The sequence below is a fragment of the Bos mutus genome, chromosome 1 (genome assembly GCF_027580195.1).
Source record: "Bos mutus isolate GX-2022 chromosome 1, NWIPB_WYAK_1.1, whole genome shotgun sequence".
In the NCBI taxonomy this organism is placed as follows: Eukaryota; Metazoa; Chordata; class Mammalia; order Artiodactyla; family Bovidae; genus Bos; species Bos mutus.
The window spans coordinates 123,785,824-124,939,256 of record NC_091617.1 but is presented as its reverse complement, the minus strand read 5'-3'; the positions used below and the strand labels follow the sequence as shown (position 1 = coordinate 124,939,256).

Sequence of the window (1,153,433 nt, the reverse complement as noted above, 5' to 3'; positions counted from 1 at the left end):
GTGGCAACCTTTCCCCAACTCTGCTGTCTCTCAGAAGATCTGGGCGAGCAGCTCTGGAGAGCCAAGGGCAGAAAACCTGAGGGATGAGGTTGAAAGTCATGGAATAGTTTCTCAGTATTTGCTAAATTCTTATTGATCAACTGAGTTTGTTTCCTCCAGGTACTTTTTTTGTCTCCATTAATATGAGAAGCCCACTTAGGGTTATAAATATGACCAAAGGCAAAATAAAATGACATTAGTGGATATAAACAGAAAATGTTTGCAGTATTAGATGCTTTCTCAAAAGTATCCTTACCACAGTACTATCAGTAAGTAGGTCTGATCACCTGTCATGTTGTGAACTGATCTTGTTGACTTTTTCTATCTCCCAAATGAGAAGGTCACCAACCCTAAGTTCCATCATCTATTAATATTAACTAGAAAACCTTGGGCAAGTCATTCAGCATATCAAGGGTATAGCTTTATCACCTCCTCAGTGGGACAATAAAATCCTCATCCTTACTTATTAATACATCTCATAGTTGAAATGAGGATTAAATGAAAGGAGAGATGGAAAGTGAAGTGAGCTTGCACGCCTTTTAAGTTCTGTATCCTTTAGTGCACTTGTTACAGACTGCATCTGTCTTTATTTTCTTGGTTGCAAGTGACAGAAAAACAACCCAATCAGCCTTAACTGAAAACAAGATGTTTTGGCCCTTGTAACTGAAAAATCCCGAGACAGATCTGGGATCCCAGACACTCTCTCTCATCTCTGGTTATCTTCAGTGTTGGTTCAATTTCCGAATATTATGTGGTTAGAAGATGCTTCCAGGAGCAGCAGACCTCATTCAAGTATGTTGGGAAAGAGTAATTATTCCCTAAGACTCCCAGTAAAAACTTCATTGAGCTTTATGACTGGATCATGTGCCCATCTGCAAACCAATCAGTGTGACCAAAAGAAATGTCATATATTTTTTTCTGATTATCAAGGCTGAGACACATGTCCATATGTTGAGCCAAGGGTACAATCAACCCCATATTCATTCTATGAACTGAGAGAAGAGTTGGTGATTCCCCAACTCTTTCAAGGGAAATTTCAAGGGAAATTATACTGTGGTTAGTAGTAGGGAGAATAGAAGCTACATGACGAAACAAATGTCAATTACCTATAAATAACTCTTAAGACCTCAGGACACACAAGAGTGGTGATATTGGCTGGAGGCAGATAGGAGAGACAAAGAGGGTCACAAGAGCATACAAACTAGAATTTCTCTGGGTTTATCCCTCCCTGCTATGTGGGAACTTCAGAACCTCAGCTTCCTCCAAATTATCTGGGGAGTCCCTGGAGACTTTAGCAAGAGTCCCGTGTACATGTGCGGAACAATTCTTCTGGGTATCGCTCAGGACCTGTAACCTCTTCCCCCTTTGCGGTGGCTTCCTGTGGTGTTTCCATGGCTGCTAAAGCCAAGGTACCCAAAGCACAGTGCTGCCTCTGCATGTCCAGGGCCTTCAGAGACAGCGGAGGCGGTGCACATGTTGCTGAAAGGCCCAAACCCTTTAAAACACGGCGTCTCCTCTCTTCTCCAACAAGGACTCCGTGTGAAAACAATACCCTCCGCTCTCATTTCTGCCATTCAGGCCCTCTTACCTGACAGACAGGGCTCAGGTGTGCCTAAGCCAACAAGTAAGCCAGAAGAAGGGGTTGGGGCACAGCTGTTTGTGGTTACAAAGCCAAGGAAATGAATCCATAGAGTCCAGGGAAATTCCTGGATGCAGTGCCTGGTTCAAGTCCCAGTTCAAAGCCCAAGTCCAGGGGAGGGGAACTGATAGTTGAGAAGCACCAAAGGGGAAAAATGAACTTGAGCTTGAGTTGATTGCCCGGTGAGTGTCCTCTCTCTCAGAGCTGCTGGCTGGGCCAGGCTGTGCTTAGTTGGCCACAGAGATTAGTCAAACCACCATGTGTGTTAATATTTAGTCTTTCCTGCAGTCCTCTGCCTCTCTGAGTCCCTGCAGGCTGCGCTGGCCATCGGCCGACAAGGTAAACTACAGAGAACCACGTCTCTCCTGCAGGAGTTGCTCACTGTTGCTCTTGAATCAGTGCCAGAGTTCCAACTCTTTATCCCTTGGGGGATGATCCATTCTTCATGCAAATTCTTGCCTGGGAAGGATGGCAGGGGTGGAGCTGACTGCCCTGCTGGTTTTCCAGGCAGTGCTCAAATACTGTAGAGTGGACATTGCACATCATAAAAACAACATTTAATACAAATTGAGAGCTTGCTGTGTACTGGGCTGATCTAAGGGTTTTACATATGCTGTCTTATTCACTCTTTTTAAAAATAATCTTATTTATTAATTTATTATTTTTGGCTGTGCTGGATCTTGGTAGCTGCGTGGGCTTTTCTTCGGTTGCAGGGAGTGGAGGCTACTCTTTGTTGTGGTGTGAGGGCTTGTCATTGCTGTGGCTTCTCTTGCTGCGGAGCATGGGCCCTAGGGCAGGCAGGTTTCAGGAGCCATGGCTCCTGGGCTCTAGAGCACTGGCTCAATAGTTGTGGCACAAAGGCTTAGTTGCTCTGTGGCTTGTGGGACCCTCCCGGACCCGGAATCGAACCTATGTCTCCTGCATTGGCAGGTGAATTCCTTACCACTGAGCTACTAGGGAAGCAACTCATTCCTTCTTAACAGCAACCTTCTGTGTCAGGAACTATTATTATCCAGTTTATAGATGAGGTCACTGAAGCAAAGAAAAGTTTAGTAAATGTAACTGTACTTTGAGGCTGAATATTTGTCCATCTCAATCACTGTTGTGTTTCATGTGCTCCATATAATGCCTGACATAGAGGAGTTATCTGAGAAATACTTTTAAAATTGATGGATGTACAGGATATGCTGTAGTAGGCTTTTTTGACCTCTCAATTAGGACCAAGGCAATCATTGCCCCAACTGCTGGGGTGTCAGCATGCTGGGGTGTCAGATGCTAAGGTCTCCTGATTGGCATATGTCTAGGAATTTCCCACAGGACAAGATTTACAACCATTCCCCCAGAATGGCATCCAGTGGTAAGTCTATTTGGGAGTTAAAAAGCCAGTCCCAGTTTGGGAATAGTCTAAGGGGCCATCCCAGTTCCCACTGAGGCTGGAGTCAGCTAGGCAGGCCTCTGTTGCATCTGCAGTGCAGTTCAGTCCCTCCTCTGCCCAGTCTTGCTTTCCTCACTTCGTTATAGGTGTCACTGCTGACTAAACACCTTGGTGAGCCACCTACTTGCAAGTCTCCATCTCAGAGTCTGTCTCTAGGCAGTTCGACCCAAGGCAGATAGAACATACTACTCACTCAGCCTTGTGGCTCTGACCTCAACAATCCTCTCTAGAGCTTGACTCTTTTTCTAGAACTGTTTGAGGTGACATGACTATGGGCCATTGCTGCAAAAACCTTTGCCTTCTTCACTGAAACCTCCAAAATTCAGGAAGATGCCACCCCTCATCACAGCTGCTCTTTCTAAACTGGACCCTTTGTCCAGCCCTCATGGCCAGAGATGGCTCTCTCATTCCAGTGCTCCAGGTCATAGTGATGGCTTAAGATACAAAGAAGAAGGCTTCTTCCCTTCAAGATTCTCTCAGGAGCTCCACCCCAGCTTCACAGTCCTGCCTATGAACCCTCCATGCTGATGACCCTCTTGGATCAGACCATCTCCCAAGGCTTCAGTGACCAGCACCACTGTTTCCCAGTGAACCAAGGGCGATGAGTTCAGACTCCTCCTTCCTAGTGAATTCCTGCCAAGTGAATTCCTTCTTGCTCTTACTTCCCATCTGCCTATTGTCAGGGTCACGTTATACACTTCTGAACCACAAAATGGGTCCACTTCTTCCCCACAGGTCCTCTGTAAGTTTGCCTGACTCTCCATTCCCCTTGCCTCTCCCCAGGATCTGCCAAGCTCTGAGAATACTGAATATATTGGAACTGGGAGGAAGGGTAGAGGTGGGAGGGATGTCTGCTTACTGAGACATTGTCTGGACAATGTCTCATTATATATGGCAGAGGAGTTATGGAGTCAGATAAACCCAGCTTCTTTACATACACACCTGTAAAATGGGGACACTGCCCTAAGTTGTTAATATAACTGAATAAAGTAAGGCATGTGAAGCATTTGGCATTGTGCATGGCATGGAGTAAGTGTTCCATAGATGATGTTTGTGCCAGTTACTTGGTTTTTGTCTCTCTGCTCCACTTTGTGGGAAGGTAGTTGCTGCCCACAGTTGCTACAGGTATGATTTCTTAGTGTCCTCTTTTTACCTTTTTGGTCTCCTAGTTAATAACATCATACCTAGTAAACAAAAGTGAAAGTAAAGTCGCTCAGTTGTATCTGACTCTGCGACCCCATGGACTGTAGCCTACTAGGCTTCTCTATCCATGGGATTTTCCAGGCAAGAGTACTGGAGTGGGTCACCATTTCCTTCTCCAGGGGATCTTCCCAACCCAGGGATCAAACCTGGGTCTCCAGCATTGTAGACAGACGCTTCACTGCCTGAGCCACCAGCTTTTGTTTGTTTGTTTGCTTCGGCCTTGCCACGTGGCATGTGGGATCTTAGTTCCCAGACCAGGGATTGATCCCACAGCTTCTACACTGGAAGTGTGGAACCTTAATCACTGAGCCGGCAAGGAAGTCCTTAAGTGTTTTTTTTTCATATTAAATTCTCACTTCTTAGATGACTGGTATGGTTTCTTGTCTCTTGACTGGGCCCTGATGGATATCACCGTTTTCCATTTTGTGAATGAGAAAACAGGAATTCAAGTTGATTAAAGAATTTCCAAAGGTCACAGAGGGACCTTGTGGCCACAGAGGTTGAGACGGTTGAATGGCATCACCGACTCAATGGACATGAGTTCAAGCAAATCCTGGGAAGTGAAGGAAAGGGAAGCCTGTCATGCTTCAGTCCATGGGGTTGCCAAGAGCTGGACACGACTGAATGACTGAACAACAACAAGGTCACAGAGTGGTTCTCTGGGATTTGAATTCTGTTCTACCTGATGCCAGGACTGCATTGGCATATCCTACATTATACAATACAGCTGAGATAAGCCACATTGCACCCGCTCGAGGTCACCCTCAGGTTTTCATCCCTGCCTTGGCTGCAGCCAGTTGCTTGATGGGATGGACTCTTCCCACTACCCCAGGGGAGCTGAGGATAAAGCCCAGCTGCTGCAGGGCTAACAATGGGACACTGTGTGCTCCCAAACACTAGATTCCTCTCCACAATTCTCTATTTAAGAAAATTATTTTTTGACCAATTTCTAAATTTCTTATAAAGGGAAAAGGAATAAACAGTAAATCAGTTATAAAACATTTCAATACTAGTGAATCTAAAAGGGTTCACTAAGGGTTATAACATTATCTTGACCAAAAGAGATTCTGTAGCCCTGACCCAGAATTTTGGGGGGAGAAAAAAAATTCTCAAACCCAGCTATTTTAATTTCATTCTTATTTTTAAAAGTGTTTCATGAAGCACTTTTTGATGGAGGACAAGTGGTCAAAGAGAAGAAAAGGAATTAGGCCAAAAAAGAAATCTTTCCCATCAAACAAGGGTGGGCAGCTTATCTTTGAAAGATGAGGAACCAGCATTCTAATAGACTATCTGGGGAAAAAACACAATGACATTACTGGGAATCCAGCCAAAGTGGGGACTATTACTGGATGTTTCTGACTTTGTTTAGAATATTCCTGGAACTCAATATCTTTATAATGACATAGAGATAGAAGCTTTTCCTAATATGAAGAATGCCACAGTCCATTTGCAGAAATTGAGCTATGTTTTAATTTTATTATAATGAATATCTGATTAGAATGGTACTCCAAAGAAAAACAAATGAGTTGTTAAGCAATTATTGTCAAGAAATAATGAGTAATGTTATTAGATGAATGAAAAAAGACTGACCCCAACATGTCTGTGAAAACAGAAACTACAGTCCAACTCCTGGATCACTACCTAGGAATGAGGGCAGGGTTCTCATTCCAGGCAGTGATAAGTTGTTGGGCTTGATGTTCCTCTACTAGAAAAACAAAGTTAAGTAAGCAAAAAGTCATTTTTACAAGTTTAAAAAACTAAGGACATCTAATTTTGTGTCATCACGAACAAATGTTCCTTGGAAATATAATTTTTGTACAAAAAATGGTTTTCAGAATCATGCCAGGGAGCTGAACATTCAGAATTTATTAAATATTGAGTGTTGTCAGATAAAAGCCAAGAAAAGTGAATATTTCTGCTATCTAGCTACTTCCTTTCTCCCCAGTATTCCAATATCTTGCTTTCTCAATGACTGACTTCTAATTGGCTATTTCTTGGAGGTTTGTACTATTTATGCTATTTACTCATTACAGAATTTTTAAAAAGGAAAAAAATGGCAGAATCCACCAACTTTTCTACCAGTCTGAAAGGGCTTTCTAAAGCAGCATACTTTACAATTTTTCGTACAGCGGTTACTGAGGGCACTTTTAGAGTACTTCCTAAAAGTGTTTTTCTCCATTCTTCAAGTCATCAAGGACAGTGGAGAGAACACGGCAACGTCAGTGTGCCATTGTGGATAAGATCACAAGCTCCAAGGCCACGAGATTTGGATTTGGAGTTTTGATTCAGGCATTCACTAGCTATGTGACCTTTGTGTAGGTCACTTAACATCTCTGAGCCTTGATTTTCTCATTTATAAAATGGAGTGATGACAGTAACCACCTCATAGGACTGATGAGTACAATAGATGATATGCCTGGCGTATCATGAATGCCCAGGGAGTTGCTATTAAACGAAAATGCAGGGACCAAGGACAGGATCTGAATGACGGTTATCTCTTACCAGGGTATCAACTGTGTATGATGAACACTTGCATGAAGTTCATTGAAGCTTTTACTCATCCATATTTGTTGAACTCCTACTATATAAAAAGAGCTTACAAAGCTAAGTAAGTAACAACCCATGCCTTCTAGAAATTTAGTCAAGTGAAGTCATGAGTTGTTGTTCAGTCACTAAGTGCTGTCTGACTCCTTGCGACCCCATGGACTGCAGCACGCCAGGCTTCCCTGTCCTTCACCATCTCCCTGAGTTTGCTCAAATTCATGTCCATTGAGTCGGTGATGCCATCCAACCATCTCATGCTCTGTCACCACCTTCTCCTGCCCTCAGTCTTTCCCAGCATCAGGGTCTCTTCCAGTGAGGCCACTCTCCACATTAGCTGACCATAGTTTTGGAGCTTCTGCTTCAGCATCAGTCCTTCCAATGAATATTCAGGGTTGATTTCCTTTAGGATTGACTAGTTTGATCTCCTTGCTGTCCTAAGGACTCTTGAGAGTCTTTCCAACACCACAAGTTGAAAGCATTGATTCTTCAGTGCTCAGCCTTCTTTATGGTCCAACTGTCACATCCATACATGACTACTGGTGCCGGGGTCCAGCCCCGGCTGATCCAGGGTATTCGAAGGAGAGATGGCATCGGCGACCTATTTATTTAAATATTCATCAAAGATATAAAGAGTAATAGAATGAGGATAGCTCAGTGAAGAAATTCAGTGGAGAAAAGAGGCTGAAATAAGGATAGCTCAGTAGGAAAATTCAGTGAAGAAAAGAGGCTGAATAATTCAGCCAGAAGGTAAGAGAAAGAACGACATGGGGAGACCAAGTTTTGGTGAACAAGGCCTGCACTTTATTTTCCAAAGTAGTTTTTATACCTTAAGTTGTGCATAGAGGATAATGGGGGAAGGGGTGGAGTCATGCAAGGACAGCAGTTCCTGGTCCTAATCGAAGCCAGGCTTTCAAACTTATCATATGCAAAAGTTCAGGTGAATTACATCATCTTCTGGCCAGGAGGCCTGTTAACATTTTAAGAAACTTATCTTTCTCTATAGGTGATTATTCCAAAGTCAGGCACCAGCCTCCAAAACAGCACTGGACAAAGCTGCATTCCTACAGGGCAAAGGTGAGGTGGCTCAATCAAGAAAAGACTTAACTCAAGGGTCCAAGGTTACAAACATTGAGGCTACTACTTACATTTCTATACACCCATTATATCAATCAATACACTGCCAAGGACACAGTAGGTAAGGAGTATGGAGACTTAGCAGCAAACATTGGCCCAATAAGTGAAAAACCCTTCACCAATACAATTTCTAATCAAACTTTTAACTACTCAAAGGAATCTGTGTTTAGACAGTTTAGAACATCTCCTGCCTTTCACAGTTGGGAGGCTCTGAACAATCACATGTGGTCGGAAAAACCTATTCAGGCAAGCTAGAGGATTTCCAAAGGAGTTTGTAGGTTGAAACACTGTCACACCCAGGAATTATTAACTGGAGCTGTAAGCTAACTCTTTTTTCAGAGAGAGGTAGTGGGGGACAGCCCCCCGTAAAGTCAGAGGTGTAGGTGAAAGCACAAAGCAGAAAGTAGGCAGACTCTGGTTTTGGGGGTAGATGCTCGAGAATTTCCAGGGGGACTCCTGAGGCTCGATCTGGCCTTTGCGTATGCCGAGCCTCCTTCCTCATGACCTTTGTCATGGGTGGAGCTCCTCACTCTGGCTCCCGGCAGTGATAGAATTCCAGTTGAGCTATTCCAGATCCTGAAAGATGATGCTGTGGAAAGTGCTGCACTCAATATGCAATATGCCGGCTCCCGGCATACTGGAAAAACCATAGCTTTGATTACATGAACCTCTGTTGGCAAAGTGTTGTCTCTGCTTTTTAATACACCATCTAGGTTTGTCATAGCTTTTCTCCCAAGGAGCAAGCATCTTTTAATTTCATGGTGTGGTCACCATCTGCAATGATTTTGGAACATCCCAAATTAAAATCTATCATTGTTTCCACTTTTCCCCTGTCTATTTGCCATGAAGTGATGGAACCAGATGCCATGATGTTAGTTGGAACCAGATGCCATGATGTTAGTTTTTTGAATGTTGAGTTTTATGCCTGTTTTTTCACTCTCCCCTTTCACCCTCATCGAGAGGCTCTTTAGTCCCTCTTCACTTTCTGCCATTAGAGTGGTAACACCTGCATATCTGAGGTTATTGATTTTTCTCACAGCGCTCTTGATTTCAGCTTGAGCTTCATCCAGCTCAGCATTTCACATGATGTACCCTGTATATAAGTTAAAAAAGCAGAGTGACAATATACAGCCTTGACTTACGCCTTTCCCAATTTTGAACCAGTCCTTTGTTCCATGTCCAATTCTGTTGCTTCTTGACCAGCATACAGGTTTCTCAGGAGGCAGGTAAGGTGGTCTGGTATTTCCATCTCTTTAAGAATTTTCCACAGCTTGTTGTGATCCACACAGTCAAAGGCTTTAGCATAGTCAGTGAAGCAGAAGGAGATGAGGCATGCTGGAAATATCCAAATAACTTAGGGACAGAAGAAAGAAGAGCCCACTGTGTGGGTCAAGCAGTGAGCTCTGGAGAGTCTCAGGGTGGAGCATTTCGGGGTTCCCAAAAGCAGGTGGGTTGGATTGGACCAGGGGAGGTGACAGTAACATTTCAAGGGAGGAAATAATATAGAGCAAAAGAAAGAGGTGGTGACCTGGGCAGTTTATTCGGGGAACTCACCTGTTTGGCTGTAGCACTGGGTGATGGTGAAAGAATAGTAGAAAGTTGGAGCCAACCTTTGAACAGAGTTTTGTGTGTTTATCTGGATGGTTGGTTTTGGTTTTAAATAGGTGATAATATGTAGCCACTGGTAGAACTCAAACATGCTCAAATATCTTTTACCTTCTTTTTCTCCTTTAGCTGGGCCCTATCACTTTCTTCTCTCTTTCACTCATAGTTCTTGAAAGTCTTGCCTAAATGCCTCAAAAACCAGAAGCTTCTGAACCTTTGCAGCCGGACTTCTGTTCATCATTCTGCTTTGAGTGGCCTTATCGAGCATCTCCTTACATTCCTTTTTTAAAATATAAATTTATTTATTTTAATTGGAGGCTAATTACTTTACAATATAGTAGTGTTTTTGCCATACGTTGACATGGATCTGCCACGGGTGTACATGTGTTCCTCATCCTGAACCCCCCTCCCACCTCCCCGCCCCCCATCCCATACCTCTGGGTCATCCCAGTGTTTATTGAATTGTAGTTGATTTACAGTGTTGCATTAATTTCTGTTATAAAGCGGTGATTCAGTTATATCTGTGTGTGTGTGTGTTCTTACTCATACACACACTTTGCAGCCAACTCTTTGTGACCCTATGGCCCATTGGTCTCCTTTGTCCATGGGATTCTCCAGGAAAGAATACTGGAGTGGGTTTCCATGCCCTCCTCCAGGGGATCTTCCTGACCCAGGGATTGAACCAGTGTCTCATGTCTCCTGCATTGGCAGGTGGGTTCTTTACCACTAGCGCCACCATATATAATGTTCTTTTTCATATTCTTTTCCATTATCACAAGATGCTGAACATAGTTCCCTGTGTTACCATAACATTTCTATTTATTTTTATTTTTGGCTGCACTGGGTCTTCGTTGCTTTTTTTGAGTCGGCTTCCTCTAGTTGCAGTGAGTGTGGGAGGTGCTCTTTGTTGCAGCGCTTCAGCTTCTCATTGTGGTGGCTTCTTTTGTTGTGGAGCCAGGCTCTAGGGCACCCGGACTTCAGTAGTTGCAGCGCTGGGGCTCTGTAGCTGGGGCTCACAGGGTTTAGGGTATAGGTTCAGGTTCAATAGTTGTGGCACACAGTCTTAGTTGCTCCGCATGTGGAACCTCCCCATAGCAGGGATCAAACCCATGTCCCCTGCATTGGCAGGTGGATTCTTATCCACTGCACCACTAGGGAAGTCCTAGTAACATTCTGGATGCCCTTTGTGGTCCCTATCGGGTTGACACACTGGCCCTTCCTCCTGCTCTGTCTTTGCTCAGCCTCCATAACACAGCTCCTCCCTGATTTTCATCCAGCATCTTGAGCTGCCCTTTCTCAGCTCCTTAGCAAGCTCATCTCCCTCTGCCCATCCTGAATTATCAGGACACCCTGGGGATCTGATCACATGTCTCTTTCCTTCTTCTCCACATCTCTTCCTGAATGATCTCACTCTCCTCTTCAGTTCCGCACCCCTCACCACTTCCATGCTGAGCATGATACCCAGATCCCCATCTTTGTCCAGTGCTCTTTCCTGTGCTTCTGAACTGCACTTCCACGTACCATACCAACAACTCTACTTGGAGTTTCTTTGGGTGCCTTAAGCCCAGTGTGTCCATTAAACTCCATTAATATAGAGACTGCTACCGTATCCTGCAGTCTCTATATTAATGAATGCTGCCACAACCCACGCATTGCCTAAGCCAGAAATCCAGTGTCATCTGAGCCTCTTTCTTCTCCTTTACATCCCATTTCCAGCCACCAAGGCTTATTGCTTCTCTCTGAGCCTGTTCCTTGAACCCATCTACTTCCGTTCATCCACACTGCCATTCTCTTATATTCTCTGCTAGTTCTAAATGGTCTTCCTTTTCCCTCCATCCATTCTCCATGTTGCAATCAGATTGAGTGTTTGTTTGTTTGAGATGCAAATATCGTCCCCTTATTTAATCACTCAATGGTATCCATTGCTCTTAGGGATATGTTGTAGACTCATCACAGCTTACAGGCCATATAGTAGGATCTGCAGATATGACCCTGAAATGGCAAGTGGGCTTTCCTCTAAGAGTGCTTATGGTTCTCATTACCTTTAGGATGCAGGCCAAATGCAGAAAATCCACCAGATCTTTGATTCCCTGGCTCCCATCTGCCTCTCTGGCTCATCCCTGGACTCATACACACACTGTCCTCCAGTCATCTTGAACCTCTTCCAGGTCCTGGACTGTGCCATAGTCTCCTCTGCACCTAGCTGTGCATCTGCTGCTTGCTCTGAGTGGAGCATTTGTCTTCCCTTCTGCACCTGGCACATCCTGCTTACTTTTAAAATGATTTTCCTTGGTCTCTTCCTCCAGGGAGGCTTCTGAGACTTTGAAGTCTAGGTTAGTGGCCCCTACTCAGTGGAGAAGGAAATGGCAACCCACTCCAGTACCCTTGCCTGGAAAATCTCACAGAGGAGCCTGGTGGGCTGCAGTCCATGGGGTCAGAAAGAGTCGGGCATGACTGAGCGACTAACACACACTTACTCAGTGCTCCAATTTTTGTTTTGTCATTTTTGCTTGCTATAGTGTTTATGTTTCGGTATTGTGATTCTCAACTCACTTGCCAGATTCTTCATTTGGACTACAAGCATGGTGTGGAAAGGACCAGGTTTATCTTACTCATTGCCATATTCTCAGCACCATTCACCAGTGTGAGGCACATAGTAGGCATGTTAGGTGAATGAATGTATGAATTCAACACAAGTTATTACTATAATAAGAAGAAATTAGAAACAGCAGCTATTGGGAGGTGATAGGATGAATTGGGAGATTGAGATTGACATATATATGCTATTGATACTATGTATAAAAGAGATAACTAATGAGAACCTACTGTATATCTCAGGGAACTCTACACAATGTTCTGTGGTGACCTAAATGAGAAGGAAATCCAAAAAAGAGGGGATATATGTATACGTATAGTGGATTCACTTTGCTGTACAGAAACTGACACAACATTGTAAAGCAATTTACTCCAATAAAAATTAATTAAAAAAAAGAAAAAAAAAGGAAGCAATTTGAAACAGCTATATAAGACATGCAATTTTCTATGTAAAATGACTTTTTAGGCTTAAAGTTTACTAGTAGCATGTACAACATATAAGTTTCACTAGCTTCATAAAGACAAAGTAATTTTAAAAAACCCCAAATAGCAGCTATTAAATATTATCATTCATTCATTCATTCAATCACTGTTTACTAAGGACTTCTCATGTGCCAGGCACGGGGTTGAAAAACTGGTAATGAAAAAGCTACAGAAATATGAAAACATGTTTATAATGCAACATAATGTAAAATAAACAAGCCAGAATACCAAACTGGGTGTACACTATGATTACAGCTCTATAAAATATGTAGGAGGCAGCCTGGTGCTATGCAGTGGTTTTAAAGGTTTTCTATTTTTATTTAAAGGCTTTTTGTCCAAATGAAATGGGAGAAGCCCTAAAATATAAAGCAGAAAAAAGCAAAGATTTTCTGCTGGAGATAGGGGATGGGGGCCAGAGCCTTCCCACACTTCCCTCCACCTCTCTCCCCTCTGCCCCCAAACCCCCACCACCACTCCCAAGCCGGAAGGCAGCCACTGTGGCATGTTCAGGGAGGATTATTTGAAAATCCCCAGAATAGACTTCTGGTTAAACATTGCTGTTTAAAAGCATACACTTTTCTTTGATCCCTTCCCAAACACCACTAAAATGACAACAAACAAGTCAAAATGGCCCAAGTCCACAAGGACAGAGGGAAGGAGTGAATAGTTAATGTCAACTTTGTGGGGAATAGGGACAGGGTCTGGCTGAGTGGTAACTAACCTTGCAGAGCTGAGAAGCCAAAACACAGTTTCTGCAGATAGGAAACAGTTAAGAAGGAAGCCAGTTAATGACACCACACTTCAGAAAGGCCCTAGGATTGAGAGGCACAGATTCTTCTGAAGGTAGGGGGTAGGGCTGCAAACAGGAGGTTCATGGAAAGTCTTCTGAGGGAACAGTCAGATCTCCAAGTTCCTCCTCTCAGCAGACAAATGAGTATCTTTCTCCCAGCCCAGCAACCAGGTTTGCTCTTTGTGTACAGTGACCCAGAGGAGACTCTAGATTCAGGGATATGGACCAGCCAAGGATGTGCAGAGACACCTTGCTGAGAGAAGAGAATGGACTGACTGGTCTATGGTGCGACATGCAAGTCACATTGGGTCAACCAAGTCCATCCTTGACATTTTTATATGCTGAAGCTGAGAGAGAAAAGCAGAGTTAGAAGAGAAGGATGAAGTCAAACGCAGATGAGAGAGATTGTGTGTGTGTGTGTGTGTGTGTGTGTGTGTGTGTGTGTGTGTGTGTAGGCTCTCTTTCTAGTCCTGGTGGTTACTGGTTTTGACTGGTTCCTGTAACTAACTCTTCCTTCAATTCTGCAAAGTATCCAGTATCCTTCTATATAATTTTGCTTTTTGTCTTTGTCGTTATTGTTAGCTGCTAAGTAGTGGCTGACCTTTTGAGACACTGTGGACTGTAGCCCATCAGGCTCCTCTGTCCATGGAATTCTCCAGGCAAGAATACTGGAGTGGGTTGCCATTTCCTCCTCCAGGGGATCTTCCCCACCTAGGGATTGAACCTGGGTCTTCCGCATTGCAGGCAGATTCTTTATCGCTGAGGGTTGCCATAACAAAGTACCACAGACTGTGTGGCTTAAGCATCAGAAATGTGTTTCCTCCTGGTTCTGGAGCCTAGAAAGTCTGAGATGAAGATGTTAGCTGAGTTGGTTGCTTCAGAGGCCTCACTCCTTGGCTAACTGAAGGCTGCCTTCTCCCAGAGTCTTCACATGGTCTTCCCGTCATGTCTGTGTCCAGATCTCTTCTTCTTATCAGGATACCAGTTAGATCGGATAAGGGCCCACCCTAATGACCTCATTTTACCTTAATTACCTCTTTGAAGCCCCTCTCTCCAGACAGTCACATTCTGAGGTACTGGGGGTTAAGGCTTCAATAAATGAATTTTGGGGTTTTGGGGTAGAGACACAATTTAGCGCATAAAAACAAATATGGGTTGCAAGTAAATAATATTTTCTTTTCTTTCTTCCTTTTTAAAAAAGCTACTTCTTTTTTTAACTGAAGTATAGTTGGTTTACAATGTTGTGTTAATTACTGCTGTCTGGCAAAGTGACTCATATATACCTTCCTTTTGAATGTACATTATGGTTTTACCCGGGATATTTTTTGCATTATGGTTTATCACAGGGTATTTAATATACTGTAGTTCCCTGTACTATACATTGTTTATCCATTCTATATATAGAAGTTTACATCGGCTAACCCCAACTTCCCACTCCACCCCTCCCCCAAGCCTCTCCCGCTCAGCAAGCAGAAGTCTGCTCTCTATGTCCATGAGTGTTTCCATTTCATAGATAGGTTCATTCGTATCATATTTGAAATTCCACATATAAGTAATATCATATGGTATTTGTCTTTCTCTTTCTGACTTACAGTATGATAGTCTCTAGTTACATCCACATTGCTGCAAATGGCATTATTTCATTCTTTAAAAGCTATTTCTAATCTAGTTTCTGCCTCTTGGACTCAAAGAACTCCCTGATTTACCATCCCCTCAGCTCTGTGGACGGCCTGGAGGACATCAGAGTCTTACTTGAGTGTTCTTTAAATCTGCACTGCACTGCCCTTCATCTTTCCTAATTTATGTTCCTTAAAGCAAGAAGTAGATCATAGCCAATAGTTTGTGCAGTCTATGTTGCCAGGTGATCAGATTAGTAGAGATCTACTTATAAGCTGCTTGATTTGGTGAAGTTCTCTCTGCCTCAATTTCCTCATCTGTTGAATGGGGATGATGATAATAGAAGGCTGCTGTGAAGATCAATGTGTTAGTGAATGTAAAGAATTTCAGAGCCTGGCATATGGTGAGTGTTCTGCAAGTGTGTCTATTATTTATTCATCCAGTAATCTCTATAGGAAATAACTCTGTGTCACGTATATGGTAGATGTTCAGTAAATAATTCTTTAGGGACTCAGACGGTAAAGAATATGCCAGTAATGTGGGAGACCCAGCTTCAATCTCTGGGTCGGGAAGATCTCCTGGAGAAAGGAATGGCAACCCACTCCAGTATTCAGAACCCCATGGACAGAGAAGCCTGGCAGGCTACAGTTCAAGGGGTTGCAAAAAGTTGGACAGGACTGAGCAATTAGGACTGAGCAATTAACACACATTCTACTTTATAAATATGTGTGTTGTAATAAGTGGTTCTTAAAGATACCTTCAAATCTTCATTAATCAGTATCTTGTTATTTGCCAATGTAAGGATATAATTTCTTTTTCATTGTTTAGTCAATGGCCATCATAAACAGCTGTAACTCTGCAACACCTCTTAAGTACTTTAAGCAAGGTGATACAATAAACAAGTAAAGAGCATTTTCTTGTACTTTAGAAGCTCGGTCATATAGAAAAAGAACCTGGGGTAAAAGTCAAGGTTGCTTTCTGTTGGTCCTGGCTTTCCCTCTTCTGTGAGACTGACAGAAGTCTTGTGTTCTCCAGGCTTGGCATCTTTATTTACAAACCAAAGCTGGATTATGTAATCTTTAGGGTCTTTAATATTCTTCTTACTTATCTTTTAAAGAACATCTTATCTGAGCTGCTCAGATCTTTAAAAGTTACATTCTCCCTACTTTCCTGCTTTGAATAGAACCTTAGTAATTCTGACACATAGTTAGATGTATTTTTCCTGGCATCAGTTATATAAATGAGCAATACATTATTAAAATTTGGCAAAGATTAGTATCAGGCATAGTATCTTTTAATATGTTGAGTGTTTTATTTTCTAATGAGTAGCCCTCCCTCCAAAGGAAATCAGTAAGAGGATAAGAAGAGAATAAAAAGTGCTATTTTGTTTTATTGAATTTTACTTCCTTGACCATTTTATTTTTTATTTATTTATTTTTATTGGGGTATAGTTGCTTTATGATGTTGTGTTAGTTTCTGCTGTACAAGGAAGTAAATCAACTCTATGTATACATATATCCCCTCTTTCCTAGGCCTCCTTCTCATCCACTCTCCATCCCACCCCTCTGGGTCACCAGAGCACCGAGCTGAGCTCCCTATGCTATATAGCAGGTTCCACTAGCCATAGAATTTACACATAGCAATATATATATATATGGGGCTTCCCAGGTGGCTCAGTGGTAAAGAATCCATCTGCCAAGCAAAAGATGCAGGTTCAATCCTTGAGTTGGGAAAATCCCTTGGATAAGGGAATGGCAACCCACTCCAGTATTCTTGCCTGGAAAATCCTATGGACAGAGGAGCCTGGCAAGCTACAGTCCATGGGGTCACAAAGAGTTGGACATGACTTAACTGACTAAACAGCAGTGTATATATTAATATGTCAATTCCACTCGTCCAGTTCATCCCATCCCTCTCCTTTGCCCCATGCCCACACATCTGTTCTCTACACCTGGGTCTCTATTCCTGCCCTGTAAACAGGTTCATCGGTACCACTTTTCTAGATTCCATATGTGTTAATATGCGATAACTATTTCCCTCTTTCTGATTTACTTCACTCTGCATGACAGTCTCTAGGTCCATCCACATCTCTACAAAGACTCCTTGGCCATTTTACATTTCATTAGAATAATGTCTTGAGTCTTGACCTTGTAGTCAGTTGGTTAGTCAGTCTGCAACCATGGAGTCTCTGGCATGTCAGGGTAGTTGTGGGGAGGTACAAAGGAAGCAAAACACACAATGTCTGCTCTTGATGGGGTCCCATCCTTTCCTGCGAATGCTCACCCTGAACACTCAGAAACAGGAACACACGCACATGCCCAGGAGTGCAGAGTGGCACGACATTCCTCCCTTCATTTAATAAGAATGTGTTGACTGCCCTCTCTGTTCTTGGGGATCAGGGCTGACAGGACCAAGTTTGAGTCTTCATGGAGCTGTCATTTCATTAACTATACACCTCTGGGGATTTTTTGGTTTTGTTTTGTTTTGGCCACGCCACTTGCAGGATCTTATTTCCCTGGCCAGGGATCAAACCTGGGCCCTAAGTAGTGAAACCTCAGAATCATAACCACTGGACTGCCAGGGAATCCCCCTTAACTACATATCTTGGAATAAAAGAAGACTGAGGGTAAAGTGAGGTTAACTTCTATCACCCTTGCGGGCAGATTCACACTGCAGCAGCAGCGGGCAGCCTCCTTAGCTGGGGGCAGTTCTCCCATCCTTGGCTCTGCAGGGTGGTCTCACTGTGTTGGGAGGCAGCTGTGTGCCCTGCCTATCTGACACACAAAGCAGATCATTGTTTAACAGATCTTCCTTTATACATTATTTTCAGTAACAGTAATAAAATGAGAATAATAATAGGAACAGGAAAAACCACAATGACATTTTTCTTTTGTTGAACTTTGTATAATCATGCCAGTAAAAATAAATAATTAAGCAATAAAATAATGATTACAGGATCAAAAAAGAGGAAAAAGGAATGGGTTACTCCTTTTTAATTACATTATTATTTTTTCAAACAAATGGGGGAAATATACCTGTATATTAGTCTGCCATAGAAATGAATAACATTGCAGGTGAATAGTAATTAAATAACAAATAAGAAAAATGACAACTAAAAATGAATCAATTTCAATTTCAAAGATAATATTCAAATGCTGTTAAATTTCACATATAAGCTAATTTCTGTGTTTATCAGACAAAAATATTCCATCTTGCAGTTTGCACTGTTTTAAATTTTAATCACACATTAAAGCTCCAAGTGGTCACAGAAAAATGAGAAAACTCAGTTGAATGAGAGAGAACTGAAGTAGCTGTTAGAGTCAAGATTGCCTTTTTAAATTTAGAATCTTTTGTTTAAATGCAGAAGCAGAGTTCCGCTGGAGTTGGAGACATGAAATGTGTTCAAAGCAAGCTTGAATGATTCTGAACCATTAGGAACCAAATTCTCAAACAAATGCATGTAAATAAATCCAGTTATGCTGGGGATTCTGTGAGTTAACTTCCATGAAGCATACAATGTTTATTGTAGGATAAACAATAAAATATGCTAATTTTATTTATTATAAAACTGAAGAGTGGCCACTATCACTGATGAACATAGATGCAAAAATCCTCAACAAAATTTTAGAAAACAAAATTCAACAACACATTGAAAAGCTCATACACCATAATCAAGTTGGGTTTATTCCAGGGATGCAAGGATTCTTCAATATACACAAATCAATCAATGTAATATACCATATTAACAAGTTGAAAGGTAAAGATCATATAATAATCTCAATAGATGCAGAAAAAGGCTTTGACAAAATTCAGCACCTATTTATGATTAAAACTCTTCAAAAAATGGGCATAGATGGAACCTACCTCGGCATAGTAAAGGCCATATATGATAAGCCTACAGCAAACATTATTCTCAATGTTGAAAACCTGAAAGCATTCCCCCCAAGATCAGGAACAAGACAAGGGTATCCACTTTCACCACTATTATTCAACATAATTTTGGAAGTCCTAGCTACAGCAATCAGAGAAGAAAAAGAAATAAAATGAATCCAGATCAGAAAAGAAGCAAAGCACTCACTGTTTGCAGATGACATGATACTGTAATTAGAAAACCCTAAAGATACTGTCAGAAAATTACTAGAGCTAAAATCAGTGAATTTGGCAGTTTCAGGATACTAAATCAATGCACATATTTCACTTGCATTTGTATATATTAATAATGAAAAATCAGAAAGAGAAGTTAAAGAATCAATCCCATTCACCATTGCAACAAAAATAATTAAATATCTAGAAATAAACTTACCTAAGGAGACAAAAGAACTGTATTCAGAAAATTATAAGACACTGATGAAAGAAATCAAAGATGACATAAACAAATGGAGAGGTATTCCAGGTTCCTGGGTAGGAAGAATCAATATTGTGAAAATGACTATACTACCAAACACAACTTACAGATTCAATGCAATCCCTATCAAATTACCAATGGCATTTTTCACAGAACTGGAACAAAAAATTTCACAATTCATATGGAAACACAAAAGACCCTGAATAGCCAAAGTAGTCTTGAGAAAGAAGAATCAAGCTGGAGGAATCAACCTTCTTGACTTCAGATTATACTACAAAGCTACAGTCATCAAGACAGCATAGTACTGGCACAAAAACAGAAATATAGACCAACAGAACAAGACAGAAAGCCCAGAAATAAACCCATGCACCTATGGATACCTTATTTTTGACAAAGGAGGCAAGAATATATACAATGGGGCAAAGACAGTCTCCTCAATAAATGGTGCTGGGAAAACTGGACAGCTACATGTAAAAGAATGAAATTAGAACACTTCCTAACACCATACACAGAGATAAACTCAAAATGGATTAAAGACTTAAATGTAACACCAGAAACTATAAAACTCTTAGAGGAAAACATGGGCAGAACACTCAATGACGTAAATCAAAGCAAGATTCTCTATGACCCACCTTCTAGAGTAACAGAAATAAAAACGAAAGTAAACAAGTGGGAACTGATTAAATTTAAGTGTTTGCACAGCAAAGGAAACTATCAGCAAAGTGAAAAGACAACCCTCAGAACGGGAAAACATAATAGCAAATGAAACAGCTGACAAAGGATTAATTTCCAAAATAAGCAAGCAGCTCATACAACTCAATACCAGAAAAAAAAAAACAACCCAATCAAAAGGTGGGAAAAAGACCTAAACAGACATTTCTCCAAGGAAGACATACAGACGGCTAACAAACACATGAAAAGATGCTCAACATTGCTCATTATTAGAGAAATGCAAATCAAAACTACAATGAAATATCACCTCACATCAATCAGAATGGCCACCATCAAAAAGTCTACAAACAATAAATGCTGGAGAGGGTGTGGAGAAAACAAAACGCTCTTGCACTGTTGGTGGGAATGTAAATGGATACAGCCACTATGGAGGATGGTATGGAGATTCCTTAAGAAACTAGGAATAAAACCACCATATGACCCAGCAATCCCACTCCTAGGCATATACCCTGAGGAGACCAAAACTGAAAAAGACACCTGCATCCCATTGTTCATTGCAGCACTATTTATAATAGCTAGAACATGAAAGCAACCTAGATGTCCATCAACAGATGAATGGATAAAGAAGTTGTGGTAGATATACACAATGGAATATTACTCGGCCATAAAAAGGAATGCATTTGAGAACGTTCTAATGAGGTGTATGAACCTAGAGCCTATTCACAGAGTGAAGTAAGTCAGAAAGAGAAAGATAAATATCATAAACTAATGCATATATACAGAATCTAGAAAAATGGTACTGAAGAACTTATTTGCAGGGCAACAGTGGAGAAATGGACATAGAGAATAGACTTATGAACATGGGGAGAGGGGAGGAAAAGGTAAGATGTATGGAAAGAGTAACATGGAAACTTACATTACCATATGTAAAACAGATAGCCAATGGGAATTTGCTGTATGGCTCAGGAAACTCAAACAGGGGCTCTGTATCAACCTAGAGGGGTGGAATGGGGAGGGAAGAGGGAGAGAGGTTCAAGAGAGAGAGAGGTTCAAATGGGAGGAGGTATATGTATATCTATGGCTGATTCATGTTGAGGTTTGACAGAAAACAATGGAAGTCTGTAAAGCAATTATCCTTCAATTAAAAAAATAGATAAATAAATTAAAAAACTGAATAGTAACCACGGAACTTTTTCAGAATTTAGACAAAAAAATATTTAGGGGGAGAAAGAGTATTTCACATTGTATGTGACATTGTGTAGAATTGCCAGTATGTGATTATGTATTAATATTATTTATTATTATGTATCAATATTAATAAAAGCAGACCAAGTTAGTTATTATTGTTTTAAAACTCTCTGCAGACAATCCACTCCTTTATTGCCTGGGACCATTCCTGTGACTACCTTTGGAGCATCAATGGCACAGGAAATGAGGAAAACTGGTATAGAAACTATAATTTAAAGCCAGATGTATTTAATTTGTAAAAGCCTCCTTATCTCCCATTCCAGGCCAGTTCCCACAGCCATGGGAGTCTCAAGAAGCCCAGGCAGACCGTCTGGGTCTTGCACCAGGGTGAAGAGCCTCCCCAAGGCTGCTTATCATCCGGTTCTGAAATGAGAGCAGAAGCTGTGTGTTTATTGGGTGAGTGTGAAATGGGAGTCGGGGTGTGTATGCATGCAAACAAGTTTGCCTGTGGGGTAAAGTTAGGGAGGCTGGTGAAGAGAGCTAAGAATAAACATAAAACAAATTTGTGCCCTCTCCTGGAAACAATGGGAAATTTTGGTTTTAAAATTAATGTGAATTTAAGTAGCCTATTGAGAAGTACAAAATACCTCATAGACACCATTTAATTCATATTTTCAGTTTCCCTATGAGTTTGGCAAAAGATTTCTAAAAACAGGAAGAAATTCTGGAAGATACATTCACTGATCCTTCCCACTCCCAGGTGAATTTATTAAATGACAGATGAGTTTCAGACATATCTGCAGGAAGGAAAAGAAAGAGACTGAATCAATAAGAAGTAATTATTTAGGAGTATAATATGACAATACCCAGTATAGTTGAAGACAGACATTTCAAATGATCCAGCCATTCACTTCTTTCTCTAAAATTATTTGTGTACAAATTTTAAAGGTTACACTCTATTTACAGTTATTACAAAACATCAGCTGTATTCCCCATGTTGAACAGTACATCCTTAAGCCTGTCTTACATCCAATAGTTTGTGCCTTCTGCTCCCCCACCACTATAGTGTCCCTCCCTTCACTCCCCACTGGTAGCCAGTAGTTTGTCCTCTATATATTGAATCTGCTTCTTTTATGTTATATTCACCAGTTTGCTGTATTTTTTAGATTTCACATATAAATAAAATACAGTATTTGTCTTTTTGTTTGACTTGTTTCCCTTAGCACAATGCCCTCAGAGTCTATCCTGTTGCTGCAAACAGCTAATTTTTTTTAAATCAGCCATTCACTTCTAAATATATACCTTAGGGAAATCTCTTGTATGTGCACAAGAAGACATGTGTGAGAATATTTTGGACAAACTGAGTTTCTTAGGCTCAGTCACGGTTTTCTTGGGGCTTCCCAAGTGGTGCTAGTGGTAGTCTAAATGAAATGTTAGTCGCTCAGTCATGTCCGACTCTTTGTGATCCCGTGGACTGTAGCCCGCCAGGCTCCTCTGTCCATGGGATTCTCTAGGCAAGAATACTGGAGTGGGTTTCCATTTCCTTCTCCAGGGGATCTTCCCGGCCAGGAATCGAACCCGGGTCTCCCTTATTGCAGGCAGATTCTTTACCATCTGAGCCACCAGGGAAGCCCAAGTAGTAAAGAATCCACCTGCCAATGCAGGAGACATAAGAGACACAGTTCCATCCCCGGATCGGGAAGATCTCCTGCAGGAGGACATGGCAACCCATTCCAGTATTCTTGCCTGGAAAATCCAATGGACAGAGGAGCCTGGTGGGCTATGGTCCATAGGGTCACAAAGAGTTGGACATGACTAAAGTGACTTAGCAAGGTTTTCTCAAGATCCTCCAGGAAGATCACCTTCTTTGGGGCCTCTGAGAGGTCGTTTTGACCATTGTTATAGGGAAGCTCATGGATCCACCTGTGGAAGCCGTGCTGTTGTCTTGTTTCTCCTGCTCAGTTAGCTGGGCCCGTCATATAGCTTCTCTGGGTCACCAGGTATCACCCTGCCTCGAGCCTCACACCTCAGCCCCTTCTTTCCCACCCTGAGCCCTCCCTGTCTCCACAGAGGTACGAAACACAACAGGACCACGGGAACACACTGCCTTGATAGGATGCTGCAGGCAGAAAGGGGATGTGCCTGGCTTGTGCCTGCTCATGGGGCGGCGGATGCCACAGCTGTTACCACATGGCTGCCAGGAGGAGCCCAGAAATGATGCCAGAAGCACAGGATGTTAACACCCAATGAAGCAAGTGTTAACTACTGATTCTTATCTGTTTTATTTAGTGGTATTACATACCAGTTTGTTTTTTTATATTCCACACATAAGTGCTTTCACTTTGTCTCTGTCTTTGTTTGAACCCTCCAAACCATCCATATTGTTGCAAATGGCAAAATTTCATTCTTTTTGATGGTTGAGTAGTATTCCATTGCAACCCACTCCATATCTTATATAGAGAATAGACTACTGGGTACCAGTGAGGAGAGGGAAAGTAAGAAAGGCACTATTAGGGTAAGGGATTGTGAGGGACAAATAATTATGTATAAAATAAGCTACAAGGATGTATCGTACAACAGTGATCCCCAACCTTTTTGACAACAGGGACCAGATTTGTGAAAGACAATTTTTCCACAGACAAGGGGGTAGGGAAATTGTTTTGGAATGATTCAAGCTCATAAGATGTACTGAATACTTAATTTTTTAAATTAATTTATTTTTTATTGAAGGATAATTGCTTTACAGAATTTTGCTGTTTTCTGTCAAACCTCAACATGAATAAGCTATAGATATAGATATATCCCCTCCCTTTTGAAACTCCCTCCCATCTTCCTCCCCATCCCACCCCTCTAGGTTGATACAGAGCCCCTGTTTGAGTTTCCTGACCCATACATTTTATTTTTATTATTATTACATCAACTCCACTTCTGATCATTAGGCATTTGATTCTGGAGGTTGGGGGTCTCTGTTATACAACACAGGGAATATAACCAATATTTTATAACAACTATAAATGAAGTATAAACTTTAAAAATTGTGAACCACTATTTTTTACACTTGTACGTTAGATAATATTGTACATCAATTATGTTGTTGTTCAGTCACTAAGTCATGTCCAGCTCTTTGCAACCCCATGGACTGCAGCATGCCAGGCTTCCCTGTCATCACTGTCTCCCAAGGTTTGCTCAAACTCATGTCCATTGAGTTGGTGATGCTATCTAATCATCTCATCCCCTGTCACTCCCTTCTCCTCTTGCCCTCAGTCTTTCCCAGCATCAGTTTTTTCCAGTGAGTTGGCTCTTTGCATCAGGTGGCCAAAATATTGGAGCTTCAGCTTCAGCATCAGTCCTTCCAATGAATATTCAAAGTTGATTTCCTTTAGGATTGACTGGTTTGATATCCTTGTAGTCCAAGGGACATCTATTATATTTCAATTAAAAAAAAAACAAAAAAAAACAAAAAGCCACTGAGAGGATGTATGATTTTTCTCCTTCCTCTCCCCAAAGGACTCTTCTAAGAAATGTTTCAACGTGGCCTCTGGAAACTTCCTACACAGCTGAGCAACCAATTGTGCCTTCTAATGAGGTCGGGGCCAGGTCAGTCGAAACGCACCCTCTATCTACTCTTCCTCCTGCCTCAGTGCCCTGTTCCTTTTCTCTTGTGCTTCCATGAATATGTGTTCTTCTGGTAAAGCTTCAGAAAGTAAAATGTGCCTCAGGCTCTAATTTCTAGGGAACTCAGACAAAGAATATTGACTGCAGCAAAACTGTCACAATGCTCAGACACTGTTTTCTGGTCACAAAAAGTAATTTAACCATTAGCACAAAGAAAAAGAAGGAAAACTAGAGGTGGGGAAGGGGATTTCAAAGCTGGAAATGAAAATGAAAACAAACACGGATTCAGTGCAAACAATAGCCTCTGATGTGGAAGAGTTCACTTCTACTCTTTCTCTGGTGTTTATGGGCAAGCTGTGCTGAAAACCTTCTATTTTAAATGATTATGATATGGTGAATAGCTTTTGGTTCCTAAAATCTGCTTAAGTGTGTGCATGCTAATGATTAGTCTAGAAAAGAAAAAAAATTATTCAGAAGAGTAATCGTTGTTTCAGGTACAACTTTGAAAGTGAAGTTGCTCAGTTGTGTCCGACTCTTTGCGACCCCGTGGACTGTAGCCTACCAGGCTTCTCCGTCCATGGGATTTTCCAGGCAAGAGTACTGGAATGGGGTGCCATTTCCTTCTCCAGAGTATTTTCCCAACCCAGGGATTGAACCCAGGTCTCCTACATTGTAAGCAAGACACTTTACTGTCTGAGCCACCAGGGAGGTCAAGGTACAATTTTAATGCATTTCATTTTGTAAAATTGATCAGAGTTTCAAAGATTCATCCATGAGTTCTGGGATCAGGTGACCTGGGATCAAAAATCCAGATCTAGCCAGCACTCAAAGTTTATTACTTTAAGCTTCAGTTTTATTTTCTGATAAAAAATACCTAAGTCATAGGGTTGTCATGGGTTTTAACTGAGATATCAGTGTCTGGCAAGCATTGTTCAATGAACATCATCATCCATTATAGTCTTAATGAGGGAAATCAATTCTTTGTCAGCAAAATTTGGTGCTGAACAAAGCTACATCTGTGTGTGTGTGTGTGTGTGTGTGAATTCAACCATTTTATTGAGCACCTACCTTAGCCCTGGCATTTTCTAGGCAGGCAGATAGCTAAATCAAGATAAATTAGGTCGCTGTTCTCAAGGATTTCTTGTTCATGAAAAACAGCTTGCTATTGTTTTTGTTTTTCTGTTTGCTGTTTCAGGAGGTGATCAGCACTTGACAGGGTGGCACGAAGTTAATACCCCAGGACAGAATGAAAAGTTGGGTCAGACGATTCACTGTCTTTGCCAAAATGGTTCTGGGCCCATAATTTTGGCTGTGGTTCTTTCTACCTAGCCTTTGAGATAACTGATATTCTACCATATCAACAAATTTGTTATTGCCTAAATCAGTTTTTAGTGCTTAAACTGAGAACCCTCTCCAGAACTTTTAGCAAAAACATCCTCTTTTATTGTCTAAAATGCATCTGAGTTGGACATCCTATTCCTCGAAGCCGGAGCACCCTAACTGATACAGGAGCACTAGTAATGTGTTCTCAGAGCTGTGAGCAATAGCAGATGGGTAGAGTGGGGCAGGTGCAAAGTTAAATTTAGTCCAGTGTGTCTACTGCAGGCAAGGAGGTTGCGGCAGGCAACGGTCACGTGGTGACCATAAAGATTGCAGGTCTCAACTTAGCCCTGCAGCCTGCTCCTCCTGGATCTGAGAGTAGCATCCTGTCCTTTCTACTGCTCTCCTCATTGTGGGTAAAGCAGAAAGGAAGAATGACTCTGGCTTGCTCACTCTTTCCCATTTTGGGGTGTTCTTTTTACCCCAATCCTATTCCATTTTGATATTGTCAGTGAAGGGTTTGCAAGCATATTGTGGTGCTGGTCCAGCAGAGTTGGCTGTGGTCTACACTTTCAAGGAACAGATCTAATTCTGAGATGCCTAGGAAACCTCTCTCTTGACTGGCCCCTTTCCAGATAAGCCTACTTGTTGAGCATCCCCAAGGTGTAGAGGATAGCTATTCAGTGTTGAGTCCTTGTTGGTAGGGTCATCATATGATGTTATGAGACAATGCCCTCGCACAAAATAAGAGTACATTTAGGAATTATCTTGAATAAATAAGTACTGGCCTCATAACTATGTTTATTTTTCTGTGTTTCCTCTTGTATCTAGATTTTGGCTTGATGTTTTCTTATTATTTTGTTAGCTCTTTGATGCCTCTAAGGTGTATTTTTTCCCTAATATAGCCAGTATTTTTTATTATTTCCAGTGGGAGAATGGTCCAAACTATTTTGATAACAATATTGCCATATATGGGAATATTCCACAGTTTTGTTTTTTTTTTTAATCTATTTGGCTGAGTAGGGTCTTAGTTGTGGCTCTCGAGATCTTCACTGTTTCATGTGGGATCTTTTGTTGGGGCACATGGATTCTCTAGCTGTGGTGTAGGCTCAGTAGTTGTGATGCTTGGGCTTACTTGCCACATGGTGTGTGGGATCTTAGTTTCCCTAACCAGGGATTGTACCCATGTCCCCTGGCTTGCAAGGCAGATTCTTAACCACTGGACCGCCAGGGAAGTCCCTCCCATTGAGTTTTTAACTTCATTATTATATTTTTCATTCTTATAAGTTTTAAATGGTCTTTCAGTGTCTATGACATTTTAAAATTGTGTATTGTTGCCTGTCCGTATTTTCATGCTTGCGTTTTTTCTAAGATTGTTAAACACAATTATTTTATATTTTGTGTTTCATATAGCCAGTATGAGGTCTTTGGAGTACTTTAGTGACATCTACTCTTTCTGTTGGATCTTGTTCATGGTGCCTTTTTTCCTAGTATATTTAATATTTTTCCTGAAGACTGTCTGTTTCTTGGAATTTGTGTGCTTGTGTGAAGTTCCAGAACTAATGAAAAACACCTATAGATTTAAAAAGTCTTCTCCGTTACTATCACCCCTGCCTCCCTGACAAAGAAAAGTCCCTAAGAAGACAAATTTTAAACTGTATACATATAGTAGGGATACAAATTGCTGCAGCCAGTATGAAAAACAATATGGAGGTTCCTTAAAAAACTACAAAGTTACCATGGTCCAGCAATCACAGTCCTGGGCATATATCCAGGGAAAACTCTAATTCGAAAAGATACATGCATTCTGGTGATCATAGCAGCACTACTTACAATAGCCAAGACACGGAAGAAACCTAAGCATCCATCAACAGGTGAGTGACTTTGCTGGATCTTCACTGCTGCACATGGGCTTTCTCTAGCTGTGATGAGCAGGGGCTACTCTTCATTGTGGTGAGTGGGCTTCTCATTGTGTGGCTTCTCTTGTTGCAGAGCACAGGCTCTAGACACATGGACTTCAGTAGTTTCAGGCTTTGGGCTCTAGGGCATGAGCTCAATCATTGTGGTGCATCGGTTTAGTTGCCCTAAGACATGGGACGCTTCCAGGACCAGGGGTCAAACCCATGACTCCCGCGTTCTCAGGCAGACTCCCATCCACTGTACCACCAAGGAAGTCCTACAGTATATTTTTAATCTGAGGCATATGGGCATTGAGGAAAAGGGGAGGGTGGAGAAAGAATGATGTAGGTAATAAGAAGAAGGAGGTGAAGAATAGCAAAGCAAAAAAGGGAACGAAGGGTGCAAAAATTTTATTTTTTTGAACATTCACATTTAGGAATTTTTATAAGTGTGTATATGTAGAAAAAACTTAAAAATAAAATGTATTTACAAAGCAAAGCAATATATCTCTATATAGAGAGATCCAAAATAAAATAACTGGAAATTGAATCTAAAAATGGGTTGACTATGCCTGATATGTGTTGATGGTTGACAGAAAACAACAAAATTCTGTAAAGCAATTGTCCTTCAATTAAAAAAATAAAAGCAATAAAAGTGAGTTGAAAATAATGCCCTATGGTCACATGCAAAGATGACTCAATCTTAGGAAAGATATCAACATAATTCAACATATTGCACTAGCTAATTAAAAGTAAATCATGTTATACATCCTTAGAATAAGAATTGATAAAATTCAGAAACCATTCTGAACATAAAAAGAACTTTTAAAGTTCGCAAGGATTTCCATGGCAATCCAGTGCTTAAGACTCCAAGATTCCAAAGCTGGGACTGCAGGTTCAATCCCTGGTCAGGGAAAAATCCTAGGCTCTGCAGCCAACAATGAAAAAAAAAAGTTTGTGGAAATATATCAGCAACCAATTAAAAAATGAACCAAAGACCTGAAGAGGTTGGTGAACAAAAATAGGAAAAGTTAAAATGTCGTGAAACTGTTAAGGAAACACAAATTAGAGACAAACCTTCATTTGTCATATCTGCAGCAAATATTTTCTTATTCTGGTTTTCAACTTTAAGTTGTCTTTCTATTGACAGGCAGATTTTTAGTATTTCTCATGTGTGCAAATTTGCCATTCTCTTTATAAGTGATGTCATTCTTACCTTTGAGATTTGCAAAAACTGAAAGGGTTATAATAACATATATAATGGAGTTTCGCTGGTGGTTCAGTGGCAAAGAACCTGCCTGTCAATACAGGAGATGTGTTTATGATCCCTGGGTTGGGCAGATCCCCTGGAGAAGGAAATGGCAACCCACTCCAGTATTCTTGCCTGGGAAGTCCCATGGGCAGAGGAGCCTGGTGGGCTATAGTCCATGGGGTTGCAAAAGAGTTGGACATGACTTAGCGCCTAAACTGCAACAAACAAGCAATATAGTTGCCTGAAACTATATATACAGTGCAAAACTATTCCATATAGTTTTGAGATAAATATAAAAATGAACCACACAGTCAATACTTAACTTTAATACTCCACATTATGTATCTTGATCACAATGGTGGTAACCTCCTTGTCAACAATCTTGTGGTTTAAGGAGCTGATTCTTATTCTCATATCCTTCAGACAGGTATGCTCTGTTCAGTTGGTCTGACTTGAATATGGAGCCTCCATTCTTCACATGGTGAGACGGGAAAGCATGGACCACTGGATGATCTGCCTTCTCAAGTGGGATGTTGGCTTCCAGTCACATTAAAAAAATTTTTTTTTTCAAAATCTATTTTATTGCACCCAAAACAGTGGAATTAACTGTACATAATAAGCTATTATATATATATATTATTACATATATTATATAATATACTATTATATAAAGTACTATTTTATATATATACTGTACATAATAAGCTGTTATATATATATATATATATATATATACACATTTTAAATTACAGGGAATAAAGTGTGTTTTGGCAGAGAGTGTTAAACAAAACTCAAGTTGCATACATTAGTAACATAACTCAACATCCTTAATTCGGTTTACGTATGACACATTTTCTTGCTTTCCTATGTTCTGCTAAATCATCCCAACCTAAACTATAAAACTGATACACTGAAATTTAATTTTATTATTTTCACTTACACTCTGTAATAACATTGTCCAAAATGTGAGGAAACCAACATTTCCATCCTATGCTGATGGGAATGCAAACAACAGATTTTGACATATAATCAGCTGTACGGCTGTCAGCGTAAGTAACGTCTCCTTGGGTCTGTTCATTTCAGCCTGTCCCTCCACTGACACTACCTAGGACTATACTGTGTGGCAAATCACTTCTCTGTTGTCAAGGGCTTTGTAATAATCATTAGGACAGATGGGTTCTGCCCCATTAGTTTCCAAACAATAATGAAGACCTTCACTGACATATTCCTGGTCCCCAGACACTAGTTATCCATTCCTAAATCCTAACTTAGGTCCTGTTTCCAAGCACCACCTCCATACCCTCGGTTAACTATAAAGTTGTCCCAATGGCCCCTTGGTGGTACTGAGTGCAGATGGGAATGCTGGATGGCATATCTGCTTGATATGCATCACACCCTGAGAGTAAGTTACCTTGTAATAAACTGATTAATGGATTAGCTGGAGCTGCCTGCTCATTTTTTCAGTCTCAGGATGCCTTTCTAGTTTGGTGGCTTTTTTTCATTCCCTCCATCCTCCAACATCAGGTAATGAATATTAAAATATTATATTTAGAACTTGCAATCCCGCTTAGAGGTATCTGTATTGTAGAAATAAATGAACTAGACTATACAAGGATGTTTCTTGTGGAACCGGTTATAATATGGGGAAAAAAAACTCTGTGGGAAGTGGGGGAATGGAGACAGCAGAATATCCATCAGTAATGAAATTGTATATTCTATGGGAATTTACAAAAAAGAAGGTTTTTTTTGTTCATTATTGACATTATATCTATATATCAGTGTAGATATAATGTCAATAATGAACAAAGAAATGCAGAAAAGCAAAATGGCTGACTGGGGAGGCCATACAAATAGCTGTGAAAAGAAGTGAAGCGAAAAGCAAAGGACAAAAGGAAAGATATATCCATTTGAATGCAGAGTTACAAAGAATAGCAAGGAGAAATAAGAAAGCCTTCATCAGTGATCAATGCAAAGAAATAGAGGAACACAACAGAATGGGAAAGACTAGAGAGCTCTTCAAGAAAATTAGAGATACCAAGGGAACATTTCATGCAAAGATGGGCTCAATAAAGGACAGAAATGGTATGGACCTAACAGAAGCAGAAGATATTAAGAAGAGGTGGCAAGAATGCACAGAAGAACTGTACAAAAAAGATCTTCACAACCCAGATAATCATGATGGTGTGATCACTCACCTAGAGCCAGACATCCTGGAATGTGAAGTCAGGTGGGCCTTAGAAAGCATCACTAGGAACAAAGCTAGTGGGGGTGATGGAATTCCAGTTGAGCTATTTCAAATCCTGAGAGATGATGCTGTGAAAGTGCTGCACTCAATATGCCAGCAAATTTGGAAAACTCAGCAGTGGCCACAGGACTGAAAAAGGTCAGTGTTCATTCCCATCCCAAAGAAAGGCAATGCCAAAGAATGCTCAAACTACCACACAATTGCACTCATCTCACACGCTAGTGAAGTAATGCTCAAAATTCTCCAAGCCAGGCTTGAGCAATACGTGAACCGTGAACTTCCAGATGTTCAAGCTGGTTTTAGAAAAGGCAGAGGAACCAGAGATCAAATTGCCAACATCCGCTGGATCATGGAAAAAGCAAGAGAGTTCCAGAAAAACATCTACTTCTGCTTTATTGACTATGCCAAAGCCTTTGACTGTGTGGATCATAATAAACTGTGGAAAATCCTGAAAGAGATGGGAATACCAGACCACCTGACCTGCCTCTTGAGAAACCTGTATGCAGGTCAGGAAGCAACAGTTAGAACTGGACATGGAACAACAGACTGGTTCCAAATAGGAAAAGGGGTACATAAAGGCCGTATATTGTCACCCTGCATATTTAACTTATATGCAGAGTACATCATGAGAAATGCTGGGCTGGAAGAAGCACAAACTGGAATCAAGATTGCCAGGAGAAATATCAATAACCTCAGATATGCAGATGACACCACCCTTATGGCAGAAAGTGAAGAAGAACTAAAGAGCCTCTTGATGAAAGTGAAAGAGGAGAGTGAAAAAGTTGGCTTAAAGCTCAACATTCAGAAAAAGAAGATCATGGCATCTGGTCCCATCACTTCATGGCAAATAGATGGGGAAACAGTGGAAATAGTGTCAGACTTTATTTTTGGGGGCTCCAAAATCACTGCAGATGGTGATTGTAGCCATGAAATTAAATGATGCTTACTCCTTGGAAGGAAAGTTATGACCAACCTAGATAGCATATTGAAAAGCAGAGACATTACTTTGCCAACAAAGGTCCATCTAGTCAAGGCTATGGTTTTTCCAGTGGTCATGTATGGATGTGAGACTTGAACTGTGAAGAAAGCTGAACACTGAAGAATTGATGCTTTTGAACTGTGGTGTTGGAGAAGACTCTTGAGAGTCCCTTGGACTGCAAGGAGATCCAACCAGTTCATTCTAAAGGAGATCAGTCCTGGATGTCCTTTTGAAGGACTGATGCTAAAGCTGAAACTCCTATACTTTGGCCGCCTCATGTAAAGAGTTGACTCATTGGAAAAGACCCTGATGCTGGGAGGGATTGGGGGAAGGAGGAGAAGGGATGTTAGAGGATGAGATGGCTGGATGGCATCACCAACTTGATGGACATGAGTTTGAGTGAGCTCCAGGAGTTGATGATGGACAGGGAGGCCTAGCGCGCTATGATTCATGGGGTTGCAAAGAGTTGGACACAACTGAGCGACTGAACTGAACTGAACTGAACTGATTACTTTATATGGAGGGATGTCCATAATGTACTATTAAGTGGAGAAAGAGAGATACAGGATGTATTGGTAACAGACAATGTGTGGTTTTTTCTGACCCAGAATTCATTAACCTTTTTGGAAAACCAGAACCTGGGTTTTCCTTTTGGGAGTATTTTGAACTGGATGTTTATGTCCACAGCTACCACCCTGCCAAATTCCTATGTTGAAATAAAAACTACCAATGTGACGACTGAAGGCAGGAGGAGAAGGGGACGACAGAGAATGAGATGGTTGGTTGGCATCACGGACTCAATGGACATGAGTTTGAGCAAGCTCCGGGAGTTGGTGATGGACAGGGAAGCCTGATGTGCTGCAGTCCATGGGGTCACAGAATCGGACACGACGGAATGACTGAACTGAACAGAATGTGATGATATTAGAAGGTGGGATGTTTTGGGTACTTCGGATATTAGTTCATGAGGATGGAGCCTTATGAATGAGATCAGTGTCTTTATAAAAAGAGGTATGAGAGATTTCTCCATCTCCCCTTCTCTTCCTCCCAGTATCCTCCTTTTCCTCCTCTTCTTCCTCCTCCTTCATATCCACTCCTTTCTGTGTCTTTCTCTCTCTTTCTCTCAGGGTCTGCAAACCAGTAAAAATATCCTCACCAGACACCAGCTCAAATCTAGCTCCTGATTTTGGATTTGCAACTTCTATAAGTATGAGAAGTAAACGCTTGTTATTTAAGCCACCCAACCTAGTATATTTTTATTACGGCAGGGAGACTGTTCTCAGTCTACGTGTACCCATGATACATGCCTGGGTAATCACAATGAGAGCATTCCTCTGGCCTCAGGAATGGACATTTCATTGATACAACCAGAGCCTATTCTGTTGGAAAAGAATAACTCTTTTTTTCCCCTGGGTTTGGAGCTGTGAAGATGTAAGCGTCTCTTGCCACCACGAGGGAAGTTTCTCCCAAGAATGAACCAATATAGAGTAGAAGAGCATCGGTTCAGTTCAGTCGCTCAGTCGTGTTCGACTCTTTGCAGCCCCATGAACCGCAGCATGCCAGGCCTCCCTGTCCGTCACCAACACCCAGAGTCCACCCAAACCCATGTCCATCCAGTCGGTGATGCCATCCAACCATCTTATCCTCTGTCGTCCCCTTCACCTCCCACCTTCAATCTTTCCCAGCATAAGGGTCTTTTCCAATGAGTCAGCTCTTCTCATCAGGTAGCCAAAGTATTGGAGTTTCAGCTTCAACATCAGTCCTTCCAATGAACATCCAGAACTGATCTCCTTTAGGATGGATTGGTTGGATCTCCTTTCAGTGCAAGGGACTCTCATGAGTCTTCTCCAACACCACAGTTCAAAAGCATCAATTCTTCAGCACTCAGCTTTCTTTATAGTCCAACTCTCACATCCATACATGACCACTGGAAAAACCATAGCCTTGTCTAGATGGACCTTTGTTGGCAAAGTAATGTCTCTGCTTTTGAATATGCTGTCTAGGTTGGTCATAACTTTCCTTCCAAGGAGTAGGTGTCTTTTAATTTCATGGCTGCAATCACCATCTGCAGTGATTTTGGAGCTGCCCAAAAATAAGTCAGCCACTGTTTCCACTGTTTCTCCATCTATTTGCCATGAAGTGATGGGACCAGATGCCATGATCTTCTTTTTCTGAATGTTGAGCTTTAAGCCAAATTTTTCACTCTCCACTTTCACTTTCATCAAGAGGCTCTTTAGTTCTTCTTCACTTTCTGCCATAAGGGTGGTGTCATCTGCATATCTGAGGTTATTGGTATTTCTCCTGGCAATCTTGATTCCAGCTTGTGCTTCTTCCAGCCCAGCATTTCTCATGATGTACTCTGCATATAAGTTAAATAAGCAGGGGGACAATATACAGCCTTTATGTGCTCCTTTTCCTATTTGGAACTAGTCTGTTGTTCCATGTCCAGTTCTAACTGTTGCTTCCTGATCTGCATACAGGTTTCTCAGGAGGCAGGTCAGGTGGTCTGGTATTCCCATCTTTTGAAGAATTTTCCACAGTTTATTATGATCCACACAGTCAAAGGCTTTGGCATAGGCAATAAAGCAGAAATAGATGTTTTTCTGGAACTGTCTTGTTTTTTCAATGATCCAACAAATGTTGGCAATTTGATCTCTGGTTCCTCTGCCTTTTCTAAATCCAGCTTGAACATCTGGAAGTTCATGGTTCACATATTGCTGAAGCCTGGCTTGGAGGATTTTAAGCATTAATTTACTAGCCTCTGAGATAAGTGCAATGTGTGGTAGTTTGAGCATTCTTTGGCATTGCCTTTCTTTGGGATTGGAATGAAAACTGACCTTTTCCAGTCCTGTGGCCACTGCTGAGTTTTCCAAATTTGCTGGCATATTGAGTGCAGCACAAAATCACTGCAGGTGGTGATTGCAGCCATGAAATAAAGATACTTACTCCTTGGAAGGAAAGTTATGACCAACCTAGATAGCATATTCAAAAGCAGAGACATTACTTTGCCAACAAAGGTCCGTCTAGTCAAGGCTATTGTTTTTCCAGTGGTCATGTATGGATGTGAGAGTTGGACTGTGAAGAAAGCTGAGTGCCAAAGGATTGACGCTTTTGAACTGTGGTGTTGGAGAAGACTCTTGAGAGTCCCTTGGACTGCAAGGAGATCCAAACAGTCCATTCTAAAGGAGATCAGTCCTGGGTGTTCTTTTGAAGGACCGATGCTAAAGCTGAAACTCCCATCCTTTGGCCACCTCATGCGAAGAGTTGACTCATTGGAAAAAACCCTGATGCTGGGAGGGATTGGGGGCAGGAGGAGAAGGGGATGACAGAGGATAAGATGGTTGGATGGCATCACCAACTCAATGGACATGAGTTTGAGTGAACTCCGGGAGTTGGTGATGGACAGGGAGGCCTGGCATGCTGCAATTCATGGGGTCGCAAAGAGTCAGACACGACTGAGTGACTGAACTGAACTGAACTGAGTGCAGCACTTTCACAGCATCATCTCTCAGGATTTGAAATAGCTCAACTGGAATTCCATCACCTCCACTGGCTTTGTTTGTAGTGATGTTTCCTAAGGCCCACTTGACTTCACATTCCAGAATGTCTGGCTCTGGGTGAGTGATCACACCATCGTGATTATCTGGGTCGTGAAGATCTTTTTTGTACAGTTCTTCTGTGTATTCTTGCCATCTCTTCCTAATATCTTCTGCTTCTGTTAGACGCATACTATTTCTGTCCTTTATCGAGCCCATCTTTGCATAAAATGTTCCCTTGATATCTCTAATTTTCTTGAAGAGATCTCTAGTCTTTCCCAGTCTATTGTTTTCGTCTACTTCTTTGCACTGATCACTGAGGAAGGCTTTTTTATCTCTCCTTGCTATTCTTTGGAACTCTGCATTCAAATGGATATATCTTTCCTTTTTCCCTTTGCTTTTTGCTTCCCTTAGGTCCATGAATCAAGGCAAATTGGAAGTGGTCAAACAGGAGATGACAAGAGTGAACATCGACATTCTAGGAATCAGCGAACTAAGATGAACTCGAATGGGTGAGTTTAACTCAGATGACCATTATATCTACTACTGTCGGCAGAAATCCCTTAGAAGAAATGGAGTAGCTATCATAGTCAACAAAAGAGTCCAAAATGCAGTACTTGGATGCAATCTCAAAAATGACAGAATGATCTCTGTTCGTTTCCAAGGCAAACCATTCAATATCATGGTAATCCAAGTCTATGCCCCAACTGGTAATGCTGAAGAAGCTGAAGTTGAACAGTTCTATGAAGACCCATAAGACCTTCTAGAACTATCACCCAAAAAAGATGCCCTTTTCATTAAAGGGGACTGGAATGCGAAAGTAGGAAGTTAAGAAACAACTGGAGTAACAGGTAAATTTGGCCTTGGAATATAGAATGAAGCAGGGCAAAGGCTAATAGAGTTCTGCCAAGAGAACGCACTGGTCATAGCAAACACCCTCTTCCAACAACACAAGAGAAAACTCTCCACATACCAGATGGACAACACAGAAATCAGATTGATTATATTCTTTGCAGCTAAAGATAGAGAAGCTCTATACAGTCAGCAAAAACAAGATTGGGAGCTGACTGTGGCTCAGATCATGAACTCCTTATTGCCAAATTCAGACTGAAATTGAAGAAAGTGGAGAAAACCACTAGACCATTCAGGTATGACCTAAATCAAATCCCTTATGACTATACAGTGGATGTGAGAAATAGATTTAAGGGACTAGATCTAATAGAGTGCCTGATGAAGTATGGACAGAGGTTTGTAACATTGTACAGGAGACAGGAATAAAGACAATCCCCAGGAAAAAAAAGAAGAGCATCAGGACATAGTAAAACCAGGTGCTGGTTTAAGTCCCTGATCCAGCTGTGCTTGAAGCCTCAGTTTTGTGAACCAGTAAATCCTACTTTTTAGTTAAACTACTTTCTCTTTCTGTTACTTGCTACCCAGAGTCCTGATTAAGAAGTAAAATGATGTGAATGACTTAATTATGACTATAAAATGGAACCGTTATAATTATGCATTTGTGTTTGAATAAATGGGACTTCCCTGGTGGGTCAGATGGTAAAGAATCTGCCTGCAATGCAGGAGACCCAGGTTTGATCCCTGGCTTGTGCAGATCCCCTGGAGAAGGGAGTGGCTACCCACTCCAGTATTCTTGCCTGGAGAATTCCATGGACAGAGGAGCCTGGCAGGTTGCAGTCCATGGGGTCAAAAATAGTTGGACACAACTGAGCAACTAACACTTTCACTTTGAATAAATGCATATGTAGCTATTTGTTTAGTGAGGAGAATACACACTAAAATTTAACATTGTTTTTCTCAGGCGGATGGAATTGGAGAAAGTTAAGAGAAGATTAATAACTTTTTCTTTTTACATATCTGTGATGTTTGACTTTCACATAGGTGTTTGTATCTTTTGTAACTTTCAAAACTCTATAAATGTTTTTAGATGTGTGTCATATATTTTGTGTTTTTTCAAATATGGGAATATATAGAGGGGAAATGATGCAAATTACTTGGAAAAAGTAAAAAGTTTAAATTTAATACTGTGTTGTCTGTGCTTAGTTGTTCAGTCGTATCTGACTCTTTGTGACCCCATGGACTGTAGCCTGCCAGGCTTCTCTGTCCGTGGGGGTTCTCTAGGGAAGAATACTGGAATGGGTTGCCATCCCCTCTTCCAGGGAAACTTCCCAAGCTAGGGATCAAACCCAGGTCTCCCGAATTGTAGGCAGACACTACGGTCTGAGTCACCAGGGAAGCCCAAGAGTACTGGAGAGGGTAGCGTATCCCTTCTCAAGGGGATCTTCCCAACCCAGGACTCAAACCAGGGTCTCCTACATTGTAGGTGGATTATTTCCAGCTAAGCTACCAAGGAAGCCCAAATTTAATACTAGAAACATTTTAAAACAAATAATCATATTAGCTGATGAAAACCTATAAAAGCTTTTCTGAGTAAGTTCTTGATTTCAGGACTTAAATATAATTGATCATTGATTTTTGTATCTTTATCTTGAATACACATGATTAACTGCTTAAAAACACCCTTATTCCTAATGCACATGTGACTTTAATCCAATATATTTAGGAATAAGTAAAAGGATTTCTCCTCCATGATTAAAGTAGACCACCCTTATACTAAGAAAAGAAAATAATGAAGTCACTATTGTCCAGGAAATTTGTCTTTCCCAGATACTAATTCTGAGTTTCAACACTAATTATAACTTTTGATAACTTATTTTGAAATATACTTTGATCCCTTATGATAATGTTTGAGCCTTTTTTCCATAGTGGCATCTGTTATTTTTTTTATTATAAATATAACCAAGTGTCTGATCAACTTAAATGATCAAAAACCTTGAACATATAATTTTATGAAAACACAATTGGAGGCATATATTGTTACAGTATTTGCATTATTTAGTAAGACAGTTTCTTCCCTCCTGGAGGTTGGGGAAGAGAGTTCGTTGAGAACGTTAATGACAGAGCCTGGAGAAGACACTGCCAGCTCTTATCTTTGAGTGGCACTACACGGGTCTTAACCTCACAGCCCATTTTAAACCTACAGAAGGTCATTTACTTTCTTGCACAAGCCTTTAACCCACTTGAGAAATGGGTTTAGTCAAAGATAAAGCCCCTGTGAATTGGTAACCTGGTTTTAGGAAAGATTTTCATAGTAACTAAGGTGTTGGATAAACAGACACCATTTGTTTACAAAGACACCTCATAGCTATGATTACTATTTTGATTGTGTCTTCATAGCACAGTATAGCTGTCTTGAAACTCCTTTTTCCAAGGAGTCAGTTTAAAATATGATTAAAAGTTGGGAATTGTTTCTTTGAATTTGGGTGTTGAGGTTATTACAGTGTATCTGCAAACACAGTCTGCCATGTTTATAGGTAGGAACAATCATGTCTATTAGCAATTGATAGGCGAAAAGGGCATTTTTAGCTGAATAGGACTTCTAATGTACCATATATGGAATATTATCCATTAAATCCATCAAAATGAAAATCTTGACAAATAATAGTGAGTGACATAAATAAATAATGTCCTCGGAAAAAACACACAATGATATGTAAATAATTTTTATCTTATAAAATCAATCCCTTAAGAGAAAATAATTGATTTTATTGATTTACAGTACCGTCAGCATTCTTGTAATGTAAAATTTAGTAGCTAGCCTTGGACATTAAATTTTAAACTCAGAATCACCATCAATCTTTTATTTAGATCTGATAAGCTTCTGGGGTTGCTCTAACAGTGACATCTTAATATGGATCTCCCACATGGAGCAGTTCACCTTCAGGATATTATGTTTTCTTTTACAAATCTATAAGCAAAAGTATGACCTACCATAATGGAAATAATGTATGACTAAGACTCTTTCACTTGGCATTGGGACAAGGATTACACTACTTTGACTAACAACTTTTCTTTTTTCTCCTCAATTGTATTAACTCTAGCCAAGTCCTTAATTTTCATGAGTGGAATTGAAAATACTGTTCTTTTGATCTTTTGGGTTGAGTTCTGGGTTATGTAAAGATTAAGTGAAGTGATTCCAAACCCAAAATCCTATAATTACAAAATGTTTAAGTTGATGCTTGGACTTCTTTTTCCCCTCTGCTTCTAAGTTGGGAAGAGTGCTTTCTGAACTGCAAATTAAGATAGTCTTATCCCTTCATCCTTGGCAAAGTAAACAGATTTAAAGAGGCCATCTACTTAGTAACCATTTGTTTTGTTTAATCTGAGATTAGGCTTAGGTTGACAAAAATTTTACTGAATTTAGAGTAGACAGGATGCTTTAAATATTTTTTTAAAATTTTCTATTATAATTATTTTTCACTTTTTGGCTATGCCACATGGCATGTAGGATCCTAGTTCCCTGGCCAGGGACTGAACTGGCATCCTCTGCATTGGCAGCTCGAAGTCCCACCCCCTGGATCACCAGGGAAGTCCCAGAATGCTTTAAGACAGCATTACTTGGTAGTAATTTCTTCCTGCAGCCTCTTCTGAGTGGTTTGTGAATAGGAACAAAATGTAAATAAGCTCTGACAGGTTAAAGGATGCAGTTTTAGAGGGAATCAAAATATTTACAAATTGATCAAATAACATACTAAAAGATTTCTAAATGGCAGCATATGTTCTTTAACCAATCTTTAAAGGAGCTGGTAATAATTCCTCTAACGATTTACTGCATGTGTTTTTACCACTGACCATCACCTAAGGGAAGAAAGATCATGTGATTCATTACTGTAATGGCCTGGGTAAAGAATCCTCCTGGGGAGGAAAGACTTAGAACTACAGCTGTGTTTCTAATTGGAGTGCGCTGAAAAAGACACTAATCACAATTGGAATGAGAGGCCAGGACAGCAGCTTGCCTGTCTTGCAACCAGCAGTGAGCAAATCTTTACATCAGCATATGAGGTACTTTTTGAAGCCAGTTTGGGAGTTTAAATTGTAAAAACATTGAAAGGAACCAAATTGAGGACATTTTCTAGGTTTAGGATGTGACAGTTTGTTTTAAGGACAACTACGAAGGGTAATATGACCTTTTACCTTAGAGACAGTATTATTAATTGATAGAGGGTATTAGTTTAGTCACTACAGATGGTGACTGCAGGCACGAAATTAAAAGACACTTACTCTTTGGAAGAAAAGTTATGACCAACCTAGACAGCATATTCAAAAGCAGAGACATTACTTTGCCAACAAAGGTTCGTCTAGTCAAGGCTATGGTTTTTCCAGTGGTCATGTATGGATGTGAGAGTTGGACTGTGAAGAAGGCTGAGCGCCGAAGAATTGATGCTTTTGAACTGTGGTGTTGGAGAAGACTCTTGAGAGTCCCTTGGACTGCAGGGAGATCCAACCAGTTCATTCTGAAGGAGATCAGCCCTGGGATTTCTTTGGAAGGAATGATGCTAAAGCTGAAACTCCAGTACTTTGGCCATCTCATGTGAAGAGTTGACTCATTGGAAAAGACTCTGATGCTGGGAGGGATTGGGGGCAGGAGGAGAAGGGGGCGACAGAGGATGAGATGGCTGGATGGCATCACTGACTGGATGGACGTGAGTCTGAGTGAACTCCGGGAGTTGGTGATGGACAGGGAGGCCTGGCGTGCTGCGATTCATGGGGTCGCCAAGAGTCAGACACGACTGAGCGACTGATCTGATCTGATTTGATTAGTTTAGTTTTATTTTTATAATTCTGATGAATGTAAAGAAATGTCTTAGTGATCACTCAAAGTGGGAAAACATTTACGATGCTGTGCTTTTCTGCTTGTCACTTTCTCTGCTTAGAGAGCCTGCCAGGAATAGGATGGTGAAGGAAGGAAAGAGGAAGACTCAGGGCCAGGTAGACAGACAGACCTGTGTTCATATTTCAGCTCTATAGTTACTGGCTGGTTGGCTGTAAGTGTGAAACTGAGCCTCTCTGTTTCCCCAGGTGTTCAGTGGAATCAATGATAATTATACTGAGGGGATGTGGTGATAATGGAGTAACATATGCAAAGTACCCAGCACAAGACAGGTGTGTCAGGATGTTGCTTTCCTTCCTCTTGCCCTATGTCCACCTGGTCAATCACTCAGCCTTCAGACTGACTCAACAAATCTCTTACTTTCCAGTTCTCAAGACCCTTCTCTTATCATGAAAATACAGAAGTTGGACTGCAGCGGGGAAAGGTGGTGGGAAAATGTACTTCATCAAGGTTTCTAAAGTAGCAACCAGGACACTAAATGGGCTTTGACATAAATAAGTCAATACAAGTAACTGACTTATTCATTTTAATATCAAGTAGGATGGCAACCCACTCCAGTACTCTTGCCTGGAAAACCCATGGGCGGAGGAGCCTGATAAACTGCAGTCCATGGGGTCCCACAGAGTTGGACACGACTGAAGCAACTTAGCAGTAGCAGTAGCAGGATAATTCCAATTTTTTCACCTTGTAGGTAGTAGCTTAAAATATTTACTTTGATAAACTATATCTTTATGGGTCATCAAAAAGAAAAATTTTCTGTTATTTTATGTGTAGTTCAACTAAATCTCAGTGAAGATATACTGCTATCTCATACCATGTTTTCAATGGAAGAATAAGAAACTTTTTCCAGACAAAGAAAAGTGAAACATTTTGCTTTTTTTAAAAAAAACTATTTCTGAGGCTGTGGTTCATTTTATTCTTTAATTTGGAATAAATATCACTTCTGCTTCTAAAAAAAGTTGGACTGCAGTTGGGATCTTAATTCCCAAGAATGTTACTGAAAGTGGGGATCTGGTTGCAGTGGGGGTCTTCTCACTCGCTGCTCCAAAGCCATTAAAGAGGCTAGGTTGGTAGAAAGGAAAATCTGTTTTCTTTTGGATGCAGGCAACTGGTGCGGGAGAAGAGTGGACGCTGTCCAAAGGCCAATTCCCCACCTTTGACAATCAGGGGCAAGACATTTTATAGGTTGAGGGAGGGGGCTACATGCAGAAATGGCAGTTAGCTCAGACAGTCATCTTGATATTAGTCACTGGTGGTCTGACCAGTGTCATCTTGACTGCTTTCAGTTCAGTTCAGTTGCTCAGTCGTGTCTGACTCTTTGCAACCCTGTGGACTGCAGCACGCCAGGCTTCCCTGTCCATCACCAACTCCCGGAGCCTACTCAAACTCATGTCCATCGAGTCAATGATGCCATCCAAGCATCTCATCCTCTGTCATCCCCTTCTCCTCCCACCTTCAATCTTTCCCAGCATCAGGGTCTTTTCCAATGAGTCAGTTCTTTGCATCAGGTGGCCAAAGTATTGGAGTTTCAGCTTCAGCATCAGTCCTTCCAATGAATATTCAGGACTGATTTCCTTTAGAATGGACTGGTTGGATATCCTTGTAGTCCAAGGGACTCTCAAGAGTCTTCTTCAACACCACAGTTCAAAAGCATCAATTCTTCTTTATAGTCCAACTCTCTATATAGAGTCCAACTCTATCTCTTTCTCTTTCTCTCTCTCTCTATATATATACATAGTCCCACTGTATATATAGTCCAACTCTATAGCTTTCTTTATAGTCCATCTCTCACATCCATACACGACTACTGGAAAAACCATAGCCTTGACTAGATGGACCTTTGTTGGCAAAGTAATGTCTCTGCTTTTCAATATGCTATCTAGGTTGGTCATAACTTTCCTTCCAAGGAGTAAGCATTTTTATTTCATGGCTGCAATCACCATCTTCAGTGATTTTGGAGCTGCCCAAAAATAAGTCAGCCTCATTTCCACTGTTTCCCCATCTATTTGCCATGAAGTGATGGGACCAGATGCCATTATCTTCGTCTTCTGAATGTTGAGCTTTAAGCCAACTTTTTCACTCTCCTCCTTCACTTTCATCAGGAGGCTTTTTTGTTCCTCTTCACTTTCTGCCATAAGGGTGGTGTCATCTGCATATCTGAGGTTACTGATATTTCTCCCAGCAATCTTGATCCCAGCTTGTGCTTCTTCCAGCCCAGCATTTCTCATGATGTACTCTGCATAGAAGTTAAATAAGCAGGGAGACAATATACAGCCTTGACGTACTCCTTTTCCTATTTGGAACTAGTCTGTTGTTTCATGTCCTGTTCTAACTGTTGCTTCCTGACCTGCATACAGATTTCTCAGGAGGCAGGTCAGGTTGTCTGGTATTCCTGTCTCTGGAAGAATTTTCCACAGTTTATTGTGACCACACAGTCAAAGACTTTGGCATAGTCAATAAAGCAGAAATAGATGTTTTTCTGGAACTCTCTTGCTGTTTCAATGATCCAGTGGATGTTGGCAATTTAATCTTGACTGCTTTAAGTACAGTTAATCTTTGGTTTCGAAGGTTTCCCTGGTGGCTCAGGTGGTAAAGAATCTGCCTGCAATGCAAAAGACCCAGGTTTGACCCCTGGGTCAAGACAATCCCTGGAGAAAGGAATGGCAACCCATACCAGTATTCTTGCCTGGAGAATCCCATGGACAGAGGAGCCTGGTGAGCTACCATTCATGTGGTCGCAAAGAGTCAGACATGACTGAGCAACTAACACCCTTTGACTGTTTTCCTTTGTTTGTGCATTTTCTCACTTCTCTGATTCAACTTATTTTTTGGCTAAGGTTTTTCCATAGACAAAAGGCAGGTAGAGGACACATGGTGCTTTGAAACACAGAGGACTGTGTTCCTTCCAAAAGTCATAGAAACAATTGTCTTCAAACAACCAAGATTCTGTCAGAAGCTGGAGTGGCAGATTACTTGAGTCTTCAAAGTACCAGGTCCTTGAGTCAGTTGAAGACCTCTTGTTCTCTTTTGTACAATCTAATCATAAATTCTGTAAAGTCAACCTGATAAAAAAAAAGCTCTGCCTTTATCATTGAACTCTCAACCTAGTGACATTTCACAGACTAATCTTGCCAATTGATTTGTCCTTTGGTCTAGTTTTCCACCTGTTGTTTGTCTGACCGGGGAATCTGTTATGTCTATAGGACCTGTCCAAGCAGCATTCACACCAGCTCAGGTTGCTATACTGACTGTCCTTTGATAGATTACCTCCTCCATCTTCAGACCTGCCCTCACTACTCTGCATAGGTTTCCATCAGATGTTTATGAAGAGGGACAGCCAAATCAATATTTTTGCTCTGCTTTGCTGCCAGAATTCGATGATCTGTCACAGTTCTTGCCCAATTCGTCTAGTCATTATTGTTCAAATGTTTTTAGCTTTGTTGGAAGTACTGGGCTAACTGATTTTATATCCTTCCTCTGAGCTAAACTTTGAAGTATAACTTTAGCAGCATTGTACTATACTTTCCCACAACCCAGAGCATAATGTTTTATGCTTACTGGTTAATCATTCATTGCACACATGTTTGGCAACTATCTTCCAAGATTTTTCCAGAATTTTCTACCTGAGAAGATTTTACTGATAATCATCCTATCCTGAATCATCTCACAAACTCTTCTGTCTTACATTACATTGCTCCCAACCTATAGACCAAGCACAGCTTACTGTAAATGATGTTGAATAAGATGCTATGGTTCTATAAAGTCTTTGCTATTCACATTTACATGCAGTCATTTGTGTTGTTCATTTGCTTAGTCGTGTCTGACTCTTTGCAACCCCATGGACTGAAGAACACCAGGCTTCCCTGTCCTTCTCCATCTCCTGGAGTTTGCTCAAACTCATGTATGTTGAGTCGGTGATGCCATCCAACCATCTCATCCTCTGTCATCCCCTTTTCCCCCTGCCTTAGATCTTTCCTAGCATCAGGGCCTTTTCTAACGAGTTGGCTCTTCACATCAGATGGCCAAAGTATTTTAGCTTCAGCACCAGACCTTCCAATGAATATTCAGGATTGATTTCCTTTAGGATTGACTGGTTTGATCTCCTTGCAGAAAGGGATTCTCAAGAGTCTTCTCCAACACCACAGTTTGAAAGCATCAATTCTTTGGTGCTCAACCTTGTAGATTTTCAAAAATAAATCTTTCAACAATCGGGAGTATTTATAAGTTATGTTAGACAATTCTTCTATCATGTTTTTGACATTAAATAGTTAACTGTTTCAAATAAATTTTCTGTTGTATCTATGATGTAATCATTCAATAGTATAAGATCACTGTTGGCCAACATTTTCTGGAGGATTAGATAGCAAACATTTTAAGCTTTGAAGGCCACACAATCTCTGTTGCAACTACTCAACTCTACTGTGTAGCAGTCACAGACAGTTTATAAATGGATGAGCATAAACAATATAACTTTACCTTTAGATACTAGAATTTGAATTTCATGTACTTTTCACATGACATATTATAAAGTATTATTTTTCTTTACAATTCTCAACCTTTAAAAATGTAATAGCCATTCTTATGGACTGTAAAAAAAAAAAAAAAAAACAGGCTGAGGGTCAGATTTGGTCTATAACTGTAGTGTTCTGGGATAGTATAGTTTACAGCCAAAAGCAGATCCAGGTTTTATGAGGAGAGACCCCTTTACAAGGGCGGTGGGTGGGTGGCGGGTGGGGGGGGGGTGGGCTTTTTTTTTAACCGTTTATCACTTAAATGTTTCAGTTTTCACTTACTAAGATAGAGGATATTTTCTTAAGTTGTTGTTTAGTTCCCAAGTTGTGTTCAACTCTCTGTGACCTCATGGACTGTATCCTGCCAGGCACCTTTGTCCATGGGATTTCCCAGGCAAGAATACTGGAGTGGGTTGCCATCTCCTCCTCCAGGGCATATTCCTGACCCAGGGATTGAACCTGAGTTTCCTGCATTGCAAGCAGATTCTTTACCACTGAGCCACTAGGGAAGCCCTTTTTTTAAAAAGTAACCTCAGTAAAATTAATAAATTTATGCAGTTTAACAGCAATGTAATGCTTTATTCTAACCAACTATCCCCACTTCAAATATATTCAACTGTGTAATAATGTCCTGCATAAAACTGTTTTCAGTACAGGATCCCATTCAGGTTACATAATAAAAAAAGTTTGTACATCCTTTTAGCTTAAGGGGAACTTGTTTTTTAAAAATGTAAAATTACGAATAAGAAATTAGATACAAAGCTTTGGGAGGGACCCGTGCAGATGAAGGGGCTTCCTAGGTGGCTCAGTGTCAAAAAATTCACCGGCAAATGCAGGAGACACAGGAGATGTGGGTTCGATCACTGGGTTGGAATATCTTCCCCTGGATAAGGAAATGGCAACCTACTTCAGTATCCTTGCCTAAAGAATTCCACGGACAAAGTAGCCTGGTAGGCTGCAATTCATGGGTCATGAAGAGTTGGACATGATGAACGACTGAGCACCCACACACCTGCATATGGAAGGCCCTTGAAAATGGAGCCTCCTCGGTGTCCTGGTTAATCTGCTTTTGGTGACATTTGGACAATTCTTCTGCAGAGGTTCTCAGGCCTGGCTGATGATTGAAGACACCAAGAGAGTTTTCTAATGACAGGTTGCAAAGCTCCAACAGAATGCCTGAATTAGAATCTCTGTTGTGAAACTCCATAGGCAGTTCTATCGTGCAGTTAGGTTTAGAGACCACTGTTTAACCAGTTTATAACAGTGAATGAGTTCATTAGAACTGGTACCACAAACACATTTATTACCTTAATTGGGTTGCCTATCCAGAAATAGGTTTTAACCATTGTTATTGACCCATGACCCAAATGGTTAGTTTTATCAAGAAAGTTCTCATGTTGATCAGTTTCAGCAGAGTAGACATGCATACTCTTAAGCCATCTACTCTCTTTTTAGCGAAGGTTAACCCTTCCGTAGTGGACTGGCTTTTCACAGTTTAGATTCAGCGTAATTTTTTTATATATTAATCTTTATTTTTAAAACTTCTTAAAAATCCTATATCTTTGAATTGGCATTACTTTTCAGGTAATTTATAAAGCGAATAAGTGACAGCTGAAGAACATCTGAAATGTACATCATCACAGTTGGGAGAGTTAGTTTATAAACTTAGGCACATGGTGGTGGCTAAGTCATTTGTCATTGCCTGATTAATTATCAAACTTACAGAAGCCTGTTTTCATATTCCTGTAAGTACTATGCAGCCTATATTCCTCAAATAGAAGGTAATTTCCATGATGCTGAGAGATCTTCTTAGTCAAAATTGGGTAGTTCTGTCTGTAGAGTAGGTAGATACTACCACTTCCAGTCATTTAACTCATTAGCTCATACATTCAGCAAGTATTAAACAAGTGCCTGCAATATGCTAGGCACTGTACTGAGTGCTGAGGATCCAATACTGCAGAGCTTAGATTCTGATGTGAAGATGGAAACAGTAAACAAGTTAATTTCACATGGTGATAAATAATGTGTAGAAAATAAAACTAGGTAAAGCCATAGTGAATATGTGTTTATGGGTGGGGAGGAGACAGTTCAGTTCAGTTCAGTCACTCAGTCGTGTCCGACTCTTTGTGACCCCATGAATCATAGCACGCCAGGCCTCCCTGTCCATCACCAACTCCCGGAGTTCACTCAGACTCACGTCCATCAAGTCAGTGATGCCATCCAGCCATCTCATTCTCTGTCATCCCCTTCTCCTCCTGCCCGCAATCCCTCCCAGCATCAGAGTCTTTTCCAATGAGTCAACTCTTCGCATGAGGTGGCCAAAGTACTGGAGTTTAGCTTTAGCATCGTTCCTTCCAAAGAAATCCCAGGGCTGATCTCCTTCAGAATGGACTGGTTGGATCTCCTTGCAGTCCAAGGGACTCTCAAGAGTCTTCTCCAACACCACAGTTCAAAAGCATCAATTCTTCGGCGTTCAGCCTTCTTCACAGTCCAACTCTCACATCCATACATGACCACAGGAAAACCCATAGCCTTGACTAGATGAACCTTTGTTGGCAAAGTAATGTCTCTGCTTTTCAATATGCTATCTAGGTTGGTCATTAACTTTCCTTCCAAGGAGTAAGCGTCTTTTAATTTCATGGCTGCAGTCACCATCTGCAGTGATTTTGGAGCCCCCAAAAATAAAGTCTGACACTGTTTCCACTCTTTCCCCATCGGGAGGAGACAGGGATTGCTAATTACATAGTCAAAGGTGGTGGTGACATTTGAGCTGAGACCCAAATAGTGACAAGGAGTCAGAGCTCTGCTGTCCAGCACAGGAGAAACTGAAGCTCTTGAAATGTGGCTGATGCCACAGGTTGAAATGATAATATTTTGGATATAGTGGGTTAAACCAAATATATCACTAAATTTAATTTCACCTGATTTTTTTTTTACCCTTTTAAGTGGCTTTTAGAAAATTACCTATATGGTTTGTGTTGTATCTCTGTTAGCACTGATCTAGAAAGTTAATTCAGTTTCAGGTTTTTCCAGAGTAGCACGTACCCCGCAAGGATCCTAATGGATCGGAGATGTTATAAGTTCTTAAGAGTTTGAGCTAATATAACCTTAGCTAAAATGTACTGAATTCTCACACCGCTGTGAAATAAGGAATATTCCCAACTCGATTTTATAGATGGGGAAATGGAGGTCTACAGGGGCCAAGTATCGTCCTAAGATGATAAGACAAGGAAATCATGGCACGAGAAGTCAGACCAGTCTGGTCTGAAGATGCCGGGGACCAGGAGCTGCAGTGAGAGGAGGCAGGAGTTTAGAGCAGGCTTCGGGTAGGGGCCATCGCGGGCTCTTCGGCGGCCTCCCGGGTCCCCAGCACCCCATCGCCATTCCACGGTCCTGCCGGCTTCCCTCCTGGCCCAGGCCGAGGCACCAACCTCCCGGATCCTCAGGCCAGCACCACCGCCAGAGCCTGCGTCCTCGCAGGACCCACTTGCCCCGCGTCCCCCAGTTCCCGGGCTTCCCCGGGCGCCGATGCCCCTCGCCAGACGCGCAGCGGTCGCCCCCCCCCCCGCCCTGCCCCCTGGCGACCACTCCCCGCGCACACTCAGAGAGCACCCTGCATCCCTGCGGCTGCTCGGAATATATTTCTGATCCCGTGTCGGCCCTGCAGGAATTCCTGCAAAAAATGCAGCGAGAGCCGATCCCGCCCCCCTCCCGCTCCGTATCTCCCGGGTCCATTCCGCCTGCTGTGGTTCTGAGAGTGGCCTTTCTGGGCACCTTTATCGCTCGGGGGTCATCTCGCCATCTGGAGTGACCAGCGTGTCTGAGTTTGGTGTATGTATATGCATCTAGAGCTCTTTAGATACCAGTCTCTGGAAGGGCAAGATCCCCACTCCCCCACCCCCAACTGGGGAGGTTGGGGGGGGGGCGGGGGAAGGGTTCAGTTTTTTCCTCCCGGTCGTCAGGAACTTCAGACTGAGACAGCACAAGGTCGCCTGAATGTGCAGCCACCCAGCTCCTGGCCGCAGCGGGGACAGTGGGGCAAGCGTTCCAGACCTCCAACCATCAGGCTGGGAGCTAAGACGCCCAAACACCTGGGCAGCGATTCCAGGTGCGGCCTCCTCATTTTACTGCAGGGCACTTGTTTCCTCTTGGGGGTCTCTTAGGAGGGTTTGTGAATAGTCACCAGCACTTGGGGTGGGGGTGGGATGGAAGGGTGGAGCCAAGTACCTCTGAGGCTTGACAGGTGTCAGAACTATTTACGGCATTAAACAGCGAGGAAGGGGAGGAAAAGGTTTAGTTTTTAAAGTACCCTGCTATTCATAGCACGAGTCCCGGGTTGTTATATGTCCAGGAAGAAAGCAAGAACTTCATCTTCACCAGACCTGAGTCTGACTCACAGGATGGCTGTGACTCATCCTTCCAAGACACTCCCCCCAGCCACCAAGGAGCAAATGATGGCTCTGGGGCCGAAATGATTCTGTGAACCAGTCAGATGGAGAGAGTTTGGAACTGCCACCTGTGCTGAGAAAAGCCCTCAACTTTTCCTTTTTAAGTACTCTCTTTACATTCATTTTAGAGGGATGCCAGCTGCATAAAAACATTGAAGTCAGGTGCCATGATTTATACCACTTGCCCTGGATTTCCTATATTCCTGTGATAAGTAGATGCCTATAAATGAACAAGCTTTACAAATGACAAGACATAGATAACATCAGAGGTCAAAATGAGGGGCTTCCAATAGAATTTTATATCTGCCATTTTTTATGTTTGACCTTTTCCTAGGATATAAAAGTAACACAAAGAAAACACCGTAACCCAAAAGAAAAATTCAGCTGAAAACCAAAAAATCAAACCAAAACAAACAAGAGAAAATGAGGACATGCATCTTTTTCTTACTTTATACAAAAGATAGGATCACAATCTTCTTATGGTTGGTGTATTATATGTATATATCTGTAGAAATATTCATTTCCTTTAATGCATTTCTTTTTGCAGTTTTTGAAATTTCTGTGTAACTAAAATAAGAATATGAAAGAATTCTAAACTGATATTTATAGATTACCACCAAAACAGATTTATACAGGGTAAAGATGAAAGAATACAGTGAACCATTGAATTAAGAGCAGGAGTAAAAACTCACTCAGAGCACCTTTATTAGAGCACTTGCTCTAATTATAGAGCACCTTTAATAATAACGCAGCTCTTAGAGAGTTACATTTAGGCACTGATAGGTACTGATAGGCACTCACATTACTTCTCTCTACCTCTCAGTTTTCTACATATATTTTTCACTATTATATAGGCTCAAGGTAGAAATTATGTGAGGAGGCAAAATATGGGACATCTTTTATTAATCCTATGATTTTAAGTAATAAGTACTTATTATTCTATCTGGAAAGGTCCCCAAGTTTCTTAAATCCTATCTTATTTTAGGAATTCCTTCAGCTCTTGAAAAAAGTATTGGAGATCAGAAACTGAGAGTGGACTCCCCAGAAAGGAAAGAAACTACTTACAAATCCTTCAAAAGTCATGTCATCACTCAGCTATTAAAACAAAACAAACAAACAAACAAAAATGCCATTTGCAGCAACATGGATGGACCTGAAGATTGTCATACTGAGTGAAGGAAGTTAGAGAAAAACAGATATCATATAAAATTGCTTATATATGGAATCTTAAAAAATGGTACAAATTGACTTATTTTCACAACAGAAATAGAGTCACAGATATAAAAAGCAGCTTATGGTTCCTAGCAGGGAAGGTGGGGGGAGGGATGAACTGAGAGATTAGGACTGACATATAAACCCTACTATACATAAAATAGGACTTCCCAGGTGGCTCAGATGGTAAAGTGTCTGTCTACAATGCGGGAGACCTGGGTTCAGTCCCTGGGTTGGGAAGATCCCCTGGAGAAGGAAATGGCAATCCACTCCAGTACTATTGCCTGGAAAATCCCATGGACAGAGGAGCCTGGTAGGCTACAGTCCATGGGGTCACAAAGAGTCAGACATGACTGAGTAACTTCACTTCCTTTCACACACATAAAATAGAAAACTAAAAATGTCCTGCAGGATAGCACAGGGAAATCTACTCAATACTCTGCAATGACTTATATGGGAAAATAATCTAAAAAGAGAAAAGTGAAAGCCGCTTAGTCATGTCCTACTCTTTGGGACCCCATAGACTGCAGTCCATGGAATATTCCAGGCCAGAACACTGGAGTGGGTAGCTGTTCCCTTCTCCAGGGGATCTTCCTCACCCAGGGATTGAATCCAGGTCTCCCACATTGCAGGCAGATTCTTCACCAGCTGAGCCACCAAGGAAACCCAAGAATACTGGAGTGGGTCGTCTTTCCCTTCTCCAGGGGATCTTCCTGACCCAGGAATCGAACCAGAGTCTCCTGCATTGCAGGTGGATTCTTTACCAGTAAGCTACCAGGGAAAGCCCCCAAAAGAGAGGATATATGTATATGTATAAAAGGTTCCAAGGGCCTACTGTACAGCACAGGGAATGATACTCAATATTTTGTAATAACCTATAAGGAAAAGAACCTGAATATATATATATATATATATATATATATATATACATATACACCCTTTCACACACACATATATATAAATATAAACCATACACCTGAAACTAACATAGCACTACCAATCAACTATATTCCAAAAAAAATTTTTTTAAGTCTTTTCATATCTATGTGCAGAATTTCCTTTGCACAGATTTTGAGTAGGTGTTGTATCAGTTACTACGCTCTGTTCCTCTCTTTTTTCTCTGGTCTTCCGATTGAGCATGTTACACCTTTTGTAATTGTCCCACCGTTCTGGTTTATTCTGTTCCGTTCTTTCCCCAGTCTTTTTTCTCTTTACTTTTCAATTTGGGAAGTTTCTTCTGATACGTCCTCAAGTTCCCTGATTCTTTCTTGAACAGTGTCTAGTCTATTAATGAGTTCATCGAGGGCATTCTTCATTTCTATCACCATGTTTTTGATGTTTAGCATTTATTTTTGATTCTTTTTTAGAATTTCCATCTCTTTGTTTGCAATCTCTTTGTTTTGCATGGTGGTGGTGGTTTAGTCGCTAAGTCATGTCCGACTCTTGCGATTCCAGAGAGATCGCACTGTAGTGATCTCTCCTGGAGTGTGGCCCACCAGGTCCCCCTGTCCATGGGATTCTCCAGGCAAGAATACTGGAGTGGTTTGCCATTTCCTTCTCCAGGGGATCCTCCGACCCAGGAATTGAACCTGGGGTCTCCTGCATTGCAGGCAGATGATTTATCAGCTGAGCTATGAGGGAAGCCCTCTGTTCTTGCATGTTATCTACTTCTTCCACTAGAGTCTCTGGCATTGTTGTTCTGAATTCTTAGTCTGATAATCCCAACGGCCCTGCCCTGAATCTAGTTCTGTTGCTTGCTCTGTCTCTTCAAACTATGGTTTGACCTTTTAGTAGCCTTGTAGTTTTTTATTTAAAGCTAGACATGATATGTATCAGGAAAAGGAACCCAGTATTTCTTCCTATAGAGGTTTTTGCTGGATTTCTGTGGATTCCTAACATGGCAAGTTGTAATTCTTTGCATCCACCTGTCTGGGTGTCTAACTTTGAGGACAGTGGTTTGCTCTGTGATCTCACTTCTCTTGATCCAAGAAGAATTGGTGATCTTCTGGGTGTCTTCCAAGTTTTAGTTGCTGTTAGGATGGAGTGACAATTTGTAAGCTTCTTATATGCCAGACCAGAAACTGAAGTCCTCAGTCAATATTCTCTAGTTGCAGGAAATGGAAACTTTCCGGCTAACTTAAGGAGGGAAAAAAAATAAGAAGAATAAAAGAAGTAATTTACTGAAGGCTCTGGGTGGCTCAGAGAATCACGTGAAGTCATATGCAAACAAGTTATGACAAGTACAGAGTCCAGAGATGCTCTGGGCTTGCAGGCCTGCCTTAGGTCACATGCTCCACACTTCACAGTCAGGGGGAGCACTCTCCCAAAGTGAGTGGGATGGATTCTTCCTGAAAGGAAATTTAGGGTAAAAGGAGCAGGGGGTGCATTACAGGGATAGAAGGAAACCGAGAAAAAGAGAAAACCAAGCAACTGCTCAAGTTCTGGTTCACTTCTGATGCCTGCCACTGGGACTCTTGTTTTTAGTGCGAAGTTGTGTCCGACTCTTGTGACCCCATGGACTGTTTGTCTTTGGGGTTTCTTTGTCTGTGGGATTTCCCAGGCAAGACTACGAGAGTAGTTGCCATTTCCTTCTCCTGGGTATCTTCTCAACTGAAGAGTCGAACCCAAGTGTCCTGCATTGCAAGTGGATTTTTTTTTTTTAACTGCTAAGCTGCCAAGAAAGCCCCTTCCACTGTGTAGGAGGACCACAATTAATTTTTTAGATTTGAGACTCTTGAAATTCCTTTCCAATGTTATAATTTTGTACATTCTTTATACATAATGGATTTTTGGTTCTTAGGGGCTGTTTCTCAATATGAAACTATATAAACTCTGCTGATACATAGGAATGTCACATTATTTATTAGTTGTGTTATTTTAGACTTCTTTTACTTGATTTTGTGTTCTAAGTATCATGTTATATATCCCTTTGTCTATTTAGAGTCAACATTAGAGGAAAGAAATCATAGGTAATCCTCTTCCTAATGTTCCTTTTTTCCTTTGAAACAGAACCAAATTCTTTGAAGAGATTTCTGTCTCTTGCCTGATTCAGAATCTGCTTTGCCTTCCAAGGAGAATTAAATGTGAAAAATCAGGGGCCTAATTCAATTTGTGACCCCATGGACAGCAAGATTGCTGGGAGAAATATCAATAACCAGGCTTCCCTGTCCATCACCAACTCCTGGAGCCTACTTGAACTCATGTCTATCGAGTCAGTGATGCCATCCAACCATCTCAGCCTCTGAGGTCCCCTTCTCCTCCCACCTTCAATCTTTCTCAGCATAAGGGCTTTTTCCAATGAGTCAGTTCTTCGCATCAGGTGGCCAAAGTATTGGAGTTTCAGCTTCAGCATCAGTCCTTCCAATGAATATTCAGGTCTGATTTCCTTTAGGATGCACTGGTTAGATCTCCTTGTAGTCCAAGGAACTCTCAAGAGTCTTCCCCAACATCACAGTTCAAAAGTACCAATTCTTCGGCACTCAGCTTGCTTTATAGTCCAACTCTCACATCCATACATGACTACTGGAAAAACTATAGCTTTGACTACATGCACCCTTGTTGGCAAAGTAGTGTCTATGCTTTTGAATATACTGTCTAAGTTGGTCATAGCTTATCTTCCAAGGAGCAAGCATCTTTTAATTTCAGGGCTACAGTCACAATCTGCAGTGATTTTGGAGCCCAAAATAAAGTCTCTCACTGTTTCCATTGTTTCCTCATCTATTTGCCATGAAGTGATGGGACTGGATGCCATGACCTTCATTTTCTGAATGTTAAGTTTTAAGCCAACATTTTCACTCTCCTCTTTCACTTTCATCAAGAGGCTCTTTAGTTCTTCTTCCCTTTCTGCCATAAGGGTGGTGTCATCTGTGTATCTGAGGTTATTGATATTTCTCCCGGCAATCTTGATTCCAGATTGTGCTTCATCCAGCGTGGCATTTGCATGATGTACTGTGCATATAAGTTAAATAAGCAATGACAATATACAGCCTTGATGTGCTCCTTTCCCGATTTGGAACCAGTCTGTTGTTCCATGTCCAGTTCTAACTGTTGCTTCTTGATCTGCATACAGATTTCTTAGGAGGTAGGTCAGGTGGTCTGGGATTCCCATCTCTTTCAGAATTTTCCAGTTTGTTGTGATCCACACAAACTTTATTGACTTTGGCATAGTCAATAAAGCAGAAGTAGATGTTTTTCTAGAACTCTCTTACTTTTTTGATGATCCAACAGATGTTGGCAATTTGATTTCTGGTTCCCCTGCCTTTTCTAAAACCAGCTTGAACATCTGGAAGTTTTTGGTTCACATACTGTTGAAGCCTGGCTTGGAGAATTTTGAGCATTATTTTGCTAGCATGTGAGATGAGTGCAATTGTGCAGTAGTTTGAACATTCTTGGGCATTGCCCCTCTTTGGGGTTGGAATGAAAACTGACCTTTTCCAGTCCTGTGGCCATTGATGAGTTTTGCAAATTTGCTGGCATATTGAGTGCATGATTTTTACGGCATTATCTTTTAGGATTTTAAATAGCTCAACTGGAATTCTATCACCTCCACTAGCTTTGTTCATAGTGATGCTTCCTAAGGCTCACTTGACTTTGCATTCCAGGTTGTCTGGCTCTAGGTGAGTGATCACACCTTCATGGTTATCTGGGTCATGATGATCTTTTTTGTATAGTTCTGTGTTTTCTTGCAACCTCTTCTTAATATCTTCTGCTTCCATTAGGTCCATACCATTTCTGTCCTTTATTGAGCCCATCTTTGCTTAAAATGTTCCTTTGGTATCTCTAATTTTCTTGAAGAGATCTCCAGTCTTTCCCATTCTATTTTTTTCCTCTATTTGTTTGCACTGATCATAGAGGAAAGCTTTCTTATCTCTCCTTGCTATTCTTCGGAACTCTGCATTCAAATGGGTATATCTTTCCATTTCTCCTTTGCCTTTAGCTTCTCTTCTTTTCTCAGCTACTTGTAAGTCTTCCTTAGACAACCATTTTGGCTTTTTGCATTTCTTTTTCTTGGGGATGGTCTTGATCACTGCCTCCTTTACAAAGTCATGAAACTCCTTCCATAGTTCTTCAGGCACTCTGTCTATCAGATCTAATCCCTTGAATGTATTTGTCATTTCCACTGTATAATTGTAAGGCATTTGATTTAGGTCATATCTGAATTGTCTAATGGTTTTCCCTACTTTCTTCAATTTAAGTCTGACTTTGGCAATAAGGAGTTCATAATCTGAGCCACAGTCAGCCCCTGGACCTGTTTTTGCTGACTGTATAGAGCGTCTCCATCTCTGGCTGAAAAGATATAATCAATCTGATTTCAGTATTGACCATCTGGTGATGGTCAACTGGAGGGGCCTAATTGGCTACTTGCTAATGAATGGTTTGGGGAATAAAGAGCTATGATTTCCTATTTACAGCAGTACTGATCGCCATCTTTTTCTGCATAGCTAGTTTATCAGTTTGGAATCAGTTTCAGACAACAGAATCCACTCAACAGTTGGGGCTGAAGGGGATTTGTTAATAGGCATTGGTTGTCTTAGTCACCCACTGGAAGGATTGGAGGAGTAGGCTCAAAGTTGAGCTTTCTGGAATAAGAATTACAATGCCTCTGCTGTGAGTCAGAGTTCACAGGAAGTGGCAGGCTCAAGCTGCTAAACAGTACACCATAAAGTATACTGTTGTGGATGGCCTGCAGTGACACTTCGAGAAAACTGACATCAGATAGCAATAGGGGAAGAGAAGTTAGCAAAGGAGATTATGAAAGAGTAGCTAGAGTTTGCAGGACATCCAGGGAGTATGGGTCACAGAGGCTGAGGGAAGAGCTTCTGCAGAAGGGAGTGGAAAAGAGGATCTAAGAAATGTCCCGTCTAAGAAGGGGCAATAAAGGGGTGGTTGGAAATCTTGCAAGAACCATTCTAGTGAGATTAATGAAGCCTGAATGCAGTGGGTGAAGGAGCGAGTGGGAGGTATGAAAACAAAGACAAGTGTACACCACTCTTGCAAAAAGCCTGACTGTGAAGGAGAAGAAAGAGTGGGGTGGCTGTCAGAGTGTGACATAGTGGGAAGAGGGTGACTCCTTTTTTAGAAGATGGGAGAAACTAGTAGCACATTTTAAAATGTTTATGAGGAGAATCCTATCGAGTAGAAGTAGTTCAACACACGGAAGAATAATGTGCAATAGATGGAGTGTGGTTCTTAAAGAGATGGGAAGGGTAGGATGAGAGATTTGAGGAGACAGTAGAAGTAGGAGGATCAAAGAAATGAAATGCCTGCAATGGAGAGCGGGAGGGTCACTGGGCAGCCCTGAGTCCTTATATGGAAATCTGTACATTAAGAATGACAAATTTCAAATATCTAAGATACAGATGTATCTTAGAGGTGGTGAAGGACTCCAGGAGATGGTGAAGGACAGAGAAGCCTGGCGTGCTGCAGTTCATGGATCATAAAGAGTCAGACATGACTGAGCAGCTGAATACAATAAAAAGATACAGATTCTAAAATGCTGGACTGGCTGAGTGAAGGTGGGATGGGAGCTGTTCAAATCCTATCCATATATAACTGGGACACTAGAAGACCTTCGGAGAAGGCAATGGCACCCCACTCCAGTACTCTTGCCTGGAAAATCCCATGGACGGAGGAGCCTGGTAGGCTGCAGTCCATGGGGTCGCTAGAGTCGGAGTGACTTCCCTTTCACTTTTCACTCTCATGCATTGGAGAAAGAAATGGCAATCCACTCCAGTGTTCTTGCCTGGAGAATCCCAGGGACGGGGAAGCCTGGTGGGCTGCCACCTATGAGGTCGCACAGAGTTGGACATGACTGAAGCGACTTAGCAGCAGCAGTAGCAGCAGCAGAAGACCTTATGGATCAGTTGTTTCTGATTACATACAGTGAATACAACTTAAACTGGGTTGTAAAATGAAGGAACTGTATTAACTTGAAAGGAAGAGTTAAAAATTGTGTAGACTTCAGGCATAGGTTGATCAAGGCTCCCTTTGTGATTTACTCTATTCAGGCGCACTCCATGTGCTGGCTTTGCTCTTATTCTGGCTTCCCTCAGGGTTACACTTGGACTGTTAGCAGCAGTCAGGGTTGAAGACTCCAGAAAAAATTGGAACCATGAAGAAAGAGTGGAGAGGGAAGAGGAAAAACACCTGCCTTCTTCCTTTTATCCAATCTCCCACTGTTTCTTCTTCTCTTGGCAGAACCTAACAAAAGCCAGAGGGAAGGAGGCAAAGAATCACAGAACAAACGAGCGGAAGGATAGGGAAATGGGTCTGTAGGCAAACAGGCAGATATATCTGGCACAGGCCCAAGAGATGTGTACATGCGTGCTAAGTCACTTCAGTCATGGCCGACTCTTTGCAGCCCTGTGAACTGTAGCCCGCCAGGCTCCTCTGTCCATGGAATTCTTCAGGCAAGAATACTGGAATGGGTTGCCATGCCCTCTTCCAGGGGATCTTCCCAACCCAGGATCAAACCCATGTCTCTTGTATCTCCTGCATTGGCAGCCAGGTTCTTTACCACTAGTCCCACCTGGGAAGCCCTGGCTCAAGAGGTATTGAACAGCAAAAATAGAGTGACCTTGGAGCAAGGCATTCAGAGCTCCTCCCAGCACACAGAACCTGAGGAACCCACAACCAGCTCATGGAGGACCTGGCCTCCAGTCCTGGGAGGTGATGACTGTCAGGTATTGCTGGGACAGTATGTTATTAGAAGTGGTATGACACTGTGAGTGCGAGTTTGCCTCTCAGTGATCCAATTCTTCTCTGCCTACAGTTAGTCAGGGCGTAGCTGAATGAATCACTGAGAGGCATTCATATCACACAGAGATCCTGGGTGCTGGAAGCCAGCTGCAGTTCTAAGCCAGGACTTGGGGCTGATTTTAGGAAAGGGGGCAAGCACACTTAGATTATACAGTTGTATTACATAAGCCAAGCATACATGGAAAGAAGAGGGTAGGCTAGCCAGCCATATGCTGGGCTGTGGTTGCTATCATTTGGGTCTGCTGGCATGCATTTTCCTCCTTCCTTCTGTAACCAGCTGCTTCAGAACTTGGATAGGAACCCTGCATGGGTAAGACACTCAGCTTGGGCAAGTGCTTTACACAGTGCCCATCAGCCCAAACCTTCTGTCTCCCCTTGTCCTTGTCCTCATGCTCCCTCCGAGGTAGGATTACAGAGGTATGCCTGTGCACCAGATGGCCAAGGGGATGGATGATGAGGTGGACAGCTGTTGTTGTTATCTGCCCGTCACCCCTTCCTTTGGGGAACTAAACTTTCCCCTCCTTGTAGTCCTGGAAAGGGCTGTAGATCACAAGCACTGGTACCCTATTACCTTAGAGGAGTCCATGTGACCTGGGCTAGGTTAAGCCAATCAGATACTCCCTCCCAGGAATGTGAGTTGGGAACAGATACAACAGGGCCAGAAAGCAGCTGAAGTTGGCTCTCTCTCCCTGGAGAGCTGCTGGCTGGGGGCAGGAGCTCCCAGCTGGGATCTTAAGCTCTGTCCTGTTTTTTGTCCTTCTTGAGGTCTGGCTGGTCAGCTTTGTGCATTCTGGGAATCCCTCAGTCCTGAGAGGAGAATTTTCTGTTCCTAATAACCAAAAACCCCTACCTGAAACAGGAGTCAACATGATTTAAGGACTTTACAATCTCAGAGCTTGAGAACTGAAGTTGGGTCTCCCTTGCTAGTATTATTTGGGATGGAGATGATGCAAAGTCAAACACATCACAGGGTTCTGGGACCCTGTGTTGCATTGGCATAGAAATCCATGGACTACATGTGCCCTTGAAAAATAGTGAGGTGTAAGGAAAAGCTTCATTACTTGGATTATGTATTTTCTTAGACAATATGGCTTCAAAATAACTCGTGAATTTTTTCATCTAACTCAAATTGTAACACACTAGAGGTGACATCCTGGGTAGTCCAGTGATGCTTGTTTCCAATGCAGGGGGCCCGGGTTCAATCCCTGGTCAGGGAACTAGACACCACATGCTGCAATGAAGACTTCAAATGCCACAACTAAAAGATACCACATGCTGCAACTGAGACCCAATGCAGCCAAAATAAATAAATAAATCTTTTAATTAAAAAAAAAGTAATATACTAAGAGTGCTTCTTTAGGACAAACTACCATTTTCCCATCTGCCTGTTCATTTCTATAAAAAGGATAATGTCTTTTCTTATGTTTATTAGTGTCATTGTTGTTTAGTTGCTAAGTTGTGGCCAACTCTTTGCGACCCCATGGACTATATAGCCCACCAGGCTCCTGCATCCATGGGATTTTCCAGGCAAGAATCCTGGAGTGGGTTACCATTTCCTTCTCCATATTAGGGTCATACATGCCATGAATTTAGGAATGTTTGCTGAAGGTTGTCTTCTGAACATACAGAGAATGTACAAATGCAGTCCTAAACATGATGCTTACAAATAATTTATTCTTAATACATTTGTTTTTCAGCAAAAAATGCATAGTTATTTATACAGATTTTCATATTCAAGATCATAGGGAACAAATGTCTCAAGAAACTGAAATCATGGCGAATTATACAACAAACATGACTCATTTTTGTTCAGCTACATGCACAGAACTGACAAAGTGATAGCTATTTCTATGGACTATTTTTGCTTAATGTATCAGGTCATATGGGATTATGATTAAATAATGCTTTTCTGGGAGAATTCACCAACGATTTGAAACCATACTGTAGTCCCTGTTCACACACCCTGAGAAAGCCTCGCCAGCTAGCTAAACACAGCTGTTTAGGATGTAGGTGGTGACTGGAGTTAAGGTCGCTTAAGAAGAATTAATTGAACAAGCAGTGGAAAAACATTATTCAGTGTCTTTTTTCATGCCTGCATTTTCCGTTACTCTCCCCTTCCTCCATTAACACCATTAAATGAACTTAAAAAATACTGACACCAGGAGGTCTCTGTTTGGTCACTGGTAAATCCTCTCTGCCTCTGACCTGAGGGGGAAATGTGTACGGCCCTTCGATTAATGACTGCACATGGGGACCTGCGGGTTGTGCATCCTTGTAAATTTGAGTGCAGTCATTGTACTTAAAGCCTACTTTAGAAATGGATGAACCTCCTAAGGCAGATGGTTTGAGAAGGCCTAAATACACATGGAATCCTTTTAGAAACCTTTTGTCTTCAAGGCTGGGTTTGTGGCAAGTGGAGGCTTTGAGGGTGGTGGATACAGTCTGGGAGAAGGCTGAAATGGACAGAGCTCAGAGCTAGCACGTGCTTTATTTAGAGAGAAGAGTGGGCATGGTATCCTCCCCTATCCCTGAAATAGAGCCTTTTCCTGGATGGCATGAGGCTTTATTCTTCTTTCTGCTCCAGAGAAACCAGGAGCGGAGTGTCCAGGGCTGCACGTTTTCCTGGCTATGTTATCCACAAGCCTACTACGTTTGATGACTGAACCCTCATCAACGTGAACTGGGCCTCATTTCTGTATTGCCTTGGTATTCAGTTGCTTAGTTTTGCTCATAGCCTCCATAGAAGGAAACAAACCTGGTAGAAAAGTGGACCGTCTGTTGGTCCAGCTTTGTTGGAAGAGTGCATTTAATGACATTTCTAACTATAATAGAATTTTGAAAAGACTTTTAAATGCAGCCTAGTGACACACCTATAACATAGCTGACCTGTTTTCTTCTGTTTTAGAAAATGATTTTTATCCATCTTTAAACTATACACTATTTACATGTTTCAAGACCTCCTAGGTCTTTATCATTTGGGTAAGAGCTCCAGGTGATTAAATTCCCAGGACAAAGATGAGGCTTTCCAAAAAGCGCTGGTTCTCATCTGTGTGCTAAGGCCAGTTTTTACAAACAAATTGCTATTATAAACATTTAAATATAAAATTAGAATACTTCTCTAAAAATTTTGCCTATTAATTTTCATTTTTGCATCCAGCATACTACAAACAGATCATGCTATCTAACTAGAGATTGACCTAAAAGAAGAAATAAAATCAATGTGTCCCTGTTCTTCATCTGGAAACAAGGGTTATTTACACGGGGTCCTTTCTCAAGGTTGTGATGAGCTGTGAGGAGAAGGGCCGTTTCTTCAGGATGGTTAAAAAACCATCCGAAGACACCCCCCACCCCCGACTCCTGCTTGAGTGCTTATTGCATATTTTAGGTGGAGTATAAGGCATGAGAAAGGTGGCCAGCCACTTTTACACATTCGAGAATAATGTTACACATTCAAGAAATGCCATGTTTGGAACAGCTTTCAGAGATTGTTCAAGAACAAAAAATATTGAAGGTCGTGCATTTAGAAGCTTCTGCATTTAGAGGCATAGTACATTGGAAACATTTTCAAAAGCTCAAACCCAAAGCTGTGTTTCACTGAGTTAAACAGTCAATATGTGAGCATTTCTGCTGCATCTAGGTATGTGTTCAGAGCTTTAAAAAGTCACATCCTGCCACAATTAACAGCCAAATCAGCATTCTTGGCCTCTAACCTATAAATAAACACTCTAATTCTGCAACTCACTGACAGACTCTGAAGAAGCTGTTTGGGAACAAAAAGTCCACAAACTGGTTAGAAATCTGCAAACCAGAAATGCAATTCATTTGTCCCTTTTCTAATGACGACAAAAATTTGCAATGGCTTTTGGAATAGTGACTAAGAAGAGTGGACATCTATTTTCACAAGTAAGAAACAGTTATTCATAATATTGAAGGATAAACTCTTCCGTAGGAAGACATGCAGATTATCACAACACAGTACAGCAGTACAAGCTTCCACCAACGATTGTTTCCTTTTTCAGTGTGTCTAGACTCGTTCGCTTTCTGTTAGATATATGTCAGAGAGTATTGGCAGTCCTTCAAGAAAATGATTCAAAAGGTGATTAAAAATTGGCTGGTGCTATCCCCTCATGCCTTTCTGCCTTATGTCCTAATTTTATGGAGACAAATTAAAGACACGAAGCCATGGGTACATGTGCTACTTAAAATATACCGAGGTGCTTGTGCTCAGGTCAAAACCTACAGGATGTGGTCAGACTGACAAACAGAATTCTTCATCTGCCTATATGAGCACGAACGCCCTGGGAATGCACATGCTTTTCTAGGGACAAAATGTAAAACTCAGGCAAAATTGTCCGTAATTAAACTTGTCCCATTCTGACTGTGTGAATCGAATCCTCCTCATTCTTCCTTTCCCATGCTTCTTCCTAGCTTTTTCACATCTGATATTTTTTTCTAGATAATTTTCCCCAGGTTAATTTTTTTCTGAAACAAGGTACATAGTTTACAACACACCTAAAGGAGGGGAAAAGCTAAAGAACATTAGTTAATCTTAGCTAATCTTTGGAGATATAAGCATTTAAGTTCACATTAAAAAAATTAATTACACTATCTATGAAATGCACACTTAATAATATCACAGTCTAGGCACTTTGGATGAATCTTACTTCATAGTGATATGAACACTATGAACCTTCCAAAAGTGATTGTTATTTATTAATTACCTTCATTAATTAGTGGTGATGACAAATTTTTCAATTCTTTGTGCATATGCTTTATCTCCCTTCACCTGGATTATTCATTAAACTTTCTAGTTATTTTTACCTATAATATTCACACAGACCTAGAATCAGAAAGAAAGAAAAGAAGGGAAGGAAGGAAGAAAACTAAAGAAAGAAAAAGAAAGAAATCAATTGTGGGTAAATTAAGATGTTAATTGAAATAAGATTCTATGCATTGTTCTTAGACTAATAGGAGAAAAGAACCAAACTCAGTGGCTTAGGACATTGTGCTTATGGCCAAGGTTAGAGTTGGGTCCCTGGTCAGAGGGTTTTTCCCAGTATTCCTACCTCTGTTTCACCAGCAGAGGGTAACTGCTGTAATGATATGGATTGTTCCTGGCCCAGCATCTTATATGCAGAAGGTGCTCAATGATCACTAAAGGCATTACACGAACAAAAAAATAAAAATCGGCTCACAGGACTCTCACAGAGTGAAATTAGCAACGGCAGACTTCAACAGGTGAACTTCAACAACTTCAACTCAAGAGGATAAAAAGTACTTAAGTGGTTAATAATAACATTTTGTTTACAACATTATAATCTAAATTCAAGGATGTGTGTGTGTGAAGTCGCTTCAGTCGTGTGCGACTCTGCACCCTTATGGACTGTACTCAGCCAGGCTCCTCTGTCCGTGGGATTCTCCAGGCAAGTATACTGGTGTGGGTTGCCCTGCCCTCCTTCAGGGGATCTTCCTGACCCAGGGATTGAACTTGCGTCTCCTATGTCCCCTGTATTGCCAGGCAAGTTCTTTACCATTAGTGCTACCTGGGAAGCCCAAATTCAAGGACAGCCATCTCTAACCTTGCTGTTTTGTAACTATAAGGTAATCAATTAAAAGAGGAAAAAATATATTTCCAGTTAGTGTCAATATGCTTGGCCAGGCATCATCGCCATGTGAATTAGTAAACATAATTGAGCACACAACCATCCCCACATTCTGTCACCTTGGGGGGCCAATGGTATAACCCTGAAATGGAGACAATCCCTACAGTATCTTTCTCCTACTAGAGTTTTGTGCATATTAAATCCAGTTGTGAAGAGATCTGAAGATTAAAATCCCTGCTAATTATTGCTGTTAGCTCTCAGATTCAGCACCAAATCAGAAAAAGTTACAAAAATTATCTCCATCCCCAGATTTTGCATTCTTCAGAATGATTCCCCTGCAGCAGTAAGATGAATTAGGTGAAATGGGTTTTGACTGCAATCACTTACAGGCAGGATTTATGAATGGAAACATGGGAAGGCCACTCTGGCCAGCTGTGAAGCCCCACACTTTCTTCCCAGGCTATTTATAGGAAGTATATGGCCGGGGGAAAGATCACGTTGATTTTTACAAGCCGCTCATGACATGACTGAAGAACTCACTTCCTCTCTCTGGGAAGGTCACCCTCCTCACCTGAAGGTGCAGACACAAGAGTGACAGGAAAGAAGGGGACCCCCTCCACCCTGGCCAATTAAGTCAGCCTGAGTCAGTTCCAGAGGCCAACCCACGGGGTGACAGGCATGCAAGTCAAACACCCTCATTTCCCAGGCATGACTGCTCCTTGAGATGTCACCTAGATCATGACTAACAAGTAAAAATAAAATGCATTACATAATAGGGTTCAAAACTCTACTGCTGAAATAGGTTGCACAGAGATAAGGGAGTGCATTTTGACTTATTATTTGCGCTACATTTTGAACAGCTGAACACTATAAACTAAGACTGAATTTTAAAGGATGTAGCAACATGGAGAGTGTAAAAAAAAACATTTTACATGAAAAAATATTTTACAAGCAATTATATTGTGATTGCCGTATTATCCCTGAAATATGTAATACACCTGGAGAGTTTCATGCAAATGTGGAGACTGAGTAAATACTGGCTGATTCTCAAAAATCATCTTTTACCTTGACTGAAATCTGATATCATTCAGCAAATAACATAAATAGTTTCACAAATCATCCCTTGGTCTTATGTAGTGTATAGGGTACCTATTGGAACACAAACTAAAGCCAAACCACTGTTTTCCACCAGAATGTCCTTTGTCAATGCTGTCTGTGGTACATAAAAAACCAAGATGGAGTAGGAAAGGGAAAGTACGGGAAGGAAGAGACAAAGGGAACGAAAGTGAGACTTTACCCTGCAGAAACCTTCCAGGGGAAAAGTGTGTCATCTTACTGAGCTCATGCATCATAATCACTTGAAAATGATATGGGTATAATTTTATCCTTAAGTGGCCTCTGCTTAAGGACAAAGACACAGGGCAAGAAGAGAATTTTGTTTGAGAGCCTGGAAGATCGCCAACAAAAATTTAGAACAACAGATACGGGCTTAATTTCTCAAACTCATCGATATTTTTTAGAAGTCTGTCTCTAGAAAGTTTCTTCTGAAAAAGGAGATCACTATTTTACCAGGAAGACCCAAAATACTTCTCAACCTGTTCATCTAGCTTCCAAACCAACATTCTTTGGGGTTCTAGAAGAGACAGCAATGACATGCAAATGAGTTTGCCTGCAGAAATAGCCTGATTTCCACAACTGTCCTTGAACACACATTCCGAATGAAGTTACAGCTGAGTATTAACATCCGTGGCAGGCACACAACTCTCAGTCTCTGTAACGTAACCTAACAGGAATCTCCTTGCACTTTGCCAAAGATGAGACGCTGACACCTATCAGCAGACTTGCAAAGTGTATTCATGGTCCCATTAAGAGGTCCTAAGTCAAATACAGACATACATAAAGTTTATGTCTGTGCAGTTAACACATAAGGATATTAGTTCCTCCAGGGAGCTATGCCAAACCTCTCTGATTACAAATACAGCAGCGATTAAAAGCATAAACAAAAACAGCAGTCTTGGCAGGAGCACCAGCCTACCAGTGCTGAGGTAAGTGTTCATCTACCTTCTGTGCTTGATCTAAATTATACTGTGAAGTCAAGACTTCCCCATTCAATGACTTATTTGGCTCTTCACCAAAAGGAATTGTCAGGAAGTGTGATAAGCATTTAAATCACCTCACTAGTTTGTGTTAATCTAGAGTTGCCATCTCAGGACCAGGATAGCATTTATGAGAACTATCTTAAGTAACACTGGCCAATGTGGTTGTCAGACAGGATCTCAGGAATGTGTTTCCCAAATTTTTCAATGACTTAGGGTGACTGCCGTTCATTTCCATAGTCTGGACCCAAATGAGACTTCAGTGCTTAACTAGGGAAAGGTCATCTTATTTAGCTTAAACTACAGCTCAAGTAACATACTCCTGACTTTTCATAACACAACTGCCACATTTATTCCTGAATACTATGATTTTAATTTTAAGCAAGGATAGATGGGCACAGTCACATTCTCCAGTGACTACATTAGGAACCACAGCTACAATAGTGGATTGGTTCCTTCTCCTTGTAGAGAAGGCAAATGTTCTGCATGTCCTGGTAAGCAACTTTCGGTCCTACCAAAAACAACCAGCACCATCTTCCTACCCTCCTGAGTGGAATGTTAAACCTTGATTTGCAATCAAGTAAGAAAAGCTTACTCCTACTGCTCTCCCCATGTAAGAAACCATTGATATTTTTGAGGACCAGTCATTTGGGCATTGCTTCAAAAGGCACATTTATTCCAGTGGCAATTTAAATCAGTAGAGAAGGAGAGAATAAGATTAAAAACAAAGCAAAAAAAAAAAAAAAAAAAAAAAATTCAGATGGGTTTTATGGAATACATTAAAGTAAACAGGAATCTGGGATCTATACAAACCATTTAGCTCCTTCTCAATAGTTTAACCAGAGTCCCTACAGTAGAATAATTCACAGTTGTATCATGACACACATAGGCCTCCAAAAAATACTGTGTAAAAAAAGTAGCTGAGAACTCTCAAGCAGCTTGCCCTGATGTCCAGTTCAAGTGTATGCAATGCAGAAGGGCTGCAAAATTCAAAACTACATGACAAAGAAAATTCAGTGCAGATCACAGGCTTTGATAAATTATGAAAAACCATTGTATATATTACTATTTAAATAACATCTGAGAAAACATTTTGAAATAATTAACATGTGTTCACAGTCCATGCATTTTCTAGCAGGTTAAACCCTGGGTTTGTGTCTCCTTGCTGATTTTCTACAAAGGTCTATTCCTCGACAAATCCAAGCATTCCTCAGAACCAAATGGAAGTACCCAGGGATTTCGTCTACTTACCCTCTTTACTCCATGCCTGACCTCACAAGTGTCACTTGCTATTACCTCTGGCGGAGAAGACGACTGGAAAATCGAACCGTTTGGGGTTTTAGTGGGGGTTTTATTCGCTGCCTTAGAAGAATCCCTGATGCCACAGACACCATCTGAATTTTCTCCAAGGACAAGAACCAGCTGCCCTATCCCTCCCATTTGCCCCACCTCCCTCTTCCAAAGCCCCAGGTGCTCTGAGACCCTCCTGCCTTGCTGGACTTTTCCCCTGTGGTTTCGCAGCACCCTCCTCAAGCAAAAAAGGAAACACGACAAAACTTCAAAACAAACCAACAACAGAAACTCCCAACAAACTGGTGGGCGAGCCGGCAGCCTCCCCCAAGGAGGAGGCTCACTTTTTACTGCAGAATTCGGCGTTGCTGAGGAACTTCTTGATGACCAGCCCCAGGCAGACGACCAGCAGCAGCATGTAGCCCACGGTGCCCAGGAAGGTGGGCGCGTCCGGTGGCTCCTTGAGGAACTGGCGCAGGCCCTCCTCAACGTAGTACACCTGATCGTAGATGCTGAGGAAAGTGAAAATGTGGAAGAGCTGGTGGCTGTGGCCGATGATGTCGAAGAGGCCCGGCTGGATGCGCTCGGGGATCTTGCTCACGTTGAAGAAGGCAGCCACCACCAGCCAGAAGTAGCGGCGGTAGAAGTGCACGAAGAGCGTGGGGTTCTCCCCGCGCAGGTCAAAGAGCCAGCTCTCCAGCATGATGGGGCAGGCCATGCTCAGCGGCATGATGAAGACGAAGGTGCGCAGCGCGAACGGGTAAGAGCACCAGTCGGTGCGGCTCTTGCAGCAGGCCACGGTGCAGGCCACCGCCAGCACAAAGGCCACGGGCAGCACGAGCGCGCGGTAGGCGGCGATGAGGCCCGTGCAGTCCACGTGCCAGCCCAGGCGCTGCTGCACGTACGGGGTCATCACCCGGGCGTCCAACAAGCTCAGGCCTGGCAACAGGTAGTAGTAGTAGGCCACGGTGCTCCCGAAGCCGTAGTAGCTGATGGACGCGTAGTCCAGGTAGAAGAAGGCGGCGCGCAGGCGCAGCGAGAGGCAGCTGAACACGTGCGCCGTGCAGCTCATGGCGAAGGTCAGCAGCACGCCCGACGCGTAGCACCACAGCGGCAGCAGCCACGGATGGTGGAAGGGCACGTCGCGGCCGCTCAGGAAGAAGAGGCGGCAGAACTTGCTCAGGAACAGCAGCAGCGGGATGAAGTGCGTCCAGAAGTTGAGCGTCTCATTGGTGGGCTTCAGCACCGAGGCCAGGCACTCCTGCGCCGTGCACGGCAGCCGCCGGTAGCCCGACAGGATGAAGCACTCCACGAAGTCGTCGGGCACCTCGTCCCAGCGCAGCAGCGGCTTGGCGGATGCCGGGGAGTCCCCGGAGGCCAAGGCGTGGGGACGCGAGGCGGCCTCCGAAGCCGCCGCGGTCGTGCCAGGCGGGCCCTTTGTGCCCGCGCTCCGGAGCTGCAGGCGCCGCGGCATGGTGCCCAGGGCTTGGCTAGGACGCGCACCGGCGACCTCTGGCGCCGGCTCCGGCGCGCACGCCAGTCCCCGCCGGCCGCCGTCGGAGCCTTTGTGCGCGCGCCGGGGGCGTCGCTGCAGGTTCAGGAGAAGACCAGAGCCTCTGAACAACCGTTCCTAAAAAATAAAGAAATAAATACAAATAATCACCGATCTCAAGCCGCGTACCAACTGGCAGGAGCCCGCGGGGCACGGCGGCCCCTTCGCCAGGCTCCCCGCTACCGGCTCGCGGCCGCCCGCGCTGCGGCAGCCGCGGCGGCGCGACTGACTGCGGCGGCAGCGGCGCTGCTGCGGTGACTGGGCATCGCGCGGTGCGGGCGCAGACGCCGCCGCCCCCGGCTCGGGAGGCGGGGATGGGGGGAGCGGAGGCGCTGGAGGGAGGGAGGGACGGGAGCACCGAGGGAGGGCGGGGGCCTCCCCGGCTAGTGTTTCGCGGCCGCCTCGGGGGATAGAGTTGTCCCCGGTCTCGAGTTCCGTACCATCCCTACCCTGCTCCTCGGGTCGCCGAAGCCCGAGCTGGCCCGTTAATGATTGATGCTGGGGCCAAAGGCTGCGCCAGCGACTCGGCGGCCCGCTCCGAGGGCGAGGGTCGGCTTCGGGATTCGAAACCCGACAGCCACGCGGGCGTTCGAGAGGACACTGGGGAGCCGCGTTCGCGGGGGGCGGGGAGCTGCGGCCGCAGAAGGCGGGGAAGAGGGTGAGGGGAGAGCGGCGCGCGAGTCCGAGCCGGGGCAGGGCGCAGGGATGCGCCGACCGTAATATCGGGAGCGGGCGGGGGGCGCTCCGGCAATCTGGGGACTTTGAGGCCGCGTCTGGATCAGGCCGTGTCGTTGTCAGATACCTGGGACTGCTCCTCTCTTTGCGTGTGTGTGTGTGCGTGCGTGCGCGCGCGCGCGCGGTTCTCACTCAGCACCATGTCAAGCGTTAGTTTATCTCCTTTCGTCTAGCGGACTTATTCAGGTGCGTCACCAATCTCCTTTCGTCCTTGTCCGATTCAAACGAACGGCCCTCTAAACTGGCCTGTGGTCGTGATCACCAGCCCTCGGGGGTCGCAGCCCACCCGTGCTCCTGTGTCTTTAACTAGGAATCTTGTTTGGAGCCCAGAGTCCTACAACTCAGGGCGGGATGCTCAAACTCAGCATTTTAATGAAAAATTTCAGATGAAGACTAGGGGATTCGGAAAGCCTGTAATGATCTGAGAAATTTATTAAGAAGGGATTCCCAAGCAGAGCTGTGCCCGAGTCGCAAGGGCTGATTATAAGCAGTGGATGTTGATGACGGAAGACCTCAGGGAGGAGGTGCGTTCTAGCCCTAATTGAAAAGAGAACGGAGACGAATTCGTGGAGATTGGGAGGGGTGGCCTGGAAAAAGCTTTATGCATAATTTAGCAGAAGTACCTGGCAAGCTAGATTGAGTGGCTGGAGGCCAGAAGAAAGGGAGACTGAAGAATGGAAAACGGTTGTGATGCACTGCCCTGTGAAAATATGCCCTTGAGCCTTGTGAAAAGAGGGGCTAAAAAACCTGCCTCCTGTAAAATGTTTTGTCATTTCGCGTAAGTTTCCTCTTAGCGATGCCCTGAGGGTGTGACTGAGTGATTTGCATCACTGACCTGCTGTGTAGTGTCATGACAATAGAGGCTAACATTTAAGGAGCCAGGCGTTGTTCTAGGTGCTTTACAGTTTTAAAAATCATTTAGGTATTATTATTTTTCCCATTTTGCAGATAAGGAAGTGGAAGCGCCACAACGGTAAATAACGGGCCTAGTTGGCAGAAGGGGGTTATAACCCTGCAAACTGCTTCTGGACCTTATGTACTTAAAGCAGAACATCCAACAACCTGATTTGCTCAAAGGAAACTATTTTCATTTCATAAATGAAAGGCCGCTTTCATCACTATAACAAATCCTTTAAGTAGGTCAAGGAAGGTTTACTTAGCGATGGCTCAGGGGACTTAAGTTATGGATAAGAATTATTTATAACTAGGAAATCATTCAGTATTGTAAACATCTAAAATTACTTAAAGGTATCAGAAACAAGTTTCAGCCTTCTCTTTCAAAAAAAAAAACAAAACACAACTTTTCTATTAGTACCTGCTTTAGCAAGCTCTTACACAATTAGGCCAAAGGTGCACTTGGGTCTTGTGCCTTTCTGAACTATCACAAATTCCTTATTGATGGGTTTTAAGTAACTGAGATTTTGCTGTAGTTAACTGTATCTTGTTTTAGTATTTTCTTTTGGTATTGTCTATAGCCTTGTTTTAAAGCAAAACCTAATTTCCTTTCACATTTGGACTAAGGATCCAGGCTAATTTGTAAAAGAGATTAAGAGTCAGGCATTTATAAATCTAACCTAGGAATGATAAGACTGAATCCAGGGCAGACTGGAAAACAGAGAGTTTTTTTTCTCTTCTCTTTGTTACTCCACAAACAACCTGAGCTGTAAAAAATGTTGATCTTATAATAATTCCCATATTTACCGACCTCTTGGTTGCATAATCAGCTCACTTACATAATAGAGGAGAATATAATAGAAAGTTCACATCAAGTGAAATAATGGAATTGACTGTAAATAAATGTGAAAGACACTCTGATTAGATGAAATAACATTTATCTTTATGTGGGTGGGATGAGACTGGCTATGATAAAAGATGACATTCTTTAAAGCACTCTGTATTTTATAAAGTCGAAAAATCCATCATACCATTCTTAAAAATCTTTCAGAAAGTCTTTGCAATTTCTGCTTTTCTCTTTTTTCATGTAACTGCCCTCCCTCATGAGGCACAGAATCTACTGCAGTTTTGAAGTGGTTTTCCTGAAAGCTCTCCAATGCCAGCCAAGACAGGTGTCCTGGCTATTCCCTGACAAAGCCAAGTCAAAGGGAACTAAGGATACACCACAATTCACCTAACTTCTTAACAAAAAAAGAACCAGCAATATGATTTTTTTTAATTACTACCAATCTATAGAATTAATTTTCCTTAAGGTTTTTGAGATATAAAACCTTGTTTCCCACACCCTACAAAGGCTGGCTTTTGAGGTTTATTTTAACTCCAGTAAAATAACTGCCTCTTGGCAGTGAGAACCACAGTCCCATCCCCTGGGCTTGGCTAAACAGAGAGAAACAGTGGGCTGCCTGCCATTCCCAGAAGGTGAACTGGGAGATAAGGCATCTCTAAGGTAATTAGAACTGACTATGGAGCTGATGGAGTTCCTGATAGAGAAAAGTTACCCGCGTTACATGGAAAGTCAATGCCATCATTTAGAGGCAGAAGCTGGCTAGTTCTTCCCATTGAAATCTTGTCAAACCAAGGATAGAAGTGTGTTTTTCGCAGTTCTGTGCAGACTGTGTACCTTTGGGTACTAATGGGTCCTGACTGCCAAATGCAGTCATTTGTAGAAATTGTAGCAAGCAGGACAAATGGATTTTGACCTTGTGGTTTGCTTTGATGTTCTTGTAGATCAACTGTAGGTTTATTTGTGTTTCTCTCCATGACAATAAGATGTTCAGTTCAGTTCAGTCACTCAGTTGTGTCCAACTCTTTGCAACCCCATGGACAGCAGCATACCACACTTCCCTGTCTTATCACCAACGCCTGGAGTTTGATGGACTCATGTCCATCAAGTTGGTGATGCCATCCAACCATCTTATCCTCTGTTGTCCCCTTCTCCTCCCACCTTCAATCTTTCACAGCATAAGGGTCTTCTCCAATGAGTCAGTTCTTCGCATCAGGTGGCCAAAGTATTGGAGTTTCAGCTTCAGCATCAGTCCTTTCAAAGAACACCAAGGACTGATTTCCTTTAGGATGGACTGGTTGGATCTCCTTGCAGTCCAAGGGACTCTCAAGAGTCTTCTCCAACACCACAGTTCAAAAGCATCAATTCTTCGGCGCTCAGCTTTCTTCACAGTGCAACTCTCACATCCATACATGACTACTGGAAAAACCATAGCCTTGACTAGACGAACCTTTGTTGGCAAAGTAATGTCTCTGCTTTTTAATATGCTGTCTAGGTTGGTCACAACTTCTCTTCCAAGAAGTAAACATCTTTTAACAATAAAATGAAGCGTATATAAAATTTCCACAGCAAATATGATGCTTTCTAATAAGAATGATGAGATATTTATAAAATCTGCAGAAAAAAATATGCTATGGTATTTGTTAATACTACACCTGTTTTGGAGGAGGTAATTTTTTTTCTAGTCTCATTTTTAGCCAAAACCAATCAAACAAGCAAACAAAACCGACTGTGAACACTATTTAATTGCACCGGTGACTGTATGAAGAGAACTCTATAAGGTTTAGTCCCTCCTTAGAATATACAGTCTAAACAAAGTGCTTCCCTTCCCTCAAGTTGAAAACAGTCGTAATGTTATCTTCCAAACTCTTTCATGTTGTTTGGGATTAAAATATATGTACTATGGGCTTCCCAGGTGGTGCTAGTGGTAAAGAACCCACCTGCCAGTGCAGGAGACTGAAAGATGTGGGTTTGATCCCTGGGTCAGGAAGATCCCCTGGAGAGGGGAATGGCACCCCACTTCAGTATTCTTGCCTGGAGAATTCCATGGACAGAGGAGCCTAGTGGGCTACAGTCCATGGGGTCACAAAGAGATGGACACAACTGAGTGACTAACACTTTTCACTACTATATATAAAATAGATAACCAGCAAGGACCTACTGTATAGCACAGGGAACTATACTAAAAATCTTATGATTTATTGTATCTTCCAATATAGCAGAATCGAGAAGAATCTTGAAAAGGTGTATATGTATTATATATAAATATGTATGTATAACTGAATCACTTTGCTGTACACTTGGAACTCCCACAACATTGTGAATCAACTATATTTCCACAAAAAATTTTAAAAAGCAAAAACAAAACCAACACTTCCATGTCAGATGTGATCACTACCAGATTATAGAATCAGATGCTTGATGATGGAAAGGCTTCTGGCAGTGGCATCAGGTGTAACTGTGACAACTTTCAGGGCAAGTGCAATCCAAATGCTGGTGGAGGGCTGGAAATGATAAAGTGGTGGGAGACTGAGTTCTTATCTGGCACGGTTCCTGCCTGGTAACTGACATGGTGGCAGGATTCTGTCCCTCTTTTTTTTTTTTTTTAGCCACACCACAAGGCTTGTGGGGTCTTAGCTCCCTGACACTGATTGAACCTGCACTCTTGGAAGTGAAAGTATGGAGTTCTAATCACTGGACGACCAGGGAAGTCCCAACGGGGTTCCTTTTTGAATAAAAGCTAAGAGAGCCTTGTCGAAGGTATTTTTACCTTTTGAGATTCTTTGCCGGGAGGGACAGCTCCAGACCCCTCTGTCCTACAGGTTCACCTGCTCTCTATCGGTGGTCTCCACAGTGGACTGCACAAAAAGACTAAGAGGAAGAATAAAATGCCACAACTTCTCTTTCAGTAGATCTCATCCTTCTAAATTCGTTGGGGGGTGGGGAGCATCTAAGCACTGGCTGATAAAGGGCACGCAATCAAAACTGTTTGTCCACTTCTGCCCCATAGTCCACTGCTCTTGTTTGTCCCGTCTGCTTCCATCCCCTCTCCCGGACTCAGGATAGACTCCCCTTTCCTGCCTCTCAGGTCCTGCCTCTCAGAGTCCACCAACAGTTCCTAGGCTCTGATCAGCCCTGCTCAAAGCCTTGAGCCCTTCCCAAAGTCTTCCTGAGCTTTTACAGTCTCCATTCTGGAGTTATTTCTCCCGGTTCTGCTCTTTCTCTTTCTTGTCTAGAGCCTGTATTGTCTTCCTACATAGACTTTGTATTTTGTATTTTTGTTGTTTAGTCCCTAAGTTGTATCTGACTTTTTTCGACCCGAGAGACTGTAGCCCGCCAGCCTCCTCTGTCCATGGAATTTCCCAGGGAAGAATACTGGAGTGGGTTGCCATTTCCTTCTGCAAGGGATCGTCCCAACCCAGGGATAAAACCTGCATCTCCTGCATTGCCAGGAGGATTCTTTACCACTGAGTCATCAAGGAAGCTCATTTACATGTTATATTCACCCTGATTCAGATTTACCCTTTGGGAAGAGACTTTTTTGGTAGAGCCTTTTAGGTGGCTTCCATTAATTTAGCTTTAGAAACTGATACTAGTATGTGAGATAGATGTCTGAGTGCCTGCTCCTCATTATTTATTGACAATTTTCCTTGAGACACAGTGCTTTGCGCATAATAAGGATGCACATATTTGTGACTGGGGTAATTCTCTTTAGTACTGTAAATCTTTGAATGGTTAGAATCTCAGACTAGCAATGTGGTATAATTCTTTGGTCATCTTGAGAGTTGGTCATCTAGTCCAACTCTTCCCATTTATGATAGCCGTTTCAATTTATTGATCATACACTGTATTCAGGTATTGGAATGACACTTTACCTATATTATCTCTAATTCTCAGAATATTCTTTGTAAGGTAAATACAATCTCCCAGTTTTCAGACAAGAAATCAGAGGCTCAGAGATGTGACGCAGTTGGGTGGCAGATCAGAAGTCAAACCATTAATTCCAAAACTCTTTCCTTTTTGGGATGCTACCTCCAGCAAGGCTATTGTGCAGCCAGCCTTGAACATCTCCAGTAAAGACACCTATTACCTCATAAGGTATCCCCTTCCATTTTAAGCTTTTAAAATGGTTGTTTTTGGAGAGCTTTGTAAATAAATGAGCACAACTGATGAGAAAAAAAAACAGTATTGCTTCTTGGCCTAAAGCTCAACTGTAAGTGTTATTGAATGTGGTCACCAGTTGGATCTGGTTAGAAAGTCCCTGCAAAGAATGATGCCAAATAAGGTGTGTGTGTGTGCAGTATGTGACAGCTGCATATTGATTAGCTGTGGCTGGAAGGTACATTTCATATAAAGAGCATTTTCCTGTAAACAGTTAACATCTGTTATTACCAGGGGGCTTGCCATAGTCTCAGTCTCTACAAAGATGCAAATAGCAGATTCTATGATTTCATAGATGATCCTTGCATTTAGTACAATATGACTGATTACAGTGACTAATTAATACAGAAAGGAAAATATTCTGCTAGGGTTTCATTTAGTTTCTTTTTTTTCTTTTTAAAAATTAAAAAAAATTCACTGAGGCATAATGAACTTGCAGCATTATATTAGTTCCAGGTGCCTAATGATTTGATATTTGTATGTATTGTGAAATGATCACCACAATTGGTCAACATCCACATCCACACCATACATAGTTACAGGAGTTTTTTTTCCCTTGTGTTAAGGACTTTTAAGCTTTACTCTCTTGACAACTTTCAGATGTGCAATACAGTATTATTAATTATAGTCACCATGCTGTACCTTACATCCCCAGGACTTATTTTATAACTGGAAATCTGTACTTTTTTGACCCCCTTGACCCCCCACCTCCCATATGGTATTTGTCTTCCTTTTCCGACTTATTTTACTAGCATAATGTCCTCAAGGTCCATCCGTGTTGTTGCAAATGGCAAGATTTCATTCTTTTTTTTAATGGCAGAGCATGAGGCTGAGGAAGCTCTGGAAGATGGTGAAGGACAGGGAAGCCTGGCATGCTTCAGTCCATGGGGTCACAAAGAGTTGGACCTGACTGAGTGACTGAACAACAGCAACAATATTCCATTATATATATATACATATACACATGGGTTTCCCTGGTGGCTCAGATGGTAAAGAATCAGCCTGCAATGTGGGAGACCTGGGCTCGATCCCTGGATTGGGAAGATCCCCTGGAGGAGGGAGTGGCAACCCACTCCAGTATTCTTGTCTGGAAAATCCCCATGAACAAAGGAGCCTGGTGGGCTGCAGTCCATGGGTGCAAAGAGTCAGACACCACTAAGCGACTAAGCACAGCACACACACACACAAACCACATCTTCTTTATCCATATATCCATGGATGGACACAGGTTGTTTCCACACATCTTGGCTATTGTTAGCAATGCTGGATTGAACAAGGGGGTGCAGCTGTCTTTTTGAATTAGCATTGCCATTTTCTTTGGATAAATACTCTGGAGTAGAATTGGTGGGTTGTATAGTAATTGTATTTTAATGTTTTGAGAAATCTCCATACTGTTTCCACAGTGGCTGTACCAATTTACATCCCAATCAACAGTGCACAAGAGTTTCTTTTTCTTTACTTTTTTTTCCCAAACTTCTTCAAAATTACTACCCCCCCTTTTTTTTTATAATAGCCATTTTAGCAGGTGAGAGGTGATATCTCACTGTGGTTTTGAGTTACCCTTATGGTTAGCAGTAATGTTGAGCATCTTTTGATATACCTGTACATCTCATTTTTTAATGTAAAGATTTTCCTTCTCTTTGAGGTACAATGTCTATTTGTTGAAAGAATTTATCAACATAATTGTCTTGGCACCAATCATGAAACTAATTGAAGATATCATATTTTATATATTCAATGTATTGATTTTTAAAGAAGGAGCATTTTTTAAGGAACTTATGTAGTCCCTTGGTCACCCATAGGCACGTTTCTTTGAGCTGTGTGTTATGGGAATTCTACAGTTAAAATGGTTTAGTTCTTTTTTAAAGTAAATATTTAATAAGAGAAAGCATTTTACTTTTATGCTTTCTTAAATATCAATGACTATATGATTTTGAAAAATATCGAATGGCTGAATATATGAATTTTGTGACATAAAAGTTATTTCCTTCTATATTCACTAAAAATATTCCTATTATTTAGAAGTTGGCAGATTGTAATGTTTTAGTTTTTATTCTTGGTCCTTACCCTGCTCCTCTAAACTTCTTTCCACCTATTTCAACTTTAGATACCTCATTCTCATACATACTTAATTCACTGGTTAGAGATATCCCAGTGCTGAGTAGGGATAATCTATAGCAAGCATTCAGGAGATAGGCCAGTTGTTAATTTAACAAGCAATGATAAACCGCAATTATGCTTATAGCCGGCACCAGATGCTCAGCGCATGAAAGGGCAGAGGAGCAAGTTGGAGCACAATCAAGAGAAGTTAGAATCATCCCTCTTCTCAGTTGCAGGGGAAATGGGCACACAATGTTTCAATGCAGCTGCGTTGTGATTACTTATTTAATGCAGCCATTTTGAAACAAGCAGTATTTCAATGCAGCTTCTAACACCATTAAGTTTCCAATGCTTTTACTTCTCAGTAATTTGCCGGACAGACACCTGCACCCCATCCACGAAGGTCAAGGCTGGGGTGAGGGTTAAGCACCATCTGGCAAGAAAACCATGGAAAACTGGAGTTACGAGTCATCCACACTTGTTCATCTCAGAGAGAACTGTCAATCCTGGGTCATTTGTTTCTCTCTCTCTTGGCTTTTATCTTAGTTCTCTGATTTCTCCTTCACCATAACAGTGCCTGGTCTCACTTACTTCTAATAAACAAATAGATTTGAATGCAGCAGGATGGAACTTATTAATACTTTGTTTTCCACTTTAAACTGCATGAATGGTCTCTCATGTTTTGGAAGCTTTCTGATTATATTAACTTTATTTAATTGGATGAGTATCGGAAGGGAAGGGGTTGGGAATGGAGTGACTCTGTGGGCTACAACTCTGTCTCATATTGCCAGCTCCAGACTGCGCCGGAAATCCTCAACTTTTCTAACAGGCCCTTCAGTGACTTATGTATATTCTGTCTACTGGTATCAAACTCCTTTATAATAACTTAGGGGAGACAGGCTAAGCCAGGTCTGGTAGATGTCAACACAAGATAACACAACACTTTGTTTTCTCATATTGTGTAAACAAAACTAAAACATATACCAAGTAATTGGATGTGGGCTTGTCAAAGCAATAAATTTGTAAGACATTTTAAACAATTCAGAAATTAAGTAGAAAATGAAAGTCTTATAAAGAAAGGGATTAGAGATGGAAGAAGGGTGACGAAAGGCTAGTTTTCTTGTTTCATTCTGTAATTTAAAAAGCAGTAGTGGTTTTACACTTACACCAAAAATCTTTTGACTTTGCTGTGCCACAGAACATTGTAACTCAGGAGAGACAAGCATTGTACAAATATTATATGAGAAGAAATAAAGTGGGGAAGGAAGAGGGAATTTCTCTTTGTGAGAAGGGCATGGAAATAACCTACCTTAGTTTCCAAACTGGAATGGTGTTGTCATTAGGGCTGATGTGGTTCTTAAATTCTACATCAGCCTCACAGCTGATGGCAGAAAATCATCACCCCAGTGAGGGATGGAGGCAAGAACATTGTGAGGGGGAGGGGGCTCCTAAATCCTGTCCCATGTGGTTGGTGGTTTTCTTATATTCACTTAAGAAAGGGATTTTTATGGACTTCCCTGGTGATCCAGGACTTCCCTCGTAGCTCAGATGGTGAAGAATCTGCCTGCAATGCGATCCCTGCGTTGGGAAGATCCCCTGGAGAAGGGAGTGGCAACTGACTCCAGTATTCTTGCCTGGAGAATTCCATGGACAGAGGAGCCTGGCAGGCTACACGCCATGGGGTCAAAAAGAGTCGGACCTGACTGAATGACTAAGACCTTCACTTCTTTCACTGGTGATCCAGTGGTTAAAAATCCACCTTGCAGTGCAGGGGACATTGGTTTGATCCCTGGTCCAGGAAGATCCCACATGCCTCAGAGCAACTAAGCCCGTGTGCCACAGCTACTGACCCTGTGCTCTACAGCCCATGCTCCACAAGAGAAACCACCACAATGAGAACCCCAAACACCACAACTAAAGCATAGCTCCTGCCCTCTGTAACTGGAGAAAGACCATGTACAGCAATGAAGATCTAGCACAGCCAAATAAATTTTTTTTTTTAAGTGACTTTATTTTTTTGGGCTCCAAAATCACTGCAGATGGTGACTGCAGCCATGAAATTAAAAGACGCTTACTCCTTGGAAGGAAGGTTATGACCAACCTAGACAGCATATTAAAAAGCAGAGACATTACTTTGTCAACAAAGGTCCATCTAGTCAAGGCTATGGTTTTTCCAGTAGTCATGTATGGATGTGAGAGTTGGACTATGAAGAAAGCTGACTATGAAGAATTGATGCTTTTGAACTGTGGTGTTGGAGAAGACTCTTGAGAGTCCCTTGGACTGCAAAGAGATCCAGCCAGTCCATCCTAAAGGAAATCAGTCCTGGGTGTTCATTGGAAGGACTGATGTTCAAGCTGAAATTCCAGTACTTTGGCCACCTGATGCAAAGAGCTGACTCATTTGAAAAGACCCTGATGCTGGGAAAGATTGAGGGCAGGAGGAGAAGGGGACGACAGAGGATGAGATGGTTGGATGGCATCACCAACTCAGTGGACGAGTTTGAGTAAACTCCGGGAGTTGGTAATGGACAGGGAGGCCTGGCATGCTGCGGTTCATGGAGTTGCAAAGAGTCAGACACGACTGAGTGACTGAACTGAACTGAACTGAAAGTATTTTTAGGGACTTTCCTGGTGGTCCAGTGGTTAAGAATCCACATTTCCACTGCATGGGGCATGGACTCAATCCCTGGTTGGGGAGCTAAGATCTGCGTGCCACATGGTGGCACAGTCAAAAAATAATTTTAAAAACTTAAAAATAAATAAAAATAAATAATTTTCAAAGAAAAGGATTTTATTCTACATCTCTCATCTTTTAAGACAGAGGTCACTAGTTTCCACACTCCCTCATTCTATGCGCTATCTCATCCACCGCATCACCCTTCCAGCTGTTCCTCTAAAGCCTGTGCCTCCAGGAGAGGCTTCATGGGCTGTGTACATGCTGTCCCCTGCACAGCAGCCTGGTGATGGGGCAGGGAAGTCTGCTAGGCAGCCTGTAATCTGCCAGCCACACTCAGTCCACACATGGGCTGTCTGCCCAGAAGAAGGAAGCCTTTCCCTGAGTCACCACTGGGCTGATAGCTGCCCCTGGGCCTTTGCACATGCTCTTTCTCTGTGCCTCACTCTGCCTCAAATGCTTTCTGCCCTGACATTCTCCCTTCATTCAGTTTTCTAATCAGCTACACCATCTCTCAGAAAACTCTGCCACCCACCCAAATGGCAAAATGGCAGCCCCCGTCACTCTCTGCCTCCTCGGCCTGCTTTATTTCCTTCCTGTTTTACTAGCAGACACTGTAATATATGATATCATATATACTTATTCGTTCTTTCTCCCTACTAAAATAGAAGCTCTTTGAGGGCCAGAATTTTGCTCTCTGCTGTATCCCCAGCACCTATCAAAGGCCCTGGCACACAGTAGGCACTTAACATTTGTGAAAGGTTTAAAAGACACCATTCCTAAGGCTTTCCAAGTCCAGAGTTAGGCTCAATTCAGAACATTTGTATTGACCCTGCTCAAGCAGACTCTTCTCTGATGAACTGATCTCCAAAGCCCAGAAAAGCTAAACCAAAAATAGAAAACACAAAAGCTGTTGGCTGTGAACCTCAGTGACAATGGCAGTGGTGCCTGCACTTCAGAATCAATCACTTAGGGATCTTAACAACAAACCAAACCCCTAAAAGATGCCTGTCACCCCACCTACACCCCTCCCTTCCCCTCAGCGAAACCTGTGGAAAGAGGCCCGTTCACTTTGTGGACAAGTCATTTATCTGGAAAGAAAGAACATATAACATGAGCCATCATGATAGGAAGACTTAGCAGTGCTTTGATTTGAATTTTAAAGGTCAATTCTAAAGTAGTTTGTATCAAAGAGAATTCCTCAAATCTCTTCTATTAATAGCATCATTTCACACCCCGGCAGCTCTGCAGAGGCTATTTAGGATTCTCTCACCATGGTTTCACCTACACTGAGATAATAAAGAAGCAAATGTCAGTGCGGATACAGCGCCGCTGAGACATAAAAAATTTACACCCTCTTTCCCTAGGGCCTGAGCTTTTAGAACTTAACAGATCCTTTTCCTGAAAGTCTGGTTTAAAATGCTTGGAGGTTTGCAAATGTCTCAGAGCTTTTAAGACCACAGCACAAATTAAAAAAAAAAAAAAAATTAACTGAAGTGTAGTTTATTTACAATATTATATTAGTTTCAGGTATACAGTGTAGTGATTAATATTTTTGTGGATTATACTCCATTTAAAGTTATTATAAAATATTGGCTATTTTCCCTGTGTTTTACAATATATCCTTGTAATTTATTTATTTTATGCATAGTACTTGGTACCGCTTAATCCCCTACCCTTAATTTGTCCCTCCTCCCTTCCCTCTCCCCTCTAGTAACCACTAGTTTGTTCTCTACATCTGTGAGTCTGTTTTGTTATATTCATTCACTTGTTTTATTTTTCAGATTCTACATACAAGTGATAACATATAGTATTTGTTTTCTCTCTCTGACTTATTTCATTAAGCATAATATCCTCCGGGTCCATCCATGTTTGCAAACAGCAAAATTTTGTTCTCTTTTATGGTTGACAGTTCACTGTGTATATATACCACATCTTCCTAAGCCATTCATCTGTGGATGGTCACTTGCTTGTTTCCATGTCTTGGCTATTGTAAATAGTGCTGCTGTGAACATTGGAGCACGTGTATCTTTTTGAATTAAAGTTTTAATCTTTTCTGGATATCTATCCAGGAGTGGGACTGCTGGATCATATGGTAACTCTATATTTAGTTTTTTTTTTTAAGGAACCTCCATACTGTTTCCATAGTAAGCCCTGACTTTGAGTCAGATAAGCCTGGGCTTGAAACATGACTTTGTTATCTACCAACTGGACGACATTGGGCAAGTTGCTTCACCTCTGTTCTGCAAAGGGAACCCGTAAGTAATGCTGTCTTGCAATTTTGTTGTGAAGATTGACTATAAAAAGTGCTAGACACAGACTAGATATCAATAAAGGGTAGCTGTTACTGTTCTTCTTACAACCTCTCCCACAATTTTGTTGTTGTTCAGTGGCTAAGTTGTGTCTGACTCTGCGACACCATAGGCTGCAGCACCCCAGGCTTCCCTGTCCTTCACTATCTTCCAGAGTTTGCTCAAACTCATGTCCATTGAGTCAGTGATGCCATCCAACCATTTCATCCTCCTTCTCCTGTTGCCTTTAATCTTTCCCAGCATCAAGGTTTTTCCAGTGAGTCGGCTCTTTGCATCAGGTGACCAAAGTGTTGGAGCTTCAGCTTCAGCATCAGTCCTTCCAATGAATATTCAGGGTTGATTTCCTTTAGGATTGGCTGGTTTGATCTCCCACAACCTTACCTGAGGAAAAACAAACCAAGCAATGGATATTACAAAACACTGGTTTAAGATGGTACAACTTTCAAAAGTGTTTACTTATTTATTTCAGTTTTTTACTGAAGTATAATCGCTTTACAATGTTTTTGTTAGTTTCTGCTGAAAAGCCACATGAATCAGCTATATGAACACATATATTCCCTCCCTCTTGAGCCTCCCTCCCCATCTCCATCCTACCCCTCTAGGCCATCACAGAGCATGAGCTCATTTTTGGTAGAGATCCTTGAAAAGGATCTAAAGAGATCCTAAAGGATCTAAAGAGATGAACTTCAGTAATGGCCCTCCCTGGTGGGCCTTTAGATCTAAAGAGATCTAAAGGATCTAAAGAGATGAACTTCAGTAATGGCTCTCCCTGGTGGCTCAGATGATAAAGAATCTGCCTGCTGTGCAGGAGACTTGGGTTCAATCCCTGGTCTGAGAAGATCCCCTGGAGAAGGCAATGGCTACCCAGTCCAATATTCTTGCCTGGAGAATTCCATAGACAGAGGAGCCTGGTGGGCTATAGTCCACGGGGTCTCATAGAGTTGGACACAACTGACTAACAATTTCAGTAATGGGGTGGACATCTGGGCAATGAGGTTACATGCAGAGAGATAGTTTAGGTGTTAGGGCAACAGTTTCCCCTGATGGTGCCTGAAAGAAGCCTGTGTGAGGAGGACATGCAAAGGCATGAAGACAGATAAAGAGGCGTCCAGGCAGCCAGGCAACCTCAGGGCAGGTGGCTGCAGTCAGGTCACACCACCTAGTTAGCCCGAAGGAGGGACATGGCACAAAACCCAGAAACCCAGAGGAATCGAAAGGCATGCTTATAGGTCTGAGTAGCTGACAACAGGGTGATCTCTTGGGAGGTAAAGGGGACCATAGAACCTTATCTCACGTTCAGTCCTGGAGAGGTTGGTGGTGGGAAGACTGTCCAATCCCAACATGCAAACAACTGCTTCTGTGCTTCCGTCTTTTAAGTCTAGTTAAGGGTAGCTTCTGTGTGTTGATGTCTCAGTTGCCATTTATTTTCATTTTCATAAGAATAATTTTTTAAAAATAGAGAATTCTGGGGAAAAAACAATAGTCTAAATGCTCTTCTAATCTTTCTCAATATTCATACAGATGTTTCACATAATTATAATCCATGTGTGAATTTTGTCTTCTGTTCTAAATGTAGATATTTCCATGAATTAACATAGTACACATCCTTTCCATTTTTAATACCTCTATAATCTTGCATCCAGATTATATCAAAATTCTCCATTGGAAGTATTTGGGATGCTAAGAATTTATCATAGTACCAATTGCACTGTTAAGAAAATATCTTTGGACACTTTTTTTCTTTTATGTTGTTTTCTTGCCATAAATTCCCCAAAATAGAATTGTGAGATCAAATATATGAATACTTTGGTGGCTTCTGACGTGACTAACACATTTCTTTTGCAAAAAGCCTTGAGATCTCTTTCTGTCTACCACGTCAACCCAGAGCCCATATAGGTCTCAGATCCTATTTTCCACAGGGACATGTCCCTACCTTTGCCCAGGACCCTGGATAGACACTCTTCATTTGTTCATCAAGATTTTAGCAAGACTGGCCTCGAGGCAGAGCTGAGAGTCAGTACTGGGCAAGCCTACTAACGTTGACCTTGTCCTGAGGCTGACCTCAGCCTAGGAGACAGAAGGCAGAGAAGAAATAACTGCTTCTCTTTCTGCTTAGAAAACATGTGGTAGAGGGGAGAAGGAAACAAAATAAACTGGAAAAGGACTTTCTTATGTGCAGTAATGGGCTTCCCTGGTGGCTCAGATGGTAAAGAATCTGTCTGTAATGCAGGAGACCCAGGTTTGATCCCTGGATGGGAAGATCTCCTGGAGAAGGGCACAGCAATCCACTCCAGTATTCTTGCTGGAAGATTTCCATGGACAGAGGAACCTGATGGGCTACAGTCCATGGGGTGCAGAATTTACAGGACTATACTGTTATCAGTTTCCCAGGTGGTGCTGGTGGTAAAGAACACCTCTGCCACGGCAGGAAATCAATCCCTGGGTCAGGAAGATACCCTGGAGGAGACATGGCAACCCACTCCAATATTCTTGCCTGGAGAATCCCATGGACAGAGGAGCCTGGTGGGCTACCGTCCATGGGTTTGCAAAGAGTCGAACACGACTTAGTGACTAAACAACAAATAACAACATACTGTTATCAGGTCTTTTAGTGATAAAAGACCCTACTTGTCCATTTAAGAGTGAGATAACCAGTTCTTCACTCATCAGTTGCTCTCCAGTTGTTTGCTCCAAAAGCAAATGAACAGTGCATCGTAATTTCATCACAAAAGTGTAGCACTGCCCTCAGCCCACTCATCCGTAAGTTCTCAGAGGGTGGGTCCCTGTCCGGCTGTGCTGGACCTGTAGGACCTGGTACAGCACCCGAAGTGCAAGAAATACTTGTTAAATTCATGAATGAATGAATTTATTCCCAGAAACAGGAAATCAATGAGACAACAAAGTCCTTTCTCTCCAGGGGGCTTTCTATTCCGGGTGCCTATGGAGTTTGTTTCTTTTAATGGTTAGCAGTGACAACATAACACTTGGCAGATATAAAGTAAACACCAGCTCTGCCCTGATGTAAAGACCAGCCCAAACAATGGGAAATTCATTCCAGAAATACTCCAGTGAAGTGCTATTTAACCCATGCTTTTTAGGGAACCTGCAGAATTATTTTGAATTCACCTGGTGCAGTGGTTCTGGTTGGGGAGTGAAGATCTGATGAGTCAGTCATGCAGCCAGTGTTCTATCTCTAAATGGTCTTTCGTGAATGAATCATTAGACCACATGCCGGGCTCCACCCGTGTTTATTTTCCATTTTCAAGATTGTGTTTCACAAATCCCCAAATAACACAAAAAAACAATTTTTCTTCCAAAAAAAAACTATCAAAAACAAAAAACTATGGTATGAATAAGATTTCCTTACATTTCCAATTCCAAATGCTTGTGGTTATGTACAGAACAACTATTGATTTTTTATATTATTAATTTTTTATATCTAGACTTTTTTTTCAAAATTCTTTACTATGTTTTTATTGTTGTTGAATTTCTTTATATCTTCTAATTATACTCTCACATCATTTGCTATCATTCTTCTAACACATTGCTAGATTTAATTTGATATTTCATTTAGAATAGTTTATCGCCTTCACCATCTGACCTGTCTCTTGAGAAACCTGTATGCAGGTCAGAAAGCAACAGTTAGAACTGGACATGGAACAACAGACTGGTTCCAAATAGGAAAAGGAGTACGTCAAGGCTGTATATTGTCACCCTGCTTATTTAATTTATATGCAGAGTACATCATGAGAAACGTGGGGCTGGAAGAAGCGCAAGCTGGAATCAAGATTGCTGGGAGAAATATCAATAACCTCAGATATGCAGATATGCAGACACCACTCTTATGGCAGAAAGTGAAGAGGAACTCAAAAGCCTCTTGATGAAGGTGAAAGAGGAGAGTGAAAAAGTTGGCTTAAAGCTCAACATTCAGAAAATGAAGACCATGGCATCTGGTCCCATCACTTCATAGATGGAAATAGATGGGGAAACAGTGGGAACAGTGTCAGACTTTATTTTTCTGGGCTCCAAAATCACTGCAGATGGTGACTGCAGCCATGAAATTAAAAGACGCTTACTCCTTGGAAGGAAAGTTATGACCAACCTAGACAGCATATTCAAAAGCAGAGACATTACTTTGCCAACAAAGGTCCGTCCAGTCAAGGCTATGGTTTTTCCAGTAGTCGTGTATGGATGTGAGAGTTGGACTGTGAAGAAAGCGGAGTGGTGAAGAATTGATACTTTTGAACTGTGGTGTTGGAGGAGACTCTTGAGAGTCCCTTGGACTGCAAGGAGGTCCAACCAGTCCATCCTAAAGGAGATCAGTCCTGGGTGTTCTTTGGAAGGACTGATGTTAAAGGTGAAACTCTATACTTTGGCCACCTCATGCGAAGAGTTGACTCACTGGAAAAGACCCTAAAGCTGGGAGGGATTGGGGGCAGGAGGAGAAGGGGATGACAGAGGATGAGATGGCTGGATGGCATCACTGACTCGATGGACGTGAGTCTGGGTGAACTCCGGGAGTTGGTGATGGACAGGGAGGCCTGGCGTGCTGCGATTCATGGGGTCACAAAGAGTCGACATGACTGAGCAACTGAACTGATCCTCCTCTTCAGGGCTTCCCCGGTGGCTCAGTGGTAAAGAATCTGCTGCAATGCAGGAGACCTGGGTTCGATCCTTGGGCCAGGAAGATTCTCTGGAAGAGGGCTTGACAACCCACTCTATTATTTTAGCCTGGAGAATCCCATGGACAGAGGAGCATGGTAGGCTACACACCCATAAGGTCCCAAAGAGCTGGAACTGACTGTAGCTATTTAGCATGCATGCATCCCTCTTTTCATAAGTAAAATTGTTCCATCATTCTTGTGTTTTGTATTTTGTAGAAGGTTTTGGTAGTAAAGGATATGATAAAATCATTCAATGAAGTAAAGTGCTTTCCAACTGTTTTCACCATCTGGGACGGTTTGGGAAGTGTAGGGATATTCATGTAAGTACTTATTTCAGAATTATATCATTTTATAATGTTAGGAAATATATCAACATAATTTAGAATATTATCACATTAAAGGTTAAAAATTATGTGATGATGGCAATCCAGATGAAAAAATTGGACAAAGGTTTTCTAATAAAAATTCCAAATATGATAGGAACAAAAGGAAGCTACTTAAACTTGCTACAAACTATGAATTACAATTGGCAACATCATATTATCAAGTGAAAAATTAAAGCTACTCTCATTAAAATCAGGGCCAAAGCTGGGACAGGCACATTTACCACTATTCAACACTTTTTGAAAATTTTAAGTAATGTATTGGGACTCCTCCATAAATTCAACAAGTGGTATAAATATTGGAAAAGAGGATAAATTTTTGGCAGTAGCGTGACTATATAGCTAGAAAATTCAAGACTCCATTAAGAAACAATTAAAACAATTAGAGGTTTTATTTAACTCAATTGCCAAATGCCAGAAATATGCCCAATCATTGTTTCTTCTATATTAGCAATTGCCTATTAGATATGGGGGGAAAAAATCCCACTCAAAATGGTGACAAAAAGAGCCAGATTCAGTGATATAACCACAAGAATTATATTTTAAAAAACTCTAACATTTTCTTGATTAACCTAAATAAATGAGGCATTACGCCATTTTCATGGATAGAGAGATTTAATATATATGTAAATTTTTAAAGGAATTAATAGGCAAATTTAATATAATCTGAATAAAATGTGAAAATATATTTTCTTTGAAATTGAATAAATGGTTTAAATGTTTGTATGGAATAAGAATATTTAAATTTTATTGGATACATTTAGAAGAGTCGGGAGAGAGCATTCACCTCACCAGAGAGAAAAAGTACTATAAAACTACTAAAGCTGGAACAATATAGTTGTGACACAACTACAATAGAAGCCAGAGATAGACTGCCTATATGTGAGAATTTGTCCTGTGAAATGTGTGTTTCAGCTAAATGGGAAAGATGTTTCTTAAATGGGATTAGCATAATTAACTGTTCGTCTGGATATTTGGAAGGATAAGGTCCTGAGTGAGAATGCTTGGAATAAAATTTCATTTTTGTGTCTTCAGATCAGATCAGTCGCTCAGTCGTGTCCGACTCTTTGCGACCCCATGAATCCCAGCACGCCAGGCCTCCCTGTCCATCACCAACTCCTGGAGTTCACTCAGGCTCACGTCCATCCAGTCAGTGATGCCATCCAGCCATCTCATCCTCTGTCGTCCCCTTCTCCTCTTGCCCCCAATCCCTCCCAGCGTCAGAGTCTTTTCCAATGAGTCAACTCTTCGCATGAGGTGGCCAAAGGACTGGAGTTTCAGCTTTAGCATCATTCCTTCCAAAGAAATCCCAGGGCTGATCACCTTTAGAATGGACTGCTTGGATCTCCTTGCAGTCCAAGGGACTCTCAAGAGTCTTCTCCAACACCACAGTTCAAAAGCATCAATTCTTCGGCACTCAGCCTTCTTCACAGTCCAACTCTCACATCCATACATGACTACTGGAAAAACCATAGCCTTCACTAGATGAACCTTTGTTGGCAAAGTAATGTCTCTGCTTTTGAATATGCTGTCTAGGTTGGTCATAACTTTCCTTCCAAGGAGTAAGCGTCTTTTAATTTCATGGCTGCAGTCACCATCTGCAGTGATTTTGGAGCCCAAAAAATAAAGTCTGACACTGTTTCCACTGTTTCCCCATCTATTTCCCATGAAGTGATGGGACCGGATGCCATGATCTTCGTTTTCTGAATGTTGAGCTTTAAGCCAACTTTTTCACTCTCCTCTTTCACTTTCATCAAGAGGCTTTTTAGTTCCTCTTCACTTTCTGCCATAAGGGTGATGTCATCTGCGTATCTGAGGTTACTGATATTTCTCCTGGCAATCTTGATTCCAGCTTGTGTTTCTTCCAGTCCAGCGTTTCTCATGATGTACTCTGCATAGAAGTTAAATAAACAGTGTGACAATATACAGCCTTGACGTACTCCTTTTCCTATTTGGAACCAGTCTGTTGTTCCATGTCCAGTTCTAACTGTTGCTTCCTGACCTGCATACAAATTTCTCAAGAGGCAGGTCAGGTGGTCTGGTATTCCCATCTCTTTCAGGATTTCCCACAGTTTACTGTGATCCACACAGTCAAAGGCTTTGGCATAGTCAATAAAGCAGAAATAGATGTTTTTCTGGAACTCTCTTGCTTTTTCCTTGATCCAGCGGATGTTGGCAATTTGATCTCTGGTTCCTCTGCCTTTTCTAAAACCAGCTTGAACATCTGGAAGTTCACGGTTCATGTATTGCTGAAGCCTGGCTTGGAGAATTTTGAGCATTACTTTACTAGCGTGTGAGATGAGTGCAATTGTGCGGTAGTTTGAGCATTCTTTGGCATTGCCTTTCTTTGGGATTGGAATGAAAACTGACCTTTTCCAGTTCTGTGGCCACTGCTGAGTTTTCCAAATGTGCTGGCATATTGAGTGCAGCACTTTCACAGCGTCATCCTTCGGGATTTGAAATAGCTCAACTGGAATTCCATCACCTCCATTAGCTTTGTTTGTAGTGATGCTTACTAAGGCCCTCTTGACTTCACATTCCAGGCTGTCTGGCTCTAGGTGAGTGATCACACCATCGTGATTATCTGGGTTGTGAAGATCTTTTTTGTACAGTTCTTCTGTGTATTCTTGCCATCTCTTCTTAATATCTTCTGCTTCTGTTAGGTCCATACCATTTCTGTCCTTTATTGAGCCCATCTGTGCATGAAATGTTCCCTTGGTGTCTCTAATTTTCTTGAAGAGATCTCTAGTCTTTCCCATTCTGTTGTTTTCCTCTATTTCTTTGCATTGATCGCTGAAGAAGGCTTTCTTATCTCTTCTTGCTATTCTTTGGAACTCTGCATTCAGATTTTTATATCTTTCCTTTTCTCCTTTGCGTTTCACTTCTCTTCTTTTCACAGCTATTTGTAAGGTCTCCCCAGACAGCCATTTTGCTTTTTTGCATTTCTCTTCCATGGGGATGGTCTTGATCCCTGTCTCCTGTACAATGTCACGAACCTCATTCCATAGCTCATCAAGCACTCTATCTATCAGATCTAGGCCCTTAAATCTATTTCTCACTTCAACTGTATAATCATAAGGGATTTGATTTAGGTCATACCTGAATGGTCTAGTGGTTTTCCCTACTTTCTTCAATTTAAGTCTGAATTTGGCAATAAGGAGTTCATGGTCTGAGCCACAGTCAGCTCCTGGTCTTGTTTTTGCTGACTGTATAGAGCTTCTCCATCTTTGGCTGCAAAGAATATAATCAATCTGATTTCGGTGTTGACCATCTGGTGATGTCCATGTGTAGAGTCTTCTCTTGTGTTGTTGGAAGAGGGTGTTTGTTATGACCAGTGCATTTTCTTGGCAAAACTCTATTGTATCTTAGCAGCTGTATAAACTTGGCTGGTTCCTTAAATTCTCTAATCCTTAATTTTCTTTTCCAGTGAAGTAAATCAAGTACTTACAGAGCTCTTGGCATATGGAAATTGTTCAGTAAATTTTACCTGTTATTGTTGCTCATTACTATTTTTTCTTCTCACTATATAAAAGTAAATTCCAGATGGGGCCATATATCTTGAAAAGACAAAAAGTCTTAACTCAAAAAGTTGCATGAACCCCAATGTTCATCGCAGCACTATTTACAATAGCCAAGACATGGAAGCAACCTAAATGTCCATTAACAGATGAATGGATAAAAAAGATGTGGCACGTATATACAATGAAATACAGCTGAGCCATGAAAAAGAATAAAGTAATGCTCTTTGCAGCAACATGGATGGATCCAGAGACTATCGTACTAAGTGAAGTAAGCCAGACAAAGGCAAGTGTTATGTGGAATCTACAAATGTGATACAAACGAAGTTATTTGCAAAATAGAAACAGACTCACAGATATAGCAAAGAAACTTAACGGCTACCAAAAGTGAAAGAGTGTGTGTGTGTGTGTGTGTGTGTGTGTGTGTGTTATCAATTAGGAGATGAACAGATACACAATACTGTATAATGAAATAAACAACAATGACCCAGTGTATAGCACAGAGAACTATATTCAATATCTTATAATAATCTATAATGGAAAAGAATCTAAAAAAATATATATATATATATGTTTAACTGAATCACTTGCTATATATCTGAAACTAACTCAACATTGTAAATTAACACTTCAATAAAAAAAGATATCGTGGACTTGCCTGGTGGTCCAGTGCTTAAGAATCTACCTGCCAGTGCAAGGCACACAGGTTCAGTCCTTGGTCCAGGAAGATTCTACGTGCCTTAGGGTAATTAACCCACACACCACAACTACTGAGGCCCATGTGCCTAGAGGCTGTGCTCTGCAAAAAGAGAAGCCACAGCAATGAGAAGTCTGTGCACTGCAACAAAGACCTAGCCCAGCCGGGAAAAAAAAAAAATCTCCCTCTTTAAAATAAATAACAAAAAATCCCAGGTGAATTAAAGATCTAAGTTTAAAACATATAACAATAAAGATCAGATCAGATCAGATCAGTCGCTCAGTCGTGTCCGACTCTTTGCAACCCCATGAATCACAGCACGCCAGGCTTCCCTGTCCATCACCAACTCCCGGAGTTCACTCAGACTCCCGTCCATCGAGTCGGTGATGCCATCCAGCCATCTCATCCTCTGTCGTCCCCTTCTCCTCCTGCCCCCAGTCCCTCCCAGCATCAGAGTCTTTTCCAATGAGTCAACTCTTCTCATGAGGTGGCCAAAGTACTGGAGTTTCAGCTTTAGCATCATTCCTTCAAAAGAAATCCCAGGACTGATCTCCTTCAGAATGGACTGGTTGGATCTGCAGGAGGAAATATAGGAGAATATTTGTATAATCTCAGTTTGAGAGAGACAGCCTCTAGGAAGACAGAAAATGAAGAGTCAAAAAGAAAAATCTGATGAGTTCAACAACATAAAAATTAGGAACTTCTGCCTAGCGAAAAATGGTAATCAAAGTCAATATAGGACAGAGTAATGTTTGTAAAATACAAAAAACCCCTACAATCTTATAAAAAACAAAAAAGGATATGAATTACCAACTCACCAATTAAGAACTTTATATAGCTGGTAAATGTCTGAGAAGATGCTCAACTACATCAGGCCAGTGATACACAAATTATAATAGTAGTGGCAGCCGTAAAATTAAGACACTTGCTGCTTGGAAGGAAAGCTATGACAAACCTAGGTAGCATATTAAAAAGCAGAGACATTACTTTGCCAACAAAGGTCCATCTAGTCAAAGCTGTAGTTTTTTCAGTTCATGTATGGATGTAAGTGAATTGAACCATAATGAAAGCTGAGCGCTGAAGAATTGATGCTTTTGAAGTGTGGTGTTGCAGAAGACTCTTGAGAATCTTTTGCACTACAAGGAGATCAAACCAGTCCATCCTAAAGGAAGTCAGTCCTGAATATTATTCATCGGAAGGATTGTTGCTGAAGCTGAAGCTCCAATACTTTGGCCACCTGATGTGAAGAACTGACTCATTAGAAAAGACCTTGATGCTGGGAAAGATTGAAGGCAGGAGAAGGGGACGACAGAGGATGAGATGGTTGGATGGCATCATTGACTCAATGGACATGAGTTTGAGCAAGCTCCGGGAGTTGGTGATGGACAGGGAAGCCTGGCATGCTGCAGTCCATGGGGTCCCAAAGAGTGGGACATGACTGAGTGACTGAACTGTCTTTTTTCAATTCAACAGAATGACAAAAAATCTGTAAATTTATGATTTATAATACTGATAACATCCAGCTTTGGCTGGAGGATTCAGAAACAGGTGGTCCTCAGTGTTGCTGGCCAGAGTGTGTCTGCTACAACTTGTGACAAAATTTAATTAGTTGTCTAGTTAAAATTAAGCTTGCGTGTATCTTTTGACCTAGCCTATAGAAATGATAGCACAAATCATTAAATGATAGGTATATAAGTGAGTTTGTTGCACCAATTTTTTTAGACCATCCCCTTAAAAACAAAAAACAATAATCTGAAGTTTTCTCAAATAGGGAAATGGATGAACATGTTATGGTCTATTATGTCTACAAAAGAATACATTACATGTCATGTATTGATTTGGAGTAACAAAAGCAAGTTCTAAGTTATGACATAATGGCTGACAGTTTTTGAGCACTTAACACCGTGCCAGGCCATTTAAATATGGTCTCCATATTAAACATCATTGCCAGGGTTCTCTCTCACCGGATCTGCATCCTCCTCCCCAGTGTATTCTGGAGTTTGGCTTTCTCTGCCCCGCTTTATCTGAATTGTCTTCCAGAAATTCTTGTCCATTGGTGACTTCCTCACCTGTTTTCTTTGCTGTTTTAATTTTATCCCTCCTCATCCCCATCATAATTATTTATACAGTGATTGTCTCTGTAACGACAGGAGGAAAATATATGGTCCACTCAAAGCAAGATCTTTTAATTTCATGTGGTTTAAAAAAAACTACATTGATTTAATAGATTTGTATGAGGGCAGATGAAAGTAGGAAAGGGTACACAATGAGCCTTAACATTTGAATGGACACATTGGCAATCTATTGTCCTTCAGTGGAAAGCTCTCATGAGTTTTTAAATAACAGTATTTCACTTTCAACTATGGCTATGACCTGAATCAACAAGAAGCAATGTTTATTATCATCATATTATTTTGTCAGTTTTGAGTTATATACTCACAAAGAAGGCAAAACCCCATAACTGCAAAAATCATGTTAATTAAGGCCTCCAAGCCAAAGAAAATCTTCTAAAATCCCAATAGCTAGAAATAACTCATCTTGTTTTAGAATTTAAGAGCACCAATTCTCAGATTTCTAGTTTAAATTTTAAAAAGATCTATAGAAAAAAACCTATAGGATATAGAAATTACAAATAAGAACACCTTTGTGACAAGTTTTGAGAGCATATGGACTTTTAAAAACTACCTTATTCTTCTTAGTGTATATACATCCATAAAATTATTTTCTTTGCTTTTCTGCTAGTCAGTGGAGCACACTCATTAAAAGTCAGGGGAAGGGCATGCTCCGTTATCAGTGCACTAAACCACAGGATTAACGAATATTCTAGCAAAAGCAATCACATTTATTAATGTCCCAGTGGAGCTGTGGTCTGAAACAATAAACATAACCATAATAGTTTGGTATCCATTAATCAAATAAATTAATTCCTCCATCCACTGTTACTAGGATATTTACAATTTCCTGATAATAAAAGGGGAGAAAGAGGAAGAATATTCATTTACTTTTTAAAAGGATAACTTTGGGGAAAGAATAGACCCAAAGGAGTATAAACAGTTAATTTGCATTTACTTGGCAACCCCTGCTTCTGGCAAACCATGTGCAAAGAGTTAATGAGCTGGGTTGACTTCAGTGGTAACCACTTTCTGTAGTTGTAGGAGGTGGCAGGAATTTAGAACCAAAATGATTGCCTGGAAAGGCAGCAGGGGCACAAGAAGACAGATGGCAGAGAAATAGGAGTGTGTTTTTCTCTACATTTACTAAATGTTATTAAGTACCTCCTTTTTTTTTGTAAACCAGTGTTAGGTGCTTTTCAAAAAGAATCTCATTTAAACTTCTCACTACCTCTTGTAGATGAAGAAATCAGATATGAGAGACAGAGAAACTTGATGAATGTAACCCAGCCAGTAAGTGGGAGAGTAGAATTTTTTTTTAAATAAAAAATTGTATTCTAATACAATTGTATGCTAATAAATTTTTAATAAAAATTACTATATAATTAGCATATTATTAGCATACAATCGCTACATAATGTTGTATTGGTTTCTGCTATACAGCAAAGTGAATCAGCTATAAGTGTTAATGAAAGTGTTAGTTGCCCTGCTGCTGCTGCTGCTGCTAAGTCGCTTCAGTCGTGTCCGACTCTGTGAGACCCCATAGACGGTAGCCCACCAGGCTCCCCTGTCCCTGGGATTCTCCAGGCAAGAACACTGGAGTGGGTTGCCATTTCCTTCTCTGTGTTAGTTGCCTAGTCCTGTCCAACTCTTTGGGACCCATGGGCTGTAACCCACCAGGCTCCTCTGTCTAAGGAATTTCCCAAGCAAGAATACTGGAGTGGGTAACCATTCTCTTCTCCAGGGTATCTTCCCAACCCAGGGATGGAATCCAGATCTCCTGCATTGCAGGCAGATTTTTACCATCTGAGCCATAGGCTTGATCAGCTATATGTATACATATATCCCCTCCCTCCTGAAGTTCCTTCCCACCCCACCTCTCGTCCCACCCCTCTAGGTCACCATAGAGCACAGAGCTGAGCTCCCTGTGCTATGCAGCAGATTCCCACTAACTATCTATTTTACACAGGGTGGTATATATATGGAGCTTCCTAGGTATTGCTAGTGGTAAAGAACCCGCCTGCCAAGGCAGGAAACATAAGAGACATGGGTTAGATCCTGGGTCAGGAAGCTCCCCTAGAGGAGGGAATGGCAACCCACTTCAGTATTCTTGCCAGGAGAACCCCATGCACAGAGGAGTCTGGTTGGCTACAGTCCATAGGGTGGCAAAGAGTCAGACACGACCGAATTGACTTAGCACTCACACGGTATATATGTCGATGCCAATCTCCCAATGCATCCCACTCTCCTTTCCCCTCTGTGTCTACATGTTTATTCTCTACATCTGTGTCTCAATTCCTGCCTTGGAAATTAGGTTCATCTGCTCCATTTTTCTTGGAGAAGGCAACGGCACCCCACTCCAGTACTCTTGTCTAGAAAATCCCATGGACGGGGGAGCCTGGTGGGCTGCAGTCCATGGGGTCGCACAGAGTCGGACACGACTGAGTGACTTAGCAGCAGCAGCAGCATTTTTCTAGATTTAACATACATGCCTTACTACACGAGATTTGTTTTTCTCTTTCTGACATTGCACTCTGTATGACAGTCTCTAGGCCCATCCAAGTTTCTACAAATGACCCTATTTCATTCTAAGGTCAAAGCCACTTCTCTATTCCCCATCACACTGTGTGAGGACTTGTCTACACTTGAAATGACTTGCTTAACCTCCAAATGCCTTGCTAGAGAAGAAGTTCCTCACAGGCAGAGGCTCTGTCTGCCTGAGGCTCCAGGTGTCCCTCGATGCTCTCTACGGTGTCTGTTGGGAGCGGAGCCCTTCCTGGTCCACTGACTTCTCATTTGGGCAACCTGCTAGGAACCTAGTCTTTCACTTTAGCCAGGCCTCTGGTGCCCCTTCTGACATTCATCCTTACCTGGTCTGCGTCCACTATTTTTTTTTTTTCCGGCAGCATTGGTCTTCCTTGTAGTGCTCTGGCCTTCTCTAGCTGTGGAGCCCGGGATCTAGAGTGGGAGGGCTTAGTAGCTACCCCGCCAGGATGTGTGGGATCTTAGTTTCCCCACCAGGGATTGAACCACTCCCCATTCCCTGCATTGGAAGGTGGATTCTTAACTACTGGACTGCCGGGGGAGTCCCTGTGCTTCCACTCTTTCCCTTGAAACCATTTTTCGTTGCAGCAGCCAGAGTGGTCTTTGAAATGTAAATCAGGTAATTTTGATCTTAGAATAAAATCCAAAACCTTACCCATGGCTTTCTGGCCCAGCTGTGGACCCTGTGCACGTTTGCCCTCATGTCTCCAGCCTCGTGCCTGAGCTCCAGCCGCCACACTGGCTCTCTCTCCATTTCTTATCACTCTGAGCTCTCTTCCACCCTGGAGGCTTTGCACAGCTGCTTCCTTTGCCCTTTGTTTACTTTAATTATTCTGGAAAAATAAATGTACAAGGAAGCACAGACAACATGTTTATTACAGCATCGTTGTAATACAACAATTGGAAACAACCCAACGTCCTGCATCAGTAGGAGGAGCCTACCCAATGCAGTCTATATCCTCAGTACAGTCGGTCCTCCATACCCACCAAGAGGAAGGGTGATAGTCTTCAGAGTATTATGCAGTGGTTGGAAACACTGAGATACATGCTGAGGGGGGTATTAAGTGGTACAGTACCTGCAGAAGGCAATGTGGCAATATCTATCAAAATTAGCAATCAAAAACCCTTTGTGCAGTTTCCCTTTGGGGAATTCATCTTACAAGTATACTTCCGTACAGAAAGTAATATAGGTACAAAGTTCTTTATTGTAGCACTTATTGTAATAGTGAACACTGAAAACAACCCAGGACTCCATCAACAACCATCCCGACTGGGTAAATAAATTATGGGGCAGTCATACATTTCCTGGTAGCTCAGACAGTAAAGAGTCTGTCTACAATGCGGGAGACCAGGATTCAATCCCTGGGTGGGGAAGATCTCCTGGAGAAGGAAATGGCAACCCACTCCAGTACTCTTGCCCAGAAAATCCCATGGACGGAGGAGCCTGGTAGGCTACAGTCCATGGGGTTGCAAAGAGTAGGACACGATTGAGCGACTTCACTTTGATACAATGGAAAACATGGTGCTGAAAAAAGGAGGAAGATGTTCTCAATACTCTGATATGGAATCAAGATATGGAAAGTCACTTCAAGGTGCAGAATAGTGTATAAATATGCATAAAATGGGAGGAAATAGGAATCTATATTCATATGTGGTTGAAATGCACGAGGAAAAACTAACTATAGTAAGAAAACTAACGACAGTGGTTACCTATGAAACTGGTATGGGAATGGTGTGGATGAGGAGTGAGAATGGGGAGGAAAACTTCACTGTACCTTTTTACATACCTTTGGGGCTTTAACTATGTGAATATACTACCTCCTCCGCCCCTACATACACAAAACAAGGAAGAAGTGGGTCTACATCCACTGACATGAAAAGGTCTGCAAGACAAATTGTTAAGAAAAACAAGCATGTTGCAAAACAACATGCACATATCAAAGTTTAGAAATACAAGGACAGGGGATTGGGAGATGGTCACATGATGGGAGGCTTGATTTTTAGGGGTGGCTGGCCAAAGGGACTTTCCTTTTAGCTGTGTGGGTCAATTCTTTTTTTAGTATGCATTATTTATGAATTAATTATCAATAAGGGAATAAGAAAAGATATCTTGGGTGGAGTTCTGCCAGGTGATGACCAGATCAAGGTTGGGTACTGGGAGTAAGTGATTGAAATGGAGTGAAGGCAAGGTTGGAACTAAGAAAGTACCAGACATATTCAGCTAGGATGTTACCTAGAGGAACACACATGGTACAAAGCCCCAGTGTGGTGTTCTGCGCTGGGCTGGACAGCATGGGGTAGCTCTGTACGTGATGAAGGATGAGGAGAACCCTCTAAAAGTCTTACTCAGAAGAGGTAGCTCCATGATTCCCATGAGGGCATGGTTGAAAGATTCTAGATCTCTGTGGTCTCCAGAGAGAGATGGCTTTTTCTGGTGGTAGAAGAGAAGTAGAAGAGAAGTACTGTTCAGTATGGCGGCCACCAACCACATGTGGTTCTTGAGCCCCAAGACTGTGGTTTGTGCAAGTGAGGAAATGAAATTTTGTATTTTATTTTGATTAACTTAAATGTAGGTGTGTGCATGCTCAGTTGCTCAGTCATGTCCAACTCTGTGTGGCCCCATAGACCATCGCCCGCCAGGCTCCTCTGTTCATGGGATTTCCCAGGCAAGAATACTGGAGTGGGTTGCCATTTCCTACTCCACGGGATCTTCCTGACCCAGGGATCAAACCTGCGTTTTCTGCATTGGCAAGCAGATTCTTTACCCCTGCTCCACCTAGGAAGCCACATGCTTATTTGCGTTTATCACATTGGACAACACAGCTCGACTGAAGCTTCATGAGGAGCTGGTTCTGGTAATTTGGGGCATAAAAGAATAAGTGGCCTCCACTAGAGATGCCCAGGGGTGGTGTAGTGGCCTTAGGAGAGGACCTGAATCCCGCTGATGTAAGAAGAATAAAAAATGCTCTGGAGAAAAAATGAATATATAGGAGGTTAGATGGTATTTATGGGAACAAGGATCTAACACTTCCATCATTGCAGAAAGTTCCACTGGACAATGCTGATCTAGCCACGTTCTGCTACTGAGCCCTTGAGATGGGCTGTGAGCATAAATACACAAAGACTTTGTCCCCAAAGAAGAATACAGAATATTAGTAACTTTTAATATTGATCACATGTTGAAATAATAATTTGCATATATTTTGTTATATAAAAATATTGAAAGTAATTACAAAGGGGGAGGGAGGATGTGGTAGGAAGGATTAGGAGCTTGGGATTAGCAGATTCAAACAATTATACACAGGATGGATAAACAGCAAGGTCTTAGTGTTTAGTACAGGGAGCTATATTCAATAGCCTGTGATGAACCATAATGGGAAGAATATATATATTTGCATAACTGAATCATTTTGCTATACAGCATAAATTAACACAATATTTTAAGTCAACTATACCTCAATAAAACTTAAAACAAGTAATTACAGCTGCTTATTTTTTAAGATTTTCTTATTTATTATTTTTGGCTGTGCTGGGTCTTCATTGGTACATGTGGGCTTTCTCTAGTTGCCCAGCCACTTCTTTTTTAATGCAGCTCCTAGAAAATTTTAAATTACATGTGTGGCTTGCATTATATTTCTACTGGACAGAGTTGATATAGAAGTGCAGTGAGAAAGATTGAGAGGGGGATCAGGTCAGAGCAGGGCTGAGGATAATGGGGATAAGAGGTGCTTTAGTACATTTGGCCCCAGGTGGTATCTGGTCCTCTCTCAATTTGACAGGGAGGGCCCCTAGAGATCTGCTGAGGACCTGGGGTCCCAGCATAGAAAGCAGTAGTATGGCTTGGGGTGTTGTCGAAGGCCTCCTTTGTGGGGTCAGCTCAGGAGTTTCCCAGATTCTCTTTTCCCCATGAAAATGTACTTCCCTCTAGTCTTAACTTGGGTGATAATACCTCCACATTCTATGCCTTTATATGGTAGAGTTCATTCTGATTAATACCAGCCTTTCCTTAAATATGTGAAAAAGATGCTCAACTCACTTATATTAAGAGAAATACAAAACAAAATACAAGGCAATATTTTTGCCAGAGCAGATTGGCCAAGATTAAAAAAAAAAAAAAATTAAGTAAAAACTGTGTGGGCAAGGTACAGGATAACAGGGTTATGGGAATTTAGTTAATACAGTCTTTGCAGAAGACAAATTGATAGTGTCAATCAAAACTTTAATTGTGTATTAGGTTTGACTCAGTCCTGGTATTCATTCTACAGATATTCACAGTGAAAATAACCTCTGCAAACGGTATTCATTGCAGTAGTATTTATAAAAGGAATAATTGGGAATAGCTTAAATGTTCATTACTGGATAGTGATGAAATTTATAAGTGTAATTTCAATAGGATTACAAGATAATAATGTAACCTCATTAAATAACAGCTGCTAAAAATAGTAATGCAGATATAAAGCAGATTCAAACATACAGAGAAGGATGTCCAAGATACATTATTAAGTTAAAAAAAAAAAGGAAAGAAAAAAAGCAAAGTGAGGACAGTGTAGGTAGCACACAGTCATTTCTGTGGTGAGTAGAACTCAATGTATTTGTTCAGTTCTATGCTTATACATGTATAGATTCGTTTGAAAGATGTGTAAGAAACCAGAAACAGTTGTGGCTTCTAAGGAGGGGAACTGTATTATGGGGAGAAGAGAGACTATTTTGTACCTTTAAAATTTTCATGACATGCATATATTGGCAATCCGATAAAAGTAAGTAAAACACGTCATGACTTTTTAAGTAGGGAACTGCCTCTTATCACAACATCATAAAGCGTCTTTTGCTGACACTTCACAGTATAACACTTGCCTGGCGCTGCAGCTCTCTCTTTTTGCTTTCTGGGGAGTTAGATTTACTCTAACTGCTTAGCAAGTGAAGAGAAAAACTTATGTATTTACTTGTTTTTTGGCAAGTACAGTATCTGGATTGACACTTGCCTAGTGCTGCAGTTCTCTCTTTTTACTTTCTGGGGAGTTAGATTTACTCTCTAAACTACTTAGTTAGATTTACTCTCTAACTACTTAGTAATTGAAGAGAAAAACTTATGTATTTACTTATTTTTTGGCAAGTACAGTATCTGGATTGATCCATTTTTAGGTTTCCAGGACTTTGACTTCTTTCCCTCTTGTTTTGTTACTTTCTTCATGCTTAATCATTTCTTGTGAAGTTAATGAAAGTTTAAAAAAATATTTATTTTGAAAAATCAGAGTTTGCTGTTCTTTCTTTTACTCTTTGACATTCTCTTGAAATAAACATTTAAAGAGCATACAGGAGTAAAGCAAAATACTCGATGCAGGGTGCCCTCTAGTGGTTAAAGAAAACACTCTGGAATTCTAGAGCCCCTCCTTTTCTCAAAAATCAAGAACTTCTGTGTTTTTCTAAAAATAGAATCACCATATGTATATATGCCTGCATTCCCTGGTGGCTCAGACAGTAAAGAATCTGCCTGCAATGCAGGAGACCTGGGTTTGATCCCTGATTCAGGAAGGTCGGCTGGAGAAGGGAATGGCTACCCACTCCAGTGATCTTACCTGGAAAATCCCATGGACTGAGGAGACTGGCGGGCTACAGTCCATGGTATCGCAAAGAGTCAGACACGACTGAGCAATTTAACACTCACTTTTCATGCGTGTGTGCTCAGTTATGTCTGACAGTTCCACTCCTGAGTATGTGTCACTAAAGTCGTGAATATATACATTATATATATAATGTATACATTGGCTATCTGCTCTGTGCTATACATTATATCCTTGTAGCTTATTTTATACATAATGGTTTGTCCCTCTTAACCCCCAGTTGCCCCTCCCTGCCCAGTGGTAACCACTGTATGTTCTCCATATCTGAGTCTGTTTCTGTTTTGTTATATCGACTAGTTTGTTGTGTATTTTAGATTCCGCATATAGGTGATATCATAGAGTATTTGTCTTCGTCAAATTTTAAGAAATGCTTTCTATTAGTAACTCCTAAGTTCACAAAGAGTCCCTATTGCAATGTCCTCCATTAATGTTAGAGCTCTCTCTCAGACAATTAGAACCTCCATTCGTCTTGAAACCACTCTGCCAGTTCGAGAGGCGAGAAGGGCATTTTCCATCCCAGTCCCATGCTCCAAATTGGATTTTCTTGTTGCTCATAATGAGTCAGTTTTCCTAACACCATCTGTTAAGCAATCACTCTTTCCGCCATTGAGCAGTGCTGACACCTTTGCTGTGTATGAAGTTCCTGTGCGACTGGCCCTGCATTAGCTCTTCCAATCCATTGGCCAAACTTTCAGTTCTTGTGCTATGAGCACACCGTTTTTGTTTGTTTGTTTTGCTTTTACAATGGCAAGAGGTTTGATATTTTATTCTTATTCTGTATACACTGTCATGTGATTCCAGTCCAGATTTTCACTTAATTCTTTCAGAATGCTTCAAGGCCAGTATTTTCATTTTTTTAACTTTTAGAGGTGACATTTAATACCATGATTGTGATGATCTAGGTCAGTATTATTATCTATATTTTACACATAAGGAAACAGAGGCCCAGAAAATCTAATGCCCAAAGTTCATGTACTGTTAAATGGTGAAACTAGGATTTTAAACTAGTCAGTCAGTCTAGCTTGAGAGCGTGTGTTTTCCTTTCTACTACATGCCCAGTGTATCAGCTCCTGGTCTGATTGTTCTTTGAGCCCAGTGAAGAGTACTGACCAATTGGGAAAAGGGAAAAAATTTATCAACTCAGCCTCTTGGCAAACACTAGCATGTTTCTGGGTTTAATTGCCTCATTTTTTTCACACAGTATTATTGAAACTCAAAGTTTTAAAAATCCATGTTCTAAGCTAGATTCAGGTTACATATATGATAATTTAAAAAATAAATCTCCAGGTGCTGGGAATGATGTAGTATTTTCTAATTATAATATGTGCAATTTAGCTTAATAGTTTAAAAGTCAGAAGCCTAGGACCTCACAATGTAGGAGACAGTGTTGTTATTACCCACTCTATTCCTTTTTTTTAGCAGAACCCAGATTTTACTCAGATAACATACACCCTAATCAGCCAGGTGCTCCATGTAAAACCCATCATGGTCATTCTACTCTCATAAGTAGAATAGGCGTCAACTCATTTCTGACAAATAAGACATGAAGAAGAAGTCTGACAGGATGATGTCTAAGAAGCCTTTTCTCTTAGTCTTAAAAAAAATGATATATAAGCTTTCTAGAAGAAAGGAACACTTCTTCCTCTGGTGTGATGTTGGGAGCTGTGGTAGCCATTTTGTGACTGTGAGGGAAATTAGCCTGAGGAACAGGCTGACCCCCCTGAAGACGGCAGAGCAGAGAGATGGGAAGAATGTGGGCCCTTGATGAAACTGGGCTGCTAAGTTAACAAATTCTGGGAGAGTCTTGCCTCTGAGCATTTTGATGAATGAAGTAATTAAATTTCCTTATAGTGTAAGCCACACAAGTGATAGGATTCCTGTCAGCTGTGACTAAAGGTATCCTGGGTATCCTGTGTTGTTGTTCAGTTGCTAAGTTGTGTCCAGCTCTTTGAGACCCCAAGGCCTGCAGCACGCCAGGTTTCCTGTCCTTCACTATCTCTGGGAGTTTGCTCACATTCGTGTCCATTGAGTTGGTGATGCTGTCTAACCATCTCATCCTCTGCCGCTCCCCTTCTCCTTTTGCCTTTAATCTTTCCCAGCATCAGGATCTTTTACAGTGAGTCAGCTCTTCGCATCAGGTGGCCAAAGTATTGGAGCTTCAGCTTCAGCATCAGTCCATCCAAAGAATATTCAGGGCTGGTTTTTCTTCAGGATTGACTGGTTTGATCTCCTTGCAGTCCAAGGGACTCTCAAGAGTCTTCTCCAGCACCATGACGGTTTTATGGTGTATATATTTTTGGTGTATAAATTTTGGACCATAAAGGTATCTTACACGTGCTTCCTAAGGTAATGTAAGTATAAATCCTCAATTATCTGTTGTGACTTTAAGTTGAGAACGTGACCCCTGTATGGGCTCCCACATCTGCTGCCTCTGCTCTGGGTAGGGATTGGGGGAGTGAACAGGGTGTGTCATACCATAGTCCCATATGTCTGCCTTCTATCACATCTTCTCTTATCTGCAAGGAGCTTACTGTCTAATAGGGAACACAGAAAAATGACGTGACGGTGGGTGCAGACCTGTCTGGGACTAAGTTTAAAGCACAGGGCTAGCTCAAAGGAGGGAGAGACCCACTTATCTGGGATGCATATCCAGGAACAGAATTGCTAAGGGGGGGTTGGGGCAGAAGTGGTCTGAGGTGTCAGAGGAAGAGCCTAGAGTTGGGTATAAGAATTAGCTAGGAGTGGGGAGGGTGGGTTGGAGGAGCAGAATTCCAAGTTGAGAGCAGGTGTGAGTTAAGAGACAGAGATGGAAACAGGGCCCCTGTGGGAGCTGGACCCCTTGGTGTGGCCGGAGCATAGAGTTATCAGGCCACAGAGAATGGGGCTGAGAAGAAGGCATTTTCCTTTTCCCCCAAAGAGGTGAAGGAAAGAGTCTCCTTTTCTGTGTGTGTGAAGTGATATAATATGTGCTCCAGTTGAAGTATGAACAAGTTTCTTTGTGAGGGAGTTAGCTACCTTATATAGATACAGAAAATAAAACTTCATTTGAGAATTTTAGAAATGGGCCTTTGGAATGATTGTTTATTGGAGAATATTAAACATGTTATTATTTGCCTCTTTGTTGAATAAACAATAGACTGAGATAAAACAAAAGAGTCTATATTAAAAAGTAAGTTTCTTCCCACCCTAGAATCTTAAATTTCTTTCCCTGGTGGCAAGCACAGTGGCCAGGGTTTTAAAAATATACATTACCATATGTAAAATTAGATAGCCAGTGGAAATTTGCTGTATGTTGCAGGGAGCTCAAATCCAGTGCTCTGTGAAAACCTAGAAGGTTGGGACAGGACAGGAGGTGGGAGGGAGGTTCAGTAGCAAGGGGACATTATGTATGCCTATGACTGACTCATGTTGATGTACGGCAGAAACCAACACAATATAAAACAATTATTTTCCAATTAAAAATAAATTTAAAAAATAAAAAAAAATAAAGTAGATACTTTTATTTAGTTTTTTAAAAAGAAATACATGCATAAACAAACATGCATTTGGTATTAGCTATCTACTGCTGTATGGGAAATCCCATGGATGGATGAGCCTGGTAGGCTGCAGTCCATGGGGTCGAGAAGAGTCAGACACGACTGAGTGACTTCACTTTCACTTTTCATTTTCATGCATTGGAGAAGGAAATGGCAACCCACTCCAGGGTTCTTGCCTGGAGAATCCCAGGGACGGGGGAGCCTGGTGGGTTGCCGTCTGTGGGGTCGCACAGAGTCGGACACGACTGAAGCGACTTAGCAGCAGCAGCAGCAGCTGTGTAACAAGTTACCCCAAAACTTAGTGGCTTTAAACAACAAACATTTGTTATCACATATTTCCTGTGATCAGGAGTCCCAGTGGCCTAGTCGGGCCCTCCAGGCTCAGGGTCTGCTACAAAGATGTCATCAAGCTGTCAGCTGAGAATGCAGTCACCTCATAGCTCCACTCCGGACTATCTGCTGTCAAGTTCCTTCAAGGCCTTGCTGGCAGGATTTAGTTCCTCACAGGCTGTTAGGCTGACGGCCTCATTTCTTCACTGGTTTTTTGCTTGAGGCTTCCCTCAGCTTCTTACCCCATGGGCCTCTCCACTGGGCTCCTCAGAGCATGGCAGCTGACTTCATCCGAGCAAATAGGTGACAAGAGCTAGAAAATTCAAGAAGGACAAGAAGGAAACCACAGTTTTTTTTTTTTTTTTTAATAACCAATCTCAGAATTGACACCCTTGCTATATTCTGTTCATTAGAAAAAAGACACTAGGTTGAACCCACACTCAAGGGGTGGGGATTACACAGGGCATGATCACCAAGGGTTGGAGAGCATTGGGGATCATCTTAGAAGCTGCCTGGCACATGTGTCTATTTCTGTCTATAGATGTCCTTTTTTTGAGCTTTTTTTTTTTCCGGCCATGCCCTGCAGCATGTGGGATCCTCAGTTGCCCAACCAGTGATCAAACTCACACCCACTGCAGTCGAAGCACTGAGTCTTAATCACTGAACCACCAAGGAAGTCCCTAGATGCTTTTTTAAAAAAGCACAAAGTTTACTATGTTGCTTTTGTCATAGAACAGTGTATCTTGGAGCAATTTCCAGGTCAGTACCTAACATGAAACAGTCCCTTATTGATGGACAGTCAGGGCATTTTTAATGCTTTGCTGCACGTGTTCTTTTTAAAAATTTTAAATGATTATTTATTTTTGGCTGCACTGGGTCTTCACTGTTGCGTGCTGGCTTGCTCCAGCTGTGGCGACCAGCAGTCACTTTCTAGCTGGGGTGCGTGGGCTTCTCATTGCGGTGGCTTCTCTTATTGTGGAGCATGGGCTTAGCTGCTCCAAGGCATGTGGGATCTTCCAGGACCAAGGATCAAAGGGACTGAAGATCAAACCAGCATTTCCCGTGCACTGCAAAGCAGATTCTTAACCAGTGGACCACCAGGGAAGCCCTGCACATATTCTTTACTGCAGGGATTTCTCATATGGAGGGAAATTCATCCCTACAAGTGGAATTGCTGGGTCAAAGGGTATGTTCCCTTCACATTTTGATAACTATGGCCAAATGGCCATCCCCAACCCCAAAGCAGAAGAACTGTCTACTTCTCCATAGCTTCTTAAGGCATTGTTCACAAGTTTTAATGAACAAAAGGGAAATCGTAGGAGAAAAACTAAAAACCAAAGTCTAATAAGAGAAACAAATTGGAGTCATTAATTTTTAGTAACTAACAGTGGAACATTGCATAATTTGATCTGGATTTACCGGGGTATTTTCCTAACATAATATGCAAACAAGATTAAGGACTCTTGAGTTTAAGCCCCAGTGTACCTGCTGATCATTTCTGGCTCTTGTCACTACAATCTTAGATAACACTTCCCTCTCTGATATTTGTGTGGGTCACTCAGCAGTTAACTTCTTAGATTTCAGCCTCATTTGAGGACATGGCACTCATGAATATCAAGTCAAGTTTATACTGAATAAGTATTTACTTTGGAAACGTTATACTTTCTGGCCATTTTGGCCTTTTCTATGGATGTTTCAAGCATTAGAAAGACAGGGAATGTTGGGGTCAAGAAGTCTTAGAACCCAGATACAGCTCTCCTCCAATTCCCTTCCAAGTTCTGGAATCCCTTCTACAATCAACTTCTCTCTGTGTGTTTTCATAGGGGAATACTTATTCTATTAAGGTAGATTATTCCATTAGTAAACAGCTCTAGAGGTTAAAACGTATTTCATATATTGAGTTGAAATCAGAAATCTGGTGCTGTGGTGCCTCTTAATTGGTCTTAGGGAGCAATAGGGGAAAAGTCTTTGCTCCTTGTAGATGGCTCCCATAGCTTCCTTCAGTCTGCTCTGCTCCAGGCCAATGACATTATTCATTCCTTCTTCCCAGGAGCTGATTTCCAGATGTGCCGCGACACGGGTTCCTTTCCTCTGAACACACTCCTAAGATTCAAAAAGATGTCAAACATGAGGGCACCCACACTGCCAGTCTTTCTGCTGATCCCCACTTGATAGTAGGTACACTTTGAAGACTACTGATTGAGATAGGGATACTGACAAAGAGCTGTTGTGAACTCAAGAATGCTCTGACAGTGTTCGTAGCAGCATGATTCACAATAGCCAAAAGCTGGAAGTAACCCATATGTTTATCGATGGATGAACAGATAAATTGTGCTATAGACATACAATGGACTATTATGCAGCCTTAAAAAGGAAGGAAATTCTGACACATGCTACATCATAGCTATAGCACAGAAGATATGCTAAGTGAAATAAGCCAGTCATGAAGGGACCAATACAGGATGATTTCACTTCTATGAGATATTTAGAGTAGTCAGATTTAGAGAGACAAGACTTCCCTGGTGCTATAGTGGGTAAGAATCTGCCTACCAATGCAGGTGACACAGGTTTGGTCCCTGGTCTGGGAAGATTCCACATGCTGTGAGCAACTAAGCCTGTGCACCCTAACTACTGAGTCTACACAGCCTGCAGCATAGAACTGGGCTCTGCAACAGGAGGAGGCACTGCAGTGAGGAGCCCACACACGAAGCTAGAGAGTAGCCCCTCTTCACAACTAAAGAAAGCCCGTGCAAGGCAACGAAGACCCAGTGCAACCAAAAATAAATAAATAACTAATTTAAAACATTTATAGACACAGAAAAGAGAATGGTAGCTTTCTGGGGCTGGGGGGAGGAGAGGTGGGAAGTTAGTGTTGAATGGGCATAGTTTCTGTTTGGGAAGATGAAGGAATTCTGGAGATGGATGGTGGTGTGAGTTTGCACAACAGTGTGATTTTATTTAGTGCCACTAAACTGTACACTGAAAATGGTTAAAATGGCAAATTGCATGTTATGTGTATTTTTCCACAATAAATCAAACTGTATCCTATCAATCACTGTTGCATCTCCAAGCATCTGAAAAAAAATAATTGTGTATATACCTAAGCTCGATTATTCACGTACTCTGCGGGTAGTTTTGGTTCTCTGCTCCCACGCTCGACCTGAAGGCTTCATTCATCCCACCGTAAGCCTCTGGGAGCCATGTGTATCACGTGGCTCTATTTCCCTGGATGCAGCTGCTTAGACCAAGACTGAGCAGCTAACTTGAGTTGGAATACTAAGAAACTCTCAGCTGAGATTTTGGAATTTGGTGTCAGCAACTTTTTGTTAGTCTCTGTGTAGGGCAAGAGGATATATATTTGGGAGCATGAGGTACCGTCTTCCATGTTCACTTATTCAGTAAATGTTCATTGTTTGCCTATAGGTGCCAAGCACAGTAAGAGGGGCTAGGATTCAGCCCCATTCCTGCCCTCCTTGAGAAGCAGGACAAGTCGGGCTGAAAAGATATTACCTCTAATGTCATCTCTAATATATTTTTGTTCTCTCTTAGATTTTGTAAGCTCCTCCCTCCTCAATGAACGTCACAGAATACCATGGTTTTGTCACGTTTAACTTCCCCCTCTACATTTTATTAGCACATATTTTCTTTTCAGCACAGAAGCTAGTACAATTGTTCAATGAAAGCTTGGTTGACAGGATGTTAGGAGGATTTTTAATTGAGCACCAAGACCACTCAGAGAAGTTCCATGTATGTTCACAGAACACCTATGAAGAATAGTTGTGTGTGTGTACGCTCAGCTGTGACCGACTCTTCGCCACCCTGTAGACTATAGCCCACCAGGCTCCTCTGTCTATGGGATTCTCCAGGCAAGAATACTGGAGAGGGTTGCCCTTTCCTCCTCCAGGGGATCTTCCTAAGGAAGGCTAGTGGATGTTTTTATTTACTAGCTGCAGCAGCGCCACCACATGGCACAATAGTAAATGATGTTTGCAGTCCATTGAGCCTGTCTGTAGGAATTACACAATTCGTTTTTTGAAGCTGGAGAGGGGAATATTATTCTGTGTGGCTTGCAGGAATCTCAGTTCTCCGACCAGGGATTGAACCCAGGCCACTGCAGTGAAAGTGCTGAATCCTAACCACTAGACCACCAGGAAACTCCTGAAATTACACAATTCTCAAAAAGAATTTTTTAGATTGAGGAAGAAGAGATTCGTATTATTTCAAAATCTGCACCGGATGGGAGACTTTTCGGTCTGCTTAAAATTAGCAAAATTTGCATTTTCTTAAAATGAGACAACACTATGCTAAGGTCTCCATCCTTCTCTCTGAGGGCCTCTAGTAACTCCTAGGAGTTAGCCCCAGAGGTGACCTTTTAAGAGTAGGACAGATACCCTGAAAATTCTGTAGATTCTTTGATGAGGTCTTCCCTGACTCCTTTTATGCAGTACCAAGCTTCAGTTCAGTTCAGTCACTCAGTTGTGCCCGACTCTTTGTGACCCCATGAATCGCAGCACGCCAGGCCTCCCTGTCCATCACCATCTCCCGGACTTCAACCAGACTCACATCCATTGAGTCAGTGATGCCATCCAGCCATCTCATCTTCTGTCATCCCCTTCTCCTACTGCCCCCAATCCCTCCCAGCATCAGAGTCTTTTCCAATGAGTCAACTCTTCGCATGAGGTGGCCAAAGGACTGGAGTTTCAGCTTTAGCACCATTCTTTCCAAAGAAATCCCAGGGCTGATCTCCTTCAGAATGGACTGGTTGGATCTCCTTGCAGTCCAGGGGACTCTCAAGAGTCTTCTCCAACACCACAGTTCAAAAGCATCAATTCTTCAGCGCTCAGCCTTCTTCACAGTCCAACTCTCACATCCATACATGACTACCGGAAAAACCATAGCCTTGACTAGACGAACCTTTGTTGGCAAAGTAATGTCTCTGCTTTTCAATATGCTATCTAGGTTGGTCATAACTTTCCTTCCAAGGAGTAAGCATCTTTTAATTTCATGGCTGCAGTCACCATCTGCAGTGATTTTGGAGCCCAGAAAAATAAAGTCTGACACTGTTTCCACTGTTTCCCCATCTATTTCCCATGAAGTGATGGGACCAGATGCCATGATCTTCATTTTCTGAATTTTGAGCTTTAAGCCAACTTTTTCACTCTCCACTTTCACTTTCATCAAGAGGCTTTTTAGTTCCTCTTCACTTTCTGCCATAAGGGTGGTGTCATCTGCATATCTGAGGTTATTGATATTTCTCCTGGCAATCTTGATTCCAGCTTGTGTTTCTTCCAGTCCAGCGTTTCTCATGATGTACTCTGCATGTAAGTTAAATAAGCAGGGTGACAATATACAGCCTTGATGTACTCCTTTTCCTATTTGGAACCAGTCTGTTGTTCCATGTCCAGTTCTAACTGTTGCTTCCTGACCTGCATACAGGTTTCTCAAGAGGCAGGTCAGGTGGTCTGGTATTCCCATCTCTTTCAGAATTTTCCACAGTTTACTCTGATGCTTATATGTTTCTAAAAAACTACCTCTGCTGTGGATTTTTTTCATCAGCAAATAGCCACTGAATGCCTGCTTGTGCTTACTCTGTTCGAGGCACAACAGATGCAGCAGTGCACAAATCAGACTAAAACTTCAGACTCTTCACTTATTATACTTGTGACACATCTGTCTCCTTTATGCCCTGTAAGTCCTTTGACAACAGAGATCTGTCTCATCCTATTTCACTGGAACCACACCTTCAGCCCATTTAATTCCCCAGTAACAATTTCAGAATTCAACTGCTTCAAGAAAATGGTATTTATTGGGGCCATGTCAGTTTTCTGGTGGGATCAAAGCTGTGCCTGCCAGCCAGGGACAAAATATAAACGAAGAAAGTTCATTTTAGATTCTATGGTAGACTGAATAATAGCCCTCTGAAGATGTCCACATCCTAATTCTCAGAAACTGTGGATCTTTTGAAATAGCTCAACTGGAATTCCATCACCTCTACTTGCTTTGTTCAGTGATGCTTGAGCTATTTCAAATCCTCAAAGATGATGCTGTGAAAGTGCTGCACTCAATATGCCAGCACATTTGGAAAACTCAGCAGTGGCCACAGAACTGGAAAAGGTCAGTTTTCATTCCAATCCCAAAGAAAGGCAATGCCAAAGAATGCTCAAACTACTGCACAATTGCACTCATCTCACACGCTAGTAAAGTAATGCTCCAAATTCTCCAAGCCAGGCTTCAGCAATACGTGAACCGTGAACTTCCAGATGTTCAAGCTGGTTTTAGAAAAGGGAGAGGAACCAGAGATCAAATTGCCAACATCTGCTGGATCATGGAAAAAGCAAGAGAGTTCCAGAAAAACATCTATTTCTGCTTTATTGACTATGCCAAAGCCTTTGACTGTGTGGATCACAATAAACTGTGGGAAATTCTGAAAGAGATGGGAATACCAGACCATCTGACCTGCCTCTTGAGAAACCTATATGCAGGTCAGGAAGCAACAGTTAGAACTGGACATGGAACAACAGACTGGTTCCAAATAGGAAAAGGAGTTCGTCAAGGCTGTATACTGTCACCCTGCTTATTTAACTTCTATGCAGAGTACATCATGAAAAACGCTGGACTGGAAGAAACACAAGCTGGAATCAAGATTGCCAGGAGAAATATCAATAACCTCAGATATGCAGATGACACCACCCTTATGGCAGAAAGTGAAGAGGAACTAAAAAGCCTCTTGATGAAAGTGAAAGTGGAGAGTGAAAAAGTTGGCTTAAAGCTCAACATTCAGAAAACGAAGATCATGGCATCTGGTCCCATCACTTCATGGGACATAGATGGAGAAACAGTGGAAACAGTGTCAGACTTTATTTTTTGGGCTCCAAAATCACTGCAGATGGTGACTGCAGCCATGAAATTAAAAGACGCTTACTCCTTGGAAGGAAAGTTATGACCAACCTAGATAGCATATTGAAAAGCAGAGGCATTACTTTGCCAACAAAGGTCTGTCTAGTCAAGGCTATGGTTTTTCCAGTGGTCATGTATGGATGTGAGAGTTGGACTGTGAAGAAGGCTGAGCGCTGAAGAATTGATGCTTTTGAACTGTGGTGTTGGAGAAGACTCTTGAGAGTCCCTTGGACTGCAAGGAGATCCAACCAGTCCATTCTGAAGGAGATCAACCCTGGGATTTCTTTGGAAGGAATGATGCTAAAGCTGAAACTCCAGTCCTTTGGCCACCTCATGCGAAGAGTTGACTCATTGGAAAAGACTCTGATGCTGGGAGGGATTGGGGGCAGTAGGAGAAGGGGATGACAGAAGATGAGATGGCTGGATGGCATCACCGACTCGATGGACGTGAGTCTGAGTGAACTCCGGGAGATGGTGATGGACAGGGAGGCCTGGCGTGCTGCAATTCATGAAGTCGCAAAGAGTCGGACACGACTGAGCGACTGAACTGAACTGAACTGAAGGGTAATCTTCTCAGGAGCATAGCTAAAATAACCATTTTATGATCTTCAACATGTCACCAGCCTCTTCTTGGGTTATATATTTTTTGGACACCATTTTTATATACCTCTTACTGCTCTACATCTTGGGCATTGTAGTTGAAAAAAATTCCACTTCTAGGGACTTCCCTGGCAGTCCAGTGGTTGAATCTTCAAGCTTCCAATGCAAGGGGTGCGGATTTGATCCCTGGTTGGGAAACTAAGGGCTTCCCTTGTGGCTCAGCTGGTAAAGAATTCACCTGCAATGCGGGAGACCTGGGTTCGATCCCTGGGTTGGGAAGATTCCCTGGAGAAGGGAAAGGCTACCCGCTCCAGTATTTTGGCCTGGAAAATTCCATGGACTATACAGTCCATGCGGTAGCAAAGAGTCGGACACAACTGAGCGACTTTCACTTTCACATTTTGGGGAAGTAAGACCCCATATGCTGCATGCTGCACAGCACGGCCAAGAAAGTTAAAAAATAAAATAAAATGCTAAAAAGAGATGCTTGTTTTTAAAAAATTCCACTGCTAATCACTATTGTCAAAGGAATTTTAGATAGCATCAATAAGTACATTTCTTTTGGTACAGAAGTGGAGAAAAGGGAGAAGCTGTTATTGTCACTGAAATCTTACTTGTCAGGCTAGCCTTGTGGGATTGGGTGGGGTGGTGGGATGGGATGGGGTGGTGGGAGGGGGGAGGGGCGGGACAGGCAATCAGGTTAATCTCAAAGAATCTTCCATTTCAAACAGACCACACCCTCTTTGGAGACTGTTATCTGACTACTCCTAGAGGTGGCTAGGCTCTCTCAGAAGAGTTAAGTCGGATTTTTAGCTCTCCCTTCCTCCCTCCTTATCTTCTTTCTGCAGAGCCTGGCAGATGCTAGAAATTCAACAACTGCCAAATGAACACAAGGATAGGATTGTACTTCCACCAGCCTATATCCTGAAGCCTAAAGAGCAGAAAGAAGCTGCTTAAAAATTCTCAGCTGCTGCTGCTAAGTCGCTTCTCTAAGTGCCACCAAATAGGAGCAGTCCATTGGCACAATAGAGATGTTACCTTTGGGGCAGTCATTTAAAAAATAATTTAAATTAAATTAATTTATGTAGGGCTGTGCTGGGTCTTCCTTGCTGAGTTGCTTTTCTCTAGTCGGGAAATGCGGGGGCTACTCTAGTTGTGGCGCGCAGGCTTCTCATTGTGGTGGCTTTTCTTGTCGTGGAGCATGGGCTCTAGAGCACCAGCTGAATAGTTGTGGCCCTCGGGCTTAGCTGATCCCCGGCATGCGGAATTTTCCTAGACTAAGGATTGAAGCCAAATCTCCCGTATAGGTAGGCATATTCTTTACCACTGAGCCACCAGGGAAGCTCTGGTAAGGTCTCTATCTTTCACTGTGTATATTGTGAAACGCTTTTGTTTCAGCTTCTCCACTCCACCTTTTTCTCTCCCTTGGTTTAAAAGAAATTAAAACTTCTGTGTGTACGAAAGTCACTCAGTCGTGTCCGACTCTTTGCGACCCCATGGGCTACACAGTCCATGAAATTCTCCAGGCCAGAATACTGACTGGAGTGGGTAGCCATTCCCTTCTCCATGGGATCTTCCCAACTCAGGGATCAAACCCAGGTCTCCTGCATTGCAGGAAGATTATTTACCAACTGAGCCACCAGGGAAGCCCAAAACATTTGGGGAGGCCCTTAAAAATATACTGGCCCTAGGCACTGAGCCTTCTGTGTCTAATGGGTAAGCCAGTTCACCTCGGTGCTGGGGGACTGACTGTTTTTTTTTTTCCCTCTTCCTGAGGGTTAACCACAGAATATTATCTTTCTTTCCTCCTCTTTTCTGTATGTCCATTTTCTTTGAGTTGTTTTGTGTGTTTTAGCTGATTTTATTTAATTTTTAAAAACATTTATTTATTTTTGACTGTGCTGGGTCTTCACTGATGCTTGGGCTTTTCTCCAGTTGTCACGTGCGGGCTTCTCATTTCAGGGGCTTCTCTTGTTGCAGAGTACAGGTTCTAGGGCATGCAGGCTTCAGTAGTTGCGGCTCCTGGGTTCCAGAGCACAGGCTATGTAGTTGTGGCTCACATGGCATGTGAGATCTTTCTGGATCACAGATGGAACCCATGTCTCCTGTATTGGCAGGCAGATTTTTTTACCACTGAGCCCAGGAGAGCTCTGCTAAATGTTTTGATTATCACCTCTGCTGAGACTTGACACGGTATATGAGAAGTTAGAAAACACACAAGCCTACAAGCAGGCCTGTGTGGGGCATTTGTCCACCGAGTGTGGTGAAGGCCTGGTGACCCCAGAGTCCCATGTGGCTCCCTCCCACTGGATTGTTCCCAGACCTGCCTGATTTTCAAGAAAAACTGGGAATCTTGAGTAGAAAAAAGTCAAGTCTCCTAATTCAAAGAAAAAACCCTTCCTGCTTGTGCCAAACAAAACACCTCTGTGAACTGCATCTGGCACTACTTTGTAATCTCTGTCAAATGTAGCAGGGAGAATCCTTAAAAACAGGTCTAAGAGTAGAGAACCAACACATCAGCAAGAATAGCATGGTTTTAGTATGACTGGGAAAATACTAATTGCAGCAAATTGCATAATTTTCTTACTATTTATGTGTAGTCACTTGGTAATAACTGTGAATCTAATTAACAATTTCAGGTTCTATAAACATGTTTGTATTTATATGCATGCTATCTCATCCTCCTTCATTTGTGATTTGAGTAAAGGGGCCATAAAGTGAAGACTTATATGTATGAAGGAAAACTCTGTTGTTAATCATGCTCTTGTGTTTTTAAGAGTGTACTTAATTAGGATTTAATGAAGGCTTATGTTTAATTTCTAGTCAGGTCACACGTTTGACTTCCTTTGGAGCTTTACTGTATGAGAAAGAGACAGAAGTCTCTGTTCCTTTATTTTTAAGTCTTTCAGTTCAGTTCAGTCACTCAGTCGTGTCCGACTCTTTGCGACCCCATGAATCGCAGCACGCCAGGCCTCCCTGTCCATCACCAACTCCCAGAGTTCAACCAGACTCACGTCCATCAAGTCAGTGATGCCATCCAGCCATCTCATCCTCTGGCGTCCCCTTCTCCTCCTGCCCCCAATCCCTCTCAGCATCAGAGTCTTTTCCAATGAGTCAACTCTTCGCATGAGGTGGCCAAAGGACTGGAGTTTCAGCTTTAGCATCATTCCTTCCAAAGAAATCCCAGGGTTGATCTCCTTCAGAATGGACTGGTTGGATCTCCTTGCAGTCCAAGGGACTCTCAAGAGTCTTCTCCAACACCACAGTTCAAAAGCATCAATTCTTCCACACTCAGCTTTCTTCACAGTCCAACTCTCACATCCATACATGACCACTGGAAAAACCATAGCCTTGACTAGACGGACCTTTGTTGGCAAAGTAATGCCTCTGCTTTTCAATATGCTATCTAGGTTGGTCATAACTTTCCTTCCAAGGAGTAAGCGTCTTTTAATTTCATGGCTGCAGTCACCATCTGCAGTGATTTTGGAGCCCAAAAAATAAAGTCTGACACTGTTTCCACTGTTTCCCCATCTATGTCCCATGAAGTGATGGGACCAGATGCCATGATCTTCATTTTCTGAATGTTGAGCTTTAAGCCAACTTTTTCACTCTCCTCTTTCACTTTCATCAAGAGGCTTTTTAGTTCCTCTTCACTTTCTGCCATAAGGGTGGTGTCATCTACATATCTGAGGTTATTGATATTTCTCCTGGCAATCTTGATTCCAGCTTGTGTTTCTTCCAGTCCAGCGTTTCTCATGATGTACTCTGCATAGAAGTTAAATAAGCAGGGTGACAATATAGAGCCTTGATGAACTCCTTTTCCTATTTGGAACCAGTCTGTTGTTCCATGTCCAGTTCTAACTGTTGCTTCCTGACCTGCATACAAATTTCTCAAGAGGCAGGTCAGGTGTTCTGGTATTCCCATCTCTTTCAGAATTTTCCACAGTTTATTATGATCCACACAGTCAAAGGCTTTGGCATAGTCAATAAAGCAGAAGTAGATGTTTTTTCTGGAACTCTTTTCCTTTTTCCATGATCCAGCAGATGTTGGCAGTTTGATCTCTGGTTCCTCTGCCTTTTCTAAAACCAGCTTGAACATCTGGAAGTTCACGGTTCACGTATTGCTGAAGCCTGGCTTGGAGAATTTGGAGCATTACTTTACTAGCGTGTGAGATGAGTGCAATTGTGCGGTAGTTTGAGCATTCTTTGGCATTGCCTTTCTTTGGGATTGGAATGAAAACTGACCTTTTCCAGTTCTGTGGCCACTGCTGAGTTTTCCAAATGTGCTGGCATATTGAGTGCAGCACTTTCACAGCATCATCTTTCAGGATTTGAAATAGCTCAACTGGAATTCCATCACCTCCACTAGCTTTGTTCGTAGTGATGCTTTCTAAGGCCCTCTTGACTTCACATTCCAGGATGTCTGGCTCTAGGTGAGTGATCACATCATCATGATTATCTGGGTCATGAAGATCTTTTTTGTACAGTTCTTCTGTGTATTCTTGCCACCTCTTCTTAATATCTTCTGCTTCTGTTAGGTCCATACCATTTCTGTCCTTTATCGAGCCCATCTTTGCATGCAATGTTCCCTTGGAATCTCTAATTTTCTTGAAGAGATCTCTAGTCTTCCCCATTCTGTTGTTTTCCTCTCTTTCTTTGCACTGATCGCTGAAGAAGGCTTTCTTATCTCTTCTTGCTATTCTTTGGATCTCTGCATTCAGATGCTTATATCTTTCCTTTTCTCCTTTGCTTTTCACTTCTGTTCTTTTCACAGCTATTTGTAAGGCCTCCCCAGACAGCCATTTTGCTTTTTTTGCATTTCTCTTCCATGGGGATGGTCTTGATCCCTGTCTCCTGTACCACGTCACGAACCTCATTCCATAGGCACTCTATCTATCAGATCTAGGCCCTTAAATCTATTTCTCACTTCCACTGTATAATCATAAGTCTTTAGGAGTAAACATTTAATAATGTAAGTGAAGTGAAAGTCACTCAGTTGTTCCCGACTCTTTGTGACGCTATGAACTATATAGTCCATGGAATTCTCCAGGCCAGAATATTGCAGTGGGTAGCTGTTTCCTTCTTCAGGGGATCTTTCCAACCCAGGGATCGAACCCAGGTCTCCTGCATTGCAGGTGAATTCTTTACCAGCTGAGCCACCAGGGAAGCCCCAACATTTAATAAGGGTGATTTTAATGTGAAATAGGACTTCAGGGATTTAAATAAAAAGCATTTATATATTTACTTCATAGCGACAAAGTTGGCCTTAAGTATCACCAGAACATGACTAGGCAGGGACAAGCCCACACTTCTCCCTTCATCTCAGCTGATGATTTCACTTTCTAATCCTAGATTGTAAACAGACAATTAAGGTCTAATGTGATAAGTATCTTGAGTGGGAAACAGGTTCCCATGGAAACAGAAGCAGAGTCACTTACTTAGGCTTGGTGGGGGAGGGAAGTCTGTTAAGTCTTCCTGGAGAAAGTATATCTCCCATAAGAGTATTAAAAAACTGATTAACCTTCAATTAGAGGACAGGATGAGGGTGGGGTAAGGGTGAGAAGTCTAGAATTAAAAATATCTGGGCTTGAAATTAAATTCAGTAGGACTGGAGGTTGCAAACCACCGTTCTACTTCAGTATTTTGCAGTGGAGCTTCCCCGGTGGCTCAGTGATGAAGTGTGCCTGCTGATGGAGGAGACAGCATCTGGCTCCCTGATCTGGGAAGATCTCACGTGCTACAACTACTGAGCCTGTGCTTGAGAACGCAGGAGCCGAAACTACTCAGCCCAGGTACCACAGCTACTGAAGCCTGATTGCCCTAGAGCCTGTGTTTTGCAACAGAAGCCACTGCAATGAGGAACCTGAGCACTGGAACTAGAGAAAGGCCCCTGCAGCAAGGAAGACCCAGCACAGCCAAAAAAAAAAAAAGATAAAGAAATAAAAACTATATATATATAGTCCATGATGGCCAAACTTAGAAAAAAGATATTTCACACTTGTTACTTTCTGACCATTTCTTTTTTTTTTGCTTATTTATTTACTGTTTGTTCTACCCCCACCCGCTCACACAGAACAGGAGCCCTATCTAGCTTGCTGATTCCTCAGTGCCGGGCACAGGACTGTTAGCCTTTCCATGTATCAGATCACCACCAATCCAATCTCTCCTCTCTCTCCCCCAATACCATCCAACAAACAAAATTCTCCTTCTTCAGAGTTGACTTAAATGCTTCCTTCTCTCTGAAACCTCTGTCTCTTTACCCCATCCCCACCTTCAGAATTAATTCTTTCAGAGTTCCCACAGCTAGTGATCCTTCCTTGCAGTATCTGTTGAATTCTACAGTGTCAGTCAGCTCTTCCCTTCTCCCCTCTCAGTTCAGTTCAGTTCAGTTGCTCAGTCGTGTCCGACTCTCTGCGACCCCATGAATTGCAGCACACCAGGCCTCCCTGTCCATCACCATCTCCCAGAGTTCACTCAGACTCATGCCCATTGAGTTGGTGATGCCATCCAGCAATCTCACCCTCTGTCGTCCCCTTCTCCTCCTGCCCCCAATCCCTCCCAGCATCAGAGAGTTTTCCAATGAGTCAACTCTTCGCATGAGGTGCCCAAAGTACTGGAGTTTCAGCTTTAGCATCATTCCTTCCAAAGAACACCCAGGGCTGACCTCCTTTAGAATGGACTGGTTGGATCTCCTTGCAGTCCAAGGGACTCTCAAGAGTCTTCTCCAATACCACAGGTCAAAAGCATCAATTCTTCAGCGCTCAGCTTCCTCATTAAATCTTAAATTATATGAAGATAATATTTTAGTCATCTGTGTAAGCCTCTGAACACTTTGTGCAGGCTTTACACACAATAAGTAGGTAAGTGTGTGTGAGTTGCTCAGTTGTGTTCGACATTTTGCGACCCCATGGACTGTAGCCTGCCAGGATCCTCTGTCCATGCAATTCTCCAGGCAAGAATACTGGAGTGGGTTGCCATTCCCTTCTCCAGGGGATCTTCCTGACCCAGGGATCCAACCTGGGTCGCCTACATTGCAGGCAGGTTCTTTACCATCTGAGCCACAACGGAATCTCTTTACACACAATACGGGGCTCAAAAATATTTTGAATAAATGAATTCAGGAAGTCATGAACCCTTCTTCCTCCCTTCCCCAAGTGCTCAGAACAATACTTTATAACTTAAAAAAAATCTGACCACATCACAGCCTTACTTAACTCTGTTGAAGGATGCTCTTCGTCCTTGGAATAGAATTCTAACTCCCTAAGCACGCTAGTTACTTCAGGGCTCACTAGCTCCCATCCACTTCTCCAACCGTGTCCATTCCCTAAACCAGGTCTAGTAAAACGTGACTGCACAACAGGGCTGTCCTGATTCATGCCACCAGACTTTTATTTCCACGACTCCCTCTGCCTGGACTGTCCCTCCGGTTTCCCTTGCCTGGTTTGGGTCAGGAATTACCTTCTCAAGCAAGCTTTCCTTCTTGGTCTATATATCCTATTGAGAACTTAAGTGCTCCCCTCCATTTGTGATTAGAAACGAAAACAAGATTAAACCGTAAAATGTAACTTTTAAAACGACAACTTACATGATGTTAGATTTAGAACACCGTCTATTTATAATTTTCCTTTCATTCATCCTCTCCCTGCAAGTCCGGTTTTGACCTGAATAGTCTATCCGAAAACTCCACTACCGGAGTCTCAGGTTGGGTCAAAAGCTCCCTTCCTCTGCTTCCGGACACCACTTTCTTTAAAAGTAACTTGAACAGACTGCAAGTTTGCCTTCCCCCAGCAGGGCGTGAACGCCAGAGGTAGCACGGATACCATCTTCATCCCAGGAGAGCATGACAAACCCCCGCCCCGCCCCGCCCCCTCCACCTCCCAGTCGGCTCCAGATTTATTTTCTGAGTTGAAGTAAAAGCTCCTCCCCAGCTGATCATTCATTTCTTCTTTAAGAATTCTTTCCTTCCCCGCCCAGCACCTATCTAGGGTTGGGGCTGGAAAAACAGTGAAGTAACAACCGGCCCCGAAAGACAGTACAAAAAGATTCACTAAATTCTCCGGCCCAATAACAAAACCCGCCACAGAGACGCCCCCAAGTATTTTGTGGGCGGGCCCAGGAAATGCTCAACACCGGAAGTCACGTGGCGCCGCTCTCTTTGAATTCCTCAAGTCGGCAGTTGACTATTCAGCCTTGCAGGCGCCTCTGGCGGGCTCTGCTGTGATCCAGCCTTTCGGTGCTCGACTCGCCCGTGCTGCTGCCGCCGCCGAAGGAGGGGCAAAGCTCAAGATGGCGGACAAAACGCCAGGCGGCTCTCAGAAGGCCAGTTCAAAGGTAATTTCTTAGAGGATTTCTTAAGTCAGTGGCTCTATCACTGTTGTCTGGGGACTATAGACGCTTCTGGCCAGCGGGAGGAGATTGGGGTCGGGGTCCGTGTTCTGGTCGCGACGGTAGGCCGGGGCGCAGACGGACCGTGGTGCGCAGGTTGAGAGGCCTGGTGTCTCCCCTTAGTCCCAGCCTGGATTCGGCTCGAGACTGGGGGGCCCAGAGCGGGTGGCGTGAGTATTTTGGCCCGAGCTTAGCACTGGAGTGAAATCAGGGATTTAGATCGAGGTCTTAAATCCCGGAAAACGCGGCTGGGTATTTCAGCTTGTTGCGCTCTTCAGGCCGCCGGGCAGAGCCTAGGAGAGGCGGGAATCGCTTCCCTGAGCTTAAGTGTCTGCCTCCTTTTCCTTTGGTTTTGGATCTCACACGCTTCCGGCCTCCCCCCGTTTCCCTCACGTCCTCCGGGGGATAAATAATCTTTAGGGCCCTCGGTTGTGAGGGGAGGACCAATAGTGAAGGGACGCGGGGTGGGAAGTGCAGTTCCCCTTTGCGGCGATGCATCGCCAAGGTTAACGCTACGCTCTACACGTGTTTTACCTCACGTAAGAGGAAGTATATTTGGAGGGCTCATTTCCCAGGACTCCGGATCTTCCGCATCTTCTGGAAAGAGAACTTCCATAGATTCGGAAGCCACCTAAGATTACTAAATTGCTTTTGAGTTTACAGGGAACCGTGTGCATGTATTGTGGAAACTACTGGGCTGTGGAAGTAGTTTAGCGTTAGTTAGGTTGTGATTAGCATCAGGTTCTAAGTTGCCATCTTGGACGGGTCCTTTAATCGACTTTTTGCTTTGAATTTCTCATCTCCAACACGATATTAAAAGTAATAGGTCCTGCCTGAAGTAGTTGTTAAACGCTTTTTGATGCTGATCTGAGAAGTTGTGTAATACTTAAAGGTTCTAAGGACTGTTACATCTTACAGAGTGTGTATGATTGTTAGTAGGTTTTTAGGAAGTTAGGTTTACGGTAGACGGAGCATGTCTGGTATGTGCAGTTTGTTCTAGGAAACGCAACCTGTTGTATACTTGCTTCCTCAGTTTCTGTTAAATTGTAATCTTTATGCCGTTTGGTGAATGGTGTTTATAATTAGTTCGTTACCGGTAGTGGATTTTCCAGAAATACTTCAGTTGTGTAGAAACTATGGTAGAGGGCTAGTTTTGGCTACTTTACATGCGGGGTTTATTTCTTGTTTGTTTCTTCCTTCCCCAGTACCTTTTCCCTTGGTAAGGAGGGGAATAGTTGAGTACATGATTTCCCACTTCCTCAGCCGACTCTGACAAAACCAGCCCAGGCCTCCTTACTGTTAGGGAACTGTTAGGAAAGCTGTTTGCGTGCTGAGTCGCCTCAGACTCACTGCGATCCTATGGACCGTAGCCCTCCAGGCTCCTCTGTCCGTGGGATTCTCCAGGAAATAATACTGGAGTGGGTTGCCATTTTCTCCTCCAGGGGATCTTACCAACCCAGGGATCGAACCCGCCTCCCTTGTGTCTCCTACATTGCAGGTGGGTTCTTTACCACTAGCGCCACCTGGGCAGGAAAGCTAGTGTATCCATAAAATTCACTGCATAAGCTTCATTATTTTTGTTTACTTTGTTTTACTTTGTTTTAAAATATTACTTTGTTTCAAAGTAATATTTTAAGTATTTCTATCTGAGGTTTTGGATATATTGAAAACATTTTAATGTGTATGTGCAGGCTTCCTTCTCTAATGGTACTTCTCATGGTTGTGTGTGGCTATTCCCTATAAGTAAATTGTTAGATTTTCCAGTAATAAACCTTTTCAGTTTATATTGCTTTTTAAAATTTTTTTTCTTTTTTTTTTTTTAATGTGGACCATGTTAAAAGTCTTTATTGAATTGTTTACAATATTGTTTTTATTTTATATTTTGGTTTTTTGACTGCCAGGCATGTGGGATCTTAACTCCCTGACCAGGGATGGAACCCTCACCCCCTGCATTGTTGGAAGTGAAGTCTTAACCACTGGACTGCCAGGGAAGTCCCCTGTATTGCTTTAGATTATCATCAGTTGATGCTGTTAAGAGGTTTTCTACCGATGTCATTAAAATATCTCAGGACTTGACGTGATTTGCTCCATTAATATGGAGGGTGCACGTTGTAGTAGAGAGATTATAAATTTTGCTAACAAGATAATTGGATTCAAATCCTGACTTGATAATAAATCATTTGTGCTATCAAGGCAAATTGCTTAACTTTTTCAGCCTTAAATTTCCTTGTTTGTAATATGAATGTAATCTCATTTCTACAGGATGGATGTAAGAATTAAATAAGTGAATATCTATAACGTACATTAAAAACCTTAGTTCCTTTCCTCTCCCCTTTTGTTCTTAGAGGAAACAAAACGTACTTTTCAAAATGTCAGGATAAACTCTAAACCTGAGATTTAGAATCTGTCATCAGTTATCATGACAGCTCAGATTGTTGCTTTTTATTTCTAACCCAAGTCCAGAATTTATTGGAGAGAATATAAGATGATTTTGGTTTAATGCTGCAGTATTTGGGATTTCTAGTCTTTGATCTCTGGTTTGATTTCCCTTCCTCTGGGGAGTGCAGATGAGTGACCTGTTCTACCATACAGATGGAGTGAACAGATTTTTCAGTTTCATGTTCATTCTTTGGTCATAAATTCCTGTTGATACGGGCTTGTCAATCATATTCCTAGACTCTGAGAAAAACAGTAATTTAAAAATACATAAGAGGATGTAATGTACAGCATGGCGATTGTAGTTAACAATGTGTGTGAGCTCTCAGTTCTGTCTCACTCTTTTGAGACTCCATCGGCTGTAGCCCACCAGGCTCCTCTGTCTATGGGATTCTCCAGGCAAGAATACTGCAGAGGGTTGCCATGCCCTCCTCCGGGGGATCGTCCCCACCCGGGGATTGAATGAACCCTGATCTTTTGCATCTCCTGTATTGGCAGGCAGATTTTTACCACTGAACCACCGGGGAAGCCCATAGTTAACAGTTTTAAGTATTGCATAGTTAAAAGCTGCTGAGAGAGTAGATCTTAAAAGTTCTCATCACAGGAAGAAAAAAAAAATTCTCTTAACTGTGTTTGATAATGGCTATTAACTAGACTTACTGTGGTGATCTTTTTGCACTGTATACAAATACTGGGGCTTCCCTGGTGGCTCAATGGTAAAGAATCCACCTGCCAATGCAGGAGACTTGGGTTCAATCCCTGGGTCAGGAAGATCCCCTGGAGGAGGAAATGGCAACCCACTCCGGTATTCTTGCCTGGAAAATCTCATGGACAGAGGAGGTCAAAAAGTTGGACATGACTTATAGCAACTAAACAACAACATACAAATAATGAATCATATTGTATACCTGAAACTAATGCAGTGTTGTATGTCAGTTATACCTCAGTAAAATACATTTTAAAAATATAATGTATGACAGGAATTTTTGCTATTGACAATGGTGAAATTATTTGACCTGTCCTAAATACAAAATAAAGAGATTAAATAGATATTCTCTATAGTTTCTTTTGGACTTCCCAGGTGGTGCTGGTGGTAAAGAATCCTCCTGCCAATGCACAAGACACAAGAGATGCAGGTTTGAACCCTGGGAGATCCCCTGGAGGAGGAAATGGCAGTCCACTCCAGTATTCTTGCCTGGAGAATCTCACAGACTGAGGAGCCTGCATCCATAAGGTCGCGTGGTTGGCCGTGATTGAGCAACTGAGCAGGAGCAGCACAGTTTCTTTTAGCTTTAAAAATTACATTAAGGGTGTATGCTGCTGCTGCGTCGCTTCAGTTGTGTGACCCCATAGACAGCAGCCCACCAGCCTCCCCCATCCCTGAGATTCTCCAGGCAAGAACACTGGAGTGGGTTGCCATTTCCTTCTCCAGTGCATGAAAGGGAAAAGTGAAAGAAGTTGCTCAGTTGTGTCTGACTCTTAGTGACCCCATGGACTGCAGCCTACCAGGCTCCTCTGTCCATGGGATTTTCCAGGCAAGAGTACTGGAGTCGGGTGCCATTGCCTTCTCTATAAGGGTGTTTGGTCAAATGATTTAACCTTTGTGTGTAGTTGTCCTAATGAAGAAACCCCATGTCCTTTGTTTTCTGTGGAATTTTGCTCTGCTTACATTTTAAAGTCTGGCAAAGGTTTTAGGAATTAGCTAAGAATTTCCTGTGTATTTATTCCTGTATCACCAGACTAAAATAATGCTTTGGGGGAGAGGAGTCTTGGTGCCATGTTGTAGCCTTGATTTTGGGAGGAGAGGCAAAGCGTCTATAATTGTTTGCTTAGAAAAATATTAAGCATATTTCCTTAGAATTTAGTTTATAAAAATTAGTTCATAAAATTTTTGATTTTAAGAGTTGTTTGCTCAGCACAATCAGGATATGAAGAGAATGTGGTATCCTTGTTCCCTCTGCATCTCCTGTGCTGGTGATACTGCAAGTATAGTGGAATTGTGTGCCCTATGACTTTACTCTGACAGTGCATTATTTTTTTCCCATATTGTCAAAACTTGGGTTAGAGAGGTAAATGAGCAAAGTATAAAATGCTGTTGGCTTCCTTGGATGCTCAGTTCTAAATTGGTGTGGGAACTATCAGTATTTTGATGGACTGCTGATTAGTGAAAATATTTCTTTGATTTGCATGAAGTAATGTATGATGAGGATCCATTCATAGCTTGTGATCCTTAGGTATGTATTATTGCCTGTGTACTTTTTTTTTTGGTGGTACCTAAAGATATGTAGCAACATTCCGTGGTAGCTCAGAGGTTAAAGTGTCTGCCTGCAATGCGGGAGACCTGGGTTCAATCCCTGGGTTGGGAAGATCCCCTGGAGAAGGAAATGGCGATCCACTCCAGTATTCTTGCCTGGAGAATCCCATGGACGGAGGAGCTTGGTGGGCTGCAGTCCACGGGGTCACAAAGAGTCGGACACGACTGAGCAACTTCACTTTCACAAAGATATATAAGAAGTAAATATGACCAAAAACTTCAAACATGTACACAAACCTTGAGAAATTAGCCTGTTTGCCAGTTTTAAACTGAGTCTTCATTGTGATATGATTGAAACTGTAAGATATACACCTTATCTTAAAATATAAGCTGATCAGTTTTCTATGTGGAGGGCTGTTTTGAGGTGGAGAGAGGAATTAGGAGCTTGCTTTTGTTTTTTTGATTAGTGCCTTTTAGAAATTTGAATATTTGTAGCATTGGTTCTTGAATATGACTACTGATACGTGTTTTTAAAATATCTGTCTTATTGGATTGATTTTTTTAATTCCTGAAGCTTTGTTTTTACTGGAAAACAAATCGACAGAAACATTCATTTGCCATGCAAGTTGAAGACTTCTGCCTCTCTGTTCCTTTTTCACAAAGAGCATCATTTTTGGAGAAACAAGCAAAAAAGTTCCTATAGGATATTAAACTCAAAAATACTAATATTGCAAATAATTTGCATCTTATACTAAGTAGCTTTAACAGCTTATTGCATATCAGCCACTTGCTGGATATTTTGCAGAATTTTTTTTTTTTTTTAAAGGAAGATGCATTTGCCAAAAGCACTTGAGGCTGTTTGGTACTGTTAGATGTCTCTTCCTTGAGCAGTCAGTGTTTTTTCACTAGATTTTCCCTCATTTTAGATTAAATGCAGATCATTCAAAATGTACTTAAAATGTTTCGTGTATTTTGGATGTAATTTTAAGGATAGTTTCAGGCTTGTTATTTAACATTATTAAATAGTGCTTGTCTCAGTGAGTTTATGAAGTTTTTTGAGAGGTGGACTTTGGTTTGTCTTGGAGAGTGGTATTCAGCTAGGTAGTTGCTCCTTGTTGGTGAGTGGGCAGCTTAGTATATATTGATATTATGGAATATCATTTTGTTGGGTAGGTACTTGTTCCAGCCAGCTGAATCAGCAAGTGTATTGAGACTGTGTCACTTGCCAGATGTTGTGTTTAACTCTGAGAAATAAAACGTTGAATAAGATGACTTCGGTTTTGGGGAGCAAGCTGTCTAGTGGAAGAAGAGAGTCAACGTATAATAGTTCAAGGCAGAGCTATCCGAAGCATCTAAAAGTTTAGAGAAAGAAATGACAGCTGAATGGAGGCTGGGGTTGAGGGAGGCTTCAGGAATGGAGGCATTTGATTGAGTCTTGAGAACAATGGGCAGACTTTGAAGGGTAGACACAGGTATCAAAAGAGATGGGTGAAGTAAAGAAAATAAAAATCACTTGGAAATGGATTGCTAAATGGTCTGTTTTAGCCAATTTATAAGGCTCTGGAATAGGAAATAAAAGTTTCTGAGATGAAAAGGTTAGTTTGAGCTAAATTGTGGAGGCTTTGAAACCTATGGAATAAGACAGTCATAGAAAATTCAAGACAAGAAAGACCTTTAGGAAAACTATACTGGAGACAATTTAAGAAGAATTTGGGAGTGAGGAGAATAGTTTGAAGATTTTTGCAGTGCTGTTGATAAATATTAAAGATTGCTCCAAAAATCGCACCTCAAATACTCTCTGGGAAGCTTTGCTGACATTGTCTCCATTCCCGCTGAGATTTGCTTGTCCTCTGTGCTCTTGTAGTGTAGCCGCACTGTTTCACTTGTCTTTTTTATTAGCTCCTAAGGGCAAGAGCTATGTCTTATTTTACTTTATATCTCTAATGCATGACACAGTACCAGTAAGTGGTTGCCAGTAAATGGGTTGAATATAGGGAAGATCTGAACCATAGTAGTATCTTTAGAAAAAAGGGTCCTGGAGAAGAGTTTTAGTAGAGGTGGGATAAACAGAATGTGACTCAGTTGATTATGGGGGGTGAGGAAGGAGTCAAGGACGACCCTGGTATAATCCTGCTGGCTAACACTCATTGAACACTTTCATGGTCCTAGTGCTGTTCTTAGTGCTTCACCTGTCTTTGTCCTTCCAACACCACAGTCAGCTTTATAGATGAAAGAACTGAGGTTACAAAGCTGCTGGTAAGTGCTAAAAACAGGAAGTCTGATTCCAGATGTTACTACTTCCAGATTATGACTGAGAATTAGCATTCAGTGACAGAAATCAGGTCAACAGGAGAAGCTAGTTTGGGAGGAATTTTATACATGCTGAATTTGAGGAACTTGGAGACATTCAGGTGAAGCTGTCCAGGAAGTTTAAGAACAGATTGGAACCCAGGAGAAGCACCAAGGTTGAAAATAAGAAATTGGGGTTCATTTTGGTACAATAAAAGTGTTGATGTGCTTCCTTTGGGAGTGATTGTTAAGCTTTCAGAGATGTGAGTTGATGGTATAGAGGGTATGAGGAGGAAGGAGACAAATGGGATAGGAGAACTGATCAGGCAGAGTGGAAATACTGGAGCAGTGTTGCTGTGGGTAGCTTGGTAATTTGAAAAACTCAGATGTGGGGGTTTTTCAATTGAAGTAAAGGTAGGAGCAGTCAGAAAAAAGTTTTACTTTGAAGTTTAGTTGGCTTCATCTCTCTCCTCAGCAGCCGTCAGAATTATTAAAGTTTTTTTTTTGCTGTCCTTCCCCACATTTGTATTACATATTTGCTTCTCTATCTTGAGATAAATTTTTCTTGTGTCTGCTTCTTTATTGCCTCAAATCTCCCTTATTTTCCCCCTTTGTTTCTTGCTTTTGGGTCTTTTCACTTGGATGAGGAATTGTGCTGTGCACTGCAGAAGCTCATTAAACATCACTAATTTGGTGTTCTTCAGCAAAGACATAAAACCCAGACCCAAGACAAATAATATAGTACTGTTCCAGGTTAAGTAGAGGCAGAGACATGGCTTCAAAACTAGTGTTACATTTACTGTTTACCTGCACCATTAGCTCAAGAAATTAGTTATTCCTTTAAATTTTTTATTCACTACTCTTTCATCTCTTTAACTCTTCTCAAGCCTAAAAAAGTTTTATTCTGAATGCTCTGTAGCTGCAGCTGGTTATCACTGGAGAATGTTTGGTTTGCAGTAAATATTGTCCAGTGCCATCTTGGGTTAATCAGCTGATGCATCGTCTGTCCTACGCTATGCTGTTATTTTTAAATCCTAGAAATGATGATTTGGATGTGGTGGCATAAAGAAAAAATGTTAGCACTTTCACAGCTACTCTTTCATGTTTATTTTTCTGGGCAAACTTCAGAATTATTTTTGGCAATCCCCCTTGTCCCTTGCAAATACTTCTCTTTAGGATTTTGAGCTATGGAATGAAATTGCATTAAATACAAAAATAAATTTAGGTATAGTTGACTTTGTCTTAATAGTGAGTTATTTCTTTAGTTGATTTCTAGGTGTTTCATGTTTTTTCTTGCTATTATGACTAGGGTGTTATTTTTGTTACCTAGTAGCTTAACAAAGAGCAACAATGTTTTTTTCTGTTCAATTCAGTCTCTTGACTGAACTTTTCTTTTTTATGAGGAGTTATTTATTCTTGGATTTTTAAGTGTCTAGGCACATTTCAAACTGTGATTCAAAGTATGTTTCCCAGGGTTAAATTTAAATATAAAAAAAATTTCTCCCATATATCTTGCCTTTTAGGAAAGGTTAGCAGGGAGAAGGAAGTGAAATAGAGACAAAATAAAAGTTAGGGACAGAAAAAAGGTGGGTAGAAAGAGTGGAGATGGGAAGTGGCTCAGTGCTTGCTTGTCCTGGGCTGGTTGTGCCTCAGTCCAGTACAGTGGAGGAATAAATTAATTCAGTATGAAAATCTATCAGCTGTTCAGAGCCATATGTTTCTACAAGATATGTGTGTAAAAAAGTACTGTGTGGACCCTTAGGAATCTTGTTTGCTCTTTTCTGCATCATACAAATCTTCAGTTTTCTCCTAAAAATGTGCCTTGTTTTTGAAGTCTAGTACTCAGGTGAGATAATTGTGATCTCAAGTTTCTTGATTTCACTTTTAATACTTAAATATATGCAAAGTAAGTAAAATCTCACTACACAATACCTTGAAAAATAAAAATGACTGAGTGACAGTTAAATTCTGGGCCTCCAAGTAAGAATTTCAGAAAGATATCTCATATTAGTTATAGTTTGGCTTTTTCATCCTTAGATGCGTAGTGAAAAATCAAATTTGTTATATACTATATGTAATCTGAAATTATATATCAACTTAAAAGGTGAAATTTTAACAGTTGGCCTTACTAAAAAGCACCATTATTTGAAGACTGAACTTGACTGGCCCGTTTATTTTGGATCACAATTTTTTTTTTTCTGTAAGTCAGATTGCCTTTGTTTGATTTTATGAGTTGAGAAGAAATTGCTATTAATTTGGAAAGATTAAGTCTTTATAACATGAAAAATACTTATTTTGACAGCATGATACTTTTTCTCATTATTTAAAGGTTGATTTTTATTTTTAATACTTACAGACCAGATCATCAGATGTTCATTCATCTGGATCTTCAGATGCCCATGTGAGTATGAGGCAGTCTTTGTCTTTTTTCCTTAAAATTTACTTTAATTTACTTTAATTGTGTAGATCCCTACTTGATATTTCCCTTATGATTTTACTTGATAAATAAATATGATTGCATTGTATGTGCCTATTTTCTTTTAACCGTTTTTGCTAGATACTTTGAGTTCTTTTTTCTGTTCTATTATTCACATAAGTTGGCCCCTAAACCATGTTAGAAACGAAATACCTATATTTCCTTTTTTTATTGTGCTTGTAAAATTTTGTGCATATATACATGTGTGTGTTTATACATCTCTTAAGTTTTGCATTTATACACAATTCTTTTCACACTGCACAGTACACCTTTTGGAAATCCCTGCATGTCAACAGCTATAACTCTAATTTCGTCTTTCTAATGACATCTTAACATTCCATGCAGGAGGTATATTATTATTTATTAAGCTCGTTTCTTTGTTGGTAGGCTTAGATGTTTTGTTTAAAGCTTTTTGACATTTTTGAATAATGCAATAAACATTACTTTACATGTGTTATATAGCAGTGCTATAGAAATGTGGTCTTCAATGCTATAAAAGTATGGTCACTGAGAATTTTTCAGAGAGTCTGAGTTCAGAATTCTTTTGTAATGATACTAAGACATCATTTGCCTTCACTGTGTTGACATTTGCACTAATGGTATAAAAGCAGTTTATACCATTAGGGTAAGCTGTTGGCATCTCAGCACGAATCAAGGCAGTGTCACCAAAATGTGCAAGTAGTTGTCATACTCTTCTCCACTAGGCACAGTAAAAATAAACTAGTTTCACTTAAGAACTTTTCTTGATTAGACAGTAAAAATGATTAATATTAAATATTGTCCGTCTGTATGGGTTCTGAGTGATGAAATGGGAGGCACTTCTACCTGCCAAAATGTGGTATTTGTCTTAAGGAGAAGTGCTTGTGGGATTAAGTTGTGAAATAAAACTGGTTCCTTTTCTCATTAAGTGCTATTTTTACCTAAAGGTACAACTGATTGACAAGCTGGTTAATCAGACTTGGGTGTTTGGCAGACATTTTCTTTAAAGTGAAAGAAAGGTACCTGTTCCTTTGAAGAAGACAGCAATCTGTTTAATGATAAAATTTGAACTTTCAAGTCCAAATTAGAATTACTGAAAACTTTCTATATTTAAGAACCTTTCTGATGAAATCAGTGGTAGTATTAAGGGATGAGATTAAGGGGTCAGTAGTGATATATTTTGATAGTATATAATGAAGTTTGTCAGTATTGGAATGTTGGGGTTGTTTCTAGTTTCAGTACGACTTGTATGATTCTTAAGAACTTATTTTCCTTTTCTTTAAGATGGATGCATCTGGACCCTCAGATAGTGATATGCCAAGTCGGACTCGACCTAAGAGCCCAAGAAAACATAATTATAGGAATGAGAGTGCCCGTGAAAATGTTTCTGATTCTCCTCATCAGAATCTCTCAAGGGTAAGTATTGATAAAGATTAGAAAGGATAATTAATGATTTGGATGTGTCCTTAATTGAATTTGGTAGTCAAAGTGTCTTTGTTTTGTATTTGTTTCATTTTGTACTATTTGAAAATAGCATTCATTATTCGGTTTGGGTTAACAGTAAATAAACTCATCTAAGGGAATTTTTTTAAGTCAGATGTAAGATAATGTTTCATTTAAAAATTTTGTTTAAAAAAACCAAGGAGTGTTTGGATGTAAAAAGGCTAATTGGTTTATTGTTCGCCCCTTAGGCCAAACCTCTGCTGAACCAAGTGCCAGAGGCCAGTCACTGGAAATATACAAATGTTTAAAATACTTTTTCCTAATTGGCAACATCATGTGGCACGAAGGATCTTAGTTCCCTGGTTAGGGATCAAACCTCCGCCCCCTGCAGTGGAAGCACAGTATCCTAACCACTGGACCTCCAGGGAATTCCCAAAACACACTTGTTCTCAGGGAGCTCATGTGTAATCTCACCCTGGGAAGCAAACAGGAGCAGGTGCTATTCACTCTGCTGGTCAGTGCAGGGCCCAGGGCCACCCAGGTACCCAGAGGAGTGTCTCTACTGCATGTATCTGCAAAATACTCTTGTATTCTGTTAGCTTTAAATTTCACATAATGTTTTCTTGTCATGGTTAAATTTGGAAAATATAATAAAGCAGTTATTACCAGCCAGTGTTGACATTGATAATACTTTTTCTTGGTTAGTATTTGTAAGCATAAATATATATTATTTCATTGAGGTCTATTTTATAGGAACACATTTTAAAAGACTCTCAGGTCTAATTTTTTTTAATTCTAGGAAGAATTCTATAAGCAAACTTTTTAATGAATCATTATATTTTTTGAGTAAATATTCCATGATTTCCTTAACCATTTCTCTTTTAGGTGTCTAAATTTAGCTCCTAAGATATAAATAAAATTGAGGACAAAAATTTTGTTGTGGAAAAATTTGTTTTTCATTGAATTTATGTGTAATTTTACCATTTGTTTAAACCAAAGAAGTTGAAACCAAAGGTGCTGAATGATGGCCAAACATTTTCCTTTCTATTTTGGAAAAAAATTCACTTTGAAATTTGTTCATAAAATCAGTAGTGACTTTTGAGTTATGAACTGCTTTTAACTTTTCAGAGGGATTTAAATGTCATTTTAAGGTATTAATGCAGTATTACCTTTCCATTCTGTCTCTCACCAAAAGCAGGCCTGTTTAATAACTGGGGGACTGATAGTCTTATAAGTCAGTCTCATTTTGGTAGGTGAGAGAGGAATATTCAGATTTCAATTGCAGGTTAATATTTAGGCTGTATTTAATAAACATTCCTCTCTTTTAAAACTTTATGAATCAAAATTAACATTCAAATGAATGATAGAACAATTAAGAGTCTACAGTTTATTCACACCATATTTCAGAAGGAAATTGCTTCTAATTTAACATAAATGAAGACTTCATTAAAATACTGTGTCTCATTCAAAATTAATTGGTAACTGTATACTTGCCTGAAACCTAGAACATAGTATGTGGTATTTTCCCAGCAATGAAAATGAAATTGTGTTCATAAATATCAGTCTTGTTGATGAAGAATGGAGTAATTTGCTGAATTATAAAAGGAAGTGATGTGATTTTTGCACCTGAATTGGGGGTTCTAGATGGTAATGATTCCTGCTATTCAACCATGGAAATATATGTTCTTCCTCCCTATTTGAATGTCTGTTTTCTATCACTGCTTCTTTTGCCCAGAAACATATATACTTGCCCTCCTCAAGTGCTTTTATTCTTTTTACCAACAAGTAGGTTGAATGTGTTATAAGCCTTAGTGTCTCTTTGTGTTTTATTTTTATTTAAAAATGACTTTTGTATGTTATTAACTCAATTAACTTGTTAATAACCTCAGGGTTATAGATAACATTGAGAATGTGTATGTAAAGGTGTGTGCTTTTTACCTTTTCACAGCCTCTTCTAGAAAACAAGCTTAAAGCATTCAGTATTGGAAAAATGAGTACAGCTAAGCGAACTTTGAGTAAGAAGGAGCAAGAAGAATTAAAGAAGAAGGTAATGCTTAGAATGTATTTTTAGTTATCTCTGTCAGTTAAATGTACCTAAGGAGGCTTTAAGTGTATGGACAGTAGAGAAATGTTTTTCAAAAATTCTTGATTTCCAGGGTATTCTCAGCTCCTACCCCAAGTTAAGTCTGTAACACAAGATGTATTCAGTGAAGGTCCAGCTTTATGCCTTCCCCCTTCATCATTTCCTCTCTTCTGTGTGACAGTTTTGGTTATTTTCTGGTCTATTCTTCTTGTGTAAGCAAGTGTGTATAAATGTATGTTGTGCCTGCTTTTTTTTAGATGAACAGTGTTTTACTTTATATAGTACCCTTTCCTTCACTCTGCTTTTTTCTTAACATTGTATCTCAGAGATTACTGCAAGTATATTGAAGCGTTGCTTGTTCTTTATTGAAGCTATATAGATATGGGATAGTTACTTACTAAAATCCTACATTCGCTGCAATCCCTATTGAGGGAATTAATGTTTTGGTCTTTTGTTGTTTCCAGTAGTGCAGTCAGGGATAGTGTTTTGCATTTGGGTTTACTCCTAGTATACTTTTAGGATATATTCCTGTAAGTGAGATTACTGCATTGAATGGTAAATGTATAATTATAGTTATGCTGCTGCTGCTGCTGCTAAGTCGCTTCAGTCGTGTCCGACTCTGTGCGACCCCAGAGACGGCAGCCCACAAGGCTCCCCCGTCCCTGGGATTCTCCAGGCAAGAACACTGGAGTGGGTTGCCATTTCCTTCTCCAGTGCATGAAAGTGAAAAGTAAAAGTGAAGTCGCTCAGTCGTGTCCGACTCCTAGTGACCCCATGGACTGCAGGCTACCAGGCTCCTCCGTCCATGGGATTCTCCAGGCAAGAGTACTGGAGTGGGGTGCCATTGCCTTCTCCATAGTTATGCTAGATGGTGTTAAATTGCTCTCTATATGGGCGAGTCCATTTTGTATCCCTATAAACAATGTTTGAGAGATTGTTTCCCCATAGCTTTGCCAACAGGATATTTTTGAAGGAGTTTTGCCAATCTAGTAAGTGAAAAATGGAATCTCAAGGTAGTTTTAAATTTGCATTTCTCTTATAAGTAAGGTTGAACAACTTTTCTTGTGTTTACTGTCTGCTTATATCTAAACCAGTATTTCTCTTAGAAGGATATCTGTATTTAGAAATTCTTGTTTAAGTATGTTGTAACACTTGGGTGTGACACAAGGTACAGGGCTTTTTCCTCAGTTTATGGATTGCCTTTTTATTTTGATTCTGGTGTTTTTTTTCCATGCAGAAACAAGTCATGGGCAGATTTACTATCAGTCTTCTGATTTCTGGTTTTTCAGTTTTGTTTTTTTATTCCAAACTTATAAAGGAATTTCCTCATCTTTTTTTCTCATATCTACATTTTAAAAAATTAAATCTTATTCATTTGCAATTTCTCCTAGTGTGTGATGTGAAGAATTGGCTCATTTTTATTATTTCTTTTAAATAGCTATCAAGTTGTTGAATACTGAATTTCCACATGGGCTTCCCTGGTTCCTCAGTGGTAAAGAATCCGTCTGCCATGCCTGAGATGCGGATTCAGTCCCTGGGTTGGGAAGATACCCTAAAGAAGGAAATGGCAACCCACTCCAGTGTTCTTAGCCTGGGAAATTGCATGGACAGAGGAGGGCTCTGGTGGGCTATAGTCTGTGTGGTCACAGGAGTTGGACATGACTTAGCGACTAAACAACAACAACGCAAAATTTTCCAATTCTGTTGGATTTATTTCTATATTTTCTGTTCTGCTCTATTTGACCTTCAAGTCACATGTTTTAGGGACATTTAGAATAGTTAAATTGTCAGGGTTCTACTGAAGGTTTTTTCTTTAATGCAGACTCTCTGGAGATATTTAATGCAAACTGTTTGAAGCTTCTTTAGACTTCTAATTATTTATGTCTTTGGTGGTTTGTGACGGAAATGTTTATATTTACTGAATTAAATTGTTGTGCCTTATAATTGTCATAAACATTAATAGAATAATATAGTCTGTGTAGTCAGTTGTCATATAGTTGCACCCTTGAGTTGTCTCTAAACAAATTTATTTAGTGGATCCTTTTTTTTTGTTCCACAGATTACTGGTAGAGGAGCAAAGTCCTTCTTAATTTCAGTGTTAATTAGTATCTACTAAGGATTAGGTATTATTGCCTAATAGGAGTGCTTAATAACTGCTTTCCCCATTGGAGGGAGAGATTCTGTTTACATTATTCCTTGATGAGTTTCACCCTGTATACAATAATGTTTATATCAAATGATATTAATATTTTCATGTGTATTTAGGAGGATGAAAAGGCAGCTGCTGAGATTTATGAGGAATTTCTTGCTGCTTTTGAAGGAAGTGATGGTAATAAAGTGAAAACGTTTGTGCGCGGAGGTGTTGTTAATGCAGCAAAAGGTTAGTGTGAATGTTTCAGTCCTTGAGCAAACCTAAAAAGTCTTGGTTGAATGACTGTAGGTAATGATGAAAAAAGTTTGGTTGCTTTTCAGTTTCATTTTCCTTTCTATCAGCGCCCTCTGGTGGTGCTACTTATTAGTAAAATAAATAGCCAAATAAGGATTAATGAGAAACTGGAGCCAGGAAAGTTTTTAAAATACATAGTACCTTTCAAGTTTCAAGAGGGCAAAAATCTTTGTAAACATATGAAAAAATGTATTTTATAGTTCTACTTTATAGTCCGAGGAGTGGAATTTCTGGTCATTTGGTAACTATTTGTTTAACCTTTTGAGAAACTACCTGTACCATTTTACATATTTTATAGTTTTACTATAAAATGATTAAACTAGTATTTTTGAGAATAAGGTAATAGTATTTGAATTATCATATTTAGTCACAGGTCATCTGTCTTAGTACTAAAAAGCATTTACTAATTTTTGTTTATTTTCAATAAAAATAGTGGGTGAAGAAAATCCATGTAATGTGAAAGTAGTTTTGAAACTTAGTATTTTAAATTTCAGAAGAACATGAAACAGATGAAAAAAGAGGTAAAATCTATAAGCCATCTTCAAGATTTGCAGATCAAAAAAATCCCCCAAATCAGTCATCCAACGAAAGACCACCATCTCTTCTTGTGATAGAAACCAAAAAACCTGTAAGTCATACTTAAGTAAGTGACCCTTTAGGTTCAGGGATGGCACTGCCAATAATATTTTCTGTACTTCCACTGTAAGCAGGACTTTGGTTTCTTGTTTTTAATTCTTTTGGGAGTAGATACTGAGTTTTGATGCTTAATCTTACTATATGAGATAACAAATTGGGACACACAGATGACACTCTATACATTCATTGAGCAGTTAACCTTCGCTGTTACTCATAGTATGTTGCAAGTTAAAAGTTAACTATATTTTAGGTATAAATGTGAAATAATGGGATTGTCTTTTTAAGCAATCCTGAACTGGGTGTTTAAATACATCAGCATGCGTGATATCAATTATTTGGAAGACTGTGTACTCCAACAATGTGTCTGTTGCTTGGGACATGTTTGGTAATGTTCCAAGTAATCTGATAATTACTATCAGAACTAGTGACATTTTCCTTTATATATTCTTAGGGTTAGAAAATCTTTTATTTTTTGAGTGAAACTTTTCTTGGAGGATGGTAGGTAGATGTGGGTCTTATCATTAGGAGCCAGATTTGATGAGAAAATGTGGTTATACTGAATAGTAAAACTGGTTTTTCCTATCCGACTCTGAAAGCAATTAAAAAACAGTTTTATTTAATTCACATATCATAAAATTGACCCTTTAGAAGTATAAAGTGTTTTTAAAGTATATTGACAGTTGTACAACAATCACTAATCTCTAATTTCAAAACATTTTTATTATCCCTAAAGGAAACTTTATACTTTTAGTCATCCCCAGCCTTTGGCAGCCGCCATTAGTACATTTACTGATTTCAACTCTTTATGGTTGAATCATATTCCATTTTATGGATAATGCTGTGTATTGTTTATCCATCTTGACAGACATTTGGGTTGTTTCCACTTTTTGGCTATTATGAGTATACTTCTGAAAACATTCATGTATAGTCTTCTGTAGACATATATGTTTTTTCTCTTAATATATATTCCTAGTGAAATTGTATCACCACTTGCTAAAATTTATTTTAGTCATTTTAGTCGATGTGAAGTTGTACCTAATTACAGTTTGATTTGCACTTGTCTAGTGATGTTGAGTATCTTTTTATTTCTTATCCATTTGTAGTCTTCTTTAGAGAAATGTCTTTTCAGATCCTTGGCACATTTTTAATTGAGTTGTCTTTTTATTGTTTCCTGGTGGCTCAGACGGTAAGTGTCTGTCTACAATGTGAGAGACCTGGGTTCGATCCCTGGGTTGGGAAGATTCCCCGGAGAAGGAAATGGCAACCCACTCCATTACTTCTTGCCTTGAAAATCCCATGGACGGAGGAGCTTGGTGCAGGCTCCAGTCCATGGGGTCGCAGAGAGTCGGGCACGACTGAGTGACTTCACTTTCACTTTCTTTATTGTTGAGTTCTAAGAGATTTTTACAGCTTTTGGAATCAGGTCTCTTACCAACTATGTTGTTTTCTTCCTTTGGGTTTTTTTTTGTCCTTTTCTGATTGTGTCCTTTGAAGAACAAAATTTTATAATTTTGATGATGTTCAATACATCAATTGTTTTCTTTTGTTTCTCTTGGTGTCATATCTAAGAAACTGTTGCCTAGTTCAGGCTCATGATGATTCACTATGTTTTCCTAAGAGTTTTATAGTTTTGGTTGTTATATTGAGGTCTGTGAACCATTTAATTTTTGTATATGGAATGAGGTAAAGGTCCAATTTCATTCTTTTTTGTGTTTGGATATTCAGTTTACCTACCTCCTTTTGTTAAAAAGACTATTTTTCCTCATTGAATCAAGGATCCCAAAATAAGATAATAAGGATTTTAAATAAGGATCTTTTAAAATAAGGATCCCAAAAGCATTTTTGGAAGCAGTTTTAAGAGAGAAATTCCAGCAGTGTTGCTGTTTGTTTCAGTAGTTAATTTCCTCCAAGGTGATTGTTTTGAGAGTGCATATTTCTGGTAGTTGTTCGTGGCAGTTATTTACATGACATTTCAGTTACTTTATGGTTATTAGTTTTTCCTCCAGTGCTCCTCCGGCAGTATTCTGGCCTAACAATCATAGACTTTATTTAAGGGGAGGATAAAGTTGGTGTCTCCTTTACTTTAAGACTTCTGCTTGTTGTTTTAATAATTTGTTAAATTCTTAGTTTTAGAGAACAGGAAGGACAGACAATTCAGTGGTAACAGAAGCATTCTTTCTTTTTAATTTAAATAATTAGATCATAATTGGCACAAAAATAGAAGTATATTTAAAGTGATCTGATTGTCAAACCATTAGTTTTGTTTAAAGTATAACTTATCATATCCTTCATAGCCACTGAAGAAAGGGGAGAAAGAAAAGAAAAAAAGCAATTTGGAACTCTTCAAAGAAGAATTGAAACAGTAAGTTTTATAGTGTTGAGAATGGCTCTCATAGGTATTTTGAGCTGATTCTTACAGATGCAGGTGCGAAGAATGTAGTCTACCAGTTTGTTTTTACTAACTGGCTTACATAAAGCTGTTTTAGATATTTTGTGGGGTATACTTGACAGTAAATTAGCATTTTGTGCAGCATCTAGATTGCTTGCATTATATGGATTCAATTAAGTTGAATTTAACTAATGTCCGGAGTCCTGTTTGCAGTGGAAACAATATAGTCAGTGAGATAGGGGTGAGGAGTGGTCTATCTTAGCCAAGAAAGAACAAATTTAAGTGTTTTTCATGTTGAATTTCCTTTTCATCTTAAAAGTGGGCTTTGTATTCTTTTGCTTATACGATACATCAGAAATTTGCTCGTGATTTGTAGCTGAGGGACACTTCTAGTCTTGGTTGTCAGTGTGTCACACAAATATTTTGAAGTTATTTGAAGGTGACATCTGGATAAGTTCTGGATTATCAAATGTGAACAACCAAATTTTGGCTCATTATTAGTGATTATATATGTTTTCAACAGAATTCAAGAAGAGCGTGACGAGAGACATAAAACAAAAGGCAGGTTAAGTCGATTTGAACCTCCACAGTCAGATTCTGATGGTCAGCGTCGTTCTAGTAAGTGACATTTATTTTAATGTTTATATTTGTGATGAACTATTCTAAAAACTAAGAATTGTTCTCTTTTTCTTCTTTTAAAGTGGACGCGCCTTCAAGAAGAAATCGATCATCTGGTGGTAATATAGTTTCTTGCTTTTTTAATTCGTAGAAATTGTCCAAACTTTGTATTTTGCAGGTTATAATTTTTTTCCTCTTTGTCATAGTTCTTGATGATTATGCACCTGGCTCACATGATGTAGGCGATCCAAGCACTACTAATTTATACCTTGGAAACATTAATCCACAGGTAATACTAGGAAAGTAAGATGAATATTGGCTCGTATATTGTATGCTTTTGTTGGAAAACTGCTTTGTCAATCAACATTAAAAAAAAAGATGAAGTCAAGAATGTGAAATAAGCAGATTTGGTAGAACTAGGTAGGAACTGAAATTATCTTGTGAAATTGAGCCTTAGTGATGTGGGCCAAATTTTCTTGTTATAATTCTTGAGGACTTGTCTCCTCTTTTTATAGCTGGACTGTACTCTGATTTTGAAATGTTTTCCTAAGTGCTGATTTTATTTATCAAATCAGGATATGACCAGTGGTGGACAGTATTCTTTTTAGACTGTCTCCTTCTGATATATAGCCTGCCTCCTTATGGATTTCCTTTTTTCATTTTTTGTCTCCATAATAGCAAAATAATATTTCTGCCGCCTTTTATATTTTAATTCTTTCCCCTGCTATGTTCTTAACTGAATCTAGTGGTGGTTGTGCATAGTATCTTTAATACATGTTTTGGACCTCATTGCGTATTTACCATTTTCCGTTTTGTCTTTTCTTGATTACACTGGTAGCTGGGTGCTGGAAAAGAAAAAAGTAACCGGCTCTTTTATTACTTTCATTGCCAACAAATATTTCCTCCTTGATTTAAGTATGATTATTATTGCTGCCTGAAAAATGTTGGTAAATGCTGAACAAATCACTGTTGTAAAACAAATCATTGCTGTAGCTTATTTTAGATGCAGACTCTCAAAAGGAGGAAGAGTGAAGGTAAAGGTGTGTTTTTGATTTCTCCAGCCTCTCAGTGTCTTTACCTGGCCACTTACGTAAAACAATGTTTCTGGTATGAAAAAATTTGTGAATGCCAATGAAGGCAGAATTTTTCCCTTGCAGAGGTCCTAGTACTTGGATGGAAAATTGTAGCATTGATAGTTTTCTTCTTATCTTGCAAAATTACTTTGCTTTCCATTGTATAGAATTATTTTCTCTTTGCATACAAAAAATATCTTACGCCTTTTAATAGATGAATGAAGAAATGTTGTGCCAAGAATTTGGAAGATTTGGTCCATTAGCCAGTGTGAAAATTATGTGGCCTAGAACTGATGAAGAAAGGGCAAGAGAGAGAAATTGTGGCTTTGTGGCCTTTATGAACAGAAGAGATGCTGAAAGAGCTTTAAAAAATTTAAATGGTAAGGAAGTCCATCATAGAATTTAGACATTGTTTTGGATTTGAAAAGTATCAAAACTCTAGGGGGAAAATGAACCAGAAGTGTGAAGGTTAAATGTGGAAATTAATTCATATCACTAGAGATTTTTTGAGAGTTACCAATGTGACTTTTCTTTTCTTTCTTTTAGGAAAGATGATTATGTCTTTTGAAATGAAGTTAGGTTGGGGTAAAGCTGTGCCTATTCCTCCACATCCAATATACATTCCGCCTTCCATGATGGAACATACGCTTCCCCCACCTCCATCAGGACTGCCTTTTAATGCGCAGCCTAGAGAGCGGTTAAAAAACCCCAATGCTCCCATGTTACCACCACCTAAAAACAAGGAGGATTTTGAGAAGGTAATTTTAAAAATGTACATAGGGCCGCATCTAATTTGTAAATACTAAATCTGTGGTAGTATTTCTTTTCAACAATTTTATAGAAAATGTGTGTGTAATTCTGTTTGGCAACTGTTAAAGAAAAAGAAATAACTTAGATGTGTTCCCTGCCTTAGCCCATGGAAACCCTGTACTGGGATAATAGATCATATTTTTATTTGTGGCCACCATTCCTTTTTTGACCTCTTATTAAGTTTTTTTTGTTGTTGTTTTGTTTTCTTTGTCCTCTGTTGTATCCAGGTTTGCTTAAGTGTAGTATCTAAATTTATTTTGAGAAAGTGATACTTTGTATTGGTTAAGTGCCTTTTCAATTAGAAGGACTCTAGGAGTTAAATAGTTAAATTGTTTGGATGGCAACTAGCTAATAACTTCTCAAGATCTGAGGTATTAGAATATTTGAGAGCATATGTGATTTTTAAAAAGTTTACTCTATTAAAAGCAAAGGGTGAGTATTTTCTTTTTATTAATCATAAAACCAACTTAATTTCAAATTATAAGAATTTGTTGGTTCTGTTATGAATTAATTACACTTAAAAATGACAGGGCTGGTTTTAAAGGCTTGGGAACAAAGTAGCAAACTGTATGGCTAGAGGCAAACAGTTAATTATTTCACAAATTAAAATCTTTATCTGATAATTCGCAGTGTAGTACCTATTTCAGTGCATTGATGTGCATTCTGGCAGGAATGTTCTGATTCTTTGCATTTGGTGAACGTTTATTGTTCACTGAAAACATCCATCTGCATTTATGTAATTGCTTAGTGTATAATTACTTCAGATGCAGTGATTGCCTGCAAAACTTGTGATTAGTTGTGTAGTATTTTCAATGCATATGTATATTTTTGCTTGTTACTTGTTAACAATACTCACATATTCTATGTTTATTATCTGATGTGACTTCATATACAGACTCTGTCGCAAGCCATAGTCAAAGTGGTTATCCCAACAGAAAGGTACATGTTTTTCTTTATTATTACTGATCTAAATATAGACAATATCCCCTTCTGAATTTAAAAAAAAAATAGTGTTGAGGAAAAGGTAGTATCTTGACTGAGCAATGGTTCCTTCCCAGTACTTTTTGGGGGGATATGTGAAGCTTAATCAACTTTAGTACACTTTGCAATTTTATGTCATTATCTTTTTTTGTTTTTATTGTTACCAATGTAGGAAATTTTATAGCTTTAGCAGATAGAATGTGTTTAATAGATTTAATCTGGAGTTGCTGGTCTAATAACACTAGACTACTGTGATGGGAAAATAGGTGTTTTAAATATATCTTAAATTTTAGGTAATGTTACATTTTGACCCGATCTGTTATTTTTTCTTGGTTCTGAATTGTCTGTGTTTAATGTACAACCTTAGTTTGAGTTTTCTTTACTGAAAGCGTAGCTGTATTTTTTTCCTAAATGATTTTAAGAAGGAATTTCTTTTGTTTTTATGAACACTGGACATAACTAGAATTTTTTTTTAATAACAAAAGTTTTTGGAATTCTTTTATTTTCCTTTCTTCCTTTTTTTCTTTTTCAACATAATGTTAAAGCAGAAGAATTCATGCTCTAGGTATGCTCTTGCTCAGTCAAGCTAAGCCTTTTCCCAAACACAGGAACACAACACTGGTTGAATAATAAATGAACACAAAAGAATACCAAATTCTCTTTGACATTGGCCTTGGTGAGCAACACCAGCTGAACTGTCTGCGGCAGCGGGGGACCAGGAAAACATCATGGGATGGATTGGGAAAGTATACAGTTTTTGACCAGACATTGGTACGATCGACTCCAGTAAATGTGGTTTTATTATAACTGAGAGACAATTTTTGTTTTTTTGTTGTTGTTGCCCAGAATAAGATAATTACCATTTTAAAATAAAATAATGCACTTATATCATCTTTTTGTACTACACTGTTTCATTCTGATAGAAAAGTCACCCTTTTAAAAATAAGCACATAATCCTTAAGGATAAGTGATTACAATTCTTTAAGAATCTTGAATTTAAGTTAGCAACAACTAATTGTCAGATTTTGATTTTAAATAATCATGAAGCACTTTAGAACTTCTTTTAAACTTTATACTTTCTAAGAATAGATTTATCAGTTACAAGCCTGTTTAAAACTATAGTGGGTTTTTTCCCCCACTGGTAAAGAACTCACAGAGAAGTGTATTTGCAGCACTCAGAAAGTATATATCCAGTATTAGTTTTACATGTGGCTCAGCTTATTTCTAAATAAGATTTTGAGTATACCTTTTCCTGTAAAGTCTTGACTCACCATTACAATGAATCCTTTGTTTTAAACTTGCTAAACCATTTTTCATCTATCTTTAATATGCAAGTTGCTTTTGACAATTCATAGAAGTTTCCGGATGTGTAGTATTTGCCCACCTAGTCATATGATACACAAAATTCAGTTTAATTTGATGCATACCAGTGGGAGCTTTGGGACTGAATCAGTACTTTACATTGCATTACCTCCATTCCTTTAAAACACTCATTAGCTGTATGGATGCTGAGAATACATTCTCATTTGGATGTCAAGAAATGCATATTTGCAGAGCAGGTAGTAGCATTTGTGAAAGAAATAAATTTTAGATTTAAAATTAAGTGATGCTTGTGGGGTTTTAACAATATGAGGTTGAATTAATAGTTTTAATATATAGTTCCCCCTGTGTTAAACACTTATTAAGCCTCCATGTGATTTTTTTGACCTTTTTTAAGAGGTCAAAAAAATTCATTTTTTTCATTACATAGAGATTTTAATGTCCACTTAAGTAGGTTTGCCTGAGAAAATAAGTATAATTACTATGAGATAAATTATTTTATTGTTCATGTACTTTGAAGCAGGGCTTTACAGAGCAAAAAATGCCTTATTCTATAACTATATATTTAATTTATATTCTGGCAGTTATATGAACTTTTAATTTGAGCTGAGAATGCTAAAGGTGTAATTTAGTGTGTGCCTTGTACCAAGAGCCAATATCCTTTTGCTTTTCCCAATTGCTATTTGCCGACTTTATATGGTGGCAACTAATAAAATGAGAAATCAGAAGTAGCTGTAATAAACTGAATTATTTTTGCCTGGAATTGTAATCAATGTCTGAAATTGTGTTTGGAGTCTCATAAAGTATCAGATTCTTAAAATAAAGACTTTCTATAAACCCAGTCAACAAAACGACAACTAAAAAGTTACATATATTTATTTTTGGCTTAAATATTGGGAAGTAATTGTTATGAAAAATGGGAAGGGAATATCATCATGTCCCGTATTTTGAAATATTTTGGAAAGAGGACTCCATTTGTTTAAGGCTTTGGCAATATAATTGCTTTATTGATTCATAACACACAGACAGAATTATACATGTCATAAACTGTGAACTAGTTTGAAGTGTGATACAAAGGGATGTTGCCTCATTAAAGGTCAGATTCAATAAAAACTCCATCTGCTATATGTGTACCAGAAAAACACAGGATTTGGATGGATTTTTTTTCTTTAAATCAGGCCTTAAACTTGTTAGTTTTGCATTTTTACAAACTGTAGTCATGTCTATAACATTTCAATATCACCAGAAAAGTGCTTGGCTTAGGAATGTTTTCTTTTAAAACTGAGATAGTGTGTAAGTTTTTAGATGGTTATGATAACATATAAGCTCTGAGTTACTGATTTTATATATTTGCAGCTTTCCAGTTAGTTGTGGTTCATAATTTAATGTTTTGCATTTGAAAAATAAAGTTGAGTGGCATTTAGAAATTGAAATCTTTATTGCTTTGAAGCTGTGTTGTGGTCTCCCACCCCCCCCCTCCCCTTATCTCCCACTCCCTTATCCCCATTACCCTGCTCCCTCTTAATGCACAAGGTATATTAACATATGCTCCAGGTTACTTTCTTGGTATAAATTCTGTACTAGTCAGCAGGACAATCTTTTTCTGCACAATTATAGTAACTTAGGTCAAGTGTAGTTTTATATAGTGGTAGGTCTGAATCCATTTTCTTTAACTGTGTTGTTGTTGTAGGAATTTGCTCGCCCTGATACATCGAATGATAGAGTTTGTTGTACGTGAAGGGCCAATGTTTGAAGCTATGATTATGAACAGAGAGATCAACAATCCTATGTTCAGGTGTGCATTTTTTTTTAATTGTGGTAAAATTTGCATGTAGTATACCCATGTAATTTACTGTTTCTACGTGTACAGTTCAGTGGCAGTCTTTCATACCTGAAACTCTGTACCCCTTAAACAGTAACTCCATTCCTTTGGTCCCTCAGCCTCTGGCAACCATGTTTCTACTTTCTATCTCTTTGAATACTCTAGGTACTTCTTCTGAGTGGGATCATACCTTGTTTGTACTTTTGAAACTGACTTAATTTCACTTAGCATATGTCTTCAGGGTTCATCTTTGGATGAACATACACACACACACACCACATTCTGTTTATCCTCAGATGTACTTTTTTAAAATACTTCAAAAATATTCCAAGAATAAAGTTCTGAAAGTATGAGGTTATTTTTGTAATGGGGTGAGAGGGTAGTTTTAACACATTATTGACCAGAGTTGTATTATGGCCACAGGTGTTAGTTAGCATTGTTTTTAGCATTTTCTTGGAGGAAAATACTTTTCATTTTGTTTTTCACTGGAAGAGTCATAAGCAAGATATGGTAGAATAAATGAGGTTTATAGAAAACTACTTACCTTCTGGATAGTTATGATATCTAACACATTCATTCACAGTTAAGTAATTTAAAAACTGCTGCTTTTGAAATTACATCTTGGGAAGACTTCTCCATTGCCAGACACAGTCCCTGACTTAGGGGTGTTCAATAAAACTAATCGTAAGACTCAGCATGATGCGTATATACCTTCTGAGTGTTAATGTCAGTCAAAAGACAGTTTGGAGTGAGGGTGAGGATTTCTTTTCAGGGATCTTTGCTTTTGATTTTATTTAGAACTAAATAGGCAAATAAAATTTCTCATTTGTTTTTATTTACTTGAAGGCACTTCTGCATTAAAAAAAAGTGATGTTTAATTTTTTTGTTTGTTTTTGTTTTAGATTCTTATTTGAAAACCAGACACCAGCCCATGTTTACTATAGGTGGAAGCTTTATTCTATTCTCCAGGCATGTATATAATCAGTTACCTTGTTAATTTTGAATCTGAGGTATTGGACCTCTCTAATAGCATTCTTGGCACTTATTAGGGAGATTCACCAACTAAGTGGCGGACAGAAGATTTTCGTATGTTCAAAAATGGATCTTTTTGGAGGCCACCACCATTAAATCCATATCTGCATGGGATGTCAGAAGAGCAGGAAACAGAAGCTTTTGTAGAGGAGCCAAGTAAAAAGGGAGCACTTAAGGAAGAGTAAGATTTTTTTTTCCTTGTTTTATTTTCAGAAAAGATGATTTAATGGTCACTTTAATTAATGGAGTAGGATGTGTTAACCTTAAAATGGTCTTTAAAATTTTGTGACTGTTTTAAATAGTGCATGTCTTAACATATGCATTTTCTTTTTAAACATCTTGAAGTGAAGTCGCTCAGTTGTATCCAACTCTTTGTGACCCTATGGACTGTAGCCTACCAGGTTCCTCCCTTCATGGGATTCTCCAGCCAAGAGCACTGGAGTGGGTTGCCGTTTCCTTCTCCAGGGGATCTTCCCTACCCAGAGATCGAACCTGGGTCTCCCGCATTCCAGGCAGACGCTTTAACCTCTGAGCCACCAGGGAAGCCCTTTAAACATCTTGGCAAGTGTAAATGTGTGTCTTGCTGAACTTGACCTCTTCTTACTGATAAAAATTGATGATGATCTCTTAAGTGATGGCACTTTAGCAGTGGAATACTTTATATTCATACAGAAGTTATCTCAGGGCCCTTAGAATTGTTGCTTCTCTTGAGTGCAGCATAAAGAGGGAAAATTATTGTATGACTTAGTGAAGTGAGATGGATGACTATGCAAAAAGCTGCTCTAAGAAGTGCAGTGTGCGGCCACCATGGAAACATGTTATTGTTAGTTTTCAGCACTGCTACAGTGCAGTTACCTTGGTTTAAGAAGCAGAAACAAATTTAACTATTGAAATGTTCAAAGGAAATTCTGTATCCCTGATTTGGGGGGAAAAAAAGGCTAAAATGATACTTAGCTTGTATAACTATATGCTTCATTGTGTTAGCCTATAAGTCTTAAAGCTATTAATAGTTGCATTGGTGCATTGTTCATAAGAGCATTGATAATAGAGAACTGTAGTATTTGAGAGTATATTTGGTTCTAAAGATGTATGTTCACCATCACTTTTGCCCAGGGATCTGCATATACTTAAGCCCATAGATAGGCTAAATCTGGATGCCTCCTGTTTTATTTAAACACAGCCATATCCGTTCTTTTACTTGTAGTCTGTGGTTCCTCTGGTGTTAGAGCAGCAGAGTTGAGTGACTGTATGGCCTTCAAAGCCTCAATATTTACTGTCTGATCCTGTACAGGAAAAGTTTGTTAACCCTCGCTTTAGCCTGTCCTAATCCTATGCAGACATGCTAAAGTAACAGACTTCAAAGGAAAGTGAAGAGCATGAAGGTTCTTTTTCAGTGTAATAGGGTAATAGAACTGTGATGTTCTCAAGAACTTTTGAAAAAAAATGACTGTAATTTTAATTTACTTAATTTGTAAACTGAAAGTCACTGAAGTAAGTAATTTATTTGTTCCTGGAAAAGTGTTCTTCCCCATATAAGTTCTTAAAAAAATGTAACACATTTGGAGTATGTAACGCAAATCAGACTTAACACAGTTTAGCCTTCAGAATTTTACCTGAGTGGGTTTTAAAGAAATTAGTTTGTGAGCAGAAATGGTAATGGTATTTAAAATTTGTCTATAAATACTTACAAGCTAAAAAAAATTTGTATTCAGACAGAGAGACAAATTAGAAGAAATTCTGCGGGGGTTAACTCCAAGGAAAAATGATATTGGAGATGCAATGGTTTTCTGTCTTAATAATGCTGAAGCTGCTGAAGAAATTGTGGATTGCATTACTGAGTCCTTGTCCATCTTAAAGACACCCCTTCCCAAAAAGGTACAGGAATGATTTTTCTTTATGGAACATTTAATTAAGAAAAAGAGGTAATAACTGACTTCTGCTTTGATTGAAATTGGTTTCATTTTTGAATCAAGAACTTAACTGAAGAAATCTTTCCCATGTAGTTTTGTTTTCCTTCTGCCTGGGAAATGTAGGTTAATTGACACAAATTATCAACAGGTTGAAATGTAAATGAATTACAACTTTTATTCCTGCTAAAGTCATGGTTGTGGTGATACAGAATTTCTTAAAATTCTTCTTTTGGTATTCTAGATTGCCAGATTATATTTGGTTTCTGATGTTTTATACAACTCTTCAGCCAAAGTTGCCAATGCTTCCTATTATAGAAAATTGTAAGTATAGTGATGTAAGGTGATATGCCTAAAATAAAATATTTAAGGGTAAGATGCTCAGAAAAGAGTATAGTAAAACTCTTGCTCAGTTCCCAACATTTCCTTTTTGGTGTTTATTTTATGAATCAGGGAAGCTTTGAAGAACTGGCTCTGAAGGGAAATTTGGAGATATCAGCCCTAATCTTGGCTCTGCTATTCCTTTTTCTGCCTTGAACAAGTTGCTTAACTTTTCTGTTCCCTATTTTATGGAACAAAGAGGTTGGACTAGATGGCCCAAAGTAACCGAGATGTAAAATTCCTTGTTAATCAAGGGAACTAGTTCTTAAGACTCTTTGGGGGCTTTTGCAGAAGAAAAATTCAGAATAATAGTTAAAGTAATGTATTATTTGAATTTCAGTTTTGAAACAAAGTTGTGTCAGATATTTTCAGACCTCAATGCTACCTATCGTACAATTCAAGGCCATTTACAGTCTGAAAACTTTAAGGTACGTTTATTGTTTGGTTAATTTTGCCCTAGTGTTTTAAATGGGACATGGGGGCTGGGAACCACATTGGAGAGCTAAGAGTATGTACTGTAAGACGTAACTTAGGTGTTTCAGAAATTATTGGTTTAAAATTTACCACCATTTTACCTTCAGTATCGGAAAAAGTCTGAAATTTTAAAATATGTGTAGTGTTTTGGGTATCTGGTTTATTTTTAAACATTTTAATAAAATATTAGTCTTTTCACAAAAAACACTCAGAAGATCACTTGTTTTGTAGTAGTATATATAATTTGGCTGGATTAGAAATATACATTTTAGTTATGTTTAGAAAGTATATTCAGCAATTAATTTTTTTTTATAAGCTCTGAAGTTATAGACCAACGTTAAGAAAAGCCAAACAAAATACCTTACTTATAGTTAAAAAAATAGATATACTTCCATGGGCAGAACACTCATTAAGGAAATTTTTAGCTTGGGAAGATTCCCAATGACTCCACCATTTAGGGGATTCAAACAAACAACTCCATTAAAATTTTTTTATCTTAAATTTTGACCATAAGACAGAGATTATAGAAAAGTTTGAGGATGGGCCAGAGAGAGGTATTAATCGGACTCAGGAAGTATTTCATCAGACCATAAAGGAATTCAGATCAGAACTTGGCTACACTTGTATCCAGCTTTCATTAGTTTCTAGGCTAGTGTTTCCCAGAATGTGTACCATTCTGGGAGGGAACTTGAGCTTAGGTGACCAAGAGCAAGCAGTTATGATTTTTTTTATTATATTTATTCTTAGTATCTTTCCTCTTTTAATTGAGAGGTAACTGATTAAAAAAAATAATTGTAATGATAAAAAAATATTGTAATGATAGTTATTTTCCTTAAGTTTTAAAAAGAATTTTTGCTTTAAAGGAAAATTGTGATGGAAATTCAGCAAATTGTGATGGTCATTATCATGAGATGATGTTTGATACATATTGTCCTGAATAATAATTCATTGTCTTTTTCCTGTTAGCAACGGGTAATGACCTGCTTTAGAGCATGGGAAGATTGGGCAATTTATCCAGAACCATTTTTGATCAAACTACAAAATATTTTCTTAGGACTTGTAAATATTATTGAAGAAAAGGAAGCAGAGGTAGGTATTCACTGTATTTGTCTGATTATCTTAAAATTTATTTCTGGGGATGCTTTGGAGGTACAGATATGATTAACATTTCTTTGTGGAAAATATGTACTGTTTACCACAAAATAGTGGATATTTGTTGCTGGAATTGTTGGAGCCCAGGAGTTGAAATTATATATAACAGGAATTCTCTGTTTTGTATCCTTATGTAAAAATTGATGACTGGTGTTTTATTTGATGACATGGAAACATTTATTGTATATTAGTAGAAGAAAGAAAAAAAAAGCAAGTAATAGAGCGAAATATGCAGCACAGTTTCATTTTGTTAAACTGAAGATACCTATGTAAGTAAATACATACCTGAAAAGATGTGTACCACAGTGGTAGCAGATTCTGTTCATCACTGTTCTGGTTTGTTTATTTTTTAAGCCTCCTCAATAGTTCTTGAATCCTTCATCTTCATTTTCACCATCCTGATCCATCTATCATGTTTTCGCTTTCACTTCTACAAGATACTCCTGATTTGCTTCCCCACTTAAACCGCATGGTCCTGTTTCAGTTTGTTAATATCAATGTTTTCTCCTACCGTAGACCTTTATACATGTTCTTTCCTCTTTTTGGAACATCTCTTGTCTCAGACCCTTTAGATCTCAGTTTGAGCATAAGTTCATTGAGCCTTCTCTGACCTCTTTAGGTAGAACCTACTTACTATACATTCTAATAATACAGTGCACCTCTTTGTTGTATAAGTCATCCTACACTGTTGTGATTATCTGATTGACTGGCTCCTTCTCCACTCCCCTGCCCTCTCCGCCCCTCAAGTTCTCCTGAGCTCTGTGACAGGAGGGACTAAGGGACCAAAGCTCATTTTCACTCATTATTGTATCCTTAGACTTTAGCACGCAAAAGAACATATTACAGTCATCCTCTGTCGTCCCCTTCTTCTGCCCCCAATCCCTCCCAGCATCAGGGTCTTTTCCAATGAGTCAACTCTTCGCACGAGGTAGCCAAAGTATTGGAGTTTCAGCTTTAGCATCAGTCCTTCCAATGAATACCCAGGACTGATCTCCTTTAGAATGGACTGGTTGGATCTCCTTGCAGTCCAAGGGACTCTCAAGAGTCTTCTCCAACACCACAGTTCAAAAGCATCAATTCTTCAGCGCTCAGCTTTCTTCACAGTCCAACTCTCACATCCATACATGACCTTGACTAGATGGACCTTTGTTGGCAAAGTAATGTCTCTGCTTTTGAATATGCTATCTAGGTTGGTCATAACTTTCCTTCCAAGGAGTAAGCATCTTTTAATTTCATGGCTGCATTCACCATCTGCAGTGATTTTGGAGCCCAAAAAAATAAAGTCTGACAACTGTTTCCACTGTTTTCCCATCTATTTCCCGTGAAGTGATGGGACCAGATGCCATGATCTTCGTTTTCTGAATGTTGAGCTTTAAGCCAACCTTTTCTCTGTCCTCTTTCACTTTCATCAAGAGGCTTTTTAGTTCCTCTTCACTTTCTGCCTTAAGGGTGGTGTCATCTGCATATCTGAGGTTATTGATATTTCTCCCAGCAATCCTTATTCCAGCTTGTGCTGCTTCCAGTCCAGCGTTTCTCATGATGTACTCTGCATATAAGTTAAATAAGTAGGGTGACAGTATACAGCCTTGCCGTACTCCTTTTCCTATTTGGAACCAGTCTGTTGTTCCATGTCCAGTTCTAACTGTTGCTTCCTGACCTGCATGCAGGTTTCTCAAGAGGCAGGTCAGGTGTTCTGGTATTCCCATCTCTTTCAGAGTTTTCCATAGTTTATTGTGATCCACACAGTCAAAGGCTTTGGCATAGTCAGTAAAGCAGAAGTAGATGTTTTTTCTGGAACTCTTTTCCTTTTTCCATGATCCAGCGGATGTTGGCAGTTTGATCTCTGGTTCCTCTGCCTTTTCTAAAACCAGCTTGAACATCTGGAAGTTCATGGTTCACGTATTGCTGAAGCCTGGCTTGGAGAATTTTGAGCATTACTTTACTAGCGTGTGAGATGAGTGCAATTGTGCAGTAGTTTGAGCATTCCTTGGTATTGCCTTTCTTTGGGATTGGAATGAAAACTGACCTTTTCCAGTCCTGTGGCCACTGCTGAGTTTTCCAAATTTGCTGGCATACTGAGTGCAGCACTTTCACAGCATCATCTTTTAGGATTTGAAATAGCTCAACTGGAATTCCATCACCTCCGCTAGCTTTGTTCGCAGTGATGCTTTCTAAGGCCCACTTGACTTCACATTCCAGGATGTCTGGCTCTAGGTGAGTGATCATACCATCGTGATTATCTTGGTCGTGAAGCTCTTTTTTGTACAATTCTGTGTATTCTTGCCACCTCTTCTTAATATCTTCTGCTTCTGTTAGGTCCATATCATTTCTGTCCTTTATCGAGCCCATATTACAATAGTACATGTTTTTATAGGATGTACCAGATGACCTTGATGGTGCCCCCATTGAGGAAGAGCTGGATGGTGCCCCTCTAGAAGATGTGGATGGAATTCCTATTGATGCTACTCCTATTGATGACCTTGATGGAGTCCCTATAAAGAGCCTTGATGATGATCTTGATGGAGTGCCTTGTAAGTTCAGACTTCAAAGTCATTAAATCTAGCTAGTAAGTTTGTTTCCAAATCTCTTCATTTCTGCACATGCTGATGTTTAAGAAGGTTATAATTTCTGAGTAAGATGTCAATTAACTTTTTTCTTTCTTTTTTGACTTTTCAGAATTCACATACCCAGCAATACATTTAAGTATGCCAAGAAAAGCGTATTCTTTCTGGTCATACTTGTTTTTTTTTTTTTTGGGGCGAGATAGCCTCTTAAAATACTAGCAAGTTTTTCCTGTCTTAATTGTTGGGAAACTAGAGGCACAACCTTATGTTCAGTTGTATGCATAATCCCAAGTACTTTGTTTTAACAATTCTGTTTTTTTTTTTTTTTTTATAAAATCTATTTATTTTAATTCTAGGCTAATTACTTCACAATATTGTATTGGTTTTGCCATACATTGACATGAATCCGCCATGGGTGTACATGTGTTCCCCATCCTGAACCCCCCTCCCACTTTCCTCCCTATGCCCTCCCTCTGGGTCATCCCAGTGCACCAGCCCCGAGCACCCTGTATCATGCATCGAACCTGGACTGGTGATTCATTTCACATATGATAATATACATGTTTCAATGCCCTTCTCCCAAATCATCCCACCCTCTCCCTCTCCCACAGAGTCCAAAAGACTGTTCTGTATATCTGTGTCTCTTTTGCTGTCTCTTATACAGAGTTATCGTTATCATCTTTCTAAATTCCTTATATATGCGTTATTATACTGTATTGGTGTTTTTCTTTCTGGCTTATTTCACTGTGTATGATAGGCTCCAGCTTCATCCACCTCGTTAGAACTGATTCAAATGTATTCTTTTTAATGATTGAGTAATACTCCATGATGTATATGTACCACAGCTTTCTTATTCATTCGTCTGTTGATGGACATCTAGGTTGCTTCCATGTCCTGGCTATTATAAACAGTGCTGTGATGAACATTGGGGTACACGTGTCTCTTTCAATTCTGGTTTCCTTGGTGTGTATGCCCAGCGGTGGGATTGCTGGTTCATATGGCAGTTCTATTTCCAGTTTTTTAAGGAATCTCCACACTGTTCTCCATAGTGGCTGTACTAGTTTGCATTCCCACCAACAGTGTAAGAGGGTTCCCTTTTCTCCAATTCTGTTTTTATTATTCGTTTTCCTAACTTATACTTTGTTTTTCTGGCTATCTGAAATCATTTATTGAATTAAGTATACCTAATGTACCTCTTCAGTACATTTGAATTGTATGTTAAAATACTGAATAATATGAATTTTATACTTAAAAAAATAATTAGATAAAGGTACTGAAGGGTTTTTTTTTTACTTCCTCAACTTCTCCCTTTGCTTGAAGTAACCACCTGTATGTTCTGGGTGTGTGTTTTATATATACACATATATATTATTTTTACTTACATTGATATTTAAAAATTAGCCTTCAGATGCAGAGAGTTGGATTAGTCATAATCGTTATTCTTGACACTAGCATTATTAGTCCGTGTGTGACCTTATTTAGTTTTGCTTTTTAATAATATGGCGAATACTCATGAGCTCTTTAAGTCATCCTCTAGTAGTCAGAGTTGATGGCTCATTTTTCTTCCTTAGTGGATGCAACTGAAGATTCAAAGAAGAATGAGCCTATATTTAAAGTTGCCCCATCAAAATGGGAAGCTGTAGATGAATCTGAATTGGAAGCACAGGGTAAGTTAAAGTACAGTAAATGCAAATCTTTAGAAAATTCAGTACTTAAAATTTTACTGAACATTGGTGTGTGTGTGTGTAGGTGTAGTTTTCCTTTTGTGTTTTATAACATGTTGAAACATGTTATAACCTTAAGACCCAGTATTACCCTATTTTATATTTCTAGTGGCTAAGTTTTCAGTGTAGTTGCTGTTACAGTTTTCTTAGGTGCTTCAGTTTGGATGCTTGGAGTAATCAGAAATCATTGAAAACCTTTCAGGTTGAGCCAATCAGTAGAAAATGTAGGTGGGATGCCTATTTGGAAATTTAGAGGTCAGTTTCAGAAAATCGAAATCACTGTGTCTCTTATAGTGATTGATTTATTAGATGCAGTTTAGACCTGCCTTTCATACTTGCTTGGACATGTATCCTAGTGTAATTGTTAATTTAGTGTTTTGTAGGTTCTAATGAAACAAATCTTAGCATCTAACACAGAAACAAGGAGGACAGTGCTATTTGTTACTTTCTGAATTGGAATAAAATTATAGTGTAGGTGTGAGGAAGGAAATAGATTTAGTACATGGAAATGGCTATTCAAAGAAAAGATAAATGTAGATAACTTCTATAATATAAGCTTTCAGTTCTAAAGCTAGGCTTCTACTGTGCTGCTGCAAAAATGCTAATTTACCTTATGGAATTACATCCTGTTTTTCCTTCTATTTAGCTGTAACAACTTCTAAATGGGAGTTATTTGACCAGCATGAAGAATCAGAAGAAGAAGAAAATCAAAAGTAAGAATCTAGGTTTAGAATATATTCAGTTTCTTATTGCATATACACTCTCTTTTTCATTAAGAGATGTACTTGAATAATAGGGAAGAGGAAAACTTAACTCTTAAAAAACTTGTTTTAAGAGGATCATTTTTAGTTCTTCATTGTTTTTCTAGTGAGTAAAGAGCTTTTACTTTCTGGTTTTGATGCATCTGGTTTCACTTTGCTTTTGAGTTTATTTTTCTGTGCTAGGTTATACATTCTCACATTGTAGTTACTAAATGGTCAACTGCGTTTGTTTTAAATCTTTATTCTTTCGGCTCCACAAAATGGTGATTTTTAAAATGTGAATGGGGAGGTTATGCTCATTGCTAAGAAAAATAATGCATTCTGACCATTCTTTTTGTTATTTAAATGTACACACTCCAGAAGAACTAAGAAAAAATAAAAGAAAAAACCACTTACCTTCGTCATATAGAAAATTTATTATAATTTTCAGTTTTGCTGGTTAGCACTGAATGCAATAGGAATTCCTGCTCCCAAATTCTGCAAGTTTATGTTGGTAGTTTTTTTGGTAACACTGGGCACCTTTTAAAATCAATGCAAAGGAAGTTAATTATTTTTTTAATAGGGAAAGAGAAGGCATCAAGAACACAAAGCAGAGGTTTATGGGGTTTTGTTTGTTTGTTTGTTTTCAAATGGAAGAGTAAACAAAAGGAAAAGTCCCTTTGTGTCCCAGCACAATTTGAGCATTTGTATGGATCTAATAAATGTGTATTATTAGCATTTAAATTTAAGGAAATATGATAAGCATTTGTGGAAACAGTTTGATATGATGAAGAAAACTTGTCTGCAGTGGTGTCTTCGCAGAAACAGTGTGATCAGAACATGTCAGCAATGATTATGACAACATATTTGTAAAATATAGATGCTGTTGGCTGTCAGAAATACCTGACTGAGTCTGTTTAGAAGTAGAGGAATTGAAAACAGTACAACTTGTTTTCATCTTTACGTCTGCAATCCCATGATTAGTTAACATCTCTCACTGTGATAGGATCACTGCTTTTTAAAATGAATACCTGTTCTTATAAAATAATTAATTTAAGGAAAATAAAGGGTAGAAAAGCCTTTGCAGAACTCAAGTATTGTTCAAGTGGTATTGTTTCTAAGCATACTAATTTTTTGCAGTAAGTTTGTTATTTATGTTAATGTTTGAAATGCGTATGCATTTGTATTGATGGTAATCATACATTCATACAGGGAAGCACGGATCACTACGAGTATAATATATATTTTTTACTTTTCCTAAGAGTTCCAAATAAGTCTTAATAACAAAAGTAACTTTATGAAAGTGAAAAATAGGGAAAAAATACTTAAAATTCTGTTTTCCGTTTCTTGAAATTTTCTTGCGCCTCACTACTGCTCTCTAGTGGCTGAGTCCAAAAATACCTTTTTACCAAGAAGCTGCTCTTGACAAGTAATTATTGTATTTGTGGCAGAAGACTGGTTTAAATATATGTATGTATATATCACTAGTAGTTTGCAGAAAAGTTCAAAATAGTAATTTAATTTCATTTGTAATGAATTCTTTATGGGTTTAGAGTCTTGAATTTCCATTTCTTTAAAAGTAAAAGACAAGTTGGGTGTGAGACCTGAACCTAGAACTGGTAAATAAGAGCTAAAGTCAAAGCCATTTAGAACAGATTGCTCAAGCCTTAGAAAATTTAAATGATAACTGTAAAGTGTGTATATTTTTTAAATCATCATCTGTAGTGTAGTTCATTTTAAAAGTCTTAAGTAATATGATTAGTATTTAGTTTCTAGTTCCCTAGATTCTTCCTCTGTATAAAAATATGCATAAATTTAAAGCATAAATTATATAATGTTTTACATACTATTCTGTGACCCACATTGTTTTTTTTTTATTGAACTATCATGGGTGTTGTTATTTCATGTCAGTCCCTATGTTTATCTGCTTGTATTCATCTTGGTTGAAAGCAGGTATTCAGATAAGTGTGCAAGGAAGTTTATCAAGGAATATTTAGAATTGCAAAAAAATTTGTTTTGAATTTTTTTGAGTTTGTCAATAACAGACAATTGGTTAAGCACTCTTCACTTCATACGTCACACAATTTCATTAACTGTTTTGCATCTTTACTGACTGGCTCTTTCCAGAATAATCCTTCAGTAAACATCTGTTTTTACACACACACACACACACACACACAGTTTAACCACTTAAAAGCATGTGAGGCACTTGTAGAACTATTTTGTACCATAAGACAAGAAATTCTTGTGTTCTGAAAAATTAGCTAAGAACTGTGTTTAAAAGTGAGTGAAGTTGCTCAGTCGTGTCCAACTCTGTGACCCCATGGACTGTAGCCTATCAGGCTCCTCCATCCATGGGATTTTCCAGGCAAGAGTGCTGGAGTGGATTGCCATTTCCTTCTCCCAAGTTTCTGACAAATTAAGAAGAAATATTATGTAAATTTTAGTTCAGAAAAGTTTTTTTTTTTTTTTTTTAATCTTGGATTTTGACTTTTTTCTGTTTTTCTTCCTCACCTAAGTATTGTATTGAGTTATGCCTATATGTGCTACTAATGATTTGTGGCGCTCTGAGAGTATAAAGTTTGAAAGTATTTTATTAGTATTCTGCAGATGAGAAATTAAAAGGCAAACAGTATATTCTCTCTTTATTGTTATCTACTTTGCTTAAAATTTTCTCAGTGTGTGTCTTATCAGGTTCTAAAATAATTAAAATTTTATTTGGGATAAATATGGTTATAATTGTTTTTATATTGTTACAAATAGTTGTAAATATATACTAAAAGACTCCTTATTCATGGTAGAGTGTTAGTATCCAAATACCAACATATAAGGGCTTATTGGGTTCAAATACTAAAGAGAAAATAACATTTTCTAGGGTATGCTGGTAATCATGTTCATATCACCATATTTTTTTATGAGGAATTTTGTTTCAGTATACATAAACATTTCTGAATTAGTTTGTACATGGAACACTTGTTTTGCTCAAATTTAAAATTTAACACTCACAAAGCCTAGTCTTGGAGCATACGACTTTTTTCTTTTTTTTAAAGTCACTTCATTTTTTGTATTTGAAGAACATTGAAGAAGACTTGTTAATCCTATTCTGGCCATGATGAGTAGCTTGTCATAGTTGCTTGTCTGTTTCCACTAGATTGCTTCTGGAAGACAGGAGAATTTTTCTTCCTTGTATCCCTTAGCTGTGGTAGTTAGTTTTTCATTTTCTTTTAATTTTACATACCAATCCAACTTTCATAATCAACTATGACATGAAGTAATATGTGCTAATATTTAAAATTAATATATTGTTTTATTCTTAGGGTTATATGTTAATTATTAATAGATAAGGCCTTTGCTGCTGTGTTGATTATTTCATAGAAACTGACTGAAACTCTTGTATTTTCTAGTTTATAGACTCTGCTGAAGGAAGGGTAAACATCTGGCTTTTTAAATGTTAACCATCATAAAATTACTGAACTACAAAGAATACGAAATCATTGATTGATTATTCATTTCATTTAATTGCTGCATCAAAGGTTTCTGGCAGAAAAAAAGCATAAAAATAACATAAGCTATTTTTAAAAGCGTGATTATGTTGAAGCACAAATTTTTTCTGTGGAGGAAACATAAGAGTTTTATAAAATTGTCTATTATTTTGTACAGAATGTTTTAATGATGATTGTCCTCTTAGTTTTGTTAACATTACTTAAGCTCTAAGGCAATGAAAAATCAAAAAGGCCAAGACTCTAAAATGTAACTTTTATTTTCCTTGTTGCCTTGACATACAATGTATTCTGTTTACTTCCAAAGTCAAGAAGAAGAAAGTGAAGATGAAGAAGATACTCAGAGTTCCAAATCTGAAGAACATCATTTGTACTCTAATCCAATCAAAGAAGAAATGACTGAGTCCAAGTTCTCTAAGTACTCTGAAATGAGTGAGGAAAAACGAGCTAAACTCCGTGAAATCGAGGTTAGTATTGCATTGAAGTTTAAACTACACTGTACCTTCTTCCACCTTCTCCACCAAACTGTGCTTCTCTCAGCATCACACCTTGGTCCATACTGTTCCCTCTCTGTCTGGAACCTTCATACCTGCTATCTTCCTTCAGGCCTCTTAGTTCAAGCACCTCTTCTGTCTTGGTACCCTTTTCTTAACCTTCTGGCTTTGCTTACTTCTCCATATTAGTCTGTTATGATTTTACATGTATTGTGTTGTGTATATTTATGTTTTTTTCCCTTGCTTGCTTGTTTAATGTCTGTATTCCCCTCTAGGCTGTGATTTCTGTGAGGATAAGGGACCCTTCACATGTCTGTCGTCTGTTGACGATCATATCTTCAGTGCCTAGCACATAGGAGACCATCTGCAGATACTGATGTAATAGATTATATCTCACCTTATGAGACCCATCATATTAGAGCATACATAGTATGTAATAAACGTGAAATCTTTTCTGGCACATTCAAGTTATGTATACATCACTCAAAATTTTTAAGTGTCTGCACAAGTGATGGGGAGAGAGTAGACATTGGGGCTTAACCATAAGAAGGAAGAGTCCAAACTCTCAAGACTTCTCTGTCTCCATGCCCTTCCATTTTGTGATGTCTTTTAAAAATTTCCAAAGGTATTCAGACATGTCAGTGAGGGGAGGGTTTTGTAATGGGAGCCTTTCTTATTTCTTGCCCCCAGATGATGAAACATTCCCAGTAGATGTTAGCAATAGTGTAGCAGTCAGTCCTTAATCTCAAAAGTGTACATGAGAGTGAATTGTAACACTTTGTCCATTCATTTAACAGTATTTTATATACTTACTGTGTATCTGTGCTTTTCCTTTATTAACTTGTAATACCTTCCATGTTGTAATTTTATTTTTATTTATTTATGTATTTTTCGTTGCGCTGGGTCTTTGTTGCTGCATGGACTTTGTCCAGTGGTGGTGCACGGGCTTCTCCTTGCCGTGGCCTCTCTTTTTGAGAAGCAGCACAGGCTGTCAGCGTGCAGGCTTCAGTAGTTGCAGCACATGCATTCAGAGTACAGGCTCAATAGTTGTGGTGCACAGGCTTAGTTGCTCCTGCATTGAACCTATGTCTCCTGCATTGGTGGGTGGATTCTTTACCACTGAGCCACTAGGGAAGACCATACCTTACCATATTAATTACCAGTTTGCATTTCTCCGCCACCTGCTATTGGGCTGGTACAAGTTCTTGCCCACCTCTTTCTCAGATATCTATTACCAAGCCGAAAACTAGAGAAAGCATTCATTTTGTTTCAGCCTTACACAGAATCAGTATGATGTCAGTTACAAGTAGGATTTTCAGAATTAGTAAGTTGATTTATTTTTCCTGAGATATATACATTCTTTATAAAATTTTCAGGAAAATAAGATGTGTTATCTCAGTGAATGCACTCACCTGTGGACCTTTTTCAAGCTGCTCATGACCCTTCTTAACTTTCAGAACTCCTCCCAGTCTTACTGAACTCTGCCTCACTGACCTGATAGAAGTACTGGAGTAGAAACAAAGACTGAGGTCAATTAAAAAAAAATGTATTTTCTTGATAATTGAACTGTCTTCTTACAAATACCAAAATAGACTAATTCTTAGTGTTCTGTTTTTCTCTTGATTTGAAAGAGAGCCATGTGATTTTAACTTTTTGGTTAATTTGGATGATTCTACACTGTATATGTATGTATATGTACTGTACATGCATGTACATACACCAACACACCTGTATATGTATATATATATTTTTTTTTCTTTCCCCCTATTTTATATGCTCTTTGATAATCTGGCTTCTCTTTGCTACTCAGTGATTGTCTTTCTTGTTCTTATAGTGGCCACCCTCTCACAATTTACTTAACTCTTTGGGGATTTGGATGGTGAGCCAAAAATCTGATTTTAAAATGTAGCTCTTGGCTTTGTTTTAAAATTATCTATTCTTTTCCTTTATTTACTCTGAGATTTAGTCATGTGGAGTAAGGGTCCACAACTGGTGGCCAGTTTGAGCTAGAACTCAGGGCTCATGAGCTTTATTCATGTACTGTCCCTTCTCTGCCCCTAAATTCGAATGTCAGTTTCTGAATTTAGAATTCAGTGAATACCTTTTTATTGGTGCTCCCTTAAATGAAGAATAAAATTCTAGTTAGTTTTATTATATACTACAATATATATAGTATGTGTATAAGAAAGTGAAAAAGTGGAAGTGTTAGTTGCTCAGGCACGTCCAACTCTTTGCCACCCTATGGACTGTAGCCTGCCAGGCTCCTCTGTCCATGGAATTCTCCAGGCAGGAGTATTGGAGTGGGTAGCCTCCAGGGGATCTTCCCTACCCAAGGATTGAACCCACATCTCCTGCTTGGCAGGCAGACTCTTTACCACCTTAGCAGTTTTTCTTTTTAAAAGCCTTTCTCGTCCCTAAATGTATTGTAACAAAGATGTCTATAGCTGAACCTTTTTTATCATGGAATTAATAAAAACCAAAGATTTATGTTATAAAATATTGACGTTTTCTGCAGAGCACTTAGAAAATACGCAGTCATGTGATCTTACAGTGTTTACTGGAAGCAAGTTTGTAATCTTTCAGATTTCTGCTTAGAACAGTGCCTGGGCTGGAGTTATTGGAAGAGAGGAGCACTAGGTGGGGAGCCAGGTGAAGGGTCTTCTTTGTTACTGAAGTAGAAAATCCCTTTTCTGCCCTGACCCCTGAGGAAGGAGTGAATAGTTGAAGGGAAAGGTGATATACTTGAGATGGCCAGCAAACCATTGCACGGGCTATTCTCTTTTGAGTTGGGAACCTTTGTGGCATGTTTTCTTGGGCACCCTGGACTTGTGCTCGTGCCTGAGTTAGGCCACATCAGCAGGATCTGTAACTAGGGATTTTATAGTGATTTTTCAAAAGGTACTGTAGGGATCCCTTTCACGTGAGTAACATTCAGGTTGTTTGACTCTTGCTTGCTTAACTTTTAAACTGATTTGCCACAAATACATTCTCTGGAACAGCCGTTTTAGGTATGGGAGGCTTCACACAGTGATGAACTTGAAAACTTGCCCCCCCCCCCCAAGCCCCCACCCTCTTTTACCTTACATCTTACTATCTTTTTAAATGTAGTTGTTAACACACACACACACAAAATGCAAGTACTTTTTAATAGTTTTAAGGAAAGAGAAGAGAACCTCAAAGCTCTGATTATAAATGATCCTGATAATAGAAGTAGAATTAGGTAGAAAAGGGGCAAAAATCTGGAAACTTAATGTTCATGAAGTAAAACATGATGAAAATACCACTTTGAGTGGAAGTTATGGCTTGTTTCAGTCTGCTGGAAAGTCTCATTTGTAGTGAAGGAAAAAACTAAAACAAGTGAGGTCTTGTTTTTTTAAATACAAGTAAAATAGTAGCATTTAGTCCATTTACAGGGCATAACTGTGAAATAGGTAAAGAAGTTTGCATCTGTAATAATTGCGTCAGATAAGTGTGTTCCCTCTCACTGCCTAAAGTGAAACAAGATTTTACAGGTTTGGGACTGCAGTCCTGTGGTACCATCCAGGATCATCTAAATCCTCATGCCTAACTGTATATTTGACTTCCCTTAGTTCACTCACAGTCACAGTGCACACACACACACACACGTAAAATCAGCTAGCAATCTCTTGATAAACTGGAGGTGGTCTACATTCCTTTGCAAATAATGCTGTAGTGAATACTTTTGTACAAAAAACTTTGTTCATATATGAATAAATTACAGGAAATGGGAATTTTTCTGTTTTCTTTTAAATCACTGTATACTTAGTGTCTTTAAAAGTACGTTTTGAATATGGTTTAACCTTTTCTGGATGTCTTGATGCTGAGTGATTAGACTCTCCTGTAAACAGAGTGAAATTTCACTTCAAGCTATAGCTTTATGAGCTATAACCAGAATGCTGCTCTCTTTGATTGTTTTAATAGTTGTTTATCCCCTGTGTTCTGCTGACTGTCTTACCTTGCTGGAAGTTACGCTTACCTTTAACCTTTCTAATTTGGGGTCAGTTCAGTTTAGTCGCTCAGTCGTGTCTGACTCTTTGTGACACTATGAATCGCAGCACGCCAGGCCTCCCTGTCCATCACCAACTGCCGGAGTTTACCCAGACTCATGTCCATCCAGTCGGTGATGCCATCCAGCTATCTCATCCTCTGTCATCCCCTTCTCCTCCTGTCCCCAGTCCCTCCCAGCAGCAGGGTCTTTTCCAGTGAGTCAACTCTTCGCACGAGGTGGCCAAAGTATTGGAGTAAGTTGGGGTACCAGATACCAAATTCATTCTCATTATGTCAAAGAATAGGTACATTCTCAAGGGCATGAGGCACAGGTCTTGGTTTTCAAGTCATCTTGTGTGGCTGTGCAGAGAGCACATGGGCCTGTGCCTGATCACTTGAATTCTGCAGTTGGGCTTATCTCACAAGTGGTCTTCAGATTAGGGAGTTATATACACTGATGTTATGTTTTGACTGAATCCTAATAAGTTACTGTATGTTTTTATGTTTTATGTTGCTATTTTTGTTTTCCCTTCTTATACACGTTTCAAAGAAGAAAATATTTTTTTAAAGGAGCAAAGTACTGCTTGAGAAGCTATAATGATTAAAAAGATTTATTTTAAAAATGTCTTATTTCACAGCTCAAAGTTATGAAGTTTCAAGATGAATTGGAATCTGGAAAAAGACCTAAAAAAGCAGGCCAGAGCTTTCAGGAACAAGTAGAACACTACAGAGATAAACTTCTTCAGCGAGTAAGGAATAAGTATACGCAATTATGCATTTTTCAGTTATTTGTTTGACTGCCTATAATATTGATATATTGGTGTATTTAAGGAAGAGAATATTTCAAATTATATCCTTTATATAAATGCTGAATACTGATAAATAGGAACTTTTGGAATTTGATGTTTTATAGTTAGTTCAGCTTGGAAAACAGTTTCAGAACAACACCATGCTCTTTTATTCTGGATCCTTGTGGAGCATAACATCCTGTTAAGGACGTACTTTCAGAACTGGAAGGTACTATAGAAAGAGTCACATTTGTGACCAACAACCCTAAGTAGTGGCACAGAGACAGAGATGGAGTTAGGACTACTCTTACATTTTGTCCAAGGAGGAACAGCAAGGGGTAGAATACCTCATCTGTGAATTCTAAGCTTTTGAGGGACCTTGTATTCTTATACATCAAAAGATATGTAGGGATATACAGGGAATTTTAACACAAGAAGCCCACAGGATAGTTGTTGAAAGAACCTAGGAATTTTATTGATTGGTACTGTTATTAATTTTTACCTACATCTTGACTGTCATTACAAAAAAGGATGATTGAGAGAAATAGCAACAAGTAGAAGGGAGCTTAGAGTCATCCAAAGCTCTTCACGTTGATGGGAGCAGTGGTGTGGTAAAGCAGCTGTGGTGCCGCACAGCGTGTGGACTCCTGCTGCTGCTCTGCTCTGCATGCCTGGGCACATCACTGAAACCTGCTTTTACTCAGTGAAGCTGGGTTAATGGTCCAGTTTTTGCAGGATTGTGAATTAGATAATTGTGTATGTATGTGTTAAGTTACTTCAGCTGTGTCTGACTCTGTGATCCCATGGAGTATAGCCCAACCAGGCTCCTCTGTCCATGGGGATTCTCCAGGCAAAAATACTGGAGTGGGTTGCCATGCCTTACTCAGGGGGATCTTCTTGACCCAGGGTTTGAACCTGCATCTTTTGTGTCCTGCATTGGCAGGCAGATTTTTTACCGTTAGCACCACACACGCAAAGAATTAAATAATAGTTAACATTAATTTTTTATTATTAAAGTGTTTAAAATATCATAAGTAAACTGTAGTCTGATTCCTGTGAAGTATCAATCAGAAAAATGTAACCTGCAGATCACCAGAGGAAGTTGGTCTCTTCAACATCACTTTGTAAATTTGTCCTCAGTAGTTGTATTTGGAAAAAAGATACATGAGATTAAAAAAAAAAAAGATGTTATATATCTGAACCCTGTTGAGTCCCTTTGGGGATGGTGGCAAGTGTTTGATTTGCATGGAAGACTGCACCTTGAGGTGCCACATTATTACCATTTTAGTCTCCTTGCCCTCCATGGTTATAATTGGAAGAAAGAACGTGTTTTTTTGAAGGCATAGGCCAGGGGTCAGCAGACTATAACCATCACTTCATTTTTGTTAATAAACTTACTAGAACACAGCCATCCCCCTTCAGTTATTATATATGTATTATCTGTAGTAGCTTTTGGACTACGTATAAAGTTGACAGACTGTAGCCCACAAAGCAGAAAATATTTACTACTTGGCCCTTTACAGAAAACATTTGCCAACATCTGGTATGGGCTTTGTATCAGGTATTGGTTACCTTTCTTGATGCATACAAATCATAGAGAAATTTAATTGTTTTGTTTTTTAATTCTTGTTTTTGAAGAGCTCAGTTGGCTTTGTGGGTTCATTGTTGGTAGCCACTCCCTTAATTATCAATAGCAGTCATAATTTTAAGTGAGAAGTGGCAGTTGTAGCAGTTGGGGATAAGCAAATAAGTAATTTTTCTGGTTTATGCAATTATGTAGTCAATTTGTACTTTTATATTAGGACTTATAATTTGTACTTTTATAAATTTCCAATATGATTGATACTTGTTTCCCACTATTAATACTAAGACTTTTTGCTAGACATTTATTGTGAATAAATCTTTCTCCTTTTTAGTATATTACTTTAATAAGTGCTTTCCTTTGATTAAGTCAACTTGCTGTGCAATTAGAATCACTATTGACAGTTTTATTGTAGTTTTAGATGGAAAGGTCATCATATTGTTTTTCCAATTTGTTTAAGTGAAGGGACAGCACTCTTTAAGAGCCCTGACTCTAGAGCTTTGGCTCAGATCCTGACTTCATTCCTGTTTGACCTTAGGCATGGCACTGAGCCTTTATAAGGCTCATTTTTCATGTTTTGAATAAGGATAATACTATTCATAGGCATGTTTTGAAGAATTACATGCAGTGGTATATGGAAAGTTGTTCATTAATTGCTTGGCCTATGGTAGGCATTCAGAAAATACTCAGCCACTGTTGCTGGTATCATTATTAATCCAGTATAAGTAGAGAAGTAGAAGAAATGACTGGCTTTCCGGAAGAGTAGGTATACTTTGAGTAGTAATTTTATAAATAGTTAACTAGAAGGGAAAATATTACTACATAAATGAGATTAACCAGATTGGTGTTTTTTAATGACTAAATATTTCTTTGAAAAAAAAAAAAACAGGAGAAAGAGAAGGAATTAGAAAGAGAGCGAGAAAGAGATAAGAAGGATAAAGAAAAACTGGAATCTCGATCCAAAGACAAGAAGGAGAAAGATGAATGTACTCCAACAAGGAAAGAAAGGTATAACATTTCTCATTTAATGCCTATGCTGGCTCTAGGATTTGGAATCGTGTTTCATTTTGTAATATTTTCATCACTGGAACCAACAGATTGGAAAAGGTTTTTTTGTGTGTATGATAAACGTGTTTGGGTTCTGCCTGCAGAAGGCAGAATTAGCTGAGCAAAGGGGCATTTGGCACTTGGCTTAGTTACCTGGGACATACATCCCTTGACATGGTTTATAAGGTACCTTAGCCTTAGTTCAGGGCAAGAATTCAGTTACAGTATTAGGTATCGAACCTAAGGCTTAAATAACTAAGCAGCTTGCTAGATCTTACCTCCAATATAAGCTTTTCTTTTGTGCTGAGGCTGCTACCTATAAACTTGAGTCTCCCAGTCCTGTTTGTTAAGGGAAATTGTGTACTTAGGCTGTAGGGACTTGGTCCTCACTTTTAAGTCTTCATTCTAATCAAAATCATTTCTCTTGTAGTTTTTATTTCTTACTTTCACAGTTCCTAAATCTCTGATTAGTAGAGAAAGTTGCTTTAGAATTGAGATTTTCCTAATAAAAACCAAGCAAATGCAAATTAAAAAATTTTGACTTAGTCACTCTTCATATAGTTACAAGATCACATGGTTATACTAATTGGTAAAGTAGTAAATCTATCACTTTTTTGTCATTTATTATTATCTTGATATAAGAGTTCTAGAAAAGTTACAAGAATGCTATAAAGAATTTCCAGATACCTTTCACCTTCATTCCCGCAGTGTTAAAAGTATTTCTCCTTTTGCTTTATTTTCTTCTTCCTCTTCCTTTCTCCCTTTAACCCCAATCATTTAAGAATAACTTGCTTACATGATGCCCCATTTACATACTTAACCACAGTAAAAGTTTCCAGATTGAACAAAAAGAAAAAATTTTCAAGAGCAAGAAATTAACATTAAAAAAACCACTATTATCTAATCAGAGACCTTGATGGAATTTTGTCCATTGTTCCAATAATCTCTCTTAGAGCAGAGAAAAATCCAGTTTAGTTGAATTCAGTTTTTGTGTCGATCAGCCTATCTTTAAGACTTTTTTGTTCTAAGTATAAAAAGGCTTTGAATGTTGTTAGAAAATAACATTAATAAGGTTAGTGAAAATAAAGATAGTGTAAACTGATAGGAATTAAAAGCTAATTTAGTAGAAGGAAAATGATATACCTGATCCTTTGCTCACTTACGGGATGTTTTGGGGGCTTTGTTCCATAGGAAAAGGCGACACAGTACGTCCCCTAGCCCATCTCGCAGTAGCAGTGGTAGACGAGTGAAATCCCCATCACCAAAATCGGAGCGATCAGAGCGTTCAGAAAGATCTCATAAAGAGAGCTCACGGTCCAGGTCATCTCACAAAGATTCTCCTAGAGATGTTAGCAAAAAGGCCAAAAGGTAAACACAAGTCATTTTTTTGTAATATTTCAAATGCCAGTTTCCTTGTCATTCCACCAGCTTTTGAAAATAATTTGTTTGGCAGCCATTTTTGAAAGGATTTTAGAAAACCAAACAGATATACTTTCATTTTAGATTCTTCCTTTCCATCTCCCCACCCCAGTCTACTCATGACTAAAGCACAAGAAAGCTTCCAACACGTAAAGACCAGCCAGGAATTTTAAGCATCAGTTTTCTGTGGAGTAGGAGTAGCTGCTTTTCTTTCCTTTCTGTTCTTTAGTTTCTATGGAATAGTCTTTGGTTTTTGTCAAGGCTGAAAGAAAAATACATGTTCCCTCCCCACCCAGCAGTAATCTTATTAGCAAGTTCTTGGGTAGACTTGTGGACATAAATACCATGGACTATTTCTTCAGCATTTAATTTAGTGTGTTCTATACCTTTTTCCTCCAAGTTCCAGAAAGGTGATTTAGAAGTGTTTTGTTTATAGAGTTTTCCTGAGAGCTGAAACTGCTTTTTATCCTAAAATGTTTTTATTGTAGCCATTTTTTAGTAAAATTTTTCTATAACAGATAACTCTTTTTTCTGAATGGTACTTGTGCATATATTATATATATATACATTCATGAAAATTATATAATTATTTGTTTTGGTAATTTTAATGCATAGCACTTACAGAGTGCTGTCTTTCCCTTGAAATTGCAGTAGTTGGTGCTTTTCCTGAAGATAGGCTGCAAAGCCACTGTGTTCAAAAGTTTTGTGAATGATGTTGGATGCCATTTTGAACTTTGGCTTATATAATCTGGGGAGCTGTTAAAATGCAGATTTCGACAGTTTGAGTCAGTAGAGCAGTGGTAGGGCTCGGGAGTCTGTCTTGCCATGCCTGCTACCGGTGATCACTGATGTGGTGCATAGGAAGTACAAAATGTGTGTGTGTGAGAGTGTGTGCATACAGTAGGCACAGTATAAATCTGGAAAGTTTACAGCCTTTTTTATTTCAGTGACTTTCATTGTGCCCTGTTAAAGATCATTTTAGATAATTTAAGTATAATTTGTTTTGATCACGTGAGTACTTTGGTTAAATTGTTTTTGTTTGTTTCCTCAGATCTCCATCTGGTTCAAGGACACCTAAAAGATCTAGGCGATCACGGTCTAGATCCCCTAAAAAATCAGGGAAGAAATCCAGATCCCAGTCCCGATCTCCACACAGGTCTCATAAAAAGTCAAAGAAAAACAAACACTGACATAAATTTTTAAGATGCTGTCACTTATTGGAAATGCGATTTTGTTTTGTGCCTGAATGGTCTGTTTTTTTAAAAAAACGAAAAACAAAAAATCTAATGAAAGAGCATTCCTGGGGTTTTTATTTGTTTGTGAATGCATGTGTAAACTCATAAGTAACTGCATCTGTAGACCTGTTGTTGTTTTATATTGTATAAATTACTTTTGTTGTGGCTGTTTCTCAAGATGAAATTTTTATTGTGCTAATGAATTTCATCAGAAATGTGTATAATGGATCTGCTGGCAGTAGTAGTATTTTGTTTTAGGATGTTGTGACTTAGAAAAAATAATACAGATGTCTTCCCCCCTTTTGTAGCTTTGACAATTTGAATTAGATTTCAAATAAAATCTGAACAGAAAACTTAAATGTTGTTTTTTTGCCCTGTTGATGACATCAAGTCCCTTAAAATCCTGCTAAGTGAGTTTAGCACTTCCGTTGTGTTTCTTACACCTAATGCACTTTACAAGCTTCACTCTTCAAGTAGCTAAAGTTTTGTATTTGCTAAGATGACTGTCAAAATTGAGGGACCCAAGACTCATATTTGGTAGGCTTGCCAACCAATTTCTTGGGTAATGTTCCCTTAGGTAATACTAGTACCCAGAGATCAAGAGACTAGGCAGATATGCGTGGTCTTTTGTTAATGGTATGCCTGGCTAAAATCTCTTTTTTCAAAGAAGCAATATGATTTCAGTACACTTAACCCATGTCCTGAACAACTACTTATTGGGGAAAAATTAAACTTCCATCTTTTGATTTAATTTTCTATCATTAGAAAAATGTATTTAAAAGAATTTAACAGTAATTGGCCATAGAATTTTTTTTATGAAGGTTGCCCTTTTATAGCCCTCCGTAGTCTCTCTTTCAAACACTGGTATCAGAATATTTCTACAAGGTTCTGTTTAAAGCACCTTCATTGGTTTTTTGTTTTTAAAGGGTTTAGTTTTAGGTTTAGCTTTTAAGTAGAATTTTAAAATGATATAAATTTTTATGAAACATAACACCCAATGGTTTGTAAATTAAAGATGCAAAAAGTTGATTTAAACCATTTTCAGAGTTGAAATCTGTTGTACAGTGGGGATAAATTGCAGTGTGAGGAAGACATAAGAAAACTTATGTAATGTTGAACATAATATCGCTACAATGTAATAAAGGGTCATGTAGACTTGAACTGATGCTACTGTTTGTGAACCTTGCTTTCAGTTTTTCATTTAGACACTTTTTACAGTGATTTGATGGTTTTTTCCCTTCTTAATAGAGTAATGGTTCTAATAACAGATTGTTCTGAGTTAGCTTGTTTTTTAAAAGTATCTTTTCAAGTTGTACTTGGTCTTGCCTAGTCACAAAATTAAAAACCTGTACTCATGATTTGAAGGGTAGGAATATTACTGAGCATTGAGGCATGTTATTTCCAAACTGGGCAAACCTACAAAAGCTGTAGAAATGTGTCAAATTATTTTACTTAGTGGTTCTTAACAACATGCACTATTGCTTGAAAGTTATTTCCTTATCATTCACTCTTTTGTTTGTCCATATTGATAGGCATTTAGTTAATTACTAAATGTTGCTTAGAATAATTAAACATGAACATTTGGTGCTGGTTTCTAAAAACCTACAAATACAGCCATTTTTAAAGAACCTGTTTTTCTCCCTTGTTCACTGCCTGGGAGAATGGAATTTTATATAATTACTGTTGCAGAAATAATAATAAGGTTGAGTTGCTGGTGATTGTGGGCATTCCATCATCATTGGTATCTAGTATAGGCTTAGAAATGATTAGTCAGGAAGTGATTTTGCCAGTCAAATTGCAAGTTATGCTTATTTTTCTGTCTCTTAAAAAAGTAGCCTGGAGAAGCAGGAGTGAGTAGACATTGTTAGGTCGGTTTTGAGTGCTTATTTGTATTTTTTTCTCTACTGCAGTAGAATTTAGCAATTCTTTTAATCTGCATCTAGATATGTAACAAACATCTTTATTTTATGCAGTGGGTAAGACTGACTTCCTTTTGGGTGATGGATGGGGATTCTGTAGGCTTGATAGAATATGTATTCTGTGAAGCTTGCTAGTGTTCATATTAGATTGTACTGAATTTTTTTTTTTTTCCTGGAATTGCAAGTGGTATTGTTAGATAATTTCCAGCTTTACTTAATGAGAAAATATCCAGAGTAAGTGTGTTTAATTCTCTATGGATTCAGTGAAAGCTTAATGGTCAGAAATTGGTGAATGGGACGGGGGGAGATATTCCACCATATTTTTATAAAAGCATAGTATTCATTGCTTCTTGTATAAAGAACACTTAATTAGCAGAATTTCTGCAGGTTCATGAAAATGTTTGTAGGCATGGCTGTTCAGTTATAGGAAGTATCCTGTTCCAGTTCTATGACATGTCTATCCTCCCCAACAGCTACATGTAGGAGGAAATCCTCTGTTATCTACTCTTTATAAAGGGCGTGGCTTAAACTCTTCCGCTCCAACATAAACAGGTATTCCTTACTAGGTTAATACCATTTAATCGCTCTCTTTAATAGGTGAGAGAGAAAAAATAGTCCTTCATTTCTTATCAAAGAGAGGCCTAAGGTTGAAAAGAATCATGTCTATGAATCTTTTCTTTGATTTTGTATTTTCTTATTACTGTTAGTAGGTGTATAGGCACTTCTGAACTGTGACATGTTGAGAAGTTAGAGATGAAAGAACTAAAACAAAAAGCCCTGACCCAAAGGAATGCTTAGATTTGGCTCAAAGTGTTCTTGCCATTTCTGCTAAAGTGTGCAGAAATTACTGTACACTGACCTAATTTTTCTTTATTACAGACCATTCCTGTGGGCTTACCGTGAGACTTTCATCCCAATTAAAGAATCTAAGAGGGAGGAAATGCTTACGACTTTTGCATTTTTCCCCCAAACTTTAATATTCTTGAGTACTTGAATATATTTTTAACAGTTATAATCATGATCTAATATAGGTTATTAGAAATATTCTGTACATATTTGTCTCCATTATGTTCATAAGTTCTGAAAAATTATATGACCATGGTAATAGTTTATGATTATTAAAAATAAAATAAGTCTGTATTGTCAAAGTAATTAACCCATTTTGATAATCACAACAGTGTGATTTCTTTAGCAGAGAAGGTTGTTTTTTAAAATAAATAGTACCACTTTTTTTCTAAGAAAATAAGAGCTTTTTTTCTTTGTTGTTTTCCTCTTCTATTATATGTTAATGGAAAAGCTACAGAAAATTCAGTGCAGGTACTAATGAAGACACTAATGTAAGTTTAAAGGAACATGACTGTAAAAACTCACGAAATGCTTGGTTTGTTCATATTTCACAGGCATGTTTTAGAATAGATTTTAGATGATATTTCGTTCATTTTCCTTTCGGCATTTTTCTTTATTTGTTATCAACTTCCCAGGACTTAGATAAGACACAAATACAAATCCCAGGGGAAGTGTTGTGATGCTGGACTAGAAGGTGGGAATGCGCTGCTGACCAGAGTGAGCCATGTTCCAGTGTTGAAAATTCTATGCCTCAAGTGTTTATTCAGTACCACCTCATGGAGCTTCAGTGTACACAGATCATATGTGTAATTGGTTATTTATACAGTTTTGTAGATGTGTAGATAAAAAGCCCTCATTCATTTTTATATGTAATTGTGCTTGGAGTATGTGTTTTGTTCTTTTGACTTCAGCAGGCTCTTGTATGTTGTATCTTTGGTGATTTGAAATATCAGGAAAGACAACTTTTCAGAATTGAGAATAATACAGTTGAAATCAGCTCAGCTGAAATACTCTATGGCAAAACTAAATTTCTTTTGGGTGAACTGATTCCATCATTTTAGTTACTCTTGATGTAAGGATTCAGTTTATTGTGGAGCTGCTTTCCAGACTGTCACTTTATAGTTTTTCTACATAAAGATTATATAGTTGCAAAGGTTGTGGAATTTCCCTTTTGTTGTTGTTTTTTGACTTTGAATTACTTTAATAAAATACATTGTTTTCATAGCAAACTTTAGACTGTTCATGTAATTTTCTCCATACAGCTTTTCTAACGTAAGCCCAGCAAACCATATCTGGTTTTCAGCAGCTTTCTCCCAAGTGAAGTAAATGATGTGTCTTATTTATCAGTTGTAGCTAAAATGTTCTACATTTTTACATATTTAAACCATAATAAAATATTTTCATGATAGATAATTTTTTTGATCAGGAAATTTCATTTTCTTTTTGGTTCCATTTTTTAAAAGTTCTGTTTGATTGAGGATGTTTTCAAACATACATGAAAGTGGAATAATAGGATGAGCTTCCCTGGTGCCCATCAGTCTACAGATGATCCACTTACTAGTCTCTAAATGACATAAGACATAACTGTAGTATCATCACATTAAAAATAACTCACTGGTTCCTTTAAATTTTTTAAATTGTGATAAAATACTCATAACAAAAATCACAAGAAACAAAAAAAATCCTAACCATTTTTGTGTAGTAGTGTTTGTATATTCACATTGTTATATAACCTGTCTTCAGAACTTTTCATCTTACAAACTTAAAGCTCTATGTATTAAACAACTTAATTCCCTTCTCCCCACACTGGGCAACCACCATTTTGCTTTCTGTTTCTGTGAGTTTGACGACTCCAGATACTGCAAATAAGTAGACTCATACAGAGCTTGTCATTTTGTGACTGGCGTATTTCTCTTGGCATAGTGTTCCTTCAGGTTCATCCATGTGGTAGCATGTGAGTTGGTTCTTTTTTCAAGCCTACTTTTTCTTGAAAGTTTCTGTATTTGCTTTTAAAATTAGAAAAGTTTTTTCCCAAATGGCACATTAGCATTTTCTATTTCGAGTAAAAACTGTAAAAAAGAAAACAAAGTAATACCAAGTAGATATGCCAACTACCACTTTTTTAGACATTTTTTGTGCTATGTTTTCTTTACATGATTGATTATGTGTGATATGATTTCACTTCATAATTTGGGGTACAAAATACACTTTCAAAGCATATGTGAGTTTTGAGGGACTTCTGGTGGTCCACTGGTTAAGAATCCACACTTCCATTGGAGGGGGCACAGGTTCACTCCCTGGTGCGGGAACTTAAGTTCTATATGCTGTGCAGTGTGGCCAAAACATAAATAAAAACAAACTTTAGCATTTTAAAATGTGTGATTTTGAAGCTGTTAATATAAATGACTATTCGAATGCTTTTTTAGTTTCATTGCCTGGTGAAAAGGAAACTAAAATGTTGCCATTTAGTATACTCAGTGTTTAGATTAGGTGTTAATTTTGCCACAGAGGAGGGGAAAAGCATTTGTTTTATTTATATATTTTTATAGTTTTTTCCCTATCCTTAGAAAACACAGAGCATGAAACTTTAAAGATTTATTTTCTGACTTTTGAATGAGATGTGGCATAGCGTAATGGAGAAAGAGGAAGAAGCTGGGCTGTGGCTTCATACTTGAATACCAGCTCTTTCCTACTACTAGCTTTGTGATCCTTTGGAATCTATTTTCATCTATAAAATGGCAGTAACCTTGCCTGTTTATTGTAAGGATGAAATAACATGTAAGTCACTGGTGTGTAGTTATCATGCAGTGGTAGTTAAACTTTTAGTGTTCTGAAAACTAATGATGGGAACATCTTTTAACTAAAAATAAACAGCAAAACTACAGTTCTATAGTGCTGGTACCTTTATAAGACACAATTTTGTACTTGATTTGCATTTGTGCTGTTCCTAGTCACTCAGTCCTGTCTGACTCTGCAACTCCACAGACTATAGCCCGCCAGGCTTCTCTGTCCATGTAATTTCCCAGGCGAGAATACTGGAGTGGGTTGCTATTTCCTTCTTCAGGGGAAGCTTCCCCACCCAGGGATTGAACCCGTATCCTACATTGGCAGGCGGATTCTTTACTACTTACAGTTGACATTTAATTCTTAATCTTTGAGAAAGACATTTTCATTAAGTAGATTTTTAAAAATACTTTTAAACTGTCGTTTATTATAGAATTCCATTAACCAAGATTTCTGAAAGGAAGCTCATAATGGAAAATCCAAATGTAAACAGTTGAAATAGGGTATATGTGAAAAGAGCCTGCGAAATAGTATAAAATAGGATGAGGCGCTGGATTCTTTGCCCAAATGCAAAGTAAAAAAAAAAAAAAGTTATACAAATTACCAGAGCTGAGCAGCAGTGTGCAGTATTCACAGAAGGAGTGGCCAGGGAATAGGATGAGGGAAGACTGCCAAGGTTAGTAATGTGAGGGTAATTGGACTCCTGTATTTTGTGTATGTTTGCAAGTTACAGTTTGTATTTTCAGATTATGCCAAAACAAGAAATGTATCCTAAAGCTCCTTTTAGAATGGCGAGCTCAAACTATATAGAATTTGAAAAGGAAATTATACTTTAAATTTTACTCAGGATGGTACATCCTTTAATCAAATGCACCACCTCAATTCCTGTGCACACTGGAGGGAAAATGAGTGCAGTGGATGTGGGAAAGCTTTCACGGCCAGCTCCGGCCTTCAGTATCTTCAGAGATTCACAGTGGAGAAAGACTTTATGAGTAGAGTGAATGCAGGAAATCTTTTCTTGATAAATCCAGTCTCTGATCATCGGAGAGTTCACATTGGAGAAAGCGCCTTATGAGTGCAGTGAATGAGTTTGGCAGAGCTTGGGGTGGTAACTGGGAGGACACAAGTGCAGTTATCAGGCAGCAAATAGACTATTTCTAGGAGGAATCTGAGGCACAGAGAGGGTGTGTCTTGTAACTAATATCTTCCAGCAATGGACAGGTATTTGGGATTCAATGTCGGGTTGCCTGTTTCAGGACTGGGGGAGTCTGGTCTCTGTAATCCTCTTTCCCTTGCATCACAGCTTCGGAAACTCCTAGTCCACCCTCTGTCCCTACCCTGACTCCTTAAGAGCCCTACTCATACACTGCGCTCCATGCTCAATGATCACGACTATCCACTGGGAAGAAATGCTGATGGCTTTCCTGTGAATGATCCCATTATCTACCTGGTAATGCTCCATTCCCACCACCTCTCTGCCACAGCATTGCACTGGATTTAGGGCAGCCAAGAGTGGAGGAGACTTGTATGATGCTGTATGATATCACTTATGTGCAATTTAAAAACAATACAAATGAATGCACATGCAAAATAGAAAACAAACTCATAGATTTAGGGGCTTCACTGGTGGCTCACTGATGGAAGAACCTGCCTGCCGATGCAGGAGATGCGGGTTCAATCCCTGTGTCAGGATGATGATCTGGAGGAGGAAATGGCAACCCACTCTAATAGTCTTGCCTGGAGAATCTCATGGACAGGGAAGCCTGGCAGGTTACAGTCCATGGGATCGCAAAGAGTCGGATACAACTTAGCAACTACACAGTAATATGTCTTCAGAACATTGGTAACGATCTTTGGAGTTCTCAGCAGCTGCGCTAACAAGAGTCTAGAAGAGCAAAACTTTGATTAAAAACACTATTTGGTCCTCCATATCACTGAAACATTGGAATCAAAAAGAGTACCTCACTATCCATTGGCTACTTTGGCATCTAAATAGTTCTATTACATGAAGGGCTATTAGATTGTTTTTCTTCTTTCATCATATTTTGTTTTATTGCTGCAATAGCTATTGGGAGTGAGCAGATTGTTAAGAACATTAAGGAAGATGCTTTTCAGTTGGTTAGCCATGCTAAGGTTTTAATGGCTCAAGGGTTAAGAATCTGCCTGCCAATGCAGGTGACTCAGGTTTGATCCCTGAGTTAGGAAGATCCCCTGGAGAAGGAAATGGCAACCTCCTCCAGTATTCTTGCCTGGGAAATCCCACCAACAGAGGAACCCGTTGGGCTACAGTCCATGAGGTCGAAAAAGAGTCGGATAGGATTTAGCAACTGCTGCTAAGTTGCTTCAGTCGTGTCCGACTCTGTGCGACCCCATAGATGGAAGCCCACCAGTCTCCCCCGTCCCTGGGATTCTCCAGGTAAGAACACTGGAGTGGGTTGCCATTTCCTTCTCCAATGCGTGAAAGTGAAGTCGCTCAGTCATATCCGACTCTGCGACCCCATGGACTGCAGCCTACCAGGCTCCTCCGTCCATGGGATTTTCCAGGCAAGAGTACTGGAGTGGTTTACCATTGCCTTCTCCGACTTAGCAACTGAAGAACAACAAAACATTTTAATATAGGCTCTGTCAAACTCTTCACTCACTCCTGGGAAGCTTAGGTATCTGGGCCTATTATAGGCCTCCCTCACAGGGTGCAGTGCTGTGTCAAAAAACAAAAGGTGTTCTAAGGTTTTTTTAAATCTTTATAGTCTCCAATCACTATAATATTTTGCTGATGTGACTTTCAACTCTAAATTCCAAGATTACATATGTACCTTATGTATTTCATAGGGTGCTTATCCTCAACTTCCCCTGATACATCCTTCTTATTTTAAGAATGTATGCTCTCCAGAAAAATCTGCAGCCTGTCCAGGTCTGTGCCAAATACTATATATGTGTGCTACAAAGCAGAAATACCACTCGAGTACTTCTCAAGAGGTTTCAACGTATAAAAATACTGGTTGAATTCTGACTTGATTGCCCTAAAGCATGCTTGCTAACATGCTGAGTGGCTTGTTAAGTGTTAAGTGGCTTTCAAACTGAAGCCACTTAACCTCAGTATCTGATTCTTCGAGACCCCATGGACTCTGGCCCACCAGGCTCCTCTGTCCATGGGAATTCCCAGGCAAGAATACCAGAGTGGGTTGCTGTGCCCTCCTCCAGGGTATCTTCCTGACCCAGGGATCGAACCCATGTCTCTTATATCTCCTGCATTGGCAGGCAGTTTCTTTACTACTAGCGCCACTTGGGAAGCCCAAATACTAGGCGTTTGTTAGACAAAGTCTTTAAGCCAGGAATGATCTTTTTACCTGTTTGCTGTCTTGATTGGAACTTGTCGAAACCTCAGAATATTCTTTACTTCATGTATTATGAGGTCTAATGTATTCTTTTTCTAGTGCATAATAGAACCATGACTAACAATGTATGAAGAATGAGAAAGTTTTGGTGCTAAGATAAAGCATTATTCTGCCTGCTTGTGTTTTAGAACTTATAATACCATTCACAAGTTGCATAATTCTAGATCTGTTGCTATTTCTAGAACAGCTTCTCTTGTAATAGTCTTCATGATTAACATCATTAACAATCATAGCACTTACACTGATAGTGTCCTTCCGAGTGAAGAGTAGGACCTTTGCTGACAAAGGTCTGTATAGTCAAAGCTATGGTTTTTCAAGTAATCATGTCCGTGGATATGAGAGTTGGACCATAAAGAAGGCTGAGTGCCAAAAAATTGATGCCTTCGAACTGTGGTACTGGAAAAGACTCTTGAGAGTCCCTTGGACTGCAAGGAGATCAAACCAGTCAATCCTAAAGGAAATCAGTCCTGAATATTCATTGGAAGGACTGATGCTGAAGATCAAGCTCCAGTACTTTGGCCACCTGATGTGAAGAGCTGACTCATTGGAAAAGACCCTGATTGGGAAGACCCTCATCGGAAAAGACCCTGACTCATTGGAAAAGACCCTGCTGGGAAGGATTGAGGGCAAGAGGAGAAGAAGGTAGCAGAGGATGAGATGGTTGGGTGGCATCACTGACTCAATGGACATGAGTTTGAGCAAACTCCAGGAGACAGTGAAGGACAGGGAAGCCTGGTGTGCTGCGGCCCATGGGGGTCACAAAGAGTCAGACATGACTTAGCAACTGAGCCACAACAAGTGTGAAGAGTCAAGATGATTCTCTTAGGTACCATAGCTTATCACAAAGTTCAAAATTCTCAGCTACTCAGATTACCACAAGTGTGGCTTTCCTTGTACTTCATATATCCTTATAAAACTTGGATTATATGGAAAAAGCCTTCAAGTTATTTTTAGTGCCTGAGTACACTAATACCTACCCACCTGTCTTTGTCCTAGATTTCAGCCTTTTGTTAGTTTATCTTGATGTCCTACATGCACCCACTGAGAATCCAAAAGCCCTTGAAGACCTTGCAAAGCTCCTTATATCTATGTGGGAGACAGTGTACCTCTTGCAACAGACCCTTCTGTTGAATATAGAGGAGGATATAATGTGCTTTTGGAGAAAATAGAGGACTTGCCTGCTGCCTTCCCTCTTCTGATTGCCTTCTAGGACTTTTATTTCTCCCCACTTTGTCTGAAGCTTTCAGTTCTTTCCTTGCAGAATGTGTTGAAGACAACAAGGTAAATATGTTAAAATATCTGATCTTGCCTAAAATGATATTTCTCTCTGATTAATTTGTACAGATACTTACCTCTGACCCAAATACTGCCCAGAGCAATAAACAAGACTGGATGGGGCAAAGGCACAAAGTGTTAGATATAATCACTTCCATCACCTCATGTCTGAATGAGTCTAGTTGTCAGACACCTCAAGACCTTAGAGCTCTTTGGTTATTTTGGGTGGAATGTGATTTCTAAAGATGGATTTCTGACCTTGAGCATCTTCCACGAGGGCTTGATAGAAACTTCACAAAAGCCGAGTACCTCCTTGAGAACCCAGCTCTTTGTATTTTGTAGCCCAGCAGGATTTGGCCAAACCATACAACATAATCCCTGGACTGCAAAGACTTCTTTCAGCTTTGTCCTGTAGCAAACAGTGGCTTCCAGTCACTTTCCGGCTGTGTGGTTATGGTCACGATTTCATTATCAGCATGAGCACACCATCCACTTTACTGGGTTCATCAACAAATTGAGTATTTACTCTGCATCTGGCACTGTTCTAGGCACAGGGGGTGTAGGGTGATGTTAGAATAAGGTCTTTTTTATGGAATTTATATGCTAATAGGAATAGCCAGAGAGTAAATCAAATAAGACCATTTCCAATGGTAAAAGGTACTGAAAAAAAGCAGGGGGGCGAGACAGAAAGTGGGTGAGGGGTGCTTCTTTTAGATGCATGGAAAGTAGCCAAAAGTGGCTCCGTGGTAAAGAATCCGCCTGCCAAGCAGGAGACATGGATTCCATCCCTGGGTCAGGGAGGAAATGGCTACCCACTTCGGTGTTCTTGCCTGTCAAATTCCATGAACAGAGGAGCCTGGTGGGCTACAGTCCATGGGGTTGCAAAGAGTCGGACAGCAGCAGCAGTCAAAGAGGGCTTTGCAGAGCTGGTAAATTTTGCTCTGAGACCTGAGTAAGAAGGTAGCGCTGGCTAAGTGAAAATAGGGCACCAGGTGTTCCAGGCTGAGGAAGCTGCAGGAACAACTGTGTTAAGGAGGAAGCAGTATTGATCTGGGCAGGAAGGGAAAGCTGTCAACGTGGCTCCAGTTGAGGAAAGGAAGGCATGACAGGAGGTGAGGCTAGGAAGAACTTGACAGTTTTAAGCAAGGGAGTGGTGTAGCTACAGAAGATCACTGGCCACTGTGCACAGCAGCAAGAGAAGAAACAGGTAACCTAGTTAGGAAGCTCTTGGCTGTGAAGATTAAATGATATCGTGTAAGTGAAGTGTCTAGCATTGCCCTGAGGACATAGCAGTTCTCTGATAAATAATTCAACCTCTCGTCTTATCATTTTCTTGGATCTTGTGATTCCTTTCTTCCCCACAGAGGCTAAGCATTCACTTTAAGGTTAACTTCACTTGACCTCTCTTAGACAAATTGAGCCAGATCCGGATATAGCACCCCTGTTGCTTTCAGGCTGGTACATGTTGTTCAGTCGCTAGGTTGTGTCTGATTCTTTGCAACCCCATGGACTGCAGCAGGCCAGGCTCCTTTGTCTTCCACTGCCTCCTGGAGTTTGCTCAAATTCATGCATTTGAGTATTGGTGATACTATCTAACCATCTCATCCTCTGCCAACCCCTTCTCGTTTTGTCTTCGATCTTTCCCAGCATCGGGGTCTTTTCCAATGAGTTGGCTCTTCAAATCAGGTGGCCAAAGTAATGGAGCTTCAGCATCAGTCCTTCTGCTGAATATTCAGGGTTGATTTCCTTAAGAATTGACTGGTTTGATCTCCTTGCGATTCAAGGAACTCAAAAGTCTTCTCCAGCACCACAGCTCAAAAGCATCAGTTCTTTGGTGCTCAGCCTTTTTTGTGACCCAGCTCTCACAAATATACATGACTATTAGAAAAACCGTAGCTTTGACTATACAGACTTTGCTGGCAAAGTGATATCTCTGCTTTTTCATACTCTTTCTAGGTTTGTCATAGCTTTCCTTCCAAGGAGCAAGGGTCTTTTAATTTCATGGCTGCAGTCACTGTCTGCAGTGATTTTGGAGGCCCAGAAAATAAAATTTGTCTGTCTGGTATTTGAGGAAATTACAAGTTGAGTAGACTGCATCAGCATTCCTTCGTATCTACAGTTCACTCCCCACTGCAGCTACTACTGCCTGCTGCACTTTTGGGTGTTAATGGATGCTACCTGGAGAAAGGAGTGGTGTGGTCAAAGCAGTTGAGAAACATCGGGCTACATAGGCTTCTTTACAGCAGTCCTTCTCAGAACCTTGACTATGGACTATATCCCCAGACAGGAGACTTGATGTCCTATTTCCCAAACTTATCTGATCTCCAAGGGCTAAAATTCCACTGAACAGACTTTGGAAAACACTTTCAAACTGATTGGGCAACTAAATGTTTTGGGATCTGATGATCTGATTGATGGGTTGCATCAGAGTCCTTGGGCACAAATCATAGAGACCATCTCTTGCTAAATTAAGCCAAAAGGGATTCAGTGGAAGGCTGTGTAGACTCAGAGAGCTGACAGGGCCAGGTGGAAAGCTGGATGTGGGAGTCAGGAGGCCGAGGAGGGCAGCAGGTGAGAGAGCTGGAATCACAGTGGTGGGCAGTCTGGCCAGGCCCCCTCAGGAAGGATCACAGCTCTAGCCTTGATCAGCCTCTGGGTTCTTCTACCTGAAGTTTGGATTCCAGGAAGGGGGCATTTGGTGGACCTAGCTTTCCAGTCATCAGTGTTTAGAAAACAAATAACTTGAATGGCTACAAACAATCATTTAGTGTAGTTTACCAAGACTCTATTATGAGAAACTTGGGTTATTTCCACTTTTTTCTAAATAATACTGTGATGAACATCACCATGCATAACATTTTTGTTTTCATTCTTTAAAAAGAACTTTTGGATTCTTCCCAGATATGAAATAATTGGGTCAAAGAATATAAGTATTTTAAAGCTCATGTGATGTCTATTGTCAACTTTCTTTCCAAAAATGTACTGTTTTAGACTTTCTATAATGTTGAGCAGTGGATATTTCACCACGTCTTTGCCAGCACTGGGAATTTGTGACATACTATTAAAAAAAAATAATTCAAATTGGAAGAAATTACTTGCTCCCAGCTGGGAGATTTCTGGAATCTATAAAACAGAGGGTGATTTTGGCAAGCTGCATAGATGAGTGAGCTAACTGGTCCAGTCATCTGGAAAAGTGTGTAGGTCTAAAGCAATTCCACTTGCAGGAGCCATACTGAGTGGCAGCATATTACTAGAGCTGCACTAATTTTCTCTGACATCTGAGGCAAAAGGCCAAAGACGCCCCATATGAATCTCTTGTAACTCAATTTTTTAAAAATCACTATTTTACATTATTTTTAGAAGAGAGAAATTATATAATAACTTAAGTGTAAGTCTTTGGCTTCAGCTGCTTTCAATTTTTTTTCAGTTTTGGCAAGTGAGTTTTCCATGTATGTATGTGTCTGAGTAGAATTGTTATAGAAGATGGATCAGGGGAGATAGAAAGGAAGAAATCTTTGGTAGGTACATGAGAAAAATCAAGCTAAGCAATGCTGTGTGTCCTGTTTTCCAGACCAGGGGCCACTTAGGCAGGTTTCCATTTTTCTACTGTATCCTGAAGAGTGTTAGGAGGAAATTTGCCCTCCTCCCAGATGACTTGTTGTGAAATACTGCAAGATCCTCCTGCACTTTGTTGCTAAGTCGTGTCCGACTGTTTTTTGACCCCATAGACCAGCACACCAGGCTTCCCTGTCCTTCACTGTCTCCCGGAGTTTGCTCAAATTCATGTCCATTGAGTCAGTGATGCCATCCAACCATCTCATCCTCTGCCACCCGCTTCTCCTCTTGCCCTCAATCTTTCCCAGCATCAGGGTCTTTTCCAGTGAGTCAGCTCTTCGCATCAGGTGGCCAAAGTATTGGAGCTTGATCTTTAGCATCAGTCCTTCCAATGAATATTCAGGACTGATTTCCTTTAGGATTGACTGGTTTGATCTCCTTGCAGTCCAAGGGATTCTCAAGAGTCTTCTACAGCACCACAGTTCAAAAGTATCAATTTTCTGGTGTTCAGCCGCCTTTATGGTCCAACTCTCACATTCATACCTGACTGAAAGTGAAAGTAAAGTCACTCAGTCTCCATCCATGGGATTTTTCAGGCAGGAGTACTGGAATGGGTTGCCATTTCCTTCTCCAGGGGATCTTCCTGACGCAGAGATTGAACCCAGGTCTCCCACTTTACAGGCAGACGCTTTACCATCTGAGCCACACTCATACATGACTACTAGAATAAAAAATTGAACTTTAAGGTTCTTATCTTCCTAATCTTGTGTTTGAGTAATCTAAAGAGAAGCAATATTGAACATCAAGCATGGTACGTAGCAAGGTAGAAGGGTGAACCACACCTCTGAAGCTTCCTACCCTGGTTGCCACTAGCGATAATACATCCCCAGCTTCTGGGCCAGGGAGGGGCCAGTGCTTGTGGTGTGGGTTTGTCTCTTTAACAACAGGGGTCACATAGCAGTGAACCCTGCTTTAGCCTCTACCCTCTTTACCAAAGGTCCAGAAGAAGTCCTCACATCTCCGGTAATCAGGAGAAAACCACACAGGCCCCCCTCTCTCTCTTCACAGCTTTTCACAACCAATTTGACCATTATTATCATTATTATTTTTATTAAAATTTTTTATTTTTGCTCGCACTGAGTCTTCATAGCTGCATGCAGTCTTCCTCTGGCTGCACAAACAAGGGCTACTCTTCATTGTAGTGCACGGGCTTCTTATTGCGTTGGCTTTTCTCTTGTTGCAGAGCATAGGCTCCAGGAGCTCAGGCTCCGGTAGCTGTAGCCTGTGGGCTCAGAAGTTGTGGCTCCCAGGCTCTCGAGTGCAGGCTCAGTAGTTCTGGTGCAGGGGCTTAGTTGCCTCAAAGCATGTGGGATCTTCCTGGACCAGGGATAGCATCTGTGTCCCCTGCGTTGGTTTCTCGCCCACTGTACCACCAGGGAAGTCCTTGACCGTTATTATTATTATTATTTTCATCCACCAAGACTGAATTTACCCAATTCTTTAGCTCAGCTTATGTTCAGTTACCATGAAGTCCCCCAGATTCCCATGTTGTCCTTTACCTCCAACCTTCTAATTCATCTCGTGATGAATATTCCCTGTTCTGTTCAGGATTCTCAGGCCAACAGAAACAAAATCCTCTACGTCCTGTTGCCTTTTGGTTTTCATTCAGAGATGTTGCAGACACAGGAAATGTTGCTACTGTTAGACTGTGAATGCAGGAAGACAACTGGGGAAGTTCTGAAATGTGAGTTCCTGTGCAAAATGTGGCTCAAAAGTCCCTCTCCTTTTTCATAAAGACACAGAGGTCCTTGTGGATCAGGTAGCTCCTTGAGATGATTACAAAGTGCTGAAAAGTCTTAGACAACTCCTGGGGTGCCTTCTGACCACATGCATTTGAACTGGGTCAAAGCATCCTGCTGCCTAAGAGGGGAAGACATTGAGGAGCGAGGGCATTTGCATTCAAGAGGCTGCCTATTATTCTGAAAAGGATCCTGGACCGGAGTCAGGCATCTTGGGTTCTCCCATGAACTGGGTGTGTGAGCTTAGGCAAGAAATGTCCTGTCAAACCACTGTTTTCCAAACACCAGTCCACAGACTAGCCCATCAGAATCACTGGGGAGCTCTCAGAATTCAGATTCCAGGTCCCAGCACTGAGACACTGGTTCAGCAGGTCTGGGGTCTTTTCTTTTAATGTGGAAAATTAAAATATACGCAAAAGTCAAGAAAATAGTATAATGAATCCCCTCGACTACATCACTTGGTGTCAACAAATATCATTTCACAGCCTCTTTAATCTGTATAAATCCCAGACGTCATTTCAATCATACATATTTTAGTATGTTTTTCTAAAAGATACAGACTTTAAAAATACCCACAGTGCCATTATACACCAGAGAAAAATAAACAGTAATCCCTTAATATCGTAAAAAATCCTGTCAGTGTTCACAAATCCATAATTGTCTTATTAAAAAAAGTTTCCCCCCCGTTTGTTTGAATTGAAATCCGAGAAAACGTCCTGTATTATGACTGGCTATTAATCTCTTGCTGTTGCTGTTTAATCACTAAGTGTCTGCCTCTTGGTGGCCCCATGGAGTGTAGCCCATCAGGCTCCTCTGTCCATGGGATTTCCCAGGCAAGAATACTGCAGTGGGCTGCCATTTTCCTTCTCCAGGAGATCTTCTCGACCCAGGGATCGAACCCACATTTCCTGCATTGGCCGGCGGATTCTTTATCACTGAGCTACCTGAGAAGTCAATGTAACTCTTAAGTAACTTTTCATCCATTGGTGTCCTTCTTTTTAATTTTTTTTTCCACTTTAAAGCTTTTGTCGAAGAAGCTTAGGTGTGTGTCCTGAAGATTTTCCCGTAGTTTGGATTTTGCTGATTGCGCCTCTTTCTTCCACCATGTTTATTTTCGGTGAAGCAATAATTTGATTTGATGTAAGTTCAAAAGTTTTGGCAATCGATGGGAGGGGAGTTAGGGGAGAATGGATACATGTAAACGTACGGCTGAGTCCGTTCACTTCACTGTTCACCTGAAACTGTCACATCATTGTTAATCAGCTACACCTCAATAGAAAATAAAAAGTTTAAATTAAAAAAAAAAGTTTTGGCAAGGAAACGTCATAAGAGGTGGTGTGGACTTTCACTAGGGTCTGCTTGTGTATATTTTTGTGGCATTAGCAGCTGTTGATGGTCATTGCCTGTGTCCATTAATTCATTATAGTAGTATATGTGATCCACTCCAGTGTTCTTGTCTGGAGAACCCCAGGGACGGGGGAGCCTGGTGGCTGCCGTCTGTGGGGTTGCACAGAGTCGGACACGACTGAAGCGACTTAGCAGCAGCAGCAGCAGCAGTATATGGTGACATCCTGTTTATCATTCCTTTTTCATTTGTTAGCTGGGATGATGCAAAAAACTTCCCCTCATCTATTATTTGCTTAGTCTACAGTTCAGATAGGAAAGGCAGCCTAAATGCTGGATTCTTTCCCTTTATTTTCCAGTTTTCAAAATCTTTTTTTTTTCTTTTCTTTTTTTCTGGTGTTGCCACATGGCATGCAGGATCTTAGTTCCCTGACCAGGGATCAAACCCATGCCCCCTACATTGGAAGCATGGAATCTTAACCACTGGACCTCCAGGAAAGTCCCTCAAAATCTTCTTTGATGCATTACATCCTTCAAAGTGACCATTAAAGTTTTATGATTATTATTAACATTATAACCTCATAGGTTTAAGATATTTGATGTGCTTTAACCCTGGGACTTTTTGACACAAGACATTGCTTTTTTCATAGCTTCCTTATTTTCTGAAATGACAAACTCTCCAGACTCATCTTACACATTTTTTTTACCTTCAGACCTAAAATAGCCATTTCTCAAGCTTTCTCAACAATATGGAACTCATTAAGAGACTCCTCAGGTAATTCTGTTATGAAGCCAAGTTTGGAAACCACTGGATTGGAAATGAGGTTCATTCCAGTTCCAAAATGCTATTTTTTTTTCCTCTTGCCAATTAAAATAGCAAAAATATATTTGAAATTATTTTAAAATGTTTATAAGAAATACAAATATCTCCATGTCTGATATTCTCTTTCTTTGCTCACTGCACTTGAAATTGGTACAACTTTTAAAAATGCACTTTGACCACACCCTGAATATTTTCATACTCTTTGACCCAGAAATCCTGCTTTTAGAAATCAGGTTTAAGGAAATAAAAAAAATGGAAACCACAGGGCCTGGGGAAAGGGGGCACGGAGCACAAGGCACAGCCTGGAGTTGGGGCAGGGACGCTACCAGCAAGTGATGGGGGAGGGGACACAAACCCCAGGCTGAGAAGACTCAGCGGGGCGACAGTGGACGTGATGGTGCCTCCCCTTCATCTTGCCCGAGCTTTGTCCATCGTGCTCACAAACAGTCCAGCTACAAGCGGGGGCTTGGGATCTTTCGAAACTTCTAGTCTCCTTGGTGGACCCTCAGGCATTTCATCACTGGGAGGACTGCAGTTCAGCTTTCACACGAAGGACTTCACTGAATGGGGCTTGATGGCAGGGATGACTGTCCAGCCTTGCAGGCTAAAGAACTGGCTTCCCAGTAACCACGGAGGTCAATGAAAATTTGCCTAAAGTTTGCCCTTTCAATTATTTAGACTCAGAACAAGCGCCTTTGGGTTGTATTATTTATCGGTATGTGAAGCATCTTTTCTCAAACTGCTCCTCACATCCGGAAGGCACACCCCTGGCTTTCTCTCTCTGTCTTGTTAGGTGATGGAGCCTGAAGGGGAGGGAGCGGGTAAGCCCAGGCCAACTGCAAGCACCTGACTGGCCCCGTTGACCCTATCCCTTGACCTCTAGTCATGGGTTCTCACAGGCCCAGGTTTCCCCCCTCAATTGTGGGAAAGCAGTTAGGAGCCGACTTGGAATGAGAGGCTGAGAATTTTGGACTTTCTTCTATAGGAAATACAGGTGTTTTTGAGCAAAAGGGATTCTCTCTGACCTATAATTTAGGAAAACCTTTTGGGTAGCTGAGGAGGAAAGACGTTGGCATAAAGTAGAGTCGGGGAGGCCGGCCAGAGCTGGAGGCTAGGTGAGAAAGCAGTAGAAGGGGTAGCCTGGATCTCCTCCTGGAGAAAAGGCAGCTGTTATTTTCCAAATTCAATTGCCTTTTCCTCCTTTGGGCATGTGTATTAGTCCCACTGCTGCTATAACAAATGACCACAAACTTGGTGGCTTAAATCAAAACAAATTTTTTCGCTTACGGTTCTGGAATTCAGAAGCCTAAAATCCTGGTGTTGGCAGAACTTCGTTTCTTCTGGAAGCTTGTCTTTGCCTCTTCTAGCTTCTGGAGGAGCCATGTTGGTTTGGGCTACTTCCTGCACCTTCAAGTATGTGACTCCAACCTCTGCTTTCATCTTCATATCTCCTTTTTTTTTTCTTTTCTTTCTTTTTTAAGTTGATTTCTTTCTTTTTTTAAGATTTTTTTTATGTGGACCATTTTAAAGTCTTTATTGGATTTGTTACAATATTGCCTCTGTTTTATGTTTCGGTTCTTTCTCTGAGAGGCATGTGGGCTCCCAACTCCCCAGCCAGGGATTGAACCCCCTGCACAGGAAGGTGAGGTCTTAATCACTAGACTACAAGGTAAGTCCCTCAGATCTCCTTTTTCTGACTTTGACTCTCTTGCCTGTCTCTTCTTAGGACACTGTAATCCATTGGGCCCACCCATATAATCCGAGACAGTCTCTCCATCACGAGATTTTAAACTTAATCACATCTGCAAAGTCCTTTTGGCATGTCACATCCCAGGTGGTTCTGGTGGCAAAGAATCTGCCTGCCAATGCAGGAGATGAAAGAGACACAAGTTCAACCTCTGGGTCGGGAAGATCCCCTGGAGTAGGAAATGGCAACCCATTCCAGTATTCTTGCCTGGACAATTCCATGGACAGACGAGCCTGGTGAGCTTCAGTCCATGTGATTGCGAAGTCAGACATGACTGAGCACACACTCACACACACATAGAACACAGGTTCTGGGGACATCTTTGGGCCTATATTGTGTCTACTACACCACTCATCCCAGGCTCCCTCATAGTTAGGTGGGGTTATGCGGTTAAATTGTGGCTACTGGGATGTGACCAGAGGGACGTGATTTCTACTCTTCCCTTCCAGGCCTGGCCCATAAAATCTCCCTTGTAGCCCGCTACACTATCCGTGTGCTGAGAACACAAAGGAAGGAAGGGCTAGAAGATGGAGGGACCTGGGGCCCAGGATGGCCAAGGAGAAAGCCATCCACCACCGAGGAACATCCACATTAGACCTTGTTGAGGGAAAGATAAACCTCTGTGTTAAGCCACTGAGATGTGGGAGTTTGTTGTTAGCATTACTTACCCTAATACCTTTTCATACTGTTCATGGGGTCCTCAAGGCAAGAATACTGAAGTGGTTTGCCCTTCCCTTCTCCAGTGGACCACGTTTTGTCAGAACTCTCCACCATGACCCGTCTGTCTTGGGTGGCCCTATGCAGCATGGCTCATAGTTTCACTGAGTTAGACAAGGCTGTGGTCCATGAGATCAGATTGGTTAGTATTCTGTGATTGTGGTTTTCATTCTGTCTGCCCTCTGATGGAGAAGGATAAGAGGCTCATGGAAGCTTCCTGATGGCAGAGACTGACTGCAGGGGAAACTGGGTCTTATTCTAATGGGAGGGGCCGTGCTCAGTTCAGTTCAGGTCACTTCAGTCGCTCAGTCATGTTCAACTCCAGGAGTTCACTCAAACTCGTGTCCATCGAGTCAGTGATGCCTTCCAGCCATCTCATCCTCTGTCATCCCCTTCTCCTCCTGCTCCCAATCCCTCCCAGCATCAGAGTCTTTTCCTGAGTCAACTCTTCGCATGAGGTGGCCAAAGTATTGGAGTTTCAGCTTTAGCATCATTCCTTCCAATGAACACCCAGGACTGATCTCCTTTAGAATGGACTGGTTGGATCTCCTTGCAGTCCAAGGGACTCTCAAAAGTCTTCTCCAACACCACAGTTCAAAAGCATCAATTCTTTGGCGCTCAGCTTTGTTTATACTCCAACTCTCACATCCATACATGACCACTGGAAAAACCATAGCCTTGACTAGACAGACCTTTGTTGGCAAAGTAATGTCTCTGCTTTTTAATATGCTATCTAGGTTGGTCATAACTTTCCTTCTAAGGAGTAAGCATCTTTTAATTTCATGGCTGCAATCACCATATGCAGTGATTTTGGAGCCCCCCAAAATAAAGTCTGACACTGTTTCCACTGTTTCCCCATCTATTTGCCATGAAGTGATGGGACCAGTGCCATGATCTTAGTTTTCTGAATGTTGAGCTTTAAGTGATGCTCAGTAAATCTTTAATCCGATTTTCTGTGGATGGGCAGGGCTGTGTTCCCTCAGTGTTGTTTGACCTGAGGCCAAACTATGGTGGAGGTAATGAAGATAATGGCGACCTCCTTCAAAAGGTCCCATGCACACACTGCCGCACTCAGTGCCCCCTACCCTGCACCAGGCCACCACCGACCCACGCCTCCACCGGAGACTCCTGGACACTCATAGGCAAGTCTGGGTCGGTCTAGACAGCATATTAAAAAGCAGAGATATTACTTTGCCAACAAAGGTCCATCTAGTCAAAGCTATGGTTTTTCAGTGGTCATGTATGGATGTGCAAGTTGGACTAAAGAAAGCTGAGTGCCGAAGAATTGATGTTTTTGAACTGTAGTGTTGGAGAAGACTCTTGAAAGTCCACTGGACTGCAAGGAGATCCAACCAGTCCGCCCTAAAGGAAATCAGTCCTGAATATTCATTGGAGGGACTGATGCTGAAGCTGAAACTCCAATACTTTGGCCGCCTGATGTGAAGAACTGACTTATTTGAAAAGACCCTGAAGCTGGGAAAGATTGAAGGCGGGAGGAGAAGGGGACAACAAAGGATGAGATGGTTGGATGGCATCACTGATTCAATGGACATGAGTTTGAATAAGCTCCGGGAGTTGGTGATGGATAGGGAAGCCTGGCATGCTGCAGTCCATGGGGTCACAGAGAGTCAGCCTGGCTGAGCGACTGAACTGAAGTAGACCCTAATACCTCAACTGACTTGAGAAAAAGAAAGACGAATGGTTTAGAGTCTTAGGAGGCAAGGAGGCTGGAGGCCCTTGGTCAAGATAAAACTCAGGGACTTCCCTGGCGATCCAGTGGTTAAGACTTCACTGCAGAGGGCATGGGTGCAACCCCTGGCTGGGAAACTAAGATCCCAAATGCCATGGGGTGTGGCCAAATAATAAAAACTGCTGCAAAAAAAATCCATGATGAATAACAAATCAAAATTTAAAAAATTCAACTTGGGATGGAGCTTGAGACAACTTTGATTGAGGGTGGGCATCCTGTTCTATTCTAAAAATCTCAATCTGAAGATAAGAATACATCCATGAACACACATACACTACTGTATATAAGATAGATAATCAACAAGGACCCACTGGATAGCACAGAGGCCTCTATTCAATATCCTGTGATAACCCATACGAGAAAAGAGTCCAAAAAAGAATAAATGTATGTACATATGTAACTGAATCATTTTGCTCTGCACCTGAAATTAACACAGCATTGTAAATCAACTATACTCCAATAAAATTAAAATATTTTAAAGACAGAATACATTCATACCCAGAGTGAAAAGTAAATAGGGCAAAAGATCTGAAAGACATTCCATAAATGCTCCTTCTCCTTTCAATATTCATGTTGGGTTTTTACAGGAACCCATTTTTGGGAGAACTGAGCATATTTAGATACAGCAGATTCAGCTGTAGTCTTGCTTGGACCGGGCACCTGAGAGGTTTCATGGCAGTGGGTGGAGAGTTACAGGGATCGATGTATGTCATAATAGCAAAAAGGGACCAGGCTGGAAGGAAGGGAGGACTCGGGGAGGAGCAGACTGGCTGGTGGTCTGGGTTTCTGGATAACCCGGTTCCTTCCTTTTCTAGGCCCTATAATGTCTATTTTGGGCCCTGTTTGTTTAAGCTTTTAGTTAAGTTTTTGTGTTTTAGGTTCCAACAGCATGAAGGTAGACTCACAATGGCTCGAGGAGTTCAACCCATTCCAGTAGAGAGCAGCCGAGGTCCCTGCAGGTCCCTTGGAATAGTCAGTCATCAAGGGACGTCTACATCTCTAGGGTAGGCTGGGCTCTACAGCCCCTGTCCAGCAGGAAGAAGTTTCAGAAGAGACCTTCGGCCCCTTATCCCTTAAGAATAAGGTGAAGAGTCTCTCGGCGGGGAATGAGACAGTTTGGGACCTGAGACCCTTTGCTGCAGTGTGCATTGTTTGTACCTGGGCAAACCTCTCCTCCAGCAACAAAATACAGAGAAACTGTATGGGACCGAAAATAGCTGTGTGCGTGTGCAGTTAGTTCACATTCTGGACAAAGGATACAAAGAGACCAAAAAAATCCGCAACTGCCATTTCTGAAGAGCCAGAAGCAAAAACGGTGTTGGAAGCAAAAACAGGATGCTGAACATGCCCTGCACTCAACACCACCAAAGAGGTGGGCAAACCCCTCCAGCCCGAACCCTGAACACATGCCTATGCTCACCCCATATAAGGAATAAGCTTGCCCCTCTCAATGAGCCAGCCAGCAAGAGAACCTGTTATATGTTCTTGCTCCACCTTGCTGGAGCAGGGGCCCCAATAAAACCTTGCCTGTAAAAGAAAAGTTTCTGGATGAAAACAGTTTTGGTGGACTAAGTAGCCTTTAGTTCCCTATAAACTAAAAAATATTAATAATAAAAGAAGTAATTTTAAAATTCAAAATTTAGAGTGTAAAGTGAAAATTCCTGATGGTAATGGCTAACAATTTATTGTTTAGATTTTCTGACTTTTTTCCTACTCATGTGCTAACACATACACACACACAGAGACAATTTCCTTACTGCGTGGGCTTTGGTGCAGTTGGTATGGGATCTGCCTGCCGGTTCAGAGCTCGATCCCTATGTCAGGAAGATCCCCTGAAGGAGGAAATGGTAACCCACTCCAGTATTCCTGTCTGGAAAACCCTATAGACAGAGGAGCCTGGAGGGTAGTCCATGGGGTTGCAAAGAGTCGGACACAACTGAGCGACTGAGCATACACACACGAACACCATATAGTGAACATCCTGTGAGCACTGGGAGTGCACTTCAAGCCATCTGTCCACTGGAGGACAAATGAGTCCCCTGGAGTGGAATTGCTATGTTGAAATGTCAGTTCAGTTTAGTCGTTCAGTTGTGTCTTTGCGACCCCATGGACTGTAGCACGCCAAGCCTCCTTGTCCATCATCAACTCCCAGAGTTTACTCAAACTCATGTCCATTGAATTGGTGATGCCATCCAACCATCTCATCCTTTGTCGTCCCCTTCTCCCCCCTTCTATCTTTCCCAGCATCAGGGTCTTTCCCAATGTGTCAGTTCTTTGCATCAGGCAGCCAAAGTATTGGAGTTTCAGCTTCAGCATCAGTCCTTCCAATGAATATTCAGGACTAATCTCCTTTAGAGTGGACGGGTTGGATCTCCTTGCAGTCCAAGGAACTTTCAAGAGTCTTCTCCAACACCACAGTTCAAAAGCATCAATTCTTTGGTGCTCAGCTTTCTTTATAGTCCAAGTCGCACATCCATACATGACTACTGGAAAAACCATAGCTTTGGCTAGGCAGACCTTTGTTGGCAAAGTAAAATTTCTGTTTTTTAATATGCTGTCTAGGTTGGTCATAACTTTTCTTCCAAGGAGCAAGCGTCTTTTAATTTCATGGCTGGAGTCACCATCTGCAGTGATTTTGGAGAGACGCTTTATAATTTGCACAGGTATTTAAGTTTTTCTCTGGAAATATATCAATACCGCTTTTTTGAGGGCAGAGTTGTGGAGTCGAGGTGGGATGTGGTGTGGAAGGAGAGTGAGTTCTTGTGTAGAGACTTGAGATGGAGGGATGGGCAGAGAAAGAATTAGGACTCGCTGACCGGCCAGCTGTGTGGAAGCCTGAAGACCAAGCCCTGAGCAGAAGTGTGCATGCTTGGTTTAATGCTCTATAGTCACTGAAACTGAAGCCCCCTGAATAAGTGACCCCCATTTTAATTTTTCATTGGGCTCCACTGGGGCTTCTCTGGTGGCTCAGATGGTAAAGAATCTGCCTGCAGGGTAGGAGACTGGGGTTTGATCCCTGGGTTGGGAAGATCCCCTGGAGAAGGGAGTGGCTATCTGTTCCAGTATGCTTGCCTGGGAAATCCCATGGACAGAGGAGCCTGGCAGGCTCTAGTCCATGGAGTCTCAAAGAGTTGGACATGACTGAGCAACTAACACACACATTGAACCCCATACATTATGTGGCTGGTCCTGGCAGAGGGGAAAACAGGGGCAGGGCCAGTGAGCACTTCTTCTTGTGGGGTTTGGGTTGCTGCATGGAAATCCCTGGCCCTGAGGTCAAAGTGAATAGGACTAGGGCCTGTCTGGGGACTCCTGAAGTGGGGGCTTGCAGTGGGCAGTGGGGACACTAGGAGCAGCTGGACTGGGGCGGCTCTCAGAGTGTGTATTCATTGGCCCCCTTCAGTTCAGTTCAGTCGCTCAGTCGTGTCCGACTCTTTGCGACCCCATGAATTGCAGCACGCCAGGCCTCCCTGTCCATCACCAGCCCCCAGAGTTCACCCAAACTCATATACATCGAGTCGGTGATGCCATCCAGCCATCTCATCCTCTGTCGTCACCTTCTCCTCCTGCCCCCAATCCCTCCCAGCATCAGAGTCTTTTCCAATGAGTCAACTCTTTGCATGAGATGGCCAAAGTATTGGAGTTTCAGCTTTAGCATCAGTCCTTCCAAAGAACACCCAGGACTGATCTCCTTTAGAATGGACTGGTTGGACCTCCTTGCAGTCCAAGGGACTCTCAAGAGTCTTCTCCAACACAACAGTTCAAAAGCATCAATTCTTCGGTGCTCAGCTTTCTTCACAGTCCAACTCTCACATCCGTACATGACCACAGGAAAAACCATAGCCTTGACTAGCCGGACCTTTATTGGCCCCCTTAGAGTGTCCTAAAACAGTGAGCCATCTTGGAACCCCAGTGGTTCTAGAGTGTGGTTCCCAGACCAGCAGGGGCAGTATCCTTGGCGACTGGTTAAAAATACAAACTCTCAGGCCCCACCCTAGACTAACAGAACCAGAAACTCTGCTGGGGCCCAGCAATCTGTGCTCCCACCAGCCATCCTGTGTGTTCTGATGGGTGCGCAAGTATGAAAACCCCCATCTAGACCAATTCTGATCCTCAGGACGCCTCTCAGAGCCAGTTTCCAGAACAACATAAACCTTTGGGCCTCTGAAGGGCTGAAGTGACCCCCAAGGAGAGAAGACGCAGGAGCCTGACTCTTTTCTTGCCCAGGCTGAGGTTTCTGCCTCTTACTTCAGCCTAAAGGAAAAGCTTTGCACCATTACAAGTCTCCTGGGGGTATTAACATGTTTTTTTCTCCATCTCCATCGTGAACATAATCTATTGGGCTAATAAAATGCTAGGCAGACTTCATTTCTGTGATCCCCTGGTGGATCCAAAATATAATAAGTCCTCCTCGCATAGAGGGATAGAGGAAAGCTACCCAGAGGTGAATATACTAAAAGACTTATTAATGATGGGAGTTCTGCTTTGGAGAAGCTAAAAAACACTGTGTTAGCTAATAGCTTTATGATCATATTTTAGACTCCTGGAAGTTACACACATTGAAGGTAAATATCTTTGTCAGGAAAAGGACCTCTTGGGATGCACAGAATACGAGAATATTAGAATTGGAAAGGGCAGCTAGAGATGGTAATAAAGTTGTGTCTCATCTAGGAATAATGTTGGAAAATGCTAACACAAATGGTTTAAACTCTCTGAAGAGTCAGGACGGACCATATAGGATGGAAATTACAAGGATGTGTTGGGCCTAGTGTTGAATCCAAGTGGTCTGTAGGGCCAAGGAGAGCTGAAGGCCTTTGAACTTGTAGTGGCTGAAACTCAGGCTGCACACATTTTGAATGTACGCAAGGGAAGTGCCCATCTTTCACTGTGACTGAGTGAGGGGCACCACCGGCTGAGGGCAACCTGGGGTGCCCAGTATCCCCTACTCTGGGAACCAGAGCACCCAGGCCCCTTGCACAGGCCTGAGGCTGACCTGGGGGCACCATGCTTGGCTGGTGACTTCAGAACTGCAGGGAGAGATGGGAACTGGACTTCCTCACCACGCTGTCTTCCTTTCACCTAATTCTATGCACGCCTGTGAATCTGTCTGTCTGCTGGGCATTCCTTCCAAGAGTGTGAGCCAGTGGCAAAGAATCTACCTGCCAATGCAGGGGACACAGGTTTGATCCCTGGTCCAGGAAGATCCTACATGCCATGGGGCAACTAAGCCGGTGAGCCGCAACTATTGAGCCTGTGCTCTAGAGCCCAGAAGCCACAACTATGGAACCCGTGGGCTGCCACTTCTGAAGCCTGTGCGCCCTACAGCCTGTGCCCTGCAACAAGAGAAGCCGCCTCAATGAGAAGCCCACACACTACAACAAAGAGTAAGTAACCTCTGCTCTTTGGAACTAAAAAAAAGCCCTCTCGAAGCAATGAAGACCCATCACAGCCAAAAATAAGCAGACAAATAACATTATTAAAAAATCAACAAACTATGCTTAAATAAAGTGTGGAGGGTGAACAAATTCAGGCTCTAAGTGGGAGCCCAGGGGTCCTCTCTCTGCCCCACCTAGGATCCTGTCCTTTGCAGACAGCAGCGGTTCTGCAGGTCTCCCTTCTGGGGGCCCAGACCTTGACAATCTTCTGGTAGCACCTTCTAAAAGGAATCTCTGGGTTTGCCTCTGGCCAGGTGCTGCAGCCACACGTCGGTGAGAGACTGACGCACAGAATTGTCCTCAGGCTGCAGGTGTGAAAAGAAGATGAGGTCAGAGCATCGTAACGCAGGGAAAAGGCTCAGTGGAATAGAGTTGACTTTCCAAGTCACTGACGCCAGCAGAAAATGTTACCTCCATTTCCCAACAGCGTGTTATGGTCTGATGCCTCGTACTCCCTGGGGCTCCCTTTTCGCCGTGGGGTCACTGAGGGCCATCTCTTGCTCCTCATCAACAACATATTTGCAGTGAGAGGGGACACGATGCCCTTGGATGGATTTGCAAATGAAAGCGTGTGATATTCTCTGAAGGTTATGGATACCTCAACCTTAAGGGCTTTAAAAGAAAGTCTTAATGAAGGAATAGTCTCCAGATGATCATTTCCTTTTTAATTTTCCTGGTAAGTGACCTTTTCTTTTAAGAATGGGCTTCTGATGTGAAGGGTTTCCTCACGCGGGCTGCTTTCTCTTTTCCTTCTGGGCTCATTCTTTGTGACTTGATTACCATGTCCCCAGCCTCTACCATGGATGCGACAATTGGAGGTTACAGCTGGTGAGAGGAAAAAAGGCTCCAACAGATGAATTCTTAAGAGACTGAGGTTCTGTATTTATCTCAGCCGCTTAAAAAAGACACAGAGAAGGGAAACACAGAGATGCTGTGACACGCGGGTAGAATTATGGCTGTGTGGGATGCTTTTCAAAGTCTTAGATGGCATCATTGGGTCTGTGAAAAAACACTTTTTTTTTCTCCTAGGTGGCTCCATAAATTCCGAGGTGGCAGCGCAGGCTGGATTTCCACTTACGTCCTGAAGAAACTAGAACACAAATATTCTGTGCAGCATTTCTGCACTGAGCCTTTTGCTTTCCTCTGGCTTTGAAATTTGCATTCCTTTTATTTTCATATTTTAAAAATTAATATATTTATTTTTGGTTGCACTGGATCATCATTGCTGCACAGTCTTTCTCCAGCTGTATGCACAGGCTTCTCTCCGCGGTAGCTTCTCTTATTGTGGAGCACAGATTCTAGGTGTATCAGCTTCAGTTGCTGTGGACTAAAGGCTTAAGTTGCTCCTTGGCATGCGAGATCCTTCTGGACCAGGGCTCGAACCTGTGTCCTTCCCCTGAACTGGCAGGCAAATTCTTATCCACTGTACCACCAGGGAATTCCTTCATTTCTTTTAATACAATGTGCTGGTTCAAAAAACACATGTGTGTTTTGTCCGTGTTACTTAATTCCAAAAATGTTTGCATTTTTAAAGTTATTCTTTTCACAAATTCAGTGAAACAAGCTGGTGTGAGTAGCTCCAAGTTTTAGGTGGGAAGCCGAGGCACATTTGAAGTCTGGCATCTTGTATGAGTATAGTGTTCTCACATTCCTGATTCAAAATGAACAGCTCAGTTTTTTTTTTTTTTTTAATTTTAATTTTTTATTGAAATAACATTTGTGTATAATGTTATATAAGTTTCATGTGTATAACTTTATATTTCTATTTCAGTATACCCTACAGCATACTCACTGCCAGGAATGTAGCTTCCATCCACGATTATACAGTCAATCCCCTTTATCCATCTTACTCTCCTCCCACTATTCCCTCCTCTCTGGAAACCACTGCTCTATTCTCTGTATCTACATATTTGTTTTTATTTGGTTTGATTTCTTCACTTATTTTGTTTGTTTTTAAGAGCCCACGTATGAGTGAAATCGTACAATGTTTGTCTTTCTCCTTCTGACTTACTTCACTTAGCACAGCACTCTCAAAGTCCATCCATATTGTTGCAGATGGTAAGGTTTCATGTTTTTTTATGGCCAAGTAGTATTCCATTGTATATATGCACCACATCTTCTTTCTCCATTCATCTGTTAATGGGCACTTAGGTTCTTTCCACATCTTGGCTATTGTTAATAATGCTGTGATGAACGTTGGAGTGCGTATATAATTAAAAAAAAAATGTTTTGGCTGCATTGGGTCTTTATTGATGTGCGATGGCTTTCTCTAATTGTGTCATCTGGGGACTCCTCTTCACTGTGGTGCTCAGGCTTCTCTTGTGATGGCTTCTCTCATTACAGAGGACGGGCTCTAGGTGAGCAGGTTTCAGTAGCTGCAGCTTGAGAGCTCTAGAATGCAGGCTCAGTAGTTGGGGTACACAGGCCTAGCTGCACCAAGCCATGTGGAATCTTCCTGGACTAGGGATTGAACTCATGTCTCCTGAATTGGCAGGCAGATTCTTAACCACTGCGCCACCAGGGAAGTCCTATCATTTTTGGATTAGTGCTTTGGTGTTCTTTGGATAAATACCCAAACTGGAATAGCTGGATCATATGGTAATTCTATTTTTTAAGTTTTTGAGGAACCACTATACTGTTCTCTGTAGTGGCTGCACCAATTTGCATTCCTACCAACAGTGTAGGGAGGGTTCCCTTTTCTCTATAACTTTGTCAAATAAACCAAGGTTTTTAGCTGAAGGCAACAGAAACCAACTAGTGCTGACTGGGGAGAAAAAGAGTTACTGGGAAGCACCTAGAATCACCAGGAAGGCAGTGAGCCAGACTCAGAGAATGGGTGGGCAAAGAGGTGCTGAGGGTGCAGTCCTCTTGTCAGGCTGGACTGTCCTCTGTTCTGTGTCTGCAAGGCTACTTAGTGGAGCTGAGGTCACAGTGCGGGGCCCTCCATGCAGAGCCAGGGAGCAAGAACTTCAGCCCCCTTCTGGCTTCTCAATGGAATGGACTCATGTTGGGGAAGTTTCCAAATATGGGAAATGGATCTGATTGCTGGCAAAGTGCCTCTTCATATCTTTTGCCCATTTCTTTAACGAGTTGATAATTCACCAAAAAATATCTTATTGAAAAGTCCTTCTTCAACATCTGTCTTTGGGAAATTTCTGGGAAACAATAAAAAGTTTAAGAAGCTGAGAGCAAGCTTATCTCTAAACCACACATTTATAATTAAATATATTTATTTCTCAGATTAAATTATTCATGGTTAACAGTTTCTTATAGATGGTTATTTGGGAATGTTTGGTGTGTAGCATTGATAAGAAGCCCTGGGATGTCCTGATCTCTTGTTTTTCTAGCTATTGGGCAAAGTCCCAGAGAAGAACAAAAGAATAATTAAACAATTAGAGGACAAAAAAATAATCTCATTTGCTGTGGTTTTGATTTTTAGAAAAGATAATGTTCTCAAGCCATAAACTTAGAAAGCTAAGAAAGAGTTTATTTGGAGCCTCTTCTTTGAATCTCTTAGTTTTTCTGTGATTGTAATAAAACACTTAACCTGGAGTGAATTGATCTGCTGAAATTTCATACCACTTGTTTTCAATCGCAGTCTTCTTCCTACCATATCTACACATATTGAATATTCAGTACAACCTATCCTTAAGGAGACGTAGAAACACCGAATTTCGAAGCGTTTACCAATTAGGTGAAGTGCGTCCGTACCCCGAGTGAACACTGTGCTTACCTACTACAGTTCTTGAAGGAGTAAGGCTGCTAAACCTCTCAGCCTACGGAGAAGTCAGGCAAGGACCTCACGGTGTGATTTATGGCTTGAGAATCTGATCAGTGTGTTTCAGGCTTTTCTAAGGGTTACAACTTGGGATTTCCTTGCTTCCCGGTCCCACTTTCTCCTTCCCCCGTTCCCTCCTCAGACTCTGAACACACCAGACAGCTACGGGGCAGTGACCTCTGTCAGCGTCTTGTGAGAAAAGGAAAGGAGTTTTCCAGTCCTTAGTCTCAAAAGAGCTGTCCAGCCCCAGCCCAATGCAAACAAAGGAAAGCTCGAAAAGCTCCCAGATCAAGAAACAAAATCCAAAGATCCCCTAGGGGGACTTTAGGCATCTTGATGGAGTGGCGTTTTACTAGATTTAGACCAATTCTAGGGTCCAATCTCAAGTGAGAGTTTTCATTTATTTCCATGATAGACTTTCTCATGGATATCAGGTACACTTGTACCCAGGGACCCTGGGGCCAATGCTGGGTGAAGAATTGATATGTATGCTCTCAAAGTCTGTGAGTTTTCAGGAACTTCCCTGGTGGTCCAGTGGTTTGGACTCTGTACTTCAATTGCAGAGGATACAAGTTCAATCCCTGGTTGGGGAACTAAGATCTTGCATGCTGTGTAGCGTGGCCAAAAAATGGAGGGAAAAAAAAGACTGAGTTTGCAGAACTGGTGTGTTGAAAGCGTAGGAGTCATGAGGACTCATAAGAAACCACTTGTTCTCTTATCTTGTCCCCTCCAAGCCTCTCACTTCTCCCCATAGGAGGAGAGGGAGAAATATTTCCTCATCTCTCTCATAAATTTTTTCATCTCTCAGCTTCACCCTTTTAGTACACTCCAGGTGGCACTGAGCTAAGGATTGCAAATTTTGAGCCCCTCTTTGGCAAGACTTGTACAGGGGGAGGGGGTCGCTGAGTACCAACTTGTGAAATCCAGGCAGTATTTGATGCCTATTGATTTGTTCTTTTTAAAAATTTTATAAATTTCAGCTTTATTTGACATTTAAAAGAGCTATGTTGGGACGTCCCTGGTGATTTAGTGATTAGACTCTGTGCTTTCACTGCAGGGGTTCAGGGTTTGAACTCTGGTTAGGGAACTAGGATCCCATATACTGTGCAGCCAAAATTTTTTTTAATAAATAAAAGAGCTATATTTACAAATATTACAGTAATAAATAAGCCTTCCAGTTGCAGATGTGTCTGATGGTGTGAGTAAAGTCGGATATTGTAAAGAACAATATTGCATACCAACCTGGCAAGTTAGGTCCATGAATCAAGGTGAATTGGATGTGGTGAAACAGGAGATGGCAAGCATGAGCACCGACATTTTAGGAATCAGTGAACTAAAATGGACCAGAGCGGACGAACTGAATTCAGATGACTATTCTATCTACTACTGTGGGCAAGAATCCCTTAGAAGAAATGATGTAGCCCACATGGTCAACAAAAGAATCCAAATGCGGTCTTCGGATATGTTTATATGAGGGACCATATCAGTATAGGGTTAGTTGCTCAGTCGTGTCAGACTCTTTGCAACTGCAAGGACTGTAGCCCACCAGGCACCTCTATCTAAGGAATTCTCCAGGCAAGAATACTGGAGTGGGTTGCCATTTCCTTCTCCAGGGGATCTTCCCAACCCAGGGACTGAATCCAGGGCTCCCGCATTGCAGGCAGGCTCTTTACTGACTGAGTCTCCAAAATGCAGTACTTGGATGCAATCTCAAAAACAACAAAATGATCTTGATTCGCTTCCAAGGCAAACCTTTCACATCACAGTAATCCAAGCCTATGCCCCAACCACTAATGCTGAAGAAGCTGAAGCTGAATTTTTCTATGAAGACCTACAAGACCTTCTAGAACCAACACTGAAAAAAAGATGTCCTTTTCATCATGGGGGACTTAGGAATGCAAAAATAGGAAGTCAAGAGATACCTGGAGTAACAGGCAAGTTTGGCCTTGGAGTACAAAGTGAAGCAGGGCAAAGGCTAACAGAGTTTTGCCAAGAGAACGCACAGGTCATAGCAAATACCCTCTTCCAACAACATAAAAGATGACTCTATACATTGACATCACCAATGGTCGATACCGAAATCAAATTGATTATATTCTTTGCAGCCAAATATGGAGAAGCTCTATACAGTCAACAAAAACAAGACTGGAAGCTGATGCGGCTCAGATCATGAACTCTTGATTGCCAAATTCAGACTTAAATTGAAGAAAGTAGGGAAAACCACTAGACCTAAATCAAATCCCTTACAGTGTAAGTGACAGATAGATTATTCAAGGGATTAGATCTGATAGAGTGCCTGAAGAACTATGGATGGAGGTTCGTAACATTGTACAGGAGGCAGTAGTCAAGACCATCCCCAAGAAAAAGAAATGCAAAAAGGCAAAATGGTTGTCTGAGGAGGCCTTACAAATAGCTGAGAAAAGAAGAGAAATGAAAGGCAAAGGAGAAAAGGAAAGATAACCCATCTGAATGTAGAGTTCCAAAGAATAGCAAGGAGAGATAAGAAAGCCTTCCTAAGTGAATAATGTAAAGAAATAGAGGAAAGCAATAGAAAGAGAAAGACTAGAGATCTCTTGAAGAAAATCAGAGATACCAAGGGAACATTTCATGCAAGATGGGCTCAATAAAGGACAGAAACAGTGTGGACCTAACACAAGAAGAAGATAGTAAGAAGAGGTGGCAAGAATACACAGAAGAACTGTACAATAAAGCTCTTAATGATTCAGATAACCACAGTGGTTGGTCACTTACCTCGAGCCAGACATGCTAGAGTGCAAAGTCAAGTGGGCCTTAGGAAGCGTCACTATGAACAAAACTAGTGGAGGTGATGGAATTCCAGTTGAGCTATTTCAAATTCTAAAAGATGATGCTGTGAAAGTGCTGCACTCAATATGCCAGCAAATTTGGAAAACTCAGGAGTGGCCACAGGACTGGAAAAGGCCAGTTTTCATTCCAACCCCAAAGAAAGGCAATGCCAAAAAATGTTCAAACTACTGCATAATTGCACTCCTTTCACATGCTAGCAAGGTAATGCTCAAAATTCTTCAAGCTAGGCTTTAATAGTATGTGAACTGAGAACCTCCAGATGTACAGCTGGATTTAGAAAAGGCAGAGGAATCAGAGGTCAAATTGCCATCTGTTGGGTCATAGAAAAAGCTAGAGAATTTCAGAAAAACATCTACTTCTGCTTCATTGACTATACTAAAGCCTTTGACTGTGTGGATCACACCAAACTGTGGAAAATTCTTAAAGAGATGGGAATAGCAGAACATCTTACCTCTCTCATGAGAAACTTGTATGCAGGTCAAGAAGCAATAGTTAAAACCAGACATGGAACAAAGGACTGGTTCAAAATTGGGAAAGGAATATGTCAAGGCTGTATATTGTTACTCACCCTGCTTATTTAACTTATACGCAGAGTCAGATCAGCTCAGATCAGATCAGTCGCTCAGTCGTGTCTGACTCTTTTCGACCCCATGAATCGCAGCATGCCAGGCCTCCCTGTCCATCACCAACTCCCGGAGTTCACTCAGACTCATGTCCATTGAGTCAGTGATGCTATCCAGCCATCTCATCCTCTGTCGTCCCCTTCTCCTCTTGCCCCCAATCCCTCCCAGCATCAGAGTCTTTTCCAATGAGTCAACTCTTCGCATGAGGTGGCCAAAGCATTGGAGTTTCAGCTTTAGTATCATTCCTTCCAAAGAAATCCCAGGGCTGATCTCCTTCAGAACGGACTGGTTGGATCTCCTTGCAGTCCGGGGGACTCTCAAGAGTCTTCTCCAACACCACAGTTCAAAAGCATCAATTCTTCGGAACTCAGCCTTCTTCACAGTCCAACTCTCACATCCATACATGACCACAGGAAAAACCATAGCCTTGACTAGACGAACCTTTGTTGGCAAAGGAATGTCTCTGCTTTTGAATATGCTATCTAGGTTGGTCATAACTTTCCTTCCAAGGAGTAAGCGTCTTTTAGTTTCATGGCTGCAATCACCATCTGCAGTGACTTTGGAGCCCAGAAAAATAAAGTCTGACACTGTTTCCACTGTTTCCCCATCTATTTCCCATGAAGTGATGGGACCGGATGCCATGATCTTCGTTTTCTGAATGTTGAGCTTTAAGTCAACTTTTTCACTCTCCTCTTTCACTTTCATCAAGAGGCTTTTGAGTTCCTCTTCACTTTCTGCCATAAGGGTGGTGTCATCTGCATATCTGAGGTTATTGATATTTCTCCTGGCAATCTTGATTCCAGCTTGTGTTTCTTCCAGTCCAGCGTTTCTCATGATGTACTCTGCACAGAAGTTAAATAAACAGGGTGACAATATACAGCCTTGAAGAACTCCTTTTCCTATTTGGAACCAGTCTGTTGTTCCATGTCCAGTTCTAACTGTTGCTTCCTGACCTGCATATGGGTTTCTCAAGAGGCAGATCAGGTGGTCTGGTATTCCCATCTCTTTCAGAATTTTCCACAGTTTATTGTGATCCACACAGTCAAAGGCTTTGGCATAGTCAATATGCAGAGTACATCATGCAAAATGCCAGGCTGGATGAATCATAAGCTGGAATCAAGATTGCCAGGAGAAAGATTATATACCTCAGATATGCAGATGATACAACCCTAATGGCAGAAAGTGAAGATGAACTAAAGAGCCTCTTGATGAAGGTGAAAGAGGAGAGTGGAAAAGTTGGCTTAAAACTCCACATTCAAAAAAACTAAGATCATGACATCGGGTCCCATCACTTCATGGCAAATAGATGGGGGAAATGGCAACAGTGACAGATTTTATTTTCTTGGGCTCAAAAATCATTTCGGATGGTGACTGAAGCCATGAAATTAAAATATGATTGCTCCTTGGAAGAAAAGATATGACAAACCTAAACAACATATTACAAAGCAAAGCTTTCACTTTTCCAACAAAGGTCTGTCTAGTAAAGCTATGGTTTTTTCCAGTAGTCATATATGGATGTGAGAGGTGGACCATTAGGAAAGCTGAGTGCTGAAGAATTCATGCTTTCAGACTGTGGTTGGAGAAGACTCTTGAGAGTCCCTTGGACAGCAAGAAGATCAAACCAGTCAATCCTAAAGAAAATCAACCCTGAATATTCACTGGAAGGACTGATGCTGAAGCTGAAGCTCCAATATTTTGACCACCTGATGGGAAGAGCTGACTCATTGGAGAAAGATTGGGAAAGATTGAAGGCAAAAGGAGAAGGAGGCAGCAGAAGATTCGATGTTTAGGTAGCATCACCAACTCAATGGACAAGAGTTTCTGCAAACTCAGGGAGATAGTGGACAGGAAAGCCTGGTGTGCTGCAGTTCATGGGGTTGCAAAGAGTAGGACACAACTTAGTGACTGAAGAGCAACAAATAAGCCTTTGGTATCTTAATGTGTACTATGTTCTTCAACCCGTTAATTTGTTCTTGATCATATGGAACTTTGGGCAAAACTGAGACCAAGAGAAGCCCAGCTTAACATTTTGTCGTGCATGTGTATTGCTTTTGCATCTTCATTATCACCTCCCAGCTTGTTATATAGCCTATTTATGTATCTTTACTTTTGAAGGATACAAAAAGCAAGCAATATGGCATAAAAAGAAGTAGGTAGAATTTAGGAGGGAGTGATGGAAAGAAGAAAAACAAATATGAATATATAAAAAAGGAGTGAGGCTAAACACCAACACAGTTCCCATCAGTGGACCAAAATCTGGCTCTGAGCTTTCCAGTTAAATGAGGAGAAGCAGCTGGTCTTCAAATGGGAGACAGAAGGAATTTCTTTTGGGTCCAGGTGATCAGTAGATTGTGATGATGAAAGTACTTTTAATCTATTTAAATTGGATTTATTTTAAAAACCTGGACAATTGTAGTGTTGTTAATGTCCCCTCTGACCCAATCTTCCTCCTAAAAGACTCTAACATCAAACTAATTAATATAAAAATTCCCCCAAAGAACCAAGTCTGAGGAAAAGACACATAACTATTTCCATCTTTAGTGTAAAGTTGGTGAAATATTCTATCCGTGAATATTTCTGCTGAGGTAATTTTAAGAGGGAAGCAAGAGCGGATGGTGGTTTTTTTGGATGGTGCAACATCCATTTTATAATTGCACCTGAACCAACAGCCAAGAGGTGAGCGAAGGCCCCAGGTAGGACGAATGGAACTCCCTCCCTGGAATTTGAATCACTTTTTCATTTGACCTAGAGACAGAAAATGCTTGGGGCCATTCACTCCAGTGGGGGTGTGCTTGGGTGGGGCTGGAACACAGTTTCCTGGGCACTCTGTCCCTGACCAGACTGGCTCTGTCCTCTGGGGGTCTGGGACTTCCTTCTGCCTTCCTCTCTCCTGTGACACTGTCTTCCCCCCTCCCCCAAACCACCCGTATAGCTTTCTGATAAAATCTCCTTTCATTGCTGATAGCAGACTCCATTCCTGTTTCTTGCATCCCAAGTATTGTGACACGGTTCTCACTGTGGCTTCAGAGTGTGATGGAGTCAGTGGGATGATCTGAGGTGGCACACAAACAACATTTACATTTTTCAGTTATGTAATTATTTTAATGTATATTGGGGAAAACTATATATAAACAGCACATCAAGCCCACAGTGTCATGAGTATATTGCTTAGAATGAGGATACATTTATCTAAGTCAGAAAGTGAGTCATTTTTTAAAAGAAAGCGTGAAGTGATAGTACAGGTGTCTGTGGTTTTGGGAAAAGAAATCTCATGGGTGGGGGAGTGGTTTGTCTTGTTTTTGCTGATACGAGTTGGAGAGTTCCCTCTGTGCTATCAGGGAGGCAGGCTGTGGAGAGGAGAGGTTGGATGTGGTCAACACTGGAAAGAAGTTTTCAGGGAGACAACGCCAGGACCCTGCAGGAGAGGTGGGGCTGAACCCCTCTGAGACCCCCCACATGATCCACCATCTTCCTCTTCTTGGTGGGCAGGTGGAGAGGTCAGCTGACGCGGATGGGAGAAAGGGAGCTTCTGGAGCCCTCCCTGGGCTTCTTGTCTCTTTCTCCTTCTCCCCGCCCCCCTTCCCTTCCTGTCTCATTCAGGGTCCCCTGACCCCCACCCCAGCTCAGGCCTGTCTGGCTTTGCTGGCCAAACAGCTCAGGGCAGTGGCTGTGGCAGGTCTGGGGCTCCTCAGCCTGCCTTGCCCCCAAGAAGAGGATGGATAGGGAGGATCACCCCAATTCCGCAGCCTCTCAGCTCAGCCTCAGGTCATCGAGAGGGGATCCATTTCATGATTGCTGATGTTTCTCCCATTTGCCAACCCCTGAGCTCAGGCTCCACGGATACAGCAGGGATTCGGCCAGCATCTGCAGACTGGCCCCTTTCCGCCCCTCACTGCCCACCCTCGCACACTAAGCTTGAGGATTCAGGGGCTTTGCCAAGGCAGGGAAGGGGAGGAAAGGAGAGGGGAGGGGAGGGGAGGGGAGGGGAGGGGAGAGTGAGTTTGCTGCAGTCTGCAGCTGGAACTCTGCTCCATCCACACCTACACCTGCACCCAGCTGGCTGCTCGCCTTCCAGGGCAGCGTGGATGCAAACCCTGCAGTGCTAGCATGGGCATTTTCTCTGTCTGGGTCAGCCAGTAAGTCACAGTGGCTCTATCTTAATTTCATCTCTAAGGACATGGTGAATCACTTTACCTCTGGTTCCTTAGCTGTAAAATTAGTGGGCTGTGCTATCTGAGCTCTGTCCCAGTTATTTACGGCTGCTGACAAACCACACCACACGTTAATGGCCTCCAAGGATCGTTTCCAGTGCTGTGCGCTGACCGGGCTTGGGTTGCTGGTCTGGCACATGCGCACCACTCACCCGGGGCATCAGTCAGGGGCTGGGCTCAGCCGGGACACCTGTGACGCTGGCCTGTCTCTCCACGTGAGCTTTCATCCTGGAGTTCTTCTTGCCATGTGGGTCACAGGACTTCAGAGAGGAGGAGGCTGGAAACTGCATGACCTCTTAAGGCCTAGGCTCAAAGTGGCACAAGCTGCATTCTCTTGCTCAAAGCAACAGAGAAGGTCAGCCCAGACACAGAGTGGGGAGATGGAGGCCTAGATGGGGGTATCAAAGTGACACCGCAAAAAGATGTGAATCAGGGGACAGGGCGGACATTGTTGTGACAGTCTACCTACATCTTTAAAATCCCTTTTGGCACAAGCTATGATTCTCAAAACCAATTGCACTTAAAAATATTGGAGGAATAAAAGCATTGCTTTTGCAGGAAGCATAGCTTACTCGGGAAGGTAATTGCCTGGTTCAAATCTAAACTCCATTTCTTTCTTAGCTGTGTAACTTCAAGAAACTTACTTTACCCCTTTGTTTCTCAGTTTTCTGATCTAAAAGATGGGGACACTAATAATGACATCAACTTTTATGAAATTATAATCAATGTTTGCCCATTACATGATGTAGATTTGTTTTATTTCGTTTAATTTTGCTTATTTCATTCTTTCTTATAAAGTGTGTGCATGGTAAATCTTTTGGTACTTGTTAGACTAGAAATATTTTATTTTACTCTAATATTTAATTCAATTTGCCAGGTCATAAAATTCTCTAAAATTTTTATTTTTCATTAGAATATGAAATATACTTCATGATTGTCTTTTAGAATCCAGTGTTGCTTAAAGAAGCCTGATTTTTTTTTCCTTTTACCAAAGAAGTCTGTTTTTTTTTTTTTTTTCTGAAAGCTTTTAGAATTTTCTCTCTTCATTTCTGGAGTGAGAAATGTTGGTAAAGTGTCTCCAGGTTAGGTCTTTTTCCTTAATCTTGTTTGGTGAGAGCTTTCGATATGAAAAGTCACATCTTTCTTTTCAGTGGATCTTTTATTATTGTTTCTGATTATTTCTTCTCTTCAGTAATGACCGTACACTCCTACAGGAATTACTATCAGATACACGTCAAACTGCATGAATATTGTCCTTCTCTACTTTCCTGTCCTATTTTTTAAATTTCTTTTTCTTTTTATTCTATATACTCTGGGAGATTTTGACTCTACCTCTAAAATCATCAACTTGTTCTTCAGTCTTTCCCACCATTCCTTCTGTTTTCTGTTTTTTTAATACTGGTGATCATAGATTTAATTAATCTCTCTTCTTTTGCTCTGATTGGCCATTTCCCACAGCTCTCAATAGTGGATATGAGAGATATGAGTTGGCTTTGCTGATGTGTGGCTTTGTTTTCCAGAAACAAGAGGCTGGTGCTTTCATAATAAGGGGGTGGGACTCTTTACCAACTGAGCCACCAGGGAAGCCTGGCCATCAGTAGGAGATCTGCATTCTGGGTGAGCGCTTCACTCTGGCCGGCTGGCCTTGGCTCTGTTTCAGTGGGCACTGCCCGTAGCCCTGACTGTCCTCAATGCCTTCTCTGCCATCCAGTGATTCACCTCGAGACAGCCCTTTGTCTTTGGCACAACTTCTCCAGGGCTCCCTTAGGCAGACCTGCATCCTACACCTCTGTCTACTCTCTGGCACTGCCTCCTCCCCTGCTCTTTTTTCCTGCAGTCAAACCCTTTCCCAGGGATTCCGCAAAATTTCTGTTCATCGATGCTGCCTTTCCTGGTAGCTGAGGAAGGGATGGGCGCGACCATTGTCCTTAGTCCAACATTAGGAGCCAAAAGGTTAGAAAGTTTTTATCTTGAGTTGTTAAAAATTCTGCTATTAAATGCCCCCTGCACTGAAACTTTTCCCAGAAAGAATCTATCAAGTTTATCTGTATGCTGAATTTCTAAGGTAGCTAATATGCCTTGCGTCTAAATGCCCAATTATCAGGAAGAAGATGCAGCCTCTGCACATTCTTTGGTTAATTAGATCTGCTATGAAATCATTCATTTGATGTCCACCTAATGAAGCTAATAAAAGTCTCCTCGGAAGCGGGCTATTCTTCGTACCTTAAATACTGTACCTTCGCTCAGAGACGCTTGCAGCCAGGCTAACAGACTCATTATCTTCCAAATTCTGATTCTATTTTCAAGCTCCGTTGATTTCATTAGATACAAAATAAAATCACTACCTATTAAAATTGCATTAGAGTCCTAACTTAAACTGACGAAAGCTTAGAAACTTAGAGCCTGGGCTGCTGTTCAGCCTTCAGTAGATGAAAAATTCCTGCATTTTGCAGACTGAGTGGATTGGGCCTGGCTCATACTTTATGGCCTGAATAGTCAGTGTTTCCCCAGGCTGGGTGGGGAGCCAGCAGTGCGAGTTGCCAACGAAATTACTTGGTTTCTCATCAGTCAGTGCTTCAACCATATTTTAATAGTTTGGTGGTTAATTCCTGGTTTCCTGAACCAAATAAAGCAAATGTGAGGATGGGAAGAGAGACAATTTTTACATGGCCAACATGGTGCCTTCAGAAAAGATTACCAGCAGAGATATTTCCACTGTTGATGCTTTGGGGCCTCTCAGGTGGCTCAGTGGTAAGGAATCTGCCTGCCAACGTAGGAGATGCAAGAGACACAGGTTCGATCCCTGGGTCAGGAAGATCCCCTGGAGAAGGAAGTGGCAACTCACTCCAGTATTCTTGCTTGAGAAATCCCATGGATAGAGGAGCCTGGCAGGTACAATCCATGGGGTCACTCGGGATACAATCCATGGTGTCACAAAGAGCGGCAGGCATGAAGCTGGTAGATTGGCTTTACTTCTACTTCATGTCATCAATGTTACTTTCTCCAGAAACTTAAAAAACAAAAATTAACCAAAACCAGCTCAGGTTCTTACAAAAATTTTGGAACAGAAGGTTCAGATGAGATCATTCGTTCAGTCATGTCCGACTCTTTGTGACCCCATGAATCGCAGCATGCCAGGCCTCCCTGTCCATCACCTACTCACGGAGTTCACTCAGACTCATGTCCATCGAGTCAGTGATGCCATCCAGCCATCTCATCTTCTGTCGTCCCCTTCTCCTCCTGCCCCCAATCCCTCCCAGCATCAGAGTCTTTTCCAATGAATCAGCTCTTCGAATGAGGTGGCCAAAGGACTGGAGTTTCAGCTTTAGCATCATTCCTTCCAAAGAAATCCCAGGGCTGATCTCCTTCAGAATGGACTGGTTGGATCTCCTTGCAGTCCAAGGGACTCTCAAGAGTCTTCTCCAACACCACAGTTCAAAAGCATCAATTCTTCGGAACTCAGCCTTCTTCACGTCCAACTCTCACATCCATACATAACCACAGGAAAAACCATAGCCTTGACTAGACGAACCTGCTTTTGAATATGCTATCTAGGTTGGTCATAACTTTCCTTCCAAGGAGTAAGTGTCTTTTAATTTCATGGCTGCAGTCACCATCTGTAGTGATTTTGGAGCCCAGAAAAATAAAGTCTGACACTGTTTCCACTGTTTCCCCATCTATTTCCCATGAAGTGATGGGACCGGATGCCATGATCTTCATTTTCTCAATGTTGAGCTTTAAGCCAACTTTTTCACTCTCCACTTTCACTTTCATCAAGAGGCTTTTGAGTTCCTCTTCACTTTCTGCCATAAGGGTGGTGTCATCTGCATATCTGAGGTTATTGATATTTCTCCTGGCAATCTTGATTCCAGCTTGTGTTTCTTCCAGTCCAGCGTTTCTCATGATGTACTCTGCATAGAAGTTAAATAAGCAGGGTGACAGTATACAGCCTTGAAGAACTCCTTTTCCTATTTGGAACCAGTCTGTTGTTCCATGTCCAGTTCTAACTGTTGCTTCCTGACCTGCATACAAATTTCTCAAGAGGCAGGTCAGGTGGTCTGGTATTCCCATCTCTTGAAGAATTTTCCACAGTTTATTGTGATCCACACAGTCAAAGTCTTTGGCATAGTCAATAAAGCAGAAATAGATGTTTTTCTGGAACTCTCTTGCTTTTTCCATGATCCAGCAGATGTTGGCAATTTGACCTCTGGTTCCTCTGCCTTTTCTAAAACCAGCTTGAACATCAGGAAGTTCACGGTTCACATATTGCTGAAGCCTGGCTTGGAGAATTTGGAGCATTACTTTACTAGCGTGTGAGATGAGTGCAATTGTGCGGTAGTTTGAGCATTCTTTGGCATTGCCTTTCTTTGGGATTGGAATGAAAACTGACCTTTTCCAGTCCTGTGGCCACTGCTGAGTTTTCCAAATGTGCTGGCATATTGAGTGCAGCACTTTCACAGCATCATCTTTCAGGATTTGAAATAGCTCAACTGGAAGTTCATCACCTCCACTAGCTTTGTTCGTAGTGATGCTTTCTAAGGCCCACTTGACTTCACCTTACAGAATGTCTGACTCTAGGTCAGTGATCACACCCTCGTGATTATCTGGGTCGTGAAGATCTTTTTTGTACAGTTCTTCTGTGTATTCTTGCCATCTCTTCTTAATATCTTCTGCTTCTGTTAGGTCCATACCATTTCTGTCCTTTATCAAGCTCATCTTTGCATGAAATATTCCTTTGGTATCTCTGATTTTCTTGAAGAGATCCCTAGTCTTTCCCATTCTGTTGTTTTCCTCTATTTCTTTGCATTGATCGCTGAAGAAGGCTTTCTTATCTCTTCTTGCTATTCTTTGGAACTCTGCATTCAGATGTTTATATCTTTCCTTTTCTCCTTTGCTTTTTGCTTCTCTTCTTTTCACAGCTATTTGTAAGGCCTCCCCAGACAGCCATTTTGCTTTTTTGCATTTCTTTTCTATGGGAATAGTCTTGATCCCTGTCACCTGTACAATGTCACGAACCTCATTCCATAGTTCATCAGGCACTCTATCTATCAGATCTAGGCCCTTAAATCTATTTCTCACTTCCACTGTATAATCATAAGGGATTTTATTTAGGTCATACCTGAATGGTCTAGTGGTTTTCCCTACTTTCTTCAATTTCAGTCTGAATTTGGCAATAAGGAGTTCATGGTCTGAGCCATAGTCAGCTCCTGGTCTTGTTTTTGCTGACTGTAACGGCTGCAATTTCGCAATGTGTAACCTGATTGTGGAGAAGGCAATGGCACCCCACCCCAGTACTCTTGCCTGGAAAATCCCATGGATGGAGGAGCCTAGTGGGCTGTGGTCCATGGAGTCGCTAGGAGTCGGACATGACTGAGCGACTTCACTTTCACTTTTCACTTTCATGCATTGGAGAAGGCAACGGCAACCCACTCCAGTGTTCTTGCCTGGAGAATCCCAGGGACGGGGGAGCCTGTTGGGCTGCCGTCTATGGGGTCGCACAGAGTTGGACAGGACTGAAGTGACTTAGCAGCAGCAACCTGACTGTATCGGGGGAGAGAGGTAGTGTGGCATCTGAATGAAGCTTGAAAGCATGCAGCTAGCTGGTGCTTGCACAGGGGAAAAGGTGTTGGCTGAGAAAAGAACCCTGTCCCTGGCTCAAATTCGGGTGAGCATGTGACCTTCAGTCAGTTACTCTGTGGACTTTAGCTTCCTCATCTGTAAAATGGGCTGTTGCACCATATTATATTATTACTCTCACCAGATGACTCAGTGTGTGCATATGTAGGTATGTGCACATATCCATGTGTCTGTGCATGCAATTTTTAAAAGCTGCCTTTGGACTTCCCTGGTGGTCCAGTGGTTAGGATTCCACACTGCCAATGCAGGGTGCATGGGTTTGATCCCTGGCTGGGGAACGAAGATCCCACATGCCATAGGATGGCCAAAAAAAAAAAAAAAAAGCTGCTTTCCCCAAAATTGCCCTTCCTCAAATTGAGGAACTGTTCTAACCCATCCTTCCTGCGGCTGCTAGGCAATGTCCCCTTTGGGCCCTACATGAGGAATTCTTTTCTGGTCACCTTGAAGACTCTTTGCAGTACTGCCAGCCTCTAAATCAATGTTTGGGAGGATGGGTGGCTCCTGATCACAGATATAGGAAGAGGGGAAACTCTGCCCCTCCCCTTCCTTCTTCCTACATTTCCTCCTCCTCATTTCCATCTGGACTCTCCCAGCTGATTCCTAATGTTGGGACTTAAAGGCAAAGACAAAAGAGGTGACAGGGCACTGTCCTTGATGTACTTGCTGAGATCCTAGTAGGTACACAGCAGCTCCCAGGGTGCCATGATGCTCTGGTGAAAACTGCCATGCATTTGAGGAATAGGATTCAAAAACAACAAAGAAAAACTGATGACCAGCCACTGTTTATGGACCACTTGTTATACATGAGGCGCTGTGATCAAATACTTGTATGCTGCTGCTGCTGCTAAGTCGCTTCAGTCGTGTCTGATTCTGTGCGACTGAATAGACGGCAGCCCACCAGGCCCTGCCATCCCTGGGATTCTCCAGGCAAGAGTACTGGAGTGGGTTGCCATTGCCTTCTCCGAAATACTTGTATACATTGTCTTGACTCCTTACAACTCAGTGAACATTATTATCCCATCTTACAGGTGACAACACAGAGACTCAAAGAAGTCAGCCAACTTTCCCAAGGCCTGAGTGCCCTAAGTGACTGATCAAAGATTGGAGACAAGCCGAGCTCCTTGCTACCTGGCCAAGGAGAAATCATGGAGCAGACTGGTTTTCATACTGTGGGTTGTAAACAATTTATGGGTCATGAAGAGTATTCAGAGGTTAAGGACAGTATTAAAAAGTAGAATAGACTAGAAAATATCAGAGTACCGCTTATGTTTTATGAGTGGTATACTTGTGCGCATGAGTGGCTGTGGGGGTGTGTGTGTGTACAGGGTGGTAAGGTAAAATTGGTTTCCTACTGTGCCTTATGATAAAAAAAAATGCGTGTGAAGCTCTGGCTTGGAGAAATTAATGAATGAGATGGAGTGAAAAGGGCTAAGTATTGGGGAGTCTGGGTTTTTCCATCCAGAAATTGACCATTAATTAGTTTTGTCATTTCAAACACTCTCATTACAACTCTTTCTCTCCTTTTCTTATGGTTCTTTCTGGCTCTGACATTCTATGATCTTTTGAGAAGCACAGACAATTAACTTGTGTCCCAGCAGCCTAGAGCATGGGAGGTCACTGGGCCCTGAGCAGCCGTGTGTGTGTGTGTGTGCGTGTGTGTGTTTGGTTGCCTGAGCAGAGAGGAGGAGGAGGCTGGCTTCCCTGGGCAGGGGGACCAGTGGAGCCAGGGCCTGGAAGTGGGCTCCGGGAGTACATGAGTGCAGGGATGAGAATGCAGTGCTGGAATGAGGAGCTTGGGAAAATCTTGGGGGCGGGGGGCGAATGAAATCTGTGGAACAGAACAGATTGATAAAAGTGCATTTAATAGGACTTTTCTGGGCGTCTAGTGGTTAAGACACTGTACTTGCACTACAGGAGGCCTGGGTTTGACCCCTGGTTGGGGAGGTAAGATCCCACGTGCCACACGGCCAAAAAATAGAAGGGAAAAAAAAAAATGCATTTAATGCTGAGACTGCACATTTCTCAGAAGCTAGGCAGGTACCATAAATGAATAAAGCACACCAGGTGGGGGCTCTGGTGAGCTGTCCATCACTACTCGGCCCCTCTGAGCGGACAGCCACCACTCGGCTGGCTCTGGAAGATTATCTTAGGAGAATACAGTCCAGGGTCTCTAGAGCTTCTGATTTTTCAACGGAAATCTGAATTTTTATGTGAAATCTCCTGATTTGGAGATAGATAGCTGTATTAGTTATGGTAGGAAGGTAATGCTGGTGTAACAAACACATTTCGCAACATGCTGGATTGAAGAAGATGGACATTTATTTCTCCAAGGTGAGGGCCCAGGCTGGTGGACTCGAGGTTGGGAGCCCGCTGAGCTCCGTGTGGTCATTCAGGGACCAAGGCTCCCTCCCTCTTGTTCTGCCATCCCCTAGGGGATCGTCTTCAACTGCACGATCAAAGCTGAGTCACCAGCCTATCTGTGGTCAGGTGGCTCTGCACTGCGGTGTTTCTGCCTCTGATCATTCTCATTTTCTGCCTTCCTCACTCCTTTCCTTCTCTTTCCCTCCCTCCCATCTTTTCTTCCTTCCTTCTTTCCTTTTTTTTGGTCTACTTTCTTTTCTTCTCCTTTCTTTCCTGTTATCTTACAAAATATACTACATGTAAGAAAGGCACATAAAATATACATTATAATGAATACTGACACAGGTAAACACTTATGTACCACCATCCAAGTTAAGAAATGTATTTGGTCTTTTGTTTAGCCATGTGGCATGTGGGATGTCAATTGTCCAACCAAAGATTGAACCTGAGTCCCCTGCAGTGGAAGTGTGGAGTCTTAACCACTGGATGGCTAGGGAAGTCCCTAAGTTGAGAGATGTAATACCATGAGTTCCCTGAAAGCACCCCACATGCTTCCTCAATCAACATTTGCTTTCTCCTCCATTCGGAGAAGGCAATGGCACCCCACTCCAAGTACTCTTGCCTGGAAAATCCCAAGTATGGAGGAGCCTGGTGGGCTGCAGTCCATGGGGTCGCTAAGAGTCAGACATGACTGAGCGACTTCACTTTCACTTTTCACTTTCCTGCATTGGAGAAGGAAATGGCAACCCACTCCAGTGTTCTTGCCTGGAGAATCCCAGGGACGGGGGAGCCTGTTGGGCTGCCGTCTATGGGGTCGCACAGAGTCAGACACGACTGAAGCGACTTAGCAGCAGCAGCAGCCACAGAGATAACCACTGCTGACTTTTGTGGAAAGCATATTCTTGATTAAAATGATATAATTTTGTCATATATATGTCTTATATACATATATATTGAATACAGTGTATAATTTTGACTGGTCATGAATTTCATAAGAATGAGATAATACAGTGTGTCTTGCTTTTCACTGAACAATGTAAGATTCATATTTTTGCTTATACTCTAGTTCATTTCTTTTTATTTTATATTCTATTGTTTGTATAATTTGTTGATCTATTTTGATGATTTGGATTCACTGTTTTGAAGATTCTGGTCTATCTCCTGAAAAAATGCCCAGGTCCAAAGATTCTCTTGCAAATATGCCCTTTGAGTAGAACTGCTGGGTTATAGGGATGAAATTTTTCAAGTTGACTAGACAATGTCAAACTCTTTTTTTCCCAAAATAGCAATAGTTTATGATTCCCACCAGCAGTGAATAAGAGTTCCCATCCTCACCAACAGTTGGCACTGCCAGATTTTTTATGTTTTTAACAATTTGGTGGTATGTAGTAATACCACATTGTGGTCTTTAATCACATCTCCTTGATTACTAATAAGACTGAACATCTTTTTGTGTCCATAGGCAATTTCAGTTTATTCCTTCGTGAAGAGCCTATTCAAATCTTTTGCAGTTTTTTCCTATTAGGTTACCTGCCTTTTTCTTACCAAGCTGTGGGAGTTCTTTGTGTAACATGGAATGAAGTCCTTTGAAACTTACATGTATTGCAACACCTTCTCTCACTCCATGATTTATATTTCCATTTCCTTTATGCTATTTTCTGATGAACAGAAGCTCTTATTTTTAGTAGTAGTTAAATACTTGTTTAGTAGTTAAATACATGTTTTTTTATGGATAGTGCTTTTGTATGTTTAAAATGTTTTTCTCTATTGAGATCATTAAGCTATTCTTTCCCATTGTCTTCTAAAAGCATCAGTGTTTTACCTTTCACACTGAGGTTTGTAATTTAGTTGGGATTGAGCCTTATGTATAGTACGAGATAGGTGTCCAATGTCATCTTTTCCATATGGGCGTTTAATTGTCCAAGCATCATGTATTGAGAGGTTGTCTCTGTTCTACCCTTTTGCATTAGCAGCTCTGTCACAGCTCAGATCCATCTATGCATGAGTCTGTGATGGAACTACCTGGTCTATATTCCAGTCCATGGCCTATTTTACCCCGCATCAATATCACACTGTCTTCATAATAAGAGATTTGTACTAAGTCTTGATAACTACAATAGCGAGTCTTCCTGGGGCTTCCCAGGTGGCACTGGTGGTAAAGAACCCACCTGCCAAAGCTGGAGAGACATAAGGGATCCAGGTTTGATCCCTGGGTTGGGAAGATCCTCTGCAAGAGGGCATGGCAACCCACTCCATTATTCTTGCCTGGAGAATCCCATGAACAGTGGAGCCCAGTGGGCTGCAGTCCATAGGGTCGAAGAGTCGGACACGACTGAGCATGCATGCAAATCTTCCTACTTGTTCTTCTTCGAGCTTTGCTTGGCTTTTCTTGCCTCTCTTCATTATATATCCACTGTGAATGAAATAAATCAGTAAAAAAGGATGCTGCAGCCATCAAGCCACTACAGCCTCCCTGATGGTGAACCTTGAGGGACCTCAGGATTGTGACAAACATGCTGCCCGCTGCCAAGCCCTCAGCCACTGAAACCACCCCCTACGGTTCATCCCCCTCGGTGATTCAGGATGAGGGAGCACAGGGTACCAGCCCCAGAGAGCTAAGGTGCATATTAAAGAAATGATTTCAATGATCCCAGACTCTTGTATCTCCCCATATGCAGGCTAGTGCTAAATTTGTTAACTTGAGACATCTGATTTTATCTAAATAACAGTCATTTTTTTATGTTCAGACTACCTGGTCTTTCATTGCGAAACACCCTATATATCCTGGCTCCTCCCTTACCTCTCCCAGGCTGTCTCTCAGACCTGAGAAGCTGTGTCCTGGGCTTACGTCCTCAGTTTTCGTCTGCCAAATAAAACGAATTCTCAGCTTTTCGGTTGTGCTGTTTTCAGTTGACGCCATCAAATTTCATAGTAAGTGGCTGTGCTGATCCGAATGACTGAGTTTGTCATTAGTGGGAGCAGTACCTTCTGAGTAGAACATTTTTAAGGATTTGGAAATGTCACCCCATATGGCACTCTGGAAAACGTGGTATCAATACGCAACCCCAAAGTGGGTCAGAACAAGATTTAGCATGGAAAAGGGCTATTTATATTGTTTGTTATTTAATTTAGATGGTGAGATCATGTTGACTTCATGCTTCTAGTAGGTGCTCAAAAATACGTGCTGAATATATGAGTCTTTTGCATGAACAAAAATGCCAAATGTAATGGCAAGCAGAATGTGTTTTCTCTTCTCCCTGTAACTGCATGCGTGGTACCCATGTGGCTCTGATGTTTGAACATAACTGATTATATACTATTTTGAAAGGAGGCCTAGATATGCTTAAAAACGAACTGAGAGTTTTTAAAAGCACTTTTAAAACTCTAAATCTTAACAACGAAAGCAAATTGTATATATAGTTCACAGAAGTGTTTCAAAGGAATTATCAGATTTTGGGTGCATGGAATTTGCTAGCATCTTTTGCAATGCTCATGAGCCTGGAATGGAAATATTTATTATGTTAATAAGGAAATAGTGTGAAGAAGCTGTTCAGTGAGCTGTAGCCAGGGCTGCAGGTTGAGTGAAACTGCTTTGACCTGCACAGGCATAAAGACAAACCTTCAGCAACAGAGAAGCTAGAGACTGGAGGCTTAATATGACACATGCAATCCTAAACCAAAACCTGAACCAAAAAACCAACCAGTGGCTCCAACAATCTGTGTGGTTCATGACCTAACATAAATGAATGGGGTGATCTGGCATACAAGACAGAAGGTGCAATAAACAAACAAACAAAAAACCCCACTTTGGCCTCCATTAATGAACATTCTGGCCCTAACCAAATCACATGCAAATCAAGTGCTGTCTACTTGAATTGTGTAATTGGATTTCACCACACAGGGGAAGGCATTCATGGGGTAGAGTTTGTATTATACCAGGAAGATCCTGAACTGAACTGCTAAAGGTTAATGGAGCAGTTAAATGGAGGAAAGTTACAAAATCAATTTTACAGCCAAGATGTTTGTACATTTCCTCATTTATTCACTCAAAAAATATCTGTTCAGTACCTCCATATGCAAAACACTTGTGCTAAGTCCTAAGGCAGTTTTAAAGACGTGCATGATGGTATTATAAAATGTTCAGACTGATTTCTTAAGTGGCAATCTGTCTAGTTTTGAATTGTTAACATTTCCCATGAAATACAGTTCTTGTCTTTGAGAAACTTTCCATTTCTGGTGCAGTGTTTCTTAAAGACTAGGAACCCTAGCATTCATGGCATGTCATATTGTTTGCAGGAAAATGAGGAGTAATTTTCAGTTTTAGTCTGCAGCTGGTCTGTCTTTAATATCTGCTAATATTCCCCTCCTCTTAAAAACAAAACAAAAAAGTAAAATAAACAAAGGGAGAGCATGTCTAAACCTTTTACAGGCTATAATCTAACTAGAATGTAACAACTTCCTTTTTTGGTTACATTTATATTTGGTTACTTTCATTTGTAAAAAATGATAATGGTTTTCCATTGTGGTAGTGATAATAAAATTTCTACTTAAATAAATATAGGTTAGCTCTGAACAGTGATTCAGATAAAAAAAAATATTAAGTAAACAATAAAGCAGGTGGTCTCTGGACATGACAAGAAGGAATGAAAGTAGAAGGGGAATGAATGAAGTTTGGGGAATTGCCCAAAAAGAAGTAAGACTTGTACATATATCTTTGATCAGATAACTCAGTGGTTCAAACATGAGCCACAGAGAGTTCTGGGCTATGGTTGTGCTTCTTCCTGTAGTAATCATAGAAGTCTCCCTGGAAGAGCCTTTTCTGCCTGACTATCTGTGGATGGAGACTAGCATTGGAGCCACGGGCCTCGAAAAAATAGGGAAATGACTACGAAAGCCTGAGAGTCAAGGTATGTGCTGTAGTTGACAGCAACCCCCGCAACCCCCCACCCCGGCCCCGCCCCATTTAAGTGCATCAGAATCAGCTGGAGGGTTTTCCAGGACCCTGCCCTTGGAGATAATGACTGTGTGAGTTGGGGGAGGGGAGTGTTTAAACCTCACTTTGCGCAGGTACCTGGACCATTTGAGAGAGCCTGTAATCTAGAGGTCAGAACCCTGTAAGCACGGAATCAGCATCCCTCTTGTGGTCACAGACTTGCCACACCACTGGGCTGCTTCCCCTTTCCTTGTCTCCACCGCAATCCCAGCTAAGGGCAGGTTTAGTACATGCATGTATCTTTCACGTGGCCCATGAGGCTTACATGCATATTTGCTACCAGTTCCGTGGTGTTTTTGTGGGAGAGATTGAGAGGAGACTGCTTGGATGTGAGAAGATGGAGAGACAGCTTTTCTCAGTTCTCTGTTCATGCTTTCTATATAAACCTCATGCAGGGCCAGGCATCCTTGGAGAACACCATGAAATAAGGATGCTAAAATTCTACTGGACCTAGCTATTCTTGGGTGAAATTAGTGCCTCATCTCCAGTCTTCTTGAAATTTCTATCCTTCTCTGGTGGGAGGTTTTAAGGACTAGCACCTGTAAATTGCTTTGAAAGTGAACCATGATTATGCAAACAAATGGCATTATCTACCTTTTACTGACAGCAAGAATAGGTGATGTGGGGAGTCTGGTAGGTAAATAAAGACTTTTTGAATCGGGAGGAACCATGGGATTAGACTAAATGTGAGCCCCCAAAGCACACAGTGCCTATTCAGCACTTTGACTTGAACTACCAGATGGATAATAATCTGTTAGGGGATAGTCTGAATGGGTTATTTAAAAGGATGTAAAAGATTGCTGACCCAGGCTGGGGCTGTGGGCAAGCTGTGGGCACATCTGCAGCAATTGAGCATGTATTTCTAGGGGTTTCCAGCAGAACGTAAGTAAACAATTGCCTGCCTGAGTGAGATGGGAGTTTCATAAGAGCCATAAACACCCAAGCTGATGGCCAACAGAGTTGGCCAAATCCAGCTGTGTGCAGAAACAATGCCTTTCAGCCAAAACATACCAAATGGCACTCTCTCTCTTGGGTTCTTCTTCAACACAGCACAGCATACAGAAGAGCGAAACTTGAAAGATGGGTACCCAAGTGCTCTGATGTGGTGACTCTGACAAAAATGCTGCAAATTGGGCTAGTTAATGATGTGCTGTGGCTTTCACTCATAATGGGCCACAGGTAACAGGTCAGGGACCCACAAGCTGCCAGAGCAGCACCATGCATGTTAATTGAGAAGAATTAACTTTCACCAGAGGGAGAGGGCTTCCTTCTGCCATCAGTGACCATTATTCCCACTTCGTTGGCACTGCCATTGTGTCTCGTGCAATGCTGTGTGCTGTGATGCTGTCTGTCAAATCTTCATTCTCTGAGTATAGAATCCAGGTGGTGGCAATGGCTGAAGGTTGCTTCTCTGTAATGAATACAAAGCAGTGACCACCAGTCTCCTATGCTCTGAGCAGAGGAGATTTGGCGGGGCAAATAAACAAAACATCCATCATTAAAATGATAATGGAAACATAAATCTGGATGAACCCAGATGTTAGTCATAAAAATAAAAACTCATGGTACAATAAATTCCTAATTTCTTATGTTGTACTGAAATTTCATCGAGTCAGTTAGATCCTGAAATAAATGACAAATGGGGCATTGGCTGGAGATGAAGAGAATGATATATTTTTGTTTGAAGACTAGGAGTTTAGACATTTACTGGATTGGAATTTGACCTGTGGCATTAAAATGTAGACTGTCTCCCAAAACTGTAAGTGGAGCATGGATTTGCAGAAGAAATTTTTCTGCATAATAAGTTGTGTCCTAACAATGAAATCGTGCATAAAAATAGACAGCTAACAAGGTGAAGGGAACGAAACAGCTCAACAAATCAACAAACAGTTTGTGCTTTTGAAATGGATGTGGCAGAAACCGAGTTTTAGCTGAAAGGTTGCTCCTTTGAAGTAAATAAAACCACATGTTATGTCGTGACTGAGAAAGAAATCTGTCGGGGGACAAGGATATATAATCTGAAAACTAATGAGATGTTACATTCTGAGACAAAAATTGCATCCAACTTTTCAGCATGTAACTAGGCAAGATCTGAGCCAGTGTATAAAGAGTTGACATAAAACTTTGGGAATTCAGAACTCAAATGCTGCCACAGAAGTTGGAGGGGGGTGGAATACCAACTGTAGACTGAGGAGATGCAAAATGAAACTATCTAGGTTGAGACCTACTTTCTTTTTCCAATTTTTTTCCCCAGTTGGATTTTCTATCTTGTGACTGCCCAAACAATATAAGCATAAAATGCTACATTCCTCTTCATTCACCCGACACACCATGGAAATTACACACTTAAGCACAGAGGTCACCTGTGGAAAATCGTGGTTTCTGCATAATAGTTTGTAAGTTACAAGAAATAACATTGCTCAGAATGGAATTTGCTTTTGTACCATGAGACTCAGGACGTGTCCAGAACACCTATCTTTCTTCAGAAAAAACTGAGGTCATGATGTGCTGCTACTAAGGGTGTTAGTGACTCAGTTGTGTCTGACTCTTTGCGACCCCACTATAGCCTGCCAGGCTCCTCTGTCCATGGAATTCTCCAGGCAAAAATACTGGAGTGGGTAGCCGTTCCCTCCTCCAGGGGAATCTTCCCTATCCAGGGATCGAACCTGGGTCTCCCACATTGCAGGCAGGTTCTTTACCATCTGAGCCAACAAGGAAGCCCTAAGTGCGGCCATAATATCTTTTTCTTCCTAGGTAATGCCAGCAGAGCAGTTATCCATGGCTTTGGTCAATACAGAAGTTGAGAGTGATGGACAAGTTCTGGAAATTTGTATTATTTTTCTTATTTTTGTGCCAAGAACAGGCCTTCATGTGGTTGTGAATGGCTGTATTCTTCACAAAGACTCTGCTCACTGCCTGCACATCCTGGCCTAGGGCTGTACCTGGACTGTGGGGAGGAAGTCCCCATTATTCATATGTTGCTAGCAACTGATCCAGGAGCTTATCCTAGCCACCTGATAATCTTATGTAATGGAAAAGGAAGTGAAACACCGGTCCATCCATCTTCATGACCCTAAGTTCCTTATTTAGGTGTTTATGCCCATTAACACCAGAATGGCTGCTGGGCACCCCAAACTCTCATGTGTGGACCGGTCACTCTTTGATCTTATTAAAATGCAGATTCTGATGGGAGCCGTCTGGCGCCTGAGATTCTGCATTTCTAACAAGCTCTCAGGTGACCTTGATTCAGCCCATCCACTGATCTTATTTTAAGCAGCAAAGCCTAGGGAATGTGAAGACCAATGAACCCCAAGGTCAACTCCAGGTCATGATGGCCTCATCCTCTCGGTTAATCACTGAATCATTTTCCATTTTTCTGCCCCTACAAACCTCAACCAGAACACTTCCCACCCTGAAAAAAAGCCCTCACCAAACCAGTTTCCCAAATGTCTTTACCAAAAAGGGGGTAGGAAAGTGATAAGGGGACTTCCCTGGTGGTCTAGTGGCTAAGATCTGCACTCCCAATGCAGGAGGGCTGGGTTTGATCCCTGGTCAGGGAACGAGATCCAGAATGCCACAACTAAAAATCCCACATCCCACAGCATCTCATATGCTACAACTAAGATCCGGTGCGACCAAATAAATAAAATAAATATTTTTCAAAAAAGTGATATGGCATGCTTCTTTCTTGCAGACTTCTGGGGTTAATTCTTCCCCTAAGAAGAAGATGCCTTCTCCCTGGGGTATTGGCAGGAGCTTTCATGTCTTAACCACTCTGAGCCATGTAGTGCGCCTTTCTTCTGCACTCACTCTGGCTTTTTCTAGTCATTCAAGGAGATGGCTATTATGATCCCAGTATTATAGACGGGAAACTGAGGCCCAGGGAGATGACATGACTTGTCTGAGAACATGGAAACAGTAAGTAAACTTGAAGGGAACTGAATCCAGGGCCGATTTCAAATTCTGTACATGAGCTGTATATCTTGTTGCTACATCTCAAGGAACTTAATTTCTTCTGTCAATAAAGGGAAGGTTTTCCAACTGACAGCCTTTTATCAGAGACTGTGGTACCTGAGGTTAGAAGTCATATTGAAGGCATGGGGGTTTTACACTAGACAGCCCTTTATTTGTTTTAAGCAGAATTCTATAATTGTACAGCCCTGTGGATGTCCCATGGAGTTTCCACCCGTGTGACGTTATCTCTGCTTCCGTGTGACAGTTGATTTTGGTGACTGGTTGATGATTTTTAAAGTACTTCTCATCGTACACTAAAATGTCAATGGCAAAGCTTCTTCAAATGTTGTGTTTTTTTTATGGAATCAGTGAAAATCATTTCTCCTGACTGGTTGAGACCAGGTAAGAGATGGGTCTAGAAGATCCACAATGAGCAGATTGGCTATCTCTCCCAGGATACAGGGAGGACTAATCTCCAGGCATCCAACTGTTGGAGGGATGGGTAGGCTCTCCATGGATGGAACAAGTTTGCTCCAAGGAGCAATTCCTGTAAGCTGGAGCTCCAGCCTGGAGACAAAAGCCAGTGGTCAGAGCAAGGCATGTTGTAAGCTCCCAATTCTACTCCATTAAGTGTGTTCATAAACACATCAGTACTCAGTTCAGGGAAGATTGCATTGACTGGGCTAATAAGAACTGGTACCTTCTGCCCCAACTCTTCACTTGTTATTATTGTAGATCATAGATATTTAAGGACATAGTACACTTTCCATACTGCATAATTCCTTTTTAAGGACCCATAGTAATCAGCCAACAGGTATTTATTGAACACATATGCCAGATATGGTACTAGTATTAGGAATAAAGCAGTGAACAAGGAAATCACATGAATCAAGCTTACGATACAAAGAAGAGAAACTATTACCTTAGTTCTCTATGTCAGGCAAAGTTGTCAATCTCCTGAGCAACTTTCCTTCTTTACAATGCTTACTAGGAAGCTCAGAGTCAATTTTTGGACTTATTGCCCACAAGTACATAAACTGAAAGAAAAGTGAAGTCGCTCAGTTGTGTCCGACTCTTCACGACCCCAGACTGTAGCCTACGAGGCTCCTCCATCCATGGGATTTTCCAGGCAAGAGTACTGGAGTGGGTTGTCATTTCCTTCTCCAGGGGATCCTTCCAACCCAGGGATCGAACCCAGGTCTCCCACACTGTAGGCAGATGCTTTTTATTGTCTTAGCCGCCAGGGAACTACATAGGACCTCATGAAATGAACTGTTGTGCAGATCATATGCCTGGTTTCATGTTATTTTCCCCTTTGATCAATTTTCTTGTGTTTGTCTTTGTGGGCTACTTGACATTCCTGCTATTTTTTGAATGGGGGGTTATAATTAAATGATCATAAAAGAGATCAGCGGTTATGAGTGACCGGCCCAATCAATGTTAGCATGAGATAATAGGAAATGTACATATATTGGTCTATGTCTCTGATTCCAGGCACAAGACTCCTAAAACCCTTGCAATTTCCTAAGTGATAAGAGTACTACAGACTTCTCTGGTGGTCCAGTGGTTAACACTTTACCTTCCAATGCAGGGAGTGATGGTTCCATCCCTGGTGGGGGACCTAAGATCCCACATGCCTCTGGGCCAAAAAACCAAAACATAAAAGAGAAGCAATATTGTAACAAATTTAATACAGACTTTAAAAACGGTCCAAACCAAAAAAAAAAAAAAAAGTACTAGGAGCATCTTTTGCTCTGTTGAAGTGACTCTGGGTGGGCTCCTGGATGGGGGCTGGTCACCAGAAAAACCAAGTCACATTAGAAACAATGAATTTGCCCACTAGCCTCCATCTTCCGGTGAGGGAAGAAGGGCTGGAAATGGAATTAATTATTGGTCATGACTATCTGAGAGGCCTCCATACTTTCCAACAGTCAGGGTTTCAAAGAACCTCACGCTGGTGAACATGTGTTGGTGCTGGGAGAAGGGTGAGCCTAGAGGGGGCGTGCAAGCTCCACGCCCCTTCCCACATACCTCGCCTTGTGCATCTCTTCCATCTGGCTGTTTATCAGTATTTTTATCATATCCTTTTATAATAAATCAATAAAAGTAAACTTTTCCAGAGTCCTATGATCCATTCTAGCACATTAATTGAACCCAAGAAGGTCATGGGAACCTCTTACTTGTGGCCGGCTGGTCAGACCCCAGGTGATAATCTGGATTGTGATTGACATTGCACATGGTGGGTAGTCTAGTGGCCCTGAGCTCTAAATCTCTGGGATCTGACACTCTCTCCAGGTAAACAGTGTCGGCATTGAGCTAATTTGCTGGACACCCAGTTGGTGTCACAGAATCCACACATTTGGTGAGCTGCAGTGTCAGAAGGGAAGGGAGTAGTAAAGTGTTTTGCAGAGAAGAAAGACTCGGGGTGGTGGGGGAACTGTGGGCTTTTGCAGAGCGGGCTTTTGTAGAAAGACTCGGGGCGGTGGGGGAACTCACACACCCCCTATGCCCCTCCATAGGTGGGGGAACTGTTGGGGGGCATAGGGGGTGGGAGTGGAGGTGTGTGAGTGGCGAGGTCACTGGTGTTGATGAAGAGCTAGAGTTCCTCAGGATGACTGGGGGCTACATACTAGAATTTAAAGGTGGAAACGCAAAAGAATTCCTTCATAAATAACACTATTTCCTTCATAAATAACACTATTTAGGCTATTTCCTTTTTTGACATAAGGCAACCCGCCCTCCCACCCCCAACCTCCACTCTGGTCCCCCACACCTTGAACTTGACCATTTTGTTTCAATTTTTAAACTAAATTAAGCAGAGTTGTTTACCTCTGGTGGCTCTTGGGCTCTATAATGGGCTCATGAGTATTCATTATACTATTTGAAAGAGAAAGTGAAGTCACTCAGTCGTGTCTGACTCTCTTCGACCCCACGGACTATGTAGCCTATCAGGCTCCTCTGTCCATGGAATTTTCTAGGCAAGAATACTGGAGTGGGTTGCCATTTCCTTCTCCAGGAGATCTTCCCGACCCAGGGATTGAACCCGGGTCTCTCGAATTATAGGCAGACGCTTTACTGTCTGAGCCACCAGGGGAGTCATTCATTTAATGGTCATACTATTTAAAACCATATAAAAAAAGAAAAGGGCGACCCTTGAACTAATGATGTCAACATGTTTTAAATCAAGGATTATGATGAATCCAACTCTGTGCACTCAAGTTCCACTGGAAATAAGTATTTGCTGAAAAAATGAGTGAGTGAGTGGATCTTGGTGCCCAGTGGTAGGCGTTCCCCAGGGGTGAAGCTGTGGGTCCACAGGGACACAGACAGGCCTGGCCAGATACTGGCCAGGTAACCCAGCCTTACGCTGTCTCCCAATTCAGACTACAGAGGAAGGTCTGGGAAGACCTCTCTGCCACATTCCACAGACTGGGCACTGGGCCTACAGCACCCCAGAATGTTAGACCTCCTCTCTGTCCAGGATTAGGTAAATGCTACAGCAAGTTTCCAGCAGCAGTTTCCTTCCCACATCCCAGACAGCAGAGAGTAGACTGAGGAGCCTCATAGAAAAGACTCAATTGCAGTAAATTCAACAGTGAGCTGAAATTAAGGCTAGCCTTGAAATTAAGGCTAGCCCTGACTGGCTCCTCTGGCCATTCTAACATGACTTCTAACATGTCTCGGTCATTACTTTTTACAGGGATATGTGGATTAAAACAATTGAAAGGACTTCCTGAACCAATGTGGGAAGGGAAGGGAAGGGATTATCATGTTTTTGGATGTCATTAGTGACGAAGTTTGGCATTAATCATGACATGGTGCAAAATGGTAAATTATTTGCAAGCAAGGAGAGGGTGGAGTTGCTGGAACCTGTAAATTGATGTCAGCTGAGCATTCCCTGTGGGGATGTCGGGCAAAAGGATTTACTATTTTGCCAACTTTGGAAAAGTGTTACAGAATTGCAGACAAAATCGTTTCTTTGCAAACAATAGTTTTAAAAGGGGTCCTTACATCAAATAACTGCAATTCACTGAGCTTTCTGAGTAACCACAAAGCCAGGGACAAAATTTTAAATATTAGAAAATTTTTTTCTCAGGACCAAGTTGAATACTAATCTCGAGATTTCCTTGCCTTCCAACTCCCTCTCTTCCACTCTTTCATGTGTCAGTATCATGCCAGTTTTGTGGGGAAAGAGCGGAGGGAAGAAGGGAGAGGGGTAGAGACAGCAGGGGAAGGGAAGTGGGTGGGCCCAGAAATGGAGAGATGGGAAGTCATTCCATGAAACTCTCACTATCTGTAAACAGGGCTTAAAAACCTCTGTCTATCCTGACGTGCTCCCAGGGGAAATGCCACTCTGCTTGAGAAGGCTACCTATAAAATTCCACCTTCATGCTCCCTCCCTTCATTTCTAAAAAGTCTGTCCTAGAAATGTCTCATCCTTACACTTTATCAGAACCCGAAGAAAAGATTCTGAACTCTACCCGTGGCTTTCTGCATATTTCTGTAAACGAGGCTAAATCAAGTTCTTGGAACATTTTTCTACCCTGAAAATTCCTATGAATTAAGTCACTTTCTAAGACTCCTTGCACTTCAGTAAGTACTACAGTACTGATTCGTACTTCAGTAAGACTCACTGAAGAATAATGGCGCAAACAACAATATTTTAAATTTAGAAGTATCCTCTGGCCGAGAAAGGCTGCCCCACATAGTATAAAGATAAACGTGCAGCAATTTTGTCAAACTTCTAAAAACTCCATCACGACCGGAAGCAGCAAAATGCCTCCAGGAGATCAGTTACCAGCGGACTTTGAGCCTCAAGAACCTTCGGGATTCGGAGCGATTCAGCCCAGGGCTGAATCATTTGGGGATTAATCATTTGGGCATCTAACTCCTCATCACCATTCAAATACAGGAGGCTATTATAAGTGTCCCCATTTTGTGGCTGAAAGTCAGCTATGGCTTAGTCTCTGTTGGTAAGAGAAAGAGAGGGGGAAGGGGGCTGTTCCTCATTATCTAAAAAAAAAAAAAAGTACTTAAACCTAAAATGATCTACTTTCAACAACTGCGTTTCCTTTAGGGTCAAATCTTTTGATCGCGTCTCTAAAAATCAAGAAGCAAAACAAGTATTTTTGTAAATTGGAACAAATAGTCACCCCACGACCCCCTATCATGATACCCCAATTCTCGAGGACATCAATCACAGCGGGCGCGTCATTACGAGCGGAGATGCCGAGGGCGTCTGCTGGGGGCGTAATAAAACCAGAGAGGCCCTCTCCATAGTTAGAGGAAAGCGCGGAGAAGACGCCCCGCCGGCACACTCCACTGGAAAACTGAAGCTGCTTCTTTGACCCCGGGGCCAGAAAGATTTATTACTTCCTTGGTGAGGGAGAAGCCTCAGGCCAGATGAAATGGGCGCGCCGGGAGTGGGAAGCCCGAGAGCGGTGCTCGGCGTCCTCGGTGCGCTCCGAGGCGCGGGTGCGTCCTGGGTTCCTACCGGGAGCCGGCGGCGCCGACCCGGGCGGGGCAGAGCGGAGTGGGAAGCCACTGGGGGATTTCTGCCCAAACTTTGTCACCAACTCTTTCCGAGAGCAAAAATGTGCGGCTGAGCCCGGCAGCAGCACACACAAGAATCCAAGTTTCCCAGAGGTCCGGGCGCCCAAAGCGCTCCGAACCCCGCATCCGTACCCTGGTGAGTGGAGCTAGGATGGCTACGGCCTCAGCCGAGCGTATGGAGGCCCAAGCGACGCCGCTGTAAATCGGGCCCCGCATCTTCAACCCCCAAGGCGGCGACTGGAGCTGGGCGCTGCGAGGGGGCGGGCGGCACGGCGAAGGGGAGGAGCCGCAGCGACAGACGGCGGCGCGCACCAACCCGGCGCGGGCTGACAGGAGCCGCGCAGAGGCTGGCCCGAGCGCGTTGCAGCCGCTCGGCGTAGGGAGAGGCGCGTAGCTGCATCCTCCTGGGCGCTGCTTTCGCGCGGCGGCTGCTGCTGCGGCGGGGGTTTTCTCTGCCCGGATTCCTAGTTGGTCAGAAGAGCCTGGTGCCGGGGGCGGGACGGGCAAGACAGCGCTGCAGACCCCAGTTCCTTTGCCTAGAGCTGTGTGTATGTAGGGGGTTTCCGGGCCGGTCGGAGGCTGAGAAGCGGCGGGGGCTGCCGGCAGTGCCCTCCCGGAGGGCATCCTCCTGGTGATGGAAGAAGCGGCTCCTGCCGCCGCGGCTGCAGGGTCGCGCTGCGCCCCATCTACCACCGCTAAACAGATGGGAAGATTCGGGGCGCAGAGACTGAGAGCAAGAGAGGCGGAGCTGCTTTGCAGTGAACCGGGTCCAGTATAAGCCCCCCCCCGCCCCCATCTCCCTCGGCCAGCTTCACCCCCCAGAGCGAGGAAGGAAGCTACAGTTCCGAGAGGGCGGCGGAGACGGCGCTGGAGCCGGGCGCACTGAACTCGGCAGAGCACAGAGCAGGGCTCCGGGCCCTGTGAAAGTTTCCCTTCCCCAGCCGCAGGGCGTCCGCTGCCCAGAAAGTCTGCCCAAGGCTTGGGCTGCCAATTCGCGCGGCCCCCTCGGAGGCGCGGGGATCCCAGGCGGAAAACAGCTCTCGAGAAATCGAGGAACGAGTGACAGCAGGACTGAACGCCGGGCCGTGCTCCTGGGCTGCCCCGGGGCGCGCCCGCGGCTCCAGGTGAGCTGGGGAGCCAGGCAGACCGGAGGGTGGGCGTTACTTAGCGGGAGGAGGCGGCTGGCGGGAGAATTGGGGCGCACCGGCTTACTCCGCTTCCCCTCGCAGGTCCTTCTCGGAGCCGCTGCCATGGGAGAGCCAGTCTTGGGCGCCGGGGACCAGCCGCCGCTGCTGCCGCGCCCGCCTCGGAGCCGCGGCCCAAGTCCCAGCGCCCGAAGCGGGGCCGCTGAGTCCCCCTCCCGGGTTGCAGGGCCGCCTCCGCCGCGCTGCCGGCCCGGGTTGTGCCTGTGATGAGCCGCAGCCCGCCGCGAGCTCTACCCGCGGGCGCGCCCCTCGGGTTGCTCCCAGCCGCGCCCGCCGCCGGGCCGCGCGCCCTGCTCCCGCCGTGGCCCCGGCGCCTGGGTCGCCGCTGGCCTGCGTCCCCGCTCGGAATGAAGGTGTTCCGCAGGAAGGCGTTGGTGCTCTGCGCGGGCTACGCGCTGCTGCTGGTGCTCACCATGCTCAACCTCCTGGACTACAAGTGGCACAAGGAGCCGTTGCAGCAGTGCAGCCCCGACGGGTCGCTGGGTGCCGGGGCGGGGGCGGCTTCGGGCGGCTGGGGGCGTCCAGGACCTCCTCCAGCCGTGCCGCCCCGCGCACACACCCGCTTGGATCCCCGGACCCCATACCGCCCTCCCGTCGCCGCAGTCCAGGCAGCTCCGGCAGTCGCGGCCGGGGCGGCAAGGGCCGCAGCCCCTCCAGGTAATGGCACTCGGGGCGGCGGGGACAAGAGGCAGTTGGTGTACGTGTTCACCACGTGGCGCTCAGGCTCGTCCTTCTTCGGCGAGCTTTTCAACCAGAACCCCGAAGTGTTCTTCCTCTACGAGCCGGTGTGGCATGTGTGGCAGAAACTGTACCCAGGGGACGCCGTCTCCCTGCAAGGGGCGGCGCGGGACATGCTGAGCGCTCTCTACCGCTGCGACCTCTCGGTCTTCCAGCTGTACAGCCCCGCCGGCAGCGGGGGGCGCAACCTCACCACTCTGGGCATCTTCGGTGCGGCCACCAACAAGGTGGTGTGCTCCTCGCCGCTGTGCCCCGCCTACCGCAAGGAGGTCGTGGGACTGGTGGACGACCGCGTGTGCAAGAAGTGCCCGCCGCAGCGCCTGGCGCGCTTCGAGGAGGAGTGCCGCAAGTACCGCACGCTGGTCATCAAGGGCGTTCGGGTCTTCGACGTGGCGGTATTGGCGCCACTGTTGCGAGACCCGGCCCTGGACCTTAAGGTCATTCATCTGGTGCGGGACCCCCGCGCTGTGGCCAGCTCACGCATTCGCTCGCGCCACGGTCTCATCCGTGAAAGCCTGCAGGTGGTGCGCAGCCGGGACCCGCGAGCCCACCGCATGCCCTTCCTGGAGGCCCCCGGCCACAAACTGGGCGTCAAGAAGGAGAGCATGGGAGGGCCGGCAGACTACCACGCGCTTGGCGCCATGGAGGTCATCTGCAACAGCATGGCCAAGACACTGCAGACGGCCCTGCAGCCCCCTGACTGGCTGCAGGGCCATTACCTGGTGGTGCGGTACGAGGACTTGGTGGGAGACCCCGTCAAAACCCTGCGGAGGGTGTACGACTTTGTGGGGCTGTTGGTGAGCCCCGAAATGGAGCAGTTTGCACTCAACATGACTAGTGGCTCAGGCTCCTCCTCCAAGCCTTTTGTGGTGTCAGCCCGCAACGCCACACAGGCCGCCAACGCCTGGCGGACCGCCCTCACCTTCCAGCAGATCAAACAGGTGGAGGAGTTTTGCTACCAGCCCATGGCTGTGTTGGGCTACGAGCGGGTCAATAGCCCCGAGGAGGTCAAAGACCTTAGCAAGACCCTGCTCCGGAAACCCCGACTCTGAGAGGGGTTCCGGGGAGACCTGACTCCCTGTGGAGACACCCACAGAAGGATTGTGGTGTGTTTCAACAAAATCAGCCCAGATCCAAACTGAGGAAGCCCACATATTCTGTTATAGATACATAATATAAATACACAGGCACTTGCTGTCAATGTTTTGAGTCATGGAATTTCAAGAAATAGCCACAATGCACACACATCTCAGAAAAGGCGACTTGAAAGTTCTGACCACAGCTGCCCTTCTCTCCCTCCTCTACCTTTTTCTTCCCTTTTCTTCCCCTCTTCCCTACCCGCCTTCCATTTTGAAGTGGGATGTTGATTAAATCAAGATCGGGTAACTGCAAATCTTGTTTACAAAATTTTCGTGGTATCTGTGAATGTGTAGAAGAGTCTTTGGATGTGGGGGGAGGGGTGGGTGGAGAAAGGGAAAGTGGTCCTGGAGTGAAAGCCCCATTGGGCATGCTAAACCAAGGAGGCATTCTTATAAAGTAGACTTATATGTAAAAAGCAAAGGTCATACATGAGTATTAATAAAGAAGAGAATAAATAATATTCTTTTTTAAAAAATATTTGCCTCCATTACTCTGGATTTACCTGTGTTCCTTGTCCTGTGCAGCTTCAGACAGAATCTGCTTCCCTTGTTCCCACCCTCTTTCCCCCCATCTGTTTCCTAGAAAACAGTTAAGATGGGTGGGAGCAGCCTCTGACTCCTTGATCCCTACCTTGGAGTTGTTTTCTCCCGGGTAAATTGTAGCCTGTCCAGTGCCCAGGAATGGGAACACATCTTCAAATTCTAAAGGCAAAAAACAAGCAGGGCAGTGGAGGAAAAAGCATGGCACTACTTTCCACTTGGGGCACAGAAAGGAAGAAGTAACCCCTTGAGGGTTTGAAGGCATTTGGTTTTGATTACCCTGGAGTTACACTGAGAAACCTTGAACCAGAGACCGATGTTTTGGTATTAGAATTTTTTCTTAGAAGATAAGTATATAGTTCAAAAACCATCTGATGGTGTGAACACAAACCTCAAAAATTAGTGTGAATGTTTTGTTGGCAATGGTAGTCAACAAGTTCTTTGGTTAGAAAAGTGACGCAAGTATCTGAGTTTGGAATGTTTCTGCCTCTGACACAGTCCACGGAGGCACATGAAAAGGGAAGTTTTTGATCTGAGAACTGTAAGGGCGCCCACAGGCTATCCCCCTTATTCCTGGCTTCCTAGCCAAATTAATGAAAAGAGAATGTGAATTAATAATAGTTTACTTAGGATGCCTGTGGGGCACATTGCTTTTTTTTATCATGTTTCCTGAAAGTAAAATTGTGAAGTAGCTATATGTTCTGACATTATAAGGCTTCAACCAAGAGCTTCTTTTAGATATGAAAGCAAATTATGGGGAAGAAGAAATGAAAGTGAATTATGAGTTAGTAGGTTGGATTTTGGGATTTGGTATTTTCTAGGGGAAAAAAACCATTGCAGTTTTTCTGTAATGGTAATGGTGTTGCTGCCGTCCTGAGCCCATTTGTACTGAAGCATTCTGTAGAATGTTGTGTTATGATATAAAGTTATGAAGCCTAAATAGGAACCAGAGTGTAGTTATATATTACATTAAATACGGTACAAGTTCAAGTTCATCATAGCTATTTTACTGTAATTTATTGTGAGATTTGTGCAAGCCAATCTGTATAGGTTAAATGCTGAGGGTTTTATTTTAAGGAAAATAGAATGGAAAGGAATATGTACATGGGAAATACTTTAACCCAAGATGATTTTTAAGTATAATTTTCATTACAATGTGAAATCTAACTACACTGTTAATTCCGGGATGAAGCACAGAGGTTAAAAAAAAGGATGTATTCAGCAGTTGATTTTATAACACATTCTAGAATGGATATTTCTTAATTTACTAAAATTGTTTATAGTGTTGTGTTTATTAAGCCAGATTACAGCTATAACACATTGATCATGGTTTCTATGATATTTTCATGGTAGCGCCTATGCTGAATTATCTTCAGCAGCAGTATAATATTTGTAACAGCTTTAAGAATATTTTAAAAGTAAATGAACAAAATAAATATTAATGTTGGATGACTAGAGATGAAACAGGTTTAGCAGAAAATTAAGACAACATCATTAAAAAGCAACCGCTCTGAATAAAAGAACCATTTAAAAACAAATTTCATGTGGCATTAGAATCAACTCTTTTCACTTAATCACAGTAAAATTCATGCTTAGTTTTCGAGTGAAGCATTTTTAAGCAGTGGAATTCATTCTTCTCTCTGGACTTTGATTGCGTTAAAATGAAATCGCGATGTTTTTGGATCTTGCGTTTAAAAAATATGAGATGTCACGTAGAGGCTTGGCAGCCTGCAGCACATTCGTGGTCTCTGCTCAGATGAAATTTTGAGCTGAACACCAACAGTTCTCCCCTTGCTGTGCTTGAACGGAGCTTCTGCCTGTAATTTTCTTGTTTTGTAGCAGCTGCTTTGCTCCACTCTGCCGCTCTTGGGCTCTGTAATTTGACAGGGTGAATTGTTGCTCCTGGAGATTTATACCTCGCTGCATTCTAGGAAAGTGAGACAGGTGGTGTTCCTACTAAGAGCCGAGATCATCGTATTAGTGACATTCACCTTCCACAGGTCTGAGAAGGAGGGAAGCAGTTTTGGGCGTTAATCAGTCTTGGTCAGTCCCTGGTGCTCGCAGACTCATGTCACAACAGATTGCAACTAAGCTGGGACCATTTCTGAAGCAGCAAACGTGAAAGAGGTTCTTTTCACTGTTCTCAGCTTGGCAATAAGTCCATCAGCAGGAGGAGGTATTCTTCAGAGCAGGTTATCAGAGTGATTTTTATTTTCAAATTCTGTTCAACCCATAGCACACCTGACTTACCCCTTTGACTTTGGAATGCCTTTGCTAATTAGAAAGCTCTATTTGTAAAACGAAGTCTCCTTAGTGCATTTAGCCAACAAATATGAGTTTGGAAAAAGGCAGCAGCCCAGGCTGGGTGCTTGAGTTTCAAGGAGCTCAGAGGCACTCAAAGGCCTCATTCAGACTGACCCATGGGTACCTTGTGGGCGGGGACTGGGGCAAATCCTGTTCCCTTCAATGTCTACTACACAGTGGGTACTTGATAAGTACTTACTGAGTGAAATATGTAACTATCCAATTTTGAAAGTGCTCAGAAGGGGAAGAGTGGGAAAATGAATTACCTGGAGAAAGTGCCAGGCTGTTCACCAAAGTTTGCTAAAGAGAGTGGATCTTAGGTTCTATTTAAATGTGAGGCATAGGCGCTAGGAACACTTTCAAGATTTCCTGGTTGTTGAGGGGCCATGGGGGGCAGGGGGGTGTTGCTGTATATAGACCAACATTTCTCTCTGATGAATTAGAATTTCTGAATGGGGAGAGAGAAAAGTTTCCAAATGAATTCAACTTTTATTCTTCGTTTTTTCCATGAACAAGATAAAAGGCAGGGATCAGAACATATCTGCAGAATAAATGCTGCCCTGATACTGTAAGGGAGGGCTGGGATGTTGTTCATGATTGCGGAAGCCTGTGGTTTTTCTTTTTTTAATTGGAGTATAATTGCTTGACAATGTTGTGTTAGTTTCTGCTGTACAACAATGTCAATCAGCTATATGTATACATATATCCTCTCCCTCTTGAGGCTCCCTCCCACCACTGCCATCACACCTCTCTAGGTCATCACAGAGCCCCGAGCTGAGCTTCCTGTGCTATTCACCAGCTAGAAGCCTGTGACATTTATTTCCGGCCTGAGTGCTGTGAATTTCACCCGGGCAGGGAATAGTTACTTGCAGGAATTGGGTCCTATTGTAGATGCTGGATGAGACAAAGGATGCCTGTCCCCATGCAGGCTGTGGCCAGTTCTGTCCAGGATTTCTGTTGCACACAGGAGAGTTGTGGCTGAATTTCCCTGTCTGAAATGAATGTAAATCTAAGTGAGGCCATTAAATGAATATACCCTGGGTCTGAGCAATGAAATAAAAATCTTGTTTGAAACCCAGTCTCTAGAGATGACTTCAGAAAGACTAAGAGGGAAGTAAGAAGGCGTGTCTTATCTGTAGTTGTGAATAAGGACAAGGTGTCACTTTTCAGCCTCCCCTGACCTCCTTCATCTCCCTCCCAACACATAGCACACATACCCTCCTGCACATACAAGTGTGTTTCTGCACTGTCTCGAGGTCTGGAAGAGAGCATGCTTTTATTAACATACCAGCAAATGGGCGTGTGGGGAGGGACACTTTTCTCAGGCCTCTGAGAGCGTGTGGGCGATGAATCTATCAGAGCTGGTGACAGTTCTGTGTCAGGATCCAAGGTGGACATGTAGAAAACAAAAGTTGCAATCTGAGGAATGATTTCAGCCATGTGATGAGATGTCCTGAGGTAAATGTACAGTCTATTAGACCCCTTTGGTCACTCATCTTGAGAAGGACCCTTACAAATCTGTCATGGCTGAGAACACAGGCTGGTTTTCTGCACCTTCCCTTCTTTCTGGCAACCCAGCTGCTACTTTGGCAGTTCAAGTACGAGCCACTGAGCTCCTCGGGTACAGGCTCTAGTACAAGTGTTTAATAATTGAAATTACAGGGCTTGACTTTTATTACATCTGATGCAGTTGTGCACACCCTTCATCAAATTATGCTAAGGAAATCATTCGGTTCTGAATAACACATTAAGTTTGTAGAATGGGAAACTTTATGAACCAGTGTTGAGGGGGTGGGATTGTTTATAAACTTGAGAGGAGCCTTAAAGAAACAGGGCCTGTCTGTGTGCCTGGCAGGATGATAGAGGATGGCCAAGGTCAAAGCTTAACTTTTGACCAAACCAGTTATTTGTAATCGGACGTCAGAAGTGTCTGGGGGCTGTTTGAACTTTCAGGTTGATGACAGTCACCCTGCCAGGTAAATGAGGGTGAAAACGATCATTGTAACAAAAGCTATACTCAGAGCCATTTGGTAATGGCTCCCATCCCGAGTGTGTAGACAAGTCTTGATAGAAATGCACCTTGAGGCAGGGAGCCCTCCAGACAGGGCCAGCCACATAATTTGTGAGGCTCCATGCAAAATGAAAATGTGGGGTCTCTTGCTAAAAAATGATAAAGCATAAAAAAAAAAAAAAGATGCATTTCAACTCTGCAGCAGCAGAGAATTAAACCAAGCCCAGGCAGTTCTGAGCATGGGGCCCACAAACTACACAGGTTGTTTGCCACGAAGTGAGTCCTGCATCCAGAGACAGAGATGAAATATTTAATTATAGGAGGGGATTAACAGTGGTGACCTACAAGTTCCTGGAAAGTGGGTGCAGGGTATCATGTGTAACTATCATTAAATCACAGACATCCTGGGGAAACAAGTGTACTCTGTATGCTGAATTCAAAGGCAGCGAGTGCATACATGACAAATAATCCTCCATGATTGCTGCCAGTGATTGACAAGGTCCTCCAAGTCATCAGTTGGACTTGAGACCACTTGGGACCAATCCTGCTCAGGATGGATGTTGCTTTATTAACTTCTGGTCTGGATTTTTCTTTCCCTGTAACTAATCTGTTCATTCTTTTGGTTTGTTTTACTCTCTCCCCCATCCCCCCATCTTCTTTTTATGAAAACCAAAATGTCAAGCTTCCATAGGAACTGGTCCCTTTCTATTAGTTTTGTCTAGTATTCATCAAGCCCATTTGATCTGAATATTTACTTCTTTCTTAAGTTCAGGAAGTTATTTTCTATAAATTTATGTATACTTAGCCTGTGCTGTTGGAGGAACCCTTCCCATAAGAACAGGTCAGACAGTCTTGCGTGAGGATGGAGAGCTTGACCTCCTTGTCCTCAGCAGGAGGATGCTGGCGAATTCTGCTGATGACAATGTTCCCTTCCTTCTGAAACTACCAGTTCCTTCTGAACTTCCTTCTGCATTTGCTTTGTGTATAATAGAGAGGGAGAGTCTATGTATAGAAAAGCAGGAGGTCAAGTTACAATCAACTCAAGGAGTAAGGTGCAGGGTTTGCTGAGCCAGCTGCTCTGCTTTCTCAGTATGCCAGGTACGGCGGCTAAGTTTATTTCCTTGTAGGTATAGTATGTGCTGCTGTCCTTTGAGGAAAGTTCTCCATACTCTGTCCGCCTCCTGGCTTCTGTGTCTTCTCTATTTTGTGAATTTCTGCTTATTATTAAAGAGCCTGGGTCTCTTTGAAGTTTTTATTTATCAGCTGATGCAGAAGTGTCTTTCTATCCCCTATTCACTCTGGCTGCGTAGATCTACGCATAGATCTGTTGGTATGTGTCCTTGCAGGTTGGTATTTTTTGTTGTTGTTGTTAATAATCTACTTCCTCTCCTAGTCATGGTCCTTTAAGAGAAAAGAAACTGGATCCTGTTTGTGTGTGTGTCTTCCTAACATCGAAGCAGCATCTTGCTTGGAAGTCTTTAAAAAGTGAGTGCTGGATTTCCCTGGTGGTCCAGTGGTAAGGAATCCACCTGCCAATGCAGGGGACTTGGGTTTGATCCCTGGTCTGGGAAGATTACACATGCGGCAGGGCAGCTAAGCCTGTGTGCCACAACTGCCGGGCTCAGGCTCTAGAGCCTGCGCTCCACAAGAGAAGCCACTGCAAGGAGAAACCCAGGCATCGTGACTAGCGAGTACCCCTGCTCGCCACAACTAGAGAAAAGCCTTCATACAGCAACCAAGACCCAGCACAGCCAAAAAATTAAATAAACAGTAAAGTGAATTAAAAAACATTAATTTAGAAAAGTGAGTGCTGTATAAAAGGGGTCACCCAAGAAGCCAGACAGACAGTGACCAAGAGGCTTTTGAGTTAAGATGTGACATTTCTCCATGGGCTGAGCTTCATGTGTGTGCTAGACAGAAGCAGAAAAGGCAAGACAAATTAATATGGACAGAAAGGAGTTCCAAAAAAGATCCGTGGAAAGCCTCAAATAGGGTCCTTCCATATTAAATGTTTGAAACAGAAACAACAATAATTTGGAGCCCCCCCGAAGAAAGGTAACAGCTAAGTTACAGTCAAACAAAATGATACAGTTTTATTATGAGCATAATATATGTGCATGTTTTTCACATCTTTAAAAATTTTTATACAATTTTTAAAGGTTGCTTTCCATTTACAGTTGTTATAAAATATTGGCTGTGTTCCCTATGTTGGGCAGTGCATCCTGAGGCCAGCTGACATCTGATATTTTGTTTCCTGCCTCCCCACCTCTACATTCCCCTCCCCTATTCCCACTGGTTACCACTATTTCATTCTCTATATCTGTGAGTCCACTTCTTTTTTGTTATATCCACTAGTTTGTTGTATTTTTTAGATTCCGCATAGAAGTGAGCTCATACACTATTTGTCTTTCTCGTCTGACTTAATTCACTCTGCATAGTGCTCTCCAGGTCCATTTGCAGGTTGCTGCAAATGGAAAAATTGCATTCTTTTTTTTTTTTTTAACGGCTGAGTAGGTTTCCCTTGTATGTATCCACATCTTCGCTATCCATTCATCTGTTGATGGTCACTTAGGTCTCATCCATATCTCAGCTATTGTAAATTGTGCTTCTGTAAACCCTGGCGTGCATGTAGAAATGATACAATTTTAAGGGCCCACTAGGAAAATGTATTGCTATAATGTAGGCTGAGCCTGTGTATTTATTTTGACATGCATTTCTCACCGCTTGTATGATTGTCTTTTAACTTTTTCAGGGACTGGAAAATTTTCAAGGTACGATACGGAGGTCTGAATATTACATTTCCATTTTCAGATGTCCCAGTTACTCTGGCAAAACCTTATTCTCTCTAGGATTGAACTAGCTCCTGGGAGGAATTAAGATATTTGATGTTCTTATATTGGTGCTCAGCATCTTTAGATGAAGGAGGGTATTATGTTATTTCTTTCTAAAAGCAAAATAGAAGTGAAACACATTTTCTCTTTGAAAGAATGGGCATTCACATTTATAGTTTTTAGCTCTGTTTTTGAGCTAAAATAACCTTGCTGTTGAGATGAGTATCCTTCTAGAATGTGAGCTCTGAGTGCACTTTTTTAGGTTAAGTCTTCATTTATAGTTTTACATTTCCCCAGTGACTTCTCTGTGTGCTGTACTCTTTATAACTTTCTATCACCATTTTAATTTCACTTTCAAGTGTCCTAATGGTGATGGTGAAAACAATCACCTTTGTAGAGCATTTGTTTTTGGGCTGGCCACTATGCAAAATTCTTTGTAAGTATGATTCTGTCTGACTCTTATAACGATCCTATGGAGTAACTATTATTATTGTGCCCATTTTTCCTTCCAATTTTACTGAGGTATAATTGCAGTTGGTAAAGAATCTGCCTGCAATGCAGGAGACTCCAGTTTGATTCCTGGGTTGGGAAAATCCACTGGAGAAGGGATAGGCTACCCACTCCAGTATTCTTAGGCTTCCCTGGTAGCTCAGCTGGTAAAGAATCTGCCTGCAATGTGAGAGACCCAGGTTCGATCCCTGGGTTGGGAAGATCCCCTGGAGAAGGGAACAGCCACCCACTCCAGTATTCTGGCCTGGAGAATTCCATGCACTGCGTAGTCCATAGGATCACAAAGAGTTGGGTACGACTGAGTGAAGAAAAAAAAAGTTGGGTATGACTTTTTTGGTCACAAAGAGTTGGGTACAACTTCAGAAGAAAAAAAAGTGACTTTATGACTCAAGCGCCTAAAAAAAATTGTTCATTTAGGGGTCATTATAGACATGAGTGACTTTCACTTCACTTCACTTAATAATTGACATACATCGCTGTGTAAGTTTCAGGCACACAGCATAATGATTTGACTTACATACATCACTAAAGGATTGTCACATTAAGCTTAGTGAACATCCATTGTCTCATAAAGACACAAAATTAGAGAAATAGAAAATATTCTTTTGCTTGTGATGAGATGATGGTGTGTTCCACTTTACGCAAGGGAAATAGAGGTTTAGATGGATAATTTTCCTAAGGTCACACAGCTACTAAGTGACAAAGCCTCTTTCTTTTTGCTTGGTACAGGAGAGTTCACATGGTTTCCATAAAAAGGATATTAGCCAAATAGCAAAGCTTTTTGTTCCAGTCAAATGCTTTCTGAGAAATGCTTCCTAAATGCTGGAAGCATTACGCCTTCAGCCAGGGAACAGGTGTTATCAGTATCATTAGAGATACTTTTTTTTTTTTTTTTAGCAGAAAGAATTTTTGGCTTAAGTGCTGTTGGTCAAAATTCCTCTTAGAATGACCTTTGTTTAGCAAAACATGTAAAAGGCCATTCTGATGGTGGGAAGAAGCTATATAAAATCTGAACAGGAAATTTGGGGATTGAGAGAGTTTGAAAGGAGAGGTGAAGAGTTTGAGGGAGGAATAATAGGAGACAAGTAACGTGAAGGGATGCTGGAGACCAAAGAGTGATGGTCCCTGAAGAGAAGGGACTGGCCCCGGAAGAGAAGGGAATGGCTAGTGACAGGAAGAGTCTTGTTCAGCATGGAGGTGTTTGCCCTCAGCTGCAGGATGGTTGCCTCTGTTACCCTAAAGTTGAAAGTGTCAGTAGCTCAGTCGTGTCTGACTCTTAGCGACCCCATGGACTGCAGTCAGTCGTCTCTTCATGGAATTCTCCAGGCAAGAATACTGGAGTGGGTTGCCATTTCCTTCTCCAGGGGATCTTCCCAGGGATCAAGCCCAGGTCTCCCACATTGCAGGCAGATTCTTTACCATCTGAGCCACCAGGGAAGCCCCAAATACTCCTAAACCTCTAGCAAAGGCTGCTACAGGCTCTTCATGACTGCGTGGTGATTTAAAGAGATCAGAGTAGTGCCACCGAGGATGACATGGGGTGAAAAACACCAGGAGGTGAAAGGCAGGGAGGCGATTGCAAATTCAGAGGAAGCAGAACTTGAGCTAGAATTGATCTGCAGAAGTGTGGGCTTACCACAGCTGTCCCTGGAGGCACTCGGTGGGGAGGGAAATTTCTCTACAGCTGTGACACAGGGCTTCTAGGCTATCATATTTAAAATCTCAAGGATGAGGTGGCGTGAGCTCTGCTCAAGGAGTAGGGGTGTCTGGGAGGTGGATATATGGCTTGTACTCTGGGCTTTGCAGGTAGGAACTTGGTGGGCAGGTGGAAACCTAGCAAAGTTAGGAAATACTGGCATGTTATAAAAGCTGTGATGTGATAGAGACAGCTCTGGCATCTACAAGTGTGTAAACTGAGATGCACAGAGGCTGAAAGACATTCTCTGTGTCCACAGTCAGAGAAATTACACAAACTAGAAATCAACAGCTCCTGATTCCTAATCAAGGGCTCTCTGACACATCCCTGCCCTAAGAATTTTTAATTTCCTTGGCTCCCACCATCTTTTGGCCACTCCAGTATTTCACAATAACGCTATAGAATGTCTGGGAATCAGAGAAGTGTCCTTTGGGATTCTGGTCAAGCTTTAGTAAGAGATGAGGTTGAAACCAAAGCAAATAGCTGAGTTTTCAGGTGGTCTGCCCTTGTCATTCTCATAGGTCCCAGTTAAGGGTCTTTGGTTGAAAACCTGACTCCATTACATTAAGCAAAGCAGGACATTAACTGGAAAAGATATGGGGAGGCCACGGACCTGAAGAACAGCTCGAAAGCAAGGCTGGATGCCCTGGCTTTCTCTTTTCCCCTAATCTTCCTTTCTCCCTTCCTCCCTCCTTCCCTCCCTCTTCCTTACTCTCTCCTTTCCCCTTTCTCTTGCTTTTGTTTGCTTTGCTGCACACATTCAGAATTCAATGTCTTGGAAGACAGAGCTGACTTTGGGGCAGATGTCTGTTCCTTGGCACCTGATCAGGGCACCTTGACTGACAGTCCCACGGAGGCAGGAGATGTGTGGATCCCAGGCTGAGCAGCTGAAGTCTGTTCCCTGTGGACAGTACCCCCAAGATTCTGTCAGGGGCAGAGAGGAGCTGAGTCCTGCCCAGATAAAAGATAAAGAGACCACATATTTCTGATTCTTGAGGTCAAGGACACCCCCTGACTACAGAACGTCTCCTTGGGGGTCCAAAAGGGAGGAGCACCACTCCATAATAGGTGGTGTCAACCTTCCCACAGGCCTCTGTGCTGGAATCCATCTTGGCTAAGAGATGCACACACACAGGGGAGGATACTGTTATACCAAACAGGGACCCAGAACCAGGCAAACAAGATGACTAGTCACCGAAAACCTGGAAGAACTGCCCCACTTAAGTGACCTAAACTGCCACAGACGTGCGACTCTTTCTCTGCCCACTTGCGTATGTCTATTCACACATACTTTTTTCCTCCTAACAAACACTGTACTTATTTTACTACTCTCTCTATCTTTTTTATTTAGAAACTTTGGCTGTGCTGGGTCTTCATTGCAGCACTTGGGCTCTCTAGTTGCAGCACTTGGGCTCGGTTGCTCCATGGCATGTGGGATCTTAGTTCCCTGGCCAGGGATCGAACTCAAGTCCCCTTCGAAGGAAGGTGGGTTCTTAACCACTGGACCACCAGGAAATCCCCTGTCTCCTTGTTGAAATTCATTTCTCCAAAGCAGACAAGCCAGGGCCTTGTCACTGGCCACTGGCCCTTGTGGTCTAGTGGTTAGGATTCAGTGCTGTCTCTGCTGCAGCCTGGATTCAGTCTCTGGTTGGGGAACTGAGATCCTGCTTCAAGCCACTGCAGGCCAAGGTCACCCAAGATCACCACCAACCGCCACACATTGTGGGAAAGTAGTTTTTCACAAGAAAATCAGGGTGCAATGATCACAAGTAAGGGAATAAATGCCAGGTGGCCTTAAACCAATAAACGCTCTTCTGTATTCATTTATATACTTTATTATTATCTCCTGCTACCTTGGGCTTCCCTGGTGGCGCAGATGGTAAAGAATCTGCCTGCAATACAGGAGACCTGGGTTCGATCCTTGGGTCTGGAAGATCCCTTGGATAAGGGAATGTCTACCTACTCCACCATTCTAGCCTGGAAAACCCCACGGACAAAGGAGCCTGGAGGACTAATCCATGGGGTCGAAAAGAATAAGACATAACAGCAGCTAACACTTCCACATTTTCCTGTTACTTTGAATAATCAGGGCCCAGTTTTCTTTAGAGCACACTAAAGATGTTTTGCTTTGCATTACTATGTTAAAATATGGGCAGCCATGGACCTTATTAGTAAATTGGGCTGCCATGCTTTTGGATGTAAATAAGAATGCTCATTTATTTAAGTGATGGGAATTAATTCAAGTAATGAAATTCATAGAGATAGCATGTTTCGTAATGTACTTTTATTCAGGCTCTAATAATAATGCCATCTTACACATCTATTAATATACTACTTTATAGTTTACTAAGTATGGCATATATTACTGGTTTCCTACCCACTATCCATTCTCCTCTTCTTTCTTACTCACAGAATTTTAATTTTGTTCAAGGAGGCAAAACTCTCAGCTAAAAATACTTCCCAGTCTCCCTTGTAGGTAGGAATGATCCCACGACAGCCAATGAGATGCAAATGGAAATTTGCTGGGGAATTTTAGGTGTTACATTTTTCTTCAGATAGAGCTTTTTCTTGCCTGTTTTGTCTTCATACCTTCCTTCTTTCCTTCCTCTCTCCTTTCTGTTGGTCTATTTGGAGTCTGGAAGGGAGGTCTCTATGTTGTGACTGAGAAGCGGTCATAACGTAAAAGCCACTTGCAGAAAGACAGAAGACAGGTATGTTGATGCGATCATGAAGCCACAGTACCAGTCATGGATCACTAACCTTCAGAATACCTGTGGTGTGGAAAAATAAACACCTAATTGTTTAAACTGCTATTGTCAAATTTTTTTTTGTTACAGTCACATACAATCCTAATGAATACACTAAATATTCTCACTAATATTTTATTCAATCATTGGAAACTTGCTACCACTGGGCAGCAGTAGAATTATGATCCATCTTTTATAGAAGAAGAAACTGATTCTCAGAGAGGCTCAGTAGCTCGTTCAAGATCAAAATACAGTAAATGGCAGTTTCATGTCCAAATTGGTACTCTGTCCATTTAGCCATTGGTTTTCAACTGTCCCTGAAATCTACTTGGGGGCAAAATTGAGGATCAGCCTTTGGAGAACTGTGTGTGTATATATGTGTGTGTGTTGCCATGACATTGGCATTAGTGGGGAGCAGTGTTACTGAATGTTCCGTTGTGCGTAAGACTGTCTCTGGTAATGAAGAACTGTCCTGCTCCAAATGCCAATAGTGGTTCCGTTGAGAAATACTGAGCTAAATTAAGCCAAAGAGAATTATGTGTTTACTGACTCAGAACTGACAATAAGGCTGCCTCATAATGATACTTCATAAATGTAAGGTGCTAATGATATCACCACCATCATGAACATCATCATCATTGTAACTATTCTGGGCGTTTGAGACTACAATGAATTTAAAGGTTGCCTGTTTCTATAGCTACATTCTGCTGCTCTACACCTAAACTGTTAAGCTTAGGTGTAGAGAAGATGGTGGATTGGATGATGGGTAATGGATAGGGAACAAGTGGGAGAGGTACTGGGTTGAAGCTTTCAATGATGACAAAGATTTGAGATCATATATAATATACATATACTATATATATGCATATACACACACATACAGTTCTATATATACATTTCTATATATATACAGTTCTGGAGGGATAGAATGTATAACAAGTGGTCAGGAATTCTTGAGACCCACATTTCTGAGATGGTGCGGTTCTCGGCCAAGGGTTGGATTGAAAGTGAAGATGTTAAGAAGCTGAAATAGGCCAGGATGTCAGATGGGTTTTCACCATGTCATGGTGGTCTGGGCCATGGTGGAGAGAAGGCCATTGGCCTGAGAGTTCAAATCTTGCATTTATCCCTGGTGTTTGAAGTTGACCCCGTTTTCTTCTACAGCTAGTTTGGTCTTTTCATGTCCCAGTGCACAAGCTAGCTCATTATTTCCATCTGTGTGTTCATGTCTGTGGAAGCTTCTATCCCAGCTTACCCCAATGCCTCCTTTCTTTGAGAACAAATTGGTACTCAGCTACACAGTATTTTGTACTGGCTTTAAAATATTCGATGTGTGTCAATCTGGTCTATATTCCAACTTCACTAAATTCCAACTTTAATCTTGGAAAAAATTAAACCATACTTTTCATGTCACATCTCCTGCACTGAAGCAGTGAATGAAATATTTTTAGAGTGCCTGAAGCACACCATGGCTGGAGTGGAGGTAGGAGAATGTCGTGTTAAAGGCCTCCAAGAAACCAATCAGTAGTCCTTTCCAGAAACTGTGCACTTTGCCTAGGGCTGGTGACATACACACACACTTGCACGTTGTCGACAGTACTTATCAGGTAGCAGTGTTTTTCTTTATGCACTTTCTTCTATCACACCTCTGTGTGGTGACTGTGGGCTTTTGGCTGCTCAGCATCCAACCCCCTGATTTTCTTTCAGGAATCCATGCCTCCTGCTCTCTTAGTACATGTGGTTCTGCTGGAGCTAACTCCACCCTAAATGCTAGGGTTTGCATGGAGGAACTCTGACTTCCCCAGACACAGTGATTGGGTAAGGGGTGAACACGGGACCCAACTAGAGCCAATGAGATACCTTGAGATTTTTGCTGAGATTTCTGGGATAAGCAGGCACTCTCATTAAGAGGAGAAGAAATATGGATAGGTATCCATGTTACCTTCAGGAGAAAGGAGCCAAACCACAGGAAGCAGAGCTGAAAGAGAGAGAAACCAGGTACTGGTGGAGAAAGAGAAACTAGGTATTTGTGACGTCATTTTAGCCCCGATTCAAACCGAACCTGAAACCACCTTTCCTGGGCTCTGCAATTACAGGAGCCAGTTTTATTTCCTTTGCACTTCAACTGCTTTGGATGGGTTTTCTTCTTTGTAATGCAAAGAATCCAAACGAATGCTGAATTTTCCCAGAGTGTTGTAAGCAGTCTCTCCTAGGACACAAGTGTCTCTAAGGCAGGGCCCCCTGTCTTATCTTTGTGTTTCCAGCAGAAGGCACCATGCCTGGCACCTGAGATGCCTCCAAACCATGCTTATTTAATGGCAAATGGAAATGGGGTCCTCGGGTCCGCAGCATTAGCCTCTCCCTATCCTGCCAGATTGGAATCTGCATTTTAACAGGATCCCAGGTGATTGATGTTCACATTCAAGTTTGAGGCAGACCCATAGGCAATTTCATTGCGCCAACATTTAGCCTGGAGTGGTTTTGCACAAGCAGTACCCCATCAGTTAAGTGATTTCAGGTGTATTTCAGGCTTCTTTCCACAGGCATCTTGCTCACTTCTATAAATGTATAGATAAAGGTGCTCAGAAAAACAGGAGCAGCATCCACAGCTGGTCAAGGCCCATGGAGTGAGGGATGTGAAAGCTCCCCCTGGTTGCCCTATGGATGCCTGGACCCCTCCCTGGCACCACATCCTGGCCACCTGCCAAAGGACCAAACATTTGTTTGCTTATGAATATGTTAACAGCCCACCAGATTCTTCTTGATTTGGGGAGCTTGAAGAAAGCTAATTGAAGCCTGAAATCTGTCACAGTCAAGAGAATACTACATGTCAAAATGAACTCTGGGCTTCCATCCTGCAGCATCCTAGCCACATGGCTGGGTCCAGAGTCTGATGTTCAGTCTTTGTGAGTGCATTTTTTTGGAGGACCAAAAGCAAACAAGCATTGTATAAATGACAGAAAAAATGACAAATACTCTCACTTCTTAGCTTGCTTTCAGGTGATAAGAAAACTTGTCTCACCAAACCCTCTAGAGATTAGATGTTAGTTAAACATGGCAATGCTCATCTTTTCTTTTTTTCTGGCTTCTGTTCACCTCATTTAATAAGAATATTGTTCTACCATAAGAGTTTTTCACACAATCATAACATGAATTTTGAGTAAATCTATAGCGTCTCATCTAAGGATCACATATGCATGTTCTATATGTAAGTATATGTGACAAATTATTTGCATAACTTCTGTATAAGACAGGGTAGAAAGAATGAGTCATTTCTTTTCTGTAATTTAAGAGTTTGTTTAAAAACAGCTGGTTGGAGACTTCAAGCTGGGGGTAGGCAAGGAACACAGTCATGTTCTTCCTAGCTGCGGTTTGCTCTCCAGGACGAGAGAGTGATGACTGAGTCAGCATTGTCCCCAGGGGGACGTGGTCCTGGCATTGCCATTGGCAGTTGCTCTTCCAGGCTTTCTGAACCACATGGGATAACTTCAGATATTTGGCCTTTATTTCTTCCAGTCTCCAGAACAGAGTTGAGAGTCAGTTGTGGATCAGTCCTCTGGGTTGCAGTGATATGATGATGCCTGATGATAATATCTAAGGACTTCCAGGAGTTCCTCCTGGCTTTGAGATGATTACCTACCTACTCTGATGAAAGTGTCCCAGTGGACACCCAAGCGGTAACTTGCATTTTAATATCCAACATGTTGTTCATCCTTTGTTTCTTTGTGGCAGTTTAAATGCCTTTTTTTCCATAATGTTTGCCAGCCAACATGGCTTACAAAGGCATCACAGCCTAAATGCAACATATGGTGGAACACGCTTAACTGGCTGTAGCCTGGAAGAACACTTATGGGGCAAGAACTTGACACAGTTGGTAACACAGACTCTCACTGCCGAAGGCTGAGGCCAGTCCTCAGAACGTGGGGGAAATCCAGAGCATGACAATAGATAGTTACCTATATCTCATATCCATTCATCTATCTGGATATATACATATATGTCCTTGAGCATGTAGATGTATTTTTAAGGAAGCTTCTAACATATTAGAACTGAGCAAAGTGGGACTAAACGCCCACATTAGGCTTGAATGCACCTACCTGGTGGTCCCTGGGCTTCTCAGGTGGTGCCAGTGGTAAAGAATCAGCCTGGGAATGCAGGAGATATAAGACACAAGTTCAGTCCCTGGGTTGGGAAGATCCCCTGGAGGAGGGCATGGCAACCTACTCCAGTATTCTTGCCTGGAGAATCCCATGGACAGAGGAGACTGGCAGGCTACAATCCATGGGGTCACAAATCGTTGGACATGACTAAAGTGATTTAGTACGTACACATGTACTTGGTGGTACCTCACCTAACAGGTCGGAGAAGGCAATGGCACCCCACTCCAGTACTCTTGCCTGGAAAATCCCATGGATGGAGGAGCCTGGTAGGCTGCAGTCCATGGGGTCGCTAAGAGTCAGACACTGAGCGACTTCACTTTCACTTTTCACTTTCATGCATTGGAGAAGGACACGGCAACCCACTCCAATGTTCTTGCGTGGAGAATCCCAGGGACGGGGGAGCCTGTTGGGCTGCCGTCTATGGGGTTGCACAGAGTCAGACACAACTGAAGCGACTTAGCAGCAGCAGCAGCGGCAACCTAACAGGTTAGGGCTTGAGTACACTACCAGCTGGCTGGCATAGACAATGCCTTCCTGGAGAAGGAAATGGTGACCCACTTCAGTACTCTTGCCTGGAAAATCCCATGGATGGAGGAACCTGGCAGGCTACAGTCCATGGGGTCGCCAAGAGTCAGACACGACTGAGTGACTTCACTTTCACTTTCTTTGGTCCAGGAGAGGTACCAGCTCTTTTAGATTTCTCAAACTGTTGGTTGGTTCACTTTTTTTTTTTAAAGAAAATCTTATGTCTTTTATTTATTTTTAACAGTGTTTATTTATGTGTGTATTTGGCTACACTGGGTCTTAGTTGGAACATGTGGTATGATCCTGACCAGGGAGAGAAACCAACCCCTTCTTCCCCCACCCCCTGCCCTGGCACTGCAAGTGTGGAGTCCCAGCCACTAGACCACCAGGGAAGTCCCTGGTTCACTTTTCAAAAGCAACTTTGTATTGGCAGCGAATGGGTAGAAAATATCCTCCTTCCTTGACCTTCAGAGGATGATAACAATTTGCTGACCTTGACTGAGTGTACTCTTCTGGCAACTGTGCTGTGTATATATGTCATCCAGCCAGTGAGCCTCTAAGATAGCCACTTTTCTCAGCCCCATTCACAGATGAGGCTCAGAGAAGTGGAGTAATCTGCACACAGTCACACAGCCAATAGCCAGGAGAAACAGCAGTTTCTCAGCCCAGAGCCCAAGGTGTTCGCATGCAACTCATTTTCCCAGTTAAAGACTTTGTAGTTCTTATTTCAGATCAATTTAACGACCTTCTAAGTTGAAAACCTATAATAGAATAAATGATTTGCGAAGAAGAGGAAAACATCACACAACTCCTTCCTTACCTGTGGGTAATTACAGAAGGATCTTTGTTTTTGACTTTTTTTTTTTTAAATAAAAGAAAACTTCAAGTTGTTTAATCCAGAGACCCAATTAAGATCTAATTTCTGAACTGAATCATCATCATGTATCATCTCTCTTTGGAATCAAATGAACAGTTTCATGGCAGTGTCCTATTTGGGTGCAAGAAGAAAGCAATTATTTCTCTTTTGGTGCCATTGAGAATCAGCTGATGTGGAATGATTTAGGAGGACTTATTTAAGTGTTTTCTTAATCAGACATGTGAGCAGGGGACCTCAGTGACCCCCTTATTAATAAAGCACGTTGAAAACTTAGTCACATGTGGATGTTGGTTTTTAGAGATTGAGTCCTCAGGACATTACAAAAATATCCTGTGATGTTCATAGCAGGTTGAAAAAAAATCACCAAACCTGTCATCTTCCACAGTATTATGTACTTTAAAATAAGGATAAAGACATTGCCTGTGCATGACAAGTGCAACTGTCTCATGTCATAGCTCTGTGCTCACTGACAGGGATGGCTGCGGAGCACAGATTTGGTTAGCCAGGGACTACACAGAAGTCGCTCTGGCCTATTGAATGACTTTCCAGGTAGCTCAGTGGGTAAAGAATCCACCTGCAATGCAGGAGACACAGGAGATGAGGGTTCAATCCCTGGGTGGGGAAGATCCCCTGGAGAAGGGAATGACAACCCATTCCAGTATTCTTGCCTGGAGCATCTCAGGGACAGAGGAGCCTGGCAGGCTGCATTCCATGGGGTCAAAAAGGGTCAGACATGACTGAGGCAACTGAGCACATCGAATGACTAGTAAGAAGCAAGAAGTTAGGTAGATTTTGATTAACAGTGGTATTATAAGCTGGTGACATCATAGACTAGTAGCAGTCAAGGACCCAGAATGATCCATGGGCTTATTAACTTCCTCAAGAAAGAATTCCTGGGTTTCCCTTAACTTTCCTTGAGTATTGAAAGAAAACATTGTATCTTTGGTTTCCTTTTCTAGGTGGGGGTGTCAGATGAGATGACATCGTCGTTTACGAGCTAGGGACTGTTCTGAACCCTGTGTTGTTATTGACTTCATAACATTGGCAAGGAAATTAAATGAGATGAAATTCTTGGCACAGCTCAATACTTAGAGTGCTCAATGGTCTAATACTGAAAGAACTATTCTTCAAACGAACAAAAGCAAGTCCTCCATCAACAGTCTTGTTTAAACCTCTGATTTGGAAATAAAGGAAACGGTACTCAGTGAGGAAAGGACAATGAACAGGGGTTGTAAGCCTGGTAGTAAAGAAAGAGGATTAGGTTTTTTTTTTTTTTTTTTTGACTGTGTTGGGTCTTAGTTGTGAATTGCAGGCTCAGTTGCCCTGCAACATGTGGGATCTTCCTTCCGCTACCAGGGATCAAACCTATGTCCACCACATTGGAAGGCAGAGTCTTAATCACTGGACCACCAGGGAAGTCCTAGGATTAGGTTTAAGGTCAGGTTTCCTTCAATAAAACATCCTTTGCAAATGACAACCTTTTTTTTTTTTGAATTGCACTGTGGAGGAGACAGAGCAGAGGCTCATCGTTTCTGTGCCCAAAGCAAAAGCTACAAACAGAAAACGTGTTGAACCCACAATCCAACACTTTGACTGGAGAATGTCACTAGCTGTGTTCTTCTAGGACTTTCCTTTGGTTGCCAGAAACTCACAGTCCCTATTCTGTTCAGAAAGATGCTCCAGACTGAGGAATGACCAGGCTTCCAATTTCCTTCTCCATCTTGCTTTCAAAGTATTGATTAAAAAGGCTGGGAGGAGTGAATGAAGAACCCTCCAGTGAAACCTTTAAGACATTTGCAAATGTTAACTTCTTCTTCTTCCATCTGAGCTTAATATTTTCTCATTCCCTTTGTTGACACTTGGGCAAGGAAAGCAGCCTACAGCCGTATCCTTCACTCCCCTACCTCAAACAAACCAAACAAACAGCGAATGCACAAACATGTATTTAAGACCCTGATTTGGGACTCACAGAAATGATACCAAGCAAGGATGTTTAGAGTTTTGGTTGAATGCCCTTTCTCCCTGGCTCATAGCTTTGGGTACAGCTTGCAGGCACTGAAGGAATTAATCTGGAAAAAAAAAAATCAAAGGCTTTTTAACATTAAACAGCCTTTTCATGTTCATAAGCCATCTGTGCTGTGACTTCAACCAGCAGAGTCTTGGTATCGCCACCTGATCGCTTTTTGACCAGGAAACAAGCCTGTGCTGTCCTGAGTTAGACGTGCCCCCGAGTCTTACTGATTTCATAGAGGGAGGTGTTGATGATGGGGCTCTGTTGTGCTCTAGGTCAGCCGGATGTAAACAGGAGTTAGGAGCAGACAAACATTCCCAGGATCCTGTGGGGGCTCACGGCATCTGGATTCCTTCCTCTCTTAAGTAGCAGGTCTGATTTCACTAGTTTTTTCTCTCCTAGCTGCCTGGGTCCAGCGTGGTTGTGTTTATGCCAAGAATATTCTTCCATTGGGGGCAAAGCAACAGTAGCTTGGAAATTCAAATGCAGATTTTCAAAAGTACATAAAAATAATTCAGCAGAAATTTAAAGTACTGTAATGTGCAAGGGACACAGACAGACATGTTCTCTGCATTCTTGGACTGTACATTGTAGTAGAGAGACAGATTAACACTTTAGGTACAGCACCAAGTGCCGTGGTAGGATAAGTTCGGGGGCAGAGACAAACTTGGATGGAGAGAGGAGGACCTGATCCCTACTGGTTGGTGGTGGGGTGCTAGAAGGCTTCCAAGAAGAAGTGATGTCTCTTTAAGGGTCTGAAAAGTGAAATAGGGTTTTCTAAAAAGAGTGGAATTGAGATCAGGCTAGGGCAACAAGAAGGGGAAACAGTGGGTGCAAAGGCCTAGGAGAAGAGTAGTGGGGTTGGCATCTAGAGTGGGAGGGATTGGCAGGATGGCTGGTGGCTTCCCAATAGCATCATCCTCTTCACCTACAGTAATTGTTGTTGTTGTCAGTCACTAAGTCATGTCTCTTTGTGACCCCATGGACTGCCCTGCACCAGGCTTTCCTGTGCTTCACCATCTCCCAGAGTTTGCTTAAACTCATGTCCATTGAGTTGGTGATACCATCCAACCATCTCATCCTCTGTCACCCCCTTCTCCTCCTGCCCTCAATCTTTCCCAGCATCAGGGTCTTTTCTAGTGAGATGGCTCTTTGTATCAGGTGGCCAAAGTATTAGAGCTTCAGCTTCAGCATCAGTCCTTCCAGTGAATATTCAGGGTTGGTTTCCTTTAAGATTGACTGTTTTGATCATCTATAGTAATAAAACCACCAGATGCTAGCCAGGCACATGACTGCCCAGAACGAAGACTACATGTCCCAGCTTCCCTTCCAACTGGATATTGCCCATGCCTAAGTTGTGGCCAGTGAGAAGGAAACAGAAGTGACTGTATATCCTGTTGGCTGTGCGCTTAAAGACTGTGTCCTTCCTCCTGCCCTTTCCTGCCTGCTTCCTGTGGGCAGGAATGTGGATGAGGTCATGAGCTTTCTGGGAATGGCCCTGCCCCAACAGAAGACTGAGTCCTGTTCCTGGAAACATCTTATATCCATGGGCTGCTTATGCTCAGATGGATCTGTGGAAGAAAAATAAACTCTCTTGTTTAAATTACTGATAATCTGAGTGTCTTTGAAAGTAGCTATGTTTCTGTTCAAAATAATTCAAGAGGGAAGCTGGGCCAGATGTTTCTTTCTTCCTTTTGAGTGGCATGCTAATTGAATGTCTCCTCTGTGAAGGGATTGTGTGAAACTGGGGTTACTGAGATCACCATGCTGGACAGAGTACCTGCTCCTGTGGAACTAGACTCCAGTGGGGCTGTTTGTAAGTCTTTGCAAGCAGAATAATAATAATGATGATAATGATAGAAAAAAATATGGTAGAGCAGCCAGCACACATCAAGAACTTTCTCAGTGTCAGACTCCATGCTAAGTACTTTTCATGTTATCCTCACAATGGCCCTATGACTGGCTTAATATTATGGCCCCATTTTACAGATGGAGAATGAAGAGGTAAAGTACCTTGTTCAAAGCACCATTAAGGAGTTTGTTCTCCATTTGGAGAGCAGTAGGAAGCAAGGTCGGAGAAGGCAATGGCACCCTACTCCAGTACTCTTGCCTGGAAAATCCCATGGACGGAGGAGCCTGGTAGGCTGCAGTCCATGGGGTCGCTAAGAGTCGGACACGATTGAGCAACTTCACTTTCACTTTTCACTTTCATGCATTGGAGAAGGAAATGGCAACCCACTCCAGTGTTCTTGCCTGGAGAATCCCAGGGATGGGGGAGCCTGGTGGACTGCTGTCTATGGGGTCGCACTAAAGCATCTTAACAGCAGCAGGAAGTGACTTAACAGCAGCAGGAAGCAAGGTAAGGTCTGAACCATCCGTGGGTATATATATGTGTGGTCAGACACGACTGAAGCGAACTTAACAGCAGCAGGAAGCAAGGTGAGGTCTGAAGCATCCATGGGTATATATATGTGTGGTTAGAGGTGTCGGTTGGGTTAATAGGTTAGTGCAAAGTTTAAGCTTAATCCAGACCCTGCACTCTCAGCTTACTGCTGCCTCTTGTTGGTGGCTGGATCCTTGGCTCTGACAGACTACACAGTTTGGTCTCTACAAAGCTAGCTGTCCCCAGCTTGGCAACAGCAACCACAGCTGCAATGGTAGCAGTTCTAAACATTTTCTTTATTTTTTGCTGATTAATTCTGAAATAATTTCAGACTTACAAAATGTTGTGAGAATACTGCAAAGACTTTTCTTATCTCCTTCACCCAGATTCACCAAATGTTAACATTTCATATAGCCACAGTAAAATGATAAAAACCAGGAAATCTACATTGATGTCATATTGTTATATAAGCTAGAGACCATTATCATATTTCTCCAGTTGTCCATCACATGTCTCTTTTCTGGTCCAGGCTCCAATCTGGGATAGCCTGTTGTACTTAGCTGTTATGTCTACTAGTTACCTTTAATCTGTGACAACTGGCTCCTTAGTCTTTGTCATTCATGACCTTGACATGTTGGGAAGAGTACTGGCCAGCTATTCTGTGCAATATTCCTTAACTGGATTTGTCCAGGTTTCAAGATGATTGAATTCAGGTTATACATTTATTTTATTCAAGTATAATTGCTGTATATGCTGTTTGTTTCTGCTATACAATGAAGTGAATCAGCGTTGTTGTTGTTGTTCAGTCGCTAAGTCATGTCCAGCTCTTTGTGACCCCATGCATGCTAGGCTTCTCTGTCCTCCATGATTTCCTGGAGTTTGCTTAAATTCATGTCCATTGAGTCAGTGATGCCATCTAACTATCTCATCCTCTGCTGCCTCCTTTTCCTTTTGCCTTCAGTCTTTTCCAGCATCAGCATCTTTCTCCAGTCAGCTGTTCAAATCAGGTGGCTAAAATATTAGAGCTTCAGCTTCAGCATCAGTCCTTCCAAATAATATTCAGGGTTGATTTCATTTAGGATTGACTGGTGTGATCTCCTTGCCATCCAAGGAACTCTCAAGAGTCTTCTCCAGCCCCACAATTCAAAAGCATCAATTCTTCAGCACTCAGCTTTCCTGATGGTCCATCTCTCACATCCCTACATGACTACTGGAAAACCATAGTCTGAGTATATGGACCTTTGTTGGCAGAGTAATGTCTCTGCTTTTAAATATGCTGTCTAGGTTTGTCATAGCTTTTCTTCCAAAGAGCCAGCATCTTTTAATTCTATGGCTGCAGTCACCATCCACAGTGATTTTGGAGCACAAGAAAATAAAATCTGTTATTGCTTCCACATGTCCCGCTTCTATTTTCCATGAAGTGATGGGACTGGATGCCATGATCTCAGTTTTTTGAATGTTGAGTTTCAAGCCAACTTTTTCACTCTCTTCTTTCACTACCACCAAGAGACTTTTTAGTTTCTGTTCAATTCCTGTGACTAGAGTGGTATTATCTGCATATATGAGGTTGTTGATATTTCCCCCAGCAATCTTGATTCTAGCTTGTGATTCATCCAGTTTGGCGTTTCTGATGATGTCCTCTGCATATAAGTTAAATAAGCAGGGTGACAATATACAGCCTTGTCATCCTCCTTTCCCAATTTTGAACCAGTTAGTTGTTCCATGTTCAGTTCAAGCTGTTGCTTCTTGACCCACAGACAGGTTTCTCAGGAGACAGGTAAGGTGGTCTGGTACTCTCAACTCTTTAAGAATTTCCACAGTTTGTTGTGATTCACACAGTCAAAGGCTTTGACATAGTCAATGAAGCAGAAGATGTTTTTCTGGAACTCCCTTGCTTTCTCCATGATCCAACTAATCAGCTATATGTATACATATATTCCCCCCTTCTTGAGCCACCCTGCCCCTCATTCTATCCCTCTAGGTCATCACAGAGCACCAAATTGAGCTGCCTCTGCTATATAGCAGCTTCCCACTAGCTATTTATTTTACATAAGAAAGCTGAGTGCTTTTGAACTGTGGTGTTGGAGAAAACTCTTGAGAGTCCCTTGGACTGCAAGATCCAACCAGTCCATTCTGAAGGAGATCCAACCAGTCCATTCTGAAGGAGATCAGCCCTGGGATTTCTCTGAAGGGAATGATGCTGAAGCTGAAACTCCAGTACTTTGGCCACCTAATGCAAAGAGTTGACTCATTGGAAAAGACGCTGATGCTGAGAGGGATTGGGAGCAAGAGGAGAAGGGGATGACAGAGGATGAGACAGCTGGATGGCATCACTGACTCAATGGACGTGCGTCTGAGTAAACTCCGGGAGTTGGTGATGGACAGGGAGGCCTGGCGTGCTGCAATTCATGGGGTCGCAAAGAGTCGGACACGACTGAGTGACTGAACTGAACTGAACTGAGTGCAAATATGGGGCTTCCTTGTAGCTCAGCTGGTAAGGAATCTGCCTGCAATGCGTTAGACCCTGTTTCAATTCCTGGCTTGGTAAGATCCCCTGGAGAAGGATAGGCTACCCACTCTAGTATTCTTGGGCTTCCCTGGTGGCTCAGATGGTAAAGAATCCACCTGCAGTGTAGGAGACCTGGGTTCCTTCCTCAAGTTGGGAAAGTCCCCTGAAGGAGGGCATGGCAATCCACTCCAGTATTCTTGTCTGGAGAATCCCCTTGGACAGAGGAGCCTGGTGGGCTGCAGTCCATGGGGTCTCAAGAGTCAGACAGGACCTAGTGACTAAATCACCATCATATCTAGAGACACTAACTTTGAAAACGTGGTTCAGGTAGTGTCTGAGAGGTTTCTCCATTGTGAAATTACCATTTTCTTCTCTGTAACTAGTAGGTTTTTAAGGGGATATGCTGAGATCATGTAAACATCTTGTATCTCATACTTGTGCCTATTAATTTTAGGCATCAATAACTTATGGGTTATCCCTTTGATAACCCTTGTTGGGAACAATTATTACTGTGGTATTTGCCAAATACCATACCATCCTTATTCGACACCACCCTTATGGCAGAAAGTGAAGAACTAAAGAGCCTCTTGATGAAAATGAAAGAGGAGAGTGAAAAAGTTGGCTTAAAGCTCAACATTCAGAAAACTAAGATCATGGCATCTGGTCCCATCACTTCATGGGAAATAGATGGGGAAACAGTGGAAACAGTAGCAGACTTTATTTTTGGGGGCTCCAAAATCACTGCAGATGGTGGCTGCAGCCATGAACTTAAAAGACGCTTGCTTCTTGGAATGAAAGTTATGACCAACCTCGATAGCATATTAAAGAGCAGAGACATTACTTTGCCAACAAAGGTCCATCTAGTTAAGGCTATAGTTTTTCCAGTGGTCATGTATGGATGTGAAAGTTGGACTATAAAGAAAGCTGAGCGCAGAAGAATTGATGCTTTTGAACTGTGGTATTAGAGAAGACTCTTGGACTGTAAGGAGATCCAACCAGTCCATTCTAAAAGAGATCAGTCTTGAATATTCATTGGAAGGACTGATACTGAAGCTGAAACTGCAATACTTTGGCCATCTGATGTGAAGAGCTGACTCATTTGAAAAGACCCCGATGCTGGGAAAGATTGAAGGCAGGAGGGGTAGGGGACGACAGAGGATGAGATGATTGGATGGCATCACTGACTCAATGGACATGAGTTTGAGTAAGCTCTGGGAGTTGGTGATGGACAGGGAGGGCTTGCATGCTGCAGTCCATAGGGTCACAAAGAGTTGGACATGACCAAGGGATTGAACTGAACTGAACTGATTTGCCAAATTCTCTATTTCCATCAATCCTTCTACATTTATTAATTAGAATTATACTAGAAGAAAGAGCTCTTCCTTCATTCTCATTTATTTGGTTATTCAATTACTTATATCAGCACAGATTAGTAACTTTTATTTTATTCTGTTCTATTACTATCATTATTTTATTGCTGAAATTATCCCAGATAGGCCACTTGCTTCCTGTGTCATTTCAATATATTTGTATCATTTTTTGAGCATTTCTTACTCTTTTTTGACACCATAAGATGGTCCAGGTTTATCTTTGGATTTTCTTTACCTGTCCTGGAATCAGCCTTTTTTCCAAGAAGCCATGATTTCTTCTATTAGACAATGTTATTTAAAAATTAAGATCTGAGGGCTAGATCTGGTAATCACCCAGAACAAAATGTAAGCCTCTCTAAAAGAGGACTTGGTTGCACATTGCCACTTTTCATACTTTTCTGCTCAGTTACTTCTTTATTATCAATTTAGTTTTATGCCCTGTGTGATGTTGAGATATAAGTCACTGTTCTAACAGTTACAGAAATATCAGTGTGCATATTTATGCTTATTTACTACATTTCAACAAATATTTATTGAATATTTGCTGTTCTAATAATTCATCTTTTTACCTGTGAGCATCAAAATTTATTGCTACTAGAGCTGAAAAGAAAATAGATTATGGAAAATCTAACTCTGATGATATACATGTACATGTTGGTGTGAATAGACTATATCTACTTAATGCCTTATCACCTGGTTGACTCAGCCCATTTGCTCAAGCTCCAGGTCAATTTAGTAAAGCAAAAATCAGCTTGGCTAGTTGTTTGGCATAGTTAGATCCTGATCAACTAACTACATTTTTCATTTTTTAAAACAGTTGTGCTGTTGTGTAGATACAGCTTTAGTCAGAAATTCAATTTCCCAGTTTGTAATACATTTGCCAAGATGGTTGAGTCATATCAAATCAGCATAGCTAATACTCCTTCCTCCAAAGTATATCATAGTTATAGGCATAGTCAACAGGTAATTTATGAACTTCAAGGCCAAATCTCCCAGTGCAAAAGCTAATCTCTTCTGTTTTGGTGAAGGATGTCTCTATTTCATTTTCTATGGGTTCCTCATCAAATTCACTCTATAGATCAAACAGGAGTGCAGTGAAGAAACCCCTGGAACATGATTCAATCATGCTGACCTAGCTAACAATTTCCCACATGGGTAATGCAGTTAGAGCAATCATATAGATCAAAACACCTAATTCTTCTTATCTAGAAAGTCAAAGACTTTTTTACATTGTACTTGATGCATTTGGTGACAAAAGATAAGTTAAGAAGGAAAAATGAAAGATTTCAAAAGAGAAATTCGGAGGAATTATATTCTTTAAAAGGAAAATTTTCCGTTGCTATTGTCTAGAGCCAGTTCCCCCCAAGATGAGCAGTTCCTGATATGATCAAACCTGGGCTGTGATTACAAAAGTCATTGCTGTTCAAGAGAGACATCTGAACAGGATGTATACCAGACTCGACCATGTCACCCAGCTTCAAAGAGAAGGACATCCCTAACAGGCTTGGAAAGGACATCCAGTTATCTTCATTACCTCCTGTGTGCTTCACGGGACCTTTTCAATGGAAGAGTGCTTATTATGAGTAGTTCTTCCTTTAAAATTATACTTTGAAAAAATAAGGTCCGTTCAAGTTTTCCATTTTAGCCTTTTGAGGCATAGTAAAATAGTTTTTTTTTTTTTTTTAAACCTTTCTTTTTTTCTTTTTTATGGCCACACTATGCAGCATTGGGGATCTTAGTTCTCCAACCAGGGATCGAACCTGTGTCCCCTGCAATGGAAGTATGGAGTCTTAACCACTGGATTACCAGGGGAGTTGCTATGATACCTTTTTGAAGCCGCTTGGGTGCTTCATTTCTTCATCCAGAGCTCTTGATGAAGGAAGTCATTTCTCACACCAGCACACAGAGACTCTTCTTCCTGTTGGCTCCTACTTCTCCAGTGGATAATCCTCAATACCAAATCTACCTTGTAGATTACACCCAAGAGTGGTATTGTTGCCATCATGAGAATTGTGGGGCACAGGAAAACTCGTGACTGACCCAGATCAGCCAATTTGGCAGCAGAATATGCTGTCCTTTGATAATCTGCTAAAAACTTCACAAACAATCTGGTGTTTGTCAAACATCTTCTCAGGACCACCCCCAACCCCACCTACATTTTGAGTTCCTATGTTGTTTCTCTTGGTAATTGCCCTAGAGCATTCAGAGGGGGTTCTGCAAACCAGTTCTTGCACCTTGAAAACAACACTTATGTTTTCCTACCCTCCTGGGATCCTGTACCCTTATGCTTCTTTAGCACTCCATTTACTTCTTCAAAAAGATGCTCATTTTCTGTATTAGAAACATGCTCACCCCATGTTCCACCCCAGAGAGCTAGACCGTCTGCTCAAGAAATGCTGCAATGGGAAGATCTGACATGACATGGACCTGCTTTGATGGTGAAAGGAAGGCAACAAGACACATACCCCAGGGCCTTTGCACTTAAGGTAACTTCTTCCTGAATGCTGTTTCCTGAGTTCTCCATGTGGCTGTTCCCTTCTGGCCATTCAGGTCTCAGCTTAAATATGCCCTCGCTAGAAAGGCTTCCCTGACTGCGTAGGCACTATTTCCTGCCCAACTTTTATTTTCTTTGTAGCATTCATCATGATCTGATATTACTCTACTGGTTGATTTGTCTACTTGACACTTCAGTTCAGTCGCTCAGTCATGCCCGACTCTTTGCGACCCCATGGAGTGCAGCATGCAAGGCCTCCCTGTCCATCACCAACTCCCGGAGTTTAGTCAAACTCATGTCCATTGAATCGGTGATGCCATCCAACCATCTCATCCTCTGTCGTCCACTTCTCCCACCTTCAATCTTTCCCAGCATCAGGGTCTTTTCAAATGAGTCAGCTCTTCACATCAGGTGGCCAAAGTATTGGAGTTTCAGTTTCAGCATCAGTCCTTACAATGAATATTCAGGACTGATTTCCTTTGGGATAGACTGGTTGGATCTCTTTGCAGTCCAAGGGACTCTCAAGAGTCTTCTCCAGCACCACAGTTCAAAAGCATCAATTCTTCGGCACTCAGCTTTCTTTATAGTCCAACTCTCACATCCATACATGACTACCGGAAAAAACATATCCTTGACTAGACGGACCTTTGTTCAGGGTGGTACACTTAAGGGTGGTACACTTGACACTTGGGCAGCTAGAATAGGAAGCCCTTGGGAGCAGGAGCAGGGACCTTGTCTGTTTTGGTCATGGGCACATCCCCAGGGTTTAGAACAGGAATGCTGAAATCTTAAAATGGATTCCTGACGCTTGTGTCAATTTGTACATGGAACATCAACTTTACCTGGAAGAAACAGGTCTGTGCCTCCTACATTCATATGCTATGGTCTTAGGTACCTCCCAAATTGTAAACCCGCATGTACCTGGAATCCCCACATGGCCCTGGAACTCATTAGAAAAGACCCTCTTGCTGGAAAGATTGAAGGCAGAAGGAGAAGGGGGCAGCAGAGGATGAGGTGGTTGGATGGCATCACTGAGTCAATAGACCGAACTTGGGCAAACTCCAGGAGACGGTGAGGGACAGGGAGGCTTGGCGTGCTGCAGTCCTTGGGGTCGCAAAGAGTTGGACACAACTTAGCGACTGAATGTCAACAGCAACAAACGTCCCTGGAGCTGTCCGTCTTTTGGAATTTTATGATCATGATCATCCTCTTTGTAGAAATTAGAAAAGATAGATTTTGGTGGTAAGAGAAGAGTCATTTTCCTCTTACTTCCAAGTTTTCTTCCCTAGCTGAATATTACATAAATTAAGCAGTTGCAGAGTCCAGGCCAGCAAGCTCTCAACCGCTTGTGGAGTGTATTCATGCTATAAGTCAGTTCATAATTCGGGGGTGCTGATAGGATTTGCTGTACTCTGGTATCCAGGTCTGGCTGTAGCTTCTCAGGAGCCAAGGAGGGTCTGTGCCACCGGCTACCTCCCAGTGGAGCCCACACTGAGTTCTGCCATCTGACGTCTCTCTCCTAGCTCGTCTCGCCTCACCCCAATTAATATCACGAAAGGGCAATGTTTATGCAAAACCGCATGCCGAGTGGCCTTTCGCTCCTAATTTAAACTATTAAAATGCCATTAAGAATGGCACAGCACATTTCAGCACTGTTTTCCTTCATTATTTCTTGTTGAAGAACAGCCATGTGGAAAGGAATGCATTTCGTTCTCTGCAAAGTGGAGCTTGGTTGTTTTTTTTTTTTTTTCTTTTTCAGGATGGTTTATGGTGGCCATTGTTGGAATTTATAGCCCCAAATCTAGACTCCTCTACCCAGAGATGGAGTTAGTAGACACAATTTCTGTCAGTGAAAACTAAGGACAATCAATACAAACATATCGAGGCATTTATTTTAAACATTTGGCTGGATAAATCATCGCAGCCATCATGCTGGAGACAGCCTTCATTTCAACTGTGGCGTGTTTTGGAGCCTGTGATATTTCTATTCTGTTTGCTTGTTTCTTTTCAATAAAGCATCAGCCTTTACCGCACCACGGCAAATACCTCATCAGAGATGACATCTGCTTCTCTGACGCAAAGCCTGTTTTCCAAGGATCAGTTCAGATGTCATGGGAAACTCTTCATGAATATATAGTCTACCCGCCGTGCTTGTTGTTTTTGAAATTTTGGCCCACTTTACATTTTTTGGAGATTAAAACGCAGGCAGTTTGATCTCAGCTTTGACCTTTTAAGTTGTTACAAGTTAATCTTCTGCTAAAAGCCTGGAGAGCGGGAATAATTATATTTTGTGAAAGAAGCAGGTTCTGTGCACAGAGGGTGACTGCAGTTATGGTAATGTGTCTCTTAGACAGCGTTTCAATGCTAGAAACGGTATCAACAAAGAAAAACAGTGTTTTTGGTGCATTTTTATTGAAAATGTGTACTTAGATTCTGGATGGCTGCTTTGCAAACAAGCTGCTTTTGGGTGTTTTCTTTGCCTCCCTTGTCTTCCTGGGAGGGACAGTGTCCCTCGGCAAACACCGCCCACGCTGGCTGTGGCTGGAGGCAGGGGTGCTCACACACCTCTAGTGATTCATTCAGGGAGCTCACGTGGTTCGATCTGAAGTCAGGGTCCCTCTAGGCAATGTCTTCCTGACCTTTGAAGGAAGAGCAATTTTTGCCTCCTCTGCCCTGTTAAGGCCCCACAGCTGGGTGGAAGTGGCTCCCCTGGGATCCTCTGTTTCCAGCTGAAATATTGGCGAGCTTGCTCAGTGCTTATGGGGCGCTCAAGGCTCTGCATCATGAGCACATCCAACCCTCACATCCGCTCTCAAAGAGTGCACCAGTTCCCCACTGTGCTGGTGGGGCAGACTGAAGTTATCCACCTGGTGGGGAGCAGAGATGGGAACTGAACGCAGGTCTGTCTGACTCCAGAGCCCATGGAAAGCTCCAAGCCATTGTGACAGGTGGCCTGTCACCCATGGGATTCAGGAGGTTCTTCAATCCCACCACTTGCTAGACTGAGGAGATGAGCAGAAATCCTACTAATAGAAATCTCTAAACCCCAGTGTCCAGGGGGAATGCATTCTACCAGAGAGGGCCTACTATTTTTTCCCTGTGAACAAGAACCACCAAGCCTTCACATAATATCTCAGGAGTTGTCACTATATGTGACTATAATGACATCTCAGGAGTTGTGAAGTAAATCAACAGCTTTTTAACACACATCCATGTGGCATCTTCCACAGTCAAAGCCTGAGCTGAGGTGGGCTGATTTCAATGACGCCACCAACGCCTGTCACATATTCCCTCTTCCTCTGTCTCCTCGACTCTATATCCCGTCCTAGACAATGAAGTGCCTCTTAGAAATGGAGAAAGAGCATGGGTTCAGTGTCCTAAGATGAGGGGTCAAGCTTGGGCTCCCCTGATGACAAAATGAATGACCTCAGGCAATAGAATCAAGCTCTGAGTTTGTGCTTCCTCCCTTGTAAATTGGAGATAATTACAACCTTGTCATCATCTCCAGTGATGGGCCAATCTCTCTCTTTTTCCTGGCTGTGTCATCCTTGGCCTGTGGGATCTTAGTTCTTTGACCAGGGATGGAACCCACAGAGTCCTAATCACTGGACCACCAGGGAAGTCCCAATGGGCCAATCTTTATCCTTTGAAGGTGGGTTTGATTTTTGGATTAGAGCTAAAAGTCCTTTGCAGAAAGGGGCTGTGAATAAGGCGAGCTTTCTCCCCGGGAGAAGCTGGGCATATACGATGAGACCGTCGAGTCATAATGCTCCTTTCCTTGCATGATTTGTGAACTGGCTCTGTGGTTGTTTCAGAAATGCCTACCTCTCAGCACAACTCTTGGAAGGACAGTAATACCTTTTCATTAGGGGGATAGAGTTCTGTCTGTTAAACTCTCTTATGGATCTTGATTTCCTTCGAGTCCATGGTTGAAAGTTTACCACCTCACATTTCCCTGGTGAGGAGCTCAGGCTTGGGAAGGCATTTAATTCTTTCACAAGATGGTGAAACCCGGTGAACTGGAATACTGCTCCTCCACCTGCTCCTTGTGACACAACTGTAGACAATTCACTGAAACTCCTGAAGGCTCTGTTTCTCATCTCAAAAATGGAAAAAATGTTGCTTTCTTTACAGGATAGTTGAAAGGATGAGAACGTACAGACAGCATCCAGCACAATGTTAGCATAAAGTAGGTATTCAATGAATTACATCTACCCTTCTGGAAACTTCCCTGAACAGAAAAGTGTAACTATTTTTACAGTTGGCTTTAAAAATGTAGGTTATTTCCAACAAACGATGATTCTCCCAAGCATTTAAGGACAATAACAAGTTGTTAATAAATGTTTACTAGTGCCTATTTTGTGCCCAATTCACGAAGCATTAAAGGAGGCCTGGGGTCACGTCTAGCCATGGAGAGAAGGGAGAAAAAGATTAAGAACTAAGGACAGCGACTTCTCTAGTAGTCCAGTGGTTAAGACTTCACCTTCCAATGCAGAAGCAATACTGTAACAAATTCAATAAAGACGTTAAAAATGGTTCACATTAAAAAAATACTTAAAAAAAAAGAAGTTGGGATAACTACTGAGTTGAATGAAATCTTATGATAATATGTCGGGAAGAGTAGACGGGTACTGCCACAACCCACCTGACTGTGTTGTGAAAACTTCTACAAGGTGGAGGCAGAATAAAGCAGTGGCTAACATCTTTGCTCCGGAGCCTGTGTCTGCCTTTGAGTCCCAGCTCTGTGTTTATTGTTCAGTTTTAACCTCTCTGAGCCTCAGTTTTCTCATCTGAAAAACGGGATGACAGCATTTACCTATAGGGTTGCTGTAAAGTTTAAGTGAATTAATATATGTAAAGCATTGAGAATCATACCTGGTGATATTTGATAAATGTTTGCTTCAAAGTTATAGGGCTGACATTTATTGAACATCTTCTCTATGCCAAGCACTGGTTCAGGCACAGGAGATAGTATTGGCAGAATACTTGCTCTCAAGGAGCTTTTAGACATGTAACAGAAGCACCAGGCAGAAAAATAGAGAATAAGGAAAAACTAAACATGTTAAGGAAGGTGGCCAGGAAAGCCTCCCTGAGCAAGAGACATTTGATGTGACATATGAATCCCAGATGGTGCTAGCGGTAAAGAACCTGCCTGCCAATGCAGGAAACATAAGAGACACGGGTTCCATCCCTCAGTCGGAAAGATCCACTGGAGGAGGGCATGGCAACCCACTCCAGTATTCTTGCCTGGAGAATCCCATGAACAGAGGAGCCTGGCAGGCTATAGTCCATAGGGTCTCAAAGAGTTGGACATGACTGAAGTGACTTAGCTTGTATGCATGTATCAGGAATGCAGGGTGAGGTCTAGATCAAGGGTCTAGATCAAGGATTGGAGGCAGAGAAAGACTAACTTTTATTTGGCGGGGGGAAGTATAGTTGTTTTACAATGTTGTGTTAGTTTCTGTTGTATGACGAAATAAATCAGCTGTAAGTCTACATATATCCCCTCCCTCACATCCCCCAACCCTACCCCTCTAGATCAGCACAGAGCACTTGAGCTGAGCCCCCTGGGCTACGCAGCAGCTTCCCACTAACTGTCCATTTTATACATGGTAGTGTATATGTGTTAATGCTGCTGTTCCAGTTTGTCTCAACCTCCTCTTCCCCTGCCCCGTGTCCACATGCCCATTCTCAACATCTGCATCTCTATCACTGCCCTGCAAACAGACTCGCCTGTATCACCTTTCTAGATTCCATGCATGTGCGTCAATATGCGGTATTTGTTTTTCCTCTGAGAAAGACTGATTTTCAGAGGGTTTCAACTGTGATGGTGACCCGTGGTCAGGAGCTCACTGAGATATTATGGTGTTCCATAGTCACTCCTTTCACTAAAAATGCCCACCTCTCAGACTCCCTTGCAGCTAAGAGTGGCCATGGAACACCATTCTGGTTAGCGAGTTGTAAGCAGAATGCTTCTAAAGGAGTTTTGGAAAAACATTCCCCTTCTGGATACAATGCTTCCTCCTTCTGTTTCTTTCTTTGCTTCCTGCCTGGAATTAAATGTGATGATTTAAGATGCAGCAGCTATTTTGGAGCCATGCGGCAACAAGCATGAGAACAGAAGCTTAAGATACAAGGCTTGTGGAACAGGATGAAGAGAAGAACCTGGAATCTGGATGCCGGTGCTGAGTTTCTAAGCTACTGTGAGAGTGCAAACCCCCAGACTGCTTCTCGCATAAAACCAATAAATCTCTACCTATTTAAGTCCCTGATAGTCGTTTTATCTGCATCTGCAGATATTTCTAACTGATACAAATAGCTTCCATAACAATGGGCTTGTAGACAGCAGTAAATTTCCCCTTTTGGAAATGGGCACTAGGTTTTATGTGAAAGCAGAGGGCATATGAGTGGATAATGAGAACAATATACAGTCTAGTTCTCTGTAGGAGAATTGGCCTTTCTAGCTACTGCTTTGTCTGAAATTATGGCATCTGGCCTCTTATGTCTTTTGTTCCTTAAAAAAATGTAAATTGAAGCAATCCTTTGTGAGGACGCCGACAGGCCACTTATGTCTCCAGGACTGGCAGGGTTCTTTCTGCTTCTGCTTAGCCTGATTTCTTGCCTTGGCTCTTTTCCTCTTTGGTCACATCCCCCAGCATCTTCTTGGCTCTGTCTGCCACACAAATATTGCTCTCTCTGCATTTAATGATTTCAGAGGCAGTTCTCGTCCCTTCATTTTGACAGGGAGTGATGGCCTAAAGCCATAAGAATGGCCTAAGAGAGAGCCGTATGGTCCTGTTTGCTTTTCTTGGCCCCTTAAAAAAGAAATTCAGTAACCAATACATTCCGAGGTAATTGTATTATCTCAATTAGCCCCCTTGCCTTAGCTGCTGGTTTACTAGATGAGAAAGACAAAAGTGGTTTCAGGCAAGAGGCTCCTGGGGTGCAGCTACCAGGAGCTGCACCCACTCTTCCTTGTGGCTTGATAAAAGTGAGAAAGTGCTGGAAACAGCTTATGCCTGCTCCTTCAGCTGTCAGCAAGCGAGGACTCTGATGGTCTGCCAAGATGTGACCAAACCTTCAGATTTCTCTTCACTTGTGTCCACATCTGCCCAGAGATGTCCTGGATTAAAGAAATTCACATATTTCCTTTCCTGAATTGATGAGGATCACATGGAGAGCCTGGGGTGAAATGCAGAAATGAAAATGGTTATTTACAAATTGCTCTTACATATCATCGTCCTGGCCCCTCCTTTTCCAATAAACATATAATTGCGTTCTAAATCAAGAAGTGCCAATACCCCATACCTGCAAAGGCCAAAAGTGGTAAAAAAAAAAAAAAAAAATCAAATGAAATGGGCCCGTCCAAAGACATTTTGCCATCCTGTGTGCTCTACTGCCTGCTGGAGGAGCATGCCTCATCTAAACTCCTGGGTGTGTGAAAGAGATTTTTTTTCCTAGTCTCCAATTTCATTTTCCTTCTCCCTTTGTCCTTGTGTTATTTATGGGACAAGGCTGAGAGTGAGTTGCTGAGGCACTTCTCAGCATATGCTTCATAAGTTTTATGAACCTCAATTGAATTTTCTTTTTTGTCTCCCTAGTCTAGGCTGAATAACTCTTTTCTGGAGTATAACCCATCAGTCTGCTGAAGGCGTGGCTACAACCCGCTGGCCCCCACAGTCAGCCAGCCTATACACTTCCCAATCGTTTGCTTCATTTTCTGATGCAATGGGGATCCTGACATAGGGCACATTGCTTCAACAGAATGCTGTGGGACAGGGCATCAGTCACCACCTCTGGCTCTCAGCTCCATAAATACCTATTTCATGGATGCTGCCACCGATGCCTTCTTCAGAAGTGAGGCCACTTCCTCTCTAGGAGCCTCCTTCTCTCAAGCGGTTTGTGAAGTGCTCAGCTGACTTGAAATAAACGAAAATCCAAAGCAAATGAAATCGTTAGACCAAGGCAAATGGACAGGCCAATAGGGCATCTCTTCAACAATCAAGCAAATCTGAGTGGAACTCCCCACATGTGGTTGACATTTGTCATTGTTTTCTCAGCACCAAAGTGCCCTTCTTATTTGGGACGTGTCTCTGCTTGTTGGTGTCTTGGGGATGGGCAAGGCCCATGACTAAATCAAGGAGAGGAACAGATACCCTTCCTTACTCCTTGCTTGCTTGGTCAATAAGATGCTTCCACCAGGGCTTGGGATTTTCAGGGAGTGATGCAAGGATGCAGGGGCCATTGGAGATATGTTGTGGCAGGCAGAGGTGGGTGGTGTTGGTCCTGCTGGGGGAGACCTGACCACACTCTGCCCAGATGGGGACTTGTGTATGTTGTTGGGCTGTCTGGTGTGCCCTCTTCTGCTTTCTAAACTCACAATTTTCAGTCTTCCAATGGATTCAGAGCTCTGCTGCCAGTCTTTCAAAGCATCCCTTATGCTAAAGTCATATGTATTTGGCACATAAAGGAAAAATGAAATCTCCATTCTTCCCTCCTCTTCCCAACTCACCAGGACGAAAGGAGAAACTGACTTGCTGCTGACTTTCAGTAATTGTTTCTACTTGAGATGGATAACAGTCCATTTCTTATATGAGAAGAATGGTACTTCTCATCTATCTCTATCATGATTCAACTTAGGATCAGCATTGTTTTCCTTATTGTGTTTTAATAAGAGGTTTGGAGGAGGGGACCAATTCCTCATGTTTTTACTACACTACTAGTATATGAATGCATGAATATTCATATATTAAACAATGCAGGAATATTCAGAGGGAAACATGACAGCTTCTCCAGAGCATGCTCCCAACTATCTTTCTTTCTGAGAGACACCCACTGTGAACCCTGCTCTCCATTCGTTCGGTCCAAGTACTTTAAAAACACAATAATGGGACATACTGTGAGTTTTGCTTTGTGACTTGGTTTTCAATTTACAGTATGTCTGGGGGATTTTCCCATGAAGGCTCGATGTATTCTTTTAATGAATGCACAGTATTCCGTATCATGCTTTATTAACCTCTTCCACTTAGGAAGTAGACAAAATTTTTTTCACTGGTAGAAAAAATGCTCCCATGAACAATCTTGTAAATCTTTTTGTGTTTATACATAATTTTATTTTCTAGAACTGAGTTTTTCTATTTATTTATTTCTAAATAAAATATTATATATATAATATATGTATATATATATATATTCAACAAGGACCTAATGTACAGGACAGGAAACTCTACTCAATATTCTGAAATATTGATATTAAAATATTGGGAAAAGAATCTGAAAAATAATTAATATATGTTTATGTATAACTGAATCACTTTGCTGTAAATCTGAAATTAACACAACACTGTAAATCAATGATATGCTGATACACAATGAAAATTTAAAAAATACATATGTACAATTTAATAGGTGCCATTCAACAGCTTTTGAAAAAGATTTTACCAATTTACATTCCCTCTAATAGGACAGCCTAGAGACCAAGTCTCCAGCCTTTTCAATGATTTTATAGACACTTAATTTTCTTTCCACTTAAAATTGCTGAAGTGGTTTTTATTTCCCTGCAACAGAATCCTGCCTAATATTCCATGCTATGATCATAGGACTCCTCTGCTTAAACCACTTCTGTGAAAAAAAAAAAGGAAACAAACCCATCAAAAAATGGGCAGAAGATCTAAATAGACATTTCTCCAAAGAAAATGTACAGATGGCCAACAGGCACATGAAGAAATGCTCTTGGGAATGATTATTAGAGAAATGCAAATCAAAACTACAAAGAGGTATCACCTCAATCTGGTCAGAATGGCCATCATCAAAAAGTTTGCATATAATAAATGCTGTGGTGTGGAGAAAAGGAAACCTTCCTATACTGTTGATATGTAAATTGGTACAGCCACTATGGAGAACAGTATGGATTCATTAGAAAACTAAAAATAGAGCTACCGTACGATGGAGAAGACTCTTGAGATTCCCTTGGACTGCAAGGAGATCAAACCAGTCAATCCTAAAGGAAATCAATTCCGAATATTCATTGGAAGAACTGATGCTGAAGCTGAAGCTCCAATACTTTGGCCACCTGATGCGAAGAGCCAATTCATTACAAAAGACCCTGATGGTGGGAAGATTGAAGGCAGGAGAAGGGGATGACAGAAGATGAGATGGTTGGATGGCATCACTGTCTCAATGGACATGAGTTTGAGCAAGCTCCAGGAGATGGTGAAGGACAGGGAAGCCAGGCGTGCTGCTGTCCATGGAGTCACAAAGAGTCAGACATGACTGAGCGACTGAAAAACAACAACAGCAGCAGCATATGATGCAGTAATCCCACTCCTGGGCACATATCTGGGAAAACTAATTTAAAAAATACAGGCGTTCCAATGTTCATTGCAGCACTATTTCTAATAGCCAAGACATGGAAACAACTTAAATTTCCATCGACAGATGAATGGATAAAGAAGATGTGGTACTTGGATACAATGCAATATTACTCAGCCATAAGAAAGAATGAAATAATGCCTTTTGCAGCAATACAGATTGACCTAGAGATTATCACACTAAGTGAAGTAAGCCAGACAAAGACAAATCTCATATGATGTCACCTATACATGGTATCTAAAAAAAAATAGGATACAAGTAAACTTATTTACAAAACAGAAAGAGACAGACATAGAAAACAAACTGTGGTTACAATACGGAGAAGGTGAGGGGAGGGATAAATTAGGAGTCTGGGATTAACATATGCACACTACTATGTTTCAGTTCAGTTCAGTCGCTCAGTCGTGTCCGACTCTGCGACCCCATGAATCGCAGCACGCCAGGCCTCCCTGTCCATCACCAACTCCTGGAGTCCACCCAAACCCATGTCCACCGAGTTGATGATGCCATCCATCTCATCCTCTGTTGTCCCCTTCTCCTCCTGCCCTCAATCTTTCCCAGCATCAGGGTCTTTTCAAATGAGTCAGCTCTTCACATCAGGTGGCCAAAGTACTGGAGTTTCAGCCTCAACATCAATCTTTCCAATGAACACCCAGGACTGATCTACTTTAGGATGGACTGGTTGGATTTCCTTGCAGTCCAAGAGACTCTCAAGAGTCTTCTCCAACACCACAGTTCAAAAGCATCAATTCTTCGGTGCTTATTTAAAATAAGTAAATAATAAGGACCTACTATATGCTCAGTTGGTAAAGAATCTGCCTGCAATGCAGGAGACCCCGGTTTGATTCCTGGGTTGGGAAGAGAAGGGATAGGCTACCCACTCCAGTATTCTTGGCCTTCCCTTGTGGCTCAGCTGGTAAAGAATTCACCCACAATGTGGGAGACCTGGGTTCGATCCCTGGGTCTGGAAGATGCCCTGGAGAAGGAAATGGCAATCCGCTCCAGTATTCATGCCTGGGAAATCCCATGGACAGAGGAGCATAGCAGGCTATAGTCCTTGGGCCACGAAAGAGTTGGACACAACTTAGCAACTAAACAACAACAACAACTGCATAACACAGGGAACTGTATTCAATATCTTGTAATAACCCATGAGGGAAATGAATCTGGAAAACAGAATATATATATATTAAAAATTAATTTTTATTGGAGTATGCTGCTGCTGCTGCTAAGTCGCTTCAGTCGTGTCCGACTCTGTGCGACCCCAAAGACGGCAGCCCACCAGTCTCCCCCGTCCCTGGGATTCTCCAGGCAAGAACACTGGAGTGGGTTGCCATTTCCTTCTCCAATGCATGAAAGTGAAAAGTGAAAGGGAAGTCGCTCAGTCATGTCCGACTCTTCGCGACCCCATGGACTGCAGCCTACCAGGCTCTTCCGTCCATGGGATTTTCTAGGCAAAAGTACTGGAGTATTGGAGTATAGTTGCTTTAGGATATTGTGTTAGTTTCTACTGTATAGCAAAGTGAATCCGCTATGTGTGTAAATTTATCTCTTCTATTTTGAATTTTCTTCCCATTTAGGTCACCACAGAGCATTGCATAGAGTTCCCTGTGCTACACAGTAGGTTCTCATTAGTTATCTACTTTATACCAGTATCAGTTCTTAGATAGACATATATTCACTAAGAATACACACACACACACACACACACACACACATCACTTGGCTGTATACTTAAAACTACCATAGCATTGTAAATCAATTATATTTCGATTAAAACAAACACAATAAAACAAAAGAAACTCACTTCTGTATAGCAAATACAGTTCAAACTAAATCGTGCTTCCCTTGAGCCCTACTTTTCTTCACTAACCGGCCACAGTCTCTTCTGCCTCCAGCATCCAGAAGAACTTGGGCTGCATTTCAGCTCTCCAGAATTCTGCTTCCTCCTAAATTAGTCAAGAGGGTTTGTTGTTTCCTCACATTCATCCTGTGCTCCAAATGAACATATCTCCCAGTGGTCTGTTTTATCTGCAAAAATAATGGGAAAGTAAGTGGAAATAGCTGCATCCACGCACGCGTACTTGTCTTCTCGCCTTTGCTGCTTTCCCTCTCCAGAAGGGGGCTCAGTTTCACCCCAGCCCCACCCAGTCCTCGTCTGCTGACGCTAGGCTCAGGGCAGTCCCGCTGCTCTCGAAGGCGGCCTGGGAGACGCTGGCTCACATTTCTCTCGTCTCTCCTTTCGTGTGGACTGTGCTCTGGTACACACGGTCCCGCTCCCAGGTGAATGCAGCATTGGTATCAGAGTGTGAAACCGTTCTTTGGTCATTATTTTACACCCGTGTACATTTTGTCCCAATCTGGATTATAAGGCCCTGACATAACAGGGAACACGTCTTGTTTTCTTTTCATATTCTAACACGCTTAAAGCAGAAGCAAAGGAAAGAAAGGATTTTCACTATCCATTTGGGCTGTGCTGGGTCTTGGTCGCATCATTCAGGGTCTTTGCTGTGGTGCGCTGACTCACACCAGCCTAGTTTCTTCGCAGGCATGTGGGATCCTGGTTTCCCCACCAGGGATCGAACCTACTTCCCCTGCACTGCAAGGCAGACTCTTAACCACTGGGCCACCAGGGAAGTCCCTAAAATGATATTCAGTGAATACCTACTGTGGAAAAGTGCTTTCTGAAATATGACCTCATATTTAATATTCACAACAAATCTGGAAACGTTACATTTCAGAGATGTGGAACAACTTTTCCCTGACAAATTCCCCAAATTCAAACTCAGATCTGCCTCAGGCCAATGCCATAGTGCTTCCTAAATCCGTTGCCTCATCAACGGACCCTGAGGGCTTTATACTTCTGGTGGGGAGAAACGGTGAACTCCCACTGTGAGTTCCTAATTCATGAAAAATGAGTGTTCCCTTGTTGCCTGGAAAGGTCATGTCTCAGGACTCTCATAATTTTCATTCCGTGTGTCTGTTTTTTTCTTTTAGATATTTAAAAATATCTAAAGATATTTTTAATATCTTTAATTTTGAGATATTAAATATTTAATTTTGAGATAATTTTAGACTTTCAGGGAAGTTGCAAATGTAGTACAGAGAGCTTCTGTATATCCTTTATCAGGCTATCTCAAATGTTAAAATCTTACAGAACTGTAGCATAATTATGAAAACTCAGACGTTAACATTGGCATAATATTACCAACTAAACTACAGATGATTGTAGAATTTCCTGTTTTTCTAACACCTTTTGTCTGTTCCAGAATTCAGTCCAGGATGCACTTAAGTATAATGCCTCTTTAGTCTCCTTGGATCTGTGACAATATTTCAATCTCTCCTTGTTTTTCATGACTTTGATATTTTTGAAAAATACAGATCAGAGATTTTGTAGAATATATCTGTGTTTGGGTTTGTCTGATATTTTCTTCTGATTAGACTGGAGTTGTGGATTATTGGGATGAATACCACTGGGGTGATGTGCCCTTGTCTGTGGGTCATATTGGAGGGTGCATGATGTCATAATGACATCACTACTGATGTTAGCCTTTATCATTTGGCTAAGGTGCTTTCTCTGCTTTAAAATGACTGCATTTAACTTTGAAATGAATAAATATTTATTTTGGGGGAGATAGTTTGAAATTATAAAAATATCCTGTTTCTCCTTAAATTTTTTTTTATTTTATTTTTTAACTTTACAATATTGTATTGGTTTTGCCATATATCAACATGAATCCGCCACAGGTATACACATGTTTCTCCTTAAATTTTAACTCACTAATTTTAATAACCATCAGTGGGTTTTGCCTCCAGTGGGTACTACAGTGGTGTTCTGATAGTGATTTACTATTTCTCTAACTCCTCTTACACTTATTTATTGCAATTCTTCTGTAAGGAAGTATTGTCCTTTCCTATCTATTACTTATTCATTCAACCATTTATTTATTACACTATAGACTCAGAGAACATTTATTTTAACCTTTCAGTTATGATCCAATACTATTGTTATTTATCTTGTTGCACCAATTGTTCCAGCTTTTGCTCTTTCAGGTTGGTGCCTGTGCTTTTTAATATTCCCTTACAGTCTTCTTATTTTTTGGTAAAAAACTCACTTTTTAACTTTCTGCCATTGTGAAATGCTCCAAGTTCATTTTATATTTTTCCTGCTGCAGTCCTGGAATCAACCTCTTCTCCAAGGGGCGAGAGTTCCTTTTATGGTAGCATGGTATTAGAGACCAAGAACAGGGTAGCAGTTGTGCTCATTGCTACTAGTTATTACTATTTCTAGGATCTCTCAGAAGATAGTCTGAGCTAGGACACATGTGTGTGTATTCTAACATATGCACACAGATATATCTATATTTCTTTTTATATTTTTGTAGCTGTATATGTATTCCAATTAACCATGAGCCATGGTAGCAAAACCAAAGACACTACAAGAACCGAACAATGAGACCCTGAGAAGTTACAGAGTTTCATTTTGGGATGATATTAAGTAAAGCTCTGGAGATGGATAATGTTGATGGTTGCAAAACAATGTGAATGTAGTTAATGCCACTGAATTGTCTGTTGTGTATATTTTAACCACAAAAATTTAGCAATAAATTCATGTTGCTAACCTCCCACGGTCATCTAGCATGACAGATTATTCTCACCTCCTTCTTTCCTTATTTGTCACTTCTTCCTCTAGCAGTAGGAAATTTGGTTCTTATGATCAGCAATATAATTTCTTATGTGTTCCTAGCATACACACAACGTGGTTTTAGAATTGCTAACCCAGTACTCCTGTGAGTAGCACAGTTACCAACTAGAGAAACTTTTTATGTCTTTAGCCTTGTAGTATCCAGTTAAGACACTGTTTTTAGCTTAGCTAAAAAAGTTGCTTAGCTCAGTTCCTTCCTTCCTCACTGGTCTTCAACATGGTTATGTCATTCATTTGTAATCCACTTGGATGCATTTGTTACGAGTGCCTGCTTGACGGTCAATGAGATAATGCCTGTGAAGTGCCTAATGCACTACCTGGCATGGCTCTGAGTTTTAAGAAACATGAGCTGAACCTGAATTTGTGACAGCGATTAGTGTTGTCCGTCAACTTCATTACTCCAGCCCCATGAAATGTTAAAAGAACTTTGATTGGGTTTCAAGTGTCATTCTTGTCTGTGACTCAGAACTAAGGTAACCAGCCCACAAAAGTCAAGTCAGAAGTGCGGCCCTCATTAGCATCATGCTCTAGACAGCTGAGTTACTTCTCACAGGATGAAAAATATATGGGCTTAAGTGATGAGTAACCATAGAAGGTGTGAATCATGCAAGGGACAGAGAATTCCAGGGGGTGAAAAACTCTGTAATTAGAAACCAACAAAACTAGAGCCTATTCTTTCATCTTCTTGTCTCTGGAAACAGCCCCACTTCTCCATTCATTTTCCCTGTATCAGTCAGTCAGTCACTTTCTGATGTCTGCAGTAGATTCTGATGCTGAGATTCACCATGTCAAGGGATGCCTCCTCTTGGCCAACTTGAGATTCATTTAAGGGTTTTTGGTTGCAGGCAACCGAAAAGAACCCTAGCTACCTTAGCTGAAAAGGAATGTATTGGAGGCTGCTCACAGAACGGAAGAGAAAGCTGCTGGACCCTGTTACAGAGGAATAGGGATTTAGAAGCTCTGGGAGACCTCATAGTAGGAACCAATGGTCACTCTATCCAGTGTGACTCAATTCAAAAAAGAAACCTCTCTTTGCATGTCTCCAGTTAAAACTGAATTTCTGGGATTGATCTATTGGTCTAACCTGAGTCACATGCCATCACTGGGTGGTGGAAAGGCAGAACACTTTGAATAAAAACCCACAAATGGGGAGAAGGAGGTAAACTGCCAACAGCTGGTGTCCACTACTCTCTTCCATTACTCAACTTTCTTCCATCAGCTCTGAGCTTTAAGTTAATTTATTGTTAAAAAAAATATGGAGCGATAGACTATCTTTCCCTATGTTCCCTACATGTATTCACTGTAAGTCCTAAATAGTTCTCCTCTCCCTGCCAGGGTAAGTGGGAGTCGAATGATGATACATGGTTGACATTGTTGTCCAAAAGGTGCTCAGGGCCATCTTCAGGGTGGTGTGTAGGTCGGGGTGCATCACTCAGATACCCATCCGGCTTCTCTTGAGATGGTCCTTTACCGTGGAGCTTGGGTGTTGGTTTGAAGCCCTGGGATTTCCTGTTTTACGAAATCCTCAAAAAAATGCAAATAGAAGTTAGGTTGGGTGTGAAAATCCATTTGAGCATGGAGACTTGAAATTAGGAGGACCAGAGCTCTATCTTCTCTAGGGCTCAGTCACCTCATTTGTTAAATGTGGGGAGTGTCTTGTAGTTAAAGATACAGATAACAGGATCAGACACTTGGATTGATTCCATGGTCCACAATCCCTAGCTATATGACCACAGGAACTATATTTAGTGTCTTTACATTTATTTTGTGTATTTAAATTCTTTCCTTATCTATTAAATGGGATAATGATAGTGTCTCCCTCCCACTCTTGGTCTGAGAAACAAATGAAATAGTATTTATATCAGTTGCCATTGTTGTTATTATCACAGAATTTTTCTTTTCTTGTCCTTGCTGTGTGGTGTGTGGGATCTTAGTTTCCTGACCAGGAATTGAACCTGGGCCTCCTGCAGTGAAAGCATGGACTCCTAGCCACTGGACTGCCAGGGAAGTCCCAATCACAGAATTTCCCGAGGATTAAATTCCTGTATGTGAGGTGCTGAATATAGGGCCTGCCCTACCACATTAAACCTACCACGTTAATAAAGGGTGGCTGTTGATACTACGTGGCTTAATGGCTGTTTGTGAATTACCTGTCCTTCCTTTCATTTGTGTGGGTAATTGAGTTCCTGTGTTTGCACATGTATTTTAACCAAATTGCCTCTTATCTGGTGAGAAAATCCATGTTGTTTCTATTTTCTTCAGAGAATAATAAAAGATTACAAAGACCTGAAGAGACATTTCACTGATTTGATTCACCAATCTAACTTTCTCACGAGCTACTGAAATGGTGAGCCTTGTCATTAACTGCAAGGTTCTATTTGTAGAACTCTGAAGGTAGGACTGAAGATATATTCTAATAACTTAGAGGACTAGAGCAACAGACAGCTCTTTCTTAAAAAGCCCAAATCCGTTGTTCTCTGTTTCCCAGAGATGTGCTGAATTATCCACTTTGATTGTAGAGATAAGAATGTTTGACTGTGTCCTGATAGGAAGGGTGGTTCCTCAGACCCCGCCAAAGAGATTTTAAAGTGAAACTCCTCATTGGCTTCTATATCTGGAGTTTCTCTTCCTACTGCTTAGATTTCACTTTTCATCAGGAGCTTTGCCCTTTTGTTTTTAATCCCTCCTGAATTTGTGGACACTGACCTTCTGTCTTCATGATGGATCACCTCTGTGTTTCTCTAGAGACTGCCTTCCCTCTTCCCTGGAGAGCTTAGCCTCTAGCTCGGGTCACCCCATGATTTCCTGCTGACAGTGTCTTTGAGATGGAAATTGCTCCATCATCTCTTCTGAGGGGCAGGCTCTTTTGAAGAATTAACTTGGTAACCACATCACCCTCTGCGTGGGCTGTGGCTTCTCTTACCCCCAGATAACCTGCCCTGCAAGGGTGCTGCTTCTTAGCTGCATTTCTTGGTGCCCTTTGAACTTCCAGTGTGGGCATCTGTGGCCAGCAGCTCGGTTCAGTAACCTTACATCTCACAGCAGCTCAATAACCTTGGAAGTCTCCTTTTCTGACAGTGCCCCATAATTCAGGCTTCAGTCTCTTTTGTAATCTCTCTGTGTCCTAGCAGAACATACATGTTTCATATTTATGACAAAACTACAGTTTTCTGGAGACAACTATGTTTGAAGGGAGTTTATGACTTTCTTTTTCTTATTGAAGCATAATTGATTTACAAGAGTATATTAGCTTTAGGTGTATAACATAGTGATTCAATACTTTTACAAATTACACTCTAGTCAAAGTTATTATAAAATCTATCTTTACCTGTGCAATGCAATATATCCTTGTTGCTTATCTATTTTATACATAGTAGTCTGTATCTCTTAATTCTCTACCCCCATAATACCCCTCCCCCATCCTCTCCCCAGTGGTGATTACTAGTTTGTTATCTATATCTGTGGGTCTGTTTCTGTTTCATTATATTCACTAAGTTGTTTTATTTATAAACTCCACAAATAAGTCATTACAGAGTATTTGTCTTTCTTGATCTGATATTTCACTAACCATAATACTCTGCAGGTACATCCATGTTGTTGCAAATGGCAGAATTTCATTCCTTTTTAATGTCTGAATAGTATTCCATTTTCCTAATCTCTAAAATGGGGAAAATACACCTCAGGCTTGTGAAGATTAAATATGTAACATGGTAATTGACGGAGGTGCCAAGTTATTTCAATGCAAGACAAGAAAACCTTTTCGACAAAGTATTCTGGAACAACTGGATAGCCCTACAAGGGGAAATGATCCTCGACTCCTACAAGTTCACATTCAAAATTAATTTGAGATGGATTATAGACATAATATAAAATCAGAGCCATAAATCTTCTAAAAGAAAGCATAGGAGAATATCTTAGTTATGTTGGGATAGGCAAAGACTTGTTTGTTGGGACATGGAAAGCATTAACCATAAAATTTTCTGCTCATCAAAAGATACTGTTAAGAAAATAAAAAGGTCGGACATAGACTAGGAGAAAATAAGAAAATATTTGTAATACATATATCTGCATGGTGTGTGTGTATTAGTCGCTCAGTTTGCCCTACTCTTTGAGACCTCATGTAGTCCGCCAGGCTTCTCTGTCCATGGAATTCTCCAAGCAAGAATACTGGAGTGGGTTGCCATCTCCTCCTCTGGGAACCCAGCGATCCTGGATTGCAGGCAGATTCTTTACCATCTGAGCAACTAGGGAAGCATAGATCTCACAAAGAATTTGTATCCAAAACATACCAAGAACTCTCAAAACTCACCAATAAGAAGACAAACAGCCCCATAAAAACATGGATAAAAGATCTGAGAAGAGAAACTCATAAAGGAAGATATATGAATGAACAATAAATAGGTGAAAAGATATTCAATATCTTTATTCATCAGGGAAAGGCAAACTAAAATCATAATGAAATGCCACTAGATATACATTATAATGACTAAAATTAAAACAACAGATAACACCAAGTTGTAGAACACCTGAAACATTCATATGCTGCTGGTCGACATTTAAATGGTGCAAACATTATGGAGAATTGTTTTTCAATTTCTTAGGAAGTTAAGCATAATCCACCCTATAACTCTATAATTAAACTTATAGATATTTATCCAAGAGATATGAAAACCTATCCAAGAGATATGTTCCTGAAAGATTTGTGCAACAATGTTCATGGCAGTCTCATTCTTAATATCTAGAAACCAGAAACAATCTGCATGTCCATCAATAGGTGAAAAGATAAGCAAATCATGGTATATCCATGTAATTGAATACAATGCAGCAATGTGTTCAGTCACTCAGTTGTGTCCGACTCTTTTTGACACCATGGACTGTAGCCCTCCAGGCTCCTCTGTCCGTGGAATTTTCTAGGCAAGAATATTGGAGTAGGTTGGTATATCCATGTAATTGAATACTATAAAGCAATACAAAAGAACAAGTTACTGATACATAACATGGGCGAATCTCATTATGTTGAGTGAAAGAAAGCAGAGGAACAAATAGCATGATTCCATTTATGCTAAATTCTAGGACAGAACAAAATGAATCTATAGCGATAGAGATCAAATGTTGGTTGTCTTCCCGGGAGGGAACTGACTTTAAAGTTACGCAAAGTAACAAGCAAGCCTGGGGAGGGGAGCTCATTTCTATCTTTACAGGACTGGTGGTTACAAGAGTGTATAGAATTGTCAGAACTCGAGTTGAACACTTAAGACACGTGTATTTTACTGTATGTAAATTATTGCTAAATAAAAAAGGACAGTGTGGCAAAGGGCACAGTACAGGGTAACTACTCAGAAATGGTGGCTGTGGGTATTACAGGCATGGACAACAATATCAGTAGTTTTAGTTTTGATCTGCTTCCTCAATAAGTTGGTAGCTCTGTCAACCATCTTTACCTAGAGGCTCCTATGGACTCACGGGGGACTTTTAGGAGATGTTTTGATTTTATTATCGTTACTCACAATGATGCACTTGAACTCTTTTTTTTTAAGATATCAGTTCAGTTCAGTTCAGTTCAGTCGCTCAGTCGTGTCCGACTCTTTGTGACCCCATGAATCGCAGCACGCCAGGCCTCCCTGTCCATCACCAAATCCCGGAGTTCACTCAAACTCATGTCCATCAAGTTGGTGATGCCCTCCAGCCATCTCATCCTCTGTCGTCCCCTTCTCCTCCTGCCCCCAACCCCTCCCAGCATCAGATATATATATGTACATATATATATTTATTAAGGCATGATTTTTCATTAAGGTATAGTTCCAGGAGAAACTCTGGGAGATAGTAGAGGACAGAGGAGCCTGGCATGCTGTGGTCCATGGGGTCACAAAGAATCAGATACGACTTAGCGACTGAACAACAACAATAGTTAATTTACAATGTTGTGTTAGTTTCAAGTGTATGGCAAAGTGATTCAGATGTATATAAAATCTGCCTTTTTTCAGATTCTTTTCCATTATAAGTTGTTATAAGATATTGAGTATAATTCCCTGTTCTATAACAGTGGGTCCTTACTGTCTATCTGTTTTATACATAGTAGTGTGTATACGTTTAAAAAATTTTTTTCAGTATCTGAGTTTTTTTTTAATTGAAATATACTTGATTTACAATGTTGTGTTAATCTCAGATGTGCAACAAAGTGATTCAATTATACATATATATTCTTTTTTATATTCTCTTTCATTATGGATTATTGTAAGATACTGAGTCTAGTTGCCTGTGCTATATAGTGGGTCTTTGTTGGTTATCTATTTTATATAGAGTAGTGTGTATATTTTAATCCTAAACTCCAAATTTATTCCCCCTTCCCCCTCGGTAACCATAAATTTGTTTTCTGTGTCTATGAGTCTTTTTCTGTTTTGTATATAAATTCGTTTGTATCATTTTTAAGGCACATTGCCTCTGCACGGAGGCTTGTGCGCTGGTGAATCAGCAGATCAGGACTGGGGAGGCAGAGAGAATTCTGATGTCTGGTGAATCAGCAGATCAGGACTGGGGAGGGAGAGAGAATTCTGATGTCTGGTGAATCAGCAGATCAGGACTGGGGAGGGAGAGAGAATTCTGATGTCTGGTGAATCAGCAGATCAGGACTGGGGAGGGAGAGAGAATTCTGATGTCTGGTGAATCAGCAGATCAGGACTGGGGAGGGAGAGAGAATTCTGATGTCTGGTGAATCAGCAGATCAGGACTGGGGAGGGAGAGAGAATTCTGATGTCTGGTGAATCAGCAGATCAGGACTGGGGAGGGAGAGAGAATTCTGATGTCTGGTGAATCAGCAGATCAGGACTGGGGAGGGAGAGAGAATTCTGATGTCTGGTGAATCAGCAGATCAGGACTGGGAGGGAGAGAGAATTCTGATGTCTGGTGAATCAGCAGATCAGGACTGGGGAGGAGAGAGAATTCTGATGTCTGGTGAATCAGCAGATCAGGACTGGGGAGGGAGAGAGAATTCTGATGTCTGGTGAATCAGCAGATCAGGACTGGGGAGGAGAGAGAATTCTGATGTCTGGTGAATCAGCAGATCAGGACTGGGGAGGGAGAGAGAATTCTGATGTCTGGTGAATCAGCAGATCAGGACTGGGGAGGGAGAGAGAATTCTGATGTCTGGTGAATCAGCAGATCAGGACTGGGGAGGGAGAGAGAATTCTGATGTCTGGTGAATCAGCAGATCAGGACTGGGGAGGGAGAGAGAATTCTGATGTCTGGTGAATCAGCAGATCAGGACTGGGGAGGGAGAGAGAATTCTGATGTCTGGTGAATCAGCAGATCAGGACTGGGGAGGGAGAGAGAATTCTGATGCCTTTGTTTCCATTTTGGTCCATTCAGCCAAGTTGAAGCAGACTCCTTTTCATTTGTCTTAAATCCAAATAAATAAATAAACCTCTCAAACCAAACGCTATGATATATTACTCCTAAGGAATAATGAATTACCTTTTTAGGTAAAGGAAAGAAAGGCCCAGAGTATCCTAGCCAAGCCTGGGGTGAGTAGAAGGAGGCAGGGAATAAGTTTTGTTGACTGGGGAAATGTCTGGGTCTTGAGTTCATAAGCCAGGGTAGGGGCATTGAGCTCTGGGTGCCCAGGTTTGTGCTGTCCCCAGCAGTGTGTACATGTTAATCCCAGACTCTTAATTTTATCTCCCTCCCACCCTTCTATTCCCTTTGGTAGCCATCAGTTTGTTTTCTATGTCTGTGAGTCTCTGTTTTGCAAGTTCATTTGTATATTTTTTTTAGATTCCACATAATATGTGATATGATATGATATTGGTCTTTGTTTGACTTACTTCACTTAATATGATAACCTCTAGGTTAATCAATGTTGCTGCAAATGACATTATTTCATTTTTTTTGTGTGTGGCTAATATTCCACTGTGTGTGTGTATATATATATATATGTATATATCTCACATCTTCTTTATCCATTCATCTGTTGATGGACATTAAAGTTGCTTCCATGTCTTCATTATTGTAAATAGTGCTGCTATGAACATTGGGGTGCATGTATCTTTTTGAATTTAAGTTTTCTCTGGATATATGCCCAGGAGTGGAATTGCAAGATTATATTTTTAGTTTTTAAGGACTCTCCATTCTGTTCTCCCCAGTGGCTGCACCAATTTAATTCCCATCAACTGTGTAGGAGGGTTCCCCTGTCTCCACATTCTCTCTGGCATTTCTTATTTGCAGACTTTTTAATGGTGGCCATTCTGACTAGTGTGAGGTGATACCTCATTGTAGTTTGGGTTTGCATTTCTCTAATTATTAATGACCTCAGATATGCAGATGACACCACCCTTATGGCAGAAAGTGAAGAGGAACTAAAAAGCCTCTTGATGAAAGTGAAAATGGAGAGTGAAAAAGTTGGCCTAAAGCTCAACATTCAGAAAACTAAGATCATGGCATCTGGTCCCATCACTTCATGGGAAATAGATGGGGAAACAGTGGAAACAGTGTCAGACTTTATTTTTTGGGGCCCAAAATCACTGCTGATGGTGATTGCAGCCATGAAATTAAAAGACACTTACTCCTTGGAAGAAAAGTTATGACCAACCTAGATAGAATATTAAAAAGCAGAGATATTACTTTGCCAACAAAGGTCTGTCTAGTCAAGGCTGTGGTTTTTCCAGTGGTCATGTATGGATGTGAGAGTTGGACTGTGAAGAAAGCTGAACGCCGAAGAATTGATGCTTTTGAAGTGTGGTGTTGGAGAAGACTGTTGAGGGTCCCTTGGACTGCTAGGAGATCCTACCAGTCCATTCTAAAAGACATCAGTCCTGGGTGTTCTTTGGAAGGAATGATGCTAAAGCTGAAACTCCAATACTTTCTCAGGCGAAGAGTTGACTCATTAGAAAAGACTCTGATGCTGGGCGGGATTGGAGGCAGGAGGAGAAGGGGACGACAGAGGATGAGATGGCTGGATGGCATCACCAACTTGATGGACGTGAGTTTGAGTGAACTCCGGGAGTTGGTGATGGACAGTGAGGCCTGGCGTGCTGCAGTTCATGGGGTCGCAAAGAGTCAGACACAACTGAGCAACTGAACTGAACTAATTAATGATATTGAGCATCTTTTCAGGTGCCTGTTCACCACCTGTGAATCTTCTTTAGAGAAATGCCTATTTAGATCTTCTGCCCATTTTTTCTGGAGAAGGCAATGGCAGCCTACTCCAGTACTCTTGCCTGGAAAATCCCATGGACGGAGGAGCCTGGTGGACTGCAGTCCATGAGGTCGCTAAGAGTTGGACATGACTGAGCGACTTCACTTTCACTTTTCACTTTCATGCATTGGGGAAGGAAATGGCAACCCACTCCAGTGTTCTTGCCTGGAGAATCCCAGGGACAGGGGAGCCTGGTGGGCTGCCATCTATGGGGTCGCACAGAGTCGGACATGACTGAAGCGACTTAGCAGCAGCCCATTTTTTAACTGAGTTGTTTGTTTTTTTGATATTAAGTTGTATGAACTGTTTATATTTTGGAAATTAATCTCTTGTCAGCAGCATGGTTTGCAAATATTTTTTCCCAGTCCATAGGTTGTCTTTTCGTTTTGTTTATGGTTTCCTTTGCTGTGCAAAAGCTTTTAAGTTTAATTAGGTCCTGTTTGTTTATTTGCACCTGAATTCTTAACTCACACATATCCTCTTTCTTTCTCCTCTTCTCTTTCTCTCTCCCGCACCCCCACTCTCTCCCTCACACACACACACACACACACAGAGTCATGGATCCTTCCTTTTTTCTTCCTTCCTATTCATTTCTCATCTTTATCCCACCTCATTCCAAAGTAAATTTAACACAGTTATAAAAATGGTCACCTACCAGATAAAGGAGAAGAGAAGGGGATGACAGAGGATAAGATGGTTGGATGGCATCACTGACTCAGTGGACAGGAGTTTGAGTAAACTCCGGGAGTTGGTGATGGACAGTGAGGCCTGGTGTGCTGTGGTTCATGGGGTCGCAAAGAGTCAGACACAACTGAGCAACTGAACTGAATCAGATAAAATGGTGTAGGAAATAAGTGTAAATTCAAAGCCACAAAGAAATAGACACTATTTGATCCTGAACCTCAGGCAGGCTCTGAGCTTCCTAGCCACAGCAACAAAAAGCGAAACATGGTTAGTCACTAAACAGCCCCCAGGGTAAATTCACAGATGCACTCAAGCAGCATCATGAGCTGGTATCTGTTATTCAGAGTCCCAGGTGTCCAATTTGTTTGCCTGAGTGGTGGATTAGTGGTGAGGAGAGGAGGAACTAGAGATGTTTTTGCTCTTGGCTTGGTTTTCCTGGCAAGGAGACTCTGAAGGCTTTCTCCTGGAGTGGCGTGGGTTCTCCCTGCAGTGGATATCACATTATTTGTATTCTGAATCTCTGTGGTCATCCTCTCTGTGACCAGCCTGCCCTCCTGCACAGCTCATCCTCACGCTGTTTTTCTGCAGTTTCAGTTTTGATGTGGACACCTTTTCTTGAACTATATTCTGGCAGAACCAGCTTGTTGCTGAATGGCCCACCCCAGCAGACGTCTCTTTCATTGGCTGTGTTTCTTTAATTATGGTGGACTTACTTTTCCCTTCCTCTAGCAGTTATTTTTAGACTTTAAAAACCTCCTCTTAGGGTTTCAGCTGAGCTATCAAGTGCATGAATGCAGGAATGTTTTAGCTGGAGAGCCCTCTCCCATTGACTCTTTTAAGAACGAGCTTCCTAAGTGCAGGAAGTCACTGGCCTTGCAATGTATTACAGATCTATCTTCTTCTTGTCTTGAAGAGTTCCTTCCCTGAAGAATATGCTGTTTGGTAGTTGGAAATGATTTGGGGGCTGCTCACTGGAATTAAATCTTGACTTCCAAGAATGGGCAACTTGTAGAGTCAAGTACACCAGACTGGGTGTTGGCAGATATAGATTTCAGATTAACTTCCAGAGCTGACCCACTATGTCATGTTAGGCAAGTGCTGTGAAGTTCCTGGGTCTGCTTTCTTCAACAGAGGAAATAATCTCAGAAGGTTGTGAAAGTCAAACAAAATGTAACACTTGAAAAAGTTTTGAAAGTCTCAGTGATTTAAATTCTCAGTCTGTAATGGAGAGGGAATGAAGGAAATATATTTTCACTAGTATTGAATTTGCAGGTTGTATTCAATACCTCAGTAGGGGGACAAAAGTGTTAGGAAACATATTTCTTATCCTGAAGAGTTTTAGGCAGAGTTTGAAGGATGTACATAAAATACAAAACATTTACTCTTGACACCCATCTGAAGTCTTTTTGTCTAAAGATTTTGGAGTCAGACTTGTGTCTTTAATCTTTCTTTTTTCACATATTTAACTTCTTCCTCCTAACACTGATCTCTCAAAAATATCTCTTACCTCCTTTGGGTAGTAATTTTCAGATAATGATAGTTTCAGAACTCATCATGTTTCTCTTTTTGGTTTGGCTACCAGCAATCTCAAACTATAACTACTGCTTAGTTTAAATAATCATGATATTCAAGGTGCTTGAAGCATTTCCTTTTGCTTCTTCTTCCTGTCTAATGTCTGATTTTTCTTTGTATTTGAATAGCCTTATTGAATATATAAGTTGTTACAGATAATTTTTGAAAGTATAAATACTTTATATAAATTAATTGAGAAGTATAAATCATGTGAACAAATAACGACAAGTAACAAACACTGTTCAACAAGGAAAATGCATTCTGAGTTCTCATTCAGCATTTCTTCTGCTGTCCCAGTGGTTGAAAAGGGGGCTCTTCTGAATTTTAAAGCAGCCATACCATAGCAGTCTCCCACTGAAGGAATTAGGTACCAGATGGGAGGCACCAGCCGCTTGAGAATTCTCTAGATTTGTAGAGGAGGACAATCTTAGGACTTGTTCTTTCTCGGTAGCTCAGAATGATCTGTTGAAACAGATTTCCTGGCCTCCGTTTGTAGATACATGTATAGCCAATGCTTGGCACTCAGACCAGAATTCCTCAAACTGTAACAAGCCTGTGAGTCACCTGTGGATGTTACTAAAGTGTGGGTTTGGATTCACTGTTTGTGGGATGGAAGCTGAGAGCCTGCATTTCTAACAAGTTCCTAGGTGATGCTGCTGCTGCCGGCCTAAGACCATGCTTTCAATAATGAGGACTTAGAAGTCACTCGACCCAATCTACTGAATGGACGAATCTGATTTGTGCATGAGTCATACTTTATGATTTTAGAACTGACTTTATCATTGACCTGTCTTTTCTTAAGAACCTTAATCCTTCATCATCTCTACTTTCTAACTATCAATTGAACATTTTTCCACTAGAAATTTGTGATCTCTTCTACCTCTTGATGAGCTTTCTCTTTTCTTTCCTTCCCTCCTGACCCACATCAAACCCTGAAGTTCATTCCTAAAGGGAATATACTGTTAGCTAAAGTATCATTGGATGAATCCTGTCTCCCTAGTCTTAGAGGTAGACTAGCTTGTACTTTTCCTTAGGACTGGGAGGATGGGGGTAGGGGCAGGACAGCCCTACAGGGCTTTGTGCCTAGTGGGTACTTCTTAGATATTTGTTGCTTGATTGATTTGCCAGTGACTGTAAATATTTTTGATAAGAGAGAAGCAGATGAGAAATTAAGAAAAATTGGCCATCCTTTACCAACCTCTGCCTGCTCACAGAAGCAGAGGTTAATGGATGCAGTAGTGATCCAATAAATCTCTGTGACGCTTAAGGCCCTAATCAGGAAAAGGACCAAAGTGTGAGAATGGGTACTGGGGTCTAAACACTGGTGCATTTGGGTCTTACAGGCAGTTCCTATAATGCTGGTTCACCACACATTAGACCACAGAGACAAAAGGAATTCATAAATCAGTGGCTGGAAAATGCTACAGAGTGGACTGTGAAGGCTGCATATTTGAAACCATCAATACTGCTTCTATGCCACGTGCTTTCTGTTGTTGCTTTTCAGTTGCTAAGTCGCATCCGACTCTGTTACACCATGGGCTGCAGTACACCGGGCTTCCCTGGCCTTCACTATCTCTCAGAGTTTGCTCCAATCACATCCATTGAGTTGGTGATGTCATCTAACCATCTCATTCTCTGTTGCCCGCTTCTCCTCCTGCTGTCAATCTTTCCCAGCCTCAGGGTCTTTTCCAGTGCTCTCTGCCATGGTCCTTGTCCACTCTTGTGATTCTCTATCACTTTCCTCCCCATCTCAGTCAGAGAGGTGAGTCAGAAATGCAAGGTACAGAACTTCCCTGGTGGTCCAGTGGTTAAGACTCTGCTTCCAGCACAGGGGGTATAGGTTTGATCCCTACTCAGGGAACTAAGATCCCACATGCCTCAGTTTGGCATAAATAAATAAATAAATAAATCCAAGGTACAATCATCCAGGATTCCTTTACCTGCCCACATGACATGAGAGTTAGCAATACCAAGGAATACTTAACACTGGAATCTTAGAACTTACATATCTGCATAAATGAGCCTCTCTCTACTGAGTCCCTCACTTGAAATAAAATTATAGTTGTCCCCAGCAAGGGAAGTTTCCATTTATGTTGCAAAACATCAGTCACGAGGTGTGTCAAAACAAACTTATTAGTCATGCTTATAGCATCCAAGTTTGCTAGCAATATATTTAAAAAATAAATTAGAGTAGATTCAGGCGTTTCTGTCTAATCATTTCATTCTCACTGACTTACATTTGGTATGGTCCATGAATGAGTGGGAGGGAAAATTTTTTAACAATTAGTGAGTGGTAACTTGAGTACCCATCGGATGCTAAATGACACTTCTGCTGTCTTGAAAAATTCAGCTAAAGGCCCAGAGCCAATAATGAATGGATGATAAATTCCTAGGGAGTTGCTGCTAGCAAGGTCCCTGCAGCACCTACTAAGAGGGGCCAAACCAGCCTTGTGAGCTTCAACCAACAACCACTTCCAGTCTCTAGGAGGAGAAGAAGAGAATTTCAAAGGGATCATGAAATGAGCATGTGGCTTTGGCTTTTCCTTCCAAGCCCGGGATGGGGGCTCCCCGGAGGCATCAACACTGCATCACAAAAGCACCGATCTGGTAGCCCCTTTGTCCACTTAGCACCATCCCCTTTCCCTGCTCCCGCCTCAGAAGAGGACAGCGTGGAGGTGGAGGCGGTGTGAAAGGGCAGTGGATGGCATGGGGCTGATATTTCAATTTTGACTGGACCAGGCTTGAGAGTGAGTCTTAATGACCAAATGAGGCTTGTTCTTAGAACTGGCAGTGACGGGAAAGATATAGCATCATTCAAGTATGTCAAGGCGTAAAGGAGGGCGGTCTGATCAGGCAGATCTGAGTGCAGTGGCTGGAGGAAAAAACAAAGCTGCTTTCTGTTTGAACCCTGCTTGCTTCAGGCTGTTTGATGAGCTGGTTTCTCACGTGAGCCTAGATGCACCCATGGGAGTAGGCTGTCTATAACTGTCACCTGACCTGGGTGTCTCAGGGGAAAAAAGGGTAGGGAGACTTACAGCTAGACTGTCTTTATCTCACGGCCTCAAGGAAGACCATCCTGGTGTGGAAGCAGTGACTTGAGGACCACCTGGGGACCCTGTCCCAAGATACATACTTTGGAGATATTCTCTCACTTGACATCTATATTTTTGGATAAATGAACACATTTTTTTTTTTTTTTTTGCCTTCAGAGAGTTTATTTAAAATTTTTTAAATTTTATTTTATATGGCGTTTAGCTGGTTAACAATGTTGTTTTAATTTCAGGTATGTAGCAAAGTGATTCGGTTTCACATGTACATGTACCTATTCTTTTTAAAATTCTTTTCTTATCTAGGTTATTATAGACTATTAAACAGAGCTCTCTGTGCTACACAGGAGATCCAGGAAGTTTTAAATTGAAATATAAATATTTCTAGGAGGGCAGGACCTGAGGCAGTATTTATCAGTAGCTTTGGGGAATTTTTGGTGGCATCAAGTCCCCATTCCTGCTCAGATACCTTCAGCAACTTCCCAGTGCCCATGTGAACAGTCTAGGCTGGTACACAGAGGCTCCAGGAAATAGTGCCAGGCTAGTCTTCCAGACTAGACTCCTAAATTTTCCCATCCTACCCTTCATGTGGATATTATAGCTCTTCTGGAGTCCATGCATCTTCTTGAATGTGCTACTCACCTTTGCCATGGATTGCTTTCTGGCTGTCCTCCCATCACTATCTTTTTTTTTTTTTTTTTCATCACTATCTTTTAAAAGTCGACCCATTGGGCTGGGTTGGGATGCTGCCTCCTACATAAAGTCTTCCTTGAGCCTCCCAATTCATTCCTCTCTCCGTTAGGGATTGTTCAGATAGAAACCAGTCCCTACTTTGACAACATCACACATCAGGAGTTAGAGGAAGAGAGGTAAAGTTTCAGCAGAATGAAAGCTCACGAAAATTTTATTGGACAAACACTGAATTTTTTCCAAGTGTATCATCAGTGGCTCCCTTTCCTCTTTCCCCACCATCCCCACCTTTTTTATTTATTTATTTTTTTAACAGTTCTAAGATTTACCTTTCTCTCTCATATGCAGTCTAATGAGATCTCTCCCCTGAGTGTCATCTGGGTGCCCTCCCCCTGCTGACCACAAGGCAGTTCTCAAAGTGGTTCTCTTGCAGATTCTGTGTTAACTGGCTGATGAGCACTCCCCTCCTCCCTTCCCTGCAGATCTGAGTACCTCAAGGCTTCGCAAAATTCCTGTACTTGTAGTCCCCATGTCTACATCACCCTATAGCTGGTTCTGCACACAATTCTATTACCCAGTACTCCCTGCCAGCCTTAGAATTTTTTGTCTGCTTCCCTTATAGATCGTATACTTCTTGGCAGTCCGTTCATCCTTTATGGGGTACACACATTCCATCCACTTCATGTGGAAGACTTTATAGGTGCTTAGTAAATATTTGGTGAATGATAACTCATGAGATCTGAATCTGCAGGGGAAAAATTTCAGAGAGAAGCTAAAAGAGAATGAGAGGAGAGCTGTTGGAGGAGGTATAGAACGAGGTTTTGGACAGCTCCATCATGCCACCATCTTGTCTGAGATTGTCTGGAATCAGACTGCAACTTCCCTGTTAATGTAAAAGGCTGCAGATATCCGGCCTACAAGGAACTTTATACCTTTCTCGTGGCTTCATCTCTTTATGCCTTCTCAGGCACTCATGTTGGGGGGTGTGTGTGTGTGTGTGTGAAGTGCGGTGGGCTGCACACATGCGGGCTTGGGAATGAGGGAAGAAAGAGTTTCAACCATTTACTTGAATATGTGAGGCAGAGGGTTTGCATTTTCAGCCTGCTCTAAACACCAGGCCTGTGATACTTCATTCTCCCCTGGCTGGTTGGCTAAGATGCAGCACACGTATTATACTCAGACCAAAGAGTATGCGAGAGACACACGAATGTTTCCAGGGTTAAATTCGCTCTTCTTCATGAAGCCTTCAGGTTTGTGCAGTCCACACACATTAGTCCTTTACAGAAGATCTTACAGCATTTAATACTTGCTGCTTCTCCAGCCCTTGATTATAGCTATTTTTAGTTTGTTTCTTTAATAACGTCTGTCTTTCATTTGCTTCAAAGCTCATTTCTTCCACTGCTCCCTCACTTCCTGTCACATGAAGCAATGTCGAGCACGTCGCTAACTACTAATTGTTTTTACTCTCTAATTAGACTAGCTATGGGGCAGTTACCAGAGAGTGCTGGGTTTTAGGGGTGTAGGCAAGTAATTTGGGGGAATCATCTCCAAAGACCAAATGTGTGAGTATTAACTGAGTTTGCTTCTCTGTAGTCCTCAGGGGACTTAAAGCAGATCAACAGACTTTTCAAGAAATAAACCACAAGTAGCTGAAAAACGCAAAAGTTCAAGTTGCATCCGGTGTAACCCTGTGAGAGAATTTCTACAGCAAAGGAAGTCTGTTATTCTTGACCTGAACTTCAGTCTTCTGCAATAATGTGGAGGCTGCAAAAATCTTTCTAATCTCACTAATAAAGTTATATTCTTACCCACAAATAAAATCTGAAATGAGAGAAACCAAATGACTGATAGCAGAGAAAAAAATATCTCCAGTGACTGTAAACAGCGTAGGTATATGTGTGTATATACCTAAATCAAAGTAGTTGCTTAATATTATGAAAACTTCATCTTGGTTTTAAGCGGTGTTTTTCTTAATTTGATGTGCATTATTTTAAAAAGGTGGCAGAAATGTAGTCTTTAAATCCCTGGTGCCTCTGGCATTATTCATACCGAAGCTTTCAACCAGCTGACTTGGAAAGCATTTTTAAGTACAGTTCACATCATTAGTGTTTCTGCTGTGTAAGCAGAAAAAACTGGGATGCGGCGTAGCAAAAGGCTGTGGAAAACAAAATTGGAAGGGTAATAGATTTGTTTCTCAAAGTGTTTTCCTATGTAATGAGCATATTAATGATTTTCTTTCACTTAACATAGTTTCACATATCTCAGAATAAGAAACGCAAGAATATATTGTTAGGATCGTCTGTACTTCAGTGTTTGGTTTGGAGTTACTGGTCTTTACACAGCTCTTGCTATGCCATCTTCCCCTTCTGGTCTCTGAGAGCTTGGTGTCAGCTCCTGATCTTGCTTCTGGACTCTAGACTGAACTTTTTACCTTCCTAATGAATATTTCAGAAAAGTCTTGTTGAAATTTCTAACTCAACATGCTAACAGTGACTTCATGGTATTCTCCGCAAGCAACCCTTGCGTGACGTCCTCCACATGCCTGAATCAACTTTGTCTTATTTTTCTGTCTCCTCCTATCCGTGGTGGCTGAGTCTTGTTGATTCTGACTTTGAAATGTCTACAGAAGATGCTTTTAGGTTTCCATTTCTACTTCCCACCATAGTTCTTGCTTGCCTGGGTCATGACAACAAAGAATTGTCCTAACTGGTCACATAGGCTGTCATTGATTTCCTCTCAAAAACACCCTCATAACGTTCCCAAGGCTCTCTTCCTAAAGAATGACTCAGATGATGCCTTTCTCCAGCTGAAAACTTGTGGTGGGTCCCCCCACTTCCTATTGAATCTGTTTCCAACAAAACTTTCCAGCCTCGTTTTCTGCAACTCCCCACCATCTCCCCACATTGAATGCCCAAAGACAACCCACTTTGCTCAAAGAGATGCTCACTGTGACTTTGCTTCGCTTGTTTTCACCTTTAGAGTCTCCATGAAAGCAACATGCAAATGTCCTGTATCTTCCCCTAGCCCCTCGCTCCTGCCTGCCCCAAACATTTGTCTTCTGTTTTAAAAACAACCTTTTTTGGAAGGCTTTCTGGAGATTCTGTTTGCCGTTTCTGTCTCTTTTGTATGCCAGACCTGATCTCCAAGAGACAAAGGACTCTGTCATTTTTATTTTTCATTTTTTTCAAGATTCAACTTAGCGATAGATATATGCTAATGACTCAATGAATCTTTTGTTGGATTAATTAATTAATAAATCAATTGTTACCTCCTTTGTGAATATCTGATCCTCTGAAGCAAAATCATTTTTTTTTCCTTTTATATAATATAACATAATATTTTGCATATTCCTCCAAGTTTTTTCTCTTTGCAATTGGTTTTTCGCAGTGTATTTTTCTTGTATTTATCCTGCTTCGAGTTTGAGGGGCTACTTGAATCTGTGGCTTGATGTCTTTTGTCAGCTTTGGAAAATTCTTGTTTATTTTTTGTTCAAATATTGCTCTGCCTTCTTCTCACTGAGACTCTAATTCCTTATATTAGATTTTTTTCTACTGGGTCCCCTATATCTCTTTCAATATTTTGCATCTTTTTTTTTCCCTCTGTACTTCATTCTGGATAATTTCCATTGTCCTATCTTCCAAATTATTAGTCCCTTTTCCAGCTGTGTCTAATCTACTAAATCTATTTATTGAGTTCTCAATTTCTGATATCAGTTTCAGAACTTCCATTTGATAATTTTTTGTAGGTTCTAATTAAAAAGCAGAGACATTACTTTGCCAACAAAGGTCTATCTAGTCAAGGCTATGTTTTTTTTCCAGTGGTCATGTATGGATGTGAGAGTTGGACTGTGAAGAAAGCTGAGCACTGAAGAATTGATGCTTTTGAACTGTGGTGTTGGAGAAGATTCTTGAGAGTCCCTTGGACTGCAAGGAGATCCAACCAGTCCATCCTAAAGGAGATCAGTCCTGGGTATTCATTGGAAGGATTGATGCTAAAGCTGCAACTCCAATACCCTGGCCACCTCATGTGAAGAGCTGACTCATTGGAAAAGACCCTGATGCTGGGAAAGATTGAGGGCAGGAGGAGAAGGGGACGACAGAGGATGAGATGGTTGAATGACTTGACGGACATTAGTTTGAGTAAACTCCGGGAGTTGGTGATGGACAGGGAGGCCTGGAGTGCTGCGGTTCATGGGGTCCGAAAGAGTTGGACACGACTGAGTGACTGAACTCAACTGAACTGAACTGAGTTCTCTGGTGAATTTCTCAATCTTGCCATCTATTTTTATTAACCTATAAATCACAGGAGTTTTTAAAGTATTCAAATAACTCCTTGGATTGTTGGGAGGAGGGTGTCTGTTTCTGTTGTCTTTTCTGCCTCTAGGTTATCTCTCTTGGATGTCTGGTTATATTTTATTGAATGCTAGATATGTGCATAAACAATGCAGAGATTATAAATGAATTGGCATTTTATAAAAGATAAGTGAAAGGAAATATTGTTCCTGCTAAATAATACTTTCTTCCTCCAGAGAAAATTAAAAAAATCTTCCAGCACTTTGGGGCCACTGAGAGCTCTGTCCAGCTTCTTATAGTCTTAGAAACCACTACCCGCCACTCCTTGATTGCTTTGTGTGAATCGTAAATGCCTCTGGGAGAAATGCGGCTCAGCTTGTTGGGTTCACCATTTGGCTTCCCTTCCCTCCTGAATCTTGGCCCCTTAAGTCCTGGCTGTCTTGCTGGCTCTGAATTCCAATTTTTGTCTTCCCATTTCTGTGAGATGATAAAAGCGCTGCTCAGCTTTTTGTCTCTCAGCAGTTGTTTTCTGCTTGGCTTTTTAGCCCTTACACACAATGTGTATGTACCAGAAAATACCCTAAGGAAAAAAGTGGTATGGAGTGTTGGACCCATCTCAGTGAGTTTCTCCTCTTTCTGGGTTCCTGCAAATCCTGGCTTAAGAGTTTCCAATGTCTTCAAACAGGTTTTTTTTTTTTTTTTCTCATTTTATCACACTTTTGTAGTTTGTTCAGTGGGCTGATTGCTGCTGTAGTTGGCAGTGGGACTCTGTGTATTCTGTTATTGCAGCATGCTCTTCTGCTATAAATCTCCAGATGTGTTTCTTTGTCCCATTTATGACTTCCTTGAGAGCAGGAACAGTATTTTCTTTCACTTATCTTTTATAAAATGCCAATTCATTCATTAATTCATTTAACAATTTTGTTTTTGAGCATCTACTATAGGACAAATGCTGAGGATATATTAGTGAATAAAATAGATAAGGTCTCAGCTGTTGGGGAGCTCATGTTCTAGTGGGGGGAAGGTACACAAACAAACAAATAAATAGCAAAAAAAATTACTTGCTTTTCCCAAAACCAAACAGTGAACGATGTACAGGATTAAATTAGAATGCTGAGGTGGCATGCGGTGGTGGTGGTTTAGTCCCTTAAGTCATGTCTGACTCTTGCGACCCTGTGGACTGTAGCCTGCCAGGCTCCTCTGTCCATGGAATTCTCCAGGCAAGAATTCTGCAGTGGGTGTTGGTGGGAATGCAAACTAGCACAGCCACTATGGAGAACAGTGTGGAGATTCCTTAAAAACCTGAAAATAGAACTGCCATATGACCCAGCAACCCCACCGCTGGGCATACACACCGAGGAAACCAGAATTGAAAGAGACACGTGTACCCCAAAGTTCATCGCAGCACTGGTTACAATAGCTAGGACATGGAAGCAACCTAGATGTCCATTGGCAGATGAATGGATAAGAAAGTTGTGGTACCTATACACAATTACTCAGCTATTAAAAATAACACTTTTGAGTCAGTTCTAATGAAGTGGATGAAACTGCAGCCTATTATACAGAGCAAAGTAAGTCAGAAAGAAAAACACCAATACAGCATATTAATGCATATATATGGAATTTAGAAAGATGGTAATGACAACCCTATATGCGAGACAGCAAAAGAGACACAGATATAAAGAACAGACTTTTGGACTCAGTGGGAGAAGGCAAAGGTGGGATGATTTGAGAGAATAGCATTGAAACATATATATTACCATATGTGAAATAGATCACCAGTTCAAGTTCGATGCACGAAACAGGGCATTCAAAGCTGGTGCACTGGGACAACCCAGAGGGAAGGGATAAGGAGGGAGGTGGGAGGGGTTTGGGATGGGATGACAAATGTACACCCATGGCTGACTCATATCAATGTATGGCAAAAGCCACCACAATATTGTAAAGTAATTAGTCTCCAATTAAAATTAATTGACTCATTTGATAAGACCCTGATGTTGGGAAAGATTGAAGGCAGGAGGAGAAGGGGACGACAGAGGATGAGATGGTTAGATGGCGTCACCAACTCAATAGACCTGAGTTTGGGTAAACTCTGGGAGTTGGTGATGGACAGGGAGGCCTGGCATGCTGTGGTTCATGGAGTCGCAAAGAGTTGGACACAACTGAGCAACTGAACTGAACTGAAAATTAATTAATTAAAAAAAAAAAAGAATACTGAAGTGGGTTACACTCCACTCTTCCTGACCCAGGGATCAAACCCAGGTCTCCTGCATTGCAGGTGGATTCTTTACCAACTGAGCTACTGAGGCAGAAGGTGGGTCACTATCAAGTTGAGATCTAAATGATAAGTAGAAGCCAGCCGTAAAGAGATCTGGAGAACTGCAGGCAGAGAGAGAAAGCAAGGGTGAGGGAGGGACACAGGTTATTTCCTAAAGTTGATAACTTTTGTGTGATTTTAAGTTAAAAGTTTCAACCTGAGCTTTTTATTTATTTATTTTTGGAGAACATTAATTTATACATTTTGAAACATTTTTAATTTTTGCTAAAAAACTGTCTCTGAGTTGTAAGTATATGCTATTTATGAGGTAGCTTTAACTCATTTAGGAGTCAGGAATGTTACTTGAGTTTTTAGAAGTTGCTGCTACTGCTAAGTCGCTTCAGTCGTGTTCGACTCTGTGCGACCCCATAGACGGCAGCCCACCAGGCTCCCCCGTCCCTGGGATTCTCCAGGCAAGAACACTGGAGTGGGTTGCCATTTCCTTCTCCAATGCATGAAAGTGAAAAGTGAGAGTGAAGTTGCTCAGTTGTGTCCGACTCTAGTGAAAGTTAAGACATCTGTAAATAAGTATAACTCCCTGTAGGAGGGTCTCTTGCTCACCAGGGTGGTAGAGCTTAATAGAAACAATAATTGTTTTTTTCTTACCTTTGAGGCTATATGTATATGCAAAGATACTATTTTTGTTTAATAATCACATTAAAAATTATAATTTGCATAAAAATATTATATTTTTAGTAAGACTCTGTATCAGTCAGGATCCAAGCAATAAATAGAATTCCATTCATGTAGTTCAAGAGACTGCAAAGAAGAGGCTGCTTATAATGAAAAGGAATGAAATGATGCCATTTACAGCAACATGGATGGGCCTAGAGATTATCATACTAAGTGAAATAAGTTAGATAAAGACAAATATATAATATCATTTGTCTGTGGAAACTAAAAAATAATACAAATGAACATATTTATAAAACAGGAACAGACTCACAGTCTTAGAAAACAAACTTAAAGTTACCAAAAGGGAAAGGGGGGAGTAAATTAGGAAGTTAGGATTATTGTACACACACTACTATTTTCAAAACAGATAACCAACAAGGACTTACTATATACCAGAGGGAACTCTACTCAATATACTGTAACAACCTAAATGGGAAAAGAATCTGAAAAAGAAGAAAAAAAATATACATATATATATAATTGAGTCACTTTGGTGTACACTGAAAATACAACATTGTAAGTCAACTATCACCTGCTCAGTCACTCAGTCACGTCTGAGTCTTTGTGACCCCACGGACTGTAGCCCACCAAGCTCCTCTGTCTGTGGAATTCTCCAGGCAAGAATACTGGAGTGGGTTACCATTTTCTTCTCCAGGGGATCTTCCCAACCCGGGAATTGAACCCCTGTCTCCTGAATTGGCAGGCAGATTCTTTACCACTGTGCCACCTGGAAAACCTCTGTAAATCAAATATAACTTAACATAAAAATTTTAAAACTTTGATAAACAGACAAAAAGAAGATGCTGCCTACAAAGGTGTGAACGGGGCTAAGGGAACAAGCATGGATGGTGAGACCCCCAGAGACAAACAGCAGAGCCATTGCTGCCCCAGGGACACAGAGCATCATGGAGTGCATTACGTCATGCCAGCGCACGCTGGAGTCAGGGAGGGATGTGGCCTTCTTTTAAGTTGTCTCTCTTGGCCAAACCCACCCAGGAGCCAGCTGGCAGCGAAGCCTGGTTGATGCAGCCCTGGGTGTTGGTCCCCAGGGCTCAGAGCTGTAACTGCTGTAGACAGAAGGGTCAGGATGGACCTGGGGGAAGGCAGGCAACCAACCACAACACACACAACACACATACACTCACTTTTGCAAGCAATAATGAATTTCAAGGAAGTTTATAGGCTTCATTTGGCACTTCAGCCTACTAGATTTGCAAAATATAAAGTGGTTATATTTGTACAATGGAATACTACTCAGCTGTCAAAAGAACTAAATAATATAATGTGCAGCATAAGAGCTGCAACTAGAGATTATCATACCAAGTGAAGTGAGTTGGAAAAAGAAAGACAAATATCACAGGATATCACTTATACGTGGTATCTGAAATATGACGCAAATGAGCCTATCTACAAAACAGAAATAGACTCACAGACAGAGAACAGACTGGTGTCTGCCAAGGGGGAGGGGGCTGGGGAGGGGCAGAGTGGGAGGCGGGGTCAGCAGATGTAAGCTTTTATATATAGAATGGATAAAAAACAAGGTCCTACTATATAGCACAGGGAGCTATATTCAATATCCTGTGATAAACCCCAATGCAAAAGAATGTAAGAAAAGAACATCTATATGTGTATAACTGAGTCACTTTGCTATACAGCAGAGATTGGCACAACATCATAAAACAGCTCTATTTCAATTAAAAAAAAATTTTTTAATACCTTTCCCAAATCAAGGGTGCTGCTGCTGCTGCTAAGTTGCTTCAGTCATGTCTGACTCTGTGTGGACCCCATAGACGGCAGCCCACCAGGCTCCCCCGTCCCTGGGATTCTCCAGGCAAGAACGCTGGAGTGGGTTGCCAAAAAACTTTCAGTCATGTCTTTAAAAACAGAAAATTATTTTGAAGAAATCAGCTTGGGAGAATATGAGTCTATGAGATTGGCGTGCTCTGTGGCATTTTGAAGGATTATTTTAATGCAGAGTTTGCATTTGTGCTGATGAGGGACAAGATAGACGAGGGTAGAGAGGGCACAAAGGTTCAGACCTAAGTGAGGGAAGAAGGGGCTGGTGGTGGGACATGGATTTCTCGATGTGTAATCATCAACATGCCAAAAAACACTGAGTCTAGTCATGTCCTGAAAATCTGCTTGCTCATGAAGGGTTTATGACATTGATATGACTATGGTTTCATGGCACAGTAGTTATTTTTTCGATTCAGCAATTTAGCAGTTTCGAATACCAGAGTCTTAAAAATGTTATTGCCCAGTGTATACAAAAGCACCCATACAAACTTGTCTGCACACCCGATTCCACAAAATTTCAATGGTTCCAGGCCGAAAGATCAGATAGTAGGCTAAGTTGTGTTTAATTCAAATTCGGTATTTTTCTCTAAAATAGCTCAAACTGAACAGTCTCTCATTCTACAACTGAATACTGTATAGCTTTCCAGTCAACATTTTTTAAATGTCTAACTTAAATTTCCATTGTTTCTTTTTCATGTTGAAAATAGAACAGTTCTGGGACTTCTCTGGTGTCCAGTGGTTAAGACTGAGCTTCCAGCGCAGTGGGACCCAGGAACTAAGATCCCACATGCCACAACCAAGATCCACCACAGACTAAGTAAATAAAAATAAACATATATAAGACAAGAAAATGGGACAGTTCTTAGGTGGAGAGGGGAAATGGATAAGTCTTACGGTTTCAAAGGGTACGTGTACCATTTTGTTCCTGAGAGTTTGAAATGATTGATATCACATATTACTTTTCAAAAGCTTGGTGTTTACCATTCTAAGTACTCTATAAAATTTTTAACTCATTAAATTTCCAGCAGCGCTGTCAGTAGATACCATTGTTAGTATCATCTTCATTATACACGTGGGGCAGGTGTGGATTGTGGCAGAGAGGCTGAGTACCTAACACGAGGCTGCACAGTTAATAAATGAGATTAAAATTGGAATTCTAACCCAGGAACTCTGCCTGCAGAGTCTGTGGCCTGAACCACTAGGCCAGGCTGTGTGCATTCAATGCAGGCTTGAGTAATTTCATTACTGTGGGGTTCATATTTCCATATTCATGAATTGAAATGTTTACCAAACAATTAAAGTAAGATTTTTCAAAAGTGGCCAGTACTTAAGTGTTCAACTCTCAAAAGACTGTTGATCAGAATTTTGCCACAAGAGAATCCATTAATGCTTCTTTGAGCCAATAAAAGGGAAAGATCAAACTAGCATTTCTCAAAATGTGTTCCTTGCACGTGTCCTTATAGGATGTTCCCTGTAAAGAGGCTTCCATCATCAAGTAAGTTTGGAGAACTTCACGTGCTATATCCATTATTTGAGATATACAGTACACATGTTAAAAGTACCAAAAAATATGCAGGGAAGACATATCCTTAACCTTTTTCAACCTAGAATTTACAAAGTTAAATTGACCAAAGGATAATTTTTTTCCACAAAATACTTAGTAACATCCTGTAGAAACAGTGTTGTACAATTTTAATCGGGTTCCTTAAAATGAAAGCATTGACTGAGATTTCTAGAAGGCAAGCAAATAGAGGCTGAAAAAAATGACTGAGAAGTGAAACAATGATACAGAGGATTGTCTTTTAGCTTGCACTGTCTAAAGTCACCTTCTAAGGTCTCTAATAATCTCCTAAATTGACATTTCCCTTTGTGGATAACACCGTTGGATTTCTTCCCGATCTTCAGTTCAGTTGAGTTCAGTTCAGTCGCTCAGTCGTGTCTGACTCTTCGCGACCCCATGAATCGCAGCACGCCAGGCCTCCCTGTCCATCACCAACTCCTGGAGTTCACTCAGACTCACGTCCATTAAGTCAGTGATGCCATCCAGCCATCTCATCCTCTGTCGTCCCCTTCTCCTCCTGCCCCCAATCCCTCCCAGCATCAGAGTCTTTTCCAATGAGTCAGCTCTTTGCATGAGGTGGCCAAAGTACTGGAGTTTCAGCTTCAGCATCATTCCCTCCAAAGAAATCCCAGGGCTGATCTCCTTCAAAATGGACTGGTTGGATCTCCTTGCAGTCCAAGGCACTCTCAAGAGTCTTCTCCAACACCACACTTCAAAAGTATCAATTCTTCGGCGCTCAGCCTTCTTCACAGTCCAACTCTCACATCCATACATGACCACTGGAAAATGGCAACCCACTCCAGTACTCTTGCCTGGGAAATCCCATGGATGGAGAAACCTGGTAGGTTACAATCCATGGGGTCACAAAGAGTCCGACACGACTGAGCGACTTCGCTTTCACTTTCAGATGAGAACCTGGGAAGCCTGTGATGAAGCTCCCTTGCTCTCCCCGAGTGTGCTGCCGATGTCTCCTCAAATGCCTCCTTTGTTTGACATTTTAGAGTGATTTCTAAATGCTCAAAAAGGGCAGATTCTAAATCCAGATCTGGTGAGAAACTCTGTTACTTATCTGAGAAGAGCAGCTATGAAGTGTGCACACATATGTGAAAAGGAGATCTTTTTAAAACACAGAAATATGACAGATGTGGGGGGGGGACTTGATATGGAGATTTGTTATTTATTGAAGGCTCTGTAGTCATCGTATCACTTCGTCCTCTAATTTGTCTACATCTGGGGGCTGGAATTCCCAACCCTGTTGTAAGAATGCAGTTAAGAACACTGTATTCACTCTCTTTCATACACACACACACACACACACACATACACTCTCTCTCTCTCTCTCTCAATACAGTCAGGTCTAAGTTCACTGCATTTTGGACACCTGGTTCTGACTATGGTATTATTGCACCTCTGGCTTTGTCTTCTCTTCTTACCCCAGCCTGGTGGTAATCATGCCACCCCCAATCTTTTGGTCCCAACAGTCTCAAGAGCAGCACAGAGAACAACTCCGCTTTCTCATGGTCATTATTGCTTCTGTTTGTCTCCCTCAACTGGGTTCCCAAAGCCCAGGACGGTGGGGACCGCTGTCTGCAGGCACTCTCAGTGCTGCCTTTCAATTTTTCATTAGACTTGGCTCTGCTCAGGCAGGGAGGAAACTGCTCTCTGGAAGTGAACTTGTGACCCGTGCAAAATGAATTCACTCTTCCACGGCACCAGAGGACTATTTAGTAAATGGCTTTCATTGCACAGAATACCACCCTGTGTCCTGGAAGATGGAACTGGTGTCATAGAGGTGAGTTATTTTCTCTCTGAGCTAAAGTATTTCTACACAGTGGGCTCTAGGGGACTCATGAGCCTGAGCCTTTTTTTTTTTTTTTTTACCACTGGTATGTGAGATCTTAGTTCCTGACCAGGCATGGGACCTGAGCCGTCTGCATTGGAAGCGCAGAGTCCTAACCACTGGACTGCCAGTGAAGTCCCAAGCATGTGTCTTGTAGGTGGACTGAAGGACATTTTTCTGAGGGTTGGCTGGGAATGGGCACGGGTTGGGATTGTGTTTGGCCCCCAAAGTTTCTAGAACTGGTCAGGAGGGTTTTCTGGAGACTCTTAGAATGAAATTCTTTTAAAAAAAACATTTATTTTTAATTGAAGGATAAGTGCTTTACAATATTGTGCTGGCTTCTGCCATGCAGCAACATGAATCAGTCATAGGTACACGCATGTCCCCTCCTCTTGAACCTCCCTCCCACCTCACAACCCATCCCCCACCTCTAGGTGGTCACAGAGCATCGGCTTTGAATTCCTTGCATCATACAGCAAATTCCCACTGGCTATCCATTTTATATACCATAACGTATATATTTCAAGACTACCCTCTCTATTTGTCCCACCCGCTGCCCCACCACCATGTCCATGATTCTGTTCTCTATGTCTACATCTCACTGCTGCCCTGCAAATAGGTTCATCAGTAACCATCTTTCTAGATTCCACACGTGTGCATTTATATATGATGTTTAAAATGGAATTCTTGACCACGGATTGCAGCAGCAACATCACTTATGATGACCACAATGATGGTAGAAACTCCTCATGTGACTCCTATTAAGTACTGGCTCAACAGAGGCTATTTCACATGCATTATGTCAGTCACTTTAGCAACACCAGTGTGAGATAGGTTTTGATATCATTTTATGGATGAAGAGATTAAACTTTAGAGGGTTAAGCCATATACTTAAGTTCATGCACATAGAATACAATGGAGTGAGGGTTCAAATGTATTCATTTATTTAACAAATATTGATGTTCTAGGAATTGGTCTAAATGCCAGGAATATAGCAGGGAACAGAATCCAAAAAGTGAATATATCTATTAGGTGACAAGAAGAGGAATGGAGAAAAACAGCAGGATGAGCATGTAGAAAGCATTTGGGTGGACGACTGTTTCATGTGGCAAGGCATCAGGGACATTCTTTCTAACAAGGAGACATTTAAGGACAAATAAAGAAAATGTGGAAGCAAGTCAGGTACGTATTTCAGAGACAAAGAAACAGCAGGTACAAAAGGCCTGTGGTGGATGTGTGCTTGGCCTGGTCGAGGACAGAGAAGAGTAGTGTGATGGGAGCAGAAAGAGTGAGGGGGGTATGGGTCAGACAAGTTGCCAGGTCATGTAAGGGCTTGCTGGACACTGTTAGGGCTTTGGTACGCCCTCTGAAAGCCACTGGAGCGGTCTAGCAGAGACATGGTATTGAGGCCTTACATTTTATTTATTTTCATAATATAATAAAAGTCAGTTTAGTCCAACAGTAATTTATTTCTACATTACATACTTTGTTTTGTATTACATACTAGTTTTGTAAATGTAATTTACCAATTAGCCATCAGAGATTCCCAATAATGTAATAGAGGAGGATAATTCATAAATTTCTGTTTCAAAACTGTGAAAAATTGTTAAAACATACCAAATATATTTTGCCTAATTCTTAATATCTTTTCTTTTTCACAATAGTTGATAGTTATTATAAAATATCATAAAAGTCCTTCAGGAAAGAAATCAAAGTGACAAAGGGACTATTGTATTTCTTTACAAATGCAGTATAGTGTTGTCTCTGGGGTCAGAGGCCTTACATTTTACAGAGCTGGTGTGTTGAGTATACCTGTAAGGAGGCAAGGGCAGAAGGTAAAAGTACCACTATGAGTTCTTGTAATAATCCAAGCATTAGATGATGGTGGATGAGGCTGGGTTGTGGCCATGGAGGTAAGGAGAAGTGTTTGAAGGTTACGGGACTTGGTGATGGCTTGGATACAGAATGTGGGAAAATCTTGGAGTCAAGGATGATGCTGAGGTGTTTGTGCTGGGAAACCAAGAGGATGCAATTGTCATATACTGAGATAGGAAGGTGGTAGGAGGAGAAGGTTGGGGAGGTTTGGGGAGGGCAGATCAAGAACTTGGTTTCGGACAAGTTAAGTTGGAGAGGCCTAGCAGACACTCCAGTGGTGAGACTGAGTAGGTTGGTGTGCGTGTAAATCTGGAGTTCAGGGCAGAGGGATGAGTTGGAGATCACAGATCTGAGATTCTTACTGTATTTTAAACCATGAATCAGTTGAGATCACAAAGGGCTGAGTGTAAAGAGAGGAGAAAAGAGGTCTCAGATCTGAGCCCCAAGCTAGGGACATGAGATGATCATGAATACAGGAGAAAGAGAAGAGCCAAGGGAGGGTGGTATGCTGGAAACCAAGGGCAAACATGTATCAAGAAAGAGACTGTGACCGTCTGTGAAAAAATGCTGCTGACAGTTTTGTTGAGATGAGAACTAGGAATTGACCCCTGGACTCATTTATTCAACAACAGTAGATGTATAACTTCAGAGAAGAGGACCTGTTTTGGTGAAGTAGAGAGGCTGAAAGTTTGGAGGAGGCGCAAGGCCATAGTCCATGGGGGTGCAAAGAGTTGGACACGACTGCCGTGACTTAGCATGCCCAAGAGAGGTGGCAACAAGAGGATCTGGAGGCAGTGGGTATAAAAACAAACAATGCCTCACCCCCAAACCCCCTAAAACTCCTTTGAGAAATTCTGCTGTGAAGCAGAGTATTGGGATGGCATGGGGAGCTGAGTTAAAGGATTTATTTATTTATTTTTAATTGGAGAGTGATTGCTTTACAATATTGTGTTAGTTTCTGCCACACATCAACATGAATCAGCCATAGCTATACATATGTCCCCTCCGTCTTGACCCTTCCTCCCATCTCCCACCCCCTCCCACCCCCTCAGTTGTCACAGAGCACTGGTTTGAGTTCTCTGAGTCATACAGCAAGTTCCCACTGGCTATATAACATCTGGTGATGTGTGTGTTTCCATGCTACCACTCTCTCAGTTCGCCCCACTGTCTCCTTCCTAAGCTGTGTCCACAAGTTCCTTACGTCTGCGCCTCCATTGCTGCCCTGCAAATATGTTCACCAGTACTATCTTTCTAGATTCCATGTATAGTGTTGGATTTATCTTTATGTGTTTATTTTTTTGGCTGCACCATGCAGCTTGCAGGATCTTAGATCCCTGATGGGGATTCAACCCTGGTCCTCAGCAGTGACAGCACAGAGTCCTATTAAGGATTTGTCTTTAAAAGATGCTTAGTATTAGGGCAAGTGTATATGCAGATATGAACACTCTAGCAAAGAAAGAAAAAAAAAATGATGCAGAAAAGATGGGGTAAATCTTGGAGTAATATCTTTGGGTGGGCCTTAAGAAGGGAGGGGGAAGAAATTGGTTGTAGAAGCATGGATGGTTTATGCACTCTGGGAGAAAAGAGGCACAAAATATTGGATCATGTAGGGTATGGTAGGAGCATGTGAAAATTCTTCTCCAATTGATTCTATATTCTCAGAGAAATTGGAAGTCAAGTCATTAACCAAGAGGGAGGATGGGGGGTAGATATTGGAAGTTGTAAGAGAGGAGACAGGAGAAATCTAGGAGCATGAAGGGCTGTAGATAATGATCTTGAACTTAAGATCAAGCCTGGTTATGTGCTTTTGTCCAATCACATCCAGTCTTTATCCATGAGGGTGTGGGGTTTAATTGAGGCTGTGGTTTCCCCAGATGAATGAGAAGAAGTGAAGAAAAGGTAAGGAAATGCTTACAGGGGTGACTCATTGCTGCTAAGCTTTGTAGAGAGGGAAGCAAGAAAATAAGCAACGAAAATAGTAGGATCGATGCTTTTATCCTGGTGGGTCAAGGAGTTGTGGCAGTTGGGGTGCCAGAGCGAGTGGTGTAATTGGTGGATGGGCAGCAGGAGATTTAAACTAAGATTACAAAGAGCATGTAGTTATTGACACTGACAAGATTTAGGGGGTGACCGTGTGACTGGGCAGTTGAAGTAGGTCAGCAGTGGCAGAGAAGGAAAAGATCATGGGAAGAAGGGCAGGTCTAGGAATTGGGAAGCCAGAATATTGAAGGGTTCATTTACACGGATCTTGAAATCAACAAGTGTTAAGATGGCCAGGTTGTTTGTGAACTTGTAGCTAAGAGTACTGAAGAATGAGGGAGTGTGATGAAGGTCTGGAGAGTACCTCAACAGGAGAAGTAGTGGACACCTAGGCTGCAGGCTGGTCGTGCAAAAATGAAAGATTTTTAGAAGAAGTGAGATGTCAGTGAGGAGCAAGCAGGTCACCCAGTCCATCTCCAGGCCCTGTGACTGTGACAACCCCAGGACTGTGAGAAAGAAAACAGCCCACAACGCATGAGGGTTGAAGTGGGGGCATTGTCTTCAGATGAACGGTGGTTTCAATCGGAGCAGGGAGGTGATAGAGATGTTCAGAAGATGTTGAGATGTGGGATTTTGTTGATGTTTAGTGAGTTTCAGAGGACACAGTGTGGAAGTTGCAGGAGTTAGGCAGGGGTGGGAGGGAGAATTTGAGTAGAGGATTCCTGGGATGAGGGCTGGGGTGTAAGGGATGGTCTGGAGTCACACATCTGTAGAGGCTGTTAGACAGGGATGAGAGGTATGATGGAATTAAACCCGATGGTCTCTACAGCAGATAGTGATGTTGAAGCTGTGAGTGTTGGTGGTGGGAGTGGGCAGGGAAGATGTATGGGGTCTTCCCAGGATCATGCAGAGCTTTGGAGCCCCCTCTTGTTTCCTGCCAAATGAGAGTGTGGAGACTAGGGGAGGGTGGACATATCCAGAGCACATGAGCTTCTGGCCTCATTTCTATCCTTGAGGATGGAGGTGAGGAAGTCTGTGCCAGAGTTTGTGCTTAGCATCACGGATCACAAGCTGGGGTTGGTGGCTCCTGTGCTGAGACTGGACTATTACGTGTGGGTATCTTGACATGAGAAACAGTATCAGTTAGCCACTGTCTCTCTTCATTTCTGACTCTGCTCTCCTCTGAGTTGTCTTCATTTTGAGGAAGATTCTCCTTATGCCATGATAAAGTCAGTCTAACAATTCCAGCCTTAAACCCATTCATGTAACCACCCCTTAGGAAAGAAATCTTTTCCTCTGGCGGTTCTCCAGACAGATACCTTGGGTTCCTCTCTATGGCCTGGCTTGGTTCATATTCCCATTGTGGCCAAGAAGATGTGGGACCACAACTGGCCAGGTATACCCCCGCCCCACATCCTGGAGTTAGTTCACAAGAACAGGGAGTATGGGAGGACAGGTCCCCAGAGGAAAAAAATTAAATATTTTGTACTGCATTTATTTGGAGGAGATCTGAGTGACGAAATCAAGGGGTATAGGGACAGTGTGTCCAGCCATCCTCTGTTTTCCTGAATAATTCAATATTGGTTGAATAGTTTTGCATAGATGTTCAGCTGAACAAAAGCCCAGCAGTTCATCAGACCCATCCATCTTGGAGAGCAATTTAGGCATCATCCATTGTTAATTACCTCTTTCCAACATCAGTCAGGATAGTCTAGATTTTGTCATTGTTACAAATAACCACCCAAATCTCAATGGTGTAAGCTTAATGATTGCTTGTACAAAGTCCTTTGTGTGTCCCAGGCAGCCATCTGTCATGTGGTTTCTCAGGGATCCGGGATGTTTGGTCTTATATGGTTCCGCCATCTCAACAAGAGGCCTCCCCAAGAGCATTGTACCAGGATAGAAAGAGACTGGAGAATTGGTGGGAGTGGGTTGGGGGAAGATTTTCACCACCTTTGCTTGAAGTGATTTCATTTCTACTCCATATTTCATTGGCCATGACTTGTCACATGTCTGACAGGAGACACAGGGACTCCTCTTTGCTTCCATGGATACCCGTGCACACTTTTGTCATAGCACCTGAATTGCAGTGTGAAACTAGATGTTTGTGTGTCTGTTCTCCCCCCAAGACCGTGGGCATCTAATTCATCTTGGCATCTTTGGTGCCTGGTACAAGCCAAACACATTATAGCATTTAAATATATGTGAATTGAATTAGTCCAGCCTATGCATTTGTCATATGAGCCAAATAAGATCCCTAACCGTGCTTGGAAAAGGACAGCGATTGACTCAAGTTTGCATAATTAGAAACAACACAAGAACCCTGTGCAGTTGACATTTAGTCAGATTCCAACCAGTGTCACAAAATATTATGTGCAGGTTGTACATTATAAAGGGGACGCCTGGCCAAGCCTGTATTAGGTTTGATGTCCTTGCTATAGGCTGTGCCTACTTGCAGGAAGCAGAGGCTTTTTCTTCCTATAAAGCACTGTGTGCTGGTCAAGCCATGTACCTTGGAGGCTGCGTCTGCCAGGGGAGAGTATCTCTCCCTGATTTGCATTAAGATACTGAATCGTATATTAGTGTGGTACATGGGACTACCCTGTAGCTCAGACTGTAAAGAATCTGCCTGCAATGCAGAGACCTGGATTTGATCCCTGGGTCAGGAAGATTCCCTTGGAGAAGTGAATGGTAACCCACTCCAGTATTCTTGCCTGGAGAATTCCATAGACAATGGAGTCTGGCGGGCTATAGTCCATGGGGTTGCAAAGAGTCAGACATGACTGAGTGATTAACACTTTCACTTTTCACTTGAACTATATACTGATGAACCTACCTTCAAGGCAGCAGTGGAGAAACAGACATAGAGAATAGACTTGTGGGCACTGTGGGGGAAGGACAGGGTGGGATGAATTGAGAGAGGAGCGTGGAAACATACACATTACTGTACATAAAATAGTAGGAATTTGCTGTATGACTCAGGGAGCTCAAAGCAGTGCTCTTTGACAACCTAGAGGGGTGGGATGGGTGGGAGGTGGGTAAGGGGTTCTAGAGGAAGAATACATAAGTATACCTGCAGCTGATTTATGTTGATGTATGACAGAAACTAATACATTATTGTAAAACAATTATCCTTCAATTAAAAATAAATACATTTAAAAAAAGAAAGAAAAAAAAAAAGATCCTGAACCATGGACAATGTCTGTGTGCCCCTAACATTTATATGTTGAAACCTAATTTCCTAATCTCTGGTTTTAGGAGATGGCACTTTGGGAGATGAATAGATTATGAGGGTGGAGCGCTCATCAGTGGAATTGGTGGCCTTATGGAAGAGACCTCTGAGAGCTTCCTGTGGGTTTTTTTTTTTTTTTTTTTGCTATGTGAGGACACAGTGAAAAGACAGCTGGAAGTGAGCCCTCATCAGACTCTGATGCTACTGGTGCCTTGACCTTGGACTTCCCAGCCTCTAGAACTGCAAGAAATAAATTCCTGTTGTTTATAAGCCACCCAAATTATAGTATTTTGTTTTAGCAGCCCAGACAGACTGAGACATACAGTAAAGGGCAATATTAGTTCCTCTTTTGCCATAGGACATGTTAAGCACCTGATACCATTCAATCATCCAGGATCATGTGGCCTAGCCCCTATGGCCAGGAAGAGAATAAAAACCCTTTGGGCTTCCAAGAATGGATCACAGATGGATGCTCTGGTTGTTTGCCCTTCCCACCAGGGAGAGATGGGAAGAACAGTCTCTTCACCACCCCTCCCCCCACCCATACCTTTAAAATCTTGCATAGAAATTGAATTGCCCAGCAGAACAGCTCTGAGGAGCCCTCCCATCCCCTAGACCCACACACCACTTTGAGCCACAAAGATGGCCAGCTGGTTCTGGATCTTTCCATACTTCTTTTTAGAGACTTCTTGGATCAGTCCCCTGTGGGTTACAAATATTTTTTCGTTACTCCTTACTTCCCATATGATAACCCTTCCCTCACCTGCATGTTCCCTTATCCCCACACTATTCCACACATTTAAAATCTGACCCTTCCATGCCTTGATGTCTGTCCCAATCCTTCCACCATGCCCTTTGGAGCTCTGCCTTTATCAGACATAAATTCTCATCTTTTCCCCTGAATGTTCCCTTTACCTTCTCACTCTAACTAAAACCTGGCTCCCCGTGGGGACTCTGTCTCCTTTGCAGTCCTCTCAAGGAGACACTTTGATTTCATACCCCATGGATCTGAAAGCCTGGAAAAAGGGTAAGTCTCTTCCTTACCCCCCTTTACTGCTTCTAATTAATCATGGCTCTTGCTTCCAACTTCAAAGACCCTTTGAAGCGCAGCATCAGATGTTACCACCTGCTACCCCACCTTGCTGCTGTCATTAACTGACCTCAGTCCTGGGTGCCTCCAGCACCGGCTTTGCTGTCTTTATCTCTCCTGCTGATGATAACGACAGTGACAGTATTTATCCAGTGCTCTTTTTTCTCCTGGAACTCTTTTAAGCTCTCTAAAAGTATTATTTTATTTGAATCCTGTAAAACTATGAGAGGAATACTATCGTCATCTTCATTATATAGATGAGTAAGCTGGGACACAGAGAGAAATCTATTTTGCCTAAGATCACACGCAGTTAGTGACAGAGTCAGGGCTGGAAGTACAGCTGGGCTCCAGAGCAAACACCCTTAAACAGTGTAGTAAGCTGTTTCCCTGTTAACATTCCTGGCAACCTTAATGTCTCCGCAGACACTCAACACTCTGGCCATTCTGATCCTTCCTCTCCTTGGTTCCCCTGTCCTACCACGGGTACTCACTCCTGAGGTCTTTGCTGTGGTTACAACAGCATTATCTCCAAATGTGGATTTTAAGTTCTTCCCTCTCTGGTGTCAGCTCCTGTTTTTCCAATCCTCTTTTGCATTTTTTAGAATTTTCTTTCTGTATTTGGTTGCACCAGGCCTTAGTCACAGCACTTGGAATCTTCAGTTGCATCACGTGAGCTATTAGCTGTGGCACGTGGGGTCTAGTTCCCCAACCAGGGATAGAACCTGGGGCCCCTGCCCTGGGAGCTTGGAGTCTTAGCTACTGTACCACTAGGGAAGTCCCTCCAACTCTCTATTGTAGTAATCCCACTTCAGAAATTCCTCTGACTATGGAAGCCTCAAATCCAACAACTTTATTGACCCTATTATTCCACTTATAGTAACATCCCTCGAAATCCTCCTTTCCTTTCAGTGGAGTTGGCAGCAAACTGGGGGAACACTTTCTGATTCTGTTAGGTAATGCCGTGTAAGAAATCACCCCAGAGCTTAGTGGTTCAAAACAACAAGCATTTTATTTGCTCACAATCCTGAGGGTCAGAAATTTGAGCAGGGCTTGACTGGATGGTTCTTCTGCTCACAGTGGCATCAGCTGGAATCTCTCATGAGGTTGTAGTCAAATGGTAACTGAGATTGGAGTGTCCCTAATGGCTTCCGTCTCAGGTCTGGAACCTTGGTGGTGATGGTAGGATAATTCTCTCCGTCTCTGTCAATTCATGCTGCACTGAAGGTGTCCACCTTGGACTTCTTTACACAGCAGTTGGAATCTCAAGAGTGAATATCCTAATTAGCAAAGCTAGAAGCTGCAGAAGTCACACAGCATCAGAAGTTACACAGCGTCACTTCTGCTGCTTTCCATTACTTGTAACAAAACATATGGTGAACTCAGATCCAGAGGGAGCAGAAATAAACTTGATCTCTGAGGGGCAGGATTACAGTGCAAAAGAGCACGTGGAAAGGGTGGGGGAGGATTGTTGATGCTATCTTTGGACACAATTTAATTATGACACAGCATTACAATTTCTCCTTTGGAAGGGTTTGTATTGATACCTCTTGTATCCTCTCTCCCTTTCTTCTTGCATGGTAATATTCCTGAGCTGGTCAAGCCCACCCATCAACTGACTCCATGTCTGCACCTGAATATCTGAATGTTCTGAAGAAAGATCACACAACCTTCTAACTATTCTCACTTTTTTATTATTATCATGAGTCTCAAATCATCTCTGAAGACTTCTAGACAATCTCAACACAGTTTCCTGATATTCACCCTCCCACCCTCCAGCAAGACCATTTCACACCTCTTCTCCTTCCTTAAATCTCCAACATCACTCTATTCCTCTAGCCCACCCTGGGGTTAGCATCACCTTACAATTTTGATGTGCAATCAGATGACAAGTACCTCATTTTCCTACCATCACATCCATCAGTTTATAAGAATTGGAACTCATAGTCCTTGCTTTCCATTCTGTTGAAGTGGAGACAGAATCCCTGATCCCATCCAAAGCAAACCCTTCCACTTGTGCCTATTCCATCCTTTTTCACCTCATTACATTCTTCTTTCCTGTATCTCTCCTTCCTGTCTCTAACATCAACTTCTTGATCTCTGGGGATGCCTTCTTGTCTCTATTTGTACTCTCTCTTGGTGATCACAAATAATCTCTTGGTCTTAATACAGTCCATCCTCTGATGAATCCTAAATTCTATCTCTAGCTAGGGCTTGTATATCCTGCTGCCTACTTGAATGTCTAATAGGGGTTTCAAAATTAGCTGTACAGAATAATGGGTTTAACCCCTTCCTCCCAGTCTCAACTGCTGTTCCTCAACTTCCCACTGGGGCAAAGGCCATCACCATTCATTCTATTTCTCATGATAGACATCCCACAGTCCTAATAGATTCCTTAATTTTCTCTATCCATTCATCCATCCATCAATCCATCCATGAGTCCTTCCACTGTACTTTCAAATATTTTGAATTTGCCTGCTTTACCATTTCCACTGCTATCACCTCAGCTGAAGCCACAATAACATCTTGTAGTTGCTCACCCTGCCTTCATTTTTCAACTTACTTTATTACTAGTTGAGTAAAGGCATCACTGTTTGGTTAAAATTTACGGCATCAGACTGCCTGGTTCAAATGACAACTTAATTAAAATGACAGGCAACTTATTAAGGAGCTTCCTGGGTGGCTCGGTGGCAAAGAATCTGCCTGCCAATGCAGGAGACTCAAGAGACACGGATTCGATCCCCGGCCCTATAGAAGGAAATGGTGACCAGCTCCAGTATTCTTGCCTGGATAAAGAATCCCATGGACAGAGGAGCCTGGTGGGCTACAGTGCATGGGGGTCACAAAGAGTCAGACACAAACGACTGAGCATTCATGCATAACAACTTATTAAGGTGAATATCAGGCCATTTTACTCTTTTTCTTAAATCCCTTTAATGATTTTGCATTGCGATGGAACAAAATCAAATGGTTGATCATGGCTGAAAAGGCTCCTGCCAAATTTCTAAACTTACCTCCTATACTCAGCCTCCCCTCTACCCACTCATTCCAACTGGCCTTTCTAGCCTGAGAACATTCTCTTTCCAGTCCCAGCCCTTTGAATGTGATACTTCTTCAGACATCTGTGTGGCTGCTCTGAGGGCATCATTCACAATTCAGTTCAACTCACCTCCTCCTAGAGATCTTCTTTGTTTACAGTAAATAAAGGAGATTTCACGTGGCCCCTTGTAGACTCTGTATCACATTACTCCATTTTCTTCTTAGCATCACTGTCTAAAATGTGCATATTCATAAAATTCCATGTTTACTGTTACTCTTCCTCACCAGAGTGTTAGCTTTTTGAGAGCAAGGACTTTCTCTTGTGATTATAGACAAGGATTGACACAGAGGATGTACCTGTAAATATTTCTTAACTAACTGGAAAAAAGTGAAAAGTGAAAGTGTTAGTTGCTCAGTCGTCTCTGACTGTTTGTGACCCCATGGATGCAGCCTGCCAGGCTCCTCTGTCCATGGAATTCTTCAAGCAAGAATACTGGAGTGGGTTCCCTTCTCCAGGGGGATCTTCCTGACCCAAGTATTGAAGCCAGGTCTTTCACATTGCAGGCAGACTTTTCACGGTCTGAGCCAGCCACCAGAGCAATGGACTAGTTCTTTTTCATTTATTGAATTATACGAGTAATTCAAGCACATGAGAAAATTTTTAAATAGCATCAAGGCATAAAACAAGTAAAATTATCCTGCCTGTGCTCAGGACCTCCCTCCCTCTCCCCATTCCCTGTTTATCCCCACCTCTGCCCGCTCCCCATCTGGATCTCACTCCCAAGAAGTAAGTTGGTTTTGAAGTTTGTTATTATTGTTCAGTGAGTGAGTGAGTGAATGAAGTCGCTCAGTCGTGTCCGACTCTTTGCGACCCCGTGGACTGTAGCCCACCAGGCTCCTTTGTCCATGGGATTCTCCAGGCAAGAATACTGGAGTGGGTTGCCATTTCCGTCTCCATATTGTTCAGTAGCTCAGTCATATTCAACTCTTTGCGACCCCGTAGACTGCAGCATGCCAGGCTTCCCTGTCCTTCACTATCTTCTGGAGTTGGCTTAAACTCATGTCCATTGAATTGGTGATGCCATCCAACCATCTCATCTTCTGTCATCTTCTCCGCCTGCCTTCAATCTTTCCTAGCATCAGGGTCCTTACAGTGAGTTGGCTCTTTGTATCGGGTGTTTGTGGAGTTTACCATATTACCATCACTTCACCCCTCTTTGTCCATTTTAAAAAGTTGCATTATTGTTTAAAACGTCTTCCTTTAGTTACCTTTTAAACCATAAATAGTACATGTAAACTGCTACTTCTTGACTCCCCATTATGGAAGAAGAGGAAATTTACACCAACACTTCCTTCCTCTTTTATCTGGCCCCTCCCCTCTCAGCTTCAGTCATTACTTTTACATGATCAAGGTTTATTACATTTATATTCTGATCTGCAACTATAATTAAGTCTTCTGTGCTTTGACGATAGGTTAGTTTCTTAAAATCGAATACTATTAAATGGCAATTGCAAACGATGATTATGTAAATATTATTCAGTGTAGAACCAAGTAGTTTGATTAGACTTGTAGAGAAGGAAAAATAATCCCAAATCACCAAACCCATGGCACTCAAAGGAGAAAAATCCAGTCTTCAAGGTCAAATTAATTCTGTTTTCCACTCCATACTCCTTTACTTGCTAAAGTCACCCTGTGGTTTAATTTGCTTTGACATATGGTTTTTTTGACCATTTTGTTTTTTCTTTCCCCAAATCTCTATTTGCCTCTTTTTTTCTTGTTGATATGCAAATTATAACAATAAAATAAAATCTTTTTAGTGAAGTTACTGAGGGTTCATGTGCTAAATATTTTGCATGTATTATTTCATTAAATATCCACAACAATCCCATGAAGTAGAAATTGTTTTTATACTCATTTTTGAAGCAAGAAAACTGAACCAAAGAGAATTTAAGTAACTTCTCAAGGTCACACACATAGTTTGTAATTTGAACCAAGCAGTCTAATTTTGGAAACTGAGACTTTAATCACTTTGTGATGTCTTTGCCTGATTAGTAAGCATATGAAATTTCTTAATTGCATTATTATTGAAGTAAATCTATTTTTTTCTAAATTGAGGATGTTTTGTGTGAGGGTTTCTGACTTCCTGCTTCAATTTAAACTTTCAAGTTTATTACTGCTGCATAGTGGTAATACTATGTCAGTAATACAGTTTATTACTATCATCTTGACATTGTATTGAAATTCTGGTTTGGTCCATGTCTTTCTCTTTTACGAGTTTTTGTTGGTGTTCAACCACAAGTAAGTTTTTCAGAATGGGTAAGTGGAAAGTAAAATTTCTGAGTCTTTGTTTATTTAAGTTCTTGCATTATATTGCCCTCACACTTGATTTTGAGTGGCTGTAAATATAGGTGAGAGAACTATGAGAACTTCGCCAGTGTTGCTCTGCTATCTTCCAGCACCTAGTAGAGTCGGTGATGCCAATTCTTTTGTAGATATTTTCTTCCCTCTGGAAGTTTTTATCTTTGATGCTTCAAATTTCCTAAGAATATGTTTAAGTGTGGGTATTTTTGCTCAGTAATTGGTATATCCCAGACCTCTGTTTGTACACTGGGAAATTTTCATCTATGATTTATTTGATGACTTTCTTCCTTCCTGTTCTTTTTTCCTCCCCTTTCCTTCTGGAGTTCCTGCTGGACTGGTGTTGTAATTCTCAGAGTGAATTTAGTTTTACCATATTGCTTTAGTTTTTTTCTTTCTGTCCTTTATAAACCTCTCCTTCTTTCTTTCTAATCTACAATCTAGCCTGACTTTGTCTTCTAGTCCTCCTATGATTTTTCTTTTGACAATTATATAATTCCCAAAAGGTTGTAGTTGTCTCTGCACACATTCAAGTGTCCTTTTTGATTTTGATAGATGTGGCGTCTTCTTTAATCTGTCCATGCATCCTTGATAATCAGTTGCTCTGTTTGCCATAGAATTTCTCTCATGTTGTTTATTTCCTCATCTGTTTGTTGAGCTTTGACTGCTTGTTGCTATTTGTAATGAGAGGACTAGATTTTCTACTATGGGACATTAGTGTAAGTTTCTTCTGGAGCTGAGTAAATCTGTTCCTACAGCAGATCCCACCACCCTTCCCTTTCAGAAAGATGTCTCAGCTACTCATACTCCGGGGGCAGCTCACACTGCTTGCTCTTCTTATATAACCCTTTGTATTTTTATCCAAGTGAAGCCAGAATAAAGTGAGTCTTGTGGGAAGGCTTAAGGGAAAAAGACATTATAAAAAGTCAATGTGTGGCTTGCAGGATAGATGTGAAGAAGGGAAGTCTGTCTTTAAGTGGTGGTTCGGGCATGGGTTAGTATTTAATGTGGTTGATTGTGTACAAGGCCACCCTAAAGGGTTTTTTGTTGTTGTTTCTAAAGAAAAATTTTTAGAGCAGTTCAAGGTTCATAGCAAAATCGAAGGTAAGTTACAGAGGTCTCCCACACATCCCCTCTCTCCTTATATATGTAGCAGCCCTCCACCCCCCACTATCCACATCTCCCACCAGACAGGTACATTTTTTACAACTGATGAATTTACACTGACACATCATTATCACCTGAAGTCCATAGTTTACATTATGGTTTGCTCTTTGTGGTGTACAGTCTACAGGTCTGGACAAATGTCTGAATTATTCTAATATCACGTAGAGTGTTTTCTCTGCCCTAAAAATCTTCTGTGCTCCACATATTCATCACTCCCTCTTTTCAACCTCTGGCAATGTGCGTGCACACTCAGTCATGTCCTACTCTTTTTGACCTCATGGACTGCAGCATGCCAGGCTCCTCTGTCCATGGAATTTTCCAGGCAAGAATACTGGTGTGGGTTGCCATTTCCTCCTCCAGGGGATCTTCCCAACCCACGTCTCCTGAGTCCCTGCATTGGCAAGTAGATTCTTTACCACCAAGCCTCCTAGGAAAGCTCTGGCAAATACTGATCTTTTCATTGTCTCTATAGTTTTGCATTTCCCAGAATGTTATATTTTTGGAATCATATATTATGGAGCCATTCCAGATTGGCTCCTTTTACTTAGGAATATACATTTAAGTTTCCTCCATAGCTCTTCATGGCTTGACAGCTCATCCTTTTTTAGGGCTGAATAATATTCCTTGTCTGCATATACTGTAGTTAATTTATACATTCACCTATTGAAGGACATCTTGCTTTCTTCCATTTATAGGATTTTTGATGATGGTGAGTTTTTTCTCTCCCTCTTAAAACTCAGTGGTCAGGAGAGTGGTCAGGAGATTAAAACCATCTCCTCCAATCCCTGGGCATCTACAAAGTCACTGGCCAGCCACAACCATTAGCAGCATGGCACACCTCCTGGACTCAAGAATAGAAAGCAATGTTTAAATCTATATTGTCTAGAAAAGGGGCTGGGTATGCTACCTGGGACCAGCTCTGGTCTCTTCCTAACTTGGTATTTTGTGTTATTTTACTAATAACATTTTTTATCTTGTGATATAAGATCACTGTGAAAAACTTGAAAAATTCAGAATTTAAAATATTAAATTATCACACAATATTCTATCAACTAGAGAAAAGGTTACAATTTAGATGTATATCTTTCCAGCTTTTCGAGAAGAAATAGGTAGCATATAGTGTGTATGGACAGGGAGGCCTGGCGTGTTGCAGTTAATGGGGTCGCAAAGAGCCGGACACAACTGAGTGACTGAACTGAACTGAACTGAGTGTGTATAGTTTTTATTTGTCTTTAGAAAAATTTATAGCTCATGTCTTTAAATATTCTTCAAAATATGATTACTGATGTTGCATCATATTTACTATATAGCTACAGTACCATTTATTTGACTATTTTATACTTTTGATTTTTGGAACATTTCTAGTTTTTGTACTATAAATCATACTATGAGAAACATCCTCATTCATAAAGCCCCCACCTCCTCCTGCCCCCCCACCTCTTATTCCTGGATTAATTCTTAGAATGGCAGATAAGACCAAAGTGTTTCAAAACATTTTAAAGTTTATGATACATGCTGCCAAATTGTCCATTTGTTGAGGTTGTATCAAGGAATACATTTTGTTGTTGTTGTTATTGTGTAAGAATTCCCTTTTGACTGAACTAACATCTACACTTGATATTATCTTTAAAAAAAGAGTAGGAGAAAAGATTTTCTATCCACATGACAAGAGAACATGTTTTTCAATGTTTTTCTTTTGTGTTTTTTATTCTTTATTCTTATGGAGACTAAGTGAAGTCGCTCAGTCATGTCCGACTCTTTGTGACCCCCTGGACTGCAGCATGCAAAGCTTCCCTGTCCACCACCAACCCCCAGAGCTTGCACAAACTCATGTTCATTGAGTTAGTGATGCCATCCAACCATCTCATCCTCTGTCATTCCCTTCTCCTGCCTTCAATCTTTCCCAGCATCAGGATATTTTCCAATGAGTCAGTTCTTTGTATCAGGTGGCCAAAGTATTGGAGCTTCAGCTTCAGCATCAGTCCTTCCAGTGAACATTCAGGGTTGATTTTCTCTAGGATTGAAATGGTTTGATCTCCTTGCAGTCCAAGGGACTCTCAACAGAGTCTTCTCCAACACCACAATTCAAAAGCATCAGTTCTTCCGCACTCAGCTTTCTTTATGGTCCAACTCTCATATCCATACATGACTACTGGAAAACCTATAGCTTTGACTAGACGGACTTTTGTCAGCAAAGTAATGTCTCTGCTTTTTAATATGCTGTCTAGATTGGTCATAACTTTTCTTCCAAGGAGTGCTGCTGCTGCTGCTAAGTTACTTCAGTTGTGTCCGACTCTGTGCGACCCCATAGACGGCAGCCCACCAGGCTCCCCCGTCCCTGGATTCTCCAGGCAAGAACACTGGAGTGGGTTGCCATCTCCTTCTCCAATGCATGAAAGTGAAAAGTGAAAGTGAAGTCGCTCAGTCCTGTCCGACTCTTCTCGACCCTGTGGACTGCAGCCTACCAGGCTCCTCTGCCCATGGGATTTTCCAGGTAAGAGTACTGGAGTGGGTTGCCATTGCCTTCTCCGTTTCCAGGGAGTAAGTGTCTTTTAATTTCATGGCTGCAGTCACCATCTGCATAAAGTCTGTCACTGTTTCCACTGTTTCCCCATCCATTTGCTATGAAGTGATGGGACTGGATGCTATGCTCTTAATTTTTTGAATGTAGAGTTTTAAGCCAGCTTTTTCACTCTCCTTTTTCACTTTCATCTAGAGGCTCTTCAGTTCCTCTTCACTTCCTGCTGGAAGGGTGGTGTCATCTGCATATCTGAGGTTATTGCTATGGAGATATGGATATTATCTGAGGTTATTGATATTGAAACTAAATATTTGTCTATCTATCCTATTTGCACGTCTTCTTTTGTAATTTTTCTTGCTCATGTCTTTTTGCCATTTTTCTGTTGATATGTCTCTCTTTTATTATATGTGACTTTTATGGATTAAGAATTCTCTCCATGGCTTCCCTGGTAGCTCAGTGGTTAAGAATGTGCCTGCAAATGCAGGAGATACGAGTTTGATCCCTGATCATGGAGCAGCTAAGCCCATGTGCCGCAAGTATTGAGCCTGTGCTCTAGAGCCCAGAAGGCACAACTGTTGAACCCATGTGCTGCAACTGCTGAAGCCTGCACACTTCTAAGCCCCAATATATTAAGCCTGCAAATTAATTTCAAGACAAGTAGCATCTTTTCAGGCTTCCCAGGTGGCTCAGTGGTTAAAGAATCTGTCTGCAATGCAGGAGGCACCGGTTGGATCCTTGGGTTAGGAAGATCCCCTGGAGAAGGGCGTGGCAACCCACTCCAGTATTCTTGCCTGGAGAATTCCAAGGACAGAGGAGCCTGGCAGGTTACAGTCCATAGGGTCACGAAGAGTCGGACGTGACTGAAAGTGATTGAGCACACATATATAGCATCTTTCACTATCTAGGCTTCTTTTTCCAACATGGTTTATTTTCCTGTGTACTCAAATAGCTAACTTGCTATATATTCAGTAAAATATCTACAACATAATATCTTTGAAAAACCTATAAAATCATGCAGAAGTGTGATTCGACCCAAGCAGTCCTGAACCAGCAATCAGGAAATGGATCCTTGCTCCAGCTCTGTCACCAATTGACCGTATGAACTTGAATGATGAGCATTTTTAGGTCTCAGTGTTTTCACCTGTAAAGTGAGGAAGATTTGATGAAGACTTCTCTAAGACCTCTCCAGCAACAGCAGTGCATAACTGCATGAATCGTGTTGCAAAATTTGTACAGCAAGTGGTCCCTTCCAGGAAGAGAATGTTAACTCTAGCTCCCAGCACTGGCGTCCACGGGCACGCACAGAACTGTGATTGAACGCATCCACCTACTGCTCCTTAGATGAAAGTCAGTAAGAAACAGAAGAACTGTGCGCACTATGGAATTAGTTTCATTTCTTACCTTTTCTAGCGCTCAGTGCTGTGATAAACAAATTTAAAACCACCCCATCATGCCATTGTTGCCGTTCTGAAGCAGGGGTGAGATGTGAGCTTTCAGTGGGAGGAGGTGGGCCTCATGTTGGAGGCATGGAGCCGTGGGCACTGTTACCATTTTGCAAAGCTCCAGGGAAGCGAAACAAAAGAAATGGAGCTGCTTTGAAGGTCCCTGCCAAACTTTTCTTAAGAGCAACAGGATTAGAAGGAAAATGAGGCTTCTAAGAGCATGACCAAGCATTTAATACCCCCTTGGAACTCACAAAACAAAAACACAATCATCTTCACTTCACCATTAAAAAGAAAACACGAAGGACAGTGGCTTTGCTTGATCTCATTAATTGGATTATAAAGCTTCGATGGAAATTCTGTTGCAAAGAAGTGACCAAAGCTTTATGGCCAGGACAAAATAACTCAGAGCAAAGCATTGGGTCCACTCAAGACCTTTCATCCCTGGAAAAATGGGGCTTAATTTCTACGTCATAAATGGTTTGAATCTGCACAACTTTTCTTATTGCTTTTGAAAGCAATTCAGTTTCAAGAACAAAGGAAGCTTGACCGCAGTTTGGTGATGGCCATTAATAGCTCTCATTTAGATGGATATTTTGGCAAGCTGTTTTTTTTTTTTTTTTTCCCCATTATCACACAAAAAAATGAACTGGTGATGCCTAAGCAAGCAGGAGAAGAGTTTAATATATTGGCAGATAAAAACACAGCACATACTGAAGGAATGTATTATGGACATAAGCCATAAAAATGTTTTCAATTTCTTTTGGTGCTAAGCTACATCATAAGAAACTAGTCAATTTCTGGAGAGTCACTTGAGGCAATTTGCATATAGAATGTTTATTGCAGGATGGCAGCTGTGACTGAATAAACGCTGCCAGTCCTTGTGCATGTTGCCTCTCGTCTCTGTCCAGGCTACCAGCATCTGGAAGTTGTGGCCATGCTGCATTAAGAAAAATGATTCAAGGGATTAAGATACACTGTTAAATCTTTCCCACAAAGTTTATATCATTTTGACTTAATTTGCAGCTAATTGATGTAGTCCTGTTTGAGGTTTCTCGGAGTCCTCTTAAGGGACTCTTTCAACATCAAGAGAAATAAATGCTTTCTCCCAACTCCAGAACCTTCCTTTTCTTTTCCTTTGTTCTGTTTTTTAAAAGAATAAATTCACCCCGTCTGTACACACCGAGATCCTGTCCCATTTCATTGTGCAAAACAGCTTACTGTGAAGCCTTCTTTACAACTGGATTCTGGGGAAGCTTTTAATTACGCACTAAGGGGAGGGGGATTCATGTGCATGAAAGAATGATGAAAATGCTATGAAAAGTGACAAGGAGTAAAAGAGAGGATAATATGTCAAATTAGAAAGGCAAACAGACACATTTCTTTGACTTCATTCTAGATGGAAGAAAGAGGGAGTTTCTGCAAACAGAAGGTTTCTTTTCCCTGGGAGCCCTGGGAAAGGATGGGGGCGGGGGAGTGCAGAGCCAGCCCACAGGTTGCAGCTCCTGTGAATTTCCTGGTCCAGATAGAGTGAGAGCAGTAGACCAGCTCCGCTTTCGCTTCCGGTTGCCTTTGAGGTCTGGTCCTGATGCTGAGCAGCCTGAGAGCTCCGCCTCTTTCCTGACTGCCTTCCACAGGCTCCCAGTGTTTCTCAAGAGCAAATGTCACCAACTGAGGTTGGTCTTCCACTTCTTGCAGGTCTAAATCAGTTCTCTCAGCTGTATTTGCTCAGGGCATCCTGGGGGTTTCCTTCCTGGCTCCCATGCCGTCTGTAAGTATGCACTGACTTGCGTGCTTACTGGTTTTCCTGTCCTGACTGTACCTCCCTGCCAGGGCTCTGCTGTGGCTCCCCAGTACCTGGAACAAGTGCCCAGTGCATCCTTGGTGACAGATTAGCGAACTTCTTGGTTTTCTGAGGAAGAATCATCGCCACTCCCATCTCTGCCTTGCCCCAGCAGAATTCTACAACAGCTTGATTTCCATCTGTCTCCATTTTACTTTCTCACTCCCCTCCTCTGTCCTTCCCTCCTTCCCCTATTCATTTGTAACAACTTTATTGGTTTCCTTGTTTTTTTCTCCCATGTTGCTCTAGAAGGAAACAGATGGGTAGAGGATTTCAGATGAATACTGAATATCACATCCCCATTGATGAGATCATTTCAGACTTTTCTAAAATTACTCTTCACGGTTGCATGGCCAGGGAGAAAATATCCCTGGGTTTTTGAGAGTGGGGGGTGCTGCTGCCAGATTTAAATTGTTATTAAAGAGACAAAGACTCACCAGGGTAAAGCTTCTGGAAAGTTTTCTTTAGCCATAGAGTATATTCAGTAAATAGCATTTACCTGGAGTTATGCTGGGCGAGAACTCCTTCTGTGTGTGTGTGTGTGTGTGTGGTTACTTGTCATTGTGTCTAAATGTCATATCTGGGAGAAATTATCTTCCTTTAGGCATTTCCAATAGCATCTGCCTTGGGACTGCCAATAGAAGATTACTCAGCCCCAGAAAGAATATTTTAATGGCTCATATAAATAGAATTAATGGGCTTTCTTGATGGCTCAGTGGTAAAGAACTCACCTGCCAATGCAGGAGATTTGCGTTCGATCCCTGGGTCAGGAAGATCCCCTGGAGAAGAAAAGGGCAACCCACTCCAGTATTCTTGCTTGAGAAGTCCCATGCACAGAGGAGCCTGGTGGGCTACAGTCCATGGGGTTGGAAAAGAATCAGACATGATGTAGTGACTAAACAACAATTAATAGCATATGATTGTTTTCTCCTCCCTTTAAAAAATGTGGTCACATGTGTCAGATAGGCAATGCCATGCCTTGAGTATATGAAAGACATTCCAGGTATTATTGTCTGCTTCTTAATTTGATTATCACAACCCTTACTCTCCAGAAAATGAAGTGGATGTGGGCTTGGCTCCTTCAGAGAAGCAATCTCAACTTTGTCAGCACTAAGCCTGTCTTGTTGTTGAGCCCATCTCTAGCATTGATACTATGAGCTGAGTTGTGAGATTCAAAGATCAAGTGGAGCCTGCCACAGTACTTGGGAGCTAAATCCCCTCTCTTCCCAGTGATGTCCATAGCAATTTGACTCTAGGTCAGCCACCTCTCTCTCTCACCTTCATCTCAGCTTGAGAAGGGCTGCCCTGGTGCAAAACTGCAGTGAGTCTCGACATTTAAGTGCGGACAGGGAGATCTGTTGGTTACCTAGCAACGTGGCAACAGAAGCATCCTTGTGCTATTTAGTTTTTCAAGTAATGAAATGATAGTCGCAACATTTTGCATTTAAACAGCACAGTCTCCACGGACCTGACAGTCTGTTGTAAATAGAGAAAAGGAGCCACAAGAACCCACTCTCCAGGGATGGCTAGCTCCATTTTACAGGTGGCTAAGCTAGAGCAAACACAGTAAAATGAACTTGGGCTCATTTTACATGAGTGGCAGAACTAGCTAGGAAGCATGCAGAACTTCCAACCAATGGAAAAGGCTAAAGAAAAGAATCTGTAAACCAGCTCATTTTTTCTCATTAAACTTTTCAACTCCTAGGGAGTAGAGAATGTGTTCTTCATATGTTTTGAAAAGTACTTGCCTGACTGCTAAATTATAGATGAAGTCAGTGGGTAGGTGGTCTGTCTTGCAACCTCAAGGCTGAAAAGAAAATCCACTCTAGCAAGGTTTGCAAAATGTTGTTAGTTTTCTAAAATTGCAGTTATTCTGGGATTGTTTTTTGAAAATGAAATTCATTTCTGATCCGAAGGTTGTTACTGTTACTTGTCCCTGCTTTTTTTTTTTTTTTGCCAACAGTACTGGCTTTAAAAAATTGGTCTTTTTTTTTTTTTCTGATACTCCTTCCATTGAGAGAGAGAGTTTTTTTAATCTCTCCTTGAGTCTGGGTGGGCTTATGACTGATTCAACCCATAGACTATTGTGGAAATTGTGCTAGATGGCTTCCTAGGCTGATTCATAAAAGGTGATACAGCTTCCCCCCTGTTCATTGAAACATTTACGTTGGGAGCCCAATGAAAGAAGTCCAGCTATTATGAGCCCACCATGCTGTGAGGAAACCCAAGTCACTCTGTGGGGCTATGCATAGGCATTTTGGTTAACCATCCCAGCTGAGCTCAGCCTTTAAGTCATTCCCACCCAGGAACCAGATTATTTGACTGAAAAAAACTTCAGATAATTATGCTGATTCCCCTCCACCCCACTACTCCACACATTCCCATGGTCACATCAGAAACCCCAGACATTGCAAAACATAATAGTCATTCTTTCTGTACCTTTCTAAATTATCTGTAAGAATGATGAGCAGTTTTGATACCTACCCACACCTTCAGCTGAGAGCCTTGGTTGACGAGTTCTTTGCTTGTGTGTTTCAAAGCATTGTTTATGCCATGTGCTGCCTTGATCCTGGTTATCCCGAAGAATACCCACTTCTCACATTTCAGCTGGCTGAGCTGGGTTGGAATTCAATCCGGCTGGCTTGCCAGGTAGCCCTTCAGTCCTGACTGAGGTCTTTGGGATGCTGCTGTCAAGTATAGAAAAGAAAAACAAGTCACATCTACCCAGCTGTGACCGACGGACTCCTGAGAACGGCAGCTGTGTAGACCCTGTGTCCTGAGTGATGGGCCATGGCCACTCAACTGTGTAGTCTCATGTCCAGAAATGCACAGTTCAGTCCTTTCTTTATGTGTGTGCATTTGCATTTGCTCACTGAGGCATTTCCGTGGTGCTCAGGATAGTGCATTATTTTTAAAGAGGAATTTTTGGTTTCAATGCTTCTTGCAGACTTGCAGAGGAAACCTGCTGAATCACCACAGGTGGCCAAATGCTGGGGCCAGAGCTGACATCTGATGGGGTTTGTGATTGAGAGGCCGTCAACAGTGCCAGCCTCAGGCATCTGTGAAGGGATAAGGAGGTCTTATTAGGAAGGAGTGTTGCCTTCTGGGACCCTACTTGTCATCCTGGTGGTGGTTGTTTAGTCACTAACTTGTGTCTGACTCTTTTGTGACCCCATGGACTGTAGCCCTCTAAGTTCCTCTGTCCATGGGATTTCCCAGGCAAGACTACTGGAGTGGGTTGCCATTTCCTCCTCCAGAGGATCTTTCTAACCCAAGGATTGAACCCAGGTCTCATGCATTGAAGGTGGATTCTTTACTGTCTGAGTCACCTTTTTTGGTTACAGAGAAAATACCTGAGCTGTTAGATACACCTAGGTTTGAAGCCAAACTTGCCATCTAGATACTGTTTGATCTTGGGTCCCTGAGTCTGCTCTTCCCCATCCCCCCCCCATGGAAATGAAAATAATGCTTAAATCAGGGTTGCTGGAAGGATTAAATGAGCTCATTGCATGGCACAGGGCTCAATAAAATGTCCTCTCTGAAAATATAAGTGCCATATCAAGGATTTCTGTAATACAAAGAGTCCTTATCAGTGAGTGCTCACTCATCACTAAATGATAATTAAAGCAAGGATTGGCAGGAACTAAGTGGAGAGGGTCAAAGGGGAGAGAGAGAATCTGGTAGAAATGGGTAAGAACACCAAAGACACTGATTTTCTCACCTCACAGCTTACCCAGATGTCTGGCCTTTTATGGAAAACTAGTATACATAGAGTTGGCCAAAAAGTTTTTTTGGGTTTTTCTATAAGATCTTAAGGAAAAATCCTAATGAAACTTTTGACCAACCATATATGTGTGTGTATATATATATATATATATATATACACACACACATTATATACAATGTAATATATATAATGTATATATGTTAAATATATATTTTAATCCCTTCTAAGGTATATATATATAATACGTATAGTATATGAGTATACTATGCATATTATATATATATGTATTATGTATATACATTTAATATATATTTTTAAATCAATTTGGAGGTACACTTTAAATATCTAAGGTACACTTTTTAATATCTCTGAATTTTGAATTCATTTGACAATTTATGGCCTTATAATTACAATTTTATATGACATGAATATGAACATATTTCATAATTGTGGCATCTTAGTTTTGATGAATATAGTAACACTTTTATTAACAACAATGGTTCATTAGGATCTCTTAGAACTGTACCGTCCAAAACTGTAGCCAAGACTGTGAATTTTGAGCACTTGAAGTGTGGCTGGTACAAATGATGATGTGCAGTAGCACGAAAAAGTCACCAGAGGCTGGAAACTTCTATATGAAAATAAATAATGCTAAAATATCTCCTTAATACTTTTTTGTTGATTATGTGTTGAAAATGCTAATACTTTGGCTATATTGGATTAAGTAGACTGTATTATTAAAGTTGATTTCATCTTTTTATTTTTCAAGGTCACTAGAAACTGTTAATTTCCACATGCAGACAACTTTTCTTTTCTCCTGGAAGTGTTGTTTTAGAACAAAGGTCTTGGAAGCCATCTGCTGTGACCACCCTGTAGAAATGGATACACTTCAGTACTAAATTTGGTTCAAATGTTGAGACTGATTAAGCCACATCTCAAGAGGGGACGAAAAACTTTGCTAGTCACATAATGAGGCACTCCGGGGAGAGCAGCGTCAGTCCTGGGTGGTTCCAAAAATAGCCTGAGAGCTGAGGAATGGGAGACTGGTTGTGGTTTTTGTAGCCATTTGGGGATAGAACTGGGTTCCCATGTGCTGGCAGAAGCTTGAGTGACTTGAAAGTCCTTGGAGGGAACATCTGGGATTTCTTTTCAGCTTTTCCAGATGTGGGGCAGAAGGGGAAGAGGGAAAGGGAAAGTTAAAAGCTGTCAATTCCAGGACTTCCCTGGTGGCGCTGTGGATAAGAATCCACCTGCCAATGTAGGGGACGTGAGTTCAATCCCTGATCCGGGAAGATCCCACATGCTAAGGAGCAACTAACCCCATGTGCCACAGTTATCGAAGCCTGTGCTCTAGGGCCCACATGCTGCAACTACTGAAGCCCATGGGCCTAGAGCCTGTGCTCCACAGCAAGAGAAGCCACCGCTGCGAGGAGCCACCGCCGCAAGGAGCGCACGCACCACTATGAAGAGTAGCCCCCACGAACCACAACGAGAGAAACCCAGCACAGCCAAAAATAAATAAATAAATATTTTAAAAAAAGATATAAGGCTAAAAGAAAACCAAACTGCCAATTCCAACTGCTGATCATAAAAGAGCCAGACTTCTTATTACATGATCTAATCTTGTGCCTTCATTTTACCAAGGAGCACCCAGACACAGAAAGGGGAGGTGACTTGCCTAAGGTCTTCAGCCAGCTAGTGGCAGTGCTGGGGTTGGGATCGAGGCCCCTGGAGATCAGAGATTTTTCCTCTCCTTCACAGCGCTTTGGGGAAAGTTTCCTTGGAGAACAAGGAAATTCTTTCTCCAGGGGACAATAGTCTCCATGTTTTGTGGATCTGTTGGGAAGAAGGAGTGCTGAAGGATGGTAGTCAGGCTTGGCATCAACCACACATCCTGCTCACCACCCCCCGGCTACCCTGTCCCCCCTACTAGGGCAACTCCAGGCCAACTTGGCTGATATTTGATGACGAGCTGGTTCAGGAAAGGGACTTAAAAAGTAAGTAAAACTCAACATAAAATCAAAAGGAAATCAAGAGTTGAAAACAAAGCAAAACAGAAAACCCCAAAACACAAACAAATCCGTGAGAACAGAGTGGGCACTGTGTGCTCACTTTTTTGGACGTCAAAGTGGCTTTGAGTCAGGTCAGCAGGAAGCTCTCACACCTACATTCTACATGAGGATTAAAAACTTCCGTGAGAGGTTATGAGTCCAAGGACAGGAAGTTCCCATTGCAGGTGCAGAGCTAAAATGCTTTACAGAGGAAAGGGAATAAGCTCATTGGGGTTTGTTTGAATACATCCAGGAGACTCATTTTAAGCGTGCAGTGTGCATTTTGGAAACTTGAGTATTTAGGAGACAGTGCTTTTAAGCCAGAGTACTTAAAAACAGGGAACCGGTTTTCAAATCTGAATCTTTGCCTGGATCTTGGCTTCTCTGAAGTGTCAGTAGTTTTGCATTTTCTATTTATTGTATCATACAAAAATCATTCTGAATTTGTGTTGATTTTTCTGGTTTTCTTCCACCCTGGGGAGTCAAGCAAGCTTATCAGTGGAAATGACTTTGGATAGAGTCACCAACAATAACCAATTCCAGCTGACATTTGCTGGGATGCTGGCACACTCTCTGCTGCCTTCCAGGAAGAGCAAAGGATGGAAGGGGTTGACTGAGAGGCAGATAAAAAGCTCCTCCTGGATCACAGCCAACCAAGAGAATTCCATCAGTGTTTGCGTGTAGAGTCAGCTCACAATTGTCTGGCAAATGGGAATGACACACAGAAAGAGGTAGAAGTCGTGGATGATATCCAATTACTTATATTTAGCTTTGAACTGCCTTTCGTTGGGTTGTGCTTTTTAAAATTTTTTATTTTATTTATTTGGCTGTGGCAGGTCTTGGTTGCAGCAAGCAGGATTTCCATTGTGGCGAGTGGTCTTGGTTGCTCCATGGCATGTGGGATCTTAGTCCCCAAACAGGGATCAATCTTGTGTTCCCTGCACTGCAAGATGGACTCAACCACTGCTTCACCAGGCATGTCCCTTGAGTGGTGTCTTTTAAATATAGAGAATGAATTTTGTGGTTACAGCAAAACCAATATATATCGAATTATACATTCTATGTCAACCCTGGGGACACGACTCGTTATATTGTCTCTATTGATTTTATTATTTACTATCTGAAGGGCTTTTTATGTTTGGAGAGGAATACTTGCTACTACCTATCTTTCCTTTCATGCTCAATTTATGAACTTTTTGGATTTTATAAAACAATAACCATTAGAAGTGATTAAATAATTAACATTCTAAATACGTGTGTGTGTGCACGCTCCAGTCATGTTTGACTATTTTGTGACCCCATGGACTATAGCTCACCAGGCTCCTCTTTCCGTGGAATTTTCCAGGCAAGAATACTGGAGTGGTTTGCCATTTCCTCCTGATTCTAAAGAGTTGCATGCTATTTGATACAACTAATACATCAAAATTGATGAATTTGAGAAGATATCCCCCCCTGAAACTTAGAAATTTATTTGATTAAATGCTTTCACACAGTAAATCTTCACAGGTCCTTGTATTAGGATTCTCCTAAATGCTCTAAACATCCAAGAGGTAGATAAAACACAGAGAATATCACAATGATCGCAGGCCTATTTTTCTACTTACAGTATTGATTTCAGTGTTTTCTACCCAAATCTGTATCTTCATTCTCACTTGTGTTCTTATACCTTCCCAAGGTAACAATAACTTCATCAGACCAACTTAGAGGGCAGGCTCTGGGATGGACCATTGGTTCTTGGTCTGGATACAGGACCTGTTTTTTAAGTTCAAGATGATTTAAACCAGAACCCTGGTCAATGGCTCTGGCTGGTCCACTTTTTAACTGTTCATCTTGCTAGTCATGAGATTTTAGGTTCATGATGTTTTTAGGCTTCTGATATTTGTTGTCTTTCTCACTGCCCTGCCATCATTGTTTACTGACCAGATCTTTAAGTCTTATTAAAACATAGTTATGCTTTCCTAGAATCTCATTTTTATTAATAAGTGCATTTACAAGATCAGGTTTGTGTAGTGAGTTCTCTTTAGGCTGTGTGGTGGATGCTGTGATATGCTTTCCAGCTCCTCCCTTAGGAACTGGGGAACACATTCCTCAGCAGGTAGGTGTGTTGCCTGTTGATGGCTCAGCAGAAACTGTCCTTGGACAAAGGGAGGTCGGTGCAGAGGTACAAAGGTTGATCCCCTTGCTTCAATATTGAAAATCTTCGATATAGGAGCTATTCTAGTTCCACAGCTCCCCATGGATTGGTTTAGGTCTTCCTGCCTTGAATCACAATTCAAATACCCACCCCACCCCCTCTCTCACCCTGCACCATTCTGCTTTCCTTACTTGCTTATAGGAGTTGTTTCCAACAAGACACCCTAATCAACCTCAATTTCAGAGTCTTTTTCCAGGAAGCTCACCTACAAAGGTTGGTATCAGACATAGTCCTAGCAAGTGGAATCCAAAAGAAAGGTTTCTGGGGGCTTCCCTGTGGTCTAGTGGTTAAGAATCCACCTTCCGATGCAGGGGTCATAGGTTCAATCCCTGGCTGGGGAACTAAGATCCTACATGTCCTGGGGCAACACAGCCTGTGCCCTGCAATTTCTGAGCCTGCACGCTGGAGCCCCCATGCTCTCTGGCACTGCCACTAGAGAGAAGCCTGTGTGCCACAACAGAAGATCCCAGATGCCACAACTAAGATCGGATGAGACTAAATAAATATTTTAAAAAAGAACTGCCCAAAAGAAAAACACGATTTTGGAGCTGGATCACTTGCTAGGTGGCAAGGAGGACCCCATCACTGCTAGTAGCCCCCTATTATGTGGTGCAGTTGCTGGTGGGGAACTGGGATGGGATACTGGTGGAAGGGAATTCACTAGCAGTTGCAATAGCTCAGCAGTCAAGCGGTTCAGGGAAAGCAAATATTCTTTTAGGATTATAGAATTGAATAGTGGGTGGTTGGAGATATCAAGGCACTGAAAGCAGGAAAGGCTTAGGGTGATTCATCACCCATTTCAGATGAAGGGTGAAAAGCAGAGGGCCTCCTTGGCAGCATATGGAAAGATTCTCACTTCCTGTAGCCAAAGGGCAGAAAACACTCAGCATCATCAAATCTAACACCTAATTTTAAGAGTGATGGTGATCCAGAAGAGGTTGAATTCTTAAACACGGCATGACAGCTACCTTGGGGTCCTGATGAGAAAGGTGGGACTCTGCGACTTGGAATGGGGTCACCTGGGTTGATGTAATTAGACTCTTAATCTCCAGAATCTCCTGAGTCTCTGAGCCTATAGACACGGTCAAAGTCCTCACTATTAAAGACTAATGTGGCCCCTTTCTTGAAGACAAGGAGGAAGTCTCTGCCTTGAAAAGCAACATACCCCAGCCACTCCCAGGATCTATTTCTACCTCTTCTTTAGACCAATAGCTAGAGTTAGGTCACAGTATCACCTGACCAAAGAAGAGATGTGCTTGCTGGGGGAGGAGAGGGAGCAGCTGTACCTGGTCAGCATGTGGTACCGAGAGTTGGAAGAGTATGCATGGGAGGCTGGATCAAGTGGGGATGAAGGTGAGGAGGAAGTACAAGGTTGGTTAAAGGGGAGTTTATAGGTAGGGAAACACCTCACAGGATTACATGATTTAACACCTTGGCAAGGACCCTGGGGAGTGAGACTGATAAGCTCTTAGAATGCTCTTAGAAGCTTGGAGAAAGTGATGGTCTAACTACATGGAATAGAAATTCCAGAACTCTGTGGCAGATGGTGGAAGGGATCAAAGGCTCAGAGAATTGAGCGCGCTAGAGAGAATAAACTAAGTAAGGATTTAAAAAAGTACTAGTGGACTACATCCCATGAGAAAGCCAGAAGAATAAAGATTGAGCTGGTCAGAAGGACATGAACATCACTGAGAAGTTCAGTGGTGGCTGTATTCTGAAGGCCAGTGCTGATGTTAATAGAAGGTGGTGCTGTTGGAGCACCTAGTTCAGCGCTAACAAAGGGGCTGATAGGATCCACAGTACTTCACCATCAGAAATGCGTGCATACTAAGTCGCTTCATTTGTGTCCGACTCTTTGCGATCCTGTGGACTGGACTGTAGCCCACCAGGATCCTCTGTCCATGGGATTCTCCAGGCAAGAATACTGGAGTGGGTTAGTATGCCCTCCTCCATGGGATCTTCCTGACCCAAGGATCAAACCTGCATCTCCTGCAGCTCCTGCATTGCAGGCAGATTCTTTACCTCTGAGCCACTGGGGAAGCTGTGAGGAGGGAACAAAAATCATAGTTAATGGTAAGATCAAAATGGCAGTCAGAAGCCCTGACCTACTGAGAGCGATGGAGATAGTAACTTATAGCAGAAAGTGAAGAGGAACTAAAAAGCCTCTTGATGAAAGTGAAAGAGGAGAGTGAAAAAGTTGGCCTAAAGCTCAACATACAGAAAATGAAGATCATGGCATCAGGTCCCATCACTTCATGGGAAATAGATGGGGAAACAGTGGAAATAGTGTCAGACTTTATTTTTTGGGGCTCCAAAATCACGGCAGATTGTGACTGCAGCCATGAAATTAAAAGACGCTTACTCCTTGGAAGGAAAGTTACGACCAACCTAGACAGCATATTCAAAAGCAGAGACATTACTTGGCCAACAAAGGTCAGTCTAGTCAAGGCTGTGGTTTTTCCAGTGGTCATGTATGTATGTGAGAGTTGGACTGTGAAGAAAGCTGAGTGCCGAAGAATTGATGCTTTTGAACTGTGGTGTTGGAGAAGACTCTTGAGAGTCCCTTGGACTGCAAGGAAATCCAACCAGTCCATCCTAAAGGAGATCAGTCCTGGGTATTCATTGGAAGGACTGATGCTGAAGCTGCAACTCCATTAATTTGGCCACCTGATGAGAAGAGTTGACTCATTGGAAAAGACTCTGACGCTGGGAGGGATTGGGGGCAGGAGGAGAAGGGGACGACAGAGGATGAGATGGCTGGATGGTATCACCGACTCCATGCACATGAGTTTGGGTGAACTCTGGGAGTTGGTGATGGACAGGGAGGCCTGGAATGCTGCAATTCATGGGGTCGAAAAGAGGGGGACATGACTGAGTGACTGAACTGAACTTGTAGCAACCTTGCAGGTGAAATAGATGGGCAGCCACAAAGGATTGCTCAATCCATAGGATCAAAAGAAATCAAGGCTAGATTATCAGGAGGTTGAAGGAACTAATTTAATAAAAATTCACAATATCCCTTGTCTAGTTTCCAGGCCTGAGTCAGTTTTTGTTTTAAAAGATATTTGTTTATTCTGCTGCTCTGGGTCTAAGTCGTGGCAAGCAAGATCTTTTGGTTTTGTCATGTGGGATCTAGTTCTCTGACCAGGGATTGAACCGGGGCCCCCTGCATTGGGAGTGTGGTGTCTTAGCCACTGGACTTCCAGGGAAGCCCCTCAGCCAGTTTTTGGACTTAGAATTTGTCAAATGCAGGATAGGCAAAGTTCCTAGGAGGAATGGCTCTGCAACACCACATCAGGGGAATACGATATAATTCCTCTGGGTAATGGTTCCCCAGAGAGCCTCTAATTGTTTACTCAGTTAACTGCATAGGATAAAGGGGGATACCCAAACGTTTCTAAGACTGTTGGCACCAGAGTCCAACAGTCTTAGAAATTATACCTGGGGTCCCTTCCTCTTTAATAGTGTAGGTCTGACTCATAGAGTACATTGAGTCCATGGACTCATCCAGAAGTTATTTCCTTGGAACAAACATACTTGATAGTTTGCAGAACCACCATATTTATGCCTTGGCTCTAAGTTTAGAGCTCTTGTAGTGGAAAAGGCAAAGTGGAAGCCTTTGGGGCAGCTGCTGTACTCCTAATGGTCAATTGAGCAGTAGCTTTGGTGGCCCTGAATGCACCAGCTTTGAGGTCGTTGTCTCCTCTAACACTGAATCTGAGCTTGGGAAAATGGTGATGAGTAGGCATGATGCATGCAAAGGCTTGATATGAGTTTGCACATAGGGACTTGTCTTCTTGGAATGCTTGCTCTTGGGATCAGCTGCCATATAAAGAAGCTACATGAAGAGGAAACATGGAATGAGGGGGTCCCAGGCTGGCAGCCCTCTTTGCTAAGATGCCAGCCACATGAATGCAGCCATCCTGGACATTCCAACCCCAGCTGACATCTGGCTGCATCTGCATGAGAGACTCCAAGCAAGATCAACAGAGGAATGATCCGGTTAGGCCCATGTTAACTCACAGAGTTGTGTTAAGTAATAAACTAGTTGCTGTTTTAAATCCCATATTTTGTGGTAACATTATTCAACAACAGATAACTTAAGCATCAGTTCAGTCTCTCAGTCGTGTCTGACTCTTTGTGACCCCAAGGACTGCAGCACGCCAGGCCTCCCTGTCCTTCACTGACTCCTGGAGCTTACTGAAACTCATGTCCATCAAGTCAGTGATTGCCATCCAACCATCTCATCCTTTGTCTTAACTTCAACACGTGTGAGTTAAACATTGGCATTCACAATCGCTTCAGTCATGTCCAACTCTTTGCAACCCCATGGATTGTAGTCTGCCAGGGTCCTTTTGTCCATGGGATTCTCCAGGCAAGAATACTGGAGTGGGTTGCCATGCCCTCTTCCAGGGATCATCCCTACCCAGGGATCATACCCATGTCTCCTGCATCTCCTGCACTGCAGATGAATTCTTTACCCACTGAGCCACCTGGAAGTGAAAGTATTAGTCGCTTCAGTCATGTCCAGCTCTTTGCGACCCCATGGACTGTAGCCTGCCAGGCCCCTCTGTCCATGGAATTCTCCAGGCAAGAATAATGGAGTGGGTTGCCATGCCCTACTCCAGGGGATCTTCCCAACCCAAGGATCAAACCCACATCTCTTACATCTCCTGCATTGCAAGCAGATTCTTTACCATCTGAGCCCCAAGGCTAGCCCAAATACCTTAAACAACTGTAAATGAAAACTATAACATCTTGGGAGGAATGGCAGAAAAAAGAATAATTGATAAAGACCCAAACCCCCTCAAAGGGCAGAATTTTGAGTGATGTGTCCAGTCTGTACTTTTATGGAAGGAGAAATGGTTCAAGGTCAGAATACGAATGGACTCCTAGGCAGTGGCAAACGACCTGACTGATCGGTCAGAGGCCCAGCAGGAGAAAGATTAGCAGACTTGGGACAAAGAAGTCTAAGAAAGAGGGGCCAACTAAAAATTGGCAGCTGCCACTGCCTCTATAAGGATTAAGCCATTGCAACCGCAGACCTTCAACACCCACTGAAAAAGAGTTTAGGGTGGAGATCAGGAATGAAGCACTCTGTGTGCTCTGGGAAAAACTGGCAGAACAAGCCAACAGAGAGTCAGATATTTTCAGGAGCAGATTTTATGAGCCCTATTTTTGCATCTCCTTATATCTAGAAAAGCAGTAAAATCATTCATAGTGACATCTGGTCCTTGTGATAGGGGAAACCTGCAGAAACGTGTGCTTGACTGCATGTACCCCACTTCACCAAAATCACATATATATTGACCTTTCCCCCTACCTCTTGGGAGCAGTTTCTCAAAGGCTGTCTCCTGGGCTATAGTCCTCATTTTGCCCCCAATAAAACTTAACTCATAACTCTCACATTGTGATTTTTTTCCCCAGGTGACAGAGGCATATGGGTGGACCTACAGGAATGGCCACAAGGGATAGCTTATGGGTCCTGGAGAACAGTTCATTTCCCTGGTCCAGGCAGCTCCCCTCCATGCTCTGTGTGGGAAGGATCATTCCTAAATTGGATGTCTCTGTCCTTTTTGTACTGGCTTATACCTCCCTAGGAGAAGTAGGTCATTATATTCCTAAGGTTGAAATGACTTTCCTGATGGTTGGGTCTGAGTGTGGTGAGACAAGGGCAAGCCTCCCTTCCTGGAGAATGGACTAATGTTCAGGTGATTGTGCCATCACTAATGACCTTTTTCTGATCTATTGGTTTGAACGCTAAGGTTTGCACAGATTGTGGACAAGAACTGATGCATCCATTTTATTTCATCCTTAACCATGTCATTTGAACTTTGAATCCAAGAAACATGTCCAGAGATGGCCTGGGTCACACTGCAATTTATAATTATTTGAGGTAGAATATCTTGGGCTTTCCAGGTGGTGCCAGTGGTAAAGAACCTGCCTGCCACTGCAGAAGACATAAGAGATGTGGGTTCAATTCCAGGGTTGGGAAGATCCCCTGGGGAAGGAAATGGGAACCCACTCCAGTATTCTTGCCTGGGAAATCCCATGGACAGAGGAGCCTGGTGGGCTATAGTCTGTAGGGTTGCAAAGAGTTGAACACGACTGAAGAGACTTAGCATGCATGCACACAGAGTATTTTATCTTTCCCTTATTGAAACAGCTGAGTAGGTGGTTGGCTTGACCTTTAATCTGAGTAGGTACCTGGTCACCTTCCCAGCTCATGCTTCATGGATAAAGACTCCTATCCTCACAGGGGTCTCATCCTGCCTGCCATATTTATTCTCCTGATGCTGCATTTCTGACCATGGTTGATTGGAGCTAGGATGGGCACCTGACCCACATCGCATCAACCGTATTCTTTGTCCTGGGAACTTTGAATTGAGACTATGACCTCATCAGTCTTTTCTGGTCTTTTGAAGCTAGAGGACAGGGTCTCAGAAGCTGGGACACATTCCCCTTCTGCTCACTTTATCACAGAGAAGCATTAAAGACTGGTCTTCAGTGGGAAAATAGAAGCAGATTCCATAGAGCTGTCCTCTTTTTGGCTTCCAGATCGATCTTCCTTTTGCTTCCTAAATATTCTTATATCTTTATAAGAATTCTTATATCTTATATCCTTATTCCCATGTCTTAAAGGATGAGTTAATTAACTTATTGGTTAATTTAATCGACTGCTCTGGTCTTCCTTGCTGTGCGAGGGCTTTCTCAAGCTGCAGCGAGCGGGGACTACGCTAGTTGAGGTGCACTGGCTTCTCACTGTGGTGGCTTCTCTTGCTGCAGAGCCTGAGCCTTAGGCATGTGGGCTCAGTGGTTGTGGTGCCTGGGCTCAGCTGCTCCACGGCATGTGGGATCGTCCTGTACCAGGGATTGAACTCGTGCTCCCTGTATTGGCAGGTGGACTCCCAACCAGTGGTCCCCCAGGGAAGTCTCCTATATCTTATATCTTTACATTGACTTGAGTTATTGTCTGTGACTTAAAACCAAAGAGATTTAACTAGCAGAGACCCATTTTCCCAAATGGACTTCTGGTGCCTGGATGTTGCTTCTTGATTTTTTCCCTTCCTCCCTTCTCTCCCTCTCTTTCGTTTCCTTTTTTGTTTTTAATTTATCCCCCAAGACTGCTTTATGGCCGTGTATTCAGGTTACAGAGAATCCCTGTTCAAACCTAAAGCTGTTTTCTTGCCAGGAATCCCAAAGCTACAAACTCTCAGCTTTGAAGGCTAAATTAAGTTGAAGGGTATACCTTCCAGAGTATAGCACACAACATATTATCTGAAGAAACTAAGCAAAATCATTGTTCTTCCCTAAAGGCAGTCTCCTCTTAGTTAAGGACATGTGTCTAGTTCCTTTTTCGTGATCTTCAACAGCTCTTTTCACTGAGAAAGGAATAACAAACACCTACAGACAAGGGACTGGCAGCCACTCCAGTACCTGGAGAATCCCATGGACGGAGGGGCCTGGTGCGCTGCAGTCCATGTGGTCACTAGGAGTCAGACACAACTGAGCAACTTCACTTTCACTTTCATCCATTGGAGGAGGAAATGGCAACCCAGTCCAGTGTTCTTGCCTGGAGAATCCCAGGGACGGAGGAGCCTGGTGGGCTGCGGTCCATGAGGTCACACAGAGTCGGACACGACTGAAGCGACTTAGCAGCAGCAGCAGCAGCAGCAGAGACAAAGGACAACAAGAGGGCCTTTCACATGAGTTTCTTCATCTTTTCTCAAGGTTCTTTAATAGAGAAGAAGAGAGACTTGACAGTCCCTCCACCTGTCAGTCCAGGAGAGGTAAGAATTAGACATGTTTGTTTAAATATATTTGATAAATATTCACTCAATTCAATAGTCTTGCCTGTTATGGCCAAGAGAAAACAAAAGCCTGGAAATAGGGCACATTTTCAGAAATAGGAAGATTGTTGGATAAAGTATGATCACTCACACTTTACAGAATTGAATGATTATTGAAAAGAATAGTTATTAAAAGAATGGTTAGGGACTTTCCTGGTGGTTCAGTGGCTAAGACTCCGAGCTCCTAATGCAGGTTCAATCTCTGGTCAGGGAACTGGATCCACATGTGGCAACTAAGGCACAGCACTGAGTTAGTAAAAACATTGACTTTTGATATGGTTAGTGATATGTATTACAGTAAGAGCAAAGGCTATGCGTTACCCCACCCCCACTCCTCTGGTAAGTCTAACCCTTTCCAGGATTTTTAGCTGGCCACATTGCTGCCAGGGGAAAAGACTACATTTCCCAGCTTTCCTTGCAGCAAAGTGTAGTCAGCATGACCAGATCCTAGTTAATGAAATACGAGGAAGTGAGATGGGCAACTTCTGTGCTGTGTTCTGAAATTACAGGGGTGGGGGCATTTCCTTTCTGCCTTCTTTCCTCCATCTTCTTTCCTGAACATGACCGTGATGGCAAACTGAGGCCGTGTGGAATAGCAGTACTGCTTGGGCCGCATGGGTAACAAGATGGAAAACCTTGGCTGCCTGGCCCATAGTCTGGAGCAGAGTTCCACAAGGCCCCTTGACCCTCTACCTAGAAATCGATAAGTCAGACAGAAACTTCTGTCTTCTTAACATGGATCTCTGTTATCTGCAGCCAGGCTTATTAACACCTTACATAAGTAAAAAAAAAAAAATTTCGGTTGTAATGCGTATAGGATGATATGATTTTTAAGTATATGTGAAAGAATATCTGTTCTTACAAGACAGTGGAGTAGAAGGACTTGCGCTCATCTTCTCTTGTGAGAACTCAAAAACTGCAACTAACTCCTGAACAGCCATTGACTGGAGAATACTATTGGAGCTGAAGCTTCAATACTTTGGCCACCTGATGCGAAGAACTAATTCACTGAAAAAGACCCTGATGCTGGGAAAGATTGAAGGCAGGAAGAGAAGGGGACGACAGAGGATGAGACGGGTGGATGGCATCACTGACTCGATGGGCATGAGTTTGAGCGAGCTCTGGGAGTTGGTGATGGACAGGGAAGCCTGGAGTGCTGCAGTCCATGGGTTCAAAAATGGACACGACTGAGCGACTAGACTGACTGTGAAAGAATCTGATCTGCCTTGACGATGTTTAAATGATCATGAAGAAAGGTGTGAAAGTATATGGCCAAACTTCTAACTTTGATTTCTTAAGAGGTGGGGTGGAGAGGAAGTGTTCACACTTTTAACATAATTTTTTGAACTTATAACAATCAAAAATTTTTTTAATTTATAGAAAAAATTACTTCAAGCCTTTCTGAAATAGGAGTAGCTAACATGAAGGTTTTACTTAAACAATGCAATTGAAAGCTTTTAGGGTAAAAGTTCAGGAGCAGAAACCCAGCCTGTTATTTTGCCATGGCAGGACTCTATATCTGCCTGAGATTTATGTTTTGGGCTATTCTTTTTTTTTAAAACTACCTTCCTTTTCAAAAAATTATTTATACTGTTTTGGTGTTTTTTTTTTTTTTGGCTGTACTGGGGCTTTGTTACTGCACAGGGGCTTTCTCTAGCTGAGGTGAGCAAGGGCTGCTCTCTAGTAGCAGCGAGCGGGTTTCCCATTGTGGTGGCTTCTCTTGTTGCAGAGCACAGGCTCTAGGCACATGGGTCTCAGAAGCTGCAGCAGGTGGGCTCAGTAGCTGTGGCTCATGGGCTTAGGTGCTCTGAGGCCTGTTGGATCTTCCTGGACCAGGGATGGAACCCATGTCTCCTGCACTGCAAGGCAGACTCAACCACTGGGCCCCCAAGGAAGCCCTAACTGCCTTCTTTAGGCCCAAAGAGATCTGTTTACCACAGAGCTTTTTCTTTTTTCAAAAAATACACTTTTATTTTATTTTCTGGTTGTCCTATGCAGCATGCAGAATCTTAGTTCCCCAACCAAGGATTGAACCCATGCCTCCTGCAATGGAAGTGTGAGTCTCAACCACTGACCACCACAAAAGATCTTGTGGGGCTATCCTTACAAACTTGTTTCTGGATAGAACTCCTGATGTTTCTTTTATGTCATTGCATAAAGACTACTGGGAAGACTGATTATTTTGTATTGAAAAAAGAGGAAGTGTTGTGTTTTGCACAATATTATCTCTCCATTTGGGGCTTCCCAGGTGGCTCAGTGGTAAAGAATCTGTCTGCTAACGCAGGAGACGAAGGAGACTTGGGTTTCATCCTTGGGTCGGGAAGATCCCCTGGAGGAAGAAATGTCAACTCACTCTGGTATTCTTGCCTGGAGAATTCCATGGACAGAGGAGCCTGGCGGGTTACAGTCCACAGGGTCACAAAGAGTCAGATACGACTAAGTAGGAACACGCATGCATCTCTCTATTTACTTCTATTATGAAGAAACTGTGGGATGAGCTGGGTGGAATGGGTTGGGGGAGTAATTAAACGTGGGAAGATGCCTCTCTAATGACTTCTGACCGGCTGACCACATGGCCAAAACTCAAACTGAGAAGAGGTGCCAGAGAGCCTTGAGTTTACTGTCCACAATGAATATAGCAATATCAACCATAGAACACAGGGAGATTAGCACATTTATTGATATGACACCAATTGGAAATGAAAATTTGGGAATCTTAGACTTTAGAATCAGTAACCAGTGGCAAACGCTTTCAAATGCTTTTCTGAAGCATCGTTGAGAAAGTATTTTTTTTTTTAATTTTTGTGCTCCACTCTACCTCACCATTTCTCTAAGGAAGGATTCATACCACAAAACTATGTTTGACAACAGCTAAACACACTATTCATTGAACAGAGGAGCTAATTAAATTTTTCCACTTGACCAAGGAAAGGGAACCTAAAAACTTCCTTTGGTTTTCCATCTCTGAATAAAGTGGACAAAATGCACTGAGAAAGGAAGGATGTGGCACAGACACATTTGAAAGGACATCTTTTCCAAGACCAAAATGAAGACAATCCAAAAGGTTCTAAGTAAATTCTAAATAGCATCCTTAAATTGACTTAAATGTCTGGCCCAGTACAAAGAATAAGGCACTTGGAATCAACTAATTGGGGGTTCAAATCTTGATTTTCCACTTAGAGCAGTGTCACAGGATGTTGAAATAAAACATTTTTTTTTATGGCTATCAGATTTGGCCAGGACTTCAAGACTTGAAATTAATATACATTACAAAATGGGGAATGACACCACCATGCAGGACTTGCAGGAAGTTTCCAGTACTATTTAGAAACGTGTATCCTCTCAGCATCAAGAATATAGAAGGGTTGAATAGAGATTAGAAGAAATTTTTATTTGGAAAGGGGGACATTTTTCTCTGACCTCAAGCTCAGAGAGAAGGTCTTCAAAAGGCCCACCAGTGAATTTGACAATGTGTCCTGATGGATTGATGTGTGAGTCATCAAAAGGTAAGAGACTATTGTTGCTTTGCTTTATTGAGAGAGGAATGAAAAGAAGTTGCTGCAGACGGGATGATTTCCACTCCCAAAGCTGACTGGAGCAAAGAAAGTATGTTTCCTTCTGACCAGATGTTGCCCGGGAGGGCTGACTTAGATGCCAACCAGGAAGGTTGCCTGGAAGGGCAAGGTGAAGTCCAGAGAGGGTGCTGTTGGGTCCTGCGGGGTAAGGCTTGTGGGAGAAACCCAGTCTGGGGAGGACCCTGTGAAATACCCACAAAAGCACCCCTCAAAACACTTTGTTTTGTCAGTTGCTACCCCATGGATTGCAGCATGCCAGGCTTCCCTGTCCCTCACTATCTCCTAGAGTTTGCTCAAATTTATGTCCATTGAGTTGGTGATGCTATCTATTCATCTCATCCTCTGTTGTCCCCTTCTCCTTTTGCCTTCATCAAGGTCTTTTCCAATGAGTTGGCTCTTTGCGTTAGGTGGCCACAGTACTGGAGCTTCAGCTTCAGCATCAGTCCTTCTAATAAATATTTAGGGTTGATTTCCTTGGGATTGCTAAAGACTCACAGGACTCACATAGTCAGCACTTAACAATCTATAGCTCGCTCAGGAAAAGGATGAAACAGAACATCAGCTCTGTTTCATCCCCCACCCCCACCCCAGCTCAGGAACCACTGATGTGTGTGCAAAATACTGCGGAAGGATGGAGCCCAGAAGAGTCTGAACCAGGGTTTCTCATACTCTGCTGGTCACATGGGTATATTTTTGCTATGCAATCAGCCCTGATGGCTAAGACTTTTGGGGGCTTTCACCAAGACCAGGTGCAACTCACCAACCTCACTGTTATCAATAAACAATGCTGACAAGCTGGTACAAAACACCCCGAACTCCTCAGACACATGGTTGTGAAGTGACACTATTAATCACACCATGGCATATCAGTGCCACGCTGATGCATTTCGTTTTTGAGTAAAATAGCTCAGGTTTATTCCAGGCTTGCTGTATGTTCCCCATGCAGCAGCCCATGATAGTATCTGTCTAATAAGAACATTTCTGCCCTGGCTTCTCCCTGCTCTCTAAGCCTGGAAGAGGTGAACACAACCTAGAGAGTGGTGGGGAACAGAAACTCAAGATGAAGAAACAGAAAAGAATTGACCACACCTGTTTCCTTCTCAAAGCATGTCTATTAGGAAAAAGATGTCATTATAAATAGAACTGAATCTTGTGACTATTCTGTAAGACTAGATATTTTAATTATTGAACTGAGACTATTTTCATGAACTATATGTAGCTGGAAAACTTTTTTTAAAAAAATTGGTGATAATTGAACATAAAACCATGAGACTTGTCTTAAATTTCATCTAGTGAACGGGGGAAAATTAGGCCCCACAGGATGGGTTTGAATAGAAACTGATCAAGCCACTCATGAGTCTGATTCTTTTCTTAAATGGATTCCATGAGAATATCAGAGGTACAATTGGACAAGTGTTAAGGAATGTCATAGAAAAATGAGAGATGTTAAATAAGTAAGCATAGGTGATCAAAACTCTCTCTTTCCCACTTCAAACCTAACTAGAAACAAGCACCGGAATTTTTTGCCTTCTTTTTAATTTTAAATTTAAAATTTTTGTTGAAGTATAGTTGATTTACAACAACTCAGGTGTACAGCAGAGTGACTCAGCTATATGCTGTGCGTGCATGTGTGATAAGCTGCTTTAGTCATGTCCAGCTCTTTGTGACCCCATGGACTATACAGCCCACCAGACACTTCTGTCCATGAGATTCTCTGGGCAAGAATACAGGCCATCTCCTTCTCCAGGGGACCTTCCCTACTCAGGAATCAAACCCACATATCCTGCATTGGCAGGTGAATTCTTTACTGCTGAGCCACCAGGGAAGCCCTTATGTATATTTAGCTACTCTTTTTCAGATTCTTTTCCATTATAAGTTATTACAGGATATTGAGTATAGTTCCCTGTGCTATGCAGCAGATCCTTGTTGTTTATCTATTTTATACATATTAGCATGTATCTGTTAATCCTAAATCCCATATTTATCCCTCCCCTTCTTTTCTCCTTTGGTAACCACAAGTCTTTTCTTAACAAAGCAAAATGTTTACTTACATTGTTTGGTTTTATGACAAAGGAAAAAGGATTAATATATCAGTTTCATGAGTTTAAGAGCTGGTTTGCAGGATTAAGAAAGATTTTTGAACAGCTGGGAAGACTGCAGGGTTGACACATGAAACATGCTCTTGCAGTTCATTAAGGCGTGTCACCAGGCACGGAATGATAGCTCCTTTCCTCTGGACCCCTTATGGTTGTTAGGTTCAGGACATCCAATGAGGGTGGAAGTGGCTTAAAAGCCAGGTGGACCCTCGGCATTACTCTTTCTCTGCTACTCTGAAGTTTACGTGAAGACAAGATGGAGAAAGCTCTCCTGACCTGTATAAGGCTTTGGTGAGCAAGTTCAGTCAGAGAAATAGTGCATTAACTGTAGATTAAAGCGGAGAGGAACTAAAAAGCCTCTTGATGAAGGTGAAAGAGGAGACTGAAAAAGTTGGCTTAAAACTCAACATTCAGAAAACGAAGATCATGGCATCTGGTCCCATCACTTCATGGCAAATAGATCGGGAAACAGTGGAAACAGTGTCAGACTTTATTTTTTGGGGCTCCAAAATCACTGCAGATGGTGACTGCAGCCATGAAATTAAAAGATGCTTACTCCTTGGAAGGAAAGTTATGACCAACCTAGATAGCAAATGCAAAAGCAGAGACATTACTTGGCCAACAAAGGTCTGTCTAGTCAAGGCTATGGTTTTTCCAATAGTCATGTATGGATGTGAGAGTTGGACTGTGAAGAAAGCTGAGCGCCGAAGAATTGATGCTTTTGAACTGTGGTGTTGGAGAAGACTCTTGAGAGTCCCTTGGACTGCAAGGAGATCCAACCAGTCCATTCTAAAGGAGATCAGCCCTGGGATTTCTTTGGAAGGAATGATGCTAAAGCTGAAACTCCAGTCCTTTGGCCACCTCATGCGAAGAGTTGACTCATTGGAAAAGACTCTGATGCTGGGAGGGATTAGGGGCAGGAGGAGAAGGGGACGACAGAGGATGAGATGGCTGGATGGCATCACTGACTCAATGGATGTGAGTCTGAGTGAACTCCGGGAGTTGGTGATGGACAGGGAGGCCTGGCGTGCTTCGATTCATGGGGTCACAAAGAGTCGGACACGACTGAGTGACTGAACTGAACTGAACTAAAACTGTCTTCACTGATATATGGGAAAAGACCTAGGGAAAAATGAAGGAGCCAAAACACAAAGCAGTTTTCCCAAAACAGGTCTAAAGGTGAAATTAGTATTTCCCTTGCATCAATATTTGTTGAAGAGAATGGGGAATAGGGAAAAAAAGAAGAAATGGCATTAAATAATTTTACCTTGTGGTGCTATATTAAAAAAATTCTAAAAAAGAATAACATATAGAAATAAATTTATAAAAATGGTAGAATTTTGATAGATTGACTATATCCATGGAACTGGCACATAAATGATAATAATAAAAACTAACTCAGAGTATTACCAGGATCCTGGAAGCTCTTTTCAGGAACCTGTCAGTCAGGAGCCCAGAGAAATAGCTCTGTTCTGACTTCTAATATTGTGGCTGCACCTGTGTGGTTAAAACAGAACCTTACTCCCCAGACACACTTAAGTTTCCTATTACCCAGAAGCTCCAAACTTCTCCAGATTTCTTAATTATTTGTTTTCATAACTAGTAGGAAAAAAAATTAAGACAATGAGGAATTGAATGAAAATTATCTAACTGATTTTAATTCTTAGTGGATTTTATTTTAATTAACTTTAATTTTATTTCTTTGGGGTAAAATCATAAGTGTATATGCCCATAAAAATTTATAAAATTAGTTGCATGCATGCTAAGTCTCTTCAGCTGTGTTCGACTCTTTGCAACCCCATGGACTGTAGTCTGCCAGGCTCCTCTGTCCATGGGATTCCCCAGGCAAGAATATGGGAGTGGGTTGCCATGCCCTTCTCTAGGAGATCTTCCTGACCCAGGGATTGAACCCAAATCTTCTATGGCTCCTGCACTGTAGGAGGATTCATTACCATTGAGCTACTGGGGAAGCCCAAAACTAGTTATGTGTTACCAAAAAAGCTCATCTTAATACATTTTAAGAGGTAGAGATTTTACAGGCAAATTGTATTGTCCTAATTCAAAACGGTTAAAAGCAAAGATTGGAAAATAATCAAAATACCACTACATGGAGAATAAAAATAAACAGAAGACACCTGGTACCATCCAAAATAAAAACTGAAGTTACAATCTATTTAAACACATGAATATAATACTTTACCTTAAAACCTAGTAGTCACTGCAAAAACTACTGTCATACAAAAATTCATAGCCTTAAATATCTTTATTATTATAGCCCGGAGAAGGGAATGGCTACCCATTCCATTAGTCTTGCCTGGAGATAGAAGAGCTGAAAATAACATTGCCTATCTTAGAAAAAGATACAATAACTCAAAATAATCAGAAAGTGAAGATTACCATATTTTATCAGTTCTAAGGCCTGCTTCCCTTTTTATTTTGACATCTCTTAAATCAGAATGTGTCTTCAATTTCTGTTGACCAGTAGCCATGTGACCTCTTATTACCTGTGCCTGTAAGAACTTGGCCGTTCTTTCTGGTGGCATGATTGAAATCCCTTGGGATGTCAGTCAAAAAACCATTTAAGGGCTGTTTGAAGAAGGGCTGTGAATACTGGTTGGTACCTTAAATACTTTGAATGACACTTCCAGTAAGAGAGAGCTAGTATCAGCAATTTGGAAGAAAAATCTTGGAAACAGTAGTGGAACATTCCTTTAGGAAATGTTGTGTCACCCCCACGGAGGACAAAATTGTGCAGAAAATTTGGAACATTGATGATTGAGTGGGTGGTGATTTAAAAGAGCTGGACTCTCAATCAGAAGACATCTCAGAAGTATCTTCAGTGATTTTATATTTTCTTTTATGGAAGCATAGGAGAAATATGATTAAAATTTATGCCTAATGACTCTAAAAGAGCTCTTCCTATAAGTACAAAATAAACATTCTAAGTGATAAGAAAGCCTTATGTTCTAGATAGTGTGGAAGTGTTTTATTTTTCTTAGTGGTGTCCCGAAAAATGATGAAATGTGGCAGCCCAGCCAAAATGGAAAGTTATGAAATAGAAAACTGAAAGAGTAGAATGTATAAATAAATGCAAAACTAGGTTTTTGCAAAGATTGGTAATGTATACATAATCTCTTCATGAGATTGATTCAGAACAAAAGTGGGAGAACAAAATATACAAGATTGGGAGTAAAAAAGGACTTCCCTTGTGGCTCAGCTGGTAAAGAATCCGCCTGCAGTGTGGGAGACCTGGGTTCGATACCTGGGTTGGGAAGATCCCCTGGAGAAAAGATAGGCTACCCACTCCAGTATTCTGGCCTGGAGAATTCCATGGACTGTATAGTCCATGGGGTCGCAAAGAGTCGGACATGACTGAGCCACTTTCACTTCACAGGAGTAAGAAAAGAGACAGAACTAACAGAGAATGTGGGTTAAAATAGCGAGAGAAGGACTTCTCTGGTGATCCAGTGATTAGGACTTTGCCTGCTAATGTGGGGAGTGCAGGTTTGATTCCTTGTCAGGGAACTAGGTCCCACATGCCTCATGGATAAAAAACCAAAACATAAAACAGAAGCAATATTGTAACAAATTCAATAAAGAGTTTAAAAATGGTTCACACCAAAAAAAATCTAGTAAGAGAATATCATTATGTTGCACATGCAACTATTCAGTAACCTATTTGAAAATCAAGAACAGGGCAAACTTTTTTTGGTAGAAGGCTGGGTAGTACATATTTTAGGCTTTGTGAGAGGTAAATTGAGGCTCTTATGTAGATATTTAAATAACCATTTTAGTATTTATAGAGAAAGATGTGGCCAAGATGGTAGAGCAGGAAGACCTTAAGCTCATCTCCTTGCATGGGCACACCAAAATTACAATTGTTTACAGAGCAACCATTGATGAAAATGACCTGAAAGCTAGCAGAAAAGATTTTCCACAACTAAAGATAGAGCGCTGTCAGCTGCGACGGCGCACATAGCGCGGCCAAGAGAAGTTACCCCACGTCCGAGGTCAGGGGCAGCAGCCGAGAGTGCCAGACTGTGACGGCGCAGGAATGGCTGAGAGGAGCTACCCACATCCGAGGTCAGGGGCTACAGCCGAGACTGCCAGGCTGCGACAGCTCAGGAGGAGCTGAGAGGAGCTACCCCACGTCCGAGGCCAGGGGCTGCGGCTGGAGCAGCAACGCCACATCCAAAGAGCAGTGGCTGCAGGGGCACAGGAGGGCCTAGAGGAGCTATTCCACGTTCAAGGTCAGGAGGGGCGGTGGTGAGGAGATACCCACCTCGTGAAAGGTAAGGAGCAGCAGCTGTGCTTTGCTGGAACAGCCGTGAAGAGATACCCCACGTCCAAGGTAAGAGAAACCCAAGTAAGATGGTAGGTGTTGCAAGAGGGCATCAGAGGGCAGACACACTGAAACCATACTCACAGAAAACTAGTCAAACTAATCACACTAGGACCACAGCCTTGTCTAACTCAATGAAACTAAGCCATGCCTGTGGGGCCAACCAAGACGGGCGGGTCATGGTGGAGAGGTCCACTGGAGAAGGGAATGGCAAACCACTTCAGTATTCTTGCCTTGAGAACCCCATGAACAGTATGAAAAGGCAAAATGATAGGATAGTGAAAGAGGAACTCCCCAGGTCAGTAGGTGCCCAATATGCTACTGGAGATCAGTGGAGAAATAACTCCAGAAAGAATGAAGGGATGGAGCCAAAGCAAAAACAATACCCAGTTGTGGATGTGACTGGTGATAGAAGCAAGGTCTGATGCTGTAAAGAGCAATATTGCATAGGAACCTGGAATGTCAGGTCCATGAATCAAGGCAAATTGGAAGTGGTCAAACAAGAGATGGCAAGAGTGAACTTCAACATTCTAGGAATCAGAGAACTAAAATGGACTGGAATGGGTGAATTTCTCAGATGACCATTATATCTACTACTGCTGGCAGGAATCCCTCAGAAGAAATGGAGTAGCCATTATGGTCAACAAAAGAGTCCAAAATGCAGTACTTAGATGCAATCTCAAAAACGACAGAATGATCTCTGTTTGTTTCCAAGGCAAACCACTCAATATCACAGTAATCCGAGTCTATGCCCCAACCAGTAATGCTGAAGAAGCTGAAGTTAAACGATTCTATGAAGACCTACAAGACCTTTTAGAACGAACATCCAAGAAAGATGTCCTTTTCATTATAGGTGACTGGAATGCAAAAGTAGGAAGTCAAGAAACACCTGGAGCAACAGGCAAATTTGGCCTTGGAATACGGAATGAAGCAAGGCAAAGACGAATAGAGTTTTGCCAAGAAAATGCACTGGTCATAGCAAACACCCTCTTCCAACAACCCAAGAGATGACTCTACACATGGACATCACCAGATGGTCAATACCGAAATCAGATTGATTATATTCTTTGCAGCCAAAGATGGAGAAGCTCTATACAGTCAACAAAAACAAGACCAGCAGCTGACTGTGGCTCAGATCATGAACTCCTTATTGCCAAATTCAGACTTAAATTGAAGAAAGTAGGGAAAACCACTAGACCATTCAGGTATGACCTAAATCAAATCCCTTATGATTATACAGTGGAAGTGAGAAATAGATTTAAGGGCCTAGATCTGATAGATAGAGTGCCTGATGAACTATGGAATGAGGTTCGTGACATTGTATAGGAGACAGGGATCAAGACCATCCCCAAGAGAAAGAAATGAAAAAAGCAAAATGGCTGTCTGGGGAGGCCTTACAAATAGCTGTGAAAAGAAGAGAAGCGAAAAGCAAAGGAGAAAAGGAAAGATATAAGCATCTGAATTCAGAGTTCCAAAGAATAGCAAGAAGAGATAAGAAAGCCTTCTTCAGTGATCAATGCAAAGAAATAGAGGAAAACAACAGAATGGGAAAGACTAGAGATCTCTTCAAGAAAATTAGAGATACCAAGGGAATATTTCATGCAAAGATGGGCTCAATAAAGGACAGAAATGGTATGGACCTAACAGAAGCAGAAGATATTAAGAAGAGGTGGCAGGAATACCCAGAAGAACTGTACAAAAAAGATCTTCACAACCCAGATAATCACGATGGTGTGATCACTGACCTAGAGCCAGACATCCTGGAATGTGAAGTCAAGTGGGCCTTAGAAAGCATCACTATGAACAAAGCTAGTGGAGGTGATGGAATTCCAGTTGAGCTATTCCAAATCCTGAAAGATGATGCTGTGAAAGTGCTACACTCAATATGCCAGCACATTTGGAAAACTCAGCAGTGGCCACAGGACTGGAAAAGGTCAGTTTTCATTCCAATCCCAAAGAAAGGCAATGCCAAAGAATGCTCAAACTACTGCACAACTGCACTCATCTCACATGCTAGTAAAGTAATACTCAAAACTCTCCAAGCCAGGCTTCAGAAATACGTGAACTGTGAACTTCCAGATGTTCAAGCTGGTTTTAGAAAAGGCAGAGGAACCAGAGGTCAAATTGCCAACATCTGCTGGATCATGGAAAAAGCAAGAGAGTTCCAGAAAAAACATCTATTTCTGCTTTATTGACTATGCCAAAGCCTTTGACTGTGTGGATCACAATAAACTGCAGAAAATTCTTCAAGAGATGGGAATACCAGACCACCTGACCTGCCTCCTGAGAAACCTATATGCAGGTCAGGAAGCAACAGTTAGAATTGGACATGGAACAACAGACTGGTTCCAAATAGGAAAAGGAGTTCATCAAGGCTGTATATTGTCACCCTGCTTATTTAACTTATATGCAGAGTACATCATGAGAAAGGCTGGACTGGAAGAAACACAAGCTGGAATCAAGATTGCTGAGAGAAATATCAATAACCTCAGATATGCAGATGACACCACCCTTATGGCAGAAAGTGAAGAGGAACTCAAAAGCCTCTTGATGAAAGTGAAAGATGGGAGTGAAAAAGTTGGCTTAAAGCTCAACATTCAGAAAACGAAGATCATGGCATCTGCCATGGATCATTCCCATCACTTCATGGGAAATAGATGGGGAAACAGTGGAAACAGTGTCAGACTTTATTTTTCTGGGCTCCAAAATCACTGCAGATGGGTGAATACAGCCATGAAATTAAAAGACACTTACTCCTTGGAAGGAAAGTTATGACCAGCCTAGATAGCCTATTGAAAAGCAGAGACATTACTTTGCCAACAAAGGTCCATCTAGTCAAGGCTATGGTTTTTCCAGTGGTCATGTATGGATGTGAAAGTTGGACTGTGAAGAAAGCTGAGATCTGAAGAATTGATGCTTTTGAACTGTGGTATTGGAGAAGACTCTCGAGAGTCCCTTGAACTGCAAGGAGATCCAACAAGTCCATTCTGAAGGAGATTAGCTCTGGGATTTCTTTGGAAAGAATGATGCTAAAGCTGAAGCTCCAGTACTTTGGCCACCTCATGCGAAGAGTTGACTCATTGGAAAAGACTCTGATGCTGGGAGGGATTGGGGGCAGGAAGAGAAGGGGACGACAGAGGATGAGATGGCTGGATGGCATCACTGACTAGATGGATGTGAGTCTGAGTGAACTCCGAGAGTTGGTGATGGACAGGGAGGCCTGGCGTGATGCGATTCATGGGGTCGCACAGAGTCGGACACGACTGAGTGACTGGACTGAACTGAACTGAAAGATATAAAGAAGGAACCACAGAGAGATGGGTAAGCAGAGTGGAGACAGTATAGTCAAGATCCACACCCTGGGCAGGCAAACAGGAGAACTATCACAATTGGAGGTTCTCCCCAAGGAATGAGGGGTCTGAGCCCCGCATTAGGCTCCCCAGCCTGGGAGCCCTGCACCGGGAAGATGAATGCCCCAAATGTCTGGCTTCTAAGGCCACTGGGGCCTAAAGTGGGGACAGGGATGTAGGAAACGGAGACTCCGTTTTTAAAGGATGCACATAGGGATATCCCATGCTCCAAGTCCCCGTGCAGAGGCGCTGCTCTGAAGCCTGGGTCAGACCCACTTGCCAATGTTGGAAAGCCTCCTAGAGAGACAGGAGGCAGTTTGGATTAAAGATGCTAGCAGCAGTCATTTTTGAGAGCTCATTCTATCCTGAGGACACTGGTGCTGACAGGTGGCATTTTGGAGTCTTCGCTCTGGCTTATCAATGCCAGGGGCTTTACCTGCCCACCAGCAGGTTGGCGCCAGCCTTGGGACTCAGCCCCATAGACCCATGGGCCATCCCCAGCCCACTCAGCCATGGGCCATCTCCAGCTCTAGACACTTTGGGCTGTGCAGCCAGTTGCACTGGGACCTGACCTGGCTGACAACCACCACATGAGGCAGGACCTGGGAGCCAACTGGGCTGGGTGCCAGCTTCAATGACCCATGGGCCCCCAGAAGTCAACCTCATCACAACAGAAAAGTCCACGAAACCCAGATAAGGGGCACCCCTAGAAGGTAAAGCTCTGGCAACCAGAGGGGAGTATGGTGCTGGGCCCCATAGGGTGTCTCCTATATAAGGCCACTTCTCAAAGATTGAGAGATATAACTGACCTACCTAATATATACAAATAAATACAGCAAAGTATCAAGTGAATGGTATATTATAACCAAGGAGGAAAGGCCAGGGTGTGTGTGTGTGTGTGTGTGTGTGTGTGTGTGTGTTAGTCGCTCAGTTGCATCCGATTCTTTGTGACCCTATGGGCTGTATTCTGTCAGGCTCCTTTGTCCATGGAATTCTCCAGGCAAGAATACTGGAGTGAGTTGCTATTTCCTTCTCCAGGGGATCTTCCCGACCCAGGGATTGAACCCAGCTCTCCTGCATTAGCAGGTAGATTCTTTATCATTTGAGCCACCAGGGAAGCCCATTTATCAATAATTAATCATATCAGCAAATAAAAGAAAACCCATATGATCAGAGCAATAGATATTGAAAAAAAATTGACTGAAAATAAGCCCAGAAGTTATTCCTAAAAAAAAAAAAAAACCCCTAAGTAAATAGCAATTAATAAAAGCTATTTAAATATGATTAATGAATGAAGGTCAAAAGGTACAAACTTCCAGTTATAAAATGAATAAGTCCTGGGGATGTAATGTACAGCATGGTGACTATAGTTAATAATACTGTATTTCCTATTTGAAAGTTGCTAAGAGAGTAGATCTTGAGTTTTCATCAAAAGAAAAGAAAGTTGTAACTATGTGTGGGGACAAATATTAATTAGACTTTCTGTGGTGATCATTTTGCAGTATATACAAATATTGAATCATTATGTTGTGTACCTGATATTAACATAGTTATATGTCAACTGAACCTCAGTTAAAACAAAAGACTATCTCTGAAAACAAAATCATCACTCCATGTACTGAAATGATGAAAGAAAATCAATGAAATAAAAAAGAGGTGCCAATGATTACCTTTATCACTATTTTTAGAGATTCTATTGTATATACAAAGACAAAATTATAAAATAGTATGTATAAACATTGGAGAAAAAAAGAGGTAAACGATCATATGATTCTACACCTAGAAAAACAAAGAAATTCTAGTTTAAAAATTTTGTAAAATAAAAAATTTTCATAGAGAATTAAGAGGAAATAAAAGAATTTGGTGATGTGGGATACAAGCTTTTCTTTATTCTAGAAGTAAGACATGGAAATGGGAAAACATTTCATTGATAACTAATAAACAAAAAAATTAAAATATAGGTAAGAATGATACAGAACCTGTAAAATAAATAATATAAGATAGAAGGATCGACATCTGAATAAATGGAAAAACTTATGCTCTTGGATGGAAGCATTGATATCAAATAAAATCAATTATGTCACAATTAATATGTCAATGCAATTTCAATTAGAATTCCAATGCGGGCTTTTGGGGGGATAACAGATCATGACATTAAATTTCATACAGAGGAAAAAAATGCCTATGAAGAGCCAACAAAATTGTAGAAAGAAGAATAAGGGGGCATCTGTTTAACTAAAAAGCCACTGTAATAAATCAGTATGATACAGGCAGAGGGATAGCTATCTAGATCAGAACACAGATGGAGAATTCAGAAATAGGTCCCATTTTATAGGAGGATTTAAAAAAAAATATTGAAGTACAGTTGATTTACAACTATAGTTCTGTTAATTTCCTCTGTACAGCAAAGTGACTCAGTTATACATGTGTGCTAAGTCGTTTAGTTGTATCTGACTCTGTGCGACCCTATGGACTGTAGCCTGCCAGGCTCCTCTGTCCATGAGATTCTCCAGACAAGAGTACTGGAGTGGGTTACCAGGCCCTCCTCCAGGGGATTTTCCTGACCCAGGGATTGAACCCAAGTCTCTTACATCTCCTGCATTGGCAGGCGGGTTGTTTACCATTAGCGCCACCTGGGAAGCCCAACTCAGTTATACATGCATACATACATTGATATTCTTTTTATATTATTTTCCATTATGATATATCACAGAATGTTAAATATAGTTTGCTGTGCTATAGGACTGTGTTTATTCATCCTGTATATAATAGTTTGCCTCTGTTAGGAGGATTTTACATATGAACATGTGGTATTTTGATTCAGTAGAAGAATGCATTATTTAATAAATGATGCAAGTGCAACAGGCTATCCATCTGGAAGAAAATTAAAAAGGGTTCATATCTACTATCATTTATAAAAATAAATCCCAAGTAGATTAAAGGAATGAGACTTGTAGGGTCTCTTTCAATGGATGGACCTATTTGGAAACTCTACTTTGGCCACCATATCTGCAGTCACCCTCTCCAAAGTCCTCATAGAGTGAAGGGGAGCTGTCATCTTCCCATCTGCCTAGCTGCAAAAGAGAGGAGGCTTTAAACACAATGAAGGAAGAGAAGGAGTAGCCATGCTGAGTAGGTGACTGGTGGTGTCTGCTAAAAAAAGCTGGCTGGAGACAGAGAGAGGGAGAGAGAGTTTCTGTGGGGGTATTTTGACATCAGTTGGGCTCCATTGCTATGGCTATAAGACAGGATGGTTTTTCCCTTGCTTTGATTAGCTTTAGCTTCTGGCCCAGAGAAGGCAATGGCACCCCACTCCAGCACTCTTGCCTGGAAAATCCCATGGATGGAAGAGCCTGGTAGGCTGCAGTCTATGGGGTCTCGAAGAGTCGGACACGACTGAGCGACTTCACTTTCACTTTTCACTTTAATGCATTGGAGAAGGAAATGGCAACCCACTCCAGTGTTCTTGCCTGGAGAATCCCAGGGACGGGGAGCCTGGTGGGCTGCCATCTATGGGGTTGCACAGAGTCGGACACAACTGAAGTAACTTAGCAGCAGCAGCAGCAGCTTCTGACCAGGTCTTTACTGCAGCACCTGCAGCCCCTAGAAGGACAGGAAGACTGATTTCTATCAGGTAGGAAGTGGGAAAGAGCCCAAATATCAAGTCTAGGACACCCCCTACCCCCAACTCTCTAGAACTGCACTTTCACAGGACCGTGGGTGGGGTGGGTCGGGGGGAGTGTGGAAGTAAATACTGCTGCCTCTTCCTTCACCCTGGAGAAGGAAATGGCAAACCGATCCAGTATCGTTGCCTGAAAAATCCCATGGACAGAGGAGCCTGGTGGGCTGCAGTCCATGGGGTCAAAAGAGTAGGGCATGACTGAAGGACTAACACTTCTTTACACTGAAGTACTTGGAAGAAAAACCAGGAAACTAAGCAGAAGCCTGACTTCTTTTTTTCTACCCACTTTTAAGGGCTACCCGAGACAGTTGTGGGGTCATTAACCATTTCTAGCAGCCTGCACAGGAGGACCCTTGAGCGGGGATGCCTGGAAGTGAGAGCTGTGAAGGGCCAGCTGCTCTGGATAGAAGTCCTATTCCTGGTGCTTCTGGAGTCTGCTCCTGGGAGATAGCAGGCCCCGCATCACCTGATGAGCGGTGGGCGCGGGGAGGAGAGATTAAAGGCCGGCTGCGCAGAGAGCCTGGCAGAGGCCTGTCCACTGTCCCTTCAGGCCTGGGGGTGGCTGGGGGAGCCGAGGACCCCCAGAGAGGAAAGAAGCTGCGGAGAACACAGCTCAGATCCCAAGGCAGAGCATCGTTGGCGCCACAGGTAACCATCCACCAGACTAGAGGTGCTGTCGAGGGCAGGGGCGACAGTCTCCCCTGATGCCAGATTACCTGCCTGGGGCCAGAGAGGTGTTTATTTAAGTGCAGAGACCGAGCATATCCAGAACCTTCAAGGCTTCCTTCAGGGGTTCTCTGACAGAGCCGGGGGCCTGGATGGGGCCCATGTCCCCCGGAAGTGACAAAGACCCCACTTCCTCCCTGTCTCTGGCTTTCACCTACCGGACACCAGCTCTGGGAATTTCCCGAGCAGGGGTGTCTGAGCGAAGAAGTGTGGTTTCGGGGTTAGAGAGGCCTGGGCTTGAGTCCTGAGTAACCCACTTGGGAACTAGCTGTCTGATCTGGCGCGGGGTTCACTTCCCTTACTGTTGGTATGTGAATTAAGAGACCACACTGAGCCGAGGGCAGGGGGGGTCAACCGGAAAGAATGACACAGCACTTAGCGTCGTGGCACAAAGTGGGCACTTAATGTAAATTTTCTTTCTTCTCTCTGAGGAAACAAGGTGGCCTTCCACTGCAGGCGTCCTGTTGGGCTTACCTAGCCCTGCCTCAGGTGGATGGGTTGGGCGTGGTTCAGTGAGATCCATCTCCGGGTACTCTTGCATTTCATTGCTAGTTATTTAGTCTCTCAGACGTGTCCGACATTTTTGAGACCCTATGGACTGTAGCCCAACAGGCTCCTCTATCCATGGGAGTTCCCAGGCAAGAATGCTGGAGTGGGTTGCCATTTCCTTCCCAGGAGACCTTCCCGACCCTGCGCCTTCTGTATTGGCAGGCTGATTTTTTACCGCTGAGCCACCAGGGAAACTCACCTTATATTGCTACCTGGTGCTTTATCTAACTTCTTTACTGTTGTATTGCTTTGCCTTAGGATTGTGACTGACGCATAGTACGTGCTCAATGACTGAATGAATTTGTCTCTTTTATCCTTAGATGGCTTTGAATGAAACCCTAAAGATTCTATTACTTGCACAATTATTCTCAGGTGGAGATCCATCTTTCTTTTTTGGTTTATAGTTTTTCACAAAGGACTGTCACATTCTAACATCAGTTCTAGGTTTCAGACTGCATTCAGACATAATGGTATCGATACACACCCAAACCTTGCATTAAAAAAATATATATTTTTTTGCTGTAAAATAGGCCAAAGACTTCTTTAGAAATTACTGGCTTCTGGAAACTTACTTAACTGACAATTTGCTAGGATTTTTTTTGCAATCCTCATGCCTACTCAGGTGTTTTTACAAAGTGAGCAAATCTGTTATAAATGTTTTTCAGCTGTAATGGGACTTTTATGAATACTAAACTGAACAATTAATGAGGTTAAAATAATGTCATATTTTGGCAATAAACATTTATTAATTTGTATTTTGTTGCTTTCTTTTCACATCTGGGAGTCAATGATTTTATATCCTGGCCTCAAACATTTTTGTAGGTCCCTGAAGAGTTCATATGACATGAGCACTGGGCCGAGAGTGTCTGACGGAGAAAATAGTTCCATAGGGTGGTAGACTCAGCGCATTTGTAACTTATTCTTATATGGAGTGGGTCATGGGCTTTTTTTTTTTTAACTTTTAATTTTTTATTGATGTATAGCTGATTAAGAATGTTGTGATAGTTTCAGATGGACAGCAAAGGGACTCAGCCACACATATACATGGATCCATTCTCTCCCAAACTTCCTCCCCATCCAGGCTGCCACCTAACATTGAGCAGAGTTCCCTGTGCTATACAGTAGGTCCTTGTTGCTTATCCATTTTAAATATTGCAGGGTGTACATTTCGATCAGGTCATGGGCTATCTTGAAAATGGAAAAGGACATCTTAGGAGACTGTCCTTTAGCTCTAGCCTCTTCTCCATCCAGCCCTGATTCTCCTTTTACTGTGTCACTCCTACCTACCTACTTTTGGTTTTCTCCCTCTACACTGAAATGTATTATACCACCAAGCCCAGAGTTCCTGGCTAATCAGGCTTGCTGATCTGCATTACTAAGTTCTTGCATCAGTGGACTTATTCATTTTTGTATTTCTTTAGAGAGGAAAGTCAGTAAATGTACTAGAAGGTAAGAATAGTAGATGAAGTCTTGGCATTGACTAAAAGGCATTCCCAGGTAATGTGGCTATCTCCAGTGGCTGCTCGTGGAGGTGCTTCTACCTGGGAATCCCTGCATTCTGTGTCTCTCTTTCTCATTTTGGCAGAAACCTCTGGTCTTATCCCTTTTTCAGAGAGAGGAGAATGGGATGAGGGGGGAAGGAATGGAGAATGAATATTCAAGAACGTTTACTAACCACCTTCTTAGACTGCTACGCAGACTATGGTCTGAGGACAAGTAGCATCTGTACTCCCTGGGAGCTGGTTGGAAATGCAGAATCTCAGGTTCCACCCCAGACCTGCAGAATCAGAAGTTGCTTTTTAACACAGTCTCTGGGTGAATCTGTGTGAACATTAAGGTTTGAGAAGCCCAGTACCAGACATCACCATCTAGATGTCCTTTAAGTATGCAGTGTCCACAGGTGTGAATCTAAACTTATCATCTGCCCCCACAAACTTGCCTCCTCCTGAGCTTCCTCTCTTCCTCTGGGTTTTTGGAGTACCTGAAATTATATTCCATCACAGGACTTGTTTATTGTCTATCATGTGTTATATATATATATATATATATATATATATACACACACACACATACATATTGCTATTTTCTTCCAATTAGATTATAGGCTTCTTGAAAACAAGTATTAAGTCCATTTATTTTCTATCACCAACAGTGTTTGCTGAGCCTGAAACAAGTTTTGGCTTTTCTAACCTCAGTTTCCTGATCTGTAAAATGCAGAGGCTTCATTTCAAAGACTCTGTTCAGCCATAAGATTCTGTGATTCTATGATGTGCTTGAAAGAATCAGAGCTGCAAGGTTGAGAAACACCTTGGAAGTCACCTGACTCTACAGCTTCCTCCCCATCTTGCCCCCTGATATCCTTGCTAAAGCAGAAGCCCCTTCAGCTACATTTACATATAGTGTTGGTCCTGAACATGGACATCTCTAGTGACAGAGAAGCTAGGTCCTCTGCAGTCAGTCTATTCCATTTGCAGAAGGCTCTACCTTTTTAGAAACTTACTTTATATTTTTGAGGCTTCATAGCTAAAGTAAAAGAGAATGGATATTGGAACAAGATAGAGCTGGTCTCTAGTTCCATGACAGTTACTAACTGTATGAGTTGAAGACATTCCAAGATGAGTCTTTGAGCCCTGTCTCCTGGCGTTCATGGCTTTGTGTAAGTCTCTTTCCTTGAGTATAGGGGAGTCCTGTGACTTACTTCTAACCAACAGAATATGGTAAAAGTAATGGATTGTCACTCCTGTTACATGGGTAATTACATTATGTTATGTAGGAAATGGCAACCCACTCCAGTGTTCTTGCCTGGAGAATCCCAGGGATGGGGATGCCTGGTGGGCTGCCGTCTATGGGGTCACACAGAGTCGGAGACGACTGAAGCGACTTAGCAGCAGCATGTAACCAAGATGATGTCACTCCCATAATTATGTAATGTCTATGATATATGAGACTCCATGTTTGTAGCAGATCATCTCTCTATCTGCAATGCTGGCTTTGAAAAATTAGGCTGTAATGAATTGTATACAGCCGCAAGGAAGTAGATTCTGCCATCAGCCTGAGAAAGCTTAGAAGTGGAACCTTCTCCAATCAAGCCTCCAGATGAGAACTCATCTTGGACAAGCATCTTGATATCAGCTCTGTAGGGGACCCAGCTAAGCCATTTCTGACCTCCTGACTCTCAGAAACTGTACAATAATCAATGCGTTACTTTAAGCTGCTAGTTTTATAATTTTTTTACACAGCAAAGAAAATGAATAATGTATTATATAATCTTGGGCTTGGTTCTTAACTTCATTGATTTTCTGTAAAACATAATAGTATCTACTATGTAGGGTCCTTGTAAAGACTAGGGACAATTTGCTTGCTGATAGTGGGTGCTCCATCAATCAGCTTTTCTCATTGTAATCATTGTTATTTTTGGCTTGTATCTCTTGAGGCTTTTCATAGCCGGCTTTATGAGAGTTGTCCTTGAAAGTCATCTCCACTTCCTTTCCTCTCATTCACTGGTCAGCCTTCTCCCATTAGTTTTTGTCTGCATCACTCCATTGTCAAAATTACCAGCAACCTCTAGTTTATAAATTCAATGTCTCCTATATTCTGTCATAGATTTACTGACCCCTCAGATGATTTTCTTAATAACTGACTGCTCACTCCTTCTTGAGATACCCTGTTGACATCCATGATAGAATACTCTTCCGGCTCTTCTCTTAGATGATTTTTCCCCTACTTATTGGATAACCCACCTCTTGTTGTTGTTCAGTTGCCCAATAGTGTCCAACTCTTTGCGACCCCATGGATTGCAACACACCAGGCCTCTCTGCCCCTCACCATCTCCTGAAATTTGCCCAAGTTCATGTCCATTGCATCAGTGATGCCATCCAGCCATCTCATCCTCTGATGCCCTCAATCTTTCCCAGCATCAGGGACTTTTCCAGTGAGTCGGCTGTTTGCATCAGATGACCAAAATACTGGTTTCAGCTTATCAGTCCTTCCAAAGAATTTTCAGGGTTGATTTCCCTTAAGATTGACTGGTTTGATCTCCTTTCAGTCCGAAGGATTCTCAGGTGTCTTCTCCAGCACCACAGTTAGAAGGCATCAATTTTTTGGTGTTTTGCCTTCTTTATGGTCCAGCTCTCACAACCGTACATGACCCCTGGGAAGACCATAGCCTTGAATAGATGGACCTTTGTTGGAAGAGTGAGGTCTCTGTGCTCAACACGCTGTCTAGGTTTGTCGCCTCTACCCCACCTCTATGCCATCTCTAAGTTTCATACAGCACGGTGTTAAGCCCTCCTTTTCCTTGTATACTGCTGCCTTATATGAGTTCATCTATCTTTCTCCCATGGTTTCCAATACCATCTGCAGGCTCTCAAATTTGTAGTTCCTTCTCACTCTAATTCTCTGAGCTCTAGACTCATACATCCAACTGCCATCTTGACTCCTCCATTTGGCTACCTCACAGGCATCTCAGATTAACATGTCCCAAGCTGAATGTTTCATCTTCTTTATCCAGTTATCTGTTGATGGACATTTAGGTTCCTTCTATGTCTTGGCTTTTGTAAACAGTGAGGCATGAACATTTGGGTGCATGTGTCCTTTTGAACCATGTTTTTCTCTGTATATATGCCCAGGAGTGGTATTGCAGGATCATATGGCAGCTCTACTTCTAGTTTTTTAAGGAACCTCCATACAGTTCTTCATAGTGTCTGTACCAATTTACATTCCCACCAACACTGTGGGAAGGTTCTTTTTTCTCCAAACCCTCTCTAGGATTTGTTATCTGTAGACTTTCTGATGATGGCCATTCTGATTGGTGTAAGGTGATACCTTGTAGTTTTGATTTACATTTCTCCAATAATAAGCAACGTTGAGCATCTTTTCATGTGCCTTTTGACCATCTAATAAAGACTATGTGGTATATTTATACAATGGATTATTACTCAGTCATAAAAAGAATGAAATAATGCCATTTGCAGCAACATGCATGGATCCAGAGATTATCATACTAAGTGAAGTAAGTCAGACAAAGAAAGACAAATACCATATAATACCACTTATATGTGAAATCTAAAAAAAGCAATACAACGAACGTGTATACATAACATAGATAGACCCATGGACATAGAAAGCTGGAAGTGGAAAGATGTGAGGAAGGATAAATTAGGAGGTTGGGATTAAGATATATACGCCATGACCAACCTAGATAGCATATTGAAAAGCAGAGACATTACTTTGCCAACAAAGGTCCATCTAGTCAAGGCCATGGTTTTTCCAGTGGTCATGTATGGATGTGAGAGTTGGACTGTGAAGAAAGCTGAGCGCCGAAGAATTGATGCTTTTGAACTGTGGTGTTGGAGAAGACTCTTGAGAGTCCCTTGGACTGCAAGGAGATCCAACCAGTCCATTCTGAAGATCAGCCCTGGGATTTCTTTGGAAGGACTGATGCTAAAGCTGAAACTCCAGTACTTTGGCCACCTCATGTGAAGAGTTGACTCATTGGAAAAGACTCTGATGCTGGGAGGGATTGGGGGCAGGAGGAGAAGGGGACGACAGAGGATGAGATGGCTGGATGGCATCACTGACTTGATGGACGTGAGTCTGAGTGAACTCCGGGAGTTGGTGATGGACAGGGAGGCCTGGCGTGCTGCGATTCATGGGGTTGCAAAGAGTTGGACATGACTGAGCGACTGAATTGAACTGATACATAAAATAAAAAATAAGGACCTACTGTATAGCACAAGGAACTATATTCAATATTTTGTAATAACCTATAAGGGAAAAGAATCTGAAAAAAAATACGTATAACTGAATCACTTTGCTATACATCAAAACTAACACAACATTGTAAATTAATTATACTTTAATTTAAAAAAAGAAAAAAAAAATTCCCCAAACCAAAACTGAATGTTCCATTCCTCACCCTCCTGGACCTATTGACCTGCTTTCTTCCTTATCCTGATAAATGGTATCACCATCCACCAATTTGTTTCAACTAGAATGACCCTTGATTTCTTGCTTTGAGTCATTCTTCCTGCCCCCTCCCCCATCAACAAGTCCTATTTATTAGAATTGAACAGTTTGTCTTGAATGTGTCTCCCCTCTGTACTGCCAGCACTCTCTGTACAAGCCCCCAGCAGCAACCCCTTGAACAGGGACAATATTCTCCAACTGCTGTCTGCTCTTCAAATAATTCTTCAGGCCCCAGCCAATGATCTTTTGAAATTTTAACTTGACTTAGGCCTCTCTTCTTTTAAAAACCTTTAAATGGCTTTTCTTTGTATTCAGCAACATAAAAGTCAGACATTTACATGGCCTAAAGCCCTATATGCTATGGGTCCTCCCATCATTTTCCTGGTCTTTCCCTCCTGTTGTTATCTCACCTTAAATATCCTTCCCCCTGCTCTCTGAACGGTCTTCCTTTCAGTGTTTTGGCTTCACTTTAAACATCATGGCCTTAGCAACATCATTTCTTACTGTTCTGTTTACTTTAGAATTCTGCTCTTCTTTTCTAATTCAGCACCTTACTTCATTTCCTTCTTTGCACATTTTGATTTTGTAATGATTAGTTTGCTTATCATCCATCTGCCCCATAGACCATAAGTTTCATGAAGGCGAGTTCTGGCTGTTGGGCAGCAACTTGGGTCATCTTTGTTGAACAAATGAATGAATGAATGAATGACAATAGTGTATTCTATTCTTAAACAGTGTCAGAATGAATGACAATGGTGTATTCTATTCTTAAATAACGTCATCTCTTTCATATACTTTATCCCTTCAGTTCCTTGAAGACTGGCTCCTTCTTCCTCATCCCAAACAAGGCTTCTTTTCCCCAGGATAAAATATTCTCCAGCTTTCCCTTTCTCATGTGATTTTGATGTTACTTCATAATCTTTGTTATTCATTTGACAAATCTATTCAGTAAAATAACAAATATTAGTTACTTTCCTTTGGGCAGGCCTCAGCTCTGTTTTGTCAGGTTCTTCTTAATATGTGTTCTCCTTCTACCGGTGGGCTTCCCTGATGGTTCAGTAGTAAGGAATCCACCTGCAATGTGGGAGCTGCAGGAGACTTGGGTTCGATCCCTGGATCTGGAATATCCCTTGGAGGAGGGCATGACAACCCACTCCAGTATTCTTGCTTGGAGAATCCCATGGACAGAGAAGCCTGGCAGGCTGCAGTCCATGGGGTTGCACATGACTGAAGCAACTTAACATGCACGCACACACACTTCCACCAATAAATGAGTATATCTTATGTTGACTGACTAGCCCAGCTTAGAGTTGAGCAGGACTGTCACCTCGCTCATTTCAGAGTCCACACTTCTCTTGGTTCATCCCAAGTGGGAGTTTCAAGAAGCCTAGAAGGGAAGGTGGCATCACCACAGTAGTGGGGAGGCAGGAGTGTACCAATTATATGACTTTGGGTGAAAGGAACAGAAAACTCAACTACTAACAATGGATTGAACACTACAGATGTTTAATATCTCACATAACCAGAAGCCAGTGTTTAGTCTTGGTTAAGAAAGGGGTTCAATGATGTCACTAAGGACTTAGGTCTTCAGTGTGTGTCTTTGTCCTTCAGTTAGCTTTCCTCGTGCTTGCAAATTGACTGCAGTAGCTCTAGCCATCACTAAGCCCAGAGGTAGAAAAGATACCTTTCTTTTCTTCTCATGTATCTTTTTTTTAATCCTAGAAGTTTTCCCTACACTTCCACTCCCATCTTTTCACATCTTATTGATCAGAACTGGGTCACATGTCACCCTTAAAACAACGAATGAGAAAGAGAAGGAAACATCATGTTGGAATTGGTTTATGAAGCTTCTCTGGAGTAGGGAAGGACCAAATCTTTTCTGAAGCACAAGGCCCCTTCAGCCTGGAATCAACCCTGGATCGTGCTAGCAAGGAAGATAGGGTAGTGGATGACAACCAACAGCATCCTCTGTAGCGAGGGTGATGCTTTTGGGTGCTCAGCCCTGTCTGTGTCTCTCATCGTCTACAGTGGCCACTCTCCTGAACTGTGAACTTACCCTTTTCAAATTGTCAAGCACTTTAGAGGATAGTTATGTGTTTTCTTGGGGGTCAAAGTTATTCTGAACAGACTATATTTCATCATACCTAAGAAATCATGGAGTACCAGATTCACCATTACCTTGTGAACGTCTAAGATAAAAATTTATTTTAAACTCTCACATAATGTCTTAACAGTACTGCATGGCTCTTGAGTTAGTCATACTAGCCTGGCTGCTGTGAAATCTCTTTTATCTTTTCCAAGGGATTTGTCAATTTCTCCTGCTTTCTGTTGCTTTGCAGGATATGGGGCAAATAGAACTGCTTCATTTCTTGTAAATTTCGTCTTTTTTGAGGTCTTCAAAGCAGTTGATTGTTGCTTTGTGAGAAAGTATAAAATGGCAGTTTTTCCTGTAGCAACAAATATTTGCTTCACAAATGTCAAATTTACAGCCCCCTTGTCTGTTTCTTTTTGCATCCACAATAGGTCATTGTGAAAATGCCAAAATATAGGATACTCTTTGGAGGGCATTTTAAACAGCACTGAACCTCCTTACCTGTCCTTACAACCATGCTTTGAACTCAGCTGAAATGATGACAATATGAACAGCTGGGACTAAGTTCATCACACAGAAACCATGAGGACTATCCCATGATTGCCTTCATTCTAAGTCACATGTTGATTTTAAAGATGTTTTGATGTAGGGGGTGGGGAAGCCTGTCTTGGACTCTGTGAAGTATGGTACATCTAAATTGGTAGTCTGTGGCTTAATCAAAACTACTGATAGTTTCACATCTCTCATTATCAGCCAGCTCGGGCACCTGCCCTGCGTGGGCTAAAAATGCAGGGACAGGCTGGGCAGTCACAGCCCCAGTGGTTCTAATTAGATCAGAGAGACATGGAGCGGGGCTCTTTGCTGAGTTGGCTGTTCGACATGAATGGTCACCACTGGTGCTTGTGATTTTCTTATTGCTAATTGGACAAATGCTTGTGTCGTCTGTCACTTCCTACATTTGTTTTCTGCTTCACTGCACTCTTCGCCAAGGCAATAAGATGTGGCTGGAAAGGAAGATGGGTGTGTGTCTGTGTGTGTGTGTATGTGAGAGAGAGAGAGGGAGAGAGAGATGTGGAGGAGATAGAGAGTGGGAGCCGGTTTGCCAGTCTTGAGTTAGTAAGGAAAACACTCACCTTAAAAAAAATCATATCTGGAAATGATGGGACCCAGCGTGAAATCAAAGAGGAAAACCCTGGGTGGGATTCTGCTGAAGGGGTTGATGGGCACAATGGGCCTCCAGGCCTCCCTCTCTGAGACAAGATCAGGCTCCTGCTATGATTCGGTCTGGATGCTACACATCGTGGAAAGCAAAACCAGGCTCAAGATGAGACTGCCCTGTGGAGATACATTTTTTCCAGGGGGAGGAAAAAAAAGGAAAAAATGTGTGAGAACCATCTTGTCTGATGTCAAGTAAGTGAAAAGATGCTCTCAGTTCAGATGCTTTGCTGAAAAAAAAGTGCCCTTTCAGCCAAGCTCCACTCTGCTTGAAGTATGTGTTTTTCATCATCTCAGTCCCTGGCCCACCCGCCCTGCATCCTGTTCTTTGTTATGTGGTGCGAAGCATCCTAACATGTCAGCATGCACTTGTCAGATTTAGAAAGGGAGGACCGGATGGAGGCCTGTTCCACACTGCACTCTTTTTGCCCCCAGCACCAGCAGGCTGGTTGCAGAGGCAGTTTCTGTTTTAGTAAACCATGCCTTTTTTCTTGGCTCTTCTAGCCCCCAAATCATTGTTTTTTTTTCTTCTAAATTTGCATTTGTAACATTTTACTTCTTGTCTTGGTAAGAAGCAGAGGGAAAAAAAAGTTCTTTTCTCTTTGCCAATAGCATGTGGCATTTGCTTTGCATGTGGAAGGTTTGTGCTCTGTGCTCCTATGGACAGAGGAGCCTGGTGGGCTACAGTCCATGGGCTTGCAAAAGAGTTGGACATGACTTAACTATAGAACTAGGGGCAAAACCTGGCTCCTTCACTTCAAATGTATGTTGTTCAGTCGCTCAGTCATGTCCAACTCTTTATGGCCCCATGGACTGCAGCACGCCAAGTTTCCCTGTCCTTCACTGTCTCCCTGAGCTTGCTCAAACTCTGTCCATTGAGTCGGTGATGCCATCCAACCATCTTATCCTCTGTTGCCCCCTTCTCCTCCTACCCTTAGACTGTATAACCCGGGGCAAGTCCCCTCACCTCTACAGATCTAGGTTTGCTTATTGAAAAATGAGCATAAAAATGGGAGACATGTCTCTGATTGTTTGGGAATGACATGAGATTACTCATGCCCTGCCTGGAAAACTGCTAGTTGTCCCATGAATGGTAGCCAGCACTGGTACATTGTTTTTATGCATTTAAGGGGTTTTAAGTTCCTTATTAATAATTACAGAGTCCATCACTATCAACCCTTAGGTTCTGGGAGGCAGGATTCTTGCTGGACCATATTCTCATCTCATAAGCGTTTTCTGCAGGGAATCACATCTCCCTCTATCCTGTACCCCTAGTTTTGTATTTCTACAGTGATCAAGCCTCTCTTCCCAATCCCACATTGACACATTAACTTGCCAGGTGGCTCAGTGGTAAAGAATCTGCCTGCCAATGCAGGAGACACAGGAGATATGGGTCCAATCCCTGGGTGGGGAAGATTCCCCGGAGAAGGAAATGGCAACTCACTCCAGTATTCTTGCCTGGGAAATTCGATGGACAGAGGAGCCTGGCGGGCTACAGTCCATGGGGTCGCAAAGAGTCGGACACGACTAAGCAACTGAACATGCGTACATGCGTACAGTTGACGGGGCCCAGCTTATGACTAAGACTGAAACCAAACTCACTGTCCTTTCCCCAAATGCGCTTTCTTCTGAGGTTTCTTTCTCACCACCATCCCCCAGTCACCCAATACAGTAGCAGACTCATCCCCATCCCCGCTTTCTCTCTGACTCTCTCCTCCTGCCTCCTGTCCTGGTGCCCCTTGATTTCTACCGTTTTATGCAATGAGCATTTCCAGCTGGTTTCCTCATTTCCATTTTCTCCATCTTCTAATCCATCCTTCACCGTGTTGCTCTTACCCATTCATGCATGTGTGCTAAATCACTTCAGTCACGTCTGATTCTTTGGGACCCCATGGACGGTAGCCTGCCAGGCTCGTCTGTCCATGGGATTCTCCAGGCAAGAATACTGGAGTAGGTTGCCATGCCTTCCTGTTTAAAATCTTTTGTGGGTCCACGTTACCTTCTTTAAAATCCAGCCCCGTTAATGAGATCCTCAAAGCCCTTTCTGGTTCGGTCCACCCCTCCTGCTTGTTCCATCTCTTTTCCTTCTCTTCAAATTCCTCATGCTCCACATGTACTGGATGGCTTGAAACGCACTTCTTGATCCATGGACATCTCTTGGGCTTTGCATAACCTCTTCCCTCTGCCTGGAATGCCATTTTCACTGTTTTTCTTTGGGCTATTCTTTTCAGCTCAGTTGATACTCCCATAAGCCTTTCCCAACTATATGTCTCAAACCTGGCTTTGGTTCCCCCTCATCACACATCGCATCTTAGGGATTCCTTCATCACAGCTCTTACTGAAACAGAGCAGGATCCTGTGGTCCCTGTCCCCATGTCCTCAGGCTACCTTTTGTTTGTAGAAAAACTTTAGCCAAAGAATAATTTTAACCACAGAAGTGAAAAAATGCAGAAATAGAGGAAAAATGTCAAACAAGACTAAATAGTAATAGTTTAGTCAGTAAGCACAGTCAAAGACCTTTATTTCCTCTTCAAGGACTCTAGATAATATTCAGAGCCATATCCTGTGAGCTGTCTTGTAGATACTGAAACTCTCATCAGCTGGAAGAAGTTAACTACATGATGACCAGATTGTTGCCATGACGTAAGCTGCCACAATTCTTAGAGCTAGCCTCAAAGAAATGGAAACAAATCAACCCTAGAACTGAAGACTAATTGTACTTAAAATGATCAATTTGATTTAGGTCATACCAGAATGGTCTAGTGGTTTTCCCTATTTTCTTCAATTTAAGCCTGAATTTTGCAATAAGGAGCTCATGATCTGAACCATAGTCAGCTCCCAGTCTTATTTTTGCTGACTGTATAGAACTTCTTCATCCTTAACAGCAAAGTATATAATCAATCTGATTTCAGTATTGACTATTTGGTGATATCCATGTGTAGAGTCATCTCTTGTGTTGTTGGAAAAGGGTATTTGCTATGACCAGTGTGTCCTCTTGACAAAGCTCTGTTAGCCTTTGCCCTGCTTCATTTTGTACTCCAAGTCCAAACTTGCCTGTTATTCCAGGTATCTCTTGACTTCTTACTTTTGCATTCCAATCCCCTACGATAAAAAGGACATCCTTTTGTTTTTGACATGAATTTGAGCAAACTCTGGGAGATAGTGCAGGACAAAAGAATCTGGCGTGCTGCAGTCCAGGGGGTTGCAAAGAGTTGGATATGACTTAGTGACTGAACAACAACAGCAACAAAAAAATCAAGATGACGCTGACCAAACCACTGTACAACCAATTCCAAGATGACTGTCAAAGCTGACTGTGCTGTTTCTGCATATAGGCCCTCTCTCCATCTATAGAAGCTCTTATTCTCTGATTGTCAGTGGGGTAGGGGCCGGGGGATCGACCTTTAAACAGGACTCCACTCTCCCCGACCCCTGCCACCCAGTTGCGTATCCAAACTAAAGCAAACTTTCCTTTTCACTAACCTTACTTCTTTAATGGCTTTTGAGCAGTGGGCAGCCAGATCCCACTTTCAGTTAGATTACCCCACTCCTTGAATGAAGGGATTTTTTTTTCAAAAGCTCTTACTCACCATACAGAGCATTAAGTTTGACATACCATACAAATACAATATGTTTCCTGAAAGAGTCACTAGAAGAAGGAAGGAAGAAATGAATCATTTTGATGGTAATAAATCAAGAAGGTAGATGGTTCTTCAAGATATGATGTCTGCATCTAAGTGCTTGCCGCAGGGGATGACATTGTGAGACAAACTGCTGGTGTTCCATCTTGGCTGGTTGGTTACCTGCACATGGAGAGAAACCCATTTACTTCCTGTGTTCTGCAGAATCAAATAACATTGCCCACTAGGGCCAGGTTCCCGGGCATGGGAGGAATTAACCAGCCTGCTTCCCAAGTTCTGTCCTGAAAACAGCGATCATATAAAGAGCTGAAGTCTACTTTCTCAGCTACTTGACCTCTGAGTACTGAAGACTCTGAAAGCATGAAAGCCAAGATGCGTGTATAAGTCAGTTCTGACTCTGGTCTTTCTCACTGGATAGCATTTCGTTTCTGTACCAGTTTTTTATTGTCAAGAGGCCTTGTCATGGTTAATGACTTTATAATATATTGCCTGCTTCTTTGTAACAAAAAGGGAATTTTGACAAGGCATGAATTCATCTGTAGATGTGGGGTGCTCTTTGAAAGCTTGTGAGGTTTTGTGCTTTTTAAACAAATTGTGGAGACTTCTCTCTGCTTTACCCTGAACATATTTCAACTCTGAGTAGCTGTGATCAACTTAACTTTCAAAGCACTTATTTTCAGCACACTTAGAGAGTTTTAATTTGTCCATAATCTATTTTGATACATTTCCAGTAGTTTTGTCTCTGTTTCTGTAAATAGGAAAGTAGAGTAATGGGGAGGGGACAAAGGTAGCATTTACCAGGAGGACTTGCCCCACTCTCCCATTAACAACATCCACAGCCTGTTTTCTCATTCAGTTCAGTTCAGTTGCTCAGTTGTGTCCAACTCTTTGCGACCCCATGGACTGCAGCACACCAGGCTTCCCATCACCAACTCCTGGAGCTTGCTCAAATTCATGTCCATTGAGTCAGTGATGCCATCCAACCATCTCATCCTCTGCCGTCCCCTTATCCTCCTGCCTTCAATTTTTCCCAGCATCAGGGTCTTTTCCAATGAGTCAGTTCTTTGGAACAGGTGGCCAAAGTATTGGAGTTTTAGCTTCAGTATCAGTCCTTCTAATGAATATTCAGGACTGATTTCCTTTAGGATGGACTGGTTGGATCTCCTTGCAGTCCAAAAGCATCAATTCTTTGGCGCTCAGCTTTCTTCACAGTCCAAGTCTCACATCCATACATGACTACTGGAAAAACCACAGCTTTGACTAGATGGACCTTTGTTGGCAAAGTAATGTCTCTGCTTTTTAAAATGCTGTCTAGTTTGGTCATAGCTTTTCTTCTAAGGAGCAAGCGTCTTTTAATTTCATGGCTGCAGTCATCATCTGCAGTGCTTTTGGAGCCCAGAAAAATAATTACTATAGGTCAAAAATTATTTTTAGATGAGAGCTAATGCCTCTTGTTTCTTTAAAGGATTTCTTTAAAGAAATTTTAATTAATTAATTTTTGGCTGTGCTGGGTCTCTGTTGCTTTGTGCGGGCTTTTCTCTGGTTGCAGTGAGTCAGGGCCACTCTCTAGTTGTGGTTCAGGGGCTTCTCACTGTGGTGGCTTCGCTTGTTGGGGAGCACAGGCTCTAGGGTGCGAGGGCTTCAGTAGTTGTGCCATGTGAAATGTTAGTTCCCTGAGCAGGGATGGAACCCATGTCCCCTGCATTGGCAGGTGGATTCTTAACCACTGGACCACCAGGCAAGTCCCTCTTTAAAGGATCTTTAAAGGGCCAGGAAGGCCATGCCCATTCCTCAAGTGGGTGAACATGACAAGGCAGGTCATATAGCAAATAAGTGTCAGAGTCTGGGAAGAACAAGCATCCAGGCCTAGACATGGTGTCACTCTGAGACTTTCCTGTGTCTTTTATAGCTTCACGAACAGACATCCTTTACCTGTCACTATCTTTCTTTGTGAATAGTTTTTTTCTCATATGTACAGGAGATTTGCCCTCCTTTAAAAAGGTCTTAATGACCCAGATAACCACAATGATATAGCCATTCCTAGAGCCAGACATCCTGGAGTGTGAAGTCAAGTGGGCCTTAGGAAGCATCAATACAAACAAAGTTAATGGAGGTGACGGAATTCCAGCTGAGTTATTTCAAATCCTAAAAGATGATGCTATTAAAGTGTTGCACTCAATATGTCAGCAAATCTGGAAAACTCAGCAATGGCCACAGGACTGGAAAAGTCAGTTTTAATTCCAATCCCAAAAAAGGGCAATGCCTAAGAACATTCAAACTACCATATAGCTACGCTCATTTCACATGTTAGTAAGGTTATCAAAATAAGCTTAAAATCCTTCAAGCTAGACTCCAGTAGTATGTGAACCAAGAACTTCCAGATGTACAAGTTGGGTTTAGAAAAAGCAGAGAAATCAGAGATCAAATTGCCAAAATTTTCTGAATTCTAGAGAAAGCAAGGGAATTCCAGAAACATCTACTTTTGTTTCATTCACTATGCTAAATATTTTGACTGTGTGGACTGCAACAAAATGTGAAAAATTCTCAAAGATATGGGAATACAAGACTACCTTACCTGTCTCCTGAGAAACCTGTATACTAGACAAGAAGCAACAGTTAGAACCGGACATGGAACAACTGACTGGTTCAAAATTAAGAAAGGCTAGATATTGTCACCCTGCTTATTTAACTTCTGTGCAGAGTACATCATGCGAAATGCTGGGCTGGATGAATCACAAACTGGAATCAAGATTGCTGAGAGAAATATTAACAGCCTCAGATATGCAGATGATACCACTCTAATGGCAGAAAGTGAAGAGGAACTAAAAAACCTCTTGATCAGGGTGGAAGAGGAAAGGGAAAAAGCTGGCTTATAAATCAACATTCAATAAAACTAAGATCATAGCATTGGGTTGCAACACTTCATGGCAAATAGGAGGTTAAAAGGTGGACGCGGTGACAGATTTTATTTTCTTGGGCTGTAAAATCACTGCAGATGGTAACTGAAGCCGTGAAAATAAAAGACACTTGCTCCTTGGAGGGAAAGTTATGACAAACCTATATAGCATATTAAAAAGTAGAGACATCATTTTTCTGACAAAGATCTGAATAGTCAAAGCTATGGTTTTTTCCAGTAGTCCTGTACTGATGTGAGAGTTGGACCATAAAGAAGCCTGAGCACTGAAGAACTGATGCTTTCGAACTATGGTGCTGGAGAGGACTCTTGAGAGTTCCTTTGACTGCAAGGAGATCAAACTAATCAATCTTAAAGGAAATCAATCAGTCCTGAATATTTGTTGGAAGGACTGATTCTGAAGCTCCAATACTTTGGCCACCTGATGTGAAGCTGACTCACTGGAAAAGATCCTGATGCTGGCAAAGACTGAAGGCAAAAGGAGAAGGGGGCAGCAGAGAATGAGATGTTTAGATAACATCACCGACTCAATGGACCTGAATTTGAACAAACTCTGAGAGACAGTAGTGAAGGACAAGGGAGTCTGGTATGCTGTAGTCCATGGAGTTGCAAAGAGTCAGACATGATTTAATAACTGAACAACAGCAACAACAAATTCATTAAAAATTTTTATTTTATTTTATCATTGGACTATAATTGCTTTACAATGTTGTGCTGGTTTCTGCTGTACAACAAAGTGAATCAGCTGTATGTATAACTACACCCCCTCCCTTTTGACCTTCCTCCCACCCCTCTATGTCATCACAAGGCACCACAGGGAGCTGAGTTCCCTGGGTTACACGGCAGCTTCCCACTAGCCATCTATTCTACACATGCTAGTGTATAGATGTCAATACTACTCTTTAAATTCATCTCACCCTCTCTGTCCCCTCTGGACCTGCATGTGCGTTCTCTACATCTGCATTCCTGCCCTGCACGTAGGTTCATCAGCACTATTTTTCTAGATCCCATATATATGACCTCCTTTAAAGCTGACCTTGGGATCCTTTAATTCATAGGTTCATCACCCTCAGGTGCTCAAGACCCAGTGAATGGGGCTCACAGCTCCTAGGACGTTTGCAGACTCTTTCCAGGTTACACCAGCTTGAGGATGAATCAGAAGTGATGACCTGGACCCACATCTTGAGAACCCCAATGTCTTCTAAGCAGCAGTTCTTAGCTTAGCTGGACATTTAAAAGAAAATTCCAGAATTTAGGCCCCAACCTCAGAGATTTGTGTTTAAATGGTTTGGGGTGAACCTTGGAGTGGTTATTTTTTAAAAATTCTCCTTAAATGATTTTATTTATAACTAGGGCGAAGAACCAATATTCTTGGCTATCTTGCCAATTTGGTATGGACCTATTTTATCCTTAAATGCAGGCTCTGTAGAGTCATGGCTAAACAGGTAAGGACCTTGCTCTATTTTTACTTTAAGCCACATTTATTGTATTCTGATTCTACAGTGGAAGTGAGAAATAGATTTAAGGGCCTAGATCTGATAGATAGAGTGCCTGATGAACTATGGAATGAGATTCGTGACATTGTACAGGAGACAGGGATCAAGACCATCCCCATGGAAAAGAAATGCAAAAAAGCAAAATGGCTGCCTGGGGAGGCCTTACAAATAGCTATGAAAAGAAGAGAAGCGAAAAGCAAAGGAGAAAAGGAAAGATATAAACATCTGAATGCAGAGTTCCAAAGAATAGCAAGAAGAGATAAGAAAGCCTTCTTCAGCGATCAGTGCAAAGAAATAGAGGAAAACAACAGAATGGGAAAGACTAGGGATCTCTTCAAGAAAATCAGAGATACCAAAGGAACATTCCATGCAAAGATGAGCTCGATAAAGGACAGAAATAGTATGGACCTAACAGAAGCAGAAGATATTAAGAAGAGGTGGCAAGAATACACAGAAGAACTGTACAAAAAAGATCTTCATGACCCAGATAATCACGATGGTGTGATCACTCACCTAGAGCCAGACATCCTGGAATGTGAAGTCAAGTGGGCCTCTTAGAAAGCATCACTCCGAACAAAGCTAGTGGAGGTGATGGAATTCCAGTTGAGCTATTCCAAATCCTGAAAGATGATGCTGTGAAAGTGCTACACTCAATATGCCAGCACATTTGGAAAACTCAGCAGTGGCCACAGGACTGGAAAAGATCAGTTTTCATTCCAATCCCAAAGAAAGGCAATGCCAAAGAATGCTCAAACTACTGCACAACTGCACTCATCTCACACGCTAGTAAAGTAATGCTCAAAATTCTCCAAGCCAGGCTTCAGCAATATGTGAACCGTGAACTTTCTGATGTTCAAGTTGGTTTTAGAAAAGGCAGAGGAACCAGAGATCAAATTGCCAACATCTGCTGGATCATAGAAAAAGCAAGAGAGTTCTAGAAAAACATCTATTTCTGCTTTATTGACTATGCCAAAGCCTTTGACTGTGTGGATCACAATAAACTGTGGGAAATTCTGAAAGAGATGGGCATACCAGACCACCTGCCCTGCCTCTTGAGAAACCTATATGCAGGTCAGGAAGCAACAGTTAGAACTGGACATGGAACAACAGACTGGTTCCAAATAGGAAAAGGAGTTCGTCAAGGCTGTATATTGTCACCCTGTTTATTTAACTTCTGTGCAGAGTACATCATGAGAAACGCTGGACTGGAAGAAACACAAGCTGGAATCAAGATTGCCGGGAGAAATATCAATAACCTCAGATATGCAGATGACACCACCCTTATGGCAGAAAGTGAAGAGAAACTCAAAAGCCTCTTGATGAAAGTGAAAGTGGAGAGTGAAAAAGTTGGCTTAAAGCTCAACATTCAGAAAACGAAGATCATGGCATCCGGTCCCACAACTTCATGGGAAATAGATGGGGAAACAGTGGAAACAGTGTCAGACTTTATTTTTCTGGGCTCCAAAATCTCTAACAGATGGTGACTGCAGCCATGAAATTAAAAGACACTTACTCCTTGGAAGGAAAGTTATGACTAACCTCGATAGCATATTCAAAAGCAGAGACATTCCTTTGCCAACAAAGTTTCGTCTAGTCAAGGCTATGGTTTTTCCTGTGGTCATGTATGGATGTGAGAGTTGGACTGTGAAGAAGGCTGAGCGCTGAAGAATTGATGCTTTTGAACTGTGGTGTTGGAGAAGACTCTTGAGAGTCCTTTGGACTGCAAGGAGATCCAACCAGTCCATTCTGAAGGAGATCAGCCCTGGGATTTCTTTGAAAGAAATGATGGTAAAGCTGAAACTCCAATACTTTGGCCACCTCATGCAAAGAGTTGACTCATTGGAAAAGACTCTGATGCTGGGAGGGATTGGGGGCAAGAGGAGAAGGGGACGACAGAGGATGAGATGGCTGGATGGCATCACTGACTTGATGGATGTGAGTCTGAGTGAACCCTGGAAGTTGGTGATGGACAGGGAGGCCTGGCATGCTGCAATTCATGGGGTCGCAAAGAGTCGGACACGACTGAGTGACTGATTTGATCTGATTGTATTCTGTGGGCTTCCCACATGTCTCAGTAGTAAAGAATCTGCCTGCCAAAGCAGGAGATGCAGGAGACATGGGTTTGATCTCTGGGTCAGGAAGATCCCCTGGAGAAGAGAATGGCAACCCACTCCAGTATTCTTGTCAGGATAATCCCACGGACAGAGGAGCTTGGCAGGCTATAGTCCGTAGGGTCACAAAGAGTTGGACATGACTGAAGCGACTAAGAACGCACTGATTGTATTCTGAAGATGCTGAAGAAGGCATCTCATCCTTGGGAATTAAAAATGGATTATATAACTTCTCTGTAATGAGGCTGAGATGGATAAGGCAAACTGAATCACTCAAAAGTCTTCTGAAGTACCTGATTGAATGGAACAAGCTGGCATGCCTTTGGAGTGAGTAGAATTATGCCTCTTGAACATGTCAGAAGTACTTGAAATAAAGCCATGGATAAAAGGGACTAGTGGCTTTAATTTATTTAGTCTTTCCAGAAGTGTTTGACAAAGTTCTTCATGAGAAGGGACTTTAGTAACAGGGGAGGAAAACTGCAGAACTGTGGGAGATTAGGGCTGATTAAGAGCCAGGATGCCTGGAGTCAGGAACAAATGGGCATTTTTCACTGTAGCAAGCTTTAGTGGGGACCCACACAAGGATCTGATCAACAAGCTGACTTTTAAGATTATTTCATTTTTATTACCCAATTTTAAAGCCTTGAGAGACAAGGCTTCTCACGTAAAGGGGTCAGTGACCAGCTCTCTGCCCTCCTCCTTGCCCATGACAGCTTGTCCAGGACAGGGTGGCAAGGTTGAGTGGCTGTTCATCTGAATTTGACCCCAGACAGATCTTGATTCACACTCTGAAAATGTAAGATCTTCTAGAGTGTTGTAAAGAAAATGAGTCATGGGTAGTTCAGAGACTGTTTGGAAAGACTGATGGGATGTGGTAATCCACTCAATCAAAGGCAGACAGGGCAAGACCTGTAAGCAGAAGAGCTGCTTGGAAGTCATGAGTCTCTCCTCCCATATCTAGGGTCTGCTGTATCAGCCAGAGACCTTGTGTTGCTCAGTTAACCTAGGCTGCCAATGTCTCAAGTCCTCTGGAAAGTTTTGCTTCATCAGCATCTACTTCTGCTTCTTGTAATCTTAGCACTGTTCTCTCTCTTTGGTAAGCTACTCATTATCCACTCAATCTATGGAGCTCAGATGGGAAGTGTAAACTCACCTGCCTTCTCAGCATCCATGCGTTTTAGAGCCAAGGTGAGCATGTCCCCTCGGCCTGGCCAACAGCATATTCTATTGCTTCAACCTCAGTGTCTTGTATAGGGCTGGTCACCCTAGCCAAGTTGATGTGTGTGTGCATACCAAGTTGCTTCAGTAATGTCTGACTCTTGCGGCCCTATGGGCCATAGCCCATCAGGTTTCTCTGTCCATGGGATTCTTCAGGCAAGAATACTGGAGAGGGTTGCCCTGTCTTTCTCCAGGGGAACTTTCTGACCCAGGGATCGAACCTGTGTCTCCTGTGGCTCCTGAATTGCAGGCAGATTCTTTACCACTGAACCACCGAGGTCTAGAGAATCCCAAATTAGGCATTTTGTTGGAACTCTTGAGAAAGGGGCTCCCTCTGTCCATTTTGCTGACCTGGGGACTAGGGTAGAAGCAGAAGAGGGTAGCTTCTTCAGACAAGGAAAAGAAAATTGGAAGAAAGCAAAACCAAGAGGTGGAGCATGACTTCTCGACGACATCTTTGGAGAATCTGGCTCGAGACATATTTACCAGATACACCCACTGGGCTTTTCTGTTATATGAGTCAACAGATTTTTCATCCTACCTGTCTTTTCTTAAGCTTCTTAATGCTGTGTTTCTGCTACTCACAGGATCCTTTAATAAGAGGTCCTTAGCGAATACTTTCTTGCATACCTTCCTGGCCTAGCCCATTAAACCTAGTCTTTCCTGTGTCCTTAGGGACAGGCTCTCCAGGCAGTGCTGATGACGAGCTCATCTGAAAAGTGAATCTGTGTTGATGAGCCAACCAGAGGGTGGTCTCAGGTAAAAGATTTACAGAGTTTAAAAACTTATTTTATTAAAGTGTAGTTGATTTACAATGTTATGTTCATTTCTTCTGTACAGCAAAGTGCTCCAGTTACATGTATATATACATTCTTTTCGTATTCTTTTACATTATAGTTTATCACAGGATATTCAATATAGTTCCCTGTGCTATCCAGTAAGACCTTGTTGTTTATCCATCGTATGTATAATAGTTTGCATCTGCTAATCTCAAAGTCCCAATTCATCCCTTCCCCCACCACTCTCCCACTTGGCAACCGTGAGTCTATACTTTAAGTCTGTGAGTCTGTCTTCTAGATAAGTTAGTGTCCTACTTTAGATTCCACATGTAAGTGATATCATATGGCATTTATCCTTCTCTTTCTGTCTTACTTCATTTAATATGATCATCTCTAGGTCCATGCATGCTGCTGCAAATGGCATTATTTCATTCTTTTTTATGGCTGAGGAATATTCATTATATGTATTGATCTAATCATATATACCATATCTTCTTTATCCATTAACCTGTTGATGGACCTTTAGGGTGTTTCTATGTCTTGGCTACTGTAAGCAATGCTGCAATGAGCATTGGGGTGCATGTGTCTTTTTGAATTCCAGTTTTGTCTGGATATCTGCCTAGGAGTGGGATTACTGGATTATATGGTAGTTCTATTTTTAGTTTTTTGAGGGACTGCCATACTGTGTTCCATAGTGGCTGCACCAGCTTACATTCCCACCAAAGTGTTTCCATTTGGTATAATATTTCTGGAGCCAGCAGCTATTCTTTAGGTGATTGTGAAGAACATGGGGAAGGAGGACATTGGAAATGAATTATCACTGAACATCCTCTATGCTCCAGGTGCTGTGTCAGGTGTTAACACATGTTACCTCATTCTTACACATTTGTGTGCATGTGATTATCCTTGTTTCACAACTCAGAAAAGAATAACAATAACAAATAGCTCCTATGTATAGAGTGTTATATTCCCATGTTAGCTGTACTTCTACTTTATTCATTACAATCACAATAACCTGCAAGGTCGAGATTACAGCCCATATATTATATATGATGAAGCCAACATTCAGAAAGGTTAAGTTCACCTTCATGCAGCTAAAAAGAGTGAAAATCTGTATCTAGACAGACCCAGTTTGGAAGCCAAGCTCGATAGAAGCAGGTCTTCATCATAGGCTTGTGAAGATATTGGGGAGATATTTTGGGCTATGGAGGTACTCTAAGCATGGCTGACATCAAAAAGTAAGTCACAGTCAACAAGAATAGATCAAATGTCATGTTGACCTGAGCTCAAGCCCTGGCATAGTGGCCAGCAGCTTTAGTTGGGACCTCTGGTCAGGTTACTTGCTTGATAAGATTGAAAGGAGTTTTCTCACTATGGCGACCTGAATGGGAAGGAAGTCCAAAAGGAAAGGGATATATATATATATATATATATATATATATATATATAGCTGATTCATTTTTCTGTACAGCAGAAACTAACACAGCATTGTAAAGAAACTATATTCCAATAAAAATTAATTTAAAAAAGATCTAAAGGCATCTTTACTTGTAACTTTGTAAAAGTTATGAGAAGGAATAATTAAGAATACAGTGTAGAGCACAGCTTTTCATCCAGCCTATATATTGTAAAATAAATCCACACAGACCCTAAACATACTGGATGCTCCTTAATTTGAGCATCTAGTGTAACGAAAGTGAAAGTGAAGTGGCTCAGTTGTGTCCGACTCTTTGCAACCCCATGGACTGTAGCCTACCACGCTCCTCCGTCCATGGGATTTTCCAGGCAAGAGTACTGGAGTAATGACTAGTTAATAAATGTGGAGCTGGCTGGGGCTTGGCATGTCTGTTGGTGCTGTTCATATTTTCTCCTAGGTTGTGCCAGTCCTGGGAGTTCTGCTGGTCTGTGCTAAAGTCCTGTGGTGACTTGTGTCTCACATGGATTCATGCCAGCGCTCCTCAGACGTGCACCTTCTTTCTGAATCAGAAACAAGGTTTAAGGTACAAAGAGTTCTCTGGCTTCTAGAATGCAGACCTTTGGAGCTCAGTCTTTAAGGTTATCAACTGCATTTCAGTTGTGCCATTTACTCCTGTTCCAGCTGTTACATTAATCAAATAAGGAGGCCTTCAGACTGGCGCCAACATCTTGACAGCCAGTGTAAGCCAACCAAGACCTGAGCCCGTAAGTACCTCCTGGTTACAAAACTGAAACAGTAGGGACAGTCAGTCACAAAGCACCAACCAGACTTTATGCTATAGCCAATCAAATAGTCTCCTTTCTTTGCTTTTGCACCTTCTTGGTGTAAGTCTTTCCTTAGGCTCTTGTCTGCCAAGCACTTAACCACTTTTGGTTTGGTGCTGCCCAAATAAAAGAGATTTTTGCTCAAATGAGGGGCTTCCCCAGTGGCACTAGTGGTAAAGAACCTGGCCTGCCAATGCAGGAGACATAAGAGAGGCAAATTCAATCCCTGGGTCAGGAAGATCCCCTGGAGGAGGGTATGGCAACCCATTCCAGTATTCTTGCCTGGAGAAGCCCATGGATGGAGGAACCTTCCAAGCCCATAGGGGTTGCAAAGTGTCAGATAGGACTGAAGCAACTTAGCATGCATACACACTCAAATACTCTTAAAATTTTAATATGCCTCAGTTTATCTTTCTCATCACCCACAGCTGTGATGCTGTTTTGGTTGACAATGGCTCCCACAGATACCCAGGCCCTCATCCCTGAAACCCGTGGATGTTACCTTTTGACTCTGCAGATATGATTAAGGATTTCAAGATGGAGAGATGATCCTGGATTATCCTGTGGGCTCAATGTAAATACAAGGTCCTTCTAAGAGGAATCATCAGGAGGCTCAGAGTCAGCAGAAGAAAATAAGATCATAGAAGCAAGAGGTTGGAGGGATGCAGGGAGGGGGTGATGAACCAAGGAGCGTGGCTGCTTCAAGAAGCAGAAAATGGCAGAGACTCTCCTCCTGATCCTCCAGAAGCAATCAACTCTGCCAGCACCTTGGCTTTAGGCCAGTGAGAGTGATTTTGGACTTCTTTAGCACTATAATATGGGGCTTCCCAGGTGGTCCTAGTGGTAAAGAGCCCGCCTGCCAATGCAGGAAATATGAGATACGGGTTCGATCCCTGGGTCAGGAAGACCCTCTCCAGTGTTCTTGCCTGAAAAATCCCATGGACAGAAGAGCCTTGTGTGTTATAGTCCATGGGGTCGCAAAGAGTTGGACATGACTGAAGTAACTTAGCATGCACGTATGCAGCACTATAAGATAACAAATTTGTGTTCACTTAAGCAACTAAATTGGTGGTAATTTGTTACAGTGGCTATGCTCCATACTAGTGTATATAAAAATAGATAACCAACAAGAACCTGTTGTATAAAACAGGGATATCTACTTAATACTCTGTCGTGATCTATATGGGAAAAGAATATATAAAAAAAAGTGGGTATATGTACATGTATAACTGAATCACTTTGCTGTACAGTAGAAATTAACATACTATTGTAAATCAACTATTTACAATACTGTAAATCAACACTCCAATAAAAATTTTTTAAAATGTGGGCTTCTCTGGTGGTTCAGTGCTTAAGAATCCACCTTGCAATGCAGGGGACCTGGTTTGATCCCTGGTCCGGGAAGATACCATGGGGCAAGTGAGCCTGTGTACCACAGCTACTGAGCCCGTGTTCTGGAGCCCTTGGGCTGCAGCTACTGAAGAGCGGGTGCCCTAGAGCCTGTGCTGCACTCACTACAAGAGAAGCCACCGCAATGAGAAGCCACTCTGCAACTAGAGAGAAGCGCCCCCTTGCTGCCACTAGAGAGAACCTGTGCAGGGCAATGAAGACCCAGCACAGCCAAAAATAAACAGATAAATATTTTAAAAACAAACAAAATTTTAAAAATGTTTGGGGAAGTCTAGTTTGTGGGCGTTATCAAGGGAGAGCCCTTCTGGGTGGATCAGGGATGGGGCTCCTCCCCACCTGTGGTGTCCCCTAAAGGCCCTCAGAAACCCACAGTGGCTCCTCTAGGGACAGGCCTGGTGTGTCAACCCTGTACCATAGCAGGACACATCTCCTTGCTGATACTGGCTTTGGGATCTTTCTCATCAAGCCCGATGGGGCTGAATAAACAGTCAGTGATGGGGGCCTCTGGGCTTCCCCTCTATGTGCTCCAGGCCAAGCATTCCCTGTATGTTCCAGAGACTGTGCTTAAATGGGTACAATACCATTGATTAGGATTGATTTTTCTAAATTACAATTACAGTTTGGTTTTGTTTCTTGAAAATTATACTCTGGTCCCCTTGATTGGAGTTTTGAATATTCCCAATCTTTTTAGTCACGCATTTACAGTCTCTGGGTTTCTTTCCACAGATGGCTGAACTCATGCATTATGTATGGGTTTCACAGGTGGTGTCTCAGAGGGCAAGTCTATTCTTGAATGTTTGCTGGGTCCTATGGTCACTCCCATGTCTTATACACATACGTGGTTCTGTCTTTCCCTGGAGTGGGGCTGTCTACTCTCCTCACAGGAAACTGACCCGTGAGCACAGTCAGGGTGTCTGTGAGGGACTCAGGATGTGTATTCATCTTCTTCCCCAAATTCCTGAACAGGGAAGGGACTGAAGTGCTGAAATTGGATCAGAACTCTCAAAAGCATAAAAATTCAGCTTCAAAACTTGAGAAACTCAAGTTATTGTCCTCTGTGTTCTGCAGCAATGCTAAATCCTCCTGTTTCTGAGCTATCTAGAACAGAGAAACACATGGAACACTCGGGAACAGCTCAACTGGTGAAGGCACTCAGTCCCAGCATCCCTCTCCTCTGTGTTAACTCAACTTTGCTTGGCTATGTGCTATATTGCTTCAGTCGTGTCCGACTCTCTGCGACCCCATGGTCTGCAGCCCACCAGGCTCCTCTGTCCATGGGATTCTCCAGGCAAGAACACTGGAGTGGGTTGCCATGCCCTCTTCAAGTGGACCCAGGCTCTCTTATGTCTCCTGTATTGGCACGTGGGTTCTTTACCACTAGCACCACCTGGGAAGCCCTTGCTTAGCTGAGCAAGAAGATTTCTTGCTCATCTTCAATCAACTGAGATTTCAGGTGTGGTTGGGTATGGCTTCTTGTAATTGTGTTTAATTAACATTTACTATGTTGAAACAACAGCACCCCCCCATACCCTCAATGACTCTGACATCCTTCAGGGGCGGGTCCTATCAGAGCTTTGGGTTTTCCTCTCCCCTGTTTTCTCTCCCATCACCACCGGCTCTGCCCTCATCTGGCTCAGAATTCCTGGGAAAGGCAGAAGGGGAGGAGTCTGCCTAATCATGCACTCTCTGTCCTCCACCCCACCCCTGTCAACGCTTTAGTCACAGCCCATCAGGTTCGAACGATGGTCCTGTCTCCCAGGGCATCAGTGTTTGTTCAGAGACCCTCAGGGGTCCAGCCCCCTCTCCACAGAGGGCTTGTTCTCTTCCTTGGCAGCTGTGCTACCTGCCTTCCTCGCTTGAACTTGACCTCCTAATGCTTCCCTCCAGAGGATCAGAACACTGTGGGAGATGCATCATTGGGCTAATTACATATGCTGGAGAAAAGTTCACCCCTCAGAGCAGGAGCTCTTTTGAGGTGAGAGGCACCATAAGTGCTTATGAAATGCTGATGCCTTGAGAGAGAAAGCTCACCATTCCCTTGTCATTTCCAGGCCACGGGAGAAGGCCAAGTCTAGTGGGTGTTGGAGGCAGGAGCTGTCATTGGAACAAGTGTGATGGCCAGAGGTCATCTCAATTGAGCTGTTAAATGGAGTTGTGTGTGTGTGTTTTCTTTTTAATGTGGATGGGTCACTGTTTTTATGGCTGTACTTATTTCATCTTTCTTATAACTAGCTTGGCTTATTGGCACCGTCGGGTATTGTGGACTGAAAATTATTGGGAATAACTTTTTTTCCCTTCAAATGGAAAGCCTCTCCTACTTCTTCTGGGCCTATCTGTCAAAAGTACTTAGTATAACCTGACTGGTAGGTGAGTGGTAGGTAGGTGGTAGGTGAGTGACTGAATTGGGTTTATTTTCAGCTTCTTGGCATGTATTTTTTAGTATTCGACAACCTAGAAGCCATTTGATGTGTCTATGGGCCACTATTTTCATAGAAAAAAGGGGTAACACAATTTTTTTAAAAAAGGAAAGTGAAAATGCATTTGAAATGTGAAACAATAGTTTTGTCTTGGCAAGAGACATGATATAGTCTACCATCCGTCACTAATGTATGTCCATATACATATACAGACATGTATAATGTATCTATTCAGTGGGGGAGAGTTTGGGGCACAAATGAAATCCCCTGTAATCTACTGCTTTTGGGTTTGTGTTTCTACTAAATTTGAAAACCCTTACTCATAATTATGTGTTTGGTAATGGAGGGATGTGTAGGGTGACTCTGTCAGATAGTTCTGAATATCTGAAAAGGAAGGACAAGAACCCCAAGTTAAAGGGCTTTTTCTCATTATCATCTTGGGCCCATCAGCCCGCTTGTCAATTAGTCCTACTGTGAAAACAGGGATGTTTCAACAAGGAGGATGATGGGGAATGGATTCCTCATGTATTCTTTGGTTTTATTTGTCAGTTTTCTTCACATTCTTTTGTAATATTCAGATAGGGTTTTTAATATCTATTAATAAGCCATATGTTTCTATCAGAAGACTAGAGAAATTGTTTAGACAAATAGTTACTTGCAGGGATGGAGTTGTCCTCACAACTCTTTGTTTCTTAAAAATCTGATGTTTCATTTCCAATATTAAGAATTATGGCATTTCAGCTCTGAAGTGATAGCTTCAGGATGTTCAAGACATGGAAGGTGCACCTGTGATAATACCTTGAGCAACACAGTTGAAGTGATTAGTTATAGAAACGTTTCTACTGGAATCCAGAGTCATAAAGTGAAAAAAATCGTATCATCCGTTAAAAAAAAAAGCAAAACCCTGTGAGCTCCTTTCTCCTTGACGGTCAGAGTGTTTTGATGAGTCAGAGTATTTACTGTTCATGCTTAACATGTCACACTGAGAAACTCTACACTTGGTGGCCACAATTTTGATATGTAACTTTTTTGTTACATCACTATTATGGCTTACAATACCATCTACATGCCAATGATTCTCATGAAAAGAAAATTCCAGGTCTAGCCTGCTGGTCCCAGACAAGGATGGGAGGTACAGCAGGCTAGACCAGTGGAGCCACCCCAGCTGGATCCAATCTGGATTAACAGATCTCCCCAACAATGACTCATGACACATGAGCTAAATACATGCATACCGTTTGTATAGCTGAGATTTTTGAACTTGTTTGTTATGCAGCAACAGCTGACCAAAATACCTTATTTGTGTCATTACCTCCCTAAAGTCTGTTTTCATCACAGCAGATGGAATGGTCATTTTAGCAGCCAGATTTTGCCAGTTATGTGTTGCCCCTGCCATTGGTTCTCATTTCACTAAGGGTCAACCAGAAATTTTTATAGGAACACATATGAACTACTTCTCCCTACTCATCTCCTCCCTGACTTCGACTTCCATAAGCCTCCTCACTAGCTCTCCTCTAGCTACACATACTTCACTGCTGTCCTTGAACATTCTAAACAAGTCTAGAACTCTCTTCCTTCAGGTATCTCTCCATGGTCTTTGCTCAAATGCCACCTTCTCAGAGAGGCTGACTCTGATCATCCTATTTAAAACCCCAACTTCCATGCTTCTCCTCATCCTTTTCTTAAAAATTTTATTTATTTATTTGGCTGTGCCAGGTCTTAGTTGCAGGACTCAGGATCTTCGATCTTCGTTGTGGCACACAAGATCCTTAGTTGCGGCACGGGGGATCCAGTTTCCTGACCAGAGATCAAACCTGAACCCCCTGCATTGGGAGCGTGGAGTCTTAGCCCCTGGGCCATCAGGGAAGCCCCCTTGTGTTCTTGACCTGCCTTGCACTGCTCTATTTCCTCCCCATAATGATGCTATTGCTTGGTCATCTTCCAGACAGTCACTGTTAAAATTTGTCTTTTTCTGCTAGAAGGTAAGCTTTAGTAGGATAGGAAACTTTGCTTTGTTTGCTCATGATCCTATGCACCTGCCACCGTGCCTGACATAGTGTAGGTACTCGTTAAATATTTGTAGAATAAAAGTTGGTGACCATTGAGTTTCTCTCTGAATGATGCAGTGTGTATATGCACATTTCTATTTGCCCGGCAAAGGCCTCCCTGGCCACATAGCTGTTTTGTCAGCATGACTCAAGCAAACCTTTCTTGGTCTACCTCACCAGGAGCAAAATAATCATTTCAAAATTGAGTCTTTTCTGTAGCAGAGGTTTTTAGTAACAAAGAGAATAAAAACGTACAGGGCATTTTTTTTAAAAAAAACTTTATTTCACATAAGCATAGAGCTGATTCATATTCTTTTCACTGGTGGTATTGCCCAACTGAAGATGCCCACTTACAAACTCAAAGATCATGTAGGCTTTTCACCTCAAGAATCACGTCCTGATGTTTACTCTTGTTTTCCCTCTAAGCAGAGTATTTATAATTAAACTGGTTTAATACACATTTTGGTGAAAGTATAGTTTGATCCATTTTTTGCTATGGGGCATACAACTTTGAATCGTGATTCTGTGGCTTATAACTCTAACTCGTCTTCAGCTTTGGGCCACATTTGTTAATTGTGCATTCCAGTACACATTTAGTACATTGTGTACAAAAAATTGTGCATTCCAGTACACATTTTGTGTTGAAATGTATTATTTTGTATATTTGTATTTAAAAAAGATACAAGGGTTTTACCATAGAAGGCAAAAGGAGTTTCCCTCTGTGCTCTGAAGTAAAGGTAAAGCTTTATGTTCTCCTCTGACAAATTTTGTAAAAGATGATGTCTTCTGAGGGAAGGGTGACCTGATAGCTGAATTTCAGATGTTTTCTGTTTGTGCTGCTTACTTGCAGTCGTCATCTTATGGGTTCACCTGCCTGGTTAGCTGCTGGAACCACAGAACCAAGCTCTCGTTTGAGTCTTGTTTGCTACCTATATATATATATATATATATAACATTTTGAATCACAGTATTTACATAACTATTTCTATCCCTACTTTTATGCTCCAATGAACTACTTTGGAGTCGCGATCCATTTTTGGGAATATGGTGACACAGTACTGATGACCGAAATGCGTATATGACAAACATAGCCATTTTTCCCACGTGAGAAAAGATGTTAGTCAAGTTGAGCTGTGCCTTCCAAACTGAGGGTTAGATAATTGAAAAGTGAAGTGAGGAGTAACTAGGGGGAAAAAAGCAATACCACCCTTACGAGACATGGACAAACTTGAAAAATAGAAGGATTTTTGTGAAAATCAGTTAATATCACAGTTCATATGAATCGAATCGTTCTGTCACTTTATTTCTGAAAATCGCCAAACTGCTTGCAGACCCTTTGACAGATAAAGACTGCCTGTTAACTGAGTCCAAGCCTGAGAAACACTGCTTCGGCCCCCAGCTACTCAAAGTGTGGTCCAGGGACTGGCAGATTAGCATCAACCAGGAGCTGGCTGGAGATGTAGAAACTCAGGTCCCATCTGAGACCTTCGGAATCTGAATCTGCATTTAACCAAGTCCTCAGGACATTCCCTGGTAGCCCATTTGGTAAAGAATATGCCTGCAATGCAGGAGACCTGGGTTTGATTCCTGGGTCAGGAAGATCCCCATGAAGAAGGAAATCCACTCCAGTATTCTTGCCTGGAGAATCCCATGGACAGAAGAACCTGGAGGGCTCAGCCCATGGGGTTGCAAGAGTTGGACAGAACATAGTGACTAAACCACCACCATCAGGGCATTCAAATGTACATGAAAGTTTGAGAGGTGATGCTCTAGACACCCCTTCCTAAGATGGATGTCAGGAGGGTGTTCTTCCTCTCCTAATAAAGAACAGCAGCCTTGCAGGCTTTTAAGGGTGGCAGCCACACCAGCTGAACAGGAAATGGGGGGACAGAATAAGCCGCCTGGAAGGTGCCACTTTGCCATGTGGAGTATTTTCAGCTAAAGACAATGGGACTCAGCAGACTCAGGAAGGGGCTTCCCAGGTGGCACTAGTGGTAAAGAACCCGCCTGCCAATGCAGGAGACATAAGAGATGCAGTTTCAAAGCCTGGGTTGGAAAGATCCCCTGGAGGAGGAAATGGCAACCCACTCCAATATTCTTGCCTGGAGAATCCCATGGACAGAGGAGCCTGGCGGGCTACAGTCCATGGGGTCCCACCAATTCGGACATGACTGAAGCGACTTACCATGCATGCACACAGACTCAGGAAGAGCTTTTTACCTCCCCTTTAAGCTGCTTAAAAGAATTTAGATAGAGGCCCGTACCAGGAAGAGAGCTATTAGCAGAGAGGAATTTTATATTCAAAAGACTCATCTGTATGGTGTGGCAAAACATTTGTTCCCAAGCCTTGGTTCTTCCCATCTTCCTGAGAATTATCTTCTTCCCCCTTTGAAGCCCAGGTCCCTCCTCCCTTCTCCTTAGCTCAGGAAGGTGTTTAAACCTCAATTACCTGACTGCTGGGAATCTCATATTTTTACAAGGCTCCCACTGTACAAAATTTGTTTTTCTCCTGTGTATCTGTTTTATGTCACTTTAATTATTAGACCAGCCAGAGAGCCTAGAAGGGAGGGAAGGAAGCGTTTGCTGTGCTGACTGAATAGAGTCATCTCTTCACTTCTAGCTGGCACAGATTGTGGGGGACAGTGAGGGCCAGGTTGGCTCTTGGTCTTACCAAGCAAAAAAAAAAAAACCTTGGCTCAAGGTTTTACCAGCAAAAGGATGCACTTGGGGACCAAGGCCAGCTTGGATGCAGCTCATATCTTTGGACCCAGTGTTATGAAAAGGAGACAATTTGAAATGATTTGGTGGATGACGTTGCACGGTCACGGAGGCTTGAAGGGAGCAGTTATTTTTTCTTTCTTTTGTTCAGGCAGCAGCTGTGGCTCCCAAATGTGTTGCCTGCTAGGGATTTAGAACTTGATGATTCACAGGTTTTGTGAGTTGGTGCTTTTCTAACTGGACAGTGGTCTTGGCTATGCGCGTAGTTATAGCCCGGGTTCAGAATTAGACACAAAATGAGAGCAGTACCCCACCACCTCTCAACTGCCTCTCAGCCAGTGTGTGCTTCCTTGTTACCCCAGTACGTGGGATGCCATGGATGGGTCCATGCCCCCTGCTGTCACATCTTGCCCTGTTCCTCCCTTTCCCTAGATGGTCTCCCCCACACTGCCAGCTTTTACTGCCCATCTCAACCACCACTTCCCCTTTGATGATTTTCTGCAACTGGATGACATCTCTAACCACTTCCAAAGTCCCTTTCATCTAGTGGTTTGCAACCTTGGCTGCACATCAGAATCATCTGGGAAGATTTAAGACATCCTGATGTTCAGGCTACAGCCCAGACCAGTCAAGTCAGGATCCAGTGGGTAGATCCAGGCATTAGGAGTTTGTAAGCTCTCCTGGTCCATCCGGTGTCCAACCAGTACCATAATTCTTGTCTGGGACTTCCCTGGTGGTCCCGTGATTAAGAATCTGCCTGCCCATGCAGAGGACATGGGTTCCATTCCTGGTCTGGGAAGATCCCACGTGCTGAGGAGCAGCTAAACCCCTGCTCCACAACTACTGAGTTTGCACTCTAGAGTCCTCAAGCTGTGACTACTGAGCCCACGTGCTGCCTAGAGCCTGTGTTCTGCAACAAGAGAAACCCTCACTCAACACAACTAGGAAAAGCCCATGCATAGCACTGAAGACCCACTGCAGCCAAAAATAAATAAACAAACTTAAAATAAAACCACTAAAAATATACTTGTCTGATCACTGTAAACTCCATGAAGCTGAGATACATCTGTTTGGTTTTCTACCCCTGATGCTGGGACATCAAGGGTTCTTAGTGTCTATTGACAGTCTTGTGCTGTGTCAGCCTGCAGTCCAGTATGATTGGGGAAGAAGTCAGGATCTTTGAAACTATAGGGTTCTGGGTTCAAAACTCCCCTCTGCCATGAGTCAACTACATGATCTAAGGCCAGGACTTAACATTCCTGTTTCCCAGGTCCATGCACATCAAGTGGGGTTTAAATGTGATGCTCCCAGAGTGGTTATAGGTTGAGATGAGATATTGTATATGGAAAAGTGAGGCCTATAGCAAAAAATCAACTAATATTTGTTTCCTTTTCTTCCTTTTGACACTTTTCCTTTTTCTAGGAAAATGATGGCATGATGCCAGGTACAACCAACCCAGGACTGAATTCAGTTCAGTTCTGATAAATCAGCACTCCTGAATGCTGGCCATCTGCAAGATGGTGAGTGGACAGCAGGGTTTCAGGGAGGGTGGCCTGGTGACTTTGGTTAACCGAGGGTTCCCTGGAGACCTTCAGTTGCTGAAGGGTAAGTTCCACCATATAACTGCATTGCTTAGGCCACATCTTGAGGTTGGGGGCATTCGAATTGGTCTCTTGCACTTGGTCCTTGCTGAGCTGTTTGCTTCCCACTGATCTGTTCCCAGGGGAGAGGGGGCAGAGAGGAGGATGCTGAGATGCAGAGACACTGACCCCTGTATGGCCCAGTTCCCTCCTTTATCTCCAGCCTGACTTGTTGGAGCTTCTCTTTCCTCCTCACTCTTTGCTAAAACGAATCAATCTGCATGATGGGGTGATGCAATGGGCCAAGATGTCTTTGAATTAATGTGCTTTCTGGGACTCACCATTGCTTATCTGTCCCATCTTTACTGATCCCATTAATGATGCTGACACTGGCAATTCCTAACTTTGATTATCAGCCGTATATTATAAGTATCTGATAAATGTTTGTTAAACTGAATGAATGAAAGGTTGATGGCCAATATTTGGGAAGCATATGGAAGCTTCCACAGGTAGGCGTCTTATTCCTGGCAACCTCCTCCACACCAAGCCTGCTCTGAAGGACAAACACACACTTGAAGGCTTCTTGGCTAATCACACAAGTACTTTGAGATTGTACTTCAGGACCATGCTATAAACATCAGCTATCCTTGAACTGTGCTATGTATGGAGAAGGGGTAAGAAATCGGGGCAACATCATGTGTAAATCAGAATATTGTATGGTTTCTTATAAGAAACAAATCTCTGAAGTGCTGCTTTCAAAAACATTTGAATTGATCAGGTAATCTATCTGTTTCATTTATTTTGTGAAATACATTCCTCTTCTAGCCTTCTTTGTCCTTCTGTTCCAATCTGGAAGGAGGGGGGAGGGGAAAACGAGGGTGGAGAGACCAGGTGAAGGGGGACATAGCTTGGCAAGTCAGCTATCAGGGTACCCAGTCTGGGAGTCTCTGCTATGAGCTGGCACTGGGGTCATAGGCAGAACTTCTCAGAAACCTTCTTGCCACTCATGAGGCCTTTGACTGACTGAAGCAGGCCCACCCAGATTAGCTGGCCTAACTGAGGGCAGATGTTAATTACATCTGAAAATATGCATCCACAGCAAGATCTAGATTAATGTTTGATTGAATGGGGATTATGTCCTAGCCACATTGACACGTGAAACTATCATAGCTGAGGAGAGGCAGGGTCATGGTACAAGACCACGAACACAGTAGCAGTAGAGATGAATGTCTGTCCAAGCTAGTTCCCTGTTCCATGGGCATGCAGCGCTTCCTGAATTCTCAGTGAGGGCTTGTCCAGGGCTCTTTTCACAGGTGCATGCTCTGTCCATCCACTGAATGGAGCACCTTTCAGCCTCTGTCTGATTCCCTTTCTTCTTACCGTCACTGGTTCTCCCCAAGGATTGAGTAAGGATCATCTATGGGGCCTTTTGAGGAAAGATCTGCTTGTCCTCTTGGAGACTCTGACATGGTCCTTTGGTGAGGAGGGCATATCAGAATCTCTTTCTTAGAGAGAGGTGAGGAAAATCATGCGGCAGTTGAGAAACTTTTCAGTGAGGCTCCGATGCACACCTTCTCCTTCCAAACACATACTTCCAGCCTGGACCTTTTCCTTAAACTTCAGATTCTTGTAAACCTCTGGATGGCTCCATGAAGCTCTGCCTAAGAACCTCAGACTCAGCATATCCAGAGCTGAATTCATCAGCTTTTCTTTGTTCCTCCTTCTAAAACCCTTGGTGAATGGAGTCATCAACCTATTGTCACCTAAACCTTAAATATGGGGTCCTTTTGCGCTCCCCCAGCTTCCTCACCTTCCATATCCAGTTACCAGCTTTGTTGACTCTAGTTCTGAAACCCGTCTAGAAGCTGCCTCCTCTCTGTCCTCCTGGATTCTGCCTTAGTTGAGCCTCTCATCGTCTCTCTCCTGGGCCAGTGAAATAATAACGTCCTAACTGAGCTATTGTACCAATACGCAGTCTTCCTGGTATTCCATCTCCTCACAATGCATGTAATTTTCTTCCCTGTTTACAATATTTCAATAGCTCCCCATTCTCAAAGGATCATGGCTCAGACTACTTTATCTGATTTACATTTCCAGAATTATCTTTTATTCTTCCATTTTTCTGTGTTCAAACACATGAATAGTACCATGTGGAATGATGTATAGTTCCTCTAATGCTTCACACCCCTCTGCTTCACACCCTTCTGCCTCTTGCCCAGGTTCTCTCCTTTGATTGGAATGCCTTTTCCATATTCTATTAATACTGGAAATATTAATACAGGATCCACCCCACCTCTTGCCCCATAGTTCAGCATCTATCATGTCTGCTTGGTCAAACACTCTCATCTTTCAAGACCTCCCTCAGATGTAAGTTCCTCCATGACAACTTTCTTGACCACACCTTCACCGCCTTCCCCCATCTTGAAGCCAAAGCTGCAAGAGCTGATTATATATGAAAATAATATCATTGTGAAAATTAAAAGTAATGCAGATAAACCAAAAGGCTCTCTTGATTCAGCTCTCCTATTCTCATTCCTCATCTTGTTATCAGTCTGCTGGGAGTCAGTCCAGACTTTTTCACTAACAATTTATCTTGAAAATATTTCCATGTGAGTTTATGTGTATAGGTCCATCTCTACAGAGAGTATAACTGCTGCAGAATACGGGTATAATACAGTTTAGTTAACCCCTGCTATTGATGGATATTCCCCATCTCTGCCAGTATTTTGTAATAACTGTGTCACAATGAATATCATTTTGTATACCTCCTCATGCATAAATGCCAAGCATTTCTTTTCTACAGGGAAGCATAAAAGAAGAAGTCTGGATATCTGATTCTACATACTCTTGACATATTTTTGTATTCAGAAATTTTTTTTTCCTCATGCATCAGTAAGAGTTCTTTGTATAATTTGAAGAATAATCCTTAGTCACACAAACAACGAATATGTATAGTTTTCTCTGCTTCATTTAAAAATTTTGCTTGTTGTGTTTTTAATTATAAGAAATTTTATATTTTTGTGTAGTCAAATGTATCATTCTTTGTTTTTCGTTTGTATCTTTCTCAGGAAGACCATCCGTATGCATATCCATATTTTATTTTATATTTTTGTTATCCTGCAGGTTTACTTTTTCCATTTAACTCTTAAAGTTACTTGGAATTTAATTTTGTGTACGTTCAGAGTATTACCTAATTTTCTTATTTTTTCCATACTGAATGTCAAATTGGTCTATACTGTTTATTGGTTAATAGTCTGTTCATCTATTCTCCCAAGTTGAAATGACATTTTTTATGAACTAAGTTTCTAAATACAGGTCATGAATTTGTTTCTGTCCTTTGTAGCAGATTTTCTTGTTCTCTTTGCTTATTTCTGAGCCAATACTACAGTGTTTTGGTTACTGTACCTTTATCATATGTCTAGATACCTTATAGTGTCTGTCTTTTTCTAGATATTTGATGAGACTGAGTCACATGTCTTTGAATTTTAAAGACCTTTAATATAGTTTGCATCCATATGTGTTGAGTGATACAAATGAATAAACCAGAAGCTCTTGGTACTATTGATGCTATACTTGGTATTCTCAAGGTCTCAAAGACTGTGTTGTAAAATAGCTTTTCCAGTCCGTACTTCCTATTTTAGCTCAGCACCTCAATGTGTTATTTCATAGGAATTTTCTTCTTCTCATTATTATTTTGAATAAATAATGCATCTACAGTGTACAAGGTCATGGCATCCAGTCCTATCACTTCATGGGAAATAGATGGGGAAACAGTGGAAACAGTGGCAGACTTTATTTTTCTGGGCTCCAAAATCACTGCAGATGGTGACCACAGCCATGAAATTAAAAGACGCTTACTCCTTGGAGGAAAGTTATGACCAACCTAGATAGTATATTCAAAAGCAGAGACATTACTTCGCCAACAAAGGTCCGTCTAGTCAAGGCTATGGTTTTTCCTGTGGTCAGGTATGGATGTGAGAGTTGGACTGTGAAGAAGGCTGAGCGCCGAAGATTTGGTGCTTTTGAACTATGGTGTTGGAGAAGACTCTTGAGAGTCCTTTGGACTGCAAGGAGATCCAACCAGTCCATTCTGAAAGAGATCAGCCCTGGGATTTCTTTGGAAGGAATGATGCTAAAGCTGAAACTCCAGTACTTTGGCCACCTCATGCGAAGAGTTGACTCATTGGAAAAGAGTCTGATTCTGGGAGGGATTGGGGGCAGGAGGAGAAGGGGACGACAGAAGATGAGATGGCTGGGTGGCATCACTGACTCGATGGACGTGAGTCTGAGTGAACTCCGGGAGTTGGTGATGGACAGGGAAGCCTGGCGTGCTGCGATTCATGCAGTTGCAAAGAGTTGGACACGACTGAGTGACTGAACTGAACTGAACTGAACAGTGTACAAAACCCAAAAGATACAAAACTATTAGGTCTCTCTTCAATTCTTAAGAGCCAGTCATACTGGCTTCTTCTTCTTCTTCTTTGGTCTTCTTCTTTAGCAATATATCTTGGAGATGATTCCATATCAGTACATATGATGCTGTTTCATGAGATGCCTGTGGCATGTTTTATTTAACCAGGGTAGCAATTCATTTGTTTTAATAAATATCCTTTGTATGTACAAAATCCTCAAATATCTGGAATCAAAATTTTGCCCATAAAACTGGTGGGTCAAAGAGTATTTGAATTTTCAGCTTTGATTTATACCATTAAGTTGTCCTCCAAGAAGTTTCTAGAAACTTTATGAATGAAGACCATGACAGCATTTGCCACCGGGCTTCAAACTCGTTCAGACATGTGCTGAGTACCAGGCAGAAAACTACAGAGGTGTTAGCTGGGACCCTGACAGTGAGAGCTACTGTGTGTGTGTGTGTGCGCGCGTGTGTGTATGTGTGACGTATATATGGTAAGAAGTTCAAAGAAGAACCATAAACCAATTAATTAGGGTGCTGTTTAAAGCTCTAATAGTGAATGCAAGCATTAGTGGTTTGAATAAAGCTCCTTTGCCTTTATTATTCACTAGAAACTGGAAGTAAATAATAGGCTTGAATTGCATAACCCAGATGCTATAATCAAAGCACGGAGCATTTCTTAAGATCATAAATTATTTTTCTTCACAACAGGGGAAAAAAGGGAATTTGGGGTTTATACATTGCTAGCTGGTTCACCAGTTAGCCTCTGTTCTGGTCTTGGGCTGACTCAGAGGGAAGGAGGCTGGTTATTACATCTTGAAGCTAGAATTCTGTCTTATGGGGTGGGACACAATTTCCTCAAACTCCCAATATCATACCTACCTGGAGTCACTGGGATAAGTGGTCCAACCCAGATTAAGAAGCCCTCAGTCTTCTTGTGGGGCTTCCCAGGTGGCACAGTAGGTAAAGAATCTACCTGCCAATGCAGGAGACACAGGTTCAATCCCTGGGTTGGGAAGATCCCCTGGAGAAGGAAATGGCAACCCACTCCAGTATTCTTACATGGGAAATTCCATGGTTAGAGGAGCCTGGTGGGGCTACAGTCCATGGGGTTGCAAAGAGTCAGACACGACTGAGCACACATGCACAATCTCCTGTGGGTAACGGTTCAGGATGTTTAGCTGGAAAAAAGATTCTTTTTCCAAGCAGAAGAGAGCTTTGCCTGTGGCTAGGAGGCTATTTTTACTCTGCCATCTTAGCAAGTTGGTGCTGGGTTAGACTGTGTATCTTTCCCTCTTCACCCCACCTCATTTTTATCCAGCATGTCATATTTCTCTCCCTCCTTTCCACTTCTGCCCCCACTCACATTTGTCTGTTTCAGGGGGATCTTCTCTTTCCTTGGTGTGTCTTTTTCCGTGCAAAAGGAAAGAAACAAAATATGAGTTCCCGTCCCTTCCTTTCACATGATAAAGGCAGAAGTTAAGATGAACCTTTCTCTTTTGCCCTTCCTTTGGTCCTTTCTCCTCTAGTCCCTCCTCCCCTATTTTTGGAGCTCTTTTTGGTTTCTGGTCCCCTGTCCTGTGAAAGGAGGAGGTGCTCTCCTCTGTCTGATCCCACCTTCCCTTATGTCCTCCCAGCCTCTTGCTCTCTGCATGCATCACTGACTCGGCCAGAAACTCCCATGACTCTTCCCGGCCAGAGGATGCCTGCATCTCCCTTGCATCACCTTTTACCTGGCACTTCAAGAGTAAGGGCTTAGCACTGCCAATTAGCAAGGACAGTAGATGGTGGTTTAGTCACTAAGTCGTGGCCGGCTCTTATGACCCCATGGACTGTAGTGGGCCAGGCTCCTCTCTCCATGGGGATTCTCCAGGCAAGAATACTAGAGTGGATTTCCATTTCTTTCTCCAGGGGATGTTCCCTGGAGATCCAGGAATCGAACCTGGGTCTCTTGCATTGCAGTCGGTAAACCGACTGAGCTACAAGGTAAGTCCCAGGACAGTAAAGGACGTTTTAAAATAATGTACTAGCGAACACAATTGTACTTTATAACAAAGTTTTATTAGGATTAAGTCAAATTAGAAAACTTCATGCTCTACCGCTTGCCATATTTATCTGGAATGACCAGGATATTCTTAGCTGAGTAGAAAATAATTTGTGCCCTGGATTCTACCGTTTAGAAAGCAAGAGGATTGCTGTGCATAGCGGCGTACCCGGCACCTCCATGGTTCGTGTCGAAAGCCTAAAGACTCGTCAGCAAAGCATATGTTACTTTCAAGCTTTGGGCCCCACGAAGATGCTCACCCTCAGATGCAGACTCTTCAGAACCTGGGCACCTATGACTCGGGCTGCCCTTTTTGGGCTGACCTTTTTGGGGTCTGATATGAACATCTGTTATTTCAAGAGAAGCTGGGTTTGAGGTATCTTAATGGCATAAAGGCACAGGTCGTGCAGCTGAATTAAAAGCTGTTGTGTTGGTCTCTCCGCCACAGGCCACGAGCCAGTCTTGTGAGGAGGGTGCTGATGCTGTGTCCTTGGCGCTGCCGGGGGCGAGGGCGGGGGCCGGGTGGGGGGGCTCTGCGCATGCGCAGTCCTGCTCTTCTAGCTCCCGCACCGCGCGGCTGTTCTCAGGTGGAACTATAATTGGAGAGGAGCCTGGGCTATGGGATCTCATCGCCCCACAGACAGAAGGACCTGCCACAGAGCCAGGAAGTGACTCGAATGCAAGCAAGGATAGGAAAGCTGAAACCTGGTGCGGGGAAGAGAACCCCACTGTCCCTGGAAGGGGTCCCGCCAAGGTGGAAAGCGGCATTGCGTTTAGTGCGGAGTGCTTCCCAGCTATCAGGAACCCACCCCTTCAAGTAGCAGCAGGAGCCGCTTGAAGATGATGCCCAGGAGGACAGGGGTCCCCACGCACCAAGGCCATCAGCAGTGGTGTGGAGCGCTTATCTGCACAAATAGCCCTGGATCACTAGGAGCGAGTGGGACCCTAGGTTCTAAACATGAAAACGTGTCACTTCCTGAATACATGGGTATTCCCTTCAGCTTAGGAGCCACGCGTTTAAGCTCAGAAACTCTTTTTAAACAGAGTTTTAAACCTCTCCCTAATGAGGGAATAGAATCTCAAATCTGAGGGAAGGGTCAGGAGAGCTGTACACAGAAAGAAATACCTTGCAGACACAAGAACAACTGTTTCATCCTTCCAGCAACTAGCCGCCTGTCTCCTATCCCCACACCCCCCACCCCCCCACCTTCCCCAATTCATTAATAAAAAAATGGCACTGTCTAAAACTTAAATCAGTTGCCTAATATAGAGGGATGATAATAAATTCTCATTTCTGTGGGCACCAGAGGATGTATGTTTTGAATCTCTCCTTTCTGCCCTTCATATACTTTCCAGCCTCTTTCCATGCACTTGGCCTCATCAGCTTGGCTTATATTCCTCAGTGAGCCCTGCATGACCTGTGATCATGTCTGCGCTGTTCACGCCCATCAGTTCATCTGGGATTGACTAGGAGTTTTCTCAAGCTTGAGTTCATAGCTTCCCAGGCCAAGGTCCCCCTCGTAAATGTTTTCCTTGCTTGGAGTCTGGGGTGAAGCTTTCTGGTCCTCCCTGGGAGGGTTGCAGGGTGAGGTGCCTTGCTCCTGGTAATTCATGGCAAGCTCGTCCTGGTTTACAATGCATTCATCATCCTCTTTGAGATGTTCCTAGATTTTGGAGAGAAAGAGAGAGAGTTCACTTGATAAAAGCAGAAGACAATGGCAGTCCTGCAGTATAGGAGAACAGGATGTTCATTTTCGTTTTTACACTGTCCTGTCTTGACTTGGCTGAAGTTTCTGGTATGCCGCATATAACCTTTTCCATGTCCGCAGGAGTTGTGAAACATTTCTAAGATGACCTTGAAGATGGACATCATCACACAATCATAAGAAGTCTCCAAGTCTCATCAGTAAGAGAACGTGTGCCAATTGAGCATGTCTGTGGGTTAAATAAAATGCTAAAGAGGAGTTAGAATAAAATGCTATCGATGTTTTGAATGGGTATCTAACCTGGATGAGAGGAGTTTTTAGAATCGTTTGACCTCAGAGTACAGAATGATTCCCAATATTGGTTTTGGAATGCACCAGTATTGGTTTTAATATTTTAACTCAATGTCTGCTATATTTTCTTTGAAAAGTTTCAAATGGGATGAGTATCCCAAGGCTAAAAGTGGTTGGAAGTTTCCATGGTGGGTAATGGTGGAAACCAACTAGATCTGGCCAATTAAGTTGTCCTCCCCTTGAAGAAAAGGAATTAAAATCTCAAGTTTTCTTTCATTGGCTTTGGGAAGACATCACAGAATTCCCTGTAGAATGAGCCCTGGTTAGGTGATCTTAGGTCAGTGGTTTCGAACTTCAGCCTGTACAGGAATCACTCCTTGAAGCCCAGATACTATTCTGAGGTGGGGCCTGAGAATCTTTGTTTAAAACAAATTTCCAAGTGAGGCTGAAACTGCTGGTCCAAGGACACACTTTGAGAATCGCCGGCTCAGGCTGTTGTGTTTTGAGCACATCTGAGATCTGAGATGACTTTTCTCTGTTTAGACATGGGGTCAGCCACCTCCAAGGGTGCCACAAACTCCAAGATTCTGCTCCTCTCCCATCTCTGACACTCTGATGTACTGGGAGGGAGTCTAATTGCTTCTCAGCATTTTTTTTTATTCTACTCCCTTCAGCTATAAGGCACCTGGCCTGATATTCAAAGCCTCAAAACAGCAGTTTGTGAGTTCACATTACTTAGTCTATATTTTTCTAAATTCATTTTATGGTTAAAAATATTGGTGACAGTAAAAAATTGCATTTATGAAAAGAAGAATGAGCCCACATCAGCAGCAATGGAAAAGAGAGAAGCTTCTTGGTGCAGTGAATTTTAAGAACTGTATGCTTCCTCTTCAAGGAGGGAAGAAATAGCCCCAAGGTTCTGGGTTTTATCAGTATTCACCAAGCCTGTCCCTCACGAGATGTTTACTCACCCCATAGGCCTGAGGACTGGTGAGCAGTCGGGAAATTGGGCCACACCATTCAGGTAACGTGGTGGTCAGTGGAGGACCAGAGTGGGTTAGAATTGGTTTCAGGTATCTGTGAGGCCTGTTAAGGAATACTTGCCAAGAGGAAGTCAGGATTGAGTTTCTCACATAGCACAAAACTTTGCATGCAGTGAAAGATAGTTATTTTTACCTTCAAATCCCCTACTCTCTCACTGAGGAAGTAATGTGGCCTGCACAAATTTGCTATTTATGTTCTTTGATCCCCACACTTTCCCAGCCCTCCTGGTAGTCTTTACTCATGGGGAAATGACACCCGAACCAGCCAATGTCAGACAGGTGTAAGTGGTCCTCTTCTCGCCTCTCCTACTCAATGTCTCCTCTGCTTAGAGAATATATTCTTAATAATTATTTGAAATAATAGCATAAAAGATTGTGTTTTCCTAAAACTGCACACACAGCTTAAACCACTAGTAATTTTCACACAAAAAAGCAAGAGGCATTTCATAAAACATTCCCTCATTTGAGAACTGGGTAGTAAACACAGATTTTGCCAAAATAGTTATTTTCACTATTCAACACAGTCACTTTATACTTCATACATCAATGCATTGCCATACAAAATTATGTAAATAAGCTGGAGCTAGGTTTATTCTACTGTCTAATACCTGTCTTTCTCCTATCTTCGTCCCAAAGTGCTCTAACGAGTTAAAAGAAAAACCTATTTATCTAAAGCCTTTAGGTTTCCCTCCAATCTAGCAATAATGAAATCCCTAGAGGCTGCCGCCTCACGTTGCCTTTTTTTTTTTCCCTCCCAGAAAGGTAATGAAATTATTTCATCATTCCATCAGAAACAACTTTCAAGCTTTGTATTATTTCCTCTGCTGGAGAATAGTTCACCTCGTCAACTTTCTGAAATGCTATAATAAATAGGGAGAGGGGAAAAAAAAGCATTTAATGTTGGTCCATGAAGATGCACACTCACCCCCAGGCACTCAAGAGAAGATCTTGGTGGAGGCTCTACTGGAGCCCATCCACGGGTGGATGACACCACTCCATCATTCCAGGATGCCCTGAGTGTGTGGGACAGAGGGGCATGCGGCTGGCGGAGGCCAGGAATCTACTGGCCTCTGGCTTTGAATCATTCACCCCCACAGTGGGGACAAAGCAGGAGAGGCTCATGAACACAGCCTAGTTACGATGTGAGGAGAGCGATTGAAGAGATACTTAAGAGGGTCTGTGATTGCAACTGTGAGCAGAAAACTTGATGACTCCTTTCAGATGCTCAGCTGTTGTGCTCAGTTAAGGATGGGGAAGATATTACAGTTCAGCACCTGCCATTGCCTGCGACATCTTGCAAGTCTACCCACAACTCTGGAAAGCTCTTGATGATCTTCCATTAATTTTTATTACAGAGTGTTATTTCCTTCATTTTATGGATGAAGGCATTGAGGCCTAAATATATGATGATTTTAAGTAATCCAGAGGCTCCCTTTGCTATCTGCATCCACAAACATCATATGCTAGCAGAAGGGAATTTCTCAGGGTGGGATTGAGTATGTGACCAGTTGGTTCTTCATGGAGAAAAGCTCACAGACCACACCCCTGCTGGTGAGCTGTGGATCCGCTCAGGCAGGAGCATGTGGTCTAATAGGCTTTATGGTGTGCATAGGTCAGGGGAAAAAATTTTTTTTAATAGGGAGCTGAGATGGAGGATACACACACACACACACACATACACACACACAAACATATAAGTGGAGTGTAAGTCAAGGAAAATTCAGCCAATTTTATTTCCAGATGGAAAAGTGACAGATTCCCAGGTGGCGCTAGTAGTAAATAACCCATCTGCCAATGCAGGAGACACAAGAGACGCAGGTTCGGTCCCTGGGTCAGGAAGATCCCCTGGAGAAGGAAATGACAACCCACTCCAGTATTCTTGCTTGCAGAATCCCATGGGCAGAGGAGCCTGGGGTTCTACAGAGGAGCTACAGTCCATGGGATTGCAAGAGTTGGACACGACTGAAGTGACTTAGCAAGCACAGCACATAAATCAAAGAAAATCCAGCCAATTTTATTTCCAGATGGAAAAGTGACAGCAAATAAGCAACATTTTTAGCGAGACTGTGTAAGTAAAAATGGGGTTTGTCAAGGTTCTAAGTCTAGGAGAGGCCTGGGAAACTTCCATTGTTTGAGATTCTCAATATGCTGAAAAATCAAAATTCCAAAACCATGTCAAAAAAGGAAAACACAAATTTAAAATTGCACGATGAACATTTTCTTCTTTTCATCCTGATGTCATTGCTCAGTGGCTCAGTTGTGTCCGACTCTTTGTGACCCCATGGACTGCGACATGCCAGGCTTTCCCATTCTTCACTATCTCCCATTTGCTCAAACTCATGTCCATTGGAATCAGTGATACCATTCCACCATCTCTGGATCCTCTGTTGTCCCCTTCTCCTCTTGCCCTCCATGAGGTATCTCTTTAACTCTCTGTGTCTTATTATTGGAGCTAACACTTAATCACTTTCTTTGTGGCTTTCTGTGAATGTGAGGCCTGGACCAAATGGGCTACCATTTGGTCCCTCTGGACAGGCTCTGGGATTCCCAACTCAGAAGACTTGCGTACAACTTGTAACTCTGCCCCTTCACTGACTCTATGACCTATGGTCTAGTGACTGACCCCTGTGAGCCTCAAGTATTGCTGTGAATGTTAGCTGATATAATGTGGGAAAATGGTGTTGGACTCTCTCACATGCCATTCAAATGCTATTTTATAAAAAAAAAAAAAATTCTTAAGTAATACTTTTTGGAGAAAGTGGTGTGTTGATTGTTGTTCACATAACACAGGAGAAATGATGCTAAGGTAGAGATGAGAGAATGGCACTCAGCCCTTGGTGTGGTATCAGGAGTCACAAGCTAGTACTTAGTGGTTGGAAACTTTAAACTGCTCCTGTACCAAAAATAGCTATCTGGGTTAAACATTATTGTATGGGGGGCTGGTATCAGGTGGTAGGTGAGAGGTAGGATAATTTGTTGTCATAAAACTCTTCTTCTAGGAAACTCATGATGCCATTCTGGCTGTGTCTCAGTAGCTTCAGGTCAAAGGAATAACACATACATCCTGTGGCAGTGAATGGAATGTGTAAGTGCCATCCACAGACACCACGTGGAGCAGGATCTATGTTTGCCAACATCTTAGTTTGCCCAGAGCTTGCCATATATAATGTTATGTGTTCAATGGATGTTTATTGAATTTGTGGTCTAGGGAAATATTCAAAGGTGCTTTGAGTGATGGAGGTAGATTCTGGGTGACTATGCCAAGGGAAGAATGAAGGGGGCAGATGACAGCCAACAGATGAGGATTTCCTGAGGATAAAAGGCTGAGGAAGGTCAAGTCAAAACGGACTTCTTGGGACTAAGATCTTAGACCAATGGGACCATGTGGTAATGGCACAAGATAAAGTGGCTAGAAAACAGCCATCGTATTTCACTTGCTTGATCATTCATTTGTTCCTTCACAGACTCACATGTTTTTATTTTATGTGCAAAGCTAATGGGGTACCCACATAAGAAAATTAACAGTTACAGTCTGGTGGCTCATATGCTGAAGAATCTGCCTACAGTGTGGGAGACCCAGGTTCAATCCCTGAGTTGGGAAGATCCCCTGGAGAAGGGAATAGCAACCCACTCCAGTATTCTTGCCTGGAGGATCCCATGGACAGAGGAGCCTGGTGGGCTACAGTCCATGGGGTTGCAAAGAGTCAGACACGAGTGAGCGACTGTCACTGTATAGACTGCAAAGTGTTTTTGCCATATATTCTTGTCTCTAGGTGGTGGTCACTTTGAGGGTAGGGCTGTCCCCTTCACCTGGTACAGTGGTTGATATATTTTAGATATTCAAGAAATAGTTGTTGAATTGATGAAGACAGTAAGCTCAAAGAGAATAAAAGAATTGCTCAGTGGAATCCAGCCAGTTGGGCTTGAGATCCCAGACATTTCCATCACATTGAGCATCTTCCTTCTGTTACAGAGACACCAAGTAACAGGTCTCATCTGATTGGATAACTGATTTGGAATGGGGGAAGCAGTGACTTTCTGAGTTCTTCATTGCTGGGCAGGGTCTGGAAAGTGGCTAGATCACCAGGGTTACTGGAATTATTAAAATAGTAAGAAAACTCTTTTGATTTCCAGAAAACCCCTACTGCTGATTTTGCAAACTGGGTTATTTTTCTTATCAGGTTCTAGTATATGTTTGGAGACAGAGAGATATTCCCCACTGGGTACTTTTGGTACAGCTAGTTTTGCTTTTCTAATAAGTTAGAAATACATCGAGATGAAATGTTAGGCTCTAGGGGGGGAAAAAAACCAATGACTTTTCTCATCTTTAAAGGGCATGAGTTTGGGAATAGCAGTTTGGTTTAGGAGATGTAAGTAAAAGCTGGAGCTCTACCCAGAATTTAACACGCGTGAAATAGGAAAGACAATTAACTCAGGCCAAAAGAGAAAATGCATCTGCTATCAGCAGGTCCAGACCTAAATTTAGTGCTTAACTGAACTAACTTCCAAAGTACATGGTGACATTGATTTCTCTCTTCTGTTCGTTTTTGCTTTGATTATTTTATTTATTTAAAATTTTTATTGGAGTATTATTGTTTTACAATGTTCTGTTGGTTTCTGCTGTACAACAAAGTGATGAATCAGCCATATGTATACACATATCTCCTTCTTGAAGCTCTCTCCCCTCCCACTCACATCCCACATCTCTAGGTCATCACAGAGCACGAAGCTGAGCTCCCTGTGCTATACCGCAGCTTCCCACTAGCTAGCTTTTTTACGCCTGGAAAATCCCATGGAGGGAGGAGCCTGGTAGGCTGCGGTCCATGGGGTCGCTAAGAGTCGGACAGGACTGAGCGACTTCACTTTCACTTTTCACTTTCATGCACTGGAGAAGGAAATGGCAACCCACTCCAGTGTTCTTGCCTGGAGAATCCCAGGGGCGGGGGAGCCTGGTGGGCTGCCGTCTATGGGGTCTCACAGAGTTGGACACGACTGAAGTGACTTAGCAGCAGCAGCAGCAGTGTGTATTTGTCAATCCCAATCTCTCAATTCTTCCCACCCTCCCCTTCCTCACTGTGTTTACACATCCGTTCTTTATGTCTGTGTCTCTATTCCTGTCCTATAAACAGGCTCATCTGTAAAATGTTTTGATTATTTTAAATCATCATTTTTTGCCCATTGTCTTTGGGGTCTCAAAGAGTCAGACACGACTGAGTGACTTTCACTTTTCACCTTCATAAAACTACGTCCCATTTGCTGAGACCCCACATGGTTCTTTACTCAGCATCCATGAACAGAACTAGCAGAGGACATCCCCAAATTGTACACATCCTGTCTTTCTTTGATTTCAATGTACAAATCACACCCTTTATGCTTTGTTTCACGGGAAATGGGGGCTGACAAGTTGAGTGTGTGCCCCCTCTTTCCTTTGGATTTATTGGATTCTGTAATTAGACACTCACTGTCTTGCCATCTTGCCTAAGGATGTGATCAACCATTCTGCTAAGTTGTCCTTGAGGTTCAGGTTGGAGGAAGGCTTTAAGAGTCCAACCAAAGCCCTCCTCTTTAAGCTGTTTCATCACTCTCTTCTCTCTTGCTTGACTTCAGTTCTGCACCAGGCACTCACAGGGAACATAGGGATGAGATCCTGTCCCAGGAACCACTCTATTTCCAGAACAATCTATCAAGATGGCACCTTGTCCTCCTAGGCTATCCATGAAATTCTGGTTTAAAATCAAGGAAAAGGTAGAAACCTGCTATTCACACACACAGATGAACATGTATACCTTTGGTTGACAATCCTAACCTTTACCATTCTCGAGGAAATGGCCCTAGATAACTGCTGGGGCAGAACGGAAGTCTGGATAAACATTCTGATGAGTAAGCAGAACTGTCTAGAATAAGCTAGCAAGGAGTGACTGTAACCCCCTTCAGCTTGATCTTTGAGTTCTGCCACTCATGTGTCTATTTGGTCTCCCTTCAAGGTCAATGTGTACATACTCGCCTGATAGCATTTATCACATTGTCCTGAAGTTAATTGTTTACATCTCTGTCTCCCTCTTTAGATTCTAAGCTCCCTGAGGGCAAGGATGTGTGTGTGCGCATGCTCAATCTGTTCAGTCGTGTCCAACTCTTTGTAACCCACCAGCCTCCTCTATCCATGGGATTCTCCAGACAAGAATACTGAAGTGGATTGCCATTTCTTTCTCCAGGGAATCTTTCTGATCCAGGGATCAAACCCACATCTCCTGAATTGCTTGCCCACTGAATCACTTGGAAAGCCAGAGGGCAAGAAATTTATTATTAAATAAAACCTCTTATTGTAAAATGAAAAAGGGATACATCAAACCTCAAAAGCCTAATGTATTGTATCTTAGTGGAAGCTTCCAGATTGCAGGAAACAGAACTATGTGGCCTAACCCTTGAAGCCCTTTCCAGGTGTGTCATCCTAATCAAAACTTATTCCTTTCCCCAAAAGTAACTGTATCCTGACTGTTACACTAATCACTTCTTTGAGTTTTTATTATAGTTTTGTCACTTAAATGTGCATTCTGACACACTACAGTTTGGTCTTGCCTATTTAAAAAATGTATTATGTCTTTTAATCTATAGATTACTCTTCCACCCTTTTCTTTATAATTTATCTGCTGAAGAGCTTGGGCCATTTGACCTGTGGAGTTTCCCATAGTCTGAATTGCTGGTTGTAAACTCATGTGCAACCCATCATGTTCCTCTGCCCTTTGTATTTCCTTCAAATTGCCAGCTGGATCCAGAGATGGGATCAGACGCAGATTCTATTCTCTCCCTTCAGCAAGACTCAAGAAGGCACAGCATATCCGGCTGTCTCTCTCTGTGTGATCTCAGCAGCCACTGACGTGTCATACCTACATCTATTTGCTCACTGGGATGTGCAAACAGTGAAATTCTAATTTTATCTTTTTGTTCTTTTATTAGGTAGAATACTTTTATAAAGAGACATTTTTCATTTGTCCTGTTGGAATGTTCGGTGGAATAGTCAATATAGGAAGGGCAAAATAAATGTTTGATTTATTCCCTCTGTTTACTTGTTTTCCAGATAATGATTGGTTATGACTCCCTGAAAATGACTTTTTCTTTGCTTAAATATCATCATGAAGTAATGAATTTAAATGAATTTGATTGACATTATTATCATCCCTGAAGCTCAAACTGAAGCTTTTTGGTCAATGGGAATCTTCAGATTGGCTTCTGAGTCCTATTGACATAATGCTAGTATATTTGATAGCTTCCTTGTCATCTGTATGACAAGTTGTAGGTTCATCTTGTACATTTCCTGTTTTGGACCTCAAACCAGCTATTTCTACAACATTCCTTGGTGTTTTTTTCAGTGAGAGATGGTATTTTAATACCACAATCTGGGCATCAAGGGTTGCAGTATACAATGGGGTGCTGGTAAATGTGTAACAACTGACTCACTAGAAAAAAAGGGCAGATTTGTAGCATTTCCCAATTTCCACAGTGTAAACACTCCCACTATGGCTTATTCTAATATATCAACATGCAGTCATTAAATGTTGATCTGGGCAAGATGTGTACAACCTGTTCTTACCAGCTCTTGTAAACCAGCTTCACCACACCACTGGTTATATATCTCATGAGTTCCTATGGATACTTCCAATTCAGTTCAAGAATTTATGATTCTCAAGTATATAGGAAATGGATAAAATTAGAATATCCTATAATGACTCATTTATTTTATACATAGTATTATAGTAATCTCATAATAATAATAATACCACCATAATAATTACAGAATATGGATATTTTATAATATTTAAACATTTCTGCTTATCCTTCTGTCATTCTGCTGCTGCTGCTGCTAACTCACTTCAGTCGTGTCTGACTCTGTGCAACCCCATAGACGGCAGCCCACCAGGCTCCCCCGTCCCTGGGATTTTCCAGGCAAGAACACTGGAGTGGGTTGCCATTTCCTTCTCCAGTGCATGAAAGTGAAAAGTGAAAGTGAAGTCGCTCAGTCGTGTCCAACTCTTAGTGACCCCATGGACTGCAGCCCACCAGGCTCCTCCGTCCATGGGATTTTCCAGGCAAGAGTACTGGAGTGGGGTGCCATTGCCTTCTCTGTCTGCCATTCTAGCTTATTAAATAAAGAAAATCTACAGTACAGCTATACATAATTGTGCTATATTTACACAGTCAGAACATATAACCACTACATTCTATATTCTCTCTCAGACCTCATTAAATCTGAGCTCTACAGGTAACTATATATTTAATGCTCACCTTCAGGCCTTATGTCAATGTCTTTCTAGTCATTTGGATTGTCTGAAGCTTGTTCTTTAGTAGATTCCTCAGGAAGGATTCATGGGAACGTTCTCTGAGTTCGTGCATATTGATAATAGTGCCCTTTATATATTGCAAGTCTGTTTTCCGGAAATAAAATTGTTGACCTATGCTTTCTTTAGTTGATTACTTAAATATGTTTTTATTTTCTTTTGATGTAAGGAATTGCCCCTGAAAAGTCTAATGAAAATATAATTTTCTTTCCCTTATAAACCATGTATTTTTTCTTCAGATGCCCAAAGGACTTTTTTTTTTTAAGTTCATTAATTTCACTAATTTTCCCTGATATTTGTTGTTCCTAATTGATAGTCTCATGTACATCGTGTGCTCTTTCAGTGTGTAGTTCCCAGTGTGTTAAGTGTGTTGTGTTTCAAGAAAGTTCTCTTGAATTAGGACTTCTCTTGTTTCCTTGCTTTTCTTTTCTTTTTCAAGAATTCTTTTTTGTCTGAATGTTCAGTCTTCTTTACCTGTTTTCATTTTTTTTCACTTTCTCTTAAACCTTTAAAATCTTTTTTCTTCATTTCTTTTTAACTTAAAACACTTTCCTTTTACCTGAAATTTCTCCTAAGGTATTATCCATTGTGTTTATTTGCTTGTGTAGCCCTTCTGATTTGCTATTCATTTCTGAAATATATGTTTTTAAACTTTTAAATTGTCTCCGGAGTTTTTTCTTATTCTAATTTATTTTGTTCTTTCATAGCTTGTATCATTTTCTTAATGTCTTTTAACCTAGTTAAAATATAGTATGTTTTAATATAGTATGTTATAGTTTTGATCTATTTATGGGTACATCTTTCTGGCATTTTTTCATTATTTGTAGAGATGTTATTCTGTTCCTTATCCTCTTTTTTTCCCTTATAATAAGTCTCTATGGGATTTGACTTCTTTTCTATTGTTCAGTTTTATGCAAAATTAGTTTTCCTGAACTTAAAGAATGAGGCAGTCGTTCTTTAAGTTCAGGAAAGCTGTCCTGACTTCACAGGGATCCCTCTTCTGCTGTGTTTATATAGTGGTAAACATGGCAGCTTGCATTCTGAGCTTTCCTGCCCTGTTTCCTATGCCCACTGCCTCCCCCTACACCCCCACCAGCTGATGTGGACCTTGCCTTTCCAATCATCGCTAGCATCTCTATGCCGCTCAATTTCGATGCCACTCCAAGGTCCTTTCTCCTGAATGCTGCACACTGACCTGGAAGGGAGCCCTCTGAAAAAAATGCCCATGTGCTCATCATTTGTGCATAATTTTAAGAACTCTCAGGGTCTTGACTGCTCCAGAAATTGAAAGACTGCTGTTGCCACTGTCTTCTTCCCAGAACCCTCCAGGACTGTATTTTATTTGATCTTATATCATTGGTAATTATTAATAGTATGGTCGCACAGAGTCAGACATGACAAGTGACTTAGCAGCAGCAGCACATTATTAATGAATGGGGATGTGGTCTAGCTAGATTTGTAAATCTAGAGTACATTTGTACTCTGTCTGAATTGCCCAAGCTAACTTGGAATTTTCCATAATTCAACCACTGTAGGTTTGATTTACCAGAATGAACTTCCTATGTTACACCAGGTGAGCCCAGTGGTACCTGGAATCATGGTTCTTAACCTCCCCTGGTCTTGGGCGAGCAAAAAAATGCCTGTGTGCTCATCATTTGCATACAATTTCACAGGACATTTTAGAGATACCTTAAAATGTATCCATGCTCCCCTAGAGATCCTGAGCTAGGAAACTGGCAATTAAGTATTAAGGACTAGGGCAGACTAAAGACCGAAAAAATGACCTGGTTGCTATCCTATTTGTAGAGGGAGTTGGTTTCTATCACTGGTATCTATAAGGTCTACCTGCTGCTGCTAAGTCACTTCAGTCGTGTCCGACTCTGTGCAACCCCATATACGGCAGCCCACCAGGCTCCTCTGTCCCTGGGATTCTCCAGGCAAGAACATTGGAGTGGGTTGCCATTTCCTTCTCCAATGCATGAAAGTGAAAAGTGAAAGTGAAGTCGCTCAGTCGTGTCCGACTCTTAGCGACCCCATGGACTGCAGCCTACCAGGCTCCTCCGTCCATGGGATTTTCCAGGCAAGAGTACTAGAGTGGGGTGCCATTTCCTATTAAATATTAATTCTATCAGCTCCAGATAGACAATCTAGGGGCAGAGAAAGGGCAGTGGAATTTGTTGGAAAGGTTAAAGGAAAGAAGACAGTTGTAGGATACCAAAGCAGCCGGTGTAAGTAGGGCAAGTGGACACAAGATAAACAGAGGGAAATATTGGAATCATGAGGCTGGAGGGAAAGAAACCTGAGAGCTCATCTGATCCACAGCCTTGGATCTAAATACAAAAGAAAGTCTAAACCTGGAGTTTCTCCAAGTGTGGTCACCTGATATTTGTATTACAATGGCTTTTTGCTTCTTAAAATGCAGATTTCCGACCCATTGACCCTGACCCCCTGGGTAGGGTCCTAGCAATCTGCATAATAACAACCCCTTGAAAACCACTAAGTGGTCTAAGTGATGTGGAGCAGAATGACATCTCGTCTCTTGAAGGACTCTGGTTGTGGACATGCCACATCTGTGGGCTACACTGTGCAATGATAACAATGACCATAATGTTACTTTTACTACCATTGCTTCTCCTCCTACTATTGTGTCCTGAAGATTTTTCCCTTTGGGCACAGAATGGGATCACAGATTTCCAGGAATCTTTGCTGCCTATCAGCTGCAGTTTAGTCCATTTGCACCATGGAGAAGGTTACACTTGGCTCATTGTTTTGACAGAAAACAGTTGTGGAGATGAATGCTGCAGTTACTCACACAGAGTGAATCTTGGCTTTTCCTAGCCTTCTGGTCGTTAGGGGAAGTGCTGCCAAAGACCCAGACCCCCTCTGTTAGCTCATGGTGATTTCAACCAGAGGCTTTATGGGTCACTTGCCTTGCGGTGTTTTGAAGAACTGGGCTGTGAGAAGTGACTCTGCACCAGCATTCTGAGTCTCCACTCTGGTTTGGAGTGAAATTTTTATTTGATTTCTGCCCCAACCCCCCAACACTGATTGAATGTGGTCTTGTGAGTGCTGGAGTCTCAGCTAGCTACCCCAGAGTTCATATTTAATATGGAGGTGCCTAAGCCTGCCCGAACCCTCTCTGGCTCATCCATGAGCCTGGGCCCTTTTGCTGGACATAAGAATAGAATGTATGCCTGAGGGGGACTCGTCCTCCTGTGGACATGGGCAGGAGCCCCCATGTACTCATCTTCTGCTTTGGGGAAATAGGAATAGTCACTTCCCTACTGACAGCTTGAACGTGGACCATGGGTCAGGATGCTCAGAGCACAGAGCTAAAGAGGAAACTACCTTCAATGTGAAAGGTTGTTGTTGAATCACGCGAATACACCGGGATTCTTGGCCCCCGGAGGAGAAGAATTCAATCCGGGGCCAGAGACGAGGCTTGATCGCTCAGAGCTTTTGTGTAATAAAGTTTTATTAAAGTATAAAGGAGATAGAGAAAACTTCTGACATAGGCATCAGAAGAGGGCAGAAAGAGTACCCGCTTGCTAGTGTTAACAATGAAGTTATATAATCCAAAGAATGTCTGGAGGTTGTAAAGACCTCATCAGACCTACTCCCATAATTTACATTTTAAGATAACAGAAGGTTTAATCCAAAGACTGTCCTTAGGCAGGATACATTATTGTTATATAATCCTAAGGAATGTGGAGAAAGAAAAAGAAGTTTGTCCTTTCTTCCTCCTTGAGAATTCCAGACCCCTCTCTCCTTGGGGACCCTTAGACTCCCTATCAACCTGCCTAGGAACTGACTCTCTCAAATGCTTTCACGGGGAGGAAGGCAGCAGACACCGAACACAGATGGCTGAGGTTCTGGCTTGTGACTGCCTCTCAGTTTGAGCAAATGTCTTCAACTCTTGGTGCCTCTATTTTCTCCTTACTAAGGAGACTCACGATGCTCCAGTAGGTCTGGTTAGGTAATTATTTAGAGATTGCAATTACCTTGTGTCTTTGATTACCAGGGCTGCATCACAAAGTCTACACACGGGGTGGCTTAAAATAACAGAAATGTACTGTCTCACAGTTCTGGAAGCTAGGAGTCTGAGATCAAGGTATGGCAGGGCTGGTTCCTTCTGAGGCCTCTGAGAGCCAAGCTGGCCGCGGCCTCTCTTCTGGATACTGGTCACAGCCTGAACTCCTGAGTGTTCCTTGCCTTGTAGGTACATCCCTATATCACTATCTTCACCTTCCCATGCTGTCCCCCTGGGTCTTCACAGGATTGTCTTTATAAGGAAACCAGTGTTATTGGATTAGGGCCCCATCCCATTCCACTATGACTTAGTCTTAATTTAAATAATTATATTTGCAAAGCACCTATTTCCAAAGAAGCTTACATTGTGAGGTATGAGGGGTTAGGACTTCCATCTATCTTTAAAAGACGCTTGCTCCTTGGAAGAAAAGCTATGAAAAACCTAGACAGCATATTACAAAGCAGAGACATCACTTTGTAGACAAAGGTGCGTATAGTCAAAGTCATGGTTTTTCCAGTAGTTATGTACGAATGTGAGAGTTGGACCACAAAGAAGGCTGAGCACCTATGAATTGATGCTTTTAAACTGTGGTGCCAGAGAATACTCTTGAGAGTCCCTTGGACTGCAAGGAGATCAAACCAGTCAACCAATCAACACTGAATACTCATTGGAAGGACTGATGCTGAGGTTGAAGCTTCAATACTTGGGCCACCTGATGTGAAGAGCTGACTCACTGGAAAAAAGTCTGATGCTGGGAAAGATTGAGGGCAGGAGAAAAAGGGGCAGCAGAGGATGATATAGTTAGATAGTATCACCAACTCAGTGGACATGAGCTTGAGCAAACTCTGGGAGATAGTGGAGGATGGCGAAGCCTGGTGTGCTACAGTCCACGGGGTTGCAAAGAGTTGGACATGACTTAGTGACTGAACAATGACAAATACCTTTTGGGGAGGGGGATATAATTTAGCTTATAACTTCCTGCTTCTTCTGAATAATCCCATGTCTTCAGTGTATTTTTTATTTATTTGTGGGGAGTAGACAGGTTGGGTTTGAATCACAACTCTTATTATCTGTGAGTAAGCCAATTTCCTAAGCTCTTTGAGCCTCATTTTTGCCATCCATAAAATGGAAATAGCTTATAATAGTGATCTCATAGGGGAGAGGATTAAGTGAGATAAAAAAGCGCAGGTCTGGGCACATAATAAGTGCTCAACAAATATTAGTTAACATTATTATTACTGGTTTTCGCTGTGTCCTTTGAGGAATTGTAGGTATTAGAGATATATTTAAAATGTCCCCCAATTTGCTCCCCGCTAACATGGCCTGCATTCCTATTGTTTCTTCTGCTGGCTGCTACACTGACTCCCAGAAGATTCCCTCGTGTTCTAGGAGCTGTGTCCTGCACAGAAGTGCCCAGGGAGGCTTGGCTCACTGTTTCATGTCAGCAGGGCTTCAGATGAAGCACTTACATTCCGAGGCACCTGACGTAGGAATGACCTGCCTCCACAGGGGTAAGACACTTGCTCGGAAGGGAGGTGTTTTCATGTTGGGCATCGGGCTTTTAAGGTCACCTTAGAGCAGCCGTTTCTCATCACTGTGTTCTTCTAAGCCCTGGTTGTCCTTGAGGTGAATCCCACTTTTCTGTACTCTGAAGACACTGCCTCTTCCTGGGCATTTAGTGAACTCCTAGTAGAATGCACATCCCTTGGCTCTTTGAGGAAAACAAATCTCTCTTTCTCTCCCACACACACACTCCCCAGCAATGCTGACTGCTGTAATCCACAGAGTTTTTTGCACGTTTGGGAATCGGGATATACAATGCTGGGTTATTTTGAGCTGTGGAATGAAGCCTGTTTAGGAGACATTAGAAAATCTTTTTCCTTTGAGAGGACACAAGAGGAGAGCCCTGTGTTATTACAGGGTCACTTGTCATAAATAATCTCACTTTCCTCTCCAGGCACATTTTTCTCTCAGCTGCAGCCACTTGCAAACTTTTTTCCCCACCTCTAACCCCTACCTGGAAATGCATTTTACAATTACTTCTCAGTACATGTCCTAACAACTACAGAGTCATAAAACTAAAGATAGTTGTGTGGTCCACTTGGATCTATTCCTACTCCTATTTTTTTTATTCCTAGTCCTATTCCCCCATCCTACCCTATCCCATTCTCTCTGTCCTCTATTTGCTTATCTTGGGCATTACTAGAATGCACCAATACCCAGGTCTCCTGTCTTTCTGGTACATCAGCATCTTTGAAGAAGGTACACGGGCTTCTTTGAAGTAACTAGGGCCATATCAGTAACTCTGACCAATGTGCTCTGGTCATGATGCATGCATGTGTGCTAAGTTGCTTCAGTTGTGTTCGACCTTGAGCAACCCCATTGACCATAGCCCGCCAGGCTCCTCTGTCCATGGGATTCTCCAGGCAAGAATACTGGAGTGGGTTGCCATGCCCTCCTCCAGGGGATCTTCCCAACCCAAGGACTGAACCAGCATCTCTTGTCTCCTGCATTAGCAGGTGGGTTCTTTACCACTGGTGCCACCTGGGAAGCCCCTGGTCATGGTGACTAGTATCATTTCAGCTCTGAAACACAGGAAGCCAGCATCCCTCCAGCTGACTCTCTTCCTGATATGGTGACCCAAGGAGGTCTCAGGTTGAGGCGGTGGAGTCACAGATCAAAGTTGCTTGCATCACTGGGTGGCCACACGGAGGACTGCCACTCTAGAGGGTCATCTGCATCCTTAGCAGTCTTTAAGTAAGAGAAAAATAAAAGTGTTTGATGGCAACTGAGATTTGGGAGGTGTTTGTTACAACAGAGTAGTCTGTCCTACTCTAATGTGGTATTCTTGCATATTTCTTTTCTTTCTTTTTGAAGAAATGTTGATCTTGAGTTATTGAAATGATTCCCTGACCTACTATGGATAGCCTTGTACAGTTTGCAAATCATTTTCCCAAAGCATCTGCCACATTAACAGCCCCAAAGTTTGGATGGAGAGAGACGCCCATAGAGGAGGGTGAGCATACACTAGTGCAGTCTCTCCTCAGGGTTTCAAGTGCCAGGGTTGGGTGACTTAAGGACTGAGTAGTTGTGTGATTTGAGACTTAGAGAGTTAGGATGCAATAATTTTGATGGGGAGGCACCACAGACTAATTCCGAAGGTGACTGAGTAGTGTTCTGGGGGATTTTTTTTTGCTTTTTGGATAGATATGATCCAGATTCAGGCCTCATATATGCTACATTTTATTAATATCAATAGCTTATGTGTATTGAGAATCCAAATTACAAATGTATCCCAGTTATTATTAAAAGAAGTTGGAGTACAAATGCATGACTGCTACCACAGTGCTGTCAAGGGGTGAGATCAGAGGCCTCCACCATGGCTATGTCCTGGGTTAGATACTTGAACTTCCTTATCCCTTGCTGATACCACACACCTTCTCAACTCCATTCCCCATACTTGTGAGGCACTGATTCCTGTTTATGTGTCACTGAACCTCTGGGCCTTTGCATATGATGTTCCTTCCATTTGAACAGTTTTTCTTTTCACTTTGGCACTTGGAAATCCTACATTCCTTCAGATACAACTCAACTGTCACTGTGAACCAGGATCTCCTTCATTGCAGATGGATTATTTACCAACTGAGCTACCAGGGAAGCCCCTCTGAAATTGTTGATCTTTTATTTACTCCTTTCCTAGGACTTTCTGCTCTCTACCTTTTAATTATTAAAGTTCAATTCTCCTCCTCCATTCCCATCTTGGGCCAGAGCTGCTCTCTTTTAGCTTTTTCATCTTGGGGTCCCCCCTCAAATTCCTTCTGAATAAAGAGCTTCCTATGAATAACAATAAGCATAATACATACCCCAAAGTTAGAAGATTCACTAACTTAAAAAAGCAAAGTTGGTTTACAAAGACTTGGAAGGCTTTGTAGGCTACTCACAGTTTCCATATTTACCAAATACTATATAGATTTTTTTCTTTGCATGTTCTCTTTCCTTTACCGGGAATGTCCTTCTTCACTTTGTCTTTGGAGGAGGTCCATTTATTCTTTAAAGTCTAAGTGATAGATTGCTTTTTGCCTATCCAATATCCAGTCTCCCTTTTTCCCTTACAGTCGCAAGAGGTTCTATTTCCTCAGTAGATTAGGTGGCCAATGAAATGGAAGAAGTTTGTTGGGTAGAATTTCTAGGCAAGCTCTCCAAAGAGCATCAAGTTTGTCCTTTCTCTCTTCTTGCCTGAGACTTGTATGTGCCGTCTGAAGCTCCAGCAGCCATTCTGGGGCCATGAGATAAGCTTGATGATAGAAGCTGTATACCAAGGATGATCGAAGAGAAAGATAGGAGGACCACAGGAATATTGATGACATTCTATAAGTCTGTTACCAGCTGTAGGTTGATTAATACTGGACTTCTTTTACATGAGATGAAACCTCTATTTTGATTAAGCTATTGTTATTTGGATTTTTGTTACATGCGGCAAATCATAAAGTTCTTCTTTATCTATTCCTGTATACTAACTAGGGATTTTTTTTTTTTTAAGCTGTGGTTCCCATAGGCCTTCGGTCAACTTTCTGATTATATTTATTATAATATATAAGAACTATTTGACTTTATATCTCCTCCTCTGTTAGACTGTGAGCTCCTTGAGGGAGGAACATTGTCTCATTCCTTTCTGTATCTGCAGTGTTTAATGCTCAGCAGACAGAATGAGTCCTTTCAATTGATGTTTGTTGAATTAAATTAAGATTTGAAACATATTTCGGATTTTCTGTTAACATGCAAATTCTTTTGGAAAGGGTATTATCTGAAACCTGAACCTTATTCGGGATTTAACTGGCAAGAAATAACATCATGGGAAATGACACTGGACAGGGCCTTTGAGAGGAGGGTGTGAGGGATGAGTAGGGCTGGACTGGCCACAGAAGGAAAGGTGGGAAAAACCACAGCCATGGGTTTCAGCTGATTTGGATCTCCCCAGGGTAGCTCTTGTTTGCCGTTATGCTTTTCCGTACACAGAACCTTGCCGCTACCTGGAAATCCCTAGAGGAGTCTGCCTGCATTGGAATGCCTTACCTCGACCCTCCTGCCTTCTGAGAGGCAAAGCTTCTCTCCCGAGACTGGGTATCACAGATAACTGGCTCCTTGGGCATAGCTGTGAGTGCCTCTCGTGCGCCCCAGCCCTGTCCCCTTGGTCCTCCCAAACCACTTTGGAAGGGTCTGTCACTCTTGAGTTGCAAGATTAAATGAATGCATCTTTGGATAAGATGCTTTTCGGCGCTAGATCAAAGTCTTCCCTGCCAGGGCTCTGGACCCCTTTCAGAGTGAGTGTAAAACCTGTGCTGCTCTTTCAGTGAATTACGGGGTGCAGAAGGAGAGAAATCCTGTATATTCACTATATCTACACATCTTCTCAGGAGCAGAGCTCAGGGGGCCTCCTCAGAAACCAGCACACAGAAAATGGAAAGATGCACTTTCTGTTAAAACCGCTCAAAAATCTTATTGCCGTAGACAAATATGATCCTTCGGCTAAATAAAACCACTGGAGAGCAAATTAAACCATGCCACATTATATGATTATTCCCTCTTTGTAAAAATAATTAAAACTGTTTTTGGTAGCTTTGCTCCGTGGTTGTATGTCTGTTTTAATAAAAGTTTCCAAGGTCTTTTTGTTGTGTGTATATGTGAGTCAAAGATCTGGATATAAGCCAAACTAGTGGCAGGAGCTGTCCCACTTGCCACAGAAAAAGGAAGAAAAAAACACCAAGTCATTATACAATTTCACTCTCCTAAATCAAACCTTCCATTTGCCACGATTATTTACCATTGCTTTGTAATTGTGAGCAGACAGCTGAGTAGGACTGGAAGTCTATTCATTCTTTAAAGTGACATAAAGTGGCACTTGGAGTCCCAAATGATAATTGTTCTTTTCTCCTTGTTAATACCCAACCGTGGCTCAGAGTTCTGTGAAAGATTCGTTTACTGCCAGCTCCAAAAATTTCTGTGGGGCTTGGCTCTTGGCCTCTTTTTGAAACCCAATCTGAAATCACCCTGAGGAATTGGTAAGGCTGAATTGGTTGTGACCTTCAGTCAGAATTCCTCTATAAATATTTTAGCAGGACAGAGAACTTTCCCTACTCAGTAGGGGCATGGGTGAGAAATATTGGCAGCGTCTCAGAAATATGATTACTTTGAGGGCATTTCCAGCTCAACTTGAATCTTAGGAACTGGAATTTGGTAAGGAAATTAGATTTTATGGGATTTTCCCCTATTTAAGAGGACCTTGGTATTTAGACAAGAATTTTAAGTTCATGGGAACCACTCTGCAAAAAGGGAGGGTCCTTGCTATGTGGCTGTGCTCTGAGGGGTTGCCCCATTCCCACGTGGAAGTGATCATTTAATCTGTCAAGCCTAATAAAGCCTTCTTAATGAGTGACACTGACAAATTGAGTGATAAAAATCGGCTGCATCCTTTAGCTCTGTGTGAGTTGTAGATCCCTGTTGACTTGAGATCCCTATCAACTGATTACAAATAGGATAGAGAAGGTAAAGATCAAAGGGTCTTCCTACTGTATGGGTGATTTCCTGCTACTCCTGCCCTCCAATTTCACATTCTGTGCAACACTGTCAAGTTTCTGACCTGTGTTAGAATCAAAAGCAGCAAGCTCATGCTTCTCTGGCCCTCAGGCTCAGAACTGCAATATTAATGGTGCTCAGCATTTATTAAACATTAAGTATGTTGGAAGTTCTGTGTTAAGTGCTCCACATGAATGATCTCCTTTCATCTGAGGAAGAAATTCTATCACTATCCCCATTTTATGGATGAGGAAACTGAGGCCCAGGGAGATGAAACCACATAGCTAGGAGATGATGAAGCCGGAATGCACACTAGGGCTGCTATCCAGCCAGCCTAACTGTCTCTCATCTTGACTCTGGAACTCAAAACAGCACAAAAGAAGTGATAGAGGTGTGTCTTATAAAAGACCTTCTCTTTTCTGTGTTCTCTGAGGCTGCTTCTGCACCATTCATACCTGAGGCCGTCAACCTAATAGTGACTGCAGCCCACGAACTTTGTGGTATGATTCATGGGTTTGGGGCAGAATTATCGGTGTGAAAGGATTTGCCATGGAGGAGTTTACTAGAGACTTCCATTTGCAATGGTTGGAGTTTTAATAATTTTTCCCGCATATCCTTGGTTTCTTGAGGGAAAAGAAGAGAAGAGGAAAGCAGAGACACCCTGGAAGGGGAGCTGGGCTGTCTCCCCCTCCCCTTTTCTCTCATGTTTGAGATTCTATTCATGAGCTATAGAGTTTTGAGGCTTGGAGGAATTGAATACACAGTGAGGGAATATAAGATGTGACTTATAACCAGAACTTGGGAGAGATTGGAATATAGAGGTTAGTAATGGGCTTCCCGGGTGGGTCAGTGGGAAAGAATCCGCCTGCCGATGTAGGAAACAGAGGTTGGATCCCTGGGTGGGGAAGATCCCCTGAAGGAGGAAATGGCAACCCACTCCAGTATTCTTGCCTGGAAAATCCCATGGACAGAGGGGCCTGGTGGGCTACAGTCCATGGGGTTGCAAACGAATTGGACACGACTTAGTGACTAAACAACAACATTGTACTCAGAACTGAAAAATTTCCTTCTCTTTCAACCAAGAAAAGGGAAGTCAAGGACCTTCAACAGTTAGTCACTCTAAAAGTCGGGGTGTTTTCATCTTCCATGAGCCATCCACTGATTGAACAGGAGTCATTATTTTCTCTTAACTGGGCTTGTTCTTTGTGGCTGATTTTGAGAGTGTTTTCAAAGGAAGACGAGTGTGTGCTCTAGAGGAGGTAGTGGTAGTGAAGGGATGGAGTTTCAATAAACCTTCCCAGAACCTGCTGAGGGCTACAGCCAGGGCCTGGGGCCGTGAGCACAGTGTCGCTGGACATAGAGATTCTGCAGTCTTCTTGAGGATTTGGAGGAGGCCAAGCCAAGCATTTTATAGCTCTTTCGGTTGGAGTCAGCAGAACCACAGGGCTCCTGATGCCGCTCAGAGCTCCTGAGCAGAGTCAGGAGCCCTTGGACTAAATCTGACACTTGCAAAGGAGGCCAAGGCATTCTCAGTTCAGGTGGTTCCCGGGGTCAAGCCGATTATGGAGGTTTACAGCCCGGTGACCTCCCCTCCAGCCCCCACACTTGCCTTCGGCTGGGCCCTAATGGGATGTTCCTGCTCAGGCTGAGGCTGTATTGTTTCGTGCAGTGGACTCGCATTCTTTTTCTTTCATTGATTCTTCCCAGTTTAGGGATGCAGTCTGGATATAAGAGGAACTGGAAACATTCACACCAGATTTCAGTGACTTCAGATAACTAGCACATCAGCATCTCCCAGGGTTTCCTCCAGGAGGCAGATAAATCAGATTAAGTCCAAATCCTTCAGAATCAAACTTCATAGTGTCTGATAGATTGTGAAAACTGGTGCCAAGGCAGGCCACACTTGAGTCCTTATAGCTCACGTCAGTCATCGTGCATGCTAAGTCGCTTCAGTCATGTCCTATTCTTTGTGACCCTATGGACCATAGCCCACCAGGCTCCTCTGTCCATGGGATTCTCCAGGCAAGAATATTGGAGTGGGTTGCCATGCCCTCCTCCAGGGGATCTTCCCGACCCACAGAGTCATTAGAAGTCTTAAAGCAAAAGGTGGCTCCCCTATTTATTTTTATTTATTTATTATGGCTATGCTGGGTCTTTGTTGCTGTGCATGAGCTTACTCTAGTTGTGGCGCGTGGGCTTATTGCAGTGGCTTCTCGTTGCAGAGCACAGGCTCTAGGTACTCAGGCTCAGTAGTTGTGGACAACTGGCTTAGTTGTTCCAAGGCACGTGGGATCTTCCCAGACCAGAGAGCGAACCCGTGTCCCCTGTATTGGCAGACAGATTCTCATCCACTGGGCCACCAGGGAAGTCCCACCCTGGATTTTTGGACCTCACAAAGTATGTGTCAGCAAAATTCTCCATCTCTCAGTGCCTACACTGTTTTAGTAGCTGAGCTGGTGTGGGATGGGAGGTAATCCTGGCAAGCAGAGGAGGCCCAGGCAAGGCAGTTGTAGAGAAGCCATTAGAGTGACTGGGAGAAGGAGGCAAAACAGATAATATTTGCCATATTCTGTTTGACCTTGGGCTTGGCCAGCAGTCTTCCACTGCCCATTTAGAAAAGTGCTAATAAGGCAAACTGTGAATAATTTGATGACTCAAAAAATAGCCTGTTAAGGCGCAGACATCAAAGGGTGCTATGGACCAGAGGGAAAAATTCTTTTCTCTTTTCTTTATCCTCCAGGAGCTTCTCCTCCTGTGCTTGCCATTGCTAGCTCCTCTTGTGATTTCGTGTCTCATTTCTGTGATTCACAGGTGACTGAAGTGGAAAGAAGAACCGGGAGCAGATCACACATTGGTTTGAGTTATCCTTGCAAACTCACTCTCTTTGCTGGCACAATGAAGGAGCTGAATGTGCAACTATTCCCCCGGGTTTGGAATAATTCCCATAGCTGCTATTCAAGGAGCCCAGCACAATCATTTCCCCATTTTCTGCTCAGCACCTTGTCCTTCAGTGGTGATGGAATAATAGTGAGTTAGTTTATAGAATCATTGTATCTATGGATCTTTGCACTTCTTTAATTAGGAATGGTAGGCTGTGAGGAGAATTCTCACGAAGTGGATACCAAGGGGGATTTTAGAGATTAAAAAATGTTCAGAGGTAAACAATTTGGTTTTTTCAGAAGGGCACAAAATGATGCCAAGTGCTTATACTTAAGTATCACTAAGATGTTATTCTCCAGTAGATTCTGGCTTGTCACACCAAAAAATGTCTACCTCAAAGAAAAACACATTTAGGCTTTTGATTGATTTGTTTTTATTCAGAAAAGCTGAAATGGAATTAATTTTATATGTGGAGAACTGGTCATTGCTTCTACTGCTGACAGTAAGTACTACAATAGGAAAAAAAATGGAACATTTTCCTCTGAACAGAATTGTAGTGAACTGAGAACTAAAGCGCTTATGGAAAATGGCTTTCAAATGATTATTTTCGTTTGCTTAAATGCTTGATTATGATGATTGTAATTCCAACTATACACAGAGAGAGCATGGAAAAAAAAAAGCTAAGCCTAGACTCCTGTTATAACAAAAACTAAGGAACACATCACACTTCATAAAACCCAAACGCTCGTGGGTTTCTTGGGACTGCTAAGTAAAATGTAAATACACTGTTCAGGTTCTCCTTGTTTGCATTTTCAGGGCCAAGAATTCTTTTTAGGCTTTCTTTAAAGGGTTTAGCTTGACCCTGGGTCACTATAACAGCTTATGAAGTGAAACTTGAACTTGGAGTTTTCTTGCTTTGCATGCGAAGGTTGGCCCTCTGAATTACAACAGGAGACTTTGGGGGTGACTAATACATCTGCTGAGGGCTCAGGGTTTCAGACAACAGGATCTTCCAGTCCCAGGACCAGAGAGTTTTTGGTGAGATAATTTTATCCCTGCTACAGCATCACTATCAAGCACAGCTCTATAGACAGCCGTGTTCCAGGAAGTAATCTTTCCTGTTCTTTCCCTGGAAAGAGTAGGACCATTACAGCCATGCAGTCACTGTAACTCATCAGACCATGCCCATTATCGATAATATGAATAAACCCTGCACCAAGAACCTAAAGACAAAATGGATTGGACAGTCAAGTAGAGAACTTCTAATGACCTTGGAAGATCCAAGAGCTTCCAGGGCAGTTTTAAGCTTTGATCTTCTCTGATCAAAAGGAAACCCAATCCCCTTGCTTCTGCCCTCATCCAAACTGTACAGCGGCCCCAGGGGTGAGGAGGAAAGCAGTGGCAAGAGAACTGACAGTGTTGGTGGATGGCCCAGGGGGCTGGCTAATGGCTTCAAGTGCACTTTGCTGTCAGTTGTAAACCTGTCTCTGCCTGAGGAAGGGCTGAAACCACTTGATAACTGCTGGTCTGTTCAGTGGGGCTGGCAGTGGTAGCACAGGCTGGAAGCAGAAGGTTCTGCACTCTGGGTGGGTGGGAGGGATGCTCACAGGGCCCTTGTCTATACCTGCTCTGTGGCAGGGCTAAACAGAGGAGCTTGGCATTACAGGCTCAATTCACTGCCTCCCGAACAACAGCAGCCAGTGACATGTTGTGCCAGTAACAAGGCTGCTCCTGTACACTTTGACTTGGCTTTTTGTTTCATTCAGTTTCAAGAATGTTTGTGAGTCACTTTTTAAAATGCCCCTTTGTCTTTACCCTTTCAGCCCTGAAGTTCTAGTAAAGGCCAAGACACAGCAAGGACACTTCACATTTGTCCTGGTCAAAATTGACTTCCTTGGCTTCATCTGCCCAAACCTGTTCCTCCCTGTATGCTCTCTGTCTCACTGAAGAAGACTCCATCAACCAGTTTCATGCGCCAGCATGGGGTTGACCTTCAAATCTCTCTTCTTCCATCCTCACCAGAGTCAATCAGTCAATCACCAGGTTCTGTCTATTCTGCCTACCAAAGATCTCCCTTTCCACCCAGCCTTCTTTCTATCCATCCATTCATCTATCCATCCATCCTTCCATGCATGCATGCATGCATCCATCCATTTATTCATCCATCCATCCACCCATCCACCCATTTATCCTTTCACTTCTTTCCAGCTCATAGCTGTGGTCCTCACCCAGGCTGCCAGCACTTTTCTCCTGGGTGGCTTCAACAGCCACTTCACTGCCCTAGGGTCTCTGCTGACTGCCCCCAGCTCACTGCATCACTTCCACTCCCAGTCACAGCCAGAGCGGTTCTTCTGCAATGTTGACTTGACCATGATACTTCTCTGCCTACAAGCCCATCAAGTGCTTCCCATGGCCCTGAAAAGTCTCACCTTCTTAGCATGATACAACTGGGGTTCTGAGATCTGGCTCCTGCCTCCTTCAGTGTAACCACATGTGCTGAATCCTATCTTTTCTCAGCCTTCACACTTGCTAGTCCTTCCACCTGAGTGCTGAGTCCACTGTCCATGGCTCCTCTTCCTCAGTTTTCAGGACTCAAGGGTCAGGTCCTCCCAGAAGCTTCCCCTGACCCTCCCTACTCTGGACTTCCGCAACCTGCACCCATTGTAACTACAGGGATCTTGTGATCTAATGTCAGAACTGGGACAACTAAGGGAGTGAAAAGAGTACTTGGACATATTATGATGACAACAGGTGTACACTGGGACTGACCCAGGCAAACCTAGGGTGCATGGTCACCCTCAGTTCAGTTCAGTTCAGTTACTCAGTCATGTCCAACTCTTTGTGACCCCATGGACTGCAGCATGCCAGGCCTCCCTGTCCATCACCAATTCCCAGAGCTTGCTCAAACTCATATCCATTGCGTCGGTGATGCCATCCAACCATCTCATCCTCTGTTGTCCCCTTCTCCTCCTGCCTTCAATCTTTTCCAGCATCAGGGTCTTTTTCAATGACCCTAATCGTGGCATTTATCACACCTTCAAATTATTTGTTAACTGCCTGGGTCTCCCCTAGCCCAGCCCTAGCCGGTAGACCGCAAGGTCCCTGATGACAGAGAATACCCAGTTTTCAATGTAGTTGCTTCTATAGTAGGTGCTCAATGCATATTAGAAATAAATAAAAGAAGGGATGAATATGATAAAGAAACAGGAGTCTGGTCACATGGTCTCAGACTCCAGGGTCTGATGTAAAGTCATTTGTCCCCAAACCTGCTGTTAGGTCTTGATGTCTACTTGACCTAGGTTTTCTGTTTCTCCTCTGAAGAAGTCCCCAGACATCACAATAGCACAGAAAATACCATATTGCCTTGCTAACACTTTCAAAATACTGAATTCCAAAACACATCTGGCTGAGATGAAATAGATGGGTCAGGTCCCGAAGTGTGTTTCCTGATGGATAAGCACCTTAGGATGTGAGGACTTGTTAATTGATAAATGGCTACTGGGTCCAGCTGGAAATTTTGCAGATATCTTTATTGCTTAGACTCTTTTAAATACTGTGAAATAAGCAGTGTGTCTGAAATTTAGTTAGATACACAATCTATCCCTCTTAGCCTCTCTTATTTCCCAACTTTCATGTTCCATGAAACCTGCTTTGAGAACCAATAAAGTCGTGCTTTCCAGCATCTCTAGGTAGATAAAAGCTTTGTGTCCCTCAAGGCCTGGCCAGTACTTTACTCATCTTTCCCCATTGCCTAGACAAGTTGGCACACAGTTGACACTCAAAAAAATGTCTGTTGCATGTAGACTGGAATGGCATAAACTCAAACAGAGGACAAAAGAGTTTAGAGTTGGGGGAACCATGTCACCCTGCCACACTGGCCCTACAGGCTGCCTAGGAGGAGGCTGACTTGCCTGAAAATAACATAGGAAACCACGAGGCTGGTGAAGCTTGTCTGTCACACCTGGCCACACTCCCTTTGAGCTGTGCCCACCGTGACCTCACACCCTGTTCCCATCCCACTTCCTCAGCGTTCACACCTGTGGGGTTTGGCTGTCACAGTCTGTTCACCAAAGCTCTAATTGACGAGGCTTAGTTTCACCCAGGGGTGTTTGCTTAGGTGGTTCTTGCTAACTAACACCCTCTGGCTTCCAGGGAGGGCAGCTTGAGTGATAGAAGGCTGGGCGGCAGGGCTTATTTCGAGCAGGATCTTTCTGCCTCTCTATGGTACATCATCTCTCTGTCTGCACTCACTTGTGAGACTGGCCTGGCTATGCACCAAAGTCAAACGTTCTGTCCATCACCCAAAGGGAAACTCACGGGTCAGCGTTCAAAAAGGAAGAAGATGAGGCTGTTCCTGAGACATCAGGAAAGAAAAGCACACACCCAACTTATAACCACTCACTGATGGAGGAGAAAAAAAAGATGGCACCCAAAAGTTAAACCCTGTTCCCTTGGAGCAGGTTTAAATGTCTGCCTTGAACAAAATTTTTTGCAGTATATATATATTTTTTCCTTCTGAGATACTATTCCTTCTTTCAAATTAATTATTTATTATAGACAGACAAAATTTCATGAAACTACAAGCTGAAACTCCTCCTTTTTCACAGACCCTTTTCCAATCTAAAAGGGGGGAAAAAGTCAGAGAATGCCATTGTGAAGCTCTGTAGTTGAGCTAATAGGTGCTGCAAGGGAGTCGGGAGGGGGGCTGGTGCCCTATACTGTGGCTCAAAGCCAGTGAGGGTAGGGCCAGGGGACTCTTCTAGGGAAGAGGGGGGTCCATCCTCTGGGAAATGAATTACTTTAAGCTTCTAGAACATAAATCAATCTGACTTCTCCCTGCGCCTTACTAAAGACTGCTTTAGATGTTTAGATTTTGCTCCTAGGAATAAGAGCCATTCTCTTGGCCCTGCTGCTGCTGCTAAGTTGCTGCATTCACGTCCGACTCTGTGCAACCCCATAGATGGCAACCCACCAGGCTCCCCCGTCCCTGGGATTCTCCAGGCAAGAACACTGGAGTGGGTTGCCATTTCCTTCTCCAATGTATGAAAGTGAAAAGTGAAAATGAAGTCGCTCAGTCATGTCCGACTCTTAGCGACCCCATGGACTGCAGCCCACCAGGCTCCTCCGTCCATGGGATTTTCCAGGCAAGAGTACTGGAGTGGGGTGCCATTGCCTTCTCCCTCTTGGCCCTAACCTGCTACTAACCAGAACAGCAGGCAGGAGGTGGGGGGACTAGAAGCATCCACAGTCTCTTCATTGAGCACATAGGATGAAGACACAGAGGCTGCCATGGGATAAAGGATGACCATATGTAGCCTTGTTCCTTCAGGGAGCTTATACCTCCAAGTAAGTTCAGTCTGGGCTGACTCTGCTACCAAATGAATTAGGAATTTTTTTTTCAGAGCGGTTTAGATTTCTGCACTATTGATGACAGCTTGTGGGTTGATGCTATTATTCCATTGTACAGGGGAGCAACCTGAGGATCAGAAAGGTTAGAGATCTGATGCAGTTTCTACACTTATGATTTGAACACAAGTTGACCTAGCTCCAGAACCCATGTTCTTTCTGCTACATCCTGCCTCCTTCAGGCCACGTGGAGGTCCTCTGTTTGTGCTTCCCTGCATCTATGTGGCCCAGAGTTGTAAAATCAAATCTGTGGGTTGGATGATCTAGAAGATTCCTTCGTGACCTCTCATTCCATAACTTGAAGCAAACACATGTTCCACTGTCTAAAATGGGGTTCACGTCCAAGTGGATGCCTAGGAAGGGAAATCTGCCCCCTTTAGGACCTCTTTTCCCAAAATGAAAGAACCTGGTGCCTTTTGGTGTGTGTGCTCAGTCCTGTCCGACTCTTTGTGACCCCATGAACTATAGCCCTACAGGCTCCTCTGTCCATGGGATTTTCCAGGCAAGAATACCAGAGAGGATGGCCATTTCCTCCTCCAGGGGATCTTCGTGAATCAGGGATTGAACCTGTGTCTCCTGCATCTCTGGCGTTGGCAGGCAGATTTTTTTTTTTTTTTTTTAACACTGTGCCACCTGGGAAGCCGGTGCCTTTTAGACCAAGTGAGTCATGTGAATCCCTGAGCCCTCTGTGCCTAGAAGGCACTGCTGTCTCTGGCTGTAGCATGGGTGGTCTTCTCTGAGCCAGGAGCCTGGGGCTGGTCAAAGCTACACTTGCGGGGGCACAAAATGGAAGATACTCAAGTGTACTGAGGCCCCAGGACTATAATTAGAGCTCTGATTATTATTATTCTGGATGGGATGGGGGTAGAGGTGGGAAAAGAAACCCTTTAAACTGAAGAATGTGTGGGTATAAATCTCTGTTCCCATCTATCTTTGTTTTGAAATGTGTTTAAGAATACATACAGTATGCATCCCTCTCCTCATATATCTGTATGCTTATATCAATTCATAAATAAAATATACAGCTGCTCGGCTAAAACGTATCACTTGTCTGCAAGATTCCTCCTACAGGTTAATGTCTCCTGCCAAGGGAGCTGCCCTGGTTTGCATTGACTTTCAACGACCTACTTATATGCTCTGGTTCAGGCAGAGTTTAACAAGTGGTCTGGCAGATATGTGCATCTGAACATATTCTTCAATTTTTACACTATTTTTGTATTATTTGGCTTCACTCTGCCAAAAATCAATAGTATGTGAATAAAGTTAGGTTGGTGATCACACCTTTAGATGGGAAAACTGTCATGAACAGATACTTTGGGGAATGGCTCAGGCGGGGAGACTAATTCATGCTGTTTATCATTCTATGGCTGTTCTGTTATTGGAATAATTGGCATTTTCCTGATAATTGCTTCAAGATCTTCAGGGCTTATGGGAGAGAAGACCTTGAGAGCAGAACCCACCTGAGGACTGCCTGTCATTGTCCAAGTTCACTTTCTGTTGTTGAATGTGATCTGAGGCTGAGGTTGATGGCTGTGAATTTTAGTATGTTACTGTCAATCATAGGAGCTTATCTGATATCTTCTTTGGTTTGGAATTGGAAATTCCTGAATAATGTGATACTCGAGAATTGGGTAGTCTTAAGATCAGAAGGTGGTTTAATCTCCATGATCAGGTTTTAAAATATGATTCTGCAAAATTTACTAATACTGAAGAATCCTATCTTTGAGCACAAGTCCATGTTTTAAAAGTATCTGAACTCTGGTAGGAGGTATTTCTTGTTAAAATCAAGTATTTAATTAGGGACCAGAGATTTAAAAAAAAAAAATTATAAACCTCTTTTCTTACATACATCTGTAAAAATAAAAAGAACAAATAAGATAAGATGATGAAATGTAAATTCATATAAAACGTAGAATATACTCAGTCAAGTCAAGCACATGGTGCATTGTGAATAACTGTTTCTTGTAAACCAAATTACAAAAAGTTGGATTAAAAAAAATCAATCGACTATTATTTATGTTCCATTTAATCTAGGTGCTTTAATAATGTCTATCTGACCAAATACAATATTGATTTTTCATTGCTGTGGGATTCACTTAACCTTAAATAAAACTAAAGAAAACTAAACCCCAGTTGCCACCTGCTCCTGTAATTGTTGCTGTTTACAGTGGAAAAGAGAGTGCTGAATTTAGGCAACTGATGCAGGAAAGGGGAAAGAGGTAGGAGCTTTGGTTTTCTGTCTGTTTTCAACTGACAAATACCTATACTAAGTGTGAGATAGTATAAAAAAATATGTATATTTATATTGGTCTTTGACCCTGGATTCTGACACAGGGCTCCTGAGTCCCTTATAAATTCCTAAGTGATGAGCGCACTGGTGGTGGTTTGGTACCTAAGTCATGTCTGACTCTTTGAGACCCCATGGACGGCCAGGCTCCTCTGTCTGTGCATTTCTCAGGCAAGAATACTTGCATTTCTCAGGCAAGAATACTGTCTTGCATTTTTCAGGCAAGAATACTGGAGTGGGTTGCCATTTCCCTCTCCAGGAAATCATCCTGACTTACAGATTGAACCCACATCTCCTGCATTGGCAGGCAGATTCTTTACCACTGAGCAACCAGGGAAGCCCCATCTTTTATAATCTTTAATAAACTGGTATGTAAGTAAGCACAGTAAGCGCCCTAAATACAAATGAGTTCCATTCCAAGAGTGAGTTCATTTTATTTGTTAAGTCCAACAAAGTAAGCCAAGGTACTCAACTAACACAGCTGGCTATATAGTACTGCACTGTAATAGGTTTTTAATACTTTTTGCACAAATAATACATACAAAAAGCAAAAAATAAAGAAAACATTTTAATCTTACAGTACAGTATCTTGAAAAGTATGGTAGTACCATATAACAGCTGGCATACAGGGGCTGGCATCAAGTGAAGAGGCAAGAAAAGATACTGACTGGAAGATGGTAGAGCTGAAGGATCATCAGCAATGGGAGACAGAGAGCAAGCTGCAATTTCACTCCTACCTGATGCTAATGGAACACATGTTTGCATCTTTGAAAGTTCACAACTTGAAAGTTTGTATGTAAGGGACTTATTGTATTTCCCTGAGTTCTGGGAGCCTCTCTAGGGAGTTAATAAAATCTGAGGAGAAAGCTGTTGGAACCACCAATCCACAGCACAGGTGATAAGCTGGACTTGTGGTTGGCGTGTGAAATGGGGGGTGAGAGAAGCCGTTTTGTGGGACTGAGCCCTTACCTGTGAGATCTGAGGCTATCTCCTGGTAGACAGTGTCAGGACAGAGCTAAACGGTAGGACATCCAGCTGATGTCCAAGACCTGCTCATTGTTGCGGACAACCCTCCCTCCACTCTGCTGACAGGAAGTATCAGAAGTGTAGGGCTCTGTGTGAGTAATAAAGGGGACTCCCAGGAAAGAACGGCTTCCCTGGTGGGTCAGCTGGTAAAGAATCTGCTGGAAAAGCAGGAGACCTGGGTTTGATCCCTGCATTGGGAAGATCCCCTGGAGAAGGAAATGGCTACCCATTCTAGTATTCTGGCCTGGAGAATTCCATGGACTGTATAGTCCATAGGGTTGTAGAGTTGGACATGACTGAGCAACTTTCACTTCCACTTTCCAGGAAAGAAATGCAGCAGAAAAGAACTGGATCTCCCCTCCTGTTGAAGGAAAAATCTGGGTTTTCCTCTAGAGTAAGGTAAGGCTCAGTGGTAAACAATCTGCTCCCATTGCAGGAGATGGGTTGGATTGTGGCAGGAACCGTGGGTTCAGTCCCTGGATCAGGAAGATTCTCTGGAGAAGGAAATGGTAGACCACTCCAGTATTCGTGGCTGGGAAACGCTGTGTACAGAAAAGCCTGGCGGGCTACAGTCCCTGGGGTTACGAAGAGTTGGATGTGACTTAGCGACTGGACTAAACAACAAGTAAGTGAAGTGAAGTGAAGTGAAGTCGCTCAGTTGTGTCTGACTCTTTGCGACCCCATAGACTGTAGCCTACCAGGCTCCTCTGTCCATGGGGTTTTCCAGGCAATAGTACTGGAGTGGATTGCCATTTCCTTCTCCAGGGGATTTTCCCAACCCAGGGCTCGAACCCAGGTCTCCCGCACTGTAGACAGACGCTTTACCGTCTGAGCCACCAACAACAACTAAGTAAGATTCAAATCCTTACTGTGCATTTTCCAGTATATCATATATCAAACAAGAAGGGAAGATTCTTGCCAAACAAGGTGCCCAGTAAGTGTGTGACGAGGAAGCACAGAGGTCTAGTGGTGGAGCCTGCTTCGGACAAAAGCAGACATTCCAGTTTCTATTTTACATTAATTTTTAAAGAATATAAGTTATGTTCTAATTGGGTTGTCCAAATGCTGAAAGAAAAGAAAATTTACAGAAGAGGGAGAGTATATGGATGAGGGTGGGCAGTGGAAACCCCTAGGGCCTTCAATTAGTTCAGTTCGGTTGCTCAGTCATGTCCGACTCCTTGTGTCCCCATGGACTGCAGCATGCCAGGCTTCGCTGTCCATCACCAACTCTTGGAGCTTGCTCAAACTCATGTCCATTGAGTCAGTGATGCTATCCAACTATCTCATCCTCTGTCAACCCCTTCTTCTCCTGCCTTCAATATTTCCCCGCATCAGGGTATTTTCCAATGAGTCAGTTCTTCACATCAGGTGGCCAAAATATTGGAGTTTCAGCTTCAGCATCAGTCCTTCCAATGAATATTCAGGACTGATTTCCCTCAGGATTGACTGGTTTGATCTCCTTGTAGTCCAAGGGACTCTCAAGAGTCTTCTCCAACACCACATTCAAAAGCATCAATTCTTAGGCATGCAGCTTTTTTATAGTCCAACTCTCACATCCACACATGACTACTGGAAAAACCATAGCTTTGACTAGATGGAGCTTTGTTGGCAAAGTAACGTCTCTGCTTTTTAAAATTCTGTCTAGGTTGGTCATAGCTTTTCTTCCAAGGAGCAAGTGTCTTTTAATTTCATGGCTGCAGTTACCATCTGCAGTGATTTTGGAGCCCCCCAAAATAAATTCTGCCACTGTTTCCATTGTTTCCTCATCTATTTGTCACAAAGTGATGGGACTTCATGAAAAAACCAACTTTTTCAGTCTCCTCTTTCACTTTCATCAAGAGGTTCTTTAGTTCTTCTTCACTTTCTGCCATAAGGGTGGTGTCATCTGCATATCTGAGGTTATTGATATTTCTCCTGGCAATCTTGATTCCAGCTTGTGCTTCATCCAGCCCAGAATTTTGCATGATAGATTCTGTACATAAGTTAAATAATCAGCATGACAAAATACAACCTTGATGCACTCCTTTCCCTATTTGGAACCAGTCTGTTGTTCCATGTCCAGTTCTAACTGTGCTTCTTGACCTGCACACAGATTTCTCGGGAGGCAGGTAAGGTGGTCTGGTATTCCCATCCCTTGAAGAATTTTCCAGTTTGTTATGATCCACATGAAGTCTTGGGCATAGGCAATAAAACAGAAGTAGATGTTTTTCTGGAAACTCTCTTGCTTTTTTTTTTTTTTTTTCATGATCCAGCAGATGTTGGCAATTTGACTTCTGGTTCCTCTGCCTTTTCTAAAAGGCAGCTTGAACATCTGGAAGTTCATATTTCATGTACTGTTGAAGCCTGGCTTGGAGAATTTTGAGCATTACTTTGCTAGCACGTGAGATGAGTGCGGTAGTTTGAGCATTCTTTGGCATTGCCTTTCTTTGGGATTGGAATGAAAACTGACCTTTTCCAGTCCCGTGGTCACTGCTGAGTTTTCCAAATTTGCTGGCATATTGAGTGCAGCGCTTTCACAGTGTCATCTTTCAGGATTTTAAATAACTCAACTGAATTCCATCACCTGCACTTGTTTTGCTCGTAGTGATGCTTCCTAAGGCCCCCTTGACTTCACATTCCAGGATGTCTGGCTCTAGGTCAGTGATCATACCTTTGTGGTTATCTGGGTCGTGAAGATCTTTTTTGTACAGTTCTTCTGTGTATTCTTGCCATCTCTTCTTAATATCTTCTACTTCTGTTAGGTCCATACCATTTCTGTCCTTTATTGAGCCCATCTTTGATGAAATGATCCCTTGGTATCTCTCATTTTCTTGAAGAGATCTCTAGTCTTTCCCATTCTGTTGTTTTCCTCTATTTTTTTGCATTGATCACTGAAGAAGGCTTTCTTTGCTCTCTGTGCTAGTCTTTGGAACTCTGAATTCAAATGGTTATAGCTTTCCTAGGGCCTTGCCCAAGCTCTTTCTGATAGGCTTTGAGTACTATAACTTCTAATAGTTGCCTTATTTAAATCTCATTTCAATTTTGTAATTCACATGCCAGTGCCTCTATTTTGCAGATGAGGAAACAATACTCAGAAAGACTGAGTTACTTGCTTTAAGGTCACACTCCTGCTGGGATGCTAACATTGATTGGACAACATGTTTTTTCTATGCACACCCCATGTAGGAAATAGAATTATGTCAAAAGCAACATTATCATGGGGATTAATATTTATAATTTCAATTAATCTGTATCACTCATTGGAAAATTTTTCATGTACAAGATGGAAATGCTGATCAGAAGATCATTGATTGAAATCCTATCTGTGATAAAATTTAATAATTTGTTATTGGTCAAGAAAAAGCTGGTTACCTTTGGAAGCCCATGAACCAAAATGAGTTTGCAGCTAGGTTTTGTTTCGCCTGTTGATGGAATAGGTAAACATCTGATGTTTAAGGTTTTTTTTTTTTTTTTTGTGCACTAACATTAAAACAAACTAACAGGAAACCCTATATAAAAATCTGAACAATTAGCAGATCTGGCAATTGGATCTGCTCTCCTGAAAGCTGACAGATGGTCCTGAATATCAGCTGTTCACTTTAGATGTTGTCTGTCATTTTCCACTTTGCTGTAGTCCTCACCTATTCCTAATGTCTCCCTGACCCTGTATCGGTTGTTTTTATTTCTTTTATTCCCCTCAAGTCTGGTAGCTCCTTTTATTTGTCCAGCCTGCCTTGTCCCTGTAGGCACTTTAAGGTGGGTGTCCTGGTACAGAAAGCAATAGAAGCGAAAAGAAGAGAGACTTGCATTTAAGAATCTACCAGGCTGGGACTTCCCTGGTGGTCCAGTGGCTAAGACTCTGCACTCATAATGCAGGGGGCCCTGTTCGAGCCCTGGTCAGGGAAATGGATCCCACATGCTGTAACTAAACATTCCTGTATGCTGCAATGAAGACTGAAGATCCCACATGCTGCAATTAAGACCTGGTGTAGCCAAATAAACAAATAAATATTTTTAAAAAAGTCTACCATGCCACTATTCAGTTCTAAGACCTCAGGCTAACCCATTAACCACTCAGAGTCTCAGATTTCTCATCTGTTACATGGGAATGATAAATGATTTGGGGGAAGTTAAATAGTTCATGCGATTATGCTCAGTAAATGTAACTGACTCTAAGACATCCTTAAAAAATTTTTGCCCCCATCACCAATCTGTAGATGATGCTAAAACTGACAATGTACCAACAGCCTCTCATATCCATCATTTAGCTAACCTTTCAAATCACACTTTTCTAGGCCATTTTTGTTCTCTTCTCTTCAAGTAGATTATAATTGTGCTTCAGACCATTTCCAGCATTACTATAATTACACAGCAACATCTTTTCATAATATGAAATGGAACAATTGATCAAAACATGCAAAAAAGCTCCTGCCTCCCCCCACACTTGCTCACAGCAATGCTTCTTTGCCCATTAAGAAATGAAGCCCCCACACTTTCTGGCATGTGGCTACTACCATTGTGGATCTTTATCATCACTCCTGTTTTAAGGACCTACAGTTGTTAATAATATGGTATTGCCCATCATGTCTGAATAACCTTTTCTTGACTTCAACCAGAGAGTCAGCCTTGGTGGTGGTGTACCTACCTGGAAAGGACAATATGAAGTGGAACTTGGAGTCCCAGTAGTGACAAGTAAGTGGTAACCCTTGGGCTGGATGCAGGTTTTCAAAGAGTCCCTGACTTAACCTCCAACAAGAGGGAAAATGGCCCATGGAGGCCCTTACAGAAATAACTGACCTGCATTTTGGCAAAAGCGTATAATTCAAAACAAAATTACTCAGAGTGGAAAATGGCGTTCTTCTTGCATGAATGAGAAAGGTTGAATTGAAATTTTTGTTTTGCCTGCTGAATTCTCCATAGAATTGATCTATTTGGACCAAGTGCTGGAAGGGCTTCCCACATCTTGGGGTTCAGATTACCCATTGTGTCTAATCTGCGGAGGAACATAGTGCTTGGAAAGAGAGTGTTTTGAGGTTGTGCTGGGCAGGTGCTGGGGCAAACAGACAATGAAGGAAGTTTGTGCATGGATGCATGCTCACTTATGTCAGTCATGTCTGACTCTGTGGGATCCTACGGACTGCAGCCTGCCAGGCTCCTCTGTTCATGGGAGTCTCCAGGCAATGCCTGGAGGGGATTGCCATGCCCTTCTCCTGGGATCTTCCCAACCCAGGGATGGTACCCAAGTCTTTATGTCTACCTGCATTGGCAGATGGGTTTTTTTACTAGGGCCACCAGGGAAGCCCAAAGGAAGTCTGGATCCACAAGCCAATGTTAACCTTTAACCAGGTGTCCATCTGATTCTGTGCTTGAATCAGCCAATTTCCTTTTTGTTTCATTTGTTGGATCATTGGGCTTTCCTGGTGGCTCAGACGGTAAACAATCTGCCAATAACAAGAGTCCTGGGTTCAATCCCTGGATTAAGAAGTTCCCTTGAAGAAGGGAATGGTAACCCACTCCAGTGTTTTTGCCTGGAGAATCCACATGGAGAGAAAAGCCTGGTGGGCTACAGTCCATGGGGTTGCAAAGAAACGGACATGAGTGAGCAACTAACAATGTTGGGTCATAGTTCCGAGCCTGTTGCGCTTAATGGCATGAACATCAGCTCCTACTGGGATGTGGGGAAGACCTGCTTGCTATCAAGATCTTCATGTGTTCCTTTCTCTTGGGAGTTCGTTTCCCAAGTTCTAGGTGTGGCAAAGAGGTTCCTTGGTCTTCTGAAGGGTGAAGCTCAGGCTGCTTAGCAGGGCATTGACAACACAGGGCCTGCTGCCTTGAAACAGACACTGCCAGTTAAGAATAGCTTTCTAAGTGTTTAGGGTGCTCAGGCACAGCTGAATTATTTCACTGTTTGTGGCTGATCTATTCTTATGCTTTGCGAGCAGCTTCCACAGTGCAGCGAGAACACAGAACACAGAAGAGGGTTGTTGAGCGAGGCATCCTGGGGCTCTGAGTAGGCGGATCTGTTTTGGGAGTTTGCTCTGCGAATTCTGAGATCCAATCATTCCAGATAGTGAGTGTGCCCTAAGCTCTTTACCTCTCCTGCTGGAGAGTAAGGAACATAAAATACAGGCTGCCAGAAAAACCCTGGGGCTACCATCACCACTTTGGTTTTAGGCAGGTTACTTCAAGTCTCTGAACCTCAGTTTCCCTATTTCTCAGACAGAGATCACTCTATCAATGACATGAGAGGTGAGCAGAGTATATATGCTGTATCGCTGGTGCCTGATGCCTGGCATATTCTAGGTGCTCAGGAAATGGCAGTTCTTTTTTCCTTTTCTGATACCCACGTGTTTGCTGCCCTAGCAGAAAGTGAGCTGAAGGCATGGAAAGAGTGCTTAATATTTTATCTGTTATCCATTATTTTCTTTCTCTTTTCTAGAGCATTATGATTCATTCCTGAGAGGTAAAGAAGGCCCTAAGAAGATTAAATCAGCATGTAAATTTCAGCTTAGGTCCAAGCTAAGCCCCTTAAGACATCTGTATTTTGTGGAGAAGCTGCAGCCTGTGGCAGGGGCTTAAGCACAGGAGTTGTGAGCAAGCACACTGCAGGGCCAGGGGGCCGCTTGCCTCAGCATGCTGGTGCTTAAAGGGGCAAACATCAGGACGGCCTGGAGGGCTTGTGGGTCCTGAAGATTTACATTTCTCACAATTCCCAAGTGATGTTGATCCCCTGGTCTGGAGACCATACTTGGAGAAATGCTGCTTAGTGGGAGGAGTGAAAGTGAAAGTGAAGTTGCTCAGTCATGCCCGACTCTTTGCGACCCCACGGACAGTAGCCTGCACCAAGCTGTTCCTTCCATGGGATTTTCCAGGCAAGAGTACTGGAGTGGGTTGCCATTTCCTTCTCCAGGGAATCTTCCCGACCCAGGGATCGAACCCAGGTCTCCCGCATTGTAGACAGACGCTTTAATGCCTGAGCCACCAGGGAAGTCCTGCAGGCAATTGGGACCCCATGGCTCTGGACCCATCCTGGCTTTAGGCAAGTCACTTAAACCCTAGGAGACAGGGCTTCCACTCTGTACAACAACAAGGCAAAAAGCATAATTTGGAAAAAGCATAATTTAGACCAGAGCTTCCTAATAATTTTTTCTGTAGTGAGTGGCCAACCCAAGCCCTACTAGACTGATGGAGGGCTCAGGGGATCTTTATATCGGCACATGTGTAGTCTACCCTGAGTGTTTGGTTGGGAAAGTCAGACTAAGTGGTTAAGAGCAAGTGCTTTCAAGTTATGGAGATCCTAGGGTAGGTCCTCTATCTGTTGATCTGTGCAGTCTTGCAGCTATTCACCTGGGTCTGAGCCTCAGTTTGGTCAGCTGTGAAATGGGCACAATGCTTGTATCTATATCACACGTGTGTGCTAAGTCTCTTCAGTCATGTCTGACTCTTTGCGACCCTATAAACTATAACCTGCCAGGCTCTTCTGTCCATGGGACTCTCCAGTCAAGAATACTGGAGTGGGTTGCCATGCCCTCCTCCAGAGATCTTCCCAACCCAGGATCAAACCCTTGTCTCTTATGTCTCCTGCATTAGCAGGTGGGTTTGTTACCACCAGTGCTGCCTGAGAAGCCCATCCATATCATAGGTTTGTGGTAAATACCAAACACAGTAGTACATGTAGAGGGCCTGGCATGCAAAGTACCTTGCATAGAGTGAATGCTAATAAACATTAGGTATCATGCATATCATTATCTATTATTATTTCCATTTCTCAAATTTTGCAGTTCATTCTTGTGCCTATTCTGGACCTTATTAGAAGAAGGAGGCAAATCTTCACTGTTTAGAAATGTAAAAACTTTTTTACCTTGTAATTTTTTTTTTTTTTTTAATTTTGTCAGGGGCATTGGTGTAAAACAATGCTTCTCAAACTCAAATGTGCATCCATATGACTGTGGAATGTTATTAAAATGCAGATTCAGACTCAATAGGTCTAGGGTAGAGCCTGAGAACCTGCATTTCTAAGCAGCGCAAGTGGACCACACTCCTGGCCCACGGACTTACACTTTGCATGGCAAGTCTCCTCAGCAGTTGCTTTTGAACTTGGTTGCACTTTGGAATCATTTGGCGACCTCTAAGCCCAGACCATATTCCAAGCCAATTAAATCCTGCTCTCTAGGGGTGGGATGAAAATATCAGTCCTAGTTGAAGCTTCAGCTTGTCCCAATGTGTACAGTGTCAACAGCACTGGAGCTTAAATTTGGCTCCATCGAGTCTTTAAAAAATAATGATGCTTGGGTCTCACTCCCGGAGATTCTGACTTGGTCCAGGGTGAGCCCTGAGCTTAAGGTTTTCAAAACTCCCAGGTATTTTAATGAGCAGTCAAGTTTGAGAACCACTCTCTAAGGTTCACAGTACTCTTTAGTAAGGCAAAGGGAGAAGTTGCATTTGATTCATATTCTAGGAGCTTAAAGCAATTAATTTCCCTTCAAATGGACCCCCTTTTCCCTAGGAGATCTGCACTGAAACATGGCCAAAATAAGAATCTTTTTTACTCTTATTTTAAAGGCAAAAACCTGTTTAACATCTGTATTCAGGAAGCTGCATTTGTACAGTAGCTCACAAATAGACTCAGGAGAGTATTCAGTTCCTAATTCCCTCCATCACTACCTTCAGCACGACCTTGGAAAATCTTTTTATGTTTATGTTTCCATATTTTCTCATTTTTGAAACCTGGCTAATCCTACAAAGTGACCACAGGACTGGTACATGGTCCACTGCGCCTTCACAGACACTCACGTGCACTTCTCCTGAACTGTTCTGATTTGCTGACTCCATTTGGACCTTTGTGCATAATACACACCTAGTGAGTTGTGAAAATCTGTCACATTTAAACAATAGTTTTCTATCTCTCTCTCATAAGGGTACCAATTGCTTCCTGTTCTATTCATACAAAATTTAGGCTTAATACACCCCAGAGGCTCGGAGAAGTCAGCAAGAGGGTGGAAACGGTTTTAAAAAGCTGTGGTTTTGCAGGCTTGGCAGGGTCGGGCTTTTTCTCCACCTCCCCAATGGAAACATCCCACAACTTTCCAATGGCCCACTTGGTCCCCTAGCCCACACTTCTGGGTGATTGTCTGTACTTCAGCTTTATGAAACAGGCTCATCCATCTTGGTTTCCCTAGCACTCTGCACGGAGCAGAGTAGATGCTTAAGAAGTGACCATCTAATGAATGAAGTGGCAGAAACAAGTAAAAAAAAAAGCCAAAGGATTTCAGGAAACAGAACGGAAATTATATTGAAGGGGAAAAGTAGGTAAAAATAAGGTATTCATGCTAATAAATATTGGAGGGAATCAGGAGATGCAGAACAGGCCAGGAGGCCTGGGTGAGGTTTATGTGGGACAAGGGGATGAGGTGGGGTGGGGCAGGGTGGCTGAAACAGAGAAAAGGGAGGAAATGACCAGAGAGAAAGAAATAAAGGTAGTGACTGACTAGAGACTGAAGGAAGTTGAAGACAGAGGAAGGGAGTAAAAGTAGGAAGAAGGAGGTGGGGGAGCGGGAGAGCCGTCCGGAGGACAGACCCTCCCACGAGCTAGGACAGTTGGTCCCTTCACTGAGGACAGACACAAGTGGCGAAGGTCTGACTGGGGCAGTCACACCAGTGAGAGTGAAGTGGGCCACTGTCGGCATTCAGGACATTTTCTGGAATCGGATATTTTCAAATTACATAATCCTCTTTATTTTAAATTATCCTTCTCCAGCCCCTCCCACCTTACAAATCCACCTCCAGTTAAGCCCCTGACAACCCCTACTAACCCCCGGGCCACTCCTTGGCAGCCTCCCCCCGGGCCTCCCTTTCCAGCCACAGCATCCTGCCCCTCCCCGCGGAGCCTCCGCTGCATCTCCAGGCATTTCCCCTCCGACTTCCAGACACTTCCGGTCAGTGTGACACACAGACTCTGAAGCCGCCTTCCTGTCCCCAGGGACCCCCCAGGGCCACTGCCAGCCTATTGGCAGCCGCTGTGCACACTGGAAAAAGGGGCCCTTGAGGTCTTGGGCAGATGAGCTGAAGAAAAGTGTTGGTGGGATAAAACAAGACGTGTGTCACAGAGTCAGAGACTCTAGGAGGAGGCTGTGTGTGTGTGTGTGTGTGTGTGTGTGTTTGTGGTGAAAAGAAGGGTGTGTGTACAGAGGTGTTTGGGGAGATCTGCTCATAAAAAGTGATATTTGGGCTGAGTTTTCAAAGATGAACAATTTCCCCTCTTCCAGATGGTTTTAGTGGGGGAAGGTGGGTGGAAGGAAGGGAGAGAACTGCTTAGGGCAGCAGGCATAGCCTGTGAGAGGAGCAGAGGTGGGAAACTGATTTACAGTATTGCTAGAGCCTTTGTGTAAAGGCAGTGAACAGGGGACCAAGCGGTGGAGATGAGGTTAGAACAGGTGGGAAGAACCAGGTCATGAAGGAACCTGAATGCCAGGCTCAGAGGCAGATGTCACCTTACAGGAAATAATGTCTGGTGGGAAGCAGGAATGACATGTGGAATTGTTTTTTTTTTTTAATATATATGAACAAACTCAGCCTCAGAGGGGTATTTATAAATGACCTGCTCCATGTCACATAGTTAATGACAGAACCGTAGCTTGATTCCATTTTGTTGTGCTTTCACCTGGACCTCAGGCCTCAGTGACCTGTGAGGTTTTCCTTGCAGAACTGGCTAGGCCTCTTCACCTCCCTCTAAAGCTGCAAAGGACTGGGCTCAGGTCAGTTCACAGAATGCCCCTTGGGCCCCTATATTGGTGCTTTAAAAAATCCAGTTGCTTCATTTCTTAACTGACTTTATTTATACCAGGTTAGTCTTTGTGAGGCTAAACCAAAAAATGTTCCGTTGGGCATTTATTGGCACTGATTTCCAGAAAATATTTATATTGTCCACTGAAAAGAGGGCAAGAGGGAAACTAGGGGGAGGGGAAGAGGACTCATTGATATCTTAGATCTCCGTGGGAAGACAGCAACTAAGACAGTCAGCTCTTAGTGGCCATTGGATGGTGTAACCACTGGTTTTGGTCTGGGACTTCAACATAACTTCATTCCAAGTCGGCTTATGAGAAGAAAATGGAATTTCTTAAACATTTTTCTCCTTTTCCTGTCTTCTGTACACAGGTGAGATTTCTACCGAACAGAGAGATGGCCTCAGGGAGGAGAGAGATGAGAAAGAGCCTTGAAAATCCAATTTCTGGGGTTAATCTTCTGAATAACTTGTGGCTGAGCCATCCAGGAAACACCCACCTTAATGGCTGTGCCTGGGAAATGCCTTTGTTTCTCTCCAGCAGTGAAAAACTGCATCCTGTGTCTAAGATATGAAACCAAGAGAGGAACCCAAAGTCTCTTAGTCATCTGGAGTTCTACAACAGAGGCATTTGGGGGTTAGAGGGGATATTTATGCTTCATGTTGGTGGCATTCAGGCCTCAGTCAAAAACTTGGTTTCAAGTTGACGGACTTGATAAGAGTCCAGCCAAGGCTGACTCATGAATGAGACATCCAAGGTCTAGCTTCAGAGAAGCCAATAAATTAGCATTATCACTGCTGATAAGATGAAGTCTTTCTGAGATTTCTCTCAATAAAGATAAAGTGAACAATAATGACTTCTGAGAATGTTTCCTCAGACATACAAAATCCATCTATCAGTATTTTTTTTTTTTTAAGTTTGGTTTAACATCTTTCCCTTTCTTCTCAAGTATTCCTATTAAAATTTAAGTCCAGTGACAAAAATTCCTTTTTTTTTGTTTTTTGCACACAGATTTTTTTCTAAGGGTTGACTATTTGCAAGCTCAGTGAAGAGAATTGCCATCCGTAGGTCACAACTCTCCCACACACACACACACACACACACACACACACACACAGAAACACACAGACTGGCATTCCAGCTCCTCCTGCTGGTGGCCACTCAGCTCTAAGTCAGGGTTGACTAGTTGATCTGGGTCTAAGGATCACAACTTTGAAGAATATTTTATATTTTGATATTTGATCTTGGACCATATGTCAAAATTAGATTTTTGGGATTGAGAAAAAAATTTTCTTTTCCTTTGCTCAGGAAGTAAAAAGGCAGTCACAGTTTTTATGTCAATATCTGCTTAAGAATCCTAATGCCAACTGATATGGGTCATTTGGATAGATTGGGAAAGGGAGAGTTGAGGCCAATTTTTTGAGAAACTCCATCAGGCATTTCTTCTGTTGCTTCTCATCCTGTTCTGGTGGGTGACCCTTGCCTCCTCTTCCAAACCTCTCACTGAATCACAATTATTTTGTTACATAGCTGTGGCTCCTGACAGTGATGGTAATAGTAATAGATGTACTGAGTGCTAAGAACTTTATATTCTTTACCTCATTTATTCTTCTTGACAATCATACATATGAGGTAATGCAATTTTACAGTTGGGAAACAGGTTCAGAGACATTAAGTATATTTCCCAAAGTCACACAGCTCATACGTATTGGAAAAAAGAAATAACACCAGGTCTATCTGACCTCAAGGTCCTGAAAGCAGTTTGGTTGTTTTCATAAAAGTTCATGATTATGTGGATTCTGCTCTTGTTATGACAGGGATGCTGGGGGAGAGTGAACTGATAGGAAGAGAAAGTCTAAGGAAGAGGCTGCCAATGAAAATACAACTACTGCAGAGTGGAGTGGTCTCAAGGAAATCTTTTGGTGGATTTGATGGGCCTGGTCAATAAAGGTCAATTCTATTTAAGCTCCCTGATTCTAACTAACTGCCCATCACCCCATCAAAAAGAAATGACTGAAGACGAAAGAAATATATTTTTAACCAGAAGTGGCTTGGCGAAAAACACAGCTTAAGTTATAGAATCATCTCCTCAGCTTCTTTCCTGGTTTGTCTCAATTTCTCAGCTGTCAAATGGTGGAGAAGAATGTTTGCTATTTGTCAGAGTCATAGTTACTTGCAAATGAGCGAAATAGTCTAACAAAACCTCCTTTGTAGTATATTTGGTAGTTTTATCAGATTATGAAGATTTGTTTTATCCTCTTTGGTGTGAATGACCTGAAAAATCACAGAAGTGGAGTTTCATAACATTCTAATATGAGGCATGACAAACATGGGCATTGTCTTCCTTAGTGTCCCACACTAGCTGTACTTCTTCCTGGAAGGTTCTATTGCACCCTCGGGGTGGCTGTGGGGAAGGGCAGAAGCAGGGTGCTGGACAGGATAGCAGGGGTTTGCTGGCTCCCTGTACCACCTGATCCCATTCGACCATCATGTCAGCATCCATCTGCCTTCCAGAGAAACCCAGGTACCTGCACCATGAATCACCTGCTTCCAGTTTATGACCTAATATGTCAAGAAAGGGTATTAGGCATTGAGGGTATTTAGACCTACTCCCTAGAATTAATTGAGAATTAAATGAAACAATGTATGAAGAATATAAAGTACGATGCCTGGCAAGAAGTAAACACTCCAGAGTTCATTATTATTATATCTTTTAAAACAGTTTCTCACTTGCATGAGAAGTGAGAAGGCTTGAACACTTGAACACTGGGGCAGTGTTCTCATTGGTGAATCACCGGGACCTCGCACAGGTATAGCTACGTGGACAAACTCAATAAATACCAGTTAAAACAGATATATAAAGCCTGGGCCAGGACACCAGCATCTTCCATCTGGGATGCTGCCCTGGCCTGTCTGGTCTCCCTGCTTGCCCTCTTGTCTTTCAACACTGACCACACTTAGCCTGGGTGATGGTTCTGAAATACTGTAAGTGCTATGCCCGTGCTTGCTTTAGCATAGAACCAGCCTGGGAGCCTGGTGAACTCGGCCCCTGCCCTGTCTGGTTTCTGTTCCTCCAGCCTTGTCTTTTCCTGCCTTACGCTTTTCTCAGACATGCTTTCCTCGCTTCCTCTCTTTCTTTCCTCCTGGCCTGGCAACATGCTGTTTCCTTCCCCTGGTCATGTCTATGCATCCTCCAGGTCTCAGTAGAAATATTCTTCAAGGAGGTCTTCCCTGCTCTCTGTCTGAAATTACATGGATCCATTTCCCCCTCTCCTTTCTCTTCTGTAACACTTTCAGTGTTAAGGTTTGTTCTTTCCTTAGAGGGGAGCTCAGTAAAGTGCTGACGTAGGCTCCCTAGAGCAGATTTGGCACAAGCCAACTCTGTATTCAGTGACCTCACATTTCCACCCCGACATCAGCCTTGGTGGGAATATTTTGTTTATTGTTTAGTCGCTAAGTCGTGTCCAACTCTTGCAACTCTGTGGACTGTAGCCCGCAAGGCTCCTCTGTCCATGGGATTTCCCAGGTAAGAACACTGGTGTGGGTTGCCATTTCCTTCTTTAGGGGATCTTCCCGACCCAGGGATCAACCCACATCTCTTGCATTGGCAGGTGGAGTCTACCTCAGAGCCACCTGGGAAGCCCACTTACGGAATTAAATAAGTCTAAGTTGAGACTTTCAGGGTGACCATACTGAAATGCATACTGTATAAATCAATCTATCTATTTACCTATCTGTCCATCCATTCATCTATCTATCTATATCTGTATAGACATCTATAGATCAATCATCTTGACAATGACCTCGTGAAGTTAGTAATGTGTCTCCTGTTTTTCAAATAAGGAGAGTTAGGCTCAGCAAAGTAAGTGATTTCCCCAATGTCACAGAGTGAGTAAACTGAAGATCCCCTGAGACTGTGCCTCGGGGCTTGGCTCCAGCTTGTTGCCTTCTCCTCTTGACTGTCTGCACCCACACTGGCTTTAGCTTGGCTTGGGTCTCTGAATATAGATTGAGGCCTGACTGTTCCCAAACAGACTGGTCTCTCTGGACTCGCTTGCCTCGTCCCCAGTCTCATAATAGCAGCCAGTTGGCTGCCTACCTCTGCTCGGGTTGTGGTCTCCAGTCTATGCTCTGGATGAGCCTGCTTTAGAGGAGATATGTGTGGGCCAGTGGGCACAGGGCATGGTACAAGAGACAAAGTCTGGGAAGCCTCCAGAGCCCCAAGCCAGCAACTGGACAGTAGGGTAACCAAGTCATCCTGGTTTGCCCTGGACTTTCCTGATTTTAGCACTGAAAGTCCTGTGTCTTGGGAACCCCCTGCAGTCCCAATGCAATCTCGAATTGTCGGTCACCCTCCTCAGAGCACAGAGAGCTCAGAGACAGCAGAGGAAGGGAAAAATCAAAGGGGCTTTGAAAGCACAGCATCCATGTAGCCAATCCCTTTGGTCACCTTCACACTGCCTGCTGACTCTGTCTGTGCCCCCATCTTCATGAATGACCAGGACCAAAAGTAAGCCATTTAATTTCTCTAAGTCTCTGTTGGTACACCGTAACATGGAGATAATGAGGGCCAGATACATAATTTGTGGGGCTCAGCGTGAAATTAAAATGCGGGGTCCTTTATTCAAAACTTATTAAGAAATTCAAGACACTACTACAGAGCACAGGGCCCTTCTGAATCAGTGGGAGAGGGGGCTTTATTTGCAACACCCCTGATCTTAAGCCCATGAAGATGGTGCTGGTTATAGATAACACCATCCAGAGTTGAGGCAACTTAATGACCCAAAGCATTGACAGGACTGAGCATGGTGCCTGGCCCAGGGAAGATGTCCAGAAGGAGTGGGTGATTGTTTCTGGCATCTGGCCTGGGCTCCCCCTGGCTTGCTCAGTTCTTTTCAGAACAGAGTCCTGATTTCTTACCTTGACATAATGTAAATTGGGTGATTTTTTTGTAAGTCGCTTCAGCTTTTCTAGGCTCAGATTTTTCCCTCTATAAAACATGGGGATTGCAGGAAATCTCTAAAGGGCTTACCAGCTCTAAATCTGTTTTGACCAACTCCATGACATTTATATATACAGGGTCTTAATGTTCTTTTGAAAGAACTTTCTCCCTCCCTGGGTTTGCTGAGATTCTATCTGGCCTTCAAGCTCCTTTCATATTAACGGATCTCTCTTCCCAACCCTGAATACATAAATCAAGGGTTCGGAGCTGATTTCTAAAGTTCCTCTAATTCAAAGGTCAACCCATTTTCCATGTGAGCAGTCTGAGGCTTGGGCTGGCTGGCTGCCTCGCCAGGAGCCACAGAACGAGAGGGAGGAGGTTAGGAACCGGGCCCTGGCCCTCCAGACGATGAGACTGTTTCTCTCCCGACTAAGGACACATCAGAAGACATCTTTATAATCATACTTTGCAATGATTCTTGTTTTCAAAAGATTTTTTTAAAAAATGTGAACCATTTAAAAAATTTTCATTGAACTTGTTCCGATATTGCTTCTTGTTCCAATATTGTTGTAACATGTTACAAGTTGTTAAAAGAAGTTACAAGTTGTTACAAGAAGTTACAAGTTCAACAAGTATTGAACTTGTTACAATATTGTTTTTTTAAACTTCTTTTCATTTATTAATATTTTTAATTGGAGTATACTTGCTTTACAATGTTAGTGTTAGTTTCTGCTGTACAAGAATGAATTCAGCCATCTGTATACATACATTCCCTCCCTCTTGAGCTTCCCTTACATCCCACCCCTCTAGGTCAGCACAGAGCACCAAGCTGAGCTCCCTGGGTTGCACAGCATCTTCCCACTAGCTGTCTATTTTACACATGGCAGTGTAGATATGGCAATGCCATTCTCTCGATTCATCACACCCTCCACACCCATGTCCACCTGTCCATTTTCTACATCTATGTTCCTGCATTGTAAATAGGTTCATCTGTACCATTTTTATAGATTCCATATATATGCATTAATAGTGTGGTATCTGTTGTCCTCTTTTTGACTTACTTCACTCTGGAGGACAGACTCTAGGTCCATATTGTTTACATTCTGATTTATTGGCCGTAGGACAGATGGGATCCCAGCTCCCTAATCAGGGGTTGAACCTATATCCCCTGCATTGGAAGGTGAAGTTTCAACCACTGCATTGCCAGGGAAATTCCTGCAATAATTCTTTTCTGAAAAATTTCTCATAAAAACAAAAAAGTAGAAAAGCTAAAAAAAAAAAAAAAGGTAAATTTTCCTCCAGGCTTCACTGTATATTTTTTTCAAGTATGTTCCCATTTCTCCAACCCAGGACATCTGATGCAGGCTTGGTTTCACGATTTCTCCAGTCATTTCTATTTAGTAAGGAAGACGGTTTCCTCTTTCCCTATTTGAGCATAGGATTCCCAGACCCTTCCTTCTCATGTTTCTGTACTCCAGGGTGAATAAACAGATGTTCCTTTAAAAGCACATCTTCTTAACCTTTTGTTTCCCTCTATCTCAACTGGTCTTTGGGGGATATCTAATCATCCCCCTAAAAGAAAAGTTTGAAAGAAGGAAGGAATGTTCTCAGCCATTCCCTGGGTCTGGTCCATGTGAATTCCCACCAGACCTCACTATGGGGCATCTGGTCATGTGCCTGGTAGTTGGAAATTTTTGAACTTTTCCCAGGGGTGAGAATTAGAGACCAAAAAAAAACCTCTCTGTGTCTCTGGAAATGCTCTTACTCCCTAATATTGTGCCTGCCCTTATTCATGCTGGTCCTTTTATGGGGAGAGCTCTGGCTGGACAAAGGATCCAGCTTACTTTTTGAGTCATATCTTTTAAAATTTAAGGTTGTACTTTTCACATGAACTGGCTCATGTGGTCAAACATCAAACTGGCCTGATCAAGCGTGTATTGTTTCAGGGGGATTGAAGACTAAATTTTTTGCTTTTAGTTTAATCTGTCCCTCTGTTGCCTCAGTGGTCCTGAACTGACAGATGCTTCTGAGTCAATGGGAAAGGGTTTTTTGCACTGCTCTCAACATTCACTGAGATATAGGGCAGTAGCCCCTTCTCTCCATTTTCAAGTAGCTTAGAAAGGAAGCCTAGAGGCTCACATTCTAAGCAACTGTGATTTGCCAACCAGTATGACTCAGCCTGTGAATGAGGTTTGTAAACTAAGAGCACTTTCCGGGGAACACTGTCTTCCTTTTCCATAGGCTGTGTAGTGATCTCCTTTCTAGAAGAAAGTCACAGAAATCTGGGGCTGCTATGAAATTTTCGGCTGGTATCAGGCCAACATGAGGGCTGAGAATCTTGTAGTGAAATGTGGGGGTGGGGTGGCCTTTACAAAACAAACCCAGAACGTCTTGCACTTAAAATAAATCCCAATTGAGAATCTAGGCTGGCACCAATTTCAGAAATGGATACTTTCTGCTTCCTGCCCCCATCCGAACACAGTGATGCTTCCTAGTTGTAGAAATTATAGGGCTGCAAGGGTAGGTATAGTTGTTCAGGTCGATGGAGCATTCTCAGTGGTCCCCAACCTCCGGGATCTAATGCCTGATGATCTGAGGGGGAGCTCATGTTATAGTAATAGAAATAAAGCTAAGTGTGCTAAATTGCTTCAGTTATGTCCTACTCTTTGTGACCCCATGGACTGTAGCCTGTCAGGTTCCTGTGTCCACAGGATTTCCCAGGCAAGAATCCCAGAGTGGGTTGCCATTTCCTTCTCCAGAGGATCTTCCCCACCCAGAGATTGAACCCACATCTCTTACATCTCCTGCATTGGTAGGCACGCACGTTACCACCAGCACCACCTGGGAAGTGCAAATAGGAATTAAGTGCACAAGAAATGAAAAATGCTTGAATCATCTGGAAACCATCCCTTCCCACCAATCCATGGAAAAATTATCTTCTGCAAAACTGGTCCATGATGCCAAAAAGGTTGGGGACCGCTAGAGGGAGAAGGAAAACTAGGGGGCAACTCCTGTGTGTGCAGGAGAGGGTTGGTGTATCTGTAAGAATTTGTCTCTTAGGCTCATGTGATTCTGTAAACACGAATAAGTATGGGTACTCATAATTTTCATGAATAGATAATCAGAAGAAAATTTAAGTTCTAGAAAAATACTCTAGGCCTAAAATCCTTCAGGGCTAAGAATGTCCCACAGTCAAACTGGATTTTTATTTTGGGAGGATTTCAACTGTCCGTAGGTGTCTTATTTTAGTGATCAGGAAATGGGCAACCAGAAAGGTGGAGTTGCCCTAGGTTGTAAAAGCTCTCTGTGTGAACAACTTGGTTTCCAGAGAACTTTTCCTGTCCAGTTCAGCCAGGATAAAAACTGGCTCCTTACCTACCCAACACGGTCTGGGAGAGAGGGTGGTCTTTTCTTTAAAAGCAAGTCTCTTGTGACTTAATTGGCCCTTGGTCAACTGCCTTGTCTAGAGTGGCTAGGACTCTTACCTGCCCTGGCCTCTCTCTCTTTTTGCAGATGATTTTATCTATCTATCTTTGGCTGTGCTGGGTCTTTGTTGCAGTGCATGGGCCATTTTGGTGGCTTTTCTTGTTGCAGAGCACAGGCTCTAGGGTGCTACCGGGATCAAATCCATTGTCCCTGGCATTGGCAGGAAGATGGACACCTGGGAAGTCCTCTCTCTTAGCAAGGTTTATTCTTAGCAGTAAAGGGAAGGATGGCTCGGTGAACCCAAAAGACAGTGAAACACTGCTGAGAGCCAAAAATCAAAATCAATATTGATAGTCCAGGTTTTGATAATTTGGGTATATCTAGGAAAAACCTTACATGGCTGGTGAAGTGAATGACATCTTATTTTGGTATGGGTTCAGAAATATTCTACATTAATAAATAAACATGCCTGCTTTCCCTATTGGTTATGACCTTCTCTTAGTGTTAGTTGGGAAGTGTAATGGAACAAACCATTGAAATATCATGCATTATTATATATTGGTACAACACTTAACAGTTAATGAGAACACAGTATTTCATCTGCTCTAAATATCTGTTTGTGACGTACGTGTTCCCATTTTCACAGATAAGGAAATTAAAACCATAGGAAAGAATGACTTGCTCAAGGGCAGACAATTAAGTGGCAGATGTGGGGCTTGACCCAGGGACTTCTTATTCCAATTCAATTCCATCTTAAAACAATTTAGCATTTCCAGGTTATGAGAAATTCTTCTCTAGGACCCCAGCAAAAGCAGACTTCATTCCCAGGCAGGTTAGATGCTTCTACTAACAATAGCTACACTTTTTATTGGACTGACAAAAATGTTTGTTTGGGCTTTTCTGTAACACCTTATGGAAAACATGAATGAATGTTTTGGCCAACTCAATACCTTGCAGAACTAAACAACAGCAATGGCGGTGGGAGGCAGGGGTGGGTGGAATCAGGATGAGTAAAGTTGGATGAGAAACACATGATATACCAGATCTTATTACATAAAATAAAAATATTTGGGAAAAATGTCTCTTCTAATTATGTTGACAGTGGTGGGGGAGAATATTCTTTTGTCTCTAGCTGTTGCTCTGGCTGACTTTGCTCCCTTGTGTACTGAATTCCAGCCCTAAACCTGAGGAGACTGAAGAGCGAAAGTAACCATGCCATGATTTAGTTTCTCTGAGATTCTCCTAAGTTTAGCCTGAGGAAATGTTTTTAACATACATGACACTTTCCTAACCTTGAGGAAATATTAAATGAGTTAGTACTTTTGAGGGATGAGAGACATTCTATACTATTTGTCTACCAGAAGGTTAAAAAAGCATTTAGCTCCAATCTTCATGGAGAAACAAAAGCTGTATGCTGACCATTTGACTTGTTAAATCAAAATCAAAATTAAATCAAAATACCCCAGGAAAATACTGATTGCCCTTTCTCTATGAAAGAGGATGTGGTGTAACCTACTTCTGTCATCTGCTGAACAAGGATAGATGTGTGGGTATGTGGGTGGGGGGCAGTGGTGAAAAGCTGGAAATATATTGCAACAAGGCTGAACCCAATATCGAGCCCAAGGAGCCATAATGAACTTTGGTGGAAACCCAGAAATGGTTGCTGAAAAGCTAACCTTCAATTGTAATGCCACCAAAGCACCACTACAAAACGTCTGACTTTGCAGGTTTTGGAAGCATGAGCATTTCTCTGGAAAAAGTCTGCTCTCAACTCTTTGCTCCAACCTCCATCTGACTATCTCTGAATCCGTTGCAAAGAAGAGAAGCAGGTGAGCCATTTGGTGTCCACCAGGGGTAAGCATGGCCTTTCCAAACTAGGCACTGGCTCACCAGGCCTGAGGATGAGGCGGGACCCAGTGCAGTCATCTGTTCCATCATCCTGCCTTTCTGTCCAGTGGATGAAAACCTCTTCTGCTTTATACAGCTGGCTGAGCAGTGATATTCCATACCTACCTTCGGGCAACTTATTCCTTGGGGTAGCATCCCCAGCTTCCTGGAAGGTCTTCTCACTTTTGAAACTGAGTCCCTCATGCTGTGTCTTCCTTCAGTGCAGCTGGCTACTGTTTTCTAACAATATGAGACATCTGGGACTGATGTTGTCCCCCTCTCACCTCTGACCTTGCCTAGAGCAAGGGCAAGATGGCCTCTCATGCCACATAACCCCTGCCTTACATTCCTGACTCAAAGAATTCTCCCATCAATCTCCATCTCAGAGAACACACTTTTATATTATTTTAAATTGAAGGATAATTGGTTTAAAATGTTGTTGGTTTCTGCTGTACAACAATGTGAATCAGCTGTAAGTATACATATATCCCCTCCCTCTCGAGCTTCCCTCACCTCCCCTCCCCCTCTAGGTCACCACAGAGCACAGAACTCAGCTCCCTGTGCTATACAGCAAGATTCCCACTAGCCATCTATTTTACAGACAATAGTGTGTATACGTTAATTCTACTCTACCAGTTTGTCCCACTCTCTTTCCTCACTGTGTCCATAGGTCTGTTCTCTAAGTCTGTGTCTCTATTCTTGCCCAGCAAATATGTTCATCTGTACCATTTTCTAGATTCCATATATTTTTAATTAATTAATTAAAGTTTTCTCACTCAGTCATAGCTGACTCTTTGTGACCCCATGGGCTATAGCCCGCCAGACTCTTCTGTCCTTGGGATTTTCCAGGTAAGAATACTGGAGTGGGTTGCCATTTCATTCTCCAGGGGATCTTCCTGACTTAGGAATCGAACCCACATCTCCTGTGGCTCCTGCATTGCAGGCAGTTTCTTTACGACTAACGCCACCTGGGAAGCCCTTAATATGTGATATTTGCAAGCTCTTGTTAAGATGATGTGTGTATGTGTCTGTCATGTCTGACTCTTTGCGACCCCATGGACTGTAACTTGCCAGGCTCCTCTGTCCATGGAATTCTACAGGCAAGAATACTGGAGTGGCTTGCCATTCCTTTCTCCATGTTAAGATGATACTTCCTCTTTTTTCAAATATCTTTCTCAGGTCATTCTCTGGGCAACAGAACTAACTAATTCATCTTGTGAGACTTTCAGGAAGCTAATAATATTAAACAAGAAACAACACGAAGAGTAAGGAGGTTAAAAGAAAAAACTTTAGAATTAATCAATTTTCTACTGTGGATCACATGGACCCTCAGAGTTAAACTTCAGGATGGTTCTTCAAGGTAGGTTTGGCTGTTGGTGGTTTTGTATTTGAGGAAATGGAGCCTCAGTTCCACTGTGAGTAGACAAGCTGCAGTGCAGTGTCTTATTGATTCTAAGGCCGAACACTCAAAAGAGGGCAGGGGCCCAGTGATAGGGAATGGTACCACCCCCCACTCCCCCCAGGTTAAATCCTGTCTCTACCTCTTTTTACATTTGTTTTTTTACATTTTACATTTGTTGGTCCCCTGGAAGCCATGGGAATCTAGCTCCATGTGTAATTCACAAAACACAGCCAGGGTCCAGTTGGTTGGGGATGGGAAGAGTGATCTAGGCTATAGTCTTGCTCTGTCCGGGAGCTACAACCACCAGGAACATGGCTTATTGCCTGTAATGAGATGTCCTCACACTCTCTTACCAGAACATCCATACTTCTATTTTCTCCCTGATCTTTCCCACATGTTTCCAGTGTCACTCCCAGTCTACAGATAGAGAAACCCATTTTCTTGGTCTTCAAAATCACTGTGGATGGTGACTCAGTTCAGTCACTCAGTCATGTCCGACTCTTTGTGACCCCATGAACCACAGCAAGCCAGGCCTCCCTGTCCATCACCAACTCCTGGAGTCCATCCAAACCCATATCCATCAAGTTGGTGATTCCATCCAACCATCTCATCTTCTGTGGTCCCCTTCTCCTCCTGCCCTCAATCTTTTGCATCATCAGGGTCTTTTCAAATGAGTCACCTCTTTGCATCAGGTGACCAAAGTATTGGAGTTTCAGCTTCAACATCTGTCCTTCCAATGAACACCCAGGACTGATCTCCTTTAGGATAAACTAGTTGGATCTCCTTGCAGTCCAAGGGACTCTCAAGAGTCTCCTCCAACACCACAGTTCAAAAGCATCAATTCTTTGGTGCTCAGCTTTCTTTACAGTCCAACTCTCACATCCATACATGACCACTGGAAAAACCATAGCCTTGACTAGATGGACCTTTGCTGACAAAGTAATGTCTCTGCTTTTTAATACGCGGTCTAGGTTGGTCATAACTTTCCTTTCAAGGAGTAAGCGTCTTTTAATTTCATGGCTGCAGTCACCATCTGCAGTGATTTTGGAGCCCCCAAAAATAAAGTCTGACACTGTTTCCCCATCTATTTCCCATGAACTGATGGGACCAGATGCCATGATCTTCATTTTCTGAATGTTGAGCTTTAAGCTAACTTTTTCACTCTCCTCTTTCACTTTCATCAAGAGGCCCTTTAGTTCTTCACTTTCTGCCATAAGGGTGGTGTCATCTGCATATCTGAGGTTATTGATATTTCTCCTGGCAATCTTGATTCCAGCTTGTGCTTCTTCCAGCCTAGCATTTCTCATGATGTACTCTGCATATAAGTTAAATAAGCAGGGTGACAATATACAGCCTTGACATACTCCTTTTCCTATTTGGAACCAGTCTGTTGTTCCATGTCCAGTTCTAACTGTTGCTTCCTGACCTGCATATAGGTTTCTCAAGAGGCAGGTCAGGTGGTCTGGTATTCCAATCTCTTTCAGAATTTTCCACAGTTTATTGTGATCCACACAGTCAAAGGCTTTGGCATAGTCAATAAAGCAGAAATAGATATTTTTCTGGAATTCTTGCTTTTTCGATGATCCAGCAGATGCTGGCAATTTGATCTCTGGTTCCTCTGCCTTTTCTAAAACCAGCTTGAACATCTGGAAGTTCATGGTTCATGTACTGCTGAAGCCTGCCTTGGAGAATTCTGAGCATTACTTTACTAGGGTGTGAGATGTGTGCAATTGTGTGGTAGTTTGAACATTCTTTGGCATTGCCTTTCTTTGGGATTGGAATGAAAACTGACCTTTTCCAGTCCTGTGGCCACTGCTGAGTTTTCCAAATTTGCTGACATATTGAGTGTAGCACTTTCACAGCATCATCTTTCAGGATTTGAAATAGCTCAACTGGAATTCCATCACCTCCAGACTGCTGACTTGAAATTAAAAGATGCTTGCTCCTCAGGAGAAAAGCTATGAGAAACCTTGACAGTGTATTAAAAAGCAGAGATGTTACTTTACTGACAAAAGTCCATCTAGTCAAAGCTATGGCTTTTCCAGTAGGTCATGTACAGATGTGAGAATTGAACCATAAAGAAGGCTGAGTGCTTAAGTATGATGCTTTCAAACTGTGGTGTTGAAGTAGACTCTGGAGAGTCTCTTGGACTACAAGGAGATCAAACCAGTCAATCCTAAAGGAAATCAACTCTGAATATTCAATGGAAGGACTGATACTGAAGCTGAAGCTCCAATACCTTGGCCACCTGATGTGAAGAGCCAACTCATTGGAAAAGACCCTGGTACTAGAAAAGATTGAAAGCAGAAGGAAAAGGGAATGATGGAGGACAAGATCATTGGATGGCATCATTTGACTCAATGGGCATGAGTTTGAGTAATCTATGGGAGATGGTGAAGGAAAGGGAAGCCTGGTGTGCTATAGTCCACGAGGTTGCAATGAGTCAGACTTGACTTAGTGCGTGAACTGAATTTGAACTGATGTCCTAAGAGCAATGAAGGAGTGCAAAGTCACAGTCTTTGACCTCCTGGCTTTTGGGGCACACTTGGGTCTCCCCTTTCTCCCCTTTTGGGTAGAGGCGAAGCAGCTCATCTCTCTTCTCCTGGATGGTCCTGGAGAATGGCCCTGGGAGGGATGCTGGCCTTTACAATGTGCTTGCCACTCATGGGAAGTGTAGGAACACAGGGCGGGGAGGCAGGGAAGAGCACTTTGCCTTGCTCCCACACGGGAGTGACCATGCCAGTCCCAGGCCTGAAGCTGACCACACTGCCAGACCGGGCTCTTCATAAGACTGAGGATGTGGGCATGCACAGGAGAGGTGGTCAGTGAGTTCAGGGACCAATCTGGAGCTCCCGTTGCCCTTACGCCACCTCCATCATGGGACTCAACTCTCTGAGTTATGACTTTCTAACCCCTGTCTCCCCACTGGACCATGAGCTCCTCCAGAACAGGGTCTGCATCTTCTCATTTCCATCCCAAGCAGGCAGCATAGTTTGTTAGTGCATAGTAGCTGTTCAATAAAACATGTCATGGACGAGTGGAAGGAGGAGCATGGCTGGCTGCCTCCTGCGCATCACCTTCCTGACTGCTGAGGTCACAAGCTGCTCTATGCCACAGGTTGTCAGGATCCCCACTCCTCCTGCTCACACACCTCTCCCCTCTTCTCCCTCTGACCTGCCCCCAGAGGGCTGGCCCCATGGAGTGAAGGCGAGGAACCTGACTAATGGAACCATAGGGGTACTCACTGTGAGTCAGCTTGGGGGTGGGGAGAGGATGGTTTGAATTATATTTTTTCAGGGTTTGAAGGGGCACTGTGTGTGACACACAGCAGCTGTTTCCACTTAAAATTGATTAGCAAGTATCACTATAAATGAACTCAGAATTTAAAACAAAACTCCATGGAAACGAATCATTCTAAAGGGATTGAAGGAAAGAAGTTTCTCCAGCTGAAGACCAGCCAGGAAGATTTCTTTTAACCCTGCCTTCCCTCTACCGGCCAGCCCTTCTAGAGGCTTTGGTCACCCACATCGCAGAGATAAATCGAATCTCAATTCTTTCTGGCAGGCTGCTTATCACGGATTTAACTGGTCTTAAGCAAGTTCCCTGGCACTGTCTGTGAAGCTGCACGCAAAACATTGCCCGAGACAGATGCAGCCAGGCTAGCTCGTTCCACTTTGGGGCAAGAGTTACACTCTTGGAGATGAACTCCAGAGCAGCCCTAAGGATTCTATGACAACACTTGACAGTGACTCAACAGTGAGTAGCTGATAGGCGATGGGAAGTGCCATTTCCAATAGCCCTTCAGCACCTGGGAAAGAAAGTGAAAGTGAAAGTCGCTCAGTCATGACCGACTCCTTGTGACCCCATGGACTATACAGTCCATGGAATTCTCTGGGCCAGAATACTGGAGTGGGTAGCCGTTCCCTACTCCAGGGGCTCTTCCCAACCCAGGGATCAAACCCCGGTCTCCTGCATTGCAGGCAGATTGTTTACCAGCGGAGCCACAAGGGAAGCCCTCAACACTTGGGAAGTTAAACATAAAATACTGTTTGGTTTTTGGAATGCTCTTATTAGAGAATTAAAGAGTGGAATTCACAGAAACAGATAACCTCAAGGGGTGATACTCAAGGAAATTTCAGAGAGTCCTGTGGTTATTAATGGCTATACCATGGGCAGTCTTCATAGAAAGCCCGATAGAGAAGGCAAATTAAATAAAGAAAATCAATTTTTGAGAATAAATTAAATTTAAAACACCGTCAGCCGTAGGGCCCCAGCAAAGACAAGTTATAGTACATCTTCTGGTCATCTGACTAGTAGAAGTCACGTTTTATTCCCAGTATACTGGGCACATATTACCGAGCTCTGATCTCTCTAAAATTATATTTTTGCAAAGAGATAGTTGGTACATCTTGACAGGGCTGATGGGTGGTGAGAGCCTCTAGCAGCAACACACTCCATCTGGGGCGATTCCGTTCCGCTCAGCTCTATAAAGCATTCTTGGCGTCTCCAGAATTGATGTACTGCTGTGCGGTATGAGAAAGCAAAACCTGGCCGTCCGCTCTGTCCTCCAGTGCTTAGCGCAGAGTAAGTACACGATCGGCCCTGGGCGACGTCCGTGTAGCCCCAAGGAGAACTGAAGGATGCCACTTCCTCCCTTTCCTGCCTGGTTTGTTTAAAACCACGTGTGAGGATCATGACTCAGGAACCATAAGCTAATAAAGACCTAGGGTGTTGTTTGTCCTTTGGTCAAGGAGACTTAGTAACACTTATTGTCTGTACCAGTTTTAGGCTTTTATATTACCTTCTTTAATTGGAAGAATTCCCACTTGGGCAGAGCTAAAATAAAGCCAATGTTTAAAGCTTCCCTGGGGGTAATGCTAAAGTGCCTATTAACTGCGTGCCTGTAGAGTGAATGTGATGCCATGGCCATGTTCTGCGGAAGGTCCCGGAGAAGATACAGAGCCTGGGAATGCGGTGGGGACAATAGGACTCCAGTGGCAGCCAGGAGGGACCTTTGGCTGATGAAAGAAGCCAGGTGAGGACTTCCCTGGTGGTCCGGTGGATACGAATCTGCCTGCCAATGCAGAGGGCACAGGTCTGATCGCTGGTATGGGAAGATTCCACATGTCGAGGTGCAACTAAGCTCACGAGCTGCAACTCCTGAGGTGAACAAGAGAAGCCACCGCAATGAGAAGCTGCCTCACCACAAGAAAGTGTAGCCCCCACTGGTGGCAACTAGAGAAAGCCTATGAGCAGCAATGAAGACCCAGCACAGCCAAAAATAAATCAATAAATAAATCAATAAATAAATCAATAAATAATTTATATATATACACAAAAAAGCCAGGAGGCAGTGAGGGAACATGGTGATACCTAAGTTCCCTTGCCCAAAGCTACAGCCAGAAGGTTCCGTGCTAGGTATCTGAGTGTCTGAGTAGACACTTCGCTGAGGCACCCAGCACTGAGGGATGCTGAGGCTGGGGAGTCAGAGAGTTTGACACTAGAGATGAGGAGGAAATGACCCGTTGTTGAAACTGCACAGGCAAAAAAATTCCCCCGTCTTTAAATATTGAAAATCACTCGCCATTCACAAGACCAAAAATTCAGCTACATGGGGCACGTTGCCAGCTTTATTTCGTTTTCTCCATCGAGCCACCCAATGTTTGTGTGTGTCATGATTGCATGTCAAGGAGCCTGCTGGTCAGTGGTGATATAACCATAATTATGACATAGTTCTTTCCCTCAGACTCACTCCTATGTGAGGGAGACAGAAAGGCAATGCAACTTTCTGTGTTCAGTGCTCTGAGAGGGGCTAGATGGGGATCTTTGGGAATATACAGGATGGGAAGTTATTACCAAACTCCCATTCCAGGCAAGAGGACCTCTCCTCCATTCCCAGAAGAGCTGGCATGCAACAGAGTGCCAGGCAGACAGTACTCTGTTCAGTGACATGCTTTGGGCATTTAAGATGGCACTGATGTTGACACCATAATACTAATTAATGAAACATTTAGTAGACTCCCTATCAGGTATGTAAGTACAAAATACTGCACTCTTGACATTTGATCCCTGGTGGCTCAGATGGTAAAGCGTCTGTCTACAATGCGGGAGACCTGGGTTCGATCCCTGGGTTGGGAAGATCCCCTGGAGAAGGAAATGGCAATCCACTCCAGTACTATTGCCTGGAAAATCCCATGGACAGAGGAGCCTAGTAGGCTACAGTCCATGGGGTTGCAAAGAGTCGGACACAACTGAACGACTTCACTTCACTGACTTTTGATAGAATCCAGACCACCTGACATGGATGGAACAGGGGAAAATCAGCCCTGTGGGGGATCAGCTGGATGTAATGACACACCAAGGAATGAGTAGAGAATAATGTATTGACAATATTATCAATATTTTAGGTTGCATTATGTGGCATGTGAGACCTCAGTTCTCCAACCAGGGATTGAACCACTCGCCCCCTCACTGGGAGTGCAGAGTCCTAACCACTGGACCACCAGGGAAATCTGACGATATTAACAACAAAATTCATATTGAGCCCTTAAAGCAACTGACAAGTGTTACTGCACCTAATTCTCCCAGTGACCCTCCCATGAAAGAAGCGATTTTTATTTCCATTTCAGAGATGAGCAAACCCAGGCTCAGAGAGGGCAAGTAGCTGGTGTGGGCACAGTATCACACAGATAGTAAGTGGTGGGCGTAGGAGTCAATCTTAGTTCTAGCCTCAGGTGGACTTTGCCCTGTTATGTGGACTAAATACGGGCAAATGCTAAGAATGAGGCCCTAAACGTGGCCAGCACTCCAGTGAGGTTAACCACTGTTACCAACATGGATAAATCTCACTTGCAGATCTCTTCCAAGAGAAAAACAAATGAACTCCTCTCAAATAACCAACCTCATGCAGACTCCTCAATGATTAAAAGCACTGTTTCCTGCCCCTAAAGGAGAAAGGAGGCAGGAGTTTGCCCACTTGCTCTGTCCAACCAGGGCCAAGGAGGGGAAACTCCCACCTCATTTGTCCCTCCCTTTTCTCTCAGGCTGGATGTCTCAGTGTTACTGAGATAAGATGGCTTTCTTCAGTCAAAATCCTCCCAATTCCTAATGTATATTGGAATGCATTTTTAAAGTTACTGTGTGTCCCATAAGCAGATTGTACCTTCTTCCCCCCCTCCCATTCTGTTATATGAGGTACCTAGAATAGTCAAATTTATACAATCAGAAAGGACATTGGTAGATGCCAGGGGCCAGTGGTGGGGGAGGGAGAAGGGGGTACTTGGTGTTTAATGGGGACAGAGTTCAATTTGGAAAGGTGAAAAATTCAGGAGATTGATGATAGTGAGAGTTGCTCAACAATGTGAATGTACTTACTGCCACTGAACCATATAGTTAAATATTGGTTAAAATAGTATGCTTTGTATTATGTGACTTTTACCACAATTAAAACAATCATTAAAAAAAATCCTCGTGACTCCCACACCAACAGGAGAGTGCGAGGTGTTTGTTTGTGCAGGGAGAGGTAAAGGGGAGGGTGAGAGGGACGGCAGAGGGAAAAAGACGAGATTTAATGAACCACACTTCCCAGCAGTGTTTTCCAAGACAGGTCCTCTGGGTACTGCAGAAAGCAGGCACATATTTTCTTTATTTTAAAGAAAGCAATGTCTACAAAATTCATTATTTCTAGAGATTTGATATGTTCTGTGTTTCATTTCTTCCTTCTCTCTCCATCCCAACTCTTTATGGGCTTTTGCCACCCAACGGGATTTCTAGAAGATTGTTACAACCACTGGTGGGACTGGATATTGATATGCGGTCATCTTTTTATTTTTACTTTTTATTAGATAGTCTACTTGCAGAAACTATATCTGAGGTTGTTTTACCAACTGATTAGAAAATGCTGCTAGCAGGATCCTCTATGACCCACCTCCCAGAATATTGGAAATAAAAGCAAAAATAAACAAATGGGATCTGATTAAAATTAAAAGCTTCTGCACAACAAAAGAAACTATAAGCAAGGTGAAAATACAGCCTTCAGAAGGGGAGAAAATAATAGCAAATGAAGCAACTGACAAACAACTAATTTCAAAAATATACAAGCAATCCCTACAGCTTAATTTCCAGAAAAATAAACGACCCAATCAAAAAATGGGCCAAAGAACTAAATAGACATTTCTCCAAAGAAGACATACAGATGCTAACAAACACATGAAAAGATGCTCAACATCACTCATTATCAAAGAAATGCAAATCAAAACCACAATGAGGTACCATTTCACGCCAGTCAGAATGGCTGTCATCCAAAAGTCTACAAGCAATAAATGCTGGAGAGGATGTGGAGAAAAGGGAACCCTCTTACACTGTTGGTGGGAATGCAAACTAGTACAGCCACTATGGAGAACAGTGTGGAGATTCCTTAAAAAACTGGAAATAGAACTGCCATACGAGGGTGGGATGATATGGGAGAATGGCATTGAAATATGTATAATATCATATATGAAACGAGTTGCCAGTCCAGGTTAGATGCACGATACTGGATGCTTGGGGCTGGTGCACTGGGATGACCCAGAGGGATGGTATGGGGAGGGAGGAGGGTGGGGGTTCAGGATGGGGAACACATGTATACCTGTGGCAGATTCATTTTGATATATGGCAAAACCAATACAATATTGTAAAGTTAAATAAAATAAAATTTAAAAAAAATAAAAAAAAAGAACTGCCATATGACCCAGCAATCCCACTGCTGGGCATACACACCAAGGAAACCAGAATTGAAAGAGACACGTGTACCCCAATGTTCATCGCAGCACTGTTTATAATAGCCAGGACATGGAAGCAACCTAGATGTCCATCAGCAGACGAATGGATAAGAAAGCTGTGGTGCATATACACAATGGAGTATTACTCAGCCATTAAAAAGAATACATTTGAATCAGTCCTAATGAGGTGGATGAAACTGGAGCCTATTATACAGAGTGAAGTAAGCCAGAAAGAAAAACACCAATACAGTATACTAAGGCATATATATGGAATTTAGAAAGATGGTAACGACAACCCTGTATGTGAGACAGCAAAAGAGACACAGATGTATAGAACAGTCTTTTGGACTCTGTGGGAGAGGAAGGGGGGGATGATTTGGGAGAATGGCATTAAAACATGTGTAATATCATATAGAAACAAATCGCCAGTCCAGATTCGATGCAGGATACAGGAAGCTTGTGGCTGGTGCACTGGGATGACCCAGAGGGATGGTATGGGGAGGGAAGTGGGAGGGGGTTCAGGATGGGGAACACATGTACATCTGTGGTGGATGCATGTTGATGTCTGGCAAAACCAACACAATATTGTAAAGTAAAAAAAAAATAATAATTAAAAAATTTTTAAAAATTAAATAAAAACAAAATAAAAAAAAGAAAATGCTGCTAAATGTATTTCACCCTTCTTTCAACAGGTCAAGACTGGGATTATTTCAAAGGGAAGAGGAGACATAAAATCGTATTGAGAAGAAGCTGTCATTACTGCTGTCTTTAAGAGAGCTAAGCAGCACTTTTATATTATTTCTTTGGGGAACTCAAAGTAATATTCAATTAGCCCTGTGAAGTAAAGATGAGACAAATGTCACTGGGGGCATTTTTCTCCTGAAGAAACAACACGGAGAGGAAAAGCGATGTGCTTGTTCAGAATGCATAGTGCAGTCAAGCAGAACTTGAAGCTCCATATAGACCTCACAATTAGTCAGTGAATGTAATAGTTAACCACCAGACACGTGCATTGGACCAAAGTAACCAAAACAACCTCTCGGTCACAAATGGCTGCCCTGTATGGGGCATGAACCTTGGACTTGCTGGAGTTCCCACCACTTCTCCCTAACATGGCATGGAGTCTCTTTTGTCATTCCTGATCCTCACTTAGACTGTGATGTCCATTTCTGTTGCCTGTTTGAGAATCAGGCATAAGCAGGAGACACAGGTGACAGGACTGACCCCAGTGATAAATATGATAGGGGAGCAAAGGGACAGGGAAGGATTATCAGCCTGTTTCAGACTGAGAAAACAGAAATGCAAAATATAGCAAGGCATTCACCCATCGTTCCTCCAGGCTTCCACTCTCTCTGCCGCCCCTTTGCCCCGATAATCTTGCAGATGTTTCCTGAAGATTTTAAATTTCAGTTGCAACAGAAATCCTTAGTGGTGTGTCATGCTCACCACTTAGCTTTCCCCCTCAGTACATCTATCTTTTAGGAATTTGTGACTTGCGACAGACTGCAAATGTCAGATGGGGGGGGAAGACAAATGATAATAATATGCTGGGAGTTGCAGGCTCTTTGCTAATTCACAGAAGCTGTTTCCCGAAAAACATTGCCTGCTAATTAAACAAACCTTTTTTTTTTTTTTTTCCTTCTGACAGATGAAAACATGGGGAAGATCTTATCCCGTCAGAAGGAGAGCAGCCAGTGCCCTGGGAGAGGGCTTCTTTTTCTAAGGGAACTGACTTCTTGGGAACAGCAGTGAAAAACTCTGATCTTCAAACCACTTGACAAACATTAATTAATCTACCTACACCCTGAGGGTAGGTATCATTCATCAGCACCACTGCTTCAAGGTCTTTGCTATGGCATGCCCTACAAACACAAGCTGTCTATCACTGGCGCCCACCCCTCCCCAGTTCTCTGCCCCCTGAATGGCCACTTTGGAGCAACTGGGGTGACAGTTCTTACCACCCTCTGAAGTTCTTTGGCTTGTTTATGTATTCATACTCTGTGTCTCTTTAGAGCACTGTGAGTTCCCAGAGGGAAGGCTCCTTGTCCATCTTATTCACTATGGTATCCTTGGTGCCTGGGACTGGCCTGGTGTGTAGTTGTTGTTAAATAAACATTGCTTGGATGAATTTACTGCTTATTCTCTATAAGCTACCAGTTCAATGATGACAAGCTACTGTTTAGAAGAAGAGGCTGTATTTGAAGTACTGAAGAACTGTAGCCCCTCCAAAATACACATACATGTTCTATAATAGCCCCTGGTACCAGAGGACATGGCCTTATTTGGAAATAGGGTCTTTGCAGATATGATCAAGTTAAAATGATCATGTGAGCCATAAATCCAATGACTGATGTCTCTATAAGAAGAGGGGGATTTGTACCTAGAGACACAAGTGCACAGAGAAGATGATGTGAAGATGGAGGCAGAGATTGGAGTTAGGCATCTATGAACTGAAGAATGCCAAAGATCGCCTGACAGCAGCCACTAGAAGCTAGGAGGGGGAGGAAGGATTCCTTCCAGGAACTTTTGGAGGGAGCATTGCCTTGATGAAGCACTGATTTCAAACATCTGGCCTTCAGAACTGTGAGGGAATACATTTCTGTTGTTTTAAGCCACCCAGTTTGTGGGGCTTTGTTACAACAACCCTGGAAACCAATACATGAAGGTTATTACAGATCAACAAGAGACCCCTCGGGGAATGAGACAGGAAGCGCTCCTCACGCTTGCTGGGAAGCTCAGTTTACTTATGGCCTCCACTGTGGAGCAAGGTAGTCTCACAGCAGCTTTGTCAGAGTGGTAAGAGACATGGATGGGAAGAAAGGGAAGGCTGTGGAATTTACGGAGGCTTTCCCCTTGTGCCAAGGAGCTCTCTGACCTGGGTGGATCTGTCTGCTCTTCTGATATGGCCCCCTGAAATCCTTCATGTTTGGGGAGGCCTTTCTCCTGGGGTTAGCTTCCCTTGGCATGTTCGTTGTCATGGATACCACTAGCTACCTATTGACTGGCTGACCTCCATTTTGGAGCTTCAAGTTCTCACTTTGTGTGGTCTATATTCTCTGTTTCCAGTGAGATTAAGGGATCTGCTATGGATCCCTTTGACACTGCCATCGGTGTATCAGTTAGTAAAAAAAAAAAATTTAAAAACATTTTCAATTGGAATAAAATTACTTTAAAATGTTGTGTTAGTTTCTGCTGTACAACAGTGTGAGTCAGCTATATGCATACATATATCCTCTCCCTCTGGAGCCTCCCTCGCACTGTGTTGACACACAGTTATGCTCTAGGACATTTCCCCTCACACTAATCATAATCACCATGGCCCAGAGAGTCAGCCGAAATAGTACATCCATTGCTCGCAAGTACATTCCTTCTTGTAACTAAGGAATGTTTAAAACGTCCAGCAATTTTGGAATGCCAAGGTCCTTGATTCTGAATTTTAGCTCCTTAGGAAGACTCTGGAGCAGTGATTCCTAGACTTGTTTCGGTGACAGACCCTTTGAGCATCTGAGGATGTTATGGAATCTCTCCAGGTGGACATGTACATATATCTGGATGATGCTTTGGGTCTGGACCCTGAGTTAGGAATCCCTCCTCTTTTCCAGGTGGACCATCTTCTTCTTCATCCTGGCTTGTCACAAGGGGAAGCTGCTTGGCTCCTCCACTGACTTTTCAGAAGAGAAGTCCTGGCCTCTTGCTTTCTGGAAGACAGTGGAGGAGCCCTGACCTCTTGGTTGATCTAGTCTGACTTTTTCCTTTATTTACATAATTCACCAGCATGATGATTACTATGATGTGTCAACTTGACCGGGCTATGGGGAGCCCAGAAATTTGGTCAAACATTATTCTGGGTGTATCTGTAAGAGTGTTTCTGGGTGAGATTAACATGGGAATCAGCAAACTGAGTAAAGCAGTTTGCCCTCCCCATGTGTAAATATGTGTCTATATCTCCTTCTGCTTCTCTTTCTCGGGAGAATCCTGACTAATATAATCAGGGAAAGAGGAGTCAGGCTCTGTGCCTCATTTCGCCTGTGAGCTCTTCTTCCTCAGTGGATCTAGGCCTTGTGTGTGTGTGTGTATACAAACTAGATATTCCAAGGCTTACTTTCAGGGTATTAATTAGTGTGAACTAGGATGCCTACAGATTAAAAGAAAGAAGGTTTCCAGACCAGAGTGCCTGGCATGGGTTTCACACAGCTGTAATCATAAAAGATGCTTATGTTTGCTTCGTTGTCAGCATATGGCTCCACTTATCATACATATGCACCTGAGGAAACTAATATTTTTTAAAAAGGATTCTTGAACCTGGCTTATGTTAGTCTTCAGTTTGGCAGCCTAAGAAAATGGTTAGCTAATCTTCTGGTTATTTAATTGACCCTTTATACTTGATCCCAATGTATTCATTTTTCTTTGTATTATACTTGTGTGAGAACGGTCTGTTCTTGGTGGTGGAGGTAACTGGTTAGGTTGGAAGTCACTTCCTTTGCTGTTATCACCACCTCTCTCCTTTACTAGGATTAAAACTTCTGCTTTCCTGGGAAAAGGCAGAGACGGGGCCAGGGGAGTAATAGCAGCCTTCCTTGAACGAGACCTCCTGAAGAAGTGGGAGCATCGTGGGGTCATTGTAATAATGGCCCCAGTGAGCCTGGTCTAGGTCATCCCCTCCATTCCCACAGCATCTCTGGGTCCTGAAAGCTCCAACCGCACAGGCGGGTGGGAAAGCGCTCTGCAGTCAGACTGATCTGGGCTGTAACTGCGGTCAGGGCCCTCCCTTGTACTAGTGTGTGACCCTGCTGGGTGAGTTCCCCCATTTCTGGAAGCAATACCTGTGTCTGGGGGGCTGAGTGAGGACAGCGTACGTGTAAAGAAAGACCCTCAAGCACTGCTGACAGTGTGGATGCTGAGTAAATTGTAGCTGCTTCTCCGTTAATCTACATTAATGCCCTCACGGCAGCCTCTTAAATGCTGCTTCTCCCACCTTGCACATGGCTGTCAGCTTAATCTTCTTAATGTCATCAAAAATCTTCTATGGAAAATATGCAAAAATTCCCCAAAGCCTTTGCCCTGATTGGTCAGATTATGGACAACCTGCTCTTTCCCTTTTAATGTGTTTCTGTCTCTTCTCACTGACCAGGAAAAAATTTAAAAAAAAATAAAAGCTATTCTTCCACAGTGGTGAGAGCAGTTCTGAGCCCGCTGTTCATTGGCCCTGGTTGAATTTGTCCTTATTGGCCATGTCACCATGTCACTTCACCTCCCACCTCAGCTTCTTCTCAGCTATAAACCACAGTGTAAAGATTGAATGGGAAAATGCATGTCAGATACCCAGCACAGGGCTTAAGCACTGAATATTTTGAACCCCAGGAAGTGCCTGAAATATTGCCCTTGCTAAGAGTTTGTTAACAGATCTGCAGAACACAGGCAATCACGTCGCTCATTCCTCTCCCTCCATAACCCCAAATCTTGTCTTTGGCCTTGATTCAGATGAAGCTTAGGGTCAGGGTGGGTTCTGCTCTGGCCAGGTCAGCCAGGCAGTCCCTCTGGCACTCCTGTGTCTCTGACCACAGGCTACAAAGACCAGGGCCCTGACTTATATGCCACACATGCAAATCAGGATCAAAGGCTTGCCTTCCCCGTTGCTAAGAGCAACGGGGCTGTGGGCAGGAGTAACTGAGCAACACAGGCACACCTGGAAGGCCTTGGCCAGTTCCATAGGACGAGACCTCCCCTTGGGCTCTGCGCTGTGTTTTAATCTCTGAAAGCCCATGGCTTGTGCCAATCGGGACTATCAGCAGCGGCATCAAAAGGAGACAATAATAAGCTGTTTATGGTTCCTTGTCAGTAACCGTTGACAGTGAATCCTGCAGATCTGATCTCTGTCTTCAGGATGAGCGTAGGGCAGACACAGAGGGTGTATCAGCTGCAGCTCACACAGCTTCCAGAATGTAGAGATGTACCGTCAGTCAGTCCTGAGACATCACAGTGTCCTGGCTTAATGTCCTGCTTCTGAAAGGAGGAATCTGCTCTCTTATGGCTGAGGCTCTTGGTATTGGTTTGCTCTTATGACACGCGACTGTTCTGCAAGCACTTCATGTGTTTGCTTGCATGTGAATATTCATAGGAAATTCAATAAAAAGTTGTTCATGATAATGAAAAGGAAAAAAAAAAACATAAAAATCTTGGATGTGCAGTGAGAGGAGATTTTGACTGTCTTTGTACCCAATTATTGGAGAAAAGAATACTTTGAAGGAGCGGGGAAGGATTAGAAGAAATTTCTCCATGTGTCCAGTTCTCTCTGTCAGCCATCCTGGATCTTTCTTTTCCCCAGGAACCTATACAGTGTTAGGGTTTCACTTCATCGGGAGTTTCTAGTTCTATAGGTGCTTCTGAAGCAACTTAGTGTTAACACCTGGACAGGGACATGTTGTGTGTCAGGTAAACAGGCTTCTTCTGGAGGAAGGGGAAAAAAAAGATCTTCTCTCTTTAGACAGTTTTGGGGAAAATCATTCACCTGAGTTGTAGCATAAGTCCAGTATATGTGTGCTCAGTGGTGTCCGACTCTTTAGGAGGCTGTTTGTTGTTGTTTAATTGCTAAGTTGTGCTCGACTCTTTTGAGATCCTCATGGACTGTGGCCCACCAGGCTTCTCTATCCATGGAATTTTCCAGGCAAGAATACTAGAGTGGATTGCCATGCCCTCCTCCAGGGGATGTTCCTGACCCAGGGATCGAATGCGAGTCTCTTGCATTTCCTGCATTGGCAGGTGGATTCTTTACCATTGTGTCACCTGGGAAGCTTGTGGGTACTTAACTGAGCTAGATGACCCTACGGTGTTTTTGCTTTTGTTTTAAGTAAGGTTTGCTTTTCAGGGAACTTGCCAGTTCCCTGGCAGTCCAGTGGTTAAGACTCTGTGCTTCCAATGTACAGGACGCATGTTCTACCCCTGGTCAGGGAGCTAAGATCCTGCATGCTGTGCAGTTGGGCAAAAAACAAACAAAAAGATGTGCTTTTCTTCCCTGAAATGACTTGCGTTTCTCTCCTCTAGCTTTCTGCCCCACCCTCATTGTCAGCTGACGACCTCACCATGTATTCTATTGAAAATAAGAGGAGCCATTAGCTATAACAGATGGAACCACCTCCCCGTCCCATCAACAAACTCCCACTGCCTGGCCTGCCCTCTCTTCCTCTGCTCCTTTCTTCTGTTTGTCCTGTTTTCTCAGAGGCCAGGCCCTCCTCCTGAGATCAGGATTCCATCCTCTGATATCTTTTCAGGGAATGGATTTTTTATTCATTCAGCACTGCTGTCTCCCTCCCTCCTGGATCATTTCCATCAGCTACAGACAAACATGATCTGGTGTCTTCCATATTTAACTCTCCTCCACATTTTGCCCCATTTCTTTGCTTCCTTTTAGAGCCCACATACCTGGAAGAGTTGGTTTCTGCTCACTGTATCACTTTCTTATCTTTCTTCACTGCTGCCGTCTATGGGGTCGCAAAGAGTCGGACACGAATGAAGCGACTTAGCAGCAGCAGCAGCAGCACCATCTACCTCCACCTAGTTTTTGCTCCTGTCACTCTATTGAATTTGCTGTAGTCAAGGTCAAACAGTGACCTCTGTGGCGCCGACTCCAGAGTACCCTTCTCTGTGTCCCTCAGCCCCCAGCACAGTGACCACCCTTCTCCAAACTCTGCTGCCTGAACTCTCAGGACCCTGTACTCTCTTGTCTCCTCTTCTATTCATGGGTCTGTCCTTTGTAGCCTTCTCTGCAGACTCCCATCTTCTACTTAGTTTTAAAAACTGGTATTCTTAGAGGGTCTGTCCTGGGCCCTCCTATATTCCCCCAAACACCATCTATCTAGGTGATCTCATCTACAGCTTTAAATAGTGCCTAGAGGTTGTTGTTGGTTAATTTCTGACTCTTTGTGACCCCATGGATTGGAGCTGACCAGGCTCCTCTGTCCACAGGATTCTCTAGGTGAGAATACAGAAGTGGGTTGCCATTTCTTTCTCCAGGGGATCTTTCCAACCCAGGATTCAAACCTGTGTCTCCTGCACCTCCTGCATTGGCAAGTGGATTCTTTATCACTGAGCCGCCTGGGAAGCTGGCCTGGTGCTTAGTAGGCACTAAGTAAATATTTGTAGAATCAACAAGGTGTTATTTGTTTGTGCACTTAAATCAACAGGCACACATGTCGCTCTCTCAGTGGTCCATTTTCTCTTGCCTTGTGCTCATAGTTCTTACCAATGGTGATAGGGGCCATTCATCTGTCTTGCAGTGAAATAAAGTAATTTTTTTCATCAGCAGTAATGATCCCCTTGAATCTGTCAGCAGACACACGTTCAGAAATAAGTCTTTTAAGGATAATTTTAGTTGAAAAAGCTCAGAAAGGGCCCTTGTGAGTATTCTGAGAGTATAGTGGAGAGCTGGAAACATATTTCTCCAGAATTTCAACTAGAACTCTCACTCACGGAGGCTCCTTCAACAGGAAAGAAAGAGGAAGGAAGTCTAAAGTCTCCCAAAATTGCAAATGATAAATCCAAGTGAGAGCGAAACTTCCTCTCTTAAAAAATCACCACCTCCCACAATGATAGAAAAAAAAATCTATAAAAGTAGACGTGGGGGTGAGGGTAGAGTGGGGTGAATGAACAGTAAAGGAACTTGCCTATTAAATGTGGGGAATAAAGAAGAAAACCAACTTAGACACTGGATCAGACAGTTCAAAAAGTCCCTGAGTACAATGCCATATGGAACAGCTATGAATTTTAATTCAAGAGGAGACACAGCTTTTGTCTGTTTAACTTGTTCCAGCTCCTCTTATTATTACTAGTACATTGATTCCATTTCTTGAGCCCTGAGGCTTTTCTTGTTTCCTATCATTTGAACTTGGAAGTATTTTCCTTTGTCACCCCTCTCCCCTGCCTTAAGCATTCTTAGTTCTTCCACAAACATCCTCCATCTACAGTCACCTACTGGAGATAGAGAAATAGCCTCTAATATTTTTCTGTTCAATGTACTTGAGGGTAATACTCTGAATATAACTCAGGATTATTAGGACATTCTGACCTCAAAATTTTGGTGGGCTGGCACACTGTTCCAGAATGTAGTAGTAACTAGATTTTCCAAGCTATCTAGGGGAAAAATCAAGGGCATGTAGTAAGTTTTATGAGGAGCAATACCAATTCTTCCAAATTCATTCTAAACTCCTTGAACACTAACTAGTCCAATCCCCAATGTTCAGGTTCCACTAAAAGTTGCAAACCTAGATGAGCTATTTTTAGTAAGAAAAGAAAGGTTCTGCAAGGCCCCTCTCTTCCGGATTGCAACCTGTGTCAGCAGAGGGAGTTTTTCTACACAGACATTTCTGCTCTGTGTACAAGTACTATCCATTTTCCCTGTCTATGTGGGTTTTAATCAGTATTAGATAGATATCTGGGTTTCCTGAGTGGCTCAGCGGTAAAGAATCCGCCTGCAATGCAGGAGACATGGGTTCGATCCCTGGATCAGGAAGATTCCCTGGAGGAGGGCATAGTAACCCACTGCAGTGTTCTTGCTTGGAGAATCCCATGGACAGAGGAGCCTGGAAGGCTACAGTCCATGGGGTTGCAAAGAGTCGGACACAACTGAAGCAACTGAACACGCATGTAGATAGATATCTATAAATCAGAGTCTGAGCTGTCTTTAGAAAGTAAACTATTACATGTGTTGTAATGGCGGACATATGTCCTTTTATATTTGTAAAAACCTATAAAATGTACAACACAAACAGTGGACCCCAATGTAAACTATGGCCTTGGTTAATAATAATGTATCAATATTGGCTCATCAGTTGGAACAAACATAGCAGATGAATGCAAAATATTAATAATAACAGGAGAAACTACATGCAGAGAGAGATGGTGTATATGGGGACTCTATACTCTCTGTGCAGACCTAAAACTGCTCCAAAAAGTAAAGTCTAGCAATTAGAAATATATAAAAGTAGTTGCAGCTCCTCTGGTTTCCAGATCTTTGATGGTTTTAAAGATTATTTCATAGAACTGTTCTCAACAGCCTGAGAACACAGTAACAGTGAACCACAAAGAAGCAGGTGAACTCTGCCGTCTTGAAGGGGTGCTGACACAACACTGGAGTCAGGATGTCCTGATCATGTCCCCCAAAGTCCTCTTCCTCCATCTCCCTGATTCAAAAGCCTACACAGTAATGCAAACTAGTATAGCCACTATGGAGAACAGTGTGGAGATTCCTTAAAAAACTGGAAATAGAACTGCCTTATGATCCAGCAATCCCATTGCTGGGCATACACACTGAGGAAACCAGAAGGGAAAGAGACACGTGTACCCCAATGTTCATCGCAGCACTGTTTATAATAGCCAGGACATGGAAGCAACCTAGATGTCCATCAGCAGATGAATGGATAAGAAAGCTGTGGTACATATACACAATGGAGTATTACTCAGCCATTAAAAGAATACATTTGAACCAGTACTAATGAGGTGGATGAAACTGGAGCCTATTATACAGAGTGAAGTAAGCCAGAAAGAAAAACACCAATACAGTATACTAACGCATATATATGGAATTTAGAAAGATGGTAACAATAACCCTGTATACGAGACAGCAAAAGAGACACTGATGTATAGAACAGTCTTATGGACTCTGTGGGAGAGGGAGAGGGAGAGGGTAGGATGATATGGGAGAACGGCATTGAAATATGCATAATATCATATATGAAACGAGTCGCCTGTCCAGGTTCGATGCACGATACTGGATGCTGGGGGCTGGTGCACTGGGATGATCCAGAGGGATGGTATGGGGAGGGAGGAGGGAGGAGGGCTCAGGATGGGGAACACATATATACCTGTGGCGGATTCATTTCGATATTTGGCAAAACCAATACAATAAAGTTTAAAAATAAAATAAAATTTAAAATTAAAAAAAAAAAAGCCTACACAGTGCTCACAGCCCAGCTTCCTGTGATCCTCTACCAGAACTTCTTGTTTTCCACCTGGAAATAATTTTGTTACCATTCCTGGAATTTTCCCAGCTTCTGCAACTTGTACACAGGGCTCTTCCTGTTTCTGCCACCAGTTAGCTTGGACTGTTGAGGAATCCTGGTTGTTCCCTCTGATGAGCTTGCTTCACCCCCCATCACCCTACTTGTCATGGACCTGAAGGATTGTTAGAATGGTACCTGGATTTTCTCTCTTTGGAATTGCTGTTCTTGCCAGTCTGCAGGTATGCATGCTCTGTGCTGTTTAGTATTCTGCACAGTTGACTTTCTTTTTTGGGGAGTCGTTTCAGCAAAGCATTTATATTTATTTATTTTTAAACTTTTTATTTTGTATTGGGGTATAACTGATTAACAATGCTGTGATAGTTTCAGGTAGATAGCAAAGGGACTCAGCCATACATGTACATGTATCCATTCTCCCCCTAAATGCCCTCCCATCCAGGCTAACACATAACATTAAGCAGAGTTCCCTGTGATATATAGGAGATCCTTGTTGGTTATCCATTTTAAATATAGCAGTGTGTACATGTCGATCCCAAACTCCCTAACTATCCCTTCCGCCTATCCTCCCCCTGCCCGCACAACAGTAAGTTCATTCTCTAAGTTTGTGAGTCTCTTTCTGTTTTGTAAGTTCATTTGTATCATTTCTTTTTAGACTCCACATAGAAGGGATGGCATACGATATTTCTCCTTCTCTGACTTACTTCACTCAATATGACAAGCTCTAGGTCCATCCATGTTAATAACTAACTTTCAAGAGTCCAACCATTTAAGGACAGGGAGCTGTTCTAAGCCTCAGTACAGCCATTATCCAAACAACACATTGCTCCATATAAACCCTAACGCATAAAGGGTGTTTCCTATTTACGACAGCCTTTCACAGATCTGGTAATTTATTGTGCCTTGAAGGTTGTGTGTATATGCTTGTGTGTTGCAGCACAAGGGGCAGTATGGGAGTTGATGGGCGAGCAAAGAAAGAATGTGAGAAGCTGAAACCAGGGGCAGAGAAGGGTACTCAGTAGAGCCTTGAGGAACAAGGTAGCCAAAATGAAAAATGAGTAACTTTTAGACCCTGTAAAGGAAACTCCCTCTCGTGTTGGTAGCACAGAGTCTCTATTGACACGAGATTTAAAATCATTGATTAGCAAAACAATTTTAATTTCCCATCCAGGTCTTGGGAGGAGGGTGGTTAACACCAGAGAAGCAGGGCACGCCTGTGTGCACCACCCTGTGCCTCCCAGTGCCCAGGGTGATGATCCTCTTGCCTGGAAGGGTCTTGGACTGATGGAGACATGCTTACTTGCCTCCTGGCCCAGGGAGTGCCCTTCTGTTCATCTCCCAGCCTCCGGCAGCTCCCCGTCAGGATGCTCAGGTTCCTTCTCCACGGGGGCTGTGGGGGCCTCACTGGTGGTGCCTGCACCCAGGTCCCCTGGGTAGGGTTCCCTTTCCCCTAGCTTTTTTCAGCACCTGTACAGCCCCAGACTTGGCTCTGTGTTTTTTCTCCCTAATGCAGGAGACAGGGTAATTAGGAGGAAATCCTGAGAAAGAGCTTTCAAAATACTTTTTAAAAAATGCTGGAGGCTCAGTTCGTGGAAAAGTGGAATTTGCCTGGACTACGACCCACTGTGCCAGGCTTTGAGTCCTGGGAGTGAAGGAAACAGATGATGACGTGAGGACCTGTGTGCAACCTGAAGAACTGGCCAGAGCTGTCGGTGAGACCAAGGCGAGCAGAGGGCGGCTCAGCTGCATTGTAAACCACTATGGACTTTAGGGCAGGAGAAGAAAAGGATAAAGCATTATTGTTGGGGCGTTTTGACTATTGTCAAGACATTTGTGAATGAATTGAGCTCAGTCATTTTATTTTAAATTCAGTGTCAAGTCGGGGGGAGTGGACTTTATTAGCTTTAAGTCTCACGTTCAATACTGGAAACAGGTGCGTCATTAGAAATGGAAAGCGACAGTCTCTGGACAGGCTTTGTCCATTTCTGAGGACTGTACCCAACAGTCAACTAATCAGACCTGCTGCAGAGTAAACAGCGTCTGGACATACCCCTTTTTCATTCATTTTCATTTAAAAGTAGACAGTTAAGTGGTTTGGATATTATTTTGAGATTATCTCTTAAAGCACAAATGTATTATTAATGGCTAATACTTTAGGATACGGTTAGTTACATTTTCTTGGATGTCAAACACACGCTGTTTCCTGAAGATCATAAAAGATCGTCCTTCTATTCCTAGCAGGAGTGACACATTCCATTGTCTTGTTTCCACAATGCTTAAATATGTTATAGCAAATGTCAATAGCGAACTAACTATCCCTTTGAATGTTTCAAATGTGACTTTTAATTAAGCGTGTTAACCTGATGAATCATCATTTGAGCAGCAACTAAAATAAGATTATAGTCATTTTCAACTTCTGGATGCCCACAGAACATGAAAAGCACTTTATGAGGCTTGCATTAACGCATATTTCACTATAATGTAATTTTATATTAGATGTTCCACTTATGCATGGAGCCAGAATAGTTTCTGCTCTGTGGCGATGCTGATTTAAATGAGTAAACCACAAGGAATCAAGAAAGCTTAACTCTTTGTGCATCTCAGCATGGTTGTGCTTGCAAAAGGATTCTCTGTGGGCAGAATTTCACCTTTAGTTAATGGAGAGAGGACAGCATTTATGTTTCAGGTGGGGGGCTTTAGAAAGGACAGATGCAATGATTTCTTCTATGCTATGCTGTGTGTGTGCTCAGTTGTTCAGTCATGCCTGACTCTCTGTGACTCCATGGACTGTAGCCTGCCAGGGTCCTCTGTCCATGGGATTTCCCAGGCAAGAATACTGGAGTGGGTTGCCATTTCTTGCTCTAAACACTTCTTCTGCACAACATTAACTGATTAGGGATAATCCTGAGCAAACCCTGAGCACTTTCCTTTTCCCTACCATAGACATCTGATCAGTTTGTCTGTACTGAGCAGTCAGCAAGGCTGTGCTGCACACAAGAGGGGGTGTGAGGGGCTGGTGGGCTGCCTTGACCACATGGATAAGAAGAACATGTGCAACAGAAATGCATAAAGAAACCCTGAGAACTAGATGGATGGCCCCCAGCAGGACTGTCATAAAGCATCCTGCACAATATTACTAATAGACATTTTACAGTTTTTATAGCTTCCAAAGTTATTTTTGAGTCAGTGCTAGCATTCAATTATTTTCTGTTGAATAGAGAACAAAACAGGCCTAAAGACTAAAAGGAAAAGCTGCTGAGGGGAGTGATCACTCCAGATGGAAGTTTTCTGGCAGATTGTGATTTGTGACTCAGAATGAGCCCAGATCATGGTGCCATATGGATGGCAGCAGAGCCTTTAGACACTGGCTCAGTTGCTCAGCAGACTTCTGAATTCCTACTACGTGTCAGTTATTAGCTGGGCATTGGGAATAAGATGAGTAAGCAGTGATAGTATCTGCCACCAAGGAGTCTATTCACTCATTCATCAACATTTACTGAGCATTAATGATATGCTTCAAACACTGGGGGATTTGAATATGTAAACATAGAGTAAATTACCATATGGTATTATGACAAAGTCAGTTATAAAAATAGGGGAAAATGCTTCACAAGGATAGAGGTGAGAGAGAGAGAGAGAGACTATATCTGGTGTAGTCATAGGAATTTTCCCTGAACAGGTGACATTCAGCCTGAATTTTGAAGCTGGATTAGGGGATTGAGCAGTGGTGACGTTGGGGTGGGAGGAGGGCAAGGCCCTTTCCTTTCCTAGCAAAGGAATAGTATGAGTCAAGTCATGGAGTTAAGGACTCATGCTTGGGAGGAAAATTAAGGAAATAAGAAACTGATTATGGATAAAGTTTGTGGCTTCATAGGGAGGAAATGGAACTAGAGAAATAACCTTTTGCAGGATCTCCAATGTCATGTTGGCGCTTTTGTTTATTCCATATACTGGGCAAATCCCAGCGCTCCCCGTTTCTACTCTCACGGCAGATATCCCCAGCCTGTCATGAATGGTGCTCTTTCCCGCTGAGCCCAGGCCAGCCCAGGGAATCCTTCTCTACACAGGGCTTTAGGAAGCCACCTCCACCTTACTGGATTGGAACACAGGAAAATTATATTCACTAGGCAAAGGAAGCTATCTAAGCTTTTTGAATATAGAAATAACAGCGTCAGACTTGACTGTTGGAAAGCCCGTTTCACTAGAGAATGGATTGGAGTGTTCAGTAGTTTAAGCCATTGGTTCTCAACCCTAGTTGTACACTGAAATACTTGAGTGCTTGTTAAAAATATCTTATACCTAGGACGCACTCTAAACCAATGAACCCAAATGATTTCATGTGTACCTAGGGGATGAAATCCACTTGTCTGGGTATTAGTTGAGAACATTATTAAACATAAGAGGTTTCATCTTCCTTCCTGACAATTGTGGAGAGGGGAGAAGATGGCTCGGGGAAGATGGGAAAGGATTTGCCATTGTTTGGCATTTATTCAAATAGTATAACTATTAATAATAATGGCTCTGCTTTCTTGACAGCCTTCTGTGTGTTTACGTGTTTGCTAACTTATATGCAAATATATAATTTCATTTGATCCCCACATTAATCTTTTAAATATGTATTTATTATCCCCAATTTATAGCTGAAGTAACCACATCTTAGAGACCTTAAGTAACTTGCTACGATCACAGGGTAATCTGATGACAAGAGTTATATTCTTTTTACTCCTTCATTTTACTTTCAGGACTTTACTGTAAATCACATGTAAAACACAGGAAATTTATTAGAAGAAATAAGAGCAGGTGGGGAGTGTGTTGCTACTCTTAGGTATGATCAAGTTCACTTTTGAGAACTAAAACTTGAGCCTGTTGCTCTGGCAAGTAGTCTGGGCTCACCGTGTGGCCCAGAAAATGGGTGATATTTTAAAAAAAAATATTGAAGTATAGCTGATTTATGCTGCACAGCAAAGTGATTCAGTTATATGTGTGTGTGTGTACATACATACTCTTTCTATATTCTTTTCTATTATGGTTTATCACAGGATACTGAATATAGTTTCCTATGCCATCCAGTAGAACCTTGTTATTTAGCCACAGTTTGCTAACCGCAAACTCCCAATTCATCCTTCCCGCACCCACCTCCCTCTTGGCAACCACAGTCTGTTCTCTACGACTGTGAGTCTGTTTCACAGATAAGTTTCATTTGTGTCATATTTTAGATTCTACACATAGGTGATATGATATGGTTTTGTCTTTCTCTGTCTGACTTCCTTCACTTAGTATGTTAACCTCTAAACCTGTAACCTTTAGCCCTGCAAATGGCATTAAGGAAATGGGTGATTTTTACATTGACTGTAGTCTGTTTATGGAGGCCTAATGGGAACATGAATGTCTCTCTCTGGTCTGGACAAGGTAATCCTCACCTACCAGGAACTGTGCTCTCACTTTGTGTTCTGGTTGGCCTAAATGACATATCATGTCATTGCTCTAACAAGGCGTGTTTGCTTGGTTGTAATTTTTGTGAACCAACAGCACAACGAACCTCTCAAATTAACAGACACATTCGCTAATTTTAAATGTCCTTTTGCAAATATATATACAACTTGGATTTGTCTCTTTCACAAGTTCATTTCAAGTAAGCAGGTTTTTATTTTGCACCCAATTAATCCAATTAATGCTCTATCAGAATCATCTCAGAACTCATAAGCAGGAAACTAGTTATTCACAGGAAACACTAAATTCTTACTTGGTCTGAAACTTCAGTTCTCTTATCTCCCTACACAACCAAGGCAGCTATAGTAACGAGCAGCCCTGAACATGTTTACTTTGACAACGTTTACCTAAGTCCAGTGGGCTGCTTCCTGGTCTGGCGATAGACCATGAAAATAGGCCTTGAGGAGACACAAGTTACTGCAGCCAGGCAAGCCCCATGACTTGCCCTGGTAATAAAAGCCACCAGCACAGGAACATACAACAGACTGCAGAAGTCCCTAACTCCAAGTCTAAAGTCTAGAATTATCAGGTTTTTATTAATTTCTAACAATGGAGCCAGGTAAGAGATGTTTTATTCATTTGTTATGATTTACTCTCTTGGCAAAATCTTCTGCATTTCATTAGCATCTGTTTTTTTTTTTTTTTTTTTTAATCATTGGAAGGAGACACTAGAACCTTGGCTTTCCAGCTATGTTCTGTGGGGCCCCAAGATTCCTTGGTGTGTGGAATGGATCTCATGGGGAGGAGAAGAAGGTCAGTGGAGAAACGGCTGGACTCTAGGCTCTAAGATATTCATTCCGCCTTCAACCTGAGCAGTTTGCTTTTACTAATTATATATTTGAAAAAAAGAAGGCTATAATTGGTGTGAAGAGCACAGCGCTAGATATAAGAAATCCCTTGGTAAGCATTTACATGTGTCAGTCAATTGGACTTCTTTTAATTTTAATTGTCTGGAAATCCAATTTTCACCCCATGCACGTCTGAAAAAGTGGCCTGAGCACAAATGGAAAAGAGGTGTCACAAAGCCCATGAACTTGACTCCTGGGAGAGACCTGCATCTACCTACATGCCCTTATACCATGACCATGGACTTAAAATGGGTTTAAAAACAAGGTTTCTGATTAACAATGCTGGTTAGTCCATTTCAACAGCATATATTAGCAGAGAGCTGTTGGAAGCTGACATGTGGAAAACTATTAGAAGCTGCAGCAGAGGAAGTAAGTTGACAGTCACCCACTGCACTTGGAGAGACTGTCCCACAGTGAGTCAGGGTGTGGACTCTGGAATTCTAACAGATTTTGGTTCATGAGTCAGTTTGGCCCCTTTCTTGCTTTGTGACTTTGAGCCTCAGTGATCTCTTCTGTAAAATGGGCACAGCAGTCAGAACATACTGGAACCCGATAGGGCAACTCCTTCAGATGATTTCTGGAATTTCCCAAAACTTTCCTGGTGACCTACTATAGCAGAGTCCCATGGAATACTGGTTAAATCAGAATATTCAGGAAGAGGACCAGTGATCTTAACTTTTAACCAAAGCCTTAGGGGATTCTGAGCTGCCTCCATGTTTAGAAACTACTGTTTGCTCTACAGGCAGCTTGGCAAACCCTGATAAGGTTCTTGGGGAACTAAGTAGTGGGAAGGGGAATCTCCAGTCTTTGGAAACCCTGGCCTTGTAGCCATATTCCTTCCTTCCTAGACTTTCATCCTCTCTGTTGGCAGAGGAGTATCTGTCTGGCTACTCTGAAGGTCAGAACTCACTGCTGCTTCTGCCAGGGCCAGAGTGGAGCCAGTCATGACCCCATGAAGGAGAACCACATGTTTTTTTGCTTTTTCATTCTTAAGAAAAGGGTAAAGGAAACAAGGAGGGATCCTTAAATGCCAGTTAAGTGACTTTTGTATAGAAGAGTCTAATATGGATGTGTTGGAGGAGACTCTTGAGAGGCCCTTGGATAGCAAGGAGATCAAATCAGTAAATCCTAAAGGAAATCAACCCTGAATATTCATTGGAAGGACTGATGCTGAAGCTAAAGCTCTAAAATTTGGCCACTTGATGCGAAGAGCTGACTCTTTGGAAAAGACCCTGATGCTGGGAAAGACTGAAGGCAAAGGGAGAAGGGGGTAGCAGAGGATGAGATGGTTAGATGGCATCATCAACTCAGTAGACATGAATTTGGGTGAATTCTGGGAGATAGTGGAGGACAGAAAAGCAGGGCATGCTGTAGTCAATGGGGTCACAAAGAGTTGGGAATGACTCAGCTACTGGATAACAGTAACAACAATAACAATGGATCTCTTTAAATAAAAGGTTTATTAAATATATACTCATGTATTTGGGGAAGGTAAGGAATGCATTTTTTTTTTTTTTTTTTGTGCCAGGCTGCAAACTGGCTATATCATCTTAGTGGTCTTGGAAAGTTTTAAGGAAGAAAAGAGCTTTCATTTTTGACTGCAATGTCAAAGTATTATGGTTGTCAACTCAGTTGTGCCTAAATCCATTTTAAGAGGTTTCACTGTAAATAAGACTGAATCCTGTTTTGTGTAATATTTCAGCCTGCACCAAAAATGTAGCAAAAGGAAGGGCACTGTAAACATTTTTGGCCCAATTTGACCTGTGGCTTTCTGTGTCAGACTCAAACTCCTGCCAGGCAGACAGGGCAGTGTTATATTAACAAACACCTCTGTGAAACCCATAGAGAGGGAGGGAGAGGGAGCAAGCAGCAGCCAGTCAGCTCTGCCTAGTCATTTATTTTTGATTTAACTCATTCCCAGCCCACAGTGTGTGTACAGAACTTGGAACATACATACACATATTTTTGAAAAATACTTTAAAAACAATGATACACCTGACTGCACCCAAACCAGGAGATGGATTTTCTGGTGTTTGCTTCTACTCAGAGCAGCCACTTGCTGGAGGAAAAAAAATCAGAATGATTGAGGGCAATCAATCACCTTTATGTTAAAAAAAAAAATGACTTGCAGCAGCCTGAGGATTTTGTATAGGCTGTCAATTCAGTTCAGTTCAGTTCAGTCACTCAGTTGTGTCCGACTTTGCGACCCCATAAACTGCAGCCAGGCCTCCCTGTCCATCACCAACCTCCGGAGTTTATCCAAACTCATGTCCACTGAGTCAGTGATGCCATCCAACCATCTCATCCTCTGTCGTCCCCTTCTCCTCCTGCTCTCAATCTTTCCCAGCATCAGGGTCTTTCCCAATGAGTCAGCTCTTTGCATCAGGTGGCCAAAGTATTGGAGTTTCAGCTTCAACATCAGTCCTTCCAGTGAACACCCAGGACTGATCTCCTTTAGGATTGACTGGTTGGATCTCCTCACTGTCCAAGGGACCCTCAAGAGTCTTCTCCAACACCACATTTCAAAAGCATCAATTCTTTGCCACTCAGCTTTCTTCACAGTCCAACTCTCACATCCATACATGACCACTGGAAAAACCATAGCCTTGACTAGACGGACCTTTGTTGGCAAAGTAATGTCTCTGCTTTTTAATATTCTGTCTAGGTTGGTCATAACTTTCCTTCCAAGGAGTAAGGGTCTTTTAATTTCATGGCTGCAGTCACCATCTGCAGTGATTTTGGAGCCCCCAAAAATAAAGTCTGACACTGTTTCCACTGTTTCCCGATCTATTTGCCATGAAGTGATGGGACCAGATGCCATGATCTTCGTTTTCTGAATGTTGAGCTTTAAGCCACCTTTTTCACTGTCCTCCTTCACTTTCATCAAGAGGCTCTTTAGTTCTTCTCTTTCTGCCATAAGGGTGGTGTCATCTGCATATCTGAGGTTATTTATGTTCCTCCCGGCAATCTTGATTTCAGTTTGTGCTTCCTGTAGCCCAGCATTTCTCACGATGTACTCTGCATGTAAGTTAAATAAGCAGGGTAACAACATACAGCCTTGATGTACTCCTTTTTCTATTTGGAGCCAACCTGTTGTTCCATGTCCAGTTCTAACTGTTGCTTCCTGACCTGCATATAGGTTTCTCAAGAGGCAGATAAGGTGGTCTGGTATTCCCATCTCTTTCAAAATTTTCCACAGTTTATTGTGATCCACACAGTCAAAGGCTTTGGCATAGTCAATAAAGCAGAAATAGATGTTTTGCTGGAACTTTCTTGCTTTTTTGATGATTCAGCGGATGTTGGCAATTTGATCGCTGGTTCCTCTGCCTTTTCTAAAACCAGCTTGAACATCTGGAAGTTCACGGTTCACATATTGCTGAAGCCTGGCTTGGAGAATTTTGAGCATTACTTTACTAGTGTGTGAGATGAGTGCAATTGTGTGGTAGTTTGAGCATTCTTTGGCATTGCCTTTCTTTGGGATTGGAATGAAAACTGATCTTTTCCAGTCCTGTGGCCACTGCTGAGTTTCCCAAATTTGCTGGCATATTGAGTGCAGCACTTTCACAGCATCATCTTTCAGGATTTGAAATAGCTCAACTGGAATTCCATCACCTCCACTAGCTTTGTTCGTAGTGATGCTTCCTATGGCCCACTTGACTTCACATTCCAGGATGTCTGGCTCTAGGTGAGTGATCAGATCATTGTGATTATCTTGGTTGTGAAGATGTTTTTTGTACAGTTCTTCTGTGTTTTCTTGCCACCTCTTCTTAATATCTTCTGCTTCTGTTAGGTGCATACCATTTCTGACCTTTATTGACCCCATCTTTGCATGAAATGTTCCCTTGGTATCTCTAATTTTCTTGAAGAGATCTCTAGACTTCCCCATTCTATTCTTTTCCTCTATTTCTTTGCATTGATTGCTGAAGAAGGCTTTCTTATCTCTCCTTGCTATTCTTTGGAACTCTGCATTCAGATGCTTATATCTTTCCTTTTCTCCTTTGCTTTTTGCTTCTCTTCTTTTCACAGCTATTTGTAAGGCCTCCTCAGACAGCCATTTTGCTTTTTTGCATTTCTTTTTCTTGGGGATGGTCTTGATCCCTGTCTCCTGTAAAATGTCACAAACCTCCATCCATAGTTCATCAGGCACTCTGTCTAGCAGATCTAGTCCCTTAAATCTATTTCTCACCTCCACTGTACAATAATAAGGGATTTGATTTAGGTCATACCTGAATGGTCTAGTGGTTTTCCCCACTTTCTTCAGTTTAAGTTTGAATTTGGTAATAAGGAGTTCATGATCTGAGCCAGTCAGCTTCCAGTCTTATTTTTGCTGACTGTATAGAGCTTCTCCATCTTTGGCTGCAAAGAATATAATCAATCTGATTTTGGTGTTGACCATCTGGTGATGTCCATGTGTAGAGTCTTCTCTTGTGTTGTTGGAAGAGGGTGTTTGCTATGACCAGTGTGTTCTTTGGCAGAAGTCTATTAGCCTTTGTCCTGCTTCATTCTGTACTCCAAAGCCAAATTTGCCCATTACTCCAGGTGTTTCTTGACATCCAACTTTTGCATTCCAGTCCCCTATAATGAAAAGGACATCTTTTTTGGGTTGTCAAGTTACTTAAATAATCATGAACATGGGCATACTACTTGCTACTTTACCATTATGACAATAGCTTCTTCCCCTTTGGAAGATTAGAAAACAGAGATTTGAAAAGTGACTTTTCTAGGTCACTGTTATTCAATATTAATCAAAAGAGATGGGGGTCTGAACACATGTGTTTTGAATCCCAAGACCTTTGAAGTTCCACAAGTCATACCACCTTAGGTTATATCATGAAAGAATGCCATGTAATCTCTTCTCTATTAGGCCTTGTTGGAATTATAGCCATGGAATGGTTGAGAATGCTGGAAAACTTCAGACTCCATAACTGAAAGCTTCCTGATGCCTCCTACACAAAGCTCTGTGTCAACTGACAGCCTGAGGGACAGAATTTTGGCTTCCCTATGCCACTATCTGCTGGTGGATGGCTTCTCTCTCAATCATCATCAGTGATTATTTTCCCTGGAACCCCACCTTGCTCTGTCTCATAATATGCTCACTAGTGCCCCCTCCTGGTGTGGAGGCTCATCACACCACTCCTTGGATAGGTGTCCTCAGCTTCCTTTACTGCTAGTGTGTCTTGGCTGTTATCTTTTGCTTTTGTAATTAATTATAATTTGTTACCCTACCCCCTCACCGGAGATGAGCAACTGAGGGAGTAGAAATGCAGTTCCCAGCTCTCTTGCTCACCTACTGGGCTCAAACCTTGGATGAAGATCTGCTTGGTTTCCAGGCTGCTTGATTCTTGCTCAATGCACAAACTTCCTCCCCGCCCACCTCCCTTTATGTCACATTCCTTCCTTCTGCAGTGACACACTGCTTTGTTTCTAACACAAATAAATGACTCTTCAGATCCTTTTTACTGCTGTTCCTAAGGCTCTCTATCACATTGTATTGCCCCATCTTTGAAAACCCTTGTTATGCCCAGTGAACAATAGCTGTTACTAAAAGAGCAGATTGTTGAGGTGTTCTCCGAAATTCTTAACATTCACATCTACAGTGGTAATTTCCTCTTCTGTTCCAAAGCCAAGCTTGGCTGTGCTCAGTTCTGATCATTAGGTTAATGTTAACAGCTGTTGCTCAATTCACTGTTTTCTTACAATTATTAATATGACTTTGGGAGTGACAACTGCTTCTGTAAAAGAATGGGTGCTGCCTGACTTATGGAGTGTGCTACATACAATTACAGCTCCCCCAAAAGGTGTTAACTGACATGGAAAAAAAAGCAATCAGGTCAAAGACTAAGGCATTGGAGAATTCTTAAAAGCATTAAAGACACATCAGGAGAACTTGTGCATCATGAAATTGTAAACAAAATAATAAGTGTCTTGGAATAATGGTTGATCAAATTCCTGTTAGAAGCCCTCAGTACTGTTATCTCATGCTTAGTCTCCTAGGAACCCTTGTGCACTATCAGCCAACAAGCTATAATTTCATGCTTGACTGGCATAATACAGACTTAGTTTCCAGATTCTGTGCACAGCCATGCTGAACTGCAAAAATTAAGTGCAAAGCAAATAAAGAAATAAACCAATGGACAGAGGTCAAAAGTCAATGCCCAACACCAGCCTGAAATAGAGCAAGCCTTTTGATGAAATACATTTGTGTTTTTACTACTATTTAATTGAAGGACTTTTTTGATTATCTGCCGATTAGCCATTTACTAGAACACTTGCTTTGTGCCAGGCATGGTGGTACCTGATGAGAAAACAGGTACTGATGAGTAGCTGGAATTTCTCAGCAGAAAACCAAGCTGGGTTCCCATCACAACCACTCTATAGTAGAGTCTTTGAAGACACTTCGTCAATGAGATTTTGGTTTGGGTTTTCCCAGCGCTCTCTGTTTACACACTCTTGAAGATTTCTTCTGGAGGGCCTTCCCTGGTGGTCCAGTGGTTAAGAATCTGCCTTGCAATGCAGAAGACGCAGGTATGATTTCTGGTCGGTTGGGGAACTAAGATCCCATATGCCATGGAGCTACTGAAACTGCGTGCTCCATAAGGAAATATTCTGCATGATGCAGGGAAGATCCTGCATGCCGCAACTAAGACCTGATGCAGCCAAGTAAATACATAAATATTTTTTAAAAAAGATTTCTTCTGGAAAGGAGGCACCAATCCTTTTTCAGATGTAATTCATGATAATTATTTTCCCTTATGATACGTGTCTATATTTCAGAATGTACTCAGGAAAGGGATTCTTCTCAGATCTAATCTCTGTTTAGTAAAGAATCTCTTGAGGTCCAAACACCTGTCTGTGGGTACCCTTTCTTTCTCTCTTTCTAAGATGCCAGTACGAATGACTTGGTAGGAGGAATGTAAAGAAGAGAGATAGGAATTTATTGAAATTTGTCAGTCATCAGGACCAAAGGTTTTATTCATTTCTACATATTTTGTGCTGTTGGAATCATCTGAACTTTATCACTCTTTCTGGTAGCAGAATCGTAATTAAACCTGAAAAGGGTACTGAATTCCAAAAAATTCTTTAAGAAATCCTTAACAAAATTCTTAAGACTGCCCCTCCCACTATGTTACAAGCTGAAAACTCTGCCCAAGTGCCTTCTGGCATTTACATTGAATATAATCAGTTCTTTTCTCTGAGCTTACCTCAGGATAGCATTAATTTGGTCTGATTCGGAGGTAATTTCCTTTAATTAGGCTCTTTTTCACTGTTCTTTAGTGTTTCTATTGTGCAGGCCCTTTGGAGAGGAGGGCTTACAGTTGCCTAGCTCCCATGAAGCTTTGGTCATGAGAACCTACAAGTGAGACAGCACCAGTTGGGGGCCTCCAAAGCAAGTTAAGGATTTGTGGTCTGGGGCAGTTTGGGGGATCCAGAGTGAGATGTAAAAATAATCATCAATTCATAACTGGATTGAGTGGCAAAGGAGGGCAAGTGAGTCCTTCTAGGTCATTGGCTATACAATGCAAAGTTAGACTGAAGATTGAAAGGTATTGGAAGAGATCTTGTAATAAACATGATTGAGTACTGTGAATTTAAGCACAATTTTCAAGAATTAACAAGGTGGTACTTTCTATAGTATGAGGAGTAGGAGAAGCTGTGCAAGATGTTTGGGGAGAGGTGTGGAGAGGAATAACATTAGCTTCAGGCTCCAAATTGAGGGTTACACTTTCCAAGGAATTTTTGAACCCTGCTCAAGTAAATTGAAAACATATTCTTTTACCAAAACGATTCCAATAAACAAATGCAGAAAATAGTGCTGAATGGGTGCTGGAGATTGAAATCTTTCACAGTGATGTGACAAATATTATTACAGTAAGACTGAAAATTTGGGATTTCCCTGGTGGTCCAGTGGTTATGACTCTGCACTTCCACTGCAGGGGGCCCAAGTTTCTATCCCTGGCTGGGAAACTAAGCTCCCCAATGCTGTGTGGTGTGGCCAAAGATAAAATAAATACTTAAATTGTCATCTGCTTTGTAAAATGCTTGAAAAAGTTTTTTTTTCAAGACTAATATTTGTTGTATTTTCTCTATCTTGCTTCCTCAAATGAATGGGAGTGGATCCAGATTTTGTGGAGCCCAAAGGTTTGCCAGTCTGGGGGACCCTCCCTAACAGAAAGAATATAAACTTTGGGTATAAAATAAAGGCAGATTCTTTACAAGGGGCTCCCTCCAGTGAAGGGCCCTTAGAGTTAGATGTCACTAATTCTTGGTAAATACACTTCTGCATGTACAGTGTGTTCTAAGCCATGTCATGGGCATGGCTCAGCTATCCAGCCATGTCAGTAGGAGGCAGGCAAAGGCGAATGTGGAAACTATGTTTCTAAGTTTCACATTTCACTTAGCACATCCAGGAGCTTTGCAGACCATGTGAGAAGGTGCTTGTTGATCCCTTAGGAAGGGAACTCTCAGTGAGACCAACACCAGAACGTATGCTTCCTTCTGACCAGCAGGCCCTGATCCAGAATTTATTGAGCTGAAAGATTCCTCATGAAACACTTCATAAACCTCTTGGGGACATATTCCTATTTATCACTGAACTACCTTAGATTTAAAACACCCCACCCAATGCTATTATCCACTAGCCACCAGAGCAGTCAGTTCAGTTCAGTCGCTCAGTTGTGTCTGACTCTTTGCGACCCCATGGACTGCAGCATGCCAGACTTCCCTGTTCATCACCAACTCCCAGAGCTTGCTCAAACTCATGTCCATAGAATTGGTGATGCCATCCAACCATCTCATCCTCTGTTGTCCCCTTCTCCTGCCTTCAATCTTTCCCAGCATCAGGGTCTTTTCCAATGAGTCAGTTCTTCACATCAGGTGGCCAAAGTATTGGAGCTTCAGCTTCAGCATCAGTCATTTCACTAGAGCGACAGTCACAAATAAAATAACCTTCAAGGCCAAACAGCTGTCAAGGCCATCCAGCTTACGCTGAACGTGTCAAGATTAACTTGAGCAAGTTGTTAAAGTCAGACAATGCTTATAGACACATACCCCTGTGAAGACTATAACATATCTTATTTCAAAAGACCAAGTGAACTAAAAATTAGCTGCAAAAATTCCTATTGGGCAATCTGTTTTATCACTCAGGTCAGGTATGGTGTACCTTGTATGCCTTTAAAGCACATACAGGCACACACACACATGTGCATGCACACACACACAAACATGCCTCTCTTTGTGAAAAGACCCTTCCTTCTATCTTATCTCTCTTTGAACAAATTGCCCAAACAATCTTCATATACTAGATAATATAATCCTCAAAAGCTGGTAATATAAAAATGACTGTAATAATACAAGTGGTAGTGTTGCCATTCATGGCACTGACACTTTGACTGTTTCTCAAATCTGCAACTATCCCATTTCCTAGTCTTTATTCCTTTATCTGCTGAAATGACTGCTATGGGCAGTTTAGACACCCAGAGGAGGAGATAATGGTTTTGACCTTAATAGATGGTTTGACTGTACAGCACATTCCATAGACTTAATACCCAAAGAGGTTATGGATGCTTTTCTCCTTGGTTCTTTTCCTCTTTATACTGGAGGGACTAATTTCGTGTGATCATGCACACACGAGCACAGGTGTGACAGGAAATATTAAATTCCTTTTGATTTTTCACTTTGTAGTGACAGGCACGGGAGGGCAGTCTTTTAAAATCCTTCTCTTTTTCCAGGCAAAGTGTGGGAATGAAGGGTGAGAGTAAGCCAATTTTCAGAATGAGGTGTTCTAGCAAGATGTTAAGAGAAAAAAAAAAGTAATTTTTAACTGCTAAGAGAGAACTGCCACAAGTGGTGATAAAATCAATAACATGGCTTCATAATGTGGTCCGGGATTCAGCAAAGAAATGCTATAAAGAGAAAATGGTAGGAGTCCCCACTGGGTTCCCCCAAAATGAATAAAGGGTCTGCTGGACCTTGGAGGGCTGTGAAAGCGGTGTGACTACCATTGATTCTTTTGATGATGTCAAAGGTGATTCGTGGTTTTGTATAAAAGGAGGTGCTTTTGTTTGCGATTTGTAAGTTAAAAATGACAGAGGATATACATTTGTTTACCCCACATCGCTGCCTCTGAAGCCTGGTTCTCGGTCTCTTTAAAGAGCCTCTCTTTGTGATCTGAGCTCTGCACAAGGTCCTGAGCTGACTACCCGAGCAAAATTGTATTCAAACCAGGAGCCAGGTATAGTGATCAATGATCTGAACAGCTTGCAAGTTATGGCTGAAAGAATGGCTTACCCATCAATCCCACATAACTCTCAGAATAATGATTTCAGCTTTTGGGCTGGAAATGATTTAAATGAAAGATTATTTACAAAGGGAACAGCAGGGAGAAGAATCATGTAAATTAGATTCATTAAGTGGACAGATTCACTCACAGTTCATTTTGAGATAATTTATGCCAGTTTTCTCTTATGTCATGTGTTATTCAGGTTAATAATTAGTCATGCTCATTATTAACTGATGGAGGTTGCTTTGTATTTTGGCAGAGGGAGGCATATTATTTGCGAAAGCTCCTATCAATATTCCCATGAATACTTAGCTTTCAATAGAGGTAGAGGGTTTATCTGCAGAAATGTAACTATTATTTTTCCAAACAATTCAATATTTGGATGCATTTAGTTCCATATTCTCAGGAGGCTTTGCAGAAGAATCTATCATTCTTTACTAGGGTATAAACAGTCAGGACCAGAAGAAAAAAAACGGTAAATGTTCACTCTAACTTTCTAGTGCTTTCTGCTTAGAATTAAAGATAGTATTTTAAAATATATTGAGACATCTCTTTTACAGGCCATGTTCCAGATCTCTTGAGAAATATGATAGGATAAGGAGGCCCATTTTTAAGATTTTATGATCAGAAAATTAACTTTAAAACTCCATTTTACAACTCCACCAAATGGAAGAAATGTACGTATCTAAGATAAGACGTTAATCTATTTAGACCTTCTGAAATTCTTGGTGTAACTATAGTCCTTTATGTGCTCTCATTTCTGTGTAACTTAGTGACCCTGACTTTGAGAAGGTGACAAGCATGATGCCCACTATTAATGTTGCTTCTCTTTAAAAAAAAAAAAAATTTCCTGCCATGTAATTTTTTTTCAAAAAATATTTGATCCTGTGCAGTATTTTACATTTACACCATTTCCCACTTATAAGCCTTTCTTGTTTCACTGTGTTAGAAGAGGTTAGAGGAAAATATAAGGTGCTAGGTAGTTCTTTTTAAAAATTTAAGTGAACAGTAACAATCAGAATGTTCTAAGCTATCCTGAATGTAAATTTTGAAAGTAGTAAAACTGATGAGAGGTGATTTACATAAGAGCTGGATCAAGGAGAGAGTCTCCAGAAAAATGTTTGAACTTTTTGCTGCAAAACAGAATAGAGGGGATGCTAGACATGGATTAAGTTTGGAGGGGAAATTTCTGAGTTTAAGGCCTATGCGTGGGGTTATCAAGTAAGTTACATCTATGTACCTGGAGTTTCACAGAGGTTTAAATTTGTGACTTTTCTCTGTTTCCCTGTTATTTTAATCCAAGAGCAACACTTCATGGCAAATAGAAGGGGAAAAAGTAGAAGCAGTGACAGATTTTATTTTTTGGGGCTCCAAAATCACTGCAGATGGTGACTGCAGCCATGAAATTAAAAGATGCTTCCCCCTTGGAAGGAAAGCTATGACAAACCTAGACAGCATATTAAAAAGCAGAGATATCACTTTACTGACAAAGGTCCATATAGTCAAATCTATGGTTTTTCCAGTAGTCATGTTTAGATGTGAGACTGGACCATAAAGAAGTCTGAGCGCCAAAGAATTGATGCTTTTGAACTGCAGTGTTGGAGAAGACTCTTGAGAATTCTCTGGACTGCAAGGAGATCAAACCAGTCCATCCTAAAGGTAATCAGTCCTGAATATTCATTGGAAGGACTGATTCTGAGGCTCCAGTACTTTGGCGCTTGATGTGAAGCACTGACTCATTGGAAAAGACCCTGATGCTGGGAAAGATTGAAGGCAGCAGAAGCGGGCAGCAGAGGATGAGATGGTTGGATGGCATCACTATCTCAATGGACATGAATTTGAGCAAACTCTGGGAGATAGTGGAGGGCAGAGGAGCCAGGTGTGCTGCAGTCCATGTGGTGGCAAAGAGTCAGACATGATATAGTGATTGAATAACAAAAACATACATGGACACTTAGGGATAGAGAATAGGATGAGAAGAGAAGAGGGCCTTGGATAGAAACTTGATGAATTCCATCACTTAATGGAATAGGAAGTAGAGCCTGAAAATGTCTAGCCAGAGACACAGGAGGAAACTCAAAGAGAGTGCTGTCAGGGAAGACAAGAGAAATGCATGACAAGAAGGGAGCTATCAACAGTATCATGTGCTACTAAAAAGACATGTCAGAAGAGGACTAAAAAATACCTGAATGGTTTAGAAACATGGGGGTCATTGTGGGCCTAACAAAACTGCTTTAGTAATGTGGTTGAGACGGAAGCCAGAACTGAGTGGGGCAAGTATTGAATAGAAGGAGAACAAATGGAGACAGTGACTATTGTCAATTTTTCTGAGAATTTTGACTTTAAAAGAGAAGGTCAAAGAAGATGATTGATGAAGGTGTTGTGAGGTTACTTGAGGTTGTATTTATATGAAAGTGAAAGTCGCTCAGTTGTGTCCAACCCTTTGCGACCCCATGGAATTCTCCAGGCCAGAATTCTGGAGTGGGTAGCCTTTCCCTTCCCCAGGGGATCTTCCCAACTCAGGGACTGAACCCAGGTCTCCCACATTGCAGGTGGATTCTTTACCAGCTGAGCCACAAGGGAAGCTCAAGAATACTGGAGTGAAGTATTCTTTACTCACAGAAGGAGAATTCCCTTCTCCAGGGAATCTTCCCGACCCAGGAATTGAACCGGGGTCTCCTGCATTGCAAGTGGATTCTTTATCTACTGTAGTTGTGAAATAGTTAAAACTTAAGGTTGGGGGGAGGGATAAATTGGAAGTTTAAGATTAGCATATACACATTACTATATTTTAAATAGATATTAACAAGGACTTAATGTATAGTGCAGGTTACTCCACTCAGTTCAGTTCAGTCACTCAGTCGTGTCTGACTCTTTGCAACCCCATGGACTGTAGCACGCCAGGCCTCCCTGTCCATCACCAACTCCTGAAGTTTACTCAAACTCATGTCCATTGAGTCGGTGATGCCATCCAACTATCTCATCCTTTGTCGTCCCCACCTCTTCCTACCTTCAATCTTTCCCAGCATCAAGATCTTTTAAAATGAGTCAGTTCTTCGTATCAGGTGGCCAAAGTATTGGAGTTTTAGCTTCAACATCAGTCCTTCCAATGAGCACCCAGGACTGATTTCCTTTAGGATGGACTTGTTGGATCTCCTTACAGTCCAAAGGACTCTCGAGAGTCTTCTCCAACACCACAGTTTAAAAGCATCAACTCTTCAGCACTCAGCTTTTTTTATAGTCCAACTCTCACATCCATACATGACTACTGGAAAAACCATATCCTTGACTAGATGGACCTTTGTTGACAAAGTAATGTCTCTGCTCTTTAATATGCCATCTAGATTGGTCATAACTTTTCTTCCAAGGAGTAAGCATCTTTTAATTTCATGGCTGTAGTCACCATCTGCAGTAATTTTGGAGCCCCCCAAAATAAAGTCTGTCACTGTTTCCACTGTTTCCCCATCTATTTGCCATGAAGTGATGGGACAAGATGCCATGATCTTAGTTTACTCTGCTCAATATTCTGTAATAATCCACATGGGAAAATAATTAGAAAAAGAATAGATACTTGTATATGTATAACTGAATCACTTTGTTCTACATCCAAAACTAATACAACATTTTGAATCAACTGTATTCCAAAATAAAATAAAAAATTTAAAAAAGTATTTCAAAGTATTTAGTTGAGAAGGAGTGGTTGACAATATAAGAAAAGTGAAAGTATAGAAGTAGGTTGGTTTTAATGTTTGACAGATAGCTGGGAGAAGTTCCCATCAAAGGGCTTCTATTCTCTGTGAAGGAGGAGGGGAGAGGTGACAGCGAGATGGGAAGTTGGAGAGTTGAAGTTTGAGGAGTGCAGATGTAGGCTCGAAAAAGTAAAGATAAAAATTATGCAATGTGTGAAGTGGGAGAGTTGAGCGGTATGGAGTCATGTGAGGTTGGTGATTAACAGTTTATAAGGGAACCAGTCTTCCCAGGTATGTAACTCTAACTAGTCTCAGCAACTCAGGTGCAGTTTCCCCCAAAAGTAGAGGGTTGGGTTCATCAATGCTTGGGTTTTGCCAGATGGGCGTACCAAAAGGACAACAGACGTAGAGGAATATAGAGGGCTTGTAAGGGTGTTATTGAAACGATGGGGCATGGATTCCAATCTAGGTAAGTAGACAAGTGGGGAAAGGATAGACCTTAGTGAGCTGGAATCTCAAAGAAGGGTCTCATCTATGCACATGCCACTCTTAAGACAGCTTGTCTTCAGAAGGAGGAAAAATAATGTCTTATTTAATGTTATAAATATCTGAATAAAGAATTTCTTTTTAATTAAACTAAAGGGCAAAAGAGAACTAAGCCCAATTTTAACTATTCCCTCTCCCTTCAAATTTGTAGGAAGGTCCAAGCATAGACTAAACAGATTTCAAAGACCAGTTCAGATTTGTATAAATCCTTATTTGAATGTAGATTTCTCCCTATATTCCAGTTAAAACTCTCTCAGCATAATAAATTTGTGGGGAAAATGTTCTCATCTTTTTATTTTGCTAAGGGTAAAGTGAAAGTGTCCGTCGATCAGTCCTGTCTGGCTCTTTTGTGACCCCATGGACTGTAGCCTGCCAGGCTCCGCTGTCCATGGGATTTCCCAGGGAAGAATACTGGAGTGGGTTGCATTTCCTTTTCCAGGGGATCTTCCTGACCCAGGGATTGAACCCTAGTCTCTTGCATTGCAGGCTGCGTTGCAGGCAGATTCGTTACCATCTGAGCCACCAGGGAAGCCCAAGGGTAAAGGATGTATACAAAGAACTGGAGACCAGATGAGGAAAAAAACGGAGAGAATGAAAAGCATAACTTTACTCAAAGGGGAACCTCATTTAGTTTTTCCATTATTCTCAGCAAAATGAATGCTGAGCTAATTGAGAAAGAAAACTGATACTTGATGTTGTAAAAAACTTAAAATGATCATGTTAAAGTCTCATATCTTTCTCAGTACTCTGTGGCCTTTTTGTATTATATTATTTTTATTAAAACCTTTGGATAAAATGAAAAGGAAAACACTAGCTATTAGAAAACAAGAGAAAAATCGTGAGAAAGGCCATTGCATACAATCTCCAGAAAACTTTTCAGATGACTGTTGTCAGTTTCCTTCACCAAATACTAAGTAATATCATGGCCAAGGGCAAAGCTAACTTGCCTTTTTTCCAGAAAGGAAAATGCCTAGTTATTTTGGAATAGCAAATGAAAGGAAATGGAATTTCTTCTCACCAGCTAAACCTCAAATAAACAAAAAGCATCTAACAATTCAAGGACATGAACTTGAATCTGGCAGGGGGCATATTGAAGCAATTGCTAGACTCTCAGAATGTGTCCATCTGTGAGCCTATGAGATAATGGATAGCATTTTTCTCAGCGAGGAACATCCAAGATATATTTCATCTTTGAATTTGGCCAAGTACTAGTTCAAGAATGTTCACAAGCATGGCAACTAATCATTGAGGGCTTTAATAGAGAAGCAGCTTTATGTATGGTTTAATCAGATGGCAGCTTGGGAAAAGAGCAGAAATAGTTTTGTTTGTTTGTGTTAACAAATGGATTGATGAGCCAGACAAAAGAGGAAATCAAGAAAATCACTCAAGGAAACAGATAAGTGAAAGAATAAAAGTCAAATTCAAAATTCCTCCAAAAAGAATTTGTTATAAGAAAATGTAAATGTTTCCAGCTAAATCAGAAATCAAATAGTGGAAATCCACAGGGATGAAACACTGGATAAGCAAGGCCCCCGGATGGGGCTGTCCCAGGTCATGGGTTTTAGTCCCATCTCTGCTGAACCTCAGTTTCTTTTTCTGTAAGAAGGGAAGAAGGTCTCCTGCTCTGTGCTAGAACAGAAAAGCCACCCCTGTGGTCAGTTGCCCTTTCTCATCCACAACCCACCTTAGCAGAGAAGCTATTTCTAACTCTGTCTTGAAAGAATTATTTCAGAATCAAGTTGATGAAGATCCAGTTAGAAAAAAATATTTGAAAGGTGACAATTTAAGGAGCATCGTAAAAAAGATGAGTTCATGGCTTGTCAGAAGTGATATAAGATTTCTTTCTTTGTTTCTATCACAAATAGGGTGAAATCCGTTCTTCCTGAAAGCTGATGAAAAATGTAAGCAGCTATTGACAACAGCTTATTGGACTTTATTCCATTTCTTTCCTTCATTTTCATGTATGTTTCTTTGGTTGAATCATAGGAAGTTACCATGTCAATTATTAACTTCCTGGGAGTGTAAGAAAACACCTTTATGTACTACATGCCATCCAAAGGGGATATTACATCTTGTTAAGTTTGCAAGGATAAAAGCATGACAAGTGCACCCCATTCATGGAGAGTAGATTCCAAACATACAACAGGGAGCCAGAGGTGTCTTTCCTTTCTCCACACACAACCGTGGGAGAATATACACTCCTTTTCATAAAAGTGAGTTTTGGGGGGACCCATTTCTCACAGAAGAATTTGTTTTAAGCACTTTTATTGGTCAATGTGGTGTTGGTTGGAAGCATAAATAGACAATGCAAGACTGAAAAATAAATTCTAGCTTCCAAGCCTATTAAAAAAAATGTGGGGGATACTGTGTGGGTATCATGGGCTGTCAAAGCCTTGGATTTCTGAACTTGCAGGAACAGTGCTCTGTGTTGGGGGAGTGTTCTTCCTGGTTGGAGAACAAGATAGAGGACTTTCTTGTGTCCAGGGTTAGGATTCCACGCTTCCACTGCAGGGAGCTCAGGTCATCCTGGGTCAGGGAACTCGTGGTAGGCATGCTTCCACATGCCTCATGGCACAGCCAAAACTAAAATAACAACCAAATGAAGAACAGAAAGGGGCATTCCAGGTCCTCATAGATGAGGAGACTTGGGGCTGGAATGGGTTGCCTCAAGCTTACATAGCCTGCAAAGTCAGGACCCCAAACCAGGACACATGACTCATAATCTTGCTGCTTTGTGATCTCTGGGGCCCAGCTGCATACTCTTTGAATATGATTTCTGGTTTAGCTGGTGAATACTTGACTTTCTCACAAAGAATACTCTATTCACTTAATTGCTTGAATGTAATCTTGCAATCATATTTTATGATAGAAACATAAGCATTTTATTTTCATGGCCAGATGGGATTCCCCAAGGATTCTTCTGATCATGGGGCAGGACAAGGTCAGCTGCCCCGGGTCTCAGCAGACTGCAGCCATGGGAACCCTGTCTTTCCCCAACCCCTGGATACAGGGTGACCAAAGTGGTACATACACGTGGAGTGGTCCTACCTCTGTGCGCCTACTCCCAGTGAGGGACACGGGGCATTTTTGGACCACTGTTGAGCTGGAACAAAGTTATTTTGTCCAAAGAGCCTGTGGGTGGGCTTAACAGACAGGAGCAGTAAAAACTGCCTTTTTGCTCTTGCAGAAATAGGTGCTACCAGGTCAGCCCTAGAAACCCCTCTCCTTGGGCTGGCTAAGCCTCAGCTCATGGAATTAGGGAAAGCTGTAGTGTGTGTTTAGGAAGGAGGGTGGAACACATCAATTCATATCCCTGAATAAAGGTAACAATAGCAGCCTTTTATTGAGGGTCTATTTTTTTCTAAGGTCTATGCTACATATGTTTAACATTGTGAAACTTACAACAGTCCTGAGGGATAGGTATTATTATCGTGATCATCGTCATCATTTTACAGATTAGGGAATTAAAGTTCAGAGACTTTGAGTAAATTCTGCAGTGTCACACAGCTAGTAAGTAACAGATAACCAAACCTAACTATTAGACTCACCCCCATGCTGCTCCAGGCTAATGAGTTTGAACTTGACTTGGTAGGATATGGTATCAGGGCTGTATTCATAACATAACTTAACCTGAGGTTTAATTTAAGCAAAGTCTGCAAATAGAAGATAAATTGATGAGACTGAATTTTCATAAAATACTAAAAATAAGTGTTCTGCCTCTTTTTGAGTAGAATTTTAATTGTAGAGCATCTCCCTGTAAGAGAGCAGCTCAGGAGAACAAACCAAGTTCACTCAGAGGTCAAGAGAACTGTATTTGCCAGGCAAGACTGGCCCAGTGGCTCATTTGTCCCAAAGAACAGGTTCAATAAGAACATGGTGCAAGTTCTAATAAACAGGTTTCTACCTGGGGGAGCTGGGACCAACCACTCATCCTCTCTCCAAGAGGATCCAGTAAGTTCCTTATCTACGAAACTTTGTTTCGAACTTTCAAAGATGCAAAGGGAAAGTGTATGCCGGCCCCTGTAGGCCAGCTGTTGTGCTGTTGTTTAACCGCTAGGTTGTGTCCAACTCTTTTGTGACCCCATGAACTGTAGTTCATCAGGCTCCTCTGTCCATGGGATTTCCCAGGCTCCAATACTGGAGTGGGTTGCCATTCCCTTCTCCAGAGCATCTTCCCCACCCAGGGATTGAACCTGCATCTCTTGCACCTCCTTCGATGGCTGGTGGTTTCTTTACCACTGAACTACATAGGAAGCCCTCTACTGTACTGTACTAGTATACTTTTGAAGGTACTGTAAGACTAATAATTTTTATTTATTGTTCAAGTTTGTTTTGTATGTATAATTTGTGTGAAAAGTATTATAAACCTATTACAGTACAGTATTATATAGCCTATTGTGTTGGTTGAGTACGTAGGCTAACTTGAATGAATTGGACTTAGGCACACATTCTTGGAATGGAACTCATTTGTATGTAGGGGACTTCCTGTAGTCTTCCTGCCTCCCATTTCTGTGATGGGCAGAAGCAGAGGGTTGGACCACCACCACCACCCCCCCTCCTCCGCCCCGCCACCCCAGCTACCTGCAGCCCCTTACCTCCTAAAAACTGCACCTCCTTGGGTCTTCCTCTCTGCAGCACTGATGCCCTCAGTAACGCAGCATCAAATTCCATGGATTGGGGGCCAGGGTTTTCTAGCATCTACCTCTTTTTTTTTCTAGTCCCATTGCAACTAGTTCCATTTAGGGCCTTGTTTCTTTCCCCTCGTCAATGTTGTTAGATCAGTCTTTCTAAAACAAGACTGTCACTCCTGTCTACAGATCATCCGATTCTCCATTAGCTGCTGAATCAAATCCAGACATTTTCACCTGATGTGATGCTCAAAATCTCCACAGGTTTCCCCAAGAAAAGCCTTTTAATCCCTTCCTCTCTTACGGCCAGCCCTACATGGGCCAAGCTGCTGTCTTCAGTCTGTTCCAGGTACACACTCTTACCTTCACGTGTGACCTTTGCTTCATGCGGAAAAACTTACTAAGCACATCTTGTGTTTGTTTGATATTTCTGAGTTTTCAAAGTGGTTTCACTTACCTTATTCCATTGGAAAATTGTAGTTACTAAATGCGGCAGATATGATTATACTCATTTTGTAGATCAGAAAATGTTGGCTCTGAACAGGCCTAGAGCCTGAGGTTCCACAGCTGAGAGGCAGGTCTACGAGCCAGATCTTCAAATTTTCAAAGATTTGTACAAAGACTGAACTAGTAAGAGAACTGTGTTCATTGGGGGTTTAAGCTGCAGTTCCTGTTAGGAACACAAATGCCTCATACAAAGGCAAGGCCAGGAAGGAAGGCCTCAGCTGGAGAGCAAGAGCACCAGCTTTACTTGCTGGGGGGTCAAGAACAGAGATTTTTTTTCCCCCAGCTTTATTCAGGAATAGTTGACAAATAAAGATACTATATATTTTAAGGTGTACATAGTGATATTTTGATATACATATACATCATGAAGAATTGACACTTTTGAACTGTGGTACTGGAGAAGACTTTTGAGAGTCCCTTGGACTTCAAGTAGATCAAACCAGTCAATCCTAAAGGAAATCAACCCTGAATATTCACTGGAAGGACTCATGCTGAAGCTCCAATACTTTGGCTACCTGATGCGAAGAGCCAACTAATTCGAAAAGACTTCAATGGTGGGAGAGATTGAAGGCAGGAGGAGAAGGGGGTGAAAGAGGATGAGATGGTTGGATGGCATCACTGACTCAAGGGACATGAGTGTGAGCAAGCTCTGGGAGATGGTGAAGGACAGGGAAGCCCGGCGTGCTGCAGTCCATGGAGTCACAAAGAGTCGGACATGACTGAGTGACTGAATAACAACAATAATACACTGTGAGAGGATTATCACAAGCTAATTAACAGATTCATCACCCCACATAGTGACCTTTCTGTTTGGTGGTGAGAACACTTAAGATGTGTACTTTCAGCACATTTCAAGTACACAGTACAGAATTACAAACTGTAATCCCCATCCTGTACATTAGATCCCTAGAACTTACTCATCCCGCATGACTGAAGCTTTGCCCCCTGTGACCCACATCTCTTCATTTCCCCTGGTAGCCGCTACCCTACTCTCTGCTTTTATGAGTTTGACTTTCGTGGCTTCCACATGTACGTGAGATTATGCAAGGACAGGGATTCTTAACAGGCTAATTGATAGAGGATGGGATGCATCCATTTCACAGTGGATCATCTTCAGAAGAATGGGACTGTGAGCACTAGAGATCTGGGGAGAAAGATTTCTCAATAAGGCCTATCTGTGGACTGAGAAGAGACTGGTGTGCTCATAATAATCCTGAATAGAGCAGGAAATCAGCTAGAATTTAAAAATAATAAAAATGTAATAAAGTTCTTTGTTTATATCTGCGTAGTGAGTCTGAGGGCCTTCAGGCCTATAAAACTGTCACTGGATTTGGTATCATTTCAACTTTATGAAACACTTGATGTTTGCAAAGTGCTTGTGCAATCACCAATTACCATAATGTTCATCTTCTGAACACTGCAGTTCAGAGAAGGCCCGAGGACTTGAGACTGAGAGTAAAAATTTTAAAAAATAATAATAATAAAGGAAAAAGAATTGGTTAAACTAAAGACCAGGCTTCTGGGCTTCTGCTGTTTAAGATGTGGGGTCCCTGCTTCTGAGAGGGGTCTCCTCTTCTTGTAGGGCATGCAGGCAGTCTGGCCTTCTCTTGGGAGCTGCAAGTATGACCTTTGTCTACATGAAGCAGGGGAAGGAAAAGCAAAGAGCTTGGCACCTGCAACCAAGAGCTGCCGGTGCTGAGGGATGTGGGGAGAGGTGTTTGTGGCTTCAGGAAAGGGTAGTGAGGAAAGGGACACAGCAGTTACGTGTGGTCTTTCCTGTTCCAGCTATTAAACACTATTTGTAAGTTGGAAAGCAGCTCTGGCTATGTTTACAGGCAGCAGGTCAGCGAAACTCAGCACACTGGTGGACTTCAAGGAATTCCAAGGAAATGGCTTTAATGAATGTCAAAGGCAATGTTTTGAGGATGTGTCTGTTTCCTCTGGAAAAAGGTTAGCTCTCTTGTGCTTCTTCCCCTACATTCAAAAACGTCAGTTACCACTGGTAAGTGGCTAACCCCAGGGCTGAGTGTGGCCTGAAGGCTGGTGGCATTCTAGTTTATCAGTTTGGGAGCAGAAAACAGCCTTTTCTTTGAAAGTGATTTTTAATCTGACATTTTCTGTCAGAGGTGCTCCCGATTCTGACCATGGGACGGTAACTGTAAGACCAGAAGCTAAGCTGAGTCAGTTGGCTTTTGAACCAGAAAACCTCCTGGTACACCCTAACAATTTCACCACCAGATCATTTTCCTTAATGGAAGCTAAAAAAAAAATCTCTTAATGAAATGACACCTTTCTATTTTAACATATTTGTTTTGAAACATAAATATATTAAATTTATTTTTAATTGAAGGATAATTGCTTTACAATATTGGTTAAATTTCTGCCATACATCAACACGAATTAGCCATAGGTGTACATATGTTGGAGAAGGAAATGGCAACCCACTCCAGTGTTCTTGCCTGGAGAATCCCAGGGACGGAGGAGCCTGGTGGGCTGCCGTCTATGGGGTCGCACAGAGTCGGACACGACTGAAGCGACTGAGCAGCATCAGTACATATATTGAGACCTCCCAGGCGGCACTAGTGGTAAAGAACCCACCTGCCAATGCAGGAGACGCAAGAGATGCAGTTTCCATCTGTGGGTTGGGAAGATCTATGGCAACTGGCTCCAGTATTCTTGCCTGGAGAGTCCCATGGACAGCAGAGACTGGAGGGCTACATGGGGGTAGCCATGGGGTCCATGGGGTCCCAGAGAGTTGGACAAGACTGAGCAACTTAGCACGCATGTACCTATATATATTTCCTCCCACTTGAACCTCCTTCCCAACTCCCAACTTTCCCAGCCCTCCAGGTTGTTACAGAACCCTGGTTTTGAAACACACACACACATATATTTAAATGACCTATTTTGTAGGGCTGTAGTGATAATTTATTTATTTGTTTTTCTGGCGACACTGGGTAGGAATGTGGGCTCTTAGTTCCCCAACCAGATCATACCAGCGCCCTCTGCATTGCAAGGGCGGAATCTTAACCACTGGACTGGCAGGGAAGTCCCTGAAACAAGTATCAAATGTTCCCAAATGTTTTTCAAAGAAGAATAAGAACATTCCTGTCCTCATTTTCATCCACCCAGAAAACAGGTGGGTGTTCTTGAGAGCAACTGTCCAGAACTGTCCTAAGTTTACAGTTTTCCCTGTCACCCCCTCCGCACAGCTGTGAGTTCTCATTATAGCAAAACGGACTGTGCGACTCTGTGCTTGAAGCCAGGCCTTGGTCTCCCACTGGCGATTAGATAAAATCCACCTTCTTGACTATGACAGGTGTGGTCCAGCCCAATCTGTCCACATGAGAGCTCTCTAGTCTCACTCCCCACTGATCTAGCTGCACTGAAACTCTTACCATTTTCCAAACATCTCACACCCTGTTTGTGCCTCTGCCTGAGCTGTTTTACTGTCAGAATGCCCTTCACATCCTCAGTCCAGCTCCTTACAGATTCTTTCTTTCTTCTCCCCTTTTTTTCTCCCTCTGGTTTCAAAGTGACTTCCGTGCAGATTCTGTGATTCTCCAAAACTGGCGAATTGGTTACACACACCTCTGGTTTCCATAATACTTTTTGCTCATAACTTTAATATAGTTCTTAGAGTGGTGGCTCCTGTCTCTGCCTCGTTATGGCATCTTGAGGGCAACCACCATTTCTTATTTATCTCTGTGGCTTCAGAAGAAGCCAGAAAGCATACTCATATATTTTTCTTTTCTGGAAAAGAAGTATTAAAACTAAATTTAGTTAAAATGATTAAAGGTAATTTAAACAACATATTTATTTTTTCCAGGGGAAATATTAAAATTCCATTTAATTCTGGAAGCATTACATGTATAGGTACCTGATAAATGACTGTCAGCAGATGAATCAGATTTGTGCCAGAAAAGGAACTCTCAAGGTTCTTTAGCCTGTGACACATTACCCTACTGCTAGCCATCTGAGTAACCAAACAAAGAAAAAAAATTAATACCAATGAGAGGGAATTTTTTAAAGATTTTTAAAAAACGTGAACCATTTTTGAAAGTCTTTATTGAATTTGTTACAACATCACATCTGTTTTATGGAGTTATTTTGTGTTTATTTGGGGGTCTTAGTTTCCTAACCAGGGATTGAACTGACACCCCCTGCATTGGAAGGTGAAGTCTTAACCACTGGACTACCAAGGAAGTCCCAGTGAGAGAGAGTTTTGATTGCACTAGGTGTAGGGAATAAGAGTTTCCTCCTCTGCTCCATGGGCTGACACTATAGTTCTCTGGAGACTATGTCCTCTTTCTTCTCCCAACTCTGTCTTTCAGGCAGCTTTACTCAGGCTTCTATGAGCTGTTCATGCCACACTTGTCATGAGACCTCCCTCCACGGTATTCCCTCTGCTCAGAATACTCTTCTTCCCTTCCCATTGTTTAATTTCATGTTAAGAAATCCCAGTTCCTCCCTGGACTTTTTCCCACAGGACTAGAACAGTAGTGATTTCTCCCACAGTTTCTTCCTCCATTTGCCACCAGCACATACACCTCTTTACCCACTCTTATTTATGAGTTGGCGTGACATATGCTGAGAATATGTCATCACCATCCGCCTTGTGGAGTGAACTTTCATCAGAGCAGGGCCATGTCTGCCCACATGCCTTGTGCTATGTCTGTGGCAGCTTCAAATGCAGATCAGGGCTGAGTATCTGCCACCCACAAAATAGACTTGGCCTCTGTCTCCCTATCAGGTGAGAATATGTGAACCATAGCAACCAAGGCTCATGCTGCTAACATGTCTCGGATAACACATGGATTTGTTGTCAGCCTGTAAATGGCTTGGTTCCTGCGATTGAGAAGGAGTGACCAAGTAGCAATGAAAGACAATTTAAACAAAATACTCTTTTTTTCCCCTATGGGGATGAAATCCTGAAACTAAGTTCACAACTGATCACATTAAGATAATATATACATATTTTTTCTCAACCTTAACCTTTTTTCCTTCTTCTTTATTTCTAATAAAATGAGCCGGTACGTACTGGCCTAGAAATCTTCAAATGTAACATTGCAACGCTAATGACAAAACATGATGGCTTCACCTAACAGGTGCAATTAAAAGATTTCCTTTATCACAAGAACATACAAGAGGAATAATTATCATTGAAGGTTTGTGCAGCTTCCATTGCGGGCAGAAAAATTGCTGCACTTCTCGGTCAAGTCAAAATTGCTCTCTATGGTGTCATTTCCAGAAAAATAACTATGGGATGAAGTACTATAACTTAGAAAAATCGTAAATGAAATAATCGCATGCACATCACAGGAGACACAAGGAGGTGTCGAACGCCCAGCATGTCCATTGACTCAAATTGAGTCAGAAGAGTTGCATTTGATTTACAACCCGAACGGAAGCTTTTGTTTATGGATACTGAGGCTTTCTTATTGTTTTAAAATATGGCTGTTGCAACTAAAAATTATTACAGGCCTACGATCATGGATATTTTGGTCACCCAGAAATAATAAATGGCAATGAATACGAATTACATTACATGATGACTTCTTTTAAGAGAAACAGACATCAACAGGTAGTGATGACAATAATACAGCTCACGTTATTGCGTACTTTGCTGAGTGCTTTGGGTTAACTCATTTAATCCTCAAAACAAACTTATAAGGTAAGGACTTGGATTAGTCCCATTTTTCAGCTGAGAGACTGAGGCCCAGAGAGGGTAAATAACTTCCTAAAAGGACACATCTAGTAAGTGAGTAAGCTACAATAAATCCACAAACCCTGACCCTGAGCCAGACCTTCCTCTATTTGATAAGAACGAAGAATAGAATGTCGACGTTTATCTTTCTTTACACCATTATCATTTTCTGGGAAGACATCTGTAAATCAGAAACTTAAAAACAGAACCAGATTGGAATGTGAGCTCTGTGAGAACTTGTCAACAGCTGTATTCCTCATGCCCAACATAGTACATGACTTACGGTAGCCTCTTGATAAACATGTAATGAATACATGAGTAAACAGAAAAGAGGAAAGCCTTACACTGTGCTTTGCAATGAGAAAGTACGCAAAAGATTAAAAAAAATGGACCTCTGGTTCAAGATGGCAGAGTAGAAGTACCTGTGCTCATCTCTTCCTGAGAGAGCACCAAAATTGCAACTAGCTGTTGAACAACCATTGACAGAGGATGCTGGAACCCACAAAAAAAAGATGCCTCACATCCAAAGACAAAGAAGAAGCCACAGTGAGACAGGTCCATCTTAAACGTCACAGAAACCAATAAAACTAGTTGTTTTGGAAAAAAAAGGTTTTTTCAAAAAAAAATGGATTTAAAGAAATTTGTTTTATGAATCTATTTTAGAAGAGGAGGAGTCACCTGATTTCCTGTTTGCATAAATTCAGATTTTCATTTTGCTTACAGGGAAGATGAAATGAGAAAGCATTCTCATTTAACAGAATTATTATTAAAACTTTTACAGGGGATAAAGCAAAACAAATCAAGGATGCCAAAACTCTTACAGAATCCTGAGATTATTGTAAAAAACTCAATTATCATCTTGGGATCCACAACTTTCCACAATCACAGTAGGTTAGGCAACATGTTCAGGCAGCAATTCACAATGCCATGCTTGTAGTCACTTGTCAAGACTCCAGAAAAGTTTCAGTCCAGTTATGGAATACTTCAACGTATTTAGGCCACAGGGTCTGAAGAAAATTGCACAATTTAACTGTTTTAATCATGTTTTGGCTCTGAGAGATGATTGAACAAATTGCCATCAGTACAAAGCTGAGTAAATAACTAGCCAACTTTTCCAATGGACTTAACCAAAACAGAGCATAGTGTCTATTATTCCCATGATATGGAAGAAGAAATTATGGAAGAGCGAAGTTACGACCTGAACAAAGACAGCTGTTGCCAGGTACTGATAACATCCCCCTACTTTGGTTCTCACCAAGCAGTCAAGGAACACAAGGATCCAGGAAGCTAGCGTTTTCTTTCAGTGAATTTTAATTTCATTACACTTAAGTGCTGAATCAAAGGTTATCTACAAGATCTTTCTACATTAGCATTTGTGAGAACAAGGATGACCAAAACCAAGCTGCATACCCAAGGGATTAACCACCTGCGTGAGAGGGCTGGCTGCACAGTGCTGAAGCTCAGCTCTTTCCTACAGCCAGCATCCTGGGAGGGAAGCAGTTATGATGCCATGTACATCCTCACATGGGATACCATCAGGGATGTATTTAGAGGGAGTCTTCAGAAAGCTGATTGTTTACATTTGTTTCAAATAGTATGAAATTTTGGTGCTTTCTGAAACCACTTATGGAGGTATCTGGTTACATTTTGCAAGTAAGGGTGACAAATTATCTTAATTTATGGCTCCCTAAAAAATTCCCCCCATTAAACTCTGGTGGTGCCAATGTCTCTCTTTCCCGCACTATAGATCACCTGGCATTTCAAGGAGCTTTGGGGTCAGGACTGATTTTAATGAGTCAAATAATCAAGATCTCAGGAAAGTCAACCTTGCCTACCTCGTTTGCTATTGGCCTCACACCTACCTAGTATGTTGTCTGGCACATAGTAGGCACTCAATAAGTTCAACAAAAAGCATCTTACTTATATCCTCTGCTATCCTTCTGGATTTCTGCTTAAAGTAAAACACACCCTACTTACAGACTGGTCAAGTTTTTGATGAGCTACTCGAGAAGCTATCATGTCAAACCGCCAACTGTAGGCCAGGCACACTTACAACAATAGCATCACACGCATATTAATGCTCAGTGGAGGGACTCCTGGAACAGGGACCCATGGACTCTTCAGGTGGACACAGCCCACTCTTTGTTGATTATGAATGCTGCCTCCAAGTCCTTCACTGACCTTGGAGGTGCCTTTTCCCTCGTTTGGGCTCAGCTGCCTCATTTATAAAACAGGAATCACAGAGCTAATATTCCTTGTTTCTCTGAGAGTTTTTTGCGAAGTAAACTCAAGTCATTCACAAGGCCACAGTACCAATCCAATAAATAATTCATAGATGCTTCAGCTAGTCAGAGTAAGAAAAAACTGCAATGCAGTGATCATCATTTAAAATGGAAATTGCTGCTCACAATATTCATACCTATGATTTAAAATAAGCATGTCTGTGTGGGATATAATGAATTCTGTCAAGTTTTAAGAGGAAACGTGTTCTTTTCCCTTCTTTTTTTTTCTTTTAAGACTACAATGCCATTCCATTTAAGTCCATTAAATACCTGGTTCCAAGCATCATTTTGGATTATCCTGATGTTCACGTTAGACTTTTCCTAGAAGGCAATCTGTCACCCTTTGGTCCAGAAGGGGGTCTGGCATCTGCCACTTTTCTTGCCAGCCTTTTTAATGGAAAACTCAAATGCCACAGCATCCACATGTCTGCCATGGGTCTTATATTTTGTTAGTAATATCTCAGTGCACAGTTCATTTCAAACCAGTGATGGGAAGGAAGTCTTCATCCACGTGACTTTATGTAATTCTATTACTGTGTCAATTTGCCAATCCATTGTTATCTTTGGGCTTTCTTTGTGTAAAATGCTGGCAACCACAGGATAACTCCTTATTTTTGGCAGTTGTCGGCATACAGGAAGTGCTAAAATGATTTTAGGCTGCCCTTTTTATTTTGGAAAAGGTCGTTCTTATCCTCTGTCATTCACATTTGTAGAATAAATATATACACATAATTAAGGAGAGAGATGATAAATGATAAAACAGAGAGACAGTAGGAAGCAGACAGTCCAGTAGCATTGTTAGTCACCACTGAACGGGGCAACCTACGACTCCCACACCAGCTGTAACACTGTGAATCTAAGCGAGCCGTTTTATCCGGTGTCTTAAAATCTAAATGAGGGGGCATCAATTTCTTCTCATTATAAGAGATTGTCAGTGAGGATGATAGGTAGCTCTAAAGTTCTGACTTCTGTACACAAATAAAATCAATACACAATTGCTGAGATAAGATACAGTCTCTCAGACAGACAATGGCTTCTAAGCCAGAGCCAGGCTTGCCTAGACGAGATCAGGTGTACTAATTAAACCTAAGGGAGATGGACCAACCATAGGAAGGAGATCAGTGAGGCAATAGGGATCCAAGTGGACTGTGGTGGCTGTCCCTGCCAGGGACACTGAGGCTTAGGGGAGAGGTGGGTGTCCATGGGGGTGTGCTTTTTGGGGCTAAAAGGCAGCCTGGATGAAAACAACTAAGATTACCTGCTCTGCCTTGCTCTGTTTTCATACACACTTAGCAACCTTCAGATAATTAATTGGATTTTTCTGTTACATCAGTGTGTAGAATGAAGGTGCCCTGGATAGAAAATGTTACTTGCTTGCTTGATTCATTCATTCAAAGAATATATATTGAGTGTTCATGGTGTGCTAAATACTATTCTATGCCTTGAGTACAGACTCAGATCCCTGTCCCCAAAAAGCATATATCCTGGTTGGTGGAGAATATTATAACAAATACAAAAAATACACACAGCGTCAGATGGTAATAAGCATAACGGTGAAAAACAAAGCAGGGAAGGGGTGGGGGAGTGCTTCTCTTGGGACAGCTACTTTAAATATGGAACCTGGAAGGTCTCACTGCCAAGCTGGATAAAAGAGGTGAGGGAGGCATGTGAATGTCTGAGAGAAGAGTATCCCAAGTGAGAGGGCAGGAAGAGGAGCAGTGCAAATGCCCTGAAGCAGTGAGGTGCTTGGTGCATCTCAGGAAGGCCACGGGGGCTGGAGTAGAGTGAGCCAGTGAGCAAGACGAAGAGAGGGGGCCAGAGGGACATCAGGGACCAGATTGTGACTTGACCCTTCCAAAGGCTGGGAAGGACTATCCCTCCCCAGGCTTCCCTGGTGGTCCAATGGTTAAGAATCTGCCTGCCAATGCAGGGGACATGGGTTTGATCCCGTGTGTCGATCGATCACTTATGGGGAAAATCCCATATATCACTGAGCGATTAAGCAGCTGCACCGCAACTGCTGAGTCTGCGCTCTAGAGCTGGGAGCACAACTGCTGAAGCCCGCATGCCCTACAGCCTGTGCACCACAACGAGAGAAGCCACCACAGTGAGAAACCCGCACACCGCAGTGAAGGGTAGCCCCTACTCACTGCAACTAGAGAAAGCCTATGTGCAGCATCGAAGACCCAGCGCAGCCGAAAATAGATTTAAAAGTAAAGAAATAAAGAAAAAAGAATTTCCCTCCCTGCCATGAGGATACCTATGATGATTTAGGAATTTGACGTTTGCTTTCTACTTGTCCCTCCTGGAGCTTGGCTAGAGTGCATCCATCTCTATGAAACTAAGTCATTCTTGGAGTCTTTGGCATACTGAATTCTCTGCCTCTGAAAAGCTGAGAACCTGATTCAGAAACTTGGAGACTCCTCAGTGGTAGGGTGGTAGGTCCTTAGGGTGACCTACCAGGATCCCTAACCTTGTGTGGGTTCAGTCACCAAGTCGTGTCTGACTCTTTGTGACCACATGGACTATAGCAAGCCAGGCCTCCCTGTCTCTCACCATCTTCTGAAGTTTCCCCAAGTTCATGTCCATTGAATCGGTGATGCCATCCAACTGTCTCATCCTCAGTCGTCCTCTTCCCCTCCTGCTTTCAATCTTTCCCAACATCAGGGTCTTTTCCAGTGAGTCCAGCTGTTTGCATCAGGTGGCCAAAGTACTGGAGCTTCAGCATCAGTCCTTCCAATGAATATTCAGGGTTGATTGACTGATTTGATCCCCTTGCTGTCCAAGGGACTCTCAAGAGTCTTCTCAAAGCATCACCCCATATATAGTCAACAAATGTATGAGATGTGAGCTCTGCACGATACAGTGTGAGCAGTCATAATAGTCACTGCTTTAATAGTGACATTCTGAAGGCATGGAGATGGGGTTTGCATGTAAATAAGGGCTATCAAGGACACAGAGTTGTTAATGATAAAGTTCATTTAAGGGTATTTATGGGTTTTAGACTGTGATAGATCTGGGCTTGAACCATGGAACCGACACTAGGTATGGAACCTTAAGAAAGCTATTTAAGTCCTTTGAGGTTTTGTTTCTTCCACCTCAAAGAGAGGCTTTGTGAGAATGAAACTGAAAGGGTGGTTATTAGGATTAAACAAAATAATGTTCTTGATGGCAAAGCACTGGTGTGCAGTAACATCTTCCCCTTCTCAATATCTGCTTTGCATCGCATGACTCAGAATTGCTGCCCACAGGGAATCATAACGCAATCTTAATTAATCATCAATTTTGGCACCATAGGCTTCCAGCAACGTTCTTGAATGAGAGAGCTCAGGCTGTTTCATCAGAGGTGGACACAATCAGTAGTCCATTTGTGTGGTATTATACCCTTAGACCCTCCTACCCGCCTACAGAGCTGTGGAGGTGACATGAAATTATAATGTGAAGCACTCAACACAGTACTTGGCCATTGTTCATCCTTATGGAATGCTAATTTTTATCATTTTTATTCTTCTGTAGCTTCTGGAAAATTTTTATAGGAATGCATGTGTATTAACTGGGCTTCCCTGGTTGCTCAGAGGTAAAGAATCCACATGCAGGGCAGGAGATACCTCTTGCACAGGAGACACAGGTTCAGTCCTTGGGTCAGGAAGATCCTCTGGAGAAGGAAATAGCAACTCACTCCAGAATTCTTGTCTGGGAAATTCCACAGACAGAGGAGCCTGGCAGGCTACAATCCATGGGGTTGCAAAAGAGTCAGACATGATTCAGTGACTGAACAAAAACAATAGTGTATATTAATTATGCTATGATAAAGCAAAAAAAGAAAACAAAACTATATGAACAATAGTGACTTGTTTTTTATTGATACCGATGGTGAGTTGAGGATGTTTCTTCTTTGAGTCTGAATATTGGACAATAGTTGAATGTGAACTGAGTACTGTGACACTTAAGATTTATGTCTTTTTTTGACTAGACTACCTTGTTATTCAATCAAACTCTAAAACTACCACAGGAAAATAAATGGCTAGTGGAAAGCCACTGTATAACACAGGGAGCCCAACTTGGTGCTGTAAGAGGACCTAGAGGGGTAGGAAGGAGGCTCAAGAGGGAGTGGATGTATGTCTACTTATAGCTGATTCATGTTACTGTACAACACTGTGAAGCAATTATACTCCAATTAAAAAAACAACACCCTAATCTAGGTGTTGCTATGAAGGGTTCTGTAGGTGTGGTTAGCACCTACAGTCAGTTCACCTTAAAGAGATGATCCTCAGTAACATAAGTGGGTCTCATCTGATCAGTTGAGTGGACTTAAGAGCAAAATGAGGTTTCCCTGAGGAAGAAGAAATTTTATCTCAAGGTTACTGAATCTTAGCTCCTCTTGAGAGTTTCTAGATTAAGAGCCTACCCTACAAATTCTGGACTTGCCACCCTCACAAACTCATTAAACCATTTCCTTGAAGTAAACCCATGTGTATGTGTATGCGAATAGGTGTACGTATGTATACGAGTGTGTGTGTGTACTCCTTACTGATTCTGTTTCTCCAGAGAATGCTGACTGATAAAGGTACATACAAAGGCTCATTTATTCTTCTTTTTCTTTTGCCAGTAATTCTTTATGACGTTTCATTTGCAGGATGCAGTTTTACTAAAATTAAACTTGAGCGGCTCCAAACTGCATGGTCCATTTCTTTCGGCCTCACAATTTCTGTTTTGGCCTGAGCCAGGCAACCTGACCCTGGAACAGGGAGATCAGCTGTACCCTGATCACACCTGGCATAGCCTACCCATGAGGTCCATTGGGGCACAACACCTGGGTTCTGGGGGGACAACAGAATGAACATAAATGCCAAGAGAATAATTTATCTCTAAAAACACAGATAAATCAAGAGTGTACAGAGTGGAAATTTGTAGGTTTTGCTACTCTCTGGGTATGAATTCAGAGCACAACTGGGATATAAAAGCTCTGTTGTCTAAGAGAAAATATATTTATGCAGTGATGGTCGTCCTGCAATTTCTAGAATGAATGCACAGGAGGACAAATTACCATGAGAAGAGATATTACTAAGAGTGTTAAGTCTGCCTTCATTTTTTGCTAGTCTGCCCATAATCACATGGAAATAATCCCCTGGTGAAACGTGGGACAAAGTCTATGACGTCATCTGAATTTAGTGTACTGCTCTAAGATACAACTTGGGGAGGGTTGCCACTTTCGTTTTCTTGTCTCCCAGTTATTTTTTTCCATTTTGTTTCTTTTCTTCATTGTAAAGCATTCCTTACAACACTGTCAGAATTTGAACAGAACCACCTTTTATCAAATTTCTGATTTGCCGTTTTGTGATATTGTGGTTTATGATAAGAAATATCAATTTGGTCTTCATCCCTAGTTTTGTCTCAGAGCTCCTAAAACCCTTAAATTTCCTAAGTGATGAAAGCAAAAAGGCATCCTCTGTTATGTTAATGGGTGACGTTTGGACCCTGTCTAAGGTCAGGAGCTGGATACCAGGAGAGCCAACCATGTGATTAGAGGGTTGGGACTTTCAAGCCCTGCCTTCCCCATGTCTGGGAAAGAGGGAAGGACTGGTAATGGATTTCAGTCACCAAGGGCCAATGATTCATCCATTGTGCCTATGCAATGAAGCCTCCACAAAACCTCAAAAGGATGGAGCTGAGGAGAATTTAGAGGTTGGTGAACAGGCGGAGATTTGGGGAGAGTGGTGTACCCACAGAGTCCATGGGGGTTCCGTGTCCTTTCTCTTGTGCACTTCTTCCATCTGGCTTTTCCTGAGTTATATCCTTTTATAATAAACCAGTGATCTAGTAAGTAAAACGTTTTTCTGAGTTCTGTGAAGTTTTCTAGCAAATTAATCGAATCCAAGGAGGAGGTCATGGAACCTCCAACCTGTAGCCGATAGATTGGAAGCAGAGGTAGCAACCTGGGCTTGTGGCTGGCATCTGAAGTGGTGAGGGCTGTGGGACCAAGCCCTTACCTGAGAGGATCTGACACTGTATCCAGATGGGCAATGTCAGGATTGAGTCGAGTTGTAGGACACTGAGCTTGTATCCAGCACATTGCTTGGATGGATGGGGAAGCCTCTGTTCACACAAGTCAGATCTCGGGTCCAGGAACCCCAAAACATTATCTTCCTGTACATTTTGTCATAACCAAGCAGCCGTTATATGTACTCTTTAGCCAGCTTTTTACAACTTCTTACAAATTTGGTTACTGATACCTAAGCAATGGCAGGGGAGATGTATTTCTAGAAGAAACACAACCTGGAGCATAAACCTGCATAACCTGCTAAAAGCCAGGGACCAGTGAGTGGTTAATGGGGTACAGCACCTCCTGGAGGCAGTTAATGGCCAAGATGGGCCACTTTTAGGGTGCAGGCAGCCCACACTGCCACGAAAGCTCAAGATTGAGCAAGACAAGGTATTTGTCCATAGATAACAGGAATACAGAAAAACAAAACCATAGTCTCAGAAAGCCTCTACCTTCCACATCTCTACTTCATAATTCTTGGAATGCTCTACTCTCCCAGAATTGCTTTCGAATTTTAACCTTGATTTACTTCTGATTATTTGAGTCAATCTTACTTGTATTTTTCTGTAGTTATTCCTCTAATTTGTTTTCCTTTTTGCTGTGAATTTCCTGTATTTCTCTTGCCTCCTCTTCCCTTTCCACTTTTACCTCTTCTTCATCTTATTCTTTGACTTTCTTATACCCGTTCTTAATTCTTCTTCCTCTCCCACTGATCTGCTGTGGCTTTAATCACTGCCAAGCTGCTTTAAAATCACCCAGTGACTGACATTTTCTCCCTGAAAGGAGAGGGATTTGTGACTGTGGAAAACTAACTACAAAGACCCAACACATTCAATTTTCAGCGCATTTCTTTCCTTTCTTCTGTGGCGCTTTTGCCTGGGATTAGAGATGGACCGCTTACTGCAACTCACAATGGCAAAGCCCTCCAGGCCTGACTTCTTAGCCCTGTGAGTCACAGGGCAACGTGTATCGAGCCACCATGTTTACACTGATTGCTAGAATTTTAAAATTGCCCTTCACTAGAAAAAAAAAAAACAAAACTTACTCAAGTGTTTCCTGGAAAACAAAGTAGTATTATTTCACAGTGTGATGACGGGACTCACTCTTCTCCTTGGACCATTCCTTCTCCCTTCTCCCCTCCCCTTTCATTTTTTACAGCATGAAACAAAACCAGATAAATGGGTCCCTAGCAGAAGGGTGAAGGAGCTTTGTCATCCTGACTGACTCCACCAGAAATACGATATTTTTACAAAGGCATGAGCAGTAAAATTAGTAAGATAGGTCCATTTTTCAAGACTCCACGATTTTGTCATCTGGCGTTAGGAAATTGTAGACTGTCACACACACACCAAATTCAGTTGTTTCTGAGAGATTTCACGTTAGCTCTTCGCAACACATAAGTATAAATGACATACGTTTTGATTATTTGAAATCATCCTTTCAGTTAATTTGGTCACAAATTCACTTTACCTTTTGGTGTTTCTTGCCGAGCAGAGGCACACACCTCAGTGATGAGGTGCTCAAAGTTCATGTTTGCCATGTAGAAGGAGCTGGAAGATGATCATTACCAAAGGATACTTGTGGTCAAAGCCGTACCACATTCTGAAGAGCCAGGCGCTCTCTGATTTTGTCGTGCTTTTACCCAAATTATTTGCTTCCTGGAGAAGGGACAGTAGAAGAAGTCATTAGAGAAATGATCAATATAAAATACTGACATATCAACATTAATATATAGTATGTATTCAGTATATTTTAACTATATATCAAATTAAACCACTTAAAAAAAAAAAAAACTTTCCAGGTAGAGGCGTTTTTATCTAAATGGTGAAGCAGCTGCCAAGCAATTAGCTCATAGATCTTGCCATATGGATGAGACTCCTGTGGCATAATTCAACATTTACTTTTCTTAATAATCCCTGTTTTAGTAAACAGCTTAGAAATGCCACTTTTTTGACACCAATAAAAATGATATTTCTGTCAGATTGCTGTTGTGGGAATTTGGCAGTTACTTCTCTCAAATTTGGATGGTATTTATTTATGATTTACCAAAAGGTCAAGACTAAAGGGCTAACAGTCTAATCATTGTTAAACTAGTTTTCATTCATTTTCTTTTCGATAGATCACTACCAAAGGCCCTGGTTAATTTCTTGATATCTTTCCCTTCAATTCTGAAATTTTGAAATAGACATTCTTGTTAAGAAGCCTATAATAACTGAATGTGTTTATCTCCCAGCCCCCTTGCCTCCCCTCTCTTTTCCAAAAGGACCACAGTGGGAGGGACAAAGAAAAGGAATTAAGAAGGACAAAAAGAAAGCATGTGGTGGGTGATTATGTAACAGTAGATGATAAAAATGGGAGAAAAAGGGAAAAGGTGAAAAATTTTTGTGAACTTTATAAAGGTGGATGATAATGAACATTGCAGTGTGGTATGAAGGAGATTCAGTGACATTTAATCTTTTTCTTTGTATCCCATTTCACATATTAAGAAAAGAAAATTCCAGACTTCAATCAGTTGCAATTATCTCCATCATTAAAAGCATTTATATATTAAAATGGATTTCATTGCTTTGTTTGGACCCTTGGTTTCCATCCCCAAATGGTTCAAGAGTTCACAGTCCACAAGTAAGTGAACATTTTCAAGAAATCAGGATGCATGGAAGACAGTGACAAACCACTGGGTGCTCCAAAGCCAGCCTTTAGATGAATCTAAGTTAATTTGCTTCATTTAATGTATTTACTTTTTATTCCCCTCTCCAGACAGTACCACTGATGGTTAATGATAAATAACTGAACACAAAAGGCTGGATTCTGCTCCAAAACACATGTCACAGCAGGGGCTTCAGTTCCATGCCTCACAAACGAAATGGGGATGTAAGAAAGCTTAAGTGTGATCCCTTTCTAGGCAGCCATCTAAACTCTGTCTAAAATGATTGAAACTGAAACTCAACAATAGAATGAGAACCCAAACAGGCAGGCTTTCTCATTGGTGTTTGAAGACCTCTGATTTCCAACACGGAACAGTTTCCTAAATAGCGTTCCTTAGCATGCCACTGTTCCATGTGATGTCGATGGAAATCCTGTGCTAATCATTCAGGAAAAGGTGGGTTTGAGCAGGTTAAGCAGGATTGCTATTTACAGAAATTTTTAGAATCTTTAATTTATAAGTGAGCATTGTAAACTTTTGAGAGGGAAGCTTTTCTCAAACTTACCTGACCTCATGCCCCACCCCCAAGCTCCTCAGTGGGACATCCATGATCTTTCCATGGATGTTTGAGTTCCATAGATCTGTTTTCTGATACACCTGGAATGCCATGCCCTGTTATCTAGAGTTAGAATTTATTCATTACATTTCCACTAAAAGGAAACCAGGGTGTCCAGTTCAATTTCCATTCTTCCCTGAAACTTTCTCTAGCTATTTCTACCTTGCAAAAGGTGTCAGATTTGCAAAGTTGTTGCTATACTTAGTGTTTTCTTCATCATCTTGGAACATTTGCAAGCTGTTTCTGAGTCACCATCTCTCAAACAGGTCAGCAGCTGGGGCACAGCTGGGAGAGTAAAACTGTTCTCCCTAAACTAAACTAGGTAGAAAAGTTCTAGGCCAACACTGGGGAGTTCTTGCTTTCTTTGCTTTCTTTTTTTTTTTAAGAACAATAAGGAGTTATAAATTTAATCCATCAAGAGGCATAGTTAATTTTGATAGCTAGTAACATCCACTGATGACAAGACAGTCATTGAAGAAAACTGATAGAAAGGAGTTAAGCAAATTTCTGTTTTTTTGTTTGGTTGTTTGTTTCTCAGCTAAGGTGGGCTGTGTAGTGGTGAGCTTAGTTGGCAATCAGGGGCCCAGGCTTCTAGCCCCCACTCTGCAGTAGCCCAGTTGAATGACATTTGCAGTAATAGTCCTCAGCTATGGAATGCTCATTAATTCCTAGGCAGTGTGTTGGTCACATTATCCAGTCATTAACTTTTTCAGTCATTATTTTTCAGTTTTCACACAATCCATCAGTGTAAGTTGTATTATACCTATTTTACAAGTGAGGATCTAGCGAGATTCAAAGAGAAGAGGTGAGTCCAAAGTCACACAGCGAGCAGGCTGCAGCGCTAGTACTGGAATGTACGACTCATGGATTCTAAAGGTGATGTTGTAACAGAAACAGACTCACAAACTTAGAGAACAAAGTTTTGGTTGCCAGGGGGAAGGAGTGGGGAAGGGATAGTTAGGAAGTTTGGGATCAACATGTACACATTGCTATATACAAAATGGATTCTGTTCAATTTTATGTGGCAGCCTGCATGGGAAAGAAGTTTAGGGGAGAATGGATACATGTGTATGTATGACAGTATCCTTTACTGTCCATCTAAAACTATCACAACATTGTTAATAGGCTATACTCCAATACAAAATAAAAAGTTAATAAAAAACAAAGATGATGTTCTTTCTGCTGGTCTCTCACTCAGCCTTTAAATGTTGAAAAGAATGTACATTGCTTGATAAGCTATTTGGGTTGCAGTCTCCTTGTCTGTAAAATGAATTGAGGAAATTAGATTGACTGGTTTCTGAGGTCCTAAGCATATGGAAAATACTGTATTATCATTAATGACAACAACAATAACAGCTGACACTTCTTGAACAGATACCATGTGCCAGACACTATTCAAAGTGCTGCTTGTATATTATTATTCCCACTTTACAGATGAGGAAACTGAGGTAACTGTGGCACAGAGAGGTTTCCAACCACACTTGTGGCTTCTCAGCAGCAGCCAAGATTCTCATCGTGAGGTCCCAGGGTTAGTGAAGAGCAAACTAGAGCAAATGTCTCAACCCAAGGTTGAGACAGAGCAGCTGTATATACCCCCAAACATAATGAAAATGCATAGCTCCTCTCAGGTGGCTGAACCACTGACATGTCGGAAAGTTATCTGTATAGAAACTTAACTTTAGTGTTATAAATTTCTTTAGACTCCTAAATACTGGTTTCAAGGGTTTCTCAGGGTCTTAGAAACCCTCCCTGCCTTTCACTCCCTTTTCCATCTCCTTTTCATTTTAGTTTATCTCCTGAGGGGAATATCAGAATTTACAAACACTCCTGAAAGTTTATAATCTATTTCTGGCAAATATTCCAGAACTATTTTTTTTTTTTTTGCCAGCTGATGAGAGCAACACATACTAGATGGTATTTTGGGAAAAAATGTTAACACTTATAATCTATTTTTCAAACTTTAATTTACTTGGGATACTGGAGATGTTAGTCATTTCACTACTTTATAGAGAAATATACTGGGTTTCCATTACAATAAAATATAGAACATGTGTTTCCAGGTAAGGAAAATACCAGTGAGGACCCAAGCATTGACTTTTTCTGCTGATCTGAGATAAAATGTTCAGAGTATGTCTTAAATATCTGTTGGCCCAGTTCTGGATCCATTCATTTATTTCTCTGAAGTTATTGATGACTTAATAACTTGGTTATGAAAGGCCATCAATAAATGAGGAGAAATAAATGAGTTAGTCCACTACGTGCTCTGCTTGTTCACTGGGGGTTGAAGATAAATGTTCCAAGGGAAGGCCAGCCTTTGCAGCCACCCAGGAACATGGGAAGTATCTGATGAGGCAGCACAGAGGGCAAGCCCCTGGGAGGGCCCAGATGGGCAGAGGACAGCAGGTAGCATCAATTTACCTAAATCATTCTGAAGCTGAGACCAGATCACACCCCAGGACAATGGATGTGAGCAGTCATCAGAAAAATCTGGAACATGGTGATATTTTCTTTATTGTTAGCAATATATCTTCTCTTCTGAGTTTTTGGATGCCAGAGAGGAAGTGGCACACATGTTGGAACGAGCGGAGGATCCAGAAACTGAAGACCAAGATTTGAGTTCTCTCGACTGTCTCCCATTCAATAATAATGATACACTTTCCAACTGTGAGCCTCATGTTTCACAGCTGTAAATGGGAACTGGAGATTCAAGGGCATTGAATCTTAGCTTTTATTTGCCCTTGATACTTCTAAGAGGCAGAGTGTTTGATATATGTGCAATTTTGGGTTCCTTTATTATCCTCTATTTCTGGGAAAATGTACAAACGACGGGGGCATTTGGTGTCTTTCCTTTTTCTCCTTAAACAAGGGAATAGATCAGAGGTTGGGAAGTGGCGGAGCACAGTAGGGAGTGAGTAGTTGTCTTTTAAGTGACCCCTCTAGCAACACCCTAGAAAGGGAGCAAGAGGGAAATTATGAAGATACTCTTTGTTTTATGCTTATTTGGACCCCTGAGAGAAAACAAAAGGCTCTGGCAAGAAATCTTTGAAAACCAGATGCTGAAGCAAGAGGGGATTGTTTGTTGTATTAACCTTAGTGAGAAAGAACTAAGCCAATGTAAATACATCCCTCTATCAATATTCAAATGAGGGACCTTTGCTAAGTGAACCAGATGAACCTCTGCTCTGGGCTAAGCATATGGGAGTGCTCCTCACTTCATGGGGATTCGGTGGATTAAGAGAGAGAAGATTTTCCTTTCTATTTCTCAAGATTTCGTATTCAATACTAAAGTCAATGGAGGTTGTACAGAATGATGACAATGACAGGTAATTATCATAATAAGTCTGTAGGGTCCCTTAAGGTTCCAGAGCACTTTTTCCAGTAGTAAGTGTGAATAGAATTTGATAGCAGTACTTTTGCCCTGCCATCTCCCCCAGTTTGGAATGTATTCATGTGATAATTTCAAATTTATTGCCTTGATTTTATGATGACCAAGAAGAGGACTAGAGTCTCTGTCCCTAAAGGGAAAGATTTCTGGGTTCTGAAGAGCGGGGGCATATACAATTGAGAGGCAAAAGGAAATTTTTTTCAAATTTATGTTTTAAAAAGTTAAATTAATTCTTAGCCTCCACATATCAAGTATTTTATGCAAACATTTCTACCTTCCCCACACCATGATAAATTCATAAATGTTCCCAAGAAGGTATAGTCAGAAAATACATGCTTAGGGAGAAAAAAAAATGAAGGAAACAACCAGATAAGAATGAATAAAACTGCTAAGAGGAAACTTAGACATCACAGATATATAACCAGATGGGCTAAACTCATGGTTTCACTACCACAAAAAAAGGATGGGGACTGCTTCAAAATAATTATGTCTGTACAAAGGATTCAAGTTAATTCAGTGAAAATAAATCAGCTCAGGTAAGTATAATACTTTGGTGATTTAAAAACGTAGATTCACAGACTCTTTGGTACCTATTCCTTTAAAAGATGGAGATTTTCTCCCTTGAAGTTTGATCAGGGGCAAGTGGCTTATTCTTCTGAAACTGTTGTCTTCTCTGTGAGATGTGGATGCAATCCCTACCTCATAGGGCTTCCATGAGAAGCCCTTTGTAGCACAGTGCTTCACAGATTGTCCAATAAATAGTAGACATGAGTTAAAAAAATGGAGACTAATTTCCCTTCCTATTGAGTGCGGACCATACTTAGTGACCCATTTTTAACCAATAGAATGGAGCAGAAGGGATGGTGATATCCAAGAGTATGTCATAAAAAGGCATTGTGGTTTCCTCCTTGCTGTCTGTCTTGAAGCACTGGAGGGAAGTCAGCTACCATATTGTTAGGACACTCAAGCAGCTCTGTGGAGAGATCTATATGGTAAGGGTCTGAGTCTTCTTGAAGAGTGAGCAAGGAACTGAGGCCTCCTGCCAACATGGAAGTGGATCCTTCAGTCCCAGGCGAGCCTTCAGATGACTAACTCTGGCTGACATCCTGACTGCAACCTCAGGAGAGACCCTGCACCAGAAACACTCAGCTAATTTGCTTTCAGATTCCTGACCCATAGAAACTGTGAGGTAATAAATGTTTGTTATTTCAAGCCACTAATTTTCAGGACAATTTATTGTGCAGCTGTAGAAGTCTGATACAACTACATACTACTAATAGAATTGTAAGTTCTACATGTAAAAGGCACTGGAGTTGAAAAGGTACTTCAGAGCAAGAAGATCCTAGCTCATGCTTTCCCCCAATGACAGTACTCCAAATCACGAACACCATAGCATAGATTAGGGTCTTGCATTTAGACTTGTGATTTGAGTGCTGGGAAAGATTGAAGGATAAGGGGATGACAAAGGATGAGATGGTTGGATGGCATCACCGACTCATGGACATGAGTTTGAGTAAGCTCCAGGAATTGGTGATGGACAGGGAGGCCTGTTGGACATGACTGAGCAACTGAACTGAATCGAACAGAGTGTTATATTTTTGCCTGAAAGTGAAATGAAACAGAACAATGTTTCCCCTTACAAAACTACTTTCAAAATACATACTGGCTGGTAGAATAACTGGTGCCATAAATATGTGATAGAGTTCAGGCAGCAAAGGACTGTGACCCTTGAAAGAAGGAAAACAAATGAAAAGAGCCCTATATTCTCCTTTTGTTCTGCCAGGAGGCCCTTTCCCAATGGTGGTGTGAAGAGGTAGAGTGCAAGCAGAAAACAATTCAAGCTGAGAACAACAGTTTCATAAGCTGTGGAACTAGAAGTTGAGTTTGGGTATTGTTGCAGTGGCTGGAATTTTTATGTTGTCTTGGGAAAGCTGGTTCAATTCTTGGAACTCCAATTTCATCCTTTATAAAATAGGGTTTAGGACTTCCCTGGTGGTCAAGTGATTAAGAATCCATCTGCCAGCAGAGGGGACACGGGTTTGATCCCTGGTCCAGAGAGATCCCACGTGACGTTGGGCAGCTAAGCGCATGTGCCACAACTACTGAGCCCCCCTGCAACAACTGTCGAAGCCCACAGGCCCTAGAGCCCACGCTGTCCAGTAAAAGAGCCACTGTGATGAGAAGCCTGCACGCTGCAACTGGAATAGCCCCTGCTTGCCACAACTAGTGAAAGCCCACGCAGCAGCAAAGATCCAGTGCAGCCATAACTAACTAAATAAAAGCTTTACTCTTAAAAAAGTGAGGTTTATAATATGTATATTGATTGGTCAAGTTAGAGACTAAATGTGATTTTATATATGGTGCCTAACCACTAAATAGTAGCTACCATCTTCTGCTCCCTCTTCCTTGTTATTGTTTTTGCTTTCTAAAGCATGAAATTATAGAATCTTCAGGTAAGACATATATGTATATACATGGAATTTAGTCTTAGTAAAAATAGTAGTGGGTAGGTTGTACTCTTTTCAGTGTATAAGCATGAACAAGTAAAATCAAAATAAATTCAGTGTTGGCCCCCAAAAAACTCAAGATACTTGCTCTGAAACAGTCATTTACTTTTTCATACAGAACTATTAGTTGCAATAACATTAAAATAAAAAAAAACTCTCATATGGATCAGATCAATTTTAGAGGCTTCCCAAAACAGGGATCAAACCCAGGTCTCCCGCATTGTAGATTCTTTGTCAGCTGAGCCACAAGGAAAGCCCAAGATTACTGGAGTGGGTAGCCTTATCCATTCTCCAGGGGATCTTCCTGACCCAGGAATTGAACTGGGGTCTACTGCATTGCAGACGGATTCTTTACCAACTGAGTTATCAGGGAAGCCCTTTAGAGGCTAGTATTTTATTTCTGAAATATTTGTTGGTATGTACCATGGGATTCCCATTCTATGAGGCCAACTCCAATAGCAAGTATGAAAAAAATATTGATAATTGCTAAATCTGAGGAACATACTTGTGGGAATCTTTATCCTGTTTCCTATAAGTTTGTTAGAAATATTAGAAAATATTCACAAGGCAAAATTAAATATTACTTAATGACTAGATGACCCTACCATCTGTTAATGAATCTCTTTCCCTGCTGAACCTGCTTGTATTTCCAGTCTCGTAACTCCAGATGACTCTGAGTACTAAGTGTCAATTGTGCAGAAGAACAAGTACTTTTATTCTTCTCCAAATGAGCTTTTTCAGATGTAAGGATGTTCTAGGTTATGGTTTTCTGGGATCTGGCACGCAAGTCTTTGTTCACCTGACTCACATGCTCCATATTTTTAAAGACACTTCGTTGCAGCCCTTTGTGGTGCTAGTCATTTCTGCTGGAGAAATCCTGATTCTTTTAAACCTCCTCTGCTCACTGAAGCTGCCCTTCTCTGGACCTTTCTCAGCTCTGCTTTGACTTCCTTAAGCTACGGTGACCAGAACTGATCTACCCAGGTTACACACAAGCATGAATGACAACAAACATCAGAATTTCAATGAAGGGATTTTCAGAAGCAAAAATAAAATTGGAAGTTAGCCTTAAGAGAGCACAGAGTATTAAAAATAAAGTTATATTTTAAAAGATGAAAATTAACCTCCTTGTTCATTGTTGGCAGTTAACTGTTAATCAGTTGACAGGGCTTCCTCAGTGGTAAAGTATCCACCTGCAAAAGCAGGAGTTCTGGGATCGATCCCTGGGAAGGGAAGATCCCCTGAAGAAGGGAATGGCTACCCACTCCAGTATTCTTGCCTGGAGAATCCCATGGACAGAATGGCCTGGAGGGCTATAGTCCATGGGGTTGCAAAAGAGTCAGATAATTTAGTAACTATGACCATTATATCTACTACTGCAGGCAGTAATCCCTCAGAAGAAATGGAGTAGCCATAATGGTCAACAAACGAGTCCGAAATGCAGTACTTGGATGCAATCTCAAAAACGACAGAATGATCTCTGTTCATTTCCAAGGCAAACCATTCAATATCACAGTAATCCAAGTCTATGCCCCAATGAGTAACGCTGAAGAAGTTGAAGTTGAACAGTTCTATGAAGACCTACAAGACCTTTTAGAACTAAAACCCAAAAAAGATGTCCTTTTCATTTTACGGGACTGGAATGCAAAAGTAGGAAGTCAAGAAACACCTGGAGTAACAGGCAAATTTGGCCTTGGAATACTGAATGAAGCAGGGCAAAGACTAATAGAGTTTTGCCAAGAAAATGCACTGGTCATAGCAAACACCCTCTTCCAACAACACAAGAGAAGACTCTATACATGGACATCACCAGATGGTCAACACCAAAATCAGACTGATCATATTCTTTGCAGCCAAAGATGGAGAAGCTCTATACAGGCAGCAAAAACAAGACCAGGAGCTGACTGTGGTTCAGATCATGAACTCCTTATTGCCAAATTCAGACTTAAATTGAAGAAAGTAGGGAAAACCACTAGACCATTCAGGTATGACCTAAATCAAATCCCTTATGATTATACAGTGGAAGTGAGAAATAGATTTAAGGGACTAGATCTGATAGATAGAGTGCCTGGTGAACTATGGAATGAGGTTCATGACATTGTACAGGAGACAGGGATCAAGACCATCCCCATGGAAAAGAAATGCAAAAAAGCAAAATGGCTGTCTGAGGAGGCCTTACAAATAGCTGTGAAAAGAAGAGAAGCAAAAAGCAAAGGAGAAAAGGAAAGATATAAACATCTGAATGCAGAGTTCCAAAGAATAGCAAGAAGAGATAAGAAAGCCTTCCTCAGCAATCAATGCAAAGAAACAGAGGAAAACAATAGAATGGGAAAGACTAGAGATCTCTTCAAGAAAATTAGAGTTACCAAGGGAACATTTCATGCAAAGATGGGCTCGATAAAGGACAGAAATGGTATGGACCTAACAGAAGCAGAAGATATTAAGAAGAGATGGCAAGAATACGCAGAAGAACTGTACAAAAAAGATCTTCACGACCAAGATAATCACAATGGTGTGATCACTCACCTAGAGCCAGACATCCTGGAATGTGAAGTCAAGTGGGCCTTAGAAAGCATCACTACGAACAAAGCTAGTGGAGGTGATGGAATTCCAGTGGAGCTATTTCAAATCCTGAAAGACGATGCTGTGAAAGTGCTGCACTCAATATGCCAGCAAATTTGGAAAACTCAGCAGTGGCCACAGGACTCGAAAATGTCAGTTTTCATTCCAATCCCAAAGAAAGGCAATGCCAAAGAATGCTCAAACCGCACAATTGTACTCATCTCACACGCTAGTAAAGTAATGCTCAAAATTCTCCAAGCCAGGCTTCAGCAATATGTGAACCATGAACTTCCTGATGTTCAAGCTGGTTTTAGAAAAGGCAGAGGAACCAGATCAAATTGCCAACATCTGCTGGATCATGGAAAAAGCAAGAGAGTTCCAGAAAAACATCTATTTCTGCTTTATTGACTATGCCAAAGCCTTTGACTGTGTGGATCAAAATAAACTGTGGGAAATTCTTCAAGAGATGGGAATACCAGACCACCTGATCTGCCTCTTGAGAAATTTGTATGCAGGTCAGGAAGCAACAGTTAGAACTGGACATGGAACAACAGACTGGTTCCAAATAGGAAAAGGAGTATGTCAAGGCTGTATAGTGTCACCCTGCTTATTTAACTTATATGCAGAGTACATCATGAGAAACGCTGGACCGGAAGAAGCACAAGCTGGAATCAAGATTGCCGGGAGAAATATCAATAACCTCAGATATGCAGATGACACCACCCTTATGGCAGAAAGTGAAGAGGAACTCAAAAGCCTCTTGATGAAAGTGAAAGATGGGAGTGAAAAAGTTGGCTTAAAGCTCAACATTCAGAAAACGAAGATCATGGCATCTGGTCCTATCACTTCATGGGAAATAGATGGGGAAACAATGGAAACAGTGTCAGACTTTATTTTTTTGGGCTCCAAAACCACTGCAGATGGTGACTGCAGCCATGAAACTAAAAGACACTTACTTCTTGGAAGGAAAGTTATGACCAACCTAGATAGCATATTCAAAAGCAGACACATTCCTTTGCCAACAAAGGTTCGTCTAGTCAAGGCTATGGTTTTTCCTGTGGTCATGTATGGATGTGAGAGTTGGACTGTGAAGAAGGCTGAGAGCTGAAGAACTGATGCTTTCGAACTGTGGTGTTGGAGAAGACTCTTGAGAGTCCCTTGGACTGCAAGGAGATCCAACCAGTCCATTCTGAAGGAGATCAGCCCTGGGATTTCTTTGGAAGGAATGATGCTAAAGCTGAAACTCCAGTCCTTTGGCCACCTCATGCGAAGAGTTGACTCATTGGAAAAGACTCTGATGCTGGGAGGAATTGGGGGCAGGAGGAGAAGGGGACGACAGAGGATGAGATGGCTGGATGGCATCACTGACTCAATGGATGCGAGTCTAGGTGAACTCTGGGAGTTGGTGATGGACAGGGAGACCTAGCGTGCTGCAATTCATGGGGTCGCAAAGAGTCAGACATGACTGAGCGACTGAACTAAACTGAACAATAATAGTTGGCAGAGTTGGAAATGGAAGAAAAATGAGTTTTTAAAAAAGTTGGTTTAAGTTCCAAACCTAAAAGTTTTTGCTTCCATCATACATCAGATCAGATCAGATCAGTTGCTCAGTCATGTCCGACTCTTTGCCACCCCATGAATTGCAGCACCCCAGGCCTCCCTGTCCATCACCAACTCCCGGAGTTCACTCAGACTCACGTCCATCGAGTCAGTGATGTCATCCAGCCATCTCATCCTCTGTCATCCCCTTCTCCTCCTGCCCCCAATTCCTCCCAGCATCAGAGTCTTTTCCAATGAGTCAACTCTTCGCATGAGGTGGCCAAAGGACTGGAGTTTCAGCTTTAGCATCATTCCTTCCAAAGAAATCCCAGGGCTGATCTCCTTCAGAATGGACTGGTTGGATCTCCTTGCAGTCCAAGGGACTCTCAAGAGTCTTCTCCAACACCACAGTTTGAAAGCATCAATTCTTCGGCTCTCAGCCTTCTTCACAGTCCAACTCTCACATCCATACATGACCACAGGAAAAACCATAGCCTTGACTAGACGAACCTTTGTTGGCAAAGTAATGTCTCTGCTTTTGAATATGCTATCTAGGTTGGTCATAACTTTCCTTAAAAGCGTCTTTTAATTTCATGGCTGCAGTCACCATTTGCAGTGATTTTGGAGCCTAGAAAAATAAAGTCTGAGACTGTTTCCACTGTTTCCCCATCTATTTCCCATGAAGTGGTGGGACTGGATGCCATGATCTTCGTTTTCTGAATGTTGAGCTTTAAGCCAACTTTTTCACTCTCCATTTTCACCTTCATCAAGAGGCTTTTGAGTTCCTCTTCACTTTCTGCCATAAGGGTGGTGTCATCTGCATATCTGAGGTTATTGATATTTCTCCCGGCAATCTTGATTCCAGCTTGTGTTTCTTCCAGTCCAGCGTTTCTCATGATGTACTCTGCATATAAGTTAAATAAGCAGGGTGACAATATACAGCCTTGACGAACTCCTTTTCCTATTTGAAACCAGTCTATTGTTCCATGTCCAGTTCTAACTGTTGCTTCCTGACCTGCATACAAATTTCTCAAGAGGCAGATCAGGTGGTCTGGTATTCCCATCTCTTTCATTGATCCACCACCATGGCCAATGATCTGGCCCCTCTTGGTCTCTCCCACACCTTCTCCATTTGCTTCCACCTTGCTCCCTCAGCTCCAGCCACATGGTATGGAGCTGAGGGAGCATATACATATACATATACATATACATGCCTGCGGTGTATGGAGTACACTGTAACCCACTGTGACGTCATCCTTGCTGTTCCCTCTGCCTGGCCCGTTGACCCCAGAGCCTATGTGCATATCTCACTTCTGCATATTGTTCAGGTGTCTAATCAAAGGCCACTTCCTCAGAAAGGAAGCCAGCCATAGCCTTTCCTCTGCTGTTCTCCATCCTCTTCCCTGCTCCATTGTTATTATTCTCTGAACTGACAGTGTATAGAGGTTTACTACTTTCTTCTCTGTGTCCCCCACTAGAGTGTAAGCTCTGTGAGGGTGACTTTGAATTGGTAACTGATGCCTCCTCCTCACCTCACTTAGATTCAGGCACCTCACTTAGATTCCTGCCTGACATAGTGGCTTGTACGAATGAATGAATGAATGGATGAACAGATGCATGCACATCCATTAAGAGTGGAAGTTCTGGAACCAGATTATCTGGGTTCGAATTTCACCTCTTCTCACTATGTGTCCTTCAGCAAGTTATTTAAATTCTCTGTGTACAGTTTCCTTATTTAAAATACAAGTATAATAATAGCACCTACCCATAGGTTTACCTGGGTAAATGAGTTAACACAGCTAAAGTATTAACATTCAGAAGTGCTAACAACAATAGTTAGCACTCTACAAATATCAGGATGATCATGAAAGATAGCAAGCAGGAAAAGGAGAAGCCATAGTGGTGGCCCTTCTTGGGTAGCAGGAATTTTTTTATTGAACTAAGAAGGCAGGTATGGTGCTCCAATGGGTCTCACCTTTTCTGAATGCTGTGATGCCAAGGACACAGCATCAAGTACAAGGAAAACTTCCTGTCAAAGGGGGAAGTTTGTCTGAGGGTGTTTTTATTTTTATTTTTTTTTTTACATTTAAGAGAAATAAATTTCACAGCTGCAATACCTTTCATTTCTTGAAGTGGCACATTTGCATACAGTATATATTTAAAGTTTAGTATCTGCTTGTGGAACATGCTTTCTAAAGCTTCTGGGCTTGGAATGGGTAAGAATGTAATATCATTCACACTTCCGAGGTGTTACAAGGCAAAAAGGAAAATCGTGACACGGCTGGGTAGTCACAGCTGCAAGTTCCTACTTTCCAAAGGCTATTTTACTCTCCAGAAACAGAGAAAGAGGAAATTCCTTCAAAGATATGTACATGTCATTACATATGCTTATTATTGATTTTGAGAGTGATCAAAATTATGATCAGTAATTGCCATAATTATCTGAAAAAATTTAGCTTCTGATAAGAATAAGGCAAGCTTCCCTGGTGGCTCAGTGGTAAAGAATCCACCTGCCAATGCAGGAGATGCGGGTTTGTTCCCTGGGTCGGGAAGATCCCTTGGAGAAGGAAATAGCACCCCACTCCAGTATTCTGCCCCAGGAAATCCCAGGAGAGGAGCCTAGCGAGCTGCAGTCCATGGGGTTGCAAAAGAGCTGGACATGACTGAGCAACTGAACAACAACTAAGAATAAAGTCTTTTTTTCAGAAGTTGACCACTGCAAAGATACCTGTTTGTTAATGCAAAGCCAATTTAATAAAATGCAAACTGAGTGGAAAAATACAGTCCTCCTAAGAATTAAGTTTATGCTCTATAGTCAGAGCAACAGATGCTGATAATAAGCAAAGAGCTGTCAGGCAAAATGAGGGCAAAGAGGTTTTTGACACATGGTTTGAAAAGTCCCCCAAAACCCCCTCTGTCCAGGCTAAATGGCAGCTGCATGGACACTGTGGTTTGTTACTTGTGGTCTGAGCCCACTGTTTCCTGTACTTGACATTGAAAATAAAAATTATTGCAAAATGTGATGAAAACCTTTATCTGAAATGTAGTCATCTTAGTAGTCAAGCAGCATGAATAAGAACAATTCTAGGACACTTCTTAAAATTAAAACTATTTTTAAGCAGCAGAAGAGCAGTAGAAACCATGCAAATTACATGCAAGTTAGTTAGACAGCTCCTTACGTGTCCTCTACAGGAAGCCTCAAGTGAGAAAATTCTTTTAAAGCATTGTGGTCTGTGAAGCTTTGTACAGCTTGGGGAGTGAGTGTAATTTTTCTAAGTATAATAACTTAGTATATTGCTAATTATTACTTCCTTTCCCACCTCTTTGGCTACCAACAAGCTTACTTGTGGCTCAACTTTAGCAAGTATATAGGACCTTATGATCTTTTATTTACGATTTTTTTTTTTACTTCTCTGGTTTTCGTCTTCCTGCTTTTATAAATTTTTTAAACTGAGTTTTAAAATTCTTAAAAATATTTCACTATTATTTTATCATATGTGGTGGTATAAGCTGCTTCATCAAATAGTTTATGAGATAAGATGGTTTTAATGAGATTAAGTTAGGTAGTCTTCATAACTATAATTTCACTTGATTGTTTTAACAACCTGGAGAAGTAGACATTATTATCATTTGCGTTATATAGATAGGAAAATTAAGACTCAAAGATGTAAAAAGCTTGTAGAAGATCCAAATAGCATGCAGTTTTCACTGTTGTTTAATCTCCAAGTCATGTTTGACTCTTTTGCAACCCCATGTAGCCTGCCAGGCTCCTCTGTCCATGCAATTTTCTAGGCAAAAGTGCTGGAGTGGATTGCCATTTCCTTCTCCAGGGGATCTTCCTGACCCAGGGATCAAACCCACATCTTCTGTATTGGCAGTTGGATTCTTTGTCACTCACCTACTGGGGTACAATTTTCACTGTACTATGTGGTATATCTCATTTCTCTAAGAACAACAAAAAAGTACTTTCAACTGATTAAAAGTATTTTCAGGTAAGAATTGTTACTAAATTGACAATGGTGTGAATGAGCGAAAATAAAATACATTTAAATTATAAAAGAAAAAATTTAAGCTAGCAGATAATCTTACCAATAATTACATGTAACTGTAAAGTATTAGGCAGTTAGTTAGAAGAAGATGAAGAATTTTCTTTGATCAATTTTCTTATTATATCACTTTTTTTTTTTTTTAAGAAAAAGATATAGGAGAAGAACAAAACTTAGATAAAAGCTTTGCTTGAAAGTAGGAGAAGGGATTAGTTGACCTGCATGAGATAAAATGCTTTGTGAAAATCCTAACCAGGAGCCCTTCCTGCTCACTCATTACAGCCCACCAGTGTAAGGAGACGGTTTTGATCACCTTTCCAAGGTCAATACTCTGGCCCTAATCCCAGTGTGCTGATACCCCTGCTGGGCTCAGTCCTGCAGTTAGGTGTCTTTCCTGGGCAATAAAGTCAGTGAAAACAGCACTAGCCTGACCTTGGAACACATGTGGCAAAAGAAATTCAAAGTGCATATGAGCCGGATCATTGCCAACTTAATTTTCCAGCCCTTATTGTAGAGCATAACATCCTTCCTTCTTTGTGTGAACCAGGAAAGCGGCAGCATCTTGCCTGGCAGCACTAACCAGCTGTGTCTCATTGATGTGATGGTAGGAAGAAGCCACGAGATAAAAGAGATGGATTCTCTTCAAATTCAGATAGGATCAGGACACGATTCATTAAGCAGCATCACTTATTTATGATGCTGTTCTACCTGGGATTTCATGTCTGTCTACCTGCAATTTCAGCAAAAGGTGCAACATGGCTACACAGTTGTTAACTTTGGGTACCAAGTGAAAAACAACTAAAGCGAAATTGCCAATGATAGATTTTACTCTGATGTTAGATTCAAGCCCAGAGGTTGGAGACTACACTTCTCTTACTTGAGGTGACAGCATGTTGTCCTGAACTATTTTCCCTTAGGATTTTCAGGCTGTGCTTTTGCAGATTTTTAACGTTTCTGTATTTCTGTATACCTCAACCTGATAAATGAGAAGTCACGCAGGAGAAGCAGGCCCATCTGTTTTGTGCCCCACATGTGTTGAACATGCATCAAATCAATTTCACTGAAATGACCACAGCAAGCAAGTTGCTGGGCAGGGATTTGAACTCCAGGCTGCCTGATGACAAGAGCTGTGCTTTTGCTCCCACACTGCAGCTTCCAGGCTTCCTGAGGCCACAAAGAAGGCACAAGTGTCTGCTGGTCCTAAGCACCCTAGAGGTGATACAAAGGTTATAGACACCCTGAATTCCCACGTGTTTTATAGTCATCTGATTTGCTTTATCTGAGAAAATAGCCCCCCTTTAGAATGGGGCTTCCTGGCTATGAAACAGAACAGCTCAGGCTGTTGTTCTCTATGCCTCCGCTTTTTTGACTTGCCTGGTGTGAGGAGGGTTCCTCCTTCTGATCTTCATCCAGGTCCACACCAACCCTGTTAAAGAGAAGAGAGAACTGGTAAGGGTCTTGTGCAGATGAGACGAGACAGTCTCTTAGGTCAGACCACCTGAACCAAAGACAGTACGAATCAGAGGACTGGTTTGGCAGAAAACCCTTGTACCTCTCTCTGAGTCCAGGGAACATCAAATAGATTTATGGGAACAGGAGAGCTCGCACAGCTGGGCCTCTGTACAGCTGGTGCAATGGAGCACCGACAGCTGTTCCCCACTGCTGTCTTTCCCAGCAAGAGAATCTGGGAGCGAAGCCCTCAGGGAAAGACCTCCAGGGCCCCCAAACAGGCCTCCTGGAGGGAGGGCCACCTGCTTCTCTGGCAGGACTCACTGACCACACTGCTCCGGGGATGTGGGGGCCCGGGCTGCAGCAGGCTTCCCAGGACAGGAACAAACAAACAAACAAAAGGTTTTTTTAGTTGCTTTACAATATTTTATTTAGGGAAAAATCTGATCTTTCATCCAGATGCTCATGGAGGCTGGCAGTAGGGAGGATCCAGGTTTGTGGGACCTATACGATTTAGGGGGCTCTCTTTGAGCAAATTAATGCAAAAATACAAATACAAAATGAGGTATGAAAGTGACTCTTTACAACAAGAAAATAAATTGTAACACAATTAATCATTTTAAAATCTGTGCAACAGACATCTCAAAATTTATAAGACGTATAATGTTCTAACTAATTTACTGTCTGATATACCTCTAAAATAACTTTTCCTCCTGAGTTTTGCCTGCATACTTTCTTACTCTGTTTACATGATATAATGACTTTGTATAAGAGAGAATGGGAAGATAAGGTAGTCTTTCCTCTAGCAAGACTGATGGAAATTATTAATAATTGGGAGTCATTATAGCGTGCTTCCTTACACAGACATACTTGCTGTGTGCAAAACTGCTAAAGATTAATACCCTGAAAAGACAAGATTTCTGATAAATTTCCCTTCAAGCGATTCTCGTCAACACTACTACCCAGTACATTTATCAGTGTAAGTGCTGCATCACTGAATATAAGTATTCTTGAATTTCCATTTTGACGGCGCATTGATGAGAACGGAATCCTCCACTTAGAATTTTACACATCTCACAACTGGCAGAGTTTTCCACAGATTAGCTTCTGGCTCAGGACATTTCAAGCCTTGTTTTTCCTCCGCTAACCATAGACTTGAGAAGCCAGGTACCACAGAACACATTCAACTTGGATTCAGCCTCGTGGCGCTGGTCCTGTGAGCGGTCCCTGCAGTAGGACCAGCAGTGGCTTGCCCTTCACAGAGTGACAGCAGACCACAAAACCCCACTGAGTATAAGCTGAATGCACTCCCAGTTCAGTTTCCCCTTGGTCAGACCCCCCAGATGCCCAGGGCCACACCAGAGCCATCTGACCGGGGCGAAGTAAGACCGAGAGGAGACGGTAGTAGAAAGAAACAGCGATCCAACCCAACAGTGGTTAAAATCTATTCCTTTTGCAAATCTTACAAAAACATAGGACCCTGGGAACACAATGCTGGGGCTCTTCCCAGGGCCTTGGAAGGGCCGGAGCGCGTGAGGGCCTGGAGCTTGAACTTCCTCTGCTCTGGGCAGTGGGCCTCTGCCTGTGGCAGGCAGGATGGGGTGGGGGGTGGTGGCTCAGGGCCTCAGCCACCTGCTCAAGCTCGGCCAGAGCCTTTCCTGAGAACACCACAACCTCCAGCGCTTTGGAGTCTTTCCTAGCCCTCCTGCTCCCGGAAATTCTTCCTTAGTGCTCCAGTTCTGTTCTCTGGGTGGGGGAGGGGAGGCAGGTGGACAACACCAGTCCTGCCGATGTGCTAGCCTGTGAAAGGAAGGCCACTGTGCAGAGGCGCCGGTTGCAAACACCTCTGATTCTTCAAAGACTAGTGGCCTCTGGGCCTGAAGGGCCCCTTCTCGCTAACCCAGGGTGGGGGAAGTAGGTAGCTGTTTACTGGGTGTGGAATCTTTTGGACTTCAGGTAACTGGAAAGAGCCTCTGGTGGAGGCTAACCTTTGATTTTCTTAGAGTAGAAAGAGCTATTTGACCTGTTTTATTGAAGCTGGGGGGAGAGAAGGATGAGAGGAGGGAGGGAAAGGGGGTCAGGAAGGAGAAAGGAGGGGCCTAGAGGGATGAGAAGGGAGGGGAGAGAGGGGGGAGGGGGAGGGGTAAAGGAGAGGAGGGAGAGGGAGGGGGAGGGGGGAGGAAGTGGGGAGGGGGGAGAGGAAGGAGGGGGCCGGAAGAGGATAGAGAGTGTGGGATCCTGGAAGGAAAGGAGGAAGGAGTAGGGGAGGCAGAATGGAGGGGAATTGAGGCCCAGCCTTCTGAGGTGAGTCTAGGCAATGAGCCTGACCTGAGCCCAGCCTCTGTGAACAGTGGGGCCCCAGGCCCCCCTTCTCATGTCTCTGGTGGACCTGAGCTTCTGCAGGAGCCTTTATTACTGAGTAAGCCTGGACCCCTCCCCAGCCCCAAGAGCTAACCAGCACCCATGCAGGCAGTGAACTGGACTGAGGGCCCTGGACTTTCCATAGCTGCATCTGTTTAGGGCCCCTTTTTTCAGTTCTCTGTCTAGAAAACTGGAAGGAACAAAAGTCAAATTTCACAAGAAACCCAACGTTTAAAGTTGGAGGCAGCACTGAGATTTTCCACTGATGTTTAGGCTTTCCTCCCCAGCAGCCACCAGAGTAGACTGGGCTAGTTTCAGTTATTCCAGAAGCCAGGTGGAAGAGAGGAAGAAGAGGGGACAGTTTATGTCTTTCTGTTTTATGCGGGACTCCGTGAAGAGCATCTCGGGGGTCCAAGAGATCTGCTGTTCTCAGAGGAAGAACACATCTCCTCCCACACCTCCCATTTCATGGAAGCTCAGCATCTGCTCCCGAGGCCAGGCCTGCAGTCTTTCTTGCCTAGAACAGACTAAACATCTCAGGGAACTTGGGTCTTCCCTGGTGGTTCAGTGGTTAAGAATCCACCTTCCAGTGCAGGGGATGAAGGTTTGATTCCTGGATGGGGAGTTAAGATCCCACATGCTGTGGGGCAACTGAGCCCGCGTCCTCTGGAGCTCCCGAGCAGCAACCAAAGGTTCTGTATTGATGCAACGTAGATCCTGTGTGCTCCAACTAAGACCCGAAACAGCCAAATACATAAATATTGAAAAAAGTCTTATGAGGCTTGAGGAAACAGAACCCTATGTGAGTGGGAGTTATTTCCCTCTGGGGCAACTAGGAGAACAGAGAAGACATGGTCCCTGTCCTCACAGGGCATACAGTTGGGTAGACCTAATTTTTTAAAAATCTAAAAAGTTTATTATAATTTAAGGGCTATGAAGGAAAGGCACCTAAGAGTGAAGCCTTCTCTCACTGGTGATTTTGGCTTCTTTTGATAGGAATCTTGCTAAAATATATTACCTGGCTCCCTGCCTCCTTAAACACAGTGTGATGGGGGTAACTCAGAGCTTTACTGGAGGTCTCAGGATCACCACCGGCCCCATAAAATCTAACACTCACTGTGTTATAATGATTTCCAAGAGGCATGTGAACCTCTTTATGCCCATATTAAATGGTCCCTGGCTACTATTCTTTTTCTTTTTGAAATTCTTGTATCTGCCAATTAGATTTCCTGCCTGCAACAATATGTCAGCATATTAACTCTGTGCTCGCCTTTTTATTTTTTATATTTTTTCATTATGGCTTATCATAGGATATTTAAAAAAAATTTATTTGGTTTCTGCCATACATCAACCATATTAGCCATAGGTGTATATGTTTAGTATGACAACCTGACGGTCAGATTTAGTACATTTTTTTCTTTTTAAGTTTATAATACATACATGTATGTGACAACATAATATAATTGAAGCATTCTAGAAGGGCTTCTGAGAAAATACCTTGTCTTCTGCTACACCCTGCACACCCACAGACCAACCGTCTACCCCCACACTCCCTCCACCCCCACATTGCCTCCAAGGGCAATTTTCTGCACAATTTTCTCAATTGTGATGTGTATACTGGCATCAGCGTGCATGGCACATTCACATGGCATCCCCAGGGTTAAGCCAACATGCCAGTTGCATCTGTATCTCTTACTCTCTTCTTTGAGAAAGCAAATCAGAGTGTGAAAGTAGCCCCGTAAAGAGTTACCCTTGAGTCCCCTCACTTTTATGCATAAGATCACCTACATACTATGGGATCTTGAGAGATTATTAGAAAGAAGACACCACGTCACCCTGGCATGTGGCATCACATGTGTATACAGAAGCTCCCCAGGCGAGATCACCGGTGTGTAGGATAAAGTACAACCCCTGAGGGGATATCTCAGTTTCTTCAGCACCTTTCCCCCAGCCTTGAACTAAGCTTTCTGCTCATCTGACCTGGAGGCAGTGCCTCAGGGCTGGTAACTGGACATGTCCTTGTTTCTGAGCCTCAGTGCCCAGTACGGCCCCTGTGCTCTGGCCCTGCCTGGATCAGTGCCTCTTCCATTGACCGAACACTCTCTGTAAACTCCAGTTGGTGGTTGGGCCAGGCTGGCCATCTCTGGCCATCTGTGATGCCTTGCCTCTTTTTCTGAACTTCCCCCTCCTGCCCTTCCTCTTCTGATCACCATCATGGACTATCCATCTTGCTGCACTAACTTTGTTCAGATGTGCCATCACTTAAAGTTTTCACTGACTCTGATGGCAAGTAGCCGTACGTCTTCTATTCTGTCCTCTGCTTCTTGACAGAACCCCTCCTGGGACACCTGTGATTGTCCTGATGGCCCACCCTCTTTTCACCTGAGGTTAGAGCCAGCCATGCGGCTAGCCAGCACTCTTCAGGAGACAGCAATCTTGGCTGTAATCCCAGACCCAAGGTCACCCCGTGGCCACTGAGGGGTGAGTGGACCCCATTGTTAAGAGTTTCTTTGCTGTGTGACCTGCATTGCTCACTGCCTAGGTTTTCTGGCTAGTACAATGGGGATAATGATGGAACTTGTTTCCTAGGGTTGTTGTGTGTGTGTGCTTAGTCGTGTCTGACTCTGCGACCCCATGGACTGTAGCCCACCAGACTCCTCTGCCCATGGGATTTCCCAGGCAAGAATACTGGAGTGGGTTGCCATTTCCTTCTCCTAGAGTTATGGTGAAGATTAAATGAAAATACTTGTTAAGTGTTAGCTTAGGACATGTTAAGCTCTTAAGACATGTTAGCAGCTATTGTCCATGTAATTATTATTTACAAATAATCATTCTTTCTAGAACCTCTTTATTGTCTGCTCATTTTTATCTTTTGGCTGCACTGCCTGGCATGTGGGATCTTAGTTCCCCGACGAGGGACTGAACCCGCGTCCCCTGCACTGGCAGGGTAGAGTCTTAAACACTGGACTTCCAGGGAAATCCCTAGGTTATTATTTTTATTATTATCGGTGCTTTTTAAAATCAGCGGGGCCAGAGCTCAGTACTGCCATGCTCACTGCTCAGCCCTTCTAGTTCCCGATTCCGCACTGGGCAACCCTCTGGTGGAAACTAACAGCTACAGTGGAGCCATAGGTAGTGGCCAGGGCACAGCAGGGATTTCCGGTTTCACAGTAAAATATCAGTTCTATTTATGGAGCTTCCCACATTGGAATTCATTCACAATTTACTGGTGGACTAGGGAGGTGAGAGGGCAACAAAGAAGGAAAGGAAGGCATTTAGAGAGCAAAGGGAAGGAAGGGAAGAATGGATAGAAAGAGAGCAAAGAGAAGGCAGGTAAAAAGGAAACAGTACATTATTACAAAGAATAGGCAATGTGCTATGTGCTAAGTCACTTCAGTTGTGTCTGACTGTTTGCGACCCTGTGAACTGTAGCTCGCCAGGCTCCTCTGTCCATGGGATTCTCGAGGCAAGAATACAGGAGTAGGTTGCTGTGCCCTCCTCCAGGGGATCTTCCCGACATCTCTTTGGCATTGGTAGGCTAATTCTTTACCACTAGCACCACCTGGGAAGCCCAAGAATAGCTAAGCTAGTGGATAAATAACCACAAAGGTACACGCAACTTTAGAAAGGGAAGCTGAGGGTGGATGGAGGAACTACCACACAGCCCAAGAAGATGTCTAATAATATAGAGAATTGAATACAGAGAATATGAAGAGCCAGTAAAGGATTAAAAAGCAACTAAAAAGACTGGTTAAAATTTTATACCATGTTTTGCATTTTTGATGTACCTTTTAATTTTAAGCAAGTTGAGTGCTGCCTCTATGGTATTTAAATGAAAATGAAAATGAGCTTTGCACATATTCCCAGCTGTGCCCTGGAACATCTCACTCCAGGTTCCTCATTTACAGCAAGCAGCCAGTGCTGTTTTCAGAGCCAGACACATCTCTGGGCATCCCTCCCTTCCCAGGGCACCTCCATTCTTTGGAGAGTTTTATTAGACATATTGAAGTCTCAGGATGCTCCCATATCCAATCACGGCAAAACGAATGCTCCAAAGTTGGGTTTTTCCTTAGAGGGGAAGCAAGGTAAATAACTAACAAAAGGCTCACTTTTCCCATTAAAGCCAACAAAATCCATTCTGATCCTTATCACTTAGCACCTCCGGAAAGGCAGTGAAATATTACCAGGGTTTACTCTCATTGTGTGAATTCCAATAGTCTTACCGTTCAGTTTGGTTCTTTTGAGCACCCCCCTCCCCCACCCCCGTGGCTGACGGGGCCAGGTGGTGGGGGAGGAGAAACCATTTCCTTTAAGAACTGTATTTGATGGCTGAATGTAAAAAAAATGACATTTTCAGTAAGGGAAGAGTGACTGGATATTGAGCACAACAAATAGGGGAGGACAATGGAGGAGTCTGAAAGATACCCGCTGAGGCTTGGAGACTATTGTGTAGCCATGGGAACATCATATGGGGACTCAATCTGCTACTTCACCCCAACCCCACCCCATGTTATTTGAATAAATATTAGTCAGGCTTGTGTATGATCAAAATTAATATAATTAAACACTCAAATATTTTACATTTGTTTTGGGGAAATACAAAAATAGGCTAATATAATTGGAAAAATCCCAGTTCATTTTACTTTGTGCAGCACAGTAATTAGATGAGTTGGGAGTCTGTAGCAAGGCTGTATAGGTTCAAATCTCACTTCTAGGATTTATTGCATTTATAATTTTGGGACAAATTACTTATCTCTCTAAACCTCAGCTTTCTCAGTTGTAAATGGAGATAAATATATATCAATGTATGGATTATTATAAGAATAAAATGAGTTAATACATATAAAGTGTGTAAAATGTTGGCTGCCACTTAAGAAGCACTTATGAAACATTAACTTATGTTCTTGATATTAGGGAGAAATTGATATACCCTAAACTGAATGGTGGGGCTTCCCTGGTGGCTCAGTGGTAAAGAATCTGCCTTCTAATGCAGGAGATGCTGGTTTGATCCCTGAGTTGAGATCCCCTGGAGAAGGAAATGACAACACACTCTAGTAGTTTCACCTGGGAAATCCCATGGACAGAGGAGCCTGGTGGGCTACAGTGCTACAGAGTCAGGCACGACTTAGCAACTTAACAACAACAAATTGAATGGCAAATACAGAATAGATTAAAACCAAGAATAGATTGTCTATAAATCATAGATGAAGTGAAGTGAAGTGAATGTCACTCAGTCATGTCCGATTCTTTGCAACCCCACGGACTATACAGTCCATGGAATTCTCCAGGCCAGAATAGTGGAGTGGATCGACTTTCCCTTCTCCAGGGTATCTTCCCAACCCAGGGATCAAACCCAGGTCTCCCACATTGCAGGTGATTCTTTACCAGCTGAGCCACAAGGGAAGTCCATGAATAATAGACGCTAAGATACATAAGTCAGTGACAGGATTCCTGCCATCAATGACCCCAGATGTAATTGGAAAGACAGACATTGGAAGTAAAGAACTAAAGTACAGCAAGGTAGGCACTGTACACGGAATTATTGGAATTCATCAACAGAGTCCAGCCAAGATGGGTTGTGAAGGGCTTGGGCACATTCCAAAGAGGAGTTGGATATTGAAAAGGGAGTGTAGTGTGAGTGTCTGACATTAAGCTTTTGATTGTTGAGGCATCCATTTCTAAAGACATCTATCTTCAATAAACATATTGCCAGCTAAATGACACAGTTCCTAGCAAAACAACCAGTGAGGAATTAGGCTGCGTCCACCCATAAATTTCCCTCTTTCAGAAAGTCTAGGATAACCCAGAGGACTGGACTGACTGCTTGAGTGACTGAGATTCTGTTTTCCCCCGAATTCCAGCTTAATTAGCCAATAAAGAGTTAGCACCCAAAAACCTAGATACTCCACCCTCAGTTCTAATAAAGACAGAGCCCAGATCCCTATTCTCTCTCTCTCTCCCCATGACTTTGTTGTGTGGCCTCAGGAGTGCCACATATACCCTCTGAGCAATGAGTCTTGTTCCTTAAAATTCCCTGATAGTCTCTGGAAGTGTGTGTCCTGCAATCATAACCGAGACCACAAGGGCTGGTCTAGCCAACACGTTGACCCAAGTAGGGGAAATGTCTGTGGGGTCTCTATGAAGGGTATGGTGAGTTAGTGCCTTAGGCATCCTGAGCTCAGAGCATCACTGTTAATAGACCGGGACCCACAACACATGAGCATTTAGTGAAAGAGAGGTTGAGGGAGGGCACTCCAGACTGAGCGCACAGCATGGGCAAAGGACTAGAAATTTAAAAGAGCAAAGTAGATTTAGGACGTAGCAAATAACTGTACGAGTAGACTGTGAGAGTTATGTATGTTGAGGAGGGAAGAGTCACTCTGGGTGAAATCAGAAAGTAATTTGAGGCCAAATCATAAAGGATATTGACTGCTATGCTTCAGTTCAGTTCAGTCACTCAGTCGTGTCTGACTCTTTGTGACCCATGGACTACAGCATGCCAGGTTTCCCTGTCCATGACCAACTCCCAGAGTTTACTCAAACTCATGTCCATTGAGTCGGTGATGCCATCCAACCCTCTCATCCTCTGTTGTCCCCGTCTCCTCCCACCTTCAATCTTTCCCAGCATTAGGGTCTTTTCAAATGAGTCAGTTCTTCACATCAGGTGGCCAAAATATTGGAGTTTCAGCTTCAACATCAGTCTTTCCAATGAATATTCAGGACTTATTTCCTTTAGGGTGGACTGGTTAGATCTCCCTGCAGTCCAAGGGACTCTCAAGGGTCTTCTCCAACATCACAGTTCAAAAGCAACAATTCTTAGACATGCAGGTTTCTTTATAGTCCAACTCTAACATTCATACATGAGTACCAGAGAAACCATAGCTTTGACCAGACAGACCTTTGCTGGCAAAGTAATGTCTCTGCCTTTTAATGTGCTGTCTAGGTTGGTCATAGCTTTTCTTCCATGGTGCAGTTCAGTTCAGTCACTCAGTTGTGTCCGACTCTTTGCGACCCCATGAATCGCGGCACCGCAGGCCTCCCTGTCCATCACCAATTCCCGGAGTTCACTCAGACTCATGTCCATCGAGTCAGTGATGCCATCCAGCCATCTCATCCTCTGTCGTCCCCTTCTCCTCCTGACCCCAATCCCTCCCAGCATCAGAGTCTTTTCCAATGAGTCAACTCTTTGCATGAGGTGGCCAAAGGACTGGAGTTTCAGCTTTAGCATCATTCCTTCCAAAGAAATCCCAGAATGGACTGGTTGGATCTCCTTGCAGTCCAAGGGACTCTCAAGAATCTTCTCCAACACCACAGTTCAAAAGCATCAATTCTTCGGTGCTTAGCTTTCTTCACAGTCCAACTCTCACATCCATACATGACCACAGGAAAAACCATAGCCTTGACTAGACGAACCTTTGTTGGCAAAGTAATGTCTCTCCTTTTGAATATGCTATCTAGGTTGGTCATAACTTTCCTCCCAAGAAGTAAGTGTCTTTTAATTTCATGGCTGCAATCACCATCTGCAGTGATTTTGAAGCCCAAAAAAATGAAGTCTGCCACTGTTTCCACTGTTTCCCATCTATTTGTCATGAAGTGATGGGACCAGATGCCATGATCTTCATTTTCTGAATGTTGAGCTTTAAGCCAACTTTTTCACTCCCATCTTTCACTTTCATCAAGAGGCTTTTGAGTTCCTCTTCACTTTCTGCCATAAGGGTGGTGTCATCTGCATATCTGAGGTTATTGATATTTCTCCCAGCAGCCTTGATTCCAGCTTGTGCTTCTTCCAGTCCAGCGTTTCTCATGATGTACTCTGCATATAAGTTAAATAAGCAGGGTGACAATATATAGCCTTGATGTACTCCTTTTCCTATTTGGAACCAGTCTGTTGTTCCATGTCCAGTTCTAACTGTTGCTTCCTGACCTGCATATAGGTTTCTCAAGAGGCCAGTCAGGTGGTCTGGTATTCCCATCTCTTGAAGAATTTTCCACAGTTTATTGTGATCCACACAGTCAAAGGCTTTGGCATAGTCAATAAAGCAGAAATAGATGTTTTCCTGGAACTCTCTTGCTTTTTTGATGACCCAGCGGATGTTGGCAATTTGATCCCTGGTTCCACTGCCTTTTCTAAAACCAGCTTGAACATCTGGAAGTTCATGTTTCACATATTGCTGAAGCCTGGCTTGGAGAATTTTGAGCATTACTTTACTAGCGTGTGAGATGAGTGCAATTGTGTGGTAGTTTGAGCATTCTTTGGCATTGCCTTTCTTTGGGATTGGAATGAAAACTGACCTTTCCCAGTCCTGTGGCCACTGCTGAATTTTCCAAATGTGCTCGCATATTGAGTGCAGCACTTTCACAGCATCATCTTTCAGGATATGGAATAGCTCAACTGGAATTCCATCACCTCCACTAGCTTTGTTCATAGTGATGCTTTCTAAGGCCCACTTGACTTCACATTCCAGGATGTCTGGCTCTAGGTGAGTGATCACACCATTGTGATTATCTTGGTCGTGAAGATCTTTTTTGTACAGTTCTTCTGTGTATTCTTGCCATCTCTTCTTAATATCTTCTGCTTCTGTTAGGTCCATACCATTTCTGTCCATTATCGAGCTCATCTTTGCATGAAATGTTCCTTTGGTATCTCTGATTTTCTTGAAGAGATCCCTAGTCTTTCTCATTCTGTTATTTTCCTCTATTTCTTTGCACTGATCGCTGAAGAAGGCTTTCTTATCTCTTCTTGCTATTCTTTGGAACTCTGCATTCAGATGTTTATATCTTTCCTTTTCTCCTTTGCTTTTCACTTCTCTTCTTTTCACAGTTATTTGTAAGGCCTCCTCAGACAGCCATTTTGCTTTTTTGCATTTCTTTTCCATGGGGATGGTCTTGATTCCTGTCTCCTGTACAATGTCACGAACCTCCGTCCATAGTTCATCAGGCACTCTATCTATCAGATCTAGGCCCTTAAATCTATTTCTCACTTCCACTGTATAATCATAAGGGATTTGATTTAGGTCATACCTGAATGGTCTAGTGGTTTTCCCTACTTTCTTCAATTTAAGTCTGAATTTGGCAATAAGGAGTTCATGATCTGAGCCATAGTCAGCTCCTGGTCTTGCTTTTTTGACTGTATAGAGCTTCTCCATCTTTGGCTGCAAAGAATATAATCAATCTGATTTCGGTGTTGACCATCTGGTGATGTCCATGTGTAGAGTCTTTTGTGTTGTTGGAAGAGGGTGTTTGCTATGACCAGTGCATTTTCTTGGCAAAATTCTATTAGTCTTTGCTTCATTCTGTATTCTAAGGCCAAATTTGCCTGTTACTCCAGGTGTTTCTTGACTTCCTATTTTTGCATTCCAGTCTCCTATAATGAAAAGGACATCTTTTTTGGGTGTTAGTTCTAAAAGGTTTTGTAGGTCTTCATAGAACCGTTCAACTTCAGCTTCTTCAGTGTTATTGGTTCCACGGGGCAAATGTCTTTTAATTTCATGGCTGCAGTTACCATCTGCAGTGACTCTGGAACCTCATATATAAAGTATCTCACTGTTTCCATCATTTCCCCATCTATTTGCCATGAAGTGATGGGACCAGATGCCATGATCTTAGTTTTCTTAATATTGAGTTTTAAGCCAACTTTTTCACTCTCCTCTTTCACTTTCATCAACAGGCTCTTTAGTTCTTCGCTTTCTGCCATAAGGGTGGTGTCATCTGCATATCTGAGTTTACTGATATTTCTCCCGGCAATCTTGATTCCAGCTTGCGCTTCATCCAGCCTGGCATTTCACATGATATACTCTCCATATAAGTTAAATAAGCAGGTTGACAGTATACAGCCTTGATGTACTCCTTTCCCGATCTGGAACCAGCCTGTTGTTTCATGTCCAGTTTTAACTGTTGCTTCTTGACGTGCATACAGGTTTCTCGGGAGGCAGGTCAGGTGGTCTGCTATTCCCATCTCTTTCAGAATTTTCCACCGTTTGTTATGATCCACACAGTCAAAGGCTTTGGCATAGTCAATAAAGCAGAAGTAGATGTTTTTCTGGAACTCTCTTGCTTTTTTGATGACCCAGAGGATATTGGCAATTTGGTCTCTGGTTCCTCTGCCTTTTCTAAAACCAGCTTGAACATCTGGAATGTGGAACATCTGGAATGTTGTATGTTCAAACTGAATGCTATGCTAAGGAGGGTGTTTTTTTGTTTCGTATTCCTGTAGGCAGTAGGGATTGAAACAATCACATTCATGTTCTGGAAAACCACTGGCAAACTTGAGATATTAATAAACTAGAGGTATAATGGTCATTTAGTAGACTACTGCAATGGTCCATGCAAGAGTCTAAGTTAAGATAGCAGTAGTGGAGAAGAGATGGATTTGAGAGATTTGTATATGAAGGAGTGGGGGGTTGCGATATATGGTGGACTGACCTGGAGGGAAGGATAGGAATCTACTGAGATGATTCTGAGTTTCTACTCAGGATATCTGAATGTTCACCCCTGCCTTTAACCATATATGGAGGAATATGTGTGGATTTTCTTTCATTTAAAAAAAATTATTGCAGTATAGTTGACTTACAGTGTTGTATTAGTTTCAGTTGCACAGAAAAGTTAATAAGTTATGTATACATACATATATGTTTATGTGAAGCCCATATATATGGGAAGACATACATATGTATGTCTCTTACATGGCGCCGCAGTTGGTAAAAGATCCGCCTTCCAATGCAGGAGACGCAAGTTCTATCCCTGGGTTGGAAAGGTCCCCTGGAGTAGGAAATGGCAACCCACTCCAGTACTCTTGCTGGAAAATTCCATGGACAGAGGAGCCTGGCAGGCTATAGTCCATGGGGTCCCAAAGAGTCAGACACAACTGAGCATGAGCATGCATGCATGTATATATATATGTATATATCCATTCTTTTTCACATATAGGTTATTGCAAAAATTGAGTACAGTTCCCTGTGCTATACAGTTACCTATTTTACATACAGCACTTTGTATATGTTAATCCCAATCTCCTAATTTATTACCTCCCCCATGTCTCCCTTTTGGTAATGTGCCCTGAGGCATATCCTATTAGGAAGCTGGAACTGAACCTCAGCATCAGTAAGTTCTGAGCACTTCTATTGTGAGTGAAGCAAGGTCAGCTCTCTACATTCTTATAAGCTCGAGAAAAGCAGCCCCTCCCTCTTAACAGTTTAAACTATTTGCTTGTCTGAAATGGAGGCTGAATCATAAGAGGAAATGGGCATTTCAAGGCCAAGGTCAGTGGACTGGGAATGCTCATGGGAAGCTGGAGAGGGTGCACTGCGTTCAGTATTTGAAGACAGTTTGGACATCTTATTTAAGAAGGGCTACAGAGAGGCTTAGGAAAGAGGCTCTGGAGGGTAATTTATCACAGTCTTGAAAAGAGGTAAACATTTTCTGGATGAAGGCTGTGGCAATAGATGTAGAAAAATTGTAGTTTGGATTAATATCGATTACACGGGACAGTACCACATGGAGGTTACTCAGATGTAGTCCATGTGAGCTCAGTATCAAGAAAAGTTACCTGCTCCACCATTTCTTGTTTGTTTTTAAGCAAAGAATGATGGATATCACAGAGGTGTGATAGCGAGTCCCCTTGATCAGTAACTGGGTAGACAGTTGACATTTCTATCAGAAGACTGGATTTAGAGCTCACAGGGTAATGTGTACTCAGAAGCAACTCTGATGTTAAATTTGGAGAGTGATAAAATAATATATCTGCCACTGAAGTGAAGGGAGAAAGGGAGGTTCCATAATTTGGGGACATGAAGTATTTGATGTGACTGTGAACTCACGTGGATGAGCAAGATACTGGGAAGTCTGGGGATGCTGCTGAGAACAGAGCTGTCACTCTGGGTCTCCACCAGCACACGGACACACTGTCATCTGTTGGTCTCCAGTATGCTCTGCTGGGTTACACATTTCTATCCCTGGGACTTGTCTGATCCCCAAATTGAAAACGGCTAGATCAAGGTTTCATGTCACATTCCTGTCTTGATGTCCCATGATTGCCCATGTGATATTTGTTTTATATGAGACTATGGATGCAGCACAGATTTCTTGAGTCACTGTCAGGCTGATCAGACTAGAGAAGGATCTGTTCTCTCTTTAATTATGTGTTGACACAGTGTACTCAAAGTACTAGCTAGCAGCTAACAAGAGGCAGATAACATGATCATTAGGAGTCAGACACTCTGACAAGCTGGTCCCACCATTTTTCTGTGTGATTATAGGCCAGAAGCTGTGCCTCTCTTTCCATGAAATGAAATGTAAATAGTAACTATTCCGCGGGGGTGTTGTGAGTTGATGTGTGTAAGGGGTCAGCACAGGACTTCACTGAGACAGCGCTCAGAAGTGGTAGCTGCTGTTCGGCTGTGGTGGTTGTGGATGTTGTTGTCTTCAGTGCTTAGGCCTCCTGGATAAAGATTGAACTGTGATTATCTCCACAATGGAGCTGTGTTTCACCCTTTATCACCTGACCTTAAAGTCCATTTCCATGTGACTTCCGTTCTGGTGGAGGCTTATTTACAGTGCAAACACTGAGAAGCAGAGGCGAGCTCTGGATGCATAGGTGAGTCATGGGACTAGTGTTTACACTCTGAAAATTTAGAAGTACATTTGGGAACATAAAAGTATGCTGAGAACGTTATGTTATTTGAAAAATAAACACCAGTAAACAAGTACGTGTCACAGACACAAAGGCAGCTCTACATCCTGTTCTATAAATTTGGCAAAACTTCCCTTGAGTTTGGAGTCTTTAGTTCTGCCAAGATGTAAGCTAATTTCAGGCTACAGATAAGAGTCAATTAGAAAGCGGATTGAGACTGAACATACAGACTAATTTCTTTTGACCTAAGCTGGAAGCACACTGACACACTTTGGTGGGAAGACAGATGCAATAACTTATCAAGGCATCTGCCCTTTCTTCCCTAAGGGCTTCACTCTGGGTGCCCTGCCTGGGCAATTAGGGATTTATCAGAGCCAAGTGCTCATCCCCTTTGAAGAAAAACCATCCTTTCAAGTGGATTAGCTTGTTTAAATTCTAGTGTGTTATCAGGTGGGGTGTCTTCTCAATGTCAAACTGAAGATGTTGGATGAGAAAAAAGAGAGATACTTTATTACTGAATATAAAGTGGTTGTAGCAGCCTGCTTTCAATGTGGGTGTGAAACCCAAAGTGGTTGAAAATAAATCCCAGACTGTCAGCTGTCTGAGTGAGAAGTGGAAAACTTAAAACCTGGAAACTATCGAGGTTACTTTACAGTCAAACAAATAGGCTCCCATGACAATATCGAAGTACATTTCCTTCCTTCACTCCAAACCAGCCCACGCTGTAAGGAACTCCAGCCGGAACTGTGGCCTGAACCCTGCTCTCCAGGAAAGACCACACATGGTTTATGATGTGGGTCTGGATGTCCCCTCAGAGCAAGGCTTCACACCGTTCTTTGATATGCTCAGACATCAGTGGGAAGGACCCTGGATGGGAATATTTTCTTGATGCAAAGAATATACTCTACCCATGAGAAATCATCCAGAAGAAACAAGAATGGACTTTGACAATGAGGGGGAGATATACAGAACATACATTTAGCGAACTATTTAATTTCTCTAAACACTAATCCTGGAGAGAAGTTGACCCAGCCAGAGTAAATGATGACCAAGAGACATTTATGTGGGATGATGTCCTGGAAATAATTCTAAGAGAACAATAAAGCTTTGCAAAGTTGAAGGATATTTATCTACAAGACAATTGATGCAAAACGTATAATTCCAGTCACTTGTCCTGAATTCTTCATCCCAAATTGGCTTTAACTCTTGGCTCCCATGGCTTTAACTCTTGGTTTTAACTCTTGTAGGTAATCTACAAGATGTTTTGAGAAGGCTACTACTCCAAATCATGACCATCTCTAACTACTAATGCCTGAACTTCCTTAGGATGAGATAAAGTGCTTCATTCCCAGCTGAAGACTAGACTTAAAGGCAAGGACTTGGTAGAGGTAATATTTGGACTTGTATTCATACAATGTACAAGTGACTGGACCAGGCTTATTCCTGAGAACAGAAAGAGGTAAGAACAAAAGCCAAAAGGTCACCAAGGTACCGAGAGAGGGCACAATGGAGTATGGGAGTAAGGAAGAGTACGAAAAAGCAGCTATAAGCTTAATAGCCAATATACATTGAGTGCTTATGGGCTTCCCCGGTAGCTCAGTGGTAAAGAATACACCTGCAATGCAGGAGACCCAGGAAATGTGGGTTTGATCCCTGGATCAGGAAGATTCCCTGGAAGAGGGCATGGCAGCCCACTCCACTATTTTTGCCTGGAGAATCCTGTGGACAGAGGAGTCTGGTGGGCTAGAGTCCATGCGGTCACAAAGAGTCAGACACGACTGAAGCAACTGAGCATGCATGCATACATTGAGTGCTAATGGAGTGCTTTGTCAGATAAAATGCATGCTTTATCTAAAGCATATGGAGGTTGAGAAGATGATCTGAAGTTATTGTAATACCATGTATCTTAATAATTAAAAATTTTAAAAAGATTTATAACACGTTTCTTTAACTTAGCCATTAAAAAGCATTGGAACTGAGTTCTATAATAATTTTGCACCAGTAAATCTGTTGCTTCTGGCTATCCATCACCAACATTCTGCAGATAGTACAGAATTATTAACCACATGTAAACATGAAAAAAATAGCCAAAGGAGATTGTTTCACCAACACTAATAAATCACTAAAATTGAAAAGGAAACAGCTTTGGGGTAAATAATGGCTGCCAAAACCATTACTTAAACCCCAAATTGGAAGTAGATGGTGATACATAACCTCTAAAAACAACTGAAATCCTACTGTCTTTTGGGGTGGTTAACACTTTTTAAGGCCATATGATCCTATTAGTAATTAATATTCAGCTTTGTGACATAATGTATTAATGAAAAGCTTATCTCCAGAAGAGAGTTAAGTCAGAAAATCCAGTCTCAATATTGTTTTTTGCTAAAAATGAATAAATATCTTAATTTAATTGACAGGAAGAGATATTGGTTAACATAGGAAGCTGTTACTACATGACTCATCAAAAAGAAGAAAATAATGTTAGTTTCCTGCAGCAATGGATTAAAGCAAATCACTAGAAGAATTATGTTTTCTCTGGCCAAACCAGCTGCTATTAACCATGAGACTAAAATGTATGCCTGCATGCAGGACTGTGTTAAAAGGAAATGAAATTTTAAAACTTTAAAGAATTCATGGTTAATGCTATTAATAGAATGACACTGGAAACTGCACCTTGATTTCAGATTCAGAGGGTAAAATCAGCAATGTGAGCTGAAAATTAACGAAAAGGTTTTGGAAAGAGTTATCTTAGAGCAGATGATAAAGAGGAAGATGAGACGAGTGAGTGAAAATCTGCTGTAAAACAGTTTCAAGTTATCATGAAAACTACAGGAAGTGTATAGCATGTACACAGAATTCGCATCAATTTGGCAGAAAATGAAATAATGAGCATTAAGTGAATACTCATGGCTAATGCCACATTCAGGCTTTTTTAGCCTATCATTCCAGAAGATCATGATGATAGCTTGCATGAGTGCTAAGTCGCTTCAGTTGTGTCTGACTGTTTGCGACTCTATGGACTATGGCCTGTCAGGTTCCTTTGTCCATGGGATTCTCCAGGCAACGATACTGGAGTGGGTCGCCATGCCCTCCTCCAGGGAATCTTCCCTACCTAGGGATGAACCCGTGTCTCTTATGTCTCCTGCACTGGCATGAGGGTTCTTTGTCTCTAACGTCACCTGGGAAGCCTGATAATAGCTTAAACTATTGTATATGAACTAATATTTTTCCCGACACCACACTATCCAAGCCCCAAAAGGAAATATCAGCTAGGACAGGAGGACTCTTTCATTCATTCCCTTCTTTGCTCAATTGTTCATTCATTCATTCATGAAATCCTGTTGAGAATATATCACGACCATTAATGCTAGATATGAAATCCATACTAGATGCTCAAAGTACTGACACTAAATTTCACCAAATCAAAGATGCCATCAATTACAAGGTACACTATTACTTTGTATACTTGGGGAGCCTCGTGGGCTACAGTCCATGCAGTTGTAAAAGAGTTGGAAATGCCTTAGCAACTAAACAACGAGAAGAAAAATGCTACTAACTGCACTTCTGACTCCATTGATTATAAGACAAGATTGACTTCAGCAATGATAGAATGTAAAAAAATGTGCAGTTGGAATCAATAACACACCCACACAAAATAGTCCAAAATAGTGCTTCATGCCAAATCAGGCCATTAAACACACTAGCTTCTGGACAGTTCATGTATAACTAGTGTAGTATCTGCCTGGATCTCTGGGGAAAAGTCTAAAGAGAAGTTTTAAAAGTCTCTGAGGAAATAGTTTTAAAGTCTCTGAAGAGATATTTTTAAATCTTTTTAACAATTTTTTTATACTTACATATCAAAAGGTAATGTATCCCCTCTGCTAATTATTTTGTAAACAACTCCAATTCTCTGGCTAAATCTGGTCTTATTTTGGTAATCAAGTCTCTGCTTGCTGGCACTGGGTGACCCCATCAGGCAAGTGCTCAACCTTAGCCTGATCCTGAGATCGAGCATCTTCTTAAATTATAAATCTTAGATACCTTGATTGCCTCACTGTAGTCCTGATCTTGGATAAGAGAACCTCACAGTTGTTTTTGCTGCCCCCATCCCTGGATTTGGGAACTGTGTGACTTTCTCCATTTGCCCCCAATGTCCTCCCTCCCTCCTCCTCCACATTGTCTTGTGATCTGGGATTCTCACCACTGTGAACAGCCTTGAGTGTGTTCTCTTGCCCTCTAACTCTGGATTGGTTTCGGCTGCAGGGAAGTACTCCTTCCAATATACTGGAAGGAGGGAAGTGAATGAAGACAGGGTATTTATTCCAGGCTCCCTCCTTACTAGGTCACCATGGTTGACTGTGTCTCTCTCCCAAAGCCTCAGCTCCTTGCTGTCAGTCTGCTCTATGCAGCTACTCTCTCTGGGTTCTGGCCAATCCTCCCTTTCCCTGCCCTTTCAGGTAGAGGTTGTAACTGCTCTCCACTGATCCTAGTCCTGGGGTGCTGCACTATCCCTTGCTGGTTTTCTTAGGCCAGCCCATATCTTTGTAAATATTTCCTTTATTAACTTTCTTTAAATGAATCAATTTGAATGTATCGCTTGTTTCCTGCCAAAACTCAGGCTAATATAGAATATTTCACATGTGTAAGCATGTAGATGCAGAAAGTTCTTACTTTGAACTAGGGACTTTGTAGAGACATGAAATTTCTCAAGGAACTCCTGAGTATAATAAACAAATCTTACACAGAGTTCTGTTTCCAGCCATAAAAATTGGAACTGCATTTTTAACTGTTTCTCTAGGGCATCTGCATATTCATGCCCAACTTGACATAAAGGCTCCCAGCCCTAGAGTGGCTCAGATTAAAGTCTGCTGACTGCAGATATTAGGAGTGTAGATCATTTCACAGACCTATTAGGACCTAAACAGGAGGCATAAAAGTGTTCTAGAACCAAATCCTCTTATTACATCCAAAGGCAAAATGTGCTTTATTAAATGCTCCATCTTAAACTACTAAAGTCTATAGAAAATGTTAAAAGCTCACAGAAGGCTTTCTGGAAGCTGAAATCGTAATCTAGAGAAGCAGTGAGGTGGATCTCACCACCTCAGCAATCTGGGTCCTTTTGACTTCCTGATGGTGAGCTTGGTGAAAACAGTTCATGTAAGGCTCAGAAGGGACTTCAGGTGGTCTCATCCTTTGTTACTGTTCAGTCCCTCAGTCGTGTCTGACTCTGCAACCCCACAGACTGAAGAACCCCTGGCTTCCCTGTCCTTCACTATCTCTTGGAGTTTGCTCAGACTCATGGCCATTGAGTCAATGATGCCATCCAACCATCTCATCCTGTCACCCTCTTCTCCTGCCCTCAATCTTTCCCAGTATCAGGGTCTTTCCTAATGAGTCAGCTCTTCCCATTAAGTGGCTGAAGTATTGGAGCTTCAGCTTCAGTCCTTCCAATGGATATTCAGGGTTGATTTTCTTTAGGATTGACTGGTTTGATCTCCTTGTTGTTCAAGGGACTGTCAAGAGTCTTCTCCAGCACAACAGTTCGAAAGCCTCAGTTCTTTGGTGCTCAGCCTTCTTTAAGGTTCAACTCTCACATCTGTACATTGAAAAACCATAGCTTGCAAAGTGATGTCTCTGCTTTTTAATATGCTGTCAAGGTTTGTCATAGCTTTTCTTCCAAGGTCTCATCCTACATCACATGTAAAAAATGAGAACGTCAAGAGTCACAGAGGTTATTTTGAAGAGGTAATTCGGTTGTAAGTAATAGAACCCAGATGTAAAACGGTTCTAAAATTTAGGTTGTTTCCTTTCAACTTTGTATGTTGCCTACCTTGAATAAGCAGATGAACAACGATGGGGGAGATTCTAAAACCATTTTTATCCTTTGGTGAGAATGATCTTTTAGGAGAAGGAAAGATTAAAATGAAGAGATTAGCTGAAGATACCTATTTCCTGAGGTGTCAGGATATAACAATACAGAGTGAACTTGAAATTTGAAAACAATATGGCTGCAATGTGGCATGGGGTGGTATTTCTCAAGCTGCAGTAATTCACAAAGTCCCTTTCTCATTTTTTAAATTACTGAAAGCAACTTCTACCATTATTTCTTTAATATTTTTCGTTAACCTTTCTTCCATTCTGTCAGTTTTGCTTCATGTATTTTGGGGCCTTGTTGTTAAGAACATGTCTTTAAAATTGTTATATTTTCCTAATAATTGGCCCTTTTAAAAAATCATTATAAAGAAATCTCTAGCAAAGTGTGTGTGTGTGAGACAGTCCATTTTATCTTCTATTAGTATACGGCTCCAATGGCACCCCACTCCAGTACTCTTGGAAATTTGCCTGGAAAATCCATGGACGGAGGAGCCTGGTAGGCTGCAGTCCGTGGGGTTGCTAAGAGTCGGACACGACTTCACTTTCACTTTTTACTTTCATGCATTGGAGAAGGAAATGGCAACCCACTCCAGTGTTCTTGCCTAGAGAATCCCAGGGTTGGGGGAGCCTGGTGGGCTGCCGTCTATGGGGTCGCACAGAGTCGGACACGACTGAAGCGACTTAGCAGCAGCAGCAGCCAGATCTCTTACAGTTAATATGTCTATGGTATATCTTTTTCCATTTTTTGTCTTTTAGTCTACTTGTATCTTTGAATCTAGGAGGATCTTATCTTTCTAAAATCTAGTCCAATAATTTCTGCCTTTTCATTCGATTTAGTTCATCCATATTTAATTATTGCTATAGTCATATTTACCTCTGCATTTTGCTGTTTTTTCTACATGTTTCATGAGCTTCCCAGGTGGCGCTAGTAGTAAAGAACACACCTGCCAATGCAGGAGACTTCTGAGATGTGGGTTTGATCCTTGGGTGGGGAAGGCCCCCTGGAGAAGGAAGTGGCAACCCACTCCAGTATTCTTGCCTGGAGACTCCCATGGACAGAGGAGCCTGGTGGGCTATGGTCCACAGGGTCGCAAAGGGGTGGACATGTCTGAAGTGACTTTGCAAGTGTGTGTTTTTCTAGTTCTCTGTTCTTCCACTATTGCTTTCTTTTGTATTAAACGGATACTTTCTGTGTGCCGTTTTCACTCCTCTAATAACTTTTAAAATATTTTTTGAGTAATTGTCTTAGTGGTTGCTCTGGGAATTACAATATACATCATATCAGATTCTACTACATGTTTATACTAAATTAATTCCAGTGAGATATAGAAAATTTGTTCCACTCTATTCCTTCTCACTTCTTTTATATTGTTAATACAATGTATATATATATCACATTTATATATCTTACAAACACAACAGTATAGTGTTATAATGTGCTGTATATAATCTCACATCATTTTAAGACATTAAGAAGAAAGCAAAAACTGTATTTACAAACTTTTTATATTAATCTTATTCCCTGTTTCTGGTACTCTTTATTTCTTCCTGTGGACTTGAGTTATTATCTCATTTCACTACTTTGCTCAGTATATATATATATATATAGAGAGAGAGAGAGAGAGAGAGTCCTTTCTTTCTTTCCCCTTTGTATTATTGTTGTCAAACATGTATCTTTATATGCTAGAGGCCCCGAGAATTAAATTTTATAGATATTGTTTACCCTACTGTCTTTTAATTAATGAAGAGAAGAAAGGAAAACAAATACATAATTATGATGTCTTTTATACTTAATAGGTGATTTCCTCTGCCAGTACTTTTGGTTTTTCATATGGATTAAATTACAGTCTAGTGTTATTTCTTTTGAGCTTGTAGAATTCCTTTAATATTATTTGTAAGGCAGGTTTGCTAGCTACAAATTAATTTTCTTAGTCTTTGTTTATCTTGGAATGTCTTTATGCTTTCCCCACTTTTGCAAGATAATTTTGCTAGATGTAGTGTTCTTGGCTAACGGTTTCTTTTTCTTGAAGCATTTAAAATATGTTATCAAGTGTGTTTTGGACTACTTGTTTCTGATAAGAAGTAAGCTGTAATGTCATTGGAATTTTCTCCTATGTGGTAAATCATGATTTCTCTGTTGCTTTCAAGATTTTCTCGTTGTCTTTTACTTTCAACATTTTGACTACAATATGTCTAGAGTTGGTTCTTCTTTCGTTTTTTTCTATTTGGAGTTCATTGAACTTGAATGTTTTCGATCAGTGTTTTTCATCATACCTGGAAAGTTTTCACTGTTACGTCTTTGAATAATTTTTCTGCCCTTCCTCTCCTTCTGGGACTCTCATTACAAGCTTGTTTGTGTGCCTGATGGTGTCTCAGAGGATTTATTCACTTTTCCTCACTCTTTTCTTTAGTTTTTAAGATTGTATAATTTCTAATTATCTGCCTTCAAGTTTGATGATTCTTTTTCTAGTTCAAGTCTACAGTTGAACCCCTGTAGTGAATTTTCCATTTCAACAAGTGTTGTACTTTTCAACGTCCAAATTTCTACGTTTCAGTATGATTTCTATGTCCTTACTGATATTCCCTATCAGTGAGCCATGGTCATCCTACTTTTCCTTTAATTTTTTTTAAACATGGTTCATGGTTTTAGTTGTTTGAACATATTTATAATAGCTGCTTTGAAGTATTTGTCTCCTTCACCCAGGCTCCCTCAAATGCAGTTTTTAATTGCTTATTTGTTGTTGTTTTCCTATTCAAGGGACACATTATCTTGTTTCTTTCCATATTTTATAATATTTTGTCAAAAATAGACATTATAGATATATATTGTACCAATTCTGGATTCTGGTTAGCCCCATCTCCCACCCCTAGGGCATGATGATGTTGCTATTTTTTATTAGTTTGTTTAGTGGATTGCCTGGACAAATTATGTAGTTTATTTCTGTTTTGGAAGTCCTGCTCAACTGATGTCTTACAAGCTTAGTTTATCTTAAGCAATAATATCTGTGAAATCATGGTTTGACATGCTAGCTCTATATTTTATATATCCCTTTATCCTCCTTACACCATCAACATTCATTGGGTCTAAATTTAACTTATGTTTTGAGTCATTTTATTTGTAAGTATTGCTATTTAACAGCATTTTTCTTCTTATAAGTCTTCCAAAGCCCAGAGAGAAATCTTACATATTAAAACATAAAATAATACCACTTAAAAAAAATTATCCCACTATAGGTCCACTGGACCTTTTAAAAAGCTAAAATATGTTATAAAGTCTTAGTGATCTTATTTTTTCTGTCTTGAAATTTTGCTATTTTATCATTCTAGAAATTATGTCCTCATCACTCATTATTCCAAAAGATGCTAAAAATACTAAATTAATAGGAAAACAAGAAAACTGATGGGATTGCCTGGGTACAACAGGGATATGAGTCATTATCTTATTATCCTTAACTTTCTTATTATGTTGCCTCAAGTATTGCATCCTCTGTTGAAAAGTATTGCATCATCTTCTATAAAAGGTGTCTTACAGAAGACAGAGGAGTTTGTAGTCATAGTCTGCTTTCACTGGACACAACTCAGAATTTTTTCATTTCTCACCCATAATGATAAGAACAATAGATTTTACAATAGAAGACATTTCACAATTATTAGACAAATGAGAAGACAAATGCAAAGAGACAGCAAAACTCTATTCTCTAAGGATGATGGTCAAATTGATTGTATTAGCTAAATCTTAGACCATAATTCTTCCGATAACAATATCCTAGATGAATTGTTTTAAACTCCAGAATCCATGAGTGATGAATATAATTCTACGAGAACAAAGGAAATATGGCATTCTCATCAATTTAGTCATTGAAGAGGAAGAACTTTATCATGTAATATTTTGCAACAAGAACTTGGATTATCCCATGTTTCTAAAAGAATATATTCCTTATTCTTTTATCTTTTATGATGTTTTAGAGCCAAAATTATTTGATATGATTCATAAGTAGACAAAGGCTGAATCAGATATATAGATAAAGAAAATTAAAACAATTCAATAGGTATTATTACTTTAACTGCTGTTGTAAATCTAAGATTGAAATGTTTTATAATGTGGAATTAAAAATATGACCTCTTCAACAAAATTATGATTAATCAAAAAATTTTAAAAATATTAAAAATTTCCACTTTTGTGATGCAAATGCAAAAAGAAGGCCTATAAATAATGATAAGCTAGAACCTTTTAGTGATATGTTTGAAATCTGGAGTATGTTTCAGGGGTGTGCATGACAGTTGACAATAAATTAACTGAACTCAGAGAATGTTGCCAAGTTGAGATTTCTCTCTTTTATGTATCTAGAGAGAGGAAAAATATATAACAAAAATTGTTTTATGTGTTTGTATTCTTTATGAAAATTTTGGATAAAGTTGTTTTTTACTATCCTTTTATTCTCCTGAAAATTATTTGTAAATGTTTTAAATATACAAAGCAAAAGCATGTTGGACCTAGATGGTAAATATTGATTTTTTTTTTCTATTATGTGCTTAGTCACTCAGTTGTGTCCAACTCTTTTGTGACTCCATAGACTGTAGCCTGCCCATCTCCTCTGTTCATGGGATTTCCCAGGCAAGAATACTGGAGTAGGTTCCCATTTCCTTCTCCAGGGAATCTTCCTGACCCCAGGATTGAACATGCGTCTCCTGATTTGCAGGTGGTCTCTTGCATTACAGACAGGTTCTTTACTGCTTTTTCTATTATATTAGGGTTTAAACGCAAATGTGTAACTTAAAAAAATAAAGTTCATCCTTGCGCCTCCTAAAATACTCCTGTATACACATGTATCACGCTTTAGGTACAGATTGTGCTACCATGCCTGATGGTTTTGGAACCAGGATGACTTAGGTTTTAATTTTGGCCCCACTCCTTTTAGCTGTGTGACCATGGACAAGAAACATCCCTTCTATGAATACTAGTTTATTCATCTATAAAAAGAGGATAATAGGACCTGCTCTGCAGAGTTAACATTACATTCAGAGATAGCGACAAGGCACCCAGTGTATTTACTAGAAAACATTAGGTGTTCAATAAACACTCTCTTCTTTCTTCTTGGTATTAAGAATTTTTGTTGAGGACGATACACGACTTGATTAAGACTAGTGGGAAAACAGGACTGGCTCAAAAGAAACATTAAGACTAGAGGAATGGCACTGTGTGTGTAAATGTGTGTGTGTTTGTGCATGTGTGCTAATAAGTCCCTTCAGTCATGTCCGACTCTTTGTGACCCTCTGGACCATAGCCCACGAGGCTCCTCTGTCCATTGGATTCTCCAGGCAAGAATACTGGAGCGTGTAGCCATTCCCTCCTCCAGGGATCTTCCCAACCCAGGGATTGAACCCATGTCTCTTATGTCTTCCGCTTTGGCAGGCAGGTTCTTTACCACTAATGCCACCTGGGAAGCCCATGTGTGTGTTAAAGACACACAATTAAGTGAAAAATAAATAAATCTTAGTGAAGAATTGAGATGAAGAGTGTTTCTGCATGGATGAAAGGGAAGTGGAAGGATTATATTCTGGGAGTATTATATATTAGAGGCTAGGTAGAGACCTTGACCTAATCTCTTAGTACTGTGAATGAAGAGCTCCTGTAGCTGGTATGCCTGTGCAGTGCTCCAGATATCTGTTGGAAGTATAAGTTTTTTTTTTTTTTAAACATAGGGCACCTGATTATTTTTTGGTTTTCCCTGCTGACAATTTCATTACTATACTAGAAGAAAATGAAAGCAACAAGAGGGATTTCTATTTTGCTGTCACTACTGACCAAGAAGTCAGAATGGTGATGACAAAGAAAGAACAGAAAATTTAGGGGAGGCTTGCCACATTATCCTGGACTTTATAATGTGAGGAAAAAACATGAGGGACTAAATCAGGTACATCCTCTGGCATTAGGAAGGCATTAGTTCATAGCATAAGGAAAGATATGGTTAAACTGTCAGTGGTGTTAAGAAATCACTGCAACTCTTTTGCATTGAACAGAACAAATAGGCAATATTGAAAGTCACATACTGTTTGGCCCCAAAAGCCTATTCCGGGGAATTGATTCTGAGATTAAGCTATCCAACTAATGTTTAAAATAAAGTCTAAATTAAAAGCATCATCATTTTCACCACAGATTATCACCAACCGTCCAAAACCTTATCTATAAACAATTTAGACTTTGTTACTTGACCCCCAGTCCAATTCCCCTAGAACTGTAGTCAGCAAATGTATTCTTTAAGAGGCCAGTAGTGATTTAGGCCATGTGCTCAGTCAGGTCTGACCCTTTGTGAACCCCATGGACTATAGCCCACCAAGCTCCTTTGTCCATTGATTTTCCCAGCAAGAAAACTGGAGTGGATTACCATTCCCTATGCCAGGGGGTCTTCCTGATGCAGGACTTGAACCCTCGACTCCAGCATCTCCAGCATTTGCAGGTGGATTCTTTACCACTGTACCACCTGGAAAGCCCTAATTTAGGCCATACTCTGTTGCAACTACTCAGCTCTGTGGTTGTAGCACGAACCCACTCATAGACAATATATAAAGAATAAATGGCTATGTTCCAATACTTGATTGTTAACTCTGAAATTTTTGTTCCCAATAATTTTCACATGTCAAGAAATAATCTTTAAGAAATGTGTCTTCAACCACTTAAACATGTAAAAATCATTATTAGCTCATAAACCATACAAGAAAAGGTGGCAAGCCTGCCCTAGGATGTTCCCACTACTGTGGTAGAAGAGAGACTTAGAGAGAGTAGAGACCTTCTTTTCCCCTACTCCAGAAATGGGTCTGGATTTTCCTGGTACCACTCTATAGTAAAGATGTATTTCTTGCTCATTTGTCATCTTAGATACTAATTCCTATTTGTAATGTTCTTTTTTGAGAAAGAGACATTTGTCCATTAATAATGTTTGGTCTAGCACCCTATCTCACAAAATGTTATTAACACCAAGGAGGAAGGAAGGAAGGAACAAGTATTTCTTGATATCCAATGGAAAATTATCTAGGTTTTCTGAAATGGTGTAAATGTGGTTCCAAACAATATAGCCCTGTAAACTTGATGAAACCACCCCCCTGAAGAGCAGGTGGACACCACAAAAATAAAAGCACCTGTAGGATGGGAAGCCTTTGTTATAATCCAAAAAACTGCTATTTGTTCAGTTTTGCACCATACAATTCCTGCTGACCCTCTTATAGACTTCTCCCGAAAAGGGCATGTAACTTTCTGGGCTCACAGATACACAGCCTTTTGTTTGTTTGTTTGTTTGTTTTTAAGGAGCACCTTTTCCACTTCCCTGGTGGCTCAGACGGTAAAGCGTCTGTCTACAATGCAGGAGACCTGGGTTCGATCCCTGGGTCGGGAATATTCCCTGGAGAAGGAAACGGCAACCCACTCCAGTATTCTTGCCTAGAAAATCCCATGGGTGGAGGAGCTTGGTGCAGGCTACTGTCCAAGGGGTTGCAAAGAGTTGGGCATGACTGACCGACTTCACTTCACTTCACTTCACTTTCCACTTAACAATAGAACCAGGATTCTCTTTGCTTCAGAGATTGGCAAACTGGGGCTGGCAAAGGTCTTCTGAACCAAAAAGTCAGAGCCTAACCAAGTCTAAGGTTCATTTCAAAGTTTTTCCATGGCTTAAGTTCTTTCCATGGGAAAATAGCCTAGTGGTTTTCCCTACTTTCTTCAATTTAAGTCTGAATTTGGCAATAGGAGTTCATGGTCTTGCCACAGTCAGCTCCTGGTCCTGTTTTTGCTGACTGTGTAGAACGTCTCCATCTTTGGCTGCAAAGAATATAATCAATCTGATTTCAGTATTGACCATCTGGTGATATCCATGTGTAGAGTCATCTCTTGTGTTGTTGGAACAGGGTGTTTGCTATGATCAGTGCATTCTCTTGGCAAAACTCTATTAGTCTTTGCCTTGCTTCATTCCGTATTCCAAGGCCAAATTTGCCTGTTACTCCAGGTGTTTCTTGACTTCCTACTTTTGCATTCCAGTCCCCTATAATGAAAAGGACATCTTTTTTGGGTGTTAGTTCTAAAAGGTCTTGTAGGTCTTCATAGAACCATTCAACTTCACCTTCTTAAGCATTACTGGTCAGGGAATAGACTTGGATTACTGTGATATTGAATGGTTTGCCTTGGAAACGAACAGAGATCATTCTGTCATTTTTGAGATTTCCTCCAAGTACTGCATTTTGGACTTTTTTGTTGACTATGATGGTTACTCCATTTCTTCTAAGGGATTCTTAGCCACAATAGTAGCTATAATGGTCATCTGAGTTTAAACTCACCCATTCCAGTCCATTTTAGTTCCCTGATTCCTAAAATGTTGACGTTCACTCTTGCCATCTTCTGTTTGACCACTTCCAATTTGGCTTGATTCATGGACCTAACATTCCAAGTTCCTATGCAATATTGCTCTTTACAGAATCGGACTTTACTTCCATCACCAGTCACATCCACAGCTGGGTGTTTTTGCTTTGGCTCCATCTCTTCATTCTTTCTGGAGTTATTTCTCCACTGATCTCCAGTAGCATATTGGGCACCTACTGACCTGGGAGTTTCTCTTTCAGTATCCTATCATTTTACCTTTTCATACTGTTCATGGGGTTCTCAAGGCAAGAATACTGAAGTGGTTTGCCATTCCCTTCTCCAGTGGACCACGTTTTGTCAGAAATCTCCATCATGACCCATTTATCTTGGGTGACCCTACACAGCATGGCTCATAGTTTCACTGAGCTAGACAAGGCTGTGGTCCATGTGATCAGATTGGTTAGCTTCCTGTGATTGTGGTTTTCAGTCTATCTGCCCTCTGATGGAGAAGGGTAAGAAGCTTGTGGAAGTTTCCTGATGGGAGAGGCTGACTAGGGGGAAATTGGGTCTAGTTCTGATGGGTGGGGCCATGTTCAGGAAATCTTTAATTCAATTTTCTATTGATGGGTGGGACTGTGTTCCCTCCCTGTTATTTACCTAGGGCCAAACTATGGTGGAGGTAATGAAGATAATGGTAACCTCCTTGCATGGTCCCATGTATGCACTGCTACACTCAGTGTCTCCAGCCCTGCAGCAGGCCACCGCCAATCCACGCCTCCGCCGGAGACTCCTGGACACTTACAGGCAAGTCTGGGTCAGTCTCTTGTGGGGTCACTGCTTCCTTCTCCTGGGTCCTGGTGCACACAAAGTTCTGTTTGTGCCCTCCAAGAGTTTCCCAGTCCTGTTATATAGTGATGATAACAGTGGAAGTGAAATACATTCAAAGGATTAGATCTGATAGAGTGCCTGAAGAACTATGGTTGGAGGTTCCTGACATTGTACCGGAAGCAGGGATCAAGACCATCCCCAAGGAAAAGAAATGAAAAATGGCAAAATGGCTGTCTGAGGAGGTCTTACAAACAGCTGTGAATAGAAGAGAAGCGAAAGGCAAAGGAGAAAAGGAAGATATACCCATTTGAATGCAGAGTTCCAAAGAATAGCAAGGAGAGATAAGAAAGCCTTCCTCAGTGACTAGTGCAAATAAATAGAGGAAAACAAAGAATGGAAAAGTCTAGAGATTTCTTCAAGAAAATTAGAGGTATCAAGGGAACTTTTCATGCAAAGATGGGCACAATAAAGGACGAAAAAGGTATGGACCTAACAGAAGCAGAAGATATTAATAAGAGGTGGCAAGAATACACAAAAGAACCATACAAAAAAGATCTTCATGACTCAGATAATCACGATGGTGTGATCACCAACCTAGAGCCAGATATCCTGGAATGTGAAGTCAAGTGGGCCTTAGGAAGCATCACTATGAACAAAGCTATTGGAATTTTGGAGGTGATGGAATTCCAGTTGAGCTATGTCAAATCCCAAAAGATGCTATGAAAGTGCTGTACCTAATATGCAAGCACATTTGGAAAATTCAGCAGTGGCCACAGGACTGGAAAAGGCCAGTTTCCATTCCAATCCCAAAGAAAGGCAATGCCAAAGAATGTTCAAACTTCCGCATAATTGCAGTCATCTCACACGCTAGTAAAGTAATGCTCAAAATTCTCCAAGCCAGCTTCAACAGTACCTGAACCATGAACTTCCAGATGTTCAAGCTGGATTTAGAAAAGGCAGAGGAACCAGAGATCAAATTGTCAACATCCTTTGGATTATCAAAAAAGCAAGAGAGTTCCAGAAAAACATCTATTTCTGCTTTATTGACTACGCCAGCCTTTGACTGTGTGGATCACAACAAAATGTGGAAAATTCTGAAAGAGATGGGAATACCAGACCACCTGACCTTACTCCTAAGAAATCTGTATGCAGGTCAGGAAGCAACAGTTAGAACTGGACATGGAACAAGAGACTGGTTCCAAATAGGAAAAGAAGTACGTTAAGGCCTTGCTTATTTAACTTATGTGCAGAGTACATCATGAGAAATGCCAGTCTGGATGAAGCACAAGCTGGAATCAAGATTGCTGGGAGAAATATCAATAACCTCAGATATGCAGATGACACTACCATTATGGAAGAAAGTGAAGAAGAACTAAAGAGTCTCTTGATGCAGGTGAAAGAGGAAAGTGAAAAAGTTTGCTTAAAACTCAACATTCAGAAAACTAAGATCATGGCATTCGGTCCCATCATTTCGTGGGAAAGAGATGGGGAAACAGTGCAAACAGTGACAGACTTTATATTTGGGGCTCCAAAATCACTGCAGATGGTGACTGCAGGCATGAAATTAAAAGACGCTTGCCCCTTGGAAGAAAAGTTATGACCAACCTAGACAGCATATTCAAAAGCAGAGACATTACTTTGCCAACAAAAGTCTGTCTAGTCAAAGCTATGGTTTTTCCAGTGGTCATGTATGGATGTGAGAGTTGGACTATAAAGAAAGCTGAGTGCCTAAGAATCAATGCTTTTGAACTGTGGTGTTGGAGAAGACTCTTGAGAGTCCCTTGGTCTGCAAGTAGATCCAATCAGTCCATCCTAAAGGAAATCAGTCCTGAATATTCATTGGAAGGACTGATGCTGAAGTTGAAACTCCATACTTTGGCCACCTGATGTGAGCTGACTCATTTGAAAAGACCCTGATGCAGGGAAAGGTTGAGGGCAGGAGGAGAAGGGGACAACAGAGGATGAGATGGTTGGATGGCATCACCGACTCAATGGAGATGAGTTTGAGTAAACTCTGGGTGTTGATGATGGACAGGGAGGCCTGGTGTGCTACAGTCCATGGGGTTGCAAAGAGTTGGACATGACTGAGTAACTAAACTGAACTTATGTGAAAATGAAATAATAAGGGATAGGGATAAATACTGTCTTTCTCATAATTTAATATGCATCTTGTAATAATGTAATCCTCATAATTTAATAAGAACCTTGTTAGAATGAAGAATCTGAGCCAGAAGAGTTTTAATCAGCTTGACTGTCATGACAAAATACCATAGATTGGGTGGCTTCCACCACAGACATTTATTTCTTACAGTTTTGGAGGCTGGGATGTACTAGATCAAAGTAATGGCTGATTTGGTTACTAGTAAGATCTCTTCCTGGATTGCCCATTGTTGGGTTCTCACTATGTGCTCATGTGACCTCTTTTGTATGTGTGTGTGTGTGTGTGTGTGTGTGTGTGTTGAGAAAGAGCACAAGCTCTCCAGTGTCTCTTATAAGGAGACTAATTCTAAAGGATCGGGGCCCCACATTTATGACCTCATTTAATCTTAATCAGATGGTAAAGAACCTGCTTGCAATCCAGGAGCCCCAGGTTCAATCCCTGGGTTGGGAAGATTCCCTGAAGAAGAAAATGGCTACCCACTCCAGTATTCTTGCCTAGAGAATCCCACGGACAGAACAGCATGGAGTTGCAAAGAGTCAGACACCACTGAGTGACTAACACTTTCACATTTTACCTCCTAATAGGCCCTATCTCCAAAACAGTCACATTTCGGGGAGGGGTAGTTAGCATCAACATATGAACTTGGGGTGGTTACACAATTCAGTCCACAACAGTAGGCGTGTGTGGGGCCTGGGATTCTGAGTTTCTAACAAGCTCTTAGGAGATAAGATTGCTGCTGGCCTTTGGATCACATTTTGGGTACCAGGGAACTAAAATCAAAGGTCTCACATTCTGCTTTAGGACAGAGAGAGGGTACTCAATGATTAATAGGCTGACATGCAGCTAATCATGTTATTAAGACTTGTTAAGAAGTGATGCTGATAGAATAACAGCACTGCATCCAATTTATATGTAAGATGTCCTCAAAGAAAGCACAAAGACATGAAAAGAATATCTCAATAGCAATCAGTTCTTCAACAAATGACCTTGACTGAAACTACCTTGATCAGTACCTTTCAGAGTATAAGATATGTGAAATTCTTCAGATGAAATGCTTCATGCCTCAAAATCTGTAAGCCTATTATGAAAGACCCTTTACTCTGGAGCATTATTAGAAGTTCATTTTCAGTGGATGCAAAGAGACAAAAGCATTGGTACCACATGAGAAAAATAATCTTAGCACATAAAGGAGAAGAAAAATCCTGGCTAAATTTCCAAATTTATACTATTATTCACTCTACAGAAATAGGTGCAACTTTAAAAAGATGAAGAATAAGGCCATTTTGCCATCATTTTATTTGGGCTGCTGATAAGCATCACCAGCCAGGAGAAATGAGGACCAACTTTACAAAAGAGCTGCACACAAAGAAAAGGAAAAGAAGAAGGAAAGAGAATGCCCGCCCAGATGTATTTTGACAATTTCCTAAGAATGAGGGAAGATAATTCTGGGCTCAGGAATATCATTTTTCTCTAGTGATATATCAGTGGTTCTCAGAACTACTTTGGGAATCTGTAGCTTTACTTTCCTTGAGCATGGTTTGGGCTCATTTGGAATGAGGTTAGGTCGCTGTGCCTGTGAATGGTAGTAATTCAAAGAAAAACTTGGGCTTCAGTTGTAAGTGATGTGATGTCCTGCTATTTCTTTTGATTGAAGAGTGGTGGCTAAACATAATGATCTGATCTTCCATGGCCTGAACTTGGGAGAAAACATTTTGGGATACTGGTCAGACATTCTCAGACACAGGTTCATAGCTGAAACACCAACCTGAGCTCTCTATATTGTAAGAATCTCTGGGAGTCCAGAGTAGCGACTTAGCCTCTCAGCAACAAAGCATAGACTCAATCAAAGTGCTGCTGCTGCTGCTGCTAAGTCACTTCAGTCGTGTCCGACTCTGTGCGACTCCATGGACTGCAGCCTACCAGGCTTCTCTGTCCATGGGATTCTCCAGGCAAGAACACTGGAGTGGGTTGCCATTTCCTTCTCCAATGCATGAAAGTGGAAAGTGAAAGTGAAGTCGCTCAGTCGTGTCTGACTCTTAGCGACCCCATGGACTGCAGCCCACCAGGCTCCTCCATCCATGGGATTTTCCGGGCAACAGTACTGGAGTGGGGTGCCATTGCCTTCTCCCAATCAAAGTGCTAGAAAAGTGTAATTAAAATCAGCTGCCAGTATTCAACCTTTCCATTTCATTCACTAGTTAAACCTCTTCACCAAAAGACTAAATTAACATGGCACAAATTTGTGGTAGAGAGTTAAGCAAATATACTTTGCCTGAGGGCTTCCTTGGTGGCTCAGTTGGTAAAGAAATTGCCTAAAATGCAGGAGATCTGGGTTCAAGATCACTGGGTCAGGAAGATTCCCTGGAGAAGGAGATGGTCAATCCACTCCAGTATTCTTGCCTGGGAAATCTCATGGACAGAGGACCATGGTGGGCTACAGTCCATTGGGTCACAAAGAGTTGGACATGACTTAGTGAGTAAACCACCTACTTTGCCTGAAGCTGTCCTTCTACATTAAAGGGAAAACAAAGCTGGACTAAGTAGAGGCGTAGGACAGAAAAATCTTTCCTTTATGCTTCACTGTCTGGCTTTTTCCCCTCCTCCCAAACAAATATTATGATTGACCTGCTGCTTTTATAGAAGTTATGAAGGAAGATTGACTTGGACGCAATCCAGAATGTTTATTACAAGATTTGTTTGAAAAAGTTATCTGAATATTATGAGATCTTGACCAATGATTCTTTTATTTGATTCCCAAGGTCTAGATTTCTCAGTGATGTGCTGCTGGGGTTCTGGGATGTGGGGGCAGGACTGAAGGACAAACATAAACTGAGCTGAAGTGCTAAAGCTGTATTTAATAGTCATTGAGCTACAACTGTGAAGTTGTGTTTAATTACTTTCGGAACAAGTCTCTTGAGAAGCTCCCTTGTTCCCTAAGTAGGACGTTAGAGTTGAATAATGAGGCCTGATTGAGGAAATGCTGACCCTGCCTGTTTCTGTCTGCCCCCACCCTCCAGCCCCAATCTCCCCGGACAGTCCCTGTGAACAGAGTGGCAGAGGAGATGGGTGGAAAGCATGGAGCTTTCTTCTCTCTCATTCTAAAGTTTGGCTGTACATTTCTGGGATCAGCCTATTATATTAGACTCAGTGAGTGAATATATATATATATATATAATATATATTGTGAAATATATTATGTGAGTGAAAGTTGCTCAGTCGTGTCTCTTTGCAACCCCACGGACTGTAGCCCGCCAGGCTCCTCTGTCCATGGAATTTTCCAGGCAAGAATAACTGGATTGGGTAGCCATTCTCTTCTCCAGGGGATCTTCCCCATCCAGGGACTGAACCCTGGTCTCCTGAATTGCAGGCAGATTCTTTCCCATCTGAGCCACCAGGGAAGAAACATAGTGTTGCTTATGTATCACCTTGATGTGCCAACTGTAGCCCTAGACTGGTGACACAGGCCCATGGGGGAGCAGGGCCATGTAGAAATTTCACTAGAATATGTCTCAGGCTTTATTGTTGCTGTTTTCCCCTCTTAACTCATCTTCTCTATCTGAAGGTCCAGGTTTAGGGACATTTTCTCCCACTACTTGAGTATTGTGTGTGCACTTGTTGCTTCTTATGTTAATACGGTAGATCCTTTGGATATGTCTTCTAGGGCTCTTTGCTTGTTCCACGTGAGTTCTACTTTGGGGACAAGTTTTCTGTGTCTTCATCTCTCAGAACATGAATTCTATTCTCAGCAGTGAACATTCATTTTTTCAATTTGTCTACTGAACTTTGAAAATTCAGAAACATCCTTCTTGTTTCCAGCAGGCCTTTCTGTGCTCTAATTATATCTTGTTCTAATTACTTTTATTAATGTCCCCTCTCTCCCTTTCATTAGTTCTACTGTAAATGAAGTTGCCAGCTCTACTTGCTCAGCCTTGTCTTTCTCTCTCTGGCTACAGAGTCCCCTGAAGTGGATTGTAATTTTTCATTACTTCCTGATCTTGTGGGCTCCCTTAATAACTGTGCCAGTCAGCCAGTTGGGGAATTCTATCAGCAATGGCAGAGCAGGGGGCAGGAGGCATGCCAGTGTCCATTTTTGTGGGTTGATGGCCAGCAAGTAGGCAAATTGTTACCTTCTGCTGAGATTGGTTGGAAGCTTTGTTAGTTGTTCAGTCATGTTTGGCTCCTTTGTGACCCCATGGACTGTAACCCACCAGGCTCCTCTGTCCATGGGATTTCCCAGGAAAGACTACTGGAGTGGGTTGCCATTGCCTTTTCCAGGGGATCTTCCCAACTCAGGGACCAAAGCCAGGTCTCCTACATTGCAGGCAGATTCTCTACTGTCTGAGCTGCCGGGGAAGCCCGACTGTCTGCTGAGATGCGGGTCAAATTCTCTCTCAATAGAACAGAATCCAGGCCACAAGGGAAGCCCCATGTAGGTTGAAGAGGGTGAGTGTAAGTTGGTGACCTCTTTGAATTCAACATCTGTAGTCAGGAGAGACATAGCCCCCTTTCAAGCAGGTCAGAAAGACATCGGCCAGATGGGGTTCTTTAGGGAGTCACAATGTTCAAGGTCCTCACTGTATAGCTCCTCCTCTGCTATTGGTCATCAGGTCTTGCTGGCTGCTGCCAACTACAAATTGACACTCACCGTCTACCTCTACAAAGATTAAATTATGAGCCACTGCAGCAGCTGACCTTCAACAACCCTTGAAAGGAGTTCAGCGTGGGGATCAGGAACAAGACACTCTGTGTTCTGGGAAAAACTGGCAAAACAAGCCTTCAGATAGTTATTTTCAGGAGGAAAATTATGAGCTCAAATTCTTGCACCTTCTCATATCTCGAAAAGCACCAAAATCATTAATGGAGACATCTGCTTCTCGTGACTAGCAGTAACTTTCTGCCAAAAATGTGCGCTTGACTGCATGTACTGTCCCTTCACCAAAATCACATATGTACTGACCTCCCCCCGCCCCCACCTCTTCAGAGCAGTTCCTCAGCTCTCTGAAGTGCTGTCTCTTGGGCTACAGTCTTCATTTTGCCCCTAATAAAACTTAACTCACAACTCTCACAGGGCATTCTTTTTTTCAGTCGACATCGCCATGGAGTCTGAAGTCCCCAGCATGCTCTCCCTTGGTGCATTCTCTGAACTCTGACTCTAATTTCATTTCTATTGACTCTAGAGAAGGGATTGAGAAGGACTGGGGCCAAGTCCATGCTTTCTTTCTGGCAGTCACCTTCTCAGATTCCAAGTTATCTTTCTAAAATGTAGGCATGACAATACTAATACCATTAAGTGGCTCCCTGTTTCCTAAGCACGACATCCAAACCCTAGGCCTTGGAGCTGTACTCTCCTTAAATAGGATGCACTGAACTTTATGTCATACCCGACTCCTCACTTTCTCCAGCCCCATGTCATGCGGTCCCCTTCTGGATCAATGTACAGTTCCCTTCATATGGAAGTCTCACCCCTTTCCCTGTCTCTGACTTCTGGCATCCTCCTAGTTCTCTGATTCAGATACCACCTTTGACAGGAAGTCTCAACTGGAATTTATTTCTCCCTCCTTGGTACTCCTATTACTCCTGGTTGTTCCCCAGTAGCAGCACTTAATACAACCAGACTTTTCTCAAATTACCTGTAAACGCCTCTGCCTCTCCCACACCAGATCCTAAATAACATGAGGACAGGTTCTGGGTCTATTTTCTCTCTTCTCACGGTGTCTTTCATGAAATGAATGCTTAATCTTTGTCGTGTTGAACTGACAATGGAAAATGATTGAACTCGGCATGGGTGGACCAATCCTGAGCTTTTCTTTTTTTATTTTTTAAATTAAGGTAGAATGCTGGAGTTTAACAGAAGAACTGATGTCCTCTGCAGCAGCTTACAGACTTGCACCTTTAGAAAAGGCCTCTGAAGCTCATGGGAAGGAGTTCCAATTATTTTCTACAACCCTATGGAGGTGCTATTGTAAGGAAAGGGATGGGATGTGGAGTAACTGGGTTTGTGGTCAGTCACAACCACTGAATGTCACGCAGAGCCTTGTCCTCAGTTGCCTGGGAGTATGCAGCTTCATCGGGTAGAAGACGGCTGGCTGAAGGCCAGAGGTTCACTTTTTATAAGACCTGTCATACATGAGGGCTTCCCAGCCGGCACTAATGGTAAAGGACCCATCAGCCAATGCAGGAGACACAAGAGATGCAGGTTTGATCCCTGGGTTGGGAAGATCCCCTGGAGGAGGGCTTGGCAATCCTCTCCAGTGTTCTTGCCTGGAGAATCCCCATGACAGAGGAGCCTGGTAGCTTGTGGTACATAGGGTCATACATGAACCATTACAAAGATAAGCTGGAGAGGGAAATGCCTCTGACACTTGACAGATGCATCATGTTAAGAAGTAGAATGATTATTCAAGCAAGGTTCAGTCCTACAGAATGCACAAGAAGAGTTGGGAGATGTCTTTCCCAGGGCGGCTGACTATAATGAAGCAGGACTCACCCTCCTCTCGCCTGCCCACAGGCTCCCACGTTTTAGAGAAGCTGGACTTGGCACAGGGGACCAGGAGCTACTGTGCTAAGTTACTGTGTGGAAAGAAGAGTGTCCTGTGGAGGGAAAGACCAACCAGAACTTTCTGAAGAACCCTTCACCTGTCATCAGACCTCTGTGTGACTGGGAATGAGCAAAAATAATGCTATTGGATAAGCAACAGCCTAATCTTGGCTGCTTTCATCATTTTTCTGCCTGACGTCCCTTGAAGTAGCCGGTCTCACAGTGCATTTTCTTGCTCTTGCTCAGGAAGTCATATTGAAGGTACTAGTTATAGAGACCAGAGCATCAACTGAGTGTGTGGATGCGTGTGTGTTTATTGTGAACATGCATCAGCAGCAGCCTTCTCTGGGTGAGAATATACTCCAGCTCTTCCTGGAAAGGAGCCTATTGCCCCCTTGATAAATCTCATTAAGCATGCTGTTGCTTTAAATGGGCCATTTGAAGGCAAGGGCGAGTGCCTCACTCAGGGCCAGATACATAGCAGGTTCCGGAAAAATGTGCTGAGAATGGAACAGTCAGTACTTAGTGGGAAGGTAGAGATTCAGTCTGATCTTTTCTTTCTTTTTGGCTTTCACACCGTTTGTTTTTATAATTGCATTCCAATCTCTCCTTTCCTCTTTGCAACCTCTTCAAGACTACGTGTGCATATGTGTATGTCTGTATGTGTATATGTGACTATGTGTTGTGTATATGTGCCTATGTGGGTAAAGTTGTATATGCCTTTATATATGTGCATATATCTGTATGCATGTCTGTGCATATGTGAGTATATATATATATTTTCATGTGCAGGAGTATACATGTATAAATCTATACATATATGTGCATGTGTATATATTTGTATATATCTACATGTGTGTATTTGTGTATGTTGGTATGTGTATGTATGTGCACATGCTCACATTTAGTACAGATAATACAGATCTATATTTTATAAATACATATATGTATATATCAGATATCTACTATAGCTTGACGATCAAGCCATTTCTTTATAAAAGCTAGACTGAAGAGTCTAAATGACATCTTGCTCAGGTTTCTTCCTGATTCTTGTAGCAGTGCTGCAGGAGGGCAGGGCATAGGACAACATTTGGGATGCTGGTATTAGCCCTCTGCTCCAAAGGGAGATGTTGATGGTACAGAAAAGAGGGAAGGGAGGGCCAAGGGAGGGAAGATCTAAGAAGTGAGAGAGGGTAGAATTCAGAGTTCAGGGAGAGGTTGCCTTAGGGAGGGGAAGGGGCAAGTCTTCTGCTTGGTTAGGAGGCTCTTTCCAAGCTGGATGACTGTGCTACTGGTCTCAAGGTGGTGGCAACTGTAGTGGAAGGCTCTGAAACACTCCTTGCTATGAGCTGAGTTGAATCCCCTAAAATTCATATGTTGAAGCTCTGGCCCTCAATGTAATTGTGTTTGGAAACAAAGCTTTTAGGAGGTAATTTAGGTTAAATAAGGGTGAGGTCCTAATCCCATAGGATTAGTAGCCTTATAAAAAGAGGAAACAGACTCAATGGAAAAGACCCTGAAGCTGGGAAAGATTGAGGGCAAAAGGAGAAGAAGGCAGCAGAGGCTGAGGTGGTTAGACAGCATCACCGACTCGGTGGACATGAATTTGAGCAAACACTAGGCGATAGTAAAGGACAGGGGAGCCTGGCGTGCTGCAGTCCATGGGGTCGCAGAGTCAGGCGTGACTGAGTAGCTGAACAACAGCAACAGTGACAAAGAAGAGGAAGAGGGGAAAAGATCTCTCTCTCCACCAGCACACACTGAAGAAAGGCCATGTGAGGTCATAGTCAGAAGACGATTCCGCAAGGCAGGAAGAGGCTCCTTACTAGGAACTGAATATGCTGGCACCTTGATCTTGGACTTCCCAGCCTCCAGAACTGTGAGAAATGAATTGTTTAAACTACAATTTCTGTTATTTTGTTCCGGCAGCTTGAGCAGACTGAAGCCCCTCAAGGGCTCCCCCCACACCTGTGGAAGAGAAGTTTCCAGGGCCCAGAGGAACTCTAATTTTGGGACGATCACAACTTTGCTCTGTGTGATGGGCACAGAGGCTGAGATGATGGGAGACTCTCAGAGGAAGGAGTAGGAGGATTCTGCGGTCTTACTCTCTAGAGCAAGGAGCTTTGTTACGCGCATTTCTTGTGTTCCTCTACCATGGCGTTCCACTTGGTTAATTCTTACTCAACCCCCAGGAAGGAAGGAGACCCAGCAGGAGGGTCTGTTCTGAGCACAGACAGATTGACATGTGTGTGTGAAGTTGCTTCAGTTGTGTCTGACCCTGTGACTCCATGGACTGTGGCCCACCAGGCTCCTCTGTCCATGGGATTCTCCAGGCAAGAATACTGGAGTGGGTTGCCATGCCCTCCTCCAGGGGATCTTCCCAACCCAGGGATTGAACCTGCGTCTCTTATGTCTCCTGCATTGGCAGGCAGGTTCTTTACCATTCAGTTCAGTTCAGTTCAGTTCAGTCGCTGAGTCGTGTCTGACTCTTTGCCACCCCATGAATTGCAGCACCCAGGCCTCCCTGTCCATCACCAACTCCCGGAGTTCACCCAGACTCATGTCCATTGAGTCAGTGATGCCATCCAGCCATCTCATGCTCTGCCGTCCCCTTCTCCTCCTGCCCCCAATCCCTCCCAGCATCAGGGTCTTTTCCAATGAGTCAACTCTTCGCATGAGGGGGCCAAAGTACTGGAGTTTCAGCTTTAACATCATCCCTTCCAAAGAAATCCCAGGGCTGATCTCTTTCCATTAGTGCCACCAATTCATAATTTATTACCTCTTCTTCCCATATCTGCCACCTATGCTTCATGGTGAGGCTGTACCAGTGTAAGAATTCAGTCTCTGGAGCCAGATGTCTGGGTTCACCAGTTAGTGGTATTGTGACCTAGGGAAGATTACTTAGCCTCTGTGCCTTTGATTTATCTGTAATGTGGGGCCCATAATACCATTCATCTTGTAGACTTATTGTGGTGAATCAAGAAATTTAATGTATGAAAAAAACCTTAGCATCTGGTAAACACTCAGTGTTGACTCTTATTGTCTTTTTCTGTTCTTCTTGCTTGAGTTTAGTAGCAGGGGACCCAGGGCAGTTCCTTGAACTGAAGCATGGGCAGTTCAGTCGGTCCTAGGCACGTGCTTCTTAAGGAAAATGCTCTTGACTGCGTTGGGCAAAGAAGATGGGAGCAAGAGAAGTTGGGGTGGCAGGTCTGGTAGTGGAGGGTGAGGCGTGTGTGCCTGCTGGCTTCTGTTTTCTCTGTGAAGCCCGAAACAAGGTCATCAGCTCATGCAGAGTATGGAGGAGGGGCTGTGGGAGGCTGGTAAGGGCTGGAGAAGGAATGAATTAGATGTCTAAGAGAGGGGGAAAAATGACCCTTCTAGAGAAATCTAGCAAGCTTGCTGAGTAATACTGAGTGCCAATGTGAGTCTCGAGATCATGAATTTAAAGTGAAAACAAAGGCTTGATTGTGTGACTTTCTTGCAACCTCCAGCAGCCCAGGGTGCTGCAGGGAGAAGGCACGGAGCTGCTTTCTGATCGATTGTCCTTCCTTGCAGGGGTGTGCGTTCACGCTGCACTAATGTCTGCATTACACAATGATTGTGTTGGTTTTTCCATAATATATTATGTTAATGATGAAGTGAACTATACTAGCATCTTCTCACCTTGTTGCAGCTTCATTCTCATTTCCCTGTCCCTTGCCGCTGAGACCACATGTGTAAATAACCAGTTTATGATCATTTAATTTGTAGAATGCTTTGGATAAAAAGTATTTTCGTAGTTTATGTGGCTTTGGGTCCTATGTTTTCTTTTTATTACCCTATCAGGGTCTTAATCTCTTTGTACCAAAGCAACAAAGGCAGAAGATGACAACGAAGGCTCATACTGACATAGCACTTGCCAGGTGCCAGGCCCTTTACATATATGAACACATGCATTTTGCACAACAACCCCATTTTACAGGTAGGGCAAAGGGAGCTTAAGTAACCTGCATGAGGTCGCACAGTGAAGAAATATCTGACCTAAAATTCAACCAGGCTGCCTTGTTCTGGACTCCATGTTCTGATTCTCTATGCTTCTCTAGTGCACCCTTGGAAAGAAGTTAGAAAGTTTGTGTCTTTAAAATATTTACTTTCTGATACAATTTAGACTAGATCTACTTACCTCCAACTAGGCTATTTCCTTACTTCCATATCATTGCATGTAACCCCCTTATTCCTCACATTATTAAGGATAATGATCACAAGCACCGTCTATCCCGACAGCCAACATTTATCTATGAAAGGTTTGCCCTGTTTTAGCACAAATGAGATAAAGATGACCAAAATGCTCTCCTTGTATCCTCAGAACTCAGTCTAGCTGGGGATCAGACAAATGGATAGGGAAAGTACAAAAAGGATCCAGGTAAACCCCCACAGACACAAGAGCCTGTGAAAAACAAGCTATGTAAGGAAAAAGAACAGGTCGATGATGCTGAATTTATCTCATTCTCAGTGGGAGCCTCTTTGGTCCCTGAGCAGATGCCAGCTCTTCTAGTTGTGTGACAGAAATACTCTGGCAACAAGATGCCAAAAAACTCTAATCATTGTGCTCTTGAATTTCTGGAGCATGGGGAATGTGGAATGCTGGGAACTGGAAGTGCTGTTCTGAACTCGTTGTTAGCTATTTTGTCTCTGACTAAATGGGGCATGGTCAGAGTTCCACAGATCAGGTGGGCAGGGTCATGTCCTGGGCATGTTCTTTCACTGGGAGTAATGTGACAGTGCCTGGATGGTCTGAAGACCCTCACACATTGGATCCAATCTGGACCCACTCATTTACTGGCTGGGTAGCCTTAGGAAGACATTAAGTTTTCCAAACTGCAGTTCTCTAGTCTATGAAAAGCCCTTCCTTGCTGGGATGTTATAAGGATTAGCAATGAGTTTGCAGAGTTCCTAATACAAGATGCATTCAATCAACCAAAGCCATCATTATTTATTATTACTCAGAGTTAAAACATGATGGTAAAATTTTCTTAAATGCACCCTTTATTGTTAGCACAGTCATCTCTTACTCATAGTTTTTTTTATCATGCCTTGGAAATATTCAGAGAAGGTGAAAATGCCATAAAAATGCAACTTTTTATACTCAGTTGCTATTTTAGAAGCTTATCTCATTGAACAGTACTTAAGAGATTACATGATCATTTTAACTTGTGTTGGACATCTTTTACTCTGTATAGGCATAATTATAGTTGTTTTATTATTATTATTGCTTAATGTTATGGTGAGGAGAAAGGTGAAGGGAATAATTATTTATTAATTGTTTCTATCTACCAGGCACTCTTCCAAGCAATTCTGTATACGATAAATATCACAACCACTTGGGAGTTTGGCGGTCTCATTATTTACATTTTTAAAGTGAAGTAATAAGGCTCAGAGTAGTTGAGTCATTTTCCCAAGGCCATACAGCCAGTGAGTGTCACAGCCAGTCTGGCCCCAGGCCCTTTGCTCTGATCTCCATCCTCTGCATCCTCCTGAAATAGGTATTATGGTCACAGCTATTTTCCAGATGAAGAATGACAAACCATCGCTAAGCGATGGTCATACAGCTATTGAAAAGGAAGCCCAGGACTCAATCCTAAGTTTTAGTCCAGTTTTCTTCCTTTTCTTTGAGGCCCCGGGAGGCAAACAATACAGCAGGATGTTAAGAGCACAGGCTGTTAGGTTTCTTGCTGTCAGAGAAGGGAGCTACAGATATGGAGAGGGAAAAACTAGAATGGTGTAAGACGAGCACTGAAGGCATGTGTGAACTCATATATAAAGGCATACATAGCCACACACAGATTCTAAATTCTACCCAGAGGGCCAGCTTTAAAGCACCAGGATGAGCACACCAACACCACATCTTCCTTTCTAAACACCGTTCTTCATTAAAAGAAACCAAGAATCTTTAGAGAAATGGTTGATGCCAAGGCTGCAGTGAGGAAGGTACAAGATGAGCCTGGAACATCTCATTGTGTCAATTAGCAAGGAAGTGCTTTAAAAATGGTGGAAAAATTAAAAAAAAACACAAAGTAGACAGGTTGAAGAAACTCCCAACAGGCCAACAGAAGAAAATTGGAACATCAAAATAAATAACAATAGTAATACATTATAACAACTGAGTAAATAAAAGCACACACCTTCGCTGATATTCATAAATAAATGAAAGTTGATAAGAACTGGACTATTTATGTAACTTCAAAATATCTCCTCACAGAATACTTATTAGTTATGGAGTAACCTTACAGTGGAGAAACCTGGTTGACATCACCTTAATTTAGTGATCAAAGTGAAGATTACCAGCAATGTGACAAGCCCAGGACTTCTGTCCCTGACAGCATGAATGAGAAGAACTCAGCATCATTTCTGTCATATTTCCATGAAAAGTGCAAAATCTGAACCTAATCACAAGGAAATATCAGTCGCCCACCAAAGGAAGGGTCGCTATGGAAGATCTGGCCTGTAATTTTCAAAGGCATCAAGGTCATGAAACTTAAAAGATTGAGGAGCTGTTCCAGATTAAAGGTGACCAATGAGATGTGACCAAAAAAATGCAACAGACATGATTCTGAACTGCAGTCTTTTGCTTTATGGGACATTAGTGGTAAACTGGTGAAATGTGAATGGGGTGTGAGGATTAGACCAAAGAAATATTTTGAATGTTAAATTCCTAATCTTGGTGGTTGTGTTGTGGTTACGCAGGAGAGTATCTGGTTTATTGGAATTACTGCTAATTAATGTATTTAAAGGTGAAGATTTATCAGGTGAATGACTTTCAAATGGTCCAGGAAATAAAAGTTCTTTGTATTGTGTTTGCAACTATTTTTTTGCTGGCCTTTTGAGAAAAAGAAATTTGCTTGATATTTTTCAAGATAAAAATATCACAATAAAAATATCAAAACAAATAAAAATAATATTTTTATTATTTTTTGTGTGAAATCTACAGCCGTCTGCCTGTAGATTACAATAAAAGTCTCAAAACAAAAGCAACAGTAAAGAGGAACATAGGTAGTGCATGCAGGGGTTATAGTAAAGTGGTTAAAAACACTGTTTAGGCTCTGGATTTGAATTCCAGCTTTGTCACTAGCTATGTGATGCATGTACATGCCCAGTCACTCAGTCATGTCTGACTCTTCGCGATCCCATTGGACTGTAGCCTACCAAACTCCTCTGTCCGTGGGATTCTCCAGTCGAGAATACTTGAGTGGGTTGCCCTTTCTTCCTCCAGAGGATCTTCCAGACCCAGAGATTGAACCCACGTCACTTATGTCTCCCGCATGGGCAGGAGGGTTCTTTACCACTAGCGCCACATGACTTGTGGCCTAAATCATCAGTGACTTACTTTCTTGGTCTGCAAAATGGGGATAATAAAAGCACCTACATAGATTTCCTGTGAGTTAGCAACAATGAAGTACTTAATACAATCAGTTCTTAACACTACTGGTTGTTTTTCTTACTTGGTAGGCAATGACATGATTCTCTGTGATCTTTTCCCCTCAGGGCATATGCCAGGGAGAGAGATCTGGTGTATTCTTCCTGACTTGTTCAGCTAGAAATAGAATTCAGCTAGAAAACATCTGCTCTGTGGTCAATCCTATTATTCAGGCAGACGGCTGTAGATTTCACAGACTGAGAGAGTTTAAAATAACACTGATATGTTTGTAATCTTTGGATATACACTTTTTGATGTGGGGCCCAATAGGGATTAGGTTTTTTTTTTTAATATATATACATAATTATCATATCAGGCCAAAATGTTGTGTTAGGAATAATCTAGGCATTAATATAAAGAAAAAGTGATTATACATTGACAAGATATTTCTAAAGAAGTTTCAAAATATATACACAGGGCCTATTATAAAGGATTAAAGTGTATCCACTACCAAGAGTTGCTAATTCATTTAAAAATTGAAATTAAAAAATTGAAATTAAAACAATGTTCTTGTTGGGAAGGAAACACAGATAGCACTTTGATGTTGATTCTTGGAAATTATTCCTTTTCTTCCCTTTGAATAATTAATATCAAGCAGGAATAATGCAATATGAGGAGCTGAGATTGGGGGTGGGGAGTAAGGCTAATATTTTGCTAGTTACCTCCCAGTGCATAATTTTTTGGTCCATCTCCACTAATTAAATTCGGTTTTAAGAACCTTGAGTTCTTTTTCAGTTAGCTTTAGTTGACATGAGAGCAGATGGGCTCTGACAAAGCCTCTTTGCTCTCTCATTTGGCAGTCTTTTAAAATGTTACTTTCAAACATTTTAGAGGTTCACAATGACCATTGCTAACATGACAAAATGGGCTCCACCTCACCCCACAGAAAAGAGTGAAAATCTCCAGCTGGGCTGAACTTTAACCTTGACCCTGGGATGCCTACTTGAATATGCCCCTGTTCTGAACTAAAGAGTCACAATGGCTTTTTTTTTTTTTTCTCAAAAGGCAGAGAATTTTTGATGCATCTTCAAGATTCCATTTATATCAGTGACATAATGGTGTCAGCTCTTTGAAGGAAGAAAGAACAGGCAGCAACTGGTATTATATTGTTAAGTGCCCAAGAATCAATTACATCCTTGCTGAGACAAGAGGCAATTTTCCCATTTAAACTTCACAGATGTACGAACTGGCAAATTATTGTTGGGTTGTTTCTTCTTTTATTATAATTAACAATTAAAAAACACATGTTATAATGTAATTAGCTGCTTACTGGCTATTACTGGCTCCGGTCATAGCCGGGACTTTACTTCCAAGGCTGTGAACTCCTGAAAAAGTGTTTTAATTAACCCTTCTAGATTTGGTGACTAGTGTGGAACCATTTTGGTCCCTCACAATCAAGCCACTGTAAATTTCCAAGTTGATCTGGGTTTATGAGAAGTATCTTGTAGAAACCTATCAGTTTCCTTTCTTAAAATATCCATCTCTGAGTTCATTGATTCTTCATTTCTGGGAAATGTAGCCCCAATTTTCTTGCCCCTTCCCCAACCTTTTACTCTTGTTGATCCTTAAATAAATTCTTTTATCTCAATATAGGCTTATAGTCTTAATGTTTTTCAAACACACACACATGCACGCAGAACATACAAAGAGCTATTTTTGCTCAAGGTCAAATAGAAATTTTATGATTACCCTTACATGGACAACCTATTTGAAAGCAGCTAATAATTTAGATAATAAGCAATGCCATGTTGGAAAATGGCACTAGAAATGGAAATTGTTAAGTGTAACAATAGATGACTATTCATAATCATAAGAGCTAACACTTATAGGGCACTTATTATGTGCCAGGCACTGTTTTAAGTACTGTGTATGCTGCCCATAATTTAACTCAGCTAATGACCTCACAATGACCCTCTGAGGTAGTTTCTATTATAGTTCCCAGTTTATGAAATTGAAAAGGGAGGTGCCAAGAGGTTGAGTAATTAGGCCATGGCTATGAAACTTGTGAGCGACAGAGCTGGATTCACACCAGGCAACTGGCCCCAGAGCCCACGTTTTCAGCCACTACAGTCTACTCATATCTACAAAACATGATGACTATTGAAGCAAGATTGAACCAGTTTTTTTTGTTTGTTTTTAAACCCATAAAAATGAAGCCAAAGAGATTTAAGAAGCAACTTCTTCATATCCTGATTGACAATCCACACTGATAAGAGTCCTGGGAAATGTTCCATTTGCTTACTGCGAGCCAGGCTGAAGCACAAAGTGGGTTAAATGCCTAGAAAGTGTACCCCTAGTAATAGTGGCAAAAATTATGCTTGTGTAACATGCTTATGCACACAAGATTATTGGAGTTAGCCACACCTCTTTGTGCGATCTCATGCTCTAAGAAAAGAAGCCATCATATTTGGCTACATATTTAAAACTATTGTTATTACTTAGAAATTTAGGGTATTTTTTAGGTATTTAGGGCTTTCCTGGTGGCTCAGAGGTTAAAGCATCTGCCTGCAATGCGGGAGACCTGGGTTTGATCCCTGGGTCAGGAAGATCCCCTGGAGAAGGAAACGGCAACCCACTCCAGTACTCTTGCCTGGAGAATCCCATGGATGGAGGAGCCTGGTGGGCTACAGTCCACGGGGTTGCAAAGAGTCGGACACAACTCAGCTACTTCACTTTCACTTTTCACTTTTAGGTATTTAAAACTATTTTTTTAAATTTTATTTTATTTTTAAACTTTACAATATTGTATTGGTTATGCCATATATCGAAATGAATCCACTACAAGCATACACGTGTTCCCCATCCTGAACCCTCCTCCCTTAAAACTATTCTTGTATCTTCTTCCTGGTGCATCAGGGCAACAGTCTCTAATAATTATTAAAGAAGGTACTTCTTACCCATATGCTATCCTTTTACAAAAAGGAGTTGAGGCAGCTTACAACAGAAGGTCAAGTAGTTCAACAAGCACAAATGTTCTGTTATGATGAGGTGGGTAGGGTGGGAGGAGGGGTGGGTAGAAAATGATGGTTTCAGAAAACTTAGGGCTGGAGATAGTTACTGCAACCAAGCCTGGCATTATGCTTTTAACTGGCACAGAGTAACGGTGTGATGTTGCTGAAATGTGTCTTGCCTCCTGGTATTTCATTTTATCCTCATTCCTTGCCCAGCTACTAGCACTTAATGCTGATATTTCCCTCAGTCATGTCTCCTGTGGCTCCGTACCCTCCAGGGTCTCTTAGCTGGTTGTCAGCTCATCTCTTAGAAGTCACAGCTTGATATTAGCTTGCGAAACTACCTCTCCCAAGAGAGGGGGTAGAATAAATGAGAACACTGGGAAAACTTGAAAAGGTGTTTATGGGTATTTATTATTAATGGAACAATCAAAGCAATAGTACCTTTAAATTAGGGAACTGACTTGGGTGGTGACCTGGGCAGCTCTGTAGGCTGTGAGGATGTTTGGAGGATGTTTGAGGTGAGAGGTCAACTTGGGACTCCCTAATAAGACTGTATGTAAGGCAGTCATTGCCTTGCATTAGGAAGAGAGCAGAGGAGAAGGCAGGTAATGGCAGATTGCAAAGCCCACTGGGTCTATTTGGAAGGAGAGAAATGGAGGACGAGGTTATTCTTGTTGCCTTTCTAACCACAGTTAGAACACTTCAGCTTTACAAACATGTTGAATGCCTGCTGTGTGCCAGACCTTTGGTAGATGCCACAATCACCATGGTGACCCAGACACGTCCCTGCCCTCAACAGGTTGATGGTCTAGTGGATTCACCAGGAGGCAGCTCCTCTCCATGGCTGTCCACATTGCAGACACCTACTTGTAGAGGAAGTCAGACAGAGGTCTTGGAGGAAGGGGTGTAACCTGGCTGAAGAAGAGGAAGAGAGAGTGTGTGGGGTCCTGATCAACAGTGTGTAGGATGAAGCTTGCATCCATGCTGACAGCTAAGTCGCAGTCAAGGCCAGAGTCACAGAGTCCAGTGTTTACTACGTGGCTGTATGGGCTTTAGGGACTTCCCAGGTGATGCTAGTGGTAAAGAACTTGCTGCCAGTGCAAGAGATGCGGGTCTGATCCCTGGCTTGGGAAGATCTCCTGGAGCAGGACATGGCAATCCACTCCAGTATTCTTGCCTGGAGAATCCCATGGACAGATTTGCAAAGAGTCAGACATGACTGAAGCAACTTAGCACGCACACAGGCATTGGTCTTAGAGGTCATTTCCTTCAAACCTGGTACTTTACAGATGAGGCAGCTGAAGCCCACAAGATATACTGATTCACTGGACAGTGAGCAGCAGAGCTGGAAATAGAAACCAGTGCTCTGATGCCCTATTCATGCCACGCTTAGGCCTGAGGCACAGGGACTTGGCATCTACTGAAATGAGAACACACCTAGGGGAGGGGATATTTTCTGTCTTATGAGTCATTTACACTTCAGGGTTAATGACCTTGTCAGAGCCTCTAGGAAGAACAGATTTGGAAAGAAGGTGAAGAGGGATGGGTGGCAGGCACCTGGGGTCGGGGAGAGCTGGTTCTGGCCACTGAGGTCAAGTTTTGCAGACTCACAATGTGGCTCAGTCAGGCACAGCCCCAGGTCGCCTCACATGGGTGCCTCCTTGCTATATCACTTAGGCTGACAGGACAGAAGCCCCTTCTGCCAAAACCAAAGCGAGCCCTGGAGTCTTAGGGAAATTCTGAGTGTTAAGTATACACATATATCCCTCTTCTCCACAGAGAGACAGATCCCAAAGGCAGCATGTCCAGCCCACTGCTGAGTTGGCGATGCTCACAGACATGCAGGAAAGGAGGACTTGGAAGCCCAGCTGGCCCTCCTGGGCCCCTGTGGAGGGGGTGGGGCGATGACAGGCGTGGTGGGGAACCGGCACATCTAGGCCACTCCCCTTCCACCGAACCTGCCTCCAGCACGTGGGAGGTGGTGCGGCTGCTCCTGGGTTCTGGGAAAGTATCCTCTTCACTTGCATCAGCTGCCTTAAGAGCTTGTGGCAGCGCTGTTAGTCATGGACACACCTGGTCCACCAGCCTCTGTCCAGCCACCTTCCAGGTAGGGATGGTCACGTGACCCAGCCAGACCAAAGATACATAAGCAGAAGCTATTGGATGGGGCCTCTGGGGGATTTACTCTCCTGGTTAAATAGAGGCGGTGTCAGATTCATGTGTTATACACACTCTCCCCCCACTTCCTTCTGAGAACATGGATCTGTGGCAGCATCTTATAACCATGACAAACTAACCTAACAAGGATGATGGAAAGAGCCTGCTCACCACCGTCATCATGGATTTTCTGCACTAGTTCTGGACTGATCCTCAGATCTCTTTGTATATGAGACAAATAAGACCCTGTTTGTGTAAGGTATATAGTTGGGTATATTTATGGTATCATAACAAGTAAAAACCCTGAGATTCAAGGCCTTTTGCAATCTGATGCCTCAAAACCCTTCCCATCTCACCTGTTGCCACCTCCCTCCCTTCTCAAAACCCCTTTCTTCCAGTTCAAATATCACAGCCCTGAGAAGTCCTCCTGGGAACTGATCGCACACCCTGCTCTGAAGTTTAGCCTTGTTCGTACCATCACCAAAACACATAAAACCACATATTACTTGTTGATTTGCTCAGATTCTTACTTGACTCCTAGCCACCACTGCTGCCTCCTTACAGTGTATTCTCACTGTAGACAAGAGGTCTCTTTAAAACACTAGTCAGTTACATCCCTCTTCTTTGCAGAATCTGCCAGTGACTCCTCATTTTTTTCAAAGTAAAAGATAAAGTCCTTAAAAATGGCACATAAGGGTCTTATGATTCCCCTGCCCCATCTTTTCTCCAGTGTCACCACCTAACTGTAACTCTTCGTCCACACTGGCCCACTGCTGGTCCTTCAATGTGTCAGGCGCATCTCACCTACAATCTACATAAGTGGCTCCCTCTGCCAGAAAGCTCTTCATCCTCCCCTTCTTCAAGTCTTTGCTCAAGAGACCTTCTCTTTAGACTTACCTGGACCACCTAATTCAAACTGCAACCCATCTCCATTCCCTATAACCAGCCTTCTACTCTCCCTTACTCTGTTTTTTTCTATAGCATTCATCACTGTCTAATATACTATACAGTTTACCTATTGTGCTAATTGCTTATGCTTTATTTCCTCTTGCCAGAAGGAAAGCTTCCTGAGGGAAAGCATTTTTGTCTTCTTTTTTGATAGCTGACTTATTTCAAATGCCCAGAAAAGTGCTTTGCAAGTAAATATTTTTGAGTATATGAATAAATTGATTTAGATCAATATGGCACAGAGGACCTACCACGTGCCATACACTCTCAGGTCCTGGGGATGTGGTGGGAAAAAAGATATGATCCTGGCCCCGGAAGAGTCTGCAGTTAGATGAGTGTTTACCATCCCAATTACCCCACTTAAACTAGTCTCACTAATAGGTAGAGGGTATATTTATCCTATAAAGGAAGAATTAAGATTTCAAACATTACTTTCTGGAGGGTTAATCCATTACAATCACATCAGTAATTTATACAGAAAAGGGAAACAGATAGGGTTGAGGGTTTGAGGAACCTCACAAAGAAAGACGTTATTACGAGTAGGCTGTCCAGGAGTCAGTATTCTTTCCCTGAGCATGGAGGCTGGCTGACTGATACTGCCCCAGCTGAAGGCACGCTCACCTTTCTGCCTACGGTAAATCAGAATCCAAAGTATGATATGATTGGACCAACAGCATCAGCCAGCTCCCTTGGGGATGATGTTGCAGCCCTTGTAACTTTCTTTGAACTTAACAATAAAGGTGAGAATTTAAATAAAACTCTTGGGCTAGCATTTCTTTTCAATAAAATCTAACTGGACTTGGCCATAAGATGCAGTCCTGATAAGTTGGCACTTGACTTCATGGAAGGGCAGACAGTTTCTGAAATGGCAGTGAAGTCCTCCCTTTACTCAGATGTGTCTTGATTTTGACTTTATGGCTTTTTAAAACAGAGATGGTAACTTGGTCTTTTGGGGGGTGGGGGGTGGGGGGATTTATAGCACAAGCATCATGGAGATTTATTTACTTTTATTTAAAAATTCTGTGGTGAATAATTTTTATTGCATGTTATGACTTCGCATATCTCTTTGATGGAAAGGTACTTTATAACTGATAGGCATTTCAGCAGATCAAGGAGATTCATTACCCTGGCGGTTTTTCATTTTCGGATAGAAATGAGTAGAAATTATCCAATTTCTCTTTTTATAATAACGTCCAATACATTTAGTGTCCAATTTCACACTGTCCCTTGATTTATAGCATTTGCCAGATTAATCAAGATGTGCTGATAGTATAAAAGGTTGGTGTCTCTTAACCCTATGAACCCCAGGAGGCAGACATAGAACAGCTCAAGGATTAAACCTGTTTGACTCTCACACTCACTTCAGTCAGTAACTCGTTTATCTTCTATTTACTCATGTGTTTCCATTAATATCTTGTCCTGCTGCTGTCCTACTTTGCCCCAAATCTTGAGGAAATGTGCAGATTCTTGGCAGCAATAGGAGTCTTTCAGAAACCCTTATTAAAACCATCTGGAAAGTAAAATAAGTGGGGAGATGCCTACCAAATCTTCAGTGTTTCAATGGTTTTGAAATTTAGGTAGCCTCCATCTTCCTTCTCTTTGCACATCGTTTACCTCCAGCTGCCTCCCTACCTGACCTCTGCCTCACTGGAGGGTGATATGTTGCACCGGGCCTTTGAATCAGGCTCTCCTGACTCTGCAGCTTACTGGCTCTGTGACTTTGAACAAGTTGCTTAACCTCTCTGGGTTTTATTTATTTCTCTTTTAAAAAATTTTTAATTGGAGGATGATTGTTTTACAATGTTGTCTTGGTTTCTGCTGTAATCACCGTGAATCAGCCATAAGTAACATATATCCCCTCCCTCTTGAGCCTTCCTCCCATCACCCACACCCTACCCTACTAGGTTATCACAGATCACCGAGCTGAGCTCCCTAAGGAGAACAGCAGGTTGCCACTAGCTATCTACTTAGCCCACTGTACTGTATATATATCAACGCTACTCTCTCGATTTGTCCCATCCTCTCCTTCCCCAACTGAGTCCACACGGTTATTCTCTGTGTCCGTGTCTCTATTCTTTCCCTGCAAATATGGGCAGGAGAATAAGATAAAAAGTCAAATAAATGCACAGAGTAGCGCTATACTATGATACTTGCCTTCCCCTCCCCAACACACACACGTAGTTCCTCCTAATTTATGTAACATTTCAAGTTTGATTCACATTTCAGCATCTTTTCCAAGGTGGCCTTTATTATGAACTACAGTGTATGATGTTATGTTGACATGGGGATGAAGTTCTATCTCTGCAAATACATTGAGTCATTTGAGATTAGGAATGAGGTGTTAAATTTTGTTTCTTTGGCTTTTTACATACTGTAACTGCTTTATAGATATTTAGTAACTGATGACTTAAAAAAGGACTTCCCAGGTGGGTCATTGGTAAAGAATCTGTCTGCCAATGCAGGAGACCTGGGTTTGATCCTTGGGTTGAGAAGATCCCTGGAGAAGGAAATGGCAACCCATTCTAGTATTCTCACTTGGGAAATCCCATGGACAGAGGAGCCTGGTGGGCTACAGTCCATGGGGTCGCAAAAAGTCAGACATGACTGAGTGACTGAGCAAGCACATATGACTTTAAAAAAAAAAATAAGAGAGGCAGAAAGGAGACAGAAAGAGAAGTCTTGTAAGTTATCTTTCTTGCTTACTTGGAAATCCTATGTTTAGCTTTCATTATGCTGGCATCTCCTCTTGTGCGTCTGAACTGAAGAAGTTCTCATGGAAGAACATCCTGTAATTTTCCTTTCCAGCCTCTATATTGTGCTATAATTTTCCTTGCGAGTTCTATTGCAACTACTAACCTCCGCTTGCTGGCCCCATCCAATATCAGGGCACAGGTTGAAGAAAAATCCTTGTTTCTCCAGAATCTACCAATTCTGTCTCTGAGCTGCCTCTTGTGTCTGCTCCCTCTCCCCATTCATATGGCTATTCCCTTAGATCAGGTATTCATCTTATTTCTTTGGATTCAGCTTCATAAATTTCCATCTCTCCTCACCCTGATCCATAACCTCTGCTTCTGGACCAGTCTGACTTGGGAAGAGCCCCCATCATCTCAATGTCTCGGAAATGGTGAAGGCTAAGTCACTTCAGTCATCTCTGACTCTTTGTGACCCCATGGACTCTAGCCCACCAGGCTCCTCTGTCCATGGGATTACTCCAGGCAAGAATAGTGGAGTGGGTAGCCATTTCCTCCTCCAGGGGATCTCCCTGACCCAGGGACTGAAACCGAGTCTCTTAACGCCTCCTGCATCAGCGGATGGGTTCTTTACCACTAGCGCCACCTGGGCCTCTGATGATAGAATCAAATCCTTCAGCCTGGCTCCCAGCACCCTCCATCCAGCTTGAGAGAGCTGGATTCATGAACCTTACATTCATCTTTTATGTCTCCTGGGCTTCATGCTAGCTAACCAAGCTCATGTGGTCCATCCCATGGGCCTCCTCCTCTGACCTCTCTTCTACAGCTCATGTTAACCCACTCTTTGATCACCCAATATCGACCTTGATTGCAGCTCTGGACCCTGTTTCCTTTCAAGCATGGCTCCCGTGTTTGCCATCAAGTTTTCCCACCCTTCAGCTGGAGTAAACACTTTCTACTGGCATCTCTTAGATCTTACTAAGACACCTTTAAAAATATTTATCCCTGTTGATCTTGTCATATTTAATATATTTTATATTATATTTGAAAATTCTATTTTTGGATGTCTTTTCTCTTTTAACCATTGATCTTGCAAATGTTTTGATGACAGCCTGCATGACTATATCTTTGCTTCTTAAGGAGGTTTTCCCCACTATAAACCCAATGAACCTGATTCTCTGAGTTGGAAGAAAGGCATCTGTAGATGGTGAGAAAGTTGGAGTCCAATAGCCTTGTATTTTCTTGGTAAAGAGGATAACAAAGTCAAGGTTTTAAAGTAAGAGTTTCAAGTAGTATTTTTAAAAGTAATAATAATCTGCTTTTCTCTAATAAATGCTTGGGCTTCCCAGGTGGCTCAATGGTAAAGACTCTGCCTCTCAAGGCAAGAGAGGTAAGAGATTTGGGTTCAATCTCTGGGTCAGGAAGATCCACTGCAAGAGGAAAAGACAACCCACTCTAGTATTCTTGCCTGGGAAATCCCGAGAACAGAGGAGTCTGGCAGGCTATTATAGTCCATGGAGTTGCAAAAGAGTCAGACCTGACTTAGCAACTAAACAACAACAACAATAATTGCTTAGCTTACATATTTCCATTTTCAATTTTAATTCTATAGCAAATCTTATTGTCCAAAAAAATTCACAGATTCACCATACAAAATCTGGGAAATTCAGAAGTCAGAACAAGGAAAAATGTCTTCACTTTGAGTCTAACATATTGCCTGACACATTAGATTTTTACCGAATTATCTTCAAGGAATGAATCGATGAAATCAAGCTTTCCAGGAGACAAGAGCTCTGGAATGCAAGGACCAGGGACATGGTAGCCCAGGGCAGATTCCCAGAGCAGGCCCTGGAGTGGCAGGATTTGAGAGGTGACTGGAAGCCCCACTTAGATCTCTTCTGTGGGCCTGGAGCTTGAGTGCCACTCAGCCCAAAATGGCACGTGAGGGCCCATCTCTCTACCCTGCTTAGTGAGACCACTAACACCCCTGGAGGACAAACACAACTATAAACAAACAGGACTGCACCACACTTTTAGTATGTCCTCCCTTAGAGGGACATAGTAGGGACAGAGGTAGGAGCAGGAGGAATGCTGTAGAAAGGCAAGTCACAGACCTTGACAACAGTCCTTCAAGATAACTGTGCCAGTTTTTATGTCACTCTAAACTAATCACCCCGTGGATGCAGCCCATGTTCCTCCTCAGCCTCCCTCACCCTCAGGCCGGGCCTTTCCCTCTTTGCCTCTAGTCTCTCTCCACCCTTCTCTTGCTCCAGGTTCCTGGCAATCAGCCCTCACATTGTCTCTCCAGATACAAGGGATGTGGGGGCTTCCCCTGGTATGCGGAGAAGTAGGTTCGAGTCTTCATGAGGCTCACTCTTGGCATCCATGGAGAAAGCCCTGACTGGTGGGCACAGGGTCTGGTCTCGGTTGGCAGGTTCAGCTCATGCCCCCGTCCCAGGCATGCCCCGCCCCCACCCCAACCGGCTAATAAGCCAGACTTGGGCCTGTGAACATTGATTATGAGGGCACTTAGCATTAGCATGAGACCCTGTTGCTTGTCACGCTCACAAAACATTTTGATGGCTCTGGGTGGACAGTGCTATAAATGCAAGACAGCTTCAGTTATATCTTGTTTGGTCCATCAGCAACTGAGAGGTGAGCTACTGTCCTGTTCTGATGAGCCACTTGTGATTTGGTCAGATGATTTGTGAAAATCAGAGCAGAAGTGCTGTCCTCTCCCTTCCTTTCTTTGTTGGGCAGATGGAAGAGGTGACAGTGAGAAGTACAGCTGCCCTCATCCTTGGTCTAACACAGTAAAGTAAAACATTTCCTCTTTATGGATAGCAGCTTGTGACTAATTAGGTATAAGTGCTTTCTGGCTGACCAGCTCCACTCCAGAGGTTTGCAGGTGCATTTCCTAATAGAGCAACTGGAGAGAAGACAGATGCTTGGCACAGGAAAATGAGCATCCTCAGCCAGGGTGCTTGACAAGTCTGTGGTAGCATTGCTCCTTTGTCTGCATGGGTCTGCCTGAGTCATATTCCTCTTGGTTAACACATCTTTTTTTTAAGTCTTTATTAAATCTGCTACAATATTGCTTCTGTTTCATGCTTTGGTTTTTTGGCCACAAGGCCTGTGGGATCTTACCTTCCTGACCAGAGATCCAACCTGCAGCCCCTGCATTGGAAGGCAAAGTTAAAACACTGGACCACAGGGAAGTCCCTAAGTCATCTTTTGTGAGTTCACCCCAAAGTCACTCCTTTCTAAAGGCCTTCCTCCACTCCCTGGATTTTCTCTAGCCAGGTGCTGAGCTAGATCTCCTGGCGATGTCTCATAGTCTTGTGTGCCCTACATGTATAGCTCTAATCAGAGTATTGTCTCAAATTTGTTCCAGCCCATTCTTCCCACTAGACTTGGAACTCCGTGATGGCAGGACTGGGTCTGGTTCCAACTGCTCCAGCCACAGAGGCTGCTGCTTAGCGGATGCTCAATGAAACTGAGTGAATTAATCACAGACTCTTAGCACTGGCAGGGACACTGAAACCCTCAGAGGTGACAGATTGTGCCCAAAGACACAGTGCCCCTTATGGCAAACATATTTTCCTGATTTCTAGTCCCACATTCCTTTCTGCATTCACTCATGAACTCCCTCCCTTCAGAATGAAATTTCTAGAGCTGTCCTGGTCCTTGGCCACAGGTTCAGTTTCCAGGATGATAATCAGCAGACACAGGGTGGCTGGAGGAACAGGCCACCCAGTGCAGGTCTTGTCACATTCGGCCTCCTCTACCTGCTTCTTTTGAGGTGCTGGGATACTGTATTGAGCTGAAGATCTAAGACTTTAACCCAGAAAATCGCTGATCTCTGCTAGGAGAACATTTGAGGCCTGAGGCAGCTCAACAGGCAGAAAAGTAGGTCAAGTTAAATTCTGTTCACAGGGAGATCTGTGGCTAAACGGTGGGAGGCTATTATGATCCCACTGAGAGGGTCTTGGGGAAAGAAAGATTCCCCACCCCCCAGTCACCAGCCTGGAGGTGGAAACAATGAAAGGATATTAATTACTAGAAACATCTTGTCTGTTCAGGGAAGAAAAATAGCTGTTAAGAGTGTTCAAGAAATAATTTCAATCAAGAGCAAGGCCATAAACAGAATCACACGAATGGTATAGAAGGATGTAAAGCATCAGGAAACACACGTCTGGAAGTTAAATGGCTGGATTCTCGCTTATGGTCACTAGAAAATTATAGAGGGGAGCTGTTAGCTTGGCATTTCCTTTTTCAATAGTAAATCAATGGATCCTTCATTTTCACTAAATTGTTTTCCTGCCCTCCAGGGAAAATATGACACAAGCATAATGCAGATGTGGAGAGAAAGCCTGGGCTGGGATGAAACATTTAATTAAATCTCCTTTTATAAAACAACCTTCCTTCAGCTTGACAAATGGATGAAGCAAAATGTGCTTATACAAGCAAAACAATTAACCAGGTTCATAACAGTTTAGGACTTGCATGGATCAATCGCAGGTGGTCATTCCTTCCATCACTTGTCAGGTGTGTGCTGGGGAGGGGCTAGGGGCTGGAGACCAGTCTCCACAGAAAAGTGGCTTCAGTGTAACAATACTGCACTGCCTTCCTGGAGCAGAAGTTGATGTGGGATTGGACAGTGCGCAAGGCTCTGTGTTTTAGGAGCAGGGCAGAGATGGGCTCTACCTAGCATCCCCCTGGTGTGTGTTTGTGTGTGTGTGCGTATGTATGTATGTGCATGCACAGGTGAGGTAGGGGCTGGGGAGGAGTATGGTTGTATACTGTTTTTTGGTCACTCAGTCATATCCAACTCCTTGTGACCCCATGAACTGTAGCCTGCCAGGCTCCCTTGGGATTTTCCAGGGAAGAATACTGGAGAGGGTTGCCATTTCCTTCTCCAGGGGATCTTCCCGACCCAGGGATTGAATCTGGGTCTCCTGCATCACAGGTAGATTATTTGCCATCTGAGCCACCAGGGAAGCCCAGGGAGGAGTGTGGTGCTATAGTACATTCCAGGGTATGGCCCGCAGCCACCTCTGCCTTCTGGCATGAGAAGTCATCTAGTCTAGCTGTTTAGAAACCTGTGTCTGAGATTTGCAAACACCTGGGGAGTTTTTTTTTTTTTAAGACTCTGATCCTCAGCCTCACACCAAACAGTGGAACTGTCTCCCAGGAAACTGTAAGAACTCTAGTGTATAAGCCCTTAGCCCAGAATGGCCCACAGGGTTGGGACCCTTTGGTCTGTCCAATGCCTGTCTTTGGCAGTTGAAGAAACCAAGGCAGGGAATGTTGGAGTCAAATGGATCTTGAACCCCTGAGTGGGGAGTGGATCCCAGTCTTCAGAGCCACACCCCATCATTTGTTTCCAGGAGTCCCACTGCTGGAGGACTCAGGGGCTCATGTGATTGAGCAAAGTCAAGCCATATTAGCTGAACTCAGGCATCCCCGGTTCTGGGCCCAGGGCTATTGCTGCAATAAGATGCTGCTCCATCTGTCCTTCCTGGGTCCTTTCACTTGTTGGTCAGTCCTTTATGCAGCTGTTCAATTTGTATTTCATAAACTTCTATGGTTGTCCACCCTGCGCTACCCATAGCTTCAAGGAGGGGGGGATATAAAGATAAATGTGCAGTGCCTATACCCCGGGGAATCATATAGCCTAACAGGAGTGGCAGCAGTAATCATATACAACAATTATAGGAACTTATCACATGCCAGACACTATTCGGAGTCTCTTCTGTTAATTTTGTTAATTTTTCACAACAACTCTGCACAGTAGGTGCTATTGTTCACATTCTTGCAGTTGACAAAACAGAGGCACAGAAAGGCTTGCTTTAAGTCACACAGCTAAAGAGACCTAGGTTTAGTATCGTGGTTGTCGGCCTCCTGTCTTCCTAGCTACAGCCTTGCACTGCCTCTGGCTAAACTTGGTGTACCTTCAGAGTCCAGTGGAGATATGGTAAGTGAGGGGTCAATTCTACGTGGAACCAGGGAAGGTTTGTGGATGAGCAGTTGCCACAATCAGCATCAGGTGGAAGGTGGAGTAGGAAGAAAGTGAAAGTGTTAGTTTCTCAGTCATGTCTGATTCTGCAACTCCAGCCCGCCGGGCTCCTCTGTCCATGGGTTTCTCCAGGAAAGAATACTGGAGTGGGTTGCCATGCTCTTCTCCAGGGATCTTTCTGACCCATGGATCGAACCCACGTCTTTTACATCTCCTACATTGGCAGCTGGGTTCTTTACCACTAGTTGCCACCTGGGAAGCCCAGAGTAGGGAGAAGAATTAGGGCAAAAAGGGCAGCCTGAACTCTAGGGGTTTCTAGAGCAAAGGCTGGAGGAGGGACCTCGCAAGTGGACACGACTTAGCAGCTGAACAACAACCATCACCCTAGTTTGTGGAGTCATGTGGCTTTCATGTGTAAACTGTACCTCTAGTTTGGGGCCAATCTTTGGGATTATGCCTTACCTCTCTGCCCTCCACCCAGAGCACCCAAAGTACCAGATAATGAAAGGAGAGGGTGGGCAGAGAACACAGGGCCCTGGCTCTGAAGTGAAGAGAAGTTTGGGGCAGGTGTGGCCATGAGGACAAAGCAGAAGCAGTCATGCTAGGGGCAGAGGTGGCTCTTCTAAAGCTCTGGCACCCATGTCTAGGTTTTACCCACAATGGCTTTATGGGGTCAGAAGTTCAGAGGTTACGCCGGTGCCAAATTCAGTTTGCCCCTGACTTTGTGGGCTTCCCCGGGCAGCACGATTAGCCAGTGCAAGTTTTTTGTCTTCATGCTCACTTAAGCCACCTTCAAACTGTGTTTTACAGCAGGAAAGGGACAGTTAAGATGGGGTGAATGGTGCAGGAAACAAGGGGAACACAGGCTGATGCTGGGGGAGAGTGTGTTTGACTCTGGTTTGCCATTTTCCTCTGCAGGCGAGACCCACCTAAGGATTTTATGAGCTCTGAAAGCACAGTGACTTCATGTTTCCTGTAGGAAATCCAAAGGTCCTTTAAGGCATCCTAATGATTTGTTTAATCGCCACTATGCTAATGTGGTTTGAATTCTGGGAGATGGCCCTATTGTTTATTGTTGGCAGAGCGGTGGCACACCCCATTGGGTACATGCAGTTCTTCATGAAATAAGCCATAGGAAGCTAGCTGGAGGCGCTCACCAAGGGCCTCAGCAAGCCTTTGCTTCCCAAGGCAGGGTCTTTACTGAACATTGAGATGCTTTCTCTCTTTGATATGGGATTTCAGAATGATTTCAGAGGACTTTGTGGTAGAAAACCATTTGAATAGTACATCCTCTGGAGGAGCTTTGCTGGCAAAATTGAAACTGTTTAAACACGTTCATATAGAAGAGGCTTTAAAATAAGCCTGGCATAACTTCTGTGGGTTGTTATTTTACAGAGCTCAGCCCAGAACTATAAAGATGCTGTTCTTGGGAATTCTATTTACTGAATTGAGCACCCTGAGGGGTTCGGCCTTGCTCGAGTGAGAAGGGGTGGGAGGGTGGAAGGGAGCCAGGCTGTAGAGGCAGACACTGGCACGCACGGCGGATGCTGCCTTTTAAGTACCATATGAACCAAAATGGACATACAGGATCATTTACACAAACAAGTTAAACAGCCTACAGAGGGGGTTCTGAAAGGACTCAGTGTGTTGGAGAACAGCATCTTGACGCCCCTGATCAACATAATGGAGGGGATCCACTCTCAGCTTCCCTGTTCAGAATGCTCACCAAGCTCTCACTCACTGAACAACCTGTCACAGAGTGATTAGCTTTTGTAAGCAGCTTGCTACCCAAGCAAATCCTAACTTTTAAAAGCCACATCTTTCAAGTACACTTTGTTAAAAGGGGAAAGAGGAACAGGAGTGGTGAGGCCAGTTATTAATCCTAGGCTGGATTAGGTGTGTGACTGGCTGAGAGGGCCCACGGGGTTGCATAAGGAAACTGGGTGGGTTTGTGGGGCCTGGTGAGGCAGGAGCTGGTGATGAAGGACAAGGTTTTTCTCCTACTTCAGTTGGTAGAATGTTCTCTGAGGTTATGATCCTTTGATTGTTTCCAGTACTTAAGCATCATCAACTGCCATTTAAGCTGTGTAAAGTATGACTAAGGACTCTGGTTACAGCCTCTGGGAAAGAAAGGGGTTTTTGAATTCTCTGTAACTCTTTCTGGCTGAACGGACACGTGAAGCCCAGTGTGCAACAGACGACCCACAGGTGAACAGAGTAGGGCAGAGGTGGGGAGGGTTGGAGAATTACATTTTGAGGTAAAACTTGGAGTAATTTTATCATCATGTGCTTCCCATGTATGAGTTCTCAAAGCCACTGTAGGGCTCCAGAACTGCTTGCCTGGGTGCCTACTATACTGATGAGGTGAATCCTGCTTTCAGGTTTTAATAATAGTGTTTTACGATGTAACCTCTTTTGCTGCTCTCTCAATTGCTGCTCTGTAATTTCTACCTTTTTTAATTACTGTTTTAGTATGCTGCTTGTAGCCCCAGGTGCTTCTGTGAAGGATGGCATCTTAAGAAATGAAGAACTAGATAAACAAATAAATGCACATAAGGATAAGACTACGTTAGTCAAACCTGTGTCTAAGTGGGCATTTTTAATTTGTCCAATGCTGAGTGTTAATGAGAAACAGTCTCTCTCTCAAGTGTAAGGACTGAGGTGTGATATGCAAGCTCAGTCATGGAGCACAAGCAGAACTGGGGGTGGAAGGCTCTATTTCCAGGGCTCTCTTAGTTTCCCATAAGGAGAATCCATGCTATCATGTTTAAGTTTGATCTTATGTTCGCAACAAGTCTTTAAAAGTAACAATAGTTCTAGTGAAGGCAAAAGTATTTATTTTCCACTTAACTCTAGCAGCAATTGAATTGGAGTTCTCTCGGCCAGGAAACAAATTCCATAGACCCAGTTCTTAACCTGAATCATGTTACCCTTGGTCACACACTCGATTGCATTCCTTGGCTTAGTAAAGTAGGAAATGGATGGTCAGTTTGGAGTTTCCTGACCTGAAGTAGGTGCTGTAATGATATAATGCCCCTCCCTTCCCCCACAGCCATACCAGGCCTTTTATTTCCGTATTTAAGCCCAGGCAAGGTCAAAACAATAGATGAAATTTCATAAAACAGTGGTAGTTATGCCTAAATGTTTTTACTGACTTCCTAAAAACACATTGAAATCAGCTCCCAACTGCATTTATAAATGAAAAAAGGAAGTGAAGATCAACACCCTCACTGCAAAATTCTTTGGTCCTGAATTGGCCAGATGCCTAGATTTCCTTTACGTAAACAGGGTCAAATGCAAGGGCAGCCAACTGTAAACTAAGGTTCTGGCCTCCTGGAGCCTCACAATCAAAGATGTCTGTGAAGTCGCCTCAAAGTCATGATGCAACTTCTTAGTACAGAGAAAACCCAGGCTGATGGAAGCAACCAGTCAGGGGCCAAGAGCCCTTGCAGTGAACGTGGCTTATGGAGCAAGAAAGAAAGCACCTCCATCAGGTCTCCCTCCCTTCCACCCAACACACACGTGTACACGTGTTCATGTGCACACGTACACACACACACACACACACACATATACTATGCATATACATACCTCTGCTTCAACACTTCCCTCTGTGGAACTGATTCTATAACTTTTTATTACTCCCAGATAGTTTAAAAAATAGTCCTTTGATCTAGATGACAACGAATAACCATTTTGACCTCACTCTGGTCAAAATGGTACACCTGGAGAGGGTGTAGAGGAAAAGGAGCCCTCCTACACTGATGGCAGGAATGTAAATTGGTGCAGTCACTACGGAAAGTAGTATGAAGTGCCTCAAACACTAAAAATCGAGTTGCCATATGATCCAGCAATCTCATCCCTGGGCATATATCCTGACAAAACTGTAATTCAAAAACATACATGCATGTCTATGTTCATAGCAGCACTACTCACAAGAGCCAAGACATGGAATCAGCCTAAATGTCCACTGACAGATGAATGGATAAAGAAGAGGCGGTACAGATACACCGTGGAATATTACTCAGCCATGAAAAGAATGGAAAGAGCCATTAACAGCAACATGAGTAGACCTGGAGATGATTATACTAACTGAAATCAGAAGGAAAAAGACAAATATCACGTATATCACTAATATGCAGAATCTAAAATATGACACAGATGAACTTATCTATGAAACAGACCCACAGACATAAAGAAGAGACTTGTGGTTGCCAAGTGGGGAGGATGGGTGCATGGTGATGGAGGACTTTGGGATTAGCAGATGCAAACTATGATATATAGACTGAATAAACAACACGGTGCTACTGTTAATGCACATGGAACTCTATTCAATATCCTGTGAGAAACCATAATGGAAAAGAATATGAAAAATATATGAACCACTTTGCTGTACATGAGAAATTAACACAACATTGTAAATCAACTCTACTCGAATAAAATACATGTGTGCGCAGTATAATAGAGCGGAGCAGACTCACTTCATTATTGACCCTTTTGTACCTTTCAAATTTTGTATCTTATATATACATTTCCTATTCGAAATAAAATAATTTTACAAAGAGTCCTTTGGTCACCTGTAATCACAGAAATAGTCTCAGGTGTTAACTATGTTCAGTCGCATGTAATAATATCAGAATCTGAATTTCATTCCAAGTGAGTTCCCTTCACCAGCTCGGGTTTGCTGGAAGTGTCCATCTTTCTTTTGATCCCCCTTCTGTTTCCTAATCTATTCCCTTGCTATCCTAGCTTCTCCAAGGTTAGGGGACAGGAGAAGGAGGAGAAGTAACCAGGCAAGAAAGGTTTCATTTGCTGGCACCACTTCTCTTTGGCTGTGATGGATGTTGAAAGCTGACCTTTGTTGGCATTTGAGAGGGCTCTCCGGGAAACCCAGAAAGCTCTCTGCTTCTGTGGTTTCCTACATGAATTGTGCATTCTATCCACCTCTCCCCCAGCCCCTGAACATCCAACTATATAGCCATGACTTTCTTCTGCTGTAATCTCTGGTCTCTCCAGTTGACATTCTAGGGCTAAGTCTGTGATAACTCCATGCAATGGAATGGAGTCTATTGAATAGAAGTCTATTCCACCACACTATCAACCAATAGAAAACACACTGCTTAGATGTATTCTTGGTGGAAATGTATCAACTTCCCAGACCGTGGATCTCACTCTGTTGCAGGCTGCTTCAGCCAGCTCCTGGCCCTTCAGATTTCTCAGATGAACCAGGCTGCAGGTTTGACACTGGAACTCTCAGTCGTCTGGGGACACTTATCAAGCTTGTTGATGGTCTTTCTGAAGCACATCTCAGGGGCTTAAGGTGAGGGGCAAGCCTCATCTGTGTTATTCCTTTCCTGTAGTCAATGAGACTTGTAGATTCACTTTGCCCAGTGGAATGTGAGTAGACATGATACACACCATGTCCAAGTAGAAGCTTTTAGAGACTTTCTCTTGTCATCTGCCATGAGAGAACAGCCTGTTCCAGATAAGGCTGCTCCATCAGCTTGGGTCTAAGGATGAGAAAACAGATGGTAGAACTCCAGCCAACCTGTAGCCAAGAGGAGTTGAGCAGGGCTGAGCTGCAACTAAGTAGAACCCCGTAGCATCAGGCAGACCTGTAGGTGACTCCTAGCTGTTGTGTAACTTGAACAAGAAGCATCTTCGTGGTTGCAGGTCATTGATATATTTGGTCTATTGTCCCTGCAGCAAAAACTGACTAGCTGAGTAGTGGTCCAGAAGTATTAGGAAAAGTAGGAGTATGTCCAAGAATCCAAGTGAAGAAGGAGGTTTCAAGTAAGAAGGAGGATTGATTGAGTTAAATATTGATGGTTCAATAAACTGAAAAGTGAGACTTGACCACTGGATTTAACAATATGTAGGAGAGCATCAAAACCGGTAAGAACAGGGAATTCCCTGGTGGTCCAGTATTAGGAAACCATGCTCCCACAAAAGGGGCTTGGGTTTGATCCCTGGATGGGGAATTCCCACAAGCCCCCAAGTGTGTGGCAAAAAAAAAAAAAAAAAAAATGACAGTTAAGAACAGTTTGATGGAATAATGGGGGCCACTGCAAATGCTGAGCTGGATGAAGCACAAGCTGGAATCAAGATTGCCGGGAGAAATAACAATAACCTCAGATATGCAGATGACACTGCCATTATGGCAGAAAGCAAAGAGGAACTAAAGAGCTTCTTGATGAAGGTGAAAGAGGAGAGTGAAAAAGTTGGCTTAAAACTCAACATTCAGAAAATGAAGATCATGGCATCTGGTCCCATCACTTCATGGCAAATAGATGGGGAAATAATGGAAACAGTGACAGACTTAATTTTCTTGGGCTCCAAAATCACTGAAAATGGTGACTGCAGCCATGAAATTAAAAGACACTTGCTCCTTGGAAGAAAAGCTATGACAAATCGACACAGTGTATTAAAATCTAGACAGCATATTAAAAATCAGAGACATTACTTTGCAACAAAGATCCATCTAGTCAAAGCTATGGTTTTTCCAGTAGTCATGTATGGATGTGAGAGTTGGACCATAAAGAAGGCTGAGCCCTGAAGAATTGATGCTTTTGAAGTGTGGTGCTGGAGAAGACTCTTGAGAGTCCCTTGGACTGCAAGGAGATCCAACCAGTCAATCCTAAAGGAAATCAATCCTGAATATTCATTGGAAGAACTGATACTGAAGTTTTAATCCTTTGGTCACCTGATGTGAAGAGCCGACTCACTGGAAAAAAACCTTTTGCTGGGGAAGACTGAAGGCAGGAGGAGAAGGGGAAGACAGAAGAGGAGATGTTTGGATGCCATCGCCGACTCAATGGACATGAGTTTCAGCAAACTCTGGGAGATGGTGAAGGACAGGGAAGCCTGTGGTGCTACAGTCTGTGGGGTCACAAAGAGTTAGACGTGACTTTTCAAGTGAACGACAACAACAACATACTTGAAACTACTTCCATATTCCCTGCTAAGCCCCTCCACCCACCACCATCGCAAATACACAGGGCAGAAGAAAAAATTAAGATGTTGATATTTTTATAGCATGTATTAGAAGTTATGGGACACACCAAACAATCCAAAAAGAAGTTAATTATAAGATATAAACACAGGCCAGATTTTCACTTCACCTTGGTGTCCTACTGAGTTACAAAGACAGGATTTGGATCAGTGATGGAAAAAAAAAAAATCACAGCCAAATGTTTCTGTTTAAGGATTGAAGGCAGAAATATTAAGTATCAAACTATACTATTTATATTCATCATACAAAATTTGCTCCTGTAGTTTTGTGTTTCTTTTGTTCGGTTGCTGTGCTGTGCTAAGTTGCTTTAGTCGTGTCTGACTCTGTGTGACCCCATGGACTGTAGCCCACCAGGCTCCTCTGTCCATGGGATTCTCCAGGCCAGAATACTGGAGTGGGTAGCTGTTCCCTTCTCCAAGGGACCATCCTGACCCAGGGACTGAATCGGATTCTGAAGTCTCCTGCACTGGCCGGTGGGTGGGTTCTTTACCACTAGAACAACAACAACAAAATCTCCAAAAACAACTGCCTCAAAATTTACCTTGATAAAAAGAAATAGCAGAACTGGAAGATTATAAATGCCTTGTGTGACTGTTGAAAATGGTTTCAAGTTAGCAGTACCTAACGGTATCCCTCCTAACTTCATACTTAAATGCTTTTGAAGATCCAGAGGAGGAGACAACTCCAATCCCATTGAAAACCTCAAATAATGGACAGGTTAGCATTAGAATCTCCTAGGAGCTTTCAATAATCATAAGCTATTTTATGAAGAGCAACCAGTGGCGTTTCCCCACCCATATCCCACTTCATGGAATACAGCATCCTGGCCTGTGTGTGCAAGACAGCTGAAACACACTTTGTCCTCAGCCCCACTACCTGCACCAATTTAGAGATCTTGTATCAACCAGAAAACCCAGAGCAAAAGGTCACAGGGTGGGTGGAAGGTGGGAGTTAGGAGTGTTGTGTCAGCTACACAAAGGCAGGGACTGTTGTCTCTTCTGTGCTTTATCTGGTGGCTGGCACAGAGTAGAAACTCAATAAATATTCACTGAATGAATGTGAATGAATGAATGAAAGGATGAGGGACAGAGGTCAGCATTTGCAAGGGCACATTGCATTTTGGGAGTGTAAATGTCCTATATGTAAAGTGGTACCCAAGGATGGAAGTGGGGAGATGCTAGGAGTAGAGTGTGTAGCATTCATTTAGAGGGCCTGAAGACTGAGCAGTGAGGATGACAGAAAATTCTACACACGTAGGGCGTAGCTTCAAGATGAGTGTTTGGTTGATCCTAGAGTTTTGGTTAAATTTGTTGCAGATTGATTTGCTTGCTATGACTCCCAGAAGGTAAGGTGACAAACAGCCAGATGGGTGTTGAGGGGAACCAGGGCAATCCACATACCTGTCTCTTGGCAAATACTGAGTCTGTTTGGAAAGCTTTCTCCATATTCAAAAACTAGCAGAGGCAAGAAAATTCGCACAGAGCTTATCAAGATGTTCTACAGAGTGAAGAAAAAGGAACATCTTCTTGAAGACCTAGAATAAATGAACTTCTGAAATCAGGACAAAATTTTAGAAAATGATTAGGCATCCTCAAAACATGCAATAATCCTGGACTACAAGAAATAGGTTGGAAAGTCACCAGTGAAAGAATAGATTACATTGTTGTTGTTTAAATTAATCTGCCCTTGCTGCTGCTGCTGCTGCTGCTAAGTCACTTCAGTCGTGTCCGACTCTGAGGAACCCCATGGATGGCAGCCCACCAGGGATTCTTCAGGCAAGAACACTGGAGTGGGTTGCCATTGCCTTCTCCAATGCATGAAAGTGAAAAGTGAAAGGGAAGTCGCTCAGTCGTGTCCAACTCCTAGCGACCCCATGGACTCCAGCCAACCAGGCTCCTCTGTCCGTGGGATTTTCCAGGCAAGAGTACTGGAGTGGGTTGCCATTGACCTTACTAGAAAGCAATTTGGCAAAATATGTTTTGAGTTCTATAAAATATTCCACCACTGACTCCTCAATTTCATTTTTATTCCAAAAAAAAAATCAGAGATATAAGAAGTTTTATGTGTGTATGTATGTATGAAATAATCACAGCATCATTTATAATTGTTTAGAATAATTCTAGGTTCATATGTTCTAATAAATAATAAATAATTTTGGCATATTCATATTATTTTGTTATTCAGTCCTTGAAAACATAATTTCACAGGATAGCTAATAAAATTGGAAAGCTATCATGCTATATTTTTAAGTAAAAAAATAACAGATCTGAGTTTTGTAAAAAAAATTTGATTACCAAAAAACCTATAGATCTATAAATCTATACATCTATAGATTAATAGAGAAATGTACTATTGTTAGTAATTATCTTGGCATAAAAGGACTTCAGGTGAATTTTATTTTTTTTAATAATTTTTTAGTTTTTAAAATTTTATATAATAAGCATGTATTAGTTTATACTCATAAAAATTAAATACTTGCTTAAATGTCTGGTAATGGTTCATGAAAAATAGAATTAAGATTGCTGTTTCAAACATTTATATTTTCTCCCTTTCTTTGAGGATCTCTTTGACATAAGAGTGCTGTATAATAATGAGTAGATCCATGGTGACAGTAAAATAATAAAAAGAAAAGAATGGGATTATTTTGCTGGCTAGACCAGAATAAATCACAACCCACATGGACAAAGGCTGCAGGCAGGCAGCTGCACTCTCCTGGCACAGCCCCGCGAGGGCCAGCAGGTGAGGAAATCCAGGTTGTGGTGGCCCCAGAACTGAACCAGCATTTTAGCTGCAACTTTCCAAACAAAGATGATCGTTTACTTGGTGGGGCTCATATGTGGGTGCTGTGCCCAAGGAGAATGAGAGACAAAGAAGCTCAAGGAGACATGTGGTGACCTTTGATGTTCACATTGAATCCTGCAGAAAATAAGAAATAAGCAGCCAATGCCCCAGAGAAGTCAATTGTTACATTCTTTCAACCCTCATCTCCAAGCGTGGGGACTGCTTCATTACTGGTCAGTTATACTCTGCACTGCAAATCTAGCACTGGGACATGGGGAACACGCTTCCCGTTAAAAAAAGAAAAGAAAAGAAGTGCTAATAGTCTTCCAAACATTCCATGTACTGAGTACAATGAACTCTGCATTAAAGCACATTTTGCCTCTAATGGGCAATTCCCTGTCTTAACCAATTTCTTCGAAGTGATTCTGTGTGATAGAACTCAGCACTTATTTTTAAAAACTCCAGTTAAAATCCCATATTTGGGCTCTGCAATTGATCTTTAGGGTAAATGCAAAATGGGAGTTCTATTGCAACTCTTCGGATTTTATGCAGTAATTTTTCTTAAACCATTTCATTAAGGTTTAAAATGCATACTAACAGGTAAAAGATGATAATAGATTAAAAATTAGACTTTATTTTCTAAAGAGAAGTTAAGGACTTCAGGGAATGAAATGATGTTGATCAAAACACTGAAATCTACTAGCTCACTGCTTGTTTATAACCAAAATGAAATGGAGGAAGGAAGGCGTTCCCCCTGTCTAGTACTAACGAAAATGAGTTTTCTGTGTTGCTTTCACTCTTTATTTTAGGATGTCACATTATGATAACTAGAGAATAGAAGAGGGGAATGAACGTATAAGAAGGATACAACCAATTTAAGCTTCACTTCTGGGATGAGAAAGACATACCAGACAATTTGAAGAGTCCCTATCATAAAGTGGTATACTACACACAACACATAAAAAATACTGATTCATGAAAGACTATATAAAATTAGAATGTAAGACTTTGATTACAAAAAATTCTACTGGGGAATTTAATGTATCTCTTTCAGAATCCTGTATCTAGTGAAAATATAGATAAGGATGTAGGGAATTTGAGTAACATCATCAAGAATTTCAATACATATGTACAAAACTTTTTCCCTAAAAAGAGCAAAAATACTTTTTTTGGTGTGTGTCCATGGAATATACACCCAAATAAGTCACATATTTGATTATAAAAAATCTTATATTTTAAAAGTAGACTTGTTACTGGTAAAACATTCTTATAATTCAATGTATTAGAAATAAATATTACTAATAAAAAAGGTAATCAAAATTGTGATCATTTGGTAAACTAAGAAACTCACAAAAAATCACCTTGCAAAGGAAATCAAAACAGTCATCTCAAATGAATCACTGAATCAGAGATCATTGATGGATGCAAAAACAATGGCCAAAAGAATGTTGGAAACAGGAGATTCACACAGTTCTCAAGTGTTGCCCCATAGGTTAAAAACTAATTACAGAGTTAAAACTATACTTTTACAATGGAAGTTACTGCTATAACCATATGAACAAACTCAGCATCACCAGTAGTGGGACAAGTTGACTTTATGTGCCTATTGATATGAAATGTACATTATTAATTTGGGGGGAAATACACATTATTAAGTATATAGCATTACCAATGAATATTCTTTTTGGCTTAAACAACAGACATTTATTTTCTCACAGTTTTGGCAGTCTATGATCAGGTTGCCAGAATGGTTAGGCTCTGGTGAGGGCTTACGTCTTGGTTTGCAGACAGCACCTTCTCCCTATGTCCTCACTGTGTTCCTTGGAGCACATGTGCAGAGAGACAGCAATCCATCTCTCTTTTTATAAGTTCACCACTCCTATCAGCTAGAACCCTACTCTCATGATCCCACTTAACCTTCATTACCTTCTAAAAACCCTGTCTCCAACTACAGTAATACTGGGTGTTAGAGCTTCAATATATGAATTTTGAGAGGACACAGTTTACTACCCAGGATAGTATATCTCAGTTTGGGACTAACCACGTCCACAAGGGGTTACCAGATACCATGTCAAATAATACAGACCAACAGGTGTACCTGAAACATACCCCTAATGAGTGAAAGACTTGTTCATTTGCCAGTGGAAATTCTCGCCAAAAAGGTTCAACCTGAATTTCAAGCCTTGACCTAATTTCTAGTTTACAGGAAATATAGCAGAGAAAAGAACATATTAATTGATCTAGAAGGAAACAAACAAGTCCAGAATGTGAAATAGTGTGTGAAACAACTGACCTTTTTTTTTTCCCTAAAAATCAATGCCATGGGGGAAAAAACAAGCAGAGAAACTGATTTAAAGAGACTAAAAGAAAACTGACCAAATACAATATATAACCTCTATCAGATCATGTAATTAAAAAACATCTACACATGATATTTTTTTTGCAATAACTGGGAAAATTTGAGTGTATACTGATAACATTATTGTTTTTAATATTTTTAGATACAGTGATGGTATTTTAGTAATCTAATAGAATGTCCTTGTTTTTCAAAGACTCATTCTCCTGTACTTAGATTAGAAGTGTATGATGTCTGTTTTTACATTTAAATGATTCAGTGAAAAATAAAAAAAAGCAAATAAAAACACATTTAATATATGTGATATATGTATTTATAAAAGCAAGAAAGCAAAATGGGCATATTATTAACAGTGGATAACACTAGGTAAAGGTCATATGGATATCCATTTTACTACTACATTTAACCATATGAAATTGCCAATCCTTGACCACTTTTGAGCTAAAAAAAAAAAATCACAATCTTACATCTGAATACAGCAATTACCATAGGAGACACTGGAAAGGTGATTCAGTTCAGTTCAGTTGCTCAGTCGTGTCGGATTCTTTGCGACCCCATGAATCACAGCACGCCAGGCCTCCCTGTCCATCACCAACTCCTGGAGTTCACTCAAACTCATGTCCATCAAGTCGGTGATGCCATCCAGCCATCTCATCCTCTATCGTCCCCTTCTCCTCCTGCCCCCAATACCTCCCAGCATCAGGGTCTTTTCCAATGAGTCAACTCTTCACATGAGGTGGCCAAAGTATTGGAGTTTCAGCTTCAGCATCAGTCCTTCCAATGAACACCCAGGACTGATCTCCTTTAGTATGGACTGGTTGGATCTCCTTGTAGTCCAAGGGACTCTCAAGAGTCTTCTCCAACACCACAGTTCAAAAGCATCAATCCTTCGGTGCTCAGCTTTCTTCACAGTCCAACTCTCACATCCAGAAAGGTGATTAAAGACCTACTATTAAAAGGACTCCAGGAGCCAGATGGTTTTACAGCTGACTCCTAACTTCTCTTTAAAAACCTGATCATTTCTACTCTATGCTTTCATTTAATACCATGAAAAAATAGAAGTCTTTAGCTCATGCTATGAATATAGCACATCCTTAACACTATTTAAACTTTAAATAAAGAGAGCCCCCTCTCCTTCCAAAAAAAAAAAAAAAAGAAAATTATAGACTAACCTCGGCTATTATTATAGATAGCAGAACTGTGGGGAAAAAAATAACTATCCTGATATTGTAAATATAATTCAATATCAAGATAGCAATCAATATACCTCATACATCAATAAACCAGATGAAAAAAAATGATGTGATTATCTGAATATATGCTGAAAACACTATTAAACTTTATCTGACATTTCTAATAAAAGCTGTGAATAAAATAGTTACTAATGAGTCCTCAGTTCTGCTCAAAGGATTTTAACATGTATTTTTTACTTAATGTTCACATGTTTAATCTTCAGAGACAGATTCTGTTATCCCCACTTTACTCTCTAGGCTAAATGTCTAGAAGAGGGAATGCTGACTCCTATAATCACTGTATGTTTAACTTTATAAGAAACTGCTAAAGTGATCTACAGATTGGCCACACTCTTTTGTATTCCCATCAGCAATGCATTCTCTCAGAGTCTGAGTGTGTAGTTTGCATTTTTATGCTCTTAACAGCGTCTTTTGCAAAGCAAAAGAGATTCATTTTGATGAAGTCCTATTTATCACTTTTTTTATTTTGTATGTGATGCTTTTGGTATAACATTTAAGACTCCTTTGCCTAATTTAAGGCCATGAAGATTTGTCTCTTATGTTTTCTTCTAGAAGTTTTATAGTTTACATTTTGATCTAAGATCCATACATGCCCTTCATGTGAGCTGTGCAGTGTATATATGGGACCTGAGTGATGCTCTCTCTTGCAGTTCATTTCTCAAACGCTTTGGTGTGATGTTTAGGGTCAGATATATGCTTATGCAGCTTGGAGGTGAGCCCAAAAGTTTATACACAGTTTTAACTTTCCTGTGCTCCCTCCACACCACAATTTCCCCCACATTTTCTGGCTTCCTAAAGCCCAGGGTTTTTGTTTCCCTGTGCTTCTACGTGTTTTCCCATGACTTTTCTGCAATATTGGGCCTGTTTTCAAGGTCAAACAGTGATAAGATTAAGAGAGAAAATAATGCCATGGGAATTCTTCCTGCGGCCTCAGGTGAGGCCTCAGGATCTTAGTTCCCCTGACTGGGAATTTGGGGTCCATCCAACCGGCGCTGCTGCCATCATTACCGCTGCTGCCTCAGCTCTGCCTGGTATTGAAATGACAATGAAGTAAGCAATAACAACAAACCCAGGGAATTCCCCACTCCTCTAACCCATGACAGTCCTCTGTCCTGTTCCTTATGCCCAAACAGATCACTTCTGTTGCGGTTCTTACTCTCTTCCTTATTGTGCAATTCTGACCTTTAAACTGCTTTGAGTTCAGGTTGAGAAGCCATAGAGGGGGAAAAAAAATAAAAGGGAAATTCACCACTGGTTTAATAGTACTCTGAATTTGTTTCCTTCCCCAATCCATCATTTACTCTTAAAAGTCCTTAAATAGCAGCTACAGGCATTCTGTCTAGAGATTTTAATTGCATTCAGAGAAAGATACAGAAGGGATTAAGCATGGTTACTCCGTCTTGACCCAAACTGGAATCCCCTCTATAGCCTTTTGGGTCACAAGTTCCATCTATTGTATTTAAAATATTCTTTTCAGACTTCATGTATTATCTAAAGTAAAGATACATCACTTTGCCAATAATGATCTATATAGTCAAAGCTATAGTTTTTCTGGTAGTCATGTATGGATGTGAGAGTTGGACCATAAAGAAGGTTGAGCACTGAAGAATTGATACTTTCAGACTGTGGTGCTGGAGAAGACTCTTGAGAGTCCCTTTGACTGCAAAGAGTTCAAACCAGTCAATCCTAAAGGAAATCAATCGTGAATATTCATTAGAAGGGCTGGTGCTGAAGCTGAAGTGTCAATACTTTGCCACCTGATGCAAAGAGCTGACTCATTGGAAAAGATCCTGATGCCAGGAAAGATTGAAGGCAGGAGGGGAAGGGGATGACAGAGGATGAGGTATTTGGATGGCATCACTCAATAGACATGAGTTTAAGCAAGATCTGGGAGATGGTGAAGGACAGGGAAGCCTAGCATGTTGCAGTCCACGGGGTTGCAAAGAGATGGACACAACTCAGCCACTGAACAACAGTAACAACGACACATTTATTACTTAAAGTAAGGCACCTATATTTGATCACATTTTATGATAGCAGGCTAATAAATACCCTTCAATAGAGCAGAATGTTCATTGTTTGGTAAACCTCACAAATGGGTGAAGCTTATTGATACTGATGTTCTCAAGAGCATGTTGAAGAAGATAAGCTCATGCCTAGTGGAGGATAGCTGGCAGATGTGAGGATAAAGTCTATTATCTCTGGAACTGGGAAGATTCAGTATGCAGAAAGAAACATATTAAAAAACCCAGATGGCACTGAAGGTAAATCTAGTAGCTGCTCTCCACACTTGTTAAAAACCCAGGATATATTTAGGTTAACAGCAGGTTACTAGAGTCATCCAATAATTTTAATAAAATATATCAAACTAAATTAATTTAAGCAATAAATATTTGGAGTTCTGAAACAATATTTAGAAAAGCCTACAGAAAATAGAACATAATTTTAAATGGGAGTTAGAGGTGGGGAATATTGAGTATAAGTTTACATTCATAGGAGTAAACTCATTTTCCATGTTACAAGACAGAGGGTATTTCTCAGACTTGTCAATTAATACAAACTGATACAAAATGTACAAATTGGTACAAAATCAATGCAAAATAATAAATTAATATATATCAATGAAATGGTGCAAATTAAATCTCTGAAGAGATCTGAGACAAAGATTATTTTACTTAGAAGCAAACAGAAGCATGTTCCAGAAAGAATCTTTCTGAGTTGCTGGATAAATATTACGCTTTTTGTGAGCATTTTTCTTTAAGAGGTTCATTATTTTGAATGCAGAAATAGGAGCTGCCTGTAAAATTGATGAATCTAGTCACTACATAAAATGAAATAAACTCCCTAGAGACTATTTCTATTTCCCATGTAAGCCATGCTTTCATAAATACAATTAATTAATAACTCTTTATGTGTATGTATGCATGTGTGTGTGTATATGTGTATATATATATGTGTATACGTATACACATATATATACACATATATGTGTATATATACGTGTGTATATGTGTATGTGTGTGTGTGTGTGTGTGTGTGTGTATATACATATATATATATACACACATGCCATAGGCAGAAAAAGGATGTTTAGATAAGCAAGGCTCATAGGTGGTGATTTGGGTAGTGTTGCAGCAACATTTGGTCTTCCCTGGTGGCTCAGTGGTGAAGAATCCACCTGCCAATGCAGGAGACTCGAGTTCGATCCCTGGACTGGGAAGAAACCCTGGAGAAAGAAATGGCAACCCACTCCAATATTCTTGCCTGGAAAATCCCATGGACAGAGAAGCCTGCTGGGCTATCGTCCATGGTGTCGCAAGAGAGTTAGACACGACCTAGCGACTAAATAACTACAGCACAACATTTATTGAGCACTTACTGTGTGCCTTAAATTTATACATGCAATACTTAATCCATATAAAAATCTAAAGAGGTAGGAAGTTATTATTGTTTCAAGCTTACAAATAAGAAAACTGAAGCATAAAGAGGTTAAATTATTGCTCAAGGTCCCACAGCTAGTAGGAGAGGGAGGTAAGATTAGAACCCACATTGTCTGCCTCACAGTGTGTGAGCTTAATTACTATGTTAACTCACCAGTGAAATAAATTGTTAAACATGCATAAGACTCTGGATGCCAAAAAGAAAACCAAGCAGAACCCAGCTGGATATGAAGGGAATTTGATTATATGTATGGATGTGAGAGTTGGACTGTGAAGAAGGCTGAGCACCGAAGAATTAATACTTTTGAACTATGGTGTTGGAGAAGATCCTTGAGAGTCCCTTGGACTGCAAGGAGATCCAACCAGTCGATTCTGAAGGAGATCAGCCCTGGGATTTCTTTGGAAGGAATGATGCTAAAGCTGAAACTCCAGTACTTTGGCCACCTCATGCGAAGAGTTGACTCACTGGAAAAGACTCTGATGCTGGGAGGGATTGGGGGCAAGAGGAGAAGGGGATGACAGAGGATGAGATGGCTGGATGGCATCACTGACTCGATGGACGTGAGTCTGAGTGAACTCCGGGAGTTGGTGATGGACAGGGAGGCCTGACGTGCTGCAATTCATGGGGTCACAAAGAGTCGGACACAACTGAGCGACTGATCTGATCTGATCTGATCTTCTATTACATTAGATTGTCATTTCCTCACCTCAGCAATAAGGGAAATCAGTATGTAAGCAGGTATATTTAACTTCATTATTGTTTAAGATTAAAAAATATTACTAAAGACAGTTCTCTCTTTACCTCTGTATGCATTCCTATGGTGACTGATATTAAAAACTTTGTAGTCAGTGGGGACATTTGATGAAAAAATCATTCTAGGATGATATAAAATAGAAGAGGACATAAACCCCAAATAAAATTTAAAGACTTAACTAAAATAATGCTAGCGGAGACACTGTATTACCTAAAAGTTTTTCATTCTGCAATGGACACAGAGCAGGATGTGCATTTTTTTGTCTGATCTGTGAAAGAGGCTGATGGAGGGCTGATGGAATCCCAAATGGGGTTGGGAAATGAGCCTGAGGGTAACAAATGCCTCTAATTTCAAATTTCTACAACTGAGGTAGACAAACTTCCCTCCTTGGCTACCTGAGACCAGGGCTGGCCTTATTTACCTTTAACTTTTCTAGGTCAAGGAGAAAATTTGTATCTAAGAATTTCTGTGCTGAGTGAGCAAGTCAACCCAATCACTCATGATGGATGAAGATTCCCTGTATTTGTTTTTAACTGGCCTGTCTTGGTTATAAAAGTACATCTCTTTTTCCCCAGAGGATTTGTTAATCAAGGTAGATTGCTGGAATCAGGAATAAGCTCATTTATTTGCAGTGGCCGGAGAAGGCAATGGCACCCCACTCCAGTACACTTGCCTGGAAAATCCCATGGATGGAGGAGCCCGGTAGGCTGCAGTCTATGAGGTCGCTAGGAGTTGGACACGACTGAGTGACTTCACTTTCTCTTTTCACTTTCATGCATTGGAGAAGGAAATAGCAACCCACTCCAGTGTTCTTGACTGGAGAATCCCAGGGATGGGGGAGCCTGGTGTGCTGCCATCTCTGGGGTCACACAGAGTTGGACACAACTGAAGTGACTTAGCATAGCATAGCATTTTCAGTGGCAGAAGAAGGAACTAGTTGGGAGTGCAGGCCCTGGGCTCGGGCTGCCTGGCCTTGGAGTCTGACTCTGCAGCCGGACAATGCGACTGTGCCACTTCGTCAGGCCTCACCCACTCTAGGAGGAAGCTACTACCATCATCTCCATTTCACAGATTAGAGGCAGAGTTGCAGGGAGGTTTTGTACTTTATCTTGCACTTTATTTTCTAATATCTGGCACAGAATAAATTGTCAATAAAAGTCAACTATTATTCTTTGTGATATTGGAAGCTAAAATCTGGAAGTTGTATAAGTCATCTTGCTGGGGGCACTTTCTCATACAGTCTGGAATACAAGTTCTGAATTGCTCTGGTAAACTAGGCTGTCTGCACTGTGGCTGAGATGTGTTGAAGAGATGAATCTGGCATTCCTATCTGGGAGAAGCTAGGAAATGTTTTCACTGTGGTATGGTCCCATCATCTCATGGCAAATAGATGGGGAAACAATGGAAACAGTGACAGACTTTATTTTCTTGGGCTCCAAAATCACTGCAGATGGTGATTGTGGCTATGAAATTAAAAGATGCTTCCTCTTTGGAAGAAAAGCTATGACAAATCTAGACAATATATTAAAAAGGAGACATTACTTTGCCAGCAAAGTCTGTATAGTCAAAGCTATGGTTTTTCCAGTAGTCATGTATGGATATGAGAGTTGGACCATGAAGAAGGATGAGCACCAAAGAACTGATGCTTTTGAACTGTGGTGTTGGAGAAGACTCTTGAGAGTCCCTTGGACTACAAGGAGGTCCAACCAGTCCGTCCTAAAGGAAATCAACCCTGAATATTCACTAGAAGGACTGATGCTGAAGCTGAAGCTCCAATACTTTGGCCACCTGATGCTAAGAGCCAACTGACTGGAAAAGATCCTGATGCTAAGAAGGACCGAGGGCAAGAGGAGAAGGGGATGACTGAGGATGAGATTGTTTGCTTACATCATGAACTCAATGGACGTGAGATTGAGCAAGCTCCAGGAGATGGTAAAGGACAGGGAAGCCTGGCATGCTGCAGTCCATGGTGTCATTCATGATTGAGCGACTGAACAACAAATGGGCTCTCATTCCATTAACTCCATGTGACACCCTACTCTTAACTAAGTAGGGTTCAGTTCAGTTCAGTTCAGTTGCTCAGTTGTGTCCGACTGTTTGTGACCACATGAATTGCAGCACGTCAGGCCTCGCTGTCCATCACCAACTCCCGGAGTTCACTCAAACTCATGTCCATCGAGTCAGTGATGCCATCCAGCCATCTCATCCTCTGTCGTCCCCTTCTCCTCCTGCTCCCAATCCCTCCCAGCATCAGACTCTTTTCCAATGAGTCAACTCTTCGCATGAGGTGGCCAAAGTACTGGAGTTTCACTGCCAGAAAGTTTTACTCTGTTGATCTCTGAACTTTCTTTGTAAACATGTGTGATTCTTTGGTGGATAATACTGTTTACTGGCCTTGTAGGGCAAAACCTGACACCTTTGATCTCTTATTTCCTGGCTAACAGCAGAGCTAGTCCTTGGCTACTGAGAGCTGAGTTTTCCTAAGCACCAGGATTAATGTATTTAACAGAAGGGAGGAGACCTGGATTCTAATCAAGAGACCATTCTGCTTGCTTTTACACGAAAACCTCCAAAATAATACTGGAGGAATCTTTTTCTCTAGAATTTTAAGAAGCAAAGGTCTCTGTGTTAAATGCATTAAAATGCTGCATTAAAAGTATTTTGTTATTATTAATAAAACTCTGTCCGTGTAACTCTCCAGGCAAGAATACTGGAGTGGGTAGCCATATCCTTCTGCAGGGGATCTTCCTGTCCCAGAAATCAAACCCTGGTCTCCTGTATTGCAGGCAGATTCTTTACCATCTGAGCTACCGGGGAAGTCCCATGATAAGACTTAGCCAATGGAGAATTTGTTTCATATGTAAAGATCATTCTTTACATAGAGTTTCTCTAAGCTTAAGTCATTGCCATTTCAAGTTATTTCTATCAAAGTGCAATTCATATTAATGTTACCAATTTTTACCTTACATAAAACTGCATCTTACTGTGATAGTTTGCAGCTGAATGACAGATTTATAGGGACAAAAAAAATCCTCAAGTACATACCTAATAATTAAAAAGAAAAAAAGTTGAATGTAAAATATATATGAGAGGGAAGGCAAAGTGTATAAATAAATCATAGCCAAGTGAGGACGTTTGAGTTCGTTCTATGTCATGTTTGCATACCTGCCCTTTGGGTTCCCCTTTATGTGTCATTTGATTGAAGCCCCAGTTTGCTAACATTCTGGCATTTCATGGAAAGCATCTGACATCAAAGATGGTTAATGAGATGTTTCTCTGTAAACAAGCAAAGTCTCCCTACATACAGTGTAAATGATGGACAACTACATTTAAAAGCTATAATGAAATTGAGGATTTCTTTGATAGCATTATAAACCATGATGGAAGTAGAGCATACGATAGTACCGCTATTACACGGTCAAACCAAATGTGTGTTGTGCTTGTGCCTGAACACACACTAACTTATGGTCTTATTATTTTATGTTTATTCTAGTATGTTCTATTTCCTTCTTGATCAATGCACAATGAATTTCTCTCCTCAAGGTAGCCCCATTTCCACGTGGGGTTATAAGTCTAAACCAGTGGTTCTCAAAATGTAGTCTCAGAACCAGCCATATCAGCATTGCCTGGAGTGTGGTTAAAATACAAATTCTTAGGCCCTGAACCAGACCTACTGGATCAGAAACTCTGAGGCTGGGGCCAGCAATCTGGAGTTTAATGAGCCCTCGAGGTGGTTCTGATGTTCATTTGAGTTTGAAAGCTTATGGTTTTAACTTTTACTCTTCTTCCCTTCTGGCTGGTGGATAGGTCTGGCATTGAATTTGTGGGCCATTTGGAGCTAGTTCTCACTGGGGCATTTCCATGACCTGGCAACTCCATACTGTGCCTCTCAGCAGGCCATAACACACTGGGCTAAGATGACCTCCAGGACTCCTACTGTGGATGCTACAGTTAATGTTACTATCTTTCTCTATTAGGCACTGTACTATAACTTGATAAACCTTCTAACTCGGCTAAGGCCCCATTTAATATTACCTTCTCCCTGCTGGTCCAGTTGTTAAGAGACTGCATAAGCTATGACATCTATCTGAAGCCAATGGATGCCTTTCAAAAAAGTGGTAAAGAACCTGCCTGTCAATGCCGGAGATGTAAGAGATGTGGGTTCTAGAAGATCCCCTGGAGGAGGGCATGGCAACCCACCCCAGTATTCTTGCCTGATAATCCCACAGACAGAGGAGCCTGGTGGGCTACAGTCCACAGCATTGCAAAGAGTGGAACACAACGGAAGGAACTCAGCATGCACGCGTGCATAGGAGAATTCGGTAAATATTTTAGGGTAAAACACGTTATTGCTTTGGGGACAAATCCTTCAGGGTAAAGAAACACAATAATAGAAAGTAAGTTATATTTGAATTACTTTAAAGAAAATGTTGCCAGCACCACTTTATGTTCTGAATATTCTAATTTACCTGATAGAGCATTCAATATATTTCTCTTGTGGGGATTGGTATCCTCTAACTTCTGCTTTCCAAGTCCTAATTTTTCCATGCATGGATCCACCTACTGAATTTATTTTCCAGAAACCTGAACACACTATTATCTTACTATCAGTTTACAGAGGAGCCGACACTATAGTGTTTAATGCAATATTTGTGCTCATCCAGAGGAGCCTACAAGTAGCTACCACTGTGAAAGAAATTGCAGGTCACATTTACATGGTTAGAAAATAGTTCAACAAGCATTTCAAAACACTCTCCATTTCGACCTTTGGTCAAAGCGCTTTTAAGTGTTTAGCAATATTCACAATACTTTAAAAGGCCCTTTTCCCCTTGAATTTGGCTTACACATAGCCACTTGGTCCAATTTAAAGATAAGCTTTTTATCCTAAACTCGTTAGTCCTGCTCTTGCATCTATTTGTCAAGTGGGTAGAAATCTGTTAGTAAAGGCTTAACAAAAGAAATATATGTGTGTTTATTATATCCAGCTAATTTTTCATGTACCAATTATTTATTCAATTCTTCTATGTGCCAGGCACTACACTGGTGCTGGAATAACAGAGTCCTTGGTCTGAAAATAATCTTCTTGGAAGCCCCTTCCCAGTCAGACGAATCTTATCCTGTCGGATGTGATGGGTATGGATTTGCCTCACAGAGAATAGGGGGGACCAGGGAGGGGCTGCAGGATCATCAAGGTGTATGACTTTGGGAAATAAAATGTGATTTACGTAAAGCACTGTTACATTCTGGCATGTGAAAATGAGGATCCAGGTCAAAGAAACACTTAAATAAAGACAAGAGCATTTTACAACAGATTTGTCCCTTTACGCAGTTGCCACAAGCTATTCATTTTTCATCATATCGTCTACTACCTGCATCTTTCGGGTTCATAGCAATCATCTTCCAAGCACTGCTTATTGAACGGCCCCTGACTGAAGCCTTGACCCCATTTTCCTTTGAGAAGTTGTCTAATCTGTGTTTATAGCATCCCTCTGGCTAAACATATGGCTGAATAATCAAACACACTTGAGCATTTCCTGTGTCCTCAATTCTATCCTAAGTGCTATAGGAATTAAAAACAAAACATTTTTTCCTTCGTATCACAGCCTTTTCTGTATAAATTGCATTTTATCATAAGTATCTTGAAGACAAGACTGGTGTCTTACTCATTTTTGTCAACTCCACAGCATATCACATCGTATTCAATAAATCTGGTTGAATGGAAGAACTCATAGATAAAGACAGTCACTTCTAGGGACGGTAGACTGTGAACAGACATCATCCTGAGATTTCTAGAACTCTTGGTAAAGTCAGTTCTGTTGGTGATCAGTCATATTGTTTCACCTTGTCATTGAAGGTTGACTTGACCCCAGGGAAAGTAAATGCACACACAGGCCACTGTACTCTTGGCCAGTCAGCAACATCTGAAACGGAACAGCACAATCATACCTCATAGTCATTTCCTTTGTTAAGCAGCGTCACCCACCTGATCTGAAGCCAAGTCAGCATGGGAGTTGTTCCTCCTCCGAATATCCAGACTGTGAAGAACACGAGGAGCAGCGTGGTGGTAAACATCATTTGCTTCGGCTGAGATTCTGTGTTCCGAATAGCTAAGGCAAAGGCTATCGCTCCTCGCAAACCTTACAGAGAAACACCAAAGGAAGGAGAGTAAACATCTATACAAGTGTCATTCTCATTTCATTGAATTTATATTTACCATTTACTGACAAACACAACTTCTTTTTAAAATTAAACTTTTAATTTTGAGATAACTGTAGACTCACCTGTAGTTGTAAGAAATAATAGGGACTTACTGCGTGCCTGTTCCCCATTTCCTCCCCAAAGACAACGTCTTGCAAAACTCAAGTAACAACATCACAACCAGGATTTTGACACTGATACAGGCAAGATTCAGTACATTCCCATCACTGTAAAGATCCCTCATGTTACCCGCTTTTCTCCCACAAACTTTCTCCTTAACATCTGGCAACCATTAATCCATTCTCCTTTTCTAGAATTTTGCCATTTCGAGAATTTTATATAAATGGAATTGTAAAGTAGGTAGCCTTTTGGAATTGGCCTTTTTTTTCACCCAGCATAACTCCCTGGATACTCATCCAGGTGGTCAAATGTATCAATAGTTCGTTTCTTTTCACTGTTGAGTGGTAAGTATTTCCATGGTATACATGTTCCACAGTTTGTTTAACTGTTAAAGACCGTCTGGGTAGTTCCTCGTCTTGGCTGTTACAAAAAAGGCTGCTGTGTATGTGAACATAAGTTTTCAACTCTCTGAGATGAATTCCCAGGAACAATCACTGAGTTATATGGTATTTGCATGGTTTTAAAAGAAATTGCCAAACTTTTCCAGAAGGACACTACCATTTTACATTCTCATCAGCAATATATAAGTCATCCAGTTTCTCTGCATCCTCATCAGCCTTTAGTGTTGTCTCTGTTTTAAATTTTAGTCATTCTGATAGCTTATAGGGATTGTAATTTCCATTTGCCTAATGGAATTTAATATTTTATTCTTGTTTTTAATTTATTTTTAATTGGAGGATGATTGCTTTACATCATTGAGTTGGTTTCTGCCATACATCAACATGAATCAGCTGTAGGTATATACATGTTCCCCACCCCATCTTGGGTATTGAATATTTTTTAATGTGCTCATTTGTTATCTGTATACCTGCTCAGGTGAAATGGCTCTTCGTGTCTTTATCTCATTTTCTCATTGAATTGTTGGATTTTTCGATTGGGAAATTTTGAGAGTTCTTTATATATTCTAGATAATAGTCTTCTGCTGGCTATATAGTTTGCAAATATTTCCTCTCACTTTGTAGCTTTCTATTGATGACCTTTAATCTGTTGATGTTTCTTTTTATGAATCATCTATCTGCAGTCAAGTCTATGAACTACTAGCTCAGCAGGTAAAGAATCCGTCTGCAATGCAGGAGCCCCGGTTTGATTCCTGGGTTGGGGAAGAGCCCTGGAGAAGGGATAGGCTATTAAAAGATGTTTACTCCTTGGAAGGAAAGTTATGACCAACCTAGACAATAGATTAAAAAGCAGAGACATTACTCGGCCAACAAAGGTCCGTCTAGTCAAGGCTATGGTTTTTACAGTGGTCATACATGGATGTGAGAGTTGGACTATAAAGAAAGCTGAGCACTGACAAATTGATGCTTTTGAACTGTTGGTGTTGGAGAAGACTCTTGAGAGTCCCTTGGACTGCAAGGACATCCAACCAGTCCTAAAGGAGATCAGTCCTGAGTGTTCATTGGAAGGACTGATGTTAAAGCTGAACTCCAATACTTTGGCCATGTGATGCAAAGAGCTGACTCATTTGAAAAGACCCTGATGCTGGGAAAGATTGCGGGCAGGAGGAGAAGGGGATGACAGAGGATGAGACGGTTGGCTGGCATCACTGATTCAATGGACATGAGTTTGGGTAAACTCCAGGAGTTGGTGATGGACAGGCAGGCCTGGCGTGCTACAGTCGATGGGGTTGCAAAGAATCGGACATGACTGAGTGACTGAACTGAACTGAACCCACTCTAGTATTCTTGGTCTTCCCTGGTGGCTTAGACAGTAAAGAATCCGCCTGTAATGCAGGAGACCTGGGTTCAATCCCTGGGCTGGGAAGATCTCCTGGAGGAGGGCATGGCAATCCACTCCAGTATTCTTGGCTGGAGAATCCCATGGACAGAGGAGCCTGGTAGGCTACAGTCCATGGAGTCGCAAAGACTCAGACATGACTAAGCACAGCACTGAAAACTCTATATCAGCTCTAGGTCTCAAAGATTTTTCCTTATGTTTTAAATTTTTTTCTAAAGTTACATAGCTTTATATTTTACATTTAAGTCTATGCTCATTTTAAGTTAATTTTGGCATAAGCGGTGAGTTTTAGGTTGAGAGTCTTTTTTTTCTTTTCTTTTCTTGTCCATGGATATTTAATTACTCTATTGAATTGCTTTTGTACCCTTTTCAAAAATCAGTTCTGTGGATTTGTTGGCTTGATTCCTAGGTTCTCTATTTTGTTCCATTGATCTGTGTGTCTATTCCTATTCTGATGGTATACTGTCATGATTATTGTAGGTATATGGTAGGACTTGATATCAGGTAGAGTGATTCTTATTTTTCATTTTCAAAATTATTTTAAATACTCTACCATGCAATTAAAAAAATATTGTCTGTATTTACCAAAAAACGTCTTTCTGGGCACACATAATTTTTGGAAAAATCCAATGTGTTAGACAACAAGGAAAACCAAGCTTATGGATCATTGAAAATGAGTAAATAATTAAATCACATTTAAGAATTCTTCTAGCCTGAGAATGTACTTTTACAAAGTCTGTAATCTGAACTGACATATTAAAATTTGATTTTTTGCTTCATCTTTCCTCTTTAATAATAATATGCTAATTGAATTTTTATGAATCCACATTAAATATACTTGCGAGAGGTTACAGAAGATTAAATGTGAAAATTTCAAATCAAAATGGGATGGTATTATAAAAACAGATGTAGCCTTTGAAGAGTAAATAAAAGTACAAGTAGTAAAATAAAAAATGTTAAAATGGAAAATCTGTCTTGGGTAACACAAGACTTGGATTTACAGGCTCTGTAATACCATGTAATAGGGCAAATAAACATTTATAATGACAGCAAGTCAAATGTAGTGATTTTGTTACTTTTATAGGAAGGTTAAGTTACATACATAATATTTTAATGGTCTATTTTTTAAAGTATTTATTGTATCATCTAGATTTCTAAATTTCTAAATCCGTATTCATACATTAAAAGACTTTTAGAAATTGGATACAGGATAGGATGAGGAAAACTAATTATCTTGGTTTTTATCCTTGGGTTCCCAACTTAACATAATACTCCTTTCTTATCTCCATGCTGAGTATATACAAGAGACAAGTGGCATAACACAAGATTCAGGGAATTAGACTAGAGAGACTTAATATATTTTTGCCTGAAACAAGGAAGCCTCAGAAAGAGAGAGGAACATGCACTCTGATTATAAAATTACCTTCAAGGAACAAAATGTAATGGAAGAAGAAAATTATTCTAAATCTCCATGTAGACAAGGAAATGGCCTGAAGATAAGGAAGATAACATTTGAAGTAGGTATTAATAAAAAAAGTTCTTATACATCAGAAATTCTCAACACTTATATGGCTACAAGAAGAAAGGTTCCCCACCAGAGATGTTCATTCATTGAGACCCAGCTGGGAAGAAGAGAGTGAAGATATTAATAACCCTTCTTACTGGAGAATATTTCAATAATGTTCTCTCCAGGAAATACAAATGGTGTCATTAGGGAATGAGAACAGAAGCAAACAGTTTTGCAACAGCCTTCTATATCTGAGGAGAAAATTTATAGGTTAAGGTAAAGCTCCTAACAGTGTTTAATTAGGACAAGATTGGAGATGAAAGGTGGTATTTTCGTTTTCTTTCTCTCAAGCTCCTATTGCCAGAAATGTCCACCAAAAGGCATTACCCTAAATGAAGTGGTGTGTGTTAGAAATATTGAAGTGATGAGAATCTAAGTATTTGTTTTCATTTTGTTGAATATTTGTGTATATGTGTATTTGTTTGGGTTTTGTTCTATTTTGTTTTGGTTTTACTCTGAATTTTGTGATAAAGAAACAAATAGAGACTGGAATAAAGGTTAAAACTTGCTATATCACACTTATTGTAAATGTTTCATGTTAGTTATCAAGGACAAGGAAGAACGTAATCATTTATCTTCCTAAAATTGCTATTATGTTAAACTAGCACAACTAGGCTCTTAAATCTAAATTATCTATACCTGAGCAGTTCTTGATCCAAAGATATACTCAAAAATATATGTTATTCTGACTTCTAAAATATCTGTACTCTATACATAAAACTATATTTCCAGGGGATGCAATGTAGAGATCTCATAAAGAAAAAAAAAATAAATTCAGCCACTGTCTTGTATTTATATTTGTGACATACTAAGAAGAGTTGGTGATGGACAGGGACACCTGGCATGCTGCGGTTCATGGGGTCGCAAAGAGTCAGACACGACTGAGTGACTGAACTGAACTGAACTGAAGAAACAACTCCAAGATGGCTCTATAAGAGAAGGTCTTTTCCATATAATGACCACCTAAAAGGTGTGTCACGTTTTGCTGTGCATGTTGCAAATATGGCCCATACCACATATGAGATGGGGGATTCTGCAGTGGCTCAGTGGTAAAGAATCCACCTCCAATGTAGGAAATGCCGGTTGGATCTCTGGTTTGGGAAGATGCCCTGGAGAAGGAAATGGCAACCCACTCCAGTATTCTTGCCTGGGAAATCCCATGAACAGAGGAGCCTGGGGGGCTACAATCCATGGGGTCACAAAAGAGTCAGACACAACTGAGTGACTAAACAACAACAACACATGAGATGACTTGGTGGCAGGGGAAGCACGGAACTGAGAAAGGTGAGGTCACTAAGTGGACAAAGTGAAGCTCATTTAGAACATTAGATGGGAATGGCTATCTATATCTCACTCATCTTTTGTGATTGCCAAAGTTACTGATCACACATTTAGAGCCTAGACAATTGTCAAATCAATGGTCACTCATCGCTTCATTCAATACATACATGTCTTAGTGTCTTAGTCTGACATAATAAAATATAATGGTTTGGGTACCTTCAACAATAGAAAATATTTGTCACAGTTGTACAAACCAGAATGTCTACAATCAGGGTGCCAGCATGGCCAGGTTCTAGTGAGAGTTTTCTCTCTGGCTTGCAGAAGGCCACCTGTGTGCCATGCAAGAGCAAGCTCAGTGGTTGTGGTGTCTTTTCCTAGAAGGGTCTTACTTCCGTCATAGGGGCTCTGCTGCTGCTAAGTCGCTGCAGTCGTGTCCAACTCTGTGTGACGCCATAGACCGTAGCCCACCAGGCTCCCTTGTCCCTGGGATTCTCCAGGCAAGAACACTGGAGTGGGTTGCCATTTCCTTCTCCAATGCATGAAAGTGAAAAGTGAAAGTGAAGTCGCTCAGTTGTGTCTGACTCTTAGCGACCCCATGGACTGCAGCCCATCAGGCTCCTCCATCCATGGGATTTTCCAGGCAAGAGTACTGGAGTGGGGTGCCATTGCCTTCTCCAGCATAGGGGCTCTATCTACCCTCATAACCTCATCTAATTGTCTCCCAAAGCCTCTGTCTCCAATTAAATCATATTGGAAGTTAGGGCTTCAATTTATGAATTTGTATGTGTGTGTGCTCAATTGCTTCAGTTGTGTCCAACTCTTTGCAACCCTATGGACTGTAGCCCACCAGGCTCCTCTGTTCATGGGAATCTCCAGGGAAGAATACTGGAGTGGATTGCCATGACGTCCTCCAAGTGATCTTCTGGACCCAGGGATGAACCTGCATCTCCTGCATTGGGCAGGCAGGTTCTTTACCACTAGCGCCACCTGGGAAGGAAACACATTTCAGTCCATAGCAATATGTGCTGATTATCTGCTATTTGGAGGTTCTGGGCACACTTAACTTCTTCACACCATGGATTTGGGAAACAGAGGACTTTAGGATTGAAATAAATTACTTAGGCTACTAGCAAAATACTAGAAATTGAAGATTAGTATTCACTTGGGTGTTTCTTTTAGCAAAACACTCTTTGCAAAGAACACATGTCATTTTGCTTAGAAACCAGGAAATTCTGAACTCATTGTCAGAACCTGTTTTGTTTTGTTTTATGGGTACTTTGACTCTTTGGATTTACTTTTCTTTTTCTCTTTGTTTTGGCCAACTAATTAACATAATTCTATACTTTTGGGGATTGACAGACTCTATCATTTTGTTTTAGATGGGTTTACTGTTCAGAGACTTGACATATTTCACATACTCAGTTGGAAAGTTAGCATCATCTTGGGAAATAAAAGAATTACCTGCAATTAAATGTGGTTTCATTTAAAATTGGCCTCTAAGGGATTCTTATGTTAATTATATTGATGTTCTATTCATAACAATAGAAGACTATTGAACCAAGAAATGCTTTTGGGCAAGGACCCCTGCTGCAGAAAATGTGCAGCTTCCTGTTTATTTTCAAACAGCAAAAGTGAAACTTAATCTATTATAAATTTGCAGATGTGTTCTGAACAGGGTGAAGGTCATATACAGCAACATTTAAGTCACAGGAATACAAGTACCCCCGAAGGAGTACTGAAAGTGCAAAGCAACAGTCTAAACCTAAATGTTTATTAAGGACTCACTCTGTGCTACATGTTACCCAAGATAGAGTGGGGGGATGCAATGATGAGGAAGCCTGGGTTCCTGTATTCCAGGGCTCATGGTCCTACAAAAATGACTCTCTTTCAACAGGTTAACTATAACAAAGTGTATCAGATGTATGCGTGTGTGCTCAGTCTTGTCTGACTTTTTGTGACCCCATGGACTGTAGCCCACCAGGCTCTTCTATCCATGGAATTTTCCAGGCAAGAATACTGGAGTGGGTTGCCATGCCCTTCTCCAGGGGATCTCCCTGACCCAGGGATTGAACCCCTCATCTCTTGCATCTCCTGCATTGGCAGGCAGATACTTTACCAACAGCACCACCTGGAAAGCCCATCAGATGTATGAAAAGTATGCTTTGCATGTATACCCTGATGAAGAAAAAGATAAGACTGCTAAACTGCATGAGGGCCCAAATTACATCATTGTCAACAAATGTGCAATGTTTAAGACACTGAATTCAATGGTGGGGTAAAAGAGATCTTTGCATACCTGATTTTCTATACTTGAATCATTTTTCTCCCATTCAAATATTCTCTAGTTCTTTCTTCTATAACTCACCCAAATTTCACCCAATTCTCACTCATCTTCAGAGCTCAGCTGAGCCTCTGATTTCTGCATGAAGCCTCCTCTGAGATCTGGGCCTGGATTAGGCTAACTGACATTCCTAGTACCAGCTGAGATTGGTCTAGGGGATTTAGGACATTACACTGTAACTGGCTGGCTTTGTGTTTATGCAGACACATCAATGCCAAGCACATAAAAGATCAGTGAATGGATGAATGTTCTGATTCTTCATGGTTTCAGATTACATGGAAAAACGGAAAAGTGATCGATACCTCTTAGTTTAGTGGAGTGGTCAAGTTTCTGCAAGTTTGGCTTTTGCTATTCTACTATTTATTGGCTCATACTGAGAGTCAAGAGACCTGGAATTTGTTCCGACTTGTCCTGACAGGTTGCATGATCATAAGCAGATTGCCTTATCTGAATCTGTGTTGTTTTATCACTAAATGGAGGTTTTAAGACTAGCTTACGGTCTTTAGTCAGGAGCACACATCACAATCAGCTGTGAAACTTAAACATGTATGAGTCACTCATGCTACTGTCCTAACTCTAGAGATCTGTATCCAGCAGAGAATGAGTCAGCTGACATCAAAGACTCCTCTTCCTTCCCTCTGTATCACCTTGGTCCAAGGCCCATTGCCTCACATTCTGACTGTGCCGCTGACTGACTCTCTGGTCTCTTAGCCTCACAGCTTTCACCCTTCCCTCCTTCTAAACTATCAATGTCCCTCTAAACAATTTCCTCAAAATCTAACTTTATGAGGTGGTAATTGTAAGGTATAGTTCGGGCCGAGGCCGAAAAGGAAAGACGACCTCAACAGAAGTAGGCTACCTTTATTCAGGCAAGGAGGGGCGACAGTCGGCCTAATGACCAGGCTGAGTGGCAAGAGGGATTAGGGAGGCTCCATATTTATAGGGAGGTTTGTGGAAGCAATAAGGGAAACGTTAATCAGGCTGGATGTTTTGGGTATTCTTTAGTTGAGATGACATTTGTAGTTGGGCAGGGGGTGATAAGTCTTCTGGGCAGGTGTAGGGAGTGGAAGGTTTCCGGACAGGGGGTGATGAGTCTTCTGGGCAGGTGTAAGGGGTGGAAGGTTTCTGGACAGGGGGTGACAAGTCCCAGATAGATGCAACTGGCCTGGAGCATCAGGGTGGGACCTAAAGTCCTGTTTTGTTTTCTTCCAAGTTAGATGACTCAGCAAGGGCCTTTGAGATTGTTGTATTCTTTACTAGGCCCAAAGACTCCTTCAGTAATCTGATCCAGCAACCATAAGTGGTTTCCTACAGCCCATAGAAACCCCTCAATCAGAATTTCAACCCCCTCTTTCCTTGTTTGCCTTCTCTTGTTCACTGAGAGCTTTGCATACCAACAAGGTGGTCTTCTTTCCTTCTCCCCAGAAATAATTGTTATTCTTGCCTCTATGCCATGGGGCTTTCCAGGTGGCTTTGTGATAAAGAACCCCCCTCCCAGTGCAAGAGATGCAGGGGATGCAGATTCATCCCTGGAGTGGATGCAGGAAGATCCCCTGGAGAAGGAAATGACAACCCACTCCAGTATTCTTGTCTGGGAAATCCCATGGTCAGAGGAGCCTGGCGGGTTACAGTCCATGGGGCCTCAAAGAGTTGAGCTTGACAGGGCAACTGAGTATGCACTTTGCAATGATCCTACTGTTAAGCCCATAACTAACTTCTTTCTGCTTCTATACCAACACCATGACGTTTTTCTGGAATACTCCAGGTCATATTGCTCTCTCTTTCTTAGAAACCCTATAAAACATGTTGTTCATGCCACTCATATTCTTAAATGATAGTCTGAGATGAATCAGTAGTTTAATGTGATCTATTCTTTATTCTCAATTATTAATCTTTTAAAAGGTTGGGATTACAACTTCTTTACGCAGCTTTATATCTCTCATAGTATTCAAAAAATGAAACTCAGTGAATGCTTTTGAATTGAATGTTTGCAGTGGCTTTAAACCCTGGAGGTATGAGGTGCTGACATTCTTGTGCATTTGCATTCATTTGGGCTCCAGGGGGTAGCAGAAAGCAAGAGATAGTTTCTGCCTTAAAGGGGCTTTCAGATTAGTTTAAAAAAGAGGCAAAAAGTAACGTGAAGAAAACAAAAGTAGGGTAAGAAGACAGAAGACGTATTTATGTGAAGTGTGGGAGTTTTCAAGGTGATTAGGAGAGCCACTTGGTTAGGTGACATTTGAGCATAGACCCTAATGAGGGAGAGGCCATGTGTGCATCTAGAAGAAAACTTCAGGCTCCTGGAACAGTAGGTGCAAAGGCCCTGAGGCAAGGATGTGCCTGATACATTCACATAGCAACATTCACATAGCAACAAAGGGGCTGGTGTGGCTGCAGCAAGATGAATGGGGGACAAGTTTTGGGGGAGAGTGGAAGGAGATAACATCAAAGAGGTAACTGAGCCAGATCACGCTTGGCTCTTGAACAGCATGACTTTTTAATTTTATTTTGAGATGGAGAACTTCAGGAAGGTTTTCGGCAGGGTCATGATATGACCTATTCTATGCTCAAAATGATCCATCTGGCTCTGAAAAACAGATCTTCAGACTGGAGGCAGAAGGTCAGTGAGAAGGCTGCTGCATAATCCATATGAGAAGTAAAAGTGGATCAGAACAGAATGGTAGTGTTAGGGGAAGGAAGCACACTGATTGAAACCCCCCACCCTGGCCAGGCACCATAGTAACCATTTGCATAAGTTGTTTTATGACAGGAGATCCTGATGAGGAATACAGAACTAATAAGCCACCACCAACTGGAAGAGTTCAGAAAAGGTCGAAAGGAGACACCGCGTGTCCGTCCATTTCTCCGAATCTGAGTGATGCGTGCACCACCAGGAGAGTCTTTGAATTAGAATGATTGGCCAAAGACCACCCAGAAACTAATCCCATCACCATAAAACCCGATACTGCGAGCCACGCGGCAGAGCAGTTCTCCTGGGTTCCCTTACCCTACTGCTTTCCACCCAGGTGCCCTTTCCCAATAAAATCTCTCTTTTTTTTTTTTTTTTTCCAATAAAATCTCTTGTTTTGTCAGTACATGTGTCTTCTCAGACAATTCATTTCCGAGTGTTAGACAAGAGCCCAGTTTCAGGCCCTGGAAGGGGTCCGCCTTCCTGCAACAGTAGCATCATAAGTGCTGGAATAATGTCAAAGGCTGATGATATTTGCTGATGAGTTGGACAAGGAGTATGAGAAGATGAGAGAACTCCAAGAACTTATGGCCTGAGCAATGGGAAGAATTGAGGAAAATTCTGTGAGAAGAGCAGATTTGGGTGTCTAGGGGAGATCAAGGGATATATTCCAGCCCGGCAAAATCCAAGATGCCTAGTAGTCATGTAAGTTCAGAGGTTGAGCTGGTGGTTGGATCTAAGAGTCTGGAGTTCAGAGGAAAGGTCTTTTTACTGGAGAGAGTAAGCAGACAGGAGGAAAGTTTGGAGTTCAAAAAATGTGGGAAGATAAAGTTTATTTTAAGCCATGTTTTATATTGTTTCAAGGCCTCTGTGCTGCTCCTCCAACCTTGAGGGGTGCTCCTAGGCTTTCCTCATTTCTCCTTCCTGCCTTCCCCTCAGTTTCCCCTATGCCCTGGCTGCTCATCATCTCAGGCGTCAGAAAGGCTGTCATGATCCTGCCATCTAATTGCCCTCCACTTTAATCCAGGTCTTTTTTTTTTGCTTGTCATTTATTACAATTACACCATCTGAATTTTTATGTCCATTCCAGTATTCTAATCTGGAGCATTCCACGGACAGAGGATCTTGGCAGGCTACAGTCCATAGGGCCACAAAGAGTCAGATTTGAGTGAAGTGACTTATCACGCAAGCAAGCATTGGATAAATGCATGAGAGAATGGACGAGGGAAAGGTCATACTTTGCATCTGAAGCACAAGTGGAACCCAAAGGAAAATGAGTAGTTGGGCAGAGATGCAGAAATGTCCCTGAGAAACTGACCCGTTCTTTAATACAAATATCCCTGAAATGAGTTATTTTGCTGCATTTCTTTCCATTTGGGAAATTCTTTGCCATCTCTTTTTCCCCTTCACTTCAAGTACTGTGAAGGGATTGATTTCAAAGATTTAACACATTCTTATCATTAATCTATTAAATCAAACCATAGTTTGGATCTAAAATTGAATTATGCATTGCTTTTACCGTTGCTGAAGTCCCATGACCTTGCAAAGGGTAACTACTTTCAGCAAAAATGTCAGTCTGGTTTCAAAATACATTTTTCCAAGATAGTACCACCTTGTTACACAGTCCCATTTTCAGTTCAACATCGTTTTATCACATGGAAGTGAAACCAACAGATTGTTTCAGTGAAAAAGCCTTCTGCATTCAAAAATAAATTGAGTTTTTCTGGAAACTAAGCCTGTGTCAGACAAGCAGAACCTTCTTTCCTTCATCTCTCTTCCTGAACTTGAAGCATTTAAACCTAAGGCCACTGAGGAATGCGCTGTAACTTTAGTATATTTTTGCATAAAATGAAGTTTGTTTTTGGACACCTTAGGCAGCCAGGAAGGGTAATTGTCAGAAGGATTAGCTCTGTCACAGCTCTGAGTCTACATGCATAGATGCCTCTGGCTTTGGAAGCTTATTTTTATGTAAGAAAGGTGGATGTAGGAAACTGTGGAATAATCCTTGCCACTAGCTGAAAACTTCAATGGAGGGTTTCAGAAAGGCTGACAGAGATCAGAAGAAAGTCCACACTCTGTGAGCAGTAACTCCCAACTTATGGCCAGGTTGTGTTCCAAGGATCAACTCATAAGTTTTCTGTTTGACCAGTGGTTCTCATCTTGGGTGATTTTGTCCCTCAGAGAATATTTGGCAATATCTAGGGACATTTATCGGAGAAGGCAATGGCACCAAGTACTCCAGTACTCTTGCCTGGAAAATTCCATGGACGGAGGAGCCTGGTAGGCTGCATTCCATGGGGTCGCGAAGAGTAGGACACGACTGAGTGACTTCACTTTCACTTTCATGCATTAGAGGAGGAAATGGCAACCCACTCCAGTGTTCTTGCCTGGTGAATCCCAGGGATGGGGGAGCCTGATGGGCTGCCGTCTATGGGGTCGCACAGAGTTGGACACGACTGAAGCGACTTAGCAGTAGCAGCAGGGACATTTATGGTTTGTCCACAACTGGAAGGTGGGAGGCACTACTGTTAATTTAGTGGGTAGAGCCCAGGTGAAAAGTGAAAGTGTTAGCTAGTAGTCATGTCTGACTCTTTGTGACCCCATGGACTTGCCAGGCTCCTCTGTCCAAGGGATTTCCCAGGCAAGAATACTGGAGTGTGTTGTCATTTCTTTTTCCAGGGGATCTACTTGACCCAGGGATTGAACCTGTGTCTCCTGCATTGCAGCTGGATTCTTTACCATCTGAGCCATCATGGAATCCCTGGGCAGAGCCCAAGGGTGCTGCTAAATCTCCTACCATGTACAAGACAGACCCCAGAAAAAGAAATAATCTGTCCCCAAACTCAACATACAAAAAACAAAGATCATGTCAGCCAGTCCCATCACTTCATGGTAAATAGATGGGGAAGCAATGGAAACAGTGACAGATTTTATTTTCTTGGGCTCGGAAATCATTGCAGATGGTGATTGCAGCCACGAAATTAAAAGATGCTTGCTCCTTGGAAGATAAGCTATGACCAACCTAGACAGCATATTAAAAAGCAGAAACAGGGGGAGGAGCTAAGATGGCGGAGGAGTAGGATGGGGAGAACACTTTCTCCCCCACAAATTCATCAAAAGAACATTTAAACACCGAGTAAATTCCACAAAACAACTTCTGAATGCCGGTAGAGGACATCAGGCACCGAGAAAAGCAACCCAAGTCTTCGAAAGGAGGTAGGAAAAAATATAAAAGACAAAAAAAGAGACAAAAGAGGGAGGGACGGAGTTCCATCCTGGGAAGGGAGTCTTAAAAAGAGAGAAGTTTCCAAACACCAGGAAACCTTCTCACTGCCGAATCTGTGCCGAGCCTTGGAAGTACAGAGGGCAACATAACAGGGAGGAAAAATAAATAAACAATTAAAACCCGCACATTGCGAGCCCTACGGTAACTCCCCCAGCGGAGAAGCAGCGCAGACGCCTGCATCCGCCATTAGCAAGCGGGGGCTGGGCAGGGAGGCGCGGCGCGGGCTGCACGGCAAGGAACTGGCCTGAATACCCTGAGCGCTATCTGAGCGAAATAATTTGGGCTAGCAAACCAGACTGTGGTATATCTACCACGCGAAAAGCCAGCCCTAACCTAAGACACTGCCAGGCCTGCGCACGGAACAAAGGACTGAACAGAGATAGCCGGCGGCAGACCATCCCCCTCCGGTGATAGGCAGCCAGAGCTGGAAGGGGACAATCACAGCCCCAGAGAGACATTATCTATAAAACTGTAAGCAGGCTTCTTTGCTAACTAAAACTTCTTGGGGGTCTGGACGGTCAACATCTGCCTGAGAAGGTGTGCTGGTGCACACCTAGATAACCGAGCGGCGGGGAGGCGATAAGTCGCAGCAATCGCTTGCGCCAAACACCTCATCACCTGAGCTGCTCAGATCTGGGAAGGGCACAAAACACAGGCCCAACTGAGAGTCTGCGCCTCTGAGGACTACCCGAGTGCCTGAACCTGAGCGGCTTGGACCTGGAAGTGCAGGCAGCCCAAGGCCGGCCACAGATGGTTCCCGGCAGAGCAAACTAGAGCCTGAGCAGCGTGGGCAGGGAGGCTGCACGCCGTGAATGGGGGGCAGACCCAGTGTGGCTGAGGCACTGCGAGCACACGCCAGTGTTATTTGCTTGCAGCATCCCTCCCTACCTCCCCTCAGCGCAACTGAACAAGTGAGCCTAAAAAAAAAAAAAAAAAAAAATGTCCTCCACCATCCCCTTTGTGTCAGGGCGGAAACCAGACACTGAAGAGACCAGCAAACAGAAGAAGCTATAACAGAGAGAAGCTATAACAGCCTTGGAAGCTACAGGCAATAGATTAAAACCCTGTGGTTAGTACCAACTACATAGGAAGGGGCCTATAGATCTTGAGAAATATAAGTCGGACCAAGGAACTAGCCAAAAATGAACTGAACCCGTAATACTCACAACAAAACCAGAGAAAGTCCTAGATATATTTTTACTATTTTTACGATCATTCTTTATTTCTATTTTTTTTAATTAAAAATTTTTTTTAAGTCCTCTATTATTCCTTTAATTTTCACTTTTATAACTGATTACTTTGCAAAAAAAAAAAAAAAAAAGACCCCATTTTTTTAAAGCAAACTTCATATATACATTTTTAATATTTTTTTGACCTTGTTTGTTTTTTTTCTTTTCTTTTCTTTAACGTTGTGTTTTTGAAATTCCAAACTCTACTCTAGATTTTTAATTTTAGCTTTTTGGTATTTGTTATCAATTTTGTACCTATAGTTTTTTTTTTTTTAATAATTTCTGTGACCCTTTTTATTTTTTCTTTTTTTTTTTCTCTGTTTCTTTCTTTTTTCTTCTTTTAAATAACATTGTATATCTGAAATTCCAAACTCTACTCTAGATTTTTAATTTATGCTTTTTGGTATTTGTTATCAATTTTGTACCTGTATTTTCTTTATAATTTATGTGACTTTGTTTGTTCTTGTTTTTTTTTTTTCTCTTTTCTTTTTCTTCTTTTTTTAACATTGTATTTTTGAAATTTCAAACTCTACTCTAGATTTTTAACTTTTGCTTTTTGGTATTAGTTATCAATTTTGTACCTATATTTTCTTTATAATTTTCACGACCTTGTTTGTTTTTGTTTGTTCATTTTTTCTCTTTCTTTTCCTTCTTCTTTTCTTTAACATCGTATTTTTGAAATTCCAAACTCTACTCTAGATTTTTAATTTTTGCTTTTATGTATTTCTTACCAATTTTGTACCTTTAAGAACCCAATCTTCAGTACCCATTTATCACTAGGGAGCGAGATTACTGGCTTAACTGCTGTCTCTCCCTTTGGACTCTCCTTTTTCTCCACCAGGTCGCCTGTGTCTCCTCCCTAAACCCTCTCTACTCTACCCAACTCTTTGAATTTCTGTGTGTTCCAGACGGTGGAGAACACTTAGGGAACTGATTACTGGCTGGATCTGTCTCCCTCCTTTTCATTCCCCCCTTTTATCCTCCTGGCCACCTCTGTCACCTTCCTCCTTCTTCTTTTCTCTGTATAACTCCATGAACAACTCTGAGTGGTCCAGTTGTGGAGTGCACATAAGGAAGAGATTACTGGATAGCCCACTCTCTCCTCTATTGATTCCACCTCATCTCATCCGGGTCACCTCTAACTCCCTCCTCCCTCTTCTCTTCTCCATGTAACGCTGTGAACCTCTCTGGGTGACTCTCACGGTAGAAAAACTTTTCATCTTTAACGTAGATGTTTTATCAGTGGTGCTGTATAGAAGGAGAAGCTATGAAACTACTGTAAAAATAAGATCAATAACTGGAAGCAGGAGGCTTAAGTCCAAACCCTGACTCCAGGGAGCTCCTGACTCCAAGGAACATTAATTGACAGGAGCTCATCAAATGCCTCCATACCTGCACTGAAACCAAGCACCAAACAAGGGCCAACAAGTTTCAGGGCAAAACATACCAAGCAAATTCTCCAGCAACAAGGAACACAGCCCTGAGCTCCAAGATACAGGCAGCTCAAAGTCACCCCAAAACCATAGACATCCCGTAACTCATTACTGGACATTTCATTGCACTCCAGAGAGAAGAAATACAGCTCCACCCACCAGAACACTGACACAAGCTTCCCTAACCAAGAAACCTTGACAAGCCACCTGTACAAACCCACACACAGCGAGGAAAGGCCACAATAAAGAGAACTCCACAAACTGCCAGAATACAGAAAGGACACCCCAAACTCAGCAATTTAAACAAGATGAAGAGACAGAGGAATGCCCAGCAGATAAAGGAACAGGATAAATGCCCACCAAACCAAACAAAAGAGGAAGAGATCGGGAATCTACCTGATAAAGAATTCCAAATAATGATAGTGAAATTGATCCAAAATCTTGAAATCAAAATGGAATCACAGATAAGTAGCCTGGAGACAAAGATTGAGAAGATGCAAGAAAGGTTTAACAAGGACCTAGAAGAAATAAAAGAGAGTCAATATACAATGAATAATGCAATAAATGAAATTAAAAACACTCTGGAGGCAACAAATAGTAGAATAACAGAGGCAGAAGATAGGATTAGTGAATTAGAAGATAGAATGGTAGAAATAAATGAATCAGAGAGGATAAAAGAAAAACGAATTAAAAGAAATGAGGACAATCTCAGAGACCTCCAGGACACTATTAAACGCTACAACATTCGAATTATAGGGGTCCCAGAAGAAGAAGACAAAAAGAAAGACCATGAGAAAATACTTGAAGAGATAATTGTTGAAAACTTCCCTGAAATGGGGAAGGAAATAATCACCCAAGTCCAAGAAACCCAGAGAGTCCCAAACAGGATAAACCCAAGGAGAAACACCCCAAGACACATATTAATCAAATTAACAAAGATCAAACACAAAGAACAAATATTAAAAGCAGTAAGGGAAAAACAACAAATAACACACAAGGGAATTCCCATAAGGATAACAGCTGATCTTTCAATAGAAACTCTTCAAGCCAGGAGGGAATGGCAAAACATACTTAAAGTGATGAAAGAAAATAACCTACAGCCCAGATTATTGTACCCAGCAAGGATCTCATTCAAATATGAAGGAGAAATCAAAAGCTTTTCAGACAAGCAAAAGCTGAGAGAATTCAGCACCATCAAACCAGCTCTCCAACAAATACTAAAGGATATTCTCTAGACAGGAAACACAAAAGCACTGTATAAAATCAAACCCAAAACAATAAAGTAAATGGCAACAGGATCATACTTATCAGTAATTACCTTAAACGTAAATGGGTTGAATGCCCCAACCAAAAGACAAAGACTGGCTGAATGGATACAAAAACAAGACCCCTACATATGTTGTCTACAAGAGACCCACCTCAAAACAGGGGACACATACAGACTGAAAGTGAAGGGCTGGAAAAAGATTTTCCATGCAAATAGGGACCAAAAGAAAGCAGGAGTAGCAATACTCATATCAGATAAAATAGACTTTAAAACAAAGGCTGTGAAAAGAGACAAAGATGGTCACTACATAATGATCAAAGGATCAATCCAAGAAGAAGATATAACAATTATAAATATATATGCACCCAACATGGGAGCGTCGCAATACGTAAGACAAATGCTAACAAGTATGAAAGGAGAAATTAACAATAACACAATAATAGTGGGAGACTTTAATACCCCACTCACACCTATGGATAGATCAACTAAACAGAAAATTAACAAGGAAACACAAACTTTAAATGATACAATAGACCAGTTAGACCTAATTGATATCTATAGCACATTTCATCCCAAAACAATGAATTTCACCTTTTTCTCAAGCGCACATGGAACCTTCTCCAGGATAGATCACATCCTAGGCCATAAATCTAGCCTTGATAAATTCAAAAAAATAGAAATCATCCCAAGCATCTTTTCTGACCACAATGCAGTAAGATTAGATCTCAATTACAGGAGAAAAACTATTAAAAATTCCAACATATGGAGGCTGAACAACACGCTGCTGAATAACCAACAAATCACAGAAGAAATCAAAAAAGAAATCAAAATTTGCATAGGAACTAATGAAAATGAAAACACAGCAACCCAAAACCTATGGGACACTTTAAAAGCAGTCCTAAGGGGAAAATTCATAGCAATACAGGCATACCTCAAGAAACAAGAAAAAAGTCAAATAAATAACCTAACCCTACACCTAAAGCAACTAGAAAAGGAAGAAATGGAGAACCCCAGGGTTAGTAGAAGGAAAGAAATCTTAAAAATTAGGGCAGAAATAAATGCAAAAGAAACAAAAGAAACCATAGCAAAAATCAACAAAGCCAAAAGCTGGTTCTTTGAAAGGATAAATAAAATTGACAAACCATTAGCCAGACTCATCAAGAAACAAAGGGAGAAAAATCAAATCAATAAAATTAGAAATGAAAATGGAGAGATCACGACAACACAGAAATACAAAGGATCATAAGAGACTACTATTAACAATTATATGCCAATAAAATGGACAATGTGGAAGAAATGGACAAATTCTTAGAAAAGTACAACTTTCCAACACTGGACCAGGAAGAAATAGAAAATCTTAACAGACCCATCACAAGCACGGAAATTGAAAATGTAATAAAAAATCTTCCAGAAAACAAAAGCCCAGGTCCAGACGGCTTCACAGCTGAATTCTATCAAAAATTTAGAGAAGAGCTAACACCTATCCTGCTCAAACTCTTCCAGAAAATTGCAGAGGAAGGTAAACTTCCAAACTCATTCTATGAGGCCACCATCACCCTAATACCAAAACCAGACAAAGATCCCACAAAAAAAAGAAAACTACAGGCCAATATCACTGATGAACATAGATGCAAAAATCCTTAACAAAATTCTAGCAATCAGAATCCAACAACACATTAAAAAGATCATACACCATGACCAAGTGGGCTTTATCCCAGGGATGCAAGGATTCTTCAATATCCGCAAATCAATCAATGTAATACACCACATTAACAAATTGAAAAATAAAAACCATATGATTATCTCAATAGATGCAGAGAAAGCCTTTGACAAAATTCAACATCCATTTATGATAAAAACTCTCCAGAAAGCAGGAATAGAAGGAACATACCTCAACATAATAAAAGCTATATATGACAAACCCACAGCAAACATTATCCTCAATGGTGAAAAATTGAAAGTGTTTCCTCTAAAGTCAGGAACAAGACAAGGGTGCCCACTTTCACCTTTACTATTCAACATAGTTTTGGAAGTTTTGGCCACAGCAATCAGAGCAGAAAAAGAAATAAAAGGAATCCAAATTGGAAAAGAAGAAGTAAAACTCTCACTATTTGCAGATGACATGATCCTCTACATAGAAAACCCTAAAGACTCCACCAGAAAATTACTAGAACTAATCAATGATTATAGTGAAGTTGCAGGATATCCATTCCTATACACTAACAATGAGAAAACAGAAAGAGAAATTAAGGAAACAATTCCATTCACCATTGCAACGGAAAGAATAAAATACTTAGGAATATATCTACCTAAAGAAACTAAAGACATATATATAGAAAACTATAAAACACTGGTGAAAGAAATCAAAGAGGACACTAATAGATGGAGAAATATACCATGTTCATGGATTGGAAGAATCAATATAGTGAAAATGAGTATACTACCCAAAGCAATTTATAGATTCAATGCAATCCCCATCAAGCTACCAATGGTATTCTTCAAAGAGCTAGAACAAATAATTTCACAATTTGTATGGAAATACAAAAAACCTCGAATAGCCAAAGCTATCTTGAGAAAGAAGAAGGGAACTGGAGGAATCAACCTACCTGACTTCAGGCTCTATTACAGAGCCACAGTTATCAAGACAGCATGGTACTGGCACAAAGACAGAAATATTGATCAATGGAACAAAATAGAAAGCCCAGAGATAAATCCACGCACATATGGACACCTTATTTTTGACAAAGGAGGCAAGAATATACAATGGATTAAAGACAATCTCTTTAACAAGTGGTGCTGGGAAAACTGGTCAACCACTTGTAAAACAATGAAACTAGAACATTTTCTAACACCATACACAAAAATAAACTCAAAATGGATTAAAGATCTCAACGTAAGACCAGAAACTATAAAACTCCTAGAGGAAAACATAGGCAAAACACTCTCCAACATACATCACAGCAGGATCCTCTATGACCCACCTCCCAGAATATTGGAAATAAAAGCAAAAAATAAACAAATGGGACCTAATTAAACTTAAAAGCTTCTGCACAACAAAGGAAACTATTAGCAAGGTGAAAAGGCAGCCTTCAGAATGGGAGAAGATAATAGCAAATGAAGCAACTGACAAACAACTAATCTCAAAAATATACAAGCAACTCCTACAGCTCAACTCCAGAAAAATAAATGACCCAATCAAAGAGTGGGCCAAAGAACTAAATAGACATTTCTCCAAAGAAGACATATAGATGGCTAACAAACACATGAAAACATGCTCAACATCACTCATTATCAGAGAAATGCAAATCAAAACCACTATGAGGTACCATTTCACGCCAGTCAGAATGGCTGCGATCCAAAAGTCTACAAGCAATAAATGCTGGAGAGGGTGTGGAGAAAAGGGAACCCTCTTACACTGTTGGTGGGAATGCAAACTAGTACAGCCACTATGGAGAACAGTGTGGAGATTCCTTAAAAAACTGGAAATAGAACTGCCTTATGACCCAGCAATCCCACTGCTGGGCATACACACTGAGGAAACCAGAAGGGAAAGAGACACATGTACCCCAATGTTCATCGCAGCACTGTTTATAATAGCCAGGACATGGAAGCAACCTAGATGCCCATTAGCAGATGAATGGATAAGAAAGCTGTGGTACAAACACAATGGAGTATTACTTGGCCATTAAAAAGAATACATTTGAATCAGTTCTAATGAGGTGGATGAAACTGGAGCCTATTATACAGAATGAAGTAAGCCAGAAAGAAAAACACCAATACAGTATACTAACACATATATATGGAATTTAGAAAGATGGTAACAATAACCCTGTGTACGAGACAGCAAAAGAGACACTGATGTATAGATCAGTCTTATGGACTCTGGGAGAGGGAGAGGGTGGGGAGATTTGGGAGAATGGCGTTGAAACATGTATAATATCATGTATGAAACGAGTCGCCAGTCCAGGTTCGATGCACGATACTGGATGCTTGGGGCTGGTGCACTGGGATGACCCAGAGGGAGGGTATGGGGAGGGAGGAGGGTTCAGGATGGGGAGGATGGGTATACCTGTGGCGGATTCATTTTGATGTTTGGCAAAACTAATACAATATTGTAAAGTTTAAAAATAAAATAAAATTAAAAAAAGAAAAAAAGAGAGAGAAAAAAAAAAGCAGAAACATTATTTTGCTAACAAAGATCCATCTACTCAAAGCTATGATTTTTCTAATAGTCATGTATGGACATGAGAGTTGGACCATAAAGAAGGATAAGTGCTGAAGAATTGATGGTTTTGAACTGTGGTATTGGAGAAGATTCTTGAGAGTCTCTTGGATTGCAAGGAGGTCAAACCAGTCAATCCTAAATGAAGTCAACTCTGAATATTCATTAGAAGGACTGATGCTGAAGCTGAATCTCCAGTACTTTGGCTATCTGATGCAAAGAGCTGACTCATTGGAAAAGACCTGGGAAAGATTGAAGGCAGAGGGAGAAGGGGATGACAGAAGATGAGATGGTTAGATGGCATCATTGACTCAATGGACATGAGTTTGAGCAAGGTCTGGGAGATGGTGATGGACAGGGAAGCCTGGTGTGTTGCAGTCCATGGGGTTGCAAAGAGTCAGACATGACTGAGCAACTGAACAACAAAATATCAATAGTTGCTTGGTTTAAGAAGCCCTAGTTTAGACACTGGATTTTTTTCTCATAGGACCAAAGCTAAAAATCTTGATCTTATTGCTACTACAAAGAGCTATTTTGGCAAAGATAGCTATCTGTCCACTGGTATCCATAGTATCCAGGTAAGTATGTATGTATCCATGTATGTCCACTGGTATCCATTGTATGCTGCTCTAACTGCATAAAGTACATTTGCTAGCATCTCTTGCAGCTAGGAATAGCTATAAAACTGGATCTCAACAGGGAAATGAGACCAGAGATGAGGCATGTCATTTCTGGGCCAAGGCTTTTAAGAAACAGCTGTTCCTATCCTGGTCTCTCTTTCCCTTTCCACCAGCTAGTTATAAGTTATGATAAGTCCCTATAGCAGTGGTTCCCAAACTTTAAGTACACCAGAACTACCTAGAGGACCTGTTCAATCTGAGATTGCTGGGCTCAACACCTAGATTGTTTTATTCAGGGGGTTTGTGGTAGGGCCTGAGGATCTGCATCTATAACAAGTTTCTGGGTGTTGCTGATATTGCTGGCCCAGGTACTACATTTTTAGAACCCTTGTCTTAGGGGATTATGATGCCACAAGATGGAAGGAGCTTGGTAACATCTGAATCACCATCTGAAGGAGAGGTATCCATCCTCCACCCCTATGTTAATATTGTGGGGAACTTCTCAAAAGAAGGAAGAGGCTACACTAAAACAAGCCTTAACTCAAGCACCTGCCTTGAGGTTGCCATACACAGAAAAAGCATTCCAACTTTATGTCCACAAAAAAGAAAGAATAGCCTTAGGAATGCTAACTCAAATGTTGGGACCTGAGCCTATAGCTTACTTATCCAACAGGCTTGACCCAACCGCCTGAGGCTGGCCTCTCTGCCTTTGAAATCTTGCAGCTATTGCAATCCTGGTAGAAGATGCTTTAAAACTCTCATTTGGGGGCAAACTAACTATTTTTACCAGCCACCAAGTGAAACAACTCCTAAATGGGAGAGGCCATTTATGGATGTCCAATCAAAGAATCCTCAGATATCAAGTAGTGCTGGTGGAAAATCTAGGCCTCACTATATCCCCCTGTGAGTTTCTTAACCCAGCCACCCTCTTGCCTACCCCTGAGGGCTCTCTCCCTTTTCCCTCTTGCCTAGAAACCTTGGACCATCAGACAAAACCTCGAGAGGGATTGTCACAAGATCCTCTGACCAATCCTGAGGAAATCTGATACATTGATGGAAGCAGCTTTGTCTTGGATGGAAAAAAAAAAAAAAAAAGAGCTGGATATGAAGTAGTCTCCAATTTTGAGACCATAGAGGCTAAACCTTTGCCACCAGGTACTTCAGCCCAATTAGCTGAGCTCATAGCCCTGACTTGAGCTTTAGAGCTGGGAAAAGGAAAAAGAGTGGCCATTTACATTGACTCCAAGTATGCCTTTCTGGTGCTACATGCACATGCTGCTATTTGGAAAGAAAGAGGCCACTTGACCACCCGAGTGTCCCCAATCAAATATGGTGATCAAATCCTTAGGCTCTTGGAGGCAGTCCATCTGTCTGCTGAGGTTTCAGTCTCCCATTGCAAAAGACACAAAAAAGGGAGCACAGAAGTGGCATGAGGGAACCAAGCAGCTGATCAGGCAGCTGAGAGAGCAGCATTACAGAACAATGACCTAATAGGAGTTGCCTATTAGGTCATTAGTTCCACAAACTAATTTGCCAGAAACTCCTTCATATACTGAAGGTGAGACTCTTAAAGGCAAGAGTGAGGGTTTTCAAGAAGATCACATGGGGTGGCTCCAAAAGGAGGGACTCCTTTTTCTGCCTGGGAACCTCCAATGAAAGTTAGTTAACTCCTTACATGCCACCACTCATTTAGGGGAGAAGGCCCTCCAAAGGTTACTAGAAAGGTCCTTCAGAGGAACAGGCCTCCAAATGACTAAAAGGCAAGTGGTCTCCTCTTGTCCCACTTGCCAATTAAATAACCCCCAAGGAGCTCAAAGACCCCAGCTGGCCCAGTCTGTCCAACGATGTGGGACCTACCCAGGAGAGGACTGGCAGATGGACTTCACCCAGATGCCAGTTTCTCCAGGGTATAAATACCTATTAGTCATGATAGATACATTCACAGGATGGATTGAAGGCTTTCCCACCTGGGCTGAGAAGGCTGGGGAGGTGGTAAAAAAATTGCTCCATGAAATCATTCTGAGATTTGGTCTACCCAGGTCATTACAAAGTGACAATGGGACATCATTTATTCTAAGGTCACCCAAGGGGTCTCTAAAGCATTGGGCATTACTTATTATCTCCATTGTGCCTGGAGGTCTCAGTTTTCAGGAAAAGTAGACAGAGCCAACCAATTCTTAAAATCAGCGATAAAAAATATAACCCAGGAGACCTCACTGGGATGGAAGGAGGTTTTACCAAAGCTCTCCTCCACACCCGTATTGCCCCTAAGGAACAGATTGGTCTTAGTCCTTATGAGATGCTATATGGGAGACCTTTTGTTTATGTCAATGACCTCTTCCTAGATCCAAAGGCTCAGACCCTCTGGTCTTATACCATGGCCGTTGGGCAATTCCAACAGGATATACGCTTGTGGGGTATGAACCAAGACCCAAAAGATTCTAAGGAGTCACCACTATATGCTCCAGGGACTCAAGTCCTAATTAAAGTCTGGAAAGATGGGTCCCCAAAGGTACAACTCCAGCCCATGTGGAAGGGCCCCTACCCTGTAATACTTTCTACGCCCACAGCAGTCAAGGTACCAGGACATGACTCCTGGATTCACTACTCACGAGTCAAGCTGTGGAAAAAAACAGTGGAGGACACTCAATACACCTGTTAGCCCCTGGGAAATCTCAGATACCTAATCAGAATTACAAATGAGTGCCATTCTAATGAACACCCCAAAATTAAGTTTCTGGGGATAAGATTTCTCAGGACAGCTCTGAAGAGCCAACACAGCTTGCCAGAAGTTGTACTCCAAAACAGACAGGAGGTAGATCTTCTGATCCCTGAACAAGGAGGGACTTGAGCCATCTTGAATGAGACATGTTGTTTCTGGGTAAATACCTCCAGCTAAGTTAAAGAAAGTCTCACAGTCCTCAAGAAAAACATTCAGACCCCACAGGATCTCAAAGAATGAGCTGGGGAGTTCTCCAGGTGGCTACAATCTCTCTTTGGGGATCCTCCTGGAAATGGGAAATTTGGAGTTGGCTAATGCCCCTACTAGTCCCTGTCATCAACATATTGATGCTCTGATTGCTCCATGTATTATCAATTTTCTAACCCATTTTGTCTCTGCCCAGGTCAGCAAGCTACAACATGCAGTGCCAGTTCAACAAGAATATATAAAACTACAGCCGACCACAGAAAATATCACTCACCCTTAGATGGACACTGCTATAAGGACTCTGAGGCCTGAGACTAGCAAGAGGGGGAGGCCTAATGCCCCTCGCTGTCCCAGTTCAGCAGGAAGTAGCCAGAAAGACCTTGATGCCCCTATTCCCAAAGAATTGGGCATCCTGTCTCTTGAGGGGGGAAATGTTAGGTAGTTAGAATAGGAAAAAAGGAGTCAAGAATAGCGGTGGCTAAAAGACAAGGAAGGAAAAAACCCACAAAAATAGAACAACGGAAGGTCCAAGGACTGGAGTGGGGACCTCAGGTAAAACAAATAGGACTCCTGGCTAGCCCAATTTACATAGGGCAGGCCCAGGGGGAGGAGAAAAAACATATTAGAAGAGGAGCCTACTTTGGGCTGGGGGCCTCTCTTCTCTTCACGTCTTTTGGGTTGGCATGCCCTCACGCCTCGAGGATGTATTTTCCTTTACTTTCTAAATAAAATTGAGCTGTAACACTCGTCCATCTGAGAGCTATAACACTGGTCTGTAGCTTCAAATTTTTGTTGTGACGAGACAGAACCGAGGAAATTACATACTCCCCCAGCAATATCAACCCTGATCTATGACTTGAATGAGAGAGGATTTACTGCAATGTTTCAAGAACTGAATTTGGGGAGACTGTGTGCTCCACAGCTTAGCCTACCAGAGGATTCTGTATATCTGCTCACCCCATGTCTCTCTCCCTTATATGTCCCTGCAGAATCACAGGTATTTTCTTAACAGATGAGGGAATACAGGTTCGGAGAGATGGAGAGGCCAAGGTTACATAGTAGATGGTATGACTAGTTATTCAATCTGTGTTTCATTCTCCCAACTGAGTATGTAATCCATAACAAAGATGAAAAAATCATGATTATCTTAAGAATTTGAATTTTTAGGAAAGATGTGAAGAAGAAAATTGTCTTCCCTTTCCTAGGCAGAAGATCAACCTGAGGCAACGTTTTGAAAAAGATATTTTGCCTTTTGCTCTCCCTCCCTAATTCTTTCTGTGCCTTCTGTGTCAGTCTCTGTTTCCCTTTCCCCACATCACCGCCATTGTGCTGCCCCCCCACCCCCACCTGAGCCCACGCCGCCCTATTCTAACATGATAGGTTTCTGACTTTTCAAGACCCTCGTTTCCCCATGTAGACAAATCGAGCTTCCTGCCAGGAAGAAAACTGGAAGGAAGAAATCTGCTGGGGAAAGGAGTTCTGAAGGGCTTGCTTTTTTGAGATAGTTGTTAACATGTGTGCTTCATGTTTACCTGTAGAATTGAAAACAGCTCCCTGAAGGTCCAGTGGCAGTTTTCAAGCACTGAGGGAACAGTTGGTGAGGGGGACTGAGGGTCTTGTAAAGGGTGAGCAAGGCGTTATTCACAGGCAGGGCACCTGCCTTGGTGTCTCCCTCTGCCCTCTCATGTGACCACAGGGCTTTAAAAGTTCCCAGTGTTTTGGAAGAGGGTCAGTGGGAGACCTGTCAGTGGGTCTGGAACCCATCCCTATTCACAGAGGTTTGGTCTGTCTGTGAAGAATTTGGTTGCCCAAACGGCTTTTGAAGGTCCCCAGTATATCAGAGCAAATGCTGAAAATTCCTAATTGACATAATGGCTCTATTGAAAATTTAGCACAAGGCATTTTCAAATGTAACTGCTTCTTGCTCATTTGCACATGTAACTTACTTGAATCAATCTTACTGACTTCTTCTGAACTCTATCCACAGAACCTGAGGGTGGAATTAGAGGGATTTATGCATGGCACAGACAGACTTATTTTTTGAGCTTGCTTTGTGTATCGATAGTTTTCTAAGGTCATGTCAACCTAATGTCAGAAACAAGCAAGCAATTAGGAAGCAAATTCAGGCAGAAAACAGGGAAAAACAATGTAGTCTATTTTTTTTCCCCCTCAGTAGACAGTTTCACTTGATTAAAACTATCAGTCATTTATTTGTGATACCTGTGACATGCCTGAAAAACTGAAATGCACCTATAAGTTCCCCAAATTAAATAAGATTATTTATTTTTCTGTATCTTTCTAAGACCTTGTCTTGAGATATAGGGAGAGGTGACAAGCATTCTGGGTTGTCCCCTTTCATTACTCAGAGTCTCTCAGGGGCTGGCATACTCTTCTTGGCTTACTCTATATATAGCGTGGTTGGGTAATCTACAAGGTCTTACCACTTTTTCACACTCAATAAATGTTTAAGTAGATAGTGACATTTTGCATGTGTCAACTTGTCCCAATTCAGTTCAGTTGCTCAGTCATGTCCGACTCTTTGTGACCCCATGGACTGCAACATACCAGGCTTTCCTGTCCATCACCAACTCCTGGAGTTTACTCAAACTCATGTCCATCTAGTCTGTGATGCCATCCAACCATCTCATCCTCTGTTGTCCCCTTCTCCTCCCGCCTTCAATCTTTCCCAGCATCAGGGTCTTTTCAAATGAGTCAGTTCTTAGCATTATGTGGCCAAAGTATTGGAGTTCCAGCTTCAGCATCAGTCCTTCCAATGAATATTCAGGACTGATTTCCTTTAAGATGGACTGGTTGGATCTCCTTGCAGTCCAAGAGACTCTCGAGTCTTCTCCAACACCACAGTTCAAAAGCATCCATTTTTTGGCACTCAGCTTTCTTTATAGTCCAACTCTCATCCATACACAACTACTGGAAAAACCATAGCCTTGACTAGACAGACCTTTGTTGGCAAAGTAATGTCTTTGCTTTTTATTATGCTGTCTAGGTTGGTCATAGCTTTTCTTCCAAGGAGCAAGTGTCTTTTAATTTCATGGCTGCAGTCACCATCTGCAGTGATTTTGGAGGCAAGAAAATAAAGCCTCTTACTATTTCCATTGTTTCCTCATCTATTTGCCATGAAGTGATGGGACTGGATGCCATGATCTTAGCTTTCTGAATGTTGAGTTTTAAGCCAACTTTTTAACTCTCCTCTTTCACTTTCATCAAGAGGCTCTTTAGTTCTTCTTCACTTTCTGCCATAAGGGTGGAGTCATCTGCCATAAAGATGACAGATTCTACCATAAGGGTAGTGTCCCAGAGAGGGTTACAATATATTTTCCTCACAAAAACTGTTACTTTGAGTTTCACTTTGAGTTTATAACATTTCACGTCTTAGTGCCCGGAATAAGTTGCTGCTGGAACTAAAAGCAGAAGATCAGCATTTGTCCTTAAATGAAGGGATTGAGGGTTCTTGCCATCCATGGGTATGTCAGTAGCACTAGCACAGGTAGGTCCTCAGTAGTGATCTGACAGTCATACTTTATTAGGAATAAAAAACTTCATCTCTGATAGAAGGTTTTTCTGAGAACAGTTGTGGGTTTATATGAATCAAGTCTCTATGAAGCACTAATGGCTATCGTTTTCTGTGGTGGTTAAAGAAAATGACGGAAATTCCCAATTGTTGAATGTTTCCTAAGTGGCCATCCCTGTGCCAGGCATTTTATATACATTTTCTAGTTTGGTTTTCAACACTGACCAACTATGGTAAACACCATTTTACACCCAAGAGAGTTGAGGTTTGGAGAGGGTTAACCACACCACTCCCCATGGCTAAGACTGCTTTAAAGCATGAGCCCTCTGCATTTTACCAAAACAGTAGTTCCTATTTATGCCCTTGGGATTCTCTAGGCAAGAATACTTGAGTGGGTTGCCATTGCCCTCTCCCTTAGAAAATATTATTGTCTGCCAAATAGAGGAATCTAATATTCTGCTTAAAAATACAGTGGCTCATAACTTTTATTCTAAATTTATTTGGGAACTAAGTGAAGAATATGCTATCTTGACCTAATAATAGGAGAAAACTATGGGACTGGCTGTAGTTTGAAGCTAGTTCTCAGATGTTCTCAATTCGCCATATTCACACTTTTTTTTCAGCATTTGAAACTACATGAGGACTTAATGGAGAGCTTCCCTGGTGGCTCAGTGGTAAAGGACTCACTTGCCAATGCAGGAGATACAAGAGAGTTGGGTTTGATTCCTGGGTTGGGAAGATCCCCTGGAGAAGGAAATGGCAGACTACTTCTGTAGTCTTGCCTGGAGAATTCCATGGACAGAGGAGCCTAGAGGGCTACAATCCATGGGGTTGCAAAGAGCTGGGCATGACTTAGCGACTGAGCACACATGCAGACTTAATGGAATATTCAGTTCATATGGGCCTACTGCGTTTGTCTACTTTGTCACAGCACTGTGGCACGTGACTATTCATTATTTACGATGACTTTTTCTGTGACTGCATGATATACTGGTTAGAACATTTTCATGACTCATTCCTCATTCCTTCCTATTTGAAGACCTCAGAAGACCTTCTCCACTTGCCCACTTGCCCACTCATGCCCGCCCCAGGCTTCAGTGAGAGCTGGGGACTTCATGTGGTTCATCTTCTCTAGTGGAGAAAACAAATATCCTGAGCTTGTGCCCTGTGAGCTGGTTAGTGGTCTTGTAGTGGTAAGGAAGAGATAGTGCCCTAATTAATTGCACGAGATACACCAGGAGCTATGGAAGGAGATGTAGCTTGGGAACAGGAGAGGACACTGGACTCTGGGGGAGGAGGCTTTGAAGAGGAAGCCTTGGCAAGGAATGCTTGATGCTGTGATGATGTCATCCAGGTTGTCTTTCTCTGGAAGAATGAAAAAGGAAGAGACAAGAAGAGAAAAAGTCCTGCTGGAAATTCCCAGGAAATCTGGTGCTTAGCACTCCATGCTTTCACTGTCCGGGCCTGGTTTGATCCCTGGGTGGGGAACTAAGATCCTGTGTGCTTTGCAGTGCATCTCCCCTCCCCTTCAAAAAACAACAAAAACAGAGTCCTCTTGCTTAGAGAAGCCTCAGATTCTCAGACAACCCTTGCATATACGTTTACAGAAATCTTGTTTTTTTTTTTTCCTAAGCTGAAGCTAAGCCTGATTCTTGATTCAAATCACTTGGCTCATATAAAAATCTTAGGGTTTTAAATGAGATCTAAAGTTTTTAATTGGAAACCAAAAACATCCCCCAACACAAAGCAAGTGAAGATTTGAAAAACAGTCTCATATCAGAGCACTACTTACTTACAAGGAAGTGTTAACAATGTCTACTGTTATGAAGACTCAGTATTTTTCTAGGTGAAAAATACTTCCATTTCAAAAACAAAAGGTTTTATTTGTGGATCTCTTTCCTTAAGTGTATTGTTGCTTGGCTTGCACCTGTAGAATTGGGCAAGCCTGGTCTGAGAGCTGCATATGGGGCGATTTTGGATTCTGAACTTCCCAGGCTAATAGAATAGGAATGGAGAGTCCTTAAGTGGCATTTTAGTGAAGTATTCCATTTAAGTTGTGTAGACACTGCAAGGAGATCCAACCGATCCATCCTAAAGGAAATTAGTCCTGAATAGTCAATGGAAGGACTGATGCTGAAGCTGAAACTCCAAAACTTTGGCTACCTGCTGCTAAGAAATGACTCATTGGAAAAAAACCCTGATTCTTGGAAAGATTGAAGGTGGGAGGAGAAGGGGACGACAGAAGATGAGATGGTTCGATGGTATCACTGACTCTTTGGACATGAGTTTGAGTAAACTCTGGGAGTTGGTGATGGCCAGGGAAGCCTGGCGTGCTGCAGTGCAGGGACACAATGAGTCGGACATGACTGAGTGGCTGAACTGACTGGCTGACTGAGACACTGTTTTAAATTGTTCATTCATCTGACTATTTATCTGTCACTTATTTGTAGAAGGCTACTCAGGTTCAAGTAGTGGGCTGGGTGCTGAGTGTACAGAGTGAACCCAATAAATAAGCATTTAGCCTCACAAAGCTCCCTGTCTAGAGAAGCATAGAGTCGGGTGAACCAAAAATCATAGTAGAATGAGATGGGTACTAGGAGAGGAGAAGTGTTGGGTGTTACAGAAACAGAGGTGAGGGACATCAACCTAGACAACTGGGACAGGAGTATGTCAAGGCTGTATATTGTCACCATGCTTATTTAGCTTATATGCAGAGTACACCATGCAAAATGCCAGGCTGGATGAAGCACAAGCTGGAATCAAGATTTCCAGGAGAAATATCAACAACCTCAGATATGCAGATGACACCATCCTTATGGCAGAAAGCAAAGAGGATCTAAAGAGCCTCTTGATAAAGGTAAAAGAGGAGAGTGAAAGAGCTGGCTTAAAAAATTCAGCACTCAAAAAAATTAAGATCGTGGCATCTGGTCCCATCACTTCATGGCAAATAGATGGGGAAACAATGGAAACAGTGAGGCTTTATTTTCTTGGGCTCCAAAATCACTGCAGATGGTGACTGAAGCCATGAAATGACACTTGCTCCTTGGAAGAAAAGCTGTGACAAACCTAGACAGCACATTAAAAAGCAGAGACATCACTTTGCCAACAAAGGTCCATCTAGTCAAAGCTATGATTTTTCTAGTAATCATGTATGGATGTGAGAGTTGGACCATGAAAAAGGCTGAGTATAAAAGAAGTGATGCTTTTGAACTGTGGAATTGGAAAAGACTCGAGTGTCCCTTGGACTGTAAGAAGATCAAACCTGTCAATCCTAAGGGAAATCAATCTTGAATAATCATTGGAAGGACTGATGCTGAAGCTGAAACTCCAATACTTTGGCCACCTGATGCAAAGAGCTGACTCATTTGAAAAGACCCTGATGCTGGGAAAGATTGAAGGCAGGAGGAAAAGGGGACAACAGAGGATGAGGTGGTTGGATGGCATCACCGACTCAATGGACATGAGTTTGAGCAAGCTCTGGGAGATAGTGGTGAAAGACAGGGATGCCCAGCGTGCTATAGTCCATGGGGTTGCAAAGAGTTGGACTCGACAGTGACTGAACAACAGCAGCAAGAGTTTTCCTACAGGAAGTGATGTCTAAGCCAAGATGCGAAGGATAAAACTAATTACTGAGTAAAAGAGTAAAGGTGGTGGGTGTGGAAAGGGGTCAGGGCAGACCAAGAACCTGAGTAAATGGCAGGGGTTGAGGTTCGGGGAGTGGAGGTGGGAAAGATCTCGACATGCTTGAGGAACTGGAGGAAATTCGGTAACTGGGTAAACATTGCTCTGCTGATAAGACTGGCAAATGGAAAAAAAGAAGCAAAACTGGCATCACAGAAGGGTCTAAAGCAAAAGTGAATAAGGTGAGGGGAATGGATTGAAGAGAGAGGTTCAGAACAGAAACCATGCACTGTGATTATGTTCTGGGATGCGCTTCACAGACTTTCACACGCACAGAAATTTCCTGGGGATCTTATCAGAAGGCAGACTTGGAATCAGCATTTCTAAAGAGATCCCAAGTGATGTCATAGCTGCCGGTCCCAGGACCACAGCTTTGGGTTCAAAGGATCAAGAAAGCCTGGAAGTACTCCTTTTACATGGTGGCTGGTAATTGTGTGGGACAGTCTGATGGTTTAATATGGTTCCATTTATTTAGGTGGTCATAGAGAGTCCTATTGGAGAAGGCAATGGCACCCCACTCCAGTACTCTTGCCTGGAAAATCCCATGGATGGAGGAGCCTGGTGGGCTGCAGTCCATGGGGTCTCTAAGAGTCAGACATGACTGAGCGACTTCACTTTCACTTTTCACTTTCATGCATTGGAGAAGGAAATGGCAATCCACTCCAGTATTCTTGCCTGGAGAATCCCAGGGACGGGGGAGCCTGGTGGGCTGCCATCTATGGGGTCACACAGAGTCGGACACAACTGAAGCGACTTAGCAGCAGCAGCAGAGAGTCCTATTACTAGGTACTGCTGAAACAATAACCTAGTCTCTTCACTTATGTGTTTTTCCTTCCTGTAACTGAATGTCAACAAGGGAATGCCATTTTGGGGTCAAAGTCTCAGACTGGCTCTGACCACAGCCTGATCAGTAGCTCACCAAAAAGACAGAGAAAAATGCTCACCTACACGTGGGCAGAGTTCTTAAGCTGTTCTATAGAACACTGGGGTTCTATACTGAGCACAGTGTTTCCCAAAACTTGAATAGTAATGGCAGTCTTTTCACTAGTAAGGGGGGACGATAAATGCTGATGGGAAATTTTTCTTAATTTAAAGTTTTTCTTCCATGACTTCCCCTTAGTTCTTTAGTGCCAACAGCTATTTGGATGCTAATGAGTGCTGGTGGGCAAGCAAATGAGCAACAAACAACATTAGCAGCAAAGCCGGGCCACACGTGGGGCTGCTGTCTTTATGGTTAAGTAAACTCATGGATGAGGCTTTATGTTATATCCATATACTGCGATCACATTTTCCGGGTTAAAACCCTTCCGAGTTCATGGGAGAGGACACTTCAGGGTTACAGAGTCTCTTCAAAGTGCAACAGAAATGGATAAATTGGCAAATCATGTCTTCTGACACACTGCTGGGCTCCTTCAACCTGCCCGGGTGACTCTGGGCCTCCCTTCTGTCCAGTTCGGCAGAGCAGCTCTGCACGAGCCTCCACAACCCACTAGTCTACAGTTCCTGGTGGTTACATTGGTTTCAGGAAAGCTGCCAGGGCTCAATTGGGCTTGGTACTTCCCCGCCTTCTAGCAATTCTTGGCTCTTATTTAGTTTTAAATTAAATAAAAATTGCAGCACACGAATTTGAATTAAAACAAGAGGCCTGATCTTTGTAACATGCACCATATCAATAGGAAAGCTAATTTGTGCAAAGCACATCTCCTCCTTTAATTTAAACCACAGAGGCCTGCCTCTTTGGTTTCAAGTGAATTGAGTGCTGGGTGGGGCTGCCCACTCTAAGCATTAACTGGGGCTGTGCTGAGCGCGACAGGGACAGTTTCGGGGAGGGGGGCAGGATGCTGAGCAGTCCTCTTAAGCCCTTTGTGCTGGGTGTCACAGGATACAACAGAGCAGAGACGGACTCCTGGCCTTGAGTTTAAAGAAGGTCTTAAAATGTCTCAGGGTAAACTTCCCCAACTGACTCTGAGCTGCAACCTAGCTACCAAAAAACCCAGAATTTGCATTATTAAAAGCTTCTCAAGACTGAGCAAGCAAGAGACCACACTCCTCCTGACCTTGAGACCATTCCTCATTTTTAGGTTCCAAGGCTGCGCATGTGCGGACTCCGAGTCTATACAAAATAAACCGGGTAGGGGCTGGGCTTCCCAGGTGGCTCAGTGGTACAGGAGACACGAGAGACATGAGTTCAATCCCTGGGTCAGGAAGATCCCCTGGAGGAGGAAATGGCAAACCATACTGGAGTTTTCCTGGAAAACTCCAGTATTCTTGCCTAGAGAATCCCATGGACAGAGGAGCCTGGTGGGCTACAGCCCATGGGGTCGCAAAGAGTTGGACACGACTGAAGCGACTTAGCAAAGGGCCTGTGCTAGGTGAGAAATTCAGCCTGGGTCCTGACAGTGGCTTTGCTTACTTTAACTGGCTCTAAAAGCCAAAGGTGGAGGATTGAGGGGAGAGGGCAGGGGGTGGTGGAGTGGCAGTACAGTCATCATCCAGGAACAATGTGAGGATTCCCCCAGAACATTGCTGAACCCCCACCATCTACGAAGCTCCAACCCGTACTTCAGTGCTCACTGCAGGCCCTGTGTGCTGGCCCTCCCCACCAGGAGGTAAGTAATGAGCCCGGGATCCCTCTGCAAACTCTCATCTTCAGGTGCCTCCAGAATGGAGATAGGAGCTGTTTCAGGTTTATGGGGCCTGAAACTTATATATTTGGGACTCTTTTTAAGAAAAATGAGACAGAAATATCTTTAACAGATTTTATATACCATCAGAACACACTGGTAGGGCTCATCCCAGGGTCTTGGAACAGTGACCTGGGGAGCTTCAAACTGAAGCTCCTTTAACTTTACAAGTGAATCCACTTTTACTTCTAAAGCATCACCAGCCCTCTTCCTGCCCAGTGCCAAAAAGTCATGTACAAGAGGAAAGTAAAGATGATGGAGGAAAAGGCTTTGTCACATAGCAGGCATAATTGACTAAGACAGAAATTCTGGCTCTTATTTGATTGGCCTTTGAACCATCTGTGCTGCAAGGGCTTAGTGAACCTTGGCCCAAAGCCAAGTTCTCTCTCTGAAACTGCAAGCCACCTTAAGGGCAGGGTTCTCAGCTTGGTCTCAGTTCATCCAAACACTTACCTAAGGGAGCCTGTAAGGAACTGTCTGTGGAATGAGTAGCTGGGTGATGACAGAGGGGCTGTGTAAATAAATTCACACTCCCTGGGTCAGGAAGATCCCCTGGAGAAAGAAATGGCAACCCACTCCAGTATTCTTGCCTGGAGAATCCCACAGATGGAGGAGCCTTGTAGACTATGGTCCACGGGGTGGCAACCAGTCGACATGACTGAGCAACTTCACTTTCACCCATTTTAGATAGAGGGTCATTGTCATTTACTTTCTTATAGAGGAAAACAACAGAATGGGAAAGACTAGGGATCTCTTCAAGAAAATCAGAGATACCAAAGGAACACTTCATGCAAAGATGAGCTCGATAAAGGACAGAAATGGTATGGACCTAACAGAAGCAGAAGATATTAAGAAGAGATGGCAAGAATACACAGAAGAACTGGACAAAAAAGATCTTCATGACCAAGATAATCACAATAGTATGATCACTGACCTAGAGCCAGACATCCTGGAATGTGAAGTCAAGTGGGCCTTAGAAAGCATCACTACAAACAAAGCTAGTGGAGGTGATGGAATTCCAGTTGAACTATTCCAAATCCTGAAAGATGATGCTGTGAAAGTGCTGCACTCAATATGCCAGCAAATTTGGAAAACTCAGCAGTGGCCACAGGACTGGGAAAGGTCAGTTTTCATTCCAATCCCAAAGAAAGGTAATGCCAAACAATGCTCAAACTACCACACAATTGCACTCATCTCACACGCTAGTAAAGTAATGCTCAAAATTCTCCAAGCCAGGCTTCAGCAATATGTGAACCATGAGCTTCCTGATGTTCAAGCTGGTTTTAGAAAAGGCAGAGGAACCAGAGATCAAATTGCCAACATCTGCTGGATCATGGAAAAAGCAAGAGAGTTCCAGAAAAACATCTATTTCTGCTTTATTGACTATGCCAAAGCCTTTGACTGTGTGGATCACAATAAACTGTGGAAACTTCTGAAAGAGATGGGAATACCAGACCACCTGATCTGCCTCTTGAGAAATTTGTATGCAGGTCAGGAAGCAACAGTTAGAACTGGACATGGAACAACAGACTGGTTTCAAATAGGAAAAGGAGTTCATCAAGGCTGTATATTGTCACCCTGTTTATTTAACTTATATACAGAGTACATCATGAGAAATGCTGGACTGGAAGAAACACAAGCTGGAATCAAGATTGCCGGGAGAAATATCAATAACCTCAGATATGCAGATGACACCATCCTTATGGCAGAAAGTGAAGAGGAACTCAAAAGCCTCTTGATGAAAGTGAAAGTGGAGAGTGAAAAAGTTGGCTTAAAGCTCAACATTCAGAAAACGAAGATCATGGCATCCGGTCCCACCACTTCATGGGAAATAGATGGGGAAACAGTGGAAACAGTGTCAGACTTTATTTTTCTGGGCTCCAAAATCACTACAGATGGTGACTGCAGCCATGAAATTAAAAGACACTTACTCCTTGGAAAGAAGGTTATGACCAACCTAGATAGCATATTCAAAAGCAGAGACATTACTTTGCCAGCAAAGGTTCGTCTAGTCAAGGCTATGGTTTTTCCTGTGTTCATGTATGGATGTGAGAGTTGGACTGTGAAAAAGGCTGAACACCGAAGAATTGATGCTTTTGAACTGTGGTGTTGGAGACGACTCTTGAGAGTCCCTTGGACTGCAAGGAGATCCAACCAGTCCATTCTGAAGGAGATCAGCCCTGGGATTTCTTTGGAAGGAATGATGGTAAAGCTGAAACTCCAGTACTTTGGCCACCTCATGCGAAGAGTTGACTCATTGGAAAAGACTCTGATGCTGAGAGGCATTGGGGGCAAGAGGAGAAGGGGATGACAGAGGATGAGATGGCTGGATGGCATCACTGACTCGATGGACGTGAGTCTGAGTGAACTCCGGGAGTTGGTGATGGACAGGGAGGCCTGGCGTGCTGTGATTCATGGGGTCGCAAAGAGTCGGACACGACTGAGCAACTGATCTGATCTGAAGGACTCTGAAAAATGCTTTGAGCTGTGTAAAGAGAGGCTCCATCTTCATTTCTCAGTGAGGCAAGGACAACTAGGTCCCACCAGAGAGCTTTAAAGTTTCCTTCTCACTGGATGATCAAAACCGCTCTGGACATAATTAAGAACATTAAACTACATTATAATGCAAATATTCTTTAAGGGGGTCGGTCGTTTTTTTCTGATCTCAGCAGCTGTGGTGTCCACATACCCAGAAAAAGATCTGCTTTTTCACTTCCTCCTCTGGCTTACATTACCTTAAGTTTATCTTTTAAATTCTTTATTTCCCAGCAAATACATTGAAAACTTTAGGTCCTGAGTGAGGTGTGGAATATGAGGTATGGAATATCAGGATTCATGCAGAAAATCAAAGCCTAGTCTGGAGCATTCTCTTTTGAAGAAAACTATTGCCCTCCACATGGTGAACTCCCTTGATCCTTCCTACATTCTGATGGGGATCAGTGGGTAAAACATAGAACTGAGCCTACGGCTAGGGGAAGGGTGTCGCTCACATGGGTGGCTTACTGTGAACTGGATGCTGGAGTTTGCCTGTTCTAGAAAGGGCACAGCTTTGATTTAACTTCTGTTCTCATGACCTGGAGGGTAAATCTGAAGTCCTGTCAAGGCAGATGAGAAGGATCGAAATTCAAAGTCCAGAGGCCCAGGTTTAAGTCTCAATTTCATCTCTTAACTAGTTGCCAGGTTGTGAGCAAGATACTCCAAAGTTCTCCATGCGTTTCTTTCCTTCTCTTTTTTAATCCACAGAAAGAGACCAATAATGCCTAGCCTATCTTGCCCTGGAGATGAGTCTCAAAACATACCCACAAAAGGTGTTAGAAAGGAACAGAGTGATTTTAGAGTTGACCATCTATGATTCAATTATATAACCATGTAACCTAGTAATTTCCTCATTTTAAAGCTAAGAAGATAGCTTTATAGCAGAAAAGTCAATGTTCTTAATAATAGGACCTGGCAGATGGATATTCTCCTAATTAAACTATTAACTCCAATCCCATTAATGTGATGGAGTTGTAGTTTTCCTTCTAGAGGATGAAGGTGTTTTAGAACAAAGGCCAGGTAGTAGATGTTTTAGGTTTTGTAAATCATATAGTTTCTACTGCAACATTCAATTCTGCCCTTGTAGCATAAAGATGGGGCTTCCCTGGTGGTGCTAGTGGTAAAGGACCTGCCTGCCAATGCAGGAGACATACAAGATGTAGGTTGGATCTCTGGGTCAGGAAGATTCCCTGGAGGAGGGCATGGCAACCCACTCCAGTATTCTTGCCCGGAGAGTCCCATGGACAGAGGAGTCTGGTGGACTACAGCCCATGGGGTTGCAGAGTCCAACACGACTGAAGTGACTTTGCACAGCATGCACAGCATAAAGCAGCACAGTATTATATAAAGAGAGGTAGAGCTATGTTCCAACTTTATTTACAAAATTCATGAGGGCTAGATTTGGTTTAAAGGCCCTAGTTCGCTGACTCCCCACTTTAGAATATCATAAAGGTATCACCAAGGTCTGGGCTTCCTCACATCCCCTGGCCGTATATACTATACTGCTGGCCTCAGATTTTAATGCAGCTCCAATTTGACAGCTAAGCAAACACAAAAGATGCCAAATCCAGAAAACCAGCAAGCCACGAGGTTATTCGGGCAGACATTTCACATCCCAAGATAGCTGTTTAAACCTTGTACTTTTCTCAAAATCTTCTTTGTAAAATAAAGCATTGTTTAAAATATAATATCCCAGTTTTAAAAATAAACCACAATTCTCCAGAGTGAAGCTACTGATATTTTGATGGAAAAGAAGGAACAGTGCTTCCCAACTCCTAGAAATGCTTTACAAAAATGCACCCCAGTGCCAACTTCTTTATGTGATCCAATCTGCGTTTTGCTGTCCCATTATAAGAGTTAATCATTACCAAAGGTCATCACTGCTTTAAATTAAAGATCACCTATTGGTACAACAGGACAGGGAGGCCTGGCGTGCTGTGATTCATGGGGTCGCAAAGAGTTGGACACGACTGAGTGACTGAAGTGAACTGAATTGAACTGATTGGTACAATACACTCTGTATGACTCTCTGTCTCGGGCACGCCACACCGGCATATCTGGAAATGTAGGGAAGCACTGTCAGAGGCCTACAGGAGGACATTTTAAAACTCTGGATCTCCATTTGCCTGCACTTGATTAAACGACTCATTGTCAACCTGGGAGCTGCCACCCTTTACTGTGTGGAACAGGCTAGGAGGGAAGTGAAGGTAAAACAAGCCTTTTATTCCTGGTTGTTGTTGTTGTTCATTCACTAAGTTGTGTTCGACTCTTTGTAACCCCATGGACTGTAGCCCACCAAGCTCCTCTGTCCATGGGATTTTCCAGGCAAGAATAGTGGAGCGAGTTGCCACTTCCTTTTCTAGATCTTCCTGACCCACGGATTGAACCTGTGTCTCCTGAATTGCAAGCAGATTCTTTACCGCCAAGCCACAGGGGAAGCCCTTATTCCTACTTCTAAAAATTTGGATTTGTTGGGTTTTGAGGTGAAGTTTCACAGACCTTGGCTTAGGAATGATTTCATCCTTAGCCAAGTTACTTAACTTTTTTTGAGATTCTGAACCTCATTTTTTCCATCTAGAAAATGGATTGATATCTGCTTCATAGGATTAATTTGGGCTTCCCTTGTGGTTCAGCTGGTAAAGAATCTGCCTGCAATGCGGAAGACCTGGGTTCGATTCCTGGGTTGGGAAAATGCCCTGGAGAAGGTAAAGGCTACCCACTCTGGTATTCTGGCCTGGAGAATTCCATGGACTGTATAGTCCATGAGGTTGCAAAGAGTTGGACACAACTGAGCGACTTTAACTTTCACTTCACTAGGATTGATTTATAATGAGAAGCAAATAGCAGATATTCAGTAAATGATAGTTTTTCTCACTTTTTCCATATCCTCCTGTATAACCCACATTTTGTTTGTTCTGTTGTGAAGCTTTGTTTTACTCTCATGTACCTATCAGTGAACTGCCTCCGACTGTAATATAAGTGTACAAGTACATAGAAGACATGTAAGGGGAAAAGTCTTCAAATAAGAAAAGGCTGATGGTAGGAAAATTAATTGAACATAAAGAAGCGTAGTCCCCAGAGCAGTTCAGGGTCAGCAAGTTCATTTTGTTTGTTTTCTTTGGGGAAAAAGGGGCCTTCAGGTATGGTTTGAGAGTAGAGATTTTGCTGGTTTCATCCACCGTGTGTAGGACAGCTCTTGGTATTTGGTGGAATTGCTATTAACGCTTTTCTCAGCTAATAACTGATCATACTTGGATGTGATTTGCTTCTGTATTAACCATGAAAACTTCCTGCAGCTTTGCATAGGGAAGCAGCAAGGCTTCTAAGGAGAAGGAGCCGTAACAATGGACAGAAACGGCACCACTTACACACTATTTATCTGTAGGTCTGCATTTTGTGAAACAATTATGCAAATTCCTCCAACTGAAAATGGATCTGAAATAGGTCAGGAAAGGGCTTCCTTGGTGGCTCAGTTAAGGGATCCGACTGCAATGAGGGGAGCTGGGTTCGATTCTTGGGTTGGGAAGATTCCCTGGGGGAGGGCATGGCAACCTACTCCAGTATTCTTGCCTGGAGAATCCCCATGGACGGAGGAGCCTGGCGTGCTGTGGTCCATGTGGTCCCAGAGAGTCAGACACAACTGAGTAACTGAGCACAGGCCAGGGAAAAGTTCAGTGGCTATTCTAGGCTAGATTCTGGCCAGTTTGGGGCAGATATTGAAACGCGTGGCTATCTTAACCAGATTCTCTTTAATTTCATTTTATTTCTGGAAAGAAATGCCACTGGTGCACAGACTGTATGGATAGCAGCATGAAAGTAGGTACAATGGGGTAAAGAGAAGTTATGCTTCCCCAAGAAGTCTCTAAGTATAATGTACAGTGTACACGGTTTCCCAAGTCCAAGGAAAAAATATGAGAGAAAAGTTGCACGAACACACAACAAAATTCACATACCTGAAAACATCATCATGTGTTGAAAGTTCCAGGGGATCTTGTGTTTCCGGCCTAGATTCAGGAGGAAGGAGAGGGGATATATGTTGCAGGCTCTGGCTACAAAAATTGCTACCTGTGGATAAGCGCAGGGAAACATTGAGGAAAATGTTGCTGCCGTAAGTGTGATAGTCCTTGGGCTTTAAATATTATGTCCTTAAGCTTCTCTATATTATGACCCAGAAAATAGGAATAAACATGTAGATACATGTATGTCCAAACTGCTTCCAAAATTCATCTTTCAATGTCAGTTCCTTTCCAGAAATAATAGAGGACTCTCTTCTTTGAACATATACTTGGTTTAAAATTGTTAACCCAATACCATTTCAATCACTGTAAATTTTCTCATCACATTTATGTGGCTGATAACTTACTCTACGCTCAATTCTGCTGCAAAATGTGAGGCAGAGACTGTTCCGAGGCTGTACCATTATCCTCTCAAGCAGCACTTGAGAAAGGATAAATGTGCTTTGGCTCACGATTATCATCTTACTTTCCATCAGTTTATACTCTCTAAATCTAGCAAGCTTCACTTATTTTTTTTTTTCTTTTAGTGAATTTAATTTAGAGAGGAATTGCCTGTCTAAATGTATAAAACAACTTCTGCTTTAAGAGGCATTTCACTAAAATCCAAGCTATACAGGTTAAAAAATCTATGAAAATACTGGTGGTAGTCATCTCTCCCCTTTTCACATCTTGGACATCTTCCCTGATTGTCTGTGCTAGTTTGTCCTCAAATGGGAGGAGTTATTTGGGAAAGAGGGAGTGTCCTTCTAAGATTTGGATGGAATTTGAAAATTCACTTCTCCACTCAGTGAAAAGGGAACAAGAGGCTAGGGCTGGTGCCTAGTTGGACCAGGGCTTCCGGAGAGGAGTTGGCTCTCCTGGCTGTTAGGATCATCTACCTGTGATCCCAGAGGGCATCTGTCCATTTTCCAATGAGGAACAAGGATAACAGCTGCTGACTATCCCTGGGAACATCCACAGTGGCTCAGTATCTTTTTTGATAGACATCCATTCCCTCTGGGAATGCTTAGACCCCAGACCTAGAGCAAGAAAAGCCCCCTGCATTAAAAGTGAGGTCTAGACTTTACCTGTTCTTTTACTTACAGGAAAGAGGCTGTCTTATTAAACTTACATGTGCACAATGCTTAAGATAGTGAAAGCACATCCATCATGGTAATTTGACTTGATCTTTACTCTGTCTATCCTTTTTACAAAGTCTTCACTGGAAAAAAGATTTTATCATCTTGCAGTGAAAGTATTTCTAATGTTCTAAGGCCTGGCTGTCTTCTGATACGTTCTAATGCAGATTAAACATAAAAAATGGATTGACATAATTCTTATGTAAATGATTCATATTTTAAACATATTTTGAATATTCAAAAAATGTCTTCTTTTTTCAGTTTTTTTCCCTTTATTTTCCTCAGCAATTTCCAAACTTTATATCTTGAACCACAGACATTTAATAAAGGCCCCAATATTTCTTAGGATGCTTTTCTCCTCTAACTCAAATTACTTACATGTTTTGAATTTGAACTTTGCAGTAAATCTGAGGAAAATGAACAATTTAAAAGAATAATCCCTAAAGTTAAGTAGTTTGTTTTCTTCTCCTTGTGTTCTGTATTTCAAAGGATACAAAGGCTCCAAGTATGAAAAGAGCATTGAAGATATGATTCTGGAACGTGAACAGTGCCAGGCCCATGTAACAGAAGATGACGTTCTCAGCCAAGAAGTTCATAAATTCAAACAACTGGAAACAAAACAGAGAACAAAAGCCATGAATTATGCTTCAGCTTTGAGTCCATTTAATTTCCTGTGCTGTGTTTGGTGACTAGATGGTCCTCCTGTATGGGGAAGGCCATCCCTAGGCTCAGCCTCTGGAGAGGCACAGGGGACCTGCCCATCCTGGCCAGGCCAGCTGACTACCCTGCCTTTCTGCCCAGGGACAGATGCCACATCCATGTCAGCATCTCAGCCTCCTTTCCAACTGCAAGGCTGTCAGTGATATCCCAGGCTGAGATTTACCAACATGATCCTCAGTGGCACAATTCCTACCAAGATGACAGAACAGTCCCTCTTAGCAGAAACCGACACTACGTGATTTGGTTAATGTGCACTGTAGTGAACCATGCAAGAATGTTTTAGCCCCTGCTGTACATCACCCAGAAGGTGCACTTGAGTTCTCAGACCCTGGAAGAACTATATTAAAAAAAAAAAAAGCTTTAGCTAAATTATCTTCCTCAGGCAGGCAGGAGAGACAAACTTGGAGAACTTAGAAACTTGTGGTAAGGATGAATGTGAACTATATTTCAACATTAGAATGATCAGTATATTTCAAACTTCAGACAATGAGACTCATTAAATTGACTGATGTAGGTATATCCATTAAATGTCTACAATTTCTAGCTGGTAAAAAGAAAATGATTAATCCCAGGGATCAGTTTATTCAGCAAGAACACAATAGATACATCAGATTCAGTCAGAGGGATAGAGTAATAACATGTTATGCTGAGGGATGCTCCCAAGAGTTATTCTTAGACCATTAACTAAACAATTTAAGTTGAACATGAGAAACATTCTCCAACTTCCAGGTTAGAAGTGAAAGGGAAATATGTCCAGGGGCTACAGCAAAGGCAGATTTGGAAGAGACATTAGTTTATGTTCCAGACTTTTCCTTTGGAAGTTTCTGAAACTTCCTTCCCAGACCTACATAAATCACCATGTGAGGTAAACGTCTCTGGAGGCATTTCTCTTGACTTTTTAAGGACTCATTATTTTTTCATGTAATGTATTTACAGCCCCACAAATAATGCCCAATACCTGTTCACTGACAGTTGACAGAAAGAAAGCAGAATCTTGTCAGACACATTATTTAAAACCAGTAATAGAAAGAATGGATTAAAAAGACACAGCTCTTTCGGTACAGGCTGGTCTTTCTGCAGCGGTAGTGATCATCAATTATCCTGAGCACTCACTTTACATTCTAGGCCAGCCCATCTAAACAAACACTGTAACCCAAATAGCCACAGACAATGTGAAAATATGTGGGAAAATACAGGAGATGGGGGACACTTTTCTATTTCATTATATCTTTACTTTTTCAAAATGTGAGATTTGGCTGCTGCCTATGTGCCATAACACATCAGGCTGCTATAACAAAATAATATGGACTGGGTGACTTGAACAACAGAAATTCATTTCTCATAGTTCTGGAGGCTGGAAATTCTAAGATCCAAGTGCTGGGCAATTTGGTTCTGATGAAGGCCCTCTTGATGGCTTGCAAACAGCAACCTACTTGCTGTGTCCTCACATGGCAGAGAGAAAGAGAGAACTTCCTTCTACTGTTTCACCTTCTGAAGGTGCTAATCCCATTTATGAGCACTCCACCCTCATGACCTAATTACCTCCCAAAGGCCCACCTCTAAGTGCCATCACATTGAGGATTAGGGCTTAAACAAATGAATTTGTTGGGGGGGAAGATGGGGGAAGATATTCAGTCCAGAGAGACTACTCAGTTTTTGACATTAATAATCACATTGCTGTTGTTATTCAGTTGTTAAGTTGTGTACAACTCTTTGTGATCCCATGAACTGCAGCACACCAGGATTCCCTGTCCTTCACTATCTCCCTGAGCTTGCTCAAACTCATGTCCACTGAGTTAGTGATGCCATCCAACCATCTCATCCTCTGTCACCACCTTCTCCTCCTGCCTTCAATCTTTCCCAGCATTAGGGTCTTTTCCAATGAGTAGGCTCTTTGCATCAGGTGACCAAGGTATTGGAGCTTCAACTTCAGCAATAGTCCTTCCAATGAATATTCAGAGTTGTTTTTTAGGATCGACTGGTTTAATATCTTTCTGTTCAAGGGACTCTCAAGAGTCATCTCTAGCACGACAATTCAAAAGCATCAGTTCTTTGATGCTCAGCCTTCATTATGGTCTTACTCTCACATCCAAACATTACTACTGGAAAAACCATAGCTTTGACTATATGGACCTTTGTTGGCAAAGTGATGTCTCTACTTTTTAATGCACTGTCTAGGTTTGTCATAGCTTTAATAACCACATATCAAGGTTAAATGTATAGGTCCTTCCCTTCTTGGGTTCCCATCCCAAGTGTATTTTACTCTAGAGAGGACATTTGCTGACTAGGATCCATTCAGCCTCTTCTTAGTGGTCGTACCCCATTTTGTCTCTGGGGTCCACTTCTTTACCCATTTTCAGACCAGTGTGTTTGGTTCAGGAATGTGTGTGATGAATTCAGCTGTTATTAGCTGGAGTTAGGACTTCTGAATGTGAGACATAAAAAAAAAAGTAAGTTAAAGAAACAAAAAATATGTTTGTATATGGATGAATCCATCAAGTGTATTAACATACACATGTACAAACAGCTTGTTCACTTTACAGACATTTGACGTTTGTATTAATTTTTTACTGCAAACATATTACTTTCAGAATTAAAAAGAAAGCTGAATTAAACTACAAGAAATAAAAACAAATATTGAAGTAATATATTAATACATATATATGGAATCTAGAAAAAACGGTATTGATGAACTTACTTGCAGGACCAGAATAGACATAGAGAAGAGACTTGTAGACACAGCAGCAGAAGGAGAGGGTGGGACACGTTGAAGGAGAAGTATTGACAGATATACACTGCTGCTGCTGCTGCTAAGTTGCTTCAACCGTGTCCGACTGACTCTGTGAGACCCCAGAGATGGCAGCCCACGAGGCTCCCCGGTCCCTGGGATTCTCCAGGCAAGAACACTGGAGTGGGCTGCCATTTCCTTTTCCAATGCATGAAAGTGAAAAGTGAAAGTGAAGTCACTCAGTCTCGTCCGACTCTTAGCGACCCCATGGATCCCATGGAGCCTACTAGGCTCCTCCGTCCATGGGATTTGCCAGGCAAGAGTACTGGAGTGGGGTGCCATTGCCTTCTCCGAGATATACACTACCATGCGTAAAAGTGACAGCTAGTGGGAAGCCGCTGTGTAACACAGGGTGCTCAGTTCAGTGCTCTGTGATGACCTAGATGGGTACATGGAAGGGGTGGGGGGAGGCTTCAGCGGGAGGGGATTACATATACTTACAGGTGATTCACACTCTTGTATGGAAGAAACTCACACAACACTGTAAAGCTATTGTCCTTCAGTTAAAAATGAAAATTAAAAAAATAGAGTAGAATAAGATATTTCCCAAATATTTTCTTTCTTTAGCCTTGCTTTCACACAATTCTTCATCTTTTTAGTTTTAGGAAATTATCAAGCATCCTTATCTGTGTGTGTGCTCAGTCACTCAGTTGTGTCTGATTCTTTTGTGACCGTATCGACTATAGCCCGCCAGACTCCTCTGTCTGTGGGATTCTTCAGGCAAGAATACTGGAGTGGGTAGTCCTTCCCTTCTCTAGGGGATCTTCCTGACCCAGGAATTGAACCCGTGTCTCCTGCCTTGGCAGGAGGATTCTTTATACTGAGCCATTAGGGCAGTCATCATGCAAAATGCTGCATAAATCTGACTGTATTTTTATATAATTTACTTTCATTAGCTCAATGATATTTATAAGCCTCTTTCCATGGCAATAAATTTGAATTTATTAAACAGTTTTTAATGGCAGCACAATCTCTTTGTATCTTCATATCAAATTTTATTTCACTGTGTCCATTATTATCCATTATTAGATATTTGGTTGTTTCAGATTTTCTCCTTATAAACAAAACTGCAATAAGCATCTTTATACAAACCTCTCTCCTCAGCTGAGTGACTATTCCTTAGGTGAAATATCCAGATATGGGCTACTTCTGTCAAAGGACAGACATTAATTTTACTTTTTCAACATACTACCAGTCTGCCTATCAGAAAGATTATACCAATTTTCATCTCTAACAATGGTGTGGAGGCTGTGTTTTCCTCATATTCTTGCCAAAATTAATTTTTATCAATTAAAAAAAAAAAAACCTTTGACAATCTGATAGACTCATTTTAAATTGTAGCTGGTTGTTAGAATTTTAAAAAAGATACCCTTCAAAGCAAGGCGGTAGCACTGATTAGCACTCCTTTGTCTATTTATATCATGTAACAAAATTCCTCTGAATTTTAACTTCATAATAACTTCCTTCTTGGGGCACTTAATGAAAACGTGTGGGCAAATTCAACTTTGTATTTCACATGCAAAAATCTCCTGAAGACATGTTTCAGAAGGAGAATCTACATTAAGTTCTACTGCAGGGGTCCCCAACCTTTGGGATCTAAAGCCTGTTGATCTAAGGTGGAGCTGATATAATAAAAATAGAGATAAAGTGCACAATAAATGTAATGCTCTTGAATCATCACAAAACTATCTCCCATCCTCTGGTCCATGGAAAACTTGTCTTCCACAAAACTGGTCCTCTGTGCCAAAAAGACTACTGGCCAAGCTGACAGAAGCGACCAATTTGGTCATTAAACCTTCATTGCCCCAGTCTGGCCCAGAGTAGTCAATTACCAAGGAAATAGATTTATTGGTCAATTTTGAAAAAATAAAGAACAAACTCTACCCCAAAACCAAAAAGAGTAGTAACAATAATAACAACAAATGTCAAAATAGTTGATACAGTATTCAATATGAATAACCTTGAATCTACTTCTTTCCCACTCAGGGTCAGTGAAAAATAACTTGAATTAACATTTTATTTATCTAGTACAGTAAACAACATTCGTTTCATTTCCACTAATTCACAGTTTGTTAGCATTTGGCGGGGACTCAGGTTTAAAATAATATTTGCTTGGGAAAGCTTTTCTTCAGGAAAAAGAAGCAAGTTAATAGTGCAAACAAGACTAGGGGAATATTTAAACTGCATAAGAGGACAATCTATCTTTAAAAGCTCTAAAAATTCATGGTAATCATGCCTATGTTAATTATACAACTTAATATGGTCAGCAAATCATTTTTTTACAGGCTTCTTTGATACTATGTTTTCATTTGGTGTTACTTATTGTAATTACTAGAAAGTAAGAAAAAAATCATATCTGTTTTATTTATTTATTTATCTTGAATTGATATTGACTATATTGAAGATTTTACATATGATCATTTTTCAAGTATTACTACAACCTTTTACACAAAGAATCTTCCAGAACTTGAATTCTTTTGGATCAAAAAAATCATACCAACTCTAAACATGAAAGGAAGGGAAGGAAAACCTGGTGCCATGGTGAAGCATTTCTTTTTTATTATATATCTGTTTTATAAAGTATGTTTATTATGAATTCTGATTGATTCTTACTCCTAATAGTGAAAGAACGAAACTATCATATTACTCTGGTTCATGTGAGAAATATTACAGCGGTTCACTACACCCAGATTAACTAACACTAATTAAATTCACATGGACTCACTCCTCAACGTGGCCTCTATTTGACTTAGTAAAGTTTGGCCCAACATACTGACCTTCATCTACTTGTCCAAGTAATGCACTGAAATTCATTTTAATATGGATGTTAAAGAACATATAAAACTGTAATAAAAGTGAAAGTAAAGTAAGAACTAAATGCATTCTTTTATTTTTTCCATAATTTTGTCCTGGGATTAGCTTTTTTCTTTGTTAATAAAATTTGCCTTTATTTTTAACTGGGAGCCTTCTTCAGAGAATACTTCAGATTTCGTTTTTTATAAGTTATTGGGTATATCTACAACTATTCTGAACAAACCGGGCTGTGTGTGTGTTCAGTTGCTTCAGTCGTGTCCAACTCTTTGTGACCCTATGGACTGTAGCCCACCAGGCTCCTCTGTCCATGGGATTCTCCAGGCAAGAATACCGGAGTGGGTTGCCATACCCTCCTCCAGGGGATCTTCCTGACCTGGGGATTGAACTCACATCTGCCTGTGTCTCCTGCATTGTAAGCAGATTCTGTACCCACTGAGACACATGAGAAGCCAACTAGAGTACCAGTAAACAATTTTTATTACTATATTGGGGGGATTTGCAAACAAACATTATAACATATTCTGTTAGAATTATAAACTTTTGCTCCTGGGATTATAATACTTGCTTGGTCCTAAATCCTGAGGGAATCTGTTCAAGATGAACCCAATAATTCCTATGGGGTCTAGAGGTAAGCATAGGAGATGAATTGTGCTGAAGACCCGTGATCTTTACCACCAGGACAGAAGCTTTCTTGCCAGTCAAGATCATGGTACCCAGAGTGAAGCTTCTCCTTACGAAGCCAAAGCTTTATAAGTACAAGATTTACAAATAAGTACAAGTGCAATCTTTTGAGGTCCTTTCCTAGCTTTAGGATATTGTAATAGTATCAGTGGGCTTCCCTGGTGGCTCAGTGGTAAAGAATTGCCAATGCAGAAGACATGGGTTCGATCCCTGGGTCAGGAAGATCCTCTGGAGAAGGAAAAGGCAACCCCCTCCAGTATTCTTGCCTGGGGAAACCCATGGACAGAAGAGCTGGCAGGTTATAGTCCATAGGGTTGCAGAAGAGTTGGACATGACATAACAACTAAATAACAACAACAAAATAATATCAGTATTACTATTATACTTCTAAAATAGTAATAATGCCAATGGGACTCACTTTTTAGGATTTGTGCTAGGGAATGTGTTAAAGGCTTTCAAAAAATTTAACAACTCATGTTATTATAACAAGAAAACTCATAAATTGATACTATTATTTCTATTTTACAGTTGGGACAACTGCACTTGACCATATTAATGCATTTGTCCACATAAAACACAATAAAGGGAAGAATTGAGCTGTCCTGAGTTTTATCCACAGTCCACACCCCCTCTGCCAGACTACACTGCCTCTCCACTAGACAAGATCCAGGTTCAGGGACAGCAAGATGTTTGTTAATGACAGTTAATAATAGTATTGGTGAATGCTTGTAAACACATTAGAGTCTACAAAGCAGAGTTTCATACATCTTGTTTGATCATCAGGGCAGTTCTTTGTTGGTTGGGAAGATATCTGTAATTCTGATCATGTGTTTTTTTTAAGTAAAGAAACCTAAAAGGTAAATTTCTTTGTACCCAACTAGTGGAAGTAGTGGCACCCCACTCCAGTACTCTTGCCTGGGAAATCCCATGGACGGAGGAGCCTGGTAGGCTGTAGTCCATGGGATCGCTAAGAGTCAGACACGACTGAGTGACTTCCTTTTCACTTTTCACTTTCATGCATTGGAGAAGGAAATGGCAACCCACTCCGGTGTTCTTGCCTGGAGAATCCCAGGGACGGGGGAGCCTGGTGGGCTTCTGTCTATGGGGTCGCACAGAGTTGGACACGACTGAAGCGACGCAGCAGCAGCAGCAGTGGAAGCAGGGGGTGACTTAAGATGGGGGATACTTTTCTCCCCACAATGTCTATTTACCATCCCCTCCAATCCAATCCTTCTAACCCTTTCCTCCTCTCAAAAAATGAAAGTAAAACCAAAGGTCTTGCCATACCCTTGTAACATCAAGACAGATCTCCTTTCCTATCACCTCTTTTCCCCTTAGAGAAATTTCTGGACTGTGTCTTATATAATGATTGCACAGTTTTATAATATTGCTGTACATATATTGTGTATTTTTATATCTATATCTATCTATGTCCTAAAATAAGACAAACTTCATGCAGTGTCTCTGCCCTATTTGCAGGAGATGGGCTTCAAATCCAAGATCAGATGCTTCAAGGTCAGGGCTCTACTGGTCCTGTAGTAAAGGCCATTCACAGGGCTTGAGTGTTCAGAGAGCTGCATCTTTGTCATTTCTTTGAGAATTTTGGGGTTCCCTATGCACTCCTGGCTGCTATCCAGCCCTTTCCCATCCCCTGTATTTTTCATTGTCTTCCTTTAAACTTAATTTGACTTTTTAAAAACATGAGACTTCCAAAAGCACAGCCTATAAAAACACAGCAAAACACATTTTAAGAAGATGAATAGGCATCATTAAGTAAGTACAGCTAATATAGGAAAGAAATGTAGTTACAGCTACAAGGAATTGAGCTTCATTAAACTGAATAAATACTGTAGTCAGATTTTCTCGAAATCCTTGAGCTTATAACTTAAAGGGAAGGTTATTTTCTATGAGTCTGCTAAATTACTTTAGCCAGTAAACACTGATAACAGTATTCTTATTTCTGGAGGTTTTCTACTTTTGATTCTCTCTGTTTTGGGAGGCTATTAATGGATAAGTACAGAGTTTTGTAAGGTTGCATTTAAGTTAATGCACCATTAGGTTAAGAATATCTTCTCAAGTCTGCAACTTCAAAGTGCTTATTATCATGATATTGATCAGGAATATCAGTTCCCCACATAAGACTGGTCTTAGATCTATTTCAATGACTGGAAACACACACACACACACACACATACACACATAGCCTAAAATATAGGAACATCAATTTCAAAGCCAGAGTTACTTTGTGATGTATGTAGACCAGACGTCTAGCCAGTGCTTGATTGTTCCAATACTCTTGATTAGGGCTCTCTGGCTTATAATTGAACACGGCTGAAGGCAGAAACCTCACCTCTTATCCAAGGAAGCAAATGGCATTTTTGGATATCTGTAACAGTTAGAGGGGCTTCCCAGGTAGCACTAATGGTAAAGAACCTGCCTGCCAATGCAAGAGACATAAGAGATGCAGACTCAATCCTTGGGTTGGGAAGATCCCCTGGAGGAGGGCATGGTGACCCACTTCAGTATTCTTGCTTGGAGAATCCCATGGATGAGGAGCCTAATGGGCTACAGTTCATAGGGTTGCAAAGAGCACTACCGTTGGAAGATCTTTCCTTTCGTTGAATTGAAATCTGGTTCTCTTATCACTTTCAACTGCTTCTCCTACTTCTACTTCTTCAGCTCATAAAAAATAAGAGTCAAGTATTTCATCCTGTTTGCTCTAACAGCAGAAAGAGGATTTCTATCAGAAGAGTTGCAGTTTAGGTAAAATCTTAGAGTTTAGACAGCAACGGCCACTTTTCATTCTACTGTCTTATTTGTCTTGAAAGTAAACATTTTGCTAGAAGCTTGTAGTTGGCACATGGGGCCTCTAGTCTAGAATATCTGCAAGGGCTGGGGGCCTACAGTGACCAGAATTATGTTCAAATAAATGTCCTCCAGAAGGATCTTCTCAGCAAATCTAATAGTATTGTCTTTCAGAGGAAAAAAAGGGAGACATGGCACAGCATAATTAATTTCTCAGTGGCCTTGCCAATAAATAAAGAAAATTAACTAGTTGAACTAATATATTTTCTCTGAAGAAATTAAAACTATGCTTAAAAAAAACTCTTAGTGAAACCAAGAGAAACATTGATATTGTTAGGCATTGATAAAATACACATATTATCAAAAGTTTTAAAGGTTAATATCCATTTCTTCTACTTTCTACATTCAGCTATTCTTAATCTCCTTTCTTATTCATCTTGTGTGTCTTTTTATCTTTATTATTAGCCTATGCTGACTTCTTTCTTGAATGGGAGTATGAAGGATGTATATAAAAAGGAAGATATCTAATGATTTCATTTCTTTAGGTGGGTCTCTGAGTTGAATACCAGTACCCCAGCCCTTGCCACTGGCATGAGGGACAAGCATCCACAACATGACTGAAACTACACCATTCCATCCACCATGAGGACCGTGTGGTCCTTCTACATGAAGATTCGTCACTGGCAACAAATTGAATATTGAGCCACAACACTGGGAGCTTTATGCTGTCCCATTTCCTTGATGAAAGTGTTGCAAACTACAATGCCTAGGACTGAGGACACTGTTCAGTGTTGTTTTATGATCAGCTATTTCACAGTGTAATGCATAGAGTATCGGGACAAATGAAAACACTAGAGCCAAAGCAATTGAGAAAGGCTTTGCCTCAATTTTGAGAAGTGGAAGCATGGTTTGGAATAATACTTAGTTATATCACTAACTTGAAAATTTCCAGTTTCTTTGCTTCACTTTATGTTACTCCCAATAAAAACTGTCATTTTTGTTAGTGTATCTATCATATTTGAATCCCTTTGGTAACTTTCTGAATTAGCTAATTTTGAGCACTTTACTATAATGGTACAACAGTAACCAGAACATCTCAGAAAACAAAAAACTATTTTACCATTCTTACCCCATCTTCTATTTTTGAGGGAAAATAATTTGAAGACTAATTCAACTGATTTGCTATTTAGCCTATAGCCAAACTCTTTGTTCAACTTTTCTTTTTGCTTTGGGGTCATCTTTTGTACAATACGTGGAGGTAGATATTTTACAATTTAGAATGCAGATTGTTTTCTTGTGTATTTCAAAATGATTTTAAGTTTGATACAAGTATATAACACTATACGTAAATAGTAATATTCAATATTCAAGCTCTTAATTTTTTTGTTTTCCAGATGGTTAAAGAGTTCATTAATTTGACTGACAAAGGAAAGAAAAAATTACCGCAAAAGATTAAAATAATTTTTATTATGAAGAAGAGCTTGAATTCAGTTTCTGAACTATGGCAGATTAGATTATGTAAAGGCATTCAATAGAAGGCTTGAAGCTTAGAGTAGAACATTGACTGTGTTAAACATGATAAGAAATTGGAACATGTGAAAGAGTTTATAAATTAGAGAAATCAATGAAAATGAAGACAAAAAAAATGACATTTGAATAATGCCACTTAATTAGAATACAGCGACCAAATGATTTTTATGAAGACACGAATATCTATAAATCAATAGCTGATGAAAATTAAGCTTGCTTGACTTGTTTCTTTGTGAGAGTTAAAGTGTGGTGAGGGTAGATTGTCACTGCTTGTATTGAACTCCAGAAAACTCTTATTTTACACTGATTAACTTTGTTGAGTTTTCTTTTTCAGCAAGATTCATTAAGCCCCCTCTTTAAGGTCTCTTTGTATTGAAGCTACTTCACATCCTTGACAATATAGGTAAAATGTCAAAAATTATGAATTATTACAGTACAAGAACGTATTTCTCTTTGTTTCCAAGGAATGCAGTTCTATTTTCACATAAGAACCATGCATGCAAAAATCTAATCTGAATGAAAGTTTTAGCTTTGACTTACTTTGGTGCTTTAGAGCTACTTTTATTTTGTTTCCAAACTGTTTAGGCACTTCAAAGTTATCCCACAAAGATCCTGCAAAAAGTTCTTTTTGGCTACATGTGTATTTTTGATGATGTTCAGAATGAGTTTGTACACAAAATAAATCATGAACATATATGGAAGGAAAGACTGTGCCAGAAAGCACAGCAACCAATGCCTTCTGCACAGCAAATGCTGATGGCACCAGATTACTCTCCAGTTGCCCAGGTCACTCCTACACCCACCACATAAATTTTTAGGCTTAACAAGAGTCAATTCCATTACTCCCAAAGTCTTATATGTTTGCTTTAAACTGGTAATCCTAACGGTTAATTTATCTATGCAGATTAAGCGTGACTATGACAAAGAATTGTTTTTTCAAAACACTAAGTTAAATGTGTAGGAAAGACGTGGTAAAAATTAGTTGCATAGAAAATGCTACTAAATTAGTAGTGAGCAGGACAACTGTAAAATGTTACAAAAATACACTGAAATACAGAAAGACTCAACTTACATACTTTGTGCATGTCTTTTAATTCTTGGCTCTGAATCAAAGACACAGAAATAGAAACTGGAAGTTCTGGTAGATATATTTTGAGTGTGCTTTGTGCAAGAAAGACATCCTAGAACTCTAAGATTCAAAGAAAAAGCATTGACTATCAAAAGATTGGCAAATTAAGATGCATTTATGTAAGTGAAAAATGTCGAAGGTATTTGTGTCATTTAAAAATGATTCCTTGCTTTAAGTGCCTTTTCCATTAATTAACTAATTCCAATTTTGTTTCGGGCTTCCCTGGTGGTTCAGATGGTAAAGAGTCTGCCTGTAATACAGGACCCCGGGGTTCAGTCCCTTGCCTGAGAAGATCCTCTGGAGAAAGGAATTCTTGCCCACTCCATTCTTGCCTGGAGAGTTCCATGGAGAGAGAAGCCTGGCAGTCTACAGTCCATGGGGTCGCAAAGAGTCAGACAGGACTGAGCAACTTTTCACTTCGATTTTCTTTTAGATAAAAGTAGTATCCTTTTTTCTCTATTTTAACTTTTTTTGTGTTTAATATTTTCCATATTAATATTTTTACAACATCTTGTATCTGTCCCAAATTACTACTATCCTCTAATATTTTATATTTATCTAATATCTTTATCTATCTTTAAATATCTTTATCTAATATCTATCTTTCATATTCTTTATCTCTTCAATATGCCTATTTTAAATTATCAGCTTGCCTGTTTCAATAATTTTGCTTCTTGTGGTCTATGTCCAGATTTTGGACTCTGTTTTTCATTGGTGGTGCTCCTTGGGCATCTGGTTATTTTGGCCTGTGAGCTCATATAATTCTGGGGTCAACCCTGTCCCCAAATGTTACAAAGAAATGTTAGGAGGAACACACACTAGAGTGTTCCTTCAGAGATTTTTAGGAGATGGGAAGGGATGTGCTCCACAGTGGAGAAAGCCTCCAGCACCATCAGATTTTAGATCACCCCCAAATTAAACTGAGTTCACTCCTCTGGCAATTCCTCTGTCAGGGACTGACCCTTAAATCCTTAGAACATAGCAACACTGGCAAGAGGCAGTCTCTCTAGGTTACTTTCCATCAGCCTGGGAATTTAGAGGCACAGGAGATGGAGGAGAGGATGCTCAAGGGCAGGGCAACTGGTCATCTTCCACCTTCATCAACATCTTCACAACTCAGACGCTACTCCTGATATGACAATTGATGCCTGAGGTTATTGCAATGAGGCGGATGAAGGTCAGTCCAAAATAATGAGAGCAATAGTGAACACAGAAGTTCACATCTCTAACCGATCCTCTCCTCGGGCTCCTGCTTTGGCTGCTGTGCAGATGTGGCCCCTTTCCACACCACATCAAGACTACCTCTCACCTCTCCAGGTGTTCTTATACTTTTTATGATTTGCTTGGTTCCATGCTTTCTCTCAATTACATAGTTTATTCACGTCTGATTTGGGAGGAAGGAGTAGCTAAAGCTAGTCTGCTCTCTTGTCATTGGTGAGGTTTTTATTATTATTTTTTTTTATTAATAAAATTAAAGTTGCTGATTGAGAATGATAAATGCTATTGAAGGGCTCTCCTGCATAGTGGTTTCTGAGTTTCAGTTCAGTTCAGTTCAGTCTCTCAGTTGTATCTGACTCTTTGCAACCCCATGAATTGCAGCACGCCAGTTTAACTTCAGCCAAATCACTGTAGAACCTACTCAAGGCAAAACTGGGGATATGATGTAGCCTGCGGTTTATGTCCCCAGCCTCTCTGTGTGTAAACACTCCCTCCCTTTCCATGGGTGAGGAAATCATATGTTTCAGACTTTTCGGGGACGGACCTGTTTTCAGATACTTTGCTCCCTTGTCCCCATCTAAGTACTATTGTGCTTTTCTACCATCCATTCAATTTTTGGTTTGGAAAACAAAGTTACTCTACCTGAAGAGATCTCATTTCTTGGACTCTATATTCCAGATACTGAAGACCCTAGAATTTTGGCTTCTGTAGAATCAAACTGAAAACTCAGAAAAATGGGTAAGTCACACACAAGTAATTTCTTAAAGAAGATAGGCAGATGACCTCAAAACTAATCTGCAAGCTTCAGAAGGGCACCAAGCATATTTGCTGTGTTTGTCATTGAATACCAACTCCCAGCAGAGAGTTTAGCATATCATGATGCTCAATAGTGATATCTATTGAATAATTGAAATGAATAAAAAGGGAACTTCCTTTTTATTTTCCAAGTTTATATTATTTCAAATTCCTTTGGAAATTTCCTTTTGTCACTGTAAGTTTGCACAATCTTCCTTCATGGATATTTAGGAAAATATAATACAATTTATAGGATGTTAAACTTTGATCTAAACAATTCTACTTCTTGGAATTTTTCCTAAGCAAACAACGTTCTAAGTATACATAGATTACATCAAGATGTTTACTGCTTAAGATAAAAAGATATAGAGAACAGCCAAAACATACATCAAAAGAAGAATACTTTAAAATTTTTAAAGAGATTAAACTTCTCAAGGTTCACCACCATGTATGATGTTTCCTATGGGTTTTTATCAGATACATTTTATCCATAAATAAAATTCTTCCCTTCTACACTTTGCCAAGAATTTAAAAAATAAATATGTGTTGAATCTTTCATATTCAATGTTTTTTCTATATCTACAGAGATATTTTCTTTTCATTTGTTAAATTATACTCATGGGCAAGCTAAGTTGCTTCAGTTTTGTTTAATTCTTTGTAACCCTATGGACTGTGTAGCCCACCAGGCTCCTCTGTCCTTGGGATTCTCCAGGCAAGAATACTGGAGTGGATTGCCGTGCCCTCCTCCAGGGGTTCTTCCTGACCCAGGGATGGAAATTGTATCTCTTGCAGCTCCTGCATTGGCAGGCGGGTCCTTTACCATTAGCACCTTTACCACTATAATTTGGGGGAAGCCCAAATTATATTTACAATATGCTAATATTAGAGGATACTTAATATTCCTGGGATAAACCCAGTTCAGTCATAATGTGCTTGTTTTTACATTGATTAATTTATCTTGTTGATACTGTGTTCACAACATTTGCATCTATGTTCATAAGTGAGATCAACATGTATTTTTCATTTTTATTACAGCCATTGACTTTTATTTCAGGAGTATTATAATAACTTCATTAAATGATTTGAGGAGCATTCCTCCTTTATCTTTTTTCTTAAACTGGTTATATAAAAATCAAATGATCCGTTCTTTGAAAGTTAAATAGAACTCACCTATGAAACAACTTGGGCTTTGTGTATTTTTTGGTGAATAGATTTTTAGCAACAGATTCAATTTCTTTAAGGTCTATGTAGCTTCTTCCCCCTTCAGACAGTTTTGATCAGTTGCACGTTTCTACGAAATTGTCCATTTCATCTAAGTTTTTAGATTTATTTACATTACATGTTCTTATCTTTGTAATTTCCACAGCACCTGTGATTATGCCCTCCTTTTCCTTTCTAACATTGTTAATTTTTGTCTCTTTTTTTGCCTTATTAAGATTGTCTATTTTGTTGGTCTTTTCAGTTTTTTTGTTTTGTTTTTGCTATTGTTCTGATTTTTAGGCTGCACAGCATGTGTCATCTTAGTTCCTCCCCAGTGGCTGAACATGTGCCCCCTCTACTGGGAGTCAGAGTCTATGGGACCTCCAGAGAAGTCTCCTTATTGGTCTTTTCAAGGAGACAACTTTTGGTTTTTGTTGATCTTCTCTATTGCAGTTTTTTTTTTCCTATTTTTTTCTACTTTTATCTTTATTTTTAACTTAATTTTGTTCTTTGGACTTGTTCTGCTTGTTCCTTTCTCACTCTTAAGTTGATATTCTAACTCATTAAATTCAAGTTCTTTGTAGTTTTTAATATAAACACTAAAGGCTATAAATGCTCTATTTTCATTTAAGTACTACATTTAATTAGCTGCAAATTTTGGTATGCAGCTTTAATTGTGTTTCTTTTGCAAAAGAAAACATAATTAAACAAGCAATACATAAACATGCTTAAAAAAAATTAGAACATTACAGATAGAGACCGCTTTGACTATTCCTCCTGGCCCCATCCCATGTAGTCTATTCTACCTAGAAAGATACACTCATTAAAATATTATTTTTGTATGTTTTCCAAAAATGGTATTATTTTGAAGATATTCTGATGGAAAAATGGTACCATTTTGAAAATTTGCTGGCTGTAGGTTTGCTGCTGCTAAGTCACTTCAGTCCTGTCTGACTCTGTGCGACCCCATAGACGGCAGCCCACCAGGCTCCCCCGTCCCTGGGATTCTCCAGGCAAGAACACCGGAGTGGGTTGCCATTGCCTTCTCCAATGCATGAAAGTGAAAAGTGAAACTGAAGTCGCTCAGTCATGTCCGACTCTTAGCGACCCCATGGACTGCAGCCTACCAGCCTCCTCCGCCGCTGGGATTTTCCAGGCAAGAGTACTGGAGTGGGTGCCATTGCCTTCTCCAGGCTGTAGGTTTACACATCACTAATTTAATAGATAAAATAAAATTGCCCTCTAAGTGAGTATATTTTTTTACCTTTTCATGAGCAGTTTATTAGAATATCTGTTTCCCTAAAACCTGAAAAACATCTAGTTTGATAACTTTTGAAAAGCTTGCCAGCTTCATAAATATTACCTTAATATTGTTTTATTTCTAGCCCTGATTTATGGTGAGTTTGGGCAGCTTTTCCTGTTTCTTGACCAATGGGAATTCCTATTCAGTGAATTGTCTATCTTTTTCTTTAATCATTTTCATTAAATTTTTGTTTTAAATTAGTTTTATTATATATAAAGTAGATAATGTAGAATATTTATAACTATGAAACATAAAAATAAATGATATAACATAGGTCTATACAATTTTTCAGAGAACTAGAACAAATAATTTCACAATTTGTATGGAAATACAAAAAAACCTTGAATAGCCAAAGCAATCTTGAGAAAGAAGAATGGAACTGGAGGAATCAACCTGCCTGACTTCAGGCTATACTACAAAGCCACAGGCATCAAGACAGTATGGTACTGGCACAAAGACAGAAATATAGATCAATGGAACAAAATAGAAAGCCCAGAGATAAATCCACACACATATGGACACCTTATCTTTGACAAAGGAGGCAAGAATATACAATGGAGAAAAGACAATTTCTTTAACAAGTGGTGCTGGGAAAACTGGTCATCCACTTGTAAAAGAATGAAACTAGAACACTTTCTAACAGCATACACAAAAATAAACTCAAAATGGATTAAAGATCTAATTGTAAGACCAGAATCTATAAAACTCCTAGAGGAAAACATAGGCAAAACACTCTCCAACATGAACCACAGCAGGATCTTCTATGACCCACATCCCAAATAAAAGCAAAAATAAACAAATGGGACCTAATTAAAGTTAAAAGCTTCTGCACAACAAAGGAAACTATAAGCAAAGTGAAAAGGCAGCCTTCAGAATGGGAGAAAATAATAGCAAACAAAGCAACAGACAAAGAATTAATCTCAAAAATATACAAGCAGCTCCTGCAGCTCAACTCCAGAAAAATAAACGACCCAATCAAAAAGTGGGCCAAAGAACTAAACAGGCATTTCTCCAAATAAGACATAAGAAGGCTAACAAACACTGAAAAGATGCTCAACATCACTCATTATCAGAGAAATGCAAATCAAAACCACAGTGAGGTACCATTTCACGCCAGTCAGAATGGCTGCTATCCATAAGTCTATAAGCAATAAATGCTGGAGAGGGTGTGGAGAAAAGGGAACCCTCTTACACTGTTGGTGGGAATGCAAGCTAGTACAGCCACTATGGAGAACAGTGTGGAGATTCCTTAAAAAACTGGAAATAGAACTGCCATATGACCCAGCAATCCCACTGCTGGGCATACACACTGAGGAAACCAGAACTGAAAGAGACATGTGTACCCCAGTGTTCATCACAGCACTGTTTATAATAGCCAGGACATGGAAGTAACCTACATGTCCATCAGCAGACAAATGCATAAGAAAGCTGTGGTACATATACACAATGTAATATTCAATTCATTTCAGTTTAGTCACTCAGTCGTGTCCGACTCTTTGCAACCCCATGAATTGCAGCATGCCAGGCCTCCCTGTCTATCACCAACTCCCAGAGTTCACTCAGACTCATGTCCATCGAGTCAGTGATGCCATCCAGCCATCTCATCCTCTGTCATCCCCTTCTTCTCCTGCCCCCAATCCCTCCCAGCATCAGAGTCTTTTCCAATGAGTCAACTCTTTGCATGAGGTGGCCAAAGTACTGGAGTTTCAGCTTCAGCATCATTCCCTCCAAAGAAATTCCAGGGCTGATCTCCTTCAGAATGGACTGGTTGGATCTCCTTGCAGTCCAAGGGACTCTCAAGAGTCTTCTCCAACACCACAGATATAAGCATCTGAATGCAGAGTTCCAAAGAATAGCAAGAAGAGATAAGAAAGCCTTCCTCAGCAATCAATGCAAAGAAATAGAGGAAAACAACAGAATGGGAAAGACTAGAGAGCTCTTCAAGAAAATTAGAGATACCAAGGGAACATTTCATGCAAAGATGGGCTCGATAAAGGACAGAAATGGTATGGACCTAACAGAAGCAGAAGATATTAAGAAGAGGTGGCAAGAATATACAGAAGAACTGTACAAAAAAGATCTTCATGACCAAGATAATCACGATGGTGTGATCACTGACCTAGAGCCAGACATCCTGGAATGTGAAGTCAAGTGGGCCTTAGAAAGCATCACTATGAACAAAGCTAGTGGAGGTGACGGAATTCCAGTTGAGCTACTCCAAATCCCGAAAGATGATGCTGTGAAAGTGCTGCATTCAATATGCCAGCAAATTTGGAAAACTCAGCAGTGGCCACAGGACTGGAAAAGGTCAGTTTTCATTCCAATCCCAAAGAAAGGCAATGCCAAAGAATGCTCAAACTACCACACAATTGCACTCATCTCACATGCTAGTAAAGTAATATAATATTACTCAGCCATTAAAAAGAATACATTTGAATCAGTTCTAATGAGGTGGATGAAACTGGAGCCTATTATACAGAGTGAAGTAAGCCAGAAAGAAAAACACCAATACAGTATACTAACGCGTATTATGGAATTTAGAAAGATGGTAACGATAACCCTGTATGCGAGACAGCAAAAGAGACACAGATGTACAGAACAGTCTTTTGGACTCTGAGGGAGAGGGTGAGGGCGGGATGATATGGGAGAATAACATGAAACATGTATATTATCATATGTGAAATGAATCGCCAGTCCAGGTTTGATGCATGATACAGGGTGCTCGGGGCTGGTGCACTGGGATGACCCAGAGGGATGGGATGGGGAGGGAGGTGGGAGAGGGGTTCAGGATGGGGAACTCATATACACCCATGGTGGATTCATGTTAATGTATGGCAAAACCAATACAATATTGTAAAGTAATAAATAAATAAAACAAACGAAAAGAAAACATGGATTTTATGCTTCGGAACTGCTCTCTGTCCTCTGTGATTCCATCTCTTCCTTTCTGCCACTGTGGGAATCACTGTCCTAAATTTTATGTTTTTGGTTTTGCCTAAAAATCTTACTATTTCTAAACAAAATATTTTGTTGTTATGTTTTTCAAATTTATATAAGTGAAATCACATTGAACATATTGCTCAATATTTTGTTTTTGAGATTCATCTGTGTTGTTTTGCTATAGTCCTAATTCACTTATTTTTCTAGCTATACAGTATAAACAATGGAAATGCAGTGATCCATTCTACTGTTGATGAACATTTGGGTTGTTTCCAATCCTATTCTATTACAAATGGTGGAACTTTGACTATTCTCATACCTGTCTCCTGCTGCCCATATGAAGCATTTAACTAAAGAGTATCTACCAGGCCTGGAACATCTGAGTCAGAAGGGACATCCATCTTTGGCTTTACCAGTACTGTCAAGTTACTCCTCAAAGTCATTCAAATTTATACTCCTGCCAGCAACGTGTAAATCTTCCAGTTGCTTCATACTCTTGCCCGAACTAGGCATTCATTCATTCATTCATTTATGTATTCACTCAACAAAAAGTTATTGAGGCTTTACAGTGTGCCAGCCACTATTCTAGGTGTTGAAAATGCATTAGTGAACCAAACTTAACAAAAAAATCCTTGTCTTTTGGAACTTAAATTCTGTAGAGGAAACACTAAACAAGATTGTTGTTATGTTTTAGTTTCACAGCTAAAATATAGTATATTAGTGATATGAACTAAGGTTAAAAAAAAAAGGCAAAAAAGGAGATATCAAGTTTTTTTTCCCCCCAAGGAGCTCACTTTGCTGCCAGGGAGATGAGAACCACAAGTGTTAGACAGCAGTCCCTGATACTCAGGCCTGAAGGGATGAACACTTGAGCTAGACCCTGCCACCCCAGGAGAGGGTAAGCCTGATGGAGAAAATTGGAGAGGGAAAGTACAGAGGTTAGAAATGATCTGATACGCCATGTAGCCAAGCTAAGTAGGAAAAAGTAGGGTTATTCAATATGTTGGCCAAACAACTTCCTTTGGCTTCTAACGGTGTCCCAGAAATTTCAATAGTTCCAGCTTATTTTTGGTCTTTGGTGTCCCCTCATTGGAGGTTGGAGGAAAAAACAAAAACAAAAACAAGTGATGTTGAAATTTTAAACAGTGCCCAATGGAGCTATCACTGACTTAAAGATAAAGTGAAGACTTAAAAAAGAAGTAAATTAACAAGCCAGGTGGACATGGGGAAGAGGAGCATTCTGATTAGAGCAAGTAGCAAGGAACCCAGCGTGTCTGGAACGGAGGAGCAGAATGGAAGAAGTGGAGATCAGAGTGAGAACCAGAAACAAGGTGATCTAGGAACCTGAAGGACTTGAAGAACGTAGTCAGAATTTTGGCTTTTACAGGGCAAGATGGGAGTGCACTCGAGGGTTTTGAGTGACTGAGTGACATGGTTCTGAAAATGCCTCAACACTTGCATTCTTGGTGCTGCTGCTGCTGCTGCTAAGTCGCTTCAGTCCTGTCCGACTCTTAGCGACCCCATGGACTGCAGCCTCCAGGCAAGAGTACTGGAGTGGGTGCCATCGCCTTCTCTGGCATTCTTGCTCCTGTGTTGCGAATAGCCTACAGAGGTCAGTGCTGAAGTGGAAAGGCCATTCAGATGGTGATCGTGATTGTCCAGGTGAGATGTATCAGTGAATCTGGACCACAGTGGTAGTGATAGGAGTGGTAAAGAGAGAAAGTTCTGTATATATTTTAAAAATAGAACTGAGAGGACTTCCTGAAGGCCAAAGATGAAGTCAAAGGTAAGAAGGATTTTGGCCTAAACAAAACAATATTAATGAGGTTAATGCCTCTATAATGTAGGAAGAATTAATAGCCTTATTTCATAAATAAGGAAATCGAAGCCCAAAGAAGTGTGATAATTTGCCCAAGAGCACATAACTAGGTATGCGGATATGGGGTGTGAACCCAGCCAGGACAGCTCCAGAGGCTGTACCCTTAATCACTATAATATTCCATTTTTTTTCAACCTGGTGGTTACAGTTTAATTTGAATTCCTTATATGACCACTGATGTTGAATATCTAGTGCTATATTAATGGCTATTAAGGTTTCCTCTCATATGAAATATCTAAGTCTTTATCTAGTTTTCAAGTCAATAGGTAGTTTACCTTTTTCTTATTGATTTATAGGAATTATATATTCTGGATACTGATCCTTTGGTGGTTATATTTCAAATTGCAAATATTTTCTCCTTTGTGACTAGATTATTTATTGTTTTTATGTCTTATGATGAACAAAAGTTCTTTCTTTTAGTGAAGTCAAACTGATCAATTCTTTCCTTTATATATGTTTTTGTGCTTTAGATGTCTTTCCAAACTCAGATCATAAAGACTGTCTTCTAAAAGTTTTGTATGTTGCTTTACATATCAGATCAGATCAGATCAGTTGTTCAGTCATGTCCGACTCTTTGCGACCCCATGAATCGAAGCATGCCAGGCCTCCCTGTCCATCACCAAATCCCGGAGTTCACTCAGACTCACATCCATCGAGTCAGTGATGCCATCCAGCCATCTCATCCTCTGTCATCCCCTTCTCCTCCTGCCCCTAATCCCTCTCAGCATCAGAGTCTTTTCCAATGAGTCAACTCTTCGCATGAGGTGGCCAAAGGACTGGAGTTTCAGCTTTAGCATCATTCCTTCCAAAGAAATCCCAGGGCTGATCTTCAGAATGGACTGGTTGGATCTCCTTGCAGTCCAAGGGACTCTCAAGAGTCTTCTCCAACACCACAGTTCAAAAGCATCAATTCTTTGGCGCTCAGCCTTCTTCACAGTCCAACTCTCACATCCATATATGAACACAGGAAAAACCATAGCCTTGACTAGATGAACCTTTGTTGGCAAAGTAATGTGTCTGCTTTTGAATATGCTGTCTAGGTTGGTCATAACTTTCCTTCCAAGGAGTAAGCGTCTTTTAATTTCATGGCTGCAGTCACCATCTGTAGTGATTTTGGAGCCCAGAAAAATAAAGTCTGACACTGTTTCCACTGTTTCCCCATCTATTTCCCATGAAGTGGTGGGACCGGATGCCATGATCTTCGTTTTCTGAATGTTGAGCTTTAAGCCAGCTTTTTCACTCTCCACTTTCACTTTCATCAAGAGGCTTTTGAGTTCCTCTTCACTTTCTGCCATAAGGGTGGTGTCATCTGCATATCTGAGGTTATTGATATTTCTCCCAGCAATCTTGATTCCAGCTTGTGTTTCTTCCAGCCCAGCCTTTCTCATGATGTACTCTGCATAGAAGTTAAATAAACAGGGTGACAATATACAGCCTTGACGAACTCCTTTTCCTATTTGGAACCAGTCTGTTGTTCCATGTCCAGTTCTAACTGTTGCTTCCTGACCTGCATACAAATTTATATATCTTTAAACTGGGAATAAAAAGAAAATTAATCTATGCTGTTAGAGTCAAGATAGTGGTTGCTCTTCGGGGGAAGAGTAGGGAAATGACTGAAAGAGGCAAGAGAGAGACTTCTGAGATGCTGGTAATATTTGTTGACCCAGGTGCTATTTATACAGGTGAGTTCAGTTCACAAAAAATTAGCAAGCTGTGCAGTTACACACATTTCCCCTTGTGAATACTATACCTTGATAAAAATTTTTGAAAGTTAAGTATGACAATCCCTTCCTTTTAACTTATGAGTTTAGTCCATTTACCTTTTGTTTACTATTAATGTGTTTTTATTTTATTTCTACTGTCTGTTTTCAAATTACCCTGTCTTTTCTATGCTTTGGATTTTTGTTGCTGTTGTTTTTCTCATCTTCTGCCTGCTTTTTTATTGGCTGACTTTTTTCTTCTTTATTTGTCTGCTGGATTGGAAGTGATGCATTTGATTATAACATATGTATTTTACATAAAGTGAATTTCTGTTAATATTCCTTTAAAAACTTAAAATTCTTTGATATGTTTGCTTCTTATTTTAATAATTTATTTTCTTTTCTCATTTTTGTTTTTTTATTTCTTTAATCATTTAAAATATATATTTTGTAATCATTATCCAATTATTTGTTATATGAAAATCTTAGAATCTAATTTTATTATTTGCTATTTATACTGTGTCTCGTGGTGGTTTGTTTCCTTATATATTTTTGATTTTGGACTATGAGCTAGTGTTGGTGGACTTTTAGCAGAGGTGACATCTTTGTGGCCCTCATCTGGAACGTAGCTTGCCAAAGATGCTTTGGTTTGTTTTTGCTAGGTGTTCCAGGGCTGTTTCCAACTGGACCACATTTTAAATTTATTTCTAAATTTGAGTATTGTGGATATCATAAGCAACATAAATTTAAACCATAGACTCTCATAAGGTCAAATATGAGGTCAAATTTCTCAGGGGATACATCTTTCCCACCTAGAACCCTACCAATATTTTCTGAGTTATTGTAGGTATCACAGCTCACATTTAAGAATTATTTGTGAGACAAGTCTAGCCCAGAAATTAGACTTCAAAATAGCTTGAAATAATTATTTATATTCTCTTAATTTATTTTCCATTTATTTCCAAATATTGGTTGACTAATTATTTATGCTAAAGCTGTACTAGCCAGTGCAGATACAACAAGGAATAAAGCAGTTCATATTTTCAAGGAGTTAATAGTTGAATAGAGGGATTTACAGTCTTGTTATAAAGGAATGGTCAAAACCTAGGCTAGGCATGACATGTGCTGTACGTGCTTAGTCTCTCAGTCATGTCTGACTCTTTGCGACCCCATGGACTGGCATGATGTGACAAGGATTTAATATTAATCACAGCTTTCTTTTCCATTGATTTTGGGAACAGCCATAAACTCCACCTTTATCTCATGTTGTCAGTTCAACTTCATATATCATCTCTTTCTGTCTTTCCTGACCTAGGAGAAAGCCCTTAAGCATCTGGTATTCCCTCCAATTATAATTAGCTTTCAAGATGAGAAAAGATTGGGCACCAGAATGGCACAGAACCACCAGATCTAACAAGGATTTTTCTCTGCTACTTTAACACTGCTCTGGATATCTACCTACACTACAGTAAACCTTACCATATCACGCCATTATATTCACTACATTAGAAACTTGTAAGAAAGCATAAGGGAAAATATGCTGAAAATTTCAGTAAAACAGAGCCTAACAGATTACCCTGAAAAATAGAAAAGGGGTAATAGAAAGAAACAGAGTCTGTAAAGTTTCTCATTAGGCCCACTGCCTGCCTCTCATTATGCATACTCCTGACTCTCATTAGGCCTGCCCCAATTACATTCTATTCTCAGTTCATTGTTTATTTTTATATTGGAGCTACATAACAAGGTCTTTTCCAGTCCTAGAATTCCATGGAGAGAAAAAGAGAAAATGTCCATAATTAATGAACTTTCAGGAGACACAGTTTCAACACCTCCTGAATCATATAAACATTCCTATTCTACAGGTCTTAGGAATGACCAGCAAAAGGCCAGCATTTAACTTTTCTGAATGTATTTTCATAAAATAATGCTTATCTTTGCTTCCAAAGTACATGATTTTATGAGGCAGGACAAAAATTGATATGTAAATTGAAATGAAAAATGAGGATAGGAGTGACTTTTTTACTTTTTTCAAAACTCAAGTTTTGTAGATCTGCATATTTTTCTTAGTTTTTAGAAAAACAAATGAATAAATTTAAAAAACCCCACATGATTAATTTGATCAAAACTCAAAGCTAACCACAGTGATCACCCCTCCTCATAATTTGTACCTCTGAGGAGCTGTTATATACATTTAATGTTGAGTCATAAAGAGAAAGTATTGTGTCATAAAGAAACAGCTTGAATTCTAGCCCTTTGGTTACAAGCTGTGTGAACTTGAAAACTTGAAGCCTCAACATTATTCCATGTAGAACTGGAGAATTTAATCCTACTGTGCCAAGTTGTTGTTACGTAAACCTCCCGGCAAACATGAGGAGCTCAGTGAGGGTAACTGTTACCATTATATTTTTCTGTAATCCCTCAAAGTCTAGCACATAGGGATTCTTAATTACTAATCATTGAAAGACAACAAATCATGTCAAGATTGTGTGTACTGTGTGTTTCTTAGGTAAGAAGGCAATGAGAAGCAAAAGACTGATGGTACATACATTTAGTTTTATTTCTGCCACATAAGCTATATAAAGAGAAGAAAAAGTTGAATATGGATAATATGGATGTCTCCTTTACTCAAGTCAAACAATGAAGTCCAACAGTAATGTTACATTTCTTTGACATGCTCAAAGGACATGGTTTTGGGGTCCTTTTCCTTTTTTTGGCTTTCCCTCACATCTTGCAGGATCTTAGTTCCTGACTAGGGATTGAGCCCTGGGCTCATGGCAGTGAAACAACAGGGTCTTAATCATTGCACAGCCATGGAATTCCCTGGGGTCCTTTCTGAATGTAGATTTTGATGCCTGAGCAGAGCAGATGGGAGAGTGAAAAGAGAAGACCAGAAAAGAGGAGGAAGATGAGGCGAGGACTGAGTGTCTCAGAGAAACCATGGAAAGCGGTGGATTGAAGATTGTATCAGTTGTCAGTGATGAAAAACAGTGCGGAGGAGAAACAGCTAGAAGGGGTAGAGAGGTTGAAGACACAAGGGCAGAAGAAGATGACCGAGTCCCTGAGGACATCCAAGTCCTTGCCCTCACAGAAGAGAAGGGTAGAGGCTGAACCCAGACGAGGGACGGAGGCTAATAGATTCCCCATCCAACTGATAGCCTGTTGTCTCAGTCAAGCTGAAGGCAAGGGAGGCATGGGATTGAAGAACGTGCAGAAAGAGGAGGAAGTGGATCAACTGTAATAATCATGGAAGAATGAATATGTGGCAGCCATGTGGTTTCTTTATATGTATATAATGGTCTTGAAAATGCTCGACTGTACTAAAAGCGATTTATGCATACACTTTTCGAAACAAGGCCCTAGAATTCTATCTACACTAATCATTAGGGTTTCCAGAGTGTGCATCATTATGATCAACTAATGAAATTAAATTTCTTGAGAATCTACATCCATAGTCAACCAAGATGAACAAAGTATACTGAGTGCTACACAGATGTCAAAAAAAAATTGTCAGCCTAGGCAAAATATGGGCTATCTGTTTTAAAAAAATGCTAGCTATAGGAGGATGCAGTTAAGGAACTGGTTCTTATATTTTTAAGGCCTTTGAAAATGTCACTTCTCTATTTTTATATTGTTTACATTAACACAAATCTACTATGAAAAGATTTCACTTTGAATAGTAAGGACAGAGCTCCAACAAATATTGATTATATGCTAAAAAGTTGTTATATACTGCTACTGCTAAGTCACTTCAGTCCTGTCCGACTTTGTGCGACCCCATAGACGGAAGCCCACCAGGATCCCCCTTCCCTGGGATTCTCCAGGCAAGAACACTGGAGTGGGTTGCCATTTCCTTCTCCAATGCATGAAAGTGAAAAGTGAAAGTGAAGTCGCTCAGTCATGTCTGACTCTTAGCGACCCCATGGACTGCAGGCCACCAGGCTCCTCCATCCATGGGATTTTCCAGGCAAGAGTACTGGAGTGGGGTGCCATTGCCTTCTCCAGATTATATACTGCTGCTGCTGTTGCTGCTGCTAAGTCGTTTCAGTCATGTTGGACTCTGTGTGACCCCACAGATGGCAGTCCGCCAGGCTCCCCCGTTCCTGGGATTGTCCAGGCAAGAACACTGGAGTGGGTTGCCATTTCCTTCTCCAATGCATGAAAGTGAAAAGTGAAAGTGAAGTCGTTCAGTCCTGTCCGACTCTTTTCGACCCCATGGACTGCAGCCTACCAGGCTCCTCCGTCCATGGGATTTTCCAGGCAAGAGTACTGGAGTGGGGTGCCATCGCCTTCTCCGAGACTATATACTAGATTATGCTAAACCTCCCTGAGCAAACTCCAGGAGATAATGAAGGATAGGGAAGTCTGGCATGCTGCAGTCCATGGGGTCACAAAGGGTCGGACACGACTTAGCGATGAAACAACAAAAAAAAATAGTCCGTATATGAAGCAAGTATTATTTCTCCCATTTCCCAGATAAAGCCTCTGTGGGGAAGTTCAGTGACATATTTAAGATCATACAGCAGGTAAGTGACAAGTGAGGACCCTGACTGTGTCAGCTAAGTGATGGATGCTTTTTCTGGAATGCTGAAGTAGCATATGAGTCTCATCCTTCAAATCTCCCTCTAATCTTCTTATTGCTCTGTGAGTGTCTTGGGGGAACCATTTCTTCTTTTGTTTTAGAAATTAGCATTCAAATGTCAGTACAACCTTAGAGCATATTGCTCAGCTTATAATGAAGAACACTTTATCCCTTTGAAAGACACCTTTCACTTAGATGGTGTCAATGATTTAATTTGATACATAAATAAGAAAGCATGAAATAATAAAAATCCACAGGTTGTAGGAGAAGAAAATCCAATATTTCCTTCCATTTTTCTATTCTATTTTTTTCTATTTAATCCAATAGATGGATCTAGATACACTTATTTGACCAGTAATGACAAAACAAAGAAGATTTAGAATTAATGGGAGATGCTTAGGTAATAACAGTCAGGTAGACAGTTCAGGATACAAAATTGTACACACACAGTTTGTTCTTGGCTAAATTAAAACAGCTAAGAAAGACTGGGAGAAAAAACTGCCAAAATATTAGCAGTTACAGTGGCTGCTTTTAGGAAGTAAGATTTTCTTTTAGTCTCATTATTCTGTTTGATATTTACTGGTAGATTACAAGAATTATGTCATTTTTATAAATAGAAAAAAATAAAGACAAAGCCATTACCAGAACCTTTGGGAGGTGGCTTTGAACTCTGGGTCTTTTAAATTCACAAGGAGAACTACACCAAATCCTCAAACCACAGAATCGCTGCTTGTATGGGGCAGGGAGTGACAAAGCAGATGCCAGAAACACCACAAGGAAAAGTCTCTTGGATTTGTTGTCTTTTGCCAAGGAAAAGACTGAATGCAGGTCTGCGCGGGATTGCTTCCATTCATCTGTCACAGTGGCGAGGATGTGAGCGGCCGCCCAGAAATGCTTGGGAGCAGGCTACTCTGTGGGCACACAGTCATCAGAGAAAATAGGCAGTGATCGTCCAGCCACTCCAGCTGTTTTTAATGTAATTCCAAGCTAATATACTTATTTCCTGCATCTATACTGGGGGGTTTGAAGAAACAGATCTGCCAATAATTTAAGAGAACAAAGGCCCCTCTAGCCCACACGCGTCCTCCCTCCCCAGCACTGCACCCTGCCTCCTCGCAGCAGCGTTCACCTCCAGCAATCAATTCCATTTCTAAGGAGAGACAGAGACCAATTTATTCAGCTTCAATTTGCTGAGAGGAGAACCTCCTATTCTCTAATATTAATTCTTGAAGCAGATTCAAAAACAATTTTTGTTCCTTGCCAAGGTTTGGGGCTTTGAAAGATATTAATGTAGACAGTCTTTGAAATATTAGGAGTTGGCAGCCATTGTAAGGATCTTGAGTTTAGCAAGAAAGTCTCAGTGCAAAGTATATGTTATCTCACATGTTAAAATATATATCAAGCTTCCTGTGGTGTGAGGGGCTCAGACACCCATGCCAAACTATGGATATGGATGTAGAAAACTGTTTCATTCATCTTAAAGCAGATCTATCCCATAATAGGGGCTTCCTTCATGTCTTAGAGGTAAAGAATTCACCTGCAATGCAGGAGACGTGGGTTTGATCCCTGGGGCAGGAAGATCCCCTGTAGAAGGAAATAGCAACCCACTCCAGTATTCTTGCCTGGAGAATCCCATGGACAGAGGAGCCTGGCAGTCGGACTGTGTCTGACTCTCTGTGTCCATGGGGGTTGTAGAGTTGGACACAGTCAATTTAGTGACTGAACAACAACAACAGCCCCATTATAGGGACCAGGGTGGTGGTGGGGAGAGTTATTGTCTTTTTATTTTTTAAACCTTTTATTTTGTATTGCGGTATAACTAACAATGTTTCAGGTAAATAGCGAAGGGACTCAGCCATACATACACATGTATCCATTGGGGAGATATTTCCTTAACTTAAAGCAGGTTTTTACATTTCTTTTTCTGAAACTCCTTCCACGCAGTTCTAGGCAAATTCCTTAGAATCCACAAATAATCACAGAACAGTGATAACATGGTTTGGTAACATATTTCAGCACTCGTTTCCCCTTCACAGTGTTAACATTTTCATTTTTGTTTTTGGTTTTCACTGATTTTCATAGATAGCATGATGTGTGTTCAGTCACTCCTTTTCAAGCCTTGTGGTGGTGGTTTAGTTGCTAAGTCGTGTCTGTGTCTGACTTTTGTGACTCTATGGATTATAGCCCACCAGGCTACAATCTGCATTGTAGATTGTCTCCTACATTGGCAGGCAGATTCTTTACCATCAAGCCACCAGGGAAGCAAACCCTTTTAGGCTTAACATAAGATTAATAAACTACATTTTAACTAAATATATTAGCGATATTAGAACACAGTAAGATCCGATACAGCTAAAGTGTTTAATCGACACAACAAAACTTGACAACTTGTGTCTTTTTATTGTGAGCATTTTCTATTGGACAGTGAAAATAGGGAACATTATCATAGGCTGATGTAACTGGATTAGGTTGATGTTTTTCATTTAACTGACTAATTGCCTTGGTTCAACATAGTATGTGGTGAGCACCATTGCATCAGAGTTTGTCAGTGCTCATCTAATGAAAGCAATCTGAGAGACTCCTTGCCCCAGTTGATCTTCTGACTTACCTTCCTAAAACAGTGTGCTCATGCCATTGCTTATCAGCCTTAGCTGGCTCCTTACTGTTGATCAAGTAAAAGCCAAATTGTTCAGCATGACTTTCAAGATTCAATACTCTCCACAACCTAGCCACCTGCCCACCTGGTGATGCTTAGCCCTCCTCCCCTTTGCTCCTTAGTAGTGGGAGCAGAGCCAAGGGGAGGGGGCTATGGACCATAGATGAAGCCGTTTGTAGGGAGCGGTGGTCCTAGTGGACAGAGAGTGGCTTCTCACGTTAAGAGCTGGACATGTATAGAAGAAATAGAGACACGGACATAGGGAACAGTTATATGGATATCAAGGGGGAAAGGGGAGGTGGGAAGAATTGGGAGATTGGGACTGACATACATACATTATTGATATTATGTCTAAAATAGATAACTAATGAGAACCAGTGTACTATACTAAAGACCACTGACTTTGGGTTTAGATTCCCTGTGCTCAGCTCCCTGCTCTACGACTTCAGGCTCCATAACCCCCGTCAGGTTATTCTTTTTTTTGCCTCCTTTTACCGACTAGTGAAGTGAAGAGGAACTAAAAAGCCTCTTGATGAAAGTGAAAGAGGAGAGAGAAAAAGTTGGCTTAAAGCTCAACATTCAGAAAACGAAGATCATGGCATCTGGTCCTGTCACTTCATGAGAAATAGATGGAGAAACAGTGGAAACAGTGTCAGACTTCATTTTTTTGGGCTCCAAAATCACTGCAGATGGTGACTGCAGCCATGAAATTAAAAGATGCTTACTCCTTGGAAGGAAAGTTATGACCAACCTAGATAGCATATTCAAAAGCAGAGACATTAGTTTGCCAACGAAGGTCCATCTATTCAAGGCTATGGTTTTTCCAGTGGTCATGTATGGATGTGAGAGTTGGTCTGTGAAGAAAGCTGAGCGCCGAAGAATTGATGCTTTTAAACTGTGGTGTTGGAGAAGTCTCTTGAGAGTCCCTTGGACTGCAAGGAGATCCAACCAGTCCATCCTAAAGGAGATCAGTCCTGGGTGTTCATTGAAAGGACTGATGCTGAAGCTGAAACTCCAATACTTTGGCCACCTCATGTGCAGAATTGACTCATTGAAAATACCCTGATGCTGGGAGGGATTGGGGGCAGGAGGAGAAGGGGATGACAGAGGATGAGATGGCTGGATGGCATCACCGACTTGATGGACATGAGTTTGAGTGAACTCCAGGAGTTGGTGATGGACAGGGAGGCCTGGTGTGCTGTGATTCATGGGGTTGCAAAGAGTCGGACACGACTGAGCGACTGAACTGAAACTGAAAATGAAGATAGAAGACTTCCTTCCTCATAGAATTATTGGAAAGATTACACAGATTGACTGAGGTGTCTGCACACAGTGGGCTTTTGATAAATCTTATTGATGATTATATTGGGTTGGCCACAGTTTGTTCGTTTTCCACCTTATGGAAAAACCCAAATGAGCTTTGTGGCCAACCTAATATTATTATGAAAAATTTGGACTTTTTTTTTCTTTTCTTTTTTTTGTACACATTTAGGAAACAAGGAAGCATAGAAAACAGAATTTTGACTGCAGTGTAATGAGTTGGCTGACCAACTAGTCCCAGTTTGCTGAGGTTTCCCTGATGGCTCAGGTGGTAAAGAATCTGCCTGCAATACGGTAGACCCAGGTTTGATCCCTGGGTCAGGAAGACCCCCTGGAGAAGGGAAAGGCAACCTGCTCCAGTATTCTTGCCTGGAGAATCCCATTGTCAGAGGAGCCTGGTGAGTTATAGTCTTTGGGGACCATGGTTGGACATGACTGAGTGACTAACTCCTTCCTTTCCTGTTATAGAGTTGAAATCTCGTATCCTGGGAGCCCCTCAGTGCTGGGTTAACCAAGACCATTGGTTGGTTACCTAGTCTTGCATGTGAGAGCTCTTTATAAACCGAACACCCCGCTGCTTAGCAGCATGGTATGAGTTGAATCATATGAAGTTGTCATTTCTGTAGGTCAGAATCATCAAAGAGCCACAACTTCATATGGTCCAAACTAGTAAAAAGTCCTAACATGGCTAGGAGGGGATGGAGGGAACTTTTAAACTTTAGCTTGTCCCTTTAACTCAAAAGAAATAAAATGCCACAGATATTTCTTGAGTATGCACTCTGTGCCAGAGTTTACACAATTTGTCAAACCAGAAATTTATCTTTACTTTGGTTAATCTTCATGATCATGGGGGAAATCAACAGCATGAAAAAATGAAAATATAAAGCCAGCAAGAGTATTAACTCTGAAGGAAAAGAAAAAAGTCTGAAGGAGAACATATGCATCTGAAAGCAGAGGAGGAGGAGAGAGTCAGGGCTGCGGAGGGAGCAGACAGAGCCTCTGAACAGGGTGCAGGGACCCTGGGGGAATCTAACTCTTGAGACTCAGAGACCCAGCCAAGCCTCTGGAGCAACAACCACAATATCTCACTTATGGTGGGAAATGCCTTTCTGGAAGAAAGGCCACATTTCATGACCTAAACTGCAACACTGAGATAGTTAAGAAAAAAAAGTTAAACTTAAAAAAATTTTTTTTTTATAAAACACAGGAGGGAGAAAAAATCCAAGTTCATTGGCTTTTAGAATAGATCTAGAGGATTTCTTATTCATCTGAAGCATTTTGACCCCATTTCTACTGAAGTTTTAATTGTTTTTGATATGTAATCCTCTCAAGAGATTTAGATAAAACAAGGGCATTATGAAGTTTTGTTTGGGGAATGTCATCCTGTAAAAGGATCTGTGAGTGAATTTTGGAAGGATTTTGTTTTGTTGGATAATTTTATATACTGGATGAACTGAACACACTAGAGAAGCAATTTTTAACTCTTAAGAAAATTTGAAGTACATTTTAACAAAGATGAAAATAGAAGTCATAGATTTCAAGTCCAAGGACTCTGTGACCTATGAATGGTTACAAGGCTTCAAGAGAGAGACTGGAAAGCTACAGAATTGTATAAAGTACATGATATTTACATAAAGTTATATAGTGTTTATGGGCTTCCCTGATGGCTCAGTGGTAAAGATTCTGCCTGCAATGCAGGAGCTGCAGGTTTGATCCCTGGGTTGGGAAGAATCCCTGGAGGAAGGCATGGCAACCCATTCCAGTATCCTTGCCTGGAAAATCCCATGGACAGAAGAGCCTGGTGGGCTACAGTCCAAAGACTCTCAAAGAGTTGGACACAACTGGTGCAACTCAGCATGTACACGTGTACATATAGTGTTTATAAATTATAAAGTTGTTGATTATATATTAAAAAGTTAAGAATTCAACAAATGAAAGGCTAAAAAGAATTGGACACTATATCTGATGCTGTATTTCTAGTTTATTTCACAAAATAAAAGTCTGTCTTACTTTGGTTTGAATTTATGATGAGAGGAAGGGTGCTACCCCCATGAGTCCAGGATGAAGAAGTTAGAATGAGAAACCTGGGATTGGCCTTGCCCAGAGGCTAGTCTGAGTATTACCTGTTCTTAGAGACTGGAAGGCAGCTACAGCCTCATTTCAGCCTTGTGGTTTATTTCAGCCCGCATTCACTGAGTCTGTGACATTCTCTGAGCAAGCAGAAGGGAAGGAAAACCTGCCTTTGAGGAAGGGAGAGGTTTCTGGCTAACAAACAAGAAGTGGCTAATATATAAGTAAATTATCATGGTTGGAAGACTATTCAAATTATTTTTTCTGGTCAAGGCTTTTCCTCACTGACCAGGTAGAAGACTGCCCACACATTTTTTCAAGCCTATCAGAAGTCTTCAAAACGCTATTCAAATAGTCGCCACAGGTAGAAAACAGACAAGAATCAGGCAGCTGCCTAAAGGGTACACCTAGACTCTTGCTATTCTGTCAAGATGTGCCTTCTTCACCACCTTTTTCTGGTCTAACCAGCTTCAGATTGGTAGCTACGCTATCTAAATTCATTGAAAAATTGCTCTCACGTGATTCAGGATTTGTCTATGTCCACCTATCTTCTTTTAGCATTTTAAATTTGACTTCATGGAATAAGATAATTCCATTACAGATCAGAAGCTTGAACTGAGAGATGTATTATGAGTCCTAATTCTAGCACTTAGAAAGCAAACAAAATAAAACAAAACAAAATAACCAAAACAAAACCTAACATGCATGTAAGTGCCACAAACACTGTGAAAACGAAATGTGTGAAAGCTAATTTAATCCTCACAACAATTCTATTCCCTTGTCAACAGCTATTTGCTGAGCACTGTTACAGATTCCGGTGCCATCAAGTATTAAAACAGAAGCTATCATTATCTGCATTCACTAATGAGCTGGATTCACCCCCTCAGGCCTGCTCTTGGGTATCCTGGCCTCATTGAGCTCTTCAGAGTTTGAATGCTCTCTTGTCAAGGAAAAGTGTTAGTTGATCAGTCCTGTCTGACTCTTTGCCACCCCATGGACTGTAGACGACCAGGCTCCTCTGTCTGTGGGATTTCCCAGGCAAGAATACTGGAGTAAGGTGCCATTTCCTCCTCCAGGGGATCTTCCTGACCCAGGGATCAAACCTGGGTCTCCTGCATTGATAGGTGAGTTCTTTATCATCTGAGCTACCAAAGCAAACTGCAATCCCTGAAATTCCTCTCTCCTGAGAATTCTGCTCTGGACTCTCCAGAACCCAGTGCATTCAGCTGAGTTTTCCTTATTTGATGCTCTTAGAAAGAGTAGTAAGGGCAACTTTTCTTGTCCTTGGGAACTGGGATTCAGATGAGGGAAGGAAAGAACCTAAACCTCAAATGGTCCACAGTCCATCTTCCTGCTAGAAGAGGCACTAAACCAGGGAAGACATGATATGTGGGAAGCTTGTCTGAAGAGTCAGTCTACACAAACCTTCCTTCACTGAGTTCCTTCTCATCCTCTCTTAACAGCTTAACTCACTATAAAATACAAAATGTGGGTATAGATGATAAGTTGTAAGAAAAACAAGACCAAATGATTTTGTTTTGGTATCTTAATTGGTATTCAGGATAATTCCACAAGCCTCATTTTAATGAAGGATATCTATACTGTGGCCTGGAACATCACCTATAGCATAGTAAGTTTTAAAAAGCTGAAAAAATAGTACAAAAGAAAAGAATCTTTTGTGTAGGGGCACACCACCAGTGCATGAGCAGACCCAGACCAAGAGCCAGGTCTCCTATGTCCAGTGTTAGCTATCCCACCTTTCCTGCTTCTCAGATGCCAAGCTTGTATGGAAATCGACTTGGAGACACACAGGATAATTCAGTACTCATACTGTCTCATTTCTGGGAGGCACTGTACCGGTGCTAATAATTCAAAAAGTCACGGCTCTAACGCAGCACAAGATGCTTTGAAAAGGACAAACACAATGAAATCTGGAAAAGTGCAGTAAGTGAGTCTAGACAGGTGGAAATAGTCAGACACACGAGCATATCACATGCAAAACAGAGCAAAGCTGACCTTTGTTGCGTTACTGATGCGTAACCATGAAAAAAACAACCTGCATCTTTAAGTATCATATATTTTGAATCATCTGGAGGTAGAGGTATTTTAAAAATGTATCTGAGAGAGAGAGAGAAAAAAAAGAATTCCAACAGATCATTGTAGCCAACATGCCTCTGTCAATGAAAGGTCTTTGTAGCTAAAGTGAAATGGTATTTCTTTTTTAATGAGGTGAACATTGGTGAAGAGATATTATGCATATTTTTCTAAAAATAATTGCATAGATCTTCCCCATAATGCAATAAATGTCTGGGTTTAGTCCACCTAACCTACTGTCTAAAATATAATGCAATTTTTAACATAAGCATCTACGAATAAATGGAATCATATACTGCAAGTTGGAACAATTCACAAGCTACAGCAAAAAAAGCTTTTCTTATTAAAGATTTCATATGATAAAAACTGAGTGTTTTAATTATCTTAACCATATTTCTCTTTAAAAAAAAGCAGTTCTATTTGTAGGAAGAGAGCCCATATTTTATATCTTGAAAATTAAATCAGTTATCAAATGATACTTTGAAACTCAAGACCAGCTCATAATAATTAAACTATAACAACGTTTCAAGGATCAGGTAAATCTGAATGCCGGTAATACAGAAAAATGATTTACTGGTGCTTTTAAACACTTGAAAATAAATTCTAAACTTAAATGATGTGTAGCTTCTATGCAGCAGAACCACAAATTAAATCATGCCTCTGTTCACCTAGTTCAAACTTTGAAAGGTAAAGTGTGACTTTATGAAGTTAACTGACCACAAAATGTGATTTTTTTTTCTTTTTTACGGGGTTTCTCAACATGGCCACTGTGAAGTCTGATGTTCCTGTGGTCATGGCTTTCTCCCAGAGCCACTGCATTTGGGCATCTCCTCCAGGGCCCTGGAATCATTCCCCTACGGGCAGGTAATAATGCTTTTTAGATGCAGGTCAGATCAGATCAGATCAGTCACTCAGTCGTGTCCAACTCTTTGCGACCCCATGAATCCCGCAGCACGCCAGGCCTCCCTGTCCATCATCAACTCCCGGAGTTCACTCAGACTCACGTCCATCGAGTCGGTGATGCCATTCAGCCATCTCATCCTCTGTCGTCCCCTTCTCCTCTTGCCCCCAATCCCTCCCAGCATCAGAGTCTTTTTCAATGAGTCAACTCTTTGCATGAGGTGGCCAAAGTACTGAAGTTCAGCTTTAGGATCATTCCTTCCAAAGAAATCCCAGGGCTGATCTCCTTCAGAATGGACTGGTTGGATCTCCTTGCAGTCCAAGGGACTCTCAAGAGTCTTCTCCAACACCACAGTTCAAAAGCATCAATTCTTCGGCGCTCAGCCTTCTTCACAGTCCAACTCTCACATCCATACATAACCACAGGAAAAACCATAGCCTTGACCAGACGAACCTTTGTTGGCAAAGTAATGTCTCTGCTTTTGAATGTGCTATCTAGGTTGGTCATAATTTTCCTTCCAAGGAGTAAGCATCTTTTAATTTCATGGCTGCAGTCACCATCTGCAGTGATTAGATGCAGGTAGTGGGCATATTTTAGCAGGAGGAGCGCTGATTCATGTTAAACATCATGGGTTAATTTAAAACCCCACACTCTTTGGGTCCAGAGAGCTAGGGTTTATTCCCAGGACAGAGGTGAGCATCCTGGCATCCACATAAGTCTTGTATGATGATGAGCAGGGTAGATATAAGTGTTTCTTTATCAACTCTATTGGTTACTTGACTTGACATTTGGAAACTGGTGGAAGAATTGGAATGCTGGACACTGGGATCAGAAAAACACATTTTGAGTAGGTAAATTTGGAATGAGATTTTCTTTGAACTGCAACCTTAAGTTATTTAGAACCTAATGGTACAACTAACATTTTACTAAAAAGAACTTTTAGTCACTTTTGTGTTCTGTGGCATAAACTGAAGTGTCTGTTGCAATTTAAAATCAAAAAGCATTTTTTAAAAACTGGAATTTCTAGTTTGAGGGAAGCCTCTAAAAAATGATAGAAAAAGTAGCTTTGATTGCATATATCATTAGGATATTCAGATGAACAACAGAAATAAAATCATTTCTCTTTTAAAAGCAGATTTAAAGTCTAACTTCTACAGATTCACTTAATTCATCATAATAAATCACAACCAAGGAAAGCATTTAGGAAAGAAACCACTACCCTTATGGAAGAAAGTGAAAAGGAACTAAAAAGCCTCTTGATGAAAGTGAAAGAGGAGAGTGAAAAAGTTGGCTTAAAGCTCAACATTCAGAAAACAAAGATCATGGCATCTGGTCCCATCACTTCATGGGAAATAGATGGGGAAACAGTGGAAACAGCGTCAGACTTTATTTTTCTTGGCTCCAAAATCACTACAGATGGTGACTGCAGCCATGAAATTAAAAGATGCTTACTCCTTGGAAGGAAAGTTATGACCAACCTAGATAGCATATTCAAAAGCAGAGACATTAGTTTGCCAACGAAGGTCCATCTATTCAAGGCTATGGTTTTTCCAGTGGTCATGTACAGATGTGAGAGTTGGACTGTGAAGAAAGCTGAGCACCGAAGAATTGATGCTTTTGAACTGTGGTGTTGGAGAAGACTCTTGAGAGTCCCTTGGACTGCAAGGAGATCCAACCAGTCCATTCTGAAGGAGATCAGCCCTGGGATTTCTTTGGAAGGAATGATGCTAAAGCTGAAACTCCAGTCCTTTGGCCACCTCATGCGAAGAGTTGACTCATTGGAAAAGACTGATGCTGGGAGGGATTGGGGGCAGGAGGAGAAGGGGATGACAGAGGATGAGATGGCTGGATGGCATCACTGACTCGACGGACATGAGTTTGGGTGAACTCCGGGAGTTGGTGATGGACAGGGAGGCCTGGCGTGCTGCAATTCATGGGGTTTCGAAGAGTCGGACACGACTGAGCAACTGAACTGAACTGAACTGAACTGAACTAAAAGTCCTGAGAAGGCATAAAATATATACATTCAAGTCAAATTAACATTAAGATATTGATGAACATGGAGATTGGAGCAAATCTTAAGGCAGCTTAGAACATGGTAGTGTTCTGCCAAAGAAGTTTCTATATCACAGAATCCATTACTACATATTATTTCTGAAGAAAAATTCATGTTATAAACAGAAACCTGAAGTCAGGTTCAATGCTATCACCTTCTGCCAATGATACCAGGGTGTTCTATTTTCATGTCCAGTTGGACATTGTCAATGAATATTTTGTTTTGCTTAACTCTGAAACTCTGGTTCCAAATAGGAAAAGGAGTACGTCAAGGCTGTATATTGTCACCCTGCCTATTTAACTTATATGCAGAGTACATCATGGGAAACACTGGGCTGGAGGAAGCACAAGCTGGAATCAAGATTGCTGGGAGAAATATCAATAACCTCAGATATGCAGATGACACCACCCTTATGGCAGAAAGTGAAGAACTAAAGAGCCTTTTGATGAAAATGAAAGAGGAGAGTGAAAAAGTTGGCTTAAAACTCAACATTCAGAAAATTAAGATCATGGCATCTGGTCCCATCACTCACGGCAAATAAATGGGGAAACAGTGGAAATAGTGGCAGACTATTTTGGGGGGCTCCAAAATCACTGCAGATGGTGACCACAGCCACGAAATTAAAAGATGCTTACTTCTTGAAAGGAAAGTTATGACCAACCTAGACAGCATATTAAAAAGCAGAGACATTACTTTGCCAACAAAGGTCTGTCTAGTCAAGGCTATGATTTTTCCAGTAGTCATGTATGGATGTGAAATTTGGACTCTAAATAAAGCTGAGTGCTGAACAATTGATGCTTTTGAACTGTGGTGTTAGAGAAGACTCTTGAGAGTCCCTTGGATTGCAAGGAGATCCAACCAGTCCATCCTAAAGGAAATCAGTCCTGAATATTCATTGGAAGGACTGGTGTTGAAGCTGAAACTCCAATATTTTGGACACCTGATGTGAATGAGGTGACTCATTTGAAAAGACCCTAATGCTGGGAAAGATTGAAGGCAGGAGGAGAAGGGGACAACAAAGGATGTGACAGTTGGATGGCATCACTGACTCAATGGAGATGAGTTTGGGTAAACTCCAGGAGTTGGTGATGGACAGGGAGGCCTGGTGTGCTGTGATTCATGGGGTTGCAAAGAGTCGGACACGACTGAGCAACTGAACTGAACTGAACTCTGAAAAACATTGTGTGAATTGCTGACATTAAGTACTAATACACACTTTGGAAACAGCATTTTTTCCTAAGTAGTTGAGTATGTTCCTTGAGGGTTCCCAGGTGGTGCTGGTGGTAAAGAACCTGCCTGCCAATGCAGAAGACATAAGAGACTTGGGTTCTATCCCTGGGTTGGGAAGATTCCCTGAAGGAGGAAATGGCAACCCACTCAAGTATTCCTGCCTGGAGAATCCCATGGACAGAGGAGCCTGGTGGGCTACAGTCCATAGAGTCACAAAGCGTTGGACACAACTGAAGTGACCTAGCAGGCCATAGACAGGGTTATCTTCCTTATGGTCATATGAGCTTTTAGAGTACTTATAATTTATGACACAAATGTGTTCTTTGTGGGGCAGGGATTCAGTGAGTAGAATAAGGTGGTCTAAGATGAAAGCTTTTGAGAATGTTAAAGAATCTAAAATTATTAAATATGTACTATAATTGCACATAGATTATAACTTTAAACACACATTTGATTCTTCTTTACATGTGTCTACCCCATCCAGTAGAAAACATTTCACTTTCTTTTGCACAGTTCTGAAAATTATCAGAGTATACCTAAGCCATAGCTTTTGGGAAACAGACATGGCAATTTCTCCCAATTCATACATGGTAGAGTACAATAATTAGAATCACTGTCATTTAAGAATGCAACCTCCTCAACTGATGAAATTATAGATTTGATTCCAACACTGTCAAGATTACTGACTCTAAGAAGATATTACTTACTGAGGTTTCAAATAATTTTAGGTGGAAAAAATTCTCTATCGTAAAATTACAGATACTATTGGACAGAGGAGCCTGGTAGGCTATAGTCTATGGGGTAACAAAGAGTCAGACATGACTGAGCAACTAACACTTTCATGCTGCTGCTGCTGCTGCTAAGTCACTTCAGGCGTGTCCGACTCTGTGCGACCCCATAGACGGAAGCCCACCAGGCTCCCCCGTCCTTTGGATTCTCCAGGCAAGAACACTGGAGTGGGTTGCCATTTCCTTCTCCAGTGCATGAAAGTGAAAAGTGAAAGGGAAGTTGCTCAGTCGTGTCCGACTCTTAGCGACCCCATGGACTACAGCCTAACAGGCTCCTCCATTCATGGGATTTTCCAGGCAAGAGTACTGGAGTGGGGTGCCATTGCCTTCTCCGAACACTTTCAGAGGTAAGTCTAAATACTGTAGGTCAGTCTAGATTCTGTAGGTAAGACTAGATTCATATGGATCCTATACTTAGCAACTTCCCAAATGTATTTTATGAAATCCATCACAAGTAAAGGATCCTATGGAACTAAAATTGGCAAATGAGAATTAAACTGTGAGATACTTTTAAGTCAGTTAGTAGAGATGGAGAAAGGCAGCTTGGTGAGGTGGGAAAAAAAAAAAAAAAAACAACTTGGGATCTGTTCTAATCCCATCCATGTTTGTTGTGTGATCCCAGGTAAATGACTGATCTCTGTGTGCATTTCCTTGTCAGTAAAATAGCTGCTGCTGAGACCTAACTCACCATTTGTTGTCAGGAAGATTAAATATACTAATTTTCACTGAACCACCTTAGACTGTGACTGGCACCTATTAGATATTCAGTAAGTATTAATCACATCTGCATTCGCCCAAGTTAAAGACGAAAGTAGTGAAATAGATACCCTTAAACAGCTCATTCTAGTTGAAGTCCCGTTTTTTATGTAGTGTAACACTTTTGTACATTGTGTTTACTACAGCGAATCTGTGAATCTTAAAGTGAAACCTCCATTTGTCTGCTTAAGACAGGTGAGTAAGTCACCCTGCGAGGGGGTCTGTCAATTGTTCTTTTTGGCTTGTTGGTTTGACTGCCTTCCCAGATCTAAGAACTGTGGAAATACTTATCTGGGTAATGTCCCTGAAACATCCTGACTACAAATATTGATATAAAGGCATTTGTATGAACTTCTAAATCTTGATAGCTCTGAGCCTCTGCCTACTCACATGGAATGTAAAATTCCTTCCAGAGTTTCTTTTTCTCTTGACTATTTGTAGGCATCTCAAAGGGCAGTTTCATGAGTGCCTTTAATGTCCCACAAGTCATTGGTTCTCAAGCATCGCTGTACATTAAAGCCACCCAAGGAGCTTTAAACAGCTCTGCCGCCCGGGCCACGCTACTCCATGCCAATTAAATCAGAATCCCTGGGGGCAGCACCTGATACAACTCCTAGGTGATTCCACTATGCAGCCTGGTTGAAGAGCCAGGGCCTCAAGCCCAAGGGTGTGCAGTTTTCACCCCACGTGAAGTCACAGGGACTGGCTGTTTTCTGTGCACTGGATCAAAAACCCACCTGCCAGGACCTCAGTCCTTCCCTTCCAGTGTCTTTCTAGGGTCTCAACTTTGGTCAATCATTAGAATCACTTGCGTGAGTGCATGGGTGCGCAGTAACTTCAGTTGTGTCCTACTCTTTGTGACCCTATGGATTGTAGCCCACCAGGGATTCTCCAGGAAAGAATACTGGATTGGGTTTCCATGCCCTCCTCCAGGGGATCTTCCCCACCTGGGAATGAACCCATGTCTCCTGTCTATGGCATTGCAACATGGATTCTTTTACTGCTGAGCCACCAGGGAAGCCAGAGTTAAAATCACTCAGAGTTAAAAAATACTGTAGCCCAGCCCCACCACAGAGTAAATAAATCAGAATTCCTGGACATAGGGCTCAGGCATCTGGGACTTGTAAAAGCTCCTCAGTGATTCTAACAGAGTCTTAGTGTTGGGAATGATGCCCTAAGAGCTTCCAGGAAGAAGGAGCAGGGGTGGCAACTATGATCAGAGTCTAGAACTTGCCATGCCTCAGTTCTAGTGGGCCACGTGCTCACTCTGCTCAGTCACACCCGTGGTAAACCTCTCACTTTACTCCCAGCTGCTGAGCATGCTCTCCATCGGCCTGCGTTGCTGCTGCCTGCCTCCTGCAATTCTAGGAAGGCTTCACTCCTGGGGGCACTGGCTATTTTTGCCACTAGCACTTTAAACTCCATTTCTGCTGCCTCCTGGCCTTTTCATTTATCTCTTGCTTCAACCAGTAGGGGAGGACTTCATTTTCTTGTATCCAGTTCTTTTAGAGATGGTCCCTTAGTAAGGTTATCTGGTTGTTGTTGTTCAGTCGCTAACTCGTGTCTGACTCTTTGTGACCCCATGGATTGCAGAACTCTAGGCTTCTCTGTCCATCAGGATTTCCCAGAGTTTGCTCACACTCATGCCCACTGAGTCAGTGATGTTATCTAACCATCTCATCCTCTGCTGCCTCCTTCTCCTTTGGCCTTCAATCTTTTCCAGCATCGGGGTCTTTTCCAATGAGTCGGCTCTTCATAACAGGTGGCAAAGTATTGAAACTTCAGCTTCAACATCAGTCCTTCCAATGAACATTCAGGTTTGATTTCCTTTAAGATTAACTGGTTTGATCTCCTTGCTGTCCAAGGGACTTTCAAGGGTTTTCTCCAGGACCACAATTTGAAAGCATCTATTCTTCTGCGTTCAGCCTTCCTTATGGTCCAACTCTCATATCCATATATGACTACTGGAAAAACATGAGCTTTGACTATAAGGACCTTTGACAGCAAAGTGATGTCTCTGCTTTTTAATATCTGGAGTTATCTGGACATCTGCTTAAATTCTTTCTAGTTTATCACCCAATATTCTGGGAATAGAGGAGGGTCCCAGCAGGGACACAATGCTAAGTTGTGTCGTGAAGTTGTGTCCTCCTCTCCCCATTTTACCAATCAGTGCTCTTGTCCTCAGAAAATGTAGGCAGGCCAGTAGGTGGTATGTTGGGAGGACTGCCTCCATTCTCACACTGTCCCAAGAAAAGATGCTGATTGTCAGGCTGTAATAGATGCCTTCCCATTTATAGGAATTTCCTTCTTAACAGTTTGGCTATTTCCCTCTGTATCTGTCATTAAACCCCTCCTCACACATATATTACTGCATATGCATACATGCTCAGTCACTAAGCTGTGTCCGAATCTTTGCAGCCCCATGAAATTAATCCATAAAGTTCCTCTGTCTGTGGTATTCTCCAGGCAAGAACACTGGAGTGAGTTGCCATTTCCTTCTTCAGGATATCCCAGGGACCAAAGCCATGTTTCCTGCATTGGCAGGTGAATTTTTTACTGCTGAGCCTCCTGGGAAGCCCATATCACTACCTGCCTGAAGCCCAGTTAGGAATAAAATTCAGGTTCCTTCCCTTGGGTTGCCTGGATCTTGGACAAATCAGATATCAGGCTAGATGCCTGTGTTCGTGCCTGGGGGAACATTCTGGAGCTTCTAAATAGGTATATTTTTCCCCAAGGAAGACCCTCAAGGAAATTTGCTTTATTCCATAGGGTGTGTATCTAATCCTGGCAAGAGGCCAGCTATTAACATTCAGTAGGGCCAAACAAGCCAGAAATGTTCCTTTAAAATCATACTACTTTTCCCTGGAAGGTTGCTGCTAAGCTGCTGCTAAGTCACTTCAGTTGTGTCCGACTCTGTGCGACCCCATAGACGGCAGCCCACCAGGCTTCCCCGTCCCTGGGATTCTCCAGGCAAGAACACTGGAGTGGGTTGCCATTGCCTTCTCCAATGCATGAAAGTGAAAAGTGAAAGGGAAGTCGCTTAGTCGTGTCCGACTCTTCGCGACCCCATGGACTGAAGCCTAAGGTTAGATGGTCTCAAACTCTTCTGTCTCAAATAAACCTGGATGAAGCAAAGGACCGCTGTAGACCACTTGCCTCAACATGGTACCATAAAAGCAAACCAAAAACCAAATAATAAATCAGCACAAAGGGGAAGAATGGTGGTGCTTCCCTCACAGGGTGCTGTAAATCATTACCTTATGCCAGAACTGGGTACAGATGGTGTCGTAAAATTGAATCATTATGACACCAGCCTACACAGCACCTTTGGGAACACCTACAGAAGGACATAAACCATTAAGATATAGTTCTCCTTGTGACCCTAGGAAAGACCCAGGGGCTGCTTATAGAACTTCATGCTAACAGTCCAGAAACCTGCTGTGTCAGAACTCAGAATACTACTACTAAGTCACTGCAGTCGTGTCCGACTCTGTGCGACCCCATAGATGGAAGCCCACCAGGCTCCCCCATCCCTGGGATTCTCCAGGCAAGAACACTGGAGTGGGTTGCCATTTCCTTCTCCAATGCATGAAAGTGAAAAGTGAAAGTGAAGTCGCTCAGTCGTGCCCGACTCTTAGCGATCCCATGGACTGCAGCCTACCAGGCTCCTCCGTCCATAGGATTTTCCAGGCAAGAGTGCTGGAGTGGAGTGCCATTGCCTTCTCCGAGAACTCAGAATACTGAAACTCTAGCCCTAACCCAGAGCCCCATCTGTTTCTAGTTGGTTGAGAGATCTTACACCTTCTTCTTTGTTGTAGGTTCCAAAGGTATCATTAGAACAGCATCTTTAGAAAAGAAAAGCAAGTCAGAGGATGACTAGTGCTGAGGTCTGAAGTCATTGTCCTAGAAACCCCAAATAACACTTTTCCCCCAATCTGAGTCCCAAACACCACATTTTTACAGATCTCTGGGGAAGAGAAGAGTTGTATAAATTCACTTACCTTAGACATTCTTTCCCAACTGAAGAATTCCTTTATTTTTCTATCAGGGAAAAAAGTATGTTTTCAAGAATAATTTTTATTGGAACCTTTGGAAAAATACATTGGGAATAGTTTTTTACTTGCGTGTTCATTGGGTCCATTATAAGGGACATTCTCTTCTCTCTCAGGAATGGATTGGTCACTGCTGATGCCAATCAAGTTCTTTCTCAATGTAAGCCAGAACAACTGCATTAAGTGACTTTCCTAAAACCAAACTCTTACTCTCATTTATTAGATTTTCCTTTCAGGTACTCTGGAATTCTATATCTTTTCTCCACTGATGAGATTCTTTGGATTTTTGAGCAATGCCTCCAGAAGCAATTCAATTTCTCTTCTGAAGGAATTGCACAAAGTCTTAACATTTTACTAAATCCATTAGCTTCATCTTTCAAGACCATCAAGAAAATGGCAGCCTTAAATTTGGCAGTATTCTTTAACAAACACACACTCTGGTGCATATATTCAGCCTTGGTATTTTCTGTGCTGCATCAATAAAATTTAATTAAAGTGAGTAGAAAAATTACAGTAATTTCCATTTATCATCCCCAAATGCCATTATGAGACCAAAGCCCTTCATACCTACACCTATTAAGCAGGGTGATAAAACTATAATGGACTATTCAAGGGGGTTATGCCATTGCCATTCTTAGAAGTTCTGAGGTAATAATGAGCAACCATCTGTCTTGAATGTCATCAGAACGGCTAGCTGATCTCTTAAATCCTATTCAGATAAATTTTTTCCATTAAGCAGTGAATCAGACTTATACATAGAAGGGCATGAATCACATATATTTTTATGTGTTGATACTCAAGCATTAATTTTTTTTTGTTTTGTTTTCTAAAGGTGAAAGAAATGAGAGAAAAGAGAGAATGAGACAAAAGGCAAAAGAGAGAGTAAAAGAAAGGGAGAGGACCATCCCTCTCTGAGACGCTAAAGCTCTACATAGTGGTAAAGAATATGAAACCATTATTTGAGGGGAAATGTAGTAAAATTTAATGCAGCAAATGTAGTAAAATTTTTAGAAAATGATAAATGAGGTAAATACACTTTCTTTCTGTCACCTGATGCAAACAGCTGACTCACTGGAAAAGTCCCTGATCCTGGGAAAGACTGAGGGCAGAAGGAGAAGAGAGCATCAGCGGATGAGGTGCCTGGATGGCATCACAGATGCAATGGACATGAACTTGGGCAAACTTTGGGAGATGGTGAGGGATAGGGAGGCCTAGTGTGCTGCAGTCCATGGGGACTCTGCAAAGAGTCACATACAACTGGGCAACTGAACAACAACAAAACTTTCTTAGAGTTTTGGAAGATAAGACAAAAATGCAGAGAAGACTTGGAACAGTGTTGGCAAGAAATGTCATGGTGAATTAATATGAATCCCCAAAATGTTGCCTATTGGGGTAGAGATAGACAGTCGGGGCAGGTGACTCAGGTATAGAGCTCTTTATGAGCAAGATGAAGAACTGGAAGAAAATAACAACAATATTCAGTTACTCTTAGCTATGTGGAACACTGATGAATACTGAAGAAAGAGGAACCCATCAGTGGTAAAATGGAATAAAGCACATGTCAGAAGATAAAGAGGTCATTAGGATAGATGTGATAGCATCAATACTTGGTGGGGAAAAAATGTCATTCTTGGTTCTACATATTAAGGCCATCTTGGGTCAGTGTTAAGGCTGAGAAAGGAAATGAAGAGTAAAGGGAGGAGTGTTGGCTGGCAGGGACAAGGTGACTTGCGTTCATTGTCATCTATTAAAGGGGACAGGGAGGAAGAGGACAAGCCCAAGGAAAGGAAGAAAATGATAGTGATAAAAGAATGAATTAGAGAACATGGTAGTCAAAGAGATAAATAAATCCAAGTGCTGTTTCTTAAAATGATCAGTATAATGTGCAGTTTCTAAGTTAAAGGGAGAAATACATACAAATCATTTTCTACAGGAAATGTCTATAATCAAATATATGAAAAAGACATTAAAAATAATAATGGGTTATGGTGCACAACTCTAGCTTTTGAGTGACCTTATTACCTTCTCTAAGGCTGGCAAAATCTAACTAGTGGTATTTTCCTCATGGATTTTTGGTGAATAATAAGTGAAATAATTAAATGAAATATATACTTATAATGCCTGGTAATAGTGTATGCTCAATAATTGTTGTTATTAAAATTTTTGAAACTCTGGAGAGAATAGGTGGTTTACTAAGAAAGTACAGTTGACTGAAGAGGTAGAAAACCTAAATATTCAATCATTTTAGAAATTGAAACCATTATCAAAAAATTACTTTCCAAAATGGCATCAGGTTCCATGGTAGGTTTAAAGTAATTTTTCACAATTTTTGATACTCCTCCTTTCAAGAGTTTATTTACTTATTTAGGGGTTTATTTCCCTCCCATTAGGTGTGGACTGGTCTTAGTGACTTGCTTTTTAAAAATAGAATATGGCAGAAGTGACAGTGAGTGACTTCAGAGACTAGTGAATAAAAGGCATTGCTCCTTTCTTCTTGCTCTCTCTCACTGGTTTCACTTGCTATGGGGGAAACTTACTTTCGCACAATGAGGACTCTCTAGCAGCCCCATGGAAGACACATGGTGAAGTGAACGTCTCTCAGTTCTGTCTGACTCTTTATGACTCCAGGAACTATACATTACAAGGAATTCTCCAAGCCAGAATACTGGAGGGGGTAGCCTTTCCCTTCTCCAGGGGATCTTCCCAATCCAGGGATTGAACCCAGGTCTCCCGCATTGCAGGCAGATTCTTTACCAGCTGAGCCACAGGGAAAGACACATGGGGAAGCACTGACATTTTCTGCCAACTGTATGAATGAGCCATGTGGAAGTGGATCCTCTACACCCAGCTGAGTCTTCGTACACTGTAGCCATGGCCAAGAGCTTGTCTGCAACCTTATGTGAGACCCTGAGCTAATGCTCCTAGACTCTGTTCCTTCAAAAACAGTATGAAATAGTACAAGCTTGTTGTTTTAACAGATAAATTTTGGGTTAATTTGTTACACGACAATAGATAACTAATTGTGAGAAGGCAATGGCAACCCACTCCAGTACTCCTGTCTGGAAAATCCCATGGATGGAGGAGCCTGGTAGGCTGCAGTCCATGCGGTCACTAAGAGTCAGACACGACTGAGTGACTTCACTTTGACTTTTCACTTTCATGCATTGGAGAAGGAAATGGCAACCCACTCCAGTGTTCTTGCCTAGAGAATCCCAAGGATGGTGGAGCCTGGTGGGCTTCCATCTATGGGGTCGCACAGAGTCGGATACGACTGAAGCGACGCAGCAGCAGCAGCATTGTGTATTTTTAGCATATCCCTTGAGCATTGATCTATGTTCAGGTTGGCCCCTGGGTTAAAGAACTGACTCTACCCCTCAGGTCACTGAACTTCTTTGGGCTTCAGTTTCTTCCAATATCTGGGTTTAAATGTTTATCTTTATTGTCCCACCTTTCTCTGAACTTGTTGGATTTTATGACTTAAAATTTTCTACTGCAATTATATACTATGATAAACAAACACAGATGTGCAGTTAAAAAAGTAAAAAGAACTAAAATTTAATCAAGAAGACGTGGTACCATTATATCTTTATCAGAGAAAAAAATTTACATGAAACATTTTTAAGGTAAAGTGCATCTCACGTCTTACTTGGCTTTATTTCTCCTTGGGCCCCAGCACCTGGCACATAGGAGACACCTACTACTGAGGGTGCCTAATGGTCATTTTTGGCCCCTACTATTATCCAAGTTGTTTGTGGCATAAGGTTTCTTAACTAGGGGTTCACAGACATTAATTCTTTCTGGGCACTGAAAGTACAGTGTGTTCTTGCCATGATGTGGGAGCTCTACTCTCATTAGCATTTAAAAGAACACTTATTAGCTGAACTACTAAATGTCCTTTATTCAATATAATGAGTTTCATTGAAAAGAATCACCAGCTTAGCTAAGGAGAAATTTAAACACTTTGCCATCATTTATGAATTCAACCCTTCTAGGATGGTATTTTTAAATGTACTTTGAATGAAGGGGAGAAGAAAAGTGGTAGAAATCTTGACAAAAGAAATGTAATTAGAGTTTTTTTAAAAATGGCAATTCTATGCTTTATGAAGATATCTTTAATCTTACTTCTCAGAAGCCAGGGAGACGTGGGCATTGTTGCCCACGACTTTCTCTCTGCACTGTGCCTCAAACAGGTAACTGGGATGGGACGTGCCTGCTTTTGTTAGAAGTGATGGAGCAAAATTGCACAAAACCATAATCAAAAACCACTGTAATGCAAATCAATAAGGCAGAAGCACACTGTAGGAAACTCACACAAGCAATGGAATTATACTTGATCTTTCTTTCAATATCTCAAGATTACCTTAGACATTTGCTTTGTACATCCAGCTCATGACAGTTAAACTAATGCATCATATCAGGATTAAATAAACCATTAATTAACAGATATTATTTTCCCTATTTTTAATCTTGGAATATGAATGGTTTTAATTCATTCATTCATCTATTCATTTAATCAGTAACTTGTAAGTTCAAGACAAAACCAAATGGTAAATTTCCACAAACTTTTCACATAGACCACAACATCCTAAGAGATTAGCAAGACAAAAATATATCTAGAGCCAGAGAAGGTTAAGATAAATTTAGATGTTACATATGTAAGTATTTATCAAAAGGAAATGTGGTGAACAGGGAGATTGATGTCATAGGTTGATGTCATTTCCTCCATGATGCTACCTTCATTATCTTTGTAAGGCACAAATCTGATTATTATCATCATCTCTATGTCATAAAGTCTAAGCAAGTATGAAGACAGTTTTCCTAAATGTAGCAGAGTGAGACACTGAAATGTCCACCTGAACTCACTTTTCCATTTTAATCCTGAACTCTCTCCCACACCTTCTCCTTTCCACAACATATACCAGCAGGCCAAACCCAACCCTGTCTACTTCCCCAGGGCAACCTGAGCCGGGGCAGAGTGTGCCATCTCTTTGCCTCTGAGACTTATCAAGCTCACTCTTAGTTGTATGATTTTGCACACTCTTTTTACTTTCATTTCCCATGAAATCTGAATGATAATCTCCCAATTATCCTTACACCCTTCTCTAAAATACCTAACCCACAATCAGCTTTCCATGAACACCCTGCCTCCAGAAAGCAATTCAGTCCTCTGGTTCTCATGACACGTTGGCCATCCCTCTATGTTAAAATCTGTGATTCTTGTTTGTGCATTTGTGTGCATGCATGTGCTTCCTGCTATATTAGGAACTCCTAAGGGTGAGAACCAGGACTTCCCTATAGCTCAGATTGTAAGGATTCTGCCTGCAATGCAGGAGACCTGGGTTTGATCCCTGGGTCAGGAAGATCCCCCTGGAGAAGGAAATGGCAACCCATTCCAGTGTTCTTGCCTGGAGAACCCCATGGACAGAGGAGCCTGTAGGCTACAGTCCATGGGGTCGCAGAGTTGTACACAACTGAGTGACTAACACTGCTACTACTGCTACTAAGGGTGAGAACCCTGTCTTATTTCCCTTGTCTCCCTGGATTCTAGCACTGCGCCTGTCATTGAAGCATGTGGTGCTTAGTCCACATTCAATCCATGCTTGAAATGGAAAGCTGAGAAGCCCTTCAGTCAGACTCTGAGACTGAGTGGTAGCAATGTAAACTCTGTCCTCTCTTCCCTAAGCATGCAGGCATTCTTTGAAGAACCCATTACAATCACTCATGTAGGAACAGAGAATTTTCCCAGGAAGAACTATCCAGGCTTCAGTGAAACGTTTCACCCCAGGATAAATCAGGGACTTTGGTGTTTGATTGCTTCACCCTTGGATTTGATTTGACGACTTACCGGTGACTTGTTGGCCAGAGCAATGACAAACTGATGGATCCTCTCATCTCTATGCAGTACCCTGTAATCAAGTGATCACTGCCCAATCCTAGTCTATAAGTGGGAATCAGATGCATATTTTATGCTCTATGTCAGGTCAAAGAGTTATTAGGTTTAGAGCATCATCCTTTAAACTCAGTCACAGAGTTCAATCATTCACTTTACAAATGAGAAAACTGAAGCTCATAGGTGCTAAATTAATTATCCAAGACCTCGCCATTAGTTGTAGAGACAAGGGTAAAACTTGTGTTGTTTGTCTTGTCTAGACAAACTCTATCTTTCTCTGGCCTCTTGGTTAAGTGTTCTTTTCACCATATCATCTTGTTTCCCCCACATTCCTGTTATTTTCCTTGGATTTTCTTACAAGGTCATGCTTATCATGTCTAATTTGGCTCCCATTGTCATTTTTTCTTTTTATTGGAAATTTAAATTTGGATTTGCATTGCTACTTTTCCATTCAATTGGTGATTGAAATATCATCTGGAGGGACTGGAAATGAAATAAGCATCTGGAAAGAATGTGCTGTAATGGAGATGTCATTGTTTGTCCATAAAGGCTAGGCAAACAATCTGGCTTTTCAAAAACAAATGAATGAAAATGTCTATGTCCATCCCAATCTATATTTCAGTTAAAAAAAAATTAAAATCCACTGAAATTGGTAGACTTTCAAAGATGATAGAATTAAATATAAATGATTAATTAGCTGAAAATATAATAAAATAGCTAAACATTCATTCATTCACCTATCCATCCACTCAAGGGTTACTGGATAAATGATGCTAAGCCCCACAATTGCTACTAAACCTATCTACTAATCAAAGAATATGTAGTAAGAGGCAAAAATAATTTGAATTACAAAGTCACAAAATCTAAGTTTGGGCTTCCCTGGTGGCCCAGTGGTTAAGAATTGCCTGCCAATGCAGGGGACACAGGTTTGATCCCCGATCTGGGAAGATCCCACATGCTACAGAGCAAATAAGCCCACGAGCCCCAACTACTGACCCTACTACGCACCCTAGAGCCCATACTCCACAACAGAAGCCACCTCAAGGAGAAACCAGCGCCCTTCAATGAGGAGTAGCTCCCAGACTCTGCAACTAGAGAGAGCCTGTGTTCAGCAATAAAGACCCAACACAGCCAAATAAATAAATCTTAAAAAAAAAAAAAATCCAAGTTTAAAATTTGCCTCTCCCACTGATAAGTCTTGGTGAACCCTCTAACACAGGGTCTTCTACTCTGTATTATTCCCATTGGCATACAAAAATACTGTTATTTCTCCCATCCAAAAATAAAAAGATATATCTTTTGGCCTCACTTCTCCCTTCAGCGATCACTTCTCTGCTCCCCATTTTTTGAAAAACTTGTCTATACACAGTTTCCAATTTATTTCTTTCCTTTCTCTCTTGAACCCATTACGTTCAGGCTTTTACCTTGACACTCCACCAATATGGTTCTTGTCAGTAATATCAATGATGTTCATGCTCTTCATCTTACTTTCCCTTTCAGCAGTATTTGGCATCACTCATTAGGCTCTTTCTTGAGCCACTCTTTTCATTTGACTCCCAGGACACAATACTTTCTTGGTTTTCCTTCTCCCCACTGGCTACTCCCTCACCGTCTCCTTTTGCTGGTTTCTGATTTCTTACCACCACTGGAGAACCTCAAGGCTTGGTTCTTGGATTTCTCCTGTCACTCCCTTAGCGATCTCATCCAACCTCATGTTTTCAATATCATCTCTATCTGGTGACTTCTACATTTCTAGCTTAGACTTCTCTCCTGAACTCCAGAATTCTATTTCCAACTAACTATCAACATCTCTACTTTGTGGCCTAATATATACATGGGAGAAGGCAATGGCACCCCACTCCAGTACTCTTGCCTGGAAAATCCCATGGACGGAGGAGCCTGGAAGGCTGCAGTCCATGGGGTCGCTAAGGGTCAGACACAACCGAGCGACTTCACTGACTTTTCACTTTCATGCATTGGAGAAGGAAATGGCAACCCACTCCAGTGTTCTTGCCTGGAGAATCCCAGGGATGGGGGAGCCTGGTGGGCTGCCGTCTATGGGGTCACACAGAGTCAGACAGGACTGAAGTGACTTAGCAGCAGCAGCATACATCTCAAATGTAACAAACCTATCCTTGGTTCTCGGTTGCCCTCAAATGTTGCCACTTTGCAGCCTTCCTAGCTAACACATGGCACCTTTCTTTTTGTAAAATTTAAGTCATATCACGCCATGCCTGAACTTAAAAACCTCTGTTTTCTCACCTTGTTTATGCTCTCTAAGACCTGCTCTGATTTTGTCTTACAAACCTGGTACACTCCACCTCAGCCACACTTGTCACTCTGTCCCAGGGTGCCATTGTGTATGTGGTTCCCAGTTTCTGGATGGCTCTGCTCCAAATATCCACATAGTTCCCTCTTTTATTTCTTTCAAGGATCATCTTCTTTTTGAGGCCTTCCTTGGCCACAGTGTTTAATATAGCAACCCCGCCTTCCCAGACACACAGTCCTTCCTCCCTTTCTTGCTTTATTATTGGCCTTGTAACTGACAATGAATGTACTGTATGCTTATTTATTTTGATTACTCTAAAGCTCCTCTACTAACAGTTCTTTTTTATCCACTCTTGTATCCTAGCATCTTGAAGAGTGGCTGGCACAAAATAGGCTCTTAAAAAATATTAGATGAATGAATGAAGGTATTCAGTGATAATAAGAAGAGCCACCTCTTAGGTAAAGAAGTGAGTAAAAATGAAATAAGTACATTTTTTTTTACCTGTTGGGCTTCCGGGATGGCTCAGATGGTAAAGAATCTGCTTGCAATGCAGGAGACTTAAGTTTTGATCCTTGGGTCAGGAAGATCCCCTGGAGAAGGGAATGGCTATCCACTCCAGTATTCTTGCCTGGAGAATTCCAAGGACAGAGGAGCCTGGCGGGCTACAGTTCATGGGGTTGCAAAGTGTCTGACAGGACTGAGCAACTAACACTTTCACTTTGTATCTGTTAATGCATTGTGTTTCTCAGTTGTGTCTCACTCTTTGAGACCATATGGACTGTAGCCTGGCAGGTTCCTCTGTCCATGGGCTTTTCCAGGCAAGAATATACTGGAGTGGGTTGCCATTTTCTCCTCCAAGGGATCTTCCTGACCCATGGATCGAACCTGAGTCTTCTGTGTCTGCCGCACTGGCAGACAAATTCTTTACCACTGTGCTATCTGGTAAGCCCGTTGATGCATCATAGATGTTAATTATTTCACTTAATATTATATGCTCGTGTGTATCTTTTGGGAGTAATTTTTAGGTGAAAACTGCCGGAAGGGAAGGAGAATTTCTAGTTAAAAGAGATGGTAGACTTGTGATAAACCAGAGTGGAAAAGAATATGAAAAAGAATGTATATCTGTGTGTAACTGAATTACTTTGCTGTATAGCAGAAATTAACACAACACTGTAAATCAACTATACTTGAAAAACAAATTTTAAAAAATCCAAAACCTTATAGGAAGTTGGAGGGAAAATTAAAGGACACCCTTTAATCTGCAAAAAAAAAGAAGTACATGGTTTTGGAAGTAAGCCTCAAGCAAGGAAGAGACAGCTGATGGAAACACCCTGGGGTCTGGCCCAGATTACCAGCCCCCAGGCCTGGCTAGTGGGTGAGGGTATGAGGGAGGAAGAGGTTGAGAGGCAGGCTGAGGCTTGTGTGAGTGGGGTCAGGGGATGTGTATGCAGTTTTCTGGATGGTTCAGGGTGAAATCTCTCAGCTTACAGAGTGCCATGTGCTGATGTCTATATCAAATATCTCTGAAGGTTCTCCGTTTCTAGGTCAAGAGTCAGTATGTGTTTGTCTTTAGGGCTAGATGTGCACACCCTAAAATAAGCAAACCAATCTGAGTCCAGGAAAACTGATTGCCACCAGTGTTCATATACTCTTTCCCCAAATGCTTTGCTATGAAAAATCCTCATGGTGAGCAGCAGCACCAGAGTGTCTCTATTAAGCTGCTTTATGCCTAAACACACAGGGATGTTACATGTTCATGGACTGCAGTGAAAAGCAATTCACCGGAATCTAGATGGTCATTATCAAGTACAAAACATATTTTAATGTAAAACTGCATTTTTAAAGAGGCACTCTAATTCTTGAAGCTATAAAGGATATATTAATTCTCAAAAGTCTTTGTCTCCAGTTGTAGCTGTTTGATTAGCTGGTATAGGCACAGTCCATGAATAAAATTCCTTTGTAAATTATATTACCTAAGGATTTTAAAACACAAAGCTGATTTTCAGAGGTTTCCCCTAGACTCGTTAATTGACTTCCTTCACTCCCATTAAACAGTCCTGGGGATGGAGGCAAAGGGGCCACTTTTCCCACTGATAATAAACACAACTCAGGGAGATGCAGAGGAAGATAATGTATTCTGTAACCATGTCATTTAATGCCTTCTAAACCTTTGCCCCTTTCAGAAAGGAAACAGTGGCTACCTCTATAATATCTGCTTCAGCTTTTCTTTACAATTTGTAATTGGTTTCCCACATGGAGTTTAAACTTTGCTTGCTACGTTGGTGCAGATGTGGCCAAGAACTTCTGATCTGTGAAGTTAATTAAAAGGCTCAATCTCAATTTTTAAAAAATGGTGACCCCAGACTCTATGTACTTGATTGGGGAATATGTGTGTAGATGCATGCATATGTATTCATGTATGAATATGCACAGCCGCTACATATGCATATATTGAGAGAAAAAAATAAATAGAAAGTGAGAGTTCCTGGAATAAAAGAAGTGAGAAAGTTATGAGAAGGGAGGGGAAGGGAATTAGCATTCATTAAGCTCCTACAATGAACCAGGCACCAAGAAAGAAGGTAATGGGGGGAACAAAGATGGAGGGATGCAGCTATCTGGATGTTGAAGAATGAACTTTCAAAAATCTCCTTCCCTAAAGGGAACTGCTATAAAAATGGATGCTGGCAGCCCATCAGGGAGTGCTTGTCAAGCCACTCAGAGGAGAACAGAAGGCTGTGGGGGCACTGATTTTGGCTTTGTCTCCCCTAGGTGCTGGGCTGCTGACTCGCCATGAGATGAGTTATCTTTGAAGTTCTGCTGAGCAATCTAGATAGTGTGACTTAAAAGTGCAAGTCCCTAAACAGAGTTCAGTTTCCCAGAATACAAATATTCAGAGAACCATATGAGGTCAGGAAAAACCAGCTCAAGAGATTGCCCTTTAAACTCTAGAGAATGCTAGTTGTCTCCATAATTAAAAGGATCCTAGATGGAAGGTTATATATTAGATATTTCTAGGTATTGGTATACTTTTTTGTGTTCAATTTTAAAAATTGGGGGTCCTTAAAATTTCTGCAATTGTATCTTCTGAGTCTTCTGATGAGCAGAGAGGTAAGAGTGACCTTGTAGAGTCCCTGGGTGGGTGGGAGCTGGGTTCAGGTCCAGCTGAGCTTGGGACATGACAAAGAGAATGAAAACAATAGCCATTTTACAGAACTTGAAGATAAGTCTTTGAAAACTATTTGGGAATTCCCAGCCAATTATACATTTGCTGAGATGTCTTTTTGGCTTTTTCCACTCCCACTGCCCCAATATCATATCAGATGTTCTCAGCATCATTAGACCTAGTACGGGAACCTGTCTACCTCCATTTGCATTTGGGGACAGATTGCAATCATTTCGTCCAATTCTATACATTTTCTATATCTATGATCCTTGTCATGTAACTTTGCAGTGCTCTCCACTGTGGGCTAATGACCTGCTCAGCCTTTTGACCCTGGGCTTAGCTATATGATTTCCTTTGTCTATAGGACATTTAGGAAATGTGATGCAAGTAAAGGCTTGAAATGGTCCTGTACACTGGGGTTTGTTCTTCTGCCAGGAGAAGAATGACAGATATGCAGGACTGGCTATGGTGTACCAGCCAAGCCTACTCTAGAACAGAGCCCCACCAAACTCAGTGAATCCGTCCAGTTAAGACAAGAAGAGCCACCCAGATCAACCCACGTGAAAAGAGATGAACCCTGTAAATGCAAGATAAACAAATGTGTATTGTTGAATGTCACTGGGATGCTTGTTACACAGCAAAAGCTAGCTGATACAAGTGTGACTTGATCCACACTCTTCTTGCCTGTCACAGTGATATTTCTAAAATGGAACTTCAATCATCCTAAAACTATTCTGCCTAAGATACGTCAATGACTTCTGTTAGTGATGTTTTCCCAAATTCACATGTTGAATTCCTAACACCCAGTACCTCCAAATCTGACGATTTTGGAAATAGGGTCATTGAAAAATGTAATTAGTTAAGCCAAGACGAGGTAATACTGGAGTAGGGTGGGTCCCTATTCCGACTGGTATCCTTATAAAAAGGGGAAATTTAGAGACAGACATGCATAGGGAGAATGTCATGTGAACATGAAGGCAGAGATTAGGATGATGTATCTACAAGCCAAAGAACACTAAAGTTTGTCAGAAAATCACCAGAAGGTCAAAATTGAGGAATAGTACAGATTCTTCCTCACAAACTTTAGAAGCAGCTAATCCTGCCTATACTTTCATCTCAGACTTCTAGCCTCCAGAACCGTGTGCTGTGTGCTAAGTCACTTCAGTCGTGTCTGAATCTTTGTGACTCTGTGGACCATAGATCGCCCGGCTCCTTTGTTCATGGGATTCTCCAGGCAAGAATACTGGAGTGGGTTGCCATGCTCTCCTTCAAGGGAGCCTCCCAACCCAGGGATGGAACCCGTGTCTCTTATGTCTCCTGTATTGGAAGGTGGGTTCTTCACCACCAGCACCACCTGGGACATAAGAATAACTTTCTGTTGTTTAAGCCACTCCTCATTGTCTTTAGGATAAAGTCTAAACTTCTTCATAAGGTATGAAAGTCCTTCCATAAGCTGGCCTCTGGCTGTGTCTGCGGTCTCTACCACACTATATTCCACTATAACTTCAGCCCTTCCCCATTCACCAGGCACTTAGAACTATTTAAAATGCTCAGTCAACTGTTTCAAAACTTTGGTCCATGATATTAATACAACCTTGGCCTCAGATATCCTTCCTACTACCCTCTCATCCCTCACCATTGCAAGCTCCAGATCAGGCTTATCATCTCTGGAAACTTTCTCTTCACTGTCCCAATCCTAACTATGGGAGGAGGCCCTACTGAATTTTCCTCAAACAACCTTTACAGATATTTCTATCACAGTACTTACCACACTGTGGATCATTAATTGCTCATTGCATATCTTGATCCTCCTCAACAGACTTGAAAATGAACCACATTAGGCAGGATCGTGTATTATCTGCCCTTTTATTCCTAGTACTTAGCATGGTGCTCGGCACAGAGTGGTTATGTGGCAAATGTTGGTGGAAGGAATCTTTGAGTGTTTATGTGCAAATATTGAAACAGATGTGTTCCTGGCATATGGGAGATACATTCTGCTTGTGCGACAACTGGCAGTTGAGTTTACTTGGAAGCAAAAGCACCCAATTAAAGACCAAACATTCCTGTCTTTCTTCTTCATTTCCTTCTCTCTATATAACTACCCAATCTCACATGCTTTACAATGCATTTAGATGTAAGTGACTGTGAATTATTACTGACTGTGGGCCTTTCATCTTCAAGACTGACAGTCTATGTTCCACATTTCTCAGGAGGGAAAGACTATTATATTTTTGCTTACCAAGAGAATTGTTAATAGTTATCCTGAAGGAAGAAAAAAAAAAATCTATAAATATCCAACCTATAATGAAGCCTTAAGCTTGCTTTCTTCCTTTGCTAATGAAATTCTTTCCGAGTGCACTGCCAGAATTGCTCCGTAATCATTACACTGAGAAAAGAGACAAAGCCTGTAGTGAGTTTTTTCTTTTACCTGTTTAGTCCTCATTTTGGAATCCGATGACAGGTTGTTGTAGGTATAATGTGCCTGCGTGACTCCACAGAAGAGAACAGCGACTATCCCTGAAATTTAAAAACATACCAGTCAAAACCAATTTTCTTTCCCATCTAAGTCAAAGGGCAGAGCTATCCCAGTTAGAAAACAGACTTGGTGTCAGGAGAGTTAAAATGGCTAATAATTAGAATGATGAAACCTGGGTAAACCTTGCTCCTGCTTTAAACAGGGGACTTATAGGATTAAAGCTTAAAAAAAAAAAAAGCATTAATAAGTAGATTCTTCCTGGGGATAAATTATTTTCTGGTCATGAGTTAGGAAAGTTATACTTGGAAACCCATGAACAAAAGACTGTGTAGTCGGTTCCAGGCCTCTCACAGCCAGTGCCAACTACTTTGCTGCATTTGAAATGCTGGCATATTTGCTGAGAACTTTGCTTTCCACTGTGTACCTTGAGGAGCCTGAGAAGTTCCTATCATACCGCAATTTAGTATTAACAACCATGAGTCATAAACCTAAGATGTCTACAAGGGTTCAGTTGCCTCTGCCAATGCTCCTCCTTGCCAAGCACAGAAAGAGGTCCTTGTTTGCCTCTATGTCTCCTTGGCAAAGCTGGGGACTTTGTCCTTCCACTGCTGGGTAATTTCATGAACACATTCAAGGCACACAATCCTTGAGGCAAGCTGGTCTGTTCTTGTGTGCTTCCTGTCCACAGTGGGCCCTCAGCTGCTTTTTGGCTGGTTGTAGGATTTATTTCATAAGCCATCATTACACCCAGCTTCAAATGCTGCATGAAGCCACACAGAGACTAGAAGCCATACATACACGGTTCCTGGGGAACAGAGGAGCAGCAACCATGGGACAAACGTGTTATTTGTCCCTGGGCTCTGTTATTCTCTGTTGTTGCCCCTAAGCTGGGGTGGGGAAAGCGGGTGGGGGCTGCTTCCTACCTTGGATTAAAGATTTGATTAATTATGGGAAATTGGGAGGGCTCTATAGGAGGGCTTTGGGAAAAACACAAGATGTAAGTATTCCTCAACTCAAACCAAGGGGATTGAACTGAATTTTAAACAGCAGAATCTTTCCCACTAAAAACACTCATAAATTAAATGCTGATGACTCTTAAGAGTATAGAGATATGTGAACTGAATATTGACATTTCAAATGAATCTGCGGTAAAGAATTTTAAAGAACCAAGCATATTTTTTGTATGTTGACTGTATGCTTCTATTTATATGTTTGTTATTTTGGGGGTTGGCTTTTGATAAAATATTGCTAAGACAGATTTGTCTAATACATTTGCATCACTTATTTCCTTTTAATATTATGCTTCAAAATTTTAGACAAAAAGAATAAAAACAACCAGGAAATTTTGCCCAGAGATTTATATGCAGTAAGCATTTAAATAGATTTTTTTTTGGTAACTTCAGTTTTCTAGTCTCTCTTCAGAAATTCAAAGAAAAATGCCTATGAAATATTACATTTCACTCTTCACAGAATTTCTATTAAAAAACAAGCAGTGCCAGAGAAACTTTTAGGTACCGAAGTACTTCAAGGACTTTGAGGAACTAGGAGGATTGCCATGCATGTTGTTTTGGCATCAGATATTTTTCTTTCTTTATTTGAAAATGAAATGTATCTATCTCTGCTGATTCTGCAGTCTGTTGGAGGTTTTTCTGGGTGAGGTTTAGCTGACCTCTGCCTGTCATGGAAATGTTTTGACTGTATATTGATCTGCAGAGAAGTAGTGAGTGAAAAGGGAGGGGTGTGTGGATAGCTCACAAATGCATTCTGAGAACATAAATAGGTAACAAAGGAAAAAAGATAAGGGGGCTAAGATTGGCCAAACCTTACTGCGAGCAAGGAACACACCAGTTTTATTTACATCATCTTATTTATTTCATCAATTTCTTATCTCATAACAGACTTCTCATGACTTATCACCTCTTCCATCTCTCTTTCCCTTCTCAGTAACACCTGCATTCTTCCTGCTGCCCAAACTCTGAGAACACCCTTTACTTCTCCTCTCTCTGTATAGCAACAATGTTGTTGACTTGTCCTTCAAAAGTTACCCATAATGCAATCACTTCTCAACCCAATCTCCACCCAATACCCGCTACCAAGCCACCATCATTTCTGCCTAGATGACAGCAACAGCTTCCCACATGGCCCCTTGTCTCCCTTGCTGCCTCTGCCACAGTCTGTCTTCAACCCAGCACTTTTAAGACAATTCAGATCATGTTGGTCCTCTGCTCTCAACTCTGCAATGGAACCCTGTGATGAACAGGCTCAGTAGGATCTAGTCCTACTTCCCAACCCCTCCCCACAGCTCCTGATCCCTCTTACTGGCTCCTCCTCTTGCCACTCAATGAATTCACTAAGCAGGCTCCATTGCAGGACCCTGGCACGTCCAGTTCCTGCTCTTTGAAAAGTTCTTCTCCAGATCTCTACATGCCTCCCTCCTTTCCTTAAGATGTTACATCATTGGACAGGTCTTTGCTGTGCACTCTGTAAAAATATCCCTCTTGTCATTCTCTACTTGCCTATTTTGATCTATTTTTTTTTATATTATTTACTGCCCCCTAACATTTTATATATTTATTGGTTTATTTCCTGCCTTCCTGCACGGCAATGGAAAGCTCATTGAGTGCAGAGTGATTCACTGGTCCCCAACCATTAGAGCAATGGCAGGCACATGGTAGGTACTCCATGTATTTGTTGAATAACTAAATGAACATTCTTATCACCAGGTAACAAGAAACCAAAGTGATTTACTCAAGATCACCTTGAAAGTGGCAGAGCTGAGATTCAAAATTTCACAGAGCCCCTGTACTTTTCTGCCTGTATTTAGACCATCTGTGAATATTTTAAGGTAATCTTAAGCAATCTAAAAATATAATTTCTGATGCCCCAGGGAAATAGAGATTTGATGATGAAGATTATATATCTGAGCTGGCTGGATATTCTCATTTTTTCTGTTCCCTTCACTTCCAGACCAGCCTCCTGGGACTCGCCCCTAGCCGAGAGGAAGGAGGAGCAACAGCCAGACAGTGTCCTCTGAGGGCTGGGTCCCAGCTCCATGACACTTTCTTAGGAGTTCCTAGATTCTCTTCCCTTTGCTCCTCCTGTCTGAGGCATCATACTTGCTTCCTGCAATGACTACCTGTGCGTTGCTTCAGTGACCCCCTTTTCACTTTTGCAGCTCTCTATCTTCTGTGTATCCAATTTCCTGCATTAAACTCTGTTAATAGCCAGCTGATTTCTCTTTTCCTGACTGAACCCCGACCAGGACTCTCTTGTGGGTTCCTTCTATTCTAAACTTTGATGGTTCTCTGAAGGTGTGTCATCTGAAAATAAGATTCAACCTCTATTCTCTTTATTATAACTGGGACAATGGGAGATGCCAGCAGCACATGAGATCCTGTGCCAAATCCCTGGGGACTGGGCTCAGGCTTATTTCAATCTGACCTGTGATTGGAATTTTTTTTCTAGTTTGAGCCACTAGATTGGAGCAAGTGGTTTGGGGATAGGAGTAAGTTAACTTGGACATATGTTTTCTGATTCTCCATCACATGATTTTTCAAAATATGAGAACTGTCCTACAATGGAGTGACTGCCTTGAAGTGTGACAAGTTCCCTATCATTTGAAATGTATGAGCTGAATGATCATCTGCCAGAGCTGTTATAGAATTTTTTACATAAAGTGTTGCAGAAATTTGGATATCCTACAGTTCTGTGGATCTGTCATTTTCTTATATACTATTTTATTAATTCAGTAGGATTAATACCTCAATTAATTTTTTGTTTGTTTTTAAGTTCAGGTCAAGACAATAATACTGGTTCTAAAGGAAATATTTAGATACTTTGAATACAGGAAGCCTGACTTTCTCAAAAAGTAAAGACAAGATAAACTTAGAGACTTTCAAATATTCTTTCAAATTTAGACAGACAGCTACTCTAAAATAAAAATTTTAAACATATCACTAGCATACCTTCAATTTTTTGAAGGTATGAAAAAACCTAAATTTTTTCAAATAAGCTATGAAGTTTAAAGATGAACTCAGGATGTCTCCTCTGTGTCGAAAATGTTTCTAAATCTCTAGAACACAAACTTTCAGGTCAGAGAGCTCTGAAAAGGGTGAACCCCAGTGGCTGTGTGGAAGGGACATACACGGCTCACTTCAGAGGAACCCGCTTCCTTTTTTCCCTCTTACCTCTGCTCCTCACCCCTCTGTGTTGCTTGTCACTCCAAGATAAGCTTAATTCACAGCTTATCCTGCTCACCACCCAGCACATCAGAAGCACTTGACCCCACCTGGCTGTGGGTCAACTGTGGTCCAAGAGTCCGCATTAGGCAAGAGAAGTTTCAGAACTTTACCCTAATGCCACTGGACTATTAATGAACATTCAGACTATCTGGGAACCTTGTTAAATACAGATTCTACTTCCCTAGGTTTGGAGTGAAGATTCAGGATCTTGAAGCCCAAGAATCTGCATTATATCTTGAAGCCCAAGAATCTGCATTTATATGACCGTTCATTGTATAAATGGTATGTCCATGCTACTGGTCTTTTATCATCCCACTTTGAGACAAATCTCTGCTGACCAACACTTTGGTATTAGTGTCAACTCTCCTTTGCTGTGCTTTGGCCTTGAATGTGTATGGTCCTTAAAAGAGAGACTTGTGCCTAATATTGCTCTTTTAGCAACTTGGAACAATTAAAAGGTTGCTCCAAAGAAGAAATACGTTTTTTAATTGCCTTTTTTTTCATTTTTCATTTACAAAGTTTGTAAATTGCTTTTGCTAGCTATAAAAACATGTTTTTAAATTATATTTTTGCATCTTATTCCCTGTTTTTCTTTCTGTAACTTTATATTAATAGTATTAACAAGATTCTATGAAGTAATTTTAGCTTCATGGAACAATTGTCCATTAAGAACATTTAAGAAATCATAATTTCTCAGCAACTTTGGGATGTAAAATAAATTACTCACATGGAATAAAACTGATGATATATTTTACTATCAAATAGCTCAATAAATTCTCCAAAAAACAAACAAACAAACAAATGAACAAAGCATATCCATTGACCACAATATTATAAAACTGGAAATTAACAAATAGCATAGTTGCATAAATGTATCCATCAGGGATTTTTAATTGTATTCTTAAACAAAATTGGATTTGCGGATGAAGTCAAAGTTGAATTTTTAGCTTATGTACAAATAAGTGTAAGGTAAACATTTTTTTTCCCCCCAGAATCAATGGGATAAAACCAAAGGGTTATTCAGAGGAAACATTATAGTCTTATATGCATCCTGTTTAGAAAAAAAAAAAATGGACTATTTACCTCAAGAATCTAGACAAAAGACATAAAAATGGACCCTAAAACAGTAGAATTAAAAACTAAATAAACAAAAATGAAAAAATATAGCCAAAGAGAACATTCTAAAAATAGTAGATTTGGTTAGTAAAATGAAGAGTTATAAAGTGACAGTGTGGCCCATGCCTCTCAGACCCTCACGTGTCTATCTGCTCCAGGATTCTGTTCTCTGACCAGACCCATATACAGAGGGTGATGTTGGCCAAGGGCTTCAGGCACCCAAGACAATTTTCACATTTGGATAGTACCTGTCCACCTGTCTCACAGGTCTCTTCTGAGTATAAAGTGATATGATGGATTTTAAAATGATTTGTAACCTAAATACCAATACATAATCATAAGGTTTTGCTCTAATTACTAGAAGTAGGTGAAAGGAAGATGACACGAAAAAGAGAAATAACTCAGAAAAACACATTCCAGGTATAACCACAATATTTCCTATTCAGCCAGTGGCTAGGGGAAGAAACAGAAAGCATCTAGTACATCTCACACATTTTATGTCTTTAATCATTACCTGTTGCCTTCTCTCCCACATTATCTCCTGCATTAAGAAGCAGGTAGAAATGTACTCCTCACTTCTAGTAACCCAGTCAGTTCAGTCACTCACTCATCCGACTCTGCAACCCCATGGACTGCAGCACACCAGGCCTGCCTGTCCATCACCAACTCCCAGAGTTTACTCAAATTCATGTCCATCGAGTTGGTGATGCCATCCATCCATCTCATCCTCTGTCGTCCCCTTCTCCTCCTGCCTTCAATCTTTCTCAGCATCAGGGTCTTTTCAAATGAGTCAGTTCTTCGCATCAGATGGCCAAAGTATTGGAGTTCCAGCTTCAGCATCAGTCCTTCCAATGAATATTCAGGACTGATTTCCTTTAGGATGGACTGGTTGGATCTCCTTGCAGTCCAAGGGACTCTCAAGAGTCTTCTCCAACACCACAGTTGGAGAAGAGCATCACTTCTTCAGCACTAAGCTTTCTTTAAAGTCCAATTCTCACATCCATACATGACTATTGGAAAAACCACAGCTTTGACTAGATGGACCTTGGTTGGCAAAGTAATGTCTCTGCTCTTTAATATGCTGTCTAGGTTGGTCATAACTTTCCTTCCAAGGAGTAAGCGTCTTTTAATTTCATGGTTGCAGTCACCATCTGCAGTGATTTTGGAGCCCAAAAGAACAAAGTCTGTCACTGTTTCTACTGTTTCCCCATCTATTTCCCATGAAGTGATGGGACCAGATGCCATGATCTTAGTTTTCTGAATGTTGAGCTTTAACTTTTTCGCTCTCCTCTTTCACTTTCATCAAAAGGCTCTATAGTTCTTCTTGGCTTTCTGCTATAAGGTTGGTGTCATCTGCATATCTGAGGTTATAGATATTTCTCCCAGCAATCTTTATTCCAGCTTGTGCTTCATCCAGCCCAATGTTTCTCATGATGTACTCTGCATATAAGTTAAATAAGCAGGATGACAATATATAGCCTCGATGTACTCCATTCCCTATTTGGAACCAGTCTGTTGTTCCATGTCTAGTACTAACTGTTGCTTCTTGATCTGCATACAGATTTCTCAGGAGGCAGGTCAGGTGGTCTGGTATTCTCATCTCTTGAAGAATTTTCCAGTTTGTGGTGATCCACACAATCAGCGACTTTGGCATAGTCAATAAAGCAAAAATAGATTATCTTTCTGGAACCAGTTCATGTACTGTTGAAGCCTGGCTTGGAAATTTTGAGCATTACTTTACTAGCATGTGAGATAACAAGCAATTTTGCAGTAGCTGGAGCATTCTTTGGCATTACCTTTCTTTGGGATTGGAATGAAAACTGACCTTTTCCAGTCCTGTGGCCACTGCTGAGTTTTCCAAATTTGCTGGCATATTGAGTGCAGCACTTTCATAGCATCATCTTTTAGGATTTGAAATAGCTCAACTGGAATTCCATCACCTCCACTAGCTTTGTTCGTAGTGATGCTTCCTAAGACCCACTTGACTTAGCATTCCAGAATGTCCGGCTCTGGGTGAGTGATCACACCATCATGATTATCTGGGTCGTGAAGATCTTTTTTGTACAGTTCTGTGTATTCTTGCCACCTTTTCTTAGTATCTTTTGCTTCTGTTAGGTCCATACCATTTCTGTCCTTTATCGAGCCCATCTTTGCATGAAATGTTCCCTTGGTATCTCTAATTTTCTTGAAGAGATCTCTAGTCTTGTAACTCAAACTTAGACAATTCTCAGTAGCACTACAGTTAAGGTACTAGATTTTTGCAAGTTAACTTGTCATTGTTTACTTGCTAAGTTGTATCTGACTCTTGCAATCCCATGTCCATGGCATTTCCCAGGCAAGAATACTGGAGTGAGCAGCCATTTCCTTCTCCAGGGATCTTCCTGACCCAGGGATGGAACCTGCATCATGTACACTGGAGGGCAGATTCTTTACCACTGAGATACCAGGGAAGCCCACGAGTTCGCTTGGGTACTGGCTATCCATCCATTCAAATGCTATCCATCTGCTGGGAAATGCCAGAATGAATGAACCCAATCCTAGACCTCAACTACCTTTATGTCTCCTAGCAGAGACAACATGTACACAGACACATCTAATAGCAGGTAGAATGCAGTAAGTGATAATAAAATAGGAATTCTGGGAGGCAGTGAGTTCTTTTGGGCTGGGGAAGGTAGAAGAGAGATGAAGAAAGTTTTCCTAAAGGATGGAGAGGCATTTAGGTCTTGAATAAGAACATTTGGGAGGGTGTAGAATCAGTGGTAGGGAATTCAATGTGAGTGAGGGGAGACAGCCAGGAGACTGTGTGGACCACACATGAACAGGCAGCTTACTTGCACACTTTGGGTTTGAATCTGTTTATAGGTTAGACAATAAATACACATTGAATTAATTCATCATAGTTTTTCTAAATACAAAATTTAAAAGAAACAATATGTTCTATGTTTAAAATGGTCAAGGTAGGGACTTCCCTGGTGGTCAGTCCAGTAGTTAAGAATTTGCCTTGCAGTACAGAGGACATGAGTACAATCCCTGGTCAATGAACCAGGATCCCACATGCTGAGGAAAAGCGAGGCCTGTGCACCACAACTACAGTCCGTGCGCCACAACAGAGGATCCCCATGCTAAAACTAAGACCTGACACAGCCAAATAAAGAAATACTTTTTAACAATGGTCAAGCTAATTATCACAAGTATGAAAGCATTTCTCTTATATGTTTTATTACTGCTAGTATTCACAAAATAGAATTATGAAGCATCAAGTATGACAATCTTCTGTTGGCAAAACATTACTTCATTTTCTTTCCCAGCAGATGTAAAATCTGATCATTCTGTTTTCATCTTTTCTGAAAAACAAGTGGTCCTTAATGCAACTGCTGGGTTGCATGTCTAAAGTCTTGGTTTCAACTTGTATTTATGGGATCCCGTGGCAACGACAAATAGAACTAAGTACATACATCCAGGTCCATGGGGAGTGGAGCATGCTCAAAAGTATCTGAGAACTAAAATAAATAAGGAGCTCTGAAAGAAATCAAGAAATGACTTAGAGAAAATAATGATAAGAGTTTCTGACTCATGCGTGTGCTCAAAATTGCCTTTCAGTTTGCATAGTGAGTTTTCAGTGGTGGGCAAGCTCCCTGAAGAGCTGTCTGCAAGGACTCATTTCTGCAATTTTGAGCAAGGACTAGAACCAATACTTTATGACACTAACTAAAAGAGCTGTTTGAGAAACCACAAAGAGGTACACAGTTAAATTCAAATTACTGGCAAGCAAAGAAGTTTAGGAAACAGCAGGAGGAGGTCCATAATTCTTTGGGAAGAATGATGATTCTGCTGGCAAGTAAGTTCTTTCTAGAGAGATCAGTTTTGAGAGGACAATTAATTCCTTTTGGTTAACAGAACACCATTTACACTGTTCTCTGTGATTCCCTCTTTTGGACCCTGTCAGGGAGCATTAGTGTTATATACATACACACACACACATGTATGTACAAACATATGTTTACATGATATGAAGTTTCATTGTGTCATTGCAAATTATGTAAGAGAAAATGTACTACAATCGGTGCCAGGAGACCTGGGATCTACTTGGCATAGTCCAGATACCTAACTAGCTGAATGACTAGAGCAATTCAAATTCATTGCCTTGTCCATTGTTTTCAGTGAATTAAAAAAAGATGGTCTGCATAAGTGTTCTTTAAATTTGGGTATATAAGAAACCCACAGAAGGTTAGGAGAAAATATAACTTCATAATTACTAATTAGAACATCTGTGTATTGTATTTTTAAAATTTAATTAATTTATTTTAATTAGAGGTTAATTACTTTATAATATTGTAGTGGTTTTTGCCATACATTGACATGAATCAGCCATGGGTATACATGTGTTCCCCATCCTGAACCCTCTTCCCACGTCTGTATATTTTAAACTATATAAGTACCCTTGTGGACAAAAATATGCTGTGTGCAGATAAGTGCATAATAAACTTTTTTTTTTTTCCAATAAGGATCAAGAAAGTTTATGAAAGTGAAAGTTGCTCATTTGTGTCCAACTCTTTGTGACCATGGAATTCTCCAGGCCAGAACATTGGAGTGGGTAGGATCAAGAAATTCTGGTAAATACTGCTCTAGATGATCCCTAAGCACTTTCCCATCTTAAATATCTATGACCTGAATTATTGTTTTTACATTTGCTTCAAGGACTGCATACTGAAATTCCCCCAAACACAAATCAGTCCCCTCGTGAGAGTGCTTTCATAAGTCCAGTTTGTTCCTAAGTCCAACGAAGTTAGCCAGGTACCCAAATAATACGACTGGCTATATAGTATTGTACTGTAATAAGTTTCTAATACTTTCCACACAAATAATACATAAGCAAACACAAAAAATAAAGCAAACATTTTTAATCTTACAGCACAGTACCCTGAAAAGCACAGTAGTACTAGCTACATCATTGCTGCTTTTATACTTGCCTCTGGACATCATGGGCTTGAAATAAAGATATGGTACTACTCTACCCTGTATAGTACTAGACAGTAAAGTACACAAAAGCACAAGGATGCATACATGTGACAATGCATGCCAGGTACCTGAACTAACTTACATGACTGGACATCTGAACACGTTTACATCTTTGAAAGCTTGAAACGTGAAGGTCTGTATGTAGGGGACTTACTGTATACGGAACTAAACAATTACATGGGGCCACCACAGCTTCCAATGGGCTTCCTGACAACTAAATTACTAGTGTCCCTTCTTGACCTGGACCTTCTCAAAGGCTGGGTCTATCGTGTCCCTCTTTGCATTGCCCCCAACCCTATAACAGTACCCAGCAGACACTCAAAGGCAGGTCTGTCAAAGGAATAAATCTCTATTTCAAGAAATATTTATCTGCTCTAAAAAGAGAAAGCAGGCGAAATTATTTTTGATCCTCACATACAAATAGACATTTATCTGGATTTATTAGTGGCAGAGTCTATTTTCTTCTAATATTTAAATCTTCTTATTCAAGACTATTGTCACCTATATATAGTCTCTGCTGCTGATAACATTATTCAGTAGTTCTTTTCTCATTAAAAGTTGATGAAGCCTTCAGATACAGAAGCTGAAAAATAAACATCTGTCACATGGAGCATGATTTTCTTTGACATTAAATGAAGACTTGAGGGGTTTCTAAGACTGGAGAATATTGCGTTTTTGGACAGGAAATATTGATTATATCATCAGAACACAGAAAGAGAACAAGTGAGAAAGAAAAACTCTGACTTGCTCTCAGACGGCACTCTGAGGGGTTTTAAGGTTGATGGGCTATTTTTCCATGCCACACTTTTATTTATTTTTGATCTAGTAAAAAGAGACATTTCTGACAGTTTTCCTACACCACTGCTGAACATGAACTTAGAATTGAAAAGTCAAAGATTTAACAAGATGGAAATCTCCTTTAGGGAATATGAAGGATTCCAAATTTGCCAAGAGTACAATTACGGTCTAATTCACCATATTGCGCAATGCTACAGTTGGCAGATGAAACATGAGTCTATGGGATATGAGAATATCAATATAGAAAACACCACAAATTATGTTCTTATTTCTAGATCCTCCAATGCATTCAAGATTACTTTCTGTCCATGTTGCAAGGTTTATAAATTTCCATTTAAAACAAACAAAAATTCCTTCAACAATGTAGTAGTGAGTACTTAGGCAAATTAATTTGAGGTCCAGAGTGAAGAAAAACACCCTTTTACTTAGATCCCTGACTTCCCACCTTAAGGTTGGTGTTGTCAGGCTTACTGCTTTTCAGTTCTCATTTCCTTGGAGTCAGCTAATACATGGACATACCAGTGTCACCTAAGGCTCCAGTAAGTAGCCTCATTCCAGGTGTCTACACTCAATGGCCTTTATGTGTGGAGGTTCCACACTTGCATAGAGCCCAGATTTTTGAATGAACTAATTTTTGTGTCTCCCTCTACGACATGTATTCATTCACTTATATACCCCATTTTGCTGAAATGAGCCATTGATCCATTTGATATAATTCCCAGTATCCTCGACTCCTCTTTCTCCTTCACCTGTATGTTAATTATTTGTGCCATCTATCTTTGGACAAATTTTTACACGCTTGGGCAGAACATGAGCAACAGAGAAAGAGGTTTCTTTTTTCCCTGTGCCTGCTGGCACCATGAGGAGATGTTAAATAATGACGGAAAATATTTACAGTGAAGAAAACAGAGGTAAATTTGTTCACTATTCAAGTTACATGTGCAAAGTCATTTGCATACTGAAACCAGGGGCCATTTGGTTCAAGAAAGTGCAGGTGTGAGTTAATGAGATCTTATGCGAGGAGATATACTTTACACCTGTGTTTATTGAGATGGTGTCATTGAGTGTTCACTCTCAGTTCAGCGAGCTGGTTAACAAACCCCCTTGAGAATTTTGGGTGTCTATTGCTGCAGTTTGAATGCCTAATAAATAGTCTGAGCCTCCGGCTTTATTTTTTGGCTTGGAAAACACTCAATACACCTCATTTATTGTTGAATTGTTGGCTAATAAGTTGGACTCATATGGTCCTGTCAATATGAAAGCAAGAACAGTTTGAAGCTGAGGTGTCAGCCAATGACATGTATTTAGAAGCTAAAACTGGCCAGACTTGATTTGAGAAACAAGGCAAACTAAGTTCTCTCCCGGGAATTTACTTACTGAGATCTAGAAATGTATTTCCCATCCAGTCATGCAATGCGTTCAGTGGCAGGACAAATGGAACACATTCACCTCTGAACTAGAAGCCTTCTTAAGAGTTTCAGACAAGCTTTTGCCAAGCTGAGAGATGATGGAGATGAGAAGTAATGAGCCGGCTTACTTACTCAGACCAAGTAAAGTTGCAACATGCCCAGTAATAGTCATTTCATTTGGAAATCTTCCCTCCTTGTCTATTAAAAAAAAAAAAGAAAGAAAGACTTTCCCAGGTTCTGCTTTTCCTGACTACTTACTCTCCAAAAGCTTTTCAAGAGCTGACCTGACAGATAAGCAGGACCCGAGCTTTCAAGTGTCAGCTTTTCCTTATCATGACAATGTAATTAGGCCCTTGTCATTTGAAACCAATGGGAGAACAAACCTCGGTGATGGGATTGGAATGAATTAACTTTTTCTGTTGCCCCTGATGCTTGTGTGTGCTGAGTGCTCTCTCTCAGACATCTTGGTCAATTCCTCAGTAAATGGGCCAGGGAGTCACTCGTTTTTACTCTTCTATGTTCAAAAAATTTTTTTCAGTCTTTTACTCTCTAGAACAAGACTATAAAGCCCAATAGCATTGGTTAGTAATCAGGGCTGTTTTTTCTTTCTTTCGGATTTTTACATGTTTATTTTCTTAGATGGAAACCATCTTAACCCGAGTAAATGATGGGTTATACTGTTTAACTTTCTATACGAGAAAGTGAGGAATGCCAACCGTCTCCCTCCTCCCTCTTCACTTCCAGCAGACATAAAATGTGCCCCAGACACCTAAAAGTGGAAGCTGCCTTTATTACAGCAGTGCCTGGAAGCAGAGAAATCATTAGACACAGTGCCAGTGTTGCCATTAGAAATCTTACTCTTCCAGCGTTTAATGACAGTCCCTGAAAGTTTGCTTCTGGCAAAAACCTGACCCCCAAAGTCTCAGCTGGGAAACAGATTATAAAAATGAATTTTCAAACAACCTGTCCAGCTGTGCTTTTCGGTTATCTTTATAAACTGAAAAAGTGGCTTCTGTGACAGGATTCAATTCCACCAGAGATTATGCTATAAATAATACTGCTGAATTATTTCCCATATTCAATTTAGAATAATGACTCAGTAACCTGATGACTTTTAAAAACTTGGCCAAGAAAAATTCTACCTGATCAGAATTTAGGTATGCATATGTACCAGGTACCTCATAGAGAGGGTCCCATGGGTCCTGTATTTACTCAAAAGCCACATTCTGTGTGTATGTGTGCAATGTCCTTCCACTACAAAATGATAAAATCCTTTTACCTCAGCAATAAAGAAAACTGACATACCAATTAATAGGGTGACTTCTTCCAATCCTTCCGCAAATTAGCAGGAGAGTTAGAAATCTGAGACCCCTCAGTGGCTGATTTTGTAATCAGGGCAGACACTTGTACATACGTTCTCTTCCTTCTCTGCTGTCCCAGTTTGTGGCTTGTGAAGACTCCTTAAATTCCATTTCTATCTACACACCCTCATCTTCCAGAAAGACTTCTCACTAGCATTTGACATTCTGCCCAGTCTTCCTACATAAAACTTTTCTCAGACTGCGCTTGTATATTTCCAATAGCAGAGTATCAGACCTCTGGGTAATAGAAATGCCAACCTTCATTTGCATGTCTAAAAGCCACTTGTTTCCATAAAACTACGTTCTTCTATGTGACGACTGAACATTTGCAGGTGCAATTTCCAAGAGACGGAGACGAGGCGGCTGCAAATGTAGCCCTTGAAGCAAAACATGATCAAAATAAATCAAATGATCATCATCAAATTAGTAACAACTGAAAGTGAAAGCAGAAAATTGTGGTAATGAGCGAGCCCCCCCCACACACACTGAAGTGTTCATAATGAATCTTACAAGGAGATGAATTGAAAAAGAATAATGAACACTGTGAAAACTGTCTTTGTGAGCTTGATTCCTTTTGTTTGTGTATCACCATGCACCTGGCATAAGACAGTCCAAGCATCTAAGCCTAGAGGCTGTGCTGTCCTTGAGCCTCTTTTCCCTTCTGAAGTGTCACCAAGTTACACAGCTTATTTTGTTGAAATACCCTCATGGATTATTTCTTCCCTTGTACTATTTAGATTTCTCTGTTTGCAAGCAGTGAAAACTAATTCTGGCAACTGTGACCAGAAGGGAATTTATTGGAGGGGAGAAGCATAAAGGCAGATCCAGGGATCTATGGCAGGAATAGAGATTCCCAACAGGGTTTTTCTGTTGGAAAGTCCGGGTGCCAACAGTTACACATCCTTCTAACTTCCACCTAAAGGTTCACACCCCCAGGAAGGAGTGTCTGGTTGACCTTGCTTCAGATGCCCCCTTTCTCTTTGGCAGGTGAGGATGGGGTACCTTGGTTAACAAGATGGTATCTGATGGAGAAAGGTAGTTCACTCAGTAACATCAGGATGCTACTACCAGTGAAAGTGAGAATAGATGCTGGGTTGCCAAAGCCAACATATGCCCACCATATTCTTGTAGACTAGGCTCTTGTTTCCCTGGGTCTACATGTCTCCATTTTCAGTTAAGAGTTAGAGAAATGAAATTGCAGCTTAATGTAATTTATGATACACCCTTTAGTTGATGTATGAAACTGCTCTGAAATACCTTGACCAGTGGTCATAAAGAATTCATAAGAATGTTATCAGGGACTTCCCTGGTTGTAAAGTGGATAAGAATCCGCTTGCCAATGTAGTGGACACAAGTTTGATCCCTGGTCTGGGAAGATTCCAGATGTTGTGAAGCAACAAAGCCCATGTGCTACAACTACTGAGCCCATGCTCTAGACCCCATGGGCCACAACTCCTGAAGCCCGTGCACCTAGAGAAATGAGAAACCTGTGCACCGCAACACAGAGAAGCCGTTGCTCACCACAACTAGAGAAAGCTGTGTGCAGCAATGCACCCAGTGCAACGCTAAATAAATAATACAGAAAAAGAAAAGACTATTATCAGGGATAAGGCAGTCACTAACTTAGACACAGTCTGTTACTCACATTTTAGAAATTTTTCCTTTTGTTGAGCTAAAATCATTCATTCCATTGCTCAAAAGATATTGACTGCCTAGAATGCTTCAGCCACACTGCTGGTGCTGATATAGCTCTCATGAACCTGATAGTCTAATATAACTTTGGCCCATCAATCCTAATTCTACACATCAGCTCAGGTTCTATATTTCAGAGCTGCAGATAGTAAATCAAATAGCATAGTGAGGTCTAGATGCATATAAACGATAGCCATGCAGAAACTATCATATAAGAAGTTTCCATTCATCATAGTATGCCAAAAATATAAAATAGCTTAAAAAGTACTTAACAAGAAATTTGTAGGTCTAATGCGAAGACAACTATAAAAATTTACTAAGGGCCATAAAAGATGACTTGAATAAATGGAGAGACATAACATATTCCTCTGTGGGAAGACTCAACATTGTAAAAACATCACTCCTCCTCAAATTAAACTAAAAATTTAATACAACCCTAACCATAGTCCTAAAGTTATTTTCTGCTTGAGACATAATGTTATTTTCAAGTGATTCTGGAATATAAACATGTGAGTATAGCAAAGAAGCTCTTAAAAATGGGGGAGGGGAATGAGAAATGGATCTATTAACCATTAAAATGAACCATGGAGCTGAAATGATGAAAGCAGTGAAGACTAAAAGCTCAGTGGAATAACAGAAAGCCAGAACATATATACACATATATGTACCTACATACATGGACATTATGTTAAAAATTCATAGGTTAAGGTTGAAAGGTATTAGGATGAGTGAATAACAATCTAGGAAGAAAATCAAATCCTTGCTATATCTCACACCTCATATTCCTCACATCAAAACAAGTTCCAGTTTGGATTCTAATGTGTAAAAAACCAGACACATATTAAAATAAAATAAAAATAAAGTAAAAATTATTATTAATAATATTGGGCTTCTTAAGCAGAAATTATATCTCTGGTGGCTCAGTGGTACAGAATTTCCCTGCCAATGCAGGAGATGCAGGTTCGACCCCTGGGTCAGGAAGATCCCCTGGAGAAGTAAATGGCAACCCACTCCAGTATTCTTGCCTGGAGAATTTCATGGACAGAGGCGCCTGGAGGGCTACAGTCCATGGGGTTGCAAAAGAGTCAGACACAGCTTAGTGACTAAACAACAACAAAGAGCAGAAATTAATAAAACTTGGAACTTTCTAAGGAAAGAAAAAATTAACCATATGAACCTTCAAAATGTCTAAACCAAACTTTTCCCTTATGTAAAACAAACAAAATACAATATATTTAAAAGACAAAACCATGAATGGAGAGCATTTGTAGCCTACAAGATAGTCAACAGTTAATATTTTTGACTCAATAAAGAGCCTCTAAAATTTGTGACAAAGATAAACACTTCAGTAGAAAAAAAAGGACAAAGGGCATAAACAGGTAGTTCACCAAGGGAGGAATATAAATTGCCAATGATGACATATAATTAAAGTCCTTTCCTCAGTGAAAATATATAAATTTAAATCAGAATGAAATGGAGGTTGATTATCAAATTAGCAGGAGGGAATATGAGTTCAGGGGGTGAAGATGTGAGTGAATGAGCTCTCTCTTACATTGTTGGTGAAAGTATAAAGGAATACAAATTTTCTGAAGGATAACTTGGATGTATTTTTCCAAGACATTAAAATTTTAGCATTTTCATTAACCCAGGATTTTTATTTTTAGGTAGTTATATAAATAGAAGTTTATATATCAAGCTAAAAGGATGATCACAGCAATCATATTAATAATGTTGAAAACTATAAATGATCAAAAGGTTGATATAATAAATTATAGCAAGTTAATATGTTATAGTGGGGCTTCCATGGTGGGTCAGAAGGTAAAAAATCTGCCTGCAATGCAGAAGATCCTGGTTTAAGTTTGGGAAGATCTCCTGGAAAAAAGAATGGCTACCCACTCCAGTATTTTTGTCTGGAGAATTCCATGGACTGAGGAGCCTGACAGGTACAGTGCATGAGGTCTTAAAGAGTCAGACACAACTGAGTGACTAACACTTTCAGTATAATACTAGGCAGCCATAAAAATAATATAGAAGAATATTTAATATCATGAAAATATTCACTATAAAACTGTCAAGTGAAAAAAAATCATTATTTAAAAATAAAAATATAGTTAGATACACATATTGTGTGCATGCTCAGTTGTGTCCAAGTCTTTGTGACTCCAGGGACTGTAGCCCACTAGGCTCCTCTGTCCATGGGATTTCCCAGGCAAGAATACTGGAGTGGGTTGCTATTTCCTTCACCAGGGGCTCTTCCTGACCCAGGGATGGAACCCATGTCTCCTGCATTGGCATAGCATAGCATAGATGAATTCAGACAGATACTAACAATAGTTATTAATAGGCAGTCAGAATACTGCTGCTGCTGCTAAGTCGCTTCAGTCGTGTCTGACTCTGTGCGACCCCATAGATGGCAGCCCACCAGGATCCCCCTTCCCTGGGATTCTCCAAGCAAGAACACTGGAATGGGTTGCCATTTCCTTCTCCAATGCATGAAAGCGAAAAGTGAAAATGAAGTCACTCAGTCCTGCCCGACTCTTAGCGACCCCATGGACTGCAGCCCACCAGGCTCCTCTGTCCATGGGATTTTCCAGGCAAGAGTACTGGAGTGGGGTGCCATTGCCTTCTCCAGTGAGAATACAGGTAACTCTAATTTTATTTCCTTCAGTAAATCTACATTTTCCAAATTTTCTACAAGAAAAATGCCTTATCTTGGTAGTAAGAAAAGATTTTTAAAAATATTATTCTGTTTAAAGCAACAGAAATCCTTTCCCCTGCCCCCAAATGAAATCTTAGATGAAAATTCAATCTGTGGAACCAATAAAAGGGGTGAAGTGGGGGTGCTCACTTGATTGGCATTCTCTAGCCCCCACCTAGCAATGGCAGGGTTGGGGGAATTCTGCTGAGAAACTATTGTGTGTAAGCACCATTTCAAGGACATACATGAGGTATTCTTAGGGAACCCATACACAGCCCCAGGATGGTTGGTTACTACTGCAGAAACTCATACACTCTTTATATCTTATTTCATTTCATTCACTATATTCATCATCATCTGTTTATTCATTAAGCATTTTTTGAAAAATTTCCTACATTTTTAGCTTCATATTATATTAGTTTACTTGTGGATTAGAACTGAAAGGGTTTTTCTATTACATGAAATATCCCCAGGGAATTGTAATTTAATACCACACTGTCAGATTTTATTGAAGGTTGATATGAGAAATGACTACATAAAGAACGGATCTCCATCTTTCCTAAAACAATACATTGTCCATTATGGTGCTCAAAGGCCCTTATATAAAGATGTGTGTGATAAATTCACCTAAAATTTTAGCAAAAAAAAGCATACCCATTTTTATAAATAATTGTGACTTCCTTTTATAATACTGTGTTATTCCTGTACAACTCATGTTTCTCTTCTGGCTTTGGCTGCCAGAAAGCTCAGAGCCATATTTATTGCCAAACCACAGCAATGAACAGCTGTCTCATTTTGCAGAATGACTCTATCCCAAAGCACTTGAGTGTCTAGCCTCAACTAAATGGTCCCATGATATGCATGGTTCATGTTATGAGTTGCCTCTAAGCCAATTTAGAAATAGGCAGGGATCAAGTAATAAGCAAACACATAAGTAATATGGACTAAGCAGGCTTGGTCTTTAGCAGTACAAAATGCTCACACTTAAAAAGTTTGATTTGTATCAAACACCTGTCTGACTTGTTGCTTAATCTGAAGTTCTGTTCTGGTTAAGTGCTCCCCTGGGTATAGCTGTGGGCATTTGGGTCTTTCTGCTACTAAAGCCCATGCATGCATCCACTCAACTCATGATACTGGCTCTTTAGACGAGGTCTGCATGGTATCCAATAAGGATATCGGGTCCAAAGTGTAGCAAAAGAGCAAGGCGCAGATAAACCAATAATTTATACATGGACCATAATCTTAAAATGAGTTAAGAAAACATGATCTTGCTGAATTGGATCATGAAATAATAAGACAGTTTTCACACACAGAAACAATCTTAGGCATTGGGATATGTGTGTATGTTTGTGTGTTCTATTACAATGTTAAACTGTAGACTAAAAAATATCAGGTGAGTTAAGATACTTTACCTTTTCAGAAGGTCAAATATGTATTCTTATTGTTAACATTGCTTACATTATTTTATACCATGTTAAGTGCTGAAAAGGGCATAAAATGTGGAGGAAAGGGAACAACTTTTCGAATGACCTATGTAAACTTTTCACTCCATTATTTCATTTAAGAGACACTAAGTATCCATTTTCTTTGCAATGCATAAGCTCTTTAGCAACCTTTCTAATAACAAGGCAAAGCTCCAATACAATGGATGTTGTGTTAGAGTGGTTTGGAATGATACATGGTCTGGTTGGGTGGACTCTGGTAATGTAGTCTTGATTATAGGGTCATAAAAGCTGGCAGGTGGCTGTTTGTATCAGCAACAAACATTATCAAAGCCTGTGGCAACAGCCTGGTTCCCTGTGGCTATGAAGTAAGGTGGGTCAGATGCCTGGAGCAACAGATTATCATTACAAAAAAAGATCTGCCATGGCTTTCATAGTAAAGCCCAAACCAGCCTAGAAGCAAGGGGACCAGGCAGGCCCCTGGGACCCCAAATATCCTCCTCCTCTTGAAGGCCTGCCTCATATTCCAAAGATATAATTTCATTCAAGGTCGCAGTGCTTGGTGCCCATGCGCCCAGGCTCTGGATGCTCAGGCTTCTAGTCTGAAATCCCAGCTCCTCCACTGGCTCTTGGCCAAGTAAACTGGTTATAGTCCCTAATGTTGGGTCTTTCTGTAAATTAATCCGAACATCCATGAAAGGCAGTTAGTCAGCACCTGGCTCATTGTAAGCTGTCTCTGTATCAACTTTCATTATTATTTACACTTAAAGAACCACCTATTAAAATGCGAGTACCCCGGAGGCACACCTTATTCCCAGTTAGCGCTTTCAGGGGGTGGGGTCTCACCATCTGATCAATTTAGATGGGGCAAACAGCAAGGGATCCAGGACTCAAACCCGGGAGAAGGAGGAGACTAGGCCAAAGGAAAGAAATAGCTCTGACATTTTGCTCAGAGCCACGGTGATTCTTCTACATGGAAAAGCACCCAATCGTTGCAGCTACCCAAGTGTAAACCCTCGCTATTGCAGAAAGGCAGTCTAATTGCAGAATTCAGATACGGGATGCAAGCTGCTGGCCCCCGCCCGCGGGCCTCCCCTCTCCTCCCGGGGGACCTTAGGGACTGCCTCTTTCTCCATCAATCGTTCCATCTCAGAGGACTCTACATATAGACCTTCTACGGTAAGAGACACTGAACCGAAACCACCGCGTTAGCTCCTTGTTTTCTGGTGTGCCACCGAACGTAGGCAAAGATTTTAAAATATCGTTGGGTGTGGTGAGGCGCACACCCGGAGAGACAGCCTACGTGGGCGTCGCTGTTAACAGCCAGTGGAAAGCCAGCACTCATTCCCACAAAGCAGCCGTGCGTCCCTTCACACTCTGAGCGGAGACTCCTGTGTGTAAAACCGTCCATCCGTACATCGGTCATTTGCAGATTTCAACGTCCCCTTCCTGACCAGCAAGGAGAAGAGGAATCGGCACTTTGGAGACTTCCGATTGGATTGAGCTGTCATATAATGGATGCATTTTTTTTTTTTTTTTTCTCCTCCCAGGAGAGGCTGATTCTGACACAATCCATTTCACCTCCTGCAGGGTCAGGGAGCGGGGCTTGGTGAGGGGCGGGAAACACAGGTATTCACACATCCGGTGGGCTGCCCAGGACGAAGCACTGACCTGTTAGGCCAGCGGCCTCTGCAGACAGAAAGGCGCTCCAAGACAGGAGGAAAAACAGGCCCGTTTCCAGCATAGGGAACTCGCACAGTTTGGTGAATTTGGTCAAGTGACAAAGAGGCGTTAAGGGAAACAACAACTGCTTTTATGAATGAATCTCCCTCTTGGCTGAGAAAACTCTGGTGGTGATAGTTTTAGAGGAGAGAACCAATTCTCAGACCTGACTGTTTCTCTTGCTGAGACTCCCTTTGAAGGCCCGCATGAGTCATGCTTCATTGGGGGCTGAACACGGCTGTAAAAACGCAAAGTGGTCTTGAGACTAAAAAAGATGTCTTACTAAGAGGATGAAGTCAGCTAAGTGGAGACACAAAACCCCTTAAATTTGGCCTCAACCCTTTGGGTGTGCCCTTCAGGAGACTGGCAGATCTGGAAAAATAAAGTCAAAGAGAGCATGTCTCATGGAGATGCTGCCAGCCGGTCACTCCCAGGAGTGGCCTCCCAGGCCACTGCTCCCCAGGGAATGCTGGTCTATGGACAGATCACCTTGAAGAGCCTTTTCTTCTCTTAGGGATGGAAACTGGATCAGGAGGAGCATTTTTGTTCAGTGATGGGGAAGCTGCCCAGGCTCTCTTTGCATAAGTAGGATAGAGGAAAATGTGTATTATTTCTAAGTCAAGCAAGATGCCCTTTGACAGGCAATTGTTCATTTTGGCCAAGATGACACTTGGCCAATCATCTATAAATTGCAAATAGAACAAAGGCACAGTGATTTAAGCTTTGCAGAGAATGGGCTATGGGGAGATGATTAGGAGTATGTGATGGATGGTAAAGGGCTACAACTGCAGTTGTATCCACCATTAGGCAGAAAATGCCCTGACAGACAAGGAAATGTTACATTGCAATTTTATGTTTCTGGAAAAAAATCTAAGAGAGATTCCATCTTAAGAGATGTTTAGCAGCCAGGCAGGGGAGCAAAAAGCATGACCTCTGGAGTTCAAGATCTGGGTTTGAGTCCTGGCTTTGCCAGTCACTGGCTGTATGATTTCTGACCAGTATGATAACCTCTCTGAGCCTTATTTGTATCCAAGGTGAACTGGCATAAGAATAATACCGATCCCCACAGTGTGAAGAGTAACATGAGATGACATTATTAAAAATGTTTTGTAAAGTCTTAGAAAGCACACAATACCAGGATTATATCGTGGTTGGGAGCATGACCTCTAAAAGGCAACTCTACCTGGGCTCATATTCATTGTATCAGCTTAGACGTGTACCTTGGCCACACTGTGCTTTGGTTCCCATATCTGAAAATGGGCATAAGTAGTACAATCTACCTTCTAGGTATATAGAAGAGTGCCTGGCATGTGACAATGGATGTGTAAGTTTTTCAATTAGTGTAATTTAAGTGAATCTGTTTTGTGAAACCTCTTTTCTGGAAAGAGATTCAGTAAGGATATGGAAGCAATTTTTTATCAGGAGGAGCACCCCTTTCCCCAGATCTGATCCAATGTCAGGGCAGACTTCCAGTCTCCAGGAATATTTTCCCTTCTCTTATCAAAATCTGTTCACTTATGTGTTCATACATTTCCTGCACATCAGGCAGAGAAACGTTCCAATCTCAGCTCTTCTGCTTCATGCCATCCCTGGGGATGAAAGCCTGGGTTTAAGTCCTGGCCCTAAAATATCCTAGCTGTGTTGCCTTGGACAAGTTGTCTAAAATTATGCATCAGTTTCTTCAGCTGAAAATTGAGAGAATAATAGTATCTCCTTGCCAGGATTCTTATAAAAACTCTCTGAGATAATCTATGCAAAATATAAAAGATAATGGGTGGCACTTGGTAAGGTTCTCAACATATATAAGATGATATTAATATCATGCCCATTATGACTGACATGTGTGACTCAGAGTGAGCTATGAATACTTAATCTCCTTATGTATAAAGCAGGAATAATAATAATATGTCTTATAGGGTAAATTCAAATGAGGAGATATATATAAAGACACATGCTAGACATTCACAAAATGTTGTGATCATTACTATTGTTCAGTCGCTAAGTTCTGTCTCACTCCCTGCAACCCCATGGACTGCAGCATGCCAAGCTTCCCTGTCCTTTACTATCTCCCGAAGTTTGCTCAGACTCATGTCCATTGAGTTGGTGATGCCATCTAACCTTCTCACTATTATTCAGTTCAGTTCAGTTGCTCAGTCGTGTCTGACCCTTTGCGACCGCATGGACTGCAGCACACCAGGCTTCCCTATCCATCACCAACTCCCAGAGCTTGCTCAAACTCATGTGTATCAAGTCGGTGATGCCATCAAACCATCTCATCCTTTCATCCCCTTCTTCTCCTGCCTTCAGTCTTTCCCAGCATCAGGGTCTTTTCCAATGAGTCAGTTCGTTGCATCAGGTGGCCAAAGTATTGGAGCTTAAACTTCAGCATCAGTTCTTCCAATGAATATTCAGGACTGATTTCCTTTAGGATTGACTGGTTTGATCTCCTTGCAGCCCAAGGGACTCTCAAGAGTCTTCTCCAACACCACAGTTCAAAAGCATCAATTCTTTGGCGCTCAGCCTACTTTATGGTCCAGCTCTCAAATCCATTATGAGTACTGGAAAAACCATAGTTTGACTAGATGGATCTTTGTTGGCAAAGTAATGTCTCCTTTTTTGCTGTCTAGGTTGGTAATAGCTTTTCTTCCAAGGAGCAAGCACTTTTTAATTTCATGGCTGCAGTCACCATCTGCAGTGATTTTGGAGCCCAAAAAAAGAAAGACTGACACTGTTTCCACTGTTTCCCCATCTATTTCCCATGAAGTCATGGGACCAGATGCCATGATCTTTGTTTTTTGAATGCTGAGTTTTAAGCCAGCTTTTTCACTCTCCTCTTTCACTTTCATCAAGAGGCTCTTTAGTTCTTCATTATCATAACTATCATCATTACTATTTCTCTACACCAAACAACATGTAACCTCCATTGTAATTCCCCTTAATGATTATGGGGAGTAGTGATCAAGAGTGTGGTCTGGGCATGGTCTGTCTCTTGGTTTCATTCCCTGGGTTTGCCCTTGGGTCTACTTCCTAGTTGCATGACCTTGGGCTTATGCTTTCTAAGCTTTTTTTTTTTCCAGGAAAAACAGCATCTGTGTGATATGACCATTGTGAAGATTAAATGAGGTATTACATGTAAAACAAGTAGGAGGTGATACGTCAGGAGGCCTGACATATCACCAGTACTGGGTAGGTTGTTAATCATTGCTTTTTTGTTGGAAATCAATCCTACATATTCTGACTTATTTTTGTCAATGGAGTTGACATTCTCCAGGGTTTCCAGGACAAAACTTTGGGGTGGTCTTTTGATTTTCTCCTCTTGTTTATCTCATAGAACCAACCAATCACTGAGTCCTAGAGGGTCTTCTACATTGACCTCCTTTCTGACTTTCTCCTACAGGTCATGATCACAGTTCTCTTTGATTTCAATCTTCCTCTTCTCATTCATTCTTCATACCAGTTCCTTATTTATGTTTTAAACACAAGACCTTCAGTGTGTCATGATCCTTGGAGAAAACTTGAATCGCATATTGTAGACTATAGAGAGATGCTCAGGCTCCTTTGAGTGGCACTCCAAGGTACTCCACAAGCTGACTCCTTCACACTTGTGTCTGCTCATTTTGCACTGCGCACCAGCCTGAGCTCTAAGGTCCTCCCTGGGACAACTGCTCTAGGTCATGTCAGTGCCGCCCACCCCTGACCTTTGTGAATGCTGATCTTCTCGTGAACTACCTATGTGGTCTTTTCCTGCATCTTACCTATCTTTCAGGTCAAGCCTAAGTCCCCCCCACCCTCCCCGCACGTAAATCCTGCTTTTCAGGTTATTTTCCAGAATCATCAGATTGGCCAAGAGTCTGTTGGACTTTTCCAGACACGGTGGCCTCATCCTTATATTTTTATAACCTTAATAAGGTGGCTGCAGCTTTAGTACTCACTTTCTATCCAACTCTTTCTGTAGAGTTTGTCTTTCCAAGCCTGTCATTAGTTGAAGGCAGGGTCCATGTTTTATTCATATTCTGACTTACCTGAGAAAGCTTTAGTAGAACCTAGCCTTTTAGCAGTTGCTCAGTGAACTGTTGGGTCAGTCCTCATGGAAAAAGAGTCCAACATTTTGCTTTCCTTGCCTTGATCCCTGATCTCTCTTCCACCGTTCTCCTTTAGTCCTTCCCTTTCCCCCCAAGATCTCTAATCCTTTGCCCTGCTTCCTCTCTCTGAACTCTGTTAAGCCCACATACTTGACATTAGCCTTCTGGTTCCTCCTAGAATCTGACTTTTTTGTCCCATGTAACTGCTGTGAGTGAGGAGACCACCAGACAAGCTTCTTTCCCTGACTCAAGTTCTCTAGGAACTCTACCCATCCTCCCACCTCTGTGCTGAAAAAGAGGGAGTGGGATGACACAATTGCCTGGATATGGCAAGCATCATTTCTAAGTTGCTTGCTGTTCTTCGTTCATAAAATAGCTATGGATACTCGTTTAAACCCACAGTGATTCTTGATTTAGCCAACCTTCTGAACTAGCGATTGATACGAGTTTACAAAGGATGCAGAAAATACTTACTATGTCACTCTTGAGTCAATCCTGTTTTATTCTTGGCTTTGGATATTCACTTCTTCTTCTTGATCTTAATATAGCCAAGCCTGATATCCCCCTGGCCACCTGTTTTCTTAGGTGGGAATTTTTTAAGACTGTTGGTATCCTGGGATCAGACAGTATGAGCAGTGCTAGAATTGGCCTTGGGCAGGAAAAGGGCCTGGGCCCGTCTTCCACTGGCATGAGCCTGTGCTTCAGAATCAAGATGGCCCCAGTGGTGCTGTACTACACTTCAGCAAGACCATCTAGCCATTTCGTGGTCTGGAGTTCGTTAGTCCTCAGAAACATCCCAAGGATGTTGCCTGCTCTTAACAGTCCCCAGCTTCCCACACACAGACAAAGGATATCAATGCTGTGACAACAGCATATGCAGACCCCATGGCAAACGAGCCGGCGAAGATCCCCAGGAAATTCCCCACGGACTGGAAAAATGCTGCAGCATCAAATGTGTTTGGATTCTCCTTGGGACTGTAAATGGATATAGAACTGAAAAGAGAAGAGGGTGAAGGTTAGTCAGGGACTCCTATCTCATGGCCCAAACACCAGAAGTCAGAATTTAGCAGCCAATTTTGGGAAAGACACCTTCTCCTATGAGGTTAGGTGCCGGATGGAAGCATTCAGTGGCAACAGATGAGGACAAGGAGAGGAGAGAAGGCAGAAAGCTTTCCCCTTCCTTACAGCCCAATCCCCTGGTATCCATATATTGTTGCCAGTCAGTAAACATTTTTATATTGGAAGGGTCGTAAAGAATATTGTTTCTGAGCAAACTAGGCATTAAAACATGGTAGGTATGTATGGAATCTGCTGAGGAGATAGATAACTGTGAATTATTTAGTGGCCATATGTCTTCGTGCTGTTATATATTCACAAATGTTCCTGATAAAAAGTGCACTTTTATGGCCTGTGCACAAATGGGCGATACAAATCACAGCGTGCACAAAATATTCTGCCGTGATCTTGTCATAAACCACAAAGCATTGCTCCTCTCCAGTGTAACCCTTCAGAAACAGAGCCCAGACGACATTCAGAGCATCACAGGATTAACCTCTGGGGAGAGACAAAAACCCTCATTTTCCCACCGAAACAAATGGCAGCAGCTGCCTGAGGTCATCTTTTATGCCCCGATTCTGGGGGCTGACAACAGATTTATATCCACAGAGAAAAATCAATCCACCAATAGGTGGTTTGTTCACTGAAATATTTTTGAAGACGTCATATTTGCTGTTTTTTTCAGCCAGGGCCTCAAACCCTACAGTGTTGATGTAAAGGACAAGGTGTGACCTATTTTAGGAAACATGAGCTCCATCTTGTAGCATTAACATGACAGATGTGCTAGACCCAGTAGTGTTGGGGAGACTAATAAAGTCCCTTTTCAGGTTGTTTTTTTTTTTTTAAATACACGTGCTTTAAAACTAATCAGACAAAATCAAGAGTTTCTCAGCAGCTTCTGGAAAGAACTTAGTAGCCCTGTAGAGAGCAAAGAGGATACCAGACACACTGACTTGAGATTAGACAGGTGTTTACAGAGATGTAACTGAATCTTTTATGGCTTGGACAATTAAAGTATCTTAACTCTCTGACCTGACTTTTTGTGTCTGGAGACTGAGAGAGTTAAGAGAGAGCAGGGAGAGTGGATTCCAATTCTCCTCCAGGAAAATGTGTGGCATAAAAAAGGTAGTTTTAAATGTTTCTAGTTTTTCCCTGGATGTCTTTAAACCCCAAAGTAGGCCAAACACTTCTGCTTTGATCACGTAATTGGATAAGGAAGATAAATGCGGATCTCAAATGGAGCCCTGAAATGTATGCGAGAAAGGGATTGCCTTTGAAGTGTTTTTCTTTTTGTAAAGTGTTGTGCTTTGCAGGAAAAAAGGAAACGCAAACCCACATTTGGGTCCTTTGTGGCTGACAGTCCTGGGAAAGAGTATAAAACCCAGGGCCATTCTGAAATTCAGTGCCCACAGCTGTGTGTGTGTGAGTTGATCTGAACATATTTCTTCATTTCAATGAAGAAATGATAGTGACGAGAAAACATTTCAGTTGCAGTCTGCCTTTGAAACACAGGTTTTTGCACAGTCACACTCTTTTGTAAATAATTCTATTAATTCCTAAGGTTGCTTCCAGCAAATCTGATCCTTAGAACAAGCATCTCTTCACCCCCATCTCTACCTTCACACTCCCCAGAAGAGTTTTGTTTGTCCTGATGCTTCCCCAGTTTGAAGCAGCACCATCACATCTTTTGGCCATATTCTGTATGATTATTTATGTAATGTTTGTTTTTAAACTAACTCATTTTTATTCAAATGCAAAACCGAAGTGTTAGTTGCTCAGTCATGTCTGACTTTTGCAATCTCATGGATTATAGCCTGCCATGCTGCTCTGTCCATGGGATTTCCCAGGCAAGAATACTGGCGTGGGTTGCCATTCCCAGTGCCATTCCCACTGGAGTGGTAGCAAAGACAAGGAGTCAGAGAATTGAGGGTGGAATCCCAGGTGGCTCAGATCGTAAAGAATCTGCCCATCAATACAGGAGATGCAGGTTCGATCCCTGGGTCTGGAAGATCCCCTGGAGGAGGAAACGGCAGCCCACTCCAGTCTTCTTGCCTGGGAAATCACATGGGCAGAGGAGCCTGCTGGGCTACACAGTACATGGGGTTGCAAAAGAAACAAAATGTGACTAAACAACAAGAAAGGTAGAAGCATAGAGTTATGTCAGGAGACTGAGAGCACGTGTATGAGCCCCGGTGGAGGGTAAAGGCAGGTAGATGGCATCACTCAAAACTTTAAACCCCACGTTAAGAATATACAAAAAGCCCTCACATTTACATAATGCTTAGTCCTCTTATGCCTGCCTTATAACTGTGTTTGATCTGATAGCATCTCTGCCAGGTAATTAGGGCACGTATATTTATCTTTCCTCCCCTTGCCTTTTTAAAAATAAAATACAGCAACTAAGAGTCAGGGAAATAAAGATCACTAAGTTCCAAATGTAGATTTCTTCTTTCTACCTTGAAAAAGTGATTTGTTAGAAGGAAAACCTAAACCCGCGTCAGCATAGTTGAGTGAGTGTGGCTGTGATGTAAGGCAATTGGAGTTCAGGTACCAGAGCCTTACATTTCATGCCCGGATGGGACATGAGCAGCGCCCTCACAAATGCAGGCAGAGTGCAGAACATGCTGGATGTTGTGTGGGGCAACAGCACCCCCTCTCCCATTCTATGAGCAAACAAGAGACAGGGCTTCTCCTGGCAACCTGCTTTCGTGTCTGGCTTCTGCTCCAGCACTTAAGCTTTGCGGGATCTGGTCTGGGTCTTGTTCTTTGTATGCCCAGGACACAGGCCCATGGCAGACTATACAAAGTCTGAGGAAATGAGGGCAGGCTGACTGGAAGTCAGAGGGGAAAAAGGAAGAAATGCAGGAAGGGAGGAGTCTTGCCAAAATGAGTCATCTTTAAAATAAATCATCATCTACAGATTTTTATTAGGCAGTGACGATATGTAGATATAATGAAAATAGTCAAGGACAGGGAAGCCTGGCATGCTGCAGCCCATGGGGTTGCAGAGTCGGACATGACTGAGCGACTGAACAGCAACAATATGTTGTCCTGTTGTGGTTACTTTTAAGGTCACCAATTCAAGCCTGAAGGGGACACTTGAGATTCTTAACTTGAGCTTCAAAGATCTGATCCTTCTTGGCTGTATGGCCTCGGGTGAGTTACTTCATCACTCAGGTTCTGTTTCAAAGTCTATAAAATGGACATAGTAGTACTTGTGCTCCAGAAATGTGTAAGGATATGAAGTATATTTAAACACCTATATATATATGGACTTCCCCAGGGTGCCCAGTGGGTAGGACTCTGAACTTCCACTGCAGGGGGCACAGGTTCGATCTCTGGTCAGGGAACTAAGATCCCACATGCTACAAGACCAAATAAATAAATGAGATGGAAAAAAACCCCAAAACTCTTATATATGTGTCTTATAGGTTGTAGGGCCATTCATTGAGTGCTGATAATGTGCACAAAAAATAAGACTCTCAAAGAATGCTGCCCATCATCATCACCACCACCATAATTGCATCATCATTATGCTAAGACCTTCCACAGGCTCACAGTGACAGACAGCAGAGTGCTCAGGCTGAACCAGGCCTTGGTTCCAGGCATGGGCTGATGGGGTGCGGCTCCCCTCCCAGCACACTGTGCTGCAGAGGACCTAGTTGCTTCTGCATGGGAACGGAAGGGTCTCCAGGGAGGAAATGGCCATAGAAGTGATGCTAGTTGGTTTTGTGTGGAGCTCTTGGCTCCATGGATGAAGGAAGAAAGGAGCATCCTCAGCAGCCTGGACAACGATGTGCCCCAGGACAAGGACAGGCCAGTACACCGAGCTTGAGACACATCTCCCCAGGTTTCACGGGGGACAATCTGCAGGCAAAACTCTCTGGCTTCTGGTGAGGGATGAAGCCAAGAAAGAAGGGGCCTTATAGCCCAGGGATGTTGAATTTCTTCTGACTGCCTGGATTTTAGGAAATTATTCCTCCAGTCTTGACACCCTGGCAAAGGAGGCATCTTTCTGGGCTCCAGTTTTCAGCTGCAACACAAAGCCTCTAGATTATGCAGCAGCAGCTACAGAGGGTGTTTTCAGAAACAACCAAGAGTTTGGGTAGCATGTGTAGTTTTCCAACCTCAACCTGACAGAGGAAGGATGATCACGTTCCAGCCAGCCCTACTGCTGGTTTCAGCACTTTGGACTTAAAAAGTAAATCCCTCCTCCCGTGCACCAAGGGAGCCGTTTGAACAATTAGTGGGGGCAAATATCAGACTGGGAAGAGGTGGGGAAGAAGAACTGGATTTTGTGGTGCTTGCTCTATGGGACACCTCTCTGAAGATGCACTGTTTATAGCATAATCTGGTGAAGGTAGATCTGTGATATGCAGATTTCTGGAAAAGAATATTTGAGTTGGATACAACCAATATCCTTGAAAATAACATGACCAGAACTACACAGTGGTGTTTAAATATTCATCTTATAAATTGGAAATAAGGCCAGGTTATTGATTCATTCTGTTCAGGAACAGATTATTCAGCAAAAACTAGTTTGATGATCGTGTATTGCATCCAGTCTCAGAAATAAATGTACGTATCTTTTATTCAAAATTTTTGAAATGGATGAAATAGCCTACATTTCTTTGAAGAGAGCAACATGAATAAGGATCACAGTGCTCACTGTATCATTTAAGGTTCACAGACACGACTGAAACTCCAGTGTTCTCAACAGCCCATCTTTTCATCTTTCCGACGTTCCTACAGGGAACCCCCTGGCAGCTTAGGTAGCGTTAAGAGCATAGTACCTGAATCTGAGATCTGAGTGAGAATCTTAGCTCTGCCACTTACTGGCTGTGTGACCTTGACCAAATTACTTAGACTATATGCCCTTCAGTTTCCTATGATGATGATTAAAAATGATAATAAAATGATGGTAATAATAAATATACCTATCACATAAGGTTGCTATGAGAATTCAATCAATTAATGTTTATAAAGCATTTGAAATGGTACCTGGTACAAAGTCAAAACTAGATAAGCATTTCTTAGGTAAGTCATCCTTCTTCAAATAACCCTTCCTCCTCCTCCTTTTACTCTGTCCTCTTCCTCCTTTTTCTCCTTTTGCTTCTTCTTGTCCTTCTTCATTGTCTGTTCTTTCCCTCTGTCTCTTTCTATTGAACTGAGAGATTGGTTTAGTTCTAAAAGAAGTAACCCAAACTAGATGTCCAATCAGTACTACCTCAAGCAAATTAGAACTGAGATGCCATTAACTGTCTCACACTGACTAGTCCCTGGTCTAGAATCTCTGGGTATCAGGTATCATTTGATCTTACAAATCGTTTTGTATATAATGGAATGTGGTGTATGTTCTCAATAAATGCCGCTGATGAGGAAGAAGGAGAAAGAGGTACGGAGGAGAAGAAAGAAGAAGAAGAGGAAGCAGGGGGAAAAGTGTTGCAATCATGCTGAGAGTGACGATGAGATCATATATGAACAGCAGTCTGTAAATGGAACCACTCTCCCTGCTGCCAATGGCCCCTTCCAAAATGCTGTGCATCTCCCCACTCTGGATCCTATTGAGTCATCTCTCCTGATTCTTACAATCTTTTCAGGACCATCCAGTCTCCATCACCACTCCCTCCTGTTACTCTGCACTGCTACTGCTACATTATTTTCCCCATAATTACTCACAGACACTACTCAACAACCTCCAGCTCCCGGGCAGCCATTCTTTCATAAAGACGCTGTCCCTCTGATTGGCCCTCCCAGCTCCCACAAGCCACTCATGGTCCTGAGTGCCTGATTGGAACAATTGACTTCTGTGTCTCCCAGTTCAGTCTCACTTCTCCTGTTAACATGAATCAATACCACTTTAAAATTTTAAAAGGAAAGTTTTAAGCAAATAGATTGCATTCCTTTTAGAATTTCTATGAATGTCATCAAGAAAAAAATGGGAAGATGATTACCATAGCCAAAGATATACCAAAGGCACTTCCATTTTCTCTGCCAAATCTTTAATCCCTAACAGAAAATATTTAAACCACTGTCCCAAGTTTATTACAGAGTTCTTGATTAGTTGGGACATATATAGGAATTTTTTTCCTAATCACTGCTTCCCATTGTACTGTATGGAATCCTTCTTTGTGCTGGATATATAGTTCTATTAATGATGTCTTGGTCAAATTCCATTATTCAATTCTTTTCAGTTATCTAAACTTAGTGCTGTCTAGCTTCAAACCTAAATCTTCAAAGCAAGATTCTTCTCCCTGCAGAATATTCTAAAGCAGAGAGCAGGATGATTTGAAAGGGAGGAGACATGTCCCTTTACTCCCACTTGGGCACCAGCGCCCCCTAGTGTCAGAGACATGGAGGAAGGACAGGGAGCCAAGCTGTCCACCTTTTGCTTGGCCACCATGGACAGGGTCCCTGATCTCACTCTTGTTCCTGCTTGGTCCCTTTCTTGGAGGTCCCTACTTTCACAGTGACACCTCCATTTTATTAAGAATCCCGTCCCGCCCCGCCAGGGGCCACTCAATTTTCCTTCTGCCCCGCCAGTTATACACATTCCCAGCCCTTTTCTATGGCTTGGATTAGGGGCCACTTGGACAGATCAGTGGCTTTCACCTTTCTCTTGATCTGTAGTCCTCTTATTTGGGGCAGCACTGAACTCCCTCCAGGGACCATGGACCACTGCTCTGGGTGGGCTCACCTTGCCCACTCCCCAGACACAACAAACCAGGGAGCCGTGCTGACACAGAGGGTTCCAGCTGATTCCTTCAGCAATCTGTAGGCCAGTCCCTGTGTTCTGCATCTCTACTCCAAGAAGCCACACCCAAGAACTCCCTTCCCTGCTCTGTTTTGAGAGGGCCTCAGGCTCTCTGCAGCTTCCTCCGCTGGGGATAAGCTGGAAGTCTTCTTCTTGCAGGCAGCCCTCGTCTGTTTGGGTGATTCTAATGGGGTCCCTTCCACTTGACTTAGGGGAGTGGAAGCTCCCTCATGGGGAGGGATAACAGCTTCACACCTCAAACACTGCCCTCTCTCCAAGGAGGCCCCCTTTCATACAGTTTTTTGAGACCAAGAAGATGGGTTAGGAATTGGAGGAAACAAGGCCAATTCTTTGCCAGTGAAGCCTGTTGGGAGGTACGTGTTTCTTACTGCTGGGGAGCCCTGCTGCTTCTTTTAGAATGGATGCATTTAGCTACTTGTGTTTTCAGTTCTGCTCCTTACACCCAGTTTGGAAAACAGGAAAAAGCCCATAGGCTGACACATTTTGTGACCTTTATTCTGGGTGTTTCTAGTTTCTTTTCTCCCCAGCTATCTAGAGTTGCCTGTTATTATGCTCTGAAGGATACATTTTAAGGAGAACTACAACACAGAGGGGTGATGGAAATTTGTAAAAAGTGCTCTGTTTGGTTGGCCCTGAGTGTCACAGGTAAGAAGCAGCGTAGAAGAAAAACTAATTACAGTGCTATTTTGCGTTTAAAATTTTTATCGTCCCCCTAAAAAGAAACAAGTGGATCCTTATCTATTATTTATCTTTTAATAACTGTACCAACCTGCCCTTTCTCAAGAAGTTGCTTAATTATGAATAAGGAATTGATTTTTATGGGGCCAAGAATTGTGTGTACACATCAGAATTCATCCTGGCATCTGCTCACCCATTATTCTGGCTTATGTTCTGCCAAAGGCCTCTGAAGCTCTGTCAAGAGAACCTGCTGTAAAACATAATGACTTCAGGAATTGGGGGCATTCCAGGCACCCTGGGAGGTTAGAAGAGCTGCCTCTTAATAATAAGAGGTTCTGGCCAGAAGTGTGCTGAGCTTGAGTTAGAACTAGGGTTTTACCTTCCCCAGGGCTAAAGACCCTGTAGGGCAAAGAGCTGTGTTTGGGGAGGCACATTAATTAACTCTTTCAGCTTCTAAGGGATTGTTTGGTTCATGACTGCTGACTAAGAATCCAAATTCACTCCAAAGAGTGATTTTCCAAATCCTCGACGAATACCATTTTGATATCTGGCACAACAGAAAAAAAGACAAAGAGAACTCTGTGGGAAGTATGAGTTAGTATATCATGGCTGCCCTCAGAATAATACAATCTCAGACTGAATTAGCAGATTCCTCCCACCAACAAATATTTCTTGAGTACCTACTACATGCAGACTTTGTTCTAGACACTAAAGATACAGCAAGAAATACAGCAAAGCTTCTGACCTCATGTTCCTGACATTCAAGGGAAGAAAATAACATAATAAATAGCTAAGCAAATAGATATTTGACTTAAGGACAGAGACAGAAAAGAGAAGGAAGCAGCATGAAGGCATGGAAGAGATAGTGATGAGGGTGCTGGTTTAGTTAGGGTGGTCAGGAAAGTCTTCTCTGAAAAGCACTATTGAATGGAGTCCTATATGAGGATGATGGGAGGGGTTTCTAGTCCCGGAAGCAGAGGCGGTATGGCTAGAGGGAAATGGGCCGGGGAAGGGTGGTAGGAGACAGGCTGAGATGGGGCTGGGACCAGGTCTTATGGAAGCTTCCAGGACATTGTTAGGACTTAGATTTTCCTCTAACGGTGAAAGGGCATCTAATGGAGGGTTCAGGGTAGGGGAGCATGTTATAGAGCATTCCGGGTGAAGGCTGCGTTCGTAGGAGTAGAGGAAGCTGGACAGGAGTGGGCATGACCTCGCTGTACTCTCCCACGGCTGCAGCAGACCAGGCCTTTCTTCATTGGACTGGATACCACCATCTGAACGAAACCTGAAAAACCACAGCAGATCACAGGGGGAAGAGTAGGATGGTGGGGAAGAGGATGTAAGGAAGGAGAAGAGTTTAAATGATAGATGCATTTAGCAGAAACAGGTACAGTGAGCTGGCCTCATTCTTTATGTTTCCAGAAGGAAAGATAAAGTCTACAAGTAAAGCATCAGAGGGAGAAGGATTTCAGCTTTATATTCTATTTCAGAAATTTCCTAACTCTTAGATCTGATGGAAAATGAAATGGGATCTTTAAAAGGTAAGTTCTCTGTCACTGGAGATGCTTAAACACAGAATGAAACCATTACCTGTCAGGGTGCTATGGAGAATATTCATACACTAGACTGTTGGATAACATGGCCTTGAGGAACTTCCCGCCCCCAGAATTAATGACTCTCTATTTTCAGCATTTTCCAGAACTCTCAGGTGAGGGATAGGGGACTTGGTTTTCTGTGCTACCCAGATCCTGCCACTGAAAATGGCTGAGCAAGGGGCATTCAGCAAGCAAGGGGCAGTAAGTGGAGATGCAAGGAAGACGCTGATGATTTAGGTTGGAGCCAGGTTGATCATGACATCAAGAACAGTTACAAATTTCAGCAGGGAATAAAGTCTTTGACAGATTCCTAAGTGGCTCTGGTCCATTAAGTTCCAACTCTAAAGTGACAAAGAGAGCTCTGAGCTTAAAATTGGTTAAAAGGGAAGAAGAGTAAAACGAGGTTTGTTATGAATTATATGTGCATTTTCTTTGAAAGGAGATCTTAAATTACTTTGCAATTTAGCCTGAAAAGTCTTGTCAGAATTGAATTAGTCTGCAGGCTTTGAGAAATTTTTTCTTATACCTAATATTGGGAGGAAAGTGAATTTGAGATAGTCTTAAAGATAAAAGTCACTTGCAAATACTCTTCTTATTTCATTTTCTTTCTTCCTTTACTAAAGCAGAAACAAGAATTTGAATCCCACTACTGTGAGCCTATTTAAAAAGAGAGAGAGAGAGAGAGGGACTAATTCTCATGATCTGATGTGAACTTCAACCCGTTTCCAACTTTTAGTTGCTTTAATCCTCACTAATGAAACCTTAGCTCCAAAGAGTACTCTGATGTGTGAAACTTATAGTCATAATAGATAGAAAAAGATGGAAAAGTAGGTTAATAGTCACTAAAGATGGAAAGCTAGTTAAAATTAAAATATAATGATTAATATGCACAAGAAAGACCAAATATTAATCCCCAAGGCTGAAATGGAGAAGGGGGTCAGGTATTCCAACCTTGACTGAGCACTCAAAATGCTTATTATTCCCTGCTTTTTTTTTCCACCATGGAGCATTCACTACGTGTCAAGTGCTGGTTAAACATTTTAATAAACATTATCTCATTTAACACTCACTGTGACTCCCTGAAGTTGGTGCTATTTTGATTTGCATTTTATAGATGAGGAAACTATGGCTTAGAGAAATTGTGGTGGTGGTTTAGTTATTAAGTCATGTCTGACTCTTGCGACCCCATGGACTGTAGTCTGCCAGGCTCTTCTGTCCATGGGATTCTCCAGGCGAGAATATTGGAGTGGGTTGCCATGACCTTCTCCAGGGGATCTTCCCAACCCAGGGATTGAATCCAGGTCTCCTGCATTGTAGGCAGATTCTTTACCAACTGAGCTACAAGGGAAGCCCCTTAGAGAAATTAAGTAACTGTGTATTTCACCTCATTTAATCCTTCTAACAATCTAATGAAGCATGTACTTGCATTTTGGGCATAAACAGACTCAGGGATGGTAAATTAGTTGCCCCAAGTAACTCTTCCTGGAATGGTAGGCACTCAGCTCAGGTCTCACTAGTAGGCACTCAGCTCAGGTCTCATTAGTGAAAGCCCATTTACAATACAATAGAAAGTGGAAGCAGTTGGATTCATTGCCTGAATGCGTGCACAGATAAATAACTCAACAAACATTCCACCTTCATAGGATGGAGGCAAGGACTACTCTGAAGATTTTTAGACTTCTAGTGCTTCCCTGGTGGCTCAGCTGGTAAAGAACCCACCTGCCAGTGTAGAAGATTCAAGACAGGCGGGTTTGATCCTGGGGTCGGCAAAATCCCCTGGAGAAGGATGTGGCGACCCACTCCAGTTTTCTTGCTTGGAAATTTCATGGACAGAGGAGCCCAGTGGGCTACGGTCCATAGGGTCGCAAAGAGTCAGACAGGACTGAGCACACACGCACACACGGCATGGTGCTAATTTGTAATAAAAGAAATTGCATTAGTGAACACAATCGTTTTGATATGAGCGGTTTTGCTGACTGCCAATGCTGCTTACAGGCCAGGACTTCTTCGTGGAGGCCCCTTCTGCATTTGGAAATGAGCTTGTTATGAAACTACATCCACTTTGAATCTTTTGGTGTCCATGCCAGCACCAGCTCAAGTTTCACATCATCTCCCACAGTTGTGCACCCTGTGTGACTACTGTCTCTTTATAGCAATTATCTGTGTTACAGTGTCTTCATCTAAAAAGTGGTGATAACAATTGTGCCTCTTTCACAGAGTGGAGATTCATTGGGTTAATATATGTACAGTGCTTCTACTAAGAACATAGAAAGCACTCCATAAATGATAGCTGTTATTAACCCTTGTTACTGTTATTTGTATTAATATTATTGTTAGAGTGATTACTCTGTTTTTCACCATTTTCTCAAAAGAAGTCAATAAAAACTGAACTTTATTTCTAAAAATATAGCGCATTTAGAATTCCAATTAATGTGTCAGAACATTTCAAGACTCTTTTGAGGTGGAATGAGTAATACATTTAGAGTTAGATCAAATGCTGAATTCATCTTTTTCTTAATGAGGCTTGTAAAGCAGAAGATTTCTGGGATAGTATCAAAGAAGGAGATGCATGTAAATTGCTAACAATAGTTAAGACCAAAAGATCCATGGTTGTCTTGCAAATCCAACAGAGCTGAGCTTCTAGTAGCCAAGGTAGACATACCACAGAAATCTCATTGCTAAGTCTGTTAGCCACTCAGTCGTGTCCGAATCTTTGTGACCCATGGACTGTAGCCTATCAGGCTCCTCTGGCCATAGAATTTTCCTGGCAAGAATACCCGAGTGGGTTGCCATTTCCTCCTCCAGGGGATCTTCCCAACCCAGGGACTCAACCTGTGTTTCCTGTATTGAAGGCAGATTCTTTACCTCATTGCTATATGTAAAGCAGGAAAAAAAAAAAAAATCATGAATAGAAAGTATCTAATAAAGTTGTGTGGAATTGCTGATCAGCAACAATCAAGGAAAAGTCATGAAACCTATGGCATTTGCTTTCATGGCAATCATCAATCCACAGCTCACTGCAAGCCACATAGAGATGAAAAGAATTCAAAAACAGGCACTTTCTTGCATTGGAGCCTGCAGTGCTTCAAAAATGTGTGCTGAGGACAGAGATGAGGGGCTGAATGAAATGCTAGCTGCCTCTGGTTGGGTCAAAGGACTTTTCATAGATAAGGTCCTATGAAAAGCTTTCCTAATCTGGGCACCTTTCATTCCTGTGTATAACAAACTCACTCAGATTGTAAAGAGCTTTCTGAGACAGCCTGATGGAGTTTCACCTGGTGACAAGCCAACTCCTAGAAAATATTTGCACTGATCAACTCATATCCCCAGATCCTTCTCCTGTTCTTCTATTTATTAGCAATTAAGTGAGCATCTGCATCCCAAATCGCAACTTAATTGAGAATCTGCATCCATCGTTTTAGAGTTGCAGATAATTTCACTTGAGCACAAATTTATCTTTCGAGGCAAAGCACAGTTATCTTCTTAAACTAATGCATTTTACCAAAGCAGTTGCCTCTCCTCTACAGATTTTGATTTTGTGTTTGAGGCATGGGAGCTGTGGACCAATAAATCTTACCAAAGAGGGTTTTCTTTTCACATAATGCCTTTAAATTACATTTTATGTGTGTAGCAGTTGCTGTAAAGTATATATTGCAGAATGCAATGTTCCACAGTAGAGTCATCTCTGATACTGCATCTTCAGGACACAGCTTTGTCTGGGACAAGGATGTAGACTTTATAGTATATTTGAATCTCTAAGCCAATACAACTTGTACAAATTGAGAGATTTCTAACTCAGGTAATTAATAGGTCTATCCCACCCATGTAATAAAGGTAGTTGCTAAGACTTGGAGTCAGATGCCAAGCACCAGGATGAACACTTCATTTACCAAGGTCATTGATCAGCTGTGAAGCTCCTAGGGCTAGGACCTTGGGCCCTGAAACAGTCTGAAGATTCAAGAAGATGGTTTTTGCACATGTCAGAAGATAACAGGCTTCCCTGGTGGCTCAGACAGTGAAGAATCTGCCTGCAGTGTGGGAGACTTGGGTTTGATTGTTGGGTTGGGAAGATTCCCTAGACAAGGAAATGGCAACCCACCCCAATATTCTTGTCTGGAGAATTCCATGGACAGAGGAACCTGGTGGGCTACAGTCCATGGGGTCGTAGAGTCAGACATGACTGAGCAACATACACTTACTTTCACTTCAAGTAGACAAAAGCTCAGAAGCTGGGGGAAATGTAGGCTGGAAGACTCAGTTGAGGATTGGGGTGGAGACAGGTCAGTGCAATGCTTCAAGTTAGAATCAGGTGAGCAAGCCACAGTGAATATATAAACAACAATCAACGCAGCCAGGGAATTAATGATCAAAGGAGACCAGGGATGGCTGTGAAGCCGCATAAATGCACGCTCGCACTTTTCTGGAAGGAGAGTCCTTAACTTTCATACATCTTCTCCATTTAGTCCATGACCTCAAAAAGGTTACACATCACTGCAGTGGGGATACGCAAATACTAATGGCAGACCAAGGAGGGAGTGGTCAGAAACTGAGGCCAACAGTAACTGCAGAAGGTAAGATCAGAGAATCAGCTAACCCAAGCAAGGCACAGGGAATAGGAGTGGGATCATGGGGGAAACCCTGTGTTTAAGCCATGGCCTTTTGCACACTCTCTGCTCTGGTAGGGATCTTACATGGCTGCTGTGGGCTAGCAGGCAATGGGAGAACATGAGTAAATAATGACATCTAAGTATCTCTGCAGAGAGAGGTGAGGTTTTGAGAGTTGTATTTACAGGGGAATAAATGACAGAGGAAGTATAGCAGATAACACCGTGAAGCATAAATTAACCATGGCTTGAATCAATCCTCTCTGTTCATGGTCTGCTGCTGCTGCTGCTAAGTCGCTTCAGTCGTGTCCAACTCTGTGAGACCCCATGGACTGCAACCTACCAGGCTTCTCCGTCCATGGGATTCTCCAGGCAAGAACACTGGAGTGGGTTGCCATTTCCTTCTCCAAGGCATGAAAGTGGAAAGTGAAAGTGAAGTCGCTCAGTTGTGTCTGACTCTTAGCGACCCCATGGACTGCAGCCTACCAGGCTCCTCCATCCATGGGATTTTCCAGGCAACAGTACTGGAGTGGGGTGCCATTGCCTTCTCCGGTTCCGGTTCATGGTCTAGCTTATGTCAATTTCATTGATTCAAAACATCCAAAGTCACATGCCTGAACTTACTATCACCACCACCACCAGGGCTTGACTCTCCACAGGTCTATCAGAATGTGTGAGACACACAACAGCTCCCAGGCTTTGTTTACTGCACCCAGGGCAAGATCTCCAAAAGACCCAATGTCTTTATTTATATGTCATGAGAACCCACGGGAGAAACGGAATTGGGAGAGAAATGTGCCTTGATGGCTTAGTTGTGAAATAAGTAACATGCTGGTAACGAAATGCATTTGGGTTGCAGCTGTCTGTTTCTGAGATGGGTTAAAAACTAGTGAATTGTTCATACTGTTTGTAAGGGAAGAAACTGGTAGCCAGTGTGGGTCAGAAAGAGGAGCTGGTACAAGGTGCAGGAGGTGGGGCTCCTCTTAATTTGAAGGGCAAGTGGCAGGTGGTGAAGGCTGCTTTTGAATAATTCCCACTTGCTCCTTTTATGGAAGGGAGCTCTTTCTTTCTCTGTCTGTCTCTTTCTCCAGTTTTTTGCCGTTGTTGTTGTATTTCTTTGGTCAGCTCTTTTGCATTATCATCCTACCCACCACTTACTGAGTATGCTACCAGCTAGTGTTGAACTTTACTTAAGTGGGACTAAGGGGATATAGAAATCACCAAGTCTTTGAGAAAAAGGGCAGAATTATACCTCACTGTCTCCTCTGGATTAAATCTATTCACTAGATTTTTATTCAAACCTATCCCGACTTTTTTGGAAAACCCAATTTTAAAAAAAATGCTTTAGGGCTTTTATTAGAAAGCATCCAAATGGAAACAGAAATGAGTGAGTGATAGGAGAGGAGAATGGCATTTAGATGAAAACAATAGAGGACTGTGCTGCAGTCATACCCATCGTGTGTGTGTGTGTGTGTGTGTGTGTGTGTGTGTGTTAGAGAGAGAGAGACTCTTAAAAATTTTGTTCTGAGAAATAGCAAAATCCATGGTTTTGTATGTGAAAAACCTGCTTTATCACTTAATGCTAATGAAACATTATCAGGAGGAGGTCATTGCATAATTAGAGATTACAGCACCACGGATGCATATGGGATGTGATAGTGAGGCCCTAGGTAGCTTCATCACAGGAAGAGTATGATAATCCCCACAGGCCTGATGCCAGAATTTGGGGACTGTAATGAAATGGAAAGTCTCAGGGAACTGGACAAGTGCCTCTGCCATCTTCTGCCCTAGAACTGCCTGACAGTTTAGGCCCTGGCACCAACCAGTCTGTGTAGGTGACACTGGACAGGAAAGAGAACATTGCTTCTATTAAATTATTTACTTTTAAAATGCCCTGCCTTCAAACTTCTGGATTTAAAAAAAGAACTCAATAAATTACCAAAATGATGACAGAAAAAAAAAAACAAACAAAACTTCTTTCTCTTCTAACCATAACAAAATAAACCAGCAAGATACACAAAGGCAGTTTGTTGGTCAGTTGAGTGATCAGTCCGTGCAAAGCCAACATAATTTTAGAGTCTTAAATACTGAATTTAGAAAGCATAGGTGGTCTGCTCCTGCAAAATGTTCTGTGTTAACATTCTCTTGGACTTTGTGCTTTCCACATTGCAATGCTAATAGCTGCCATTTATTGAAGGCCTCTTGCAAGCCAGAACTGTGATCAGCATTTTGTATATGTTATTTGTAATCGTTACAATAGCCCCACGAGTTTGAGGAAACTTGAGGAGATAGTGAAGGACAGGGAAGCCTGGCGTGCTGCAGTCCATGAGGTTGCAAAGAGTGGGACATGACTTAGGAGCGGATGACAACAATAGCCCCACAGGAGAGATAATGTTATCTACATATTACAAGGAGAAATTGAGGACATTGAGGAAGGTTAAGCTACATGTCCTTACACATGGCTAGTAAGTGGTAGGACCTGTATTAGAACCTGTTTCTAAACCTCCTGGGTTGCCCCCTCTCTCCCTGACCACCCCCAGTAAACTGTAGGCAAATTTGTGCATCACTAAAAGGTTAGTTTTATGTGGTGATCCCAATAGGTAAGTTCTTCCCTTAAGTAATCTTTACAGGTGAAGTGATACCTTTAAAGCATCTGTATATTTCTTTAATTCTTTCTTTGTATGTCTACTTAATAGCAAACCAGCAAAAAAAAAAAAAAAAAAAAAGCCCAAAGGGATATTGAAACTGAAGAACTTATACAGTCAACTGTTCTCCAGTCCTTCCCAAAGGCTTAAGAAAATGTTTTTGTTTGAAGGGTAGATGTTTTGCCTGTTATCTGGCAGGAAGTAGCATATCTGTCCTTGGCTGCTACTAAATTTTCTGGATAATCAAAACATTATTTTTCTATCAGAATGCAATGTCATACCAAATGGAGACTCTTCTGGGTGCAAAATGAAGGAAGCCGACCTACCAAGGCAAACGTGAAAACAGGTGTCATCCAGAAATGTGAGCCTTGATGAGTTCTCTTTGAACACATGACTTGTGCTTTAAAACACACAACAATTGGGGCAGTGGTTTCTTGTGACCTAAGCACACAGAAAAAGGTAGACCTGATCCTTTTGCAGACCCAAGAGTCTCCCAATAGAATCTTACATCTTTGGCTTCAGAGGTGGTTCAACAAAATTCAATACATTTATTAATGAGAAATTAATTATACTCAGATGCATTTCATGCCAAACGGTGATTCCTTCTCCACTGACAACTGTTATCAAATTATCTGCCTGAGGCTACCAAATCCAGGAGAAGTACTGACTTCTTGTGAAGAAGATGATTGTCTTCCTTCTTTATTGCTGCTTAAATTCCCTTTCCTGCATCAGAATTTGAATCAGCATGTCCTTCCTTTTCGCCTAGTTTAATGAAAATTAAGTTGTTAGAGTTACCTTCCTCTTGAGACTCTCAAGTAAGATATAATGCAATGTCATGAATAAACTGATTAGGTTGGTTTAGATGAAGTGTAGAAATGTCAGTCAGTTCAGTCGCTCAGTCGTGTCCGACTCTTTGTGACCCTGTGGACTACAGCATGCAAGGTCTCCCTGTCCATCAACAACTCCCAGAGCTTACTCAAACTCATGTCAATTGAGTCAGTGATGCCATCCAACCATGTCATCCTCTGTCATCCCCTCCTCCTCCCACCTTCAATCTTTCCCAGCACCAGGGTCTTTTCAAATGAGTCAGTTCTTCGCATCAGGGGGCCAAAGTTTTGGAGCTTCAGCTTCAGCTTCAGCTTCAGTCCTTGATTTCCTTTAGAATTTCCTGGTTTGATCTCCTTGCAGTCCAAGGGACACTCAAGAGTCTTCTCCAACACCCAGTTCAAAATCATCAATTCTTCAGTGCTCAGCTTTCTTTAGAGTCCAACTCTCACATCCATACATGACCACTGGAAAAACCATAGCTTTGACTAGACTGACATTTGTTGGCAAAGTAACATCTCTGCTTTTTAATGTGCTGTCTAGGTTGGTCACAGGTTTTCTTCCAAGGAGCAAACATCTTTTAATTTCATGGCTGCAGTTACCATCTGCAGTGAATTTGGAGCCCAAGAAAATAAAGTCTGTCACTGGTTCCATTGTTTCTCCATCTTATTTGCCATGAAGTGATGGGACCAGATGCCATGATCTTAGTTTTCTGAATGTTGAGCTTTAAGCCAACTTTTTCACTCTCTTCTTTCACTTTCATCAAGAGGCTCTTTAGTTCCTCTTCACTGTCTGCCATAAGGGTGGTTTCATCTGCATATCTGAGGTTATTGATATTTCTCCCGGCAATCTTGATTCCAGCTTGTGCTTCTTTCAGCCCAGCATTTCACATGATGTACTCTGCATATAAGTTAAATAAGCGAGTGACAATATATAGCTTTGACGTACTCCTTTTCCTATTTGGAATCAGTCTGTTGTTCCATGTCTAGTTCTAACTCTTGCTTCTTGACCTGCATACAAATTTCTCTGGAGTCAGGTCAGGTGGTCTGGTATTCCCATCTCTTTCAGAATTTTCCACAGTTTATTGTGATCCACACAGTCAAAGGCTTTGGAATAGTCAATAAAGCAAAAGTAGATGTTTTTCTGGAACTCTCTTGCTTTTTTGATGATCCAATGGATGTTGGCAATTTGATCTCTGGTTCCTCTGCCTTTCCTAAATCCAGCTTGAATATCTAGAAGTTCATGGTTCACATACTATTGAAGTCTGGCTTGGAGAATTTTGAGCATTACTTTATAGCATGTGACATGAGTGCAATTGTATGGTAGTTTGAGAATGCTTTGGAATTGCTTTTCTTTGGAATCGGAATGAAAACGGACTTTTTCCAGTCCTGTGGCCACTGCTGAGTTTTCCAAATTTGCTGGCATATTGAGTGTACCACTTTCACAGCATTATCTTTCAGGATTTGAAATAGCTCAACTGGAATTTCATCACCTCCACTAGCTTTGTTCGTAATGATGCTTCCTAAGGCCCACTTGACTTCGCATTCCAGGATGTCTGGCTCTAGGTGAGTGATCATACCATCGTGATTATTTGGGTCATGAAGATCTTTTTTGTATAGTTCTTCTGTGTATTCTTGCCACCTCTTCTTAATATCTTCTGCTTCTGTTAGGTCTGTACCATTTCTGTCCTTTATTGTACCCATCTTTTCATGAAATGTCCCCCTGGTATCTCTAATATTCTTGAAGCGATCTCTAGTCTTTCCCATTGTATTGTTTTCCTCTATTTCTTTGCACTGATCACTGAGGAAGGCTTTCTTATCTTTCCTTGCTATTCTTTGGAACTCTGCATTCAAATGGGTATATCTTTCCTTTTCTCCTTCGCTTTTTGCTTCTCTTGTTTTCACAGCTATTTGTAAGGCCTCCTCACACAGCCATTTTGCCTTTCTTTTTCTTGGGGATGGTCTTGATCACTTGTCTCCTGTATAATGTTACGAACCTCCATCCATAGTTCTTCAGGCACTCTGTCTATCAGATCTAATCCCTTGAATCTACTTGTTACTTCCACTGTATAATCGTAAGGGATTTGATTTAGGTCATACCTGAATGGTCTAGTGGTTTTCCTTACTTTCTTCAATTTAAGTCTGAATTTGGCAATAAGAGTTTCATGATCTGAGCCACAGTCAGCTTCCAGTCTTATTTTTGCTGTATAGAGCTTCTTCATCTTTGACTGCAAAGAATATAATCAATCTGATTTTGGTATTGACATTTGGTGATGTCCATGTGTAGAGTCTTCTCTTGTGTTGTTGGAAGATGTGTTTGCTATGATCAGTGTGTTCTCTTTGCCAAACTTTACTAGCGTTTGCCCTGCTTCATTCTATACCCCAAGGCCAAATTTGCCTGTTACTTCAGGTATCTCTTGACTTCCTACTTTTGCATTCCAGTCCCCTATAATGAAAAGGGCATCTTTTTTTTTAGGGGGGGGGGGTGTTAGTTCTATAAGGTCTTATAGGTCTTTATAGAACCGTTCAACTTCGGCTTCTTCAGCATTACTGGTCAGGGAATAGACTTGGATTACTGTGATATTGAACAGTTTGCCTTGGAAATGAGCAGAGATCATTTTGTCATTTTTGAGATTGCATCCAAGTACTGCATTTCAGACTCTTTTGTTGACTATGATGGCTACTTCCTTTCTTCTAAGGATTCTTGCCCACAGTAGTAGATATAATGGTCATCTGAGTTAAATTCACCCATTCCTGTCCATTTTAGTTTGCTGATTCCTAAAACACCAATGTTCACTCTTGCCACCTCCCGTTCGATCACTTCCAATTTGTCTTGATTCACAGAGTGGTGCTGCAACTGTGTGGCACTGGAGCGGTGGCTGCGTGGTGTGAAGAGACACCCCACATCCAAGGGCAGAGAAGCCCCAGCAAGATGGTAGGCACTGGAGTGGTGGCTGTGCGGCGATGGAACAACTTTGAGGGGATACCCCACATCCAAGGGCAAAGGAGAAGCCCCAGCAAGATGGTAGGAGGGGTGAAATCAGGACCCAGAGACTCCACAGAGACTGAGACAACTGTGTTTGAGTGTCTCCTGAAGAGGTAGGGGTCAGCAGTGGACTGCTGCAGGGTCAGGGGCTCTGGGTGCAGTAGACCTGGGTATGGCATAAGCCCTCTTGGAGGAGGTTGCCATTAACCCCACCACAGAGCTGCCAGAACTTACACAGGACTGGGGAAACCGACTCTGGAGAGCAGAGACAGGACCTTGTGTGCATCAGCACCCTGGAGAAAGGAGCAGTGACCCCACAAGAGACTGACCCAGACTTGCCCATGAGTGTCCAGGAGTCTCCAGTGGAGGCGTGGGTCAGTGGTGGCCTGCTACAGGGTTGGGGGCACTGAGTGTGGCAGTGTGTGCATGCGACCTTTTGAAGGAGGTCGCCATTATCTTCATTATCTCCACCATAGTTTGGCCTCAGGTCAAATAACAGGGAGGGAACACAGCCCCGCCCATTGACAGAAAATTGGATTAAAGATTTACTGAGCATGCCCGGGCTTCCCTGGTAGCTCAGGGATTAAAGAGTCCCCTACAATGCAGGAGACCTGGGTTAGAGAATAGGATCCAGTTTCTCTCTCAGTCAGTCTCTCCCATCAGGAAGCTTCCATAAGCCTCTCATCCTTCTCCATCAGAGGGCAGACAGACTGAAAACCACAATCACAGGAAACTAACCAATCTGATTACATGGACCACAGCCTTGTCTAATTCAGTGAAACTATGAGCCATGCTGTGTAGGGACACCCAAGATGGACAGGTCATGGTGGAGAGTTCTGACAAAACGTGGTCCACTGGAGAAGGGAATGGCAAACCACTTCTGTATTCTTGCCTTGAGAACCCCATGAACAGTATGAGAACCCCCAAAAGCTAGGACACTGAAAGATAAATTCCCCAGGTCGGTAGGTGCCCAATATGCTACTCGAGATCAGTGGAGAAATAACTCCAGAAAGAATGAAGAGTTGGAGCCAAAGCAAAAACAACACCCAGTTGTGGATGTAGAAATAAGAGGGGGATGTAAATCATAAGCACTAAAGATTTTTCTGGAGAGACTCTATCCAATCATTTTCTAATCCCAAATTCGGGCTTATTTTGTGTAACAGTTGCTTGGTTGACTTGAACGGGAAACAAAGTTGACAGCAGAAAGGAGAGAGATGGACATACTGCTTGCTGCTCAGTGGATTCTAATATGCTTCCTTGTCTTCTAATAAAAATGAAACAACCCCTTGTGACTGGGCTTAAAGGGGGAAATGTTTTTGTTTTGCAGTCATTTCCAGGAATAGGATGAGATGGAGCCTTTTTACAATATGTTTCCGATAGCCCAGGGCAAAAAACTTTCTCCTTGGGCTTCTCTGCATCTTCTGAGTGATGGGAGAAAACAAACCATTGCACAACATAGTTTAACCAAGTTTAGATGAAATATAATTTTGGTAGTGAAATATACACTCTAAAACTTTAGGGCCCAACAGCCAAAAAATATATGCAATAACTTTTCTTTAAGGGATTTGAACACTATGAGAGATAAAGCACATAATATAAGTCGTATTCTCAACACACATGCACACTCAGAGACATAAGTAACCACACTCTCCTGCCCACCCATCCTACTTGCACACCTGAAACATCTCATCAGATGTTAGAGTTTTTTGGAGTAAAGGATTTTGTTTTTGAAGGATGTTTGTGCTGTGCTCAAAGCTCCTTTATCTGTAGTCTTAGAGACCTCAGCTTTTGAGGTTTTATTATTTCCATAAATTACCCACAGTCGGTATCACTCTTCTCTTTCCTTATAGTTAAGTGCTCCCTGTTGAGTTATCTGATTGCGTCCATCAAGAACACGGTCTATGTTCTTGATCACTAAATGATGTGACATCACACTTAGGGAATATGAAAAACTCATTCAAAACTCAGCACACAGATGCTCCCCCATAATAAACAGAGTCTTGAACATATGTCAAGGCATATCTTTCTTTGTTAGCTTCCTCTTCACTCTCCTTCTTAATGCTTAGCAAATAGAAATTGCCAGAAAATTAAGCACGGGCCTATGAAAGATGTTATTAATTTCAGAACTGAGTTGAAAGAAAACAAAACTTAAACTGTTTTATACTTATTGGCTGAGATGAGAGCACATTGGTTCCTACAGTCCCCAATTTAGAGATTCCTCAACCCTTTAAGGGAGGTGTGTTGCTAAAAGCAGCAGAAAACTGCTTCAATTAACTCTAATCATCACCATCATTAAGCAGTTCTATTTAGAGTGCCATATTAGATACCAGGGAGTCAAAAACAAATAACAAGCGCTGCTCTCCCTAGAACCCCGGTGTTGAGAGCTAATAGCAAATGGTTTGATTTTAACTCAGGGGCCACAGATAAAAGGCTCCATTCTTGCTTACCAATTCCCTGAACTCTCCAGTTCCCTGGTAAATTTCTTTTGCACACACTCTTACACTTTTTTATTTTTTTTTTTAATGGTAATGTTAGCAGGAAAAATCCACTCCATTGTAAGGGGCACATTATTCTGAGAGCATAGATTTCCTCACAAATACCAGCATCACTTCCACTGCTCTGTAATAAGTGACTGCAGCTGTTGCCATGGTGATTTTCATTTTAAAAAATACTGTATCCACACAAAGACAGGCAACACAGCTGTTTCCAGGAGGCATCCTAAAACACGCCCAGATGGAATGATGCTACTGCCTTTCGCCAGAATGAGAGGGACATGTGTACAAGTCCAAACAGAACTAAAGATGGGGCTGTGGCTCTGACCCCATAAGGGTTTATTGGAGGGTGACTTAGAGCTGTGCGAGTTCAACTTATCCCCAGTTTTCCCAGGCAGATACTTAGCACTAGGTCATTGTTATTAAAATAATTTTCTCCAGTAGCTGCCTTAAAAAAGAGAGCCTCATCCCCCAAATCTCCATGCTACTCCCAGAACATTCCAGAAGCAAACTCTACTGATAGCACTCGCTCAGGACTTATCTGAAGTTCCATAGACCACACCTATGTGTTATTAAAATGCTGCAAGGGAGTCAATGCAATGTATTTTAAATAATTCCCCAATTTCCATTTGGGGAGACCGCACAGCCTGTTGCTGTCCTGGTCTTTCAAAAGGGAAAAAAGTTTGGTTTTCTCTGTGTGGGGTGCAGTAGGCATCAATGAAGACAAATATAAAAAACAGTTGATACCTGGGGAGTTGCCGTATTCTTTAACAATGACATTATGGTTCTCAAGGGGCAGGACACTTTTGCTGTTTTGTTGCCTTGATTTGCATGGCAAACCAGAGGCTGAGAATGATGGGCTGTGCCTAGTCACTCTGTCATGTCTGAATCTTTGTGGTGTCATGGACAGTAGCCTATCAGACTCCTTTGTCCACAGGGATTCTCCAGGGAAGAATACTGGAGTGAGCTGCCATTTCCTCTCCATGGGATCTTCCCAACCCAGAGATTGAACCCAGTTCTTCCACACTGCAGGCTGATTCTTTATTGACTGAGCCACTGGAGAATGATGTGAGTAGCTTCAATATGTTGGTGGCCTCGGGACTTCCCTGGTTCCAGTGGTTAAGAATCCTCCTTGCAATGCAAGGGATGTAGGTGCGATCCCAGGTCAGGTTAACTAAGATCCCACATGCCCCTGAACAACTAAGCCTGCGTGCCACAACTACTGAGCCAATGAGCCATAACTAGGGAGTCTACGCATTGCAACAAAAGATCCTGAAGGATGCCACTAAGATCCAACACAGCCGAATAAATAAATACATTTAAAAAATGTTGGCAGCCTCAATCCCCCATTCTAAACAAAATTTGAACTAATTCTCTAATTCTCCCTTTGTAAAGCTGAAGGGATAGTTCTTGCTGTCACACAAGACAGGAGTGGGATTGAGCAGCAAAGTGGGAAAAGAAAGTCTACCATATGCCTCATGGGAAAAGGGTTTGAAAAGAAATTTTCTCATACTATGATTTATCTTGTAAAAACATAGCTATGTTTCTGGAATTCTCTGTATTTTATCAAACAATCAGTTATAGCTATTTTGTTATTATTAAGATCATTGAATTATAAGTATATATTATATGGTATAAGTCACCAAATGCCCAGAATCTAATAATAAAAGGATTTTACTTGGAAAGCACAAGTGGTCTTTTTATTCTTTGAGGAGAGCCTTTATTTGCAAAGAAATAATGGCTGTGCTTAACATCTGAGTAATCAGCAATCTTTGTGGTGGTAGTGGTTATTAAACATAAGGTTGAGATGTGACCCACAAATAATCCACGGGAAGCTGTGGGGCTTTATGAGCTAAACAATTGCCTGTGTTTGGTCCTGACTTGGCACTGACACTCTCTGTGACCTAGCAAAATACCACTTCTTTCCTTTGTGCTATTGCAATGCAAACGATGCTGAGGCTGACCACAGACTAGGCTTGGAGGCAAAAGGAATCCACGTTACTTCACAGTGCCCTGAAATATTCAATGTCATCCATAATAAAATATATAATAAAATGGAAATAAAACAAACTCCTGTGGTTCCTTGAGACCTGTAAGAAATCAAAATATTTCATTTGTCTTCTCATTATATTGCAAATTAGGAAATCAGTGGTTCTCTTCATTCTTTTCTTTTTTAAAAAACCTCAGAAATCAAAGGAAATATGGAGAATGAAGTCACTCATCCAGAGTTTAGCAAGTAATAACTGTTCTAACTATGGTTTTCTTGGCTTCTTACCTATATCCCTAGTGCTGCCTGCAGATATTCTGCTGCTCTGAAAAGTAACTAAAACAGAGAAGTTTCCTCTAGACAGATTAGAATTCTTTAAGCATGCAAAAAATAAACAAAAGTAGAACTCATTAATTTATCAGATTTAAATATTAACATTGGTAAGTCAATCCTTAATGCTAATAAATGTTATTAGCTTTTTAATATTAATGAGGAACAGAGGTTGGTGACATTCTTGTTCCTCAGTGGATTTGAGAGGACTGTCCCAAAACTCAACTCTCAGTAAATCAGAAAAACTGATCAGTATGAAGTCACTCAAGTTGACCAGCAACCATGGATAAGGAAAGAATTGGGAAATTATTTCATAGTCATTGCGAGGAGCTAAGGTAATGAAATATGGGCGATACAGAATGTTAAATAGACCAGAAGGGTGAAATATATATACATACATATATATACACATACATATATATATATATATATTTTTTTTTTTTTTTTTTTTTTTAACAAATGCTTTCAAATACTTCAAACCGTCTTTTTTCACTGTGCCCAGGGCTGAGAGAAGAGACCCACTGGGCTGTGTTTCTAGCTCTTGGCAGGGCTTGCTGAAGATCAGAAAACAGTACGGGGAGGAAGCTCTGTGTGATTTATTTTAACTGGGTATAAGAAAGCGAGGATTGGAGATGTAAGTGGAAATGATGCCAGTGTATTTAACCACACATTTCATTTCCCTTAGACCTGGGGAAGCTAGAGGGAGACAGTCTATCTTTCAAAATTTCTTCTCTTTAATTAAATTCCAATATGATTATTTCTATTGGTTTTCATGCTTATTCATTCAGCGAATATTTGCTGAGTGCCTACTAAGTGCCTGGCACTATTGTAGATGATGGTGATATGTCGGTCAATATAAGTGAGGGGGTGGTGCATGGGGAGGCAAAGAGACAATAAATACGAAAACCAACAATCAATCTTTTGAGATTGGAAATGATCTGTTACCCTCCCCAAACAGATTTGAAATAATTCAAAATTTAAAATTATAAAGTGACTTCAGAGACAATATCTTATCTGAGTTTCTTCATATTCCAATGAAATGCTTTGTCATGAAAGCTCCATTATGTAGATTTAGGGGTTGAAATTAAGCAAAGTTAAGTGACTCAGCTGAATTCTTTTAAACGGTGAATATTGCTGGGGAAGGGGATGAGGGTGGGAGGTGGAGGCAAGGATAGGTTGGAAGCCTGGGATTGACATGTACCCATCGCTATATTAAAAAGAGATTACCAACAAGGATCTCAGTATTTTGAAGTAATCTAAATGGGAAAATAACAAACCTAGACAGCGTATTAAAAAGCAGAGACATCACTTTGCCTGAAAAAGTCCCTAGAGTTAAAGCTATGGTTTTTTCAGTAGTCATGTACGAATGTGAGAGTTGGACCATAAAGAAGGCTGAGTGCTGAAGAATTGATGCTTTTGAATTGTGGTGCTGGAGAAGACTCTTGAGAGTCCCTAGGACTGCAAGGAGATTAAACCAGTAAATCCCAAAGGAAATCAAGGACTGATGCTGAAGCTGAAGCTCCAAAACTTTGGCCACCTGATGCAAAAGGCCAACTCTTTGGAAAAGACCCTGATCCTGGGAAAAATTGAAGGCAAAAGGAGAAGAGGGTGACAGAGGATGAGATGGTTTGATGGCATCACTGACTCAATGGACACGAGCTTGAGCGAGCTCAGGGAGATGGTGAAGGAGACGGAACGATGGTGTGCTGTAGTCCATGAGGTTGCAAAGAGGCAGACACGACTTAGGGACTAAACAACAACAAATGGGGAAAGAATTGAAAAAGAATAGATACACGTGTGTATAGCTGAATCACTTTGCTGTACACCTAAAACTAACACAACACTGTTAGTCAACTATGCCCCAGTATAACAGAAAAATTTTAAATAAATAAATAAAATGATCAAACAACAAACAAACAAAAAGAGTGAACAGGGAAGCCAGGGTTTAAATTCAGAATGTCTTCTTAATAGCCTAGGTAGCTCAGCTGGTAGAGCATCAGACTTTTAATCTGAGGGTCCAGGGTTCATGCCCCTATCCAGGCACCAAAAAATAAACAAAATAAATTCAGAACATCTTTCTTTAAAACTTCTGCTCTTTTACTGTATCATACTACTTCCAGGATTAATTTAGCATTTTGTGTACCTATGTACAGCCTGTCATGCTACAGTCCATGGACTGGCAAAGAGTCGGACACGACTGAGTGACTGAATTGAACTGAACTGAACGATAGTTTTCAAGTGAAAGTGAAAGTCTCTCAGTCGTTTCTGACTCTTTGCGACCCCATGGACTGTATAGTCCATGGAATCCTCCAGGCCAGAATACTGGAGTGGGTAGCCTTTCCCTTCTCCAGGGGATCTTCCCAACCCAGGGATCGAACATTGCAGGAGGATTCTTTACCAGCTGAACCACAAGGGAAGCCCAGGAATACTGGAGTGGGTAGTCTATCCCTTCTCCAGGGAATTTTCCTGACCCAGAAATTGAACTGGGGTCTCCTGCATTGCAGGTGGATTCTTTACCAACTGAGCTATCAACAATTCTCCAAAGTCATGTATTTAACCTTTCCACTCTATTGCTAATTTACAGCATGGTGGATTAACCACTGCTTTCAAATTTCACTGTGAAGGGAGCAGGGTTAGTGCCAGACCCTCGGGGTTTGAGAGTAACTTTTGCTACCCTGGAGGCAGTGATTTAACTGAGTACAGTAGCTTATAGGACTGGTGTCCTTACAGTGAATTTGCTGGGGATGGCGGGTGGGGGATGTAGGGGTGGGGATAAGAGGCCATGCGTGGTACACACAACACCATGGTTACATATGACACCCTGGGAGTCACTGATACTTTTCTTTGCCTTTGTCGCCTCATTTGTAAAAAAGATATGATAATTACATTAGTTTACCTTACTTATCTCAGGGTTGTCATAAGAATCATATTGTACAATAGATGTAGGAAGACTTCGTGAATGGTGAAGTGTAATTATCACAAAAAGAATCTTCTAAATCAGCTGTCTGATAGATGACATGTAGCTAGACTAGGTTTCTCATTATTTCCACTCAAGAGGACCTAAGTATTCTGGTGAAATTTGGAGCCAGTGCCGTGGTGTGAGCAAAACTGCAGCTAACAGACCAGGTGTTCTAATTCCCAGGTTCTCAAGCCCAGAGGCCTGCAAAGCACACCTTTTAGGGGTTCTTTATTGAGCCTGTTATCTAGCTGTCATTTAAAGTCATCCAGAAGGAAGACCCAGTTCTGCATATTTTGAAAAGCACCTGAACTCGATGGAAGGTGTCCATGCGTTTGCACAAAAGCACTGTTCCCCCTGCAGACTCTTCTGGGGGATCTGCAGATTCTTCTGGCAGAATCCCCACTGGGTTCAAGACCGTCATCCCCACTGCTCCCACATTCATCTCCACCCCCAGCATCCTAGAACCTCTATTACCATCCCTCTGACCCCTGACCCTGCCCTGACTAAGACTTGAGGCCCTGCTGGGGAAATTTTCTGGAGAACTTCTCCTCTATTACATTTTCAACCTATAGAAAACAGTTTTCCCATGTTCTCTTTCCTATTTATTTGAAAATTTTTCCACAATACCTTTCTTCAATTTTTAAAAACTTATTACTCCTGCAGGTGTTATTTGTCCTTAACGCTATCATATAAAAAAATTAACTTTGCTGTTGTATTATTTAATGTTTCAAAGTGGCTGAGAGTTGGGGAGGCCTGTTGGACCAGTTTGCTTTGAAAACTCGCTGGTTTACTCATTATGAGACCAGCAGCACGTAGCTGGCCCTGCAGCCGCAGGCCTCCTTCCTGTGCGTGCTCCTGACCCTGTTAGAGGCTCTGGCTCAGACCCAAGGGCTCTAGGTCAACACCTCTCAAGATCACAACGGTGAGATCTTAGCTACAGTCTGCCCCTTGAGAAGTTATTGGCGACGAAAGCCATCTGTACCAGGTCAGTTGTTCCAAACATTCATTAGCTCCCTTTAAAGGGAATTTAAGCAATTTTTTTATCCTTTAGAAATTCTTAATACTTAAGTACATTAACTTTAACTCTATTTAATACTAGCATTTGTGTGCTTTTTAATTAATATTTCATTCATTTTTAATGGCTTAATAAATCCTTTTAAAAGGCTAAAGGAAATATAGGCACAGGTGGGACAATTCTGCATGTAGTCTAAAGTAAGACAGCCTAGTCTCTTTTTTCCTGGCTGAATATAACCGATGCTTAGCTCTGTAACACTGTGTAAATTACTTAATCCCTTTGTATAATGGGGATGATAAGAGTACCTGGCTTTCTCCAAGGAAGTCCCTTTCACAGTTTAAGATGGTTCCCTTCTTTAATTCTCACCCCAAGGACCATTTAAGATTCAGTCCTACTAAAAATCAAGCATGTGAAATAGCAGAGGCTGAGAATGCCTGTGACCGCGCATGAGCTTAAGGGTTTTAAAGCCAAGAGTTTTCTTCCATATTTTATGAGCAGAAACCTATGTGCAGCTCTTGTAAGTAATTCAAAATAATCAGCTATCTTTCATGGAAACTGTTGGTCTTATCACAGCAAGGGTGGGAAAGAAACACTCACATCAGGTCTATGTATTTCTACCCTGTACAAGGAGCATTTGTCTCCTGGGACGGGAAGTATACACGTGTACTTGCTCAGCTGTGTCCTACTCTTTGTGACCCCAGGGACTGTGGCCCTCCAGGCTCCTCTGTCCATGGCATTTCCCAGACAAGAATACTGGAGTGGGCTTCCATTCCCATCTCCAGGGGATCTTCCCAACCCAGGGATAAAACCTGTGTCTCCTGCTTTGGCAGGCAAATTCTTCACCACTGAGCCACCTGAGAAGCCCAAAGAAGTATGTATGTCTCTCATTAATCAACACGTAAATATTGACTTGCAACCACAGGAGTCAACTTTGAATGGTCTTCATACACTACTTACACGGGGTCACATCTGAGATGTGAGAAGGACCATCTCAAGTACACGAGAACCAAACATCCTTGGTTGCCATGGCAGCCATCCTTTGAGATAGCCTGCAGTGATTCTTGACCCTTGGTATCGACACCCTTGTGTAGTCCCCTCTCACACTGTACCAATGCTGGTCTGTGTGATCAACAGAAGTGATAGTACATCCCGTCTGAGATTAAACAGTTACCACGGCCTCCATTTGGGTTGCTCTTTCTTTCTCTCACATGCATTATGCCATAATCTTTCAGTCTTTCTCTTAGATTGCTCTCTGAAGGGGAAGTTCAGTCATGACCAGCCCTATGGAGGAGAACGTGTGGCGTGGAAGTTAAACAGCTATGTGAGTGAGCTTTAAGTGGATCCTTTAGTCCTAGTGGAGTCCTCAGAGACTGCAGTGCTGGCCAACAGCTTAACTGCAAAGTCATGAGAGATCCTGAACCAGAGGGTCTCAGTGGTGATAAATGTTTGCCATATCAAGTAACAAAGTTGTTGGGTAATTTGCTACCCAGCAATGGATACTTGATAGTTACTTAAGTAACTTGTTAAGTCTAACTTGGTTTCACATCAGATCATCAGGAAACAACTTTAAAGAACTATTATATAATAGCAGTGGCTTTATGTAGTTAGGGATTACTGCTTTACTTTTAGCTTTTGTAGTTGGCAGCTTTTTAAAAGGTCAATTTGAAGGATAGTTTTGTGTCTTTCATAAGACTACAATCAAGAACATTTTCTACTATGTCACCCTACTTTTCACGTTTCAATAACAACACTGGCAGATAATTTGTGTATTTTCTTTAGCTGGCTTGGATAACCGTGTAAACCGACATACTTCCCTTTTCACTTTGCTGCCAGGAAGCTCTGAACAAAGTTTAATGCCAAATTAAGTATCTAGTTATGGGCTCCCCGGGTGGTGCAGTGGTAAAGAATCCTCCTGCCAATGCAGGGGATGCAGGTTTGATCCCTGGGTAGGGAAGCCACCCTGGAGAAGGGAATGGCAACCCACTCCAGTATTCTTGCCTGGGAAATCCCATGGACAGAGAGCCTGGGGGGCTATAGTCCTTGGGATCGCAAAAAGTCAGACATGCCTAAGCATGCATGCACTAAGTATCTAATTGGTGCCAGATACTCATCTTCTTATTTAAGAGATGTCTTATCTTTTACTTATTACCCTTTTTGAAAGTAAATGTTCCTTAGTCCCATAAATTAACTCAAGTCCTTTGTGGATATAATTAAGGCTAATTCAGATACTACGAGTTTGTTGAGTAATCGTTAGGTGCAAAGCAGGGTAGCAGGCCCTAGAAATACAAAGATGTTCGAATAAGACAAGAAGTAAGGCTTCCTTTTAAGGAGCTCAAAATCTAGTATTGAACAATTGCATGGAGAGCCAGTCATAAAACCAGCTGACAGTCCTGTTCATCACAGGGTGAATAAAGCAGGATGAAAGTGTTGGGGAGAGACAAATGATTCCTGACTTGGGACAAAACCACAACTGGACTCAATGAAGAGGGACAGGCTGGCATTACTACTCAGGGAAAACAAGAATCATCTAGGATTTCCCTGGTGGTCCAGTGGCCAGTGCAGGGGGCACGAACTTGATCCCTAGTCCAGGAGATTCCACATGCTGAGGGGGCAACTAAGGCTCTGAGCTGCAATCACTGAGCCCAGGCCCTTTAGCCTGAGCTCCGTAACAAGAGAAACCACTGCTTTGAGGAGCCTGTGCGCCACAACTAAAGAGAAACCCCCATGCACCACAGCTAGAGAGGAGCGCCCGCTCACCACGACTAGACAAAGCCTGTGCGCAGCAATGAAGACCCAGTGCGGCCAAAAGTAAATAAAATAATTATTTAAAAAAGACTCATCTTGATTATGGTGAGAAGCTTAGTGTGGCTCAAGTAGGGGTGAAATGAAAGTGGAAGTGTATGGGGTACAAGTGAAAACAAGTAATATGCTTCTGACTACCAGGGAACACAGTGTATAGGGAAGAGATGGCAGCACAATAAAGGCCATTTTTTCCACATGAGTACTGATCAAATTAATAAATAGCTAACCTGCAAGGGAATAATAAAGCTATTTAAAAACAGTGTACAGCACTCCCACTCAGCGGTAATACTGCTGAGTTCTTGCACAACTAGAAAGAAAGAATAATTTAAAATTAGAAACGTGTCCAATTCTTATTAATTATCCACAGATCCTGTCACGTTTCCAAAAAGGGGCCCGCTGGTTGAAACAAGAGTTAGAGAGAATTCTGGAGGCCCTGCTTCCAGAAAAACCAGAAACCTCACAAAGATACAAACGCACCAATACAAAGCAAAAATGAAAGCCTTTTCTGCTCTTTTCTGTTGGTCTAAACCACATTGGAACCCACTGTGTTTACATTTATTCAATTAGTAGTATGTTTTCTTTACAAGACCTCGGATTACTCCCCCAAATAAATATGCTTCCCTTCAGTTCAGTTCAGTTCAGTTCAGTCGCTCAGTCGTGTCCGACTCTTTGCGACCCCATGAATCGCAGCACGCCAGGCCTCCCTGTCCATCACCAACTCCTGGAGTTCACTCAAACTCACGTCCATCGAGTTGGTGATGCCATCCAGCCATCTCATCCTCTGTCGTCCCCTTCTCCTCCTGCCCCCAATCCCTCCCAGCATCAGAGTCTTTTCCAATGAGTCAACTCTTCACATGAGGTGGCCAAAATACTGGACTGCGTCAAAAGAGCAGATTGTCATTCTGACCTTAGTGAGTTAAAGTGCCTAAACACTAAAGCATTCAGCAACTAACCAGATTAATCAGCCCTTTGCATATTTATTAGGAGCTTAATGGTAAGTTATATGATGGCACTCCACAAATTTTTGTACTTCTTCAGACCAGAAGCTACAAACTCAGGTGCCAGCAAGGCCATGCCTATAACGTAAAGGAACTAGCTGTGCAAATGAGGGCCAGCTGAGGACTCCCTGTTTTCAGTTGTAGCACAGGCATGCTTTTCTGGTTATTTTTATTTGTCTGTAAGAGACACTGAAAATCTTAACCATAATGTAAGATTGGCTAATTTTTAAATGTTAGAAATGAAAACAAGATTTTGAACACTGTGTGGACTGAACATGTGCCTGCACGTGGGTTATGACCAGTAGAACGTATGTTTGTAACTTCATCCTTAGGCACTTATATTAGCAGATGTTATCTTTGGCACATACTAAGAAATTGTTCAGAAACCACTTTTAAGATGTGCATTTGTTTTCAATGACTTTATGACATCGCCTAGTGCTGACGGGAGGACACAGCAGTGTTAGGGAAGTTAGGTGCCCTCAGAAAGTTGTTAACAGGTGGTTCATGCATCCAGCAGAATGAAACTAATATAGAGTCCCTTCCTGTATTAGTGCATATAAGTTTATACATAAACTATAACAGCTTCTTGAACTCATGGCTGAATGCAAAATAAAGAAATGGAAATTCCCAAGAGTAAGAAACAAAAGGAAAACGGAAAGCAAGAATAAGCCCCACTTGATGTTACTAAAAAAACCAAAAAACAAAACAAAACCCTCACCAAAGACAAATTTGTGTGCTTTCTTTAACTGACCGGAAAGAGAATTCAAAGCAATATCCTTCACTTTTCATTCTAACTTTGTTTAATAAAAAGATTTAAAAATATATACGTAGTTTAGAAAGAGAAACCACTGTGAAGGAGAAGCAGGAAAAAAAATTAAAAAGGGAGAACTAGAACCAAAACAAACAGAAACAGCAGCATAGTCTGAAATATCCTCTTAAACAGCTACATTTAAAATAATTAATAATACATTAATATATATAACATAATGAAAATACATAGCCAATTTTAAAAAGAAACAAACCAAAATCTACAAAGTAAATGCTAACTGCTCAGTCATTTCCAACTCTTTGTGACACCACTGACTGTAACCCACCAGACTTCTCTGTCCATGGGATTTTCTAGGCAAGAATACTAGAGTGGGTTGCCATTTCCTTCTCCAGGGGATCTTCCTGACCCAGGGACTGAACCCAGGTCTCCCCCAGTGCAGGAAGATTCTATACTGTCTGAGCCACTAGGGAAGCCCCCCAAACTCAGCTAACACAGTTCAAAAGAGAATTAGAGAACAGGATCCGAGTCAATCATTCAAATAATATAAAGAGGGAAAAAAAACAAAATAATAAGACACATGCAGAATAAATTGAAAAGATCCAACATATATCTAATAACAGTTTTAAAAGAAAGAAAAGAGACAAGGGAGAGACTACATTCTAGGAGCATTTTTATATAATTGGATAATCATATTACGTTCTGAGTGGAATAAACTAAAATTAATGCACACATTCAGAAAACTAAGATCATGGCATCCGGTCCCATCACTTCATGGCAAATAGATGGGGAAACATTAGAAACAATGAGAGACCTTATTTTTGGGGGGCTCCAAAATCACTGCAGATGCTGATTGCAGCCATGAAATTAAAAGATGCTTCTTGGAAGAAAAGCTATGACCAACCTAGACAGCATATTGAAAAGCAGAGATATTACTTCACCATCAAAGCTATGATTTTTCCAGTAGTCATGTATGGATGTGAGAGTTGGACTATAAAGAAAGCTGAGGGCCGAAGAACTAATGCTTTTGAACTGTGGTGTTGGAGAAGACTCTTGAGAGTTCCTTGGACAGCAAGGAGATCAAACCAGTCAATCTTAAAAGAAATCGATCGTGAATATTCATTGAAAGGACTGATGCTGAAGCTGAAACTCCAATACTTTGGCCACCTGATAGGAAGAACTGACTCATTAGAAAAGCCCCTGATGCTGGGAAAGATTGAAGGCAGGAGGAGAAGGGGACGACAGAGGATGAAATGGTTCTATGGCATCACCGACTCGATGGACATGAGCTTGAGCAAGCTCTGGGTGTTGGTGATGGACAGGAAAGCTTGTCATGCTGCGATTCATGGAGTCGCAAAGAGTCAGACATGACTGAGTGACTGAACTGAACTGAAGGCACACTTAGACAAGCTGTAGTGAAACTGCACAATTACAATACATAAAAAGAAAACCAAAATCAACCAGAGAGAAAAGACAGATCAGCTTTAAAAATGATGATGGTCACAGAGTATATTTTTAATCAATAGTGACAAAGTTCAAAATACAATTTTCTAATACGTCCAAAGTTCTGAGGGAAAATGTCAACTTCGAATTTTATGGCTAGATAAACTATACTTCAAAAGTGAGGACAAAGTAAAGAAAATTTTAAGCCAAAGACTAATAATTTACTGGAAAATTACTACTACTGAAGTAATTTGCCAAAAATCTCATGCCTTTAGTAAAATAATCATTACAGGAAAAGTTTTATAAAAAAGAAAGCTGGACACAGAAGAAAGAGCAGGTTTATGAAGCAATGTTAATGAAAGAAACTATTAAATGTAAGATAAACCAAAATAAGCATTAATTGTAACGACAATAATTATTTGATTAAAAATGAGGTGGAATTAAAATAATGCATAATTAATCACATGAATGATGGAAGGAGTAAGAAGAGTTAAAGCATTTTCATTTTTTGGTGTTATCCAGGATGATGCTAGAGATATTTATTTGTTTTGGACTTTGTTAATTACAGATGCTATGTGAATTATATATTTAAAATTTAAGGATAATGACAAAGGTAACAAAAGAAACTGAAATGAATCACTTCACACTGTAGAACAAAAATATAAAAGAGACATAGATCATTCAATAATTCAAATGAAAGCAGAAAAGGAGAAAATAGGAAGTATTGAAAAGTATTTACATCAAAAGTACAAAGTAAGGTATATGTGTGCATGCATCTGTGTGTGCAAACAGAGATGAAAATGACATGCTCTACTGGCCTATTTCACCATTTAGATATATATATTTTGTATGTAATAATATATAGTAAACTGTACATCATATAATGTGTAATATATGTATTATGTATTACATTAATATTATACATAAACTTCTCACATGAGCACAAAGACACACACACACACACACACACAAAGATTTTAATTTTGTAATGGCAAAAAGATGGCAACAACTTAAAGGCCCATTGATAGGAAAATACACAAATTTTAATACATTTATATTTTAGTAAATAAAATTTTTAATTAAAATTTAATTTTAATATATTTATATCATGAACTCAGTAGTTAACATGAGTGGATTATACCTAGAATTACGAATATGGATAAATCATAAAAAAAAGATGATGGCAAGTGGAAAAAGCAAGTTTTAAAAGAATAACATAGCAGACATCATGATTAGCCACTCAAGAGTTAACAGTCCCCCTTTTTCCTGGTGACTTTTTCTAAGGAAGTTGAAAAGCTAAAATATTCGATAACTTGCCCCTCTTGCAGCAAAAGGTATATCAGTTCTAGCAAATGAGATGAATGCAATTCTCTCTGGGTGTTTTTCCTTTCCTAAAGAAAATGACAAAAGTTAGAAAGAAAAAGGTTTTGAGTGTGCCTTTCCTCTCTGTTCCCCCTGGAATATGAACTGAGGTTTCATAGACAACTAGCCAGCAGGTGAAGAGTTACCCAGGGACGGTGCAGAGTGTGACGCATGACATCACTGTCCTCTCTGATGATGCCACTGAGCCATGGGATCAGAACAGGACCCACTTTCCTTAGACTTCTTGTTTTGTGAGACAAATAACACTCATTATTTAGTATCCTATAGCGTATTTTTTTGTCACTTGCTGCTGAACACAACCTAATTGAAATAAATAAGTACAGTAAAATACTATTTTTGTAAATTTTTACATAAAATGTACAGAAATGTGTCATATAATATACACAGATACATACAGACATAGGACATAACTAAGAAATGGTTGAGAAGGACAAGCAATGACTTTAGGGTAGTAGCTACCTTCAGAGAGAAGGAAAATGGGGAAGGAAGAGAATTGGAAGGAAAAGGACTAAATAGTAGTTATATTTTTTATTCCTTAAAAAAGAGTCTTAAGGTAAAATCAATCTTTTGGAAAAAAATCTGAGTAATGGGTACATTTTTTTCTGTATACATCTATGTAGTTGAATCACTTTAAATATTTTTCTCTAAAACAAATGTGAAATCATGCCAATTTTCTAGTAATCTATGATGGAACATGTTCTATTATGTCTGTTGTATGTGGTGTTCTATAACTTCCTTATCCAACCTATTTCCACACTCCAGTGAGTTAAAGTAAGGATGAAGATAAGTCTATTTTCAATCAATCTGTTCAGGTTCAGATTTGCTCCAAGTGTAGTAAATGACCTAAGAGAACAGATATCTGGGAAACTTTTATGCCGCAACAGACTGAGTAAATAAAAACTGTGGAGAGTGTTCCAAGAAATAAGAAAGCATGATGACTGGCAGCTGGAGTCAGTGTAAGCAAAAATATAGGATAATGACAAGCCTGAAGAAATCTCAGATCATGGGCCAATTTGCCATAGGGCAAGCCAGCTTAGAATCAATATTTTTTCAATTACATTTAAACACTGTTTCACAATCTAGTATTTGGACAGCAAGTTAGCAGTGTTGTAGTTATTAATTTTTAGCAAAATTTTGGCTGTATGAAATATGTATTCTCATAGGGAAAAAATGAAAAAAAAATTCAGAGTGCAGAGGGTATGAAATGAAAAGTGAAAGACTCTTCCTCCCTCTCCAGGCTCTTAATTCACACTCCCAGAAGTGCTATTAATATTTCTTCTGCTTCTAGAACTTTTATGCATGGATTACCACATATATAACTCTCATTTTTTTAGAATAAATATGAAATAATATCATAGGTATTATTCAGTAAGTTGCTTTTTAACTTAAAGTAATATATTGAATATCTACCAAATTAGCTCATATATAACTATCTCGTTTTTTTGGACAGTGGCAAATATTCTATGAAGTTATCACATCTATTAAACCAAGTCTATATTGGTAGACATTTAGGTCATTTTAAATTATTTGTTTTTACAAATAATGTTGTAATAAGTATCCTCTTTTCCCTAAAGATATGCCACTTTTATCATATCCAAAATTCCCACAAATGTTTGTGTGGATTTTTCTAACTCTAGTCTTCCATACGGAGAAGGCGATGGCACCCTACTCCAGTACTCTTGCCTGGAAAATCCCATGGACGGAGGAGCCTGGTAGGCTGCAGTCCATGGGGTCTCGAAGAGTCGGACACGACTGAGTGACTTCACTTTCACTTTTCACTTTCATGCATTGGAGAAGGGAATGGCAAGCCACTCCAGTTTTCTTGCCTGGAGAATCCCAGGGACTGGGGAGCCTGATGGGCTGCCGTCTATGGGGTCGCACAGAGTCGGACACGACTGAAGTGACTAGCAGCAGCAGCAGTTTTCCATAAAGCTGCCAGCCTTTTCCTTCACACAAACGTTGATGGCTAGAGTCTCGTAATACATTTAGTATCTGGTAGATCTTATACCTGAGTGTTACTCAGGACTTTCAGAATTTTCCTTGAATGTTTATTTTTCCAGATAAGCTTTAGCATCATTCTACTAAGTTTAAAATATCCAGTCTGTTTCTCTGAGCAGTCAGCCATTATCACACATTCCACCTGTAGAGGATTTACTGAGGAAATTGAGGCAGGGAGGTTCTGGACTGGGGACAGCAGGCACAGAGGAGGAAGAGTGGGATACAGAACTGAATAGAGGTGGGGTAAATAGAAGCCCATATGACAAACTGTGAGAGCCCTTAGATCCTTTACCATGCGGTACTCCCAGCATGATAGTAATCTACTTATACCTCTGGTTAGAGGGACTATTGGAGAAGGCAATGGCACCCCACTCCAGTACTCTGGCCTGGAAAATCCCATGGATGGAGGAGCCTGGTGGGCTGCAGTCCATGGGGTCTCGAAGAGTCGGACACGACTGAGCGACTTTACTTTCACTTTTCACTTTCATGCATTGGAGAAGGAAATGGCAACCCACTCCAGTGTTCTTGCCTGCAGAATCCCAGGGACGGGGGAGCCTGGTGGCTGCCGTCTATGGAGTCGCACAGAGTCAGACATGACTGAAGCGACTTAGCAGCAGCAGCAGCAGCATGTATATATATAAAGCTCCCCAGGTGGTGCAGTGGTAAAGAATCTGCCTGTCAACGAAGGAGACAGGAGAGATGCTGGTTAGATCCCTGGGTGGGGAAGATCCCCTAGAGGAGGACATGGCAACACTCTCCAGTATCCTTGCCTGGAAAATCCCAAGGACAGAGGAGCCTGGCAGGCTACAGTCCATGGGGTTGCAAAGAGTTGAACATAACTGAGAACACGCATATGTATATGTATAGCTGATTCACTTTGCTGTACAGCAGAAACAAACACAACATTATAAAGCAACTATACTCCATAATTTTTTTTTAAAAAGATATTGCCAATTGCAAAGAGCAGAAAAAAAATTAAAAAACAAGATAAAGTTAGGATAGATGGTATGTTAAAGTCTGGTTGATTGTGTAAAAGTCAATTTATAAGTGATGACTTGGGTATTACTATAAGTCAACGCCTGAAGAAATTCAGAAGGAGGGGGAAAGAATCAGAGGCTTAAGGAGCATATAATAGATCTGAAACATATTAAATGGCAGAACACTTGGGGCTCAGGATGAATCACTCTCTGAATCCTCATGAGAGACAGACACTTGCAGCAAAACTTTAAAGGGACCCAATAAAGGTGATTGGACATAGTTCACAAGAAATTTGTTAAATAAGATAGTTTAGTCAAAAGAATGAATTGCTGAAAATAATAATCAAAAACACGTTTTTACCCACAAACAGGTAACCTGGTGCTCCTTCAGCTTATTTTATCATGTTTTATTTTAAAATATTCTTGTTAATTTCCAGAATATTTCTTCTTTTTCCTTAAATTTTCAATATCTATTTCTATCATTATTATTGTACCTATTTGTAATAGAAAAATTTATCAAAACACACACACACTCACAAATAAAACTAATATCCAACAATAGATGACTGGTTAAACATTCTCAAACACTAAATATGGTATAATATCATTTCTGAATAAGGTATGTATGTATATGTTTTACATATGTATGAGCAAAGAAATGGTATATTTATAATAGTGGTTGTCTCTTAAGTAGGTTGGATCATGGTGGGGGTTCTGATGTATATCTTTTTGTTTCTCTGCAATTTATGATTTGTATCTAAGGTACATAAATTATTTTTATGTATAGATGAAAAGAAATAAAAACACAAAAAAGGAAAAGTACTAAAATCTTTTAGACTTGGCCTTTTACTTTCCTTTAATTTATAAAATTGGAGTTAATTCTTAGTCAAGTGTGTCTACTTAGCAGTGAGGCCTGTTCTGTGGTCTCCTTAAATACTGCCTCATGCCTTTTATACAAAAAGCTATAAAGTTATGATAGACTGAAGGGAAATATTCTTTTTCTTTGTTTACCCTCAATCCATTAAAAACTTTTTCAAACAATTATGGCAGGCATAACCCCCAACTATTGAGTTTTTAGGTTCTTTTTCAACATAATATATACATTTTAACATTTAGTTCCTCTGTATTCTGGGAGATGGGGTGGTGTGGGAGTGAAGAAAGGTGGAAGAAACAGCAAAAAACAAAAAGAAGTAATCAGAGGAGAACAAAGGACTGTAAAACTGATCTGCTGCTGCTGCTAAGTCGCTTCAGTCCTGTCTGACTCTGTGCAACCCCATAGACAGCAGCCCACCAGGCTCTGCCGTCCCTGGGATTCTCCAGGCAAGAACGCTGGAGTGGGTTGCCATTTCTTTCTCCAATGCATGAAAGTGAAAAGTGAAAGTGAAGTTGCTCAGTCATGTCCAACTCTTAATGACCCCATGGACTGCAGCCCACCAGGCTCCTCCATCCATGGGATTTTCCAGGCAAGAGTACTGGAGTGGGGTGCCATTGCCTTCTCCTGATCTAGGGCACTTCAAAAATCAAGCTGCTACATAAAAAAAAAAAAAAAAAATGGAATATTCATTTATGGAAAAATATTATTGTATTCAAAAGATCAGCTTATTTGTAGTCAGTTGGTCTTTAAAGTAGTTTTAAATTGGATCCTGTCTTGCAAGATGACAAGGAAGTGTCCTAGGGCTTAGGAGCATGACTGGGTTGATTCAGAGTGAATCTGAGTTGGAAAAAGTAAGAGGTTAAGGACAGCAATATTACAGAGGTCGACATGAACCAACTGGAGATAAGCAGGGAATACTTTTGGAGAAGGCAGTGGCACCCCACTCCAGTACTGTTGCCTGGAAAATCCCATGGATGGAGGAGCCTAGTAGGCTGCAGTCCATGGGGTCGCTAAGAGTCGGACACGACTGAGCGACTTCAGTTTCACTTTTCTCTTTTCATGCACTGGAGAAGGAAATGGCAACCCACTCCAGTATTCTTGCCTGGAGAATCCCAGGGACGACGGAGCCTGGAGGGCTGCTGTCTATGGGGTCTCACAGAGTCCGACAAGACTGAAGCGACTTAGCATAGCATAGCATAGCATAGCATAGGGAATACTTTTAAGTCAAAGTTTCCAGTCGATCATCAGTGTTGCATGCCGGCTAAGTCGCTAGTCGTGTTCTACTCTTTGCAATCCTAAGGACTGTAGCCCACCAGGCTCCTCTGTCTATGGGATTCTCCAGGCAAAAATAGTGGAGTGGTTGCCGTGCCCTCCTCCAGGGGATCTTTTTGACCCAGGGATTGAGCCTTAGTCTGTCTCCTGCATTGGCAATAGGGTTCTCTACCACTAGTACCACCTGGGAAGCCCATCAATGTTAGAAGTATCTAAAAGACAGGTGATGAGTGCTGGACTCCACCCCAAACAGCATCCCAGCCTGCCCCGCACAGGGTGCATCCCTGCAGAGCTACACTGGCGTTCTCTCCAGGCACGACAGTGATGGCCACTGGCAGCACGAGCTTGAAGAGACGTGTGTAGCACTGCGTATAGCAGCACAGCTGTTAAACTTTGCATTTTCAGCCTGTTTCAAGGTCCCAAACCCTGAACCCTTGTGAATATGCATGAGTGCAGCCCAGTTAGACAGAATATTGTCTGCAAGGTAGAAGCAAATCCTAGGCAATCCTATTGCCTTCAGACAGTCTCTCCCACTCATGGGCTAATCTTATATAAATGAGCAAGCATCTGGTCTGGCTTGCAATCACACTGACCTTCAGGGCGGAGCCCTTGTACTCTGACAGGTTTGCAAGAGAAACCCCGGGGTTAGGATGCCAGATTGCCAGTACAGAAGCAGAATTGAAAACAGAGGTTAATAATTGTTTTTTTGAGGCGATTTCAAGGTTCTCCAACAGAACTGTCTGTTTATCAAACCTCCATTTCATAGTATCCTTTTGTTTATAGAAAAACAGACCAAAATCCCAGCAACTAGTCTGAGCAGATTTTAAATGACATGCACAGGAATCCCCAGCTAATTTACACCTAGTTATAGTTTCATACATGCCAGAGGGCAAACTCCATGACACTTCTCGCTGAAATATTCCAGCCTGCCATTTAGGGAGGAAGACTGTGATTTCAATTTGAACATTATATGTAAACAAAAGGAGTTTCCTTACTAGCAACTTACTTAAAGAACTGCCTTAGAAACCTAAAGCACTTTAAGAAAGCTAAATCAGACCAATATGGACTTTTTTCCCCCCTAATGTAGGAAAAAAAAAGAAAATAACTCAGCAGGGGCTGAAATATGTGACAAACAATTTGGAAGCAGCTGTGCTGATTGCGATAGTCTCCCAATAACATACTGCTTGTATTTTCTTCTCAGTTTGATTCCTTGACTCCAGGAAGTATTGAAAAGATACAAAACATTTTCTTATGGCAAGGTGCTTTTACTGTGATCAATTACCTTTCCTTCTGTAAGCTCGGCTGTGGTTAGTCACAGGATTAATGTCTAAGAAGGCAGAGGGGCCAGGGCCCTGAGTTATGCCTATCTTTTCCTTTTTTCTCTTCTTTTCAAAATGCACCTTCAAATTGAAAAGGGTGTAAAAGGAATTCCAAATATCAATAGCAATGATTAATTTTCTGGCAGTTATGGATAAAAAGTTACTAACAAGAAAATTAAATATAGAACCATAAAGAATTTATGAAAGTTACTGTACTTTTAATGTTTGAAGCCTTGCCGACCAGTCTTCAAAGTATATTAAAACCTCTCAAATTTTGCAATTAAATCTTATACCATGAGATCTACCACAAATATTTATTAAGTGCTACTAGGTAGTATTAAGTTGTAGTAAAGTCAGTATTTCTGGTGATTTTATGTACATTTTTTTTACAGTGTCATCTGGAATTTGTTTTTGTGTAAGGTATGATAGTAGAGTTGTAATATTTTCTTCCTGTCTTTTTATAATTAGCCAGCAAAATGTCCCAACCTCATCATCTTCTTCATTTTTCACTGAATTGTTACTTTAAACATATGACATGTGTGTGTGCATGTCCACAGATACAAATGTTTATTTCTGGATGTTCTATTTTGTTTATTTGACCTATCTATTCCTGCACTGGTACCATATTGCAATAATTGTAATTGTATCATTTCATTATGCTTTATTTTTCAGAACTTAGATAGTATTATAACTCACTTATTCTCCTATATAAAATTTAAATTGTATCCAGTTTTAGAAAAAGATTACTTTTGAGAATTGTATTACATTTTAAACTTAATTTGGGGAGAATTAACATTTTTAATAATGGATTTTCCTGTGTAGTAGTGTATCTCTCCCCTCTTCAGATTTTATAATTCTCCGCCTGTAGTTTCTGAGCCCTACCTCTGCTTATGGTTTCCATTGTCCGTCGACTCTGGGGCAGCATCCAGTAGTTTAAATGAGTCTGGGTTATTCCTTTGTTTCCTTTGGGGAAACAAGCCATGTGATGAGTACACCACCTCTGAGGGTTAAGCCTAGTATTTCCTAGGCTCAGTTTCTGTCTAAACAAGTCTTTTTACTTGTGGTAAGCTTGTATCAATTTCTGATCCCCTTCCACCCAACCACCACTCTTACTGGGCATCATTTGGTAAACTATATATTTCGTTCTTTGATCAGTCTTTCTGGCTCTCAATCACTTCTTACTCTCTTTTCTGCTGCTGCTGCTGCTAAGTCGCTTCAGTCGTGTCCGACTCTGTGCGGCCCCATAGACGGCAGCCCACCAGGCTCCCCCGTCCCTGGGATTCTCCAGGCAAGAACACTGGAGTGGGTTGCCATTTCCTTCTCCAACTCTCTTTTCTAATGAGCCACAAAACGTATTCAGAGATCCTCTAGCTTAGGAGAAAACAGACTATGCAGATCTCTCTTCTGATTCCAGGCACTTTAATTCACAGTCTTCCAACAGACAATAGGGTACATCTTACTGACTGCCTAATAAAATTAGAAGAAATTGCTCTCTGAATGTGTTATGACTGGATCATGTCTTTGCTCACATGGCATTCATGAGAGATCCAGGATGATTTAAGGTGGTTTTCTCTTTTTTGGTCTCTTTATTAGTATAGGAAAAATGCCAACCATAGTTAGGACATTGAAAACGTTTCACTCTCACAGTGGGTGGTAGAACTATCAATTCAGATTCCACATTTATGGGATCCTTTTATGTGTCAGGTAGGGTACTTGTGCTCTCAGATACTATATAATTTATGACAGTTTCAGGTTTTCAAAAGGCAGCTGTGAACCCAGATATCTGAAATTTTTAAAAAATGGCTATGAAAGCTTAAGTTCATGTATCAATATTAAAACAATCACTGGAAGTAAGTCAGAGCCAATAGTAATGGTAAAATAAATGCAGCAGGCAGTATTTGTTGAGTTTTAATTATATATTGGATGCTATAAATAATTTATCATCTTCATTAAAATAATTGCATGATATATGCAAAACTATACAAAAAAGATCTTAATTAACCTGATAACCACAATGGTGTGATCACTCACCTAGGGCCAGACATCCTGGAGTGTGAGGTCAAGTGGGCCTTAGGAAGCATCGCTATGAACAAAGCTAGTGGAGGTGATGGAATTCCAGCTGAGCTATTTCAAATCCTGAAAGATGATGCTGTTAAAGTGCTGCACTCAATATGCCAGCAAATTTAAGAAACTCGGCAGTGGCCACAAGATTGGAAAAGGAATCTTGTATTTGCATACATCCCCACTTGCATTTATTCAATCATTCCAGTCCCAAAGAAAGGCAATGCCAAAGAGTGTTCACTACTGCATTATTGCACTTATCTCACACGCTAGCAAAGTAATGCTCAAAATTCTCCAAGCTAGGCTTCCACAGTATGTGAACCAAGAACCTCCAGATGTTTAAGCTGGAATTAGAAAAGGCAGAGGATCCAGAGATCAAATTGCCAACATTTGTTGGAGCATAGAGAAAGCAAGAGAATTCCAGAGAAACATGTACTTTTGCTTCATAGACTATGCTAAAGCTTTTGACTGTGTGGATCACAACAAACTATGGAAAATTCCTAAAGAGATAGGAATACCAGACCTCCTTGCCTGCCTCCTGAGAAATCTGTATGCAGGTCAAGAAGCAACAGTTAGAACCAGACATGGAACAATGGACTGGTTCCAAATTGGGAAAGGAGCATGTCAAGGCTATATATTGTCATCCTGCTTATTTAACTTATATGCAGAGTATATCACATGAAATGTTGGGCTGGATGAAGCACAAGCCTGTAATCAAGATTGCCAAGAGAAATATCAATAACCTCAGATATGCAGATGACAAAACCCTTATGGCAGAAAGCAAAGAGGAATTAAAGAGCCTCTTGATGAAAGTAGAAGAGGAGAGTGAAAAAGCTGGCTTAAAACTTAACATTCAAAAAATGAAGATCATGGCATCTGGTCCCATCACTTCATGGAAAATAAGATAGGGAAACAGTGACAGACTTTATTTTCTTAGGCTCCAAAATCACTGCAGATGGTGACTGCAGCCATGAAATTAAAAGACACTTGCTCCTTGGAAGAAAAGCTATGACCAACCTAGACAGCATATTGAAAAGCAGAGACATTACTTTGCTGACAAAGGTCCATCTAGTCAAAGCTATGGTTTTTCCAGTAGTCACATATGGATGTGAGAGTTGGACAGTAAAGAAAGGTGAGCACCGAAGACTTGATGCTTTTGAACTATGGCATTGGAGAAGACCCTTGAGAGTCACTTGGACTGCAAGGAGATCTAACCAGTCAATCCTAAATGAAATCAGTCCTGAATATTCATTGGAAGGACTGATGCTGAAGCTGAAGCTCCAATACTTTGACTACCTGATGCAGGGAACTGACTCACTGGAAAAGACCCTGATGCTGGGAAAGGTTGAAGGCAGGAGGAAAAGGGGATGACAGAGCACCCTCTGACTGACTTGATGGAAATGAGTCTGAGCAAACTCCAGGAGTTGGTGATGGACAAGGAAGCCTAGTGTACTGTAGTCCATAGGGTCACAAATAGCCGGACACGACTGAGCAACTGAACTGACTGATGTAAAATTAGCCCCATTCCATAAAGAAGGAAAACATCTCAGAGAGATTAGGTACTGGACTGACAAAAGCTAACCACTAGAATGGTTTGGGGAAGAGTGTTAACACTGACCATTTTTTTGAAATCCCACTTGGGGATTCTCAAGATTCCCAAAATCAATAAAGCATAGAGCTTACTTTGTGTGGTTGATTGACCAGCCTTGGGTCAAGACAGCTAATGCATCAGGAATGTTGGGGATGTCAGGTGTTGAGGTGGGGCAGAGAAGCCCTTTGGAAGAGACTATAAAAATTATCTGGGGCCAGTGGCCTTCCATTACAGGTAGGGGTATAACATGAGTGTAGTCAAAGGGAGAAATGGAATTGCTAGAGTCTTGGGGTCCAATGTACAATTCCAGATTTGGAAAGTCTGGAAGATATAGATAGATATAGAGACCTTACAGGACTTCCCTGGTGGCTCAGACAGTAAAGCATCTGCCTACAATGCAGGAGACCCGGGTTCAATCTCTGGGTTGGGAAGATCTCCTGGAGAAGGAACTGGTAACCCACTCCAGTATTCTTGCCTGGAAAACCCCATGGACCAAGAAGCCTGGTAGGCTACAGGCCATGGGGTCGCAAAGAGTGGGACACGACTGAGTGACTTCACTTTCACTTTCACTTTCAGAGACCTTACAAGGGCTCAGAGATAGTACTGAATCCATGTGCCTGTTTCCTAATTCTGTCTCCAAAACTGAATCCATGTTCCTGCCTCAGGACCAAGCTAGGACTATAAATGGAGCTCATCATTCTTCTCTACTAGGACTTCCATAGTGGCTCAGATGGTAAAGAATCTGCCTGTAATGCAGGAGACCTGGGTTCCATCCCTGGGTTGGGAAGATCCCCTGGAGAAGGCAACCCTCTCCAGTATAATGGCCTGGATAATCCATGGACAAAAGGGCCTGGTAGGCTATAGTACATAGGGTTGCAAAGAGTTAAAAACGACTCAGTGACTAACACATCATTCTTCTCAGCCTCCTTAGATGCATAACAAACAAGTCACTTCTTGCCTGCTGGTAGAAAGACCCTCATGAGCTTTCCAAGAAGGATCTATTCCTACCTAATATTTAGGTTGGTGACAAAGTAATTGTGGTTTTGGACTGTTACTCTTAAAGTATTAAAACTAGACTCAAACACATCTTTATTAATCAAATTGGAACAATTACAATCAACACATTTTTGCCAATGAGAAATAAGTTGGTTTATACTTGTAGTGTAAAAATCCATGCTTTGGGATTTGATGAACTCCTGGAAAGCATTTTCTGTCTCCTGTTAGTTGTGGAAGCATCTTCCCTGCAAAAAGTTGTCAAAACGCTTGAAGAACTGCTAGTCAATTGTCAAGAGGTCAGGTGAATATGGCAGAAGAGGCAAAACTTCATAGCCCAATTCATTCATCTCTTTTGAAGCGCTGATTGTGCAATGTGCAGTCGGGCATCGTCATGGAGAAGAACTGGGCCCTTTCTGTTGACTAATGCTGGCTGCAGGAGATGCCCTTTTTGGTGCATCTCATTGATTTGTTGAACAGACTTCTCAGATGTAATGGTTTTGCTGGAATTTAGAAAGCTGTAGTGGGTCAGACCAGCAGCAAACCTCCAAACAGTGACCATGTCCTTTTTTTTTTTTTTGGTGCAAGTTTGCCTTTGGGAAGTGCTTTGAAGCTTCTTCTCCATCCAACCACTGAGCTGCTCTTCACAGGTTGTCCTTTAAAATCCACTTCTCATCACATGTCATGATCTGATTGAAAAATGGTTCGCTGTTGTTACACAGAATAAGAGAAAATGACACTTTAAAACCGTGACATTTTGATTTGTCGTTGGCTCATGAGGCACCTACTTGTCGATCTTTTTCACCTTTCCAATTTGCTGTAAATACTGAATGACCATAGCGTAGTCCACATTGAGTTCTTCAGCAACTTCTTGTGTAGTTGTAAGAGGATCAGTTTTGATGCTCCTCTCAGTTGATCCTTGTTAACTTTCGATGGCCGGCCATTGCACTCCTCATCTTCAAGGCTCTCATATCCTTTGCAAAACTTCTTGAACCACCACTGCCCTATATGTTCATTAGCAGTTCCTGAGCCAAAGGCATTGCTGATGTTGAAAGTTGTCTCCACTGCTTTATGATCCATTTTGAACTTGAGTAAGAAAATTGCTAAAATTTGCTTTTTGTCTAACATCATTTCCATAGTCTAAAATAAATATGAAATAAATAGCAAGCAAAAAGTCATCAGCAAAATAAAAGTGAGAAATGCACATTAAAATGAAATATAGCATAACCATTTTTATTTAAGAATGCATTCCAATATCAAACAGCAAAGTTCAACAATGCAAAACCACAATTATTTTGCACCAACCCGTGAAATTCCAGATGTTCAAGCTGGTTTTAGAAAAGGCAGGGGAACCAGAGATCAAATTGCCAACATCCACTGGATCATCGAAAAAGCAAGAGAATCCAGAAAAACATCTATTTCTGCTTTATTGACTATGCCAAAGCCTTTGACTGTGTGGATCACAAGAAACTGTGGAAAATTCTGAAAGAGATGGGAATACCAGACCACCTGACCTGTCTCTTGGGAAACCTATATGCAGGTCAGGAAGCAACAGTTAGAACTGGACATGGAACAACAGACTGGTTCCAAATAGGAAAAGGAGTAGGTCAAGGCTGTATATTGTCACCTTGCTTATTGAACTTATATGCAGAGTACATCATGAGAAATGCTGGGCTGGAAGAAGCACAAGCTGGAATCAAGATTGCCGAGAGAAATATCAATAACCTCAGATATGCAGATGACACCACCCTTATGGCAGAAAGTGAAGAGGAACTAAAAAGCCTGTTGATGAAAGTGAAAGAAGAGAGTGAAAAAGTTGGCTTAAAGCTCAACATTCAGAGAACTAAGATCATGGCATCTGGTCCTATCACTTCATGGGAAATAGATGGGGAAACAGTGGAAACAGTGTCACACTTTATTTTTCTGGGCTCCAAAATCACTGCAGATGGTGACTCAGCCATGAAATTAAAAGACGCTTACTCCTTGGAAGGAAAGTTATGACCAACCTAGATAGCATATTGAAAAGCAGAGACATTACTTTGCCAACAAAGGTCTGCCTAGTCAAGGCTATGGTTTTTCCAGTGGTCGTGTATGGATGTGAAAGTTGGACTGTGAAGAAAGCTGAGTGCTGAAGAATTGATGCTTTTGAACTGTGGTGTTGGAGAAGACTCTTGAGAGTTCCTTGGACTGCAAGGAGATCTAACCAGTCCACTCTAAAGGAGATCAGTCCTGGGTGTTCTTTAGAAGGACTGATGCTAAAGCTGAAACTCCAATACTTTGGCCACCTCATGCAAAGAGTTGACTCATTGGAAAAGCCTCTGATGCTGGGAGGGATTGAGGGCAGGAGGAGAAGGGGACGACAGAGGATGAGATGGCTGGATGGCAACACCAACTCGATGGACATGAGTCTCAGTGAACTCCAGGAGTTGCTGATGGACAGGGAGGCCTGGCATGCTGTGATTCATGGGGTCGCAAAGAGCTGGACATGACTGAGCAACTGAACTGAACTGAACTGAAGTAGTAAGGAGGACTGAAATTCTACTTTCACTTGTAGCATGGAGAGATAATCTCAAAATAGGTGTTCATTTGAGGAAAACAACAACAACAATCAAACAAGTAATCAATAGGGTTTTCTAAAGATTTTGACCAAATGGAGAATGAAAGACACAGAGCATTCAGGTCATTTCTCTGAGGAAATAAGAAATGGCAGTTTCCATGAAGCATCACATTGAAAGAAGTCAAATCACAGCATCCTGAATTTTGAAAGTTGTGGTATCTTCCCCAATCAAGTTCATCATGACAGTGAACTGCATCTTACAGAAGAGAAAAGATTTTTCCTCAACAACCCACACACCTCTATCAAATTCATTTAGAAGAGTAGCTGAGGCAATTTTCTATACTTTATCAATATTATAGAGATATGTGGAAGAAAGTCCACAGGAGTAACTGGAAGACAGGGGGAGAAGCAAAGAGGTTAAAAAGGAAACCTAGAAAATGCGGTCAATGTAAAGATTACAGTTTCTGAAGCAAAATCTCAGACAATGCTCGCTGTTTGAGAGAACTTGTGATAACTGCTCTAAGCAGAGTCATTTTGTTTGTGTATGGAGGAAAGAGAAAGAAAACATCTCCAAACAGTAACTAATATTTAGAAAGGAAGCTTACTTGAAGCAAACAAGAACCATTATGCTTGTCTAATAAAAATGGGATTTTCAAATTTGCAAAAATTTGCATTTTGTACATAATGTACTCATATTTTCCATGCATAGCATTCAAATATTAAAATCTTTACAGAACCTTTTATTTAGTGGAATGCATGTGTGCAACATTTTGCATTGCCCCAGATAAAAATTCATCTTGTACTGTCATGCTGCGCCAATCCTGAGGAAAGGCATACAAATCCTCATTTTACCAGGACAATAGCTTTGGGTAAGAGGATAAACTAGTCCTTCTTAATCTCCACTATCCCCCAGCTGACTCTGGAGGGCCACCCACATGGCCAGAGATTTGGGGAAGAACTGAGGTGAAGCACTTCTAAGAATGGCCTTTTCTTTCCCAGTATCTCCACAACTTGTGGACCCATTCAAAGAAGCCAAATAATAAATACCATTTTCATGGTGTTTTATACTTAACAAAGAGCCAGGCTGATTAAATTTTCATAAAAGTTGCAGCTCTATTTTGTTGATGACAGCAATGCAGGTCAAATAGGTTGCATAACGTTTTTAGGATCATTAGGAAATAGTAGAGGTAGGGATTCAACCCAGGCAATCTTTGGGGTGTCCAGCTGTGCCTTGGCCAAGGAACAGAAGCAAGACTGGGAGAACTTTTTCTTTCAGTGGTTCTGAAGCAGGAGGTAGATGTCTCCCTCACCAACCCCCCCAACCCCCAGAATAAGCAACTGGAGATTCATTCCCTGTGACCAATACTTTAAGATAAGAATAGCAGGACAACTGAAAGAGGAGGATGCCCAGATAACAGATAAGAGACCACATATTTTTCCTTCCCACAGTCAAGGAAACCCTCCTGACTAGAAAGCTTCTTGTAGGTCAAAGGAGGACTGATGCTAAGTCTACCTACCCATTGGCTTCTTTGGTGGAATCCATCTTGGCTGAGAGACATGTGTGTACACACGGGAGGATTCTGAGTTATACCAAATATGGACTCAGAACCAGGCAAATCAAAATGACTGGCTAAAGGTAACCCAGAACAAATGCCCCATAAAAGTGACTTAAACTACCACTAGGGTGTGACTCTCTGAGTCCACCTGTGTCTATCCACACATACTGTACTCTTTTCCTCCTAGTAAACACTTTGTTTCGCTCCATTCCATCTCCATGGGAATTCTTGTTTTGCAAAACCAAAGGGCCAGGGCCTTATCACTGACCACTGGTCAAGTGGCTATGAATTAGTGCTTTCACTGCTGCAACCCAACCTCAGTCTCTGGCCAGGAGCCAAAGCTTTCAAACCACCACAGGCCAAGGCCACCCGAGATCAGTTCCTGTGTCTGGGAGTCAAGACATGATCCTTTGGTTCATTTGAAGGAAGGGTCTTCTTGCAGAGCCCTGTTCTTTTGACATCTGTCCTATTTATGTCACTTCAAATTGTGCCAACTATCTGTGTAGTGGGTCTATTATCTAAGGTCTGCCACTTTCTAACCAAGGAATTTTAGGCAAGTAATTTAACATCCCTACATCTAGGTTTATTTCATTTATTAAATGGGGATAGAAGCGTCTATCATATAGTGTTGGGAGGATTAAATGTGATGGCATATGCAAATCACTTATCAATACAAAATACATACTAAACACTAAATAGATGAGAAAAAAACTTTTAAAAAATTAGCAGGGAGTTGGTAATATACAAGTTCAGTGGTGAACATTTCCATCTCCAGTTAAACTGTGAGCTGTCAGGAGGACAGGCCATCACTGATATAATGTTTCTGTATTTAATGTGTTTTATTTATTTAATGTAATGTGGTCTGCATTCTACCCTGGGGCTCTCCCTAAGGATATGTTAATCCCTTCTACTCACTCTTAGGAAAACAATACTTTCTCTCTTCTTAGAAGGAACATGGTTTTGTTTAGAATGTGAGAGCCTAGGGAGCTGAAGCTAATTCTCTGAGGGATAAATTGATTAGGATGGAGGGATGGAAGGGTAAGTGGATAGAGAGAGTAACATAATAGCTTACCCTTTAATATTCTTGATTAGTAAAATGGAATATAGAGACCTATTTGAGTCATTCAAACTGACTATTTTTGTTAGAACAATCATTTTCTGAACTATGAAGTTATCTTCTAAACTATACTTTGGGATATCAGAGTTTCACTACTTAAAATAAGAGGCATTTAATCAACACTCATTTTATAGATGATATAAATCAGGCCCAAAGAGTATGTTCAAATGTATCTCTGAAATGTTGTCGGTAAACCATCTTATTTTCTCCAATATCAATGCATTTGAAATTTCTTGTGCAAAGTAATTAAAAATAAAATAGAAAATTTAAATGTAGCTTAGTTAAGTATTTTTCTTTTGCTAAAAACATTAAAACAGACATAAATACCATCATTCGTGGAGCTGCAATGTCAATGGTATACTAATCAAAATTTCTTTGGGGTAAATCCATGATCATTTCTGTTTCCTCTGGGTCATCTGCACTTAGAGAGGTCACCTTTTTGGTCATGTCATCAAAGGAAAAAGGTAATATTCTTTAAATGTAACTGACTGCAATCAGTCACCTGTGCTGGGGGGAAAGCACTAAGCAATAAATTCTCTTTCTGCTCAACACATCAATCAGAAAAATCATTTATTAAGCTTGATAGCTCACCTGATCTCCAATCTACTCACTCAACAAATATGTTTTGAACATCTACCAGTGCAAAGAACCACGTTGAGTGATAATGACATGTTGGTAAGGAAAATAGACATGGTCTCTGCTCTCATGGAATTTACAACATAGTAGGAAATAATAGATAATAGCCAATAAATGAGTAAATGACTATATAATTGCAAATCATGGAAAGTGTTATGATCAGGGCACCATGTTTAGGATTGTCAGTATTAAACTTACATATATTAAAAGCAGTCATTATTTATCTGGAGTTCAAATTTCACTGGGGTCCTACACTTTTATTTGTTAAATCTGGCAATTCTACCAGTGTAAAAAATGTGTGTGTATGTGTGTGTGTGTGAGTCAGAGGAGAGATATACTAGATTGGATAGTCAAGCAAAGCTAACTCTAGACACTGTATTTAATTTGAGATGGACAGAAAAAAGAAGCAATCCAGGAAAGGAAGAGGGTGGCATGATGGGATGTTATTGTAGGTGTGGGAGGGGTAAAGTATTTATTAAAAAAAAAAAAAGAATAGCATGTTCAAAGACCCTAAGATGTTCATCCAGTCAGCAAGTATTCACTGAGTGTCTATTACGAGTCAGGCACTGGGGATACAGTGGTGAGTAGGACCAAAGCATTCTCCACTCTCATGGACCAACCAGTCTAAAGAACCAATTGAGGATGACAAGGCATAGCAGAAATGAAATCATACTGAGCAAAGGGATGGAAGATAATTCAAGTATACCATTTTTATTCCCTCAGTGCTAATATAAGGCTCAATGAAAAAAAAAAAATATGTATTTTTGTTGAATTCAACAACCATTTATCCTCATCTTGTCCAGGGGAAAAAAAGAAAAAAAAATCGACAACCTTGTGTTATCCTTTACAATAACTGTCTTTGTGTTACTCATCAATAAAATGCTTCAAAATCAATTGGAAGTAAAATGAATTCTCTAGAGAAAATTCAGATGCATTTAAATAACTCCCTAAACCAATTAACACAAGTGGAGGAAAAAGATCCAAAGACACAAACACAAAACAACCAATTGTTTAATCCAGTGTGTCTCAAGAATAGCAGAGATACTCTAGATGAGAGGAAGGACCCCCCTAAAAAGGGTAAATTCTAGAAATGTAGTCATCTGGGAACTTCCAGGATAACCACAAATACCTTATACCCAAGTGAACTGTCCTTTTGCTCTGAAGATCAGTTCATTTGGGGGAAAGAAGTGACTCTTGTGATAAGAGCACAGAATCATTCTTCTCGTCATAGACGCCAAGGCAAATTCTTTCTACTTTGATAAGTATCTGAGATTTTTAAAATAATATCTACTGTATTAATGGTAATGCAGTTCATGGGAAAAATGATCAGAGATTAGTTTTCAGTCCAAGAGCTGAGTTCATTATGTGAAAATCTAAGGGGAAGAAATGGAATTCTGATTTAAAGCTCAATTTTTAATTTGCTTATTTGAACAAATAAAAAATAAATTCATACCCAAATGTATTTTCTGAATATTATGGACTTTGCTTAAAGTATGTTTCTTTAGAAATGCTCTTACCTAGGTTTTTCATCAATTAATAACCAAAAACAAAGCAATCTGATAGGATGATTCAGTTCAGTTCAGTTGCTCAGCCATGTCCAACTCTTTGCGACCCCATGGACTGCAGCATGGCTTCCCTGTCCATCACATCCCATTCCTCCAAATCCTGGAGTTTATTCAAACTCATGTCCGTCGAGTCGGTGATGCCATCTAACCATCTTATCCTCCAAGGAGATCCAACCGGTCAATCCTAAAAGAAATCAGTCCTGAATATTCACTGGAAGGACTGATGCTGAAGCTGAAACTCCAATACTTTGGCCACCTGATGCGAAGAACTGACTCATTGGAAAAGACCCTGATGCTGGGAAAGATTGAAGGCAGGAGGAGAAGGAGACGACAGAGGATGAGATGGATGAGATAGGATGATTATGATATGATAATTAATAATCCAGAGACTAATTATGTCAAGCTATTAATAATCTTAAGTACATGTGGTAGTCTATTTCTCCAGCCTGTTATTATCTCCTGTAATCTCAACATAGTACTCTGTATATTTGTTATACCTCTTAGATTAATATCAATTGCAAATTTGACAAGCCTGCAATCTGTTCCTCCATCTCAGTCACTAAGAAAAATATTGAACAGAAAAAGTCCCTAAATAGAGCTCTCTGCCCAGCTACTAGAAATATTGACTTTTATTGCTACTTAAATCAATACCCAATTACTTAATTTTCCTTCTTACCAACTCTAACTTCTCCATATTATTCCATGAGATTCTGATGAGAGGACAAGCCCCTTGCATAAATCCAAACAAAATTCAGTAGGAATTAAAAATAAATCCTTGAATTTGGGTCAACAATTCTAATACACTGTTGAAAACATAGCAGCAAACTCGTTCACAGTACAGCAACTAGGAGGATGAATGAAATCAGAATTATGTTTTATGTTGAACAGAAATAGGGATCTGAAGAGGAGAAAACAATCAATTCTTTTCGATAGTTTTACTTTTTCTAATATATAAATGTGGACTTCCTTATAACTCAGATGGTCAGGAATCTGTCTGCAGTGCAGGAGATCTGGGTTGGATCCCTGGGTCAGAAAGATCCCCTGGAGAAAGAAATGGCAATCCACTCCAGTATTCTTTCCTGGAGAATCCTATGGAAAGAGGAGCCTGGGGGCTATTGTCCATGGGGACACAAATAGTCAGACTCGACTAACTGACTAACACACACAATATATAAATAGCTTTCATACGAAAGAGAAGGTATTCAATACTAAGGTGGCAAATTCAAAGTTCACAGAGTTTGGGCAGGTAATATGAATGAGGGAGGAGAGACTTATCTTCCTTTTCCTCCTTTGATGGAGACAGAAACACAAGAGATAATGCTTTTCCTCTTATCTCTCCTGTACAAAGCTACTGTGCCTACTCACTAGCCAATGGCAGATGCTTCCTGGGCTCAATTTAGGGGCCACATGGGGTGGTGGGATCAATGACTAACTGAAGTGTTGTGCAGGGTTAAAGGGAAGGGGTGGCGGTTTCCTCATGTCAGCTAATTCTGGTCAGGGGAAATGTTAGCTATGCTGTCTTAGTCTTAGTACAGCTAACAGCTTTTTCAAAAGTAGTCAGAAATCTGGGTTTTTATGCTAATTCTCTTGATTTTTAAACCTGGGCAATAAATTCACATCAAAACACACACACACACACACACACACACACTTTGGCAATCAACATGGAAAATCCGACAAAACCAGGCTGCTGGTTACTACAGGATTTCCGGGGGTAAGACCAGGACCCCGGGAAAGAATTTGAAGGTACAGGGAATCAGGCAGGAGATGAGTTGTTCCTCAGAGTTGCCCTGCTTTCCCTCCATCACCAGCTCTGGGTGGCATGACCTCCTGCTGGTCACGTGGGAAGGCAGTCTTACCTGAGACTGGATTGATTGACCTTTAACGCCCTGTTTCACTCTGAGAGGCTATGGTTCCAAATAAAGCTTTCCCTGGGGGTTCAGAGAAAGGCATCTAGGGCTGATGGTTCTTGATAATGTTTGTTGGAGATGAAGGGTGTGATCTAAGCTTTGCAAAACAATAACAATTTGGAGACAGAACATTGGGAGGAAATTCCTAATTGATAAAAGGACAGGTGCAAAAGAATTAAGGTAGAAATGAGGATGGCCTGAATGGAGGTGACAATGAGAAGATTCTACTGGAAGAGGATGCTTTTAGTCAGTTAAACCCAGGATCTCAAACTGGTCACCTCCAGTTATGCTTGGTTATCACCAAGTTTAGGATTAAAATTGAATCTCAAGTCATTTTGGAAGCATGTACCTTCCACTGAATCACTGGCCCCACCACCACTCTTTGTTGTTTTATGCCCTGCTGCTGCTAAGTCGCTTCAGTCGTGTCCGACTCTGTGCGACCCCATAGACGGCAGCCCACCAGGCTCCCCCGTCCCTGGGATTCTCCAGGCAAGAACACTGGAGTGGGTTGCCATTTCCTTCTCCAATGCATGAAAGTGAAAAGTGAAAGTGAAGCCTCTCAGTCGTGTCTGACCCCCACGGATGGCGACCCCATGGACTGCATCCCACCAGGCTCCTCCATCCATGGGATTTTCCAGGCAAGAGTACTGGAGTTGGGTGCCATCACCTTCTCCGTGTCTTGTACCCTAGACCATCACAAATTCATATTATCTGCTTTGTTCGCAAACTACTTAGAAATGCATTGTCACTAATATGAAGGGAAAAATTGATTTTATGTAAATATATACTCATGGGTCAAGTTCATGATGGATACATCTGATACACCTTAAACATTTTTATGTGTTTAGGGATTTGGAACTTCAAAAATGATCTAAATGGATTGGCCAAAGATTTAAATTTTCAATCAACTGTTCTGGAATTATAGCCACACATTTCTAGGGTTTCACTCTTTTAACGTACGATCAATTTTTCTATCACACAAATACCTGTGCTTATACAAACCTTTTACAACCACCCTCCCATTGGATCGACATCAAATTCCTGTTCACTCATTCATTAAACAGAGGCCTACTTACAACAGATGGCCAACTATTATACCATTTGTAGGTGCTCGAAATGTAGCAGTAAACACAACTTAAAACCTCTACTAGGCAACAGGTGAGAATGAAACAGAAATATACTCTCTGTATTAAAGATTAAGGCAATGTAAAAGTATATAGAGTAAAATGTGAAAGCCTTTCCCTTACACATTTCTCATATGTACTTGCACACAAATGTCAGGCTTCCCAGGCAGTGCTAGTGGTAAAGAGCCCGCCTGCCAATGCAGGAGACATAAGAGATATGGATTTGATCCTTGGGTCAGGAAGATCCCCTGGAGAAGGGTATGGCCACCCACTCCACTATTCTATCCTATGGACACACTATTCTATCCTACACTCCACTACTCTTGTCTGGAGAATCCTATGGACAGAGGAGCCTGCAGGCTAGAGTCCATAGGGTCACCAAGAGTTGGACACGACTGAAGCGACTTAGCATACACACACATACAAAGGTCACTTTTGCATAAATGCTATCATAAATATGCATTTTTCAGAAATGTTATTTTGTAAGTAAAAATGCCTTGGAGATTTTTCTGTCATCTACTTTTTAGAGGTTCCGACTTGTTCCCTAGTTTGTATGTAGCACAAAATACTTAATTTCTTCCTTATGAAAAGACATCATTGACTGTTTACAGCTTTGTTGTCATTACACTGACGACCATAAAGGTATCTTTGTCCACATAAGCAAATATTTCTTGAGTTATGTTACTGGAGGTAGTTTTACTGGGTGCATTTAAAATGTTGAGTGATACTGGCAAAAGTATATAACAACAGCTGATTCTCTTCATTCTTGAGAACACTGAAGTAAACATGAAAAAAACCTTTTAATTCCTGCCAGATCGATGGGTGTAAAACGTCTCATTTGAATTTGTATTTTCTCCATTTTTAAATACAAATCATTTTACTTGACTATAAGTATGTATATGTATTAATACATGTATATACACACATACAGAGAGAGATTTGCAAATTATTTGTTTATATTTTTTATTCAACTTTCTATTGTATTACCTTTTCCACATTAATATGTAGGTGTTCTTTGGGCATTTAAAATATTAAGACTGTCAAGGTGTTGCAAATATTTTCTTCTAGTCTGTCAATTGCCCCCTATCTATGCTGTTATTTACTTTTTAAAATTTGTGTATCAAGTCAGTTGATTTTTTATTTTACTGTTTTTAAGTTTTGAGTCTTATTTATAAAGACTCAAATGTTTATCAACATTTCAAAATTATAGAATTAATTTTTGAATTTTCTCCTAGTATTTTCATACTTTTTTCTTAACATTTTGCTCTGTATCCCTCTAGAATTACTTTTTAGGTATGATGTGAATTAGGTATTTAATTTTTTCTCCCAAAGGAACAGCTCATTGGCCCACCTAATCTGTTGCATTTATATTGGAAGAACAATTTGGCTTGAGTTTCACATTCTGTCCCTCAGAAGTGAAAATGTGCGGCCTTTCCATCTTCTGAAATTGAATGTCACTGTAGTCAAGTCCAAGGCCAACCTCATTATTTCTGTTTTTGTAGGTGACTTGAATTGTCTGCCTAGATGTCCCCATAATTCTTTCTTTAAACTTGAAATTCAATAACTTTGCCAGATTATCTCATCATCATGATGATTCCGAATGAAATTTTCCTGGCGTTCAGTGGGCCCTTCAACTCTTTCAATCCATTTACTACATCACTGTATTGGAGAATATTGGAGAATATCGTTTTATTGTGTTTTTAACTAATGTCCATTCTTCCTCCATTCTTCTTCAAAATCACTTAACTACCTACCATCCATTTCTACTATATTTCCTATAGTCATTGTCATACCTAGGTTCTTTTCTACTTTGCTTTTTATTATTTCCTCAGACCTGTCTTCTATGTCCCTGACAGTGTTTTCAGAGAAGTTCATTGTCTTTTTGTTGCTTCCAAAGTTTAATCTTGTAAGTACTTGTATTTATCACTCTAGGTTCCTCCTGAGTCCTGCCAGTCCACTTTTAATCTCCTTTGGTTATTTTACGTCTCTTCTAGGAAACCTTGAATCGTATATGTATATCTACATCTAGAAACGAAAAGTTGATGTTGTCTTTCATAATAATGGAGAAAGTTTTGCCTAAAATTTTCTAGGATATTTTGGTAAATTTGACTGTGGGGGAGGCGGTTGTGGGTTCTTCTCTTGGGCTTCCCAAGTGGCACTGGCATGAAGAACCTCCCTGCGAGTGCAGGAGACATGAGAAACGCAGGCTTGATCCCTGGGTCGGGAAGATCCCCTGAAGGACGGCATGGCAACCTACTCCAGTATTCTTGCCTGGAGAATCCCATAGACAGAGGAGCCTGGCAGGCTATAGTCCATAGAGTTGCAAAGAGTCTGAAATGACTTATCATGCATGCAAGGGTTTTTCTTTGGCTTAAAGTTTTAAAAATTTTGCAGTTTTGATGAACATGTCCTACTTCCTCCTTTTTGATTATTACTAATTTTAAGAGACTGGCCATTTATTAAAGAAAATTTGGTTCAGGGTTATGGGGAGATGCGTAGAATAGAGTTGAGTAAGAAGAAGCCAATTACAATGTTAATTTGGGTTTGTTCTGCTTATCTATTGTTGTGCAAAAAACCACCCCAGAACTTAGTGTTTTAAAACAACAGTCAGTTGCTTGGTTTACAGATCTGCAGACTGGGCAGAGCTCAGCAGATTCGGGGACTTTCCAGGTGGCACTAGTGGTAAAGAATCTGACTGCCAATTCAGGAGATGTAACAGACATGGGTTGGATACCTGGGTCAGGAAAATCCCCTGGAGAAATGAACGACAACCTACTCCAGTATTCCTGCCTGTAAAATCCCATGGACAGAGGAGCCTTGTGGACTACAGTCCATGGGGTCACAAAGAGCTGGATACTACTCAGCGACTGAGCATGCACACAGCAGGTTCAGTGGTATCAGTTGGGGAAGCTCTAAAGAAGTTGGAGGATCCAATACAAGTAGCAGAAAAGCTGTGTTTTGGTTTGAAAATTGTTGCCTCCCTCCCTCCATGCAAATAGCCTCCTGCAATGCCTTAGCTGCGAAACTAGAATGTAGGTCAGCATGATTTCTACTCATCTTGCATTTTGAAGGGTCAGATTATTTTCCCCCCATTTCTCCCTTGGCCCATCCAACCTGATCTTATCTGTGTTCTCAACAATGGAATATTAGCTGGTTTTTTCAGTGATGTGATGTGCGGTCAGGTCTGAGAGAAGTGACTTGGCTCAGCAACTTTCCATCTCTCGTTCAAGTTTTCATATTTGGCAGCAGTACTTCATATGTAAATATTTCATAGCTTGTGGTTTAGAGTTGTGACTATTTCTCTGTTTCATGTGTTATGAAAATTCCCTCTCTATTTTCCAATGTTTTTCATAGTGTTAGTTTGTTTTGAGAGAGCTTAGTAGAATAAAATATTTTATTCTGCTGTCTTAAGCAGAAGCTCCACATGAACTTTAGAATTACCTTAAAAAAAGCTGTTGGTATTTGAGGAGGGAGATTATTCTGAAGGTACAGTTTACTTGGGGGGAGAGTTGACTATTTTACCATATTGAATCTTCCCAACCTATTTCATAGAAAGGTTCTTGATTTATTAAGGTTGTCTTCTTTTGTCCTTCACTAAAGTTAAGAGTTTTATTCTTATATATCTTGTAGGTTTATTATTTAGAGCTATCTAATTATTTTAGATTTTAGAATGCTATTGTGAACAAAATAATTTTCCCATGGCATTTTATCATCAGTTGTTACTGAAGTCTGAAAAATCTATTGATTTTTGTGTATCAGTCTTCTGTCCAGCCAGATTTTTGAGCTCTCTAAAATTTTCCATTTGAGTCTCTTGTATTCTTACGTAGACAGTCATATCAGCTTATCTATTAAGTAACTTATTTTGACATTTATATTTCAAATTTCTTTAAGTTTTCTTTAAAATTTCAAATTACCTTTATCTTCGGGATATATATAGTCTTTTCTCCTATCTTAGTAAATAGTTATGTTTTGGGCTTTTGTTTTCTCTAATTTTGTTTTCCCATGGTGTTGATCCTCTCTGCTTTTATAATCTATAATCAATTTTACTTCTAAAATCCCAATAGATTTTTATATTTTAAATTGGAATAGATGTGTAAACTGACGTGTACACCTTGATGACATTAATAAGCAGACTTGAAGAGGCTGACTGTCTCGCTTAGTGGAATAAAGCTGGTAAATGATAGAGTCATCATCCAGACCCTCACTTTTTCATGGAGAAAGAAAAACACATGATCCACACGTGAAGTATGTTCTAAGGTTAAAATTCTTTCACCAAAACTTTTATCAGAACTCCAAATAAAATTGAGTGCCTACATGTATGTATTTTTTACTTTTTATAACTTGTCCTTATAAACCTGCAAATGAAAAGGCTAAAAGCAGACTCTGCTATTAGAATAATAAGCAATGTCTGAAAATCTTTATGTTCAACAGTCACATAATTAAAAATTGATTTCACTTAGAAGATATTCTGATGTCCATAAAAACAAAGTAGGGAGATGAGGGTGGGCATGTGGTAAAAGATAAAAAAAGGGTAAACCCCCAATGTATTAGGGTTAGGACTTAATTTAATGGGGCTTTCCTGGTGGCTCAGGTGGTAAAGAGTCTGCCTGCAGTGTAGGAAACCTGGCTTCTATCCCTGGGTGGGGAAGATCCCCTGGAGAAGGAAATGGCTGCCCACTTCAGCATTCTTGCCTGGAGAATTTCATGGACAGAGGACCCTGGTGGGCTGCAGTCCATGGAGTCGACAAGAGTCCAACATGACTGAGAGACTAACACTTTCACTTTCACTTTAATTTAGTGACATCAGGGATAGTATGCTCACATCAATGGCACTAGATAAGATTTAACCATTTAACGGCCATTCTGAAAATAAGCAACATGGCACAGGCTTCAAGGTGAATCACAACAAACTGTGGAAAATTCCTGAAGAGATGGGGATACCAGACCACCTTACCTGCCTCTGAGAAACCTGTATGCAGGTCACCAAGCAAGAGTTAGAAGCAGACATGGAACAACGAACTGGTTCAAAATTGGGAAAGCAGTACATCAAGGCTGTATACTGTCACCCTGCTTATTTAACTTATATGTAGAGTATGTCATGCGAACTGCCGGGTTGGATGAAGCTCAAGCTGGAATCAAGTTGCCGGGAAAAATATCAATAACCTCAGATATGCAGATTATACTACCTTAATGGCAGAAAGCTAAGAGGAACTAAAGAGCCTCTTGATGAAAGTGAAAGAGGAGAGTGAAAAAGTTGGATTAAAATTCAACATTCAAAAAATGAAGAATACGGTATCCGGTCCTATCACTTCATGGCAAATAGATGAGGAAACAATGGAAACAGTGACAGACTTTATATTCTCAGCTCCAAAAGCACTGTGGACAATAACTGCAGCCATAAAATTAAAAGGCACTTGCTCCTTAGAAGAAAAGCTGTGACAAACCTAGATACCATATTAAAAATCAGAGACATCACTTTGCTGACAAATGTGCGTACAGTCAATGCTACAGCTTTTCCAGTAGTCATGTATTGATGTGATAGTTGGACCATAAAGAAGGCTGAGCACCAAAGAATTGATGCTTTCAAGCTGTGGTGTTGGAGAAGACTCTTGAGCGTCCCTTGGACAGTGAGGAGATCCAACCAGTCAATCCTAAAGGAAACCCTGCATATTCACTGGAAGGACTGATACTGAAGCTGAAGCGCCAATATCTTGGCCACCTGAAGAGCCGACTCAATGGAAACGATCCTGATGCTGGGAAAGAATGAGGAGGAAAAGAGGATGACAGAGGATTAGCTGGCTGCATGGCATCATCTACTCAGTGGACATGAGTTTAAGCAAACTCAGGGAGATAGTGAAGGACAGGGAAGCCTGGTGTGCTGCAGTCCACAGGGCCGCAAAGAGTCGGACACAACTGAGCAACTGAGCAATAACAACACAGGCTTCAGAATTTGATTTTCACATGTTCAGTTGAATTAAGTAGCTTCAGAAAAATCAGATGAAATTACATCATGATTCTGATCCTATAGGATAATACCAGCAATCACATGGTCTGAGTTTTATGTGTTTTGTTTTATGTAAGAATTCACTGGGTACTCACTCCACTATCTTTTGAAATGAGAAACTTCTTGCCATTAACCAATGAAAAGTAGACTAAATGCTGGAAGAATTTCTTCCTTTCCCATTAAACACTGCCTGCCATTCTAGCAATGAAAAAAATGATGTATTTGAGGACCCTTGGGACAGGAAAATTGATAAGAGCTCTCAGCTTCTTTCCCATAAACAACTGATCTTTTAAAGCTATTAACACAGGAACTGAGCATTAAAGACAGTTAATTTATCATCCAATAGCTGGCAAGGGTGTCAGGCGTTAAAGTCATGCTCTGAAAAACGGGCCCTGAGTTCACCTCTATAGTTGAACAGCTGCTCCTTCCCCAAATTTTAATCAGACTCCCTGAGCATCACATGCCCCAGCAAGGCAGAGCCCACATAAAACCTGCAATAAGCCTGCCATGTAAATTCATTATGGAGCCCAAGTAATATGAACAGATTATATTCTCTGGGCTGAAAGAGAGCTTTTAATTTAGATCAAAATTATGACTGCATACTGATTTGACCCCTTGTTCTCTGGAAATGTTTCTCCTGGAAAAAAATATTCAGAGTTGATCACTTAAAATAAAAGGCATTTTTTTGGTTGTTCAAAATGAGAATTCAAGCTTAAAACACACCGGAAATAAATACGCCTTAGGACAAAAACATCTTAACCACGAGTTCCTGAAGTTCAGATGCATGCCCCCTTCTCTGAGATTCTAAAAGACTTCGTAGCCTCTTCCCCAAAAGTTGAATGGGCAGTGTTTCAGATCATGTTATGAACAGAAGCCAGTTTGACAACGCTGGAAATTTTACTTCCCGTGTAGCCAAAGTCATGGTTGGTTCTTCTCAGAGATGTCCCAGATATCTAGTGATGAACTGTCGCCCATCATTAGTCCACTGTCTTGCGAATGTATGTCACAGGTTACAACACAGAGGAGAGAGAATCTCTATCAATCCCCCTATCAGGTATTCAAGGACATTAAATAGAGATAAGGCTTTCAGATGTAGTGACAAACATGCAACCTATCAACCTGAAGGACTGATTAGTCACAGAAGAATCAAGAAGAATCACACAAACTCTGTGAGTGACAGTCCCAGCTTTATGTAGTGGGGAGAGAGTAAGGTTTAGTTATGCTAACATACTTTGAATAGTTTTAAATTATCCTAAATGTTGGTAATGGATTTGGCGAGTGGTTGCCTACTACCTCCGGTGGGGGGGAAATAGTACCTATTGTGTGAAAGATGCAGATAAACAAATGATTCATCAATCTACTCTTCTTCATCTGTTCCCATGCTGATCATACAACCCTCTAGATATTTATCTTTTTACGCAGGTCAGCCTATAGGGAGACTGCTTTTGTCATATGATCTTTGGGGTGCTTGAAATCCTAGTGACAGCAATTTCCTGTGGTAAATAATAAAGTGGATGCTGATTATGATTCAGCTTCCTACATAACTTGACTATAGAAAGAAAATGAACTGATCAAGCTAATGTGGATAGTCTGGGCCATGGATCAGTAATTTCTTGGTGCTTTTTTTATATCAGTGCCCTGCTGTCCGCCTCTGCCTCATACGTACTTTGCTTAGCACAAATCATTATCTTAGTACATGGCTGGTCATCCCAGCCTGGACTAGAGATCATCAGGTTCTTTTATGTAGAGAGAACCAAAATTTCAAACAGAGGCAAAAATGAATAAGGAGCTACGTACATTGTTCATTGTGATTTAGTGAACAATGTGCATCAGAAGACAAAACTATCCCTTCCAATGTTCTCTCAAAACTGGTTTGTTGCCTAGAATGTTAACTCAAAGTTACTTGAGGATATAAATGACAATATTTTAAAGAATCTCCATCACACAGCATATCAAGAACGGATGTGGCAGAAAACATCCCTGCTTTCCAACCAGGGAGGTAACCTCTTCCCAGGACTTGGTAAGAACTGAATAGATAAATTCCTGGTGAGGATCATAAAATCTGACAATAAGGAACGTGAGGCAATCAGAACCAAGAATGAAGAAAACTAGGAAGACAATGAGAACGATGAAAGACAGCATCCAGAGAAAACCTGCTGAGTCCCACACTCGAGACACTAGAAGTACAAAGGAGAGAGCCTATAATCTTGAGCAGAAAAAGGAAAGGATCCCAAGAAAGATACTTTACCAGCTTTCTAACTTGAAGAAATACTTCATATAGTTTGAAAGTATTAAAGACTACCTAAAGTTTCATAGCCCATTTAAACTGATTTCAGCATTTCTAAACCAAGCTGAGAAGGATCATTTGTTGTCATACTCTTCGGCCATTTTGATAAATATTTTAATGAACACGGCTGCTTGAGTGAAAATTGGATTGCTTTAAAACAGCTCTTTTGCTGTGTTTCTACTTCCTGAACTCAGCATCATCTCTCAGTCCAATCACATTCAATGTCTACTACCTCTGAATATTGTAGTGAATAATAGAGTGCTAGTTCTCACATAAGTTACTCCACTAATCATCATTATTATTGCCATGGTCATTCCTTATTAGATTTATGATTATTTTACCAATTTCTTTGCTCACCACTCCTGTCTCCCACTCCTATTTAGTTCAGTTTCTTATTTCTATCACTGATTATCCATGAGTGGTCAACTCTTTTTAATCTATAAATGTCTTTATTTCATTCTTTCCCTAGAATGGTAACCTTGTTTGTAGGCTATTTAGAACCCTGTTTATAGATTATTTTCCCTCGGTACTTTGTACGTATTATTCTACTGTCCTCAGGCAACTATTAATGCTAATAAGAAAACTGCTGCCTTCTAAATTGTTTTCCACTGTCAGCAATTCATCTTTCCTCTCTGGTTGCTTTTCAGATTTCCACTTTGTCTTTGATGATCTCATACTTCACTATAATATATTTGGATGTGAGATAATTTTAATTTATCCAGTTCTGGACATAATGTGATGTCTTAATTTTTCTCTTCAATTCTGGAAAATTACCATCCATTATTTCTTCAAGTAGTGCCACAAATTAACTCTGCTCTGCATCCTGGTTCATTTGCAAATTTTATCTTTTGATTAACCATCTGCATTTAATAGGACATTTATCTCATCTGTTTAGTTTTTAATGTCAATATATGCATTTTTCATTTTGGAACAGTCTTTCGCTTCTTCTTTTTTTATTCTTTCCTAACTTGTTTTCTGCTCCTCCACTTATCTCTTTAGTCACTTTAATATGCTCATTTTTTATAATATATCTCAATATTTTATATTTTTTGTTTATTTCCTTAGAGTGCTTGTTCTGATTTACTTTTGGTTACCTCCTGGGTTTTCTTCATAGTGGAGTCATTTCCTTCCTTGGCTTGTAAATTTTTACTGTGAATTTATTTTCAGGAAGCGTTTTTTTACTGTGGGATTTCCATGTTTCTGAGTTGAGATAGTATCACTTCAGAGAAGTTTAGCATATTTAGAAATAAGGGAAGGAAAATAAGTCAGGGGCAGGAGTTTCAATAGTCCTAAAAACTTTTAATCTTAATTCATTGGCTTGTATTTCCTGTACACAACTTCCTGGATCAGGGATTTTGATGCAAAATCCAAAAGGCAAGTGTCCTCACCATTTCTTAAGGCTGATGGACAGAGTCTATGATGGAGAGAGCACTTTGAGACTGCAGGCTTTATTCAAAGAGCTTTGCACAAGTATATTATCATGAATGAGCTTATAAGACAGAGCTCTGATTTCCACAGGGAAATGGGACTCCAGCTCCCAAACCTCTGGGTCTATATCCCACACAAAATCATGTGGCTACCGACAATGGCAGCTTCCCACTGTAGCCTTGATTCTCTTGTTTCTTACACTTAGGGAATTTCTTTTCCTCTTCTTCAAATAAATTCTACATTTAGAAGATATTTTTTTGCCTTTTTAGATAAAGCATTTTTTTTTAAGTTTGTAAAGGCATGGGGCCTATCTGCTTCATTTCAGTTCATTATGTCCTGAACATTCCATTATTGTGAAATCAGTAGTTGTTATTCTGGGATTAAACTGGTCTTTTCAGTCACTTTCTTCTAATAGTAGATTCCATGCCACGGGCCACAAGGATGAGGATATCATTCATATCTGGCCAGTCACCATGTTTAATTTCCATGGAGTCCTGTGTGATTGGTCTAGAGGTGATCTTCTGATACAAGCAGAGCCAACAGGAGTCCTTCTCTGTGGCTGATATGCAAATACTGGGAGAATTAAGTGTTATTTTGAGCTAGAACAATATAAGCCTGGAGATAGCATCAGTTACCCTTTCCTGCAGTCTGTGTGTATATATATATATATATTTTTTTTTATTGTGCATAGATATGTACACATATATCTGTGCAGTCTATCTGCAGTAGGAAAGAATGATGTTAGAACTCAGAGGGAATCAGAGCCAAGAAAGAAGACAATGATATTTGAACCCCTAAATCCTGGTATGTCCAGAGTCAGCTCAACTCCTGTTAAACAGGCCAGTGAAATCCTTTGCTTAAGCTAATTTGAATTGGGTTTCTGTCACTTACATCTGATTTACATGCCAATAAACTAACTTATAGTGGGACTGAAATAAGATACCATCAACATGGATTTCTTTTATTTATTTATTCTTGGTAGGTCAGTTTGCAGTTTGACATGAAGCAAAGCCAGTTCTGAGTTTTGGAGAAATAGTAAGCAAATGTCAGATCTAATTTGAGAGACAAGGGATGGAGTCCCAGGATGAAGCCAAGGTCAGTTCCTGTCATCTGAACAGGGACATTAAGAGGCAGGGTAGGGGAGGTTCCAGAGTCCTAGCCAGGAACCAGGGATCCAGGAAACAGGAACCAGGGATCAGGAATGAGAAAAAACAAACAAGGCTGCTGCAGCAGGCATGGGTGTGGCAGCACACGCTGGGCTTTCTGACTGAAGCTGGAGGTCAGCTGAGCTCTGCCTCCCAGTTGCTTCTTAAAGATACCAGGACCCCTTTCCATCCCTACCAGGTGCCGCCACCTGGTGTCCAAAAGATGAAGTTGGCATGGAACTCCCTGCCAGGATAAGGAGCCTTAAGCCAAGAGGACCATAACTTTTTTTTCTTTTTTTCAATTATGTATACCAGCAGTATCCAGACAGGCATCAGAATAAATGCATTTCATGCTGATTATCAGTTTCCAAGGTAAATATAAAAGTAACTTATCCTCAGAAAGATATGTCAAGATACAAGAAATTTGTTTTTAAGTTAAGCAGATTTATGAGAAATATTGTACTTTCTGGCTGGAATAACAGTTTTGGTCCATGCTCATCTAAAGGAGACATCTTCTTACCACCTCTTTGTTTACAGCTACGGGTCAAACGGGGGAATTAGAGCTAATGAGGATAACAAATAAGGCTTTTCACATATTTAGAAGAAGCGATATGAAGAATATTAAACACCCATCCTCTGGAATGAATTTTAATTTTAATAATTAGTAAAATGTCCCCATCTGTATTTGAAAGGTTGAGAAACTTCCAGATAATTAGCTTCATGTCGTGGGTAATGGAGAACCACCTATTTGCCTTCGAGGAGCTTGTAATCTACGTAGAGATGCTGGTACCAAGAGGAAGAATAGATTTCCTTAGCACTGTATGTTCAGAACCCATCTCTACAGAGCTATTTTCTGGGATAATTTTTAGAGCAAGTTTTTGTTACACATATTAAATCCTGCGTTAGCTATCATTCGCCTGTTTCACTGAGGAGTTAAGTTGAGAGCAGGGATAGGTGGCTGTGCCCATCCTTCTACATCACCAGGGCTCAGCACAATGTCTGCTTATAGGTCCTCAGTACATTTTTGCTGAAAGACTGGATGACATCTCAAGGTTCCTGTTAGTTGCATGGCACTTGGAGTCTCACAGCCATCCCATTAATTTCCATTTTAAATTTCTCTTAAGATGCATGCACTATAAGAAATGTGCTCTTTCAAAATGTCACTCACGCTAAGTGCCAAGCATTCACCAGTGTCACACTTTAAATGACATTTTCTAGTAAGAACCTCTAAGCAGCGTAACACTCTTATTTAAAAAAAGAAAACAGTGCTCCATTTCCCACCCTCTTTTAATAATCTACATTGAATTTCCTTGTAAGCATTTGCTTACCAGAAAATGAAGGAACCTAGCATGTATTTATTATCATCCAACAGCCAGCTGTTTAATGAGGTTCTGATTTTATCTTTAAGAAAATCTGGAAGCATTTGTACACTGTGCAATTATTTCACAAGAAGATATTTCAGTACAATACTGGCAGTACTTCAGTTTTGCAGATAAATGACTGAGAACACTCATCGTCCTCTTTCTTCTCCTTCATGGGTAGAAAAATGTCAGATTTAAAGCTCTCTAGAATCTACATTTAAATGAAGATTGCCAATTATCAAGTATGTTAATGGACAATTCATTGGACCAAAGCTGATCATTGTATATATTTATATCCAAGCAAAAAAGAATATAAAAATCACCTGTGATCCCACCTAACACTTTGATCTTGTATATAAATTATAATATATTATAATTATACACACATAAATTTGGCTGTGGTTTTTAACCAAAAATTAATAGGTCTTATAGTATACACCATTTAAATTTTTTTCAGGCCTTCCCTTGTGGTCCAGCTATTGAAACTTCATGCTCCCAAAGCAGGGAGCCTGGGGTCAATCTCTGGTCAGGGAACTAGATTCCACATGCCTCAAGCAAGAGCCCATATGTGGCAAATAAAACCAGTGCAGCCAAATAAATGAATAAAAATAAGTATTTAAAAATATATAAAAGTAACATTTTCCTATTTTACCTAAAAATATATTGTGAATATCTTTTAATATCAATAATTTTTCTATCATTTTTTTAAATGTCTGCATAGAATTTCATGATTTTAATATAATTTACTCAACCAACTAGTAATTTAAGTACACCTTTTTGTTCAAAGCAATGCACTCATCCTCATGAAGAAATTTTTACACATACCCTTAAATGCTTAAGACAAATTTCTAGAAATGAAGTAAATGGGTGAAAGTGTTCACAAATTCTAATGACTATAAATATTGCCAAACTGCCTTTATCAATGTTCTATTCCTTTTCTCTTTTTTTATCAGTAATGGGGGAGGGTTCCCATTTCCCCAAACTCTGATTTACCCCAAGTATGACTGTTCTCTCTTGAGTTCTGAAAATTTGAAGATTTGCTAGGCAAAAAATGATATTTAATTTGTTTCATTACTAGTGAAGCTGATCTTATTATAATGTAAATTATAATAAGTAAAAATTATAATAATAATAATAAATAATAATAATTATAATTATAAGTAATAATAATAATAACTGATAAATAATAATAATAAATTATAATAAGTAAAAAAATAAGTAAAAATTATAATAAGTAAAAAAATTAATTACTATAATATAAATAATTAAATGGCCAGTAGAATACTGGCCATTTATGTTTCTTCTCTTGTTCATTATCTACTGACATCTTTTGCCCATTTTTCTATCACATTTACTTTTTCTTTATCGGTCTTTTGTAACAGGAGTACTATCAGAAGCTAATATCTAGTGCTTACTGAATGTTATAAGTCAGGCCCTATTCCAGGTGCTTTTTGTTTAATCCTACCCAATGAGGTAAGTGCTATTAATATCACCATCTCTGTTTTATAAAGCACACATCTGGTGCAAGGAGAGGTCAAGTAATTTACCTCAGGTAACAGAACTAGCTACCTGATTTAGTTACACTTGGTATACTAAAAAGACTGACAATCATAATACATATTTGAAAGACATCAGTGTGTCTGTTGAAACTACTTTCGCTGGTCTATCTTTCATCATTTAATTTTGTTTGTAGTGACTTTTGCCTGCTAGGATTGATTGACTCTATTCTCATCAAATAAATTGGCTTTTCTTTTATTTTGATCACCTGAAGAATAGTTTGAATACATCAATTCAAATGCATACAAACATTCAGATAGTATGAATGGATACAAAATAGAGTTAAATTATCTTTTCACTTTTATCATTGTCGTACATAGCAAAAGTATCTCTTTTTAACCATTTATGTCTTTATTTCTTCGGATGGCTGCCCTGTGATTCTGCATGCATGTCTGACTCTTTGTGATCCCATAGACTGTAGCCCACCAACCTCCTCTGTCCATGGGATTCTCCAGGCAAGAATACTGGAGTAGGTTGCCATTTCCTTCTCCAGGGGATCTTCCCGACTCAGGGAACCCGCGTCTCCTGCAGTTCCTGCGTTGGCAGGGTTCTTTACGACTGAGCCACCTGGGAAGCCCAATATTTATTTATTTGGCTGTGTCAGGTCTTAGTTGCTCCACAGCATGTCAGATCTTTGTTCCCCAACCAGGGATCGAACCTGTGGCCTTTGCACTGCAACTCAGACTTTATGTGTGTGTGTATATATATACACACACACTTTCATTTCTTGACTTATCAACTCCATATGTAAAAATTGATTTCTTCCTGTGAGAGACATGGTGTTTCAGGTAACATAGCCCTGCTTTTCTCTCTCCTCCGCCAATTAGCTTTCACAAGTAATATCAGCTTTGGTTGTGAGAACCTATATAATGTTAAATAATATACTTCAACTTCTAGTTCTTGATTTTAGACTGTGTGCTTTAACTAAGTCATTCATTCCTAATGGGGGAAATCACATGTAAAAATGGTTATTCTCTCTATTCCCTGGTTCATAAAATGTCATATTTATGAAGGAATGCTTCACTAGAAGCAGATCTTTCTTTAGTCATTTCACTGAAACCAGAGATATGTATAAGTAGAATGAAAGATATTGATTTACGTGACTATATAAATTATAAGTATATATATACTTATAAGCACGGATTATGTAGATTATATAGATTATACAGCCTTTCCAACTATATTGCTTTATTTATTGCCCAGAATAATTCTGTAATGTATACAGAACAAGTATTCTTACATAATATAGGTAAGGAAACAAGTGTGAAAAGTTTATGGTCATATAAAGTCACCGTCATGGTTTTTGCAGTTTTATTTTGTTTCTGATCAGCCTCCACTCTTCTTTTTAATTTTATTTTTTGAAAAAGTTTGGCTGCATGGGGTCTTAGTTGCCACACACAGCAACAAACATCCACTTGTCTTTTTTAATTTAATTTTATTAAATTAAATTAAAAACAAAATTCGGCTGCGTGGTATCTTTGTTGTAGTGCACAGACTCTCTAGCTGTAGCAGCGTGAGCTCAGTTATCCTTCAGCATGAGGGATCTCAGTTCTTCGACCAGGGATAGAACCCATGTCCTCCGCATTGCAACGTGAATTCTTAACCACTGGAAAACCAGGGGAGTCCCCACTCTTCCTTCTTTGTGGCAGTATTACTCTGAGCGATAATCCCACCTTGCCCCAGTCTCAGTTCATGTGCTTTCAATTAAAACCAATTACTGCCTTAAATTCATGAACAATGTGACTTAGATCCGAGACAGTAAACTCAGCACATCTCCCTGGCCTCAAGTGAGTCTGGAATGGCATCAGAACCTACAAGATGTACCAAGATTATTTCTGGGAATAATGGGACAAAGATTCTGGCCCTACTCTCCTGATTAAAGATACAGCCCTGGGAGATGCTGGCAGCCATCTGTGACTAGGTGTGTGAGATAACCCTGAAGAGGCTGAGTGAGGAGAGAGCTGTGTTTGTTTCACTGGCCCTTTCCTGAGCCACGTCTACTCGTGCTGTTCAGTTACCTCAGTTCACACAGATTCCCCTTGTGTTTACTCCAGTTTGGGTTGATTCCATGTCAACGGTAATAACTGCACAGTTAATTCGTGACAATCCTGACACCAGCTTTTTGACTTACATCTAAGGCTCTTTCTACCCTACCATGTTGCCTCTTTGTTCAGGATTCAAAAACACACATCTTTTAAGATGTCTTCATTGTATCTTTTGCCTTCCTTCATAGTCTATTACGCATTCTTAGAAATGCAAATCCATCACGTGGAATTCATTCATGAGCCATTATGCATACATGTTTGGGCATGACATTCCCTATATACTTGGAACAATCGTATGGAGCAGAGAAGAGCTAATTCCAAAACTTTTTGTTAAATAAAGTTATTTTTATCTTAAGGTAACTCTGGATCATTTTAAGTCTTAGGGACACCACCCACCATGCACTGCTATGTTCAGGAGTTGTGATCATCAAATTCAATTATACATTACAGTAGTTGTTTGAAATTCAGAGCACATTTAGCCTAAGAAAAAGTATTATAACTGTTACTTAGATTAGCACAGAAAAGCTAATTTAAACTATGGCATTATGGTGTGCACACATGCTCAGTTGTGTCCAACTCTTTGTGACCCTATGCAGCCCACCAGCGGAGAAGGCAATGGCACCCCACTCCAGTGTTCTTGCCTGGAGAATCCCAGGGACGGGGGAGCCTGGTGGGCTGCGGTCTATGGGGTCGCACAGAGTCAGACATGACTGGACGGACTTAGCAGCAGCAGCCCACCAGGCTTCTCTGTCCATTGGATTTTTCACGAAAGAATACTGGAAAGGGTTGCCATTTCCTTTTCCAGGAGATCTTCCTGACTCAGGGACTGCACCCATCTCCTGTGTCTCCTGCATTGCAGGCAGATTCTTTACCACTGAGTCACCAGGCAAGCCCAATTTAAATTAAAATATGGCTAAATTACTCTGTATTTGAATGAGAAATGCTAGAACAGAGTATTGTCACAAAACTAACAATAAAACTTTTTTAAATATTAAGAGGATGGTACTTAAACAAGGAGATTTGCTGTTGGAAGATGAGAAGGTAAATGAAAGTGTATGACCATTCCAAAGAGGCTCCAGAGTCACTGCAAAGGCCATAGTGGTCGATGATTTAGGTCCCTTACTGTACTTGATTTCACATCAAAATGTGTCTTTTCTTCTCCATGATACAATAAAAAACTCTATCTCTTTTCTTAAACTTCAAAACCACACAAAGATGGAACTGAAAAAGGGAAAATACAAAACAGATTTTCATCTTCTCTTTCAATGTATGTTTCAAGTGCAAAGACTCCATCTTCAGATGTTACTATCTAGAGATGCAAATATACATGTAAACCTAAGAGTGCACTGCTGAGCTGGCAGAGAATTAGGCACACAGAAGGGAAGGGTAGGGTCTTAGCATGTGGGCTAGTGGTTCCCAGAGGAGGAGTCTGAGGTATGTGGTAAAAGACTTGATGAGCCAAAAACAGGAGCTGTGAAGAGAGAGCTTAATGCAGGTAAAGAAAAGCATAGGTTACAAGTCAGAGACTTGACTGGGCACTATGTGAAGTTTAGAGTGAAGAAAGAGGAAAATGGAGAGACAAATGTTGAACTTCTGGTCTGAAGGTCATGGAAAACTTTTTAGTAGGGCTCTTGCAAGGTAAATAGAAGATAGTTGGAAGAGAGAGGGTGGGGTGCAGCATTAAAAGGAGAGGGAATGTATGGGTAAGTAGATGTATAAAATGAGACTGTCATATGGGCTGTAAACTAAGTTTAAGACGCATGTGAGAAAAGTGAAGAGTGAAACACATGGACAATTGTGCAAGATGAGACAAGTAATTAATAGACAGGAGAGGTGGACAGAGTCCAGACCCAGCGTAACCTAAGTACAAGTGGCCTGCTGAATTCGCAGGTTCCTCATCCAACAATCTGAGGTTAGTTAGCTGACTCTGAAGACAGGGAGCTGGCGGGTGGAAAGGATTGGCTGTACTGTGCCATTTCGTATAAGGGACTTGAGCACCTGTGGATTTTGGTATCCACACGTGGCCTGGAACCAGTCCCTTGTGGATGCAGAGGGACAGCTGTGCATTAATGCTCAGTAGAGCTCCCGGGAGGCCGATGGAATCCGCATGCACTGGGTGGAAGAAAGAGCCTGCAGATTTCAATGTGTGGCAGTGTCCGTGTCAAGAACTCCTAATTTAGGATTTACCTTTATTTTAAAGTTAAAACTCATTGGGGTCACTCTGTACAATACCTGAAATGTCAAAGCTGGGAAGCACAAGATTTTGGTTAGAATGGCAAGTGTCTGGTGCCTAGAAAGGAAGGGATCCTGATATGGTGCGAAACACATTTTGTTACAACATGCAATGCACGGGTAGGGGAGTAGAAAATGCACTGCCAGTTAATAACCACCTATGGACCCGAGGCGATATTAAATGGATTGTTCCAGATGTCCTCCAGGCTTGTGCTCAGCAGCATCAACATTCATCCTTGGAGTCTGCATTTTTAATGGAAAACTACTGTGAATGGTCGTGCTGAAAGCAGAAAGGCCAAAGCTTTCCTTGGTTGTAGCTGCACGATTCTTTCCCAAGCTCATTTGTGCTTTAGTGATTTCGCTTTGCTTGGCCTTTTACAACTTGGCAGTTCAGGAAGTGAAGATGAGAGACTCAGCAGATTTTCAACAAGTTTTACTCCAAATGTTCCCTTAATACTAGTATTTCTTGGACAGAGATTCCTGATGTTTTAGTGAACTGTTCTTGGGGTTTCTTTATAAGCATCCTTTGGCATTTGTGAATGTGCCATGGCTTTTGCTCTTAATTTGGACTCACTGATATTTTACTTAAAAGCAGGAAAGGCACTTCTTGGGAGCCAGGTGAAATATAAGGTTTTTTTTTTTTTTTTTGACTCTTTCCTGAACGTTGCTGAATACAGTGGTAACTTTGGGATAGCAGACTTGAGAAATGTCAGCTGGGAGAAAAAAAGAGAGGTGCTGCTCTGCTGTTGCCTAGACTGCTCTGTGAGGTCTGACTTTGAAAAATCCTGTGTTAGTTTGCAATACATTTTCAAATGCATTCAAAGTAATTAGCACACTGAATTGAATCTTGTTGTCACAGTTAATTATTAGATGGATACTTTCCTTTAGGGTATTTGACAGTTGCCCAAAATGTTAGTCTTAATCTAAAACCAAGAAGAGACCTCTGACATAGTGAAAGCCACCAAAATGGCATTTATTAAATATAAATGGTGAGTGCCTGAAGGGGAGGTGAGAAGAGAGCACTAATTCTCATCCTGAAATGAAAATTCCTCCAGAATGAAAGGGAAATTATATTACCTGTTAGCAGAAGGTTCATCAGTTTTACTTATCACGTGGATGATTTTAGAATGTGTGTATTCCTATAATGCATGACATTTGCATTGATAAATAGAGATTTATGACTCTCAACTTCTATCTCTGATTTGCCCAAATTCTTATACATACAATGGTTTCTATTAGTCTATTATCTGGAAAAATGACTTGAAAAAATTAAATGATACTGATTTAAAATGAAGAATGCAAAATAAATAAATAAATAAAATGAAGAAAGCTTATTTATGTGCATTTTAGGAACCCTAAGTGAATCAGGTAAATATATACACCAAGAAAAAAAAGCATTACCCTCTGAGTAGCTTTTTATCATAGACTGGAAACATGAAACTTAATAGTGTTAGAAATTAAGTGTACAATGAAATGTACACATTACCAGAGCTCTTCAGTGGTAATTATTCCTTAAAAGCTAGAAATTGCCTTTATCTCTATGATATAAGAGAAAAGATACTATTAAAGCCCCTAGGAATTATCACCATATTTGAAGCATCTTTCACTTGGTCAAAGAAGCACAAGCCAAGTTCTGGTACTTACTATGTAAGGACTATGGCGACTGCATCATTCAACACGCTCTCCCCAAACAAGAGTGTGTACAGGTCAGGGTCGACATGCAGCTCATGGAAAATGGCCAACACCGTCACTAGGGGAGACACACACAAATATACAGAGTTAGCTGGGATGTGGCCATAGACTTGTCCTTGGCTGTGGTCACCTGTATAAAGCACTCATTAAATGTTCATCTTCTCAAATCCATCAATATATACATACTGAACCTTTAACCAAAATCAACCTCATCCGTCACTCCCCTGCTTAAAAGATTTCTCTGGGCTCCCCACTGCTTACAGAGAAAGCTTGAGCTCCTTGGTACAAGTCTTCTATAATCTGTGCACTGTTTGCCTTCCAGCATCTCTATCTGCTCTCCCTGCCCCTGCTCTGTTGCCTCCCTCTAGCCACACTGATGGGGAAGGCAATGGCACCCCACTCCAGTACTCTTGCCTGGAAAATCCCATGGACAGAGGAGCCTGGAAGGTTGCAGTCCATGGGGTCTCGAAGAGTTGGACACGACTGAGCGACTTCACTTTCACTTTCCACTTTCATGTATTGGAGAAGGAAATGGCAACCCACTTGTGTTCTTGCCTGGAGAATCCCAGGGACAGAGGAGCCTGGTGGGCTGTCGTCTATGGGGTCGCACAGAGTCGGACATGACTAAAGCAACTTAGCAGCAGCAGCAGCCACACTGAACTTGTCAGAATTTCCTGAATACCGTGTGTCATTTTCTAATTACCTTGGCATTTGGGTTGACTTTAGCAGGGCAGCTATCTGTTTCTCATCCAGATGCTACCATTCTCCTCCCTTAAGTACATAAACCCACACATACACACACACACTTTTTGCTACAAAAAACCCCCAAACCTTTATTCAATCTTTAAAAGCCTCTCAAGTTTTCCCCCAGAAAAGGCAATGGCACCCCCCTCCAGTACTCTTGCCTGGAAAATCGCATGGGCAGAGGAGCCTGCCAGGCTGCAGTCTGTGGGGTCGCTAAGAGTCAGACACGATCGAGCAACTTCACTTTCACTTTTCACTTTCATGCATTGGAGAAGGAAATGGCAACCCACTCCAGTGTTCTTGCCTGGAGAATCCCAGGGACAGGGGAGCCTGGTGGGCTGCCGTCTATGGGGTCGCACAGAGTTGGACACGCCTGAAGCAACTTAGCAGCAGCAGCAGCAAGTTTTCCCCCAGCCCTCTGATCCCTCAGTAAATATCTGGGTCACTCCTTTTTGATCCCAGACTTTGGGATCACAGAACATACCACTTCTTGGCACATGCTCAAGAAGTGTTTGATGTGTGAATGACTGAGTGAGTGAATGAATGAAGGTTGTTGCAGCGGCTTATTCCTGTGAAGGGAGAGGTGGTTGGCACCTGGCTCTCATTCTCTCAAGATCACACTCATCTATACAGATGAACCCAATGTTCCTAAGAGCAGTTCCTAAGGTTCATTTTCAGCAGTCTGCTTCATGGCTCCTATATACCGTATAGTCATACAGAGCCTCTGGGCATATACCTGGGCAGTGAGTAATCACACACTGACTAACTGTGTTCACCAAAACTATTCAGTATCTTGATATTTGAAACAGTCATGCAAAGTGTGAACAGCTATCATTAGGAGAATGATCCACTGAGTGGACTACCAAAAGGGAAAACAGGGTGGTTGAAAATGATACTGATGGTATATTTTTAAGGCAGAATGGGCATTTTCATTTCTGTTCTTTCCTTTCCTATTTCATGCACTGTGAGGTTAATAACTGTGTTGTCTAAGAGAGTGCTGGGGAGAAAAAAAAAGCTCAGTTGGACTGTTTTGTAAGTAGGGTCAATAAGTTTGGCACTTGTCCTACCATAATGGGAGGGTTTTAGTGACAGAGTGCCATAGCTTGATTCAAACCCTGGAAATAAAGTTTAGGCAGCAGGGTAGAGGACAGAATGGACATGAGGCTGGAAGCTTTCCCGAATGTTCTGGCAAGAGATGAGTTGTACCAAGACTGGAAGAGTCCTAGATTCAGGCTCCTCGACTCTCGTACATCCTGCTCTTCCCTGAAGATCCACCACCGTGGGCTCTCATAGGTCAGTTACGACAGTGCTTTGTATTTTACTTACTCATTGGTTCTCACCTTCCCTCTGGGTCTCTAACCCCTAGCATGTTGCTAGACTATGGTAAGCTTTAGTGAGTGAAAAGATAATGTCAGGGAGGATAGAGCAGAAGCGATAATACCCACAATATATTTGGGATGAAGAATGGGTAGGTCTTGGTTCCTGAGAGACAGCAAGACTTGGGTTTCAACCCTGGGCAGGCAGTAAATGGGCTGCACAAGAGAAATTCGTAGGCAGGGGAATTTTGCAAGTTTGGTTTTTGATATGTTGACTTAAATAGGCAGACGGAATTTCAAATGGAAATTTCAATAAGAAAGCTAGAAGTAAAAGGCTATCGCTACAGGCTTCCCTGGTGGCTCAGTGATAAAGAATGCACCTGCCAATGGACAGAACATGGGTTTCATCCCTGGTCTGGGAAGTTCCCACATGCCACTAAGCAACTTTGCCCGTGCACCACAGTTATGGAGCTTGAACTCCAGAGTCTGGGAGTCACAACTCCTAAAGCCCAAGCGCCCTAGAGCCTGTGCTCCCCAAGAGAAGTCATCATGGTGAGAAGCCTTCACACCACAACTAGAGAGTAACCTGCATATCAGTGAAGACCCAGCACAGCAAAAGAGAAATTAAAAAAAACATTTTAAAGGTATAACCATACAAAGTTATGACAGAATGTGGTCAACTGGAGAAGGGAATGGCAAACCACTTCAGTATTCTTGCCTTGAAAACCCCATGAACAGTATGAAAAGGAAAAATGATAGGATATTGAAACAGGAACTCCCCAGGTCAGTAGGTGCCCAATATGCTACTGGAGATCAGTGGAGAAGTAACTCCAGAAAGAATGAAGGGATGGAGACAAAGCAAAAACAATACCCAGCTATGGATGTGACTGGTGATAGAAGCAAGGTCCGATGCTGTAAAGAGCAATATTGCATAGGAACCTGGAATGTCAGGTCCATGAATCAAGGCAAATTGGAAGTGGTCAAACAAGAGATGGCAAGAGTGAATGTCGACATTCTAGGAATCAGCGAACTGAAATGGACTGGAATGGGCGAATTTAACTCAGATGACCATTATATCTACTACTGTGGGCAGGAATCCCTCAGAAGAAATGGAGTAGCCATCATGGTCAACAAAAGAGTCCAAAATGCAGTACTTGGATGCAGTCTCAAAAACAACAGAATGATCTCTGTTCATTTCCAAGGCAAACCATTCAATATCACAGTAATCCAAGTCTATGCCCCAACCAGTAACACTGAATAAGCTGAAGTTCAACGGTTCTATGAAGACCTACAAGACCTTTTAGAACTAACACCCAAGAAATATGTCCTTTTCTTTATAGGGGACTGGAATGCAAAAGTAGGAAGTCAAGAAACACCTGGAGTAACAGGCAAATTTGGCCTTGGAATACGGAATGAAGTAGGGCAAAGACTAATAGAGTTTTGCCAAGAAAATGCACTGGTCATAGCAAACACCCTCTTTCAACAACACAAGAGAAGACTCTATACATGGACATCACCAGATGGTCAACACCGAAATCAGATTGATTATGTTCTTTGCAGCCAAAGATGGAGAAGCTCTATACAGTCAGCAAAAACAAGACCGGGAGCTGACTGTGGCTCAGATCATGAACTCCTTATTACCAAATTCAGGCTTAAATTGAAGAAAGTAGGGAAATTCACTAGACCATTCAGGTATGACCTAAATCAAATCCCGTATGATTATACAGTGGAAGTGAGAAATAGATTTAAGGGCCTAGATCTGATAGAGTGCCTGATGAACTATGGACTGAGGTTCATGACATTGTACAGGAGACAGGGATCAAGACCATCACAAGGAAAAGAAATGCAAAAAAGCAAAATGGCTGTCTGGGAGGCCTTACAAATAGCTGTGAAAAGAAGAGAAGCAAAAAGCAAAGGAGAAAAGGAAAGATAAAAGCATCTGAATGCAGAGTTCCAAAGAATGGCAAGAAGAGATAGGAAAGCCTTCCTCAGTGATCAATGCAAAGAAATAGAGGAAAACAACTGAATGGGAAAGACTAGAGAGCTCTTCAAGAAAATTAGAGATACCAAGGAAACATTTAATGCAAAGATGGGCTCGATAAAGGACAGAAATGGTATGGACCTAACAGAAGCAGAAGATATTAAGAAGAGGTGGCAAGAATACACAGAAGAACTGTACAAAAAAGATCTTCATGACCCAGATAATCACGATGGTGTGATCACTGACCTAGAGCCAGACATCCTGGAATGTGAAGTCCAGTGGGCCTTAGAAAGCATCACTACGAACAAAGATAGTGGAGGTGATGGAATTCCAGTTGAGCTCTTTCAAATCCTGAAAGATGATGCTGTGAAAGTACTGCACTCAATATGCCAGCACATTTGGACAACTCAGCAGTGGCCACAGGACTGGAAAAGGTCAGTTTTCATTCCAATCCCAAAGAAAGGCAATGCCAAAGAATGCTCAAACTACCGCACAATTGCACTCATCTCACATGCTAGTAAAGTAATGCTCAAAATTCTCCAAGCCAGGCTTCAGCAATATGTGAACCGTGAACTTCCTGATGTTCAAGCTGGTTTTAGAAAAGGCAGAGGAACCAGAGATCAAATTGCCAACATCCGCTGGATCATCGAAAAAGCAAGAGAGTTCCAGAAAAACATCTGTTTCTGCTTTATTGACTATGCCAAAGCCTTTGACTGTGTGGATCACAATAAACTGTGGAAAATTCTGAAAGAGATGGGAATACCAAACCACCTGATCTGCCTCTTGAGAAATTTGTATGCAGGTCAGGAAGCAACAGTTAGAACTGGACATGGAACAACAGACTGGTTCCAAATAGGAAAAGTACGTCAAGGCTGTATATTGTCACCCTGTTTATTTAACTTATATGCAGAGTACATCATGAGAAATGCTGGACTGGAAGAAGCACAAGCTGGAATCAAGATTACCAGGAGAAATATCAATAACCTCAGATATGCAGATGACACCACCCTTATGGCAGAAAGAGAAGAGGAACTAAAACGCCTGTTGATGAAAGTGAAAGTGGAGAGTGAAAAAGTTGGCTTAAAGCTCAACATTCAGAAAACGAAGATCATGGCATCCGGTCCCATCACTTCATGGGAAATAGATGGGGAAACAGTGGAAACAGTGTCAGACTTTATTTTTTTGGGCTCCAAAATCACTGCAGATAGTGACTGCAACCATGAAATTAAAAGACGCTTACTCCTTGGAAGGAAAGTTATGACCAACCTAGATAGCATATTCAAAAGCAGAGACATTACTTTGCCAACAAAGGTTCATTTAGTCAAGGCTATGGTTTTTCCTGTGTGGTTTTTCCTCACATCCTGTATGGATGTGAGTTGGACTGTGAAGAAGGCTGAGCGCCGAAGAATTGATGCTTTTGAACTGTGGTGTTGGAGAAGACTCTTGAGAGTTCCTTGGACTGCAAGGAGATCCAACCAGTCCATTCTGAAGGAGATTAGCCCTGGGATTTCTTTGGACGGAATGTTGCTGAAGCTGAAACTCCAGTACTTTGGCCACCTCATGCGAAGAGTTGACTCATTGGAAAAGACTCTGATGCTGGGAGGGATTGGGGGCAGGAGGAGAAGGGGACGCCAGAGGATGAGATGGCTGGATGGCGTCACTGACTCGATGGACTTGAGTCTGAGTGAACTCCAGGAGTTGGTGATGGACAGGGAGGCCTGGCATGCTGCGATTCATGGGGTCGCAGAGTCGGACACGACTGAGCGACTAAACTGAACTGAACTGATCCTAAGCATGAGCAAGTTGGCTGAAAACCATATCCATCATGAATAGATTTTTATTTACTAAAGATTATCCTAGGGAAAGGAGTATTGAACTCAACAACTAGCTTTCGGGTAAAGAGACAACAAATACAAAATGCCATGAATCAGCATGACAATTAGCCAGATTCTATTTTACTAGGCATAGAGTCGATTTCATTATTCTAGATGAATAGATCCTTAATCATGATAGAATGGCAGAGATGTACCCTCTAATAGTGTGTAGCTGTTCACATTTGTACCATGTCTGAGCCTTTGCAGGTGGTGGTGGGAGGGAACTGATGATTATCTCTGCTAAGTAACCTCTTTCTCCTGATAGAATAGAGTCAAGATCCTGAATAGAATCAAAACAAAAAGGCTTCAGTTGGGAGTTTTATTTGTCTGTTTTTTGATGCACCATAGGCATGTGGGTCTTAGTTTCCTGACGAGGGATTGAACTGTGCCCCCTGCCTTGGAAGTAAAGGTCGTAACCACTGGACCACCAGGGAAGTTCACAATTGGGAGTCTGAGTTACCAACATTTTCCTTTTACCAGAATTTTGTGTGGAATACAAGTAAAATTATAATTTTTATTGGAATACAATTGCTTTATAATGTTGGGTTAGTTTCTGCTGAAGAACAACTTGAATCAGCCATATGTATACATATATCCCCTCCCTCTTGAGCTTCCCTCTCACCCCCACCCCCGCCCTACCCCTCACGTCATCACAGAGTGCTGAGCTGAGCTCCCTGTGCTACAGAGCGGCTTCCCAGTAACTGTCTATTTTATACATGGTCGTGTATATATGTTAATGCTACTATCTCAATTCATCCCACCCTCTCCTTCCCCTGTTGTGTCTACAAGTCTGTTCTCTATGTCTGCATCTCTATTTCTGACCTGAAAATAGATTCATCAGTACCATTTTCTAGATTCCATATATATGTGTTAATATATGAAATTTGTTTTTCTAACTTACTTCACTCTATATCACAGGCTCTAGGTTCATCCACACACTACAATTGACTCAATTTCATTCCTTTTTATGGCTGAGTAATATTCCATTGTATATAGTTACCACATCTTCTTTATCCATTCATCTGTCGGTAGGCATCTAAGTTGCTTCCATGTCCTGACTATTGTAAATAATGCTGCAATGAGTATTGGAGTATGTGTGTCTTTTGAGTTATGGTTCTCTCAGGGTATATGCCCCAGTGAAGGCAATGGCACCCCACTCCAGTACTCTTGCCTGGAAAATCCCATGGACAGAGGAGCCTGGTAGGCTGTAGTCCATGAGGTTGCTAAGAGTAGGACACGACTGAGCAACTTCATTTTGACTTTTCACTTTCATGCATTGGAGAAGGAAATGGCAACTCACTCCAGTGTTCTTTCCTGGAGAATCCCAGGGATGGGGGAGCCTGGTGGGCTGCCATCTATGGGGTCACGCAGAGTTGGACACGACTGAAGCGACTTAACAGCAGCAGCAGCAGCAGGGTATATGCCCAGTAGTATGATTGCTGGGGCATATGGTAGTTCTATGTTTAGTTTTTTGTTGTTGTTGTTACCTGTTTAATTTTTAAGGAACCTTCATACTGATCTCCACAGTGGCTGTATCAATTAATCCAAAATATACAAATAGCACATGGAGCTCAATATCAAAAAAACCCAACAACCCAATAAAAAGAATAAGCAAAAGACCTAAATAAACATTTCTCCAGAAAAGACAGATGGCCAACAGGTACATGAAAAGATCCTCAACATAACTATTAGAGAAATGCCAATCAAAACTACAATGGGGTATCACCTCTTGCTGGTCAGAATGGCCATCATCAAAAAATCTACCAACAGGAAGTGCAGGTGAGGATGTAAAGAAAAGGGAAACTTCTTACACTGTTGGTGGAAAGTTATTCTTAAGTTAGAAACTTCTATCATGGAAGTTCTACTAATATGGAGTTTAGTCTCCTTATTTGTATTTCCAAGTTCTGAAGATGACTTGCAGCTTGTCTGCACTCCCAGGCACAAGAGTTTCCTGGGCTCACAAATAGGGAGGTAAAGCCCTGGGTTTCTTTCCCCACCTCCCCACTTATGAAGTCTACCCAATGCTAGGATGGACTCTGAATCTTTCCAGTGAGAGCTTTGGGCCTTTGGAAGGACAGGCTTTTAAGTGAATATCCAGTTTTGTTCAAAACTGTTCTGACATTCCTACAATTCTTTTTGCACAAAGAACTGAACTCCACTGCATAAATGCTGTCCCACACAAGAGAAAGCTCTTACTTTGGGCATTCCTATCTACCCTGTGAAGAAATGGAACAGCTTTGAAAGAAAACAAGGCAGTGTGTCCTATAAGAGGGAATATTCGCTGGGACCACAAATGAGTTGAATAGGTGAGTCAGGAAATTAGCCACCCACTCTCACTGTTGAGCTGAGAGCTTTGAAAAATGCATATAATTAGCTCGCTGGCAGGGCTGTCTCACACACAATGTCCAAGACTCTCATGGCACCTCTTCCCAAGAGAGGACCTCTTGGAACAGCTGTGGACATGCTCACACTGGCTCTGCTCACACCTTGCTGGGTTTGTAAGGACAACCCAGGTCCGAGGCTCGGCTGAAGAGCCATGCATAGTTTGATCAGACTGCTTGGGATAGTCTGAGGAGAACATTCCAGACACCGTGTGGAGAGGAAGAGGAGAAGACACAGTCTGATTTCTTTGACCTCTGATTTTACCAGGGAATTGTGTCATGCTTGCCTTTGTCATAGTTTAGTTAGTTCTCATCACTTAGTGGTGAGATTCAACACTCAGCTTGGGGTTTGGGTTCCTTCCTCATACTTGACTTTTTAGCTAGAGAAAAATCTGTTTTGTTTCCTGAATTGGTAGTAAGGAATGCAAGCATATATAACCTTATGCTCAAATATGCACGCACACACACACACACACACCCCTACTCGCATGTAAGAGCAGTGGATGGTTGAGACACGCCATTGAGTTACGGGAGATAATAGTGGTTCAGTGAATGACAATAATGATTCAACTATTTTCTGAGACTATGTTATAGTTTCAGTAGTCAAACAGTGAGGGGTCTTGGGAGAACGAATGAGGCAGTGGTGTGGATGGCACTTCTGAGAAGCTTGTGATAAAGGGAAGCCTATGAAGTAGAAAGCCAATGGAGGCTTTCTCTTCAATTTCTAATTTAATACAGATTGAACAGAATAAGCAGAAATAAAGTTGAAAACAAAGGAAAAAGAAGAGAACTCATATTTTCTCATCTCAAATGCAATAATCATAACTAAAGATAAAAATTCAGATAATGACCACCTTACCCTATTTGGTACTTCAATATATTGACTTGAATAATGTCTTACTTTTTTTTTTATTACTATCTTTTGAACTAACCTCTTTCCTAATGCTCTTTCAGTCACTTCTAAGTCTTCAGGGTGATTTAGTGACAGTTCCTTCACTAGATCTCCATTAACAGCTCTCTGACCCATATTTTCTTGGTGTTTTACAAGGAATTTAAATTTCAAATGCTATTTTAATATAGGGACTCTCAGCAACCTGCACAAGCTCTGCCTGGGTCTATGGACAGCATCACACAATAGTTCCTACCCCTGTTGCTCTAAGTCATCACTCAGCCTTGTCAAAATGCTGGCTCTCCCTGGGAGTGCTCTCTGTGGTTTTCGGTGCAAATCAGTATGTATGACACTTGTCCCTGACACATGGAGAATCAAAAACATCTCTGGCTTGTGCAGTGGAACCTTGTCAGGCTGACAGGTGGAGACCCCTGGTAGCCTCATAAGCCAAGCAGCAATTTCTATTTCCAAAAGTGATTACTGGGAAAATGTGGGATTTTTTTCCCCCTCCTATAATTCATATATAAGAAATTCTCCTGTAACTCTTCCCACTTTTCTGAAATATTGTACATACTGAGATTACAAGGAGAGGCTCCAAAATAGCTGAGGTATTCTAGTATGCTGGAAGACTGAAATTAGTTTGAGCCTCAATCTTCTCAGTGAAGACTTGGCAGAGAATCAGTGTACTAGTTTTGCCGATCAAGCTTTGCCAGTCATATCCTAGAAATACAACTAGAAATCCTAACCCTTCTGAAATAGGTCAGAGAAACAATGCCAGATCTAGAGTTAACCACTAGATGTTATTTCATTGAGGTCATTTGGCCCTGCAGTAAAAGAATCTTCCTGAAGTGCATGAGTGAGGGTTCAATCCCTGGGTGGGGAAGATCCCTTGGAGAAGGAAATAGCAACCCAATCCAGTATTCTTGCCTGGGAAATCCCATGGACAGGGGAGCCTGGCAGGCTACAGGCCCATGGTGTCTCAAAAGAGTTGGACACATCTTAGCAACTAAACAACAATATTGTAAATTAGAAGTTACACAGACCATCATGAATGATTTAGCCCTAAACCATTTCAATTTTATTTTGGCCATCAATATGATACGTTATTTTGGTACTGAGTTGGTGGTGGAGAATATACCATATGTTAGCACATCATTACAGCCCTTTCCCCTAGAGATACTTGGGAGAAACCAGTTCCAATGCCCCAGGGCAATAGTTTCAAAGTATGGTCCAGGGACACCTGGGAGTTCCTGAGACTTATTCAGGATGGTTCCCAAGGTCAAAACTATCTCAGAATACTATGACAGAGTTACTTGCATTTTTCATTCTTGTTATTTTATCTGTGTAGAGTGGAACTTAGAGGTTATATGATGTGTGTTAGTGCAGCTGAATTCAGAAACCAATGTGAGAATCCAGCTGTCTTCTGTCACACCACACAGTAAGGGGACTTGCAAAGATGTGTCACTCTCCCCAGTAAATTTTTTGTTTTGGAAATAAATTCAGTTTTTATAAAAAGTATCATTTAGCATGTAAATTGTTCATGATTATTATTTTAAATAGATCAATGAAATTATGTTAAAAAATTTAAATTCTAACATGGTAAATGTTGATAGATATACACCCACAAACAAAAGACTCCTTGAGGTCCTTCCTAATTCTGAAGAATTTTAAAAGGGTTGTGACACCAAAAAGCTTGAGAACCACTGTCCAAAGACATTTGTTGTATGTAATGAATCAATTTACATCCTGTGCAGCCAGAATGATACTTATGAAGCATCATCTCTGAGAGAAATGAGAAAATAGTTCCCCAAATCATTTTCAGTGGAATTTAATTCTTTTGTTGGATTCCTGTTGAGAAAGGCTCCCTAGCTCTAAATACCTTTTGCCACACAATAACCAACTCATTCTTTTGGAATGTATGTAGAGGATTTCTAATAACTATTACATGAGGGGAAATTATTCTTTTCAGATTAATTAAAACAGCACATTCTGGAATCACATTTCTGTCATAAGTATTTGCATTCATTTAAGTCCTTTTTTTGGAATGTAAGTGCTTTGTAGACAGAGATTATTTCTTCAACATACGAATGCATATTAAAAACACGGACAATCACATGTCCTTTCCTTGATTTCAAACATGGTCAAACATAGTTCCAGATAATCTACTCCCTCTTTTGCTTTAAAACCTGAAGTACAGAGCTTATCAGTTACTGAGAATATAAAAAAGTAATCAGAATATCACAAGGTTTGATATTAAGAAAAGAAAAACAAAAAAGAAATATAAAGATTAGCAAGATAGAAACCTGGGAATAAACACTGGGGTGGGGAGATATTTTCCAGAACCTCTCTTTGGGAACTATGGCTAATATCTCTTGGCACTTTAGCTGGTGCTTTAGAATTTTTCCCAAAGGTACCTATAACAGAAATATTCTAAATTTAACATTAGCACAGAACATAAACATTTAACAAAGACCCAATTTTCTCACCAATGGGGTTTAATGAGCCATGGTGCAGTTTTAATGGGGAATCTTTGTAGTCTGTTCAATATCTGAGTGAAGATGACTTACCCTGTTGTACAAGCGTTCTCCAATCAGTATTATGACTTAAGCATTTTGCCATTTTAAAAACGAACGTGGTAAGCAAGGGTTTGCCTACAAATCATGAAATAAATTCAGAGAAAAGCTCAGTGGAGCCATAAAGCAGACAAACCCTGAATGGGTCAACAATGGGAGGTAAAAATATCACTGTGACCCATTACACATAACAAAAATTGTAGGAAAAATATGATAATGTGAGTCATGATCATGGTACACATTTATATAAGTGGGTTTCACAACTAAAGTTTTCTCTTGCTACAAAAAGACATGAGACAAGCAGGTATTCCATCATCGCCCAATCTGTGGATAATGACCCTGAGAGACATTACAGAAAGATTTCAAAGTAGAGGGTGCCTATTTCTGCTTTCTAAGTAGATTAGAAAAGCTGCTAAGGGTGAACAAGAGTAATATTAAGAGGCTACACTGGGTCTGTGTGACACAGCAGGGTGGGGAAAATAGGAGGAGAGGGATCATATCATGAGTCCAATCATTCCTGCCATCACTCTGTGGGGTAGGCTGAATAGTGTCCCCTCCCACCCCTGCAAAGACATTACTTTGTCCACAAAGGTCCATATAGTCAAAGCTATGGTTTTTCCAGTAGTCACGTATGGATGTAAGAATTGGACCATAAAGGAGAATTGATGCTTTTGAACTGTATTGTTGGAGAAGACTTTTTACAGTCCCTTGGACTGCAAAGAGATCAAACCAATCAATCCTAAACGAAATCAATCCTGAATATTCATTGGAAGGACTGATGCTGAAGCTGAAGCTCTAATACTTTGGCCACCTGATGCCAAGAGCCAACTCATTAGAAAAGACCTTGATACTGGGAAAGATCGCAGGAAGGAGGAGAAGGGGATGACAGAGGATGAGATGGTTTGATGGCATCACTGACTCGATGGACATGAGTTTGAGCAAGCTCCGGGAGATGATGGACAGGGAAGCCTGGTGTGTTGCAGTCCATAGGGTTGCAAAGAGTCAGACATGACTGAGCGACTGAACAACCCCTCCCCCACCTCCCCCAGAAAGGCATCCATGAACTAATCCCCAGAGGCTGTGCATATATAACTTCACATGGCAAAAGGGACTTTGCAGATGTAATTAAAGTTTGCTTAAAATGGGCAAATTATGTTGGATCCACCCTTATGGCAGAAAGTGAAGAAGAACTAAAGAGCCTCTTGATGAAAGTGAAAGTGGAGAGTGAAAAAGTTGGCTTAAAGCTCAACATTCAGAAAACTAAGATCATGGCATCTGGTCCCATCATCTCATGGCAAATAGATGGGGAAACAGTGGAAACAGTGGCTGACTTTATTTTTCTGGGCTCCAAAATCACTGCAGATGGTGATTGCAGCCATGAAATTAAAAGGCACTTACTTCTTTGAAGGAAAGTTATGACCAACCTAGATAGCATATTAAAAAGCAGAGACATTACTTTGCCAACAAAGGTCCATCTAGTCAAGGCTATGGTTTTTCCAGTGGTCATGTAGGGATGTGAGAGTTGGACTATAAAGAAAGCTGAGTGCCGAAGAATTGATGCTTTTGAACTGTGGTGTTGGAGAAGACTCTTGAGAGTCCCTTGGACTGTAAGAAGATCCAACCAGTCCATCCTAAAGGAGATCAGTCCTGGGTGTTCATTTGAAGGACTGATGTTGAAGCTGAAACTCCAATACTATGGCCACCTGATGCGAAGAACTGACTTATTTGAAAAGACCCTGATGCTGAGAAAGATTGAGAGCAGGAGGAGAAGGGGACAACAGAGATGAGGTGGTTGGATGGCATCACCGACTCGATGGACATGGGTTTGGGTGGACTCCGGGAGTTGGTGATGGACAGGGACTTCTGGCGTGCTGCGATTCATGGGGTCGCAAAGAGTTGGACACGACTGAGCGACTGAACTGAACTGAACCTATTTGGGTGGTCCAACCTAATTACTCAAGCTCTCAAAAGCAGAGATGTTTGTTTCCCGGGGTCAGAGATGCAGCTGAAGAGAAGGCAGAAGAGAGACTAAAAAGGGGTGGTGGGGGTGGGGGGCCAGCAGCCATGAAGATTCCAAGTGTGAGAAGTAGTCCACATGCCATTATTAACTCTGAGCTGCAGGGGCTCACTTGTGAGGGTCATAGAGAGACCTCTTTGAGCCAAGATAAGAAAGCAGGAATCTCAGTCCTATAACTACAAGGAAATGGATTCGGTCAACAAATGGAATGAACCCAGAGCTTCACCATGAGAGCCCCACTAGTCAGCACCTTGATTTTGGCCTTTCGAGTGTAGTAGAGATCCTAGTTGAGCCAACCTAGGTCAACCAGCCAACCTACAGAACTGTACAATAATAAATTTGTGTTGCTTTAAGCTGCAACATTTCTGGTAATTTGCTACAGCAGCCCTAACAAATGAATGCACTCTGATCCCCTCTCACCAGAGGAACTACAAATGGTAGGCAGCCTGAACTCCCAGGCATTTGACTTTTCAACACATGAGTTACTGAGTAGAAGGGCCCTTCAGTCCTCCCTTCTCCTACTTCCCCCCGAAGAAGACAAGAAGTCACATAGACAAATCCATCTTTTAGCTCATACTTTAGCAAGGACAAAACCTGAACCAATGAGAAGGCTGTGGATTTGCAAATGTTTCTGCCATGAGGCCCCCTGTGCTGATTATCTATGTGTGTCTCCCTTGGTGCAATCATCAGATCAATCATTTACTCAGAATGTATTATTTTATAGCTCATCAAATCACTTTATTTTCCAGTGTTTATTTTATCTGAGCTACACTGTGAAGAACTGGTGCTGAGGTGGGAATGATGAAGCCCAAACCAGGGTGGAAGGTTAGCACAGTCAGGCCAGCCAAGACTGAGAAGAGCAAGCCAAAAGTCCTAAAGCCACTCTCGTGAGAAAAGCAAGCAGTGGCCATTTTTATTCTTCTCTGAACTTTTTTTTTGTATCTTATAATTTTTCTACAATAAGCATGAATAAGACAGGATAAAAAGCCATCTTGAAAGTTGGCCAAACTTAATAAAGAGATAAACCATGCAACTCGGAGTCTCTTCCCACGACCCAGGATGCCATATGTGAGCACTCCTCTCCCCCTCCCTTTCTCCCAGAACATCCCCCCTGGGCTTCCAGACTGTCGAGCCCTCTATGTGACATGTCACTGTGGACCCATCTTATCTTTCCGAGCGCTCTCTTTTGTGTTGGGGAGACTAACTTCTAGTTTCTCTTTGACCCCTCCAGCCCCTCTCTCTCTCCTTGGCAAACCCACCCCTTTGACACAAATGCTGCCCAAGAATTCTTCAGTTCCCTCCTCATTCCACCAAGTCTCTGTGAGAATCTCATCCACATTCACTTGTCTCCGTCTCCAGCCCAGCCCTTCTTCTCCTCAACTACAGGCTCCCATATCTAGCCACTGGCAAGACAACTCCACCTGGAGTTCTTCTACTGGAACAAATACTTACTAAGCACCACTGTGTGCCTGGCACTGGGTATGGAGGTGCTGTAGATGCCCTGTTGTCTAACCAGCCTTCATCAATCTGTTGCTTCTGCTCTTGAATTACCAAATTCAAGAAATGGCATCGTCACTTAGCCAGAAACTTATGTTTGTATTGAAAAAAAAAATGTAACTTATCTTAGCATCAATTTATAGACACTCTCAGGTGTAAAATGAATAGCTGTTTAGAAGTTGCTGCGTAGCACAGGGAGCCCAGCCTGGTGCTCTGTGATGACTTGGAGGGATGGGGTCAGGGGGGAGGGAGGGAGTGTGTGTATGATTATGGCTGATTTGTGTTGTTATATGGTAGAAACCAACACAACATTGTAAAAATTAAAAAATATATGTATTTAAATAAAGTATATCCTAAAAAAATGTAACTTATTTACAATGGAAAACTCTCTGGCATTATAGGGTATAATTTGGCAGAGAGGGGCTGGAGGGGTCAAAGAGAAACTAGAAGTTAGTCTCCCCCAACGCAAAAGAGAGTGCTCGGAGAGATATGAAGTGTCCACAGTGGCATGTCACATAGAGGGCTCGACAGTCTGGAAACCCGGGGGGAAGTTCTGGGAGAAAGGGAGGGGGAGAGGAGTGCTCACATATGGCATCCTGGGCCGTGGGAAGAGACTCTGAATTGCATGGTTTATCTCTTTATTAAGTTTGGCCAACTTTCAAGATGGCTTTTTATCCTTTCTTATTCATGCTTATTGTATAAAAATTACAAAATACAAAAAAAAAAATAAAAGTTCAAAGAAGAATAAATGTGGCCACTGCTTGCCATTTTTATTAGAGACAAGCCACACTTTGGAATTAAGTGGTTTACAAAGACATTCAAGGAAAGAAAAGGAAACCAGTTCCTGTGGTGATCTATTACATCAGATACTGCCCTATGAACTAGCTTTGTCATGTCTGAAATTTTAGCCCTCTACAGAAATTCATTCTGGATTGGAAAATAATAAAAACGCAGAAGTTCAGTTGCAGATAAATGCCTTTCCTTATGTGAAAGCAGTATTTAAAAAAAAAAAAAAAACTCCCCAAAAAGTAGACTGCAAGCATTTTAGCTTTTCTTTGAATTGGTCTTCTTGGATAAAAAGTTGTTCGTCACTGATATTGGTTGTTCATCTATATATTTGTTGATGTCTTCAATAGTTTCTGGCAAGCAGCAGGCAATTCTGGTGATTAAATAAATGAATGAATGAAACTTGAAGGTCGTGTTCCCCGTGTCTGACTCCTTGAGGATCAGACCAGCTCTGCCTCTCTCGTGTTCTCCCACTGTGATCAGGGACTTCTTCGATAACTCACTGACCTGATCGCACTTGTTATGAAAAGCTGTGTCCATTTCAGCTCAAAGTAATACATTGACCACTACAATGTTTCTTATCTATAAAACCCAGGTAAAAGGTCAGTCCCTATCATTTCTAGGCTGTGTTCTAGGAGGAAAATTACTTTTCAAGGAATCCTAACCCCTGGGGCCCCTGAGAAGCTTTGTAGAGCAAGGGAACTCAGCCCTGTTTACCGTGCTCTCCTGGCTCCCTGGGCATCTTCCTGGGCATCAGGAGGTGCCCACTTTTAGTTTGTGGAGGTGCTGACTCTGCATTTATCTGACTGAGAGTGAGTGCCGCCTTCACTATGACTCACCAGTTGCCTCACTGTCCCGTGAGTTTGACCTCTTTCAGCCAAGCCGAGCCCTAAAGAGAGCCAGACAGCCTACCATCCAAGGAAACAGTCTTAAAACTTTCTAAATCCTATTCACCACAATATGCAATGTCTTCTTTAACACATAAATGGAAAGTCTGGGCTGGACACTGACTTTCCAAACTTCTGTTCTGCAGGTCTGTCTTTGAGCACTGCTGAGAATGAGCTGCTTTCATTTAAACAGAGCAATTCTGTCCCCTAAAGCAGCGAGCCAGAGAGGTCTGTCAGCCACAGCTGTTTCCCAGCTGTCCACGGAGCTGCTGAATTGCTTCAATTGGTTTTTCAGTGTGTTCTTGAAATTCCACCCTCAGAACACCTGGAGTCTTGCTTTATCCACTTTCAATATCCCGAGGTATGTATATAGTTGGTTGTCACCCATTATATTCTCTAATTCTGTTCTAGAAATAACTAGGCTTCCAATTTCTGAAGCAAGACCTTCGTGCCAAGACCTTGCTATTCACAACTCTGTCCCAAAGTAGAAGTAGAGGTAATGGTTGGGAACTTGACTCTGATGTCAAAGCAACCTATGTTCAGATCCCAACTGCAATGCAAATGAACTTGGTGATCTTGAGCCAGTTACTTAACCTCACTAAGCTTTCAGGAAGCATCACTGGCAAAAAGAAGATAAAAATATTCTCTCCCTCATAGGCTTTTGGAGAATGATTAAGTGAGATAATTTATGTGAAATGTCTGGCATATTGTAGCTCAATTAATGGTGGTTATTATTAATGCTATTACTCATGTCATCAAAACCATCAAGCGGGTTTGTCCATTAAAAAGTGGAATGACACCTTCTACTTGTGTGTTTCCCCTTTGATACTCAAAAATGCCTTTAAGAGAGATAAATAGATATTATCAAGCAGAGAAGTCATGAAGACTCTTCTCTGCCTCCCTCCCTTTCTCCCAAATTACTGCTCGAATCTCTGCATTTGGAAAGAACACCTACTCCTACATTTACTTTCTCTTTCTTTTCAAAAATATTTTTTTTCTTTTTTTGATGCTGTTTTTAAAGTCTTTATTGAAGCTGCTACAATGTTGCTTCTGTTTTATGTTTTGTTTCTTTGACCATAAGGCATGTGGGATCTTAGCTCTCTGACCAGGGATCGATCCTGCACCCTGTGCATTGGAAGGTGAAGACTTAACCACTGGACCGCCACAGAAGTCCCTATTTTACGTTTCTGAGTCTCAAGATCCCTGTCCAAAAATGAGACTGAGAGAGGTTGTCTTTAAGGTCCTTCCAAAGCTAAAATTCTGTGGCTCTCAGACCTAAACTCCAAACTGTAGATCCCAGTTGTGGAGAGTGTCTATTTTGTCTATTATGTTGGAACCTGGGCACAGCACTGCAGTGCAACAGGTGCAGAATAGTATCAAGGACAGATGATCATGTGCTTGACTCTTCTGCATAAGGGAGGAGAGAGCTGTTATAATAGCAATTGTGTGTGCTCTCTATTTGACCCTGACCCCCAGGACTGTGAAGGCAGGACACCCCCAAAGGGAGTCTGAGCCTAGGAAGATCTTGCTAATATTCAGCAAGTCATGTCATCTGTGGCCTGAATGGCAATTTAAAAAACCCTACTCATAGAGCCATCTCGTATAGGAGGGAAACATGTTTTGTGTTTCCTCTGACTAACATGTCATCTTTTTCAATCAAGCAAAATATTATTTTGAAATGAAGGAGACCCTAAGGTCTTCCCAGAACTCTCTATCCGCCCCCTGCAGAGTGATGCAGGAGTTCATGGAGTCCTTCCTCTGGGCTTAAAAAGCTGCCTGACTACCTCTGTCTTATCTTTTAAACTCAGTGCTAGTTATTGCATTTACATCTGCCTTTAGACAGGAGTTTCCTGAACGCAGGATCTGTGTTTTGCTTCTCCCTTCCCCAGTCACTCCTACAGTATCTAGTGCATAGTAGGTGCTGAATAAATGTTTGTTAAATGAAATCAATCAGAAGTGAGATCTTGACTATTGGGTTTCATTTGTGCTAAGTTTGACTGTCACATTACTTTTTTATTTTGAGAAATAACAGTGCTATAGGACAAAGAATGGGCTTCCCAGCTGATACTAGTGGTAAAGAACACAGCTGCCAATGCAGGAGACATAAGAGATGCGGGCTGGATCCCTGGGTGGGGAAGATCCCCTGGAGGAGGGCATGGCAACCCACTCCAGTATTCTTGCCTGGAGAATCCCATGGACAGCGAAGCCTGGCGGGCTGCAGTTCACAGGGTTGCAAAGTGTCAAACACAACTGAAGAGACTTAGCATGCATGCATGGACAAAGAATATTGAATACACTTTATCTCCCATCTCTGCCACTTATGGGCCTAGTACTTAGAATCTTAAGTTTCTTAAAATGTAGATAATCGACTGGCTGTGGTAATGATTAAATTAGATGATATATGTGTACACTGTTAATGGTTATCACTAACTGATAAACTTTCCAGGTAGAAACATTCAGATAGAGTTTTTCATTTGTTACTATTTGGTAGCTTTGGACTCTAAATACTGACTCAAGTGCACAGATGCTTTAATGGTTATAATAAGGACATTACTGACTTTAGAGCTGGCCGCATGTTAGCTGAAGTCAATAATTTATTTTGATCACACAGATGTTAGTGTCTTACAAAAAACATAGTCATCTAAGAAAATAGAAGTCCTGGCTTTTGTGTCAATCTTTCATTGACTTACTATAAAATCTTAAGAAAAACCCAACATTTCTCTGTGCCTCAATTATTTCACCTAAGAAATGGATCCTCTCTACCCAAGAAAGCAATGTGAAAGTAATTGAAATACTGCATGTGAAAGCTATTTGAGTTTGTTGAAAGAGATACGTAATATAAATTCAAGCTGCCCTTTTTATTTCTGGGTAAATTTGCTCAAGAATAGAATCTAGGTTTATATGATGGCATTTTATAGACCTAGGTTTATATAGAGACTTTTTATACTGATGCTTTCATAACATGGAATTGGACAGATACAGAAAATGCAGCCAAATACTACTAAATGACACTTTATGCAGGTTTGAAGCAAAGATTGCCTGGTAGAAATGGCTGGTCTGTCTGCAGTCTCTGGAAGACCGCTGCCTTCAATGGGAAGAATGCTGATCTAATATCCTCAGATATCCTCAGAGGTGTAATTTTTTCCCCTTGGAATATAATGAAAGCATATGAAAAGACCTCAAATGATCTCCCACTGCTAGCCTTCTTCCACAGCAATATGAATACAATACTTCTCTACCAAATATTGAATAATAAAAGTAGACTCATACAAGTTTCTCTACCAATAACTAAGCAGGTGATTTAGGGACATGAACCGTATACTCTATGCGAGTATTTTTTTTTGATAATACAGGCATAAAACCATCTCAATCTCTTTCTATGCTGTTTAGCAGATATTAAATGAATGTTGACTTTGTTCTCAAAGCCACCCCTGGTGTTGAAGGGACTGCTTTGTACATTACATCTTATTTTTTTTTGTCTGAGGAGAGAAAGTTATTCAGCTTTCTCTTGAATTTCTGTGCAGAATGCTGATAAGGCCAGTGATGAGAAACCACAAACTTGGTGTATCCTGAAACTGAAGTGGAGAGACAGAGAGGGCCAGAGAAGAAAAAGAACAATATAGGATTGTAAAAAGAATATGTAACAAAAGAAATAAAAGGCCACAATTAAATATTGAGAAACGACAGTGAAGGGAGCATGTGGTCAAAGGGATCTAAGAAAAACAAGACTAAACAATGAAAAGACTTCTGATTATGACAATGTTCATAGTCGTTCCTCCCATATATTAAAAAAAAGTCAAAATTTTAACTAGAGAGTTCAAAGACAAATGAAAAACATGAGAGACAGCCCAATTAAGTCACCCTTATTGGAGAGGCTTTTCTCTAAAAATAACAGTTCTGTTTTTAATTATAGGTTCTTGGGTCTATTAATCAGCCAACTTCCTCAAGGCTAAGCTCGGTGCAAATAACAGAGACGGATTCAGCAAAATGCCCTGTTTAATTAAAAAGAATTTAATTAAAAATATTTTTATACACATGACCAATCACCATTATTTATGCAGAGTTTCCTTCATGCTTCTCTGGTCAGGCTTTTTTTCTTTCTTCTCCTCCCCCCCGCTCTTTTTTTTAATATGCTGTTCTTCTGCAAGAACTACTGTGAAATGAGAAGCACTCTGACTGGTAGTTAATACCTATTTTTATCAAAACAGCAGTGTAGCTCACACATCACCCATGCAGCCGTAACCATAGTAACCCCAAGCGGAAAGGGTCTTCGGATTATCAACACGATCAAAGGTAAGATAGTTCACGTGCCTCTGGAATAGTTACACTGTAGCAAACTTTAAAGAATAAAGGTGGCTTTTCTCCCCTACAACTTAAATGTTAAATGAAAATAGTGACTTGCAAGTATGGTGTACAAAAATGCCTTTCATTTTGGAAGATTCTTAAAGATGAAAACTCAATGCTGCTCATTTGTCCAGTGCTTCTGATTATGCTGAGGAGACAATAATAATCATTTTGCCAAGTTTGAAAATCTATTAAAGAGAAAAACCCTACCCTTGGGTGCCCTGTAGGATGAGAAGTAATATTTTGTGCCTATGAACTCAGAGGGTAGCTATGGTCAATGGTGACTGTAGACACACATTATGTGGGATGAGCTATAGTAGGTAACTTAAGGTGTGGCCCTGAGTCAAATTACAAAGAAAAGAAGCCTTTAATTAGAGAAGTAGAACTGGCTTGAAAAAGCAGGTAAGCATCAATCCAAACACAGATCTGAATTTGGCTTTATAATTCATGATAGGCTTAGAATGGGTTGAAGAGGTGTGGGTAAGCAGGTAATAAAAGGCTAGAGCACACATACTCAATTATTCCATGATCTATATACTCTAAAACAGAAGCTAGTATTCAAGCCTTTATAATATGTTTTGGAATGCCTGATATGACTCCAGGAGCAGCATTTGGAAGCATAGGGAAACTACTCTGAATTTTAAATATTTAAATAATGTACGCTAGGAAACCATCAACAGAATAAAAACACAACCTACAGAATAGGAGAAAATATTTGCAAACGATGTGACCAACACAAGGGCTTAATTTCCAAAATATACAAACGTCTCATACAACTCAACAACAGAAAGACAAACAACCTAATCCAAAATGTGTAGAAGACCTAAATAGACATTCCTCCAAAGACAAAGTGTAGATGGCCAATAGGCACATGGAGAAGATGCTCAACATCACTAATTATTAGAGAAATGCAAACCAAGCCTTGGAATTCTCAGTTGGCTCAGTGGTAAAGAATCTGCCTGCCAAAGTAGCAGACGTGGGTTTGATCCCTGGGTTGGGAAGATCCCCTGGAGAAGGAAATGGCAACCCACTCCAGTATTCTTGCCTAGGAAACCCCATGGACAGAGGAGCCTGGCAGGCTACAGTCACAGGATGGCAAAGAGTCAGACATAACTTGGCAACTAAACAACAAATATACCAAAACTACAATGAAGTACCACCTCACACCAGTCAAAATGGCAATCATCAAAAAAATCTACAAATAATAAATGTTGGAACCAGTGTGGAGAAAAGGTAACCCACCTAGATGTTGATGGGAATATAAGTTGGTGGAGCCACTATGGAAAGCTGTATGGAGGTGTCTCAGAAAACTAAAATTAGAATTACTATACGATTCAGCAATTCCACTCCTGGGCATCTATCTGGACAAAACCATAATTCAAAGAGATACATGCATCCTTATGTTCATATCAATACTATTTACAATAGCCAAGACACGGAAACAACCTAACTATCCACTGACAGATGACTGGATAAAGAGGATGTGCTACCTACACACAATGCAGTGCTGCTGCTGCTGTTAAGCCGCTTCAGTCGTGTCCGACTCTGTGCGACCCCAGAGATGGCAGCCCACCAGGCTCCCCCGTCCCAGGGATTCTCCAGGCAAGAACACTGGAGTAGGTTGCCGTTTCCTCCTCCAATGCTTGAAAGAGAAAAGAAAGTGAAGTCGCTCAGTCGTGTCCAACTCCCAGCTACGCCACGGACTGCAGCCCACCAGGCTCCCCCATCCCTGGGACTTTCCAGGCAAGAGTACTGGAGTGGCGTGCCATTGGCTTCTCCACAATGCAGTACTACTCAGCCACAAAAAGAACAGAATCACGCCATTTGCAGCAACATGGGTGCAGCTAGAGGTTATCATACTGAGTGAAGTAATTCGGTAAGAGAAAGACAAATACCATATGACATTATTTATATATGGAATCTGAAATGTGATGCAAATGAACTCATCTATGAAACAGAATCATGAACAGAGAGAACAGGCTGATGTTTGCCAAGGGGGAAGGGTTTGAGGAAGGGATGTAGTGGGAGGTTGGGGTGAGCAGATGTAAGATTCTACAAATAGAATGAATGAACAACAAGGTCCTACTCTATAGCACAGAGAACTATTTTCAATATTCTTTGATAAACCATAATGGAAAAGAACATTTAGAAAGGATTTTATATATAACTGAATCAGTTTGTTGTACAGCAGTAATTAACACATTATAAATCTATTATTCTTCAATAAAAATAAATAAATAAGGTACACTAGATGCTATTAGGGCTTCCCTCATAGCTCAGTTTGTAAAGAATCCGCCAGCAATGCAGGAGACCCCGGTTCAATTCCTGGGTCAGGAAAATCTGCTGGAGACGGGATAGGCTATCTGCTCCAGAAGTCACACAAAGATATGTACAATTAAATTATTTCTTTTTAAACTTTTTATATTTAACATTTACCATGACAGTGGGTGGAGAAGTAATGGAATATCACAAGAAAACAATTGCTTCCTCATGGTTATTTAAGAAAAGAATGGATATCTGGCAATTTCATGTTAAATTGTAAACAAGTAAGAATGCTATGACAGTGTCATCTAAATGGTCAATAAAGTGACTCAGAGAAACTCATCATTAGTAAAAATTTGTTTAATAATACCTATCAATTTACAAATAACATTTCATTTGATCTCCCAAGAATTATGTGAAGAAATTGAAGGTACTTGATGTTTTGTTCTTGCAGTATCTATTTTAAGGACATGGAAAATGAAGTTCAAAGAAGCTAAATCACTAAAGTGTGGTGCTCCATTCATCCATGACACTGATCCTAATTTAATGAACAGATGCTTGCAATATCCATGATAATCTAGCCACCGGAAGGCCCTATACTGACCTCATTTTTAGATAACTCTTCTATACCATCTGTGTTTAGAAAAGGCAGAGGAACCAGAGATCAAAGTGCCAACATCCACTGGATCCACATAGAAAAAGCAAGAGAATTAAAAAAAAAAAAATCTACTTCTATTTCATTGACTATGCTAACGACTTTGGTGTGTGGCTCACAACAAACTGGAAAATTCTTAAAGAGATGGGAATACCAGACCACCTCACTCACCTCCTCAGAAATCTGTATGCAGGTCAAGAAGCAACAGTTAGAACCAGACATAGAACAACGGACTGGTTCCAAATTGGGAAAGGAGTATGCCAGGGCTGTATATTGTCACCCTGCTTATTTAACTTCTTTGCAGAGTATATCATGTGAAATGCCAGGTTGAATGAAGCACAAGCTGGAATCAAGATTGCTGGGAGAAATATCAATAACCTCAGATGTACAGATGACACCATCCTTATGGTAGAAAGCAAAGAGGAACTAAAGGGTCTCTTGATAAAGGTGAAAGAGGAGAGTGAAAAAAAACTTGCTTAAACCTCAACATTTAAAAACTAAGATCATGGCATCCAGTCCCATCACTTCATGGCAAATAGATGGGGAAACAATGGAAACACTAACAGACTTTATTTTTGTGGGCTGCAAAATCACTGTGGATGGTGACTGCAGCCATGAAATTAAAAGATGCTTGCTCCTTGGAAGAAAAGTTATGACAAACCAAGACAGCATATTTAAAAAAGAGAGATTACTTTGCCAACAAAGGTCTGTTTAGTCAAAGGTATGGTTTTTCCAGTAGTCATGTATGGAGAGTTGGACCACAAAGAAGGCTGAACACTGACGAATTGATGCTTTTGAACTGTGGTGCTAGAGAAGACTCTTGAGAGTCCCTTGGACTGCAAGGAGATCCAACCAGTCAATCCTAAAGAAAATCAATCCTGAATATTCATTAGAAGGACTGATGCTGAAGCTGAAGCTCCAACACTCTGGCTTCCTGATACGAAGAGCTGACTCACTGGAAAAGACCCTGATGCTGGGAAAGATTGAAGGCAGGAGGAGAAGGGGAAGACAGAGGACAACATGGTTGGATGGCATCACTGACTCAATGGACATAAGTTTGAGCAAGCTCCAGGAGATGGTGAAGGACAGGGAAGCCTGGTGTGCTGCAGTCCATAGAGTTGCACACACCTGAGAAACTGGACGACAACCTACACCCTCATGTACCTATTTTATTTTTAGTGACAATTCCTCTTGGAATTGAAAGTTTAAGATCCATCCCAAGCTGTGCTCCTTTTATGTGGAGAATTTCCAAGGTGCTCTCTTAAATGCTTTAACCCACACAACATAGGAGCTGGTAATGTATTCCCCAGTGCCCTAGCTCACACCTCTAACCCTTAGATCAACCCTCCCCAGAGTTAGCGTGACACCTAGCTGCAACTTTAGGTAGTACATGCTGGGAAAGCTGGGTAATGGAAACTGCCAGGAGAAAGGAAGAATGTCAACAGAGGTGGAAGTTTCAGAGGTTTTCTAGCAGCACTTTCTACACTTCTGTGATCTTCTGGGAGCTAGGACTTCTACAGTTCACATTCTCTGAGGAGGGAACATATATTGCAGTGAATATTTGTTTTTACTACAATTACACTATAAAGTAAATTTTGCCACCCTTGGAGTTACACAAATGTCCTACAACTGTGTGTACTGGTATTTACCTCAGCCTAAAAACATCAGATGGTGCCTGAACCAATGAAATTAAAAGACGCTTGCTCCTTGGAAGAAAAGCTATGACCAACCTAGACAGCATATTAAAAAGCAGAGACAATACTTTACCAACAAATGTCCTTCTAGTCAAAACTATGGTTTTTCCAGTGGTCATGTATGGATGTGAAAGTTGGACCATAAAGAAAGCTGAGTGCCAAAGAATTGATGCTTTTGAACTGTGGTGTTGGAGAAGATTCTTGAGAGTCTCTTGGACTGCAAGGAGATCCAACCAGTCCATCCTAAAGGAAATCAGTCCTGAATATTCATTGGAAGGACTGATGCTGAAGCTGAAACTCTAATACTTTGACAACCTGATGCAAGGAGCTGACTCCTTGGAAAAGAGCCTGATGCTGACAGACAGAAGGCAGGAGGAGAAGGGGACGGCAGAGGATGAGATGGTTGGATGGCATCACTGATGCGATTGGACATGAGTTTGAGTTGGCTCCAGGAGTTGGTGATGGACAGGGAAGCCTGGCATGCTGCAATCCACGGGGCCACAAGGAGTCGGACATGACTGAGCAACTGAACTGAACTGAAAAACATTAGTACTGAGCCTACTTCACTCTCTATGATTCACCAGGTATACTCAGAAATGCAAATATTTCATTCATCAATTCTGATACTCATAGGCTTCTGGATTAGGATCATCAGTATCACTGGACATTTGTTAGAATTGTAGTTTTGGATCCCAACTGGACCTACTGAATCAGAATCTCTGGAAGCAGAGCCTGGCAACATGCATTTTACATAGGAGTTTTATCTATGCTCAAGTTGGAGGATCACTAATAGAAAACAGAAAGTGAGTGACTTCAGCAATCTTCTGATTCCTCCCAGCAAATATATATGAAGAAACTAAGCCCAGAAAGCTCAAGTGGGCACGTGAATTTGCACCTGAATTTGTAAGTTAGTAGCAGGATCTGAACTAGACCTTAGATCTCCTGCTGCTGCTAAGTTGCTTCAGTCGTGTCCGACTATGTGCGACCCCATAGACGGCAGCCCACCAGGCTCCCCTGTCCCTGGGATTGTCCAGGCAAGAACACTGGAGTGGGTTGCCATTTCCTTCTGCAGTGCATGAAAGTGAAAAGTGAAAGTGAAGTCGCTCAGTCATGTCCGACTCTTCAAGACCCCATGGACTGCAGCCTACTAGGCTCCTCCATCCACGGGATTTTCCAGGCAAGAGTACTGGAGTGGGGTGCCATTGATCTCCTAGTGCCCCACAATATAAATAACATGGTGCTACAACACTTATCAAGTAGGAGCTAGTTGGGCTTGATATTAGTAAAGCAGAGACTTTGTATCTATATTCCTCCTGGGTTCTAATTTCAATAAATGAATTATCATCCATGCATTTAATTTGGGCTTCAGACAGGATAATGCCAGAATGAATATTGTAAATTCAATTAACATGAGCCAGCAGTCTCCTTGTGAAAATGAAAACCCAGTGCTAAGGGCTTCATCAAGCACCTGGGATTCTTAGCACACTTTAGTTGCTGGAGCAAGTCAAGATATGTGGCTTACATAATATGTATGCAGTCATTGAATTTTTTAAAATTCATGCTATGCATAATATATTGAGTTTGAACATATACCTTTAACATCTTCTCGGTACACATCATAGTAATTTACTAACAATATATTAAAAATCCTTTCATTTTCCCATTTCTATGAAAATTTGAAATTTTCTTGTTTATATACATAGACGTGCTTCCATATGGGTGCATCAGTTCAGTTCAGTTCAGTCGCTCAGTTGTGTCTGACTCTTTGCGACCCCATGAATCGCAGCACGCCAGGCCTCCCTGTCCATCACCAACTCCCTCCCAGAGTTCACTCAGACTCACATCCATCGAGTCAATGATGCCATCCAGCCATCTCATCCTCTGTCGTCCCCTTCTCCTCCTGCCCCCAATCCCTCCCAGCATCAGAGTCTTTGCCAATGAGTCAACTCTTCTCATGAGGTGGCCAAAGTTTCAGCTTTAGCATCATTCCTTCCAAAGAAATCCCAGGGCTGATCTTCAGAATGGACTGGTTGGATCTCCTTGCAGTCCAAGGGACTCTCAAGAGTCTTCTCCAACACCACAGTTCAAAAGCATCAATTCTTCGGCGCTCAGCCTTCTTCACAGTCCAACTCTCACATCCATACATGACCACTGGAAAAACCATAGCCTTGACTAGACGGATCTTTGTTGGCAAAGTAATGTCTCTGCTTTTGAATATGCTATCTAGGTTGATCATAACTTTCCTTCCAAGGAGTAAGCGTCTTTTAATTTCATGGCTGCAGTCACCATCTGTAGTGATTTTGCAGCCCAGAAAAATAAAGTCTGACACTGTTTCCACTGTTTCCCCATCTATTTCCCATGAAGTGATGGGACCAGACGCCATGATCTTAGTTTTCTGAATGTTGAGTTTTAAGCCAACTTTTTCAGTCTCCACTTTCACTTTCATCAAGAGGCTTTTTAGTTCCTCTTCACTTTCTGCCATAAGGGTGGTGTCATCTGCATATCTGAGGTTACTGATATTTCTCCCAGCAATCTTGATTCCAGCTTGTGCTTCTTCCAGCCCAGCGTTTCTCATGATGTACTCTGCATATAAGTTAAATAACCAGGGTGACAATATGCAGCCTTGACATACTCCTTTTCCTATTTGGAATCAGTCTGTTGTTTCATGTCCAGTTCTAACTGTTGCTTCCTGACCTGCATACAAATTTCTCAAGAGGCAGGTCAGGTGGTCTGGTATTCCCATCTCTTTCAGAATTTTCCACAGTTTATTGTGATCCACACAGTCAAAGGCTTTGGCATAGTCAATTAAGCAGAAACAGATGTTTTTCTGGAACTCTCTTGCTTTTTTCGATGATCCAGCAGATGTTGGCAATTTGATCTCTGGTTCCTCTGCCTTTTCTAAAATCAGCTTGAACATCTGGAAGTTCATGGTTCACGTATTGCTGAAGCCTGCCTTGGAGAATTTTGAGCATTACTTTACTAGAGTGTGAGATGAGTGCAATTGTGCGGTAGTCTGAGCATTCTTTGGCATTGCCTTTCTTTGGGATTGGAATGAAAACTGACCTTTTCCAGTCCTGTGGCCACTGCTGAGTTTTCCAAATTTGCTGGCATATTGAGTGCAGCACCTTCACAGCACCATCTTTCAGGATTTGAAATAGCTCAACTGGGATTCCATCACCTCCACTAGCTTTGTTCCTAGTGATGCTTTCTAAGGCCCACTTGACTTCACATTCCAGGATGTCTGGCTCTAGGTCAGTGATCACACCATCGTGATTATCTGGGTCATGAAGATCTTTTTTGTACAGTTCTTCTGTGTATTCTTGCCACCTCTTCTTAATATCTTCTGCTTCTGTTAGGTCCATACCATTTCTGTCCTTTATCGAGGCCATCTTTGCATGAAATGTTCCCTTGGTATCTCTAATTTTCTTGAAGAGATCTCTAGTCTTTCCTATTCTGTTGTTTCCCTCTATTTCTTTGCACTGATTGCTGAAGAAGGCTTTCTTATCTCTTCTTGCTATTCTTTTGAACTCTGCATTCAGATGCTTATATCTTTTCTTTTCTCCTTTGCTATAAATGTCATGTTGTAAATATTCTTATTTGTTTGCTTTGAGTTTTAAAATTTTTATTTCTTCATTTTATTTTTGACTGCTCTGGCTCTTTCTCGCTGTGCAGGCTTTTTCTCCAGTGGTGTCTACGTTTTTTGAGTGAGGGCTTCTCTCTACCTGAGTTGCTCCAGCCGTTCAGTGCAGTGGCTCCTCTTGTTGTGACTCCCGGGGTCTAGGGCACAGGCTCAATAGTTGTGGTAGATGGGCTTGGTTGCTCGGAGGCATGAGGAATTTTCCCAGACCAGATATCAAACTCTTGTCTCCTGCATTGGCAGGGGAATTCTTCACCCCACCAGGGAAGCCCTGTTTGCTTTGTTTTAATAACTTTTTTTTTTTCCTATTTCGCATGACTGCCTTTCCCCATCTCTTCCTTTCCTTCCCAAATAATCCAACTCTACAATCTAGTATATGTCCCAACAATATCTCTTCAAATGAGAAGTCTGTTTATAATAATCACATACATATGCATTTATAACAGATTAAATCAGAAGTTTAAACTGAAAGGAAAGAAAACATATTTTCACATTTTCCATAGTGAGATGCTCAATTTTAAAGTACTTATCCAAAAACCAGTTACATGACTCCTTTAAACTTCTCACCTACCTTAAGAAGGTGAAAGGGTCTCTAGACTTTAGCCTAGCAGGCTAAAGATTTGTGAATGGTGTTCTGCCACTTGTGAATTGTGAATCTCACACTCCAGTAAGAGGAGAGCTGGGGGTGTTTGACCTTACCGTGATCCAATGAAAAGTGTCTTTGTCTCGACAATCAGACAGCTTAAGATGTGACCCCTGGAGTTTGAGAGTACAGTGGGATACTGGTTGACTCTCACCTGAGAAGTCTGATGGGATGTGGCTGTCCAGTTGCTCTAACGGTGGCTTGCATGTGCTACACGTGTACGTGCTGTTGTTTCAGTTGTGTCTGACTCTTTGGGACCCCATGGATAGTAGCCCACCAGGCTTCTCTGTCAATGAGACTCTCCAGGCAGAATACTGGAGTGGGCCGCTGTGCCCTCCTCCAGGAGATCTTCTCAACCCAGGGATTGGACCTGTGCCTCATATATCTCCTGCAGTGACGGGCGGGGTCTTTGCCACTAAGCGCCACCTGGGAAGCCCAGGTGGCTCATCATTAATCAAATAAAAGATTTCCTTATCTCATACTCCCATCTTGTAGAAGTCAGGACAGCATCTAGCAAGGGGTAGATGACACATGTGAGAAAGAAGACCCCAACCATATTTGCTTTCAATGGGCTAGGAAAGGTAGGGCAAAGTCTTAACTTAAATTGAAAATTTGTAATATTACATGATATTGGACATGTTCATTGGTGAATTGACATTCTGATTGAAATTTAAAAGCCAAAAGTTTTTGAGCAGGTAGGAAAGGAGTAGCCCTTTAAAAGAATATTTTTAAAGGAGCAATGGACAAAAAAAGCAGCTTCTATGGTTATACCTCCTGATTCCTGCTGTATGTGTGTGTGCGTATATATATATATATGTAAATATGTATTTACATATTTGTAAATGAATTTACAAGTATATATAAATATATATATGTAAATACTAATACAGGCATGGGTGTTAGTTATCTATACATAAATACATGGGGATGATTGTTGTTTAAAAAATTTGAATCATAAATAATATATACTTTTCCATATTTTGCTTTACATAGTCAACAATGTCTCCTGGAAAACTTTCAAGTTAGCTTGAAGGACACTAATTTATCTTTTTAATGGCTACACAACATTGGGTAGATCACCTTATTGACAGGATTCATTACGCTTCTTTTTTTAACCCACTCTCCACTTAAAAAAAAAAGTTGCAATAAACATCCCTGTCCATATATCCTTAAGAACTAGACTTTTTACTTGTGTGGGGCAGTTTCCCAGGAGTCAGATCACTGGGAGAAGAGGCTATGTATTTTAAATTCTAATAGCTGTTGCCAAATTGCTTTCCAAAAGTCTGTTCATGATTTAAATTTCCAGTGGAAATGTGTAAGAGTGCACTTTTTTTCCTGCCTCCCTGCCAGCAATGACTGTTACTTGGCCTTATAATTGTTGCCAAACTGCTCGGGGTAAAGTGATATGCTGTTACTTTATTTTACATTTCCATGATTTCTGATGAGTTTGAATAACTTTTCACATTTGTGGCCCAAGTGGATTTCCACTTCTATGAATCGCTTCTTTATTGTCTTTGCCCATTTTTCTTTTACTTATTGCCAGACTGTCACTTTTTAAGTGCTTTAATATAGTAGACATAGGAATATGCTGTCCTCTATATTTAAATGCTTTCTTCCCCAAGCTATTTCCTGTCTATTGTCTTTGTTTATGGTATCTTTTCTCATTTAAAACAATTTTATAAAGTCAAATATGTCTATTCTTTATTTATAGATTCTGGATTTTCATTCTTTGTTAAGTAGAAATTCCTTATCAATAATCTGCAAATATAAATGTACAGATCTTATTTCAGGAGTTCATTTACTTTATTTTTTCATTTACATTTTAATTCTGCTGGGTATATTTTTGCAGATGGTTAGATAAGCATCCAATTTTAAAATCTTCTAAATGGATAGCCAGCAATTTATGCAAGTACCATTTGTTAAATATACAATCCTTTCCCCACTGAACTAAAATACGATTCCTCAAATTCTCACTTATACTAAGACTTGTTTCTAGATCCTCTCTTTTTTTCCCACTGATCTCCCTATTCCTAGGCCAGCACCATATTAATTTTATTATAATAGCTTTGTAGTATATGCTTACATCTGGTTAGGCAGTTGCCCTCATGCTTTTATTCTAATTTATAAACTTTAAGATAATTTTATCCAGTTCCAGTTTTTAAAATGTTAGATTTTCATGAGAATTGCATTAAATTTTGATATTATTTTAGGTAAAAGTGGCATATTTATCGTACATTCTTCCTATCAGCAAGACGATAAGCTAGTGTAAGCTACTGGTTTCTTCCCCCAAATCACTGATAGAGAGATTATACAAAGAAAATGGAATTGTAACAAACAAATAATAATGATAATACCAACAAAAACCATGAGAAGTCCTCAGGAAGAAAGAAGGTGGTTTTGAACTGTAGCTTGTGAAAGGGAGGTGAGGGAGGTGGGAGGGGTCCATCAGATTCCAGAAAAGGCAGCTAGACACAGCAGTGAAAAGACAAATTAGGAAAAATAAATAAATAAATATATATATATATATATATAAGCCCCACCCTTTTGGCTCATTTGCTTTTCATGGAGTAATTATTGCCCAGGTCTTTGCCACACAAAGCATACACAATTAGCTAAACACTAGGACAGGTATTCATGACAGTAATATCACACCAGTACAAAAGATCTCCTGGGGTGACGAGTTACGGAGAATTTTAGGCGTTCTCTTTCCATACAAATCCTGAAGCTGGCAGATTACCAATGCTGTCTCTCCCCAAGGGTCTAAACCCTGACCCAAGAAATTAGCTAATGTAGGTTTCTCAATTTTCGAACTATTGACATTTGGGGCCAGATAATTGTCTGTTGTGAAGGGAAAGTCTTAACTGTATCATCCTTTAATTTATCTATTCAGTTGTTTATTCTGAAAAATCATGAATTTTATCTGCCCCCCCTTGCCCCCCAACCCTCTTAAGTTTTCTCATAAGAATGTTATTCAAATTGTCTTCTGACTACTTCAGGAATTTAGTGTGCTCTGTTTGTTTTGACTGATCTTCCTCCCTCAGGCTAATAAAAATTAATGTTGTGTTTTTATTTTTCTTTGTTGGGTTATTGGAGCTTAAGACTGTTGGACTACCCTACAAATAGCAGTCCTGTAAGGGGTAGAAGTTGGACACGACTGAGCGACTTCACTTTCACTTTTCACTTTCATGCATTGGAGAAGGAAATGGCAACCCACTCCAGTGTTCTTGCCTGGAGAATCCCAGGGACGGGGCAGCCTGGTGGGCTGCCGTCTCTGGGGTCGCACAGAGTCGGACATGACTGAAGTGACTTAGCATAGCATAAGGGGTAGAGAGTGGGCTTCCCTGGTGGCTCAGACGGTAAAGAATCTGCCTGCAATGCAGGAGACCTGCATTCGATCCCTGAGTTGGGAAGATCCCCTGGAGGAGGGCGTGGTAACCCACTCCAGTATTCTTGCCTGGAAAATCCTCATGGACAGAGGTGCCTGGCAGGCTACAGTCCATGGGATTGCAGAGTCGGACATGACTGAGCAACTACGCACAGCACAGTACAAGTGGCAGAAATTCGGCCAGTGGCGTAGAAGCAGGTGGGCTACCCTCAGGCACTTGTGAGGAGGCTACCCCCTTGCCCAGCAATCGAGGAGACCAAGTTCACTAACACAGGAGCGAGCTGTTCAACCTATTCCTCCTTTTTCCTCACCAAGACCCACAGATTCCTGCAAACCCAAATCTTTGGTGAATATTCACAGCTTTCCAGTGGCCATCTGAAACATCTGTGAAGATGGCATCTAGATGCTCATTCTCCTCATGGTAGAGAAAGTTCAGTGCTTGCTATCTCACCTGTGCTGAGCTCACTGCTTCACCAGCCCTTGGTTGCATATAGGCATCTATTTGATTTTAGCAAAATCAGGTAGGTTGGTGTGTGTAACTAAAGCAAAGAAGTCAAGTTAAGGCCATCACTTTCCCAGAACTCACTGCAGACCTTCATAAATTTTTTGGAGTGATTATAATGTTGTTTTGACATGACTGTCTTAGGATCAAGTCATTCACCTCTAAACCTTAGTTCGGTCTTTGTAAAGTTAAGAGTGTTACATTAAATGATTTCTAAAGCCTCGTTCTGCAAAAATATCCTACACTTTTATTATTTCAAATTATTCATTCTGTCATCTAAAAGGAATTCCTTATATCATCTAAAAGGAATGTGGAGATATTGTCTTGATACTTGGTCTAAGAGAGAAGCTATAAAAAGTTTCATGAGATAATTCAAGATATTTAAATCTAGCTATATATTTCATAACACTTAAAAATTAGTTTTCTATTGTTGCTATAACAAACTATCACAAACTCAGTGGCTTAAAACAACATAAATGGATTCTCTCATGGTTCTGGAGGTCAGAAGTCTAACATGAGTCTCCATGGAATAAAGTCAAGTTGTCAGCAGGACGTTCTGGAGATTCTTAAGAAGAATTGGTTTCCTTGTCCTTTTCAGCTTCTAGAGACCATCCTCCACTTTCCTTGGTCAATAGCCCCTTTTCTTTATCTTCAAATCTAGAAAATTGTTCACTCTATGTATCTTTCTTCCATAGTCACATCTATCCCTGATCATAGCCAGGAAAGGTTCTCTAGCTTTTACAGACCCATGTGATTGGGCTTCCCAGGTCACTTAGTGGCAGAAGAATCCTCCTGCCAGTGCAGGAGATGCAGAAGACAAGGGTTCAGTCTCTGGATCAGGAAGATCCCTTGGATGAGGAAATAGCAACCCACTCCAGTATTGTTGCCTGGAAAATTCTATGGACAGAGGGGCCTTGCAGCCTACTGTCCATAAAGCTGCCAAGAGTCAGACAAGCCTGAGCATGCTTGCAGGTGAGAAGCTTGAGGCAACCCAGATAATTCCAGGTAATATCCATACTGCAAGTCTTTAATCACATGGAATCAGGTTATGACCACTTAAACCCAACTGGTCACTAAAAGTCAACACCCAAAGAATGTATAACTTTTGATGTGATGCAACATAAGCTATACAGAACCACCCCCCCGCCCCCGCCATGTAATATTTTTGGAAAAACTGGTGAACCTGAATCTAATCAAGATTTTTTTGAACTAATTCTCAACATAGAAATACAGGAAAAATAAAATGACACTTGTGGTAAGGTAATATACAAATCTAGATTGTGGGACATCCTATACAGCTGACCAACATCCTCAATAACTCAACAGCACAAAAAGTGGTGACATGAAAGAGGGAAACACTGTCCTGGACTAAAAGAGAACGCAGATATATAATACCTAGAAGTCAAATGTGAAGCTCTGATTGAAGTAAAAGGAAAAAAATTAGAGAAAGTGAATGTGGACTGGGTATTAGATAATGCCACTGGATTATGGGAAAATTCGCAGATTTGATAATCATTTCATGGTCATGTGAAAATAATGTTCATAACTACAGATATGCATACCAATATATATGAGGATACATGACAAGGTCTGGGATTTGCTTTCACAGATTGCTATCTTCTACCTGTGAAATATAAATCTAAAAATATATTTGTGTTTTCAGTTCAGTTCAGTTGCTCAGCCTTGTCCAACTCTTTGTGACCCCATGCACTGCAGCATGCCAGTCTTCCTTGTCCATCACCAACTCCTGGAGCCAACTCAAACTCATATCCATCAAAATGGTGATGCCATCCAACCATCTCATCCTGTGTTGTCCCCTTCTCCTCCTGCCTTCTATCTTTCCCAGCATCAGGGTCTTTTCCAAGGAGTCAGCTCTTCGCATCAGGTGGCCAAAGTCTTGGAGTTTCAGCTTTAGCATCAGTCCTTCCAGTGAATATTCAGGACTGATTTCCTTTAGGATGTACTGGTTGGATCTCCTTGCAGTCCAAGGGACTCTCAACAGTCTTTTCCAACACCACAGTTCAAAAGCATCAATTCTTTGGTGCTCAGCTTTCTTTATAATCCATTTCTCAGATCCATACATGACTACTGGAAAAACCATAGCTTTGACTATATGGGCCTTTTTCAGCAAAGTAATGTCTGCTTTTTAATATGGTGTCTAGGTTGGTCATATCTTTTCTTCCAAGGAACAAGCATCTTTTAACTTCATGGTTACAGCCACCACCTGCAGTGATTTTGGAGCCCAAGAAAATAAATTCTCTCACTGTTTCCATTGTTTTCCCAACTATTTGCCATGAAGTGATGGGACCAGATGCCATGATCTTTGTTTTCTGAATGCTGAGTTTTAAGACAGCTTTTTCACTCTCCTCTTTCACTTTCATCAAGAGGCTCTTTAGTTCTTCTTTGCTTTCTGCTATAAAGTAGTGTCATCTGCGTATCTGAGGTAACTGATATTTCTCCTAGCAATCTTGATTCCAGCTTGAGTTTCATCCAGCCTGGCATTTAACATGATGCACTCTGCATAGGAGTTAAATAAGCAGGGTGACAATATACATCCTTGACATACTCCTCTCCGTATTTGGAACCAGTCTGTTGTTCCATTTCCAGTTCTAACTGTTGCTTCTTGACCTGCCTAGAGATTTCTCAGGAGGCAGGTCAGGTGGTCTGGTATTCCTGTCTCTTTGAGAATTTTCCAGTTTGTTGTGATGCACATAATCAAAGGCTTTGGTGTAGTCAACAAAGCAGAAATAGATGTTTTTCTGGAACTCTCTTGCTTTCTTGATGATCCAGCAGATGTTGGCAATTTGATCTCTGGTTCCTCTGCCTTTTCTAAATCCTGCTTGAACATCTGGAAGTTCATGGTTCATGTACTGTTGAAGCCTCACTTGGAGAATTTTGAACATTACTTTGCTAGCGTGTGAGATGAATGCTGTGTGGTAGTTTGAACATTCTTTGGCATTGCCTTTCTTTGGGATTGGAATGAAAATGGACTTTTTCCAGTTCTGTGGCCACTGCTGAGTTGTCCAAATTTGCTGGCATTTTGAATGCAGCACTTTCACAGCATCATCTTTCAGGATTTTAAATAGCTCCACTGGAATTCCATCACCTCCACTAGCTTTGTTCGTAGTGATGCTTTCTAAGGCCCATTTGACTTCACATTCCAGGATGTCTGGCTCTAGTCCAGTGATCACATCATTGTGGTTATCTGGATCATGAAGATCTTTTCTGCATAGTTCTTCTGTGTATTCTTGCCAGCTCTTCTTAATGTCTTCTGCTTCAGTTAGGTCCATACCATTTTTGTCCTTTATTGTGCCCATATTTGTGTTTTATCCAAAGCAAAATAGCCATATTTTATATATTACACTCCCAACTCATGACCAAATGAGTCAGTCAAGGGAAGTAACTAAATAAGTATGTAGATTTATGGAAATCCACTACTATTACTAGGAAAATAAGCAAAAATATGCAACAGCTTGCTGATGGTAAAATAGCAGCCTTAGCTTAGAATGACATAAAAATGACAACTTAAAGGTTTTAAAATTGTCATCTCATTTAATTCTTATAAAGAACCTTTAAAATAAGTCTTATTATTATCATTAACTGGGGCTCAAATGGGTCAGACAGAATGGGGATTTAAACATGCCATGGACAGTGTTTCTAACCAATATTCAATGACATTGCATTTATTCAATAAATATTTATTTGTACACTGTGCAAAACTCGCCAGACCTTCTGTACTTCGATACATCTGTAGATGCTTTCTTAGTTCTAGTGATTAAATATTATTTAAAAAGAAATGAAAGTGAAAGTCACTCAGTATTGTCTGGCTCTATGTGACCCTATGGATGCTGGCCTGTCAGACTCTCTCTGTCCATGGCATTCTCTAGCAGGAATACTGGAGTGGGTTGCCATTCCCTTCTCCAGGGGATCTTCCTGGCCCAGGGATTAAACCTGAGTTTCCTGTATTGCAGGTAGACTCTTTGCCATCCGAGCCAATAGGAAAGTCAATAAAGAAATGGATTCTCAGGTACTCCCTGATAGTCCAGTAGTTAGGACTCTGCGCTTCTACTGCCGGGGGCCCAGGTTTCATCCTTGGTTAGGGAAACTACAATCCCACAGGCCACATGGCATGGACAAAACAAAACAAAAAAAGAAAAACCAACGGATTCTATTAAGCATTATGTTTATTTTGACTTTAATTGGAGCACTGAACTAATAATTTACATCAACTTGATTTTTAAATTTAATAAAAAGAATAACAACCGTATTTTACCCACAGGCTACACAGGTAGCCTCTTTATTACTTTGGGATAAATATTTATTCCTGATATTGAGTCCACCCAATTTAGGGATATTAAACGCATCAAATTACTTTGAAACAGAGCTAACAAAATGAATGTCAAGTTTCTTGAGTTTCTGACAAGCTACATAAAGCAAAACAGTAATGGGCATTAAAAAAACAACTCAGATTGTCAGACTTTGAGAATTTATTATTTATGTCCTACTAAGGGAAAGGAACACAACTGAGACATTTGGACAGGAATTTATTTAATCTGCTTCTCTCAAGTCAGAGGTTGTTGTGTGATATTTAAAATCAGACAGATATTTACTCATTTCTTTTTGCTTTGCTTCTGAAACACGGGTGTGAACTAGTTTATGGGTTACTATGTGTTGGAGAAGAAAAATAAGACCAAGAAAAGAGACTTTAGAAAGAAAATTTCAGACATATTAGTTCAATCTTGTAAAAATAAAGTGCCTGTATTTCACCAAAAGTCATAATTTGTGCAGTGTGTTTACATGTGCTTAATTTTGCTGCTCAACTTTAAATTGTGGAATTTCTATTAAGGAACACGATTTGTGTGAAATGGAAAAAAGCTGAACTCGCAGAAACAGAGAGTAGAATGGTGGTTGCTGGGGTCTGGAAAAGAGGAGATGAGGTATAAATATTCAATGATAAGATGAATAAGTTCTGGGGATCTAAGATACAACACAGTGAATATAGTTAATAATACTGTATTATACTCGAGTATTGTTAAGAAAGCAGATCTTGAATAGTAACCCCTCCCACCCCCACCACACACACACATACGCATAAGGTAATTATGTGAGGGGATAGGTGTTAACTAACCATATTGTGGTAATCATTTCATGATACATATGAATATCAAATCGTCATCCTGTACACTTTAAATGTACATATGTTATATGTCAATAATATCTCAACAAAGCTGGGAAAAATCATACTTTTGTCTTAAAACAGTTCCCTATCTATATTGCTCTATAGCAGTGCTGTTTGATAGAATTATAATGTAAGGTACATATGTAATTCAGAATTATATACTGACCACCTTAAAAAAGTAAAATGAAATGGGAAAAATTAATTCTAATAGCACAACCTAGAATCAAGAGTGCCGGGAGAATTATCAATAACCTCAGATATGCAGATAACACCACCCTTATGGCAGAAAGCAAAGAACTACAGAGTCTCTTGATGAAAGTGAAAGAGGAGAGTGAAAAAGTTGGCTTAAAACTCAATATTCAGAAAACTAATATCATGGCATCTGGTCCCATCACTTCATGGTAAATAGATGGGGAAACAATGGAAACAGTGAGAGACTATATTTGGGGGGATCCAGAATCACTGCAGATGGTGTCTGCAACCATGAAATTAAAAGACGTTTGTTCCTTGGAAAAGAGGGCTTCCCTGGTGGCTCAGATGGTAAAGCATCTGCGTGCAATTTGGGAGACCCAGGTTCAATCCCTGGGTTGGGAAGATCCCCTGGAGAAGGACATGGCAACCCACTCCAGTACTCTTGCCTGGAAAATACCACAGACTGAGGAGCCTGGCAGACTACAGTCCATGGGCTCACAAAGATTCGGACACGACTGAACAACCTCACTTTCTATCTTTCCAGTTGCCTTAAAAGAAATGCTATGACCAACCTAGACAGCATATTAAAAAGCAGAGACATTACTTTGCCAACAAAGGTCCATATAGTCAAAGGTATGGTTTTTCCAGTAGCCATGTATGGATCTGAGAGTTGGACTATTAAGAAAGCTAAGTGCCAAAGAATTGATGCTTTTGAACTGTGGTGTTGGAGAAAACTCTTGAGAGTCTCTTGGACTGCAAGGAGATCCAACCAGTCCATCCTAAAGGAAATCAGTCCTGAACATTCATTGGAAGGACTGATGCTAAAGCTGAAACTCCAAGACTTTGGCCACCTGATGCAAAGAACTGACTCACTGAAAAAGACCCTGATTCTGGGAAAGATAGAAGGCAGGAGGAGAAGGGGATGACAGAGGATGAGATGGCTGGATGGCATCACCGACTCGATGGACGTGAGTCTGAGTGAACTCCGGGAGTTGGTGATGGACAGGGAGGCCTGGCGTGCTGTGATTCATGGGGTCTCAAAGAGTCAGACACCACTAAGCAACTGAACTGAACTGAATTCTAATGGTATATGTTATTTAACTCAATATACAATTAATGTTAATAATTTCAAAATATAATCACTATAAAAATTATTAGTGACATATTTTACTTTTTTCACATTACGTTTTTGAAATCTAGGGTGTATTTTATATATACAGCCTGTCAGTTTTGACCAGTATTATTTCAAGTAGCCACATGTGGCTTCTGGCCACCATGTTGGACACAGGAACACTTGCGTAAACCCTGTCTGAGGTTACCTAAATCAGGACAACCTGGATTAATTTTATTGAGAGAAAATAGGACTATTCTACAAAGTAAGAATTCTTTTCTAGTTTTAAATACTGGACTAATACTTCTGGAATTCAGAATAGCACAGCTGTATTTGAATCTCAATGCAGCTGCATCATATAAAATGAAGACATTTTAATCCAAATAGGAAACAGGAAAATTGATGACGTGAAATAATGCACAGTCCACGTGTGCCTGAATGAATGGCTTCCTGCAGACCTTGGAAGAAATGTTAATCCTGTAAATACCAGCATGAGTTTCTGGCATCTTCTGGGTGATTAATATTTAAGGTATTGTGCTGAGTTCTTCCTTTTCCTGAAGGAAGCTCCTATTTTGGACATCTTCTGACCGAAGAAAAAAAAATTCCACACTATTATAACTGCTTCTGTTAGTCTACAACCTATGGCTTGGTGCTTTCTGGAAAGTGTTAAACCACTGACCAACAATGAAAAACGGGAAATAAATACTGGCTGTATGGTTGAACAAGAATAAAGACACATATTTTTGTTTTAGTTGAATATATCTTTTTTTTTTTTTTTCCTGAGGACAGAAACTAATATTTCCACCCAGCTTGTGCTTGAAGTTCAGCTATGTGCTAGGAGTTCCACCTTCATTTTGAGTCACTGTCCCTCCTGGGGCCATGAGACTCCTTATCTTCAACAGTGAGCTGGGACATTCACCTGCTTCACGTTTCATATTTGAGAAGAGATACCCTTTCAAGCTCCACACTGCAGTTTCTTCCACAAATTTATTTATTCATCAATTTAATAAACATTTGTTGAAAACCTACTATTCTAAATACTAGAAATAGAAGAGTGAAAACAACAGAAAAAATAGAAAAAAAGCTTCTCTTTCAAAGGGGACAAAAATAAGGAAATAAAATAAATAATGGATCAACAGTGATTAATGTTGTATAAGAATATAAGTCAAGGAAAATGTGGGGAAAAACAATGATTTGGGGTCAACTGTGTTCAGGGGAATGAAGTGTATGATTTTTGATAGGATGTTTAGAGAAGATCTCATTGAGGTGATATTTGAGCAAAGACCTGAAGAAATTGAGGAGAAAGAGACAACAAATGCAAATGCCCAGAGGCAGCAGCCAGACTGTGCCTCTGGTGTGTCCCAGATAACATCATACTCAAAGGTGAAAAGCTTAAAGTTTTTCCTTTAACATCGGGAAAAAGACAGGATGTCCAATCTCACCACTTCTATTTAACACAGTATTCAAAGTCCTAGCCGTAGTAACCAGACGAGAAAAATAATTAAAGTCATCCAGATTAGAAAGGAAAGAGTATAATCGTCACTATTTGCAGATGACATGGTACTCTATCATGAGAAATCTTACTCTATCAGAAAATCCTAAAGTCTCCAAACTATTAGAACTAATATATGAATCTAGTAGAGTTACAAGATTAATATACAGAAATGTGTTGTTTTTCTATACATCAATAATGAATTATCAAAAAGAGAAGGCAAGAAAATAATACTGTTTAAAATCACATCAAAAAGAATAAAACATCTAGGAATAAACTAAATCAAGGTGGTAAAATATCTATACCCTGTAAACTCTAAAACACTGATGAAAGAATTTGAAAATGATACAAGTAAATAGAAAGATATCTCATACTCTTGGATTAGAAGAAGTAATATTGTTAAAATAGCCATACTATCTGAAGCAGTGATTTAATGCAATCCCTATTAACAAACCCATGGCATTTTTACTAGAACAAATAATTGTAAAGTTTATATGGAACCACAAAGATCCAGAATTGTCAAAGCAATCTTGAGAAAAAGAACAAAACTAGAGGTATCACACTTTCTGATTTCAGACTACAAAAAACTACAGTCATCAAAATAGCATAGTACTGATACATAAACAGACTCATAGAGCAATGGAAAAGAGTAGAGAGTTCAGAAATAAACCCATACACTTAGAGCCAATTCATTTATGATAAAGGAGGCACCCTGGTGGCTCAGATGGTAAAGTGTCTGCCTGCAATGCAGGAGACCCAGGTTCGATCCCTGGGTTGGGAAGATTCCCTGGAGAAGGAAATGGCAACCCACTCCAGTACTGTTGCCTGGAAAATCCAATGGCCAGAAGAGCCCTGTAGGCTACAGTCCATGGGTTCGAAGAGAGTCGGATACTTTGGAATTGAGTCAGTGACTTCAATTCAAAGGAGGAAAGAATATACAATGGGGCAAAGATAGTGTCTTCAGTAAGTGGTGCTGGAAAAACTGGACAGTTACAAGGAAGGCAATGAGATTAGAACATTTCCTCAGACCATATTCAAAAACAGACTAAAAGTGAATTAAAGATTTAACTATAAGGATGTAAACCATGAAAAATCTAGAAAAGAATATAGGTAGAACACTCTTTGACATAAATCTTAGCAAAATTTTCTTGGATCTGTTTTCTAAGGCAAAACAAATAGAAGCAAAAATAAACAAGTGGGACCTAATTAAATTTAACAGCTTTCAACAGTTTAAATTTCAACAAATTTAAACATTGACAAAAAGAAAACAATCTACTGAATGGGAGAAAATATTTGCAAATGATATGACCAATAAGGGGTTAATATCTAAAATAAATAAATAGTTCATATAACTCAATATCAAAAAGCAAACAACCTGATTAAAAAATGAGCAGAAGACCTGAATAGACATTTTTTTCCAAGAAGATATACAGATGGCCAATAGGTACATGAAAAAATGCTCAACAATGCTAATCACCAGAGAAATGCAAATCAAAATTACAATGAGATATCATCTCACACCTGCCAAAATGGCTATCATCAAAAATTCTGCAAATAACAAATGTTGGCAAGGATGTGGTGAAAAGGGAACTCTAGTATCCTGCTGGTGGAATTGTAAACTGTTGCAGCCACTATGGAAAACAGTGTAGAAGATTACTCCAAAATTAAAAGTAGAACTATATATGATCCAGCAATCCCACTGCTGGGTATATATCCATAGAAAAAGGAAACACTAATTCCAAAAGACACATGTGCCTCAATATCTATAACACAATTATTCACAATAGCCAAGTTATGGAAGCAACCTAAGTGTCCAGCTATGGACAAATGGTTAAAGAAGATGTGGTTTATATACACAACAGATTGTTACTTGGCCACCAAAAAGTTTCTGCCACTCACAGCAGTGTGGATGGACCTACATGGTATCCTGCTTAGTGAAATAAGTCAGAGAAAGACAAGTACACTGTGCTATCCCTTATGCGATTAGTCGCTCAGCCATGTCTGACTCTTTCTGACCCCATGGACTATATAGTCAGTCAGGCTCCTCTGTCCATGGGGATTCTCCAGGTCATATTACTGGAGTGGGTTGCCATGCCCTTCTCCAGAGGATTGTCCCAACCCAGGGATCGAACCCAGATCTCCTGCATTGCAGGCAGATTCTTTACTGTCTGAGCCACCGGGGAAGCCCATGTTATCACTTATATGTACAGTCTAAAAAGTAAAACAGGTGAATGTATATAACAAAACAGAAAAAAACTTGCGGATATAGAGAACAAACTAGTATTTACCAGTGAGGAAAAAGGGAGGAAGGGCGAGATATAAGTATGGTATTAAGAGATACCAACTAATATGCATAAAATAACAACAAAGATATATTGTACAGCACAGGGAAATATAACTGCTATTTTGCAATAACTTTAAATGGAGTATAATATATAAAATATTGAATCACTTTGTTGTACTTCTGAAACTAATATAATATTGTAAATTGACTAGTCAGTAATAAAAAATAAGATTGACATGTTTAAAGAATAGCACACAGGTACTTTGTGATTCCCAAGTGTCTTTACATACATTGATGACCTCTCTGTCTCACCCACTCCATATAAAGGGATTTTTCAAACTTAATAATAAAAATAATTATCTTAGATAATCTAAATGTACCAAACTGGAACCCAAGTCAATGAGGAAAGAGACGGGAGGATAATATTAGGCCAGAGGGTTTCCTGATAGGCTTTGACCATTTGTAAAGTAAAGGATGTTAACTATGGCATCTATTTCCAGTTGCTGGGAATTTTACTGTACAGTATTGCCATGTTATCAGTTGTTTCTCTCCCCTTCCCCATCCTCCTATTATCATTGTCTACATAAACCTGGGGCTTCCCAGGTGGCTCAGTGGTAAAGAATTCACCAGCCAATGCAAGAGACACAGGAGATGCAGGTTTGATCCCTGGAAGGGGAAAATCCCCTGTAGGAGGAAATGGTAACCCACTCCAGTATTCTTGCCTGGGAAATTCCATGGACAGAGGAGCCTGGCAGACTATAGTCCATGGGTGACAAAGAGTCAGACATGACTTAGCAACTGAGCACACACATACGGGACACAACTGAGTATGAGCTAGTTCAGTGACCAAGCCCTCTTTCTCTCTTCCTCTACCCTGCAATTTCTTATACACAGTCTCTTTGGGGCCTCTGCCTTTACTTATCCACTCTTTTTGTTAAGGGATGCTGATGACCTTTACATCATTAATAAGACCTTCATCAGAGAGGAAACTGCTAACTGCTAAGTCACTTCAGTCGTGTCCGACTCTGTGCGATCCCATAGACGACAGCCCACCAGGCTCCCCCATCCCTGGGATTCTCCAGGCAAGAACACTGGAGTGGGTTGCCATTTCCTTCTCCAATGCAGGAAAGTGAAAAGTGAAAGTGAAGTCTCTCAGTCATGTCCGACTCTTAGCGACCCCGATTTAACTTCAGAGAGGAAAGGAGGAAGTTAAATCAATCAAATAATGGCCAAATCATCCTAACTGGAGGTAAACTGAAAATTGGCTGAAGAGAGTCAGAAACATGGAGGAAGAATTAGATTTAAGTCTAAATATGTATCTATAAAAGAAAAATATGGATAGTTAATAATAGCTATCTAAGATTCAGCTAAGGCTAAATGGGAAAGAATTAATTTAAAGAAGGCCAAGAAAAATCAGACCTGGAGAACAAGCATAGGTTCTCATTAGTGAGTCACAATAATTTAGGCAATAAATGTGTAATTGTGGGATAAGATTAACTAGGTGTGTAAAGGTTGTTGAAGATCTTAAATTGTACCAATTTAGCAGACAGTATACTCAGTGTGTTTTAATAACAATTAATTCCCAGAATAGAAGGGAGCCTAAGTATTTCTGTTCATCTGCGGGTCTCTGCTATGTGAGATCTTCTCTAACATTTGCTGAGTTGGGGTTAGAACTCCAAAATGTCTGGGTGAAGGGCTTTAGCTTCACTTTGAACTACTATTAAAAAAAAAAAAACTTGTTTAAAATTTTAAAAAATGTCACAGAAATTCTTATGAATCACAAAATGTTAGAGCTGCAAAGGGCTCTAGTCAAAACTTTTCATTTTACAGATGAAAAGTCAGTTTCTTCATCTGTAAAATGAAGTGGTTGGAAAAGATGAGATCGAATATCTTCCACTTCCAGGAACCCATAAAATCTAGAGAGGTAAAGTGGTGCCCAGAGTTGCACAGCTGGTCTGTGCCAGGCTTGAAAAGTGGACTTGGTTCCCAAGATTCTCTTTATGGCTGTGAGTCAATTCTGTATTTTAAAAAAAGTCAGTCAGCTCAGTTGTTTGATACGATACAGATTAATAGCCATCTTACTGAGCTAGATATTTTTTTCTATTTCAATCACTTTTCCCGTGTCATGTAAACATAACCTCAGGAATGATCACTAGTCACAGAGGAGCAAAGCTTGTGCTTGGAGCTGGCTGAGTCGTTCCATAGACGGCAACAACTTGGCCGTGAGCACTGGAACTAAGAGACAGTGAATACAATGCTTTTCAACATGCAGATTTGTTCAAAGGGGACCTAAAGTGGGACTTGACCATGAAAAACAAAGTATCCAACAACTCTAACAAACTAGAAGTCACTGATGGGTTCAAAATACTTTATCTGCGGGTCTTGCTTCTACGGATGCCAAAGGACTTCTGCATTTCCCTGGCACTGAGAGTCAATAGGCGGAAATGTTCCAGCAATGACTTCATGGCCAGTCGTCTCCAGGCCTGGAGATGAAGTGGTCTATCCCCATACTCCACTCTGCAGCTATGATCCTCTAATCAATACCTCAGGCTCCAAATCTGAGACATACTTTCATTTCACCTTCTTCCAGAAAACAGGTCAACATCAGGCATTAATAAGTGCTTTTTACTCCCACATCCCATAAACAAAATAATACATTAAAAAAAAAAACTGCAAAAAGTATTTGTAATTTAAATTATAGACAAAGGGTTAATATATTAAGGGCTTCTGAAACATGAAAAATAAATATATCAACAACCTTACCAGGAAAAGGGCAACTTAAAAGCATTTGGTTTGTGGCAAGAAAAATGCATATGTACCGTAAACATATAAGCAAATATTCAATCTTACTCATAATAAGAAAAGCAATAAGTCAAACCACAGAGAAATAAAAACCCTCACCTATTGTGTGGGTAAAAATTAAAAATTGTAACACAATTCTGCATTGGCAAGGCTGTGCAGAACATGTAACACTAGAATACATTGCTAGTTTGAATGGAAAATGGTACAAACTTTATGGGGAGGAATTTGGCATCCAGGAAAACTACAAATACTTTTTAACCTATTTCTAGAAATCTGTCCCAAAGAAACAGTGGCAAAATGCTAAAAGCTATTAAAGTTTTTTTATTACACCATTAACTACAAAAGACAAAAAAATCCCCTTAATGTCTATCAACAGACAACTGGTTGAATAAACTACAGAGTGCTCCGCAGCTATAAAAGAAAATGAAAAAGCTCTTTATATGTCGCTATGGATTACTCTTCAAAATACTGCTAATTAAAGAACAGCAAGGTGATGAACCATGGGTGCCTGGTTGGGTGTATTCATGCTTATTTGCTTAGATTTAAAGCAGAAGAGTAAACTAAAAACCAGCCAAAATGGTTGAAAAATCACAGTAGAGAGGACAGGGATAAAAGCTAGATTTCTCTTCGTTCTACTGTTTTCATTTTGGAATTCTGTAGATATTTAATCTAATTTTAAAACAGAAATTAAAAGCAAAGTGAAGCACATGAACATTACTGTATATTTGACTTTTGGAAAATAGAGGATTATTTGAAGAACTCTTAAAACAGAGTAATTTTTAGCTATTCATGCTAGTGGCATATATATAAAGTTTAAAAAGAACTGCAATGAAATCTAAGCAGTTTTCAATAGTCATATTTTTAGTGATAATGTGTATCGTAACCTTGAAAAAATATATTTAAAGGACATAAGAAATTATATTAATGTAACAAAAAGAATAAAAGTACCAGAAGAAAAATTTAAATGCAAAGTAAATTCAAGGCAGTTAAGTAAACATAAATTGAAACTAACAATATTCATATGAACTTGTGATATTATTTCTCCTTCGAAACAAATAAAAATATCTAGAAACAATGACTAATCCAATAGCAATGAAAACAAGTAGTGCCCACATTTTAAGCTCTAAATAAATTTCCCTCTTATAAAGAACCAAGATTTCTTAGAGAAATGTTTGTTTCCACGTCAGGGTACAGGAAACATACAAGATAAGGTTGGAACGTCTAGTCCTGCACCAAAATAAGAAATGTCTGAAAGACTTTGGTTTATGGCAAAACGATGTAGGAGAAATCTGAAGAGTCCCCTAGTTGTCAAAAATGGAATATTTTGCTCATCAAAAACATATCAACTATGTTTAAATCCATGTATTGATATGATACTTTAACATTGAAACATGTATATTCAGATCAGATCAGATCAGTCACTCCGTCGTGTCCGACTCTTTGCGACCCCATGAATCGCAGCACGCCAGGCCTCCCTGTCCATCACCAACTCCCTCCCGGAGTTCACTCAGACTCATGTCCATCGAGTCAGTGATGCCATCCAGCCATCTCATCCTCTGTCGTCCCCTTCTCCTCCTGCCCCCAATCCCTCCCAGCATCAGAGTCTTTGCCAATGAGTCAACTCTTCGCATCAGGTGGCCAAAGTACTGGAGTTTCAGCTTTAGCATCATTCCTTCCAAAGAAATCCCAGGGCTGACCTCCTTCAGAATGGACTGGTTGGATCTCCTTGCAGTCCAAGGGACTCTCAAGAGTCTTCTCCAACACCACAGTTCAAAAGCATCAAATCTTCGGCGCTCAGCCTTCTTCACAGTCCAACTCTCACATCCATACATGACCACAGGAAAAACCATAGCCTTGACTAGACGAACCTTTGCTGGCAAAGTAATGTCTCTGCTTTTGAATATGCTATCTAGGTTGATCATAACTTTCCTTCCAAGGAGTAAGCGTCTTTTAATTTCATGGCTGCAGTCACCATCTGCAGTGATTTTGGAGCCCAAAAAATAAAGTCTGACACTGTTTCCCCATCTATTTCCCATGAAGTGGTGGGACCAGATGCCATGATCTTCATTTTCTGAATGTTGAGCTTTAAGCCAACTTTTTCACTCTCCACTTTCACTTTCATCAAGAGGCTTTTGAGTTCCTCTTCACTTTCTGCCATAAGGGTGGTGTCATCTGCATATCTGAGGTTATTGATATTTCTCCCGGCAACCTTGATTCCAGCTTGTGTTTCTTCCAGTCCAGCGTTTCTCATGATGTACTCTGCATATAAGTTAAATAAACAGGGTGACAATATACAGCCTTGACGAACTTCTTTTCCTATTTGGAACCAGTCTGTTGTTCCATGTCCAGTTCTAACTGTTGCTTCCTGACCTGCATACAAATTTCTCAAGAGGCTGATCAGGTGGTCTGGTATTCCCATCTCTTTCAGAATTTTCCACAGTTTATTGTGATCCACACAGTCAAAGGCTTTGGCATAGTCAATAAAGCAGAAACAGATGTTTTTCTGGAACTCTCTTGCTTTTTCTATGATCCAGCGGATGTTGGCAATTTTATCTCTGGTTCCTCTGCCTTTTCTAAAATCAGCTTGAACATCAGGAAGTTCACGGTTCACATATTGCTGAAGCCTGGCTTGGAGAATTTTGAGCATTACTTTACTAGCGTGTGAGATGAGTGCAATTGTGCGGTAGTTTGAGCATTCTTTGGCATTGCCTTTCTTTGGGATTGGAATGAAAACTGATCTTTCCCAGTCCTGTGGCCACTGCTGAGTTGTCCAAATTTGCTGGCATATTGAGTGCAGCACTTTCACAGCATCATCTTTCAGGATTTGGAATAGCTCAACTGGAATTCCATCACCTCCACTAGCTTTGTTTGTAGTGATGCTTTCTAAGGCCCACTTGACTTCACATTCCAAGATGTCTGGCTCTAGGTCAGTGATCACACCATCGTGATTATCCGGGTCATGAAGATCTTTTTTGTACAGTTCTTCTGTGTATTCTTGCCATTTCTTCTTAATATCTTCTGCTTCTGTTAGGTCCATACCATTTCTGTCCTTTATCGAGCCCATCTTTGCATGAAATGTTCCTTTGGTATCTCTGATTTTCTTGAAGAGATCTCTAGTCTTTCCCATTCTGTTGTTTTCCTCTATTTCTTTGCACTGATCGCTGAAGAAGGCTTTCTTATTTCTTCTTGCTATTCTTTTGAACTCTGCATTCAGATGTTTATATCTTTCCTTTTCTCCTTTGCTTTTCGCTTCTCTTCTTTTCACAGCTATTTGTAAGGCCTCCCCAGACAGCCATTTTGCTTTTTTGCACTTCTTTTCCATGGGGATGGTCTTGATCCCTGTCTCCTGTACAATGTCACGAACCTCATTCCATAGTTCATCAGGCACTCTATCAGATCAATGAAATATCAATGAAACATGTATATTACCATATGTGAAATAGATCGCCAGTCTAGGTTTGAAGCATGAGACAGAGAACTCAGGCCCAGTGCACTGGGACGACCCTGAGAGATGGGATGGGGAGGGCAGTGGGAGGGGGGCTTCAGAATGAGGGACACATGTGCACCCATGGCTGATTCATGTCAATGTATGGCAAAAGCCTCTACAATATTGTAAAGTTATTAGCCTCCAATTAAAATAAATAAATAAATTTTTTAAAAAAGAAAAGCAAAAAAAAAAGTAAGAAAAGGAAAAATTTACTTCCTTGATCATATGTGGGAGATGCTAGAGAAATAATTCATTATTTTGAAAATTAGTAAATACAAAGATCAATAATTTATCCTGATTTTTTTTGTTTAAATAATATCACAGGCACTCAAATTGTTGATCTGGAAAACTACTTCTTTTGGGAGAGTACCAGCTAATACATGCAAAAAGGTAGGATAGAATTAACATAGCACTAGTTTATAACCCCTAATACATACTAGACTAAGCATAATCATTGATGGGTACTAACGTCATTAGCTAAAATTTGTTGTTGTTCACTCACTCAGTGGTGTCTGACTCTTTTCAACCCCATGGACTACAGCACACCAGGCTTCCCTGTCCATCACCAACTCCTGGAACTTATTCAAACTCATGTCCATAGAGTAAGTGATACCATCCAACAATCTTATCCTCTGTCATCCCCTTCTTCTGCCTTCAATCTTTCCCAACATCAGGGTCTTTTTCAATGAGTCAACTGTTTGCATTAGTGGCCAAAGTATTGGAGCTTCAGGTTCAGCATCAGTCCTTCCAATGAATATTCAGAGTTGATTTCCTTTAGGAATGACTGGTTTGATCTCTTTGCTGTCTAAGGCACTCTCAAGAGTCTTCTCCAACATCACAGTTCAAAAGCATCAATTCCTGGACACTCAGTCTTCTTTCTGATCCAACTCTCACATCTGTATGTGACTACTGGAAAAACCATAGCTTTGACAATACGGATCTTTGTCGGCAAAGTGATGTCTCTGATTTTTAATATAATGTCTAGATTTGTCATAGCTTTTATTCCAAGGAGCAAGTGTCTTTTTTAATTTCATGGCTGCAGTCACTATCTGCAGTGATTTTGGAGACCAAGATAATAAAGTCTCTCACTGTTTCCATTGTTTCCCTATCTATTTGCCATGAAATGATGGGACCAGATGCCATGATCTTAGTTTTTTGAATGTTGAGTTTTAAGCCAAATTTTTAACTCTCTTCTTTCACTTTCATCAAGATGTTCTTCAGTTCCTCTGCTTTCTGCCATAAGGGTGGTATCATCTACCTATCTGAGGTTATTGATATTTCTCCTGGCAACCTTGATTCCAGCTTGAGCCTCTCACATGCTGTACCATGCATATGAGTTAAATAAGTCAGGTGACAATATACAACCTTGATGTGCTTCTTTCCTGCTTTTGAACCAGTCCATTGTTCCATGTGCAGTTCTAACTGTTGCTTCTTGACCAGCATACAAATTTCTCAGGAGCCAGGTAAATTGGTCTGGTTGAAGGTCATTTGATTACAGAACTTCCCCATGACTGGGATTTGATTTGACTAGCTAAATTTCAAAATTTAGTGTGCATATAAACCACTTGGGGCTTCCCAGGTGGCTCAGTGGGTAAAGAATCCACCTGCAATGCAGGTGATGCAAGAGATGCAGGTTCAAACCCTGGGCTGGGAAAATCCCCTGGAGGAGGCATGGCAACCCACTCCAGTATTCTTGCCTGGAGAATCCCATGGACAGAGAAGCCTGGTAGCCAGCAGTCCATACGGTCACAAAGAGTTGGACACAACTGAAGTGACTGAGCCGGCAAGCATGCATGCATTAATAAACCACCTGAGGATACTGTTAAATTTTAGAAGCTGATTCAGCAGCTCTGGTGCTGTATTTAAAACAAGGTGCCACATGGTGCCAATGCTGCTGGGCTATTCTAAGAAAGAGAGGAGCAGCCCCTGGTATGTGGGAGCTGGCCTGTTACTATCAGCTGGGCCTTGTTGTTCTCTTGTTGAGTGTAAACAATTTCACATAAAACATCAGACAAGTTCACTCTGTGACCATAAAGAATCAAGACAAAAACAAGACTACTGGGTAATCACATTTAAACCCAAATAATGAACACTGTCCAAACCACAGCATCCCTATACTGGCTATTATGAGTGATGCTGTTTCTTTACCAATTGTAGGCTTCGGCTCTATTCAGTCTTTCCTCCTGCTAGAGAAGATTTACTAAAATGTCCAATCATTCATGCTTTCTGACAGCATCTAATACAGAGAAAAACCCTGATTCCTTAAGCCCTCCCTAAAAGCACCAAGCATTAGCCCACATCCTATAACAATTCCTTTCTAACACGCTCTGAGAGGTCCCAGTGTTCCTCTGGTGAGCAGTTTCTTCATTATAACATGTAATAAACATGTCTTATTCAACTACAGGTGTGTTCTGGTGGTCTTTGCTGGAGCAGCAATTCAGCAGTGTGATGGATCAGACTGACGGCTGGGTCACCAAACACTGTGCTTCCTGATGTGACTCTGTAGAGATTCAGAGCACGCAAGTAATCTTGCCAAACAAATGAACCCTGATCTGACTCAATTTCTAGATTTAACCATCAGTTTACAAGAAATCCTGAGGCTAGGGGAACATTTTAAGCAGTCATATTTAATTCAACCATAGACAATTGTCTTTCTTTTTGCAATAAATAAGTGACAAGAAAAATAGAAGATGGAAGGGTAACATATAGATTAAAAAAATACTAGATGCCATATCCATCAATTGTAATGTATAGCCCTTATTTGGGTTCTAATTTGTACAAACTACTACATGAACTAATAATGATAATGACAATAAGAAAATTCTGCCTTTTTGAACAGAGGATAGCACTTTGATAATATTAAGATTGTTAATATTTTTAGGTTTCATAATGACAACTGTCATTTTTTAAAACATTTGCAAATAAAATGATATGATGTCTGAGACTTGTTTTTAATATAATTTAGTCATAGTGAGAAGGAATGTAGGAGGATATTGATAAAACACTTCGGCCAGATTTGATTATTATCATAATTTGATAATATGAAGGTATATGACAACTCTTTTTACTATTTTCCCTATTCTTAATATGCTTGAAACATATAGCAATCAATTTTCAAAATTATCTTTTACCATTTAACTCAGTAGAGCAAGGGTCCTGAACCCCTGGGCCATAGACCAGTACCAGTCCATGGCCTGTTAGGCACTGGCCCGCACAGGAGGAGGTGAGCAGTGGTTGAATGAACGAAGCTTCATCTGTATTTGCAGCCTCTCCCCATTGCTGGAATTATGACCTGAGCTCTACCTCCTGTCAGATCAGTGGTGGCATTAATAGATGCTTGAATCAACCCCAAACTATTCACCGCGCCCCACCCCCCAATCTGCTGGTACATGGATAAACTGTCTTCTTCAAAACTGGTCCCTGCTGCCAAAAAAGGTTGGGGACCACTGCGATGGAGCATTTTTGAAAGAAGACAAGTTAAACAGAGAAGAATTAAGAGCCATAAGTCAAGATGGCTACATGTTCTAGGGAAGCGGACAATGGAGAATTTTAAAGAGTCTTCCCCATTACTTTAAGTTGCTTTGAGAACCATTTTTTGAGAGCTGTTAGAATATTCACCTGCTTTTTAAAATCACTAACAGATATGTCAACTGCAGGTGAAAAGGAATAAGGAATTATTATGTTGACTCGGGTGATGCTCTTTAGAGAAAAATTCAATTTAAATGTTTGACTCTCAGAAAGAAGAAAACATATTATTTGGGCAATTACCTGGATCTGTAGCAGACATCAGTGAACCAAAAAACAAACAGTCAGTGAAATGAAAGTCTCCATTTTTCAGCTGGTCAGCATATACCATAGCCTTCACAAAGCCATACATAATTAACCTGTTGAGGAGAAAAAAGGATCTTTAAACATCAAGTTGAATCCTGTGTAAACCCATGCCATCAGAGTTAAACATTCTAATGGGCTTCCTGAATAAGCACGATGCACAAATTACCGCTATTCTGCTAATGTTCTCAGGACACTGCCTACCAAATATCACAACTCATTCCCCTGGCAAAAGATAGCACAACGTTTTACAGTGTGCTTCGATGAAAACACGTATCTCAGGGGTATAAAAAATTATCCATGAAACATGGCATAGCAAATCATGCCCACAAATACAGAGGTGCACAGACATTTTAAATGGATTACTTTTCAGTTGTATTGTTTTGTCTGCTAGGATATCTGAAAAGGGTTCAAATTTCAAGTCTGTTACTGTGATGAGAAGGATATTGGCCACTCACAGGGCACTTGGTCAACCAGTTACTTTACAATGGATGAGTCTCTATAACTGCTGGTGTCAGGGCACTTCCACACCCACAGAATCACTGTTGGGTTAGTGTGCCTGTAACTTCAACACACTGCTGAATGAATCCTGAAATCATTGCATTTTGATCTTCAAGGATAGCTGTTCTTTTGATGAGATTATAATGTTTACCAAACCAGCACCATGGAATGCAAATTATCTGTTTTTGGTCATCTTTTGTCACCTTCTAGTTTTTAAATTGTATTTAACTATTTAATTGACTGAGTTTTTCTAAGTCCTAGGAAAGGAAATACAGAGACATGTAAACTGGACCACAGCTGAATCACTAAAAGTGACTGTAAGAGTCTTTAGAAACTATGGACCCTCAGACCCATAGATGGTTGCTTAGATATTCACTTTCATTTCAAGCTAGTTTCTTGAAAAATGTTCTAGGGTTGTAAGCATGAATAAAAATACTAGAAATCAGATATTAGAAATTGTAATATCAGTGAGAATGTAGACATTTTAATTCTATGAAAAATTTCTCCATGAGAGAATATTTCATACACATCTGCATTTAAACCCAGTTTCCACCATTCACTAGCTATGTGATTTTAGAGCATTACTAAAACCTTCTGAACCTCAATATCCTCATTCATGAGTTATGAATAACAATAATGGTCAGTCTACAGAGTTGTTTTAAAGACTATCTGAAGTAATATAAATTTGGGTTTTGACACATAGTAAATTTTCAATGCAATTATTACAGATATAGTAATAATATTCACTTACTATTTCTACTTCTTCATATGTTTTAACTCATTTCACCCACACATCGATTCTATAGTGTAGGTACGAGCTGCATTTTACAGATGAGAAAACTGAACACTGTGTGATCAAGTAACTTGCTGAAGTTGACAGAACTGTTAAATTTTGGAATCCAGGTTTGAACTGAGGAAATTTGACTCTGGGTCCTGGGTTTTTAACCACCACAGCATATTGCTTAGATGAGCGGTTCTATCTTTCTTACTATATGTTATATCATATAATATTCTCTCAACTAGTCCATAAAGTGGTAGTTCTACATAGTACTAAGGGGCAGCAATGAAAGGGTCCCTAGGAACTTGGAAATAATACTCCTCTTGAGTCAAACCATTAACACAACCAACATGAGTTCAAGTAGAAAGACCCAATATTTCTGTGAAGTATGTGGATTCTAGAAGGGGAGGCTGGATCTTAACCAGTCTGCAGGTATTAACACATCTGAGAAAGACTGTGTCATGGGACATAGCAGTGGTTTCTGGAAAGAGGTCCCAGTCATGGCAGCTCATCTATGGTTATCCTGGGGAGGGCATTCTGCTGGTTACCAGAGGGTGAAGCCTCTGGAAAGCTATAGGGTAGCTTCATTCAGTTTATTTGCTTATTCAATAGATATTTATTACTGAAACTTTACTACATGTCAGGCTCTGTGTTAGGTGTTTAAAATACATCAATAAATAAGACAAAGATCTCTGTCCTTATGGAGCATGCATTTTAAAGCAAAGCAGCTGGCAATAAAATAAAATAGATTTTAATTATATATGTTATGCACATCACCCTCTGAATTAGAATATGCATGTCTGATGAACATTGATAAACACTGAGACATTCTGAGCAGTCATGACAGCACCAGGGAGATGCTCGCTGACAATCATCCCCTCAGCCTCATCTGGTGTTAACCCGACTCCACTACAGTCTTTTCTCATTTGAGCTACACTTCCCAGATGGAGCACGGAGAGGCTCTGCAATCAATATCAACTTTAGAACCTGTGACTGTATTTCTGAATTCTACTCTCATTAGTTAATTTTACAGGTTAGGAATCTGAGGCTCAGAATTAAAACAACTTGCCCCATATTGCTCAATAGAAGTCATTAGACTGGGTAAGATAAGATATATGCACGCATATATATTATGCTGGCTTGGCAAGGTTACATGGAAACTAGAAACATTATATACTATTGATGAAAATAAAATTAAAGTTTTTATAAAAGCCAATTTTCAAATTTATTTAAAAGTATTAAATGTTTTATATCTATAGCTTATTAAATGATTTTCTATAAATTACCAAGAAATTAATCTGAATACAACCCCAAAGGTAATTAGATTATTTCACATTGCTGGTATTCATGAGTGAAAAATTCATAGCAATCTAAATGTCCAATGAATAAATTACAGAACACACATATAAGGAACTAATATGCAACTCAATACAACATACAAGAGTGTATATTAGGCAAAGAAAAGTAAACTTATAAAGTGGTGATATATAATAATTTCTAATTTTACAAAAACTGAACATAGGCATATCTATAAACAGAAAAAGATCTGAAGCACATAGTCTGGGATGTTACTACTGGGTATTAAAATGGAATTGTATGTGACTATTTTCTTTTTTCCTTTTCTGTATTTTCCAGTTCTTTTAAAATAACAGTAATAATAAAAAGAAAAGCAATGTACACTAGTGAGTGCTATTGTATGACCCAACAGACACTCATTATGTCATTTAATCTTCACAATACTATGAGCTAGATACTATAATTATTCCTTTTTACAAAGGTGAAAGTGCTATTCTTTAAAAATAGAGGTTAAGTTGCCAAAGATCACAGAAGTTAGCTTGTGACAAAGCTGAATTTGAACCCAGGCTCTGGGGGAGGGCATGGCAACCCCCTCCAGTGTTCTTGCCTGGAGAATCCCCAGGGACAGAGGAGCCTGGTGGAGGCTCCAGTCCACGGGGTCGCAAAGAGTCAGACACGACTGAGTGACTAAGCACAAGCACAGCTAGATGCCAAAACCTGCATACATAACCGCCATTCCACAAAGCTTTGGAATTGCTTTGAAATGAAGAGAAACACGTGTGCATGTACACACACACACACACACACACACACACACACACACACACCCCTGTATACACAGTTTGTATGCTTTAAAAAAAAATTAAATGACTTGTAACTCCAAATCAAATCCCGGACACAAAATAACTATAATTCCAATATCTTCTTTGAGATAGGCAAGAGAAAAACAGCCCGGTGCAGTACGAGCTCAATATGATCTTTTTGCTATTATTAATAACAGTGGTCATTGTCACTGGTGATTACAATGTCAATAATTGGTGTGTATCTGTTATATGCCAGGCATGTTTGTAATAAATGGTAACTATTGCTATTGTTGCTACATTATTGTAACCAACTAGTTATAACTATATTAACTGGGAGAATTAAAAAGTGAACCCATTAGCAACCACCACATTCTCGTAGAGCATCATGTTCTATCAACACTTCACAGGAAGCATCTCAGATGGCTCAGGATACAGGAAAGATATGGTCTGGTAGGGAGAGGGGAGCCAGTGAAGTCCAGTGCATGCAATGCTGTGAAGATGGTAGATGAAACCAAGTGAGATATCCTTCTGGGGTCAGTCTGTGGGGGACATCCCAGGTAACAGAGAGGGCGTTCCTGGTGGCTCAGCTGGTAAAGAATCTGCCTGCAATGTGGGAGACCTGGGTTCAACCCCTGGGTTAGGAAGATCCCCTGGAGAAGGAAATGGCTACCCATTCCAGTATTCAGGTCTGGAGAATTCCATGGATTATACAGTCCATGGGGTCACAAAGAGTCAAACATGACTGAGTGACTTTCATAGGCCACAGAGAAGGGCAGAAGCAGAAGAACTTCCATATACAAAGCAAAATTGCTGATAACACTGATTTCAACAAATAGCCACTTAGAATTATTCTTTAAAAAGCAGAGTGCTTATGCTATGGAGGATACAAAGGTGAAAATCCATGACCTGCCTTCAAAGAACAGAGTATTACAGGATGGCAGTCATATAATTTATGCCAACAGAAGGCATTGGATAAAAAAGAATTTGGGGAAATGCTCTACACAAAGCTCCAGATACTTGAGTGTTTGTGACACATATACTGATTTTAAATTCCATGAGCTTGTTTCACACTGTTAAAGCTCCACACCTAAAGGCATGCTGCAAAACTGTTTCAAAACAAAAAGTTCCAGAAGGCTCAATTGCTTGGATGATTTTTAAGTGTGCCATCTCAGTCTCTCTCAGGAATTTTTTTTTTTTTTTTGAGAATACATCTTCTTTTAAAAAAACAATCTTGATCAAGCTATGAATAGATCCACTACAAAAGGCAGTTTTTTGAATTGCTAGAGATAAGCAAGGGGACTTGCTGTTAGTTTGGAGACAGCTGTATGGACCAGGCCTGTTAACTGTCAGAAGAGACACATCCTTGTCTGTGAAGGCATGTGAAACAGACCATTACATGGACCTCACTCTGCAGTGGGAAAGCACAGCACCAACAGAATATGAAAGCAATACAAAGATTATAATCTGCACCTAGATTTCTTATTTCTACACTCAAAACATTTCCTCTGGATAAGTTGTTTCTCCATTTATTTATTCACATTTTAGATAGTTTCAATCTCACAGTTTATTTTTTTCTGCCACACATTCAAGGGCAATATCCCACTGGAAAAATAAGAAATTCTTTTTCTTTATAGCTTTATTGAGATATAATTCACATATAACATTATGTCAGTTTAAGGTGTACAATATGATGATTTTATATATATGTATATAGCAAAATGATTACAATAGGGTTGATTAACATATCCATCACCTCACAGTTATAGTCTGTTTTTTTATGTGCTGAGAACTTTGAAGAATTTTTATGATTTATTATCTTAGCAACTTTCAAATGCACCAGAAAGTATTATTAACTATAGTTACCATATACATATTACATCCCCAGATCTTATTCATTTTACAACTGGAAGTTTGCATCTTACACCATCTTCATTCACTTCTCCCATCTCCCCCTTGCCCTCTGCTCCTGCAACCATCAATCTGTTCTGTTTCTATGAGAGAATTCATAATTAATCAATACTGGGATGGGTGGGATTGCCAAGGTCTTCTAGCTTGTAGGGCATTCGGAGTTGGACTGAATGAAGATTTGCTTAAAAGCAAATATGAGAGAACTGTGTGGTATGTGTTATTGCAGCCTTGGGTGTGGATGAAAGAGTGAAGAGAACATAAAGTGGACGAGGACCCATGACTGGGGCCTGGGAACTCCAGCATTTGAAGATGAGGTAGAGATGATGAGGAGCAGAGGATATCAAGAATCAGTCAACAGAGACATGAGTGGAAATCTGGTAGAGTGTCATAGGAGTCAGGAGAAGAGTGCTTCAAGGAGGAACGATGCATAGAGCTGAGTGCTGAGAAGAGGGCCCTTTTATTTGGGGTCATTTGGAATGTGGGAACTAAAGTGAGATTAGAAAATGAGGAAATTGAGACAGGCAACATCCTTTGGGGAGTTTGGTTTTGAGGGGAGTCAGGTCTTTCTCCATTAGGAAGATTGGGATGAGACTTGAGTTGATATAAAAGATATGAGGAAGAAGTTGTGAAGAGGTTCAAATCTCACAGATGCTCACAAACATCTGTTACACACAAAAAAAGAGTTACAAAATAAGAATTCTGCATTGTCAAGATCAGTGGCACAAAATGGTGAGTCTCTGAATTTGGGTGAAATTATATGAACCTTAGAGGGTCTATAGGACCATGGGCGACTCCTACAGGTGTCATAGAGATGATTCTCCTCTTTGTCATTGTTCCTCACTGAGTATGTATGCGTGTGTGTGTGTGTGTGTGTGTGTGTGTATACATATATATGATAGTAAATGCTCTCTCTCTATATATATGTGTGTGTGTGTGTATACATACATATGTACATATACAGTCTTTCCTGTCATAAAAGTTTTTACTAAAGCCTATGAGAAATGCAAAAATAAGCCAGCCATGACTTACATCCTCAGGAGTGAGAGACAAGTCACCTACAAAAGCAGAATACATGACAGAAAGTGCTAAGTGTTGCAGGAGAGGTGCACATCAAGGGCGTTCAATTCCCAGAGGAGAAGCAGCTCCCTTGGGGACACAGGAAAGACTTTGAGAAGAAAGTAGCATATTTGCTGAATGTGAAATACACATTCAAGTAAGGAGACTGCCCGTAATGCCCTACCTATATATGAGATACCCAAACTACTGATTTTTTTTCCCTTAAAAATCTTTCATACTAAGAAAAGTGAAGGTGAAGTTGCTTGGTCATGTCTGACTCTTTGCGAACCTGTGGACTATAGCCAACCAGGCTCCCCTGTCCATGGGATTTTCCAGGCAAGAATACTGCAGTGGGTTGCAATTTTCTTATCCAGGGGATCTTCCTGATCCAGGGATCAAACTTGGGTCTTCCGCATTGTAGGCAGACTCTTTACCATCTGAACCACCAGGGAATCCCTTTCCTACTAAAGGTAGTTTCTTTATGGAACAGTACACAATCCAACGGACAAAGAAATGAAACCTCTGCTTTAGCAATCTGGAGAACCATCTGCCATCTATTGCTCACGGCAGAGGTGATGGGGAAAGGCTTGTCCTGTCTCCTTTGTGGTTCTATTTATGGCATTTACCTCAGCAACCAGTATGGGTCGCTCTGCCCCAGGAAACCCATGAAGTCTGTGGGCCCTACTGTAGCTAAATCAAGAACTAAGATCTCACAAACTAGATGACCTCTTTGGCCCATTCTACTTTTCCCACCAGTCCCAAGATTTTGTGTCTCCTTCTGTTTTATTGAAAACTGGAGAGAAGAATAGGATGAAGGAGTCAACTGGGTGGGTTGTGGACAACTTAAAAGAAAATGGGGGATCAAGTAGCCTCACTCAGCTTTGCCATGGTGACAAGCGAGCCCCTGTCCAGTTCTTGGACAAGGAACTAGGAAGACTGCAGACTGCCTGCCCTTGATCCTCTTTCCTCTGAAAGGGGTAGAGGGAGACAGGTTTTAGATGAAGGGAAAGGTTGCATCCAACTTTTCTGTCCTTGTGTGGAAAGAGGAGGCTGATAAGGGAATGGGACGGGGGTAGGAGGAAGAGAGGGATGAGGGGAGCGTTCATTGTCAACAGCAGAAGTGTGTACTGAGGTTGGAAAATTCTATGCCAGGACATTTGACCAATCAAAAATGTTTGCAACAGTCATCATAAAGATGACTGTAGTCCCACATTTTTGTCCATGGCTTCTACCCCCCTACTCTCTTCTTGCTTTCCCTGGCAGCTCAGATAGTAAAGAATCTGCCTGCCAATGTGGGAGACCTGGGTTCAAACCCTGGGTCAGGAACATTCTCTGGAGAAGGGAATGGCAACCCACTTCAGTATTCTTGCCTAGAGAATTCCATGGACAGAGGAACCTGGAAGGCTACAGTTCATGGGATTAAAACTTTAGTTCTTCTTAAGGCACTTATCTGTCATTGGGTAGGTGGCTCTCTGGCCCTGAGATTTTAAGAAGGAATGAAAATAATAGAAATAAAAATGGGTGAAGGAAGAAGAGAGTGAACATATGAGCATTTGTTGAGTTCTTACTCTGTAGAGCTACCATGTTAATGCATTTTCTATTTTTTATATCCTCTCTCTCTGTCTCACACACACACACACACACACACCAGTTAAGCAGCCATCATGAATTTTATATTACAGATATTACAGACAAGAAAATCAAGCAAAGGATAGAAATGAGACTTCGACATATGTTCCTTTGTACTTTTTAGTATTTAGTACTACTATTTAGCATTTAGTATTATGTGGAAAATTTAAGATATCTTTGCCTTGACTTCTCAAATTCAAAAAGTCAATTGCTACATTCTTTGTTTCTGGTAGAATTTTTTTTTTAATGATGGAAATATTTGTTATCTTTATTGTGTGAAAAGTGAAAGTGTTAGTTGCTCAGTCATGTCCAACTCTTTACAAACCCATGGACTGTAGCCCACCAGGCTCCTCTGACCATGGAATTCTCCAGGCAAGAATACGGGAGTAGGTAGCCAGTTCTCTTCTCCAAGGCATCTTCCCAACCCAGGGATCCAACCCGGGTCTCCTGCATTGTAGGCGAATTGTTTACCATCCGAGCCACCAGGGAAGCCCATTAACACCTATAATTCCAATCCAATACTACAGATTTTTCCTCTCTTTTTCCCATTCTTTCTTTGTATCACATTCCTCCACAATGATTTTCTCCAAGTTCTCAACCTCCCTGGTTCTCAACGATACCAATATATTTACTCCTTTGCTCATTGCTGTGATATATGCAAATGATTTTGAAATTATTACATTCATGTGAATACCAAAAAAATACTGTTAGAAAGTTTCAAAATTTCTTCACAGTTATTTTTAGAATATGTCTCATTGAGAAGTATAGTCCGATTACTATCACCAAAAATTATTTATATTAGATTTTTTCCTTCTGTATAGTTATCTTACCAATTTAATATTTGGATGGGTTTATTTCTTTCTGTTTATATTCAGTTTTAGGATCTTTCTGCATATTTGATAATTTCATTTTATTTTTTGTATGGTAAAATATTTACATGGGTCAAAAAATCAAAACTATAAAAACAGTACATTTAGAGACATCTCTGTCTCTTTGTTGGTATTTCTTCTTTATTTCAACTCACCCCCTTCAGATGATCAGTTTCACTCACTTCTGATTTATCCTTCCTATGTTTCTTTTGCAAAAATGGTTATGTATTCTTATTTCCCATACTTTCTTACAAAAATATAGCATAGTACTTGTGTCTTCTATTTAAAATACTCTGAAAATCACTTCATATCAATTTATAGAGATATTTCTCATTTTTATAGCTGCATATTATTCCATTGCATGGACATATAGTGACTTATTCTATCAATCTGCTCTGCATATATGCATGTAGATTGTTCTCAATATTTTGCTATTATAAATTGATATAAATAGGATTATTGAGTGAAAAGTTACATTCATATGCAGTCACGGTGAGATACTGCCAATCCTTATTGTACAATTATACTATTTTGGTAGAATGTTTTTGACATGATACACAATGAGACCAGCTTTTTAAGAGTTAGGAATGGCCTAGAAGACCTTGCTTTCCAGCATCAAATTTGACTGTAAGAGGATATGGAAAGCACCAGGCCTTTCATGATTTTCCTTTAAGTCAGTTTTATATCAGGCTTCCTATGGGCCTAGAAAAAAACATGGTCACTATGATTTGTAAGAATGGAAAGACTGCAGAGAGGCAGTTGTGATGAAATATATTTGTCTTTAACCATAGCTGGGGTATAAGGCTTTGGGATCTTGAGACCCTTGGAACAGAGTTAAGTGAGTCCATTTTCCCATACTCTACTGCCCACTTGCCTGTCAACATGTCACTTTCTTGGGTCTTCCCTGGAGGCCCAACAGCAATCTACAGAGGTGCCTGCAGGGAAACAAGCTTCCTTCCTATTAAGTGTTTCACAGTTCTTGGAGAAAAAATGATACAAATTTCAAGCATGCATATGGATTGGATGTAAGTTGCAATGCTGAAATGCATAAGAAGCTGAGATCTACTGAAAGGTGAACTACACACAGGTGAGAACTTGACCAAGCATCCTGACTTCATGTCTACTCATATCCACTTTCTGGGAGCATGCTGGCTCATTTGGGCCTGAAAGAAGATTGCTTCTGAGAAGACTGAGGAATGATGAAGGCAGTGTGGGACACAGTCACACTAAAGGCATCATGGACCCTAAATGACAACCTCCCTTGCAGAGCTGGTCAGCCTGTGTCAGGACCTGGGGTGGCCTGGCCCTTAAAGTGCTCTGAGGAACCTCAGCTCTTCGCCTCTCTCTATAACCTGGGCCTCCTGCCTTGCCCTTTCAGAGAACCTCACTTAATGCTTACTGGATGCCATCATTCTCTCCTGCTTCCATCCTTCTTCCAACTTGTATCCACATTATCTGTCCCTTTATGTGGTTAACAAATCTCCCTTCTTTCATTCAGATTCTAAATTCCACTCTTGTGTCCTTTGGGTACTATCTTACTTGACTAATTTGAAGAGAATCCACACATCTGTTCTATTCTGCCTTCTGCTTTCTCTTTTCCCATCTCCATTCTATTCACACATTACCCAGCTTTCTAGACACTAAGGGTTACAAAGATGAATCTGATACAGCTTCTGCCCTCTGGGAGCTGACAGCTTAGGAAAAGGGACAAACTGTGTGTGTGAATAATTGGACTGCTAAGTGAAAAATAACACGTTTGGGAAGAAAGCTAAAGTCATACAGGGTTCAGGGGAGGAAAGGAGAACCATGGTCTGGGGGAAGAAAGCATTGGAGATGCATATTTCTTGAAGGACTGACAGAGTCAGACATGAATTGTGGTCACGGAAAGGGGTGGTCACTATGGAAAATTTAACATGGCCCCCAAAACAGTAGGTGTCAACACATCAAGTGTGGACAATGAAAGTTGGGTAATTCAGGGTGAGTACCCAATAGATTCTTCCACTATGAATTACTATATAGTCTAATTCAATGGCTCTCAAATTTTGGTGCATACATAGGATATTAGAATCATATAGGGAGTTTTGAAAAATCATGATGCCCGGGCTACATCCCAGACCAAGCATGTTAGAATCTCTGTAGGTGGGACCCAGTCATCAGTATTTTTTAAAGTTCTTATATTGCTTGACTATGCAGCCAGATCTAGAACAAATCTTCTAAATCAGTGGTCTCCAACCTCCAGGCCACAGATCAGTCCCTCCTGTCAGATCAGTGGCAGTGTTCAATTAGAAAATAAAGTGTACAATGAATGCAATGCACTTGAATCATCCCCAAACCATCCCCTCACCCATGGTCCATGGAAAACCTGTCTTCCATGAAATTAGTCCCTGATGCCAAAAAGTTTGGGAACTACTGTTTTAAATCAATACATAATGTCTCTAGTATCCAGACCAACGAGCTAAGGGATGAGCTGGTGGAGTGGGGCCTGAGATTCTGCCTTTCTGATATCTTGCAGGTGCTGATGCTGTTTGTCCCATGCCACACTTTGAGTCACAGACTGTAAATGAGGAGGCTGCTAACTAAGCAAAATCACTCAGCCACTTGTGTTCATTCTGGATCTCACTGTGTACTTTTTAAGGAGGAAGCACTTTGTAGTCACAAATGGAGCCTGCCTGACATGCAGTTAATACGGGATCACATACAGTTAAGCACCTAATACCCACTGCATGGTGACTTGGTCTCCCTGCTGATCTGTGGATGAGTGATGAGAATTATTGAATAGTGTATTAGGAATCAAGGTACTGTTACATCTCAGTTCCAATTTGGAGCTCTTTGTAGAAGAAAATGAAAAGGGGTGGGGAAGAGGGAGTGAAAGAATGTCTCCCCAGTAAAATGTAAAAGTTAACAGACTGCTGCTATGCCTTTGATCTATAGGTCCACGGACACTTCTGTCCTAGGTACAAAGACCTGCCCTTCACTGACACAGGATGACTGCTTTGGTCTCATCACATCTGAAGCTGGTCACTGCAGTGCTCTACCATTTTCAAAAGTGGTAAAGGGAATCTTCAAATTTTTCTTTTAACTTTTTTTTTTTTAATTCTAGCAGAAATTTGCATGTTGTCCTTGGAATTCTGCAGGCAAGAATACTGGAGTGGGTAGACATTTCCTTCTAGGGGATCTTCCTGACCCAGGGATCAAACCCAGATTTTCTGCGTTGCAGGCAGATTCTTTACCATCTGAGCCACCAGGGAAGCCCATCAAAGGAATACTGTGCCTATTAAAAAAAAAAAAAAAAAGGCAACTGGTTTCTTTGTTTTCAGCTGAACTACTTCAACTTAGAAGCTCTGATGGCAGTACAAATATGTGTATGTATATACCCATATATACATAGAATTTTTTATTACCAAAAAGTAAACTTGTAAAAAGCAGAGACATTACTTTGCCAACAAAGGTCTGTCTAGTCAAAGTTATGGTTTGTCCAGTAGTCATGTACAGATGTGAGAGCTGGACTATAAAGAAATCTGAGTGCCAAAGAACTGATGCTTTTGAACTGTGGTTGTTGGAGAAGACTCTTGAAAGTCTCTTGGACTGCAAGGAGATCAAACCAGTTAATCCTAAAGGAAATGAGTTCTAAATATTCATTGGAAGGACCGATGCTGAAGCTGAATCTCAAGTACTTTGGCCATCTAATGGGAAGAGTTGACTCATTGGAAAAGACCTCGATGCTGGGAAAGATTGAAGGCAGGAGGAGAAAGGGACAACAGAAGATAAGATGGTTCAATGGAATCACCAACTCAATGGATCTGAGTTTGAGCAAGCTCCAGGGGCTCGTGATGGACAGGGAGGCCTGGAGTGCTGCAGTCCATGGGATTGCAAAGAATCAGACACAACTGAGCAGCTGAACTGAACTGAAACTTGTACAACATATCTACAGCTATGAAATTCATCCAGCCTAAAGCAGCAAGAGAGAAGCCTGCTACCCTGTACAGCTGGGCCCTTGACCATTACTCTTCATCATTAAAAACACATTCACAGGGACTTTCTTGGTGGTCCAGTGACTAAGCCTGCACAATCCCAGGACAGGGGGCCCAGGTTTGACCCCTGCTTGGGGAACTAGATCCCATTCCCATATGCAGTAAGACCCAGCACAGCTAAATAAATAAATAAAGCTATCAAAAGGAAAAGCACATGCATAGCTGCTGCCTCTCTTGCTCTTGCCCTTCTTGCTCTCCCTGGGAGGTGGGTAAAGTCAAGCTCCATCATCTTACTTTCACAGAGGGAGTAACTGTCACAAGGACCTGAGCAACCTATTCGCCACTTCACAGTCTTTATTCTACCACTTTCTTCAGGTTTGAAAGAGAAACACTTTGGAACAGTTATTTAGATCCAGAAAAAAAAATTCAATTCAGAATCCCTATTTAAAGATATAAACCATGGCCCACCTAGGCTAAGGTCTTGGTCAAATTCACACTGAACTCAGTTGATAGAGGAGCCAGAACTGGGCGCCCAGTTTTTTCCTAAAGAAATTTTACCAGAACTCGCAGTTTCCATAGATGCTCTGTTGCTTAGGAGAGCATCTCTAATCCCTTTCAGCAAAGGGATTAGAATCTGTGATCTGAATATAACTTGCCTAATCTATTATTCCTAGAAAACTTTTCATCCTTTCTCATATTCCCTAAAGCGTATTTATGTTCTTCAGCTGTACCATTTGGAACCCTAAAGCCAACTGCTGGTGGCAACAGAAGGTAAATAACAAGAAAATATAACTCTCTGGATTTTCTCCAATCAGATCAATTTTCTAGCAAGTAGCAAGTTCATAAATAATGTAGATCTTTAAAACATATTTAGCTCAGAGTAAGATATTACACTATTTACTGTTTGATTGATGGCTTTAAAATATATTATCATTATTGGTAACAAGATAGAATGAACAATTTATCTTGAGAGTGATGAAAATCAAACATTCATTTCTTGCCCTGATTCTTCTTTTTCAACCACTTCAATATATTTTTAAAAACTGTTTGATCTAGAATGGAGAATTTCAGATAGCCTGTTTTGCTTATGATGCATGTAATACAAGCTTTTACTTGAAATCCCTTTGTAGTTGTAATGTGTATTTCTTTTGCAATATTTCAAATCACTTTTTGGAGCCTAGAGACAGGTTGTCCTCATGGGCTTTTCTACTAATAACAGAGTTTACCAACTAATCAAACATAGAAGAAATCACCAAAATGATTTAGAAAACATTTAGAAAATGATAAAATATTTAGATCCATAAGGAAATTATGTATTCCCTTATCGATCCTGAGCTTGGATCACTGCTGCTGCTCCCCATCACCCCAGCAACACACACATTTTCAACACACACATCCTGTTATTCCCAAGTTTCTCTGCTGTAATATTAAATGACCAGACTCCATGGCTAGATCTACACAGGGCCAGCCTGACCAATCTATGGGAACATTTCTGACAATTATCCACCAGTACACAGCACCAGACAATTGATATAACTCACTTTTTTAAAAAACAATTTTTTAAAAATTTAATATTGCTGACAAAGGTCCATACAGTCAAAGCTACAGTTTCTTCAGTAGTCATGTACAGATGTGAGAGTTGGACTATACAGAAGGCTGAGAGCTGAAGAATTGATGCTTCTGTGGTACTACAGAAGACTCTCGAGAGTCCCTTGGGCAACAAGGAGATCAAACCAGTCAATTCTAAAGGAAATCAACCCTGAATATTCATTGGAAGGACTGATGCTGAAGCTGAAGCTCCAATACTTTGGCCACCTGGTAAGAAGAGCCAACTTATTGGAAAAGACCATGATACTGGGAAAGATTGAGATCAAGAGGAGAAGGGGACAACGGAGGATGAGATGGTTGGATGGCATCAGTGACTCAATGGACATGAGTTTGAGCAAACTCTGAGAGATAATGAAGGACAGGGAAGGCTGGCTTACTGTAGTCCATGGGGTTGCAAAGAGTCAGACATGACCAAGCAACTGAACAACATAATGTTGTGATAGTTTCAGGTGGACAGAAAAGGGACTCATGCCTACATATAATGTACCCATTCTCCTCCAAACTCCCCTCCCATCCAGACTGCCACAAAACATTGAGCAGAGTTCCCTGTGTTAAGTAAGGGGTCCTTGTTGGTTATCCATTTTAAATATAGCAGTGTGTACATGTTCATCCCCAACTCCCTAACTATCCCTTCTACCCATCCTTCTCCCCAGTAACCATGAATTTGGATATAATTTACTCTGTACCTGTGCCCCTACCACTGTTTACTAAACCCCATCCACCTGATATATGGACTTGCTTTACTCTACCAGGCATTAAACTAAGATGTAGACAGCTGGGCATGCTCCCATGTGACTGGAGTTAAATGGGCATTTAATTCTGCTGTAAGACAGACATGGTATGATCCATATGCAGATGACTCACCCAAGTACATGGCCAATAGCTCATAATTTGATTTCTTAATAACTCCATTCCTCTTGAGAGGAATTGCACCTGATATGATTAAGCATAATTTAATCTTTAAAAATATAATGTAGATGGAATAAGCATCTTCTTTATAAAAATGAGGCTCAGAGGGAGAGGTAAGAATCAAATTTAAATATCAAGCCATACAATACACTTTTAATTGAGTGCCGACTATATACCCACATACATTTGAACTGTGGTGTTAGAGAAGACTCTTGAGAGTCCTTTGGACTGCAAGGAGATCAAACCAGTCAATCCTAAAGGAAATCAACTCTAAATATTCATTGCAAGGGCTGATGCTGAAGCTGAAGCTTCAGTAATTTGGCCACCTGATGCAAAGAACCAACTCATTGGAAAAGACCCTGATGTTTGGAAAGATTGAAGGCAGGAGGAGAAGAGGATGACAGAGGATGAAATGGATGTATGGCATTACCGACTTAATGGACATGAGTTTGAGCAAGCTCTGGGAGTTGGTGATGGACAGGAAAGCCTGGCATGCTGCAGTCCATGGGGTTGCAAAGAGTTGGATATGACAGAACAACAGAAAAATAACAACTCTAAATCCCAGAACCCTGCTAGGTGCTGAGCATAAAATGGAAAGAAAAATAAAAGATAATGAGCAATCTACTTGGGTCTGTAGAGAAATAAACAGATTGTTAATATCTATTAAGTTATTAGTATCTATTAAGTTATAGCTATAATGTTTCTGCCACTTTCAGGCTCTTTGACATTAGGCAATTTACTTATCTCAACTTTCCCTTAATTTCCTTATCCATAAAATAGGTATAAAAATTCATCCTTTCATATTATTACCAGAGAACCACTGCTGAATGACCCAAGGGTTTATTTAGTTCTGTCAGCTATTACTTTTTTCTAGAAACACAAAAGGCCATTTAGCATTAACATCTCCCTCTGAGAATCAGCAAACTGAGAAAGACTCAGATTTGGAGCTAGCAAAAGAAGCATAGCAACATACGTTCTCATCTAATTTCACCATAGGAATTTGCCAAGACCTCACTGGCAAAGATACTACTTCTTTAAGTGATTCTTAAACTGGATCTAGAGTCATTGCCACAGCACGCATCAGAAAGACCACCTCTCCTGACCCCATCATATCCAATTTTGGGTCCCCCTGAAGAAAATAAGCAAGTCGCCAAGCTTAAGATGGTGAAGAGCAGCTTGCCAGGAGGTCACAAATAGATTAATAGTGTTTAGTCACCCACATAATAAAGATATTCAAACAAATATCACAAAAATCCCAAAGCCTAGTGATATGACAAGAGAAGAGAAGGCAGATCTATGGCAAAAGTAGTTGAGGGAAAAGACACCTATATCAATGGAGGTATATTTGTGCAGACCTTGATGCAGACTAATTCCACTGTATTCAACATTGGTCACATCTTAGCTAAAATATTTTATTATTCAAAATACCCTGTTAGAAAATGCCACTTAAGCTACTGAAGGGTTAGAAACATGTTAGATGGGCAAGAAATGCAGAGCTGGGTTTGCTACCTAGAGAAGACCAAGAAGCAATATGGGGTCCAGAGTTTGCAATGGGAGGGTGGTCGTAAGAAGAGAGAAAGAGAATCTAACCTGTGTTCCTCCAGAAAACTAGAGGGAAAGCAGGGAGGGAGAGAGGTGGACATTACAAAGAGTCAGATCAACCTATTGAAAACCTGTCCAAAGTGTGGTAGGAATGCAGTACTGTGGGAGGGAAGGAGTTTCCTTCCTTGGAGGAGCTTTAGCATCCCTTAAATATTCTATGCATAAATGATATTAGTCTATTATATAAAAAGGATACAGGTGTACTTGAGGGAGGGAATTTAGGAGGTGGAACTAAATAAATTTTAAGATAATTTCTAACTCTAGAACTTAATGATTTTATAAAAATCTCAAGAAAAAAAAAATGAAAGCAAAGACCAAGAGAGGAAGATGGGAAACTTTGTAATTGACAATATTTTTTAGCATTTAGTCAGTTGTCAAAGTACAGATAAAGACAAGTTTGATGGGACCTAAAATCTGGCACCAGGAACTGATTTGATTAACCAGTACTCTTTTCCTAACCTGACAGTAGCTTTTTCACAAACGTTTAGTTTGGGATTAGAATGAAAACAGATGAAGTTATCCTTGTCTGTGTCAAATGCCTCAGCCCTCCCAGCAGATGGGAAGAGACATCCACAAAAGTCATTTAATTCCTCAAGTCTGGGGAACCACTCATTTTTCTTTCCTAGAGGACTCTGAACAGGATGTCTAGCAGTTTCTCTACCTTATCTAATACCCAGGCTCCTGTTCTGGCTTCTGGGAGGACCTGTGGGCACCTCAAACTCACTAGCTTTGAGTCTAAACTAGGATCTTATCCAGAACACTGGGGTTATTACAGTGTCTCCATTTTTTTTTTTTTCCCAGCAAAGGCAGCAACTCCTACCCAGTAGACTGGAGGTCATCTTAGACACATCTCTAGCTCTCTCCTTCCCAAGCCCCTCCCCACAGGCAATCCATTGCTAAACTGTTGTTTATCTCTTGAATTGGTTTCAGATACATCCATTGTCTAGCCTAGACCACATCTCCTCCAGCTATCTCTATGCCTGCTGAAAATGTCTTCCTTTATCCCCTCACTTCCCACCAATGTGTAGCCAGAATCATTGTAAAACACAAATCTGACCATGCATTTCTATGTTAAAATCATTTTCATGACTTCCCATTGCTCACAGATTAAAGGCCAAAATACTTGTGGTGGTTATTCCTTTCCAGGTCCATTCTTCATCCTTTCCACCCTGTTCTGTATCCCAAGAGGCTAATATGTATGGGTTCCATCAATGGGCTCCTCTTAATCTCTGCATTTTGTTTAGATTTGACCAACAGGGCAAAGGGGTAGAGGGACACAGGCAGGAGTCCAGGGAGGGAAACAAGAGTAAGGTTGGGATATTTATTCTTTACCCTTTCAGTTCTCTCCCTTCAGGGTCTGCATGTGCTCTTTGTCCTTCAAAAAAGGTCACATCTCCATTCAGTTGGTCCTGTCTACACAGATGTCTTCAGATTCTAGTATGGTTTCATCACTTTCCTCCTCAGATAATGGTACCCCCTATTACTAGCCCTGGGAAACTGGTCTACCCTTTAGGTCTTTTCTTTGCCCTCCACATATCTTTTAAATAGTCCTCAAACATCACTCTTTCATGGAAACTCTTCTGGATCCTTCTGCAAGAGTCAGATCTGCCTAATAGAAGCTTTTGTAATGCTATCCTTCTTCCAAGCACTCACCATAAAATTAAATGGTTAATTGGGTAACAGACTGTCTGATATCTGTCTTTCCTGCTAGGATGAGAATAGGAGCCATCCCTGTATTAGCCATTTCCCAATCCCTGGAACACTTACACATATGTCTTAGTCACTCAGTTGTGTCCAACTCTTTGTGACCCCATTGATTGTAGCCTGCTAGGTTCCTTTGTCCATGGGACTTTCCAGGCAAGAAGACTGGAGCTGATTGTCATTTCCTTCTCCAGGGGATCTTCCCAACCCAGGAATTGCACCCAGATCTCCCCCATTATAGACAGACAGATTCTTTATTGTCTGTAACACCATGGCTTACACACAGGTGCTCAATAATTATTTATCAAATAAGAGGGTTGGTGAGAGTGGGGTAGAAGGGGAGGTAGAGAGAAAGGCCAAGGCAGGAGTGAAAGATCCCCAGTCAGAGTGATTAGAACCATCACAAACCATAGATTATCCTCTCACTGTCATAGATAAGTTGGGGGAGGTATGACATTAAAACAAGAACAACAACAATCTTTGGAAAGATACTTTTCACAATAGATTATTTGTCAATTGAAGAGACTATCTTCAATTACATGGATTTTTAAAATATGAGGTTTATACCCCAAAGAGTAATTTATTTTCTGTTACTACACACCAAGCCACCACAAGAAAGTTGGCTGGATTTGACACAGGTATTACTTTGAGTTATTTTCAAATGAAAAATGGAGTTTTTTTTCTCTTCAAATTTCATATTTCTCAGGAAAAAAAAACACAAACTTAATTTCTTATTAAGCATTACCAGTTAATTATCAGTTCACATCAAAGAAGAAATTAATCAAAGTGCTTCATTCCAGACTCCTGACAAATAGAGAAGAGTGGTCACCATTAACCCTATGCTAAACTCAGGCATGTTTCTCCTGCTCTTTGGTTGTGAAAGGAGGAAGGCCGCACAGAGAAACATCCCAAGGGAATACAAGGCCAAGTTTAGAAAATCAGCCCAGCATGGGGTTGTCATTTCAAATGCTGATGAACAAAGGCTGCTACAAAACAAAATAAAATCAAACAACCAAACAAAAAATAAGCAAGATGATGGATGACCAAGGGGAAGGTGGTAGGTAAGGGAATGTACAGCAGACAAAGGGAAAAAGGGAGAGATAATTACAGAGTGAAAGTAGAAGAGGTTGCTAAAGCCTTTTTTGTGGCTCTTTTCCTGTTGACTTGGATGTCTGGGACATCTATGCATGTTAAGTCACTTCAGTCCTCTCTGATTCTTTGTGACCCTATGTCCCTGTGATTCTCCAGGCAAGAATACTGGAGTAGTTGCCATGCTCTTCTCCAAGGGATCTTCCCAACCCAGGGATCAAACCAGTGTCTCTTATGTCTCCTGCATTGGCAATCAGTTTCTTTACCACTAACACCACCGGAGAAGCCCTGTGGGACATCTGTGGGGAGCAACAAAAAGGTTTTCTCGAACCACAACTGGTGAGACCCGGGGTGGGGCAAAGGAGGATGGGCAAGAGGTGAGGGAGAGAGAACTGCAAATGAATCACAGCCTTTGGCTGCTTTACAGTCTGTGGCTCCTAGAACTTAACCAAGCTTCCTTGATGCCTTCCAGGATGGGCGAACAAGGTGAAGACCACTTCAAGAACATCGAAGTTGTCATTACACTAGTCATCATCTTACACAGATATCAATGCTTTTCAAACTCTAATGTGCACACCAAACACGTAGAGACCTTGTTAAAATGTAGACTCTGGTTCAGCAGATGTAGGGTGGGGTCTGAAATTCTGAATTCTGATACATTCAGATTTGAATACAGGTGATATGAATACTGCTGGTCAATGGACCACACTACAAGGAGCAAGAGCCCAAACTATACACAAGGTCAGTATTTTTCAGTGAATGGTGCTATCCCGGCATGGCATGTCTATTTCATTTCTCACCTACCACAGAGACTTTAAGCTGGCTGTTGAGTGGCAGTTGAATGCCTTGAAAATCGCTAGGATTAGTGGCTAAGAGTAAAAGACCACACATAAAAATTCAGACTACAAGGACACGGCTGGGGGTGCTGGGGGAGGAGAGGGTGGGATGTGTGGAGAGTAACATGGAAATATACATTACCATATGTAAAATAGATAGCCAATGGGAAATTGTTGTATGACTCAGGGAACTCAAACCGGAGCTCAGTAACAACCTAGAGGGGCGGGATGGGAGAGGAGGTGGAAAGGATGTTCAAGTGGGAGGGAACATGGGTGAACCTATGACTGATTCATGTTGATGTTTGGTAGAAACCAACACAATACTATACAACAATTATCCTTCAATTAAAAATAAATAAATTTAAAAAATTCAGACTACGAGCGTCTTTTGGAAAATAAGATCCAGCAACGTTGGAATGTTGTTCCCTCATGGAAGCAGCCCATTGGAAATGAACGGTGGCTTCCTGCTTCCCTATCTTGCCATAGTCTGAACTACTTTTACATCCAGGTAGCTTCCATCGTTACATCCCCTGCCTAATCCCCCTCTGAATTTGTGTCTAAATTCAGATATGCTAGTTGGAACTGAGATACATTCTCTTTTTGAAAGACAATTTTGCTTCCAGAAAGTCTTTTTCATTATCAACACAATTTTCCATTTTAGAAAGCTATGTCACTGTTAAAAAGGATGCAAGCGAGTCCAGAAAGAACACATTTTCTCTGGCAAGGTGGCTTTACCCTTTTGCAGAAAAAGAGAGAAAGAATGATTAGTTGAATAAACAGTGGCTGGGTTAGTAGGTTCACACATCACAATGTAACGTTCTCAAGGGGTAAGAATCAAGCAGCTAATCAAGTTCAATGACAACTGAAAGATCCTATTGGTGAAGGAAATTCAAGCCACAGAAGCTCAAGATTAAATAGATTATGGGGAGTTAAACAGGGGAGAAAGAAAGACTGAAGCCAAGAAGAGGAAGAAAGACAGCATACCCCACCGAAGTCATTTCTTAGAAATTGGCAAGTTTACAAGCCTCTGACTTGAAAACATCAAGAACAAAAAAGAAACATTCAGAGAGAACAACATAAGGCTGGAACAACTCCTTTTTCCTCTTTCAGCCTTGGGATGTGCTGGCTGTGCTAGCTCGCCTACTGGTTTGATTTGCGCTGTTTACTTACATTTTTCTGTTCCTCTTACATATTTCTCTCCCCCACACATACAATTTTGAGAAGAAACTCAGGGGAAAATGTTTTCCTTTCATAATTCTTTCTTGTTTTTGTTGAAGCGGTATCCAGCAGAGTCCCTGCAGAATGAACATTTCTGCCCTTGCTATGGAATTAAGAGCTTTCAGGCAGCGAAGTGTGAGTGAGACTAGAGCAGGCTCAGTCATGCCCTTGCTGTACCAGCACATCTCACCTGGAGCTGAACCCCTCCCAGGGTGAAATGCCTGGGCTCCAGGCCTTCTCAGCCCATTCCCACCTACTGCCTGGACAGGCAGCTTCTGCTATTGCCCTGACCCTCCATGAGCTTCCCTGGTGACTCAGACAACAAAGAATCTGCCTGCAATGCAGGAGACCCAGGTTCAGTCCCTGGGTGGGGAAGATCTCCTGGAGAAGGGAATGGCTACCCACTCCCGTACTCCTGCCTGGAGAATCCCATGGACAGAGGAGCCTGGCAGGCTACATTCCATGGGGTTGCAAAGAGTCGGGCACAACTGAGCGACTACCACAAGTGGCCCAGCCTCGCAGCAGCTCACCTGGGTCAGCCCACCCAGGTATCTTATGCATTGAAAATTTCCTTATCGTGTCTCCTATAAAAATTATTTAATCATGAATTCCATTCCTGAGGATGTTGCTTTCTGAATTTCAAGGTGAGAACTGAATATAGGGGAAGAATAGTTGACCTATAGTCAGAAACTCTGGGTTCAACTCCAAACACTGCTATTTAGTAGCTGCTTGAATGAGGGGGAACAGTGGAAACAGTGTCAGACTTTATTTTTGGGGGCTCCAAAATCACTGCAGATGGTGACTGCAGCCATGAAATTAAAAGACGCTTACTCCTTGGAAGAAAAGTTATGACCAACCTAGATAGCATGTTCAAAAGCAGAGACATTACTTTGCCAAGAAAGGTTCGTCTAGTCAAGGCTATGGTTTTTCCTGTGGTTGTGTATGGACGTGAGAGTTGGACTGTGAAGAAGGCTGAGCGCTGAAGAATTGATGCTTTAGAACTGTGGTGTTGGAGAAGACTCTTGAGAGTCCCTTGGACTGCAAGGAGATCCAACCAGTCCATTCTGAAGGAGATCAGCCCTGGGATTTCTTTGGAAGGAATGATGCTAAAGCTGAAACTCCAATACTTTGGCCACCTGATGCGAAGAGTTGACTCATTGGAAAAGACTCTGATGCTGGGAGGGATTGAGGGCAGGAGGAGAAGGGGACGACAGAGGATGAGATGGCTGGATGGCATCACCGACTCGATGGATGTGAGTTGAGTGAACTCCGGGAGTTGGTGATGGACAGGGAGGCCTGGCGTGCTGCGATTCATGGGGTTGCAAAGAGTCGGACACGACTGAGCGACTGAACTGAACTGAATGAGGACAGTTTGGCCTCTCAGAAAGTCAGTCTCCTTCTCTGTAAGATGAGGATAACAAAACCGACCTGGGAGGTTGTTACACAGCAGGTAGCCAAACAAATGGCTGCTGAATCTTAAAAAGATTTTTAAAAATCCATGCTAATGTGCTCTGGACGTTAATTTCTTAATGTGTTCTTTCCATTCATGTTTGCTTCTTTATAGAACACAATGCACACTACTGAGAGGTTCCAACTGTGGGAATTTGTATTCCATGAATACAAATCTGAGCAGATAAAGGGCTCAGATTTTCCTCCTGCAGACAGGTGACTTGCCATTTTCTATTTTATAAGATCTCTGGGCAGGACTCACAGCTCCCCCAAGGCACCTCCATTCCTATGGGGAGGCATGTGGGCTGCTGCAGCCCAGGGGCACCAAATGCACAGGCATGATGCTAGATGATGGTAAAGTCAATTGTGAATTTACAATCTGTTTTCACTTGGGAAAAAGTCTCTTTTTGTATCTTTAATAAAAACACAAGCAATCAAAATATATTCTTTAGCTTTCAAATAAGCCCTTTCAGGAATGGAAGAAATTCATTTAAAAGACAGTTTTGGGATCTTCAGCTTTTAATTTTCTTTGCCTTAATTAATCTAGTTACTATTTTATTTGAGTATTTGGTTATTTTTCCTAATTGGGAGATGGTAGGAGTCTTAACAATGTGGAAGGTGGTGGTACTAGAGAAATACAAGGGTCCATATTTTACTTGAAAATAAAATATTTTCAAATATGTACATGATGTTCCTTGCTGAACAACATGTAGGGCTGATAAAATAGCACCTCGGTACCTGCTGTTTCCTTCACATGGAATACCTTCCACTTCCACCACTCCTACCCTTGAACAGCCCTTGAAATAATCTTTGTTGTTATTATTCAGTCGGTAAATCATGTCTGACTCTTTGCAACCCTATGGACTGCAGCATGCCAGGCTTTCTTGTCCTTCACTATTTTCAAGAGTCTACTCAAATTCATTTCCATTGAGTCAGTGATGCTATCAAGTGATCTCATTCTCTGCCATCCTCCTCTCCTTTTGCCTTCAATCTTTCGCAGCATCGGGGTCTTTTCCAAAGACGGCCCTTTGCATCAGGTGGCCAAAGTATAGGAGCTTCAGCAATCAGTCCTTCCAATGAATATTCCTTTAGGATTGACTGGTGTGATCTCTTTGCTGTCCAAGGGACTCTCAAGAGTCTGCTCTAGTACTACAGTTCGGAGAAGGTGATGGCACCCCACTCCAGTACTCTTGTCTGGAAAATTCCATGGACGGAGGAGCCTGGTGGGCTGCAGTCCATGGGATCGCAGAGAGTCAGACACGACTGAGCGACTTCACTTTCACTTCCACTTTCATGCATTGGAGAAGGAAATGGCAACCCACTCCAGTGTTCTTGCCTGGAGAATCCCAGGGACGGGGGAGCCTGGTGGGCTGCCATCTATGGGGTCGCATAGAGTCGGACATGACTGAGGTGACTTAGCAGCAGTACTACAGTTCAAAAGCATCAGTTCTTTGGTGCTTATTCTCTAAGTTTCAATTCAGGGGCCACTATCTTTGGGAAGGCATCTGGACTTATCCACCATTCACACTGGGTCTTCCAAAGTAGTGTTCTCTCCTTTCTTTTCCCATCCATGATTCCCTGGTGTGTGCTCACTCAGTCCTATCAAAATCTTTGGGACCCCTGGTTGATGTAGCTTATCTCATTGTTTTGGAACATTTGTTTACTTGCTGTAACCAGGCTGTGGATTCCCTTGGCAGGCACCGTATTTAATTCTTCTTTTATTTTCGTACCTAGCACAGTTCCTGGCACTTACGAGGTGATGAATAATTGCTTGTTGAAAACATTTATGATAAGGGGGTCAGGAACAAAAGCAGGATACTGCACATGCCCCCTGCAAGCAACACTACCTAAGAGGTGGGCAAAATACCTAAGCCACCCCTCCAGCCTGACCCCTGGCCACAACCCTACCCTCACCACATTGAAGGAACTGGCTCACCATCCCCTTTAGAAAACAGGTAAATAATGTTTGTTTTTGCTCCCTACTATTGTAGAAGGGACCCCAATAAAGCACTGCTTGAAAAAAAAATTATGAAATGAAAAAAAGCCATATTCTGGTAGCAATATTGAACTCTCTCCAATCCTACTTCTGTGTATGCCCTCTTGTCATTCTTGGATATCACTCTCCCTTTTTCACTCATCCCCTCATATGTATGCAGGTAAAAAAGGGTAATACTTTAAATCAGAGAATCAGAGACCCTCTTACATGGAGACTCCCTGAAGTTTCATCTTGAAAAAACTGCTTAGACTACTGTTCCTACTACTGTGTAGATGGCCAATAATTATACGACTAGACAGTTCATCTATTTTTTTCTCATGCTTGCCAGTAATTCCTAACCCTAAATATCTGGCAGTCTTTTTAAAAGGTTTCCAAATAAGCGTTCTAAATTAAACTTAATTGATATCTGTAAAGATTCTGATATGCAGGTATATACACACACAAATATGCCACACTTGGATTCTCTACTGCAAGGGTCCACAACCTTCGGGATCTAATGCCTGATGATCTGAGGTGCAGCTGATGTCATAATAATAGAAATAAAGTGCACAATACATGTAATGAGCTTGAATCATCTCAAAACCACCCCCACTCCAATCTGTGGAAAAAACTGTCTTCCATAAAATCGATTTCCTTGTATCAAAAAGGTTGGGTATGGCTGCTCTACTGGAAGTATAAGGCAGATATTCCAAAGGCTCTATCCATATAGCTATACACATGATAAATAGTTTGAAAAAAGCAAGAGAGATTTCTACACAGACCTAGAGTTTTTCTTTGCTGTTCTTTGCCTGGCAATTGAAGTCAGGACTTACTGTGAGACTGGAGGCCACCCGAGGAGAATGGCTTTGGCTGCCAATGCCTCGGGCCTCACTTGCTAAGGAAAAAGCAAATGAGCAGGTGCAGAGTTTTTACTTTTTTTATTTTTTAAATTCAACCCATACACACAGAGATGTCAGGAAGCCTCCTCAAAATGCCTCCTGGGCCCACGGGTGTCCTGTCACACCCTTCATAACTGCAAAGTATCCTGTTCCACCTCCACCTTCTGTTGCTTCCAGCAGTCTCATCTCCTCCCTCCTTTCCACCCCACCCACCTATCCCTGAGCCTTCAACATGAAAATGGGCAGTGTTGAAAAGTGTCTTCTTAGGTTCTTATGTTCATCTCTTTTCTAGGTTCAGTCTAGGCAGGCAGAAGAATTGGGAAATGAACATGTTAGCTGTTTAGGTACAGGGAGGGCTGACTTAATATTTTTCCACAATAACCCATATATATTTCAGTTCTTAAGTATTTTCCTTAAGCTTTATCTTTGTTATAAGATATAATTTTTATACCTAAAAAGTACAGTCAGGTCATCAGGTATAATTTTTGTACCTTCAAAAGTCCCAACAATACCTGTTAAAAATTCTCCCTTATATCTTCCACCTGCCACCACCACATGCTACACCCTCAGAGCTTGTGGGAGGGAGCTACAGGAGAGGACCAAGTCAGAACCTCCTTGTGTGGGCAGATATAGGGAGGAGAAATGCTAGCAACTTCCCCTGATGTATCTTTTTAATGTAATGGTATAAAGAAACACTTAGAAGTGGTGAGTTTCCACTCTCTGAATCTGAGGATGCCTGTAAAGGTGTAGGAAGGGAGTCTCTGGAGAAGGAGGTGGTTAATAAAGAGAGTGGAGGGGAAGCGCTGCCCCAGTAATCCATCCTAGGTCCTGGGGAGAGGCTTTGCAACAGTGGCTCTGAGGTGGGTAACTCTGCTCTAACCCCATCCCCTTAACTTTTCCCCAGTAACTTTATAGTTACTTTACTATACTTTACTACCAGCCTTGGGAAGAAGTGAGGCACTGAATCACTGGTGGTTATGGTTGTAAGGCTCAGCAGTAGTGGAGACAGAGGACAGGGGAGGAGGGAGAGAAATCCCCACACAGTAGCAGCCCATACAAGGAGAGAAAGTGGGGAGCCATTTCTGAGGTGACCTTTAACACTGAGGGTTGGATGGAAGTCAGACAAAGACATTTGAAGAAGAGCCTAGGAAAAACATATCAATTTTTCAACAGAAGATTTACTTTTCATCTCAGCATTCTGACTAGTCAGTGTCTAAAACAAAAGTATTACTGAAAACATAACCTTTACAAAGATTTTTGTAAACCAAAACAATTTTTTTAAGTGAATGAAGAAAGGCAGTATCGTGTTAAGTTTTAAAGAATTTAATGGGTTAAGATTGGGAAATAAAGTGAAGTTGTGTCAGATGTAAATCTGGTAACACTCTCCTTCCTCCTAAATTCATCAGTTTTCTGCAGGTTAAAATGAGTCATGCTGCTGCTAAGTTGCTTCAGTCGTGTTCGACTCTGTATGACCCCATAGACGGCAGCCCACCAGGCTCCCCCATCCCTGGGATTCTCCAGGCAAGAACACTGGAGTGGGTTGCCATTTCCTTCTCCAATGCATGAAAGTGAAAAGTGAAAGTGAAGTCGCTCAGGCATGTCTGACTCTTCGAGACCCCATGGACTGCAGCCTACCAGGCTCCTCCATCCATGGGATTTTCCAGGCAAGAGTACTGGAGTGGGGTGCCATTGTAGTCATCAATAAAATTGGTGGCACACCCCAGGGCCAAGCCAGTGTAGCAAAGATCTGGCTTCCTGAAGTCCCATACAAACTGTAGAATCACACAGAATGTACGCTTCCCTCTCTCTCTGCCTGATCCAAAGTCCTCTGGCCTTAATTTTCTTTTCCTTTTGTTGGCTTCCTTGGGAAAAGGACATTTTCTTTTTACTCCCCAACTCCTTCCCAATGTCCTTTTCATTTTGGTCAATTTTGTCTTCAGTGGGCAGTTATTTGTATTATGTTTTCCAAGACTATTTTCTATTTATTTACTCATTCTCTTAGGAATACCTTAGAAATAACTTAGAAATACCCAAGGACCAATTATTTTTGAAAATTGGTATTTTAATATTTGCTGAGTACAAACAGGGCTCAGGACACCAATAACACGACTGTCTCCTAACTTTTCCCCAGGCCTCCTGACTACAGTTTGCTGATTACTGTCCACTTCACTCCTCACTAGTCACAGGCTGATTGAGTTCTGGTACCCCTGCAGATAAATAAATCCAACAACATATAAATCTGCTCTGAGTTGCAATATCTGTCTTCTTTAGGTGATAAAAATAATATGTCTCCCTGGTAAGTGATTGATGGGACAAAGATTGCTTTTAGAAATCAACAAACCAATAAACAGAAGGAAAAAAAAACTTGTGTTCCTGAAAACCAAGTCAGGACAAAAATTTGATCAGACTCCTGCACACAGAGAGTTAGAAGCTAAACGCTAAAAACAAGTATCCTGGGTAGAGGGATCCAAACATGCCATTGCCTCAAGTTTAAGTCCATCAGAAAGCCAGGATGGTAATGGATGAGGCCTCTACTTCCTGAATACAAGTTTTAGGGCAGGAGAGAATTTTCCTATTTCTCATGTTAATCCAAAGGATGAAACACTTTCTGACCAAAAGGTTAAACTAGTGGGTTGGTTGCCCAATGGAAAAATGTATATTTCAATGACATTTTCAGAGGGCTGACTCTATAGTAGACTCAACTTCTAGGAAGCATGGTTCCTGAATAATTTGACATTTCCAAACTATGCACCTTGAATAACATATGTAACTTGGAGTTATGACTTGGACTCAGTCGATCAGTTATCCAGAAAAGGTAACCCATCTGACATCTCACCACTCCAGTCACCTGTCCAAGTCCTTGATCCAGGAGCATCCGCACCACCCAGGAGTGTGTTAGAAATGCAGCATCTCAGACCCCTCCCCAGACTTGCTGACTTGGAACCTGCATTTTAACAAGATTCCCAGGTGATTAGAATTTGAGAAGTTTAACTCATGGAAGTCTGAGAAGCCTACTGAAGAAAAATAAAACACTCCTATCAGTCAGAGAAGCTATAACAATGTTTAAATAATTGCCCAATTATTTATTCACTTTTCGGGATGGAAGTTTTACCCTTGCTAGAATTGAAGACCATTGTGGAGATCTCTTTTCCTCTTCCTTCACCCCCTATCTCATTTCCTGTCTGAGTTGTAACTTCTGGAGATTTAACTTTGTGGAAAGCCACCTCTGAGTAAAGGAGACCGGCCAGCAGGGGAGATCATGGGGAATTAAGGCCATCTCTAGCAGCTATATCCTGGCTGAAAATGAAAGTGAAAGCCACTCAGTCGTGTCCGACTCTTTGCAATCCCATGGACTATAGATTCCATGGAATTCTCCAGGCCAGAATACTGGAGTGGGTAGCCTTTCCGATCTCCAGGGGAGCTTCTCAACCCAGGGATTGAACCTAGCTTCCTTTCTCCAGGGGAGCTTCTCAACCCAGGGATTGAACTCTTGCACTGCAGGTGGATTCTTTACCAGCTGTGCCATAAGGGAAGCCCAAGAATACCAGAGTGGGTAGCCTATCTCTTCACCAGTGGATCTTCCCGACCCAGGAATTGAACCACGGTCTCCTCTGTTGCAGGCAGATTCTTTACCAACTGAGCTATGAGGGAAGCCAATATCCTGGCTAGGAAACATCAATTAACATATTTCTCAAACTGAACCAAAAAGTTGCTCCTTCAATTATTTCAAATTATGTAAATAGACTAAATAAAACTCCATTGATTGCTTCTGATGAGAAGAGCCTAATATACTAAACATTAAAAAAATTAACTTTTATGAAAATGTATTTGGCAAGTGAAGTTAGACTTTTTTACCTGTCACAAAGTAATTACAGACTTCCACACCAACGGCAGTCCCAGGGACTCGAGCATTCCCTCCTTATAAGTAAAACATAAAGGTGGGACACTAGAAGGGCCTTTAGAGGTCAGGTAGTTCAAGTTTCTCAGGTTATAAGTAGAAAACTAAGACAGGGGGTTAGAAAAAGAGTTTGTACAAGAAAGAACCCAAGCCTTGGATTGCTTAGTCTAGGCCTCCTCCCAGCCCAGCTCTGCCTGCTCCCTACCCCAGTGATTCTTGAGTATATGACTATCTTGCTACTGAATTTTTTTGGTTTCCATTATTTCCATTGTTCTATAAGACTTCTAAGGCAGGAGATATTTCTTTTCTCTCTCTCTCTCTTTTTTTTTAATTGGAGTATAGTTGCTTTTCATGGCTTCCCTGATAGCTCAGTTGGTAAAGAATCCACCTGCAGTGCACTAGACTCCGTTCATTTCCTGGGTCGGGAAGATCCCCTGGAGAAGGGATAGGTGCCCACTCCAGTATTCTTGGGCTTCCCTTGTGGCTCAGCTGGTAAAGAATCTGCCTGCAATGTGGGAGACCTGGGTTTGATCCCTAGGTGGGGAAGATCACCTGAAGAAGGGAAAGGCTACCCTCTCCAGTATTCTGGCCTGGAGATTCCATAGACTGTATAGTCCATGGGGTTGCAAAATGTCGGACATGACTGAGCAATTTTCACTTTCATAGTTTCTTTACAATGTTGTGTTAGTTTCTGCTATAAAATGAAGTGAATCAGCTGCATGTATACATATATCCCCTCCCTCTTGGACCTCTCTTTCCACACCATTCCATCCATGTAGGTCATCACAGAGCTTCAAGCTGTAGATGGACCTAGAGTCTGTCACACAGAATGAAGTCAGGAAAAGAAAAACAAATATCGAATATTAACACATTGGAATCTAGAAAAATGGTATGAATGAACATATTTCCAGAGCAGGAATAGAGACACAGATGTAGAGGAGATGTGTCTTGTCCTTTATTCTGCCCAGTGATTAGAATAATAGAAATAGAGCCCTAATCAATGTTGCCTATGACGAGGTTGAGGGTGGCTGACTACAGAGGGGCACCAAGAAAACTTTGGGGATGATGGAAACATTCTTCATATTGATTGAGATGGTATTTAAATGGGCTTACATTTGTTAAAACTCATCTGACTGTACACATACAATGTGTGCCTTTTACTGTATGAAGATTATACATGATAAAGTTCATCTTAAAAGGTAAAAGAAAAGATAATCACATATATTATTAATCTTCTGTCTCATCATTATGGGACTTGTGTTTGCCCCTGACTGAATATAGTCTTTGATGTCTCTCTTCAGTGGATAAGCTACTTGTCCATGAATAAGCTATAAGTATGTTGAGAAGGAGGCAGGGAGAGGTGAATGTATATTTTTGTAGTCAGAGTTTTAAAAAAGTATCGAGCCAGTGTCTTTAAACACTGAAAAAAAAAAAAAAAAAGTACCTCCTTTCTGAAATGCTTGAGGGGAATTCTCTAGGAGAATGTGCTTAACTGGAAATACAATAGTGAAGATAGTAGTTATCTTTACTTAATTCTCAAGGAATCCATCATTCCAGCAGAAAGTATACAGGTCTCATCCCAGTGCTTGAAGACTGGACTTCCTCCATCTGTGGGACTCTTTAGTAATCACTTGAGTTTTGAGATGAATCCTAAAAGATTTTACACATGAGGCCCCATACCCCTACAAAAAGTCCTGAGTAATTGTAAAAACAAAACCATGAATAGTAAGAAAAGAAATCACCTTCGTAATTATAGGGCAAACAATGACAAAGGCCTAGATTTTTCACATGACAAAGGAGAAACAAATTTTAATTAACACTGTCTGGCACATGGCAGATATTCAATAAATACTTGTCTGATAAGCAGGGATAAACATTTTTTTCTGAGTACTGTAAGAAGAGGATACAACTGTCTAAAATCTTATCTTTGTTTCTAACCAAGCCAGCTCAAACATAGACTGCACATCCAAATATCAAAGGGGAAGAGTAAAGAAAATCTGCATTATTAAACACTCTCTCTGTAAGTCCTACTTGGAGCATCAAGGGAACCGTCGCTATGTTTTCAAATCCAACTCCAATGACCTGGTGTGTTGTGCTGTTTGAATTATAAAATTTAGAGTTAAAATATATCCCCATCCATGATTAGCCTACAAGAACCAAAGATTCTCTGGACACTCTTTAGGTTTGACACTTGTTTCTGTCACTGTGTTAGATTACTCTTAGTGAACTGTATTCTATTTACCACCAAGGGAAAAGACTTATCCCTCTCTCCTGCCAAAATGATACGGCCAGCAGGGCTCATCTTCCATAACAACTTATATCTTGGCTTCAGATTTGTATATTGAAGAAAAAAAAAAAAAAACGGCTGAGAAAATAAAACATTAATTCACTGAGTGCTTTCCCATCACAGATGAAGAAAATGCTTTTGACAATGACTCACCTTAGGCTAAAGGAGGACACAGCAACCCACTCCTGCAGTCTTACCTGGAAAATCCCATGGACAGAGGAGCCTGGTGGGCTATAGTCCACAGGGGTACAGAGTCAGATATGACCGAAGTGACTGATCATGCATACATGCACAACTTGGGCTGTTACTTTTACTTGTCATTATAAGGTCTGTTAGAACTGGATTATTCATCTATGTCAATAGATTCAATCATTTAACTAACATTAATTGATTTAACAAATATTTATTGATGGCTGTTTTGTGCCAGGCACTGTCCAGAGGAGTCACTCTCCCCATGCCTGCTAAATTGAATTTATCATCATGCTTCCCTGTATTTCCTACACAAATTTTATTTCTTCTCCATATTCTTCTATATCTCATACTGTTCCTTAAAGTTGTTTTAAGTCTCCAGTTGTTAGTTGGTGGAGCTGTTATTAAACAATGGAAGACAGCCATACTTCTAAGGACTGTGACTATTCTGGGCTAGGCATTCAGGGTAGAATGAACAAAATAACAAACTTCTGTCATTTTGCAAGTTTAGAGAGCAACAGAAGAGACATATTTAATAAGAAAAATATATGGTGACTGCTTGTGGTGGGAATGCTAAGAAAATCACAATATTCAATAATGGAGAAGAAATCAAAGTGGGATGGAGGAGAATGGAAGGATGCATCAACAAAAGCATTGTTTAAGCTGGAATCGGAAGGATGGCAAGGAGGAAGTCATGTCAAGATCTGGAAGGTGATCCTTGCAGGCAGGAGTCCAGCATGGACAAAGGCCTCAAGACAAGGGGTAGAGCGTATTCTAAAGTCTTTAAGGAAGAAGAGCAAAATGGATGAAAGAGACAGAGGGGTGAGGTCAGCTTGGAAAGGAAAGCAGAGCTTTGCCAGTCATAGTAAGGTATCTGGGTTTCATGTGAAATGTAAGAGAAGCCACAGAAGGATTTCAAGCAGGGATGAGGAGGTAGGTGGTCTGAGTGATATTTTTAGAAAACTGCTGTGGTTGCTGAGCAGAAATGCAAGGTCACAAAGAAGGCTCTCACTGTATCCAGGTGAAGACTGAGTTGCTTGGACTCGGGAAGTTGCAGTGGGGATGGAGTGGGGAGAAGATTAGAAATATATTTAGAAGGGAGAAATGATCTCACTTAACTCTTGATTCATTAGATAAGGGGATTGGGGTATGAAAAAAATCAAGGATGACTATAAAAGTCTAGTTTTAACAACCGGGTACATAATGGTTTCAATAACTAGTATGGTGGAGATATTTTGCAGGAAGCCAATGATGGTGAAATGGTTGAAAAAGAAATGTTTTTTTCTCATGTTAGAATAGACAACATCTCCTCCTTATAATATACAGGTCATCCATAATCTGGCTGCTGCTTACATATTTAGACTCATCTCCTTTTCCTCTTGCCTCATAATATATGTGATACCAACACCTAATTCGCTCTAACACCAGATAGTTCCCTACATTCACACCTTCACATCCTTGCCTATGCTCTTCCCTCTGCCTGGAATGTCCTCCCTTCATCACCTTGCCAAGTGCTTCTAATTTTTAAAACTTAGCTTACACGTCATCTCCTTAAGGAAGCCTTCCTTTGATCCTCAGCCTGAGTTAAGTACCACTCTATTGAGCTTAGAAAGTGAAAGTTACTCAATCGTGTCTGACTCTTTGCAACCCCATCGTTGTGTTGACCCTGGAATCCAACAGACCTGAGTCTGAATCTAGATTCCCTGTTGTTTTAGCTGTGAGGTCTTGGCAAATTTATTTGGCTATGCTTTACCTCAGTTCCTTGTCTGTAAAACCAGAATAATAGTATCTACTTCATGGTACACTGTGAGGCAAACATCATATAACTGAAGTAGAGTGCGGTACAAGGTCAAGGCTCTTCAAACAATGACTCCCCTTACTGCTATCTATACGTCTGACTCCTCCATTGGTCCAGATGTCCTCGAGAGTATGGACTAAGACTTGTCTTTGTATCTGTGGATCCTAAAACTCCTGGGCACATGGGAGACACCTGACACATACAAAATCAATTAAATGAAGACTCCTCAAAAATATATACAGTATCTTCACTAGTCTGTAAGCTCTTTCTCATCTTGTCACCTCTCTCAACCACTCAATTCAATCAATCAATCAATTTAGTCGCTCACTTGTGTCGGACTCTTTGCGGCCCCATGAACCACAGCATGCCAGGCCTCTCTGTCCATCACCAACTCCCAGAGTCCACCCAAACCCGTGTCCATTGAGTTGGTGATGCCATCCAACCATCTCATCCTCTGTCGTCCCCTTCTCCTCCTGCCCTCAATCTTTCTCAGCATCAGGGTCTTTTCAAATGAGTCAGCCCTTTGCATCAGGTGGCCAAAGGATTGGAGTTTCAGCTTCAACATCAGTGCTTCCAATGAACACCCAGGACTGATCTCCTTTAGGATGGACTGGTTGGATCTCCTTTCAGTCCAAGGCACTCTCAAGAGACTTCTCCAACACCACAATTCAAAAGCATCAATTCTTTGGTGCTCAGCTTTCTTTATAGTCCAACTCTCACATCGATACATGACCACTGGGAAAACCATAGACGGATTTTGTTGGCAAAGTAATGTCTCTGCTTTTGAATATGCTATCTAGGTTGGTCATAACTGTCCTTCCAAGGAGTAAGTGTCTTTTAATTTCATGGCTGCAATCACCATCTGCCGTGATTTTGGAGCCCAGAAAAATAAAGTCAGCCACTGTTTCCATTGTTTCCCCACCTATTTGCCATGAAGTGATGGGACTGGATGCCATGATCTTAGTTTTCTGAATGTTGAGCTTTAAGCCAACTTTTTCACTCTCCTTTTTCACTTTCATCAAGAGGCTCTTTAGTTTTTCTTCACTTTCTGCCATAAGTTTGGTGTCACCTGCACATCTGAGGTTATTGATATTTCTTCTGGCAATCTTGATTCCAGCTTGTGCTTCTTCCAGCCCAGCATTTCTCATGATATACTCTGCTCATCCACTCCTCTGTGTTAACTCCATCCAGTTCACCTCACTGTAACTTCTTGTCCCCTAGAAGATTATCTTCTCACTTTAAATGTCCTCTTCTTATGGGCTTCCTTGTTTTTGTTGGTCTTTTAATCTGAAAGTCCCTTCCCAACTTAGAAACTCCTACCATTACTTATCATTCAGGACCAACAGAAATATAATCTATTCTCTGTACCTGGTCAATCTCTCTCCATTGTATCCCTCAAGGATCTCACCTATGCACATACTTTTATTATAATTGCTTTCTATTTTATGATAGGTGTGTGTTATGTGTGTGTTTTCTTTTCAATCCTGTGAGTTATTTGGGTACAAATCCTGGTATTTGTATCTTGTTCTTAAAATTATATCACATATAGCAAGTGGTTGAATACATAAGTGCTTTTGGAACTGAAGTGCACATGTTAAGGCCAAGGGGAGTGGCCCTATATAATTCTGAAAATTAGAAGCAGAAAGGAGGTCACAAAGGCTTCATGAAGCATATTCACTTGTTGGAACACCTTTGAAAGGAGGGTATTTGGGGGACTTTGGTGTGACTGTGTAACTCAAGAGCAAGGATTAGTCTTATAAAACATCCCTCATACTTTCTCAAACCTACCTTCTTCCTCTTGCAGCATCTAAATAAGTAAACTGACTATTTTGTTCACCATTTTCTGGGCTTCCCTTAAGATGCAGACAGTCCACTTCTATATGGCCTGCCTTTCTGCATGGATTTACATCTTGGAGTGAAGTGATTGGGCTTTTCTTACTACCTCTATTCACTTCTTCAGTTTCTACTCCCTGAAACATACTTTCTGCTGGGCAAGTTCTAATCCATCTCTGTCCTACTCTACATCTAATCTGGAGATTAGAGCTCATCACTCCCCACACTGGACTACCAAGATATTTTGTACATCCCTATCTTACAAGACACATATAATAATACCATCTGATAATAAAGGACTATTGTGCACTGCAAGGGCAGGGCTATTTCCACTTTATCTTCGTATCTTCAGTAATCATCTAAATGTCTGGCATATTGCAAGCACATAATAAATGACAGATGGATGGATGGATGAGCAGAGCAGAAGATAGAGCCTTTCAAACAAAGCCAGCTTCCCTCCCTTAGACTTCTACTAAACTTTCAGAAAAGTTAACCTGACTTAAAAAAAAAAAACAAACAAACTAGAAATTAAGATGCTATAGGTACAGTGACCAAAAAACCCTTGACTCATATTGGTAATTTTCCTGCTCAGCCATTTTCACTTGATCAACATATGCTGGTTCTTTTGTGGTCACAAGATGGTTGAAACAAGGTGTTTCAACCCTTAAGTGCACATGCATGCTAAGTTGCTTCAGATGCATCCAACTCTTTGTGACCCTATGGATCATAGTCTGCCAGGCTCCTCTGTCCATGGGATTTTTCAGGCAATAATACTGGAGTGGGTTACCATGCCCTTATGAAGGGATCTTCCCAACACAAGGATTGAACCGACATCTCTTATACCTCCTGCATTAGCAGGCAGGTTCTTTATAACTAGCACCACTTGGGAAGCCCCTCCAACCCTTAAATATAGATGAAAGGGCTATCTCCCGTTAGGGGAGAGGACACCTTTCCAAAGAAGCCCTTCAGAGATTTCCCCCATAAGTTTCACCAGCTAGAACTAGTTCACAATCCCAACCAGTCTCTGGCAAGGGGTCTAGTCACATCTACAGAGTTTTACTCTTGAACTAGGGAGGAGATCACCATCCTCAGAGCCATGTGGATAATGGGTAGCTGCCTAAACAGAATAGAGGTTCTGGTAGCAGCGGGGAGGAAGAGAGGATGCTGGGCAGTCATAATTCCCAACTGACTCCCTTATACAATGTGCATCCCCAGTTCTACTGCTCCTGCCCGGGCCTATGCAGTGTCCATCACAGGATGAGGACAGTGCTCCTGCTTTCAGCAGCCTTCACTATCTTCCCTCTGTGTCTTGGTTCTCCTGCTCCACAGTTTGTCCTCACTCATCCTCCTACCTGCAGGCTCAACCTCATAACATGTTCTCAACCATACTTCTGAGCCAGGAAGTGCTTGAATATACCTGGCCTCCGATAATATCGAATATTCTTACAGTTAAGATGATTTGGGATGCAGTGGCCCACAGTGAACATGAGACTCTTGAGATGTGAAAAAGTCACCCTTGCTATACTTCTGACCCAGGATAGGTCCATGGTGTCCAAGTTGCAGTCACCTCTCCATATCCATTGCCCTTTTCTGAGGAGATCTACTGTATCTTTTGCCCAGGTCATCTTTGAATGAAATCATTCCTTTCCAAGTGATAATATATCCCCATGATCTGCTTGCTTCTATCACTCTCCAGCCATCAAACGATGTGAGACATCACTTGAAATTGTGCTCCAGTGGCTCCTTTAAGCACTCCTCTTGCCTGCCATCTGTTCAGCTATAGCAATCTGTCCAGGAATTTCCTTGATGTCTTAGTCTGGTTCGCTCTCAGTGCATGACCTGCCCAACAGAGTTTATTTACATGGCTTCTGTTCTTGAGGATTGGATTCGCTCCAGGAACCCTGTGTTGGTTAGTGACTAGGAGCTGTCACTTGATGTTTATTGGAGCATGTGTCACTGATTCAGAGGATGAACTTGACGACAACAGAAGGCCCAGATCTCACACTTCAAAAGATAAGCATGCTGTGCTATGAATTTAAAGTGTTTCACTTTGTCTGAAACTTGGTGGCAGTTTATGCCTCTCTGCGAAAGATCCATAAGCCTCTTATTTTGACCTTCTAAATTCTATTCTGTATTTTGTCTGTAAATGTCTTAATTTGTGTCTAATCTGTTATCTAATCATGGACAATGTAGAGTTTACAAAGAAGAGTGGGGCAGCTCTTCATCCTTCTCTCTTTATGTGACTGATACCCCACACGTACCATTAATAACCCTTTTCTTATAAATGAAAGCATGTGTTTATCATGTTAGCCTGAAAGAAAGAGCTTTATGCAACACTGCCTTCAGCTTTGTATGTGAACATCTCAGAGAGACCCATGGGGATTGTGAGTGGGGATCTGAAGATAGCCTCTGACCACTTTGACTTTAACTTCTCATTAACAAAGCCTTCCTTAAATGTTTAATGTCCAGTTTACAACACATAAATCCATGCTTCAATGGAATCCATCTAAATACTTCATTAACCTCCTCCCTGGCCACACCTCCTAGGAATTCAAGGCACTGCTGAGCTATCTTCTCTAAAGGAGCTTTCCTTACACATAGAAAATAACAATGACCAGTTTGTGAACTTCAAAGAAATGAAATTTGGATCAGAGATAAGAGAAGTAGTAAAATATGGCATGACTATCCTTAGAAAAAATTCAGTGAGAACACATGGCTGTCTTAGACTGAATATACTGAGTGGTAACTAGCATCTGGAACGGTGAAACAAGGATTAAAAAGTTTTCACAACCATCAGCTGACCCATGAGTAAGTAAAGACTACATTTTGTCTTATTTTCTACATCAACTGGATATTTGATTTTTTCCCCCAAATAGTCTGTCCATGAACTATTATTATTTATTTTTGGTCTCACTTCGGCTCAGCTTTTGGCTTTCTAATTCTCAGATTTTGAACTTTAAAATAGACAAAGGCTGGGGAGAAAATGGCTTTTGAGTTTTTCTCAGAAGCTGAGGTTTTGAATGACCAAAGCAAGTCCTTGAGGGATTCAATCATAATGAATAGTTGTGGGAGGATGCCGTCTCAGCCACAGGCGGGTTTTTTGTAGTCTCTATATCCTAGCACCAAATCCAGATCAGAGATAGAAACTGGAAGGAGAGAAGAGATGGGGATGGGAGGAGGGTGAAGAAAAGATTTTACACCTGGGTTTTTCCCTGGCTGCAGGGTAGGAGTAGGGATGGGAAGAGAGATGCCACTCTTCAGATAGACTTGGGGCAATCCGAGAGTACAGGCTGTATGGACTGTTTTCTAGCTAGGCCCTAGTGAAGGCATCCACCTCACTGGATGGAGGTGGTCGTTGGTGGAACCTGCCTTGAGAGGTGTCAGGTAGAAATAGGGGCATGAGGTACTTATCTAAGGCAACTTTTGCTAGGTACCCTGGTGTGATTCTTGGTAAACAGACAGGATGATCACCAACAGACCTAAGAGGTCTTAGTGTACAAACAATGAAGACATAGTGGTCATCTATTTGAACCAAAGATGAGAAACTACCCAGTGTTCAGACCTAGTCATGGACTGTGGCCAGAAAACAATGAAATACCCATGACTTGACTTTCCATTTCTCTCCTAAATTCCAGGAGTCCAACATCATAACTCCTGGAATTTAGAGAATCCTCAAGAAAATAGAGAATATCTTGAACTGACTGAGGATAACTTAGATTGACTAATTGAAACCTTGAATTAGTTGAGATTAATATAACTAGTCAAGATTTTGTTTTTGCCCTCAGGTTTAATGTTGATTTAAATTATGGAAAATAAAGTTACATAGCTTTTATACATGAGATTTTGGACAGATTATATGTATATATAATACATATATATGTATACATGGGAAGGTGTGTATTTATAGAAATACCAGACTACCTTACCTGCCTCCTGAGAAATATGTATTCATGACAAGAAGCAACAGTAAGACGTTGACATGGAAAAATGGACTGGTTCAAAATTGGGAAAGGAGTGTGTCAAGGCTTTATATTGTCACCCTGCTTATTTAACTTATATGCAAAGTACATCACATGAAATACTGGGATGGATGACTCACAAGCTGGAATCAAGATTGCTGGAAAAAATATTAACAACCTCAAATAGGCAGATGATACCACTTTAATCCCTAGAGCAGGAAATGGCAATCCAGTATTCTTGCCTGGAGAGTTTCATGCACAGAGGAGCCTTGTAGGCTACAGCCTTGGGGTCACAGAGAGTTGGACGTGACTGAGCAACTGAGCACACCACTTTAATGGCAGAAAGTGAAGAGGAACTAAAGAACCTTTTGATGAAGGTGAAAGAAAAGAGTGAAAAAGCTGGCTTTAAACTCAACATTCAAAAAAAACTAAGATCATGGCATCCAGTCTTATCATTTAATGGTAAATATATGGGGAAAAATTGGAAATGGTGTGTAAGATTTCATTTTCTTGGGCTCCAAAATCAATGTGGATGGTGACTGCAGCCACGAAATTAAAAGACACCATGTTCCTTGGAAGAAAAGCTATGACAAATCTAGACAGTGTATTAAAAAGCAGAGACGTCACTGCCAACAGAGGTCTGTATAGTCAAAGCTATGGTTTTTCCAGTAGTTATCCAGTAGTCATCACATCTGGATGTGAGAGTTGGACCATACAGAAGGCTGAGCTCTGAAGAATTGATGCTTTTGAAATGTGGTGCTGGAGAAGACTCTTGAGAGTGCCTTGGACTGAAAGGAGATCCAACCGGTCCATCCTAAAAGAGATCAGTCCTGGGTGTTCATTGGAAGGACTGATGTTGAAGCTGAAACTCCAATACTTTGGCCACCTGATGCGAAGAACTGACTTATTTGAAAAGACCCCAATGCTGAGAAAGATTGAGGGCAGGAGGAGAAGGGGACGACAGAGGATGAGACAAGAATACTGGAGTGAGTTGCCATCTTCTTCTCCATTTAACATGCACTACCATATGGATAAGCCCTGACAGCATTACACTAAACGAAATAAGCCAGGCACCAAAGAAAAAATATTGTGTGATTCCACTTACATGAAATATCTATCATAGAACAGGTAAGTTCATAGAGACCCTGATGCTGGGAAAGATTGAAGGCAGGTAGAGAAGGGGACGACAGAGGATGAGATGGTTGGATGACATCACTGACTCGATGGACATGAGTTTGAGTAGCCTCCAGGAGTTGGTGAGGGAAGCCTGGCATGCTGAAGTCCATGGGGTCGCCAAGAGTAGGATGTTACTGAGCCACTGAACTGAAGTTCATAGAGACAGAAAATAGATTAGAGGTTATCAGGTGCTTGGAGAGGGGGAAAATGGAGAGTTATTACTTCATGATTAATAAGTCTCTATTTGGTATTTTGAAATGATTTGGAAATAGTGATCATGGTTGTACAACATTGAACATGCAATTAATGCCACTGAATTGTATACTCACAATGTTTAAAATGACAGGTTTTATGTTACATATACATATTTTTACAATTAAAAAAAAAATGAAGGAACACTGTCCCTACTGCCTACCACTCATGGGTCTTATACTCAGGATAGCCACAAAGAAGATGCTGACATGCATCAGGGGAGAAAGAAGAGCAAGCTAATGGTCACAAGTTAGGGGTTCACAATTCAGAGGAAGGAAGAACAGGGATAACTGGTCTCCTTTTGGCCCTCCATCTGTAAGGGTCCAGGATACACAATAACTGCTTGTAACTTACAGGCATTTTGATCACTGAACAGACTATTCCAAAAGGTACTCTGGGAGAAAGACCAAATTGGAGCCAAAGCTGTAAGCAACTGCCCAGTGGAAACAAAAGGAGGAAAGTCTATCTACTCGAGCCAATAATACTCATAACTGTTAATTGATCATATTTCTCTACAATTTTATTTTTAGTATTTGGAAAGATGCCCTATTTTCATTCACTTGACACTTAACTACCTCTGAGCACTAGTTTAAATTTTTCCTAATCTGATAGGAAAACACAGAATCCTGATGATACTTGTCACCACTGCAGACCAATGAGATACCAAGAGGAGAGCATGAGGTCACATCCCCTCATGTTATGTGCTCAGAGCCAGCCTGGCTTTTCCTGGGAAACACCTCAGGAGTTGTGAGCTGTCTCCAGCAGGATGCTTTTGCTTCCTGCTTTACAGCAGTCTCCATCCTGGGGCAGAGACCACTAGAGCAGTGGAACAATGTGTATCTGTGGCCCAGCCCCTGGATGCTGAATCCTGGACAGCTGGATCAGAATATTCCACTGGTGCGGCCAAAAGGAGCACTTTGGCATCCTTTTCTCCCATCATTCCTTCTCATCACTAAGCCTCACTGCCAAAAGACTCTATCCTGCGTTGTTGTTCAGTCACTCTGTCGTGTCCGACTCTTTGAGACCCCATGAACTACAGCACGCCAGGCTTCCCTGTCATTCACTATCTCCCAGAGCTTGCTCAAACTCATGTCCATCGAGTCAGTGATGCCATCCAACCATCTCACCCTCTGTCGTGCCCTTCTCCTCCTGCCCTCAGTCTTTCACAGCATCAGGGTCTTCTCCAACGAGTCAACTTTTTGCATCAGATGACCAAAGTATTGGAGAGTAAGACACCTGAATCTATAATAATATTTTATTTCTAAATGTATTATGCAATATTTAACATATTAAAAAATAATGAATAAATCAATATACAACTATAGTGAATACATATGCACACAGCTCAAACAATGTTTTCAAGACAATTGATGGCCTCTCTTTAATCACATCTCTGATCTCTTTATTTCACCAGATAGAAGAGTTCCTTAACCCCTCTCAGTAATAATCTATGTTCAAGAAACATAAGTGCTAGAAAATTATTCTAAATTTGCTCATTAGTTCATGTAAGTTTTCATTCAACCAGTGTATCAAGAGTCTAGTGTGTGCAAACACTGTGGGAACAGTTCACCTGACCTTTAGTCCCCATTCTATACTATAGACTCCAATTTTCCTACTTTTTATTCATTTAAATAACAAATAGCTGATAGCTGTCTTTAGGATAATAACACTTCATATTGCTCAACACCTCAAAGACAATGAATTATCTTTCTCCTTCTTGTCTATAACATCACAAACTTCAGTCTCCCTAGCCTTCTATTCCAAAGCTCATTCTTCAACCTTCAAATTAATCTTGTGGTTCTTCTCTAACTCTTTTTCAATGTTCTCATGTTTTCCCATGTAGATGTGCTACCACCCTAATGAGTTCCCAGATAATAATATCAGCACTTAGCACTCACTAACTACTGATTATGTTCTGGTTACTTTACATGCAGGCACTGTCTCTAATCTTCATAAATACTCTGCTGGGAGGTTTGTGAATGAGCAGACTCTATCATGGAGAGATTCAGTAACATTTCAAGGACACAGAGGTGACAGAGTTAGGAGATAAACTAAGGTGGAATAACATGACCATACTCTGCTCTACTTTCCCTCTCTAAATGGCTAAAGATGGCCAGCACTTTGGTAAAGATGCATCGATTTAATCTGGCTATAGCTCAATCAGTTTCATTTAACAAATGACAATAATTAGTGGACTCAGAGTCACACACTTGTTTTGTGTAGAAGGAAGGACCTGTTTGCTAGGATACAGAATGCAATTCCTGACAAAATTAACCTTAACGCATTTGAGAGCCATATCTCTTGCCCTGCTGGTAATATAAGAATGAAAATAAGCTCTCTTCTTTCTCCCCATTCCTCAGTGAGAAAGCAATCACCGGAATGACTTTTGAGGACCAACTACCTAAATGAAAATCTTAATAATGATTAAAGCTTCTGCAATCAATAATGTGAAGCAGCAAAGTAGACATTAGACCCCAAAGGCCTCAAATAAAAGAACTCCTGCCCTTTGGGGAACTCCAAGAATTACTCAATTTATATTTCGTTCAACCTTGGAATTGTAGATTTAAAAGATATGCTATCTGCCAAATTAGATTTGCATTAACACTCCAGTGAGCCCGATAAAGTAAAGTTGGAAATTAAGACTCTTCTCATTGTCTGCTGCATAAAGCCCAGGACAAAGAATGTTATGAGTCAGTGTTCAACGGCATCCGGCATACATGAGCTAGGGACTGCTGACTGAAAGAATGAAGCAATGAACCTGTGGAAAGCTAATATGAAAGTCGGATTCTAGAAAACATTCAAACAGTAGGCTTCCTTTAGGGAAAAAACCACACATTTCATACTCAGGAAATAAGGCTTTGAATAACTAATTTGATTTCTCAGGCATATAGTAATTCAAGGAAAAAATGAACTAAGCAGATGCCTCACAGATGCTGTCAAGAGTTAGTAAGATCATGGGTTGGAGAGTAACTGTCATTCAGTCACTAAGTCATGCCCAACTCTTATGACCCCATGGACTGAAGCATGCCAAACTTTCCTGTAATTCACTATCCCTCAGAGTTAGCTCAAACTCATGTCTACTGAGTTGGTGGTGCCATCCAACCATCTCATTCTCTATGCCCCCTTCTCCTCCTGCCCTCAATCTTTCTGAGCATCAAGGTCTTTTCCAATGAGTTGGTTCATCTTATCAGGTGGCCAAAGTATTGGAGCTTCAGCTTCAGCATCAGTCCTTCCAATGAATATTGAGGGTTGATTTCCTTTAGAATTGACTGGTTTGATTCGCATGCAGTCCAAGTCACTCTTGAGAGTCTTCTCTAGCACCACAATTTGAAAACACCAATTCTTCAGCACTTAGCCTTCTTTATGGTCCAACTCTCACATCAGTACATGACTACTGGAAAAACCATAACTTTGACTATAGGGACCTTTGTCAGCAAAGGTCAGAGTTAGAGATGAGTTCAAATTCCTGATTTCCCATTTGCTACCTGTCTAACACTGAGCAAGTTACTTAGTCTCTCTAAACTTTAGTTTCTTCAAAAATGATTTTAATGTGCCATTTTCAGATTCCCCTTACAACTTATTTGTTCTTTCTCTAGATCTTATCATTTCTCTTTTTGAAAATCATAACCATGAAACCTCAAAACAGTGTGGGTTATACTGATAATTTCCCTTGAGATATTTCTAATAGATGATTCTTTGCCAGGAAGCCATACCTTTATATATGTAGTCTTCTTTCCCTGGAACCTTCCATTTGGCTTGTGGACTTCCTGACAATTATTTAAAATCTATGCATCCTCATCCCTGGAAAGTTTGCTCTGCCCCTACCCCAAACACCTCCTCCTGACACTAAATTTAGTCTCTCTCTGACTTACAGGACTATGAGTAGCCCTCATAGTCAACAAAAGAGTCTGAAATGCAGTACTTGGATGCAATCTCAAAAATGACAGAATGATCTCTGTTCGTTTCCAAAGCAAACCATTCAATATCACAGTAATCCAAGTCTACGCTCCAACCAGTAATGTTGAAAAAGCTGAAGCTGAATGGTTGTATGAAGACCTACAAGACCTTCTAGAACCAACACCCAAAAAAGATGTCATTTCATCATAAGGGACTGGAATGCAAAAGTAGGAAGTCAAGAGATACCTGGAGTAACAGGCAAGTTGGGTCTTGGAGTACAAAATGAAGCAGGGCAAAGGATAACAGAGTTTTACTAAGAGAACACACTGGTCATAGCAAACACCCTCTTCCAACAACACAAGAGAAGACTCTACACATGGACATCACCAGATAGTCAATACCAAAATCAAATTGATCTTATTCTTTGCAGCCAAAGATGAAGAAGCTCTATACAGTCAGCAAAAGCAAGGCTGGGAGCTGACTGCACCTCAGATCATGAACGCCTTATTGCCAAACTCATACTTAAATTGAAGAAAGTAGGGAAAACCACTGGACCATTCAGGTATGACCTAAATAACATCCCTTATAATTATACAGTGGAAGTGACAAACAGATTCAAGGGATTAGATCTGATAGAGTGCTTGAAGAACTATGGACAGAGCCTCATGACATTGTACAGGAGGCAGTGATCAAGGCCATTTCTAAGAAAAGAAAGGCAAAATGGTTGTCTGAGGAGGTCTTATAAATAGCTGAGAAAATAAGAGAAGTGAAAGGCAAAGGAAAAAAGGAAAGATATACCCATTTGAATGCAGAGTTCCAAAGAATAGCAAGAAGAGATAAGAAAGCCTTCCTCAACGATCAATGCAAAGAAATAGAGGAAAACAACAGAATGGGAAAGACTAGACAGCTCTTCAAGAAAATGAGAGATACCAAAGGAATATTTTATGCAAAGATGGGCTCGATAAAGGACAGAAACGGTATGGACCTAACAGAAGCAGAAGATTTTAAGAAGAGGTGGCAAGAATACACAGAAGAACTATATATAAAAGATCTTCATGAAACAGATAATCATGATGGTGTGATCACTCACCTTGAACTAGACATCCTGGAATGTGAAGTCAAGTGGGCCTCAGGAAGCATCACTATGAACAAAGCTAGTGGAGGTGATGGAATTCCAGTTGAGCTATTTCAAACCCTAAAAGATGACGCTGTGAAAGTGCTGCACTCAGTATGGAAGCAAATTTGGAAAACTCAGCAGTGGTCACAGGACTGGAAAAGGTCACTTTTCATTCCAATCCTATTGAAAGGCAATGCCAAAGCAAGTTCAAACTACCAAACAACTGTACTCATCTCATATGCTAGCAAAGTAATGCTCAAAATTTTCCAAGTCAGGTTTCAACAGTTTGTGAACTGTGCACTTCAAGATGTTCAAGCTGGATTTAGAAAAGGCAGATGAACCAGAGATCAAATTGCCAACATCCATTGGATCATCAAGAAAGCAAGAGAGTGCCAAAAAAATCTACTCTGCTTTAGACTATGCCAAAGCCTTTGAATGTGTGAATCACAACAAACTGTGGAAAATTCTTCAAGGGATGGGAATACCAGACCACCTGACCTGCCTCCTGAGAAATCTGTATGCAGATCAAGGAGCAAAAGAACTGGACATGGAACAACAGACTGGTTCCAAATAGGGAAAGGAGTACAACAAGGTTGCATATTGTCACCCTGCTTATTTAACTTACACATAGAGTACATCCTGCAAAATGCCAGGCTGGATGAAACACAAGCTGGAATCAAGATTGCCGGGAGAAATATCAATAACCTCAGATATTCAGATGGCACCACCCTTATGGCAGAAAGCAAAGAAGAACTAAAGAGCCTCTTGATGAAAGTGAAAGAGGAGAGTTAAAAAGTTGGCTTAAAACTCAACATTTGGAAAACTAAGATCATGACATCTGGTCCTATCACTTCATGGCAAATAGATAGGGAAACAATGGAAACAGTGAGAGACTTTATTTTTGGGGGCTCCAAAATCACTGCAGATGGTGACTGCAGCCATGAAATTAAAAGACACTTGTTCCTTGGAAGAAAAGCTATGACCAACTTAGACAGCATTTTAAAAAGCAGAGACATTACTTTGCCAACAAAGGTCCATCTAGTCAACGCCAAGGTTTTTCCAGTGGTCATGTATGGATGTGAGAGTTGGACCATAAAGAAAGCTGAGTGCCAAAGAACTGATGCTTTTGAACTGTGGCATTGGAGAAGACTCTTGAGAGTCCCTTGGACTGCAAGGAGATCCAACTACTGAATCCTAAAGGAAATAAGTCCTGAATATTCATTGGAAGGACTGATACTGAAGCTAAAACTCCAATACTTTGGCCACCTGATGGGAAGAACTGACTCAGTGGAAAAGACCCTGATGCTGGGAAAGATTGAAGGTGGGAGGAGAAGGGGACGACAGAGGATAAGATGTTTGGATGGCTTCGCCGACTTGATGGACATGAATTTGAGCAAGCTCCAGGAGTTGGTGATGGATAGGGAAGCCTGGCATGCTGCAATTCATGGGGTCACAGAGTTGGACACAATTGAGCAACTGAACTGAATTGAACTGACTCACAGTCTTCCTTGCTCCTATCTTATTATAATTTGTCACCTACTACCCTATATTTAAGTAAATTCATGTGTTTCTCTTCTAATTATTTTTGCCATTATACACTAGCATCATGTCAAGTGTTAACTTACTCATTCAACAGATGTTTATTGAACATCTATTATATGGCAGGCAAAATTCTCAGCATGTGGATTCCAAGGTAATCAGGATAAAACCCTACCCTCTTAGAAGCAATATTTTAGTGGAAGTGAATATTCAATAGATGTTGAACAGACACAGAGCATACTCTAAACAGGGGGGCTCTGTGGAAGTAACTATTTACTCCCTGTTTCAAGTTTTATCTAAATTTCTGGTGTTTTGTTTTAACCCATAGCAAGAAGGTCTAAGACTGAGAAATCTCTCTTCTCATTGTTCTTAGTTCTCATGACATGCAAAATAAATGATGATGGTAGGTGACATCTGTAAAAGATGAACACACCATAATGCTATGCTCCTGTACACTAAGGAGAGGATAGTTAATTGGCTCACTAATCAGTTTTTGAGCAAAGGGCTAACAGGATAATGGGCCAGTAATGAGATGAATCTTCTGAGCCAGGCTGCCAGCTAATCACATCTGGTTTGTAAAGTATTAATCAGCTCTGAGTCAGTGGATAGGGAACATTAGAATGTGGTTACTTCCTAAATAAATTATTTTCCACTTACTCCGACAATCATAATTGGTGTATTTGAAAGAATTATTTTAATGCACTAAGTAGAGCAAAGCTCAGATACTGAGTCATTCTAATAATACTCTTTGATTAAAATGCCAGGTTATAATATTTTATATTATTAAAGATTTATGATAATAATAACTCAGTAGACTTCACCACATTATAAATGTCAAGGCAGAAGGTCGTATTTTAAGGTTTGCCCTGGAAGCACCATTCTTTCTAAGTCTTTACATCATTTCATCATGAAAACAACATTTTCTGTCCCAGTATTTTAATTAGTCCTTTAACTGGAATTGTCTCCCTGGGTTCACTGAAAAATTAGCTATTTTCATGTTCCTATTACTCTTTATGTTCCAGGTACATTTGATGTTCTTCCTGTTAGTCATTTGCCTTTTCCAATTTTTACCAAGATGTTCTCACAGGAATTGGATGCACTTTTATTTTTGGAAGACAGCAGGTAGAATAATTAAGTTTGAATCACAGAAATAAAGGCCTGATTCAGAGTTCACTCAATAACTAAAATAAGAACCCTACCAAAGAGAGTTTGAAAACTCCCATGCATGGCAAAGCTAGTAAAGATTGTGCTGATGGCATGTTTCAATCTCAAGTTTCAAATACGTGCAGGAGTGAAGGTCAATGTATTTGGTTTGTGTAGAAAATATACTTTGCTTATGAATTTATATATAATTTCTTCTAATATGGTACTCTATACTAATATTTTATAGATACCTACAGAAAATATAATTTCCTAGCATTTATGCTGGTTTTATTTAGTTTTCTTCTAAATATATAGTAAGTTTTTACTATAGAAAATGTGAAACTATGGGAAAAGTATAGAGCAAGAGATTATCCATCATCTCCCTCACTTCCTAATCATTATCATTATCAAGAATGTTTACACTAACTTAATACTTAAAATGTGCTCACGTGCTCTTCATGCTAATACTTTTCGTGAATTTCTCTAAATTTAGTCCCCCCAAAACCCTTGGAGATAATATGCTGGATTTTTAAAACTATTTTAAGTGATTAGCTTATAATATTCCCATGGATCTTTGTGTTTATCCCTTTGTCTGAGGGGTTGGAAGACCAAGAACTACGTGTCCTAGACTCCATTATCACTTGGGTTCTACATGTTATTCACATTTTGAAATTTAGTGAAATACTCTAGCACTAGATTTGGGAGACAAGAAGAGTCAGAATTCATTCTTCTTCCTCCTTCAATGACAGATATGTGAGCCTTGAGAGAAATTGATCTTTCAATGTCTTCTGAATCCCCTTCCAGTCACATGCCATAGGACATATGCGTAACTGGATAATAGCAAGGTTTCCTACAGTCCCTCACCACTGGGTGGGATCTCTGGGACACAGTTGTAAAATCTAGTGGCCACCCTCTTGACTTCCCTCTCTGGCCCTTTGAACAGTTTTGTAAACCCCAAATATTATTACATCTTTTCTGCTTGAAATATCTAGAGTGGATCTGTTTTCTTAAATGAACGGTTAGTGTTATAGCTAAATAATAATATGACTCCTGGGGTATTTTACAAGGTCAATAACCAGTTCTCCAATTATCTGGCCACCAACTGGATGACCAACAACTCAATTCAATTCTAACACTATCAACCTGGAGTTAGCATCAAATTCCACAAGTTAAAGGGCTCAGTTCCACAAGACACTCCTCAATTCAAATACCAGTCACAAGTCCTGAGTCACTTTTAGTTCTGACCCACCAGCTATACGAGAAGACTCTTGAGAGTCCCTTGGACTGCAAGGAGATCCAACCAGTCCATTCTGAAGGAGATCAGCCCTGGGATTTCTTTGGAAGGAATGATGCTAAAGCTGAAGCTCCAGTACTTTGACCACCTCATGTGAAGAGTTGACTCATTGGAAAAGACTCTGATGCTGGGAGGGATTGGGGGCAAGAGGAGAAGGGGACGACAGAGGATGAGATGGCTGGATGGCATCACCGACTCGATGGACGTGAGTCTGAGTGAACTCCGGGAGTTGGTGATGGACAGGGAGGCCTGGCGTGCTGCGATTCACGGGGTCGCAAAGAGTCGGACAAGACTGAGCGACTGATCTGATCTGATCTGACCAGCTACACATCACGAGTTTCCACAGCCCCCTCTCAGTTTAATAACATGCTAGAATAGCTCAGAGAACACATTAAAAACTTTTTACTTACTAATACTGATGTATTATAAAAGACACAACTTGGGAACTGCCAAATGGAGATGTACAAGGCAAGGATAGTGCAGTGGGGTGTAATGGCAATGGGGTGGCAGAGGATAGGGGCTGGGGTGAAAAGACACGGAGTTTCCAAGCTGCCTCCAGGCACAGCACCCTGCAGTACCTTGGTGTGTTCACCAACCTGGAACACATATTTGAAACCCATCATTTAGGGCTTGGAAGGAGGTTCTATTACAAAGACTTTGTTGATTAAATGATTGGCCTTTGGTGGCTGACTTTATCTCTAGCCCTTCTCGCTTCCCTGGAGGTTGTGCGGCAGAGCTGAAAGTCCAGGCTTCTAATCATGCCTTGATCTTTCTGTCAATCAACCCTCATCCTGAAACTATCTAGAGGACGGCAAGATTTACCTCATAAGCACAAACACAGGTACAGTCGAAACGAGCTTATTATAAATAATGAAAGACACGCCTATCACTCTAAAACTTCTAAAGGTTTTAGAAGCTGTGTGCCAGAAACCCAGGACAGAGATCAAATATATATTTCCCATTGTACCATTTCATGGTGGAGAACAAAAAGACTAACAGCCTCATTCAAGGGCACATGGCTACCAAGTGTTCGAGCTGAGGTTTATGCTCATACAGTCTGCATCCAGAGGCAGCACTTTAAGCCCTATGAAAATTGTATATAACTTTAATACATTTTATACCAATCTAATTTTTATGTATTTTAACCCATTTGTGACCCATGTGTCATCATGCTGTGCCAAAGTGATTCAGTCATGTCTGACTCTGTCATCCCATGTATTGTAGACCACCGGGCTCCTCTGTCTATGGGATTCTCCAGGCAGGAATACTGGAGTGGGTTGCTGTTTTCTTCTCCAGGGGATCTTCCCCACCCAGGGATGGAACCGGAGGCTCTTACATCTCCTGCACTGGCAGGAGGGTTCTTTACCATTAGTGCCACCTGGATAGCCCCTTTGTGACTCATACTATTTACAAAATGTTGCAAATTGCTATTTTTCATATGGTACATGATTTTCTTTATTTATACCTTAACTTATAAGAGTCACAGGACATTTCATTTTACTTAACATATTTAAACATTCCTTTAATATTGGAGATTGAGACAAATTCCATTTTTTACTCTTAAATAATGCTCCCAAACTTTACCTGCATTTTGTATTGTACCATAAAAAGAGATGCCTACAAATTAGGTTACTATATCTCAGGCAACAAATTTCTTTGATATTTAACTTGTATTAAAAAATCTTCAAAAGAGAAAATGAAGCAAATTTGAAGTATGTTTTCAAACTAAACAAAATTTTAAAAAATGAAAAAAAAATTCTTATTGCCCAAACCACTTGCTCCTATTAATCAATCCTCTTGAAAAATACAACAAAAATATTTCTAATTTTAAAAAGGTCAAACCCAAATAGAATAACTATCCAATACTTACTTAAAATCTGTCATGAAAGGAATCAAAGATGATGATGCTGATAACTGTCACATTTATTAAATTTATAGGTTAATATTTTCTTACTAACCTTACCTGGTCTTGAGATCAATGGCCACAATAAAATTAAGGAAATTCCAAATTCAAGTTTAATTTCATTTAGATACTTAAAATTGTATTTTCCTTCAAGCAGTTATATTTTCTATAATAACATAGAAGAGAAGGAAATAGCAACCCATTCCAATATTCATGCCTGGAGAATCCCATGGACAGAGGAACCTGGCAGACTACAGTCCTGGGATTGCAAGGAGTCAGATATGACTGAAGCAACTTAGCACATAATAACATATAAAGGGCTAATCTGTTCTTTTGCTTCCATTAAGCCACTGCTTGAGCACCTGAACCAATGGTTCTCACAGTGTGGTTCCTGTAACCCAAACTTCAGTATCTCCTGGAAATTTGTTAAAAATGCAAATTCTTGGGGCCCACTTATACCTACTGAATTAGAAACTCTGGAGTGGGACCTGCTGCTGCTGCTGCTAAGTCCTTTCAGTCGTGTCCGACTCTGTGCGACCCCATAGACGGCAGCCCACCAGGCTCCCCTGTCCCTGGGATTCTCCAGGCAAGAACACTGGAGTGGGTTGCCATTTCCTTCTCCAGTGCATGAAAAGAGAAATGTGAAACTGAAGTCGCTCAGTCATGTCCGACTCTTAGCGACCCCATGGACTGCAGCCTACCAGGCTCCTCCGTCCATGGGATTTTCCAGGCGAGAGTACTGGAGTGGGTTGCCATTGCCTTCTCCGAGAGTGGGACCTAGAAATCTGTGTTTAATAAATCCTCTAAGGTTTTTTTGCCTAGTTTTCACATCTCTATTCCTATTCATGTCAAGGTATCTTGGTCCTATTGATGCTCCAATGAGATGCTATTTCTCTCAATTGGGTTTCCATAAGGTAAGTTAGAAAGCTAGTGTTGTCAATCAGAGCTGTCTTCTTTAAGAGTCAGATGAAATCCAGCTTCTGCCACATCAATATCCTGGAGTTCTATAGGTTATACCATTTGAAGAAGTTGTGAACTTAGTGAGAAGTTGGCCAGAGTTATGAATTGAGAGCTGCCTCATGTGTCATAAAATTATATGAGACTAGATCAGAGAGTGGAGAAGGCGATGGCACCCACTCCAGTACTTTTGCCTGGAAAATCCCATGGACGGAGGAGCCTCATAGGCTGCAGTCCATGGGGTCTCGAAGAGTTGGACATGACTGAGCGACTTCACTTTCACTTTTCACTGTCATGCATTGGAGAAGGCGATGGCACCCCATTCTGGTACCCCATGGACGGAGGAGCCTCATGGGCTGCAGTCCATGGGGTCAGGAAGAGTCGGACACAGCTGAGCGACTTCACTTTGACTTTTCACTTTCATGAATTGGAGAAGGAAATGGCAACCCACTCCAGTGTTCTTGCCTGGAGAATCCCAGAGACAGGGGAGCCTGGTGGGCTGCCGTCTATGCGGTCTCACAGAGTCGGGCCTGACTGAAGTGACTTAGCATCAGCAGCAGCAGCAGATCAGAGAAAGCAGCATCACTACTTGAGATAAAAGAGAAAGTATAGAATGTGTAACAGATCATTATTATCTGTACACCAGATTATTGTTTCGAACTGTTGAGAATGTTATAGGTTGTTATAGGTTGAGAATCTGAAGCTGAAGTAGAATTCTTAATTGGCTGTGGTAGGATAGAGATGGGCCTGGTGAAAAAACTAAAATTAAAAAACTAAATTACTTCAGTTTTTCCCCAACTTAGGCCTTTCCCTGTCTCTGCTATTTTTCATTAGTATGACCCAGTCTGAAAATTAAATATATTTACCTTTGTTCTAATCAATAATAGTCATGAAATCATAGCTTTGATAGACTAAATACTTTTTTCTAGTACAAATTAAAATAAATGCATAGCTATTAAAATAAAAAGGTCTATTTAAAAATCATCTTGCATACCACCAGTGATATGCTTGGTAAACATGAGATTAATTAATGTGTTAAATTATCACATCTCTTCATTAAAGAATCCCAGGAAAAAAATACAGACTGTGATAAGAGTATCTAGCTGTATCACAAACATGAAACAAGTCACTCAAAAAAGAAGGGGGAAAAGGCTGACCTAAAACTAAAGGCAAAAGGAACTGTACATAAATACTTTGGCTGACAAAATTGTTTCATGGACATATGAATTAAAAACTCTGATACTGCTGTACTTATTTTGGAATTAATTAAGCAAATGGTTCTCCCTTTTGGAGAGAAAATTAGTTAATAGGAATATATCAGTATTGTTGTGTTGGTTCATTGTTGTTCAGCTGCTAAGTCATGTCCAACTCTCTGCGACCCCACGAACTGGAGCCCACCAAGCTCCTCTGTCCATGGAATTTTCCAGGCAAGAATACTGGAGTGGGCTGCCATTTCCTACTCTAGAGGATCTTCATGACGCAGAGATAAAACCCATGTCTCTTGTGTCTCCTGCACTGACAGGTGGATTCTTTACCACTGTGCCCCCTGAAAAGCCTGTAACAAATGTACCAAACTATTATAAAGGAAACAACTGGCCCCAAATGGAGTCACTTGTGGCAAGCCTCACATCTGTGAATAAAGACTTAATACCTACCCTAATTGCAGCTGCAACCTTTCCCAGGAATGTAGTCTCAACCAATCAGTCTGGAATTTTCTAGTGAGAACCAAAGAAGTGATGTGCCACGTGTCCCCTTCCATCCCCCACAGGTAGGTACCTAAGCCTGAAACCTCCTCCTCTCCACCCTCTGCCTAGAAAAGCCTTCCATTTTGTACAGCTCCTCAGAGTCCTTTCTATTTGCTAGAGGGGTTGCTGCCTGACTCATGATTCATTCAATAAAGTCAATCAGATCTTTAAAATTTACTCAGTTGAATTGTTGTTATTTAACAAAACTAATGCTAGGCCATTAATTATAAGGGAAACCTCGAAGTGGGGAGCATAGCGGGAGACATAATAAGAACACGCTGCACTGTCTCTCAATTTTTCTGTTAACTCTGCAACTGTTCTAAAATATAGCCTATTATTTAAAAAATGAAAATAAATATATCGCAGCTCTCTAAGAGAGCCTGCTGCCTGTTCCCAGGAGGTTCTGTTCATCTCATTCCAATTTATACCAGTTTAGGTGGGTGAGTCAAGGCTGCAACCCAACTCCCACTCTGCCTACACAGTCCATGGCCTAGGTAAGAGGCTGCACCCCTTCACAGGGGTCAGCTCTGTTTAATTTGTAGAAAGGCGTTAGTACGTGCTGGTTCCTGTGTCTGTTTCCTGTGGCATTCCTGTTTTGAGACAGAAAGCATGACGGTGAGGAGAATATTTTTTTTTTCCTTTGGCTGTGTAATTCTTTAGACATGAATGCAAGTGAGAAGTTTAACTTTAATATATTCTGACACTTTTAAGCCCCTAAAGGCAGAGGTTTGATGGACCAGATGACCATCTAGGCTTTCTGATTCTGTGGATGCAGGTGGTGAGTAGCTAATATGATTAATAGTAATAATAATAGCAACATCAATTAAATACTTAACCAAGTCCCAGGCACCAGCCATATAGAATTCAAGGCAATTTTTGACAAGTTCAGAGTCTTTCATGCCTCCAAGTTAATGCCAGTTCTCAATTTTGCTTCAGAGCATCCCAGAGTCCCAGTTGTGCTCTAGGCTCTGGTGCTCCCAGACGTCCGCTCAGCTGGTAGAAACCTGCTGCTGCCCCATCCTCTTTAGGAACGTTGGCAATGGCTACTTCACACCTGTCAAAGACATCCCTCGTGGCACCTATTGCCTGGGGAGACCGACTCTTCCAGGCCCTGAATGTGTCTCCCTCGTCGCAGGACTCCAGGCAGTGCTAATCAAAAATGACAGTGACCTGCATAGTCATTCCCACACAGTCGTCCCTAACTCAAAACCCCTGCAGAGCTCCGCCACAAGAATAGAAAATGGCTCCTCTCTCCCCAGGACCCCACTCGCTCCGCAGCTTGCCCAGGCCCTGCATGTGTTCCTCTGCCATTAAAAAGAACTTCCTGTTTCTTTTTTTCCCCTGTTATTAGATAATAATTAGAATTCACCATTTTATGCTCTAAAGGTTTTAACGGGCTTAAAAAAAAAATCTCCACTGGTCTTGTAGCTATTTTAGTCAAAATGATTAAGAGAAAAACAGCTTTAAATGTTTCCTGAATTAGGCAAATGAATAATGATTAAGTCTGATTAAGTGGAGAAGCAGAGGCAAGGGGGATGAGCCAGGGGTAGCCTTTTATGGCAGGTATTCACTGTGCCAATATCCAGAGGAAGTTTTTAATGAGAAAGGAATTAGATGATATTTATCTGAAGTGAGCCCACTAAGGGGGACTACCTTAGAGTTGGATACCCAGAATGCAAAGTTAGGCATTTATTTTTTTAAATCAGTCCAAGTCTAACAGCCAATTAAGCCCCATTTGTTCAACTTTGCCATCCTCTTTTGTTGTTTACTGCTTTAGCTTTGAATGCCAGAGCTTTTTAAAGAGAGCTTGACCTTTCCACAAAGGAGCTTTTTCAGTTTAACCCCCAATTTAATATAACTGGCATACAAAATATACTAGTCTGATGCTCAGGCAATAACTCAGAGGAGAGAGAGATGGAGCTTTCAGACAAAGCACTGCATAGAGACTGATAAATGAAAAGTACTGACCAGTGAGCATTTTCAAGTAACCGAGATATGTTTTTATAATAAGCTTCTCTGATTGCAAAGCATTTACAGATATTTTTATTGTTGCAGATAAAAGCCTCCAGAGAAAGAAAACAAGGAGATTTTCAAATAATGAATTCAAATTGTCACAATTTTATCTCCTGGACTATTCTCATTTTAAAGTGATCCTGTATTTTTTTAAGTCCATATTTACTTTTGTGTCATAATTCTAGCCCAATGACTAGCCTAGAAGTCTGGAAAGAAAATGAAAATCATCTTTCATGAAAACTTACAGCTGTGCAATGCAGCCTTTATGGGATTAACTCTTAAGCCTACTTAAAGGATCAGGATAATACTGTCACCAATACCTAGAACACTGGAGTTTGCTGTATATTTTTCTGGCAATTCTTGTCATTAAGGCCTTGATTTGGGGCAGTATAGATTTACAGTTTTCATATTATGGCAGGGGTCAAAGTTTACATCTATCTTCTGACAAACAATGGGGAAAAACGTTGTATAAGATTAACAAGGTCCTGCCTCATGGAAATTGCATTTCAATTGAAAAGAAAAGAAAGAAAATAAATAAACACAGGAAATCACTTTGGAAACCGATACAATGGGTGATCAGACAAATTCCTCTATCAGGGAATAGAGAATACCTGAGCAGAGACTGGTTAAACAGAAGCCAAGATAGAACAAAGGAAACCTCAAGAAGAGAAGGCTCTGAGGCAGGAATAATTAAGTTTCCAGCAAGAGAAAGAAGGCTGGTGTGGTTGGAGAAAGCTGAACAGAAGCAACAATCAGAAGGTAGGCAGGGCTAAACTATGTTGCTCAGACCATGGCAAATAGATGGAATCTTATTCTCAATTTGGTGAGGAAAAATTAGAGGATTTAAGCAAAGAAGCCATGGATTTCTGGCATGAGAATAGATCTGGTGGACTAATTTGGAAGGCATAGAGTGGTTCAGACAAGAGATGATGGTAACTTAAACTCAGAGCTGGTAGAGGAGGTGTTGGGAAGGAGATAGCAGTGGCTCAATCATTCAGATATTTATTGAGTGCTCCTTGTATATCCGATAGTTTCCTGGGTTCTCTTGTTTCTCCTCTTGAACCTTTAGCCTCAGCACTTCAATCATCCCTCTCATAGCACATAACACATTGTGTTTTCATTTTCTTAATTGTTTGTTTCTGTGCCTCTCACACATACTAAATTGTGAGCTCTTGGAGGACATGTATGGGATATAATTTATCTTTCTCTTTCCAAAGCCCAGCGCCTGGCATCTAGTAGTGTCTCAAATGTTTTTGGTTTAATTAAAATGTTGAATGGAATTCAAGACTCCTATCTCAAATTCTCAGGGAAAAAGCTTTGCCATCAAGCCCTGCCTATTTGAGTACATTCACCATTTTTTTAAGTGTTTGAATAATTTCTTTCCAGTGTGGTGGAAATAGACAGGTTTGTCACCTGCCTATTCTAAATAAAAATAGTGCTGATAAAAAAAAAAAAAAAAAAACTGGAAAACAACTGGCTAGAAATCTTTGCTTTCTTGGTCATCTGCTATCAGTTATCATCCCTAACCACAGAAAAAGATGACCAAATAGAAAATTTTTGTCTTCCCTGGTGATGGTCTTGACAATATTCAAAATGAAAATATTTATCTCTCTATATTAAATCCCCTGGAGAAGAGAATATCTATCCACTCCAGTATTCTTGCCTGGAGAATTTCATGGACAAAGGAGTCTGGTGGGCTATAGTCCATGGGATCACAAAGAATCAGACATGGCTGAGCAACTAACACAACATTAAATTATGTGACAAATCTAATTGCTTTTTACCTCAAAAGTAATACTTTTTAATTCTTTTTGACCAATATTACAACTTGAACCATCAAAGACAGTGCTGTGGTAGGCTGAACCATGGGCCTAGATCAGGTCCTAATGACCAGAACCTGGTAACTACCTTATATGGACACAGGAACTTTGAAGTTATGATTAAGTTAAAAATCTCAAAGTAGGGAGATTATTCTAGATTATTCATATGGGTCTTAAATGCAATTACATATATCTTTATAAGACAGAGGAAGAGAGAGATGTTAACACAGAGAGAAGGAGAGGTGAAAATGGAGAAGAGAGATTCGAAGATGCTGGCCTTGACTATCAGAGTGGTGCAGCCACAGGAAGCTGGAATGCCAGCCGCTACCACAACCAGAAACTGGAGGAAGGAAAGGATTGATTCCCCATTAGAACTCCTAGCAGAAAAGCAGGCCTGCTGAGACCTTGATTTTAGCTCAGGGAAACTGATTTCCGGATTTGGCCTCCAGAACTGTGAGAGAATAGATTTCTGTTATTTTATGCTTCCAAGTTTGTAGAAATTCATACAGCAGTCATAGAAAGCAATACAGAAATGTGCTTTGAGTTAGGCTTCCTAGGTGGTGCTAGTGATAAAGAACCCACCAGGAAATGCAGGAGACACAAGAGACCTGGGTTCTATCCCTGGGTTGGGAAGATCCCCTGGAGGAGGGCATGGCAACCCATTCCCGTATTCTTGCCTGGAGAATCCCATGGACAGAGGAGCCTGGTGGGCTATAGTTCATAGGGTTGCAAAGAGTTGGACAGGAATGAGGTGACTTAGCAGCAGCAGCATGCTTTGAGTTACATTTTTAAAGAATTATATTTGGGGGTTTAGTCTGCTTTCTGTCTTCCATAGCTTCCCACTTCACCTCTAGGCTCACTGGGCAGGCAGCACTGCTCTCAGATCTGGTAAAATGATCCTCTGGCCAAGGAAGCACTCGTGATCTAGAGCCCCAGCTATCGACCTTGTCTCTTCTCCTTTCACGTGGTAAAAGGCTCACAGGCCCAGGAGATGTGACCACACTGAACACATAACCCCCATGTCTAGGGTACACACTGTCTCTGACTCCCAGGATCCCCTGCCAGTAATGGTGCCAAGCCAGCTCCTGGGATTCTGTGGGTCCTTTTCCTGAGTCTGAGATGGACCTAAAGTAGGCTGGGAGTCAGAGGTCAGAGACTCACACTCTCACTGCCCCTGTATTCTGGCCCTGAACTTGGCATCTTGAGAACTGCAAATTGGAACAGATCTTCTAGGTCATTATAAAGGTATATTTGTCAAGGTTTAAGTGTGAATGTATATTTAGCAGTCTTCTGGCCTTCCTTTTAACTTTACTAATTTTATTTTTAACCATTCCTTTTTTTTTCTTCTTTTTTCGCTACACTGCACAGCTCGCAGGCTCTTAGTTCTTTGACCAGGGATTGAATCCACACCCTTGGCAGAGAAAGCATGGAGTCCTAATCACTGGACCCCAGGGAATTTCCTTGCCTTTTAACTTAAAATATTTAAGCACATATGTGAGCGTCTCTTTACGCTCTTGTCCTGGGCCCCACAAATGTTAGAGACCCAGGAAAAGGTCTGGGACTTCCTCTGGTTTGCACAGGTCCTAGTGTTGGATAGCCAGTTGAAAAAGCATTCTGCGTTCTTGAACTCCGTGATCAGAGTGCTTGTACAAGTTCCTGGCACATTACTACAACCAACAGGGGAGAGGATCCAATAGGAGAGAATTGGGGCTTTGGAGTCAGACTTGGCCTCAAATCTGTGCTCCACCACTGGGCACATCCTGTAAGTTCATGAAGCCTCACCTGCCTGTCACCTCCCCACTGTAGTGACCTCAGAGTCTCTACTCTAGACCCACCTTCCTTCCTTTGTTCCTTGAAGACTCTCTGTTCATTTCCATTTTGGGGGCCTTTGTATTTGCATAGAATGTTCTTCCGTCACATTGCCTCAGGCCTAGACCCCTTCTTCCAAGCACTTCCCAGATCAACTATCATTTCCTGAGTGTCCCTCCCAGGGTCATGCTATCACATGTTCACTAGTCGGTTTCCTTATTGACTGATTCTCCTGATGAAGTGGAAGCCTTGTGCGGACAGGGATTTGCTGTTTCCCAGCTGTATTCTCAGTGCCTAGCATAGCGTTGTGCTCATAACTATATCCTGAATGAACACTTATCATAGGCTTGCTCTGAGGGCTCAATGAGCCTGTCAGTCATCTCACATGAGATTTTTAATAAATGCCAGTCTTCTTCACCCTCATCCCTTTGACAAGATATGTGATTGATGACTCTCTGGGCTCACTACCTCTTCCTTGCTTCAGGAATGTTCATGCCTTAACTGGTACCCCAGTGCTTCTCTTTCCCATCATAAACAGAAAGAACCTATTCCTCCAATGGACCTCGGAGACTTGACTATTATACTTTTGCTGCTTTGGATTTTGCTGCCTTGATAACTGAGAGGACCTTTCTAATGGGGAGTTCCTATTCTTCCTTCAGGCCAGCTGCTGCTGCTGCTGCTAAGTTGCTTCAGTCGTGTCCGACTCTGTGTGACCCCATAAATGGTAGCCCACCAGGCTCTGCCATCCCTGGGATTCTCCAGGCAAGAACACTGGAGTGGGTTGCCATTTCCTTCTCCAATTCCTTCAGGCCTAAGCACAAGTATTTCCAGAACTTATCTGATTGGAGGGCTTCCCTTGTAGCTCAGCTGATAAAAGAATCTGCCTACAATGCCGGAGGCCTGGGTTTGATCCCTGGGTTGGGAAGATCCCCTAAAGAAGGGAAAGGCTACCCACTCCAGTATTCTGGCCTGGATAATTCCAGGGACTATACAGTCCATAAGGTCACAAAGAGCCGGACACGACTGAGTGACTTTCACTATCTCATGGAACAGTGAGTGATAGGTTGTATACTGTTCTGTCTTTTCCTATGACCATGAGCTGCCTGAAAGCAAGTGTCACATCTTGTCAATCATTTTTTTCCTGTTAGTGAGAAGCACATCTAATAACCCCAAGAATATGTATGTTAATTACATACATGTAATACATATGAAATCTAAGAACACCCTTTCTTCTTGTTTGCATTAATTTGTTTATCAAAGTATAGCTGTGTAAGAGATGCAGGGCCATGTATACATATATATATATAACATAGAAAAGATATATATATATATGTGTGTGTGTGTGTGTGTTTAGGGAAAGATCCTGATGCTGGGAAAGATTGAGGGCAGGAGAAGTGGGCAACAAGAGGATAAGAGGGTTAGATGGCATCTATGAATCAATGGACATGAGTTCGTGCAAACTCTGGGAGATAGTGAAGGACAAGGAAGCCTGTCATGCTGAAGTCTAGGGCATTGCAAAGAGTCAGACATGCCTTAGCAACTAAACAACAACAAAAATATTTTAAGGTGTCTTTGTTTATTTACTTGCTTGCTTGGTGCCACTATCCTCCTTCCCAAATATGCACACATGCACACAAACATATACACACTTTCTTCATAAAAAAGTTTTCAGAAGTCTTAAAGGGGTAATATAAAATATGAGAGATTTATTTCAACTATATAAAATAGTTGAAAGAGCAGTAAAAGAAGATATTTAAAAAAAGGAAGGTACTAACTGAAGACAGGAATAAAACTAAAATTGTAGAGCAAAAAAAACCAAACATAAAGATAAAGATGTACCTAGTAGCATTACACAAGCACACAAACAATAGAAATGTCATTTTTATAAAAAAGTTAAATATGGCATATATATTTTCTAACTGAACTTAAGTTTTTAAATTTGGTTTCCTTCTAGACTTTCATGCGGTTCTCAAAGACAAGTATAGACTATTTGAAAATTTAAAGCATTTTATTACTGTAAATATTGTGAACACATACTTTGATGTATTTGCTTGTTATTTTAAATTGATATTCATAAATGCTACATAAATCTCTTTGCCTGTTTTAGAAGAACTGAAACTTTTTAGATGTTAAAAACAGATAGCTATGGTGTCACTCTTTATCACACACAATCAAGATGTTTTCTTCCTCTATTCTTTGTTTCTTCCTTTTAGAAAAATGTATCCACAGTTAGAGTTAAGAAGAAAATTCACTGCAAAATCACATTTCAGAAACACTACAGTACTTTCAAAGACAACCCACAGCATTAAAGAACTAGGCTAAGAATTCTACTTCTGGAGACTTAGTTGGAATTCCTTTTCTCCCACTTAGGGAAACATTCCTAGATGCCAGAGATTAGGCATGCTCCTTTATGGGTCTAACATTTAATGTTCTCTACTTCATTCAAAGGTAAAAAGCAAATCATTCATAAGGCTCAATACTTTATCAGAAGCCTAATATTTGTGTTACATCTGAAAGCTAGAGTTGAGGAGAATAGCTAGTTAGTTGGGACAACACTTTTGATCTTTAGTTCACATTAGACCCAAGTGGCTAAATCGTTGATGTGCTTCTTATTATAATTCTCAGCCAAAATTGCCCTTGAATGCCTGTTAATTGGTCCATGAGGTACAACTATCTTAGTTTTAAGAACATACTTCAGTAATCTTTGAGCACACCTTAATGTTTCAGAAATACTGGTCAGACTAAAATAAGGAACAAAGGGGAATCTATGTAGATGCTTAGGCATCAAAATTACTCTGCCCTTCAGATGTGATTAAATCCTAGCAGTGAGAACCGGGAGAAATCTAAATCATGCAGATTCCTCTGCAGGGGTTACTCCATTTTTTGTTAAGACTACACCTCTGTGATCTTGATATTTGTTAGTAGATTTATCATTGTAAGGATAAAAGTTCCTAGCCAACAGAAAGAGGGAGAGAGAGTGTCTCAAGTCAGCTTCTTGGTTAAGTGCATAAGACTGTATTGTCTTGATACTATAGTCAAAGTGGCCCTAAATTCAAATAGAAGACAATTATTGTATCTAAGAGGTCTTGCTTATAATCCTATCTTCAGTTAAATCTATTTATTTTGAACTTTGTTCTAAGCCTTTAATGGCTTAGCAAATGACAATGTGTTTGAATTTTCACTGACATTTTCTATTTTCACAAGCTTCACATTTCTTCAAAGAGCCCCAAACTCAGCGCCATATTTTTGGTGATACCTGTAATCAAGGCCTTCACCCAGGTCCTAAGCAAATCTAACAAATAATTATCCTTCACAATAGAGCTAAAAACAGGAATCTAATTAATTAAAGCACTAATTGAACTTCCCCATTACTGATACATTAGTTCCGGCTCTGACATAAACATTAATCAAAGTCATTGAATAATTCAGCTCTCCACTTTCCTCACCTGTGTAGATGAATCTACCCGCTACCTGGTAATACAGCAGAGAAGAAAATGTTTCATAATACTGTTTGGTAACGTTTTTGTTAAGTGCCAATAACTGATAACCATTCTGTAGTAAAGTGGGAAGAAGGTACAGAGTAAAAGCAAAACATAATCATATACATATACATATGGCACACAAAATATATACTTAAATAAAAATGTATTCTTTTAAATATATTGGTTTGTTTCCTCTTTTAAAAAAAATAAATCCATGAAGGGAAGAACATTTTCAGGAAATATTTTAAAGTAATTCACAAAACTTTTGCATTTTAATGAAGTGGGCCATTTAGATAGCAACTGTACAGGAACAGTGGATTTTCTTTAATTATGTGATTAGATAAATATTTATATTTTTTTCTCTGTGTTGAAATCCAAGCTTCCTGTTGTGTCTAGCTGTTGGCTGTCTCCTCTGCAGCTGGCAGAACCAGTTTCCAGGGCTGCTGGAGGAGATGCACAGCAGATGCTACTTCAATAAAATAGGAAGTCATCATTATGGACAATTCTGTGTTTGAAGCCAGGCTAGCTGGGACCCCAATGTGACACTGTATCGAGGTTGCCCTTCTTGCCACTGCTCAATCAGGTTCCCGCTATATGAACAGGAGGATGCACGCTACTGGAGGGCATCTTTCTTTCTAAGTACCTATCGCCTTTAAATCACTAGTAGGATGTTTTTGGCAGGCCCACGTGATGGTTTAACATGGAGACTATAGTAGATGTGAGGCACGGCCTCATATTCCCTTCAGGAAGGCAGGACTTATTTTCCTGCTGCTGTCAGGCCCCTACAGGGATCGCCTTGGTTGAAGAGACCCACCTTTTGCAAGGGCATACTTCCTTCCAGGGGCAGCTTGCATTTAATGATATAAAGAGGATAAAGGCCTGGCCTCCTTGTGTCAGTTTGGGACAACTCTGAAGGGCCATCCTGGCTCCAGGGCCTCCCATCCTCTAAGGTAAGGTGAGACCTTTCTTGGAACTGTGTTGTAGCTCAGCTTTTCCCTCCACCCCATCCTTTCTCCACAGGCCTGCATCATAACACTAACCTCTTCTGCAGAGTTGGCTTCCTGAGAAACTGGCCTGTGACAGAGATGACAGAAAATTCCTTTCCAGAAGAAGTAAATGGCATGACACTGATCAAAGGCAGGTTAACAAGGTGGGCATGGCATCAGTAAGCACATGTTGATGGATATGAGGGAAAGTAGTTGGAAGTATGGGGGAGAAGGAGGCCACACTGAAGACCAAAATGAAGTGGGCAATGTCTTCCTCTCCCCTCAGACTGAGTTGAGTCAAGTGGATTCTGGACCAGAGCCAGGGGCATCCTCAATGAGTCTGACTAGTGAAAAATCATTCTCGCCAACCTGGCCTGCTGTTGAGAGAAAAGGACAACTCAGGTTGGGAGGAAAGGCTGTTCCTCCATCCACAGTATTTTTAATCACCTCTCAGACACTCATCAAGCTCTTCAGAAACAACTTCAGAGTGACTTCAAAGAAGCCTTACTTCAAAGGGAGGTTCAGAGATTTTAAAATAAACTCCAGTGTTCTCAGAAATCTCCTCATCAGCAGCAGCAGAAAGGGCACCTCTCCTGCCCTTACCTGAGAAGGGAAATGGCAGTCCAGTGGTCTGTCTCATTAGCAGAGAGAACAGAAATCCATGTTCAGCAAGGCTGGTATGGAAACAAACTGTTCACAGACCTCTAGCAGAATCCAGCCACCACCCTGCCTGTTATGAATTCTCCTTTTTATCACCTTCACTACAGGTGGTCTAGTGGGTCTCCAGATGACACTGTGGGTTTTAGACACAATTACTTGATGAATGCCATGGACTGAGGAGCCTGGCAGGTTGCAGTCCATGAGGTCTCAAGGAGTCAGACAGGACTGAGCGACTCACTTTCACTTCAACTTGAAGGTGAGACATGATTTAAAACAGGAGATCCTCACCTCACCAGGCGTGACTGACCAATGTGCAAAGAAAAACCATCATCAAATCTGCCAGCATGGGCCTACCCACTTGCGGGGAGTGAGGGTGGGCACTGGAGGAAAAGCAGAAGGTAGAGACAAGAAGATGGTGACAACTTTAAAGAGTAAGCGTAGACTTAATTCTTGGTGTTGCCTTTGTCCCCAAAAGCCACCTCAGGCCTGCTGTCTGCACACAGCCATATCTCTTGAAAGGGCACCAGGAAGGCTGTGTGAAAAGATTCCTTTTTTTTTTTTAAGTTATCTGTTAGATGCTCTGAAAAGAGCTTTTTGTATTGAGCTTAAGGCAGCTCAGTTTAACTAGCAGTAGGCAGAGCATTGTTAAAATGGATAAAAAATGGGAGATAAGCTTTGCTCCCACAACCTGCTTCCAATGGATACAGAAAAGAAAAGAAGTGGCTCCTTGGAGGCACATTGTTGCTGCACTTCTAGGCTCAAAGGCCTTCCTCTGAAATTAATATTTACCACCTATTACAGTTGCCTGGGGTAAGGAGTCCCCACTGATGATCCTGTTCTGAAAAGCTTTGATTTGTTGAAGGGGTAGGCAAATACAGTCACTTAGGCACCCTCTCACAGAAAGCGGCCAACAAAGAGATTAAAATCAGAGCAGGAGGAATGTTTTATTTACATTTCTTTGAAGTTCAGGCCTTCATTCCTTCTCTTGCCCCACTCCCTTGAGCAGAATGGCTCCAAGAAGTTTTGCTCTGCTTTTAGAAAGCTCACATCCACCCCTTGGTTGTAGTTTCACTTTGCATTTTGCCATATTTGGAAGATTTTTTCTGTCTCCTTGAAATTAGGATTTGGTCTATGTGGGGGGAAAAAAAAAAAAAAGCGTGGATCTTTTACTTTACTGACTCTACATGCATGCAAGTTAGGAAGTAACAGACTGTGGAACTTTGCAGAGACACCAAATATTGATTGAAAATTTTACTTTCCCCACACCCCCAACACACACACCATTTTCTGTTAATTATAACCATATAGAGCTCCAGCCCCTTCTTTGGATGGGTGGGAAAATAAGGTGGAATTTTTCTTCCAAGAGAGGAAGAGAGAGGAAGCTGATGGAGGCTCTCCCCTGGGCCTGGTGCACCACTGGTCTTTGTTCTTTCCTGGTTTCCTTTAGGACCCTAACAGGTTATTACAGGTGAGTTTCAAAAGAGTGACCACCCACAGCAACATTAGAGGATTTCCAGGACTGACGCTCCACTGTGGCAGCCCCTAGAGCTTTTCAAACCCTGGCGACCGCTTGCTGTACATGGGCACCGCTGAGCGGGGAGGGGACTCAGTCTTCTCAGACCTTCAGTCTTGTTGATCCTCAGGCTTGCTGGCATTGCCTGCATACCACTGCTTCCCAGAAAGGTGTGTAATAATAACAGATATAAAAAAAGATCATGAAACAATTTTTTTTTTCTTTTAGGAGTTGATCTTTTTTAAAATTTCATTGAGGTATAGTTGATTTACAGTGCTGTGTTAGTTTCTTCTGTAAAGTGACTCACTAATATGTACATATTCTTTCTCATATTATTTTCCATTATGATTTATCACAGGATATTGGATATAGTACCCTGTGCTGTACGGTAGAACCTTGTTTACTCATCCTATATATAATCTTTTGCCTCTGTTCTCCCAAACTCCCACTCTTTCCCTCCCTTAAACCACCCCGCCCTTAGCAACCACGTCTGTTCTCTATATCGGTGTCTGTTTTTGTTTCACAAGTATGTTGATTTGATGGTATGTTAGATTTCACATATTAGTAAATTTGTATGGATTTGTATTCCTCCTCCTGACTTATTTCACTTAGTATGAGCGTCTCTAGGTTCATCCATGTTGCTGCCAATGACGTTCTTTCTTTCTCATGGCTGAGTAGTATTCCATTGTGTTTATGTACAACATCCATTGTTCTGTCAATAGATATTTAGGTCATTTCCACGCTATTGTGAATACTGCTGCTATGACCATAGGGGTGCATGTATCTTTTTGAATTGTAGTTTTGTCTAAGTATATGCTCTAATTCTTTATGGAGAATGAGGAAGGAAAAAGGGTTACTGATTTTTTACAGAGAAAAAGCAAATAACTCCCAAGACCTTGCCTGCCACCAGGGAACAGACCAACACAAGTGCTGAATATTCCCCCGTAATCAAGCGTGTCTGGATATCTCAGGATCTCTCTTTCTCTTCCTAGGGGCCACGGGAAGGGCCTGAAGCCCAACCATCCTCCACAGTTTTGGATAGACCTTTCAGAAATCATCTCTGCAGGACTCAAGATAAAAGTATGGAAAAGAGACGACCAGCTGTCAGGATTAGTCACCTGAATCCACAATAGTGGAAAAGTGAGACCAAGGAAATAGAAAATATAGAAAAACATAGCCACTGAGCTGATGAAATAAAGTGTTCTTGCAGCTTCCCTCTCTCATTAAAAGCTAATTCCAATATGGCAACCCCAGTGTCAGGCTGTGATGCTTTGGGGTGTTTTCCTGCTCTTATCCCTCTGAACAGGAGTAAGGTCTATTGCCAGGAAACTCTTGCCAATGAATATTTTCTATTCTTCCTTTGTCGGGGTTTTCCTTTTCAAGCTCCCAACAAGATCATTTTGCCAGGGGAGTGTTTTCTTGCATGTGAAGGGTTTTGGGGATTGTTTGTTCTGAAAAGCATCTGCAGACAATAATTGGGAAATGTGTTAAACCTGCCATCAATTTGCCTTATTGATGTGGAAGCCTCAGTGGGTCCCTGAACAGAATAGGCTTTTCCCCATGTGGTCGAGTGGCTGAAAAGGCTGAGCCACTGAAAAGGACGAGTCAGACAGAGGCAGGCGCCGGAGAGCAAAGTGACAAGGGGAAAACAGAGGGGTGGAAACGGGGCCAGAAGTCCTGAGACAAAGCCTGTGATGAACGCAGAAGCTTCCTGAGATGTTCAAAGGAGAGCTGGTTATCACAGAAGCTCCTCCAAAAGAAGGAATTTTCAGGGATTAAGACAAGGGTGGAAAGAGGAAAGGTGAGGGAATATGTGTAGCAAAAGAACCTCATCTGGGAGGCACAGTTCTTGTCTGTTAGGCTGTTTAATTTTTAGAAAAGCTTTCTGCCCCCCCTACACACTATTATTGCAACATAGGATAATATTTAGTTCTGCCATGGAGAAACCCGGGTCTTTTGACATTTATGGCACCTGGACAAATGGTAATTATCAGCCTGTAATTCCCTTGAGGGGAATTGATGTTTCTATAAATTACAAGAGCTGAGCTTGAGTGGTTTACAACACCATCAAAACCTTGCTGTGGACATAGAATCTTATAACCACATCTTGCCAGTGAATAGGTGTTTGTACAATGGGTGATTTAGGAGCTTCCAGCCCTTCTCAGGGAGAACTGGGAGCCTGTGGGCTCTTTCCAGCTGCCCCCAGGCCACCCTTGAATGAATTTAAGACACATCCCCTCTCCATAGAATGCCAAGGCTCACTGCATTGGCTTCTCAAGGTGAATACATTTATATCCACATTAGTATACACATCTATGACATTTGTTGATTCTTCCAAAAGGGTACTCCTTGAAATGACTACAAGTGTGTTCTCAAGCATTTAACATATTCATGGGCATCTCTGAGCAAAGAGGAGCTTTACAGATTAGTCAAGGACACAGGGAAAGAGGGACTGCATAAATGAGTATGCAACCTAGGTCATGGTAATTTAATAGTAAAATTCTGGAGAAGGAAATGGCAACCCACTCCAGTATTCTTGCCTGGAAAAGTCCATGGACAGAGGAGCCTGGTGGGCTGCAGTCTTCGGGGTTACATGACTGAGCATGCAGGCATGAGGGTGGAGGGAGATGGGTTGGTAACAATAAACTGGTAGAACTAAAAAAAAAAAAAAAGTAAAATTTATAAGACCTGTTTTGAAACTGTGTTAGACTCCTATTGGAAGCAATGGGGTTCAAGAAATCCAAGACATATTTATTGTGAGCCTCCTAGGTGCCCACATGTTAAACAGTCCTGTTAAACAGTCAGGTGGGAGACAGAAATATGGCAGGATCTCTAAAACGTAAACGTACTAAAAAATCATAATTTATTACGTATCTAATGTATTTATAATATATACTCCTCTGATTTCCAAAAATAGCTTGAAGTCACTTAGAATATAATGTCAAATCTATATTATGCCGAATATATCTATTATACATGTGCAAATATGCATGAATGCATGTATGTGTATGTAATTTTTAAAATGTAGCAAAGAATGAGCAGGAGAGAATTGTGTTGGCTATTAAGATGCAAGTTAAAGTAATTTGGCTGTAAATTTCTCTTTGCAAGAAAAAGACAAAGGGGAATGGGGGAGACAAAAGGACACTATTGGGAGAACTGAGAAACCTGCTCAGTGGCATGTCTTTGGTGATGCAGTGGGGACTCCAGGGACCAAGTCTCTAAATCACCATTTGCTACCAATTGGGACCTCTTTCTAATCTCTGCACCCAAAGTCAAACAAATCACTTTTCATCCATCACACTGTCTCATAAAGAGAAAATATATACAGGCCTTTCTGTACCTGTGGTTACAAAACATGAAGGCCACAATCCCATAATTAGACCTCAGTATTCAGGAAAGAAAAGCTCTTCTTCACAGAACAGTGGCAGTATCCAGGTTTTATAAATCCTTGGAATAAACCAATTAAAGCCATTGACTCACCAGGCAAGGGCTTTACATGAAAAGAGATTTACAGTTGTCATTCTCATACACTGTCTCATTCTAGTCCCGTGTATTTAGAGTTCTTTCTTAAAAATATCTATGCTTCTGTTGCCTAACAAATTTTAGAACAAACATCCATTTACCTTATAATCGTTACCCTGTGTATGTTAAGCAGGCAAAGATTTTTAAAAGTGCTTACTTTCAAAACCATTCATTGGTCCTCCACACCTTCGAACCTAAGAAACCAAGGCACTCTGGGGAGACTGTTGGTTTATTGAATGGATAATCTGTTTTTGTAATAATAAATAGAGACAGGCTGAAAATATTCATAGGAATTACCACATTATAAGAATTTGTGCAATAACATATTTGCAGACTTCAGTATCAGCACAAGAGGTCTGTCTCTCCAAACAAAGGTGTGTGCTTCCCTTAATTGGGCAAGAGAATTCTATAATCTATTCTTTGATTAATCCAAAGCACAGACTTAAATTAAATGTCTGACTCAAGTATCAAATTAATCCTAGTAGTTCTCCTTTTAATTGATCTCTTAAATGGTCCTGTTTCTGTTTTTGTCTTGCTACTGTAAGCTGACTCAAAGTCTTTTTTAAAAGATATAAATAATGTATAAGCAAATGTAATAAAACACAAGTGCTTCCTACAGGGATTTAGGTAAGATGCAGGATGAACCAAGAGATCCATATCAGGGCACAGGACAAATGAGAGAATAAAAGCTCCTCTGATATCCCCAAAACTGTCACAGGGCCAAACAGTTTATGATGCTGGAGGAGGAAAATCAAAACAGTAACTGGGAGAACTTGGGGTTCTCTTTTCTTTTCAAAAATACAGATTTGTGACACCTAAACCAAAATCACCAAGCAAATTCAAGTTGTAAGTGGGTGCTATTAATGAAGTGGTAAAAAACCACAGCAGGTGGGGTAGAGGGTGGGTCTTATGGGGAAATGAAAAATATTCCTTCCCACCATTCACATTTAATTTTTTTATAAAACAAGCCTCAAGGCAGACAAAACATACCTGTTGACCACGGTTATTGGCTCAATGGCTATATTGTGACCCCTGCTCTAAATAATCAACCTATTTCAGCCCACTAAAGTTGCTCAACAGTGGAAATGCTGGCACTTGGAGTGGAATAAGTTTTCACTGTGCAGGATTTTGCTGTGTGTTGCAAGTCTATGGACATGCAGGTCTCCCAGGAATCAAAAGCTATAGAAGCATTCAGGCAAATGAGAGTGTTCCCCTCAACATCCCAAATTTCAAATGCATTTCCCACCTCACCCCAAAAGTAAGAACCAGGGTCTGGTTCCACGGCTAAACTATTCTGCCTCTCTATATTTTTATATCTGACCTCATATTTTTCCTTATTCACAACATGATTTTCAGGATTTAAGGAGAACAGTACAATAGTGGATCATTTCCTTTGTTTTACATTAGATTAGAAAGGGTACTAGAAAGGGGTTGGCAGGAAACATGAAGATAACGAGATGAGGAGAAACTGATCAAAGGACAAGTCAATGCAGTCACTAGGCAAAGGAAACAGCAGGGAAAGTATGTGGGGAAGGAGGCTGGACTAGTGATTTTTATTATTGCTACCACTGCACAGTTTTTCAAAGCTGCTCCCTTTCATCCTCTTCCATCACCTTGGAACTTTCCCAGAATGCCCAATTTGAGAAACTTTGCATTCATATCTTTGGTCCCTAAACTAAGTTAGAATCGTGTCTTAATGACTACCATTTATAACATCCAATTCTACATAATGAGGCCATTGCCAACTCATGGTCAACAACCCACAGTAACCCAAGGTTGCTGTTATGGATATAATTAGCTTCTTTAAACGAAAAACTCATGTAAGACAGAGTTTCGTATTCCCAAATCATTGTTCATTTACCAGTCAACCTAGTTAACACATCTGTTGATACACTGTTTCATTCAGAAATAGAAACTACTTTTGAATGATCGCATGTTATAATATCCAGTGTGAATCTGGCATCAATTCTCAAAGTACAGTTTTTCGTTTTCTCTGAGTGGAGAATGTTGTTGCCTATAAGGACTTAATGACTGTTGAGAGTCTCCCTGTTGGAGTAATGACCCTCACATCTTTGAAGTGAAGTGAAGTGAAGTGAAAGCTGCTCAGTCATGTCCAACTCTTTGCAACCCCATGGACTTTAGCCTGCCAGGCTCCTCTGTCCATGGAATTCTCCAGGCCAGAATACTGGAGTGGGTAGCCATTGCCTTCTCCAGGGGATCTTCCCAACCCAGGGATTGAACCCCAGTCTCCCTTATTGCAGGTGGATTCTTTACCATCTGAGCCACCAGAGAAACTCATATCTTTAAAAAAGGTTTAAAAAAAAAAGGGTCTCAGGGATATGCAGATTTGAAGATGTTTGGAATAAAATTGTTAACAGAGAATAGGAAATGAACCGAGGAGGGGGTGGGAATATAGGTGTCAGACAATTTCTTTTTTTTTTTTTAGTATTTTTTTAAAATTTTATTATTTTTTTACTTTACAATATTGTATCGTTTTTTTTTTTGTATTGGTTTTGCCGTACATCAACATGCATCTGCCACAGGTGTACACGTGTTTCCCATCCTGAACCCCCCTCCCACCTCCCTCCCCATACCATCCCTCTGGGTCAAGACAATTTCAAAAATTCAAAATAGAGGAGTGTCAGATATAGGTAAAGCCAGGTGGAATAACCAGGGCAGTGAAAGGTCAGGAGGTATAACTGATACTAAGCTTGGTTCTAGCAAAGAAGCAAAGACTAGTATTCTGGATATGCATTGCAAGGGAGAGAGGGGACATGAGAGAGGGGTGTAAGAGGGGGAAGGAAGGAACCCTCTAAGCCTTGTTATAAAGATGGGCTTTTAAATGTAATGTCGTTGCTTATTGACAAAGAAGGGAGGATTGCAAAATAAGAGGTCACTAACAGCTTCAGAACTGATTCAAAATTACTTTGGATGTGTTTTTAAGACCTCAGTACCTTTTAATAATTATGATAATATCAGCAACTAATATTCATTAGTTATGCTGTAGGCAATGTTATGTCATAAATAGATGAATTAACTTTTTTCATCTCAACACTACAGGCATCCTCATTTGACAGCTGAAGAAACTAAGGCGGAGAAGGTTAAAAAGCTTGTTCAACTCAGTCACATGGGTATGAATGGGAATCTGAAGGCGGGCATCTGGTTCCAAATTTCCGCTTTTAACTGTCAAGTGACCCTGCCTCATTTCACATCTCACACTCTCTGTTACTCCCAGGATGACAGACTCCTTGAGAATTATCCCTACCCTCCGCCAAGAGTGGACACCCCAGAAGCCTTGTGTACAACTAACCCCTCCCCAGGACAGAATTGTTCAAGTCAAGGTGGGCACCTGGCACCAAGTTATCCATTCAGATTCTTCCCCTGCCCCAATCATTTGGAATTCAGATAGAAATAACCAGTCAGTTTGGATCAGTCTTTTATGCTGAGAAAATGGCAGTGCAGGGACTACCAGGTGTCTGCCTCCTTCCCTTCAGGTCTACTTAGAGGCAGAAGATGGGGAATGACTGGAAGGACACAGAACAGAGATAGGAAGGGAGCATTGCCTAGGTCCTTAGTATATGTCCAGTCCCCTTTTCCAGACCAGCTCCTTTCTGCCATCAGATTTGATGACATACCTTCCGTTCTCATAATGAGCACCGACTTTTTGCCAAACCTGCCCTGAATTGGTTTCTGTCACTTACAACCAAAGAGGTATAACTAAAACAACAAAGAGATCTCCAATCTGTAGTTTCGATCTCCTCTTATGCACTTTACTGCCTTAAGCATGTATCCCTTTCATCAACATTTTCTGTCTTCTTTCAGATGAGGAACACTTTCCTAAATCCCTCTGAGATTTAGTCTTAGGACAATAATAATATCACAGACACTAGTAGACTTCCACTTCCTACTAGAAATACTGGGAACAGGGTGTACACTACACTTTTGCTTTATAGAAATGGCTTTTAAAATGATAACAATAGTCATCACCACCATCACATCTAATACCATAAATACCCTTTTTATTTGTAGAGTGGACTTTAATTTTAGTGGTATTTGGGCTATTTTGATAGTCTACCAGTTTCATTAAAATGGAATTCTACTGTAATCCTTGATAAATAATTAAAACAGCCAGATAGAAGCTTGACTTTTATACCCCCAAATAAAACTGCAATGGTTTGCTTAAATAGTGTGATGCTCTCCAAGGCAACTTTCCCACATGAACTATGTTGTTATGAGGGAGATGGAAGCAAGGATACTGACCATGGTTATTTTCTCAAATTGACCTGAACTTGCCCAAGCAATGAATATACCTGTGGATAAACAGATAGAACAAAGAGACTTTCTCCCCATTGTCCTCATTTTGCAGATAAGGATGCTGAGGCCTAAAGAGCAAGGTCACACAGTTTAGGGGCATGGTTAGCATTGGATCCTGAGTTAGCTGACATTCCTGATTTAAAGCTCTTTACATTTCACTTCTTTGAAGAGGCTTTGTGGCTTTTACAAGTTTCATAACATTAAGAGGTAACCTACGGTTGAGAAACTCAGATCAATTCACATGAGAAGCAGCCAGTAGAATAGCCATTTACAGAGCTCTGTTTTGGGGTTCCACTTGAAAAAAAGGAAAGGAGATAAAACTAGTCCTAAAGGTTTCTTGATATTTTGGAGAGTCCTCAGATGGCTCTGCACTTCCCAGGCGGCACTAGTGGTAAAGAACCCACCTGACAATCAATGCAGGAGACGTAAGAGACGCAGGTTCAATCCCTGGGTCAGGAAGATCCCCTGGAGGAGGGCATGGCTATCTAGCCCAGTATTCTTGCCTGGAGAATCCTGTGGAAAGAGGAGCCTCGCAGGCTACAGTCCATAGGGTCACAAAGAATTGGACACTGCTGAAATGATTTAGAATAGCACAGAACAGATGCTTCTAGAAGACATAGCTAGCTTTTCATTGGGGCTCTCGGTGGCAGCTTCTCTACTGTCTTCCTATACAGTGGGCAGAAATGGAAATTCATTTTCTCTTCTTGTGAGCCATGGGAGTTCCCCACCCTCTTCCTTCAGAACCTGGATAATGTGATGAGATATAACCCACAATGACATTCAGATAGCTGTGTCAATTACCAAAGTGAGCCTTTAGTTCACAAGCTTTGGAAATTTACACCCGTCTACTTTTTTTCCATCTTGACTTCATCTTACTAGACTCTGGACAGAGAAATTTTGAGTTAAAAAAAAATCCCTTAATCTGATTTAAGGTAAATGTCTTTATAAACAAATAAGTTCAAATAGTAGGTGTGTGATTTGGTCACTGTGGTTCCAAAACAAAGAACAAAAACCTGTCTTCTTTTTCACAAAAAAATACCATCATGGTATTTTATACTTCTAGTTTCTGGTATCAATTCAATCTTGTGTGATAGGTGTTACTAAAAGTCTTTGGAGAGCTTGTTTGTACATGCCAGATTTTCTTTAATATAGCAACCAATAAATAGTTGTACTCTGCAATCTTTCAAAAGGAAAAAAGCCATGAAAAATGAAGTAAAAAGCAAAATAAAATATTTTTCATGTTTCTTCATTTTTGTCATAAAGCGTGGAATATGGCTCAGGATCTCCACCTAGTGGAATGTTTAAGATGATAACTCTGTTGTAAAAGCTCTAAAACAGAAGAAACTTGAGGAAATGGGGCCATCAAATCAGATGAGTGATTTTTTTTTTTCTACACAGAATATATTTATTAAGAGTCTGATATGATAAGTCAATATTGCTTCTTTTTAACTGGGAGAGTTCACATTTCCCAGGTTACTATTAAGAGATCTTTTCTACTAAGATCTCTAACCTCTGAAAACCATTCTTTGTCATAGACTAAGCAAGATAGTTGGGCTCTTTCTTCCCTTTGCCAAGTTTATACTGGAAGACACTGCTTTAAAAAAAATCCACTTTGAATGGTTAGGGAAAGATAAGGGGACAGTTGCCCAGGAAAGGTCATTTTTCTCCCAGTCATTAATTCTCATCAAAAGTTTGATGGAGAAAGTTGCTAATATGGTATCTAAGAGATGATGTGAGTACTCTCAGATAGGTTAAGGAGACATAATAAATCATGGGTTCTCCTCTACTTCTCAGGATGAAGACAGACTGTTTCTGTGCAGCCAACTGAAGAAATTTCAATGATAGCATGTCATTTTCCAGACAGACCACTTATGATCTTTTTTTCCCTTTAAAGGTAAAACATATGCAATGCAAATTACACTTCTACAAGCAGAGCTAAATGCTGCCTTCAGAGTAACTTCCAGAAAACCTTTAGGTGTAGCTACTGCCTCATGGCCACCCCAGTGATACAGAAAGACTAAGACTTCCTTCCCTGAATTTCCCATTTTCTCTTCTTCATGTCTGGTATTTCATTTCTGGCACTTGTGTTCATTACCAGTGATCCCTGAGAGTTCATTGAACCAAGAGGGCTCCCTCTTTTTTAACACCTTGAGTTTAGATTCTATGAGTCTGTCACACTATCCATTTGGGGTTCAGTAGGGATCTTGTTTAAGTATGTTGTTCAACAGATTAGCCATTTATTCATGACCAACACATCATATTTGGTAAATAAATGCTTATTAAATAAATTGGCATTCAATTCACATAGTAATAGTTTTTTTACTCCAAAACCAAAAAGCATTAGTTGGCAGTTGGTAAAAAGACTGCTATCTATGAAAGATATGTCTGTGATTGCTCATATAAATCATTGACATAAATTTGTGCTTCATAGTCACCCTGAGCTCTGTGTAGTCAAATTCAGTATTACTTTCCTGTCATATTATGGTGTAATGATTACATTACCGGCCTTACTTGCTCACCTTCCCATCTGTCTGCCACGTCACTTTGTAGTGCTCTCCAGTCTGCCTATAGCCTCAGCCCTGTGACTTGTTTGCCAATTGAATGTTAGTAGACTTGGCTCAAACAGAAGCCTGACAAGGTACTTGCACAATTCTGCTCTCTCACATCACAGCCACCATCATGAAAAGATGTATCAGGCAAGCCTGCTCAAAGATGAGAGGTAAGTGGCCCAATCATTCTTGTCACCGTAGCTGAATATCAGACATATGTTTGAGACCAAGTGATACAAGAAGAACCAGCCAACAGAGCAAAGCCTGAATCACTGACCTATAGATTCTTGAGCTACTAGTACCTTAAGCCACTGGTTTTTGTAGTAGTTCATTATGCAGCATTAATGAGGCAATAGGTAACCGATAGAGGATGCACACTATGTTTTGAGATGGTTTAGGGGTTAACCAGAGGAAGTTCTTATTGAGAAATGGTCTCCTGAGGGCAAAGAAGAACTGTAGCAGCATGGGAGTTTGAAAAATGAGAACTAGAGGGAACAAAAGTGAGGAAATCCTCCATGCTGAAGCTAAGCTGACATTTAAGAAAGTTGAAAAGGATATAGTATCAGGCCACAAGACCAGAATCAATAAAACCATTATTAACTAACATGTATGGAAGGGAGGGATTCTGCCAGAAGAGAATGGCTACCAAACAGGATTTCCCTCTCATCACATTTAAAAATAGTGGGATGATTGCTAATATTAAGGAACTGCAAATTGCATTTCTACAAGTAAGTACTGGGATTTTTTGGCTGTAAGTGGAGGGATAGGCTAGAGGAGTCTATCCACATGTCCCATAACTATTATTTCAGTATACCAATTGCTTTGAGAAACTATGCATGGTAGTCATGGCCACAACTCTTGTATGCAGTTAGAAAGTCATGTCTGTAGCATTTAATACTACCATGATCTGAGTGTGTCTGAGCTGAGGAATACTTCATGAGAATTATGCTAATAACATGGTTAGGGTGTTGAAAGCATATGTCCCATTCAGGAGGTATGCCCCTTGATCAGATCTCTAGATGTTTTTGCAGGGGACAGAAGGAAAGAATTGATGTTTAACTAGAATAACTTGATCAAACCTCATGCATGTTATTCATGCCAGGATATCTTCAGACAAGATTGGGCAATGAGACCTTTGACGATGTGGATGATCCTCCATCACTGCCCTTCATATGATTCTGTTACTCAAACAGAAAGAGCAAGAAAGTGAAAAAACAAATTGACTTCAAGGGCTACCTTAACTGACTATCATGTTTTGTTTTTTTTTGAAAGGATAGTTACATAAACAAACATCTCATTAACCTCAATTAGAAAGCTCCCTATGGTGGCTCAGACAGTAAAGCGTCTGCCTGCAATGCAGGAGACCCAGGTTCGATCCCTGGGTCGGGAAGATCCCCTGGAGAAGGAAGCAGCAACGCACTCCAGTACTCTTGCCTAGAAAATTCCATGGATGGAGGAGCCTGGTGGGCTACAGTCCATGGGGTCACAAAGAGCCGGACACGACTGAGTGACTTCACTATGGCCAGGAACTCATCTTAACTCTTAAATACCTGTAGCATTTGAGCCCATTGGAATGAACATCATGGACTCTCAACAAATATGTTCCATTGTTTCTATTCTTTCATAGCAGGAAACTTTTAGTGCAGCCTTGTTTTTATACCCATGAAAGGTTTAGAATTTTTTCAATAGTAAGTATGAATTTTCCTTCATCCTTCACAGCATGATTTAAAAAAAATTTCATTGACTGTTTAAAAATAACAGCCTATTTTCTTAATGAAATGGCCATTTAGATGGCTGGTTTCCCAATCATCTTTATCACTTCATGCATTTCTGTGACACCTCTCTATCTTATAACTAAATGATTATAAATGGGAAGCTTAATGATTTAGAATTAACTACACAGACAGTAATTATATCTTTCAAGCCTCTCACTCCCTCAGAATTTTTTAATGACCAATATATATTCTCTTGAAGAGAGCTGGTATAAATTCTCATGCTTGCAAAGTTTCTGGCAGGTAATTAAAGGTAAATAGACGGCAGCTGTACAGGTCCTCTCTATAACCATCCTGCTTGCTACCCCTCCTCCAGCTAGACTTTTCCACATTTCTTACCATTTCCTTCCCCTTCTTATTCTTCACACCATGCCCTCTTCTTGCATTCATACAACATTCACCCATTAACTGCTAGACACTAACTAAGGTTACACACCTGAAGGGCTGCTGTCTCTCAATGACTCTCAGTCAAGAGGAAAAAAAATAAACATTTCTACTTATAAATAACAGTGATGGCCATGTTAATATGCAATCAGAACACTACTCTCTGAGGGGACAAAATGAGTCTCACATAATTCTAAGAACTACATATATACTAGTTCATTTAATCTTGACAACAAACTGCCCTGTATTTTGTCCCCAAATTAGAGATGTTGAAGAAAATTTGTTCCATTTTTTTTAAGAGAATGAAGCATTGTTCTCTCAGAATCAGATGCAACACATTCCTCTGAGCATATGAATCTAGTAACAGAACGCTACTTAATGAGGTATTGAAAGTGGATGGAGTGTATCTCATCTAACAAAACACAGGAGGAAATGTGTTTCAGATACCAAAGGGCAATTTCAAGGGAAATAACTCCTACTCTTGCATGCGAATGGAGAAGGAAATGGCAACCCACTTCAGTATTCTTGATGGGAAAATTTCATGGCCAGAGGAACCTGGCCAGGCTACAGTCTATCGGGTTGCAAAGAGTCGGACATGACTGAGCACACAAACATGCGTGCATACACATAGACACAGATTCATTACAGTGAGGCTACTGAGATATCCAGTGCTCTATACATGATGAAAAAAAGTGAAAGTGTAAGTCACTCAGTGGTGTCTGACTCTGAGACCCCAAGGACTGTAGCCCACCAGGCTTCTCTGTCCATAGAATTTTCCAGGCAAGAATATTGGAGTGGGTAGCCATTCCCTTCTCTAGAGGATCCTTCCTAACCAGGGATGAAACCCAGGTCTCCTGCACTGCAGGCAGATTCTTTACTGTCTGAAACACCAGGGAAGATCTATATACATGCTTTAAAAGTAACTGCTGAATAAATGGCATGGCATATTAATGCTCCATGAATGTCTTCATTCAGTAAAATAAGGGAAATAAAAGGAAATGGGATGTCTTGGTAAAGTTTCCAATTCCAAAGTACTAATGCTATTTAAAATGAGATTATATACCTCTATGCAACATTTAGTACAAATGTTTATTTTTTGGCACTTTGTGTAAATATTTCAAATTAAAATATAAATACTTTAAAATAATAAGGTGTTTTATTCTGTTACAAAAGGTTAAGCATGGATTAGTGGTTAAGAGTTCAAGTATTCACTCAAGTTTTCCCATTTACTGTCTGTGTGACTTTAACCAAATTACTTAACGTTTTTAAGCCTAGATTTCCTCATCTACAGAGTGGGAAGAAACAACATGATAGAGTTATCAGATTAAAGGAGAAAATGTAAGTAAAATGCTTACTCACAACTGACACACAGTAGATAAGAAATATTGTTACTACTAGTAATTAAAGGGGAACTGAGAAGCTGTAAAAGTTAATGAAAATAAAATTGTATTTATAATCTTAAAAATAGAGAATAGCTTCTTCAGCTCTTACTATTATGTGAATCAGGGCATTTATACCATCCTTATCCATGTTAATGTTAGTGAAAACAAGCCCATACTGAATTCAGTTGCTGATACTAGCCTAGTCTATTTAATGTTTCATTCTTCATTCCCTAAGTTCAGTTCAGTTCAGTTCAGTCGCTCAGTCATGTCCGATTCTTTGCTCCTCTAAAACAAAAGCAAAATTGGGCAAAAACACTAGAAATGATAAGAACCGTTTCTTTTCCACACTATTAAAAATGTTGTCTTTTGCTGTTTTCTAAAGGTAGCCTTGTAGCTGCCAAATTTCCAAGAAGCTATGCTAACTTGAAATTCCATGTGAGCTAATAAATAAAAAGTGCAAACATGCAAAAACATAAAAATATAGTGGCTAGTTAGGACAATGGTGATCTGAAAAAGGTAGTACTCAAGGAAAAGGTCAAGAAAGCACAGCAATCTGTGTTAGATAAGTCAGAGCATATGCCCTGGCTAAAATTCAAAACCTTTTTCTCCCCACTGTGACACAAGGATGGATGATGCTTACATGAAGAATACACACTCTTGTGTACAGAGATAAGAGATGTCAAGAGGTGTGTGGAACTCCTAGGGAACTAGTTGCAACGGTGGTCTTTTTCCCCAACTCAAGAAAAGATGTATCTGCATGCAAGTAAGCATGCATGCTTATGGGTAGCCTGAAATTCATTCTAACTACATAAAGATATAAATTATTTCCTCTTATTGATACTTTACTATTCATAATAAATTATTGATACTTGCAATATATCATATTTCTCAAAGATGAGGACTAGACCTCATATGTAAATTTTTCACAAGTTAATTTATCAATTTAATACAATTCCAGTAAGAACAGGTGGGATTCTAGATGAATTTGATTCAAGACCATACAGGTGATTCATAAGCTAATATTGAAAATAAGCAAACAAGAATAGTCAGAAAAGTTTGGGGAAAAATAAGAAAAGACATTAACCTTAACATATATTAAAACATATTTTACAGCCATAATAATTAAGATAGTGAGGTACTCGTTCTTAGGGAAAAAACAACAAATAAAACAGAGTATACTATTCAGGATTAAACCCAAATAAATGTGCAAATTTTGTATCTAATAAAAATAATATTTAAAATGAGTGGGCAAAAGATGAGTTGTTAGACAAATGCCTTAGAAATAAATGAGTAACTATACTGTGTGTGTGTTTGGCGGGGAGTTGGATAGAGGGTGGATAAAGTTAGAGCCTTACATCACAACTTTTATTCCAGAAATTGAAGATAGGCCAAATAATTACTACAATACAAATAAACAGACATGAAAACACTTAGAGAAAACAAAGAAATGAAATAAAATGTAGACTGGGAAAGGCCTTTGTAAGAATGACCTAAATCCACAAAATAAAGTATTGATAACATTAGTGACATTAAAATATATATATATTTTCCTGGAAAAGAAAGCCCTATTACAAACAAATGACAAGCTGGAAAAATTATTTGCTGCTCACATCACTGAAGATGGTCTTGTTGATGTATAAAGAGCTCCTGAAAATGTTAGGCACTCAGTGGTGTCCAACTCTTTGCCACCCCATGGATTGTAGCCGCCTCAGGCTCCTCTCTGCATGGAATTCTCCAGGCAAGAATACTAGAGTGGGTAGCCATTCCCTTCTCCAGGAGATCTCCCTGACCCAGGGATCAAACTCAGATCTCCTGCATTGCAAGCAGACTCTGCTATCTGAGCCACCGGAGAAGCCCATACAACTTAATAAAAGACAAAATAGATAAAAATTATGAAGATGGTTCCTGAAAGGAAATATAAACAATTCTTAAACAAATGTAAAAATACTCAGCCTTACTCACAGTAAGAGATATAAATGAAAACTAAAAGTTATTATTTTTCACCTATCAAAATGTCAACAATCAGATCAAAAGGTTTATAGAGGGAAAATGCTTTCCCTATTATGTTTCACTTGCAGACCTGATTCCAAGCACATATTATATAATCTTCTAGCTGGGCTGCTATAACAGAATACCATACACTGGGTGGCTTAGGCATTTATTTCTCATAGTTCTGGAGGTTGGGAAGTCCACAATCAAGGTCCTAGCAGATTCCATTCCTGGTGAGAGACCTCTTCCAGGCTTGCAGACAAGTTGCTTTCTCACTCTCCTCACATTGGCAGAGAAAGCTCTAATCTCTCTTCTTCTTCTTATAAAAACAAGAACTGCATCATTGGATCCTACCTTTATGCTCTCATCTAAATTTAATTACCTCCCAAAGACCCCACCTCCAAATTCCATCACTTTGGGGCATTTTAGGGTTTCAACATATCAATTTTAGGAGGGGGACACAAATACTCTGTTCATACAACACAACAATGCAAAGAAGCAAAGAGATCTCAGAACAGGCCTGAACTATAATGGCTGATGAGAACATCTGTAGGGAACTGGAAAAGGAGTATTTTCTACATACAACCAATGCTCATTGAATGTCAGTCAGGTTAAGGAGGAGATATTTTTATGATATATATTTTCTTCTTATGACATGTTAGGTGGGATTCTGATTCAACTGCATGTAGTATGTGGTGTGTACCAAGGAAGGGAAGTGATGGAGCAACTAGACTGAATAAAGCTTGTTTGTTGTTTTTTTTTTTAAAGACAAATACGGTTGTTATTAGTCACACACACATACACATAGACAGACACTCTGACCTTGCAAACAGTAGGTGCCATGGGGGAAAGGCTGAGATCTCAAGCTCGAGAATTACGACACTGAATGGAAATTTATCCTCTACTCTGAACTGTCCCATTTCAGGCTAACGTGTCATTGAAAACCCAGGAAACTCCTCAGTTATAACTGAGGAATTTTACTGACATTGGAGTGGACTCAGTTAATAAGACATTATGATTTCCTCTCTATTCTTGTTGCCATTCCTTGTCACGTTTTTGGCTGTGAAAGTAGTGGAAACTACTCAGACTCTTTTTGCCTCTTGTCATCACTTGGAGAACTGACCACATTTGTTCCTGAATTGACAAGAGAGGAAGAACCAGCTTCCTTTCCAGACTAGCCTCCATTCTGGGCAGCAGAAATGGAAGAGGAAGTGCTAGTGGATGGCCAGATGGTCTGCTAAACCACAGCTAGGCTTCCAACCTGGTCATATGGGTCCAAGGCAGCCTCAGAAGAGCCCTAGAATGTGTGTGTGTGTGTGTGTGTGTGTGTTTGTGTTGGGGATGGGGGCAGCAGAATGTTTTTCATGGGTTCCAGGGTGGCACACACATGACTCAGATTGCAGGCAGTCTTAGTGAGACTTTGCTGCTAGGACAGGGAGAATATACAAGTGAAACGTGTAGACCAATGCCTGAAGTCCAGCCTATGGTGTCTCTGTGAAAGCTAGTATGCCTAGAGGATGCTCTCCCACCCACGATACCTTAGGGCTCCAAAGTCTCCTAGTATTGGACATGATCATAGGGAAGAGATTTAGTTTCAGCCATCCAGACAGGATAGTAAAACCTCAAAATAGAAACTAATTTTAGTTATAGAGAAAAAGTAAAGAAAATTTCTTGGAGGTGGGTCAAAGAGGATCTTGCTGTGATTTATGTCAAAGAGTATACTGTGTATGTTCTCCAGTAAGAGCTTTACACATAGTTTCTGGCCTTTCTGGCATTAGGAAGTGTTATAGTTTCATTCTTTCACTTGCAGCTGCCTGGTGTTCCCAGTACCACTTATTGAAGCTGGAATTTCTCCATTGTTATTCTTGCCTCCTTTGTCAAAGATAAGGCGCTCATAGGTGGGTTTATCCCCTGGGCTTTCTAAATTGTTCCATTGGTGTATATTTTTGTTTTTATGTTGGTACCATGCTCTTTTGATGACTGTAGCTTTGTAGTACAGTCTGAAGTCAGAAAGTCAGAGCTGATTCCTCCAGCTCTGTTTTTCTTTCTCAAGATTGCTTTGGTTATTCAGGGTCTTTTGTGTTTCTACACAAACTGAAATTTTTTGTTCTAGTTCTGTAAAAAATACCATTGGTAGTTTGATAGGGATTGTGCTGAATCTGTAGATTGCTTTGGGAAGTATAGGCATTTTCACAATATTGATTCTTCCAATCCAAGAACTTGATATATCTCTCCATCTGTTTGTGTAATCCTTGATTTCCTTCATCAGTGTCTTATAGTTTTCTGAATACAGGTCTTTTGTCTTTTTGTTGCTGCTCTTAGTTATTGCTGTTAGTCATTGAGTTGTGTCTGACTCTTTGGGAACCCATGGACTTTAACTCACAAGTCTCCTCTATCCATGGAATTCTCCAGGCAAGAATACTGGAGTGGGTAGCCATTCCTTTCTCCAGGGGATCTTCCAGACCCAGGGATCGAACCCAGGTCTCCCACATCGCATGCATATTCTTTACTGTCTGACCCACCAGGGAAGGTAGGTAGGTTTATTCCTAGGTATTTTATTCTTTTTGTTGTGGTGGTGAATGGGATTGTTTCCTTAATTTCTCTTTCTGATTTTTCATTGTTAGTGTGTAGGAATGTAAGGGATTTCTGTGTATTAATTTTATATCTTTTGTCTTAACTATATGAAGAGCTCTAGTAGTTTTCTGGTAGCATCTTTGGGGTAATGGAAATAAAAACAAAAATAAATGGGACATAATTAAATTTAAAAACATTTACACAACAAAGGGAACAATAAACAAGATTAAAAGACAATCCTCTGAATGGGAGAAAATAATTGCAAATGAAGCAACTGACAAAGGATTAATCTCCAAAATATACAAGCAGCTTATCCAGCTTGATATCAGAAAAACAGTCTAATTAAAAAAAAAAAAAAAAACTGGGCAAAAGATCTAAACAGACATTTTTCTAAAGAAGACAAACAGATGGCCAATAACCATATAAAAAAAACTCAACATCACTCATTATTAGAGAAATACAAATCAAAACTACAATGAGGGAACACCTCATAGCAATCAGAATGGCCATCACCTGTTGATTCCTAACATGATCCCACAGTGATAAGAGAATAGACTCCATATGATTTAGATACCATGAAATTTTTGCACCTTGTTTTATGTCCCTGGATATGTTCCAGTGTCTCCTGGCTTATAGTCTATGGGAACTTGAATAGAATTTGTATTCTGCTGTTGAGTGAAAATTGTATAAATCTTAAGATTTGTGTTGAATTGGTTCATAGAGCTTTTCAGGAATACTATATCCTTCTGCTTTTCTGTCTATTAATTCTAGAATTAATAGAGAGCTTGATATTGAAACTCCAACTAAAAATATTCATTTATCCACTTTAAAATAATTGTAACATATAGTGGAACTAAATGTAACTTTTTTCCTGTATTTTCCAAGTCTCCTGTAACTGTGTTATCATACTTTCATAACTTAATTTTAAAAAATTTAAAAGAATTATTAAAGAAAAAAGAATGGCCATTATAAAAAATATACATATATAAACAATAAATGCTTAAGAGGATGTGGAGAAAAGGGAATCCTACTGCATGCTGGTGGGAATGTAAATTGGTATAGCCACTATGGAGGATAGTATGGAGGTTCCTTAACAAACTAGGAATAAAATTACCATATGACCCACTACCCCACCACTGGGCATATACCCTGAGAAAACTACTTTCAGAAAGACACATGCACCCCAATGTTCATTGCAGCACTATTTATAATAGCCAGGACATGGAAGCAACCTAGATGTTCACTGACAGATGTATATAGTATTTCATTATATATATAATGGAATACTATTCAGCCATACAAATTGAATTTGAGTCAGTTCTAATGAGGTGCATGATCCTAGAGCCTGTTATACAGAATGAAGTCAGTCAGAAAGAGAAAAGCAAATATCATATATTAATGCATATATATGGAACCTAGAAAAATAGTACTGATGAACGTATTTACAGAGAAGAAATGGAGGCACAAATGTAGAGTATGGTCTGGTGGGCACAGCAGGGGAAGGAAAGGGTAAGACAAATTGAGAAAGCAGCATTAACATTCAACCTGCTGTATAACACAGGGAGGCAAGCCTGGTGTTCTGTGAGTACCTTAAAGGTGTGGAATGAGGCGGGAGGGAGGCTCAAGAGGGAGGGGATATATTTCTAATTATGACTGATGTGTGTTGATGTATGGCAGAGATCACCAGAAGACTGTAATGCAATTATCCTCCAATGGAAACACACACACACACACACACACACACCAGAGAAAAATTGGGGCCAAAAGTAAAGCAACCAAAGTCCATGAAAAAGAAAAGTTTCTTTCTGGTACATTAAAGCTTGTGGATTAAGGACAGTCAGTATAATTGAATATAGATATTTAAGAAGGAAAGTTCTAGTTAGAAGGACCTCAAATTCCAGATTGGTCACGAGCAGTTCATCCTGTAAGCTCGCAGACCTAGTGGATGTTTCCGAGCATTCTCTCTGCCGGGTGTAACCTGAAGGGAGAACAAGTTCTGGAAGGAACTGTAGCACTTAACCCCCATTGTTTTTAGTTAAAACCTTCAGAAAGTCTTTTCACTTCAAAACTAGAGTGGTGACCACTGTTGTGAAGTGCTAATTAGCAAGCTCACTGGTTGCTCCAAAGTCCAGTCTGTGGAAAACTGTGACTGGAGCTGTGACTAGAAACGTTTACCACTGCCCTTCAGAGGTCCTGCCCAACAGATTTCAATTTTGGAAGCATGGCATCAGTTCTGTATTTCCAACTTTAAATTCCAGAGAAATATGGAAATGAAGTTGATTTTAACTATGTTAAAAGGTAACAGTATAAAATTATGATTGTTGGAGACCCTGGTGGATTTTGGTGTTTAATTTGTTCAGCTATTTTCCTTTCTTTTTTCATATTGAGTGTGTGTAGGTGGCTCAGGTGGTAAAGATTTGCCGTCAATGCAGGAGACGTGGGTTTGATGCCTGCGTGCGGAAGATCCCCTAGAAAAGGGAATGGCTACTCACTCCAGAATTCTTGCCTGGAGAATCACCATGGACAGAGGAGCCTGGTAGATTACAGTCCATGGGGTCGCAAAGAGTCGCATACAACTGAGCGACTAACACTGCTGCTGCTAAGTTGCCTCAGTCGTGTCCAACTCTGTGCGACCCCATAGACGGCAGCCCACCAGGCTCTGCTGTCCCTGGGATTCTCCAGGCAAGAACACTGAAGTGAGTTGCCATTTCCTTCTCCAATGCATGAAAGTGAAAAGTGAAAGTGAAGTCACTCAGTCGTGTCTGATGCTTAGCAACCCCATGGACTGCAGCCTACCAGGCTCCTCCACCCATGGGATTTTCCAGGCAAGAGTACTGGAGTGGGTTGCCATTGCCTTCTCCAGCAACTAACACTAACATTGCTCAAATAACTAGTTATATTAGATCTCTACTTTTTTTAGTAGAGATTGTATATTAATCTTCACTGTATTTGATGGTGTGCTGCTAAAAGTGAAAAAAGTAGCTATTTGAGAAGAAAAGCCCTGGTTTATAGCATCTGATGATTTCTATGACATAAACGCACAATGGGGAATTTCAAGCGACCAGTGTAAGATTTCTGAAGTAGAGTAGGAAAAAAAGCACAATTGCTAACATACTCTTTCCACCATACAATTCTAAATAACCTCAAGAGCATGCATAATAAAAATGTAGCAAAAGATGAGAAACTGATAAGTTTCACCATTTATTAACTTTGTTTTATTATAATTTATATATTTGTACATTCATATAATTTAATTTTTGATAATGGATATACTTGACAACTGACTCACAAAAGTCCTGAATTGTTAACAGTTGGCTTTTGGGAACTAGTACAAGCCACTAGAGTGCACTACTAATTGTTGCCCTGTCCTTTGCATGGTGATTGCCACCTAGTAGGTGTTATACATATGCTTGGTGAATTAACTGGTTCATTAGTGAGTACTTATCTGAGTCTAGAAGTCTTCCAAATGCAAATGCAGTAAGATTCAGGTCTGTTTAAAATCAAGTAAGGGGTGGATGGGATGATCCCCACATATAAGGCAGTTCAGTTCAGTTCAGTTACTCAATCCTGTTTGACTCTTTGCAACCCCAGGGACTGCAGCACGCCAGAGCTCCCTGTCCACCACCAACTCCCAGAGTTTACTCAAATTCAGGTCCATTGAGTCGGTGATGCTATCTAGCCATCTTATCCTCTATCATCCCCTTCTCCTACCTCCTCCAATCTTTCCCAGCATCAAGATCTTTTCAAACGAGTCACTTCTTCGCATCAGGTGGCTAAAGTATTGGAGCTTCAGCTTCAACATCACTCCTTCCAATGAATATTCAAAACTGATTTTTTTAAGGATGGACTGGTTGGATCTCCTTGCAGTTCAAGGGACTCTCAAGAGACTTCTCCAACACCACAGTTCAAAAGCATCAATTCTTCAGCGCTCAGTTTTCTTTATAGTCCAATTCTCACATTCATACATGACCACTGGAAAAACCATAGCCTTGACTAGATGGACCTTTGTTGGCAAAGTAGTGTCTCTGTTTTTTAATATGCTGTCTAGGTTGGTCATAACTTTTCTTCCAAGGAATAAATGTATTTTAATTCCATGGTTTTGCAGTCACCTGCAGTGACTTTGGAGCCGAAAAAAATAATGTCTGCCACTGTTTCCACTGTTTCCCATCTATTTGCCATGAAGTGATGGGACTGGATGCCATGATCTTCGTTTTCTGAATGTTGAGCTTTAAGCCAGCTTTTTCACTCTCCTCTTTCACTTTTGTCAAGGGCTCTTTAGTTCTTCTTTAATTTCTGCTATAAGGGTGTCATCTGCATATCTGAGGTTATTGATATTTCTCCCGGAAATCTTGATCCCAGCTTGTGTTTCATCCAGCCTAGCGTTTCTCATAATGTACTCTGAATAGAAGTTAAAAAAGCAGGGCAACAATATACAGCCTTGACGTACTCCTTTTCTTGTTTGGAACCAGTCTGTTATTCCATGTCCAGTTCTAATTGTTGCTTCCTGACCTGCATACAGATTTCTCAAAAGGCAGGTCAGGTGGTCTGCTATTCCTGTCTCTTTGAGAATTTTCCACAGTTTGTGGTGATCTACACAGTCAAAGGCTTTGGCATAGTCAATAAAGCAGAAATAGATGATTTTCTGGAATTCTCTTGCTTTTTCGATGATCCAGCAGATGTTGGCAATTTGATCTTTGGTTCTTCTGCCTTTTCTAAAACCAGCTTGAACATCAGGAAGTTCATGGTTCACATATAGCTTAAGCCTGGCTTGGAGAATTTTGAGCATTACTTTACTAGTATGTGAGATGAGTGCAATTGTGTTGTAGTTTGAGCATTCTTTGGCATTGCCTTTCTTTGGGATTGGAATGAAAACTGACCTTTTCCAGTCCTGTGGCCACTGCTGAGTTTTCCAAATTTGCTGGCATATTGAGTGCAGCACTTTCACTGCATAATCTTCAAGGATTTGAAATGGCTCAACTGGAATTCCATCATCTCCACTAGCTTTGTTCATAGTAATGCTTTAAGGCCCACTTGACTTCACATTCCAGGATGTCTGGCTCGAGGTGAATGATCACACCACTGTGATTATCTGGGTCCTGAAGATCTTTTTTGTATAGTTCTTCTGTGTATTCTTGCCACCTCTTCTTAATATCTTCTGCTTCTGTTATGTCCATACCATTTCTGTCCTTTATCGAGCCCATCTTTGCATGAAATGTTTCCTTGGTATCTCTAATTTTCCTGAAGAGATCTCTAGTCTTTCTCATTCTATTGTTTTCCCCTCTATTTCTTTGCACTGGTCACTGAGAAGGCTTTCTTGTCTCTGCTTGCTATTCTTTGGAACTCTGCATTTAAATGAATATAGCTTTCCTTTTCTCCTTTGCTTTTCACTTCTCTTCTTTCCACAGCTATTTGTAAGGCCTCTTCAGACAGCCATTTTACTTTTTTGCATTTCTATTTTTGGGGATGGTCTTGCGCCCTGTCTCCTGTACAATGTTCATCAGGCACTCTGTCTGTCAGATCTAGTCCTTTAAATCTATATCTCACTTCCACTGTATAATTGTAAGAGATTTGATTTAGATCTTTTATATCTGAATAGTCTAGTGGTTTTCGCTACTTTCTTCAATTTAAGTCTGAATTTGGCAATAAGGATTTCATGATCTGAGCCACAGTCAGCTCCTGGTTTTATTTTTGCTGACTGTATAGAGCTTCTCCATCTTTGGCTGCAAAGAAGATAATCAACATGCTTTTGATGTTGACCTTCTATCTGGTGATGTCCATTTGTAGAGTCTTCTCTTGTGTTGTTGGAGGATGGTGTTTATGACCAGTAGTGTTATCTTGGCAAAACTCTGTTAGTGTTTGCCCTGCTTCATCCTGTACTCCAAGGCCAAATTTGCCTGTTACTCCAGGTGTTTCTTGATTTTCTACTTTTGCATTCCAGTCCCCTATAATGAAAAGGACATCTTTTTTGGGTGTTAGTTCTAAAAGGTCTTGTAGGTCTTCATAGAACCATTCAACTTCAGCTTCTTCAGCATTACTGGTCAGGGCATAGACTTGGATTACCATGATATTGAATGGTTTTCCTTGGAAATGAACAGAGATCATTCTTTCGTTTTTGAGATTGCATACAAGTACTGCATTTTGGACTCTTTTTTACTATGAAGGTTACTCCATTTCTTCTAAGGGATTCTTGCCCACAGTAGTAGATATAATGGTCATCTGAATTAAATTCACCTATTCCAGTTCATTTTAGTTTGCTGATTCCTAAAATGTCAATGTTAACTCTTGCCATATCCTGTTTGACCGCTTCCAATTTGCCTTGATTTGTGGACCTAACATTCCAGGTAGCTATGCAATATTGCTCTTTATAGCATGATACCTTGCTTCCATCACCAGTCTCAACCACAATTGGGTGTTGTTTTTGCTTTGGCTCCATCTCTTCATTCTTTCTGCAGTTATTTCTCCACTGATCTCCAGATGCATTTTAGGCACCTACTGACCTGAGGAATTCATCTTTCAGTGTCTTATCTTTTTGCCTTTTAATTCTGTTCATGGGGTTCTCAAGGCAAGAATACTGAAGTGGTTTGCCATTCCCTTCTCCAGGCAGAAAGGCATGGAAGACAAAAGTTCTATTTTCTTGGCTTCAGTAAATAATAAATCAACTAGTAAACTTCCACTTTAGCTACTATGTAGCATCCATATAAACTCAACAGGTGAGTTTTAAACTCAGTAAGATGTAATAATGAGTTGTGGGACAGTCACTTAGCCATTCTGAGAAAAGCATCTTCACTGGTTGGGGCCTTCCCTGCTACCAGTGATGCCATCCATTTTTAAAGTTGAACCAAGGGTTATAGCTGATTTATTATTATGCTTCATAATTTCATGTAGGCATGGCATATTCGTTAGGAGCATAGGTTGAAGCCAGCTGGCCTGAGTTTGAGCCTTAATTCTTCACGAGTATTGTCCACGTGATGTCTGTCATGGGCTGGGCTCTGATCTATTCATTGGCAAACTGAGGACGACAATGCCATCCACTCCATGAGATGTATATGAGGACTGAATGGGTTAAGATATATGAAAGACTTGGAATAAAATACATGCACAAAAGATGGCCTATAAGGTGAGCTATTATATTATTATGTGTATCATACATGTATCATGTTATACAGAAAAAAAGACAATTTTAAAAAATCTAAAAGTTGAACTACATATTGTTGCAACATTTTCTAGTTCTAAAAATGTTCATAGTATATACACATTGGCCAATTCTGAGCCTTCCAAATTGACCTAGCACATGTGGACAAGCCCAGGGATGGGTGAAAATGCCCCATTGTGTTCCCGCGACCCCGTCCCTGATCCCTGGACCCTATCAGCCTCCTCTCACCTACCTGCTCAGCTTTCTCAGCTCACAAGCCTCATTGTGGGTCACTGCCATGGACTTTTGTCCATACCTGGCCCAGGATAAGTGACTGGAGTTGGATTTCCCAGTCCCACTGCTAATTTGTGTGAAGGACCCCAGGTCTCAGGCTTCTAGTCTCATTAGCTGAAAAGAGTAGCACCTCCTGGGACCCTTTCCTGCTCTGCTGGTCTTGCCCCTCTTTGATCCCTCTCTGAAAGGGGAAAGGAAACAAATAACATTTAAAATTTGTATTGGCAAATATGAATAGACTGGAGGTGATGTTTTAGCACAGGAAAGATCTTAAGGTAATAGGGCTGGGCTAAGTTCAGCGTTCAGTTCAGTTCAGTTCAGTCTCTCATTTGTGTCTGACTCTTTGCAACCCCATGAATCGCAGCACACCAGGCCTGCCTGTCCATCACCAACTCCCGGAGTTCACTCAGACTCACGTCCATCGAGTCGGTGATGCCATCCAGCCATCTCATCCTCTGTCGTCCCCTTCTCCTCCTGCCCCCAATCCCTCCCAGCATCAGAGTCTTTTCCAATGAGTCAACACTTCGCATGAGGTGGCCAAAGTACTGGAGTTTCAGCTTTCGCATCATTCCTTCCAAAGAAATCCCAGGGCTGATCTCCTTTAGAATGGACTGGTTGGATCTCCTTGCAGTCCAAGGGACTCTCAAGAGTCTTCTCCAACACCACAGTTCAAAAGCATCAATTCTTCGACACTCAGCCTTCTTCACAGTCCAACTCTCACATCCATAGATGACCACAGGAAAAACCATAGCCTTGACCAGACGAACCTTTGTTGGCAAAGTAATGTCTCTGCTTTTCAATATGCTATCTAGGTTGGTCATAACTTTCCTTCCAAGAATAAGCGTCTTTTAATTTCATGGCTGCAGTCACCATCTGTAGTGATTTTGGAGCCCAGAAAAATAAAGTCTGACACTGTTTCCACTGTTTCCCCATCTATTTCCCATGAAGTGATGGGACCAGATGCCATGATCTTTGTTTTCTGAATGTTGAGCTTTAAGCCAACTTTTTCACTCTCCTCTTTCACTTTCATCAAGAGGCTTTTTAGTTCCTCTTCACTTTCTGCCATAAGGGTGGTGTTATCTGCATATCTGAGGTTATTGATATTTCTCCCGGCAATCTTGATTCCAGCTTGTGCTTCCTCCAGCCCAGCGTTTCTCATGATGTACTCTGCATATAAGTTAAATAAGCAGGGTGACAATATACAGCCTTGATGTACTCCTTTTCCTATTTGGAACCAGTCTGTTGTTCCATGTCAGCGTTAATGAAGTTAAATGAGATGATGCTTATATAGGGTCTGGCACTTAAAGGATATTCAATAATTAATACTTTCCTGGGACACAGGAGACCTAAATAATAAATTTTTTTTTCTTTTTTTTAACCTTGATTAAATTATTTATTATCTCCAGGTAAAACTGGGAGGTTGGATTAGTTGATACCTAAGGCAACTCTACCTCAAAAAACAACAAAAAAATCATCATGCAATCTCCCTTAAGCTAAAGTTTGATTATACATAAAGCTCAGAAGTAAGAAACAATAAACATGTTTTCTCAGTTTGTAACTGTTAAAATTGTGATTTATACATTTTCCCACCAGAGGGCACAATATAAAAGCCAATGACTGTGGAGCTCCAGCTGGTGTTTCATTTACCATATATAATTATTTCATTCTGTTGATTTTGGAATGGAGTTTCAGCTTCCTAGGTGGTGACAGTTGCCCCCTCCTGTTTAACATCCATTCTAATATAATCCACACTCCATTCTTCTCATGTTTAAGGTTTGCCTGAGTCTGAAATCTGCAAATAAATTTACCAAAATGGCTTTTCACATCTGCTTATTGAAACAGACCTTTTTAAAGTTCCAATTCTTCTTTCCAATGGCAAAAAATTGTAACTTTGAGATGAATTTGAAATTTAAACTTACAATAACACACTGTGTTGCCTTTAAACACTGCTAAAATCTGGCTTGAACTCGGCGTGGGTGTTTGGTTAAAAAGCAAAGGATGAAGCTTTATCAATTTGTTTTGTGCTGTGAATCTAGTTTATATGTAAATTCTTAGGACACTGAAAAAATACACATCCTTATCATGTTCTAAATAAAATCTAATCTTCAAAATTCAAATGTATGTTCTTTAAATATAAAACATCACAATTTAAAAAAAAACTATATTTTCTGCTTTCTCAAAACATGTGTATATTTAACATGGTTTGAAAGGATTTTAACACATATAATAATGTGTTAATGTATTATCCTATCCTATGTATTAATCCTATCCTTCAAAAGGAGCAGGTATAAAGATCATCATTAGATCTTTTATGTATATCTTTGTGCCAATTGTATAATTTTTTCCATCTCTTCAAATCAAATTATGTTAAAAGGTTTTTTTCCCTGGGATCAGTTCTTGGTGTTCATTGGTAGGATTGATGTTGAAACTGAAACTCCAATACTTTGGCCACCTGATGTGAAGAGATGACTCATTTGAAAAGACCCTGATGCTGGGAAAGATTGAGGGCAGGAGGAGAAGGGGACGACAGAGAATGAGATGGTTGGATGGCATCACCGACTCTATGGACATGGGTTTGGGTGGGCTCCGGGAGTTGGTGATGGACAGGGAGGCCTGGCATGCTGCGGTTCATGGGGTCGCAAAGAGTCGGACACGAGTGAGTAACTGAACTGTTGTGTCCAACTCTGCGACCCCATGGACTGCAGCATGCCAGGCCTCCCTGTCCATCACCAAACCCTGGAGTTTCCCCTAGTATTGAAATGTTTTTCAAAGTGATTTAATGGACTTATCCAGTGAAGTTGCAAACTAATACGAAAACATCTGAACACCTGGAACAATGTGAACAGCTAGGCTGGTGATGAAAATAAATTATAAAGAATTATAAAATCAACTCTTCCATTCTAAGGAATGCAATTTGTATAGTTTTCACCTCTCTTTCTCCGAAGGACAGAGTAGGGATATGCCATTTAAAATAAAAGCTATGTTCCATAATTATAACTTCTTCTTGGGACTTTGAAGAAAAAAAGACTAAAATTCATAGCAATAAAACAAAAAGTCTCATAAATATCATTAGATGTTGAAATATACAAATTGAGAGGGGGATAATTTTCTAGATCAGATTTCTTTTTAATTATAAGTGATGTTCTAAAGCAATATTTTATTTCCCTTTCAATATGATGAATTTCACACCTTGGTAGGATTGTTGCTTCTACTGAGAAAAAAAACCATCCCTGAGTATGTTTGTCATTTTAGAAAGATTGAAAAATTTGAACACTTCTCATCATAAGAATTTTGTAAACTCACTTAAGAGAGAGCTAAGATATATTCTCAATATAAAGTTTTTCTTTTGGGGAAGCAATTCATAACATTCAGGAACTGAATATCTACCTGGTGAATGGTGCATTCCTTTAGTTCTTTGGGGTACCAAGGAGGTTACTAAAGAGCATTTTAAAAAATAATTTTATTTTGATTATTCCCTTGTTTAGGTTGCAGCAAGTCTTCTTTATGGCACACGTGCTTAGTTGCAGCATGTGGGATCCTAGTTCCTGACCAGGGGTCCAACCCTGGCCCCCTGCAGTGGGAACACAGAATCTTAACCAATGGACCATCAGGTAAGTCCCTAAAGGGCACTTTGTCACCTCTTCCTTGGCCCCATTCTGTCTTTCTTAAAAATCTAGACTGTTGTTGGTGTACCCATCAGAGATTGTACCTACAGCTCAGTTCTACTGGGCCCTTCCTAGAAAGCATCCATTTTCAGTAAAAACTGGATAGCCAGAATTACATGAAGCAAGCCCAGTTGCCTCAAAGAAACTCACTCAATATGGGAAGCTTATGTCAGGAGGAAATATACTTAAGTTAGATTTCAAGTATTCAGCAAAACTGACCTCTTTCCTCCCTGATTCTGACAAAAGAAAATTTGAAGCAAAGTTTATCTGAATTTTATATATATATATGTGTGTGTGTGTGTGTATAATTGAAAATCTCCTATAAAAATAAATGCCACATCTTAAAAATGGTTAAGTAATTTTCTGATAAACTTTAATAGAATTAAGATTTGTTCTGAGAAACTAGTTATCCACCTAGTGAACTTTGGTGGTGGTTTAGTCACCAAGTTGTGTCCAACTCTCGCCACCCCGTGGACTGTAGCCTATTGGGCTCCTGTGTCCATAGGATTTTCCAGGCAAGAACACTGAGTGGGTTGCTATTTCCTTTTCCAAGGGATCCTCCTGACTCAGGGATTGAACCCAGGTCTCCTGAACTACAGGCAGATTCTTTACTGATTGAGCTACCAGGGAAGCCCAGAGAACTTTAACCAAACTTCTTTTTAACCATAACCTAGAAATCATTTTCTAACCACTTTCTTTTCCTATATGAAATACCCCTACCATAAGGACATCTTTGAATTGACCTTCCTGAGCACTACTTCTTAAACTCTCTGTGGTAAATGAGTATTAATTAATTAGCCTATTATTCTTATTTCTAAGTTATTGCTACTGATTTTATAAAATGCAATAAAAATTAGAGTTCCATAAATTGTATTTTTACATTGCACAAAATGCAAGTCCAGATATTTTATTATTCAACAGATATCAAGGGACTGTTAATGTTCCTATATGCTTATTCTCACTTTTTGCATTTATTAATCCCAATCCAGTAGCACTCAGCTCACAGATTGGTATGGGTCTGCAGACAACACTTTCAGTAGAATTTTGCTCATGGTCTTTCTTCTTATAGCAAGGTTGTAAAAAAATTGATATGTTCTCATAACTACATTGTTGGAAGAGTACTAACACTGCTCAAAATATGTTTCAAAGTATCTAAATAGCTATGAATGACTCAAGGTTTAAGTAAAGTCCCTTTCATCTTGTAAACTTTAAAAGAAAAACCCCATAACTTGCTGAATGCTGAAATTATTCAATATGGGAGGAATGGAGTCAGAGAACAGCTTTTGGAACTGAATATCAGTGCCTAACTAAGTATGTCCCTTGTAAACATATCCATCTGGGAGGCAGGGAGGAAGAGAAAAAAGAGGGTTGGAAATCATCAGGCAACTCTTTATTTTCTAAAGAAAATATCTTTAAAAAAGCTGTATTTTCCCTAATCTGATTTGTGGAAAGTTAGTTCAATTTAGAAGGAAAAAGAGAAAAAGCTTTGGGGGAAACTTCTGTACTTTTTTCCAACAGGAAAATCAATTTGCTTACAAAGAGTTATTCATTCGAAGTAGCCAAGCTAAACTGCACATCAGTGGAAGTAATAGAACAGTTGAATCTAAGTAAAGATTAGAGGCACAGCTCCTGAAAAGTATAATTTGGGCTGCAGTTGGGTGAGTTAATGCTGGTTGACTTGCATGCTCTGTGTATGTAATTTCCTCCAGAGATTAACTAAATACGGTTCTCCAAACCTCTGTGAACAGAGGACTATTTCTAATGTAGGACTCTTGCAATGATATGAAATTACACCTCCAATGTCCTAAACAATTTCACTGGATTTATATTCATTTCCGCATCTGGCTTAGGGATGTCTTTGGGGCAAAATCTTACATCCCAGTTGGCTTGATGGGAAGTTAAAAAAAATTAAAAGTTGAATGTGGTGTGTCTATGTGTGTGTGTGTGTGTATAAGTATGTGTATATATGCATATATATGCACATATATACATAAAGTATATGTAATATACTATTCGGAGAAGGCAATGGCACTCCACTCCAGTGCTCTTGCCTGGAAAATCCCATGGACGGAGGAGCCTGGTGGGCTGCAGTCCATGGGGTCGCTGAGGGTAGGACACGACTGAGCAACTTCACTTTCACTTTTCACTTTCATGCATCGGAGAAGGAAATGGCAACCCACTCCAGTGTTCTTGCCTGGAGAATCCCAGGGACGGGGGAGCCTGGTGGGCTGCTGTCCATGGGGTCACACAGAGTCGGACACGACTGAAGTGACTTAGCATAGCATAGCAATATACTATTATTATTTATCATGTTTGTTCTAAATCTCAAACTTTCCTTGTTGTATTGAATGATCAACAAGAGAGTAGGTTTCAAAACTGGGATAGACCTTAACCAAGAATAAAGAGCATTTGAAGAGATCTAGGAATTACAAAAAATAGGTATCATTACCAGTTTTGACAAATACTTCTTATCCATAAAGTAGGATAATTTCTGTTTCTGCCTGTCTGGTGTGGTTGTTATAAAATGCAAATGAATACATTTTGTGAGGAGGGAACTATGAAAATAGTAAATTTTGTCCATATTTTTAACATATCAGTCCTATAAAAACAGGTCATTTTAAAGTAAAATTCTTTCCTAAACCTTGTGCCATCCACAATAACCACTAACATTCTTCCAAATGAGTCTCCATTTACTTTCCACTCTTAGAGGATACTGTTTGCCTTTTCCTATACTCTTAATTTCTCTCTACTGGAATAAGGCTGTAATTGTATTTAGCCCTGTGAAGCACAGTAGATAAGTTATCAATAATCAGGTTATTGATTCCAGTAGAAGCCTTTAATTCACAACCTAGTATAGATACATTTTTGCTGCAAATTAAAAGCAATGCCTTCACAATCATGTAAGGGATTTATCTATATATGTTAGAACTCTTAGGTTACCTGAATAGAGGACAGCCCAATAACAGAAGCCAAGTGGTTCAAAATCAACAGGAAAAATTAAATACATAAGTAAACTTTGAAACAGAAAGCATGCATTACACACAGAGAGAGAATCAATTAGCAACAGATGATTAAATTACAGTTAATATTTTGGACAGAAGAAAACATTGGCACATTACATGCAACCAAAAAACATAATGAAGATATTATGATCATAGCCATGGAGAAAATGATCTTGAGAAATGGGATTAGTGAATCACAGTCAATCAGGGATTGATGATACACTATGATCACTCCCATGAAAAGCTTGTATTCAATCATGACTTGTCGGTAGTGTAGTTTGGACACTTAAAGAGGAGAAGTAAGAAGAAACAGAGTGGTGGACGCAGCGTGGGGAGGAGAGGGTAGGACAAACTGAGAAGGTAGCACTGACATATATACACTATCACGTGTAAAAGAAATAGGTAGTGGGAGGCTGCTGTGTATCACAAGAAGCTCAGCTCAGTGCTCTGTGATCACCCAGAGAAACGGGATGGGAGAGTGATGCTCAAGGGGGAGGGGATGTAGGTACATTTATTGCTGATTTACATTGTTGTAGAGCAGAAACCAACACAACATTGTAAAGCAATTATGTTCCAATTAAAAATAATTCAAAAATGTAAAAAATAAAACAAAAATAATAGAAGAAATATGATATAACTTGGGCGATTAAGACAGCATCATCCTCATAGTACTATTCTAAGGGATTGGGAAGGTGGCCACCATATAATGGAAACTTACCAGAGGGAAAGTTTCCCAGTAGCCATAAAGAGCTCAGCTTTTAGTGCTATTCTTAGGACCCCAATACTGTAATAGAGATGAAGCGTAGTAGGGCCACTGCCAAACTGGTAAACCTAGATGCTACCATTAAAACAGGCTGAGTAGGCTTTTAGAGTCCAGGAGCCAAAAAGAGTTAGAGTTTTAGGTTTAGAGAAGGATAAGAACCTCTAGTTTTCATACAACATCGAACCACTGGGGCCTTGGGAAATATTTGGTATATTCTGTGTGTTATAGAAGAAAGAGATTGTAAGAGATTAATAATGTGGATGCTTTAAAAATTAATAGGCTCTATTTTTGAGTGGTTTGCAAAAAGATTGAGTAGAAAGTACTAAAAAAAAATCTTAAAATATGTGCCTATATATCCCTTAACTCTCCTCCAGTTTCCAGTACTATAAGTCAATATTGATGCATTATTATTAAAGTCTATAGTCTATAATAGGCTTCATTCTTTTCATCCTTGAGGACTTTCTTCATTAAGAACCCTAAGTTTCTACTGCATATTAGCAAAGTTCAGCAAAGTCTATTCTATAAATAAGAATATTTATAAAAATACTATGCTAAACTTCTTCACATTCTAAGGAAAATTTTAAATTGTTTTAATAAACAATATAAAAACATATATTCCTGTGGTGAGAAAAACCTTTAAATGGGAGATTGGGGTAATGAATAAGTTTAATGTGTGTAGAGTACATTTCAGTAACTGGTGCAAAGTAAATACTCAGTGAGGTGATCATGCTCAGTTGTATCTGATTCTCTTTGACCCCATCGACTATAACCCACCAGGATCCTCTGTCCATGGGGATTCTCCGGGCAAAAATACTGGAATGGGTTGCAATGCACTCCTCCAGGGGATCTTCCCAACCCAGAGACAGAACTCGCTTCAGTGCAAGCATCTATCATCACTACAGTTGATAGTTCTCATAGTTGTAAACCTTATTCAAAGAAGGGGACCAAATGAAATGTTATCCTAGAGAAATTAAAAGAAAAGCTTGAGTAATCCACTTCACCAAACACTAGAACAGAGGCTTCAAGAAAAATCCAGTCAAAAGCAGGTCAAATTCATATAGATGTTGAAATCACATGGAGGAAGGAGGTGCAACCACAGGGCAAGTCGTCAAGAATTGTGTATAAATAAATGATAGGTACCTATCATCCAGTAGCAGTGACCTTCAAGTTTAAAATAGCTCATTGAAGCTAAAACAATGATGTCGTCATTCATATCCATGATTCTGTTGATAATGTAGCCTGCCTATTGGAAACCTTTATAGCTACCTCTCACACAGTGAGAATTAGTAAGTAAGGATGAGATAGAGCAATAAAGCATCTCAGAACTGTAGTTAAGATTGACTTCTATTCCTTTTATTGGAGCCATTTCATTTTAATGACATCAGAGTGTAATTGCTAAATCAGCTTGAGCACCTCCCACACTGAAACTCTTAGACCAGCACATTGAGCGTTTCTCACTGAGATGGCTCTGTGTGCCCAACTAACAGTAATCTACCAATTATACTCTACATACCACACATACAATATTTGCCCTGAACATGTGCACTGACATAGGTAGCTATATAAATCTTGAGGACATGAATTATGAAATTAAAATTAATTTGGTTGTTTCAATGACACCTGGGTAATATGGATTAAACATAAGTTAAAATCATCTTGATTCCTATAGCCTGTTCTTACTAAATCCCTAAGTAAGATATTAAATCTCACTACTGGTTTGGAAGTGAGGTATAACAAATTTACTCAGGGCTGTCATTAATATTGGGCTTCCCTGGTGAGTCAACTGGTAAAGAATACACCTGCAATGTAGGAGATCTGGGTTTGATTATGGGTTGGGAAGATCCCCTGGAGAAGGGAATGACTACTCCAGTACTCTGGCCTGGAGAATTCCATGGACTGTATAGTCCATGGAGTCACAAAGAGTCAGACATGACTGGGCAACTTTCACTTTACTTCATTAATATACATACAGATTGAAAGTGAAAGTGTTAGTTGCTCAGTCATCTCTGACTCTTTGCAAGCCCATGGACTGTAGCCCGCCGGGTTCCTCTATTCATGGAATTCTCCAAGCAAGAATACTGGAGTGGGTTGCCATTCCCTTCTCCAGGGGATCTCCCCAACCCAGGGTTCGAACCTGTATCTCCAGCATTGCAAGCTTATTCTTTACTGTCTGAGCCACCAGGGAAGCCCAATATATAGATTATAATTCAGGAAGTCTGGCATGAAGCCCAAGACTCTGCATTTCTAACAAGCTCCAGGTGCTACTGCAGGTTCAAAGATGCAACTTAAGTTACAAGGATGAGTTTAGCATACAAGCACTGGAGTCAGTCATACTTTGGAACAGTTACTTAAGGGATGCAAGCTGCAAGTTTCTCACTTACAAAAAGGGAACAATAGAAATTACCCATTTCTGCTGTTTGCTGTGAAGATTAGATGAGATAATAAATGCAGAATGGTCAGTTCAAGGTCAGAAACAACAACAAAAAATGCACCAAAAGCTAACTTTTGTTGTAACTTTTGTCATTTCTATGACCCCTTTGTCAGCCAAATGATATACATTTTTCAAATCTTTTCATTAATTCACTTGGCAATAGAGTTCTTGACTTTTACTAAAAGTAAGGGCATAATAACCAAGAGTTTAATTCTACCAGGGAACATAAAATAAGGATGGAAGGGGATAGCACTCATTTGGACATGAGGTACAAATTGTGCTAGGTTTGACAAGTTCAGAGTGAGCTTATGGCTGAAGCCAGAAAATTGACAGTTACCATGATGGCCTTTATGTCTCTAAATCTGGCAATAGCCATGTACTATCAATTCCATCTCCCAAGCAGCTCTCAAATCCAACCAAGTACTCTCCAGGTTTAAAGTAGCATTACCTCCTAACTGTTCTGCTTCCCATCTTGACCTTCTCTCACCCATTTTCATATTCCAATTTGAGTAAAAATATAAAAGGGCATATCTCCTGTAGTTCTCTACAGCCTACAGAGTTATGTCCAACCTCCAGAACAAGGTCTCTAGTCCCTGGGATAAATTCCCTGTTTATCTCCTACTGCTTCCTATCCATACTCTGGCCTCCCACATAACATCCTCTCTGCCAGGCATGCCTTCTCCCAGATCTTTTCCTGGTGTCCTCTGGAATAAATGTAAGGTCTCAGGTTATTGGTCATTTTCCCAGAAGCCTCTCTTGGTCCCCTCAGTGTGCTCCCACAGCTCCCTTACCTCTCGCATCACAGTCATATCATCCTGACCCAACCCTCAAGCAGATCCTCCAAGTCTCTGATCTCTTTGCACCATTCACTTCTCCTTGCTCACACACATGGCAGTTGTGCTCTTCCGTGTGTGTGTGACTCCCTCATGAATGTGTGACTCCCTCATGAATGTCTGCCTCCCTTATAGACTGTTAGCTCCAGGCCAGCTGGGACTGGGCCATTTTCCTGCTCATCAAGATTGCTAAATTGTAACACCAAGAAAATAAAATGTTGAAAATAAAACAATTTATAATATGATACACTATTCCTAGGAATAAATTTTGTAAAATTTATGCAAGACTCTTATTGGAAGACTTGAAAACCTAAGTAAAAAGAGATATCAAAGTTTAAGAATAGAGAAACAATATAATAAATACATCAATTTTCCCTAAACTGATCTATAGATTTGATGTAATTCTAATCAAAATATTGATATAGTGAGTCAAAGAATTTGATGAGATGGTTCTAAAATGTTTACAGTAAAAAAAGATCCAAATAGCTATCACAACACTGAGGAAGAATATTGCAGGTTGTGTGTGGTGGGGAGGGGGGACAGATTATTCCTATTAAATATCAAGAGTTAATTAGTAGAAGGCAGTGATAATTAAAATAGTGTGATATTGTCACAGGGTTAGACAGATTGATCATGAAGTCTGACAATAATAAGCTTTGGTGAGCGTGCTGTGCAATGGAAACATTTATACCAACTGATAGGAATCAGTTCAGTTTAGTTCAGTCACTCAGTCATGTCCTACCCTTTGCAATCCCATGGACTGCAGCAAGCCAGGTTTCCCTGTCCATCACCAACTCCTGGAGCTTACTCAAACTCATGTCCATCGAGTTGGTGATGCCATCCAGCCATCTTATCCTCTGTCATTCCCTTCTCCTCCCACCTTCAATCTTTCTAAGTATCAGGGTCTTTTCAAATGAGTCAGTTCTTTGCATCAGGTGGCCAAAGCATTGGAGTTTCAGCTTCAGCATCAGTCCTTCCAATGAATATTCAGGACTGATTTCCTTTAGGATGGACTGGTTGGATCTCCTTGCAGTCCAAGGGACTCTCAAGAGTCTTCCCTAACATCACAGTTCAAAAGCATCAATTCTTCAGTGCTCAGCTTTCTTTATAGTCCAACTCTCACATCCATACATGATTACTGGAAAAAAACATAGCTTTCACTAGATGGAACTTTATTGGCAAAGTAATGTCTCTGCTTTTTAATATGCTGTCTAGGTTGTTCATAGCTTTTCTTCCAAGCGTCTTTTAATTTCATGGCTGCAGTCATCATCTGCAGAGATTTTTGAGCACAAGAAAGTAAAGTCTCTAACCGTTTCCAGTGTTTCCCCATCTATTTGCCATGAAGTAACAGGACCAGCTGGAGTAGGAATACTACTTTGGAAAAAGAATTTGGTATTGCACATATCACTCTAAGTTCATTGTTTAAAGAATCTTTTACAAGGGCCCCAGGTGACTTGTATAAGAACATTCATGGATGGAAGTAACTCCATCAATAAGAGAATAAGTAAAGCATGAAATCAGAGAAGGCAATGGCACCCCACTCCAGTACTCTTGCCTGGAAAATCCCATGGATGGAGGAGCCTGGTAGGCTGCAGTCCATGGGGTCTCTAAGAGTCAGACACGACTGAGCGACTTCACTTTCACTTTTCACTGTCATGCATTGGAGAAGGAAATGGCAACCCACTCCAGTGTTCTTGCCTGGAGAATCCCAGGGACGGGGGAGCCTGGTGGGCTGCTGTCTATGGGGTCGCACAGAGTCAGACGTGACTGAAGCAACTTAGCAGCAGCAAAGCATGAAATATTCCCACTTTTGCATATTACCAATGACAGTGAATGAACCACAGCTGAAAACCATAAAATGGATGAATCTTAGAAAAATCATGAGTGGGCAAAAAAAAGAAAAAATGGCTTGATGACAAAGTATGATACAGTTCTCATAAATTTTGAAAGCATATAGAAAAACTATAAGTAAAAATTCAGTATAAGATCTACCTCTGGGGATGCAGGGAAAGGACCATGGGGAGGAGCACAGGAAAGTTGGACAGCTTTGGCAATGGAGCTTATAGTCAGTGAAGAGTTCATGGGTTTTCATTCTAAGGTAATCCTCCAGGCCTTGAAAAAGTGCAATAAAGGCCATGTGGCATAACTCCTTAACCTATTTTTTCTTAAGCTGTTCAAGAAAAATGAATAAGCTGCCAAGATCAAGCTTTAGTCATCCCCAAAGTGCCGCCCTTTCCCAAAGCACCATGACCAGCCAGACAAACAAGGATACAAACCAGGCTTGACATGACAGCCTTTCACAAGGATGTGCAGTCATGAGAGAAACCTCCTCAACAGAAACTGTTGCCTTTGCAGATAACATGGCCTCCACATTTTCTGCATCACTTGTGGTTAAGGAGAAATTGAAATTCTCAAGTTAAATAAAAATTTTTCATACTTCCCCACTGTAGCTGAGTAAGGCTCAGTTTAACATGAATGCCGTTTTTTTGGTAGCATAAAATCTTAGTGAGCCATGTTCTCCACTTTATTTTCTTTGAACTTTATGCATATTTTTCCATAGACATTTTATGTACAAACAAAGAACGTTATAAGATACTTCTTCATGAGTCACTCAGATCATCAGGGTACATATTCATTGTTACTGGTTTCAGGCTATCAGGAAGCCTAACAGAGGAGGCCAATGAGTTAACCCTTGTAAGGTCGACTTGATTCACCACCATGTTTTCATTTTGTAGCCATAGGTTTCATAACAAGTTTTGAGTCCCATTTTTTAAACTTTTTTTATTTTGTATTGGGGTAGAGCCAGTTAACAATGTGATGCTAAGTTGCTTCAGTCGTGTCCGACTCTGTGCGACCCCATAGACGGCAGCCCACCAGGCTCCCCCATCCCTGGGATTCTCCAGGCATGAACACTGGAGTGAGTTGCCATTTCCTTCTCCAATGCATGAAAGTGAAAAGTGAAAGTGAAGTCGCTCAGTCGTGTCTGACTCTTAGAGACCCCATGGACTGCAGCCTACCAGGCTCCTCCGTCCATGGGATTTTCCAGGCAAGAGTACTGGAGTGGGGTGCTGTTGCCTTCTCCGTAACAATGTGATAGTTTCAGGCAAATAGCAATGTGTTGAGCCCCATTTTTTAATGTAAGCTCTTATCTTGAAGATATTTTATAGCTCCTTCCTGTGCTAGATTATTCACAAAAATGACCACAATAATTTATCCATCCCTGTATATATATATCCCTTTGTAATGTGACTTTATCACATATTGCATCAAGAGCCTACTTCCCCTTGCTTTGAATCTTGGCTGCTCTTATGATAATTTGACCAAGACAATGCAGTGAAAATGATACTGCAAGACTTCTGGTCTTGAGCCTTAAGAGTCTTACACTTCAGTCCCCACCATCTTGGAATACTGCCCTGAGACCACCATGGGAAAAAGCCATGGCTAGCCTACCGGGAGGCACATATTAGACCACCCTTTCCCTGTCAAATCCCAGATGACTGGTCACATGAATGACCTCAGATGAGTGTCTGAGAACTGCCCAACCAATTCCAACCTAAATGGCTGAGCTACATAACTGTGAACTAATGGGCTTCCAGTGGCTCAGTGGTAAAAGAATCCACCTGCAATGCAGGAGATGCAGGTTCAGTCCCTGGGTTGGGAAGATCCTGTGGAGGAGGAAATGGCAACGCACTCCAGTATTCTTGTCTGGAAAATCCATGGACAGAGGAGCCTGGTGGGATATGGTCCATGGCGTTGCAAAGAGCTGGACGTAACTGAAGTGACTGAGCACACATAGAGAGAACAGTTGCTGTCTATGCCGCTAAGTTTGGAGAGTGGTTTGTTATATAAGCAATAGATAACTGATACAGTTCCCTTAGCTTTTTTTTTTTTTTAACCCTTTTCTGCATGTGATGTGGGGTATGTGTATGTGTGCCACATTTACTGTAGCTCCTCCATCAGATTTTGGTCAAATTGAAAAAAATGTTTGACATTGTACCCAAGGGTCCTGGAGATGAAGATAAACTAGATAATTCAAAGACTTAAATATTTCATTTAAAAGGAATCCCATAGTTAGGATCTTTAGAATGAGTTATTTAATAATGAGACTTGTCAGGTAAATTCTTTTTCAGAATAGAGTATGTTTGAATTATTATGTTTTTTTGTTTGAATTATTTTTATGCTTTCTTATTATAAGACATTTCTCTTCTTTCATGTCAACAATCTCACACATCCTTCTGTTCCTTCCACATGACTTTCCACATTTCTCTTCCTTTTAGAATCTGTTTATTTTCTCTGTCCTGTGCTGTCATCCTTATTGCCCACAACTTCAGGTTTGTGATAGAAGGACTAAATGGACTAACGCATATGGCTGTAAGACATCACCTCCAAACTATACCTCCAAACTACATCTCTGATTTCTCCAGCGTCCCCTCTAACCTGCCTTGTGTTTCTTTTCCTAACAAACTTCACTCTTCTCTTTGCTCCCAGAAATACAGCCCGTGCCTGCTGTGATATGGATATGAGAAACCACACTGCTAAGCAGCTCAGGCTGTCCTTGACAGATTAGAGATTATTTTTTTCTTATTTGGCTGTGTCAGGGCAGCAGCGTTATTTATTTTTCTCTCTGACAGCAGTGACAGCTATTACTGTGCCAGCTCCACATCCAGAGAGTAAATGAATGCACTGAAGAGGCATGGGGCCTTCTAGTCAGACTCCCCACAGCCTCCTGAGCTCTGCTGGGCTGCAGCCTCCTGAACATGGAGTCTCAGAGAGCAGCAGCCCAGAGTCTCAGGGGACAGTGAGAAAAACATGGTTGGGAACGAGGGGAAGAGAGCGGGGAGAAACGAGAGAAGGTGGAGACAGATAAGAGAGAGGCAAAATAGAGAGCTTTGTAGTTGATAAGAATTAACCAGGGGATACTGGCAAATACACTTTTGGCACTTTGCATCTCTGCTATTGCCGGCCAACCAGAGTTCTTCTTATTAAAACACACACAAAGAGAAACAATAGAAGAATCAGAGTTTCTTGAAGTAAGCATAATCAAGCTGCTTATATTCATAAACCTATTAGATAGCCCCTTCAACTTGTTTTCCCTTTTATTTTCTTTTTAATATAATTGACACATGGAGGAGAATATATAGAATATATATGCAAATTATAAATTATAATAGCATACTGACTACCAGGAAACCCACTTCAAGCCATGAGACAGAATATTACCAATAACTTATTTCCTCTGTGTGTTTCTTTCCATCCCATTCATTTCCCTCTTTCCCAGAAATCACCACTTTGCTGAATCTTGTGATCTTAATTCCCTATTTGCTACACATATACATATATGCATTCTCACCTATATGCATGTATGCTTACACAACATTGTTTAATCTTGGTCATTTATGAACTTTATAAAAAGGTAACATGGAGCTTGATTTATTGATCTTACATTGTTTCCAAGGTTCGCCTACATTGGCATCAGCAGTTTTATTTATTTCATTGTTTTCAGTGCTGTATAATATTATATACATTTATTTTCCTTTTTTTCATTAAATATGAGTTGTCTAAAAGTGTTTGCTATTATGAATAATCTTGATACAAACATTTTTATACATGGTGCATGTGTGCAAGAGGGTGCCTAAGGAAAACACACTCACTCTCTCCTCTATTGATTCCACCTCATCTCATTTGGGTCACCTCTAACTCCCTCCTCCCTCTTTTCTTCTCCATGTAACGCTGTGAACCTCTCTGGGTGACCCTCACGGTGGAGAAACTTTTCATCTTTAACCTAGATGTTTTATCAATGGTGCTGTATAGAAGGAGAAGTTTTGAAACGACTGTAAAAATAAGACTGAAAATTGGAAGCAGGAGACTTAAGTCCAAACCCTGACTCCAGGAAACTCCTGACTCCAGGGAATATTAATTGACAGGAGCTCATCAAACGCCTCCATACCAACACTGAAACCAAGCACCACACAAGGGCCAACAAGTTCCAGGGCAAGACATACCAAGCAAATTCTCCAGCAACACAGGAACACAGCCCTGAGCTCCAAGATACAGGCTGCCCAAAGTCACCCCAAAACCATAGACATCTCATAACTCATTACTGGACACTTCATTGCACTCCAGAGAGAAGAAATACAGCTCCACCCACTAGAACACTGACACAAGCTTCCCTTACCAAGAAACCTTGACAAGCTACCTGTACAAACCCACACACAGCGAGGAAATACCACAATAAAGAGAACTCCACAAACTGCCAGAATACAGAAAGGACACCCCAAACTCAGCAATTTAAACAAGATGAAGAGACAGAGGAATACCCAGCAGATAAAGGAACAGGATAAATGCCCACCAAACCAAACAAAAGAGGAAGAGATAGGGAATCTACCTGATAAAGAATTCCAAATAATGATAGTGAAATTGATCCAAAATCTTGAAATCAAAATGGAATCACAGATAAATAGCCTGGCGACAAGGATTGAGAAGATGCAAGAAAGGTTTAACAAGGACCTAGAAGAAATAAAAAAGAGTCAATATATAATGAATAATGCAATAAATGAAATTAAAAACACTCTGGAGGCAACAAATAGTAGAATAACAGAGGCAGAAGATAGGATTAGTTTATTAGAAGACAGAATGGTAGAAATAAATGAATCAGAGAGAAAAAAAGAAAAACGAATTAAAAGAAATGAGGACAATTTCAGAGACCTCCAGGACAATATTAAATGCTACAACATTCGAATCATAGGGGTCCCAGAAGAAGAAGACAAAAAGAAAGACCATGAGAAAATACTTGAGGAGATAATAGTTGAAAACTTCCCTAAAATGGGGAAGGAAATAATCACTCAAGTCCAAGAAACCCAGAGAGTCCCAAACAGGATAAACCCAAGGAGAAACACCCCAAGACACATATTAATCAAATTAACAAAGATCAAACACAAAGAACAAATATTAAAAGCAGCAAGGGAAAAACAACAAATAACACACAAAGGAATTCCCATAAGGATAACAGCTGATCTTTGAATAGAAACTCTTCAAGCCAGGAGGGAATGGCAAGACATACTTAAAGTGATGAAAGAAAATAACCTACAGCCCAGATTATTGTACCCAGCAAGGATCTCATTCAAATATGAAGGAGAAATCAAAAGCTTCTCAGACAAGCAAAAGCTGAGAGAATTCAGCACCACCAAACCAGCTCTCCAACAAATACTAAAGGATATTCTCTAGACAGGAAACACAAAAACGGTGTATAAATTCGAACCCAAAACAATAAAGTAAATGGCAACAGGATCATACTTATCAGTAATTACCTTAAACATAAATGGGTTGAATGCCCCAACCAAAAGACAAAGACTGGCTGAATGGATACAAAAACAAGACCCCTACATATGTTGTCTACAAGAGACCCACCTCAAAACAGGGGACACATACAGACTGAAAGTGAAGGGCTGGAAAAAGATTTTCCATGCAAATAGGGACCAAAAGAAAGCAGGAGTAGCAATACTCATATCAGATAAAATAGACTTTAAAACAAAGGCTGTGAAAAGAGACAAAGACGGTCACTACATAATGATCAAAGGATCAATCCAAGAAGAAGATATAACAATTATAAATATATATGCACCCAACACAGGAGCACCACAAATATGTAAGACAAATGCTAACAAGTATGAAAGGAGAAATTAACAATAACACAATAATAGTGGGAGACTTTAATACCCCACTCACACCTATGGATAGATCAACTAAACAGAAAATTAACAAGGAAACACAAACTTTAAACGATACAATAGACCAGTTAGACCTAATTGATATCTATAGGACATTTCATCCCAAAACAATGAATTTCACCTTTTTCTCAAGCGCACGTGGAACCTTCTCCAGGATAGATCACATCCTGGGCCATAAATCTAGCCTTGGTAAATTCAAAAAAATTGAAATCATTCCAAGCATCTTTTCTGACCACAATGCAGTAAGATTAGATCTCAATTACAGAAGAAAAAGTATTAAAAATTCCAACATATGGAGGCTGAACAACACGCTGCTGAATAACCAACAAATCACAGAAGAAATCAAAAAAGAAATCAAAATTTGCATAGAAATGAGTGAAAATGAAAACACAACAACCCAAAACCTGTGGGACACAGTAAAAGCAGTCCTAAGGGGAAAGTTCATAGCAATACAGGCATACCTCAAGAAACAAGAAAAAAGTCAAATAAATAACCTAACTCTACACCTAAAGCAACTAGAAAAGGAAGAAATGAAGAACCCCAGGGTTAGTAGAAGGAAAGAAATCTTAAAAATTAGGGCAGAAATAAATGCAAAAGAAACAAGAGACCATATCAAAAATCAACAAAGCCAAAAGCTGGTTCTTTGAAAGGATAAATAAAATTGACAAATCATTAGCCAGATTCATCAAGAAACAAAGGGAGAAAAATCAAATCAATAAAATTAGAAATGAAAATGGAGAGATCACAACAGACAACACAGAAATACAAAGGATCATAAGAGACTACTATCAACAATTATATGCCAATAAAATGGACAACGTGGAAGAAATGGACAAATTCTTAGAAAAGTACAACTTTCCAAAACTGGACCAGGAAGAAATAGAAAATCTTAACAGACTCATCACAAGCACGGAAATTGAAACTGTAATAAAAAATCTTCCAGCAAACAAAAGCCCAGGTCCAGACGGCTTCACAGCTGAATTCTACCAAAAATTTAGAGAAGAGCTAACACCTATCCTACTCAAACTCTTCCAGAAAATTGCAGAGGAAGGTAAACTTCCAAACTCATTCTATGAGGCCACCATCACGCTAATACCAAAACCTGACAAAGATCCCACAAAAAAAGAAAACCACAGGGCAATATCACTGATGAACATAGACGCAAAAATCCTTAACAAAATTCTAGCAATCAGAATCCAACAACACATTAAAAAGATCATACACCATGACCAAGTGGGCTTTATCCCAGGGATGCAAGGATTCTTCAATATCTGCAAATCAATCAATGTAATATACAACATTAACAAATTGAAAAATAAAAACCATATGATTATATCAATAGATGCAGAGAAAGCCTTTGACAAAATTCAACATCCATTTATGATAAAAACTCTCCAGAAAGCAGGAATAGAAGGAACATACCTCAACATAATAAAAGCTATATATGACAAACCCACAGCAAACATTATCTTCAACGGTGAAAAATTGAAAGTGTTTCCTCTAAAGTCAGGAACAAGACAAGGGTGCCCACTCTCACCACTACTATTCAACATAGTTTTGGAAGTTTTGGCCACAGCAATCAGAGCAGAAGAAGAAATAAAAAGAATCCAGATTGGAAAAGAAGAAGTAAAACTCTCACTATTTGCAGATGACATGATCCTCTACATAGAAAACTAAAGACTCCACCAGAAAATTACTAGAACTAATCAATGATTATAGTAAAGTTGCAGGATATAAAATCAACACACAGAAATCCCTTGCATTCCTATACACTAATAATGAGAAAACAGAAGGAGAAATTAAGGAAACAGTTCCATTCACCATTGCAACAGAAAGAATAAAATACTTAGGAATATATCTACCTAAAGAAACTAAAGACCTATATATAGAAAACTATAAAACACTGGTGAAAGAAATCAAAGAGGACACTAATAGATGGAGAAATATACCATGTTCATGGATTGGAAGAATCAATATAGTGAAAATGAGTATACTACCCAAAGCAATTTATAGATTCAATGCAATCCCTATCAAGCTACCAACAGTACTCTTCACAGAGCTAGAACAAATAATTTCACAATTTGTATGGAAATACAAAAAACCTCGAATAGCCAAAGCTATCTTGAGAAAGAAGAATAGAACTGGAGGAATCAACCTACCTGACTTCAGGCTCTACTACAAAGCCACAGTTATCAGGACAGTATGGTACTGGCACAAAGACAGAAATATAGATCAATGGAACAAAATAGAAAGCCCAGAGATAAATCCACACACATATGGACACCTTATCTTTGACAAAGGAGGCAAGAATATACAATGGATTAAAGACAATCTCTTTAACAAGTGGTGCTGGGAAAACTGGTCAACCACTTGTAAAAGAATGAAACTAGAACACTTTCTAACACCATACACAAAAATAAACTCAAAATGGATTAAAGATCTAAACGTAAGACCAGAAACTATAAAACTCCTAGAGGAGAACGTAGGCAAAACACTCTCTGACATACATCACAGCAGGATCCTCTATGACCCACCTCCCAGAATAGTGGAAATAAAAGCAAAAATAAACAAATGGGACCTAATTAAACTTAAAAGCTTCTGCACAACAAAAGAAACTATTAGCAAGGTGAAAAGACAGCCTTCAGAATGGGAGAAAATAATAGCAAATGAAGCAACTGACAAACAACTAATCTCAAAAATATACAAGCAACTCCTACAGCTCAATTCCAGAAAAATAAATGACCCAATCAAAAAATGGGCCAAAGAACTAAATAGACATTTCTCCAAAGAAGACATACAGATGGCTAACAAACACATGAAAAGATGCACAACATCACTCATTATCAAAGAAATGCAAATCAAAACCACCATGAGGTACCATTTCACGCCAGTCAGAATGGCTGCGATCCAAAAGTCTACAAGCAATAAATGCTGGAGAGGGTGTGGAGAAAAGGGAACCCTCTTACACTGTTGGTGGGAATGCAAACTAGTACAGCCACTATGGAGAACAGTGTGGAGATTCCTTAAAAAACTGGAAATAGAACTGCCATATGACCCAGCAATCCCACTGCTTGGCATACACACTGAGGAAACCAGAAGGGAAAGAGACATGTGTACCCCAATGTTCATTGCAGCACTGTTTATAATAGCCAGGACATGGAAGCAACCTAGATGTCCATCAGCAGATGAATGGATAAGAAAGCTGTGGTACATATACACAATGGAGTATTACTCAGCCATTACAAAGAATACATTTGAGTCAGTTCTAATGAGGTGGATGAAACTGGAGCCTATTATACAGAGTGAAGTAAGCCAGAAAGAAAAACACCAATACAGTATACTAATGCATATATATGGAATTTAGAAAGATGGTAACAATAAGCCTGTATACGAGACAGCAAAAGAGACACTGATGTATAGAACAGTCTTATGGACTCTGTGGGAGAGGGAGAGGGTGGGAAGATTTGGGAGAATGGCATTGAAACATGTAGAATATCATGTATGAAACGAGTCGCCAGTCCAGGTTTGATGCACGATACTGGATGCTTGAGGCTGGTGCACTGGGATGACCCAGAGGGATGGTATGGGGAGGGTGGAGGGAGGGGGGTTCAGGATGGGGAACACATGTATACCTGTGGTTGATTCATTTTGATATTTTGCAAAACCAATACAATATTGTAAAGTTTAAAAATAAAATAAAATTAAAAAAAAAGAAATATAAGATATACAAATATGTACAAAGTATGTAAGAATGTATTTATAAATTTTAAAATTATTTACTCATAAACGTAAACATTGGAATAAATTTATATTCTAGAGTAAAGAAATAATATTAGACAAGGTGCTTGTGAAGAAGGGTAAAGACTAATTATTAAGCTATCATAATTAGGACAGTGTGGTACTGGTGCAGGGAGAGATTAGAGATCAATTAGAAAGAATTAATGGCCCCAAACAGAAACTACAACACGGCGCAGGAGGCACTGCAGATCTGGGGGGAAAGTGGGGCAGGACAATAAATGACGTTAGAATAATTAGTTGTCACTTTGAGAGAGAAAAAAATTCATTAGATGTCTACTGCATATTATACACAAAAATCTATTTCAGAAAATGGACTTACTACAAAAGGTAAAACTTGAATACACTTTAGAAGAAAATATCTTTCTGGTTAGGGGGCCAGGAAGGATTTAGTAAATAAAATTCTAAGATGCTAGCTGTAAAAGAAAAACATTATAAGTTTAACTATATTAAAATTTAAAAATTCTGTTCATTAAGAGAATCATGAAAAAAGTAAAAGCATAAGACACAAACTGGAAGAAAATACTTGTGGCATCTGTAACTAAGTACAGATCATCATGTAGAATATATAAGGAAACCAGGCAAAATAATGAAAATATGATAAAACAACAATAATAAAAATATAATAAAACAATTCATTAGAAAAATGGATAAAAAGTTTGGTCAGGTATCATATGAAAATATAATCTATTTCATTAACAATCAGGAAAATAAAAATAAAGACTACAGTAGAATTTCATATCATTCCAATTAAATTGCCAAAAATTACAAGGAACAATTGCTTTGGAGACAATTTTTCATTTGTAAAAATGAATATCATTTTGTAGACCCTACCACCGGCACTTCCAGTCTTAGGCATGGATACAGAATGGCCACCAAGTCTGGGAACACAGGCAAATACCTAATAGTTGGTTTATTGTTATTACTCTATAGTCCAGATAAAATAATAGCACACATATTTTCGGACTTTAGAGCTACCCTGAATGCAGTCTAGAGAATTCTTCAGTTCTAATTAAACATGGAGATGTGTAAAATCCTTCCTTTCCCAGCTCTCTCTTTGCTTAGGTTCTTGAAAAACATCTTCTTTGGGAACTGCAACATGTATACCTGTGGCGGATTCATTTTGATATTTGGCAAAACTAATACAATTATGTAAAGTTTAAAAATAAAATAAAATTAGGAAAAAAAAAAACTCCCTAGCAAAGCTGATGAAACAGTGAAATCTATATAGACTCTCTCTCATAAAAAATTCATGGATGATTTAAGGGGGTTGACTGCCTTGCTGAAGTCCTTCTATGCACATCTAATGGTCTGTGTTTCCTGGATTAAGAACTGGATTAGTAACTAAGAACTGCTGTAAATCATTCTCTTTACAGCGTTAGAGCTTAAGACACTGACATATTGGCCTCCATCCATGAACCATACTTCTTCAGGTTTTGATTCTAGACCCTTGTCCCTTCTTCCAGGTTTAGGAATCAGCCTTTTGAGACTGCTGAACATCAACAAACCTTATTCCTTTCAAGGACAGAGAAACACTGATTCCATAACTAGCTCCATGGGCGCTCAGGCCTACAGGCCCCAGCTCAGCGGGCATGATCACACAAGAGGGTTGTGTCAGGCACGCTTCTGTGGCGTATTAGAGAGTCCAGCAGGTAAAACAACATTCCTGAAGAATGTTGATACGAATAATATAAACAACCTCACACCTGAATCCAGGCTTTTCAGAGTGAGTTACCCCAAATCCAGCAATTCTAAGGAAGTAAAATGAAGTCATACCATCCTTCCAACTATCTCCAGTAAGAAAGGACAGGTTCAATTTCTACACTGCAGTTATATTCATAGCTCATTATCAAACATTCATATTTTTCATAATTGCTAGGATGGGATGGTTGGATGGCATCACTGCCTCATGGACATGAGTTTGAGCAACTCTGGGAGATAGTGAAGGACAGGGAAGCCTGGTATGCTGCAGTTCATGGGGTCGCAAAGAGTCAGACATGACTGAGTGACAAATAGCAACAACGATAAATGTGAAAATATAAAATTACTGAGGGCTTGGTTTGTCTTGCATATTTAATTATTAATTGCAAAACACTATAGGAAATATAATGCCTCATCTTAGGAGGAAGACAAAGAGACTCAGAGTATTGTTCTCAAGTCAGACAGGCTGTGCCATTTATTACCACTTACTTGCTATGTAACCTTGAGCAAGTCTCAACTTCAGCATCCTTGCATGTAAAAGAAAGATGATAATAGTACCTGTCTCATAGGGACACTATGAGAATAAGATGAGATAATACTTGTAAAAAGCATAGGTCAATGTCTGGCACATGGAATGCAATTTAAAAAGTGAGCTTTTCTTAAAATTAACACCCCATTCTTCATCATTTAGATCCATACCCCCTTTTTCAAAATATTTTTTTAAGCTGTGGTACTTGTTTTAATTTGTCCTTAACAGAGAAGCTAAAAGTATATCATTTTCAATTCTCTTAAAGAAGTGTTTCACAGACACTGATCAGTTCTTAGGACAAAAATAAACATGATGCCAGTAAACCCTAGGTAGGTTGGCATTGTGATGATACACCTATGTGACCATGAAAGTGGAGACACTGAGTCAACAGTAAAGGAATAGCTCTCAAAGCTGGAGGAAACGAAGAGCAAAATAATTCAAATACATGGATTTTATTTAAAAGCAGAGACATATTTTAAATATTTCTAAAGTGATAAAATGGGGGAGACAACTAGAAAAGATGAACAATTTAACCTTAAAAAAATGTTTAAAAATTTCTTCGACTTTATTCCCAGGGGGATATTGTTAAACTTTCCCATGTAAATTGAAAGATGACTTACACCTAATTTTTTTAAATGAAATGAAGTTAATAAAACTTAAGAGCTTTTTCATTTAAATGGACTCAACAATCTCAAATCCTATAGAACATCTGAGTCCAGCTCTAGCACTAACCTGTAGTTTGGTTACAGGGTTTACCAGGAGAAGATCATGGCCCACAGGCTGAGTTTTCATGCATATTCCACAATCACTCTTCATGATCTTCACATCCTCATACATTTCTGATCCTGAGATTCACGGGCATCTGTCAGCTGACTCTCCAGCACTCCAGTTCCCACATTCTCTTACATCACTCTGTGAGACTGATCTCCAACATGGAAAATTGCACAATATTCCTAATACCCACCAGGACTAACACACTTTATAGTATGTAAAATCCAACTTCTTCATCCCTCTTCACTAAATCACTACCCAGGATCTACCCACTTTTAAAAATTATTCTCAGCCTCCATTCTAACTGATTGTCCTCAGTCCCTCCTCTTGCCTATTTTATCCAAATATAAATATATCTGCATAAACTCAGGCATTCCTTCTTCCCCTTAAAAATGTGGACTTCTTTTTAGATGGGATTCTTGATAAAAATCTCTCATGTCTATGAGAACTTTTAAGGGGATAAATAAAGAAACATGTGGCATGTTAGTAAATATTTATTCTACCATTTTATTTTTATTTTAATATTTTAAATGTTTTGTGCTAATAAAAATAGAAGTAAAGCAATTTTTTGGCATGAAGAATATGACTCAGGAGCCAAACTATTTGGTTACTAATATCAGCCCTACTACTTATACTGTGTTATTCTCTGAACCTCAGCTGTCTCAACTGTTAAATGAGGGTAATAATAGTATCTATTTAATAGGATTATTTGGAGAATTAAATGAAATAATCCTTGTAAAGCAGTTTTTAAAAGGGCATGGTACATATCAAGCTTTCAATAAATGTTTGTTGTATTGTTCTTGTCACTATTAATTTATCAGGAGAATAGAACTGGTTGTTTTCTAAGATTTAAGTTTAAATTCGAGTGATTCACAAAATGGGAGTTACCAAATTATGAAAGTATCATTTTGGTCTGAATTTAAGTGTGTGCCTTTCCTTCAGTGAACTTCCCTGGTGGCTCAGTTGGTAAAGAATCCGCCTGCAATGCAGGAGACCACCTGTAATACAGTAGACTTGGGTTCAATCCCTGGATTGGGAAGATCCCCTGAAGAAGGAAATGGGGGATTTCCTTATCTAAGAGACCCATATTGTTTGTCGTGGGATTTATTATGTAATTTAGTTGCTTTAAGCATAAATAAAATTTATCTTAGGTGCTGCTTATGGAATGTTTTGAGCATACCTATAAATTAAGCTGGGGCTTGCCAGGTGGCTCAGTTTTAAAGAATGTGCTTGCCAATGCAGGAGATGTGAGTTTGATCCCTGGGTCAGAAAGCTCCCCTGGAGAAGGAAATGGCAACCCATTCCAGTATTCTTGCCTAGATAACCCCATGGACAAAGGAGCCTGGTGGGCTACAGTCCATATGGTCACAAGAGTTGGACATAACTTAGTGACTAAACCACCACTAACTTCACTTCAAAATTTTTGAAATTGTTTCTGGAGAGCAGCATAAAACAATGATTGTTTGTCATCATACAGTACCCTGAGCAATCGAACCTGCCAATGTTCTTCCTCTATTTCTGCCCATCGCACAAGTGTGGAGTCACCCATCATTTCCCAGGGACTGAATCCAATGGAGATCTACCTCTGTCCCACTTAACCACTCCTGTGTTAGACACGGTCCACCCTCCGTCTACCTTTTTCTTTGTTTTCCAGACATTCCTTGCTGGTTTGCTTCCTGTTTATTTGGCCCAGTACTTCGTAGTCTTTTGTGGGCACCTCTCCCCTTCTTCAGATAGTGCTGTTGCCCAGATACCTACCTTTCTCACTCCACATACTTGCTCTGCATGACCTCATTCTCTCAGGATTTCAATAAATTGATGATTCGATATCCATCTTTACTGCCACTGCCTGATACTAAGCCCTCATCATTTCCAACCTAGCTTGGAAATTGTCTCAAGAAATAGTCCCCTTGCTGCCTTTTCCCCACTTCACATGGCCACCAGAATGACCTTCCCAAAGTGTAAATCTGATCTTGTCACTCTCGAGCTAAAGCTCTTTAAGGGTTTCCCTTACCTTGCTGCATAAGATCCTAAAATCTTTAACTTATCTATCCCTTCTGCATTTCAATCTAATGATCCACAATAGGAAGGCACCCTATAAATTTTTGTTGTTCAAGCAAAGAACATGGTTCTAAAGGTTTTGCCAAGCTGCATATCTTACTCAAATCACTTTCTATTATAAATGGTTAACTGTGGCCTTAAAAATCAATTAGAAGAGTTTCTCAGCTCCAATAAATACATATTACTGGATCTCTTGAACTGAAATTTTTAAGAACAAGTCAATTACATACAATGCATGCATGTTAGTATACACACACACACACACACACTATATATTGTGCTTTACAAAAGAGATGTATAGAGTTTTAATAATAGCAAAAGCATGTTATGTAAATGCACAAACAAGTATACTTGAAGTCAGTTATGCAAGGAAACAGAGTAATAATGAAACTGATTATGCCATAATTTTGGCTACAAGTTTAGAATTTAGATCTATTATAAATTTCAGATTTCCATATTATAGAACTGATAAAAATCAATCTTTGCTATAAACTGATAAGTATCTGTTGAAAGTTTACACATCTCAGAGTCTTGAGTCGATGTATAGGAACAATGATTAGGGATGTGTAGGAATTAAAGATAAATTGTTAAATAAAGAGAGGGTGATAGCAAAAGCTGCTGGATCAAGAGCAGCAGTTTTTAATTTTGTCCTGACCAAGGTCCTACTACTTATAGATGGTGAGACTGAAACAATTAATTAGCCTTTCAAGATGTTACATTTCTCATCTTCAGAAGGAAGAGTTTAATCACACAGATCTCTGAGGCCCTTGCCAGATTTGAAGTTTGAATATTTAGCTATGGCATACTCACAGAGCAGAAAAGCCCTCCCTTGAACAAGCTTTCAGAAGGATCCAATGCACTGTGACTCTCAATCACAAACAGTTGATAGACCCCTTAGTTGTCCAGACTTTATGAAGGTCCCCAGTCTACATCTCTGCAAGCCTCCAGCTTCAGCTGTTAAAATCTTCAGCTTCCTCACTAACTTAACCATGCTGGACATTTTCATATAATGTAGCCTGAGTTGTTCTAGACTTGAACCAATAAAAATTTAAGAGTGAATTCAACATAACCCCCCCTACTCCCCATTTTCAGGTCCAAGTAATGATAGCTCCTTAGCCTTCCAGTGACACACACTAAACACTTCATAAGGAAAGGGCTCGGTGAGTGACTAATGTGTGTTTTTAGCCTCAGTTTCTTGTTTTAGGGATATAACAGCTGTATGCAGTAAAATTTCAGGGTAGAACTGGCTGTATTAGACAATTTAAGACATCCACACCATCATAGTCAGAGCAGCTGGATGTGTTTTCTACAGTAGAGATTTAATGTATTGGATAGAATTGTAAGTGAACTGGATTGGCTTCACTATTTTGCATCACATTCTGCTTTATGATGAGTTGCAAGCCAGAGTTTGGGGCTCACAGCATAACCAATAAAATATAATGAGAAAAAAACAAGTCTGCATTCTACAGTGTATCGACCAAAAAGCCATCCCAGCATTAAACAACTCTGCTGATATTTAGAAATGTCTGTCTCAGACTGCTCTCTTGTTAACTTTCCCTTAGAAAGAAAACCCCTGACATATATTACTATTGTAGTCCTGTCAAATTCAGGTAAGATCCTGCAAAGATGGAAAAAGAATACAGTGTGTGCTTATCTGCATTATTTATGCCAAAAAAAAGGCAATGTGCTTCACATAATTCAAACCAAATTAGCCACATTGTCTAAGTCAGAAGTTCAAAACTCACAGAGAAAATCCAACAATCTAATTCTAGTTTGCTTTGATTTGAAGCCTTGTGTTTCTCAGAAGACATGCAAGCCTTGGAATTGAGTCAGAAAAAAGTGTCAAAATGTGATATACTGAAAAAAAAAAAAAATTCACCCACACAGTGTGAGGCCAGGAAATGTGAGATTGGCCCCACAGCCTTCTGGAACTTAAGCTCCAAATGTCACTTACCCTATGACGATGCAGGAGATGGCCGTTCCCAAGAAGGCATATGTTAAAATAGATCCCAAGTTTTGAAAAAAGTGTCTCTGGGGAGGAAAAGATAGATTTCATATAGTACATCGGATTTTTTCTTCTTAGCATAACAAGAAATAAAAACAAATGCATGTGTTTTCACAGCCTCTCCCTTTCCTCACTGTTAAGGCCGATTTTGTTTTTGGAGCCTCAGTTGCTGGCCTTATTGTACAAAGATAACTTAACTGATTTACACTGTAAAGGACAGAGGTTGCCAACAAATAGGGAAAAAATACATCTGGAAAGTGACAGGCCAGAACTGGCTGGCCCTGAGAGAGGAGGAAGGGATTGGGGCAATGGTCAGGCAGGACTCTGGAATGATTAAAGGAAGACAGAGTTTTTAAGAAGTTTTGTTGTCACTGAAACCCCTTTAGCACTTTAAATATACTGTTCTAAAAGATTTAAGTTGCCGTTTGACTTTTATTGGATCTCTGATTTACTGTTTTTCTGAAAGTGATGAAACCAAACCTTAATCACCTACAACAGTTTATTTTAATGAATCACACAAAATGATGCTTAGTCTTGGGGCTTGGATGAAGAAGGATGAGCGGAATAAATCCAGCTTTCTAAATCTTTTCAAACGCTTGCTTGGAAAAACTCCCTTCCAGTTCTGTAAATGGTAGCTAAGTAGCCAGAACTGACAGCAAGAGGGAGCCCAAAGTACACAAGAAAATCAAGTCTGTACTGAACAAGTAAAGGCTGCTGAAGCCCACAGGCCAAAGGGAGGAGAGCCCTAGGAATCTCTGGAGTTAGGGGTGGGCAGCAGGAAAGCAACCACATTAACTCTGCATCTCAAAACTCATTCAGACTGGAGCCTTGATCTTTGGCCCTGGGGAGGCTAGCATGTAGATGTTGGTGTGAATTACTAATTTAGGAAATGCACATGTTGAGGCTACACATAAGTCATGTTTTGCAAGTGCAAAAAATGCGAGACTCAACTTTCTATAAACTCAATGTTAATTAAAAGCAAACTCTTTGGTTATAATCATCTAGAATAATATTGCCCAATAGAAATATAATGTAAACCATATATGTCATTTAAAATGACATATGTAAAAAAATAAAATGACATATGTACTTTTCTAGTAGTCAAAAAGTAAAATGAACATTGATAATACAATGTATTCAAAAATTATCATTTCTACATGAAATAAATATAAAACATTGTAGAAATATTTTACATTCTTTTTTTATACCGAGCCTGTAAAATCCAGTGCATATTGTATACTTAAAGTGCATCTTCATTCAGACTAGTCAAGTTTCAAGGGCTAAATAGCTGCACGTAACTATCAATCAGTATACTGGACAGAGCCAGTTTAGAATTCTAAGCATGTCAGATTTGAATCTGCATCACATAATCTAAAATAATGGTATTTTTACCAAATAGGTAAACACGTAAAATAAAATGATGCTTTTTTTTTTTTTCATTAGTGCTGGCAAGATTCTCTACTTAATGATAAAAGAAGAAAACAATCACTGTATATTTACCTTCTTTAGACTATATCCAGCATGAAATATAATTGGCGGCAGTAAAACATTGAAGAAGATTTCTGGATCAAATGTCATCTGCCAAAAAAGACAAATATGTAGTTAGGAAGATGCTCTTTTGGGCTAATAAAAATAAATTTAAAAAAAGTTACAGTTGTCTTTGCTAAAGTTGTATGAGACATATCAACATGCTATTAAATTAGTAGAGATAAAAATAAGAGAAAATGCAAACTTAGAAATTTATGATTGAGTATAACTTATAAAGTAATATTTTAAATGTAAAACTTATGTTCCATTCTGTAGCTAATATGAACAACATAAAATCTGAATGAAACCTTTCTAGGCAAAGAAAATTTTTTGCTTTTATTTTGATTAGCTATTCATTCTTCATATTTTAAAAGCTTTTATTCTATTTTATTTTTTTCTGGTTGAGGGGATTGGTAGCGTTCAAACATTTTAGCTTCAGACAGGATTTATTTAAAATTTTCCCAAATAAAAACATTTTTAGAAATTTAGTCTTAGTTTTCCCTACTTTATCCTATTCCAAAGTTCAAAATATTTTCCAGACTCTGGAAAAACACATTTGAAAGAGAAACAGGATTTTTCTAGTGTTTGTTTATTGGCTTTTACTTAAATGGTAAAATAAACTTGGCAAAAATTCCTTAGTGTGAAGTATGATGAAATGAGATGTAGAAATTCTTGAATCCAATACATGCTCTGTGCTGAGTAGTCTGAAAATGAAAACTAATTTAATCTTTAAAAGCTTCCTTAGATTCATCCTCTTCTCTACTTCTCTCACACTCCGTCTTTCGCTCTTATAGCACACACACACATACACACACACACACACTGCCATTCATTATTTCTCCACTAAGGCCTTCTTACCATTACAACACTCATCAAAACCTTTCAGACGTACAGGTCTTACAACTACACTTTCTATACTTTTTTGCCCGAATTCTTGCTCATTCTGAAGCTGATTCTCAAAAACTACTTCTCTCTGAAGCATGCTGATTTCCCCAGTCAAAACCAACTGTACTTTCTTCTGTGCTCTTTCAGCATTCTATACCCTCCCTTGTAGCATATATTTCATAACATAATTTATCAGTTTCTGTTTGACTGTCTCTTCCACTAGACTGGGAACAAATCAAGGATCACAATGATGCTTTGGTCAATTTTGTGTTGCTTTCACCCTCCCAGGGCTAGCTTATTGCTCGATACATTTTTCTCAATTGGGAAAAAAATTAATTGCCTTTGAAAGTCAAATCTAGTAAAAGAGAGTGAATTATGAAAAAGTGAAAATGTTAGCCATTCAATTGTGTCTGATTCTTGCGACCCCATGGACTGTAGCCTACCAGCCTCCTCTACTCATGGAATTCTCCAGGCAAGAACACTGGTTGCCGTTCCCTTCTCCAGGGGATCTTCCCCACCTACGGATCAAACTCAGGTCTCCCACATTGCAAGCAGATTCTTTACCATCTGAGCCACCAGGAATTAATTATATATATATATATATATATATATATTATATATATCACAGGTAAGAATTACTTAAGTAAAAATTAAGAAAAGCTTTTCTTAATTCCACTATTTACTTTGGGCCTAATTGAGCATTGCCAGAGTCCCTCTTCTCCCTTCCCCACACTGGCTCCTTGACTCTACCTATCTAATATTTGGGAAGGGGTAGGCTGGGGAAGTAGGAGCCATGTAACTCAGTTGGGTGCCCACTTATAAACCTAGTTATTCTCTCACTGATGCCACAACCTCTTGGACCAGTGAGTATTCGGGTAGATCAGCTTGGCCCATCCACAGCTTTCTTGTGCCTCTCATGTTTCTTCATCTTTAAGATGAATACAATAATTTTATACCTAATTTCTAAGGTGGTTGGAAAAATTAAGTGAATTAATACTTGTAAAGCTCTTGCAGCATTGCCTAACATCTAGCAAGCACTTTTAAGAATTCATTACTAAAGAAAAGGAAATATCTGAATTAATATGGTAAAGTTATATGATTTGAAGAAACTGCCCCATTGTCAGGAACTCTTAAGTGTTACAGCTGTGCAACATTTGGGCAAAGAGATTACTTCTCCTTCTAAGTTTACTCTTTTTTTCTAAGATTATCTAAAACACCATTATTGATCTATTTTTGAGGCCTCTTCAAGAGTCTATCAATTGCATATTTGAAGGCTTTTGCAAAGAGATGTATTTCTGTGTTCTGGAGGAGTGAAGCCATATAGCTGTGATCTGTGATCATCTGGAAGAGAGGATTACAGTGGCACAACATCTTGGGCAGAAAATCCCTCGCCTCTGCAGTTTTTCTGCAAAAATAAGGTTAATCACTCAACCAGAACATTTCAATAATCAGAGTGCCCCATTCCCTGCATGCAGGTTAACTAATGTGCTATTGAATTATATTTTCTGGAGCAGCCAGATGAAACTGGCAGGCTGAGAATGGCATGCAGAGTACGAGGATTTATTTGTATATACAAAACAGATTTGTGTTCCTTTCAGACTTGCTATAAGCTTAGGAACTGCTAAATCAGAGTTCTGGGAGTATCTCCAAACCCAGATAATTTCTCAGAAATGGCTGGATCTGCCACTGCACCAGCCTCCAGATGGCGGTTCCACATGCCATCTTCTTCAGACTTTGTGTTCAAATCATGGCCTTGGAGGTGAGACTGGTTTAAAAGCCCAAACAATTAAAAGTTTTCATTATAGTATGAGGGGGGAAAAAAATCTAAGAGAGGTGTGTAATGGAAGGACAGAAAGCTAAATACACTTTTCTTAAAATTCAAGTTTTAGAGACCCTACCATCCAACAGAACTTTGTGTGATGGTGGAAGTATTCTGTTACTGTCCTGCCCAATAGAGTAGCCATGGGTCATATGATCTATTGAGCAATTGAACTGGAGACTACTGGAACGGAGGGACTGAAATTTTTATTTTTCTGTGGCCAGTAACTATGGGACAGTATATTTACAGACAGGTACTAGAATTTAAAACTTCAGACCATTCAGTTTTTAGATGGTTTATCGCCCTACATAAGGAATGATTAATTTGGAGCAACAGACCTGCCACTCAAATGGTAGAATTATGACTGCGTCATGAAAACTGAGATTTTAAAATATTGGGATTCAATTCTTAAAATATCAGATAGTATGAGACATAAAAATACCAGTATGTCCAACCACTACAAGGGTGCAGTAGTTTTATCTATTATCTCAAATATGCACTAGTGTTTGGCTAGGAATGGCCCAGACATACATTCAGAGAGATAATCAACTTGAAAACTTCCAAGAGTAGAAAGGAAAGCTACCAAGTTCAACTCTCAAGGTCATCAGAAGGTTATAGATACAAAATTCTGTTTGGGCTTAAGTATTAAGGTATCCAGTGACTCAATATGAATTACCTGGGAAAAAGTATGTGTTCTATGCAACTACTAACTAAATAAGCACTAAAACAACCACTTTAATGGGGGACTGTGATTTATGTGGCATATTCCTTCCAAAGAGGCCTTTTAAAAACATTGTTTCATCAACTCTGACAGCATTCCTGCGTGGTAGCTGGCAGATGCAATTATGCCCTTTTTCCAGAGACAGGAGAAGAAATGAAAGGCATGCCCGGTGTCAATCAATGTGACAGGGATATCACTGGGAACGGGGTGTGTATGCCTGGGCAAACTAAACGTGTGCTTTTCAGTTGAGAACTGGGCTAACATAACTGCTTAAACCAAGATTTAGGAGTGTTTAAGAGAGGTTGGCACTCAGAAATAGGCTTCATTATTTTGGCAATTCCCGACTCCTTTGGAAAAATAAAAGTAGTTAACACATAATGTGTTTGCTTATCTGCAATGATTTGTTCATTAGAAATCTAGTGAGCCCCTTCTCTGCTGCAATCCAGAGTTCTTTAGAAGACAGATAGCACTCTGGGCTTGCTGACCCTGCAGGGAGCCTTGATCTTGAAGCAGCACATGAGCTGGGTTTTGAAGGATGAATAGAAGCCTCTCCATGGGGCACCAACATACAAAACCATGCTCCCTTGTCTGCCCTGGGAGCACTGGGCCAGGGTTCACCAAGCCACAGGGGAAACTGGCGGCTTCCTGAAGTTTCAGTTATACTTAAGAGCAAGTAGTTTGAAATATTTTGAATATTTTAAGCATGCAGATATACTTAAAAGTGAAAATCAAAACTTGCATGCATTTTTAATATATATAGAAGACTTCAAAGAAATCTTGGCTTGCTTAGGGAAGGCAGCTCTAGACAACATAAGAATGAGCGTTTCCTTTCCTCTGCCCTAGGTTATGCTTTGGTGTGAGAAGTACCAGAGGGGGTAAAAGATGAATAACTTCAGAATATATAATGAAAATATACCACCTACAAATTAGATGAGCTTTGTCTACTTACTTAATCTCTCTGAGCCTCAGTTTCCTCATTTGTAATTTGCCTACCTCCTAGACTTGCTTTTTATGATTAGATGTAATAAGAGATGTAAAGGGGTCTACGTGGTACCCAACACTGATTGTTTCTCAAGAAATGGTCACTGTTCTTGAGCTGAAATGAAAGAAACTATTGACACAATAGATTGAGGATTGGAAGCACGAGGCACAGAAATATTCATTCAAACACAGAGAAAAGTAGAAATGTTTTACCCAGCAAGATTAAACAATAAAATGGCTATTGAGAGTATAAATTTGTATAACTTTTTAGTAGGGTAATTTAGCTACAGCTATCAAAATGTCAAATATCCATACTGTTTGATTCAGCAACACCTAATTTGAGAATTTATCCCACAGATATGCTTGCAAATGTGTGGAATGACATAAGGACAAGAGTATTCATTGCAGATGGATGAATGGGAAAAAAAGAAAACATTGAGGATGGCTGAGCCACAGACTGGTTAAAAAATCACAGTATACAGTTGAGCCTTGATCAGGGTAGGGGAGTGCCGACTCCCCATGCTCGAAAATCTGGGTATAACTCACAGTTGGCCCTCTGTATACGAGATTCTTCTCTTTCTGCAACTCCTACTTATCTATGATTCTGCCTCTGCAGATTCCACCAACTGTGGATCATGTAGGACTGTGGTATTTGCTATTGAAAAAAATCTGCACATAAGTGGACCCACACAGTTCAAACCTGTGTTGTTCAAGGGTCAACTACAATCTGTAAAACTGAATACTATGCAACTGTTAGAAAGGCTGAGGAAACTGTCTAGGAACTGATATGGCTGCTTTCTAAAATTTGTTGTGAAGCTAAAACAGCGAGGTGTAAAACAGTCCATCTGGCATGTGTAATAAAACTTGCTATGTTCTCACCACACTTCTTTTCTTTTCTGTCCTGGACAGATACCTAGACTACATTTCTTTGTCATCATGTGTGACATATGACAAAGGTCAGTTGAATATGGATAACAGTAATATAAGTAACCCTGGTCTCTAAAATCCCCTAGATGTCCTATGTTCTCTGTCTTTAGAGACCTTTCCAACCCTGGTCTATAAAATCCCCTAGATCTCCTATGTTTTCTGTCTTTCTGCCATTGTTAGTTCCCAGAGAACATCTGGCAGAGGTCCCAAATACTAGGGAGTGGCAGAGCCACTAGATTAAAGGAAGCTGGAAATGATTACTGGCCTCTGGAGAAGACTGCAAAGGCCACAGTGGATTTGAACACAAGCAATAAATAAACTTTAGTGTACTAAGTTGTTGAGATTTGGGCTTCCCTGATAGCTCAGTTGGTAAGGAATCCGCCTGCAAAGCAGGAGACACTGGGTTTGATTTATGGGTTGGGAAGATCCATTGGAGAAGGGATAGGCTACCCACTCCAGTATTCTTGGGCTTCCTTGTGGCTCAGCTAGTAAAGAATCCGCCTGCAATGTGGGAGACCTGTATTCGATCCCTGGGTTGGAAAGATCCCCTGGAAAAGGGAAAGGCTACTCACTCCAGTATTGTGGCCTGGAGAATTCCACAGACTGTATAGTCCATGGGATTGCACAGAGTTGGACATGATTGAATGACTTTCACTTCACCTCACATTGAGATTTGGGGGTAGTCTGTTAAAGTATTTGGCCTGTTCCAAGATTTATGTGGAAAAGGAGGAAGTGTAGAATATTTACCTGCATATTATATATATATGTGTGTGTGTGCATACACATACTATTGTAAATTGTATATATACTATCATATATGTTATATATGGGGCTTCCCTGGTGACTCAGATGGTAAAGAATTCATGGGCAATGCAGGAGACCTGGGTTCGATCCCTGGGTCAGAAAGATCCCCCAGAGAAGAAAATGGCAACCCACTCTAGTATTCTTGCCTGGAAAATTCCACAGACACAGGAGCCTATTGGGCTATATAGTCCATAGGGTCACAAGAGTCGAACACAACTTAGTGACTAAACCACCATTGTTACCATGTTCTATATATATATACAATCAGTTGCCTCTGGGGAGACCAGGGATTAGAACTTGGTGGCAGGAAGGGTGGTGGCTTGGAGAAGGCTTTTCTGTATTTACTTAGGGAAGGATGACTCTCTTCGGCCTGGCTTTTATCTATAGATACAGAGTGACTGCTGCTTAGTGCAGTGCATCCAGGATTTTTGCCATCATTACATACACACAGAAAGTGATTATATTTGGTCAGTGGAGGAAACTGTGGGGAAATTAGGGTCCTGGTAAGACAATTCAGGGCTAAAAGGATGAGACTGGGACTCTGACCATTCTCAGCCCAAGGATGAAGGGATTTAAAGCCTGTGGAGCAGCTGTAATCCATTAGCACATCAGCTGGGGAGCGCCGTACAGAATTGAATACTCCTGGCCCTCATTTCATCATAGTTCACTCATCCTCCCCAGGACACAGAGAGTGACCAATCTAAGTTGGAGAAAAGAAATTGAGAGTGTGCATCTCAGCCTCCTCTCTCTCCATGTTGAAATCAGCCTGTTTGCTCAAAGTGGATGCCCCTAGCTCCTCCCCAAAATAGGGAAGGCTTTCTGTCCAGCTGGATCTGCGGCTGGTTTGATAAGTCTTTCTAATTTTGGGGCTAAAGATGAGCAAGCCAGCTTACAAACTGAGCCTCATTATTTTACCTAGTTTTGATCTCCATCTTTCTCATTGCTGTATCTATGTCTCAACTAGCTCAAAATCAGATGGGCAACTCTACCTCAGCAACAACAAAAATTTTAATAAATACTATCAACTAAAAACTCAGATTGGCATAAGAGATGATACTGAATAACTTTAAGTATCATTAACTTTAAGATTTCAACATACCCTTTTGTACCTTTTGAATGTGAGCCACATGAATGCATTACCTACTCAAAAAATAAATTGAAGTAATTCCCCCAAAAAAAGATGTCTCAGGTAGATTGGTTTGAAGGGCCCTAAGTATTGGCCTGGATGAAGGGAAACCATTATCAGGCCACGGTTGCCAGAATGAGCACAAGGTAACAACAATGTGAATGAAGGTGTTTATCACAGAATGGAAAGAAAGAAACAGACCCAGGAGACATTCATCCATTCAACAATATTTACTGAGAATAAGCCAGGCACATGGCAAGGAGGAGCAGCAGAGCTTGCAGGTAAAATAGAGAGGCAAAAATAATAATAAAAAAGAACAGAAGGAACCCATATTTTTGCACTTAGGAGTATGGATGAATAAAAAAATGATTGAAGAGAAGCTGACTTGGCAGAGGTAAGAGGAGTCAGGAAAGCTCAGGACTAATTGAAGTCTTGGTTCCCTGAGTCTGAGGTGTCTGTGACACACTTGGAAATACATGCTTGGGGACAGGTGGGCCAAGGAGAAACGGTTCAAAATCATCAGCATAGAGGAAAGGAGTTGTCAAGTATAGGCAGGACCTTTGAAGGAGTAAGTACTATAGGAAAGAGAAGAAAATCAAGAACAGACCCTGGGATGGGAAGAGGTGGTACTATCATGGGAAAGGACAATGAGTGAGCAATCACGAGACAAGCAGAATGAGGGTCAGGGCCACAGAAAACTAAGGAGAAGTGTGGTATAAGAAGGAGGTGCCCTTCCCTGTACAAGACTGCAGATTTAGCAAGTAAAAATACACCCAGTTTAATGGGAACTTCAGATAAGCAATAATTTTTCAAAACAGTTTCTTAGCACTGCATTTGGGATATGCTTTGCTCAATTATTTGTTACTTACCTGAAACTCAATAAACAGAGAAGCAAAAATAGTAAGGGGCTTCCCTGGTGGTTCAGCAGTAAAGAATCTGCCTGCAATGCAGATGTGGGTTCAGTCCCTAGGTCAGGAAGATTCCCTGGAGAAGGAAATGGCAACCCACTTCAGTATTCCTGCCTGGAAAACCCCATGGACAGAGGAGTCTGGAGGACTACCATCCATGAGGTCACAAAAGATTCAGACATAACTGATCAACTGAAAACAACAAAAAATAGAAAATCAAAAGTGAACCTGTGTTTTTGCATCTGCAGAGTACATCATGAGAAACGCTGGGCCGGAAGAAGCACAAGCTGAAATCAAGATTGCCAGGAGAAATATCAATAACCTCAGATATGCAGATGATACCACCCTTATGGCAGAAAGTGAAGAGGAACTAAAAAGCCTCTTGATGAAAGTGAAAGAGGAGAATGAAAAAGTTGGCTTAAAGCTCAACATTCAGAAAACGAAGATCATGGCATCTGGTCCCATCACTTCATGGCAAATAGATGGGGAAACAGTGTCAGACTTTATTTTTTGGGGCTCCAAAATCACTGCAGATGGTGACTGCAGCCATGAAATTAAAAGACGCTTACTCCTTGGAAAAAAAGTTATGACCAACCTAGATAGCATATTCAAAAGCAGAGACATTACTTTGCCAACAAAGTTCTGTCTAGTCAAGGCTATGCTTTTTCCTGTGGTCATGTATGGATGTGAGAGTTGGACTGTGAAGAAAGCTGAGTGCTGAAGAATTGATACTTTTGAACTGTGGTGTTGGAGAAGACTCTTGAAGAGTCCCTTGGACTGCAAGGAGATCCAACCAGTCCATTCTGAAGGAGATCAGCCCTGGGATTTCTTTGGAAGGAATGATACTAAAGCTGAAACCCTAGTACTTTGGCCACCTCATTCGAAGAGTTGACTCATTGGAAAAGACTCTGATGCTGGGAGGGATTGAGGGCAGGAGGAGAAGGGGACGACAGAGGATGAGATGGCTGGATGGCATCACTGACTCAATGGACGTGAGTCTGAGTGAACTCCGGGAGTTGGTGATGGACAGGGAGGCCTGGCGTGCTGCGATTCATGGGGTCGCAAAGAGTCGGACACGACTAAGCGACTGAACTGAACTGACTGAATAACCAAGGAGCCACTGACTCTTCAGCCCAATATCAATGACTAAGAAAAGAATTTCAAAGATTGAGGAGAATCCTTTGAATTTCTTAATTAGGAAGTGGTTGTCAATCCTTTTCGATTGATTCCAATCAAGAAATGGATACAGGGAGTAAAGGAAAAAGTGAGTGATGGGAACGTAGAAGCAATGGGTTTAGAACCTTCATTTGGGAGGTTGAGTGTCAAGCACTTTCAGGAGTCCAATAACTTGCTCTAGGAGGAGATGAAGGAAAAACAAAAGGATAAAGGCTAAGAAAGAAGGAAGCAAAGGAGCAGATCAGGACAAAGAATGGTGAAGGCTTAAGTTTAGGGAGGTAAGGAAGTGGGATGTGTGTGTGTGTGTGTGCTAGTCACTCAGTTGTATCTGACTCTGAGACCCTATGGATTGTAGCCTGAACCAGGCTCCTCTGTCCATGGAATTCTCCAGACAAGAATACTAGTGGGTAGTCATTCCTTTCTTCAGGGGATCTTCTCAACCCAGGGATTGAACTGGGTCTCCCATACTGCAGAAGTTTGAGCAACCAAGGAAGCCCCAAGGAAGCAATATAAGCAGCAAAATGATAATGAATTAATTTTAAAAAAATATGGAAAGAAATCTTTCTCTCAAACTTCAAATTTGTGGAGCAGCCAGGTTAAGAGATAGTTATTCACAGTGAAAAGTATTCTTCTGTTCCCCAGATGGTTTCCTGCTGGGCCCATATATGTGGCAGGGACTCCTCAGTGAAACAGGCTCTACCTCATGCAGGCTGTTTATTAAGAAATACACAGAGCCAGCAGTCAAAGGGAGAAGCTGCCTGAGAGGTCCCCTGTTTTAGGGGTCTGCAAACTGATCTCTGTCAATTCCTGGGCTCTGCCGAGGGAGTGGTGGTGATGGGATGTGGGAACAAGACTGTTGGTCTCCACCCTGGCTCTGCCCTCCGGTTCTGCCTGAGCAGTTTTGATTTGTTTTACACATTGAGAAGGGTTTTCAGATTTGCTTTGAATGAAGCATTCCTCTCTTCATTTGAAGCAGACCCTGACCTAATATTGTCCCCTAGAAAGTTCAAGGAACATGTGAAATGTTACTCAGAGGCACCACTGAACTTAAAAATTCTAGACCAGAGCTATTCCTCTTTTTATTATAATATATTCTTAACTTTGCTTTAAACAAGTTTTAAATGATATGTCAGAGTTAAAGACCCTTCTTTCCCCCTTCGCCAGAAGTGACCAATACCCTGAAGTTAGAGAGTGTTCTTTTCTTCCATGACTGTGTTCTTCTACTTCATATACAGGTATCCATAGCAATGATTACTATTATTTGTGCATCTTTAAGTTTTACAGAATTTTAGCTATAAATAGCCTTTTATATGGGATTCTTTGGTGGTTCAATGGTAAAGAATCTGCCTGCAATGCAGGAAGCGTAGGTTGTATCCCTGGGTCAGGAAGATCCCTGGAGAAGGAAATGGGCATCCCACTCCAGTATTCTTGCCTGGGAAATCCCATGGACAGGGGAACCTGGTGAGCTACAGTCCATGGGGTCACAAAAGAGCTGGACATGGCTTAAAGTGACTAAACACACAACACCAACCTTTTATATCCTGCTTTTTACATTTAGAATTTTTTTTTACAACTTATCTGTATTAATACAAGTGGATCTTGTCCATGTGCTTAAACTGCAGTATAGCCTTCTGTAGGAAGAATATATCATGATTGTTTTTTTCCCTACTCTAGCAAGAGAATGAGGGCAATTAGGTTGTTTCCTATTTTTTACTATGACTAGAAATAATGCAGTAGATATTCCTGCACTTAAGCCTTTGCATATAATGCTTGTGAAGTTCTCTAGAAGTGTAAAACACTGAAGGTAGAATTGCTGGATGCTGAATCTTCAACTTTACTAGACTGAAGTTACTTTAAAGTGGTCACACCAATTTACACTCTATAGAAGAGTATAGGAGCATTTTCCCACATTCTAACCAATGCTTAGTATTAACAAATTTCCAGTTTTTACCAATCAGGGCTGCTTAATATTACTGTTTTCTTTGCATTTCCCATTACTAACGAAATAAGTATATTTTGTGTCTTTTTTGGTCTTTTGTGACATCTCTTTAATGAGTTTTTGGATCATATCTTTTACCCAGTATGACTTTTTCTCATTTATTAATTCTTCACACGATATGGTTACTATTCAGTTTTGGTTATTTACATTTCAAATATATTCTTCTATTCTCTTACCTTCTTAAACCTTTTAACATTTTTTTAACTTTGTCACTGGTGTCTTTTTCATGCCAATTTTTTTCATTTTAATGTAGTAAAATTTATTCCATTTTTTACTTTGATTCAGCTTTTGGTAACATCTTTAAAAAATCTTTCCTTATCCTGACTATATTTATATTTATGACTAAATATATTTTCTCCTAAGGTTTTATAATTGGCTGTTTACCCTAAATTTTTAAAAGCCTGAGGAAAGGTTAGGGTTTGAATATAAATAAAGCAAGTTACAAAGTTTTAGAGACCACCTGATTTAAATCACATAGGAAAAATGTAAAATGAATGTAAATACTTTTCCAGTATTAATATCACTGAGAAATTGTGAGACTATCATACCACAAAACCATGGCGACTTTTGAAGTAGTTGTAATTCCAGAAGTTAGAAATACACTATTGTGAAATTTATACGTGCAAAAATGACAGATATAAACATTGATATTTTATCAGAGGTAGGTAATGTCTATGTGTGTGCAGGCATGCTAAGTTGCTTCAGTCCTGTCCAACTCTGTGTGACCCTATGGACTGTAGCCCTCCAGGCTTCTCTGTTCATTGGATTTTCCAGGCAAGAATACTGCAGTGGGTCGCCAGGGGATCTTCCCAATCCAGGGATCGAACCTGTATCTCTTATGGCAGGTGGATTCTTTACCACTAGCGCTACCTGGGAAGCCCAGGTAATGTCTACAAACCCAGGCAAACTTAAGTGGAGAATTTAGAATAAAACATTTATATAATTCTAAATATTTAGCTTGGCAGCATGGAGTTGTGGAAAGTACACTAAACTCAGAGCCAGAAGACCTTTTCCTAAGACCAGTTCTGCCACAGATCAATCATGACCAAGTCACATAAGTTTTCAGAGTCTCAGTTTCTGAGACATGGGGGTGATATCTGTTCACCTGATGGAAACATGGTGAGACTAAAATGGAAATAACAACAATCTTTGAAAAGGGAAGGCATATTTATTGTAATTTAAGCAGGGCTGAAGTTCAGAGTCTGTCTTCCTCACTAATAGATTGCTATTACCACTTGTCAATTAATCGTAACAGTAAGTAATTTTTTTTTTTAAAGCACCTTCATACATAGACTCTCATATTTTCTTTGCAACAACTGTTTGAGGTAAATACTGTGAACATCCCACACAGTTACATGACTTTTACATTACAGACTTTGCAAGTATCAAGACTTGTACTCATATCTTAGCTTCTAATCGTGAGTCCATTGTTTTATTGATAACAATAATGATAAAACTAATAGTATACTTTGAACCCTTACTATGAGCTAGGCACTAGTCTAAGTGCTTTACAAGTTTTTCTCATTTGCAACTCACAATTATCCTACCAAGTAGTTAGGAATGTCCCATTTGACGAACGGATAATTGAAGCACAGAGAAACCAATCATCTTACCCAATATCACTTAGCTGGTAAGAAGCACCTGAACCAAGTAATATGGCTCCAGGGACTACCTTCTTAACTAAAATATTCCATCTTCCATCCACCTATGGGTTCAGGTTACCCACCCCACTACTGGATGTGTCCTCATTAGCTGCAAATACAAAAAAACCACCTACATTTTCCAAGTCATTGCTACAGCATCTAGACACCAATGGCCAGAGTCTCCTATGTTTCTGAACAATATTCTTGACACGTGAACTTACCTCTGTTACCTTTGTGACCCTTCACTAAGGTAACTATACCTTCCAGCTTAACCAGAACAGTCCCAGGTAGTAGCTGTTGTCCTGACTTCATTAATACTCACACCCCTCATTCACACACAAGAGTTCTAGCTTGAAAATCAAATGATATGGTTTTCTATTGCTAACTCTGGACAGACTCCTGGCCTTTATTTCTTATCCATAGCTTGGATTGGCTGCTGGTCCCCTATAGGCCTGCCCTTTGCTGTGAGTTTCCTACCTCCCATCACCCCACTAGAAGTGGTTAACATGACAAGGGGACTTCTGGCTTCATATCAGCAAGGGAAGAGAAAATAACAGGTGAATGTGAGAAGGGCTTGGTTCTTCATCTCACCAAGAGTATTCATTCCTCAATACCTGGGTGAGGATTGCAAAAGGAAAGACAAGCCTGTGCATCAAGAATGATTCCCTCTCCATCTGGAATTGATATTCATCTTGGCCAATCTTAATATTATAAAGCAAAAGAAACTGCTTTCTGACCTTCATTATATACAGGAATATCACAGTCCCACAGAGTTTCTTTTTGCCTTACAATTTTCTGAGTTTCCATTATCTTTTTAGGTCCTTAGCTTTGAATTGTGCATGCAGCTTCCCCATCATAAGGCCTCAGCAGGGAGCAACTGGCTTGGGGAAGCTGGACAGGGAAGGGCTGAATCAGCAAGGACCAGTCACAGCAGGCATGCTTGAGGGGATTTGGGGGAAGTAGAGGGGATGAGCTGAAATCAGCAGAAAATAGATGCCAAACAGCTTGATTTAAAATTAAAATGATGTGTTTTTCAAACAGTGCTTTCACCTTAAAAATGATGCATTAAAAAACAATACCAAACTTCCTTCAACATAACTACTTCAAACTTTGTCCCAAGGGGGAAATCCATGCTTGCCAAGGGCAGATGTTAAGGAAGAAGAGTAATATTTACAGCACTTCTAACAACTTTTTCTCATTCATTTTGTAAAGTGGGTATGATCGATCCCTGTTTTATAAAGAAAAATATGAGAGGTTAACTTCTCCAAGGTCTCAGTGCTAGAAGTGGGAGAGATAGGATTCAGCCCAAGGTACAATTGCAAAACTGCAATGGACTGAATATGTATGTCTTGTCAAAATTCATATGTTGAAATCTAACCCCTAAGATGATGGTCTTAGGAGGTGGGGCCTTTGGGAGGTGATTAGGTCATGAGGATAGAACTCTCATACAGGGGATTAATGTCCTTATAAAAGAAAACTGAGAGGGCTCTCATTCTTTCTGCCACGTAAGGACACAGCAGGAAGACAGCCATCTATGAATCAGGAAGTTAACTCCCACCAGACTCCAAATATGCTGATGACTTGATCTTGAACTTTCCAGCTTCTAAAACTGTGAGAAATAAATGTTTGTTGTTTAAGTCACCCAGGATACGGTATTTTTGTTACAGGTGACAAAAAGGACTAAGACAAAATCCTTATGCTTTTCTCTGTATCACCCTAGAAGCAGTTAGTTCAAGCTAAAGATAGGAATCTCTAACAGTGGGATTTTAAGACAAGCCTCATGTGAGAAAAAACTTTTTTGTGAGATGAAACATGAGGTGTGTGGATATTTCCAGTTCTCCTAAAAATGCAAAGAGTAGGCATATATTCAGTGGTATGCTAGTAAATCATCTCTCTGGAGAGAGAAAAAAGCCTACAAGCCTGGATTTGCAGCAGTTGATGGTTTCTAAATACTCCCACCATGACCCATTTCAAACTGCCAATGTTTGTCAACTGGCTTGTAAGATTATGGATATTTAATAAATAATCAGCTCTCAGAGAACAGACAAGCCTGTTCTAGTACTCCACTGCATTCTTTTACTTCAGCTGTGTGTTAACTCATCATTTGGGTACTCTTCTTGAGCACACGACCTACGTAAATATATAAAGCTTCTCACACTATGGAAGGTATAGGAGACCAGAATCTATTACATAACCTCCCCCAAAAAACTTGCCTTTTAGACATAGAATTATTTTGAACTGATTATTTTGAGAAAGAGTAGACAAAGGAGATGCTCTGAAAACAGACTAGAAATTACCCTTTTGTAAGGTGAAGGAGGAAAGTGAAAGAGCCGGCTTAAGACTAAATATTAAACTAAGATCATGGCATCTAGCCCCATTATTGCATGGCAAACAGAAGGGGGAAAGGTGGAGACTTCCTCTTCTTGGGCTCCAAAATCACTGCGGACGGTGACTGCAGCCATGAAATCAGAAGATGATTGCTTCTTGCAAGGAAAGCGATGACAAACCTGGACAGTGTGTTGAAAAGCAGAGACATTGCCCTGCTGACAAAGGTTCATAGAGTCAAGGCTACGGTCTCTCCAGTGGTCACGTACAGTGGTGAGAGCTGGACTGTAAAGAAGCAGAATGCCAAAGAATTGATGCCTTGGAACTGCGGTGCACAAGAAGACTCCTGAAAGTCCCTTGGACTGCAAGGAGACCAAACCAGTCAATCGTAAAGGAGATTAACCCTGAATATTCACTAGAAGGACTTGTTAGGTAGTTAGGATAGGAAACAGGAGTCCAGAATGGTGGTGGCTAAAAGACATGGAAGAGAAAAGCCTGCGAAGATAGAACAAAGGAAGGTCCGAGGACCGGAGTGAGGACCTCAGGTAGAGCAAACAACAATCCTGGCTAGCCCAATTTACATAGGGCAGGCCCAGGGGGAGAAAAAAACATAAAAAGAGGAGCCAGAGGGCCAGAGGTCTCTCTCTCTCTCTCTCGTGTGCTGAGGCTCTCTTCTCTTCACATCTTTGGGTCAACATGCCCTCATGCCTCGAGGATGGATTTTCCTGCTGTTTTCTAAATAAAATAGAGCTGTAACACAGAGCTGTAACACTGATTTGTCTGTTCGAGACCTGAGAGCTATAACACAGTCTGTCCAAGACCCGAGAGCTGTGACGCACCGAGGGCTTTAATGTCCGTCACTCCAAATCTTTGTTGAGATGAGACAGAACTGAGGAGCATACACTCGCCTGACAGACTGATGCTGAAGTTGAAGCTCCAGGATTTTGGTCATCTGATGCAAACAGATGGCTCGTTGGATGAGACCCTGATGCTGGAGAAGATTGAGGGCAGAAGGAGAAGAGGATGTCAGAGGATGAGATGGCTGGACAGCATCACTGATGCAATGAACATGAACTTGGGCAAACTCTGGGAGATGGTGGGGGACAGGGAGGCCTGGCGTGCTGCAGTCCATGGGGTCGCAAACAGTAGATACGACTGGGCAACTGGACAACAACAACAGCAAGGGAAATTTACATCAAGGAAACCTCCATTTGTAAGGGTGTCTCCTGCTTGATACCAGGAAGAGAAAGATAAGTCTAAATCATATGAAATTTATCAATAAAAAAGGCACAGACTTAAATCTGCACAACAGTTTTACCCTTGTTCACCAGACATTTCCAGGTCACCTTCCTAAAACTTGCCACCCCTATACACTTTTCTTTATCTTAGCTATAAAAGCTATCTAAGCTATAAGCTTAGCTTATCAGGTATTGAAGCCTGAATTCTAAGCCAGCTCTTTGGACTGCTCATTCTCTAGATTTCTCTCAGGCCTATATGAAATAAACTTCTGTGTGTCTTTCTCTTGTTCATCTGTCTTTTGTTACAAGGGCCCTAAGGCAAAAACCTAGACAGGTAGAAAGAAAGATTTTCCTCCCCTATTAGGGTTACAATATGTTAGATACTGGGCTTTTCCTCCAATGAAGGCCTTGTCACCTCTGCTGCTTACCTTCAGAGATTGGTAAGACTGAAAAGAACTGCCCCACACAAAGTCATGCCCTTTCCAGAGAGGCCCACATTCAAAGACAAAATGATTTGGTGTTTTACAGTCCAGGCCATCTCAGTCCAATGGCAGAGGACTCTGAAGAGCCACTCTAACTTCAGAACTTGCCAAGGAGTTAGACAAAATTGTCAAGCCTGCATCATAGCTTAACTTCTCCCTTGGCCCTCTCTGGTTTCCTTCCTCTTCCATTCATAAGATATTGATCTCAAGCTCACTTAAACCATTCTGCTCACTAAACTCTACCTCTGAGTCCTCTAGGAACTTGATGGTCAGAAAGAATGGTGTAGAGGGGAGTTCCCTGGTGGTCCAGCGACTGGTACTGCACTTCTACTTCAGGGGGCGCAGCTTTGGTCCCTGGTCGGGGAACTAAGACCCTGTATGCCATGTGACACAAACAAACAACAACAACAGTAAAAGAAACTGAATCTGTGAGACATCCTCATTCAACACACCCCCACCTGAGGCTGCTGCTGCTGCTAAATTGCTTCAGTCGTGTCTGACTCTGTGCGACCCCATAGACGGCAACCCACCAGGCTCCCCCATCCCTGGGATTCTCGAGGCAAGAACACTGGAGTGGGTTGCCATTTCCTTCTCCAATGCATGAAAGTGAAAAGTGAAAATGAAGTCGCTCAGTCGTGTCCGACTCTTAGCGACCCCATGGACTGCAGCCCACCAGGCTCCTCCATCCATGGGATTTTCCAGGCAAGAGTACTGGAGTGGGGTGCCATTGCCTTCTCCACCTGAGGCAGAACTCTGTAAATCAGACCATGTCCAGTTAGCCTTATACAGTAAGTCACCTACATATAGTTGAGTCCTGTTCTGAGAGCATGTTCATAAGTACACAAAGTTACTTAGTACCCAACTACCTGGAGAAGGAAATGGAAACCCACTCCAGTATTCCTGCCTGGAGAATCCCATGGACAGAGGAGCCTGGTGGGCTACGGTCCATGAGGTTGCAAGGGGTCAGACATGACTGAGCACACAGCCCATACATACCCGACTACCACAGCCAGCTGTGTAGTACTGTACCGTAAGAGATTTAGAATACGTTTCACCCAAATAATACATAAACAAAAAGCACAAAAGATCAAACATTTTAAATCTTATAGTATAGTACCCTGAAAAGCACAGTAGTACTAGATACATCACTGCTGTTTTTATGCTTGCTTACAGACATCCTGGGCTTGACATAAAGATACTGTACTACTATACTCTCTACAGTACTATAAAGTATACAAAAGCACAATCTCTGGCAGAGGATGTACACACGTGACAATGTACACCAGACACATGAACTAACTTACATGATTGGACACACAAATGCACATACACATCTTTGAAAGCTCACAACTTGAAGGTTCGTATGTAGGAGACTTAGTATAACTAAAAATGGATCTGAGAGGAGCAGCTGGGAGACCCCTAACACAAGACAGGCTTAAATAGCATCAGGAGACAAGCCAGTTAAATGCGCAGCTTCTTTAAGGTCCTCACTCCTTCTGATTGTTCTCAGCCCCCTGTGCCACTTATGTTTACCCTGCCTTCGGGCTGTGTAAGCTATTAATGAGGAGCTTCTTAACGACCTTAGAGAAGAACCAGGAAATGCAGTTGGATGGACCCTTATATAATTGCTCGCGAGAGACCAGCGATGATAAATGTGCAGTCTTGCCTAAATTGAATGTTTTAGAAGGAATAAAGCAAACAGGAAAGGAATTGAAAGATCCATTTTAAGTTGTATGTACTCATACTATAAATCTTCACGAGAAATCTCTTTTTCTCCCTTCCTTTTTCCCTCCTTCTCTGTCTCTCCTGTGCCCAGCTCCTTGTCTCCCTCTCCCTCTATCCTTGATCAATTATTTGGAGATAAGGCTACCATCTAAAAGGAATGAAATCGGGTCATTTGTAGAGACATGGATGGACCTAGAGTCTGTCATACAGAGTGATATAAGTCAGAAAAGAGAAAAATATCATATATTAACACAAATATATGGGATCTAGACAAAAATGGTACAGAGGAAGCCATTTTCAGGGCAGCAATAGAGACAGATGCAGAGAACAGATGAGTGGACATGGAGGGTTGGGACTGGGGTATAAACTGGGAGATGGGGATTGACATATATACAATATTGTGCGTAAAATAGATAGCTAGTGGGATCCTGCTGTATAGCACAGGGAGCTCAGCTCAGTGCTCTGTGGTGAACTAGTGGGGTGATATGGGGGAGGAGATAAGGGAGGCTCAAGAGGGAGGTTACTATATGTATACATATAGCTGATTCACTTCATTGTACAGCAGAAACCAACACAACATTGTTAAGGAATTATACCACAATAATAAATAAACAACCACCAAAAAAAAAAAAAGACTGCCAACAATTCAACTGTCTGAGTAGCTAAAAAACCATCACAGAGCCCTGGTACTTAACTCTGAGGAGAAATCTGTGATAGATGCTTGGGAATAAAATGGCCAACAGCGAAGACAGGACAGAGTGGCACTGAGAAGTAGCAACTGACAAGCAGAGACAGATACTTCATTATATCATCCACTCACTTGCCAGGGTCCACAGAGTATCAACCAGGTGCCAGGCACGCTGCTGTGAGCTGGGAACACAGTGGACCATGGACAGAGCTGGTCCCTGCCCTCCTGAAGTCTAGTGAGGAGATAGACAGTAACCCAACATCATAGACATAAATATTAATTTACGTCTGAGCTAAGATATAGTGGGCAAACGTCAGCTGGAGCCTTAAGACGTTAGAACTAGATACTGAAGTATAGTAATGTGGGGTCTCCTGGGGTGGGACTGAATGTTTCCACAAAGCTCACAACCCCTAAAAGTATCCCTGCCTCAGGCCTAGAGCCCATGTGCATATCAGTACTGCTGAGACTCAGAATACAGTGAGATTTCAGAAAAAAGCAAAATTTTTCAAGAAAATTATTTTCAAGAAAAATATCAAAAATAAAGTAAAAATAAAATGTTAATAAAATATGACCTGTTTATTGCTCTTTAAGTTGAGGTGAATATATGTTATGAAGTGAACAAGATGATCCACTTAAGTGTGCAAAAACCTTTTTGTATTTTTTCTCATCCTTTAAAAAATTCTAGTTTGATACTCTTTTCTCATAGCAGTATTACCTGAGCTTCCTAGGTGGCGCTAATGGTGAAGAATCTGACTGTAATGCAGGAGATGGGGTTCAGTCCCTGAGTTGGGAAGATTGCCTGGAGAAGGGAATGGCTACCCACTCCAGTATGCTTGCCTGGAGAATTCCACGGACAGAGGAGCCTGGTGGGCTACAGACCATGTGGTCATAAAGAGTCAGACATGACTGAGTGACTAACACTTTCACTTTATAATATATACAATACATTGTACAATAGCACTTGCAAGTCATTTATAAATAAATGGGCAAATATAAGGTCCACATACTCAATAGTTTAACTGATGCATGTATCAAACTTTGGAAATCAGTGTTTTAAATTACTTGGCAAGTACCTGATGCTCAATAATAACAAGTAATATTTACTATTAATGCTAAAGCTCATTAGCTGGTTATATGAATTATTTCATTTAGTTCTCATAATAACTTTTTGAGGTTGGTACCAGTATCGCCTAATTTGACAAAACAAAGGCATCAAGGATTAAGTCAGATGCTGAAGATCACCCAGCAGGTTAAAGGCAGACCAGAGGTTTAAACCCAAGGATTTTGATTGCAGAATGGGGCTCTTAACATATTATGCTGTCTCACACATGCCAGTTCCTATCATGTATGTGCTGATATTTAAAAGAATAATATTTTGGGGTTTTTTGGAAAGGTCTCTTATGAGGAATACTTTGTTCTGAGATAACACACAATAAATATAAAACATTAGTAAATACAGAAAATATTATCAAATAACAAGTTCTAAGTCTGTTTTTAAAGATTGCCTCTCACGGAACATGTTTCACCCTGATCTTGAACTGAATAGGACAGGGAAATAGAATAGCTTTAGAGCCCCCAGTCACCCACAACTCCCTAAAATAGCTTTGGAAACCTATCCTTTGAATAGGTAGCCATTCCCTTCTTCAGGGGATCCTCCTGACCCAGGGATTGAATCTGGTCTCTTGCACTACAGGCAGATTCTTTACCATCTGAGCTACCAGGGAACTTTGATATCTAAGTGGATGGCTACTCAACATCCCAAAATGCTAGTCCATGTTGCAGTCTGCCATGCTGGCTCCTGTAGTTCCTAAAAAGTGTCTGTGATGCCACTAAGGCCTTTCTGGAACTAGGCAAATGGATGACCTGAGATGGTCCAAAACCAGGCATCAGTCGGGAGGAAGGCGTGATTGGGAGATGGGTGGGCATATCAGCTGTTTCTCCCCACGGTGGTCAGGGGTACTTTCTTGGGCTCAAAGTCCAGAACCTGAGACGCGTTCCCTTTACTCCATAGCCACTCTCCTCTTATCCAGTTTTGTCACATTAGGAAGTGCACCAAGGCCAGTGTTCATCCTGCTCATACACTTTCACATGACTCCTTTTCTTTGCCATCCAAGAGTGAGTGTGAGAGACATCAGTACAATCTGTGCTCTAATCACATGACATCCAAGAGATCGTTGCCACCAGCAGCTTCTACATTATTTTGAATAGCTAGGTTTTTTGTTAAGAAATAAAACTAGACATCTGGTTGGAATTCAGTCCTGCTACAAATAAATGTTCCAGTAGTCAGCTTCCTTAGAACACTGAGTGATGATGTGTGATGAACTGTGAAGAAGATAGGAAGTCAGAAGGATTTTTGAGTGCTGCGTCCATACCACTGTGTGAAAAAGCCAAGCTGCATTCCAGGTGGCAAGGACTTAACCCAAACTGTCTAACAGAGCTGTCTAGGGTTATTCTTGGGCTTCCCTGGTGGCTCAGTGGTAAAGAACCCACCTGCTAATGCAGGAGACATGGGTTCAATTACTGGGTCAGGAAGATACCCTGGAGAAGGAAATGGCAACCCACTCAAGTATTCTTGCTTAGGAAATCCCATGGACAGAGAAGCCTGGGGGGCTACAGTCCATGAGGTCACAAAAGAGTCAGACTCAACTTAGCAACTAAACAACAACAAGGGTAATTACTAATCTCGCATTTGGAGTGCTCCAAGTTACAACTAAACTGTCACAAAACAACTTCATATCTGGACTATGCATTCTAAAGACAAGACTGCAAAAGTGGCCTGGATGTTAGGTCAAGACTGCCAGCCTTTGGGGCATGACGTTCCTATTATTTCTGCATTTTCTGTATTTTCACTGCCCATTCCAAGCTGACATCTCTCTACTTCCCCTCCACCTTTCTCAATCACAATGAATATAATTTTTCCAGAACTTCTATTATAGACAAAATGATCTTGGATATTCATGAAAATACAGCAAAGAACTGGCAAAGGGAAAAACTGACCTCAAGAAAGTAAAGACATCTTCTATTATTTAGTTTGGTTCTCTTCTTCCTGATCTCTGTGTGGCTTACTCCCAAATTCATTCATTCATTCATTACTCATAATTTAGGCTCCAAATTCACCTTTTCAATGAGGGCTTCCCTGCAAAGCATATCTAAATACACTTCTCTTGACATCTTCTCATGTTGTTAACCTGGCTTCATAGCACATGTCTTCTCCTGACATTAGATTATAAATACTTACACTGAACTGTACCTTTTCTAGCTCCCCCTTAGGATGTGAGCACCATGAGAGTGAGGGCTTTGTTTTGTTCACTATTGTATCTGCATCACTTAAAACGAGTACTTAGCATATGAATAGTGTCCAATAAATAGTTGTTGAATGACTAAATGAATACAGAAAATTTATGTTGTTCAATGACTAAATTAAAACCAAATGGAACTAATCATCAGGGAAATGCAAGTCAGAAGCACAAAGAAATAGGAGATATCATCTTCCACTTGTTAAAATGCCTATCATAGAAAAGACAAGAGGTAACAAGTGTTATCTTTCTATTCCACAGGATGTGGAATAGAAAAAGGAACACTTGCACACTGTTTATGGGAAAGTAAATTGGTGCAGCCAGCAAGGAAAACAGTATGGCGGTTTCTCAAAAAAATGAAAAATAGGACTACATTATGATCCGGAAATCCCACTTCTGAGAATATATCCCCCCAAATTGAAATTACAATCTTGTAGAGATAGCTGCACTCCTATGTTCACTGTCTCATTATTTACAATAACCAAGACATGGAAATAACCTAAGTGTCCATTGATGGATAATTGGATTAACACGCAATAGAATTATTTGGCCATGCAAAAGCAGGAAACTCCACTGTGTGCAACAACACAGATGGAACTTGAAAACATTATGCTAAGTGAAATAAGATAGAGAAAGGCAAAACTATATCATCTCACTTATTTGGAGTCTAAAAAGAACTATAGAAACAGAGAACAGATTGACTGTTGCCAGAGGTGAGAGAAGAGGGATGGAAAAAAGGTTGAAGGTCGTCAAAAGATACAAATTCCCAGTTATAAAATAAATAAATCCTGAGGATATAAGTACAGCATGGTGACTATAGTTAATAACATTGCATTGTATATTCAAAAGTTGCTAAGAACTTAAAAGTTCTCAAGACAAAAAATTTGTAACTACATGAATTGATGAAGGTTAACTAACCTTATGTGATAATCATTTTGCCTTTGACACATACATAGATATATATGCATGCGTGCATGCATGCTAAGTCCCTCCAGTTGTGTCCAAATCTTTGTGACCCTGTGGACTGTAACCCACCAGGCTCCTCTGTGTATGGCATTTCCCAGCCAAGAATATTGGAGTGGGTTGCCGTTTCCTTCTCCAGGGGATTGAACTCCTATCTCCTAGATCTCCTGCATTGGCAGATGAGTTCTTTACCACTAGCACCACCTTGGAAGCCCTACAGATAGATATCTATGTAGCTATATAAAATCATTATGTTGTACAGCTTAAACTAACATAATCTTATATGTTAATTTATCTCAATAGAACTGGAAAAAGTTTAACGGAATACTGAGTCTTGAGACATTTCTGAAATCATGTATCAGGCCAAAATTCTACAAAGAAAGTTGAGCAAAGGTGGAAGAAAATAGATAAGATGAATTAAAAATGTTAGGTTTCTTTGTTAACAATAAATCTCTTAAGGAAGGTTTACGATAAAAGTATCTAAGTCTATCCAAAGAGACTCATCCCATGCACTGCTAAACTTGAGATTCCCTGCGACCACCTCATGTGTAAGAATCGAGACTGGTCTTGATAGAGAAACATACATCATGAATCCCTGATCTCTACAGAGTGGAGAAATAATTGATAGTATTCTATAAGGGTTTCTCCAAACCCCAAGTGCTGATTTATCGTGACACTTGCTTCTCTCATTGTGGCTAGAACAGTTTTAGACATTCCTTTCCTGTCTTTACTTTATCCTCCCCCAAAGTGTCCCAGCACTAAGTGCACATATTCATCTCATGGTCTAATAACTCTTTCTGATCAAGCTGTCCCTGTTAGCAGAAGAGTTTTGCCTTCTGGACTCTGCAGCCAGAATAATCAAGTAAAAAGAAAGACTGGAAAGAACAAAAGTAGTTTACAAATAAATATGTGAGAATTAAGACTCTGAACCACAAACAGTCAAAATCATCTTCAGAAAAATTTGGACAGTGAGAAAATATCAGACACTGATATTTTAATACTGCACATACAAAGTTATTTTTTTAAAGTCATATAATTACTGTTGCTGTAAGGACTTCCTTCAGTTCAGTTCAGTTCAGTTCAGTCGCTCAGTGGTGTCAGACTCTTCGAGACCCCATGAATCGCAGCATGCCAGGCCTCCCTGTCCATCACCAACTCCCAGAGTTCACTCAGACTCACGTCAATATCTCAAAAATACACAGTACTATGAACACAATTGATAATAGCTTCAGTGTTACCTATTTCCCTGATAATTCTCTTCATTGAAACAGTAGACAAGACAGATTGCTTGGAAGTTTAACTTGCCCTAAAATAACTTTCGTTACCAAATGATAGTGTCATTTGTCACACAGGAAGTGAAGGTTTGGCAAACTTTTCACTCGGGTTTCCTTTGACTTTTCACACTACAGTCAACTGATTTATAAATTATAGGAAGTATAAATTTAACTGTGCTGACAACTTTTTGAAAATCTACTAGGTCTGCAAGACTTTTCTAGCCAAATGGTCTGCTGACCTTTCCAATTCAATGTAGAAAAACATAATGTGTTAAATCAATGAAAAATAAATAAATAAGATTAACTCATTCATTCATCATAGTTTTAAACTATATGTGTGATTTTTCACTATAAAACAGCTCCTTCCTTTAACTTCTAAGGTACCCACTTCTGTCCTGCCACTTTCTATGAACCCACAAGACACAACAGCAGAATTAGCTCTTCATCCTTCCTCCTCGTGCCCAACCGATCTAAACTTTACAGTGTCCTCCTTCCTTGTTTCTCTTCTATCTGCCCCTTGGTTACCATTCAACCTTAAAACTTAGCTGTCCCTCTGCTTTCACTCTCTACCTTGTACACAGCAGCCTATTTCTTTGCTTTTGTCAACACTGCACTCTTCCACTGACTACAAATACAGTGGGCATTACTCAGCCTGGAATTCAAGGGATTCTGTAGCCAGACTCTGCCCTTATCCCACCCTATGTTTCCTTGATCTTCCATACTTCAACAACTTAGAAGTGACTTTTTTTCTCGGAGTAGTCTCTACCGCTTTTCCTACCCATGCTTGGAATGACTCTCCAACCTCCAAACACTACATACATCACTACCAGAGTCAATCTTTCCACAAAATCATTCCTATCGCCCTTTGTTGTTGTTCAGTCACTCAGTCATATCTGACTCTGTGACACCATGGACTGCAGCACACCAGGCTTCCCTATCCTTCACCATCTCCCAGAGCTCACTTAAACTCATGTCCATTGCATCAGTAATGTCATCCAACCATCTCATCCTCCGTCATCCCCTTCTCTTACTGCCTTCAATCTTTCCCAGCATCAGGGTCTTTTCTAATGAGTTAGCTCTTTGCATCAGGCGGCAAAGTATTGGAGCTTCAGCTTCAGCATCAGTCTTTCCAATGAATATTCAGGGTTAATTTCCTTTAGGATTGACTGGGTTGATCTCCTTGCTGTCCAAGGGACTCTCAAGAGTCTTCTTCAACACCACAGTTCAAAAGTATAAATTCTTCGGTGCTTAGCCTATCACCCTAACAAGAAATAACGTCACCCCCTCTGAACGTCTATGGTATTTGACCCACTGCTTTGATAGCTGTCTTGTGGTATATGTATTCACTTATTCATATGCTGCATTTCCCCCAGATTTACTAATAAACTCCTTGAGATCATTCCTATTTAGAATCAAAACTGATGGAAATTAGTTCATTTGTTTTGAAGGAATGAAAGACAGATCTTTTTTCAAAAACAAGTTTTAACTTCCTATTGATGTTAAATTCAGAAAATACTTAGTAGACATTTTTGTATTCCTAAATATTTTGTAACAAATTAATGTCTGTAAAGATATTATATAATAGAATATAGGCCCCACTCAATTAAAATTACTAAAGGATATAGTGGATCCACAGAACAATTTGACAAACAGTTCTGGAAATGTCAACTGAATAGATATAAATCAACATAATTCTAGTTTTAGTCTCTCAGAAGATTGTTTTGAGATCATCAGCTGCTCGTAATATATAGAAAAATACTGTTTTCACACATCTTTAAGTGAAAATATTTTTTCTTCTCTACACTTTTATCTGTATTGAGCATGAACAAAAGAAGCTTGGCATACGGTAATTCTTAAAAATTTTATATGTTTACAATGTGGTATGAAAGCACAGTACACTGCTGCTTATATAGATGCCAACAGCTCTCCTATTTTCCAGTTTTATACCATATTATTGGAAGAAACCCAGGGAGCCATCAAGCCCAGTGCTGTTTCCAAGCACGTCAAGGCCTAACCATCCCAGAAATACATGTGCTTTTATTGGTATTCCAAGAGATGATTATATAGCTCAAGAATTTATTCCAGCCTCTTCAAATCCTGAAGTCAGAAATTTCATCCAAGCCCCTAAACTGCATCTTGAGAGTAAAACTTACTTCCTCATCCTGTAACTTTTAGAGACAAAGGCCAAGTACTCCCTTTAATCTGCACCACAAAGAAAAGGACCCAGTGCAGCCACACCAGTGGCTTCCGTGACACCCTTGTGCTAGGCCTGTTTCTGCAATTCTGTAAATCTTCCCTTTCTAGTACTGGTCCTCATCTCCCCCCACACATCTCAGTGTCAGATTGTTCAGGCCTCAGCCCTTCTCTGTCCACAAGGCCACTCTGGAGCCTGTCCAGTGGTATGCAATTTGATAAACTACTCAGTACTCAGAGTAAAGTGCTATGGGCCTCAGTTCTGCCTCTGACCAGTAATAGAATTACTGGGACCCTGGGCCCACCATGTAATTTCTCTGTATGTGAATTTATATCTATATGAACACAACTCAGTTAAGTTCAGTCGCTCAGTCAGACACGACTCTTTGTGACCCCATGAATTGCAGCACGCCAGGCCTCCCTGTCCATCACCAACTCCTGGAGTCCACTCAAACTCATGTCCATCGAGTCGGTGACACCATCCAGCCATCTCATCCTCTGTTGTCCCCTTCTCCTCCTGCCCCCAATCCCTCCCAGCATCAGAGTCTTTTCCAATTAGTCAACTCTTCGCATGAGGTGGCCAAAGTATTGGAGTTTCAGCTTTAGCATCAGTCTTTTCAAAGAACACCCAGGACTGATCTCCTTTAGAATGGACTGGTTGGATCTCCTTGCAGTCCAAGGGACTCTCAAGAGTCTTCTCCAACACCATAGTTCAAAAGCATCAATTCTTCAGCGCTCAGCTTTCTTCACAGTCCAACTCTCACATCCATACATGACCACTGGAAAAACCATAGCCTTGACCAGATGGACCTTTGTTGGCAAAGTAATGTCTCTGCTTTTGAATATGCTATCTAGGTTGGTCATAACTTTCCTTCCAAGGAGTAAGCGTCTTTTAATTTCATGGCTGCAATGAACACAACTAAGATTATATAATATCTTAGTCTCTTCAACCACTAAGTGTCTAGGACATTCTCCTACCAACTCCAAGATAATATCTTTCAATTTTTCCAGCTGTATATACTCTACCTGGAGAAGGCAATGGCACCCCACTCTAGTACTCTTGCCTGGAAAATCCTATGGACGGAGGAGCCTGGTAGGCTGCAGTCTATGGGGTCGCTAAGAGTTGGGTACGACTGAGCGACTTCACTTTCACTTTTCACTTTCATGCATTGGAGAAGGAAATGGCAACCCACTCCAGTGTTGTTGCCTGGAGAATCCCAGGGACGGGGGAGCCTGGTGGGCTGCCGTGTATGGGGTCGCACAGAGTCGGATATGACTGAAGTGACTTAGCAGCAGCATATACTCTACCAAGCACTCAGATTCCTCCGTTCATTCATTCATTCATTCACAAACTATTTATTTAGCAGCAGTATGCACTGGGCTTTATGGTAGGCTTTGGGGACACATTGGTCAATAAAAAAAGGCATGGACCCTGCTTTGTGAAGTATACCATCTAGTGGACATCAGATGATGTAAGAATTATAATTAATAAGCAAGAAAATACATGTAAAATTTCAGATGGTGCTAAAAGTACTTTGAAACAAGAGAGAGGGCAAAAGAGAGAGAGGGGATGCAATGTGAGAAAATCACAGGACAAGCCCTCTCTGAAGAGATGGTATTCCAAGATTCCAGGAATAGGAAGTATTCCTGTCATTGCTCTGACATCCAAAGAGCAGAAATATGACCAATTTAAACAACATATGCTAAGAACAACATGTGTAGAGGTCCTGAAGTGAGAAAAGTGCTTTGTGTGTAAAGCGGGCTGTTAGATCTGCAGCAGTAGAAGTGAGAAGAAGCAGAAACACGGCATTTATTTCCTCACTATATTCACCCAAACATAACATAGGACCTAAATAAGTGGCTCCAGAACTTGCCTGTGCGTTAGACTCATCTGGCGATCTTCCAAAATTTCCAGTGCTCAGGTTACACCCCAAACCAGTAAAATCGCCAACCCAGGGACAGAATACAAGCGTCAGAATTTTTTGAAGCTTCAAGTGATTCCAAATTTCAGACAAATTTGAAAATCACCGAGTAAAGCACTAAATCAATTTTAGTGCTCAAGTTCGTTTACTCATCTATTAAATGACGGAGTTCAACATCATGAAATCAGGTCTTTTTCTTGCTCTGAATTAGATGATCTCTCTCTAATTGCAGATCCACAGGTCATTTTCACCCATCCTTTTCCACAAATCTTTCTCTCCCTTCCCACTATCCTGGGACCCTCATATTCTCCCAGCCAGGCTTGAAACCCTGGAACCTTAGATTCTTCTCTTCACACTCTTCCTATAAATCAAGCAGATTCTATTGACCCAAAGAATCCACGAGGCCCTCTTCCCTTCTACCTAGTTAACCACTTCGTGCAGCCTCATCCTCCAATCCTGCCCAGATCTTTCTGAACTCAATCCTGCTGCCTATCCAAGGCACACCCACCTTTGAAAGCCCTCAAGGCACACCACTTTGAAAGTGCCACCTCCTCCAGGAAGCCTCCCTAACAAGCTCAAATATCTATGACAACTAATCTGTAAAGTTTTAAGAAAACTCACAGTCTATATAATTTAGAACTGAATCATATGCTAACATATATTATATGTTGGTCTTATCTCCCCCAAAGATATTAAATAAATGAGGAAAAAAACATATATTCCATTCATCCCTGGAATACATTAAGCATTCCAATATTATCTAGAAGTAGCAATGGTAGCACTTAAGTGGTCTTAAAAGTCATGCAGTGGCGATGGTATCGGCGGTGGTATTAGAAGTGGCAGTGGAAACAGTAACAAGGAGTGAGGGCCATGCAGTATAAAAGGCCTATGGCAGTCAGGCACTTTCTATACATCATCTCACTTAAACATTGAAACAACCTACAAAACCGTTCTAATCTACCCACCTTACAAATAAGAAAGTTGGAGCTTAGGAAGTTCAAAGAACTTACTAAAGATAGATGACAGGTCTTTCTGGTTCTGAATTTCTTCCCCATTATTCCATGTTAACAACCTCTGTAACTCCATGTTAAACCTTTCAAAAACTGGACTCATTTTGGAATTCTTTTGCATCTGACATAGACTGAGCAATTGCTTGATTCATATGAATAACTGCATGCAGTGGAGAATTCTCAGTAAGGAAGACAGACTATGAGCATTTCATTTTCACAGACTAAGTAGGGTCCCCCAACATTAGCACATAAGCAACAAATGTATGTTAAAATATACTCTGGTTATTTATTAAAAACATCGTTTCTACTTAAAGTTGTCTAATAAGGTAAGTGTATCAGTAGATGCTCCTTGTTCCACCAGCAAGGGACTTGTTGGGGATTTACCCTGGGTACTGAGCTGCCCCATGGCCAGCCTGGAATGCCCAGAGGAACAAATGCTAATTGTGATTCAATAAGTCACATGCTTTAGAAGTTAGTCTATAAAATACTTGAACCATTCAAAGTCAGTTCAACATTTCATGTGAGAACTCAAAATCCAACCAAGAGGAAAAACCAAGAAGGCTCCATATTTTTCTCCATCTCTTGCCTTAATTTTGTAAAAGCAAACACTGTAATTGGCTGTTGATAAAAATCAATATGTCAGTAACACCCTAACAGAATTTCTGAACAGGTGCTCGTTGGCAGTCCTGTTATAAAACAAATTGCTATAATGACAGAGATAATTATCAGCACCTTTTTGGGGGATGGGACTCAAACCTGTTTGAAGAAGTAGTGCTGCTTAGAAATGCAGATAAAAACCAGATAAGAGAGTGAGAAGGGAAATAAGTTAAATTCTGGTACTAAGAAAATTAAAACAGACAAGGCTGTTTAAATCCTATGCTGCTAACAAGGTCACTTTAAAAAATTATTTATTTCAAGATAGATTATTTTCCACAGAAGAGATCACTCAAGAAAGTCAAAGATCTAGAAGTTGCTCCTGTTTACTTCAGAAACATTATTTAATTTTCTTTCTTGTGCTTCGCTTCACTTCCCTAAGCATGATTTAGGTTAGTATTATAATCAGTTTGACTTTCCAGAGCCCTTCCATGTGCTAGGAGGAAGTTAATCTAGAAATTTGCTAGTTGGGAGATAGTGTGAAAAAAATACTAAAAATTACTCCTCTTGAATGAGGAAAAATGGCAGGTCATGTATCTCCCCTCCCGCTCCAGATCTCTCAAAATGGAGAGGGGAAAAAAAGTGTATTTTAAAAGAAAATTAAATCTGTATGGAATAAAAGTGATAAAATGCACTTCCATAATTTCAAGGAAGTGCTCAGCTCTGACAAAAGGAGCTAGAATAAGTCATGCGAGATCCTGATTCTTAGCATGCACTTGTGTTATTAAACACAAATTCACTTATTACAAAGACTGAGCCACACTCAAGGCAGCAGAAAGGTCACCTCACTTGTTTTCTAACCCAGAGTCCTGAGAGCAAAAGAAATTTTCTCTTCCAAAATAACCGAAGAGGTTAACACATTTGCAATAATAAAACCATTTTTAGAAGGTGAATAACTTCACGATTTTTCTTTTTTCAATCTAAGATTCTCTAACTAGACAGATGGAGTCAAGATCTTTTGAGAGCGACTGTGTGTCAGTGCATTTATAAACAGCCAAGGGGCCAGTGTTTTATGTTGGCAGCTAAAAGTCAGATTCTAGATCAAGGTTTGCAAGTGCAAATGTCTTTGTTCTCCTTCATTTTCCCTTTGGCTTAAGGGAGATTTAAACTTCGTAGCCAGCTGGTAACATATACAACAATCACAATATATATATGCAGTGACACTTAAAACACACGTGTGAAAACTTGAATCAAGTATCATTAAAGGTAGAGTCAGCTGAATTATTATTGTTATCTTTTTCGCTAATATAACTGTGGTTTGCAAAACAGTTATAATAAGAAGCACTCTTTCTCAACTTCTAGAAGAAACATACAGACAACCGAGCTTACAATAAGAGCATATCAAGACATTAACCACTTAGTAAATGAAATTGCCCCATGAGTATGGTGTTTAAGGGGGCATATGTATGTGTGTGAATGCACTCTCTATGGTGGCTTATATATGACACAATTATTTACACTGGGAAGCAAAAATATGTGACCAGATAGAAAGGGTCCTTACCTTTTCAAGTATAGCATTGCCTTGGTGAGGATTGATGTTGTGTTGGCTTATTTCTCTCTTGTATTTATATTCATAAACTTGATCAGTGATATTAATCAGAAGAGTTGATGGGCTGAAGACCAGTTTTCCACAATCATATACAGTTCCACTTTCAATATCAGTTGGTGCTGTAGCATATCGTAAAATTAATCCCATTACGAGGCCTAAAATAAAGAATAAATAACTGTACTGGAGAACATAATCTAAAATGTTTATTACTCCATGTTTTCAAATATATGATTTGGAAGGATCACTACCTGGCTTAGAAAATTGTTTACCCTTCCACTGGCACCAATCCACTAGATTTTTGTTGTTCAGTCACTAAGTCATGTCTGACTCTTTGTGAGTCGATAAGATTGTATTCTTACAGTATTTGCAGTGGACACTTAGTACCTCTCCTTTTTTCCTTCCTAATGGACCCACAGATTTTGGAGAGAAGAGCTACCCACCTCTTTTTTTTCCATCCAATTGCTTCAAGAAAACCTTGGCTCTGTGACAGATACTGAGTAATCTCATCAGTCAGGAGATGGAATTCCCCTGGAGAAAGTTTCTGGTCCACAGATGAGCACATATCTGAGAGAGCCCCATCAGCCTAGTAGGCAGCACTTATGTACTACGGTTAGGGGACAAGTCTTCTTATTCTCTCTCGCCCTCAGGACATGATCAAGGCAATACATTTCTCCACATTTTGCTGGCAGGTATCTTGTCACCTTAAGGGGATACAGTCCATGGACAGAGTCAGAACACTCAGGATGGTGGGACTGAGATATAGACAGAATCTAGGTCCTGAATAACTTCACTGAGCCCTGGATCAACCTATCCCGGAGCCTAATCTGAGTGTGTGTTCAGGCGCTCAGTCATGTCCAACTCTTTGTGACCCCATGGACTGTAGCTCACCACATTCCTCTGTTCATGGGATTTTCCAGGCAAGGATACTAGAGTTGGTTGCCATTTCCTACTCCAGGGGATCTTTCCCACCCAGGGATTGAACCCGTGTCTCTTGCATTGGCTGGAGGATTCCTTACCCTTGTGCCACTTGGGAAGCCCTACCCTAACTCTAGACTTCTTATTATGTGACATAACACATTTCCTAATTTTTTTCAAACTATTTAAAATCAAGTTTATCCTTACCTGCATCCAAACACATTTTAATGACACAATATTCCTTTAGCAAAGTGTCGGACTCAAGTGACAATCTTTGGCTTTTAAGTTTATAAACTGTTTGGATGCTCATGGTAATCTGATAAATGTGAATTCTCTTAATATTATGGATTTATTAACAAAAAAAGCAAAGAAACTTTAGAATTGTACACATTCCTCAGTTTAAAATTAGAACTGATGTATTTGTTTTAGGATAAATCCACAGTTTACTCTTTAAAAAAAATCAAATGCTGGGGGTTTTGCCATTCTTCTCTGAATCAAGTCATCTAATTGCCTTTCATTTATTTAATAACACATTAAATAAATGAATGTGGATATTTGGGTGCATATTTTGTGCCAGACATTTATAGATTTAAAATAAAGATACAGTTCCCAGTCCTACAGGAGCTGAAGTTTGTGAAATGAAGATCCATAAGCAAACAATTATAATACAACATGACATGCGCTATGACAGCTGGTAAGGATTCTGTGCTATATGAGTACAGAGAGGAGACACTCCAAAGCCCTTTGAATGCTGCAAAGCTTTAGATGAATCTTAAAAGGTCACATAAGATTTGTCCAGATGAGCTGAATCAGGGAATGAGTTGGGATCCAGGCTGCACATGTTGGTAGCAGCACGTGAGTAACAGCAGAGACAACTAAATGTTCCCCAGGATTTTGATTCACCAGCACGTGGAATAGTTGTCAGGGAGTGGCTGCTCACCCAGAGACTGTGTTTCTGGCTGTCTCGAGTTTGGATGGGTTCTCACCGATGGATTATAAGAAAAAGTGATGTGTGCCACAGAAGTGTTGAAGAAGTAGGTGTGCTTTCTCCCTTCTCTTTCGCCATCTATCAGATGGACATGGAGGGGGGAAAACAGTACTGTAGGTAGACAGAGTCACGACACTGAAGAAGCCTGAGTCCCTGAGACACCAGGTGGGGGAAAGCCATCCACAAACCAGGAAAACCTGCACTGGACCATTATGTGAGTGAAAGGTGAACTTCTCTTGTGCACTCACTGAAATGTGAGTGCTTCTGTGTTAACGATCACTAGGACAACCTAACATTATACCATATAAATACAAAGGAACTTGAGAAATCTGATGGATTTAGGAAATCAGCAGTGGATTGTAAGAAGAGAGTAAGTGGAAGAGAGGGAGAGAGAGAGAAAGAGAGAGAAACTAGACTACAGGGGCCAGGTTATAAAGAGGCTCCTCTGTCCTGCTAAGGAGTTCTTACTTCTAACCCAGTGGTAATATGAAAGTGTTGTAAAATTTTAGGCAGGACAGTAAAAGTCACATTTTCATGTAAGAGCCATCACTCTGGCAATAAAGCAGAAAACTTGAGTGAGAGGTGAGAATGAAAGCAGATTTCTGTCAAGAATATTTTTATCTTACTTATTCCTGCTTCGCTATTTGGTCCACTCCCCCATAATAGTGAGAAATATTTAATGCTAACTTATGTCAGAAAGAAAAGAATAAGTGATGGGTTTGTAACCACCATGAGCACTTGACCTATCACAGAGCAGTGAGCAGCCCTCCACGTGCAGCGTCAAATGACTGTAATAAAACTAGTCGGGAAAGAGGAGGGAAGACACACCATATACACTGCGCATGGCTTAGGATGCCTGTGTGAGAACATCACTTTTCCAACACTCTAGTGAAATCTCAGGGAGAATTTATTCTCTAAGTGTCACTTGGCAAGTACCATGATACTATGACCTCTTAAGCTTTCTGCTCAGTGGAAAATACAGAAGAGAAGCAAGGTACTATGTGCACCTGAATAGAGAGAAACTATATTGTTGATAAGGGCTGAAATTCCCAAAGGGTGAGTCGTTTTATTTTTGCAATGTGCTTTCGGTACAATAACAGGGAGTAAACATGAAGTGTCCATCATACTTTCCTAAGCAGGGAAAATGAGAATTTGTCATAAAAACAAGTGAATCAAAACCTAAATGGCCGTGCCTGGCCCTCTGTGCCATCCCTGGGTCCAGCCTTTGAGAAGAGGCAACTGGAGGCACTTAAGAAATCAGCCAATGACTGATCTCATCAGGGGCACTAAGCAGGCCTCTGAAGGCCCCAAGCTCAAAGACTGTGTAACAGCCTTGTCAAACCTTTTTTAAAACTGGACTGCAGCTTAAACCTTTTCCTCCCCAGCCTCCTGTCCTTCCCTCTCTCCACAGGAGTTGGTTGGGGCTGCACCAAGGCCTGACAGCTGGCCCAGCATCCTCAGTCTCCCTCCCCATTTTTCCTCAAAAGAATTTCCCCTAATAAATTTTTTGCACAACTAATCTCTTTCCAGTATCTGCTTCTTGGAAGACTCAAATTAACACACTAGACAAAAGACCCTGGCCCTCCTTTTCCCCTACCCCAAGGGTTGAGAGGAGTCATCTTAGCCTAGGACAAGGATCAGTGGAGGAGCTGCAGCTTCGCTATGAACTTGGTTAACAAACACATCCACCCATCTGTGTGCAGTAGCAGCAACTAGAAACTCCTTAATGTTGGAGGCCAGACTACTTACTCACAGAGCTTCACAATTTTAGCTCTAGCTAAATCACTCACAGCTTTAGCTGTATCTTGACCCAAATGTGGAGTCTTGAGTGAACACGCTCCTACCCAGTATTAGAGTAGGTGACAGATAAAGAAGGACTGCTAAGAAGAAAATGCTAATGAAAAGGGATCGTTTTTACACCCCCACAAAGATACAGGATAAAGAAAGTATCAGCCACTTGTATGCAGAAGAAGGAAAGAGGAGACTATCTACCATGATTTATAGACACAAACCAGCAGTCTCTTTGGTAAGTCATGAAGCTGACCCCACCTGCCCAGGGAGAAAAGAAGGCAGCCTCTCCCAGCAAAACAATATCACCAACACATGTACACACAGCCCTGGTCCCAGGTTTATCCTCCAAGTATGACACTTTGCTGAGCTCTGTTACCTGGCCGGCTGGTGGCCTTACCTTCTTCAAGCAGAAACTCTAGTCCAAATGTGTCCCCTGGGTCTACAAGTCTGAGCTTCTGGGTAACTAGAGTGACAGCGGTGGGAAGCTGTTCTCGAGTGAGCCCTGGCGTTGCTCCAGCAGCATACAACCCCCAAGTCAGAGCTGGGCAAACAGTCCTCATCCCTAAAGTACTCACAGTCCAACAAAGAACATCCCAAGTCCCAGCAGGGAGACCTGGGCTCTGATGCGGCCTGTACTAAGTTCCCTAATCTTTGAATACTTACAGTTTGAACCACATCCTTTTGGGTCCAATGTTATATAAAGACATAAATTGTTCAGCATTGCTATGCAGACTTCGGCTTTGTCACCACTAGACAAGGAGATGGTTTAGGGCAGAACCTGTGCTATTTCTCATCTCTATTTTTCCCTCTTGAAATGCCAAACACTTTAGGCAGTTACAGCCCAACTTTCTCCAAGTTCACAAACTCCCTTGGATTCAAGAAGAAAAGGGAGATTTCAAGAAGAAAACTCCTCTGAGTTTATGTAGTCAGTCAGGGACCAGCATTTTAAAATGTCACATGTGAGGAGCATCACCCCAAATGCTGTGATGTTCCCATCCTTACAGAGCTTGCTTGTGGTATAATTCTCACAGCAGATGCCTGACATACAGTGGACATGGTGATGTTTGTGGGAGAAAAGAGGGAAGGACAAAAAAGAGCCTCATGAGCACTCAAAATGAGAAGCATTTAGAAACGTGAGCCTCATCTCTCTGAACTGACTCTCCACTCTTCATATTGAAAATATGAAAAAAAAAAAAAAAAACACCCTGCCTTCTTCCCTCCTTCTGCTTTCATGCTATAGACATGACAGGAATTGTTCAGGACTTGTAGGAGTTATAAAAATGAACAAAATATGGCTCTGATCATACAATATTAAAATACTTTAATCTACCTTCTGCCCAGTCCTGTGATCCTAATTTCTGGTAAGAAGAAGGTACAACAGGTGTTTCCTAAGTGTCTTCTTATATTAAGCCTGCATTTCATAACCAGTTCCCCTGCATCTTACTGACAGTCATTCTACATGATGCTGAAATGTCCTCCTAAAAGGGTGTTTTCTAAGAGAAATATGGATGGGGATTTACTTTGACATATAATGGTTATATTTATATATAATAAAATGGATTACAGAATGGTTTTGAAAACATCACATGTTGAAACCTCTTTGGCTATGTTCAGACCAACAGTTGTGTTCACACACTGTCACACACACTGCCACCCGCATGGCACACACAGCAAGCTCCCGTCAGATTCTTATTCTGTAGGGGTGGTACTTCTCTGGAGTAACATAAAGCAACAAGCCCAACTATACACATACATCTGATAATCAGATGACTACACAGGTATATTTCAATGCCACAAGATATTGGAGAGAATTTAGGAGCCTAGACCATTCAGGTATGACCTAAATCAAATCCCTTATGATTATACAGTGGAAGTGAGAAATAGATTTAAGGGACTAGATCTGATAGATAGAGTGCCTGATGAACTACGGACTGAGGTGCATGACTTTGTACAGGAGATAGGGATCAAGATCATCCCCATGGAAAAGAAATGCAAAAAAGCAAAATGGCTGTCTGAGGAGGCCTTACAAATAGCTGTGAAAAGAAGAGAAGTGAAAAGCAAAGGAGAAAGGAAAGATATAAGCATCTGAATGCAGAGTTCCAAAGAATAGCAAGAAGAGATAAGAAAGCCTTCCTCAGCGATCAATGCAAAGAAATAGAGGAAAACAACAGAATGGGAAAGACTAGAGAACTCTTCAAGAAAATTAGAGATACCAAGGGAACATTTCATGCAAAGATGGGCTCAATAAAGGACAGAAATGGTATGGACCTAACAGAAGCAGAAGATATTAAGAAGAGACGGCAAGAATACACAGAAGAACTATACAAAAAAGATCTTCAGGACCCAGATAATCACGATGGTGTGATCACTCACCTGGAGCCAGACATCCTGGAATGTGAAGTCAAGTGGGCCTTAGAAAGCATCACTACAAACAAAGCTAGTGGAGGTGATGGAATTCCAGTTGAGCTATTTCAAATCCTGAAAGATGATGCTGTGAAAGTGCTGCACTCAATATGCCAGCAAATTTGGAAAACTCAGCAGTGGCCACAGGACTGGAAAATGTCAGTTTTCATTCCAATCCCAAAGAAAGGCAATGCCAAAGAATGCTCAAACTACCTCACAATTGCACTCATCTCACATACTAGTAAAGTAATGCTCAAAATTCTCCAAGCCAGGCTTCAGCAATATGTGAACCGTGAACTTCCAGATGTTCAAGCTGGTTTTAGAAAAGGCAGAGGAACCAGAGATCAAATTGCCAACTCTGCTGGATCATGGAAAAAGCAAGAGAGTTCCAGAAAAACATCTATTTCTGCTTTATTGACTATGCCAAAGCCTTTGACTGTGTGGATCACAATAAACTGTGGAAAATTCTCAAAGAGATGGGAATATGACCATCTGACATGCCTCTTGAGAAATCTGTATGCAGGTCAGGAAGCAACAGTTAGAACTGGACATGGAACAACAGACTGGTTCCAAATAGGAAAAGGAGTACGTCAAGGCTGTATATTGTCACCCTGCTTATTTAACTTATATGCAGAGTACATCATGAGAAACGCTGGGCTGGAAGAAGCACAAGCTGGAATCAAGATTGCTGGGAGAAATATCAATAACCTCAGATATGCAGATGACACCACCTTTATGGCAGAAAGTGAAGAGGAACTAAAAAGCCTCTTGATGAAGGTGAAAGAGGAGAATGAAAAAATTGGCTTAAAACTCAACATTCAGAAAACAAAGATCATGGCATCTGGGAGATGCCATGGCAAATAGATGGGTAAACAGTGGAAACAGTGTCAGACTTTTTTTGAGGCTCCAAAATCACTGCAGATGGTGACTGCAGCCATGAAATTAAAAGACGCTTACTCCTTGGAAGGAAAGTTATGACCAACCTAGATAGCATATTCAAAAGCAGAGACATTACTTTGCCAACAAAGGTCCGTCTAGTCAAGGCTATGGTTTTTCCAGTGGTCATGTATGGATGTGAGAGTTGGACTGTGAAGAAAGCTGAGTGCTGAAGAATGGATGATTTTGAACTGTGGTGTTGTAGAAGACTCTTGAGAGTCCTCTGGACTGCAAGGAGATCCAACCAGTCCATTCTGAAGGAGATCAGCCCTGGGATTTCTTTGGAAGGAATGATGCTAAAGCTGAAACTCCAGTACTTTGGCCACCTCATGCGAAGAGCTGACTCATTGGAAAAGACTCTGATGCTAGGAGGGACTGGGGTCAGGAGAAGAAGGGGACGACAGAGGATGAGACGGCTGGATGGCATCACTGACTCGATGGACGTGAGTCTGAGTGAACTCTGGGAGTTGGTGATGGACGGGGAGGCCTGGCATGCTGTGATTCATGGGGTTGCAAAGAGTCGGACACAACTGAGGGACTGAACTGAACTGAACTGAAAGAAAATGCAATTAATACATGAAGTCTGAAGAAGAATCAAGTTTTATATTTCTTTCATTCTATGCACTGAGTGGCTTCTAAGAATAATCTAGATAAATGAATTATTGTCCCCTACAAAAAAAGATGAATCCTTAAGGTGTATAATATAATATTTCAACTTGATAAGGGTATCAGATATTGTTGACTGACAACTCATGTCCATCTCCCCTTTATCCCAATAAAACCCTGATTTGTTCAGCTAATCCCACGGCTCCTCTGTCCATGGGATTCTCCAGGCAAGAATACTGGAGTGGGTAGCCATTTCCTTCTCTAGGGGAGCTTCCTGACCCAGGGATTGAACCTGGAGATCGCCTGCATTGCAGCAGGATACTTGTCCATCTGAGCCACTGGTACTAGAAGGCATGTGACTCTATTTCAGTCAGTAAGATGTGAAGGGAAGCTTGCTAGGAGGCTCCCTACAAAAGCTTTGTCATCCTAAGAGAGAGGCAGAAGAGAGATGAGTTGTCTTCTGCCTCAGACTATTATTGGGCCTGGTTAGGACAGTAGAAACTGCCATGTCCACTTCACCCTCACTCTGACATGGAAGTCAGCACCAGGAATAGCAGAGTAAAGGAAAGAGCCGGGGTCCTTGAACACAATAGCAGGCTGCTGAGTCAACCAGCCCTGAAGATTACTCTCCTCTAGGCTTCAGCTATGTGAGATAATAAATGACCACACTGCTTAAGAGTGTTTGAGTCAGGATTTCTGTGACTATACAGCTGAATACATGCTAACAGACATAATTTTTAAGTGAATATAAAAGTCCCCAGGAACCCTAACTCTGCCCCATGAAAGCATTAAGGAAGGCCTTACAGAAAAGGTTCTTAAGGATGCATAGGGTTTGCCAGGTAGAGAAGAGGGTGTGGAGTTTTTTAGGGAGAAGCCCATGGAAATCAATGAGCAGGGTCCTAATCAGGACCCTGGAGCAATTGGGGTGGCCCACTAAGGCACGTGAGGCCAAGGGCCCCAGCACAACTGAGAAACAGAGGTTGTTCAAGAAGGAGAAATGGTTCCCGAGAAGATCCTGAGGAAAGGCAGGGTAACCCGCTTTCGGGGAGGCAGATTTGCTCTGTTTTGGAGCAGAGGAAAGAGCATTTGGAGACAATTATCAGAAGAGAGAAAAGAGAAATGAGATACAGTGGGCAACTGCAGAGAAAGTTACCATCAGAATCAGTGTATATTTATGTGAAAAAGAATTTAGCAAAGGAATTTGAGTAGAGGAATTTCAAGATGACAGGAATAAAATAAAGCCCAAGGAAGAAAGAGTGTTCTTTACCAATCTTAAGACTTTTTACAGCAGGAGACTCTTTAAGGCAGGGAAAGTAAGATGTTATTTTAGTCACTCAGATTAAAACAAATATGTATGAACTAGGGATCCAAATGTGGAGATTCACAAATATTAGACATTACCTGGCATCTCCACAATTTTTAACTGTTTATTTGGTATTTATCCACCTCTACCATCTTATCAAAGTCTTTGTCAGAACACTGATTTAGAGAGATGATGTGGGTTTGAGTTTCAAATGCTAAATGCATTCCCTAACATTTTCCTCTAGCAGTTTAATTTTACACTAAGATTAGTCAGGGATAGGACCAAAAGTAAAAATACACAGCGCATTCTGTTATTTAGGGCTTTTGTTCTCTCTCTGCCCTCCCACCAACCTCCTAAATTCAAAGGACTAAAAGAAAGTGTGGGTGCTGCTAAAAGGGACATAATTTATTGCTTGGTGCTGGCTCATTATCAACTTGTTGAGAAAAAGCATCCCATAGGATTTCAGAACAAGTCTGTCTGGGGCATCTGCCAGCAACAGTATCCCATGATATCCCAAGGTGGGAAAGTGGTCTCCGTGAAGCTGTTCCACCTTGGGATGCCTCATCCATTCAAAGTTCTGTCTCCTCACAGGTTAGAGTCATATGGGAAATGACAGAACCCCAACCATGAGCTCTCCTACCATGGTAGGCTGTTCAACGCACACTTCCTTCCTTGGTGTATATCAAACACACTCATGCACACAACATACACAAACACACACATGCAAGCACACAAACACACAACACACACATTTCACAGCACTCTGGATTCCTAACACAGCACTATAGGTAACTTTTCTCTAGAAACTATCTCAGACACCAGCTTATACAGAGCTAACATGCTTCCATGAAATCAGCTTTGCAAGTTTACAGAAGAAATACGAAAATAGAGATATCAAACTAGATACACACTGACTAAAACAAATTAATTTCTTACTTTATAATGTTTACACAAAAACAGTCTCTTTTTTTTTTTCTCAGACCACAGGTGGAAATTTCATGAAGTATTATAGATAGTGAAAGAGGAACAGACTCTCCAATACAAGGAGATTGTCTCTCAAACTCCCCTTTTTGTCACAATAGGGTAATGAAGTGAGAAAGAAAAAAATATAAAAGAAAACAAAAGAAACAAAAGTAGGAGTGACATGAAGTAGTTGTACTTTGGCACATCAGAACCCTCTAGAAGGTCTGTTGAAAAACTGCTTTGCTGGATTCTGCCCCAAATTTTTGACCTAATAAGTCTGGGCTGGGGCCCACATATAAGCATTTCGAGTGAGTTTTCAGATAATGCTGATGCTGCTGGTCCTGGGACCCTATTGTGACAAGTACTATCCTGAAGACAACAGTTTCTACCAGTATGATTGACATCACAGTCATAGAACTCTATCAATATCCATGTCACCTCAGGTTCATGCACATAGGTTTCATCAAGCTTGGAGAGTCCAGACGTATAATCAATTTTATCTTCAATCTCTTCCAAAAATTTAACTCAATTAACCTAACATATTATGAAAGCCTACTTTGCCCACTCCACATAAATAAGGCATTTGCAGGATCTTCCCCACCCATTCCAACAACCATAGGCATTTAAAACCAGAATGACTGTGGAATTGCAACACCACCCAACCTGATGCTGGAGCAAGTGTTTCTTGGTCAGCCTTATCACTCTCCCTGGGACATTGCAACCCAGCTACTTGGCATAACACACTTTCACAATGTTGCTCGCACTGTCTTTCCCATGCTAGTGGTAAAGAACCCAACTCCCAATGCAGGAGAAGTAAGAGACATGGGTTAAATCCCCAGGCTGATCCCCTGAAGGAGGGCACGGCAACCCACTCCAGTATTCTTGCCTGGAGAATCCCACAGACAGAGGAGTCTGGTGGGCTACAGTTCATAGGGTGACAAAGAATTGGACATGACTGAAGTGATTTATCATCTGTTTTCCATCCTGGGCTTTTTGCTATGGACAGTATACTGTTTCTGAGGCCTCAAGGTAAAAAAGAAAACTTAATACCTTCCTTCCCCTACTTCTCCCCACTCCTGACTTCATGGGAGAGTTAAATATCAGCAGAAGACTTCGATGAGTAGTCAACTGTGGCCAGAATTTGAGAGCACTAGCTTCCAAAAATGGTGTTCATGCCAATTATTGTGGGAAACCTTGGCCATAGTTGTAAATTTTTTGAGTTTCTGTTTCCTAACATACAAACTGAAGGTCTTCAGGCCTATTTTGGCATGGATACAGTGATGACTAGCAATGAGGTTTAGTATAAAGTTAGATCTCTCATTCTCTGTCTTACTTCTATAAACTTTCTAAGGAACTATCACCTGGCACAGAGTAGACATTTAACTGAATAACAGCAACCTTCCTAGAACTAAATGTGTGATTCAGGAAAAAGAACATGGGTTTTATGGTCCTGGGTTTGAAGTTCAGCCCTGGTGGTTACCAGCAAGTCACAGCATGTCTCTGAATGTTTGTTTCAGCATCTGTAACTTAAAAAAATGATAATATCTTTCCCTGTAACACACACACACACCCATGTTTGTGATACCCTGTGGCCTCATGGAGCCAAACTACCAAGGCTTGAGTCCCAGCTGTGGCATCTAGTAGATGTGTGACATTAGGCAAGTTATTTAATTTGGGGTGCCTCAGTTTCCCCATCTATAAAATGGTGATTGTGAGGGTTAAATGAGTTAATATATATATAAATACTTATGAGAGCATAGTTCCCACAGCAAATGCCATTTGTGGTAGCTATTATTGTCATTTGTTTTATTGTTTTTTATTATATGTTATTTATTGAAAAAGCAAGAGAGTTCCAGAAAAACATCTATTTCTGCTTTATTGACTATGCCAAAGCCTTTGACTGTGTGGATCACAATAAATTGTGGAAAATTCTGAAAGAGATGGGAATACCAGACCACCTAACCTGCCTCTTCAGAAACCTGTATGCAGGTCAGGAAGCAACAGTTAGAACTGGACATGGAACAACAGACTGGTTCCAAATAGGAAACAGAGTATGCCAAGGCTGTATATTGTCACCCTGCTTATTGAACTTCTATGCAGAGTACATCATGAGAAATGCTGGGCTGAAAGAAGCACAAGCTGGAATCAAGATTGCCGGGAGAAATATCAATAACCTCAGATATGCAGATGACACCACCCTTATGGCAGAAAGTGAAGAGGAACTAAAGCGCCTCTTGATGAAAGTGAAAGAGGAGAGTGAAAAAAGTTGGCTTAAAGCTCAACATTCAGAAAACTAAGATCATGGCATCTGGTACCATCACTTCTTGGCAAATAGATGGGGAAACAGTAGAAACAGTGGCTGACTTTATTTTTCTGGGCTCGAAAATCACTGCAGATGGTGATTGTAGCCATGAAATTAAAAGACGCTTACTCCTTGGAAGGAAAGTTATGACCAACCTAGACACCATATTAAAAAGCAGAGACATTACTTTATCAACAAAGGTCTATCTAGTCAAGGCTATGATTTTTCCTGTGGTCATGTATGGATGTGAGAGTTGGACTGTGAAGAAAGCTGAGCACTGAAGAATTGATGCTCCTTGGACTGCAAGGAGATCCAACTAGTTCATCCTAAAGGAGATCAGTCCTGAGTGTTCCTTGGAAGGACTGATGCTGAAGCTGAAACTCAAATACTTTGGCCATCTGATGTGAAGAGCTGACTCATTTGAAAAGATCCTCATGCTGGGAAAGATTGAGGGCAGGAGAAGGGGACGACAGAGGATGAGATAGTTGGATGGCATCACCGACTCAATGGACATGGGTTTGGGTAGACTCTGGGAGTTGGTGATGGACAGGGAGGCCTGGTGTGCTGTGGTTCATGGGGTCGCAAAGAGTCGGACACAACTGAGTGACTGAACTGACTGATTTTATAATAAACCCTAACAAATGTTTGTTCTTCATGTCCCCACTTGCTGACCATATAATTTTAATTCAGACTACATATAATATCTCCATAAACAGTTCAAATCATAAATTCATTTTCTTGATGTGCTCGCCCATTAGTCTTTAGAACCTGAGACAAGATTCTTTGAGGCAACACAGTTTGCTCTCAGAGCTTTCTCTGTAGCTCCCTGCTGATTCAGGAGCACAGCAGAATACATAGGAGGTTATTTTCTTAAAATCAACTTTCAGAAACCTACACAGAGCAATTTGCCTTCAATTTTTTCCACTTTTTCAAACTTTCTCTGGCTAACACTTTACAGCATGGAAAACCTTGCCCTGATCTCTGGCGTCCTTAAAACCAACCTTTTTTTTTTTTTAAATGAGAGGGGAAAGCAAGTTTCCTTCCTTAGGCTCTTAACCGTAATTTCCTTTCCTGCAGACCCTTTCAGATTAAACCAGAGCCACTCTGACTTTCATAGGACATGCATCCATAGACCCTCAAATCCACAGCCAGCCCTCACTGTTCTGACAGGATAACTTTCTCTCTTTAACTTTCTAACAGGAATTCAACAGGATTTACTGAGCACACAATACAAAATCAGAGAGGGATTGGAAGAACTAAGAATGACAATATAACACTAACTAAAATTCTGCCTGGGAAAAGGACCTGGATGTCACTATAGGCTGGTTCTGGGAGGAAAGGTCTTGATTTGGGTTGGAGTAACTGAGATGCCCGATGGAAAAAGTCAGCCTTGACCTGAATTTTGAAGGACTTTTGCAGCTGGAAGGAAGGTTAGTGATCATCTATTTCACTTCCTCCTCATTTTATAGGTGGGAAAAGTAAGGCTAGAAATTAAGTCACTTGCCCAAAGTAATGCATTTAGCTACTGAAAAAAAAGAAAGAAAGAAAGAAGGAAAATCATAAGGATTTAAAACTCAAATCCACAAGAGAGCATCCAACGCTTTCTCCATAAAGCAGGCCACATTTGAATAAGGAAAAAGCCTCAGACGGGGCTTCCAGGCAGGGAGAAGGGTATAAAGTGGCAGTCAACGTCTCCTATGGGCCTGGAGGTCACGGAGGCAGGGCTGGACCACAGCAGAGTGAAATGGATCAGTAGGGGACAGCCACACCATGTCCAACAGCCCAGCCTTGTCCTGAGGAGCCTCCAAGCAGTGCCAGGGTAAAATGAATGCCTTGTGATTGTTGAAGAAAGATAGGGTTAGTGATTGACTATGAACTATATTTTCTTTAAATCTTGAAAAACAGGATGTTGAGTGAACTCAATGGGACCTATTAAACTGGTAAATATCTTTTTAGAGGAACATAGGTCAGTAGTTTAATATGTTGCTGTTGTTTAGTCACTCGGTCATGTCCAACTCTTTGCAACCCCATGAATTTTAGCCTGCCAGGTTCCCCTGTCCATGGGATTCTCCAGGCAAGAATACTGGAGTGGGCTGCCATTTCCCTCTCCAGGGGATCTTCCCAACCCAGAGATGGGCCCCGTGTCTCTTGTTTCACAGGTGGGTTCTTTACCACTGAACCACCTGAGAAGCCCAATAGTTTAACATACTGTAATGAATTCAAAATCTAAATTTTGTAGCTTAATTTTTCCCTTCAGCCCACTAAACAAGATTTCCATGTGCATTTAGAAACTGTTTCTTATATTGTAAGGCCATGAAATCAAAGGCAGAATTCTAAGAGGTTTAAACTATTTTGTTCCTAAGTTCAGATCCCACCCCTCAAATGCATGGCATTAGGAATGCCCTACAAAGTAAGGGAGCTGCCAGTGATGTATAATGGAATTGTTAATGCTATCAGAGAACAAGAAGCAATTTTTCTTTTATGAACAATGAGAAGGGGATACAGGGCCCTAAGTGAGCAGCGCTAAGTGCACCATCTGCTGCCAATCAATATTTGACCATTAGTAGTCTTCTAAGCTTTTAGTCCAATTTAAATGAATATTATCACGGTTTATACGTTAAATCAGTTATGGATTTTAATCCTTCAATTTTGAAATAATGAGAATTGTAGAATGTCATGAGACACAATTACCAACCACTGTTATCAGTGAAGCAAAAATATTGTTAAAATGTTACCATTAATTTTTAAAAGCGTCCTAGGACCCTTGAACCGGAGAAGGCAATGGCACCCCACTCCAGTACTCTTGACTGGAAAATCCCATGGACAGAGGAGCCTGGTGGGCTGCAGTCCACGGAGTCGCTAAGAGTCAGACACGACTGAGCGACTTCACTTTCACTTATCACTTTCATGCATTGGAGAAGGAAATGGCAACCCACTCCAGTGTTCTTGCCTGGAGAATCCCAGGGACAGCAGAGCCTGGTGGGCTGCCATCTATGGGGTCACACAGAGTTGGACACGACTGAAGCGACTTAGCAGCAGCAGCAGCAGCAGCAGCAGGACCCTTGAACAATTAGAACTGGACATGGAACAACAGACTGGTTCCAAATAGGAAAAGGAGTACTGCCGGGAGCAGGAGCTCCGCCCCGGCAAAGGTCATGAGGAAGGAGGCTCTGCATAGGCAAAGGCGAGATCGAGCCTCAGGAGTCCCCCTGGAAATTCTCGAGCATCTACCCCCAAAACCAGAATCTGCCTACTTTCTGCTTTGTGCTCTCACCTACACCTCTGACTTTACGGGGGGCTGTCCCCCACTACCTCTCTCTGAAAAAAAGAGTTAACTTACAGTTCCAGTTAATAAAGTTCCTGGGTGTGATAGTGTTTCAACCTACAAACTCCTTTGGAAGTCCTCTAGCCTGCCTGAATAGTTTTTCCGGCCACAGGTGATTGCTCAGAGCCTCCCAACTGTGAGAGGCATGAGATGTTCTAAACTGTCTAAATACAGATTCCTTTGAGCAGTTAAAAGATTGATTAGAAATTGTATTGGTGAAGAGTTTTTCACTTCTTGGGCCAATGTTTGCTGCTAAGTCTCCATATCCCTTACCTGCTATGTCCCTGGCAGTGTATTGATTAATATGATTGGTGTAAGTAGTAGCTTTAATGTCTGTAACCTTGGACCCTTGAGTTAATTCTTTTTCTTGTTATAGCCCACCACACCTTTGCCCTGTAGGAATGCAACTTTATTTAATGCTTTTGGAGGGTGGTGCCTGACTAATCACCTTTAGAGAAAAATAAGTTTTCTGAAGAAAGGGTCTTAAAATGTTAATAGGCCTCCAGGCCAGAAGATGATGCAAATCACCTAATCTTTTGCATATGATAAGTTTGCAGGAAGAAAGCCTGGCTTACTGCATGACTCTACCCGGTCCCCCATTATCCTCTATGCATAACTTAAGGTATAAAAACTACTTTGAAAAATAAAGTGTGGGCCTTGTTCACCGAAGCTTGGTCTCCCCATGTCGTTCTTTCTCTCACCTTCTGGCTGAATTATTCAGCCTCTTTTCTCCACTGAATTTCCTCACTGAGCTATCCTTATTTAACCACTCTTTATATCTTTAATTAACATTTAAGTAAGCTGTTGTTTCCTGATCGCAGAAGCCGTCTCCCCTTCGAAACCCTTGGATACACTGGGGCTGGACCCCGGCAGAGTACGTCAAGGCTGTATATTGTCACCCTGCTTATTTAACTATATGCAAAGTATATCATGAGAAACACGGAGCTGGATGAAGCACAAGCTGGGATCAAGATTGCCGGGAGAAATATCAATAACCTCAGATATGCAGATGACACCACCCTCTTGGCAGAAAGTGAAGAAGAACTAAACAGCTTCTTGATGAAAGTGAAAGAGGAGAGTCAAAAAGTTGGCTTAAAGTTCAACATTCAGAAAACTGAGATCATGGCATCCGGTCCCATCACTTCTTGGCAAATAGATGGGGAAACAGTGGCTGACTTTATTTTTCTGGACTCCAAAATCACTGTGGATGGTGACTGCAGCCATGAAGTTAAAAGATGCATGCTCCTTGGGAGGAAACTTATGACCAGTCTAGACAGCATATTAAAAGGCAGAGACATTACTTTGCCAACAAAGGTCCATCTAGTCAAGGCTATGCTTTTTCCAGTAGTCATGTATGGATGTGAGAGCTGGACTATAAAGAAAGCTGAGCGCCAAAGAATTGATGCCTTTGAACTGTGGTGTTGGAGAAGACTCTTGAGAGTCCCTTGGACTGCAAGGAGATCCAACCAGTCCATCCTAAAGGAAATCAGTCCTGAGTATTCATTGAAAGGACTGATGCTGAAGTTGAAACTCCAACACTGGCCACCTGATGCAAAGACCTGACTCATTTCCTGATGCCCAGGAAGGCTGAGGGCAGGAGGAGAAGGGGAAGACAGAGGATGAGATGGTTGGATGGTATCACCGACTCAATGGACTTGACTTTTAGCAAACTCCAGGAGATAATGAAGGATAAGCAAGCCTGGCTTGCTACAGTCCATAGGGTTACAGAAAATCAGACACAACTGAGCGACTGAACAACAATATACAGATAAAATGAATCAACATCTATTGTGTTTTCTAAAAGATAACAGATACATATCAGTGGGATGCCTGCAGAAAGGTAACATGCTGGCTGGGCTAAAGTATTAGAGGAAATCCAGTGCCTTAGAAAATATTTATGATTCTTGACACAGAGGAAAATGGCACATTATACAGATAGTTGATGAGAGTAAGAGCACTACTCTGTCCAGTAGGGGAACTACTGGTCAAATTCATTGATAAGCATCAGATACAGGACCAAGCAATCTTAGATGTTTCATTACAAGCATATCTGTCGGAAAGATGGAGATGACTAAAGTACAGTTTACTATCAAGTATTCATCTAAGACAAAAAAACCTTTAGAAGTTCAATGTGGGGACTTCCCTTGTGGTCCAGTAGTTAAGAGTCTGCCTGCCAATGCAAGGGACACAGATTCGATCCCTGGTCCAGGCAGATCCCACATGCTGTGGGACAACTAACCCTGTGTCCCACAACCACTGAAACTCATACATTCTAGAGTCTGGGCTCTGCAACAAGAGAAGCCACCACAATGAGAAGCCCTCATACTAGAGTGGCCCTGCTTGCTGCAACTAGAGAAAGCCTGCATACAACAAGGGCCTCAAGACTCAGAATAGCCAAAAAAAAAGTTCAAAGTTGATTTCAACCACAGTTTTGTTTCTTTTCTCCCACATTGATTATCACCATGCCTCTGACAGGACTCTAGCAAGAACCCTGGTCTCCATACTTTGACGATGAGGGCTTACATGGTCTTACTCTGAAATTTCATTCTCTTGGACTTCCTGGAAAATAGAATCTCTCTGACTAATGTTGAAAGTGTAAACAATGTGAGGATGCATCTGGATCTCACAGATACATCCTCTCTCTAGGACAATCGTTGAAAGAATTTATGTTAAAGCATCTTCAGCATCTCTTAAAAGAGATAGAGTCCTATCAGCTCAGTTACGTGAATATGTAACCAAGCCATAGGTCGGTTACAGCTACAGGTGTATTGGCTACTTTCATGACTTTCACATCTCTAAGTCTTAATTTCCTCATCCATGAGATGAAGATACTGAACTTATAATTTCTGACTTCTTCCCAATAAATGAATTTCAAATTCATTTGTAGCTACTGGGAGATTCATTCACTTGGTACCTCCTTTCCCCTTACCATTTAAAAAAGTGTATCAGAATGTTCCATCTTGTTTCTTTGTTGTAGATTCAAATGATTTTATTACATCGTTGAGAGAAACTGCCTATGAATTATTTTACCTATAACATTTATATCATCCCTGAAAAAGAACACAGATATTACCAGTGCTATCCATATGGACTATTTTCATGGATTATCAGTTAAGGCTTTTTTGAGTACTCAAAAGCACAAGGGTGCTATTATGAGGGGCTATTCAGTTTGGGGGAAGTTCACTTCTTTGAGATTTAGTTTCTTCCTCTGTATAATGAGGTGGCTAGAGAAAATAACCTCTAAGATCTCCTTAAATTCCAACAATTATAATTCTATGTCAACAACAAAAACATTAAGCAACACTAAAAGTCTTTTCATTGATTTATACAGTTCAAGATAACTCAAGGATACTAAAATTTCTAGTAATGGGATAGTTACACATATATGTGCATGTCTCCATAATTTTTATATCCTTATACATTGCACTGTTTCAGAACTTGCTTTCAATAACTTTTGTATAAAATATTTATGAAAGAGGGACAGAAATCAGATAGCTCAACTTAATCTCACACAACCTTAAGCTTAAACTGCCTTAGGAATAGCAATTAAGAGAAATGCTATCTCAACTAATGTTCAATGTGATAATTATTTTTCTTTTTATTAAACTACATCTCATTTGAAATATTGGTAGTTTCAGATGTACAGCAAAGTGACTTGTATATATACTCTTTTTTTTCAATTCTTTCCCAGGATAGCATATTAAAAGATATTGAACATAGCTCCCTGTGCTACGCAGTAAATGTGCTAATATTTTATGAGTTTAACCATAACTTAAAAGTACTTCAGGGAGCTGTTTAAGTATTAAAGTTAACCTGGGAATTTTCATGTTCCAAAGTAAAAGTTACATTTACGTGTTGTGAGTACAAAGTATGTTGAATTTTAATAGGTCACCAAAATGTAATCAAAACTTTTACAAAACAGTATCTCCATCATAGATAAACTGTAATTGGTAAATGAGTCATGGTCAGTCACATTCAGGGCCGTGAAGAAATCCTTCCCTCTAATAAAGGTTTGTTATTTTAAAACCTGTGCTGTTTTTCTAAACTATAAATCGCCCTATAATCTAATGCTAGGTATTACATTGTTTCTAACTTCTCAGATTACATCCCATATCCTCATTGATTATTTATTAGACAAGTCAGGAGAAAGCCTGGTCCAGTGATGATGGAGGAGGGCAGTGACTGGCACCCAGAGCTTTACATCTAGTGGTATCACTTTCTTTGACTATTTCTCTTAAACCTGATTGTGAGTTTTTTCTCCTCAAATGAGAGTTTGTGTGTGCTTTAAGACCCTCGATGGAAAGAACCTAACTGTTCTCTGGATGGAGCAGCACATCAGTCTCCTGAAAGAAATTACTCTGCTTAGCCTAAAACTACTTAGCTCAAATATCTCACAGTTGGATCCAATTAAGGCATAGGGTTTCTCATGGTCTCAAATCATGACTGTATATTGTTATTATCAGGACGTCACGTTGTTAGCATATAAGATGTGCACTGATCCTATTCCCTGAAACTCAGGAGTGTAAAAGGCTTCAGAACTTCCAAAATAAGGGAAGTGAAATATAAAAGTATATTCTTTTATGAATTATAACAATACCTCAGCCATTTCCATTGTGTTCAAATTTCCTATCCATTATCAGGCAGAGATAAGAGTGGTACAGAAAACTATTTCATAACCAAATCAGTTTTAAAACTACCAGTGTCTTACCCATTACTTTAAAAGATGAGAATACAGACTAGATAATCTCTGTCATGTTTTAATAAACTTTCTGAAAGGAATGATATGGTAAATTGCACAGAAAGAGCAATACCTCGGGAGTTTAAAGGTTAAATGTTTTTCCACATCTTGTCCGTACCTCCAAAAAAAAAAAGAAGATACTTAGCAAATAATACTAATAATTGTTAATTAGAAAGTATGAAATCAGGCTAAGAAATGAAGAGCACTGCATAAAGAAACTCTTGGTATTTTAAGAAAATAAAACACACTCATATAATTTAAGTAGATTTGAACAAAATTGCTTCAATAGGAGGGGAGGAATACATACATTTCTGCAAGTTTTCTTCTTGAAACTCTGTGCTTTCTCCGAGTTTTTTTCAATACATGTTTAAGTGATGTTATTTCTAGAACTTTATAATGCTCATCGGCCCCTCCAGAGAGAGAGGACTGCAGAGCCATCACTTCCCAATATCTATCATTACAAAAACAAACAACTAGCCCGGTTTGACTTCCCACATGACAATGGACCCGCATCTGTCAACAGACTCGCATTATGTGCCTCGTGAGAACATGACTGTGGCATTTACTTTTGTGACAAGGCAAATTTCAGCAGCTCATCTGGAAAGAGATGAGCATTCATTATGCTGCAGCACCTTTCATCAAGCTAATGACATTTCAATCAGCACATTTTCTCCAGTTTTGGTACTTTGCCATCTGAGCACGTCTCTAATTACGCCCAAGCAACAAGTTTCACATCAATCCTACAATTTCTGCACTCACCGTACACCATCGCTCCCCCGGTTTCATGCAAGAAGCGAAATCGATGATTTTTAAATAACCAGATTGTCAAAATGGTAAGGATGAGCAAAAAATTAAAGACAAGCAGCTCCACCGCTCCCTGATGTTGAAACTGATACTCATCCTTCTCTGACATGAATCTTTGCTTTCTCTCCATTCTCCAGTCTTCTCAGGATTCTTTAGATAAAAACCTGGACAAGGACTATTTTATCAAGATTTGCCTAAGACGGTCTGGCTGCCTGAGGATTTCAGGATAAACACTGCCACTTAAGTTGCTACTTCATGAGCATTCTGCCTTGGCTTAGTATTCAGATGGCTTCTAGTTACAACTTCCTGTTTCTCTCTTAAAGCAGCCCCGTCTCTTTTCAAACTCCAGAGAGTGGTTTCATCATCGACTCTTACTGTCTTTAAATGATTCATTCCAAGAAATTAACTTTCATATTGGACAAACCTGCTAGCAGTTGTTCTGAAATATCGAATCATGATCTTATCATTTAGAACAAGTCTTCTTAAGCCGCATAACTGGTGAATTGTAGATTAATAATAGAACAGATCATCTTACATCAGCAACATTTTCTAAGTTCAAAAAGCCAATTCCTGAATCATAACCTCATTCATATGCAAGATTTTTCCTTTCCAACCAAAGCCTAGCAATGTGATGGGGACTGATTGAAAATGATTTCATAAGGATTTTTTTTTTTAATTGAGAAGAAAATAATTTTGTATATGACACACTCTCTCTCTCTGTTTGGTTTTACATAACTGGTAGTCACCACAACAGTATTTAAACCTGAATCAGTTGTTTTTCTTTTAACAAGAATAAATGAAAACACAAGACAAGAAGAATTTTGTCCTCCTCTCTACAGCTGTGCTGTTTTTATGTATTGAGTCAAAAAAAAGAAAAGAAATGTATCTCTGAAGGAAGAAACCATGCAGCCATTCCCAGTAATGCCACATTAGTGGATTTCTCTTTATAAACTTCCTGATCCAGACATTCAGGACTCACAGAATCTGCCACAGATCACAAACCTCCTCTGTCTTATGGCAAAACGATGTGGCTCACTGAGGAATAGTCTGCCACTAACACTGAAGTTTCCAGGATTCCAGGACACAGACAGTGATGATTCTTCAGATCATTTTGCCTTTGGCAGGTTAGTTCTGTTTGAATTAAAATTTTATGCTTTTTGAAAAAGTTCAAGACTCTAGGCTCTGCTGTTTTCTTAATAACTGTGATGATACGTTTGCCTTATTGGTTCTGCAGTACAATTAAATGCAGTTAAGTGAGGTTTTTCATCATTTCATAAAATTATTGTAGCTCAGGAGTTTAATAGTCGTCTAACATCCCCTAACTCAACAGAATTAGGATTCAGTTTATACGTGTGAGGGATTCACTAAGTAGGATAAGTCCAATAGAGCTTCAGAATATCTTGTCACCAAAAGCCGAAGTTTAAACACAGGATATATTGAAAGCTCACTGGTTCCTCCCCAACAGTTTTACTCACATAGAAAGTCTATCAACCACTTAGTAGAAAATTCTGCCATTTCAGCTTCTTTGCCTCCTGCAACTTTTGAAGCTGATTTCCTGAGTTTAACTCAGCAGGGGGTATTTATGTGGGCTGCAGATGTTTTACACTACCCTTTTTGGCAGACTTATTTGTGATGACTAATATTCAAACTGTTTTGAAATCTGTCAGATAATGCTTGCAAGCATTTTACCAAGCTTTGCTAGCAGGTTCAACCTTTATAATTTTGCAAACCCACAAAGTTAGCCTTGAGTTATTAGATTTACAAGATACCCAAGTTCAAAACTTGACAATTTCGTAACTTTTTAAAAATTTTCTGTCATCATTTAATTGCTTTGGCTACTTTTAATAATGATGATTATTCCATCTGGGCAGAATTAACTTTCTTTGGTTGTCTTATTACAACATCCAGTTTCACTCTCTTACTCAATGAATCAACTCAGTGAGAGGATTAAAGGCTTATGGAATGTTTTGATTGGCTAATACACTGTTTTAGAAAATCCTAAACTTGATGTAAACATATGAAAAAAGGTATGTTTCACATAAAAAAAAGTCAAACACATGGTTTCTCTAGGAAAAACTGGTAGGATCTGTCACATTGGACTCCTTCTCATGTGGCCACAATCTGGGCTGAGGGGTACCTGTCTGCCACAGTCCCATTCATCCTATTTCACTCATTTTTATGTTCCCTGCATGGCCTCCACAGTCACTTGAATATGTGGCTCCTGGTTTATTCCAGTAATGGAATGCATTCACTATTCCATTGTCTAATCCTGATACTATTTAACATCAGGAAAATTTCTTTTCATTAAACTGAAAAGTAAACTTAAGAATCTTTTCCAATTCTTCAATTCAGAAAAGTATTTGAATTCCCCCTATATTGTGTTTTCCTCCCAGGATATCATTTAATATTCTTCTGTGCCAAGAAAAATGAGAAAGTGAACTAGGAGCACATATTAATTTGGTATCTACTATGAACCTGGCTTCCCTGGTGGCTCAGACTGAAAAGAATCTGCCTGCAACTTGGGAGACCGGGGTTTGAACCTTGGGTTGGGAAGATCTCCTGGAGAAGGGAACGGCTACCCACTTCAGTATTCTTACCTGGAGAATTCCGTGGACAGAGGAGCCTGGCAGGCTATAGTCCATGGGGTCGCAAAGAGTCCACATGGCTGAGCAACTTTCATACACATATTCATGATCCAGGAAGAGCTTCCCAGGTGGTGCTAGTGGTAAAGAACCATCCTGACAATGCAGGAGATGTAAGAGATGCAGGTTCAATCCCTGGGTTGAGAAGATCCCCTGGAGGAGGGCCTGGCAATGCATCCCAGTATTCTTGCCTGGAGAATCCCATGGACAGAGGAGCCTGGCGGGCTACAGTCCATAGGGTTGCAAAGAGTCGGACACGACTGAAGCAACTTGGCATGCAGACACACATGAACCAGGAAATATGCTGGGAAATTTAATTGAGTTTAATATAATATTTATAGAAAACCTATATGTGAAGCACTTAAGGCTCAGAGAGGGTTGGTAATATATCCAGTTTTCACAGCCTGTAAGAATTAAATTTACAGGTTGGATTTAATGGTATTACAATGGCATTTCACAGCTGTAATCCACAGCCATGACTCAAGAGAGTGAGGAAAACTTGCTGTAAAATTCGAGGAAATCTTGCTTGAGACCAAAAAGAAAAACAAACAAACAAACAAATGTTGATGTGTTAGAGCTAAACATTTATGTTCAAATTTTTTTTTTTTTTATTTTTTCATGTTATAACATATATAAAAATTATATATTAGATAATATAAAATATTTTGTGTTGTTATTATGCATAGCCTCCTAGTTGATAATTGACTATTTGATAAGTACTTTTCCTTCCTTTACATCTTGCTCTCCTGAAGTAAAGGTCTAATAAAGTTTGGGAAAAAAAGATGGAATTTCAGCTAGAGTGATTAATGCATCTTAGCTTGTCAGAAACTTTCTTGGTTTTAGTACTAGAAGTGCTACAAACCAGGAAACTCTTCAGACACAAGCAAACCAGGACAATAGGTCAACCTTAAGATTCCCCAAATTTACAAATCTGGTACCATCAAAAATGACTGTTGTTTATGAGATTCCTGAGGGAGATATTCAGCAAAAAAAAAAAAAGTCAGTTAAAAATTAAGGCACTATTTTATTAGCTGGTGACATAAACCTTAGTACTAGGTCTCTAATGAAGTTGGGATAGAACTTAAAACTTAAACATAAGGCTCAAAGAGGAATTGTTGATTGTCTCTTACAGATCTTAACACCTGTTGGCCACTGAGTCAGAGGTTCTTGCTGCAAGGTGCAACATGCTGGTAAGAGGAAGAAAGCAAAGAGAAAAGCCGGATGGTCCAGTTTATGCAGTGAATATGCCCTGCCTCAGCTTGTCCATCCAGTCCCATGGAAGGAAAAACTTAATGAGGCCTCCAAGCCAATAACCTTGTATAGCAGAGTAACCTCACCTATTAGTGAATCTGACCAGTTAGAACCCAGAGAATGTGTTCCATAATCTAGCCAATCACTTGAGGGTTCCTTTGCTTGGAGAGGACAATGGAGATTGTGGGCTCAGAGGATCAAGAAGGGATGCTTTCCTAGTGTAAGAGCTGCTGAGTTTCCTATTCCCTACCCTGTCAACCACTGGGCTTAACAGAAAATTCTCAAGTCAACCCAGGCCCTGAGTTTGAGGGAAATCCCATTTCCTCACTCTCTTGTCCTCTTCCCTGATACTTAACCCTCTCTGAGACTAGTGAGAGGGGAGTTTCATATCTTGCCCCAAGGTTATAAAATAGACTAGGACAGGACTGAAACTAAGTTTACTTGAAAGCCACACAATGCACCCAACCAAAGTTCTATTTTCAAACTTGCCATGAATCCATCTGTTAAAGTGATTTTGCAGTGCTAAGTCACTTCAGTCATGTCCAACTCTGTGAGACTCTATGGACTGTAGCCCTCCAGGCTCTTCTGTCCATGGGATTCTCCAGGGAAGAATACAGGAGTGGGTTGTCATTTCCTCCTCCAGAGGATGGATCTTCCTGACCCAGGGATCAAACCCGCATCTTTTATGTCTCCTGCATTGGCAGGCAGATTCTTTACCACGAGCACCACCTGGGAAGACTTAAAGTGGTTAAATGAGGCACTATTAGACCAGGGTAACTCCAACGTCTTGGCACCTATGCATGCAGAACAAACCTAAGCCAGAGTCAATGAGCTCAAATCTGAGGAATTTAAGAACAACCAATCACAAATGGCCAACGGAGATTTCCCAAACAAGGTAACCAGGTAATCCACAGCAAATCAAATAGTGTCCTTGCTTGTTTCCCCATCTTTTCTATAAAAACTTCCCTCTAAGCTTCCACTGCTGGAATGTTCCTAATCATTGTCAGTTTGGTGTTGCCCAAGTTGAAGTGCTGACTGTACAGAGCTTCTTCAGGTTTGGCTGCAAGGAATATGATCCATCTGATTTCAGTGTCGACCGCCTGTCGATGTCCATGTGTAGAGTCTTCTCTTATGTTGTTGGAAGAGGGTGTTTGCTATGACCAGTGCATTCTCTTGGCAGAACTCTGTTAGCCTTTGCCCTGCTTCATTCTGTACTCCAAGGCCAAATTTGCCTGTTACTCCAGGTATTTCCTGACTTCCTACTTTTGCATTCCAGTCCCCTATAATGAAAAGGACACCTTTTTGGGTGTTAGTTTTAAAAGGTCTTGTAGATCTTCATAGAACTGTTCAACTTCAGCTTCTTCAGAGTTACTGGTCGGGGCATAGACTTGGATTACTGTGATATTGAATGGTTTGCCTTGGGGAAAAAACAGAGATCATTCTGTCGTTTTTGAGATTGCATCCAAGTACTGCATTTCAAACTCTTTTGTTGACCATGATGGCTACTCCAATTCTTCTATGGGATTCCTGCCCGCAGTAGTAAATATAATGGTCATCTGAGTTAAATTCACCCATTCCAGTCCATTTAGTTTGCTGATTCCTAGAATGTCAATGTTCACTCTTGTCATCTCCTGTTTGACCACTTCCAATTTGCCTTGATTCATGGACCTAACATTCCAGGTTCCTACGCAATATTGCTCTTTACAGCATTGAACCTTGCTTCTATCACCAGTCCCATCCACAACGGGGTGTTGTTTTTGCTTTGCTTCCATCGCTTCATTCTTTCTGGAGTTATTTCTCCACTGATCTCCAATAGCATATTGGGCACCTACCGACCTGGGGAGTTCATCTTTCAGTGTCCTATCTTTTTGCATTTTCATACTGTTCACGGTGTTCTCAAGGCAAGATACTAAAGTGGTTTGCCATTCCCTTCCTCAGTGGACCACATTCTGTCAGACCTCTCCACCATGACCTGTCCATCTTGGGTGGCCCCACACAGCATGGCTTAGTTTCACTGAGTTAGACAAGGCTGTTTAAAACAAGACTGGGAGCTGACTGTGGCTCAGATCATAAACTCCTTATTGCCAAATTCAGACTGAAATTGAAGAAAGTGGAGAAAACCACCAGACCATTCAGGAATGACCTAAATCAAATCCCTTATGACTATACAGTGGAAGTGAGAAATAGATTTAAGGGCCTAGATCTGATAGACAGAGTGCCTGATGAACTATGGACGGAGGTTTGTGACACTGTACAGGAGACAGAATTTAAGACCATCCCCAAGAAAAAGAAATGAAAAAAAGCAAAATGGCTGTCTGAGGAGGCCTTACAAATAGCTGTGAAAAGAAGGGAAGCAAAAGGCAAAGGAGAAAAGGAAAGATATACCCATTTGAATGCAGAGTTCCAAAGCATAGCAAGGAGAGGTAAGAAAGCCTTCCTCAGTGATCAATGCAAAGAAATAGAGGAAAACAACAGAATGGGGAAGACTAGAGATCTCTTCAAGAAAATTAGACACCAAGGGAACATTTCCTGAAAGATGGGCTCAATAAAGGACAGAAATGGTAGGGACCTAACAGAAGCAGAAGATATTAAGAAGAGGCGCAACAATAGACAGAAGAACTATACAAAAAAGATATTCATGACCCAGATAATCACGATGGTGTGATCATTCACCCAGAGCCAGACATCCTGAAATGTGAAGTCAAGTGGGCCTTAGGAAGCATCACTACGAACAAAGCTAATGGAGGTGATGGAATTCCAGTTGAGCTATTTCAAATCCTGAAAGATGATGCTGTGAAAGTGCTGCACTCAATATGCCAGCAAATCTGGAAAACTCAGCAGTGGCCACAGGACTGGAAAAGGTCAGTTTTCATTCCAATTCCAAAGAAAGGCAATGCCAAAGAATGCTGAAACTACCACACAATTGCACTCATCTTACACGCTAGTAAAGTGATGCTTAAAATTCTCCAAGGCAGGCTTTAGCAATACGTGAATCGTGAACTTTCAGATGTTCAAGCTGGTTTTAGTAAGGCAGAGGAACCAGAGATCAAATTGCCAACATCTGCTGGATCATGGAAAAAGCAAGAGAGTTCCAGAAAAACATCTATTTCTGCTTTATTGACTATGCCAAAGCCTTTGACTGTGTGGATCACAATAAACTGTGGAAAATTCTTAAAGAGACGGGAATACCAGACCACCTGACCTGCCTCTTGAGAAACCTGTATGCATGTCAGGAAGCAATTGTTAGAACTGGACATGAAACAGCAGTCTGGTTCCAAATAGGAAAAGGAGTATGTCAAGGCTGTATACTGTCACCCTGCTTATTTAACTTCTATGCAGAGTACATCATGAGAAATGCTGGGCTGGAAGAAGCACAAGCTGGAATCAAGATTGCTGGGAGAAATATCAATAACCTCAGATATGCACTTAATACCATCCTTATGGCAGAAAATGAAGAACTAAAGAGCCTCTTGATGCAAGTGAAAGAGGAGAGTGAAAAGTTGGCTTAAGGCTCAGCATTCAGAAAACTAAGATCATGGCATCTGGTCCCATCACTTTATGGCAAATAGATGGGGGAACAGTAGAAACAGTGGCTGACTTTATTTTTCTGGGCTCCAAAATCACTGCAGATGGTGACTGCAGCCATGAAATTAAAAGACACTTACTCCTTAGAAGGAAAGTTATGACCAACCTAGACAACATATTATGAAGCAGAGACATACTTTGTCGACAAAGGTCTTTCTAGTCAAGGCTATGGTTTTTCCAGTGGTCATGTATGGACTGAGAGAGCTGGTCTATAAATATAAAGAAAGCTGAGCACCGAAGAATTGATGCTTTTGAACTGTGGTGTTGGAGAAGACTCTTGAGTGTCCCTTGGACTGCAAGGAGATCCAACCAGTCCATCCTAAAGGAGATCAGTCCTGGGTGTTCATTGGAAGGACTGATGTTGAAGCTGAAACTCCAATGCTTTGGCCACCTGATGCGAAGAGCTGACTCATTGGAAAAGATCCTGATGCTGGGAAAGATTTGAGGCCAGGATGAGAAGGGGACGGCAGAGGATAAGATGGTTGGATGGCATCACTGACTCAATGGACATGGGTTTGGGTGGATTCTGGGAGTTGGTGATGGATAGGGAGGCCTGGCATGCTGCGGTTCATGGGGTCGCAAAGAGTCGGACACGACTGAGTGACTGAACTGAACTGAAAGTTGACGTGCATGTGTGCACAGATACACTCTTGAAATTTTTAACATGCCTTAGTTTATCTTTTACCACATCTTAGCTTTCCCTACTCCCCAGAAGTCACATGTTTAGCATAAGAATGCCAGTAATTTGAACAATATGAACCAGTCCCATCAGAGATTTCTCCAGAGATATGAAGGTTCAAAACTTTCACAGAAAGTTAAATTCCATGATAAATGCTTGGACAATAGTAAGTCCCAAAGACATTCACTAATAACTGGTTTTCCTCTTCAGACTCTGAAGAGTCCAAATCTATCGGGCTAAGAACCGTGAACCTAGGACATAATTCTCAAGTGCATGTTCTTTCCACTGTTCCTCATTCTGGTGGCAAGGTGAAATAAAGAACACTGAAAACAAGTGAAAATGAGAGGTCCTGTATAATTTTGTAAAACAACTCATATATAGAAATGTATGTATAAATGAAGACCTCTTCCTTTTTCTACCCTATCAGGTTCCAGCTATTCTCTGGGGTACAGAGCTTACTGCTTTCCCAGTGAGGCCTTGTCTCTGGATTTTTCATGCTAGATGTGTGTGAGTACATAATAAGGTCCCCAAACCAGTGATGAGCAGAGAACAGGGGAATCCGCTTGCACTTGCACTAGATGTACTTGTTGGCTTTGTGCCAGCAAATACACACTGGGTCCCACTTGTTATTTAAGGTTTTTATTTAAATATAAATTTATTTATTTTAATTGGAGGCTAATTACTTTACAATACTGTATTGGTTTTGTCATACATTGAGATGAATCTGCCATGGGTGTACATGTGTTCCCCATCCTGAACCCCCTCCCCCTTCCCTCCCCATCCCATCCCTCTGGGTCTAAGTACTGTTTATCAGAGAATCTCAAAGCTATACAGAGCTGCAGGGAGGCAAGTCTTGCCTTTTGCCTGTGATCCAGCTGCATCATCTCTGTGTCATCAAAGGGCCAGGGCCTCACAGCTAAAGCCTCAGAGGAGGGTCCCACCTGAATATCCCTTGATTTCTCATTCTGTCTCTCCTCTTCCTTTGTCCCTAGATGTCTATCCATGGGATATCATCCCCTTTTCTTTTGTAGAGAGAACCTTTTTTAAGAAATGATAAAGGTTACATGCTAATTATATCTCAGTTTTTAAAATGTTTTTTAAAAAAGAAATGTTTCACTCCATTGGTCCCCACTTCTGTCTTAAACATATTGACAGGTCAGTTGTGAAAAAAAAAAAAAATCACCCATTGGCTTTTTATTGTGTTCGGTCTCTGTCTGCTCTCCACAAGGCAGAGTAAATGCAGGCCAGCCACAGTGGCTAAAACCTCCGCTACAACCCATGATGGAGGCTTCAGAGTTGGGAAGAAGTACGAGCTCTGAAGCCAAGGATGGGAGAACAAGATGGAGCACTGACACTCCAAGCTGCAGCTTGCCGTAATGCAAACTTCCTGCAACCAAAGACCTGAAAAATGCATTTCTTTGACCTAAGCATCCACATGATGAATTCACAATCTTCTTGGAAGTAACTTCTACTCTGTGTCTTACAAATGAATAACTCTGACCTGATTAGCGAAAAGATAGTTTGCCCTATCATTTATTTATTAAATTATAAAAAATGTTATATGAACTAACAAAGGAAGGTGCCATGCCCCTCGCCTTTCCCTACCTCTACATATTTCTCCAGTGAAAGGTACAGAGAAGACAGAATTCCTAACAAGGTGATGTTGTGTAAGCTTGGAAATATTTTTCTGAAATGAAGTACACAAATGCCAAGCAGATTTTGACAGAAATTTCTTTCAGTCCCTCCTAAATCTAATTTAAAAAGCAGTCTTTAAAACAGCCTTTGTTGGAGGACATCTCAATGTGGGTTCCCTAAAAAAAAGTAGACCCTGAGACAAGGATTTGGGAGCAGATGATTTAGTCAGGAGATGGCCCCCAAAAATCCCAACTGAGGAAGATTGCACAAAGACTAGGAAATACCATTTTTCAGAAATAAAATTTTACCCTAATCCGTTCCCCATTTCATCCATATCTTCGTAGGGTCTATGCACTTTGAAACTTTAATACCACAACTTATGCTGCTGCTGTTGTTCAGTTGCTAAGTTGTGCTCAACTTTCCTGCAACTCCATGGAGTATAGCCTGCCAGACTCCTGTGCCCACAGAATTTTCCAGGCAAGAATGATGGAGTAGGTTGCCATTCCTTCTCCAAGGGAGCTTCCTAATCCAGGGATCAAAACTGCATCTCCTGCATTGGCAAGTGCATTCTTTACCCGGGAAACCCCACCTTATGTGTGTGGCCAAAACATCCCATAAGCAGCACATAAGTTAAATTTTATTTACGCTTAAAGCAACAAAACTACATGATAAATTCAATGACAAACAATATAGGTCTCTTAGATAAGAAGGCAAATCATGCCCAATGGCCGGCAGAATTAAAGTCTCATATCAGCTGTGGAGAGGAAATTCAGTTCGCTTTGAAATGTCACTTTGTGGTGGATATGTCATATCTAAAGTTTAAATTTTAAACTAAAAGTTTAAAACTACTCTGGGACTCATTGTTGCTGCTGCTAAGTCACTTCAGTCATGTTCAACTCTGAGCGACCCCATAGACAGCAGTCCACCAGGCTCCCCCTTCCCTGGGATTCTCCAGGCAAGAACACTGGAGTGGGCTGCCATTTCCTTCTCCAATGCATGAAAGTGAAAAGTGAAAGTGAAGTCGCTCAGTCGTGTCCGACTGTTTGCAACCCCATGGACTGCAGCCTACCAGGCTCCTCTGCCCATGGGATTTTCCAGGCAAGAGTACTGGAGTGGGGTGCCATGATTGAAGGCTATGTAATTTGGCATATGCACATACTAAAATGCACTTCACTGAAACTCTATCATGGTCTTCCTCCAAATAAATTTTAAATGAACAATATGTGGTTACATATTTATTTCAATCCAGTCTAGCAGTTTTAAGAAATGTCATAGGACCATGTGATTTTATTTCTGTAAAAATAACCTGTATTGCTGTGGAAAAAGAATAAAAATTCACAAAGAATGATAAAGCTTACAATCATAATTTTGTTGTTTCATCATATGTAGATGCAAGAATGTTTGTTACCTGGGCTAAGTTCAGTTCAGTTCAGTCACTCAGTCATGTCCAACTCTTTGTGACCCCATGAATCGCAGCATGCCAGGCCTCCCTGTACATCACCAACCCCCGGAGTTCACTCAGACTCACATCTATCGAGTCAGTGATGCCATCCAGCCATCTCATCCTCTGTCGTCCCCTTCTCCTCCTGCCCCCAATCCCTCCCAGCATCAGAGTCTTTTCCAATGAGTCAACTCTTCGCATGAGGTGGCCAAAGTACTGGAGTTTCAGCTTTAGCATCATTCCTTCCAAAGAAATCCCAGGGCTGATCTCCTTCAGAATGGACTGGTTGGATCTCCTTGCAGTCCAAGGGACTCTCAAGAGTCTTCTCCAACACCACAGTTCAAAAGCACCAATTCTTCGGTGCTCAGCCTTCTTCACAGTCCAACTCTCACATCCATACATGACCACTGGAAAAACCATAGCCTTGACTAGACGGACTTTTGTTGGCAAAATAATGTCTCTGTTTTTCAATATGCCATCTAGGTTGTTCATAACTTTCCTTCCAAGGAGTAAGTGTCTTTTAATTTCATGGCTGCAGTCACCATCTGCAGTGATTTTAGAGCCCCAAAAAATCAAGTCTGACACTGTTTCCACTGTTTCCCCATCTATTTCCCATGAAGTGATAGGACCAGATGCCATGATCTTTGTTTTCTGAATGTTGAGCTTTAAGCCAACTTTTTCACTCTCCACTTTCACTTTCATCAAGAGGCTTTTTAGTTCCTCTTCACTTTCTCCCATAAGGGTGGTGTCATCTGCATATCTGAGGTTATTGATATTTCTCCCGGCAATCTTGATTCCAGCTTGTGTTTCTTCCAGTCCAGCATTTCTCATGATATACTCTGCATATAAGTTAAATAAACAGGGTGATAATATACAGCCTTGATGTACTCCTTTATGGATACATAAATAATAATTAAATTATTCAGTAAGATCCAAATACCTAAATCATCCATTTTCATTTGTAAGCTCTAGCTGGATGTTTGTATTCTCTCCCCTCCCAAATTCATATGTTGAAACCTGTCCCCATTTGATGAGATTTGGAGGTGGGACTTTTGGGAGATGATTGGGTCATGGAGGCAGAACTCTCACAAATGGGAGGATTAGTGCCCTTACAAAAGAGACCTTAGAGTGTTACCTTGCTCCCTCCACCGTGTGAGGACCCAGCTAGAAGACAGCTGCCATCTGTAAACCAGGGAGTGGGTCTCCACCAGACACCACATCTGCTGGCACCTTGATTGTGCAGTCCCCAACCTCCACACCTGTGAAAAACAAATGCTGTGTAAGCCATCTAGTTTATGGTATTTTTGTGATAGCAGCCCAGATATACTAAGACCCTAGATGGGGAAAAGAACTGTTCCTCAAAACATTATCAGGGTTTATAAATCTCAAAGCTTAACAGAGAACACTGTGTTAGAGCAGCTCATCCAGGTTGCCAGGTTCCTCAACAAAATTACTAAAAAAAAAAAAAAAAAAAAAGGATAATTTTGAATATTTACTCACTCTTAGTATCCTGCTAAAAGAAGAATTTTTCTTTAGTACATTTGAACTTCAAAACTGAGGAACTATAAACTATTTGTTTTGAAATGTTAAATGAAGAATCTTTTTTTTTTTAAAGTGAAAAAGTCTTTCTAACTCTACTTTGAACTTATGTAAACCTAATCTGTTAAGGCACTATATTTAAGAAATATTGAATTTGGAAAAAGCAGAGTCAATTGCTTGTCAGATTGAAATATTATTGTATTCCACCAAAATCTACTATAATAGCTAGATTCATCTCCATGTGCAAAATGGAACTGTTCTGTTGGAGCTCCTCCCTGCCACCACCTTAATCAAAAGAGAATACAGGCAAAACAAACAGCTGAACAACATAGTCACATACAAAATGTAAGATTTTTGGTGAACTATGTTTGAACAAGTTATTTAGACCTCAGGTCTCTCACCTCATCCCAAATCTACAAAGAGGCTGAGGAGAGAACACTCAAAGACACACCTGCTGATGTAAGACCTTTCCTGCAAAGCAGAATTCACATCCATGTACTCAGCCTGTTTTAAGAAGGGAGATCTCCTGCAGCAACACAGCAGGAAAAAGAAAGAAAGAATGTTGGAGCTTCAATCACCCCTTAACCTCACTTTGACAGTATAAATCAAAGAAAGGAACAGTTCAAACTTGTTTGCTCCTGAGCCCAGGAAACTCCTCTAATAAGACGTGACCCAGCCAATGTGACGTCTGGATCACCCACTGAACATCCTTATTCCAAGTGATCAAGAGTGAGGCAGAAGCTCCTTCATGACACTTGCAAAAGTTCAGAAGCATAGGTGGACATTTCCTCCTGTATGAACCAGTGTGAGAATGTGAGGATAGAACAGAATGTCCCCCATGAACTCTTCCCAGGTGTTTGTTGGGCTTTGCTTCAGGCTTGCGGTCAACCAGAGCAGATCAACCCATTTCAGAATAGAAATCAGCATTTTGTCTGAGCAATGCTGCTCCCGTGTTCATGAGGATGCTTCTTTTGCATCCTCCTGGGACAGTGTGTTGAGTGATCTAACTGTTGGCCCTGAAGCCTAGAGGAAGGATAAGAACTCTTTCAATTTGCCTAAACTCCACCCCACACCAAAGGGTAGAAACTCATTCCTATTCAATTCTTTTTTTAGGAAGTTGTTTTGATCCACATTGTGCAAATCACAGCTCAAAAATGTATACAAGATCCACATGCCAGCATAAAACTACTCAAAAAACACACCATACAAACAACATTCAAATACCCCAAATTTGAATATTAATTATTTGATTGTTAAAGTAAGAGAGTACTAATATTCTAAATCAAATTCCCCTTCCCCTTGTAAACGAAATTCAACATTTTTTTCTGTATTTTTCTGGTTTTAATGGATTTATCAAACTGTGATGGAGCCAGATTTCTTTTAGCAGCTGCAGTGTTTTGTGCCATCTTTGAAGCACTAGAATAATTATAGCTTCTTCAGCAGCTACAAAGTTGAATTTACCCAGTTACAAATTACTCATGCATTCTGCAGTGCCCGAGAATCACTGCACCAAGCTTATTATAACAAACTTTACAAAATACAAGCAAGCAATTTCTTTGCCACTAGAGCCTTATCCCAAGCAAAATTATTTGTTCCCAGTTTTGTAAACTGTACAGTCTAGGTCTATTCTTTGTTATCTGCAGGAACATTACTGAGTTGTATCCTAGGGAAAGACAGGCACATGAAGAAAGCACAATTATAGATAAAATATTTTGTTTTCAGGCTAACCAACACAGACATCAATCTGGGTATGTGGTCGAGAAATCCTTTCCAGCAAATTTAAACCCACATGGGAGAAATTGCCCATTAATGGCCATACCACATTTCCTGCAACGATGGGGAAATTCATTTGGAAATTCATTTCACCATTAGAGAGAAGCATTGAGAGTGCTATCTCCTTATAGAACAAGAATTTGATAAAACCAACATCCATTTATGATAAAAACTTTTACCACAGTGGGTATAGAGAGAATATATCTCAATAAAAGCCACTTATGACAAATCCACAGCCAATATAATATCCAATGGTAAAAAACTGAAAGCCTTCCCACTAAATCCTGAAACAAGCCAAGGATACACACTCTTGCCACTACTATTCAAATTCAAAGTCTTAGCCACAGCAATCAGACAAGATTAATAAGAAGTATTCAGATTGGAAGAGAATAAGTAAAATTATATACAGATGGCATGATACTTTATATAGAAAACCCTAAAGAACTCACACAAAAACTATTAGAACTAATAAGTGAATTCAGCAGGGTACCAGGATACAGATTAATATATAGAAATCTGTTACATTTCTTTACACTAACAATTAAATAGAAAGAAAAAGTAAAAGACAACCCTGTTTAAAATTAGGTAAAAAAAACAAAACCTAGGAATAAACCTAACTAAGGAGGTGAAAGACCTATACAATGAGGACTATAAACATGATAAAAGAAACCAAAGATGACTCAAAGAAATGAAAAGATACCTTATGCTCTTGGATGGGAAGGATTAATATTAATATTGTTAAAATGGCAATTTTATCCAAAACATTCTACAGATTTAATGCAATCACTATCAATCTACCCAATGACATTTTTCCTAGAACTAGAACAAATAACCCTAAAACTCATATGAATCTGCAAAAGACCCAGAATTGCCAAAGCAATCCTGAGGAAAAAACAAAGCTGGAGACATAATCCTCCCTGACTTCAGACAATACTTCAAAGCTAAGTATTGGAACAGCATGGATATTGGTATAAAAACAGACATATAGATCAATGGAATAAAATAGAGAATCCAGAAATAAACCTACACACCTATGGTCAATTAATCTTCAACAAAGGAGGCAAGGATATACAATGGAAGGAACACAGTCTCTTCAGCAAGTGGTGTTGGGAAAGCTGGACAGCCTCACGTAAATCAATGTAGTTAGAACACTCCCTCACACGTACCCAAAAATAAGCTCAAAATGGCTTAAAAACTTATATAAGACATGACACCATAGCACTCCTAGAAGAAAACATAGACAAAATGTTTTCTGACATAAATGAGCAATATTTTCTTAGATCAGTCTCCCAAGGCAAAAGAAATGAAAGTAAATGTGAACATGTGGGACCTGATCAAACTTACAGTGTTTTGCACAGCAAAGGAAGCCATAAACAAGCAAAAGAAGAGGACAACCTGGGGGGAAATACTTGCAAACAATGTAATTTGGCTTAATTTCCAAAACACACAAACAGTTCACACAGCTCAATATTAAAAAACAAAACAAAACAAAAACAAGCAACCCAATAAAAAAATGAGCAGAAGGCCTAAATAGTCATTTCTTTAAAGAAGACATATAGATGGCCAACAGACACATGAAAAGATGCTCAAAACTGCCAAATATTAAAGGAATAGTAAATCAAAACTACAATGAGGTATCACCTCATACTAGTCAGAATGGCCATCTTCAAAAAAGTCTACAAATAATAAATGTTGGAGAGGATGAACAGAAAAGGGAACCCTCCTACACTGTTGGTGAGAATGTAAATGGTACAGCTACTATGGAAAACAGTATCGAGGGTCATTTGAAAAACTAAAGCTAGAGTTTCCATAGGAACCAGCAATATCACTCCTAGATATATATCCAGAAAAGATAAAAACTCTAATTCGAAAAGATATATGCACTCCAATGTTCATAACAGAACTGTTCACAGCACTCAAGACAAGGAAGCAACCTGACTGTTCCTCAAGAGAAGAATAAATAAAGAAAATGTGATATATATATAAAATGCGTGTGCACATGTGTGCTCAGTTGTGTACAATACTTGTGACCCCATGGACTGTAACCCGTCAGGTTCCTCTGTCCATGGAATTTTCCAGGCAGCTATTCTGGAGTGAGTTGCCATTTTCTACTCCAGGGAATCTTCCCAACCCAGGGAACAAACCTGCATCTCCTTCATTGACAGGTGAATTCTTTACCACTGCCCACCTGTGATGTCTATATCTATAGCTCTCTCTATCTATGTACAGGAAAGCTTGGCATGCTCCGGTCCACGGGGTCTCAAACAGTCGGACACAACTGAGCAACTGAACAACAGCAACAGTATATGTAATGGAATATGTGTGGCCCATAAAAAGAATGACATATTCTCATTTGCAGCAACGTGGATGGACCTAGAGGTTATCATACTAAGTGAAGTAGTCAGATATCACTTGTATGTGGAATCTAAAAAAATAATACAAATTAACTAATTTACAAAACAGAAACAGACTCACAGATGTACAAAACATACTTATGGTTACTAAAGGGGAAAGAGTAGCGAGGGATAAATTGAGAATTTGGCAATAACAGATATACACTGCTGCTGCTGACGCTAAGTTGCTTCAGTCGTGTCCGACTCTGTGACCTCATAGACTGCAGCCCGCCAGGCTCCCGCGTCCCTGGGATTCTCCAGGTAAGAACACTGGAGTGGGTTGCCATTTCCTTTTCCTACTATATATAAATATTAACGGATAATCAATAATGATTTCTTATATAGAATAGGGAACTAATATCTGGGAATAACCAATAATGGAAATGTATTTGAAAAAAATATATATATCTGAAGCACTTTGCTGTACACCTGAAACTAACACAATATTGTAAATCAACTATGGTTGTATTAAAACATTACAAAATAAAATACTATCTTCTTCTGTAACTTTGAAATGTGCAAGGGTGACACCTCTAGTCCACTCCTCTGCATTAACCTAAGGCTTCATTGGTCTGCTCTGTATCTGTCCTATATGGTGAAACCCTCCTAATTATTTATTAATTAAATGATAAACATCTGGACCTTTAACATGCTCCACCATAAAATCACATGAAGGGATAGTCAAAATAAGAATGACAACAATTTTATGACTGTTGGGGCTGCATGATGGGAATGATATATTATTCTATTTTTATGTATAATTCAAAATTTTTAACTATAGTTTTATTTCCTTCTTGATTTCTGCTTTTGGAGTATCCAGTTCCTCTCAGAGCTTGAACTCTGCCTAGTGATGTAGCCCTCATCCCCTTCTAAGTACACTCATGACCTCCACTCTATATAATCTTAATGTCTTTCCCTTCTCTATTTCTCCATCCACAGTAGAAACTCAAGAGGGTTTTAGCCTGTACTGGAAAAGATTTGGTGCTGGAATTCCTCTAATCTTAATTGAAGGAGCCATTTATTACAGATGCAGTTCCCTCTTACCACCCTGATGAACTCATTTAAAGAATAATCCTCAAAATAAAAATAATAATAATAAAGAATGAGCCTCAGTAAACCCCTAGCTGTGGATAGTTCTAGGTGAGAATCACTTTGTTCCTTTTCACATGCTTTCCCCCAAAACGTAACCTTTCCTTGGCTTTTGGGCTTTTCAGACCCTGAACATCTCTTTCGCCACATCATTAGTAGTAGAGCTATTCCTCTAGCTACCTCTTTTCCTACAGCAGTTTGATATCCCTTGTTGCTCCATTTCCTTTTCTTCCATAAATTCTGCAGGCTCAGCAAAGCTTTGAATTTTCTTTCCTCGTGTATAACACTTATTGCTAGGTCAGAGTTCCTGACCTCATTTTTTTTTTTTTCCTCCAAACCAGACAGTTGTTCTGGGATCCCTTGCATGAAATCAGTGAGTTCTGGCTCAGCCAAATGTGTTCACTGTTCAAACATACCCAGTCACCCTCACTGTCCCAAGCTTGATAATTCTACCCAAAGTGCCTTCCATCAGCTCAGCACCTGACCCTGGTCCAGAACTGACCCCTTTTAAATCTCCACGGCTCCCTTTCACTGTACCTCATCTTCCCTAAATCTTTGCTGAGAGTCTTAACATTATGATTTCCCTGAACATCTCCCAAACAATGGCCACAAAAATTATTTCACCACACTGGAAGTTTTACAATATAGTGATTCACAATTTTAAAGGTTATACTCCATTTATAGTTATTATAAAATATTGGCTATATTCCCCATGTTGTACAATACCAAGCCATCTTGATTAATGTAGCTTTACAGTTAGTGTTGAAGTTGAGTAGTTTCAGTTCTCCAACTTTGTTCCTCTCTTTCACTACAGTTTTGGCTATTCTGGGTCTTTTGTCCTCTCCACATTAACTTCAGAATGAGTATGCTAACTTATTCCTTAAATAACTTGCTGGAATTTTGCTTAAATCTACAGATCAAGTTGGGAAGAACTATCTTGACAATACTGAATCTTCTCACTCATGAACATGGAATGTATCTCCATTTATTTAGTTCTTTGATTTCATTCACCAGGTTTTTAAGATTTTCTTCATAGATCTTGTACATATTTTTTAGATTTACAGCTAAGTAGTTCTTTGAGGTGAGTCTGTCAATGTTAATGATATCACTTTTTTTCCCCCCACCACATCATGCAGCATGCAGGATCTTAGTTCCCCAACTAGGGATAAAATGTGTACCCCTGCAGTGGAAACAGGGAGTCTTAACCACTGGACCCTACCAGGGAATTCTCAATGATACTGCATTTTTTATTTCAGATTCCACTTGCTTATTGTTTGTGAGTAGGATAACAACTGACTTTTGTATGTTAACATTGTATACTGGAACTTTGGTATAATAGCTTATGAACTCCTAGAGTCATTATTAATATTTTTAGACATGAAAAGACCTTGCAGCTAAATTTTGCTTTTTAAAATCCTTATTTCAGGACTTCCCCTGTGGTCCAGTGGTTAAGACTCTGCCTTCCAATAAGGATGTGGGTTAGATCCCTGGTTGAGGAGCTAAGGCCCCACATGCTGTGCAGTGCAACCAAAATTTTTTTAAAAATCCTCATTTCTTTAAGACAATACAGATGAAATCATATGGTGCCTGAAATTAACTTTAAAATAATCCAGCAGGTAAGGAGGGGCTGAGGGTAGAATGGAGGGGTACGGATGAAACGAGAAGGACCGTATGTTGGTAATTGGTAGAGCTGCAAGATGAATATATGGAAGAGAACGGAATACATTCACTCTTTTGTGTATGTTAGAAAATTGCTGTAGTTAAAATATTTTTAAAAATAAGAAAGAGGAGGAGAAAACAAAGGGAAGGAAAAAGAAAGGAAGAGAAGGGAAGGGATAGGGAGGACAGGAGAGAAGAGAGGAGAGGAAAAGGAAAGGAACGTTTCTCTCTCAAAAATGTCCATTGACAGGTGAATGGATAAAGAAGATATGGTACATATACAAAGGAATACTACTCAGTCATAAAAAAGAGCAAAATAATGCCATCTGTAGCAACATGAATGGACCTAGAGACTGTCATACTGAGTGAAGTAAGTCAGATAGAGAGAGAGATATATGATATCACTTACATGTGGAATCTAAAAAAGAAGGGTACAAATGAACTTATTTACAAAACAGAAGTAGAATCACAGATGTAGAAAACAAATGTATGGTTACCTGGGGGTGAGGAGTGTGTTAATTGGGAGATTGGGATTGACATGTACACACTACTATATATAAAATAGATAACTAATAAAAACCTGCTATATGGCATGGGGAACTCTACTCAATACTCTGTAATGACCTATATGGGAAAAGAATCTTAAAAAATACTGGATATATGCATATGCATGGGACTTCCCTGCAGTCTCAGAAGGCAAAGAATGCAGGAGACCCAGGTTCGACCCCTGGATGGGGAAAATCTCCTGAAGAAGGAAATGTCACCCCACTGCAGTATTCTTGCCTGGAGAATTCCATGGACAAAGGAGCTTGGTGGGTTATAATCCATGAGGTCACAAAGAGTCAGACGTGACTGAGTGACTAAAACACACACACATACATGTATATGTATAACCAATTCACTTTGCTATACAGAAGAAAACTAACACAACATTTTTAATCAATTATACTCCAATAAAGATTTAAGTCAACAGTATTCTCTATCAGGACTCTTACTGGGAGAATTAATCCAGTTAGCTCTCTCAATCTCATTTCCTTTATTTGACTTTGTGAGCTCCCCAAACTCCCGGACTGAATAACAGCTAAAATATTTCCCTTTTCCCTAGTAATATCTATTTTCAAGAATTCAATCTTTCATCAAAGATAAAAGTTCATTCTCTATTCTACTGACCTTCTCAATGCGTATGCCTTCATTTTTGTTTTTACTTTTTCTCATTGATGTTTTGATTGCAAGATCAAACCTCTTTCCACTTTTCTCTCTTCAGTATGTTACTTGGCAAGCCAAATTCTAAATGACAGAGTATCCTGAAAAGAAATCTTGAAATTGATCCTCCTAGCCATTGGCTAATAGTGAGGATGGTTTTCTTCTGAACTCTACTCCAGCTTAAAAATGTGACATAGCTCCTTTGGAGAAATTCCATATCCCACTTTGTCTGTTGTACTACCCTTCCATGGTTGATGCTATAGCTGGGATAAATCCACACCCATGAGAAGAATTTCTAACATACCCATTTCAGAGCTAATTTGCAATCCAAAGGTAGAGATTGTATATTTCCAGAATCCTATAATGGAGCCTCATGAGTCCAAAAGACTATTTGACTTTTGATGTAATTTAAAATAAGGTGAAGAAGTCAGATTTAGAACTGATTTAGAGCTGTTACTCAGGCCTGATCCTAACAAACTGGAGGTCAGAATGAACACGTTAGTGTCCTGTGCCCCCAAGCACTCTACGGAGAAAAAAGACACCATGAAAGTAGCAATCATGTTTTCCACAAATGTCTAAAAAAGCCTCACAAGTGAAGACCACATATTTTGAGGAGGCACTTAATCAGAAGCCTGCTTTTGAGCATCCCATGCCTGCTGTAGCAGCTACGGCTGTAGTGTAAACCGCTGTGAGCTGCCTGGCCAAACCTTACCAGTGAGTCCTACATTGAGATATTTGCTCTCCTTAGGTTGCCTTTTATTGCCCACATGCCCATCTTACGTGTATACTTGTTTCCCAGCCTATATTTTAAAGGCCTTTTAGATCTAAAATTCTATTCTGCTCCCCTTCAGAGAGCTGACTGATAAAGCAAACACTTACAGAACAGTCAATTGTACTAAAGGTTTAGCAGGGCTTCTGGTAAAGTATGTTGGAGTGCACAGCTTAAACCTGAAGTTATATTAGATCTAAGATCTGCACATTCACCCTGGGGCTGTGGCCAGGTTGCAGAAGGACCCTACATCCACTCACTCAGTCAATTGCAAGATGAGTCTGAATTTGTGCAGACTGATGCCTATAGAAGAATGCTGCCCAGGTGGGCTTACTGCTTGGCATGAGAAGTGCAGATAAGCCTGTTGGAACCTGAGAGTTCAGGGAGTCACAGAGACAAAGGTGGCCCCCTCCTCTTTTTATGGGCACAGTCCTCACACAGCAACATGGCCCAGTGAGTATCACACTCTGTCCAGCTCAGGTGGATACGGGAGAGCAAGCTTCCTCACCGGGGCTATTCTGAGAGGACAGTTATTGGTGAATGTGTCCTCTATCTGGGCCAAGATGCAATCATGTGAAGAGAGGGGAAATTTTTATTTGCAACTTTTTTTTAATTGAAGTATAGTTGATTTACAATGTTGTGTTAGTTTCAGGTATATTTCCTTCACAACTCTTAAGTTTGAGGTTTTAAAATTGAGGAAACTACAGTGGTAAGGCCAGAACTTCAAATGAGTCATGTAATCAGAGATTCACAAATTCAGAAGTTTCCTGAAAACATTCATAAAACTCTTTGATTTTTACTATTGATATAATAGCAAACTGACAATTTGGTGTAGTACTGCTTCTAATATTTTCTATATGCTAAGAATTCCATCCTTGGAAATACCATCTTGTGTTTCAATATCTTTGCAGTAACAGAATTTGCATCCAGTAGGAACACTGCTGCTGTTGCTGCTGCTAAGTTGCTTCAATCATGTCCGACTCTGTGCGACCCCATAGATGGCAACCTACCAGGCTCCTCCATCCCTGGGATTCTCCAGGCAAGAATACTGGAGTGGTTGCCATCTCCTTCTCCAACGCATGCATGCGACCCCATAGATGGCAGCCTACCAGGCTCCTCCATCCCTTGGGTTCTCCAGGCAATAACACTGGAGTGAGTTGCCATTTCCTTCTCCAACGCATGCATGCGACCCCGTAGATGGCAGCCCACCAGGCTCCTCTGTCCCTGGGATTCTCCAGGCAAGAATACTGGAGTGGGTTGCCGTTTCCTTCTCCAGTAGGAACACTATTATTTGTCAAATATTGTGGTTCTGAAAGCAAGGTCTGGACCAGCAGCATCAGCATGGCCTGGAAACGTGTTAGAAATGAAAACTCTTCCACTACAGACCACTGGATACACAAGAAATGCCGACAGGGAAATGCCCAGAAATCTGTGTTTAACTAGCCTTCCAGATGGTTCTGATGCTCATTAAAATTTGAGAACAACTGGTCCAAGAGATAACTTGATAAATGTATGGATAAGGCAATAAATGACTTACATCATAAAATAAAAAGAGCAAATGTACAAAGGAGCCAAAGCCTGATTAAAAAAAAACAGTAAATAACTAGTATGCAACATCACATGTAAATAAAACAACATATGCCAAATACTCAAGGTGACAACTCAATCTTAGATAAAACAGATGCCAATATGTTCTTCTTTAAGAAAGTGTTGCGTGTAGCCAGTGCTATAATTATTCCCTTTTCTTAAACTGTGCAGAAAGATAGTAAACATCCTGCTCATTTTCACAGGCATTGCATCACCCTCATTCCCAAGGGTTCAACATCAGCATCTCCCTGTGGTATCTCACTGTCCTGGCTTCCTATCTCTTCCTTCATGATTGATCCAGTTTCTCTTCTCCTTTATACACTCCGCCTCACCAAAAGGCATCATTATTTTGAAACAGTGTCGGATGTGGTTCTGCCCACAATGTCACTAAGAGCTTTGACACAATAGATTTAAAGATTATTATTGATGTAGACATCTGCGATAACAAGTAGTGTGTTCTTTATTCCTCTGCTGCTGCTGCTGCTGCTAAGTCGTTTCAGTCGTGTCTGACTCTGTGAGACCCCGTAGACGGCAGCCCACCAGGCTCCCCCGTCCCTAGGATTCTCCAGGCAAGAACGCTGGAGTGGGTTGCCATTTCCTTCTCCAGTGCATGAAAGTGAAAAGTGAAAGTGAAGTCGCTCAGTTGTGTCCGACTCTTCACGACCCCGTGGACTGCAGCCCACCAGGCTCCTCCGTCCATGGGATTTTCCAGGCAAGAGTACTGGAGTGGGGTGCCATTGCCTTCTCCGTTATTCCTCTAGCCTCCTTTTATCCTACCTCTTCTGCTCTCAGGAAGCCCTGCCTGACACAGTGTCTCCTCCCTCCTTTCCTGTATCCAGAGCTAGCTCAACACTCCAGTCCAAGCTTCCTGGTGACATCTTTGTGATTTCGTGCTTGTCCCAGTCTCATGCTTTCTTCTCTTTCTTCCCCATATTTTATCTCAGTTCCTCCTTTCTTTTCCTTTCTCTTTCCCTTCTTCTCAGTGTTCTCTCACTTCTCTGTATTCTTCATTGGTTCCCTCTTTTTCATTGTTGTCTCTTCTTCCTCACCCTTTTTTCGTCTTACTTCCGCTTTCAGTCCACTTACTCAGGAGAGACTGAGCTACACGGGAGGCAGACAGGAAATACTAGAAATGCTCTTGGGACCTTGCAGACACTTGATGAAGGGTCTTGTCCTGTGCTGGGCACTCCTGGAAGTAACAAAACTTAGAAGCCAAGATTGGCCTGACATTTATGCTAGGAACATTTATTTTCCTGGAGTTTAGCCAGTTTCATTCTACCAGTTTCAAGCACTTGCCTTCTCTGGCTGCATTTTCCTATCTCTCCCCCAATGCAATTACACTGCATCCTAAACATATCTGCTATATGAAACAGGCAAGATACTTCACTCCTCTATTCTAATTATTATGAGACTGCTGCAGAAGACGTTGCTTACAGGGACTTTCCTGGTGGTCCAGGGGGTAGGACTCTGCACTTCTACAGCAAGATCTACGGTCAGGGAACTACGATCCCACATGCCTCACAGTGTGGCAAAAAAAATAATAATAATTAAAAAAATAAAACAACAACAACAACAAATTTAAAACCTAATTTGTTAAAAAAAAAAAAGAAGCAGTTAATATAAAATGTGCATATACAGCAGCCTTTAAAATACCAGGCGCAAGGATTTAAACATCTTAACAAAATTCTCATTCTCCCAGGGTGTGTGCTGTTCCCCCATAAATTCACAAGCTTCAACAAGAATCCAGAGGGCTAATCATAGTTCCACTATTCAGGCTTTCTGGAAGCACATTTCTGGGAAGCCATCTGCTCCTTGTTGTGACCAATAATAATCCCTTTATAATTTTTGGTAATTTTCTCCATTTACAGTGGATTTCTGCTCAGGAACATCCCTGCTTCTTGCTGAGCACCACCTTTTTGATTCCTCAAATTCAACTGTGTCCTCTTCAATCCAGTGACCATTGTTGCCCTTGGAAACAGCAGAGCTGGATCTAAGCGTGCTCTCTGTCATCTCTCAACAACCTACCCTTTAGTATTTTACAAAATTTGTTTGACACAGGTCCTGCAGCTTTGTAGTATGTGTTGTAGGTGTCCCTGACTTCGTTGTGCCTATTGTTTCCTGGTTTTTACAGACAACAGTAATAGCTAACATTACTGTTACAATACCATTTCATGCAATCCTCTTAACCACCCAGTGAAGTAGGTACTATCATTATGCCTATTTACTACTTGAGGAAATTAAACACAGAGGGAGTCATTTGCCCGAAGTCCCACAGCTAGGAAGTAGTAGAATTGGGACAGGAAACTCCTACATCATCCCTCTCTGGATGTGAAAATAAAGATCATAATAATATAGACTTATTAAGACTTTTTTGCATTTCTTTTTGGACTCTTTTTTCCTTTTCCTCTCTTTGATCTCATGTCATGTAAGTCTCACTAAATCAGAATTAGAATAAAAGGATTTGAAATGCATAAATTTGTTCTTGAAAATACCACCATTAATTAAAGACCAAGTTTCCTTTCATTGAACAAAATATGATTAAAATTACCAGAACATTTTCTTGGGTTGAAGGTGGAGGCACATTCTCAGCAGCACAATCCTGAAAGAAGTTTTGATCACTAATGATTTTTCTTCCCTTGCTTTTAAAAGTATGAATCCACTTTCTATATAGGCAGTTAGACATTTTGCCCACTTAAATAGGGGCAAAATAGTGTCAAAGGAATCACCTTCTTACTGCTTATAACAGTGTACATTCAGAAAGTAATAAAGTAATATGATCTAATCTCTTATGCCATGGTAGGATGATGCTTTCAATGTGTGCCTTAGTTTGGGCAGCTATAACAAATTGTAGACTGGGCGATTTATGAACAACAAAAATTTATTTCTCAGAGCTCTGGAGGCTAGAAAGCCTAAGGCCAAGGCACCAGCAGATTCAATATTTAAGGAGACCACTTTTTGTTTCAAAAACTGCCATCTTTCTGTATTCACAATAGAAGGGATTAAAGAGCCCTCTGGGGTCTCTTTTTTAGGGTATTAATCCCATCCGTGAAGGCTTCACCATCGTGACCTAGTCATCTCCCAAATGCTCCACATCACACTGGGGATTAGGTTCAGCATATGAATTGGAGGGGGGAGGGGCACACATAACTATTACATGTATAGAGCAGTGTGTAAACAGACTTTAAGTTCACTACTGGTGGAGGATGTTATTTCCTTGCCCTCTTCTGATGTTGTTCATAAAGACTTTTATTCACAAGGATAAAGAGTATAAAGTATGTGGTCAGCTGGACCTTAGCTTGAATATACATATACTTTGAAACTTTAAATGCTTTGGCCTTAGGGCTTCCTTAGGCTGTGTCATTTCCTGCATATCAAACTTATATGAGGAAGCCAATTACACACCAGACTGTTAGATTCTTTGATTTTTAATTCTGAGTCTGCCACAGGCATATGTGTCTCTGAGAAAGTCTTTGAAAAACCTTGCTTTCACTTTTACCCTTGTAAAATGAGATTTTGCAATCTGCTAGGGAAATTCTGAGGCTTAAATATCAAATGATAGCAAAGCACTTTGAAAGTACTAAATGGGGTTATTAATAATTTAAGAAAGAAGCAAGCCTTCATCTGAGTTGTTGAAAGAAATATGTGGGATATTTATTTCAATCATTTATCATTTCACTGAAACTTCCTCTACCTTGAGCTACTCGGAAAACATTTGATTCCCTTTAAAACAGGACTTTAAAATTAGGTCTCTTTTTATAGTTTTTCAAAGTACTCTCATACCAGTTATCTTGCTAGATCCCGCAAAATCCCTAAGAGGTATAAATAACAAATATATAGAAATGAGACTACAAGGAATAGAATACCCTACAAGTACTTGCTTAAACAAATAGAAATTTATTATTCTCACTTAAGGAAAAGCCCAGGGGGTAAGAAATTCATGGCAAATGTAGAGACTCTATGGTGTCATCAACGGTCTTAACTCATTTTTTTTTTCCCCTCTATCGTCTTTGGTAAATTGGCTTGTCACCTCATGTTCACAAAATGGCTGCTATGACTCCAGATACTACATTTATGTTTTTAAGTTAGGAGAGAAAGGAGGAAGAAACTCTTACAACCATATTTTTTTTTTTTTAAAGGAAAACAAAAGCTTTTCTAGAAACTACTCCAGGGAGAGTTCCACTAGAATTGGATCATATGACTCCTGCTAGGGCGAGAGAAGAGAGGGCAGTAGTGTATAACTTTCTATGCTCTGTGGAGATAGGGGCAAGGAAGAAAGCAGCTGGGAACATTTGGGGAACCCAGTACTGGTATTGATGAAAAAGGACAGGCATTAAAAAGTTAAGTTTTTCAAGGTGGCACAGCTGAGATTAAAACTCTGCTCAAGTGGAAAGATCTAACAATAACTTGTAAAGTCAAGTGAAATTCTTTTGGGGGTGATCACCCTGGGGGCTACCACAGGTGCTTTCGCTACACGACCCCATCGTACCGCCGTAACAGTGCTGCAGCGGATAAGTGGCTTTCCCCATTGTGTACGTGATCAACTTGCTTATTTTTTGAGGAATCGTCCTTTATCAGCAATCCAGCTCCTCAGCCCGCACCCTCCTTTTCCTGTTTATCTCCATTTTACAGAGAAGCTTGGCAAGTTCATATGGAATAAGTTGGAAAAATTAGTCACTTGACAGAGGACAGCCAAGGGAAGACAGCCTCTGTGGCTCCCTGTCTGAATCAGTCAGTTTGGTTGCAAGAAAAGGAGCTGAGAGGGTACAGTGTTAGAAATTGGGTGCTTATGTAAGTGGTGTAGGGGCTGGAGAAATCACTCCCAAACAACATCATATAACAGGCTAGCCAAAAGAGCTGTTACTTCTGATATGTTCAGAAATGTGGGGTTTTAGGAGATTATGTTTGGGTTGTGCTGTGCTGTGCTTAGTCGCTTAGTCATGTCCAACTCTTTGCAACCCCATGGACTGCAGCCCGCCAGGCTCCTCAGTCCATGGGGATTCTCCAGGCAAGAATACTTGAGTGGGTTGCCATGCCCTCCTCCAGGGGATCTTTCTGACCCAGGGATCCAACTCAGGTCTCCTGCATTGCTGGCAGATTCTGTACCAGCTGAGAATGTTTGTGTTGGTTGACCTCAAAACCCACCTACTGCCACCTACTATGACCTGGAATCAGGGAACTGCAGCCACTGGCCTCCCCTCACAGCTGCCTCTCAGTACACACAGAAATAGTAAGGGACACTGGACTTCTCCAGAAAAACTCAAATCTCTCACAATCATATTTGCCAGTAGAAGGATTCAGAACAACAGGAAGATGGCACCCATCTCATATCCATTTTAAAGGCTTTGGATAAATGCATCTGACTAAAGAGTCTAATCAGTATCCAGAACACCACCTATGTGGAAGTTTAGGAAAGTAGGTTTTAGTACATGAGTATCTTCAAGACTCCAAACATATGTGGAGGAGGCTGGAACTGATGCTGAGGGGCAATCTACCATTCTATAACACCTCTCCACTCCAAAATATGGACATAGACAAGGACCAAAGGGCAATAGAAAGCAATTTCCCTTTAGCAACTAAGTTTTGGCTAGGACTTGCTCACACTTTAAAAATTTAACCGGATTATAAGTTCTAATGACAAAGACAATTAAGGACAAATTCTGCAGATATCATATCTGATGTCTGAAATGCAAAAGCAAGAGTCATTATTTCTTGAGGACTCATTTTTGTGTCAAACAGTAATATTAATGCCTAGCATATAATTTATTAAATCCTATAATAATGTTGTATGGCAGGAATGTTATTAGAGCCAATGTTCAGGTGAGAAAATTGAGGCACATAGATTACTTGCTAAATGTTGTAAAGACAACCAGTGTTGGAGCCACACTGAGCAGAGCCATCTGGCTCCAGGGCCAGGTCTCTAACAACCATAATGTATTGCTGCTGCGTAAAATTAGTTAACACACAAAGCCACATTGGATGAATTTGTCCTTCTCAATCTCCCTTTACATTTACCATTGACATCCTGAAAGCTCCCTAATTAGTTGATCTTGATGATTTTATAGAAGTATCCAAGATGGTACCATTAGAGGAATTCCTGTTCAGCTAATCTTACATGCCACTGATTTCTATCATAAAATTAGAGCTTCATTTTGCTTGAGACTCTGGGATTTAAACTCACACAGAGAGCAATTTATTATTTCCCTAAATAATCACCCAAAGTCAAAAGTGAGGGCTACTCATTTTGCAGTTTTCTCTTCTCAGAAAATAACCCCAACTCTCCAGCAAACCCCTAGGCCAAATGTTATAAGACTTTCCCTATAGGCACATTTGATTGATCCAAAGTTGTTTATAGCATATTGAAACCTGTAACAAGGAAAAGAGGTTTAGTTCTTGAAGGGCCAAGTTGGGAATTGGAGATTGGGAAAGTGTGCTGTGAAATCAAATGATCTAAGAAAATAATATGCAGAAAAAGAGAAGCAGCAGTGACCAACACATGGCAAGAAACTGATAGAGGGGAAATTGTGGAAGTGACCAATCTGATTCTAGCTGTGCACAACATCAAGCTTCACCATTCCTTTATTTCATGAAAGTGCTCCAGAGGTCTACTCAAAGCCTTCCAGCAACTTATCTTCTGTTCTAGTTATTCACTCATTGCTGTGTAACAGTAAACCGTCCAAAATTTAGTAGTTTAAAACAATGTATCATCTATCTTGCTTATAAGTTTGGGCAGAGCTGGGAGGGGACAGTTTGTCTCTGCTCTACTCAGCACCAGTTGAGATGGCTTGAAGGCTGGGGGCTGACTCTCTTAACCCCAAGTCTGGCAGTTGATACTGGCTGCCATCTGGACCTCAGTTGGGGCTAGGGTGGAAACAACTTCACAGAACTTTTCTAAAGGGCTACTTGACTTCCTTATAACAGTGTAGCTGGATTACAGGAGCAAACATCCCTAGCAAGGAAGAGTCTGGAGCAGCTAGTTCATCTTTTATGACCTCACCTTGAAGGTCAAATAGTCACTTCCACGTGGTTCCAGGCCCACCCAGATTCAAGGGGAGCGTCAGCATCATCTTATAAGAAGAGCTTGTGAGGTGTGATACACTGATGTAGCTACTTTTGGAAAATATAATCTGTCACATCCTCTGTAAAGTGATATTGTGTTACTGTGATACAACAAATATAAGTTTTGTCTTTGTATGTGGTTCCACATACAACTCCTAAAACCCTTAAACTCTCTGGAGCCATAGAGTGTCTCTTGTATGCTAGTGAGATGACTGCTGACTGACGGACCCTAGGTAAGTTCAGAATGGGGGCTGGTTGCAAAAAAGACCAAGGCATGACTAGAGGGTTAGAACTTTTGGCACCATTGCCTAACCTACAGGAAAGGAACAGAAGCCCTTGAGTTAATTCCTGAGTTGTACCCTTTATATAAACCAGTGTGTGTATGCACACTCAGTCATTTCAGTCATGTCCAACTCTGCGATCCTATGAACTGTATGTAGCCTGCCAGGCTCTCCTGTCCATGGAATTCTCCAGGCAAGAATACTGGAGAGCATAGCCATTCTCTTCTCCAGGGGATCTTTTGGACCCAGGGATCAAACCTGAGTCTCTAATGTCTCCTGCATTGGCAAGCAGGTTCTTTACCACTAGCACCACCTGAGAAGCCCATAATAAACCAGTATTCATGATTAAGGTGTTTCTTAAGTTTTCTAAGCTATACTAGCAGATTATCAACCCGAGGAGGGAATAATGGGAACACCCTCTTTATAACTGGTTGATCAGAAGTAGGGTGGTCTGGGACCTGCAATCGACGTTTGAGGTAGGGTCGGTACTACCTGGGAATGAGCCCTTAGCCTATGGGTTCTGTGCTAACTCTAGGTAGTTAGTGTTAGAATTAAATTAAATTATAGAACACCCAGTCGATGGTTGAACAGTTGGAGGATTTGTTGATGCTGGAAAAACCATGTATTTTATGTCAGAAGTGTTATGAGTAGAAACAGCTCAGTTCAGTTCAGTTCAGTCATTCAGTTGTGTCCAACTCTTTGCAACCTCATGGACTGCAACATGCCAGGCCTCCCTGCTGCTGCTGCTGCTAAGTTGCTTCAGTCGTGTCTGACTCTGTGCGACCCCATGGATGGCAGCCCATCAGGCTCCCCCGTCCCTGGGATTCTCCAGGCAAGAACACTAGAGTGGGTTGCCATTTCCTTCTTCAGTGCATGAAAGTGAAAAGTGAAAGTGAAGTTGCTCAGTCATGTCCGACTCTTAGCGACCCCATGGACTGCAGCCCACCAGGCTCTTCCATCCATGGGATTTTCCAGGCAAGAGTACTGGAGTGGGGTGCCATTACCTTCTCTGGCCAGGCCTCCCTATCCATCACCAATTCCTGGAGTTTAGTCAAACTCATGTCCATTGAGTTGGGGATGCCATCCAACCATCTCATCCTCTGTTGACTCTTTCTACTCCTGCTTTCAATCTTTTCCAGCATCAGGGTCTTTTCAAATGAGTCAGTTCTTTGCATGAGGTGGCCAAAATATTGGAGTTTCAGCTTCAACATCAGTCCTTACAATGAATATTCAGGACTGATTTCGTTTAGGATGGACTGGTTGGATCTGTTTGCTGTCCAAGGGACTCTCAAGAGTCTTCTCCAACACCATAGTTTAAAAGCATCAATCCTTCAGTGCTCAGCGTTCTTTATATTCCAACTCTCATATTCACACATGACTACTGGAAAAACCATAGCCTTGACTAGACAGACCTTTGTTGGCAAAGTAATGTCTCTGCTTTTTAATATGCTGTCTAGGTTGGTCATAACTTTCCTTCCAAGGAGTAAGTGTCTTTCAGTTTCATGGCTGCAATCATCATCTGCAGTGATTTTGGAGCCCCCCAAAATAAAGTCTGACACTGTTTCCACTGTTTCCCCATCTATTTCCCATGAAGTGATGGGACCGGATGCCATGATCTTCGTTTTCTGAATGTTGAGCTTTAAGCCAACTTTTTCACTGTCCTCTTTCACTTTCATCAAGAGGCTCTTTAGTTCTTCTTCGTTTTCTGCCTTAAGGGTGGTGTCATCTGCATATCTGAGGTTGTTGATATCCCTCCTAGCAATCTTGATCCCAGCCTGTGCTTCATCCAACCCAGTGTTTCTCATGATGCACTCTGCATATAAGTTAAATAAGCAGGGTGACAATATACAGGCTTGACAAGAAACAGCTCACAGTTACTTAAAAAGTAAAAGTGTTTGCTACTTATACAGAAAAGTGTGTGTACTTTTTAGATAGATAATGTATTTGTGTGGTCCAAATTCAAACACAAATAATTTGTGTTTTTGTTTGCATCTATATAGATAGATAGAAATATAGTGGAAAATGTCACTCCCTTTCCACTCCTGAGACCTTTGGGTCCCCTCTGAGGGAACACGTGACATCAGTTTCCTGGGCTATTTCTTGACACTATAAGAAAATGCACACATATAAAGAGCTCCCCTGCAACTCTTTTATACAAATGGTATCCCCTGTTTCAGTACTTTGCTCTTTAACCCATATTTAGAGCTCATTATGTATCTATGTATTTTTCTCAGTCTTTTTAAAGCTGCTTAGTCAGATGTAAGGATGTAGTATTCAACCTGTGACCTGTTAATAAACATTTGTTGACTCAAAGGATGTGCAAGGTGAGAGTTGCGAGTTAAGTATTATTTCAGGCAAAATGAGGACTGCAGCCTGGGAGACAGGGCCTCAGATAGCTCTGAGAGACTGCTCCAAAGAGGCAGTGGAGGGTGGTCAATATATAAAATTTTGGTGAAGGAGGAGTTCAATGCAATCAAACTCTTATTTTACAAAAGGTTTTTCACTAGTCATGAGGAGCTGATGTCACCATGAAGGGATTTAGTGATTTTTTTTAGATAAGAGAGATGCAAGGATTGGGATCTTAAAATCGATTCTTGGAAATGTTAGGTAGGTAGAATAGGGAAGAGGAGTCTAAAATGGCGGTGGCTAAAAGACAAGGAAGGTCCGAGGACCAGAGTGAAGACTTCAGGCAGAACAAACAGCACTCCTGGCTAAGCCCAATTTGCATAGGGCAGGCCCAGGTGGAGGAAAAAACATATAAAAGGAGGAGCCAAAGCACTTTCTCACGGACTCTCTCTCCCGCGTGCATGCACTCTTTTCTTTCTCTCTCTCTCTCTCTCACTCTCCTGCTATCTTCTAAATAAAATAGAGCTGTAACACTGATTTGCCTAAGAGCTGTAGCATGGTTTGTCCGAGACCCGAGAGCTGTGACACGCTGAGGGCTTTAATGTCCGTCGCTCCAAATCTTTGTTGTGACGAGACAAAGAACCGAGGAACATACACTTGCGTGACAGAAATATCTATCTAAAGACCTATTGCACAAGTTTCCCTGGAGCAGAATCTCACTCTCCACCCTGAATTCCCCTCAGAGGGTGTTGAAGGTCAGCAGTTGCAGCACAGGGTTCGGTCTCCACAGAGGCAGATGGCAAATGCCCTTGTTGTTCTTGTTCAATTGCTGGCAATGTTCTTGGCAAGTGCCAATTTGTAGTTGACACATTTAAGATTGTTTCCAATAAAAAAGTTTAAAAACAACTCTACAGTAAACTTTTATATCACTTTGCATGTGTGTGAGTATATTTATAGGGTAAATCTACTGGAATGAAGCTTATGGATCAACAACTATGTGCTTTGGCAATTTTGCTAGATCTTGCCAAATCTCAGCACTAATTTTGAGAGTATCGGTTCTGTTTTCCAAAATGTTCTCTGAGAGTGTTATCAGACTTGCTGATCTTTGTCAATCTAGTGGGTGAAACTGGTATATCTGAGTAATAAGCATTTCTCTCGTTATGAATGGTGCTAAGCCTCTGTGCAATCACATTTCCTTTCCTTTGAATTTCTGCTCAGACTCTTGGTCCTCCAAAGAGTGAAGCAAAAACTTCATCATCATCATCATTATTATTATCTTGCTTCTCTGCAATGAACCCGCTCTCACCCACTGGCAACCACTGCTTTCAAAGCCTCTCTGAGTGCGGAGGTCAAAGGTACAGACAGAGACAGAGACAGTTCCTTCCTATAAGGCAAGAACCTTATAATAATGGACATCAGAGAAGAAATGTCTTCTTGATGTGTTTGCTTTTTTAAAAATTTCATGATTCAAATGTTACAATGCCTCTAAGCTAACCAATGATAAGAGGGGAGTTTTCTTTATTTTTAATAACTTAAGGAATCATGCAGATGACAATATTTAAAGAATGAAGAAAGAGGAAAAATGTTAAATGCTAACTTAGAACTTGTCTCTAAGGCAGGATGAGATTTCTTGAAGAGCAGTAGTTCCTCTACTTAGTTGAGCCCTTGAAAGCAGGAAGAATCAAATTTCACAGGAGTGTGGACTGTCTGTTGACTCAACTTTGAGGCAAAACTGTTTTGATTAAAATTATTATGGTAAAGGTATTAAAAGCAAGCAGGGCCCTGAGGTCAGTTCCTTCTGCCTATAAAAGCCTTTCTGTGTCCCTGTTTCTTGTTGGCAAGAAAAAGCCTTCAGCCTCCTAGACCTTCCCTGAGCTCCAAATGGCAGATACAGTTACTGATTAGGGAAGTGAGAGAATTCAGAAACAAAGGAAAAGCAGTCAAGGAACAATTGTGCAGCAACAAAGCAGTGTCCTGGTCCTCCTCAAGGGATATACATAACAATTGGATGCTTATCTTTGAGTTCTTCCACAGGAATGAAAGTCCCCACCCAAGTGGAGAATGTTTACTCCAGGCCGAGTACCAGCACTGGACCCAGACTGGTTAGAAACAGTAGGCTGAGGACTGAGATTCCTGGAACACCACCTGTTACCTTACCACCAACAAATGAGAAGAAAGAAACATACCCTGCAGCAGCCCTTTCCCCAAATTTTACCTTTAAATATGCTTCCCTGAACCCACTCGTGTTCTTGCCTGGAGAATCCCATGGGCAGAGGAGCCTGGTGGGCTGCTGTCTATGGGGTCGCACAGAGTCGGACACGACTGAAGCGACTTAGCAGCCATAGCAGCAGCATGCTTCCCTGAAAACCATTGAGAAGTTTGGGTCTTTTGAACATGAGCCACCTGTGTACTCCTTGAATGGCACCTACAATAAACACTGTACTTTCCCTCACCACCAAGAGGTGTCAGTAGACTGGCTTTGCTGGGTGGTGGATAAGAGGACCCAAGTTCGGTTTTGTAACACTATCTAAGAATTGTGAAAAGCGATTCTTCGGGTTATTTTCTTCTACTGTAAACATAGTCTATGGGTTTTGCATGCCTGTTTGTTCACTTTTATTCACCTTAGAAAGTTCCCAAGCTGGAGAATACGTATCAAAATATAGAATATGTTTGAACAAAGTTTATAATGTGAGTCTAAACACATTGATATGAAAAGAGAATATTGATTATTTCTCCTGCATAAGTAAAACATAACTGGGAACCTGGATATATGGACAAAATGAAAGATAACTAAGACTTGCTAGTATTAAACAGATACATTAAACTGCAACTGTATTTCTGAACTCACTATGCCAGCAAATTTGGAAAAATCAGCAGTGGCCATAGGACTGGAAAAGGTCAGTTTTCATTTCAATCCCAAAGAAAGGCAATGTCAAAGTATGTTCAAACTACCATACAATTTCACTCATTTCACATGCTAGCAAGTGAAAGTCATTCAGTTGTGCCCAACTCTTTGCAACCCCCTGGGCTATACAGTCCATAGGATTCTCTAGGCCAGAATGCTGGAGTGAGTGGCTTCCCTTCTCCAGGGGATCTTCACAACCTGGGGATTGAACCCAGGTCTCCTGCATTGCAGGTGGATTCGTTACCAGCTGAGCCACCAGGGAAGCCCCACATGCTAGCAAAGTAATCCTCAAAATCCTCCAAGCTAGGTTTCAACTGTATGTGAATCAAAAACTCCCAGATGTTCAAGCTGGATTTAGAAAAAAACCAGAGATCAAATTGTCAACAAATATTGGATCATAGAAAAAGCAAGAGAATTCCAGAAAAACATTTATTTCTGCTTCATTGATTACACTAAAGCCTTTGATTGTGTGGATCACAGCAAACTGTGGACAATTCCAGACCATGTTACCTGCCTCCCGCGAAACCTGAGTGCAGGTCAAGAAGCAACAGTTAGAACAGGACATGGAACAAGGGACTGGTTCAAAATTGGGAAAGGAGTATGCCAAGGCTGTATATTGTCACCCCGCTTATTCAATTTACAGGCAGAGTACATCGTTTGAAATTCCAAGGTGGATGAAGCATAAGTTGGAATCAAGCCTGCCAGGAGAAATATCAATACTCTCAGATATGCAGATGACACCACCGTTACGGCAGAAAGTGAAGTGGAACTAAAGAGCCTCTTGATGAAGGTGAAAGAGGAGAGTGAAAAAACTGGCTTGAAACTCAACATTCAAAAAACGAAGATCATGACATTCAGTCCCATCACTTCATGGCAAATAGATGGGGAAACAATGGAAACAGTAACAGACTGTATTCTTGGGCTCCAAAATCACTGCAGATAGTGACTGCAACCATGAAATTAAAAGATACATGCTCCTTGGAAGAAAAGCTATGACAAATCTAGACAGTGTATTAAAAAGCAGAGATGTTACTTTGCCAACAAAGGTACTTAGAGTCAAAGCTATGGTTTTTCAAGTAGTCATGTATGGATGTGAGAGTTGGATCATTAAGAAGGCTGAGCGTCAAAGTGAGCTAGCGCTGTAGTCCATGGGATGGTAAAGAGTCAGACAAGACTGAGCAACTGAACAACAACGAATATTCCTGCACCGGTAGCACAGTGCTGCCCCTGTGCAATGAGAGCATTCACACTAGAAAGAAGAGGGTCTTCTGGGCAACATGCTGATGGTCTCACTGGCCCTCTATGGCCTCCCTCTCTGAGATCTTTTTCTCACCTTCGCTCATAACACATAAGTGAGTTGTGGCTAAGATGTCAGCATTTGATGCTTAAGATTTTATTTTCACCAGTGTGGAGTTCAAATAAGGGCCCTTTGAAACCCAAGAGCCTTCCAAATGCTATCATGAGTGGCAGAATGTAGATATTAATAGCTACTGAGTGTGCAATGGCAGGATGGCAAAGGCAGGACCACTGACCAAAACAGGAAGAAGTGCATCCCGATAGGGGCAGACAGGATAGCATGGACCTTCAGGGCTGAAGATAATGTTTTCAAATATCACCCATGTCCTTTCTTGTGTAATTTTTTTTTTTTCCTCTTCAACTCTTCATCACAAAGACAAAGCCAGAAAAGTAACAAACTGCATGTAGGAAGACTTATTTGAACTCTTTTTCTAGTAAGACTTTTTTTCATACTAATAACCTGACTTTTTAATGATTTTATCACATATCCCACACCTGGGTATCACTCATCAAGTTCTAAAGTTTGAAGATCAGACAAGGAAGAAAAAGGAGAAAGCTCACAAAGGAAAAAGCTTGTCCAGAAGCTAGAAAAACAGACTGGGGAGAAAGTGAGTCTCTGGGAAGTTCTTGGGAAGGCAGGTTCTGGAAAACTGAAGACAGCAAGACAAATTCCCTACTTTTCCTGAGAGAATCCTGGGAAAACTGCCAGCCTGTCATTACAGACTCCAACACACCGGGGCAAGGCGAGGTAATCCAGCAATGCTTGGGGAACAGGTAAAGACCTGTACCTAAGTATGAGCACAATCTCATAGCACCCAACTTCTCCTGTGAAGAAGCAATTGAGGGTTCCCGGAACTGTAAAGAAAGGGTCCCAAGGAGACCCAGGGTCAAATGAGAAGGCCACAGTAAGAGGGGACCTGACAACTGGGGGCAATAACAAGGTCCATGGACATTCTGTCTTTGACACGTGATAGACTATGGGCAAAGTACCTACCCTTTCTGAGCCACAGTTTCCTTAGCTGTATCTGTCTCACAGAGCTGGCTGCTATGAGAATTGCACAAGCTAGTGCCCCTCAAGTTGTTAGAACACATGATCTTGCACGTGACATGTGTTCAATAAAACTTAGTTGTTATAAGCATCAGTTGCAAACACTGCCCCGAACACCAGATGAGACCAACCTCCCTCTCACAATTGATGGAATAGGACTCCAATCACTGAGGGGTCAAGAGACACTGAGGTAGATGTGGCAAGTGGTCAAATGAAGTGAAATACTGTAACCAGGTCCAGCAAGGATGAAATGACACATCTCTAGAGCAAACCTATAAACCATAACCCCCAAATTTACATCAACCAGAGAAGGAAGAGATGGATTAGCAAGGAGTATTTACCATTTCAAATTGTATGAGATGGAGACAACTTCACCTGAAAAATCAAGTATTTTCTATCACAAGCATGAAAAAATGTAGAATAAAATGGAGGAAGTTCCTTTTTATGCATATCTGAGCCATAGGCATGAACTGAAATCTTCTTATAAGGTTCTCTGGCCTTGTTTTGTTGGAAATTAATTTTATGCACATTTGATTCACAATCATCATGTCACTGGCCCACATCTGTTTGTGGAAATACTAAAGACTGCAAACATTCATTGATCAGTAGTTTCTCTATCAATTGTAATTATTTTAAAAGTAAGTTTTGTAGTCTTTTCTGATTCTAAACATAACAAAATTTGAAATTTAAACAAAGTATAATGAAGAAAATTTAAATCACTACTTATCCCATCAACAAAATTAATCAATGGTAACATTAATGATTTGCTCAGATTTTTAATTTATACATATTTTTTTAAATTATACGGAGAAGGCAATGGCACCCCACTCCAGTACTCTTGCCTGGAAAATCCCATGGACAGAGGAGCCTGGTGGGCTGCAGTTCATGGGGTAGCTAAGAGTCGGGAACGACTGAGCGACTTCACTTTCACTTTTCACTTGCATGCATTGGAGAAGGAAATGGCAACCCACTCCAGTGTTCTTGCCTGGAGAATCCCAGGGATGGGGGAGCCTGGTGGGCTGCTGTCTATGGGGTCGCACAGAGTCCGACATGACTGAAGTGCCTTAGCATAGCATTTTAATTATAATCATATAATATATTAAATTTTGTATTTTGTTCGTTTACTTAGCGATGAATCTGAAGCAAAAATTTGTTTGGAAATCATGGTAATACCTATGCAACTTTCCATCATGTGAATAAGCACACATGTATTAAACTTTTCTGCTATTGTTGGGCATTTAGATTGTTCCCAATTTTTTATTATGACTAATAATGCTATAATAAGCTTCTTTTTCTGATCAATAGGTGTGTATATTCTGAATTTCTAGAATTGAAATTTCTAAATCTTAAAATTATATGAACTTCATATACTTTACATTATTTCCAAATTGTTTTCCCCCCAAATTGTCTAAAAATATACGTCCTCAAGCAGTATATGTCATTTCAGTCACTCAGTCGTGTCCAACTCTGTGACCCAAGAACTGCAGCATGCCCAGCTTCCCTGTTCATCACTAACTCCTAGAGCTTGCTCAAACTCATGTCCATCGAGTCAGTGATGCCGTCCAACCATCTCATCCTGTGACATACCCTTCTCTGCCAACCTTCTTTTCCAACATCAGGGTCTTTTCTAAAAAGTCAGTTCATCACATCAGGCGGCCAAAGTATTGGAGCTTCAGCTTCAGCATCAGTCCTTCCTGTGAATATTCAGGATTGATTTCCTTTAGGATTGATTGGTTTGATCTCCTTGCAGTCCAAAGGACTCTCAAGAGTCTTGTCCAACACCATAGTTCAAAAGCATCAGTTCTTCAGCACTCAGCTTTCTTTATGGCCCAGCTCTCACATCCGTACATGACTACTGGAAAAACTATAGCTTTGACTAGATGGACCTTTGTCGGCAAAGTAATGTCTCTGCTTTTTAATGTGCAGTCTAGGTTTGTCATAGCTTTTCTTCCAAGGAGCAAGTGTTTTTAATTTCATGGCTGCAGTCACCATCTGCAGTGATTTTGGAGCCCAAGAAAATAAAGTATGTCACTGTTTCCATTGTTTTCCCATCTATTTGTGAAGTGATGGGACTGCATGTCATGACCTTAGTTTTTTTTTTTTTTTTTGACCTTAGTTTTTTGAACTTTGAGTTTTAAGCCTTTTTTCACTCTCCTCTTTCACTTTCATCAAGAGGCTCTTCGCTTTCTGCCATAAGGGTAATGTCATCTGCATATCTGAGATTATTGATATTTCTCCAGGCAGTCTTGATTCCAGCTTGTGCTCTTAACCAACGATGCATAGTATTCTTTCTTTTAGAAAAACTCCTCATAGTTCATTGATCTTTTTACTTACAGTCATCCATCCATTCATTTATTCACTCAAAAGATATTTAGTTGTGCTCTGCTCTGTGCTAGGTGCTGTTCTCAGTGATAGCATTTTGTGATATTGGACAAAGAGATAACTGATAAACAAAGTTCCTGCTCCCACAGAGGGCTAGGGTGTGAATAAGGTCAGAGATGTAGCCAGCACCAGATGGCATGAGGCCTTCTGCACTATGGCGTGTAAGGACTTTGAATTTCATTTTTAAATGTAAGAAAAGCCATAAAGACAATTAAGATAGAGCTATGACAGGATCTTATTTACAATTTTAAAAATTATTCGGACTATTGGTACTGAATAGAACATAAGGAGACAAGAGAGGTATCTATTATCCTAAATCGCTATGCTTTTTAGGGCAGAAAACTGGAGTGATTTGGGAAGGGGAACTGGGGGTACAGGTGGTGAGATGTGGACTCTATTACTTGTAAAAGTGTTTTGTTTACATAATTATGTATATTAGCTTCTTATTTGTTACTTTGTTGGAGATACATTCTTGGTTGTCATTTAGCTTTTAAATTTGTATACAATTTTTGATGTACAGATACTTAACAATTCTATGTATCAAGTCAATTATTTTCCAACTTCATTATCCTCTCTTGCCCTGAAATTTTCCTTTCTTTTTTTTTTTTTGCTTAAAAGTTTTATGAAATATAATATTAAAACTCTAATCTATCTTGTCACAGTTTTTTTCTGAGGCTTAAAAATTCATGACCAAAAAAGTGCATGTCAGGTGCTCCCACATGCTAAAGTGGGATGGCTAAACTTTACTGCCTCAACAGCACTGCAAAAGAATGACAAACACCAGTGTGTGGCCCTGAGCCAGCAGTAGAGAAAGCCCCTACAAGGACTGACAGTGAAAAAAGCCAAGAGGGGGCGGCTTTCTCTACCGAGAGTTGTCTGTGCAAGTTCCACACCTACTCTGAAGGCGGGGATTGGTAGCTCTCTTTCCTTTCACCTCAAGCCCTGTTGGAGGCTTTTAGAAGGCCACTCTGAGAGCTTGATGTATAGTTGCCTGGTATCTGGGGACACAGTGGACCAGAGTAAGATGGAAGTCTCTTACGAATAGTGATCCATGGACTCAGAAAGCTGTATTTAGGATGTAATAGTGGACCAGAAGTGTTCATTGCTCAGGAGCCAAGGTAGACAGGCACGGCTGTGCAGAGGTATTCAAAAGGGAACTTTGACAGTGATCAATCCTTCTGGTTTGTTCAGGGCTGTAGAAGTTTTGGCGCTGAAAGTCTCATATCCTGGGAAACTCCTTAGTCCCAGCCTAACCAAAGTGGTTGGTCACCTTGCACAACTGCTCAAGAAGTTATGAAAAAAGAGGCAAAACAGACCTCAGAAGAGGCTAAGGTAGAAGAACCAAGTCAGGAGACACTGCCTCTCCTGGGATCTGCTGTGAAAGCGATCCAGCAGAAGTATTTTAGGGTAAACCCCTCCTCATCTTCGGAAAACTTTTGCATAATAAGGAGCCAACTTTAAACATATTCAACAGCCCCGGGGAGTGAATAGCAGAGGAGCTCTCCCTGTCAAAACTTTCTGCCCCCTTTCACTCCTACTATTATGACTGATGTGACTAGAGAGACTTATTATCTAAATATGGTTGAAAAATGGTAGGACCTATCTGCCCAGGACAGTTCTCAAGTGCACAGGGGAAAAAAAAAAAAGAAAGAAAGAAACAGGGCTGATGTGCAGGTTTGCCAGGATGGCATGAGAAAGTATGAAAGTGATGTTGCCTCCCCTCTGTGATGTCACAGTCACAGTGAGTCACAGGGAGAGGAGGGTCTCATTGCATTCTTCTCCAGAAGCCAGTTGTTCAAGGATGCATTTGTCATGTTCTAGCACCTGGTGGGCTGCTGTCTATGGGGTCGCACAGAGTCAGACACGACTGAAGTGACTTAGCAGCAGCAGCAGCTCTTCTTTTCTAGGTTTGTATACTAAGCTCTGTTTAGAGCTATCTTCGATTCTTTGCTGATTTATATGGAAATATGCTGTTTCAGTTACTGGAGTTTTATTGTATGTATTCACATACACATGTATTCACATGTAGGCTTTAAGAAGTGCTTTAGAAAAATTCTTACAAATTCTCAATACCCAGCCCATTGGGATTTTAACAGCTTGTATTAAAATACATTAACCTGAGGAGACTTAACATTTTAAGAAGTGCAGTCTTTCCAGACTGTCTGGGTTTGAATGATGACTTTGCCACTTGTAAGTTATGTGGCCACCAGCAGGCTGTTAACCGCTCAAGGCTGTTTCCTCATTTACAAAATAAGGCTACTAATCATCCCTACCTCAGAGAGTTGTGGTGAGAGTTAAAATGAGTTAATGTAAAAAACCTAGAAAAGTGTGTAACATGTAGTTAATGTCATATTTGCTATATCATCATCATCGTCATCAAGAGACAAAGTCTGTATGGTCATTTTATGCAGTGTCACCTTAGCTAAGCTGGAACTATGCTTTACTTTCCTCCCCTATATGGGCTTCCCAAGTGACTCAGTGGGTAAAGAATCTGCCTGCAATGCAGGAGACACAAGAGACTTGGGTTTGATCCCTAGGTTGCAAAGCTCCCCTGGAGGAAGGCATGGCAACCCACTCCAGTATTCTTGCCTGGAGAATCCCATGGACAGAGGAGCCTGGTGGGCTACAGTCCATAGGATTGCAAAGAGTTGTCCATAGGACACCACTGAAGTGACTTAGCACAGCACTTTGTTTCTCTTGGGACTGACTAAGAGAAATATCTGAAGGGAAGAAATGAAGAGCATCCGGACCTAAGTTCCACCAGTTAACGCTAGATCTCCTCCTCCAGCTCTCAGAATGAGCTTCATGTGCCAGGGTCCCACGGTGAAGGGTCCCAGTTACCCTCCAGATCACCCATGTCACTAAGGCTGGAGGTGATAAGAAAAAGAAAAAAATAGCAACTTCCAGTCTTTCCCTGCTCTCCCCACCTTAGACCACCTTTCTTTCCCATTTGCCAACTCTGCTGACATGAGGTCAGCACCAGATGCATAAAGCCAACTATTCTACACGGATTTCTCAACTGGTTACCACAGTCGTGTAAGGTCTAATCTTTGAAAAAAATCCCTTACTCTCTTTACTATTAATGGTTCTGCCTCACTGCCAGAAAACTGGCTCTCCATTTATTCAATTTTTCTTTAATACCTCTCAGTAAAATATAGTTTTCATTATGTATGCTTTACACACTTACTGGTAGGCTTATTCTTAGCTATTGTATGTCTTTTGTTGACACTGAGAATGGGATCCTTTGTTTTCCATATCCTGTCTTCTAATAGGTAAACAGAGAAATTAATGAATTTTGTATATTTTATATGGTATCTAGGCACTTTCACAAACTCTTATCAGTTCTAGAAGTTTTTTCAGGTACTCTTTACATCACTTAGGAAAAGAGAAAGTACTGGAAGTATGATAACTATACCCTTCACCCTCAGGCACATTTCAGCCTGTTCCACAATAACCCGTTTTTGTTCCTTTTCCACTCTTCTTTTTCAACCCGGCAGGAAGCATTTCTCTGTCCCTGGTTCTTCACTAAAAATCTCAAGTTTTTCTCAGTTGTTCTTTGGAAATTAGTGTTTATAAGACTCTCCCATGATATCCCCCTGCTAAGAAATAAAAAGCAAGTACCTTCCAGACTTCCCAGTTTCCCTGTTTTACCTAGCCCTTGGAATGGGTTATCCAGTTCAACCCACATTAAAAGGCCCTTGGTGTTTCTTTTCAGCCAGTGATAATCAGATCAAATTGCAGACTTGAAATGTAAATGACCCCGAATCTGAATGAACTTACCCCTGGTGAAATTTCAGACCCACAGAAAATTGAGTCTGCTTCACTCGGAATATCCAGTGCTGAGCCAAAAGAAGCCAAGAAAACTGAAAAGGGGACAAAGATTAAATAAGCAAATCATAAACACTTAAGAAAAAGAATAAGTTTCCTCAGTCTATGAGTCTGTTAAAAATTCAGTTCTTAATGACCAGAACACAACAGAACTGCTTACATAAAAAGGGCTATTCTTCATCCACAGCTCTTAGCTGAATCACTGAATCACACGACACAAATCATACATTAAAATGCTGCAAGCAAAAAAAAAAAAAAAAAAGAATAAATGGTTTTGCTGAATGAAAACACTGTGCTTCCTTTAAAAAAGAAGGAAAAGTCTGTCTATTCACTGGGATCATTGTGACCAAATCAAGCCCACAACCTCTTGTTGTATGGTTGCAGGCTAGAATTGGTTTTTCATTTATATTTTTTAATTGTTGAAAAAGAAAAAAATCAAATGAAGAATCATATTTTATGATATGTGAAAATTATATGAAATTCAAAATTTGATGTTATTAAAAGATAAACTGATTCATATTAAAAATTCTAAGAGTTTATTTGGGAGTAAAAATTGATTTAAATGGGGCATTGCCAAACCAGAAGTGGTTAGGACAGCTCTGCTGACAGGAACTCAGGAGAGACTTTTATAGAGCAATGCGGAAGCAAAGAAAGGAAATTATTGATTGGTACAGCTTGAAGGCTAGTTGGCTGTTTGTGGTTGATTGGCTTTAGGTTTCAATTTCCTATGTTTGTGGCATTTATAGGCTTAGATTTTGGTTTGCTTATGTAGGCAGTCCCAGCATTAGACCTACCTCAGCCTAATGGCCTCCTTGCTTAATTAATTTAACAGTGTCCATAAATACAATTTTATTGTAACACAGCTGGCCATTTATTTACACATTGCCCATGGCTAGTTTCAAATTACAAACAGAGTTGAGTTGTTACAACAGAGTATGGCATAAAATGCTTATCTGGTCCTTTACAGAAACAGTTTTCTGATCCCTGATTAGACTAGTTTCAAAACCTCAGCACTATTGATATTTTGAACCACTCCCTAACCACCCTTCCATCCTTTATCAAAAAACATCTCTAGACATCACCAAATGTTCACTGAGGGGCAAAAATCTTTCCTGGTTGAAAATTGTCATGGGCGAAGCTCACTGGGGACTGGGGTGAAGGGAATAAGATGGAATCTTGGTGACAAAGTCTTGCACCTACCTCGTGGATTAGAGCTCCCAGCTCAGAAGCACCACACCCCAACTTGGCAGATTGTGTGCAGAAGTGCTGCCCACAGCACTGCAATTCAAGATGGCAATAGCACACTGGGTACAGAGAAGCGATGCCCAGCACTTCAGTTTGAAGCACTGTGACCAACACAACTACAAGGACCCGTAAGCACTCCATCCATAGTGGAGAACCCCCTTCTGTAGTGGAGAACCCCTCTCTGTAGTGGAGAACCTTATGCAGAAGCCCCTCCAAAATCCAGTAAGGGACAGAGTGTACTCCAGAGCCAAGCTCGTACCTCTCCATTCTTTTTTTTTTTTAATTGAAGGCTAATTGCTTTACAGAATTTTGTTGTTTTCTGCCAAATATTAACATGAATCAGACATAGCTTTCCTTTGCTTCTGAAAGGAGCTTGGTCTCATTCTATTTTCTCGATTGACACTGGGCAGAAGAACCCTTGTTGGGGTCCAATGCAGACCCAGACAGGTCAGTAACAGAACCACTGCTTAAAGTGATGAAAACACCAACCCAGGAATCATCACAAGCCTAAAAGGAAGATTGTGAAAAGACAAGAAGGAGGAAGGGAAGGGAAAGAAAAAAGATGTTACTTTATCCCTTGCTGAACTTTTAAAATACTATTTTAAAAATCACTTTATTCATTTATTTATTTTTGGCCGTGTTGGGTCTTTGTTGTTGTGTTGGCTTCTCTCTGGTTGCATCGAGTTGGGGCAACTCTCTAGCTGTGGTGCCCAGGCTTCTCTTTGCAAGGCTTCTCTTGTTTTGGAACACAGGTTCTACAATGCATGGGCTTCAGCAGTTGTGGAGCATGAGCTCAGTAGTTGTGGGTCCCAAGCTCTAGAGCACAGGCTCAACACTTGTGGCACACAGTCTTACTTGCTCCTCAGCATGTGGGATCTCCCTGGACCAGGGATCAAACCCACATCTATTGCATTGGCAGATAGATTCTTTAGCACTGAGCCACCAGGGAAGCCCTCAATACTATTTTTAATTTTAAAACTTCTCAAGCAAAAAAAATGTATAATAGTATTTAAAGATATAACTCATATGGATTCTAGTTATGTAGTGATTATAAAGCTACTTTTTATTCTCAAGATATCAGCCTTCCTTTAGCAGCCCCATTATACCATATAATGTAGCATTTCCTACTGGAAAAGACTATTTGCATGTTAATCTTCTGATAAACTTTCAATTGCATACTGAAGATGCTGCACACTTATTTTACTATAGGGCCTTATTTACTTGGGCCTTATTTCTTTAGGTTCCAGAAAGTTCTATGATGAAAGAGAATTTCTTTGGTCCCTAAAATGAAAATTCACTCTGTGGAGAGCCTTTTTCCTCAGAATTATTTTTGGTTTAACCTTGTTGAAACTTACATGACTTTAGCCTCTGGACTTTACCCTTGCTGTGACCTCAAAGACTAGCTTACCACCTCTTCCTAAAAGTCCCAGATTGAATTTAGCCTGGCATTTCTGGAAAGCATCCAGTGGGCTCAGTAGCAACCTGTTTCCCTGACGGCTAAGAGCCTCCTGAGGGAGAACTCACACTGAGGAAAATAGGTGTCAGACACAGGGGGCTTAGCCAGGAACACCTGAAGGGACAGAAGACTGTGAACACAGCAAGCTGTCTACCATGTACATTTGTTTCTGAGTCCAGTCCCACTTGACTTATGTCCCTAAAATACACCTGGAAGAGCTACTGCCCTCAGTTCGGTTTGGTTCAGCTGCTCAGTCATGTCCGACTCTTTGCGACCCCATGAATTGCAGCACGCCAGGCCTCCCTATCCATCATCAACTCCCAGAGTTCACTCAGACTCACGTCCATCGAGTCAGTGATGCCATCCAGCCATCTCATCCTCTGTCGTCCCCTTCTCCTCCTGCCCCCAATCCCTCCGAGCATCAGGGTCTTTTCCAATGAGTCAACTCTTCGCATGAGGTGGCCAAAGTACTGGAGCTTCAGCATTAGCATCATTCCTTCCAAAGAATACCCAGGGCTGATCTCCTTCAGAATGGACTGGTTGGATCTCCTTGCAGTCCAAGGGACTCTCAAGAGTCTTCTCCAACCCCACACTTCAAAAGCATCAATTCTTCGGCGCTCAGCTTTCTTCACAGTCCAACTCTCACATTCATACATGACCACTGGAAAAACCATAGCCTTGACTAGACGGACCTTTGTTGGCAAAGTAATGTCTCTGCTTTTGATTATGCTATCTAGGTTGGTCATAACTTTCCTTCCAAGGAGTAAGCATCTTTGAATTTCATGGCTGCAATCACCATTTGCAGTGATTTTGGAGCCCCCAAAATAAAGTCTGACACTGTTTCCACTGTTTCCCCATCTATTTGCCATGAAGTGATGGGACCAGATGCCATGATCTTAGTTTTCTGAATGTTGAGCTTTAAGCCAACTTTTTCACTCTCCTCTTTCACTTTCATCAAGAGGCTAAATCATCATAAAACACTGGGCATTTGTATCTAAATAACAAATTGTGACACCTGAAAAGGGTTAAATTTTCTATTTTAATTTTCAAAAAGCTAGAAACATAACTCATGCCAGTATAATGAGCATGTGTCAAATTTTTAATTCAGTTATGAAGGAACTAACATCCATTTTGAAAAGCTGTTTCAAAATAGAACGTTACAAACTAATATAGTAGATCCTCACTACTCACAGATTCCATAGTTGCAAATTTGTCTGCTCACTAAAATTGATTTGTAATCCCCAAATCAATACTTGCACTACTTTTGTCATCATTTGCAGAGTGTTCAAAGACATGCAGAGGTCATTTTAGGAGAGGCAAAAAATTCCAGTCTCCCAACACATAAGTTCCTAGCCAAGGTCAAACACATACTCTGCCTTCTTGTTTCAGTTCTCATATTGTAAACAAATGTCTTTTTTGAGGTCTACTTATTGCCACATTTTTTCCATTTTTGTATTTTTCTTGGTGACTTTATTGTTCAGATTAAGTCCCACATATGTTGTTAGGATTCTGTGTATTACTTCTAAACTCAAGAAAGCTGTGATACACCTCACAGAGAAATTTTGTTTGTTACATAAAGTTTTGATGGGGCATGAGTTGTAGTGCTGTTGAGTGAGAGTTCAATGCTAAAGAATCAAGCTGCTGCTGCTGCTGCTGCTAAGTCACTTCAGTCGTGTCCGACTCTGTGCGACCCCATAGATGGCAGCCCACCAGGCTCCCCCGTCCCTGGGATTCTCCAGGCAAGAACACTTGAGTGGGTTGCCATTTCCTTCTCCAGCGCAGGAAAGTGAAAAGTGAGAGTGAAGTCATTCAGTCCTGTCTGACTCTTAGCGACCCCATGGACTGCAGCCTACCAGGCTCCTCCATCCATGGGATTTTCCAGGCAAGAGTACTGGAGTGGGTTGCTGTTGCCTTCTCCAAAAGAATCAAGAGCATACATTAAATAAGTTGCCTTTAAAAAGAAACACTTTGATACAAATCAAGATTAAATACTGATTTAATTGATTAAATGTGACCAGAAGCTTGAAGGAACCTAACCCCATATTTCCTCTAGGAGCAATGGTTCAGTGTTCACTAATTCAGAGTTCACAGTGACTTTATAGAATATAACTACTACAAACAATGAGCATGAACTGTATATATAGACTCAGAGAAAAAGAATGCTGGAATAAACTGCAAAGTTAGATTTAAAAAAACTAGTCAATGACTACCAGGGCAATACAACTTTTCTACTAGACAGAAATCACTGGCAGCTTATCAATCTTCTATATGTTAACAACCAACTTTACATTGTCTAAGACTTAATCAACAGTAAAAAGGAAATCAAAGTTATAGTCCCTGGAGCACCAGGTGACCCTTAATCAGGCTTGGTAGACAATACTCTAGAGTACGGGGTTTCTCAGTCTCAGCACAGTTGACACGCTGGGCCAGAAAATTTGGATAACTGTTGTGGGGGGTTATTCTGTATGATGTATGATGCTGTATGCTGTGTGATGTTCTGCAGAACTTTTGCCTCTACCCTCTGTAAACAATAGCACCTCCACTCCCAGTCTTCAGTTCAGTTCAGTTGCTCAGTCATGCCCGACTCTTTGCAACCCCATGGACTGCAGCACGCCAGCCTCCCTGTCCATCACCAATTCCTGGAGTTTACTCAAGCTCATGACCATTGAGTCGGTGATGCCATCCAACCATCTCATCCTCTGTCATCCCCTTCTCCTCCTGCCTTCAATCTTTCCTAGCCTCGGGGTCTTTTCAAATGAGTCAATTCTTTGCATCAGATGGCCAAAGTATTGGAGTTCCAGATTCAGCATCCGTCCTTCCAATGAATATTCAGGGCTGATTTCCTTTAGGATGGACTGGTTGGATTTCCTTGCTGTCCAAGGGACTCTCAAGAGTCTTCTCCAATACCACAGTTCAAAAGCATCAATTCTTTGGTGCTCAGTGGTCTTTATAGTCCAACTCTCACATCTATACTTGACTACTGGAAAAACCATAGCTTTGACTAGACGGACCTTTTTTGGCAATGTGATGTCTCTGCTTTTTAATATGCTGTCTAGGTTGGTCATAGCTTTTCTTCCAAGGAACAAGCATCTTTTAATTACATGGCTGAAGTCACCATCTGCAGTAATTTTGGAGGCCAAAAAAAATAAAGTCTGTCACTGTTTCCTCATCTATTTGCCATGAAGTGATGGGACCAGATGCCATGATCTTAATTATCTGAATGCTGAATTTTAATCCAGTTTTTTCACTCTCCTCTTTCACTTGCATCAAGAGGCTCTTTAGTTCTTCTAAAATTAAAAATGTTTCCAGATATTGCCAAATGACACTTGGGGACAAAATTTCCATGGTTGAGAATCACTAGTCTAGTATGATTTTGAAAGAGCACACAGTTATGTTTTTGCCTTTATTTCTAAGTTTTAGATTTTTTTTCTTTATACATTCGTAAAAAGAGAAAGATGTACTTTTCCCTTTGAAAAACGTGTGTTTGAAACCTTCAAACATGTATCAAAATTTGTAGTTACATACATACATAATACTTCACTAGTTATATGCTGTTTCACCCATGGTGGTAAATGAAGCACAGTGCCAAGAACACAGAAGACATTCAATAAACATTTCCAGTAGGAAGTCTGAGGTTTGAAGGTTCCAGGATCTCAGCCTGAGGTGAAGCATAGTATTTGCGGATGGAGAGGACAGGTACCTGTGGAGAGACAGTCTTACTGAGGCTCATTATTATTGCCCACAGGAGATATCTGACTGTCATTTCCTGAAAAGACAGGAGGGCTGCAATCTGAAAAGGGATGAGCTCCTGAATAAGCTGAAAAGTCCAATTGGAAGTGCAGTTTCATTTACAGAAACAAGTTGTTAAGGCTGGGAGATTAGGTCCCAGGGATAGCTCTATGAAGGTCGTATGGTCTTCCAGGGATCAGAATTTGGAGACACAATGGGTATAATTCCTGGCTCCTCCACTGATTGACTAAGCCTCTCAGTGCTTGATTTCTCTATGCATGAAATGGAAATAATAATAGTACTGCTATGAGATGAATTATTTCCTTCAAAAGTTATATGTTGAAATCATCATGCCCAATATGATTATATTAGAAGATAAGGCCTTTAGGAGATACTAAGGCTTAGATGATGTCATAAGGGTGAGGCCCTTATGGTGGGATTAGTGCCCTTAAAGAAGAGATACCAGAGAACTTGCTTGTCCTCCCTATCCAAATGTACCAAAAAGGTGAAGTGAGGACAGAGGGAGATGGTGGCTGTCTGCAACCTAAGGAGAGAACTCTCATCAGACAACCCTGATAGCACCTTGAGTCTGTACCTACAGCATCTAGAACTGTGAGGAATATTTTCTTGTTTAAGGCACCCAGTCTATTGTATTTTGTTATGGCAGTCAGAGTTAAAACAAGTGTCAACCTCATAGAGTTATTGTGAGGATTAAATGAGAAATATATGCACATTTCCTAGCACAGTATATAAGAATTCTCTATATCTTATTCAAATGGCAAATATAAGAGCTCTCTACATTTTAACCAAAAAAGAGAGCTTGAAATGACAGTGGATAGAGGTTGACTTGGAATTACCCTCTATACACAATATCTCTTTCCTGTTTTGGATCCAATGATACATTTACAATAGCAGAAGTTGATATTTTTTGACTAATTTATTTTGAAATTAGAACTGTGAAGCAATAGAGGTCCCAATGTGCAATTTGTTTATTTTTATAGTCATCAATTTCTGCAACTACCAAACATATCAGGCCCAATCTATAACAATATATAAATAATAATCCATTGTTGCCTTTTGAAGGGGTGCTGCATGTTGTATTCCATTTATGCCACATCCAATAGAGTACTAAATAGAGCCATATATTATACAACTTGACAGAGTTCATCTTTGTGCAGAAAGTGAGGAGTTAGGGCCTCTGTGCAAACAATGTAGAGCTTGAAAGTGAAAAGTGAAAGTGTTAATCACTCAGTTGTGTCTGACTCTTTGCAACCCCATGGATTGTTGCCAGCCAGGTTTCTCTGCCGATGGGGTTCTCCAGGCAAGAATACTGGAGGAGGTTGCCATACCCTCCTCTAGGGGATCTTCCTGACCCAGGGATCAAACCCTGGTGTCCTGCATTGCAGGCAGATTCTTTACTGTATGAACCATTGAGCCATACTCAAGTCCCAAAAGTCTGAGACTAAACTTGGCAAGTTCTGTGTCAAATAGTTGTGTGATCTATACAGAGCAGGATATGAATTAATGATCCAGTGTGAACATCATGCTTTTATAATAGGGATATTTTCTGCTTTCTTTCATGAATATTTATCTCACTATCAATACCTGATAAGTATTTAAGCCTTATTTATGTCATCTTCTCTTTCTACTGTCAGGTCCTTTAAGTATAATGACAATCTCCTTTCATGTTTCTGTGAAAATGGCCAGAAAATAATTCAGAAAACAAATATTATTCTTGGCTATGCTTAGAACTTCAGTCAATAAAGAACAGGCTAAAGTTAAAATGAAGGATAATTTTGAATGGACAGAGAAAAGCATTATAAGAAATATTCCAGATACCTTGAAGATTTCCCTCATTAGAAACTCAGAAGAAACTTGGTCCCAGTAAACACTTTGTTTGGGTAAGTGTATGAAAAAAAAGTTCCTTTGTTTATAATGTCTGGATAGTAAACATTTCTGACTTAGAACATTAAGACAAATGTTTAAACATCTTGGTGTATACAAAATAGCCTTTTGTTTGGGATAATTGGGGAACTGTAATAAATTTTGCAAAACATTTTCAGTGCTACTTTAATGAGAAAGAGTTTATAGAAGTGTAGCAGTAGAGTGTAGCCCTGAGGTCTAGATTAAATGAAGGTCAACTGACTTGGGGTTCCAGGTCTCCTCCCTCTTAACCTCAGAACACTTGTATTGGCTGTGCTGGATGGACAGAGGATCATGGTCATGGACATGAGCTTAGGAAGTTTTCTCTTGCTCCTTCCTCTTCTAGATCTAAGTCACAGAGCTTATAAGTGACCTTCTGAAGTACTCTCCCTGTGGCCTTGGAAAGATGTACAGGGACAAAGAGAAAAGTTAGTCCCTTAAGCCAATAGTAACTTAGTCAATGAAACATGTAGGAATTTTACCCTATAGCCCTAGATGTGCAAGAATGGCATTTTATTTATTCAAATTCAATCTCAGTCTTGATGGATCAGAGCTGTTGGGAAATTCAGTGTCAGGATTATTAGGCCCACTCGCCAGGGTCATGGGAAAGTCCTGGGGATCTTGCACGGCAAAGAATAGTTCAAAGGATGAGAAGCAGCCAGAAGTTCAGTCCTTCTTCGTTAGGCACGTTAGCAAAGCCCACATTTCCTTTGAAGTCAGGGGCACTGCTTCTCTTCGGGAGAAGGATCTCCCCAGGACAGCTAGTAGGCCTCAGGTCCCTGGGAACTCTGACCCCTTCTCAGCCTGAGGAAATTGCTTTCCTTTCTTATGCTGTTTCTGAGGTACTCTTGGGCCACTCTCCTCCCCGCCTTCCCTCTCTCCCTGGGTTCTCTGTGATCTTAAGATCAGCAGCAGCAGTACTAGAGGCAGATTGTCAGAAATGTAAATTATTAGAGTCTTGATGTAGAGGGCCAGAAAGAAGTGTTTTAACAAATCCTCCACATGACTCTAATTCTAGGGTACATTTTAAGAATGACTGACCTTAGCACAATGCATTCAATAACTCAGTTTTGAAAGCAAGAACTTAGGTAATTTTTGTTTTTAGCTTTCAAAAATAGCACTCCACCCCAACTTGAGGACAAGGAAGGAAGAAGCCTGGATGTAACAACAAAAAAAATAAAATAAAATAAACACTTAACACAACACATAAGCATCTTGCACAGCAAAGGATCTGAACAGATATTTTTCCAAAGAAGGCATACAGATGGCCAACAGACACATGAAAAGACGCTCAACATTACAAATCTTCAGTGAACGCAAATCAAAGCCACAGTAAGACTTCACCTCACTCTTATTAAAATGACTATTACTAAAAAGACAAAAGGTAGCAAGTGTTGGCAAGGATGTGGAAAACAAGGAATCTTTGTGCACTGTTGGTAGGAATGTAAATTAACGCAGCCACTATGGGAAACATATGGAGGCCTCTCAAAAAATTAGAAATAAAATTACCATCAGTTCAGTTCACTTCAGTTCAGTTGCTCAATCATGTCTGACTCTTTGCGACACCATGAATTGCAGCACATCAGGCCTCCCTGTCCATCACCAACTCCCAGAGTTTATTCAAACTCATGTCCATTGAGTCGGTAATGCCATCCAGCCATCTCATCCTCTGTCGTCCCCTTTTCCTCCTGCCCCCATTCCCTCCTAGCATCAGAGTCTTTTCCAATGAGTCAACTCTTCGAATGAGGTGGCCAAAGTACTGGAGTTTCAGCTTCAACATCATTCCTTCCATAGAAAACCCAGGACTGATCTCCTTTAGAATGGACCGATTAGATCTCCTTGCAGTCCATGGTACTCTCAAGAGTCTTCTCGAACACTTCAAAAGCATCAATTCTTCGGCTCTCAGCTTTGTTCACAGTCCAACTCTCACATCCATATATGACCACTGGAAAAACCATAGCCTTGACTAGACGGACCTATGTTGGCAAAGTAATGTCTCTGCTTTTGAATATGCTATCTAGGTTGGTCATAACTTTCCTTCCAAGGAGTAAGCGTCTTTTAAAATTTCATGGCTGCAATCACCATCTGCAGTGATTACCATACGATCCAGCAATTCCACTTCTGTTTATCTATCTAAAAAAATAGAAAATACTAACTCAGAGAAATATATGCACCCCCGCATTCATTGCAGCATTATTTATAGTAGCCAAGATATAAAAGCAAACTGTTCATCCATCAGTGGATGAATAGATTAAAAAAAGTGTGGTATATATAAAAAAGAACAGTATTCAAGCATAAAAAAGAATAAGATCTTACCCTGAGGGCATTATATTAAGTAAGATAAGTCAGACAAAGGCAAATACTGTATGATCTCACTTATATGTGGAACATTAAAAAAAAAAATGAGCACGTACCTACAGGTTTCAGATTGATGGTTACCAGATGTAGGGGATGGGAAGTGGGCAAAACTGGTGAAGGGAGTTAAAAAGTTTAAGCTTCCAATTATAAAATTAGAAAGTCATGGCTATGTAACATCAAATATGGTAACTATAGTTGGATATACTGTTTTACATATTTGAAAGTTGCTAAGAGAGTAAATCAAAAGTTCTCATCACAAGATAAAAAAAACCTTTGTAACAATGTATGGTAAAGGAAGTTAACTAGACTAATTATGGTGATCATTTCACAATATCTACAAATATTGAATGGTGCCATACATCTAAAACTAAAATAATATTATATATCAATTATATCTCAATTAAATAGGTGTGCAATAAATATTTAGAGAATAAAAAAACATAAGTATCTCTCTGATTTTTCTGAAAACAGAAAATAAAGACACCAATTAATATCTCAGTAGGTATTTTAATAAATTACCTGGCCACAAGAATTAACTTTAACAATAACAGATTTCTGAGCAAGCAAGTTCCATGAACAATGAGATATGGTAGAGGCGGGGTGATCTGGGCTTAGGAATGAATCTAGGAAAGTGAAATAATAGATGAAGGGAAGGTGCTGCCTCAAAACTGGGAAGAAAAATGTCATTTTCTTGGACCAGCATAAAATTCTAGAGAAGTTGGCCATCAAAACCTTCATTTCCAAAAGTGAGGCCTCAGAATGGCTCTGTGATGGTGATTATAAAAAGGGAGTGATTGATGCTGCTCAAAAAAATCAGCTGTAAAACATAAGAAGTTCCAAATGTCCTGTGTCTGTGACAGACAAATTTCCACTTTCCCTTTCTGCACATGAGCACAGTTGTACCTACATATGTGATCACTTATCCGGGGACTACTATGTGCCAGGCCTCTTTGCATCCAGGTGTGACCATGCCCTGTGAACAGAAGTGATGTGCTTCACTCCAGGCCTGAGCCTTTATATACAGCCTCCTTTCCACTTTTCCCTTCTGTGAAATGGAACAGGTTGGTGCTTATGACCCACCTCTGACCACATGAATGAGGGTGACAACCTCCAGTGGAAGCCAGAGAGAAGGAAGCTGGGTCCCTGAATAGCTGGGGACCAGCTCACCAACCCACCCTGGACCACTATTAGATGAGAGAAATAATCTTCCTTAATCCCCTGGCTTATTGGGCTCCTTGTTACAGCAATTTAGACTAGAAAAATCTAGGTCCCCCGTGAAAAATCAAGTTAATGTTTAGAATCCATTTGAGCCAATAGTACCAAAGCCCTCACAGCAGCTGCTTCATAAATAGTCACTAAGTGAACAAATGTGGCAGCATCAGGAGCTGTTGGGGCAAGAGATGCCTGTCTGTCTCATAAAGCCTGAAAGTAAATCTAAGTAATGGCTTGCAATCATAAACAGAAGTGCAAGCAGCACACAAATAGCAACAATGGGTTAAAACCAAACGAGACTCTGTGTGTGCACAATGTAGAAATGATTGCTAATTATACAGCAGTCATTTAAGTGATTTGCAGGTAGTAACCACAGTCACTGTCATTTTCCAAAACAAAAGATTTATACATGCACAGACATCTACAGACAGGTAAATTCTTCTCTTAACAAGTTTGATGAGACATCAATTGCTATGCTGATCAGGGTCCCTAAGAAAATGTAAATCCATTGCTACAACATGCAGAGTGAATACAAAGTAGCTTTTTATGTACTCTGTAAAGGCAGCTTTTGTTAGTATATGGCATATAAGTCCAACTCCATTTGCTGAATGTTTTGAAGGCCTACTATGTTAGAAGTATTGCAAAGAATTCAAAGATATCAGCAAAAACATTAATAAAGATATCTAAGGAGGAGAGTGTTATATAAAACAGAGGTTTAGATGTCTAAGAAATGGCAATTAAGGACTGCCTGCCCACTCTATGTTGAAACTTTCTGTGGGATCTTGGTTTATGCCTATCACAAAAATTGTTCTGATACTTAAATAACATACATAATGTATATGGTGAATTGAATGAGCCCCCAGCAAATGGTAATTCCTTTCTTCATACTCTGTAATATAGTATCTCACAAACTTGAAATAATTTCCAAAATATTTCACTGGTGATTTGTTCTAGAGCCATAAAAACAGTTTTTCCTGTCTCAAGCCCAGCATATATGCTAATGTTCACACACACGCTCCATCCAGAGCAAGTAGAGAGTAATGCATTTAGCAAACCAAAGGGTAAATGGCCATGATGGATATCTGGGGATTCTGATGTAAGCAAGAAAGCTCCACTTTGGTTATTCATGCTGACAGCTGATTTATTGGAATGAAATCTAGTAGCTAAAGCAACCACAGAAAACTAAAAAAATGTTTGCTCATTTACATTTTTCTGCGGTCATGGGGACAGTTGTTACCATATTGCTATTGGCATGGCCACCTTGAGACACTAGATGTGTCCTTAAATAATCTTCACTGGTTTCCTTGACTATCTCCTGGTGCCACCCCAGGGCTACTGAGCCCTCATGCCCTCAGGCCTGAGCCACTTGCCTGGCTTGCTGCTGCTGCTGCTGCTAAGTCACTTCAGTCGTGTCCGACTCTGTGCGACCCCACAGATGGGAGCCACCAGGCTCCCCCGTCCCTGGGATTCTCCAGGCAAGAACACTGGAGTGGGTTGCCATTTCCTTCTCCAATGCATGAAAGTGAAAAGTGAAAGTGAAGTCGCTCAGTCGTGTCCAACTCTTAGCGACCCCATGGACTGCAGCCTACCCAGCTCCAAAGAGGGTTCATGCTCTTTCTGTGGTGCTAAACACTTTGTTGCAAATGTCAACACATCTCTACTACCATCTACTTTATCAGTCTCCCTGGAGACGGGGTTAGGTTTTGCATGGCCAAAGCAGGTCCAGGGCTGGTCCAATCTGTCCACAAATGCTGAGCTTTTGCTCCTGAGAGCAGGTTAACACAGCCTAAAGTGCAGGAGAGTTAATACCCAAATGAGGAGGACTTTGGTAGTTCTTCCTCTTCTCTGCCCCTGTTGGGCTGTTCTGAGACTGACCTCTGGGCACACACTGTAGTTGTGTCTCACATAACGAAGCTACCAATGGTATCTTCTTGAGAAGCTGTGGCCAGATCTGTAATCCACCACTTTGTATTTTCTTTCCTCCTGCTCTACTCCACTTCTTCTTTTCTCCTCACTCTTGTTTCCCTGGCAAATTAAAACAACAACAACAACTTGGCATCTAAGATTTTCTTCTAGGCCCTTTTGTCTAGGGAACCAGTGCTATGTCAGTGTCATACCCTTAACTTTCACATTTCCAGGCTGGAGCAGTCAGATGGTTGATATTGGGTTGCAATGTTCATGTCCCACTAAGTCCCAGTAAGCTGGAAGAGTGCCCCTGCCTCATTTATGATCCTCTGGTGAGAAGGGGAGTCCTGTCTCTCATCTATTTGGAATTAACCTCAGCTAGGAAAAGTGTTTGGATTCTGGGGACTTCCCTGGTGGTCTGGTTGTTAAGACTCTTTGCTTCCAGTGCAGGGGGCCAGGGTTCAACCCCTGATCAGGGAACTAGATCCCATGTGCCACAATTAAGATGTGGAGCAGCCAAATGAATTTTTAAAAATGCTGTTTGGATTCTGAACAATCACAGAGGTGACAAATTTCCCCTCTGAACCAGCTTAACCTTGTAGTACTTCCCTCCTCTCCCTTGGGTTTCTCCATGTGGGTTGTCTTCTCTTGCAGCATCAACCCAAGGTATCTTCTCCACTTTCACCTCCTGACCCTGCCAAATCAGTTTTCATCTGTTCTAGACTCTCTGCTTCTCATATGCTTGTTGTTCCCATTTTCCCCATGAGATCAAATATTCCATATCAATCCAATCTTACTAGCTACCCCATTCGCCAAAGCAGAATTCATTTCTCTTTGCATTTCATAGTCCACAGGCCAACCAGACAGCTCTCACATCTAGCCCTGGCATTGGTCACCTCAGTTAGCGTTCCAATTCTTTGCTGCCTGAAAAGTAAGAATAGATGATTTCAGAAATAAACAGAAAATGCTAGACATCTTACATCTTTCAGGACAGAGGAAGATTAAGCCAGAGTCAACAAGGATCCAGTTCTTTGGATTTGAACAAGGTGACCAGACATCTCGGTCTTTCTTTTTTAAAGAAGTGTCTGGGGAAAAGTCTTAAGACTGTCTTCACAGGGGACTTTCTGATGACTGTAGATGCACTGGACTATAGGGTCTATGTAGTCATCTATATTAATGCCTAGTCTGGCATTAATATACATTCCGTGTAACTGTTTAAAAACATCATTCATGCATGCAAACAAAAGTAGTAATGTTCTCTTTAGCCAGTCCTAACTTACTTCCATTAGCAGTTTCTCGCACTCAAATACTTCTGGGGATTTCCAAGGCATGCTAACACATTGCATCTTTTTCTCATGACCATAGACGCTGTATACCATTATGCAGGTCTGCAATCCTTAGGGGAACCACATATAAAGGGGCATCATTCCCACTGCAGACATCCTAGAGTTATTGCAACACTTTTTTCTGGCAGATAGAAGAAATGTGTTTTGTTTCAACAAACTAAGGTATTGAGAATTTTGCTAAGCTACTCTATAGTATTCTTGCTTCCACATCCATTTTGTTCACCCAAGAAGCCTACTGTAACTTTAAATGGACACTAGATCTGCCATACAAGTATTTGCCCCAGACAGCAGCAGACAATAGAATCAGAAGCAAAAAACAGTTCCTCACATGACTTCTCCAACAGCCCTTGTGATCAGATTTCCCCTGCCTCCCAGAGCCTGGTTAGCCTTATGTGCCCCTTAGGTAAGACCCTCATGGGACCTACCAAAACCCAGCTCTTTTGGTTTGAATTGGTCAATCTAGCCCTTGTTTGGAAATCCCAAAGCACTTCACCAGTGCTTAATCAAGGTATGTGCCAAGATCTTGCCTCTCTCTTTCTGACTTGACCCTTGTATGTGGCCCGTTGAGATGTACTGGGCATTTCCTCCAGGATTTGTGAACAATAACTTCTTTATTTCAGTTTCTCTTGGATCTGTTGCTGAACTGTGGCTCACCGTTCAGTACTCTGGGCTGCTCTTAACAAATGTTAATTTGTTAACATAAGTATAGTAAATCAATCTCCTGGCAGAGATAAGTAAGGGGTACTAAAAAATGGGCACCTTCTAATTTTTACAAGGGTGCTATAAGAACTGGTGGCAGCTTTTTTTTCCCCCCAAAAATAATTTCCTTGGGTTGGTTCAGACATTGTCTTTTAAAAAAAATTGTTCCAGCAGGGGTCTCTCTCTGCACATGGTACAATAAATTCTTAGAAGATGGAATAGAATATTTTCATTTTGCTTATCCATCTTATAATGTAAATGGATGTGGTTTTAAAATATGTCAAAATTCTTTTCTGACACAATCAGAAAACCACTAGAAAAGTATAATGTTCCACAGCATGATTTGGGTGATTAAACAGGTATGTTCACTATGTGATAATTCATCAAACAATGCATTTATGATTTTTAGGTAGTTTGTGCTTATATATTATACTTCACAAAAAAGGTTTCTTTTTTTAAGTTATAATCCATAATTTGACTTCTGTTTGCATGCTATCTCACTTTTGTTTCATTTCTTAAGTATCTGAAATTTTAAAAATTGGCTATTTAATTTATGCTTTTCATAAAACTTTATACATTTTCTATAAATGATGATGCTTGGTGTATGTGTTGTTAGAAAAATAGGGAAAAATTAAAACATAACTAATATTCAAAAGAAAAATAAACTTTGTTTGAAAGTGTGTGTCATCTAGTAAAAACTTTGCATTGGTTTTCTAATCATGAACTTTGACAAAAAGGCATTATCACTGCTGTCATCCAAGCTTTGGGGAAGGATCTGAGAGACCAGAAGGGCATCTCTCCTATGATCTGCTCAGGAGCTTGGTCTGTACTTCCAGTGGGAACAGGTCATGGGGGCCAATGGCTACTAAAATGTGGGCCTTCCTGATGAGGTTTGCTCCTCTCTAGTGTTAAGCAGCTGACATTTTTCTGAGCAGAAGAGAAATGGCCACAAACCACTCCTTATCAAGTTAGCAAATGACACATGAAATACAGGTGCTTGAAAGAAATAGTTGTCGTTAAAGTAAAAATCAGGAAAAATTAAAATCCTATTAAAATTCTTAGTTAGAAAGCATCACTGACTCAATGGACATGAGTCTGAGCAAACTCTGGGAGATGGTGAAGGACAGAGAAGCCTGGCGAGCTGCAATCCACGGGTCACAAAGAGTCAGACATGACTCAGCAACTGAACAACAACAACAAAAATTCTTGAGAACAGAGTTCTGCAAAGCACCAAGACTGCTGGTTTTTTTCTGTTTTAATCTCAAGCTTTTGTTATTTTTCATTTGTTTTATTTCTTTATGATTGCACCATCTCACATCTTTTCCTGTCTCTATTTTTATTCTTTAATCTCTCATTTCTCAAAATCATCTTAATTCTAAAAAAAAATGTATCAACATTTAGTGACACATTTTCATAAAGTAGATCTTTTTCCCTTTACAAAAATTAATCTTGGGCCATGAAAAACTTCAATGTCTGAGCACTAATAAAATAGAAAATATTAAGTGAAAAATGTTTTATGCCCAATGACATTACCACTTACTTTTTAATAGTATTAGAGTAATTACCTTAATTCTCTCTTGGAAAACAACATCCATTTAGAACCTCTAATGAAGGAAATATATATTTGTAATGGACCAAATGGCAATATGCCCTTGTCTGAAGCAATCACATTGTCCAATAAAGAAAGAAGCACATTTAAGTGTGGTGCCTCTGAACATCAAGTATTACAAGAATTCCTAGTCAGCAGGATGCTATGCCAAAAGTACTCCATAAATTGGTTTATCCTTTCTTACTATCTTGTGGCCTCATTCTAAATATTTCTTTAATAGTAATAGTGACATCATGTTGATGTTTGACAGAAAATAACAAAATTCTGTAAAACAATTATCCTTCAATTAAAAAATAAATACATGAAAAAATAGCAATAGTAACATACTGGATAGTTCCAACAACATAGACCTTACTATCCTATGTTTATTAAATCAATAAATATTACAAATCCTTCACTGGGGAACACTTTTCACCATTTTGTGTGAATATGTTTTTTCCTGCCTTATTTCTTATGTGAGCCACGTCTCTGCCCTCTGTTTTGCTTATTGTTTCCTTTCTCTCTTGTTTGTTCAGCTTCTGTACAATCATTTCTCTTTGATCTGCCCCTTGCTCCAGCCTCATGTTCATTTCAGCCTCCACCTTTTTTCCTTCACAAACCTCTTTGATTCCAGATGACAGTTTAAGGTGTTTTTTTTTTTTCTTTACTTTTACTTTCCAGAGACTCCTGTTGCCATAGTGATACTTGATGATGAAGACCATGACTGCCTCCATTGGCACTCCGGTTGCTATAACAATGCCAGCTAACAGAGAATTCTGTGGAAACTTGCTAGAAGATGCTAGCTTACACCTTTGTGTGGGACAGACTGCCAGGAAATGTTTCTTACAGCTAATGGCTGCTTGTAGCGGTAAAACTTAAGGCCATAAACTTAAGGGCAGCTCATTCAGAAGCTGAAAAGACCAAGACACCAACAGTTATATCTTCACACCCTGAAAAATTTCTCTCCCTTCCCTCATTTTTTGCCCTCCCTTCCTATTCTATTTTAGAAAGTAAAAGTGAAAGTTGCTCAGTCATGTCCAACTCTTTGCAACCCCATGGACTATACAATCCATGGAATTCTCCAGGACAGAATACTGGAGTGGGTAGCCTATCCCTTCTCCAGGGGATCTTCCTGACCCAGGAGTTGAACCGGGGTCTCCTGCATTGCAGGTGGATTCTTTACCAGCTGAACTACCAGGGAACATACCTGCTATGGATTGAATTGTGTTCCCACAGAATTCATAGAATTGAGTGCTAATCTGCAATGTGACTGTACTTGGAGATAGAGATTTTAGGAGGTAACCAAGGTTAAATGAGGTTGTAGGACTGAGGTTCTAATCCAATAGGATTGGTAGTCCTATAAGAAGAGGAAGCTAGATCCTTCTTTGTCTGTCTCTCTACCATGTGAGGGTACAGCAAGAAGGCAGCTGCCTGCAATCCAGGAAGCCATAACCAGGGACTGACTTTTCCTGCATCTTGTTCTTGGACTTCCCAACCTCCAGAATGTGAGAAGTTAATTTCTGTTATTTAAGCCATCCAGTCTCTGGTACTTGTTATGGCAGTCAGAACTAGTACAATACTTCAATATTAATGTTTGTAGATCTTGTTAAAAGCTTTTGATTTTAGAGACATCAATTTCTGGAAATACATCCTAATAAGAAGTTATAGAATATCACAATATGCATTATCAGTATTTCATTTTTGAATACTAGATGAACCAGAAGAAAAAGATAACAACACTGACTGCCATTTTTGTGATCTTTTGTTATGGTTACAGCTTTTTTATTTTCAACAAAATATTTTAAAATGTGCAATTATCTTTATCTTTATATATACTATAATCCACTCATGAGAACCTGGAAGAAATATTTCTTTTATTTTGGTTTTTGCAGTTGTGTCACCATCATTGGCTGTAAAACTAAGCAGCTTACAACCAACAACAGTGATCTTCTCATCTGTGCCAACTCGGGTGGAGTAAGGAAGCAACTATAGCATCAAAGTTTCCTCAGGACTGATGTCAAAAGAGCTAAAACTGCTTAAAAAAAATAAGGTCTATTAAAAAAATATATTGCTAGTGACAGGTGTTCTAGTACAAAAAATGCCAGAAGAATATCAAAAAGTGACCATACACAACCAGAAAGGAAGAAGAAAATTTTGGCACATTACAAAATGTGTTAAAGTAAAGGATATCAAAACAAGTTTTGCTAATAAAGAGGTTATGGATCAGCTTATTCATTGGCTCCTACATTTGCTTCTACAAAAGGTGTCAGTCAATATAACATTACTTTATTTGTGCAGAAATGAGGCACTATTATGTTGAAAAAAGCTGTGTTAATATGCTATATTATCAATACATAATTTTACAGAAAATTTTGGACTGTAAATACTCAGAACTGTTTGATAATTCTTAGGGATTTCAAGGAAAATAGAGGTGCTGCTTGTAGAACGAAATGGAAAGTAATTTCTAATTAAAATTGTTCTATTTGTGCTATAAAACCAGTTGATTTTTTTTTATTATCATGGCTGAGCAAAAGTTTCTTTGTTAGTATCATTAATAACAATAACAATAACTTTCTCTAATATGCCAGTCACTATACTTAGTGATTCACATCAATGATCTCCATTTCTCACTACAAACTTGAAAGATGAGAAACTAATAGGTGGGGAACAGGTTCTGAGAAGTAAGGTAACTTGTCTAACTTGGTCACATTTGCATTATTTCCCTTTAAGGCTCAAGAATTTAAACCGACGATACAACCCAAAGCATTATCAATCTAAGGAGCAGACCACAAACTGTAAGGTGGGCCCTATATTCAGTTGCATAAATTCTGGAATCAAAAAAACTGAATCTAAGTAGTTGAACAATTGCTACAAATGCATATTACCTTTAATTCAACTTGTTGGTTTATTTCTAGGACCATTTGAATATTAATCTCAAGCAATTTCCTTACCACTCCATCTTGATGAGCCAGGTAAGATGTGTCTTGAAAAAAGCAAATGAAATTTATGGAAATTTAAGTGATTTCACACTAGTTTTAACTATTCAAGAGAACTTCTAACCTGAACATGTAGAGACTTTGATCTCCAAACTGCTGTAGCTTTGAGTGACTGAAATGCCCTGTTTGTGTGTGCAAGTGTGTGCGTAGAGAGAAAAAAATGAATAAGTGAACCAGAATGGAAGCAGTCTCAGTCAAGAAGAATCAGGTTTGTTGTTGTTGCATTTTGTAATTTGCAATTTGTCATTGTCATTACATGAGTAACAGATTAGAAGTTATTGCAGTATATCTGTTGTTGCTGTTTAGTCGCTAAATCGTTTCCAACTCTTGTGACCCCATGGACTGTAGCCTGCCAGGTTCCTCTGTCTCTGGGATTTCCCAGGCAAGAATACTGGAGTGGGTTGGCATTTCCTTCTCCAGAGGATTTTCCCGACCCATGGATCAAACCCCTGTCTCCTGTATTGTATGCAGATTCTTTACCACTGAGTGGCCAGGGAATTCCCATTGCAGTATATAACTATAACCAATTTTGGGACATCTACATATTGCTAATTGACATATAATATAAATAAATTACCCTTCTGAGTATTGTGATTTTGCACATTTTTTGGTCCCTGGAAGCCCCAAAGTATGAATAATTCCATCTAATATCTGGGCTTTTCAAATTAAACCTTTTATTTCTTAGGGGGAAAAATCCCATCAATAAAATGTTCTTCAAAGACCTGTCTTTTCTTTGAAAATGCTTATATCATATGGAGCTTCTCCACAGAAATATAAGGCATCTCATATTTCTAAGAGGTGCTCCCATTGAAAGGTGGAGAGATTGGAATTTTAGGGATAGATTGGAGGAAGGTCAGACTAACCCAGCAGGCAATGAAGCAAAGGCCTGTGAACTTCTGGACTGTTTCACACCTGATGACTCAAGGCCCTGCAGTTCCCAACTCCTTTCATGTGCTAATCTCAGTTGGTAAGGTCTTCCTAATTCTAAAGTCTTGGGTAAGCCATAGTATTTCCCTCAGGTTAGTATTTACATGGAATGAGAAGCACTGACTCTCCTTTATTGATCCCTAAAAATTAGCAGATCAGTAAGTGACATCGATATGGTGTGGTAAGAAAAACACTGAGTGAAGACTCAAGAGATATGCCATTTTATCCAAGCCTTCTCACTCTCTAAATAACTTTATTTCTGGACTTCAACTTTTTTCTCAAAAACATTTCTGGGGTGTTATAAAGAAGGAAAAGGTGATGTACCACAGTAGTTTTCAGCTGGGAAATGCAACAGAAGAAGCCTTTGTTAACATAGAATTATATGTTAACATACAGAATCATAATTCTGGTTGCAGTCTCAGGATTATAATTCACTATCTTTGCATCTGTGCATTTGATAAGAGCTTCAGGTGCTTTTGATATCAGGTCTTGTGGACTCAATAAAGATGATGCTGAATTTTAAAGATTGTTTTTTCAGTGCATTCTTCAATGGAGGCAGATGGCAAAACAACAAAACCCAACTAACTACAAGCAATTTATGATGACTAAAGAATACAATATGAGTACACAGTTCTCTGAGGTTTATGTTTGATCCTACCTTAAAATTTAAAACATCAAGAGGAATTCAAAAGTAAGTAACTCTCTACTGTGAGTTTCCCTTTGTAGTAAAAACAGATGGATCCCAAACAACCACCGTTAGATAGACAGGCACACAGAGAGACTCCAGAAGCATGTGCAAAACTGTCTCTTGGGTTCCAGTTGATTATTGCAGTCTCTACATGGCTCACAGAATCACTGAGATTCAGAGTTGACTTCTTCACTCTTGTCTGTATTTCCTTAAAAACTTGAAGCTCAAAATTTAAAATGCTAACGCATACCCATGTGGTCATTCCTCTGAGGCTGGACATTGCAGGATGACCAGGAAACTTTGCCCCTTTTGATTTTATCTTTCCTGTCCCTCTCCTTTTTCCCACTCCTTGGTCATTTTAGCTCTTGTTTGCCTTGCCTTCCTTTTTCAAAAACAATTTTATTGGAATATAAATTATAAACCATATAATATACTTCTATGGTTTTTAGTAGAGTCACAGATTTGTGCAACCATCACAAAAATCAATTTTAGGACATATTCATCACTCCCTCCAAAACCCCACATTCCTTAGCTGTGGCCCTTTTCCCACAGACCCTGACTACCACTAATCTATTTTTTGTCACTATGGATTTGCCTATTCTGGACATTGCACACAGATGGGATCGTGCAATATTTTCTTCACTATCTTTCAGAGTCCACTCTCTTCTTTAATCAAAGGTTAAACCAAAGGTTTAACCTCTTGAGTTAGATTGTTCCTAGCCAGACAGAGCTAGGGACAGAAAGAGATTCTAATCCTGTATTAGGAGGTAACTGCAAGGTAAACACTACCTGGTTAAGATCTTTTTAGCAGCTCTTTTAGTCAGCTTTACTAAAAGGCCTTTTCCATTATTCTCACCTTGGGAAATGACTGGATCTGATGAGGCTTTTGGAGACAAAAGGGGGGAAAAAGAAAATCTCTGTACAAATAAATTTCTTAATTAATAAACTCCTTTTTTAGAGCAATTTTAGATTCATAGTACAATTGAGTGGAAAGTACAGAGAGCTCTCATATACCTCCTGTTCTAACACATGTACAACCACATCCATTATGAACCTCCCACACTAGAGAGGTACATTATTTACAAACGATGAACCTATGCTACATATGCATGCATGCACACTCAAACACATCCGAATTTTTGCAACCCCATGGACTGTAGCCAGCCAGGCTCCTCTATCTGTGAGATTTTCCAGACAAGAATACTGGAGTAGGTAGCCATTTCCTCCTCCAGGGGAACCTCCCAACTCACGGATCGAACCAGCGTCTCCCGAAGGTCCTTCATTGCAGGCAAATTCATTACCATTGAGCCACCAGGGATTGTCACTCAAAGTCTGTAGTTCACATTGTTTCATTTGTGGTGGTGTATAGTCTGTGAGTTTTGACAAATGTATAACATCTATCCACCATTGTGGTATCACACAGAATCATTGCTCTATCCTAAAATTCCTCTAGGCTCTGCCTATTCATCCCACCCCACTACCACCAGTCCCTGGCAATCACTGATCTTTTACTGTTTCCATATTTTTGCCTTATTCAGAGTATCATACTGTTGGAATCATGTAGTATGTAGCTTTCAGTTTGTCTTCTTTAATTTACTAATATGTATTTAAGGTTTTTCCATGTCTTTCTGTGGTTTAGTATCTTATTTCTTTTTAGCATTGAATAATATTGTGTTGTTTAGATGTACCACAGTTTATTTATCCATTCATTTACTGAAGGATATCCTAGTTTCTTGAAAGTCTTGGCAATTATGAATAAAGCTGTTTTAAACCTCTTTAAGCAGGTTTTTTGTGTAGACATAAGCTACAGTCCTTAGGGTTGCAGAAAAGTTGGACACAACTTATCAAGTAAACAACAAAAATGTTTTCAATAAATACCAAAGAGTATGATTATGGTAAGAGTATGTTCAGTTTTATAAGAAACTACCGAACTGTCTTCCAAAGTGGCTGTACCGCTTTGCATTCCCACCAACAATGAGTGAGAGTCTCTCTTACTCCACATCCTCACAGGCAGTTGGTGTTGTCAGTGTTTTAAATTCTGGCCTTTATAATAGGTCTGTAGGGATATCTCATCATTGCTTTAATTTGCAATTTCCTGGTGACATATGATGTGGAACATCATTCCATATGCTTTTCGTCATCTGTATATCTTCTTTGGTGAAGATACATTTACAATTAGTCCAAATCCACTTTCAAATAACACTGTAGCAATTCACAAATAGTGTATGACCTTATAATAATAAAATATTTCTAATTTCTCTTTCCAATTCATTGTGTCATTGCCATAATTCATAAAATCTATACATAAACTAAGATCATGGCATCTGGTCCCAACACTTCATGGCAAATAGATGGGGAAACAGTGGAAACAGTGGCAGAATTTATTTTTCTGGGCTCCAAAATCACTGCAGATGGTGATTGCAGCCATGAAATTAAAAGACGCTTACTCCTTGGAAGGAAAGTTATGACCAACCTAGACAGCATATTAAAAAACAGAGATATTACTTTGTCAACAAAGATCCATCTAGTCAAGGCTATTGTTTTTCCAGTGGTCATGTATGGATGTGAGAGTTGGACTATAAAGAAAGCTGAGCACTGAAGAATTGATGTTTTGAATTGTGGTGTTGGAGAAGACTCTTGAGAATCCCTTGGACAGCAAGGAGATCCAACCAGTCCATCCTAAAGGAGATCAGTCCTGGTTGTTCACTGGTAGGACTGATGCTGAAGCTGAAACTCCAATACTTTGGCCACCTGACGTGAAGAGCTGACTCGTTTGAAAAGACCCTGATGCTGGGAAACATTGAGGGCAGGAGGAGAAGGCGATGACAGAGGATGAGATGGTTGGATGGCATCACAGACTCAATGGACATGGGTTTGGTTGGACTCCAGGAGTCAGTGATGGACAGGGAGGCCCGGTGTGCTGAGGTTCATGGCGTCGCAGAGTTGGACACGACTGAGCGACTGAACTGACTGATATGTAAAGTTATAATTCAATACATTGTTGCTTTTATTATTTTGAACAAATGGTTAGATTAAAAATAAAAGTGAAATTATTTTATCTTCCCAAATTCATTCTTCAATGGTGTTCCTTTATGCAGATCTGAATTTCTGATCTTTATCATTTTCCTTCTCTCTAAAGAACTTCTTGTAATATTTCATGCAAGGTAGGTCTACTGGAAACAAATTCCTTCAACTTTTGTTTGTGTGAGAAAGTAGTTCTCCTTTATTTGAAGCCTAGTTTTCCAGTGTACAGGATTCTGGGTAGTTCTTTCATTTTGTTTTTGTCTAGACTTCAAATGTTTTACTCCATGCTCTTCTTTCTTGCAAGGTTTCTTTGCTCCTCTAAAGGTAAGGTTTTTTTTTGTTTCTGGCTTCTCTCAAGATTTTTCTTGCTCTTTCATTTTCTGAAACTTGAGTATGCTATGTCTAAGTGTAGGTATTTTTGACATTTATTCTGTTTCATGTTCTTTATGCTTATTGAATCTGGTTTGGTGTCTGACAATAATTTGGGGAATTCTCGGCCATAACTGCTTCAATGTTCTTTTCTGTTTCTTTATCTCTTCCTAATCTTTCTAGATGTTACATTTTATAGTTGTCTCACAGTTCTTGGCTATTCAGCTCTGGTTTTTCTTTTTCCTTTTAAATCTCACAACTATTATTTCAATTTTTATTGGAGTTTTGTTGACTTACGAAGTAATATTTGTTTCAGTTCTAGTAATTCAACACTTTTATACATTATGAAGTAATCACCATTATGAGTATAGTTCCCATCTGTCACTGTAAAAGTTATCACAATACTATTCTTTGTGCTGTACATTACATCCTCATGACTTTTTTATTCTATAACTAGAAGTTGTACTTCTTAATCCCTTTCACCTATTTTGCTCATTTATCCCACTTCCCTGCCCTCTGACAACAACTAGTTTATTTCCTTTATTGGTATGTGTGTTTCTGTTTTGTGTGTGTGTTTGTTCATTTGTTTTGTTAGATTTCATATATAAGTGACATTTCACATAGCATAATACCCTATAGGTTCATCCAGATTGCTGCTAATGGTAAGATTTCATTCTTTTTTAATGCTGAGTAACGTTCCATTATAGATATATATATATCTTCTTTATCTAGTCAACAATTTATGGACACCTAGGCCATATTCATGTCTTAACTTTTGCAAAGAATGCTGCAGTGAACATAGGAGTGCATATATCTTTTCAAGTTAATGGTTTGTTTTCTTTCAGAAAAATACCAAGGAGTAGAACTGCTGGATTGTATGGTATTTTTAAACTTAATATTTTGAAAAATCTATATATTGTTTTCCATAGTGGTTGTGCCAATTTACATTCTGTCTACAGTGCATGTGGGTTTTCTTTTTTCTATATCCTCACCAACACTTGTTATTGATTATATTTTTTATAATAACTATTCTGACAGGTGTGGTGATATCTCATTGTGGTTTTGATTTGCATTTTTCTGATGATTAGCAATGTTCAGCATCTTTTCATGTGTCTGTTGGCCATTTGTGTTTGTTTTTTGGAAAGATATCTATTCAGATCCTTTGCCTATTTTTTAATCAGGTTTTGTTTTGGATATTGCATTATGAGTTCTTTGTATATTTTGCATATTACAAATGGATTTTATAATCCCTTATCAGATATGTTATTTGCAAATATCTTCTTCCATTCAGAAGGCTGCTTTCTTGTTTTCTTGATAGTTTCTTTTGTTATGCAAAGACTTTTTAGTTTGATGTAGTCCCATCCTTTTGTTTCCCTTGCCTTTGGGAAAATAACCCTTGAAATTATTGGTAAAACTAATGTCAAACAGCATACTGCCTATGTTTACTTCCAGAAGTTTTATGGTTGCAGAGGTCTTATGTTTAAATTGTTAATTGATTTTGAGTTTATTTTTGTGTGTAGTGTGAGAAGGTAGTCTGATTTGATTCTTTTGTGTGTAATTTTCCCAGCACTATTTATTCAAGAGCTTAATTTTTACCTCATTGCATATTCTTGCCTCTTTTGTCATAGATTAATTAGTCATATAAGTGTGGGTTTATTTCTGGCTCTCTATTCTGTTCCACTGATTTTTTTGTTGTTGTTCCACTGATTTTTATGTCTGTTTTTGTGCCAGTACCATTATGCTTTGATTACTATAATTTTGTAGTATACTTTGAAATCAAGGAGTATGATACCTCCATCCTTGTTCTTAAGTTTGCTTTGGATATTTGGGGTCTTTTGCAGTTCCATACAAATTTTAGAATTATTTGTTCTAGTTTTGTGAAAGATATTATTTTAATAATTGCATTGAATCTATAGATTGCTTTTGGTAGTACGGATATTTTTAACAATATTAGTTCTTCCAATCCATGAGCATGACATATTCTTCCATTTCTTTGTGTCATTATCAGTTTCTTTCATCAATGTCTTACAGTTTTCAGGGTACAGGTCTTTCACCTTCTCAGTTAAATTTGTTCCTAGGTACTTCACTCTTTTTAGTAAAATTGTAAACGGGATTGTTTTCTTATTTTTCTGATAGCTTGTTATGAGTGTATAGAATGTAACAGATTTCTATATATTAATTTTATCTTGCAACTTTACTGAATTCATTTATTAGTTCTAACAGTCTTTTGATATCTTTATGATTTTCTATATATCATATCATGTTGTCTGCAAATAGTTATATTTCTATAGTGAAACTTCTTCCCTTTCCATTTGGATGCTCTTATTTCTTTTCCTTGCTTATTTCTGTAGCTAAGACTTCCAACATTGATCTTCTGCCTCAGTGAGATCACATTCTCGTCCTATTCCTGATCTTAGAGGAAAAGCTTTCAGCTTTTCATCATCGAGTATAATGTTAGCTGTGGGTTTGTTGTATATGACTGTTGCTATGTTGAGATATTTCCTCTACACACACTTTGTTAAGAGTTTTGTTGTACATGGATGTTGGATTTTGTCAAATGCTTTTTAAGCATCTATGGAAGTTACCATGTGAGTTCCATCCTTCATTTCATTAATGCTGTGCATCAGATTGACTGATTTGTGTGTATTGAAGCATCCTTACATCCTTGAAATATATTCCAAATAATCATGGCATATGATCTTTTTAATGTATTGTTGAATTTGGTTTGCTAATATTTGGGGCGGGGTAGTTTGCATCTATGCTTATCAGAGACATTGACCTATAAGTTTTTGTTCTTTTTGGAGTGTTTTGTTGGATTTTGGTATCACAGTAACACTAGCCTCATAGAATAAGCTTGGAAGTGTTCCTTAACCTTGAATTTTTCAGAATATTTGAGAAGAATAGGTGTCAACTCTTCTTTAAATGTTTGGTGAAGTTTACCTGGGAAGTCATATGTTCCTGTTTCTCCCACATGGAAGGCTAAATCAGTAGGATTTGGTTATTTCCCTTCCTTCAAGTAGATTAAGCTCTGACAAAATCCGAGCAAGTTAGGTTCTGGTAAAATAATTTCTCCTGAGGGCAAAATTCATTAGGAACAGAATGTTCTCCAAGGGGAAAGGTGGGAGGGAGGGGTAAATTGGGAGATTGGGATTAACAGATATACACTACTATATATAAAATAGATAACTAATAAGAACCTACTGTATAGCACAGGGAACTCTACCCAATACTCTCTAATGACCTATATGGGAATAGAATCGTAAAAAGAGTGGATATATATATACTTATAACTGGTTTTTCCAGTGGTCATGTATGGATGTGAGAGCTGGACTGTGAAGAAAACTGAGCGCTGAAGAATTGATGCTTTTGAACTGTGGTGTTGGAGAAGACTCTTGAGAGTCCTTTGGACTGCAAGAAGATCCAACCAGTCCATTCTGAATGGATTTCTTTGGAAGGAATGATGCTAAAGCTGAAACTCCAGTACTTTGGCCACCTCATGTAAACTGTTGACTCGTTGGAAAAGACTCTGATGCTGGGAGGGATTGGGGGCAGGAGGAGAAGGGGATGACAGAGGATGAGATGGCTGGATGGCATCACTGACTCGATGGACGTGAGTCTGAGTGAATTCTGGGCGTTGGCGATGGACAGGGAGGCCTGGCGTGCTGCTATTCATGGGGTCGCAGAGAGTTGGACATGACTGAGCGACTGAAGTGAATTGAACTGAACTGATAACTGATTCACCTTGCTGTACAGCAGAAACTAATTGTAAATCAACTATACTCCAATAACACTTAAAATAAAAAAAAGAACAGAATGCTCTGGTGTATTTGAAAATACAGAAAAATGCTTTTCCCCTCCCACTGCTGGAAGCATGATGAGATTTGTCTCTGATATTCACTATGAGGGCCTGGTAGAAACTCCTGGAGGTAACTCTCACAATACTGTGTGTTCTCTCTATGATTGGGTCTCTTTGGAGTTTTTAATTCTCAAATTTTCCACACTAAGCCTCTGACAATTCATCAGTTATAGCTTAAATTTTCCAACCTTGGCACAGGCTCTCATGGGTTGCTGATCTAGCTAGTTTTGATTCTCTGTGTCTATCTGTCTCTTCAATTGAGATGGTTACATTTATGTATCAACTTGTCTAGCCATAGAGTACCTGAGGAATGAATAAATATTATATCTGGGTAAATTTGACAGAATTTCTGAATGAGATTTGCACTTGAATCCGTGGGTTTAGTAAAGTAGATTGCCTTCTCCAATGTTGGTGGGCATCATCCAATCCAGTGAAGGCCTGAATAGAATAAAAGGCAGAGGAAGGAGTACAGTTATATTCTGACATATTAGAGGTTAGGACCTAAATATACATACATTTTAGAGGGGACAAAATTCAGCACAAAGCTTTCATTTATTGACTATGTGACCTTGGGAAAATTATTCAATTTTTTAAGTCTCAGTTTCTACAGCTGTAAAGTAGAGAAGGTTTTTTGAGAGACTGAAGTTATTATGAGAATTAAACATATACTATATGTAAATAATAAAAATGATCCTTGGCACAGAGTAGATCAGAGACCCTAGGGTACCAAGATTACTGTGGGATGGCTTAATGTGATTAACAGCTCTGCTTGTTACTGAGTCCAAGCTCATGTTGCTCACCCCATGATAGGCCAATAGATCTGAGAGATGAGTTGTTGAGGCAAGGAATGTGATTTTATTTGAAAAGCTGGCTGACCAAGAAGACAGCAGACTAATGTCTTAAAATAACCATCTTGTTGGGGCCTGGATGCCAGGTTCTTTTAGGGATCAGAGATGAGAGGAGGGGAAACAAAGTAAAAAGACCATTTAATTCTTGCAAATATCTCCTAAAATGGCAAGGCTCAGGTAGGAGAATGTGCTAGTTTCACTTCCTGATAGCCATTTCATAGGTGGTGTGAAATGGAATATCTCATGCCATATTAATAAATAAGGATGCCACAGCTATCTGTATTCTGGCCCCCCAAATGTGAATTTTTGAGCCACGCCTGAATGTCACAGTCCTTCACAGGTGGGCAGGGTCAGGTTATCTCCCTGTGAGCTAAACAAAGGCACTTTAGTTTAAGGGTCAGGCGGAGGGGGGCAGAGTTCCTTGAGGTAGATCATTATATTTGCTATAATTACAAAAGCGGCAAAACAAGGGTTAAACTTACAGACACAGATCCAATATGGGATCAAAATTAACCCTTCCCAGTTACATGCTAACTCAAATCACTCATACAGTGGTGTCTGTGTGTATGTGAATGTGGGTAGAAAACAGATGACTTCTAGATAACCATTCATGCATATGCCTTTCTAATGTCTGACACAAGTATTCACAATTTAGTTTGAAGAAATAGCCTTATGCAATTCCAGAAATGAAAGTTATAATCAAATTCAGGTGTTAGAAAATGATGAAGGCCTGTTTTCATTTTGATGCAGTTTTTTCTCTTTTTTTAATCTTTCAACAGTTTAACTTTCCTATAAAGAAATTCAAATTATGTTCCCTAATGGTCTTTGGTGCGCATTTTACAAATTGAAGAAACAGTATGAAACAGATAAAGAATCTACCATTGGTAAAATGGGTTTCATTTTTCTTCTTTTTTAATATATTGTTTTTGAAGTAGATTCCCACAGGAGTAGAATTTCCTTCATGAAAGTTGAAATGAAACTGAAGAGTTCTTTACACAGAGAAAGCCATATGATAAAGCAAAAGTATGCTCTCCATTCATCTCCATAATGAGGTTGAATTTTCAGTGAGATCACTGAGACATGTGGGCTTTATGGCTGGAATTATCAGATAGGGCAAGGTCCATCTCAGGGTAAAGCCACAGTAACAAAGAGAAAATGACCAATTTCCTTAGTGCTCTTTGCCATGCATAGCTGGTAATTCCCAGAAGATCTGGTCAGAGGCTTGTCTGGGGACAAGGCTGAGCCGAGTCCATTCTAATGCAGGTCTTCAGAACAGCTTAGGACAAGTGGTCTAGGCCCAAAGGGTCCCTGCAGCCTGATTTAGAGGGCTGGGTGTTTGGGTCCAAAGAAGAGTGCTTCACTGTATGGGCATCAGCGCACAGGTGAGGCAGGGGAAGGAGGCCTCTACTGCTACTTTGATATCTTTGTCTAAACAGTTAGGGGGGTATTTTCAGACATCTTGAACTCAGTTTTTGGAAGTCTTTTCCCATTCTGTCCAGCGAGAGAGTTCTGTTGCCCTGGCAGCTAGTCTGAGATGTGCAGATAGCTTTCTAAATGCCCTTATGCTTTCTATTCACTCTTCCCATCTCCCTGACCTTTCCAGGCCCAGGCCTCCTCACTGGTTTCCCCAGCCTTTCCCAAATCCATGTTTCAAGCTGTAATCAAAGTATCCTATAGATAACGCTCCAAATCCTTTCTAGATTGTGTAGCAATGCCAGATAAAATGCAGGATGCCTAGTTAAATTTCAGATAAATAATAAGTAGTTTTTCAATACGTGGGACATACTTATACTATAATGTTACTTAGTATTTATCTGAAATTAAAGCTTACCCAAGCATTCTGTTGTTTTATATGTTAAATTGGTAAAATAGGGCCCTGTATACTCTGGCCAAACCTTGCTTAAACCTCTTTGGATATTACAAATTTTCTCTGTTGTCCAGCCACTTGCAACTCACTCAATAAGACTGCATAGTCTGGATTCCCCAGAGCAGACCATGTGACAAGGGCTAGAGGGAAAGCATTTTGAAAAGTAGGGAAAACATTGGTAGGGAGCTGAGAAACAGCACAGGAAAAGGAAGCCAGACCCACAAGGGGGGATTGGAACTAAATCCCTGGGGAAATTCTGGGAAACTTATCAGAATTATCCCACTTGAAGGAGATAGGAGGAGAAGGAACTAGGGTGTTTTCATATTAACTGCACCACTCTGTCATTGGTTCAGGGCTGCTATTGGAGATGTCAGTCCTCAAGTTTTTTTTACCAGCATTTCCCAAAAGAGGAAAGAATGGCCTTCTGCTGTCCTGGGGAAAAGTCTCAGGTGGAGATGCAGGTACAAAGAGGTGGGAGTGCCCTGAGAACAAGGATGTTTTCAAGCCAAGGGACATAGATAGGGCAGGCCTGCCCTATCTGACAGGCCTGCTATACAGATAATGTTTTCCGTCTTCTAGGTTTCTTGTCTTTACTACTCTTAGATTCCTCTTATCTCCCCACAGCCCTTTGTTCTATTCACTCTGTAGTATTTAATTTAGATGTCACTTCTGGAAAAATTTTCCCCATCCCCAACCTCACCCACTCTTACAACCCAAATTCAAATGCCTCCCCTATCTGCGTGCTTTTATTATAATGCTTAGTAATTTTCTTTCTATTTTTTTAAACTGAAGTATAGCTGATTTACAATACTGTGTTAGTTTCAGATATACAGCATAATGATTCAGTATTTTTGTAGATTACACTCCATTATAGGTTATTATAAGAGAATGGCTATAATTTCTTGTGCTATATAGTATATCCTTGTTGCTTATCTATTTTATACATAGTAGTTTGGATCTGTTAGTACCATACCTCTAATTTATCTCTCCTTTCGTAACCCTAGGCTTTTCTTTTCTTTTAAAGATTTTTTAATGAATGAGTTAATTTCATTTTTGGTTGCAGTCAGCCTTGTTACTGCACATGGGCTTTCTCTAGCTGCAGTGCATGGGCTTCACATCGTGGTGGCTTCCTTGTTGTGGAGCACAGGCTCTAAGTTCTCGGGCTTCAGTAGCTCCAGCACACAGGCCCAGTGGTTGTGGCTTGTGGGCTCTAGAGCGTGGGCTCAGCAGTTGCGGGGCATGTTGCTCCACAGTACGAAGAATCTTTCCAAGCAGTGATCTAACCCTTGCCGCTGCACTGGTAGGTGGATTCCTACCCACAGCACCACCAGGGAAGCCCACAAGTTTGTTTTCTCTTATCTGTGAGTCTGTTTCCATTTTGTACATATATCTTATCTGTATTATTTTTTAGATTCCACATAAAAGTGATATTATATAGTATTTATTTTTCTCTGTCTAACTCATTTACTAAGCATAGTATTCTCCAGATTCATCCACATTGCTGCAAAGGGCAATATTTCACTCTTTTTATGTCTGGGTAATATTTCATTGTGCATATACACCACATCTTCTTCATCTAGTTATCTGTTGAAGGCCACTTGGTGCTGCTTTTCAGCCAATTTAGTTATGAACATGTGTCAAAGTTTCATTACAACTTTGCTGTGAGGAAAAGGCCTATGAATATGCTAAAGATTCTTTCTTGGTGAGAGATTTTATAGTCAAAAGAATGATTAGATAGTCATTGTTGAATCAGAGAAAGAAGGAAAGAATATTTGGTAGAAGTTCATCAGACTTTCAACTGAGAGTCATCTGGATGGTGAGTTACTTGATTCCTCAGAGCAACATTTTAGCTATTAAAGTTTGTATGGAAATTATTTAAAAGTTAATCAGAAGTAATAATTTCTCCCAAAAGGACAATATGACGTATATCACTCAAAGCATGTTCTTTTTCAGATCAGATTTGGAACAATTTTTTTCTTTTTCAAAATGTAATTACGTTTTTCCTATCTTGCTTGCCTCTAACTTTTTGAGGATGATAATTGTATCTGGTTCCTGTTATATTCTCAGTAGCTAGTACAATTTTAGAACCTTAATACACAACTTAGTGGACCAAATAAATATATGTTGAATAAATATTTAGTGCTTTGGATACTATTAATCTCATACTAACCTGGTAATATAACCTTTAATCTTGCTTTTCAGCCCTAATCAAAAATGTGTTTCTGAAAAAATAATTTCAGCAGGGACTTCTGGTATCCAGCCCAGCATGAAAGGATCCTAGAAGTTATTTCTCTTTTCTAATAAAAAGTATGAACTTGAACAAATTAATGACTCGATCTATCACAGCAGTGAGGTTATAGGGTAAAACATTGCCCCCCAAATCAATGTGACAAAGGTCAGTTTTGGCTCCTATACCAAAATTATCATAAACTATGTGACTTAAACAAACAAACATTTATTTCTAACAATTCTAGAGAAAGACCAAGATCATGGCACCAGCAGATTTATTGTCTGGTGAGAGTCTACCACCTGGTTCATAGATGACTGTCTTCTTGCTAAGTCCATACACAGTAAGAAAGGGCAGGAGAGCTCTCTGAGTTCTCATTTGTAAAGGCAATAATCTTACGACCCTAATAACCTTCCAAAGTCCCCACCTTGAATACCATCATATTAGGAATTAGGATTCAACATACAAGTTTTGAGGAAACACAAATATTCAGTAGGTAGCTTTCCATTCCTGAGCTCCCCAAATTAATGTTCTTCTTATGTGCAAAATACATGTATTTCATCCCAACAACTCAAAATGTCTTAATTTGTTGCAGTATCAACACTAAAGTCTAAATCCAAAGTCTTATCTAATTTATCATCTAAATCAGATATGGATGAGACAGAAGGTAAAATTTATCCTGAAGTAAATTCCTCTACAACTTTAAACTTCTCAAATCAAACAAGTTGCGAGCTTCCAAAATACAATGGTAGGGTGAACATTGCCATTCCAAAAGAGAGAAGTAAGAAAGAAAAATGAACTTTTTGCAGTTCAGTTGCTAAGTTGTGTCTGACTCTTTGTAACCCCATGGACTGCAGCAAGCCAGGCTTCCCTGTTCTTCACTATCTCCCATATTTTGCTCAAATTCATGTCCATTGAATTGGTTATGCCATCTAACTATCTCATTCTCTGACATCCGCTTCTCCTCCTGCCTTCAATCTTTCCCAGCATCAGGGTCTTTTCCAGTGAGTCAGCTGTTTGCATCAGGAGGCCAAAGGATTAAAGTTTCAGCTTCAGCATCAGCCCTTCCAATGAATATTCAGGATTGACTTCCTAAATACAATTGACTGGTTTGATCTCTCTGCTGTCCAAGGGACTCTCAATAGTCTTCTCCAGCATCACAGTTTGAAAACATCAATTATTTGACACTCAGCCTTCTTTATGGTCCAACTTTCACATTTGTACATGACTACTGGAAAAACCATAGCTTTGACTACATGGACCTTAAGGACTAGTGGTTTCAAATCCAAAACCTAACCTGGCAGTAATATTAAGCCTTGAGGCTCAGGAATAATCCTCTTTGGCTCAAGGTTCTGCCCTCTGGTCCCACTGCGGTAACAATATCACCCCATGACTCAGTGGGGTGCTGTTCACGCCATGCTGTCTGCAGTGGCCCTGCCCCTGCTGCAGCTCTACTGGGGCCCTACCACAGAGGCTCTGGACAAGGACACTCGAGACCACCTGAACTGGAGAGGCAGACTCACCTTTTGAAACCATTCTGCCCCGCAGCCCCTTTCACTCTGGGCCTGTGGTGGAAGTGACAATCCTGATGATATCTGCATCACTTTGGGAAGACAGGGTATCATTCTTCCCCTGTCTTGGACAAGAGTGTCTGGCTTCTGCTGAGATGGTCCTTTAGGTCCATGATTCATATCCACATTAATCTGCTTATCAAATTATCTCTTGGCTGTGCCCTTAATGTTCTCTTTAGAATACACGTTCTCATTTTTGCAGTATTGATAGGCTGAGAATTTTCCAAGTCTTTAAGTTCCAATTCTTTTTTGCTTAACAATTCTATTTTTTAAATAAAAGATTTATCTCTTGTCACATCTTCCTGTAAGCAGACGGAAAGAACCTTTAACATTTTCCTTAGAGATCTCCTCAGCAAAATATCAAGTTTCACTGTTCACAAGTTCTATATTCTATAAAACACTACAACATGAATACAAATCAGTCAAGTTCTTTGCCATTTTATAATAAGGATTATCTTTTCTCCAGTTTCTAATAACATGTTCTTCATGTCCATCTGATATCTCACCACAATGGTCTTTACCATCCATGTCTCTGCCAATATTTTGTTAAGCATTACTCAGGTATTCTCTAAGATGACTGAAGTTTTCTTTACAGCTCTATTCTTTCCTTTCTAAGCTCTCACCAAAATCACCTTTAATGATCCATTCAAAATGTAGCCATTATATAACATGAACTTCAAAACTCTTTCAGCCTGTACCCACTATGCAGTTCCAAAGCTGTGTCCACACTTTTAGGTATTTGAAACACTCTGATTTCATAGAATCAATTTTCAATATATATTTCCTATATATATACACACAGAGAGAGATTTATTAAGAGGAACTGGCTCATGTGATTATAGAGGATGAGAAATCCCATGTCTGCTGTTTGAAAGCTAGAGACCTAAGCTGGCAGTATAGTTTAGTCTGAGTCTGAAGACTTAAGAAGCAGGGAAGCCAATGGTATAAATCTCAATCTGAGGGCAAGAGATGAAATGAGATGTCCCAGCTGCAATAGTGAGGCAGAAAAAAAGGAGTAATTTAAAGAAATAATTAAGTGAAAATTAAATCATTAGGGTGGATGCTAATCCAATCTGACTGCTGTCTTTGTAAGAGAAGAGAGCTACCAGGTACATGTGCCCACAGAGGAAAGACATTGTGAGAAGACAGTAACCTGCAAGTCAAGGAGAGAGGGCTCAGGAAAAAACCAACCCTGCCAATTCCTTTAACTTGAACTGTTAGCCTCCAAAATTGTAAGAAAATAAATCTCTCTTTTTTAAGCTACCCAGTCTGTGGTAGTTTGCTATGGCAGCCCTAGAAAATGAACCACAGTGACTAACCCACAGTTTTTGAAATCTTTTTTCACATGGCCTGAAATCTTATTTACCAGGGAGTCAGGCCTAGAAGGAAATAGGATTAAGGGAGAATTGATTTTGCTTAATATCCAACATCCCAAGGCAAACTGGGGATTAGCTCAGGCTAAGTTATCCAAGATAGTTGTGCTGCTGATGTTGAGATACTGAGGTTTCTAGGGAGGACGGGCATAGCAACTGAAGTCCCTAGGCAGCAACAACTCAAACCCAGAAGACCAGGCAGTAGCATTGTTCTTCCAGGTAGTCAGTTTATTGAGTCAGACTCCAGACCATGACCTGATTCTCAGAAGCAGATTTCAATCCCCATCATGTTACCCAGCACGAGGGCCTGGCAAAAGTGTAGTGTGTGGCCCACATTCTTTTCCAAGGCACCTCCTCTCCCACTGGTATCCCAGGTAATGCCTTGAAGCCTTGATGGCTGAAGGATAAAGCCTGTCTCCTGGTCAAGCACAGATTAGCTGGGGTGAGGCAGGGCAGGGCAGAAACCGAGCCTTAGCCCAATGATACAGAAAAAATCCCCCAAATATTGAAGGGAGTAAGTTCTCCTTCCCAAATGAACTTTTTCCTTCGTAGAATTTTTAACATTTCCCAAAAAAGAAGGGAGTACTGTTATCTTTGGAATCCAGTTTGCATAGGTGTCACTTTGAATAAATAGTGGCCAGCTTCAAATAAGAGCAACTACTCCCTCTCCCTGCTTCTCCAGGGCAGAGGCTGTGATCTTATTCTATCCACCCCTTCCCACTCTCACCATCACATTCACAAATGAGGGTTCTCAGCGCTGTATCTTCTGGGCTGGATGAATGCCTAGTTCAGTTCATAAATTCCTCTCTTATAATTCCCATTTGTTCTATCATCACCAAGCATCCAAAATAACATTCTCATAATCTTTGCAATTTGATATTTCTGATACGCAGGCTACCCAAAGTTCAAGGCTCAGGATGGGGGCCTTTTCTGCTCAGGTTTAAGGGCTGTACTAGAGTAAATAATTCTCCAGAGAATTGGAATGCTGGACAGAAAATTGAGGCAGAAGTAGTAGACTGACCAGACCCTCACTGCAGGGACTGATCAGCATGGAAGACCAGCGCTTTCAATATATGGAGGCCCAAGATTTGCTGAATACTAAACCGAAAACTATGTCTATTCCCACTCCGCCCACCACAGGCAAGATGAAAGTTCCTAATGCCCCTGTTCAGTCCTACAGTTGTCAGAATCAGCCAGAGTGGGTCTCCCCAGATCCATCAGTGTGGGCCTGTTTGCCTCACAGGACTGGGACTTGGGGTGAGCAGGACTTGCCATAGTTAATATAATCACTGGGGATCTTCTCATTTCCAGAAGAGTCTAACCTTGGAGTGGGGGACTTTCTGGAAAAGAACTCCAAAGTACTGAGAGATTGAAACTATTGCCTAAAAGCTTCTGGTGGGTCAGATAGACAGTGGCAGTATAACATCCACGACCTTGATGTACTAAGTGGAATATAATTCTCTTACAGTTGTTACAGAATTACAAATGTAGAGCCATTTCCATTAATACATGCAACTTCCTCCCTCATACATACATTCCTGACGGGTGAGGTCTCTAGGTGGATACCTGCATTGTTCCATTGGTTGCCTTGTAGGTATGAAAGCTTCCTCTCTCCCATGAAACTGTCTGGGCTGCTGTTAGAGAGAAAATTGCATTGTGAGAGTCAAGTGGAATCCACATCTCTGGCTAGAGCCTCAACTTTTGTGTGGAGAAAAGAGAGCAATGGCTCCCTGCTGTGGGAGCAAGGCCATCCAGCCATAGAAGCCTGGGGTTCTGCTCTCTGCAGTAAAGTGCTCCTATTCTACGACTATTTCACCAGAATTTATTGTTCTTCACACTCTTGGTATTATTGGATATACGCAGATTAGCCTGACCAAATACGGGCTGGAAAGCTAAGGTGACTCTTACTGACAGTAGATAGCTTTTGAGTGTTAGTACTGATAAATTTCTGTGGCCAGAACTGGCACTAACCTTGCAGTGGGGGACTTTGCATTTAAACCAGTGCAGGTAACATCTGACTATTACCTCACTTTTTTTTTTCAGTAGATGAATATCAGTAACCTCAGATATTCAGATGACACCACACTTATGGCAGAACTCAAAGAAAGAGACACTAAAGAGCCTCTTGATGAAAGTGAAAGAAGAGAGTGAAAAAGTTGGCTTAAAACTCAACATTCAGAAAACTAAGATCATGGCATCTGGTCCCATCACTTCATGGCAAATAGATGGGGAAACAGTGAAAACAGTGGCAGAATTTATTCTTTTTGGCTCCAGAATCACTGCAGATGGTGACTGCAGCCATGTAATTTAAAAGATGCTTGCTCCTTGGAAGAAAAGTTGTAACCAACCTGGACAGCATATTAAAAAGCAGAGACATTACTTTAAAAGCAGAGATATTACATAGTTAGTCAAAGCTATGATTTTTCCAGTAGTCATGTATGGATGTGAGAGTTGGACTATAAAGAACGCTGAGCACTGAAGAATTGATGTTTTGAACTGTGGTGTTGGAGAAGACTCTTGAGAGTCCCTTGGACAGGAAGGAGATCCAACCAGTCCATCCTAAAGGAAATCAGTCCTGAATATTCATTGGAAGGACTGATTCATTGGAAGGCTGAAGCTGAAACTCCAATACTTTGGCCACCTGATTAAAAAAACTGACTTATTTGAAAAGACCCTGATGCTGGGAAAGATTGAAGGTGGGAGGAAAAGGGGACATCGGAGGATGAGATGATTGGATGGCATCACCGAATCAATGGACATGAGTTTGAGTAAGCTCCAGGAGTTGGTGATGGACAGGGAGGCCTGGCAATCTGCAGTCCTTGGGGTCTCAAAGAGTCGGGCATGACCGAGTGACTGAACTGAACTGAACTTTGTGAAAAAGGAAAGTTCCATGTTTTTAGTGAGTCAGGCCTGTCACTGAGTCAGTCTGAATCCTCCTCCCTTCATCTTTACATGAAATGTGACTGTTTTTGCTAGAGTCACATAGTTGCTCAATTTTTCTGTATATAATTTTATAATTTAGTTATTAACTTTATTTTACAAAGAACCATGTTAGAAGTCGATTTTATTATTTATGTTACTAGAGAGGTTTTCTAAGAAACATAAATAGTAGAAGAAGCAATCATCTCGCCCATAGCTCAGATATCTTTAGAAAAATCACTTTAAAATTGGAAAAAACTTTAGCTTTAAGAATCATAACTTTTTAAAAGTTAATAATATTGAATTAAAACATATTCTGATTTTATTCTAAAGTGATCTTTATATGTTTCTTATTTCCATAGCAATAAAAAACTTCCATCATTCTTATAAAGTGGCATTTTATAAGCTTCCATAAGGAAAGCAGTTATATGAAGTTATTTGTTAGTAAATATTGCTAAATTGGTCAGTCTCTTTTGAGCTATTTAACTTCTTAAATCATTTTAAGCATGTATCTGTTTTGAAAGCAGACATCTATCTTATGCTTGAAAAACAATTAAGTTAAAAACTAAATATGCTTTGCTGTTTACTGTCCTGTGTAGGAAGGACTTATTTTTGAGGAGGTTTAAGATGGAGGAGTGGGGAGGGACCGTATGCCACATTCTTAGTCACAAAGGATTTTTACTCTGATCCTTTTGTTTCTTGTTATCTTGGATCTATTTATGTAAAACTTGTAGCTTTACAAAACTCATAGCTATTTTCTAAAAAAAGAATTTGAGGCCTAACTACTGATATGTAATTATAGCAGTATTATTATGTCTCTTGGTGTAATCCACTATAATCAAAGTTGTATACTCCCTGATTATATATCCAGTTGTTCTACCAACCGTGAAACAGTTGCTAGGAATGTTCTTGAACAAATTTTGCTTCTCCTTATCAATCCTTATGCATTTACTGTAAAATCTTGAAGACCTTATCCTTCAGATACTCATTATCTTCCACATACATAAAGCTTCATGTAGGAATATATTTTAGAATTTAATTTTGAGGTTCCAACTTTCCATACTGACAGAGAATAAGGTCAGAGAGAGGCAACCAGAGAGAAGCAACTCAAAGCAGAATTTTTAAAAATGTCTTTGGCTAACCTTGTTTATATTTTCGTTCTTCCCACTGGAAAACTCTTTTGTTCAACCAAGAGGACCCCATACTGTTCTCAGGGCTGGAGTAGCATTTGTCATCCTGAGTTCACATGCTGTACACCCCACTTCCTGTGCCTGTAGCTAACATTGTTAATTTTGGTTTTCTTTCCTAATATGACCTCAGAATCCTCGTCAATACACAGGATTGGCAGCCCCTCCCAAACGATCATAGTTGGCTTGCAAGATGAAATCCATATGTCATCTTTAGAAGATATGTCTAACAATTGCCCTTTAAATACTTTTATTGATTTTTCATGAAGATATTAAAACCTTCTTATTAGATTTTCAAATGACATCATGGTGTGAAGACTGGCTGTTATGAGAGAAGTTTAGGGTTTTACAAGGAACAGTGGTCTGGGTTCAAGTTCAAACATCTGAACTTACACATACAGAGAGAGAAGCCACAAGTCTGAACAGTCTGCAATGTCAAGCCCCCACAGTGGGGAGAGGTATCTGTTCTAGAGAGTCCCCCAACCTATAATGGACTTTGTAGGAACAAGAAATTAATTTTTATTGTGTTAAACCACACACACACACACACACACATGCACACAAAATCACCCCGTGTCACACTGCACAAATCACCTTCCTTCTTCTGCTTTCCCAGTTTGTAAAAATGACTATCATGATGTACCAGGTAAGTCTTCAGTTAGGATCTAATTTTATACTGGTTGTGATGACCTTTGCGAAATGTCTGATGATACGTGCATGGAAGTCAATGTTATTCTTATGTTTTCTTTGGAAAACTGAAACAGGCATATGTTTTGCCCTTTTTTGTCTTAGTTGGGTAGGGCTTCCTTTAACAAAGCACAGCTGACATTATAAAGTAGAGTTGTAGTCAAGCAGGCCACTCACCTCTAACAGGCAACTGAAGCAGTTTAGCCCATTAGTCCCAAAGAGCTGGAAAATTTCCCCCCAAATTTTTTATTCCCCACCCTTCCTTTTCTCTGTCCCCTCTTCTTCTTTCTATTCTCTTTCTCCACTTTCCTTCTCTGCCCCAACTTCTTCTCTTTCCCCCAGAATCTCTTAAGGCGATATTTGGCTAAAGATTAGGGAAGAGTCCCTTCTCTGTGCCAAGGCCTCAAATAATAAACTCTTTTTAATAGCAATAGATAAAAAGTCTGAAATTCAAGACACAGTCATCAATCAAGGTTTTGAATAAAGTTGCTTCATTCAGTTCAGTTCAGTCGCTCAATCATGTCCAACTCTTTGCGACCCCATGGACTGCAGCATGTCAGGCCTCCCTGTTCATCACCAACTCCGGGAGCTTACTCAAACTCATGTCCTTTGAGTCGATGATGCCATCCAACCATCTCATCCTCTGTTGTCCCTGTCTCCTCCTCCCTTCTATTTTTCCCAGCATCAGGGTCTTTTCAAATGAGTCAGTTATTCAAATCAGGTGGCCAAAGTACTGGAGTTTCAGCTTTAACATCAATCCTTCCAATGAATATTAAGGACTGATTTCCTTTAGGATTGATTGGTTGGATTTCCTTGCAGTCCAAGGGACTCGTAAGAGTCTTCTCGAACACCACGTTTCAAAGGCATCAGTTCTTTGGTACTCAGCTTTCTTTATGGTCCAACACTCACATCCATACATGACTACTGAAAAAACCATAGTTTTGACTAGATGGACCTTTGTTGGCAGAGTAATGTCTCTGCTTTTGAATATGCTGTCTAAGTTTGCCATAGCTTTTCTTCCAAGGAGCAAGCGTCTTTAAATTTCATGGCTTCAATCACCATTTGCAGTGATTTTGGAGCCCCCCAAAATAAAGTCTCTCACTGCTTCCATTGTTTCCCCATCTATTTGCCATGTAGTGATGGGACCAGATGCCATGATCTTAGTTTTCCAAATGTTGAGTTTTAAGCCAAGTTTTTCATTCTCCTCTTTTACTTTCATCAAGAGGCTCTTTAGTTCTTCTTTGCTTTCTGCCATACGGGTGGTGTCATCTGCATATCTGAGTTTATTGATATTTCTCCCGGCAATCTTGATTCCACCTTGTGTTTCATCCAGCAAGGCATTTCACATGATGTACTCTGCATATAAATTAAATAAGCACGGTGACAGTATACAGCCTTAACATACTCCTTTACTGATTTGGAACCAGTCTGTTGTTCCATGTCCAGTTCTAGCTGTTGCTTCCTGACCTGCATATAGATTTCTCAGGAGGCAGGTCAGGTGGTCTGGTATTTCCATCTCTTTCAGAATTTTCCACAGTTTGTTGTGATCCACACAGTCAAAGGATTTGGTGTAGTCAATAAAGTAGAAATAGATATTTTTCTGGAACTCTCATGCTTTTTCGATGATCCAACAGATGTTGGCAATTTGATCTCTGGCTCCTCTGCCTTTTCTAAACCCAGCTTGAATATCTGGAAGTTCACGGCTCATGTACTATTGAAGCCTGGCTTGGAGAATTTTGAGCATTACTTTGCTAGCATGTGAGATGAGTGCAACTGTGTGGTAGTTTGAACATTCTTTGAGATTGGAATGAAAACTGACCTTTTCCAGTCCTGTGGCCACTGCTGATTTTTCCAAATTTGCTTGCATATTAAGTGCAGCACTTTCATAGCATTTAGAATTTGAAATAGCTCAACTGGACCCACTTGACTTTGCATTCCAGAATGTCTGGCTCTAGATAAGCAATCACACCATCATTGTTTTCTGGGTCATGAAGATCTTTTTTGTATAGTTCTTCTGTTTATTTTGCCACATCTTCTTAATATCTCTGCTTCTGTTAGGTCCATAATTTATTTCATAAAGTACTTATTTCCAAATTAATAATTACTCAAATATTCTTTTTAAAAAATAGGGCTCAAATGAGATAAGATAAAATTAATATGAGTTATAAAATTACACAAAGTTAACATATTGAACATATTGCACTGTATTTTTATCAAACATAGTTAATTTTTTTTTAATTGCAGGGTAATTGCTTTGCCCTGCTGTGTTGGTTTCTGCTATAGGACAATGCTAATAAGCCATATATATATGTAAAGCTCCTCCCTCTTGAGCCTCCCTCCCACCTCCACCCCATCACAGCTCTCTAGCACATCACAGAGCACAGGGCTCCTTCTGTTATATAGCAAGTTCCCATTAGCTATCTACTTTATACATGATGGTGTATATATGTCAGTGCTACTCTCTCGATTCATCCCACCCTCTTCTTCCCCTTCTGTGTTCACAAGAGCTTCTTCCACATCTATGTCTATTCCGGCCCTGCCAATAGGTTCATCAGTACCATTTTTGTAGATTCCAGATATATAGAATCTGTTAATACTAACAGATTAATAGTCTGTTAATAGTGTTAATATACTATATTTATTTTTCTCATTCTTACTTCATTCTGTATAATAAGTTCTAGCTTCACCCACTTCATTTCAACTGACTCAAATTTTTCCTTTTTTATGGCTGAGTAATTACAAGTTACTGGGTAGAAGGCAATAGTAATTACATTAGATAATAATATGCTCTTAACTTTATGAAGTGAATTAGTGTTGCCAACTCTCATGCTTATGGCCTACATATCATCTGGGTCCCCATGTAGTCTGGGAGAGGCTGAACTGACTTCAGCTTGGTGAAGTCTCTGAGCCTTCCTCAAGTTTTACACAAGTACAAGGTGAGAGGATAGAGAATATTATGTATTCTTAAGGTCAGTTTGGCCACCAGGCTCCTTCTGACCTAGCTCCAGTGTTAACTCAGATGCAAAACATCCCCCTTCTCAAGTTCCCCAGAAAATTCTGCTCTCCAAAAGCTTGTCAAAGTATACAGAATTTTCTGAAGATTATGTCTGATGGAAGACTTGGAAGGGCTTATCTTTCAGCACACAGGTAATTTCAGATGAACATATTCCTCTCTGCTTTTTCCCTATCCTTCAGTCTCTCCATCATGGGGAATGTGCTCTGGCCCTTCTCCCCATGGAGATTCTTGGCCCATACTTTCAGAAGGTTCTATCTCTACCTGCCTCAGGGGTAAACAAATTTGTCTCTCCATCTCTAGAGTCACAATTTCTACAACAAGATGCTCATCAATATACTAAATATGCCTGAATATAAGAGACCAAGAATGTATTTTCCAAAAGAGAAGATCCTCTTTAAGAAGTTTTAGCCAACTTAAACATGTATATAAATTATTGATATAGAACAAATAGTCAAATGTCTACTTACAGTTTTGAGCTTATCAATTTAATCACACAATCATACTTAAAAGAATCCATTATAGAGACCTATATTGCTTTTTAAAATTGGAGTATAGTTGATTTACAGTGTTGGGTTAGTTTCAGGTGTACAGCAAAGTGATTCAGTTATACATGTACATATATTCATTATTTTTCAGACTATTTTCTCATACAGCTTATCACATAATACTTAGTACAATCCCCTGTACTACACAGTTGGTCCTTGTTGGTTATCTATCTTATCTACAGTAGCGTGTATGTTCATTCCAAACTTCTGATTTATCCCTCCCACCAGTGTTTCTCCTTTCATAACGATGTTTGTTTTTGATATCTGCAAATCTATTTCTGTTTTGTAAATAAGCTTGTTTTTTAAAATTAGATTCTACATATGAGTAATAACATGATTCTTTCTCTAACTTATTTCACTTGGTATGATAATTTCTAGGTCTATCCATGTTGCTACAAAGGACATTATCTCATTCTTTTCATGGCTGAGTAATATTCCATAGCATATATGTTCCACACCTTCTTCAACCATTCATCTGTCAATGGACATTTACATTGCCTCCATGTCCTGGTTATTGTAAATAGTGCTGCAATGAACATTGGGATGCATGTACCTTTTCAAAGTATGATTCTCTCTGGATATATGCCCAGCTAGATCATATGGTAGTTCTATTTTTGTTTTTTTAGGAATCTCCATACTGTTCTCCATTGTGGTTGAACCAATTAACATTTGCTCCCATTGTGTAGGAGGGTTCTCTTTTTTCTCCATATCTTCTCCAGCATTTCTTGTTTGTAGACTTTTTGATGATGGCCATTCTAACCAGTGTAAGGTGATATGTCTTTGCAACTTTGATTTGCATTCTCTGATAATTAGTGATGTTGGGCATCTTTTAATGTGCTTTATGGCTGTCTGAATGTCCTCTTTGGAGAAATATCTATTTAGATCTCCTGCCCATTTTTTGATTGACCTTTATTTATTTATTTTTTGATGTAGATCTGCATGAGCTGATTCTGTATTTTGGAGATTAATCCCTTGTCATTTGCTTCATTTGCACATATTTTCTCCCATCCTGTGTGCCATCTTTTCATTTTGTTTATGGCTTCCTTTGCTGTGCAGGAGCTTTTAAGTTTAATTAGGTTACACTTATTTATTTTTGCTTTTATTTTTATTACTCTAGGAGATGGATCCAAAAAGATATTGCTAGGATTTATGTTGAAGACTGTTCTGCCTACTTTTTCCTCTAAGGTTTATAGTACCCAGCTTTATATTTAGTTCTTTGATCCATTTCAAGTATATTTTTGCGTATGGTGTTAGGGGGTGTTCTAATTTCATCCTTTTACATGTAGTTGTAGTTTTCCTGGCACCACTTATTGAACAGATTGCAGAGTTTCTCCCACAAAAGTGAGAGTTCCGAGACTGTCAGGTTCCCCAACCTGAAGGTCTGGCATCAGGAGGAGGAATCCCCAAAGCTGTTGGCTTTGAAGGCCCATGGGACTTAAGTACAGGAGCTCCACAGGACTTGGGGAGACAAATTCTTCATATTTGACATGGTGTCTTTGCCACCAATAGAACCATTGTTGAGTCACCCAACACAGCTTTCTAAAACTCACTAAGCTCATTTCTTTATAACTAATTTGAAGGACACAGGGTGCAAAGAGTTGGACACAACTGAGCGGCCAACAAACACACCATATTTAACCCAGTCAGCCTGCTTGCACTGAAATTTTATCCCAGACCATAAGAATCAACCTGTTATTTGTGTTCTCCATAATGTAACCACTTAATTTATTGCTTTTTAAAGTGACCTTTAAGTCTTATTCACAATGACATTCAACACTTGCAATTGAGAGATTGTACTGGGGAATAATGATTACAGCTGGGTTAAATTTCTTTGCCTTTTTTTTTTGTAACTGAGTCTCTTGAGTGACCTTGATAAACAACTGAAATTAACATTGATTGAAGCAGTATCAGGCAGGTCTTCCCCAAACAATTGTTAGTCGTCCAACATGAAACTTCTGAAATAATGTCTCATAAGATTTGAATTTAAGATTTGTTATCTCTATGGGAGGGATAAACAGTCTCAAAGGCAAAAAAACCAAAACTCTCACCTTACGTTCTAGCATATATACAATTGTCCCCTAACTTTCTCCCTAGAAAGGACCATGGTGCCAGTTGTTAAAATTTTCATTACACAGATATTTATAATATAATTTAATCTTGTAGCAGGGCAAATATTAATTCTACATTACAGATGAAGAAAATTAAGTTCAAAGAAAAGTAACATCACATGGCTTGACATAGGGCCAAGTCTAGCCAAGTGGTTTTCCTTAAAATACGATAAAAACAACATACAAGGACCTTTAAAAATCTGCCTGCAATGCAGGAGACCTGAATTCAGTTCCTGGGTCAGGACGATCCCCTGGAGAAGAG

At 41.1% G+C, this 1,153,433-nt stretch overlaps 4 protein-coding genes and 2 non-coding genes across 10 annotated transcripts; 3 read left to right on the top strand and 3 right to left on the bottom strand.

Annotated features, from left to right (window-relative positions):
- Positions 1-68,260: 68,260 nt before the first annotated feature.
- PAQR9 (progestin and adipoQ receptor family member 9) lies at positions 68,261-70,561 on the bottom strand. Its single transcript, XM_070384479.1, has one exon. The coding sequence runs from the start codon at positions 70,267-70,269 to the stop codon at positions 69,136-69,138; it is 1,134 nt and encodes a 377-aa protein (XP_070240580.1). The 5' UTR covers positions 70,270-70,561; the 3' UTR covers positions 68,261-69,135.
- Positions 70,562-123,027: 52,466 nt separating this feature from the next.
- Positions 123,028-176,449, top strand: U2SURP (U2 snRNP associated SURP domain containing). 5 transcript variants are annotated; one of them, XM_005888756.3, is made up of 28 exons: positions 123,028-123,299; positions 132,689-132,733; positions 134,072-134,203; positions 136,179-136,277; positions 138,579-138,693; positions 139,254-139,387; positions 141,690-141,757; positions 142,308-142,402; positions 142,486-142,521; positions 142,609-142,691; positions 143,690-143,855; positions 144,022-144,233; positions 145,181-145,224; positions 148,277-148,381; positions 149,311-149,377; positions 149,458-149,621; positions 151,153-151,315; positions 151,592-151,671; positions 152,069-152,156; positions 153,169-153,291; positions 155,729-155,885; positions 157,490-157,585; positions 158,289-158,355; positions 162,190-162,349; positions 167,023-167,133; positions 169,644-169,762; positions 170,993-171,169; positions 172,272-176,449. In XM_005888756.3, exons 1-28 carry the CDS (start codon positions 123,255-123,257, stop codon positions 172,408-172,410), a joined length of 3,090 nt encoding a protein of 1,029 aa, XP_005888818.1. In that variant the 5' UTR covers positions 123,028-123,254; the 3' UTR covers positions 172,411-176,449. The 5 variants fall into 5 exon arrangements, with proteins under 5 accessions (XP_005888818.1, XP_070231014.1, XP_070231013.1 ...); XM_070374913.1 differs by having other exon boundaries at positions 123,186-123,299; positions 142,486-142,518; XM_070374912.1 differs by having other exon boundaries at positions 123,186-123,299; positions 149,311-149,381; positions 149,462-149,621.
- On the bottom strand, positions 149,912-149,983 carry TRNAS-GGA (transfer RNA serine (anticodon GGA)). The gene has a single exon. It is a non-coding gene; the product is annotated as a tRNA-Ser (tRNA).
- Positions 176,450-233,505: 57,056 nt separating the features above from the next.
- Positions 233,506-238,940, top strand: CHST2 (carbohydrate sulfotransferase 2). Its single transcript, XM_005888755.3, has 2 exons — positions 233,506-234,904; positions 235,010-238,940. Exon 2 carries the CDS (start codon positions 235,192-235,194, stop codon positions 236,773-236,775), a length of 1,584 nt encoding a protein of 527 aa, XP_005888817.2. The 5' UTR covers positions 233,506-234,904; positions 235,010-235,191; the 3' UTR covers positions 236,776-238,940.
- Positions 238,941-403,563: 164,623 nt separating this feature from the next.
- SLC9A9 (solute carrier family 9 member A9) lies at positions 403,564-1,061,409 on the bottom strand. Its single transcript, XM_005888754.2, has 16 exons — positions 1,061,071-1,061,409; positions 1,039,994-1,040,196; positions 1,007,707-1,007,784; positions 1,006,156-1,006,232; positions 883,585-883,700; positions 829,155-829,260; positions 751,418-751,556; positions 746,431-746,536; positions 724,936-725,024; positions 665,676-665,789; positions 664,001-664,112; positions 622,626-622,779; positions 538,013-538,064; positions 520,918-520,997; positions 406,529-406,634; positions 403,564-405,224 (listed from the first exon to the last, which is right to left on the bottom strand). Exons 1-16 carry the CDS (start codon positions 1,061,243-1,061,245, stop codon positions 405,009-405,011), a joined length of 1,923 nt encoding a protein of 640 aa, XP_005888816.2. The 5' UTR covers positions 1,061,246-1,061,409; the 3' UTR covers positions 403,564-405,008.
- On the top strand, positions 778,506-778,578 carry TRNAK-UUU (transfer RNA lysine (anticodon UUU)). Its single transcript has one exon. It is a non-coding gene; the product is annotated as a tRNA-Lys (tRNA).
- Positions 1,061,410-1,153,433: the final 92,024 nt, after the last annotated feature.

Excerpts from the sequence above, each read along its gene's own strand:
- SLC9A9 (XM_005888754.2), bottom strand. The coding sequence starts at position 1,061,245 with ATGGAGAGAAAGCAAAGATTCATGTCAGAGAAGGATGAGTATCAGTTT. Across the intron at positions 725,025-746,430 it reads AGAGGCCGCTGGCCTAACAG|GGATAGTCGCTGTTCTCTTC; the intron begins GTCAGTGCTTCG and ends TTTAAATTTCAG. Across the intron at positions 622,780-664,000 it reads ACACATGATGATGTTTTCAG|GTTTGCGAGGAGCGATAGCC; the intron begins GTATGTGAATTT and ends TTTCTCTGTAAG.
- U2SURP (XM_005888756.3), top strand. The coding sequence starts at position 123,255 with ATGGCGGACAAAACGCCAGGCGGCTCTCAGAAGGCCAGTTCAAAG. Across the intron at positions 139,388-141,689 it reads TGATAGAAACCAAAAAACCT|CCACTGAAGAAAGGGGAGAA; the intron begins GTAAGTCATACT and ends TATCCTTCATAG. Across the intron at positions 169,763-170,992 it reads ACTCCAACAAGGAAAGAAAG|GAAAAGGCGACACAGTACGT; the intron begins GTATAACATTTC and ends TTTGTTCCATAG.
- CHST2 (XM_005888755.3), top strand. The coding sequence starts at position 235,192 with ATGAGCCGCAGCCCGCCGCGAGCTCTACCCGCGGGCGCGCCCCTCGGG.
- PAQR9 (XM_070384479.1), bottom strand. The coding sequence starts at position 70,269 with ATGCCGCGGCGCCTGCAGCTCCGGAGCGCGGGCACAAAGGGCCCGCCT.